Raw genomic sequence first — 872,091 nt, 5'->3', positions numbered from 1 at the left:
AGTTGATTTGTAGAACAGTTGCCAGGTCTGGAAGCGTTCCTCACTAGAACTCATTATTTTCAGTCAGTCTGGCCAAATGTCAAGCTGCTAAAAACCTGTGGACTATCTAAACATTTGGCAGCATACAAGAATATAAATCTTGCTTTATTTTCCCTTGCAGCCCTGAGTAGTTATGTATGTGGCAACAGAAGTACTGCATATCTCATTTGCTTTACCCAGTATGAGACTGGAAGCAAAGCAGATTTGATTCAGATCAGCTCTGGACTAGGGAGTTTCTCCACATTCACCATACTGCTGCTGCTGCTGCTCCTGCTGCTGCTGCTAAGTCACGTCAGTCATGTCTGACTCTGTGCGACCCCATAGACAGCAGCCCACCTGGCTCCTCCGTCCCTGGGATTCTCCAGGCAAGAATACTGGAGTGAGTTGCCATTTCCTCCTCAAGTGCGTGAAAGTGAGGTCACTCAGTCGTGTCCGACTCTTCCGACCCCATGGGCTGCAGCCTACCAGGCTCCTCTGTCCATGGGGTTTCCCAGGCAAGAGTACTGGAGTGGGGTGCCATTGCCTTCTCCGACATTCACCATGAGCCACTTCAAAAGCCAAATGGCTTTTCAGACTATCATAGCCTAGTCTCCAGAGGATCCAGGGATCCAGTTAAGTCTAGGCTCTTTCGGGCACTGATGTGGGTAGATGAGATTATAAGGCTTTCTATAGTATTTATTCTCAGAGGCTTCAGGCAAGAATTCCTCGAGAACAGGAAAGGCTAGATTGTGAGTTAGTCCCTGGCCTCATTCCATCACATACCTGATTTCTCACTTCCAGTTTCATTTCCTTAGGAAGAGGGACAGGCTGTCATTTGATGACCTTTGCAACTCAGTTGTATAATATTGTAATGTTTTTTCCTAAACATACAAGTAAAATATTTTTAGAGACATTTTGAAAAGTGCAGAAAAACAAAATAGCATCATGATTCTGTTTGCTAAAGACCCTCAGCTAATATTTTGGTGGGCTTCCTTCTGATGTTTTTCCTATGAACATTTTAAAATCTTGAGATCATAAAATGCATACATTGGGTTTTTTCCCTACTTACTGTTGTATCTAGGGCATTCCCCAACATCATTAAATATCCTTTGATAATCTAATTTTTAATCTTTGTAAAATGTTTATGATTGTATCACGGTTTGTCCAGCCTTCTATTATTAGATATATACCTTTGAGTGCTATGTATTTGCACTGATCTTTGAGTATTTCCTTAGGATAATCTCCTACAGGTGGGATTACTGGGTGAGGACATTTCGATGTGTTGTTGAATCGCAGCTGCTAGTGCCAGACCTCTGACATGGTTAAGTACTCAGTAAATAATCATTGAATGCATAAATGCCCCAATTTATATTCCCCCAGCAGTATGCAAGAAGAGCCTTGTCTCCAGTCGGCCCACATGATATCAATATGATTAAAGCCGAATTTTGGTTTCTGTGAATCTGGTAATGAAATAATGTATTTGCCTTAAAGAAACAAGTAAAAAGTGAACCCTCCCTAAGTGATACATAATTTTAATAGACTGCTGCTTTATTATCTGCTTTACTATCTCTGTGTTACAGATGGGGAGCTGGGGCTTAGAGGGGTTGGGTAACTAATTCAAGGTCACACAGCTGGTAATTCCAGCTCTCTTGTCCTGGGATGCTGCCCTGGGAGACAGCACTGTGGGTGGGTCAGGATTATGGCCTTGGGTTCAGGCAGATTGGGGCAGATTTGGGTCTGAGTTGATCAGAGTTCTCCGGCTCTGGGTTTTGAGGTTCTTGGAGCCAGTACAGTGGGATGGAGCACCCCAAGTCTGAGCTTGAAAGTTTGAACGCCTTGTGTGCTGGGCCAGAGGGTAGAGACTGGGAGTTCTGGACCAATGCCCGGGTTTTAGGGGCTCCAGTTCAAAGAGCTTTGGGTTTGAGTGTGCTGGAGTCTTAGGGCTTCAATTCTGAGGGCCCAGCTCTTAGGTTCTTGAGGCTGAAGAGCCAAGTTCAAGAGTTCCCCACAAAATCTGAATCCGGGGATTGTTCTAGAAAGTTTGTGGGTCTGCAAGGCACAGCATGAGAGTCCCATCCTGAAGGCCCTTTTTTCTGGGTCTTAGGCTTCTTTGGTCTGGGAGGCCTGATGGGAAAGGTTCAGTTGTAAGTCATGGTGTACAGTTTTGAGGGCCCAATGTGAGAAACCCATCAAGGCGATGTTTGGGATTGTTTGGGCCGGAGCGTTCCGGGAGCCTAGAGCCCAAGACGCCGTGTCTTCGGCTCTGAGGACCTCTGAGGGTGATGGCTTAGGGTAAACTGTCCCGAGGTCTGAGGCCGGTGCTGAGGGTACCGAGCTTGCGATGCGGCTACGTGGAGCTTGGAGGCGCAGATCCAGGACAGCGGTGACTGCGACGGTTTGGCCCTAGGACCCCGTGGGAGGTGGCAGCGCGGAAGGGTTGCCTGTGCCGACAGCCAAGCCCGAGAGGGCCGGCGCTAGGACCCCGCGGGCCCGGCGGGCGGCGGCGGCGGCGCGTGGGGCGGCGCGTGTTGACAGCGGCGGCGGCGGCAGAGCCCGGCGGGCGGCAGGAGTCGGCGCCCCCGGTTCCTGCCCCTGGTCCCTAGGCGGTGGCGGACCGGCGTCCCGGGATGGCCTTCATGGAGAAGCCGCCGGCCGGCAAGGTGCTGCTGGACGACACGGTGCCGCTGACAGCGGCCATCGAGGCGAGCCAGAGCCTGCAGTCTCACACGGTGCGCGGCCCGCCGGTCGGGGCGGGCGGCGCGGGGCGGCCCCGGGCCTTGAGAGGGCTGCGGGCGGCCGGGCAGGGTCGCCCGGGAGGGGCCCGGGGCAGGGGTCGGCGGTCCGGGCCGAGAGGGCTCGGGCGTGGCGTCGCTTCTGGGCCGGGGTCCCCGGGGCCCAGGCGGCAGCCGAAGTCCTGAGGGGACGAGGGTGGTAACCGCAGCCCCTTGGGCCAAGGGAGTGGGAGGGGCTCGGCGGTGCTCTGGGAAGGGACTCCGAGTCGGGGGAGGTGAGGGACCCCCGGGCCCACCTCGGGCCGGCCGAGGAAAGAGACCACTCGGGACCCTTTCCATTTCTCCTCTTTGGGGCGGCTGAGTTTACCTCCTGTTAGCTGGGGATCCGAGTGGTGGGGATGAGGGTGTGCCGGGCCAAATGGAAGGATGACTTTATAGAGCCTACTTGTTGGGATGGCAGAGTGGCCGGTGTCTGAAGCCCCCTTTCCAGGTCAGCTGCTTGCCCGAGGCACGGGGAGATGGTGAGGGAGGCAGTTTGGGCTCCTGCTAAGGCAGGTGTTTGAAATCGCTCCTTCCCTCCTCTAACTTGCTCTGTAGCAGGCAGTGGTAACATTCAATTGAGTTTAAAACCCACTGGAGTAGCATAAAGGAGTAATAGGTCCTCATGGTAAACACAGACAGAGTTCATTTCTGTTACATAGTGTCTTTTATGGGTCTTTAAAACCGTGGTTGTTTTCATGTGCCTGTACCTTTTTTTTTTTGAAAAGCACACTGTGCATGATAATTTACCAGCAGTAAACCAGCAACCACCCCCCCCCCCCCCCCCCCGCCCAAACCAGGAGCTGCTAGCTAGTGGGACTTTGTTTGGGAAATAATGAATGGGGAGAGAGAGATTCCTTAGATTGTAATGTTTTGTTGGGTCACCAAATCAGATTCCGGCTCAGAGGCTTGTTTGTTTACCATTGCAGGGTGTTTGGGGTTCATCATCTGGAGCCTGAAGCCCCACAATAGCGTTCTGTTTCACTTCTTGCTCAAGCTGTTCTGGCGACTTCAAAGACATCTTTTATTCTGTTGTATTAAAGTGGGACTTTTTTGAACCTCAGTTTCCTCTTCTGACAGTCATGCTTTGTAGGGCTTGGATCCTCAAAGTGTTCACTTCCAGTCTAGGAAAATGATCATGTATTTTTTAAAGTGCATTTTATTTCACCGTGCATGTCTTTAATTCTGTTCTACAGACTTGTGAGAAGGCACTGTATGGGACAGAATTTGTTAACCCCTCTGTAATTTGTGCCTAAGGGAATAGGGGTTAGGAGTTGAAATTTAGGACTGGGAATCAAGAATAAATTCTGCTATTTTAATTAGATTATTATTTTAACTTGAATGTTGACCAGTACATCTTATAACCTTTCAGGGAGTGGGGTTGGGTCTTAGGGTTATTTTGTACTGAAAGTCCAGAGAGAGTTGATTATAAATGCTCACAGACTACTTCTTCCAGAAAGCATTTCATGATGGACGGCCACTGCCCCATGCCCTGTGTTCACCTCCATCTTAACCTTGATCAGTTTATTCTGTATTTACTCCTTTAGTTTTCCACTCTACTAGGTTGTGAGAGGAGGGACAATTATTGTTCATTTTTGGGCCCCAGTTCTAGGCATCTGATAGGATTTCATGTGTCTGTTGAATGAATAAATGAATAAATTGTAACCGTCCTTCGTCATCTTTTCTGTTTGTGTTAAACTGGAGTGATAAAAAATTGGAACAGCATGACATCTGAGGCTCTACGTTAAGGGGTCGGTGCTTCAGCAAAGTGGTGAAAGATGTCGTAGGATTCTGTTTTTATTGCAGAGGTTTTCTTTAAGAAATAAAATAATTTAGAGAATGTGAGTTCCTATAATGATGTCTGAACACCAAAGACAGTGACTCACAGGAGACACATAGAGGCAGATGTGGCAGAGTAAAAAAAAAAAAATGCAGCATTGTCTTGCGTAATTTTTGACTGTTCTATGTTCTTGTCATTTTAGCTGTAAAATATGAGACTGAAAAATATTGCATCAGCTCTGAACTTTATTGAGAAAATCCTATGCTGATGCAAACTTTTTGGACTAGTAGAGTCTTAAGGGTAAGTTGCTTTAAAACAGGAACTGTTGGAAATTGTTTTGAAAAGTAGTAGTTGTTAAAAGTGGTATAGAGAAGAAAAAGGCCTTGTTTTCTGTTGGGAAGTTGGAAGATGGTTTTCTGGCTTGTTAGCTGAAGGGAGATGGTATCCCCAAAGTCAGAGGACCATCCTCCCTTTCACATGCCAAATCTCTGTGAAGTTACTCCTTGACTGTATGTAGGACAGAAAGCTATGGAGAGGGTACATGGTAGACATCCTTTGGGTTGGACAAGGCAGGACCATAATGTGGGTTTGGGGTGACATGTCATGTGACGACATTGGTTGGGCAAGTCACTTAAGCCTTTTTTCTTTTTTCACTTAAGCTTTTTGATGTTTAGTTTTGTCGCCTGTAAATGGGGTAATAAAATGCCTGCCCTGCCTGCTTTCCAAGGTTGTTAAGAAGATCAGATGAAAAAAGTCTTTACAAAGTATTTGTAAAGTACATTCCTCCCTCCTTCCATCTATTCATTGTATGGCCGCCACATAGATGCAAAGGGTTAAATACATTAACACGTTTTGATTGCAAATGAGCTAATTTGTGTCCATGGTTGCTTTTGTTTATCAAGATTGTTGAGCCTTGGGAAACAGGGTTTATAGCAGAAAATGTTTTGCTCCATATGATTTAGAATTTATGGACTTGGGAGGGGAAAATTCTGTGGATTGGAAAATAGAGATGCCAGAAGGATGAAGGGAACACAAGGTCACCACCAGAAAGGCGGATTGGGATGAAAAAACCGGCAGAAGGTGCAGGTTGGTAGGTGGTTCTGTGCCTGAATGTGGTTTGAATGATTTTATTTTCACATTTATGGAACACGATGAATTTAGCTTCAGGAAATAGAGCAGGCTTCTGCTGCAAGGCAATGAAACTTCCATAAAATCAGAAAGGACAGTATTTAGAGATGCTTTCAACAAGAGGAGTAGGGGAGTGGAAAGGGAAGAATTTTCCAGACAAAAGAGATTCTGGTAAAAGAAGCCCCCAGGTAAATTGTGGGAAACTTTGGGAGTGTTACGAATGAGATACGTAAGTTCTCAACTACATGAAAGGGAAAGCTTTGGAAGTCAATAGACTGAAGAAAAATGCTTACCTAGCTGAAATAGAAACCAGAGGAAAACCTCCAGTTTTGGAGAAGGTTGTTGTCAAATGTCTGTATCCAATTTTTGCTGGTCACTATGCTGTAGTTTGATAGGTCTTAATCTCCATTTCCTCCCTTTTTAACTGTTCTTACTTGACGTTCATCAGAATTAGGGCCCGTTGACTCTGCGTTTGGAGCATTTTGTTCTTGAGAAACAAAAGATGATTTAGTGGTATTTGAGGCATAACAGTATTTTACAAGTCGGTGGAAAAGGTATATTTCATGTTAAAATCTTTACTGAAAATGGATCTCACCTTAAACTTGGATTTTGGAAAGTGCATTCTGGCACAACTTGTTTATTCAACAATACACATTCCCTTAACAGAGATGTGCTGAGCGCCTAGCGTGTGCCAGGCACCTGCCGGGGTGAACTTCACAACTCCTGCTCGCATGGAGCTTTGTTCTGTCAGATTCTGAGGTCTTCTGTTTTCCAGGGTATATGCAAGTTGACCAGAATCTTTACCTGTCATAACAAAGAGTTTTGAAGTTCCTTTTGTGGCTTGGTTTATTGAGCTTCGACCTCTTCTAATCTTTTGTTTTTTAAATAGTCTTTTAAACTCTATTCCCATATCACCAGAATACCCATTCAGATGTGATGCCAAAACAGGAGACATGGTTGCTTGAAGGCTCTGACAGTTTAAATAGTCCAGTGCTCAATATCAGAATCCATCTGGGCTTCCTTTGGAGATGTTATTTGGAAACTTATTTTGATTACCAAGTTATACTGAATATTTAAAAAAATTTTTTTTCAGAGTGTTTGCATAGACAAGTGAAAGCAGAAGGATCGTTACCTTGCAGCACTTGAACACATTATAATAAGATAATAATAGTGATTTTGCGGGAATATAATCACTCATCTTCTACTTGGTTATACATTTTTCTGTGCTTATCCTTGAAACCTCTGATGGATGCAGTCAGAAAACTGAGCTGGATGCTTAGAAGACTTGTAATTAGTTAATTTATAGATTCAGTCTCTTTCTGCTAAAGAATCAGTTGTTTTGTACCTTGATGTAGGGGCTGAGGACTCTTAATTCTATACATCACCTCTTTTGAGGATTATCCCATTAGAAAGCTTTCTTGTCTTAAGAATACAGATAATAACCTGACTGGAGTTACTGGGAGGAAACAAGGATTCTGGGGCTAAGGTTTATTTTAGGTGAAAAGATACTTCCTGGTTCCCCCTCCTCCCGGAGGATGGGAGGAATAATGAAAATAGCCACCCACGTGTACATAGCTTCCATGTGTATCGTGATCTTGAGATTGTTCAAAATACAGGTTGTTGATTGAACGCCTCAGTGCGTTCATCTCGGGCAAGTTAAACAAACCCTCTGTTCTCCACGGCAAGCAGGTGGTGTGAGCAGTTTCCAGGCAGCGTCATATGAAATGAAGCTCCTTTCTGTTCCATCCTGAAAATGGGCAAGCTGGACACAGGCATTGTTTCAGAACTCGTAAGTGATTAAGTGTAGGGGAGGTGTTGTGGCAGGGAGAGCAGTAGGCTTTTCCTATTGTTTTTTCCCCTTAAACTGGCATTTGTCCTTGTCAGTGACTTCTTTCATGGATAACGTGCCCATGGTTTGGGGAAATTAAAATGTGGCTCCTCTTCAGAGGTGATGAGGGGAGCCCTGTGTTTTCAGCTTGAAACTTGTAATGAAGGGCTAAGAAACAAGTACTTCCTTGGATAAGTGCTCGGACCTCAGCGGAGGGAAGAGTGCCTGCAGGTTGGCCACTTCATCTCTGGTTGACTTTCTGACCAAATTTGAGGTAAATCTGGCCATTTCTAGCTCAGGATCACGATATCATGCATTTCCCCCAAATGAGGACAGTTGAAAGCAAAAGGGAATTCCATTGTCATTATTGTCTTCAAATAATCCGGTAGTTACTTTTTTAGTGGCTAACAGGGTATTTATTAACATAATGTTAGCTTGGGGAATTCACTGCAGAGTAACAGGAGTCTTCCCCGGAAGCTGTTTCCTTGCGTCACAGCTTTATGTAATTCACATACCAAACAATTTACCCATTTAAGGTGTACAGCTCGATGGCTTTTTGGTATATTCACAGAATCATGTATCTATTGCCATACTTAATTTTAGAACACTTTTCATTATCTTGAAAATAAGCCCCTGACCCCTTAGCCCTCACCCTGGAAAGTTTTATGACACTGCTGATGCTAAAACCCCAGGATATATTCTGAGTCTTTTATCTCTTTGGGTCCAGCTCCTTCAAGGTATCTGATTCATCAGAGGGACAGATTCTCCGTAAACAGTCTTACCTGTATTTATATGACCTCTCAGAACCTCACTGTCCTGAAACCTGCTCATGGGCTCTGGATCTTCAGGCTGGAATCATTGGAAAAATTTTTACTTATTTAAATTGATGAGAGATGTGCATTTTAAAAAATGCACTGCACTGTCACATATATTACCACTTAAAAACTCTCTAAAAATGACTTTTGAATAACACGGGGGTTCGGGCACTGGCCTTCCTTACACTGGGAAATCTGCATATGACCTTATAACCTGCCCTTTGTATTGGTGGACTCAACCAATCACAAGTGGTGTAGTAACTGCAGTGCATATTTATTGGAAGAAGAAAAAAAAATCCTCGTGTAAGTGGGCCCGCACAGTTCAAACCCATGCTGTTCAAGAGACAGCTGTATTGAGAACAGTAGATGAATTAAGTCCTGTGAGCGTGAAGAACTGCTCTGGGTCGCAGCCTGCCTGGTGCGTGTGGGTGTGCGTGCCAGGTGACTTAGTGATCAGAGTACACAGGGGAAGGGCAAAGGGCTCTGTGCCGAAAAGCCCCGGCCTCAGACCCGCCTCTTACCGCAGCACCTCTGTTTATGATATTCAAACAGGGCTGCCCACATTTCTTTGACATGGCTCATCAGAAACAGGCTATTTCTCCTCATTTATTCAGCTGAGGGTTTTTTGGGGGGGAGGGATGGAGAAGTGGGGCTGTGCTTAGCTCACCTCTTCCCCTTCCCACTCCTTAAATGGAGAGGGCCACACGGGCCACTGTTCAGCCACTGTGGGTGCTTTTCTTTCTTTTTTTTTTTAAACTTGAAATCCAGCCTTTCATGTCTATCTATGTATTGCTATTTTGATTCAAACTAGCACAGTCTCTGCCACAGACAGGAAGCATTCAGTAAGTATTACTGAACCCATGAGTTTGTTGAATGAATGCATTTATTCAGGGCTCAGCTCAAGAAGCCCTTCCTGTAGACTGCTACCTACTGTCTTACCTACCAAACTACATGTGGTTTCCTTCCTCTGTCGTTCCCATTCAGTTTTATTTGTGTGAAAGTCACAAGCATTTTACCCACAGATTATTTCTTATTCCCTGTTCTCTGTTTATGCCCTCTTTTTCCAACACAGGTAAAACTGTAAATAGCTGGAGGAGTGGGGCAGTGCCTTAGTGATCTTGCTTAATCTCTCCAGCCTCAGTTTCTTCTTTTAAAATAATTTGGCTGCATTGGGTCTTAGTTGCAGCATGCAAGGTCTTCCCTTGTGGTACAGGTATTCTCTAGTCGTGCTCGTGGGCTCAGTAGTTGGGCCGCAAGGGCTTAGTTACCCCTTGGCATGTGGGATCTTAGTTCCCCAACCAGGGATTGAATCCATGTCCCCAGCATATAGGGTGGATTCTTAATCACTGGATCACCAGGGAAGTCCCAGCCTCAGTTTCTTCATCTGTGAAGTGGGGTTAGTACGAAGATGCTTGGGCTCTGTGTGACGATTAACTGAACTCAGACACATGGGTCATTCTGAACAGAACTCAGCACGTAGATGTCACTGTTTTGGTTGTAGTTTACCTTCTGTATTTGTTAGAGCCTAGTAACTTTTTAGGCACGTGTACTTTTTTAGGCATTGAATGGAAAAAGGAAAATTATTTCTTTAAAAGTTCGTCTCACTGTCACCTGTGACTGCTAGAAAATAGCAAAAAAGACGAGTGACATTTCAAAGACCCCCCACCCCCACCCCCTTCCCCGGCTCCTTGTTTTTCCCTTTCACCCTGGAGGGACACACTCTGGCAGCCAGGCTCAGAGATAGAGCACAGGGTCTCCTTACCAGTCCTGCCTGGCAGCAGAGCTGGCTGTTGGTGTTCAAAGGCAGCAGGGAAGGTGGAAGAGGCAAGTGGGCAGGCCACAGGCTCAGCCACCAGACCAGCAGAGGAGTTCCTGAAGGCCAGGCTCGAAGGGAGGAGGTCCCTGGCCAATGCCCACTTTAGCTCCTCGCATCTCAGCTTTTGTTCATCGTCAAAGGAATCCCAACATCAGTTCACACACACTTGACCTCTGGTAGCAGGGTGAAAAAATAAAATAGAAAGCCCTCTGCTTTGTTCTTTTTCCTACCACTTCCTCTGACAAGTGACCATGCTCATCACCGTTCGTAGGGGTGGAGGGGGAACAGGCAGCGGACATCTTCTGAACACTGCCTCCTGAGAAACACATGCGTCGTCTCTGTGGCCTGACTGCCTTCCTTTCCCCTAAGACGAGCGCAGTCAGGCTACGGGTTTGTATCCCAGGCTTGGATGCAGTCTGTTCTGTGAAGCACACGGTTTCTGCCATGTCAGAAAGCCTCTAAGACGTTGGGAACATTAGCCAGCACTTAGTTTTCTATGTGCCAAGCACTATGTTGTGTATTCAGCTAAAAAGATGAATGAAATAGGGAGCTTACAACCCTGGTAGAGGTGGTAGACCCATAAACCAAAGGAGAAGTAGGTATTGAAAGTGCCAGTCTGCCTGGGAGCAGAGAGGGCCAGGTGGGTGTGGCCCTACCCAGTTCTCCTGGGGGAACTAGGAAAGGCTTAACAGAGCTTTCCAGAGAGCTTGTTGTAAATTAGCACTCCACAGGCCTTTTTTTCTCCTTGCACACTTTTCATAATAATACTGAATTGTAAAAACCACCTCTGGAAGTGATTTTTAAATTTAAAAAATATTCTATTCAGATTAGCACATTTTTAAAAATTATAATATTCTATCTTTGGGATCTGAATTACACTGGCTTCTGAAATCTTACAGTAAGAATTGTGATAAGGTAAATACACCTGCTGCTTCAGGCAGTTTTCAGAATAACCATTTTTACAATGATTCCCATTTCTTGTCTTTGTTGCTAACTCATATTTTGCCATTGGCTTTTCCTTAAATCTGCCTTTGGTCAGAGTCCCTTATGGTTGTAAATGAAACCCTATATGACTAAGAAGAAAATAATTTTAAAAGCTACATAATGGTCAAAACCATGATAAACCAACGGGAACTATTAGCACACTCATCTCATCTCTGTAATGCCTCCCATATGTCTTACGCGTACACTTGGAGACCCTTTGTTTTGAGTTAAAGGGAAAAAATACTTAAATATTTATTGACAGATTTTTTTAAAGTAGAAATAGAAGCCTTATAAGCTTTAACACATAAAATTTGAAACACTTTCTAGAACCCCTAGTTGTTTATCTTGTTCCAAACTATTACTAACCCACCAAAAGGATCTCAGTTTAAAAAAAAAAAGGAGAGAATGAGCAGCTCTGTTCTCTGAGGTCAGGATGCATTTTCAGGGTGCAGAAGGTCTTTAGTTCATTCATCAGATGCTGCTGAGTATACCCCTGTGTTCCCGGCACCATCGTGGGCACTTGGGATGCAGGTCTAAGCAAGGCAGGCTCAGTCCCTGCCTTCATTGGTTCATTCATCACACAAAGATTTATTGTAGAGGATTCTGGTGTAGATTAAAAGATGGAAAAGGAGACTAGAGCCAATTGTGGGGTCCTTTGGATGCCACACTAAAGGATCTGAGTAGCAGGGAGGGGGCTCTAAGCACACATGTGGCAGAAGGTGGTATTTTAGGAACTTCATTTGTTGGCCATGTGCAAGATTCAGTAAGGAAGGTGGAAGGAAGAGGAGAAGAGTCCAGTGTGATCATGAAGCGGTGAAGTTAGAAAGGCCACATCTCAAGTCGGTGGCAGGAGGGAAACAGGGACACTAGAAATGCTTACAAAAATAGTATAAGGTAAGCAGGGGGTAGCTGGTCTTCCCAGAAAGATCAGTGAATCTGAGTTTGGTTTTAGACAATACTTGTCATGAGAACAGTTAGCATTGTTAAAGCACTTTTTATAAAAGTGCTGCTATATGCCCTGTGCTAACTTTTCTCATTTGAAAAGTTTTAACCCATGTAAATGTAACCACTGTGTAACATTTTCATTACTTGAAACTTCTCTTGGTCCTCTTTGCAGTCAGTACCTGGCAACTACATTACTGCTTTACGTTACTGTTGTTTCACCTTTTCTAGAATGTCATATATGAATGGAATTTTGTAGGATACAGTCTTTGGTGTCTGGCTTCTTTCACTTAGTTTAGAGCTTTGAGCTTCCTCCATACTGTTGCATGTTTGTTGTTGTTTTTAAGTGAAAGCAAGTTTATTAAGAGAGATACTCCACAGATAGAATGTGGTTCTTCTGTTGCATGTTTTGTTGCATGTTTTTTATTACTGAGTAATGTTCCACTGTTTGAATGTTCCACAACTTGTTATCCAGTTAGTAGACTTTTGGGTTGTTTCCAGGTTGGGGCTAATCATGAATAGAGATGCTGTGAACATACAAGTCTTTGTGTAGATGTGTTTTCATTTCTCGTGGGTAAGTACCTGGGGATGGAATTGCTTAGTCACATGCTAAGTGAATATTTAACTTTATAAAAAATTGCCAGACTTTTCTAGATTCTCATCTGATCCTCATAAGCCCTCTGAATTGTGTCAGTTATCATCACCATTTTTTCAGTTGGAAAAAAGTCAAGTACAGGAAAGTAAAGTACGTAACTTGCTCCAGACCATAAGGCTGGGGGGCAGCAGAATGAAGGTTTGTCTGATGCCTTTGGGCGACGTCGGGAGTCATTCCCAGCCTGATCTGTTGTTAGGGCCACACCTGTTTGGTGGCTTCCCCACGCCTAGGCCTAGCCAAGAACAAACTAATGGGCCTTCCCTAATCTGCAGAACCAGACACTAACTTGAGTGACCATTTTCTCAGTTCTTCTATTCGAGCTGCTAGGAGTGGAAGTATAAAGAAACAGGTGAAATTAAATAATATATTCTGCTTAACCCACTATCTCTGAAATACTGTCATCGATTATATGCGATCAATGTAAAGACTGTTAATGTATTTTACATTGTTTGTCATATGAAGCTTTTGAAATCTGGTGTGTATTTCCCAGTTACAACATATCTCAGTTAGGACTAGCCTCATTTCAGGTGCTCAACAGCCACACATTTTTTGTTGCTACCGTATGGGACAGCACAGGTATAGGTATTAAAAATAATATCCAGAGGTACAGCTACTAAAATGGAAAAAAAATCATGTTATAGTAAGTGAAAAAAAGCAAGTCATAACACTATATTTAGTATGCTTATATTGTCATAAATACATATTTATATCTGCAAATATGTCATCTATAACCGTATTGGCCAGTACTGTAACCACTGGACTACTTAATTTTTTAAAAAATAATTTTTATTTATTTTCGGCTGTGCACGTCTTCACTGTTGCACGGGTTTTTCTCTAATTGTGGCGAGCGGAAGCTACCCTCTAGATGCGATGCGCGGGCTTCTCAGTGCGGTGGCTTCTCTTGCTGCGGAGCGCAGGCTCATGAGCTTCAGTAGCTGTAGCTCCCGGGCTCTAGAGCACAGGCTCAGTAGGTACTGTGCACGGGCTTAGTGGCTCCTCAGCCCGTGGGATCTTCTCGGATCAGGGCTCAAACACGTGCCTCGTGCATCAGCAGGTGGATTCTTCACCACTGAGCCACCAGGGGAGCCCTGGGCTACTTAAATTTAATAAAGTGAAACAAGAGTTAAAATGCCGTCCTTAAGTCAAACACGGGCCATGTATGCCCCGTGGCTGCCACATTCAACCACCCACCCTTGGGTCACTACTCTCTTCAGTCTGCCGACCCGACTGAGAAAGACTGAGCGAGACAGTAGGATCTGCCAGCCTGCAGGGCTTGGTGACCTTTGAGATCCAGAGCCTCTGCGGGTTTTAACAGTAAAACACGAGAAAGAGGTTCACTTATCCTGCAACCGTTGTTAGCATTTAATGGGAGCGTTGTGTGGAAACACGGCAGTCTAATCAAACACCTTGTTCTGTTTTGGTACAACTGCCATTCAGATTGCTGAGTATTCAGAGCATCCACTTCAGACACGTTCATGTAAAAATGCTCCTTTCTGCTTCAGAACATGCCTAGTATTCATGGTGGGGCTTGTTTAAAATCGTTTTCTTATTTATACACACTTTCTATGCAGTGCCCAGATAACATCCATCCTGGAAGCGCATAGACAAAAGTTTGTGTACATGTAGCAGGAAGTAGGTCGAAAAGTGCAGGGTATTAACGTCTGGGCTGTGTTGTGAGGGCTCCACAGCCGTGTTAACTCAGATCCCCCAGGCCGGAGTTACCCTCCTTGCTTTGCCCTCACTCTGTCCCAACCTCTTCCCAACTTGACAGACTGGTTCTGCCTGTTCAGCCAACCTCAGAATGAGGGGTAGATGGTATAAAAGCATTCTGCCCAAGGCCATAGAACCGGGGAACTCCTGTGCCCCGTGGGTCAGACAGGCCTGGGGTAGAAGCCGGTCTCAGCACTTACTAGCTGAACGCCCTTGTTGAGGGCGTCTACCCTCTCTGAGCCCCAGGACTGTTGTAGAAGAGTGACATCTACCCCCCACGCATTGCTGGGAGATGGACTAAGCTGAGGAACAGCAGGCGTAGAGTAAGTGCTCCATAAACAGCAGTTATTACCTTCAGCTCCGAAGAGAGAAATGGCAGCATGGTGTGCATAGTCACATATGTGGTTGGTTATGAATTGGAAGTACTGTCTCAGGAGAACACAGTGACATTTTTAGGCTAGGTAGAATGAGTTTCTGTGTAGTCAACTCTCTGTTATCCTTAGTGATGGTGACCAGTTCTACTATAAATTATTGAAAGCAGTAGGACTCCCCTAGCTTGACTTCTACTTTCAAGCTTTTTTTTTCCTCCCACCAAATGTTTTACCGCCCCTGATACAAGGAGAAGAGTTCATTTGTTTGACTTTCATCTTCTGTTTTTCCAGTCTTCCCAGCATAGTAAAAGTGCTGATGAATTGTAAATTGACCAAAAGTTCCCTTGCCAAAGGAAAAAATATGCTAGTTTGGTTTGCATTTATCATTGATAACATTATATACTCTTATCCAAGCTTGGATAATTTTGGTCTTTAATACTTGAGATTCTTTAAAGTGCCATGTTTTAAATGATATGTATGACAAACCAAGGAACTTTAAGAAAAAAAAAAAAAAGTTTTTTCCTGATTTGAAATGTAATATGTGCTCATTGAGGATAAAGTGAAAAATAGAAAACAAAAAACAGCTATGAGAATTTAAATCACAGATAATTTCACCTCCAGAGACAACAGATATTAACATTTGGTGTAGTTCCCTCTTGCTATCTATGTCATCCCAGAATTTTTTATCCTTTTTTAATAGTTAACATCATAGCACACACCTTTTCCCAGGTAATGAAAATCATGTCAGTACATCCTTTTAAAGGCTTGCATATTTTTCTACTATGTACATAAACCATAAATAACTTGCCCATCCTCTTGTTGCTGATATCCAGGTTATCTTGGGCTGCCCTTGTGGCTCAGCTGGTAAAGAATTCACCTGCAGTGCCAGAGACCTGGGTTCAATCCCTGGGTTGGGAAAATCCCCTGGAGAGGGGAAAGGCTCCCCACTCCAGTATTCTGGCCTTGAGAATTCCTTGGACTGTATAGTCCTTGAAGTTGCAATGAGTTGGAAACGACTGAGCGACTTTCACTTTCAGATTATCTTAGGGAGGAGGCTTTTTTATTAGCTTCCTTTAAAACTGGTTGTAGAAGCTGGGACGATTGAGGCTGGAGGAATGGTATTCCTTGTTAGCAGTCGGAGACTGGTAAAAATTGTTTTCCATGTTGCTAGGGAATGGCTGTTCCTTCTTCCCTTGGCGCTCTTGGTGCTGCTGCTGACTCCTGTACTTGCAGCTTAAAGCCATGACAGATTCCCCCTTGAACACCTTGCCTTTGCTATTTTTTCTTTTAATATTTATTTTGGGGAGCTTCCCAGGTGGCTCAGTGCTAAATAATCTGCCTACCAAGCAGGAGACTCAGGTTCGATCCCTGGGTCAGGAAGATCCCCTGGAGTAGGAAATGGCAACCCACTCCAGTATTCTTGCCTGGAGAATCCCGTGGGCAGAGGATCCCCGCCAGCTACAGTCCATGGGGTCGCCAAGAGTTGGACACGACTGAAGGACTGGGCCTGCACTCACACCGGGTCTTAGTTGTGAGATGCAAACTCGTAGTTGTGTCATGTGGAATCTAGTTGCCTCACTAGGGATTGAACCGGTGCCCCCTGCATCTGGAGCCTCAGCCAGTGAGCCACCCAGGGAAGTCCTTCGCTATTTTCTTAGCAGGAAAGAAAACTAAGTTACAAAGCCAGTCTTTGTGCTGGCTGCTCTAAGTCACTGATGTCACTGAATATTTGCCACAGCCCTGTTGGAAAGGTATGATCTTGCAGAGGAGGAACCCGAGGCTCAGAGGAGTCAGGTCACAAAACTGGTAAGTGGCAGAGAGCTGCTGTGCCTTTCCCTGAGGCCCTGTGGTCGTGGCTGATCACCACAGTGACCGGCTGGAAGGACTCGGGGTGGCCTGTCTTCCAGGCAGTGGCAAACGAGGATAAAGCGAGAAGCAGCCCGAGGAAAATGAGGGTTTCTGCCCTGGTACTTAGGTTGGTAGCAGCTGAGAGTGTGAGGGTTGAGAAGTTGGCCATCCGAGACACCAGAACCCACATAAAAGTCACGATCGCCAGCCAGATCAGAATTTGTGTGTTTGTGTTTTCTAGCCAGTTAAATATGTCGTGTGTGATTCTCTGAGTTCATGTTCTCTATGTTCATCTATTTCTACACTTTTAGGGCATCAGCTTAAGAGATGTAGGGGCTATTGAACAAGCAAAGGTCATATTTCATTTTTAATTACTATTTAATTGAGCCTCCAGATTTTCCAGAGTTTCTTTTCTTTACTCTGATGTAAGATGGAATTCATGAGTTTCCATCCTAGCAAATTATGTAATGGTTTTGGCATCATTTAGGGGTCTCTGTACTAGAGAGCAGCTACAGGAACTGCTGTTTAAAACACCACATCCATCCTGTAGTCGTGTCTGAGGTCAAAAGCATTTTTGAGCACTGCTTTGCAGTATCTCTTCTGGCTGCAACGTGGGCTGTCTTTGAAGTCCGCGTGGAGACCAGCTCCCCTGGCAGAGGAGAACATGGGCTTGAAAAGGCCTAAGAGAAGGACGCATGCGCAGTCCTTCTTTTAAGGACACTGACTCTCATTTCCGGGATCAAAGCATGTTTGTGACGTGGTCCTTGTCCCTTCTGTGAACGCAGAGTGGAAACTGGAGACTTTGTTTTGCATAAAATTAAAGCAGAAGGTTCTATGATTCAGTCAGTTAGGTTTTGTTTTTTTTTTCCAGTTAGGTTTTAAATGAAGTTTATTTCATGTGGTTGAAAAGGAGATACACTTGACTTCACTCAGTTGCCAAAACTTAGGTGAACATAGCAGTGATTCTTCAGATGCCTTTTTTTTTTTTTTGCCTTTATTTATTTTACTATATTTGTTTCTTTAATTGGAGGATAATCGCTTTACAATATTGGGTTGGTTTCTGCCATACATCAACATGAATCAGCCACAGGTATACATATGTCCCCTCCGTTTTGAACCTCCCTTCCATCTCCCACCCCACCTCACCCCTCTAGGTTGTCTTGAGCACTGGGTTGAGCTCCCTGCCTTATACAGCAAATTCCCACTGGCTCTCTGTTTTGCATATGGTGATGTGTATGTTTCCATGCTACTCTCTCAATTTGTCCCAGCCTCTCCTTCCCACACTGTGTCCACAAGTCTATTCGCTATGTCTACATCTTCATTGCTGTCCTGAAGATAGGTTCATCAGTACTGTCTTTCTAGATTCCATATATATGTGCTATTTACAACAGCTAGCACATGGAATTATCCTACATGTCCATTGACAGATGAATAGATAAAGAAGCTGCGATACACAAATACCATGGAATATTAGTCATAAAGAAGAACGCACAGTCAGTCCTAATGAAATGGATGAACCTAGAGCCTGTTATACAGAGTGAAGTAAGTCAGAAAGAGAAAAACAAATACCGTATGTTAATGCATGTATATGGAATGTAGGAAGATGGTACTGATGAACTGATCTGCAGGACAGCAATGGAGATGCAGACACAGAGAACAGATGCCTTATTAAAACCTTAATGTTTTCATTTGTTTGGGGGCAGGTTTTGTACATTATTGGCTTGCACAGCAGTTAAAGTAAAGCACAGGCACATTCTAGCTCTGAAAATCTTCAGGTGAAACAATGATAATGACTGTTCAGTAGAGCAAGGAGTAATCATTTGTTCTCAGTGAAATATTAAGGATTGTAAGCAGCCAGGCAGGTGGCCTGCACGCCGAGCAGAAGTCCTGCAACTGTGAGAATTTCTTCAGGAAGCTTGCTGTCCTGCAGGGTCGTGCCACCCACTGCCCTGCCATCACTGTGTGATAGCACAGATCTGTATATTGATTTTCATGAAGTCTGAGGGTCTGGGAGATCCGTGGGGATTTTCTGGAGAGCGCTTTTAGACTTTACCTGGATGCGGGTGCACATGAGGGTAGCAATATGCCACCTGTTCCCCGAAGGGGCACGTGATCAGTTAACAGATACCTGTCACCAAGCATTCGCTGGGCTTCTGCCCCTTGACCTGACCTTGTGCTGAGTGCTGTTTGGAATACAGAGAAATGTGTGATTTTAGCCTTTGAAGAACTCAGTCCAGTTGGAGAGACACTCCCTCCCCAAACGCAGACAGACGTGAAACAAAGATAACCCTGATATGGTTAAAAAGCTGGATGTCCCAAGTTTTGACTAGGCAGAACAGTAAAGGGAGAGAAGTAAATAAGGGGTGTTCAGGCTCTGTGGGCTCTGATTAGGTAGAGGAGGGATCAAATAGAAAGAAAGGGTTAGGACAGTTCGGGCAGGCGATAGAAGAGCATGGACGCCAGGCTGAGGAGTTTGGGTTTTATCCCGTGGCCAGTGGGAGCCCCTGCAGGCTCCTGCCCAGGGAAGTAGCACAGTGTTGGGTGTCCAGCAGGGTCACTTGTACTCAGCATTCCCTGGGGGGTCTGGCAGTGAACTGGGAATGCTGTGGTGCCTGGTCGCTGGAGACCCAGACCTGGCCTCCTACCCCAAATCTCCTGTTTTCTAGTCAAGGTGTTGATCATTCAGAGACTCTTCCCCTGGCTGTAAATGAAGCTTCCTGTTTCTTCCTTGCTCTCCTGAAGGGACATTGGCGAATCCCATGAGTGGGGCCACCACGTAGGGACTCTGCGGGGAGCGCTTAGAGGGCTCAGGTTAGGCACCTCCCATACCCAAGGAGAAAGGAGAATCCCTGCAAAGAGGCAAGGCAGGGAGAGCTGGTGGTAGGGGGCAGAGGGCATTGTGAATTGTGGCAGGTGCTTGGTTCACTGGTTCTCTTCCTTTTAGGAGAGGGTTTTTATTTTTGTAGCATGAAGCTACTTCCTATGTACGAGGTTTTAGAACAGTGATTCCTGCCTCTGGCAGCACACTGGAATCACTGGGGAACTTTTAAGACCTACTAATGCCTGTGCCTCAGCCCGAACAAGTTAAATCAGAATCTCTGGGAGGCAGGGTCAAAGCATGGGTATCTTTTTAAGTTCTCTGGGTGATTCTAGAATGTAGCAGGGTTGGGACCCTCTGCATAGAGGTAGAGAAGTAGGAACACTGACAAGTGAAATACCTCCAAACAGCTTCCTGGTCTCTCTGTGCTCTGAGTCTCAGTGGACCTGATGGTTGTGCCTAAAGGGAAGAGAAGAATGCCGTCGATTCAGTGGATTTGAAGTTTGGCTTTAAGTTTTGACTTTAGCTTATTTTACACACTTCTTTCAAAGTGGTCTGTGTTTGTAGCCTCACTAAAGTAATTTGAGGCCAAAGTAAGTTTTCCTCCCCAGTTTTTCCTGAAATCTCATCACACCAATACAACTTTGAATAGCAGCTGCTGCTGTGAAGTCGCTTCAGTCGTGTCTGACTCTGTGCGACCCCACAGACAGCAGCCCACCAGGCTCCTCTGTCCCTGGGATTCTCCAGGCAAGAACACTGGATAGCAGCTACAGTGCAGTAAAATCTTGAGTATCTTTTTGGAAACTCAGGAAATACAAAATGTCAGTGAGGATGCTTATTGGGGAAATGCCTACATTGGGGGCATTGATCAATTCTTGTAGAAATGACAGCTCCTACCCCTGCCCTCTCAGAATGAGTCCATCTGAGTTCCCCAGACTGGTGAGGACCCCCATCATTCAGGACTGCAGAAAGAGCCAGGCTCAGGGCATCCCCAGGGCCCTGGGGGTTGCCAGCCATGCCTGGCAGGTTGGAAAGTCCAAGGAATCAATGATGTGGGTTCCAGCTCCCAATCAGCCGCTTCCCAGCTGTGCAACCTTGGACAGCTCACTTAATTTTGCCGATCCTAAATCAGAAGTCATGTGGTCCCGTTGCCTTTCCAGATTGAAAAACTTCAGCCCCCACCACACTGATTTGCTGCGATGCCCACATGCGAGGGCTCTCTGCAGGACAGCCACCCGCCTGGCCAAGATAAAGGGATGTGGTGTCCTGAAGAGGAGCAGGAAGGAGGCCCTTTGGGGAAGTGGCAGCAGATGGCAGGCCTGGCAGCCAGCATAGATCTGTGTGATGCAGAGCCGCCCCACAGGGCTCTGAGCTCTCCCAACCGTGCCCAGTGCTCTGTCATCTCTTACAGAGCCTGCAGGTTCTGTTCCACGTCGGAGAGGGTGGCAGAGACGGAGGTGATGCATTGAGAGATTCTGGGCTGCTGACTGCAGCTCTGGAGGGGGAAGCCTGCCTTCAAATGTTGGGTTTCTACTGGTTTCCAGGGCTCTCTTCTCTCGGTTTTCATCAGAGCTTCAGCCTGGTAGCAGCAGTAGAACAGCTATGCTACGTTTGCTTTACAAATCAGGGATTTGAGGTGAAGGTATTTCCTTTTAGTAAGGCTGGGTGGTGACATTCAGGCACACTGAAAAAAAAAATTTTATTTTTATTTTTTGTATTTAGGGTTGAACTTGCTCCTTTCAAGTGGAATGAACACATTTCTGAGCAAAATCACCCTTATCTATTTCCCACTGTCTTTCTATATCTGTAACCACACGGCAGATGGGACGTGAGGGCAACACTGGAGCCTTAAGGTGTCTTAATGTGTCTTTACAGGGGAAGCAGAGCGAGGTTTGTGAGGCCGCCAGTGACTAAGCGAGCCCTCTGGGTGGGCGTGTACGTGTCACCCACGGTGTTGCGGGTGGAGCAGGCTGCAGCCGAGGACAGACAATGACAGAACTAACCCTTCCACCCGCATCCGCAGCCTCCATGGACTGGAGTGACCTGTTTTACTCAATGAATCTGGACCTGGGGTTCTCTGTCAGCACTGTTGACGTGTAGGGCCAGGTTGTCTCTTGTAAGACTGTCCCGTGTGCCTCGTACGTGTTTAGCAGCATCTCTGGCCTCTAGCTTTCAGATTCCCATAGCATTTCCTCATCCTGTGACAACCAGAGATGTCTCCAGGCATTGCCAGATCTCTGGAGCAGATCCACCTTCTCTGGGAAAAAACACTGATGTCAATATAAAGACTGTCTTGGCAGAAACATTAATTAGAATGTCATTTGGGGACGTCTCAGTCTGACTCTTTGTGACCCCATGGACTATACAGTCCATGGATTTCTCCAGGCCAGAATACTGGAGTGAGTAGCCATTCCCCTCTCCAGGGGGTCTTCCCAACCCAGGGATCGAACCCAGGTCTCCTGCATTGGAGGCAGATTATTTACCAGCTGAGCCACCAGGGAAGCCCAAGAATACTGGAGTGGGTAGCCTATCTCTTCTCCAGAGGATCTTCCTGATCCAGAAATCGAACTGGGGTCTCTTGCATTGCAGGTGGATTTTTTTACCAGCTGAGTTACCAGGGAGACCCCTCTGACCTCAGGACCCCAGCCCCATCTTGTAGTTACTGCTTTCCTTTTGCCAAATGCTTTAACTCAACATTACCGCATGCCGTTTTATAGCCAAGTTACAAAACAAAACCCCTAAACGGTGTATCTACAGAGGGAAGATTGGAGTCAGACTGTGGGAGTTATACCCCTAGCATGAACAAAAGCACAGGGATTGGGACATGCTGCTGCCAACTGCTTAACTGATATTTATCATCTGCAGCAACATCTTTGTAAAACACAGGTCTAAACTTTAAACTCAAATACAAAGCAGGACAGCAGTGTTTATTTCGCATCTACCAAGTGCTCAGCATTGAACTGCAGTTTATTTATTTCTGACTGTGCTGGGTCTTCGTTGCTGCACGGGCTTTTCTCTAGTTGTAGAGAGTGAGGGCTGCTCTGCGGTAGCGATGCATGGGCTTCTCATTGCAGTGGCTTCTCTTGTGGCAGAGCATGGGCTCTAGGCATGCAGGAACCAGTAGTCGTGGCATGTGGGCTCAGCAGTTGCGGCTCCTGGGCTCCAGCATGCAGGCTGAATACTTGTGGTGCGCGGGCTTAGTTGCTCTGTAGCATGTGGAATCTTCCCCAATCAGGGATAGAACCTGTGTCTCCTGCATTGGCAGGCGAATTCTTTACCACTGAGCCACCAGGGAAGCCCTTGAACCAGAATTCTGAAAGTTAGTATTATTCCTCTGACAGATCATAGTGAAGCAATGGATGCTTGAAGTGATTTTTGAGAAATAACAATTCCCCCCTGATTTGAACATCAAAACTTGTTTGTGTGTAGTTGTTTGTAAGTACTCAATTATATGTGCTGATTTTAGCTTTACTATAAGAATGTAAAAGCCCAATCTGCCAGTAAGAGAACCCTGAGAAAAGAAAATGTCAGAGCTAACAGACTGATCTCCAAATACAAGAAAGCCAGATATTTTTAGCATTTTATCTTTATGTATTCAGAAATAATTGCATTGGCATATTGCTTAAGAGATTTGCCATACTACACAAGCCAGTTTTGAAATATTTATATTATAACCTGACATGAAACCAGCTAAGCAGGGTGCCAGCCACGTAGTTGATTCACTTGTAATTGAGTGGATATTGTTGAATGTACCATTCTTAACATAGTCCAGAGTAGGCAGAAATTTCTGCTTCTGTGAACTTTATCAACCTTTGCAAACTAAACAGAGTGGAAATGAATGATAGTGTAATAAGATCTATTTTAAAATTCAGCTGCCAAGTTAACAATGCTTATTTGGCTTTATTTTCTACATAACCTATTTAATTCAGAATTAATTCAGTAGAAAGGATTTGTTGAGTCCTATGTTGATTAAGCATTTGTTGAGTAGTTACTGTGAGTAATACCTGAATCATACCATCCCAAAATGTTAAAACAATTCTGAGCATTTGAGGAAAAAAAGTTACTGCTTTTTTCTGTGCTTCATCATAACTCCCTGTGTGTGTAAGCAGGAGGCTGAGCGAGGTCTCTTGTTTCCTGCTTATTTGATTACCTGGGAAAGCTATGAAAACTTCTGATTCCTAATTTCTATCTTGTAGATTCTGATTTAGCAAGTCTTGGGAATGGTATTTTTAACTCTCTCGCTTTTCCTCGCTCCCCAGGATCGGGCAGCTTCCAATGATCAGGCAGCTTGGGCGGAGGAGGAGGTATCACTGGATTTGGTTTCTTTGGAAAATGCTATCACTGCATACCTATACTACCTTTTTACCTATTTTCTTAACCATAGCCTTTTCTAACCGAAAAGCTTATATGCAATCTTTGAGCAGGAAAAATCATTGATCTTAGCCCTCTGATTCTACTAAACTAAGTTTGAATGCCTAAGGTTAATTTTTTTAATTTGAGATAATTGCAGATTCACATACAGTTGTAAGAAACATTGCGGAGATCCCATGTACCTGTTGTCCAGTTTCTGTCATTGGTAGTGTCTTACTAAACTCGGTACGATATCACAACCAAAATATTAACATGACCAGTCAAGATACAGCACCTTTCCATCGGCCCAGACATGCTCATGTCTTAGTCCATTCAGAATGCTCTAACAAAATACCATAAACTGAGTGGCCAATCCCCAACAGATTTGTTTCTCACAGTTCAGGAGGCTGAAAGTCCAAGACTAAGGCGTGAGCATGGTTGCCTTCTGATAGTGATCCTCTTCCTGGTTCAGAGCTAGCACCTTCTCAAACAATCCCATGTGGTTGGAAGGGGTGAGGAACCCCTCTGGAGCCTCTCTTATAAGGGTGCTGATCCCATTCTTGAGGGCTTTGCTCTCATGACCTAAGTAACTCCCAAAGGTCCTCTCGCTTTCTAATGCCATCATTTTTGGGAGTTAGTATTTCAACATGTGAACCTTGTGGGGACCGAGACATTCAAACCATAGCACATCGCCTTGCCCTCCTGTAGTCACACCTGATTCCCTTCCACACACACCCTGCTACCCCAGCCATAACTGTTGACAACCAATAGGTTGTTCTCCATATCTGTGATTCTGTCATTTCATAAATATTGTATAAATGGAGACATGTAGTTTATAATCTTCGGGGATGGTCTTTTTCACTCTGTGTAATCCTCCAGAGGGGCTTTCCTGGTGGCTCAGATGGTAAAGAATCTGCCTGTAGTGGGGGAGACCCGAGTTTGATCCCTGGGTTGGGAAGATTCCCCTGGAGGGGATGGTAACCTACTCCAGTATGCTTGCCTGTATAATCCCCATGGACAGAGGAGTCTGGTGGGCTACAGTCCACGGGGTGGAAAAGAGTCTGACATGACTGAGCAACTAAGCACACACACACAGGATCCTCCAGAGATTCATCTAGTTTGTTGCACGTATCAATAGTTTATTCATTTTTGTTGCTGAGTAGACTTCCCTGGTGGCTCAGACAGTAAAGCGTCTGCCTACAATGCGAGAGAGCCGGGTTCGATCCCTGGGTTGGGAAGATCCCCTGGAGAAGGAAATGGCAACCCACTCCAGTACTCTTGCCTGGAAAATGCTACGGACAGAGGAGCCTGGTAGGCTACAGTCCATGGGGTCACAAAGAGTCGGACACGACTAAGCAGCTTCACTTGCAGATAAATGTGAGCAAATATTTTTTTCTTTTTTTTCCAGTATTCCCTGGTATGGATGTAGCAAAGTTTAAACATACACCTGTCTAAAGACATCTGGCTTTTCTACTTTGGGGCTATTACCAATAAAATAGCTGTAAACATTCATGTGTAAGTTACTTTATAGACATAAGTGTGTTTCTCTGGAATGAATGTCCAGGAGTGCAGTTGCTGGGTCATAATGATAGCTGCATGTTTTAATTAAAAAAAAAAATAGTTGCCAAACCATATTATAGAGTTTCAATGCCATTTAAAATTCCCACCGTTAATTAATGTGATCAAGTTTCCCTATTTGGCTATTTCCCTAGCCAGCATTTGGTGTTATCATTATTTTTTTGTTTGAGCTATTCTGATAGAAATACAGTGATACTTCATTGTACTCTTACTTTGCATTTGATTGATGACTGGTAACAATGAATATCTTTTTCTGTGCTTATTTGCCATCTGTATATCCTCTTGAAAGGAATGTGTATTCTGCTATTGTCGAATGGAGTGTTCTATAAATGCTGATTACATTTCTTGGTTGATGCTCAAACTACTGCACAATTGCACTCATCTCACATGCTAGTAAAGTAATGCTCAAAATTCTCCAAGCCAGGCTTCAGCAATACGTGAACCATGAACTTCCAGATGTTCAAGCTGGTTTTAGAAAAGGCAGAGGAACCAGAGATCCAATTGCCAATATCCGTTGGATCATCGAAAAAGCAAGAGAGTTCCAGAAAAACATCTATTTCTGCTTTATTGACTATGCCAAAGCCTTTGACTGTGCGGATCAAAATAAACTGTGGAAAATTCTGAAAGAGGTGGGAATAGCAGACCATCTGACCTGTCTCTTGAGAAACCTGTATGCAGGTCAGGAAGCAACAGTTAGAACTGGACATGGAACAACAGACTGGTTCCAAATAGGAAAAGGAGTACGTCAAGGCTGTATATTGTCACCCTGCTTATTTAACTTCTATGCAGAGTACATCATGAGAAACGCTGGGCTGGAAGAAACACAAGCTGGAATCAAGATTGCTGGGAGAAATATCAATAACCTCAGATATGCAGATGACACCACCCTTATGGCAGAAAGTGAAGAAGAACTAAAGAGTCTCTTGATGAAAGTGAAAGAGGAGAGTGAAAAAGTTGGCTTAAAGCTCAACGTTCAGAAAACTAAGATCATGGCATCTGGTCCCATCCCTTCATGGGAAATAGATGGGGAAACAGTGTCAGACTTTATTTTTTTGGGCTCCAGAATCACTGCTGATGGTGATTGCAGCCATGAAATTAAAAGACGCTTACTCCTTGGAAGGAAGGTTATGGCCAACCTAGATAGCATATTTAAAAGCAGAGACATTACTTTGCAACAAAAGTCCATCTAGTCAAGGCTGTGGTTTTTCCAGTGGTCATGTATGAATGTGAGAGTTGGACGGTGAAGAAAGCTGAGCGCCGCAGAATTGATGCTTTTGAACTGTGGTGTTGGAGAAGACTCTTGAGAGTTTCTTGGACTGCAAGGAGATCCAATCAATCCATCCTAAAGGAGATCAGTCCTGAGTGTTCATTGGAAGGACTGATGTTGAAGCTGAAACTCCAATACTTTGGCCACCTCATGCGAAGAGTTGACTCATTGGAAAAGACCCTAATGCTGGGTAGGATTGAGGGCGGGAGGAGAAGGGGACGACAGAGGATGAAATGGTTGAATGGCATCACTGACTCGATGGACATGGGTTTGGGTAGGCTCCGGGAGTTGGTGATGAACAGAGAGGCCTGGCGTGCTGCAATTCATGGGGTCGCAAAGAGTCAGACATGACTGAGTGACTGAACTGAACTGATGATTAAATGAAGTTCATATTTTATGGCAGGACAAGAAAAAAACGAGATGTAAAATTTTTTTCAGCCCGTTTGGGCCTCCCAGAGCCTTCCCCTATAGTATGTATGCTGCTTCTACTTTAACTAGACCTTTTTAGGAAACAACATTCCTTCTTATTCTATTAAGAAGTCACCATGACCACGACTTGCTTTGTATGACTTGTTTCTTACCTTCTAATCCGGGTTGTGTAAAGGGTTAATACGTCATTCGATGAATAACTGTCCACAAAACTTGTAGAACTGTGCCTTGACCTCTAACAGGCCCAACATCTGAAAGAATGTCTCCTGGGTTATAGTCCCCAGGTTGGCTTCAATAAAAATTTTCATTGTTTGCTTAGATCAACTGTTGATAAGTTTTTTATCAGTAGTGGTTTTGTTGAATCCTCCTCTGTCCTTGCTGGGTTTCTGTTGTTCTATCAGCTGCTGCGCGAGAGGTGTTGAAATCTCTGACTCTACTCGTGGATTCGTCTTTCTTCTTCCAGTCCTTGTCAGTTTTTGTTTCACATGTTTTGCAGCTCTGGTGTTTGAATGTGCATACACATTCAAGATTGCTGTGTCTTGGGGACTTCCCTGGTGGTCAGTGGTTAAGACTCCATGCTTTTAATGCAGGGGGCGCAGGTTCATCCCTGGCTGGGGATCTGGGATCCCACATGCCACTACACGGCTGTGTCTTGCTATGAGATTACCCTTTTATCTTTATGCCCCTCTCTGTCTCTAGTAATCTTTTCTGAAGCTTACTCTATCTGATGCTTTCACATCATATTTTTGACCCTCTGATTTGGGTTTTATAATAGAGTTTTATAATAGAGACTATTTTGTCCTTCTTTTTTAGGAATATATCATTCGGGTACAAAGAGGAATTTCTGTAGAAAATAGCTGGCAGGTAAGCTTTTTTTTTTGTCATAGGAAAAATATTTAAACAAAATTCTGGCCTAGAATCATCTAAAAATCTGCAAAAACTAAAACACACATAAATATACATTGTATTTCTTTTATAAAACTTTAGCTCTAAGACATCTCTTACAAAAGGCTTTTCTGTTCTCAGTTGTTTGGTTTAATTCATGTCTGATGTTACCACAGAGAGTAGGAATGTGTTCCCCATTTGGACACAGAGTAAGCAGAGTAGGCGAATGACTTGTTTTGTTCCTCGTGTTGAATAATTCAAGCCTCCTCCCCTGAAGCCATGGTGTGGGTAGGGCAGGTTAGTAGTCAGTCCACCAGTTTGAAAGATGAGACAGTGCCCTAGACATTGTGCAGTTTGGATGCTGCAGTTCATGGACTCTTGAAGCTAGTCATGGGCAGTTTCTAGTGCTGGGTCCCTCACTGACCACAGGTGATGGCTGTTTACAGCTCCAAGGCCTGCTCTCCTGATGGATGGACTCAGAGAAAGAAAACTTACTAAATAGATCTAGAGGTCCTTTCCATCCCAGTTGACTTGCAGAGAGTGGCTGAATTCTATACAGGAGCCATTTCTTTCCTGTGGTAGTATTATAATGACCTTCGTGTTCCGTCTTCCAAAACTCTTACCTTGTCCTTCACAGCCCTGCTTGAACCTTACCTCTCACCTTAAGCAGTCTTTGACCTCAAAGGCCCTACTTGGTCTTGTATTTGCCTGAAAATTCTAACTACTTTTAGTTGGAATAATTATAACATCACAGACTCGATGGACATGAGTTTGAGCAAGCTCCTGGAGTTGGTGATGGACAGGGAAACCTAGCATGCTGCAGTCCATGGGGTCGAAAAGAGTTGGACACGACTGAGCGACTGAACTGAACTGAGCATTTATTGTTAGACACTGGTTCAAGCACATTAATTCACTTAGCCCATTAAAGCCAGTTCTCACATTAGCCCCATTTTACGTTCAAAAGGCAAGTGACTAGTCCAAGATCGTGCTGAAGTCCATGATAGAACACGGTTAGAATTCAAGTATTCTCTGTGCCACCTTTTGCTCCCTTGCCCTTATTAGGTATGGCCCCATGTTTAAGTTTTTGATATATATGTATGCCAAGCAGGCCCAAGGACAGTGTCCTACCAGAAAAAGCAACCTTTTATGTAGTCTTGTAAATCCAGTGCTTTAGAGGCCTGGGGAATACTTAATAAAAATGTAGATACTTAACCTCCTGAATTTGTTTCCCTTTGGGTGGGTAGGGTCCTCGATGATCTCCAAGTAATTCTTCTGCACACTAATATTTGTGAATTATCAATAAACATTAGAAAAACTATTTGAAAGCCAAATAGCTTCCTTCCCCTCTGACTGAAGAGCTAGTGTAATTTGCTGTGGCCTAATCAGTGGCATCAACATACCTAAGAGAAAATGCGTGGACAGTGGGTGTGGACTGTTAGCCAGGAGGGGAAGTGGTGAAGGGTGGTGCCAGCAGGTACATCCAGTCTCTAAACTGGTGTGATCTCAAAGAGGGGCAGTTTTATTCAGGGCAAAGATGGAATAGCTTCAAAACTGTCTACATCCATTTACCTTGATTTCATGTTCAGTTAGACTTTTTTTTTGTGGTAAATTATTAACTCATCTTTCTAGTTAACTAGGTGCCTAGTTAATTGAAAAAAAATTGAAGGGCTATTCACCCTCAAAACATCATCCTTCTCTCTTACCTGTTGGCATCTTGTGAGTTTGGCTGGCATTAACCAGTTTCCCACGGCCCGGCCAACTCTGGGACACTGCTCGGTCTATTTTCTGGGGCTGCCAAGTGAAACAAATTAAGCTCCAGGTATAAGCCCTGCTACCCTTAATGCAAGTGCCTTAACTGTAGAATGCCAATAAGTATTAAATAAGGAAATGAAAATTGATAGTTTGTGCTGAATCAAAACACCACTGTTTTCTTTCTTACAGATTGTTAGGAGATACAGTGACTTTGATTTGCTGAACAACAGCTTGCAGGTAATTATTCTAAAACACCAATGACACACATTTATTGCTTGGGAGTATCTTAGAAATGGGTTGGAAACGGCAACATCAGGAACAAGAAGTTATCAGATTTCCCTAGCAAAGGAGATAAGCTCATATTTCAAACAGATGATGTGTGACTCTAAAAATAAACTTGGGGAATAAATGTCATTTATAATAGTCACCGTACAGCCGGCTAACTTTGTGCCAGACTGCGTCCGTAACCGCAGTCATGGGATGCTGTGTGTTATCTCCTTTTCACAGGTTAGAAATGCCTGGATGGATGACTAGAGTTGTTCACTGCGAGCGGGGACTCTCAGACTCTCTAAACTAGGCCACATAGTCAGCAGTACAGATCAGCATTCAGCAGGAACTAGAGACGGTTAAATGTTTGTAACTCGGTGGCCATGATGGAAAGAGGAGTGAGCTGGAAACACGTCTGGTACTGGTAGTGGTCGAAGGATCCTAGAGAAGTGTGAGCCCCGTGGGAAGTGCTGGCAGCACCACCACGTCCTCACCTGGCAGATGGGTCTTCAAGCGCCATGGATTATTGAAGACCATTGGGGCTTCCCTGGTGGCTAAGACCAGGGTTCAGTAAAGAATCTGCCTGTAATGCAGGAGACCCGGGTTCGATGCCTGGGTCGGGAAGTTCCCCTGGAGAAGGAAGTGGCAACTCACTCCAGTATTGTTGCCTAGAGAATCCCATCGACAGAGGAGCCTGGTGGACTACAGTCCATGGGGTCGCAAACAGTCAGACATGACTAAGGGACTAACAGTTCCACTGTTACTTTCATTGGCCCTTTATTGTATCTCGACTTTGAATGGTGGCATAAACGCTTGAACCGGAGTGCTTAGCTCACCACTAGCTCACCCGGGAGGCGAACTGGCCGTCATCACTGATTCTGAGTGACTCTGATCCTGTCTACAGAGGGCAGGAGGATGGAGGACTGGGAGGGAGCGTCATGCTGCCTTTCCATCAAAAGGCCAGTTTTTACTGATCAGCCTTTGGAAAAAGAGCATTTGTAGAGTCCAGACTTCCACGTTATTTACAACACTGCTGAATGCTGTATTCTCCACCCAGTAAAACTGGCCTGAGTATCTGCAGACCTTTATGTCATTGACATATGGTCTTGCTTCACACATGTTGTCTGTCCCCATTTTAATTGTAGTGTGACCAGTTTAAATATCCAGATAGAATATCGGCAGAGATCAGATTCTCAGAGATGGCTTTAATTGGTTTCACTTGTGGATTTTAAGAGCATAGACCTTCCACTCAGACAAAAACTGGGCCTCTGATGACTATTGTAGGTACGCCAGTGACTGACATGCTGTTTATTCCAGCAGTGGAATAAGGCTTCCCCACAAGGCTCTCCAGACATTTCCATGTGCTCAAAGTGGCATGAACGTCTGGGAGCTAATGTTGGGCCTACTGTGTGCTTTCACCTTTATGCACAAGTGAACCTTTGCCTGGTTTTAAAAGAAAGGATCGTGATTTTGTACAGTGCTATTCAGCCAGGGCTGAGTAAGAATCATGAGAGAGATACTTCTGAAATGGAAACTGTCTGGGCCTAGACCCCAAGAATATGGGGTGGGGAGGAAAGTCTTATCTCTTGTTTGTTCTTGCTTTGGGGATATGAAGTTGAATCTCCATGAGTATTCAATTACGGCCTTATTTAATATAATAGAATTTTATTTTTACATCAGTATAATTTTCCCTTTTAAAATGGGCACTTTCAATGTGCATCTTATTTCAAATGCAAATATCCACATGTATTGATGTTGGCTTGTGTTGGGCAGGATATGGCCAGACAGCACTTCAGTGGGAGGTTTTCCTGGATCCAAGTAAACAGACAGAAGAAAGTACATACAACTTTTTGGCAGCAAAATAATTTCAAAACAACCTCCATAAAACAGACCCAAAAGTCTCCAAAACCACAGAATAAAACTGTGACCATGAATTTCAGTTTCTGATTACCCTTCTGACAGATAAATGAGTTCCTGCTGAAGGAAGAGAAATATAATACACATATGCAGGGTTGTTTGAATCCAATAGAAAAAATATCTAAGTGAAATAAAAAAGCAGTGTGTAAAAGTATACATTGCAATATAATAATTACATGAAATGTTTAGGAAAAACATTTGGGAGGAAATATGCCAAAATATTAACAATGGGGACCTCCAGGTGGCAGGATTATGGGTTGTTTTTTTTTTTTTTCCTGGTTCTTTATACCATTCTGTACTTTCCAAGTTCAGTACAAATAAGCACGTGCAAGTTATATAAGTGGAAAAACAGAAAAAGAGCTGTATTTTCCCAATTTTTTATAGCGAATATATCTTGTGATAATTGTGAAGAGAAACCACTACCTTATTTTAAAGGCACCATCAAATCAATGACCATATAGGAAGATAGAATGAGACATGGGAAAAGACAGCAGCAGGAGCTACAGTGATGAGAACTGTAGGGGACCCTCAGATTTGAGATGGGGACCCAGCCTCTGCCTGGGCCCTGGTACTTCCTCTGTGTCCTCACTGTCTCCATATGAAGCCAAGAGGCTGAACCAGATGACTTTTCAGGTCCCTTGTAGCACAAATGTTTTGTGATTTAGTTTCATGGCCCATTTTTCACATGGGAGAGACTGTACTGAACACTGGGGGGAAATAGGGACAAATTAGGGTCTGTTGAGCACTTAGAACTCCCTGGAATACTTGCTGGAATGGAGTTCAAGGCAATTTGCAGATCATTAACAGAAGTGAGACATTAGCTGATTGAGAGTTGGAAGATTTTTCCTGCAGACAAAAAACTAGTTTTCTTGAAACTGATAGTTTGCCGTGGAGTTTAGAAGGTTTTGCTAGGCTAGCATGGGTGAGGTTACGGGCTTGAGACCCCACTTTGGCTGTCAATCCCACTTTGCTTTGTGGCTCTGCAGGTGTTATGAGTGGAGGAACTCTGGGGACTTCTCTGCTGGCTTTCCTGTTCTCTTTCCTTTATACAGGGAACTCAAGAATGGAATCCAAAGGGCACTTTAAAAAGGAAACAATTTAAAAACAAATGTCCTGATGAGGTGCCTTGGCTTGAAGCCATCCCTGTGGAGGTGTCTAGGAAGTCAGTGGCTTCATCATACATGTGCTAGGATTCTCTCTCCCTCCTTTCTAACAAGTCATGGGAGTTCTAAACTTTATATTCTGTGATGGGTAAGCATTTAAGAGATTCTGGGCAAAGCTGAAAGAGAAAGTTAACTTCTCTTGAATGCTAGCCTCCTGTCAAAGGCAAGATTTTAAAATCACACACACATTGCAAAGTTTCAACACTTGGAGAAAAATTTCTTGTGAGAACCCAAACCGTGGCAGGAAAACACCTGCCATGTGCCTAGCAGACTGACATGGCAAGACACTCGGCTCACAGCTGTTGGCGAAGAATTCTTTGTTTCACCTGATGATTTGGAAGAGCTGATGAGGTATCTGGGCAGAGCAGTACGTTTCAGTTCTGTTCAGTTCAGTCTCTCAGTCGTGTCCAATTCTTTGTGACCCCATGGACTGCAGCATGTCTCTGTCCATCACCAACTCCCAGAGCTTACTCAAATTCATGTCCATTGAGTCAGTGATGCCAATCCAACCATCTCATCCTCTGTCGTCCCCTTCTCCTCCTGCCTTCAATCTTTCTCAGCATCAGGGTCTTTTCCAATAAGTCAGTTCTTCTCATCAGGTGGCCAGAGTATTGGAGCTTCAGCTTCAGCATCAGTCCTTCCAATGAATATTCAGGACTGATTTCCTTTAGGATTGACTGGTTTGATCTCCTTGCAGTCCAAGGGACTCTCGAGAATCTTCTCCAACACCACAGTTCAAAAGCATCAATTCTTTGGCGCTCAGCTTTCTTTAGAGTCCAACTCTCACATCCATACATGACTACTGGAAAAACCATAACTTTGACTAGACGGACTTTTGTTGGCAGAGTAATGTCTTTGCTTTTTAATATGCTGTCTAGTTTACGTAAAGAGAAATACTTTTTTTTTTTAAGCTTGGAGGCCACAAAGTTTGAAACAGATAGCTTATCTAATTCATTCTGACATCCCCACTGTAAGTGAAAAATAGCCCTATTGGGGTTTAAATCTGATCTTGTCAGATGTGACTGTCTATTCTGAGTGACCCGGGCTTCAGCTGAGTCTGCTCTTGAGCGAGTAGTGCAGGCAGATGTGCTGATATTGGCTGATGGTTTGTTTTTTTTTAATCCTTGTATATATGATAACTCTGATGAGCAAAAGTGTTTTTCTTTTTTTAATTGAAAAAATAATAAATAAGATATGTTAACATTTCATAGTATAGAATTAAAAATTAATCGACCAACCCACTCCCAGAGTAGCTACTCTAAAGCAGGTAGAGTAAGTCCTTTTAGACATTTTTCATGTATATGTAACTGTATGCCTGGGCTTACACATAGGTGCACACAGACACGCAAATGAGATTATATCCTGCAACTTAATAAAAGAGTTTTTAAAAGAAATAAATCAATTATATTTTCAGTAACACATTACCATTGATTCCCTTATATTACTCCGTGCTCCTGAACAAAAATAATAATAAAACAATTGACTTGGATGTGTACCAGATGAGTGATGTGCTTTCTTCATAACTTTACTTTTTTATTTAGTTAATAAACTGCTCTTCCATAAAGCATAATTGTATGAGAGAGGAAAAGAGCCTGAAATTGAGTATCTTATCTGGCAGTGAATTTGGCCATGGTTGAAAATTCACTCTAAGTGTGTTCTGACGTATTTTCATAAGTATGTTGTAGAAACAGGCAGTTCAGAATTATCAGCCAACCTTTTCATCTTGCCTAATTCAAGTTCAAGGCCTAATCCAAGTTCAAGGTTCAAACTTGCCTAATTGCCAAGTTCAAGGTCTTCATTGTTGGAAAAAATGGAGTGAAGCAGGCTTAGTTAGGTTTGCTCACATGGGTGGTTTAGATGATATGCTTGTCTGGATTCAAGATGCCTTTCTGTTTTAGACCTTTCCCTTGATCAATGCACATGCCACTTGGACCACTCTAAGCACAAGGGTAGACTAGTACTGCCTTTGAAAGCAGTTTTTTGCTCACGAAATTATGATGCCAATCTGATACTGTGTTTTTGTTGTTGTTGTTGTTATTAACCATAATTTTAATGCTTATTATTACAGAAAGTGACAATATCATATGTACCATATAACCATTGCTCTATCACTAAACATGCAGAGTTTTTCAACTTTTCAACTACTTGGAGAAAATACTTCTTCCATATTGTTGTTTCCTTAGGTTACCTACAGGAAACCTTTTTTTTTTACCTTGTTTATTGTTAGGAAACCTATCTTGAGTAATCCATCTTCTTTTTAGTTTGAGCTTTCTTGCTGAAACTATGATAAGTCCTTGCAAAATTAAGATGATTAAAATCTTAACAAAGATTTTTGCTACAATTTCCACTAATTTAAATCTACTTCCATTCTTGAGTGACTAATCCCTCTCCACAACTCTTTTTTTTTTTTTGTAGTTAAGTTCTGTATTTTATTTTTTTTAATTTATTTATTTTAGTTGGGGGCTAATTACTTTACAGTATTGTAGTGGTTTTTGCCATACATTGACATGAATCAGCCATGGGTTTACATGTGTTCCCCCTCCTGAACTCCTCTCCCACCTCCCTCCCCATCCCATTCCTCTGGGTCATCCCATTGCCCCAGCCCTGAGCATTTGTCTCATGCATCGAACCTGGAATGGTGTTCTGTTTCACATATGATAATATACATGTTTCAATGCTATTCTCTCAGAATGTCCCACCCTCACCTTCTCCCTCAGAGTCCATAAGACTGTTCTATGCATCTGTGTCTCTCATTCTGTCTCGCATATAGGGTTATCGTTACCATCTTTCAAATTCCCTATATATGCATTAGTATACTGTATTGGTGTTTTTCTTTCTGGCTTACTTCACTCTGTATAATGGGCTCCAGTTTCATCCATCTCAATAGAACTGATTCAAATGTATTCTTTTTAATGGCTGAGTAATATTCCATTGTGTATATGTACCACAGCTTCCTTATCCATTCATCTGATGATGGACATCTAGATTGCTTCCATGTTCTGGCTATTATAAACAGGGCTGTGATGAACATTGGGGTACACGTGTCTCCTTCAAGTCTGGTTTCCTCGGTGTGTATGCCCAGCAGTGGGATTTCTGGGTCATATGGCAGTTCTATTCCCAGGTTTTTAAGGAATCTCCACACTGTTCTCCATAGTGGCTGTACTAGTTTGCATTCCCACCAACAGTGTAAGAGGGTTCCCTTTTCTCCACACCCTCTCCAGCATTTATTGCTTGTAGACTTTTGGATAGCAGCCATTCTGACTGGCGTGAAATGGTACCTCACTGTGGTTTTGATTTGCATTTCTCTAATAATGAGTGATGTTGAGCATCTTTTCATGTGTTTGTTAGCCATCTGTATGTCTTCTTTGGAGAAATGTCTGTTTAGTTCTTTGGCCCATTTTTTGATTGGGTCATTTATTTTTCTGGAATTGAGCTGCAGGAGTTGCTTGTATATTTTTGAGATTAATTGTTTGTCCATTGCTTCGTTTGCTATTATTTTCTCCCATTCTGAAGGCTGTCTTTTCACCTTGCTTATAGTTTCCTTTGTTGTGCAAAAGCTTTTAATTTTAATTAGGTCCCATTTGTTTATTTTTGCTTTTATTTCCAATATTCTGATACTTTGTTTTTTAAGTTTAAAAAATAGACTCAAAGTTTTAAATGATCTGGAAAATGATAGTTGATTGCACACCTGCATTTACTTTTCCTTTCTCCCCAAGCCACTCTAAAACAACAGTAAATTTGATCTTGTGTATGTACACACAGACACACACACCCACCTTCAAGGACAAATAGGAGAGGAGAAAATTACAACAAAAACATTAAAAACTAAAAATCCAGTGGATGAGAGCTAACTAATTAAGTAGATACGGGAAGGCAGAATTACAAGATGGCAGTGGGGTGAATAAACCCATTGAGTCCCAGTTTGCACCACAGAACCGACAGCACCTAGTGCTACCTTCAACGTGGGGTGAGGTCCAGCTAAAATCAGGAGTTGAAAGTATGTTTAAGCAGTTGGATCCCCAGAGCTCCCCATCCTAGCAACTTATGCCTGCTCTTCTCCCGTGGAGAAACTGTGTTTTTTTCCTCTGGAGAGGGTTGAACATTCTTTGGACTGGAGAACGCAGGCACAGCTAGAAATATTTACATAATAAAGAGGAGACCTGTCCATCTCCCACCCACAGCTGAGCCCTCTCCTTACCCCCATTGCCCAGATTACTGGCATTTAGGCTTAGACTCTCCAGGCAGAGGAGCAAGGAATATTCCTTTGGGGGATCTGCCCAGCCTAAGAGGAATGAGCTAAAGAGAGTGAGGTCACAGGTTCTCAGAAAAATTATATTTTATAATCTCAGAGACAAAAAAGTTGAATGACATTCAGGATGCTATTAAGGAAAGCAAGGAGAATTTAGAAATTATATATATATATATATATAAAGATAATAGTAGTAGAAATGAAAACTCTTTAGAAGACCTGAAAGATAAATGAAATATCCCAGGGAAAAAATGTTTAACATAGGTGGAGAATGGGAGGGAAAAGATAAGAACAGAGGACCAACCAGTCCAGAAGGTTCAGCTTTGGAAAACAGGAGTTCCAGAAAAAGAAAGCATAGGACATGGAGAGAAAGGAACAATGACCTAATGCAAGACAATACCAACAACTATAAGGATATTAATTTCTGGAGTGAAAGGGCTGAGTACTCAGTACAGAGAATGAACACAGAGCCACATTAAAGGCAGGCGGGATTCACAAACAGGTCAAAAAGAAGATCCTAAAAGCGTCCAGGCAGAAAAAAACAGAATCAGGAAACTACTGTTTGAACTGGAAACTAAAAGACAGTAGTGTAGTTTCTAAAAATTCTGAAGAACAAATATTTCCGACTTAGAGTTCTATATCAAGACTCATTATCAATCAGATGTGAGAGTAGAATAAAGACTTTTTTAAAAATAATTTCTTTTCTTTCTTTTTTTAACTAATTTCACGTGAGGCATGTGAGATCTCAAGCAAACCCCCCCACCACCACCAATCAGGGGTGGAACCCTTGTCCCCAGCAGTGGAAGCTCAGAGCCGTACTCACAGACCACCAGGAAATCCAAATAAAGACATTTTTTATTAACGTGCAAGGTTTCAAACAATTCTCCCTTTCTAGGAAGCTGATAGAGGGTATTTCCACCAAAAGTGAGGGTATCATCTAAGAAAAAGGCAGGCATGGATATAGAAATGGGGTTTAGTAGGAGAAAGGGCAGAGGCTTCTCTAGCATGATGGTGAAGGGAGGTCCCGGGATGCCAGTCTTGCCGCAAGTCTAGGGACCACCTATCCTGCGTGAAACAGGTTGCTGGATTCTGGAAAGTGCTCTTCAAGAAGATGAAATTGATTCATCTTTGTGTATCATTGCATTGAAGAAAAGCTTAGATGGAGAGTTTGGAGTTGAAGAGAAAACTAGAAAAAAAAAAGTTGACAGAAAGGAGTAGTAAGCATGCTTTTTGGCTCAGTTGTGAATATCATTTACCTAATGTAAGCATGCTTGCTGCACTTATTTAAATGATGGCATCATGATGTTAGAAGAATTAGGAATAGAATGTGTGTGGATGAGATCAGGTTATGAAAGAGAACTTAACCCTCATCTCCCATAATGAGAAACTTAGAGATAATGCCTAAAAGTGAAAAATTGAGGCATAACAATGTAAACCGTTGCTTCTTCCAAAAGATCAGCTGAAAGAGTTGAATGTGGCCACCTTTGGGGAGTGGGGAATGGATATGTCACCTTTCGGCTGGGGTGGGGGAGGCGAGCATCATGGGACTGCCAGCAGTAATAAACAAAAGAAGTATTTGACTCTCGGAAAATATGTTCATGTGTAAATTTCATTTAAAAAATTAAGTCTTAAAGTTGCTACACTTATTAAAGCATTTTATCAGTTCTAAGATGTACAGGTTTGCACATTTTTACAATACGACTGATTAGGATGTATCCTGAAATGTTTTAGACCTAACGAAACCTGTTGGCTCAGGATTCTGCTACTGTGTCTTATTTGGGGATGACGTGAGTATAATACTTTTCTTTTTTCTTTTTAATTAAAGATTGCAGGCCTAAGTCTACCTCTTCCTCCCAAAAAATTGATTGGTAACATGGATCGTGAATTCATAGCTGAGAGGCAGAAAGGTCTTCAGAACTATCTCAACGTTATCACCACAAATCATATCTTGTCTAACTGTGAGCTGGTTAAGAAATTTCTAGATCCAAACAACTATTCTGCAAACTACACTGGTAAGTAGAGGGATCTATCAGCTACATTCCTGGGACAAAAGAGGCACTTTTCTTTGCCGGAGATAATATATGTGGGAGAAACTCTCCTTCCAGATGGGGAGATGTGTTCTAGGGCATTATTCATCTGCTGATACTTACCTGATTGTAATTTACCGTAGAGATCTAAGAAGAACATATTTTTAAACTGGAAGATAATTGCTGTACAATGTTGTGTTAATTTCTGCTGTAGCATAAAGTGAATCAGCTGTATGTATACATATATCCCCTCCCTCCTCAGCTTCTCACCACCACCCCCAACCCATCCTCTAATTCACCATGGAGCATTGAACTGAGCCTGCTATATTTTATAGCAGTTTCCCACTACCTATCTGTTTTACGCATGGTAGTGCATATGTGTCAGTCCTAATCTCCCAATTCATCCCACCCTCTCCTTCCCCCACTGTGTCCACATATCCATTCTCTATGTCTGCATCTCTGTTCCTGTCTTGGAAATAGGTTCATTTGTACCATTTTTCTAGACACACTTATATGTGTTAACATACTATATTTATTTATTTTTCTCTTTCTGACTTTACTTCACTCGATATGACACACTCTAGGTCCATCCATGTCTCTATAAGAGAAAAATTATTCTAAAATGTTTTTAATGCCTGTTCAGAAAAATATGGAAGAGAACTTGTCTGTGTACAGAGTCTTGTCATTATTATCTTCCCTGACAAAACTGAGAGTAAATAGTCTATAATGATCTGTACAGTAATGTCAGTTTGATTTATATTTGCCTGTTTTTATGTTTACAATATATATTATGCCTGGCTTTTCGGGGAATTACTTTAAACACAATAGTGGTTCAGAAGGGGCCTTCCTGTGTCTTCTCAGTTGCTTGCTGAAACCTGCTGTGTGCAAAGCCTAGGGAGCAGGTGGTCCCTTTCCAAACCTTCCCTGGACAGAGCAGCAGCCAGGGGCCTGAGTGGGAAAGGGTGTCAGTCACACACACGGCCAGCAGCAGTTCTGTGAGCCCATTGTCAGCAGAATGAGTGATTAAATGTTTAATACACTCTGGCATGGCCTCAAACAGACCAGTAGAAGCTGTTGTAAAACCAAACCAGTGACTAGAATTCAGCCAATTTGTTAAAGCTAAACCATGCTGAGAGTCTAAGTGGAACACTGGGTATCATTAATAAGCTGATTTCCTTGCTAAGAGAATAGACTGTTTAGAGGCTATGTTTTGGGTCCTTAGAACACTGCTTTTGAAGTAATTAGGAGACACTTTTATTCTTATGTCAGATAGAGGGAAACAGAGGATTACTTATTAGGCATAAAACTTTTCTTTATTTTATTTTTAATTAATTAATTAAATAATTTTTGGCCATGCTGGGTCTTCGTTGTTCTAGTTGTGATGTGCGGGCTTCTCATTGTGGTAACATCTCTTGTTGCGGGGCACGGGTTCTAGATTGTGAGGGCTTCAGTAGTTGTAGCACATGGACTCAGTAATTGCAGCTCCCATGCTCTAGAGCACAGGTTCAATAGTTATGGCACGTGGACTTTGTTGCTCCGAGGCATGTGGAATCTTTCCGGATCAGATATTGAACCGGTGTCTACTGCAGTCTACCAGGGGGGCCTGAAACTTTTCTGCATAATGGAATCACCTGGGGAGCTCTAAAAATATTCCAGCGCCCAGACTGCATTCATGCCAGTCAAATCTGAATCTCTGCGGATGGGGTTCATAATTTGTAAGCCCCCCCTCCCCAGAGATTCTAATATGCAGCTGAGTTTGAAAACCACAGTTGGAAATTGCTACTCACATCATGGGTCCTCTGACCAGCAGCACTGGCATCATTGGGAGCTTGTCAGGGATGTAGTATTCAGGCCCCAACCCAAACCTAGAATCAGGATGTGGTTTTTAACAAGGTCCCCAGGTTATTTGCATGCATATTAAAGTTTGAGAAGCCTTGCCCAAGAACATGCCTGTCATCTTCTAGTGAAAGTGCCTGCAGGGGTAAGAAGAATGTCTTTGTAGAAAGCAACCCACTGAAGGGACGTTTATTTCAAACTTTGTTTGCTTTAAGTTATGAAATTGAACTTTGAATTGTTACAGGGCTTGCATTTTTACCCCACTTGTTTCTTGGAGCTCATCGGAGAAAAAGCATCACCGGCCTGGGGCTCCCAGGACAACTTGTGTTCTTTCAGAGCAGGTCTCCCTTGGCTTTCATTTCACCTTGCTTCACCTCGCTTGTTCCAGGATTGTCACACCATGGACTCTGGGTTGACTTTTATTGAATCCCTTGCAACTCAGCCCTGTTCATTGGTTTGTTTGTCCACATCGTTTCCTGACAGTGTCTGCTAGTGTTCTCTTGAGGTCAAACATCAAGGTGGAGTGTACATGTGATGATGCTATCCATTCTGTACGCTTGACTGTCTGCTCTGCCCATGCCATGTGCTGGGTGCAGGGCTGGGTGTTGGGGTACAGATGTGAGGAAATATGCTCCTGTCCTGAGGGAGCTTGTACCAGAAATACCTTGAGTTGCCAGGGGATCAGAGCTTGCAGGGATCTTGCAGCAGATGTATCTAGACTAATCCTCTTGTTTTATTTATTTTTTAATCTAAGTTTTTTGTTGTTTTCCTTCCAGTTTTATTGAGATATCATTGACATACAGCGCTGCATATGTTTAAGGTGTACAGCACAGTGATTTGACTTACATACATTGTGACATGAGAATCACAGTAAGTTTAGTGACCATTCAATCATCTCATAGAGATGCAGGATTAAAGTAGGAGAAAAAAATTGCTTCTAAGATAAGAACTCTTAGAATTTACTCTCTTAGTAACTTTCATGCATAATGTACAGCAGAGTTAGTTATATTTATTGTGCTGTGTATTGCACTCCTAGTACTTATTTATCTTATAGCTGGAAGTTTGTACCTTTTGGCCACCTTCATTCAATTCCCCATCCTCCTACCCCCAGCCCCCACCTCTGATAACCACAAATCTGATCTCTTTCTCTGTGAGTTTGTTTGTTTGTTTTTGAAGAATAATTGACCTGCACTACTATGTTCGTTCCTGTTACACAACATTAGGATTTGATGTTTTTGTACATGTCAAAATAATCGTCATGAAAAGTCTACTTACATATGTCACCATAAAAAGATATTATATAGTTATCAACTGTATCCATCCATGTTGTTGCAAACAGCAAGATTTCATTCTTTTTTGTGACTGATTAATATGCCACTGTGACACTTAGGTTGCTTCCACATCTTGCTGCTAAGTCGCTTCAGTTGTGTCCGACTCTGTGCGACCCCATAGACGGCAGCCCACCAGGCTCCCCCGTCCCTGGGATTCTCCAGGCAAGAATACTGGAGTGGGTTGCCATTTCCTTCTCCAGTGCATGAAAGGGAAAAGTGAAAGTGAAGTCGCTCAGTCGTGTCCGACTCTTAGTGACCCCATGGACTGTAGCCTACCAGGCTCCTCCATCCATGGGATTTTCCAGGCACGAGTACTGGAGTGGGGTGCCATTGCCTTCTCCTTCCACATCTTAGCTATTGTAAATAATGCCACAATGAACATGGTGGTGCATATATTTTTTTCTAGTTAGTGTTTTCATTTTCTTCTGGTAAATACTGAGGAGTGAAATTGGAGAACCATAAAGTAGTTCTACTTCTAAATTTTTTGAGGTCTCTCTGTATTGTTTCCTGTAGTGGCTGTTTCATGTTACATTCTCATCAGTAATGCACAAGGGTTCTTTTTCTCCACATCTTCACCAAAACTTGTTATTCATTTGTGTCTTTTTGATGATAGCCATCCTGATGGGTGTCAGATGATACTTCATTGTGGTTTTGATTTGCATTTCCCTGATGATTACTGATGTTGAGCATCTTTTCAAGTACCTGTTGGCTATCTGTCTATCTTCTTTGGAAAAATGTCTATTCAAGTAGTCTGCCCATTTTTTAATAGGGTTTTTTGTTTTTTGATATTTACTTGTATGAGTTCTTTTTATATTTTGGATATTAACCACTTGTCAATATATTGTTTGCAAATATATTCTCCCATTCAGTAGGTGGCTTTTTTGTTTTGTTGATGGTTTTCTTCACTGTGGAAAAGCTTTTAAGTTTGGTTAGGTCCCACTGGTTGGTTTTTGCTTCTCGTGTTTCCTAAGGGGACGTATCCAAAAAAACATTGCTAAGACCAATGTCAAAGAATTTATCACCTGTGTTTTCTTCTAGGAGTTTTATGGTTTTAGGTCTTCCATTTATGTCTTTAATCCATTTTTAGTTTATTTTTGTATATAATGTGCAGCACTTTCACAGCATCATCTTTTAGGATTTTAAACAGCTCAACTGGAATTCCATCACCTTCACTAGCTTTGTTCATAGTGATGCTTCCTAAGGCCCACTTGACTTCACATTCCAGGATGTCTGGCTCTAGGTGAGTGATCACACCATCGAGATTATCTGGGTCGTGAAGATCTTTTTTGTACAGTTCTTCTGTGTATTCTTGCCACCTCTTCTTAATATCTTCTGCTTCTGTTAGGTCCATACCATTTCTGTCCTTTATTGTGCCCATCTTTGCATGAAATGTTCCCTTGGTATCTCTGATTTTCTTGAAGAGATCTCTAGTCTTTCCCATTCTATTGTTTTCCTCTATTCTTTTGCATTGATCACTAAGGAAGGCTTTCTTATCTCTCCTTGCTATTCTTTGGAATTCTGCATTCAAATGGATATATCTTTCCTTTTCTCCTTTGCTTTTCGCTTCTCTTCTTTTCACAGCTATTTGTAAGGGCTTCTCAGACAGCCATTTTGCTTTTTTGCATTTCTTTCTCTTGGGGATGGTCTGGATTCCTGTCTCCTGTACAATGTCAAGAACCTCCATCCGTAGTTCATCAGGCACTCTGTCTATCAGATCTAGTCCCTTAAATCTATTTCTCACTTCCACTGTATAATCATAAGGGGTCATACCTGAATGGTCTAGTGTACTTTCTTCAATTGAAGTCTGAATTTGGCAATAAAGAGTTCATGATCTGAGCCACAGTCAGCTCCCAGTCTTGTTTTTGCTGACTATATAGAGCTTCTCCATCTTTGGCTGCAAAGAATATAATCAATCTGATTTCGGTGTTGGCCATCTGGTGATGTCCATGTGTAGAGTCTTCTCTTGTGTTGTTGGAATAGGGTGTTTGCTATGACCAGTGCACTCTCTTGACAAAACTCTATTAGCCTTTGCCCTGCTTCATTCTGTACTCCAAGGCCAAATTTGCCTATTACTCCAGGTGTTTCTTAACTTCCTACTTTTGCATTCCAGTCCCCTATAATGAAAAGGACATTTTTGGGGGGTGTTAGTTCTAAAAGATCTTGTAGGTCTTCATAGAACCGTTCAACTTCAGCTTCTTCAGCATTGCTGGTCAGGGCATAGACTTGGATTACTGTGATATTGAATGGTTTGCCTTGGAAACGAACAGAGATCATCCTATTGTTGTTTTTGAGACTGCATCCAAATACTGCATTTCAGACTCTTTTGTTGACTGTGATGGTTACTCCATTTCTTCTAAGGGATTCCTGCCCACAGTAGTAGATATGATGGTCATCTGAGTTAAATTCACCCATTCCAGTCCATCTTAGTTTGCCGATTCCTAGAATGTCTATGTTCACTCTTGCCATCTCCTGTTTGACCACTTCCAATTTGCCTTGATTCATGGACCTAACATTCCAGGTTCCTATGCAATATTGCTCTTTACAGCATCAGACCTTGCTTCTATCCCCAGTCACATCCGTAACTGGGTGTTGTTTTTGCTTTGGCTCCATCCCTTCTATCTTTCTGGAGTTATTTCTCCACTAATCACCTACCGACCTTGGAAGTTCATCTTTCAGTGTCCTATCTTTTTGCCTTTTCATACTGTTCATGGGGTTCTCAAAGCAAGAATACTGAAGTTGTTTGCTATTCCCTTCTTCAGTGGATCACATTCTGTCAGATGCTGTGAAAGTGCTGCACACAATATGTCAGCAAATTTGGGAAACTCAGCAATGGGTACAGAAATGGAAAAGGTCAGTTTTCATTCCAGTCCCAAAGAAAGGCAATGCCAAAGAATGCTCAAAGTACCACACAATTGTATTCATCTCACACGCTAGTAAAGTAATGCTCAAAATTCTCCAAGCCAGGCTTCAGCAATACGTGAACCGTGAACTTCCAGATGTTCAAGCTGGTTTTAGAAAAGGCAGAGAAACCAGAGATCAAATTGCCAACATCTGCTGGATCATCAAGAAAGCAAGAGAGTTCCAAAAAAACATCTTTTTCTGCTCTATTGACTATACCAAAGCCTTTGACTGTGTGGATCACAATAAACTGTGGAAAATTCTGAAAGAGATGGGAATACCAGACCACCTGACCTGCCTCTTGAGAAACCTGTATGCAGGTCAGGAAGCAACAGTTAGAACTGGACATGGAACAACAGACTGGTTCCCAATAGGAAAAGGAGTACGTCAAGGCTGTATATTGTCACCCTGCTTATTTAACTTCTATGCAGAGTACATCATGAGAAACACTGGGCTGGAAGAAGCATGAGCTGGAATCAAGATTGCTGGGAGAAATATCAATAACCTGATATGCAGATGACACCACCCTTATGGCAGAAAGTGAAGAAGAACTAAAGAGCCTCTTGATGAAAGTGAAAGAGGAGAATGAAAAAGTTGGCTTAAAACTGAACATTCAGAAAACTAAGATCATAGCATCTGGTCCCATCACTTCATGGCAAATAGATGGGGAAATAGTGGAAAGAGTGGCTGACTTTATTTTTTTGGCTCCCAAATTACTGCAGATGGTGATTGCAGCCATGAAATTAAAAGATGCTTACTCCTTGGAAGGAAAGTTACTACCAACCTAGACAGCATATTTAAAAGCAGAGACATTCCTTTGTCAACAAAGGTCCGTCTAGTCAAGGCTATGGTTTTTCCAGTAGTTATGTATGGATGTGAGAGTTGGACTATAAAGAAAGCTGAGCACCGAAGAATTGATGCTTTTGAACTGTGGTGTTGGAGAAGACTCTTGAGAGTTCCTTGGACTGCAAGGAAGTCCAACCAGTCCATCCTAAAGGAGATCAGTCCTGAGTGTTCATTGGAAGGACTGATGTTGAAACTGAAACTCCAATACTTTGGCCACCTGATGCGAAGAGCTGACTCTTTTGAAAAGACCCTGACACTGGGAAAGATTGAGGGCAGGAGGAGAAGGGGATGACAGAGGATGAGATGGTTAGGTAGAATCACCAACTCAATGGATATGAGTTTGGGTAAACTCTGGGAATTGGTGATGGACAGGGAGGCCTGGTGTGCTGCGATTCATGGGGTTGCAAAGAGTCGGACACGACTGAGCGACTGAACTGAACTGAACTGTATATTATGTGAGAGTAGTCCAGTTTGGTTCTATTGCATGTAGCTGTCTAGTTTTCCCAAATTTATTGAAGAAGTTGTCTTTTCTCCATTGTATATTCTTACCTCCTTTGTTGTATTAATAGATTAATTGCTGATAGAGGTACAGGTTCATTTCTGGGCACTCTATTCTGTTCCTTCATGGTCTGTGTGTGCTTGTGTATGTCCCAATACCATACTGTTTTGATTATTGTACCTTTGTAGAGTGCTTTGAAATCAGAAGCATGATACTTCCAGCTTTTCTTTTTCAAGATTGTTTTGACTATTCAAGATCTTTTCTGTTTCCAAAAAAATTTAGAATTATTTGTTCTAGCTCTGTGAAAAAAGCTAGTGATATTTTGTAGGGATTGCACTGAATCTGTAGATTGCCTTGGGTTGTACAGTCATTTTAGCCATATTAATTCTTCCAGTCCATGAACACAGTATAGCTTTCTATCTGTTTGTGTCCTCTTCAATTTCTTTCATTAGTGTCTGAGAGATTTTAGAGTACAGATCTTTTACCTGTTTAGTTGGATTTATTCTTCTTGATATGATTGTAAATGAAATTGTTTTCTTACTTTCATTTCTTTCTGATAGTTTCTTGTTAGTATATAGAAGTGCAACCAGTTTCTGTATATTAATTTTGTATCCTGCAACTGTGCCAAACTCACTGAGTTCCGGGAGAATCCTCTCATTTTATACATGAGCAGTCTCCCAAGAAGGGCCTTACCTAGGGTCGCACATTTGTATGATCGTACAAGTGTCTAGTGTCTGAATGTTTCCCAGTTAAAATGCTGCTCCCCCCGGAACAGTGTCTGATCCCTATATCTCCTCCTGTGCCTCTCTACGTGCTGCTCTTGTCCTGATTTTTCCCCTCTCTCCCAGGATGTCAGACAGTCAGGAGTCCTAAGGAGATGAGCACAGGAGTATGAGAAAACTGTCAGAGACTCCTGCCAGAACACAAGTGCTCAAGTAGCTGCCACTATTTAGATGGCACAGTCCTGATGACACAATAAGGGTTGGGTGCTGTTTTCAGAAAAGTGCTGATTAATTTCCCCCTTTCCATGAAATGTCAGAACTTTGTCTTTCCTCTGCGCTGACTCACCAAGTGCCTCAGGAAAGGGAAACCCAGGCCACCTCTTCCACATCAGCTTAACTGAACTGTTCCCCAAAGAGCTGGGTAGTCGTGTCCAGGTTTCCCAAAACTTACAGTGTGGCCCATGGCCCCCAAGGGCACCCTGTGCACCTCCAGCTTCCAGCATTTCCTCTCTCATATGGATACTGTCTGTCCCTCTCCTTAGTTTCTGTGGTCACTGTCCAGCTTCCCTTCAGCAGGATCTGAGGTCTGTGTTCAGGTGTGGCTGAAACCACCAAGGCCACATTTCCTGCCTGTTGCTCTGAGTGAGCCTGCAGGTGCTTTGTCAGAGGAGAACTGTTGATGCCACCCATTCCCCAGGGGATGGGTGACCAGCAGCTCTCAAGATATCAGCAGCTCCCTGCTCTCCTCTCTGGAGAGGACCTAAGCCTGGGATTGCTGGTCCTTTTATTCCTTTCCTTCTGTTTTTATTGTTGTTCAGTCACTCAATTGTGTCCAACTCTTTGTGATCCCATGAACTGCAGCACGCCAGGCTTCCCTGTCCTTCACTATCTCCTGGAGTTTGCTTACCCTCATGTCTATTGAATCCATGTTGCCATCCAACCATCTCATCCTCTGTCATCCCCTTCTCCTCTTGCCCTCAGTGTTTCCCAGCATCAGGGTCTTTTCCAGTGAGTCAACTCTTCACATCAGGTAGCCGAAGTATTGGAGCCCAAGCTTCAGCATCAGCCCTTCTAATGAATATTCAGGGTTGATTTCATTTAGGATTGACTGGATTGATCTCCTTGCTGTCCAAGGCACTCTCAAGAGTCTTCTCCAGCACCACATTTTGAAAGCATCAGTTCTTTGGCGCTCAGCCTGCTTTGTGGTCCAACTCTCACATCTGTATGTGACTACTGGAAAAACCATAGCTTTGATTATATGAACGTTTGTGGGCAGAGTGATGTCTGTGCCTTTTAATATGCTGTTTGGGCTTGTTGTAGCTTTCCTTCCCAGGAGCAATCGTCTTTTAACTTCATGGCTGCAGTCGCCATCTGCAGTGATTTTGGAGCCCAAGAAAATAAAATCTGTCACTGTTTCCATATTTTCCCCATGTGTTTGTCATGAAGTGATGGGTCTGGATGTCATGATCTTTGTTTTTTGAATGTTGAGTTTTCAGCCAGCTTTTTCACTCTCCTCTTTCACCTTCATCAAGAGGCTCTTCAGTTCCTCTTCACTTTCTGCTGTTAGGGTGGTATCATCTGCATATCTGAGGTTGCTATTTCTCCCGGCAATCTTGATTCCAACTTGTGATTCATCCAGCCTGGCATTTCACATGATGTACTCTGCATAGACGTTCAATAAACAGAGTGACAGTCTACAGCCTTGATATATTCCTTTCCCAATTTTGAACCAGTCTGTTGTTCCATGTCTGGTTCTGACTGTTGCTTCTTGGCAACAGTTTCTGAGGAGGCAGATAAGATGGTCTGGTATTCCAGTCTCTTTGTACTAGCAAATTCACTGAAAGGAAATATGGATCCTTGGTGCTTTGTTGAAGGTTGGTTTGGGGTTGTTCACTTGAATTAGAAAGTCTAATTGAGGGCCAGCTATTGTACAGGGGAATTAGTTGTCTCCTGGCCAGTCATACGGGGTTTATGTTGAGAAACACGTACACATACACACACATCACCTTATTCATTTTGTTAGCAAGGTATAGCCATCACTGCAGTATAACCATCTTCCCACCTTAAACCACTTCATGAGTAAGCTTTTTAATATCCATGCAGAAGTCACTTGGACCAGAAATCAAGAGGCCTGCATCTTGGCCCCAGCTTTCTTATTAGCAGCAGCCTCTCCACTCTGTAGGCCTCAAGGTCCTGACTGATAACGTATGAGATGGGGGTGGGGAGAGTGGACCAGATAGCATCCAAAGCTCTCTTCTAGCTCTAAAATCCCAAGAGTCCTGTGAACAGGTCAGATAGTAGTGGGATCCAGGATGGAGTGGAGGAGGGAGGGAGGGAGGGTTTGGGCAAGAGAGGAGGGTGAGAGGGACCGTAAGATTATATTCAGAACAAGAGCAGGGTGCTTCAGAAAGGCTGCAGGTTGCTGTAACATACCAGCTGCTGTAGTGCGGGAGATCTGGAGCCCAGTTGTAGGACTAGAGGAGCTGGTCTGTATTCCCTGCAGTCACTTCATGGGGCTGGGATCTAGGGGGTCAAAAGCTGCACACAGTGGGGGCAGCTGGTACTTTCTGATCTGAGAAGTCTGAGCTCTGTGGGGAGCATAAGGTGGACTTGAAGGCATCACTCTGCATTTCCTGTCTGGGGCGTGTTTGTCAGCAGCTAGAGAGCATGCAGTTTCCCCCATGGGCTAATGAAATGGAGGGCAGATGCTTTCCTTTTCATGGATTTCATGTGCTCATGAGCGAGTGTCCACACCCATTGTGCATGCATTCAACCCTTACTACTGTTATGTTTGCGACCCCATGAACTGTAGCCCGCCAGGCTCCTCTGTCTATGGGATTTCCCAGGCAGGAATACTGGAGTGCGTTGCCATTTCCTTTTCCAGGGGAATTGTTTCAACCCAGGATTGAACCCACGTCTCCTGGTTGGCAGGCAGATTGCTTACTAGTGAGCTATTTAGGAAGCCCATTGAACCCTTAGTTAGTTCTTACTTCATCAAATATTTATTGAGCACCTGCTATGTGACAAGTACTATGACTGCAGCATCAAGCAGGAAATAGTCTCCTAACCCAACTCCTACCCCAGGGCACTTCTGTAGGGAGATTGACGGGTAAAGACTGTGCCAGGTCAAAGACGTGATAGCACCTCGAGGGTGGGGGTCCAGGTGGAGATGACCCAGCTCTGAAGGTGGAGGAAGTCTTCCCAGAAGGGGTGACACCTGCGTGGAGACCTGTGGTAAGTAGAAGTTAGCTAGGCCAAGGGGCAAGGGCCAGCACTCCAAGAGAGAAAGAAGTAAATATTTCTGTATGGCTGTGGGCTCTGCCATGTTTAAGATATTTCTTTCTAAAGCCAGCGATCACAGTCTCGTGGAAGACTAGTGGGACAGAATGCCATAGTAGAGGGCCATGTGGAGCGCTGGAGTGTACAGAGGAGGGAAGAAGGGAGGAAGCCCTGGCTAGGGGAGCAGCAAGTTTGGGTTGAGCCTCAAAGGTTGGATGGGCAGGAATAGAAAATGCTGAGGGTTAGGGTTGGCCAGTCTTCAGGGGCCATGGCAGGTGCCCTCTCAGTGACAAGAGTGTGAGGCTCACACATTATTGGGCGGTGAGGGGAAGGGGAGAGCGGGGCTAAAGACAGAAGGGTGATGTAGAGCCAGAGCTAGGTTGAACACTGTGAGGTTTAGAAGCTTGGTCCAAATTGGTAAGGACATGGCGCGCCAACAAAGGCTTCTAAGCAGAAGATGTTTAGGACTGAAATGTGTTACCTGAATCTGGGGAGGGAAGGGATTAATATTGGGAGCATGGTGGTCGTGTGGCTTACTTGAGAATAAATCATAGTTCAGAGGAAAGAAAATGTCCTGTCTGTAATTTTCTGATCCCAAAGATAAAGAAGAAGAAGGAAAAAAAGCTATTTTCTAATCCTTAATTTGTCACTAACAAATCTTAACATGTTCCATTTGCTCACAGCTACTTCCCCTATTCCAAAAACAATGTACAATGCACAGTAGCATACAGTAAACATGGTGGAATAATGAGATTGTAGGGGATTATGAGTCACTGTTAGTTCTGAACTGCATTTAGAAAATTATTTTTCATAATCCTTCTCAATGTTGTGGTGATTTTCACGTAAAAGAATATCTTTTGAAGTAGCTTACGTTCAAGTTATTTTGGAAATGCTGAAAGCCTTTTATATCAGCGTTACTTACAGAAAAAGTTCAGAGCTTCCAGTGTTGGTTATGAAAATTCATCTGCTGCTGCCACACCCAACCTCTCCAAATGGTTGTCACATTGGAGTAGTTAAAACAAATGTAAATGGAGTCTGTTCTGTATCTGTCATCTCATGTTCTTTTAGGTGCAGACAGCACTGACACTTTACATATTGAGTCAATAAGATTGTTTTCTTCCCCAAATCTCTTAATTGATAATGTACTCTAAAATATATCAAAATAATATTGTCTGCCAAGCTCTAGGCATAGTAGTTCCAGACTAGGTCATTTCAACACATGCAAAGTGTTTCTGCTGAATCCCTGGTGCCTGGGATGTAACTGATGCTGGCAGAAGTGCAGTTCCACAGTGGATTTGCAGGATTGCTGTTTGCTTTCAGGGATCCAACGTGGCTTTCATTCACTCACTACATTGAGGGGGAAAACAACAAATTACAGATGTTGCTTTTTGCAGGAAATGTAAAAGCACAGTTATTCTGATGATTTTTTTATACAGTGAACTTTAAAGAACTTCCTCTTTTCATTGTCTTCGTAGAAGGGGGAAACGTTCTCATGATAAACACAAAGAGAAGGATGGATTTTTTTTTCCAGTAAGCAGATGCACAGTGGTTTCCCACAACAGAACCATGTTGTTGCTGCGCGTGGATGTTTTTCTAAAACACTGGCTTTTATTTCCAGCATATATATTTAAGGCTAATCGCTTCTTTGTTGGTGAAAGCTATAATTTCATGAGGAATGAAGATCGGATAAATACCACTTGAAGCAATGTTTAATGCTGTTCCAGGGTGACCTTAGGACACATTTTGAGTTTTGAGCTCCAGTTGTTGTGTGGTACATATATTGAATTCTTGGCTTAAGACAACTAGTTTGCATATTTTAGATCTTCCAGTTTAATTATTCTGTTAGTAATTACTTTCTTTAATAAACTGTTGATTTTAGAATAATTTTATATTTACAGAAAAAAAAAATGGCAGTGATAGTATAGAATTTCCATATACACCCTCACCTAGTTTCCCCTAGTGTTAACATCTTATATAAGCATGATTCATTTATATCAAAACTAAGAAATTAGCATTCACACATTACTATTAATTATAGTTTTATTCAGATTTCATTAGATGTTTCATTAATGTTATTATGTTCCAGGATCCAATCTAGAGTCTCATGTTTTATTTACTCTGTGTTCATATTTTTATAATTAAAATTTTAAAGAAAGTCATAGACCATAAGAATTTCACTTGCAAGAATAACATCTTAAGCGTATGGCACTTTCCTGATATGTTTGTCTAATACGTTTCCAAAATATCTTTGCAGAGATTGCCTTACAACATGTTTCCATGTTCTTCCGGTCAGAGCCAAAGTGGGAGGTGGTAGAACCATTGAAAGACATAGGTGAGAAACTGGTGTGCCCGTTGTGTTAAAAAAGGATCACAGAACGGGGTTCTTTGTCATGCTTTCTTATAAGTATCCCAAAAAAGCTTTTATGCAGGTGAAATGCATAAGAAATGCAGGTGATGCCTTTTTTTTGTCTGTTTACATACTATTTGAGGATTCAGTCCTTAACTTTTATTAGTGAATGAATCTTGGTTACAGACGCATCTGGGGATTTGGATGGTGGTAACTAAGTTTCAGAACCATCATTCATTCCTCTCTTATCTTTTCCATTAAATCTAAACTGAAGTGCTGTTTTCCTTTTTCCATGGGTAATTTCTTTTTTTATTTATTTTAGTGCAGCTTTTACCATTTCAGTATTACCAAATCGTTGCTTACAGGTTCCTATATAGCTATGAATTATATTTCTGAACTTAATTTTTATTAATTATTTGGTCAGTAAAACAGAATCAGTTGGTGTTAGATCATGTAGCTATAAACACATCTCCTTTTATGATAGGTTGGAGGATAAGGAAGAAATATTTCTTAATGAAGATTAAAAATCAACCAAAGGAACGGCTAGTGCTAAGCTGGGTAAGCTAGTTTTGTTTTGTTTTGGTTTAGACTAATTTCAGGGACTTCAGGTGGGTTTATGAAAGCAAGAGAACTGACAAGAGAACTACAAAATTGTACTGTGCTGCCTGTGCTGCCTGTGCTGCCGAGAGATGTAAAGGGCCCCTTAGTCATACATCAGAGAGTCATTTTAAGTCACTTTGTTTATGCATGTGGTAATATCAGTGTGACTACATTTCATCAGCTAGTAAACATTTGGAAAGAAATACGAACAGCTTAAAATAGTTTTCTTGGACCTCTTTAGGACTGACACTTTGGCAGTTTGTCTTAAAAAAATTCTTGGGCATTATTTTTGTTTTATCTATTAACTTTGAGAGCTCTAGTGATACATTTGGTTAATAGAATTAGGTAACATTACTGTTAGGTGCTAGTATTTGTATGTTTATATACTCCAGAAAGGCCATGAGGCAACACAAATTACTGTGGTTTTCATCTTTGGTTTATAGTCATGTATTTGGACAGATTTTTTTAAAAAAGGAAAGGCTTGTAAGGAATTTTTCTTTTGATGACCAAAACAGCACCCTGATATTTCCTCCCATGTTTGCAGGCTGACCTTGGTCCTGACAAGTATCTGTCAGATAAAGATTTTCAGTGTCTAATCAAACTTCTGCCTTCCTGTTTGGTGAGTACAAGTCCTTCTGTTATTCTTGATGCTGATGACAGATTCATAATGTTTTCTTGGGGGTGGGTGACCGTGGACAGAAGAGCTGGAAACACTCTCCAGGCTTGAGAATGGAGAGGTGGAGTGGATTTCTCTTCAGACTGGAAGTGCTCAGGGCTACTCCCACAGACCACTGGCCATTTAAATGACATTCATGACTTCCAGACTACCCACGAAATGTGGTAATTTATTTAATATTTTTTATTCATTTGGCCACGCCATGTGGTATGCAGGATCCCTACTAGGGATCTAACCCTGGCCCCTTGCAGTGGAAACACAGTCTTAACCACTGGATTGCCAGGGAAGCCCAAAATATTGTTTTTGTGTTTAAAGCAAATATCAGAGTAGGAAATCACCCACTTCTCTGAGCCTCTTGTTCTTGGTGAGGATGTTTGTTATCAATGAGTTGAGAGATCTGTTTCCAGCCTGAGAAAGCAGAACTGATGCATATTTAGATTAACTGGAAAAGGGATTCTAATCTAAGGCTTTCAGTGGTAAGAACCTCATGAATGTCTTTCAAAATATATGCAGATATTCTTAAGGAAAAGACTAACCTGGCTAGATAAAATTGAGTTAGTGTTAATATTAGTTTTTTGAAGAGAATGTCTTGTCAAGCTAGCAAGACCAAGTGTTTAATGAGGTGTGATACCTGGCGGAGAAAAATATTGTGGTCTTTGAGTCTGATAGGTTGTGTCACACAGGCTGTGAGCGCTCAATCCGAAATTTCTTTTCTTGGATATGCTTTTTCAAGAAAAGAAGATAGTAGTGCATATTAATTACAGGAAGTCAGAAAGCACAGATAGGCAAAAATAAAATAAAATTTGCCCATAATTCCAAGTAACCTGAAGTATGGGCCAAAGTGTCATGTGTCATGTCCAATTGTTACTTCTCTAGAATTTTATGTTTTTTTTTTTTTTTGGCTGCGCCTTGTGTCTTGCGGGCTCTTAGTTCCCCGAACAGGAATTGAATCAAGGCCACAATAATGAAAGCCCAGAATCCTAACCACTAGGCCCACCAAGGAACTCTCTTACATGATTATTTTTGAAAAAAATCATATAGATACTGTTCTAAAGCTTGATTTTTGTTGTTGTTAATGGTATACCCATGAACATCTTTTGTTGTTAATAAATACAGTATAATACATCATTATTACTGACTGCATAAAATTATCATTGGCCATACCTCAGTTCACTCAGCTAATCCACTAGACATGTGGATCACTTCTAATTTTTTGCTCTTATTTTTTTAAAAAATGCCATGGTGAACAATTTTAGCTGAACATTTGTACCCATCCTTAGTTATTTTTATAAGATAACTAGAACTAATTAATAAGCAATTGTAGGGAGGGTTGGGTTTTTTTTTTTTGAGACTTTATAAGTGGTGTAGTCTTTATCAAACCCACCAGTTGTAGCATTCATAGAGATTTTCTAACTCCATCATTTCTTTTTTTTTTTTTAATTTTTTTAATAAATTTATTTATTTTAGTTGGGGGCTAATTACTTATATTTAGTGATTGGCATTCTACTATAAGGAAGAGCTTCATGTTCTCTCTTCTTTATCTATTTATATCAGTATGGATTCCAAAGATTTTTATTTTATTGATTGGGTTTCTTTTTGAGGTGATGAAAACGTTCTAAAATTAGACTGTATGAGAGTCACACGGCTCTGAATATATTGAAAATCATTGAGTTGTATACTTTAAACAGGTGAATTATAATGGGATGTGAATTGTATTTCAGTAAAGCCATGAAAATATCCACAGCAATCGCTTTGTTGTGATGATCAGGAGGAACTTCATGATCAATTTTCTGTATTCCCCTGGGCACCCCCTTCCATCTCCCTGCCCATCAAATCCTCACACAATCCAGCTCCCAAGGGTTTGAATCTTCCTGGTACTCCTTTGAGCTCGTGGCCATTGTAATACTTGAAGTCAGTTGGTCCATGTATCCACAGTTCCAGGTCACATGAGGACTTTTCTTCCAGTCATTAAATAATTTGTCTCACTCCCCACCCCGCTCTGTTGACATCCATGTCTGCCTCTCAGGAGGGCAGTGTCATTCATCATACTGCATATTCCAGCAGAGGGACAGGGAGACGCATGCTCACTGCCCTGGAAAAGGGCCAAGATGCTGAAAGATGCTGCCGTTGCTTGTTTTCTGGCTGTCATGCTCCCTGGCTTATCACTAGACAGCAGTGTGGAGTGTTAGGCAGCGCTGTGAGGGGAGACACATTTGTCCTGGTTCCCACTTGGCTGCTCTAGAATTTGGCTGTTTTTTTTTTTTTTTTTTTTTTTTACCAATTTACAGAGGCAGAATATTAAAACTACCTTTCCCAAAACTCAGACTTTCCCTCTCTTGTACCACACTGTCGCCTGAGCTGTGAGACCACGTTAAAGCAGATACCTTCCCTTGGAGAGCTTAATTTCTACCACTTGGCTTAATCACTGTAGTTTACCTTCCTTCTCTCATTTAAAAAATGAGTTAGTAACTGATCATCTGACAACTTGAAAATACCATGTGTTCAGGGAATGTTCTGCATTTATGTGCAATTAAACTATCAAGCTGGCACTTGATTCTGTATAACCAGATCCTGGATCTAAAAGGAACCTAGATGCTGATGCAGATTAAATGTGAATTTCTTTTTTTTTTGTTTTGGCAGCACCCTTACATCTATCGTGTTACCTTTGCCACAGCTAACGAATCCTCAGCATTGCTAATTAGAATGTTTAATGAAAAAGGAACCTTGAAGGACCTGATCTACAAGGTACTGCTGGTGCAAGTTCCTGGTCATCAAGAAGTTCTCAAGTCCCTTAAGAACCTGTTATTGATACTTGATCCCTAAGCTTCTAGAAGCTAGGCCCCGAGGATTTAATTTTAATTTTATTTGAAATTTATATTTATTTTAGCAATAGAAACTACCCAATTTGGTTAAAGAGCATTTCTTTACCCACATGAGGAAAGGTTGAACATTTCGTGATTATATCCATTAGATTGTAGGCTGCTCTTAGGTCAGTTTTAAAGTTTAAAAAATTTTTTAAAGGAATACTGAGAAGCTTTACAAACAAACTCATAGAAAAAGAGATCAGATTTGTGGTTAACAGAGGTAGGGAGGATATTTAAGGGAAATTGGATGAAGACAGTTAAAAGGGTAAGATGGATAAATACTAGAGGTGTAAAACACAGCATAATAAATATTATTAACACTGCATGCTTGCTAAGTCACTTCAGTTGTGTCTGTTTCTGTGCTACCTTGTGGACTGTAGCCCACCAGGCTCTTTTATTCCTGGGATTCTCTAGGCAGGAATACTGGAGTGGGTTGCCATGCCTTCCTCCAGGGGATCTTCCCAACCCAGGGATCGAACCCATGTTTCTTATGTCTCCTGCAATGGCAGGCGGGTTCTTTACCACTAGTGCCACCTGGGAAACCCATAATTAACACTGCTATGTGTTTAAAAAAAAAAAAAGCAATACTGAAGAATTCTAACAGTATACAAGACTTTGGGGTCTGCTAAAGTGAGGACCAGGAACATCTTAACTGGACTAGAAAAAGGCTGGAACCCTGGTCAGCCTCTTTCTATTAACTGTGCAGGCTGCTGTATTTAACAGCCCACGTCCTGCCAGCTGGACTCATCTGATGCCCCCAGCCTCTTAGTGTGTCCTGTCTGTTCAACGAGGCCATGTGCGTGTAGAGTTCAACCCCTCTACTGCCTTCTTATGTGCTGTTTATTCCTTTCCAAAGGCAAAACCGAAAGACCCATTCCTGAAGAAATACTGCAACCCTAAGAAGGTTCAAGGCCTTGAACTCCAGCAAATAAAAACATATGGGCGGCAAATATTAGAGGTAAGAGGTATCTGACTTTTGTTTAAGTTGCATTGGAATTTCACCCATCATCACAGTATTCTTTTGGGAAAGTTTTCAGGCAATATCTAAAATAGTTGAAGTTATCTGGTCACATACAAATTGATGGCATTGTCATATTTTATCCCCAAAAGCAAATACTTGAGACTAAAGCAGTAATCTAGACCAACACAGTTCCAGAAGCTTAGCTATTGGAAATTCCTAAACTAGTGTGTGATTTTTAAGAACTTTATTGTGTGAATATCAAGTTTTGTGTTATTTCTGATTGATTTATCTTTGTGCCAAGATTCTTGCTTTTGTTATATCCTATACATAACCATAGGGCTCCCTTACAGAAGTAAAACTACCATGAAAAAGCCTTTCTCACATCACTCTCTAGAGCAGCATTCACCAAACTTCTTGGATTATGCAACCCTATCAGTGAAAACAATTTAAGAATAAACACTCCCATTTATATATGTTTAACTAATTTATATACATATATATTATATATATTCTGTTGCTAATGTATTTTGCCCAGTATAAGTTAAGAAAGAATGAGATTAAAAACAAAACAGACAGGGGAGTTCTGTGGTGGTTCAGTGGTTAAGACTCTTCTTCCAACTCAAGGGGCGGCAGATTCGATCCCTGGTCTGGGAACTAGGATCCCACATGCCACATGGCATGGCCAAAAAGTTAAAAAATAAATAAATGAAAAACAAAAAACAGACAGAAAAGCTGTAATACTTTTCTTCCAGTTCTCAACAGATCGTCCTGGGCACCTGCTTCAGCAGGGCACTGCTGTGGTTCACCAGGTCTTTTGCAGGGCTGTATCCAGGTGTCTCTGTCACTGGCTGAACCACTGTTTATGAAATGGCAACTGAAAAGTTTGCTTCTTTTTGTGGGAGGGTGTCATGTGTTTCTATTAATAAACAGCCAAATATATTCAGAGGTGAGACAGGACTAGAGATGTTTTCAGCTCAACCCCTCTTCCTGAATAATTGGCAGATGCCCTGGCAGGATAGTTTTATTCATCTGTGCGGGAGGATCTTTGCCCTGAAGAGAGCTGGGATGTGGTGCTTAGGTAGAGAAAGTGCTTACAGTAGAGGCTTTTGGCATCAGAGCTGTTAACCCGAGCAGATGCAGGCTGCTTCTCTGTTCTTTGGAAATGAGGGAGCTTGGCTTGGCGTGTCCACAGCTGGAAAGCACTCAGCGTCCGTCTCTTTTCCAAAGAAATGCACAGACATGTACTCTTTCTTTAGGAATCTCCCCGGTGACCAGTTTGGTCTTGTTTCAAAATATGTTGACTGAAAAAGCAAAGTTTAACCTTGTCTTGTATCGAATGAGTTGGAGGGGAGTGTAACCACTACATACTTTTGCATAGGTCCTAAAGTTTCTACATGACAAGGGATTCCCTTATGGGCATCTTCATGCTTCCAACGTGATGCTGGACGGGGATACCTGCCGGCTGCTGGACCTGGAGAATTCCTTGTTGGGCCTTCCTTCCTTCTACCGATCGTATTTCTCACAGTTCAGGAAGATCAATGTAAGTTGATGAAAGTGATGAAACAGCAGGCTTATTTTTAGGTGTAAGTTATCCCCGTGGCAGGATGCATGATCTGTCCCTGTAAGAAATGTGTGCTAAGCAAGGATGGGTATGGTTGGGGCAGGCAGGCCTGTTGGCCCTGTCTCTCCCACAGCACTGCTGTATCTGAGAGGCTGGTTGAGCAGGGCCGAGGAAGGGTAGAACCTCTAACTGCACCACCGTGAAGGGTAGGACCAAGACTTTTGGTCAAAACGATGCTTTGTGAGCTTTTACAAAAGGCCTCGAGTGGTCACTACCAGTTGCGGGTGGGGTTGGCCCTGGGCCATGTTTCTTAGTGGAAGCCCAGGGCTAGGGATTCACAAAGCCAAAGCCCTCTGCTGTCTTTTCTTCTGCAGACATTGGAGAGTGTGGACGTCCACTGCTTTGGCCACTTACTATATGAAATGACTTACGGACGACCACCCGACTCAGTGCCTGTAGACTCCTTCCCTCCTGCACCGTCCATGGCTGTGGGTCAGTATGGGGTTTGTAAGGGTCTTCTGGGCCCTGGTCATGCTCGAAGCTTCTCACCCCCTTTTCCAGAGTCCAGGGAAGGTCCAGAGGAAGTTACCATGCTCCATAGCCAGGAAGTCTTACCAGGAAGTAGAAGTTACGGGAGTAACTTCCTCAAGTGTATTCCACTGAAAATTCAGATCGCTCATCTGTTTGTCAGGCTTTCTGAAATCTCAGGAGCCCTTCTGTAACATGCATCAGAATTTTGGAAGCAAGAGGATGTGAAGCGAAGTATGGCCAGACCTAGTGAGAGGTAGAAGCAGAAGCCAGGAGCAGACAACTTGCATCCAGTCTTGTGGACTCAGGCAGAGTCGGGAGGTATCCCAAGGCTGGAGGGGGACCTGCAAGGACAGCCGCAGGCTGGACACACAGCAGAGGACAGCCCCCCAGGCCCAGATTAGGAAAGGCAGGCAGGAAACCCTGGATCCCAGATTCTCCCAGCATCACTGAGGGGCTCCTGTAGGAAGGAGGGATGTCGGGGCTGATGCAGAGTCACCCAGGGACCCTTTCCTCCCCTTGACAGCCAGCTCACAACCCCCTGGGGCGGGGTCAGTGGGGGGTGCAGAGCAGCTCTTGCAACATTGCGCCTTCCACGCATTCGGGTCAACCTCCACCAGCATTTGTTTTGTGTTGTGAGATGGTTCCAGAGAACAGGCCTCAAGACTATTTTGGGTTGAGTTTGACCAGCTGAAATGGAACAGTGACCTGCAAGTTAAAAAAAAAAGAAAATCTGGCTGCTTTTGTAAATAAAGTATATGGGAGGATGTACATAGTTTGTATGCAGATATTATATACAAATTTGTATAAGAGACTTGAGCATCTGAAGATATGGGTATCTTTAGGGAAGGAGAGGTTCTTGAATCAGTGCCCCAGGGAGACTGAGGGATGACTGTGTGTAATAAACGATAATTGTGAAAACTTGCTCCATATGAAATGTCATTTTAATCTGTGATAATTTTTTTTTTCTGGTATAACCAAGTACTGTATTAAGTTTAGAAGTTTGCCTCAGTTTCCTTGGATGTATCTCTTTACATAAAGCAAGAATTCATCTGGATATGTGAAGAATTAAATGTGTGTACTTGTGTGGGTAAAAAGCATAATGTTAATAATAGTTAATTCCGAGTGGTCAAATTATGAATGGAAAAAAAAAACTCTGGCTGCTTTTGTTTACATCGTCCAAGGTGTTGGATGGTGAGATACCAACAGTTGGCACTTCGTATGTTGGTTTTGACTAAAAGCAGGCAAGCAGAGACGTGTCTTTCAAGTTTAGAATTTTACTCATGTGTGGTGTTTACTTCTCTTTTAAGAGAGCAAACACATTTATGAATGATATCTTGAGTCCTTCCTCTAATTATCTGTGCAATGTACTTAGCTTTCTGTCAGCATGTGGTTCCTGAACCATTTTTTTTTGAGTCATCAGGAGTTGTCAGCATTGCCAGCAGCCCCCTTTCCCCCTCCACCCCCTGCCACCATGTATGCCATCTGTCTGTGCGTTAAGAGTTTTGACACTGTCCTGATGAGCCCGCAGACAGTTGTTGAGAAGTGGTGTCAAACTTTTCATCACCAAGTGGGTTTGCCAACATGTTCTGTGGAACTAAAACGTGTATCTGTTCATTTCAAGTGGCCGTGTTGGAGTCCACGCTGTCTTGTGAGGCCTGTAAAAATGGCATGCCCACCGTCTCCCGGCTCTTGCAGATGCCGTAAGTCAATCCCACGCCTTGGCTTTAACCTTCCTAACCGTGTCGAGCCCCGGACCACTGGCCCAAGTGTCCAGTCCCAGTAGAGACTTATCTGCGGTCCCTGCAGAGTCTATGTGGCCTGCTTGCCAGTGGTCACTTGCCACATGACATCCTGACCTTTCCTCGTGACCCCTGTGCACTGTGGTCTGACTGCTGTCTCTTCACATGCGTGTCGTCTTCACGTGTGTCTTCATGTATGTCTCTCCCTGTCCACGTTGGCATTGTGTATGTGGACACATGGCAGCCCCCTGCTTGGGAAGTACTGAAGGGGGGCAACCCCGTTTCCGTTCATTGCGTGACCCACAGCAGTGGCTGCTTCACTAGTCGCTGGTCAGGCAGGGTCTGGCCTCCAGGAGGAGGGCTGCCTGGCTTCGACCTCCCCTGCACGTGTTTATTCATTTCCTCACTGGGTAGCATATATCTGATGTCTGACATGTACCAGGCCCTGTGCTGGGGCTTAGAGATGAATGGTTAATTGAGGCGGGTCAGATAGTGCTTTGGGGTCTTTTTTTAAGGTGCATGTTCTGTTCCTTCACGGAAAGGCAGCAGGGTGGTTCAGAAGCATGTGTCTGAGTTTAGACAGACCTGGGTGTGGGCACAGCTTTAGCGCTTTCTCCAGGTGACCTTGGGCAGGTTTCCAAACCTCGGGAAGCTGAGTTTCCTCATCTATAAATGGGGATAATGATAGTCTCTACCTCAAAGGGCTGGTGGGAGGATTTATTGAGATGATTCCTATACAGGCCCAGTTACTTAAGAAGTACTTATTAAATGCTAGTTACGCAGCTTCTATTTTGTGCTCTGAGATGTACCCAGTGCTCTGTGAGCAGATGTATTCGGAAAACAATGACATGAGGGAATGAGGCAGGGCAACTTGAAGTACATACAACCTGAGTTCAGGGGAGGCGGTGATAACTTCAGATTCCTTGCGTCCCAGTGGGTCTGTTCCAGTCCGAGACCCTGGGGAGGATGCGCTGTACAGAGCAGCCCAAGCCCCTGTCCCGTGGATGTGACTTTTCAATGTTTCACTGACACTGGGGCATCCCTCTATGAACCAGGCACAATCAGCAACAGTGCAAACGTGGGAAAATTATTCTAGTCATTTTCGCCATTCACTTGTAGGACACATGCCTTTGTAGTTAGGAAACAGTCTCTATCCATGTCAGTTTACTTGGGTTTGTATTTGCACCCCCTGCTCCGAAGCGCTTACATTTTCCTCCCAGCCTTCCAGTTCTAAAGTGAATCCAATTTTTTTTTTTTCTTCACTTAAGTCTTTCTACCTTGTGGGCTTCAGCCTGGGATAGCATTTGGCGAGGTGTGAATTCTGCTCAGTTAAAAATGTGTTGTCTGGGAAGTAAGTGGACCCCTTGGCCTTGAAGGGGAGAGTTTTGTCTCTACCTCTAGGCTGTCCAGGGAGTGCTATAGGGAAAAGTTAACCCTGTCTCTTCTACTTGAGATGTAGTTACCCTTTTTTAAAAGGGGGGACAGTTCAAGGAAAGACTTATGCAGAACCATTTGGACAGTGCCCAAACAACCATTTAGTCAGAACAGTTTCAGAATTCCTCACACTGTTCTTTTTAATAGCATACTTTCAAGGAGAGAATTGATATTCTCCAAAAGCTGCTTAAGAGAGCATGAGAAGCACTTCTTTTCCTTAAAAGAAGATTATCTTCTCTTGTTGGATTCCAATCAAAGCAATTCCTTTTTACTTACTCACACATTTTTATTATATTGAGCTCTAGAATAAATTTTATCCTCCTCTGGGACAAAAAGGAAAATCAATCATTCTGTTTAGAAATATCTGCTGCATATATTAATTGCAGTATAATATAAATAATGGGCTTCTGTGGTGGCTCGGGTAAAGAATCTGCCTGCAGTCCTGGGGCCCTGGGTTTGGAAGGAAATGGCAACCCACTCCAGTATTTTTGCCTGGGAAATCCCGTGGACAGAGGAGCCTGGTGGACTACAGTCCATGAAGCCACAGAGCTGGGACAAGTCTGAGTGACTAACACTTTGACTTTTCATAACCATAATAAGTAACTTGCAAATTTCTTTTCAAAATGCGAATTAATTTACATGAGAAGACTTGCCCCTCAGTGGGGAAGTCACCTCCCCCTACAAAGCTGACCCAGCCCTCCTGCTGAGCTCAGAAATAATGGGGAGTTGGGGTTTCTGGAGGTCACTGTGGGTGGCCTGGAAACTCCTTTGAGTTTATTGATAAACCTGAGGTGGTAGGTTGGACTGGGGCTGGGGGACGACGTGGGGGTTGGGGGAAACTTGATGGGCTAAAAATGTCTCATTCTGCTCTGGTTCTGTTCTGAAAGTACACCTTGTTTAAGAAAGATATTTCTGTTTCTTTTTTTTTACAGATTATTCAGTGATGTTCTGCTTACGACTTCCGAAAAGCCACAGTTTAAGGTAAAACAAATTATATCATTTCTTGGTTTGTGTCATGAATGTTTTCTTGGAAAGTTAGTTTTTTATTCAATAAAGAGAAGATACAGTATTTATAATAGATATGGAGTGGGAAAACACATACTTAGGAGTGTTTTTATCGATTTTGGGGTACCTAAGTAAGGACAATAGCTGGGGGACAGCCTCTCTCACAGCTCTAAGGAACGACTGTGAAGAGGCAGGGGAGTGGCCAGGATATGAACTTTTTGCTGGAAAAACCACTTGTAGTCAAGCATAAAAAGATTGCTGCTAATCACAAAAGACAGACATCTCCAGTTAATGATTTTAATTGCTTTTTTTTGTATGAAAGATGCAGGAATCTGGGGTCATTGAAAATTTTCTTAGGTGTGCCTCTTAACTCTCTAGGGTCTGCTTTCCTGTTTTTCTCCACCCTGAGTTCTTACACCCCCAACCCCCAGGGGTGGGCAGTTGCAGTGGGTTGCAGCTTAATCCTTGAGGAACAGGAATGGCCAGCAACATTCTTCATTTTACATAAAGAAAAATTGAAAATAATCTAAATGTTCTACAATCTTGAAATAGTTTAATAATTTACAGTACATGGATTGAGTGTGTTTTATCTAATGAAAGTGAAATTTACAAAGACATTCTAGTAGCATGGAAAGTGATTATTATTTGGGCTAAGGGAGGAAAGCAGAATATAAAATACAGTGTGTAGGGACTTCCCTGGCGGTCCATTGGTTAAGGGTCTGTGCTTCCAATGCAGGGGCACAGGTTCAATCCCTGGCTGGGAAATTAAGATCCCACGTGCTGCGTGGTATAGTCAAAATAAAATAGTGTGAAAAAATACTTCTGTCTAGAATAAGGCCTGGAAGCAAGTATCCTGGGAAGTAGCCATGCTATGCAGTGTTGTGGAAACAGCAGGAGCTTTAGAGCTCCCCAAAACCAAGTTGATGCCTTATTTTGCTTTGGTGATAGCCTCTAATCACCTCCTAAAGGTTCCATGACATTTGACTCTTTGGACCAGGTCGTTTTTTACTGCTGGGTCTGCGCTGTGCATTGTGGGATGTTGAGCAGCACCCTGGCCTGTGACCCCCCTAGAGGGGAGTGGTACTCCCTTTCCACCTCCACATTGCGTGGCAATCCAAACTGTCTCCAGACGTTGCCAGCTGTCCCCTAGAGAGAGGAGAAGGGCAAGATCACCCCCATTTGAAAGCCGCTGATGTATGGGCAAAGACCTGTTCTGTGGGTCTGTGTTTACTCATGTAGAGTTGGTGAGTAAAACCTGACTGCTGTCAGTGGACAACTGAGATGATCCAGAACACCTAGTACAGGGCTGGGCCCCCCTCGGCGCTCACTTTTAGCATTGTTTTGAATAGCAGTGTGTTGCGAGTGTGCTCAGTCATGTCCGACTCTTTGCAACCATTTGGACTGGAGCTCTAGACCACTCTGTCCATGAGATTTCCAAGGCAAGAATACTGGAGTGGGTTGCCACTTCCTCCTCCAGGGGATCTTCCTGACCCAGGGATTGAGGCTGCGTCTCCTGCATTGCAGCAGATTCTTTACCACTGAGTCAAAGGAAGACCTTTGGGTGGTAGAATGAAGGGTAATTCTCTTTCTCCTTTCTATAGTCCCCCCCAACCCATAATCTTACAATGAGATTAAATTTACTGGGAAAAAAGAAAACACCAAACAAGTTAGTGTCTGAAGATTTTATAGGCAAGGGAGAGGCTTTCTGTCCTATTTTGCCAGTTAGAGGGGGCTTGCTTCCCTGGTGGCTCAGATGGTAAAGAATCTGCCTACGGTGCAGGAGACCTGGATTTGATCCCAGAGTTGGGAAGATCCCCTGGAGGAGGGCGTGGCTACCCACTCTAGTATTCTTACCTGAAGAATCCTCATGGACAGAGGAGCCTGGTGGGCTACAGTCTATGGGATCGCAAATAGTCGGACACGACTGAGTGACTAAGAACAGCACACAGCAGAAAGAATAGCTTCTTTGGATCTGAAGTTGGAGTGAAAGAAAAACTTTGGAATTCATGTCTTTTTACTGAAGCTCTTCAGGAAATGCATTCAGCCTTGTAAATATACTCTCCTCGAGTCTAGTAGTCCAGCCCAGGGGTTATCATTAGCCCTTGTTCTTCCCCCAGGTCAGAGAGTCTGTGGCAAAGATACTGTGATCTTGAAAACCACCTTAATCTCTTGTGTGTCTGTTTTCTTTCTGGAAATATACACAAGAGACTGGTGATGTTGGTTGTCTCCATGGAGGGGAACTAGGTGGGATGCTTTTTTCTGTGGATATACCCTTTTTATGCCTACTGAGTTTTGAACCATATCACTTCATATTACCTACTCAAAGCTTTTTTAAAGTTAAATTTTTAGAAGAATTTGTTGTTCTTGTTCAGTAGCTGCGTCATGTCTGACTCTTTCCAACCCCATGGACTGCAGCATGCCAGGCTCTCCTGTCCTTCACTATCTTCTGGAGTTTGCTCAAATTCATGTCCATTGAGTTGGTGGTGCCAACCAACCATCTTATCCTCTGTCACCCCCTTTTCCTCCTGGTCTCAATCTTTCCCAGCTTCAGGGTCTTTTCCAGTAAGTCACCTCTTTACATCGGGTAGCCAAAGTATTGGGAGCTTCAGCTTCACCATCAGTCCTTCCAATGAATATTCAGGTTTGATTTCTTTTAGGATTGACTGGTTTGATCTTGCAGTCCAAGCGACTCTCAGGGTCTTCAGCACTGCGATTTGAAAGCATCAGTTCTCTGGCACTCAGCCATCTTTATGGTTCAACTCTCACATCTGTACATGACTACTGGAAAAACCATGGCTTTGACAATATAGACCTTTTTTGACAAAGTGATGTCTCTGCTTTTTAATACACTGTCTAGGTTTGTCATAGCTTTCCTTCCGAGGAGCAGGTGTCTTTTAATTTCCTGGCTGCAGTCACCATCCACAGTGATTTTGGAGCCCAAGAAAAAAAATCTGTCACTGCTTCAACTTTTCCCTCTTCTATTTGCCATAGAGTGATGGGACAGGATGCCGTGATCTTAATTTTTTGAATGTTGAATTTTAAGCCAGCCTTTTCATTCTCCTTTTTCACTCTCATCAAGAGGCTCTTCAGTTCTTCTTCATTTTTGCCATTAGAGTGGTATCATCTACATATCTGAGATTATTGATATTTCTTCTGACAATCTTGATTCCTGCTTGTGATTCATCCAGCCTGGCATTTCACATGATGTACTTTGCATGTAAGTTAAAATAAGCAGGGTAACACTATACAGCTTTGTCATACTCCTTTCCCAATTTTGAACCAGTCCATTGTTTTGTGCCTGGTTCCAACTCTTGCTTCTTAACTCCCATATAGGTTTCTCAGGATTCAGGTAAGATGGACTGGTATTCTCATCTCTTTAAGAATTTTCCACATTTTGTTGTGATCCACAAAGTCAAAGGCTTTAGTGTAGTCAATGAAGCAGAAGCAGATGTTTTTCTGGCATTCCCTTGCTTTATCTATAATCCAACAAACGTTGGCAATTTGATCTCTGGTTCCTTTGCCTTTTCTAAACCCAGCTTGTACATCTGGAAGCTCTTGGTTCACGTACTGCTAGCACCTAGCTTGAAGGATTTTGAGAATAACCTTACTGGCATGTGAAATGAGCACAATTGTGCAGTACTTTGAATGTTCTTGGGCATTGCCCTTCTTTGGGATTGGAATGAAAACTGACCTTTTCCAATCCTGTTGCCAATGTTGAGTGTCCCAAATTTGCTTGCAAATTGAGTGCAGCACTTTAACAGCATCATCTTCTAGGCTGTCTCTTTGTTCCATAGGTCTATGTGTCTGTCTTTATGCCAGTATCACACTGTTTTCTGTAGCTTTGCAATAGATTTTTGAAATCAAGGACTGTGAGGCCTTAGGTTCCAACCTTCTTTTTCAAGATTGTTTTGGTAATTTGGGGTCCCTTGAGAATTGACATACTTGAAATATCCATCATGTTTATGTGTTCATTTAGTAATATACTTCTTGCTGAAAAATGCTAATGAGGTGAGTGGGTTGGGGATAGCAAAAGTGGGCAGGATAGGAGTGAAGTGGACAACTTGTAAGTGATTTCCTTCCAGGAATCCTCTTTAATGAGCAACCATGTCTTCATTCAAACCACGACTCGAGAGAACCTCCGGCCAGTTTCCTCTGTAGATTATGTACTTTCTCTTCTTTCAGATCCCCACAAAGTTAAAAGAGGCATTGAGAATTGCCAAAGAATGTATAGAAAAGAGACTGATTGAAGAACAGAAACAGGTAAACTGCTAATACTTCCTCATTGCCTTGTGGTGTTTTAGCGTCCCCATCCTCTGCTGTGGTGATCGCAGTGATTTATTTTTAACTGATCATTCATTCCATAAACATGTCTTGCATACTTGCTCTGGACCAGGCTCCATGTTTGGTGCTGTGAGACAACTGAATACTTCACTGTCCTACCCGCAGGGAGCTCAGCCTGTGGCAGAAACAAATGTGTTCACAAAGGATGGTCACTGTTAATGATCAGGGCAGACTGGTTGGTTGGGGGGCATACATGTTTCATACTCGGATGGTTCTGGGGGCCACACTCATTTTCTCTAAGAGAGGAAAAGGCAGGTAAGGACCTGGGGGTGGATAGGGAACAGTTTTCATCTGCTGGCATACTCTTCTCCCTGACATCCAGAGCCAGTGTGGAGGCAGACAGGCTGAGCATGGAAAGCGTTTTCATCCAGATAATTTGATTTGGCGAAACATGGTAGAAATTTTCATTAGTGTAGGATATGCTTACGTTTGTGGCGAACTGTTGTCTCTTAAAGATCCACCAGCATCGAAGACTGACGCGAGCTCAGTCTCACCATGGATCTGAAGAAGAAAGGAAAAAGAGGAAGATTTTAGCTCGAAAGGTAAGCCAGTGTCTCTGTGAATTCTTTCTTGTGAATGCTTGACTCCATGTGAAGAATGTTCTAGGTCAATGATGTGCGTTTAGTTCATGACAAATCTTTGTGTTATATCTCCCTGAAAGCTAAAACTTTACAGATGGCTGGTTAGCTGCTTCTCAACAAAAATCATGTAAGAGTGTCAGCAGAGAAATGGACCATAGAATTTCCTGGCTTGCCGGGCTGATGATGGCCTTACTGCAGTTGTGGGGAAGGGTTGGCCTGAGATTGTAAACTCAGCATTCTTGGTTTTTATTTCTTCCTTTAGTTTTGGCTTGTGGCTTCTTCACTGTGTTAGGTTATGAGGCCCAATATGACCTTGTGTGTAGCTAGTTTATAACTCTGGGCCTAGAAAATGTTTTTATTCCGGTATGTTCATTCTTTGCTTCCTCCCCCCTTTCTTTTTTTTTTAAAGAAGTCAAAACGATCTGCTGTTGAAAATAGTGAAGAGCATTCAGCAAAATACAGCAACTCCAATAATTCAGGTAACTGGTTATAGATTATAGTGGAGCCTGGGTCCCAAAGATCCGGGCCAGGAGTCTAGGTTCTTGGGTTCTTCTTACTGTGTGTAGCACAGGGAACTGTGCTCAGTGCTTTGTGGCAGCCTGGATGGGAGAGGAGATTGGGGGAGAACAGTGTATGTATGGCTGAGTCCCTTTGCTGTCCACCTGAAACTTTTATAACATTGTTAATTTGGCTATACCCCAATATAAAGTAAAAAATAAAAAAAAAGAGTCCCTGAGTTCTACTAGGCAGTGTGGTGACAAATGCAGAAAACAAAAGAACTCTGTTCCCAGGGAAGAGTTGCCATAGCATTGCAAGTCTCACAGGACTCATGTACTCGAAGGGACCTCAGAGCTTAATGGGCAACGAGCTTCTTCACCGATGGCAGGACTCGGTCTGTCAAAGATGAGCATCAGCCCTAGAACAAAACCCCACCCAATAAGCAGTGCAAGGCCTCCTGCTTATTCTACACTAACTGCTGCAAATGACCCTAAACCCTCCCCTCCTCTCGGTCCCCACGTGGCAGAAGGGCTCACCCTCCTCCATTAAGGAAAGGTCTCCCCAGTGTGCGGGGATCACAGAAGGCTACATTCCAGAAGGGCGAGGAAGGCACGGAGAGAACTGTCCCTGCCCTGCCTGGCTGGCTTTGGGCCTTCATGTCCCCATCTCTGGAAATAAGATCAAGTGACCCCCTGGGACCTTGCAGTTCTTCTGCCTTTTGAGTCTGGGAAGTGGAGTTCCACATGAGAAGGGAAGATTTCATCCTCACAGGGGCAGCTTTGGCTCAGCCCTGGAGGCCAAAGGAAGGGGATGGTTTTTTGTTTTTTTAGGTTGAGGGATAGTTGCACATACTTCCAGTCAGGATAAGGAGCCAGTAGAGACAGAGAAGCTGAATATGCAAAAGAGAGAGTGATTGTTGAGGGAAGCAGGGTGAGAGGGTGCTGGAAGGCCACAGGGTTAGGATCAAGAGCCCAGCTGTCAGTCTCAGCCTTGGAGAAAACCCATGCATCCTTTCTTGGTGTCAGGAGCAAGCGGAGTAGGTAAAGAGGCAGAGGCATTTAAAGTGGAAGGGAGGGAGGAAATTGAGAGTGTTCCCAGATCATGCCTTCTCAGATCTTTTCAGGGAAGTCAGTGAGGAAGACATCTGCCAGGGGCAAGAGAAGAAGCGAGGGGTATGCAAGACCTAAAAGCCTGGCTGGCTGCCGCCAAAGGATGCAGGCTGTGTAGGTAGAGCTGGAGCTGGAAGAGTTGGGGTGGGAGAAGATCCTAGACTCTGGGAGGGCGGGAACTATGCCAGCACCACTGCTTGGAGAGTCAAGCCAGAGAAGGGCTCAGGAGGAGCTAGGAGGGAAGTGAAGGAGGCCCTGGAGGTCCGTGTGAGGACCAGGGCCGGCTCCCTGGGGATGGAAGCTGGGAGAGGAGGAAGGGGCTAGAGGCTGTTGTGGCTGGTGCATAATTTCAGAGTTGGAGGTCTGTTGTCTCATGGTTGATGGAATTGGACATGGGCTAGTCATTTTCATCATTAGCCTGAGACTTGTGTCTTTAGTCAGTCTGTCACACTGGCAGACACTCTGTGCGATGTCTGCTTCTTTATAAAGTGGAGAAAGCCTGGCTCAGTGTCTCCACTTGCCTGCTTGCAGGGCTCTATGCCAGATGCATAGGGGCTTCCCTCATAGCTCAGTTGGTAAGGAATCGACCTGCAATGCAGGAGACCCTGGTTCAATTCCTGGGTTGGGAAGATCCACTGGAGAAGGGCTAGGCTACCCACTCCAGTATTCTTGGGCTTCCCTTGTGGCTCAGCTGGCTCCGCCTGCAATGTAGGAGACCTGGGTTCAATCCCTGGGTTGGGAAGATCCCCTGGAGAAGGGAAAGGCTACCCAGTCCAGTATTCTGACCTGGAGAATTCCATGGGCTGTATAGTCCATGGGGTCGCAAAGAGTCAGACACAACTGAGTGACTTTCACTTCACTTCACTTATGCCAGATGCAGCCAAGTGGGAGGCTAAGGACTCCAAAACACCACCTCAAGGAGTTTAGGAAAGCTAGGAAGCAGTTGATAGAAATGTATAGGTCATCTCCAGACCACACTGAGTCACAAATGCAAACCTTCTCCCCTTTAAAACCCATGTTAGCACTACAAGCAGTATAATATCACAGTGGGCTGGATTTTGCCAGCTTTTTCAGTAAAATGCCTCCCATGTTTTATAGGTCAGAGAATATTGCAAATAGTGGAAAGGGATTCAACCAGCGGGAGGTATGGCTTAATTAGGACATTTCTCCTTGTGCTCAGTGTCTGTGTGATGTGGATGATGGGAGAGGTGGTGGTAGGAGGCACCCCCAGAACAGGTGGTGGTCTCTCAGGGGCGTGGTGTCAGTTCTCCCTGCAGGGACCTCTGGTAATCCTTCGCTAGGATCTCCATGTAAGGGAAGGGGCTTGTGTGGGCTATTCTATCTGCTCACTGGGCTACTTCCAGGTTAAGTCAGGAGGGTGTATTCTGGGGATTTCTGAGCAGTGGAAGTGATGCTGGGGAATTTGGGAATATTTGAAATATAACAAGGTTACTAGGTCCAGGAAAAGCATACAACCTGTGGGAATATGCACCTGATTTTAATGTAAATAAGGGTATCTGCTGAACTTCAGGTAAGAGAAAGCCTGGGAAATCCACACACAGAAGAGGCTGATCCTATCCAATTCAGTGTACCTGCTGGTAAAAAGGCACTTCTACAGGGAGCATTACCGGGTGGATGCGCTGGAGAACTCTCGCTTCCTTTGGAGAGGCCTCCACCAGACTGCCCTGCGCCCCTCCGTCATCTGCTCTGCTGTGGCTCTGTCACTTGCCGTTCATTACCCAGGGATAGGGGTTGGGTCCACAAGAGAGGCTGTAGCCAGTTGCATAAGCTGTTGGATGGCACAGAGTTGATTTCAAACCAGGCAGGCTGTGGGGAGCAGAGGGAGGCAGCGAGGCCTGGGGAGGGAAATGTCCCCTGCACTGGGGTGGACGCCCGCTTTCATGGGTCCAGTCCCTGAACTCTGTCCCACCTGGCTTTTCCCGCCAGGTCCACACGTGCAGCCAAGTACAGAGGCTCAGACAGTGGTGGGTCCCAGCTCAGGCCACATTCCAGATGTCTTTCTTTGGTCCCCATGAGGGTTTTCTCTGTTTTCTCTCTTAGCAGGATCTGGGGCCAGCTCACCTCTCACATCCCCGTCCTCGCCGACTCCGCCCTCCACAGCAGGTCAGTGACAAGGCAGAGTGACCTGCCTGCCTCCCCTTCTACGCCAGTGGGGAGAAGTGAGGGGCTCTTGCTCTTGTCACCTTGGCTCAGACATTTGAGGTGCTAGAAGGGACCATCCTCCTCCAGAGAAATTAGTGGGGATGCAGATCAGCAGTGTCACTTGGGAGAAACGAGGGTCTCGATTTCCAAACTCAGATTTCAAGGGGAACAGAATAGTTGGTTTTAGGGCCACTCACCCACCCCCTACCTCCAGCTCGCTCTCTTTGCTGTAAAGCCTCATGCAGGCTCCTTAGATCAGACCCGGTCTTGGTATATGCTGAGGCTGAACGAAACAACTGTGCTGCTGCCCAGGGGCCCTGTCCTGCCAGGACTCTCTCCTCAGGGAGCTCAGCCACACTGCTGGCTTTGTCACAGAGCACAACTGGTGAAATGCCCGTGTATAGGAGCAAAATACCCACTGAGCTTCTGGTTTCCTGATAACCATTCTGCTCTGCATTTCATCATCTGACTACTTTTCTGTGGCTAGCCAACCTTTGTTTCGCTTTTCTGACTTAAATCAGGTTTCTTGGAGTTTCGTTTGAAAAATGTAAAGAGTTTTTTTTTTTTCAGGGAATACTTTAAAAATAACCTCTAAATGTGTGCAGTGGCCTCATAACGCCATCTTTTTTCTTTCTTTGTGGAACTAATATCTCTCTCCTAACGACTTTGCAAGCCCCATAAAAATGCATTGGGGTACCAGTATCTCCTTTCACTCTTTAACTGAATCAGATGTTCTAGATGTCAGAGGAAATGGTTCTACCACTCAGAGCTTGCCGGCTGTGTTTGAAGGAGTCTCTACAGCCGTTAGAAGGGAGAGTGGGCTGGGACTGATTTATGAGTTGACAATACCATACTCATTAAGGCTTAAAGTGGCACCCAGTAGCTACCAAGAGCATTACCCAACCCCTCTCAAATGCTTCTAACAGACCTTCCAAAAAGGAAAAAATAAAAAGATGACTATCATATGTAAGGGGACTGGTTTGAAGGGCTTGCATTTGGCTGTCGAGTGTCTTGATCATGGAGGCTGGTTACTGGTGGTTTGCTGTGTTCTGGGGCCAGGGTCTATTTTAATAACAAAGTGCCTGTCTCATGGAGACGTAATATCCTATTTCCTGTCCGACTTTGTCAGCAGATTTTACAAGAAAGCCCCCACATATTGATCCATACAGAAAGTAGACTTCTTCTCTGTCTTTTGTAGAGGTGACCTGTATAGGCTGATCAGAAATTTTTGGAGAGCCACTGCCCGATCATGTTGAGCTATTTTCTAGATGAGAGGATGGATATTGATTTCACACTGCTTAGACATATTAAGGAAATAGGAGAGAACTAATAGTGAGAATCCGTGAAGCCTCCTTTAAGAAGTGAGGTGTCTGCTTAGAAGTGCAGACCACCTTGCTGTGTGCATTCGAGGTGGGCAGTTATCTGCCCGTTCTCATTTTTAAATACCTTGGAGAATTCAGTCTGTTTGGATTATTTTTGATGAATCCTCTAATCTGAGTTCTCTGTTGAGTTCTCAGTTCTGATACAGTAGCTGGTTTGCATGAAATGAGGCAACTTTTAGAATGAGAAGAAAAAGACGAATCTTTTGTAACTAGAGTCAGTGTTGGAAAAAACTTCATCTGAGGTGAGAGGAAACAGTCGGGAATATAGTTCCGTGTCCTGAAGGGTAGTCACAAGTATTCAGAGGGAAGCACGTGTGAGGCTCTAAGCACAATGCCTGGCAGAGATGAGAGGTGCCCAGCAGGTGTTGGCTCTCTTTTCCTCTATGTCCTTTAATGTTTTATTGATGAAATGATTGACTCAGCCCCAAAGACTGTACTCTGACCTCTGCTGGGCATTTATCATTAATGCGTCTCATAAAAATAATAACTGGCATTTGCCTATCAACCTAGGATCTAAAGCCCCAACAAGCCACCTACAGGGAGTTTATTCATTCAGCTACTTTAGAAGCATTTATCCAGAGCCTGCAGTATGCCTGGCACTGTGCTGGTAAGTCCTGGGTCACAGAGATGAGCACGCAGACAAGGCCCAACTGAGCGGCCTGGCATTGCCAGCACCTCTCAGGAGCTCCAAAATGATATATACTGATCAAGCAAATGCTTTCCTCAGGTCCCTCCCATGGTAATTTCCTCCCCCAATAGTTCTTAAATAGAGAATCTCCTTCTGAAAAAAACTGCCAACAAAGCAGCATCTCGAACTTCTGTACTGTGCAAGGCCTCACAGGTGGTACCGTCATGCTACCATTCCCATGAGAAATGCTCCACAAATCCTGGGGAAAATGGAGAAGCTCTATACACTCAGCAAAAACAAGACTAGGAGCTGACTGTGGCTGAAATCATGAACTCATTGAAAAATTCAGACAAATTGAAGAAAGTAGGGAAAACACTAGACCATTTGCTGCTGCTAAGTCATTTCAGTCGTGTCCGACTCTGTGCGACCCCATAGATGGCAGCCCACCAGGCTCCTCTGTCCCTGGGATTCTCCAGGCAAGAATACTGGAGTGGGTTGCCATTTCCTTCTCCAGTGCATGAAAGGGAAAAGTGAAAGTGAAGTTGCTCAGTCGTGTCCGACTCTTAGCGACCCCATGGGCTGTAGCCTACCAGGCTCCTCCATCCATGGGATTTTCCAGGCAAGAGTACTGGAGTGGGGTGCCATCGCCTTCTCCGACTAGACCATTTAGGTATGACCTAAATCAAATCCTTTAATTTTACAGTGGAAGTGAGAAATAGATTCAAGGGATTAGATCTGATAGAGTGCCTAAAGAACAATGGATGGAGGTTTGTGACATTATACAGGCGGCAGTGATCAAGACCATCCCCAAGAAAAAGAAATGCAAAAAGGCAAAGTGGTTGTCTGAGGAGGCCTTACAAATAGCTGAGAAAAGAAGAGAAGGTTAAGGCATAGGAGAAAAAGGAAAGATGTATCCATCTGAATGCAGACTTCCAAAGAATAGCAAGAAGAGATAAGAAAGCCTTCCTAAGTGATCAGTGCAAAGAAATAGAGGAAAATAATAGAATGAGAAAGACTAGAGATCTCTTCAAGAAAATTAGAGATACCAAGGGAACATTTCATGCAAAGATAGGCTGTATATTGTCACCCTGCTTATTTAACTTATATGCAGAGTACATCATGTGAAATGCTGGGCTGGAGGAAGCACAAGCTGGGATCAAGATTGCTGGGGAGAAATACCAATAATCTCAGATATACAGATGATACCACTCTTATGGCAGAAAGTGAAGAGCAACTAAAGAGCCTCTTGATGAAAGTGAAAGAAGAGAGTGAAAAAGCTGGGTTAAAACTCAACATTTAAAAAACTAAAATCAGAGACGAGTCTTGGGAGTTTGGCTGTTACTCCGAACCTGATCGAGAATGGCTACTCTGATCTATGTTGATAAGGAAAATGGAGAACCAGGCACCCGTGTGGCTCCTAAGGATGGGCTGAAGCTGGGGTCTGTGCCTTCAGTCAAAGCTTTAGATGGGAGATCTCAGGTTTCAACACCACGTGTTGGCAAAATGTTTGATGCTCCACCAGCTTTACCAAAAACTGCCAGAAAGGCTTTGGGAATGGTCAACAGAGCTACAGAAAAGTCAGTTAAGACGAATGGACCACTCAAACAGAAACAGACAACTTTCTCTACCAAAAAGATAACTGAGAAGACTGTTAAAGCAAAAAGTTCTGTTCCTGCCTCAGATGACACCTATCTAGAAATAGAAAAATTCTTTCCCTTCAATCCATTAGATTTTGAGAGTTTTGACCTGCCTGAGGAGCACCAGATCGCACACCTCCCCTTGAATGGAGTGCCTCTCATGATCCTTGATGAGGAGCGGGAGCTTGAGCAGCTGTTACACATGGGCCCCCCTTCGCCTCTGAAGATGCCCCCTCCACTGTGGGAGTCTAATCTGTTGCAGTCTCCCTCAAGCATTCTATCGACTCTGGATGTTGAATTGCCACCTGTTTGCTATGACTTAGATATTTAAATTTCTTAGCACTTTATAGTTTGGGTATGTATTAATAGTTGGTATTAATAAAGCAATTCTTTATTTTTAAAAAAAAAACAAACTAAAATCATAGCATCTGGTCCCATCACTTCATGGCAAATAGATGGGGTAACAGTGGAAACAGTGTCAGACTTTATTTTCCTGGGCTCCAAAATCACTGCAGATGGTGACAGCAGCCATGAAATTAAAACACGCTTGCTCCTTGGAAGAAAAGCTATGACCAACCTAGACAGCATATTAAAAAGCAGGCACTGTGTTACTTTGCTGACAAAGGTCTAGTCAAAGCTATGGTTTTTCCAGTAGTCATGTATGGATATGAGAGTTGGACCATAAAAAAGCTGATTGTCGAAGAATTTATGCTTTTGAACTGTTGTGTTGGAGAAGACTCTTGAGGGTCCATTGGACTGCAAGGAGATCCAACCAGTCCATCCTAAAGGAAATCAGTCCTGAATATTCATTGGAAGGGCTGATGCTGAAGCTGAAACTCCAATACTTCGGCCACCTGATGTGAAGAACTGACTCATTGGAAAAGACCCTGATGCTGGGAAAGATTGAAGGCAGGAGGAGAAGGGGACAACAGACGATGAGATGGTTGGATGACATCACGGACTCAATGGACATGAGTTTGAGCAAGCTCCGGGAGTTGGTGATGGACAGGGAGGCCTGGCGTGCTGCAGTCCATGGGGTCACAGGGAGTCGGACATGACTGAGTGACTGAACTGAGCTGAACTGGGTGAGGGCAAGGCTTTCAGCCTACTCGCTGCCTGGGCAGCCCTTACTTAGACTGGTCCTTTCCGTTTCAGGACAGGCGGCCAGGCTTCTCACTGGGCTCATCTCTCTTGCCACCTCTCTGCACGCTACCTGTCTTATTGCTGGAATCACAATTTACTCCAATTTATGTCTTTACTTCTAGGCCACATTTATGCTTTATCTGGGAACTAAGTCAAGTATAGCATTAATATCTTCTGGCTTTATGATAATATGCAATTTTCTCAAGAAATGAAGGAAAAATCTTCATTTTCAAGGGCTAGCATTGAAAAGGAATTCCTGCTGAAGGTAGCATCTCACACACAGCTCCATCTGGGAGCCTTTGAGAACTACCATCTTGGCCTGCAGAACGTAAACTTGAGGGTGACCACTCTGTAGTTCTAGATAGAACCTTGGAGAAGACACTTGACCTCCCTGGGCTTCAGATTTCAAAATCAAGTGAGGCCCCATAGGGCTCCTGGACATGGAGGCCCTTTTGTCCCTTGTTTCTTGTAGACAGGACACCAGCCTCCATGACCTTCCCTGAGTTTCAAAGGGTAGAATTGCTAATCAAGGGAGGAACATCCAGAAACCTGCCGAGACAAGATTAAGCCCTGCCCACACCTTAATCTTGTCAGGGACCCCACCCTTAGACTCTTGTTACAAAACCCCTCACCAAATCCCCTGGGGGTAGAGATACATAGTTTTTCAAGGCAGGAGCCCTCTGTGTTACCTGTGCCTGGCAAACTAATAAAGCTGTCCTTTTCTGCTTTCATCCAGAGAGGTTTGATTTAGCTCTGGTGTACAGAGAGGCAGAACTTTCACATCAGCTTCCCATTTGTAAACAAGGATAGCAACAGTGCCTGTGTAGTGGATTTACTATGAGGATCCAGAGAGTCCCGTGCCTAAGAGGTTAGAAATGCGCCTGATACAGTCAGTCCTCAGGGCACTGTGAGTTACTGGGAGACCTTGAAAAAGTCGCTTTCTGGATTTGGGTTTGGGTTGTTGTTTATTTACTAAGGCATGTCTGACTCTTTTTTGACCCCATGGACTGCAGCCCGCCAGGCTTTTCTGTGCAGGGGATTTCTCAGGCAAAAATATTGGAATGGGTAGCCATTTCCTTCTCCAGGGGATCTTCCCGACCCAGGGATCGAACCCTAGTCTCCTGCTTGACAGGAGGATTCTTTTGGGTTAAAAAGGCAAAAGGGAGGGGTTTAGAGGAGACCATCTCAGTTCTTTCTAATCAAGCATCCTCTAAACCCACTGTTTGCTGGAAAATAACATCATCTGTACCAATGGCTCAGCAGGTAAACAATCCGCCTGTGATGCAGGAGATACAGGAGACGTGGGTTGAATCCCTGGGTCAGGAAGATCCCCTGAAGAAGGAAATGGCAACCCACTCCAGTATTCTTGCCTGGGGAATTCCAGGCGGGCTACAGTCCGTGGGGTCATAGAGAATTGGACACAGCTGAGCACACACGCGCCTACATACGTAAACACATACGTAAACCCACGGTGGACCCACCCCTGGCAGTTTGCTCAGCAATAGATCAATTGAGGCAAGATCAGTTTGACAGCATTGACTTTCTTCCTGAAATCATCAGTTTTAAAAGCATTTGTGGTAACTAAGGGTAGTTTTAAGCTCACTTACTTTCAGGACAGGGCAGAAGAGATAGGTGTTTCTAAGCAAAGGAGTCTTACTTTCCTGAGTCCTTTCCAGCATTTGTGCAAGGACTGGGGCCTCTCCTGTTTCTCTCTGAACCTCCCTGCCCAGGGCCTTTTCTTGAAATCCTTACCAGATTGATGGGAGAAAGAGTAGAAAGATTTCCATAAGTTTGTTGGCAGTTCTATTGGGTAGGGTGGAATTCTCTAAAGCTTTTTTTTTTCCCCAGTGAGAACATTGCTAGCATTTTCTTTTTTCTAAAGTGTATGTTTCCTGCCTCTAGAAGTCATTCTTTCAAGAACTTTGAGATACTTTCTCCTGACTGATTTCTGGGTCAGTGTCACCAGCTAGTGTTTACACTCTGTATTCATGGAGCTGAGTGGTTTAGAAGGTCCTGATTTACATGCAGATATTTGCTCCTACTCTCCCTTTGGGAGGAGACAGGCCTGCTGTTTTGCTATTGTGTGTGTATGTGTGTGTGTGTTTAAAAAGATTTGCAAAAAAAATAAAGATTTGCAAAAGAGTATAAAGAGTATTTGGGGAAATCTTAAGTAAGCAGAAAACCCAAATTATTATTGTTGTTAATAATCGTATTTCACATGTTTTAAGTGCTTATTTTGTCCTAGGCACTGTTCTGGGAGATTTATAGTTACTGTTTTATTAAATCCTCATGAATACCTTCCTATCCAATGAGCAGGGATTATACTTACAGCTCCATTTCACAGACAAAGACATTGAGGCTCTAGTGGACCTTGACTAAGGTCACACAGGTGGGAGATACTGGAGCCAGGATTCAGTCTTGGTTTCTGTCCCTGTTCATCTCTCTCTTTTCTCCTGAGCACCTGCTCTCCGTGCACTGCAGGGCCTGTGCTGCTAAAAGCCTGTGCTTGGCTGGTGTGATAAGAGCCCTGAAAGAAGCGCTAGTAACCCCAGGCTTGGGTTGTAGCTCCACCACTTGCCGGGTGACCTTGCACAAGTAATTTCCATTCTTTGAAGCTGTCTTTTAAGAGAATTCCTGGTCTTTATGAGGTAGATAATGTACACAGGGCTTGATAAGCAAGAAAGTAATGTGAAGTTAAGCTCTGAATGCCTTGCAAGAGAATTCTAGCCCTTCTTGCTTGCAGTTTATCATTTTTAAGCAATAATTTTGAAGAGAGAGAGCTGGCAGTTCATCGAAAGCCAATCTGTGAGAGTGACTGAAAGGAGGGAAGTTTCATGTGTGCAGGACTGGAGGAGGAGGCAAAGCGGGGCCTTGTGGGCACAGAATGACTGAGAACTTGAGTAACAGGAAGGAAGGTTTAGGATAAAGAAGACACAAACTATGATGTGTAAAATAAGCCACCAGGATATACTGTACAACACAGGGCATATAGCCAAAATTTTATAATAACTGTCAGTGGAGTATAACCTTCAAAAATTCTGAATCACTATATTGTACACCTGTGAAGTGAAGTCGCTCAATCGTGTCCGACTCTTTGCGACCCCATGGACTGTAGCCTACCAGGCTCCTCCATCCATGGGATTTTCCAGGCAAGAATACTGGAGTAGGTTGCCATTTCCTTCTCCAGGAGATCTTCCTCACCCAGAGATTGAACCTGGGTCTCCCGCGTTGTAGGCAGACGCTTTACCGTCTGAGCCACCACCTGTAACTTATATAATATTGTACATCAACTATACTTCAGTAAAACAAATAAATAATGTACAAAAAAAGGGAGAAATTCTTTTAGAATGTTGGAGCTCCCAGGATTTATCTAATCACATCAAAGTCTGAAACCCACTCTACGCTCAAAATAGACATCTGTGGCCCTAAAAATCACCTGTTTTTCTCAAAACCACATAAAGTAGTTTCCATCTTTGGGATGAGCAGGTCTGTCCTGTGGTGCTTCTCTAAACAATGTATTGGTTCTGCTCTGCTGCTGGCCTGCAGCCCTCCTCCCTGCCTCCAAGCCCAGTGTATGAGCTCCTTCCCTGGGTCCTCAGTTGCTGGAGTGGGGTGGGCAGGCAGTAGTCCCAGCATCCTCCCAGAGCTGCCCCAGGTCAGTGGTCAGCCTGCTTCACCCCACTTGGGCCTCTGACCAGCCCCTCCTCAGAGGAAGGGATTCTCCTTTAGGTGAGGGAGCAGGTTGGTTCATTCAGAACTCTGGGATTCACTGTCAGGGAAAAGGTCATCTTTCACAATTAACCTGGAATCTAGTCAGTTAAAAGGAGACAGGGAAAAAAATGTGTTCTGTTTTGTTTTGTTTTTTTAGCTGTGTCCTGAGGCTTGCATGATCTGTGGTCCCCTGGCAAAGTGTCAAGTCTTAATCCCTGGACTGCCAGGGAATTCTACCCCCCACCCCGCCCCTTTTATAAATAGTTTTCTAGTCTTAAGTAGATGCTGTTGCCGAAGCTGAAGCTCCAAAACTTTGGCCACCTGATGCAAAGAACTGACTTATTGGAAAAGACCCTGATGCTGGGAAAGATTGAGGGCAAGAGGAGAGGGGGCGGCAGAGGATAAGATGGTTAGATAACATCACCGACTCGGTGGACATGAATTTGAACAAACTCAAGAGGATGGTGAAGGACAGGAAAGCCTGACGTGTTGCAGTCCATGGGGTCCCAAAGAGTCGGACATGACTTAGTAACTGAACCACGAGCAAGTCTTAAGTAAGCTACTTCTGCTCACTGCCCTCTTTAGCCTCTGGATCTAAGTTCCTTTAGGGAAGGGGCCCCATGTTCCTGCCCAGCTTAGACTTCCCTGTGCTTTTGCTCTTCCCAGCTTTAAAAAGACACATCTCTATTTTAGACTGTAGAAGACTTGCGTGAAAAAGTGATCAGTTCTCATTGTTCTCCCCTCTTCATAAACTGGCCTTATTTAGTAATAGATCTAGGTATAGTCCCAGGACCCATTCTACTTTTCAGGGGAAATAAAACCATGATGGGTCTTCTGAATAGCACCTAACTGGTTCAGAAGAAAGAAATAAAAAGAATGAAGAGGCAAGTGACTCATTGGTTACTCTGTTAGTATTAATATGTTTGCCATGTTCTAAGAGGATCACCGTCGTATTTACAAACCAGTGCTTCTTGTGATTCACTTAAATATACCCTAGTTTGCAATGAGAATAATCAGCATGTGATTCAGACTAATATTTTATTGTCTGTATTTGATTAAATGACACTAAATAATGTCACTAAATAATGACACTGAATAATGACTTGTGTCCCCCTTCTCTCTCTCTTTGCTATTTTCAGTAGAGCATGCACCATTTTGAACGTGAATTTTCGGTAAAGTAAGCTATACTGATTTTTCTAACTTTAAAGATGCTCTGTTTCTGTCTGTGAAATGGGACAGTGTGTCTAGATCACTGAAGTGATGAACAAACAGGAAAGCTGATTCGAGACGATTTCCTTGTCTGGATATTTAAATGAAATACAGCATCTTTAAAAGGCACCCCAGTGACTTCATTTACATTCATTTCATTTTCATCACGATCTTCAAATTTTTCATTTTCCACTCTGATTTTAGTTTTAAAATACAGCTCTAAAACCTACACATCAACTGCATGGCATTTTGGTGTTTTCATTTTGGAAGCCAGCATCTCACAGTCCTGTTGTTGCAAACGTGCTGGTTCCTTGTTACTCTGATGAAAGGGAAAGGACGTTGGGCAGTTGCATTCCTGGTCACAGGGAAGCCACTTACTGGCTTTATAACTGATATTAGGGAAAACAGTTCTTTTTTAAGCATCCTTAATAATAATTGGGACATGAATACAGCCTCCCCATCTTTCTGAGGTAAAAGGCAAAGGCAGTTTCAAAGAGCTGGGGGCTGCCTGCTTCGGGAGTTGCTGGCCTTCAATTCCCTCTGAGGGTAGCTGATAGGTCTGGTGTTGGTCTGAAGGCCAGGTGGTCTCCCCTCCTGAGTGTGGGACCATGAAGGAACCCAGACCTGCAGGCAGTAGTTGACTCCCCAAAGTTGGCCCAGGGAAAGGGACTCTCAGAGGTCCTTTTGACACGGCTGGGGAAGATGTTTCTGGCAAGGTGTTTCTACCTGGATCTAACCTATGATCTTGCTGCAAAAGTCTGTGGCCTGTTTCAGGGCCTCTGCTGGGCTGCCAGGCTCCCATTTGGGATACTGGAGGTAGAATAGTTAACTCGAATGACCTGGTTATCACTGTAGATAAGCTGTTATGGAGCGTTCCTCCACCTGGGGTGTTGGAGGCCAGCATTTTTGAAAGCTAGATCCAGTTGGCAGTCAGTCTACCGTGGAATCTGGTAGTGTCAGCGACCTAGGGATGAGGGCTTTAGGAGGCCTCTGGAGGGGCACTCACTCACATTTGGGGAGTAGGGGAGTCCAAGCATCCGGCGGTTGTCCCAGATTCGTCACAGGCCCTAGAGTCAATTCACAGGCCCTCTGAATTTGGACCCTGGTAACATTCCCCCCCGCTCCCATATTATTAGCCGTGTGTTATAGCTTAAGTCCCAGTGAACCTTTAAAGGAATTTTGTGGACCATAGAAGAGGCAAAAAAAAAAGAAAAACTAAAAAAGAACAAAAATAATTGATGGGACCTGTAATTAGACTGTGAGTCCCTGGGCTGTGTTTTTGCCTCCTCTGAGGTCAAGTGTTGACCTTGACCTTGAGACCTGGACCTCCCCCCCACCCCCTCAACCTTCCTGAGGCTTCTGAGCGGCTCCTGGGCCTGATCCTATGTACAGTGATCTGCCCTGGTGGTTGCAGGCCCAGTGAGGAGAGGTGGACCTCATGGGAACAGGGCCCTTTACGATTGGTCTGGCCCTCTGTGAGGGCACCTCTGGTGACCTTACTTTTTCCTCTTGGATGAGCAGACTCTTCTTGCACAGCCCCCAGCAGCACAGGTTACCCTGTGGCACTTTGGACAGTGGATTTATTTATGCTACCTACACATTCAAAGCAACTCATTTAGACAGTCTTAGCCTTTACTTGGACAATGAGGGTCCGTTTCCTGAGCACCACCCCCAGTCCCCAAACTGTGGTAGTGAATGTGCACTTCTAATTTTGAGCGCCCGGTAGTAATGAGGCCACAGTCCAGGGTTGGTTCCGCATGAGGGCCAAGGAGTTTAGTTCTGTGCCAAGATGGCAGCCTGTACCAAGTCTAGTCCCCGAGGCCCATCTCTAGCCTCCCAGACTCCTGGGCTAGAAGGGTGGCTGGTCTCTGGATAGTCAGTTCCATGCCTTTAGTAGAACAAAGTGCTGTTGCAGCCCTGTCTTCTGGTCTGTAATCCGCCCTGACTCTTCTGCTGGGGTCAAAGCACAGAGCTGGGAGGCAGAAATGCTGGTGCTCATTCCGGTACATGTTGGGCCCTCCAGGTCAAGTCCAATTCTGCTGCCCTTCTCTGGCCATTGGCTGAGAGTGCTGGGGAGGGGCACCGGGAGGGTATTGGCATCCACTCAGTCCTCCGGGCTCTGCAGTTGAGTTCCAAGAGGCTTCAGAGCCATCTCCCCTCCTGGTATTTCAATGGTCACTTTCCAAGAACACCCTTCAGAGAAACGCTTATATGACATAGCGGTTTTCCCTGCTCTTCTCATCTCCACAGTCATGTCAGGTTGCAAGTCCTTTTTAATCTCTGTAACCCTGTAACACCAGGACAGGAGCATCTTCCCATAATCCACCCTGGCATACAACATAATAGAACTTCATTAGTTGTCATTGTATAGAACCAGTGAAAATGACGTTTTGTTCATCTGTCTGTGTTCACTGTTTGTTTGTATTGCCATATTATTATTTGAGAATTTCAAGAACTCCAGAGCATGAGTGCGTGTATCTGTGTGATTCTTTAATTTCAGCTGCCTTTAGGTTTGGGTAAAAGATGTAAAGGAAGGTAAGTGGTTTTCTATGAAATACTTTAACCATGGCCTATCAACAGTTGGTAAAAAAAGGTTGCTCTTGCTGAAGTGTGTTATTGATGGTCCTGAACACCCATCCATATAAAGTCAAGTTGTGGTGGGTATGTTCTCCTGTTGTCACCACAGCTCAGGGAGGTGGTAGGGGAGCCATCCAACAGAATGTCTTGCTGGGGTAGCCCTAGGAGAGGGTAGAGGGTGAGGCCAGGAACAGAGAGGTGGAGTCACAGGGAGCTGCCTGGTTCACAGGAAATGGGGCAACTCACTGTAGCACAGGCAAGTTCTTTGAAGCAAGGCCTTTTTTGAACCTAGTGTTTATTTTGTTCCAAGAGGGATGAAATTCACGTGTTGATTCAAAAGTATATAATTCAAGTGCACAGTGTCTGTGTACCTGGAAGGAAACTAAGAGAAATTTCAGATACCTGTTCAGTTTCCTTCTCCTTGCCCACCAGGGTAGAGCTTGCCATTCTAGTCTCCCTCAACACTTCAGCAAAGATGTAGGGTTAGTGCATTTCTGTCTTGTAGGGTTGGCTCCCAGTGGATACAAGGGTGTTTGAGGAAGATGCCTCCTTGAGGTGCCATTGTGGGAGAAAGTCCTCTGCCCCTTGCTGAGCATTGCTGACAATTATTAGCATTTTATATTTCTTTCAGGCAACCTAGTACATTCAAGACAGATGAAAAAAAAAAAGACCCTCCTGCCCATAACCCAGCAGACAATGGTTCCTTGCTGAGAATCCTAAATGGTTTGTCATATCATGTTAAAACACATCCTTCAAATACTGTGTGTGTTGGAGCAGCTAAAGAACTGTTCATCCCTTTCTAGTAATCGATATTTAGGTAGCCAAGCTCTGTGCATACAGATGCCTGTCTTTCATTGCTAGCTCAGGAGTAGGTGGAGCTGCCTGGAACCTGGAAAAAGTAGGGAAGGGAACCTTTCTTTTGGGATCATTTTTAAAATCTGGAAATTCATCTATGCAGAGAATGTCACTCTGTGTAGTTTCGTGTAAAATCTGTGATATTTGTGTAGTCTTTTTTCACATGACTGTTAACTTGGGAGAAATGGCAACTTTAAAAAAAATCACACAGTACAAAGTATCTTGGCCTCTCTGAGGGAAAACGTTTGCAGTCTTCCCCAAGTCCTTTCCGCCCAGGACTGAGCAGTAGCATGTGTGCAGGGTATGTGCAGAAATACTGACTGTCCTCGCTCCTCCACAGGGATGTCCACGTTACCTCCACCTCCTCCACCTCCGCCTCCACCAGCAGCAGCCCCCTCACCTCCTGCAAGCACAGAGGCGCCCTCACAGCTTGCACCCCAGGCCGTGAATGGCGTGAGCCGAGGGGCCTTACTCAGCTCCATCCAGAATTTCCAGAAAGGAACTTTGAGGAAAGCTGAAACTTGTGATCATAGCGCTCCTAAGATCGGCTGAAGCTTCGTGTTTACACTTGGAGGGAAAAGTCCTTTTTTTTTTTTTCCTTCCACCTCCACCCCCTGAAGTACCCTCCTTCTGGATGAATAATTGCTGAGCCAGTACAGCCACATACAACTTTGCAGATGCTCACGTAAGGGGCTTTTCAAGAGGGAAACAGTCTTCAAGTAGAATGAAGTCAGGCTGGCATTGCTGCCTTAAGAAATATTTTGCTGCTTGGTTACTATCGGAATCTGGTTCACCCTCTTTTGGTGGGCAGCAGCGTATCAGAATCAATTATTTCCACCAACTGAAGGAAATGGACAAAAAACAAAAATGATGACAATATTCAGTCACCGAGGTGAATGGCCTTGGTGTTACAATCCCTCCCATCCATCCCGCCAGACAGCTCCTAGAACTGTTCCTCTCATGATTTCTCTATTCTAAAGCATTTTTTGGTTATTTCTTAGAAAAAACTGTTTTTTGCTACTTTTAATTTCATCTTAGACATTAACACTGTAGCCGAAAGCATAGTGATGTCGGTGAGAGTCAGATAAGCAACTGAGTTCTTCATTTCCCCCTCAAGTAGAAGGTGAAAGTTCACAACATTCTCTCAAGTTCAATCAGGAACTCCATTGTGGTTACAGAACTCAGGGCTGCTAAAGGAACTACTCTAGGCTCTTCGTTCCTTTTAGTTAGTACATGTTGAACAGACAAAAAAATGTTAACATCAGGAAAAGCTCTCGCCAATTCAAGGATCTTCTTAGTCCTTAGCATTTAAGTCAAGTTTGGGGTTTGTGGGGGGTCATTATTACAAGTAAATTTGGCATCTATAGAAATCAGTTCTGATTTTTGAAAGATTTATCCAAATATATCATCTTTTTAACATTACTCATTTATTAGAAAGATCCTTTATCCTATGATTTGCTTAAACCCTTAAATAAATTGCACTTTAAAGGATTATAAATAATCCATCTAAAAAAATCAAGTTATACACATCAGTGTTGGTTACTATGCAGAGAGAATGTCATTGTGTATAGTTTCATGTAATCTGTGATAAATGTTCAGCTGTATTTTTTATTAAAATAAACTGTGTCAAGAAAATGTGTTGTTTTTAGCTTGGCTAGATAGTTTAATGGGAAGTTTTTGTACCACTTATGTGCTTCTGTAACCAACTTACATCTATCTTTTCCATCTCAACTTCTGAGGAGAGCAGCGTATGGCAGAATATTATGTTTTTTGGCAGTGGGAAAAATACCTGACGTGGATCTTGGTTTAACTTTGAAGAGAACCTACTGGAATTAGGCATCTGAAGAGTCGGTGGGCAAGTTCCTGTTGTAAGTAAGTGATGCAGTCTAGGAGATTAGTGTTTAGTTCCTGATGGCACTAATTTCTTAACAGAATTCTAGGACTTCTATGCCACAGTTATTATCTCAAGAATATAAAAATACCATTAGTCATAGTTAGGAATTCCTTTATTCCTTATCAAAACAATCTTAACAGTAAATGTAGATTAAATGCTTTTATTTTTACATATAAGTTATCCTTTTTTGGATATATCTTTCATCAGGACTGCCACATTTACACCATGTTCTTCCAGTGAGAGGGTAAAACTGCGCATGAATCTTATTCAAAGAACATGGTACTGTAACAGACCAAAAAAACATGGAACTTAGGAGAGTGGAGAGTTTTACCACAAACACATCTAAACTTCTTCCCAGTAAAAAAAATCTGTCGTTGCTTCAGAGATAACTTTATGAATTAAAAGGTCGCATAGGACAATCCAGATGAAGAGTCAGCAAGTATCTTAAGTAAATTCCAACGACCTGAACTTCAAGTCCAAACTAGATATTTAGTGTTTTCTTTATTGCAAATATGATGTCTTTAACCTGAGGTACAGAGTTGTCTTCTAGAATCTTTGCATAAGGCATAGGCACATCGGCACCAGTGACACGAACTGCAGGAGCATCCAGGAAATTGAACGCGGGGCCTAAGAGGGAAGGAGGTGCAAATAAGAGAGGCAAGGACAACCAGCTGAGCACCACCACCTCAGCACAGCAGGTATGGCTGCCCAGAGAAGGGAAGTCTGAAATCTATGCTAATTACAAAGAGTTGTTCATGGCTTTGCTTTTTTTAATTACCCAAAAGAAAAATACCAAGCTGATAAGTTGAAAATTTCAAGTCACTTGATCATCCCTAGCTTTTGCTTGTTTTGTCCTGTAATAAACAGTGTTTATTACAGCTTAACTCTTCTGGAATCAGTGTCTCTGAAATACCTTCCATGATCCTGGCACAGATTTCAGCTCCTACTCCGAACTGTGGCCAGCCTCCTTCCACGGTTACAAGGTGATTGGTTTTCATGACACTGGCTTCTATTGTTTCAATGTCCATTGGCCTGATGGTTCGCAAATTTATCACCTAGACAGATAATACAGTAAATAGCTTTATAGAGCCACTGCCTCACAAATACAGTTTTATCCCCATAAAGCCACTTCCCTTCTTATGTGTGTGTTCTCAGTCGCACAGCTGTGTCTGAGTCTTGACAACCCCATGGATTGTAGCCCGCCAGGCTCCTCTGTCCGTGGGATTTCCCAGGCAAGAATACTGGCGTGTGTTGCCATTTCCTACTCCAGGAGATCTTCCTGACCCGGGGATGAAACCTGCATTTCCCGTCAATCATTGAGTCTAGGGAAATCTGCCTATGTCAAAAGGAAAACTAATTAAAAATCTTTATTTCTACTACAGGCAGCTCTGTTCACTTACAGAGCTCACTTGTCCTCCCTTGGCTTTATCGAGTACCAGACAGTACAATAAGTATAATTCCACAACTACCCTGACGGGACAGTAAATGTATTATATTCATTTTATGGCTGATGACACTGAGGTTTATTAAAGTACATATATAACTTGCTCAAGCATAACCAGCAAGTGGTATCTCCTGGATATCAAAGGGTTAGACTCAATGACTTCTAAGTTTTCCATTCTCCCAACCTCCAGCTCTAAGGTTGGATCTCAACTTGATAAAACAGACACTAAAAAGATCCAGACACTAGGTGGTAAAAAGCTGGGTGTTTAAAAACCAAGTAGGTTCCCATCGTTAAGCTGAGACAGAACTAAGTGACAAAGCAAGATTTTATATCTAATTAACCTGTTACAGAACTCAAACTCCTCTTTCTGGGTCTTAAATTTAAAGGGATCTTTCTGATTCTTTAAGAACATGTGAATGTCCACCTACCTCACATTCAATTCCCTCTTTAGACAGCACTGTTGCAGCTTCTAAGCAGTGGCCCACAGGTCTTGAATGAGCAACTATAGTTACGTGTGTTCCTGAAACAAAGTTATCACAGATCAGAGGTCAGGTTGAAACCAAACACACTGTCCTTCTCTGTAGCCAGCTGTGGTTCTTGTTCATTTGTAAAATCTTAAACTCAACTTCATTCCAGTGAGATGAGGAACGTGAAAGCCTTCCTGGAAATGAAGTACAAATCTACTAGGCTCAGATTTAGAAAAGCACAAATACATGCAGTCAGGGCGTAACACATTCTACACTTGAACTCATCCTATAATTTCCTAGTCAAAGTACAGGCCTGTAACTTCTAGATCGAGTCTGATCAACATAAACTGAAGGAACAGAGTACTAATAATGTTGAAGTGTATACTGATTTCTCTTACCTTGCCTTTCTATTTTGGCTTTTCCAATAGGGATCAGAAAATCTTTTGACTGAGCTTCTGAAGGAAGTTCAAAAGGTACTCCATACATCAATTCATTCTCCAGCACCACCACTATAATATATAAATATTTAAACCAAAGTGACCACATGACTGAAAATATCTATAAATATAAGCATTCATTCTGTGAGACGTTTCACTGTGCTGATTAGGAAGCACCATAGTGTCCAGCAGCCTTATGGATGGTTTAGATACAGACATCTATAGTCTGATCAATCCTGATTTTACCTCTGGGGTTAAACCAGTGTTATAGGTGTGTAGTAAATTTCTCTCGTACCTAATTTGCCCCCATATAGTCACAGATAAGAAAAACACTATTTTTTTCCTGTCTACTACATCTGTAGATCTCTAACATATGTCTTCGCCTAACTTGAATGGTCTTTAATGGTTCCTTCCATGCAGATATTTCATTTTAGTACTTTAATGTTCAAAAGAGATGCACAACACGTCCCTCTACTGACCTGGGTTGTTATCCCGAATGGCTGATTTAATAAGCCCTTTTGCATCCTCTGAACTCCAGGGGCTGACCACCTTTAAGCCTGGGCAATGCCCATACCAGGCAGCAAAACACTGTGAGTGCTGGGCAGCTACACCTGCTGAGGCGCCATTGGGCCCCCTGAAGACTATGGGCACAGACTGAAGGCCCCCTGACATGTAGTACGTCTTGGCAGCTGAGTTTATAACCTGGTCGATGGCTTGCATAGAGAAATTGAAGGTCATGAATTCACAAATGGGCCGTAACCCAGCCTGTCAAATCAAAAATGTTGAAAAGATGTTGAAAAGACTGGAAAACATCAGTTTAGAGTGGCAAATAACCACTTTGCGCCCACCCCCCGCCCCCCCACCCCAACACTCAAGCAATGATTTTAAAAGGTCTGGTTAAAAGAAATCTCTTTGGGTGAGATTCACAAAGACTACATACCATAGCTGCACCTACAGCAATTCCAGCAAAACCCATCTAGAAAGTAAAATGCAAATATAAGTAAAAATCCACAAAAATTAGAGTAGTACCCTTTAACAGACATGCCCCTCCAAGGTCTGCTTCCTGATGGAAGGCTTACCTCAGATATAGGAGTATCTATGATCCTCTTATCTCCATATTTCTTCCACAGGCCTCGACTAACCTATAATTAAGCAATGACCCCATTACTTCTAATTTTACTGGGGGCAAATGGCCACCTCAATTCTGTATAGTGTTTTTTTTTTTTCTTAGTTACCTTATATGCCCCATCATACTGGGCAACTTCTTCCCCAAGGAGAAATACCTTCTCATCTCTTTCCAGCTCCTCGTCCATGCCTTGATTTATAGCCTCACGAACTGTCACCTGTCACAGGTATGGGAAAGCAGTCAAGAAACTACAGAATTACTTAGGATACTACTGAGATTCTCTCTTGACCTAGGCTGCCCACAGCACACGATACAAAAACCATCAATAGAACAGGCTTCTCTTTAAAAGTTCAAAGAATTTAAAAAGTAACATTTCTATTGCTCATTGCCAGTCTGTGATTAGAAGTATAAATGAAACGTATACTAAACACTTCCCTTTTTCATATTTATTGGCTGCATTGGGTTTTAGTTGCACATACGGGATCTTCCCATTGTGTCACGCGGGATCTTTTGTTGTGGCTCGCCGACTCAGCACTTGCCATACAAGAGCTCAGTAGTTGTGGCGCACAGGCTCAGTTTCCCATGTGGGATCTTAGTTGCCTGAACAGTTGCAGGGTGGATTCTTAACCACTGGACCAGCAGGGAAGTCCCCTTTTTCTTAATGACTACCTAATCTTGAGAAATCTGCTTGCTGGCCAGACCAGTTCACAGGTGCTTTCCTAAGTAGAGAGTATACTGGATAATTTTATTTCCACATTTGGTATACTGTGGGGCAGAGAACAGTCAAGGAAGCCTACGTAATACTACATATTGAGCACTAACTAAGTGCGAGACACTGCGAAACACTTTGCCTTCAGGATCTAGGGATTACTCAACTATAAAGGTTGGTAGAATCCTCCAGTAACAAAAATGAGAAAAGAGGGAAATTCCTCAAAAACTTGAACACAGAATTACCATATAATCCAACAATTCCAACTTCTAGATTTATACCCCAAAGAACTGAAAGCAGGGACTCAGATAACTGCACATCAATGTTCACAGCACCATTATTCAAAATCCAACAGGTGGAAATAACTCAGGTGTCAATCAGTGGTGAGTGGATAAGAAAAGGTGGTATATGCCTACAACGGAATACTATTCAGCCTTAAAAACGAATGAAATTCTGACACATGCTACGACACGGATGAACCTTGAAAACTCGGTAAGTGAAAGAAGTCAGACCTATAAGGAAAAATATTAAATGATTCCATTTATAGGCCATCCCTGCTGCTGCTGTTAAGTCGCTTCAGTCGTATCCAACCCTGTGCGACCCCATAGACAGCAGCCCATCAGGCTCCTCTGTCCCTGGGATTCTCCAGGCAAGAATACTGGAGTGGGTTGCCATTTCCTTCTCCAATAGGCCATCCCTAGAATACATGAATTCATCACCATAGAAAGTAACAAGGGGTTAGAGGTTACCAGGGGCTAAGGAAGAGTTACTGTTCAATAAGTACCGTTTCTGTTTGGGACGATGATAAAGTTCTGGTGGTGAATGGACGACATGCTAAATGTACTTCGTGCCACTGAATATACAGTTTAAAGTAGTAAATTTTGTTATGTATACTTTACAATAAAAAATTCTAAGGGGAAGTGAGGGAAGAAGTGTCACGTCTAGTTCCCTCAGATCGGCCATTTGATTCCATTAAGCCTCGCGTGGGTGACATGCGACCCCAGCCTCTGCCCTGGGACCAGGGGCCCCTCCCGGCCCGACTAGCGTCCGGGTCGGTTACCTGCACTGCAGCCGACGCGGTCCGGTGGAACCGCCTCCTCAGCAGCCCGGAGACCTGGCAGGGAGAGAGAGAGGACGCTCAGAGGGGAACAGAGTGGGCAGGGGTCGCGCAGGGTCATAGGCAAGGGAGCCGTTGCCTACCTGCTCAAGAGGTCTCCGCACCAACACAGCCACCACCGCCATCTTGACCGTGTCCTCTAGCCGCTGCCGAATGACAGCACAGCAGGGCCGCGGACGAGTCGGACCCCACTCCTCCACCGGCGCGGGCCAATGGCAGGGCACGAAGCCTGCGTGCCCCGCCTCCCGCAGTGCGTCATGGGCCGAGGGGCGTGTGGGTGGTCTCCGCCTAAGGCGGCTTGGAAACAACTAGGAAGCGGTGGCGGCTGCTGGCGCTCGGGGTGCGCCACGGGAGCGCGTCCTTCCGTGTTGATATTTGGAACACGGGGAGCGAAAGTCAGACTCTGAGGAGCGTAACTCGAGGCCGTGAAAACTGCAGGCACAGAAACGCTTTGGTACGAAGTACCACTTTATACACAATCTGGTGACTGGGTATTTACAGTCTGGCAAGTTACCTTGGAAACATTGTTTTTGGTTCCTTAAAATGTGAACTGGAGCTAGCTTTCATTTGTGCCAGCCATTATGTTAAGTGCTTTATGGTTCACGTAATTCTCCAAGAACCCTCTCAGGTAATTAGTGTTAATATTATTAGCTCCATTTCTCAGATGGGTAGACTGAAGTAGGGATTGGTTAAAGGAGCCAGAATTTGACTTTAGAACTCCTGACTGTAAAACGTAGTTTTTCCCCACTGCTTCGTAAAGCGGAAGTTGGGGTCCCAACCTCGGAAGGAGTTACAACAACCTGCCTTTAGAGAGGGCCTATCACCTGAGAAGAGGGTGTCAGAGAATGAGATGGCAGGACAGCATCACCCATGCAATGGACATGAACTGGGGCAAACTTTTGGGTGATGGTAAGTGACAGGGAGGCTTGACGTGCTGCAATCCATGGGGTCACAGAGTCGGACTCGCCTAGTGACTGAACAACAGCAACATCACCTGACTAGGGAAGCCTCTGGAAGCTTTATCTCATTGGTCTCATTTCGACTTGGGGGTGAGGGGGACGGGTCAGGTAGGACCTCTGGGGACTCCCCCAGTCCTCACTCTTATCCAGGACATTTCAGAAATTTCTTTGAGGGCTGCGAGCTGCTGGTCTACAACCTGAGAATCCGGGTTTATTAAGGGCCCTGAGAAGCCAGTGCAGCAGGGGAGAGACTAGGTCACAGGAATCTGGTTGCTGAGTGAGAATGAGAGGAGAGGGGTGAGGGCAGAAGCAGGGAGACCCGGGGAAGTCTGGTAGAGAGAACTGGAATAGAGAACAGCTTCAGCATGAAGAGGAGGTGACAGGTTTAAGATCTGTTTGGGACTGGAATCAATACGGTTGCCATGAGGGAAGGGGAAGAGTTGAGGAAGATTTGGGTTTTCTTTGTTTTTGCTGTTGGATGGGTGGGGGAAGGGAGGAGGAGACTAGGTGTAGGTGGGAGGTAAGACTCTATTCTGGATAAGCTGTATTTAGACAACTGGATCATACTCAGGTTGAATGTTTGGAGCCTGGAACTAGAGGCAAGGTAGTGCTGGAGAAATAAATTTGGACACAGCTGCTTAGGCATGGCTTTTAGTCTCTGGGCTTTTGCTTCATCATCTTTAAAACGGAGAGTTTGTCTCTAAGATGTGAAGTCAAGACGTTCTGTCTTCCTCACCTGACATCATTGCCTAGTCCCTTCAGTCTGTGGACTGAAATAAAAACACACAACATGAGAGCCGTGAGGTTCATTTTATCTGGGGACTTAATGAGGACTGTACCCCAGGAGGCAGCTCTCAGATAGTATGTTGTGATTTGGAGAAGGATATGCAGTCTGGCACACATCTGGGTAGAAGGTTACTGCTAGTCATGAGTAGATGTTTTAGTTAATGATTTTTATTGCTTTTCCAAGTATGGTGAGATGCAAGAAATTGGGTTCATAAGCTTTTCTCCTGAAATTATCTGAAGGCCTGTTTTACCAGTTTCCTCAGAGCTTGGAGTGCCTCATTTTCAGTCTTTGTCCTGAATTCCTTTCAGGGTATGTTGATGGTCAGCAATGGCAGTGGCTAATAACTCAACTGTGGTAGAGCACAATGGCAAGCAACGGTCTTAACTTGTCAAGTCCTTGACAGGAAACCAGTACTTCTCTGGCAGCCACACAGCATCCTCGGGAATATCCTCGGATTTGAGATATCACCACTCAATGGTTCCTGGATTCTGCTTAGAACAAAAATGAAAGTCAGTTCTCTTGCCTCTCTCACCTCTCCCATCATCCAGCACTAAAAGATTTCAGAATTATTAAATTACAAAGCAAAAGGAAGTATCAAGGTAAGGGAAGAAAGGCCTAAAGAGAAACCAGAAATATGGACTGTGATGTAGACAAAGGACAGTATTCTTGGGCTTTATTTACACAGAGATCCTAAAAAAGCAGGAATCCTGAGACTGGGTGGCTAGTCTGGCCACTTCAGTCAGAATGGCAGTAGCAACTCCAGAGGACTCAGCCGGCCTCAGGTGAGAATTTCCTTTAAAATAATGACTGCAAACATCTCAGACACATTGAATATCTTCATCTGTATATATGCATTCCTTTCAAACTCTATAAATGGCCAGTTTGGGAAAGCCAGGCATAATTTTATGTTTTGGAGTAAAAAGCACAAAAGTTGGAAGTGCTAAAGTATAAATCCATAATATTTTTAAAGCCAATCTACATTCATAGGCTCACTGAATTTTACAGAAAAGGATTGGAAAGTGTAAGTTGGCTAACTAGGCCACTTCACTCATGCAATTAAATCTTTCCAAAGTTCCGGGAACATTTGTCCTCCAGTATCTTTGGGTTGTCACTCATCAGAAAATCCTTCATCCAAAGTGTCAATCTCCACAAGGTTCCACAATTATTATTATTATTTTGGTCATTGCAAGCAGCGTTTATTAAAGAGAATTTTTCACTCCTTCTTTTTAGCTATAACTTAAACACATTAAAATGCACATTTCTACCACTTCAGAAAGTTCTCTCATGTCTCCTTTTAAGTAATTCTCCACTCAATTCAATAGACAACCACTGATCTGATTTCCATCATCATATTTCCATTGGCCTGTTTTAGAACTTGAAACAAATGGAGTTATATTTGTTTATATTTATATATATAATTATATTTGTTATATACCTTGTGCTCTTGTGTTTGGCTTCTTTAGCTCAGCAAATGTTACTGAAATTGATTCATCCATGTAAAATCTTAATACTTTACTCCTCTTTTTATTCTCATAACTTTTTCTTTTGGGAGATCTTAAGACCCACAAGAAGTATAAAAATATGAAGAGTGTACAAGAGCTTTTGTATACCTTCCCTCCAGCTTTGCTCAGTGGTAATATTTTATATTGTTTGTTGTTATTGTTCTGTCGCTAAATCATGTCTGACTTTTTTGTGACCCCATGGACTGTAGTCCCACCAGGCTCCTCGGTCCATGGGGTTTCCCAGGCAAGAATACTGGAGTGGGTTGCATTTCCTTCTTCAGGGGATCTTCCTGACCCAGGGATTGAACCTGAATCTCCTGCTTTGCAGGCAGTTTCTTCACTGCTGAGCCACCGGGCAACCCACTCCAGTCTTGCCTGGGAAATCCCATGGGCAAAGGAGCCTGACTGGCTACACTCCATGGGGTCACAAAAAAGTTGGACATGACTTAGCAACTGAACAACAACAAAAATATTTTATGTACTATAGCTTGTTGTTGAAACCCAGAATTAACATTGGTACAATACTAGTTAGCTAGACACTAACTAACATTGGTACAATACTAGTTAGGTAGACACTCTATTCTGCTTTCACCAGTTTTTATATGCATTTTTATGTGTGTGCGTATGTGTGAATAGTACTACAAAGTTTTATCATCTGTACAAATTTATGTAGCCACCAGCACAATCAGAGTACAGAATTGTTTCATCACTGTAGAGAAACTCCCTCTGTAGACACATGTAGACACCTTCTCCCACCCCTAACTCCACTGTTCTCTTCTTAACCACTTTAATTGATTATTTCAGGAATGTTTTTTACATGGAATCATGCAATATGTAATTCTTTGAGATTGACTATACTTACCCTAGTGCCCTGGGGGCCCATTCAAGTAATTCTGTGTATCAACATTTCATTCTTTTTTATTGCTGAATAGCCTGTATGGCTTTGTCAGTTTATCCATTCATCCACTGAAGGACTTCTGAGTTGTGTTCATTTTTAATTATTTCCAGTATAGCTGCTGTGAACATTGGTTTACAGGTTTTTATGTGAACCTAAAATTTCATTTCTTTAGGCATCCAGCAGTATGATTGCCTGTTAAGTGTATGTCTAACTTTTAAGAAATTGCCAAACTTTCTCCAGAGTGGCTATACCATTTTAGGTTCCCTCCAGCAATGTATGAGAAATACAGTTGCTCTGGGATCCTTCCCAGCACCTGATACTATCAATAATTGTTATTTAGGCATTCTAATCAATGTGTAGTAGTGTCCCTTGTGATTTTAATTTGCATTTCCCTAGTATTTAACGATACTGAACACCTTTTAAAATCCAGCATCTCACATGATGTATCCTGCATATAAATTAAATAAGCAGGGTGACAATGTACAGCCTTGACGTATTCCTTTCCTAATTTTGAACCAGTCCATTGTTTCATGTTCAGTTCAAACTGTTGCTTCTTGACCCACATACAAGGTTCTCAAGAGGCAGGAAAGGTGGTCTGGTACTCACATCTCTGTAAGAATTTTTCAGTTTCTTGTGATCCTCACAGTCGAAGACTTTAGTGTAGTCAGTGAAGCAGAAGTAGATGTTTTTTTGGAACTCCCTTGCTTTTTCCATGATCCAGTGAATGTTGGCAGTTTGATCTCTGTTTCCTTTGCCTCTTTGAAACCCAGCTTGAACATCTGGAAGTTCTTCGCTGATGTTCTGTTGAAGCCTAGCTTGGAGGATTTTGAGTATTACCTTGCTACCATGTGAAATGAGTGCAGTTGTGTGCTAGTTTGAACATTTTTTGGCGTTGCTTTTCTTTGGGATTGGAATGAAAACTGACCTTTTCTGGTCCTGTGGCCACTGATAAGTTTTCCAAATTTGCTGATATATTGAGTGCAGCACTTTAACCGCATCATCTTTTAGGATTTTAAATAGCTCAGTTGGAATTCCATCATCTCCACTAGCTTTGTTCACAGTAATGCTTTCTAAGGACCACTTGACTTCACATTCCAGGCTGTCTGGCTCTAGGTGAGTGACAACAGCATCGTGGTTCAGTCAGTTCAGTTCAGTCGCTCAGTCATGTCCGACTCTTTGCAACCCCATGGACTGCAGCATGCCAGGCTTCCCTGTCCATCAGCAATTCCCAGAGCTTACTCAAACTCATGTCCATCGAGTCAGTGATGCCATCCAGCCATCTCATCTTCTGTCATCCCCTTCTCCTCCCGCCTTCAATCTTTCCCAGTGTCAGGGTCTTTTCTGGTGAGTCAGTTCTTCGCATCAGGTGGCCAAAGTATTGGAGTTTCAGGTTCAGCATCAGTCCTTCCAATGAATATTCAGCACTGATTTCCTTTAGGATGGACTGATTGGATCTCCTTGCAGTCCAAGGGACTCTCAAGAGTCTTCTCCAACACCACAGTTCGAAAGCATCAGTTCTTGGGCCCTCAGCTTTCTTTATAGTCCAACTCTCACATCCATACATGACTACTGGAAAAACCACAGCTTTGACTAGACGGACCTTTGTTGGCAAAGTAATGTCTCTGCTTTTTAATATGCTGTCTAGGTTGATCATAGCTTTTTTTCCAAGGAGCAAGCATCTTTTAATTTCATGGCTGCAGTTACCATCTGCAGTGATTTTGGAAACCAAAAACATAAAGTCTCTCACTGTTTCCATTGTTTCCCCATTATGGTTATCTAGGTCATTAAGACTTTTTTGTATAGTTCTTCTGTGTATTCTTGCCACCTCTTCTTAATCTCTTTTTCTGCTTCTGTTAGATCCTTACTGTTTTTGTCATTTATCTTACACATCCTTTCGTGGAATGTTCCCTTGATATCTCCAATTTTCTTGAAGAGATATCTAGTCTTACCCATTCTATTGTCTTCTTGTACTTCTTTGCATTGTTCACTTAAGAAGGCTTTCTTATCTCTCCTTGCTAATCTCTGGGACTCTGCATTCAGTTGGATATATTTTTACCTTTCTCCCTTGCCTTTTGTTTCTCTTTTTTCTTCAGCTATTTGTAAAGTCTCCTCAGACTACCACTTTGTTTTCTTGCATTTCTTTTTCTTTGGGATGGTTTTGGCCGCTGCCTCCTATACAATATTACAAACTTCTTTCCATGGTTCTTCAGGCACTGTGTCTACCAGATCTAATCTCTTGAATCTATTTGTCACCTCCCCACTATATAATGTTAAAGGATTTGATTTAGGTCATACCTGAATAGCCTAGTGGTTTTCCCTACTTTCTTCAATTTAAGCCTAAATTTTGCAATAAGGAAGTCATGATCTGAGCTACAGTCAGCTCTAGGTCTTATTTTTACTGACTGTATAGAGCTTCTTCATCTTTGGCTGCAAAGAATATAATCAGTCTGATTTTAGTGTTGACCATCTGGTGATGTCCATGTGTAGAGTCGTCTCTTGTTTTGTTGGAAGAGGGTGTTTGCTATGACCAGCATGTTCTCTTGACAAAACTCTCTGTTAGCCTTTGCCATGCTTCATTTTGTACTCCAAGGCCAAACTTGCCTGTTACTCCAGGTATCTCTTGACTTTTTACTTTGCATTCCAATCCCCTATAATAAAAAGGACATCTTTCTTTTGGTGACATCTTTCTTTTAGAAGGCCTTGTAGATCTTCATAGAACCATTTGACTACAGCCTCTTTGGCATCAGTGTTTGGGGCATAGACTTTGTTTACTGTGACATTGAATGGTTTGCCTTGTAAATGAACTGAGATCATTCTGTCATTTTGGAAATTGCACCCAAATATTGCCTTTCAGACTCTCTTGTCGACTGTGAGGGCTACTCCATTTCTTCTAAGGGATTCTTGCCCACAGTAGTAGATATAATGGTCATCTGAATTGAATTCAAACATTCTTGTCCATATTAGTTCACTGATTCCTAAGATGTCACTGTTCACTCTTGCCATCTCCTGTTTGACCACATCCAATTTACCTTGATTCATGGACCTAATATTCCAGGTTCCTATGCAATATTGTTCTTTACAGCTTCAGACTTTACTTTCACCACCAGAAAGTAGAAGTGTTAGTTGTTCAGTTGTGTCCTTCTCTTTATGATCCTATGGACTGTAGCCTGCCAGACTCCTCTGTCCATGGTATTCTCCAGGCAAGAATACTGGAGTGGATTGCCTTTTCCAGAGGATCTTCCTGACCCAGGGATTGAACCCGGGTCTTCTGCATTGCAGGCAGATTCTTTACTGTCTGAGCCACCAGGGAAGCCAGACACATCTACAGCTGAGCATCATTTGCACTTTGGCCCAGCCGTTGTGTTCTGTCTAGAGCTATTAGTATTTGCCCCCACTCTTCCCCAATAGCATATTGGACACCTTCCGATCTGGGAGGGCCCATCTTCCAATGTCACATCTTTTCCCTTTCATGGATCACAGCCTTGTCATAGTGAAGGGGCCTGCGTAACTCAGTGAAGCTGTGAGGTATGCCGGGCAGGGCCACCTGAGATGGACAGGGCAAAGTGAGAAGTTGAGAAAACGTGCTCCACTGGAGGAGGAAATGGCAACCCACTCAAGTAGTCCTGCCTAGAGAACCCCATGGACAATATGAAAAGAAATTATAATCAACTAAAAATAACTGCATGCGTGTGCAACTGGGGCAAAATATGAACAGTAAGATACAAAAAGACCAAAACACAACCTGCTTCCATATTCTTGACTGGAAAATCCCATGGCCGGAGGAGCCTGGCGGCCTATCATGCATGGGGTTGCCAAAGAGTCAGATACAACTTGGCAACTAAAGACAACTGCCACTTCTGCGGTGCCGGGAACAAAAGCAAGATACCATGCATGATCCCTGCACACGGTACCTCCAAGGGTGTGGGCAGAATACCTAGACCACCCCTCTACCTTTACGACATTTAAGGAGCCACCTCACAGTTCTTCCTCGGGTTGGAGGGACGAGCAAGAGCACCAGTTACTTGTTCATAAAGCTTTACCCAAATTCCTTGTCTGGCCTCTTATCTATTTCTGTTGATTAAAGAGTCCAAGGACCCTGACTATAACAGTAGGACCTCTGACATAATGCTCTGTTGATTGAATCTGCAGGAATGAAATCTGGATACTGAAGGCCGACTGTATATTCTCCTAGTCTGTGGTATATCTCATCATTTTTCAACAGTCTTTCAGAAAAAAAGGGTTTAAATTTTGAGGAAATTCAGTTTACCAGAATTTTCTCATATGGATCATGTTTTGATGTCATCTCTGAGAACTTTGCCCAACACCAGGTTGCAAAACTTCTTTGATGCTTTCTTTTGAAGTTTCATAGTTTTCCATTTAGATCTGTGGTTCATTGTGAGGTAATTTTTGACAGTGAAGGACAGGGAAGCCTGGCATGCTGCAGTCCATGGGGTCCCAAAGAGTTGGACACGACTGAGAGGCTGAACAAGAACAACAGTGAAGTTTAAGTCCAGAGTTGTTAAAAAAATTTTTTTTAAATTATTTATTTAATATTTGGTTGCACTGGGTCTTCATTGCTGTGTGCAGGCTCTTTCTAGTTGTGAAGAGTGGAGGCTACTCTCTAGTTGCAGTGGGTGGGCTTCTCTTTGCGGTAAAATCTTCTTGTTGCTGAGCACAGGCTCTTGGCACACAGGCTTCAGTAGTTGTGGCTCTCGGGGTTAGTGGCTGCATGGCATGTGGAATCTTCCTAGACCAGGGATTGAACCCGTGTGCCCCTCACTGGCAGGCAGATTCTTATCCACTGTACCACCAGGAAAGTCTCCAGAGTTTTTTACGTATGGATATCCACTTGTTTAACATTATTTGCTAAGAAGACCATCTTTTCTCCACTGAACTGCTTTTGCACCTTTGTGCAAAAATCAGTTCGTTGTGTTGAGTGGTGAAGTTGGACTCTTCTGTCCCATTGGTCTCTGTGTTTATTCCTTTTTCAGTCTTATACTGTCTTAGTTACTCCTACTGTGAGGTAATTTTTAAAATCAAGTAATGTGAGTGTCCCAACATTTCTTCTTCAAAGTTTTTTTTTTTTTAACAATCAGCTTATCTGAAGCTACCAAAAAAAAATCTTGATAGAATTTTTATTGAAATTGTGTTGAATCTATAGAACATTTTGAAAAGAGCTAGTATCCTATTTATTTCAGTCTTTGATTTTTTTTTTAATCAGCCTTTTGTAGTTTTAAGCATGCACATCTTACACATATTTTATTTCTGTCCTTTTTAGGCTATTGTAAATGTTATTTTTAATAATGTTGGTTCCTGGGGACTTTCCTCATGGCTCAGTGGTTGAGAATCTGCCTGCCAGTGCAGGGGATGCAGGTTCAATCCCTTATCTGGAAAAATCCCACATGCTTCTGGGTAACTAAGCCCGTGTGCCACAGCTGTTGAGGCCATGCACTGCAACTACTGAAGGCTGTGCGCCCTGGAGCCCATGCACCGCAACCAGAGAAGCCACCGCACTGCAGTTTGAGAGTAGAGTAGCCCCTGCTTGCCACAACTGGAGAAATCCTACACGCAGCAACAAACACCCAGCACAGCCAAAAATGAATACATTTTTTAAAGCTTTATTTTTTTAGGTTTTTGGTAGTTTACTCCTAGTATGTAGAAATGCAGTTGATTTTCAGGTGTGGATGCAGGATGTTCTGCAACTTTGCTAAACTCATTTGTTGTTTCCAAAAGAAGCTTGTTTTGTATGTTCCATGGGATTGTCTGCTTAGACAATTATGTTGTCTGTGAAAGAGACAATTTTTTTCTATCTTTCTAATATTTTGCCTTTTGTTTCTTTTTCTTCCCTTTTTTGCTGCCGTTCTAGTACCCATGTTGAATAGGAGTTGTGAGAATGGACATCTTCACCTTGTTCCCCATATTAGAGGAAAAGTATTCACTCTTTGACCAGTAAGTGTGATGTCTGTTTAAAATTTTTGTATGGCTGCTTACTCAGGCTAAGTAAGTTCCTTCTGCTTCTCAGTTGTTGAGTCCTTTAATCATGAATGGCCACTGCATTTTTGTCAAATATTTTCTCTGCATCAATTACTAATATATAATCATTTGATTTTTCTTCTTTAGTTTGTTCACATTGTGGATTATGTTGATTGATTTTCAAATATTGAAGCAGTGTTGCATCACTGGTATACACCGTACTGGGTCATGGTGAGATATAGGTAACTTGCAAGTTTTTTGTGGAATTTTATGTGTATGTTTATGGAAGATTTCTTGTGTTCTCTGATTTTGGTATCAGTGTAATGGTGGCCTGCCTCAAATGGAGTTGGGAAGTGTTCCCTCCTCTTCTGTTTTCTGAAAGAGGTTGTATAGAATTGGTTTTATTACTTCCTTACATGTTTGGTAGAATTTATATTTGAAACCGTCCAGAGATTTCTTTCTCATTGAGCTTTTAACTACAAAATCTATTTCCCTAATGAATATAGAGTTATTCAGGCTATTTATTTATTCTTGGGTAAATGTCAGATGCTGTTATTTTTCAAGGGCTAAGTCCAATTCATGTAAGTTGCCAAATTTATATATGTTGATTTGTTCACAAAATTCACTTTTATATTCTGTAGGGTTTGTAGTGACATCCCCCTTTTCATTCCTGAAATTAGTAACCTGTGTCTTTCTTCCTTATTTGTCTGTCAGTCTGGCTAGAGAATATTCATATTTCACATTTTTGCAGGTAATCCAGACAATTTGGATTTCCACCTGTCTGCTGTGGGCTGTGGTTCCAAAATCAGCTCAGTTTTTAAATTTACAAATTAAAAAAAAAAATTTTATTATTTACTTATTTTTGGCTGCATTGGGCTTCTCATTGCGTTGGCTTGTCTTGTTGCAGAGCATGAGTACAGGCTCAGTAGCTGTGGCTCAACCGCTTAGTTACCCTGCAGCATATGGGATCTTCCCAGCCCAGGGATCGAACCCATGTCCTCTGTGTTGGCGGGTGGATTCTTTACCACTGCACCATCAGGAAAGTCCCCAGCTGAGTTTTTAAAGCATTTGCAGTGCTATTTGGATCAGTCCCACGTGTGTGCCACCCAGTGGTCACTTTCAGTTGGCGAGGTTTGTGGTATGCTGTGTAGCGTCAAACCTGTACACATAAGCTCCAGGGTGAGTCCAGGAGCTCATACACAACTTTCTAGGATGTCTCTCTCAATCTCCTTCATCTCTATAATGTCCTCAATACCTTCTGATGCCCTTGACCCTCCCTTCCTAGTCCCTCAGCCAGAAAGATAAGTATACTAGTTTCCCCAGGCTTCTGTAACAAAAGACCACAAGTTGGGTGACTTAAGCAACAGAAATTGATGTTTTCACAGTTCTGGAGGCTGAAATTCCACGATGACGTTTCCTGCGAGGATGGTTTCCTTTGAAGCCTGTCTCCGTGCCTTCTTGTTCTGTCCTCACACAGTCTTTGCTCTGTGCATGCCCATGTCTGTGTCCCAGTCTACTCTTATAATGACACCAGTCATGTTGGATTAGGCCCTAATGACTTCATTGTACCTTCATTACCTCTTTAAAGGCCATCTCCAACTGCTGTCACATTCTGTGATACTGAGGGTTTTGACTTCAGTATAGGAACTTGATGGGGATACAAGTCCTCCGATAACAGTGTGGCTTTAGTTCTTCTGCTCTGTTGTGCACTGCTTACTGCTGTTTCTGCATCAGGACCAAGGCGGACAGGGAGAGAAACAGCAAAGGTATTCTCTCCCTGCTCTTGGAATCCCAGCTCCTCTGCTTAGAGACAGGTTTCCCCTCCCTTAGAGTTTTAAGCAGCTGACCACCCACTGCTGCCACCAGCACTAAGATATTGCATGCAGGCTAGGGCAGGAAACAGAAAAAAGAAAACCAAAATCGAAATGGAATAGTCTCCCGATGCCCTCACCCCCCCAGATCAGAAAGGGAGGGCTTCTCTCGGAACTCTTTCTGTCTGCACCCGATGAAAACTTCTGAGTTTTGAGCAGGTGCCTTTGAATTTAGGCCAGGCAATGCTGAAGGGAGAAAACCCGAACTCCCCACCAGTTTTGTGGACTTTTGAATTCTGGTCTTTTTTCTGATTCACCTGCTACCATTTGCTTTTCACCATCCTTGGGTCATTGCTCTCTACGTTGAAAGGGTCTGTAGTTGCAGTTAGTATGATAGCTAGGGCAGAGTGTGTTTTCTCTGTCATTCCTGGAATCCTCACCATGTATTTTGGCATATATGTTAGCTTTCTTCTTTAAAAAAATACTTATTTATTTTATTTACTTACTTGGCTGCACCAGATCTTAGTTGTGGCACGTGGGATCCAGTTCCCTGACCAAGAGTTGAACCCAGGCAGCCTACATTGCGAGCAAGGAGTCTTCGCTACTGGAACTGTGCATTTTAAATTGTGTTCAGTATTGTCATGTTGATTTCCAGATGTAAATTCCAATAAAGAGTATCTGAAAGTGGCTTTTCCCCTACAGTTTTCCTGATACTCATAAGTACACGTTTCTACATTGACATCTGAATTAAAGGTCCACAGGTAGGAGCAAGCATCCCAGCACTGCTGCTCACCAGCTGTGTGAACTTGAGCTCATTGCTTGTGACATCTGTACATCATCTCTCATCTGTCAAATGGGTGTCTTGAGTCTGCTTGGGCCACTATAACAAAATATGGTAGACATGGTAACTTATAAACAACAGAAATTTAAATTTCTGAAGACTGGCAAGTCCTAGATCAAGGTGTCAGCAGATTTGGTGTCTGGTGAGAGCCTGCTTCCAAGTTCATAGGTCCATTAGTTCATAGTCCATTTTATCGGTGTCTTCAGATAGCAGAAGGCATGAGGCAGCTCTCCATGGTCTTCTTTCTTTTTAATAAGGGCACTGATCCCATTTATGAGGGCTTTGCCTTTGGAACCTAATCACCTCCCAGAGAGTCCATCTCTAAATATGTCACATTGGGGATTAGATTTCAATGTATGTATTTTGTTGGGGGGTGCAATACATTCAGTTTATTGCACTGGAGATAGTAGTGCCTACCTTTTAGGACTGAGGGGCAAGTGAGTTCCCCAGTTCTGTCTCTGCAGGGACTGAAGGAAGTCTCTGGGTTCGTGGGCAGCTGGCAGGCCCACGAATATGTGTAGGCCTGAGACCTCAGAGAGATATTGGTCATGGCCAGCAGAGCAAGTAGTGTTATCTACAGCTTGTTCCCCCTGGTGGGGAAAAGGGTTAGTCTGACCAAATATAGTTCAGTATGTGGTAAAAACCCACATAGTCAGAGATACTCAGTAGGTCTATAAATTGATCAATCAGTGTAATATACATATATAATGTAACTAAAGTAACATAATATGTCATATATTACATGTAAGTGTGTAGAGAAAAAGAGAGGCCTAGCTAGCATTGAATCTCTACTTTGTTTTTACCACATACTGAATTGTATTTTCCCTGGAGAGGGGAATGGCAACCCACTCCAGTATTCTTGCCTGGAGAATTTCATGCACAGAAGAGGCTGGCAGGTTACAGTTCATGGGGTCACAAAGAGTCAGACACAACTGAGTGACTTTCATTTTCATTTATATATATATTATCTGATAACATGTATATTATTATACATGTTAACATATATTAATATATGTATATTGTATTGTATATATGCATATTATGAATTACATATGTTATTTGACATATTCAGAAATCTAGGTAGCATGTTTATTTGGTTTTTACTACATACTGAGTTGTATTTTATATTTGTTGTACTTTTTTTGAGATCAGAAAACAGTGAAAACTCATTACAAGATAGTCCATGGGAAGAGGTGAATATCTGTAGTCATGGAGGGATTTTCTCAGAGCAGCCCAGAAGGATCCAGTATCATGGCCACCCTCTGCCTCCTCCCTGCTCTCCGGCCTGCCTCTAACAGGGTGGTCTGTAGGCTTTGTCACTTTCCTACAAGGTATGATGACCCTTCTGCTCTGGACCTGCCAGGAGCCTTTCAGAAGCTGAGAGTTTGGAAAAGTGGGAAAAAGGCTACATTGGGAAAAGGCCCAGATGCTGGGCCCTTCTGCGGGCCCGTGGCGCCTGGACAGGTTGGAGTCACTGAGCCTTTTAGAGCCCTGTCATTTGCTCCATGGCAGCTGTGTCCTGTCTGTGCTGCTCACCTTGGGGTGAGCAAAGGCGATAAGTTGACTATGGAATCTCCAAGTAAAAGAAGGGAAATATAGGAATGATTATGCTGTTGCTGCTGTTTACTCGCTAAGTCGTGTCTGACTCTTTGCAACCCCATGAGCAGTAGCCTGCCAGGCTCCTCTGTCCATGGGATTTCCCAGGCAAAAATACTGGAGTGGGTTGCCATTTCCTTCTCCAGGGGATCTTCCTGACCCAGGGATTGAACCCACGTCTCCTGCTTGGCAGGCAGATTCTTCACCACTGAGCCACCAGGGAAGCCCAAGAATGACAATAGTTAGCATTTATTTATTGAGAGAGTGCTGTGTGCTTGGCACCGTGCCAGGTATTCACATACTGTATATCTTATTTAATGTAGTGTTCCCTCACAACCTCTCTCAGAGGTGGTTGTTATTACTAATATATTTATTTCTATCGATGATACACTCTATACAGAATTGAAAGGGCATAAAGATTTTTGCTGTGAGTCTCTAATTGAATAATTCTGGCAAATTAATAGTAGCTGCTGCTGCTGCTGCTGCTGCTAAGTCGCTTCAGTCATGTCCGACTCTGTGCGACCCCATAGATGGCAGCCCACCAGGCTCCGCCGTCCCTGGGATTCTCCAGGCAAGAACACTGGAGTGGGTTGCCATTTCCTTCTCCAATGCATGAAAGTGAAAAGTGAAAGTGAAGATTGCTCAGTCGTGTCCGACTCTTAGCGACTCCATGGATTGCAGCCTATCAGGCTCCTCCATCCATGGGATTTTCCAGGCAAGAGTACTGGAGTGGGGTGCCATTGCCTTCTCCGAAAATTAATAGTAGAGAGAAAACAAATATGGTAAATGGTAATAGTTGTGGAATCTAAGTGGTCAGCATGGTCATTATACTATTATACTATTCTTTCAACTGTTTTGTATGTTTTAAACTTTTTCATCCCAAATTTGGGGGTAGGGAAAGTGAATTTCTCCCCATCCCCCTCTCTCTCAGGACATTTCCCTCGCAGGAGACAAGCACTGCTGCTGGTTTCCTGCTTCTCCTTGCAGAGATAATTCGAATTTTATGCGTGTGTTCACACACACTTAGATTATGTCTGGTATTGCAATGATAGACATTAGGTTTTGGAAGCTTTAGAAGGATGTGGCCTAGAGAAGGCCGTGCAGGTGAATTCCCACAGACCCTTTCCCCGGGGTCGGAGACTGTTTTGTTCCGCAGTTTCACCTGTAGAGGGCACCCTCTCCTCTTGACTGGCAGCAGCAAGCTGCAGCAGGTTCAGAAAGGACCTTCTCAGGACTGCTGCCACGTGACTCATGAAGAAGGGGTCCTCTAAAAGTATAAATACTTCTGTTCTCTGGCCTTAGCCACATTTTTTGTGGGAAGAAAAGCTCAGACTCTGAGCCCACATTTTGGTTTTGCAGCAGCAAAGGGAAAGGTTGCTCAGAAAGCTTCACCCACATGCTGTACCATGAACTTTCAGAGGATGAATAAAACTCTCCATTTCCAGGCACAAGAAACACTTCATGGCATCCCGGACATTTTGACGTCGATTACTTGACTAGAGTTAAAAAAGTCTTTTTTGACCAAAGGAAAGCCATTTTGTTTAATACATTGAAGTGAAGTGAAAGTCGCTCAGTTGTGTCCCACTCTTTGTGACCCCATGGACTATACAGTCCATGGAATTCTCCAGGCCAGAATACTGGAGTGGGTAGCCTTCCCCTTCTGCAGGGGATCTTCATTAGACCTGCTTTGTAAAACACTGGGGTTGGAAGGTGTCTGTGAGTTAATAATACGAGCCTTAGCCTATGTCTCGTTGTTATGTAACTTAGGGAGACGAGATTTCATCACATTATCTCTGAATCTGTATAAAAATGAACTGTATTATAATAGTACGTAACTTAAAATTGTTATTTATTTATAAAAATGTTCATTTATTTGGCTGTGGGATCTTGGTTGTGGCATGTGGGAACTTTTTACCTGTGGCATGTGGGATCGAGTTCCCTAACCAGGGATCGAACCTGGGCCCCCTGCGCTAGGAGTGCAGAGTCTTGCCTCTGGACCGCCAGGGAAGTCCCGAGAGTTTTGTCAGTTTGAGAATGTTATATAAATGGAATCATGCAGCATGAAATTTTGTTTTTTTCCCACTTAGCATAAAGCCCTTGAAATCCATCCAAGTTATTGCCTGTATCACCAGCTTGTTCATTTTTATTGTTGAATATGATTACATGGTCAGGATGTACCACAGTTTGTTTAATCATTCACCTATTGTAGGACATTTTTTGGTTGTTTCCAGTTTGGGGCTATGGCAGAGCAAGCGACTCTGAACAATCCTGCACAGGTTTTTGTGTGAACATAAGTTTTCATTTCGTTGGGATAAATGCCCAGGATTGCGATTGCTGGATTGTAGGATAAGTGTATGCCTAGCTTTTTAGAAGCTGCCAAATTATTTTCCAGAGTGCTGTACCATTTCACATTCCCATCCACAGTTTTCTTTTCATATAAAATGCTATTGACTAGCATTAGCACAACGGCACAAGGCCAAAGCCACATGAGAATATGAGATATTTTTAATTTCTAGAGAAAATTAATATACATTGGATGGAGAAGAAAAGAGAGCTCAGGACTAATCTCTTTGTTAGTCCACAAGGCCCCATGTTTATCATCCCAGGTTTTCAGAATGATTCTTCCCTCACCATCAAGCTAACCTTTGGTTGGAAAGCTGCAACACATTGCACAGGCCACTAGGGTGTACCCCTGACCTCTGACCCCTGCTTGTATTCTGTCCCAAGGTTCCCTAGGAAGCTTGGTCTCATTGTGGAATGTTCTACCTCTGGGAGTAGTCATTTAGACCCCTTTTAGAGTCATGTCAGAACCACCTCCTCCCAGGGGCTTCTGTACTTACCCTGCTTGCAAGGTCCCCAGCACTAAACAGCATGAATGTGTCTGTCCACCCTGACCCCTACCCTCTAGGCTTTAGTTGTTAGGGTCCAGTTGTCACGTCACACACTTCTTCGTGTCAAGAATGCAGGCTGCAGGTCATGCTGCCCTTCCTGATGTCCTTGGACAAGTAGTAACAACTGAACCTGCATTTGCTCCCCTGTACAGTTGAGGTGATAGATTACAGCAGTGCCTACTGACAGGGCCATTTGGTTGTCCTGTAGGTAGTAAGCAGGCATCTGCCATGGGCTGGCTGAGGACACAGTGGTGAACAAAGATGAGTACTTGTCCTCAGGGAGCAGAACTAAAAGAGAGAACAAAACTACAGTGTTCAGCCCAGCCTTTGACATGTAGTTGAGAAACTTCAGTTGTTTTATTATTGTAGTTAAACTCAGTACTTGTGTATGGATCTGAATGGAATATGAACCCAGTATTACACATCAGGTCTAGTATAGACTCGTTCATTGTAGTCAGCCATTAATTACCGTTAATTGTTAGGAGGTATGCTGGTTGCATCCCATTGCTAAAGTCAGATCAATCGCTGACCAAGGTCAATCCATTTTGTGCTTAACACTTAGAATTATTCTGGATTCAATATCTTACGTCAAGTTCAGTAAAAGCCTCTTACTGTAAACATACAGCTTAGAAAAAAATGTTGTTATTCACACTTGCAAAAACAGTGTGTTCAAAGGTTCATATATTATCAAAAGCCTCCCATAACAATAAAGAACAATATCATTGTTCATAAAAAGCAACACATTCATAAATAGTTAATCAGAAATAACAAAATCTAGCAGGGGAAGAAAACCTTAGAGGAAATTAATTTTTTTACTTTGTAAAGATGTCCACAAGTTGGCAGGAAAAAAAAAAAGCAGCAGCAGATGATAGCTGAATGGATACTGACGAGTATTTGACTTTTAGGCAAACTGTTCATTATGCAGTTGGTCACTGAGCAAGCTTGTCACTAGGACATGTAGTTCTGGTCAGAGTATTCTGTTCCTAGGCCAGAACCAATATGATGGCCATGGGGAATTTGGCTACTGTCGGTAGGGCTGGATGGAAGTGTCCTCTTGGATGAGTCTTAAGCTACACCCCTGCTTCCAGAAAGTGGGGAGAGGGATGTGGGGCCTCTCAGACTTCCACTGGTAAATTGGGGCCTTGTTCTCTTCTGTGACCCACACAACCACAGAGGTCCCTGAATAGTAACCAAAAGATGTTCATTATGGTAAGTGAATAGACAGAGTAAGGTAACATTGACTACAGTCATTGTTCGTCAGCCATCCAGCAATGTGACTTTGCAAAAGCACTCCAAGCGCTCCTCAGCCTGAGTTTACTCATGCATAAAATGTCAGCGTGGACTTAGATGGTCGCTGCCATCCCTGTAAGCCCAAGATTTCCTGAAATTTCACTGCTGTCAGGACTCCTCCTATGCTCTGACCTTTCCAGAAGGCTGGAGGCTAGAATGGAGATAAGGAGTACCTTTTTTTTTTTTTTGAGGCATTTGAAGACAGGCATGACTTTGCTATAGCAAAGGTTAATGTTCCGTGTCTCAAAGATCCATTTCCCTAGACTCTCAGAATGTAAATGTTAAAGTGATGAAAACAGCGAAATCTAGCTCTGGTTCATTTGAATCGGGGCTCCTCACCCCTCATGGTGCAGCCCTGGAACAGAGGGCCTCCTCTGTGGCCTGCAGCTTCATAAGCTTGGGTTTAGGTTGTCAGCACTGATTTAAACAGATTTGGTAGTTCAGTTTGCTTCTGGGAAAGAACTGACATTCACAGTGGGGTTTGGGGGCTAATAGTGAAACCTGAGCTGGCTTCTTCCCTCCCTGGAGGGGCAGAGTGAGTCAGATGTTTGCACAGAAGGCTGTGGTGTCAAATCCTCAAATTCACAGGCCTTATGCTTTCTCCACTTCAAACCAGAAAGGTGTTGCGACACAGTTTTGACTGCTAAACCCTAGCTGCAAACCCAAATCTCTGGCTTTATTAAGAGTTGGGTGTGAAGGGCTGTGAATGCTGGCTGTTTTCTGCCAGGTGTGCTTCTTGGTTCCTCCTTCATTCATTTGCTTCTGTGTTTGTGCCTGACATTCCAGACCAAAGTTGTGCTGTCCTCCAGGCGCTAGGCCTGTAGCCGTGGCTATGGTTTGCCTTCATTTCGCTTCCTTGCTGGAGTCTGTAGACCTTGTATTCCCCTCAGTCTGTTGAGAACAAGCAACTCTTGAATTCTTCTTGCCGTAGCTGGTATGAATCTCAGCCCGCAACTCAGGTGGGCAAGAAATAAGGCTTGCTTTCCTAGAACTCCACTCTGAGTGCAGGTCTCTGTCCTGCTAAGCTGGTGTAAAGCCTCTAACGGCGGTCTGTCCTGGGCACATCCACCCTCTCCTCGGCAGTACATACATACTGGGTGTCTCTCAGTCCTGGGGCTTTAACCAAGACCAAGGCTGGGGAGAGGGAGAACTCTGGCTCTGGGTCATTAGTCACATGGTTGGTCACAGGACCTGTTGGCCTCACCCATGTTGACTTAAAAATATGAGTAGTCACGATCTAAAAGTTGAGAGTTATGTTTTATTCTGTAGGAATTTTTAGGACGTCAAGTCTGGGAGAGAGCATGTCAAGTAACCCAGAGGGAACTGGCTGGGACGGGTGGGGGTGTCAGATTATATAGAAATTTGCAACAAAGGGCCGATAGTCGATAGTCCGAATATCAAAAATACTTTTGTGAATTAAAAAAAAACAGGTAGCTCAAATTAAGGAATTTAGTGCTTCTCTGTGTATGGGAAGAGGCAAGTGTCTGGGCTCACTGAAATCATCCCTTTCAGCTGCACCTCAGCTATCTGGGGCCAGTATCCTCCAGTTTTCCTCAGTGTTCACCATAGGGAGTGGCTGCAGCCTGGTGGCTGCTGGATCGCAGGTATCATTCTCCTTCCTGGTTGCCCTTAGGGTTCAGAAATTCACATTTGGAGGGCCTAAATCACAGATGACCGTGACATCCTTGTTTACGGATATGGCGGGAAATACTCCATTTCTCACCTGTGTGGCCCCTTTGGCTCCAGGGTCCTCTGCTGCTTTCCTAACATTGTGGGGCCCCAGGAATATTTCTGAGGTTGTCCCTCCGGTGGGTTGCACCACCTTCCATAGGCTTGCAGACTCCAGGCAGCATTCCCAACATCAGTTCCCCTTTCAGGTAAGAGGAAGGGAGAAAGGAAAACACAGGGAGAACCGACGGTGTGGATTAACAGTCTCTGGCATAATCCAAGCTGGTAGTCAGTTCACCCTTTACTCCAGCTCTGGGTTTCTACATGGGAGATGACAGGCATCTACTTTTTCAAAAGGGATAATTAAATGTTAAAAAGTCATCTCCTCTTAACATCCATTGAATACATTCTGAACCCTGGCATTATCCAATTTAATGAGCACACCTGCCTTTTGAACTAAGAACTATGGTTATGTCCATTTTTTACAGATCTGCACACTGAGGTTCAGGAAGATAAGAAACTTACTAAAGGTCACACAGCCAGTAGTGAGAGAGTTGGGATTTGAATCTCAGTCATCCTGACTCTAAAATCCAAATCCTTATTTGTAGGCAGTGCTCAGCTACATCCTAAATGCTCAGCAGTATTGCCAGACCTATAAGCCTAGGGTGGAGGTTTCATAGAAACTTCTGTTTATATGAAATTTGTAGTATAGTTTAGCCCTTCTCTCAGTGGGCTGTAAAACAGCACCCAGCAGTTACTCCAGCTGCCAGGCCCATGTTATGAGCTCCATAAATGCTTGTTACCTGATTGATTGTGCATCTCACAAGCAATTTTGCACTTGAAATACTTTTGTGACTGGTTCAGAAGTGGCCAAAAAAAGTGAGAAGTTGCTGGTGGCATGGTCTTCCCTAAAAAAGTAAGAAATACCCTTCTAGATCTGTTAATTTTTTTTTTTTTTTTTTGCCTGTCGAGGTTCCTTCAATTCTTCCTTCATTTGGGCTTCCTAGTCCCAGCCAGACTCACTCAGAATGGGATGCCCTGCAGGGTTTTGGCAAGACAGTAAGAACTGGTCTTTATGTCCTGGCTCGGACACTTGCTGTTTGTGTGATCCGGGCTCATCATACACCTGTCTGAGTCTCCACAAAATTTCTATAAAACAGGAGCAATAATAAAAACCTATGTCAAGGATATTATGAGTGTACATTATAGTTACTCAATTCCTAGTTCTTATCTTTATTAATTAAATCTGTCAATTTAGACATTAAACTTAAGGTCCTTCTGAAAACTCTTTACAAATGCCATGAGTGAAAAAAAGAAGCAGCATGTAATGGATGGATAGATTAAGGAATTCATGTTAACCAATACAGCTGAAAGACAATGTTCCAAAAGGATGTTTTCAACCACAAGGAGGAGAAAATGCTGACCCAAACTGGCATAAATAGTAAGAAAACACATCATCCAAAGGTGTGACGGTTGACTCAGTGGCTCACTGGTGCTGGTAAGGACCCAGGTTTCCCTGCTGTCTCTCCTCCTTCCCTAGAGTAGGCCGTATATCTGCTGGTGGTCACAGGTTAACTGGAGCAGCAGGTAAAGGCATCCTACCTGGACACAGTAATATCCAGAGGTAGAGCAGGGGGGCTTTTATTCCAATTTCTTCTTCTTAGGAGGGCTTTCCTGATAGCTCATTTGGTAAAGAATCCGCCTGCAGTGCAGGAGACCCTGGTTGGATTCCTGGGTCGGGAAGGTCTGCTGGAGAAGAGATAGGCTACCCACTCCAGTATTCTTGGGCTTCCCTTGTGGCTCAGCTGGTAAAGAATCCATCTGCAATGCAGGAGACCTGGGCTTGATCCCTAGGTTGGGAAGATCCCCTGGAGAAGGAAATGGCTGCTCACTCCTGTATTCTGGCTTGGAGAATTCCATGGACTGTATGGTCCATGGGGTCGCGAACAGTGGACATGACTTTCACTCACTCACTCTTTAGAAACCAGAAAACCTTTCCCACAGTCATCCCATCAGATATACCTTACATTGCAGTGGGCAGAACTGAGTTACATGCTAGAGTCTAATGAGACCCCTAAGGTGGAATTAAACCAGTTAGGATTCCTCTCTGAGCTAGGGGTAAGTCACGTTAGGGAGGATGGCTCCTTGAATGAAACACAGGTTCCATTAGCAAAGGAAAATGGGGGAGGATTGTTTTGATCACCTCCTCTTCTCGCTGTTAGTGAGGAGGGATCCCTACCGTGTGGTTGTGGGGATGACCAAACACACAACACTTGCCCCTGGGCAGATGAGACTGACAGCAGTTGTTAGTCACTGGTACGCTAAGCCTTGGGGAGGAGGACGCCACACACCCATGCAGGGCCACATGGGAGTACACTTGGGAGCCGAGAATGCGTCGTCACAAGAAGTGAGGTGCCACTTAGTTGCTGCAGGAGGATCTGATTGGCTTTTTGGAATAATTCCATGGGCTGGCAGGAACTGAAGCCCACTTCTCAGAGTTAAGCAGGAATTGTGCCTGATGCCCTCGACAAGAAGGGTTATATTATATAGCTAGGGAACCTTATGGGTGCAGAAAAATGGATAAGGAGACTTGTGGTTAGACCATTTAAGGTCCTCCCAATTTTACCAGATGTCAAGGCAGCACATTATACAGAGCTTTAATTTTAGGACTTAACAACACAGGTATGGATGTGGAATATATTACATGTGGCAGATAACCATCCATCTGAGCAACCATCCTTTCCTGCCTTTTGTCATCCATCCAGCCATCCATTATCCATCTGTCCATCCATCCATCCTGCCATCCTCTATATCGTCCACAAAGTATTGACATTATGACTGCTTCTCTGGTTAGTTTCCATGGAGTCCAGCGCATAGTTGTTTTGAGAGTAGTCAACATTTGGAAGAGCCCTTCTAGTCCTGTTGCCAACCCTTCACCTTTCTCAACTCTGCATTAGCCAGTAGAGTCAGCTCTTTTGACCCTGGAATATGTTTGTTTTCTGCTCTACTTCTGCTTTTGCTATAACCATCCTCCTTTCTTTTAAACTACTTGTCCAAATTTCCCCTCCCTTGAGCCAACTCCCTTATCCCTCAGACACACTTTCTCTCCCTTCCCTGAATTCTGGTTCTTTCTCAGGTCAGCCCAGAACTGGCTGGGCAACTGCTTTGTGAGAGCGCATAACCACACACTCCTGTTGTCACTGCATTTACCATCAAAGTGAAAGTGAAAGTGTTAGTCGCTCAGCTGTGTCCGATTACTTGTGACCCTGGGGACTGTAGCCTGCCAGGCTCCTCTGTCCATGGAATTCTCCAGGCATGAATTGTGGAGTGGGTTGCCCATTCCCTTCTCCAGGGGATTTTCCAAAGCCAGGAATTGAACCTACGTCTCCTGAATTGCAGACAGATTGTGTACTGCCTGAGCCACCAGGAAAGCCCATTTACCATCAAAGTCCTGTAAAAAATATTTATGATGTAGACACAAAAGCGGTGTGACTAGAATCTCTAAGTGAGCATTTATCTAGCATCTGGCATGTAGAAGGCACTCAATAAAAAAGTGTAGAAATGGTCAATGAAACACCTGAATAGCCCTAAAATTCTAAACATTATTTTTAACAGCCTGCATATTGATTGATCTGCAGAGAATTTCAGAGCTCAGAGAAATGATTTCTCTCAATCTAGGTCACTTTTGACTGGGTTCAACATTTGCTGCACACACCCTTAGAATTTTCATGTTATCTATGCACTGTCTATGTTATTACCAACATGTTTCTTGAAATTGATTCATTTTAAAACCTATTCTAGCTCAAAGCAACAGTATCTGTGACACTGAGGGCTTTATGTCTTAGTTATTTTCCGATATCTTAGACAAAAACACAATTCAGGTATCAACTAATTGTCTAGGTGACACCTGAACTTCTTTCATATGCCACAATTGGGAAACTGTAATCTTGCTATATTCATATCTTTTATGATAAAAAGCCAGTCAGACACAAACATACCATTGAATGTTGGCTTCTGTATGCTTCTATATGAACATTTTATTAGAGGCAAAACTAGAGACAGAGCATCAGTGGTTGCCTGGGGCTAGAGATGGAAGTGAGGTTGACCTTGAACAGGCACCAGAGGACGTTCTGGGCGTGACGGAAGTATTCGAACACTGGATGGTGGTGATGGTGTACACTATATACGCTCAGTCATGTCTAACTCTGTGCGACCCCAAGGACTGTAGCCCCCCAGGCTCCTCTGTCCATGGGATTCTCCAGACAAGAATACTGGAATGGGTTGCCATTTCCTCCTCCAGAAGATCTTCCCGAGCCAGGGATCAAATCCATGTCTCCTGTGTGTCCTGCATCGGCAGGTGGATTCTTTACCTAAACTAGCGCCACCTGGGAAGCCCCCACACACTGTATGAATTTAGAAGAATTCATCAAACTGTATATTTCAAGTGGATACATTGAATGGTTTGTAAATTGTATCTTGAAGGAGGAGGAGGAGGAGGAGAAGTAAGAAAAATGATCAACCAGCGAGGTGTATGAGGGAGTTTCTGGCGTCCTGATGGCAGTCCGTTTCTTGATCTGGGTGTTGGTTACAAGTTGTGTTCACTTTGTGAAAAATTCATCAAACCATTCATTTATGTTTTATGCACATTTGATATATGAATGTTATATCTCAGTAACAAAATTTACTGAAAACAACAAAATCAGCCAAGGTGGGGGAGGGGGGACACAATTCCTCTCCAAGTGATAAAAATTTATTACTTTCCTATTTGTTATTTTGTATAACCACATTACTCTGCCAATTTAGTCTCCTGACATTACAGGATCAGGTTTGGTCTATCTTAATACAGAAAGTGTTATAAAAAGATAATATATAGCTTGTTACACAAATGCTATAAGAATGTCAGCGGAAGCCATTGTTTCTTAATTATTCATTGCTGTTATCAACAAGGACAATATTCAACTTGCAACCAAAATAAATAGATGTCTTAAGAGACCTTGGTGGAACAGTCAAATCACCAAGTCTCAAAAAGTAACCCCCTCTCTTAGCCCAGTTCTCCTGCTGCCTGCCAGAGTTTCAATTCTATATTTATCTTTCCAGATTAGCAGTAGAGCAATTAGTTATTATAATAAGAGCTACCAATTTATTGTGTGCCGACTTTATGCCAGGCTCTGCATTAGCAGAGTTTTTCATACTTTAATTGCCTCACTTCACTGTCATAACAACTCTGCCACAGAGTTGCTTTCTTCTACTTTATGGTGGAAGAAACTGTGGCTGAGGGTCGGCCCAGACCCATGCTGCTGGTGACGGGGCCAAGTGAGTCAGCTGGAGTCCCACCCCGCGTGCTCGGCTCTGTCTCAGAACCTGACGTCAGGCACAGGAAATACGTGACACGTGTAGAATTCTGAATCCTGAAACATGGCTCTTCACATGGTTACTATAGTTACTTCTCTACACGATGCTCTCATTTTTTTTTTTTTTTTTGCCAGGATAACAATGGATCCACTATTAGCCAGTGAGGTTTTGAACCCCCACCATCATCATGAAACCCAAGGACATTTCAGTAGGTTTAAAATAGTGTTCCTGCCTTTTAAACAGAGCTTGTATTTCAGAAGCCCCTGGGACATGAACAGATCCTGTTCTGTGGCAGCTTTACAAATATTGTTGTTTGCTCCTTATATAAAACATAGGGGCTTTGTAAAGGTAATACAGCTATATTTCAGGCAGAGTCCCACAGGACTCCTTGATAAAAGCGATGCATTTGGGTGTTGGGGTCAGGGTACACGAGTGTTCCCATAGTATATAGCGGGAGGGGGAGAGCATCCAGGCAGGAGGGCATGTGGAAAGAGAGGCCTTGGATGTGTTAACAAGAAAAGACTCAGCCTGGGAGGGATTGGACAGAGGGGACAAGAGCTGTGTGCTCTGCAAGTGAATAAGGCTCTTGTTAAACTAGGAAACCTATGCCGAGGAAGTGGTTTGGATTAGGAACAGGCGGGAGGACAGCAGAGGCCTGAAATGTGTTACTGACAAGCATTTAGAGCACTGAGCTGCCAGAGAGGGTGAGAACTCAGAATCGGGAGTTGTCTTGCCTCCTGCGTGCCTGCTGGCCATGCCATGGTCAAGCAGTTTTCTTCCCTTTTGGCACAGAAGGACTCTCAGGGCCCGTGAACTTCTCACACGTGGCCCCCTAAAACACTCGGGGGACTAAAGACAGAAGCCGACCTCTTGATCCCTTTAATTACAGAGTCAGAATGGTGAAGAGGCTGATGACATCCAAGGACGACCACAGGGCCTCTCTCTCAACACGGGTGAGAACTGGATTCCTTCCCCTGGTTCTGTAGCTCCAAGCTGAGTTTTGGAAGCTGATTAAAGAGAAGATTAGATGTAATAGGTAATTAGAAACCTTATAAAAAGGAAAAACGTTCTCGTCAAATTTACCAAAGCATCTCCATGGCTGGAAGTGGGGGAGGCATTGGAAACCTTGCCGGCTGCAAGAGGGTGGCCCAGAGGCTGGGGCAAGCGTGCGGAGGGACTGGAGCCGGGCCCCAGGGTGGAGCCGGGAGACTGTTTAGAAATGGGTTTCCCAGTCAGGGCAGCCAGTGGGCAAAAGGCTAAGGAAGCCTTTACCAGCCCCAGGAGAAGCTGAGACAGTGAAACCAGTGGCACAAGGATCAAAGGTGACTGAGGGGGAGAAAGGGAGAGATGCACACACAGAAGAGACAAGACCAAGTATCGAGAAAGGCAGAGTGGAGTGGGTTTCTCCACAGGCCATCCCCTGGCTCTTCAGGAAACCTCAGGAGGGGTAGCTGGGAGGAGTTCAGCCAAGTCTTGAAAAGTGAAGCATAAAAGTGTTAGTCGCTCAGTCGTGTCTTGACTCCTTGTGACCCCATGGACTATAGCCCGCTAGGCTCCTCCCATCCACGGAATTCTCCAGGCAAGAATACTGGAGTGGGTTGCCATTCCCTTCTTCAGGGGATCTTCCCAACCCAGGGATCGAACCCGGGTCTCCTGCATTGCAGGCAGGTTCTTTACCATCTGAACCAGCAGGGAAGCCCTCAGCCAAGTCTTGGGTCCAGATAATTCAGTTAGCTGCTTTAGGGTCCCTTACCTCCTGGGGTCCGGAAAGACTGTCCCCATCCTGGGAGGGGTTGTGGGGGGTAATCGAATCACCCCAAGTGGCTGAATGTAGGTTTAGCCCCCAGATGACCTGCTTGGACTCTCCAAGCAGTTGGTCAGCATCCCCAAACCTTTGGGGGGCACCTTCCAACCCAGGGGATCTTCTTAGCCTCTCTGGGATCTTTGATTGAGGTGTACAGTCCCTCTCTGGTTCCCACGGGACCTCCCATTGAAACGCTCCGGAGTCTGTTTGGGGAAACCTCCCGAAGGTGCACAGACTTTCATTTTGCATATGCCTGGCCCACCCATCCTAAGGCCCCAGGAGGCTGGGGGGACCTCAGGGGCTCTGGTGACACAGTTGAGGTAAGGTGGCAGGGGGTGCGCCCCACTGTGGTAATCATCCAAGAGATTCCTGGCTTTGGGGGCCATGTTTCATTTGCTGGTTCCATTTCCCATCTTGTTTGCACTTTTCTCTTTGGTGCTCTTTCATTTCTCCGGTCAGGAGACCTCACCACCCAGGCTTGTGGCCGGGGCTGTCCCAGGTGAAGCCAGACTCCCTGAAAGAAGGCTGAGACACGGCTTGCTCTGTCAGCAAGGTCACATTCCACTGGGTAACCGACAGTCATAAACAGACCCAGTGTTTATGCTTAGTGGGGGCAAGCAGAGGGGATGGTCTCGGAGCCCAGGAGTGGGGAGGAGGGGGGGAGGGTGAGGCCAGGGAGGTCTCCCAAAGGAAGGGGGAGCCGGTGCTCATTCCTGCTAGAGTTCCCAGATAAAATACAGGCTGGCTTGTTATTTAGTGCAATATTTGTGACATACTTAAACAATTATTCGTTGTTTATCTGAAATTCAGATTTAACCGAGCATCCTGTGTTTTCCTTTGGTGAACCTGGCAGCCCTAGTTCCTGGTGAATATACAGGAATTAGCTGAGTAAACAGAGTGACCTGAGGGAAGGGCACCCCTGTGGCGGGGACAGCATGTGCAAAGACCTGGTGGTGACTATGCTTCACTTAAGGAACTAAACACCATCCAGGGGCAGAGGCATGGGCTTTGGGTCAGGGGGTAGGGAGGGGCTGGAGGGAATGCACTGAACTGTCACATGCGTGTCGAGGAGGTGCTCAGCTCCAGGCACGTGGCGAAGACCTTGGGTGCTGTTTTGAACCAAACGGACAAAACGGCTCTCAGGGAGCTCACAGTTCAGCCGAGAAGCAGTGAGGTGGACAGGGGGCGGGGAGGTGACGAGCATGAAGAGGTGCCGAGGGGGGAGGCTGGACCAGTGGGCAGGGGCCGGGTCACACGGGAGGCAGGGGATGGGGACTGGATCCCCAAGGCAGTGGGAGCCAGGGACAACGAAGTTGAAAGGAAACAGCGTGACACAGCCAGCTTTGTGTTCTTGAAGGTGACTCATGCTGGAGAGAAGAGAACGGATGGATAGCGTGGGGGCGGGGAGAGCAAGGGAGGCCTGGATGGGGCTATGGCAGATGCCCAGGGTGGACAGTTGGGTGGCTCGGCTCCGCGCGATGGTAGTGGAGACGGAAAGAAAGGGAAGGCGAGATGGATCCCAGCTGCACTGAGGAGGAAGACTTGGCAGGGCTGGGTGATCTGGTGCTGGGAAGTGAGGGTGTGGGAGAAGCAGGCGTGACTCAAAGCTGCTGGTTTGGACAGATGGGAGGATGGTGGCGCCACTTGCCCAGCTGAGCTGGGGACTTGGGAGGCTTGGGGGTGGTGAGGCGAGAGCATTCAGGTTTGTACATGTTGAAGGTGAGAAAGCTGGTGGTGGACTGCGGAAGGGGAGCCAGGCAAAGCGGCGTTCAAACCTCTTTTCTCGGACTTGGCCGTGTGGCCTCGATCACCGACTTCACCTCTCCTTCCCTTCGTTTTCTCATTTGCATTCATGGGATGATGTGGGTCGTCCTTCTAGTTGTGAGGATGCAGTGGCCTCCAGGATTACCCCTAATGATGCCGTCTCCTGGTATTAGGGTCTTTGTGTGGTACCCTCCCATGCTGCAATAGGCTTGGTCTATGAGACCAAGAGACTATGGGTGTGTCACTTTCAAGGATAGGCTATTAAAAAAAAAAAAAGGAAAAAAAGAAAGTTGTTTTAAGCCCCTAAATTAAATTTTGGGACATTTATGATGCAGCCACCCTGAATATTCATTGGAAGGACTAATGCTGAAGCTGAAGCTCCAATACTTTGGCCGCCTGATGCAAAGAGCCGACTCATTGGAAAGGACCTTTGCTGGGAAAGATTGAAGGCAAGAGGAGAAGGGGACGACAGAGGATGAGATAGTTGGATGGCATTGCTGAATCAACAGACATGAGTTTGAGCAGACTCCGGAACATAGTGAAGGACAGGGAAGCCTAGCATGCTACAGTTCATGGGGTTGCAAAGAGTCAAGAGATGACTGAGGAACTGAACAAGAAGAAGTAGATAACTGATACAGAGGATAAAAGCATTTAGCATAGTGCTTGGCACACAGCAGCGGCTTTAGCATATGCAGCATTTGTAGGTCTGGAGTTCAGGAGAGAGGCCTGGGCTGGAGGTATGGATTTGGGAGTCTTTTGGCTTAGGGACAATAATGGCATCCATGGAGGTGACTTGAGTCAGTCCACAGGGAGGGTAGATGGAGAAGGTACAGCCTCGGCCAGAAACCGGGGCATAGGAGTGGGTAAAGCAAGAGGAGGGGCATCTTCATGAGTCTGAGATGAAGGAGGAAACTAGAACAGGGCTGGGGAAGAGGTTGTCCCTTAGGAGAGTGTGGTCAGTGATGTCACTTCAGGGAGATCTGAGGGGTATCTTTCAGATTCAGCAACAGGGAGATTCCTGGTGGCTCCACAAGACTTCTGCAGGTGGAGAAATGGGCCCTGAGGTCAGGTTGAATGCTGTGAGTCAGGATATAAGGGTAAACTCTTTCTACTCCCAGGCCCCAAATCAAGATGGCCTATAGTAGAATCCTATGGAAAACCCAAACAACAGAAAAATCTCAGTCTTACAGAGGCTGCTCTAATGAGTGGACACCCACTCCTTAATTTATTTTATGAGGCTCATGTCATTTTTATAATGAAACCAGAGAGAATATGATAGGAAAAATTGTAGGCATATCTCCTTCATAGCAATGGATACAAAAACTCCAAATAAAATATTAGCAAATGAAATCCAGTACTATATGAAGAAGAAGAAAAGCACATCATCAAGGTGTGTTTATTCCAGGAATGCAGGGATGGTTTAATACAGTAAAAGCCATGATTGTAATTAACCACATTAGGGGCGAAAATCTCACATTTGATAAAATTCAACAGGGCTTCCCTGGTGGCTCAGATGGTAAGAATCTGCCTGCAATACGGGAGACCCAGGTTCGATCCCTAGGTCAGGAAGATACAACACCCATTCATAATAAAGCAGAACAGTACTCCCTTACTCTGATAAAGGGAATCCACCAGAAATCTGCAACAAACACCATATTTAATGGTGCCATATTAGAAACAGTCAAGAACAAGATAGAAATGGCCACTGTCATCATTATTCAAATTTGTGCTGGAGGTTTTAGTGCAGTAAAATAAGGAAAAGAAAATAAAGACTGGACAAGAAGATTCCAAAAGTTATTGCTTGCAGACTCTATAACTGTTTACATAAAAAATTCAAGAGAGCATATAAACTTATTAGAACTCAATTAGAACTAAAGAGTTGCTGAATATACAATTATTATAGAAAATGAACATTTCAGTAACTATCAAAATATAAATTTGATAATATAAGTTACAGTAGCAATAAAAACTTTTAGATGTGTAGGAATTGTACTGACATAACCACTGAAAAATTAATTCTCAGTTTTTAGATGAGGAAATAGAAGTCCTGAGAGGGGAAATGACTACTTCAGGGATACCAGTAAGCAAAGGGCAGTTTTGGATTTTCATTGGCACCAAATCCTGGAGGTCTGAGTGTTGGGTAATATCACAATTATCTTTCTTAAAAAATAAAACTTTTTTTTCTGATTATAAATTCAGCAACCATGCACTCTAGAAAAGATAGAAAATTCAGAAGAACATTTGAAAGTAATGTCACTAATATTCCCATCCTACTGCCTAGAACTATGAGCAATGATTTGATATATTTCCTTCAAAATGTTTGTCTATGGATATTTACATTTTTGAAAATAAAATCAGGATTATACCATGTATACCATTTTGTGCACTGCTTATTTTTATACACATTTCCTTGTATTCTCACCTAGTCTTTTTGAATATAATGGTGCACTCAGGTATATTAATGAAGCATATGCCATGTATGGAACCTATGTAGCCAGCCAGGCTCCTCTGTCCGTGGGATTCTCCAGGCAAGAATACTGGAGTGGGTTGGCATTTCTTTCTCCAGGGGATCTTCCTGACCCAGGGATGGAACCTGTGTCTCCTGCTTGGCAGTCAGATTCTTTACCACTGAGCCACCTGGGAAGCCCATTGAGTTTTTCAGAGAAAACCAAATATCAGATATAACTGTGATGATTGTGCAGATAAACACCAGAGGCAGTCACACACTCTAAAATGTGAAGCACAGGTGAGTTTCCAAGGCAAGCGGTTATACTGGTGAAGTTCAGTTCAGTTCAGTTGCTCAGTCGTGTCCGACTCTTTGTGACCCCATGGACTGCAGCACACCAGGCCTCCCTGTCCATCATCAGCTCCCAGAGTCTACCCAAACTCATGTCCATTGAGTCGGTGATGCCATCCAACCATCTCATCCCCTGATATCCCCTTCGCCTCCTGCCTTCAATCTTTCCCAGCATCAGGGTCTTTTCAAATGAGTCAGCTCTTCGCATCAGGTGGCCAAAGTATTGGAGTTTCAGCTTCAGCATCAGTCCTTCCAATGAATGCTCAGGACTGATCTCCTTTAGGATGGACTGGTTGGATGTCCTTGCAGTCCAAGGGACTCTCAAGAGTCTTCTCCAACACCACAGTTCAAAAGCATCAATTCTTTGGTGCTCAGCTTTCTTCATAGTCCAACTCTTACATCCACACGTGACTACCGGAAAAACCATAGCCTTGACTAGATGGACCTTTGTTGGCAAAGTAATGCTTCTGCTTTTTAATATGCTGTCTAGGTTGGTCATAACTTTTCTCCCAAGGAGTAAGCGTCTTTTAATTTCATAGCTGCAGTCACCATCTGCAGTGATTTTGGAGCCCCCCAAAAGTCTGTCACTGTTTCCCCATCTATTTGCCATGAAGTGATGGGACCGGATGCCATGATCTTAGTTTTCTGAACGTTGAGCTTTAAGCCAACTTTTTCTCTCTCCTCTTTCACTTTCATCAAGAGGCTCTTTAGTTCTTCTTCACTTTCTGCCATAAGGGTGGTGTCATCTGCATATCTGAGGTTATTGATATTTCTCCTGGCAATCTTGATTCCAGCTTGTGCTTCCTCCAGCCCAGCGTTTCTCATGATGTACTCTGCATATAAGTTAAGTTAACAGGGTTGACAATATACAGCCTTGACATACTCCCTTTCCTATTTGGAACCAGTCTGTTGTTCCATGTCCAGTTCTAACTGTTGCTTCCTGACCTGCATACAGGTTTCTCAAGAGGCAGGTCAGGTGGTCTGGTATTCCCATCTCTTTCAGAATTTTACACAGTTTATTGTGATCCACACAAAGACTTTGGCATAGTCAATAAAGCAGAAGTAGATGTTTTTCTGGAACTCTCTTGCTTTTTGTGAAAGAGAAATGGCAAAAACTATATACCTGATCTCACCTGGAAAGGGATGGGGATATGGTTAGCCAGAAGTGAGTTCCGTTTGGAAGGAATCTATGTTTGGAAACCAATTAGCTCTGAGACTTTAGGTAACTCCCCACTCTTGCAGCCTTGGCTTCCTTCGTGGTGAAATGAGGACAGTATTGGTGCCAGCTTCCTCTAGGGCTGGCTCCTTCAGTCCTCAGAGCCGTTGCGCTGGTCGTTTTCTCTGCTGCCCTTCTCTGCAGCTGGCTGTCTTTCCCTACTCCGCCCACAAGACTGGAGAGGTGACCTTACCAATCCCACAAGAGTCCTGGGACCACAGTCCCAGAGTCCAGATCTTTTATAGTCACCGTATCTGCAGCAGAGGGCCCCCTCCGCTTATTCTCCATCGAATTCATGTACCTCCCAACATTTTATAATCGTAACATTTTTTTGTTTTTGGTCATTGTTTTGTCTGCCGTTTACTTGGGTCTTTAATGTTTCTCCTTTCACTAGGAAGCCCCTCCTTCTTGGTGACCGCTTTACTCTCCAGGCCTGGCACCTGGTCGGGGTCCCTTAAGTATTCGTAAAATGACAGGAGAAACTAGGCTTGAGTCCTAGCGAAAAGTACCGGGGGCTGGGCAGATCCCCGAGTGCGAGCGGAGGCGGGACGTCGGGCGAATTCTGGGCGGAGCACGTGGGTCTTGGGCCCGAGCTTCGGGGGCGGGATCGGGCGTCGGGGCGGGGCTTAAGGGCCGCCGCGGAGCCAGCCTGAAGGAGCCGCCCAGGCTACGCCTGGTTTGAGTTTCTCCGGCCGCTCGGCCCTTCGGTCACTAGCCCGCGCCGCCGTTAGGGGGCGCCCGCGCCTGTGGCGCCGCGTCTCCGCTGGAAAGGCGCCGCCCGCGCCGGGCGGCAGGAGCCGCAACTCCGGGCGCCGGCTCAGTCGTCCCTTCTGCCGCCGCCGCCGCCGCCGGGCGCGGGCTAGCTCGTCCTCGCGCTCGCGCTCTCCGGCCGCCGGCGTCTCCCGGCCCGGCAGCCACCGCCGCCGCAGCGCAGTGGTAGGGGCGGGCCCACGGCGCGGAGGCCCGGGGCTCGGGAGGGCCGGGCTCTAGCAGAAGACCGCGCGGAGCGGCCCGGCGGTGGGGTTGAGTGGAACCCGGGCGGTGGCGGGGCCGCGCTCAGGGGACCTCGGGGAGTCCAGGCGGCGCGCTCCGGGGCTGGCACGAGCCCGCCGCGGGCTGCCCGCGACCGGAGGCCGGCCTTGGGCGGAGGATCCGGGGCCCGCCCGGCTGGGACGTGAGGGTTCGGCGGACCCGGGCTCAGGGCTCAGGTGCGCGCCCCGTGCCCGGGCCCCAAGTGTCTCCCGTCCCACGCCCGGGCCCGGGTCGGGGTGAGGAACTCTGCCTGTGGGCAGCAGTGAAGCCGGGACGGGAGCACCTCGAGATTTGCTGGAAAATGATTGATTGTGGGTGGTGCTTATTGGCTACAGTTTACCTTATTTTAAAGCCTCCGGCAGGACTTCTGAACCCTGCCTTAGGGGATTTTTCTGCCCCAAAGAGAGATTGACCGCAGCTGAGTTCTTAATGCCCAGATTTGTGTGTGCCGGGGCATTTTTAATGCTGGACGTCAGAGGTGATAAATGGCCGTGGTAATGAGGAGCCCCTGAAGCACCTGCCGGGCTGTCAGTGGTGAAGGCTGTGTCTGAGGGGTGGGACTCGAGAAACGAAGCAGAGATCCTTGTTGGATATTGTGCTGAAGTTATCATGTTTCTGCAACTATACCAGTTCTAGAACAAGTTGGATACTTCCAATTTTAGGGCTTTGTGATAGAAGAGATTTGAGTGCCAAGAGATCCGAGGTAACTTGGTTTGGCTAAGAGCGTTTGGGGTAGCCTAAGCGTGTCTTACCGTTTCCCCTTGGCATGTTCATTTTCTTTGCTGTCACAAACGCCCGAGTATATGAACGATTCCAAGATAGGAAAGAAGCGAGGGGACAGCGTTTAGCACAGGACTGAGCCCAGGACTGAGATGTTTTCGAATAAACAGATGTGTAGCTAGGAAAAGGAAAATCTTTTTTTTTTTTTTTTTTTTTTTACCTGCATGGTAGGTAGGTTGAGACAGCTTGCTCTTTGGTCAGACCATTACTAGTACTTTAGTTTGCCTAACATCATAAATGTTAAGAATTGAGTGGTGAGGACCACCGTAGATGCTGTTTCGAAGGTTCGTGTCATTTAAATTTTAATTTATCACAGTTTAAAGCATTACTATATAAAGAAATTATTGGGTGACTCTCTGAATCACTGAACTTGTCTTGGATTGCGATATTTGGAGTCTATTTAAAATGGAATACAAATATTTATTTGGATTTGGCTTTACCTTGGACATAATCCTGAGTCATGCTTTAGAGGAGTTCCTTCTGTGATGAAGAGTTCAGACGTCTGGTGGTCTCTCTGAAAGCCAGACGCTCCACTTTACCTGTGGTTCTCCCTTGTGGCGCTCCAGGAAAAGGAGGATGGGATGAGGGAGAGTGGAAGCAAATTAAGTGACCTCCTCTTCCATACTTGCTCTGTCTCCATGCCCATGTTCTGAATTACTTGTGTCCACACTCGCAAGTTTCTCAATTAACCACAGAAATTTTATGTATGCTACTGCCACTAGTATTTTCACACTTGCCAGTTTATCCATAAATTTTCGGTTCATGATCTCACTTATTTTTTCTCCAAGAAGCAGCTGGGCAATACAGAGTGATTTACTCTGGGTCTTATAATTAGTAATGAAGCCAAGTTGGCTAATAGATCCTCACCTGTGACCATTTCTCTCTCTCCTGCTCTGGCCTGCCTGTGACCTCAGACCCCAAGCCCCCATCTGTCACCCTGTAGGCCAGTGGTTGCCTCTGTGTTGTGCTTAAGTGGTACTATTACTTTTGGGAATGTGGTATTATTCTGTTTTATCTTACAGAAGTTAAGGTAAGAGGAATGGTATGGTTTTGTGACTATTTGTGGTAGCTCTTCAGTAGGAATAGTCACTTTTCAACCTAGAGCACCTTTTTTGTAGACCACATGGAGAGAGCAGAGAGAAAAAAGGATTAGTTTTTGGATGAAACGATCTGTTTGTGTAGTGGTTATGGTTAAGCATAACCTAACACCATAATCACATTCTCCTCTGTGCCTGGATACTTAAACCAGCCTGTATGTGAAAGTTAACTCAAAAGACTCCCTTAGATGTTGCTGAACTAGTTACTATAAAAAGTATTTCACTTTCAAAAACTCCCACATTTTAAGAACAGAGAAATTCAGCACAAAGGTAATTTTGAAGGTATGTATAGATGGAATTTGTTGAGTTGTCTTCTCTGAATGCCAGCCACAAAGATTTCAGTAGAAAGGTATTTTAAAAGGGCTACCTGGAAACTTAAGGAAGGAAATAGTGATGTTTTTATTATTTATTCAAATTTGGAGGTGTGTATTGGGATGTATAAGTTATTATGTAGGATAGGAGCAGGAGTTTTATCCCAGAGAATTCTTAGTCTGTAGCAGAAATGATAAGCCCAGAATATGTGTGTTAAATTAGTTCATCATAACCACGAAGCCTGTAATTGAGTTCTGCTGTGGTGAGGAAAATGAGTTTCGGGGTTCTTAAGTTATTCTTTAAGTCATTCACTTGTTGAATTGTGTGTTTTTCACATTTGCTAATGTGGAAAATTGTTAACAGTTTTTTTTTTTAAGGCTTTCATAAATTCTTGAGTTTGTGTTTTCCTTAACATAATTATCTGCTAACATTACACTGTCAGAATTTATATATTAGTCATAATTAACCTTTGAAGCTGCATCTGGGTGAATTTTCAGAACTGCTTTCTTTGGGAATGGTCTGCTGGTTGTTACCACGTGTATTTTATTTGCGCCAAAGGTCAGATCTTTTCAGGTGAACTTGATTTTACAGGGTCAGAAGTTTTAGTTTGAATTTTTGTGTTTGGTTGCATTCATTGTTGTTTAAAACAATTTTTTAGTAAGGCAAGTCACTATAAAGGAAAGATGTTTTTCATTGGTACCTTCATGATCTCCGTTCCTGACCATTTTTCTGAAATATTAGGTCTGTGTTCCTCAAATAAGGTAGGCACATTTGGTGCCCATTTCAAGAGCTTCCTTCTGCTGTCTGTCTTGTGGTCCTTCAATTTCTTATTAAGTCCTCCACTGCTGAGTGCCAGAAGGGAGAGAAGATGAAAAGCAAATGAATCATTCCTAATTGTTAGCAGCTCTGGAAAATGACTTAGTAGAAAAGATGGAAGCTATTCTGGAAATTCTTTTGCACTGTGTTTTATTTCATTCATCTGCATTGTCTCTGAGATGGTCCTAACAGGCAAGAGTTCAGAGGTTGATTATCTAGCTATTGGTTGACCAGGAATGTCCTTGCTTTTTTGGTTTGTTTTGTTTGTGCTGTATCTGAGCATCTCTACAGAGGATGTTTAAAAGTAAGGCATAGAGATAAAATGTAAATTAATCATTACTATTTTTCCCGCTCTAGAGCTCTTAAGTGAACATTTTCATTTTGAGGGTACAGTTGAGTAGTTGTTATTGAAAGTGACTGATAGTAACTTCATCTTATTTTGATGTATCTTATACAGAAATGAAGGGAGGCTTTTGGGTACTTTTTTAAGAAACATGGACTTATATAGATTTCCATAATTACTTTCCTGAATTATTAAGCTTTGAGGTTTTATTATATCTTTGTACAGGAATAGAACCTTGCCTTTTGCTGTAGGACAGATTCAGGAGCATCATCTAACTGTGTGTGTGTGATTGCCCAAGAAGCTATCTTGTTGCAGTAAAAGAAGAAGGATTAATAGTGGACAGTCCTTGCATAACAGCTGTGACTTTGATGATACCTGTTTCTTCGTTTGTTTTTTACTTGTCTTTGGTCTCCTTTTTTTCTTTTCTTTGCATCTCCCATGTCTTATTTAACTATTTGGATATTTGCAGAGTGGAGTTATTTAAGATCAAAGATAGCAGACTTGAATCACACTGGACAGTAGGTCCTTGATATTTTGCTTCAAGGGAATTTTACAAACCCATGATAACTGCTCACTTTGACTGAGTTACTGTTACATTTGTAAATAAACCCTTACTAGGTGGATAGGGTTAATAGATGGCTGTGAGGGGGTTTTAAGTTAATCCTTTGGATTTCTCGTTTCTTGGATATTATTCTTTCAACTTCTGTTGGAGGAGGAGGTTTATGGAAAGATTTGGACTAGCAGTCAGAAAACCCAAGCTCCTGTTCAGTTACTTTCTAGCCATGGGCCCTTGAGCAAGTTTCTTAATGTGCCTTTTCTCTGTTACATCTCCGAAAGTGGAAAGTGAAATTCGCTTAGTCGTGTCAGACTCTTTATGACCCCACGGACTATAAGGTCCGTGGAGTTCTCCAGACCAGAACACTGGAGTGGGTAGCCTTTCCCTTCTCCAGGGTATCTTCCCAACCCAGGGATTGAACCCAGGTCTCCCACATTGCAGACGGATTCTTCACCAGCTGAGCCACAAGGGAACCCCAAGAAAACTGGAGTGGGTAGCCTATCCCTTCTCCAAGGGATCTTCCCAGCCCAGAAATTGAACCGGGGTCCCTTGCATCGCAGGCGGATTCTTTACCAGCTGAGCCACCAGGAAAGCATCTCCAAAAGAAGGATAATTATTCACAGTCTGCTTACTGTATCAGGGATGTTGTGGGGGAGCCTTCAGCCCTTTACTTAAATTGTTTATTTATTCTAGAATCCCTTTTCAGGTTGTCTAGACATTTCTGCTGAGTTCCACTGAGACGAGCCCTTCCCCGAAGTCCTCCATTTTCATGTTTGGTGGTGGTCTCGCTCTTGCCCCCTCAGCTCTCTGCCAGTCCATCTTTTATATAGGACCTTTGAATTCTGTACTTGAGTTGTTGCACATGGCCCTTCATAGAGTGAAAGCCTCACCAGGGCAAGGACCATACTTTCCTGTTTCTGTGTATCTGGATTGCACATAGGCCCCCCTGCCCCCTCTACCCTCCAGTGGATGTTGGTCGACTGAATTATTTTTGAGGCTGCCAGTAATGAACCCTTTGGGTTATGGGAAAAGGCCAGAGGTGGGCATCTTAGCAGAACTTTTGGGTGACTGGCCTTTTAAATTGCTCAGTTGTTCCATCTGCTCATCTGTCTGTTGCATCAGTAAGTGAATCAGGTGCGCGTAATACAAATTTGATAAAGCCTGGTTCTTGGTTCTGTTACTTCAAATTCTGTTGTTGAAGTCAGTCAGAGGAATGAAAGGTTGTCATAACAGCCCTAAATTTGACATTTGTTCCATTTCTCACCCTGTGGCATGTGGAGCCCTACCTATACCCAGCTGCTGAGTGTGGAGAATAAAAACTGACCCCACAGTTGTCTGGTTTACATTTTAGCCTGTTTGCTTTGAAGAATTTGCAAGGGAGAGAAATGGATGCTTGAGGCTCTGATTTCAGCCCCTGCTGTGCTACGCAAATGCTCTCTACAGGCCTGAGTGACCTTTTGAGAAAGAGCCTTTGTGATCTTCCGCAGCCAGGGCCTGTTCTGGGAATTAGTGTGCCAGATTCCTCTAAAAGTGGGAAAAGTGAGTCTGTTAAAAAAACAAGACCAAACAAACAAACAAACAGTGCTTTTCCTGGTTAAATACCCTTAAGTCCATGTTTCTTACTGTCTCTTGCCAAAGCTTTTGAAATTTGCCCTGGAGTTTGCGTTGCTGGGTGGTTTGGGGATTTATGTGTATGAAGGAGAACTGACTGAAGCAGTTCAGTAGCTGGGAAACTGTTTAAGTGCTTTTGAATTGTAGATAAAAATAAAATAAACATGGCGTCATTAATATCTGGGTGTTTATCAATGTCTTCAGGCTGTCCCTTCCTAAGTACCAGCCTAGTGACTCTCATGATAGATTGGTAAGGTTCTTTTTTGCCCCAAATTGTGCTCTAATGGTTTGGCATTGAACTTGTTTTGTAGTTGTTTTGATTATTGTAGAAAATGAAATGTGTCGTTATTAAAAGTGTAATTAGGTTTTCTGTGTTACAGCAGAGTTACGTTTCTGGTGTATTTCTCTTGGAAGGAGATGCTAGTGTCTTGGGAGGTTTATGGTTTTTAATGCTTTTACTAAGATGTTTAGTCTATGTAGCTGAAATGCTTATGAAAAGGTTTACTGTTTCCCTCTGTTAACCTTTTTGATAAGGATCGTCATAGTTTTGTACCAGATAAGGTTGTAGGGTTAATCATAATGTTCTCCTGCAGGAATTCTAAAAATTGAATTTTCAGAGAAGATAGGTAGAATTTGAATAACTGGTTTACTCCCTAGACTCTCTACCTTCCTCTCAAAGTATAGGATAACTCTTTGCTCTGTAAACATTGGCCAGTCTCTTAGGTACCCATTGTGGTAAGGTTGTCAGGGGACCCCTAGAAGACCTTTGGGAAATCAATTCTCCCCTGAATCTTTGCCTTAGAGCAGAGATGGGTGTTTCTCTGGTGTTTGGCCTGCTGTTGGGTGGAAAGCCTTTCTTCCGTTTTCGTGGTGATACGCACTGTCACATGTCTTTTTCTCTTCCCCAAGTTTCCCTGGAACCTGGGCTCCCCGAGACGCAGCACTGGAGCAGATGGATAATGGAGACTGGGGCTATATGGTGAGAGGCTTTTGATGAGGTTTTGAAGGCTGGCAAATTATTTCTGTGTGTCTTTCCCGCTTCATATGTATTCTCCGGCGTAATGCAGCTCAGTCAGAATGGAACTTACACGAATGGCACAACCCTTCCCTCCCCCCAAATGGTTTCTGTGTATTTTGGGGTGTTTTAACTTTGGTGTTTTTAAGTAAGCGAGCTCAGCGTGGTCTCTCCATGTAACTTTTAATAATCACTGTTTTTTTGGTCTTAAGAGTATGTTTCTCTTAAGATGCTTCCTTCATAGAGTAATGACTGTGAAGCGAATGTGCCGTAGCTGACGGCAGAAGGACATTCCCTTGTGGTTGGGGAGGTTGGTGGGTGAGAAGGTGCCGCTTTGCCCACTAGCACTTTTTTTTTTGCACGTGCATGCGTCTTCCAATTTTTTTTTTTCCCCTTTGGTAAGAAATGTTTTATTTGCGTATTACCTGGCTTTACTTGTCTTGCTTTATTTCTTAAGTATGATTTTAAAAGCCAAAGGTATATATTATTTAGAGAAGCTTGCTCTTCGAAATTAAAGGTCAGATTGTGACATTAATGTTACAAAAGTGATGATAGTATCAGATTATGAAATTTGAAAGCTGCTATTCGCCTTTGGGGATGTGAGAACCCACTCCATTATTCTTGCTTTGAAAACCCAGTGGACAGGAGCCTGGCGGGCTATAGTCAATGGGGTTGCAAGGAGTTGGACATGACTTAGAGACTGAACAACAACAAAAAATATGAGATTGTTTTGACCAAACTGTGTATTTTAACTTAGTATTTGGCACTGTTTCTTCCATGAAAAGTTTAGATTAAGTCCACACAAATTTTTATTTTTAAAATTTCATCATTTCCCTCCTTATGTTGAAGGGGGAAAGACAGAAATACTGAAAGCAGGTATCTTTATGTTATTCAATCATTTGTTTTCTATTTTATGTTAAATTGAGTTAAGAAACATAGAAGTCTTTTTTTTTTTTTAATTGGGAAACAAATGAGTATATTTTAAGTTTCTCTTCCTCTTCCCATAATGTACTCGGACCTGAAAACCTCTAGACTCTGGGCCTGAAATTAAATGGCTTAGGAAGTCATGCCCTCCTGTCTCAGTGTAAGGCTCTGAAGCAGTGGACATATCTCTTTTTTCTGTTGAAAGTGAATGTTAGATCCTTCATCTGGGTGGGTTTCTCACTGAAACTAAAGCTGTTTTGCATCGCATCAGTGGCTTGCTGGATGTGCTGTAGCCTGAATCTTTCGCTTTGCTTGTTGCCACTAATTTTCTTAATTTGTCAAAGTTAGGATTTAAGAAAAAAAAATTTTTTTCAGATGACTGATCATGTTTTAAACAATTTCAGATGACTGACCCAGTCACGTTAAATGTAGGTGGACACTTGTATACGACGTCTCTCACCACATTGACGCGTTACCCAGATTCCATGCTTGGAGCCATGTTTGGGGGGGACTTCCCCACAGCTCGAGACCCTCAAGGCAATTACTTCATTGATCGAGATGGACCTCTTTTCCGATACGTCCTCAACTTCTTAAGAACTTCAGAGCTGACCTTACCCCTGGATTTTAAGGAATTTGATCTGCTTCGGAAAGAAGCAGACTTTTATCAGATTGAGCCCTTGATTCAGTGTCTCAATGACCCCAAGCCTTTGTATCCCGTGGATACTTTTGAAGAAGTCGTGGAGTTATCTAGTACCCGGAAGCTTTCTAAGTACTCCAATCCAGTAGCTGTCATCATAACCCAGTTAACCATTACCACCAAGGTCCATTCCTTACTGGAAGGCATATCAAACTATTTTACGAAGTGGAATAAGCACATGATGGACACCAGAGATTGCCAGGTGTCCTTCACTTTTGGACCCTGTGATTATCACCAGGAAGTCTCTCTCCGAGTCCACCTGATGGAGTACATTACAAAGCAGGGCTTCACGATCCGCAACACCCGAGTGCATCACATGAGTGAGCGGGCCAATGAGAACACGGTGGAGCACAACTGGACCTTCTGCAGGCTGGCCCGCAAGACGGACGACTGAGTGCGGCCCCGGGCCCTCTGCAGGCTGGCCCGCCAGACGGAGGACTGACTGCAGCCCCGGGCGAGGCTCCTGGGAGCGGACTTTCCAGGAGACCCAGGAGGCCGACCTTTTTTTTTTAATCACAGTGTGAGTTTTTTTTAGTATTTGTATTTATTTGAAGGCATTGGGGACCAGAAGGCAGTTTCGTGCTTTGGCAGAGACTCCTCCCTGTTTCGTTCCCTTCACCCCAAGTGTGCATGTGCCTGTTCCGAGCCTCCGGATACCTTTTTTTTTTAATACAAAGAAGTCTGAAAATCATTGTGGTCTATAATGTACCCTTAACAAAGCTTTTTTTTTTTGCAGTGCTAAAATGATTTCTGATTAAATAGTCCCTAAATCAACTAGAAGGCTAAAAATGCAGGAGTGAAAGAGTAAACAGTACTCATGATGCCTTGGGGAAAAATCAGAACATCATGTAGGGTGACCTAATTTTCAGACCAATAAGCAGTATTGTAATATTAAAGGAAAACTATTCCAATCATGTAGAAGTACTTGTTAAGTACTGCTTTTTACAGTTATGACAACTGTTTCTTTCTATGCATATAAATCAAGCAACCAAATATCTGTAGCCATGGAGATGTCTGACTAGAAATATTTATATTGGATTCTGAATACAAAACGTCCCTGTGGTAGAAATCTTAACTTCTTATGCCTGGTGCAGTATAATTGTCAAGTGGTACTGTCTACCAGAAAAAAGAAAAAAAAACAATAAAAATTGAAATATGAAAATTAGGTGTGTATTGGTTGATTATTGTTAAGGGGGGAAATCTTATTCCTTGTCTAAAACATGCATTGGTTTATGTCCTAATAAATACTGCCTATTTAGCACTTCTGTATTTGATTCAGGAGGACCCAGTGGGAACTTCACAGTGCCATTTATAGAATTCTGCTCTGCTGTTGAATCAGGGAATTGATGGAATTACTAGTTTTGTCTAAACCAGTGCATAGTTGGACAGTGAACGTACAGCTTGACAATCTTTTTTTAACAGGACTTATTTTGAAGATTATAGATTTTTCTTCAGTAAGCCACCAGTTGTCATTGCTCTATGACCCTTATTCTAGCTTTGTATTGAGCACGGGGACAAACCGACTCAAGCCATTTTATTCTCATGTATTAATGGTGATCCATGAATGCAATGTATTATTAAGATTAAATTTCTGAGGAGAAGGAAACTGGAGTGAATGAAGGATCTAGAACAGTTGGAGATGCGGTGTACTTTTATTTATTTCACTGTAGTCGTATTTTGCATAGTTCATTTGATTCTATTTCTTGGAAGTTGCTCACTGGAAGGAGTATGTTAACTATAGTGAAACTTCTTAGTTTACTAGAACACTTTTAAAAGAAAGTTCAGAAATTTTCCTGTTGCCTAAGGGAGGAGTAGGGTTCTGAGGCTGTGCACCCCAGGCTCCCTTTCCTCCTCTGAGAAGATTCTGAAATTCTATTCTTTCAAAGGAGGATGAGAACACTGACTTACATCCATGTTTGCCCTCGTCGCTCTGAAAATTTAAGGTTTGACAAATGACCAATATCTAGAAACCTGTAATTACCCCCATTTTCACCATTTTCAGACTAAAATCCCCTCAACATTAACTATTGGTAGGTGGCTGTGGTTTCAGTAAATGTACTAAGTATGAGGTTATCATTTTAGAAAATTGTCTCCTACTTCAAACTGATTAGTGGTTACCTGAAAAAGAAACAACAAGAAAAGGAACAGCCTTGCCAGTCAACGTGTAGTTGAGTTAACGGAGGTGAATGAAAGATAAAATTAATTTGGACTGAAAACTGGTATGGAAGTGTGACTATTAGTTGTTCCAAGGTTTTAAGAGTTAAACGTTTATGAGGTCTCTTCCTTGTCCAGATTACTGGAGATAAGTTTGCTTTTGGTAGATTTTCTAAGATTTATGTTAATAACGATTAAATGATAATTTATATGAGTATATTAGGAAAAGTAGCCTGCTGAGGTTTTTTGCAATTTGTTTGATAATATTTAATTTTGAGTGCTTTTTTTTTTTAACTTGGGCAGTTGAAAATGATGTGAAAAATGTAGCGTGGTTATATTTGGATAATTTGAGACAGTTACGTCTTTTATGAAATTTTAAGTGATTTTTACTGTAGAAGAGTTGATTTTTAAACATTTATGTTGTATTCCTAGGGCTCTATGGTTTTTCTTTTCAGTATTTAAATTGAAGTATAGTTGACATACAATACTGTGTTGATTTCAGGTGTACAACATACTGATTGGACATTTATATTCATTATGAATTGATCACCATGATAAATCTGGTGACCATGTGTCACCATACAGAGTTTCCACTGTGTTACTGACCATACTCCCTATGGTATACATTACATCCTGTGACTGATATTATAACTGAAAGTTTGCACCTTTTCATCTTTCACCTATTTCCTAGCTCCCCAGCAACCACTGCTGTATCTATGAGTCTGTTTCGGTTTTGTTTGCTCACTTGTGTTTTTGTAGATTCCACATAGAATTGAAATTATATGGCCTTTGTCTTCCGTCTGATTTATTTTACTTGGCCTAGTACCCTCGAGGTCCATTCATGCTCTTGTAGATGGTACAGTCTCATTCTTTTTTATGGCTGAGTAATATCCCTGTTTATACACACCACAATTTCTTTATCCATTCATGTGTTGTTGGACACTTAGATTGTTTCCATATCTTAACTGTTGTAAGTAATGCTGCAGTGAATGTAGGGGTACACATGTGTCTGTTCAAATTAGTATTTTTGTTTTCTTTGGACACATACCCAGAAGTGGAATTGCTGGATTGCATCATAGCTCTGTTTTTCACTCTTGGGGAACCTCCATGCTGTTTTCCATAGTGGCTGCACCAGTTTACACTCCCTGCCAGCAGTGCACAAGTGTCTTCCTTTCTCCATATCCTTGCCAGTACTTGTACTTGTTATTTATTACCTTTAAAAAAAATTTTTTTTTAATTTATTTTTAAAGTATTTATTTATTTGGCTGTGCCAGGTCTTACTTGTGGCGTGTGGGATCTAGTTCCCTGACCAGGGATCGAACCCTGCCCCCTTGCACTCGGAGCACAGAGTCTTAGCCACTGACCGTGAGGGAAGTCCCTGTTTCCTATCTTTTTAGTGACAGCCATTCTGATTGGTGTGAGGTGATCGACATTTTGTTTAGACTATACCAAGTATATACACTTTTAGAAGAGGATTGTTTATGCATGTGTGTGTGTGTGTGTGTGTGTTTTAAGCCCTGGGATGAATAAATGTGTACTGTAACAACACAAGTGATAACTGATAGATCTGTTGGCTTTAGCTAGATCTAAAGCAAAACCCTGGGATTTCACAAAATAGATGATACAAATGGATAGTGCTTTTTTTTTTTAATTGTGGGAAACTTCAAACATTCGGAAGTAGAGAGAATAGTGTAAACACCCACGTACCCATTGAACAGCTTCAACAATGATTCACTCCCCCTTTTTCTTCCCCTGGAGTATTTTGGAATAAATCAGATATTTCATGCCCTTCAGACTGTGTCTCTGAAGGATAATGATTCTTTTAAACAATACATACAGTGTAGTTGTAGATTTTAGTGACACCTCCACCGTAGCATGACTGGCACATGCCTCTCCAGTGCTGCTGACTATCTCAGAGCCTGGCTCTCCGGCCTTGTAATAGTGGTCTGATATATTTCTCATAGGCAGGGTTCCCCTGTGAGTAGAAAGAAGTGCGTTATTCAGACAGACTCTTTCTGCCAGGATTAATGATTTTCACTTTCAGATTAAGTTTGTAGTTTCAAAACAGTAACGTTACATAAGATTCTTAATTTTTAAATTTATTTTTAAAATCCATTTTGTGGTGAACATATGGGGAAACATTTTTTTCCAAAGGGCATCCTTCCTTTTCTCATGCAGATTTCAAATTGTGGATGCAGGTGGCCAATTAAAAAAACACAGCTTATCATTTGCTTTGGGGATTTAATACAAATAAAAGGCTTAACTCTTTGAAATTGAGCACGTTAACCACAAAGCAAGAAACCAGAATGTGGAATGAAATAAGCAGTGTTCTGTGTCAGAATTGGGTGTTCTTAATATACCTCATTCTCTCTTTTGAAAAATATTTATTATTTTTTGGCCACATCACACAGCACGTGGGATCATAGTTCCCTGACCAGGGATCGAACCTGTGATCCCTGCGTTGGGAGTGTGGAGTAGTCTTAACCACTGGACCACAGGGGAGTCCCTACCTTATTCTCTAATGTGATGTCTTGATTTCACTGCTCTATCCTCACCTTTTATAATATTGTTTCCCCTTTTTGCCTGTCTGAGCTGAAACTCTAAGCTCCCTGATGACAGGAGTTCTGCACTGTGTCCTCAGCACCAAGCATAGTTTCTGGTATACATTATATGCTCAATAACTATTTGTTAAATGATTAAATGAGCGAATGAATCAGTAGGTGTGTTGAATATCTGGCAGCCATTTTAACAAATTCCTACAGTAGAATAATTGGGGGGCGATAGGATTCTTGTTTAGAAGTTATCCGCGATGGTGCCTCTACTGCTTGTATCTATAGGGAATCACTTGGAGGAATTCTAGTGGGGAAGGGGAACAGCCTTTTGCAGTTCATTACAAAGAAACTGGCTTGAGATAGCATCCAAATCAGGGGGAAAGACAGAAAGGAGACACCGTGGAGAGAGTAAACCATGGGAGTGCATCCTGCTGTCTGGGTTAGAGCTCAACACTTAACCTCCCCCAGACAGAAGAGATACTTACAATTCTAAGACATTTAACTCAGCATAGCATTTTCCTTTTGGTAGAAATGTCGGTGAAATAAATTCCCGTTTGTACTTTTGTGTCTCACAAAGCATATTTCAGAGTAGCTTTTGTTTTAATTGATTTGAAATACCTGTACTGTTCCTTTTTCTGCTAGCACAAAAGAGGGGGAAAAATGTCTCTTTCTGCAGTTTCAAAATTATTTACAACAGATTAGAAAATAACTCTTTAAAAGTGCTATATTGGTAGTCCGTAGAGGAGCCGGGAATGGAAAATGAGGGGGCTGAATATCGGTAGTCAAACAAGTGTCATTTCAACTAGCTGGAAACAGTTCAAGGTCAGGTGTGAACTCACATTCCTAAAATCAGCGTGCATGCAAGAGCCACGTTGCTCTCCCTTTCACCTTTTTAGCAAGGTGCGGTACACTAGGATGGTGAGAGTTGGTGTTATTGTGTGTGCAGCCGAGTCCTCATCCCACTATGTAGGTCGCAGAACCATGTTCATTTACTCCGTGAATGCAAAGTATCTACTCTGTGGTAGACCCTGGAGTTAGGATGATGAAGATTCCATCCTTGTTCACAGTCCAGTGGCAGGAGATAGGGGAGGGTGCCTGGGATGTTGAGCATCCACATGTCACCTACCCAGCCTGCTGATGCCCTGGGTCAGTTACATCCCGCATTTAGACAAGCCTGCCCTCATACAGTGTCCAGATTAAATTCTTTCAAGAAAAGTAGACACAAGTAAAAGACAAGAGAGCCCCCTATGTTCTTTGGTGAAGATGAGGAACAGGAGAACTGGCATGCTTCCTTGCGTTGCTGCTAAAGCAGGTTTGAACTGGATATGGCAGCGTTCCCTGACAGGTGTTAAGGCAGGGGAGATTTTTCTCTCAAGCATCAAAGGGCATGTGTGTCTCTTTAGACCACAGGGGCTAATCTAGAGGGATGGGATTGCTATAGTTCTTTGCCAGGGTTTAAATGTTAGAGAGTAGAGATCTGATCATTAGAAAAAGTAACATAATGTAAGTAGCTTGACTGTGCTAACCAGTAAATGTACAGTCTTTAGGTAAGTTCTTGATATTTCCTTGCTGAGTTAAAAGGGCGCCTTCCTGGAGACCAGAAGGACTGAAACGGATTGGCCTTCTATCTGATAAGCGTCTTGGGGGTAACTGGTTGTGGTGCAACTTAAGATAACCATGTTAAATTAAGCTGTGAGGTATGACAGGATGCAGAATGTTAAGAGCAAGTCTAACACCATGCTAAGTGTGAATGGAAGCCTGAGAGGTGCCAATTTGATGAAGTGTTAAGACACTTTTTCTGAAATTTGACAGAAGAGGTAAAAAAGTAAGCTTCATCATCTGAATAACACATTTGCAGTATAGAATTCAAAATAGCCTGTTGTGTAGCTATAGAGAGCCTTTTGTTTTGATCATCTGTGTCAAGTCAGCTCTTAAATGTTGGTTCCCCAAATTCTAAATGCAGATCCATTTCTCTCCAGTTAATATACCCATTGATATTTGTAACGTTTCCCTTGAGGCTCACAGCAGAGAGTCTGGGACCCTGGCCCTAGGCTGTTAGGATTTTATGAGTCCTCCCCCTTCTTCCGTTAATGAGTTCTGGTGGTCTCTCCTAGGACAGATGGGGATCTTTTCACCATCACCCTTGTAATTGTCATTCACTTGGCTTTCCTGGGATACTGATGCAGTGCCGCAGCCCCCTCTGTCCCTGGGATGTTGTTCCTTAAAGAGGAAGGTGGCATCTCTAGCAGGCAGTGAGGTCTGAGAGACACCCCCCCCCCCCAGGCTTCCTCTTCCTCTCAACACCTGCTGTATCAACACTAAACTGAGAGTTAAAAGGCTGAAAATAAGGCAGTTAAATCAGTGCAGTCGTTTGTCTTCTTATTTCTGTTGCTTAAAAGCCAGCCTGCCTCTCTGTGCGTACCCTTGGGTATGTCAAGCCGTGATTTGGAGCTTGGTCCTTCCTCCTAATTCCCTTCACCAAATTCTGAGCAGTGAATTTTGCTGATTACAGTTCAGACTCAGAGACCCTGCCAGGCCACATCCCTGCTCCTGTTTTTTTTTTTTTTTTTTTTTGTAATCTTAAAATATTGTAAATAGACATACTATGCCAACCAGTTTCTAACCTAATGGACATCGATTGACATGGGAGGACATGGAGGTATCGTCACTGCTTGTTCCCTGGTCTCTTAGGTAATTCATGAAGGGTTCTAGTCAGCTACCTCAGTATTGGTGGGTGACTTCTGAGCCCACTGGAACAGACGTTCATAGGCATGTCCGTCATAACAGCCAAGCGCTGAATTTAAACTCTGATCCGTGAAGTCAAAAGCATCAGTTAACAAGATAGCATCCTTCCTGAGAGGAAAAAAGAAAGAGAGTTTGTGAGTATATTAGATTGCTCGATTCATCTGGAATGGTGAATGCTGCTGCTAAGTCGCTTCAGTCGTGTCCGACTCTGTGCGACCCCATAGACGGCAGCCCACCAGGCTCCCCGTCCCTGGGATTCCCCAGGCAAGAGTACTGGAGTGGGCTGCCGTAACAACATCTAATTAGAAGTTGCATCATTATCCACTTTCTGAACAGCTCAGTTTTAATTTTTTTGGAAGTTTTAATTTTTGATCAGTTATATAGGCACAGTAGAAAGAGTCAAATAGTTTTTCAAGACTTGTTATTTAAAAATCAGCATATCCCTGCCTCTCACCTGCTTTTCTTCCCCTCAACCCCTAGAGGCAGTCGGTTTTACTCTCCTAGCTGCTGTTTTGGGAGCTGACCTGAATGCCTCTCAGGGTCTTGTTTGTATTACTGCTTCCTATTCAGTGTTGCTAGATATCATCTATTGACTGTTACAGAAGAGAACGGGTTTATTTTAGCCCACTTTCACCACCATGCCTTCCCCGTCCCCAACCTCTGTCTCCTCTCCTTGGTCTTCCTGCCTCCTAGTATAGTTAGTTTTGGCCAGACTGATATTCAGTGCTTACCTTGTTATGACTGTGTATTCTATATATTATTATGACTTTAGATGTATTCTGTTCACAGCTTGGCCATGTTCCCACCACCTCTCTCCTGATACAGTGATCACTTTTCTGGCACTTCTGTCATAATTCTTAGTGATTTCAGTGTCTGTGTGGAAGTTCCTGTAGAGCTTGATGTCTCAGTTCCTTGACTCTCCTCCACTGATCTTCTACAGCCTCCCTCTGTCTGCCAGGGTCACACACTGGGACTTGTCATCCATGTCTTTATTTCACCATAAGCCCAGCCATTTTCTTTTTCACTGTTTCTTATCTTTCTAGCTTACTCCCTCTACTACTCCGACTTCTATAATTCTCATTTTACCTTCCAGGCAGCAAAATTATTTTCTTTTAACCTATGGAATGAAGTATTTAAAAACTTGTGTACATGCTTCTCTTCTTTTTTTAACAGAGGATATGAACTAAAATTCATGACTGTTTACACTCTTCCCTAACCCTCATTTCACAAGACATTTGAGGTGCATGGGATACTGTACTTACTTTAATCCTGGATGGCCTTTCCTCATTATTATGACATGGTTTTCCTACAAGGCTGTTCATAATTCTTTGACTCGACTGGCACCTACTGCCTCAAGTCCCTTATCTGTGTGGTCTCACTTTCCCCATCCATCTGAAATTCCATGGTCGATTCACTCGCTCCAAGATATATTCAGCAGGTTTTCTTGCTTGTCATACTTGTTCAGCAAAACCCTATCCCTTGTTATCTCATTTTTCACCAACTTTGTCCCACACCTTTGTAACAATATATGCCGGAAAAGACCAATACTGACTGTGCTAAAGACTCGAGTGTGCCCTAATTGCTACCTGGGAATCATTCTTGGTTGGTCTAATTCATTTACTTGTTCATTCTCTTAGGTGATTCTCTCCCACCTTCTCGTTGATCCTCAGATCTGTGTTACTCACTTTCCCATCTCTCTTAACCTAGGTGACTTTGAGTCCCATTTTGCTGATGTGAAAATAGAAGTGGTCAGAGGAGTCCACAAGTTCCCAACCATACATTTAAACATACCGGGTTTTCTCTCTTTGAACAGGTACATTGTCCTAGTTACAAGCTCAGGCCAGTCCCTCATCCACTGGATACCTTCCCCGCTTGCCCAATAGAGAGCAGTGTTCCAGAAGCTCCTGTATTTCCACTGCAACCTCAGAATTCCCCTCTGTACTGGATCGTTTGCATCCGTATACAAACAGGCTGCCGTTTCTCCCATCTATATAAAAACTCATTTGACTGTTTCCCTCCCCATCATCTCACTTGTGTACCTTGCCTCTCCTTTGTGACAAAACTCCTTGAAAGTGTGAAGCTTCTTATGCTTGCTCTTCCCAGTTCTTCTTGTCTCTCTTTTCTCCTCAACTGGATTCAGGTTTTCCTTCCCTCCACTCCACTTAAGCAGCTTTTGTTGAGCTCATCTCCTCCTCATCTTTGAAGGGTCCTGAGACTCAGTGCCTGGGCCTCTCCTCTTCATACGCTCACCAATCGTGATACTGTCCTCGTGGCTTTAAATACCAGCCACACGCCAGTGGCTTCTAAATTTCTCTCCAGCCTCCCCTGCTTACTAATGGTTTACATGATTTCTAGCAGGCTCTTCAAACTTGATGTGTTCAAAACCAGACTCCTGATCTTCAAGACATTCTGTCCACCCTCCCCAAACCTGGCTCTCCGGTAGCCTTCCCCATTTATAGTCAATGGTGACTCTGTCCTGGCCCCAAACCTGAACTCCTCTCAGTCTCTTACTTTCCATGTCGGATCTGTTCGCAAATCTTGTTCTGTCTCCAGAATAAACCCAAACTTGGACCGCTTCCCACCACCTCTAGTGCTATCACCCTGGTCTAGTCCACCAGCATCTCTCACCGGGCTTGCTGCAGCAGCCTCCTAACTGGTCTCTCTGCTTTTCACTCGTCCCCCCTCCCCAATCGGTTCTTAATGTGGCAGTTGGAGTGATCCTTTAAAAACACACCTCAGATCCCCTCAGATGGTGTCTGTTTTACGCTCAGAACCCTCCTTGTTCTCACTCACAGCGGAGGGCAGAGTCTTCGCGTCTTTGCCGTGCCCTCCAGCCCCTCCGCTGCCCTCCCCAGCACGCCCCCAGCTTGCTGACCTCCGCGCTCTCTCCGCCTCACTCATGCGACTCCAGCTGCTGCGGCCTTTTCTCTTTCTCTGGGTGGACGTGCCGGGCACACTCTGCCTGCCAACATTCGTACTTGTCCTTCACGTGGAGCGCACTTTCCCCACACGGCTCCTCTTACCTCCCCACCTTCAGATCTTTCTTCAGATCATCACCGTCCCTGGGAGACCCTCTCTGACCTTGTGAAAGTCCCGTCCTCCCTCCCCACCCGCAGCGTTGCTGGCCCCCCTGCCCTGCTGTCCTGCCTTTGTGGGGTTTATGGCCACTGCATGAATGTTTGACCCAGTTCATACGTGTGTGTGTGTTTCCTCTCCTCTGGTCTGTGGCCTTTGCCGCCTGAAACTCGTATCCTTCATTTGAGGAATGTTTTCTTGCATTATTTTATTAATGATTTGCTTCTTTCAGTATTTTCTGTCTTCTCTTTCTAGTCCTGTTCTTCAGATGGACAGTTAGGATCAGTCCTCTTACTGTTTTTTATCTTCTGTCCTTTTTTGGTCATCTTGCTTGTTTGCTTGCTTTCTACGAGATTTCTGCAGCTTTGGCCTCTAGTCCTTCAGTTGAGCTTTTCATTTTCATTGTCATTAATTTCACAGAGCTCTTTTTGTTGTTCTCTGAATATTACTTTTTTTTTTTTTCATCCAAAGGTGCCACCACTTTTATTTGTTTACCAGATCATAAGATGATACTGGCCCGTTACCCTTGACCTAGTCAGACCTCTACACAGGACTTAACGGTGCTATTTGGGATGCATTTCCTTGCTGCTTTGTGCAGGTGGCTTTCGCATTGTTGCATAGACAGTGATGGGAACATCGGTTATTGTCAGGCAATGACTTCCAGGGCACCTTCGGAGTTGCCTGGTTGGTGACATTTCTTTCCCATTACAGGCAGCACTGGAGCTCAGTCCAGGCTCCAGCCCAATTGAAGAATCTCCCCCTTCCACCGGAAACCTCCTTGGCTGAGTCCCAAACCGAAAAGGCATAATTCACTGAAAACCAAAATAGGCCCAGTCTGATTCCTGTAGAGGTGAATAAATCAATTGCTTCTACTGACCTTCCAGGGAAGGCTGGAACTGCCAAAGGAATGATGATCAAATGTTCCAGTGACACCCAGAAATTGTGACATCAGAAGATTCTTTCACATAGTTTCCTACCTGCACGGCCTCCGGAGCTGCCGACGCTCAAAGATGTTGACAAGGCAGCGAGGATCCGCGTTCCTGAATATTACTTCTTAAGAAATGACATTCTTTTGCGCTTGCCATATGTCCTCTGAACTCTTTGAGGACGTTACTGATCTTTCAAAAAAGTTTTCACCATGAAGATTCTCTTGTGTCTTTGGAGTTGCCTTGTTCTTGCTTGGTCTCTGTCTTTTATGATGGGTTTTCCTCGAGTGCTGGCAATCCCTAAGTGGTCGTAGCTAAGAGTGGGACATTCTAGCTGATTAGAATCTGGGTGTACTTGTCAGTGTGGAGTTCCCCATGGGCTGAACTGGGTGGGCTATTGGGGAGCCCCGGTGTCCGTATCTTCACTTCTCTCTCCTCTGGACTGGTCAGATTCTCCAGAGAAGGACCATGATATCATTTTCCTACAGGACACTGAGCTGGCCGCCAGTTTGCTGGGAACTTGTGGGAAAAGAGAGCTTGCCAGGTGGTGCTAGAGGTAAAGAACTGCCTGCCAATGCAGGAGACATAAGAGATGCGGGTTTGATCCCTGGATCGGGAGGATCCTCTGGAGGAGGGGCATGGCAGCCCACTCCAGTATTCTTGCCTGGAGAATCCCATGGACAGAGGAACCTGGTGGGCTGCAGTCCATGGGGTCACAGGGAGTCGGACACGACTGAAGCGAGTTAGCATGCATGTACATGTGGGAAAAGAGGGCTGGGGGAGACGGCTGTCAGCATTAGCTTATAAACATTTATTCAGGCCCCTGGTTTCTGTAGGGTAGCCCAGTGGTCCTCACCCTTAACTAAGCCTGAGGTCTTCTAGCCTGCAGACTCGCTGTTTAGCCTTCTGCCAGGGATCTGTCAGGGAAAGTCTTATACCTGCTCAGAGAAGAGGAGGGGAACGGGGGATTCAGCTCCTTCTGAAATAGGCTCCAGCCCACCCTGTCTGTCCTCCCTTCACCCCCGTTGCCAAAGGGACCTGGTGCTGCAGTTCTTGAGGTTCTTTGGTGGCACTTGATTGCTTCTTGGCTTTTCCTACTTTGGTTTGTGATTCAGTGTAATCAGGTCTGCCACGTCACTGTTTGTCCATCTCCTCTCCAAATTTCATGTTTCCCTCTCCTGCTCTCTTTGTGGGTTTATGCCTTTAAAAATTTTTAAATTAATTTACTGATGTTTTTAGTAGGGTTTCAGGAGGGAACAAAAGTAAACGCATATGTTCAGTTTGCCATCTATGCCTGAAAGTGTCACCCCTGGGATTTTATGACTGTTTAAACCGCTGAAAACTGTTTTAGTCACTAATTACCATGACACAGAGAGCTGGTTCTTAGCGTCACTTAGAATAGTGTGCCATCCTTCATTTGTCATCTCAGAAATCTCTGGGTGAAACTGAATAATCAAGGCATGGAGTTGTGACATAGAACTGTTAAAAGCCTGGAGTCTCTTACATTCCTGATTATTCTGCAGCAGTAGAAAGGTAACTTTAGGGACCATAACGTGAATAAATCAACTTATGGGTTTGATGCATGCGTACGTTGTCTATTTGTGTCAGTGCTGTCTTTCTTGTCTTGAATTGTAAGTCTCTGGGGCCAAGGGAAGCACTTAGCAGGCTGTTGCAAATTAAAAAAAAAAAAATCATGCTTATTGGTATTAAGGTGGTCTTTTGTGTTTCATTATCATCGACAGTCAGGGCTAGAATGTTATCATCTTCATGTGCTTTAAATGCCAAGCTTTCCAGAAAGTTAGATATACTTGGGCTTGACGTGTGCAGTAGTCAATTATGCTATTAATGGTTCTAACCACTGGATTCTCTCTATTAGGGAAAGTTTAATACCTGGGACATAATTTTACATCTGATGTAGTTTTGATAATTTTTGAGTTTTAATTCACTGAGCACCAACTTGGAGTCATATGTAACATGTTGGATATTGTTAGAAATGAAAAAAAGTTGGTCTCGTTTTTTTTTTTTTAATCTCCTTCATGAATATCTTATTTTTTTTAAAGTTCAAATCTTCATTTATTTATTGGCTGTGCTTTGCGGGATGCGGGATCTCATTTCCCTGACCAGAAGGGATTGAACCTGTGGCTGCTTCCTGCAGCGGAAGCCTGGGGTCCTAACCACAGGACCATCAGGGAAGTCCCCTTTTCTTTTGTTCTCTTAGTCTTGTTGATGGAGGGTTTAGGGGTTGTCCCCTAAAACAGGCTGTCAGGTTGTCTCCTTTTCCATCTTATGGACAGTGGTTACTAATTAGTAATTTCTATTTCTTCCAATATCCTGGTCATGTTGGGGCTTTGGTTTCTATATGTTCTTAAAGTGATCATTTTGCTTATATATATAAAGTGACAGGATGAACGTATTGCATTAGCATGTCATGGCCATAAACTGCCCTGCTTTATGCTCTCTGTAAAACTATATTATTGTGGAGCAAACTCCAGGAGATCGTGAAGAACAGCGAAGCCTGTCATGCTGCAGTCCATGCGGTTGCAAAGAGTCAGACACGACTGAGCGACTGACTGGACGACAACAAATTGTTTTACAAGTTAGGAAATGAATTACTAGATTTTAAAAATGTCGTCTTGGAGCTGAGGGAGTGTTAAAGTGCGTTTAGTCAACTAAGCACATTCAACAAAAATAAGGGTATATTTGAAATAAACAATAGCCCAGCCTTCGTTTTAACATGCAGTTTAAGAGCACGTGCTCTGGAGGCAGACAGGTCCTAGACTGTGCCCTGCCCCTCTTCTGGCTGATTGTGTGACCTTCGAGCCTAGGTCCCAGTTTTCTCCCCTATAAAGTAGGAAAATTAATAGTATCCACTTTGGAAGGCTATCAGGATTAAAGGAGATGATGCATATAGAAGCTTTTGGCATACTGTCTGGCAAACATAAGTGTTCCTTAAGTACTAGCTAAGACTAAGACTCATTAATACTATTCTTGATACACAATATTAATATGTAGTATGCTTTATTTTATTCATATTCTAGAGATCCTGTCATTGCCGGATAATGTTAAAGAGTTTGAGGTAGCTAGATAATTTATTCTGAAACATTTTAGTTGTGATTTTTTCCCTTTTTTTTTCCCCCTTCCTTAATCCATAGTGTGTCCAGGACTGTTGCTGCTTTTGCCAGACCCCCGTTTAGCAAGAATTTTGGAGCTGAAGGTTTTGGCATTTGAAAAGAACAGAGGGTTGAGGGTGAAGGGCAGCCACTCACCGGATGAGGGGGAGCAGGTCCAGGTAGGCTTTTCTCGCCATGTCTATTTGGGCACCAGACAGGAAGCCGTCATGGAGGAAGTCGCCTGCATTAGTCAGGATGCCATGTAGGGCATAGAGGTCACAGAGGCGTTTGAGCACCTGCTGAATCGCTGGCTGGCTTTCCAGTTTCTCCAGAGCTTCTGTGAAAATCTTCACAGTGACATAGTAGAGGTGTGCCTACAAAGACACAGAGATGCGTCAACCTCTGATTTCTGCCTCCACAAATCATCCCGGAAGCTTGGCAAGACTGCTGGAAGAAGCCTGCTGTGGCCGTGTGTTTCCCAGCAGGCTGAAAAGCAGCTGCCTCTCTCCTAGCTTGCTGCGTCTGACTAAGCGTTTTCGATGGTGCGCGTGCTGGGGGCTGGTGGGCTCTGGAACATGGCCCTTCATTTCTCATTGTGCTTGGGGCAGTTTCAAGTTGGTTTGAAAGAAAGAATACAGGAGTGTTGGAGGCTGACCTGGGCCAGTGGGGGGACAGCACCACTTCTGTCAAGAAAATAGCTATTTATTGTCTGCCGTTGTGTTCACTGCTTTGCCACCTGTACCTGGGCCGCTGACCCCGTGCCGGGTTTGCGGTATTTGGATGTGGTTAAGGAGTGGATGTGCTCCGCTGCCCTCCCAGGTCAGATGCCTTGGTGCTCAGACTGCACCCGCTGTGGCAAAGTTAGAGACCCTCACTTTCCCACTTATACCCTGTGTCCCTTTTCTCACCTGAGAGCCGCATCCTTGAATTCTCAGGGCTCTGGCTTGAAGAGTGGAGTGATGAAGAGCTGCTCGAGGGTGCCTGCCTCTGCCTTATGGAGCAGGAGGGGGACCAGGCAGAGGAGGGGCTCCTTGGGAAAAGGCTGAGCCGCACCCTGGCACCGTGCCCTGAACACAGCCTTAATTTGTGTGTGTATTGGTTTCAAGCTTCTCTCCTGTCCTGTTTGGGGTGGGAGTGGGATTTATACTTTGTAGCATTTATACTCTGTGATCAGTCATGTCTGACTCTTTGCCACCATTGGTCTATAGCCCGCCAGGCTCCCCTGTCCATGGGATTTCTCAGGCAAGAATACTGGAGTGGGTTGCCACTTTCTTCTTCAGGACATCTTCCCAACCCAGGGGTTGAACCCACGTCTCCTTTGTCTCCTGCATTGCAGGTGGATGGATTCTTTACCACTGAGCCACCTGGGGAGCCCTGTTTATATACTCAAGGTGGCTCCTTAAGTTTTACATCTATTAACTCATATAACCTTCACAATAATCCTACAAGGTAGATCCTTTTATTAGCTCCATTTTGTGGAGGAAGTGTGTGAGGCATCTAGAGAGTAAGTTCCTTGCCTAGGCACTGGCTAATGAGTGGTAGCAGTGAGTTCTGAACCAGGGCAGTCTGTCTCTCGATTAAGAATTGGTAGCATTACTTGCTACCCTGCGTCGCCAAAGCCACCAGAGACCGAGGCTGGGTTTTAATGGGCCAGGACCAGAACCTGGGCCGGGTTCGCTCCTGCCTGTCCACCCCTCTGCCGCTGTTCGCATCGGCCCCTCATGTTGCTCTGCTACACACGTCTGCTTTCCAGATGAGACCCAGTGGGGTCCTTGAGGTTTCTGTAGAGGACAAGGCCTCCCAGAGCCCAGGAAGCGCAGGTTTCCCTGCCCCTTACGACTTCAGAGGGTCGGCATCAGCACCGCCTTCCCAAGAAGCTGTTCATCCTTAAAACTGAGATCACACTCCTCTCCCTCTCAGGGTCATGGGTATTAAATGAGGTAACCCCGGCAGGCAGCATTTGGTGCCTTTGAAGGCAGGGCATGGGTTTGGAAAGCAGGTGAACAATAGGCAGATGCGGTACCTTTTTGGGTGTCTGGTGAGACTACAGCCTCTGCTTACCCTCTTCTGTGCCGATACTGCATTGAACACAGCAGGCAGCACCTCTGTGGTGGACAGAGCGGAATGGAGAGTGGCAGAAGCACACCTCGCCCCACCGCACCGGCCGGTGTGATGGAGGTGGCAGGCCACCAGGTGGCGCTCCTGTCCGCCTGCCGCCGGGAGCTGCTACAGAACCCTGGTGGGTGCTCCTGTTATAAGGCGGCTGTTTCCTGGGCCTGCTGCCCGAGGATTGAAGTGACCACCTTGGTTTTCCAGCCGTAGGTAGGGCCAGAGTCCAAGCTGCCTGAGCTAGAGCTCAGGAGCCATTCGTAGCTCCTTGCCACCGCACTGCTTTCTGAAGCCTGTCCCTTGCTTTCTTCCACACCCTGACTATCTCTGCATCCACCCATTTCTCTCCTTGCCCTCTGGCAGGTTCATGGTCTGGGGCACCCTCAGCCCTTCCCAGATGGCTGCTGCCTGCTCTGTACTGACCTCTAGCCTCCAGTCCTCTCCTCCCCCTGCAGCCTGTATGATCCTTCTAGCATGAAACTCATTGCTTCACTCTTCTGATGGAAACCCTGCAGAGGCTTCCCACTGTGGTGAACACAAAGCCCAGACTTCTCACAGTGTTGTCGGAGCTGCCAGGCCTTACCTATCTTTCCTTCTCCCCTCCCCTCCTTCCTCTCCTTGTTCGTCCTCTTCCTTTAGGTTCTCCTTGGAAGGACGTGCATTTCCTCCCAAACACAGTGCCTTTCCTTGCCTCCACCTCTTGCATCTCCTGACCCCTTTGTTGGAAACCCTTCCTCCCCAAAGCCACAGCCTCCACCCACTGTCTGGCTGATTTCAGCTTGTCTTTGCAGTCTTGGCCTGTATGGTTTTTCTGAGAATGCTTTCTGACTCCTTGAGGTGGGTGGATTTGGACCTGCTCTGGCACCTTGGGGCAGCCTGGGTTTCCTCATGGCAGTGCTTTCCTGATCGTAGCCATGCATGGCTTCTCTTGAGCCCCCCAGAACCTGGCCTGACGGCGGGTGTTGGAGCGCTCGAGTATTTGCTGGCAGACAGTGAATTATGCACAAACACAAAACACAGTGGAAACGGAATCAGACATCTGTGGATTGTCTGTGGGGCTAAGGAGAGACTTGACCTGCTTTTCTATCTGGGAGGAAATATTTGAACAACCTGAAGCAAATCCAATAACACCGCCTCATTACATTTTTTCTCTAAGAGCTGCCATCAAGACTGCTTTGGAGTTAAGTCCTTGAATTAAAATGCCCAGGGCTAAAGCCTTGAAAGTGAAATGAGGGCAGTCACTGAGCGGGGCTGAGGCGTAATGGCAGAGTCCAGGTTTTCTCTGCCTGGCAGCTTGCTGGGGAAACAGAACGGGGCCCTTTCAGCTCTGGCTGACTGGCAGCTCACCTTGGTGGCCTGGACATGGATGACAGTGGTCTGGTTCCACGCATCGTGCTCATCGGCCCCGGCTTGCCTCAGCGTCTGTAAGTGATGCACCGAGTCCTTTATGAGCCTAAAGGCCAGAGGAAAAAAAAGGTTCTGTTTCTTGACTGAGTGGAGAAGCGATTGATGGCGTTTGTCGCAGGATGCCTGGGGTCCCACAGAAGTAGAACGGTTCCATTTATTGACCGTTTGTTGGTTTTAAAAACCTAAACAGTGGGTTGCCAATGTACTTGTTATATATAATCTCCTTAACCCTTCTGAGGGTAAGGCATTCCCAGTTTGCAGTGGGAAACATGGAGTCTTAGAGAGGTTAAGTAACTGGTCCACGGTCACGCAGCTAGGAAGGAGTTCTTAACCTCCTAGCTGCACCAGGCGCCCGCCCCTCTTTCTGATGCAGTCTCCACCCTGATGCCAGGGTTTTCAGGCCACTCAATTGTCTGACTTCCTGTGCCCGAGCAAGGAGAGTGATTTTCCTCTAAAGGCTAGTTGAAGCCTATCAGTCACCCACTCTGCTCCAAGTTCCACCTAAGGGACTTTAAAAGAGGAGGAAAGAAAACCATCCTTGTTCTCTAGACTACAAAATTGGTCATTTGCCATTTAGTTAACCTTTATTCTTTTATCTTCTGTTCCCTGCCCATCCGCTCCTGACCCTTGGAATTTGTATGCAAAACAAGCTATTTATTAAGCAATACTTACTTTGCTTTGTCACGGGATAGATAAGCACATGTCACATTGAGTTCTGAGCGAAAAGCGATACACAACCATCTCTTGCTATCTCTGGGGGTGGGTGGGGGGCAGGGGGAATGGTCCCAGGATCCCCACAGATACCAAAACAGAGATGCTCAAGTCCCTGTATGAAACAGTGTGGTATGGTCACAGGCTCTGCATCCGTGCATGTGGAAGGCCAACTGGGGTGGCATTTTAATTACCCCGAGCAGCCTTCTTTTACCCGCCCCTCCACTCCAGCTGAAATGTTACTTCTGTGAAGCCTGGACTTTGGTTTCTATCAGACTGGTTTACTGATGGATCCCTAGAGCCTGGTGGATTATTAAGTACTTGCTAGATACTCGTGGAAAAAATAGATGAGTGTTCCAAGTTACTTTTGATCTTGAAATAACTATTAACCATCCCTGGGATCACCAGTTGGGCTATGCTGCTGCTGCTAAGTCGCTTCAGTCGTGTCCGACTCTGTGCGACCCCATAGACGGCAGCCCACCAGGCTCCGCCGTCCCTGGGATTTTCCAGGCAAGAGGACTGGAGTGGGGTGCCACTGCCTTCTCCGGTTGGGCTATAAGACCTCTTATTATGTACTGAAGCTGTTTTTCCCAGGTTGTTTTTGGTGTGCTAGTGGGGGAGGGCTCAGGAGGTCTCCCTTCTAGGTAGTTAAACCTCTGCATCTTCTCCGTGGGAGTGTCTCTGTTTGGCCATGCCCAGTCTTTGTTCCCAGCCCCTGGCACATGTGGATGTCCCTGGCACATAGTCCGTGTCTGACAGTTTTACTGAGGGACAGAGTGGAGAAGTCTTTGGTCTTGTCTATGTGCCCTGGAGCCTACTAGACCCTGGAAATAAACAAAATCTATCCTTTGTTATACTCATAGTTTTAAATGTTATTTTTAGATTGTGGGGTGTTTTGACCATGTAAGTACCATTATCCCTCTGTATCCAGTTTCCACATCTTCAGATTCAACCAAGGGTCAAAAATATTTGGGAGAAGCAAACTCCTGAAAGTTAGTTCCAAAAAGCAGAAGTAGACTTTGGTGCACACTGGCAACTATTAACATATCAGTAACGTTGTATTTATACCTGTTCACATAATATTTACATTTTATTGGGTATTATAAGTAATCTGGAGATGATTTAAAGTATATGGGAGGGTATGCATAGGTTTTATGCAGATATGTATGCATAACATTGCAAATCTGTAAATATTCTGTTTTATAGAAGGGTCTTGTGTGTGTATCCTGAGAGTTTGATATCTACAGAGGTCCTGGAACCAATCCCCTGCGGATACAGAGGGATGACTGCAATATTTTATTTATTAGTATTAATATTAGTACTGATAGCCGTACTAGTATTATCAATATTTACACTATATAATTATATAAAAGTATTGCATATATAATTATTTTATAATTATGTTACATTATCATATAATTATATTATTATGCTATAATATTATCAGTACTAGTACTGATACGTTTTTGGTATTTGCAGTGTGTGAGTACATTCTTTGTATTTCAGACCGCAATAAGAGCCTAAAGATTTAAAAAAATTCCTTGCATTGGCTTGAGAGGGGATATCTTCCTGTTATTGTGAGCAGGATGGGAAAGTGACAGGTGTGAATTTGCCTCCTCTCTGCCCCTGGTGACAGAAACCGAGAGGAGTGAGGAGGTTGGAAAAGGGGGCTGGTTTGTGGAAGAGTATCCAAGACTGTCCCCCCAGCCAATCCCAAAGGCCCTAAGTGGAAAGGAGCCTGCCTCCAGGTGGGGTAGTTGGTTTCTCAGCGTGGCTCACCTGACTGCTACGTGTGCCCAGGCCGTGGTGTAGAGCTCGGGGTGGAGGAAGTCGGCTGCTGTTTGGGCTGGACACCGGCCCAGGTCAGGTGCGGTCAGGTATGCAACAGACTGAGGGAGAGACCCCTTCGATGCGGAGCCTGGGGACTTCTGAGTGTTCAGGTAGCTCTTTATCAGAAACCTGGGGGGCAGAGGTACCAAAAGGTGAGAGGGTTGTGGGGGCCCCGTGGGACAGCCCAGCACGCCTCTCTCCCAGCATCGTGCACACTTAGGCTCCCCATGGGAGAACCAGGGCCACCCACACTCTTTCCTAGGTCCCTGCTGGTGGCTGCTCCTCACTCAAAGCCACAGTGCATCTGGGGCTATAATTTCTTTCACAGTGACATGGGGCTGGAGCCGCAGACCTGGGCAGACATCTTCAGATCCTGAACATAAAGCCTTTTGATAATGGAACAATCTTCTGTCTTGGTTAGGATCTTGTGATTTGGGGATTTATGACGATTATACTGTGACTGCGGAAATTAAATTTTCTTAGCTGATAAAAGGATAAAAAGATTGTGAACATGAATGGGAGAATTACAGGAGACTCTTAGCTGCTTCTTTATAATAATCCAGTGGTTAGAGGCTCTGGGTCAGAGAAGCCTGGATTCCCATGCCACTCCACTGAGACCTCTGTGACCCTGTAGAAGTCACTTCACTTCCCTCAGCCTCCATGCTTCCATCTCTAGATGATGATGATAGTCATCTGATGGGGGTCTGTGAACTGGATGAGACAGTATTTTCTGAGTACTCGGCAGTGTGGGGCATAAGAGTATCTAATACATGATTTTGTATTCCTTTTGTAATTTGAAAAAAAAAGTCATGTTGTATATGTACAAGTTTTTAAAGAAATGTTATATAGCAAATTTGCCAGTCCTTTCTCCCTGCCTGGAGTGGTATTTGCCCTGTCTAGTCCCCTGAGATGGAGGCGCCTGAAAGGCCTCATTAGCCACAGTCGCACGAGAGAAGAAACTGCCCGTTGAGGGGATGAGGAATGAGTCATCCCTCCCTGCCTTTCAGGGTGGGGCCTCCGGTGCAGACCCTGTGCTAAGCCTGGGCATGCCGCAGTGAACAGGGAGCTCCCCACCACACAGAGACGCGCAGATTGTGATAACTGCTCCAAGGAAATGGCAGTTGCTACCCTAGACGGAGTGGTCAGGGGGAGCGTCTGGAGGAGGTATCATTTTAGCTGAGCCCCGAAGGGTGAGGAGGAGCCAGCTGTGCACCAGAAAGCTGGGGGTGGAGGGGACAGAGGGTGCAGGCCCCTCAGAAGTGAGCAGAGGAGGAGGTGGGGAGAGGATGGAGGGAGGCAGGGCCAGATGAAAAGGTCCTTTTAGGCTGCGGTGTGGGGTGTGGCCTTTTCCTGGGAGCTGAGGGAAGTGATTGAAGAATTGGGAGCTGGGGAAAGAGGTGATCTTCTTTAGGCTTTGAGAAGGTGCCCTTGGCTGCCTGTGGAGAAAGGACTGAAGTGAGGCAGGTGGGAAGCTGCAGAGCAGGGAGGAGACTGATGCTGTGGTCCAGGGGGCGGGGCTGGCGGCCTGGCTGAGGCTGCAGGGTCTGGGGAGAAGGGGATGGGTTGGAGACATGGTGTGGGAAGTGGGCAGCCCCCACGTGGCGACCCCAAAGTCTGCTCCCTCCGTGGGCGTGAGATGATGCTTCAACCCAGGCAGCAGCTCGGTGGGGCCCCTGGGGGCCAGGCAGAGGCCTGGGCCTTACCTGGCCGTCTGCAGGTAGAGCACTGTGTTCTCGCCCTCATAAGTGCAGGAGGCTGTCACTCTGGTGAGCAGGGAGGGCAGGCCGCTCAGCTGCGAGTAGCCGTGTCCACCGCAGGCCCTGCGGCACTGCTCGACCCCCTGGGTGCAGAAATCCGACAGCATGGCCTTCAGACCTGCACTCAGCGCGTGAAGCTGTGAGAATAAGAAGGGGGTCAGGCAGCGTCAGGAGCAACGTACCTGCTGTTCACAGAGCGCCCACAGATGCTGAGCACCGCCCTGTGCGGTGAGAACTGTTTCCTCAGCCCATGACTTGATGAATGAGAAAACAAAGACTCAGGTCACAGAGAGAGGCAGTGTCACTGGAGGGCTGGTAAGAGCAAAGGATAAGTGTCCAGGCCAGTGTCTCCAGGGCCTCGGGAAGATAGTGCTTCCCGGGTCGGTCTCACCATTATCCAGGAGCTGCAGATTGTCCCCACAAGCAGCAATTTTGGAGAGCTTGTCTGTGAGGATGTGGGTCCACCGTCAACCCACTGTTTTGAGTTGTAGGAGTGGCCGTCAGGCAATAGACCTGGTCTGAGTTTTTGGTTCTAGCAAGCCCTTACCCGTCCCTCTGACTTTCAGGTCCTTGGGAGGAAGGGCCATGTCCCTTAACCTCTCTGTGCTTCACTTTCCTCATCTGTAAAATGGGTATGGTTCCTGCTGTACAGTGGACAGATTACTGAAGCAATGCTCATAAAACATAGGGCCTGGACAGACTAAATCTTAGTGGGTATGTGTGTGTATGTCCACAGTCCTTTATCTGAGAGGGCCTTGGGGCCAGATGTGTGTTTGGAGTCAGAATATTTTTTGGATTTTAGAAAGGTAAAACAGGGCATTTAAGGAGGATTAAATATAATACTACGAACAAAGCTAGTGGAGGTGATGGAATTCCAGTTGAGCTATTTCAGATCCTCAAAGGTGATGCTGTGAAAGTGCTGCACTCGATATGCCAGCAAATTTGGAAAACTCAGCAGTGGCCACAGGACTGGAAGAGGTCAGTTTTCGTTCCAGTCCCAAAGAAAGGCAATGCCAAAGAATGCTCAAACTACCGCACAATTGCACTCATCTCACATGCTAGTAAAGTAATGCTCAAAATTCTCCAAGCCAGGCTTCAGCAATACGTGAAACGTGAACTTCCAGATGTTCAAGCTGGTTTTAGAAAAGGCAGAGGAACCAGAGATCCAATTGCCAATATCCGCTGGATCATCGAAAAAGCAAGAGAGTTCCAGAAAAACATCTATTTCTGCTTTATTGACTATGCCAAAGCCTTTGACTGTGTGGATCACAATAAACTGTGGACAATTCTGAAAGAGATGGGAATACCAGACCATCTGACCTGTCTCTTGAGAAACCTGTATGCAGGTCAGGAAGCAACAGTTAGAACTGGACATGGAACAACAGACTGGTTCCAAATAGGAAAAGGAGTACGTCAAGGCTGTATATTGTCACCCTGCTTATTTAACTTATATGCAGAGTACATCATGAGAAACGCTGGGCTGGAAGAAACACAAGCTGGAATCAAGATTGCCAGGAGAAATATCAATAACCTCAGATATGTGGATGACACCACTCTTATGGCAGAAAGTGAAGAAGAACTAAAGAGCCTCTTGATGAAGGTGAAAGAGGAGAGTGGAAAAGTTGTCTTAAAGCTCAACGTTCAGAAAACTAAGATCATGGCATCTGGTCCCATCACTTCATGGGAAATAGATGGGGAAACAGTGGAAACAGTGTCAAACTTTATTTTTTTGGGCTCCAGAATCACTGCAGATGGTGATTGCAGCCATGAAATTAAAAGACGCTTACTCCTTGGAAGGAAGGTTATGGCCAACCTAGATAGCATATTTAAAAGCAGAGACATTACTTTGCCAACAAAAGTCCGTCTAGTCAAGGCTTTGGTTTTTCCAGTGGTCATGTATGGATATGAGAGTTGGACGGTGAAGAAAGCTGAGCGCCGCAGAATTGATGCTTTTGAACTGTGGTGTTGGAGAAGACTCTTGAGAGTCCCTTGGACTGCAAGGAGATCCAATCAATCCATCCTAAAAGAGATCAATCCTGGGTGTTCATTGGAAGGACTGATGTTGAAGCTGAAACTCCAATACTTTGGCCACCTCATGCGAAGGGTTGACTCATTGGAAAAGACCCTAATGCTGGGTGGGATTGGGGGTGGGAGGAGAAGGGGACGACAGAGGATGAGATGGTTGGATGGCATAACCGACTCAATGGACATGGGTTTGGGTAGACTCCGGGAGCTGGTGATGGACAGAGAGGCCTGGCGTGCTGCATTTCATGAGGTCGCAAAGAGTCAGGCACGACTGAGCTGAACTGAAATATAATACACCTATAGGAGCCCAGGGGCATCTTAGTGGTCTGATTGATGTACTGGTATTTCTGCTGCAAAATGTATTCACAGCGAGTGGGATAAATCAGGTCAATTCCGGTCAAACCGTGCCACCCGGTGAATTCTACGTGACTTTTGGTTTTCAGAGCTTTCTGGGTTTCATACACCGTCTGTGATTACTTCATCTAACATATTTGGAGCTTCCTGGGGGCCAGACCTGGGAGGATTTATATGTCGGAATATGGTTCACCTGTGGCGGGGGTTGGGCTGGGATGTTGCAAATCTTCTGCGGAGTCGGAGTTGGGGGAGGCAGAAAGAGCCCAGGGCGGGCAGGACTGGGGCTGTATCCCAGGGGGAGGACAGTTTCAGCCACGGTCCCAGCTTCTGCCCCCCCAGGAAGCAGGTACCTCAGGCAGGAGTCTGAAGTCTCCGTCCATAATGAAGCTGTAGGAGTGGCGGAAGAACTCCAGGAGGTTGTTGGCCACAAAGTGGAACGCATAGGCCATGGCCAGGGCGGGAAAGAGTTTCTGCTGCTGTGTCTGGTAGTCCAAGACCTTCGCCTCTGGGTCGCTGAGGGAAAGGAAAGCAGATTTAGAAGGTTGCTACCTGCCCCACCCACCTTCCCGTATCCTCGATGCCATAAAAGCCTTAAGAACGGACAGTTGTTGATAACTCACTGCCAGACTTGGCCTAGACGGACATAGGACTACTAATAACCTTAAAATTCCATCTCACATGAACATCCACACATTTCACTGTAGAAATGCCGACATGTTTGCTTATGGGTGCTGCCCCTTGTGGAGGTTTGCAAAATTATAGTATATGTACCTGTAAAAATCTGGCAAGTTCTGAATACCAGCATTCCTGGTCTCAAGGATTTGAGGTGAGGGGTTGTGGCCCCGAAGCCCGGGTTATTTGACCCTTGACCTTTCACTGCCCAGGTTCATGTGCTGGGAAATACTGTGAAACCTAGTCAGTAACTCTGAGGATGTGAACGTGGGTTTGATGGAATTCCGAGGTAGGGATTTCTCCTGCCTCGTCCATTACTGTGTCCTCAGCGCTTGAGACTCTGGTCAGCATTTGGGGCCTGCGGTAGGTAACCACTGTGGGTTGAAAAAAGTGTGACCGTGAGAGGCCTCCCGTGGGTGATGGGGAGAAACCTGGTGTCTCTTCCGGCCAGCAGCCCCTCACCTGGACATGCACTACTATAACCATCTTCAGGGCATTTCTGCAGTCCATAAACCTGGGCTTCAGCAGGACACCGTTGGCAATACCGTCTTCCCAGCTCGCCTGTCACCAGAGACGACTCCCTCAGCCCAGGATTCTGAAGCCAGCCTGGCTGAGGTGCCTTGGGCTTGCTGGTGAAGGACCCTGGACTGAGGGCCTGGGGTGCCTCAGCACTCTGGAAGAGCGTTCTTGTCAGGCCCGTTAGTAGATGGGGAAGCCGAGGGACGGAAGGGCTGGGCGGCTAGTCTGAGCTCCTGCAGCTAGCGAGCAGCCGAGTTGAGGGTGGCACAGGTCTGCCTGGTCTCGACCCTCAGTCCACTGTGCGTTCACCAACTGTGGATCCTTGAGCCCGTGGTATGAAACCACCAGATTCTTAGACCAGATGTTCTCAAGTTCCAGTCCTGGTGGTCCTGCTCTTCTCTTTACAAGTGAGGAAGTAGGCCCAGAGAGGGCAGAGGACTTGCCCAGGGTCACTTGGTGAGTTGGGGCAAGAATTGCCCTAACCCCCGCCTGTCTCTGCACCACGAGTTCAGTCAGCTGTGCCGTGTCCAGCCCAGCCTCTCTCCCTGAGCTCACACTGCAGCCCCGTAGGCCGGCACTCCAGTTTGCTGCAACCTGGGTGTGTGCCCGTGTGGGACATGTTTATTCTAGAAAATTCTTTGTCTACCAAAAAATGAAATGTAATGGGCAGTTCTATATTTTTTCCTGATGAATCTGATAACTATGTGTGTGCCTGCATGCATGAGGGAACATGCCTTTGTACACATACACACATTAAAGCAGAAAAACTCCTATGAATTACCTGCTACTTTTAAAATTAAAAAAATAAGTGCAAATCATTAAAAAAAAAAAAGCAGAAAGTATAGTCAGCCGTTCAGTGCCCTGGAGTAGACAGAGGATCAGCCACAGACAAGGATGTAGATATGGACATACCACAGCCAGGAGCTGACAGTCACAACCAGACAGAACCGTCTCCAGCCACAGTCTGATGTGACCGCGGTCTTTTCTGGACACAAGCCTTCACAGGTGACAGAACAACCTCCGGAGCCATGTTCACCCACAGCGTGGCACCCAGCCTATCTGATGACACTCAGCCTGGCACAGCCATACGGAACCCATGTGGCCAGACCGAGTCCACTCTGGTGGTGCGGGGCCAGACACTGACTGACAGATACAGGTCGGGCCGGCTGGTCAGCCAGGATTCCAGGGAGCCAGATAGAGACCCCACAGACCGGATGGGCCAGGCCCAGGTGACTGTGTGTGCACGAGGGGGCTCACGTGTGCTCCTGGCACCCCACACTGGCGGAGGGCTGGGGTCAGGGGGCAGACACTGTTGGATCGAGGGGTCCCGAGCTGCGGTGGCTCCTGTGGGTGCCCCTTGCCTGGGCCGGAGGCGGGATTGGCGGCGAATGACGGAGTAGCGGATGGCAATGATGCAGGCTTTCTGCAGCAGCGGGAGGACCTCGACCAGCAGAATGTCCACACGTACCACCACCATGCTGAGATAGTTGCTCTTCGGTACTCCGAGCTTGACGTAGGTGCCATCTGGCAGAACCTGGTAGACCGGGGGCAGGTAGTGGGTCTGAGCTGGGGCTCCCTAGCCTTCTGGCGCCCAGAACCACGGGCCTCCCTGCACTGCAGACATTGCCGTCCTCTGGCTGCTGACCCGGAGCAGACCCAGCCAGCACCAGCTGCAGCGTGCTGGTGCGGCCACGTGCATTGTTCAAACAGAAGGTTGCCTGTACTTGCTGCTACATACCCACTGCCCACATGCCTCAGCTCACAGCTCCTCCCCGGGACACCCCAGACCTCCCCACAAGCCACAGCTTCCCGCATGTCCATGATCATGCCTGGCAAAGTGGGGATCTGCCCCCCCCACTCCAAGAACTTCCTCCAGCATTTGGCTGGTGTCTGTTCAGAGATTGGTTGTATGCAGGCTGTACTGGAGGCACACGCACACACCATCCTCAACCTGTTCCTCTTTTCCTCACATGGCCTTGCCACCCTACCCCGACTGCTGTGCCACCCAATGCAGTGAGCATTTACTCTGAGGTTCAGAGAGGCCAAGTAACTTGCCCAAGATCACACAGCTCCCAAACTGGGACTTTACTCAGTTCTGCGGGACTCCAGAGCCCCTCTGGGAGGGATGCCCCAAACCCAACTCTGTGGATGAGGACCCAGGGGCAGCAGCAGCATTCTGTGGGGTGTCTCTGCCCCCTCGCAGGCAGTGCAGGCTTGCAGCCTCCCCAGGACCCACCTGTGCGAAGCGATTCAGCATGTTCTCCCTGGGGATGCGCACGTGGTCCAGTTTGAGGAAGCCATTATCCGTGTGTTCAAAGCCCATCTTGGGCCCAATGTCCCCAGTGGTGATCCCTAGGAGGAGATGGAGGTAGGGGTGGCCGTCAGTTGAGGGCTCATATGTCAGGTAGCACACAGCCACATGCTGGCTCAGCCGAGCCTCACAGCGGTCCATGGCGTTGGGGTTATCACAGCTGTTTGCAGGTGAGCAGGCTGAGGTCAGGTGCTGAATCTTGCTCGTATCCACCCAGCCGGTTAGCGCCAGGTCTGTGCAACTGGACCGGCCCCTGCCCAAGGGAGACAGGCCCCAGTTTCCCCCATGGACCTCTGGGGCCCAGGACAGGGAGGCCTGGTGGGGTCTCCTGGCAGGAGTCCTAGAGGAAGGAGCAGGACCTTACCTGGCAGCGGGCTGTGGTCGTCGAGGCTCCGGATGGGGACAATAAAGGCATGCATGCCCTGCCGGGCTCCAGAGCAGATCAGCTGGGCCAGGACCAGGGCATGGGTGGCTGACCGTCCCACTGCGGGTAGAGAGGGGAGAAACCCAGCGTGACCCCTCATGTTACAGAGGAGCAGGCCAAACCTCCCCATCGGGACCCTGGATGAGGGCCCAGTCTGTTAGGAGGACCAGTGTGGTGGCGTGGGGGTGGGGGACGCTCTGTGAGGCTGGAGTGGGGCTTTGTTTGATCTGCCTGGGAGGATGTGGGTCGGGGAAGCTGGAGGGCAAAGAGTATTTTCCAGGGAAGCCAAACAGGCCAGAGTGCAAGGCAGAGGGAACAGCATGTTCAGAAGCTTGGAGCCCAGGTCAGCCTGGTGGGTCCCGGGTCGTGGAGTTGTTGGAGCCAGGGAAGCCAAGGGGTGCTCAGTCAGGACACGCCTCGATTTATACGGCCTCCACTCATCCTTGGAAATGACTGGAACCACCCCCAAGAACTTTGGTGTGAGTGTCTTGCTCTAGAATGGACGGGGTTGGAGGGATTTATGGAGAGTTGGTGGCTGGGGGTACAGAGGGTTCCGTCTAAATGTTTGGTTTGTATAGCAACCACCCTGCAATACACAGGCAGAGTCCCCATGGGCTCGGGAAAGGGGGAAGGCTGATGGAGATCTTAAGGGGGACCATTGCCCTCCATCCCTCTGGCTGCTCTTTCTTCTAAAGGCAAAGCTTGACAAAGGCTACGGATTTTAATGAAAATGCCCTGAATGGAGCAATCTGGGAAAGCTTGGCATCTTTTAAAACTTGGTTCTGCTGCAGTCTTCTGACTGAAGTGCATGCTCTTGGTTATTTTCTTTGGAATCAGGGAAACAGGATTTTTACATCACGGCTGCGGGGGGATGTATGTAAGGATCTGTGGTCGGAACACGGGTCCCAAATTGCTGCTCCCACCCCAGCAGGTGGGCACCTTTGAGACCTCAGAGAGTCACTGAGTGCAAAGAGAGGGAACCTACCCCCAAAGCGCCAAACAAATCTGGCAGTGACTTGCAACAGGCATTGTGACAGAAGCAAGCTGCTTTTTTTTTTCCCCTGTCCTCAAAAACCTATTAATGATCCTCGGTGCCATCAACCTAATAATAGTGACTACAGATAACCAGCATTTCCAGTCTTTGCAGGCAGGTGTGCCCAAGTCCCATTTTCCAGAAAAGGAAACAGGCTCAGCGAATAGAGGGCTGTGCCCAAGGGTGTGACCTGAAGGGGGCAGAGCTCGGACTTGAACCCTGCCTGGTTTCCGGGTTCCTTCCTCCCTGCAGTTTTGTCAGTGGTCGCTGCTCTCTTATTTCTCTGGCCTCTCTCTCTCTGCTGTTCTCTCCTCTCAGTCTCTCTGCTCGTCTCACCTCTCTCTCTGCTTTAGTTGGACTGCTCACATGTGTTATATCTTTTTTTTTTTCCAAAGACAATGAAAGTTGCTCAGTCATGTCCGACTCTTTGTGACCCCATAGACTATACAGTCCATGGAATTCTCCAGGCCAGAATACTGGTGTGAGTAGCCTTTCCCTTCTCCAGGGGATCTTCCCAACCCAGGGATTGAACCCAGGTCTCCCGCATTGCAGGTGGATTATATCACCTGAGCTTTGAGGGAAGCCTTTTTCCAAAGAAGTATTCTCAAATCAGAGGAAGAGGGCCCTGGTGGAACCCGGCTCCTTGGGATTTGGCAAACCACCTAGACTCTAGGAGGCCTCAGGTGGAGGCGCAGCTTCCACCCGCTGCCCGCAGGGGTGATGTGGCACCAGTGGCCTGGTGGACACTGGGGTGTTCGAGGCAGGAGAAGGGAGGCACGTTTTTCTCGCTGACTGAGTGTGTACCCTGTGTGCTGGCTGGCGGCAAGCTTAATCATTAACTTGGAAGACAGAAATGGTGAGTGCCTGGGACTAGGCCAAGTGTGCGTAGGGTGGCAGTGTGCATGTGAGAGAGGCCTTGACCTTCATCCCCCAGGTTGGGGTCAGTTTCCTCAGCTATTTTAAAGTGCCTCCGCTGGCCTCTTAGCCACTCAGTGATGACATTTTTCATATCCCAACTGTTGTACCATGTAAGACCCTGGGGCTCTGGGAAGGGACTTGCCCAGCGTCATCAGCCCAGAACAGTGACTCCATCTGAGGTCTGCTGGACATCACTGTCAGTGCTATTCTGCTGTCCAGCTTTGCTGTCCTTGGGGGATGAAGGGGGCTACTCACGGTCCCCAGGCCACCATTTGATGGCCGTCATCGTGGGGCTGTGCACCACAAACTCCTGGGTGGCTGCATCATAGGTGGCTTCAGTCTCCAGGCCCTGAAGATATGTCCCTGGGAATCAAGGCGGGTAGTTAGACGTTGGGCCAGGGTGGGAGTCTGCCGGGCTAGCAGCGTCTGGGTGGGGGTACACTCCCACTCCAGTGTGTTCCCCGGCATGTCTCTCCCTTCACTGGCGGGCTCTGCGGGGGACACGTGGCCAGCCTACGATAGGGGGTGGCGGCTGACATTTCCAGTAGGAAGGACTTGTGCCACCACCAGCTCATACAATGTGTTCGTGTAAATTAGAAAAAAATCACCCCCTCCTTAGGACCTTTACACTGCCACCTGCTGTGACATCTTGGTAAGTGTATCAGCCTGTGACTACTGAGATGGAAATGGGCCCTCCGGAACTGAGCAGGGCACCGCCTGTACGCTGCACGCAGCAGCTCCTGCTCACCGTGCCCCATTTCCGTCTGGGCATATGTCCCCAGGACCTGGAACTTGCTGCAGAGTGGGTCCCACTTTGCAATCTGCTCTTGTGAGCCCAGGCTCCTGATGGCTTTCTGGAAGACGTAGTGTAACGTGAAGCCCAGCTCTCCAGAGACACTTCTGTAGGGGAGAGACACAGTGGTTGAACACCCCAGCGGAGACAAGGGCCCCAGTCCCCTCAGGCTGGCAGGGGGCAGAAGAGAAGGGGCACCTGACCCTGGTTTCCCAGGAAAGCAGTACCTTTGATACAAGAGCTGACTCACTGGAAAAGACCCTGATGCTAGGAAAGTTTGAGAGCAGGAGGAGAAGAGAGCGACAGAGGATGAGATGGTTGGATGGCATCACTGACTCAATGGACGTGAGTTGGAGCAAACTCCAGGAGATGGTGAAGGACAGGGAAGCCTGGCGTGCTGCAGTCCATGGGGTCGCAAAGAGTCAGACGTGACTTAGTGACTCAACAACATCAACAATCAGTATCTTTGCTGGGGAACATAGCTCATGGGCTGGGTTTTCTTGGGGATCCCAGGTGAATTCGTTTCTGGTGGGAGCGCCCTGGGAGTGAGCACCTGGAAGCGTATTGTAATTCACGACTGCCTTCGGACCAGCCCAGGCGCTGTGCTAGCATGAGGATGTGGAATTTCTTCTTAACAGCAGCTTCGTAACGTTCATTCTGGGTCATGAAATAATTATCCTTCAGGCTAAGCTCTGGTTCACTGTGGATGATGCTTTCTGTGAGAGGGACAGAGAACAGAGAGCTTAGTGTCCTGGGTGAGGTTCCTGGTACCTTCACATCTTCGCATCCACTTGCCTCATGAGTGTGGAAAGGAAGTCAGATGCCACTGTCAGTTTACAGATGCAGTCAGTGAGGTCCTGAGATGGGGAAGCGACTTGCCCAAGGCTGCAAACTATGCTGTGGACCTCAGGGAATACTGACATGTTAAAGCTTCCTTCATAGTCCAAAGGGACTAATCTCTAATAGTGGAATTTTGAGAGCAGAATTCTTTATTTGAAGGTTATACCGTGTGCTAAGTCGCTTCAGTCCGCTTCAGAGAGTGTCCGACTCTCTGCGACCCCATGGACTGCAGCCCACCAGGCTCCTCTGTCCATGGGATTCTCCAGGCAAGAATACTGAAGTGGGTTGCCATGCCCTCCTCCAGGGGATCTTCCCAACCCAGGGATCGAACCCGCGTCTCCCACATCTCCCGCACTGGCAGGCAGATTTTTTAGCACCCGGGCCACCTGGGAACCCCATTTGAAGGTGGCACTGCTATGAAGGGACTCTCCTTCCAAGAAATGCATGTGCGCACGAAGCCGGGGCTCCATTCCCCAGCCTGCTCTTACCCACTTTCCTCCGGAGAGCGGTGTTCTGGGCGCCTCCGTCAAGGATGTTGGTGAGTTCCTCCACGTTGAAGGCCTGCGAGTGCCTCTCGCTCTCTATGTCAGGGTGCATGCTCCTGCTCCAGGCGTCCCCCAGTGACCCTCAGTGCACTGGACTGCCCACCGTCGCCCGGGTCTGCCTGGCGTCCGAGAAGAGATACTTCCAGCCCAGCTGCTCTGAGCCTTGGACTGTGCTGAGAACCCGTGTGCAGCAGGAGCTGCTCAGGGCCAAGTGTCAGCTCAGCCTGCTTGGGAGGAAAGCAAGTTCCTTTAAACGCTCGCGGGCCTCTCCTCCCGCACACTCTCCCCTGGGGCCCTGGGTGCTGTGCGGGGTGCTGTCCAGGCCACCCTGCAGTAACTGCTCAGTACACAGTGCTGCAGTCAGCTGCCTTCTAGCCGAGGTTTCGACAGGGTCTGAGGACACAGCTGGTGTTCTGCCATTGCAGCTAGTGTTCTGAGTATTGCCTGCCGGGTGGGGGATTCTCAGAAAACATCAGTGGAGGTCATGCATGGAGAAAATTCACCTTAGGGAGGCGCGGTGTGTGGCCTCCAGCTGCAGTGCTGGGGCTGACCAGAAAGTGGGTGGTGTCCGGCCACAGAGCACGTGCTCTGTTGATGCTACAGCAGCACCCGGGGAGGGGGGAAGGTCTCACTGCGGGGACCTGTGACCCCATTCACCAACTCCCCTAGGCCCCAGGCTCAGCTGGCCCATTCCTGTGAGCCTGGAGGGGTACTGTGGAGCTGAGGGAGGAAGCTTGCCGCTCGTCTGTGACGTGCTGCCCCCACAGCCATGGTGGACCTTGCATCCTTCACAGCACCCCGTCGGCCTCCTGGAGCCCCTGTTCCCCCACAGCAGGACAGCCCCCAGGTTGAGTCTCTCAGCCCCACTTGTTCCGACCATCTGTTCCCTCTGTGCCGCCCTCGCCTCGCACCTGGCCTCAGTGCCTCTCGCCCGGTCTCCCCGCGGCCAGGGTAAGCTCTGACACTGCACTCACCTGCTTGCCTCTCCTGCTGGCAGTCTGGTTCCGGGCGCTCACTGTTTATGGACTGGAGTCTGTGCCCTCTGCCACCTCACCACCTCTCACCCACATGCCCCTTGCCCCGTATCCACGCCTCCCCCCCTCCCCTCCTGCCCTTTGCCCCCTGCACTTTCCCCCAATGTTCCTAGTGAGCCCCAGCCTCCAGGGCCACCCCCTTCACCTCCCTGATGGCTGGGCCCCCTGGGAGAACCGGGCACCCTTTCGGTGCCCCCCCGCACCCTAGCTGCTATTAGAGTCGACAATAAGGAAGGATTCCTTGTTCATTCAAATGTCCCTCTCCCAAATCAAATGTCCCTCTCCCAAAGTGTGAGTGCCTGGGCCACCAGCGCTGCTTTTCTGGGGTCCCCGGAGCCTAGCTCACAGGACACGTGTAAAGCTTTCCCGCAGGTGGCCTCTGTGTTGATTCCCACCCTTCTTCACAACCCTGCAGATACTCTAATGTTATTATCACTGTTGATTAGAGAGGGCAGGCGCCTCGGGAAGAGAGGAGACTTTGTAAGGTCACACGGCCACCTGTGGCAAATGGGGTTCATGCATGGACTGACAGACCGATACCCCTGAGTGGGGGTGGCGGGGAGTGCCGCGGGGTGCAGACAGAGGGCCCAAAACCTTCAAAGAACCCCGTCCTCTGCCGCCTGGATCCCCGCAAGGCCTCGTGGCCTGGCCCCTGTCCCCTCTGCCACTTCCTCCCAGCGCTCTAACTGCCGCTCGCTGTGCTCAGTGCTCAGATACGCCCGGCCTCACCCTCTCGTCCCCCCAGAGGCCAGGGCTGTGTCCTCCACCCAGAACATTCTTTCCCGATGTCCTCACCGCTCCCTGCCTCGCTATGCAAGTCCTTGGTTTGCGCCACCTTGTCAGAGAGGCCTACCTGACCGCCGCCTTTAAAACCCCGCACCCCTCACCCAGCCTCCCCAGCCCCTCACCCTGCTCTGGTTTTCCTCCTCTTCCCTTATCGTAACATACAAGATAATTTGCTCATTTACTGTTCTGTTGTTTTTGTTTATTGCTGTCTCTACCTACTTAAAGTTAGACTTTTAAGTAGAGGGCCGGGATCTCGGTCTCATTTGAGCCGTGGCGCTTATACTTGGCTCCCAGGGAGCATCTAGGGGCAGGCAGCTGGGGAAGGACGGACTCGGAGAGTCCGCAGGGCTGGCGGCAAGCGCACAGTCAGTCCCACTCCCTCCGGTGCCCCTGACTCACCTCTGTCCCATGCCTGCACGGTAGGCCTGGCCTGACCTCCCCAGCCGTGGCCCAGGCCTCTCAGCGCGGCTCAGCCAGTCCCTGTCTCCTCCCCGGGAGGGGCTGGACCACAGGAGACAAGACGCTGTCTGGCAGGCTCCCAGCTCCCAGCTGTCTGCTGCCTGCCTGCCTCCCTCTGCTGGCTGTGCCCGTGCTGTGCCTGGCCCGGGTCTGCCCTGGGAGGATGGCTCAGAGGGTGTGAAGTGGGACAGATAGCTTAGCACCAGGCTGGCACAGCACCTTAGTGAGTGCCAGCCTCCGAGCCTCTGTCTTCCCCTTCCTCTTGCTGCCCATCCGGCAGCCTCCCAGAACCTGGTCCTGGTCAAATGCACACAGTTTCACTCTGTGTAAAAAAAAAAAAAAAGACAAAACACCACAGGTCCCACCCAGAGTCAGAGACCAGGGTTCAAATCCTGGAGGCGTGCCTCTTCGGTGACCACTTCTCTAAGTCCTTTCCATTAACTGTAACTCACAGGATATGAAGGAAAGCTCTTTTTTTAAAAAAATAAATTTAAAAAGTTCTTTATTTTTGGCCGTGCTGGGACTTTGTTGCTTCATGGGCTTTCTCGAGTTGTGGGGAGTGGGGGCCACTCTCCAGCTGTGGTGTCTGGGCTTCTCACTGCGGAGGCATCACTTGTTCCAGAGCACAGGCTCTAGGGCGCTTAGGCTTCAGTAGTTGTGGCTCGGGGCCTCTAGAGCACAACAGTTGTGGCACACAGGCTTAGTTGCTCTGCAACACGTGCCATATTGGGCTTCCCAGGTGGCACTAAGGGTAAGGTACCTGCCTGCCAATGCAGAAGTTGTAAGGACATGGGTTTGATCCCTGGGTCGGGAAGATCCCCTGGAGAAGGGCATGGCAATCCACTCCAGTATTCTTGCCTGGAGAATCACAGAGAACGAGGAGCCTGGCGGGCTACAGTTCACGGGGTCACAAAGAGTCAAACACGACTGAAGCAACTTAGCATGCATGCACACACGCACATGTGAAGGTTCAACTTGTACAGGATGCGCTGATTCAGTTATTTGTCAGTGTTTATTTTTTAAAATCCACGGTGATCTGAGTGCTGGGCAGAGCAGGATGCCCAAACCACAGAAAACAAAACTATACTAGGGCCCTGCCCTTGGGAAGCTTCCAGGCTGGAGTCGGGGAGCTGCTACCGGGACAGAAGATCCCGTTAGGAACGGGCAGGCACGCCGAGCTGGGTACTCAGAGCCGCTCCTAATGAACTTATAACTTTTTTGAACTTAAGGTCTCCTTGCCCTCTCTTGCTGCTGCTGCTGCTCCCAGGGCGTTCCTGCTTTGCCCGTCTGCTTGCTGTCTTGTCGGCTCACCACAGTGTCATACTCTTTTGGAAAGTCACCGCAGTCTGGATTAGAAGCTCCCGGACTCACTTTCTTAGCTCCAAGCTTTGGCGCCTCACGGTATAAAAAAAGTTACAGAGTCGGTCTCTGCCCTCGGTTCCTGGCAAAGAGCTCCTAAAAACCCTTGTCATCTCCTGAGTGATAGGACTGTCTTTTGTATCCTGGCTGGGGGCCTACACACAGCTTTGGGTTAGGCAGGGGGGTTGCTGCCAGACAGACCAAGCCTTAATAATGCTAGGGCTGGAGCTAGCAGTCCTTCCTGCCTCCCTCACCTCTAACATCCTGGCTGGGAGAGATGCTGGAGACTGAGCAAGTCACCAGTGGTCCATGATATAATCATTTATACCTGCATTAAGAAGCCTTGGTAAAAATCCCTAAAACAGTGGGTTTTAGGGCGCTTCTGGTGAGCTGGTGAACACATGGAGGTGCTGGGAGGGTGGCCTCCCAGCCATATCTTGTCCTACCCTCTGCCTCACGCACACCCCGACCCCCACCACAGTGCCTTTTCCTGAACTGGGTCCCTTATAATAAACCCGCAAATGCAATTCAAATGGTTTCCTGAATTCTGTGAGTCATCCATTCTGGCAGGTTATTGAACCCCTGGGAGGGGGTCATGGGAACCCCTGAATTTATAGCTGGTAGGTCAGGAGTCCTGGTGCCCCCCTGGCATTTGCAGTTGTTGTCGGAAGCAGGGGCAGTCTCATGGGACTGAGCTCTATACCTGTAGGGTCTGCACTAACTCCCAGAGGTGATTGGAATTGAATTGTTTGGACATCCAGTGTTGAGGAATCAGAGAATTGGTTGTTGCTGGTGTGGGAAACCTCATGTTTGGTGTCACAAGTGGTGGTGGAAACAGACACCACACCCTTGGTATGAGTGGTGGCTGTTTTTTCTTTAATTACTGGTTTTTGTCTGAAGTATCATTGAAAGCAAGGATTGTGTCTGCTCTGCTCTTGGTCCTGAACGCAGTCCCAGCCCCAACCCAGGGTCTGCCCTGGGCTAGGTGCTCAGCAAGTAGTTCACTTCAGTAGCTCAGTCATGTCTGACTCTCTGTGACCCCGTGGACTGTAGCGCGCCAGGCTTCCCTGTCATCACCAACTCCTGGAGCTTGCTCAGACTCATGTCCATCGAGTCCGTGATGCCATCCAACCATCTCATCCTCTGTCGTCCCCTTCTCCTGCCTTCAATCTTTCCTGGCATCAAGGTCTTTTCCAGTGAGTCAGTTTTTCACATCAGGTGGCCAAAATATTGGAGCTTCAGCATTAGTCCTTCCAATGAATATTCAGGACTGATCTCCTTTAGAATTGATTGGTTGGATCTCGTTGCAGTACAAGGGACTCTCAAGAGTCTTCTCCAACACCACCGTTCAAAAGCATCAATTCTTTGGCGCTCAGCTTTCTTTATAGTCCAATTCTCACATCCATACATGACTACTGGAAAAACCATAGCTTTGATTAGACGGACCTTTGTTGGCAAAGTAATGTCTCTGCTTTTTAATAGGCTGTCTTGGTTGGTCATAGCTTTTTTCCCCAAGGAGCAAGTGTCTTTTAATTTCATGGCTGCAGTCACTATCTGCAGTGATTTTGGAGCCCCACAAAATTAAGTCTCTCACTGTTTCCATTGGTTCCCCATTTATTTACCATGAAGTGATGGGACCAAATGCCATGATCTTAGTTTTCTGAATGTTGAGATTTTAGCCTACTTTTTCACTCTTCTCTTTCACTTTCATCAAGAGGCTCTTTAGTTCCTCTTCACTTCTGCCATTAGGATGGTGTCCTCTGCATATCTGAGGTTATTGATATTTCTCCCGGCAATCTTGATTCCAGCTTGTGCTTCATCCAGCCCTCCATTTCGCATGATACACTCTGCATATAAGTTAAATAAGCAGAGCGACAATATACAGCTTTGACGTACTCCTTTCCCAACTTGAAACCACTCTGCTATTCCATGTCCGGTTCTAACTGTTGCTTCTTGACCTGCATACAGATTTCTCAGGAGGCAGGTCAGGTGGTCTGGTATTCCCATCTCTTAAAGAATTTTCCACAGTCTGTTGTGATCCACACAGTCAAAGGCTTTGGCCAAGTCAATAAAGCAGAAGTAGATGTTTTTCTAGAACTCTCTTGCTTTTTTGATGATCCAAAGAATTTGGCAATTTGATCTCTGGTTCCTTTGCCTTTTCTAAAACCAGCTTGAGCATCTGGAAGTTCATGGTTTATGTGCTGTTGAAGCCTGGCTTGGAGAATTTTGAGCATTACTTTACTAGCGTGTGAGATGAGTGCAATTGTGCGGTAGTTTGAACATTCCTTGACATTAGTAAGTACTTGGTGGATGAGTAAATAAACAAAAGTTGGCTGTATCCACCAGGATTCTGTACCCCAAGGGCACGGCCGTGCTTGAAAGGACTCTGGAGTTTGGACGTTCTTTTTTTTTATTTGGTAAAGTTTATTGACTCTTCTCTGCTTGATTTTTTTCTGCCTTGATGTAATGTTTTAATTGAACTATAGTTAATTTTCATTGTTGTGTTTCAGGTTATAACAAAGTGATTCTATTTTATATATATGTATATCTTTCTATGTATAGATAGATATAGATATTCTTTTTCAGGTTCTTTTCCATTGTTGGTTACTAAAAGATACTGAATACAGTCCCTTGTGCTATACAGCAAGCCCTTATTGGTTATATATTTCATTCATAATAATGTGTTGATGTTAATCCCATACTCCTAATTTATCTCTCTCCCTCTTTCCTTTTTGGTAACTCTAAGTTTGTTTTCTATGTCTGTGAGTCTGTTTTCCAAGTAAGTTCATTTGTAACATTTTTTTTGTCTCCCCACATAAGTGATGTCATACGATATTTGTCTGATTTACTTTACTTAGTATGATAATCTCTAGGTCCATCCATGTTGCTGCAAATGACATGATTTCATTCTTTTTCATGGTTGAGTAATATTCTATTGTATATATATATCCATCCTCTTTATCCATTCATTTGGTAAATGCCATTTAGGTTGCTTATGTGTCTTGGTTATTGTAAATAGTGCTGCTATAGATGTTGGGGTACAATATCTATAAAAACTATAAAAATTATAGTTTTCTCTAGATACATGCCCCAAAGTGGGATTGCTGAGTCATATGGTAATTCTGTTTTTAGTGTTTTAAGGAACCACCATACTATTCTGCATACTGGCTGCACCAGTTTACGTTCCCACCAACAGTGTAGAAAGATCCCTTTTTCTCTACACCCTCCCCATGGACTCTATACAGTCGACTCCATAAACTATACAGTCCATGGAATTCTCCAGGGCAGAATACTGGAGTGGGTTACCAGTTCTTTCTCCAGGGAGTCTTCCCAAACCTAGGTCTCCCACACTATAGGCGAATTCTTTACCAGTTGAGCCACCAGGGAAGCCCAGACCCTCTCCAGCATTTATTATTTTAGAATTTTTGATGATGGCCATTCTGACCAGTGTGAGATGGTACCTCATTGTAGTTTTGATTTGCATTTCTCTAAGCATGTTAGCCATCTGTATGTCGTCTTTCAAAAAAACATCTATTTAGGTCTTCTGCCCACTTTTTGATTGGGTTGTTTCTTTTTTGGATACTAAGCTGCGTGAGCTGTTTGTACATTTTGGAAATTAAGCCCTTGTCAGTCACATTGTTTGCAAATATGTTCACCCATTCCATAGATTGTTTTTTAATTTTGTTTATATCAATTTAATTGGATCCCATTTGTTTGTGGAACTTTAAGACAAACGACTTCCTTTTGGCTGCACTGGCTCTTCCTTGCTGCGCGTGGACTTCCTCTAGTTGAGGCTGCTTCCTCTAGCAGGGGCTAGAGGCTATCTCCCCAAACCAGGGATAGAAACTGTGTCCCCTGCATTGGCAGGCGGATTCTTATCCACTGCGCCATCGGGGCATGTTTTTAAAAGGCAAGGGTTGCTGTTGTTGGACATGCTCTCCAACGGTGTTGCAGGAATAAGACAGACAATTGAAAACGGCTCGGCAAGGCCGTCTTGACTTCTATAGAAGGGTGCGCTCCAGACAGAAGTTTGGGAAGCAAGCACACTGAGTGGGGGGCCCCCTAGATTTTTATCCCTGAGACGCAGGTTCCCTTCTCTGGCTCCTCATAGATTGAGGACCACAGAATTACAGTCTCTCCCGGACGTTGCCTAATTGTGTTTTTGTTTTTAACAATTGGTCTCCATGAGGGCTTGTGAATTCCTGATTGGATTTATGTTAACTATTTTCCTCACCCTTTTAGTTCTTTGTGTATGTTCAGGATAAAGCCTGAGAAATTAGCCTGCCAAAATGTTCTTATGAAGAAGGAGAATCAGGAAGTGAAAAGAACAAAGGATTGGAAACTAGCCACCATTTTAGGCATCTTATTCACAGCCGGCTATATACCTTTCTGTTCAACTCTTCTAAGAATGAATCGCTTCTTCATTTATGACCTCTGCTTTGATAGAAAAGACCATACCTTGCTTACAGTGTGTACGTGTGTGCGCGCGTGCACGTGTCCACCCTGTTTATCCTTAACCACATGCCCCGACCAGAGACCCGGTCCTCTAATCTCAAAGCCGATGCCTCTGGGACTAAAAAGGCTGTGTGCCGAGCTCTGTTTCCAAAGTGATCCTGGCCTTTCTGCTGCCTCTCCTGAAGGCTCCTGTCCCCTTCAGGAACTCAAGTCGTTAATATCCCAGGGCCTGAGAAGGTTCCCCTCCCTGTTTCTTCAGTTAAAGAATTGCTGTGTCATGTGAGCAACCATGGTTCTGCTCTGAAGTCTGGCTTGTATTGTTTATGCCTAGTGTTAGTGTTTGCACACTCCTGTCCTTTGTTCCCTGCACAGATGTTTGTGGAGCACCTGCAGTGCGTTGGGCACTGCTTTGAGTGGGACCCAGAGGGGAACCGGGCTGCAGGGAATGCTGTGGGATGTTTATAGGTTCCCTCACTTCCATTGCACAGCACCCCTGCAAAGTAGGATGCAGCTCCCCATTTTGCAGGGGAGGAAACAAGCTCGGAGAGGTATGGGCACTTGCCCAGGTTTGCACAGCAAGTAGATTACAGAGCTGGATTTTGAACCAGATCTTTTGATGGTAAAGACTTTGTCTTAACCCATGTGTGCACAGTTGGAAGAAAAGTCAGGAGACCCAGGGCTCCTGTCACGGCAGGGCTTCTAAGATATGGGGACTCTGAGAGGTGCCCTCCCCTTGTGGGTCTCTGCTTTCCCATCTGTGATGTGCAGTGTTTGCTCAGGAAGGGGCCTCACTGCTCTCCACATGCCCCCGAGGTAGTGCCTAGCTGGTGTCCTAAATGGGGCAGGATCCAAACTCTGAGGCATCACCTACCAGCTCCTGCTGGGACTGGGGGCCCTGGACCCCTGGGTCTCCTGTTGCCGTTGGCAATGGCTGTACACAAGGTGGCGACTTCAGGGAAGGTGGCCTTGACCCTACTGTTTGGAGGGCAATGTTCTGGGTTCCAACCTGGTCTCTACCAGGGATTTATACTATTACTGACTATGGGAAATTAATATCTAATTTCTCTCTGCCATTGTTCCCACATGTTGGTTGTTTTAAGATTAAGCTCTTGTTTTTTTTTTTTTTAATGTATATATTTTATTATGTAAGTTTCATGTATATGGCATTATAATTTTACATCTGTGTACACAGCAAAAATGACCACCCCCAAGTCTAGTTACCATTAGTCACCATACAATTTAACCGCTTTACCCCTTGGTTCACCCCCACAGCCCCCTGTTCTTTTGGTAACTACTTATCTGTTCTCTGAATCTGTAGGTTTGTTTTGTTTTTGTTTTAGATTCCACATGAGGGTAAAATCATATGGTATTTTGTCTTTTTTCCTTCTGACTTATTTCCCTTAATGTAATACCCTCAGTGTCTATCCATGTTGTCACAAATGGCAGGACTTCCCTTTTTGTGACTGAGTAGTATTTTACTGTGTATAGCTACATGACATATGCCTTATTCGTTCGTCCAGTGATGGACATCTAGCTATTGTAAATAATGCTGCAGCGAACATAGTGGTGCATATGTCTCTTCAAGTTAGTGGTTTTGTGTTCCTCAGGTAGATATCCAGAAGTGTAATAGCTAGATCATATGATAGTTCTATCCTTAATTTTTTGAGGAACCTCCATGCTGTTTCCCACAGTGGCTGCACCAATTTACAATCCGACCAACAGTGTGCGAAGGTTCCCTTTTTCCCACATCCTCTCTGTTGCTTGTTATTTTTTGGTCTTTTTGGTAATAGTCATTCTAACAGATGTGAGGTGAAATCTCATTGTGGTTTTTATTTGCATTTCCCTGTAATAATCCCACTCCTGATAAGCCAGTTTCGGGCTTCCCTGATGGCTTAGATGGTAAAGAATCTGCCTGTAATGCCAGAGACCTGGGTTTGATCCCTGGGTTGGGAAGATTCCCCTGGAGAAGGAAATGGCATCCCATCCCAGTAGTCTTGCCTTGGAAATCGCACGGAGAGAGGAGCCAGGGGGGTTGCAGTCCATGGCGTTGCAAAGAGTCGATCGTGCCTGAGTGACTATCACTTTCGCTTTCCCTAATAATTAGTGAATGGTGACCATCTTTTCATGTGCCTGTTGGCTATCTGTGCATCTTCTGTGAAAAGGTGTCTATTCAAGTCCTTTGCCCAGGTTATTTTGTTGTTGTTGAGCTTTATGTGTTTTTTAATTACTATTTTGAATACAAGTCTGATGAATATGATTTGCAGATATCCTCTCCCATTCAGTTAGGTGGCCTTTTCAATTTGTTGACAGTTTCCTTCGCTGTGCAGAAGCTTTTTAGTTTGATGTAGTCCTGTTTGTTTATTTTGCTCTTGTTTCCCTTGCCTTTGGAGTCAATTCTGCAAAAACCATCACTAAGACCATTGTTAAAAAGCTTACCACCTATGTGTTCTTGTAGAATTTTTATGGTCTCAGGTCTCACATTCAATTCTTTAATCCACTGTCTTTACCTCACTGTGTGTTCTAGGCTCCTTTGTTGTAAATGAATTATCCATACATGTGTGGATATTTTTCTGGGCTCTCAGTTCTGTTCCATTAATCTGTGTGTATGTTTTTGCACCAGAACTGTGCTGTTTTGATTACTATAGCTCCATTGGTATTTTGATAGAGATTGCATTGAATCTGTAGATTGCTTTGGGTAGTATGGACATTTAAACAGTGTTAATTATTCAAGTTCTGGAGCATGGAATATTTTTTTCATTTCTGTTGTCTTCAATGTCTCATCAGTATTTTAGTTTCCAATGTACAGGTCTTTTACCTCCTTGGTTAAATTTATTCCTAGATGTTTTATTCTTTTTGATGAAATTGTAAATGGGGTTATTCTCTTAATTTCTCTTTCTGATAGTTTGTTGCTTTATAAATGATTTATCCACTACCTTTAGTATATGTTTACCTTTTCCAATGAGAATTTTACTTTCATATGTTTTCTTATTAATCAGTATCTTTTCTTTTCAGCCTAAAGAAGTTATTTTAAGATTTCTTGTGAGGCTGGTTTAGTGGTCATGAACTCCTTTAGCTTTTGCTTATCTGGAGAATTTATACTCTCTCCTTCAATTCTGAATGATAACCTTACCAGGCAGAGAATTCTTGGTTGGAATTTTTTTTTTTTCCCTCTTTCAGCCCTTGAAATAAGCCATGCCAGTCCATTCTGGCTTGTAAGTTTTCTGCTGGAAAATCTGCTAAAGCCTTAAGGAGTTTCCCTTGTACATAATAAGTTGTTTATCTCTTGCTGCTTTTGTTCTTCCTTTCTCTCTAACTGTCACCGTCTTAATTGTATGGTGTGGGTTCTCGTGGGGTTTCTCTTCTTTGGAAATCTCTGAGCTTCCCGGACCTGGATGTCTGTTTCCTTCCTCAGGTTAGGGAAGTTGTCAACCATTATTTCTTCAAATATTTTTTCTGGCCCTTTCTCTTCTTCTTCTGGGACCTCTTTAATGGAAATATTACTCTACTTGGTGTTTTCCTAGGAGTCCTTTAAGGCCTCTCCACTTTTTAAAATTTACTTTTCATTTTGCTGCTCTTTCTAGATGATTTCCTTTGCGTTGTCTTCTAGCTCACTGATCCATTTTTCTACTTCATCCAGTTTGCTGCCGAACCCCTCCAGTGTATTTTTCAGTTCATTTGTAACTTCTCTTTGGTACTTTGTTATATTTTATCTTTGTTGAACTTCTTACTGTGTTCCTCCTATCTCCTCCTGAGATTGGTGAGCACCTTAATGTTTATCAGGTAGATTGTTTACCTCCATCTTATTAAGGTCTTTTTTGAGAGATTTATCTTGTTCTTTGGTTTGGAACACGTTCCTCTGTCTCCTCATTTTATCTATCTGTGTTTGTCTCTGCATTTTTCACAACAGCTCCTTCTCCAAGTCTTGAAGGAGCTCTCTTGTGTAGGAGATGATTCATGGGACTCGGATGCACAGTGGACACTCGGGGGGTGTCCCTTATGGGCTCCACATGCCTGCTGGCTGTGCCAGGACTGCAGCGGCGGGGTGGGGTGTGCAGGGCAGGTCAGTGTACATGTGCGTGCGCTGGGCTGGGGGGGCTCACCAGGCCCCACTGTCACGCAGCTGCTGCTGGGGCGGGGCGGGGTGGGGGCGGAAATGGGGGCGGGCAGAATGCAGGTTCCTCTGCTGTTGGGTGAATTCTGTGTTTAAGTGGTTTCTTTATCGACTTTGCTGCTGCCTCTGCTTTGTGTGTTTTGGATGGGATCCTTTCAATTTGTTGCACCAAACTATTGACTTCTCTGGTTTAAAAAAATTTTTTTTATTACAAAAAATTACAACCCTGTGTACAAGTGGAGAGAGCAGTATAATGATCCCACGTGTACCTAATGGCCAGCTTCGACGGTTATCACGTCTCCCTGTTCTTTGTTTTAACTGTTTGTTTCAAAATGACTTTAGACTTTCAAAAGGTTGCAAAAATCTAGTAGAGGTTCTATATGCCTTTCACCCAGCTTCCTCTAGTGTTAACATTTCACATAACTGTAGTGTAATTATGGAAAACAAGAAAACATCACAAGGAGCTACTGTTGACTAATCCTCAGAACTTAGTTGAGTGGAACTATGTGTAACTTTGTTCTGTATCTTCCACGTCTCCTGTAAATGTGTTATCATACTTTCATAATTAAAAAACAAGCAAACAAACTGCAAAAACAACAACAAAGGAACTTACTTGAGGGTGTTGGAAGGTCCCCAAGTTCACCTGCTGGTTCAGTGATTTGCTTGAAGGACTCAGAACTCAGGATAACTATTTTATTCATGATCATGGTTTTTTTTACTGCAAAAGGAGATAGATTAAAATCAGCCAAGGAAAGGGCACGTAGGGCAGAGTCCAGGAGAGACCAGGCATGGCCTCCCAGCAGTCCCCTCCCAGCCGAGTTGTGTGGACAGCATTTACTCTCCCTGTGTGGCAGCACGCGCGTAGAATCTATGCCCAGGCAAGCTCAGCGCAGTCTTGGTGTCAAGGCTTACAGTGCACGCGTCCCAGAGCCGTGGGGGATTGGTGGTGCTCATCTCAGTTCCCCAGTCTCCAGCCCTTCCAGAAACCGTGATCCAGCATAACCCACGGCCACACATAAATCACACTGTTAGTGGAGACTGCCTGGCGCGGCCCAGGGCCCCAGGTGAACGGAGGTTCTCTTTTCAGACAGGATGTCTGAGAGCTCAGTGGTGATCTCCCAGGAGTTGTCAGGGTCAGTGCTTTCTCTGGAATGTGCGGGATTTGAAATCCTGCCGACTTCATTCTTACTGCACACTATAAATTTTGCCAGGTTTCCCACTCATACTTTTTTCCTGGTTCCAGATCCATCCCAGGATCCCACCCTGCATTTGTTTGTCCTGTCTCCTCCAGTTGGTACAGTTCCTCAGTCTGTCTTTATGACCTTGAGACTTTGGAGAGTACTGGTGAGGTGTTTCTTTTAGAATGTCCCTTATTTACATTGAGGTGTGAGAAGGTGTGGATGATGCCTCCCCCAAAAGAGGGGACTGGGAGAAGGGTGGAGGGTCTTGGGGTGGTGGCCAACCATGAGGGAGGGGTGGATGCCAGACACGCTAAGGGACTAAGAGGAATGAACCAGTGGAAATAGAACTTGCAAGGGTCTGGTCAGTGACAGGGGTGACGGAGTGCAGCTGTTGAGGACAGGGAAGATGGTAATTAACTTTCCTTGAGCGCTGGCCACGTGCCTACACTAAATGAACATTTTGTTAGTTAATTCATTCCTGTTAACAACCTCTGAGACTGGCACTACTGGAACCCTCATTTAACTGATGAGAAACTCAGAGATGGTAAGTAAGGTGTCCAGGGTCACCACCCATGTGACGAATGGCGGAACCAGGTTCCCTGTGCCAGCCGCAAGTCCATGGTCTGTCTGACTCTGCGGCCTGGACTCTTCAACAGCCATGCTGTGCCCCCTGTCACGGTATCCTAAGAAGAGGTGACAGAAATGGGGGGGGGAGAAGGAACTTCCACCCCTTGAAATGTGCCAGGCCCTGGGCACAGTACCCTGTGTCTATTCTTTTGTGTTCTAAGAGCTGCCAGACATATGCAGTTCAGTTCAGTCGCTCAGTCGTGTCCGACTCTTTGCGACCCCATGAACTGCAGCACGCCGGGCCTCCCTGTCCATCACCAACTCCCGGAGTCTACCCAAACCCATGTCCATCGAGTCGGTGATGCCATCCAGCCATCTCATCCTCTGTCGTCCCCTTCTCCTCCTGACCCCAATCCTTCCCAGCATCAGGGTCTTTTCCAATGAGTCAACCCTTCGCATGAGGTGGCCAAAGTATTTGGAGTTTCAGCTTCAACATCAGTCCTTCCAGTGAACACCCAGGACTGATCTCCTTTAGGATAGACTGGTTGGATCTCCTTGCAGTCCAAGGGACTCTCAAGAGTCTTCTCCAACACCACAGTTCAAAAGCATCAATTCTTCAGCGCTCAGCTTTCTTCACCGTCCAACTCGCACATCCATACATGACCACTGGAAAAACCATAGCCTTGACTAGGTGGACCTTTGTTGCAAAGTAATGTCTCTGCTTTTCAATATGCTATCTAGGTTGGTCATAACCTTCCTTCCAAGGAGTCTTTTAATTTCATGGCTGCAGTCACCATCTGCAGTGATTTTGGAGCCTAAAAAAATAAAGTCTGACACTGTTTCCCCATCTATTTCCCGTGAAGTGATGGGACCAGATGCCACGATCTTAGTTTTCTGAATGTTGAGCTTTAAGCCAACTTTTTCACTCTCCTCTTTCACTTTCATCAAGAGGCTCTTTAGTTCTTCTTCACTTTCTGCCATAAGGGTGGTGTCATCTGCATATCTGAGGTTATTGATATTTCTCCCGGCAATCTTATAGTAGGTGCTTAATGCATGTTTTCCTCTTTCCTGCTCCTTTCCTGAGCTTCCTGGGCCAAGAGCAGGCATGTGGACTCCTGTGCCCCGTTTTGACGATCTGATCTCAAAGCTGTGAATGGGATGGGGGCTGGGATTCTTGTCCCCGGCCTGCTCTTCCTTCTCAGATTGGTTTGGGCTGGGCCACGTGCTGGGAGAGAAGGAAGGAAGAAGGCCATTTGGCCTCAGTAGGCTTGCAGAATGTTTCTGGCAACGGGTGGGAAGGCTGGAATGTGGGTGCTTTGCAGAACGTTGTCCTGTAGCCTCTGTTAATGCCAGAAAGATGTGCAGGCAGCGAGGGCTGGGGAGAGGGGGGTAGAGAATTCACATCTCGCTCCCGCCACCTGCTGGCGGTGTGCTTTTGTGCGGTAGCTTTGTCTCTAAACCTTGGATTCTCCATCTGTAAAATGGAGGTAAGGACAGTCCTGGGGGATTAAACTAGGAGATTGACACAGAGTATTTAGCGCAGTCCCTGGCACAGACACTCAGTGTTCAGTGCGTACAGGTATCATTGCCTGTGTCACAGCTGTGGAAAATACGGTTCAGTTGAGTTGCCCAGACTTGTGACAAGTAGTGATTGGAAGAGCTGGAGCTTGAATCCAGAGGTGGGCAGCACAGAACTAACCCTCTCTACAGGGCAAGCCTGGTACTGACCTTGCAGGGGGAAGTGAGCAGTGTAGTTCAGGCACACACAGGGGAGAGCTGGGTGCCTGGTCCTGTGCGAAGCCCTTCCTTGGAGGGGGAGGCCCGGCTAGCTTAACCGTTGCCCAGTAGCCAGGGGGTTGCCAGGGCCTCTCCCTGGGCTGCTGCTGCTAAGTCACTCCAGTCGTGTCCGACTCTGTGTGACCCCAAAGACGGCAGCCCACCAGGCTCTGCCGTTCCTGGGATTCTCCAGGCAAGAATACTGGAGTGGGTTGCCATTTCCTTCTCCAGTGCATGAAAGGGAAAAGTGAAAGTAAAGTCGCTCAGTCGTGTCCGACTCTTAGCGACCCCAAGGACTGTAGCCTGCCAGGCTCCTTCATCCATGGGATTTTCCAGGCAAGAGTACTGGAGTGGGGTGCCATTGCCTTCTCCGTCTCCCTGGGCAGTCCTGCTCATCTCTCCTCAAGTGCTTTCTGGGAAATGGAAGGGCCGATTTAGTGAGGGGGCCAGTACTGGATGACAACCCAGCCCCTCGTCCTCTCTGGGGGGGTGCCAGCCGATCATCAACACGGATAACTGTGATGGGCTGAGGTGAGGACAGTAACCCCAGGGATGTGAGGGCTCTGTTCTCAAGAGACCCAGCAAAAGGGGGCGCTGTAAAACAGTGAAACATCTAACAGTTTAGACCACTGCTCAGTCATCGGTCTGGTTCTGCAAGGGGATGGGAATCCCGCCGTGACGGTAGATGTTAACCTGTTGGTTGGTCCCAGAGACTGGTTGGCTTTGGAGCAAGGGTGTGGTATGGGGGGTGGGACCATGTCTACACTGTGCACACATTCCTCACTGCGGGACTCAGGTTGGTGTACGCTGGCCTGCGTCTGTATTTGTGGTTGGAAAGGAAACCTCAAGTTCAGATGGGCAAATGGAAGGTGAGCTGGGTTCCTGAATCCTGTGCCAAGAAGGATGGCATAGGGGCCCCCTGCGAGCCCTTTCTAGGAGCACGGCCTGGCTGTAGTGGGAAAACTGCAGACTTCTCAGAAAGATGGCTGTGTGTGAATCTCATCTCCCCCACCAGGGATTGTTTTGTGACTTCTATCAGGTCCGACTCAATGAACGTGAGTTTGAGCAAGCTCCGGGAGATGGTGAAGGACAGGGAAGCCTGGCGTGCTACAGTCCATGGGGTCTCAAAGAGTTAGACACGACTGAGCAATAACAACAGTCAGGTCTTTAACTTACCTGAACCTTGGATTCTTCATCTGCATGACAGGGAGGAGGATACCAAATTGTTATGGGTGGTGACCTTGCTGGCTGTCCATAAATGCAGTCACAATATGGATAATGTGTCACGTTTATGGATAATCATAAATGATAGCTAGTCACAGCTTTTGTGAACACATACTGTGTGCAGAGCCCTGCTTGGGAGTGGTAAGGGGGAGCAGTCAGATGGGTCCCTGTGCTCATGAGGCCTGGAATCTGTATAATGTCAAGTGTGGTGAGCTTGGCCTGTAAAAGCGCCCCTAGAGCACACACTGAGGAACCAGGCAGGAAGCGTCCCTTCACCTCCTGAGCTCACCCATCTCTCTCCCGAGGATTTTTTGTTTTTTTTTTTTTAATATTTCTTTGGTTGCTCCGGGTCTTAATTGTGGAGTTCCCTTACCAGGGATTGAGCCTGGGCACTCTGCATTGGGAGTGTGGAGTCTTAGCCGCCGGAGCACCAGGTAGGCCCCCCCAGGTTTTGTGTTTAGCGCTGTGTGTGTGTGCTCAGTTGTATCGACTCTTTGCAACTGTAGCCGCCAGGCTCCTCTATCCCTGGGATTTTCCAGGTAAGAATACCGGAGTTGCCATTTCCTCCTCCAGATCTTCCTGACCCAGGGATCGAGCCCTTGTCTCTTGTGTCTCTTGCATTGGCAGGTAGATTCTTTACCACCAGCGTCACAGCCCGTCTGCCATTGCAGAGACTGTCTCAGACCCAGACCGGGACTTGTGGTCTGGTGGGTGTGAGTGTGGCCTCAGTGCGAACAGGGCTCGCTGCTCTTGGCTCCCCATTTAGAGCACAGCCTGCCATCTCAGCTACAGCCTCAGGCCTCTCTCTCCTTCTCCAAGATCTCTAGGACAGGGTGATGCCTGACCTTTGCCTTCAGGGATGACCTAACTCTGTGGGGACCCAGAAAGTGGGGTGGTGGGAGCCACGCAGCTCCAGCGTGCATTCTGAAGGCACAAGTGCTGGTAGGACCCAGGCGCCGACAGAAGCCCAGGAAGCCGGAGGAGAGCTTCTGGACCAAACCGACAGCTCTGGGCGAGGGTCAGCATGGCGGAGGCGGGTGCAGGCGGGTGCTGGTGAGGAGAGGGGCTGCACCCTGCACCTGGGAGGAGGCTGGAGGTGTTGCGGCAAAAGACGGGGGGAGAAGGAAGGGAGTTCTCGCTCTTTCATTCAGCAAACATGTATTGAGCACCTGTTGTGTGCCCTGTGCCCTCAGTGGACAGTACCTATTCTCTGAGCCGTGAGTGGGAGGGACTGGGATCCTCTGAGCCGTGAGTGGGAAGGCTGGGGATCTCTGAGCCATGAGTGGGAGGGACTGGGGTCCTCTGAGCCGTGAGTAGGAGGGACTGGGGTCCTCTGAGCCGTGGGTGGGAGGGACTGGGGTCCTCTGAGCCGTGGGTGGGACTGGGGTCCTCTGAGCCGTGGGTGGGAGGGGCTGGGGTCCTCTGAGCCGTGGGTGGGAGGGGCTGGGGTCCTCTGAGCCGTGGGTGGGAGGGGCTGGGGTCCTCTGAGCCGTGGGTGGGAGGGGCTGGGGTTCTTTTCTCTGGGGCCCAGCTGCCAGAGTGGCACCAGGGAGGCCACCTGCTGGCAGGGAAGGAGGATGGCCATTTGAGATTCAGCCGTAAACAAAATAGACACAAATCTCTGCCCTCGTGGAGCCAACATTATCGTTAGGAGAGACACACAGGGTAAGTGAAATACATGGTAGATGGGGATAAGTGGCAAGGAGGGAAAGAAGGAACAAGAAGAGTGTCAGAGATGTTGAGATTCTAGAAGGGGTGACCAAGGGGAAGAGCATGAAAAAGCCACGCTCCTGGCCAGGAAGAGTGGCTGAAAAGGCAGGGTGAGCGGGGCAGGGGGCGGCGTGCCTGGCGGGTAGGAGGCCGGCTTGGCTGGAGCTGGGTGAGGAAGGGGAGGGCGGTGGGAAGTGGGGCAGAGGTGAGAGAGAGCGGGCCTCACAGGACCTTCTAGGTCACGGGAAGAACTCGACTGGAAGCCAGACGAGCGGCGAGATCTGTCTTAGATTTGAACAAGATTGTTAACATTTCAGCTGCTCTGTGGAGACAGGCTGTGGGGGGCAGGGGCACAGGCAGGGAGAACAGGAGGCGGCGGCCACTGCAGTGATCCAGGCGTGGCCCCCACTCCTGCCACAGAGCAGGCTCTCAACACATCCTTAGCGATGTGTGAGTTGGTGATGCCCGAACCCCTGTTCTCAGACCAGCGTCGTGGAGGCTGCCCGGCAGAGGTGCAGAAACAGGTCCCCGGCACTGTGGCTGGGGCTCCTGATCCAGTAGGTGTCTGATGCCAGAGGGGAATCTGACTTTCAGGACAGTCTGCAGGTAACTCCCGGCCGCAGAGCTGGGCTTCTGTTAGGAATGTTTTTCCACAGAATAGAGACCGACCAACAGTAGCTTAAACAAGGGGGGTTTTATTTGTATTTACAAGAATCCTGGAGGAGGATGGCTGCCAGCATTGGCTTGGTCACATGACAGTTGGGCCCCTGTCTGAGATTCTCTTGGCTGCTGTGGCTCCAGGCGTCCCAGCCTCGATGAAGGGAGGAAGAAGGGAAGGGCAAGGGGGTGTTACCCAATCTGTCTCTTTTGTCAGAAAAACAAGCTTTCCAGGAGCCCCTGTAGACTTCGTTGTAAATGTCACTGGCCATACCTGGTCACATGGTCGCCCCAAGCTGCAGAGGAGGCTGCCCCAGTGAGATGCTGTGTTTACACCCTCTGCCCAGGGAGATGGCTGGAGAGGAGGAGTGGGAACGGGGAGTCTGTCAGGCTCCCTGATGCCATAGTCCTCGAGGTCTGTTCTCATACTTGCAGGGCTTTGTCTTCATGCCCTGCTGCCCCCATGGAGCACCCCTGGGGCCCACAGTGAACCCCAAGCGTTCCCTTGGGGGCTGTTCCATGCTAGAGGCTCAGTCTTGTCTTCCTCACATGTCTGAACGACCCAGAGGCGACTTCTTTGGGGAAGTGGTAGTGTTAACCCGGGATCGTGCATTTAAACATGACTCTTGCTGGACAGACATGTAAAGCAGCGTTCCCTCCTTCTCACCAAAATGGTCACACTCAAGAGCCTTTCAGAGCCTCCCTCCCTCCCCACGCACAGCATGTCTCGAGTCACGCCGCTCAGCACACACAGGAGGAGGATGATGGCTCTGGTCACCCTCCAGCCACCCAGGTAGGAGTAACGCCAGGACGGTCCCTTCCCTCCCACCTTCGGTCCAGGTACCAGGCTGCATCCCAGTGGCAGCTCTGTCCAGCAGGGTGGGGGGTGGGTAAAAGTAAATGCTTTTCTGTGCCCTGTTCTCTTGAATGGTGGGTTTACAAAGCCAGAGAAAGAAAGAAAGATGATAACACTAAGTCCTGTCCGACTCTTGAAATCCCATGAACTGTAGCTTGCCAGGCTCCTCTGACCATAGGATTCTCCAGGCAAGAATACTGGAGTGGGTTGCCATTTCCTTCTCCAGGGAAACTTCGTGACCCAGGAATTGAACCCAGGTCTCCCACATTGCAGGCAGATTCTTTACCAACTGAGCTATGGGGCAAGAGTTTTATTCTTCAGGGAAAAACAAAAAGGCCTGGGGGGTCTCCAGATCTTTAAATATGGGACAGGAGCGAAAGTTCAAACATTTGGTCTCATGCTGGGAGGCGAGTTCTGAGGAGGAATGGGTGAGTGAGGTCACTGAGTTGGCCCAGGCGACAGAAACCGGGCCTCAGGCGCCGCTCAGCAGGCCAGTGTGTCAGGGTGGTGGTGGCGGCTTCAGACTGGTTTTTTATGTTTTCCGAAGCCTGTTGAAAATCACTATATATTTGCTTTTTGTAGGTTTTGGGGAAGGGTTCTTTTCAAAAAGTTTTGTGAGTTTTTTTGGCTAGAATTGCATCACTGTGGTAAGAAAGGCAGGTTGGCAATTACATACATCTCTGGTCACATAACCAAGAGTTTCCTAGCCGGGGGTGTTCCCGGGCCCCTGGGGTGGGAGGAAAATAAAGAGCGCCTTGGGGCTGTGGAGGCGGGTGGGAATCTCCAGGACGGGGGTCACAGGAGCTGGGGGGCAGGGAGGGCTTATAGTCGCCACCCCTGGATGCTCCAGCCTTGCCGGGGACAGTGTGGGCCTCAGGGCGGCGGTCCAGGAGCTTGTTAGAAACAAGATTCTCAGCTGTCACCCGAACCTGCGGGATCAGAAGCCGTCTTCCAGCAAAGGGCCCTGGTAATTCATAGGCACAGTAAAGTTGAAGCAGCACTGTTCTAACTTCCAGGAGCCGAGCGGCTGCAGCGGTTACAGGGTCTGACGGGGTAGTGTGGTGGGGGGAGCGCGGAGAGTGTAAAGGCGAAAGGGTGGGGAGAGGCTGGCAGACCAGAAGAAGCTGTCTTTGTTAGTGGCGTCTACCTTGGTGGGCGGCCTTGGGCCGCCGTGCCCTTCCTCACTGAGGACAGACCGGTCTCCCCTCAGGCGGCTTTCAAGGTAGGTGCCCCCAAGATGCTCTGCTTAGCTGCCCCACAGCTGGCTGGAGAGACCACAGCAGGGCAGCTCTCTGAAACCTGGGCTGTGCAGAGAAGCAGGGCCCCATGGGGCCTGGGCAGAATGGACGGCTCGTTCAGCCCGAGGGGCACCTGTCCCTTCTCAGTTCTGCCCGAAGCATCTTGGCGGGGCTCAGCAGCCCCTCAAGGAGGGAGACTGGGGAAAGTTCCCTCAGCAGCGGCTGCTTCTTAGAGCAGGAGTGATGAGCGCTAGAAGGAAAAGCCTGCATTCAGGATCCCCCATCTTCTGGGGGTGGGGTGGAGTGGGGGGCAGCCCTCTGGGGCGATGCGTTTTTACAGGAGCGAGCAGGAACACTGCAGAGCCTGGGGGCCAGGGCTGCCAGGTGCAGGAGGGCTGGAGGGCGCGGTGGTGGCCAGGGCGGGCTGCAGGGGGCGCTGGAGCTCTGGCAGCCGGCTCTACAGCGCCCTCTCCCCACTGGTCAGAGTGGTGATTCTCCGCAGGTTTTCCCTGACTTTAATAAATTCAGGGGCATGGTCCTCTTCCTTTTCTGGTGGTTTCTCCAGCTGAAGGAGAGAGAAGCAGAGATGTGAGGTGGGTGGGCTAGGGAGATTCCCACTCAAAAGCCACTGGGTTTGGACCCAGGGTCCTCTCTGGGGAAACAACCAGGATCAGTTCTACCACCACCAGCTTGCCAGCTGAGGGGACACAGAACAGGACGGTGTTCTCCCCAGGAAGCCTGCTTCAAATTGCGGACCTCATCTGAGCCCTAGGCTCCTCATTTCTAAAATGGTAACTCCACTGGGCTCCCAGGGCAGTTGTGAGAAGATAATCAGAATCAGCATGCAATAGATTGGGCCAATGAGAAAACCAGTTCAGACAGGGGAAGCCACTGGTCCAGAGTCACACAGTGAAGGGAGTGGCCGAGTGAGGATGCAGGCCAGGGGTGGACTCTGGGTCCAGTCCTCGTCTGGCTCAGCCTCCTTGTCAGCTGTGACTGCAGGCCGGGCGCCTCCCTGGACCAGCAGGTAGTCTTGGAGGAAGCAGGGGCTGGGTCTGGGGGCCCCCACCCACCTGGTTCAGCCTCTGTTGCCGTCTCAGCAGCTCCTGCTCAAAGGGGCACTGCAGCCGCTTGGCCTCCAGCTCCTCCTTCTTCTTCTTGATGAGCTGGTTCCATCGGCGGTGCTCCAGGACGCGCTGCAGTTCTGGCTTGCTGTCCACGCCCAGGCCCCTGGGGAGGCGGGGGGGGGGGAGGCGTTAGGAGACTCCTGCTGTCCCACACCCAGGGCTGCACCCTGCACTGGCATCAGCCAGTATCTCGTGCAGTCTGGTAGCCTGGGGACGGGAAAGCATTACTGTCCCAGGGTACAGGGAGGGGAGGCCCCTAGACTTGAGACTTCAGTCCAAGTCACAGTTGTGAACAGACTGAAGGGGGATCTGTACTTGGGCCTGTCTGAGCGCAGAGACCAGGCTATAGGGTATTACTGGTTATTTTCTCAGGGTAAGTTTCTAGAGGTAGACTTGCTGGGTCAGGCTCTCTTCAAAGATTTTGGTTACATGTTCCCATCTGCTCCTTAGAAAAGGTTATCCAATTTACAACTTCTGTCAACAGTATTTAAGAGCATCTATTTCTCCTTACTGTCTAATCTTCTTATATTGCAGAGTCTGGTAGGCAAAAAGGGTCTGGTTTTCATCTGTTTCTTTGATTACTCATCACATGGAGCAGCTTGGAGATGGGTGCCAGCTACTTTCATTTGTTTTGTGAATTAACTGTACCTATCTTCTGTTCGTTCATTTCTTCTTCATGGATTTGTAAGAGATAATGCACATATTTTTGTCATTTATATTGCAAACATTTGCCCTGATTTGTCTTTAGGCTTCTGTTTTTTAAACTGTGGTGATTTTTAAAAGGGATGACTCTAAAAGGGATCTTGACAACGTACTTCCAATACACAGTCAGCCCTCCATTTCCACAGATTGAATCTGTGGATACCGAGGGCGGGCTGTGCTATGCCACTTTATACAAGGGCCTTGAGCATCTGTGGATTTTGGGTTCTGTGGCGGTCCTGGAACCAGTCCCGGCGGATACAGAGAGACGAGTGTAACTAAGGGGCAGGAGGACAACACAGAGGCTGAGAAAGGAGGTCTGGTGGAAGGTGTTAGCTGAAAACGAGGTCGATCACAGCCGGCGTCAATACCAAAAACGACCGCTAGAGGGAGCGGCGGAGGCTTTGCGACCTTCGTCCTGGTGCTGCTGAGCAGAGACCTTAGGAAGGGAGGGACGCTCAGCCTCCCTCTCCCCTTCCCCACGCGTGCTCAGTTGCCTCATTCGTGTCTGACTCTCTTTGCAGCCCCATGGACTGTAGCCCGCCAGGCTTCTCCATCCATGGCATTTTTCCAGGTGAGAATACTGGATTCCCATTTCTTCCTTCTGGGGGTGTTCCTGACCCAGGGATCAAACCTGCATCTCTTGTGTCTCCTGCATTGGCAGGCAGATTCTTTAACCACTGTGCCACCTGAGAAGCCTGCCCTTCACCACAGCCCCTCAGTAACCCAGTAGTCCCAGGCCTGAAGCTCCAGCCAGCCTTGCCCACTGCTTGCTCCTGGCCTTCCTGCTCCACGCGTACCTCCACCTCCTCTACCACGGTGACACCCCTACTTGGGCCCCTTCACGGGCCCACATTCTCCTCTGGCCCCCCTCACAATCTGCAGTCACTCTGAGCTCCTCCACATTCTCCTCCATCTGCTTCTCGCGGCCAGTGCCCACCTCCGACCCTGGCTGACTCCCACCCCCCCTTCCAGCCCTAGCTGAGGCGTCACTTCCTCCTCGGAGCCCAGGCTGGTGGCTCCTCTGGGGTCGCAGGCCATTCGTGCCTCCCTCAAAGCACCCATCTCACCATCTGGTCAAACATCTGTCTCCTCTGTGAGGGCAGGAACTGGGTCCCATTCCTCTGTGTACCCCCAGGTCTGGGCACAGTGCATCCACATGACAGAGGCACGTGGAGGGCAGGCACCCGTGGCCAACTAGGCGGGATCCCGGGGCTTCTGGACCTCCACGGTGTCTGCTGCTGAGCACACGGGGCCCTCAGACCTCCCCGTCTCTCAGAGCCCCGGATGGCACGAAGCCCTGCCCCGCGTGGGGGCACCCCGCTCCCCTCCCACCTCCTGTGGTTCATGAGCAGCTCGCGGTGCATCTCCTGGTGGCTCCGGGAGGCCTTCACGGGGTTCAGCAGCTTCTTGGGCTTGATGAGCTCTGGGTTCCACTCTCTGTATTCTGGCCGGGCCATCAGGCCTCCGATGTCGGCCCGCTCCCTCTGGATCTCCGAGTACATGGAGGCTGGGGAAACAGCACAGCAGTGACAGGGGAGCTGGTCAGCGCTGAGCTCACAGTCTCCGCCATTCTCATGGCACAGGTGAAGGGCAAGGGTTTTGGGGTGTGATGGATCTCAGCCACTAGCTACTCTGCAGCCCTGGGGAAGCTACCTGACTTGCCTAGGTTTCCTCATTTGTGGGATGGAAATAATCGCCTGTGCTCAGGGTGTAAGGATTGGGGATCGTGGCTGTAAAGTAGGGTACTGAAAAGTGGTACTGGATCACAAAGTACATGGGTTGACACATGCCAGTGTTTTTGACCTTTGAGAAAAAAATGTTTCCCCCTCCTATAAAAGGAATTATGTTTGACTTTCTGTTTCTCAGGGAGCTTGTATCAGAGAAAGAAAAGAGATATAAAAAAAGCAGTATGTACTTGTTAAAGGTAATTTGGATAAATGCAGTGACATAAGGAAAACATCACCCCTTACTTTCCTATCTGTAGTTTCCTCTCAGACATGTCCAGCCTTTCAGTTTGTCCAGATCAAAGAGAAGGGTATGAAATCCCAGGACTGCCATGTCTAATTACAAAGGGATGGTTGTCATCTTTAATGCAGATATCTGCCTTTTTGAAGGCCTCAATTCCACCACAGTAGCTTGAAATGTGTCAGTGTGTTTGAAATTCGGCAGAAGGGCTCACTTCTCTCCAGATGGGCTCCATATCCTTGAAATGCCCTCAACTAAGCAACTATGAGGGTGAAGGTAAGAGAGAAGAGTGTGTGTGTGTGAGAGAGACTTAAAATTCCTCTAGAGAATGACCCAGGCTGGCTATGAGCTACATACAGTATTTTGAGTGAAACTTGAGCCACTGGCTCTGACTTCTTCATGAGTCCTGTTTTTCTGAGGTGGAGCCTCTACTACACACTAGGCAGGGGCAGTGTCTGGCTTGGTATATAGAAGGCACTCAATAAATATTTGTTGGTAATTGATCATTAGACCTTTGAGGTTGTACAGATGAGGAAACTGAGGCAGGTTGGTGTTGGGGAACCAGTGCCGTCAGGCATGTGGTTTCCATGATGGAACTGAGGGGGTGTGTCCCCACTGCACACACCAGGCTTTATTTTAGTTCCCCTCTTAAACACCACCAACCATAGTTGTTGTATCTATGTCTACCCCAATCTCCCAATTTATCCCCCCCACCCCAGACATATTTACTATATTACTGTGTATAGCACAGGGGGAAAGAGAAGTACAATCTGTTTATAGGACAAATATCAAATTAACCTTAAGAATACATTCCATTATACATTAGGTACAGACATATACTGTTTGATTCTACCTGTGAGATACCTAGAATAGTCAAATTCAGAGTGTCAGAAAGTACATCGGTTGATTCCAGGGGCTAGCTGGCTGGGTGGGTGGGGAATGGGGACCGAGCTTCAGATTACAAAGGTGAAAAATTCAGGCGATGGATGATGGTGCCAGTTGCACAACAAAGTGGATGTACTTAGCGCCTCTGAACTGTACAGGTAAGTATGGTTAAAATAGTACGTTTTATATTATGTGACTTTCACCGCACCACCCACCGTGTTGCCTGTGGACAGGCCTTTACTTCTTCCCTCCCTCTGGGAAGAGGATGAACGCCATTCTCTGGCTGATGAACAGCAGTTCTCCCAAGTAAACTAGACTGGGATGGAGGTCTGTGCAAGAACCTAGAGGTGGGTAATAGGTTCGGGAGGCGGAGTGGAAAACACAGGAGAAGGGGGTTTGATGGGTTGTAAATTGCAAGGTGATGTGGGAATGTGGGCATCAAAGCTCTGCAAATGGTAGCACTACAGACACATGTTTGGCATGTCTGTTACCTACTACAGGGTGCTGTTAGGATAACTAAGTGAGACCCCCTTTGTAAGATGCTGGGAAAACTGTTATATTTTGGATGTAGACAGACTGTGTCAGAGCCTAGAGCCATAGTTGCCAATTTTCAATTTCCATTCTCAAAACCATTTCTACAATGAGAATTCTAATTTTCTCACTTCTTTTTTCATAAGGCTATTGATTTTCAGATATATCCTTAATTTGGGGGGCCTTAAATGACCGCAGTAGTGTTTAGTAGTTAAAAATGGGCACTAGACAAACGGCTATATCAACTCTTCCCTCCTTTAAAAAATGTGGATATTCTCTTAGTCTGAGATTAAGTTGTCTGTGAGCCAATGCATTGATTCAGATTGGAGTTCAGAGAATTTTCCCCCTTCTGCCTTTTCCCATTATCAAGTCTCACCAATCCTTTTTATCTGAGTAATTCCCAGCCACTCTCTTTCCTTCCTATGTCTTCAGCACAGGCCATTATCACACCATGCTTAAAATAAGTGCTTCCACTCCTCAGCTAGTCGTCCTGCTCTTAGTTCCTGTATGCCCCCAGAGCTTCATAATTTTCATCAGTCACACTGTCTATGGCACCAACTACCTATGGCACCAAAGCAATGAGACAGGAAATATAAATTACATAACTTTGGGAGATGGCAGAATTAATATCTTTGTAAGATGCCATTATCTATACCCAGAATTCCCAAATGGATTAACAGAAAAGCATTTGGAACTAATGAGGAAATTCAATAGTGCGCCCAGATACAAAACAAACACATAAAACCAAGAGGTTCCTGCATAACAGGAACGACCGTTGAGAAAGTACACAATCACACAATTACTCATTTATCCTCCGGTATGTTGATGTTGGAGTTGCTGTAATTTGCCAGGTAGGGTGGTAGACAGAGATGAACTAAGCAAGCAAGGCTCCGCCTCCCCCAGAGCTGATTTTCTGCGAGGGAGGCAGACAGCAAACGTGTACACAGACCAACAAAAATAAACGATTGCACATGGAAAGGAGCAAACGCAGGGGACTGACCAGGGGACCTCCTTCAGCCAGGTGCGGCGGGAGGGCCTCTCGGCAGCTGACCTTTAAGAGCTGAGGAGGAAGGGGGAGGCTGGGGGGGCAGAGGAAACCGCCTGTGTGACTCATGTACCTTGAACAAGCTCGGTCTGTTCAGGAAACAAAAAGGCACAGTGTCCCCGGAGTGGCGTGAGGCAGTGACGGAGCGGGGCCGTGTTTGGGGTGAGGGTGGACGGGTGGTTGCAAGTGGCGGAAAGATCGCGACGGGTTTGATTTTAAGGTCGTCATTGCCACTGTGTGGGGAGAAACTGTCAGCAGGTTTGGGAAATCTTTTATATGACTTTGGTTTCTTTTCCTTGCAATGGGCAGCCTCTGTCTTTCCCGTTAAATTGCAGAGGAAAAACATCCGATTGGCCGGGCTGAGGACCTTTCACCCCATAGGTCAGCAGCGAGCCAATGGGCGGGCTGCCCGGGGCCAGTCCCCGCCCCAGCAGGGCCCACTCAGCATCGCGCTTACCCGCGGGTCCTGCGTTCCCAGTTTGCACTGCCAGCTAAGTCGCTTCAGTCGTGTCCGACTCTCTGCGACCCATGGACCGTAGCCCGCCAGGCTCCTCTGTCCATGGGATTCTCCAGACTGGAATACTGGAGGGATGCTATTCCCTCCTCTGGGGGATATTCCCAACGCGGGGATGGAACTGTCTCTGATGTCTCCTGCACTGGCAGGCAGGTTCTTTAGCACTAGGGCCACCTCCTGCAAATTATGTAGCCAGCCCTGCACCCCAGGCCCAATCAATGACCGGCTCTATCTAAGCTTTTAAAAAACAGCATCAGTGGTGAGGTGTGGCAGATGATGATTTGCTGAGACCAGGGTGGTGTGGTGATTGAGGCAGGAGTCTGAAGGACGTGACTGGTTCTTCAGCTCAGACCTGCAAGCTGGGAAAACTGCTGCCTTTGCCGGTTACTGTTCTGAACTCCAGTAAACACGTGTGAGATCCGTGGGTGGGGTGTGTGTGTCCCTGTCCCAGGGTTTAGAGCTGCAGAGCCAACCATCCTGCCTTTAGTTTAATGAAAAGAGGCCTCAGACACAGTTGGGGAAGGAGAGGGAGGGACAAATTGAAACAGTAACACTGGAACATATACATTACCATATGTAAAACAGATAGCCAGTGGGAATCTGCTGTATGACACAAGGAGGTCAAATCGGTGCCCTGTGACAACCTAGAGGGGTAGGGGAGAGAGTCAAGAAGGAGGGGACATATGTATACTGCTGGGTGATTCTTGTTGATGTGTGGCAGAAACTAACAATGTTAAACAATTATCCTCCACTTAAAAATTTTTTTAAAAAAGAGCCCTCCATGGAGAAGAGCCTCACATAAGTGCTGGAATAAAAGAGGCTACTCAACAAAGCACAGGAGCCTAGGCCAGGAAAATCCGGCTTTCCTGGGGGTCAGCTCCGCCTCCTGAGCAGAGCCAGGGGGTCATTTCCAGGGCTGCTCTGGCCTGGTCTCTCAGGCTGCTGAGGTGTCCTGAGCAGAGAGGTGGCTGTGATGGCGGCAGTAATGTGAGGTAAGGTGAGCATAAGTCATCTCTGAAAAGAGAAAGGTGAATGCTCTGAGAAATAGCTAGCGAGCAGAGAAGAAAATCTATTGAGAAAGTTGAGTGGCTAATGAATGTCTTTCACTGGTTGTCAGAGAGAGAGTGATGTTGGAGCCATTAGAACCTGGACTGAAGGTTGGATCAGCCCCTTCCTAGCCTTGGGCAAGTGTTTGCAGCAGGAGTCTAAAACTCCAGCCTTTGGCTGAAACCCAGCCCCTCTGGAACACAGCCATGCCCACTCATTACTTACTGTGTGTGACTGCTTCCGAGAGAACAGCAGTGATGAGTAGGTGTGACAGCTGCTGTTGATCAGCACCCTTGTTCATGAGGTTGCAAAATAAAAAAGGTGGTGCTTGGCTAGTAAGTGCCAGCTGCCAGGGCCTCACTCCTAGAGAGGAAACTGAGTGGGGCCACCTCATTAAGTGTTATTAATAATTATTAAAAGATGCCACTTCTTGAGTTGACAGAGTCAACTGACATATACACTACCATGTGTAAAACCGCTAGTGGGAAGCTACCGTATAGCACAGGGAGCTCAGCTCAGTGCTCTGTGATGACGCGATGGTGCCATGGTGGGGTGGGAGGGGATAGATGTATACATATGGCTGATTCATGTTGTTGTACAGCAGAAACTAATACAACACTGTAAAGCGATTATACTCCAACTAAAAATTATAAAACTAATAAATATCCCACTTCTAGTCTCAGATTGGGCTTTCTCATTCTTCTTAAAAACTGTACTGGTTATTTGTGTTAGAATTTTAACAATCCACATACCATAGCCATGAGGGAGAACTGGGTCTTAATAAAGTAGGTACACATTTTTCCCAGGTGCCACTGATTTCCAGTGAAGTATTAGCCACATATTAGCCCCACTCAGAATATTAGCCACTTATGGCTAATATTTCTGCACTACTCTGACCGTGAAAGGTAAAGAGCAGGCAACAGCCCTGTTAGGCTAAGATTTCATGATTTGACAGTGAAAACACAACAGACAAATCAGGAAAAGAGAAAGTGAGTTGCCAGAAACATACTTACACTATTTGGTAGCGTGGCCATATTTTGTTTTCTAAGCTGTAATGAAGTATTATCAGAAACTGTCAATATTCCCATGGACCTGATATTAAAAAACTATTTTGAATCTTGTAAAGCCTTCATATTATATGCTCCAATACAGAGGCAATTACCTTGTCCAGATAAGTACTGGCTTGTACATTTTAAACTATTTCCAGACTGGGGTGGGGTCGGGGGACTGTACTGGTTACATCGGTTGATATTAACCCTGGCTGTATCATCTGAAGGACTTTAATAAATATCAATGCCTGAGTCCTTACCCCTGGATTCTAACTGACCTGGGAGACAGCTAGCAGAGGACCTCAGACACCTAAGAGGACAAGAAAGATCCCCTGATAAGCCGGGAGGTTGGATGAGGAGAGGAAGCAGGACGGTACTTGGGCCCCGAGCAGGAAGCAGAAGATGGGGAGATAGGCTGGGACAGAAGGCGGGCTTGGAGAAGAGCCCAGCAACCAGGCTGTGGCCATCGGGACAGGGTGAGACCTATGCAGGTGGTCCCGGCATGACACGGGTTGTCCACTGGTGCCCACGGGGGCGGAGCTGGAATGTGGAGTTTTGAAGGGCTGTGGGGGGCTGCCCCCTGGGGGGCCCACTCGCCCTCATCCCCAGCTCCTTCCCGCCTGGGGGGCTCATGTGTGCTCTGGAGCAGAGTCCGGTGGGAAGAGCAGCTGCGGGGGGGGGACTGGAGCCACACCTCTGCTGATGGTTTCCTAAATTGAGCACCTGTGAAACACCCTAAAGGAATTGTACTCCTGCAGCTGGAACAGATCTGGCTTTTGCAGCTTTGGTCTCTGTGGACACACACTCGTGGGGGTCAGGCCAGGCCAGAGGCTGAGCCGCCTCCCTGGGTCCTGCAGCGGCCCAGGTGCACGACCACCGCGGTCCTGGGACGTGACCTCAGTCAGGGGAGCTGCGCCGGGGGCCTGGTGAAAGTGACACCTGAGGGTCACCAGGGCCGGTCGCTGGCGTCTCCACAGTTACGGTGGGGCCAAGAGCAGTGCCAGCAGCAGAGTGCCTGGTGAGTTCACACAGCAGAACTCACTCACAGGTGACCAGCTCCCGAGGAGGGACACTCATGGCTTCTCTCCCCGTGATGGTGCTCCAGTCCCACCTACCGCACCCCACTGATCAGAATCACAGCCAAGACGCAGACCCCACCCCGATAGGACGGTGACAGCCACACCACCCCCCAAATCCCCCTTATCAAGGGACAACGGCACAAGCCTCTGGACCGGCCTTCCCCCGTCAGGAGATACACACCAGAAGCAAGAAGAACTACAGTCCTGCAGCCTGCGAAGAGGAAATATGATAGCAAACCAGTCACTGTGAGAAAAGGAGGGGACACATGTAGGAAATGAGAACTGCTTTTGAAGTTAAGAGAGCAGGAGCTTAAAACAATGTCTCTGTGTGTCTTTGTGTGTGTGCCTGTATAGTGTGTTAGTCACTCAGTCATGTCCAGCTCTTTGCAACTGTAGCTCTCCAGGCTTCTCTGTCCATGGAATTCTCTAGGCAAGAACAGTGGAGTGGGTTGCCATTCTCTTCTCCAGGGGATCTTCCTGACCCAGGGATTGAACCCAGGTCTCTGCATCACAGGTGGATTCTTTACTGTCTGAGCCACCAGGAAAGCTGTGTGTGTGTGTATGCAGACTGCTTTATCAAAACCTCATGGGAAACTACAATAGGTATACACACACACAGAAAAAAAGCAACCCAGACAACACTAAACATGGTCATCAAACCACACGAGAACAAAAAAAGGAAGAAAAAAGACCTACAAAAACAAATCCAAAACAATTAAGAAAATGGCAGTAGGAACATATATATGTATTACGACCTTAAACATTAAATGCCTCAACCAAAAGACATAGACTGGCTGAATGGATACAAAAACAAGACCTGTACATATGCTATCTGTGAGAGGCCCACTTCAGACATAGGGGCACATACAGACTGAAAGTGAGGGGATGGAAAAAGGTTTTTCATGCAAATGGGAATCAACAAAAAGTTGGAGTAGCAATATTTATGTCAGACAAAATAGACTTTAAAATAAAGATTGTTACACAAGCCAAGGAAGGACACTCATAATGATCAGGAGATCAGTTCAAGAAAGTGATATAACAGTTGAAATATACTCAGTCAGTAAACAATCTGCCTGCAATGCAGGAGATCCAGATTCGATTCCTGGGTCGGGAAGATCCCTTGGAGAAGGAAATGGCAACCCACTCCAGTATTCTTGCCTGGGGAATCCCATGGACAGAGGAGCCTGGCAGGCTACAGTCTATGGGGTCGCAAGAGTCAGACACAACTTAGCGACTAAACTACTAACTCCTAACATAGGAACACCTCAATATATAAGGCAAATGCTTATAACCATAGGGGGGGAACTGACAGTAACACACCCCACTTACACAAACAGATCATACAGAGAGAAAATTATTAAGGACACACAGCTTTAAATGACACATTAGATCAGACAGACGTAATTGCTACTTATAGAACATTCCATCCAAAAACAGTAGAATACACTTTCTTCTCAAGTGCACATGGAACATTCTCCAGGAGGGATCACATCTTGGGACTGAAATCACATCAAGCATGTTTTCCAACCACAATGCTATAATATTAGAAATCATTCTAATATTACAAATCTAATTGCTGTATTATAAATCAATTACAGGAAAAAAAACTTAAATACAAATACATCAAGGTTAAAAAGTATGTTACTAAGCAATCAATGTATCTTGAAGAAATCCAAGAGGAAATACAAAAATATCCACAGACAAATGACAGTGAAAACGTGACCCAAAACCTGTGGGATGCAGCAAAATCAGTTCTAAGACATTTAGAGCAACGTCATCTTACCTCAAGAAACAAGAAGAATCTCAAATACCTAACTTTACACCTAGAGCAACTAGAGAAAGAACAATAAAGTAAACCCAGTTAGCTGAAGGTAAGAAACAAAGATCAGAGCAGAAATAAATGAAATAGAGTCAAAGAAAACAATCCTGATGATCAGTGAAACTAAAAGCTGGTTCTTTGACAGGAAGAAATAGAAAATATGAACAGACCAGTCACAAGTACTGAAAAAGCTTCCAACAAACAAAGGTCCAGGACCAGATGGCTTCACAGGAGAATTCTATCGAACATTTAGAGCAGAGGTAACACCTCTCATTCTCAAACTGACCCAAAAAGCTGTAGAGGGAGGAACACTCCCAAACTCATTCTATGAGTCTACCACCATCACCCTGATACCAAAACCAGACAAAGACATCACACACAAATTTACAGTATCACTGATAAACACATGTGCAAAAATCCTCAATACTAGCAATCATTTCCAACAACATATTAAAAGTATCATACATCATGATCAAGGGGGATTTATCCCAGAGGTGCAAGAAGTTTTCAATATGTGCAAATCAACCATTGTGATACACCGTATTACCAAATTGAAGAATAAAAACCATATGATCATCTTGTTGTTGTTCAGACGCTAAGTCATGTCTGACTCTCCGCAACCTCATGAACTGCAACACGCCAGGATTCCTTGTCCTTCCTTCACTGTCTCCCTGAGTTTGCTCAAACTCATGTCCATTGAGTCGGTGATGCCATCCAACCATCTCATCGTCTGTCTTCCCCTTCTCCTGCCTTCAGTCTTTCCCAGCATCAGGGGTCTTTTCCGATGAGTCACCTCTTCATGTCAAGTAGCTAAAGTACTGGAGCTTCAGCATCAGTCCTGAAGCAACAGTACTTCAGGACTGATAATCTCATTAGATACAGAAAAAGCTTTTGACAAAATTCAACACCCATTTATGATTAAAAACTCTCTAGAAAGTGGCATAGAGAGAGCCTACCTCAACATAATAAAGATCTATATGAAAAACCCACAGCTAACATCATTCTCAAAGGTGAAAAACTGAAAGCATTTCCTCTAAGATGAGGAATAAGACAAGCATGTCCACCATTATTCAATATAGCCTAGGAAGTCCTGGCCACAGCAATCAGAGAAGAAATAAAAGGAATCCACATTGGAAAAAAAGTAGTAAAACTGTCACTATTTACAGATGACATGATACTGTAAGTAGAAACTCCTAAAGATGCCACCAGAAAAATACTAGACCTAATCAATGAGTTTTATAAAGTCACAGGATACAAAGTTAATAAATATCTTGCATTCCTGTAACTAACAATGAAAGATCAGAGATATTAAGGAAACAATCCCAATGTACCACTGTAACAAAAAGAATACAATACCTAGAAATAAACCTACCTAAGGAGGCAAAGACGTGTACGCAGATAACTTTGTAAGATACATGAAAGAAATAAAGGATGACGCAAACAGATGGGGAGATATTCTGTGTTCTTGGACTAGAAGAGTCAGTATTGTGAAAATGACTATACTACCCAAAGCAATCTTTGGATTCCTTGCAATATGATCAAATTATCAATGGCATTTTTCACAGAACAGAACACATTAAAAAAAAAATAATTTGTATGGAAATTCAGAACACCCAAGCAATCTTGAGAAAGAAAAACAGAACTGGAGCAATCAGGCTCCCTGACTTCAGAGTTTACTACAAAGCGATTGGAGTCAAGACAGTACAGTACTGGCACAAAAACCAGAAATGCAGATCAGTGGAACAGGGTAGAAAGCCCAGAGATGAACCCATGGGCCTATGGTCACCTCATACATGACATAGGAGGCATGGAGTATACAATGGAGAAACGACAGTCTCTTCAGTAAGTGGTGCTGTGAAAACTGGGCAGCACCATGTAAAAGAATGAACTAGAACACTCCCTAACACCATTCACAAACTCAAAATGGATTACAGACCTGAATGTAAGGCCAGACACTATAAAACTCTTAAGAGGAAAACACAGGCAGAACACTGATACAAACTGCACCAAGATCTTTTTTGACCCACCTCCTAGAGTAATGAAAATAAAAACAAAAATAAACAAGTGGGGCATAATTAAGCTTAAAAGCTTTTTGCAGAGCAAAAGAAACCATAAATAAGATGAAAAGATACCTCTCAGAATGGGAGAAAATATTTGCAAACAAAGCAACTGACAAAGGATTAGTCTCTAAAATATACAAACAGCTCACGTAGCTCAATATCAGAAAAACCACCCAATCAAAAAATGGGTGGGAGACCTAAATAGACATTTTTGCAAAGAAGATATTCAGATGGTCAACAAACACATGAAAAGATGCTCAACATCACTAATTATTAGAGAAATGCAGATCGAAGCTACAATGAGGTAGTAGCTACACATGTGTCAGAATGGCCATCATTAAAAAATCTACAAACAAATGCTGGATAAGGTGTGGAGAGAAGGGAACCCTCTTGCACTGTTGCTGGGAATGTAAAACTGATACAGCCACTATGGAGAACAGTATAGAGGTTCATTAAAAAAATAAATAGGTTCTTTAAAAAACTATGTTTTTATGAACGTTCATTAAAAAAAAATAAGAATAGAACTTTGCCATGACCCAGCAATCCCACTACTGGCCATATAACCAGAGAAAACCATAATTCAAAACGATACATGTATCCCAGTGTGCACTGCAGCACTATTTACAATAGCCAGGACATGGAAACAGTCTAAACATCCATTGACAGATGATTGGATAAAGAAGATGTGGTACTATATACAATGAAATATTACCCATAAAAAGGAACAAAATTGAGTCATTAGTAGTGATGTGGGTGAACCTAGAGTCTGTCATACAGAGTGAAATAATTCAGAAAGAAAACAGTATTTATATTAATGCATACATATGGAATCTAGACAGTGGTACTGATGAACCTACTTGTAGGGCAGGAATAGAGATGCAGACAGAGAGAATGGACTTATGGACGCAGGGGAAGGAGAGGGTTGAACGACTTGAGAGAGTAGCGTTGACATATATCCACCACTAGGTATAAAACAGCTAGCTCGTGAAAGGCTGCCATACAGACCAGGGAGCTCAGCTCCAGAGGTGGGGGTGTGGGGGGAGGCTCGGGATGGAGGGGGTACATGTATACATAGAGATGCTTCACTTTTTGTATTATTATCTGTTGGATCTTCGCTGTGGTCCATTGTAGCTGGCACATGGGATCCTAGTTTCCTGCCCAGGGCTTGAACCCTTGCATTTGAAGGCAGAAACTAACACAACATTGTAAAGCAATTGTACTCCAGTGGGGGAGGTGTGGTACATATACAACAGAATATCAGTCATAAAAAAGAATGAAATGGGGTTATTTATAGAGGTTGGATGGACTTAGAGACTGTCATAGAGTGAAGTAAGAAAGAGGAAAAACAAATATTTATAAGCACATATATATGGAATATAGAAAAATGGTATAGACGATCTTATTTGAAAAACAGAAATAGAAGCGCAGAAGTAGAGAACAAAGAAATGGACACCAAAGAGGGAAGAGGTGTGGTGGGATGAACTGGGAGACTGGGTTTGACATCTATACACTCTTGATACTGTATATAAAACAGGTAAAGAATGAGAACCTGCTGTATAGCTCAGGGAACTCAGTGTTCTGTGTTGACCTAAATTGAGAAGGAAATCTAAAAATGAGGGGATATATGGATACATGTAGCTGGTTCACTTTGCTGTGCAGTGGAAACACAACATTGTAAAGCAACTATACAATAAAAAATAATTTAAAAAAAACTGGTTCTTTGAAAAGATGAACAAAATTTATAAATCTTCAGCCAGAATCATCTAGAAACAAAAAGGAGAGGGCTCAAATCAATAACATTAGAAATGAAAAATACGTTACAGTGAACTCCACAGAAATAAGAAAAAGATCACAGGAGACTGCTACAAGCAGCTATGTACCAACAGAATGGAAAACCTAGAAGAAATGGACAACTTCTTAGAACAGTACAATCTTCCAAAACTGAACCAGGAGGAAGTAGAAAATATGAACAGGCCAGTCACAAGTACTAAAACTGAAACTGATTAAACAACTCCGAACACACAAAAGTGCAGGACCAGATGGCTTTACAGACATTCTGTCAAACATTTAGAGAAGAGTTAATGCCTGTGCTTCTGAAATTCCCCCCAAACACTGCAGTGCGAGGAACATTCCCAGTCATTCTGTGAGGCCACCATCTCCCTGATATTAATAGCAAAAGCAGACAGAGATATAACAACAAGAGAAAAATCACAGGTCAATATCACTGATGAACATAGACACAAAAATCCTCAACAAAATACTAGCAAGCCGATTGCAACAATACATTAAAAAGGATCATACAGCATGATCAAGTGGGATTTATCCTAAGGTTGCAAGGATTTTTTAATATCCACAGAACAGTCAGTGTGATACATCACAGTAAGAAACTGAAGAATACTTTTGACGACAAAATTCAACACTCATTTATGATAAAAACTCTCCAGAAAGTGAATATAGAAGGAATCTACCACAACATAGTAAATAACATACAAAACAAACCTACAGCTAACATCATACTCAACAGTGAAAAGCTGATAGCAGTTCCTCATAAGGAATGAGACAAGGTTGTCCACTTTTGTCACTTTTACTAAACATGGTTTTGGAAGTTCTAGCCATGGCAATCAGAGAAGAAAAAGAACTAAAAGGAATCCAAATTGGAAAAGAAGTAAAACTGTCACTGTTTGCAGACGACACAATACTATAGGATACCAGAAAACTACCAGTGGTCATCAATGAATGTGGTAAAGTTGCAGGATACAAAATTAATACACAGAAACCCATTGCGTCTGTACATAAACAATGGAAGATGAGAAAGAGAAAGAAACATTCCCACCCAAAGCAATCTACAGACTGAAAATGCAATTCCTATTATCAATAGCATTTTTCACAGAACTAGAACAAAAAGTTCTAAATTTATATCGAAACACAAAATATCCCAAATAACCCAAGAAATCCTGAGAAAGAAAAATGGAGCACCATGGAAGATGAGAAAGAGAAAGAAACATTCCCACCCAAAGCTATCTACAGACTGAAAATGCAATTCCTATTATCAATAGCATTTTTCACAGAACTAGAACAAAAAGTTCTAAATTTATATTGAAACACAAAATATCCCAAATAACCCAAGAAATCCTGAGAAAGAAAAATGGAGCAGGAGGAAATCAGACTCACTGATCAGACTATACTACAAGGCTACAATCAGTGTAGTACAGTACTGGTACCAAAACAAATACACATCCACAGAAGAGGCTAGAAAGGCCAGAAATAAATCCACACAGATATGGTGAACTAACACGACAAAGGAGGCAAGGATAGGCAATGAGATAAAGTCTCTTCAATAAATAGTGCTGGGAAAACTGGACAGCTACGTGTACAAGATTGAAATTAGAACATTCTTTAACACCATAGACAAAAATAAACTCGAAATTGATTAAAGACCTAAAGGTAAGAACAACACACTATAAAACTCTTAAGAGGAAAACACAGGCAGGACACTGACATAAATCACAGCAGGATCTTCTTTGATCTGTCTTTAGAGCAGTGACAATAAAAACAAATGGGACCTAATTAAACTTAAAACCTTTTTCACAGCAAAGCAAACCATAAAGAAAAAAAACCCCACAGAATGGGAAAAAAATATTTGCAAAGGAACTGAAAAGGAATTGATCTCCAAAATATACAAACAGCGCATGCAGCTCAGTATCAAAAGAGCAAACAAGCCAATCAAAAAATGGGCAGAAGACCTAAATAGACATTTCTCCAAAGACATACAGATGGCTAAGAGGCACATGAAGAGATACTCAACATCACTGATTATTAGAGAAATACAAATCAAAACTATAATGAGACACCCACCTCACACTGGTCAGAATGGCCATCATGAAAAGTCTCAAACGATAAATGCTGGAGAGGGTGTGGAGAAAAAGGAACCCTCCTGCAGTGTTGGTGGGAATGTAAATTGGTACAGCCACTATGGAAAACAGTTTGGAAGTTCTGCAAAAAACTAAAAAGTTTTAAAATCTAAAAAGAGCAATCCCACTCCTGGGAAATGGGAGGAAACTGTAATTCAGAAAGATATATGCACCCAAATGTTCACAGCAGCACTATTTACAGTAGCCAAGACGTGGAAGGAACCTAAATGTCCATTTAACAGAGGAGTGGATAAAGAAGATGTAATATATAAATACAATGGAATATTACTTAACCATAAAAATGAAACAATGCCATTTCCAGCAACATGGATCGACCTGGAGATTATCCTACTAAGTGAAGTCAGTCAGATAAAGACAGATACCATATGGTATTGTTTACATGCAGAATCTTAAAAAAATGATACAAATGAACTTCTTGACAGAAACAGATTCAGGCTTAGAAAACTTATGGTTGCCAGCCGGTAAAGGTGGGGAATAAGGATACATTGGAATAAGCGTATACACCCTGCTATATTCAAAACATAATTAATAAGGACCTACCGTATAGCACAGTGAACTCTGTTCAATATTCTGTAATAACCTAACTGGGAAAAGGATTTTAAAAAATGCACGCACACACACACGTGTGTGTGTGTATATATGTATAACTGAATCACTGTTGCACACCTGAAACTAAATCAACGTAAGTGTAGTTCAGTATGACATAAAAAATAAGCTTCCTAAGTGATTCTTAATAGACAACTTTGTAACACAGAGTTAAAAAAAACAAACAAACAAGTTTTCTTTTGCTTTGGCCTGAGTGATTTCAGCTGACAGGATGGACTGGCTCTTGGCGGTGGGTCTGATTACAGTCAATGTGCTTGGCAGCTTTGTGACCTTGGATGGGTACTTAACTTCTGGATCCTTTTCCCTACAATCAAGATGCTGTGAAGACTGGACAGGCTGAAGTGGTGGGGGTGGGGTAGAGGCAGCCAATGACAGACTGCGACTGTAGCCCGCCAGGCTCCTCTGTCCATGGGATTCTCCAGGCAAGAATACTGGAGTGGGCTGCCATACCCTCCTCCAGGACTCTTCCTGACCCAGGGATCAAACCCGTGTCTCTCATGTCTAACCTGCATTGGCAGGCAGGTTCTTTACCACTACCCCCAAGGGGACCTGTGTGGAGCACCTGACATCTGATGAAGGCTCGTTCGTTCGCCTGCATCTGGATCTCACAGTCGCCCCCAGGAGGCAGCCAGTGGTACTGTTTTATTCCCATTTTCTAAATGTGAAAACTGAATCTCAGCGAGGCCAAGCTCCTTGTCTAAAGATATGCAAAATAAATGGCAAAGTCAGAAGCTCTGGGCCCCAAAGTCAGTGCTGTTTCTACCACTGCAGTATCTTCCTGTCTCTACAAGGCATCTCCTCAGTCAACCAAGCAGGTTCACATCCCTTTCCTCTCTGGACACTCGAGAAACCCCAGTAAAGAGGCAGTGGGAGCCCTTTCATAGTGAGAAACCGGTGCTGGTAACTGGAGAACTCTGCCCTCTCACTGGGGAGCCCAGGCCGGGCCCTCACTGCTCTGGGTTTAAGCCCGAATCCACCGGCCTGTCTGCCCACCGCGGGGCTGTTAGGAGAGTCCAGCTGGTGGCCGTGCCTCCCGGGGTGTTGTTCGAGTCTTCACTCCTCTGCCCTCCCTCCCTCTGCCCTTGTTCCTCATTACTGTTCAAGCTGCTGAGTTTACAACACAGCCAGTGATGACCTTGGTTCAACATTTTACGGGATGGAGACACAGAGGAGAAGGGAACCTTTGAAAATAACTACTGACCAAGGAGAAAGAGGCATTCAGTAAAAGTGACAAGCGTGGCCATCGCATTTCCGAACCTTCGTGCCTCTTTCCTCCCAGTGGGCAGAGTACCCATTTGTATTTCCCTGGCCTGCAGCCACACCGTGGCATATCTGGGAGTCTCCTCCACACTTCCAGCCCCCCGCCACCGATGCCTGGAAGCCCCTGCCAGAGCCGCTTGAACACTAGGATGCAGCCTCCCTCAACCACGAGAAACTGACTCAAGACAAACTCCTCAACATTCTGCCTTGGGTCTCCTGTGACCTCCTCGTTTGTGAGATGGTCTGGTGGGTACACAGGGTTTCAAATCAGTTCCATAGCAGAGTACAGGGCTGGACGTGGAAGGTCCTTAGCGAGGGGGGTGGAGAGCCCTGTGCAATTGATCAAGGCACAGTGTTGGCCCACCAGTGGCATGATGCCAGCCGCCCCACTTGAGCACTGCCTCTGGGGGGGCAGATCCCGGCAGGACTTAACCACCAGTGGAGCGAAGAGCCACTCAGGGTCCAAGCTGGCCAGAGATGCAGGTACGGGGGCTGCCCCACAGCTGGGAAACCACTGGCTTTAGTAGCAGTTCAAAAAAGTGACACACCCGATCCCAGAGCTCCGTGATTTTTGGCCCAGTACCAGCCTTGCCTCACACTGCAAAGTGCTAAAGCCAAATCCAGGCGGGCAACGCACAGCCGTGCCCTCACCCTGTGCCATGAGCTGTGCTCAGCATCGCGGCCGCATCTCATGAAATCCTTACAACAGACTGAGGAGGTGGTGCCCTTGAGAACCCTTTGTGCCAGTGAAGACACCGAGGCTGAGGGGTCTTTCCCAGATCACACAGCCCGCACGTTGAAGGCTCCGGAGCCTGAGCTGAGCTGTCTGCCTGGGACCGTCTCGGCTGGCCTCGGACCTGTCAGTTCTCAAGAGAACTACAGCTGCTACGCTATGTGAAGTGGACTTGGTGGGTGAGGTCACACCACACATGAACTCAGATGCATCTGAGCATTCAGAAGAAAGAGATCCGCCAGAGCGGGGCGCGGGGGAGGCTGCATCTGGGTGCTCCCTACACGGCCTCTCCGATCCCTTTCCCAAACCCAGGTGCCCGGAGGCACCCCAAGTCATTTCGCAGAAAGAGGTACCTGGGCTCTAAGAGCTCTGCCTCCCTGCCAGCCTCCCTAGCGCTTGGAGGCTGCCCTTCTTCCCCCACCACACCCCTTCTTGGCACCGCACCCCAGCTCAGCAGCAGGGGAGACAGAAAAGAGACGGTCTTACTTCTCAGCTGAGCCCGTGTCCTTGGGAAGAGAATTTCCGCGCGCAGGGCTGCTGGTCCTCGCTCCTCCAGAGTCCCGGGTGAGCCAGGAGGGGCCGCCTCCACAGGGTGGTTCATCAAGCCCTGGGGATGCAGAGAGCCAGCGAGCGGGGCGTCTCTGCGTTCCTGTTTATTCTGGTATCATTAGAAAGGAACTGTTACTATAGTAACGGGTATTACACTTGGTGCTCGGCCACTTCCTCCACGTGGAACACTGTGTCCGAGCCACACTGCCAGGGAGGGAGGCACAAATAAGTATCGATTTGGTCAGGTCGTTGAGGAGCAAGGGCATGCCAAGCTTTGTTCTGAGCGGCGTGGCGCAGGCACAGGCATTTCCCTTGTTTCTGATGGGAGAGTCAGCACGAATGCCTTCTGGTACCTCCCTGACCCGGTGGGGGAGGCAGCTTCCTGCTGCCGGGCGCAGCTCCCCAGGGGAAAGTGGCTCTTGGTGCAAAAGGAGGGGAAACTAGGCTGGGCCAGTTCCAGTCACCCACTTATGGGCCAACAACTCCATCCTCGGTGTTTGTTCATGCCCTGAACCTCAGCAAGGAGCCACAGGATGATGCACAGGGGAGGTGGGTGAGTGGACGCTAGCTGGCTGTGGGCCAGCCCAGCCCTTGTGTTCGTCCCTGCTCAGCCCCTTGGGCAGCCAGTCGACAACCCCTGAGCCTTGGTTTCTGTGTCAAGTGTGGAAAACAACAGTGGTTGAGAAGAAATACAGATGAGCTGACCTGAGGGGAAGCAGGCGGTCAGTGCTCAGCAGGGAGGACTTCTCCCGCGGAGAGAGCTGGACTCGGTATGAACAGAGTGCAGGGCCCGGCGTGCAGCGCCGTGCCTGCTGGAGTCTGTGGTCTGTGGATCTCGTCTCAAGGAGTCAGTGCATGAGTGTGAAAATAAAGAGTGTATGTAGATACTGAAGGCCAGTGTGGGCGTGTACAGATAACAGAGGCATTCTCCTAGTTTCACAATCAGGGCTCACTTGAAATGTCCGAAGTGTTTTCTAGCCTGTGTTGTCATTCCTTAATCCCCTAGTGAGGAAGCTGACCTCCACTTAAACTTGGCCCTCTTCCCACCTCTACTTTCTCATGAAGAGTCTGGGTGGGCTGGGAAGTGATTAGACCCAGGGCGTACATCTAGCATGAATGCCAGCATTAAAAATGCAATTTTGCCTTCGTAAAATAGCAAACTGAGTCCAACAACCCATAAAGAGATCATACACCATGATCAAGTTGGATCCATTCCAGATTCACAAAGAGGGGTCAACATATGCAAACTGGTCAGTGTGGTACCCAATATCAACAAAGGACAGAAACCATACGATCACTTCAGTAGACGCAGAAAAAGCATTTGATAAAATTCAACACCCGTTCATGATGAAAATTCTCACTGAAGTGGGTACAGAGGGAACATATCTCAATGATAAAAGCTGAGGGGTGACAAACCCACAGCCAGCATAATACTCAACAGTGAAAAGCTGAAAGCCCTCCCACTAAAATCTGGAACAAGACAAGGATGCCCACTCTCACCACTTCTATTCAACATGGTATTGGAAGTCCTAGCCATGACAGTCAGGCAAGAAAAAGAAATACAAAGGCATCCAAATCAGAAGGGAAGAGGTAAAATCATCATATGCAGGTGACATGATATAGACAACCCTACAGATTCCACACAAAAAGTATCAGAACTGATAAGCTGAATCCATCAAAGTAGCAGGACACAAGGTTGACATACAGAAATCTGTTGGATTTCTTGCCATCTGCAGCAACATGGATGGACTCAGACATTGTCATACTGAGTGAAGTAAATCAGCCAGAAAAGGAGAAATATTGTATGACATCCCTGAGGTGTAGAATCCAAAAAGAAATGATATGAATGAATTTACAAACAGAAACAGACTCACAGACTTAAGAGAACGAACTTTTGGTTGCCGGAGAGAAGGGCGGGGAGGGTGGAGGGAAGGGATAGTTGGGGAGTTTGGGATGGACATGTACACACTGCTATGTTTAAAATGGATAATCAGCTGGGACCTGCTCAGTGTCATATGGCTGCCGGGATGGGAGGGGAATTTGGAGGAGAGCCGTCCACAAAGACAGACTCACAGCATCCACAAAGACAGACTCACAGCATCCACACAGACAGACTCACACCATCCACACAGACAGACCCGCACCATCCACAAAGACAGACCTGCACCATCCACAAAGACAGACCCGCACCATCCACAAAGACAGACTCGCACCATCCACAAAGACAGACTCAAAATGGCTTAAAGACTGAAACACAAAACATGACACACCATAAATTACCAAAAAAAAACCTCACAGAAAAGAACACCAGCAAAACGTTCTCTGACATAAATTGTGGCAAGATCTTCTTAGTCTCCTGATGCAAAAGAAATAAAAGCAGAACCCAGATGGCTGAAGGTAAGCTGTGGAGCTCACTGATCTCCACAGATACGTCAGAGATACAAGTGGAGTGATTAGTACAGAACACCACTGAATGCTGGCAGAAGACCTCTGACCTCTGACCGGGAAAGAAAACATTAACCCACACAGAAGAAGCATAAAGCGTGATATCATCACAAATGGAACCCTACAAAGCAATAAAGAAAGAATAAACTACGTTACAGAAACATGGATGTTGAGTCCTTCCCCAAGCCAAGGTGCGAGGCCCTGTACTGAGACCACCCAAGTGGAGCCCAGAACCAAGGTCATCTCTGAAGCTATCTGAGCCCCTTTGTAACCATTGCCAAAAGCCCCTGATCATCCTTAACAAGCTTCCCGACTTCAAATTGGCAAATACCCCACTCCAGTAAACAAGCTATGGCTCCCTAACCAATCACCTAATGCCAGCCTTCCAGCAGGAATTTTCTTTGTCTTGACCCTATAAACACAAAATTGGCTATTAACTCACGAAAACCGTCGACTCACCCTCATCTGTCAGGAGGTCAGCCTGTCAGGAGGGCAAGTGCAATGCTTGCCATGTCCACATTATCTCTGCTCTTTGTTCTTAATAAATTCACTCCCTTCTGCAGTACTGTGCCAAAGCCTTCGACTGTGTGGATCACAACAAACTGGAAAATTCTGAAAGAGATGGGAATACCAGACTATCTGACCTGTCTCTTGAGAAACCTGTATGCAGGTCAGGAAGCAACAGTTAGAACTGGACATGGAACAACAGACTGGTTCCAAATAGGAAAAGGAGTACGTCAAGGCTGTATATTGTCATCCTGCTTATTTAACTTCTATGCAGAGTACATCATGAGAAACGCTGGGCTGGAAGAAACACAAGCTGGAATCAAGATTGCCGGGAGAAATATCAATAACCTCAGATATGCGGATGACACCACCCTTATGGCAGAAAGTGAAGAAGAACTAAAGAGCCTCTTGATGAAAGTAAAAGAGGAGAGTGAAAAAGTTGGCTTAAAGCTCAACGTTCAGAAAACTAAGATCATGGCATCTGGTCCCATCACTTCATGGGAAATAGATGGGGAAACAGTGGAAACAGTGTCAGACTTGATTTTTTTGGGCTCCAAAATCACTGCTGATGGTGATTGCAGCCATGAAATTAAAAGATACTTACTCCTTGGAAGGAAAGTTATGACCAACCTAGATAGCATATTAAAAAGCAGAGACATTACTTTGCCAACAAAGGTCTGTCTAGTCAAGGCTATGGTTTTTCCAGTGGTCATGTATGAATGTGAAAGTTGGACTGTGAAGAAAGCTGAGTGCCGAAGAATTGATGCTTTTGAACTGTGGTGTTGGAGAAGACTCTTGAGAGTCCCTTGGACTGCAAAGAGATCCAACCAGTCCATCCTAAAGGAGATCAGTCCTAGGTGTTCATTGAAAGGACTGATGTTGAAGCTGAAACTCCAATACTTCGGCCACTTGATGTGAAGAGCTGACTCATTGGAAAAGACCCTGATGCTGGGAAGGATTGGGTGTAGGAGAAGAAGGGGATGACAGAGGATGAGATGGCTGGATGGCATCACCGACTCGATGGACATGGGTTTGGGTAAACCCCGGGAGTTGGTGATGGAGAGGGAGGCCTGGCGTGCTGCAATTCATGGGGTCGCAAAGAGTCGGACACGACTGAGTGACTGAACTGAATTGAACTTCTGCAATACTCTGTGTCTGGAAATTCTTTTCCAACCTGCACTCAGACTGCCCCAATAATGGATGCCTCATGGAAAAAAGGATGTTGAGAGTCAGATGCCACAAAAGAATACATACTCAGTGATTCTTCTTATATACATTTCAACACAGAGAACGCATGGTGATGGAAGTCAGAATAGTGGATCCTGATTGGATAATGTTAATCAGACAGGTGACTGTGCAGGTGGATCCCAGTTTTAAATACATCAGGCTGACCATGTAAGATTTGTGCACTTAACTGTAGGGGTGTCACACTTAAGCAAAAATTTTAATATTTTGGTTTTCACTAATAGCTAGACAAACCAGAAGTTCTCTTCAGTCAGGAATAACATCAACGATGCAGTGAATTCAATTATAAATACACTATACCTTTTTATTTGATGAGAATCACATGAATATTTATGAAAACCCATTTATTTCTAAGACACAAATGATTTCCAGCTTCTGTCCTCCATAACTTCCATAGAATAAATTTTGATCATTTTTAAAGACATGCACTCCAGTGTTTGCAGCGCTATTTACAATACCCACGACGCGGAAGAAACCCTAAATGTCCATCAGCAGAGGCTAGCAGTGAAAGATCGGAAAGAGAAATTGAGATGATGAGATTGTTTACCATGGCGAAGAAAGGAAAATAAAAGTCCATTGGCAGAGGAATGGATAAAGAAGATGTGGTACATATATACAATGGAATATTACTCAGCCATAAAAAGAAAGTAATGCCATTTGCAGCAACATGGATGAACCTAGAAATGGTCATACTGAGTGAAGCTAGTCAGACACAGAAAGGCAAACATATGATATCACTTACATGTGGGTGGAACCAAAAAAAATTGGGTGCAAGTGAACTTATTTACAAAACAGAAGTAAAGTCACAAATGTATAAAGCAAATTTAGAGGATGAGAGAGGGATAAATGGAGAGAATAGGATGGAAATATATACACTAGTATATATAAAATAGGTAACTAATAAAGCCTACTATAGCACAGGGGACTCTGGTAAGTACTCTGTAATGGCCCATATGGGAAAAGAATCTGAAAAAAAAGATGGATATATGTTTGTGTGTAACTGATTCATTTTGCTATACACCTGAAACTAACACAACATTGTAAATCAACTATACTCCAATAATTAAAAAAAAAATACTGTCATTTGCAAGCAACATGGATGATCCTAGAGATTATCATACTAACTGAAGTAAGTCAGAGAAAGGCAAATATATTATATCACTTAAATATGAAATCTAAAAAAATAACACAAATGGACTTATTTACTGACTCACAGACACAGAAGAAAATTATGGTTACCAAAGGAGGTGGTGGGGAGGGACAAATTCAGAGTACGGGATCAACAGGTACACACTACTGTATATACAATGAATAAGCAATGAGCAAAGATTCACTATATAATATAGGCACTATATTTAATATCTTGTAATAATAATGGAAAACTATCTGAAAAAATGTGTTTATATATGTGTATGTATATGCAGTCATATATATATATTTAAAAACTGAATCACTACTGTACACCTGAAACTAACATATTATTTGTTTTTTAATTGGAGTATAGTTGCTTTACAATATTGTAGTTTCTGCTGTACAACAAAGCTAACATAATATTATAAATAAATTTTAAAAAAAAATGCACTTTGATCCTCTTTGGCCTGTGTTCCTCAGGTAACCAACACTTATTGAGTACCTAATGTGTTCCCGCCACTGCCCAGTGCTGGAGGTACAGTGTAAATGAGACCATATGCTTGTGCTCAGGTAACTTGCTTTCAAGGTGGGGTTCAGACCAAAAAATGAGACAAATAAGAAAATGTTGAGCTGCGGCGAGTGAACATTCTGACAAACACAAGACTGGGCAAGATAGAGGGGAAGGCTCGGGACCTCAGGAAGGGTGGGGAGTGGGGAGGTAACATGTTCGGGAGGCTGGAGTGGTGGGGAGGAGAGCATCCCAAAGTGAAGACAGTTAGTGCAGAGGCCCCAGGGTAGGATGCCAGGAGGCCACTGGGGTGGAGGCTGGGCATGAGCAAGACAGAAGGAAGTGGGGGCAGGCAGGCCTGCGTGTCCTGGGAGCTTTGGCCAAACCTGCCATTCTGGAGCCACTTCAACTTACAGGGTCCCACATTTGCCCGCGTTAAACAATTTTCTGGAAACAAGATGCATTCCTTTTATTTCTTCTTCCTAAATTGTTTCTTAACGCCCTCTTGAGTGGTGCCTCCCCCAGCTTCCCATCCTGCTGTGGCTTAACTTCATGAAATCTGATGGTGGAAGACTATAACTAAGTTCTTGTCCTCAACACATGTTGTCCTGCTGTGCAGACAACTAGTATTGGGGCATTTCCCGGGGCCCACAGTGTCCTCTGACAAGGGAAGAGTAACACGGATGCTGGGGCAGGAGGACTGCTGAGAGTGTCTGCTCGCCGCCCGGGGCAGAGACACCCCCAGCCCGTCTCACCCCAGAGGAGCTGACTCCAGCCGTCCATCCCCACTCTGTGTTCCCTTTATCAGAGGGTTCTGATGGCAGCACCAGAGCAATCGAGAGCCAAGGACAGTCGGGCAGGAAACCCCCCCAGGTTGGGTGCCCTTTTCCCCAGGCAGTTGGGACCCACTGTACTTCTTCCACTAAAGCTCTTCTCGTCCAGCCTGTGTACAGACCCCTCAGGCTCACTCACCAGCCTGTCAGGGGAGGGCAGGGCCTCACCTTATGCTTCTTAGTATTCCTGTCCCAGTACCAGGTGCTCTGCCCCTACTGCTGACTTGCAGACACCAAAGACATGGATATCCCTGAACTCGGGACAGCACCGTCTTGCTGTGTGTGTGCACACACGTGTGAGCATGTAACTATGTGTAAAGTCAACAGCCACCATTTCCCAAGCCATACCTCATCAGTAAGAAATTATGCTACACCTTATAATGAGATGCCATCAATACCATATCTATTGATTAACCTAAAGAAAGATGTCTACTGCATATTTGGTGAAAAATCAAAGAGCAACATCATACACAGTCTGATTCCTCTACCTTTTTTTCCCTCCAGGATAAAGTTAGTATATACACTGAACTGTTAACAGAGGTCAGTTCTAGACCAACGTATCTCAGATGTCATTACTAGCTTTCACTGGGCATGAGTGTTACAGTCAAACTACTGGGCCATGTTTCTGGATTTCTGTATTAGAACCTAAGAGGGAGGGGCCTAGGAATTTGGAATTTTAGCAAGTTCCCCTGGGGATCTGTTTATATTCAAGAGTCTGAGAACCACTATTCTGCAGCATAAAATTACAGGCCTTTCTCTTTTGTCCCAGTATTCTTGTAATCTTTATGCCTTAAAAAAAAAAAAAGCATATATTGCCTTTGTTATCAGGAAAAAAAAAAAAAGATGAAAAATATAGGAAAAGAGCAACCTTTTCCAACCATAGTTACAATTCACATGTACATTTTACATACTGAAAAATAGAGGCCTTTTGGTCAAATGAGCCTAAGAGTGTACTCCAGGCAGTGGCCAGATTCAAGCCCAGATGCTGCCTCCTGCCTTGGTCTGTGCAGCTTTCCCATCCTTCCATACAGCAGGACTCCGAAATACAGGGGCCTGAGGACTGGCGTTTTTTGCTCAGTCCCATGGAGGACCAGAGGGGGATTCCAGAGGCTGAGCACACCTCTCCCACACTCCCCTTCCTGTCCCTCTGAAATTTGTTTTCTTGGGAAATAGACGAGCTAAAAAGAAGGTGGGTAGTGAAGACCTATCTGAGCCACCAGGAGAGCGTGAGGAACCTGGTGGGCTACAGTCCATGGGGTCCCAAAGAGTTGGATACGACTGAGTAACTTAACACTTTCACTACTCAAGGCCAGGAGAGGCAGTCATGAGTGGGAGCTGAGGAGTTTTCCTACATCTGTGGTGGGCTGGGGCTGCAATTTGCCCTAAGAAGTCCAAAAAACCCCTTTCCTTTGATTTCTTGACCCCCCCCCAACCCCCCCAAGCAGACGGATGCCTGGAACAGCTTATCTGGGCCCAGGAACACCAGACAAGAAGTTTCCATGGCAACTGCAAACTTCCTCAGCTCTGTATTCAGTCTAAATCTCCAAGGCCTCTTTTCAAGGCTTCAGTGAGGTGTCTGAGAAGCCACCCACAAAACAGCCTTAGGATCCAACCTCCCCCCCACCCACCCCCACCACCCTGACCCCCAACCTGCTCTGCTGAAAGGGCATGGCAGGAGAAGCTGTACTGGCAGGAAAACTTGTCATGGGATCCCTGGAGAGATTATAAAAGGAGTGACAGTCGCCTTTACAACAAATTTGAACCGGGAAGAATTTACCCTGTGGAGGGATTGAAGCATGAAAACAGGAAAGCGGGAGGGAGTGGGGAAGAACCAAGGGTCTTGTTTCAGAAAGCTGGCTCCCAACCCAGCCGCAGTTAGGCGTGCTTAATCTGGTCTCTTAGCTACAGAAGGACCCAGGGGGACCCCAGACCTCCAGCATATTTTAATTCACTTGCAGCCAGACAAAATATGGACAGTAGATTGAGGTACCAGAAAGGGGATGTGAGTGTGTGTGTCTGTGTGTCAAGGGGAACCAGGATAGACCATGGCTTATCAAGCCAAACAAACTTCCATGATGCTTGGCGATGGGGTTGCCAAATGTATTATAGCCAACAAAAATGCAGCATTCCAACATGTGTAAATCAATGAAGGTAGAACACACGCTCACACCATGCACAAAAATGAACTCAAAATGGCTTAAAGACTTAAACCTAAGACATGATACCATAAAACTCCTTGGAGAGAGCATAGGCAAAAACATTCTCTGATATAAGCAGTACCAATGTTTTCTTAGGTCAGTTTCCCAAAGCAATAGAAATTAAGAAAAAAAAAAAAGATGGACCTAATGAAACTGAAAATCTTTTTGGAAGCAAAGGAAACCATTTAAAAAAAAAAAAGCAGAAAAAACAACCTACAGAATGGGAGGAAATATTTGCAAATGATGTAACCGACAAGGGCTTAATCTCCAAAATATGCAGACAGCTCATACAACTCAACAACAATAAACAGCCCAACTGAAAAATGAGCAGAAGATCAAAGACAGGGGTCCCCAACTCCCAGGCCTCGGACTGCTCCTGGCACCTGTAGGAACCAGGTTGCACAGCAGGAGGTGAGTGGCAGGCTGATCAAGGGAAGCTTCATCTGCCCCTCCCTATAGCTCACATTACTGCCTGAACAGTTCCTCCCCTACCCGTGGAAAAATTGTCTTCCACAAAACCGGTCCCTCATGCCAAAAAGGCTGGGGACTGCTAAGCTAACACATTTCTCCAAAGAAGACATACAGATGACCAGTAGGCACATGAAAGATGCTCAGCATCACTCATTATTAGAGACACGCAAATCAAAACTACCATGAGGTATCACCTCACACTGATCATAATGGCTGTCATTTAAAAGCCTACAAATAACAAATGCTGGAGAGGATGTAGAGAAAAGAGAATCCTACACCGAGTGGGAATATAAGTTGATGTAGCCACTATGGAAAAACAGTATGGGGATTCCTCAGAAAATTAAAAATAGAATCACCATGTGATCCAGCAATCCCACTCCTGGGCATATATCCAGACAAAGCTATAATTCAAAAAGCTATATGCACCCCTGTGTTCACAGCAGCACTGTTCACAACAGCCAAGACACGGAAACAACCGAAATGCCCATCAACAGATGAATGGACAAAGAAGATGTGGTACATACATGCAATGGAATACTACTCAGCCATAAAAAAGAATGAAATAATGCCGTTTGCAGCAACACAGCTGCAACTAGAGATTATCATACTAAGTGAAGTAAGTCAGAAGGAGAAAGACAACTACCACATGATATCACTTGTATGTGGAATCTAAAATATGACACAAATGAACCTATCTACAAAACAGAAATAGACTCACAGACATAGAGGTCAGACCTATAGTTGCCAAGGGGGAGGGCTGGAGGGCGAGTGATCAACTGAGAATTTGGGGTCATCAGATGCAAACTATTACACACAGAATGGATGAACAATGAGGTCCTACTGTATAGCACAGGGAACTGTATCCAATCTCCTGGGATAAGCCATAATGGAAAATAATTTTTTAAAAAAGAATGTATGTATGTGTAAAAAAAAAAACCCCACACAGCAGGTCCAGTTAAATTTGAATTTCAGATTAGCAAACCCATACAATATTTGGGACATATTTGCGCTAAATTATTATTCATTGTGGATCTGCGATGCAAATGTAACCATTTTAATGTAACTTTTATCTGGCAGCCTTGCTTGGCAGGCAGCAGTGAAAATGATGACCATCATCTGGGTGCAGAGAAGCACAGACGCTGACGTCCACAGGCATCTGGGAAGGTGTCCCTCCGTCCATGCTGCGAGGACGCTGCCCTTCCTTGCAGGAACCTGGGCTGAGCTCCAGGTGGGAGAAGAGCCTCAGGGACCCTGACTCCAGCATTGCTCAGCTTACCAGGCTGGCCAAGCATAAGTTGTTCCCCAGAGGTGACACTTGCCAGCTCAGTGGTTAAGAACATGGGCTCTGGTGTTGACCCAGATACCAATCCTGGCTCCACTGTTGGGCAGCTCGGTGACCTTCAACTTCCTGCTTTCTCATCTCTAAAATGGGGCAGACATTCTTCGGGGGAATAAGGGGGACATGGCACAGGAACCACTGCACATGGTGCCTGCCATAGCGTCAGGCTTCCAGAGTGGTAGCTGTTATCTCACTAGCCCATTTAGAAACAGGAAGATAGATATTTATGCAAGTGAAGAAAGATGGGATTGAAAACTAGAGTCTGTACAAGCTCAGCAATGTGAAGCACACAACCACACACAAATCTCGCACAGCAAAGACCAGGAGACCTCCCCTGGATTACCAGTGGCTGCTTTATGGTTAGTGGGATTGTGGGTGAGCCTTCCCCCTCTTCATTCTTGATTTTCCAGAGTACCCGTGAGGAGCCTCTATTACTCTAATACTGAGAAATTATTTTCAAATAATTTGGAATGAGACATCTGTAAGTGTCATATTACTTGAGGCTGCTGTAAATGAGAATGGTGGCCATTGTGGGTTTGATCCTATCATACCGGTCCTCGGGGGGACTTCTAACAGGAGGGGGCTCTTGCCTCTTTCACTCAGCAGCCCAGTTGGCTCCTCACCCCCAACCCTTACGTCTTCCTTGTGGGAGACAGCTAGAGCAGTGGCCCCGGAGGCACATGGCCCTGGGTTTGAATCTCAGCTCCCACCTTGACTGGCCATGTGACACCCTAGACAAGTCATGTTACCTCCTGAGCCTCAGTTTCCTCAAGTTTAAAATAGAGCTTAATACCACTTACCTCCCCGAGAGGAGGGACTTCTCTGTATCAGCACATGCCTGTGCCTTTCACAGGGCCTAGTGTATAACAGTGGTCAGTACACATTGGCTGAATGAATAAATGAAGTTGATGAGACGGCAGATCTACAGCATTTGGCAGAGTGGCAATAGCTAGTGACCAGCAATCATTCAGGGCCTCCCAGGTGGCGCTAGTGGTAAACAATCTGACTGCCAGTGTAAGAGATGCAAGAGATGGGGATTCAGTCCTTTGAGTCAGGAAGAGCCCCTGGAAGAGGAAATGGCAACCCACTCCAGCACTCTTGCCTGGGAAATCCCATGGACAGAGGAGCCTGGCGGGCTACGGTCTATGGGGTCACTCAGTCACGACTGAGCACAGACACACACAGCAGTCATTCACCATGATGACTGTTCTGAGATGTGCAGACTTGGCATAGATGCACCAAAGTTTGTGTTTTCTACACATTAGTGGGAGAGAAAAGTTCCCCTAGCTGGACCATGGGCATGCTGCGTAAGCTCCTAGCGACTCGGTCTGCTCATCTATTAAATGGGGATAACAGCTGTGACTTGGTAGGGCTGTGAAGGCTGAGTCAGTGGCACAGTGCCTACCCTCTGTGAGGCCCCTGGAACCAGCCTCTGCTCCCTTCCTGAGTTAGAGCTGGGAGTCACTGCGGAGTGTGTGGCCCCCAGAACGACTCTGGCATGGCTGCCACTCTGGATGTATCGCCAGGAGAAAAATGTTCCTGTTTGAGTGAGGCTCACAGCTGTGGTTCCAGGTTAGAGAACACAGGATCTTCAGATTAGAGCTAACCTCTCCCCAACTTAGTGAGCGGGCAGGAACTGGATAGAAGCCCTTAGGAATGAGTGTCTTGTAGGGAAATCCCTGGAGCTGAGGTTTGCAATCAGCTTCTTCCAATTTCAGAGATCGCTTTCTGCCTGCTCTGGTTCAGCTAGATTTAAGGTACCCACCCCTGCGGCCCCCTGCGGCCCCCACTCCCCTTCCGGAAGGCGCCGCAGACCTTGGCCAGACCGGGCTTCTGGACTCAGAGAACCGTTGTTTCCAAGTTCCCAGGCAGTAACTCCGCGGCGCGATCTCCCCGGGGCGGGGCCCATCTAAGAAAAACCGCTCAGTCCCGGAGCAGACTCCGCGAGGGCAGGGGGCAAGCGCCGCCGCTGCGGACGCGCACCCACCGTCCACCGTTCTGCTCGCCGCGCTTTCAGCTGCAGGGCTGGGCGCCCAGGACTACCGGGTGGGGTGGGCTCCTTGCCCAAGGCAGAGGGTAGTTGCCTTGGGAGCCCAAATCCCTTCACATTTTCTTCTTGCCTGGCTGGCAGGGAGCCGGCAGGGGACCGGTTTACACCTCCTCTGAACGCCTGTCTCCAAGCACAAAGTTAGGAATGAAACACCCTAGACTCTCACTGCGGGAGTTCTTTTTCTTCTTTCCACATCCTTGTATTTTCCGAATTATTTTCACACTGACCCTATATTACATTTGTTTTATTTTCCTAAAGTAAAGGAAAAAAAAATACAACTATCATCCTGAGTAGAAAAGCAGTATGTGTTTACTGCAAATGAGCAAAAAGACAAATAGAAAAAAACATTTACCCAAATTCGAATCCTCAAAAACAACCGTCCTGTGTTTCTTTCCAAGTCGTTTTCTCCTTTAAGTGTGTACATCGAGAATACCGGTTCCTCACCTTCCTGGAACTTGTCCTCGCCGTCCCCCCTCCCCCTCCACACACACTCCTCTCACAGGACAGTGGAAGCCCTGCAGCAGCTGGCGTGTGCTTCTTCAGGCTACCAGTCTCACCCATATCCGTTCTCCCATGCCTACCAATGCCCTCCTGCACTTGGGCGAGTGCAGGAACTTTTGTAGTTATCTAACAGTGAGTGTGTATATGTGTGTGTGTGCGCGCGCACCACACGATCATATAAAAGAATAAAGCAATGTATCTAAGTAGACCCCCAAAAGAACGGATGTAGGGAGGAAAGAAGGAATGAAAGAAAAACAAACCAAAAAAAGTAAGTAAAAAGAATGAAAGACGGGAAGCAAGAAGGAAAGCACAGCAATGAGGGACCAAGGCGCCCTGCTAGCCAGAGGCTGAGCGCACTGCGCCCGCGGTGCCCTCCTCACGCTCTCCCGGAGGCGGTGGGCCGGGGAGACTTGCCACCACTTACCGGACCGGAGCAGCACCGCCCTGTAGAGCCCGGTGGCCTCAGTGGGCCCCCGCACCCGCTCTCCCAGCCTCTGCGCCATGCACCCGTGCGCTGGATTGCGGAGCTGGGGCTGCAAGCTGGGAGCGCACCGCGGAGCGCAGTCCTCTGTCGGAGCACCTTCACAACCGTGACTCGCCCGCGATCCAAACCCCGCCGCAGATCAGGTTACACAGGGCAGGAGCGCCAGGCCCTGAGGCGCCCGCGGGGGAGGGACCGGAGGCCAGGGCCAGGCCGGTATCTCTGCCCGGGCTGGGCACGGGTAAGCCTCTGGCGTGAGGACTCCTGCCTTCACGGTTCCAGGGCCAAGGCAAGAACCCCTTGTCCTGATTTCCAGCCTGGTCTCCTACCTACTCTTCTGTTTCCCTGGCCGCTGGCCTTGTTGAATGCTGCAAGCAGGTGTGGGGTTCTAGAGTGCCATCTCTGGGATCAGTTCCAGCGCCACTAATTAAGAGCTGTGTGACCCCACGATTCAGTTATCTAACCTCACAGAGCCTCAGTTTTCTCATCTGTAAAATGGGGATAGCCATAGTTCTCATCTCTCAGGGTTGTGGGGGTAATCAACACATTTTCTCTCTTAGAACAGTGGCTAGCACAAAAGAAATGCAATATATTGTTTTTATTTTTTTGTTTTTTGTTTGTTTGTTTGTTTCAGTGTTCTAAGGCATTCTGGGGTGGGTAACATTGAGAAGCTGGGGCTCTACTGGGGGAAGTAAGTTGTGGCGGGAGGCCCCTGGGATACCACAAGATTTCCTTCTCTGGCTTCATGGAATCCCTTTAACATCCAGAAATGGGAGGACCAGTTCAGTTCAGTCGCTCAGTCGTGTCCGACTCTCTGCGACCCCATGGACTGCAGCACGCCAGGCTTCCCTGTCCATCACCAACTCCCGGAGCTTACTCAAACCCATGTCCATTGAGTCAGTGATGTCATCCAACCATCTCATCCTCTGTCATCTCCTCCTCTTCCTGCCTTCAATCTTTCCCAGTGTCAGGGTCTTTTCCAATAACTCAGTTCTTTGCATCAGGTGGCCAAAGGATTGGAGTTTCAGCTTCAGCATCAGTCCTTCCAATGAATATTCAGGACTGATTTCCTTTAGGATGGACTGGTTGGATCTCCTTGCAGTCCAAAGGACTCTCAAGAGTCTTCTCCAACACCACAGTTCAAAAGCATCAATTCTTTGGCACTCAGCTTTCTATATACATGACTACTGGAAAAACCAAAGCATTGACTAGACGGACCTTTGTTGGTAAAATAATGTCTCTGCTTTTTTATATGCTGTCTAGGTTTCTTCCAAGGAGCAAGCGTCTTTTGATTTCATGGCTGCAGTCACCATCTGCAGTGATTTTGGAGCCCCCTCCCCCCAAAAATAATCACTGCAGATGGTGACTGCAGCCATGAAATTAAAAGACGCTTACTCCTTGGAGGGAAAGTTATGACCAACCTAGACAGCATATTAAAAAGCAGAGACATTACTTTGCCAACAAAGGTCCATCTAGTCAAGGCTATGGTTTTTCCAGTAGTCATGTATGGATGTGAGAGTGGGACTATAAGGAAATCTGGGTGCCGAAGAATTGATGCTTTTGAACTGTGGTGTTGGAGAAGACTCTTGAGAGTCCCTTGGACTGCAAGGAGATCCAACCAGTCCATCCTAAAGGAGATCAGTCATGGGTGTTCATTGGAAGGACTGATGTTGAAGCTGAAACTCCAATACTTTGGCCACCTCATGCGAAGAGTTGACTCCTTGGAAAAGACCCTGATGCTGGGAAGGATTGAGGGCAAGAGGAGAAGGGGACGACAGAGGGTGAGATGGCTGGATGTCATCACTGACTCGATGGACATGGGTTTGGGTGGACTCAGGGAGTTGGTGATGGACAGGGAGGCCTGGAGTGCTGCGGTTCATGGGGTCACAAAGAGTCGGACACGACTGAGCGACTGAACTGGACTGAACAAAAATAAAGTCTGTTACTGTTTTCACTGTTTCCCCAAGAGTCTAGAGGTGGATGGGCAAGGTCAACCAGGCCGTTTGGCAGATGTAAGCAGACCACCATTCTGACGCCCTGTGACTGCTGCTGTGCTGTATTTCTTCTGAAACAAACACTCCTCTCCATGTGCTTTATGTCCTGTTCTGTGTCATCTTCACAACCCTATGAATTAGGGTCTGTTAGCCTTCCTTCCAATTTTACAGATGAGGAAACAGGCTCAGAGGAGTTAAGCAATTTATCTGAGGTCACACAGTGTGGAGCTGGCATACAAACTCAGTGGGCCTGACCTCAGAAATGGGCCACTCTCCTGCCTCTTTGTTATTTTATTTACTCTTCATGCAAACACTGGAAGGTAGATATGGTAACGTGAAGGTAGGAATCCGATTCAAGATACCACCTTAGAGATGATGCAGTTGAAACTCAGGGAGGTGAGGTGGCTTGCTCATGCCCAGAGCTAGTTGGAGGAGCCAGCACTCAATTCAGTTCTCCACCCACAAAATGAATGCCCCTGAAATCTGTAGAATCCCAGCACCCACCCTCCACCCAACCCCAGAGCTGTCCAGGCTCCTGAACAGCCTCTGTTTATGGCTGTGTCTGTGGACCAGAGAGTCTTGTGCTGGCTGCTGCGACTGTGGCCACACAGCACCATCCACCTCTGCCTCAGTGTCCTCTCTGGCCTTGGTGCCACATAGGCTGACAGCCAAGTTGCCTCTCGCTCTCCCTTGACCACTGCCTGGGCCCAGCTTCTACTGTGACTCAGAGGTCCCTGTCATCACACAGGATCCTAGGGACCCAAGTGACACACTTTGATTTTGGAGACCTCAGTCATTGGCCAGACTGCTCATGTTTGTCGTCAACAACCAGCCACCATGAAAGCCAGGCATGATGCCAGACACTGGGCATTCACTGTCTCGTATCCATTCTTCAGAGGAAACTATATCTCATGTAACCCACTTCTTAAGTATGGTTATACCCATTTTAGAGATGAGGAAAATAAGGTTCAAGTGACTTGCCCAAGATCGCTTTTTTCTAATTATACTGTAAAATATGTTGAAATGACACATAAAGGAGTAAAGAATGAAGTAAATGTGATTTATGAACTTTCCAACCAGACAGGATCAATATTATTATATTTGTGACGCTCCTTCCAGACTTATAAAAAATGCATAGACAAAACTTACCTCTTTCTAATATTTCAAGTAGAAGGCATTTGAACCCAGATGGTGCCAAGGCTTTTACTGCAGGAGGAAAACCAAGCCAGGTGTCGAACAAGGTGTGGGTTCAGGAAAATTATGACTCAGGAATGTGCTTTTATAGAGCATTACAAAGAGATTAACATTGATTGCATCCCCAAGGAATTCTAGGTGAATCTGACTTACCTGAGCCATTTAGTCTCTGCTTCTCATTTTCATTATGATATATGGCCTGGGGAGAGTATTCCTTCTGTGAACAGAGAGAAAGTAAATGGCAGTGAGGACCCTCTGTTTCTTGGCAGGGGGAGGAGTGAAGAGATACTCGTAGAGTCCCTGAGTCTTCTGACCATAGATGGGACAGGCTGGGGTCAAAGCCCTCTGCAGAGAAACAAAGCAGTCTAATCCTTGGAGTGTGTGTGTGTTTGGGCATCATTTATGAGACTCACTTCTTTTTTTGAGACTCACTTAAAAAAAAAATAACTATTTTTAGAACAGTTTTAGATTGAGAGAAAAATTAAGATAGAGATAATTCCTTGTACCCTGCATGCAGATCCTCTATTCTCTTGTTAACATCCTATGTGTATGTAGATATACATGTACATAGTATGGCACATCTGTTCTAATTAACAAACTAATTATTAGACTGTTAACTAATTTTTAAGAAATAACATTTAAAAAAAAATTCTCACCTTCCCCCAATTCATGATGGAAATCACTTTATTGAGTCTGACTGGGTTGTGAAGATGCATATTCTTATATTTTTAAAAATTTTATTGGAGTATAGTTGATATATATACACACACACACACACACTCCTTTTTAGATTCTTTTCCATATAGGCCATTACAGAGTGTTGAGTACAGTTCCCTGTGCTGTACAGTAGGTCCTTGTTAGTTGTCTACTTTGTATATCGTGGTGCACATAAGTCAACCCCAACCTTCCAATTTATCCCTCCCCCTTTACTCCTTGGCAACCATAAGTTTTCTACATCTGGAACTGTTTTTGTCATAAGTTCATTTGTATCCTTTTTTGTGTTTTAGATTCCACAGATAAGTGATATCATATGAGACAGCTTACAGCATTATTATTAACTAAAGTCCAGGATATAGGGGAGGACAGAGGAGCCTGGCGTACTGCAGTCCACGGGGTCACAGAGTCGGACACGACTGAGCAACTGAACACCACCAACAAGACCTTCTGCAGAGTTTCTTAGTTTTTACCTGATGTCCTTTTTTCTATCTGAGAATCTCATCCATGATACCATGTTACATTTAGTTGTCTTATCTCCTTAGGCTCCTGTTCGCAGCGATAGTTTCTCAGTCTCTCTTTTGGATGAACTTGACAGTTTTGAAGATTTCTGAGAGCCGTGTTCTTTTATGTGAGGTTTCTTCAACCTGGACTGCCTCCTCCCTGCCTTCCTGGCAAACTCCTTATCCCTCAAGGGCAGTTTCAGAAGGCGTCAGGGATCGGTCCTCAACGTCGGTTCTTAGACATCTTTTTTCCTCCCTCTACTCTGTCATGACTTTAAAAAACTCTAAGTCAGTGATTCCTAAATGTTTATTTCTAGTTCAGACTTTCACCCTGAGCTTAAACTGCATCCAGTCGGCTACTTGGCATCTCCACTCGCAAGTCTAAGAGGCCCAACTCACCACAGCCCACGTGGAATTCTTGACCACTCCAGCCCCCAGTCTGTTTCTCCCCTGTCACCCATCTTAACAAGGGCCTCCACCCCAGCCCTGTGGCTCAGGTGGGAGCCTGAGGCTGCCTTGCCCTGTCTTCCTCCAACCCTTCAGATCAGAAAAGCAAGATCAACTTTACCTCCTGCGATCTCCTCAATCCATCCACTTCTTGCCCTCACCATAGCCCAGGCAACTCCCACTGCATGCCCAATGCCTGCAGTAGCCTTCCCTCCTTCAAAGCATTCTCCACCGATTCTAGAGCAAGGCTTTAAAATGCAATGCAGGCTCTGACCCTGCCCCTACTTGAAACCCTTTGGTTCTTCCCACTGCACTTGAAACCAAACTCACATGCCTTCCCCTGACCTTCAAGCCCCTGCAATCTGACCCCCTCCTTGCCAACCTCTCAGACCTCATTTATTTGTTCCTTCATATGTTCAAGGACTTGGGAATGCGTCTGCAAAAAAAACAGACAGGGTTCCTTGACCTAGTGGCGCTGGCATTCTATTAATAGTGACGGAGACAGAAAATAGGCATAATGAATACGTAGATAGTCTGTTAAAAGGTGATAGGTCCATGGAGAGAGGGAAGGTCAGAGCTGGGGAGGAGTGGGGAGTGGGGGTACACGTGGTAATAAATGTCTGCTGGTGGCGGGGAGGGGGGCGGAGCTCATGGAGAAGGTGAGATGGGAGCAGGGCCTTGTAGCCACACAGGTATCTTAGGGAAGAGGGCTGAGACAGAGGAAGCAGCAAGAGCTAGAGCCCTGAGGCTGGACTGCGCCATACAGGGAACAGCAGGGGGGCCCCGGGGCCCGGCGGGGGTTGTGCAGGGACAGTCCCACGAGGGGAGGTCAGCGAGGAACAGGGCCACCTTCCTCCCACCCCACACTCCAGCCACCAGGAGCCTCCTGCGTCCCCTGAAAGCCATGCTGTCTTACTTTCCCACGTTATTATAAGCTGCCCTCCTCCCCAGGGAGCCACTCCTCACCTCTGCCTGCCTATTCCTTCTTATCTTACAAGCCTCAGCTGAAATGCTGCTTCCTCAAGGAGGTCCCATTGATCACATAGCCCCTCGGCACTCCTGAATGCCCCTGTATTAATATTCACCATGCAGTTATGATTGTCTGAGCCCTGCCTCCTCCACCAGACTGTAGTCACCCTGAAGGGGCACTGGGACCTGTTCACGGCTGTCTCCCCAGGGCCTGGTCCCAAGCTGGGCTTGGATTGGGTGCCCAGTAATGATTTATCAAAAGAATGAATGTCAGAAACACAAAAAGCCCAACAAACAAATGGGTGAAAGACCTAAATAGACTGTTCTCCAAATATTCAGATGGCCAACAAACACATGAAAAGATGCTCAACATTACTAATTATTAGAGACACGCAAGTCAAAGGTACAAGGTATCACCTCACATCCGTCAGAATGTCCACCATCAAAAGTCTATAAACAATAAATGCTGGAGAGGATGTGGAGAAAAGAGAACCTTTTTGCACTGTTGGTGGGGATGTAAAATGATATAGCCTCTATTAAGAACAGGATGGAAGTTCCTTTAAAAACTGAAAATAGAACTACCATATGACCCAGCAATCCCACAACTGGGCATATTCCCTGAGAAAACCATAATCCAAAAAAACACTTGTACCCCAGTGTTCCCTGCAGCACTGTTTACAACAGCCAGGGCATGGAAGCGGCCCAGATGCCCAGCAACAGAGAATAAAGAAGATGTGGTACATATATACAATGGAATACTACTCAGGCATAAAAAGGAACCAAGCTGGGTCATTTGTAGAGAAGTGGATGGACCTAGAGTCTGTCATACAGAGTGAAGTAAGTCAGAAGGAGAAAAACAATATTTATATCAATGCATATATATGGAATCGAGAAAAATGGTACAGATTTTCAGGGCAGAAATAGAGACACAGGCAGTGGACTTGTTGACATAGTGGGGAAGAGGAGGGTGGGGTGAACTGAGAGATGGGGACTGACATATATACACTACCATGTGTAAAATAGAAGGCTAGTGGGAAGCTGCTGTATAGCACAGGGAGCTCAGCTCGGTGGTGACCTAGAGGGGTGGGAGGGAGGCTCAAGAGGGAGGGGGTAGAGATATACCTGCAACTGATTCACGCTGTTGTACATCAGAAACTAACACAACATTGTAAAGCAATTATATTCCAGTAAAAAAAATATATATATATGAGTGACTGAATGGATGCACCCCCACGGTGAGCCCTGGGCTCCATGAGGGAAGTGTGTGATTCCACAGTGAGTGAATCAGGGCTGGAATGAGGGATGCCTGCTGCTGCCTGCCCAGAGATTAGAGCGGGGGCAGAAGGGCCCGGGGTCCTGACATTTCCCCGGGGCGCTCTGCCACCAGAGCTCTGTCACCAAGGAGGACACAGAAGAGAGAGGGTGTCTGAGATCTGGCCAAGCCTCTTTTGTGGTTTAAACAAAAAGACTAAGAGGACCAGTAACTTCATCTCTAGGAGAAAATCCCAGGACAGAAAAATGGCCTTCTCCAGAGGCTTGGGAGGGCGATAGGAGCTTCTCCTCGCATCTCCCCACACACGCCTGGAGAGGGAGGCTGAGTCCCGAGGGCGGTGTGAGCATTACAGAGCCAGGCTTTCCTAAGGAGCAGCTCCCCGGACTCAGAGTTCAAACAAGTGTCCCTTGCATGCCTGCCAACCTCCCTTGCACAACAGATTTGTTGGAAATCAGGCCAACTTGTGTCCAGTAAAAGCTCAGTGACCACGAAAGAGTCCTCTCCCTGCAGTCACTGAAGTTTGCTGATGAAGAAAACATTCCACGTGCCCGCAGCCACTTGCCAAGGCAAAGCCGATTTGAAAAGTCACCTGGACCTTTGCTGACGTATTACAGGTAACTGATAGTCTTTTCCAAGGACTGTGCTGATAAATACAGCCAGTTCTCATTTGCTCACACCACTGAGGGATTGGAAGATGCTGGCCTAGTTCTAACGTTAGTGAAAGTTAGCACATACGAGAGGAAACACTACTATATATTGTACAATATACCCAACTATGACTGAACGCAACTCAGTGCAAAGACATCTGCATTTCCCCTGTTCTTCCTGTGGCCACCACCTGCTTCTTTCCATGTCCTCAGTTGCTGAGAACAGTCTCTTGGGGTGGGTCCTTGGGGACCTTGGGCGAGCCTATGTCCAGTCTCATTTTCTCCGTTTTGCTCCAGCGCTTCCCCCGGAGGCTGATGCCTCTATCTTGTAAGTGTCAAGAAGACCTCAACCCCATCACCCATCCATTCCAGCCTTCCCCACAGGGTGACACATGTGCCAAGTAATACCTCTGGGGGACTTCCCTGGTGGTCCAGTGGTTAAGAATCCACGTGCCAATGCAGGAGACACAGGTTTGATCTCTGGTCTGAAAGATCCCACAGGACAACTAAATCTGTGCCCCCAACTCCTGAGTCCATGCTCTAGAGCCAGTCTCTGCAATAAGAGAAGCCATCGCAATGAGAAGCCTGCACACTGCAATTAGAGGGTGGCCCTTTCTAGTCACAACTAGAGAAAGCCTGTACACAGCAACGAAGAGCCAGTGCAGCCCAAAACTGAGTAAGTAAATACAAACAAACACCTCTGGGCCTTGCTTTGTCTGTAAACAGTTAGAAATCAAGGTATAGCACACAACCATGAAGCGCACTCACCCTAAGTAGCCCAGTGAAGGTTTACATGTGTGTTCACCCTCACAACCACCTCCAAGTTCAAGCTATAAAACATTCTCTGCACCCCGGAGGGCTCCTCTGTGCCCTTTCTCAGTCAACACCCACCTTCTCCCAGAGTAAACCTTATTCTGACCCCTATCACCATAGGCTCGTTTATCTTGTTCTAGAACTTCATACAAATGGAAGTGTCACAGTTACTGTTTGGAGTCTGGCTTCTGTCACTGGGAAGCCCGTGTGAGCTTCAGCAGTGTTGTCGCCTCTGTCAGCAGATGACTCTTCACTATGCTCCCTTGCTGCCTCACGCTGTGAGTGTCCACTCTCCTTCAGCTTCCAGGTTAGGGCGTGACTAATAAGGCTGCTATGAATACCTTCCTGTTAGCTGTTTGGTAGACGCAGTGCTCATTTCTGTTGGGTAAATAGCCAGTGGTGGAAGTGCTGGGTGCTTAGCTACAGTAGATACTGTCTACACTGATTTTTACAGTGCATGTGTTGTGCTTTTGGTATCTTCACAACAGGGTTTTTTGACACACTGATGTCCCTTCTTGTGCACCATCCTTTGGGCTGGTGCAGGAGAGGAAGGGAGAACTGGAAAAATGGCATCTTGGATAAATATGGGGCTTCCCTGGTAGCTCAGATGGTAAAGAGTCTGCCTGCTGTGCAAGAGACCCGGGTTTGATCCCAAGTCAGGAAGATCCCCTGGAGAAGGAAATGGCAACCCACTCCAGTATTCCTGTCCAGGAAAGCCTATGGACAGAGGAGCCTGGCAGGCTATAGTCCATAGGGTCGCAAAGAGTGGGACATGACTGAGCAACTTTCACTTTCACTTGGATAAATATAGAAGAGTCTGAATTCTGACCTTAGAAGAGATGAGGGTAGGACCGCAGACCATTAGTCCTTGTAGCCTGTGGTGAATCCAGAGGGAAGTATGTCTCTGTGTGTCTTTATTTCCGTCCCCCTTCCCGCCCCTCCATTAAACTGTAAACACCGTGAGAACAGAGACTGTGACATTCAGGGATGTGTCATCAAAGTCTAGCACAATGTGGAAGCAAGGCAAAATTAGAAGTGAAAAAGGAGAAGTTACAGCTGATACCGCAGAAATACAAAGGATCATAAGAGACTTCTATAAGCAACTATATGCCAATGAAATGGACAACCTGGAAGAAATGAACAAATTCTTAGAAAAGTACAACCTTCCAAAGACTGAACCAGGAAGAAACAGAAAACATGAACAAACCAATCACAAGTCATGAAATTGAAACTGTGATGTAAAAACTTCCAACAAACAAAAGTTCAGGACCAGATGGCTTCACAGGCGAATGCTAGGAAGCATTCACAGAAGAGCTAACATCTATACTTTTGAAACCATTCCCAAAAAATTGCAGAGGGAGGAACACTCCTGAACTCATTCTATGAGGCCACCATCGCCTTGATACCAAAACCAGACAAAGACATCACCAAAAATAGGACTTCCCTGGTGGTCCAGTAGTTAAGAATTCACCTTCCAACTCATGGGACAGATTTGATCTCTGGTCAGGGAACTAAGATCCCACATGCCACAGGGCAACTAAAGACTGCATGCTGCAACTAGACAGCTCGTATGCCCCAACTAGAGAAGCCTGTGTGCAGCAACTGCACAGCCTGTGCATTCTAGAGCCCATGTGTGGCAACTGCAGAAGCCTGCACACCACAGCTGGAGAAGCCCGCATGCTGCCAAGAGCCCAGGAACTGCAGTGGACACCCAGCACAGCCAAAAAGAAAAAGAAAATTACAATCCCACATCACTGATGAGCACGGAGGCAAAAATCCTCAACAAAATACTAGCAAGCTGAATCCAAAAACACAGTAAAAGCATCATACACCATGATCAAGTGGGATTTATCCCAGGCAGACAAGGATTCTTCAATATATGCAAATCAGTCAATGTGATACACTGTATTAACAACTTGAAGAATAAAAACCATAAGATTTTGACCAAATTCAACACCCATTTATGATAAAAACTCTCCACAGAGTGGGTACTGAGGAAGCCGACCTCAACATAATAAAGGCCATATATGACAAACCCATAGCAGACATTATTCTCAGTGCTGAAAAACTGAAAGCATTTTCTCTAAGATCAGGAATGAGATAAGAGGGGTCCACTCTTGCCACTATTATTCAGCATAGTTTTGAAAGTCCTAGTAGCCACAGCAATCAGAGAAGACAAAGAAATAAAAGGAATCCAACTTGGAAAAGAAATAAAACGGCCACTGTTTGCAGATAATGGGATACTATACATAGAAAATCCTAAAGATGCCGCCAGAGAAATCATTAGAGAAAATCAATGAATTATGTAAAGTTGCAGGATACAAAATTAATACACAATAATCTCTTGCATCCTTTACACTAACAATGGAAGATCAGAAAAAGAAATTAAGGAAATAATCCCAGTGATCATTGCAACAAAAAGAATAAAATACCTATGAATAAACCTACCTAAGGAGGCAAAGATTTGTAAGCCAAAAACTATAAAATATTGAAGAAAGAAATCAAAGAAAACACAAACATGGAGCGATACATATGTTCTTAGATTGGAAGAATCAGTATTGTGAAAATGACTATACTATCCAAAGCAATCTATGGATTCAGTGCAATTCCTAACAAATTACCAATGGCATTTTTCAAAGAACTAGAACAGAAATTTTTACAATTTGTATGTAAACTCAAAACACCCTGAATAGCCAAAGCCATCTTGAGAAAGAAAAATGAAGCTGGAGGAATCAGACTCCCTGACTTCAGATTATATTACAAAGCTACAGTCATCAAGATGGTATGGTACTGGCACAAAAATATAGACCAATGGAACAGGATAGGAAGCCCAGAGATAAACCCATGTACATAAGGTCACCTAATCTATGACAATCTGCCTGCAGAGCAGGAGATCACCTAATCTATGACAAGAATTTGCCTGCCAGTGCAGAAGACTCAGGTTCAACCCTGGGGTCAAGAAGATCCCCTGGAGAAAGGAATGGCTACCCACTCCACTGTTCTTGCCTGGAGAATTCCATGGACAGAGGAGCCTGGCAGGCTACAGTCCATGGGGTCACAGAGAGTCAGATAGGACTGAGCGACTTTCACTAATCTCTGACAAAGGAGGCAAGATTACACAATGGAGAAAAAACAGCCTCTTTAATAAGGGAAAACTAGACAGCTACATGTAAAAGAATGAAATTATAACACTTCTTGATATCATACACAAAAATAAACTCAAAATGGATTAAAGTCCTGAATGTAAGGCCAGATACTATAAAACTCCTAGAGGAAAACATAGGCAGAACAGTCTTTGACATAAATCACACCAGGATTTTTTGTGACCCATCTCTTAGAATAATGCAAATAAAAACAAAAATAAACAAATGGGACCTAATTAAATTTAAAAGCTTTTGCACAGCAAAGGAAACAAGACAAGACAAACCATAACAAAACAAAAAGACAACCCTCAGAATGGGAGAAAATATTTGCAAACAAAGGATTGATCTCCTAAATATATAAACAGCTCATGCAGCTCAATGTCAAAAAACCAAACAATCCAATCAAAAAATGAGAAGACCTAAATAGACATTTATGCAAAGAAGATGTAAAAATGGCCAACAAACACATAAAAAGATGCCCAACATCACTAATCATTAGAGAAATACAAATCAAAACGACAATGAGGTATCACCTTACACTGGTTAAAATGGCCATCATCAAAAACTCTAGACACAATAAATGCTGGAGAGGGTGTGGAGAAAAGGGAAGCTGCCTGCATCCTCAGAAAACTAAAAATAGAACTACCGTATGATTCAGCAATCCCACTAATGGGAATATACCTAGAGAAAATCATAATTTGAAAAAGACACATATATCCTAATGTTTGTTGCAGCAGTGATTACATTAGCCAGAACATGGAAGCATCATAAATGTTCATCAAAAGAGGAATGGATAAGGGTGTGGTACATATATACAATGACTATTACTCAGCCATGAAAAGGAATGAAATTGGGTCATTTGTAGTGATGTGGATGGACCTAGAGTCTGTCATACACAGTGAAGTAAATCAGAAGGAGAAAAACAAATGTTGTATATTAACACATACACATGGAATCTAGAAAAATGGTAGAGATGAACCTATTTCCTGGGCAGGAAGAGACACACCTGAAGAGAATGGACATTCAGACACAGTGGGGGAAAGGGAGAGTGGGACGAATTGGGAAGCAGCATTCACATACATGTACTACCACGTGTAAAACAGACAGCTAGTGGGACGCTGCTGTATCAGGGAGCTCAGCTCAGTGCTCCAGTGATGGCTGAGAAGGGGTGGGATGGGAGGTGGGAGGGAGGCTCAAGGGAGGAGATAGAGGCACACAAATAGTTACTCTGTTACACAGCAGAGATTAATGCAACATTGTAAAGCAATTATACTCCAATTAAAAAAAATAAATAGGACCTAATTAAACTTAAAAGCTTCTGCACAGCAAAAGAAATCATAAACAAGACGAAAAGACAACCCTCAGAACGGGAGAAAATATTTGCAAACAAAGCAACAGACAAAGGATTACTTTCCAAAATATATAAGCAGCTCATGCAACTCAATATCAAAAAAAAAACAACCAATCAAAAAATGCGTGGAAGACCTAAACAGACATTTCTCCAAAGAAGACGTATAGATGGCCAACAAACACATGAAAATATGCTCAACATCACTAATCATTAGAGAAATGCAGATCAAAACTACAATGAGATATCAACTCGCACTGGTCAGAATGGCCATTATCAAAAAATCTAGACACAATAAATGCTGGAGAGGGTGTGGAGAAAAGGGAACCCTCTTGCACTGTTGGCGGGAATGTAAATTGATGCATCCTCTATAGAGAACAACATGGAGGGTCCTTAAAAAACTAAAAATAGGACTACCACATTGCCCAGCAATCCCACTCCTAGGCATATAGAAGACCTAGAGAAAACCATAACTCCAAAAGAACATGCACCCCAGTGTTCACTGCAGTGCTGTTCACAACAGCCAAGACATGGAAGCAACTTAAATGTCCATCAACAGTGGACTGGAACAAACCTGGGTCATTTGTAGAGAGGTTGATGGACATCGAGGCTGTCATACAGAGTAAAATGAGTCCAAAAGAGAAAAACAAATATCATGTATTAATGCATATATGAAAACAGTATAGATGATCTTATTTGCAAACCAGAAATAGAGACACAGACGTAGAGAACAAATGTATGAATTGTGATGGGGTGGGATGAATTGGGAGATTGGGATTGACATATATACACTATTGACATTATATATAAAATAAGTAACGAATGAGAAACTACTGTATAGCTCAGAGAACTCTATTCAGTGCTCTGTGGTGACTTAAATGAGAAAGAAAAAACAAAATCCAAAAAGTCTAGTGCAGTTCCTGGTACATAGGTGTTTAGTAAAGAAAACTACTGAGCACATCTCAGAACTGAGTGCTGTGTTAAGACTGTGCTTGTATGAAAGTGAAAGTGAAGTCGCTCAGTCGTGTCTGACTCTTTGCCACCCCATGGACGGTAGCCCGCCAGGCTCCTCTGTCCATGGGATCTTCCCGGCAACAATATTAGAGTGGGTTGGCATTTCTTTCTCTAGGGGATCTTCCCGAGCCAGGGATAGAACCTGGGTCTCCCGCATTACAGGCAGACTCTTTACTGTCTGAACCACCAGGGAAGCCTGTATGGTCTCACTTAAATCTCATAATGCATAGTTTGTTTTTTTAATCATATAGTGAATATTTACAAAGTAGAGTATGTACAGTGGCATCAAGCCAACTCAGTAAGCACCAAATGTTGATATGATACAGACATTTTCAATCACTGTACAATTAATTAAAAACCTGAGATAAATAACTTAAAAGTCTCAGATTTTGAGATTAAGGAAGAGCTGGGTTCCTGTTTTGTGGATGAGGAAGGGAGCGGAGGCCTTGGACAGGTTAGGATGCTCAGCTGGAAAGTGGCAGCAATGCAGTCAGACTGGAGGCAGTCTGGCTCTGCAGCCTGGGGCACTAGTCACACTCACAAATCGGGGTGAGTGAGGGTATGCGTGGTGGCAAAGAGACTGTGCTCCATTTTACTGAAAAGGAGACTGGGGCTCAGAGAGATTAAGGAACACTTCTCTGTGAATTCAGCTGGACCAGCGTCCCTCTCAAGCTAATCCTTTTTGGTTTTTTTGGCTGCCCTGAGTTGCATTTGAGATCTTAGTTCTCCAACCAGGGACTGAACCAACTCCCTCGGCCATGAGCCTGCGGAGTCCTACACTGGACCACCAGGGAATTGCCCTGAGCTAACTTTTAAAGATGGAGCACTTCTAACATGATCCTTGGCTCCTACCCACCCTCTCCCATTCCCCATTCCTGAGCTCATGAACACAGGGCTTGCAGGGCCCTCTGGGAGCCTCTGCCTCACTGCCTCGCTGTCACAGAGCCACTGTGCTGTGTGAGGTGACACCTGCTGCTTCTCGCTTCCTCCCCAGGGACAGGGAGAATCACAGCCAGCCACCCTTTATTTACAGTGCTGGGCACTGCTTGGAGAAGTGCCAGACCCTGGGACCTGTTCCTTTCCAGGGGTCCATTTACATTGTACTGGTGTTGGATCCTCAAGGGCACTGCCTTTCATCAAAGGGAGCCCCCAGGGTCCCCGTCTCCAGGGTCTACTCACTGTCCATTCATTCCAGCCCCTAGGGCTTCAGAGGCCCAGAGCACTGCCCTCCTGGAACCAGGCTGAGGCCCTGGGCGAGAAGCTGCCCCCCCACCCAGGAGGCAGAGGGACAGCCTTCTGCTCCTCGCCTGCAGTGGGCAGGGGGGCTATCCAGTTCACCTTAAGACCTTGTAAAATAGTTCCCACAAGAATATATAGATCCACTGCTGCTTTAAACATTTGAAACAACCCAATTGCATATAAAACATTTCTCCTTTCTAGCCCCTCTCAACTTCAATGTCACCCCTTCCCTAGAGTTACCACTATTTTTGATGATGCGTATTTTGGTCATTTTGGTCACACAAAAATGTGTGTTTTCTAAGCTCTATGATATGTCTTGTAGTTATTTCTATGTTAATATATATAGATCTGCTTTTCTCTTTTGGTCCACTGCAGTTTATAATATAGCATGATGCCATAGTTCGTTTGTTTTTAAACAAATCCCCTTTAGTTCAACATTTAGGTTGTTTCCAGTTGGTCCCTATTACAATGAAATCTGCTCCAAACACCCTCGAGCTTGCCTCTCCTTATGGATGTGAGTGTCTCCCTTGGGCAGACTGTGAGAGGTATAAAGTGCTGGGCTAAAGAGTACATGTGTTGTAAGCTTCAGCAGCTGCTACCAAATTATGTCTGTGACCAAGCAGGACCCTGTGGGGCCTTGCTGGGACAGACTCCTCCCCCACCCCCTCTGCTGTAGCTCCTCCCTGAAGTACCGAGATAACACTATCTGGTGCACACTTCCTGAGTTGTTTCACAGATGCTAAAACCCCCACCAAAGGCCAGAAACCAAGTACCTGATCACCACGAGCACATAGCCCCCAGGCCTATGCAGCCTAAGGATTGATAATGTTGACTCCTGTGACACCTCCTGTTACATCAGCATCAGTGGTCACATACCCTGGAACTCCCCTCCCTCACTCTGCCTTTAAATGTCTTTCGGTGAAGCCATCGGAGAGTTGGGGCTTACACCTTACAGTAAACACTGCACTTCCCTTCACCCCAGCCTGTATCCTTAGATTGGCTTTACTGCGAGCTGGCAAGCAGATCCAAGCTTTGGTTCAGTAGCAGTTTTGGTGCCCAGCGTGGGGCTGTAGTCCTGAGTAGACATCTTGCCCGGGGCACATGGGCTCTTGGCCAGGGTGCCTCCCAGGTCCCATCTAGCACCCGCCTGTGACTCAGGGACAGCCCCGAGCTCTCACCGCCAACTGGTGTCCTTGGCCCGTGGCGCTTCTGATTTTTGTGGTGAAAGCAAGGAGCTCACATTGGCGGGTTGAGACATCTCCGGAAAGGGATGGGAGGCTCCCATGGGACAACGCCAGGGTGTTCTTCCCTATGGCGCTGGTTTTGCCTATGGCAGAGGGTTAGGGGAAACACACTGAAACTGCCCACCCTGGCCAAGCACCAGAGTAACCATGTGCGTGAGTTATTTTATGACAGGAGGTCCTGGTAAGGAACATAGAACTAACAAGCCACCCCTGACTGGAAGAATTCAGAAAAGGTCAAAGGGAGATACCACATGTCCCACCAACCTCCCAGAATCCTCCTCACTGGAATCCATCTTGGCTGAGCAATGAGTGCACCACTAGGAAGGACTCTGAGTCAGAATGATCGGCCAGAGACAACCTGGAAACTACCTGGAGACTAATCCATCACCATAAAACCCGAGACCGTGAGCCACGTGGCAGAGCAGTTCTTCTGGGTTCCCTCACCCTGCTGCTCTCTGCCCAGGCATCCCTTCCCAATAAAGTCTCTTGCTTTGTCAGCACGTGTATCTCCTCGGATAATTCATTTCCAAGTGTTAGACAAGAACCCCTTTAGGGCCCTGGAAGGGGTGCCCTTTCCTGCAACAAATGGCGACCATGAGCACTGGTTGTGACTTTCCCTTTTGGACTAAGGCTTGGCCCCGCTGGCTTCATCTCTGGGGGGACACTGGTTGGGGTATTCCCCTTTGGCCTTGAGCATAGTCTTTTGGCTTTGCTTCTGACTCTCTGGGCATGGGCTGGGAATTTTCCTTTCTGGGATTAAAAGAACTGTGACCCTCAAAGACCATTTTGCATTGGTCTGGTTTGTTTGCTTGCTGTTTGGTAACACCTGCCATGAATAATTAAGTATGGATAATCAGAGTTCTCGTCTACCTTGCATGCTGCTAGGGTATATTTTGCAGAACTGGGAGACCTTCAGCTATGCTCCTAGAAATGAAAGAAAATGATTTTTTTTTTACAATTGTAATACTGTTTGGCCTCAGGACACCCCAAGTCTAGAGAACAATGGCCCCCATGGCTCTGAGGTAGGAGATAGATGGGCTCCAAGTTAGACATTTACAGCCAGCCTCCTGTTTGCATTTCCTGAGACAAGAGATGGGTGGGTTCCAGTTGAGGCATTTACAGTCAGCCTCCTATTTGCCCTCCGAAATGGAAACAGGGTAAATAGCCAGTGTTTGTCTCTTGTAAACACCTTAAAGTAATAGTCATGGCAAGGACAAAGAAGGGCAAACTCCTGTTTGAGTCAAGGATTAAGAGATCTCCACTTCCAGTCTTTTGGGACAAGGGAGACACTACCCATGTGCAGAAGGGCTCCTTGTAGGTCAAAGATCAGGGGATAATGCCAGGCCATAATGAGTCTTGCTCCTCCCAGAAGCCTTCACTTGAAGATCCATCTTGCCTGAGGGGTTCGTGCACACCCCAGGGGAGGGTCCCACGGCAGGTCAGGTGTAGAAAAAGAAACCAGATAATTGGCCTGAAGGAAGACAAAGTCCCTGCAAAGTTGCCTAATATAAACGACTTAACAGCCTGTTTACTACACTCCTCCCTAGGGGGGTTGCCTACACCCTATCTCTCTGCGTGTGTACCTCTGCCGTTCTTCTGTCTCAACAGTTTCTGTGTGGTCTCCCACTTGTTGTTGTGTTGTGTCTCTAATAGTAAACGTTTTACCTGCATTTACAGTTTCTGCCTCTGTGATAAATGAAGTTTTCACTGGGGGCAAAGATCCAGGGGAAAAATAGCTTCTAGCCTCTAGCCTGGGGTGGTTTGGTGGCTAGGATTCCTGGTTTTCATCCAGGCTACCCAGGTTCAGTTCCTGGGCAGGGAATTGAGATTGGGATGTATGCCACTGCTTGCTGCTGCCTGGCTGAGACCAAAGTGAGCCTTTTGGAACTGGTTTGGATTTTACTTTGGGTATGTGTGTGCGTGAGTGTCTTGGTACCTGAGTCCAGGTCCTGTTCTCTCTTCCTGGTTTTGACCTTCATAAAAGGTCCTAGTAACTTGAATGTGGATTCATGTTCCTCTGAAAGTGAAGCATGTGAATGTGACTGAATAATATGTATTATTGTCTATGACTGTCCTTTGCTTGGGCTTCCCTGGTTGCCCAGATGGTAAAGAATCCGCCTGCAACGCAGGATACCTGGTTTGATTCCTGGAGAAGGGATAGGCTACCCACTCTAGTATTCTTGGGCTTCCCTGTTAGCTCAGATGGTAAAGAATCTGCCTGCAATGCGGGAGACCTGGGTTCAACCCAAGGGTTGGCAAGATCTCCTGGAGGAGGGCATGGCAACCCACTCCAGTATTCTGGCCTGGAGAATCCTATGGACAGAGGAGCCTGTTTCCAAGGAGGAACTTGCATTTCTCTCTCTGTGCTTTTAAAATGAAAATGTTCTGCCTGGACTCTGAGGAACTTATTGATCTTCTGTAGTCTCTGAGACTGAGGGGAAAAACAGAGAGATCTTTATAATCTGAAGCTGAAAACCTGTAAGATCTCTGGTTCTGTCTTTATGTAAAAATAAACTTGTAAATGAACTCTATTTAATTGACTTAAAAGCAAGATCTTACTAATTAAATACTTCTAAGTATAACAGAAACTGGCCAGAAGAAGTTTCAGGTCCACATGATCTAGGAAATATTCAATATGAAATTAACATCTGATATTAAAGCTAGCTTAAACTCACTTGTTTAATCAATACAGACATGTTTTACTTTTACTCTACTGAGGTTTATTACTGGCAAATAAGTTCATGTTATTTCTGTTACAGAGTTTGTCAGAAAAAAATTAACTTCATATGAATTTAATGATTTATAAAATTCATTACCGAATTCAAAGTTCAGCTAACTTTGGGATGCTACATTTAAGTCATTTCAGAGAGAAATATACGTAACTAGGATTCTGTGGTATGTTAAATTACACAAGAAGCATTGTTAAGTGAGTGATAAGCGTCCTCAGATTATACTTTATAGGTAAATGTTATTAATACTTGTCAACTACAAATCGGCACTTGCTATGGGCACTTGCCATCTATCTCTATGAGGATTAAATCATGTGCTGCTGAAGCTGCTGACCTTCAACACCCCCTGAAAGGAGTTCAGGGTGGAGAGCAGAAATGAGGCACTCTGTGCTCAGGGAAAAATTGGCAAGAAAAACAGGTCTTCAAAGAGTTAGACATTTTTAGGAATTGATTTTATGAGCTCAATTCTTGTGTCTCCTCTTATCTAGAAAACCACTAAAATGCTTCACGGTGATTACTGTTTCTCGTGACTAGCAGAAGCTTCATGAGACTAGTAGAAACTTTTTGGAAAAACATGTGCTTGATTACATGAACTCCCCCTTCACCAAAATAACATATATACTGACCTGCCCCCTGCCTCTTTGGAGCAGTTTCTCAGAGCTGTCTAAGGTGCTGTCTCCTGGCTGCAGTCCTTACATTGCCCCAAATAAAGCTTGACTCACAACTCTCAGGTGGTACATTTTTTTTAGTTGACACATTCTAGAAATTACAGGATGTTTATGAAATTTGGATATGTCCTGGTATAATGTTACCAGTCATAATCCTAGTTATCTTAAAATGCTGTGTGTCAGCAACTTGTTTAAGCTTCTTTTATCAATAACACTGAAATCATATCTTTAACCTTGCTTTTTTCTAAGTATTTTGTAATTCATAGCTAGTTACACTGATGCTTTGCAAACATGTTTCATCTTCAAGAGTCATAGAAAGGACTTTTTGATGAGTACGGGTTTCTGGTAACTTTCAGATCATGCTGCTGAACTTGGATAGAGAATTTTAAAAGTGTAATGGAGACTGATTTCATAAAGCTTATCAAAAAGGATTAGTTGCCTGGGATTGGCTAAACTAATGAAAAGTCTGTCCTTAAGTCGTGTCCTACTCTTTGTGGCCCCATGGACTGTAGCCTGCCAGGCTCCTCTATCCATGGGATTTTCCAGGCAACAGTACTGAAGTGGGTAGCCATTCCCTCCTCCAGGGGATCTTCCCAACCCATGGATCATTGAACCTGGGTATCCTGCATTGCAGGCAGATTCTTTACCATCTGAGCCACCAGGGAAGCCCAAACTAAAGAAATCTGGTTGTAATTTTTTAGTTTTATCTGAAATATTACTGGCTTTTAATCTGTGTTTTCCAAATGTAGGAAACCTTTTTTGCCTAAGTTAATTATGCTTTGTAGGAACTTGGTCAATTATACCTTTGTAAGTAGAACCGAAACATTGATCTTTTTTCTCTACCTAAACCCTACAGAAACTGGAAAACTCTCTAGGTTCCTAGCAGCTTTATCAGGTAAACAAGGAAGGCCACCTCCTAATAGATGCAAGAATCGTAAGATATTTTGGGGAACTTGGGAAAGGAGGAATTCACCCAAATTTATAAGGTGCGATCTTTGACAAGCCCTTGGTGTGGCATTCCTGGCCTTGAAAGGCCTTTTGCAAGTTTAATCTAAAATTCCTTATGGAAAGTTCCAACATAGTCAATTTAAAAGAGCCCATGTGATCTATTAGACCACTAGACCATTCAGGTCTGACCTAAATCAAATGCCCTCTGATTATACAGTGCAAGTGACAGATTCAAGGGATTAGATAGACAGAGTGCGTGAACAACTATGGACAGAAGTTCATAACATTGTACAGGAGGCAGTAATCAAAACCATCCCCAAGAAGAAGAAATGCAAAAAGGCAAAATGGTTGTCTGAAGAGGCCTTACAAATAGCTGAGAAAATAAGAGAAGCTAAAGGCAAAGGAGAAAAGGAAAGATAAATCCATCTGAATGCAGAGTTAAAAAGAATAGCAAGGAGAGATAAGAAAGCCTTCCTCAGTGATCAGTGCAAAAAAATAGAGGAAAACAATAGAATGGGAAAGACTAGACATCTCTTCAAGAAAATTAGAGATACCAAGGGAACATTTCATGCAAAGATGAGCTCAATAAAGGACAGAAACAGTATGGACCTAACAGAAGCAGAAGATATTAAGAAGAGCTGGCAAGAATACACAGAGGAATTGTGCAAAAAAGATATTCATGACCCAGATAATCACGATGGTATGATCACTCACCTAGAGCCAGACATCCCGGAATGTGAAGTCAACTGGACCTTAGGAAGCATCACTATGAACAAATCTACTGGAAGTGATGGAACTCCAGGTGAGCTATTTCAAATCCTAAAAGATGATGCTGTGAAAGTGCTACACTCAATATGCCAGCAAATTTGGAAAACTGAGCAATGGCCACAAGACTGGAAAAGGTCTGTTTTCATTCCAATCCCAAAGGAAGGCAATGCCAAAGAATGTTCAAACTACGACACAATTGCACTCATCTCACACGCTAGCAAAGTAATGCTCAAAGTTCTCCAAGGTAGGCTTCAAAAGTACATGAACTGAGAACTTTCAGATGTTCAAGCTGGATTTAGAAAAGGCAGAGGAACCAGAGATCAAATTGCCAACACCTGTTGGATCAGAGAAAAAGCAAGAGAATTCCAGAAAAACATCTGCTTCACTGAATATGCCAAAGCTTTTGACTGTGTGGATCACAACAAATTGTGGAAAATTCTTTAAGAGATGGAAATACTAGATCACCTTACCTGCCTCCGGAGAAAACTGTATGTAGGTCAAGAAGCAACAGTTAGAATGGCATATGGAACAGCAGACTGGTTGCAAATTAGGAAAGGAGTACATCAAGGCTATATACTGTCACCCTGCTTATTTAACTTATATGCAGAGTACATCATGAGAAATGCTGGGCTGGATGAAGCACAAGCTGGAATCAGGATTGTCAGGAGAAATATCAATAACCTCAGATATGTAGATGACACCACCCTAACGGCAAAAAGTGAAGAGGAACTAAAGAGCCTCTTGATAAGGGTGAAAGAGGAGAGTGGAAAGCTGGCTTAAAACTCAACATTCAGAAAACTAAGATCATGGCATCTGGTGCCATCAGTTCAGTTCAGTTGCTCAGTTGTGTCCGACTCTTTGCGACCCCATGGACTGCAGCACGCCAGGCTTCTCTGTCCATCACCAACTCCTGGAGTTTACTCAAACTCGTGTCCATTGAGTTGGTGATGCCATCCAACCATCTGATCCTCTGTCGTCCCCTTCTCTTGCCCCCTTCAATCTTTCCCAGCCTCAGGGTCTTTTCAAATGAGTCAGTTCTTCGCATCAGGTGACCAAAGTATTGGAGTTTCAGCTTCAGCATCAGTCCTTCTAGTGAATATTCAGGACTGATTTCCTTTAGGAAAGACTGGTCGGATCTCCTTGCAGTCTAAAGGACTCTCAAGAGTCTTCTCCAACACCACAGTTCAAAAGCATCAATTCTTCGGTGCTCAGCTTTCTTTATAGAAAGCAGTCCCATCACTTAATGGCGAATAGATGGGGAAACAATAGAAACAGTGACAGACTTTATTTTCTTGGGCTCCAAAATCACTGCAGATGGTGACTGCAGCCATGAAATTAAAAGACGCTTGCTCCTTGGAAGAAAAGCTATGACCAACCTAGACAGCCTATTAAAGCGCAGAGACATTACTTTGCCGACAAAGGTCGGTACAGTGAAAGCTATGGCTTTTCCAGTCGAGTAGTCACGTATGGATGTGAGTTGGACCATAAAGAAAGCTGAGCACCGAAGAATTGATGCTTTTGAACTGTGGTGTTGGAGAAGACTCTTGAGAGTCCTTTAGACTGCAAGGAGATCAGACCAGTCCTTCCTAAAGGAAATCAGTCCTGAATATTCACTGGAAGGACTGATGCTGAAACTGAAGCTCCAATACTTTGGCCACCTGCTGCAGTCCCTATAGACCCTGAGTGTTATTGTTTTATTTTTAACCACACTGTTTTCCTCAATGTTTACAATGGGGAAACAAGTAGAGTTGTTGCAGAGTATGATGTACTGGATTGGCCAAAAAAGATTATTCAAGTTTTTCCTTAAGATGTTATGGGAAAATCCTAACAAACTTTTTGGCCAGCCCAATATAACACTGCTTGCTCTAAGTCTGTTCCTGACAGTACATGCACAGTGTTTGTGTGACAGTTGGGAATGATTGATAAAATGTATAGCCTGTATAATCTTTCCCTGGTAACAAACCTCTGAGCTATTGACTATGTCTGATCAGTTTTCCCCAATGTGGACAACTGGGAAAATATATATAAACAAAAAATAGGCCTAGCACTGAGGGACATGATAGAACCAGGGCAGGCGGGGGCCAATGGGGCATCGGGGGCCAAATACTTTCGTCTATCGAAAGGGGAAAGATGGGAAAAAAGTCTTCACATACTGAGGTACGGGAATGTCATTCTGGCTTTATATATGGTTTAACTTAAACTTTACTGACCAGAGTGGCCTGTTTTGTGGCTTATTAAACATACACTGTTGGGCTTCCCTGGTGGTCCAGTGGTTAGGGGTCCTCAGGCCAATGCAGGGGATGCAGCTTCAATCCTTGCTCTGGGAAGATCCCACAAGCCTCGTGGCAACTACGCCCATGTACCATGCCTACCGAGCCTGCGCTCTAGAGCCCAGGAGCCTCAACTACTGAGCCCACACACCCCAAGTACGGGAGTCTGAGTGCCTTGAGCCTGTGCTCTGAAACAAGAGAAGCCACCACAATGAGAAACCTGCCCACGGCAGCTGGAGAATAGCCCCTACGTGCCACAGCTAGGGAAAAGCCTGTGCAGCAACAAAGACCCAGCGCAGCCAAAAACAAACAAGTATTTTTTAAAAACCCATAATTGTACATCTGGTTTGGCCATTGAGGAGAGGGATGCATTTACCAATCACAACAGTCTTTTGTTCAGACATCCGAGGTAAAAGAAGGTGGCTGTTGTGGACGTGATTTCAGACATGATTGTGTATGGCTGAGAACTTGAATCTTCTGAACTGTATGGGACTTAGACACCGGCAACCATTCTCAAAACAGCATCTGCTAGCAGCTGCCAATGGCAACCTTGTTGTCTGAAGGTCTCCTCTTATAATCATGAACCTTTCCCCTTAACTTTAGGAACAGTATTGACAAGAGAGCTCAAACTATAGACTCTTAGCAGAAGACACCAGATTCTTTAGGTATATATTAATATCCCTGGGAAAAGTGAAACCCAAATAAATAGAGTAATTCAAAACACTGCTTGGGTTACAAGACATTTGTACAGAGGACCCTCTCCATAACTTACTGTCCTGGGTGCCATATGGAATAGGAAGACGCCTTTGGGAAACACCTCAAGGGTACATGCTGATCATTATCCTAACCGTGATATGTCTATTAATTTTCAAATGCTGGTCTGGGTGCTATGACAAAGCCATGAAAAACAGAGGTAACGTTTTCATAATACAAAATACTGATGCTGAGGGTGGGATTCAAGAATTCTTTTAAAGTCAATGACTTCCTCTTCTCTAATCTTGGAAAACTGACTTCACCTCTGTTCACCAGGAAGTAGCTATAGCACTCATCACCCCTGTTCTCCTTCTCAGAATTGAGGAGTATCAAAGCAAAGGGGGGAATTGTAACCGAGCTGGATCCTATGGGCCTTCCCAGGACAGACCCCTCCCCCACATCCTCCCCTGCAGCTCCTCCCTGAAGTACCGAGATAACACTATCTGGTGCACACTTCCTGAGTTGTTTCACAGATGCTAAAACCCCCACCAAAGGGAAGAAGCCAAGTACTTGATGACCATGAGCACGTAGCCCCCAGGCTTATGCAGCCTAAGGGCTGATAATGTTGACTCCTGCGACACCTCCTGTTACATCACCAACAGCCAGAGGACTGTGCACAAGCTGGTCACATACCCTGGAACTCCGCTCCTTCACTCTGCCTTTAAATTAAACATCCTTTGCTGAAACCCATCTGAGAGTTGGGGCTTTCTGAGTATTAGCTATTCCAGACTCTCTGTATGGCGCCTTACAATAAACACTGCACTTTCCTTCACCACCCCAGCGTCAGTTGATTGGCTTTCCTGCGACTCAAGTTTTGGTTTGGTAACACCTCCAGCATGTGTGTACCATTTTAAATGCTCACCATCGCTGTCTGAGACCACTGGATGGTCTACACCCTAACTCTGGGTGTTAGGGATCTAAGTCTGTCTACTAAAAACTAATCTAATCTAGGGAACTTCCCCGGTGGTCCAGCAACTAAGACTTCACGCTCCCAATGAAGGGGGCCCTGGTTCAATCCCTGCTTGGGGAACTAGATCCCACATGCCACAACTAAAGGGTCTGCATGCCACAACTAAAAATCTCGTGTGTCACAACCAAGACCCGGTGCAGCCAAATAAAAATAAATATTTAAACGTAAATAAATAAAATATTTATTTTATCAAACCCAGGTCTCTTGCATTGCCGGCGGATTCTTTACCAGCTGAGCCACAATGGAAACCCAATATTTAAATACATAAATATTTAAATATATAAATAAACAAAATAAACACTCATCTGTGCTGCTGGAAGGTAGGGCAGCAGCTGGGTGACAGTGGTTGGGAGGGGCACCCTGGGGGCTTTGGGGCATTGTTCATGTTCTGTTTCTTGATCTGAGTAGTGGTTAAAAAGGTACTTTCAGTTTCTCAAAGTTCATTGAGGGGTATACTTATGATGGTTGCAGTTTCTATGTGTTATCTTTTAATGAAAAGTTCAAACTATTTCCTCCCCTCCCTAATCTGATGAGTGACAAAACAGCATCCCATGATTGTTTTATTTTGAAGGCAGAGCCTTCCTTTGTTGGCACATTGGTCTTCTGGATCCCTTCTGGAATCCTTTATTCCCAGGGCTCCTGAGAACACATTACCTGACAGAAGCTGCCTTTTCTCAGACAGAGGGGAGAAGGACCTTGGCTTTCCCTGGCACAGCCACCTGCAGCCTTTCAGGGTAGGTGACGTCCACCCTGTTTTACAGTTTAGGAGGCAGGGGCTGGGAGCAGCGAGGGGACCTGCCCAGGGTCAGGGAATTGTCTGAATGCAGAGCTCTGCCTTCCTCGCTACCCTTTAAGCTGCTCCTGTGACCGGCCTTGGCTAACCACGCAGCGGGCATGAGCTCAGTCCCTGCAACAGCCGGTGAAGTAACTATGAGCGTATATGTGCTCAGTCGTGTCTGACTGCAAACCCCATGGACTGCAGCCCATCAGGCTCCTCAGTCTATGGGATTCTCCAGGCAAGAAAACCAGAGTGGGTTGCCATTTACTTCTCCAGAGGATCTTCCTGACCCAGGGATTGAACCTGCATCGGCAGGTGGATTCTTTACCTCTGAGCCACCTGGGAAGCCCATAAGAACTAAGAAGTAGCTATAGTGCCATCCTCTCTAACAGATGAGGACACAGAGGCTCAGAAAGCTTACATAACTTTCTCAGCTGACTCTGTTAGTAAGTGGAAGAGCACAGCTGAGCCCAGGTCTGCCTGGCTCTAAACCTGTGATGAGGCAGTGCTATCCGGTACAATCTCATATGGCGACGGGAATGCTCCATATCTATGCTGATCATACAGCAGCCACAAGTCACATGTGGCTGTTTAGACCTTGAAATGTGACCAGTGCCATGGCAGGTATGAAGTTTTATTCTTATTTTTCATTAAATTGAGTAGCCTGTATTGGACAGCCCAACTATGAGGAGTGAGGTGGGGGAAGGAGAAAAGCCACAGAGCACAGGCACAGATGGCACAGCAGCTGCCCCTTGGGAAACCATCCAGCCTACCAGGAGGGACCCACGTGCAGAGGTCCTGACAGAGCCCACACACAACCAGGTCTTGCTGGGGCACCAGAACCACAGCCTGAGCAAAGAGCCAGGGCTTTGTAATGACATGGAGCCTTAATCAGCCTCTTAACCTAGGACTCAAGTGTCCTCATGTATAAAATGGGTATCAAAATAGGGCTGGTTTTAAGAGTGAATGACAGAAAACACAGTGCCTGGCACATAATTGGTGTTCGATCAGCTATTTAACAACCATACTATTATCACAACTATTACCAATGATCATGTCATTATTGATCACAACTATTATTGTTGATCTCAACTAGTATTCATTGAAACTTTTATGTTTTTTTCATTGTATAAAAGTAGAGCACATTCATGCTAGTAATTTAAGCAATGCAGATGAGTATAAAGCATGACTTAAAAAAATCTCCAAATACTTCAACCCCAAATCTCTCTGCAAGATGAAACCTTTGTAAGTAGTTTCCTACCCACCGACCCAAGAATCGTCTCCATTTCCATAAACATCTAGAACAACTCTCTCCTTTTGAAAAATGCAAACATAAAACACACTCTTCGGTAACTTGCTGTTCTCATTTTACAGCGTCTCGAAGGCATCTTTCCACACAAGCACATTCAGTTTCAGTGTATTATTTTACTGTTTGCACAACGTTTCCTGGTAAATGTCATTGGTAACTTTTTTTTTTGGTAGGTCCTTACTGATGCACATTTAGGATGAAACCTCTTATTTTGCTGTTGTGATCATTTTACATATGGCCTTCTGTACACCCACCTGGAGGGGAAATTATTATCAGGAGGATCCCTGGGTCAGTGGTTGGGGCATTTTCATTGGTGATAGATCTTGGCATATGTACAATCTCATTTTAACCTCTCAGGAGCACTGAACTTTAAAGGAATGTTTTGAAAAAAAGACTCCTCAAGTCATGCTAATAATCAGCCCTGGAATTTATTTGCTGGGTGGGTTTGGAATTTGAGAATAGATTTTTTTTTTTTTCTTTAAGCAGATCTGGTTTCTAAAATCTCTTTGGTGCGGGGATGTGGATGGGGCCAAGAGGGGACTTTGCGTTGGGGGAGGGTGCACCCTGAGGGCAAGGAGTGAACCCCACTAATCCCAGCTCTGGTTGCCTGGGGGGGTCTGAGAGTGAGGACTCAGCTTCCCTGGGAGGCCAGTCTTGTAGGAAGCACAGCTTTGCTCCAGGGGAGCCACTGAGCCTGTGTCTTGGGGTGGGGAAGGGCGGAGAGAGGAGACGCCCACAAGGCCCTTGCCAAAGACTGGACAATGGCATTCATCAGCCAGCAAAATCCAAATGGTCTGCAAATGTAAGAAACGATACTTGGCCTCTCCAGAAACTAAGGAAATGCACACTCAGTTAACAACGGAGTATTGTTTTTCACCTGTCAGATTGGCAGAAATTAAAACAAAATGGTACCTAGTGTTGGAGAGTGCTGGACACCTGGTGTGGGGCGAGGGCCACGCAGGTGCACAGCTGCAGGGAGCTGATAGTACAGCCCTCCTGCAGGGAGGACAATGCCAGTATCTATGTCATCCCTCCCTAGGAATTTGTGTTAGTAGCTGAACACATACGCAAAGAAACATTGTCAAGGATTCGCATTAACCAGCGTTATTCATAATAGTAAGAGCTTTTCTCATGGCTCAGTGGTAAAGAATCCACCTGCCAATACAGGGGACATGGATTTGATCCCAGATCTTGGAAGATCCCACATGTTGTGGGGCAGCTAAGCCTGGCTGCCACAACAACTGAGCCCACGTTCCTCAACAACCAAAGTCTGAGTGCTCTAGAACCCGTGTTCTGCAACAAGAAAAGCCACTGCAATGAGAAGCCCATCACACTGAAGCTAGACAGTAGCTCCCACTCACAACTAGAGAAAAGCTCTCGCAGCAATGAAGACCCAGCACAGCCAAAAATAATAAATAAAATTCATAACAGTAAAAAACATTGGCAAAAAGGTAAATGTCTAGATAGGGGTCTAGTTAAATAAGCTGTGTTATCTCCATAAAATGTAACAATCTGTGGCTACAATTGATGCTGTAGATCTGTGTTTACTAACACAGAAGATACCCAATACCTGTATGTGAAAATCAAGTGGGAAAAATCACTTGTTAAATATGCAGTGTTATGTTATGGATTTAGTGTTTTATATATACATATCAGTTCAGTTCAGTCACTTAGTCGTGTCCAACTCTGCAACCCCATGGACTGCAGCACACCAGGCCTCCCTGTCCATCACCAACTCCCAGAGTCCACCCAAACCCATGTCCATTGAGTCAGTGATGCCATTCAACCATCTCATCCTCTGCCGTCCCCTTCTTCTCCTGCCCTCAATCTTCCCCAGCATCAGGGTCTTTTCAAATGAGTCAGCTCTTCTCATCAGGTGGCCAAAGTATTGGAGTTTCAGCTTCAACATCAGTCCTTCCAATGAACACCCAGGACTGATCTCCTTTAGGATGGACTTGGTGGATCTCCTTGCAGTCCAAGGGACTCTCAAGAGTCTTCTCCAACACCACAGTTCAAAAGCATCAATTCTTTGGCACTCAGCTTTCTTTATAGTCCAACTCTCATATCCATACATGACTACTGGAAAAACCATAGCCTTGATCAATATGGATATGTTTACATATACAGATATTGGTATTATGTGTATATCTCTATATGTATTTTATGTGAACTTATGTGGAAAATGTTTGGAAGAATATGAATGAATGCCCTCAGTGATTATACTCAAGTGGTAGGGAATTTTATTTACTCATTAATTCATTTTTGTAATTCTCTGCACTTCCTTGGAGTTTTTTTTTGCAATGAACTTGTGTTGTTTTTATAATAGAATAATTTGTTAATGTTAGCTTAGCAAACAAAGAAAGTTAATAACTCTGTTTTAAATGTATTAGCCAATCTAAATGCAATTATCCCTTCATACTAAGATGGCCTCTAGCTCTTGTTCACCTTAGAAGCCCCCTCTGATCCCAGGACTATCTTTAATTATAATAATAAAGATAAGAGGAAGAGTTAAAATAATGATGTCCATTTACTGAGCACATCCTGTGTGCCAGGCTCTAGTGGGTACTTCATACACACTCTCTCACTGGATCCTCACGCGGCCCAAGACATAGCTACACTCATGGCTTTGGATCTCTCAGTCTCCCCTGAAGTGGAGACTCCAAGCAGGTGATTTGTTGAGGGAGAGCTCTCACAGGAAATCTGTGAAGCAGTAGGGAGGGAAGCAGGATGGGGCAGGAGAGGTTAAGCAAGGATGTAGGTTCAGCTGACGTCTTGGTTCAGCATGATTCCATGAAGTGATACCACAGCTCTGCCCCACTCTGAGGCAAGGACACTGGGCTCTTATTCCGCCCTATCAGTTGGTCACTGGCTATAGGACAACAGGAAAGGATAACCAGGGAGGTGGGGGTCAATCTCCCAAATGTCTCTGGGTGTTGTCCCTCCCATCAGCAAGGGCAACTGTTTTGAGGAGATTGCAGCTGTTAGCAGCGGACGCTTACAGCAGCTAGGAGGTGGGTGTGCTGGACCAGTAAAGGGGATGTGGGTGGAGCACCAACCCTCTACATAGTATATCCCCATTTTACAGATGGGAAACTGTGGCTCAGACAGGTGAAGTAACTTGCCCAAGGTTACACAGCTAACTTTCCAGTAGTCATGTATGGATGTGAGAGTTGGACTATAAAGAAAGCTTAGCGCCAAAGAATTGATGCTTTTGAACTGTGGTGTTGGAGAAGACTCTTGAGAGTCCCTTGGACTGCAATGAGATCCAACCAGTCCACCCTAAGGGAAATCAGTCCTGAATATTCATTGGAAGGACTGATGCTGAAGCTGAAACTCCAATACTTTGGCCACCTGATGCAAAGAACTGACTCATTTGAAAAGACCCTGATGCTGGGAAAGATTGAAGGCAGGAGGAGAAGGGGATGACAGAGAATGAGATGGTTGGATGGCATCACTGACTCAATGGGCATGAGTTTGAGCAGGCTCCGGGAGCTGGTGATGGACAGGGAAGCTTAGCATGCTGCAGTAAATGGGGTTGCAAAGAGTTGGACACGACTAAGCAACTAAACTGAACTGAACACAGCTAACAAGAGACAGAATCAGGTTTTGAACTCAGATCTGAAGTTCTAGCTCTGAGCCTTGAAACTAGACTGCTGGTAATTCCATAGAGGGAAAGGGGGTTGAGGCTGTGGGTGTGTACCATCCCACATTCCCTGCCCACTGAGTGCCCCACCATGCACTTTCTGTGCATCACATTAGCATCTTGGCCGATAGTCAGTTCCAACCCGGGCCTTTGAAGAAGGGAGCCACAGAAAGCCTTTGTGTTCCAGCTGAGGTCCCTGAAGCTTGTACATCAGTGGAGCTGGTTGCTAGGAGATGCTTCTCAAGAAAGTTTCCTTTGGAAAATGAGCCCAGGCTCTGCCTGCAGCCCCAAGTGATTGTACCTTGGAGAGAGACATTCTACCACGTGTTCCCCTAAGGCACGAGAAGCAGATCCAATTCCTCCTCCAACTGCTTCTTCTGGGCCCCAGCTCAGAGAGGATCCTGGCTGAGAACAGCTCCTGTGCCAGACAAATTAAGAACCCTGGAGAGAAAGGGCCCTTTGAGATGACCTACCTGTTCACCCTGTTATATAAATGGGGAAACTGAGGCACAGGGCACTGAGGGACTCCACAGTGAGTGAGTGATAGGGTCATGACTCATCTCTGTGGTTACTGCACGAGCAGCCCTCCCACCTCAAGCCCTGCCTGGTGACACAGAAAGAACGCAGTATATGCAGACAGAGTTCATTTCCCTTTACTTCTTTACCCTTGGGTCTCAAAGCCTTCTGGGGGACAAATGATTACTTTGCTCAAGTGGAGAAGAACAGCTGCATTCATTGGGCATCTGCTAAGTGTCGATTCCTGGAATAGGTGTTTTCGGGTCTGTATCTGCTAAACTGACCTCTGGACGGTCTTAGGATCACTGTCTACTGCCTGTAGGATCTATCTGACTAAGGACCACATTTTCCTGTTGTTGTTTTTTTTTTTTTGCATGTCTAGAAAATTTAGCTCACATACTGGATGTTTGTGTGTGTGTACGCGCGTGTGTGTGATGTGTTGTAGGGATTCTGGGTTCTGTTTTCTTCTGAACAGTGTTAAATTTTATGTGAGCAGGCAGTTCAATTAACAGTTGATCCCTTTGAAATCTCATGGGCTTGGTTTTACACTTTGCTAGGGAGGAGCTAAGCCCAAGTTCCTTCCCAAGCCTGCCCAACTTGAAAGGTCTCGCCTCCCAACTTCCTCCTCTGAGGACCTTGAAGGATTTGGCTTTAGGCTGTGTTTGGGCAGGTCTGGAACAGGTTTTACACTAGAGCCTAGTCCCCACTGGTAGGGCCTGGCCTTTCTCCTGTCTTGGCTTGATGCCTGGGGTGAAGGTTAGTCCCATGTCTCCCAGCACTGCCTGCCTGGAAGAATCTCAGTCTGCTCTCAACCCCCTGCCAGCTGCCCTCTGGATAGTCCTGCTCTGGACTGGCATAGCCAAAGCTTTAGACAAGGATTTGTGGGTCCTGGGAGACCCGCACAGACGTCTGGGGCCCCCTGGCTCTGCAGCTCCCTCCCCTCCAGGGTCTTGGCCTGCACATTCCTTCTTTGGTTGCCCCAAACTCTGGTCGCTGCCTCTTGCGCTCAGTGGGACGGTTGTGCTCTGTTTGGCCCCCTGTGCACTGAACCGTGCTGGGGGGATTGTCTCAGGATGGAAAACTACAGGGTGAGGGACTTGCCTGCTGAGTTTCCCCTTCCCTCAGAATCGAAGCCCCAATGGTGCTTGCTTTCCTGGTGGCTCAGATGGTAAAGACTCTGCCTGCAGTGCAGGAGACCTAGGTTTGATCCCTGGGTCGGGAAGATCCCCTGGAGAAGGGAATGGCTACCCACTCCGGTATTCTTGCCTGGGAAATCCTATGGACAGAGGAGCCTGGTGGGCTACAGTCCATGGGGTGGCAAAGAGTCAGACACGACCGAGGCGACTAACACACACACACACACACACACACACACGGTCCACTGTCTGAGGGCAGCTGCCTTTCACTGTGTCAGGTGTTGTGATATTTTAGGCTGGTCTGCTACCAGTTTCTCCATCATGGCTGAGCAGTCTCTCCCTGTATTTATCTTGGAATACTCCCAAGAACCCTGAGAAAAAGGACTCGATGCCCTCAATTAACAAGTGAGGGAACCACAGTTCATGTGGATGCAGTAACATGCCCAAATGGCAGAGCTGGAGAGCCGAAAACCAATTTTTTGGACTTCCAACCCCATGTGTTGTCCCAGTACTGCCCCGTTTTCAGTGGAAAAGCTGACATCAAAACCAAATTTCACTGTCACCATCACCAAAACAGCAGTTTTTTCTGAGCCTACTTATATATTTTCCTATGTCCCATCTCTCTCCATGTACCTGTATTCCTATTCCTGCCACTAACCCCCCGGTCTGGGTGATCATCACCCTTCATGTGGATGATTATGGTCATCCCCAAGTGGGCTTCCATTGCTTTCTCCCCAGAACACGTTTGCTGACTTGCTTCCTTGCTCTGCTGCCTTCAGTGGCTCCCTACGACCCACAGCAGCACTTCTCACAATGAAGTATTGAGAACTGCTCCTTAGGGGATGCTGTAGCCCACAGCTCTGCTCTCAGAGATTCTCAGCTGGAAGTGCCAACGTGCAGGGGCTCTGCAGGAAAGACACTTGTTTAGCTGGCCTTAACCCAGACTGCCGGAGAAGGCAATGGCACCCCACTCCAGTACTCTTGCCTGGAAAATCCCATGGACGGAGGAGCCTGGTGGGCTACAGTCCATGGGGTCGCTAAGAGTCGGACATGACTGAGCGACTTCACTTTCACTTTTCCCTTTCATGCACTGGAGAAGGAAATGGCAACCCACTCCAGTATTCTTGCCTGGAGAATCCCAGGGACGGCGGAGCCTGGTGGGCTGCCGTCTATGGGGTCGCACAGAGTCGGACACGACTGAAGCGACTTAGCAGCAGCAGCAGCAACCCAGACTGCTGGCCCGGAAACTGCTGGCTCATCTAACACCTGCTGAAGTCTTGTGGAAGGCACTGGAAAATGTTGGACCACAGAGTCGAGGTTAGTCTTGCTGTCTGCATTTCAGTCTTTCTACATTTCAACCTCCTCTCTCAAGTTCATTTCCAGTGACTTCTTGTCATGAGCCATGCTCTCGCCCATACCTTCGTCTCCCTTCTAGCTGTAAGAATGATGTAAGTCTGCAGCCCGTGGTAGTTTCTTTGAGGGGGGGCCTGGCCCAGAAACAGGACCAACCAGAGGAAAGTGCGGCCATGACGAAGAGAGGGACTAGGTTTTGAAGACTTTATAAAGACCTTGGATTCAGCCTTACCTGAAGCCATTACTCCTGGACTTTCTGCTGTAAGAGCTGCTAAATTATCTTTTATTCCCTCTTAACTCCGGGCTCCTACAAAAGAGCACTTGGCTGGTATATTTTTCCAACTGTCTGGCAAGTCTTCTGAGATTGAGCACGATGTCCTGCCCATCTCTGCTCTGCCTCTGGACCTGTGGGACTAAGGGTCGGGGGGTTCAGAAGTTTCTTAAATGTCATGAGGCATTGTCCCATGAGGGCCACTTTTCTTGGCCCAGCAAATGGCCCAGCATGTGACCAGGAGTTGGCAATGTGAGTTACTTCACAGTTGCCAGCTCTGAGCTTTCTCCTGGAGGGTGGGGGTGAGGAAACTGGTGGGGAAACGAGCATGAGGTATCTCAAAGTAACCCTGCCTTCTGTTTTCACACTTCGGTATAACCCCCTCCCTCCAAGTGTGGATGGGATCTGTGACTTGATTCTAACACTAGACTATGGCAAAGGTGACGGTGTGCCACACATAACTATGGTAATGGGGTGTCTGTGTGTGTCTTGCTAACATGCAATGCCAAAGAGATTCTCCTTGCTGACTTGATGGAGTGAGCAGACCTGCTGAGACATACACAAGGCCCGGAACGGCTTGCAGCCTCTAGAACTGGGGGTGACCTCAAAGACCTGAGGATAACCTCCGACCAGCAACTAGCAAGCATCTGGGCCCTCTGTCCTACAGCCACAGGGAACTGAACTCTGCAAACAACCTGAATGGGCTCAGAAGTAGATTCTGCCCCAGTCAGCCTCCAGATGAGAGCCCAGCCTGACCAATCCCTCGTGAGGTTCTAAGCAGAGCATGTGGCTAAGCGAGGCTAGGACTCCAGTCCATGGGAGCGGTGGCAGATACGGAAGCTGCAGGTTCTGTAGTGATGTGTTACTACAATAGCAAACCAGTGGGCTTTGGAGAGTGAGAGGTCTGGGTTTTATTTCTGCCTCACTTGCCAGCAGTGTGACCTCACGTGAGTCCCACCATCTCTCCAAGCCCCAGTGTTTTCCTTTCTGAAAAGGAGTAGATTTGGGAGAATTAAGCGAATGCATGTGAAGTACCCAGAAGGGTCTAGAACAGAGTAGATGCTCAATAAATAGCAGTTAACAGTTATGATTAATTTTCTTCATTCACTTAAAAAATTTTTTTAATACTTACCATAATTACTTTGATACACAAAAAAAATAATTTTGCTTCAAATAGTTAAGGGGACTTCTTTATCTGGGCTTCCCTTGTAGCTCAGACGGTAAAAAAAAAAAAAAAAAAAAAAGAAGGAAATACATCTGCCAATAAAGGAGACACAGGTTCGACCCCTGGGTGGGGAAGATCCCTGGAGAAGAAAATGGCAACCCACTCCAGTATTCTTGCCTGGGAAATGCCATGGACAGAGGAGCCTGGGGTCACAAAGAGTCAGACACGACTTTCACTTTCCTTATCTAAGAGCACAGAGCTCATCAGCAGAGCCAGATGACTGCCCGACAATCCCATGTGGGTCTCTTTCCAGAACAGCCTCTTCCTCACACCTAGAGTAACACCGGCTGCCCAACAACAACTACCCTAAGAGCCAGACACCTCACCTCCACCAAACCTGCAAGGTGGGGCCATTATTCCCATGTTGCAGATGAAGTAACTAGGGCTCAGAGAGGTTGAGTCACCTGCCCAGCATCCCACAGCTACACGGGGTGGAGTTGGGGTTTGGTTTCAGCACCTGCAAGAAACCACCCATTCCACAGCATCCCAACCCGGCCTGGAGTCTCTCTCCCTCGTCCCCCGTGGGGGTGGCCTGGGGGACACTGGGGCTTTCTGGAACGGGGCAGGGACAAGGAAATCAGCAGTGAGCCCTGACCCCAGATCCCGTTACACCAGGGGAGATTGCGTTTCCCCCGTTCCGGCGCCGTGAGTGGGGCAGAGAGGCGGGCAGGCAGCCACTTCCCTGGTTATTCAAGTAGAAAATTACAGGTGCCCAGAATAGCCTGGGCATTCTTTTATTTATGAATAAGCGGCGAGTCCATGGAGCTGGAATGGGGGCTTACATGTATTTTTTCCACTGGCCACGTTCCCAAGATCTGCAGGGATCCTTAGTTCTCTCAGGGGACTTCCTGGGGAGCCAGGGGAGCTGGCAGGATTGGGCTATTTTCAGGGCACAGTTGTGGGAAAAGGAGAAATGGCCATGTCCTTCTTGCTGTGTGACCTTGGGCAAATGGCTTAGCCCAAATGAAGCAAATGGCTTCATTTCTTTTATAAAATGGGGTGGGTGCTGAACTTACAGAAATGTTACTTTCTTCTCAGCATAAAATTAACACTTTCTCATTGTTGACAACGTGGAAAGTGTAAAAAAAAAAAAAATCATACATTGACCATTATATCCCCCATATCCCCTCCATAGTTAAGATAATCAAGGTTAACATTTGGTACATATACCCTTTCAGTCTTTCTTTCTATGCTTTCTATGCATATAGAAAAAAATTAACAGGCAAACCAGGCAATCCTAAAGGAATTCAACCCTGAATATTCACTGGAAAGACTGATGCTGAAGCTCCAGTATTTTGGCCACCTGATGCAAAGAGCCAACTCACTGGAAAAGACCCTAATGCTAGGGAAGATTGAAGGTGGGAGGAGAAGAGGATGACAGAGGATGAGATAGTTGGATGGCATCACCAACTCAATGGACATGAAATTGAGCAAACTCTGGGAGATAGTGAAGGACAGGGAAGCCTGGCGTGCTGCAGCCCACGGGGTTGCAAAGAGTCAGACACGACTGCACGACTGAACGACAACAACAAAGGCCCAATACCCGAGCACCTGTGCTCTAGAAACAGACCCCTCACTTAAAATCAACAGAGGTTTACAGAGCGCTGCCCCAGGCCCTGGGGAGGCTTGGAAGCTAGTTCTCCCCAAAACTTCCCATTTTCTGTCTCTCCAGCCCTGTGCAGACCACCCCAACCCCAAACCATCAGAACGGTTAGTGAGGTGGTAAAGACATTTTTCTAGCTCCCAGACGTGGATATGGGGCCTGGAATCTCCTGGGGGGACACCCCCCAGGCCCGAGGCACAGACGGGCTGGCCTGGGCATGGCTGCTGACCCTGGCTCTCCTCCTTGGAGGGTCAGTGTGGGGAGCTGCCACCTTCTCCCAGGGCTGGGTCTCGAATAGTTAATATGTGAAGTGCTGAGAACTGGCGCCTGACTCACAGTCCGCAGTCAACACATCTTAGCTGTCTCCATGACTGTTAGGTCATCATTATTCCTAGTTGGGAGCTAGGCAGCCTGAGGCTGTTCCCTTGTGGAGACTTTGTATTGAACCTGAGGAGGCAGCAGTTTAATCACGTGCAGGATGGAAGTCCTAAACAGCACTGATGACAGCCCCTTCCTGTGTCAGGCACTGCGTGGAGGGGCTCTGCTCTCTCATCTGGCTTGCTGCCTGCGGCCTCCACACGATCAATAAATGGCCACCACTAGTCCCCATTCACAGATGATGAAACTGAGGTGGAGAGGGGTTAAGTAACTCTCCCAAGGTCGCACAGCTGGCAGGTGGCAAACAGGGGCCGCACCCCAGGTTTGTCCAATGCAGGATCCCTCGTCCAGGAGGCTCGGTCTGTTGGGATGAGGAAGGCCTGGTCCCTGACCCCAGGTGTTCACTGCCTGGTGGCTGAATTCTGCCCATATCTGGAACTTTCCTAAGCTCCTTGGGTTTCCTGAGGGTTAGTGGGAGAAAGCTGTAGGCCTTGGGGTCAAGACTGCCTTGGTGACAGCTCCTAGCTCTGTCACCCACTTAGGTGTGGGGCATAGTAAGTGCTCAGTAAGTCCAGCTCTTGGTAAACTGTCAATGATATTGCTCCCAGAGGACTTACTGAATGTCCAAGGGCCACCGTGCTTTCCGTCTGAGTGGTGGGCAGAGCTGTGGCTGGTTTAGCTCAAGGAAACTCGGGCCTCCCCCAGCATGTGGGGTTGACTGCTATGTGCCAGATAAAGGGGTCCTAAGTCTGGGTGCTCAATATATGCTGCTGCTGCTGCTAAGTCACCTCAGTCGTGTCTGACTCTGCGACCCCATAGACGGCAGCCCACCAGGCTCCCTCGTCCCTGGGATTCTCCAGGCAAGAACACTGGAGTGGGTTGCCATTTCCTTCTCCAATGCATGAAAGTGAAAAGTGAAAGTGAAGTTGCTCAGTCATGTCTGACTCTTAGTGACCCCATGGACTGTAGCCTACCAGGCTCCCCCGTCCATGGGATTTTCCAGGCAAGAGTACTGAAGTGGGGTGCCATGGCCTTCTCCGGCTCAATATATGAGCCTTGGTGTAAAAAGAGGTGGCTGGACAGGGAGGGTGTGTGTGTGTTGGGGCGGGGAGTATGTGTGTGAGATAGTCATTCAGTCATGTCCGAATCCTTGCAACCCCAAGGACTACAGTCAACAGGAGCCCACCAGGCTCCTCTGTCCCTAAGATTTTCCAGGCAAGAATACTGTAGCAGGTTGCCATGCCCTCCTCCAGGGGATCTTCACAACTCAGGGATCGAACCCGGGTCTCCTGCATTGCAGGCAGATTCTTTACTGTCAGGGAAGGGGTAGTTTTGCCCAAAGAATCCCAAATCTGCTACATCCTTTGTTTGACCACCTTGGGTCAGGGAGGTACTCTTGACCTTCTGCAGCACGCGTTTACCGGCAGTTCCCTGGAGGAAACTCAGCCCAGAGAGCCGTGACAACCTGATCTAGAGAAGGAAGGGAACTGCTACTTCAGAGCCTGCTCCCTGGCTCTGGGAAACACCACTGCACCAGGTGGTGATGCTGGGGCAGGCCCACAGCTGGCGGGGTGGGCTGTGAGACTGCCGCCCGCCTGGGTCTGATTCCCGCGTTCACCATTGCCCTGCTGTGTGACCTGGGGTCAAGCACCTAACCTCTCTGAGCTCAGGTTCCCATCTGTACAGTGGGCACAACAGTAGTGCCGACCTCATGAGGTTGCTGTGGGATGGTACCTGGTGCATCATAATCACTCACTAAATGGGATATTATTATTTCCTTGAAATAAAGTTATTTGAAGCCCTGTGGGTCCAAGTTGCCAAAGTGCTCAGTATGAGAATGAAGAATGAGTCGAGTCACATCCTGGAGATTATGTTTTCTGCAGCTGAGATTCTTGCCTCTGGGAAACAAGCTCCCTCAAAAACCTGACATGGCCCTGCTCCCTCTTCCTGGGGAGTCTGAACATCCTCATACACACATAGCATTTTATATGTTACTTCATAGAAACCCACCCAAGAGCCTAACAGTGGAATTTATCCCAAGGAAAGGACAAAGGGTGTGCACCAAAATACATCTACTACGATGTGGAAGTACAAAAAATCAAAGTAAATACCTCCAAATCAAGGACTGGCTAAGCACACCATGGCAGGTCCATATTCGTGGGACACGATGCACCCACGAGAAAGGAGCTACAGCAGAGGATGTGTGTCATCTACGGCAGAGCACAGGGGGCAAGGTCTCATGGGTCCGTCTCACCACACAGTGACAGCGTGGACCGCCAAGTCTGAAAGGATTCACAATGCGTGTCAGCAGTGGCTGTGCTGGACGCAAGAATAATGGGTGATTTTATTTTTGTTTTCCTTTTCTGTACTTTATGATTTTTCTATCATATAGTATTTGAGTAATATATGAGAAAACTTTTAAATTAGAGGAGCAAAGTACACTTTTAAAAATGATGAAAATGGAGGGTTGTGGAAAGTTAGGAAAATAAAGAGGGAAAAAAGCCAATTCATCTGGCTTTGATCACATAAAACTGCTAGTACAATCTGTTCCTTGCAAGGAAGCAAATCTGCTTGACCTTCTCTCACTCCCCGGCCTCTGGTGGAGCACAAGGATCTGTTCTCCTGTTCCCCCATCCCTCTGTTACCGCCCCCACTCCTGGGCTTCAGTTATCATCTCTTTGAAGGACACATACTGCTGATGGTTGGCAGCTCCACGTGGCCAGCCGGAAGGAGCTGACCGACTCTGATCAGAATAACAAATAGTAAGCAGCCCTTTGCTAAGCCTTTACAATGTGTCAAGTGCTGTGTTTGGTAGGTTCTGTTATTAACCCAGTTTCATACATGGGAAAGCTGAAGTCAAGGAGGTAGCCAAGGTCATGAAGCTAGTGAGCAGGAAAGCCAGGACTCAAACTGAGGTTCTCCTGACTTCATGGCTGGGGCCCCAGATGTGAAGCTACTGCTCACTCCCAGCTGGCTAACCTCAGACACTTCTCATGCCAGCTGCTTGGCTCGGCTCCCCCAACCTCTGCCCCCCACCCCCACCCCCACCCCGTCCTCTGCTACAGCACTCTCCCCTGCCCGAGTCCTGCCCAGCTTCTGCCTCTCCCCGTTCACCTGGAACATTGTCACCCTCCCCTTGGCCTGGCACATGCCTCCAGGGGTCTGCTTAGATAGCGCCTTCTCCAGGAAGTCTTCCCTGATGGCTCCCCTGCCAGGGTAGGGTACCCCCAGGCCATGACCCCCGCTGTGCGGTGGTGAGCCTGGGAGCAGGCCGGGGTCTCTGCAGGAAACTGTCCCCACACAGCCCTGCCAAGGAGCCCAGCTTCCTACGCCGGCCAAGACCTTGCCCTGGGATGGTGGCAGGAGGTGGAGGCAGAAAACTTGAGCCCTTAGGGCCAGTCCATGGTCTGTGTATCACATCTGCGCCTGATAGTCTTCAGTCTCAGCTCCTGCAGGTGTCTGCAGCTCCTGGGGATGCAGGCCCAGGCTTTGCAGCTGGGAGGCTCCCTCCTGGCTGTGGGCAGAGCAGGGGCAGGGGAGTGGCCACAGACCACATGCCAGTGGACAGGACCGGGGCAGCGAAGTCACCCTGGGACATCTCTCTCACTCTCCCCCAGGTTCACCTGGCTGAGCCTGGATGGGGCATCCCTGGAAAAACTGCCATTGGAACTTTCCACTGACTCTGGCCTGGTTCTGGAATGGCAGGATTCTGAGACGGAGCCTGTGGTCATTTCTGGCCCAAGTCCCTGACCTGCTCAGGCACAGACTGGACCCACAGCAAGGAGATGGCTGTAGCACATGGGCTCAAAGCAATTCCAGGGCCACCAAGCCCTCCCTGGCTGTGGGATTTTGGAACCTTGCCTAGAATTTTTTTTTTCTTTTGGATCAATGTATGAGTGGATCACCCTGTAATTTACTTTTCTTTTACTATCCTTTTTGAACTTTGATTATCAACATTATTTTACCATAAAATGAAGTAGGAAGTGGAAGTGTCCCCTCATTTTTTTATTACACCAAAAGATATTTCAAAAATTCAAACACACTTAAAAACTTATGAGACAACTAAAAGTTGTAGATTTTGAAAATCATCACTATTAAAGATTTATTCGTAAAGAGGAAAAACTGAAAAAGGCAAGAGTATATTATGGACAAGAGACAACCATTTCGCTAAACGGTGCTGGGAAAATTGGACAGCCGCGTGCAGGACACCGGACCAGAGCACTCCTCCGCGCCGCGCACAGACAGCCAGGACGGACGCGAGACCCAAATGCAAGGCCTGAGACCACAAAACTCCCAGAAGATGACGCAGGCAGAGCACCGCACGGCGACAGTCTCCTGGCTCCCAAGGCGAGACAGACAACAGCAGAAACACACCAACTGCACCCAAGCCAACGCAAAAGCCCCTGCACAGCAAAGAAAATCATCTGCAAAACGACGGCAACCCTCTGAATGGGAGGAAATACCCGCCAACCACATGACCAACAAGGGGTCAACACGCAAAACATGCAACAGCGCCTACAACTCAACACCAAAAAAGCAAACAACCCAATAAAAAAAAAAAACAGAACACTCAACCATTTTTTTCCAACGACAATATACAGGTGGCCAGTGGGGACATGAAAGGACTCGCAACATCGTTCACCATCAGAGAAATGCTGATCAAAACCATGATGCGATATCACCCACACCTGCCAGAATCGCCAGCATCAACAGGTCAACAAATAACAAATGTGGGCAAGGAGAAAAGCGAACACTTGTATGCTGTTGGTAGGAATGTAAACTGGTTCAGCCATGATGGAAAACAGGATGGCGGTTCCCCCCCAAAAAAATAACTACTATATAATTCAGCAGCCCCACTCCTGGGTATATATCTGGAAAAAATGAAAACACTAATTGGAAAAGACATGCACCCCAAAGTTCATAGCAGATGCTGCTGCTGCTAAGTCACGTCAGTCGTGTCCAACTCTGTGCGACCCCATAGACAGCAGCCCCCCAGGCTCCTCTGTCCCTGGGATTCTCCAGGCAATGGAGTGGGCTGCCATTTCCTTCTCCAGGGCATCTTCCAGACCCAGGGATTGATCCTGGGTTCCCTGAACTGCAGTCAGATTCTTTACCGTCTGAGCCACTAGGGAAGCCACAATTTGAATTTTCAGTATTTTCTGGCAGCTGATGGTGAAGGCCTGTGTGAAGGGCTCCCTTTTCTAATCCTGTTGGTCAGTCATTCAGTGCAGCCTGTAGTCTGTCTCCTTAGGTCGACCGTGGTCCCAGGACTGGGTTGGGCTCTCTTCCATGCCCCAGGCCTGAGGCAGCGTCTGGCTCAAAGTGGATGGTTAGGACATATCTGTGAAATGAAGGAGTGAGCTTCCTGGATGGTAGCTATGGATTCATTGATTCTCCTTCCTAGGATATGTCCCCTAGCATCCAGACTGAGTGACGGGGAGGTTCTTGCCCTCAGAGCTGACATGGTGCTTGGGAAAGCCAGCTATGAAACAGTTAAAGAAACAGCCAAGGGACTTCCCTGGTGGTCCAGTGGTTAGGAATCCGTCTGCCAATGCAGGGGACACAGGTTCGATCCCTGATCCGGAAAGATCCCACATGCCTCTGGGCAACAAAGCATCTGTGCCACAACTACTGTAGCCCATGCGCCTACAGCCTGTGCTCCACAATGAGAAGCCACTGCAATGAGAAGCCCGTGCACCGCAACCAAGAGTGGTTCCCTCTTGCTGCGACTAGAGGAAGCCTGCATGTACCAAGAAAGATCCAGGGCAGCCAAAACATTTTTAAAAATATAGAAATACTCAAGTAAGTTCTGTGAAGCAGCTGCAGGACTGGGGACCAAGATGGAGGTACTTTAGCTGGAGGGGTCGGGGTGGCCTCTCTAAGCTGAAGCCTGAAGGAGCTGGTCGTGGAAAGAGCCAGGAAGAGCACACCAGGTGAAGGGCACAGCAGAACAGAGGCTCGGAGGCGGGGAAGCTCTTGGCATGTTGGAGGGAGCCGTGGAGTCCAGTATGGCTGGAGCAGAGTGAGTGTGAGCGTCTTAGGTGGCCAGGCACGAGTAAGGGCACAGAGGGCTCATACCCTCTTCTCTATGGTTGTGATTTCCTTGTAACTGCTCTTCAAGTGTTTTACTCAGGAGAGTAGAGGGTCAGATTCTGAATCAAAATGAAACTCTCTGGGTATCCCACGTGGGAAGCCATTGCCAAGAACAGAAGCTAAAATGAACTGCAGGCCCCAGGAGCACAGCCAGGAGAGGATCAACCGGGTCACGGTTAGGGGTTGAATTGAATTGTATTCCCTAAAAGCTATGTTGAAACCTTAGCCCCTGTACCTGTGCACATCACCTGAATTGTAAACAGGGTTTTTGATGATGTACTCAGTTAAAATGAGGTCATGAGGGTGGGCTCTAAGCTGATATGACTGGTGTCCTTTTAAGAAGAGAAGAGACGCAGACACACAAGGAGATGCCATGTGACAACAGTGGCAGACGTGGGTGAGATGCATCTATAAACCAAGGGGTGACAAAGACAGCTGACCAGTAGCTGACGCAGTGCTAAAGAATCTACCTGCTAATGCAGGAGATACAAAAGACGCGGGTTTGATCCCTGGGTTGGGAAGATCCCCTGTAGAAGGAAATGGCAATCCACTCCAGTAGTCTTGCCTGGAAAATTCCACGGACAGAGGAGTCTGGAGGACTACAGTCCATGGGGTTGCAAAAACTCGGACACAACTGAGCATGCACACATACTCCGGGAGCAGAGAGAAAGGCAGAGAACAGGCTCTCCCCAGAGCCTTCAGAGAGTCCTGGCTCTGCTGACACCCTGATTTCAGGCCTCCACCCTCCTGTGCTGTGAGGGGATACACCTCTGCTGCTTTCAGCCACCCAGCCCTAGGGAACCAAGACGTCACTTCCCAGTGCCTGCTTGTGATCAGAGTCTCTGTGGGACCTGCACTGATGCTGACCTGATGGTGGGACTCCCCATGAACGTTTGCCCCATCATACACCCCAAAACTCAATGGACATGAGTTTCAGCAAACTCTGGGAGATAGTGAAGGATGGGGAATCCTGGTGTGCTGCAGTCCACGGGGTCACAAGGAGTCGGACAATGACTGAAAGGCTGAACAACACCCCAAAATGACCCCAAAGTGTTCCCAAGAGTTCAAGTGCATAAGGACAACCCTGCAGGGAGGTCCCTCTAAACAGCAGTCACCTCCTGGTTTCTGGCTGGGCCCCGCGGGTTCCTTTCTGGGGGGTGACATCCCTGTGGGACGCCCCAGGCCCCATCGTGACATGCACCCTTGGGAGCAGGGAAGGCAACGCCAAGCCTGTCTCTCTGGCTTCCTTGGGGTGGCTTTGCTGGTTGCATTTAGCCCCTCTCAGATTTTAGATGAAGAAGCCAGGCTCCAGCCGCCTGCCCCTCCCCTCCACCCCAGGCCTGAGATCTGATCTCTCCCTCGAACAAAGCCCCTCGTTCATGTGGGCTTAGGAGACACAATGTTCCGAAAGCAGATCCTCAGGCCCCCTGGCAAGGGAGCTGCTGTTGGGTTTCTGCCTGCTCAAAAGCCGGCTTTTGATTTGGCCCCTCCTGCCCCACCTCCGAGTTCTTTCATGATGGAAATTAAATTCCTCTGAACTTTAAGGCCCTTCTTCTGCGCTGCTCCCAGTGGGGCCGGAATCACCACCAGCTAGTAACTCTACCCACAAGGTGAAGATTTATTTTGGCTGGAGATGCGGTTTCATCCTGATGCTCGAAAAAAGCAAGTCAATGAGAAGGTGGTCTGAGGAACCGGACAGATTTGGTTCAAGTCCCAGCCCTGGTACTTGCCGGGTGCCTCCCTGAGTCTGGGTTTTTGCCCTGGTGAAACAGGGGCGTCGGTACCTTTGTGGTGAGGATTCTTAGCACATTCACAAGAAGACCGTTACCCCCTTCTCGTCTCCCTGGCCCCTTCCCGGTTACCCCGCTAGTCCTTCAGGTTTAGTAAAACATGCAGACCTAGTTAGGCAAACGCAGCTCTGCGACAGGCTTGCCCCTCCCCCTGCTTGCTCAGCCCCGAGTCTTGTGTGGGCATTTGAGACCCAGACAGGGAAGACGTCCTAGAAGAAGAGCCAGCTAGGTGGGCATCTTTCTTTCTCCTTCAACGTCGTTCCCTCCCAAGCTGGACTTCCAGCCACAAAGACGGACAGGAAAAGTTTTAGTCTTGGGAAAGGTGGTTGAAGGGCTTTAAGCGACGGCATTGCATCATTATATAGAGCAATACTCTTGTCTCTGGGCAGACTTAACTAGCACCCGGGCATAAGGCTCCACTGGCAGATGTGGGATGGATTCCCACCCCTATGAACCCATGCACTCATCGCTTCTGTGCAGTGCCCGACCTGTACACCTGTTTAGGTAACTCCTGAACCCAGCCTGGGAAGCCAAGAGCAGCAGAGAATGACAGCTTCATTAGGTGGCCTTAAGGCCCTTAGGAAAATGGTGCCCTTTCTCTGCTTCCAAAGGTCATTCCACCTGCCTTCCAAAGCCCCTTTTAGCTGCTCAGAGCGGCACATCCATGGGTGTCACTCATCCATGATGTGGGCATGGCATCATCTGCCTTGTGGGGTTGGGAGGGTGGAGGGAAGCCTGTGAAAGCCCTGAGCTTGGTGGCTGGCAGGGTCAGTGCTCAGAAACGGCTATGCCCCCTCCTCCTCGTCTGCCCTCACACCTGGTGACGGAACATCTGCTGGGGGTACAGTCAGAACTCAACACATGCCTGGTCCAAGAACAGTTACAAGAATAGGTGGGCAGGCGCTGGGCTTTGAGCTCAGAGACGGGCTGGATGTGCGGGCAGCCGTCGGGAGGACCTTCCAGGCATCAGCTGCTGGTGTGAGTGAAGCCCGGGAGGCTGGAGGGATGCTGGGAGTCAGGGCTCAGCCAGGAGCAGGTCTCTGCTTTGTTGGGGGTGAGGAAGGGGCCTCCCCATAGGCTCCTGACAACCTTCTCCTCTTGGCCTTGAGCCCCCCCATTCCCAGAGTCCCCTGGGAACCTGGTGGTGAACTTCTTTCCCCTCAGAGAAGCAGTCTGAGGTGGTGGGCAGAGTAGCAGGGGTAGGTTGGCGTGGATGGCGAGGGCCTCCTAACGCAGCCCTCAGGCCCGGCTCAGCTGTGGGCTGGCAAGTGGAACCCTTCCTTGGGCCTGGACTGGGAGCATCCATCCATCATGATGGGGATAACTGTTCAGGGAGTCAGCAGGGCCATGCCAGATGGGTGCCTTTTGGGCTCTGTAAGAACAAACACTCCCTTCCAGGCCATTTATCAGAATTAGCCATCTCTCCCAATTTTTTTCCCTTTTGTTTCAGCCACGGAAACATTCTAATGAAGATGAATGCAAAGCCGTGAGCGTCTTGGCAAACATCAACAGAGTTGTTCATGGAAGTAAAAAACCCAGGTGGTGCTGAGTTCAGAGGAATGTTTTAGACAATGCTGTGTCCATGCCCTCAAGTGGTGTCTGAGGTCCGTGGGAGTTGCTTTTCCTAGACCCTTTCTACCCAAGGACCTGCAACCTCACTGTCACAAGAACTTAAAGCAAGGCTCCATGCAGGACATTGTTGTCTGCACTCATCTCTCTAAAGTTAACGTATGCCAGGACCCTGACGGTCCTGTGGCCTTAGGGCACAGGAAAACGGTGTCCACCAGGTCCATGCCAGGACCCTGGTGGTCCAGTGGTTAAGAATCCACCTGCCAATTCAGGGGACATGGGTTTGATCCTTGGTTGGGGAACTAAGATCCCACGTGCTGTGGGGCAGCCGTGCGCCACGGCTACTGAGCCTGCACTCTAGAGTCCACAAGCCGCAACTACTGAAGCCCACATGCCTTACAGCCATGCCTCCGCAACAAGAGAAGCCACGAGAAGCCAGCACATCACAGCTAGAGAAAGCCTGTGCATAGGAGCGAAGAGCCCATGCACAACTTCAAAGACCCAGTGTGGCCAAAAATAAAAAATAAAGAAAATCAGTGCACACCCAGCTGGCCAATATTTCCAGCTTCTGGAATGTTCCAAACAGAAACACTGCTTCCGTGTATTGAAAATGCCTTCATCTGATCCTTTGCAAAAATCCTGACTGTGGCCTGGGTACCCTCTTTGCAGATTACAACATGCTGAGTTCAAGGGAAGTTCAGAACTTGCCCAGGATAAGTAGGGGCAACAATGTCTGCTTTTGGACTCTTGGTCCAGCACGCTTTCTGCCTCCTCCTTGAACTTTTCAATGTCTTTCCATTCTCTCTGTTCACACCATGGTCAGAGATACCACCACCTCTCCCACGGGGGTGGCAGGCACATTATGACTGAATTCCCAGCATCCATCTTACTCTCTCCTGTTGAGTTTTGGGGGGTGACATTAGGGGACTGATCTCCAGCCCTAAAGGGTCTCTGGTTGGCCTCAACCAGTCCCATGGTCCTGCTTCCATCCTTTGCCAGTGCCACATTCAGGATTCCAGGCGAAGCCGATGCCCTTGATATTCCCCAGGGGATAAGGGCTGCTTTAGGGATGGCATGTGACTTAATTGCTCCCAATGAAATTCAAGGGAACCTCACTTGTGTGTTTCTAGGAAATGCCCTGGAGACATTACTGAGCCATTGGACCTCCACTTAGGGAACCCAATAAATTTCCTTATTGTTTAGACCAGCTGGCTTTGGGTTTTCCCTTTCTTGAAGCAGATGGCATTCTAAGTGAAATCCAATTTGTGGGAATTTCAGCAGCTGACTCCAACCTGGAGTCCTCACACCTGGTGTCCCCAACTGCAGCTGGAGACGGTCCTGACAAGTCAGACCAGTCAGCCCCATCTTTACCGCCACATTCACTGTTCCCACCTATCATTATTTGCCTGCCTGTCCGTCTCCCCAACTCACAGAGAAGGCTATGAGGCAGGAACCACCCCTTTCCGTCCCTGGCTCAGTTCCCGGCACAGGGACGCAAGTGTTCTCAGTCCTTCAGTCGTGTCCGACTACTTGTGACCCCATGGACTGTAGCCCACCAGGCTCCTCTGTGCATGGGATTCTGCAGGCAGGAGTACTGGAGTGGGTAGCCATTCCCGTCTCCAGGGGATCTTCCTGACCCAGGGATTGAACCCAGGTCTCCTGCACTGGAGGCGGATTCTTTACCACTGAGCTACGAGGGAAGCCACAGGAGAGCAGGTACCCAGTTACTATTTGGCTGGGGGAGGCTGGGGCGGGGGAGATGAAGATGTGGTAGATGGAGTTGGGTACCCTGAGAGTGCACTTTGTGGGCAGGAGTCATCTCCAAGGGACAGCTCCATCCTCCCTTCCTGGTGCTGGGGAAGGAGCTGCAGGCACTACAGGAATGCCCTGGCCCTGGCTGCATGGCCCTGGGAAGTCCTTCCCTTCTCTGACCTCAGTCTTCCCAGCTGTTCAGTGAGGAGGGGACTGGACCGCATCACCAAAGCTTTTCCAGAGTTGTCATTTTGTGATTAAACCATAACTGGGGACGGGGTATGGGATGCCTCTGAGGATAGCAGGGTGCATTTCATGGGACAAGCCCGTGGGAGAATAAATGCATAGGTGACAGGGATTACCTTCCACACAGCAGGCCTGTTACACATCACACAGAGGCCAGTGGGGTGTTGCCTCTGGAAAGAGGGAGGTGGGCATGGGGGAGGTCTGGTGGGGTGGTCTACCGATGGGGAAGCCTAGGCTTGAGGCTTGCTTACCGCCTTTGCTGTGGCCTGGCTCACCACTGACCAGTGGGGGAAGGCACAGTTGCTGGGTGTCAGCTTTTATGCCTGCCATTGGCCGTGTTATTGATGACCTTGCTGGCTCAAGGGAAGGTTGGTGAGGCTCAGAAGAGGACGCAGGCATGGGAGGATCCGATTCAGGGAGAGACTGAGCGCCCGTTTTGTTCCAGGCATGGTATCATTTGGGTTTTACGATAATCTGAAGAGGGTCTTTTATCTTTCGTTTACTAAGGTAGAATCCGAGAGGGGCAGTGACTTGCCGAAGGTCACAGAGGATGTGGAGGAACTGACTCAGGCCTGCCTGACTGTGTAGCCCACGTTCCCAATCACCCTGCCCTGTTGCCTTCTCCCTGGAGGGCTTTCCCCTGGGGTGGGGAAGGGGCTGGGTCCAAGGGTAGGCACGGCTTTCAATCTGGGGGCAAGTTCTAACTGACCCGTTAGGCTGCGTTGAGGATTCTGAAGCTGTCTGGACTTAGTGGGAAAGGGTGCGGGGATCGATTGCGATGTCTGCCACAGAGGAACAGGGGAGAGGCAGACCATGAGCTATATGTCCTTGTCCTTCCTGGGACAGACCTTATTAGGGTCATTTTTAGGCCTGGGAAGCTGGCTTCCACGATGACTCCCTGCCTCACCGTTCAGCACAGATAGGATCCAGAGGGGAGGAGCGGAAAGAGTGTTTCTGAAAGAGGGGATCGGCTGGGTCCAGGGCCAGGGCCCAGGCTTGGCTGGGAGGGCAGCTCTGGGACTCCCAGAGGCTGTGTCCGATCACCTTCCAGCCCTGACTGCAGGTGACCCACACTGGCCCCTGCAGGCAGGAGTCAGCCTTGCAATGGGAAGCGAGGCCAGCATTAGGAGGCCTGGCGGCTCGGATGGTAAAGAATCGGCCTGCAATGCAGGAGAGATCTGGGTTCGGTCCCTGGATCGGGAAGATTGCCTGGAGAAGAGAATGGCAACCCACTCCCGTATTCTTGCCTGGAGAATCCCCGTGGACAGAGGAGCCTGGCGGGCTACAGTCATGGGGTCGCAACAGTCGGACACAACTTAGCATGCATGCAGGGGTTCCCTAGCCCAACGCTCCTATTTTGCAAATGGAGAAAAACTGAGGACCTGAGTTCTTCCTCCACAGGTCCATGATGTACTCTTCTTTAAATCTGAAAAGTGTGGGGTGGGCTGGGTTGGCAGAAAGTTTGCAGTTAAGCAGAAGGGGGTCAAAATCCTGCCCTTTTTCACACTGCCTAAGAAGTCATGCTTGGCCTCTGAACCTCACTTCCCCGCCTTTAATACAACAGGTCATCGCAGCTGGGTGAGGATTAGCATCTCCGTGTATGGGGCCCTCTGGGGGTCAGGAAGCTGATAAGCACTTTACTGGCAGCATCTCAGGGAACCCCCCAGAGATGAGCACCCGCCCCACTTCCCAGGTGAGGAGCCGGGATGCAGAGGGCGGGGTTCCTCACCACAGTAAGTGGGTGGAGGAGCTGGGACTTGGCAGCCTGACCACGTTGCTGGTGGGCAGTCCTGGTATGGCTGTGAGCATGTGCCAGAATTCCCCGAGAGTATGAAAAGGCTCAGACTCCCAGACCCCCTCAGAGACTCTGACCCAGGAGCTCTGGGTGGGCCCTGAGAAAGCGACAGGTTAACAAGCCCCCTCCCACACCTCCCCCACCATGTTTAAAGCCAACACAAGCGCTGTACAGACCTCGTTTTCAGAAATGCCACACTGGCTGCACTATCTACAACACTCCCTCCCTCCACCCCATGGAGACCCCAGACTTAGAAGGATAATGGATGGATGGATAATATGGATAAATGGATAATAACGTGAAGACAAATCTACCAACAACGGACCATAGTTTGTATATAGCCCACTATGTGCCAGGCACTCTTTCAAACACTTTGTGTCTTATAATTCTTTTAATCCCCACCACAAGCCTGGGGGGTAGTGACTACCATTGTCCCCATTTCACAGATGAGGAAATGAGCTACAGATGGCTTCAGTAACTTGCCCTTGGCCCTACTTCTGGTGACAACTGGTTAGCCAAATTAATTACAATGGCCGTTATTGTTTTCTTGCCCCGCCTTCACCTGTGCCAGGCTCCCCTGCTGCTCGGGATGGGGGTGGGGGGAGTGGTCAGGGAACCTGGAGGCAGGGCAGGGAGGGGGTGTGTGTGTGTGTATAAGACCAGGGAGCCTGAGAGGCTGGGCGGCCCCAGGTCTGATTCAGAGACGGAGAGACTGGACGCGGGCCTTGCCCTGAGCCCCAGCCAGGTTTCTACATGAAATCTTAGCTCTGAGATCAGGGAGGGGGCCGCCGAGCAGTGTGTGAGGGACCCCACCTGGCAGGCACAGCCTCCCTCCCCGCGTCCAGGGCCTCTGCAGGACCCTTGGGGTCTCCTACCTTCTTCCCTTGGGCAGCTCCCATGGCACAAAGCGGGCACAGGGCTTGGCCGGGCCTGGGGCCGGGTGGGGCGGGGGCCAGGCCAGGGGTCCTCCCCTCGGTGTTATTTCAGGATCTGGGGCCCGAGGGGTGCCCTGGGCCAGAGGCCCCCGTCCTCCTGCGGCTCATTCTCCTCGGGCACAAAGGCGGCTTTCATGGCTGCTCCTAAGCCGGCTGCTCCTCAGACAGGCTTAGGGTGATTGATCCTGACAGACACAGCCGCGTGCCCTCCTGGGGTCCCGGCAGTTCCTCACCTCCTGCACCCCTGCCCCTGCCAGGGAGGAGCAGAGCGGTCCTCTCCCCCTGGCAGCGGGCAGCTGGGGCGTGGCAGGTGACCTCTGGCAGCCCAGAGGGCAGGCCTTGACCTTCAAGCCGGCAGACAGGCTGTGTGGGGTGGCTGTGGCGGGGGATCAGGAGGGTCTGCGAGGGGGCGTGACGCTCAGGCTGCTCAGCCCCATTAAGCACAGATCTGAGGAGGCACTCGCGGCCGGGGTTCTCCAGAGCAGAGATGCCCAGAGCGGAATGCTTCATTCACCAGAGTAGCAGTCCAGGCAGGGCGGCCGGTTTGGGCTCAGGCCAGGAAAATATCTGGAGGCTGGATTCCAGGCTGGGGGCCAAGGTCTCAGCGTCGCCCAGCAGTCACCCTCCTCCTCGTTTCCACCCCCTCCCTGTTGCTTGTCACCGGCCTGGGCAAGATTAAGGCTGGGGTCACCTTGGGCTGGAATCGCAGCTCTTTTCCTCACACGACTTGACCTCTGAGCCAGGGGTTCTTCACCTGTGTGCGTGTGGTGGTGGTGGTGGTGGGCTGGTCAGATAACCACAGCTCATGGGGGGTGCTGCTCTGAGGGCTGGAAGGGAAGGTGCGTGCAGCCGAAGCCACTGGCCTGTTAAAGCTTAAATTTCATTCCCTGCTTCATAATCTTCCTCTTGACCAAACTGGGATGACAGTGGTCCCACATCCCACAGGGCTGTGAGGATGAAATGAGGTAATTCACGTAAAGCTCTGACACAGGTTTCGACGACAGCAATCGTCCATGGAATTTAGATGCTGCTCTTATCCCGCTGTTGCTAATACTGATGATTGACCCACTGCCCGCTGGCAAGTCCCAGGTAACCAGTTTGATTCAGCCCAGCATCCTTTCCCAAGAGCTGCCTGGGTGGGGAAACCCCCATGGCCTTCCCTTTCCTCCAGCACGGAGCCTGGCACAGTGATGGTTTCTGACACGGATGACATAGGAGATGGCAGCTGGTGGTGAAGGGTACAGGGTTAGGTGTTCTAGACCCACCTTTGCCTACAGAATGGAAGCCCCCGTGGTCCACAGGCTCTGATTCATCAAGTCTTGCTTGCCTCTGGGGCCTCACCTGCCGCACCCCTTGTCTCCCTGACAGTTCCTGCTTGGATTACTTTTCTTCTCACCTCAGCACCTTTGCAGTTGCTGCTCTTGCTGCCTGAAATGTTTCCCATCTCTCTCCCTTGAATTCATTTCTTTTGTGTTTAAAATCTTGGCACGATTCTTTACTCTTTATCTTTTAGGCTCAGTTATCACTGCCTCAGAGAAGCTTTCCCAGACTTCCTATAGCCTTCAGGCCTCTCTGTTTAGTATTTATTATAGTGCTTGTCAGAAACTGTGTTTATTGTTTGTCATCCCTACCTGCGTGGCATCTTCACCAAGGCTGGGACTGGTCTGCCTTGTTCCTCAGTTTACTCCCCTGTGTCTAGAATAGTGCTCGGCATGTTGTAGTCACTCAGTACATATTGGTGGCTCCTCGGTCCATGGGATTTTCCAGGCAAGAATACTGGAATGGGTTGCCATTTCCTTCTCCAGAGGATCTTCCCGACCCAGGGATTGAACCGGGGTCTCCCACATTGCAGGCAGACTCTTTACCATCTGAGCTACCAGGGAAGTCCATATATTGGTGGAGGGGATAAATAAATGATGCAGCATTCAATGAAATAGTCTTCAGCATGTAGAGTGCTTAACACGGCCCTAACTCATCGCAAGTGCTCCCCGCGTGGCAATTATCAATACTGTTGTTATTGTTGTTGCTGTATTTCCCCCATCACCTTTGCCCCCTGCAGCCAAGCAAAAGTGTGGCTTCTTCCCTCTGCTGCTTCTCTTGGGTTCAGCCCCTGCCTTTCTCCCTGTCCCAGTCACAGTAGGGGTACAGCTTCTGATTTCCCACAGTGAGAACACCCACAAAACTGGAAAGAGCTGTGACTAGACTGGCAGTCAGCCACAGCAATACGAGCGCCATCAGTCAACCCTGAAGACCAAACTCTGTTGGCAGCCATCCCATAATTATCCACTGGCTTGGTTCTTGGTGGGATGGGAAGGGAGAAAAAGGAATTTTACACATTTATTAATTTTTCCCCATCTGCTTGGAGTCCTGCTGAAATAGGGCTTATGAGCCACACTGAGAGCTGGCTGGACTGGATGCCTCGATTGACTGAATGTCTGAAGCCTAACTCCTGGCAAGACAGGGGTCTGAAAACCAGCCTTCGGACCCTGTACCTTGGGCAGAGGAATGGGGCTGGTGGTCTCTGCAGGGGCGATGCTTGGAATACACAAGTGCTTTGTGAAACAATGGCTGGTGGTGGAGGGTCAGGACCAGCCAGATCCAGCTTGGCCTGGTCTCACCGTGTGGCCTGCGCACAGCACTTAGCTTCTGTCTTCATCCGCAAAAAGCAGATAAACATCTGCTCCTTTCTGGCCCACAACCTTATGGGAAAAAAGCAAGGCCTGCACTGAAGAGAGGAGTTCCAGATCTCTCAAGCCCAGCCCCCTCCATCTCTCCCAAAGAATGATGGTAGATGGTGAGAACTTTGGCAATTTTCAGAAGTCTTCAGAGGCCTGCTGGAGGAGGAGGAAGGGAGAGGGAGTCAAGGGGGAAGGGTAAAAGGGGATAGAAAACAGTAGTAGTTTCAGAGTAGTTTTAGGGCAAGTTTTTCTGAAAGAGTCTGTTTCTTGTAGTGATGGAGATAGACTGGGATGCCAATCTTTATTCTGAGGCTCTTGGCTGTGTGACTTTGGACAAGTTACTTGACCTCTCTGAGCCTCATTTTTCCGTATGCATAAAAGGAATAATGAGGATCCCCACCCCAGGGGGCTATGAGGGTGAAATGAGGTAATTCATGTAAAGCTCTGTGCAGAGCCTATTTGGATGACAGCCAAGTCTCCACAGAAGTTAGGGACTGCTGTTGTGACATGCCTCATAATAGTGGTGGTAAGTCCCAGGGGACCAGTCTATTAAGCACCACACCTTTCCCAAGAACTGCGTGAACGCAGGGAAACCGTATCATCCTTCCCTTTCTATCTTGGGCTGCCACCTGCTGGTGACGGCCAGAATTACAGCTACTGGAAAGACCTCCCTGTGCCTTGGTGAACACCCGCTGGGCTCAGGGCCCCATCCTCACTCCTGGGAGGGAGCAGAGGCACGCTGGTGGGAAGGATGAAGGGAAATACAAGACCCAGATTCTGAGGTCATGAGTACCTCGCAGGGGTTCCTGAAGGCTTGTCACCCCTATGATGAGAGAGTCAGTCCCTGAGTCTTGTCCATTTTACTTCCGAATACCCCTGAGACTGGTCCCTTTTCCCCGTCCTGTCTCTGGCTAGGCCCTCACTCACTCTCCCCGGATGACACAGCAGCTTCCTCACTGACCTTCTTGCCTCCACTCCCTTCTCCATACAACAGCCAGGAGGAATGTCTTAAAAACTACAAATCCGATCATGCCAGCCTCAGCTTAAATCTCTCACTGTACCCCCCGCAGCTCCTGGGCAGAATCTGAGACCCTTCGCCTAGCCCACAAGGCCCTCTGGGGCTCTCACCCCGTCTGCTCAGCGCTTGGCACCCACTCTGTGCCCCTTGCAGGCCTCCTTTAGACTCTTGTCTCACCTGGCACACTCGGCTTTCTCCTCGTTGCCTGGTGAACTCCGGCACATTCCCAGGGCTTGCCGTGGCTGCTGCCTCCTCCAGGATGCCTTCCCTGACCCTACAGTCTTTCCCCAACATAGTCCTTACCAAGCCGCATCGCGTCTTCATCTGTGACCCTCCTGGACTACGAGCAGGAACCGTGCCTCGTTTCCTTCATTGAGGTGTCCCCAGTAAACACCCAGTTTCTGACACATAGAACGTGAGTGAGGGAGCTGAGTCTTAGGGGGGTAGCAGACTCAGTGTTATAGACTCAACTCCCGATGGCTGGTTTTCCGGACTCTCTGTTGTGCCCCAATCTTGGCCTGACCTGGGGGTCCCTACAGTGACCACAGCGCCCTGAAGATGACGTGGGGAGTCTGATGGGTGGTTGCTGCTTTGTGACGCCAGCCTCAGTGAGGCCCAGGGTGGCCTTGAGAAGTGGCATTTAGGGAAAATTCGCGCAGACCGGGTGGTCTTGTCTCCTAGTCCAGGCCTGCGCTCAGCCCTACCCGGCTGGCCAAGCCCACCGCCTCTCCTAGAGGGAGGGACCAAAGTCCCTGAGAAGCCGCCTTTGGGATATGACTTGATGCCAGCGATTTATGAAGGACTGGAGGACACAGGTCAGGGAGCACGGGGGCAGGATGCGGACGTGGAAGAAACTGAGCAGAGGGGCGCTTTCAGGCAAAGTCGCAGCTTTAACTCGAGCCCACAGGGAGCTCTGGGGTGTGTGCGTTAGCCCTCATGGCAGTCCCACCCCAAGGCCAGGAAGTCATCAGCTATGGACCATCCCAGGCTCATGTGAACTCTGGTGCTTCCGGGCCTCCCTTCTTTGCACTCGGGAGCAAAGAAGGTTTGCATAGCCCAGGGGCCATTCTCTAAAGGGAAGTGCAGACTGACCAGCCAGTCTGGGCACAAGCTGGGGGAGGGGGCGGGTGGGTGGCGCACCAACCTTCTCGCTGTGCTGCCTTTCCAAGCTCCCCATCTCCAGGAGACCCTTCCTCAATTCTCTGATTCATCCTGTTGACGTTTTCTCAATCTTCTTTGAAGTGCTGTGCAAACGCAGCTTCTAGAAAAGTACCACAACCAGGTGGTCCTTTTTAACGAGTGGCCCCTGCTGAGAACACTGCCCTCTTCCTGGTTATAGACTCACTTCAGCAGTCTTATTTGTCCTTGTTTAAGTTTATGAGATATTTTTACTTGTCTTAAAAAAAAAAATCCCAAACACAGGAGTCGTGTATGGTAATAATGCAAACTGCCTGCCCCTTCATCCCCAGAGGGGCTGTCTGGCCAGATGTTTTCCCAAACATCGTACATACGTATGTTCTTCTTTGACTTCTGGTGATATGGCTACTTTATCGTATTTAGTGCCCACAAGCCCCTGAGAGAATGATGCCCTTTGCCCCCGTTTCTCAAAGGAGAACTCTGGCCCAGAGGTGACATGACCTGCTCGTCCGGCTACAGGGTGGCAGAGCCAGCACTCAGAGCTGGGCCCGGCCTTTCTCACCAGCCACGCCGCCTGCGGCGGCTAACCTCCCATTACCATGAGTCAGCTAAGAGAGGCTGAGGGGCTTGGTCAGGGTCCAGGGCCTTCAGAAGCACCCAACCCCCACCCAAAGATTGACCTGTTGGTCCTGGGGGGTCAGGATGGAAGGGCACTGGGGGTGCAGGGGCAGCCCTCTGGCAGCATGTCAGGTGTGGGGAGAGGGCCTTCCACTTGGAACAAAAAGGGAGGAATGGGGCAGATTTGTTTGCTCCCGGTGCTGCCAGAGTTATATGGATGTGCGGGTGGTCGGGTGGGGCTGCAACTTCCCCTGAGAGTGAGCTGCCATGCCTCGGGAAGAGGCGTGGGGCTGCGGCATCGGCAGGGTGGCTGGCCAGGCGCCTTCTGACTTCTTTAGCCAGGCCTGCTCACTGCCGTCTTACTAGGCTCTGATCACTGATCTTGAGCCCAGCCTGCCAAGGACCCTGGTGAAGGTTCCCACACTCCGTCCTCCTCTCCCCCAGGCCCTCTCGGCCCTTCTGAAGCCTTGTCTGTCCCCTGAGCTCGGTGTCTGTGAGCCCCACACCCGTGGAGTGCACAGGACTTTAGCCTCTGCTGTCCCACCGCTCGGGGTGTCTGTGCTTGGGGCCTGGGCGTCCTCTCCATGAATCTTGCGTTCTCCCTGGTACACACTCCAAGAGCCCAAGGGCCAGTGCTTTCTGCCCCCCGTGCCTCCTCCCAAGCTTTGGTCTGTCCCTCCCTGGCCCTTCTCGGAGACCCCAGGCAGGGTCTCACCATCATATCCCTCAGGCTTCACCACTTCAGTGCCCTCCCTTGGTTGGTATTGACATCTCTTGGCCAAGGATTCTTCGCAAAGTCAAGATGACTGCTCTCCCCCATGTAGGGCAGACTAGACGTGCCCAGGAATTTCATAACACCAGCAGCCCACGGGTAGTACCCCAGCTCCCTCACCTCTCCTGAGACCTCCGAGGTGCATGTTTGACACCAATTCCTAGGGGTTCCCCTGGGATTAAGTTCCACTCACCCACAGCGGTAGCTGAGTCGACAACACACCCCTGCTAGGCTGCCTTCTCTTCCCTGTCTCACTTCCCTACCCATTATGAGTGTTTTCCAGAATCACTTCCCAGATAAACACCCTGTACTCGAAATCCCCACACGGAGACAGCCAGGATGTCTTCCCCGAAGGCTTTCAGTCTGGCTGTTCCTTCCAGCCTTTCTCAGATCTCCCCGCGTCCTCCCCCTCACCAGCTCTAGATTTTCTTCAGCTCTCATTCCAACAGCAGTGCAAGACCGTGTTCTCTGTGTCTGGCCCCCCAGCCCTCTCTGCTCCTGTGGGTGTTATACCTCATGCTGGGAACCAAGTATGCTTTCATATCTAAATGAGATCCCTATAAAACCGACCTCCTTTCCAGCTGCCTAACCAGGAGCTTGACACCATCGCTGACCTGTGGGAACATGGGGCTGAGCAAGCCCTGTCTGGACCATTCCCACCCCCTGGGAAGTGCTGCACAGCAAGGGGGTGGGAAATTTGGTTTGAAATCATCAAAAATAAAGTTTAATTGTGCTCAGGTGCAGGCAGTCTGTCCTGTCCTTCCCCTGGGAGCGACAGTCAGCGGTCCCCTAGGGAAAGCACACCTGTTCTCTCCACAGACAGCCGGCTCCGGAAGGCCCCACGGACGCTGGCCAACTCCGGAGAGGATGCGTCTATGCAGGGAGGGTTTTGTTTCCTGCAGAGGAAGCCGGCAGAGCACTGGAGGGCCCTCAGCACTTTCCATCTCCCATGGCTGCTCCCACTTCTCCTCTGCTGTCTGTCAGCTCCTGCCCATCCGACTCGCAGTGATCCTGGGCTCCGATTCCTAGGTCGGGCAGGAGCAGCCTCGGGCCCCAGCCCAGGAAGGGCCGCAGCCACCCTATACCTTCCGGGGCACACAGCCCTCCAGCTCCAGCAGCTCTGGCCAGCCGTCGTATTTGTTCGTTTCTGGGTTGTTCTTTAAGAACTAGAGAGACAGCAGAGAGAGAGAGAGACTGACTGGGTTAGGACTCATGCCTGCATTTGCCTTGTGTTTTAAAACCTAAATGGCTTCATTTCATCCTCACTACTGCCCCATGGGGGGTGGGAGAGGGCAGGCTATTTCTAGCCCATTTCATAAACAGGTAAACTGAGGCTGGTGGAGGACAACTTGCCCAAGGTTTCGGAGTCTAGTCACTGCCTGTCATGCCCTGGAGGGTGGGGGGGTTAGCACCAAGCACTGGGGAAGTGGTGCTTGAAGAGCTTCAGCCCCGCTAGGACATCCCAAATGACAATAATAATTATAATAATAACAACTAACCCCTAACACAAACTTAGAGAAAATCTAAAAATCAAACACGGCAAATTCCTGAATTAAGTAAAATATAGTTATATGATAGAATATATATTCATGCATCGTGAATAGATTTTTAAAATTTTTCTGCCTTTAATATTCTCATTATCAATAAATCAATACTGAATAAAAAATAATACTAACCAAAATTAAAATAAAATAACAACCACAAGAATAAAAAGAAGCATCCTAGCTGCAAACTAGTATATATAGGATGGATAAACAACAAGGTTCTACTCTATAGCACAGGGAGCTATATTCAGTATTTTGTAATAAACCATAATGGAAAAGCATATGAAAAAGAATATATGTATAACTTTGATGAATCACTTTGATGCACAGTGGAAACTAATACAACATTGTAAATCAACTATTCTTCAATAAAAAAAAAAAAGAAGCATTCTAGCAATTCATGATTGCCTGCTCTATGTCAGGCAGAAAGCACTTTACGCAATTAATCCTCACAGTAGCCTAAGAAGTGCCCACTGTTATCCCAGCTCACAGATGGGAAAACTGAGGCACAGAGGACCAAAGTCACTGCCTGTGGCTACCCAGCTAGCAAGCGGTGGAACCACTGTGTAATATTAATTAACATTAAAAAGAAATGTGTAAAGAGAATACAATCAGTTAAGCTTATGCTTAAAATGAACCTACTTATAGCATAGGGAGTTTTACTCAGTGCTCTGTGGGGACCTAAATGGAAAGGAAATCCAAAAGAGAGAGGATATATGTACACATATAGCTGATTCACTTTGCTGTACAGTGGAAAGTAACACAACACTGTAAGGCAATTATACTCCAAGAAAAGTTTTTTTAAAAAAAGAGATTGTGTTTAAAATGCTCAGGCTTTTATCAAGTGTAGTAGAAAAGCTTTTGTATACATATATACAAATAGTATGTATAATATGTATATCTTAGAAAACTTAATGAATTTTTGCCTGACTAAAAAATTTATGATATTTTGACTCTGTTTGACTTAGTATGAATAGAATGCTAGATTTTTTATTAAAAAATAGATATGCAACAAACAACAAAGATTTACTATACAGCTCAGAGAACTATGGTCAGTATCATATAATAACCTATAATGGAAAATAATCTGAAAAACATATATGTGCATATGTATAACTGAATCAGCTTGCTATGTATCTGGAACACTATACTTCAACAAATAGATATACTATGAAATTAAAAAATAAAAAACATAAAATGCTCAGGCTAATTTGTGGAAGAAAGATGTAAATGATAAAAATCTCCCAGTGGGATATCTATGGCTAACTAACCTTTAGGAAGAAAAAATAACCCGTAGGTGTGGCTTCTCTAAAACACAGCTTTCCATGTGTGAGAACAAAGGACAGAACGCTTTTAATCAGTATGGAGTCTTGAGTTCATATTGGGTGTTGGGCTGCAGCCAGCTGATCATAGAAACCAGGGGAAAGGTGGTGCTGACTTTTCTCTACTTTCGTGCTTCCCCTTTGCTGTAACTGGCCCAGTTTTGCTGGGTCTGGAAGCTGCGCTTTAAAGAGGAACAGCGCCTCCTCAAGCCTCTTCCCAGGGAGTCCTGCCTCGGCACCGCCCACAGGGGCACTCTGGAGCCCCCGTCCCCAGAGGGTGAAGCTACTTTAAACTATTCCTTCTTTTTAAAAAAAAAACAATTTCTGACGACCTGAATACGTTCTCTTGGAAAGACATACAAACCAGGCCAACATTTTCCAAACAAGGCAAGACCCCCTGCCGCCTACTTTGGCTCAGCCCTTTCCGCGCCCACCTCCCGGGAGCTCTGCACTTGGCTGCTCGACTCCGCCCCTTCTCTGCCTCCCGCAGCCCCGCCCCCTCCAGGCCGCCTTCAGACGCGTGCCCCTTCCACAGGGCTGTCTCTACACTGCCAGGGAGGCAGTTCTAAAAGTATCGGGACAGGAGGGCCTCGGGGAGGCTGCAGACCTTGATGAGACATGCGTCCCTATCACAGAGCAAGCCGGTTGAAACGTCTCCAAGGCTCTGGATCCCCGTCTGTGAGATGTGATGCATGATCACTGTATGGCTAAATAACCACTTGCTCAGCCGTGTCTGCATAGAGCAAGCACTTGCTGAATACTAGTCTTTCTTATTATCACTCTGATCTGGTCACTCTCCCGCTTAAGCCTACCATGGCTCCCCATTACCTTCAGGCCAGCGTTTGCGTTTCTCAGTGGTCCCATATGCCTGACCCTCAGCTTCCTGTCTTGGGTCCTGGCAAAGCTGAATGTTCTCACCACCAGAGACTGGCCAGCTTTATGCTGGGGAGGCCTGGCCAGCTCTCCCAGGTTTTGGAATTGCTCTGAGCTGGAGATGCACAGATGACTGCGTGGTGGGGACAAGGTGCAGCATTTCCTTGGGGTCCCCAACCCTCCACTGACTTCCCCTTCCTCCTGTGAGTGCACCTCAAGCCCCATCACTGGGTGCCTCCCAGGTGCCCTCTGCTTGGGCTGCCCCCTGGGTACTGACTGTGGAGCTCAGATCACGGGTCCCTCCTGACACCTCCACATACTCATGTGGGGGTCTCCTTGTGTGTCCTTCTTGGTGCAAGCTCACCCTCTCCACAGGGAACTTAGAAGGGAACCTGGGGCTCCCCTGGCCAAACCTGTCCCTTTACAGGTAGGGAGGAGGGGCTTGCAGTGGGGACCAAAAGCTGGGCATCCACTCCCTGCTCTGGACTCCCCCTTCCCCCATCATGTCTCATATGAGCTTCATCTCCACAGTCCTTTCCCTTTCCTCCATGCCTGAATTTCCTTTCATCTTTTTTTCCCCCCTTTCTCGTCTCCTTTTTGGTTCTTATCTACGTATCTATGTAGATCTGTACATACATACCCATACACGACCCACCTCCTTGCACAATGGCCAAGGCTGCTTCCTACTGGAGAAGGAGCCAGTCGGGCCAAACTGACCTCAGGGTTGGACGACAGCTGGGTGGCCCTCCTCACACTGACCCGTGTGCTCTTCCCAAGCCACTCCAGCCCTTGTCTATCTGTCCCTGGCATCGTCCCCTGCAGCCCCTTCCCCCCTTCACCGAGACAGGGAGGATGCCAGGAACTCACCTGCTCGAAGGGGCTTTTACCCTTGAGGTTTTGGGCCCCTAAGAAGACCCAGCTGTCCCGGAAGCCCAGCTGCTTTGCGTGGGTGCTGCCCAGGTTGGAGAAGAGCTTCCTGATTTCATCGTTCATCCTGCAGGGGACCAGAGAGGACGGTGAGGAGGGATGGGAGAAGGGGGAGCATCTCCTGGGCTCCCCTCCACCTCACCTCCAGTGTGAGTGGCAGCGAGGAGCTCTGAGCGGGGAGCAGCCGAGACACCTTTCCGAAAGCCACCCCACAAGGCTGGAGAGGACTTAAAACGGTCCTGCTTTTGCTTACAAATATAATGCAGGTTCACTTGGAAATATGGAACTTCAAAAAGTAACTAAAAATGGCTTACAGTCTCATCTGCCCTTGACATAATCATTGTAAAATTTCATTATATCTCCTTCATGTTTTTTTCCCTCATGCACTATGGGATTATACTGACTCTTTTGTAACCTAATTTTTTAAAAAAAATAATGCTAAAGAGTGAAACATTCTTCCAGATCCTTAAATATTTTCTACATCATCATTTCTGATGCAGTATTTTCTCTTTTACGTCTATATAATAATACATTCTACGTTGCCATACATCATGATTTCTGTAACCAGTTGGCTATTACCAGACAGAGAGGGTGGCCAGTTTTGTTTTGTTTTTTAATTAGTGTATTTTAATTGGCCAGTTTTTCACTGTTGTGACCACGACTGTCATGAATCCCCCAGAACATCTCTTTGTGCGTCTGGTTGGTTCCTTAGGAGGAGCTGCCAGAAGCTGGAGGCACAGGATAGTAGGAGAGGGCTTGCATATAGTAAGTGTTCGATTCACTTCTCCCCTTGTCTGTCCGTCCCTGGCATCGTCAGGGGCGGTGCAGGCGGAGGTTCCCACTTACTTGGTCCCTGGGTCATCGTAGGAGGCCACCAGCACCAGCATGCCCTCTGAAATTTCTTTAAGGAATTTTGCCAGGAGGCTAGCATCTGGGGGAGAAATGAAAAACGAGGTGCTGGTCATTTAGGGAAAAGATGGCTGGCCATCCTTGTCTTCTCCTTCGGCCCTAAACGATCCTGGAGGGCCCGGGTGGCCGGATGCTGAGCTCCATCTGTAGAGAGTGAGGGTACCTTCGTTCAGCTGGCCTGGGGCGGGCTCTGGATGTTGAGTGTTTCCCGAGAGATTCGGAGCTGCAGCTGGGGTAAGAGCCTTTGGGGGTCTACTCCCCCAGAGTCTGAGCACAGTCCTCTCCCAGGGCTCTGGGCTCTTTTCACACTGCCGGCTGTCCCCTTCTACACTGTTTCAGATGCACCCAGCTTGTCTGTGCTGACTTAGAGGGTGTACCCACTGGGCAACTCAGGTCACAGAGAGAACAACTCTCCAGCTTAGGTCAAGCAGCAAGTCTCCCTTTGCATCTCCAATACATGCCTGCACTTGCGAGATCTCTGGGTTGAACAAAAAGCAGGTCTGGGCACAGCACCTGGGGAGGCATCAGCATGCAGCTTGCTTCAGTGACAGATAATTTTTTCTGGTTGTGCTTATGTTTATGGTCACTTTCCCTGCATAAAAAATGATAATAGCTTTCAACTTAGGGCAGTGATATAATTTCCTTTTAAGATCTATTTATTTAGGTTAAAAAAAAAAGAGTGAGCTGATTTAAATGAACATACTGAGAGTGCAAATAGTTCTCTGGATACAGCATCACTTATGCAGAGGGCTCTTGAATGGTAGAGGAAGTACAGGCAAGAGTGGTCTGGTGGGCAAAGCCGGGGCTACATCTGTCAAACGAGGATGATTAATAGCCCTGCTCAGAGCATTTTTGTAAAGATCAAAGGTGATGACTCTGGGCTTACAGTAAGTGCATTATAATAGAGTTACAATTATGAGCAGGATTGACACATGATCTTTTGGGTCCAGTGCAAAATGAAAATGTGGACCTTTTGTTGAAAAAATTATTCATCATTTCAAGACAGTGAAGGCAGAGCATCGAATCAAGTTTCTTCTAAGCAAGAGGCCCTGTGTGACTGCCCTGCTCACAGGCTGTGTGCCCAAGAAGCTGCCCTGATTCTTATTAATTCTGTGGGGATTCCTTGAATTCAGAGGAAAAGTCAAGTCCCCCAAGCAAGCCCAGCTGCCAACTTGCTCTGTAACATGGAGGCCTCCAGTCAATGACCACAGCGGCCCTTGGACTCTTGAGACAAAAGTGGGAGCTCTGAAAGCAACACTCATGTGTTTGAGCCATCATCAGATATAAAAATCTGGCTCTTGTCTGGGAGGAACAGCGGATGTTTGGAAGAATGAAGTGTGCCTTCTGATAACTATTTTCTCACTCTGAAATGTCACCATCTCTCTCTTTTTTCTTTTGGTCTCTTGTGGGAAGGGGCAACTTGCTCTCAAAAGGCTTTTGTTTCTGGTTCCCCATCAGTTATGGTTACATCCAAGTTTATAATAAGGCGCTATAAAACTTGGCTTATCCTTTTAATTTTTTCGTTTCCATTTTGACAGATGACCGTCTTGCTTCTGAATGACAGTGATGGAGTGAGGGGGGAGGGGAGGGAGGTGAAGCCCCTCTGGGCTCCTCCCCCTGATTATTGCAGAGTATCATTTAATTCTCACATCCAGCTCATGAAGCAGACTCTATGGTGACCTCTATTTTATAGATGACAAAACTGAGGTTCAAGAGATGTCACCCACCTCGGGTCTCACAGCCTGAAATCTCTGAATCCAGATGCTGGACCTTTTCCATAACCTGGCCCCAGCCACCCTGAATATCTGCAAGACCCTGGACAGAGAACAAAGGAAGGTCCCTGCCCTCAGCCTATGGGCTGCCCCACCCTCTTCTCACCCGTCTCCGCTCTGTCCTGCCCCAGGAGGGGCTTTGCATGCTTGCATATGGACAACCCACCCTGCCTACCCAAAGCTCTGTCTCTGCTACCCTCCCCTGCAGCAGCAGTCACCCCCGGGCCACCCTCAGTCTTACGGGCATGTCTGTAGTGTGGGGGTACACCTGGAACAGGAGTGAATGGGCCCTGATGCGGGTTCCAGGGGGGCACATCCTCTGGCCCTGCAGACCCTATCTGTGAGGTGAGACTTGGCTGAAAGATGGCCATGGTGGGGAGCCCTGAGCCTAGGGCATGGGTCCCCACTTCTGTCCCTAAGGATGCTGCCACTGGTCGCCTTCCAAACACCATCTGCCGTCACTTCTGGGCGTCAGATTTCCATTTCCCACATTTCAGCCCCTGTTCGGTATGCAAAGCCAAGAGGGCTTCCTGCTCTCTCTTCCCCACTTGGGCTCATGTATTTAGGTGGGTGCAGTGAGGCAGATTCTCCCTGGAGATGGAGGTAGAGATGGGAGACTGAGGATGGAAGAAATCGGCTGACTGAGAGCAGCAGGCCCCTCCGCTCTGTGAGGAGCTTCTGGGCTGGGCGGTCTTATGCTTAGCATGTTGATGCCCAAGCCGAGCTGGCCCTATGATTGCGGGGACAGGGAGGGACACTGAGTCAAGCTCGGTGCTGACAGGAGGCCGAGCTCCGTTCATCTGTCCTGGTAGAAGCCAGTCCTCGCAGGGCCCAGACCTCTGCTGTCTGTAAGGAGCGATCCTGCCTACACGTGCCCTGGCCTCCCACTGCCAGCACCAGCGTTTCTTGGCCTGAAGGTCTTCTCTGGCCTCCAGATCCTCCTTTGTGCCCTGAGGCAGGCCAGAAGCCTGAGAAGAACCAAGGAACAGGGGTAGGAGCACCCCAGCTCTCGCCCCTCGGAGCATCCCTGAGGCACCTGCTCCTACGGTGGTCCCTGGCCGGATGATGCCCTGTGCTGGCTGTACTCCTTTCCCCCGGCTCACTCCCCACTCCCTACTGCCAGTACCTCCTCACATCCAGGTCTTAGGATCTGCATTCAGGAGAGCCCAATGAGAAAGGAGTAAGGGGTTTCAAAGGCAGCGGGATGGCCCTCCACCCCCCTTTCTGCCGCTGTCTGGTTGTATCTCTGAAAATAGAAGCTGAGCTCCCTGGCACACGGGTGGCCTCCGTGCCACAGGCAGCAGCTCAGCCCACCCTCGACTTCGGGGCCAACAGAGGGGCCTACCTCCAGAGTACATGTCGAAACTTTTCTGCGTCCGCACCGCTCCTGTGGTTCCTAAGGGATAAGACAGCAGAATTATTATTTGCTGTAACGTGTCGTTCTGCCTGTCATTGTGTGGAAAATGGCTACTTTTTAGTCTAAGGTCTAAAAATAGGATAGAATCATAGTAGAACAAAATTAGGTCCTGCAGAGACGCATGCAGGGCTAAATTAGTGAAAGTGAAAGTCGCTCAGTCGTGTCTGACTCTTTCTGACCCCGTGGACTATATACAGTCCATGGAATCCTCAAAGCCAGAATACCGGAGTGGGTAGCCTATCCCTTCTCCAGCGGATCTTCCTGACCCAGGAATTGAACTAGGGTCTCCTGCATTGCAGGCGGATTCTTTAGCAACTGAGCTATCTGGGAAGCCCTAGGACTAAATTAGGTGCCCAGTAACCACTGGGCTGATCTGAGAGGTACGAGCACACAGCGGTGACGGTCTCTGCAATTGAACTGAACCCAACCAATCTGGATTGATGTTCTACCCTGCCACTTCCTAATGCAGGATTCAGCATTTGACCTGAATTTTTGCATCAGTACTATGGGATGTGCGAACTAAATGAGATGTATTTCAAATATGAGCATGCAAGATAAATCTCACCTGCAAAAGAGTAACTAAGAAAATACAGTCATCATTCTTACTCTCACCTAAACTAGGAAGCCTGCAATGTGAGTCCTCCGACTCTTGAAGGCAAAGGGATTTGCAGTGGGCTGATGTGTACTCAGTGTCCTGAGTGCAGTGACCCAGATTGCGTTTGTGGGCTTTGCAATCGGTCCAAATTCTACAGGAAATCAGGTGTTCCGGAGGAACCTGCAATTCTTACCTTTGGCCACTAGGTGGGGGTGTTGCAGAGGGGATGGCAGCTTTATCCTCCCCGTCACTGCCCTCTCCCTCTAATTCTGTTTGCGGATTTGATAAGAGGGTGGCGACAGGGGCCTGGGTGGTGGCCGCTCTCCTGCCGGGTAGGGCCAGGCTGTCACTGCAGCTCCTCCGGAATTCTTGAAGCCACTAGTGTCCCAGTCCCTCCTGGCACTTCACCAGGGGCTCTTGGAAGGGAGTCTGTGAAATTGCTTTTGTGATCCTGTGCGTTTATGAATTTTTTTGGAACTAGGGGAAGGGGTGTAGTTTGGGCAGTTTCTCAAAGGAATCCCTGCCGTCTAAAAGGTTGAGACCCACTATCTTTAGCAATCCTTTTGTTGTTCTGGCTCGAGACCCCAGAGGCCCTGAGAATGGTGTGTTAGATTTTCCACAGCTGGCCGGCAGGGGGCGCTGCACACGTGCTTGGAGACACTTCTAGTCTAGGGGCAGTTTTGCTGAGGGATTACGACCTGGAGTCAGCCAGATCTGGGTTCAAATCTAGGTGATTCTGTTGGCTGTATATCCTGTGCCTCTCTGAGCCCGTTTCTTACCTGAAGAATGGGGATGCTGACCATAGCACTCCCTGTTAGCATTGAGAAGAAGGTCAGTGACATAGCTGGAACACATTATACAGTAAGTGCTCCATAAACGTTAGCCCTTAGTGGAGAAGGAAATGGCAACCCACTCCAGTATTCTTGCCTAGAGAATCCCATGGACAGAGGGGCCTGGCAGGCTACAGTCTATGGTGTTTCAAGCGTCGGACACGACTGAGCAACTAAGCACACACAGTGTTATCAGTGGTTATTTGTATCTTTGGGTTTTGTGAGGGATGGGGAGGGAGGCCCATCCCTCCTGAAACGTGTCCCTGTTTCAGGCTTGGCCTGCAGCTGGCTGCCTGTTCACCACCTACTGGAGATGCAGGGTTAGTGAGACTGTCGGCCTCCCTGGGTCTCCCTGCTTCCAGCCTCCCTATTCCAAGCTGGAAGCAGGTTTCTGGAATGGAGGGCTGGGCCCTCAGGACCTGCTCAAAGCCTTTCTGAGACTCCCTAGTTTCCTCTGCTTCAGGTCCACACTTGTTAGTAGGACACTTAGCCCTTCATCCGCTGGCCCTGCCTCACCTGTCACCACCCTGCTTCCGTGTTACAGCCAGACAGAGCCTGTGTGGACCCCCAATCCCTTCTCCTCCCTTCCCTGTACCCTGCACAGTGATGTTACTGCCTGGAAGGTGCCTCTCTCTTTTCTCCTGGTCACCCCCTACTTCCCATCAGGCCTCAGCTGACCATCACCTCCCTCTGGAAGCCTTCCCTGACTACCTCCACAGCCAGCTCTGTGTCCCATTCCCAGAGCTGTGTTTCCTTTTCTTCCACACATGCTCACCACCTTCTGATTGTCTGTGAACCTCATGGACGCCCACATGTCAAGCCAGGGTCTGTCCTAGTTCACAGCTGACTCCCAGAACCCCATACATATAGGGCTTGGCCCACAGTAGCTGCCATCACTCTTTGCTGAATGAGTGAATGAAGGCGTGCACTCAGCTTGTGGCCTCACATTGTCCCCTGTGGTTTCACGTGTGTTGATTTAAGCTGGGATGGCCTTGAGGATGGGGTCATGTTTCATAGGAGCAGCGTAACCTCCTGAGAAGTGTATCCTTCCTAACAGAAGCAGAAGATATTAAGAAGAGGTGGCAAGAATACACGGAAGAACTACACACAAAAGATCTTCATGACCCAGATGGTGTGTTCACTCACCTAGAGCCAGACATCCTGGAATGTGAAGTCAAGTGGGCCTTAGGAAGCATCACTATGAACAAAGCTAGTAGAGGTGATGGAATTCCAGGTGAACTATTTCAAATCCTAAAAGATGATGCCATGACGGTGCTGCACTCAATACGGCAGCAAATTTGGAAAACTCAGCAGTGGCCACAGAACTGGAAAAGGTCAGTTTTCATTCCTTTTCATTCCAATCCCAAAGAAAGGCAATGCCAAAGAATGCTCAAACTACCACACAATTGCACTCATTTCACATGCTAGCAAAGTAATACTCAAAATTCTCCAAGCCAGGCTTCAACAGTACATGAACCGTGAACTTCCAGATGCTCAAGCTGGATTTAGAAAAGGCAGAGGAACCAGAGATCAAATTGTGAACATCCGTTGGATCATCGAAAAAGCAAGAGAGTTCCAGAAAAACATCCATTTCTGCTTTATTGACTATGCCAGAGCCTTTGACTGTGTGGATTACAACAAACTGTGGAAAACTCTGAATGAGATGGGAATACCAGACCACTTGACCTGCCTCCTGAGAAATCTGGTCAAGAAGCAACAGTTAGAACTGGACATGGAACAACAGACTGGTTCCAAATCGGGAAAGGAGTATGTCAAGGCTGTATATTGTCATCCTGCTTATTTAACTTCTATGCAGAGTATATCATGAGAAATGCTGGGCTGGAAGAAGCACAAGCTGGAATCAAGATTGCTGTGAGAAATATCAGATATGCAGATGACATCACCCTTATGGCAGAAAGGGAAGAAGAACTGAAGAGCCTCTTGATGAAGGTGAAAGAAGAGAGTGAAAAAGTTGGCTTAAAGCTCAACATTCAGAAAACTAAGATCAAGGCATCTGGTCCCATCACTTCATGGCAAATAGATGGGGAAACAGTGGAAACAGTGGCAGACTTTATTTTTTGTGTTCCAAAATCACTGCAGATGGTGACTGCAGCCATGAAATTAAAAGACGCTTGCTCCTTGGAAGAAAAGTTATGAACAACCTAGATAGCATATTAAAAAGCAGGGACATTACTTTGCCAACAAAGGTCCGTCTAGTCAAAGCTATTGTTTTTCCAGTAGTCATGTATGGATATGAGAGTTGGACTATAAAGAAAGCTGAGCACCGAAGAATTGATGCTTTTAAAGTGTGGTGTTGGAGAAGACTCTTGAGAGTCCCTTGGACTGCAAGGAGATCCAACCAGTCCATCCTAAAGGAAATCAGTCCTGAATATTCATTGGAAGGACAGATGTTGAAGCTAAAACTCCAATACCTTGGTCACCTGATGCGAAGAACTGACTCATTGAAAAAGACCCTGATGTTGGGAAAGATTAAAGGCGGGAGGAGAAGGGGACAACAGAGGATGAGATGGTTGGATGGCATCACCGACTCAATGGACATGAGTTTGAGTAAACTCCAGGAATTGGTGCTGGACAGGGAGGCCTGGTGCGCTGCAGTCTATGGGGTTGCCAAGAGTCGGACATGACTGAGTGACTGAACTGAACTGATTCTCCTGAGACTGGTGCACAGGCAGGGTAGACCTGGTGTTTTAGACCTGTTCCCACAGGCCAGCCAGGCTTAGGAGCATGCTAGAGGCTGTATGGGAGTGGGTTAGCAACTCACCGTCCACCAGGACGATGTTCAGGCCTCTGCCCACGTTGTTTTTCACAGGACTCATGATCCTAAAGGAAAAGAAGAGAAATAAAACACAGCCGTCGGTCCCGAGTGTGGAATGAGCACTATGTGTTCTAGACTCTGGAATTCTGAGAGGGCCCACAGAGTGCAATGCAGAAGTATCAGAGAATACACAGAATCATTTGGGCCATCTGCCTTCTCCTGGAAACGAGCAATGGGCTGGATTCTCTGAGAGTCTCTCATGGCACGTCCGGACCAGAACAGTCTGCTTGGGGAAGAGGGAGGGTCCCTGCCTGGGGCTGGGAGGTGTTGGAGGGGTGGCCAGCCTGTCTCCCCAGGCCAGGAGGAGGACAGAATCCGGCCATGTCTGGGGTCCCCAGGGCGAGCCCAGCTGTGCTCCTGCCGCCCAGTATCCTGTCCTCTGGTGTCCTTGGGAAAACTGTCCTTCTCTGTCTCTAGCCAGGAGGTTCTCAGCACAGACCTCTCTCCCAGGCCTGGACAAGCGAGTATGCTGTGCCACTGATCACAGTGATTAGGCCAGCGTGGTTATGTGACCTAGGCGAGCCAACGAGCCCCAGTCCCGGGCCTTTTACAGGGTTAATTCACATGGGGAAGCTCTTCCCAGTGGGGTGCTAGACAGGGCTGTTTTGTCAACCCAGCTGGTAGCCGCCCTCCTTCACCATATAAAGAAGTCCATTTTCAGCAGAGAAAACCAAATCCAGTGACAGAGGAAAGCAGAGCTGAAGGTGGTATGAGAGGGAGCCTTGATGACTTGGTTTGAACCCCTGGATTCAGCTGTTTCAGATGGCCACTGTCTCTGGGCTTTTGGGCACATGAACCAGCATGTTTTGTTCTGCCTAAGCAATTTGGAGCTAGGTTCAGATTCCAGATTCCTGTCTCTAGCTTCTTTTATAGGATGGACTTGCTGCCCCAGGCAGCAAGTTACTACCTAGAAAGCCTGGCACACAGTCTTTGTCCTACACCTGGGCAGAAGCCCTGGGACTGCTGCCTCTGGGCTTTGACGCCTGGCCTTGATCTTGAACACTTCCCGTAGGCATGCCCCTCGCAGGAAGCCCAGCAGCTTGGCTGTCAGACAGACCTGCGTTCACATCTGGCTCTACCAATGGTTAGCGGAGTAACTCTGTCTGAGTCTCAGTTTCCTCACCTTTGCAAAGGGGAGAATTATCGCTCACCTCTAGGAGTGCTGGGGTGCAAGGGAGATGATGCTGCAAGGCATCTAGGAAGGCGCTGGCAGATTTGCAAGCCATCAGGATTATCATTATGTCTGACTAACCCACCCAGAGTAAAAGGAAGTGTGTGGAAGGTGTGGGCTGGTCTCAGGGCCACCCTGAGGCCTCTGAACTTGCTGATGAATGAAGGCATGAAAGTAATGAAATGCCAGAAACTTACGTTTGGTCCTCAAAGCACATGGTGGGGCCCACGACGTTGGCAGCCCCACTGACGATTTTAAACGCGAAGAAGTTTTCTGGGCAGAATTTGCTGAGGCCACACTTGGTCTTCACCAACTGTGGAGCTGGGGAGGGAACACAGCAGCTTTGGTGGTGGCAGGAGGCCCGGGAGGAGGAGGGGAGCTGGGGGTGGGGGTGGGAGGTGGAGGGCAGCTAAGGGCCTCTTCCCAGAGACGTCTTCCCTGACTGCCTAAGTCTAGGGACTTGCCCCTTTCTGGGCTCCTACAGAGTCTCCAACAACCCCATAAAGACACAGGATACCATGTGTCTGACCACCCAGAGTTCATTTCCGGACTTCCCATCCCAGCCTCAGCCCGGACACAATGCCTGGGTGTCTCCACACCCCCGGCAGCTGTGTGCGGAACAGTGAGTGGTGGGTTAGTGACCAGAGTCTCCGTGATTCAGGGATTCTTCTGAGAACTTCCTCTTGAGCCACTGCAGCCTTTTGAGCTCTCAGACGCCCCTGTGGACAAGTCCCTTGGGGCCCAGCATGGCGGGTGGGAGCATGTCCCACTAACCAGGTTTCCTTGAGCAAGTCCTCAACCTCCTTGCCCATCCAGTCGCTCAGCTGTGAAACGGGCTAATGATGGTGCCTCCCCACTGGGTCATGTGTGGGATTAATGAGTGCAGGTTACTGTTCAGAGCTTATTGGCTGTTCTTATCATTCACTTACTGTGCACCTAGTATGTCTGGACCCTAGGACTCACAGGGACCAGGCAGGTGGTTCTGGGACCTCCTGCTGGGGCTTAGCATGGTCTCTGAGGCCCACTGAGGACTCAACAGGTGAGACCTCTGATTTTTGTGGCTGCTATGGAGCACTATGTCCTCTCCATGTGCCCCTCCCCAAGCAGACCCTGTGAAAGGCAGGAGAGGCAGAAGGGCCCTCAAACACAGCCGCTGAGGTGTCATGGGTGCTGTCAGCCTGGCAGTTTCCAACTTGTATTAATGCATTTTTTTTTTTTTAACACCATCTAACAGTTTGGAAGTTGCCCTTAAGAGGACTGAGTAAACGGGGAGTTAGAGCGCTTTCACCTGCAGAGGGAGAGCTGTGATGGGGCGGCCTCACTCTCTTCCAGCCCCCGTGCCAGGCGTCCAGCTGAGCCATGCCAGGTGTGCTTGGAGCAGACCCACAGGCTTCCTAATAGATGGGGCACATGCCAGGGCCTTGCTGTGTGCTAGGCATTGTGGCAAGCACTTTTTCTTTACTGTCTTGTTAAATCTTCCCCATAACTCCCGTGGCTGGCACACAGTAGGCACTCAATAAATCCTCACTGAATGAACACCTAGAGCATCTGGGTGGGTCTGAGTCCGAGCTGGGAGTGTGATTAGGGTCTCCATGCCCTTGCCAGAGGGGGGGCTTCATGGGAATCAGAAACAAACGCCCCTCTGCCAAGGGGGTCACAGCCCCTAGCGCCAAGCTCAGCAAGCCCCGGGTGCCTCTGAGTAGGTGAAAGCGCCCCTTCCTAGGAGTGAAAGCCACCTGTACCAGGGCTCCCCTGGCGGAGTGGGTGGCCCTGATGATCTGAGTGGAATGCCCATCCTATACTCTCACCCCTCCACCCTGAGTTCCCGCACACCCGCCTGATGGGTGTAACCAGAGCTCCAACCGGGACATCATCACCAGAGAGTGAGGGCCGGGAGTGGAGATGCCCCCGAGAAGGTGTCCAGAGAGAGGGGCCTGGGATGTCCTGAACCGGATGTCCCTGCCCAGCCCTCTGGACAGAATCCCCCACAAAAGCCCTGGTAGAGGGTGAGGCTGGGAGGGGTCCTCTTCTCCTATAAGCCTTGGGGCCCCACCTCCGGCCACCTGTCCCCTCACAGGGAGCCCAGTTTACTTTAGAGTCCAGAGGGTCTCATCTTGCTGGACGGGCTGTTCCAGGCCTTGGGGACCACCCTGGAGTTGGCCCTGGGCCTGATCACCTGCGCTGAGTCTGACAAACCTGATGTCAACAGGCCAGCTTAGCAGGCTTTTCTCAAATTGATTTTCTGACCATCCAGGCTTCACGGTCAAGCTACTGGATGTGGGGGAGGAGGCCTAGGGGTCTCAGCCACTGGGAGGCAGGTGATTTGCTGTGTGGGTTTGGGTTTGGGGGCTTCCTAAGCTGTCCCACCCCTCTGGGAAGCCCAGCACTATTGCTCAGGGCATGTAGCTGACCGCTGGAAGGGTGCAGTCAGGTGGAACCTGGGCCAGTTTCACGAATCTGCTGTGTGACTTGCCATATATCTCTCCCTTTCGCTTTGCCAACTGTAAAATGAGAGGTTGGTTTAGATCATGAATGGAGAGGGGGACCCGAAGGTGCTGTCTCTTGTTAAGGTGTGTTGAGAGGGTGGGCTCCAGACTACAAGGGGAGGTTGACTCCCACTCTGCCATTTAGAGCCATGTTCCCCTGGCCAGGAGATCTCACCTCTCTGAGCCTCAGTTTCCTCATCTATAAAATGGGGATATGTACAGCACCTACCTAGGGTTGTGGTGGGGATTGCAGAAGATGCCCATAAAGTTCAGAATACAGTGCTGGCACACAGTGGACACTCAGTCACTGTCACTATTATCATCACCATAATTGTCCCTTCCTCGTATCTTCTCTGCACCTCTGGAGCTGGGTCATTGTGAAACCCTGTGCTGACACTCAGCATTCCTGCCATCCCACTATTCTCTCCATTCCCATACTCACATACCTGACTCTGCAAGCAAGTTCTCTACTGGAGTCCTAGCACTCCTGCCCCTAGGCCTTTGTGCAAGGAACAGCTAAAAAGCCACATCCTCCTTGAGGCCTTCCCAGACTCCTCCTTGAGGCCTTCCCAGACTCCATCCCACTGGAAGTGGGCGGCCCTCCTGGAGCCCTGGGCACTTGCCCCACCTCTCTCAGCACACACGGTTCTTCTACCCAAACAGACAATCAGCACCCTCTTCTGATTGCCGCTGGGGCCCTTGGGGTGCCCAGCATGGCCCTGGTACTCTGAAGTGGGAGCCATAAGCCATTTCTGGGGTCACTGCAATGAGGATAATAAGCACAGCCTGCATCCTTGGAGCTCCCAGGCAGGTAGGGGATGAGAGAGGGGAGGCAAGGTGGCTTCAGTCCATACTGCGGGCTGGGGGCATCAGGGAAGGGAGAGAGTTGAAGCCTCCCTAGGAGTCTGAATGGCTGAGAAGGGGCCACAGGGCTTGGGGGCTTCACAAGGCACCATCAGGCCAAGGAGTGAGATTTGGGCGGGCTCTGGGAACTCAGGTTTTTCTCGAAGCTTCAGGGCTGGGAGTAGACACCCTGGAACACCTCACTCTACAGGCAACAGGGCTGAACTGACACTCACAGTTCTTCTTGTGGGCTGAACCTGTTGGAGAGAAGACAGAATCTGGTGAGAAAGTGTTTTGAGCTTGCTCGCATAATGCAGGTGGGTCCTGGGTGGGGGTGGGGGGAAGAAGGGAAATCAGAGCGGTGCTGGCCTGGCCAAGCACAGTCCCCCTCCATGGCAAGGGGGTGAGATGAGCTGAAAGTCCTGTTTTATCTGCGAGTCCTGCCCTTGCTGCTGCCACCTCTTCACACACACACACACACACACACACACACACACACACACACACACACACGACTCGATCACGGTCGAAAAGAAGCAAGCCTCTGTTGTGAGGCCCACTGGACTTGGAGCCTGATGGTGTGTGACCAACTGTATGGGAGTTTTCTCCTCTGGGGCTGAGCCTCTGCGCCTGCACAGTGGGGGCGTCACACCCACTCTCACTGGCTGTGGGGAAGGTCCAGTGAGAGGAGCCCTGAGGGCCTGCCTGGCTGGGTGCCCGGGCCCCCGGCCTCTGGGAGGGACAGGGCTTTGCCACTGTCGCCGTTGAGCTGCCTTGCGCGTCCCTTCCCGACTCCTGCGGCCCCGCCTGTCTGCGCTGGGCTGCACATCTCAGCTACATTGTGTGCAGATTATTCCTGTGCTTCTACGTCAGGTCTCCCGCCGGCCTGGCGCTAAGCCCTAGAGGACAGGGCTCCCAGAGGACAGAGAAATGTCAGTGCAGCAGGGGGAGCTCTCCTTCTCTAGGGGACACCCTCACTGACACACTTTCTATTCGGTCCTCAGGAGGCTGCCCCCCACCCCTGCCTCCAAGGCCCCGGAGTATCCCGTGCCCTGGCTGAGCCAGCCACAACATCATCTCCTCCTGGACGCCAAGCCTCTCTCAGGTTTACATGTGGTCCCGGGGCAGAGAGCTGAAGGGTGAGCAACTGGGGAGCTGGTGGCCAACATGCCTATTGGGAGAGAAAGCTGCCCACGGAATGAGGTTAAACTGCAATGAGTGGAGCCCAGGGCATAGAAATTGACTCTGGGGCCTTTGTGGGAGCCCCTAGATCCAGCCACACCTGAAATCTGACACCTTGGGCTTCCCAAGGACCCACGAAATGCCATCCCACTTCGTTTAAACCACTTAGAGTAGGGTTCATCACTCTCATCTGAAAGAACCCTGCCCAGTTTATCAGCCAAATCAGGAAATCTTTAATTGCCCAATTTCTGTGCCACAGACCCCTTTGGCGATCTGGAAAAGCCTATGAACTCCCCTACAAATAAATTTATTCCCACTTTTTTTTGAGACACTCAGTGCTTCTTACTCTACCAGGCGGCAAGTTATTAAAAGCATAAAATAAAATAGATTGGATTAAAAAGGAAACCAACTATATACCAAGATAATAACAAAAACAGTAGAAAATGTGGTGCTACAGTAAGACATGTGCTTCCATATTAACGCATTACATCACTGTACGTGTTTTGCAAGACTCAAGTCACGTTAATATACTTCCATTTTTCTATATTCTATAATGAACTGTGTTTGTATCCCCTGTTCAAACCCTGAGCTGGGGCCACATTCTGGGGTGTTCCTCCTTTCAGGGTCTTGGGGACCTAATACAGAGCAGTTGTGTGTTGAGCCTTGGGGGAGATGTGTTGATTTGTCACCCCCCTGGTGGCTGAGTTCTGAGAGTGAGACTACCTTGGGGGCTCCTTTCAAACACTCCCCTCCCACCCCAAGCTGGGGCTCTCTTCTCCACAACTCACTCCTGCTCTGAGCTGCCTGCAGTGGTCTGGGTGCATCTCCTCCAAGGCCAGGAGCGTGGCCAAGTCAGTCTCTGGTCTGTGAAAGTGGTGCCCAGGGCCCACGGACCTGGTGGCCACCACATATGTATATAAAATGTCCTGAGCTGGTGTGGGGCATGCTGGACAAGCAGCAGATGGGGTAAGGGCCCTCTGAGATTCCACTGTGGGGAGCTGGTGGTAAAGGCAGGGTGCCTGTCCTCCCACTGCCGTGAAGGCGTGACCTGGCCAGGGCCACTAGAGGTTATTACATTTGACTACGTCAATGGAGGTGGTTCTTGGTCTTTAAGGAGAACAAATCCGGAGATATAAAATTCTCTCCCTTTCTCTCCTTCCTTTGAAAGGATTTAGATCTGGGATACCTGGGTTCCCAGTCATGTTCTGATATCTACAAGGGACATTTTGGGAAGTCTCTTTTTTTGGGAAGTCTCTTAATCTCTCAGAGCTTCTCTTTTTCTCAGACCACACATAAAATGACAACATGAGGTTATGGCTGAGTCCACTGCACAAATATACTGTGGGTCATTCCATGGGACATTCATGCAGGTCAAATGAGACCACGCATGTAAAGCTGCTAGCAACCATCACCCATTCATCATTCATCCATCCACCCATCCAACCATCCATCCATCCATCCATATTTCTTTCACTTATCAAATGTTTACTGAACATCTGGTCTGAGGTGTTAGAGAGATAGATATACCCAAGACAAAATTCTGGCCTTCAGGAAGCTTACGTTGTATGAGCTGGAGATGGGTAATGATGAAGTAAACAAATAAATAAACAGCACAATGATGGATAATAATGATGATCTGAAGGGGACAGGCTGACATGAAAGACTCTACAGGAGGAGCAGCAGGCACGGGTAGAGCTGGGGTGGTCAGGAAGGCTTCTTTGAGGAGGAAACATTTGAGCAGAGGCCCAAGGCTGAGAAGGAGCTGCCACACGGAGGTCTGAGCAAAGAGGAACAGCAAGTGCGGGTGGAAGGCGCTCAGGGCCCAGGCAGTTTTCTCCCCCGCTCTGTCCCTCCCTTCTTCTCTTCTTCCCTCTGTCCTTCCTTCTTGGATCATGTTTCCAAAATGATCCTTGATCCAGGCGCATGTTCTGACCAGGGCCTTGGAACACTTCTCTGTTCCCCATGGGTTCTCAGCCTTCCTGACATCGGATTGGGGCGCGGTTTCTTCTTCCCTGACCCTGAATGCGTGGGGTCCCAAGGGCAGCCCTTTGCCACGTCTGGCCACCTCCTGGGTCACCCAGAGCTGGACTAGATCCTTGGCCCCCGGCTCTGATTCTTGCCCCAGTAGTGAGCCCCACTCACCCATCCAGCGGGGCAGGCGGAGGGTTTTTATGTTGAAGTCGATATACTCGCAGATGAAGAGCCATGTGGTGACCAAGACAAAAATTAGGGCCAGGAGGCGAAGCAGACCTGCAGAGCAAGGAGATGCTGCCCTGAGACCACAGTGCTAGACCACATGGCAGGGCCTCATGGCAAGACTGCACGTGGGTCCTTTCCAAACCCCCTCAGTGAGACCTCTTCCCGAGATCCCATGTTGGAGAGAGGGTCACAAGGATTAACGTGTTGATAGTCTATCTTTTTCTTGGATGCAAATTTGCTGGGGAATTTTGTGAGCACAGAACTCCACAGGGGTTAATGGGAAGAAAAAAAGAAAGCTAGGAGCCCTGGAAATGAACTTCACCAACTTCATATCTGAATGCGCGGATGAGCGGAAGAGTTCATCCTGTGTGTCAATCATGGTTGAACCTTATTTTATCTGAACTTCATGTGAAAATGGAGCAACTCCCCCATGCTGTAAGTCCAGAGCCTGCCCACACCATGGACCAGACCACGGCCTGCCTGGCAAGACCAGTGTGAATCCACGTGATGACCCAATGAGAGATCATGCTGCAAAGTTACACGGTGACCCTCCCCAAGGTGGGGCCACTGAGAGGGAGGCTTAGACACACACTTCCTGGGCTCCCCTTAGCCTTTCGGAGAGCGTCTCAGGGGGTGAGGTCTGGGAATCAGTACCCTGAGGGGAGGCCTGAGGACTCTAGCAGGAGAGCAGGAGGCAGGTGAGCCGCAGCGTGAGAGGCAGGAAGGCTTGGGGTGGCCACCCACTACTGTGTGGCCTCGGGCAGGGGCTCAGCACCTCTCAGCTGAAGCCCCTCAGTCACAGGGTGGACAGAGTAACGTGCTTGCTGCTGAGCCCATGGCTGGTGGGGAAGGATGTGGTAGTTGTCACCACTAGGCGGCCTCTAGGGTGGCTTTAGGGGTGGGAGTGGGGTTGGTCCCTTGTATTTTCCATCAACTCCCCCCAAAAGCCACCACAAACAACACAGGTGCTCTCTGCAGGAGGGCACACCCGCCTGCCCAACGTGGCCTCTCCGCCTCACAGCCAGATTGCTCCCTGTCTTCTCTCCTGCACACATGAGCCGGGCCCCCAGAGCTCTGTCTGCTTCCTCTCCTCGTAATTCTGTCAGGGCTGCAGCGGGCCGCACCACACCTCCCACCTCAAGGACTCTGGAGACCCCCATTCTGCCTTGAGAGCCAAATCCAACCTTCAGGGCAAGTTCCCTCGCTCCATGCCTGACCTCCCTCTCTGTCTACGGCCACAGCGCTCTGAAGGTGCCGGATCTCGTCTGACCTCTCTGTCTGCACCACCCTTGCTCCTCAGCCCTGAATTCAGCTGTGGCTTCGTGCTGGCCTCAAGCTACTTGGGGTGAGGGAGAAGGCCCTCTGGATCCCGTGGGGTGGGGCTCGGGTCTGTGGGGTCCCTCATCTTCTAGGGCCTCAGCTCGCATCGTTCGGCACTCCTTTTGTGTCGGGTACTGGGCGAGCGGCATTGACACACGTTATCTCGGTTCCCTCCGTGTTGTATGCTATTGGTTATTCCCGCTGTCGGATGAGGAAACTGCTCCTCGAAGATCTGGTCACTGGCTAGTAAGTGACAGGAGGTGGGACCTGAACCTGGGTAAGTAAGGTGCTTACAATACCTGTGCTCTTCAGGGACCTATATTCAATATCCTTTAATAAACCATAATGGAAATGAATATAGAAAATAATGTGTGTATATATGTGTATAACTGAATCACTATGCTGTACATCAGAAATTAACACAACATTGTAAATCAACTATACTTTAACAGGGCTTCCCTGGTGGCTCAGATGGCAAAGAATCTGCCAGCAATACAGGAGACTGGGTTGGGAAGATCCCCTGGAGAAGGGATTGGCAACCCATTCCAGCATTCTTGCCTGGAAAATCCCAAGGACGGGGGAGCCTGGTGGGCTACAGTCAATGGGGTTGCAAAGAGTTGGACACAACTGAGTGACTAACACACACTTCAATAAAAATAAAGAAAAGTTGTGCTCTTAACTTCCTCACTGGTGTTTGGAAATACAAATGAATTGTGGCAGTTTCCTGTTTGGTGCCTCAGTTCCCCTGTCTCTATCTACACGGAGGGTACAGTCTGAGGATGGAAACTTGGAGCAAAGGCCTCTCCTGGTATCCAGCCCCATGGTTTCAGGATTCTACAATAGCCCTCCTTGGGACAAATATTTTGTCTGTAATTTCCAACCAGGGTGAAGTGTTTCCCAGAGCGGGTGAGTCTCCATGTTCCCAGCCAGGTGAGCCAGTTTCTGCGACCCTTCGCCTCGAAGCAGGAAGTCCCCTCTTTACACTCTTCCAGGCCCACCCTGGATTGGTTTTTTCCTGGAATTCTGGCCTGACCAGCTGAGAACAGATGAAGCCAAGTGGGCTGTGAGTCCAGGATGGACAGACACTGCTGACAGAAAAGCGATTCCCAAACCTGATTCAGACCTCAACCTTGAACCCTGGAGTCATCAGAGCCTGGCCTTACCTGACGATCTCATCATGTCAAGGTGAAGGGCGGCTGGGGGTCAGGATCAGTCTGTGGAGAGAAGAAAATAAAATTGGAAACTGGTATCCAGGGTGTGAACAAGACTGAAGATGAGGGGTAGGTTCCTAAAACCCAGGGCGTCATAGTTCTTTTGGTTTGGTGCCATCTGTTCCCTCTCTGCCTTCACCACCTCTTTGCTTTTGCCCCTGGAGTTTTATATTCAATTCAACATGCCTTTTTGGAATGCAGAGATTAGGACGCAGAGGAAGATGCAGTCTGCTAGCCATCATCCCTTGGAGGCTTGATTCATCCATGCATCTACCCATACATTTGTCCATCCACCCATCCATCCATCCATTTGTCTATCTGTCCATTCATTTGTACATTCATCCATCCTTTCATCCATCCATCATTCAGTCCCTCCAGCCAGCTGAGAGATATTGAGCTAGCCAGCCCCAGTGAAACCACTAGGAAGCAGAAGCTCAAGTGATCTTTGCTGATGGGCCAACATTATGAGTAACAGGGACTCACCTAGCACACAGGTGAGTTTTCTCTGGGTACCGTATGTACATCATCTTCTTTAATTCTCATACCCACCCCGTCCCCCTTCCCCCACCCCACATGCCCCCACACTCCTGCTTTAGCGCTGAGTAAGCTAAGACTCTCCACTGTTAAGCCCAGGGCCATGCAGTGTGCCAGGGGCAGAAGCACAATCTGGACTCAGGTCTCAGCTGCCCCGTTCCCATGATATCACCCTGTCAGTGCTGTCTCAGAGGAGAGATGAAACTGAAGTTTCCTCCCTTCCTGAGTCCTGGGCAGGGTTGGGGTCATCCTCGTTCCCACCTCGCCCCTCTGCCGCCCCAGCTACCGGTAGTTACCAGGGATTTGACAGCGCTGAGACCCCTCAGGAGGTGTCTGGAGATGAAGAAGAGGGGAGAGCAAGGCAGATGGTAACTGTTCTGGGTCTCAGACCGCCCCCCGCCCCAGCCATCTGGAGGGTCTCTGACTGCAGTGACTTGCTCCCACCACTCTTCCTGCCTCCTCCCCACCCCAGAATCCTCTTTATCCTAAGAATCCATTTCAACAGACTCTGTATCCAAAGCCCAGCTGCCAAGGATCCAGACAGGAGACAGAAGACCTGGACAACACCTGGTACTGAGGCGGTCAGGTTAGGTCAGCCCTTGTTATTTCATCAATGGCAACAGCAAACGCAACCCATATTTCCTTTCGAGGATAATGAAAAATCCTCCCACCCACCCGGGCCCTCTACCCTTCTAAGACCTTCCAGGTGAGAAAGCGGATCTATCACCTGGCCTCACCTGGCAGGAATTTTGTAGGACTTGAAATTTCTGAAATTTGTATTACCAAGCTTTTTTTTTTTTAGATACAAAAATATATTGGTTTTTTTTTTCCAATTAATTAAATAAATAAATTTTTGGCCGTGCTGGGTCTTTGCTACGTGGGCTTTTCTTAGTTGTGGCGAGCGGGAGCTGCTCTCTAGTTGCAGTGCCCTGGCTTCTCATTGCAGTGGCTTCTGTTGTTGATGAGCACGGGCTCAAGGGTGCACGGGCTTCAGCAGCTGCAGCGTACAGGCTCTAGAGCACAAGTTCAATAGTTGTGGCACGAGGGCTTAGTTGCTTCGTGGCACGTGGGATCTTCCCAGATCAGGGACTGAACCCGTGTCTCCTGCCTTGGCAGGCAAATTCTTAACCACGGAGCCACCAGGGAAGCACTACTGTACTCCTGAATGTTCTCAGAATATTTCCTACAGAAAGCAGCCCCGGCTCCTGGATGAGGCTTAAAGGACATTCTTTGGGTCCCTCGTGTGTGGAGGAGCCAAGAGACCTGGGGGCCGGACAAGAAGGAAGGACAGAGACAGGGTCTGACAGACGAAGGGACAGACATGGATACTGATGGAGATAGAGACTAGAGAGACAAAATCAAGGACAAGAGGGAGGGGAACATGGCAGAGATACAGAGACAGAAGAAGAGAAAGAAGACAGAGAGACAGGAACAGGATGGGAGAGGTAGAGGATAAGTCCTCACGACAGGCTCATGCCCAGCTTCAGAGGGAGCGAGTGAGACAGGCAGAGGGCAGGGGGCATGTACCTGGGCAGGGGGCTAGCCTCTCCCTCTGGTGCCCATGCCAAGCAGGGCTCTGGCTTTAGGGGTGCGGGCGACGAGGGCTCTCCCAGCCTGATGTCCCTCCTGGCCGAGTCCCTGGTGACACACTCAGCCCTTCAGAGCTCGCTGGGCTCCTGAGTCACCGGGTGGCTCACCCTGGCAGCCAGCATTGGCGGGGGTGGGAGGGTCTGGAGCTCAGGTCAGGCCTGCTGAAGGTGGGGCAGAAGGGGGCAAAGCACCTGGGGCAGGTACACAGGGTGAGGCAAGAATTCTCTCTGTAGCCACCCAGATCCCGAACAGTTTCCTTCCTCGTCTCTAGGATTACCTCAACCTGTTATTCAGGTTATGAAATTGTGAGGCAAAGGCACAGGAAGAAACATCTTGTTCCCCTGCCTGCTGGCTTGAGTGGCCCAGGCACAGACTCAGTGGAGGGTGGAGGGTGGGAAGCAGGAGATGGGGGTGGGGAGGTCAGAAGTTAGAAGGCATGAATTGCTAACAGACTGCCCCACTGCAAACGGAGCAGAATGCCCATAGTCCACCCTCACCATCCGTGAGCCTCTCGGTTCATCCTGCCCTCTCCCCTGGACTACTTCTGATTTCTGGCTTCAGGTCCAACCCTGTGCACTGGAGCCCGGGCATGCTCTGCTTTTCCATGCCATGCCTTGTCTTCCGCAGGCCTGGTACGGTGCTGAGCACTCAGGAGGTGCTTGCTGAATATTTTAGGACTGATCGAACTGGACTGCTTGTATAGTCCTGAAAGGTTAGGATGATGAAACCACCAGGTTGAGAAGGAAGCTGAAGTTCAGAGAGGGCAAGTGACTTGTCTGAGACCACACAGCCAATTGTGGATTTTATTCCTGAAGCATTCTCTGAGGACTGGTTGCAAGGAGGCTGGGCGTGCATTAGGAATGGGGATGTGACTGTGAACAAGATGAACCCTGGAACATCCCTGGGCCTCTGGTATTGCCCATCCCTCTGTCTGAACACTGTTGTTCTGCCTCTTTGCCTGGAACACTCCAACTCATCCTTCCAGTCTCAGTGTAGTAGCCACTTCCTCTGGGAAATTATCCCTGACCCTCCAAGATAATGTCCTTCACGGTACCCCTGTTTGTCCAAAGGGGCTGACCAATCAGAGCACTGTGATTCCTTGTGATTGGTTCAGGAGGGAGCATGTGACCCAAACAAGACCAATCAGAGTTTTTTCCTGATGGGTCTCTGGGATCTGGGGAGAGGGAGGCCTTTTTCTCCTTGATAATGCTAAGCTTGATGTCTGTAATCCTGGGGTGGCTGGAGTCCCTTTGGCAGCCCCTGCCAGTAGCTGCTGTAGACAAACCTCACCAGAAGATGCAAATACAAGGGGCAGTGCCTGCAATCTTGAAAGAATCAGGCAGCAAAAAACTTGTGAGGTCAGGAAAGAGGATGGATTTGGGGATCAGACAGGCCTGGCTTTGTCACTTAGCAGTTGTGTGTTCTGAGGCACATGAGTCTTAGCTCCCTTCTTTATAAACTGCGGGCAGTGCTATCTACCTGTCCTGAAAAATGTAGCCGGCAGGGAGACCACCTGTCTAGAAGGCGTCTGCTGCTCTGACAGCATCCACACTGTCTCCTGCCTGTTGGCAGGCCCCATTGGCCCTGAGGCTTCCTGCAAGGGCACCCTCATGGCAGGATTCCTTTACGGATGTTTGCCATTTCTGTGAAACCAGAATGGCATCACAGTATCTTTCTGCCTGGTTATTTGTGACATTTCTTAATGGCCCTACAGAAGCTGGGGTATCTTCTTCCTGCTTCCTGTAGCCCTGTGTAAGCAAATGCCTTGAAACTCAATCTTGACCTGTCACAGAGTCCTGATGGATGAAGAAAGGGTTACTTTCTCTCCAGACTGAGAGGGTTGAGGTGAGCACCCTGATGCAGAAGTAAGTGGGTACTTCCTCTGATTAAATCTGGTCTATGGTTCCTGTTGATCTCAGGATAAAAGTTGAAGTATTTCATGTGGCTTATATGGCCTTGTATACAGCAAAAGGAGAAGAGGGCAGCAGAGAATGAGATGGCTGGATGGCATCACCGACTCAATGGACATGAACTTGGGCAAACTCTGGGAGATAGCAAGGGACAGGGAGGCCTGGCAGGTCATTGTCCATCGGGTTGCAGAGAGTCGGACATGACTTAGCGACTGAACAACAACAACAATATGATCTTGTGTGATCTAAGCCCTGACGTGAGGGTGACCTTGCCAACCTCATCACTGCTGTCTCTACTTCCACTCTGCTCTCATCCCCAGAACTTCCCTGAGTGATGCACTCTTCCCTTCCTGCTTTGCATGTGATTTCTCTCTACCTGCCTTCCCTGCACCGTCCGTGTCCTCAGGTCCTTACCTAGTAGCCCTTTGTTGTCGGAAAGACAAAACTCAGAAGCTATTTCCTAGCCCATCACAGGCATGCAGGCTCAGCCAACAGTCATTTCAGAATCAGCCCTGAGTTGCAGAGAAAAGGAATGCAGAGCTCTGTGAACATGCTCTGCATCTCGCCTGTCATGGCCATTGGCCACAGGTCAACTCTGTGCTCTGTTTACCAGGTCATTTCTAAGGGGGTGTGAACTTGAGGCCAGAAAAAGAACTTGGAGAAATTGGGTTGCAATCAGCATCAGCTAAAGCTTTATGTCTGCACCTTCAATAGCTTTAATCCTTCAGACTTTTCAGCACCTCTTGTCAATCAGGTTTCCTCCTGTCTGCCCAGAACCGCACCTCAGATTACAGACACACCGGGGAGATCTGGGTGGGTTTAGTTTCAGGCCACTGCAGTCAAGTGAATATCGCGATAAAGCGAGTCACATGAACTTTTTGGTTCCCAAGTACATACAAAAGTTGTATTTACACCATACTGTGGTCTATTATTAACAGAACCAGAAAATATTAAGAAGAGGTGGCAAGAATACACAGAAGAACTGTACAAAAAAGATCTTCACGACCCAGATAATCATGGTGTGATCACTCACCTAGAGCCAGACATCCTGGAATGTGAAGTCAAGTGGGCCTTAGGAAGCATCACTGTGAACAAAGCTAGTGGAAGTGATGGAATTTCAGTTGAGCTATTTCAAATCCTAAAAGGTAATGCTGTGAAAGTGCTGCACTCAATATGGCAGCAAATTTGGAAAACTCAGCAGTGGCCACAGGACTGGAAAATGTCAGTTTTCATTCCTTTTCATTCCAATCCCAAAGAAAGGCAATGCCAAAGAATGCTCAAACTACCATACAATTGCACTCATCTCACATGCAAGTAAAATAATGCTCAAAATTCTCCAAGCCAGGCTTCAACAGTAAGTGAACGATGAACTTCCAGATGTTCGAGCTGGATTTAGAAAAGGCAGAGGAACCAGAGATCAAATTGTGAACATCTGTTGGATCATCAAGAAAGCAAGAGAGTTCCAGAAAAACATCTATTTCTGCTTTATTGACTATGCCAAAGCCTTTGACTGTATGAATCACAATAAACTGTGGAAAATTCTGAGAGAGATGGGAATACCAGACCACCTGACCTGCCTCTTGAGAAATCTGTATGCAGGTCATGAAGCAACAGTTAGAATTGGACATGGAACAACAGACTGGTTCCAAATCGGGAAAGGAGTACATCAAGGCTGTATATTGTCACCCTGCTTATTTAACTTTTATGCAGAGTACATCATGAGAAATGCTGGGCTGGATGAAGCACAAGCTGGAATCAAGATTGCTGGGAGAAATATCAATAACCTCAGATATGCAGATGACACCACCCTTAAGACAGAAAGCGAAGAAGAACTAAAGAGCCTCTTGATGAAAGCGAAAGAGGAAGAGTGAAAAAGTTGTCTTAAAGCTCAACATTCAGAAAACTAAGATCATGGCATCTGGTCCCATCACTTCATGGCAAATAGATGGGTAAACAGTGGAAAGAGTGGCAGACTTTATTTTGGGGGTTCCAAAATCACTGCAGATGGTGATTGCAGCCATGAAATTAAAAGACGCTTGCTCCTTGGAAGAAAAGTTATGACCAACCTAGACAGCTTATTAAAGAGCAGAGACATTACTTTACCAACAAAGGTCCGTCTAGTCAAAGCTATTGTTTTTCCAGTGGTCATGTATGGATGTGAGAGTTGGCAGGGGAGTGGCCCATTTCTGAGGTCAGGCCCACTGAGTTTGTATGCCAGCTCCACACTGTGTGACCTCAGATAAATTGCTTAACTCCTCTGAGCCTGTTTCCTCATCTGTAAAATTGGAAGGAAGGCTAACAGACCCTAATTCATAGGGTTGTGAAGATGACACAGAACAGGACATAAAGCACATGGAGAGGAGTGTTTGTTTCAGAAGAAATACAGCACAGCAGCAGTCACAGGGCGTCAGAATGGTGGTCTGCTTACACCTGCCAAACGGCCTGGTTGACCTTGCCCATCCACCTTTAGACTCTTGGGGAAACAGTGAAAACAGTGATAGACTTTATTTTTTGGGGGGGCGGGCTCCAAAATAACTGCAGATGGTGATTGCAGCCATGAAATTAAAAGACGCTTGCTCCTTGGAAGGAAAGCTATGACCAACCTAGACAGCTTATTAAAAAGCAGAGACATTACTTTAACAACAAAGATCCGTCTAGTCAAACCTATGGTTTTTCCAGTAGTCATGTATGGATGTGAGAGTTGGACTATAAAGAAAGTTGAGCGCCAAAGTATTGATGCTTTTGAACGGTGGTGTTGGAGAAGACTCTTGAGAGTCCCTTGGACTGCAAGGAGATCCAACCAGTCCATCCTAAAGGAAATTGGTCCTGAATATTTATTGGAAGGACTGATGTTGAAGCTGAAACTCCAATATTTTGGCCACCTGACGTGAAGCACTGACTCACTTGAAAGGACCCTGATGCTGGGAAAGATTGAAGGCAGGAAGAGAAGGGGATGAGAGAGGATGAGATGGTTGGATGGCATCACCAACTCAATGGACATGAGTTTGGGTAAACTCCAGGAGTTGGTGATGGACAGGGAGGCCTGGCATGTTGCAGTTCATGGGGTCGCAAAGAGTCGGACACGACTGAGCGACTGAACTGAATTGTAGTCTATTATGTGTGCAGTAGCATCATGTGTAAAAAAAACAATATACATATCCTCATTAAAAATATTCTATTGGTAAAAAATGCTAACCATCATATGAAATCTGTTTGTAATAGCAACATCAAAGATCACTGATCTCCACAATAAATGTGATAATAGTGCAAAAGTTTGAAATATTGCAAGAATTAACGAAATGTGACACATGAAGTGAACAAATGCTGTTTGAAAACTGGCACTGAGAGTTGTGCTTGACACAGGATTGCCACAAACCTTCAATTTGTAAAAAATGCAGTATCTGCAAAGTGCAATAAAGCAAGGCATAATAAAATGAGGTATTCTTGTACTATTTAAATTCCAGACCCTCAGTTTTATAAAGCAGGACAATCCCATTCAGATACACCTGGCAGAAGAAATGGCCAACACACGGCATGCATGCTCCTCTTGGTCGTCCTGTGCCCATAGCAGACATCAACAATCAATCATGGTCTTTACCTCAGGACCTTTTCAACCTAGCACTCTAGGCCGAAGCAATCTATTCCTACTCCTATCTTACAGGTTTCCTGGAGTAGAAAATAGCAGACACTTGGCATTCTAGGACATACTCCTAGTGTTCTCTCACAAGATCCTGTGACACCCCACCTGAGGGTTTCTCTTGGGCCATCTTGGGGGAGGGTGAGAAAGTCAGGGAGTTCATGACCCCTGAACAGTCAAGTAGTAGGGTTGAGACGGTGAAGGTAATACCCTAGCTTTCTCATGCCTAGACAGGTGACTGAATTATGTCCCCTGAAAATTAATAGGAAGTACTAACCACCTGCAATACCTCAGAATATGGCCTTATTTGGAAATGGGTTGCTGGTCAGTAGGGTGGGCCCCAAGCTACCATGACTGGCATCCTTCTACAAAGGGGACATTTGGACACAGAGACACACACACACAGAGGGGTCACAGGAAGACAGGAGCCACCCTCCCATAGACCACGGAACTACCAGAAGTTAGTAGGGAGGCTCCCTCCTTCCCCCTAGCACCTTCTGAGGGAGCATGGCCTGCTGACACCTTGATCTCAGTCTTCCGGCCCAGGATGGGAGACAACGCATTCCTGTGGTGTAAGCCGCTCAGCCTGTGTTCTTGGTTATGCAGCCTGCCTGAGTGGACTGGTACAGCGGGACAGCCCTGAGGTGTGCCCACTCTGTCACCCAGACCCTGCTGGGGCATCGGGGCTCGGCCACACACAGCATCCTGTTGCATACAACACCCTCTGTGCACCCCACCCCAGCAGCACCTAGTGTCGCGTCCTGCATAAGCTACATGCCCTAGGGTCTACCTCGGAGGAGACTGACTCCAAACAGCATGAAGCTGACCTGCCTTCCCTCCCCTTGGATTTTCCAGAACTGGGCTCCCCATCTTCCTATAGCACCACCCTTCTCCCCATTTCTGATCAGCGGGTCTCCCCAAGAACTCACCTGGCCTGTGGATGGCATGGGGAGGGTCTCTGCTTCTCCTTCCGGCCTGCTAGGCCTCCCCACCTGCCTTGGGAATCCTCCCACCTTCATGTGACCACTGCCTGGGGGTGACACCCTGTGTGATCCCAGCCCTAGGACGGGGAACCCCCATCCAGCCACCACCTCCTCTTCCCAGGAGATAGGACATTTCTTCTTTGTAACTCCGGTCCCCAGGTATTCCCCTCCTGGCACCTCTATTAGGAGACTTTGACCAGACTGTTTTCTGGGTGATCTCTTGAGCAAGACTTGTTTGAGCTAATAATAAAAATAATACATTATAAATAAAATAATACAAATAGCTACCATTTATTGAGTGCTTAGCATGCATGTGGAATCAGGGGAAGAATTTTCCACACCTATCTTACCAAATCCCCATAGCAACCCTAGGAGTTGGATACACTATGGTCTCCACCTCTTACAGAAGGAAGTTGAGGCTTGAGGAGGCTGAGGGACATGCTCATGGTCTCCAGCTGTGGCAGCAGAGCTGAGATTCACACCCTTGACAGAAAACAGCAGAGGGTGGAAATGCTGGGCGTGGCAACCCAAGACTGACCTGCACTCACCGCGTCCCAAAAGAAGGGCAATAGGTGAAAGGGAGTTTGCATGTATAGAAATACGACCTAACACATGAAAAAGTAGGTATCCGAATTCAAACAATGAGCATTCTCTAGGACAGATCACATCTTGGGTCACAAATCAAGCCTTGAGAAAGTTAAGAAAACAAATCATATCAAGCATCTTTTCCCACCACAAAGGATGGTTCTACACACCAAGTACAGTAAGTCAAACAGAGAAAAACATCATATAATATTCAGATGTGGACTCTAATTGAAAAAAAGAAGAAACTACCAAACTTATGACTACCAAAGGGGAAACACTGCTGGGGATGGTGGTGGTGGTAGATAGATCAGGAATTTGGAGTGAACATACACACACTACTATATATAAGGTAGTAACCAACAAGGACCTACTGTGTAGCACAGGGAACTCTACTCAATATTCTGTGATAACCTGTGTGAGAAAAGAATCTAAAAAAGAATGAACACATGTATATGTATAACTGAATCACTCTGCTGTACACCTGAACCTAACACAACATGGTAAATACTCCAGTAAAATTAAAATTTAAAAGAAGTTTTCTTCTAAAAATAAAAAAGACTAAGGTAGAGAGACATGAAGAGAATGCAAAAGAAGCAGAGACACTGAGGCTGAAAGTGACAGACACATGTGAGCTCACTGGGGTTCACTTGCACAAGCACATGCAAACACGTATGCACGCGCGCGTGTGCGCACACACACACACACACACACACACACACACACACACCATCAGTCAGGGCATTGCTGAGTCCCTCCTGGAAGGAGGATGATGTGTGTGACCCCACGCAGATGCATGTGACCCCACTCAGACCCAGACCCCTCTCTCCTGAGTTTCCAGTCGCCCCTCAAGGCTGTCCTGAACGCTGGACTGTGGTGGGTCAGGCCTGCGTGAGGTCATCACAGTAACCAGAGGCAGCCTCTCATTCTCTAAATGGCCCTTCTTGTAAACTTCTGGTATTTATAGGCAATTATTGATCATGTCACCAATACAGAGGGAGATAAACAGCCAATAAATCCATAGGCAATAAGGCTGGTGGCTGGAACAATTTGTTCCAGTGACATTTATTTCAAAGGGAAATAAACCCATTACTTCCATTATGTCCTGTTTTCATGTTATTTATTGGGTTTAACAGTCTTCTCCAGCTCTGGCCAATGGTAGGCTTGCTGGGCCATGCAGGGCCATGCAGCCGGAGATGCAAGAAGACATGAGGAGATGCAGACGGGTACGTTTGCCACTGTGTGAGGAGATGCTGCGGAGAATAAAGCCGTGTGGAGGAAAGGATCCCGAGATAGAGACAGAGTCCTGGGGATGTCATCTGAGCCCTAGATCAAGCCTTGCTTGAAGTCAGAGTTATATCTGGACTTTTCCATTACGTGAGCCAGTATAGGTCCTTTGTTGGGGTGGTTTGAATTAGTTTTTGTCACTTGTACCTGTAACAGCATTACCTGATACAAAGATTTTTCCCATTTCAAACAGCCACATTTATGAACAAGACTCAAATTCTTATCTGACCCCATCTCTCCTGAGGTTTGGATGCCTCAGCCCCCGCAGAGGCCTAACAATTCAGGCCAACACCTGGCTTTTCCCCTGTGTTCTCCTGATGGCTTTCCTACCAGAAGCCAGGTTATTCCTGATATTTTCACAGAATGTTCCTCCAACACACAACCCACCATGTGTGCAGAATGACCCGAGCCCCTGGCGCTGCGCCTGCTCACAGCCTCTCTCTCGCCCTCTTGTTGACTCCCAGCTCCCACCTCCAGGCCTCTGGTCCTGCAGTTTTCACCACCAGGGCTGCCCTCACCTCTCCTGGGGGGCCTGTACTTTGTGGAGTGCTGCCTCCTTTGTGAGGAGTCCCTGCTGCGGCCTGCGAGGCTCTCTCCTCAGGGTGTGTGTGTGAGGATGGACGTGGGGACAGGGCAGCAGAGTGCATGGACCCTGGAGCTGGACGGCCCAGGCAGAAAGCCTCTCTCTACCGTTCAAGCCCTGCCACCTTGGCCGGGTCACCTCCCCTCCTTATTCCTCAGCGCTTCATCCGTAAAATGGAGATGAGACCTACCATGCAACACTATTATACTGAAATGAGTGTTCGTTCATTGGAAGGACTGATGTTGAAGCTGAAACTCCAATACTTTGGCCACCTGATGCAAAGAGCTGACTCATTTGAAAAGACCCTGATGCTGGGAAAGATTGAGGGCAGGAGGAGAAGGGGACGACAGAGGATGAGATGGTTGGATGGCATCACCAACTCAATGGACATGAGTTTGGGTAAACTCTGGGTGTTGGTGATGGACAGGGAGGCCTGGCGTGCTGTGCCTCATGGGGTCGCAAAGAGTCGGACATGACTGAGCAACTGAACTGATCTGAAGTGAACCGAATAATCCATCTAAAGCCCTTTGCACCATTCCAGGCACACAGTGAACTCTCAATATGAGTTGCCTAGGATGATGACTATTGTTAATATTGATCACATAGAACCTGTACACATCTCTCTCATACTGTTCCCCTTCTCCTTACCTTCAGTCATCCATCTACTATTTGATCTGATAGACTATGAGCTCCTGAGATAACATCTAATCATTTCTAAATGCCTAGCACCACACAGAGCATCTGGCACGAGGCAATGCTCGGCTCTGACACAGCTCCATCCTGTATTCTGCAGCTACTAGAGGCAGGCATCCCGCCAGGCTCCTCAGTCCATGGAATTCTCCAGGTAGGAATACTGCAGCAGGTAGCCATTCCCTTCTCCAGGGAATCTTCCTGACCCAGGAGTCGACTCTGGGTCTCCTGCATTGCAGACGGACTCTGAGCCACCAGGGAAGCCCCAATAGGCACTTTATATAGTCTTTTTCAAAAGTCATACCAAACTTCCAAGGAAGTTATGAGTGTCCTTGTATTTCTGAGATAAGGAGGCTCAGACAGGCGAGGCTCCTCTGAGAAGGAGCAGCTGCCAGCCCGAGGACGTGCCAGCGATTCATGGCTTCAAGTGCTCCCCACCCTGGGAAAGGCCCATTGGCTCTGCAGCCTTTCCAGTTCCTATTGGAACGGAGGAGCTGTGCCTGTGTGTACACATGGAGTGGAGCTCAGGAAGAGATATGCAAACAGTGACCAAAGACAGCAACCCCAGTGGCAGCTGCTTCTCCTGGATGAGCCTGGCACGTCTGATATCGGCTGGCCTGGCATGACTTCAGGCGGGCAGCAGCCAGCCTGTATGGGGGCTGGCAGATGCACTGAAGCAGAAAGACAGATGGACAGACTGGAGCAAACACTGGACAAACACTCCTCACAGCTGTGCTCGGCCTGGGTGTGACCATCTCACTGACCTCACCCCTCACCACCAGCTCCTGCCCTCTCCTTTACTCACTCCACCCTCCTTCTCTTAGATCCCACAGGGTGCCAAACACTCCCCTCCAACCCACTCCACTCTTACCCTGACAGCACTGGTTTGCACATTTCACCTCGGAGAAGTCTGCTCTGACTTCTGAGCTATCTCCTGCATGGCACATGTCAAAACTGTGTTGCAACGACTATCCATTCAAGTTCTCTCCAACTTTCTAGCTAGAACCATATGTCTTTTGCTGTCATGTCTGGTTAGTCATTACATCCTTGTACCTGACATGCAGAAGGTGCTCAATTAATGCCTGTTGAGGGATGCATCTGGATGGATACTCCTGCACCATCTCTCTTCCAGCCATGGACTCACGATGCACCATTGAGGCTGCAGAGTGGGGGTGGGAAGCACAAATTTTGTAGCCACACTGCCATAGAGAGCAGTTTAATCTCTCAGTGCCTTGGTTCTTCATCTGAAAAGTGGGAGTAGTACTGATGCCTTCCTCAGAGAGCTGATATGAAGAATAAATGTGTTGTTACCTAGACAGTACTTATCTCAGAGCCTGGCTAAGTACAGAGTAGGTGCTTATTTTATGCTTTAGTGATTATCATTATTATTATTATTTCTAGACAATGAGAACTACAGGGAAAAACAGGTGAGATCCAGAAACTATCACTCCCATTTTACAGATGAGAAAATTGAGGCTTAGTGAAAGGAAGGGACTAGGCTGACATTACACAGCTAGAAAATCTCTCAAGAACATACACCTTTGTTGTACCTTTTCAAGTAATTATCTTCAGAGAAAAATGAGAGATTGGGCAAAGAACAACACTCCTTCCTTCTTCACTCATTCTTCAAGTATCTGTGTGGCTCATAGTTGATGGTCAAATGTATCTTCTGAAGGAACAGATGAGTGCATGAATGAATAAACGTCAAGGGGTCCCTGTGGTTAAGGAACAAAAGCCCTGGCTTGCATGTCCCCCATCTTCTTGTGCCCAGAGGTAACTAACCAATCATGGCATACCTTTGCACTGAGCCTGAGTCTAACTTCAGAATCCTCATCACAGCCCACTATCCATGCATCAGACTTGGTCCCTCAGATGAAATCTGGTACCTTCCTGAGTCTGATCTCAGAAGTCTCTTTGATTGTGCAGTTTCCTTCTTCCTCTCCTTTCATACCTCTCACTCAGGCACTTTCATTCCTCATTTTCTACCTACCCTGTTTCCACGTTTCTTTCTCTCAGTAATGTGGACCCAGAGGTACAGCCCTTTCCATTCTGGTGGAAACATACCTGAGGGCTCACGGCTCCCTCTTCCCTGCTTCAGTGCAGAAGGTGAGATGCCTGGCTAGAGCCTTGGGTCCCTGACTCTGCCAACCACCGCCTTGGATCAGCCTGAAGGGGTTGGGGTCTCTGTGGGGGGTCCTCTAGATGCTGCCGGTCCAGAGGGAGGACAGAGCGACTCAGAGGCACCTCGGGTGGCCAGCTCCTCCTGGCCCTGCCCAGGCTCTGCCCTCTTTTGAAGAGGACTGCCATAAATGTTCCCTGCCCTGTTAAACAATCTCACCAGGAAAGAGGAAGTTAACCTTAGGGCTCAGTAGGAAGAAAAGAGTCTAGAATCTTGTCTGGTTAAGGAGCCAGCTAGAGTACTGGCTCAGCTGGGCTGTCGCTGTGAGTATCTATTCCACGGAGGAGATTTGGGTGGTGATTTGGGCAACTTAATCAGGAATGAAATATTGCAATCGCTGCCTGAAAAAGTGAAACAAAACACAAAAAGACAATCTCTAACAAACAAAAGTCCAGGACCAGATGGCTCCACAGAAGAATTCTATCAAACATTTAGAGATGAGGTAACATCTATCTTTCTCAAACTCTTTCAAAAAACTGCAGAAGAAGGAAGGAAAATTCCCAAACTCATTCCATGAGGCCACCATCACCCTGATACCAAAATCAGACAAAGATATCACAAAAAAAGAAAATTACAAGCCAATATCACTGATGAACATAGATGCAAAAATTGTCAACAAAATGCTAGCAAACTGAATCCAACAATACATGAATCATATACCATGATCAACTGGGATTTATCCCAGGCATGCAAGGATTCTTCAATATATGCTAATCAATCAATGTGATACACCATATTAACAAACTGAAGAATAAAAAACATATGATCATCTCAATAGATGCAGGAAAAGTTTTTGACAAAATTCAACATCAATTTATGATAAAAAAAAAACTCCACAGAAAGTGAGCATACAGGGAGCCTATCTCAACATAATAAAGGCCATCGATGAGAAACCCGTAGCAGACAGTATTCTCAATAGTGAAAACCGGAAGGCATTTCCTCTAAGATCAGGAATAAGATAAGAGTGTCCACTCTCGCCACTATTATTCAATATTGTTTTGGAAGTCTTAGCTACTGCAATGAGAGGGGAAAAAAAAGAAAAGAAAAGAATCCAAATAGGAAAAGAAGTGAAACTGTCAAGGTTTGCAGATGACATAATACTATACATAGAAAATCCTAAAGATGCCACCAGAAAGCTACTAGAGCTCATCAATGAATTTGGTAAAGTCACGGGATACAGAATTAATACACAGAAATCTCTCGCATTCCTATACACTAATAATGAAAGATCAGAAAGAGAAATGGAGGAAATAATCTAATTTACCATTGCAACAAAAAGAAAATAAAGGTCCATTGACAGAGAAATGGATAAAAAAGATGTGGTACATATATACAATGGAATATCACTCAGTCATAAAAAATTTTGAACGAAATAATGCCATTTACAGCAACATGGATGGACCCAGAGATAGTCATCCTGAGTGAAGTCAGTCAGACAAAGAGAAATATCATATTACTCACATGTGGAATCTAATTTAAAAATTATACAAATGAACATATTTACAAAACAGACATAGATTTACAGATACTGAGAATAAACTTATGATTACCAGAGGGGAAATGTGCAGTGGTGGGGGTTTGGAATGTACACACACACACACACACACACACACAACTATATTCAAGAGAGATAACCAACAAGACCTACTGTGTAGCACAGGGAATTCTACTGAATATTCTGTGATAACCTACATAGAAAAGCATATGAAAAAGAATGAATGTATGTATAACTGAGTCACTTTGCTGTACATCTGAACCTAAGACAACACTGTAAATCAACTATTCTCCAATAAAATTAAAAACAAACACAAACAAATCCACAAGAGGACAACATTCTTCCAAACAAAGCACCCCATGCTGACCACGTCCTCAGCGGGGATGCAGAGTGAGTCAGCGATGGTGCTTGCACCAGCTGTGGATGGGGGCTGAAGGGCGACCTGAGAGACGGTGAACCTGGGGGAGGGGACACAGCCAGCCGGTGGGGGGGGTGGGGGCAAAGCAGAAGGGGTCAAAGGCAACCTTAAGGCAGTAAGCGCAGATGATGGAAGAGGGACCCCCTCGATCACAAGCGAGGAAAGTGGGGAGAGGAAGCGGTCTGGGGAAAAGACCCTGGATTTGGTTCAGGGCATATCAGATTAGAAGTTAACGCTGGTAAAAGAAGGAAGGAGGAGGGCAGAGGAGGGCCAGCCCATGGCCGGACTTCAGCACTGCAGCGTTTGTTACCTCTCTCTCCCTTAGGCCTCAAGGTGCATTGAGAGGGACTTGGTGTCCCCCCACTCCCAATCCAGCACCCCCAGGCTTTTCCCCTGAGGCTGAGTTCTTTCCCAGGAGGCATCCTTGGGGGCTTCCTCACTAGTTTGCTGCCAGGGGATCCTGTTATGCTGCTGCTGCTCAGTCATGTCTGACTCTTTGCGACCCCATGGACATAGCCCACCAGGCTTCTGCGTCCATGGGATTCTGGACACAGAATCCCATACTGGAGTGGGTTGCCATGCCCTTCTAACCTGACTGCTCCAAAAACGATGTACAGCCTCTTTGACAGGAATATCTGGGGTCAAAGGTCAAATAGCTGCTCCAAAGGAAAAGGCGAGTGAGTGCCCAGGAGGTGGTGTGAGGGGAGAGCAGGGCCAGTCCCTCCACATGACATGACACTCCCTCTGCCGCCCCACCAGGCCGGTGTTCTGGCTGCCCAGCTGGTGCCCAAGAGGCAGGAGGTGAAGTGGGGCCCCTGGGGCACATCCCTGGGGCAGACTGGTTTGCCGGCTGGCTGTGGGTCTGCTCCTCCCTCCTCTCCCCTGCCTGGTCAGTTTTGCAGATGACGGGTGCCTTCTCATTTAGACCTGACCTCCAACATCATCTGCTCAGGGAAGCCCTCTGTCCCTGCTTCACAAAGTGAAAAAGCAGGTCATTGAATAACCTAAGACAGCAAGAGCAGGAAGACTTTCTTCTGAAGGTAGGCAGGTAGGCCTCCATGATGAGGGAACATCGAGTATCTGGACTAGCGCTGGTATACCATTTGTGCTGAATTAGACTCCACGAACCTGGCAGCCTTAAATAAGACACAGTTATTATCTCATAGATTCTGAAGTAGCTCAGAAGTCTGACATGGGCCTCACTGGGCTAAAATCCAAGTATTGGCAGGACTGTGTTCTCTTGTTATACATCTTGTAATTCTCTAATTCCCTCTTGCATACACTGAGCCCACCCTGATGCTCTGGGGTCATTTCCCCCTGTTATGATCAGCTGATGAGCAACATTCATTCCTTTTGCCATATAACAAATGTCATATCCACAGGCTTCAGGTTTTAAGACACAAGGGTCATTATTCTATTAATGACAGGTCCAAAACTATTTTATTTATGATACTTAAAACAGCCTGAAAAGATATTTCCTGAATAGGTGTTTACTTGTCACCTGTCTCACTCTCCTGGAAAGTGAACCCCACGAGGGCAGGGGCCTTGAGCTGCTGCTAGAACACGGCCTGGTGTTCGGTAGGTGCTCGGTTCAGGTTTGCACAGTGGATGGGGAAATTCATGAACGAGCAAGTGCATGATCATCTCTGCAATGATGTCAATACAGATAGCACTGGCCCGAGGCCAGGAGCTGTGACCTCCCCACTCTAACCGGAGCCCAGCAGCCTCACAAGAGCTCTGGGAGGAAAAGAAGGCTCTGCGCAGCTGCCCTGCAGGCTTCATGTCTTGGAGAAGTTAACAACCATTGTAAAGTCACCCTCCAAGGGGACGTTCTCCACAGTGTTTGCTCAGAGAGGAACCAACCAGGGCTCGGCACTGGTGATGCTCCCTGCACGTGCTGGGGGCTCCTCCACTGCCTGGCCTGTCACGCGGGCAGAGAACGCGAGACTGACAGCCCTGAGTGTTTCCCACTCCGCTCAGGACCCGCTGGACCCCTGGGTGAGTGTCCTCCCCCTTCCAAGCCTTGGTTTCCCCTTCTGTGAAGTGGGATAACATCCCACTTTAGAGAAAAACATCTATTTCTGCTTTATTGACTATGCCAAAGCCTTTGACTGTGTGGATCACAATAAACTGTGGAAAATTTTGAAAGAGATGGGAATACCAGACCATCTGACCTGTCTCTTGAGAAACCTGTGTGCATGTCAGGAAGCAACAGTTAGAACTGGACATGGAACAACAAACTGGTTCCAAATAGGAAAAGGAGTATGTCAAGGCTGTATATTGTCACCCTGCTTATTTAACTTCTATGCAGAGTACATCATGAGAAACGCTGGGCTGGAAGAAACACAAGCTGGAATCAAGATTGCCAGGAGAAATATCAATAACCTCAGATATGCAGATGACACCACCCTTATGGCAGAAAGTGAAGAAGAACTAAAGAGCCTCTTGATGAAGGTGAAAGAAGAGAGTGAAAAAGTTGGCTTAAAGCTCAACGTTCAGAAAACTAAGATCATGGCATCTGGTCCCATCACTTCATGGCAAATAGATGGGGAAACAGTGGAAACAGTGTCAGACTTGATTTTTTTGGGCTCCAAAATCACTGCTGATGGTGATTGTAGCCATGAAATTAAAAGATGCTTACTCCTTGGAAGGAAGGTTATGGCCAACCTAGATAGCATATTTAAAAGCAGAGACATTACTTTGCCAACAAAAGTCCATCTAGTCAAGGCTATGGTTTTTCCAGTGGTCATGTATGGATGTGAGAGTTGGACTATAAAGAAAGCTGACCACTGAAGAATTGATGCTTTTGAACTGTGGTGTTGGAGAAGACTCTTGAGAGTCCCTTGGACTGCAAGGAGATTCAATCAATCCATCCTAAAGGAGATCAATCCTGGGTGTTCTTTGGAAGGACTGATGTTGAAGCTGAAACTCCAATACTTTGGCCACCTAATGAGAAGAGTTGACTCATTGGAAAAGACCCTAATGCTGTGTAGGATTGGGGGCGGGAGGAGAAAGGGACAACAGAGGATGAGATGGTTGGATGGCATCACTGACTCGATGGACATGGGTTTGGGTAGACTCCGGGAGTTGGTGATGGACAGAGAGGCCTGGCATGCTGCGATTCATGGGTTCGCAAAGAGTTGGACACGACTGAGTGACTGAACTGAACTGAACTGAACTGAAGTGGGATAATCCCTGCGTCATGGGCCAGTTATGGGAATAAAGTCAGATGAGAGCATGTTTGAGGGGCTGGTCCTTAGTGGATGCTCAGTGAACTGTTACTCTGCCGGCTCCTTATTGGTGTAACGTCGTTGGTGAACCCGACTCTCCCAAGAGGGGCCAGGGATGCCTTCTGTTGTGTCTCAGGTGACAGCACTGCAGGAGTGGGGGTCAGTGTTCTGTCTGGATACGGGGCTGGCGGGAGGGCTTGAGAGGGCAGCGACTGGTGTCTGTCAGCTGATTCATTTCCGCACGGAATGCTGGTGCCCTGTGCTGTCCGTGGGTGACCATCCCCCTCCCTCCCCACCGTCGCTCCGCCCTGCCCGTGGTTGACAGGCTCAGGGTGCTGGCTCTGCTGCCAGCCAGAGGCATGCACTCAGCAGAGTAATTGCAGCTCCACGGCTTCTCTTACTTAATTATAAAAAGAATATAGCTCCAGCATGAAAATTCTGGAAAACATTGAACAGCAGAAAGGGAAAAACACCAGACAACTGTAACTTTCCCAGGGCCTCTCTGGTATTCCAGCGGTTGAGACTTTGCCTTCAGATGCAGGGGCTGTGGCTCTGATCCCTGGTCCAGGCACTAAGATCCCACATGCCTCTTGGCCAGAAAAAAACCAACACATGAAACAGAAGCAATATTGTAACCAATCCAGTTAAAGACTTAAAAAAAAAGTCCACATCAAAAAAATCTTTATAAAAAAGTATAACCTTCCTTTGGGGATGATGTTAATATTTTGGGTGAGGCTTTTCCCCTCACCCTTGGTTGTGTAATAAAGGTTCTCCTGGGCATCCAGTTTGTACCCTTCTCTTCTCACTTATCATTGTAGCTAAGACATTTCCCACATCACTGAAAACTTGTAGATGTTTCTTAATGACCATGTGTTACAAAGCGCTGTCTTCACTGACCCTTCACAACTGTTGGGTTTTTTGATTGTGTGTGTGTGTGCGTGTGTGTGTGTGTATGTGTGGTTATAAGTACACTGCAGTGAATTTTTTTTGCAGGCAGATTTTGTAACCTTTGTCCACCTTTATTTCCTTTTTTTAATGGGACCAATAATTCCAGCCCTCCTACCTCACAAGGTTTTATGAGGCAAAAAGGAGAAAACAGTTACCAAGCTGCTTTCCAAACCATGGAGCAAAGAGCGAACTAAATGAAAGGCCAGATTTTTGACCGCTGCCTCCTCAAGCATGACATCTACGTGTGTGTGTGTGTGTGTGTGTGTGTGTGCGCGCGCGTGCAATTAGATGTGTGTGGGACTAGGAGTAATAGAACAGCACCAGCATTTGTGGAGTATGTACTATCTGCCAGGTGCTCCATGTAACAAAGCACACGTGTTATCCGAATTCGCCGTAACAACAAATGAAGAAACAGGCACAGAGAAGTTGAGTAACTTGCCCACGGTGACACAGCTAGGAAGTAGGAAGCTGAGGAGGGTCACACACACCACACACACACACCCCTCTGAATGCTGCAGGCTGCAACGAGGGTCCCACAACACTGCAACAGCACCTTCCCTGGGCTTCAGAGCACCTGGAGGCTCCCAGCATTTCCTGAAATGAGGTGTTGCTTTTTTTTTTTAAATCAGGCGTGGATGGCCCAGTGCTCCTGGCAGGCAGGCAGACTAATCTGAAGATTATTTCCCCAGAGATGGGGAGTCTCTGAATTAGAATGCCTCATTCAGAGGAACAACCGGGAGGAGCAGACACCACCCCTGGCCTGTCTGAGCATCAGTGTCTGTGTGCATGTGTGTGCATCCAAATGTGGGTCCCTCTGTGTGTGTGACTGTGTTTCTTGGGTACTCACGAGCCTCTGTGTGTGGGCCCACAGGGTACCCAGATGTGCATGCTTGTATAGGCTGTGTTTGGCCTCCTGGCTGCCCACAGATAGAAGAGGAACCTTACTAATGAGATGATGTCCACCACCCCGATTTTCCTAGTTCTAATCTCAGAGAAGGGAACGGACCAGGACCCAGGCAGGGATTTCTCTGTACCCACTTCAGCATCAGATCAGCAGCATTTTTCACAGCAACCATGGGCCTTGATAACAAAAGGAAGCTAGGTGTGCGCCGCCATGAAAGGAGAAAGGCAGAGTGTTACTGTGTCAAGCGGCGCCATCAATACATTACTGACAATTTACAGTTTTCCTCACCCTCGTTAATCGAGCAAATCCAGTCTGGCCAGGTGCGCCCTGTGCCTTGATCTGCTGGTGGAATAAAATCAGTGTGTTGGCATGAGAGACACAGCTAACGATGGAATACTAATCGGGTCAGAAATTTCTTTCATGGGCAGTAATAATTCACCCCTCCATTCATTTCTTATAGTGCCCCTGCTGTTCCTCTGCTCGTCAGCAATGACAACAACAGTGGGGATGGAAGTCTTTCTGTCGATGCAAGGACTGGAGCCGGCAGCTGGGGCGGAAGCTCTGGGGCTCAGAGGCCTGGGGCACCCGCAGCCCAGCCAAGCTGTCCACGGTGTGAGGCTGCCGCTCCTCGGTGGGGAGGGGACAGAGTGGCTGAATCAGGTCAGAAGTCTGACAGGGGTCTCCCTGAGCAAAAATCAAGGTGTCACCTAGAGGGGTGGGATGGGGGAGGTGGAAGGGAGGCTCAAGAGGGAGGGGACTATTTGTACTTGTAGCTGATTCACTTTGTTACAGAGCAGAAGCCCACACAACATTGTAAAGCAACTGTCCTCCAATTAAAAATAAAAAAAGAAGAACAATAATAACACTAATAATATCAGACAATTAAAAAAAGGCAAGGTGTCACAGGGCTACATTCCTTTCTGCAGGCTCCAGGGGGAAATTGGTTCCCTTCCCTTTTCTAGTTTCTAGAGGTCACTCAGCTTTCTTGGCTTGCGACTCTTCTTCACATCTCTTTCTCCGCCTCTCCCTGCCTTCCTTTTCCATTTTTAAGGACCCTTGTGACTACACTGGGCCCATGTGGATAATTCAGGGTAATTTCCCTATTTTACGGTCAGCTGACTAGTAACCCAAATTCCATTCCAGCCTTAATCCCCTTTAGCATGCAACCTACAGTATGGTTTAGCGTTAGTCACTCAGTTGTGTCTCACACTGCGACCCTATGGACCGCATCCCATCAGACTTCTCTGTCCGTGGGATTCTCCAGGCAAGAATACTGGAGTGGGTTGCCATGCCCTCTTCCAGGAGATCTTCCCGACCCAGGAATTGGACCCTGGTCTCCCGCACTGTGGGCAGATTCTTTACCATCTGAGCCACCAGGGAAGTCCGGCATGCAACCAAACATATTCATAATGTTTGGAGTGAGAAAATCACTTCAAATGTTTTAAGAATTATAAAAGTAAGGTTTGCTCATGGTGAAATATTCAGAACAGAGCAGAGCTATAATAAATAATCCTTTAAATACCCACTTTTACCCACTGTCCACAATTTCTATGCACCTTTCTAGAATTTTCTATGCACATACAAGCATGGATATGTGTGTCTCTCTTGTTCTCTGCTCCTCCTGTCTTTCCTTTTCTGCTCCTGTTTCTCTTTCTGCCTGCTATCCAAGCAGCCGTCCGTCAATCTACCCATGCCTTCAACTGGTATGAATTTCATTTCACACCACGTGTATAAGAAATGTCATATTTCTGTATTTTTCTAAGTCAAGTTAAATCTCACTCCAAACCTCCACTTGTCAGGGTGGCGAGAACTTTAGTATCAATCATACTTCACCAAAGTACCAACAATAATTCTGGGACTCTGTTCAACCTTCCTGGCCGTCAAAAAATGGGAGTAGGGAGGAGCTCGGTGATATTATGGAAACGGGGTCTGGCATCTCCTTTTCTTTCCACAGATTTGATGGGTTGGAGCTGGAGGAGGAGGGAAAGGCAGTGATGCATGGCACTTGGATTTTCACATGAGCACTGGGTAGAGCCAGAGAGAGATGCCTTTTCAACCCTCATACTTCTGCAACATCTCTTTGCTTTTTTTTTTTTTTAACTTTTTCTTTTGTATTGAGGTATAACCTATTAACAGACAATGTTGTAACAGTTTCAGGGGGGCAGAGAAAGGACTCAGCCATACATATACATGTATCCATTCTTCCCCAAGGGGCTTCCCAGGTGACTCAGCAGTAAAGAATCCACTTACCAATGTAGGAGACACAAGAGATGCAGGTTTGATCCCTGGGTCGGGAAGATCACCTGGAGGAGGAAATGGCAACTCACTCCAGTATTCTTGCCTGGAGAACCCCATGGACAGGGGAGCCTGGCAAGCTATCGTCCGTGGGGTCGCAAAGAGTTAGACACAGCTGAGCACACACGCACACATTCTCCCCCCAAACGCCCTCCCATCGAGGCTGCCACATAACACTGAGCAGAGTTCCCTATGCTATATAGTAGGAGTAGGTCTTTGTTGCTGCAACCTCCCTTTGGTACAAACCAAAGGGTGCTGGTAAAGAGGCTCCCACCTCCTTCCACAAAAAAACCCTCAACTGTAGTGTTTGCTGATTCCCTTGCTGTCAATACTCTCACTGCATCCAAATCAAGCTATTACCAGCTTGGAAGAATCCTAAGAGTTAGAAACCAGATCCTGGAGTGGGTAAAAGCCATCTCCGGCATGTATATTTTACCACTGAGTCTCAGCACATTCCTCTCTTGGGGGTAATTCACTGGGTGGTGGCCTCTTCCCTGCCCCATTATCAAATACCTCTTTCTCTTTGTGTTTTCCTGTGGCCACCTGAGGTGGCAACCACAAAGGACAGCTTACTCTCTCATCTCTGACTGCTCACAGGGAATGGTTCCATAGGTTTAGTGACAACTGTCTAATTATGTGTTAGAAGCTCCTTTTGAAAAAAGCTGATAGATAAATTTGTGCAATTAATAAGTCTTTATAAAGCGTGTAGGAAAACCCTGGCTGTCATAAAAGAGCCTCCATCTAGAGAGTAGTTCTAACTGAACCTGCTGTGAAGGGAGAGAGGCAGGAACTGCAGCCCAGGGGTGAGCACAGGGTAGCTCCTGAACCTGCTCGCCCAGCCCTGCCCCGAGAATTCCCTTGGAAGATGCTCCTTTAGAACCTCATCCTCCATGTGTTCCAAGTCAGACCCATCGGTGTCCTCCACAGACCAGGTTCTCTCTGGATTTTCCCACTCCTGTTGAATGCACCACCATTATCCTGGTCTCAAGCTCAAGACTGTGGAGGTGACTTTGACCCAGCTCTCTTCCTCTTGTCCCCCACATAGACTGCACATATTGCTTCTCTCAGAACTTTGAGTCTCCGGCATCTGTCACCTGGTCTACTCTGCTTCCAATCCTTGGCAACCCCATGCTTCCTACATGGCCTGTGGGGCCTTGGAAGGCAGCCTCTCCTCTTTAGCTTCATCTCGTGTCACCAGCCCTTGGTGCTCTTGTTCCAGGAAAGAGAGTATTTGATTCCTCCAAGTTCCCAAGTTCTCTTGCTTTTCCACTTTCTGTTTTCCCTGCATGGAACACTCTTTCCTATTGGATTAGTTATGCTCAGTTAGGGTATGTGGTGATTAATAAATTAACCCACAAATTTCAGTCATTTAATGCACTGAAGTGTATGTCCCACTCCTGTGAGGTGCAGTGTGGGATGGGTGGTCCTTCTCCATCTAGAGAAGTGACCTCTAAGGTCACCGTGCAAAGGGACGGTTGGATGAGGCACCTGCACTTTGCTGACTCGGCCTGGAAGGGTCAAAGGTCACTTTCTCTCCCCATCTATCGGTCAGAACTGGTTACATGGCCCTAACCTCACTGCAAGGCAAGCTGGATAATGTAGGGGAGCGCATGGGATGCCTGGTGAGCACCACTGCTCGCTGCCGCACTCTCCTCCTTCCTCTGACCCATTCTTCCGGTCATGAAAGGTCATTTCCGCCAGGTTAGCCCTGAGGGGAATTCAGGAGCGGGGGTGGGGGGGGTGGGGGGGTGGGAAATAGGATACTGGCCCTAAATAGTAAAGCTGCATATCAAAGGAACAATTTCAGTGAGCCCAGAAACTTGAATCTTCCCACAGATAAGCACTAAAGTCATTGACTTGAGATGTCTGTTTTTTTGTGATTACTAGTAATCTGTTGACGTTCAACTATACTTTTAATTTTTTTTTCAGCAAAATTCCTATATATCCTGGCTCCTCCTTTACCACTTTGGGACAGTCCCTTACGGCTATCTGAGAGGTTGTTTTCCAAGCTATCATCCTCAGTAAGGTCCCTGAATAAAACCTAACCCACACTTTCAGGATGTGCGGTTTTTTTTTTCACTAGACGTGTGTGCTGTGCACACCCTCACTCTTAAACGTTCTGGCCAGATGGTGACCCTTTGCCAAGCCGTGAGCTCCATGAAGGCAGGAACCTGCTCTGTGTCTTACTCAGGGCTGCCCTCCCTCACAGCGCCTGCCATACAGGCAGGGCTCAGCAGGCGATTCTGCAGGGCAAGATTCTGGAGGGCGTGATTCTGTTAGGGGAAGCACACTGATTGAAACTGCCCACCCTGGCCAGGCACCATAGTAACCATTCGCATGAGTTGTTTTATGACAGGAGATCCTGTTAAGGAATATGGAACTAATAAGCCACCACCAACCAGAAGAGTTCGGGAAAGGTCAAAAGGAGACACTGCGTGTCCGTCCACTTCCCGGAATCCCTCTTGCTAGCATCCATCTTGGCTGAGCGATGCGTGTGCCACCAGGAAAAACTCTGAATTAGAATGATTGGCCAAAGACAACCCGGAAACTAATCCCATCACCATAACACCCAAGACTGTGAGCCATGCGGCAGAGCTGTTCTCCTGGGTTCCCTTACCCTACTGCTCTCTACCTGGGTGCCCTTTCCCAATAAAATCTCTTGCTTTGTCAGCACATGTGTCTCCTCAGACAATTCATTTCCGAGTGTTAGGCAAGAGCTCAGTTTTGGGCCCTGGAAGGGGTCCCCCTTCCTGCAACAATTCTGGTGGGGAGTGCCAGCCTGCACCCTGGCATTTAGGGCTCTCTAGGACCTGAGCTAGTCCATGGCCTTCTCCCTGTCCCTCTCACCCAGTTGCTCTGAGTTTTAGGTCTTTTCATGTATAGCACGATGTATACGCCCTTGAACTTTTTGCCAGGTGACTCTGAACCTGATTGTCAGCTCCAGTGTTTACTTGTTACAGAACATTAGGCCAATTCATTGTGCCTCAATAGATTCCATTATACCTATTTAATGATGGGCATTCAATGAAAAAAAATGCTTTCAAAATGTGTCACCATTATTACAGACTATGGCACATACCATACTTCACCGATTCTCAGATTTACATTTTACCCCATCTTTCAACATATCTGAAATTGGATGCATCTTACAACTACTGTTAAAAAAAACACTGTGTCATTGTTCAATTTGTGGCTTTTGTTCTTTCTTGATAGTGCGTGAAATATTTGTGTGTCTTAGATTACATGACACACGGGTGGTGGTGGTTTAGTCCGCTCAGTCCTGTCGGACTCTGCGACCCTATAGACTGTAGCCTGCCAGGCTCCTCTGTCCATGGAATTCTCCAGGCAAGAATACTAGAGTGGGTTGCTATTCCTTTCTCCAGGGGATCTTCCCCATCCAGGGATTGAACCTGTGTCTCCTGCATTGCAGGCAATCTCTTTACTGACTGAGCCACCAGAGAAGCCCTATGACACATGAGTGTTAACAATTAATCATTATTAACTGTTACTTTTGTCTCTTAAAATGACCTCTACCTCTGGTAAATTTTTATCTGCATATATTTCTCTTATCCTTTGAAATCTTTTTGACGAAAATGAATGTGAAGATTCAAGACGAGGATACCTTCCCCGTCAGCACCATAGAGTGGTACAGATGTTATAAATTTTGCCTGTGTCTCTTCATCCAAGAGGTCTCCCTGCTTCTCGCTCACACTATTTCTCTTTAATTTCTCCCAGTGTGGCACTCACCAGAGTCTACCTTGGATCTTATTAAAATATTTACTAAAATTAGTCACATCTAATTTTTAAGCATTGACAATGTGCTCTGCTATGCTCCTTACAATATTTACAATATACTGTCTCCTTGAATCCGCACAATCTAGGATACAAGCGTTTTTTCTAAGGTGAAAAAACGAAGGCACAGAGACATTTGACAAACACAAAGGACACACAGCCAGTGAATGAAGGAGCTGGGATCTAACTGCGCTGTCTGATTGCAGATTGCACTAAACAGTCTCTCACATGTGCCTGATATACACAGCAGAGGGATCACCACACGGCAAGCGCTCAGATCATCTTATGTACTAGTGAAAGGAAAAGGCCAACTTGGATTGGCACCTTAGTAGAACTGGCAGTGTAAATCTTCAGTTTTCAAAAGCCATATCAGATTCCTCTGATCTTTGCCACAAAGAGAAAGGTTCTATTTTTAAATTTAGAGCTTTTGCCTTTTCCAAAGACATCTTGACCAGATATTACTACTGTTTTCTTTTGAATACTCCCCCACACACATCTCGTACACAATCCCATTATCTCTTGGTAGTTCCCATTCCATGAGCCCACCCAGCTGTTTCAGAAGCATCTCCATGCCAGCAACCAGTACTATTGGATGGCTGCCCAAAAGCACAATACAGGAAGAATATGCTAGAGTTACTGAAAATGCTTCAACGGGCCATTCACTCCCCTGCTCCGGCATATGCCACTTGCTGCCTCTGAACAATGCAGCAGGCATTAGCCAGAACAATGCAGGCTCCAGGGCTGCTGAGAAGGCAGATCTTCTTATCTGTGACCACGTAATATGTACATGTATGCAAGGAAGTGAACCCCCACCTCTGAGCAGTGAGGGTGTGCTTACAGAGTGGGAGATCCTTCCCTTGGAGGGCAAGGGGACAATACGGTGGTGTTGATATGCTTATTAGAAGTGGCCTCCAGTGGCCAGTCTAATGGGGACTCCTGCATACATCAGATGAAGCCCACTCTCCTGCCAGCCAGCTTTGGTAAGTACAGACAAGTTTTCAGGAGAAGCAGGGAAACAGAATGAGCATTCAAACCAACTCTGTATTTAATGGTGGGAGCAAGGTGGCAATAAAGGCCACAGTCCCAGGGCTGCAGGACATGCTGGGTCTGGGCCCTGTATGATCTGTTCCCAAACACGCTGTGGAATCGAGCCTGTGTTTCCACTGGCCAAGGTTCTGGGCCCAGGCAGAGGCAGCATTCAACCTACCTACTCCTGTTATTCTTTCCTCTGGCTCATTTGCTTCCTGGTCTTCTCTATCCATTTCTTCAGGGATGTACCGTAGGGGAGTGGCAGTTGTGGTAGGATCTGTCCATGTGAAGCTCTTTCTGCTTTTAGCTTTGCCTGAGGGCTCCTGCTCTATACCCAGCCTCCTGAGATCTTCCCAATTTAGGGCTCAGGAAGAAATGAGCCTCCAATAGGATCTAATATCCTCTAGGTCAAGGCTATGGGTTTTCCAGTGGTCATGTATGGATGTGAGAGTTGGACTATGAAGAAAGCTGAGTGCAGAAGAACTGATGCTTTTGAACTGTGGTGTTGGAGAAGACTCTTGAGAGTCCCTTGGACTGCAAGGAGATCCAACCAGTCCATCCTAATGGAGATCAGTGGAAGGATGTTCACTGGAAGGACTGATGTTGAAGCCGAAACTCCAATACTTTGGCCACCTGATGTGAAGAGCTGACTCATTTGAAAAGACCCTGATGCTGGGAAAGATTGAGGGCAGGAGGAGAAGGGGATGACTGAGGATGAGATGGCTGGATGGCATCATCGACTCGATGGACATGGGTTTGTGTGGACTCATGGAGTTGGTGATGGACAGAGAAGCCTGGTGTGCTGCATTTTGTGGGGTCACAAAGAGTCAGACATGACTGAGACTGAACTGAGGTGTTCCCAATTCCCACAAGTGTTCCCATGGAAGCTGGATAAACTCTGGACAATCCAGAGAGAGTTTCTGATACTGGTGGGGGGCTGGGAGAGAATGGGGTGTGTTCTGGGTCTTTGCAGGCTCTGATGTTCCTTTTATTCACCTGTTTATCAATCCATCCAGGATGGTTCATTCAACTGTGGTGGAGATGAGTGCTTCCTGCCCAATCTTTCCTTTTGAATATTGCCCTTGACTACCCTGATTTGCCTCCTTGATATTTAACACCTTCCCCTTTCCCATCCTAAATGTGTTCTGAGGTTGCCACCCCAGTTTTCAGATATTTTGTCATTTATAATCTTAAGGAAAGGTAGAAAGATGGCCAGAGAAGAAAGGCAGAAAAACGTGATGATCCAAAAATCTATGATGCAGCAAAGGTAGTTCTAAGAGGAAAGTTTATAGCAACACCTCAAGAAACAAAGTGAAGTGAAGTGAAGTGAAAGTTGCTCAGTCGTGTCCGACTCTTTGAGACCCCATGGACTATACAGTCCATGGAATTCTCCAGGTCAGAATCCTGGAGTGGGTAGCTGTTCCCTTCTCCAATGTATGTTCCCAACCCAGTAATCCAACCCAGGTCTTCCACATTGCAAGTGGATTCTTTACCAGCTGAGCCACCTGGGAAGCCCCAAGAAACAAGAAAAAATCTCAAATAAACAACCTAACCTTACATCTAAAGCAAAAAGAGAAGGCAGAACAAAAAAAATGTAAAGTCAGTAGAAAGAAAGAAATAAAGATCAGAGCAGAAATAAATGAAATAGAGATGAAGAAAACAATGCGAAGGATCAATGAAACTAAAAGCTGGTTCTTTGAGAAGATAAACAAAATTGATAAAGCTTTAGGAAGGCCAGTCCATCCTATAGGAAATCAGTCCTGAATATTCATTGGAAGGACTGATGTTGAAGCTGAAACTCCAATACTTTGGCCACCTGATGCAAAGAGCTGACTCATTTGAAAAGACTCTGATGCTGGGAAAGATTGAAGGTGGGAGAAGGGGATGACAGGGGATGAGATGGTTGGATGGCATCACCGACTCAATGGACATGAATTTGAGTAAACTCCAGGAGTTGGTGATGGACAGGGAGGCCTGGCATGCTGCAGTCCATGGGGTTGCAAAGAGTAGGACATGACTGAGAGATTGAACTGAACTAAACTAGGCAGACTCATCAAGAAAAAAGAGTGAGAACTCAAATCAATAACATTATAAATGCAAAATGAGAAGTTACAACTGACACTACAGAAATACAGAGGATCATAAGAGACTACTACAAGTCAATAAAATGGACAACCTAGAGGAAATAGACAAATGCTTAGAAATGTACAATCTTCCAAGACTGAGCCAGTAAGAAACAGAAAAAAAAAATATGGACAGACAAATCACAAGTACTGAAATTGAAACTGCGGTTAAACCACTCTTAACAAACAGAAGTCTGGGACCAGATGGTTTCAGAGGTGAATTCTACCAAACATTTAGAGAAGAGTTAACACCTATCCTTCTGAAACCCTTCCAAAAAAGTTCAGAGGAAGGAATAATCCCAAGCTCATTCTATGAGGCCATCATCACCCTGATACCAAAATGAGACAGATATCACAAAAAAGAAAATTACAGGCAAATGTCACTGATGAATGTAGATTGAAAAATCCTCAACAAAGTACTAAAAAACCAAATCCAACAATGCATTAAAGCATCATACACCATGATCAAGTGGGATTTATCTCAGGGATGCAAGGATTTTTCAGCACATGTAAATCAATCACTGTGAAATAGCACGTTAACAAACTGAAGAATAAAAACTATATGATCATCTCAATAGATACAGAAAAAACTTTTGACAAATTTCAACACCCATTTATGATAAAAAAGCTCTCTAGAGAGTGGGCATAGAGGGAACCTACCTCAATATAATAAAAGTCATATATGACAAGCCCCACAGGAATCATTCTAAATAGTGAAAAACTGAAAGCATTTCCTCTAAGATCAGGAATGAGGCAAGGATGTCCACTGTTGTCAATTTAGTTCAACGTAGTGTTGGAAGTCCTAGTCATGGCAATCAGAGAAGAAAAAGAAATAAAAGGAATCCAAAAATTGGAAAAGAAGTAAAACTGTCACTTTATGAAGACGAGGTGATGCTATACATAGAAAATCCTAAAGATGCCTCTAGAAAACTGCCAGAGCTCATCAATGAATTTGGTAAAGTTGCAGAATACAAAAGTAATACACAGAAATCTCTTGAATTTGTATACATTAACAATGAAAGATCAGAAAGAGAAATTAGGGAAACAGTTCCATTTATCATCACATCAAAAGAAATAAAATACCTAGGAATAAACCTCCCTAAGGAGGCAGAAGACCTCTACTCAGAAAACTGTAAGATACTAATGAAAGAAATAAAAAATGACACAAACAGATGGAGAGATACACTATGTTCTTGGATGGGAAGAATCAATATTATGAAAATGTCCATACTACTCAAAGCAATATGCGTATTCAATGCAATCCCTATCAAATTACCAATTTCATCTTAACAGAATTAGAACAAAAAAGTTTACAATTTGTGTGAAAACATAAAGACCCTGAATAGCCAAAGCAACTTCCAGAAAGAAAAACAGAGCTGGAGGAATCAGTCTCTCCAACTTCAGACTAGACTACAAAGCTACAGTCATCAAAGCAGCATGGTACAGGCACAAAAAAGAAATAGAGACCAATGGAATAGGATAGAAAGCACAGAGATAAACCTACACACCTATGGTTACCTAATATATGACAAAGAAGGCAAGAACATACATGGAGAAAAGACAGTCTCTTCAACAAGTGGTGCTGGAAAAATTGGACAGCTACATGTAAAAGAAAGAAATTATAACACTCCTTAACACCATACACAAAAATAAACTCAAAATGGATTAAAGACCTAAATGTAAGGCTGGATACTGTAGAACTGAGAGGAAACCATAGGCAAAACACTCTCTGACATAAATCACAGCAGGAGTTTTTTTGACGCATTTCCTACAGTAACAGAAATAAAAACAACAACAAGAACAAATGGAAACTTATTAAAGTTAAAAGCTTCTGCACAGCAAAGGAAGCCATAAAACAAAATTAAAAGGCAACCAACAGAACTGGCAGAAAATATCTGCAAATGAAGTGACTAACAAAGGATTAATCTGCAAAATATACAGACAGCTCATGTAGCTCTATATGAAAAGCAAACAAACAACCTAATCAGAAATGAGTGAAAGATTTAAACAGATATTTCTCCAAAGAAGTATTACAGATGGCCAGAAAGCACATGCAAAGATGTTTAACAGCACTAATTATGAGAGAAATGCAAATCAAAACTACAATGAGGTATCACCTCACAATGGCCAGAATGGCCATCATCAAAACATCTGCAAACCAGGAATGCTGGAGAGGGTGTGGAAAAAATGCAACCCTTCTACATTGTTGGTGGGAATGTAAGTTGGTACAGTCACTATGGAAAACAGTTCCTGAAAAAAACTAAAAATTGAATTACCATATGATCCAGCAATCCCACTCCTGGACATATATTTGGAGAAAACCATAGTTCAAAAGGACACATGCACCCCGGGGTTCACTGGTGCACTATTAACAACAGCCAGTACACGGAAGCAGCCTGAAGGTCCATCAACAGAGGAATGCAGCAAGAAGATGTGATGCACACACAGAGTGGAATATCACTTAGCCACAAAAGAATGCCATTGGCAAGGACATGGATGGACCTCGAGACTGCCACATTGAGTGAACTCAGACAGAGAAAGACAAATAGCATATGGATATCGCCTATATGTGGAATCTAAAAAAATGATACAAATGAACTTATTTACAGAACAGAAGTAGAACCTTGGGATTAATACACACACACCACTATACATAAAATGGATAATTAATAAGGACCTACTATATAGCATACAGAACTCTACTTAATACTCTTAATGACCGATATGGGAAAAGACTCTAAAAATGATTGGATATATGTATACAAATCACTGATTCGCTTTGCTGTACAGCAGAACCTAACACAACATTGTAAATCAACAATATTCTGATAAAAATTAATTCAAAAGAAAAAAAATTTACTACGTGAGTTCCCTGAGGGCAGGTGATACGTCTGTCTGTCTTGCTCGCTGCCATATCCCCAGTGCATAGGACTGTCCCTAAACCATGGTAGACACTCAAGAATCATCTGTTAGTTGAACAGATAAACTAATAAATAGTTCCTTCTTGCATTCAAAAAAAAAAAGAAGAAGAAGAAGAAAGGGAGAAGGTCGTAGCTGGAGAGGCCAAGTTGAAATGTTATTTCGGGCTGGGGATGAGGACAAGGTAAGGAGAGGAGAAAATTACCTGTGAGGCCAGGAGTGAAGGGACCTGGGGAGACGCTGTGCAGAGAGGCTATACTGGGGGAGAGAAAAGTGGGAGAAAGAGGCAGCTATACTTGGCGGTTATTAATTGGTTCCCTTTTAGTTCCCTGAGGAACACAGATAAACAGAGAATTCTTAAATGTTTTCTTTTCTTCCCTTAGAGGTTGGATCTCTCTTACTTGAACATGACTCTGTAAGAGATTCAGCCAGGGACGCTCCTAATAGGGCTGCAAAAAAGTTTAATTACTTCTACTCTGCCAGACTGTGTGCTAGGCACTGAGGGAACAAATCTGAGTAAGAAATGATCCATGGCCTGGAGGAATTCATGGAATTCAGTGATTCTAAGAGGTGATGATTCAAAGATCCTAGTATTTTAGAATTTCATTGTGCTGAAACTCTCAACCCCACTGCAATGGCCGGGCAGCACATTTCCAGCACTTAAGCCAGGGGGCAGGAGTTCTGGGAGGAGACAGTTTGGGTCTCCTCTTCCATTTCTTAGGAAGAGTCTGCGGGATGCAGGGGTTCTGGGAGCAAAGGCCAGCTGCCTCTGGGAGGATCCGTATCACCAACTCAGGGGACTGTTTCTGTTCCCGAGACAAAAAACTCATCGTGATGTAACCATTAGTCTGGTTCCAGTTCAGGTTTTTGTCCCAGCTGTCTTCACTCTTTGGCTGTCTCTCAATTCGCACTTGGCCACTAGAACAGTGCTTGAAATCCACTATAGAAGCCAACCTTGACCTAAATCCATTAAGAGACCTAAGTAAATTCATTGAGTTGGGTGTCTTTTAATCTCTGTTGAAAGATAATAGCTTGTTAGTTTAACTAAGCCTCTGTACCTTGATGAAAAGTGTTGTTTAGAGAAAATATTGATTGAAGTTTCATCCGTCTCAGAAGGCTTATGTGTGTGTGATTTGCCAACATTTTCTTGTGAGTCTTGATGTTCCAGGGACTACTAAAAGTGGCTGAGACCCCAGAAGAAGTGTAAACAGGACCTAACTGAATGGGTATTTCAACTGTTTCTTTTTGCTTAACATTATTCCCTTTTATATCTCTTTAGTTTGCACTCATCTGTTAGCATCTCAATTTACTTCCCTCCCCTCTTGTGTGGCTTCCCTGGTGGCTTAGACAGTAAAGAATCTGCCTGCAATGCTGGAGACCTGGGTTCAATCCCTGGGTCAGGAAGATCTCCTGGAGGAGGGCGTGGCCACCCACCCCAGTATTCTTGCCTGGAGAATCCCATGGACAGAGGAGCCTAGCAGGCTACAGCATATAGGGTCAAAAAGAGTTGGACACGACTGAAGCGAATTCACACACATGCATAGAGAAGCTAAAGGACTTCCCCAAAGTCATACACTCTCAGTCCTGGGTTCTTTCCTCCCCAGGAGGCTGCCTGGCATCCCCTCAATGAGGACAGGCACCAGTGTATCCTGTGGCTTAAAATCCTTCTGAAAAGATGAAGTCAACACTCACCAATGCACTGGGGGATTGTCTTTTTATGTTTCCCAGTGTGATGAAATACAATGTCTGGTGATACACAGACTTTGCCTCTCCCAGCCCCAGGTCAGTGTATCCCCATCTCCTACCTAGCTGACCCAGGACAGTCAGGGCCTGGTGGGGATCCCACCCCTTATGCCACGACTGGCAGGGAGTTCTCTTACTTCCTGCTCTGCCCACACCCAGAAAGTGTAAACATTAAAAGCAAATGTTTGAGAGGATGCTTGTTCCTTGAGCTGGATGGTTTCAGGTTTATAGAGAGTAATCATTACCAAATACACTCCTATTCTAATTTCCTTATACCAAACATATGTTTTACAGCTGGGTGGATTTCCTTCACACCTGATCCACCTCTATCAGAATGTGGGGGTTATCCAAGACTTTCACAAGGGTTTAGCTTTCTGCCTTGGCTGCCAACTTGCACCTTTGTTCCTGGAACTGAAGTAAAACTAGGCAGGGAAGAACCAGTGATGTTTGGACAAGGGGAGGGCTTCCTGTGGCTTTTTGAAAAAAAAACAAAAACACAAAAAAACAGGTTAGACTCTTCCTGAGGGATGAAGGGCCTTAAAAGCCAGGTGTTTGGCTGAAAGCTGTAGGGGAAACTTCAGCCATTTTTGCTACTGGTAAGGAGAGCCAATGCACTTGGCTATTTGCGTCACCTCCCTTCCTCTTTCCCTCATCATTTCAGGGACCCCACCATTTCAGAGATCCAAGGTGCTTGATGCAAACTCATTTTACTGTACATCTTGGGATCTGACCCTTAGAGGAGCATAAAAAACAGGAACCCAAGTAGCTCTGTAATACACAAACTTTAGATTCAATATTGATGTTCTGGGCAATCAGTTCTGTTTCCTGTAATAAGGAGGTTGGCATGTGGTGAGGGCTGTGGGTATTTTGTGTGTGTTCTTGTGCTCACTGGTCCCCCACCTCTGACAGCTTTGTTAATGGGTAACTCAGTCTTGGTGCATTAGTTATCTATTGCCATGTAACAAAATACTCTGAAACTTAGTAAAAAGACAATGAATATCGATTATCTCACATAGTTTCTGTGGCTCAGGTATTCAGGAACAGCTTAGCTATGTGATTCTGGCTCAGAATCATAGGGGTACCAAAACAGGTTGCATGTCCCCCTAAAAGTCATTTTTTTAAAAAAATTTATTGGAGAATAAAGAAGGCTGAGCACCAAAGAATTGATGCTTTTGAACTGTGGTGTTGGAGAAGACTCTTGAGAGTCCCTTGGACTGCAACGAGATCAAACCGGTCAATTGTTAAGGAAATCAGTCCTGAATATTCATTGGAAGGACTGATGCTGAAGCTGAAGCTCCAATACTTTGGCCACCTGATGAGAACAACTGACTCACTGGAAAAGACTCTCACGCTGGGAAAGACTGAAGGCAAGAGGAGACGGGGGTGACACAGGATGAGACTGTTGGATGGCATCACCAACTCAATGGACATGAGTTAGAGCAAACTCCAGGAGATAGTGAAGGATGGGGAAGCCTGGTGTGCTGCAGTCCTTGGGGTCACAAAGAGTTGAACACAACTGAGTGACTGAACAGTAAACAACATAGTTGCTTTACAATGTTGTGCTAGTTTCTGCTGTACAGCAAAGTGAATCAGTTATACATAGAGTATATGCACTCTTCTTTAGGATCTTTTCCCATATAGATCATTACAGAGCACTGAGTAGAGTTCCCTGTGCTATGTGGTAGGTCTTCATTAGTCATCTATTTTACATAAAGCAGTAGATGTATGTCAATCCCAATAAAATTCATATGCCAAATTGTAATGGCCAATGTGATATTTGGAAGTAGGCCTTTAGGTCATGAAAGTGGAGGCTGCATGAATAGGACTTTTTAAGAGAGACCCCAGGGAGCTCCCTCACCCTTTGTACCATCTGAGGACATTGATAAGACAGACATCTGTGAGCCAGGAAGTGGACGCTCATCAGACACACAATCTGCTGGCACCTTGGTCTGGGACATCCAACCTCCAGAACTGTGAGAAATAAATTTGTTTATAAACCACCCAGTCTATGGCATTACTGTTACAGCAGCCCACATGGGCTAAGACAAGGTCAGGCCAATCTGGCCTGACTGGTGGGTGGTGGCCTTAGTTCTTTACCTTCTGGGTCTCTCTGTAGAGCCACTTGAGATTTCCCACAACATGCCAGCTGCTTCCTCCAGAGAGAGTGATCCAAGAGAGGGTAGCATCATACCACCTGTCTTTTATGACCCAGCCTCAGAGGTCACACGCCATCATTTCTGCAGTGTCCTACTGGTGACACAGGTCAGTCCTATTTCGTAAGTAAGGGAACTACACATGGGCGTGGATACCAAGAGGTTAGCTACCTTGGAGGCTGGTTACATTTGGTTTACATATTGTAACTCCATTTCTCTTATCTACATTTTTACTATTTTCCTGAGGAGCGTTAGTTTTGAGACTGAAGCTTGATTATACCTGCCCAGAAGACTATCTACGTGACCCTCCATGCAGCTAGGATCTGTGGGGGACAAGGGACTCTGTTGGCACTATGGAATATACAGAAGAGGCAGTAACAGGCCTGTCAGCTTCCATTTACCTATGTTTCTCAGAAAACTGTGTTGGAGTTAATGGAGATGAGAACCAAACATTTAAGAGGGCTTGCATGCAAATAGGAAAAATAGCCAAATTTTACTAAGCACTATTATGTGCCAGGCATTGTGTTAAACAGCTCATATGCTCATGTAAATGTGTATACCTGCCATCTCTCTGATGAGGCCCCCAGTCTGTTATCTCCCTGCTCATTTTCCATCGCAGTGAGAGTTAACTTGTTCAGCCTACATGTAATGATTACTGTAAGCCAGGCTTCCATCTTATCAAAAATACAGCTGAAGTTAGGGGGCTTTTTACATGCCCAGTATGTTCTATAAAAGACTTCTGGAAAATATTTCCTTTAAAGAACAAGAGCTGTAGCAAACTGCCACAAACTCAGTGGCTTAAAACGATACAGATTTATGATCTTACAGTTGTATAGGTCAGAGGCCCAACACCGCTCTGCACTCAAGATGCGGGCAGGGCTGCATTCCTTCTGGAGGCTCTGGGGAGAATCTGTTTCTTTGCCTTTTAGCTTTGAGAGGCTCCCTGCATTCCTTAGTTCACGGTCCCTCTCCTGTATCTTCAAAGACAGAAATGTGACATATCTCTGACCCCTCTTCTGGTCCTCACAGCTCTCATTTTGACTACAGCTGGGAAAGCTGCTTTTAAGGGCTCATGTGACTAGATAGTGCCCACTGAGATAATGGCTAATCTTCTATCTCAAAGTCCTTAACCTTCATCACATCTTCAAAATCCCATTCGCCATACAAAATTAATACATTCACAACTTATGGGGATTAGAATGTGGACATCTGGGGGGGGCATTATTCTTCCTACTATTACTGTAAGTGAAGGAGCTGGGACTCAGGGCTTACAGTACAAATACGGTCGTTAAGACATTGTGTTACTGGAGAAGGATAGACATATAGAGTAACTGAACATAAAAGTCTGAATAGACACACACAAGTATGGCCAGCTGGTTTTTGACAAAAGAGCAAAATGGAGGAAGGAAAGGTTTTTTTTTTAAATAAAAAGTATTGGAATAATTGAACATCTTTAGGCAAAAAAAAAATAGCCTAAAGATGGCCTAAAGCCTCTCATCTTGTATAACAATTAACTCAAAATGGATTATAGGTCTAAATATAAACTGTAAAACTATAAAACTTTTAGAAGAAAATCTTTGTGACCTAGGTTAGGGAAAAGAGATATTAGATACACCAAAAGCACAATTCATAAAAAGAGAAGAAAAAAAGAAAACACTGGATTCCATCAAGACTAAAAGCTTTGCTCTATAAAAGTCCCTGGGCATCACCGACTCAATGGACATGCGTTTGAGCAAAATCTGGGTGATGGTGAAGGACACGGAAGCCTGGTGTGCTGCAGACCAAGGGGTCACAAAGAGTTGGACACAACTTAGCGACTGAGCAACAACGAAAGGATGAAAAGACAAACTAAAAAATAGCGGGGGGTGGGGTGGGGTGGGGGATATTTGCAAGTCTCATATCTGATAAAAGACTTGTATCCAGAATATATATAGAGTACTTTTTAAACTCAAAAGTAAAGAAACAAACAATCCAATTAGAACATGGACCAAGGAGTTGAACAGACATTTCAACAAATGGAGCTATAGATAGCAAACAGATGCACAAGTGTATGTTCAATGTCATTCGCCATTAGTAAAATGCAAATTAAAACCATGATGAGACACCATGACACTTCTACTAGAATGGCTACAATAAAAAACCCTGATGTATCAAGAAAGCGGGTCACTAGTACATACCCGGTGGCAATGAAAATGGTAGAGCCACTCTGTAAAACAGTGTGGCAGTTTCTCATAAAGTCAAGTATACATTTACCTTGCACCCCAGCAACTGTACTACTGGATATTTATCCCGGGGAAATTAAAACATTATATTCTCACAAAACCCATATAAGAATGTTTATAGTGGCTGTATTTGCAATAGCCCCAAACTGGAAGTTGCCCAGACATCCTTCATCAGGTGAATGATTAAACAAATGGTGTTAGAAAATAGAGTATTATTCAGCAGTAAAGATAAATGAACTGTTGACACATGCAACAATTTGGATGGATCTCAAAGATATGCTGAGTGAAAAAAGAAAGCCAACCTCAACTGTTACATATATTTACATTTATATAACAGTCTGACAAAACGATAGTGATGGTCGTTAGTGGGCAGGAATGGTAGAGGGTATGGCTATAAGGGGACCGGCTGAGGGAGTTTCTTTGTAGTGATGGAACAATTCTGATTGTAGTGGTGGTGGCACGAATCTATACATGTCATAAAATTTCATAAATATATATACCAAAAAGATGCAAGTAAAAACTGGTGGAATCCAAATCATAGTTAATAGTGTTGTTTCAATTTTTTTTTGATAATGTGGTTATGTTGATGTTATCATTACACTGTGTGATGTGTGCATCTGGACTCTCTGTGCTGTTTTTATAATTTCCTGTATTAATTTTTCAAATAAAAAGCAAGCAAACAAACAAAACCCCAAAACACAACACCCTGGCTTTTCTCACTCCACGCTTGCACTCTGTCTGGGTAGCACCAGTACTCCCCATCTCATCCTTTCTCATTTGCCTTTGCCAATGGAATCTGAACCGAAAAAGAGAGTAAACCAACATTTGGGGTGAAACAGTGTCTCCCAAAGGACTCTGTTGAGTACTCATTCAGCAGGATTTCGTATTAGGCAAGAATAAACATTCTGTGTCCGGGAACATTGGGGAAGTCCTGGATTAGCTAGGTTTCCTTACTGAGTGACTGCTTTGGAGGACAGGAACATATTCTGTAGATCTCTGAGAGGGGGCTTCGGAATACAGAAATTCTCTTACTTTTTTGTTCACAGCATTTGTTTTCCTCCTCTGAGTATCTCAAGGGATTAAGGCTTCATGTCGTTAAGAAACACCGAGCTGAAGGATTCTTCAGAGAAGACAAAAGTAAGGAGTATGGAATCATTTTCACCTTGGAGCCAGGCCTTTGGCTTCAGGCACTGGATCATCCTCTCAGCCTTTTGTCATGTAGTGAGTGTAATAAAAACTCACAGGAAATGTGTTGGAAAGAAAGGGGGTTAATCTTCATTGTGTGAAGGGTCTGAGTTTTATTTCTGATTTCCTTTTTTTTTTCTGGCATGGCATGTGGGATCTTAGTTCCCTAACCAGGGATCAAACCTGTAATTCCTGCATTGGAAGCATGGAGTCTTAACCACTGGGCTGCCAGGGAAGTCCTTTGAGTTTCCACTTTGAACAGAGACTTAGGAGAGAACTCTTTCTCCCCTTCACCATTCCTCCATTCTTAGGGTTGGAGGCCCTGTTCCCCATCTGACGACGGACTTGCATGAAATACAGAATGACCAACAATCCACTGCGGAAGCTGAACGTGAGGGGCAAGGCCTTTGGGAAAGTGAGGTGGAGGGTTATGAGGAAGTAGATCCAGGACTATTATATTTCCTGGTGACTACAGGGTTGGCCACGAGGTGAATCCTAAGTTTCTAAAGACACCTACTTGTGTGGAGAAAAGGGAGCCCTCCTACATGGCAGGTGGGGATGCAATAAAAAGTAGTACTTTACACATGTCTTTGAAGAGGAATTCAGGAGTGACTTAAGCGATTCTGGGTCATGGTCCCTCAAGACCATGGTCCCATGGGTCTTCTAAAGAGGGGCTGGGAGATCTGATACCGAGATCGCTCACTGTCATGGCTGCCCCATTTGTGCTGGTGGTTGGCATGACACTTCAGTTCTTCACCATGTAGACCTCTCATAAGGCTGCTTGACTGTTCTCACAACATGGCAGCTGGCTTCTTCCAGAAAAAGTGATCCAAGAGAGAGAAAGGTAGAAGCTGCAAAATTATTTATGATGTAGTCCTGGATGTCATGCACCATCATTTCTGCAATATTCTCCTGGGTTACACAGGTCAGACCTATTCAGTGGTGTGAGAGGGACTGACTGACTACACATGGCATCAACTCCAGCATGAAAGAATCACTGGAGGCCATCATGAAGGTTGGGTACAAAAACCTCTAACAGAAAGAAATTACTGAAAGGAACAGCCTTAAGTGGATGACAGGAGTTCTCAAATGGCTGAGTGATCATTTTCCAGAGGCTGTACCACTCTTCCTTTCCACAAGAACTCGCGTGGAATTCGGGGGTCACAATCTGCCCATTCTTTCAACAGGTATTTACTGAGCACCTACTGGGTGCTGTCAGTCTGCTTAGGACCTACGCAGAAGGAGCCCTGCAAGAGAAGCATATCCCAGGAGCACAGTCAGAAAGCAGACACACAAGCCCGGGAAGAAGTACTGCCTTGAGTCACGAGCAGGTGTGCATATTTACCATGCATCCTAGTTATTCTTTTAAGTAGGGGCTCCCAGGAAATGTGCCATCCTGAACAGCACTTCTGTCCTTTGTTTGTTTGTTGGGTAATGAGTTCATTTCACATGCTCTGCTTAAATGGATGGACTCCCCTCTCCTGGCCCTCTCACTGGTCATAACTCTTTCGGTTCCCATTTCATTGGAGACAGGTGCCCTCCAAACCACACTCCTCACATTTATCACAGCTAAGTAGCTTCCTGATGTCTTCTCCCATATTTCTGGAAGCAAGTGCCTCTTACCTTACACACAGCCTAACCGAAACAGGAAATGTGATTAATGCACAACTTACTTCTTCCCTCAGGTTATTTATGTCTCAGTCAGAAGTCCAGGTTGCCAGTGAGAGATGGACTCTGGCCATTTTCAGCATAACGGAATTTATTAGAAGGCCATCTGAGTTCTTCGAATGAAAGGTGGTTTGGAAACCAAACTTGGGAGGTGGGTGAGAACCAAGGGCTTTCTGAAGAGCCAGGTGGCAGGGGCAATGTGGTCAGTGTGCACTGCGGTCGCTGTGATAACACACCTTTCAGGGCTCCTCCTGTCCCGACTTCATGGCCTTAAGATTCAAAATCCTGGGAGACGGCATCTGTTCAGCTTGGCCAAGGTCAACACTGGTCCCAGGCTTCAGAGGCAAGACCTGACCCATTTTGTCTTAAAAAGAAAGGCAAATATTTCTACACCTTTACTAATTCTCTAAATGGCTCTAGTTCAGATTCTCTAAATGGCTCTGTCACTATGCTATTCAAATGGAAGCTCTCCACTGCTCAATAAGGAGTCAATTACTGCACTGTCCTTAGGATCCACCCAAGGCTTGTATTAATATTGTCCGTCAATGAGCCATCCAAGATGGCAAACGCTCTTGAGAAGTATTTCAATGGAATGTTCTATTAGTTTACCAATACTCATCTTCTAATGTCATCTATTACAGAAAATTAGATGACCGTAGCATGAGCAGAAGAATATTGATTGACGGCCTCTGAATTTTTAATGTGAATATTTGATTTATAAATTAATCCTTCATTAATTAGAGTAGCAAGGCAGTCTCTCATTAAAGCTATGGTGCTGAGGATTACTGTGACTTTCCTATCAGCAATATTACATAATCATGATTTGTTAATATGAGTTTCATCTCTGGTCCAGGTTTTGTGTCCTGCTGTGGCAAGCAGCCTCATGCTTTCTGGGTTTGTAGTTATCTTTCTGTGGTCCACCCTTCATCTTTCGTTCTCAATCTACTTGCCCATTTTGGCCAACTTTTTTCTGAGCATCTTCCACAGGTTGATTTCTGCCTTGCCTCAGGATCTGATAATGTTATCAGGAAGGTATTCAGCTCTTTTTGGCTCACAGGGCCTCTGATTGTCCAAGTGAATGTCCCTTAAACCTAGCCCCAGCTTGCCTTGAGGCACAGGCACAATTGGTTCCCTGTTGAATGTTGGAAAGAATGAGTAAGTGAACAAATGCTTCCTATTCTCCAAGCATCTTTCACAGTGGGTATCTTGTTTCATCATTTACAACACCACACCCCTGGATTGTTGTTGATCAGAAGCTCAGGTTCTGGAGTCTAACAGAATCCTATCTTTGTCATATATGAGCTATGTGATCCTGTTTGTTCGTCAATAAAACAAGAAAAATCAGACTCCCCATCTCACAGGATTAACTGTGTGGTCACCCCGTGTGGAGGGCAGGACGAGCCTCCCTGCTACCCCAAATTGTTACTGGGCTTTCTTATTGGCTTTCCCAGATTGGGCAGACACAGGGAAATGGGAGTGCTGGGGGCTTAAAAGCTGTCAGTGGTCAAACATATAAAATGGAGTCTGACTCCATTTATAGGACTGTGGTGAGAAAATAACTGCTTAAAGCATTTAGAATAGTGTAGGGCTATAGTGTTTCACAAATGGATTATTAATGCAGTGATGGTTTAATCTTTTTTAAGAAGCTTTTGCATCTGTTACCCCATTTCCTCTTTATATCAGCCCAAGCAATTGGGAAACCTGGTCAGAAGCAGATCTGGTACAAAGGAAGCATTTGACAAGTGACAGCTGCTGACCTCAGGATCACTATATCCATCATCAATTCCAGTTTTATCATCATCACCATCACCACCACCACTACCATAGTTACTGTCACAATCCCCCACGACTAACAGCAGCAGCATCACCATATCACTATCTTTGTCACCATCATCACCATTATCATAAGATTTCTCTTAGATCATCAACTTTTTTAGGTTCGAGAACTATCTTTTCTCTGTCGTTGTAGGCCAAATGACATGAGGTATTAGGAACAAAAAAAAAATAGACTTACCTGGCTTAAAAGTAATTAGTGTCTCAATTAGCAAGAAATCCAAGAAAGTGATTCTCAGGGGCTCAGAGACATTATTAAAGACTCTGGCTCTTTTTTCCTTTCTGCTCTGTTGTCCTCACCGCATCACCAGTTCCTCAGCTGGTTCACAACATGAAGTGGCAGCAGCATATAAAAATGTGTGTTTTGGTAGGAAAAGGGACTAACTCTTTCCTGAGTTTTCTTTTGTTAGCACATCAGCTCTTTTACCCAAGTGTCTCCCCTCAGTCCCTCTCGCCCTAGTAGCATGGGCTGCATGAGCACCTCCTGTGAGAAGGGGTGGGAGGAGGCACCAGCCAAGGGAGGAAAAGACTGCTGCAGGAAAGTGGGGGCTCCTCTCCTGCTCTGAATCATTATGTAAATACCCTGGAGTCTGCTTACCACAGGGGTAGCCACAGCTCTCTTGAGGAAGCTTCTGGTACAGTGGTGGCTCCCTCACATGTGTAGTGTCTAGAAAGCCAAGGCTCATGTGGCTCAGTCCCCAAAAGGTACTGCAATGACAATCATATAGTCAATACCATCAAGGGCTTTTACAAATAAGTTCTTTTCTTTGTATTATTCTGAGCATTCTCATAATGACAGAATGCTCACTGATTTCCTTGAAATTTTGTTTTATAAATCTTCTCATGCCATGATGTTCTCTATATCCTTGACCCTCCACACACAAGAAACAAAAGCCTCCTTCAGACCTTGCTCTTGCCTGTTACCCTTCTTCTCTCCCTTTGCCTCTTAGTTTTCTCACCCTCAAACCCCACCCAGCTGGTCCAGTCTCTCCTTGAAGGGTGGAGCCAGGAAGTAAGCTGTAATGGTTAATTTTATGCATCAGTTTGGTTGGGCTATAGTGTCCGGATATGCTGAAACATTATTCCAGCTGTTTCTGTGAAAGTATATATATATGTATATATACATATATATATACACACATATATATGTGTGTGTGTATTTTGTTTTTGGATAAGGTTAACATTTAAGTCTGTGGACTTTGAGTAAAACATTGCCTTCTGTACTGTGGGTGGGCCTCATCTAATCAGTTGAAGGCCTTAAAAGAACAAACTGAACCTCCTCTGAGCAAGAAGGAATTCCGCCAGCTGATTGCCTTTGGACTTGAAGCGCAACTTTCCTCTGAGTCTCCAGTCTGCCAATCTACCCAGCAGATTTCAAACTTATGAAGCTTCCACAATTGCATTATTCAATTCCTTACAATAAATCTCTGTCTCTCTCTCTATATGCATTTTGCTGGCACTATTTTTCTAGAGAACTCTGTCTAATACTTTGGACCAAGCTTGAGTCCTCTTTTGTGGGTAGGGGGTGAGGAAAGTCTGAGAGTACATTAATGGTTAATTTTGATTACAGCACAGATAGGAAGATCCTGGATATTGCATTTTGTTTTCTGTAGGTGCAGGTCAGATTTACTGCCCTGAGCAGATTCCTTCCTGGGTAGACACTGAACACTTAGCCAGCTACATGGAACAGCAGAGACAGTATGTCCTGCCTACCCCAGTGATAACCCCTGAGGACCCAGTCTTGGCCTTAGACCAGTGGTCCTCAATACTGGTGGTTCTGTCCCCTGGGGACATCTGGCAAAGGCAGCAGACAGTTTTGATTATCACAACTGGGAAGTAGGGGATATGACTGCTATGTCTCTAGGAGGTAAAGGTAGGGACATGGCTAAACATCCTACAAGGCACAGGACAGCCCCACAGACATTCCCTGACAAAGGATGGTCTGACACAAATGTCAATAGTGTCAAGGCTGGGAAACTCTGATCTAGACAATTAAGTAACAAATATAGCAGGCCTTCAACTCTATCTTCCATGCGATGCCTGTTCTCTTTCTCTCTCCTGTTCCTACCTCGCTTACTCTTTCTCTCTCTCCTTTATTTCCCTGTCTCTGTGTATCTCTGTGTCTGTCTGTCTGTCTCTTTCTCTCTCTCTCTCTCTCACACACAGGCTCTTTTTCCTAGAGAGAAAATTCTATAAGCTGAGAGAATTATGACAGAGACCGAAAAGACAGCAGCATTTATTTCACTATATCTCTGTCCTCTAACACCTCAGTGCTTACAGCCCCAAGGCTCTGGTGCCCTAGCATAAAATCTGTGAGATTTAAACGTATACTAGGAGATGCCTTGTAAAACATACAGAATATGATCTGACAAGGTCCTTTCCCAGTGTCCTACTCCACACAAATCTCCAGGCAATAATTCAAGTTCAGGGCTTTTCTCCTCTTAAAACAGGTGTGTGACGCCACCCAGGCGCTGGACTGAAGTGCAGATTGTAGTTAACATCGAGCATTTCCTTCTCTGGGTAATGGATTTTATTTCACCAAAAACGAGCATTAAAGAGCTTCTAAGGAGACACCATTGTTTTTAATGATGGTTTTGTTTGCCTTAGAAAATGTGAGGTGTTGTTTCAGAGTGATAATAACCATTAACTTTGGGTTTATTCTGGGGTTAATGGATTATTATAATGCTGAGGAAAATTATTTCCCAATAAATGCTAAATTTCATTTTTTTCTGCACCTCCTCTCTCTTTGCCACATGTTCAGTGTCTTTTCTTCTGCTGTAAAAATGTGCAGATCCCAGATAAATGGGCTGACAAATTGGGCTGTGTTTTCTTTACCACTTCTGATACTTGAAAAAAGATCCCAAGTTAATTATTAATGTGCATTGGCAAAAAGGAAAGGTATTCAATATCTTTCCTTATTAGGATAAGTTTGGTGACCTTTCTTTAAGAGAAATCCCATTTCTGTGAGTTTCACATGCATCAAAAATTGGCCATTTCCAAAAAACACATGAAAAGATACTCAACTTCACCAATTACAAGAGAAATGCAAATCAAAACTACAACGAGAGGGGATATATGTATACCTATGGCTGATTCATGTTGAGGTTTGACAGAAAACAACAGAATTCTGTAAAGCAATTATCCTTCAATAAAAAAATAAATTAAAAAAACACAAAACAACGAGGTATCACCTCACACCAGTCAGAACGGCCATTACCAAAAAACCTACAAACAATAAATGCTGAAGAGCTTGTAGAGAAAAGGGAACTTTTCTATGCTATTGATGGGAATGTAAGTTGCTACAATTACTACAGAGAACTGGGCATATATCCAGGTAAAATCATATTTTGAAAAGATACATGCATCCCAATGTTCATAGAAGCATTATTTAAAATAGGCAAGACATGGAAGCAACCTAAAGGTCCATCAACAGAGGAATGGGTAAAGAAGATGTGGTACATATATGCAGTGGCATATTACCCAGCCATGAAAAAAAATGACATAATGCCATGTGCAGCAACATGGATGGACCTAGAGACTATTATATAAGTGAAGTAAATCAGACAAAAGAAAGATGAATATCATAGGATATCACTCATATGTGGAATTTAATTTTAAAAAAGGATATAAATGAATGTACTGACAAAACAGAAATAGACTCACAGATAGTCTATTTGTCATAAAACAAATTTATGGTTATCAAAGGGGAAATGCGGTGGGGGTAGGGGAAGGATAAATTAGGAACTTGGGATTAACATACACACACTCCTCTATATAAAATAGATAACCAACAAGGACCTACTATATTGCACACGGAATTCTACTCAATATCCTGTAATAAACTAAATGGGAAAACAATGTGAAAAAAATGAATATATGTATATGGATAAATGAATAACTTTGCTGCACAATTGAAACTAACACAACATTGCAAATCAACTATATTCCAATAAAACTAACAAAAAAATAGACAACCAACAAGGATCTACTGTATAGCACAGAGATCTATACTCAATATTTTGTAATACCTTATAAGGGAAAAGAGTCTGAAAAAGAATATGTATATAGATATATATATACACAGTGGAATTACTTTGTTGTGCACCTGAAACTAACACAACATTGTAAATCAACTATACTTCAACAGCAGCAAAACCTGTAGTTTATATGCCTACTTTTTTTCAGGGGAATTCTACCCTCTTCACATGCTTAGACTCAGATTTCTATGCTAAAGATGTTACCTGCAATTAAATGAGTTGTGTTTTAACTTGTCATTTATTTTACCTAAATACTAGATATAATTTTATAAATGCCAGATCTATCACTACCTAGTCCTTGGACTTTGAGCAAAACATTTGGAGCAAATGTTGGAGCAAAACCTCTCCAAAGCCTCAGTTTTCCCATATGTAAAAAGGGGCTAATAATAGAAACAACCTCATAGAATTGTTACTAAGATTCAACTAGATTCAATGAACAATTTAAGTGCATATTAGCATCCAGTAGTTGTCAGATATTATTATTGTTACTATGTTGGAAAATAAGTGGTAGTAACCTTGAGAGCATTTTAGCTACATAGACAAGCTGGGCAATACTTCAGCCTTCAAGAGGGCTGTATTATTCCTCTGATGTTGATTTATTTGCAAAGAGGTTAGGCCTGTGGTCCAGTGGATTCACTAGTGTGATTACTGCTTAGATCCTGCTCAAGAGGAAGATCTGGTGAAGATTCATGCAGGTTTTGGTTTGTTTTATAAAAATGTCTACATGTCTATTTTTTTAATAAAAACATGAATGATAAAAAAAAAAAACCTCGGTCATTTCCACAACATTCTCCAGCTCAAATTGGTGGATTGTTATGACTTTGGTCACTGATGTAAATGCTTTGTAATTCATGGATTACTCATTGCAGGGGCAGGCAAGCAGTCCACTGAGCTGCTGGGACTGCGTCAGAAGCACTTGAGCACCAGCCAGACCTCCCCATCGCTTTGCCTGTGGATTCTGCACGGTAGCTTACAGGTTTCAAAATGGGTTTAAGGAAATACACAGCATTCCTCATGACTTCTCCCCCTGACCCAGTGCCTCCCCTGCTCGCCCCATGGAATAGTCAGGGGCCTGAAAGTCAATTCCTAGGATGAAACAACCAACACTCATTTCAGGGAATGTTTGCTGAGCACTTACTATGGTCAGGTCCAATGTGGTAGAGACCCGAGGGCCCTGACCCCAAGGTCACCATCTTGACAGAGTCTTGACAGCTCAACCTCTCTTTAGGCCTAGGGTGCTGAGCTTACACTTAAGAAAGGAATGCCGAATCCGAGTCAGAGCACCGGTGGTCTTACCCAGAATCTAAATGCACAGACAAGTTTAAAAACATAAGTTCTCACCAGGCACAGGCGGAGCCAGGAGAAGCCAGGGACCACCGGCGTCATCCCCAGGCCTCCTCTCAATACAGTAGAATTCTCCCTCCTCCAGACTGAACAAAGGAACTCGCTCAGCAACGCCAGTGGGGCAACACTTACCGAAAAGAGAGCTGCTTTGGCCGTGAAGCATTTCTATGTTATACTTCAGTAAGTAAGAAGGGTATGTGACATCTTCTAGGAGGCCAGGCCCTGTAAATCTATGGATTCCAGACTGTTCGCACTGTAAGCAGCCCAGACACCTCGGGTACATCCCGTTGAGAGCCCTCCCTGGGCAGGGCGGGGGGTGGGGGGAGGCTGTCTCCCTGTCAATATCTTCTGTGTTTTCCAGAAGATCAGTCAGAAGCATGTTTGTGAGGGGACTTGATATGCTTTCCTCTCTGGGATGGAGAAGCTCAGGCTCTGTTCACGTGTCCGTCCAGGTGCCCCACTGATGAGCAGTGTCTGCCGCAGGTGGATGCGGAGGGGGCGGGCCGGGCCGCAGGTGTGCGGTTCTGAGCATCTGTGAACAAGCCAGTCCCGATCACGTGAGGCCTGAAGGAGGAGCGTGTGGTCAAAGTCATGACTGGGTGAGGGGGAGAAGAGACTCAAACCAGCGTCCCTGGGCTCCAGGGCTTTCCATCCATACTCTTATATATGTCACTGGTTACAAGTTCAGACTCTGGAGTGAAATAACACGAGTTCTCTACTCACCAGTGGTGATCACGCCCAGGGTCCCGAGCCTATAGAAATCCAGAAACGGGGAGGACACTGTCAGACTCTATTTTTCCACGTGCTGGGCTCAGTGCCTTGCACCTACTACCTGATCTAATTACTCCCTGCTGCCCTGTGGTAAGGAGGGGTCTTATTGCTATCCTCATTTTGCAGACAGGGAAACTGAGGCCCAGGGAGGTTAAGTAACTCACCCATGGCCACATATCTTAAGTGTGCGGAGTGGGTAGTGACAGTCAGGCACACTTTGACTGTGGTAATTCAGTCAGGCATCTGGTTTAATTAGACGGGCTTCTTTGCCCAAGTGGCTTCATCAAGGCCCCAAGCAGTCCTCTCCAGCCCCTCTTTCTCCCTAAAGTAAACAGTTATGAGTTTCCATGTGGCTACATTTCATTTCCTGTTCCATGGAGAGTGAACGGCTGTTAGAAGTATAAAGCAAGGTTTGTCAAACAAATTAAAGGAAAAACAATGTAAAGTCCAAGTGAAGAGTTGAGAATGGATTTTACATGTCAAGCCACTGTGTTGAAGCAACATTAACACCAGTTTGTTGGCAAAAATCCATGTTTTCTAGACGGCCATCTAAATGCATTGAACTACCGCTTAGTGGGGTCAAGTAGCAGTAACAGCAGCCTAGCGGAAACAGAACACGCTGTGGCCTCCAAGTCTGTCAGGCCCCCTGTGAGCCTAGCCCAGTGCCTTTACCTGCCCTCCACTGCCCCCACAGGCCTCTGCTTTTCTACCTGTTGGATGAGATGGCCCTTGAGGGGTTGGCCCAGTCCTGGTTACAACTGGTTAACCCAATTGTTAAATGTGGTTAACAATTTCCTCTACTGGCCCTCCAATAGCATCTGATAGCATTTTGGGAACACGGATGTCTCACAAAGATTGGGGAGGGGGTGGCTCTGTTGTTTTGGATTTTTGATCCCACTTGGGAATCTAATGCAAACTACAGATCTTCTTCCTAGCAAAAAATCTGTGTATAGACAACATTTGACTCGTATAATTTTAGGAAGTTCCTAGAGCCTTCCTCCAATGCTCATGGATTTCAGGTAAAGAACCACTGGAGTTAGGAAACTGTATGCATGCAATCTGAAGACAGAAGCACAAGAAATTGGGTTCAGAAAATACAGTGCGTGAATAAAACTGAACAGATTTTCCCCAGACTCCCCACTGTGGTGGGTAGTTTCTTGGATGGGTCCCAGTGACTCTTGCTCCCCGGCACTCATGCTTTTGTGAGTGCGAGTCCCTCCTCTTGGGTGTGAACTGGGCCCAGTGGCTTGCCTCTGAGGCACAGAATGCAAAAAGTGAAGGAATGGCGCCCTGGAGATCAAGTTATAAAGACTCTGGCTTTCATCTTGTTACCCTCTATCGTTCTGTCACTTGCTCTCTCTGAGCGAAGCTGGCAGCCAGGTTGTGAGCTGCCCTGAGGAGAAACCCTTGTGGCTGGAAACCAGCTGACAGCCAATGAAGAACTGAGGCCCAGGAGCAACTAAGTTCTTCCCACAGTTACGTGAGTGAGTGTGGAAGCAGATCTTCCCTCAGTCCAGCCTTAAGACGAGGCTTAATTTGAGACCGTAGTTACAGTTGACACCTTGACTGCAGCCTTGTGAGGCCGAGGCCCCCTAAGGTGTTCCGGGTTCTTGACCATAAGAATGTTTACTGTTTTAAGCCATCAAGTTTTGGGGTAATTTGTTACACAGCAGTAGACAGCTAATACATTCACAGTCTAACTCCAGGAGCATGATAGCACACAGGAAGCTTCTGAGAGGGACACTCACCAGACTCAGTGCCCTTAAGAAGCATGAAAGCAGCATATGCATCTCAGGATCCCAGCCTGGGGGCAGTATATGACCTTAACTCTACCGGGGTCCTGTGTCTACCAGCCACTGCCAATGCCAGGCCTCCCATGGGTGTCTGATATCTTCTGACTTTTCCTTTCCAGTCTCTGGCTCTGTTCTATGGCCAAATACAAAAGAAAAAGAAAGTTGACTGGCTTTCAGTATTATGAATGATGAAGCGGTCATCAATTCATCTCCCTGGGGCAGACTTTCTGTTGCCACAGAGAAGAGGTGACATTTGCTCACCCTGTCGATGTGACATACGATTTCTTTTGGCTCCCTGGTCAGCCTGTGGGAGTCATGTCACAAGAAGCCAAGAGGCTGCGGTCTGGACAAATGGCTCTGGGCAGACTGGCAGCTGTGATGAAGGACAGGTCGTCCAGAGGTTGGTCATGCCAAGTTGGATAACCATCAGAGCACAAATCACGCCAGCAGGAAGACATGACATCAGCCACCATAAAGCAATGGGAACAGCCGCAAGGCTTGCACGGTTGTTGCTGGGTAGGGATGGGAGGGTGGGGTGTGTGTGATGTCTTGAGAATGACAGCACATGTGGGGTAAAGCCTTCATTAATTCTTAAACTTTACTGGCCCCAGGGGAATCACATACTGACAAGAAGGTAGCCATTTTCCACCTCATCAGCTGGATGTTGTCCTGTGAATAGCAGGAAAACTTGTGAAGGCAGCAGACACTGTGTACCTTCCTGTCAGGTCTTTGAAGGCACCTGAACAGGGGCCTCTTAGGGTCAGGAAAAAGAAGTAAGATTGAAGGGGAATGAGCTGCAAAGATTGCTCTTGATTCATGAGTGTCCCTACTTTTGCTTCCAGAAATCATTACCCTTCAGGGTTGCCTGTGAATCCGTTGGGGAAAACAGGGGCTCAGTTAGGAATTCTGTAGTCCCCTCATAGAGAGACCTGATCACAGTGCTTAACTCAACAAAATCGAGGTTCTGCACCTTTTTTGAACAATAACCTCCTTTGGTAGGTAGGGAAATTCTGTGAAAGAATGTTTTTATATGCATAAAATTAAAAAATTCAATGATGGAAACAAATTATATTGAACTGGTTATCAAATGTTTTTCAAAATACAAATTTGGGACATAGTAATATATGTCCTTTTCAAAATAATGCATTAAATAACTAGATCAAGCACTGAGTTGAATAACCACCAGAATTTCAAAACAGTGATAACTACAAGTGATAAATCAAGATAAAGACAGTAACTGCAATGTTAAATGAGAACATCTGTGATTTCCAGAGACAAAGTCTGCAGGCATCGCTGATACTGCTCCGGTCTGTTGCCCATATTTATAATGGAAGGAAATGCTTCATCTCAAGTTTGAGATTCATAAAAATGATGTAACCTTTCCCCCTCTCAATTTCATAAAATCCTGAATTCTTTCCAAGGATGGTAGGGAATCAATAAACCTAGAAAAAGAGGTTTATTCTTCTCATATATAACATGTTCTGAAGGGTGCCGCCCGGGGCTGGAGCAGTAGCTCCAGGAAGATTCAAGCACTCTGATGCCCTGAGCATGTGACTTTCACCCTCATGGTTGCAAAATGGCTGTTGCATCTCCAGGCACTGCTTCTGCATTTCAGTTAGGAAGAAGAGGGAGTAAGGAGAGAGAGAGAGAGAGAAAAAAAAAAAGGTGTGTGCCAGTCTGTCTCTTGTTAACAGGCAGACAACAATTTCCTGGAAGCCCTACTTCCTTTACTTTAGTTGATACCTCATTAGTCACAATTGGTGACTTGGTCATCTCCAGCAACTTGGAAATCTGGGGAGGGAGTATTCTAACATTGCTGTTCAAACCAGAGTTGGAAGTAAGATGAAGGGGAGGAGGATATTGCATAGAACAACCAATGTTGGCTACGACTAAAGTCTGACTTGGTAAAATTTCTTCTCATAGCTTCTCATTTTTACCATTCCAATGTGCATTAGCTATGGAGGAATTCAAGGCTGGCTTCATTCATTTGTATGTTCTTTCACAACTTACTTGAAGGTCAGTTTTGTGTCTGGTCTGGTTAGGCGCTGGATCCAAGTTGAACAAAACAGCCATGGCCTGGTGACCCTGGGATCCTACAGTCTAGAGTGGGGAGAGATGACAAGAAATGTATCAAGACCACAAAATTCACTAATGCAACTCCCAGATATGGAAGAAAACATCACTTCTTATTTTCTATAACCCATCTGATCTTCCTCATAACCTCCTTCTGCCAGTGAGGGATGAAGCTTAAAGGAGCCAATTAATAATATCTCATGGTCTTAAGGTTTCAACGGTCTCTTTTCAGCATAACTATCCAGACTGTTCAAATTTCATCTGTCCCTGACAAGATTCCCAATTGGCTCCCACCAGTTGGAAAGTGGACACAGTAGGGCCCCACTATATGAATGAAATGGACCTCCTGACCCCCTTGACCTTCCAGTCTGTACCCTGTGTCCACACTGGTGCATCTAGTACCTTGGGATTGGGACAGATCAGCCCAAGAGCTGATCCCACCCAGAGTGGTGAGTCTGGAGTGGGCAAGTCCTCTGACCCAGGGCCACTGTCACCTGCCAAGACCCCTCCCCATTCTGAGGCCTGGGCCCAGAGGGGAAAGCCCCACCCTGACGTCACTATCTGCTCCCGTTGTCCCCCTCCATTGCCTGCATGGAAGGGGTGGGTACTCGACTTCTTTCTGGCCACATCCCCAGTCCTCCCTGTCCTGGCAGGGTGGGAACACTCTGGTCCCATCCACCAGCCTGCTCTTGGTATGTTAAGGAAGATCATGTTGATTAGAAATCAACATCGGTCTCTTCCACCTGCAAAGCCAAGCCAGTAAGCTCAGATCAGTTTTAGCATTCTCAGTGAGATGATAATACTGATGATAACACTTCCCTGGTGTTCCAACGGTTAAGACTCCACCCTTCCAATGTAGAGGGGTCCAGGTTCGATCCCTGGTCAGGGAACTAAGATCCCACATGCTGTGGGGTCCGGCCAAAAACAAAATGATAACACTGAAAGCCAAGATCTCAGGAGCAGAAGTTAGGGGTGTAGGTGTGTGTGTGTGTGTGTGTGTGTGTGTGTGTGTGTTGGTAACAGAAGGTGGGACTGGGGATTAAAAGACATTGCTTTGCTATTTAAGCCTGATTACTCGAGGAAATAATGTTTAGAAACTGTGACTCTTTTTATGGGTGTGCTGGCACACCTGTTACAACTGCTTCTAGTACAAATTCAATTAATCGATAAACACAGGGGCAGGGCAATGGTCTGATTAACTCTCTGGCTAACCAAGGATTAACTTGACTTCCTATCTCTTCCATAATTCTAGTGAAGAATGCTTATAAAACATTTGAGTGCCCTCCCTGTTCCCTCTCCCTTTGTTGACAGCTGCTAGTGAGGACTCTGAAATCAGTAGTCTGTGGATGGAGAGATGAGGTTGGAAATCCCTGCTGAGGGTGACTGTTCCCAGCTGCTGCTGCTGCTGCTGCTAAGTCGCTTCAGTCGTGTCCGACTCTGTGCGACCCCACAGACAGCAGCCCACCAGGCTCCCCCGTCCCTGGGATTCTCCAGGCAAGAACACTGGAGTGGGTTGCCATTTCCTTCTCCAATGCATGAAAGTGAAAAGCACTTCTTGGGAAAGCTGCTGTTTTGACTGTTTGCCTGATGCAATCCACTTCTGCCATGTGTTCCTGTATCCCGAGTTAGACAAAATTATGTCCCCAGTTAGTTGAGTTCTATTGACTCGAGGTCCCACTGCTCTGTCAACTCCTTGCAGGTGGGGGCAGCATGCATCCTGTGCACCAGATTCAGTGCCGATTTGGCACACAGTAGATGCTTTATCTTATTATTTAAATGAATGAATGAATGAAATGTATAATGACTCATGTTAGCAAACAGTTCACCCTGCAGGTATGGAAGACCTTGTACTCTGCTCAGATTGTTCAGCTGCAATCCCCTCAGGTGTCTTTTTGTCAACAGCTCAGTTTGATAAAACAGACTCTCACCTGGCTGGGGATGGACTGGAGAACTAGTTTCCACTCATCTCTCTTTCCCCCATTACCTTCGTGGTTTAGGAGCAGGTGTCCCCCAAGAAGGGCTGGAACCCAGGGCTTGGCTGCCTTCTCCCCAGGAACCCTCTCAGGTTTCCCTGTGTTATTTCGTTGGGCTGTGAGACTGTGAGCACAGTGGTTTGGACCATGGGCTCTGGAACCAGGCAGAATCCAGCTCCCAGGCATTTCCCCCCTCCAACACTACCTGCAAACCACTCTGGCCCCCTGCCTTGACCATGTCAAGTGCAGTCCTGTCTCCAGGGCTTTGCAACAACTTCCTCTACCTGGAAACCTTTCCCCAGGGCTGCCCCTCTTGAGTTTTCCAATCTCTGGTCCTGTGTCTCCTCAGGGGCTCTCCTGACCTCACCCTTTCCAGCGGGAGCCTCCTTCCCTGGGAGTTCCTCTCTAGCCAGCTCTTTTCCAGCACTCTCCCCCGGTGGTGTGGTCCATGCACATTCCCCCCAGGATGAATGCATTCTGAGGACAAAGCCTTTGACGTGTTCTCTGTTGACACTCCAGTGCTCAGAACAGGGTCTGGCACACAACAGACATGCGAAACCTGTTTGCTGAAATGAATGGAAGAATGAATAAAGTTGTTTAAGCTCTCCTGGCCTCGGTTTCCTCACCCATCAAGTGATTATAAAAATACCTTAGAGGATTGTCATGAAGATTAATTGAGTTCATGTTCAAAGGTGATGGTCTTGATACAAGTTCTTGATACAAGATGGTGATTTTGAAGATTTCCTTGGCCACCCAAAGCCTTCTGGTCTCCAATAGTCAGTAAGATAACTCCACACTTCATCAGCAGCTCTGACGTTCAGCTATGCTGTGTGCAGAGACTGAAGAAACATTCCTGCAAACAGTGAGATGGCTTAAAGGACAGCGCTATCGCTTGCTCATGGTTATTTCATGCTGGTGCTTTAAGAGGTTTGGAAACAATCTACTGGAAGGTATTCCTCCAGCTGGGCATTACAGCACGGACTATAATTTCACTACAAATGTGTCTATGCTCTTTAAGCAGTGGATCATTAAGTTTAACAATATCAAAGTGCTCTCTGTGTTACATACAACTTAATTAGTGTACATGGTAATATTAAACAGGCCTATTCACACTGAGACATATATTTATACTTCTTTTTTCTTGGCTTAGACTGATTCATCCCACAACCATGACCATAACTGTAAATTACAGAGGAGTAATTATTTGCTCCTAAAGGAAAGGAGGGACTTGAGACCTGCTTGGCTGGGGGTGGTGGTGGGGAATGCAGAGTGGAGGTGGTGTGGTGGGGAGAAGGGTTTCATGAGAATCTCATTTCCTCAAGAAAGCCTGAGATTCTAGGCTAGGCTGAGTACCTTACTTTTCTCTCAGCACAGCATCCCACCTGTCTGTTTATGGTCTGTCTCCCAGTCTAGCTGTGAGTTCTAATCTGGCAGATGTGAGATCATCTCAGTAACTTCTGTATTCCTACCCCTTCATGTGGTGCCTGGTGGGCCTGAGATGCTCAACAACCATATACATCTATTCCAGCAAATGTTTATTAAGCCCTTTATTTAGGCCAGGAAGTTTCTAATTGTGTGTGTGCGTGACGGGGGGTGGTCGTGGTGGTTACAATGGTCATCAGAAATAGAGTTATTGACCGCACTCACAGACAAGATGAGATAAGACACTAAATATTAAAACAAAATTGTAGTCGTGATAAGGTATTTAGGGCTATGAGTATCTATTCTGGGAGTTTGATCTGGTCGGGGAGCTCAGGAATGTTTTTCACAAAGAAGTGACGCTTAATTGAGATCCAGAGGATGTATGGGCATTAACAAGCTGAAGAGGGGAGGGAGCAGGCTGGGGCAAAGGCCGTGGGGCAGAGGAACCCAGAAATAAGTGAGAGAAACTAAGGCAGGTCAGTGTGGCTGGAGAGAGGAGGGTCACGTGACTTAGATGAGTCTTGGAGGGTGGGGTGGGACTATATAACATAAAACTTTAACGGCCATGACACACACAGTAGTTAATTTGTTGATTTTTCCTTCTTTGGGACTTTTATTTCTTTCTCAACACTTTCCTTTCAGGCAACTGGGGCAGGAAACCCAGGTGGAGATTGCCACGCTATGGTCATACCATAGCTGATGGTGTTGTTTCAAGGTCATTGCAACAACAGCTCCCTCTGCTCACGGTCTTCTGTGGTGTGACCTGGGCCACATGATGTGGAGCCAGTAGAGTATACTGGGAGAGAAGCCATGTGACTTGTGAGTTGAGCTCACAAAGGGTGGTGCTGCTCTCACCCGGGTCTCCTGGAGTGTTTGCTTCCTGGAGGTTCCCTCTTGGGAAGTCCAAAGCCGTGTGGGGAGGTCATGTGTACATGATCTGGTCAACAGTTCCAGTTCCAGCCCAGCCCAGCCCTCAAGTACCCCTGTCGGGGCCCCAGACATGTGCGTGAAAAAGCCTCCAGATGACTCCAGTCACAGACCCTGGCCCGCCTCCACCCATTTGAACCTCTCAAGCTGAGGCCCTAGATGTCGTGAGGCTGAATAAAGCTAGCCGGCTGACGACCCCTCTGAATTTCTGACCCACAGACTCTGTAAGCATATCAGCAGTCCCCTGGCTGTGGGTTTATACCACATAGTTTTGGGGTTGACTGTTACACAGCAGTAGGGAACCAGCACGCATGTCCAGGGAGATAAGACTGATCATTTTGCCAAGGGCAGCTGCAATTCCCTGGACGCCCAAGGTCACACTGGAACTCAGAGGTTCTGCTCCCAGGACTCCAGCTTTGCTTTATGATGGGGCAGACGACCCGAGAGAGAGCATCTCCAAGTCAAGAGCCCACCCCTCGCATTTTGGGCAGGGCTGAGGAGGCAGGGGACCCTGAGCAGACAGGCCACTCTCTCAGAGTTCCTGTCTACCTTCCTTCCTCCAGGTGTGAATGTCACATGCCGGCTGTGAGTGTCTGCCCGAGTCCTGATTTAATTGTGCGCTTGGGATCAGTTATTTTTGAAAGATTCCCCCAGCTGATACACACGGCTGGTGTTTTGCCAAGAAAGATAAACAGCCTCACCTTGTATGCAGTGCAGTTGGATTCAGTCTTCACTAAATACAGCAGCTGTCTCCCAGGACAGCCCTGAAAATACGGGAGCACTCTGATTCCAGCTCACCTTTCAACTCTGCCGTGTCACGTTTGGTGAGGTGCAGCCGCCAGATTTGACGCCATGTTTATCACCACATAATCCGGCTTCTAAATCCTCAAGCAGTCGTGCTCCATTAAAAAAAAAAAATGCCAGTGAGAGACTCATCTTGATCACCTCAAACACTAGTCACTCTTTTCAACTGAAACATAGAAACAAAACTAAGCAATGCTAAGCAAACGTTCACTTTGGTGGTCTTTAAAAATGTCATGAATTAAACTGAAAATCGAAATTACTCAGCACAATAAGAAACACTTACTGAGTGTTGCCATTTTGCACATCAGGTAGTAAGGCTGTAATTGTGAATAAATTGCTTATAGGAAGATTTCTCCCCCCTCTAATGCTGTAGCGGCAGATGGGTTAATAAATATGCAACACTTTGTACCCACATTTGCAATTTTAGAGGGGTAAAGTCTTTCTCCCACCTCACTTCCACATGCACAAAATGCACAGTCATCCAATATTATACTTTTAATGGAGAAAACTTAATTCATGGAATGGAAGTAGCATTCTGTTTGCAACAATTTTTACTAGTTTAGCAACAGTTATCCTGTGAGACAACACAGAAGCTGGTACTTAGGTTCTCTCTCCACAAGAAACTTTTCCTTCTTTCTTGGAAACTTTTCTGACTTTTAAGTGCAGGAGCATTCTTGCACCTTTACTGGTGACTATGGTAGGTGTTGATAAGCAGCAATTTATTCTGTGATCCTGTTTGCTTGATAGGAGGCCATGTGAGCCATGGTAATGAGTGGACAGTGCTGACGGGCAGGCCTTTGTCCCCTCTTACCCCATGTAGCTAGGTGACCTTGGGCAGATTGCATTCTGACTCTGGTCCTCAGGCTTTTGCATTTGCCAAGTGCAGTGTAAGTGGGACTTTCTCCTCAGGGCTAGTGTGACGGTTAAATAATGCAAGCAATGCCTGGTCTGTGGTATTCTCAATGACTGTTTTCTCTATGGTTAAGGTGGTGGAGTGGGGTAGACTTTAATGACACCTTTTTGTCTACGAGGAGGGACAACCTCAGCTTAAAAAAAAAAAGCTGGTGACATCTAATGGAAAACACAGGCTCTGAAGCACCATTTTTGCTGTTATTCTGGAGTATCTAACATGGATACGGGGCGGCGGGGACAGTCACTCGCTGGGCTGTTATTCTGTGGTATCTAATGTGGATACGGGGAGGTGGGGGAGGGAGACATTCACTTGCTGGATTGGTATTCTGCGGTCTCTAACATGGATATGAAGAACTGACTCATTTGAAAAAGTCCCTGATGCTGTGAAAGATTGAAGACAGGAGGAGAAGGGGATGACAGAGGATGAAATGGTTGGATGGCATCACCGACTCAATGGACATGAGTTTGGGTAAAGCCCAGGAGTTGGTGATGGACAGGGAAGCCTGGCGTGCTGCAGTCCATGGGGTCGCAAAGAGTTGGACATGACTGAGTGACTGAACTGAACTGAACCAAACGTGGATCCAGGGGGACATTCACTCGCTGGGCTGTTATTCTTTGGTATCTAATGTGAATACAGGGGAGACATTCACTCGCTGGGCTGTTATTCTTTGGTATCTAACGTGAATACAGGGAAGACATTCACTCGCTGGGCTGTTATTCTGTGGTATCTAATGTGGATACGGGGGGACATTCACTCGCCGGGCTGGGGGAAGCAGCACAGCTGCTAACTCTTTGGTGCAGGATGCTGTGGTTCAGACCGTTTGAAAGGATGGTCTCCCTGCTGGCGAGAGGACTGGGGAGTTGCAGGTTGGGCTGTGGGGCTTAGGCGGCTCTTCCTCTCCCCTAGGGGACTTTCTCAGGCCTGGGGACTCCCCCAGAGTCTCACTGTTTGTCTTGCAGATGGTGAGAAGGGTAACTAAAAGCTTGGGAGCAGCAGTGTTTGGGATTCGGAGATGGGTCTCAGCAAGCAGTTGACTGAGCTGGATGGTAGAGCCAGCAAGCTCCATTCGGGGGGTCCCAGGAAGAACTGGGCTATATTTTGGTCGGTCAAGGTGAGAGGAACAGAGGCTCTGCTACTGTTACTCTGGAGGGGACTAGAGAACTGTGAAATATTTGCATCATCTTAAGAAACACAAGCTGGAATCAAGATTGCCGGGAGAAGTATCAATAAACTCAGATATGCAGATGACACCACCCTTATGGCAGGAAGTGAAGAAGAACTAAAGAGCCTCTTGATGAAAGTGAAAGAGGAGCGTGAAAAAGTTGGCTTAAAGCTCAACGTTCAGAAAACTAAGATCATGGCATCTGGTCCCATCATTTCATGGCAAATAGATGGGGAAACAGTGGGAACAGTGTCAGACTTTATTTTTTGGGCTCCAAAATCACGGCTGATGGTGATTGCAGCCATGAAATTAAAAGACGCTTACTCCTTGGAAGGAAGGTTATGACCAACCTAGATAGCATATTTAAAAGCAGAGACATTACTTTGCCAACAAAGGTCTGTCTAGTCAAGGCTATGGTTTTTCCAGTAGTCATGTATGGATGTGAGAGTTGGATGGTGAAGAAAGCTGAGCGCTGAAGAATTGATGTTTTTGAACTGTGGTGTTGGAGAAGACTCTTGAGAGTCCCTTGGACTGCAAGAAGATCCAACCAGTCCATCCTAAAGGAGATCAGTCCTGGGTGTTCATTGGAAGGACTGATGTTGAAGCTGAAACTCCAATACTTTGGCCACCTCATGCGAAGAGTTGACTCATTGGAAAAGACCCTAATGCTGAGAAGGATTGGGGGCAGGAGGAGAAGGGGACGACAGAGGATGAGATGGCTGGATGGCATCACCGACTCGATGGACATGGGTTTGGGTGGACTCCGGGAGTTGGTGATGCACAAGGAGGCCTGGCGTGCTGTGATTCATGGGGTCGCAAAGAGTCGGACACGACTGAGCGACTGAGCTGAACTGAACTAATACCAATGACAGTGGTGCCAGGTATAGCTTGGAAGGTTTCAGCACTCTTAGAAGTCCAAGTAATTGCTTTATTTATTTATTTTTTTAAATTTATTTTAATTGGAGGCTAATTACTTTACAATATTGTGGTGGTTTTTGCCATACATTCACATGAATCAGCCATGTGTGTACATGTGTTCCCCATCCTGACCCTCCCTCCAAGTAATTGCTTTAAAGTCACCACTTTTAGACTAAAACAGAGTTATTTATATTTCTAATTCTAGACACACCAAGAGAGTTTTCTTTCTACCACGTCCTTACCTTCTTTGCTCAGTTGTGTCTGTCTCTTTACGACCCCATGGACTGTAGCCTGCCAGGCTCCTCTGTCCTTGGAATTCCCCGGGGAAGAATACTGGAGTAGGTAGCCATTCCCTTCTCCAGGGGAATCTTTCCAACCCAGGGATTGAACCCGGGTCTTCTGCATTGCAGGCAGATTCTTTACTGTCTGAGACACCAGGGAAGCCCTATTCATTAGGAGGGCAGTTCAATGAAAGTTCCTTAGCTGTTCTTGAGAGTTAGTGAGAGTGAGTCACTGATTAGGGGTTTGGGCTGGTATCTGAGGATTTCAACATCATTTTAGCTTCAGGACTCACTGAGGAAGGCGTACAACATCATCAGAAGAACTGTGTAGGGTAAATAACTGGAATTTCTCCAGAGATGAGATTCTTGGTTCCAAGAGAGTCTCAGTGAGAACCAGGTTATGCTGCAGAAACAACCCTCAACTCTAAGCTCAAGGCAATGAAGGCTTATTTCTTGCCCTCACTAGCACACTCATAGTCTGTCAAGGACCCGGGCTGACAGACCCATGCAGACCTCCATGCTAGGAAGGCAAGAAAAATACTCAGTGGGAAAGTGATCCATCACTTTTACTTGCAACTCACCAATCAGAAGATGGTTGGATGGCATCACTGACTCAATGGACATGAGTTTGAGCAAGTCTCTGAGAGATGGTGAAGGACAGGGAAGCCCGGCATGCTGCAGTCCATGGGGTTGCAAAGAGTCAGAGTCGGACATGACTCAATGACTAAGTAACGATCAGAAGAGACGAGCTGGTGCCACCTAACCCCAGAGGGACTGGAAGTGCAGCCCTACCATTCTGGGAGGCAAAGAGCTGGATGTATTGGTGAGTTGTATTAGTGACAACAACAGTCCACCCTTCTGCTAGACAAATCTTTGGTCTGTACTCCAACCTGCAGACAAAATACACTCACCTTTTCCCCAGGGAAAACATCCCAAGTCTCATCCTTCAACAGCGTCCAGCTTAAATAGCAGGGTCTTAGGATAATGGGTGTGGTCTCTCTGTCAGGTCCGAATATGCGTTTTGTTAATCTAGAGATCTAGGAATTAAAATGACAAGTTACATATAACACCCGAAATGCACTGGTGGAAGAGGGATAGCATAACTGCAATGATGGTGGAGCAGCTGCTAGTGCATGGCGATTCTGCATTTTGCTGGCAGCCCCTGTCCTGCGAGTGGGGGATCTTCCTTGATTAGGTCTGGATTCTGCTGCTTCCCTGTCCATGTGGATCCATCTTCTGGGAGGTTTTCCTTTACCTTTAATTTCTTTGGCCACCTCTGAAGTAAGCATTGGAGGATGTGTCTCCTTCGGGGCCAAACAGCTTTCTCAGCCTCTTTCCTATCTGAGGAAGACTGGAGGTCAAAGAGTGGTTTTAAACCTTCAACAGTCATAAATGTTTTTACTCCAGACTCCTGCTTTCTCTGGCTATTACAACTCTCTCAAAAACTTAATCAGATTCTTATCTATTTGATTCTGATCAGCTTCATGTCCCATAGTTACACTCACAGTTCTTTTGAAGATGTACCGCTCTTGACTGGGACCTATCGGGCTTGCCTTTCCCATGGCCATTTTATTCTCCTCCTTCCAGGATCCAGGCTGATGGAGAAATCAGCACCTTGAATGTTGGAGTTGCCAGAAAGGGAAGAAGCAAGTGGCAAACTGTGCCAGCTTTTATCTCCCACCTGGAACTGACACACGTCACTTCTGTTCACATTTTATTGGCTAAAGCAAGGCTTGCAGCCATACTTCACTTCCAGCGGGCAGCAGAGTGCAGAGAGAGCTAGCATATGTGTATCAAGTTATTGCAACCTGATGAACATGTAGCTACATAATCAGAAAGTAAGAAGTGACAGTAAAAGGTAAGAGCCAATGATCACTCTAAGTAGGCTAAGTTCAAAGCAGCCAGCATGTTTATGAAACATATAAAGAGTACCCAGGTACCTGTCTTGAAGGTTTTGCATGGGTTAGGTCAAGGTTAGATCAAGGTTATGCTAGTCTCATAACAGAAAGTGTTCCTCTTTATTTTCTGGAAGAGTATATACAAGATTAATATTCTTTCTTTCTTTTAAATATTTGGAAGAAGTCACTAGTGAAGCCAACTGCACTTGGAAGAAGGCCCTCACCAGACACTGAATCTACCAGTATCTTGATCTTGGAATCCCAGCTTCTAGAACTAAGAGAAATAAATGTTTGTTTAAGCTACCCAGTCTATAGTATTCTGTTATAGCAGTCCAAAATGACTAAGTTTTTGTTTGTTTGTTTGTGTTTCTTTTTCTTCTCTTGTTTCTTTTTTTGGAGGCTTTTCAGTTGTTAACAAAGAGAGGCTTGGTCTATAATGAATTAGTCTCAACCATTATTGCAAGTTGAAATCCCCTGGAAGGTTTGAGTAGATGAGTGACCTGATATGTTTTTAAGGGCTCACTCTGGCTGTCATCTTGAAAACAGAATGGTGGTGTTTGCCAGGGCGAGGGGCAAGGCAGGCAGAGCAGTGAGTAGGCTACTGCAGTGAGAACATGACAGAGGACAGTGGTACTGGTGCAGGGTGACAATGGTGACAGTCTCAAAGTGGAGTGTGAGAGAAAGGAGGGAAAGAAGATTCCTTCCAAGTTTTCTGTCTCAGCAACCAGAAGGATGGGTTTGCCATTGTTTGAGACAGGGGAGACTGTGGTTGGAAAAAAATTATGAATGGAGCTTCTCTGGTGAATTTGAATGTTTACATTGGATCAATCAACTCTTTCCATCTTCCCAAGTGACAGATGCAATGTACTTGAGGTATTCATAAAATAGCTTATTTTTTAAAAAGTAATTCATCATACACTACACTGGGTTGGTTCAGTAATGCAAGCTCATTTTGAAGGTGAAGGAAGTCCATTTTCTCTGCTGGAGGCTGTGGAGTGTCCCTCCTGGTGTGTCTAATCCTACTTGGAGATGACATGAAGGCCTTTGTGATCACAAGGCCCAGTTTGAATGGCTCTTATGCCTCTTCCATGACAAGGCCAGAATATAGAACTTGCTTGATTATGGATGTGTCAAAAAAGCTCTATCATATTCTGTTCTGGATACCCAGAGGCTTCTTACAAAGGTGGTGGTGGTGGGGACACCAACTTTAGAAAAGATGTTTCTGAAACTTGAATTTCTTGTATGTGACTGTATCCCTGGTCAGTTATAGTCTTCATGGTGAAAGCAGTGGGAGAAGGTAACGGGCGTGAAGGGGCTGAGGCTGACTCCCAAGATCCCAGAAACCAGCGTGGCTCTTTTCCATTAGCTGTGAAACTGAAAGCTAAATCTGACAGCACCATGTTTCTTGATATTTTCACTCCTCTGAACATGCGAGTTTAACTAAAGATAAGAAATGCTGCGGGTCCTGTTAAACTTACACACTATCTGTTGTGTTATGAATTGAAAGGCGCAATTTCAGAACAAGTGGAGGACTGATTATAAACCATCTTTTAGTGCCAACAAAAAGGTGGGAGCTGAGGATGCCAGGTTACTATAGAAACACCAGGGGGAAGGCAAGAGTAAGAAGGAGGCCTTGAGGAGGAGAAATGGATTTTTGAAAGGATACCTACACTCCATGCCTAACATTTCTCCTTTACAAAAAATGCTCCTAATGCAAAAAACACCTGTAAGCTTAAAATGTATTTAGAATATATAGTACATTTCTCATGCACTGAAAAAAAAATTTAATTGGACTTTTTAAAAAAGTATATGTGCAACAGATAAACAGGAAAAAATATTTTTCAAGCTGCAACCATGGAGATAACATCTACGCAGGAAGCAAGTGAGATGAACACTATCCTCCATTAACAACCAATATGGATTGTGGCCAGCACAACAACCATTGCTGACATGGCGTTGCCCACAGGTGAGGCGTGAGATCTGATGTCAGCCAGTCTTGATAGGTCCCTGTGTTATCACTCAGGAGAGTTCCTGAGCCTGTCTGTGCCTCAGTGTCTCAGTGTCCTAATGTCCTCTGGGTGTCCAGAACAGAATATGATAGAGCTTTTTTGACACATCCATAATCAGTGTCATAATCAGTGTCTCCGTGTCGTAATTTATTAAATGGGCTACTGCCTATTTCAAAGAATTGTTGTAAAGACTGTCATTATCATTCATTATAGCGATTTACTGACATTTGACAAGAGAGTCATTTTCATTCAGAGGTCGTGGTATAAATCCGGGGGCAGAAAAAACTATTGAGCGGTCGGAGTCCAAAGTCTGCCTCAAGGAATTATTAGGTTAGATGAAAGAAAATGGACAGTTTTCCCTTCAGTGTATAATCTGATGGTATTTGTCAAATTCAGATCAGTAGAAATGCTATAGGAATACCATAGGAATGCATTTTAAAAAACCACTGCATTTTGTATATAAACTGGAAACAGTAATTGTTATGATAAGGCTGTAGACATGTGACCATGTGGCAGAGCGATACCAGAACCTTAGGTTGGTCTAGGATTAATCGAGAGATCTTTTAAACGCCCTTTATCACTTCAGGTGGATGAAATTATCATGTCAGAAAGCATTATGAGGAGTTTATTGTACACAGTTTTAGAAGCTGATGTGCACAACTTTTTTTTTTTACAGCTTGGTGTTGGAGATGGAAATAAAACCTGATGGTGCTGGAATTAGCTGGAGAACAGAGAGTCAGGAGAAAAACGGCTTCTCACCCTTACGGGTTTATAACACCCAGTGTGGCATGAAAGTCTTAGTGAAAAGGGTGGCTTAGGGAATTGTGAATTACCTTCCTTCTGTCAGTTGTCAAAGGCAGCAAACACCACCAAAAGAGGTGGAAAGCCATGGGTTTTGGGCTATCAGTATTTCTTTGGTGAACTGTTCTGTAGTATCTGTAACTTGTCATGAAGTTCTATTATAGTTAGAAATTTGGGGAGAAACATATGTAGCAGATGGCTGGCCTTCCAAACAACAAATAAAAGCAAAGCTGAAAATAGTTATATCTATAACTTTTCCACATAATCTTATCCAATTATTAGAACACCTCAGTAATGTGGCCTAAGGGGAAGAAAGCCAGACAGAAATCATACAAAATCTGGACTACAGATTATTAGAGAAATGCAAATCAAAACCACAATGAGGTATCATTTCACACCAGTCAGAATGGCTGCTATCCAAAAGTCTACAAGCAATAAATGCTGGAGAGGGTGTGGAGAAAAGGGAACCCTCTTACACTGTTGGTGGGAATGCAAACTAGTACAGCCACTATGGAGAACAGTGTGGAGATTCCTTAAAAAACTGGGAATAGAACTGCCATATGACCCAGCAATCCCACTGCTGGGCATATACACCGAGGAAACCAGAATTGAAAGAGACGCGTGTACCCCAATGTTCATCGCAGCACTGTTTACAATAGCCAGGACATGGAAGCAACCTAGATGTCCATCAGCAGACGAATGGATAAGGAAGCTGTGGTACATATACACAATGAAATATTACTCAGCCATTTAAAAAAAATACATTTGAATCGGTTCTACTGAGATGGATGAAACTGGAGCCCATTATACAGAGTGAAGTAAGCCAGAAAGAAAAACAACAATACAGTATACTAATGCATATATATGGAATTTGAAAGATGGTAACGATAACCCTATATGCGAGACAGAATAAGAGACACAGATGCATAGAACAATTTTATGGACTCTGAGGGAGAAAGTGAGGGTGGGACGTTCTGGGAGAATAGCATTGAAACATGTATATTATCATATGTGAAACAGAACACCATTCCATGTTCGATGCATGAGACAAATGCTCAGGGCTGGGGCAATGGGATGACCCAGAGGGATGGGATGGGGAGGGAGGTGGGTGGGGGGTCCAGGAAGGGGAACACATGTAAACCCATGGCTGATTCATGTCAATGTATGGCAAAAACTATTACAATATTGTAAAGTAATTAGCCCCCAACTAAAATAAATAAATTTATAAAAAAAAAAAATCTGGACTACAGACTCTGTTTAAACAAATACAGTTTAATTATTTCAATACTCTTCAGATGCCCTTGATAAAATGTGAATTAACAGATAGAATGAGTTGAGCTAGAAAGACTGCTTTGAATAATTCTACACCAACACTCACCATGAAGAACAAAACTAAAAACCTTTAACATACAAGAGCTGTGTGGCTTGAATGGATCATTTCTGAAATCTCTGTTTCACAAAGGAGCTGTTGATTGGCCTTTACTCAGGACTTAAGACTGAAAATACATAATGGGAGTCAATTATTTGGTTCAGATCTGCATTGTTACAAATATTGAATAAATACAGCTTTGAAGAATTTCTGGCATATCCATTTTCCAACTGCATGGTTGCAGGTGTTAAATCTGTAATTGGCATTAGCTTTATTTTCCTCAATTCTCAGGCAATTGTTATTTTCTTTTAAATGGTCTATTTGAGGAGCTGATACTTTCATGCTTTCAGAGTACTGACAAAACACTTTTAAAAGCTTAGTCTCACAGCAAAATATGAAATTCTAACTTATATACATATATATATACATACACCATTCATACTTCTAGGAATGATGCCATAGGTATTGTAATGTATCACCAGATGTTCAAATCTGAAAGCTCCTGGTCCACTAGGATCAGGCATAAATAATAATCACAACAGTGAACACACACTACGTGCCGATTACATGCTAAGTGCCTTTTCATAGGTAGTTCATTTATCTGCATCCATATTGCTGGGGTGAAATAGTCCTTTAAAATTTTAGATAAAACTAACCTACAATCTCACCTCACAAATGGGTGTCACTCCATTTGTGCCCGGCAAAGATTCTTGGGTCAGGACCTATGGTCCTCCAAGTCCCTGTTGAGTTGGTGAGAACTGGTTTATCAACCTCCATTCTTACTTTCCCTTCCCAGTCTTTTCTGCACAGTGTCACCTCACTGTACAGAAATTGCCTTATTTTCTTTACAGTCCAAAGCACCTCCTATTCATTGCTGTGTAAAAAAGACTTTACAAAAGGGTTATGACTATTATAGGAGTGATTTAAGCAAGCTTAAATCCCAGTGCCTCTTCCATAATTCTCACATTGAGAAGTATGCCACATGTACAGAAACACTGAAAGCTACTGCTCTGTATCTTTGCTCAGATTGGGAAAAAGGACATTTTTATGTGGAAGAAAAATGCATCTGACTCACTAAAAGCCACAATTAATGGGAAGATTCTTAAGACTTCTTAACAGTATTTAACTTAATGATACCAAGTCAAGAATGGTTTTGTGGACTGATGGATTCTAGTAATAGAATACACATTCAGACATGTGCACACATAGTAATTTCAAAATCCTAAGACAGAGGTTTCAATGTGGATGGACCTAGAGATTGTCATGCAGAGTGAAGTACGTCAGACAGAGAAAAACAAACATTGTATATTAATGCATCCATGTGGAATCTAGAAAAATGGTACAGAGGATCTTATGTGCAAAACAGAAATAGAGACACAGACATAGAGAACATACATATGGACACCAAGGGGAGCGGAAAAAGGGGAGTGGGATGAAATCGGAGATTGGGATTGACAAATATATATATACACACTATTGACACTATGTATAAAATACATAGCTAATGAGCACCTACTGTATAGCACAGGGACAGTGCTCTGTGGGGTCCTAATGGGAAGGAAATCCATGAGAGGGGATACATATATATGTATGGCTGATTCACTTTGTTGTACAGTAGAAACTAACACAACACTATAAAGCAACTATACTTCAATCAACATTAAAAAAACAAGCAACAAAGATGACACAGGCTCCAATCACTTTCCCGCAGTCACTCAGTAAGCCTTCTGTCCTTTGTTGATTTGGAAGCTGGAACCCAGATAAGGCCATTAACAAAATATATAATCTGACACCAGCAAGCAGAATGAGTCGTTTAGTTTGAAATGTATATAAGACCAGAATGAAGAGAGTCAAGCAAAAAAATGTCGCATCTTCCATTCTGGTGGTTGTCAACCACATGGGCTGAAGCAAGTTTTTAGAACAGTATTAATTTGCCCACAGACGAAATCCACCAAGTGATGGTTAGTTTGTTGACTGAAACTGTCAAAAGCCATTGACACCACACGCCCTTGGGAACCTTTACACTATTCGTCTGGCACCACTGCAAGTAAAGCGGAGATGTAAAAAGGAGAAATGAGGATGGGTCAGGTCTCAGCCTTGGCTGCTTTTAAACAGGTCACAGCCCAGGTTAGAGGAGGTAGGAATCCCCAGGGGTGGGACCCAGGCAGCAGCACTTTTAAGTCTCCAGATAACTGCAACATGCAGGCAAGGATCTTTTCAGAGTAGACTGAAAGTAGCAAGTGGCAAAACATGGAACGATCTCAAAGATTATAGCAGAAATGAAAACAGTTACATCCCTTTTAAACTAAGGCTGTAGACATTGCCAGGGAAACATTATCTGCTAAGCAGAGCAAATTATAACAGGAATCTTCTGGAATTAATTATTATTCTGTTTATCTGGTCTTTGGAGCAACCATAGATTCTTATGTTTAGCTAACAAATGACGCCACCTTTATTTCCCCCTGAAGTCAAACTTCTTTTGATAATGGCAGATGTTCTTGAGAAGTACCTGACCTAAAAGGATTAAAAGCTTTTGAGGGATTTCTTTGGTGGGCCAGGGGCTAAGACTCTGTAATCCCAATGCAGGGGGCCCAAGGTTCGATCCCTGGTCAGGGAATTAGATCCCACACGTCACAACTAAGACTTTGCATGTTGCAACTAAAGATTCCCGCATGCCACAACTAGAAGAATCCATCTGCCTCAGGAAAGCTCGAAGATCTCGCATGCCACAACTAAGACCGGTGCAGCCAAATAAAAATATCAGTATTAAAAAAAAAAGCCTCTTGAACTAAGTGAATTAAAATGTACTATAAGTATGTTGTGCATATCTAGACACCTAGATTAATTTTTAGAAATATTTAGATATCAAAATTCAAAGACAAGAAATTAGGGGTAAAAAGATACTCTGCTTACTAGAATTAGCCCACAATAGGATACTATCAATTTCTTTGACCAGCCAAAGGTTTTAAAGAAAAAGGAAAGCTCTCTTGGATTGAGTTGGCTAAAAAGTTTCTAAGTCTTCAGGGGTTGAAATGTCCAAATCATTTTTTTCATGCAGTAGGAAAAACAAAAGGGGAAATTTTGACTGATTTTCTTTAATTAAGATAATTTTGAGTTTGGGAGCTGAAAAGCAAAACTGGGGATGGTTTTAATCCCACCTGATGATTTACCTACAGATTATTGAATCTCCATTATTAATATAAATTATGTTTCAGAGTGATATATTATCAAAAATAAATGAACAGTAATTTCCTCTCCTAGACTTAAGCCAAATACTCCTTACCGTGTTTATCTCAATTATTAAGGTCCCAAGGGTAACCCTCCCTCCCCCGCCCCATGTCTTTGAAAGTATTATTTACAACAAATGAGAGATAACATTGCTTGATCCATAGGTTAAAATATTGGCAATACTTATTATATTAGGAGTGAGTTTATGTGCTTAAATCTTGCCGGCTTCAGCCTAAACACTGACAGTGATAAGTTAGGCTGATGAAAACCAATCAATACCATCTCCACACTTCACTTCTGTACTGCTTCACAGGATTACAGGTGATTAACTACAGGAGAACATGTCAGGAGTAAAAATTAGTGTTATCTGTGGCCCATGTTTATTGGTTATTTAATCCTTATAAGTCAAATTATTTTGACTTAATGTGATTCTAAATTACTTTATAGCCACCCAAACCAGAACCCAAATATTCATTAAGATGTAAAGCTCCAATATCCATGATGAATGAATTGTAACTTAGATTTATCCTTTGTTGTACGTTAACTGTATCACCTACTGTTAAAAGTGTGTATAATTTAAAATATGAGAGAGAAATTTCTTCATCTTAGGTGACCAAAGTCTCTGGCTGAAGGAAAGCTCAGGCTTCAGCATACCTTCTTTTACATGCCAAGTGAGTCTGGAGAGTGATCTTACAGTGTGGTCAGGGATCTGTGAAATATCTGGGCAACAGAAAAAACAAAAAGCAAAACCCCTACTTTCACTACCAAATTACCCATGTACACTCACACGACCAGCCAACCCACTTGCAGAGGCACACTTCTGGGAGTTCTGGTGGAGTCAGGGCTTGCTGGCATGGGAGAACTGACCTATTGTAGCTTGTCTCAAAGGAGGTTCTGTGGGAGGATCAGCCGTGCTGAGATAGATGCTCTATTGGAAGAGTGTTCTGAGGACAGAAGAGTTTGAACATATTCCACTCCTCCTTGGACATTCCCTATGCTTGTTAGATTATTACAGCCACTGAGACTTTCTCCAGTAAAGACCAACGATCCATTTCTACTTCTCCAGTATTTTCCAACATTGTGTGACCATGGGCTTCTTCCTCTCTGCCAAGACATTTATTCACATCGAATGGAATTTGTTTCTTGGAACACACTTTAAGAAATGCTGATCCTGGAAGTGTAAAAAGGCCATACTATGGAAGGAAGAAAGAATCTGCATAAACAAAAGAGAAGAAAACCCTGAGAACAGAGAACCCAAACTCCCGACAGACTCTAGTGTCCCCTGGTGGCCACTGTACAGTAACTGTGAGGTCCACCTGTCATTTGAACCATCTGAATTCCCTCAGTGGGAAAAGAACTGCATTTTACGTGAGAAGTCGAGGATTCCATTCTCCCTCCACAAATTGCCTTTGGATAATTAACTTTCCAATATGAACCTCACTTTTCTCAATTATAAAATCAGAGTTCAAAGAAATGATCTTGATTATCCTTTCTAGGCCCAATTAGATGATTCTATCTCAACTAGTATAATGGGAAAAAAAGAGAAAATAGGATTTGCTTGACAAGAATTCTCCTTATGATCAACTTTTCTTCAATGCAAAATGAATGATGTATGAAATGGAAATCCTAAAGCACAACCATATGTGGATAGGTGATGCTTAAACCTCATTATTCTGGCCATTTTGATTGGTGATTGAGAGTCACAGGAGGCAACCTGGGATAAACCTAGTTTTAATACTGTACTTGCTGTCATTAAACAGCTTTTTAAAAAAGAACAACCCAGAATCTTTCAGCAGCTATATCTTTAATTAAAGCCAAAGGGCAACTTTAAAATTAGTTCTTTTAATTAACTGTCCTTCGGGGTGTACAATCTGTCACTACACTATTCTTGGGTATTAAACAGTTTGTACTTTGGAAAAAAAATCAAGATGTCGTTGAAATGACTGATTCAAATGAAGCTAATCTAAAAATATGGAGAAGAAATACAATGGGGCAAATTATGCAAGATTATCTATGTATTTTGCATATGCCAATATTTTTCCTTTAATAGAAAATAAAATTAAGAGAAAAACTATAATTGCCAGAGAAGCTAAATCATTGATTTGATGCCACAAATCAGCTGACAGTTAATTTTCTATAATTCTTGCGCTTTGTGATTAAATAATAATGTAGATATTGAAGACTTAAAGCTGCTTGCAAGTTGCACCCCAAATTAAATGAAACAAGAAACTAAATTAGTCCTCAAATTGATACCAAATTATCTTAAGATGTATTTCCATATTGAATCAAACTATTTCTTTCAGAATCCATTTGCAGGAGTTTCAGATATAATGTTCACAACACATTTGATGAGCAAAGTAGAAATCCAGGTCTTAAAAATGGAAACTAATCATGTAAAGTTTTCCTCACTGCTACATGTGATTAGGCAAACCTGTCCTCTCATCACCCTGGATCTAATATACAACAGTGGCGCTCAAGCACTGACTACACATTCAAATTGCCAGGGGAGGTTTTAAAAGTTTCCAATGCCCAGGTTGCACCCAAGACCAACTGAACAAAACATTCTGGGGGTCGAACCTAGGTATCAATATTTTTATAAAATTCTCAAGAAATTCTCATATGCAGCAAAATTTGATAGGTGAAGCCATATAGCCCAAACAATGAATTTCCAAGTAAACTGGATGTACCATTTTGGTTTAAAACTGGCAACATGGGGGCACATCTATTTCTATTTTTCAATTCTTCTATAGAAATCTTGTCAATAGAAATTGAAGCCACTCTTTTTAAACAAAGTGAAAAAAGTGGAATATATGACCTTGTAGTAGATAACTTTTGGAGCATCTGCTTGGTTCATCAGAAACTCCTTAACTGCCTTTCTCCACCATCCACAGAAGAGGGTTCTTGACAGCCACTGGACCAAAGTGACCCAGTTGGAATCCCAAATCTGGGATAGTTGAATTGAAACTGCAAGTTAATATTTCTGTGTGGTTGGATATATGGGCTCTGGTTCATGAAGTGTTCCTGGGAGTGGGCTGAATTGCTGAGAAAATTTCAGGTAGAGAACAGAGAGAAGAGATGGGCAAAATGGATGAGAAGTGAGCCACAGAGACATTTTAATTTTTAATTTATTTTGAATGTCGTTTTTTAAAAAAGATAGTCTTTTTAACAGCAAGTTTTTAACAAAATTGAGAGGAAGGTTAAGAGATTTACCATACATCCCCTCTCCCTATGCATATGTAGTTTCCCCCATTATCAACATCACTCACCAGAATGGTGCTAAAATGACACATCATAATAACCCAAAGTCCACAGCATTATAGTTCACTCTTGGTGTTGGCCATTTTCTGGATTTGACCACGTGTATAATGATATATACCTATCATTGTAATATCATACAGAATAGTTTCACCGCCCTAAAAATTTCTCTGCTCTCTATTCATAACCAAGAAACAAAATTTTTAGACACTCAGGGTAGACATCTGTCGTTTTTGCCTGCTTGGTGTCCCTCTCCAATTTTTAACAGGGCCCTCTTCTTTGGGGACTACCTAGTTTCCATTCCATGTGGTCCTGGGGAAAACTGACAAGTCAGTTGAGAGACTCAAGGCAGAGTCTCAAGGCAGAAAGAGGTGGCACTGTCATCCTGGTGACCATCATCGAGAGAAACTGTTAGTTTATACTATAGGATTCCCAGAGCTTCCTGATTCCCGTGCCTCCTGCAGTCTGATTGTTCAACAAGTCTTTGGATTCTGGGATCAAGGGTATCTGTTGCTTGCAGTTCCAGAACCCCAACATAGCTTTCTAGGTCCTAGCTTGAGTCCACTCAGAGGCTTTACAACATTCTGTTAGAGGCTCATGAGGCACTCTTGTATCCTTAATTACTTTCACCTCCTGATTTTTCGATATTTGCAACTTCACGTCTCAACTAGTATGGAATTTTGATTGACTCTTCTATTTATGTGGATGATCCTGATACTCATGAAAGCAGTAATAAGGCTTTCCAAGTTCTTCTCCGATCTTCAAGGTCACAACCAACTCTTTTTATCGTTCTGAATGTTTTCTGAAGCTGTAGTTAATTTTGGCATTTTGTAAGTATGAAGACTTTGAAGAAAGATTCAAAACAAAGGTATTCTTTATGAATTAATAAAAGCTTACCAAATACCAACATGGTTCTAAATAATGTATAATCCTTTGAACAGGAGCCCAAATCTACTTCTGAAAAAAAAGAGCTCTTATTTCCTTTATCAAGGAACATTAAATGAAATTATAGTATTGCCATTAAATCCAACTGTACACCAATAATTTTTCATTTCCAATGGTACCCTTCATTATAAAATTTTTATTAACTAACAAAATATGCCAGCTAATACAGTAAGTTATTTCCTTGAACTCAGTATTTATATATTTGGCACACAATTCAAGGCTAGTCTACTCAAATTCAGGAAGCATGTGATTTTTTTCCTTGTGATGGAATGAGCAGAGTTACAATGGCATAGTCTTAAAGACCAAAGGAAGTCTCCTCCATTTCTCCAGGTCCAAGTCACAGAAGTGGTAATGTATGTAGAGTGTTCACATGGGTGGCTTCTTACTAAATATGGATCCATAGAGCTAGATTTGCATCATGTTATAAGAATTCATAGATAATTTTTTAAAAAGCACAGAGCTGAGCAGCTGAAGTTATTAACAATGCTATGATCTTTGGCAAACTATAGATGAAGTATAATGAAATGGAAATTGTGGGGCCAGTGCCAATAAAATATGATCATAAAGTCTAATTCACAGTAATTACTTTTCTAGAAGTCTAAGGAAAAGTAAATACCATCTAGGAATATTCTGGCAAAGAAAGTGGGTTAAATAAAAAGAAGCAGTTTAAAAGGCATTCTTCTGACCATCATATTTTATTAATACAAATAGGTAATAAAAGAAAATGTATCTTTTAAACAAGAATACGTTTTCTGTGTATCAAGCCATCATTTACATATTAACACTGCAAAAATTTGAATAACTCTTAATTCATTTACATAAAAGTATATGAAGTAAATAGAATTATATATAGGATGAGAACCAACAAATAAGAAATAATTCAAAGTCCTACAATCTTGTCTCTGTATTAACTCCTTCACAGTTCTAAAAAGTCACACCCATCTACATAAAGAATGTATGCATCCTAACATTGAACATTATGTACAAACTGACTTCATCTCTCTTAGTTCTTTCGGATCCTGTAGGCCTGCCGGAGACACACTTGTGATGCCAACTTAACAGAATCAGAGCTGCTATCCTGCTCCACCTGGAGCGGCCATCCTTGGCCCTGGAAGCAGGCGTTATACCAACTCGTAGTACTTCCCAGTCTGGGGATCAAAGTAACAGTTCAAACATGGGTCATACAGCAGAGTCAGCACTTCCTCATCCTCTTCCGCACTCAGCTCCTCTTCACCTGTGGGGACGGGAAGCACAGTCATGTTAGCTGCTGGCCTGGCCAGGAATTCTTAAACTGCCACAGAGAAGGGCAAGGGAGCAGGAATCACCATTTGTCTTGGAGGACTGTCCTTGTGTGGCTGGGACATCAATGCTGGGAAGCAGGAACGCTGAAGATGTGATGGCTCTATACTTGCCGTGTAAGATAGAGAAGAAACGGTGATCAGAGGGACCAGATTCACTATAAAGCACAAGAAAAATGAGCGTGCAGAAGTGGCAGGGAGGAGAAAGGACTAAGGAAGAGGGTCAAAGGACTAAAGAGTTATGCTAATTAAGGTTGAACAGGATTCAAAATTTGATTATCTTTGATTATCTCAGCTCTAGCCTTCTTCATGGGCCAGAGCTGCAGAAATGCCAAACAGTGCAAATGAAGTGATACAGTAAAGAGCTTAATCCCCATTCATATATCCTAAAAAGGCTACCACAGAAACATGAATTAAAATAACGTTTAGAAATATAAGCTATGCAAAGCAAAGAACACATGAAGAAAACAATGTCAGATGATCTGTAATTTTATTAGTGGTAGCAAGATCTGTCAAATTTGCTGGGAAAACGAACATGTCAATTTTTTTTTCCCTGTGATAATTATTTAGATGATTTTGGTGTAGAGAATGCCTACTGCCTAAGTCATTAGCAAGGTTTGGTTGGTTTTCAACAAATGAAAAAAAAAACCAAAACCAAAAGGCTGTTTTACTAAAATGTTACCTGAGCACCTTATACGTGCCCAGTGCTGTGCTCAGCACTTGTGTACCTTATGCCATCACCAGCAAGCGAGTGCCCTCTGGACTTCTCAAAATGCACAGGATAGGAATTTGGAGGCTGGGAGAGCAAGACTTCCCTCAGCTGGAGACTCCCAGGGCAGGCTTAGGAAGGAGGAGGTGATGAAGACACTACCCCTCTCTTTTTTCTTAGCATGGGCTACTACGGACCAAAGAAAACCAAACCTTTGGCCTGCAAGCTCATCTGGTCAGCTTTGGGTAGGGCTTGGACGGTGGGCATGGGCAGGGCTGGCCTGTCATAGAGACTCCGTAAATACTGAGCCCTTTTTGAAAGGGTGAATCAGTAACTGAAACAAAATCTGTGGTCTTAAGTGTCACTGCCCATGAAACAAAAGCGGCTACTAAAGATCATTAACTGGGTGTGGCTAAGAGCACCCCTGGGCTCTGGAATCCAAGGAACCTGGGGATGGATGGGAGAGCGCTGTTCACCACCTGAATGCCCTTCAGCTGGTGACAGGTTATTTTACCTTACTGAACCTTCTTTTGCTCATTTATAAAATGGGAATAACTCTATTTCACAGTTTTGTGGGTGAAGTTGGATGCTGGATAATATGTATAACAAGAACAAAGTAGTTGTTCAATAAAAGATCACTACTATTAAGGATAGTAATAAATGCAATAAGTCATAAACTATAGGCTACAGAGTTTTAAATAACCGAGAACAGCATTGATAAAGCTTAAATAGAAAGGAAAGTCTTCACAGAGACAGGCAGCATGACATTTAGACAATGAAGTCAGGCATGTCTGGGTCCAAATCCCATTTCTACCACATCACAGCTGTGGGGCATTGGGAAAATTCACTACTCAGCCTCAGTTTCCTCATATGTAAAGTAAGGATAGTAATAGTGCCTGTTACACTACCTATGAGAACTAAATAACACTTGGCACACACACAGTTATAATCATTATGGAAAACGTAAGACATGAGAGGGATGTGTTCATTTATAGCTCAACTCCCTACTCCTAAGCTGTATCTATCTTACTTTTTACTACTAAAGAGAAAAAAAAGTTTGAATGAAACACAAAACCCCCTACTAGTTTTATGTGTTAGTTGCTTAGTCGTGTCTGACTCTTTGTGACCCCATGGACTGTAGCCTGCCAGGCTCCTTTGTTCATGTGATTCTCCAGGCAAAAATATTGGAGTGGGTTGCCATGTCTTCCTTCAGGGGATCTTTCTGATTCAGGCAACAAACCTGGGTCTCCAACATTGCAGGCAGATTCTTTACCATGTGAGCCACCAGGGAAGCCCTACTAGTTTTATACAAGGTATTACAACCAATTCAGCTTTAAATAAAAAGCTCTTATACCAAAAATCATGTATTTTTCAAAAAAGTAAAATAACACTCTTTTTTCCCATCAGGTGTGATAGTAAAACCACATATCACTAAGGTAAATAATTATAAGTCAAATTATCTCGAAGACCTGCCATCTGATGTCTCGTTTTTACTGTCTCAAATGTTGGGGGAAAGTCTGACCTCTGGCACATAAGAGTTATACACTATATAATTGTTTAGTGCATTCTGTGCTTGCAGTTTCCAAAAAGATAAAATTTTAAGCTGGTGTTATCAAATTAGAAAACTCAAAACATTTTACAATTAGTCAGGAATCTTTCAAGATGAAAATAACCATTGTAATGGGCCATGGGTCTTTATCTCCCAAGTGCAAATGGATCAAGGTGGACCCAATCCATTAGTAGAGATTTGGCTACATAATGCATGCAAACTGAAGCAGTAACTGTTATATAAATGCATTTGTTCCAATAAATATCACTATAGAACTGGCATTTCATGCATTATAACCATGGGTCTAAGAGAGGTTTTGTGGCTTTTAGTTCAAAAGCTTTCAGTTCAGTCACTTAGTCATGTCCGACTCTTTGGGACCCCATGGACTGCAGCATGCCAGGCTTCCCTGTCCATCACCAACTCTGGAGTTTACTCAAGCTCATGTCCATTGAGTTGGTGATGCCATCCAACTATCTCATCCTCTGTCGTCCCCTTCTCCTCTCGCCTTCAATCTTTCCCAGCATCAGGATCTTTTCAAATGAGTCAGTTCTTCAAATCAGGTGGCCAAAGTATTGGAGTTTCAGCTTCAGCATCAGTCCTTCCAGTGAATATTCAGGACTGATTTCCTTTAGTATGGGCTGATTGATATCTTTGCAGTCCAAAGGACTTTCAAGAGTCTTCTTCAACACCACAGTTCAAAAGCATCAACTCTTTGGTGCTCAGTTTTCTTTATAGTACAACTCTCACATCCATACATGACTACTGGAAAAATCACAGGTTTGACTAGATGGACCTTTGTTGGCAAAGAAATGTCTGTCTCTGCTTTTTAATATGCTGTCTATGTTGGTCATAGCTTTTCTTCCAAGGAGCAAGCATCTTTTAATTTCATGGCTGCAGTCAAACATCCGCAGTGATTTTGGAGCCCCCAAAAATAAAGTGTCTCACTGTTTCCATTGTTTCCCCATCATTTGCCATGAAGTGATGGGACCGGATGCCATAATCTTAGTTTTCTGAATGTTGAGTTTTAAGCCAACAAAAGCTTTAAATGGGTGAATTTTAAAACTCTACCAACAATGACATTCATACAAAAATTGGGTGATATTATGTATACTTTTATACTGAAATAAGTGTTTTAAACTTGCATAAAAGGTTTTTTTTTCATTATAACTTAATTTTCAAAGCCTCCAACTTATATCATTTTGCCATTATAATCTCTATGTAATGAAATTATCATATTGTTAAGCAATTACCAGTATGATGTCAAGCAATGGGAAATGTTTTGAAAGGTAATTATTGTGCATGGGTATAGGGTAATTTTCAATTATATTCTTGGATAGTGTATAGTTTGTTTTTCTCCCAAATGCTAAATTGCTCTATTTAAAGACTGGCTACAGAAACTCTAAAAGGACAAATTAAGAAATAAAACCATTCTGTGCTACCAGACTAAGAGCATCTGGACAGGGGTCCAAATTACGTTTTTACTCCTCTTCACATAATGAAGCCATTACTAGTGAACTAAAATTGCCTTTCAGATAATAATATATTTACAAACTTTCAGCTTCATCCACTTTGAAGTCGGTTAACAGCAATAACAGAAGGAAAACCAACGGAGCCAGACCAAACACAGCAATATCAGCTGCCCTCCCCTTGGTTAGATCAATGTGAGCAAATAATTCCTCTAGCTCACCTTCTGAAAGTCAATTAATATAAATGCTTAATTATCTATATTTGAGGTATTTTAACTGTAGATAATAGAAAAACCTATATGCACAAGCTCAGTCTTCAAGCCTGAAAATAAATGATGTGGCACCAGTTTATCAGATTTAAAATCTCAGAGTCAAGACATTATACTTGATTTTCGATTTTCTGACGCTGGCGTCTAGAATTTTTTTTTTTTTTTACAAGTTAATGCATTTTCTCTCTTATAGATCTCGAGAACTGATTGTATTTTTATGTGCATACCAATACACTATAGTTTAGACAATTCAATGGTGGGGGACCACCACTGGGAACAGGCAGCCTCAGGGTCAATAAAGATGACATTTTAGATACGATTCTGCTGAGGATCAGGTGCTGGCAAACTCTTCCATCAACTTCTGTCACAATAGGGCAGAATTAACTTTCACTAAAACCCGAGAAAGTGAACTGTTGCGATCTGCTTCTCAGCAAACTTGTGCCCTCAAATGAGAGAAAGGTAAATGGCCAAAAATGCGATAAAAAGATGAAAAGGTACTTGCTTCTATTAGCAAGCTGTATTATCTTTTTGGGAAGGCAAATGATATGCCAACATTATAGTTCTGGTTTCATTTGGGAAATAAGTACATCACTCCTTTTGTAAAATCTGGTGGCTATAGTTCACTTGGAACATGCCATTTAAAACAACCAGTTGAAGAATTTGGATGATTACTTAGGAATTCCTGCAATTTCATTCTTTCCAGGTAGTCTCTAATTATAAATGTGATTCAAATGTGAACTTGTGTATCAAAGCACCATGTTGTCATCTTAAACTTAACATAATGTGACATGTCAATTATATAGTAATAAAGCTGGAGAAAACCTCACAAAACATATATGCACTTGTAAATGTGTGACTTACCACTCTGAATGCTTTCTGTTGCAAGTGAAGGAAGGTCCCTAGTCAGACTATTGAGCTCTGAAGCCTACAAATCCCATAGGGTCTCCAGTGCCTGATTTTAGACAAGGTGGCAGCACTGCAGACGGGGAAATGCATCTCAATTCCAGCAATGGAATTGAGGACCACACACCCTGGGTCAAGACCCTTCTGTTGTACACTTGGGGAACAATTAGGTGTGGGTGGTTCTGGACGAGGGAGAGAGTCTCAGATACCCATTGGTGTGTCCACTTCTCTACTGGAGGGTTCACATCCAGTGTGCCACAAAAGAAGACATTTCTTTGTATAGTGACTGCCCCCCCTCTAATCACAGGAAAATTGGACAGAGCGCTGGGCACAAAGCAGGTGCTTAATTAATGCTGGCTTCTATTAGTACTCTGATTGCCAATATTGCTTTTTTTGGCAGAGGGTGGGGGGAAGTTCTCCTTTGCATTTTAAATAAATCTTCAAGATATAAGGAAGATCCAAAGAGTAGACCAAGTGATCCTCCTGTTTCCCATAAGCAGAAGATGCACTCATTCTACTCATCAAGCATTTATGGAGTGTTCACAATGTCCTATGGCTTCCCTGGTGGTTTAGATGGTAAAGAATTTGACTGCAATGCAGGAGACCCAGGTTCAATCCCTGGGCTGGGAAGATCCCCTGGAGAAGGAAATGGCAATACACTCCAATATTCTTGCCTGGAGAATCCCATGCACAGAAGAGCCTGGTGGGCTACAGTCCATGGTACCCCAAAGAGTTGGACATGACTGAGCGACTAACCCATGTGCCATGTCAAAAACTGTGGGTACCATGGTTGTTCAATGAGGCAAGATTTCTGGTGAGATAACTAATAAAACAGATTTTGGAAGATTGTTTTTAAACTCAAAGTATTAGGTAAATGTCAAATAAACTTCATGGTGGGAAATAGGACTATGAAAGGATTCCTCTGTTGGACCCAGGACAGGCAGCCATGCTCCCCTCTCTCTGGGTAGCTGTGAGGTGTCATGAGATTTCCATAAATTCTTTACCAGTAATTTGGATATTATATGCATAAAATAAGCATGCATGCGTGCTAATTCGCTTCAGTTGTGTCCGACTCTTTGCGACCCTATGAATTGTAGCCCACTAAACTCCTCTGTCCATGGGATTCTCCAAGCAAGAATACTAGAGTGGGTTGCCATTCCCTTCTCCAGAGGATCTTCCTGACCCAGGGATTGAACCTGCGTCTCTTGAGGCTCCTGCATTGCAGGCAGATTCTTAACTGCATCTGCTGCCTATTTGTGACTCATGAAAGAATAATTAATGTTCATAAAGGAACATCTTCTGTGGCTCTGCTGAACAAAAGGTACAAGGATGTTATTTTCATGAGAGCCTGGCAACTCTAAAAGGTCTTCACTCAAAATCCACGCAAACTGTAAAAAAGGTTTACAGGCCTGAAGAGAGAGGCATTATTATTCCATTTTGGAGCTGGTAAGCATGAATAATTTAAGGGTCATATCTGTAAAGGAACAAATGTCAAAAACAAATTGACAACTATTTTTTAGGCAGTCTGGTTCATTTTCAAAAGGTCAGTTTGGTAGTTTTCTTGAGTAAGTTCTGAAATCTTAACGCCCTATTTTTAACATTTTCCACGGTCTCCAGGAAAACACATTTTTAGGAAGTGTTAAGGGCACCCGTGCCCATGGTGATTGACATTTGGCAAGTGTGTCGTGGCCCAAGAGAACGGCTGACAGCTGCCTGCTTCTCCATCCAGTTGAATGGCACGGGCTCAGTGTTATTCCTGCCGGCTGGTTGCTCTGCTGGGAGCTGGGCTGTTCACTTCATGGCAGAATTCACACACTTGAGACATTCTGGCCAAACAGAAACTGTGGAATTTGTACTGAATAAAGAAGGGGTTCGGGGGCCTGTATAATGCATGTGTTTACTTCTGTATGGCCTGGGGCAAGTCTTCCAGAGTTATGTGTTGGTCAGGCCATCTTCCCGTTATGTCACTAGCTGCACAGGCACATCTCAGCCTCTCAGTCTCTGATGGACGTGGTGGTTCATCGCATCACTCTCCTGTTCTAAGCCCACGGTTCATGTGTAAAAGGGGGTAACAATAGTACCTACATAACTGTAGGCAAATTCTGAGAATTAAAGTGTACATGGAGGCCTGGGTCAAGGAGGGTGAAATAAATATTTTTGTTATTTTCATCCGGGAAGTCTGAAGATGGAAAAGCCTCTTTCCTTGTGAATCAGTCTTAAAAATTACCTTCATGTCCCAGTGTGATGGTTCTGCATCACAGTGTGAAAGGCACTGCTGTGGAAGAAATCTGGATCCAAATCCTAACTCTGATTGAGCATTTGACCTTGGGCAAGGTCACACTGAGGGCGAGGGACTACATCAGTGTTTTTAACTGGTTCATTAGGGCCCCACGGCAGGGTTCTGAGACCCTAACTCGCACTCAGTCAGAGAGGTTCTACTTGTAACTACTTTACATATTGGGATTTCATATGAGATTTCATTTGACAGAAAAGTCTTTTCATTGCTTATACATAAAGAGGCACTGCATATGGTGACCTACACCTGTTTTAACTGCTACAGTGTATGGGTCTAAGTTCAGTACTCTCATTGTTCAATTTTACAGATATACCAAAAAATTGGAATTGGGGGAAACACTGAAAGTTGGATTTCAATGAACTACCTTCATTTTCTTTCTTTCAAGGTTATTATTACAAGAAATGACCAATTGTATGACATTTCTCCCCCTCTTTCCCTCCCTTTCTCCTTTCCTGTGTCCTAACGAGAACCCAGAGTATCTATTATAATCTATTATAATGTATACCAGAAATTGCACAGGTACTAAGGATCTAGGGGTGTGTAAATTGACAGTCTCTGCTTTTAAAAACTCTTAGACTACCTGGGAAAAAAGACAAGAAACAAGTAAGTGAATCATGAGTTACAAACTGTGAAAAGGCTGTGATAAAAGCTTTGCACAGGGTAAAGTGATAGACTGACTGACTCACATAAGATCGTCTAGAGAGGTCTTTGAGAAGGTGGGCCCAGCAACCACCCAGGCCCGTCAGTCCCGCACCCCAGTCACTCTGCTCTTCATTCAGCCCCTCACTCCCTTGGCCTCGCCCTACATCTGGTCAACATGGTAAGGGCACCCCTCGGTGACCCACCCTGCTGGAGGGAGTGTGGCCACCGGTAATTTGCAACAAGACTGTGTGGGACGGGGAGGCAGGGCTGCAACAGGCGACCAGAGGTCTGCCTTTTTTTTTTTTCCCCTGAAAGAACTTAGCTACTCTACCCTTGAGATATTTTCATTTGTTTTCTTGTAGATTAGGAACTCTCAACAGAAAAGTTATTTTTCAATTCCTGGTTTTATATACAGTATTTTTTGATTAGGTAATTTATTTACTTGGTTCTAAACCAAAAAAAATTAAAGTGAAAACAGCGGTTGGGCTCTGGGGCCAGGCTGCTTGAATTTCAATCCCAGCTCTGCCAATGACTAACCTTGGGCAAATTATTCAAGGGCTCCAAGTCTCAGTTTCTCCAGCTGTAAAAATAACAACTGCATATACAAAAACAGTATCTTCCTCCTGCTGCTGTGAGGACTAATATTTTTTTACATTTTTTTTACAATTGAAGTATAGTGATTTACAATGCTGTGTTTGTTTCTGGTGTACAGTGATTCGGACATATATAGTATATAAACATATATATATTCTTTTTCAAATTTCTTTCTATCATAGTTTATTATAAGACAATGAATATAATTCCCTGTGCTATACAGTAGGACCTTGTTGTTAATCTATTTTATATACAGTAGTTTTCATATGTTAATCCCATACTCCTAATTTACCCTCCAACCAGCCTTCCCCTTTGGTTAACAGTAGGTTTGTTTTCTATGTCTGTGAGACCATTTCTGTTTTGTAAATAGTTCCTTTGTGTCAAATTTTAGATTCCACATATAAGTGACATCATATGATACTTGTCTTTCTCTGTGTGTGTGACTTACTTTTGAGGACTGGATCAACCATTGAGCACAGTGTCTGGCACATATTAAATGCCGAGTTGATGGTACCGAGCAGCAGGAACTCAGGAAGATGCCCAGACCGTCACACCTGTGTGGACTCCTCCTTCTGAGGATACACACCTGAGGCTTGAGCCTAGTATTTTTCTTTGACAAACATTTTATAAGAACAGACGGAAACAAGTTCAGTGTATGCTGTGTTGTTTAAAATGAAGTCAATGACATGTAAAGATTACGCAAGTAAGAAACACTACTTTTTGATGGTCTTAATTAGCTACAAACTATCTAAGCCTATCAGACAAGGGAAAGGTTCAGAAATGGAAATCTAGGGTGACAGGGAGAAGGGGTGCCAGATCTGGTTAACATTGGCCAGAACGTTTCTACAGTCCTCTGAATTTAATGTGTTACTTTGTCTTCGATGAAAGTTCTATTTACCTTCAACATAATTTGAGCCCCTGCTGTCAAAACATCACTTTGCAATGGCGACTTTGAGACATCCTTTCAGCCACTCGTCACCACCATAGATCTTGGGTGCCTCTGCTTAAGGACCACACTCTCAGTTCCTGTGGCTTATTCAGGACACTTAACATAACATATTATTTGCTCCCTCACAGCAAGGTCTCCTCCTGACAGCCAAGATTCTGTTTTTCTGTCATAAGTAATTATAAACGTGCACCTCTAAAAAGAGCCTCAATTTGAGGGGCATCATCTATTTCAGACAGTAAATCACAGTGACATTGCCATCCCTTGGGCGGCCAAAATGCACAACTCAGATGTATGAGCTCTCACTCTGGATTCTCCATACCTGAAGAAAAATGGGACACTCCACTTTTTCCCTGGGGCAATTAGGGAAAAAAATAAATCTGGCAACTTTGTTACAGTAATTTATCCTGGTTTCAATTCTTTTTTATTTTATTTTTAAAGAGACTATAGATAGAAGGCGCCCATCTTTACAATCCAACTTGGAAAATGATCTCAGGGAGTCCCACTCTGATGTGATCTGTCACTCTGATTATGCGTTTTAGGTCTCTCCCTACCCCTCCCATCTCAAGCCCTCTGATTCCGCTGAAGATTCTTTTCTGTTCCTCCTCTACAACACTCCTGACAGTCACGTTCCCTGCTCACAGCCAGAATCTAAATGGTTCATCTTAGAGGCTCTCATCAACAAAGAGAACCCCAGGCAAATTTTCATTCCTGCTTCCTTCCAATTTTTCCATTACTAATACAACCCATTATAGCTCAGTGTCAGCCTCTGCTTTAATGAAAAGGCTGTATCTCTGTATTAACAAAAACATGGACTATCTGGTCTACCTTGTAACAGTACTAACAGCTGGCATTTTGTAGGCACTATTCCAAGCATTTCATATACAGTACACCTCACTGAATCTTCATGAAAAACTTGCAGGTGGGCACCATCTATTATTAGTCTTATTTTATAAAACTGAAATTCATAAAAGTCACACAGCAGGAATTGCTAGAGCTGGAATTCAGATGAAGGTCAATTTGACACCAAAGCCACGCTCTTATGCTTTAAATTATATTTTGCCCAGGGATTAACCTTCAGGAGAACAAGAACAATTTCTCTTTTAAATTCCTTTTAGTTGCAAAGAACCTATCACCCTATAAAATGAGGCACAGATTACCTCATTTTCAATGCGTGAGTCTAAGTGATTATCATTTAATAAAAATAGTGGAATCTCAAAGTGATTGATTTTCTCTATTTATAGTTAATTATTTTTATTTTTTATGCTTGGCATTTTTCATATTCCCACCTTGAACACTCAAGCTTCCAGAAGAATCCTGATGCCGCTCTGAGGACTGTTGACTGGGAGGAACAATTGGTGGGCTCAGCATATTTAACCAGTCCCTAAAAAGGAAAGAAGAAAAAAATGAACCACATGGTTGTAATGCCATATATATAGATTTTTACCTTTCTCCTGGATTTTTAACTCCCTGGGGCTTCCACAAAGAAACATTCTTCCTCCTCCATACTTCAGAAAATAAGATGTCCAGAAATTAGTATTCAGTTTTATAAATCTGTAAATACAAAGTCAGTTACTTCACTAACTAGTTGTTGAATAAACATACCATCTTAATGATGATCACTATTCCTTCGAAAAACACAGTATTGATCTTCAACTATAGCACAGCTCCTCTCACTTGAGAAACTTATTTCAACGAGTCAGAAGAAACACAGAGACACAGCTCCTTAGGACTCTGCATAAGAAAGCCTGACGAAGCCGCCAGTCACATGCCATGACAATAATCCACTCAGTGATTCAAAAGAGAAGTTAGTCTTGGAGTTGTCTGGACCAGCCATGATGGTGGGAGCTGGTATGCATTTACTCTGGGCTTTGGGGCGGGGAAGGGAAAAAGAGGGGAGAGAGGGCTGTTGGGCCCTTGAGTGGCTCAATACTTCAGTTCTCCCAGTATGAATGGGGGCAAAACCACTCCATAAAGCACCTCCTACACTTCCCATCCCTCTGCCTACAACTTCCAACCTCATTTCCCAGTCTCTTTACTTTCCTTTTTTCCATCCTTCTGTCTCCCTGTTCCTCTGGCAGATACCTGGGTGGGGGTGATGCAAGTCGGCAACATTGGGGAAGTATGAGTCACCACGTGTTCTAATTCAAGCCTTTCTCATCTCTGAACTTGCTACTGAGCTTCCTCACGGGAACAGAGCATGAAAGGGAATATGAAGGATTTTCCAAAGTGAATTTTGTTTCTCGCATTGATGTTAGCACTCTGTATCACTGACCTTATTCTTCTCAAAGGGAATATGTCCTCATGACCCCAAATTTTCTTTCTAAATTTCTGCATTTCCTGCAGTCTTTATCTACAATGGGAGAGAGTCCCAACAGGAAACTAAGAGGACTGGCTCCCCAGGCCAATCCTAGCACCATGTTTTCTAAATGTAAGAACTTCACCAAGTCACTTATAACATCACTAGGCCTTATCTATAAAAAAAGAATTGTTACTCAAGTTTTTTTTTTTTTTTGGTTAAGATCAAATGAAAAAAAAAAGGATGAAAAACATTTGGTGTGGATCTGGGTACAGAGCTGCACTCAAAAAGTTTCAGCTATGACTAATACCATCTTCATTATCAACTGAGATCACAGAATGGCTTTACCTACAATGATAAAGCAAGGTAGGATGGATTCTGTTGGAAATTAAATAAGCAAAGGACTGTAGAATAATTTCAAGTCTGTACAATAGAGGTTTTCTTTGCAAGTCGTTTACTCTTCTTGTATAAAAAGTATCTTAATGTAAAAATTATCCAATTCATATCTGTATTATCTTATGATACTTTTGCTCACTGTTCACCTTGGCTATCACCAGATTATGGCTAGTGAAATAAGCAAAGTGAGTTTGCTGTGAAACTGAATTTCAAAATAATAATTAAGGACACCAGAAAGGATTTGTCACAGATTCCCAAGCTAATGTGGCATTTTCTGATAAGCGCCTTTTATTTCCCGTTTAATTATAGCAGACCAAAAAATTTCTACATTGTATAAAATTACAAGGTCACATACAAGTTACCAGCCCAGTGACCTCATTACTCGTTAAGAAAGATGGAGAGCAGGGATGAACAGCAGAAAAATAACACCCTAAGCGACAAATTAGAAACTCGACACCATGGCGGTAGTAGCTTCCAGCCATGTTCCATGGACATCCAGGAGAAAGCAGATGCTATAAAAGGTATTACTTCTTAGGCCAATGATTTGGTTAATGCTGTTGTTGTTGTTGTTGTTGTTGTTTTGTCAGCAGCAGCTATAAAAAGTACAGAGTTATTCTTTTTGTGGTTTTTTTTTTTTTTTGCTTGTTTTAAAGTAATTTCAGGGACTTTCCTGGCAGTCCAGTGGTTAAGCTTTTGCCTTCCAATACAAGGGGTGCAGGTTTAATTTCTGTCTGAGGAGCTGAGATTGCCCAAATGCCTTGTGGCCAAAAAATAAAAACAAAGAAGCAATATTGTAACAAATTCAATCAAGACTTTAAAAATGGTCACATCAAAAAAAAAATCTTATCATGCCGAGGTCTGACAGAAAACAACAAAATTCTGTAAAGCAATTATCCTTCAATAAAAAAATAAATTAAAAAAAACCTTAATTTCAGATTTATAGAAAAGGTTCAATAACAGTACAGAGAACCGTATCATCCTTCACACAGACTCTCCAATTTAAACATTTGGTCACATTTGCTATCTATCTATCTATCATCATCTCTCTATCAAGGGTTGGTAAAGTACGTCCACAGGCCACATCTGGCCCACCGCCTGCTTTTATAAGACCTGTAAACCAAAACTAGTTTTAATATATTTTACTGGTTGAAAACAATTAAAATAGTAATGTTTTGTGATACATGGAATTTATATAAAATTCACATTTCAGTGTCCATAAATAAAGCTTCATTGGAATACAGCCATGTTCATCAGTTTATGTACCATCTATGACAGCTTTCGCGCTATGATTCAGAGTTTAAATATTTGGTATCTGGCCTTTTACAGAAAATGTTTGATGGCCCTTGATCTATAACCATGAGCTCATATTGATTTCTCTAATACTAATATAATACCACAGAGTCATTTTCATCTTTCCCTTTTCTGTATTTGTAACTCCCTTCTGACACTTAGGAAACTGGCTTCCATTAGCCTCAGTATATTTACTTATTTTCTGGAGTACAGAACACACCAAAAGTAGTTTCAGAATTGTTAAGCAAACAAAACAGCCAATAAACACACCAAACCTACTCTCTAGGATTCTCTGTTTATGCTTCTTTTTATCTTCAGTCAAAATACCAGGTTCAAAATTTACTTAAACTAGTTTTTTTTTTTTTACTATTATTTTTATTAGCAGCATGTTAAACATTGACAATATGAGTAGTATTATTAGACCATTATTACCATATTATTAATATTATTTTAATTAATTTACCTTAATTGGAGAATAATTACTTTACAATATTGTGATGGTTTTTGGCACGCATCAACATGAATCTGCCACATGTATACATGTGTCCCCCTAACCTACCACTTCAGTGTGGTTATATTATTCATTTGAAATACAGCTAGTGTCATTTGCTTCTGTTTGTATTATATTTTAGGTCTTTCCCCTTGATTTTTATTAAATTTGCTGTGAGTACGTATTAAAATATTAACAGTTCAAAAGTCAAACATTCACAGAAAGACACAGTTCAGTTAATAGATTTCTCTCATCCCTTTCAGTTTGTTTCCACCCCCTCAACACTTCAACACCATCCCCACCCACTCCTCCAAAGGTAATCAATTTCATTAGTTTTGGTATTTCTACCTTTCTTTTTGCAAAAATTCAGCTGATACACATCTATTTTTCATTCTTCTTCCTTCTAATGCAAAAGGTACAATACTATATCACTCTTTTGCACTTTCATTTTTTCCAACTTAAAATATATCTGGGAAATTATTCATACCAATTCATAGAGAATGTCCTCATTTTTCTTTCTTTCTTTTTTTTTTTTTACAGCTGCACAGTACTTGTACTTGTGTGTGTGTTCAGTCATGTTTGAGTCTCTTCAACCCTATGGATTGTAGCCCACTATCACCATGTCCCTCTCTGTCCATGGACAGCAAGAATACTGGAGTGGGTTGCCCTTTCCTCCTCCAGGGGATCTTCCCAACCCAGAGATCGAACCTGTGCCTCCTGGGTCTCCTCCATTGGCAGGCAGATTCTTTACCACTGAGCCACCTGGGAAACCCACTCCACAATGTGGCATACATTTATTTCACCACTCTCCTTTGGGCAAGTTTTAAATATTTTGTGATTATTGCTATTAATGCTATAATGAATAACTTTGGGCACTTCTATTTTTGTATACTTGAAGATATATCTTCAAGGTAAATTGTTGGAAGTGGGATTCCTGCAACAAAAGGTAAATGCATACTTCGCTTGGTTAGATACTGACAAATTTTCTTCACAAGGATTGTACCCTTCAGTATTCCCACCAGCAACATCTGAGAGTGCTCATTTCCCAAAGACATGTCACAATACTATGTAGTCAAGTTTTTAATGCTTTCCAATCTGAGAGATAAGAACTAAGATCTTATTTAATAATTTCATTTTTTAAAGAGCAATCTCCTTTTATGGGATGACTTGTTAATCAGCAGAAATGTGTAGTCTAGCACCTGTACCTTACATGTTTACATTTTTATAGGAGATATTTAATGCTAAGTCATTGTTTTGACCCTTGATCAATTCATTTAAGCTTCTGTCTTCCCAGAAGCAGGCCACAAACATCTAGGGATGGGGGAGTGTCAGTTCAGGCTCACTCACACAGGTCGAGCCCTAGCTCAGTTCTGAACTGTGTCCTTGGCCTGCTTCTCACCTGCTCCTGCTCTTTGTCTCGCATTTCCACGTTGTTTGGACTTGATACTCTGTTTTGTTCGGCTTCCTCACCTCTGACTAGAAACCTTTTCTCTCAAAGACAGAATATTGGTTCATAAATATGTTTTAGTAATATGAGAAACTAAGAAACTATACTTTTTTTTTGAAACTTAAACATACCCCAAAAGTTCTTAATAGCTTTTCTTCATAGGATTCATCTCTCATTTGAAGCAGGAAGATCAAACAATAAGTTGAAAACACAAACTCTGTGTTGGAAACTCTTCTGTATGTCTCTTAAGAGGGGCTGGAATAAATATTAAGATGCTATTGTTTAATTTTGGTTGTTTTCTGCGGGAGGTCTCTAACCAGATTCTCAGTGTTCTTATTTTGAAGGCCTTTTACAACATTTCCACCAAGTGCTTATCTAGTCTATGTATTTAATTACCATCACTGACTGTGCACTTACTACTTTCAAAGATCATATTTCATCTTCAAATAGCTTTGACTATTAGAAAGTTTTTCTTAATGCTGAAGGAAAAAATTTAATTTCATTTCCATGTTTCTCCTACAGCTACCCCTTGGGGCTTCTAAAGAACAATTTTAATCTTTCTCTAAGACACAGTAGGAGAGAGTTAAGGAACTGTCCATCCAGAACTCCTTCCCTCCCTTCTCCTTGCAACAGCTCCCTCTGACCACATGACCTGGAATGATCATGTTCCTGCATGAGCCCAGAGGCTCAGGTGATTGGTCCAGAAGTAGACACCTGACTTAATCTGGGTCAATCATTGTGCTTCCCTAGAACTTCTGAAACTGCATATGAAAAAGAGGGACAGTCCCAGAATGAAGATGAATGCCCAAAGAAGTGAAACTCAGAAGCCACTGGTGACCACACTCCCTGTCATGTGGTAGAAGCCAGTCTGAAGAGAGAATGAAGCAGCCTAAAGTCTGGGTTCTGGGAATAAAACAGTAGTGGTACAAACTGAATGTACTGGGAAACTGGGGAGATGATATAGGGGTTTGGTTTGGTACCTCAAGAATCTGAGGTCTTGCTCTTTTCTCTATGTGCTGATGTGTTAGAAATATTTAGGATCCATTACCGGGTCCCAGTCTTAGCTCTTGTATATGCTGACACTGCTCCACATCCATCTGCTATCGTCCTCTTCTATGCTTTTAGAATCTCTCCCCGGCAAACTTCCACCAGCCAATCTGGACTCCCTTGAATCCAGAGTGAGCTTTTCAAAATTTGCTCTTAGGGCAAAAGCCCAAATTCTACAAAAAGCCAAAATTCTTCAAAAAGCCCCACTTTTTAAAGCTTTGTGTAGTCTGATTCTTACTATCCCTACAGCATATTTTTGTGCCTCCCCTCACTGTTACTGCCACTCTACCCCCAAGCGTCAGAGGGAGAGCCCATCCTTACTTAGTCTCTATCCCCAAAATAGCCTAATATGATAGACTGAATGTTTGTACCACCTCCAAATTCACAGGATGAAATCTTACTCCCAGTATGATGGTGTCTGGATGTATGGTCTTTGGGAGGTGCTTAGGTCAAGAGAATGGAGCCCTCACAAGTGGGATTTAGTGTCCTAGAGGGTCTTGACTCATCTGCCATATGAGGTCACAGTGAGAAGATAGCTGTCTATGAAACATGAGGAGGGCTCTCACAAAATACAAAATCTGCCAGGACTTTGATCTAGGACATCTCAGCCTCCAGAACTGTAAGAAATAAATCTCTGTTGTTCATAAGCCACTGATTCTATGGTGTACTGTTATAGCATGCTAAATGGACCAAGAAACCTAGTTTACTTTCTCCATCTTTTGGCTCAAATTTTACTTCAGAGAATCCCTGCCTGAGTTCTAAGTCTACTGCAGCTTTAAAATCAGTCAACGTTCCAGCAGAAAACACTTGGCACGCTCAAATTAGGATGATATGAGGAGGGCTTAAGAAAGGGCTTATTACAAAGGTAAGGGTGGGAATAGGGAAACCAAAGGGATAGCATAGAATTCCAGGGCTTTCGCCATCTCCCCTCACCCACCCTCAGCCCTGAGGGAGAAGAAAAGAACCATGGACAGAATCCACAAAGAGAGAGGGTGTCCTTAAGAGAAGCTGTGCCAGACTGGAAGATCCATATGGCAGACAATCGTGTCTGTCTTCTTCACCTTTGGCTTGATACAGCTACTCAATAAATGTTTGTTGAATGAATGAATGAACAAATACTTGTAGGAAGGCCGAGGCTGTAAGAGAAAGATACACAAGTGGGAGTGAAAAGATTGGAAAACGGATCATTCTCTGAGGAAGACCTAGAGAGGAGGTTAGGAGAACACACCCTGAGAGCAGTAGGAGGAATAACAGGAGTCATAAAAGGCAGCTAGCTGAAAACATCATGAGGATGATTCTTCCCAGATACTTCTTCCTCTCTCATCATAAAAGTGCTCCCAGAGGATGTTTACATTATGGCGACATCTGGAATAGGACTGTGTCTCTTCTGTAGCAAAAGTTGGGAAACATATTATGTAAACAAGTACTCTATTTTTATCTCATATAAACCCAGGTTTATTTAGACATGCAGCAAACAGTCATACAAAAGGAAAATCATATTCTTTCTTCTGGCCTCTACAAAACAATCTCTCCTGCCCATGTCTTTGCAAGAAAACCCATAAAACAAAGAGAATCCTGCTCCCCTAAGTGTTCAGTGCTACAAGAAATCACAAAAATCATTATCTTATTTTACTCTGCTAAATACTTTATACGTTCTCTGCAGAACTGAATATCTTTCCAGTTTGGCAGTATTTTCCCTTAGGTTAAGAAAATATTAATGACGTATCATCTCGAGATTATTTTACAGACATTGACTCATTAGATATAGCAGGTAATTCAACTCTGGAGGCACAAATCCAGGCATCAGCCATCAAATACAACTATAACATGTGACAGTAATATCCCATCTACTTGAAACAACATGGAAAAAAGGCTTCTCCACACTATTATCAGCTTAGCTGCCTTATAATTTTACACTGAATAGATGTTTATCAAGCCCCTGCAGTGCTGCAGACTTTGTGCTGTGTATTGAGGAGTAAGACATGATTCCTACCCTTGAGGAAATCAGTTTCCTGAAGACAGACTGTTAAGACCAACATTTATAAGAGAGTGAAATAAGTATTGTTAAACAGAGGTAAGCCCAGGGAACCTCTTAAGAGTTAGGAGGAGGGCTGTGATAAGGATTTTTCTGTTTAGCAAAACTGATAAAAGGATTCTTTCTGAAGTATGAAAATGAGGTCACAAGACAGAGAAGAGATGGAAGAGTATTCTAAACGGAATGGCATGCGCCACAGTAGAAAGGTGTAGAGCGTTTGAGGTCCCTCCAGCAGTGTGAAGTGATGGGCAATGGGTATTTATACATGTGTTGAATGAGGAGATACAACAATACTGAAGAAGGCAGTGGTCTTAAACGGAAGCTAAGAAGTTCCTACTTTATTTAGCAGGCCCTGGGAATCTACTGAAGGCTTTTAGGTCAGAAGAAGCTTGGACGTGCACTTTAGAAACATCATGGCAGTATCTGTGTGGAGAATGGATTGGTGGGAAAAAGAGGGGGCCAGAAAAATCATTTAATCTAGGAAAGAAAGAACGATTTTATTTAGGAAGTTTAGTTCACATGTGTTTGAAAACACATATGAGGAACACGGAACCTTCCCCTTGACAAAATTCACTTTCTACTGTATCCAATTACTGTTGTAAGACACAGCAATCTCCTGAGAATACATCTTGTTTTTGTAATCCTGTGAGAGTGAAGGTCTCTAGAGATGGCAGTATACTTCAAGGATCTTAACACTCTAACAACGAAAGTTTTAGCTTCTTTCTGTGTGTCCCATATATTATATAAGTTAAATTCAAATAGTTATTGAGTATCCTTGTACCCAACAGTGTACTGGATATATGAGGACACTGAACAAATACAAGACATAGTACCAGGAAAGTAGTCAAACGCATGAATAGGCAAGTCAGAAGAAAAGACAGAAATGCTCCTGCCTCCCCCAAATAGGGGAAGATACTTGGCCATGTATATGGCTATAAAAATGCAAGTTAAAATACTGAGATACTATTGACACATAATGGCTTGGCAAAAGTTCTAAAGTTTGATGATACTCAGTATGAGCTGAAGGAATGTAAATTAGTGAACAATTTGGTAATACCTATCAAAATTACTTTTGACCAAGTAATTTCACTGTTAGAAGCTTACTGTAGGACTTCCCTGGTGGTCCAGTGGTTAAGAATCCACCTGCCAATGCAAGACACATGAGTTTCATTCCTGTTCTGGAAGGATTCCACATGCCTCGGGGTAACTAAGCCCATGGACCACAACCACTGGACCTGGTGTGCTCTGGAGCCCATATTCCAAAACAAGAGAAGCCACTGCAATGAGAAGCCTACACGCTGCAATTGAAGACTACCCCCAACTCGCCACAACTAGATAAAGCCTGGGCAAAGCAATGAAGACGCAGAGCAGTCAAAAATAAATAACTATTTAAAAATAAATACAAAGAACAAATTAAAAAAAAAACCTTATTGTAAACACATACTTGCCCAAGCTCATAAAGATATGTGTGTGAGGATATTTACTACAGCATTGTTTACAGTAACAAAAAGCTGGAAACCACTGAAACGTCTAGCAGCAGAGAACTTACTAAAAATATTATGATATATTCAACAATTAAATAATATCCAGCAGCTAACTGATTGTCATGTGAAAATTCAGAAAGAGGTTCAAAAATCTATCCAGTAAAAATCTAAAAATCAAGTTGTACTGTAGAAGAGTATACAGATTTATCCTATTTATGTCAAAAATACATGGTTGTTATTGTTCAGTTGCTGAGTGGTGGTCGATGCTTTGCGACCTCATGGACTACAGCACGCCATAATTCTCTGTCCTTCACCACCTCCTGGAAATTGCTCAAACTCATGTCCATTGAGTCTGTGATGCCATCCAACCATCTCATCCTCTGTTGTTCCCTTCTCCAACTGCCTTCAATCTTTCCTAGCATCAGGGTCTTCTCTAGTGAGTCAGCTCTTCGCATCAGGTGGCCAAAGTATTGGAGCTTCAGCTTCAGCATCAGTCCTTCCAATGAACAGTCAGGACTGATTCCCTTTAGGATTTGACTGGCTGGATCTCCTTGCAGTCCAAGGGACTCGCAAGAGTCTTCTTCAGCACCACATTTCGAAAGCATCAATTCTTTGGTGCTCAGCCTTTTTTATCATTCAGCTCTCACATCCATACGTGACAACTGGAAAAACCACAGCTATGATTATACAGACCTTTGTAGGCAAAGTAATGTCTCTGCTTCTTAACATGCAGTCTCAGTTGCTCATAGCTTTTCTTCCAAGGAGCAAGCGTCTTTTAATTTGATGGCTGCAGTTACCATCCACAGTGATTTTGGAGCCCAAGAAAATAAATTCTGTCACTGTTTCCATTGTTTCCCCATTTATTTGCTGTGAAGTGATGAGACCGGATGTCATAATTTTGGTTTTTTGAATGTTGAGTTTTAAGCCAGTTTTTCACTGTCCTCTTTCACCTTCATCAAGAGGCGTTTTAATTCCTCTTCACTTTCTGCCATCAGGGTGGTGTAATCTGCATATCTGAGATTACTGATATTTCTCCCTGCAATCTTGATTCCAGTTCAGTTCAGTCGCTCAGTCGTGTCCGACTCTTTGCGACCCCATGAACTGCAGCACGCCAGGCCTCTCTGTCCATCACCAACTCCCGGAGTCTACCCAAACCCATGTTCATCGAGTCGGTGATGCCATCCAACCATCTCATCCTCTGTCGTCCCTTTCTCCTCCTGCCCCCAATCCTACCCAGCATTAGGGTCTTTTCCAATGAGTCAACTCTTCGCATGAGGTGGCCAAAGTATTGGAGTTTCAGCTTCAACATCAGACCTTCCAATGAACACCCAGGATTGATCTCTTTTAGGATCGATTGATTGGATCTCCTTGCAGTAAGGGACTCTCAAGAGTCTTCTCCAACACCACAGCTCAAAAGCATCAATTCTGCGGCGCTCAGCTTTCTTCACCGTCCAACTCTCACATCCATACATGACCACTGGAAAAACCATAGCCTTGACTAGACGGACTTTTGTTGGCAAAGTAATGTCTCTGCTTTTAAATATGCTATCTAGGTTGGCCATAACCTTCCTTCCAAGGAGTAAGCGTCTCTTAATTTCATGGCTGCAGTCACCATCAGCAGTGATTCTGGAGCCCAAAAAAATAAAGTCTGACACTGTTTCCACTGTTTCCCCATCTATTTCCCATGGAGTGATGGGACCAGATGCCATGATCTTAGTTTTCTGAACGTTGAGCTTTAAGCCAACTTTTTCACTCTCCTCCTTCACCTTCATCAAGAGGCTCTTTAGTTCTTCTTCACTCTCTGCCATAGGGTGGTGTCATCCGCATATCTGAGGTTATTGATATTTCTCCCGGCAATCTTGATTCCAGCTTGTGTTTCTTCCAGCCCAGCGTTTCTCATGATGTACTCCGCATATAAGTTAAATAAGCAGGGTGACAATATACAGCCTTGACGTACTCCTTTTCCTATTTGGAACCAGTCTGTTGTTCCATGTCCAGTTCTAACTGTTGCTTCCTGACCTGCATACAGGTTTCTCAAGAGACAGGTCAGATGGCCCGGTATTCCCATCTCTTTCAGAATTTTCCACAGTTTATTGTGATCCACACAGTCAAAGGCTTTGGCATAGTCAATAAAGCAGAAATAGATGATTTTCTGGAACTCTCTTGCTTTTTCGATGATCCAGCAGATATTGGCAATTTGATCTCTGGTTCCTCTGCCTTTTCTAAAACCAGCTTGAACATCTGGAAGTTCACGGTTCACATATTGCTGAAGCCTGGCTTGGAGAATTTTGAGCATTACTTTACTAGCATGTGAGATGAGTGCAATTGTGCGGTAGTTTGAGCATTCTTTGGCATTGCCTTTCTTTGGGATTGGAACGAAAACTGACCTTTTCCAGTCCTGTGGCCACTGCTGAATTTTCCAAATTTGCTGGCATATCGAGTGCAGCACTTCCACAGCATCACCTTTGAGGATTTGAAATAGCTCAAGACCTTCTGGAACTAACACCCAAAAAAGATGTCCTTTTCATTATAGGGGACTGGAATGCAAAAGTAGGAAGTCAAGAAACACCTGGCGTAACAGGCAAGTTTGGCCTTGGAGTACAGAATGAAGCAGGGCAAAGGCTAATAGAGTTTTGCCACGAGAACGCACTGGTCATAGCAGACACCCTATTCCAACAACACAAGAGAAGACTCTACACGTGGACATCACCAGATGGTCAACACCAAAATCAGATTGATTATATTCTTTGCAGCCAAAGATGGAGAAGCTCTATACAGTCAGCAAAAACAAGACCGGGAGCAGACTGTGGCTCAGATCATGAACTGCCTATTGCCAAATTCAGACTTAAATTGAAGAAAGTAGGGAAAACCACTAGACCATTCAGGTATGACCTAGAACAAATCCCTTATGAGTATACAGTGGAGGTGACAAATAGATTTAAGGGACTAGACCTGATAGACAGAGTGCCTGATGAACTATGGACAGAGGTTCGTGACATTGTACAGGAGACAGGGACCAAGAAAATCCCCATGGAAAAGAAATGCAAGAAAGCAAAATGACTGTCTGAGGAGGCCTTACAGATAGCTGGGAAGAGAAGTGAAGCGAAAAGCAAAGGAGAAAAGGAAAGATATTCCCATCTGAATGCAGAGTTCCAAAGAATAGCAAGGAGAGATAAGAAAGCCTTCCTAAGCGATCAGTGCAAAGAAATAGAGGAAAACAACAGATTGGGAAAGACTAGAGATCTCTTCAAGAAAATTAGAGACACCAAAGGAACATTTCATGCAAAGATAGGCTCGATAAAGGACAGAAATGGTATGGACCTAACAGAGGCAGAAGATATTAAGAAGAAGTGGCAAGAATACACAGAAGAACTGTACAAAAAAGATCTTCATGACCCAGATAATCACGATGTTGTGATCACTCACCTAGAGCCAGACATCCTGGAATGTGAAGTCAAGTGGGCCTTAGAAAGCATAACTACGAACAAAGCTAGTGGAGGTGATGGAATTCCAGTTGAGCTTGATTCCAGAACAGTATGAAAAAACACATAAACAAAACATATTTTCTTGTATATGCATAGAAAGTTTCTGAAAGGTGCACAAGAAACTGTTATTCTGGGAGCAGGGATGCAAAGTTGGGGGTGGGAGAGTAAGACTTATTTCTCATAACAATTTTTCTACTTTGGCTGAATTTTTAAAAAATTACTTTCCTTTTTAAAGGCAGATTCTTGTTCTTCCGTAGCTTCCAATTTGATGGCATCTATAAGAAAACTCCTCTGAAACACAGCTTAAAAATATCTACCAAAAAGTACTTTAGGTTGACAAGCGCTTACTGGAAACAAAAGTCTCAACTGGTCTCTCAACCAATGGAGGAGGAGGGAAGAAAATGGGGTGCCTTCCTCATGCCAACACACACCATCTGAGCTGATCCTAGCAGCCTTCCCCATTGGAAATATCAACTTCAGCGATGAAAGCAGAACGTTTTGGGTCCTTATAAATGTTGGTAAAGTTCCTGGAAATTGTCAAGATTTCATTTGCATAAACAACAGCTGCTTTAATGCTATAGATATGACTTAAAAAAAATAGGTGGTGGCTTATTATTTTTAACACATCATTCACCAGCCTGAGTATTAGAGCAAAATGGTTCCTGGATGAAATCAGCAATGTCAGGTCTGACAATTCACTGACACAACTTGACAAAGAATAGTTACAATGGAGAAGTGGAAGATGCTCTACCATAGAGGGGAGGCCTGGCTTAAAGCTCAGAGGGAACACATAGCCTCTTCTCATTCTAGGAGATGTATTCATGGGAGTGTGTGAAAAGAAATTTAAAATTATGTTTTAACTAGCTTTTCAAAGAGTTTCTTTTCTTTTCTTTTTTTAGTTACTGGAAAATAAAACGTCTTAGCCTCGTGGAACACTAAGCAGTGACTCACTTATCCTTTACCTTTTGTTGGAGGGGAATAATTTTGGGGTGAAAATTCTCAAGGAAGTCAGTTTATCTCCTCAAACCAGAAAAAACTAATCAAGCATTGTCTGATTAATTAGAGACACTTGAAAAAAATGCTAACAAGGCCTACAGCTGTAATCAATTTAATCAACATGCAGAGAGCCAATCTGGTTTTCTTGATTAACAAAGCTGAATGTTAAACAGAGAGTGTGACATTGTAGTGCCATTAGCTAAAAGTTACAAATTGAGCATTTTCCCAAAATACTCAAAGTCAGGTCAGGAAACAGTGAAAACTTTCTTTCTTATGATGAGGACCGTGGGAATGAATAGTTCAATTTTTTCCCTTGATACTTTCATGCCAGAAGTTTCATATAAATAGAGGAAATGTGTAGTAACTTCAGAATGTTTCAATTAAGACAAAAAAATCAACCTCCTGGAAAGACCATATAATAATAAAGTAAAGACAAAAAAAGTGATGTGAGATTTCTCTGTTTAATATCATCCAAGTTGGTTATGGAATTCAGCAGTTACAGACACACCAGACACACAGAGATGAAATTTCTCTTATTACATTTTTAAGATGTGAATGCAAAATGCATCTATATAGTGCCTAATGAGTAAATTGGAAAATTCAATTTGCTTATTTTATTTGCATGAAGTCAATTTAAATGTCTCATGCAAGATTGCCTTATTAATGGTTTGTTTCTTGCTCTTAAAAACCATAGTAGTATAGCTATAAAATGATGATTAGATTTTGTGTGGCAGATCTTTGCAATGAAGTCTGGAGTTTTATCTGTTAAAACAGTAATTCTCCATCTTTTTTTGGGGGGGTAAAATTGTCTTTTTCTGTGCTTGGAATTTAGTAATACTGCTAAATGCTGCTAACTAGTGTGTGGCAATCAGATATTATATTTGTCATGTATGATTTTACCAAAATAGGTTTGTTATGGAGATATGTCAGTGACTTCCCTAAAAATTACACTGAAAATAATTCAAAGTCATCTTACTGTCATTCCCATTCACATTTTCTTGAAGAGAAGTGGAAAGGAAAGAGTACACAGGGCATGGAAGGAAAATGCACAGAGTGAGCTGTTGGAAGAGCTAAAGTCTACCCATTAGTACGTATAATAGTAGTTTTGATTTTGGTTGGCAGAACACATTTTTCTGCTATCTCTTCTGAGAACCTAGCTTTTGTTTCTTATGGGCAACTCACATCATGTGCTTTGGGATATAAACCTTCCTTTACTCCCAGTCTGGGGACAGGCTTGAGATCCAGAGTGGGCTAGAGTTTACTTTTGGGCTTTTGTTGGGTTTATGAGGAGGGTCCTGACTCAAGTCCACTAAAACATGTATAGGTGAATGACATCTACTGAGTGTATTTTCCAAACAGAAAAAAAAAAGGCTGAGCAAAAATGTGAAAGGTTATGGTATTTCTCAAGAAGTCCTTCAGAACCTATTTCTATGGGAAATTTTAATATTATTTTACAGCAGAAGGATGCACATAGAATGAGGATTTTTTCATTACAAAGAAACATCTTTGAAGATGCAGAGCAAACAACTATCTCTTCAAATAACAGATTTATCTTATTTTGGGGGGACATTCAAAAATATCTGAATGCCACTTTATACCTCACTTGTAGGTGCTGACAACAGAGTGGTGACAAAGCCACAGTCCCTGCTTATATGGAGCTTACAGTTAGGGGTGGAGACTATATATATATATACACTGTAAAAAAAATACATATATATAGAAAAAGAATATATATTTTATATTCATAAGGAAGTGAAGGAGTTCAGTATATCCTAAAATATGCCAACTTGACATAATGATTATTTTGAGCTGAAGGCAATGAAAAGAAACAGAAGAAAAAGATCTCTACTCACCCCATCTCTTCCAGGAAGGGTAGGATGATTTTAATCACTGGAGACAACTCTAGACTCTTATCAGAGGTGGCACCAGAGGAATCTATTAAGATGTAACAAACTTTACTAACTAGCCCTCCCTTCCATTGGTTTCCCCATGTATTTACCCTCCCACAATTTGCCATCTCTAGAGGCTCAAAGTTTCTTTGTCTTATCACTTTGCTAAAAAATTTATTGTTCTTTGGTTAAGATGCTGTATAAGCCAAAGTTCTAACCACTCCTCTGAGTTCCATCACTGAGTTCTTCCATGTGTATGTACACTACATAAGCGTTAGTAAGCTTCTGTCTGCTTTCCTGTTTGTTTTGTTAGTTTGTCTTTTGTCAGTCTAATTTGCAGGAGAACCTAGGAGGGTAGAGAGAAAAAGTATTTTCTAGCCTACAAATAGCAAAAAATGCTAATAAAATTTTTTAAATGAAGATTTAATGAGTATTTCATACTAATAGCTCTAGCACAGAGTTAAGGTGCTAGGTTTTCATGAAAACTCCAACCTATTGCATATGGATTGATTCCAAATGCACAAGGAGAACGGGAACCAGAGCATGTCTGATTTGGAGCCATTTTTCAGAGATGGATGTTTCTAACATATTAGGCCTCTCAGATGAACAAATAAAGTTCACATTTAAACTCTGTTTACAAGGGAGATCCTATTGCTAAGAATCCACAGACATTTTCCTGTGCAGAGCACTGTGCAAGGAGTAATGGGGAAGCAATGGGAATCAAGTAGAAAAAAATGCATTACTTTAGAGCAACCACTTCAACTTCTAGGATTGATTCCCTAAAACCAGCATGGCTTGGTTGGTCACTGAATGGAACACTAACATATTCCTATGCTGCATATCTGGATGAACATTTGTTTAATCCACAGTGGAAAACACATTGACAACTGGGTATAGAGTTCAGCATTAGGGATGAGGCATATATTTGGGGTACCAACAGAGCACATAATTTAAACTGCACAGATTTTGATTTGACCTTAAATTTCCTTCTAGCTTTGCAAATTTGGGGTTAAACTCTGCCTCTGTCACCTCAGCTGGAATATTGGAATTATAGGACTGACAACAGCATATGGAAACTCTCACCACTTAGTGCCCGCTACAGAAATGGAGTGAATAGTGATAGGTGTAGTAATAGTAATAGCGTCAGTAGCTATTATTATTTGAAATTACAGAAAAAGAGTCACTTTCAACTTTATTAACACCTTTTAGAGAGTCATAATACAACTATGTGTTAAGTGCTTTATAACTAAGCCCTTTGCAAATCAACAGCATAAAACTTTGCAGCTTGTTCTAACTTTAACTAGAGAATAATTGCCTTAAAATTAGAATACAAAATAAAACCATCTAAACCTTTCTACAGAATAATTGGGACTTAATGGTGCAGAAAGAGTAGGTGGGGTTTAATTTAATGCTCTAATTTAGCTCTCTGGGCTTTTGTCAAGAATAACTACAGGGTATCATTTTCATCATTAAGCGTGTCAGATTATCAGATGCCATATTTATGTACTGATTTCCATTTTCTTTTCAAAGTTTGGTTATTCCTTTATGTTCACTAGTCAAATAAAACAATGATATGCTAAAAAGAAGGCTCTGTGAGGTGAATGACAATTTAATTTTCCCTCAGTGTTGGGTGGCTGCACAAGAAAATAAAGAACTGGAAAAAGTTGACAGAATGTTAAGTTGACTAGATTTATTTTCCAGTAGTTGCAGAGTGTATTAATTGTAACATTTCAGTTAATGAAAAATATTATGATAGGACGCTGATCTGGGTGATAAACAGACTTTTGATCAAATATGATGGTAAGATGCTATTTTTAAAACATAGGGAGGAAATAATCAGATTTCTTTTGTGGCCAGGACCATTCTAATGCATAAATTGGACTTGTCAAGGAGGACAATACTTCTTTATTGTCACCAAGCTACCACCATCACCATTATTATTACTCATGGTGTTACCCCAGTTTCTATTCAACCTAAAGATGGTCCTTGTTCCATAGAAAGCTTATATGCTAAAGTGTAAGCTTAGCAGGAAGATACAGAAACACTTGAACACCAGAAAGGATGGAAGGTACAGAAACATTCAAATACCAGAAAGAGCAAACTGACTATTATTAGATTGAGAATTATACTAATGGTTCTTAGCAATAAATTATCTTATTAAATACAACATACACAGAGAAAAGTGCACAAATAATAAACGTACAGCTCAATGAATGACCTGAAAGTTACTATAACCACCAGCTGGGCCAAGAATAGAAGCTTCCCTCCTTTTCCTAATCATTACACTTCCTGCTCCCCTAAAGTAGCTCAGACAGTGACTTCTAAAACTACCAATTAATGGGCCTGTTTTTGAACTTTGCAGGAATGAAATCATGCAATATGTATTCCTCAGCTGTCTAGCTTCTTTCCATGAAAACTGTATTTGTAAAACTCTTTGGTGGTTTTGAGCATAAATAGTATTCTATTGTAATGACAGTTTACTTATGTCTTCTACTGTTGAAGGAGACGGAGTCATTTCCAATTTGAGGCTATCATGAATGTGTCTATGCTGAAAAGTTCTTCCTGTTTCAACTTGGGTCAAGTGGTGGGAGTTCTACAAATTAACTGATGACAGATCAGCAGGAGAAAAGACAAAGTTTATTCACATGTGTACATGAGAGTTTCTCAATAATAAGTAAATCACTAAATAGCAAGAGATGAAAGTTTATAAATCAATTTGACAAAGTTTGCAGGAGGATGGGGTGTGGTGGGTGTTAGGGTTTCAGTGCGAAAGTATGGAAGGTTCTATTGAGTTTTTTGATGCTATTGGAAATGGGCAGTCTGTCTTCATGGCACCTTAATGGCAGCTGTATTTTCAGGAGGCTCTGCTTCAGTCAGATATGGAAAGTTCAGATAAGATTTCTTTTTGTATCTCTGTAGCTCAAATATTTTCACTTTAAAGCAACCTTTCTATCAATTCTGGGGGTCTGAGTATGTCCTCATTATTTATGCATGTCTCTAGGTACACATATATATGCCTTCTCCTGGCTGTATATCTAGGAGGTAACTGCTGGGTAGAAGGATATGGTATGTTCAGCTTAAAGAGATACTGTCAAAATAGTTTTCCAAAGTAGTTGTATCAATTCATACTCCTACCTGCAATATTGAGTTCCAGTTCCTGGGTATACTGACCAAGATCACCAATGCTGTCTATTCCAAGTCATTGAGATAGGATATAGTGGGAATCACAGTGTATTTTAATTTGCATTTCTCTGATTTTTAATGAGTTTGTGCACGTTTTCCTATGTTTACTGGCTATTTGGATATTTTCCTTTGTGAAATGCCTGTTCAAGTCTCTTGGCCATTTCTGCTTTCTTTTGAATTGCCTTTATTTTCTTACTGATTTGTGGCTCTTCATATACTCTAGGAATCAGCGAACTAAGACGGACTGGAATGGGTGAATTTAACTCAGATGACCATTATATCTACTACTGTGGGCAAGAATCCCTTAGAAGAAATGGAGTAGACATCATGGTCAACAAAAGAGTCCAAAATGCAGTACTTGGATGCAATCTCAAAAATGACAGAATGATCTCTGTTCATTTTCAAGGCAAACCATTCAATATCACGGTAATCCAAGTCTATGCCCCGACCAGTAACGCTGAAGAAGCTGAAGTTGAACGGTTCTATGAAGACCTACAAGACCTCCTAGAACTAATACCCAAAAAAGATGTCCTTTTCATTATAGGGGACTGGAATGCAAAAGTAGGAAGTCAAGAAACACCTGGCGTAACAGGCAAGTTTGGCCTTGGAGTACAGAATGAAGCAGGGCAAAGGCTAATAGAGTTTTGCCACGAGAACGCACTGGTCATAGCAAACACCCTATTCCAACAACACAAGAGAAGACTCTACACGTGGACATCACCAGATGGTCAACACCAAAATCAGATTGATTATATTCTTTGCAGCCAAAGATGGAGAAGCTCTATACAGTCAGCAAAAACAAGACCGGGAGCAGACTGTGGCTCAGATCATGAACTGCCTATTGCCAAATTCAGACTTAAATTGAAGAAAGTAGGGAAAACCACTAGACCATTCAGGTATGACCTAGATCAAATCCCTTATGAGTATACAGTGGAAGTGACAAATAGATTTAAGGGACTAGACCTGATAGACAGAGTGCCTGACGAACTATGGACAGAGGTTCGTGACATTGTACAGGAGACAGGGACCAAGAAAATCCCCATGGAAAAGAAATGCAAGAAAGCAAAATGGCTGTCTGAGGAGGCCTTACAGATAGCTGGGAAGAGAAGAGAAGCAAAAAGCAAAGGAGAAAAGGAAAGATATTCCCATCTGAATGCAGAGTTCCAAAGAATAGCAAGGAGAGATAAGAAAGCCTTCCTCAGCGATCAGTGCAAAGAAATAGAGGAAAACAACAGATTGGGAAAGACGAGAGATCTCTTCAAGAAAATTAGAGATACCAAAGGGACATTTCATGCAAAGGTAGGCTCAATAAAGGACAGAAATGGTATGGACCTAACAGAAGCAGAAGATATTAAGAAGAGATGGCAAGAATACACAGAAGAACTGTACAAGAAAGATCTTCACGACCCAGATAATCACGATGGTGTGATCACTCACCTAGAGCCAGACATCCTGGAATGTGAAGTCAAATGGGCCTTGAAAAGCATCACTACGAATAAAGCTAGTGGAGGTGATGGAATTCCAGTTGAGCTATTTCAAATCCTCAAAGGTGATGCTGTGACAGTGCTGCACTCGATATGCCAGCAAATTTGGAAAATTCAGCAGTGGCCACAGGACTGGAAAAGGTCAGTTTTCGTTCCAATCCCAAAGAAAGGCAATGCCAAAGCATGCTCAAACTACCGCACAATTGCACTCATCTCACATGCTAGTAAAGTAATGCTCAAAATTCTCCAAGCCAGGCTTCAGCAATACGTGAACCGTGAACTTCCAGGTGTTCAAGCTGGTTTTAGAAAAGGCAGAGGAACCAGAGATCAAATTGCCAATATCCGCTGGATCATCGAAAAAGCAAGAGAGTTCCAGAAAAACATCTATTTCTGCTTTATTGACTATGCCAAAGCCTTTGACTGTGTGGATCATAATAAACTGTGGAAAATTCTGAAAGAGATGGGAATACCAGGCCATCTGACCTGTCTCTTGAGAAACCTGTATGCAGGTCAGGAAGCAACAGTTAGAACTGGACATGGAACAACAGACTGGTTCCAAATAGGAAAAGGAGTACGTCAAGGCTGTATATTGTCACCCTGCTTATTTAACTTATATGCGGAGTACATCATGAGAAACGCTGGGCTGGAAGAAACACAAGCTGGAATCAAGATTTCCGGGAGAAATATCAATAACCTCAGATATGCGGATGACACCACCCTTATGGCAGAGAGTGAAGAAGAACTAAAGAGCCTCTTGATGAAGGTGAAGGAGGAGAGTGAAAAAGTTGGCTTAAAGCTCAACGTTCAGAAAACTAAGATCATGGCATCTGGTCCCATCACTTCATGGCAAATAGATGGGGAAACAGTGGAAACAGTGGAAACAGTGTCAGACTTTATTTTTTTGGGCTCCAGAATCACTGCTGATGGTGATTGCAGCCATGAAATTAAGAGACGCTTACTCCTTGGAAGGAAAGTTATGGCCAACCTAGAGAGCATATTTAAAAGCAGAGACATTACTTTGCCAACAAAAGTCCGTCTAGTCAAGGTTATGGTTTTTCCAGTGGTCATGTATGGATGTGAGAGTTGGACGGTGAAGAAAGCTGAGCGCTGCAGAATTGATGCTTTTGAGCTGTGGTGTTGGAGAAGACTCTTGAGAGTCCCTTGGACTGCAAGGAGATCCAATCAATCGATCCTAAAAGAGATCAATCCTGGGTGTTCATTGGAAGGTCTGATGTTGAAGCTGAAACTCCAATACTTTGGGCACCTCATGCGAAGGGTTGGCTCATTGGGAAAGACCCTAATGCTGGGTAGGATTGGGGGCAGGAGGAGAAGGGGACGACAGAGGATGAGATGGTTGGATGGCATCACTGACTCGATGAACATGGGTTTGGGTAGACTCCGGGAGCTGGTGATGGACAGAGAGGCCTGGCGTGCTGCAGTTCATGGGGTCGCAAAGAGTCGGACACGACTGAACTGAACTGAACATATACTCTAGACATATATTTTGGAGTGTGTGTGGCAATGTCTTCTTCCACTCTGTGCCTGACATTTTATCCTCTTAAGTAGTATCCTTTAATAAGTTCCTACTTTTAATACAGTCCAATTTATCAATTTTTCCTTTATGATTACTGAAATTTGAGACCTGTTTATTTTTTCCTACTCCCAGTCATGAAGCTATTCTTTGAAATTGCCCCTATAACTGAACACTTGAGATGGAGATAGTCTGAATTGAAATGTGCTATGAATATTAAACAAACACTGGATTTCAAGGACTTTATATGAAAAACAGAATGTATGATATCTCATTAATACAATATTTTATACTGATTTTGAAGAGAGCAACAAACAACCAGATAGGCATAAAGACTCCTTTAAACTGAAAACATATGGACAGATGCAGAAATAAATCTTATACGATTTTCCCTTATCTGACTAACACAGAGCTTTTCAAGAGTCAGTTGCTACAAACTCCCAACTCTGGGACTCCCCAGTTAAGGATGGCAACTGACTTTAAGCTACTAAAACTGTGTAAACAGAGCCTTATCAGAATCTTCTGTCCTTTCCCACTGAAGCCCTACCCACTCCCAAATCCCCCTTATTAAGCTTATATATAAATCTTTACTCTGGCTATTCAGAGAACTACTCCTTACTGAATGCTTTCACATGCATGTGTAATAAACTTTTTCTCTTGTTAATATGCTGCAATTAATTCATAGCCACCTGATCCCATCACTCAAACACAAGCTGGTAGAACAAAAAAATGATCTCCTCTACATGTTCAAAAGAAGTTAATAATATTTTGGATGCGTGCATGCATGTGTGCTAAGTCATTTCAGCTGTGTCTGGATCTTTGTGACCCAATGGACTCCTCTGTTCATGGGATTTTCCAGGCAACGATACTGGAGTGGGTTGCCATTTCCTCCTCCAGGGGATCTTCCTGACCCAGGGATCGAACCCACGTCTCTTATGTTTCCTGCACTACGGGTTTCTGTGTGTGAGTGCTCAGTTGTGTCTGAGTCTTTTGTGACCCGATGGGCTGTAGCTTGCCAGGCTCCTCTGTCCATGGGATTTTCCAGGCGAGGATACTGGAGTGGGTTGCCATTTCCTCCTCCAAAGTATCTTCCCAACCCAGGGATTGAACCCAGGTCTCCTGTATTAGCAAGCAGATTCCTTACCACTGAGCCACCTGGGAAGCCCCATATTTTGGATACACTGGGCCAAAAAAAATACATTACTAAAATTAATTTTACCTGTTTTTAAACTTTAAATGGGTTATGGGATAATTTTAAATTATATATGTGACTCACATTCTATTTCAATTGTTTTCTTCCTCTAGGTGTGACTGCTTTGCTTCTGGTAGGCAATCAGCGTGCGGGTCAGAGAGCTATCAGTGATTACAATGGTTCAAAATAAATGTGTCTTGAGTCCTCCAGAGAGCAGGTCTATTTTTGGTTAATTTTGCTATCTAGGGTGTGGCACTTTGGAGCCTCCAATTTTTGTCCCCCAAGCCCATGAGACTGTCGGAGGCTATGTGCAGCTCCTCAGCCTCTCAGCGACTACTTACTGAAGTGGAATTCTTCCTGAGAAAAGTGTCACAACATGCAGGTTGTCTTTCCTGGCTTCCCTTCTTTTTTGGAGCAGGGCTCCATAAATTCTCACTGCCTTGGAGGTTTGCCAGTGGCTTCAATCAGATGATTTTCATATTTTGTCTGGCTTTTCTGGTTGTTCTCAGAAGGAAGTTCAGTGTGAAATAACCAAACCTGCCATTGCCACAGGCAGAACTCATGTTAATTAATTTAAAAATATATCATGCCTGTCATTTAATGTTGCAGGATTTTCATCATGGTTGATGTGGAGAACAGAGTTAGGGTTGTGGAGAAAAAGCAGTCCTAATCTCACTTCAGTCAAGGAAGATTTTATAGAAGATGAAGGATGACTTTTAAAGTAGGGGATAGTTGTATGGTAATAATTTCAGAGTTAGGGAGTGTCACATAAAGCTAGGAATAAATTCCATTGATAATCGAGCTGACTAAACGAATAATGGAAATTCTAGCTCAAAGAAGACAAATGGATCATAAATCACATGCTAATTCTGAGTGATAGCATTGTCTGGAGTACCTTATTAAGAAGGATTTTAAGTTTATGGTGAGGCCCAGGGGCAAGAGGATTGTGATCCACTAGCAATGTCTGCTATGGACAAAGAAGGGGAGATAGTGGGTGAATCACAACATCCTAGAAATCATATGCTAGTGATTGAATTACCAGGCATCAAAAGCATGATGATATTGGCCTGTTTGTAAATTTAAATACTGTAGATTCATCATATAGTGGTTTCTAACATACCACCCAAAAGATGTTGTTTTGGCATATCGATTATTTTGAGCTGAAGACACTTGAGAAATAATAGATTCAGGAGGGGTCCTCTGACCTCCGTCATTACACTCAAAAGTAGGACAGAAATTTACTGTGAGGAAGGTGCCCTTACTGGTAAGGGTATGATTTAATCATGAGAAACTCTTATCAGGCTACACAGAGTACTGACAGGAATCTACATAACAAATTTTACTAAAACAACCCTTATCTTCCATTAGTTCCCTATCTATTTACCCTCACATAGTTTACTACTTCTAAAGCTTAAACCCCTTTTCCTTTGTCTTGTCACATGTCTACAGATTTATTGTTCTGTGTTAAGATGCTAGATAAGCTCCAAGTTCAAATTCCCCTTTTGAGTTACTCATTACTGAGTTTGTCCCATGTGTATGTGTAATGCACACATAAATAAAGTTTGTATGCTTTTCGTTTGTAAATCTGTCTTTCGTCAGTTTAATTTTTAGGGCCCACTGCAGAACCTAGGGGTGTAGAGGAAAAAAGGATTTTTTTCTTCCCCTATAATCACATCACTTTAATCAGCTGTTGATCAATATTAAGCTGGTAGAAGTTCTTTAATGGAGGATTAAAGGACTTTATATTCAGCTATGATCTATTTTTGTACATATTTTGTACATATATTACATACATCTAATAAATGTTCTGCTGGGTGAGCGAATGTAATTTTCAAATTTATGGAAAACATTGAGCTGAGACAGAACAGGTTGGGGCTTCCCTGGTGGCTCAGATGGTAAAGAATCTGTCTGCAATGCAGGAGATCCATGGGTTGGGAAGATCCCTTGGAGAATGGTGTGGCAACCCACTCCAATATTCTCGCCTAGAGAATTCCATGGACAGAGGAGCCTGGCAGGCTACAGTCCAGGGGGTTGCAAAGAGTCGAACATGACTGACCTACTAACACATACAGAATAGACTGGATTACAGAGTTGAGATTAAAAATGATCTTGATAGTTAAGAGTAGCTTAGACTGCAGTATCTCTTTTACAAGTATTTACCAAGATCCAGTTCTGTGTCAGATCCTGGTATGAAATGCAATGATAAGCAAAAAATAGAGTTACTACCCTTTTAGAGTCTCAGTGTGGATGGTGACACCAAAATCAGTCAGATAATCACAAAAATGTGTAAGTTCTGTGAAGTTAAATGGTGCTATGAGAACACAGGGCTCCCTAGGGGAAGTGTCACTTGAAACAAAATCTAACATATGAAAAGGTTATTAACCAGGCAAGGTAGACGGCAAGAGGAGAAAATATTCTAGGAAGATGGAACAATGGGCAAAGACCTTGACCCAGGTAAACGTGAGAAAAGGAAAGGAGGTCAGTGAGGCTGAAGCAAAATCTCCAGAAGGAAAATGGCACAAAGTAAGACTGGCACAGTAGGCATGGGCCAAGGATCTCAAGTATTATAGCAACTGACAGAGTCTGGTCTTTACCCTATGGACAATGAAATATAATTGAAGGGTTTAAATATGGGGATGTCACAGTTAGATGTGTTTAGAAAAGGTTACTCTGACCACTCTGTAGGGAATGGGTAAGGATTGTGGTGAAAAAGCACTTGTGGATACTGGCAGTCCACTTAGGAAACTGTATCAATGGTCTAGGAAAAGATGGCGATAGTTTAAGGTGACCAAAAGCCAAAGACAAGCCACCAGAGGGATATGGGTACTAGAAAAATGATTCAAGCTACACTAATACACACAGTGTTCTAATCAATGGTTTAACCATAATCCGAACTGTTAGGTGATTTTGTTCCATTCAGAGGATCTCAATTTTATAAACTCAAAGGTGTCAGAAGGAAGGCAATTAGGAATATACAAAGACCAGGAATGGCAAAGTGGGTCTGAGGCTGAAAAAGTGAGAGGCTAGAGGAGAAAATTAAACAACCAAAAAGCAATATTTAAAAATTTCAAGGAGTACCAAAGAGTGATGAATCAAATTGCTGTTCTAGAAAGACAACTAGGACCAGTGAGAAGTTATAGGGAAGCCTATGTCCACTCAGTATAAGGAATGCTTAGTAATGAAATGACTGCCTTCCATTGCACTGAGCCTGCTTCCCTGGCAAAGATGTGCAGAGATGATTTCTGAAGAGACGCTGGATTAAACCATCTTGATAATCTCTGTAAAATCTATGATTCATTCAAAGTGTGATCTTTTTTGGGCAACTGTATTCCTAACATTCCTAATAATATCCCTTCTATCACTACAATCACTTTCTACCATTTAATGAAAATATATGTGCCAGATGCTGCCTAAAACCCTTTATGCATATTATCTCATTTAATCCTGACAATGGCACTATAAAGTAGGTAGTAAAATATAACCTGTATCTTATTAGATAAACTAATTGAGGTTTAGAGAAATAATTTCATAAAGATACAGAGCTGGCATTTTAATTCCATTGACTGTGCTTTTGACCAGTACACTGTATCACTTCCTAAAAACACATATTCTACTCTATGCCAATGAATCATAACTGAGCTCCACAATTTTAAAATTCCTAAATCTTCAAATATGAAAATATAGGAAATCCCATATTTCCAATGACAAACTATATTCAATATCATATCTAGTAACTGTGTCAGTCACAATAAGGCTAGTTTATTCTTGATAACAAAGCACCCCCCAAATCTCAATGGCTTAAAACAACAAACGTTTATTTTTTGCTCATGTTAAATGTTCATAGCAGATGAGCAAGAAAACTCTTTTTTCATAGTCATTCAGCAACCAGGCTGACAAAACAACCACCATCTTGAATGTTTCTGGTAGGTGTCAGAGGAAAAGAAAACTCTGGAGAAAACAACAAAATGTTCTACCCAAATAACAACATAAGTCATCTTGCTCACAATTCATTGGCTAGAACTAGTCGGGCTAATTGGCTCCATACAAAACCAAGTGGACTTAGAAGTGCAATCCAACAATGTGTTTGGGACTAGGAGAGCTGGGACTATCTGGCAAACTGTGTTAGCAACCACTGCAGACCATGCATATGCAAGGAGGCCAAAATGACTTTTGCTGAACACACTTCAGAATTTATACCAAGAAGAATACTACTTCTAACATTAGCGTTGTTACTTAGCCTAAGTTGAGAGTATTAATATTTTAGAAGAGGAGAAATGTACAAAACATGCAGAATAAAGGTCTTCACTATATATGTAAAGGTGTCATCTGCATGTCTGAGGTTATTGATATTTCTCCCAGCAATCTTGATTCTAGCTTGTGCTTCTTCCAGCCCAGCATTTCTCATGATGTACTCTGCATATAAGTTAAATAAGCAGGGTGACAGTATACAGCCTTGACGTACTCCTTTTCCTATTTGGAACCAGGCTGTTGTTCCATGTCCAGTTCTAATTGTTGCTTTCTGACCTGCATACAGATTTCTCAAGAGGCAGGTCAGGTATTCCCGTCTCTTTCAGAATTTTCCACAGTTTATTGTGATTCATATAGTCGAAGGCTTTGGCATAGTCAATAAAGCAGAAATAGATGTTTTTCTGGAACTCTAAGATATGCAGATGACACCACCCTTATGGCAGAAAGTGAAGAACTAAAGAGCCTCTCGATGTAAGTGAAAGAGGAGAGTGAAAAAATTGGCTTAAAGTTCAACATTCAGAAAACAAAGATCATGGCATCCAGTCCCGTCACTTCATGGCAAATAGATGGGGAAACAGTGGAAACAGTGGCTGACTTTACTTTTTTGGGCTCCAAAATCACTGCAGATAGTGACTGAAGCCATGAAATTAAAAGATGCTTACTCCTTGGAAGGAAAGTTATGACCAACCTAGACAGCATATTGAAAAGCAGAGACATTACTTTGCCAACAAGGGCCCATCTCGTCAAGGCTATGGTTTTTCCAGTAGTCATGAATGGATGTGAGAGTTGGACTAAAAAGAAAGCTGTGTGCTGAAAATAGATGCTTTTGGACTGTGGTGTTGGAGAAGACTCTTGAGAGTCCCTTGGACTGCAAGGAGATCCAACCAGTCCATTCTAAAGGAGATCAGTCTTGAGTGTTCATTGGTAGGACTGATGTTGAAGCTGAAACTCCAATACTTTGGCTATCTGATGCGAAGAGCTGACTCATTTGAAAAGACTGTGATGCTGGGAAAGATTGAGGGCAGGAGGAGGAGGGGACGACAGAGATTGAGATAGTTGGATGGCATCACCGACTCAATGGACATGGGTTTGGGTAAACTCCGGGAGTTAGTGATGGACAGGGAGGCCTGGCATGCTGCGATGCATAGGGTCTCAAAGAGATGGACATGACTGAGCGACTGAACTGAACTGAATATATATATAAAGGGGCTTCCCTGATAGCTCAGTTGGTAAAGAATCGGCCTGCAATGCAGGAGACCCTGGTTTGATTCCTGGGTCGGGAAGATCTGCTGGAGAAGGGATAGGCTACCCACTCCAGTATTTTGGCTTGGAGAATTCCATGGACTGTATAGTCCATGGGGTCACAAAGAGTTGGACATGACTTAGCAACTTTCACTTCACATGTATGTAAAACATAATGTGAGTCATAATTATGTCTGGGATTGAAGCATTGGGCATGCAATATTAGTATATTTACTTGCACTTGGGTTAGATACGAATGCTTAGAAAATATAACATTTCCCTTACAAGTTACAGTATACCTAATTATGTTAAAAAGTTATCATTGCTGAGCTGAGAGAAGATAATAGGAAACAAATCAAGTCTTACATTAGGTTTTTAAGATGATGATGTTAGAGTAAAAACCATTTAGGTGCATTATAGAAATTTTACTCTGAAAATTCTTGACAATGGCAGTTCATCACTGTCAAATTAACTAAGGTATGTTATTCAAATCTCAATTTTATTTACATAAAAATGTAAGCCTCTTAAAAAGTTTTGCTTTCTGAGAAATATTTGTAATAATACAAAATAAAGCAGGTAATTCATCTTATTTTTTGCTATGATTCAAGAGTATTCAGTGCAAATTGAACTACTTTTATCTTCTGTGGGCAAATTAATAGGTTTATTCATAAGTACGCCATGATCTTAATCACAAAACTAAAACTCTGCAATGAAAATATGAATGCCACACTTCGCAGTGGTATCTACAAAGTGTTTCACTGGAAATGGCTGTTAGAAGAAAACAATTTGCTGTTAAGTGATTTAAATGCCCAAAGACAAAGTGCATGTGGTGTTAGTGTGCTTAAAACATAATTAAAATTTGCATTACAAATGCTAGTTTAGGAAAGAACTGATTTTAAAAGCCTATAATATTTCCTGTAAGGCGGTTGCTCTGATATTTTAGATGGTACCTTTTTTTTTTTCCCTAGTTTGAAAGCTACATATTTTAATAGAGAACAGTTCAAAATGTTTTTAAGGTCAAACTGGAAATATGTTGATGATTTAAAAATGCAAGGAAAGTGCTTTATTATATTATACTACCAGAGTGTTATTGTAGTTTAAAAATATCATTAAATCAGCACAAACTCACACTTATCATTTCCTGCACATTTTTCACGCTGAGCTGCCTTCTGACTATGAGTAATCTGTTAATCTGCTCTTTGCCTCACAATCCGTCAAAGTGACAGATTCATTCCTTCTCTAATACATAATATCTTCATTTACTGTATGCCTTGCTGCATCTTTCTTTTTTGCTAGCACTGATATTTAGAAGATCACAAGCAAATTGAGAGAATGTCACATGGGTGGTTGTTCTTGTTTGTTTTCCATTTCTTCTGTTATTTCAGCAGAAGAAACTAAAACTTTCTGGACTCTTAATGTGACTTACTAGTATTTCCAAAAGGCAGGCAATTTCAGGTTTCAATAAAAGTACTGTGAAAGAGGTCAGAAGAGGGCAAATGGTAAAATACAAAGTAACTGCACCCTTCACTAAGTTAAAATACTGACAAAAATGGAATTTTCTTGCAATGCTAGTGGCCAGTGAATAGATTCCCACTTTCCATCTCCAAATCTTTGATGTACAGAAAAAGATATCATGGGGGAAAAAAGGAAGGAAGGAAGAAAAGGCCATACATCCAGTAGTTTAGGGATGAATCGCCCCCTTCAAAGACAGGGTTTCATCAGCACAAACATCACTGTTTAATTGAAAGCTACACAGATTTTATTGAAAATGAGACCTTCATTTTTATCATGATTTTGATTGACATCAGTTCAGTTTAGTTCAGTCGTTCAGTTGTGTCCGACTCTTTGCGACCCAATGGACCGCAGCATGCCAGATTTTTCTGTCCATCACCAACTCCTGGAGCTTATACAAACTCATGTCCATTGAGTCGGTGATGCCATGCAGCCATCACGTCCTCTGTCGTCCCCTTCTCCTCCTGACTTCAATCTTTCCCAGCATCAGGGTCTTTTCAAGTGAGTAAGTTCTTTGCATCAAGTGGCCAAAGTATTGGAGCTTCAGCTTCAGCATCAGCCCTTCCAATGAATATTCAGGACTGATTTCCTTTAGGATGGGCTGGTTGGATCTCCTTGCAGTCCAAGGGACTCTCAAGAGTCTTCTCCAACACCACAGTTCAAAAGCATCTATTCTTCGATGCTTTTTCATCTATTTTTCACCAACTTTTTCACTCTCCTCTTTCACTTGTATCAAGAGGCTCTTTAGTCCTTCTTCACTTTCTGCCATAAGGATGGTGTCATCTGCATATCTGAGGTTATTGATATTTCTCCTGGCAATCTTGATTCCAGCTTGTGCTTCATCCAGCCTGGCATCGCTCATGATGTATTCTGCATGTAAGTTAAATAAGCAGGGTGACAATATACAGCCTTGACGTACTCCTTTCCCAATTTGGAACCAGGCTGTTGTTCCATGCCCAGTTCTAACTGTTGCTTCTTGACCTGCACACAGATTTCTCAGGGGGCAGCTCAGGTGGTCTGGTATTCCCATCTCTTGAAGAATTTTCCAGTTTGTTGTCATCCACACAGTCAAAGGCTTTGGCATAATCCATAAAGCAGAAATAGATGTTTTCCTGGAATGCTTGTGCTTTTTCGATGATCCAACAGATGTTGGCTATTTGATCTCTGGTTCCTCTGCCTTTTCTAAATCCAGCTTGAACATCTGGAAGTTCACAGGTCACGTACTGTTGAAGCCTGGCTTGAAGAATTTTGAGCATTACTTTACTAGCGTGTGAGATGAGTGCAATTGTGTGATAGTTTGAACATTCTTTGGTACTGCCTTTCTTTGGGATTGAAATGAAAACTGACCTTTTCCAGTCCTGTGGCCACTGCTGAGTTTTCCAAACTTGCTGGCATATTGAGTGAAGCACTTTCACAGGATCATCTTTTAGGATCTGAAATAGCTCACTTGGAATTCCATCACCTCCACTAGCTTTGTTCATAGTATTGCTTCCTAAGGCCCACTTGACTTTGCATTCCAGGATGTCTGGCTCTAGGTGAGTGATCACACCATCACGGTTATCTGGGTCATGAAGATCTTTTTTGTACAGTTCTTCTGTGTATTTTTGCCACCTCTTCTTAATATCTTCTGCTTCTGTTAGGTCCATACCTTCTCTGTCCTTAATTGTGCCCATCTTTGCATGAAATATTCCCTTGGTATCTCTACTTTTCTTGAAGAGATCTCTAGTCTTTTTCATTCTATTGTTTTCCCCTATTTCTTTGCATTGATCACTGAGGAAGGCTTTCTTATCTCTCCTTGCTATTCTTTGGAATTGACATCAGGCCAGGCTAGATCTCAGGTTTCCTGTTTTTGTTATTTTGGTAATACAAATGGCTCTGATGCTTAAAGATTGTTCACTATTAATTCAACAGAAGATATTTTACCCTCTCTTCATTTCTTGCTTTAATTTAGTTGCTTATTAGTCTATACATTCTACATATATAGAGAATTAGAAACTGAAAAGGGCTTCCCTGTTGGCTTAGCTGGTAAAGAACATGCCTGACAATGCAGGAGACACAAGAGACACAGGTTCAATCCCTGGGCTGGGAATATCCCCTGAAGAAGGAAATGGCAACCTGCTGCAGTATTCTTCCCTGGAAAATTCCATTGATAGAGGAGACTGGTGGGCTACAGTCCATGGAGTTGCAAAGATTTGGACATAACTGAGTGCACACACACACACACACACATGAATTGGAAAATATGAGAATATGTATAATTCTAGCTAGTTTCATCTCAAATAAGTGATAAAGTTCATTATCTACAAGTAACCATTTAGCTTCAGTTGTTACTAATCCAAATTTTCACATAATAAAACAAAGGTCACTATTGTTACCCTCAAAAGTTAAAAGCCAAGTTGTTTACCACAAAATATGAGAAGATGCCTTCTAACCAGTCTTGTTCCAGAACATATATAATGTTCTTGTTTCAGCACATATGTAATTTTCTTCCATGCATACACCCAGTACCCAACAGCATTTTCTTGTCCTAAGCACCAAATTACATCTGATTTGTCTTAACGAATAGCAAAGGATCTAAAGGCTTTTAAAAATCAATGGACAAGAAAGAGTCAATAGAACAATAATGTTGGTGTTAATTCAATCAAATCCAGCTAAAAGTCGTTTGCCTTTTCTCCTTCAAGTAATTTTAAATGGGGTGGACGTTTGACTTATATGGTATTTATTATACTGAGTGGGTTTTTATGAGGTAATGAACAGCAAAATATGAAGCTGTAAACTCTGATAAACATAATATATTGCTACAGTGAAAAATTATGTGCTCTATCGTTAATCAGTAATGTTTTTGGTTAACAAGAGAAATAAAAGAATTGCAGGGAAGAAGTAAAACCAACTGCCAACAAAACCTGAGTTTGTGAGTGGGTACTCCTAAAAGAAATCAACCCTGAATATTCATTGGAAGATTAATGCTGAAGTGCCAATACCATGGCCACCTGATGAGCAGAGCTGACTCATTGGAAAGGACTCTGATGCTGGGAAAGATTGAGGGCAGCAGTGGAAGGGGGTGACAGAGAATGAGATAGTTGGATGGCATCATTGGCTCAATGGACACGGGTCTGAGCAAACTCCGGGAGATGGCGAATGACTGGGAAGTGTGATGTGATGCAGTCCATGGAGTCGCAGAGCTGGACACGACTGAGCAACTGAACAACAACAACAGGTTTCGAAAAAGCTATGATTTCTGCGTGCCAGGTATGCACAAGGCTCCCAAACTCCAAGGCAACTTTCTTAAAGCAGTCACAGTCTGCTGTGATGACACGCAGGGCATGGACTGCCTGTCCTGGGAGGCTGTATACTCATTCAAGTCATCTCTCCATGGTGCTCTGCACACAGTAGGTGCTTCAAAAATACTCACAGAACGTTACTTCATACTGAGGTATGAACTACAGCACACTTTCAGTTGTTACCTGTTACAGTGATTCCTTGTTTAACAGCCAGGGGAGCTATTCTGGGTGAGGTAACAAAGTGAATGGTGAGGCAGAGTCTATGGACGCGACTGGTCATGGACATTTAACCAAAGTCATGGTCTTCCATGTCTTAGGCTCACGTCATTATCCTGAACCTTAGCCTGTATTCCTCTCTTCTTTTCCTCAGACAGAACAGAGGTGAATGTTATAAACTGGAATTAGTACTTCGATTTTTTAAAAGGTATTCATTACTCCAGAAGAGGAATCTGAATCTTTTAATTAAAAGCTGAAACTGTAAAATGTTGGAATGGTAAATAATTGCTCTAGTAATTACCTTCTTTACACTGGACCCTGGGCCGGAGGTACTCTGAGTTCATCATATGGATGGATAATGGTGACTGGGCACGCCTGGGTAATTACAGAACCTCACATTTTTTAGAGTTAAAAGTGCTAAGATTCTTCAGGGATCTTAAGATTCTTCAGGGACATAGAAGTTTTGGGGAGGTGGGAGGGGAAGATGTAATATGTTGTTCAGAAACTCTTGTGGAAAAGGGTTTTGTGAATTTGTAATTCTGGAAAACATAAAAATACCTAAAATATTCAATGCGTATTTCCCCCAGCCCTAATGACTTAAGACTCTCTTGGAGTACAGCCGGAAAATTAGGAGACTCAGGTTGAAGAGTTAAGCCCCAGTAGCCCGAGAGACTTGGTCAGAGAGCACACAAGCATCTCAACCGAGAAGCTGGAGGGGGACTGGTGGGTGCCCAGGAGGACAGGGCTACAAAGAACAAGTGGAGAGAGTGAAGAAAAGAAATATTGGTCCAGTGGTAGGGGTGGTACCCAGTCCTCTGGGGTAGCAGCCAGTTAGGGCCTGGACAGGGTGATCTGAGCAGGTATGCACTCAAGTTAACAGGCTCTGGTAGAATAAATGACCAAACCAGGACTGAAGGTAGGCTGGGCAGGCCAAATGCAAAGAGCAGAGGTGGAAGGAAAAGTGACAGGACAGGGAATGCCACCTGTCCAGCCCTGCTGGTGAAATGCTCAGTCCTCTGAAACACAAGGGGAATGGTGCCCCTACAATCGAGTAGGGCATGGTCCCAGCTTCAGAGTGGTCAGCCGGGAGACACAGGATGATTCCCCAGGGATTCTATTTGTTACCAAGGGTGCCTTTGACTCAGGTTTTCACTGGGGTAGGGCTAGAGACACCATTCTGAGCCTGACCTTTGCTGTAGACTGAGGAGGAAAGGGGCCCAGCTAAGTCTCTTTGTACAGGTATTTTTAAAGTCTGTTGTGAAGGTTAGACCAATGAACCAAGGACCCCTCCAGAAGCACGAGGGGCAGGGAGTCACCTAAGTTAATAGTGTATGAGAACCATAGGCTCCGATTTGTCCCCCTCCGCCCCCCCCACCCCCCATATACTATATACTTTTTTCCCTTCTCTTCCATTTGCCTCTCCAGATTCTGCTTACTGATGAAGGTTTAAGTACACATTCTACAGAAGCACCAACCCAAGCAGGTTTTTAGCCACTGGCACTCTCTATAAGATGGGCATGAATAGGCAAATACGGGTAAGCAATTTCCAATAAAAATACAGAGAAAAGTCTCAAATTCAGTAAAAAAGTATCTATTTAAAGGGTTAAAATGACACATTTTAATCAGACACTTTAGATAATACATATATTCTAAGGGATCATTTAAAACAACTCATGATCAAGAGGGAGGGGGCATATGTCTATCTATGGTTGATTCATGTTGATATACAGCAGAAACCAACACAATATTGTAAAGCGATTATCCTTCAATTAAAAATAAATAAATTTAAACAAAATTCATGAGAGAGATTTCATTTGTTACAAGTAGTTCCAGGCTCCTTCAGGAGAGAAAAGTATACAGGTGCTCCTGGGTTCCAGCTAGTAGTTAAGTATTCAGTGATGTAGCTAGTGTAGAGAGATGGGGAGAAGTCATTTCTGTGAGGTGAGATTTAGTGAATTCAGCAATTCCTAAGAGACTCCTCTGTGCTTGGCACTGTTTCAAGAGCTAGGGATACAGTGAGCAAGAAAGATATAGGCCCTATGCTCATGCAGTTTACATTCTAGCATATTCTGGAGGGGCATGAATGTGTGTGTGTGTGTGTACAAAGCAACAAGCGAGTAAGTGGTATCAGGTAGTGAAATATACTATAGTGAAAACAAAAATAGACTGTAATGAGGCTTCTTGGGGCTACTTTGGGTTAGGTGTTTAGAAAGGAGGCCTCTGAGGAGTTGACATTTAGATGGAGACCTGAATGACAGGAAGAGGCTATGGCCTTTCTTGGCTAGGGAACGCCAGGCGCAGAGGCCATCTCATGCAAAGCTCTTATGGTGAAACCAAGTCTGGAGTATTTGAGGGAAAGAGGCAGGACTATGGCATTTGAATCAAGGTACATGATGGCAGGAAACATGGTGTGAGTGGTGCACATTCAGGAGAAGGAGACGACCTGATCCAAAGAGCAAAGGGACACCTTCGGGAAGTTTTACACAGGGGAATGCTTCAGTCCATTTTAGGGGTAGCAGCACCACTCTGGCTGCTGAGTGTAACAAAGGGGCCAAAGGAGCAGAAAGCAGGTAGGAAGCAATGGTATCTGTCCAGGTGAGAGTTTGTCCAGGTGAGAGATGATGGCTATTTGGGCTACAACTGTAGCAGTAAAGAGAGGGCAGTGGCTACATCTGGCATATACTATGATTGGAGGGAGTACCAGTACTACTTGCTGAGGCTGGACATGGGGTTAGAGAGAGAAACCAGGGATGATTGCTCTTGGTTTCTGGCTTGAGTAAAAGGGGAATGATGGTGGCATTTTTGAGATGGAGAAAACTGAAGAAAGAACAGATGTGCAGAGGTAAAGAAAACAAAGTTATGTCTGGCAATGGATTTGAGGTATGCCTTAGAGATCTCAGTGGACTGGACATCTGTCAAACTGGCAGCTTGGACAGATGAGTCTGGAATTCAGAGGAGAGGCAGGATTGGACATATAATTTTGAAAGCCATTAGAATATAGAAGGTATTGGAAACTACTATTAAAGATATAGTATAAATAATACATATTATATATTAAAGATTACGGCCCTTCTAATGGTTACCACTGTCTATGGCTCTCTAGGTTGGCAGGGAGCAGAACATGCATGAAAATTAGATTTAAACTTTGTCCAAATAACAGCCTTTCACAAAAACCCAATTTTATCCTGAGAGTAAATAAAGCAATGCCACTGTCCTTCTATTTTCAGAAAGGGAAGTGGGCAACTCTTGTAAGGATGAGGGAAAATATCTGAAACTCAACTGGCTAACTTTCAGGATGAAGATTTTCATTTCTCCATGGCATCTGGGCATGCCTCTCTGTTCCCTCCCTCAGTGCACATTTTGATGGAGCCCTTACCCCTGTCAGGCTGTGCTGAGCACCACAGGGAGGAGATCCCCATGGGATCTGGGGAGCACCACGACAGCTCCTCAGTCAGGAGCTTAACTCAGACCCAGGCCGCAGAGTATGGAGAGTGAAAGTCAAAGTGTTAGTAGCTTAATCGTGCTTCTTTGCAACCCCATGGACTCTAGCCCTCCAGGCTCCTCTGTCCAAGGGATTTCCCAGGCAACTATACTGGAGTGGGTAGCCATTTCCTTCTCTAAGAGATCTTCCTGACCCAGAGATCGAACTCGGTCTCCTGCAATGCAGGCAGATTCTTTACCAGAATCTGAGCCACCAGGGGACCCCTAGTATGGAGAGTCACCCCTTTTAAAGAAGCAGGTGTGAATCTGTGGGAAGGGGATTATGAAATGAGGGGCACTGATATTGATAGCTTTCCCTAGGTTTCCTTAAACCTACTGAGAGAAATGATGAAAGTAAAAATGATACCTTTGGTTTTATAAACAAATCATTAAGATTTAACACTAAAGTATGTGCTGTGGAGGCTAAGTGTAGTGTAGTGGCTAAGAGTGTGGATACCAAAGTCAAGGAGTCTGAATTCAACTCTCAGCAATGCCATTTGCTGACAGGGTGACTTTCAGTGAGCTCATTAACTTCTTGAAACCGCATCTGTACAGTGGGGTTAGTAACAATTCACCTCATTGGATTGTTGCTGGGATTAAGTGAGGTAACATTTTTGAGTTGCACACAGAAAGCATTATCTGAGTATTTCATAAAGTAAACAAATGAAATCTTCCTACCAACACTCAGTGTCATTGATGCAGAGATAAGAAAATTTAAGTTGATAGAAGTCAAGTGCTTTCAAATTTGGGTCTGTCTGACTTCACTAAACTACAACAATGCTTGAAAGAATGTCCTGATAGCTATAATTTATTTTGAAACGGATCAAAACTTATGTGGATTGGTGGATGGATATAAGAATAGATAGATGATAAAATAAGTTCAATAAAATACTAATTGTAGGACCTAGGTGGGGACATATGGCTGCTATCTGCAAAATTTGCTGTACATGTCATTTTTTTTTCATAATAAAGTATTGGGGTGATAAAACAAAACTAAAATAAAGCAAAAAAGATTTAATGCAAAATATAGATAGTAGAAAAAAAGCAATGACACTACATTTAGAGAAACTGTGTGCACAGTTAATCAGGAAATCCTCTGTGGTGCTTTGGTCTAAGGAGGAATATTCCAATCTGACTTACTTGTTCTAAAATAATCCAAACTTAATCATTTGAAGAGAAACATGACATTCAAGTTCTGTATTTAATTTTATTTATTTATTATACATTTTCTCTCTCTTGTGTTGGTGGGGGGAAAAATCTTAAGCACAAGAGGAGAAGCTCACCAGGCGGAGTCCAGACCATTGGAGAGAAAAGAAAAATGAAGCCACTGTGATCAGCCCAGAGCAGCGCCTGTAGGTTACAGTGACAGGCCAGTTCGCCTCAGTCAGGCCGGCTGAGCCAGCGTGAACTGAGGTCAGCAGTTATTAATCATTTGTCAAAGTCTGCAGGGATTTATCAGATAATTATAGTTATAAGTACATTCATATCACACAAACATGTGGCAAGGCTGCAAGGGATTCAAGCCCTAACACCATCTGCAATGACATTTTGAAAACTATGGATAAATGCTAAATCATAAAGCAAACACTTTAGAAAGAAAACCATGCCATTCATGACTATTTGGGCAGTCTAGAATTATTTTCTATATTGTTTATTCTGTAAACATTTGAGACCTTACAGAGCCTTTGACTACCTTCCCTCTTCCCCCTTAATTTTCTTATAACTTGTAAAAACAGCAAATGTGATCATCATTTGAAACGAAACACTGGTTATTGATTCCATCCATATGAACAGACAACCAGAATGTAATCACAGCTTACTTTATAAAACCCATTCCTGAACAAAAATATCTCGAGCTGTTCTGAAGAATCTACATAAATACATAAATAGATGTGCCTGAGGGACAGCTCTAAACCCTACAAACCAATAGATGGCATTTTAAAATAAATGACTGAAGATTGTGAACAGCATCCATTTTGCTCAGTATGGCAGCATGTAAGTTTACATGATAGGAAACATTTCTCAACATGAATGAACTGTGAAATTGTTTCCTCCTACCCAATACTCCTGTAAGTTGTATTAGATTATGTTAGCCATTTCTGCATCTTGTCATATAGGCTGTCAGTGCACCAAGAGACGGTGTGGGTGAACAAAGGAGGCAAGGGCCTCAGCAACTGAGATGCTAAGTATCAACTGGTATGTTAGGCAAAAATAACGGAAAATATCACTTCCCCCATGCCTACCAAAGCAAGGGGAAGTGACTTCTGCAAATCTAAACACACAAAGAGATGAGGTGAACCATGTGTATTTCAATCCCTAGACTGTAAACGTTTCAGGAAAGGATTACCATTGTATCCCACAGCATCCAACGTCAAGCACTGCCCTATGAGTGCAGGTGAGCGCTTTATTCAGAGGAAACCAATATATGAATATATGCAGTGTTTTAGCCATTTTAACCCCAGAGATTACTTTTCAAAACACAAATTTGTCTGCTTTGTGGACTGCATACTATCTTTAATTTTACTCATCAACATATAAAACTAAGAAGGTAATTAAAGTACAGAAACAAAAATCTTTCCAGGATAAAAAGTAAATAAAAGACTTTGGGGGTATTGGTTATTCTGTTACATTAGTAAAGCTAACTGAAAGCTGACTCTGTATATGCATATGTGGGTATGAGTACATATAATTTAAAATTCTTAGGTTTTAGGTCTCTAGAGTAGTTGCAGATATTTCACTGAAGCTAATGTGGCCATTTCACCTCCCAAAGGGCACCATCACATGCTTCTCTTGGTGGACCTGCACAGACACACGTCCCCCATCCCCGCTATGTTTGTGTTATTTTGATCACAACAGCACTTAATTCAGGAAGTCAAGGGCCTACCTGCTTCTCACGTATTGTTCAGAGCCTCTGTACACCAAGCTTTCAAGATTCAAGCTACATGCTTGTGTATCCAAGGGGGTAGACTCAGAGACTTATCTTTTCATTTCTTATTTTTTCAGTAGTCATTATCAGTATCTTTTAACTTTAGAATTTAATTTTAAAGTTCTGTGTTTTAGGATCTAAAGCACGGGATACTTATAAGAAATACAATAAATACGAATCTTAAGAATCATTGCTTTCTATCTTAAGCTAAATTACATGTATCACATGATTGTTATCCCAGTTTTATATGATGATCTATGCTGACCTCATAATTTTATCATCTTCTTTATTTATGGCCCAATAAGTACTCTTGCTTGGAAAATCCCATGGACAAAGGAGCCTGGTAGGCTACAGTCCATGGGGTCGCTAAGAGTTGTACATGACTGAGCGACTTCACTTTCACTTTACCCGTTCATGCACTGGAGAAGGAAATGGCAACCCACTCCAGTATTCTTGCCTGGAGAATCCCAGGGATGGCAGAGCCTGGTGGGCTGCCGTCTATGGGGTCGCACAGAGTCGGACAAGACTGAAGCGACTTAGTAGTAGTAGTAGTAGTAGTAGTAGTAATGCCTTTTTGCCAATTCTCCAAGCTACTGGATTCATTTATAAGCGAAGAGTTAAGCCATGTAATCTGTAGGCTTTCTGAACAGCTATATAATCTTCTAGGAAACCGGTGGATAACCTGCTGGAAAATGGGATTGGTGGCATTTGATTTTTTGCTTTGAAATTTGACTTTTAGTTTTATTATGCAAAAATGTAATTAATTTTTCCTAAATGAACATTTAATTGGTTAAATGAAATATACTGTCTGTTTAGTTGGTGAATTTTTTTATATTCTATTTTTGGGAATCAAACTTTAAAAGAGATATTTAAAATCATACACTACCACATCTAGATGTTAATTAATATATTCAACATTATGAGGTATGTTTCCTATACAGGGCACTGTTTCCTTAAATAGTAAAACTGGTTTTCATATGGAAAGTCTATAATGAGTCCCATCAAAGTCACAGACCCATAAATTTACAAGTAACCCCGGACAGTTTGTAACTCAAATCCTTTCCTTTACACATGAGAGTGTTCTTGTTATTAGATGAGGTCTGAACAGGTTGAGGGGTTTGCCTGAGATCATATACTGGGTTAGTAGAAGAGGTAGGATGAAAACTAAGGCCCCTGTTTTCCTTTCACTGGAACAAAATGCTCCACTTTCTAACATAACTTTATATCACGTTCATTTACTCAGCTTACAAGTTCTGACTATTATAATTTGGACCAAAGTTAGACTTCCAGTTATCTTGAAAGTTTATTCATATACAAATAGTCTATTGGTCAAATCTAGATGAGCTGCAAATTAGAAAAGACATATTCATATATCAAGAGAGAACTATTCTGAAGAATGTTTAAACATCTTTCTATATACACTGAAATTAGAGTCTCAATTTTCAACTCCTTATATCTATTTATGATAGTGACAATTCTGCCTACTAGGTAACATGCAAGAAAGACTGAGTATATAGACAACCAGAAACACTTAGAAGAGATTACTAATAAAGAACACTTACTCATGAACATTCTGGGCCCCATTAAAAGTCCTGTAAACCATGTAGATGGTTTTCTGGCAGCCATGTTAGTTTGACATGTCTTGGTTGGTTGTTTCTTCATTGCTGACTGGACCAGAAGTGAATACTTGGCCCAAGCTAGGCCAACCACATTCTTTCTCCAGGAAAGTAGGAACTGTGATTCAGGCATAGACTGTCAGCCTCAGCATTACTCTGAACTGTAATATGTAAACTCAAGACAGCCATTATGTGACTGAGAAGTAAAGAAAGCTGGTGCTTGGAAGAATGGAGCAGATAGGAAGAAGCAAGCAGAGAGGGGTGTAGGATACTGCCTACCTGCCTCTCTGCTTTCTAGTTCCCAATACAGATCCCTCCTGAGGCCTGGCTGCCCTTGGCTTCCACGGTACAGCCCTGTACTCGTATTTAACAAATCCTTCCTGTCTGTTTCACTCAGGTGAGAGAGCTTGATAATGAGAAGCATTTAGATAATGAGTTGTACTGTAATAACTAAGATGCTGAGGGTGTAGCTCACGACAGACTGGTTTTCAGTAAATTCCTGGTATTTAATAAATAGCAATAAAGTGATATTGAATTATATGGATAAACTATCAACAGCTTAATTATTTTTAAAAACCCATATAATATTACATATATTTCAAAACTTGAATTCAGATATACTAATCTCTAATGAGCCTAATAAAATAAGGTTCTTCTATATTGACAAATGACTTGTATCAATGACATTTTTGAAATAATGAAATTATTTTGAGATTATGAACTTTGAAATTATGAAAAAGAGAATGGCCATTTGAACTCATATAAGCTATCTTGATGAATGTAAAACCACCAGGTGATACAAAGAGTTATGTCTAAAATGCACTGAACATGAAGTACCTATTAAGATGAAATATCTATGCAATTAGAATAATACTGAGTAAATGAACACTTAAACAGAGTTTGTTATGTTGCCAGGAACTGTGCTAAGGATTTTTCATATATTACCAAAATACTACTGAGGTAATTATTATGCCTGAATTACTTTGACTTAAATGACTTTCTCAAAGTCCCCCAGCTAGTAAAAGGCAGAAGTGCCATATAAACCTAGTTATACTATTAACCAAGACAACATAGTCTGATTAAGAAGAGTAGTCCAGGAAGGGGAACACATGTAAACCCACGGCTGATTCATGTCAATGTATGGCAAAAACTATTACAATATTGTAAAGTAATTAGCCCCCAACTAAAATAAATAAATTTATTAAAAAAAAAGAAAAAAAAAGAAGAGTAGACTAAACTAAAACGTCTAACAAAAAGAACTTTGCAAGCTCTTCAGAAGTTTGGAAAACAATTTTAAGACACCAAGAAAAATGGACAGTCAATCCCTAAATAATCTGTTTTAAATTTAGCTTATTAATGATTCTTACCGGGGGTTAGAAGGAGAAGGCGGGTTCATTTCTTTCTGATAGTGACGGCCCTGGTTGACAGGCTGTAAAAGACAAAACATTTCTGAGGTACTAATCAGCATAATGCTCTTTATATAAACTTTCACATGCACTCTCACTATTGTAATTTTTTTCCCGAGAAACAACCTGCAAGAAGGTTTATTTTATGAAGAGTTGAAGGTTGTTTGGGAGATCCGGGAAGTAACAAAGTGGTATATGAGGGAAAGCAGAGGTTATCTTAATGCCAGTCACTGGATTAGACAGCATCTATGGTGTAATTAAAGTTCATGTGTGGAATTCTCCTCTTTGTGGAGTTTTTACACTGTTAACAAAGGTTGCTATTTCCAGATACAACAAAACAAAATGTCTTCTGGAACTAACACTGCATAGCAAATATCAGCAATAGACTGGAGACTCAAGAGATACGGACTATACATATATTTATATCTCAATGTTACTAAATTTGCAAGGATAATATCTATTTTCATTATTAGATACAGCATATACATATATTTATATTCCAATGTTACTAAATTTGCAAGGACAATGGCTACTTTCATTATTGGAATTGCACATATAAATCTTAGATCAAGGCAGTCAGTTTCCCCTAGTGTAACAGAACCTCAAGCATTAATCACAGAACTGAAAGAACTGATACCAATACAGAACAAAAATGTGAAATCTGAATTTTCTCCTCCGCAAGAAGTCTTTAAGTTACTACCTTTTTCAAAACATAGCTAAACAACTACATTTCATGTAAGCCTTAAACACTTGCCTCCAATGCAACTTGATGTTTTTCCTTTGTTCTTCAAAGGGAGAAAATTCCATTATATCTGATAGAAATTCTTTTTGAACATCTCCTCAATGTATTTCTCTTTTGTGGTTAGCAACCATGTAATTCTAATATGAAAACCATTTTTAACATTTTCATTTTATTACAATTTGGAATTTGGTATACATTTTTGAATTGCCTTTAAAGGGTTTCTGTTACTTCCTTACTTAATGGGGTTGGTGTTAAGGTTTTCTCAGCCATAATGTGGCTCCACAGTGCTGATCCCAGCTGAAGAAAACAGTGTGGCAATGATGCCTGTACATAAAAGGCACATATTCCTTATTTTCCACATATTCCTTAATTTAATGGGTCTTAAAATATTAATGACATGGGTGATGGGAATTCTGTAAACCGTCTTTCTCTATAAATAATCTCTTGGAAGTGTTTCTTTAAATCAAACACCCTGTCTGATAATCACAGTCACTTAGCGTATCTGTGATGCACCATGAATTTAAATGTGCTCCAATACTTTGGTAATTGAACCAATATCAATACATCACCATTTCAGTAATAAGAAAAACAGTTGGGAGAACAGTAGAAGGAAAAACATATCATAAGACATATTTGATCTCACTGGAGAAATAAGACTTCCAGCACTTTGCAAGTAAAATTTAGTTCTATGATTTAGGCTTTATTATTTCACAGCAAAAAAGGAATTAGTAAGCAAAGGGCCTAACAGGTTCTCTAGACCAACTCACAGTGGTGTAGAAATACTCCCAGTAATATATTCATTAATATTCATCCAGAGTTTCAGCTGTACTCAGGCCTCTAGTGAATGGATCTCCACCTATTTACTTTTTGAAGCATTTAAATAAGTCTCTAAGCATCACAGTTCTGCTATTCAGGCAAATTTCCATTTTCCTAATTTTATGCTGTTAATTCCATTTACACCTGTCCCTACCTCCCTTCTTCCAAATGACTCACTCCACTCTCTGGAGAATAGAAATGGTTACAGAATGCTACTTGGTTTGTGACTGAGTTCTCACTTAGACTATACAGACTGCCCTTCCATGTTTGCTCATGTTTCTATAAAACAGATACAATGATACAAGGAGTAAAAAAAAAGTACACTAACATAGAAGACTCACATTCACAATGATTTTAAAGTGTAAGAAAACAGAGAAATAATCAGTGTAAACTTTTTGAAGTAATAAGGACTACTGAGATGAATAGACAGAAAGGTAAATAAAAAAATTCATTTAAAAATAACTGCAAGGTGGTGGAACCTGGTCTGAATACCCAATTCCTTAACTTAATTTTTACTACTGAAAACTAAGTTTTTACCCCCAAATGTTTTATTCAATAGCCAATTTAAATTTAATAATAGCATATCATGGTAAAGCATTTTGACTCATACATGTAACTGCTAAAACTAACTTATAAACTCCAACTGCTAATGACTCTGTTGGGAAAGGATCCAAGTCTTGCTTTGAGGAGGTTACAATACAAAATTGGGTGGCCTCAGTTACCTCTCTGCACATGTCTTCTAATTTCATAATCATGTTCAGGGACAGGAAGGGATTATGACAATGATGTAGCTAAAAAGCTCCTTCAAGATATTTCAGTTCCCATGACTTTGCTTTTAATGCTTTCAAAAGGGAGAGCTTTCACTTCAGTGATGTCTTTTTGTTTTCCCGGCCCACATCAGAATGGCCTAATTGTTTCTAACAGCTCTCTGAACATGATGGGGGTGGAGGCAGGGGTAACAGATGAACTGTCTGAAGCCAAACATCCCCATCCATAAATGGAATAGATACATTTCTGTACATGTGCAGTAGTAAACCAATTTCGACTACTTCTAAGTAGGGAACATTCCATGAAAGCACCAGTTAAAAAAACAAGATCAATTTTTTTTATTTTGGAATTCAGCAAGAAGAAGCACAGGAATAACAATGAACACCTACAAATGACCAGTCCACGGAATTCTCCAGGCCAGAATACTGGAGAGGGTAGCCTTTCCCTTCTCCAGGGGATCTTCCAAATCCAGGGATGGAACCCAGGTCTCTCGCATTGCAGGTGGATTTTTTACCAGCTGAGCCACAAGGGAAGCCCTACAAATAACCAAGACAACAACAATAATAGTAGTAACTGATATTTATTGAGCACTTCCTCTGTGTTAAATCCTTGTTGGACTTCCCTGGTGGCTCATAAGGTAAAGCATCTGTCTACAATGCGGGAGACCCAGGTTCAATCCCTGGGTTGGGAAGATCTCCTGGAGAAGGAAATGGCAACCCACTCCAGTATTCTTGCCTGGAAGATCCCATAAACAGAGGAGTCTGGTAGGCTACAGTCCGTGGGGTTGCAAAGAGTGGGACACAAGTGAGCTACTTCACTTTCACTTTTTTTCAAATCCTTGATAGGTATTATCTCATTTGATCCTCACAACAATTCTATGAAATAGGTAGGATTAACAACTGCATCTAAAGGAGGAGGAAATGGGATTCTGTAACCATTTCTGTTCTCCAGAGGGTGGAGTGATCATTTGGAAGAAGGGGGTGTTAACCTAAGGTCATGCCAGTCAGGAAATAGTGGGGCCAGAATTTGAACCCATCCAGTCTTATTCCTTAGTTTACCTTCTTAATCAGTAAATTGCAGGGCTTAATCTAGCTCAGAGGTTCACTTAAATCAGTAAATAAATAAGTTTTTGCATAACAAATATGACAAACTCAGTTCAGTTAATGGCAGGGGAAAAAAGTGGTCCTGAAATACATGTATTTGATATATATAGGACTATCTCCTTACCATAGATTAAACTCATTTGATTTCACTCTTATGACATGTAACTATATATTTAAAATCAAAGAAAATGTTTTGCCACATTGCTAAATTTGGGACAACATAAGATATAATAGACAATCCTCTAAGAACGAGAAAAGTTTATTTCATGAGGTGACTTTCATAGTCACTAAACACAGAATTTGCACATTTTAATATTTTCTCCTGACAGCACAGATATTACACTGACTCCAGTATTAGTTTTCGTATATCATTTCTATAGTGGTATAAAGAACAGCTTGCTCATCTGATTTATCTGCAGCTTAGCACAATCAGCCACTTAACGTTTTTAGTTCAGGAAGATTAAAAGAAAACTCATTATACCCAAAGAGAGCTGAGAAGTTAATGAATCTGTAGATCAGAACAAAGTAAGACCTATTAACTAGAAAGAGCCTGAAATGCTAGTACATTACATATTGTACACATAGCAGCCAGCAACCATCATGTAAAACACTGATACGTTTATGAGCCAAGGAATGGAACAGATCCTAGAAACTTGGGACCTTGTCCTCTGGGTGGTGCTGTTGCTATGCACTCGAGTTGGGAAAACATCACACACGAAATTAACTGCCACTGAGCACAAGAACCTCTGCTTTTCCAAGATCAAGCTGCTAGACATTTTGGGGTGACAGAGAGAAGTGAAGGCTAAATTAAAGAACAGGAGATAAGATAATCTTGTCATGTTAAAAGGTAAAGGAAATATTTTTCTGTTGTTATGTTAAAACCTATGAAAATGGCAAAAAAATATTGCAAGGTTAACCAAGACCATAAATAACTTGTTTGAGAACTTCACCATATGCTTGCAATTTTATTAAGTGCATTTTGCCTCGCTTTTCTCCAAATATTATGCTCTGCAGTATGCCACGTTGATGGATGAATGCGAAGATTTTTTTTTTTAAACAAGCTGAGGAGACTGATGTGCTTGATATTAGGTCATGGGAATTAACCTAGAGGAACGATGGCTTTGAGGCATCTGCTTACAAGGTATCACACGAGGCATGCTTTTCTTCAATTTAGATTAGAGGTGGGACAGAGAAATAATGCAATATTGGAACAATGAGTTAAGTCAAGCTCTGAGGGGTCAGTCTGAATTCTAAGCTCACATCTAAACAAGCACGCCAGAATCTCAGCCCACCCTTACAGCCTTCAGTGGTCACAAAAAGAGAAAATATCCTAGAAATCTTTTCTAATCACTCAAGTGGTCCTTTGAGGAGAGCATCTTTGGGGGAGCAGCAAATTACAGTTAGTGTCAGCTTATTATCTGAGGCACTAAGCACACACACTTCATGTACACATTCAATTCCCCCCATGCCAACACAATGAAGGGCCTTTACTATTCCCATTTTGCTAGCACAAGGCAGAGCTGGAATTTGAGACCAGGTTGGCTGACACAGAGTCTAAATTATTTTGGTCGTCACTTTTTCCATTAACAGCTATTCCTCTTCCTGAAAAGGAACCGCATACCACATATACATACACACACAGACACACACACACACCCCTCAAGACATAGCTTTATGCTCCTATCAATCAAAATCCTTCACCAAAATAAAATTCACTTAAGAATCCATTATAACTAACTCCTAGCTCTCTTCCAAAGGCTGCCTAGAGCCCAGTTTTTGAATAAATCTCATGAGGGCTACTCCTAACAGAACCCTCCAAAATTGATTACTTGCAGCCTGGTTTCCACAGAAGTTGAAAAGTATTGTTTTAATTGAATTTGGTTCTAAGTTAGAAACTTTGAAAAATTTGTCTGTCAAAGGCCAATGGATTTCTGAGTAGGTTTGATTTATTTAGCAAGAGATGCCTTCAAAAGCCAATTTGCTATGAGAAATATGGCTACATTTAATTACACTTTTAAACGATTAATTTATTATATCTAAACACCTTTTAAACAGTACATATTACTCTGAACTGTACAGATGCTGAGGAAAGCTGAGAAACCAAAGCTTGTGGTAAACACAACAGACTTTACTAAAGACTTGTTTTACTCTCTGTAGGCTTCCTGGTTTGACTGCAATGTGTGTGAAGTCATTAAGTAAAGATGCCAAACTGAATGTGACCTGCCTAAATCTTCTTTCTAAACTACTGTCACCAAACCTTGCCCAGAGGGAGATTTTTCCTTTTTGTGTGTATTTAATATCCATTTATTAAATCTTGAATGTAAAATACTACCAGCATCATTCAGGATTTATTTAAACAAAGTACAGCTGATGTTTATTTTGGAATTTTGATAAAACTACCTTGGAGTAAAAAAGGAATCTTTTAATATTATTGACTGATTTACTCAACCAAACAACTAACAACCAGCGGTGACTGAGTGTGACCTCATGCTAGGCTCTGTGCTCGGCACAGTCCTGCCTTCAAGGAGCTCACAACCAGGATCGAGGGATGTTGATGACAGTGGTTACCTGACGTGGTAAGTGCTATCACCAAAGATATTGGGAGCCAGAGAAGAAAGAAAATAATTCTATGCAGGAGGGAGGGTTTCATGAAGATGGGAAATTTGAGTTGGGCCTTGGAACACAGGAGTGTTCAAGGTAGAGAAGAGGGCAGGAGGGTCTCCAGGCAGAGAAGAGGGTATGGGTAATGGCATCACTGATAGAATGTGGACAAAAGACAGGGCCACGATGTGTGAGCTGCAGTGTAACTGGAGGAAGCAGCAGTGTTGTTGGGTTAGGGGTGGGCAGTAATTATGAGGGAAGCAAAAATTCATTTCAAGTCCTGTTCGAGGTGATGGAGAAACAAAGGCACTAAGAGGAGGTAATCTTGTTAAAGGAGACAATTGATTCTGCTCCTTTTCAGAACCTGGAATTCCTTTTCTCCTCTCTTTACCTGATGAGCTTACACTCATTCTCGAACTCTGACTTACCTGCAGCCTTCTCTGTGAAAACATCCCTGAAACCAACAAGTAGAATTAATTATTCCCTAGCACGTGTTCCTTCCTCTCATCTCTTCATCTTATTATCACTCTCTTGTAATCATAATAATGATATCTTGTTATCACTCTCTTACAGTGAGCTGTTTACCTCCAATATGGTGAGTATCTCAGGGTGTTCAGTTCAGTTCAGTTGCTCAGTCATGTCTGACTCTTTATGACCCCATGGACTGCAGAACACCAGGCCTCCCTGTCCATCACCAGCTCCCAGAGTTTACTCAAACTCATGTGCATTGAGTCAGTGATGCCATCCAACCATCTCATCCTCTGTTGTCCCCTTCTCCTCTCGCGTTCAATCTTTCCCAGCATCAGGGTCTTTTCAAATGAGTCAGCTCTTCACATCAGGTGGCCAAAGTACTGGAGTTTCAGCTTCAACATCAGTCCTTCCAATGAATGTTCAGGACTGATTTCCTTTAGGGTGGACTGGTTGGATCTCCTTTCAGTCCAAGAGACTCTCAAGAGTCTTCTCCAACACCACAGTTCAAAAGCATCTATTCTTTGGTGCTCAGCTTTCTTTATAGTCCAACTCTCACATCCATACATGACCACTGGAAAAAAAATAGCCTTGACTAGATGGATCTTTGTTGACAAAGTAATGTCTCTGCTTTTCAATATGCTGTCTAGGTTGGTCATAACTTTCCTTCCAAGGAGTAAGAGTCTTTTAATTTCATGGCTTCAGTCACCATCTGCAGTGATTTTGGAGCCCCCCAAAATAAATTCTGCCACTGTTTCCACTGTTTCTCCATTTATTTGCCATGAAGGGATGGGACTGGATGCCATGATCTTTGTTTTCTAAGTGTTGAGCTTGAAGCCAACTTTTTCACTCTCCTCTTTCACTTTCATCAAGAGGCTCTTTAGTTCCTCTTCGCTTTCTGCCATAAGGGTGGTGTCATCTGCATATTTGAGGTTATTGATATTTCTCCCAGCAATACTGATTCCAGCTTGTACTTCCTCCAGCCCAGCGTTTCTCATGATGTACTCTGCATATAAGTTAAATAATCAGGGTGACAATATACAGCCTTGACGTACTCCTTTTCCTATTTGGAACCAGTCTGTTGTTCCATGTCCAGTTCTAATTGTTGCTTCCTGACCTGCATACAGATTTCTCAAGAGGCAGGTCAAGTGGTCTGGTATTCCCATCTCTTTCAGAATTTTCCACAGTTTATTGTGATTCACCCAGTCAAAGGCTTTGGCATAGTCAATAAAGCAGAAATAGATGTTTTTCTGGAACTCTCTTGCTTTTTCAATGATCCAGCAGATGTTGGCAAAGGGCAGAGAGACTGAAAACCACCATCACAGAAAACTAACCAATCTAATCACATGGACCACAGCCTTGTCTAACTCAATGAACTATGAGCCATGCCGTGTAGGGCCACCCAAGACAGACGGGTCATGGTGGAGAGTTCTGACAAAATGTGGTCCAGTGGAGAAGGGAATGGCAAACCACTTCAGTATTTTTGCCTTGAGAACCCCAAGAATAGTATGAACAGTATCTCAAGTGTGGGGAAAGATTTATTTGTATCCCTAGCATAGTCCACAGAAGATTGTACCACTCAAAAAATATGTGGGATGAATTAATGTGGGACAGACAAGCTAGGTTGCGGTGAGAGTCAGCATGGAGATAATCCTGGCTCTTGTGACAGATAGGAAGCTACGTCTCTCAATGAGCCTGGAGAAGGATTACAGAAGGCTTTGGAGCTGAGTCTTAAGGGATAAACAGGTACAAGGATACGTGCAGAGTGCCTTTAGGGGATTACCACTGGGATTAAAGCATGGAGAGAAAGGTGGAGAGCAGTGAGAGATGATCCTGGAGAGAGGAGCAGGTCTCAGATCATGGTGAGGGGACCATGTACGCCAGGCTAAAGAGGCAATGCAGAGTTACGACAGGGCTTCATGTAGGGATGAGATCACAACAGATGTGGTCTTCAGAGATAACCAGTGTGAATAATAATGACAACTAATCTTAACTTATTAATTGCTTATGTCTCAGACACAGTGCCATGTGCCTGACAAGGTCACAGCCTGGATGAGAACCTTGGTGATTTGACTTCAGAGCCTATGCTCCTAACCACCACGCTATAGTGCTTGGACTGCAGGCACCTTAGTATTAGGAAACTGATGAGGGAATTTGGATAAGAAGTGAAATACCAAAGCTATGGTATTACATGAAGTAAAGTGAAGTCACTCAGTCGTGTCTGACTCTTTGAGACCCTATGGACTGTAACCTGCCAGGCTCCTCCGTCCATGGGATTTTCCAGGCAAGAATTCTGGATTGTGTTGCCATTTCCTTCTCCAGGGGATCTTCCCGACCCAGGGATCGAACCCGGGTCTCCCACACTGCAGGCAGACTCTTTACTGTCTGGGCTACTTTCGATTTGAGCATGGCATTAGATACGGAGGGTTAAGAGGTAAAAAGGAGAGGGGATTCTCAGGATTTGGAGACCAATTGGGTGTGGTAAATGAAGGGGTGGGAGAAGTGGAGATGTCTTTCAAATTTCTGGTTTGAGTGTCAGTGTGGAGGATCAGTGTGGAAGATGGTGCCATCACTGTGACATAAGAAAAGCAGGATATCATTGTGATGAAGTTATGTCTTCTTTCATTGCTTCTTTTTCATTGCCCTGGTACAACTTCTAAAAAGAAAATCATGAGCTCCCAGAAAAGACCATAGTAGTTCTTGTAAATTGCTCTATTTAGACTATACGAGAAACAAGATGCAGAATTCATTAAGGAATGCAATTTTCCATTTGTTGATAGTTCCAATATTGAAATAGACTGAGTTTGATGGAATAATAAATATATCTTATGAATACCAAAGGTAGGTTTTTCAATTATTTTCTCTGTCTAAAAAAATAGACTGTTTTCAATTTCTCATTTGGTCAAATAGAGGAGTTATTAAGTTCATTACCAATGGTTATTTTCAGCTGTAGACTTTTAGAGCTAAGTAGTTGTGATGCATGGGGACTTCAGTCCTTGCCACAACAGGACAGTGATGAGGACATGGTATCCAGGGCAACTAAGAGTTCAGCCTTTTCAGTCTTGAATAATCATTTTCCAGCTTGCCCTTTGTAATGCTGGGTCTCTGAGCTACTTCATGACAGAATGAGCTTGTTCAGGAGGCCACTATTCTCTTTCTTACTTTTGGTTTAAATGGCCGCTAAGAAATATTTTATAAGAAAGGCAGTATTTCAATTCCACTGTAAATTGCATTGACAAAAATCTGCAACTTACTCTTCTGTTCTTAGCTCTGGCTATCAGGGTACTCTGAGTAACTAGCACACAGGGGTATGTTTTTCTGGGTGGGTGGGTACTCTTTGGGACCATGGTTGCTTGAGTTATTATGTATGCTTGATCATTCAGTTTAATGAAAGCACAGCTAAAGAAGGCAAGACAAACCTGGAGGGTGTTCAAGGTGGTAAAAAGAACACTAAAGAAAAGCTAATATCATTGTCCCTACCACTCCTTATCCTTAGAACCAATTTGTATTCCTCATCTGTGATTTGGAAGTTCTCTCCAGAGTAGAAATCTCAACTTCTGCTAGATATTCATAGCACTCATTTGACAATTAAGTCACATATCAAGAAGTCCATATCATGGAGATTAGAAGCTTAGAATTGAGAGTCATGCCAAATTACTTCTGTGTCACTTTACTCACGAGTCTGTTTTCTCATCTGAAAATGGGAACTCAATAGCGCTTACCACATAGGATAGGAGAAAGGAGTAAGTGAGAAACACAAGGCCTAGTGTCAGGGCCTCTGAGATTTCTAAGAGCTACAAAGAAGATGGAGATCTGGAAAAAAAATTAGTTTCAAATAGAAAAAGAAAACTGAAAAATTGATATTTAACTCAATACTTAGAACATAACTTATCCACTTTAACTTAACCTTTATGTAATTTTATATAAGCATGAATCAAAGGTGCATGGTTTTATATTTCCTTTCAAAAATTGTCTGGTAAAAACTTACATTTACTACTGGATTTGAAAGTTCATTTTAATATGCTTGATCTGATGTTGAATGTAGCATTATAAGCAAATGTTTGTTCGGTCTATGGAGATCTTAAATGCTTTTAGGTTCCTAAAGAAATGGCAGCTCTAATTACCATTATTATAATAATGATTTTATTCTTCTGCCCCATGACATTTCTTACATTGCAACTGACTGTTCTGTGAATGTTTCTGCCTTGTCTTTTCAATTAAACCATAGGATCCACGAGGATCGTACTGAAGAATAGAATGAGTAAAATCACTGGGCTTTGTTCTGGGCTCTACCACTGAGCAGGTATGGAAGCTTGAGTCCAGAATTTAGTTTCTTCAACTGAAAAACAGGCAGACTGTGGCCTGCTCCAGGCCGCCTGCTAGTCTACAGAGAAAATGAAGGGCCGCATTTAAGAGTGCTTTAACCATATAAACATACAGGAAAGCACAAGCTGCTGAAACACTTGCAATGCCTCTCATGGCCTGAGACACAGGGAGGAGTCAGCAAAAGTCCGGTGACTTCCAAAAATGTCTTTTTCTGCCACCATATCCAAGCAATACTTGGTTTATCTATAGTCTCTTCCTTTTTGTTCAGTCATTTAACGGATATTTTTAAAACACATATTGAGCTTGTTCTACATGCCAGGGCTTGTGCTAGGGAGCTGAGAATGCAATGAAACACCTAGAGTCTACAGTAAAATTATTCTTTTTCTTTCATTTTCATGTAGGGTTTTATATCTCACCACACAATTAACATACAATATCTGAAGGTGCAAACTAAGTCACTTTAGTAGTGTGACACTTTGCAACCCCATGCACTGAAGCCTGCCAGGCTCCTCTGTCCACGGGATTCTCCAGGCAAGAAGAATATGGAGTGGGTTGCCAGGCCCTTCTCCAGGGGATCTTCCCGACCCAGGAATCGAACCTGGATCTCCCGCATTGCAGGCAGATTCTTTATCGTTTGAGTCACCAGGGAAGCCCATTATCTGAAAATAAATAAGATAATTTGAGACAAGACAATGCCTCCAGTATTACAACACTATTTCAGAACAGTTTTCACGGGAAGCGTTCTCGTTTGGACCTACTTTTCCCAGGCAAGGCTGGGATTAAGGCCTGATTAAGGCAGTACACACAGATGCAAAACCCTGGACTCACAGGTGGCAGGCAGGAGTTCCACGTGGTCGTGTCGTCACTGCTGGTGCTTATGCTGACATTACAGTTGTCAACCTGGGAGGCACTCAGGCCATGGGAAGCCCCAGTGTCCTCCAGTTCTTCATTCTGTTGCCGCTGTAGGCTGGCGAGCATTTGCAACTCAGATTCACTAATCTCACTGGGCTGATAGTTTCTCCAGTCATACTCCTGACCAAGAGAGAAGAAAGTGAAAGAGCAATGAGTCACTTGGCCTTTCTTAATTTTATGGGCTACCAATAAATGCTACTCTATAGCTTTAACCCCTACAATGGCTCCCCATTGACAGAGGCCCAGATCCTCAATATGCCTTTATATGATGCCCCCGCTGGCTGCCTCACCTTGTCTTCTTCTCCTGACATGTCAGCCACATTGTCCTCCATTCAGGTCCTCAAAAGCATCAAACCCACTCTCGCCTTAGTGCCTGTGCACATGCCAACTCTTGTGTGCTAATGCCCAGCTGTCCTTTAGGGCCCGGATTATGTGTTTTTCTTAAGAAAAGCTTTTCCTGACAGTCCAAAACTGGGTCAGTTCCTCCACATTATGTGCTCTCAGAGAATCTTACAGTGCTCATTTTTAGCACCATCACAACCGCCGGTACCTAACTAGTTTTGGAGTCCACAGGTAGTCTATGAGCGCTACAAAGGCAAGCTCCATGACTGTCTTACTTCCATTGTATTTCTCACACCTGGAGACCAACCAGTATTTGAGGACTGACTAAATAAACAAAAATTCAAAACAGTTTTTTGGAAAAGAAAAAAATCACCTTTCATAAAAAAGTCCGATTTATAAGAGAATTGATAAATTTCATCAGTGTGAACACTAGGACCAAGTAAATTCAACTAACAGTAAGAATGAAGATAAACTAATGTTGTTAAAAGCCATCAAATAAAATATGAACTGAAGATGGGAACATGTAAGGTCTGAAAGCCAGAAAGACCTCAGAGCTACCATAAACACTTAAAACTCATATGGACTTTACTCAAGACTACTACTATAAATCTTCAGAGGCTAGTATAAATATTATTTCAATGTACAGGGAAGAAACTGGCATATGGAATTTTCAAACCCCTTCCCTTCTCTCTGGCTTAAACCAAATTTGGTAGCTAACATTAGCTTCAACACTGCTGAAATGTTAGCATCACATATGAATGAGCAGCGTGATTTACATCTAGGACTGGCATATAACTTCAAAGCAAACTTGAAATATTTTTGTACATCTGGAATCAGTGATTATGCTCAAAATGTTTTCTTTTTCCCATGACACATAAGAATTTTTAAGATATTGAAATTTCTAAATTTGTTTTCTTGGATGACTCTTTGATATAGCTACTGTCATTTTTTTCTGCCTCATCAGGATGTAAAAGGTTAAGAAAATAACAACTGAAAAAAATTCTTAGTGTTTCTATGACACTAAAAGCTTTTTAATAAAGCATTATCATCATCATAACTTTGGGGTTATGAAAGCCTGTGATCTAATAATGTGATGTGGAGATTTTCTGTGATGTTGCCAGTGGAAACTCACTTAAATTCTTATAGTTCGTGGCTTCAGCAGCTTGGCACCCTTAATAGATGTCATGAGTAACAGAGTTCATGAGTATTTAATATGCTTAGAGAGTTCTTTGAATAAAACAGATATTACAAGAAGAAAAACAAAGTTTATATTCTAAAAAAAGGCACTTTAAAAAAGGAAAAATAAAAACAATTTAAATTCAAAAGAAATAGGGGAGCAATAAACAAAAAGATGCCCAACATCACTGTCATTAGAGAAAGCAAATCAACACAACAATGAGGTACCATTCACATCCACTGGGATTGTTATACTACAAAAGATAGACAGTAACAAGTGCTGGCAAGGATGTGGAGAAACTGGAAACCTCATACATCACTGGTTGTGATTATAAAATGGTGCAGCCACTTTGGAAAAGTTTGGTGGTTCCTCAAAACATTAAACATGGGCCATGGGGCCAGCAATTCACTTGCTGGGATATATCCAAGAGAACTAAAAATATATGTGTGTACAGAAACTTACATATGAATGTTCATTATCAGTATTATTCATAATAGCCCAAAAGCGGAAACCACCAAATGTCCATCAACTGAATGGATTTTTGTTATTCCATACAATGGAGTATTATTAGCCATAAAGATATATGCTACAAGATGGGTGAATGTTGAAATTATGCTAAGTGAAAGAAGCCTGAGACAAAAGATCACGGATTGTATGATTTCACGTGTATGAAATACACAAAAGGCAAGTATACAGAGATGGAAGGGAGACAGCTGATTGTCCAGGGACTGGGGCAAGACAGAATGGGCAGTGATCTCTAACAGGTAAGGGGTTTATTTCTGGAGTGATGCAAATGTTCTGAAAGCAGGCTGTGGTGATGGTTACAGAATGTCCTGAATATACTAAAAACTTCTGAACTTTATGGTATATGAATTAATTATACCTCAATTGAAAAAAAAGTAGTTCAGTAATCAGATGTGAAAAAAAGACTAGCCATTTGACTTTGGGCTCAACAGTAAACACATGACTTTCTGTCCTTCAGTTTTTCTGTCAAAAAGTGGAACTAAACATTCTAACATGTCACATGGTGGTGGTGGTGGAGTAGTTGTGTCCAACTCTTGTGATCCCATGGACATAGCCTGCCAGGCTCCTCTGTCCATGGGATTTCCCAGGCAAGAATACTAGAGTGGGTTGCCATTTCCTCCTCCAGGGGATCTTCCCAACCCAGGGATCGAACCTGGGTCTTCTGCATTGCAGGCAGATTCTTTACCACTGAGCCACCAGGGAAGCCCAACATGTCACATAGGTATGCATTGACAATACATGCTTTGAAAAAGGAAATTTTGTTTTCAAATTTTTTATTAAGAATAAAGTTTTTATATGTACTTAGTATGATTAATTCAGCCATTTTATTTATTTATTTAATCTATAAGCCTATTCTGTGCCTGAGGTACAACCTTGAGTGCTAGGACAGAAAAACAAGAGCGAATGGGCCAGTGGTTAAGCCACACAGATCTGAGTCTGGGCCCTAGTTTCATCATTTTACCAAATGATTGGGAAAATCACTTTATCTTTCCATGCCTTAGTTTCTTCATCTGTAAAATGGGAGCATAGTATATACCTCATGGGGTTTTCAGTGTACTAAAATACTGAGTATCAAATGCTTAGCACAGTACCTGACCAACAGCTCTACTAAGTGTCTCCAAATTTATGATTTGTGCCCTGTTGTTATTATTCTTTCCTCTCATTTTCTCTGGCCCCTTTCATCTATTCTGTACTATGCTAGGAGCTAGGAGAATAAAGAAAATGAGACACATGTCTGTCCTCATGGAGCTCACAGTCTAGAAAGGGAGAGATAACAGGTATTATAAACTGGGCTATCAACACATATATATATGGGATCTAGAAAAATGGTACAGATGAATCTATTTGCAGGGCAGGAAGAGAGATGCAGACATAGACAACAGACATGTAGACAGTGGGGAAGGACAGGGTGACACAAATTGAGATCTCGAGTAGGATTGACATGTATTTATGTCAATTATATATATTTTGTACAAATTTACAAAATTTTGTACATTACAAAGCAATTATGCTTCAATTAAAAAAATCAGGCTATTATAATGAATGTATCATGATCAATACTACAACAGAGATATGACTAAGATGCAACTGCCCAGCAGAATTAGAAAAAGCCTCACAAAGCCAAAAGTGAGCAGAGACACCAGGGTCATAAATAGAGCAACTGGTGGCGGAGAGGTAATTAACTTAGTCCCTTGATATATTCTCGATCTGCAATCTCTTAAACCATTCCAAAACCCCAGAAAAGGTTAAATCATTTATATATATATATATACATATATATATATATAAAGGCTTGCAATAAAGTTCTCACATTAAAGTAGATCCAGCATAAGATGTCATCTAACTAAATTATGCAACTCCTAAGAGGCAAAGTGCCTTATGTAATTCTATCTCTGAAAGGCTCAAACTGTTACATATAACCCAATTTTGTCTCAAAATATCCTTGTAGGACAGAGGGGAGACAATATCAATCAGATTTATTTTAGGAGCAGGTAATGGGCTCAGGGCTATATAATTCAGCTGTGCTTAGATTCCCAGGCAAGTCCTTCCCTTATAAAGCCATTCAAACCATTCATTTTCATTGATCTTTTTTCAGACAGTTTTGGGAACCTAAGTCTGTGAAGCTACAAAGGTAAGATGTGGCCCTTGCTTTCACAGGTCTTACAATCTAGCAGGGCAATAAAGAGTTTTAAAGAAATGAGTATACAATTAGGAAACATACATTGAGGTACAGTATTAATAATTACACAGAGTTTTGGTACTGATTAAAAGGAAAACTGGTAACTCTAGCAAAATGATAAAACACAACAAACAAAAATAATCTTTCAACTTGAAGCCCTTCGCTTAATCTGTCTTCTCAAGATTTTAATGTGGAATAGCTTAATTGAGCAAACTTCTGCCTATAGAATCTGTGGTAAGAACCAATTCTACTGAACTGAGGGGGACACAAGGCTGAGTTTACAATGGTGGTGTGGAGGCAGAATCAGACATGGCCACAGGTTAATAAAATGAGATGACCAACCTCCTTCTATTTACATGCATGGGAGAGTAGTAGAACTGAGAGAAAATTGGGTCATTACTCTCACTCTGGAGCCTGTAACATTTTTGAGACTCTGAATCAGGTTTGCATTGTGACAGTGCCTCATACCTAGGAGGTAAGGGACATCATGTTGTAAAAACTCTTAATAAAAGCTCTCACAAACAATCTAAGTTACACCAAGACTCGAAAGGCACTACTACTACAAAAGGGATGGTGGCTCTTAGAATAGGATATGAACGGTAACAGAGAAAAGGGAGATATACCAAATAGTCTGGTATTTCAGAAAAGAGAGAAGTCACTTCCTGTAGGATCAGGCGTCATGGAGGAGATGGTCTTTAAACTTGGCATTGAAGGACTGATTGGAAGCGTGATAGGGAAGCCTATTCTAAGCATCAGGCAAGAAAACATGGGGCAAGCTAGACATATGGAGCTCATATTCATAGAAAGCATTATTTACTTAAATATATACTGTTTTAGAAATAAAATTTATAATACTGTTCCAAAGTAACAAGGATGGAAATACCTAGAATTTAATTTAAATCTTGTAAGACCAGATGGCTTCTACTTCCCTGCCCAAGTCTTATTAAAATATCTAGGATTCTATCACAAGACATAGTTTTAATAGCTTCCAAATGGAAACTACTCAAATGCCCACCAACAGTAGCATGGGTAAATAAATGGTATGAGAGCCACACAGTAGGGCACTATATATATATTGTGCCAATGAGTGATATATTGACTCTTACAAAAGAAATGCTGAGCTAGAGAACCCAGACGTAAGGGAGCATACACTGGTAAAACTAGTCTTGGCGGGTAGTGGGTAGTTGTGAGGGCGCAGTGAAAGCAAAGGATAGTTAACAGGAAGGGAGGAGAGTGGGGCTGCTGGGGAGCTGACATTGTTTTCTTTCTTGCTTTAGATGATTTTCAGTTTGTGAAAATCTATCAAAGTATGTGTTTATGATATGCATATTTCTTTGTGAAAAGAGCACAAAAGTCTGAGAATCAAAAAGAGATTTCCTAGGAAGTGATTAGTTATTAATCATTGGCACCTTACTATGGACCATATCAGTAGGAGGAAAAAAGGCAATTTGTAAGTGTGGCTGGGAGTCAGTATCATGGTAGTTTCAAATTTGTATTTATTGTTAAGAGTTTAAAAAGATGTAATTAGAAAGTTTTAGAAGTGTTTTTAAACTTCAACACGACAGCAAGAAAAGCAGAAGTCCATTTTCTAAAACTAATTTTAAATTTTAATTGGCATTTTAATTTGAAGATTAATCTCCTCCTGACTTCTATTTGCAGACAGTGTTTAATCTCTACATTGATATTTTTAATACTAATAGCTGATGGTAAATTAGTGTTCTAGGACATTTCTCCAACAAGCACTCCTTGAAGACTTGTTTCAAATTCCTAAGCTACTTATCCCACGTAAGAGTTTGCTCTGATCCACTGGGGGCACCGGCCCACTAACACTAGGAATGAAGAGAAGACAGAAGCCACAAACGTGAGCTGTAAGTGGCACATACTTGAGCACACAACTCATTCGCAATATATGGTAGCTTTCACTATGTGTCTTCAGCATGCAAAGATATAAATCAAAACTTAAAGACCAAGCCACAGTACAACTTGAAAAACTTTGCTAAATTGAAGAGATGCTGTGTCAACTTGCACAGTGTAAATCCAGAGTCAGGCTATCCAAAAGAACCAAATGGTCTGAACCTAGATCATGTTTTATGTTGACAGCATTAGCATGGACATAGGCATAACCAAACCCAATGATGCCTCTGAAATGTCTATCACAAACATTTTGGCATGTGACCTAGAGACACTCAACCCATACTTCATTATTCAGGAATACTAATCTCCCAAAATGTCTCAGGTAAAGAATTCTTGGGTAATTAAATCCAATAGTGGTAAAATTTCTTGCAAAGAGATAACTTTCTATCTTGTATATGTGGCTCTCCTCTCTCTTTTGTTTGGCATGAAAGGATTTAAAGAAAAAAAAAATCTTTATATTCATGTGCTACAGTCGTATAGAACAGTCTTTTAATCCATGACCTAAAAAGAAATATGCTTCCATAAATTTTTGCTTTGGTAGTCAGCTCGCTAATTTTTAGAAAGAAATCTCTGACAAACACAGCTGAACTCTTATTAACCTTAAACAATTGATAAACAATTTTTAATTTTCCAGCATTTAACTTCTAAGTTTTAACAATAATAGACTAGAAGGAATCTACTAAGAGCAAATTGAAGAGGTTTTATATTATGCCCAAGGATATGCCATCTACAAGGTGACTGTAGTTTTGTACACTGAACAAGGATAAAGCCATTCAATAAATGGTAGTTTAAAAATTATTTAAAGAATCAAGAGGAAAACAATGAGATTGCTTATAGAGATGAAAATAGCAGAGGTAAGACAACGGATGCTTCTGGAATGGGAAGATGACACCTTTAAATAAGTTTGAACTGTTTAGAATATACAACTGGTTCTAAAACAGTAATGACAGATAAACCAACATCTGCAGTATCTGCACATTAAAATACTATAAAGCTTTAAGTGGCAATAGAAGTTAACTTACCACCTGATCACAGAATTTTTTCAGTGGTCTTTAACTAGGGGTGATGGTCCAGTGTGGTGGGAGTTACAGGCTTTTCTGGCCAGAATTCCTGGGTTTGATACTCTGCCTTGTCACTTATTATATGTGAACAAGCCAAATCTGTCTCCTTCCTTGTCTGTCAAATAAGTAAGTCGTCTCAAGAGGGAAGATGGAGACTGGAGATAGTGTGGGACACCTTGTAGAGAACCTGGCACATGGCAAGTACTCCTGATCTTTAAAGTCACCCTGCTGTTCTACATGTACTCATTTAGTACTTACAACAACCCTGAGGAATAAATATTGCTATTTTTTCCAAGTTTACACATGACATAACCAAGGTTCAAAGAGGCTAAGAAATGTGTCTGGGTCATATAACTAAAAAGAAGCAAAGCTAGGACTCAAATCAAGTCTGACTGATTGAGATCAAAGACCTCGATCTCAATGCGCTTAGAAAATAGCCTAGTATCTCTTGCATACAGCAGGAAAATGACAAATTTATTTAATTTTCTCCTCTTCAGAATTAGGAAAACCAAGACATCAAAGAAGATGGATTTCTTCCATAAACACTTAACTAATAGGATGCTATCTAACCCTTAGCATTAGAATATTGGAGAACTGACAATGCAATGCCAAAGTGTGTTGGTTAAACCACTAATGTCTTCTCATTGATTCATACTTCTGATAGTCTCAATTTTGGCAAGACTTTCTAGCTACAACTTCTGAAACTTTTGAGAATTTGAAACTGCTCCTCTTTATCACAGTAAATGGCATATTGTTTGCATAACTACTCAGAAATGGAGATATAAATATATCCCCAAAACTTTTGCAATTCCATATCATCACCTGGATCTTAACTGTAATTCTGTTTTAAATTATTTTAACATACATCTACTCTAGAGCATTTTGCCCCGGTGAACAACTAAATTAGACACTCGATACAAAGACAGTGAAATAAACAAACCACACTACATATCAGTCAGACTGAAAAATATTCAAAAAGAAGGCAGAGGGCTAGACATGCGTTCCACCTGGGAAATTTCTGTGTCTAATTCAAATACTTCAACTGGTGACACAAATGTTATTTAATCACCAAATTCTGTAGCTTCAGCAATATCCCCAGCAATACATTGACAGATAAGACTGAGATAATGGCCTTTTTTTTTTTTTTGGAGACAAGGAAAGAGTGCAGTTTCAACAAAACATCAAACATCACACCCTTTTCCCAAAGACTATAAATTGGCAGGAATGTCCAACTTAATAAATGAAACTTTCTTCCCATGGATAACACTACGGTTTATGAAATGCTACTAGTCCTGCCCAATTTCAATTTGCTCTATCAATCATGAAGCTACGCATCTCCAGTTCAGCTCTGGGAACATGGCAGGCACACCGAGGGTGGTCTCTGGGGAAGGACTGGAGAGATACCACATCCCACTTCTAAACAGTTTTCTCTCTTTAGCGTATCCTTGAAAAAATACCAACACGTTACCTAGCAGAATTAATTTACTCATATGTTAACACTCGATTCAACTAAAAGCAGAGGACAAGAAGCACATACAGTCATCACTTACTGAACAATCTCAATAATTAGTTTTGAGAATTTGATTGAATTTGAAAGGTTCTAACTACTCAGAAATAGATACAAGAAAACACCCTGTTGGATTATAGGCTAAGTGTTCTACATGTACTACCTCATTTAATACTTACAACAACCCTGTAGAATAAGTATTGTTATTTTTTCCAAATTTACACATGACATAACCAAGGTACAAAGAGGTTAAGAAATGTGTCCAGGGTCACATAACTGAAAAAAAGCAAAGCTAGGACTCCAATCAAGTCTGACTGATTTGACCTGGGGCTCTGAGCCATGGTGTCCCCTGCTCCCGATTTATCCATTTTGAAGAACGACAATGTGGGTAGATATCACATAGAGCCCTGTTTGGTGAAGGTCTTAAAGGCTGCAAGGGGGGAGGCTCAGGGCAGCATGAGGTCAGTGGGCACCTACGGTGGAAACTGCTGCAGGAGGGAGAGTTACCCCTAAGAGAGCCTGCACAATTGGGCCAGGATGATGTATGATATACAGAGTTACCTGCCCCCAAGACAGGTGTTTTGGAACACTGGAGAATATTTCTGTAGCTGAAGCAAGTCAGGGGTCAGAAAGACATTTATGAATTCTTTAAACAATGCAGTATTGTTGGAAAGACAACTGCAAATGGCATGCTTGAATGACAAATTCAAAGAGAGACAGATGGTTTCATTTTGAGCAAAGAGTACCTTAGAAAATGCAAATATTTATGTAATGGAATAATGCCTTAAGAACTCTGAAATAACTTACAAATTTATTTTCTTCTACGTTTTCTGAGCATAAATTGCACTGAATAGCAAACTGTTATAACTTTAAAAATAAATGATATTTTTAGATATAGATAGATATTCACTGCTCCAATACTGGGGCTCAAGTTATCAGGGAGGAAATTAATCCTTTTTTATTATCCAAAAAATAACTTGAAAATTAAAAGAAAAATTTGCTCACATTATATCACAGCCTAAAATATCTTTTAAAAAAAGTATCTTTCCATAATTCAGTTCTGATTTTCAAAAATGGAAATGTGAAAATTAAGTTCATTATATATGATTCATTTTACAATGTTTTCTCTATAAAAGTCAAGCATTTTTTTAAAAAAAGAAAATACCTGAATTTGTAACTGGTAGCATATCTTGTCTTTCTTATGAAGTAATTCTTCAGTAAGCTCTAACTTTTTCTGGAACCACAAGATTGCTATACATGTCTTGTTTATTTGTTTTAAGATGCACACAATGACTTTTACAGGTTTAAAATGATTCATTCAAAATTATTTGAATGCAGTTATACATGTGGAAAAGTTTAATTACCAGCTATATATATGATCGCAATATTACCCAGAGGGTTGTATTTCTTTCTTAATTAAAAATATTTGAACTTAATAATAGAGAACTCCATTAAGATACGAATAACACATTGCCAGAAAGAAGTTTACCAAGCAGTTAGCAAATCAATTTCAGTACGTGTTCCTTTAGAATTACTAGTACTCTTATATATCAGGAGAATAGGAAGACAATTTTCCTGCACCTCCTTCTGTAACAGCCTTTTACTGTTGTCATAAGGTGGTTTTGCGTCAACACTTTCAGAGAGCACAGATTTTCAAAGAGATGTCCACTTACAGTTCCTGATTGTGGTACCTTGATGCCTAAGTTGATGGCTCAGATACATCCAATCTGCTGCAGCCCATTAAAGGACACAACTATCTGACTGTTCAAGTCCCAAATTTAAGTTTCATCCTAGATTCTGTTTCCTTTTTCTTACATCCTATCAGTCCTCCACCCAATTATTCCAGTAATCTGCTACTTCTCTTCATCTCCACTCTGAACTATCAAGAGTACTGCCTCAACTGCCCTCGCTGCTTCTACGCCTGCCCTACTGCATCCACTCTGGAGGAAGCCAAAGGAAACTTCGAATATAAATGTCACTGCCTTGCTTAAAAACCTTCAAAGACTTACCACTGCATTTGGAATGAGGGCCATTTTCCTCACCATGTCCTTCCTGACTTTATCTGATCTGGGCCTGTTTACCTCTCTGCTCTCCTCTTATAATTTCCACCTGCCCATATGTCCCAGCTACAGGGGCCTCTTTTATTCCTCAATGATGCTCATTTCAGGAGCTTTGAACCTACTAATCCTGATGCCTAAAACATTAGCCCCGGCTCTTTGCATGGCTGCCTTCATATTAAACAATCTCAGTTCAAATGTCACCCATTCAGGCAGATACTACGTAAAGCACTCACAATTCTGCCCAAACTACCACTCTATCACCCTGTTTTTTCCTTCCCAAGTCTTTATCATAGTTTAGAATTATTTTACTTACTTGTTTACTTGTTGTCTGTATCTTTCAACAGATATAAGCTCCCTGAGGAGAGAGGCCTCACCTTTCCTGGTCAGTGTATCTCTAGCAGCTAGGAGAACATCTGATCTGATAGGCTCTCAGCAGAAGAGATGCTCTTACTTATTAAAAAGTAGAACCAGAAAAAGCATATCACATTCTCTGGAGGTCCTATATTTTAGAAACAGAGCTTAAGTGGTAGAAACCCCCACAGATGTCAGTACTGTACATATATGGACTACATTGCTAGCCAGTGAAGGTTAATTTCATACCTGCATTCACATTAATTTTAAATGGATGTCTAGTTCCACGATAATTCTCAAAATGTTCTTGTATCAAGCACATTTCTTATGAGTCATACCAACAGAATCTTTCTAGGCCTGTTTGAGTACATCATGTCTGTGTTAGAATTCAATATTCAGTTCAGTCGCTGAGTACGACTCAGCGACCCCATGAATTGCAGCACGCCAGGCCTCTCTGTCCATCACCAACTCCTGGAGTCTACTCAAACCCATGTTCATTGAGTCGGTGATGCCATCCAACCATCTCATCCTCTGTCGTCCCCTTCTCCTCCTGCCCCCAATCCTACCCAGAATGATCTCTTGAGAAACCTATATGCAGGTCAGGAAGCAACAGTTAGAACTGGACATGGAACAACAGACTGGTTCCAAATAGGAAAAGGAGTACGTCAAGGCTGTATATTGTCACCCTGCTTATTTAGCTTATATGCAGAGTACATCATGAGAAATGCTGGGCTGGAAGAAACACAAGCTGGAATCAAGATTGTCGGGAGAAATATCAATAACCTCAGATATGCGGGTGACACCACCCTTATGGCAGAAAGTGAAGAAGAACTAAAGAGCCTCTTGATGAAGGTGAAGGAGGAGAGTGAAAAAGTTGGCTTAAAGCTCAACGTTCAGAAAACTAAGATCATGGCATCTGGTCCCATCACTTCATGGCAAATCGATGGGGAAACAGTGGAAACAGTGTCAGACTTTATTTTTTTGGGCTCCAGAATCACTGCTGATGGTGACTGCAGCCATGAAATTAAAAGACGCTTACTCCTTGGAAGGAAGGTTATGGCCAACCTAGATAGCATATTTAAAAGCAGAGACATTACTTTGCCAACAAAAGTCCGTCTAGTCAAGGCTATGGTTTTTCCAGTGGTCATGTATGGATGTGAGAGTTGGACGGTGAAGAAAGCTGAGCGCCACAGAATTGATGCTTTTGAACTGTGGTGTTGGAGAAGACTCTTGAGAGTCCCTTGGACTGCAAGGAGATCCAATCAATCGATCCTAAAAGAGATCAATCCTGGGTGTTCATTGGAAGGTCTGATGTTGAAGCTGAAACTCCAATACTTTGGCCACCTCATGCGAAGGGTTGGAAACGATCATTCTGTCGTTTTTGAGATTGCATCCAAGTACTCCATTTTGGACTCTTTTGTTGACCATGATGGCTACTCCATTTCTTCTAAGGTATTCTTGGGACCACTCTATTAAGTACTAAATCTTATATATATTGAAAGAAAAAAATGTTTTCACTCAAATTAAATCCATTTGTGGATGCAATTAAGAAAAAGAAATAACAAATATCCATTAATGTATAGCACATGGAACTAAACCATAATGAAAACGAGAATGTATATATGTATATAACTGAGTCACCTTCCGGTACAGCAGAGATAGGCATCTTCTAAACAAACTATGTTTAAATAATAAAAAAAAAACCCTCCAGATTAGAGTGGAAGTAGAACTACATTTGCAGTGACATGATCTCATACATAGAAAATCTAAGGAATTCACAAAAACCTATTAGAATTAATAAATACTTAGCAAGGTTGCAAGGTCAATTGTATTTCTATACAATGAATAAATAAAAAAATGAAATTAAGAAAAAATTACATTCACAATTGCATCAAAAAGAGTAAGAAAGGGATAAAATTAACAAGAGAGTGTAAGACTTGTACACTGAAAACTATAAAACATTGTTGAAAGAAATTAAACACATAAAGAAATGGAAAAATATCCAATGGACTAAAAGACTGAAGATTGAAAGACTCTAAAATTGAAATATTCCTCAAATTGACCTAAAGATTAAAGGCAGTTTCTACCAAAACCCCAGCTGCCTTTTTTTGCAGAAACTGAGAAGCTCATCTGCAAATTCATATTAAAATGCCAGGAACCCAGCATGGCAAAAACAATCAAGATAAGAAAGAACGAAGTTCTTACTGATTTCAAAACGATACTACAAAACTACAGGAATTAAGACAGTGTGGTACTGCAATAATGACAGACATACAATAAATAAAATAGAATTGAGAGGTCAGAAATAAACCCTGTGTGGTCATGTATGGTCAACTGATTTTTAGAAAGTTCAGTTCAGTTCAGTTGTTCAGTTGTGTCCGACTCTTTGCAACTCCATGAACTGCAGCACGCCAGGTCTCCCTGTCCATCACCAACTTCGGGAGTCCACCCAAACCCATGCCCATTGAGTTGGTGATGTCATCCAACCATCTCAATCTCTGTTGTCCCATTCTCCTCCTGCCCTGAATCTTTCCCAGCATCAGGGTCTTCCAATGAGTCAGCTCTTCGCATGAGGTGGCCAAAGTATTGGAGTTTCAACTTCAACATCAGTCCTTCCAATGAACAACCAGGACTGATCTCCTTTAGGATGGACTGGTTGGATCTCCTTGTAGTCCAAGGGACTCTCAAGAGTCTTCTCCAACATGACAGCTAAAAAGCATCAATTCTTTGGTACTCAGCTTTCTTTATAGTCCAACTCTAACATCCATACATGACTACCGGAAAAACCATAGCCTTGACTAGACGGACCTTTGTTGACAAAGTAATGTCTCTGCTTTTTAACATGCTATCTAGGTTGGTCATAACTTTCCTTTCAAGGAGTAAGCGTCTTTTAATTTCACGGCTGCAGTCACCATCTGTGGTGATTTTGGAGCCCAGAAAAATAAAGTCAGCTACTGTTTCCCCATCTATTTGCAATGAAGTGATGGGACCAGATGCCATGATCTTAGTTTTCTGAATGTTGAGCTTTAAGCCAACTATTTCACTCTCCTCTTTCACTTTCATCAAGAGGCTCTTTAGTTCCTCTTCACTTTCTGACATAAGGGTGGTGTCATCCGCATATCTGAGGTTATTGATATTTCTCCCGGCAATCTTGATTCCAGCTTGTGCTTCCTCCAGCCCAGCATTTCTCATGATGTACTCTGCATATAAGCTAAATAAGCAGGGTGACAATATACAGCCTTGACGTACTCCTTTTCCTATTTGGAACCAGTCTGTTGTTCCATGTCCAGTTCTAACTGTTGCTTCCTGACCTGCATACAGCTTTCTCAAGAGGCAGGTCAGGTGGTCTGGTATTCCCATCTCTTTCAGAATTTTCCACAGTTTGTTGCGATCCACACAGCCAAAGGCTTTGGCATACTCAATAAAGCAGAAGTAGATGTTTTTCTGGTACTCTCTTGCTTTTTCGATGATCCAGCGGATATTGGCATTTTGATCTCTGGTTCCTCTGTCTTTTCTAAAACCAGCTTGAACATCTGGAAGTTCACGGTTCACGTATTGCTGAAGCCTGGCTTGGAGAATTTTGAGCATTACTTTACTAGCGCGTGAGATGAGTGCAATTGTGCGGTAGTTTGAGCATTGTTTGCCATTGCCTTACCTTTCTTTGGGATTGGAATGAAAACTGACCTTTTCTAGTCCTGAGGCCACTGCTGAGTTTTCCAAATTTGCTGACATATTGAGTGTAGAACTTTCACAGTATAATCTTTCAGGATTTGAAATAGCTCACCTGGAATTCCATCACCTCCACCTAGCTTTGTTTGTAGTGATTCTTCCCAAGTCCCACTTGACTTCACATTCCAGGATGTCTGGCTCTAGGTGAGTGTTCAAACCATCATGATTATCTGGGTCATGAAGATATTTTCTGTACAGTTCTTCTATGTATTGTTGCCACCTCTTCTTAATATCTTCTGCTTCTGTTAGGTCCATACCATTTCTGTCCTTTATCAAGCCCATCTTTGCATGAAATGTTCCCTTGGTATCTCTAATTTTCTTGAAGAGATCTCTAGTCTTTCCCATTCTGTTGTTTTCCTCTATTTCTTTGCATTGATTGCTGAGGAAGGCTTTCTTATCTCTCCTTGCTATTCTTTGCAACTCTGCATTCAAATGAGTATAGCTTTCCTTCTCTCCTTTGCTTTTTGCTTCTCTTCTTTTCACAGCTATTTGTAAGGCCTCCTCAGACAACCATTTTGCTTTTTTGCATTTCTTTTTCTTAGGGATGGTCTTGATCCCTGTCTCCTGTACAATGTCACGAACCTCTGTTCATAGTTCATCAGGTACTCTATCAGATCTAGTCCCTTAAATCTATTTCTCACTTCTACTGTATAGTCATAAGGGATGTGATTTAGGTCATATCTGAATGGTCTACTGGTTTTCTCCATTTTCTTCAATTGAAGTCTGAATTTGGCAATAAGGAGTTCATGATCTGAGCCACAGTCAGCTCCTGGTCTTGTTTTTGCTGACTGTATAGAGGTTCTCCATGTTTGGCTGCAAAGAATATAATCAATCTGATTTCTGTTTTGACCATCTGGTGATGTCCATGTGTAGAGTCTTCTCTTGTGTTGTTGGAAGAGGGTGTTTGCTATGACCAGTGCTTCTCTTGGCAGAACTCTATTAGCCTTTGCCCTGCTTCATTGTATACTCCAAGGCCAAATTTGCCTATGACTCCAGGTGTTTCTTGACTTCCTACTTTTGCGTTCCAGTCCCCTATAATGAAAAGGTCATCTTTTTTAGGTGTTAGTTCTAGAAGGTCTTGTAGGTCTTCATAGAACTGTTCAACTTCACCTTCTTCAGCATTACTGGTCAGGGCATGTGATACTGAATGGTTTGCCTTGGAAATGAACAGAAATCATTCTGTCGTTTTGAGATCGCATCCAAGTACCGCATTTCAGATCTTTTGTTGACTACTGATGGCTACTCCATTTCTTCTAAGGGATTCTTGCCGAAAGTAGTAGATATAATGGTCATCTGAGTTAAATTCATGCATTCCATTCCATTTTAGTTTGCTGACTCTTAGAATGTCGATGTTCACTCTTGCCATCTCCTGTTCTGACCACTTCCAATTTGCCTTGATTCATGGACCTAACATTCCAGGTTCCTACACAATATTGCTCTTTACAGCATCGAACCTTGCTTCTATCACCAGTCCCATCCACAACTGGGTGTCATTTTTGCTTTGACTCCGTCTCTTCATTCTTTCTGGAGTTATTTCTCCACTTATCTCCAGTAGCATATTGGGCACGTACAGACCTGGAGATGCTGCACGTACAGCATCCTATCTGTTTGCTTTTTCATACTGTTCATTGGGTTCTCAAAGTGCGGCAGCTGCGATGGCGCAGAAGCTAGGCTGAGAGGAGCTACCCCACGTCAAAGGTCAGGAGCGGCGGCCAAGAGAGCTACCCCATGTCCAAGGTCAGGCGCGGTGGTCGGGAGGAGCTACCCTATGTCCAAGGTAAGGAACAGCAGTGGTGCTTTGCTGGAGCAACCGTGAAGAGATATCCCATGTCCAAGGTAAGAGAAACCCAAGACAGTAGGCACTGAGAAAGGGCATCAGAGGGCAGACAGACTGAAACCACAATCACAGACAACTAGCCAATCTGATTACATGGACCACGGCCTTGTCCAACTCAATGAAACTAAGCCATGCCGTGTGGGGCCACCCAAGATGGATGGGTCATGGTGGAGAGGCCTGACAGAATGTGGTCCACTGGAAATGGGAATAGCAAACCACTTCAGTATTCTTGCCTTGAGAACCCCATGAACAGTATGAACAGTATTTTTAGAAAGGGTGTGAGACAATTCAATAGGGAAAGGATAGTCCTTCTACCAATGGTGCTGGCACAACTGAATACAAACATGCAAAAAAAGAAAAAAAAAACCTGTAGGTGAATATCTATTTCTCACTATATATATACAAAAATTAACTCAAAATGGATCATAGAATGAAATGGAAACAGGAGTACATTTTTGCAACTCTGGATAAGGCAGCAATTTCTTAGATATAATTCCAAAAGCACAAGCAACAGAAGGAAAAAACAGACTTTATAAAAATTAAAATATTTTGACCTTCATAACAGAAGCTATATATGACAAACCCACAGCAAACATTATCCTAAATGGTGAAAAACTGAAAGCATTTCCCCTAAAGTCAGGAACAAGACAAGGGGACCCACTCTCACCACTACTATTCAACATAGTTTTGGAAGTTTTGGCCACAGCAATCAGAGCAGAAAAAGAAATAAAAGGAATCCAGATTGGAAAAGAAGAGGTACAACTCACTGTTTGCAGATGACATGATCCTCTACGTAGAAAACCCTAAAGACTCTACCAGAAAATTACTAGAGCTAATCAATGAATATAGTAAAGCTGCAGGATATAAAATTAACACACAGAAATCCCTTGCATTCCTATACACTAACAACGAGAAAACAGAAAGAGAAATTAAGGAAACAATTCCATTCACCATTGCAACAAAAAGAATAAAATACTTAGGAATATATCTACCTAAAGAAAAAAAAGACCTATATATAGAAAACTATAAAACACTGGTGAAAGAAATCAAAGAGGACACAAATAGATGGAGAAATATACCGTGTTCATGGATGGGAAGAATCAATATAGTGAAAATGAGTACACTACCCAAAGCAATCTATAGATTCAATGCAATCCCTATCAAGCTACCAATGGTATTTTTCACAGAACTAGAACAAATCATTTCACAATTTGTATGGAAATACAAAAAACCTCGAATAGCCAAAGCAATCTTGAGAAAGAAGAATGGAACTGCAGGAATCAACCTGCCTGACTTCAGGCTCTACTACAAAGCCACAGTCATCAAGACAGTATGGTACTGGCACAAGGACAGAAATACAGATCAATGGAACAAAACAGAAAGCCCAGAGATAAATCCACGCACCTATGGACATCTTATCTTTGACAAAGGAGGCAAGAATATACAATGGAGAAAAGACAATCTCTTTAACAAGTGGTGCTGGGAAAACTGGTCAACCACTTGTAAAAGAATGAAACTAGAACACTTTCTAACACCATACACAAAAATAAACTCAAAATGGATTAAAGATCTAAATATAAGACCAGAAACTATAAAACTCCTAGAGGAAAACATAGGCAAAACACTCTCTGACATAAATCACAGCAGGATCCTCTATGACCCACCTCCCAGAATATTGGAAATAAAAGCAAAAATAAACAAATGGGACCTAATTAAAATTAAAAGCTTTTGCACAACAAAGGAAACTATAAGCAAGGTGAAAAGACGGCCTTCAGAATGGGAGAAAATAATAGCAAACGAAGCAACGGACAATTAATCTCAAAAATATACAAGCAACTCCTGCAGCTGAATTCCAGAAAAATAAACGACCCAATCAAAAAGTGGGCCAAAGAACTAAACAGACATTTCTCCAAAGAAGACATACAGATGGCTAACAAACACATGAAAAGATGCTCAACATCACTCATTATTAGAGAAATGCAAATCAAAACCACAATGAGGTACCATTTCACACCCGTCAGAATGGCTGCTATCCAAAAGACTACAAGCAATAAATACTGGAGAGGGTGTGGAGAAAAGGGAACCCTCTTATACTGTTGGTGGGAATGCAAACTAGTACAGCCACTATAGAGAACAGTGTGGAGATTCCTTAAAAAACTGGGAATAGAACTGCCATATGACCCAGCAATCCCATTGCTGGGCATACACACTGAGGAAACCAGAATTGAAAGAGACGTGTGTACCCCAATGTTCATCGCAGCACTGTTTATAATAGCCAGGACATGGAAGCAGCCTAGATGCCCATCAGCAGATGAATGGATAAGGCAGCTGTGGTACATATACACAATAGAATATTACTCAGCCATTAAAAAGAATACATTCGAATCAGTTCTAATGAGGTGGATGAAACTGGAGCCTATTATACAGAGTGAAGTAAGCCAGAAAGAAAAACAGCGATACAGTATACTAACACATATATATGGTATTTAGTTAACTGGTAAAGATAACCCTGTATGTGAGACATCAAAGGAGACACAGATAAATAGAACAGTATTATGGATTCTATGGGAGAGGGCGAGGGTGGGAAGATATGGGAGAATGGCATTGAAGCATGTAAATTATCATATGTGAAACAAATCGCCAGTCCAGGTTCGATGCATGATACAGGGTGCTTGGGGCTGGTGCACCGGGATGACCTGGAGGGATGGGATGGGGAGGGAGGTGGGAGGGGGGCTCTGGAAAAGGAAAACATGTACACCCATGGTGGATTCATGTCAATGTATGGCAAAACAAATACAATATTGTAAAGTTAAAAAATAGATAAATAAACTAATTTAAAAAAAGAAGAAAAAAAAGGAAAAAAAAAGAAATAAATAAAATATTTTGACCTTCAAAAGACACCATCAAGAAATGAAAAGACAACCTACAGATTGGGAGAAAATATTTACATAGCATTTATTTGACAAAGAACTTGTATCCAAACTCTTACAAGTGTACAATAGAAAGATAAAAAAATCCAATTAAAAAATAGGCAAAGGATTTGAATAGGTATTTCTCTAAAGGAGATACACAAATGGCTAATAAGCACGTGAAAAGATGCTCAATATGTTTAATCATTAGAGAAATGCAAACCAAAACTACAATTGAGATACCACTTCACACACACTAGTATGGCTTCAATAAAAAAGACAGACAATAAGAAGTGTTAATTATGATGTGAAGAAATTGCCCTATTGCTAATGGAATTGTAAAATGGTAGAGACACTTTGGAGAACAGTTTGGCAGTTAGTCACAATGTAAAGTTCCATATGACCTAGCAATTCTAATCCCAGGTATATACCCAAGAAGACTGAAAACATATGTCCACACAAAAACTTTGTCATGAATGTTCATATTGGCATAAATTCGTAACAGCCAAAAAGTGGAAACAACCAACTGTCCATCAGCAGATGGATAAACAGGATATATCCATATAGTGATTTATCATTCCTGCATAAAAAGGGGTGAAATATTACAACATAGATGGGACCTTGAAAACAGTATGCTAAATTAAGGAAGTCAGACATAAAAGGTCGCATATTATATGATTCTATTTAAGTGAAATGTCCAGAATAGGCAAATCCATAGTGGCAAAAAGTAGATTAGTGGTTGCCAGAAATTTGGGGGGAAGGAGGTATGAGGAGTGACTGTTAATGGGTATGGAGTTTCTTTTGGGGTGATGAAATGATCTAAAATTAGATAGTACTGATGGTTATAAATTCTGTAAACATTGTAAGAAAAAATGTTGACATCTATATTGTGTGAATTAAATCTCAGTAAAGCAGTTATTTACTTATTTTTCTAAATCACTCTGTGGTTTTCCGGGATCTGAAGAAAAATCCCTTTGTAGAGTTAGTAAGCACACGACATTCTTGAGGAAATTAGTTTTCATAGATTTTTAGCAGCAAACATCAAGCGGGGAGAACGTCAATTATTAGAATCCTCTCACTAGGACCATGAAGTTCTTTTTTAAAAAACAAGGGTTCTCTGGAATAACCCTTCATTCCCATTGTAAATTCACTTCGGAATGGGATAGAATGCCTATGCCTTCAATAATTTTATGTCCTGTTAAACTGAGATTATCACACTTACAAACATGAGTCACAGATTGTAATGATCATGTGGGCTGATAGAGAGTAAATTTTATTAGCTTGAATTTTGACACTGAGGTCAAACCTCTGTGCACAAAAGGGAAGTAGTTCCTTCGTGTCTTCATCCTCTCAAAAAAGATAAAGCTCCTTTTCTCTTGATTCCCAGTGAAGTGATTGCTCTGTCAAATGGAAGAGGAATGTCTCAGAGGGCTGTCATGTGGAACACAGACCTGTCAGGCTTGTGTCTGCAATCTGGACTGAGTAGCTCTAGGAAGGGTCTCCCAGGTGGTTTCTGAGAACTGTCTTATCCTAAAAGCTTCTTAAGATAACGAGTGAGGGAAAGTCTCCTGCTCTCTCTCCAAACTTTGGTCCGTTTCCTCCTTTCATTATTCCCTGGTATCATCAGAGAGCACTATCTTTCAGCCAGTATACTTTGCTGAGTGGACAGGTACTTAAAGTTCATTTGGGCTGGAGGCTCCCAAGCTCAACAATCACTTCTGATAAAAACTTTATTCAACAAAGTAGGTATATATAAAAAAACGTACTTTGACATAATTCAAGTCATATATGACAAACTCGGCTGACATCACACTTGATGGTGAAAAACTGAAAGCTACCCCTCTAAATTCAGGAAAAAGATAAGATGCTCAAGGATGACTGTTCTTACCACTCTTATTCAACATAGTACTGGAAGGCCTAGTCAGAGTAATTAAGCAATAAAATGAAATACAAGGCATTGCAATTGGAAATAAAGGAGCAAAACTGTTACTATCTGCAGATGACACGCTTTTATATATTTGTTGCTGTTACTCAGTCGCTATGTCTGACTCTTTTTGACCCCCATGGACTGCAGTAGATCAGGCTTTCCTGCCCTTCAGTATCTCCTGGAGTTTGCACAAATTCATGTCCATTGAGTCGGTGATGCTATCTAACCATCTCATCCTCTGCCTCCCCCGTCTTCTTTTGCCTTCAGTCTTTCCCAGCACCACAGTCATTTCCATTGAGTCGGCTCTTTGCATCAGGTGGCCAAAGTATTGGAGTTTTAGCTTCAGCATCAGTCCTTTCAATGAATATTCAGGGTTGATTTCTTGTAGGATTGACTGGTTCGATCTCCTTGACGTCCAAGAGACTCTCAAGAGTATTCTCTAGCACCACAGTTCAAAAGCATCAATTCTTTGGCACTCAGCCTTCTTTACGGTTTAACTCTCACATCTATATACAACTACTGGAAAAACCATAGCTTTGACTATATGGACCTTTGTTGGCAAAGTGATGTCTCTGCTTTTTAATACACTGTCTAGGTTTGTCATAGCTTTTCTTCCAAGGAGCAAGAGTGTTTTAATTTCATGGCTGCAGTCACTATCCACAGTGATTTTGGAGCCCTTTTATATATAGGAAGACCTTGAGACTTCACCAAAAATAAACATTAGAAATAATAAAACAAACACAGTATAGTTTTAGGGTAAAAAATCAATACACAAAAAAATCAATTGCATTTCTACATGCTAACAATGAGCTAGAAGAAAGAAATGTTAAGAAAACAATCCCATTCACAATCACAACAAAAAGAAATAAATTTAAACAAGAAGGTGAAAGACCTCTGAACCATAAGACATTGTTCAAAGAAGTTGAAGAAGACACAAATAAATAGGAGGATATTCCGGGCTCACAAATCGGAAGAATTAACATTATTAAAATGTCCACATTATCATAAGTCATCTATAGATTCAATGCAATCCCTATCAAAACCCAAAGAAATAAAAAATAAAAAAATAAATATTAGTTGACGGTAATGATATATATATATATACATATGTCTATTACCTGACTAAGTAACCCACTATAACATGCTTAGAACATAACTGAACCCAAGTTTTACACTGTAACACATACAGAATACTTAGGACATGGCAAATCAAAAGAAGCTTTACTGCTTAAAAAAGGAATATAAATGTCATTTTTTCTGTATAGCCTCATTTGTTCTCTAGTTTTCTAAGTGCAGCTATGGGGGAATTGAAGGAAGAAAAGTACTCATACCAAGGAAAAAAATCAATCTGATGGACATGAATACAGTCACCAGGCTAGCCTAGGGATTTATTCAATGACACTGCTTTACTGTTAACCTTCACTCATACCATTTATTATTTGGGGAATGGCTGTAAAGAGACCAGAAAGTGAACAGAGTAATGATGTTTTTATGGCTCCTAATGTAGATTGTTATTGAAAATCTGTCAATTTTACTGGCAAGCCTTTGGCTCAAAAATAAAATCTTCATTTATAATTTGCAGGCAGGGATAACTCAAATTATGAGAAGTAACTGGGAAATAAAAAGTAACTATTATGATAATTAGCTTTCTCATTAAAAACATGAGGCATTCTATTATCACTGGGATGTGCAAGGTACTCTTTAACAGCTGCTGTTACTGAGCTAAAACATATCTAAATAGGAAAGAAAATATATTAGCGATCACCCAAATGATGAAAAATAGATACTGCTGAATATGTGTGCAAAGTAGAACAGAACAGAACCCAGCAGGATGTACTGCCCACATATGTAAACCAGAACAAAACCACTTACAGATAACTCAGCAATCGGTTTCAACTTCTCCTCTGAAATTTCCTTTAGGAAGGTTCTGTTTATTGAAGCTGACACTTGATAGGCTGGTAGGTCCTTTGCTTTAATAATAGGATCTGAAAGTTTTGGAGAAGACTCACGTCTTCCAGGTGGAGAAAGGGATGGTGTAGGCACAAAACTCGTTTCAAAGTCTTTTATATCTACCTGCTTCGCCAAGGAATTCTGGTTTTTTGAAGTTCTTCCTTCTGCATATGCATTATTTAGATATCCTTTACTTGCATACTTTGCAGCCTTCCCCAGCACACTCTCTAACGTTAACTGAGTTAACCCTGGAGGACTAGTTGTTGGGCTTGAAGAACCCTGGACACTGTGGTTATCCTACACAGAAGAACAAAGGGAAATCACTTTGAGCTGAAACTTGTGGTGAATAAGTTACTGAATACAAGTTCTTAATAAGTTCTTGTATTCTCTGAATAAAGCAAAAGAATACATACATATACTTACACACACATACAATTTTATTCTATAATAATAAATAAAAGAACTAAAAACAGCAATGCAAACAGGTATAAATCATTTGCTATGATGCCCTGCTATGTTTGCCTCTGGTCTTGGTAAGGCATGTATTTTTATCACTGAGTAATAAAGAGTACATTTAGGAAACAGTAGCTCAAATATATTCATTTCAAAGAAAGTATAAAAAAGAAGAGAATCCATACAAGATGAGAGAGAGAAAGTCACTCAGTTGTGTCCAACTTGTTGCGATCCCATGTACTACACAGTCCATGGAATTCTCCAAGCCAGAATACTGGAGTGGCTAGCCTTTCCCTTCTCCGGGGGATCTTTCCAACCCAGGGATCGAACCCAGGTGTCCCGCATTGCAGGTGGATTCTTTACCAGCTGAGCCACAAGAGAAGCCCAAGAATACTGGAGTGGGTAGCCTATCCCTTCCTCCAGCGGATCTTCCTGACCCAGGAATTGAACCAGGATTTCCTGAATTGCAGGTGGATTCTTTACCAACTGAGCTATCAGGGAAGTCCATAAGAAGGATCCATAAGAAGTTACCTAAAATATCTAGGAATTGTATGCTTTAGCTTCCTGATAAGCTAATTCCATGAGAAGAAAAAGAATAAGAACTTACAGAATTTACCTTATTTAAGTAGGGAGATGCTACTTTTTTTTAACACATTGGCATGTCAAAGTATTTTAGCCTTATATTGTTGTATGGAAATTTTACTGTTAAAGAGCAATAGATAATAGAGCATGTTTTGTGAAATATTTTTCTTACATGAAAATTTCAATTATAGAAAGTACTTTTCCACAAGACATAAACCTCACTAAATATAATCATTTGGAAAGTTTAAAGTAGAAGCTGGAAACATTTTACTAATGTATAGTTCTGAAATTAGTCCTAACAATTTCAATTTTTAAAATCTGAGAAAGGAGATACTACAAACGAAAAACATCAATGGCCATGAAGGTAAATAACAAAAAAGAGAAATATGGTGCTATTTCACTTGGTATTTTTCTGCTATAAAACAATAAATATAAAGAAAAAGTAAATGTGATAACCACTTATACTTGTCATAAGATTTTTCTAATTTGTCTTATCTATTTAAATGTGTAATAAGCAAACTTGAAACAGAAAAAATAATAACAGCAGAGTACAATTTAAAGACGTTATCTGATGTATGAGATTGTACTATCTTTCATTTTGTTTCAGTAAGCTATTCCAGTATCCTTTCCTTTACAGCTGCATAGAACCAAATATTTGTTTTTTCCAAAGTTTGGCATTTTTAAACAAAATATTTGTATGACTGATAAAACTGGTTAGCTTCTTCTGAATGTTTGGCCATCATACACCTCAAGATATAGATCACTGTCTGAGGTGAAATTTCCGTTTCACTAGAAGTTAAGTATGTGTAAAGGTGAGATAGAATTGCTTTAGGTTGGGCACTGGACAAGAGAAGAATTTATCGAATCTTTTAATTAGAAAGGATTCATCTGTCTGTGTGTCTGTCATTGTTCTGCCTCTCTTCCTTTCTTCCTCATCATAGGCGAGGTGCTGCTCTAGGCGCTGCAGATGCTGCTGCTGCTGCTAAATCGCTTCAGTCGTGTCCGACTCTGTGCGACCCCATAGACGGCAGCCCACCAGGCTCCGCCATCCCTGGGATTATCCAGGCAAGAATACTGGAGTGGGTTGCCATTTCCTTCTCCAGGGCGCTGCAGATGGTGGGAATATAATGGCAGGCCAGAAGTTAAACCCTGCCATCCACGATGTTTGCCTGAAAAGCAACAAAGGGTCACTGAGTAATTTGATGGAGGGGAATGTCATGATGGCACAAAACAGAAGGCATGGGGATGAGTTTGAGTTTGTGTGGATATTGTTTGTGGATATCAGAAGTGTCTGTGGAGATAGTAGCAAGGGAGGCAATTATGAGAGTATTAAGTTGTAATGATTAGAAATGCTGAGGTAGCTGTGGTAATTCAATGGTGGTGACAATAGAGGCTGGACTGATTTGAGAGTTCTAAAGAAGGCAAAGTATGTTGTACTTGGTACGTTTGGGAAGCTTTTATATGGAATCTGCGATTTCTAATCCTGTCATGTTATGATTCACCTTTTTGGTGGAAAGCAGTTGGGATTATCAGACAAGTGTGCTCTCAAGAAAGGTATACTTGGGTCTAAGAACCTCTCCTAAGAAACAGCTTTTCCATCTGTAGTAAAGAAAGAACTGCTGAGTGTCTAAGGATTTTTTTTTTTTTTTAATAAATTTATTTATTTTAGTTGGGGGCTAATTACTTTACAATATTATAGTGGTTTTTGCCATACATTGACATGAATCAGCCATGGGTTTACATGTGTTCCCCATCCTGAACCCCCCTCCCAGCTCCCTCCCCATCCCATCCCTCTGGGTCATCCCATTGCCCCAGCCCTGAGCATTTGTCTCATGAATCGAACATGGAATGGTGTTCTGTTTCATATATGATAATATACATGTTTCAATGCTATTCTCCCAGAACATCCCACTCTCACCTTCTCCCTCAGAGTCCATAAGACTGTTCTATGCATCTGTGTCTCTTATTCAGTCTCGCATATAGGGTTATCGTTACCATCTTTCAAATTCCATATATATGCATTAGTATAATGTATTGGTGTTTTTCTTTCTGGCTTACTTCACTCTGTATAATGGGCTCCAGTTTCATCCATCTCAATAGAACCGATTCAAATGTATTTTTTTCAATGGCTGAGTAATATTCCATTGTGTATATGTACCACAGCTGCCTTATCCATTCGTCTGCTGATGGACATCTAGGTTGCTTCCATGTCCTGGCTATTGTAAACAGTGCTGCGATCAACATTGGGGTACACGCGTCTCTTTCAATTCTGGTTTCCTCAGTATGTATGCCCAGTAGGGGGATTGCTGGGTCATATGGCAGTTCTATTCCCAGTTTTTTAAGGAATCTCCACACTGTTCTCTATAGTGGTTGTACTAGTTTGCATTCCCACCAACAGTGTAAGAGGGTTCCCTTTTCTCCACACCCTCTCCAGCACTTATTGCTTGTAGTCTTTTGGATAGCAGCCATTCTGACGGGTGTGAAATGGTACCTCATTGTGGTTTTGATTTGCATTTCTCTAATAATGAGTGATGTTGAGCATCTTTTCATGTGTTTGTTAGCCATCTGTATGTCTTCTTTGGAGAAATGTCTGTTTAGTTCTTTGGCCCACTTTTTGATTGGGTCGTTTATTTTTCTGGAATTCAGCTGCAGGAGTTGCTTGTATATTTTTGAGATTAATTGTTTGTCCGTTGCTTCGTTTGCTATTATTTTCTCCCATTCTGAAGGCTGTCTTTTCACCTTGTTTATAGTTTCCTTTGTTGTGCAAAAGCTTTTAATTTTAATTAGGTCCCATTTGTTTATTTTTGCTTTTATTTCCAATATTCTGGGAGGTGGGTCATGGAAGATCCTGCTGTGATTTATGTCGGAGAGTGTTTTGCCTACGTTTTCCTCTAGGAGTTTTATAGTTTCTGGTCTTATATTTAGATCTTTAATCCATTTTGAGTTTATTTTTGTGTATGGTGTTAGAAAGTGTTCTAGTTTCATTCTTTTACAAGTGGTTGACCAGTTTTCCCAGCACCACTTGTTAAAGAGACTGTCTTTTCTCCACTGTATATTCTTGCCTCCTTTGTTGAAGATAAGGTGTCCATAGGTGCGTGGATTTATCTATGGGCTTTCTATTTTGTTCCATTGATCTGTATTTCTATCTTTGTGCCAGTACCATACTGTCTTGATGACTGTGGCTTTGTAGTAGAGCCTGAAGTCAATCTTTTATAAACATTTCTTCTTGGTATTCATCCTGGGTCTCGTTTTCTTTGTCTAGGTTGACTTGATCTTCTGATATATTTATTTCTTTATAAATGATAGAGGAGAAATTTATTGTTCAGAGTGCCAGATAGGGGAAAGAAAAGATGGTAACTGAGTGTCAATCCACTGGACTTACTTTAAGTCCCAAGTGGAAAAATAAGAAGTGTAAGAATATTTCTGCCCTTGTGAAGTACCGCATGGCTGAGCTGCAGGCACGGTTGACTCTCTTTGCTGTACATTTACTGAGTAAGCTTGTCCTTCACCATATCCTGGGAACCCTGAGGATGTTTATATGATTGAAGAACTCTGCGTTCAGGCAGAAAACTGGAAAGAGTGCAAGAGACCTGAAAAATACCTCATGCTCTGAATTACTACAGAATGGAGTGGTGACTCTTATAATTTTTGTTTCACAGAGACAAAAAGAGAATAAAAGTTTAGCCAGTTTTCTAGAGAAAGGTAAACAGAACACAGAACAAACATCTTTTGAGCCTTAGTTTTAAGAAAGAAGGCAATGGCACCCCACTCCAGTACTCTTGCCTGGAAAATCCCATGGACGGAGGAGCCTGGTAGGCTGCAGTCCATGGGGCCACGAAGACTCAGACACGACTGAGAGACTTCACTTTCACTTTTCCCTTTCATGCACTGGAGAAGGAAATGGCAACCCACTCCAGTGTTCTTGCCTAGAGAATCCCAGGGATGGGGGAGCCTGGTGGGCTGCCGTCTATGGGGTCGCACAGAGTCGGACACGACTGAAGTGACTTAGCAGCAGCAGCAGCAGCAGTGGAACTAGGATTGATTTTTAACAACTCAGTCTGGTTGTTAAGACAGTGTTATATCTTTTCCAACTCTTAAAAAAAAATCCAGTCTAATTTCGTATAATTGTTATGTACAATTGACAGTGGGATTTCTGTGACCAAAATACCCTTTACTTATTCATTTCCATCATGTTTTCACAATAAAAAATAAGGACATGTACTGTGGATTTAAAACATATTATTGGCCGACAGATTCCCCTTAACAAAAACAGGCTGGTTGCAGGGAAAAGGTATAATTACAACTCTTTGGATCAGAATCTCTGGATCACTCTAGGATTCCATTTTGTATATGACACAGCGGGAAACTGTGAGCTTCTGCAATAACACTAGTTCAATAAATATTAAGCTCCTATCATGGGTAAGGCATTTTCTAGGAACGATATAAGATACACAGGCAAGAAAAACAAGGACAGTGCCCTTGAGAGGCATAAAGTCTAGTAGCAGAGGGGTAGATCCCTACAAAAGTAATAACTTCATAAGATAGAAGGAAGTAAATTTCACTTTAAAGCTTCAGATGTACTATTATGAGGACTGGTCTTCCCTGGTGGCTCAGCGGTAAAGAATCTGCCTGCAATGTGGGAAACACGAGTTTGATCCCCCTGGGTCAGAAGATCCCTGGGAGGAGGAAATGGCAACCCACTCCAGTACTCTTGCCTGAAAAATTCCATGGACAGAGGAGCCTGGTTACTACAATCCATGGGGTCGCAAAGAGTTGGACACGACCGAAGTGACTTGGCACTCATGCAAGCAAATGCAAATAATTGTGCTCTTTAGTTGACAACCAAAGTATATACCTGTATCATCTCTATTGTCTGCTAGTGCTGTTGATCATCTAAAAGTTTTTGTCACTTCACAAATTTCATCACTAAAACATTCAACAGAAGTATTTTTGTCTACCTGCAAGTGTATTTTTTTCCATCTGTAAGTAGGTCAGAGTACAGCCTTTTCTTCTTTATGCAAGTTTACTCAGATGTATTTCCTTTTGTATGGCATGAGCAGGGATTATACACACAGAACAATTCATGAGCATGTAAAGGGACATTCATCTCACATTTTTCCTAAGCTATACCCTGATTTGGAAATGGGCCAAGAAATGGACAGATTTAGCTGTGTTCCTGATAAGCATTCATTCTCTTCATAGTTCGGAATTTTCATGGTAATGTGTTTCTACGCTATTTTAAATACATGGAAAAGACAAATAAGTGAAGAATCTGGACAGAGCACAAAAGGCTTGCCTATTTTGGCTGCCCTGGAACCAATAAATCTGAACTATCCCAATTTTGAAGGAGGAATTAGGATAAATGGGAAAGCCAAGACAATATACGAGACTAATATTTTGATTTAAGTTGGGTCAGCTTCTATTTTAGAGGGGAAATAGACGGAAAATAAAAAATTGTATTTCTTAGTAGTGGTGCACTGACAAAACCTTCCTCTTTTCTTCAGTAATGTTTTGACTTACTAAAATAGATGATCTAGGCATAAATGTGGAGAAAGAAATGGCAACCCACTCCAGTACTCTTGCCCGGAAAATTCCATGGATGGGGGAGCCTGGTAGGCTACAGTCTATGGGGTCGCAAAGAGTCGGACATGACTGAGCGACTTCACTTTCTTTCTTTCTATAGTTTCTTTTGGAGAAGGAAATGGCAACCCACTCCAGTGTTCTTGCCTGGAGAATCCTATGGACAGAGGAGCCTGGTGGGGCTACAGTCTGTGGGGTTGCAAAGAGTTGGACATGACTAAGCAACTAACAAACACACACACACACACAGACACACACACACAGGCATAAATGACTTTCACATATGTAACATGTGGGCTCGACGGGCTTTGGGATTAATCTGTACTAAATAACATATATATTTATTATATGCATAAGAAGTTCACTATAATCTGATTTACTATGATCTGATTGAAAAATAACCACTTTCACTGATTTGGTTTATCACTGAACTACTGAAAACCGGCATAGCAATTAAATAGAATTTGTCAGAGTAGTAAAGGATTTGGTATGCCATTTTCATATACCAATCACGTGTTCATCTGTTTCTCAGAAGGACAAAAACAAAATCTTTTTGATGTAACTTAACGTATTTTTTTAAAAGTCCAAATCTCTTGAACCATTTGTCTTCTGGGCTCAGAAACATTTGTTTGTTAGATATTCAATCAGGCCCCAGTGCCGGGAACATCAATAGAGTTTGTCTGATTAACTGTAGCACAGCATATGTATGCTGAAGATGAGAATGATTTCCCCAAGGACCCAGCACTTCCTCTGCTGAACTACGTTTCTTGAAAGGACATGCAGATGGGCATTTGGACAATAATTTCTGGATGCACAAAACGAATTGCTCTTGCTGAGTTGTAATTTTAAAAAGATAATTTTAATGACTCTTGAGGGCCACCTACTTGGAGCAGATGAGACCCAGGCTCTTTTGTATCACACCTTTAATGTTGAGTGATTCAGGATAGAACTCTGTTTTCATCTTTGTATAATAAAAGTGGATGATCATATTTATTTATATTCCAATTGTCTTTTTTAATTCAGTCCACCGTGAAAAAAGTCTTATATAACATTATTAAAAGTTCTCAACAAACACATCTGCAATATTTCAAACACACTTTTGATGGCAGTTCTGAATTTGTAACTGAGATAGAGTCAGCAGGAGTTTCTACTTTTGTCCAATGTTTTAGTGATTAAATGTGTGAACTGACAGAACCTTTTAGTTGAACAGTACTAGCAGACAATAGAGATGACACTGATATATAATCTGTCAACTAAAGAGCACAATTATTTGCACAAATACAGCTAAAGGTATCAGTCATAACATCTTTATAAAAAAATAATTTCTTCTTTGATGATAGCAAGATTGAGCATTCAAATGTATCTTAAAAGTCTTCACTAACAACTGTCCCTAAGGAGTATTTCTTCTTCTATCTCTTGAATTTAATAGGAAACTATTAAAATAATGCCAAATAAAATGAAAGGAAGATGTGACTGTTTCTAACAACCAACTAACTTGCAGCATGCTTGGTATTACAAGGACCTGAGCAAATTACTTATGTAAAGAGTCCCTTGGACTACAAAGAGATCAAACCAGTCATTCCTAAAGGAAATCAGTCCTGAGTATTCACTGGGAGGACTGATGCTGAAGCTGAAACTGCCAATACTTTGGTACCTGATGTGAAGAACTGACTCATGGGAAAAGACCCTGATGCTGGGAAAGATTGAAGGCAGGAGGAGAAGGGGACGACAGAGGATAAGATGATTGGATGGCATCACCAACTTGATGGATATGAATTTGAGAAAGCTCTGGGAGTTGGTGATGGACAGCAAAGCCTGGCGTGCTGCAGTCCATGGGGTCACAAAGAGTTGGACATGACTGAGTGACTGAACTGAACTGAACTGAAGCATCTTTACCTGTAGCCAATGATGCCTCACAGATAAATCACAGCAGAAGTTACAGGGATAGTATTCGATGGGCAAATATCATCATGTGAATATTTGGGGAAGATAATGAGATTCCTTTACTTGTTCAAAATAAAAAATATATTTTCCTTATAAGCTAGACTTCCTGCTCTTTAATTGAATGAAACAAAGATTTTTGTGCGTGAAAATTCTTACTTATAACCAAATAGTTGTCTGCAAATATTTATCTTTTAGCAAAAGCTGTATGATGTTATTTTAAGGAGACAAAAGAGTTTTATAACCTACTCTACGTGCCTATAACAAAGAAGGGCCAAGTTACAAGAACTAACTTTTTCAGGGAGGAAGAAAGCTTCAAAAGATAATAATAAAGGTGTGCAGATGTGAACAGCCTTAAAGAATTACTCACATGGAATAAATATTAAATTTGCCTGGTAGGTTTAGAGAGTACGTTATGTTGTAACTCATGATATACAGAAATAAAAATGCAAGCAATACATTCAAAATAGAATTCTTCCATTTTTTTCCAAGAAGTAAACTGACATTGAAAGTTTTTTAAAGGCTACACAGAAATATAAGTGGCCTCATGTGGAGTAAATATCATTTCTATTGTGTCTATGTAAATGTGTGTGAGAATGTAACTCAAAATTATTAGTCAAGTATGTAGGGGTGAGAGGGTAACAGTGTACATGCCATCAGCAAGAAAAAATGAAATAGTTTAACTACTGAGTGTTAAAAAAATAACCCTTGAAAGCAACAATACCAGGAAAGCTGAGAGAAAGGGCTAAAATGGTCCTTTTAATTTGTCCTTTGTAAATCTGTCCTTGATAGGCCTCAACAGAGTTAAATGAAGAGAAGATTTGGAAGATTCCTAGCTAATTTGAACATAATAAGTAGTCAGTCTACATAATTCATGTCCAAGTACGGATAATTCTTTGGCTAAAATGTTCTCGTTTGGACTGTTACATAAGACAAATTACCTAGCTTTGTAACTATCTACTTTAGTATGTCATACACAGACAGGGTTTAGGGAAAAATGACTATATTTCTAGACAAAAACTGAATTAGAGAAGTAATAAAACATTAATATAAAGCCACCTATTTCAAATGACAAACTGGATATGTATACTTGAAGCAACACTGGGAATAATGGCATAAAAAACAAAATAGTGATGATAATAGTAGCATGCTCTTTTTTTTTTTTTTAAGATGCTATAATCCTATGAAAGGTTTTAACAGCTTTCCTAGAAAATTCATTTTACATGGTAGTCCTGATTTTACAACTCACAAGATATATTTCCATAATGTGTTTTCAAATAAGAAGTATCTATTCCAAATTAATTGAGTATCAGGAAAAATAGTGTTATATACCTGCCTAGGGAATAAAATATATAGTAAAGCAAAGATTAAAACGATATGAAAAAATAAAAACTATGCTTTTGAGTCTTTCACATTAATGAAGATCTCAAATGTGAACTGATGATTAGGAACTTAAATTACAAAGACCAATGTCTTAGGAATGAAAGCTTATTTTAATTAGTCTTTAGTATCATAGGTGTATTTTTTTCTGTATCATGATAACATGATTTTGCCTATTTTTTTTTTGCTTCTGAATACATCTAATTTCCCTTTAAAAATATCCGAAGTCTAACATCAAATAGTCTTTTAACTATAAGTTGCAAACTTCATGCATAATAAGCAATGTAATTATTACTAATTTGTCCACCATTATTTATAGCATGACATTATAGTTTCCTTAGGTACCAATAGTATTACTCTAAGAACACTGCATTCTAAAATAATGCAACTAATAGTAAGAATGTCTAAATCAACTGATTTTTCTTCAAAGACTATATGTAAATAAACATTTATAATATGTAATCTAATTTTCCATTGACTTATATAATTAATAAATGGAAGACATAATCCTACAGAAAAATAACTTATAAAAATCCCCCAAACAAACCAATTTGATAAAAAAGGGATCAAGACAATGTATAGAACTTGTTTAAACATAGTCCAGCACTTTTGTTGGTCATCTGTATTTTAGTTTGTATCTTGTTATTGCTTGTAACAGCAAAGCTTGCATGATACAGAAGGCTTCTGCCCTTCTCTCTGGCTGCCCACTCTTGGTAGGTTCTGACTAAAGGTGGAGCAGGGCAGGTGTTAGCAATGAGATGGTCACACCTCAAGCCATCTTCTGATGGTCTTGGCACAGGGGTGACCAGAGAGCTATGTCAATCACAGCTTTGAAAATGCATAATAAATTAATTTTCAATTTCATGTAGTTGGTAACAAGCACATGTCTGCATAATAAATGGTGAAGGATGTCAGAAGTTGAGTAGCTAGTAGCAAAAGAAAGAAAGCATATAAAGGGAAGACAAATTGAAATATTCAGAACTAGTATTCTTCATTTTCTCCAAAAGCTCTACTGCTTCTTCTCAAGGCTCACCCTTCATTATAGGTGGAAAGGTATCTTCCTAATGTGGTGTTATTTAAAGGGTAGTTTCCACATAATACTACCCTCAAAGTTTCCAGAGAATTGTCACTTCCCATCTGCCATAAAACTGCTACCATCACAGTAATTCTTTTGACTCAGGTAAGTTGTGCACCTGGGAAGGGGATGGGCCTACCCAGTTAACAAAATGGTATGATTACCAGATTAACCAGTTAATATTGTAGAAGAACTGACAGTTGGGATGGAGGCAATACAGATGCTGAAAACAAATGTTCATTTTATAGTTTATAGGTTAATTTTATTCAGGGTGAAAGGGACAAATTTGTTCCCAACACATTTAAAATGTACTATTTATTCATTTACGCATAAAGTGGTTTGCAGTAGGTTTATGTTTGGTTTGACTAACAGTTTCATCATACTCAGAAGCAAGAATGTTATAAAAAAGGATTTCCCCATGCACTTTTGCTACAGAAACTCATTAAAAGTTGGAAAAAAATCATAATTACTGTCTGAACAATCTCACCATATTCTCAACTGGTTCTGAAGGTAGGAGTTATGGACTTACATATTTCCCCCTGTCCAAAGGGGTATTCTTAAACAGATATAGCTGTTAAAAATAAGTCTGTAAGCATACAAACATGTTTTCCTAATTATTTCTATAATTTCTACTTATAAATAATTTGTATAATTTCACTAAACCATAACTTCACTATAATCTGCTTTAAAAATAATTATTTTTTTTCTAGAAAATATAAATGCCTATCAAATAAAGAACAACACTAAAGAAATTTCACAAATTCATTTTCTATGGAGAAAAAGAGGTATAATATATTAAGTTTTAAACAAATGTGTCAAACTGCTTTCAGTTTGGTATTTCACAAGGTATTAAAAACTTTTTATGAATTTATTGATTTATGAGATACATTTGTATTCTAAATAATTGCAAACAGAAAACCTCCTGTAAGGCAAGTCCCAGCAGTAATCCATGATTCATTATCGCAACTTTAATTGGCACAACTCTTGAAATTCTGGGACCATATGGAAAATAATGAGTCCTAATAGGTCTAAGGTGAGAAGATGGCAGGGGACTAAGGAAGACGGGAAACTGTCAATTCAGAATGCTTAGCAACTGCAACACAATTTCCCCAGAGATCTAGAACAATGTGTTCTCAGTGTTTTACTGGTCATGCTACCATATAACTAACCTGCATATTATTTCTCATTCTGTGAGACAAAGATTAAAAAAAAAAAAAAAAAAAATCAAACCAAAAACTGGATACCATAATTAAAAATGAAATTGGCTGACTGTTAATAAAAAAGGCAACAATTTTGAGTTACCATAACAACCTGAGGCAACTGTTGACTGACACTGCAATCTGCTGCATTTTTATAAATAGCAGTTGATTTCCCCTCTTCAACTAGTTTTAGTGTTTAGTTGGAGCTAATAGAACAACTGTGCTTTAGAACTATTTCCCTCATCAGGCAATGTACCTCTTCGCTGCTGTCACCACCGTAAAAATCTTCCTCTGTTTGGGTGTCACTCCTTGTCACACTGGTATCTTCTTTTAGATCCAAAGAAAACGGGCACCCTTCTGGGGATATACTCTGAGTCTTTCCATGAGGTGCTGATCGTGGTCTGGATGAAAAAGTGAAAATATCCTTTGGAACAATGTGGGTTTCCTCTGTCTGTTGATCATGTTCACTTTCCTTGCTGGCTTCTAGCCACAGGCATGAAGTATGGCAAGAGTCTTCATCCAGAAGTAGAGACTGCGTGGTAGAGGCCAAATAGGGGATGTGATCGCCATGTTCGGGAAATACCCACTCATCTGACAATTGCAAAAGATGACAGGAGTTAGAGTAGCGTTCCATAAGTGTTATATTAGGCAGGTAGTTAGATGAACATTTCTTGTTGCTGAAACAGAGGTTTATCAAATAATGCGAAGGCCAAGGAAGGTAATTTATTCCCCATCTTGTAACCTGCTAAACTTTTAACCCACAGTTAGTGCTCAGAGCTATGGGCAACTCATTTGTACTTACTTCCTCTCCATCTGAGTTGAAACACTGGCCAGGAAATTTGAAAGTCTGAAATAATTATCACCTATCTTGCAGCAAGTTCTTTATAGCACAGTCTCATTAATTTGATAATCCAGAGGGGGGAAAATCTTCCAAATTTAAAAGGATTTGAGTTAGGAATTTCTTTTAACTTCAGGAGGACAGAGTACTTAAGCTCTTTAAAGAAAATGTCTGGGCCTTGTTCAGATTACAAAACTGCAGGAGGAGAAAAAAAAACAAACTACAAAAAGCTGACAGTCTTTCCCTCTCCATTCTACTGATTGGAATACGACAATTCATAAATTAAACTGAGAAGATCTATCAAGTAATACTAAGTCCACAGAAATATTTGTTAGTGTGACTGGTGAATTCTGCTGCTGAAAAGGACCTTTGGGTTTAATTTTAATTTTAGGAGACAGTGTTTTGATATGAAAATCTTTTCTGCACATTTTTGTTTTCTTTAAAAATACTATATACCACCACTAAGATATATTGTTATCAAAACTTTAAAAAAAGTAATCTTTTACTCAATATTGGGATAGATCTTATAATTTCATGACCACAAAAAACTTGAAAAAAATTTCTATAATAAGCATTATTAAAAGCAGGCTTACTTTCTTCTTTAGAATGACGTCAGGAAAAGTTGAGCATTTTCTCAACTGAATGTTTTGTTTTTTTTTTAATTTTATGCTACACTTATTTTTTGGCAATGGTCAAAATCTTACAAGAATTTGTGTTCTGCAGAACCACAATGCAAACATGGTAATTTTACTCCTGATTCTTGAATCATATTATGTTTATCACATCATAAGAAGAATATCCAAGAGCTAAGACTGGCTAACTTGAAACTTCAAGGCTGATACTAGCCTTGAAGCAACAAACAAACAAAAAGGCCTTTAATAAAATTAAATTGATGGCACACATAAAACTGTATTCTTCTCAAGTGAATTCATCTGTTTCTTAACTTATGACTATGATTATATAACATAACTTGCCTATAAAAGGGTTATAAATATGCATTTCTTTTTTTTTTTTATAAATTTATTTATTTTAGTTGGGGGCTAATTACTTTACAATATTGTAATAGTTTTTGCCATACATTGACATGAATCAGCCATGGGTTTACATGTGTTCCCCTTCCTGAACCCCCCTCCCACCTCCCTCCCCATCCCATCCCTCTGGGTCATCCCATTGCCCCAGCCCCGAGCCCTTGTCTCATGCATCGAACATGGAATGGTGTTCTGTTTCACATATGATAATACACATGTTTCAATGCTATTCTCCCAGAACGTCCCACCCTCACCTTCTCCCTCAGAGTCCATAAGACTGTTCTATGCATCTGTGTCTCTTATTCAGTCTCGCATATAGGGTTATCGTTACCATCTTTCAAATTCCATATATATGCATTAGTATAATGTATTGGTGTTTTTCTTTCTGGCTTACTTCACTCTGTATAATGGGCTCCAGTTTCATCCATCTCAATAGAACCGATTCAAATGTATTTTTTTCAATGGCTGAGTAATATTCCATTGTGTATATGTACCACAGCTGCCTTATCCATTCGTCTGCTGATGGACATCTAGGTTGCTTCCATGTCCTGGCTATTGTAAACAGTGCTGCGATCAACATTGGGGTACACGCGTCTCTTTCAATTCTGGTTTCCTCGGTGTATATGCCCAGCAGTGGGATTGCTGGGTCATATGGCAGTTCTATTCCCAGTTTTTTAAGGAATCTCCACACTGTTCTCCATAGTGGCTGTACTAGTTTGCATTCCCACCAACAGTGTAAGAGGGTTCCCTTTTCTCCACACCCTCTCCAGCATTTATTGCTTGTAGACTTTTGGATAGCAGCCATTCTGACGGGTGTGAAATGATACCTCATTGTGGTTTTGATTTGCATTTCTCTAATAATGAGTGATGTTGAGCATCTTTTCATGTGTTTGTTAGCCATCTGTATTTCTTCTTTGGAGAAATGTCTGTTTAGTTCTTTGGCCCATTTTTTGATTGGGTCGTTTATTTTTCTGGAATTCAGCTGCAGAAGTTGCTTGTATATTTTTGAGATTAATTGTTTGTCCGTTGCTTCGTTTGCTATTATTTTCTCCCATTCTGAAGGCTGTCTTTTCACCTTGCTTATAGTTTCCTTTGTTGTGCAAAAGCTTTTAATTTTAATTAGGTCCCATTTGTTTATTTTTGCTTTTATTTCCAATATTCTGGGAGGTGGGTCATGGAGGATCCTGCTGTGATTTATGTCGGAGAGTGTTTTGCCTATGTTTTCCTCTAGGAGTTTTATAGTTTCTGGTCTTACGTTTAGATCTTTAATCCATTTTGAGTTTATTTTTGTGTATGGTGTTAGGAAGTGTTCTAGTTTCATTCTTTTACAAGTGGTTGACCAGTTTTCCCAGCACCACTTGTTAAAGAGATTGTCTTTTCTCCATTGTATATTCTTGCCTCCTTTGTCGAAGATAAGGTGTCCATAGGTGCGTGGGTTTATCTCTGGGCTTTCTATTTTGTTCCATTGATCTATATTTCTATCTTTGTGCCAGTACCATACTGTCTTGATGACTGTGGCTTTGTAGAAGAGCCTGAAGTCAGGCAGGTTGATTCCTCCAGTTCCATTCTTCTTCCTCAAGATTGCTTTGGCTATTCGAGGTTTCTTATATTTCCATACAAATTGTGAGATGATTTGTTCTAGTTCTGTGAAAAATACCATTGGTAGCTTGATAGGGATTGCATTGAATCTATAGATTGCTTTGGGTAGTATACTCATTTTCAGTATATTAATTCTTCCAATCCACGAACACAGTATATTTCTCCATCTGTTTGTGTCCTCTTTGATTTCTTTCATCAGTGTTTTATAGTTTTCTATATATAAGTCTTTTGTTTCTTTAGGTAGATATATTCCTAAGTATTTTATTCTTTTTGTTGCAATGGTGAATGGTATTGTTTCCTTAATTTCTCTTTCTGTTTTCTCATTATTGGACTATAGGAATGCAAGGGATTTCTGTGTGTTAATTTTATATACTGCAACTTTACTATATTCATTGATTAACTCTAGTAATTTTCTAGTAGAGTCTTTAGGGTTTTCTATGTAGAGGATCATGTCATCTGCAAACAGTGAGAGTTTTACTTCTTCTTTTCCTATCTGTATTCCTTTTATTTCTTTTTCAGCTCTGATTGCTGTGGCCAAAACTTCCAAAACTATGTTGAATAGTAGTGGTGAAAGTGGGCATCCTTGCTTTGTTCCTGACTTTAGGGGAAATGCTTCAATTTTTCACCATTGAGGATAATGTTTGCTGTGGGTTTGTCATATGTAGCTTTTATTATGTTGAGATATGTTCCTTCTATTCCTGCTTTCTGGAGGGTTTTTATCATAAATGGATGCTGAATTTTGTCAAAGGCTTTTTCTGCATCTATTGAGATAACCATATGGTTTTTTTCTTTCAATTTGTTAATGTGGTGTATTACATTGATTGATTTGCGGATGTTAAAAAAACCTTGCATTCCTGGGATAAAGCCCACTTGGTCATGATGTATGATCTTTTTAATATGATGTTGGATTCTGTTTGCTAGAATTTTATTAAGGATTTTTGCGTCTATGTTCATCAGTGATATTGGCCTGTAGTTTTCCTTTTTTGTGACATCTTTGTCTAGTTTTGGAATTAGGGTGATGGTGGCCTCATAGAATGAGTTTGGAAGTTTACCATCTTCTGCAATTTTCTGGAAGAGTTTGAGTAGGATAGGTGTTAGCTCTTCTCTAAATTTTGGTAGAATTCCTCTGTGAAGCCGTCTGGTCCTGGGCTTTTGTTTGCTGGAAGATTTCTGATTACAGTTTCGATTTCCGTGCTTGTGATGGGTCTGTTAAGATCTTCTATTTCTTCCTGGTTCAGTTTTGGAAAGTTATACTTTTCTAAGAATTTGTCCATTTCTTCCAAGTTGTCCATTTTATTGGCATATAGCTGTTGGTAGTAGTCTCTTATGATCCTTTGTATTTCTGTGGAGTCTGTTGTGATCTCTCCATTTTCATTTCTAATTTTGTTGATCTGATTCTTCTCCCTTTGTTTCTTGATGAGTCTGGCTAATGGCTTGTCAATTTTGTTTATCTTCTCGAAAAACCAGCTTTTAGTTTTGTTTATTTTTGCTATGGTCTCTTTTGTTTCTTTTGCATTTATTTCTGCCCTAATTTTTAAGATTTCTTTCCTTCTACTGACCCTGGGGATCTTCATTTCTTCCTTCTCTAGTTGCTTTAGGTGTAGAGTTAGTTGATTTATTTGATTTTTTTCTTGTTTCTTGAGGTACGCCTGTATTGCTATGAACCTTCCCCTTAGTATTGCTTTTACAGTGTCCCATAGGTTTTGGGTTGTTGTGTTTTCATTTTCATTCGTTTCTATGCATAATTTGATTTCTTTTTTGATTTCTTCTGTGATTTGTTGGTTATTCAGAAGCGTGTTGTTTAGCCTCCATATATTGGAATTTTTAATAGTTTTTTTCCTGTAATTGAGGTCTAATCTTACTGCATTGTGGTCAGAGAAGATGGCTGGGATGATTTCAATTTTTTTGAATTTACCAAGGCTAGATTTATGGCCCAGGATGTGATCTATCCTGGAGAAAGTTCCATGTGCACTTGAGAAAAAGGTAAAATTGATTGTTTTGGGGTGGAAAGTCCTGTAAATATCAATTAAATCTAATTTGTCTATTGTATCATTTAAAGTTTGTGTTTCCTTGTTAATTTTCTGTTTAGTTGATCTATCCATATGCGTGAGTGGAGTATTAAAGTCTCCCATTATTATTGTGTTATTGTTAATTTCCCCTTTCATACTTGTTAGTATTTGCCTTATATATTGTGGTGTTCCTATGTTGGGTGCATATATATTTATGATTGTTACGTCTTCTTCTTGGATTGATCCTTTGATCTTTATGTAGTGTCCTTCTTTGTCCCTTTTCACAGCCTTTACTTTAAAGTCTATTTTATCTGAAATGAGTATTGCGACTCCTGCTTTCTTTTGGTCTCCGTTTGCATGAAATATGTTTTTCCATCCCTTCACTTTCAGCCTGTGTGTGTCCCTAGTTTTGAGGTGGGTCTCTTGTAGACAGCATATATAGGGGTCTTGTTTTTGTATCCATTCAGCAAGCCTTTGTCTTTTGGTTGGGGCATTCAACCCATTTACATTTAAGGTAATTATTGATAAGTATGATCCCGTTGCCATTTACTTCGTTGTTTTGAGTTCGTGTTGAAACATCCTTTCTGTGTTTCCTGTTTAGAGAAGATCCTTTAGCATTTGTTGGAGAGCTGGTTTGGTGGTGCTGAATTCCCTCAGCTCTTGCTTGTCTGTAAAGCTTTTGAATTCTCCTTCATAGCTGAATGAGATCCTTGCTGGGTACAGTAATCTGGGTTGTAGATTATTCTCTTTCATTACTTTAAGTATGTCCTGCCATTCCCTTCTAGCCTGAAGGGTTTCTATTGAAAGATCAGCTGTTATCCTTATGGGGATCCCCTTGTGTGTTATTTGTTGTTTTTCCCTTGCTGCTTTTAATATTTGTTCTTTGTGTTTGATCTTTGTTAATTTGATTAATATGTGTCTTGGGGTGTTTCGCCTTGGGTTTATCCTGTTTGGAACTCTCTGGGTTTCTTGGACTTCTGTGACTATTTCTTTCCTCATTTTAGGGAAATTTTCAACTATTATCTCCTCAAGTATTTTTTCATGGCCTTTCCTTTTATCTTCTTCTTCTGGGACTCCTATGATTCGAATGTTGGGGCGTTTCATATTGTCCCAGAGGTCCCTGAGGTTTTCCTCATTTCTTTCGATTCTTTTTTCTTTTTTCCTCTCTGCTTCGTTTATTTCCATCATTCTATCTTCTACCTCACTTATCCTATCTTCTGCCTCCGTTATTCTACTGTTGGTTCCCTCCAGAGTGTCTTTTATCTCCTTTATTTCATTATTCATTCTATATTGACTCCTTTTTATTTCTTCTAAGTCCTTGATAAACATTTCTTGCATCTTCTCAATCCTTGTCTCCAGGCTATTTATCTGTAACTCCATTTTGCTTTCACGATTTTGGATCGTTTTTATTATCATTATTCTAAATTCTTTTTCAGATAGATTCCCTATCTCCTCCTCTTGTTTGGTTTTGTGGGCATTTCTCATTTTCCTTTACTTGCTGAGTATTTCTCTGCCTTTTCATCTTGTTTAGATTGCTGTGTTAGTGCTCCCTGAAATTCTGATTCAGTTGGTCTAGGATGAGTCCCGGGCACTACTGTTTTTTAAAAGCTCTTCGATTGAGTCCAATATGCAGCCAAGGTTGATCATCAGCAAGAAGGGCAACTTCCTGGAACATATGCTTTAAACTCTCCAGTCCTGTCCCAGCCTAGAAGCTCATCACATCTTATTGTTCCAGACTTTTTATAAAGCTGCATCTCCAGGCTTCCTTCAAATATGCATTTCTTAGATAAAATCTATTAAGGACAAGGCTTTCCCATTTTCTATTGGTAAATGGACAACAGTAGGTTGAATCTACTTCATCTGACCACGTTCACAGCAAACGCGGGGAGTCCTGAGTCAGTGTAGCTGTGAGTGATAGTCGTTCAGTCATGTCCAACTCTTTGCAACCTCATGGACTATAGCCCACCAGGTTCCTCTGTCTGTGGAATTCTCCACGCAAGAATACTGCAGTAGGTTGCCATTTCCTTCTGTGGTGGATGAAATTAATAGATTCACTGGCTCATCCTCTTCTGGACAGCAAACTCTTTGCCTGGTGCTAAGTGCCTAGCAGCTGCTTTGTAAATATGGTAAATGCTTTGAATGTTGAGTAAGATTACAAAAACCAATGTGTTTTGTTATGTACAGGAGTATGTAAAGAAAATGGGAGGAAAAGATCTTGGGAATCTACATTAGGTAATTAAACAACTTGTATGACCTAGCACTAAACATATTATTAACTATTAAAAAAGTCAAAGTAAAATAAGTGTTTTTACACCAAAAGAACTCTAATTATCTCACTACCCCATGCTTTTTTGGAATTTGCAGTTTTACGTCAAGTATTTCCATATCAATTGTAATGAATAATTTGGTATGTTTTCTTAGGAAAATATGTAAATTACTGTGTAATCACAATATTGCAGCAAACAAGATAAATGCAAGAATGATCACCTAAACATCTAATTAGTTTTTCTACACAGTCAGATTTATGCTAGAGACACTAATTGCGCCTAACATTTTAATGAAGGTTTCAACACTGCATAAATAAAGACTGACAAACTACAAACAATTTTCATTTATTTTCTTTTTTCCCTAGCTCAAAAACAATTTGCTTTTGTAAAAGTACCACACACCTGCTAGGCAAGATATGTTGATGGGCTCAATGCTCTACACTCCAACGTCTCCATTATAAAGAGGACTGGAGAACTGCAACAATAGATAATCTTTGGGAAGGGTGATGATGTCATAGATTATCTTTCCAGAGGGTGACCACGTCATGTGAAAACTTCACAGAGTTTTAAACTTTCATTCTGAACAGGGTAACTTGTGCATTAAAATTTGAAAATAAAAATACTCTTTCATCCATTAAAGTCTGATATAAAACTGAGTTAAAAAGATTTTAAAAAATGACAGATTTTAGGAAATGTCTGTATCATGACTTTTCAAAATGCCCAGGTTTGAAATATCTAACACATCCATATATTATTAACTATTAGCAATTATGGTATAATAAAGATGCTAACCTGCTTGATCAGGAGACTGGGGTACTGGAGAGCTGGAGTTCAATGTCTCTGCTCTTTGCTGGGACACAGTGGTGAGGACAGTTGCTGCTTTATGTTCATCATTCCTGTTATTTTCTGAAGGACTGCCTTTAATGGAATAAATATTTTCTTCTATATTACTTCTTTTTACATATATAAATTAATTTTTGAAAAATGGCATTTGGTATACTTTTCTATATGATTATTAAAAAGAAAGTTTGATGTGATAATATAGATTATATGCATTTTTTTTTCCAGTAGAATATTTTAAGATGAACCCAGCTGCATTTTTTGTAGAGGTTCATCTTAAAATTCCTTGATATTTGCATGGGGACATTTTGAATTTAAGTTTTATGATATGTGATAAAAGGAATTCCAAAACCCATATAACTTTTAAAAGGTCCTGTATTTTTTCCTTAGGTTCCATGTAAAATGGAGTGTGTTTTCTCTAAATGACAATTCTTATTGAACTCAACTCTTTTAAACCAAGCTTGTTCCTTTAGCACCTTAAGAAAAATGGATACAGACATTACTGCAGAAGTAATTTTTCTACCTACTATTTTATAAAAATAATATGAAACCTAGCAAGCAGAATTTTGGCCTCCCCAAGAAAGCTACACTTTTGAGAATTATGCTAACAGATGTATATATCATAGATTCTAGGCTTGATAGAGGATAGACTAATGCATGTGTATACAAATCTGTACATATGTGACTCAAATCTAGTATTTTAAGGAGTAACAATTAATAGAATAGCCGACTGAGTCTCTCTAATGCTTTACTGGTTGCAAAGAGTTGAAATTTTAATCTACATTATAACAGATGTCCAGAAGTCCAAAAGGAGAGACCACAAATATAAAAACAATCTAAAATGGGCCCAATTTAAAAAGAAGAGAGATAAATGAAACATGAAAAATTATGAGTTAAGTTCAATTTTAGCAAAGTCTGCAGGTAGGAACCTCCATCAAATTTGGGCTTTTTTTAAAAATCAATAATTAAAGCTTATTCAGCCTTTGAGAGTAGAAGTAGGAAGTCCGTTACTTTTGTGGCACTATCTATTTAATCCAACAAATCTCTGTTAGGGCTCGAGAGCAATTCTTTTGTAGAAAATTTGATTTCCATAATCCTTGTAGAACAGACATTTATATTTTAAATGAATTGGTTCATAATCCTTTGAAATTTACAACCTGCAGAGAGAGATTCCATTGCTCTGAATAATATACAGATATAAGGTAGTATTGAATTAGTGCCATACCGCTGGGTGTCTCTGTCCTTTCTCTGCTGGTGCTTTTTAACCGTAATCTTCTCCTGTTATTATTCTTATCAGCTGACGGTTCTTGAGGGGGATGTGGATGCATAATATGCAGACTGGCTGGTACATTTTCATATCAAAGAACAAAAAGCCAGAACAGAAAGTACTATATAGTTTGAAATAAACTCTAAATGTAATTATAGCCATAATGAGAATGTTCATGTATCATTTTGACAAAATGTAAAGCTGTATAAAAAACACAACTTATTTCTTTATAGGAACTAGCTACTTGTTTCTATTCCTAATATTAGAACTGTATCAGGTTTTCAAAACTACTAATGCATTTTATTCATGTAATGTAACCATATAGAGGACTAGAAATACTTTAGATTAATGCTAATCATGCAACATGCTATATTAGAAAACATAAAAAAATGAAATTGATGGCCAATGCAGAGAAATTTTTTTCCTTTAAAAGAGTGTGGCCAGTTATCATTCAAGAAGCACTTAGAGGGTAATTTCCAAAAGAACCCTGGAGAAGTGAAATCAATCTTGAAGAATTCTTAATTTCTGTAATAATAATAATAATAATAATAATAATAGTAATATTCATAGCAGCAGCATTTGATACTTACTGAACACTTACATTCTTGGCACAATACAATGTGCTTGACTGACTGTTCTCATTGAATCCTCAAACTGACCCTTCAAGGCAGCTGTTATTTCTCACTACTACTAGTGATAGTAGTAACTGTATCCTTACTGATGAGGAAACTGAGGCTCATAGTTTTTAAGAAATTTGATCAAGGTCTCACAGACAGTGATAAAACTGGGATTGAATATCTGTTATTAATTTCCTTATCTCAGTTTTATATTCCAATGGAGATACAGTCTCTAACAGTGATCATTAATTTCTAAATCAAATGAACCCAAATGCCTCTCCCCTTTTCAATGCTGATAAAGTCAGACCAGTAAAAGTGGACAAACTGACAGGTAGTGGTAAGCCTTGGGTTCTGATTTCCGTTCTTTCCAATGACTACCAATTGCAAACAAATTGCAAATCACTTTATCTGTTAGCCCTGAACTCTCAATCTATATAAACTGGGATAAAAGTCTTTTCTTTATCAATGGGGCTATTTTTTGTAACAGGGAGGGAAAATAAAGAGCACCTTACATATGGAAAATTAATTAAAAGACAAAACTAAGAAAACTTAAAATGCACATGGGGTTTGCAAAACATAGCAATTGGATACTACATTTTATCACTAGTCATCAGAAAGTAAAAACATGGGGTACTATAGCAATGTAAAATAACAATAAATAGAATGATAGGTTCCAGAAGATAATGTATATATATAAGTATACTAGTCTCAACATATTTAAATATCTACCATTTTCATTTTTAAATGATAATTCTCTGAACTTAAGATCTAATCAAGGATGTAACTATGAATTTATCTTACTAACATTTCTCACTGTTTTCACTAGCTATCAATCTTTATGCAGAATTCTCACCAAGAACAGGTACAGTCTGCTGTATTTGGCCAATGTTTTCTTTATCTCCTTGTGCCTCAGACTCAGGTAACAGCAAAGCTGACATTTTTGCACTGTTAACACACTTCTCTGCTGTAGACTGCTGGCGTGATCGGTTACTTTTGGACCCGACAGATCTTACTGTCTATAAGGAAAAAGAATTAATTTATATTTTAAAATATAGAAACTGCATTTATTTCTTGTAGAATCTACACAGAAGAAATAATAGTTGGAGAAATAGAGTGAGGTTCAAAAAAAAAAAAAAAACAAAGGGAATGAGAAGATCAAAAAGTTGGAGAGGGAAATTATGGTAGAAAATTAGAAAGAAATGGAAGGATAAATATCATGTGACATTAAACAGAATACAAGCAAATCTTATAGAAATAAATTAAAATGTGCTTATTTGCCACACTCCATCTTTAGTAGGTAGGAGTTGAAATGAAAATCACTGTGTATGTCAGATATTCAGAGAAAATTAAAAATAAAAATGTAACATTTGAGAATCTTTTCATTGTAAGGTATCTGGTGATGATCCAACTCCTTTTTGAAGGAGACCACAAAATGTGCTCACATATATTTGTCTTTAAGTTTTGTGAACATATTTAATGAAAAGAATACTCAAAAATGTTAATTGCATTGACATGACAGAAAGAAAACAGTTGTGGGGTCTTCTAAAATCCAGAATTTCTGTTTCAAATTTATTCAAGACTTATGCTTTTGGCATGTAGTCTCTTTCCCTTCCTTTTCCCCTCTGAATGGGAAAAAATCCTTCCCCTCCCATACCACCCATGCTTAGATAAGCTCTTCAAACCTTGCTCCTACCTCACTGGATAGCCTCATGTTATTTCTTCTGCCAGAGAGTGGAGGTGGTCCAAGAACTTTGGATCCAAAGGCAATATGACAAACATCTTGATGTTTACTGTTCCTCATGCTAACTGTTCCTCTGTTAATGAACTGATCTGTTTTGCAAAAGGAAGGTAGTAATAGTCCATTAATGGGCGTAATGGCAAACACTATGTTGCAATATTTCTGAAAGTACAATTGAGGGGACACATGATCTGAATCCTCCCCTGCTTTAACCCACCCACCTTCCCAGGGCACTTATAAAAGCACAGATACTGAGGTCCAACATCAGATCTATCAGATATGCATTCAAGAAGTAGAATTTTGTTGGGGGGTCAAGAAATCTATAATCTTCACAGGTCCCCCCAAGTGGTCTCTGTGCTAAGTATCTTTTGAGAACCACTACCACAAATGTTTTTCCTCATAAAAAAAGAGGAAAAAAAAAGAAAAGGAAGCTACTGAAAAATACATCATTTTTTCTCTTTAAGGAAATAATTAAAATAAAACTAACTCAACTGAACAAGTATTTCAGCACTCAGGCATTTCCTAGAGGTGGTCAGTGACACAAAATGGATAAGACACATTGCTTGCCCTCAGGGAATCTGAAGGGAGGTGATAATATAGGTAAACAGGGAGCTACAACATAAGAAGACCAATGAGAATGAAGAGGAAGTGACTTCTTGAATAAACCCTGAACGATTGGTAAGATCTCAAGAATAAGATATATATAGGCTAGTGGTTCAGATGGTAGAACCTGCTTGTAATGCAGGACACGCAGGTTCGATCCCTGGGTCGAGAAGATCCCCTGGAGAATGGCATGGCAATCCATTCCAGTATTCTTTCCTGGAGAATCCCATGGACAGAGGAGTCTGGCAGGCTACAGGCCATAGGGTGGCAAAGAGTCGGACACGACTGAAGCAACTTACCACCACATGTCCAAGGCAGAAGAAAGTACCTGAATAAAGGCATGAAAGAATAAAAGAGTAAGGTATGTTTGGGGAATAATGAAATCACCAGCCTAGCTGGATGAATAGGGTTGGATCACAACGAAAAGGGCCTTAAAATGATAAGAGCCTACTCTAAAACTGGTAGGCAATCACAGAATAGGTAGGGAATCACTGGTAGGGAATCACTGAAGGTTTCTGATTCAGGGAATCATCTACACTGAAATGCTGGAGAGGGTGTGGAGAAAAGGGAACCCTTCTACACCGCTGGTGGGAATATAAATTGGTACAGCCACTATGGAGAACAGTATGTGCTGTGCTTAGTCGCTCAGTTGTGTCCAACTCTGCAACCCCATGGATTGTAGCCTGCCAGGCTCGTCTGTCCACGGGGATTCTCCAGGCAAGAATACTGGAGTTGGTTGCTGTGCCCTCCTCCAGGTGATCTTCCTGACCCAGGGATCGAACCCAGGTCTCCTGCATTGCAGGCAGATTCTTTACCATCTGAGGCATCAGGGAAGCCCATGGAGAACAGTATGAAGGGTCCTTGAAATACTAAAAACTCAACTACCATATAATCTAACAATCCCACTCTTGGACATATACACAGAGAAAATCATAATTCTAAAAGATACATGCATGCCAATGTTCACTGCAGCACTATTTACAATAGCTAGGACATGGAAGCAATCTAAATGTTCATCAGCCAAGGAAGTGATAAAGATGTTGTACATATATCCAATGGAATGTTACTCAGCCATAAAAAGTAACAAAATCTCACCACTCGCAGAGATGTGGATGGACCTAGAGAGTGTCATACGTAGTGAAGTAAGTCAGAAAGAGAAAAACAGATATCATATAATATTACTTATGTGTGAAATATAGAAAAATGTACAGATGAACTTATTTGCAAAGCAGAAATAGAGACACAGATGTAGAGAATAAAGGTAAGGATACCAAGGAGGGGGGAAGGGATGAATTGGGAGATTGGGATTGACATATACACACTGCTGCTGCTGCTGCTAAGTCACTTCTATGCATAAAATCGATAGCTGATGAGAACCTAGTGTATAGCACAGGGAACTCTACTCAGTATTCTGCAGTGACCTAAATGAGAAGGAAATCTGAAAAAAGAGGGGATATATGCATATAGCTAATTTACTTCTTCGTACAGCAGGAAGTAACACAACATTGTAAAGCAACTATACTCCAATAAAAATTAGTTTAACAAAAGCTTTTAGTCCAACATAAGGAATATCTTTCTTTAATTAAAGCATGTCTAGTTGTTGTGATGGTGAATTATCTGTCATTTTGAAGGTGTTTGAACAGAAGTCTGGAAAGCTATTTTGGATATTATAAGGCAGATTGTCTAATTTCTATTTTTAGTCTAGTCCTCTCTTCTCAGAGTCACTTGTTCTGTCCAGTGGCCTTCTTGATCAGCTTCTCCTCAATGTATCAAAGACACCTAAAACCAAAAATCTGGTCTAATGAATGGCATCATAAACAATTCAGGTTGAAATGTCAGAATCTTGACGTGAACCTTGATCCAAGAGACCGTCATCCCCCTCCTGGATGATCATAAACCCTCTCAACTGATCTACCAAGTTCACTCTGGCTCTCTGTCCCACGGTCTCTCCAAAACGTAGCCAAAATGGTCTTATATAAACATCTGATTGAATTATTCCTCTCTGTCACTTAAAACTTTTCAGTGGCTTCCCTGCCACTCTTAGGATTAAGAAGAAAGCCCTTAACATTGCCTGCAATAACCTGCATGTTACAGTTTCAGTTCAGCCTCAACACCTGCCATCTTCTGCGCTGGCCTCTCAGTTCTTCCTACCTATCAAAGCATTCATACATGCTGTTGCCCATGGCACAAAGGATCTTCCTTCCCCTCTTGGCCTGTATGTTTCAGTATGTACGGCCCTTATGTATCACTTTCTCAGACTAGTCTTCCCGGACCCTTCTGATTAGGGTACCCAAATTAGGTATTCCCATAAGCTTTTCCCTCACGGAACTTGTCAGACTTATGCTTTCACATGTGTTTAAGGGATTCTCCAATTATGTATATTTCAGTAGACATAAACTCAGCAGTTTGCTTTGTCATCCCTGATTTGCTAGCCTACTGCTTGACACAGAGCAACAGACCTCTGCTGAGCAAACCGAATGAATCATAAAGTATAATGGGTCAGAAGGGAAGCTGGATTAAATAACTAAATATTTCTAACTACTGTTGAAACTTATTTTTAAGAAAAAAATCTACCTGAGAGTTTTATGTGTGAATTGAGGAGGAAGACTAGACTGGACAACTGCCAAGGTGTGGGGGATGAAAAAGAAGGGTCAACAATGACTAAGACATTGATACTTACATGAACTGTGTGGCTTTCAACAGCTGCAGTGCTATGGCACCAGAATCAGGTGCCTAACTCAGCTTACATGTGAAATTTCCTAGTGTTAACAAATGGACTTGGCTATGTGTGCAACTGCATCTTTTTCAGTCATTTACAAACAACCATTTGAAGTCAACAAAAATATTGCTTGTTTCTTAGGATCAGCAAAAGAAAGAAATGACATTCAAATTCCAGGCCAATTGGAAAAATCTATTTCAGACTCATCATTTCAGATTCATCCTAGACTACTGAATTTGTTCTCAAATGTGGATTTTCCCAGAAAGAAGAGCCACTGAGAGTCCTCAAGGGGTATATTGGATATGGCACAGGCCTATATGGGAATTTTCAGTACCAGAACAGAAGCTTTTTTTCTTTTTTAAACTTTCCATCATAGAAACCATTTGGCTATCGGCATATCTTTCTGTTCAGACATCATACATGTGTAGTTTCTTTGATTTTTTTCATATTCTTCATCTATATACAGGTTCCCCCCAACCCCCACAACAATTTAAGTTTCTTTGAGTAGAAAGACCATTTATTTGGTACTCCATGTACACTCATCTGCTGAGCCCAGCAGAGAACATTGTAGACAATGAATAAATCTCACCAAAATTGTGGACAGATTCAAGATTAAAGGATAAACTTTTTTGGGGGGGAATATCTTAAAAAATTATACTGTCACAGTTCCAGCTATAAATTCCTAAATACCTTGAATTTCTCAGAGGAATCTCTTGCTTAGCAGTGGATAGCCAATGGCTATTAAAACTATAATTAAGCTTGATATAATTCCTTAAAGCACAGAGAATAGGATGTATTTTATAAGAGGGTCTACTATAGGATTTCTTTAAAGAGCAATCTACCACTATGTGGTTAAATGGATATCTATTTTTTAAGTTTTACAAATTTTTCCCTCCACAAAGTAAAGTATACAATACTCCATCATTTAGCTATTTCTTTAATTAGCAGGGCTTTAACAATTTATTAGTACAATTAACACATACACATTCTTAAAGCCTGTTTCACTTTAATGATTCTCTGTTTACAATCATATAAAAATTGTCATAATTATCCATGTAAACATGCATCATGCTCTGTATCCACTGTAATAGGGTCCTAATTAAAAGCTACAAGAAAAGTAATTTAGACCTTTGGTTTCTAAAATAAAAAGTAGAAGGGACAAAGTTTCGATAATGAGAAAAAATCTTAATGAAAGAAAACTACAAGCAGAAATGCATGCCTTTTGAATTCTAAAAGTTCTTTTAAGAGCTGATATCAATATGCATAACAGAAGGTTAAAAATCAAGATTAGATTAAAGTCATGCTCTAGGCATTTCATTTTCTTGAGTTTGCAGAAAATGAACTTGGTGTAGGTCAGAAATGTTACCATTAATTATTTTGCTATTTTACTGAGGGGTATAGCCTTTGTAGTTAGATTATAAAACCTGAGGGTCTACTCTCTAATTGTCTTTTAGAAAAATAAACATTCATTTTTGTCTCAAGATACAATGTTCTAATTATTATAGTCATTTAAGTTTGCAAGGTTTTCAAAGTTTAACTAGAAAAACCTGCTGAATCTTCAACTCTAATCATTGAGAGGTCATGCTCAAGACTTACATCTATTATCTAACAATCAAATCAGAATTAAACCTGCTACAAGAATCCAGATTTTGAATTGGATTTTTATTATAGGTGCATTGTTATAAGGAATATCAAAAACACAAAAAGGCTGATCTAGTAGAGCAATATTATTTTAGACAAAGTACTTAAACTTTCTAAGCCTCACCTTCTTCATTCATAAGATTGAGATAATAGTAGTACTTAAGTCAGGCATTTTTGTTAGATTATTTGAAACAATCCATGTAACATACTAAATACTGTGCTTAATAGGGAGTGAATACCTATAAATATGCTATTAATATTTTTCATCTTGAATAAAATTTAACAATTTATGAAGTCCATTCACCATCATTTATTCCTTCATCCACCAATTCTTTCAGTAGTGATTGAGCACATAGTCTGGGCAGCTATTGCTCTAAGCACTGAATAAGACAAGGAATAAGGCGGACACATAACCTCCTCCAAGGCACTCACAGTCTCACGAGGGAGACCGATACCACAGCAAATAAATCATAAATAACTACATGATTTCAACTGTGGTAACAGCTATGAAGGGGAGGTTCAGTGTGCTTGACAGGAGGCTGGTATCTAGTCTTTAGGGTCAGGGAAATGACATTCATTTTGAGATCTAAAGGATGATGGATATGATAATGTGTACATGATCTCTATGGAATTTTCAATCACTTGGTTTGATATTACTCCACCTCTACAGATGAAGAAACTGAGGCTCACCATGTTTAGAGATCTGTCCACTTGGAGCCTGGGCTCAGACCCTTGGTGCCCTCTTTTCACCACACGTGGTGGTGGGCCTTAGGTGGGCTGGGGGGCATCGCAGGGGATTCTTTCCTTGTCCACTCTTTATATTCTGGGAAGTTTTGTAAAGCCATCTAATTGAAAACTTTTGATTTGCTTATCTGAAAAGTGTGTCCAATAGTAATGATTTGGATAAGTATGAAAACTTTATGAATATGATAATTGATATATTTGATGAAGACTACTGAGGTTCATGAGAAATCAAGAATAGAATATAATACTGTAACAATCTTTTCTAGAGAGAATAAAGTGGTGGTATTGGGGAGGGCCAAATGAAGTGGCTTGAATGTCAGGCAGGCAAATATAGTGACAAGAAATCACATGGAGCATGTGGGGAGAACTGTGGCTAAATTGAGAATGCACATCCCATGCAAAGTACTTTAATTACAAGCTTTTAAAATTTAAGAAAAATGTCTATTCAGGTTTTCTGCTCTTTTTTTTAAATTGCAGCATTTCTTTAACCAACAACCCTAAACCAGGGAATACCGGAAGTCTGGCTTTAGAAAAGAAAAAATTAGAGTGTCTCGCTTGTTCCCGAAGACACAGTCTAACTTTTTTTCTTTAAGATTCTACTTTACGGTAGATTTTGTTGCTTGATTTGAAATTTGCTTTCATAATGTCCAAAGCAAAGAAGAAATTCTATTAAAGATCTCACCAATGCCAACTATAGTTAGATCATTATGTCATGGTTTTGCTAGATGCTTTCATTTATGTGTTTGTAATTGAGCTAGGAGACAGGGATGTCAGTCTCTTCTTATTTAAAAAGGACTAAAAGTCCAATAAGATTGTTGCTGTGGAAAGGAGAGCACTTGGGAAAACTATGTCCTAATTTTTAAGCAAATTACTAGTTTTGATTTGTGCTTAGTGGACCACTGCATCTTGTCATTAGTAGCGGAATGCTCAACTTCAATAACTAGATCTGATTCTCTGGTTCAATTAAAGTGGGGTTCCATTAATGAAAATAAGATCATCAGATCCTACAGTCCTCTGCAGACTAACAATCATTAGCTAATGTGCACTGAGAACTGACAAAGTAAACAGTGCAAATGTGTGGTAACAGACTTTTTTGAAACACAATTATTTTATTAATTTCATTAAATGCTCTTGATCAAGTTACATGACATTCAAAAAGTGTACTCTAAAACAGAAGGTTCAAGGTGTCCTTTTTAGCTCGGGTGAACATGCCAGAAAGCATCCCTAGGAAGCAGCTACTTCTTTCTGTAGTGGCATACTGGGATCTCTTTCATGCACGTTTATAATGAAATATCACAATTTATGTAAGTACTGTTAGTTACAAGAGCACCCAGCCACTTTTCATGCAATTCAAATCTCATCATGGGGAGCCCATATTTTAGAAAGACACAAAAACAAATACTTAAAATGAAGAAATACCTCCTGATTTTTCTATGATTAAAAAGTCTGTCCTTGGGCGTTAGTCATTAGCTACACCTTTCAAATAAAATCTCTCACACAGAGAACAATAATTTTTATTATAATCACTTATAGTAAGGTTCAAAGCCCACTAATGTCAAAATAAGCAACTGAAAAGCATTTGCAGAAAGCAAACTACAAAGTTCAATGCACATTTATGTAAATTTTAGCTGCTGTACATGTGCTATGAGATTTACTTCAGATGAATAATCATAAACCATATGGTTATAAATGAATATAAGTACAACTGAGTTTCATAGGACAGAAGAAATAAGCTTCTCAATGGTGATTATTAATTTTCTGTATAAACAAGTCATGTTGACTACCCTTATGCACTGAAAGTCCATTGTGGAATTAGAAAAATATATACCAACTTAACCCTCTTCTACAAGCTGGGATTGAACATGGCCTATGGAAAAGTTTGTTTAATTGTAATATTGAGTTAATGATGCATTTAATATTTATTCAAATTTCTCTTTATTCTCTGGCATTACAAGTGTCCTTGAAGTTTTCTGAGACACAGATGCGTAGAACAATTTTATGGACTCTGAGGGAGAAGGTGAGGGTGGGACGTTCTGGGAGAATAGCACTGAAACATGTATATTATCATATGTGAAACAGAACACCATTCCATGTTCGATGCATGAGACAAGGGCTCAGGGCCGGGGCAATGGGATGACCCAGAGGGATGGGATGGGGAGGGAGGTGGGTGGGGGGTCCAGGAAGGGGAACACATGTAAACCCATGGCTGATTCATGTCAATGTATGGCAAAAACTATTACAATATTGTAAAGTAATTAGCCCCCAACTAAAATAAACAAATTTATAAAAAAAATACATAAATAAAATAAAGACACAAAATATCTGGATATAGATTTGCATTTTCATTTAAAGACACAATTCTTAAAACATTAAGCTAGAGAGACAGAAGAAAAAACGAACATTTACAACTACAAAGGCTTTGCAATCATTTCTGCTATGGAAAGCTATCACAGCCTGTTAAGATACAGACAGAGTGTTTGGTTGTGGGAAACACTCTTACTCTTTGTATTCTGTGGAGAATTTTCCATTAAGACTGAATTATGACGTGAGGTGTTTACAGTGGCTATCTGGGTAGTGAGAACTTTTATATATTTTCCAAAGGTTCTGTAATGAACATAGAGTGCATATATTCTCTTTCTCTTCCTCTCTATCTAAAGATATTATATATAACAAATATACAAATTCTCACAATCCGCCTATCTAAAGATATTATATATAACAAATATACAAATTCTCACAATCCGTGTTCTCACTGCTATCATAAATTCTTGCCTAAAGATGGCAACTGTCAAAGCAGGCGATGGAAATATGGAGGATTCACTATGTAGTCTCTACTTTTTTGTGAGTTTGGAAATTTTATTACAAAGGACTGAAAAATATAGTGTCAAATTCTCTTACAGGGTTTATACTGAAAAAGAGAACAGAATGCTCCCAAATCTCTAGAAATATGCAATAAAAATACACCAAGAATAAATGAATATTGGATAAACATAGAGAGTAAAAGTGAGTTATGAGTTTGAGCAAGCTTTGGGAGTTGCTGATGGACAGGGAAGCCTGGTGTGCTGCAGTCCATGGGGTCTCAAAGAGTCAGACACGACTGAGCAACTGAACTGAACTGAATGAAAAGTGAGTCTGTTTCTGTCACTCATTCATCTCACTCTAGTATTCTTGCCTGGAAAATCCACTGGAGAGAGGAGCCTGGTGGGTTACTGTCCATGGAGTCGGAAAGAATCAGACACGACTTAGCATGCACGCAATGCATCTCATCATGGTCACTTCTTTTCTCCTCTTTCTGCTTTGACCACTCTTGAATTTTGACCACTCTCTCTTCCCCACCTGTTATCTGAGAACCAGCACACCCTACAAGTTCCCCCCCTCCCACCATTATTTCTCTCAAGGTTATCACCTTTGTGGGGATAAGTGATCCAGTTACTCATTCAGGGTTCTCAAACCTGGTTGTACGTCACAATGGCTGGAGAAGTTTAAAAAAAAAACAAAAAACAACAACCCAGCTGAGGACAATTAAATCAACATTTCTGGGGGTGAAGCATAGACATTAGGGGAAAAAATTTTTTTTATATCAGTTATTTTTAAAATGTCCCAAGTGATTCTAACATATAGGAAGCTGAGAACTGCTCGTCTGAATAACAGATTTCTCGATCTAAGTACTATTCACTGTTTGGTCAATAGCTATGGGTGTCCAATAAAGAGGTAGAAAACTGGCAGCCCTGGCGTGTTTTGTTTGACTCTAAGAGTGTTTTCAAAAATGTTTAGAGTTTAGACAATATTTTAAAATTGTCAAAGGGGACAACAGAGGACGAGATGGTTGGATGGCATCACCAACTCAATGGACATGAGTTTGAGCAAACTCCAGGAGATGGTGAAGGACAGGGAAGCCTGGCGTGCTGCAGTCCATGGGGTTGGGAAGAGTAGAACATGACTGAGTGACTGAACAACAAATACTGTTGTAAACACTGGGATACTGAGTTCCTCTTGAAAAAAAAAGGAAAGATCTGGTGAGACTGTGCCTGTGTTCTTGTAATGCAAAATTTGGCTAGAACTGAACTGCAGCTGTCCCTTCTAGGCTGAGGATGAGAATCCAGTTTGCTGTAGTTCTCACCACTCCCTACGGCTCACTCACAGAGGCTGAGTGTTAACTGCCATGTACTGTATCATTTGTATCAGTTGTTGATATTACTGTTTCAACAGTAGGGAACAGTTTCTTTAAAGCACTATCTTATTCTTCTTCCTGAATTGCTCCCCTCCACTCCCAACAGGGCTCACTGCAAAAGTAGAAAATGTTTCTGTGGGTCAGATGTCCAGGCATCCGGGTCACTTCAGTCATTTCTGTTATCCAACTGGCTACTGTCATATGAGTGTGCAGCACCAGGCCAAATATATGGCAAACACTGTGTTAGACAGTAGGGATATAGAAGAATGATGTACAGTGCTCTTTTTGGAAGAGTCACACTTAATTGGGAATGAAAGTGTATTAATTAAAAAGTATTGCAAGGAAAAAGAGCCATCACAAAAGGAGAACAATGCTTGTTAGGACAGAAGAGGTGGCATCTGAGTTGGATTTAGGAAGACAAATTGAGTGTTCTTCCAGGCAGAAAGGCAAAGAAGCCATTTTAGGCCAATGAAACAGAAACCTCAAAATAAGAACATATGAAAGCTTCAGAGAGTGGTCAGAAATTAACACATGGGGAATGAGAGAAAGGGTCTGGAGATGAAACTGTGGAGTAAGCTTGGAATAAGGGAGATTGACTTTGTGTGAGTCCCCAGGGGCTTTTTTCATTTTGTCTTCTAAGATAGTGGGAAAGGCATTAAAAGTCTTTAATCAAAGAGCACCATGGTTACATTTCTATTTCTATTATCAGAAAGATAAATCTGACAGCAATGTAAAGATTAACTGGGAGGGTAAGGTTAAGTGACAGTGGGGACCCAAACAACGAAAGGAGAATAGGATCAGATTTGAGAGATGATTTGGAGGTGTAACTGGCAAGGCTTGGACACATATAGGAAGAGAGGAATAACCAAGGATGTTTGACTTAACATATAAAAATCGAGAAGCTATTTAGTTGCTAAAAAAGAAATTTAAAATGATTTATCACTGACAAGAGCTGATGTCAAAGTGATTTAACATATAATCTCAAGCTATGAAGCATCATTGCCAGGATGTTCCACCATCCTCTACTTTTTGGCCTTAAAAATAAAGAGGCTTATACTTTAGGACTTGAGTACATACCTGATTCTGCTGAACTCAGAGGATGACCCCCAAATTTTATTTCAGTTTGGCGGAGTTTAGTCATGTTTAGCAGCTGTGTGACTTGTGGAACATCTGTCATTAGTTGGCAGCTTCGTGGAATAATGTCTGTAGGTTCATCTGTTGGAAAGGGAGCATCACATCCAGCTGCAAATAAAGGCAAACATTCATTCTCCAAATGTAAGCAATTTCTGCTGAATGGACATATCTTATAAATGAAACCAATTAAAGTAAAACATTTTAGAGTATGACTTTGGATGGATTACTCAACATTATACAGTCTTGGTTACCTCATCTGAGCATAATAATTTTAAGGTTTACTTTCTAGGATTGTAGAGAGGATTAAATGAGATAGAGTATCAACATATGAACAGATTCAGAGACTTCTGCAATGAATGAGAGCATTGATTGGAAATATTTTATATTTGTTTTTTTAATACTAGAGTAGGACTCTGAAGAACCAGCTCAGTATGCTCAATGAAAGTCTCTGGGCTTACAATGCCTCATTTATACAAGGTCACTAAGTACAATGGCATTATTGAGTAACTACCTAGAGCCATTATCCAACCAGTCCATCCTAAAGGAGATCAGTCCTGGGTGTTCATTGGAAGGACTGATGTTGAAGCTAAAACTCCAATACTTTGGCCACCTCATGCGAAGAGCTGACTCACTGGAAAAGACCCTAATGCTGGGAGGATTGGGGGCAGGAGGAGAAGGGGACGACAGAGGATGAGATGGTTGGATGGCATCACTGACTCGATGGACATGGGTTTGAGTCAACTCCGGGAGTTGGTGATGGACAGGGAGGCCTGGCGTGCTGCAATTCATGGGGTCGCAAAGAGTCAGACACGACTGAGCGACTGAACTAACTAGAGCCATTATATGAGTCATTTTTCTAACTTTTTATTTTGAAATAAATTTAGACTTACAGAAAAGTTACAAAAATAGTACAGAGTTCCAATATACCCTTTATCTAGCTTTCCCTAATGTCAATATCCTATCTTCAAATACTTTCAAAGAAAAAAGTAGTTTAATTAAAGTATTATTTTTATTATTATAGTATGTATTTCCAATGAGATTTCATATTATTCATATACATTTATATGGATATTTAAGTTTTCATTATAATAAATTTTCTGTTCATGTTCTTAACCCATTTTACTACTAGGGTATTTTAAAAAGTTATTTATATGACCTATTTTGTGGCAAAGATATTAAGCTTTGTCATATGTAGCAAGTAGGAATTAAGTTGCTGTTAACATTCCAAAAAGCAGTTTTACTATGCATATCAAAAACCTTAAAAATGTCCAATTTCACTCAGTAATTTCACTTATGAATCTATTCTACATTTAAAAAATCAGAAACTCAAATGAAGGTCATATAAATGTTTATAATTTCTGAAACAACCTGAATTTCCAGTTAAGAGTTTATAAGACACTATATTTACAAAGATGCAAAAGGTTCAAATTAAGATGTTATATCACGTGATATAACAAATCTCAACCATAGAAAATTGTTCAATGAAACGTATGAATAGGAAAAGGACTAGAAGGAAATATTCTGAAATGAAAAATAACTTTTCCTGATTCGCCTAAGCATAGTTTTTATTTCTTCATAATAATTTAATTATTAGTAGGAAAAAAATTTCTATTTTTAGAATCCAGTGGAAAAATTTGGTTTGTGCACATGTGAATATGAATAGTAAGAAAAATTCAACCAAATTCATCCTTCAAAAACATCCTTATGTAAGTATAAACTCTAACCATGTTTATAAAGGCAAATGATGTTAGGTTTTTGTGCATCCAAGCCGTGGCCATTCCCTAATTAGACCTTAATGTCCTAATCTTGAAAAGGAAAATGAATCATTTAACTAAAAACTTAAATGCTCATCAGCAATGTAATGGTTTCCAAGTGTCCCAATGTTCCAGTCATTACAAATGCCACCAGGCTTACAAATCTTAGTTTTCAGGTATTCTTTGTCCATTCATTTCTTACTTGTTATTGACATTTAGAAAGCCAATATAAAGTAATTGAGTAAATGAACTCTCAAAAAAAAAACTGGAAAGTAAGTAAACTAACTCTCTATATACTATATATAGAGAGAGAGTTTATATATATATATATATATATATATATATATATATATATACACTTGACATGCCATTTCAGACTTCTTGAGGTAGAAAAGGATAATTTCCACATCAATGCCAATATTGATAAACTGAGATTTTTATATTGAGAGAGAAAGAAAATTCTGTAGGCTAATAAGAACCTGAAATAAAATGCTGTATTCTGAACTTTATGAAGAGAAATCATAGAAACGTTAGCTCACAGGGCTTGTGTGGATGGTACAGGGAACAATAACACACAAAGTTTGAAATGTATCCAAAAGAAAAGGTGAATTTCTAATAAGAGACAAACAGCAAATTCTGGTAACCAAAAATCCATAAGTTTTTATGAAAGATAGAACAAGACAAAGACTATTACAAAACTCCAGTCCAAATCTTACAGGAACGTGGTTGACACGCAAATCAGATTTCACATTAAAAGGCTCAAATTCCCTCTATATCATTTTTCCTTTCTCTATATATACTCTCTCTTTGCTCTCAGAATTGTCTTACTACTTATTGGATTATTCACTGAGGGAATGAATATTGTGGGCAGTATAAAATAAAACCTGCAATAAAAGGAGAAATTAGAGAAAAAACTACTGATGTATTATTTTAAAATGAAGCCTAATCATTAAGTGACTGACTGTCAAACTTCCTGAGACTTTGTATGGAAAGCCTCATTTTTGAGAAAGAAGAAAGAAGCTTCAGTCTCATTTTTCTGCAATCCCAAACTATGAAGGGGCTTTAAACCAGGTAGCTGGATGTTCTGATACACCTAAATAGAACTTAACTCATCTCCCCGCCAACCACTCCCCCTTCTCTAGGCTCAGTTACTAGGTTATATTATTTTACTTTTTTTTTTTTTTTTTTAGCAATTATGGCTTAATTTAAAAGTAAAGACTAATTCCAAAAATAGTATAGATCCTACACAAAAACTAAATAGTGCTGAACTGTATTACAGGGCATGATCTACCTATAGTCATTCATTTACTCATTTTATCATTCAGTAAATTTTTACTGAGCCTCTACTATGTGCCAGGTACTCATCTAGTGGCTGGGGATTTAGTGGTGAGCCAGAGTTGACTCTATGATGGCCTTATTAAAGCTTATACCCAGCAGAGAATATGAAACAAGTTATATCACAGTTAATTATAATTGTGTTAAATGCTCTGAAAGAAAAGTTCAAGATGTTATGAGAGAAGTAATGGGGGAATCCAACTTCATAGGTTGTTAGGGAAAGTCTTCCTGATAAAAGAGACATTTAAGCTGAGTCATAAAGGGTAAGCAGAAAGTGGCCTGGTGAAATGCGGTAGGAGTGATTATTCAGGTAGATGAAACAGCTTTTGAAGACTCTGAAGGCAGAAAGACTTTGGTGCATTCTAGGAAGTGAAAGAAAGACAGTTCTGCCACTCTGAATAGTGAGAGAATCCCAGTGATATATTTAGTGAAACACTTGGCTCAAATGGGGTGCTTAATAAATGGTCATGAACAAAAGCCCCTTAATAACAGTCAACCTAGATTAAATGCAGCTGCCCAGTCTTCTGTTTTTCTTCTTTGGTTGTTCTTTGTTCATCTATATCCTGAATAGTACTCCATGCATATTTTATTTGGATATCACATTTTTCTCCTCAGATGGCAAATAACAAATCAGGGCAGTCAGATACTAAGGGACTAGAGCCTGTCTTGTTGTTCTTTCATACAAGTTCTATCTCCAGGGCAGGGGCTTTGTATGGAAACATGCAGACTGCTTAGTTAATGTTTGAAAAATGATACAATAGAATTTGAACTGCTTTTGCCAACACATCTGAAAGAACATTATGTTGGCTAGAATGGGCAGCTCAAAAAGGCAAAATGGTACGTGAATAAGGCTCTGAGAAAGCTGACAGATTTGCTCATACAGCATCCAGACACAGCCAGATGGTATTTTTTTTTTTTTTTTGACCTTTGCTCCCAGTATAAGATAGTATATTAATGCAATGTTTGAGTGACTTTGTAACCCTGTTCTCCTTTCTTTGGACATCAAGTCCTCATAAAATGAACCATTCTATAGGTGTTTAATATCCCTGATGAGGATCTTAACTAGATTTAAAAATTAAGTCGTCAATTTTAACACATATATAAAGCACTTTATGCATTAAAAATAACCATCCCCATTTTAATGGGGGGGAATGCCTTATAAAACAGTTAGATGCATATATATATTTCCACTACAGATACTCATAATTCATTGTAGTTTAAATAAGTACCAATTCTGTAATAATTCATGGATTCTGGATTCAAGTATATTCATCTTACTTACTTGTAGTGCCTAGTACAGTGCCTTACTTATATCAAATCTCACCTCTCTGAAACATCACTGAGAGCCAAGCAAAAACACAAATGTTTCTCACTGCCAAAATATTTGTTTTTGTTTGGGCTGCTATAACAGAATACTGTAGATTGAGTGGAAATGTGTTGAAATAACAAATTTATTTCTCATAGTTCTAGGGGCTGAGAAGCTCTAGACCAAGGCACCAGCAGATCTGATGTCTGATAAACATCCTACCCCTGGTTCACAAATGGCTGTCTTCCTTCTGAAACAGCACCTGGTGGCAAGGGAGAGGGAGCATTCTGGGATCTCTTATTGTGTGCGTGTGTTAGTCGCTCAGTTGTGTCCGACATTTTGCAAACCCATGGACTGTAGGCTCCTCTGTCCATGGAATTCTCCAGGCAAGAATACTGGAGTGGGTAACCATTTCCGTCTCCAGGGGAACCTTCTGACCCAGGGATCGAATCCAAGGCTCCTGCATTGCAGGCAGATTCTTTTACCATCTGAGCTACCAGGGAAATCCTGGATATCTTATTAGAGAACATATAAATTTTAGGGGGACACATTTAATCTAATTAATTTAACAATATTGGTACAAAGTTGATTCATTTTTTTATTCATTCATTCATCTACCATATAACTATCAGATTTGTCCCTGGGCCTGATATGGATTCAAATCCCTGCTTTATGGAGTTTACTGTATTAATGCAGAAAGATTTTAAGAAGCTGTATATCATAGCAGTTAATAGCACAGGTTCTGGAGCAAGGCATCCTAGGCTCATGTTCTGGCTATACCAAGCAGTTGTGTGATCCTAGCATTGTAATTACCTTGCTCTGCCCTGTTCTCCTTATCTGTAAAACATGGATATGAAAATAACACTTTCCTTACAGGGTTACCGTGATCATTAAATTAGTTAATGTATAAAAGGATAAGAATACTGCCTGGTACATAGCAAGTGCTATATAGATGTTTATTATTAGTAACAGCAGATACTTATGTAAATTATTTCATTACAGTGGTGACAACACCACTGCATCCTGGTATGTGTGTTTTTCTTTTGTTTTGAATAATAAAAGGTTTTGATGTTTAAAGGAACTATGCAAAATCTTCACTATCCTGAATGAATCATTCCATTATAGTTTTTTTTTTAATTGAGAGAAATTCATTTTAATAAAATTAATCATTTTATAGTAAAAGATTCAGTGGCATTTAGTACATTCACAGTGAACTTATCCATTAATGCGTATCTCCCCATTCTCTCTGGTGCCCAGTCCCTGGCAGTCACAAATCTACAATCTGTCTCTATCGATTTATCTATTATGGATATTTCATGTACATGGAATCGTACAGTATGTGGCCTTTTGTGTCTGCGTAAATAGTACTTAACAATTTTTGTCAATCCACTCATCCAGAGATGGACATGTGGGCTGTTTCCACATTTTGGCTATTGGGGATAATGCTGTTATAAACATGCATGCACATGTATCTGTTTTTTGTTTGGGGAAGTATATACTTCGGAGTGGAATTGCAGGGTCATATGGTAGTGATGTGTTTTAAGTTTTTAAGGAACTGCCAAAATGTTTTCCACATGAGAGAACAATTTTGCTTTCCTATCAGCAATGCATGAAGATTTCAATTTCCCTCCACATTTGCCAACACTTATTTTCTGTAAAAAAAAAATTATAGCCATCCTAGTAGGTATAAAGTGGTATCTCATTGTGGTTTAAAATTTTATTTCCCTAATGAACAATGATGTTTAGCATCTTAGGTTTGTTGGCTGACATGTACCTTCTTTGGAGATAAATATTTAAGACTTTTGACCATTTTAAAAAATTGCGTTGTCATTTTGTTTTTGTGTTATATATTTCAGATTCTAGAATATATCAGAATATATATGTATACTTTATTTAAGAAACAGAATATATATTCTATCAGATATGTGTTACAAATATCTTCTTCCATTCTGTAGGCCATCTTTTCATGTCTTCACTTGATCTTAGTCAAAAGGTCAAGAAGCGATTTTTCACTGTCTTGATAATGTCATCTAATAGACAGTTTTTAATTTTGATAAAGTATAGTTTATCTACGTTGAATATTTTGTTACTATGCTTTTGGTAACATATCTAACTGCCAAATTTAAGGTCATGAAGACTTATCTCTGTTTTTTTCTAAGACTTTAATGGTTTTACCTTTTATATTCAGGTAACTGATCCATTTTGAGTCAATTTTTATAAATTGGGTGAGGTAGGGTTCCTCATTTTTTGAAGACACTATTCTCTCCCCATTGAATGCTCTCGGTGTCCCTGCCAAAATCTGATGTATGCCTTTTATTTCTGGATTTAACTCTGTTTCACTGGTTTATATGTCAGTACTAACAGCAAATCCTTTGATTTTTGTAACTTTGAGACAAGTTCTGAAACTGAAAAGTGTGAATCTTCCAAATTTGTTCTTTTTTTTCAAGAATTTTTTGGATATTCAGTCCTCTTGCAATGCCATATGAATTTGAGGATTGTTTTTTCCATTTCTGTAAAAAAGAGCATTCACATTTCAAGAGAGACTGAATTTATTCTCTAGATCTTTTGGCATAATATTGAAAATCTTAACAACATCATGTCTTCCAATCCATGAATGTGAGATGTCTTTCCATTTAGGTAGGTCTTTCTTAATTTCTTTTAACAATGTTTTATAGTTTTCAGTGTACAAGTCTTTACATCCTTGATTAAATTTATTCCCAGGTACTTAATTATTTGGATGGTATTATAAATGAAATTGTTGTCCTTAGAGGTTTTGAGAAATAATATTTTATTATAAACAGTATTTATAATATTTAATTACAAACTCTAATAAATATCTTAGAATAATTCTGAATCTTGATATAGGGACATTTGTGACTGATTCTTGTGGGATCCTCTATTGGCTGTCTGGCACCTCACCCACTTTACTTCCCCTGGGGTGGTTTGCTAGGCAAGGGCAGTGTGAGTTCAGCTCCTCTCTGGAAAGGAGTGGAAATGTAACCTTAAACTGACAAGATTTGGGTATGATGTACATTCACCTCACATGCAGGTGAGGCGAGAAGTGGGAAAAAAACTCAACAATGTTAATTATTAAAAACACTAAATCATTTTACTTATTGTGGATGGTAAACTTGGGCAGCACTGACGAAATGGCAGTCAGAGGGTTGGTGTTGAGCTCCACCTTCTGCAGCCTCAGCACAAGATGCCTCATTTCCATGGACCTTCTTTTCCTTATCTGTATAATTAAGACACTGAATTAGATGATCTTTGGGGCCTTTTCCTGATCAATGAGTCTATGAAGACATCAGTACTTCTAATTTTTTTCTGTCACCTTTGAAGGGATAATTTTCTTCAGATTGCTAGACACCCAATAAAGGTTTACTGTATAGAGACAGTGAATGAATAATTGAACAGTTAGCTAGCCCTTACTTCATTAATTCATCAAACATTTATGACAGGTTACTGGTGCCAGGTCATGTGCTAGAAATACAAATGTGGAGATTCAATTTTAGCCCTCAAAGGGCTCCTAGTCTTAAATCATAGTTTAGTTCTTCTCTTCTTGCATCACTGAACACTGAACACATACACCCCGGTCCTGAGATTTCAGGAAGAACAATGAACTAGGGAGACTGGGGAAACAGGAGACCTGTAAAACTATGATTGGCAGCATAAATTCATGATTAATGGATCATCACTTGTTCTTTTCTCTCTTCTATCTTTCTCTATCTACACATACATCGTGTTTTTTTAAAAAATGCAAAATGATACAAGTTAATCAATAATTCAAGCACGCAAATGTTAGTCCATGTTCCCTTGGGACCATAAAAGTAATAAACTAAATTGAATCATCATGCTTTACTACTTGTCCAGCGTAACTCATTCCACTGGACAACCAAGAAACTCGTTAACTGCTGTTTTAGGGTCCTAATAACTCATTTTCTATTATATCCCACTATGTAACAGAGAACAGCAACAGAATTAGGCAACATACCCTAGCATGGGTGAGTCTGAGAAGTCCTAAAGTAAAATAGTAGTTTAAACAAGCCAAGGATAACACAGGACTGAGCTTAAGCATGCATTTAATATGATATTTTAAAACTGAACCTGAGAATGGAATGTAAGAAACATATACAAAAATTTCCTTGGATAAGTCTCAATGCTATGACCGACTAATCTGTTTTTGCAGAAGGCAATGACCCATCCTTCAGTAAGAAAGACAAAGAGACATTCATCACTTACTGTAATACAGACATGTTCAACACAGCAAGTCACCAAATTCTTGAATTCTTATTACATGACATCTCTTGTATATTTCCTTTTAAATCATCCCTCTTTTCCGTCCTTCCATGAAAGGCACTGCACTATAGAAATTGTGCTGTGTGCTTAGTTGTTCAGTCATGCCCACCTCTTTGCAACCCCATGGACTGTAGCCTGCCAGGCTCCTCTGTCCATGGGGATTCTCCAGGAAAGAATACTGGAGTAAGTTGCCATTCTCTTCTCCAGGGGATCCTCCCAACCCAGGGATCAAACCCAGGTCTCCCCACTGCAACAGTAACTAGGGCAATGAACTATTCTGTATGATACTGTAATGGTGGATACATGTCATTATTCATTTACCAAAACCCACAGGATATATTAGGTTGGCCATAAAGATTGTTTGGGGTTTTTCATAACATTTAATTTTACTATTTTTGGAACAATGTATTTTAGTCTTTTGTCTTTTAAGTTTCATGCTTACTTTATAAGTGACTGACCCTCTACCTTTATTATATATTTACCTTTTTGAGTGAGATTTTTTTTCTTTTTTTTGGCTTCCCTGGTAGCTCAGTGGTAAAAAATCCACCTGCTAATGCAGGAAATACAGTTCTATTCTTGGGTCAGGAAGATCCCCTGGAGAAGGAAATGACAAGCCACTCCAGTATTCTTGCCTAGGAAATTCCATGGACAGAGGAGCCTGGAAGGTTACAGTCCATGGAGTCTCAAAGAGTTGGACGTGACTTCACGACTGTACAACAACAGTGGTGAGGTTCTTACTTTCACGTGTTTCTTTTTTTTTTTTAATTTATTATTAATTAGTGCTATTTCTTTTTAGCTTAAAGAAGTCTCTTTAATATTTCTTGCAGGGTTGGTTTAGTGTTGATGAATTCCTTTAACTTCTGTTTATCTGGGAAACTTTTGATTTCTTCAATTCTGAACAATAAACTTGTTAATAATTCTTGGTTGAACTTTCTTCCTTTTAGCACTTTGAATATGTTAAGCCACTCTCTTCTGGCTTGCACAGTTTATGCTAAAAAATCTAATAGCCTTGTGGGTTTTAGTATGTAACAAGTATTTTTTTTTTTTCTCTTGCTGCTTTTAGGATTTTCCCTCATCCTTAATTTTTATCATTTTAATTATAATGTATCTTGGCGTGTGTGGCTCTTTGGTTTCAACTTATTTGGAACTCTATGCTTCCTGGATCTGGATGTCTATCTCCTTTCCCATATTAGGGAAATTTTCAGCCACTATTTCTTCAAATAATTTTTTTTTTTTGCCTCTCTTTCCTCTTGTGGGACTCTGTAATAGGAATGTTATTTCACTTGATGCTGTTCCAAAGGTCCCTTAAGGTATCTTCACCTCTTAAAATTCTTTGTCATTCTGCTAGTCTGTCTGGGTGATTTTCATTGCTTTGTCTTGGCTTCTTGATTCTTTCTGCTGCCTCATCCAATCTGTTGTTGAACTCTTCTAGTGTATTTTTTAGCTCAGTTATTACTTCTCTTTGGTACTTTCTTCTATTTTCTATCTCTCTGTTGCAGTTCTCACTCTGTTCAACCATTTTTCTTCCAAGTTTGATGAGCAACTTTATGATCATCACTGAACTCTGCCAGGAGACTGCTTATCTGTTTCTTTTATTTCTTTTTCTGAAGTTTTGTCTTATTCCTTCAATTGGAACATATTCCTCTGTCTCCTTATTTTGCTTAATTCTGTTTCTATGTATTAGGTAAATCAGCTGTCTCTCCCAGTCTTGAAGGAGTGGCCTTATTTAAGACATGTCCTGTGGGGCTCAGAAGCACAACCTTGCTTTCCACCAGAGCCAAGAATTCAAGGGTTTGCCCAACTATTTGGGCTGTGTGTGCCTTCCAGTTTTGGCAAGGCTGTGGCTGTGGGTGGGGCTGGTCCTCAGACTGGAAGCAGTGCCCAGTCAAAACATAGCCCTAACGCTGAGGCTCCCAGCAGGGCAGACCCACTGGCATAATAGGTGAGAGAGAGAATTCCAAAATGGTGCTTGACAGTTCTGATACTACAAAGTAGCCTGAGATCACAAAAAGGTCTATTGCTAGAGGTTCAGACCTGGGAGATTATTCCAACTGGTTTCTGACTCTCCAGCATATGTTTCAAGGTTAGTAAGTAGGACCCCTTCACCTCTAATACAGGCACTTTTCAACTGGTGTTTGTGTCCTGTGGGTCAACTGGTTTTGGGGTCTAGTAGGTCTGCAGGAAGCTCTTTAAGAGTGGGCTTCTCATCCCTGCAGTTTTATAGTTTTCCTGGACATACTCCCCACTGGTTTCAAAGACAGTTACTTCAGGGGCTCATCTCTCCTGTACAGGACCTAGGGGCAGGGTTCCTGGCACGGAGCTGAGATATCCTGCTCCTCAGGGGAAAGGTCCATAGCTCTGTGACCTTTCCCATTCGTACACTGCTATGGCTGGGGTGTGGTTCTTTTCCCCTGGGGGGAGACATTATCCCTGCCTCTCCTACCTTTGTGGCTTCCCTTGTGGCTCAGCTGGTAAAGAATCTGCCCACAATGCGGGAGACCTGGGTTCAATCCCTGGGTTGGGAAGATCCCCTGGAGAAGGGAAAGGCTACCCACTCTAGTATTCTGGCCTGCAGAATTCCATGAACTGTACAGTCTATGGGGTCAAAAAGAGTTGGGACTCGACTGAGTGGCTTTCACTTTTCACTCATTCATAGCTTTGATGCTGTTTAAACCCTTTGTTGTGGAGATGCTATTCAACCAATTTGAAGGCCCCTTTCTAAGAGATTCATTCCAAATGTAGCTGTAGATTTCTTGAGTCCAGGGGAGGAGATGAGTGCAGGATCTTCCTATATCTTTGTATTGAACCCTCTCCTAAGGACAGTCAGTTCTTCATCTCCCCTGAGGTTCTGTGCTATGAATCTTACTAGTAAATCTCCCTGTAAAACTAAAAGTTTCAGCCTTCTCTGCTCTGTTAAGTCAGTTGTCACGTCTCAATCTGACAAAATTTACGAACATCTTTTATGTTTTGTTGTCTCTTCATCTTGGTGGGTTTATACCATTTTTATTCCCATGTCATAATTTTATTGCAGCTTTAGAAAGAATCAGAGACAAAAACATGTATTTAATCTGTCAAGTTTTGATTCACTTTTTCCTTACATTTATTAAAAATTTCAATTAGGTTATCATTTACCTCTTACAATCTGATATGGAATTCACCTAAATTTATCTATATTTCTATAAATTTTGAAGTTTCTTATTAACTGGATGCTCTTTTTTTTTTTTTAATTAAATCTTTCACTTTCTTGTATAGCCTTTAAGTGGTATATAAGATGACTAGCCATACTTCATGGCTTTTGATTTCTCTGGGGAGCTGTAAATGCATTGCTGTGTTTTATTACCAAGTGAATTTATAGGCACAGTGTCCTGTTCCACAGACACTCATCCAGATGGAGCACAAATCTAAAGTCTACATATAAACTTCTAAGAAATCACCTTTGCCATCTAATGTGCAGTCCTATTTCCTGGGCTTCTAGGAGAACTGATTGTGTTAAAAGTAATCCCGCGTGAAAATAAAGAGCAATAGTAGTCTCTCAATATTTTAGTTGTTTAAGATATCTTAGCAGGAGAGTTTGTGCTGCCTTATGAATTCTAGATGGCTCTGTTTCCTGCAGAGTACAGTTATTAATAATTTAATGAGTAATTACTGTATATATTTCCAGTGTCTTTAAAAATCATATGAGTAACATCTCAGCCATCATTCTATCTTACCATGATCATTAGAAAATTAATTTATTATTATTATTTCAGTCAAGATGAATAAGCTCGAGACCTGCTGTATAACACTGTAGCTATAGTCAACAATAACATTTATTAACAATAAAATTTGTTAAGATAGACCTCATGTTAAATGTTCTTTCCACAATTAAATAAAGATAAATTAAAAAAAAGAAAAACATCTTGTACTCTTACTTTCCAAAGGCATGTCTACCTTTTTTAAAAACTACAATATTGTAAAGTAATTAGCCTCCAATTAAAATGAATTAAAAAAAACTGGAGAACTAAAAAATCTTGACAGTAGTTTGAACATACCATCTTTATCAGCAGTGTCTTGAGGCTTGTATTTTAAAGTGAAGATCTTTCGTAGCTTGCAGTTTGCTGAGACAGTAATTCCATCTAGTGACTGGAAAACTGCTCCTTTGAATATTTCATTGGTAAATGCCACCAAGTCAATGCATAGATTGCACCACTAAAATTAAAAAGGGAAAGAGGAGTAAGTACCTTTTACAGTCACATAAATGAAGAAGCCATCTTACAAGCAGAAAGTTCAGTGAGTTGAAGCAATCAACTGGGTCAACCAGCCCCAAACCAATTTTCCCCTTTAGGTAAATCTATCTGTTTTGGCTTCAATTTTCTTAAAAACTATCTTGATTTTTCCAAAGAAATCATCATAATATGAACTACACAGTGGTCACTTGGCTACAGAGTTCCTATCGTGAGACAAGGCTTTGACAACTTAGGGAAATAACCCTAGATCTGTAGGCAGTTAACTGTAGACGGGTTAGACTACTTAAATCTTGAAAATAAGAGATAAGTAGCCAATTGTTCTTCAAGAGGACTAATTTGATCACAATTAGCCACTTATATTTATTTAAAAAAAAAAAAAAAGCATAGATGAAATCGAAATTGGAAGCTGGGTCTAAAGTGTGGCCAGTGCTGTCTACTTACCAATTAACCTATTGTACAGAAATACATTCTTCTAAAGAATCTGTAATTATGCCTTGTATTTGCCAGTTTTTAAAGTACTCTTGCAGGGCCTAATTTCTGTCCATTAAACAATTAGAACCCTCAATACTTCAGCAGATGAATTCTCTAAATGGTCTTACTGAGTTAAAGAAAAAGAAAATAATCATTTAGTAAAAAATCAAGACATTTAAAACTACAGGACAAAAGCAGAAAAGAGAATTTTTGAAGTTAAAAGAAAAACAGTATTTAAAATTGTCTGTGCTTATAATCGGGTCTTCCATTATTTGCTTAGAAGCACATTTTACATAAGGTCTGTTTTATTAATCTATCAAAATCGAGAGATATATTAATTGACAAAGGAAATATAATGTCATTTTAAAAGTCAAATTCATTCCATTTAAGAGTCTTGGTTTTAATATGGATGAGAATCTGAGTTTGTTTCCACAGTACAAGAGTAAAAAATGCAGTAAAATATTGATTAAATATGGAAAATTATTTTCTTTGCAGATGTCTCAACAGTAACATTGTATTTCCAAGTGATGGGACTGCTCTGATCTTTTTTGGGGGAAAGCAGCCTGGTAGGAGGTAGGACTGAGTGTGATATAACAACGAGGCTGGCCTAACCAGCAGGAGGGTTAGGGAGTGTGATATAACAACAAGGCTGGCCTAACAAGCAGGAGGCACGCTCTTGGGAGGTGTGGGAAGTAATGTGGGATAGGGCAGTGAGGCCAGGTTGTGGAGTTGTTGGAAGATCAAGAAGAGAAATGTGGACCGCATAGGGTCAAGTGTCACCGTGGTTCTTGAAGGAGAATGTAAGAAATGTAGAGTAACTGGGAAGTCTGAATTAACCTCAGTGAAGGAATGTTTGGGGCAGTAGAGGGGTATTGGGGGAGAAGGCTGAGGTAGAATATAGACAGACAGAGGCAGACCAGTTAGTTTCCATCAGTCATTTAAGCATGAAGTGCTAGCACAGGAAGTGAAATGTATGGGACAAATTCAGTATGCATGCCATATGGTGAAACACTATGGCTTGGTAAAAGCCAGGCTGTATGGAAGTTCTGGGGTTTTCAGCTATCTAACAATAATTATTAATATTATTATACAAGTATTATTGTTGCAGAAACCAGTAATCGAGAAATCAAGCACCACACTCAAAGAACTGGAGAACTCGCGTTTATTACGCTGTTGGGCCCAGAGGAGTTAACACTCTAACCTCTGAGTCCTGAACAAAGGGGTTACAGAGTTTTTATAGACCTACTCTAGTGGGCAACACTAGCTGCTGATAGGCTGGTTTAAACTAAGAGGTTTTGGGTGTGCAGGAACAGTGATCAAGATGGAGAGGGGGATGCTTGACCTTTACACGGACAGGCATGATTAAGCAGGTTTGCAGGGGCTGAGCAACTGCAAAGAGCAGGACAAGGGTGAGTGAGATAAGCTCCAGATCCTAGGATTGTAAGTCCCCACTTTCTGAGACTACGTGACCTACGTGATCCAGACTTGGCAAGGAGCAAGCTGAGTTACAGTGGCAGAAGGAGCAGAAGGTTATGTAAAATTTTAACTTTTCCTCTTCATTTATGATTGTTGTTACAAATTCTGGTCCTACACCTTAAAAATTTAACATGATGCCCCAATTCCAATCTTTCAGCTGGTTTGTCCCATTAGTAATCACATTTATCCATTCTTCTCCATAGGTTGTTGTTGTTTAGTCACTAAATTGTGTCTGACTCTTTTGTGACCCCATGGACTGTAGCCTGCCAGGTTCCTCTGTCCATGGGATTCTCCAGGCAAGAATACTGGAATGGGTTGCCATTTACCTCTCCAGGGGATCTTCCCGACCCAGGGATTGAACCCACACCTCCTGCTTGGCAGGTGGATTCCTTACCACTGAGCTACCAGGGAAGCCTTCCTTATAGGTGCTACGTGCTTATCAGGTGTTGAGACACTGCCCATAGATTCAAGGATAGAGCATTGAATGTAACTCCTTCCAGTCTGGGAAGGAAATCAGACATGCGGCATCTGTTATGTACAGTGAGTACAGAGGGCAGGAGGGTGGGGATGTTCAAGAAAGGCTTTGTTTAAAAAAATTAATTTTTTTTTTTAACATGACAGTGTATGCAAATGCAGGTTAAATATAGTGCCAATAGTTTTACACAAAATGTAGCCCTCTGTCACTTTTTCACTCATCCAATCATACTGTCTACTCTTAACCATTCCTTCTCTCTGTATTTTTTAATAATATTTCTTGATTCATCAATTTTAGACATTTATCTGCTGACTTATTATGGTAGATAAGACTTTTAGCTCATTTACACACCTTAATTTCCAACTTCTTCCCAAGATAATTATCTCTCATTCTCTTTCTCCCTTTTCTTTAAAATCCATATTCTGTGTTCTCCTTACTGTGACTATGAAACTATTACGAACACCTAAACCAAGTGCTGATCTATGATGACCTTTCCTCCCCGTATACAAGTTCTTCACATTTCCACAGTTAATAATTGCTTTTCAAATTATCTCTTTTTTGAAATAAATATTTTAAGTCTTTCTACATTTAGAAAATGCTTGGAGGTGACATCTGAGTTTGGTTTTGAACAAGTAAGGGTTTCCAGGGACAGGGAGGCATGGGAATGTGCTGGGCAATTTTTTTTTCAGGACCCTGCTCCTTTATTCTGTGCTTAGAGGAACTCTTCGGTTGGCTGCACCTGAAGACCCCACTGGACTCTGCCAGCTCTGCTTGGAATTGGAGTCAACCTTCACACACTGTGAGTACAGGAAACCAGGCCCTTACCTACTAAATGCTTTTTTCCCCCCACACAGCTTTACTGAGAAATAACTGACATCACTGTACAAGTTGAAGCTGTGCAGCATGATGGTTTGATTTACTTGTATTGTGAACTGATTACTACAATAGGTTTAGTTAATATTCATCATCTCACACAGATGCAATAAGATGGAAAAAGATTTTTCTTGTGATGAGAACTCTTAGGATCTACTGTCTTAAGAGCCTTACTATAGTTCATCAGCAGTCACCATGTTGTATGATATCCCTCAGTTCAGTTCAGTCGCTCAGTCGTGTCCGACTCTTTGCAACACCATGGACTGCAGCACGCCAGGCCTCCCTGTCCATCGCCAACTCCTGGAGTTTACTCAAACTCATGTCCATTGAGTCACTGATGCCATGTAACCATCTCATCCTCTGTCAATCCCTTCTCTTCCTGCCTTCAATCTTTCCCAGCATCAGGGTCTTTTCAAATGAGTCAGTTCTTTGCATCAGGTAGCCAAAGTATTGGAGTTTCAGCTTCAACATCAGTCCTACCAATGAATATTCATGACTGATTTCCTTTAGGATGGACTGGGCGGATCAACTTGCAGTCCAAGGGACTCTTAAGAGTCTTCTCCAATTCCACAGTTCAAAAGCATCAATTCTTCGGCCCTCAGCTTTCTTTATAGTCCAACTCTCATATTCATACATGGCTATTGGAAAAACCATAGGTTTGACTAGATGGAACTTTGTTGGCAAAGTAATGCCTCTGCTTTTTAATAAGCTGTCTAGGTTGGTCATAACTTTTCTTCCAAGGAGCAAGTGTCTTTTTATTTCAAGGCTGCAGTCACCATCTGCAGTGATTTGGGAATGCCCCAAAATAAAGTCTGTCACTGTTTCCACTGTTTCCCCATATATATGCCATTAAGTGAAGGGACCAGATGCCATGATCTTAGTTTTCTGAATGTTGAGTTTTAAGCCAACTTTTTCACTCTCCTCTTTCACTTTCATCAAGAAGCTCTTTAGTTCTTCTTTGCTTTCTGCCATAAGGGTGGTGTCATAGGCATATCTGAGGTTATTGATATTTCTCCCTGCAATCTTGATTTCAGCTTGTGCTTCATCCAGTTCAGCATTTCTCATGATGTACTCTGTATATAAGTTAAACAAGCAGGGTGACAATATACAGCCTTGATGTATTCTTTTCCCAATTTGGAACCAGTCTGTTGTTCCATGTCCAGTTAAGTTGAACGGTTCTATGAAGACCTACAAGACCTTCTAGAACTAATAATCCAAAAAGATGTCTTTTTCATTATAGGGGACTGCAAGGCAAAAGTAGGAAGTGAAAATACCTGGAGTAATGGGAAAATTTGGCCTTTGAGTACCCAATGAAGTAGGGCAAAGGCTAAGAGTTTTGCCAATAGAACGCACTGGTCATAGCAAACACCCTTTTCCAGCAACGCGAGAGAAGACTCTCCACATGGACATCACCAGATGGTCAATACCAAAATCAGATTGATTATATTCTTTGCAGTCAAAGATGCAGAAGCTCTATACAGTCAGCAAAAACAAGACCGGGAGCTGACTGTGACTCAGATCATGAACTCCTTATTGCCAAATTCAGACTTAAGTTGAAGAAAGTACACTAGACCATTTAGGTATGACCTAAATCAAATCCCTTATGATTATACAGTGGAAGTGACAAACAGATTCAAAGGATTAGATCTGATAGACAGAGTGCCTGAAGAACTATGGACGGAGGTTCGTGACATTGTATAGGAGACAGGGATCAAGACCATCCCCCAGAAAAAGCAATGCAAAAAGGCAAAATGGCTGTCTGAGGAGGCCTTACAAACAGCTATGAAAAGAAGAGAAGTGAAAGGCAAAGGAGAAAAGGAAAGATATACCCATCTGAATGCAGAGTTCCAAAGATTACCAAGGAGAGATAACAAAGCCTTCCTCAGTGATCAATGAAGAGAAATAGAGGAAAACAATAGAATGGGAAAGACTAGAGATCTCTTCAAGAAAATCAGAGATACCAAGGGAACATTTCATGCAAAGATGGGCTCAATAAAGGACAGAAATGGTATGGACCTAACAGAAGCAGGGGATATTAAGAAGAGGTGGCAAGAACACACAGAAGAACTGTACAAAAAAGATCTTCAAACCCAGATAAATGAGGATCTGATCACTCATCTAGAGCCAGACATCCTGGAATGTGGAGTCAAGTGGGCCTTAGGAAGCATCACTACGAACAAAGCTAGTGGAAGTGATGGAATTCCAGGTGAGCTATTTCGAAATGGCTCATCCTAAAAGATGATGGTGTGAAAGTGCTGCACTCAATACGCCAGCAAATCTGGAAAACTCAGCAGTGGCCACAGGACTGGAAAAGGTCAGTTCATTCCAGTCCAAGAGAAAGGCAATGCCAAAGAATGTTCAAACTACCACACAATTGCACTCATTTCACATGCTAGCAAAGTAATGCTCAAAATTCTCCAAGCCAGGCTTCAACAGTACATGAACCGTGAACTTCCAGATGTTCAAACTGGATTTAGAAAGGCAGAAGAACCAGAGATCAAATTGCGAACATCCACTGGATCATCGAAAAAGCAAAAGTTCCAGAAAAACATCTACTTCTGCTTTATTGCCCATGCTAAAGCCTTTGGCTGTGTGGATCACAACAAAGTGTGAAAAAATGTCATCCCTACCGTTTGCTTATTTTATAGAAGATAGAAGTGCCCGCCCCTGCCTCCCACTGTGTCTAGTAACCACAAATCTGATCTCTTTTCTATGAGCTTGGTGTTGTTTTGCTTAGATTCCACATATAAGTGAGATCATTCAGTATTTGTCCTATTTTACTTATTTCACTTAGCGTACAATGTCTTCAAGGTCCATCCATGTTGTTGCATTGGGTAGGATTTTCTCACTTTCTTATGGCTGAAAAATATCCCATTGTACATATATACCACACCTTCTTTACTCATCCACAGATGGACACCTAGATTGTTTCCATGTCTTGGCTATTGCAAATAATGTTGCAGTGATTATGGGGGTGCAGATATCTTTTCAAGTTAGTGCTACTGTTTGCTTTGACTATGTCCCAGAGTGGAATGCTGGATCGTTTGGTAGTTCTATTCTTAAGTTTTTGAGGCACCTCCGTACTGTTTTCCACAGTGGCTACACCAATTTATAATCTTACCAACAGTGCAGAAGGGTTCCCTTTTCTCTACATTTATACATATTTATCTTTTGTCTTTTTGATGATATCCATTCTAACAGGTACAAGTTGATGTCTCATTGTGGTTTTAATTTGCAACTCCTTAGTGACTAGTGATGTTGAGCATTTTCCCATGTATCTGTTGGTCTACTGTATATCTTCTTTGAAAAATGTCTATTTAGGTCCTTTGCCCACTTTAACTGCTTTTTTTTTTTCATTTTTTGCTATTGAGTTATATGAGTTCTTCATATATTTTTGACATTAACTCCTTATCGGATATATGGTTTGCAGATTTTTTTCTCTATTTCATAGGTTGTCTTTTCATTTTGTCAATGTGTTCTTTTGTTGTGCTGAAGCTTTTTAGTTTGATGTAGTCCCATTTGTTTACTTTTGGTTTTGTTGCTTGGATTTCAGGTGTGATTTCCACACTTTTTATATATCCCAAATCAAACTGCTTTTATTTCCTCTGCCTAGATTAACGCTTCATGAAAAGTACTCAACAAATAATGGTATGCATGTGTGTGTAAGAGTATGTGAAGATAAGCATATAAATACATGCCTGCACACATATTTTCAGTCTTTCACTTTATCATCATTCAACAAACCTCAGAAATGTGTAAGTACTGATAAGTTATTTACTGAATCCATCTTTTAGAAGTACAGATGGGAGTAGTTCTTGGAAAAGATGGGGTTAACTTTCACAAATCTTCCTTGGTTAGAAGAAATAGAGGTTTGTTGCTTGCTTTTTTTTTCCTTTTTTGGTTAAGCTGATATTTGTAAAGGTTACAATTTTCATAAGCTTTCACAAATAAATCATTATTCTTATAATTTCTGTGATATATTTTCTGAAGTTATGGAAAAGTGTTCTGAGTTCCCTACTACCAACAGGTTGATTATTTGAATTACAGTTGATCTTTATAAAATATTTTCATTATCATTGGGGATCATTCACACTTAAAATCCCCTTTTTCTGACATTTTTCTTGATATCTAATCACTTTATCCCATGTGAAACTCTAGTTCAGCAGGGAAGAGCTCCTGATCTAAAATATTTACAATTACAGGTCCTTGAGAAATTAGCATGGGAAAAACACCAGTCTTTATAGAGAAGAGACAGATCTGCTAGTTTGTTGCTTGGATTAGTAAGAGAGTTTACTATTTCATTTCAACATGGAATTTTCCATGAAAGAATTGACTGCCAAAGGGTGAAATCATGATTCAAAGAATTTAACTTCTAGTTTTTACTGGAATGTTTTGGCAATATGGCTTCATTGTATTGGTGAAACACGCATACACATACACACACACACACACACACACACACACACACACACACACACTCAAAGGCATGCAATAAAAAGCTCTTGGTTGTCCCAGAACTTTTTTGATTTCTTATGCCCCTTTTCTCTACCAATACTATAGGAAAGATCTGAAGGTAATTAGATTCATTTTGCCCCTGTATGAAGAGCCTGAATTGTTAACAGTACACAGAGCTAGCCAGCAATGCCTTGCTAAAAAGAAATGACAAAAAACTACAATTTTGTAACCCAGCAATTCTAAAGTACATCTCTTTCCAGAATTTTAGAACTTCATTCTGTTTTCATGCTCCCAAAATAACAAAAAAAGAAGCTTTTTAGACTTTTATTCTTGTGCCTTTTAAAATAATTTTCCACTTCAGTTTTAACTTCTCAACAGAAAATCTGCTTACAATGACTTTGTCCACCTTTTTCATCAACATATTGTGTTTATTAAGTGATGCAAGCAGAGAGACTGAAATAGTAATTTCCACATGGGCAGGAGAAGTAATTACGTATTACTAATATAAAAGTAATTTCCCCATGAGAAGCAAGTCACTGCAACCCCTTAATATGGAAAGCATGTAGTTGAGGACTGGAATTTGGGGCTGCTAATGTTGTAGCTCATGACTGCATCAAGGAAAACCAAGTTCCTTGCAGAAGTACCATCACTATACCTGTTCAGCAATCAATCCCTACCTCCAATTCCTACCCTCCTCCAGCAAGCTCTCTCTTCCTCAAATAGCTGTCCCATCATTCTCTTGCTAATCCTCAAGTCGCCCTTTCATTGTGCCTTTAGAAATCCGTATTACTGAAAAGTACTTATATTCTCTATATTCTTTTAAGGGTCCTATGGGCTTCCCACATGGCACTAGTGAGTGGTAAAGAATCCACTTGCCAGTGCAGGAGATGCAAGAGATTTGGGTTTGATCCCTGGGTTTGGAAGATTCCATGAAGAAGGAAATGGCAACCCACTCCAGTATTCTTGCTTGGGAAATCCCATAGACAGAGGAGCCTGGTGGGCTACAGTCCATGAGGCTGCAAAGAGTTGGACATGACTGAGCACACATACTGTTTAACGGTCCTACACGCCTTACCTTAAATGAAACCTGGCTTTTCTCTGAGGTATTACTTCCTCTTCAAGTCTAGAGTTGAAGTTCACTTATGGAGTTTACCTGTGGTTCTACAGCCTTCAGTTCTGAAGCCATGGGACCGTGGCACTGGGAGAGAGTCTGTTCTTCTGACTGTGAACCCTACCTTCTTTGAAACCAGAGGCATTGCACAGACAGGCCCTTCCACCCTTTCAGCTTCACATCACTCTCCACTCACTCCTTATACCTCCTCAGACACACCACTTGAGAACACACACTTGAGTAAAACCACACCATCCTATACACATTCTTGGAAAACACTGGGACCAGGTTCATCTTACCTTCTGATATACCGTTCGACACACTAAAAGTCCCTTAACTGCCTTTCCTTCAAAAGTCTTCCTCTCCTCTTTACTCCTTAATCCAGTCATGTGGTCACATCTTGAGATTTAATTTCATTACCCTGAAATACTTAAAAAAGTTTGAACTATATTCTGTTTCTTAATCTGGCAACTCTCTCCAGTTAATCTCTAGTGACAACACCTTTTAAATATATTCCTCCCAGGGATGCAAGAATTTGGGCTCTAGAGCCAAACTGTCTGATTTGGATTCCAGTTCTACCACTTACTAGTTATATAACCTTTGCAGTTATGTGTTCTCTCTCTCTTTCCTTATTTGTAAAATGGTGATAATAATGACGCATCTCTCATAGAGTTGTTAGGACTAAATGTTTAAATACATGTAAGCACTTCTAATAGTGTCTAGCATATGGTAAATGCTCAATGTACATTAGCCATATAAGCTCTCTGACTTTCATATCATGAAATGCATAGTTTGAGGATACAGTCTGATGAGTTTTGACCATCTCATACATCTGCATACCATAACTCATAAAGGTATACAACATTTCAATCATCCCAAACATATCTTTTGTGCAGCTTTCCAATCAGTCTCCACATTCATACTTTTTAAGGGAAAGCACTAATTTCTTTCACCTTAGATTAATTTTGTCTATTCTATTTATATAAATGAAATCACAGTACATGGCTCCTTACACTCAGGCTAACATCTGAGGCTCATCAGTGTTGATGCATGCATTGGTAGTTCATTCTTGTTTTGCTGAGTAGTCCCTCACTCTGTGCATAGAGGACTGTTTGTTCAGTCTTCTGCTGTTGGACTTTTGAGTTATTTCAACATTTTGGCCATCATAAATAAAGCTGTTGTGAAATGCAAATTTGTATACACATATTTTCATTTCCTTAGATAGACAGCAAGAAGTAGAACTGTTGGATCAAAGGACAAATGTTTAACTTTATGAGAAAGTTACCTCCAAAGGTATTTTCAAAGTAGTTATACCATTTTCCATTTATACTAGAAATTCATGAGACTGCTTTACATCTCAACAACATTTAGTATTTCTTGTCTCTTTTAGCTATTCTTAGTAGGTGAAGTAGTAGAGGTAACTGTTTTTTTAACTTGTATTTCCCTGACTGATAGTATAGAGCTTTTCTTCATATACTTAATCAACTGTAAAAATCTCTGTTGAATTATTTTTGCCTTAAAAAAAGTTATGCATTTTCATTATAGAGTTGTAGGATCTAATCTCAATAAAAGTCTGTTGTCAGTTATATATATTAAGAATATCATCTCCCATTTTGTGGCTTGCTTATTCATTTTCTTAATATCTTTATTATGCACAGTTTTAAATTTCATTGAAGCCTATTTTGTCAATTAATTTCTTAATTATGGTTAATGCTTTCTGGGCCCTAAGACATATCTTAAAGTAGCTTTTTGTATTTACATTTAGATCTATAATCCATTTCAAATTAATTTTTGTAAATGGTATGAAGTATGGGTTGAGGTTCATTTTTCTTTCTCGTATATACTCAGAATTTCCAGTTCTCAAAAAAAAAAAAAATTCCTCTGCCTATTGAACTGCTCTGATGCTTTGGTTGATGTATACATGTGCGGGTGTCCTGAACTTTTTACTTTATCTATGCCAGGTACGTAATATTTTGATTACTGTAACCTTATATGAAGTTTTGAAATCATGAGATATAAATTTTACTTTTCGAAAAGGTTTTGGCTATTCTTGGACCTGTGAATTTCTATGTAAATTTTAGAAGTAGCTTATTAAATTCTGAAAAAAAAGAAAAAAAAGCAGCCTGCTGAGACTGTAATTGGGATCAGACTGAATCTACAGATTTACTAAAAAAGTATTGGCATCTTAACAAATACAGTATTCTCATTCATTAATAACGTGCTCCCATTTATTTAGGTCTTCAATTTCTCTAGGCAGTGTTTTATAGTTTTCAATGTAAGAGGCTAACATATATTTTGTTAAACTTACTCTTGAATATTTTTGACACTGTTGTAAATGCCTTTAAAATTTATAGAGTTTTCAATTGTTTCTTGCTATAAATACATTTATATAGAAATATAAAATTGATTTTGGTATACTGACATTGTGTTCTGTGACTCTGTTAAACTCACTTATTTTAACTAGGTTTTGTTTGGTTTTTGTAGGTTCCCTAGAATTTTCTACAAGATGGTTATGTTGTCTGCAAAGACAGAAATTTTTACTTCTTTTTCAATCTGTATGCTGTAAAATTTATCTTTGTTATCTTATTGCACTTGCTGGGGGGAGTTCGAATACAATGCTGATCAGAAGTTGTCAGAGTTGATATCTTTGACTTGTTCCCCATCTGAGGAGTAAGTACTAGTATTTCATCATTAAATATGATTGAATTGTAGGTTTTTATAGTGGTCTTTTATCAAGCTGAACAAGTTTCCTTCTGGTAATAGTTTGATGTGAGCCATCACAATGGTTGATGAATTTTCATCAGTTGATTTTTCTACATTCACTAAGATGATTTTACAATATTTTCCCTTTATACTATTAACATGATAAATTACACTAATTATCAAATTGTAACATTAACCTTGAATTCTTGGATAAACACTACTTGGTCATGATGTTAAGGATCCATATGTCTATGTTCACGAGTGATTCTGATTTATAGTTCTCTTTTGGGAATTACATTTCCTGGTTTTGGTATAAGAATTATGCTATCTTCATTTTATTAAGTCAACTCGAAATGTTCTTTCTCACTTATTCTCAAGAGCATTATTCTTCCTCAAATGTTTGGTGAGACATACCCATAAATCTATCTGAACCTGGATTTTCTTTGTGGCAATGTTTTAAATTATGGATTCATTTTCTAAATATAGATAAAAGGCTACTCAGATTTTCTATTTCTTTTAGTATCAGTTTTAGCAATTTGTTTCTTTGAAAAAATTTTCCTACTTCATCTAAATTGTCAAATGTATTAGTATAAAATTGCTCACACATGCATGTGTGCTCAGTCACCTCAGTCATGTCTGCTTCTTTGCGACCCTATGGATAGTAGCCTGCCAGGCTCCTGTGTTAATTGGATTCTCCAGGCAGGAATACTGGAGTGGGTTGCCATGCCCTACTTCAGGGGATCTTCCCGACCCAGGAATCGAACCCACCTCTCCTGTACTGCAGGGGGATTCTGTTACCCAATGAACCACCTGGGAAGTTCAAAATTGTTCATAATATTCCCTTATTTTCCTTTTCCTTTACATCTCGTCTTCATACTGACATTGTGTGTGTGTAGTCTGTGTTTTGCTTGATTAGTCTAGGTTTATCACTTACTAAATAATTTTTAAAAATCCACACCTGGTTTTATTGATTTTTTTCTCCATTGTCCATGTCCCATTTTATTGACTTACTCTCTTGATTACTTCTTTCTGAATACTTTAGATACCTCTAATGCATCTCACAAATTTTGGCCTGCTTTATTTTCACTACTAGTTAAAATTAGTAAAATATTAGTAAAATATCAGTTAAATTATTTTCTAATATTCCCTATAATTTTTGTTTACCTATAGGTTATTTAGAAGTGTGTTGCTTTATTTTCAAGTACTTGGGGATTTTTCAATTATCTTTTTTGTTATTAACTTTAATAGTCACAGAACATACTTTGTATAATTTCAGTCTTTTTAACTTTGCTGAGACTAAAATAGGCTAATATATCATATATATTGGTGGAAATGCAATGTGCATTTGAACACAGTGTTATTCTGCAGCTGTTTGAGTAAACATTCTAGAAATGTCATTGAAGTCAGGTTGATTGATAGCATTTTTCAAGTTTACTGATTTTCTGTCAGTTTCTGAGAGGGGAGTGTTGAAATCTTCATCTATAATTGAGCATATATCTTTCTTCAGTTCTGTTAGTTTTTGCTTCATGCAATTTCAAGCACTGTTATGAGGTGTGTACATATTCAGGACTGTTCTATCTTCTACATGATTTGATACCCTTATCCTTATGAAATATGCCTGTTTACATAATATTCCTTCTCCTGCAGTTTACTTTGACTGATATTAATCCAGCTACTCTAGCATTTTTATAATTCATGTTTGTAAGATACATCTTTTTTCATTAAATTGTTTTAAACCTGTGTCTTTAAATTTAATGTGCACTGCGTATAAACAGAATACAATTGTGTCTCACTTTTTCATTCAAACTAACAATTTCTTTTTTTGTAATGTTTAGTCCATTTTCATTTAATGCAATTATTTTTATGTGTTTGAGTTTAAGGCTATCAATTTATTTGTTTTCTATTTGTTCCATCTGCTCTTTCTTTAGTTCTCCTTTATTTTGTATTGAATATACCTTCAGTGCCCAATTACTTTTCTCAATTTGTTGATTAGCTAAACTTATTTTTTTCAATTGCTGCCCAAACTCTGCAACCAGGGAAGCTCCTATGAACCTTTAACTTCTAATAATTTAACCCTGAATAATATTACAATATCTTACGGATAAGAACTTCATACACTATCACTGTGCTATTACTGTCACATATTTTACTTCTACATTGTTATTGTTTGATTTCAACAATCAAATACTTTAAAGAATTCACGATATGAATAATATTTTAGATTTACCTACTTTTTTATTACTGTTACTGACCCTTTTCACTCTCTCATTTAGATAAGAATTTTGGTATGCTTTCTATCAAATTTCTATCTGGTACATATTTTTTTTCATCAGGAAGAATTTCGTTTAACATTTTTATAGTGCAGGTTTAGTGACAACAAAGTCTCTCATCTTTTTAGTCTGGAAATGTTTTTATTTTGCTCCAATTTTTAAAGAAATTTCACTAAATAAAAAATTCTAAGTTGACAGGTTTAAGCATTTTATCCCCTTAGCACTGTTTCATTATCTTCCTACTTTCATTGGTTCTGATGGAAAGCTGGTGATATATTTCTATCATTGTTCTCACGTATGATTTTTCTTCTACTGCATTGTAAGATTTTATCACTGATCTTTAGCAATTTAATTATGACATACCATGGTGATTTTTTTTTCCAGTTGTGATATATCATAGTGTGATTTTAATGTGGGTGGCTTTTGTGTGTTTCTCAGCTCATGGTCTGTTGAGCTTACTGGATCTATAGGTATATTTTTCAAATTCTGAAAAATTTCTACGATCATTTTCTAGAAATTTTCTTCACTCAATCTCTTTTTGCTCTTCTTATAGTACTCTGTGCTGTGTGCCAAGTAACTTCAGTAGTGTCCAATCTCTGCAGCCCCATGGACTGTAGCCCGCCAGGCTCCTCTGTCCATGGGATTCTCCAGGTAAGAATACAAGAGTGGGTTGCCATTTCCTCCTCTAGGGGATTTTCCCAACCCAGGGATCGAACCCATGTCTCTTCTTTCTCCTGCATTGGCAGGCAGTTCCTCACCACTAGCACCACCTCCAATTGCACATATACTGACTGATGGATATTGTTTCACAGGCCAATCAGACTATACTCATTTCCCCCCAGGCTTTTTTCCCCCTCTCTGTGCCTCAGTTTGAAGAATTTCTATATTCCTGACTTCAATTTTAATGAATCACCCCAGTGTTTAATTTAGTGTTAAATCTATCCAGTGAATCATTCGTTTCAATGCTGTATTTTTCCAAGTTTCTTTTCATAGTTTCCTTTTTTCCCATTGGGGTTTCTTAATTTGTTCTCTCATTATGTTGAAAATTTCCATTAAATTCACTAATATATTTATAATAGTTGTCTTATAGCCACTGAATTTTCATTCTGTGATTTTTCTCAGGTTATGGACCATGGTTATTCAGTTTGTCTATCTAGTATCCTTTTTAAAAACTGTAGACTGGACATTATGGTTACTATGCTGCTGGGCTTTGGATTTTGTTGTTTTTCTTAAAAGAGTTCTATGATGTTCCACACAGAAGTTTATTTGTAGATCATCTTGATCTGTTTGATGTGAGTCTTCATATTTCTTAGCTTGATTCTAAAGCGATGTTTTCTACAGGAAAAGATAAGCTCTATTTATAAGTAATACTGTCTTTATAAAGTTTCTCTTATATGAGTTCAATGATACTGTGGCCAGCACTTGAACATCTCCCAGCCCTGTGTGTCACTGTTGCTTAGTAGGCGTTCTTTCCCTAGGTGCTGGTCTTTGATTACCTCATGGGGTCCTACTGCAAGCATGAACAAGGATTCAAGAGGATCCTGACGCAGATTTTTGAAGTTCTTCTCAGATACACTACAATACAAATTCCAGCTACCTCAGTCTCTTGTCATCCTTAACTCTGATCTCTGTCTCTACTCAGCAAGATGCCATGCTCTGTCTGGGCTCCCACCTCTGTAGTCTGGAATGGACCTTTAAAAAGCTTGGGAATATAGAGCTTACATAATTTGTTTCTTTTTCAAGTATGTTGTCTGTTATCCCAATGGTTGAAAAGTCTTATTTCAAATATATTTTTCCAGTGTTTTGTTTACTGTAGGAGGGACAGTGTGACACCAGATATTCTGTCATGGTGAGAAACCACAATCTAAGTAGTGACTGAAGCTCCACAGTTCAGTCGCTCAGTCGTGTCCGACGCTTTGCAACCCCATGGGATGCAGCACGCCAGGCTTTCCTGTTCATCACCAACTCCTGGAGCTTGTGCAAACTCATGTATATCAAGCTGGTGATGCCATCCAACAAACTCATCCTCTGCTGTCCCCTTCTCCTCCCGTCTTCAATCTTTCCCAGCATCAGGGTCTTTTCACATGAGTCAGCTCGTCGCATCAGGTGGCCAAAGTATTGGAACTTCAGCTTCAGCATCAGTCCTTCCAATGAATATTCAGGACTGATTTCCTTTAGGATGGACTGGCTGGATCTCCTTGGGTCCAAAGGACTCTCAAGAGTCTTCTCCAACACCACAGTTCAAAAGCATCAATTCTTTGGTGCTCAGCTTTCTTTATAGTCCAACTCTCACATCCATACATGACTACTGGAAAAACCATAGCTTTGACTAGACAGATCTTTGTTGGCAAAGTAATGTCTCTGCTTTTCAATATGCTGTCTAGGTTGGTCATAGCTTTTCTTCCAAGGAGCAGGTGTCTTTTAATTTCATGGCTGCAGTCACCATCAGCAATGATTTTGGAGCTCAAAAAAAAATATCTCTCAAGGTTTCCATTGTTTCTCCATCTATCTGCCATGAAGTGATGGGACCAGATGCCATGATCTTAGTTTTCTGAATATTGAGCTTTGAATTTTAAGCCAACTTTTTCACTCTCCTCTTTCACTTTCATCAAGAGGCTCTTTAGTTCTTCTTCACTTTCTGCCATAGGTAGTGTCACCTATGTATCTGAGGTCATTGATATTTCTCCCTGCAATCTTGATTCCAGCTTGTGCTTCATCCAGCCCAGCATTTTGCATATAATACTCTGCATATAAGTTAAATAAACAGGGCAACAATATACAGCCTTGACATACTCCTTTCCCGATTTGGAACCAGTCTGTTGCTCCATGTCCAGTTCTAACTGTTGCTTCTTGACCTGCATACAGATTTCTCAGGAGGCAGGTCAGGTGGTCTGGTATTCCCATCTCTTAAAGAATTTTCCACAGTCTGTTGTGATCCACACAGTCAAAGACTTTGGCATAGTCAATAAAACAGAAATAGATGTTTTTCTGGAACTCTCGTGCTTTTCCAATGATCCAACAGATGTTGGCAATTTGATCTCTGATTCCTCTGCCTTTTCTAAATCCAGCTTGAACATCTGGAAGTTCACGGTTCACATACTGTTGAAGCCTGGCTTGGAGAATTTTGAGCATTACTTTGCTAGCATGTGAGATGAGTGCAATTGTGTGGTAGTTTGAGCATTCTTTGGCATTGCCTTTCATTGGGACTGGAATGAAAACTGACCTTGTCCAGTCCTGTGGCCACTGTTGAGTTTTCCAAATTTGCTGCCATATTGAGTCACAGCATCATCTTTTAGGATTTGAAATAGCTCAACTGGAATTCCATCACCTCCACTAGCTTTGTTTATAGTGACGCTTCATAAGGCCGACTTGACTTTGCATTCCAGGATGTCTGGCTCTAGGTGAGTGATCACACTATCGTGGTAATCAGGGTCATGAAGATCTTTTTTTGTATAGTTCTTCTGTGTATTGTTGCCACCTCTTCTTAATATCTTCTGCTTCTGTTAGGTCCATATCATTTCTGTAACTGCCCATCTTTGCATGACATATTCCATTGGTATCTGTAATTTTCTTAAAGAGATCTCTGGTCTATCCCATTCTATTGTTTTCCTCTATTTCTTTGCACTGATCACTGAGGAAGGCTTTCTTATCTCTCCTTGCTACTCTTTGGAAATCTGCATTCAAATGGTACATCTTTCCTTTTCTCCTTTGCCTTTCGCTTCCCTTCTTTTCAGAGCTGTTTGTAAGGCCTCCTCAGACAGCCATTTTGCCTTTTTGCATTGCTTTTTCTTGGGGATGGTCTTGATCACTGCCTTGTGTACAACGTCACAAACTTCCGTCCATAGTTCTTCAGGCACTCTGTCTATCAGATCCAATCTCTTGAATCTGTTTCTTACTTCCACTGTATAATCATAAGGGATTTGATTTAGGTCATACCTGAATGGTTTTCCCTACTTTGTTCAATTTAAGTCTGAATTTGGCAATAAGGAGTTCATGATCTGAGTCACAATCAGCTCCAGGTCTTGTTTTTGCTGACTGTATAGAGCTTCTCCATCTTTGGCTGCAAAGAATATAATCAATCTGATTTTGGTATTGACCATCTGGTGATGTCCATGTGGAGAGTCTTCTCTCGCATTGCTGGAAGAGGTGTTTGCTATGACCAGTGCGTTCTATTGGCAAAACTCTGTTAGCCTTTGCCCTGCTTCATTCTGTACTCCAAGGCCAAATTTGCCTTTTACTCCAGGTGTTTCTTGACTTCCTACTTTTCCATTCCTGTCCCCTATAATGAAAAGGACATCTTTTTGGGGTGTTAGTTCTAGAAGGTCTTGTAGGTCTTCATAGAACCTTTCAACTTCAGCTTCTTCAGCATTACTGGTTGTGGCATAGACTTGGATTACTGTGATACTAAATGGTTTGCTTTGGAAACGAACAGAGATCATTCTGTCATTTTTGAGATTGCACCCAAGAACTGCATTTCAGGCTCTTTTGTTGACTATGAAGACTACTCCATTTCTTCTAAGGGATTCCTGCCCACAGTAGTAGATATAATGGTCATCTGAGTCAAATTCACCCATTCCAGTCTATTGTAGTTCGCTGATTCCTAAAATGTCGATGTTCACTCTTGCCATCTCCTGTTTAACCACTTCCAATTTTCCTTGATTCATGGAGTTAACATCCCAGGTTCCTATACAATACTGTTCTTTACAGCATTGGACTTTACTTCCATTGCCAGTGACATCCACAACTGGGCACTGTTTTTGCTTTGATTCCATCTCTTCATTCTTTCTGGAGTTATTTCTCCACTTTTCTCCAGTAGCATATTTGGCACCTACCAACCTGGGGAATCCATCTTTCAGTGTCATATCTTTTTGCCTCTTCATAGTGTTCATGGGGTTCTCAAGTCAAGAATGCTGAAGTGGTTTGCCATTCCCTTCTCCAGTGGACTACGTTTTGTGAGAACTCTCCACCATGACTCATCCATCTTGGGTGGCCCTACACAGCATGGCTTATAGTTTCATTGAGTTAGACAAGGCTGTGGACCATGTGATCTGTTTGATTAGTTTTCTGTGACTGTGATTTTCATTCTGTCTGCTCTCTGAGGGATAAGGATAAGAGGCTTATGGAAGCTTCCTTATGGGAGAGACTGACTGTGGGGGAAACTGGGTCTTGTTCCACCAGACATTTACCCTGTTGGTAACATAACTACTTTGCCAATTCCAAGCACCAGAGTAATTCAGTGCCATTTTCTCCCTTTCTTTTTTTTTCTCACTGATTTAACTCCTGAAGTATCATTTATATGTCTCCCTCCTCTACTTCCTTGCTACTATACTCATTTTCAGGTTAATTATGTCTCACCTGGACTTTGCACAGACTTTTAACTGGTCTCTCTGCCTCCAGCTATTTTTATTTTGACAATGTACTCATTTTCTAGAATACAGATAACATCATGAAACTTCTCCATGTTAACATTTAAAAAGAAATCTCTAGTGGACTAAAAATCAAACTTTTTAACATGGCTTTTAAGGCCTTTCATGGTTTGTTTCATCCAGCCTTGTTTTCTAGCATTGTGAGTTTGTACATTCTCATTATACACCCCAGTTAAGGGATCAAACATGAAATGGAACTCCATGCTTTCATTTGTGTGTATTCACAATTTAGCTCCAGTATCTCCACTTAGAACAAGCTCCAACTTGGCTAGGGAAGTCTGATATTTCCTTTTACCAGCATTTCCCACCCTAAGACTAGTTTGGTGTTAACACAGTCCATCAACATTAACTGTTTATAGGTTTGCCTCCTCTGCCTACTATAATCTCCTTGATGAGAAGACTGTGCTTCATTCACCTTTGGATTCATTTGTCACAGACCTTGGCCTACAGAAGGGGCTCAACGGACATCTGTTCACTGAAACAAACTGCAAGTTTAGACTTTTATTATGATAACATATTCACAAATTATAAAACATTGATTCAGGTCAAGAGAAAATAGTAAAATGGTAATAAGTATGAACTAACATTAACTAAAGCACTTACTATGAGCTTGGCACAGTTCTAAGTAATAACTCATTTAATACTAGCAACTCTATAAAGCAGATTCTGTAGTTGCCATGACCTAACCTATGAGGAAATTGAAGCACAGAGAGATAACTGACTTGCCCAGGGGCCCAAAGACAGGAAGTGACAACTAGGAGTCAAACCCCTACAATCTAGCTCTACAGGCCCACACTTTAACAATATCTGCCTGTTCATGTGATTTGAAAAGAGAGTGATCCTTACACTAGGTAATCATTCATTTCTCAGAACAAACATTTTTGTGTGTAGTTGTTCCCACTACACATAACCATTCAGGGTCAGCAGAGAAAAGCATCAAAGTGCTCTTCTTTTCCCAAATCTCTTCAATAACCATACTAGACAGGTGAATAGAGTGAAAAACAGATAAGAAATGATTTGCACATGAAAACATTTACAAACTGTCAAATTCAAGTACCATAAATACTATTTTGGATTCTAGGTTAAAATGATCTTATTGAGCAGCCATTCTCTATCTAAAAAGTCTGTCTACCCCTTTCTCTATTCATTCATTGACACTCATAAAATTATATATTGTTGAGAATGAAAAAATTTCTAAATAAATGGTTCTATGGGAAAAATAATATTTAAGGGAAAATTTTAAAAACAATATGCCACACTTTCAGTTTGTAATAAAACCTATAATATATTCCATCAGAGTTGTGGTACAAGAAAATACAACTCCTAAAGAGTAATTCAATTTAAATGACAAACAGTGGGTGTTTGAGTGGAAAAATTACTGAAAGAACTTGGTGTTGTAATTTATCATACTACTTTGTTGTATCTCCAATGAAAGATTCATTTTCAGCAGTATCTCATCCCCAGACTTCCTATTCAAATAGAATTAAATTCACTGTACGTTAATACATACTTTGGTGGCAAGACATTGATGTTCATCTGATACCATCACCAACTAATTGAAATTATATTAAAGAAGAAGTAAGATTGATTTCAGTGAGTCCTGACTAAGTGGTTACCTCCACTGTTTAATAGGATGGTTATTAACTTTTAAAACTGCTCTTGTCATTGAAAACCTAAATTAAAAGTATAAAGTGTTATAAGCTAAATGTTCAGATGAATCCATCATAATTAAGAATAACATGAAAAATAAATTTTTTTATTAGATAGGGTGAACATTCTACAGTAACTAGAACATTAAGTAGCCTCTAAATAAATATTCATGTTGGTTTGGCTATAAAAATATCAACTCTATTTGCTGCCTCTGGTTATGTGAAGGCTTTAGCTAAGGAACCAAGGCAAAGTGGACCATTTAGCAGTTTCCTCAAAATCAGGGGTTGCAAACTATAGTTGAGAGGGGCCAGGTAGGTCACTTAAATGAGTGAAGCAGAAAAGCTCTGACTCTATCCACCTTCTTATCAATGGAGAAGATTCAACTTCATAGGAGAACTTAAAGCTCCATTAAAAGTGTGCAGTTGCCACTCAGCTCTGACTTCCTGATGTTCAAGAAAGCAGAGTCAGTTAATGTCTCAATTTTTTTTCAAAAGAGGTCAGAAATTTTATGTGAAATTGCCTGATTTAAAATGTTAGCTGGAATGCTTTTAAAATACTGTATTTTGAAGTTTATCAACAAAATATCTATGGCTCTTTAAAAGCAGAAAGAAGTGAAAAGTGCTTTGGCAAAAAAAGAACTGGGGACAATATCACACAATGCCAAGGAGAACCCTAGTCATGGCATTTTGAATGAATGGAATGCTCTATGTCACCTTACTGCTCTCTGTGGAAATTTCCCTTAAAACATAAATCAGTTTTGATTCAATAAGGACTCATTTGGAACAGACTATGTTAGTAGTGGAAAGGAAACATCCTCTACTGCTGTAGCATCTCCTGGATGGGGTGGAGGGGGGGAATGAGGAAAAATGAAATAAACTTTTAGAATAGAGTTTCTTAATAGTTGCTTGAATACTCCTGGACGTTTATAGAACAAGTAAGCACATTAGAAAGCTTATACAATTTGTCCATGATAAACTCATTACTTTATGTCCCAAGTTGGTAGGCATATTAGGACTTGTCCATTGTTCAACAGTTACTAAGCACATAATATGTTCTACACACGTAAGGACTAGGGATAAAAGCCAAATGAGACATGCTGACAGTCTAAAGGGGGAGACAGACTAGTAAAGATGGAATTAAAGTGCTGGGTGAATAAGTGTTATGAGAATTATGAATCTGTGGATGGTAATGATGATAACTGTACCCAAAAATGTCTAGTCAACAGAGGCTAAACCATGGAGGGCTTCCTGGAAGAAGTAGCACCTAAAGAGCAAATAGTTGATAAAATCCTTATCTAAAGTTTGGCCTATGTGTGTAGATTATAATTATGTACAGAACGACTGGTTCAGATTTCAAAACAATATTCAGAAACTTCAGTTAGTTAATTGACAAGGGTGACTGAAGTCACAAAAGCAAGGTAATGACAATCCTGGTTTATTAACCACACATAGAATAATGTATGGGTCTTACATGTGATTTAACTCTTAGAAACTACCTAACACTGAACTCTAAACAATCTTAGATGAATAAGGAAATCATACCCAAATATAAGACAATAATATAATTTCATTTGTAACGCACTAAGTTCAGTTCAGTTCAGTTGCTCAGTCGTGTCCGACTCTTTGCGACCCCATGAATTGCAGCACGCCAGGCCTCTCTGTCCATCACCATCTCCCGGAGTCTACCCAAACCCATGTCCATCGAGTCGGTTATGCCATCCAAGCATCTCATCCTCTGTCGTCCCTTCTCCTCCTGCACCCAATCCTTCCCAGCATTAGGGTCTTTTCCAGTGAGTCAGCTCTTCGCATGAGGTGGCCAAAGTATTGGAGTTTCAGCTTCAACATCAGACCTTCCAATGAACACCCAGGATTAATCTCTTTCAGGATGGATTGATTGGATCTCCTTGTAGTCCAAGGGACTCTCAAGAGTCTTCTCCAACACCACAGTTCAAAAGCATCAATTCTGCGGCGCTCAGCTTTCTTCACCGTCCAACTCTCATATCCATACATGACCACTGGAAAAACCATAGCCTTGACTAGACGGACTTTTTTTTGGCAAAGTAATGTCTCTGCTTTTAAATATGCTATCTAGGTTGGCCATAACCTTCCTTCCAAGGAGTAAGCGTGTTTTAATTTCATGGCTGCAGTCACCATCAGCAGTGATTCTGGAGCCAAAAAAAATAAAGTCTGACACTGTTTCCACTGTTTCCCCATCTATTTCCCATGAAGTGATGGGACCGGATGCCATGATCTTAGTTTTCTGAACGTTGAGCTTTAAGCCAACTTTTTCACTCTCCTTTTTCACCTTCATGAAGAGGCTCTTTAGTTCTTCTTCACTTTCTGCTATAAGGGTGGCGTCATCCGCATATCTGAGGTTATTGATATTCCTCCTGGCAATCTTGATTCCAGCTTGTGTTTCTTCCAGCCCAGCATTTCTCATGATGTACTCTGCATATAAGTTAAATAAGCAGGGTGACAATATACAGCCTTGATGTACTCCTTTTCCTATTTGGAACTAGTCTGTTGTTCCATGTCCAGTTCTAACTGTTGCTTCCTGACCTGCATACAGGTTTCTCAAGAGACAGGTCAGATGGTCTGGTATTCCCATCTCTTTCAGAATTTTCCACAGTTTATTGTGATCCACACAGTCAAAGGCTTTGGCATAGTCAATAAAGCAGAAATAGATGTTTTTCTGGAACTCTCTTGCTTTTTCGATGATCCAGCGGATATTGGCCATTTGATCTTTGGTTCCTCTGCCTTTTCTAAAACCAGCTTGAACATCTGGAAGTTCACGGTTCACGTGTTGCTGAAGCCTGGCTTGGAGAATTTTGAGCATTACTTTACTAGCATGTGAGATGAGTGCAATTGTGCGGTAGTTTGAGCATTCTTTGGCATTGCCTTTCTTTGGGATTGGAATGAAAACTGACCTCTTCCAGTCCTGTGGCCACTGCTGAGTTTTCCAAATTTGCTGGCATATCGAGTGCAGCACTTTCACAGCATCACCTTTGAGGATTTGAAATAGCTCAACTGGAATTCCATCACCTCCACTAGCTTTGTTCGTAGTGATGCTTTCTAAGGCCCACTTGACTTCACATTCCAGGATGTCTGGCTCTAGGTGAGCGATCACACCATTGTGATTATCTGCACTAAAGCATTTCCTTAATGTCTTAAATAATTTAACCTTAATAACTGAAGTATTTGCATTTAATCTTTTGTATTTATGAATCTTTAATATACAATGAATTAAAATAATTCTCCTATAAACAGAAACCATCAATGTATTCCACAGTCCAGCTCTATGTGTTACTGGGTTCAGTCTCCAAGATTTCCCAAACTCAAAACCTCAGTTGTTTTTGATTCCTCCCGCTTCCCTATTTATATCCACTTTAGCATCAAGCCCAGTGGATTTGCCTACTAAAAACAATGGTCAGGATGCTCCCATGTCTCCATCTTCCATTTGCTCAGCCCACTGCACTGATTCATACATCAAAACTTGTTAATGAAGTTACTTATGTCCTCTTGATAGCCACATTCCCAAATATTTTCACATCCTGACTTTCTCTTAGCAAAACTTTGTTGGTTTTTACACACTTTACTCTGCTTCATACTTCACATCACTTTCTCATTGTTGCCCTGCCTCCTTCATGCACTCTTCTTCCTTTGCCCGTCCCTTTTCCTGGACAAGTCCTTGCATTTCCTCCTCTAGCCTCTTTTATTGCTGCTGCCATTCTCTACTCTCTTTGCAGGCAATTTCATCCATTCTCATGATTCTAAGTTCCACTTGTATGCTGAGTTCAGTTCAGTTCAGTCACTCAGTAGTGTCTGACTCTCTGCGACCCCATGGACTGCAGCATGCCAGGCTTCCTTGTTCATCGTCAACTCCCGGAGCTTACTCAAACTCATGTCCATCAACTCAGTGATGCCATGCAACCATCTCATTCTTTGTTGTCCTCTTCTCCTCCTGCCTTCAATTTTTCCCAGCATCAGGGTCTTTTCCAATGAGTCAGTTTTTCATATCAGGTGGCCAAAGTACTGGAGTTTCAGCTTCAGCATCAGTCCTTCCAATGTATGAAAGTAAAGTCGCTAAGTCGTGTCCGACTCTCTGTGACCCCATGGACTGCAGCCTACCACGATCCTCCATCCATGGGATTTTCCAGGCAAGAATACTGGAGTGACTTGCCATTTCCTTCTCCAGAGGATCTTCCCAACTCAGGGATTGAACCCAGGTCTCCTGCATTGTAGGCAGACACTTTACTGTCTGAAACACCAGGGAAGCCCTTCCAATGAATATTCAGGACTGATTTCCTCTAGGATGGACTAGCTGGATCTCCTTGCAGTTCAAGGGACTCTCAAGAGTCTTCTCGAACACCACAGTTCAAAAGTGTCAATTCTTTGGCGCTCAGCTTTCTTTATAGTCCAACTCCCACATCCATACATGAACACTGGAATAACCATAGCCTTGAGTAGACGGACCTTTGTCGGCAAAGTAACGTCTCTGCTTTTCAATATGCTGTCTAGATTGGTCATAGCTTTTTTTCCAACAAGCAAACATTTTTTAATTTCATGGCTGCAGTCACCATCTATAGTGATTTTGGAGCCCCTAAAAATAAAGTCTCTCACTGTTTCCCCATCTGTTTGCCATAAAGTGATGTGATTTGATGCCATGATCTTAGTTTTCTGAATGTTGAGTTTTAGGCCAACTTTTTCACTCTCCTCTTTCACTTTTATCAAGTGGCCCCCAAATCACCCCAAATTCTCAATCTGAATGTTTCAGACTCTTTTACCAACATTTCCATGTTTCCTTTCTAACCTTCTTTCTCCTGGATTTCTATGTATTGATTCTGTCGCCAGTCATCCAAAATAGGAAGTCAACTAGGAATCATCCTTGACTTTTCCTTCTTCTTCATTTCTAATTAATTTTCAATTAAAACTATTACCTATAGTTATTTCTCAACTGTGCTTCCTCATCTACACTCTGATTTCTATTTTCCAACTTCAGGACCTCATTTCTTTTATCTAGATCATTCATCTACTCATTCATCCATTTTTATAATTATTGAGTGTCTCTGTGTGTGTCTTAGTTGCTCAGTCGTGTCCAACTCTTTGCGCCATCATGAACTGCAGCCTACTGGGAGAGTCAATTCCTAGGTAGGTTGATAAGAAGTCTGGGGTCCCTGAGGAGGAGAGAGGGGTTGGGGCTCTCAAGGGGGAGATAGGGGCCTGGAGTTCTCAAGGAAAAGAAAAGGAGAAATGTTTTTTTCTTTAAGCTCAGAGCTGATGATTGCACAACAAAACAACTCATTTTGCTCAAGGATGTGTTTTCCCTTAAACTCTGTACCAATGATTATATAACAACAATGTATCCTGCTTGAGGACATGTTTCTCCTTCTTAAGAACCTTCTGACTAATCCTGTTATCTTAAAATGTATATTCTGGTAAGACCTTTACAACCTTGAGACATTCTTTTGATTTACTGTAATAATCAACTGAAAAAGTATATAGCTCCCTTGCTAAGACTAGTGAGGCCCAGGGCACTCTCCGTCCTTCTCTGATGTCTATGTCAGAAGCTTCCTCTATCCCTTTGTATACTTTAATAAAACTCCTCTACACAAAAGCTCTTGAGTGATCAAACCTGGTCCTTGGTCCTAAAGATAAATCTTCTTCTTTGGAGATCACAAATCCAACATCATTCACGATTGACTATCACTACCAGGTTCCTCTGTCCATGTAATTCTCCAGATTGCTATTCCTGGAGTGGGTCGCTAGTCCCTTCTCCAGGGGATCTTCCCAACTCAGGGACTGAACCTGGGTCTCCTGCACTGCAGGCAGATTCTTTACCATCTGGATCTCCAAGTGTCTAGGAGGAGTCAGGTCCTGCTGCAGGCACTGGGGATACAAGACTGACCAAATGATACAAAACCCTGCTCTCATGGAGCTTACCTTCTTGCTACAATTGCATTGACTTTCTAACTGGTCCTGCTGACTTCCAGTCTCATCCTTCCCACCCATCCTCCAAAGTGACAGTCTATCTAAAATGCAAATCTGACCAGGCACTCCTCCTGCAAGCCCTTCAGTAGCTCCCTATCACCTATGAGATAAAAGTCCAGGATCTGTGGCTGTAAACACAAGGCCCACCAGGAGGTTGCCCAGTTTTCCTCTCCAGCCTTACTACTTTCCTACCGATCTCTCTTCAGCAACACTGGATTATTGGACTTACCTGCACATCTCATGCAGCTACTCTTACTGCTACTCTTTCTCTTCTAGGAATACCACCCCCACTCCAGCTGGTTAATGCCTTCTTATCCTTCAGGGCCCAGCTCAGGCATCCTCTTCTTTAGGAGCCCTTCTCTCACCATTCCCCTGGTGCTCCACAGTCACTGTGGGTTCTGCTCACACAGCATGTACTGCACTATACAGAACCGCTCTGTTTAAATATGTCTTAGTTCATTGGACCATAAGCTTCTGATGTTATCTCACATCCACTCCTCTACTGCTACTACCCTGCTAATCCTCCTGCTGCTGCTAACCTAGTCCTTATTAATCCCAATCTGGAGTACTGTATATGATTTCTTCGTCTGTACTTTTTAGTCCCCCCAAGCCATTCCAAATGTCACTACCAGATTAATCTTCCCAAGCACAGAACTGACTGTATGTTCCTCTTCAAACCAAGCTTAATAGCTTCCTTTTCTCTCTAAAGTGGCTCCCAAAGAGTGGAATATGCATTGTATGTGAAATGGTTTTAGATTATCCATGGGCATGGCATTAAATGGCTATGGATCACAGAATAAAAATTTCTATCAGTTTTGTTTCAGTCCTAATCATGCCCAAGAAAATGCTTCAACATGTATCTAACTCTTGATAAACTCCTGTTAATATAAGAGTAGGCCTCAGGACAGAACTCTTAATAGGAAATAGTACTTAGCTAGACTCTAAAATGCTGTTTGTTTTCAGTATGTTTATTGTTATGGTTAATTTCTATTTCTGGAAAGTTAAACTGGTTTTCCATTCATAAGTGTGATACAACTTTTTAAAAAAAATAAATTTAAGTAAAAAAAAAAGTTGAGTTGGTTTAAAATGGAAGTATTATTTACACTTGAACAGTTAGTATCCAAACCTGGTAAAGTCATGAGAGTAGTACTGAAATGACTGACATTTGAAAAAGACTAGTCAATCATATCAGGCTGAAACTTATTAGCCTGTAACCTGCTGCTTATCTACTTATACATTATGCTGCTTGAAGTCGCAGAGGTTACAGAAATCTCCCAACCTGTACCAGGCTGCTGGATTACAGAACTGAGGTTTCCTTAAGGCTACTTTAAGAAATCTGGCAACAATGATGCATCATTCTCTGTTCTCCAAATATGCACCACTTTCTAGCCTCCACATTTTCACTTATGCTACAAATGCTCAGTTTTTCATCTCTACCTGTTGAAATTCTACTAACACAGTCCTTCAAAGTCCATGCCAAGAACAATCTCCTTTATGTTCAGCTCAGTTCAGTTGAGTCCTCAGTTGTGTCCAACTCTTTGCGACCCCATAAACTGCAGCATGCCAGGCCTCCCTGTCCATCACCAACTCCTGGAGTTTACTCAAACTCACGTCCATTGAGTCGGTGATGCCATCCAACCATCTCTTCCTCTGTTGTCCCCTTCTCCTCCTGCCCTCAATCTTTCACAGCATCAAGGTCTTTTCAGATGAGACAGCTCTTCGCATGAGGTGGCCAAAGTATTGGAGTTTCAGCTTCAACATCAGTCCTTCCAATGAACACCCAGGACTGATCTCCTTTAGGATGGACTGGTTGGATTCCTTGCAGTCCAAGGGACTCTCAAGAGTCTTCTCCAACACCACAGTTCAAAATCATCAATTCTTTGGCGCTCAGTTTTCTTTACGGTCCAACTCTCACATCCATACATGACTAACTGGAAAAGCCATAGCCTTGACTAGACGGACCTTTGTTGGCAAAGTAATGTCTCTGCATTTTAATATACTGTCTAGGTTGGTCATAACCTTTCTTCCAAGGAGTGAGCGTCTTTTAATTTCATGGCTGCAGTCACCATCTGCAGTGATTTTGAAGCTCCCCAAAATAAATCAGCCACTGTTTTCACTGTTTCCCCATCTATTTGCCTTGAAGTGATGGGACCAGATGCCACGATCTTAGTTTTCTGAATGTTGAGCTTTAAGCCAACTTTTTCCCTCTCCTCTTTCACTTTCATCAAGAGGCTCTTTAGGTCTTCTTCACTTTCTGCCATAAGAGTGGTGTCATCTACATATCTGAGGTTATTGCTATTTCTCCTGGCAATCTTGATTCCAGCTTGTGCTTCTTTCAGCCCAGCGTTTCTCATGATGTACTCTGCACATAAGTTAAATAAGCAGAGTGACAATATACAGACTTGACGTACTCCTTTTCCTATTTGGAAGCAGTCTGTTGTTTCATGTCCAGTTCTAACTGTTGCTTCCTGACCTGCATACAGGTTTCTCAAGAGGCGGGTCAGGTGGTCTGGTATTCCCATCTCTTTCAGAATTTTCCACAGTTTATTGTGATCCACACAGTCAAAGGCTTTGGCATAGTCAATAAAGCAGAAATAGATGTTTTTCTGGAACGTTCTTGCTTTTTCGATGATCCAGCGGATGTTGGCCATTTGATCTCTGGTTCCTCTGCCTTTTCTAAAACCAGCTTGGACATCTGGAAGTTAATGGTTCACATACTGCTGAAGCCTGGCTTGGAGAATTTTGAGCATTTCTTTACTAGCATGTGAGATGTGTGCAATTGTTAAACCTTTTCTTATCCTGCAGTCAGATGGATTTCCATCCCTTTCACTGTACCAATAGCGCAATCTCTCTCTACTGTGCTTCCTATCACAGTTTTGGTGATATTCTAGATATTCAAACAATTGTATTTTTCTACCTCATAAATCTTAAGCTGTTTCGCTGGAGGGAAGAGAATACATCTATTTATTTTTAGTACAATCATGGAACCTAACAAATGCTTTATATACAGAGTAGGCCCAGAATTAATATTTACTGAAATAAATTTAATATTTTAAGCAATATTCATGTGACACTTACAATTTTGCGCTTGATCATGAAGAGTGGGATTTTTGCATGAAGAGGGGTTGAAGACAATTCCTTATGGACTGTTGATAAATACAATCTTCTTTTTATGTTCCTCAAATCAGTAATTCTGAAAAAAGAGAGAGAAAGAAAAAGATTCCCATCAATATAATAACCACTTCTTCAGATAATCATCAAAATGATGTAATCTATTATATAGGGCCTTTTCAACAGGGAGATCAAATGCAGAATTTAAAAACTGCCTTTTTCTTTGAAGAAGTAATAAAATGTCTTCCTTAAATTCAAAGTGCTCACATGCCTGAGTATATAAATTCACTTAATATGCTAATTTATTTCAGTACTCTACCCTATATTACTGGTCTTCCAGTCTATGAAAAAATTCAATTTGTATGAACTGAGAAACTGCTAGCCTTTAATAACCATGCTTGTTCCAGCCCTTTAAGCTTGTGTTATCTTGGGACATACTGTCACCTACTAAATAGGAAAACATTATAGGTTTCTTTTCCTAAAAATTCACCTGTCATTTTATATAGGCTCTTGGCCTGCTTAGAGACAGACACAAAACACTGACTGTCGGTTTCACTTTCCAAGCACATATCTTCGAGCCAGAATTATAATACACAAGTTTATTGCTCACTACTCAGGTCAACCCACAGTGATACCAAGGACACTGAATTTGAACATCTTTAATAGATTTAGACCACAGCTATGATCACAGAGATTAGGTTTGCTTCAAACTGATAGAGGCTCATTTTTATGTTCTGCTTCTTTTAGGTCTCAGAGGTAACAGAGCAGGCTTAAAATACCCAAACCTGTCTCAAGGTGCTATACTGAAGTATTGATGCTTCCTTAAAAACTGTCTTTTTATTCTCCAATAATAGTGGTATTTACCCCATTTTTGAGCAACTTTGTCTGGGTGCACTAACTGCTAATTTTCTACAATTAGCAATTCCGCAAGGAGACATTTCATTCAAATATACTGCTACCAATATTTATAGAGTAATTAACTACAGTGTAAATCAACACAGGCTTTTCCAGACCTATCCCTTGCCTCCCCTTCCCACTTTTCTAATCTCATTAAAACTATCACTAAACAATGTTAAAATAGATACAGTAAATATTAGGAGTCATGATTTCAGAATATTCCCCAGACCTAAAAATTCTATCCTACCTGTACTAAACAATAGCATAAATTCATTTAAAAAGCAATAAAGCCTTTCAAGCCATTGTCAGAGTTAAGGTTTAAAATGCAAAAGTGTTAACACTACTGAGGTTTTACCCTTACAGAGATAAGAAAATGTAGAATATTAGCCCTAAGGTACTATCTTCAAAGTGGGAGGAACACATGGAGGGGAGGCAAAAAATATTAGATTACCTTTCATACCAACCTTTTAAAACGTATTTATGTAACTTTCATTACATATTTAGCAGTACAGCAAAATGTTTATATATATTTGAAATAAATAAATGTATCCATATGTTTAGTGTGCTCAAACATTTTAATAACAGGATTCAGGATCAAATATGTTTGTAAGGCATTGTCAAAAGGGCTGCTATTAACTCTCTTCAGTAGCAAGTACTGATTAGGAAATGAAAGTCTATACATAGAGCAATTCTGCAAAGAAAATGAGAACAAAAAATTCCCTTGAATCAAACAAAATGTTTGACTGCCATCAACCAAAATATTATTTGGGACATTATTTTATTAAAGTTTGCTTTGCTTGTAAGGATAAGACTATGTCATTTTTTTTTTTTAATAAATTTATTTATTTTAGTTGGGGGCTAATTACTTTACAATATTGTAGTAGTTTTTGCCATACATTGACATGAATCAGCCATGGGTTTACATGTGTTCCCCTTCCTGGACCCCCCTCCCACCACCCACCCCATCCCATCCCTCTGGGTCATCCCATTGCCCCAGCCCTGAGCATTTGTCTCATGCATCGAACATGGAATGGTGTTCTGTTTCACATATGATAATACACGTTTCAATGCTATTCTCCCAGAACGTCCCACCCTCACCTTCTCCCTCAGAGTCCATAAGACTGTTCTATACATCTGTGTCTCTTATTCTGTCTCACATATAGGGTTATCATTACCATCTTTCAAATTCCATATATATGCATTAGTATACTGCATTGGTGTTTTTCTTTCTGGCTTACTTCACTCTGTATAATGGGCTACAGTTTCATCCATCTCAGTAGAACCGGTTCAAATGTATTTTTTTTAATGGCTGAGTAATATTCCATTGTGTATATGTACCACAGCTTCCTTATCCATTTGTCTGCTGATGGACATCTAGGTTGCTTCCATGTCCTGGCTATTGTAAACAGTGCTGCGATGAACATTGGGGTACACGCGTCACTTTCAATTCTGGTTTCCTCGGTGTGTATGCCCAGCAGTGGGATTGCTGGGTCATATATATAAATTATATATATATATAAATTAAAAGCTTTTGCACAACAAAGGAAACTATAAGCAAGGTGAAAAGACAGCCTTCAGAATGGGAGAAAATAATAGCAAACGAAGCAACAGACAAACAATTAATCTCAAAAATATACAAGCAACTCCTGCAGCTCAATTCCAGAAAAATAAACGACCCAATCAAAAAATGGGCCAAAGAACTAAACAGACATTTCTCCAAAGAAGACATACAGATGGCTAACAAACACATGAAAAGATGCTCAACATCACTCATTATTAGAGAAATGCAAATCAAAACCACAATGAGGTACCATTTCACACCAGTCAGAATGGCTGCTATCCAAAAGTCTACAAGCAATAAATGCTGGAGAGGGTGTGGAGAAAAGGGAACCCTCTTACACTGTTGGTGGGAATGCAAACTGGTACAGCCACTGTGGAGAACAGTGTGGAGATTCCTTAAAAAACTGGGAATAAGACTATGTCATTTTTATCTGAAGAGGTATGGACCAAACTCCAAACAGAGGACTATCTGAGTGTACTCCCAACTTCATCAACAGATGGAACAATAGGAACATTCATTGATTCCCTTTTTCAACCAATATTCCGGAGCCAAGCAACATTCTGGGTATATATTGGGGAATACAACAGTGAAAAAGTCAAGATCTCTATCTTCCTAGAGCTTCTAGTCTAGTGGAAAAGGCAGGTTTAAAAAAAGTATAATGAGACAAAACAAATGCAAGTTATCCCAAATGCAATGAAGGAGACAAAAAAAGAGACTGAACTAGAAAATATCAAGAAATAAACTACTTCAGACAGTAAAGTTAGCAGGGCTAGGACTTAATAGGTAAGAGAGAGACGTGAGATAGAAAGGAGAGATAATAGCCCAAATCATGCTGGGGCTTTATGCTAAGGTAAGGAGTTTACAATAATGTATTGTGCACAATAGGAGCCTACAAGAGGGTCAACATTCTACCATGCATGATGAATAGATATCATAAACAGATATGGTCTCTTTACTTATTGGGGTAAGATTTGTGTAACTGAAATGTACAGATTTTAGTGTTCAATCTCATTTATGTATATGTGTTTGTGTGTTTATATATATATAAACTCAGTATTTTCTTGCATGTTATTGTAAAGGTATCTTTTTATTTGGAAATAATCTCTAAGTCAGAGAAAAGTATCAAGAATAGAACACAGAAGACTTACATATACTTTAGATTAGCTTATTGCTTAATGGTGAGTTTTAATTAGCAGAAGTTTTTAATTTTCATGATGTCCGGTTGATCATTATTTACAGCAGTGCTTTCCGTCTTAAAAAATCCTCACCTATTCCAAAGTTGCGAAAGTACTTTTCTGTTTCCTTTCACATCTTTATAGCTTTAGTTTCTACATTTAGCCTACGATTCATCTCACATCAAGTTCTCTGTACTGTGTGAAGTACTGGGTATGGTTCTTTCCTTTCTGTATGTTTATCCAGCTGTCCTACCATCATTTATTAAAGGGGGGTTCTGGAAGGGGAACACATGTACACTCATGGTGGATTCATGTCAATGTATGGCAAAACAAATACAATATTGTAAAGTTAAAAAATAGATAAATACACTAATTAAAAAAAAAAGACTTCTTTACTCACTGAAATGTCTTGGTGCTTTGCTGAAACTTAATTGACTATAAATATGTATGTGTGTGTATTTCTGGACTCTTTACTCTATATTAATCCATCTGCTTCATTTACCCATTCTTACACCAATGTCACACTGCTTTCATTACTGTAGATTCACAGTAAGTCTTAAAACTAGGTAAAGAAACTCTTTAAGTTGGTTTTGTCTAAGATCTGTTTGGCCCTTGCTTTTCCATACAGATTTTAAGATCCTCTTATTTTCTGCTAAAAAAAGAAAAGTTATTGAGAGTTTAACTTGGATTGTGTTGAATCTATTGATCAATTTAAGGAGAACTATATTGAGTCTTTCAATCTACTTGCATGGTATCTTTCTCCATTTATTTGGACCTTGTTTAATTTGTATGCTTTCAGTTCAGTTCAGTTCAGTCGTTCAGTCGTCTCCAATTCTTTGCGACCCCATGGACTGATGCACCCCAGGTCTCCCTGTCCATCACCAACTCCCAGAGCCTACTCAAACTCATGTCCATTGAGTCAGTGATGCCATCCAACCATCTCATCCTCTGTCATCCCCTTATCCTCCCGCCATTAATCTTTCCCAGCATCAGGGTCTTTTCAAACAAGTCAGTTCTTCGCATCAGGTAGCCAAAGTATTGGAGTTTCAGCTTCAACATCAGTCCTTCCAATGAACACCCAGGACTGATCTCCTTTAGGATGGACTGGTTGGATTCCTTGCAGTCCAAGGGACTCTCAAGAGTCTTCTCTAACAACATAGTTCAAAAACATTAATTCTTTGGTGCTCAGCTTTCTTTATAGTCCAACTCTCACATCCATACATGACTACTGGAAAAATGATAGCCTTGACTAGATGGACCTTGTTGGCAAAGTAATGTCTCTGCTTTTTAATATGCTGTCTAGGTTGGTCATAACCTTCCTTCCAAGGAGTAAGCATCTTTTAGTTTCATGGCTGCAGTCAACATCTGCAGTGATTTTGGAGCCCCACCAAAATAAAGTCTGCCACTGTTTCCACTGTTCCCCCATCTATTTGCCATGAAGTGATGGGACCAGATGCCATGATCTTAGTTTTCTGAATGTTGAGCTTTGAGTTTTAAGCCAACTTTTTCACTCTCCTCTTTCACTTTCATCAAGAGGCTCTTTAGTTCTTCTTCGCTTTATGCCATAAGGGTGGTGTCATCTGCGTATCTGAGGTTATTGATATTTCTCCTGGCAATCTTGGTTCCATCTTGTAGTTCATCTAGCCCAGCGTTTCTCATGATGTAATCTGCATATAAGTTAAATAAGCAGGGTGACAATATACAGCCTTGACATACTCCTTTTCCTATTTGGAACCTGTCTGTTGTTCTATGTCCAGTTCTAACTGTTGCTTCCTGAACTGCATACAGGTTTCTCAAGAGGCAGGTCACAATGCTTTACAGTTTTCATTTTAGAAGTCTTGCACATGTTTTGTTAAATTTATTCCTAAGTATTTTGTTTTTTGACATGATGGAAAATGAATTTTAAAATTTCATTTACCAGTTGATTGCCACTAGTATATAGAAATACCATTGATTTTTGTATATAGACCTTGTTTCCTACGAGCTTACTTAATTCACTCATGAGTTTTAGTAGTTGTTTGCTAGGTCCCTGAGAATTTTCTACATACACAACCAAGTCTAGGGTAAATATGGATTTCAATTTTTGCTTTTTTCAATTTTCATACCTTTTATTTATTTTTTTCTGGCATTACTGTCTTGGTTAGGATCTCCACAATATATAGAACAGAAGTGATGAGAGTAGAAAATCTTGCCTTGTTCTTGATCATAAGAAGACAATGTTCACTAAGTTTCTACTAAATATGATTTTAGATGTAGGTTGCTTTTATCAGAGAAAGTTTTCTTCCTATTTCTAGTTTTTTGAGACTTTTTAAATCATGAAAAGGTGTAGAATTTTGTAAAATGTTTTTTTCTGCATTGACAAATGATCCTATTATCTTTCTCCTTTATTCTGCTTATATGCTGAATTATGCTGATTGCTTTTCAAATGTGGAACCAACCTTATATTCTGGGTGTAAGTTTCAATTGTGCTAGCATTTCTGTTGAGGATTTTTACACCTATGTTCATGAGGAACACTGGTACATAATTTTCTTGAAATATTGATGTCAGGTTTTGATAACAGAATTTAATTCCATAAAGTGATTTGGAAAGTGTTTCCTCCTCTATTATCTAAAAATTTGTTTAAAATGCTGCTAAGTATTCTTTAATGTTAAGTTGCTCAGTAGCTTCTGACTCTTTGCAACCCCATGGACTGTAGCTGGCCAGGCTCCTGTCCATGGAATTCTCCAGGCAAGAATACTGGAGTGAGTTGCCATTTCCTTCTACAGGAGAACTGTCCAACCCAGGAATCGAACCCAGGTCTCCTGTATTGCAGGCAGATTCTTTACCATCTGTGCCTGAAGTTTTCTTTCTAGGAAGATTAAGGTTATACTTCAATTTAATAGATTTACAGAGCTACTCAGATTTCCAATTTTTCTTGTTTCAGTTTTGGTAAGTTGCAATTTTCATTTAAGATTGTTGACTTTATTGAGATAAATTCCTTTTTTGTAGGATCAGTAGGATCTGTCGTGGTATCCCCTCTCATTCCTGACACTGGTAATTTGTGGCTTCTCTTGATTTTAAGTAAATCAATCCTGCTGTGGTTTACCAAGCTCATTTTTTAAAAATAAACAATTTTGGCCTTTGAAAAACTTTTCTTTCTTATCAATTTTACTGCTTCCTGATCTTATTTTTATGATTTCTTTCCTTCTACTTATTTTGGGTTTAATTTGTTCTTTTTTCCCATTAGCTTCCTAGGATGGAAAGTTAGATAATTAATTTCAGATCTTTCTCTTTTCTCATATAGGCATTTAAAATGACAAGCTTTCCTCTAAGCATTATCGTAGCTGCATGCCACAAATTCTGATTATGTTGTATTGAACTTTTATTCAGTTTGAAATATTTTCTAATTTCCATATGATTTTTTTTCTTTGAATCTTGGATTACTCAGAAATGTGCTATTCAATTTCCAAACAGTACAGTTTTTTTCCCTATGTTTTTCATTACTATTGATTTTTAATTTAATCCCACTGTAGTCAGAAAACATACTTGGTAAAATTTGCTTTTCATTAAAAAAAATAATAATAAGACACTGTATGACCCAGTATATGACTGGTGAATGGTCTATATGCATTTGAATTTGATGCTGACATTTTAAAACTTTAAGCCATTAAAAACTATTTTCCCTTAAGTCTAGTCTATACTGATTTGTCATCTACTGCTTTTTTAGAACATTTCTTCGTCCACCTGGGCAATTCTAGCACCTGAATCACAATTTTCCTTTTCTGTCATCATTCTGGGTGACTTAAAAGAGAATAAGTTTTAATCTAAACCTAAACCTCTTCCACAATGACAACCAATATCTTTATTTCATTTTAGTGACTTAGATGAACAGTCCTACTCTGTAGCCCAGCATCACTAATAACGACTCAACTTCAAGGTATTCTGTTCAAATTTTCCTCCTGATTCATTAATTAATTCAACTAACATTCAGTCAATGCCTTAGAGGTGCAGAACAAGATACTAGAGACATGGAAGTAGCTAAGAAATGGAAATGTACTCTGGAGGGAGTGTGGGGGAAATAATTATTCTTAAGTAGCTGTTCTTAGCACATTTCACAGACATTCTCTTATTAAGTCTCACATCAATTCTTCACTACAGGTAGCATATTCATCCTCCATTTTGTAGATGAGGAAGCTAGATTCTAGAAACTAAGACATCAAATTGCTCTCTGCAGCTGCAGCTGATACCAGAGGTGGATCCAGAGGACATACGATGGGACACTGGAGTGGGATGCCACAATGACAATACCAGCACTCGTACTCCTACTTAAACATACTTCATTCTTTGGTATTTTCCATGCCTTTGCTTATGCATTTCCCTTGGAAAGTCCCTTCTCTTATTATGTCAACTGAACTATATTCATCCGTCACAGTTTGGGTTAGATATGCCACCTACTCCTTGAAAATATCTTGGATCTTCAAATTAAAAACAATCACTTTTATTTTCTTACAACAGCATGTTTTCAACCTTATAACTGAATTTTTTCCACTCCTCCTTGGTGCTCTAGGTCAGTAACCATAGTCAACTTTATAAGTCTTCATGTGATGCAATCTTTTCCTTTGTTTTTTATAGGTGAATAAAATGTGGTCTCATATATCTCAGTTTTACCAATTGCTGGTAATATTTTAATTGACTTTAAAAGGGTTACTAGAGTTTGGTATTCCAAAGCCCGTTTTAGAGTTTCAAGCAATCTCTCCTTCTAAATTCCACAAGGAAGTCTGAATTTGTAAACTTCCTAATATACAAATGTCCAACTCTGTGCGACCCCATAGACAGCAGCCCACCAGGCTCCTCCGTCCCTGGGATTCTCCAGGCAAGAATACTGGAGTGGGTTGCCATTTCCTTCTCCAATGCATGAAAGTGAAAAGTGAAAGTGAAGTCGTTCAGTCGTGTCTGACTCTTCACGACCCCATGGACCACAGCGTACCAGGCTACTCTGTCCATGGGATTTTCCAGGCAAGAGTACTGGAGTGGGGTGCCATTGCCTTCTCCAATGCATAAGCACAAGAGAAGTAGAATTTCTGCAATTTGGAGGAAGAAAAATTTGTTACAAATTCATCAGTGTTGTCATCTTGAGTTGGAAACATAGTTTCCAAGTACTGATATTTTTGCTTTTTTAGCAATAGTTATTATTTTAGACTAATCATTAGCAACAAGTAGGGAAATAGGCCATGAACATTAAGAGCAATAATTCTGAAGCCAGATGTTTTGGGTTCAAACTTTGGCTTCACCATTTCTTAGCTGTGTGACACAGGGCAAGTTACTTAACCTTTTGTGCATTAGTTTCCTCACCAGTAAAATATGGAAAACTAATAGTACTCACAGGATTGTTGTGAGGACTGTATAAGTAAATATACATAAAATGTTCAGAACAGTGCCTGGCACACAGAAAGGTCTACCTAGGTACTAATCACTATCAATCTGGGTGGTGGTGGATTGCTTACTAAATGCTTTGTATGTTTCGCCTTTAATATTTTTATAACTAAAACCTGACAGGCCTATACATGACTACATTATCCTATACTGATGTAACAACCTCCAAACTGGAAAGTGGGAATGGGTAGGGTTGTGAGCCATGACATCCTTCATCCTGCTGCTGTGAGTCTTGGTGAAAAAATATGGGTATCACTGTAGGTTGCTATCTACAATCTGTCTCTTCTATTGGCCTGAGAGGTCCCTGAGGACTGAGACCATATCCTGGTTATCACAGCATCTCACAGAGCTTGGTTGACAGTTTTGTAGTTAATTGGGAAATAGATGCTGAATTGTCTTTGTTGAAGCCCTACTGGAATCATATATTTGCATATCTATTTATTATGCACCTGTGTGTGTGTGTGTGTGTGTGTGCGCTTAGTCACTCAGTTGCATCTGACTCTTTGCGACTCCATGAACTGCAGCCCACCACACTCCTCTGTCCATGAGGATTCTCCAGGCAAGAATACTGGAGTGGGTTGCCATGCCCTCCTCCAGGGGATATTCCCAACCCAGGGATCGAACCCAAGTCTCCCACATTGCAGGTGGATTCTTTACCACCTGAGCCACCAGGGGAGCCGTTTTTATGCATCTACTTAGTGCCAAGTCTGGAAGGAAATACTGGGGATGTCACAGTGAATCAAACAAAGTTCCTGCCCTCATGAGGCATATGTGTTAATCGAAGAAGATACTAGTAATAAACAAGAAACAAGTGAACAATGAGACATATAATATGTCAGCTCTCAATAAGGACTATAAAGAAAAGTAAAGCACAAGAAGGTGATGGAGATGGGGTGAAAAGTGTTATTTCAGAAGAGGTAGTCAGGGATGGCTTCCCAGAGAAGTACCATTTGGGCAAGAGGTGAGTGAAATGAAAGTTAGAACCTGACAGATTCCAGACAGAATATTCCTGAGGACTATGTGAAATATATTCCTTTCTATAGCAGGTCTTTTAACATAATTCAACTGATATATATTAAGAAAAGTGAGCCCCCTGGGCTAAAAAAGCTTGATAAGAACCACAAGATGGGTGCATGGCATGACTTTGCCCTTATGGAGCTCAGGTTTGGTTTGCAGAAAACAGGTCTCAGTTAAATCTATTATGACTCTGATTTCTAGAAGAAATTCTAAATGATCATTTGCCCTGCTTAGGACAGAGGTATTAGGATTAAGCCACTCAAATGATGATGAGGTTTTATTCTACTGTCTTTGCAAAAATAAATATGCAAACCTTCTCTATCTCATAATCAAGAATAGTTGGTTTTAAAGGGAAAACAAAATCATGTGCTAAGCTTAAATGGTTCTGAAAGTAAGCTGAATTCCTACTTAAAAAAAAATTAAAATTAGTCATTCATGAGACAGAGAGTATATAAATGCATATGTGTGACAACTTAAAAGCTTCATTACACTTATGTGCTTTTTTGGGGACAATTTAGTTGCTAAGGAAGGCTGCTTGTAAAACATCTCTTCACTTGCAATACAGGCTTGATTTTCACCATCTAAAACCTCCTGTGACTTAACAAAGCAGAAAAAGACAAGCAATACTTGCATCACTCCTCTTGCACTTAAACACACATTTGTTTTTTGTTGTTTTTTTTTAAGGTACGAGTTAATACATTTCTTACATCTGTAAGTGAGCATTGATAGCTAAGGGTCAGCAATGTGATAGAAAAAGTAATGAGACCACATGAAGAAAAAATAGGGTAGTCAACGGGAAAATCAACCTCATTTATTATAATATTTTAGTGATCAGCAGGTATATAACTCTATCAGCTATGGTCATTAACAACATTCATTTCAAACTTAACATTTATATTTGCAAACCATTTGAAAGTAAAATTACTTTTCAATTTAATTTTCAATTCACTTTTACATCTTCATCTTCATTGACAATTTTTTTTTCACAATGGCAATCTCAGCGAGTATCTGAGTAAATGGTAACAACCTTCCAAAAGCATAGATACTCTCATCTATTCAGGTTACCTAGTCACTTCTCTTCTGTATATATACAGTCATTTACATTATTTGTGAAAGTTCACTTCAGGTCAGAATGAACTTGCAAAACTGACGGCAGACTTCAAATGACTTAATTTATTAGAATCATTCATTTTTGAAGGCAAAATGCTATATTTCCTGTTGTAAACTAAAAAGGACAAAATTGGAATGTACATCTTTAGTGATGCTATCAAAAACTCTAGGTATAATTACAATTTATAATTAAACAGAATGGGAAAGACTAGAGATCTCTTCAAGAAAATTAGAGATACCAAGGGAACATTTCATGCATAGATGGGCTCAATAAAGGACAGAAATGGTATGGACCTAACAGAAGCAGAAGAGATTAAGAAGAGGTGGCAAGAATACACAGAAGAACTGCACAAAAAAAGATCTTCACAACCCAGATAATCATGATGGTGTGATCACTCACTTAGAGCCAGACATCCTGGAATGTGGAGTCAAGTGGGCCTTAGAAAGCATCACTACGAACAAAGCTAGTGGAGGTGATGGAATTCCAGTTGAGCCATTTTAAATCCTGAAAGATAATGCTGTGAAAGTGCTGCACTCAATATGCCAGCAAATCTGGAAAACTCAGCAGTGGCCACAGGATTGGAAAAGGTCAGTTTTCATCCCAATCCCAAAGAAAGGCAATGCCAAAGAATGCTCAAACTACCGCACAATTGCACTCATCTCACATGCTAGTAAAGTAATGCTCAAAATTCTCCAAGCCAGGCTTCAGCAATACGTGAACCGTGAACTTCCAGATGTTCAAGCTGGTTTTAGAAAAGGCAGAGGAACCAGAGATCAAATGGCCAACATCTGATGGATCATCGAAAAAGCACGAGAGTTCCAGAAAAACATCTATTTATGCTTTATTGACTATGCCAAAGCCTTTGACTGTGTGGATCACAACAAACTGCGGAAAATTCTGAAAGAGATGGGAATACCAGACCATCTGACCTGTCTCTTGAGAAACCTGTATGCAGGTCAGGAAGCAACAGTTAGAATTGGACATGGAACAACAGACTGGTTCCAAAATGGAAAAGGAGTACGTCAAGGCTGTATATTGTCACCCTGCTTATTTAACTTATATGCAGAGTACATCATGAGAAACGCTGGGCTGGAAGAAACACAAGCTGGAATCAAGATTGCTGGGAGAAATATCAATAACCTCAGATATGCAGATGACACCACCCTTATGGCAGAAAGTGAAGAAGAACTAAAGAGCCTCTTGATGAAAGTGAAAGAGGAGAGTGAAAAAGTTGGCTTAAAGCTCAATGTTCAGAAAACTAAGATCATGGCATCTGGTTCCATCACTTCATGGCAAACAGATGGGGAAACAGTGTCAGAGTTTATTTTTTGGGGCTCCAAAATCACTGCTGATGGTGATTGCAGCCATGAAATTAAAAGATGCTTACTCCTTGGAAGGAAGGTTATGACCAACCTAGATAGCCTATTTAAAAGCAGAGACATTACTTTGCCAACAAAGGTCCATCTAGTCAAGGCTATGGTTTTTCCAGTGGTCATGTATGGATGTGAGAGTTGGACGGTGAAGAAAGCTGAGCGCCGCAGAATTGATGCTTTTGAACTGTGGTGTTGGAGAAGACTCTTGAGAGTCCCTTGGACTGCAAGGAGATCCAACCAGTCCATCCTAAAGATCAGTCCTGGGTGTTCATTGGAAGGACTGATGTTGAAGCTGAAACTCCAATACTTTGGCCACCTCATGCAAAGAGTTGACTCACTGCAAAAGACCCTAATGCTGGGAAGGATTGGGGGCAGGAGGAGAAGGGGACGACAAAGGATGAGATGGTTGGATGGCATCACCGACTCGATGGACATGGGTTTGGGTAGACTCCGGGAGTTGGTGATGGACAGGGAGGCCTGGCGTGCTGCGATTCATGGGGTCGCAAAGAGTCGGACACGACTGAGCGACTGAACTGAACTGATATTTAAATACGTGCAATGATGGTTAGGTACATAGCTTATCAAGCTGTATACTGAAGTTTAAAGTTTTATAGAAGGTGTTTCATGTATAAGGTCTCCCTTACACATTCATTCCTAGGCTTCACAATCATCAAAAGGGAGTTTTATTTCATTAGCTTTCCTTGGATCACTTCTGCTAAAATTTAAATTCATTAAGGATTCTTTTGTCCTTAATGAAGAGGAGTAATTCGGCACCTAAATTGCTTTCATATTCTATTTAAAGCACCATATAGTTCTTTTTATTGTTAACATAATAAATATTTCACATGTGGTTTTAAATTAATAACATATTCTTAGACTCTTTCTTTGAATATCACTTGATTCCCGTTTTAAAAATACCTTTATTGAAGTATAATTTACATGTGCTAAAATTCACCATTTTTAGTGTACACATTTAGATAGAATATTTACAGAGCTCTGCAACCATCATCAGAATTCAGTTGTTGAACATTCTCATCACAAAGATCCCTCCAGACTGTCTGCAGTCAAACCCCATTTTCACCTACTATCAGTAATCTGATTTTGGTCTCCAAGCATTTGCCTTTTCTGGATATTTCATGGATGGAATGAAAATATTCAAAATCTTTTGCATCTGACTTATTTAGCATAATGTTTTCAGGATTCATCCAAATTGTAGCATGTATCATTACTTTTTATTGCAGAATAGTATTCCAATGTATGGATATGTCACATTTTGTTTATCCGTTTTTATAAAATGATTCTTAATCACATGAATGATTTGTAAATGTTTTCACCTGTCTGTGGCTTGTCTTCATTTATATAATAGTGTTTTTTTGAAAGGCAAACTAAAATTTTTATGAAGTCCAATTTATCTTTTTTTTTTTAACTTAATGACTGTTTGTCATACCTAAAAAAGGCTTTGCCTTTGTAGAAACACAAAGGTCATGAAAATATTTTACAACTTTAGCTCTTACATTTAGGTCTACAATCCATTTTGAGCTAATTTTTATATACTGTGTGAGTTAAGGCTCTAAATTAATTTTTTTGCATGTGGATATCCAAATGTCCTAGCACCATTTGTTGAAAAGACTATTCTTTTACCCACTGAATTACCTCAATTACAATACTTTGTAAAAAAACAAAACAAAAACAAAAACAAGTGATCACAAATTAAGGTTTATTTCTTGATTCTGTTAGTTACTTCATCATTTTCCTCATGCTATTATCATATTGCCTTAACTGCTATAGCTTTACAGTAAATTTTGAGTTCAGTTAAGTGTGAATGCTCCATGTCTGTTCTTCTTTTACAAAACTGTTTTCCTATACTTTTGAATTCCCATATAAACTTTAGGATAGGGTTATCAATTTCTACAAAACACAACCACCCATCTGCTGGTGAATCTTTGGAGTAATTTGGGAGAAACTGTCAAGGATATGGAATCTTTTAATAAAATGGCTCTCCATTTACTTATATCTTTAATTTCTCTCAGCAACACTTTTAAATTTCAGTACACAAATCTTGTACTAAATTTACTGAAGTATTCCTAAACTTCTTACTCTCTTTGATGTTACTGCAGGATTAACTGTTTTCTTAATTTCATCTTCAGATTGTTCTTCGTTAGTATACAGAAATACAACTGATTTTTGTATATTGATTTTCATATTCCTCAACCTCACTGAACTCATTACTTTTCTGCAGACACTCATATTGTTTGTGATTAAAGACAGTCTTGCCTTTTCCTTTCCAGTATGAACGCCTTACATTATTTACATATTTTTTTCTTGCTTTATTGCATTGCCTAGACTCTCCAATGTAATGATGAACAGAAATGGTAAAAGAAAACAGCCATGTTTTGTTTCTAATCATAGGGAGAAAGCATTCAATCTTTCCTCAGTAAGTATAATAAGCTATGTAATATATGTTTTTCACAGATAGCTTTTAACAAGTGGAGGAAATTCTCTTCTTATTCTAGTTTATAAAAATGGATCAACAGTGTAAATTTAAGGGCAAAAACAGTATGGCACCTAAAACACAAGCAACAAAGGGAAAAACAGATGTACTGAGTTTCATAAAAAATGTGTCCTACAAAGGACACTATAAGAAAGAATGAATGAAAAATTTTACAAACCATATATCTGATAGGGTCTAGTGTCTAAAATGTATAAAGAACTCATACAAATCAATAATAAGAAATAATCCAGTTAAAGAATGAGCAAAGGATCTGAGTAGACATTTCTCTGAAGAAAATAAAAAATGACCAAAAAGCAAATGAAAACATGCTCAACATTATTAACCAGTAGGGAAATAAAAATCAAAAACATGAAATACTAGGACTTCTCTGGTGGTCCACTGGCTAATCACTAAGTCACTAAATCCTGTCTGACTCATTGTGACTCTGTGGACTGTAGCCTGCCAGGCCCCTTTGTCCATGGGATTTCCCAGGTAAGAATACTGGAGTGGGCGGCCATTTCCTTCTCAGGGCATCTTCCCAACTCAGGAATCGAACCCGTGTCTCCAGCTTGGCAGGTGGGGCAGATTCTTTACCACTGAGTCACCTGGGAAGCCCCCATGAAGTATACTAAAACCCACTAAATGATATACTTTGAAAGGGAGAGTTTTACGGTATGTGAATTACATTCCATGAAAAAGAAAGCTGTTACTAGTTCAATGACGTATTGGTGATGGGACTTTTGATAAATGAAAATTTAGGAGAAAAGTACAGAAAAGAATAAGAACTATTATTTCTATTCCATTAGTATAAAGCATACAATTTAATTGGTGATGCTCTTGTGCTCCTACATTCATTCAGTGACTTACAGTCATTGTTGGGGGTTGAATTGTGTCCCCCAAAAAGGTATGTTCAAGTCCTAATTACGGATACCTATGACGTGTGACCTTATTTGAAAAGAGGATCTTTGTGCATATAATCAAATTAAGATAAAGTCATGATGAATTAGTACGGGTTGTAATCCAATGATTGATGTCCTTAAAAAGGTGGGAAATTTGGACAAAGACAGGAAAAGGATGGAGGCAGAAACTGGAGTGATGCATCTACAAGCCAAAAAATGCCAAAAAGTCTGTTGATAACTGCCAGGAACTAGGAGAGTGAGGCATGGCAGATTCTTCTCCGTGCTTTCAGAAGGAACCAATCCTGTTGACATCTTGATTTGGGACTTTCAGCTGTGAGATGATAAATTTCTATTGTTCTAAGCCATCGAGTTTGTGGAAATCTGTTACAGTAGATTTAGGAAACTACTACAGCAATAGTTACATATTTGTTATTAAAGACAAAGGGCTATAGGAATTGAGTCAAACTCTTGGAGTCCCAACTCCTTTACATATAAACTGGAGATAATTACATCTGTCCATTTATCTGCTGAGAGAAAAACAACATGAAATGACTTATAAATTTAGAATATTACTCCTCCAGATGTATGCTTTTAATTGATTTGTCAGCTCTAATGCATTGTCTCTTTCCCTTTCTTTAAGATCTTCTATTTTCAACCAACATTCACCTTCCTTAGAGAAACTGCAGTCTGGGTATGCATTATCTATTTAAATAATCATCTCTAACATAAAAGTCAGAATTAATATTATGGAACTCTCACATCACCTACTCTCCCAACCTCCCCGTTCCACTGCTAAAACACGCTGCCATAAATTGCCAATGAACTCATGTGTAGTTTAGGAAATACAACACCAAGCACTGTAACCTTTTGTTTGTACATAGGTTTACGAAGAGTCGATTCACTGGAAAAGACCCTGATGCTGGGAAAGATCGAAGGCAAAAGGAGAAAGGTGCAAGAGGATGAGACGGTTAGATGGCATCACTGACTAAATGGACAAGAATCTGAGCAAACTCTGGGAGATAAAGAAGGACAGAGAAGTGTGGCCCGTTGCAGTTACTGAGGCCACAAGAGTTGGACACGACTTAGCGACTGAACAACAACAACAAGGGCATTATTTGTTCCAGTTAATTGCTTGTTCTGTTGAACTGAATAGTACTATCATAAATGATCACTTCTTGAAGACTACAATAAAGAAGATATTTGACATTAAAATTAGTACATTTTTCACAAATTACAGATCAGTTAGGATGCTCAATTATCAATATAAAACACTACACAAACTTATTATTAGAGATTTCCAGTAACTGACAGTCTTGAAAATCTAAAAAAAATTGCTGTTAAGTTGCCCCTCAGTGAAAATCTGACTGTCTGACAAGATGGCAGGGGATATCCCCTAAGTATCTTTGAACACCTCCAACATTCATTCTTTTAGATTTTTCTCCCCCTCCTCACCTCTGCTCTCTTAAACGTGTCATTAAGGTATAGAAGACTTTGACTCTTTAGGTAATACATACTTTCTCCAGTTCTATTTACTACATGAAAATCTCACATATCTTTTAAATGGAGGCAATTTCCCAAGCACATAAAGATATACTTAAATGGGTGTTAATTATAACACTAATAGAAAAATGAAGAAATGGGGAAAATTTAGAGGCCCATCACAAGAGAATAGATAAATATACTATGCTATACCCATGCAATGATACATATGATAGCTAAAAAGGAATAAGATTAATTAATAAACAGTATTATAGAAAGATTTCCAAGACAGATAAAGTAGAAAGCCCCACTGTCAAAATACCACTCAGTCCTGTGTGACTCTTTGTGACCCCATGGACTATACAGTCCATGGAATTCTCCAGGCCAGAATACTGGAGTGGGTAGCCCTTTCCTTCTCCAGGGGATCTTCCCAACCCAGGGATCAAATCCAGGTCTCCTGCATCGCAAGTGGATTCTTTACCAGCTGAAACACAAGGAACGCCCAAGAATACTGGAGTGAGTAGCCTATCCCTTCTCCAGTGGATTTTCTCAATACAGGAATCGAACCAGGGTCTCCTGGAATCTTTACCAACTGAGCTATGAGGGAAACTCAAAATACCACACCAATTCCCAAAGAATATAAATGGTATGATTCTATTTGTGGAGAAAATAATTGTTACATCATACAGACAGACAGAGACAATCTCTGAAGGCACTCACAAAAAAACTATTAAAAACAGTTACCTTTGGAGAATGATTCTCCAAATTTTCTTATTATGGGCATATAATTTATGTCCATAAATAACATAATTATTCATATATTATATGCAATTTATAAATTAAAGAGTATTAGCCCATAAGGACAAAACACTGATTAGTGGTTAACTATCTGAAATAAAATAAATACCCTATGCAAGCAGTAATAAAAAAAAAAAAGGTTAAAAACTGCTTTACTTCTGGGTACCTCAAAAAAGACATTAAGCAACATTTTACAAGTATCACAAGGGAATTGTCGCTAGGGTTGTTCTGCTAGGCCCAGACTAGTGTGGGGAATCAATAGACTATCCTTTGAAGTAAGAGCACAACAATTTACTTACAGTGGTTTATTGAGTGCTTAGTTCAATACGAGTGGACATTTTGTCAATACCATTCTAATAGATGAGATAGATGACAGTTCAATGCTATAATATATAAGCTAGAAGGCCATATAATAAAATCTATATGCCCCTGAAGTCAAGGGATGATCATTTGTAGAAGACCTAAAGAAAAACACCAAGACATCTCTGTGCAGGGCCTGATGGTTGCTCTGAAGTAAAAAAGCAAATAGATTTGGTTATTACGGATTGCATTAGTGGTAACACATTGGTGCCATTTTAACACATTCTTTTATCTTAAAAAATTCTAGCAAATGAGAGGTGAAATTAGAAAGCTTTCCTTCATTTAAATTAGGCTAGAAGCTTATCATTGTAAACACATTTCCCAATTAAGTTAGACAGTATGCAGAATTCACCACTTGAGCATAATACTGTTGGTTAGAAATAAGAGCTTGAGATGAGGAGAGAAATTAACTCATTCAGTTCTCTGGTCAACTGACAAGTTTCTAGCACAAGACTAAAGTGCATACATGAGATGTTAATATATGTGTGCCAATGTTCACAGCAGGAGTAAAGCAGTGTTCCTAGAAGGTAAAAGACTATTACTGCTCTTTTAAAAAATACAACCAATTAGATATTAAGTTTATTTTATAAGGAGAAGTATAAACACAGAATTTTCATATTTTATTTCTGAAGCATTCATCATTTTCATTCTTTTTTTTTTCTAAAGCTGATTTTCATATTATTTTAGTAATATTTGAGAGGAACTAACATGTGCATTCAAGCAGCTCCTGACGACTTTAAATCAGGGAGCTCTTGGGTTTTCCAAGTTTTTTTTTTTTTTTTTTTAACATTTTTTACCTTGGTGACTATTTCCACTCCTATGTCTGATTTTAAATGTTATCCCTATGTTGACAATTCAATCTACATTTCTAGCCCTGACTCATTTCCTGAACTGGAAACTGCCTGCTTGAATCTTTTCCTACATATTTCACAGACATTTCAAATGGACCTTATTAAGAAAAGAGCCCAAATTCCTCATTCTCACCGCTCCCTAGAAGCTCAAACCAGAAAGTTAAGAGTCACTCTTGATTCACAGTTCCTCTCTGCAAGTCTATCAGTTCTGTACTGAATCTATTTGTTTCTCTATCTCCTATTCAATCACTCTAGCTCAAGCACCATTGTTCCTTGCCTACAAAACCTCCCAACTGGCTTCCTGATTCCATTCTCATCCTCCCTTCCAGCATCCTCAAGAGCAGCCAGAGTGACCATCTTAAAGAAGGATCAATTATCCCATCATATTTCAGTGGACTTACGCTTCTCTGAGAAAAAATAAATAAATTCCTAGCTCATAATGTCTATCAATTATCCACCCTTTCTCACTCATCAGGGCTCATTCTCTATAATCAGGGACCTCAAAGGGAACAGAGTTCATACCACATGGTTCAAATGGACAAGTGATTATTAAATGATTCCTTACAGAGGTATGGGCAGGGCTGAAGAAAGAATGTACAGTTAGACATGGAGAAATAATAACAGTGGGCAGCCATTACTGTTCCTAGGTCTGCAGGGGAAAGGCAAAGACTGGAGCCAGAGCAACTGCATCTTCATAGGTGGGGGCATCAGCAGGAAGAAAGGAAAGAAGTACGCTGCCTTTTCTCCTCCTGTCTGCTGATCTTCAGATGCTGCTTTCTGTTGCTTGGGATATCTTGAGGTCAAAGGAGCCTAGGAGATTATATAGTGTGATGTGGGAGAACAGGAGGGATCTAACTCCCAGGACACACAGCACATGCTAGAAGGCAGTGCACATATCTGGGGGGGTGGTGGAAGGAGATTAATCGGCATAGGTGCCTATCTCATTCATAACTATCCTTACTCCTTACTGCTTTCTAAACTTCACACTTGGTGTGTGCTTTTAACAGTAATTTGCACAGGTTTTTTCTTTCTACAGGTACCCTCCCTCTTCCTCTTGATATGGCTAGCTCTTCATCCTCCTTCAAGTCTTAAATATCTTTATCACCCTATCAAGAAGCAGGTACCTCCTTCTTCTCCTTGGAAACAAGGGTGGTGGTGATATGTCTAGCAGATACCTGGCACCTAGTAGGTACTCAGTAAATACTAACTGAGTGAATGGTGGCCAAATCATATGGCAAAATCTTAAGACTGTGTCTAGGGACAATAGGTTTATAGAAACATCTGCATGAATTCTAAACTGAGGCGGCATTTAGAAAAAGCTACTTAATCTTTATTTTTCTGTGGCATGGTTTTAGCTAAAAAAAGATTTGTGTAAAGTAAAAATCTACAATGATAGATGCTCGATTTCTTATTCACTTAAAAAGAGAACGTCTATTACGGCACCAATGGTCTAAAAGAAAATAACTGAATCATTTAAAAGCAAGGTTTATACTCATTTCTTTTACTGCTGTTTCTATAGCAATAGCATAAAATCACCTGTTTTGGTCCGTGATGTTCTTGGTACTAGAATATTAGTCATTTCAACATCTTTTTCTTTAATTGAAGGGAACAAAGGAACAGGGAATAGTTTTAAATGTAGGAACATTTGTAGATAACATTTTTTTAGATGTGCTAAGTTGGCAATTGCAAAGCACAATCTACAGTGGTGACAACACTTCAGTATTATTGTATATTTAAACATTTAAGTGCTTCTCTTACCTCCTCTGAAAGACCAACATCAGCTGATCCTAAATTTCAGAGCATTTTAACCTTCATTATGAATGACAAGGGCCTATTTGCTTTTGCAGAAACAATCTGTAAAGAGTAACCTTTGGCTTCACTTATACAGCATTTTATTTTTAAAGGCAACTGCATTTATAACGGGCAATCTCCACTTCAGATTCATTCAACCAAGTGCCCCTCAACATCTAAGCAGTTAATTGAGATTAGAAGTAACTTTGACTCTTGGCAGCAGAGGGAAAGTCAGGAAATACTCTAATTCCAGAAGGAGGTGAAAGTGGAAGTAAAACTAGGAGAGGAAAAAGAGGAGGGTCAAGGAAAAACGGAGGGCTAAAAACTGGATGAGAAAGAATGCTGCCAAGACACCGGGTCACTGCTAGCAGGCCCGATAACATCACCATCCTGGCTGAAGAAGCAAGAGCAGAGCACAGGCTGAGAAGAGTTCACCTGGCATCCTGGCAGAGCAAGTGGAGTGACCACAGGCCACAGACACATACCAACGTGGCTTTAAATCCTGGTTCTACCACTTACTATCTGTGAGACTTCAGCAAGTAAGTAGTTATAAGAATACTAGTTTTTTCATCGGCAAAATGGGGCTAATATCTAAATCACCAGGCTACTGTGAAAACAGCAGGCTTTCAGTTTTAAAACCATTTGCTCCTATGCTTGACCAAACCCTTGCTGCCCTTCCTTTGTCTGATACTTAAATTAGACAAAATTACCTAAACCAAACTCAACATTCAAAAAACTAAGATCATGGCATCCAGTTCCATCACTTCATGGCAAAGAGATGGAGAAAAAGTGGAAATAGTGACAGATTTTCTTTTCTCAGGCTCCAAAATCACTGTGGATGATGACTGCAGCCATGAAATTACACTTGCTCCTTGGAAGAAAAGCTATGACAAATCTTGACACGTATTAAAAAGCAGAGACATCACTTTGCCCACAAGGCTATGGTTTTCCAGTAGTCATGACAGATGTGAGAGCTGGATCATAAAGAAGGCTGAGCGCTTAAGAAACGATGCTTTTGAATTGTGGTGCCAGATAAGACTCTTGAGAGTCCTGTGGGCAGCAAGATCAAACCAGTCAATCCTAAAGAAAATCAACCCCGAATAATCACTGGAAGGACTGATGCTGAACCTGAAGCTCCAATACTCTGGCCACTTGATGGCAAGAGTTGACTCACTGGAAAAGACCCTGATGCTGGGAAAGATTGAAGGAAGGAGGAAAAGGGGATGACAGAGGATGAGATGGCTAGATGGCATAATTGACACAATGGACACGAGTTTGAGCAAATTCCAGGAGATAGTGAAGGAAAGGGAAGCCTGGTATGCTGTAGTTCATAGGGTCGCAAAGAGTCAGACATGACTCAGCGACTGTACAAGAGGACAGGGTCCAGAGATGTCTGCACAGCTCTGTGTTCTGAAGTGGAGTAGGGAGAGACCAAAAAAAGTGACACAAGGCAGCTTCTCCTTACATTCACCTTCCTGCCCTTCTTTCAGGTTCTCAATGTTAGTATGCCAACTCTCTGGCCTCCCTATTCCCTTGCACTCTCATACCTCCTGTCTCTGACCTTCATACCTCTAATCTTTCTAAGCTTCAGAAGCCGGAAGGTTTTCTCTTTTCCTAGTTTCGGAGGCTGCAAACCTCAACTAAAAGCTATCTAATTGCCTCATAGTTGATAACCCCTCAAACGCATGAGTGTTAAGAAAAGTCTTATTTTGTTAATTAAAACAAAGCAATACGGGGGAGATATTTCTGGATCAGGAACTTCATAGTACTTCTGATGCAGGTGGTCCAAAAACTACATTTTGAGAAACAAGGCTTACTTCACTGGGAAAGTACTTTTCTGGTTTTTAGTTCTCATCAATCCCTGCCTCTTCTTGGCTAGATAATAAATAATCACTCTAATCCCAGGGCTGGAAGCACTCTTGCTATAGTCTTCCAGCCTAACCTTAACTGGAGTTCTTTATTACCCTAGTGGTGGCGGTGAAGCTATGATTCATCAGTACCTTACCCTAGGGCTAAAGTTCTAGAAGTTACTACCCAAAAAGGTCCTGCAGGACCAAAGGGCTTGCTTCATCAAAACCAGAGTCAGTACTGGATGAAATTTTCTTCAAACAAAGAAAATGACAAAACCTGCAATGCAAACAATGGAGGGGCAGTGTGAAAGTTGAGCAGGCTTTAAGCATGGGGAACAATATTAATGTCTTACAACCTATAATGGTAAAGAATCTGAAATGGAAACACTTTGCTATGCACCTGAAACTAACACAACTTTATACACTTACTGTATTTCAATTAAAAATGATTAATAACAGATAAAAGAGGACAGGCTCTGCAGTCAGAGTGGACCAAAATCATGTTTCTTCCACTTAAAAACTTTAGGCAAGTTAGGGTTCCCTCTTTTCAATTTCCTCACCTTTAACCTAGGAATAAAAGTAGGGTCTACCTTATAGAATTGATATAAGGATTACATTTAATGAGGATAATGTATGTAAATTGCATAACATAGCCTAATGTATGTATGCTTTATGTATTAGCTGACTGAATTTTGTACATATTCAAGAACTCTGAGGTTGTAACCAAGTATTTATCCAAGTGTTTGCATATAATCAAAGCTCCTGAGAAATGAGCCTCTCCTCTTAATCCATCTTTGTACAAAAAATGAGGACTCTCAGTCTGACAAGAATGAAATTCAGTTCAACTCTGCTTCCAGTCTGGTACCTAACCTATATTGATCCCATCTTAAGCAACTGCACTGAGTTTCAGCACTTTTGACACTTGTCAGAAAATTCAACTATGAACTGACTAAAACTAGCACTTGCCAAAGGCTTTCTTGAGATGTCTGATATTCTGAACCATGTTATATTTCCTCTCTAAAGAAACGACTTCACGAAGTTGAGATTTAATGTTTTGGTCTCATTTTTTTCTTTATTTTTTTATGGAGAATCAATATAAGAAAAATCCATTTGAAGAAAACTTTATGCCCTGCAAAAATCATCTTCTGGAGAGCAAATAGGTTTCATCCTGAGTTCCAACACTGATAGGCTGGTAGTAACTATCTGGAGTGTCTGTTACAAAGAATTACAGGGTTGTCATGATTGATTAGCACTGTCTGCCGTGGCCATCAACATGGAAGTGTGGGGCCTTTGTGACATGTTTACTCAGACTGTCATTACCACAGGTGAAGGCATGCCACAGGTACAACATGCTGGACCTACTAAATGTATACATCCCTTCTTAAATTCAATGCCATAAACCCTCACCACTGAGCCTCTGTATATCCCTCTGTGAAGTTTCCCCCTTCCCACAATCAAGTAAGCCTAAGAAGACGAAGATAAGGCTAGCCTAAGAGTACTCAGAAAGGATGGAAGTAGAAGACAAGGTGTTTTTCAAATCAAGGCCAAATGAGTACGGCAAGGAAATCCAGTGGATGATAGATCACATGAATTAAACCTAAGCCTGATTAGTGGTATCAAGAATATGCAGATGAAAGAAGTTTAGAACAGAAACAGGAGAGCCAGAAAGGTCGGGGGGCGGGAGGAGTCATTTGAAGAAAAATGTTCTAACTGTGGGCCATTAGGATAATGATGGCATTTCAGACAGTTCAAAATGGTAAATCATTGCAGTTTGTTTTAAAGAATTCTTTACCAGAACCATTTTAGTGACATTAAATTGTTTAAGTGGCCATCTGTGGAACAGCACAGCAAATAGGTGGGTTTATGGACCAGTCTGGTATATCTATTAAAATAGCTACACCTGCTACATGTAAGCTGTTAACAACTTTCCTTTGCCAATCATAAACCTGGTTAATCCCACCTTTCTTGTCATTTTAATTTTCTATAGATTACTTAGAGCAGAAGGAAAGTGGGTGCACTAAACTGTTTCCAATTTAACAAAGGAAATACATTTTTAAAAGCACAAAAGTCATACTCAATTTATATAGCGGTTTTAGAACTTATAGTTCAGTTTTAAATATTTTCTACTTGAAAGACACAACAAAATTAGAATAAAACACCATAATGGGTAAGCATAAAAGAGAAATCCATTCTTATTATACTCAAAAACTTGCTTATTGGTAATAAGATATCAACTATTGTATTACCTAAGTTTAATAATAATCACCATAATTACTTGGAATAGAAATTATTGCTTATAAATATCAAGACTGATAGTATCAACAATAAATATTTAAATAGAACTCACTCTGTACCAAGCACTAAGTTCTTTACATATATTGTGTAATCTCCAAAGAAGCCTGTGAGATATGTCTTATTATTTCCAGTGTTATATGATGAAGAAACTAAGGCACAGGGACAGTAAGCAAACTGCCTAGGATTACAAGGCTAGTGAGTGCTGGACCAGGTTTAAAAGCATACAGTCTGGCTCTAGCATATGTCTTCTAAACCAAGGGTCCTCAACCTCTGGGATCTAATGCCTGATGAAATGAGGTGGAAATGATGTAATAATAATAGAAATAAAGTGGTGTTATACACTTGAATCATCCCAAAACCATTCCCTACAACCCCACAGCTGTGAAAAACTGTCTTCCACAAAACCAGTTGCTGGTGCCAAAAAGGTTGAGGCTTGTTGTTCTAAACCACTGTTGACTGTATTCATCTTTGAACTCAAAATTCTAATCTAACCTGTGTAAGGTATTATTTCAGGAGTGGGCTCAGGCTATTCCTTAACTTCATAATTTCCTTGTTCTTTTAGTTCCCATCATTAGCCTTCAAGGGAAAAGGGGGGGAAATGCTTGTGAGTTTGGTTGGGAGGAAAGGAAGAATCCACTTGGCTGGAAAAGCTGGAAATAGTATTCCAATTGCTTAGTATAATCAGATCTTCACTATTTGCTCATATAAAACTTTTCTTTTGAAAAGCCCAAAAGAACTTCTCCTGCAATAAACCATCAATAACTGTTACTGGCTTCCTATTTCTTCAATTTATGATTACACTGTATTTGTCAGACATCCCTGAGTGATCACTGTTTTCTGAACTGTGAACTAGCTTAGTGCTGAGAGTACAGCTTCTGAATTAGTTTCTGATAAATTTCACCAGCAGGTCTGGGAATAATTATTACCCTTAGTCCCACAAACCACAGGTTGACACTAACAGAAAATTGGGGGGCGGTGGGCAGAATCATCACAATGCAAAGATGGATGAAGCTTAATGACATGTAAAGAGATGCCAAATCATTTCCAACTTGAGAGGGGCTAACCCTGAAAGATTTAATTAGCTTACAGTTGAGAAATAATTTGAAGCTTCAAATTATAGTTATTTAGAAACTCTTGACTTGTTCATCATTCCACTTTATAAAACTATAATATGAGGCAGACTTCCATGGGAAAAAAACAATTAGAATTCGAAGAAAAAAAAAATTCCCCAAGAGAAGTAACAAAAGAAGTGGAAAAAAACCCAGCTTGGGAGCCTGACAGCCCCTGGTTATGGCTCTCCAGGAGAGCTGCTGGGCTATTCGTGAACTTCTCTCAGCCTGTTTTCTCACCTTTAAGTTACCACTTATCTTCCAGAGTTGTGAAAGTTAAGGGAAATTCTTGATAAAATGCCTGGCATGGTGTCACTGCTTGAGAAATTTTAGCTTTCCATTCTCTGCTTCTATTAACTCTGAAAATTTTCTCTGAGTACTCATTTCTGAAATCCACTGCTCCTTCCTATTCATCTTCACTTTTCCTCTTACTTTACAAAATCGCTGGCCTGACTTGACAGTAACAGCCTCCCAACTTGACTCACTGCTTCCAGTTTTTCTCTCAGCAACTTAACATGTCTTTAGAAAGATAACCTCTGATGTTATCTTCCTGTATACAAAAAAAAACATGAACCCTTTGTCTACAGAATAAAGTCCAAAAATCTGTGCCTATTTCTCCTCAGATCTGCCACCAAGTCTTCAATCATCCCTAATTCTCTAGCTATCCCAAGACACCTCACTAGTTTTGCTACACGTTTGCTCTTGTCCTAAAATCCCCTCCTTGCCTTTTGTGAGTTTTTATTTCTTCTACACAATCGTTTAAAAACATCTACTCCATCAACATATCTCTAACTCTAAAAGGCAAAAATAAGAACTGAATTTTACTTAAAGGCGCCATGGCAATTACATTTACTTCTATCTGCATTTCTTTCACTGCATTCTATTTGTTCTACATCACTGTCTTCAATAGACTATGAACACTCCCTAAGGAAAGAAAAATTTATCTTACTTCTCTTTGTATCTCCACAGTCTAGAATAGTTACTGGGATCTTCTTTAGTATTATTTTGAATAGATATTAAAAGAGAGAATGCCTAGGAAGCTTTTCCCAATTAGTTCACTCTCATTCTTGATTCAGTTTGTCAGCCATAAGCCATACCTACATTTCCATATCTTGGTTAAAAACTGTTCAGTTCAGTTACTCAGTCATGTCCAGCTCTTTGCAATCCCATGGACTGCAGCACACCAGGCCTCCCTGTCCATCACCAACTTCTGGAGCTTACTCAAACTCATGTCCATCAAGTCAGTGATGCCATCCAACCATCACATCCTCTGTCGTCCCCTTCTCCTCCTGCCTTCAATCTTTCACAGAATCAGGGTCTTTTCCAATGAGTCAGTTCTTCGCATCAGGTGGCCGAAGTATTGGAGCTTCAGCTTCGGCATCAGCCCTTCCAATGAATATTCAGGACTGATTTCCTTTATGACCGACTGGTTTGATCTCCATGCAGTCCAAGGAACTCTTAAGAATCTTCTCCAACACTACAGTTCAAAAGCATCAATTCTTCGGTGCTCAGCTTTCTTTACTGTCCAACTCTCACATCCATACATGATCACTGGGAAAACCAGAGCTTTGACTAGATGGACCTTTGTCGGCAAAGCAATGTCTCTGCTTTTTAAAATGCTATCTAGGTTGGTCATAGCTTTTCTTCCTAGGCGCAAGCGTCTTTTAATTTCATGGCTGCAGTCACCATCTGCAGTGATTTTGGAGCCCCCCAAAATAAAGTCTCTCACTGTTCCTATTGTTTCCCCATCTACTTGCCATGAAGTAATGGGACCGGATGCCACAATCTTAGTTTTCTGAATTTTGAGTTTTAAACCAACTTTTTCACTCTCCTCTTTCACTTTCATCAAGAGGCTCTTTAGTTCTTCTTCACTTTCTGCCATAAGGGTGGTGTCATCTGCATATCTGAGGTTATTGACATTTCTTCCAGCAATCTTGATTCCAGCTTGTGCTTCATCCAGCCCGGCATTTCACAAGATTACTCTGCATATAAGTTAAATAATGGAGTACCAAGAGATAACAGATGGAGAAGGGAATGGCAACCCACTCCAGAATTCTTGGCTGGAGAATTCCATGGACAGAGGAGCCTGGGAGGCTACAGTTCATGGGTTGCAAAGAGTATTAACCAACTGAGCAACTAACACACACACACACACATACACACACACAAGAAGGATATATCTGGTGTTTGTCTTCCAATTCCTGGCACAGAGCTCCTAAAGCCCTTGGAACTGCCTGAGTGATAGGCACATTTTGTTTGTTCGTTTGTAATTCATAACAAGCCCCTTCCAACCTTACGTAAGTTCATGTCAATGAGGTGACTCAGTGCGTCCCTAGATACTTCAAGACGGGGCTGACTGCCACAGGAGCTAGCCATGTGGTTAAAAGATTGGAACTTACAGACACAAATGGTCGATGATTTAATCAACTGTACCTATTTAGTAGAATGTTCGTAATAACCTCTAAACAATGTAGTTCATAGCATTTCTGGGTTACTGGGATAGTGGTGTGTCCTGAGGGCTTGGAAGCTCTTCACCTCATTTGCCAGTTCTGAGTTGTACCCTTTATGATAAACCACTAGTAAATGCTAGTCGAGTACTTTCTTTCCTGAGTTCTGTGAGTTATTTTAGCAATTACTGAACCTCAGAAGGGGTAATGGAAATTCACAAATTACAGATGGCTGGTCAGAATTATGAGTGGCTTGCAGCTTATTGCAGTGGGTGTCTGAAGTGGGGGCAGTATTGTGGGACTGAGCCCTTAACCTGTGGGATCTATCACTCACTCCATGAGTCAGTGTCAGAACTGAACTCAATTGGTGAACACCTAGTTGCGGCTCTAGGATTGTCACATTAACCCCCCGTCCAACCTCACTCCCACTAAAAGTCTGACAGATGATTATTACATACACTAGCACTGAGGACCATTGTGTTCGATTAGTTACTATTATATTTCTATACTTTCAGTTGGTCCTCTAAGGAAAATATAAATGTAGAATATTTAGACAGCTTTACTCTTAAATTTCCTCCCACATTTATTCTGTTTCTAAAGCACTGCCATTTAAAAACACTTCCCATTTTAGTAAGATATTTTTATTATGAGTTTACAAATTGAAGTTTTAAGAAAAAATAATAATCAACAAAGAGAACATCAATACCTATGATTCTAAATGTTACTATGATGTCTTTTGCCAGGAGTTTTAGTAAACTTTTCAGATAGCAATCATTCTTAAAATATTTACATTCTGTGTTTTTAAAACCATTTTCCCCAACTTAGATAATAACAAGAGATGAAGTTAGGGTATTACATTTTAAGAAGACTCATTAAAAAATAAACTGCGTTAAGTCAAGAAAAGTCATGATAAAAGGTCAGTGAATAATTTACACTTTCATCATACTCAAATCTATCAAATATTGAAATTTACATCATGTTTATCTTTTCCTTTAATAGATTTACTGTTACTAAAATTGAGACTAGTTTAAAAAAATCTAGTTGATATTTTATAAGACACATAGAATTCAGGCCATTCTACTGTAATTTGCATTAGATCTTCAAGTTAATAGTAGCATATCTTATGTAAAGAAAGCAAATATATAGAATTAAAATAGCAAGGAAGCCAAAGTACTGAGTAAGAACATGCCGGTTTTAGAATTGTTGCTAATGATGATTACATTTAAAATTCTTCTTACAGTTTCACTAGATACAGCATTACTCATATCCTGTCTTTAAGAGGTATTCAGTATCATTGAAGGATGCTAAGAGGACAATGTAAGTAGTTCATGACCAAAGTTTTCAAGATTCATTAATGAACTTTTCTAGGCATTTCTCACTCTACTCAAGGAAGATAAATTTTGCAATATAAATCTCTGTTCTATAACAAATCTATAAAAATTAATACAAATAATCCAAAAAATTAATACAAATTAGTACAAACAAAAAAGTTTGACTTGCATACTACTTTTAAGAAAATAAGCCAAAACTTGTTTACATTACACAAGAAAATGGTTATTTTTCAATAATGGAAGTAAATTGATTTCCACAGTTTACATGAAAATTTCAAACAGCAATAGGGTTTTTGGACCAAGAAAAAACATCTTTTTAAATGCTTACCATATATGGCTTAATTTGGGTGAGAATAGAAATGAGGAATTTTTTGATTCATTATTAACAAAGAACAGGGCAAGAAATGAGATATAGCAAAAATGGAAAGGATTATGACCTCTGAGAAAGGTGTTCATCAAGTTTTAAAACTATCTAACCCTGTGGATAATGTATAAAAATTAGGGTAAATGAAAGTAATTTGTATCAAGAAACACTCTCAATGGAATTAAAGGCCTAAAAGGTACCATGAGTGTACTGATGGATAGCATGTAATAAAGTCAGGAGCACATGGAATGCATTTTGCGCTCTGACAATGCCTTGAGAACGCTGAGCTGCAGCCTGGATCAGCTCTCAGAGAGCTCCTGGGAGAATGTGGTAGTTCATGAAGAAATTAACAATTCCAAAGAGGCAGAAGTACTGGCACAGTAAATTAAAGTAGAAATGACTTGTTATGGCAGTCATTTCTGTATTCTTCCACTACAGGTTATAAACAGCTGGAGAAAAGACCCAGCATCCACCACTACTGATGAGTTTTTTGAAATGCCTGGTACAGGTAGTGCACAGAGTAAACAACAGCTTTCCCACCTGCTGGAATGTCCTTCCCAGCTCTTCACAGGGTGTGCCTCCTCTCACCCTGTGGGTTCAGTTCAACTGTTATTAGAAGTGCCTATCCTGACCACTTTTCCTAAAGTAGATCTTTCAGTGTACCTCCTTATTCCACACTCCAAAATATCTTAATTTTGCTTTTTTAAAAATATGCTTTTCTTTCCTGTCTCCATACTAGAATATAAACTTGATCACTGAAAATATGTAATGGCATATCAACAATGCAGAACTATTACTGATATTTCATTACAAGTAACTCAAAAAGCTAGCATTTGATTTAGTCTGTACAGTACCAAGCATGCTAACAATGTTTTCAAGGCCAAGTAAAATAATTCAACTGAGGGAACTTGTAAATAACATCACTGTGACTAAGAAAACATATATACCCATCTCTAGCCAGATTTCTTCAACTGTGACCTGGAGAGAAGCTCAGTGACAAAATAGTCACCTTCTGGGAACCAATGGCGTATCAATTAAAAGGCTGTTCAAATAGTATCTAATGTCTAAACCATTCACTCATATTAAATGAAGGAATCATATCCTCCTAAAATGATATGACTTAGATTATTTGCTTTCATGATCTGTATGTGCTTAAAATACAAGTTTTAAAGAAAATTAGGTTACGAAACACCTATTCTAGATAAACTGACAAAATATGGAAAGGTTAATCACTCAAAATTCAGCTTGAGTGATTTAGTAACAATACCATTGCCAATAATATTACTATGGCTAAACACGTAGTGAGCACATATTGAGGGACTAAGTATTTTGGTCATACAACGCTTGTGGCAACCTTCTGAGATAGGTTAGCACTGCTATTCTCACTTTACCAATAAGGAACCTGAGTCACAAAGAGGTTAAATGATGTGCCTGGGGTCTCACTGCCAGTAAATGGCAAAGTCAGTATTTAAATCCAGGCAGTCTGGTTCAGGCTGTGTGGTCAACCGCTCACTAATCTGTCCAGTGCTACCTCAAAGTTCTTGCCTGTAAACAAATTGTTACCCGTTCACAACCATGTAAGTATCATATCAAAATTGAGAGAAAATAACTCAGAAACATACAGAAATTTGACACTGCTATTACATCCAAGTATGCAATCGTTGGACTCACCTAGTTGGACAGGATACAGACCAGTTTAGGGATTGTCAAAGGGACATAATTAACACGTGCTGTGTTGTTTAGCCTCTAAGTCATGTTCAACTCTTTTGTGACCCTACGGACTGTGTAGCTCGCCAGGTTCCTCTGTCCATCATATTGTCCAGGCAAGAATACTGGAGTGGGTTGCCATTTTCTTCTCCTGGGGATCTTCTCACCCTGCATTGGCAGGTGGACTCTTTACCACTGAGCCGCCACCGGGGAGCCCAGCCCTCACTATGCACTGGTACTATGTATAGTCAGTCGAACAACATCCGTCTTACATACACAGGAAATTAAAAAAAAACAAAAGCACCTGGTACTTTAATTAGTTTGAGAATTCCTGATCTACACTAACCTCATTTGAATTCTCAGATTTTCTCATCTCAGATGGGAAAGAACACCAAGGGTGTCACTTTTAGCCTGCCTCCATCAGACAATAAATACAAAGTATTTTGAGATTTGTTCAATTTTACATTTATAAATTTAGTACATATTTTAATGAAGATGTTATACAAAAACATTCAAGTATGAAACATATAAATAATTTGTTGCCATTCCTGCATGATAATACAACATTTAGGCATTTAAGGTACATTAAGAAAGACTTACATAAACATCCATCCAGACTAAGTTTTCAGTTCTACCCTCAAACAGAAAAACTTTGTTACAAGAGACTAAATACAATGAAAAATATTTAATTTATACTTTTATTTCGTAAGTCATACACACCTCTACTCCTCAAAACCAGTTTTCCAAAAACTCCTTGTTTTGACTTTACAGTATCTCCCTGGAAAAAAAAAAGCACAAACTAAAAACTAAGAATTATGTTTTACTTAGCAGATAAAACTGAAGACTAAAGCCCAGGACACAGACTCTCAGCTCTGACAAACTGCTCTGAAGAGGTAAGTGAGGAGCCAGGAAACATAAGAGTTTCTGCAAGACTGGGTAGTTAGAACATCAAAAGATGACTGGTAATTAAAGAAAACCAGATTTATCTCAAGTTAAGGAATCTAGCACTTTTCTATGTATGGGAAAATGCAAGAGTCTGGGCTCACTGAAATCATTCCTTTGATAGCACCTCAGCTACAGAGACCAGTATCTTGTGCTTCTCATCCTGAGTCTCCTCAAGGTACACTGCTGTGTGGAAAGGAGGCTGCAGTGACTGAGGGCTCGGCACTGGGCAGCTCTGTTTGTTATATCCTGAGTTCCCTCAGGGCTCACGGTCTGGGGTGGCTGTGGTGGCTTGATGATGACTGCAACATCCTTTGTTTACTGATATGCCAGGTAACATTCTCTCACCAATAACAGTGATTTGGAAAGTGATTAAAACTGGCAGAAACCACAAGGAAAGAAACCTGGGGAAATAATTTTCCATCTAATTGAGGAAATCAAAATATATCTTAAAATATGCAGTGGTATTGAATCTATCCACTAGGAAAAAATTAGTTCATACATGTTGATTTTCATCATAAATAATACATAATCTTTAAAGACTTTTTTTTAAAAAATGGAACTCTTCCTAAAATACAATGCAAACATCTTTGTAAAAGAGCATTCTGGATATGATTCAGAAAACTTCTGCTAAGGTCTACAAAGCAGAAACCCAATACAGTGTGATTACTTGAAATTCAGAGAGCTGTTTACTCTCAATTTTAGCCTTAGAATGCTGCTGGGGTTCTGTGATCTCTTCTCCAGGTACTTTCATGATGAATTTCTAAGGAGAAACCTATACTCACCTCATCATCCTTTCCCCCCTTTCCATCATTAAAAAAAAACAACAACAACCAACAACTGTTTTCCTAGGTTACTACAGAGAAGGAAGAACTACAGAAAGAACAACAGAGAAGAAGCACACACAAACACACATATATCAGCTTTAAACCACAGACCTTACTTTTATACACAATTCTAAGTCAAGGGATTTTGCTTTCTTAAAGCATGCACTCTTCTGGCTCACAGGCCTTTTGCTGCCTGCTTCTGAGATTCATTACAGATGGCTGAGACTGGAAGTATGATGGTTGGATAAGTGGGACATTACTTGATCTTCTATCATTCTGATAAGAATTCTATGAGGCAGGGAAAAGGCATATGCCATTATCCTCATTATTTTTTTAAATAGAGAAACTGCAGCACACAAGGAAAGTTTAGTAACTTGCCCAAGGCACCAAGCAAATTAGTTTTAGAGAATTCAGGTCTTTAAAATCCCTAGTCTTCTCCTCATCAGATAACAACACTGTCTCCCCCACACACACATAATTTATTCAAGTATGATATATATCTAAATCGTATTTTATGTGATGCATTTCCAGACACCTCAATCAAATCATCAAATTATAATTTCCTATTATGTTTTCTTTGAAATGTTAGCTTTTAAAATGATACCCATAAATCTTTCACACATGAAACTAGTAGGAAGAGGAGAGAAAGATTGGAAGCAAAAAATAAACACAGTTTCAATGACTTTGAGTAAAGAACCAAAAGATTAAAAAAACAAAAAAATCCTGGGGTTAGGAGGAGAAAGTTCTGACTGACAGTATTTTGCCTCTTTGCTTCTCTATACAGTAGGTGGAGCTATAGTACTATTCATTAGGGTTACAGGAGGCTGTGAGTGAAAACAATCCAATTCATTCCTAGGATATCCATTTTCTTTTGCACTTTCAAATGGTCCTTTTCTGTTTTTGAAACATTTTTCCTCCATTCCCCAAGAACCTTCAGCCTACACTGCCTACATTCCTTTTTCTTTTTCTGGAATGGCAGAGGGCTATGACCTTCACTGCACATCCTTACAATGCATTTTGAGGAGAATTTTGAGAGATACAGTTGCACAAAGCAGCCTGCTTTCCCCTGCCCCATTACTTAAAAGGTCTCCTTTATAATCTATCAAATCTTTTAGCTGGGTAACAGGATTCTCCTGCAACTGAAAATCTTTCAGAACAACCAGTCGCATGTATCTTTAGGTCCGTAATTATTTAAGTAATGCAGCAGAAATGATGATTAATAACCTGTTATAAAAATAGACTGCCTGTAAAAATTAAAAAGAAAACAAAAATTTTATTCAAAAATAAGGAATTAAAATCCAAAACTAGGCTAAGTCAATTGACTTTGAGCAGGAAAAGCATTTGTCCTTAAGAGTATATAGAAATCAAATGAGTATATAGAAATCAAATAAGTTGACCTTTGCAAAGGGGGCACTGTGTCTAATATTGTGATGATGGTTAATTCTATGTGTCAACTTGACTGGGACGTGGAGTCCCAGATATCCAGTTGAATACTCTTCTGAGTAAGTCTGTGAGGGTGCTTCTGGATGAGATTTAACATTGGAATCTGCAGAGCAAAGCAGATTGCCCTCCCTGATGTGAGAGAACCTCACCTAATCTGTTGGAAATCTGATTAGAATGAAAAGACACAGGAAGGGAGAATTCTTTTTCATCTTCAAGCTAGGACAGTGGTCTTCTGCCTTTCGACTTGAACGAGGGTTCAGACTACCTTCTGGTTCTTAGGCCTCTGGACTCACTCGCAATTTTAATCATGGGCTTTCCTGGGACTTGAGCTTGCCAACTACAGACCGTGGGATTTCTCAGCCTCCATAATCTTCTGAGCTAATTTCTTACAATAACTCTTATACATAGAATATTATATTTAATAATATATAACATTAAACATAACATTATATATAATATGAATTTTTTAACACAAATATTATATATTCTAATATTTTAAATTATAGGAAGATAGTCAAAAGGTACAAACCTCCAGTTATAACATAACTAAGGACGAGGGATACAGTGTACAATATTATAAACATAATTAACACTGATGTATATTATATATGGAAGTTAAGAGAGTAAATCCTAAGAGTTCTCATCAAAGAGCTCTCAGCACAATATTTTTTTCTCTTTCTTTACTGTTGAAACTATATGAGTAATGGATATGTCAGTTCAGTTCAGTTCAGTCCCTCAGCCATGTCCAACTCTTTGCGACCTCATGGACTGCAGCACACCAGGCTTTCCTGTCCATCACCAACGCCTGGAGCTTGCTCAAACTCATGTCCATTGAGTCAGTGATGCCATCCAACCATCTCATCCTCTGTCGTCCCCTTCTCCTCCTGCCTTCAATCTTGCCCAACATCAGGGTCTTTTCCCATGCGTCAGTTCTTCGCATCAGGTGGCCAAAGTATTGGAGTTTCAGCTTCAACACCAGTCCTTCCAATGAATATTCAGGACTGATTTCCTTTAGGATGGACTGGTTGGATCTCCTTGCAGTCCAAGGGACTCACAAGAGTCTTCTCCAACACCACAGTTCAACAGCATCAATTCTTCGGCGCTCAGCTTTCTTTCTAGTCCAACTCTCACATCCATACATGACTACTGGAAAAACCAAAGCTTTGACTAGACGGACCTTTGTCAAAAGAGTAATGCCTCTGCTTTTTAATATGCTATCTAGGTTGGGCATAGCTTTTCTTCCAAGGAGTAAGCGTCTTTTAATTTCATGGCTGCAGTCACCATCTGCAGTGATTTTGGAACCCAAAAAATAAACTCTCACTGCTTCCATTGTTTCCCCATCTATTTGCCATGAAGTGATGGGACCAGATGCCACAATCTTAGTTTTCTGAATGTTGAGTTTTAAGCCTACTTTTTCACTCTCCTCTTTCACTTTCACCAACAGGCTCAGTTCTTGATGAATATTTACAAAATATTTATGTTCTTGATGGATATTTAGTTCTTGATGGATATTTATAAAACTTATTATAATCATTTCATGATGTATGTAAGTCTAATCATCATGCTGTCTATCTTAAACTTACATAGTGCTATATGTCATTTATATCTCAATAAAACTGGAAGAAAAAAACATATTACTCATTTTCTTCTCCTAGAGAATCAAGAATAATACAATTACTAGTTTCACATTAAATTGCTTTGCTATAAATGAAGTAAAAATGTTAACTTATAGTATTAATTTCTTTCTACATAGCAACACATATACATTTTTTTGCCAAACAACTGCCATAGTACCAAACTAATTTATATAAATAAATCTTACCTACAAAAATTATGCTTAGTTTTTTTATATTTGACTCTGTATATAAACACTAACATGATGACAAAAAAAAAAAAATCAAATGGGATCTGGTAAAACCCATTCTAGACTTCCCATGATGGCCTATACGGCTGCCTTTATCTACTCACTGCTGGAAAAAAAATATTGAAAAAAAATATTCATAGCTTTTACAAAAAAAAAAAAGGCTTGGGTTTACCTTATTTTAAAACTGAAGATACAGAAAAATTATAAATAAGTATAATATAGACTTACAGTGTGTGACACACTGGGAACTTAAAATTTACAAAGTTCATTAAATAGAAAATTTATTCTTTTACCTTAATAAGATATCTTAAAAAGAAGGTTTTTATCAGGCTGCTGCTGCTGCTGCTGCTGCTGCTGCTGCTAAGTCGCTTCAGTCGTGTCTGACTCTGTACGACCCCACAGACAGCAGCCCACCAGGCTCCTTCGCCCATGGGATTTTCCAGGCAAGAGTACTGGAGTGGGGTGCCATTGCCTTCTCTGTTATCAGTCTAGAGCACATAATTAAATTTACTGACTGTCTACTACATCCTAGGTCAGGGAAACAAAAGGAATGGCTGTGAACTGTTACTGTTTATAAAGAAGACAAGCAGCTGCAGCCAGAGTGTAAACCAACTTTATCCCTAAGCACAATTTTTTTTTTCTCCTTTCTTCCTTTTTCGAAGGAAGGTGAGTGTTGATTTACCTCATGATCCAAGTTCCTTAGCTCAAAGCAGATGGCCACTCTGAGTAGCACTGTTCTAGGAAATTCTAGGTGCTTTCACCTGTGTTATTTTGTTATTTGTAATAGTTAACATATCTTGAAGCCTTACTATACGTGTCCAACACTAGTACTAACATTTAATCTTCACAATAAGTCTATAAAATTAATACTATTATTATTCCCACCTTATAGATTGAGAAAATTCAAGCTCAAAGTTTTCACAGACAGTATGTAGGGAGCAGGGATATAAACCAGGCAGTCTGGCTCCAGAATATACTCTTAGCACTTCCCTATGTTTCCTTCTCCTTAAATCTGAAACCTTGATTTGGTGATACAGATATAAGTCTCTATTTAAGAGTTGAGAGATAATGCAATGCCTAAAGACAGGAGCTGCACCTAAGGCACCTCTGCATATTCTCTCTGCAGACTCTAAGGATGTCCCCAAGCTTGTAGGCTTTGTGGGAAAATGCAGAAGATCATGGAACATGATCTCTCCCTTCATGAAGCTTACATCCTCATGGAAGAAGCACTACCAATAAGTGAACTGAGTGTAAGATGGAAGGGCTAGCCCTGCTCTGGGCTTGAAAGATGAGGGCCAACATGTTTTTATAAGAGCGTACTACAATCCTTAAATCTTGGAGGTGAACAGATCTAACCTCACAGGATTGCATATGCTTACATTCCTTATTCCCCCATTTGGCCACTAATGAGATACAGAGAGACTAATAGGTAACTTTCTCAATAACAATATCTAGATGGACACCCTGTGGAGTCTTGCTTCTGTCTTGAGTAGAGGATATTCCAGCAAATAATTAGACAAGTTGGATTCCACAGAAAGAAAAGTTGGGGTGGTATATAAATTCAGCTTTCCAAACATGGGATTAAGAGGTTCAGAATCCAAGCACCAATCACTTAGCTGGTCTTCCACAGAATCTACCTCTATGTTGCTTGAATAAAGTAACTAATGACAACTTTGAAGTTCATTATAGACAAAGTCTTGGGACTTTGGCTGCTGTGTTTCTTGGGAGGGCAGCTGCTTACAGGCAAGTCCTTCAAGGTCATGGCAAGGTCTCTGCAAGGGTGGCGGAGACTGCAGTGGCAGCAGTGAAACAGGCTCATAAAGTTTAGGAGAAATCTTCCCAGTACATGTTTACTAGAATAGTAAAAGGTCAGGAACAAGGATTTTGAAGGCAGGCCTGGCTTAAAGGCCCACTCTATCCCTTGCAAATAGCATGACTGTGGACAATTCAACCTCTGTAAGCCTCAGTTTATTCTTTTTTAAAGTGGGGATAATAATATCAACTTTGAGGAGTAAACTATAAGATACATGTAAAATGCTTAGCACAGAAACCTGGCAAAAAGCTTACAACAGAAGTAACAACAACTGACACCTCTTTGAGAACTTACTGTATGCCAGGCACCCTTCTAACCACTCACACCTATTAACTCACTTATACCTTGTGAGACAGCATGGTGGATTACATTATTGTTCACATATACTCCCTGGTCCTTTCCCCATGGAAGGAGAATACATTCCTACTCCAATGACTCTAAGGTCAGTCTTGTGATAGACTTGGCCAATAGAACTGAGCCAATGTGACCCATCCCAGCCAGAGTTCTAAGAGGCACTTGAGGTTGCATCACAATGCTGACCCTGATGATGGCATGTCAGCCTGCATCCTGAAATGAAAAAGGCAAGTAGTGTAGGGCTTCAATCCACATGTATCAGAAGCAAGAAATAAATGCCCGTTGTCGTAAGACATAGAGATTTGGGGATCATTTGGTACTCTTAGTATCTTTTTTAGTTGAGAAAACTGAGGCACAAAGTGGTTAAGTAATTCACCCAAGGTCACACAGCAGGCAGGAAGGGCAACCACTGCACACTGACTCTTTACTGCTTATCAACAACAACATCATCGATGAGGACTCAGATACCAGGGAAAGTTTATTAGCAGCCACACCCAAAAGGGAGATTCAATGATGGCTAGAGACAGAGAAGAAAGCAGAACAGGAATGACAGTGTGCGTCTGATGATGAGAAGCAAAATCTGTACGTGCGGCAAGAGTGGATGCTACTGTGAACACAGAGTATGGATTATTTGCATAAGGCCAGTGGAACTTATGCTTTATGCGGTGGAAAATTAGAAGCCACTAAAGTTTGGTGGACTAGGGAAGCTGCAATAAGAGTAAGAGGCGTCCTAATAGTTGTGGAAAACATGAACCAGAGATTGCGTAAGGGGGCTGCTCCAGGCTTGAGACAGGGACCTAGAACAGCAAGCACTGGCAGTGTCAAGAGGGGACAAGACAGAAGATGGTAAGTGACTATTTAGATGTATTGGAGAAGGCAATGGCACTCCACTCCAGTACTCTTGCCTGGAAAATCCCATGGACGGAGGAGCCTGGCAGGCTGCAGTCCATGGGGTCGCGAAGAGTCGGACACGACTGAGTGACTTCACTTTTACTTTTCCCTTTCATGCACTGGAGAAGGAAATGGCAACCCACTTCAGTATTCTTGCCTGGAGAACCCCAGGGACGGCGGAGCCTGATGGGCTGCCGTCTACGGGGTCACACAGAGTCAGACACGACTGAAGCGACTTAGCAGCAGCAGCAGCAGCATTTAGATGTATGAGAGTCACATACTCACCCGTGTTTGTTAAGTGGAAAGAGGGAGGGATAGACAGAGGGATTCCTACCGTATCAAGCCTGGGAGAACTATAATAACGATGGTACGCAAGCCTGGGAGAAATGTGTCTTGGACATTTAAATGCACCCTTGGCCCTCTCAGATTTTTCTCTTTGGGCTGTTCCCAGAAAAGGACCACACTGTGGTTAGTCACTAAAGCTAACTCAGGAAATGTTTTAACAGGTCTTACCAGGTATCTAGAGTTTGCACTTATTGATATTTGGTATCTGAAATGTCAGATACCAAATTTATAATTTAATGCACAAATAACACATCTGTAATTTCCACTTCTTTACCCTTTTGTACCATATCGCTGCATTATTCCCCATCTGTGTGAGTTCCCTGCAATGGCCAGGAATGGCGTGTGGATAAAATCTGAGGTGGAGGTACAGAAATGAAGACATGTTTCGACTTCAAATGCCAGTCAAAATTTTTAGCAATCCAATTTGGCTGGAGTCAAAGAAACTGAGCTGTGTTAACAGTAAGGACTCTAACACTACGCTAATTTATTCAGTAGAGGAAACAGTGACCTGATGATAAAATCTGGAAATGAAATCCTTATCAGGGAAGACAGGGAGGGATTGTGATGCCTGCTAGGAGATTTGGGAACACTGATGGAGGTCTTCCAACTAGGTGTCAGCAGAAACTGGAAACATTTCAGGACCTGTCAGTTCATGAGACAGTGGGGACTCAAGGAGAATCCAAGAAGACTGGAAAGGTTGGAAAATTTAGACTGACAGAAATGGAAGAAGAAGAGTGGGGTGGGGATGGGGGAGAGGCACACTGGAGGGCTCTTAGGAGGCGATGAACAGCATTAGAAGCTTTATTCCAGGGTACAGAGTAGAGCGCTGAGTCCCTCCAAAAAGGAAGGCCCATTTAGGGAATTTGTGAGACAGAGTTCAAGAGGGCCAACTTAAAAAAAAGAAATTATGGACAAGTAGCAACTATTAAGAAACACACACACACACACACATGGCATCAAGTTGGGCTTAGGTGAATAAAATAGGAAAATACCATTGTTTTGAACTAAACTGATTGGAAACTCAGCCATAAAAAGACATCACCCAGTGAAACAGTTCAATGGGGTGAAATGAACCTGATGGGGGAGAAATAAAGAAAACCGGATTTAAATTAGAGACTGAAAAGTTAAGAATTTGTCTTTTCTTAATTTCCAGAGGATTAAAATAATTAAATGTTACTAAAACTAGGATGCATATTGGAATCAAAGAAATGACAGTTAGAAAAAAATAAGTTCAAAGGGCTAAGGACTGCTGAATAGAAACAGAAAAAAAGGAAAGAGAGGAGACCCAGAAGACTTAAATCAATGGTAAAATAATTAACACGGTATTGTAAACTATAATTTATATAGTTAATATTGACATTTGATACTCAAAGATTCTTTCTAGCAATCCTGGGTCCAGTACACCATCTCTACAGGACAAGAGGGATAGACAAGAAAGTACACAACGAAAAAGGAGGTAGTACCCTGAGGCTTAAGGGTTTGGCCTTTGAAGGAGAAAGTCTCCTTCTAATTTCTCCAAAGTGGGGAACTAGCCAACCTCACTTTTAAAGAGGGGCATGAGGGAGGAAGGAGAAGCACCTGATGTTACTATCTGGTTTCAGAGGAGTCAAGGGCTTCCCGTGACCTCAGCCAGTTAGTGTGGCTTGAGGGGAAGGACATAAAGGTGATTTATGGTAAAGAAAGGACTCTAAAACTGAGAATATTCTAAGGAGAAAAAGTGAAGTACTAGACAAGACTAACGTTTGGTATTACATACGACTAACATTTGGCATTTAAAAATATCCTCAGTATTACTGCTTAGGAACTGGTGGCTCAGACAGTGAAGAATCTGCCTGTGATGGAGGAGACCAGGGTTCAATCCCTGGGTTGGGAAGATCCCCTGGAATAGGAAATGGCAACCCACTCCAGTATTCTTGTCTGGAGAATTCCATGGACAGAGGAGCCTGGCAGGCTACAGCCCATGAGGTCACAAAGAGTCAGACATGATGGAACGACTAACACCTCCACTGCTGCTGCTGCTGCTGCTAAGTCGCTTCAGTCATGTCCGACTCTGTGCGACCCCAAAGACGGCAGCCCACCAGGCTCCGCCGTTCCTGGGATTCTCCAGGCAAGAACACTGGAGTGGGTTGCCATTTCCTTCTCCAATGCATGAAAGTGAAAAGTGAAAGTGAAGCCGCACAGTCGTGTCTGACTCTTCGCGACCCCATGGACTGTAGCCTACCAGGCTCCTCCATCCATGGGATTTTCCAGGCAAGAGTACTGGAGTGGGCTGCCACTGCCTTCTCCGAACACCTCCACAGTGTTACTAAAACTAAGTGATTGTATACCATCTTAACTATTTGTGTAGAAGGCAGAATAATGAAGTTAAAAGTACATGGCTTGTCAGAGCTTGACAGAACTGAGTTGGAGGCCTTGTTGTGTTAATCTGCTGAGAATCCTTGGGGAACATACTCTAAGAACCTCAGTTTCCTCATCTACAAAAGGGAATTAATAAGTATTTCTTACTCCCGAGTGGCTGAGAGTATGCTAATATGAGTGCTTCCCATACACATGTGCTGAGTAAACATTAGAGTCCTTCCTATGGGATACACGATCTTATCCCAGGGGTCACCTCTGAAGTTTTTAAACAAAGGTCATTAAAAAAAATTAATGTTTTTTTTTCAAACAATGTACTTTACATCCAGCATAACTAAAATGGCTTTAAGCAAAAAAAGGTGGTGGAAGTATTTTTAATTGTGAAGTCATGTACTAAGTCTGTTCAATAAATTTTACAGGGCAACTGTTAGTCTCACTCAAAATTCTAAATTCTAAAAACACCTCAGTAATTTAAGTATTAAGAACTATTGATGATACTACAACTTTGACAATAGGAAATACTGATATATATGCATGCTGAACACCATATGGAAAAACTGATAAAGTTTCTCAAAAATTAATAATACCACAGAGAGAACTACTGAATTTTACATTCTATTATTACTACTGTCAACTGCAAATCTGATGTGCTTGGTGTGAACTCCAGGTGTAACGAGGGATGCCAAATTCATGTTCTTGGATTTACCAATTGGGATCGGTTCTATTTTTCTCTACCTTTGTTCCTTACCAAAGAGGCTGTCATTTAAAGTTCATATGAAAAGGAGAGGGCTTGTGACCTTCTTTTAATATGAACTAACATTTGCACAGCTTCAAAAGCACTTTCTTTTTACCACTGAACTTAATCCTCACATTAAGTAGGCGCTTTCTTCTTTTATGCGTAAAGAACCTGGGGCTCCAAGAAAATTAAATTGTTTGCCCAAAGTCTTGGTTAATGACAAAGCTGTGAGACATCCATGATTTCTGACTGAAAGTCTTAAGTTCTTTCCTAAGGTTATATGATGAATCAAAAGACCTATTTTACAAACATTTCAAGAGTTACTAGAGTTCAGAAGGGGTGGAGAATGCACTGATCACTCACACTAACAATGCAGCATAGTAGGGAGGGGAAAATACTGAAAGGCTTTAAGAATTATGAACCACTGTGGATAAGATTCTCAGTCATCTGAGGGCAGATATTTATTTTATGCAACCAGTTTCTTATAACAACCCAGTTTCTTATTATAACAACCCAGTTTCTTATTTCTCTTTTTCCTAAAGTCAATGGATATAATGAGTGGATCAGGGCAAGTAGGTGTCACAGTTCTCTGAAAGTTCTAAATAGGAAAGAAGGAAATGAAATTTGCTGCACAGATTTATTAGCCAGAAACTTGTTCATTCTTATAGGTGTTATGTAACCTAATCTATTTAACAGACTCAGACACCGAGTTAATACTTGGAAAGTTAGATGTGCTTCAGAATAGCAAGCTATAGGCTGCCTGCACAGTTGGATTATATTTATAGTACTATTCTTTATTTCACTTTCATTGCCCCACTTACTAACGGCTCTTTCCAAAACTGATTTTTGCTTAAACTAAATATAGAAGCAGCTCTCTTAACCCACCAACTGAATTAACTGACACTCTTCTCTTGGCAAAACATACATGCTGGGAAAGGCAAACTCATGTGTGTAGTCTTTTGACCTCCTCTAGGCTGCACAAGAATGGGCCTTGGGCCTGGAATACCTCCTTACCAAAAAATAAAGACCACCACTTCGTGTACTGAACCCGTCACCTTGTTTGGGAATATCGTTGCCTGTTTCAGGCTCAATGTGTGCCCCTCTTTGTTCTGCCTAAGCTTGTGTGTCACTATGGCACGTGGCCAACCCCACCACTACCTGCTCCCTGAGGAAGACGACAGAGCCCTTCTGCTGCAGCGTAAGAGAGCTGCACAGAGGCCACCTGCCCAGCATGGCTTCAAGCACAGTGGCCCAGGCAAGCCCAGCCAAGAGCAGCCGACTCCACTCCACCCCGCAGACACATGAGAAATAATACATACTACTTGTAAGTCACTGAATCTTGCAATGGTTGGTTAGATAAAAAGAGCTAACTGATACTAAGTCATTTATACAACACTGTGTTCTGTGGTAAACACCTCGCTACTGAGAGACTATAGCATACGTAAAATATTACCATGTATAAATTTTGCTCTCAACTAATTTTTAAATTTTGTTGTTATGTAAATTTGATATGAATTAAACTTCATGTTTGTAGTCAGTCATTTTTATATCACTTTAGTCACTTCAGATAAACCCAACTGATATGAAATAATACTGGTAGCATCATGTTTAACATCCCACCTCTCTATTACTAGGCAGGCAATAACTGTCATAAAACTATCATTAGCTCTTATTCCCATAAAAGTTTCAATATGTTAATTAAATATTTTCATCTGATTCTTAATCTTCCTTGTGGTCAATAGAGACCACATTATTTGTGAACCAATCAAATTTCAGTGTTGATTATTCTAATTTCTAAATCTTGATGACACCTAAAAGACATTATGGTTTTTCCAGTAGTCATGTATGGATGTGAGAGTTGGACTATAAAGAAAGCTGAGCGCCGAAGAATTGATGCTTTTGAACTGTGGTGTTGGAGAAGACTCTTGAGAGTCCCTTGGACTGCAAGGAGATCCAACCAGTCCATCCTAAAGGAGATCAGTCCTGGGTGTTCATTGGAAGGACTGATGTTGAAGCTGAAACTCCAATCCTTTGGCCACCTCATGCGAAGAGCTGACTCACTGGAAAAGACCCTGATACTGGGAAGGATTGGGGGCAGGAGGAGAAGGAGACGACAGAGGATGAGATGGTTGGATGGCATCACCAACTCAACGGACATGAGCTTGGGTGGGGTCCGGGAGTTGGTGTTGGACAGGGAGGCCTGGCGTGCTGCAGCTCATGGGGTTGCAAAGAGTCGGACACGACTGAGTGACTGAACTGAACTGACAAGACATTACGAACCAGTAAATCCTCATCTGCAAAATATCCAAGATACCAAAGGTGGTAAAACAAAGGTGATTTTCACTGAAAATAATTTATTTCCTTGGGACAGCTGAAACTATTTCTTCTACATGCAATAAATACAATAACAAGAAAATAATTTTGATAATTTGGGGAAACAGAGAAAGGAAGATGATACACAAGATATAGTGTTATTCATCAATAAAAAGTATATACAATATTCCTACATTAAATTATATATACTTGTGTACATACACACACATAAGCATGGATGGATGGACAAGTGGAAGGGGGGAAGGGAGGCTAGGATGTATGAAGTGGCAAAAGATCCTTACCCTCACTCCAGTAATCAAAACAAGTTTGGTAAACAAAAAATCATTTTTTAAAAAATATCCATCGGAGAGCTGAGCTCCATGACCCACCTCCCAGAATATTGGAAATAAAAGCAAAAATAAACAAATGGGACCTAATTAAAATTAAAAGCTTTTGCACAACAAAGGAAACTATAAGCAAGGTGAAAAGACAGCCTTTAGAAGGGGAGAAAATAATAGCAAATGAAGCAACGGACAAACAATTAATCTCAAAAATATACAAGCAACTTCTGCAGCTGAATTCCAGAAAAATAACCGACCCAATCAAAAAATGGGCCAAAGAACTAAACAGACATTTCTCCAAAGAAGACATACAGATGGCTAACAAACACATGAAAAGATGCTCAACATCACTCATTATTAGAGAAATGCAAATCAAAACCACAATGAGGTATCATTTCACACCAGTCAGAATGGCTGCTATCCAAAAGTCTACAAGCAATAAATGCTGGAGAGGGTGTGGAGAAAAGGGAACCCTCTTACACTGTTGGTGGGAATGCAAACTAGTACAGCCACTATGGAGAACAGTGTGGAGATTCCTTAAAAAACTGGGAATAGAACTGCCATATGACCCAGCAATCCCACTGCTGGGCATATACACCGAGGAAACCAGAATTGAAAGAGACGCGTGTACCCCAATGTTCATCGCAGCACTGTTTACAATAGCCAGGACATGGAAGCAACCTAGATGTCCATCAGCAGACGAATGGATAAGGAAGCTGTGGTACATATACACAATGGAATATTACTCAGCCATTTAAAAAAATACATTTGAATCGGTTCTACTGAGATGGATGAAACTGGAGCCCATTATACAGAGTGAAGTAAGCCAGAAAGAAAAACACCAATACAGTATACTAATGCATATATAGGGAATTTGAAAGATGGTAACGATAACCCTATATGCGAGACAGAATAAGAGACACAGATGCATAGAACAATTTTATGGACTCTGAGGGAGAAAGTGAGGGTGGGATGTTCTGGGAGAATAGCATTGAAACATGTATATTATCATATGTGAAACAGAACACCATTCCATGTTCGATGCATGAGACAAATGCTCAGGGCCGGGGCAATGGGATGACCCAGAGGGATGGGATGGGGAGGGAGGTGGGTGGAGGGTCCAGGAAGGGGAACACATGTAAACCCATGGCTGATTCATGTCAATGTATGGCAAAAACTATTACAATATTGTAAAGTAATTAGCCCCCAACTAAAATAAATAAATTTATAAAAATAAAAATTAAAAAAAATAAAAAAAATAAAAAAGAAAAAAAAAAAAACAATAAAGGCGGAAGACACTTGGGAGACACTTGGAAAAAAAAAAAATATCCATCAGAGAGCTGAGGATGCAAAAAGACCTATACGAACTAAATTCCAGAAGTAAATGAGCCCTTCACAGGAAAGGAGAGACCTATGGCTGTTCTTATTTGTAGCAGGTTAGAAGGGAGACAAAGAATTGGCCATGGTTGGGGGTAAGGAGAAACCAGCCTAATTTTTACCAGCTCCATGCAGGCTGAAAGGATGGGCCAGAATTCAGAGAAGCCCTGCCTCAAAGCAAGCCTCTTTCCACCTGCCAAGTTGTTCCCATGGTTTCCACCAAGTGCTTGGGGTAGTACTCTGAACATAGAGGGTGGAGCAGAGAAGTGGAGAGAAATTCATCTAAGGCACTCTGGGATTTCATGTAATGGAGGCTACTGGTGTCCAGGAGAACAGAGAGACCTTTTTAAGGAAGTCTAAGCCTTCACAGAGTGTAGAGCATCCTTCCTCAGTAGGCTTGGGTCAGGCATCAGGAGAAAAAAGTTCTTCAGAGATAAAGAAAGCCAGGGGCAGGACTGAGAATGGAAATTCCTAGTGGCCCAAAGACCTGACATCTAGGTTAGAAAGCAGAGAGATATCCGTTACAGTTTGCAAAGACATGCTTCTGCTGATCTGTTAAATCTGCTGGTGGTCAGAACTCAAGCCCTGCTGAAGGGAAAGATCTGACCTTACCCTCAAAAGATGAGTAACAAACTGAATCATACTGAAGCTGCAAAAAAGCCTGACCCCAGCCCAACCATAGACTGACTCAACCCCCATACCCTCACCAGCCTGAAAGAAGGGACATGCTCTTTTCTGAAGGCAAAGGCTATTTACTTCAGGCTTTACTGTTCTTAACACACAATGTGTGGTATGTAACCCAAAAATTACAGGCAAAGAAGCAAGAAAGTAAGTCAAAAGTCAGTAAAAGCAAATGCAGAGGTGACCCAGATGGATAACTATTTTTTATGTAATTGATGAATATTCTTTAATCACCAGCAGTATATCCTTCACAGGATATATTTAATAAACAGGTAAATAATACTAGTATTCAATGAGAAGTATAGAAAGTTTACACTTTTATTTTCTTTTTATAAAAGCATACCAAAATTCTGAGTATTTATTCCACTCCAGATACTAACTTAAGATACTGGAGCTGCAAAATAAAACATAGCTCATCTAACACTTCATGGAATTCACAGGCTACTGGGAAAGACAGATCTGTAAAGAACCATAATCCAATCTAAGAAATGATATCATAGAAGGGTAAAAAGAGTGTTATGGAAAGCACAGAACATGAAGTTGGAAGAGTCACAGATAGCTTCAGAGAGAAAGACACCTAAACTCAGTTTTTTAGAATGAGTGGGATTTCACAGAAGGATATGAAAGGGTACAGCAGTAAAAGGATAAGGAAGAACATGGAAGAATAAAAGTATGCGGTAGTTTTAAGATCAGAGAAATAATTCAGTGGTTTTAGACTGAGGTTTTAGACAGGGCTGAGAAATATGTTGGGAGAAAGGAAGGGAGGAAGGAAGGAGATGTGATTAACAAGATAATCAGAGCCAGAATGAAGCAACCTTTAATACCACATCAAAGATTAGGGAAAGCTTTTAAGCAGGGAAATAATGAAATCATATTCATATTTGTGACAAATATTTCTAGGACTTATAATACTACATTATAATTATTTATAAATTAGCCTCCAACTGACTATGAACAGGGTAAGTAAGAAAAGGTGATAGGGATTGATCAAAGACTAAGGGAAATATGATTTGATGGATGAGATTAGGAAAACTATCTGATCTTTTTCCTGTAATTGTGATTTTTATTACAAAAATTATTAATATCAGTTATATTTATCAATAACAAAGCTTATTAATATGGCAATTCTAGTTTGATTTATTTCCTCACAAAGATATGGGCTCCTTTGGTGGCTCAGACGGTAAAGAATCTGCCCACAATGCAGAAGACCAGGGTTCAGTCTCTGGGTGGGAAGATTAGGGAATGTCTATCCGCTCCAGTATTCTTGCCTGCAGAATTCCAAGGACAGAGGAGCCTGGCGGGCTATAGTCCATGGGATCACAAAGAATAGGACATGACTGAGTGACTAATAAGAAGATATACATAAAAGTTATTTTTATAATTCCCAAGTAGATTAAGTTTATTAAAACAACAATGTATAATTTCATTCTGACTTAGAAAACTTAGAAAGAGAAGTGCATCCGTTAGAAATGTGTTAGACTATAAGTAACCTTGAAAAATAGAGGCTTAAACAAGAATGATTATTTACCCTTTGAAGTCTAAGGATAGGCAATTCAGGAAGGTTAGTGGCAACCCACTCCAGTATTCTTGCCTGGAGAATCCCAGGGACAGCGAAGCCTGGTGGGCTGCCGTCTATGGGGTCGCACAGAGTCGGACACAACTGAAGCGACTTAGCAGCAGCAGTGGCTCAATAAAGCCACCAGAGAGCCAGGTATCTTCTCCATTTTTCCACTGTGCCATCTTCAGTATATAGTTTTTGCATTCATTCTCCCAAGAAAGCTATTGTACTTTCATGTGTTGAATTTATATTTTAGGCAGAAAACAAGGAAAAACCAAAGTGCCAAAGATGCAAGTTAGCTAAGCCTGTACCTTTTAAAAGCTGGTCTATGAATGCTACCAAGTGAATTCCAATGGTACTTCATTTGTGATTATTAGCCATAATGTGGCCAGCTTTAGCTAAAAGGGAGTCTAGGAAGATGAGTCTACTTAGCTAGGACCAGGGCTATTCTAATCAAAATTCTATTAAAGAAAAAGAAAGATGCATACGGGTAAGCAACAAGCACAGTTTGGCAGAGAATGTAACAGAAAATCTTGCCCAGCTTTTCTGTTAGGTTGCAGTCCAACAACTAAGAGACATAAGCTGCTGAACACCCTTGTGTGCCTTTAAAGGGAGATAAATACTCCTCTTTGGTAAGCAGTTCACGTGTGTTATTAATGTGGGTTTAGGTACATGTCATCTACTTGAAAGAATGTTGCCAGCATAATATAATTTGAAGAATAAACTTAAGACATAGAGAGCAATTTTGGAAGTTTACCTAAGTTCATTACATACAAAAAGGCTCCTAGATTTATTACAAATGGCTGGCATTTTATCTGTTGCATTTATCAACACCAGTGAAAATATGCACACTTTTTACAACTCCAAGTAGTAGAAGAACAAACACCTGCACAGATTCAATATTCTAAATGCTTACCAGGAAAGGCAGGACAAACCAGATGCTACTTCCCTTCCTGCCCAAATATTTTCCAAATATTAAGTTATTTTTGTATTGCAAAGAGGTAACAAAATTCACAGAACTAAGCATTTAACAATTGGCTACTATATTTATGACAGATGGCTACATTTACAATTACTAACAGTCTTGCTACTGTTTGAATATAAAAACCAAAAAAGCTACATAAATTACATGCTCAGTTGCCTTACTTCTAATTTAACTTAAGGGAACAAGAATTAATTTGATCTAACTATTTTAAATATTTGCCAACAGGATTAACTCAATGACGTATGGAAAGATAATACTATATTCACCATCTTCCACTTCTTACCACGAAACAATGTATCAGCTTGCTTTTCTACTAAAATTGCATAAAATAGATAGGACAGCTAATTTAAACAGTTGTTTGCACATTCAATATTTATAACCTGAATCTTGCATGACTGACTGAAAGCAGTGAGTTAGAAGGTTTAGCTCAGCTCCTGCCTGGAGTGATGGATGGCCTCGAAGAATTTCTTGTTCACTGACCAGATCAATCACATAACAGAAAAAAAAAAAAATCAGCCTTAAACTAGATTTCCAACATTTCCATCTGTATGCAAGTGTTACAGGAAGAAATATATCATAAAACACAATGTGAAACTACTTAAAAATAATAAAAATCCACCAAAAATGCTGTAGAATGCAAATACAGAAGACAAGGCAACTGAATGATATTCTACATTTTAACTGAATATTAATTCAAACTTTGTTACATAAACAAACATGTTATATATAACCCAAAAGGAACTATAATTTATAGTGGTATCTTGAAACAGCTCAGACTCGTAAGTAAAAGGGTTTGACAAATCATTGAAAGGGCTGTAATTTTGACAGTATTTACAGTTGATTTTATTTAATTAAACTAAAAGGCAGTGTTGTGGCAATTATTATATACTGTGCTGTTTTTAATTATTCCAATGGCTGTCTCAAAAAATGAATGTTAAAGAGTAAACAAACAACTGATGGTTCAACTTACAGTAATTCATTTATTAACGGTTAACTCCCAAACATCTACAGTGATGAGGGAATGAGCTGTACTGTATATGGACCATGGCTAGCAAGGCCCTCCTTAGTGTGTGCTACAACAGCTTTGACTGGTTTGTGAGAGGCTGCTGTAAGCTTCTTCTCCAGCTCCGCATTCAGTGATGTCAACTTGGTAGCCTGAAAGTGGTCATAGCAGGAGTATATTTGTACCACAGAGATTTTGTTGTTGTTCAGTCACTCAGTCGTGTCTGACTCTTTGTGACCCCATGGACTGCAGCAAAACAGGCTTCCCCTTCCTTCACTAACTCTCAGAGTTTGCTCAGACTCATGTCCATCGAGTCAATGATGCCATCCAATCATTTCATTCTCTGCTGTCCCCTTCTCCTCCTGCCCTCAATCTTTCCCAGCATCCAGAGATTAGCAAACTCTAAACACCAGAGCTTCTCAACACCCTACCTCCACCATAGAGGTAAACAGTAAATATCTGGCATAACAGGACAGTGAGAGCTCAATCCTAGGTTCGGGGTCAGGGAGTAGGCTAGGAAGCTGAGGGAGCCGCGAAATGAAGGGCATTAAGTTTAGGTCTTGAGGAACATGTGCAGAATGGGCAGGTTCAGGCCCCAGATAATCCTCAAGGTGCCCTGGGTGTTAGAACTATAGAAATGGCATTTATCACCTTCTATGGGACTAAGGGACTAGATCTGATAGACAGAGTGCCTGATGAACTATGATGGAGGTTTAAGACATTGTACAGGAGACAGGGATCAAGACCATACCCAAGAAAAAGAAATTCAAAAAAGCAAAATGGCTGTCTGAGGAGGCCTTACAAATAGCTGTGAAAAGAAGAGAAGCGAAAAGCAAAGGAGAAAATGAAAGATATTCCCATTTGAATGAATAGTTTCAAAGAATAGCAAGGAGAGATAAGAAAGCCTTCCTCAGCGATCAATGCAAAGAAATAGAGGAAAACAACAGAATGGGAAAGACTAGAGATCTCTTCAAGAAAATTAGAGATACCAAGGGAACATTTCATGCAAAGATGGGCTCAATAAAGGACAGAAATGGTATGGACCTAACAGAAGCAGAAGATATTAAGAAGAGGTGGCAACAATACATAGAAGAACTGTACAAAAAAGATCTTCATGACCCAGATAATCATGATGGTGTGATCACTCACCTAGAGCCAGACATCCTGGAATGTGAAGTCAAGTGGGCTTTAGAAAGCATCACTACGAACAGTTAGCGGAGGTGATGGAATTCCAAGTGACCTATTTCAAATCCTGAAAGATGATGCTGTGAAAGTGCTGCACTCAATATGCCAGCAAATCTGGAAAACTCAGCAGTGGCCACAGGATTGGAAAAGGTCAGTTTTCATTCCAATCCCTAAGAAAGGAAATGCCAAAGAATGCTCAAACTACCGCACAATTGCACTCATCTCAGACACTAGCAAAGTAATGCTCAAAATTCTCCAAGCCAAGCTTCAATAGTATGTGAGCCATGAACTTCCAGATGTTCAAGCTGGTTTTAGAAAAGGCAGAGGAACCAGAGATCAAATTGCCAACATCCGCTGGATCATCGAAAAAGCAAGAGAGTTCCAGAAAAACATCTATTTCTGCTTTATTGACTATGCCAAAGCCTTTGACTGTGTGGATCACAATAAATGTGGAAAATTCTGAAAAAGATGGGAGTACCAGACCACCTGACCTGTCTCTTGAGAAACCTGTATGCAGATCAAGAAGCAACAGTGACAACTGGACATGGAACAACAGACTGGTTCCAAATCGGGAAAGGAGTACGTCAAGGCTGTATATTGTCACCCTGCTTATTTAACTTATATGCAGAGTACATCTGAGAAACGCTGGGCTTGAAGAAGCATAAGCTGGAATCAAGATTGCCTGGAAAAATATCAATAGCCTCAGATATGCAGATGACACGACCCTTATGGCAGAAAGTGAAGAGGAACTAAAAAGCCTCTTGATGAAAGTGAAAGAGGAGAGGGAAAAAGTTGGCTTAAAGCTCAACGTTCAGAAAACTAAGATTATGGCATCTAGTCCTATCAGTTCATGGGAAATGGATGGGGAAACAGTGGAAACAGTGTCAGACTTTATTTTTTTGGGCTCCAAAATCACTGCAGATGGTGATTGCAGTCATGAAATTAAAAGATGCTTACTCCTTGGAAGGAAAGTTATGACCAACCTAGATAGCATATTGAAAAGCAGAGACATTACTTTGCCAACAAAAGTCTGTCTAGTCAAGGCTATGGTTTTTCCAGTAGTCATGTATGGATGTGAGAGTTGGACTATAAAGAAAGCTGAGTGCCGAAGAATTGAACTGTGGTGTTGGAGAAGACTCTTGAGAGTCCCTCGGACTGCAAGGAGATCCAACCAGTCCATCCTAAAGGAGATCAATCCTGGGTGTTCATTGGAAGGACTGATGTTGAAGCTGAAACTCCCAATACTTTGGCCACCTCATGCGAAGAGTTGACTCTTTGGAAAAGACCCTGATGCTGGGAAAGATTGGGGGCAGGAGGATGAGATGGCTGGATGGCATCACTGACTCAACAGACATGAGTTTGGGTAAACTCTGGGAGTAGGTGATGGACAGGGAGGCCTGGTGTGCTGTGATTCATGCGGTTGCAAAGAGTCAGACACGACTGAGCAACTGAACTTAACTGAATTGATGGCTTTCAGGCATTAACCTTCTCTTCTTGAGTAAGTTTAAACCCATTAGGAGTAGAAGTGAGAGGAGGAAGAGGAAGAACAGGAGGAGAATGAGGACCAGGAAGAAGGAAAAAAATGAGAAAGAAAAATGAAAAGAAAAAAAGTAGAAGGGAAGGACCAAGAGTAAAGAAAGATGGAGAGAAAAGAGGCAAAGAGAAGTAAAAGAAGGGAAAGAGGAAGGATGAAGGAGAGGAAGAGGAAACAGAGATGTAGGGAAAAGAAAGAAAAAGGAAGAGGAAGAGAGGAAAACAGCAGGAGTAGAAAGGAGGGAGAGTTGGGAGGTGGTGGAGGAAGAGGAGATACTCATGTTTCTGTGCACAGGCAGAAAAATGTCCAAAAAATGCCGCCACATGGAGGTCTCTTGGGGATAACCTGAAGAGATGGAGGCTGCAGAACTGGTGACAGTAACCTTTGTGCTATAGGAGTCTGTTTTACCCTTCAGAGGCCAGAAACTAGGTTTCTCTTTTGCAGCAACAAGCAAATCTTCACCTTGATTCTATATGCAAGCAGCACCACTGTGCCAAGCGAGGAGGAGATGCTGGGAAGAAGACAGACGCCAGGTTGTGGCCACACTTTGAGGGGCACTAGTTTTCAAACTTCAAGTGCATCAAGCATCACCTGGAGGGTTGCTGGGTAGTGCCCCCAGCTTCTATTTCAGTATTTCAGGGGTGGAACCCAGGAATCTGTAGGTCTAACAAATTCCCAGGTTGTTGATGCTGCTCATGTAAAACAGTTATTTAGTAAAGCTAAAAAAAAAGAAAAAAAAACCAAACAAAATCCTGGAAAGGATTACAATCCATATCCTAAAGTCTTATTAGTCAGCATCTTGGCAAGAATTCAAATCAGAGAAATACAGGCTAATAATAAGGGGCAGGAGTCCTGACAAGGAAGCAGAAAGGCATCACAGAGCCATTTTCAACTGTCTGTAGCATATATACATGTTTCTTCAGAAGCCAACTCTGCAGTCTCTTTCTGAATCAGCCCCTGAAATCTTCTCCACGCCCTCAGGGATAGGTCTTCCAAAACCATTTTTACACCAATGAGCACAACTGAACTGAATAGGAGAGAATGCTTGACTCAAACTAACACAATCATATTCTCCCTCTATGTATTTGAAATTGCCTGGTTAGACTGGAAATGAAGCAGAAACACAGGAAAAGCCAAGATGAAAAAGACAGTGAGTGCTTAAGGTTTTTAGTGTTAGGTGCCATGCCAAGATCCTTACTGCTCTTGGACTTTAGATCACAGCCCATATACCTGGGATTTGATGCTTTCACTACTGTATTTTCATTCACTTAAGTTGGTTTGGTTAACTGAAATGAGTCCAAATGAATCTAAAGCCCCTCTCCATAACTGTTAACAACTTAACTACTAAAATAAACCCATGTATTCTCTGGAAAATGGGATATGCATTGTGAAGTGTGATACATTAACCTCCCTTAGTAGCCCATGCCAGGGTTCTACCACCAAGCTGGTGAGAAAACACATAAATAACAACAATAAAAAAAAACCCCTAATACTCATTTCTTTTTGTCAGGCATTGAGAAAGTTTTATACATACATCTTTCTTACCATTTTTATTTAAAGCAACACAGTCATTACTTTTGTTACTAGGAATATCAATTAGTATTCTTTATGTCAAAAGTTAACAGAATACCAACCCAAGCTAGCTCACTTAATAAATGGAATTTAATAGCTCACATAATTGGAAACCACAAATGTACGGTAGGCTTCAAGGCTGACTGATTTAACAGCTCAAAACACTCATCAATGACCCAACTTCTATTTCTCCGTTCCTGCCACCTGGATTAACTTTATCCTCATGGTCACGTCATGGGTGCTAGATGGAAATGGTGCTCCTAGTCCAGAATTCTAAACAAGGCTCTGATTGGGCCAGAGAATGTTGGATTCCTCTCCTAAAAGAATAATGGTAGCAAAATTGATGGAACGTGCTAAATGACCTACCAACCAGAGCCCATACCATTGCTTTCTCCAGGGGATCTTCCCAACTCAGGGATTGCATCTGGGTCTCCTGCATTGCAAGTAGATTCTTTACTCTCAAATAATTTGGGGGGAATTTGTGTATGTACACATATATACTCCTATTTTTATGTATTTACACAAAGAAAAAAGTAAAAGCAAATGTGGCAGAATATTAATAATTGGTGATTCTGAGTAAAGGGTATAATATGCAGTTCTTTGTACAACTTTGCTTTACATATGAAATTATTTCAAAATAGTTTTAAATATTTAAAAATTAATTTTAGATTTCATGTTGCTACAACTTTTCTCAAAGCATGAGGCAATACTGCTTTGCACTACATACCACTTAAGTTTCATAGGGCAAAAAAGTTGACAATAAATAATCAAGTTTTTTAATTTGTTTAGTAGAACTTAGTTGCTTATTCTGGTAGAGGACAATATGTCTTGGTCAAACCCTGCTGCTTCCTTTTCTTCTAGACACAGAACGAGATACATTCTTCAGCTTCCAATACTGTTAGGGGTTGTACATGAATTCTGGCAAGAGGAACATGACCTCATATACGTGATTCTCTAGGCTCTTCCTTTGTCTGCTGACCAGCTAGAGAGGATCCACTAGAAGACTCTGACGCCCTAGGGGGCGCAGGTCCCTGAATGACTGTTGAGGGGCAGAGCCCCTACTACTGACCTACACTGGACTGTGATATGATTAAGAAATGAATGTGTTAAGTCACTGAGATTTGTGGATTCTTCTAGCAGTAAGCCTACCTAAACAAAGTTATGTAACTTATAAAATAGAATAACACAAGGGTGATGCTCCGGAAAATATACTAACTAAGGATGTCATGTACAAAAAGGATCTTCACGACCCAGATAATTACGATGGTGTGATCACTCACCTAGAGCCAGACATCCTGGAATGTGAAGTCAAGTGGGCCTTAGAAAGCATCACTACGAACAAAGCTAGTGGAGGTGATGGAATTCCAGTTGAGCTATTTCAAATCCTCAAAGGTGATGCTGTTCCAGTGCTGCACTCAATATGCCAGCAAATTTGGAAAACTCAGCAGTGGCCACAGGACTGGAAGAGGTCAGTTTTCGTTCCAATCCCAAAGAAAGGCAATGCCAAAGAATGCTCAAACTACCGCACAATTGCACTCGTCTCACATGCTAGTAAAGTAATGATCAAAATTCTCAAAGCCAGGCTTCAGCAATATGTGAACCGTGAACTTCCAGATGTTCAAGCTGGTTTTAGAAAAGGCAGAGGAACCAGAGATCAAATTGCCAATATCCGCTGGATCATCGAAAAAGCAAGAGAGTTCCAGAAAAACATCTATTTATGCTTTATTGACTATGCCAAAGCCTTTGACTGTGTGGATCACAATAAACTGTGGAAAATTCTGAAAGAGATGGGAATACCAGACCATCTGACCTGTCTCTTGAGAAACCTGTATGCAGGTCAGGAAGCAACAGTTAGAACTGGACATGGAACAACAGACTGGTTCCAAATAGGAAAAGGAGTACGTCAAGGCTGTATATTGTCACCCTGCTTACTTAACTTATATGCAGAGTACATCATGAGAAACGCTGGGCTGGAAGAAACACAAGCTGGAATCAAGATTGCTGGGAGAAATATCAATAACCTCAGATATGCAGATGACACCACCCTTATGGCAGAAAGTGAAGAACTAAAGAGCCTCTTGATGAAGGTGAAAGAGGAGAGTGAAAAAGTTGGCTTAAAGCTCAACGTTCTCAAAACTAAGATCATGGCATCTGGTCCCATCTCTTCATGGGAAATAGATGGGGAAACAGTGGAAACAGTGTCAGACTTTATTTTTTTGGGCTCCAGAATCACTGCTGATGGTGACTGCAGCCATGAAATTAAAAGACGCTTACTCCTTGGAAGGAAGGTTACAGCTAACCTAGATAGCATATTTAAAAGCAGAGACATTACTTTGCCAACAAAAGTCTGCCTAGTCAAGGCTATGGTTTTTCCAGTAGTCATGTATGTGACTGTTGTGTGTCATGTATGTGACATGTGAGAGTTGGATGGTGAAGAAAGCTGAGTGCCGAAGAATGGATGCTTTTGAACTGTGATGTTGGAGAAGACTCTTGAGAGTCCCTCGGACTGCAAGGAGATCCAACCAGTCCATCCTAAAACAGATCAATCCTGGGTGTTCATTGGAAGGTCTGATGTTGAAGCTGAAACTCCAATCCTTTGGCCACCTCATGCGAAGAGTTGACTCATTGGAAAAGACCCTAATGCTGGGTAGGAATGGGGGCAGGAGGAGAAGGGGACGACAGAGGATGAGATGGTTGGATGGCATCGCCGACTCGATGGACATGGGTTTGGGTAGACTCCGGGAGTTGGTGATGGACAGGGAGGCCTGGTGTGCTGCAGTTCATGGGGTCGCAAAGAGTCGGACACGACTGAGCGACTGAACTGAACTGAAGGATGTCATGTATTTGTTTTCATAAATACACTTTAGCACAGAAGTTCTCAAAGTGTGCTTAAGGGAACTTGGAGGGTCTCTAAGACTCTTTCAGGGGCTCTGTGAGGCCTAAACTATTTCAAGAGCAATACCAAGATGTTATTTTTCTATTTCACTCTTACTCTCTCACAAGTATACTGCTTTCCAGAGGTGACATGATGTATTAGTATTATATCATAAGAAAGTGAATGCAGAAGCCAATATAAGAACACTTCTGTCTTCTATCTAGCCAGACATTAAAGAGGTTAGCAAAAGTATAAAACAATGCCGCTGTTGACTAAACTTATTTTTCTACTTTGCAAAATATAGATATTTTATGTTATAGCTATTTAGAGTTTCTTATGCTAACATGCAATGGCTTATTATTTCTAAATAATACATAGGTTTTAAATTTGTTTTAATTTCTAATATGGTAAATATGGAGAGATATAATCCATATAAACAAAAATTCTTTTGAGGTTTTCCATAATTTTTAAGGGTTCCCTGGTGGCTCAGAAAGTAAAAGCGTCTGCCTGCAATGCGGGAGACAATCCATGGGTTGGGAAGATCCTCTGGAGAAGGAAAGAATGTAAAGGGGTCCTGAGACCAAAAAAAAGTTTGAGATCCACTGTTTTACAACAAAGTGCGAATATCTCTAAGAGTTAGAACATTTTATATAAAATAAACCAATACAGTCAAAATATAGTAGGATAGTGAGAGTTCCCAGAACTCAGTGTCCAGGACATGGCAGGTGCTCAACATATAATTTTTATATTAATAAACTATACAACAGTGATGATATTCACATTTATGAGTGTTGTAATAACTGAATGAGATGACGGATGCTTGTATTTGATTATATACTATCATTGTTCATAATTATTTACTGTCTCTTTTCCACGTAGGAGGTATATAACCCCTGCTCCGCTGACTCTAGACATGGCCATATGACTTGCATTGGCCAATGGACATAAGTAGAAGTGATATGAACCATACATATTTGAGCAGAAGCTTTAAATTAGATTGTGTGGTTCTGCTCAGGTTCTTGCACTTCTGTCTTTGCCTCACGAACAGCATCTTCCAGACAGGAGCTGTTTGTTCAATACAGTCTCTGGAATAAGAAGACACCCAGTTGACTTCTAGCTAAATCAGAGCTGCAGCTCACCTGTAGCTCTAAGGCAACGTGAGACAGAAATATATGAAATTGGTATTAACCACCTTAGCAAACCTGGCAAATACAATATGAAACAAGCCTAACATATTGTAGATGTTCAATAAATCAAACCATTCTAATCAGTGCTACTGTTTAGCAAGAGAAGCATTAAAGAAATGTGGCTTAGTCTTTAAGTGACTGCAATGAAGCTGAGTCTTCCCTGATTAACTAAGACAGTTTATACAGTACTATTTAGGTAACTTCAAAATTCCTGGTAAATGAAATAGATCAGCTAGGACAATCATGGCATCAAAGCAGATTTGACTCTAATAAAAATTCTAGCCACTATTCATTCCTAAATACCCCCAGAAGCACTCAGGAATATCTGTAGAGGTAACTGGCAGGTGACTGAGGAAAAAGGAGGTTCTAAAGTGACTACTAAGGGTCTATACTCAATAGCATAGTAGGTCTATCAGTCCATCTGCCTGCCCTACCCAGGCCCAAAGACAAAGCAGTTGGCTGAAACCCAAAGATTGGTTAAGGACCAATCCTGATTGTTCTTTCAAATTTCTGAACTGGGAGATATACAGACTGAACCTGGTCTGGCAGTGATGGCTACTGGGATTATAGGGTCACAGAAGGATGTACTTAGCAGCTCTATTTCCCCACGTGCATAATGACAAGCAATCAGAAAAGCTGGTTTATAGGCTGAAACAGAAGAATGACGTAAACTTACAAACAGAATGAGAGACAACAGAGTAGTTTCCAAAGAGAGAGAGAGAGAGAAGCTGCTGACAACTATCACCTCCCAAAAGGGCTATATCAGCTTTTGCTGTCGGGTTCCATATGATCTCTCCATGTTTTTTCAAAACCTATCTTTTTGCTTGACATAACTTAAATAGACTTCTGTCACTAACAATGAAATAATACTTCAAAGGAGTAGTTGTTTTGCTATTATTTGTTGTTACAACCTTGCTAATCCTGACCCAAACATGGAATCTGACTTATTCCTGGTGATTAATTTTAGAGGGCAAGGTAGGGGGGGAGGGGTAGAAATCTGAATTACATTAACAGAATTAATTTCCTGCAACTTAGAGTCCAAAGTCTTGCCTGGAAAATCCCATGGATGGAGGAGCCTGGTAGGCTGCAGTCCATGGCGTCGCGAAGAGTCGGATGCGACTGAGCGACTTCACTTTCACTTTTCACTTTCATGCATTGGAGAAGGAAATGGCAACCCACTCCAGTGTTCTTGCCTGGAGAATCCCAGGGACGGGGGAGCCTGGTGGGCTGCTGTCTATGGGGTCGCACAGAGTCAGACATGACTGAAGTGCCTTAGCAGCAGCAAAGTCCAAAGTAATTGTAGAAACAATGTCACTTTTTAAAACTATCAGAAACCATGCTTATAAAATCATACTATATCTTGACCTTTTTCCAACAGGAGCACTAAAAGGCAGCAATGATACTAAGAAAAGATGGCAGAGAGTCAGAAGTTGTGAATTTTACTGTTGGCTTTGCCTCTAACTTCTAACATGGCTCAGACAGTAAAGAATTTGCCTGCGATGCAGGAGACTCCAGTTCGATCCCTCGGTCAGGAAGATTCCCTGGAGAAGGGAATGGCTACCCACTCCAGTATTCTTGCCTGGAGAATTCCATGGACAGAGGAGTCCAGTGGGCTACAGTCCATGGGGTTGCAAAGAGTCGGACACAACAGAGTGACTAACACGTTCACTTTGTCTCTAAAAACCTTGGATCCTGAGGAACATTCCTTCTTTGGGGGTTTCAGGTTTTTCTATTAAAATAGTGAGTTAGAATTGCTAATTATTAGAGAAAATGCAAATCAACACCACAATGAGGTACCAGCTTCACACTGGTCAGAACAGCCATCATTATTAAGTCTACAGTAAATGCCGGAGAGTGTGGAGGAAAGGGAACCCTCCTACACTGCTGGTGGGAATGCAAACTGGTGCAGCCACTATGGAAAATAGTATGGAGAGTCCTCAAAAAACTAAAAATAGAACTGCCATATGATCCAGCAATTCCACTCCTGGGCATATACCAGACAAAAGCATCATGTAACTTGAAAAGATACATGCACCCCTACGTTCATGCCAAGACATGAAAACGACCTGAAAGCCCAACAACACATGAATGGATGAAGAAGGTATGGTGCACACACACACACAATAAAATACCACTCAACAATAAAAAAGAATGAAATAATGCCATCGGCAGCAACATGGATGGACCTAGACATTATCATACTAAAAGAAGTAAGTCAGAAAGAGAAAGACAAATACATACAATGTCACTTACATGAGGAATCTAAAACAAGACACAAATGAACTTATCTATGAAACAGAAACAGATTCACAGACATAGAGAACAGACTGGTGGTTTCCAGTGGGGATGGGGAGAGATGGATTGGGAGTTTGAAATGAGCAATGCAAACTATCATATATGTGTAACTGCATCACTTTGCTGTACACCAGAAACTAACACAACACTGTAAATCAATTATATTCCAATAAAATAAATTTAGAAAAAATAGGGAGCTAGATAAGATTTGTAGATTCTCTATAATAACAGAAACTTGAGCCACTAAAATGTTTTAAATGTCTTACACTTAAACATCAATTTCTAAAATACAGTGATTTTCCACATTAAAAATCCCTGTTTATGCTATATCAAGAGTCATATTTGGCTTTAAACAATGCTGAGATATTTTATTTCCCACCTTATAAATCAATATTTAACCTTAGAAAAAAATGGCATGGTAATATCTATGTGTATCAAACAGAACACCTGTTCTTATTTACTGCTAACAAATACAACCAACCCCCAACTATACATAGCACTGTCATTGTTTGAAACAGCTTATTGTAACAGCTTTTTAAGTATGAAATAGATACAAAATGCAAGATCATTAGTCTGTTCCAATAAAAAAGGGCAGACTATTGGTTTTAATTAAAGCTCTTTGGGAGTTCTATTATGGGCTTATAGCTTTCATCTATGTGTCAAATGTGGTGTTCTTTAGCTTTAGTCCAGTCTTGAAAATATTTATTTGCATAACTTCTACTCACATAAACATGTTGAGAAAATTCAAAAGAATTTACTTCTCCTTCCTTAATTTCTCTCGCCTTTTTTCCTTCTTGAAATACTTACCATCCTGCTAGGAGAGGTGTTTCTAGGAGAAACACACTTTACAGTTGGCAGGGTAAATAAAAGGCTCCAAAGAAAAAGCTGCTTCCCCACCTCTTTTCAGAGACAAGTACCATGGAAATTTCATATGGACTGGAGACATGCCCAACTTGTCGCAAAATGTTTCAGAAGAGCAATTTAAACATTAAATATCCCTGCATTTGTGTCTAAATTTAGAGATATAAAAGTATAAATTAATATTTATTGAACAATTACCACTTGGCACTATCCAGTTTAATTCTCATAATTACTCAATAAATATGTATAAATATAATCCTCATTATACAGGTGAGGCTGTAACACATACATGAGTCTAGTAAATTGCCCAGGTCATCAAACTAATACATGGCATAGCCACTGACTCTCAGGCCCATAATCTGATCCGTCACAGGACTTTTGACTTTTGCCCTTATAGTGGATATGGCAATCATTTAACTGTATAGGGCTTTAACAAATGTATGGCCTTTTATGACGATTTTACAGAGGACTTTACAGAGGAAGGACACTTCCAAATATTTCTATATGTGCAATTTTTTCTTGCTAACATCTTATTTAGCTTTCAGCATGCATCTAGATTATCTACAGAGTACTATAAAATAATTTAGGAAATGAAAACAAACCAAACTAAGAACCAAGAGGATAAGATTTCTCAAAGAACATTTATTTAACAGATAAAGACTCTGGCATCTGATTTATATACCTATCACATGTATTATCTAAAACTTCCATATAAAATCTATTTTAAGGCATGCAAATTTAATATATGATGAAAGTCAGTATGCTAAGTATCTTAAAGTGCTCTCTTTACTAATGCATGTAACAAAATATACTGATTATGCAAGCACATTTAATTGGATATAATTAAAATAATGAGATTTAAATACTGATGATTTTAAAAAGAAAAAGACAGAAGTTGGAATTAGCCATGAGATGCATTCAAAATGTTAATGAAACTTACAGTGTCATTACCATTTTAAGATATAATACTAGTAGTTTAAAAAAGAGCAACCACTGGCCATTTTTGACCAGTTCTAAACACAGTTTAGAGATATAAGTGACAAAAAAAGATTTCATTTGATAATATGAGACTTTCCGCTTGGATAACACCTTTTTTAAACAAATAACTTAAGAGCTATTTAGCAACCACTATTTTCTTCAAAGGAAGGCACCAAAACGACCAAAAAAGATAAGAAAGTAAATGTTCCACAGGAAGAGTTGTGTTTGGTAAATGGACACAATCTCAAAAGCTCTCACCAATGTCATTCTGACCTGAAATTATCAAATTTAGGTATTCTGGTGGCTTTAAAGTGGCTGAAGAAGACCAGTGACATGTGAAAAGAACAGGCCTGCAGCTGTGAGGCCATATTCACTTTTCTAAGTTTCAAGTTGCAAAAGAGTCTGCTGTCTCCAATATCACTGAAGAAGGGACAGTAGGAGTAAAATTCAATAGGGTAGAAGAACCTGAAATTTCTATTACATTTCTTTTCTGAACTCTTTGTCTAGCTCACTAATAACAATACAGAAAAAGTGATGTAAGAGTAACTTTCATTAAATTATCCTGAGGCTAAAGCATTTTTTTAAAAATCTTCCATTTTACTGATACAGAAATTGAAAAGGAAGTTTTGAGATTCATTTGAACCTAAATCTCCCAGTATTTCTTAGGGGAAGAAAAAAAAAAATCTAGTATCACTGATTAGTTCTGGTAATTTTAAGAAGAACATTCACATTACCATTTACTAAAGAGGAAACTGAGACAGAATTTAAGTGTCTAGCCCCAAAGCATAAAACTAGAGGATAGAGCAAAAGGACGAAACAAAAACTCTGGAATGGGCATCATAAATACAAGGTTGCATTGGATTCTAGGTTAAAAATCATTAAACTCTACTTAGACACAATTTTCAAATTCAGAGAACTGCAATGAAGACATTACAAAGGATCAGTTAAAATTTCTAAGGACCATGGACACTTTTAAGGGTCTTTCTCTTTTTTTTTTTAGGAATTTATTTTATTACATTCCAAATGAAAGCAGTACTCCAGATAGCTAAAGGCTCAACACATGAAAACTTCTGGCAATAATATTCCCTAGGATCCGCAAGCTAAGAAACTCAACTTCTTCAAGATTATGCCCCCACCAGCTTTCAAAGTGTTTTCATCCTGTATATTGAAAAAACACTGGTTGAGCTGAGTGAAAATTAAAAAAATGTCAATTCACTAGAGGCATTAACAGTACAAAATACCTCTCAGAATTCATCGCGATAATGACAAAATCAGGATAGACAAAGGAATTAATGCAGCTCAACAATATTCAGTAAAATGAATGCAATTCTTGTTCAAAATGTAATATTCCAAAATCATTTAGTGTGATTGGCAGCATCAAATACAGTGAACCAGATTTCTATTTCAAGATGCGGTTGGTTCTCTTCCAATAACTCAGGTTCTTGGTGCTCCTCCTGTGCACCAGATGTCTGCCCCCAGGCTCTGAAACATCTAACAACCCTCACAGGGGAGTGCTGGCTTCCCACTGCCATGATGAAATGTACGGAAAAGACCACAGAATGAAAAAAATCCTTAAAAATCTGTTGTTTATGAAATCATTTAACTTCAGGTCAAAGTGAGACAAAGGTACACTAAAACAGTTTGAAAATAAAAACTGCAACTGAGAAATAATCAAGTCGAAATGAGTGGTTTATTTGTAAAAAGCAAGAGAGGATATTTTCTTTTGTGGGTTTATAATGAAAAAGAGAAGTATGTGAGAATTCTGTTAGTTTAATGCTAAATATACTGTGTGCTAACACAGTAAACCCACCGTTTACATGCAAAATACAATGTGCTTCGATAATTTCTCATCAGGTTATGAAGCTCTGAAGCCACCTTACCCACAGATAACAGAATTTTTGAATAATATAATTTGTGTATGTCAAAGAAAAAAAAGAGGCCTAATCATGAACCAAAGTAAAGAAACAATAAAAAAGAAATGAAGTTGTTTCTTAGCTCTCATTTTCTGGGAAAAAAGTATAATAAAGTATTGTCTTATTTGAGATGTGAAACATTAAGTAAAAAATACCTGAGTAAAATTCTTCCTTTATTTTCAAGTATTTATCTCTTAAAAGGGTAATTACAGAAACACGAACAGCTGAGAATGAAAGACTCTAAACAAGTTAAACAAGTCTAAGCACTTTCATTTTGTTCTAAGATTCAAATTAAATATCCCTGCTACATACGTTTGTATGTATAGTGAGAAAGAAAATTTACAAATATGGAGGCATGGTATGGTGGTGCAGAGCACAGGTTCTAGATTTAGACTCTAAGTTTGATTTCTGGCTCTAAGGTTATTGGTTTAAGTCAGTAACCTCTGGCAAATTCCTTAACCTTTCCAGACTTCAGTTTCCTCAATGGTAAAATAGAGGCAATATTTATGGCTATTATACAGGCTTATTTTGGAGATCGAATGAAAACAATTAAAATGCTTAGAACATGCCTAGTATATAATAGTTCAGTCCAGTATACAACAGCTCAGTCGTGTCCAACTTTTTGAGACCCCATGGACTGCAGCATGCCAGGCTTTCCTGTCCATCACCAGTTCCCAGAGCTTGCTGAAATTCATGTCCATCATGTCGGTGATGCCATCCAATCATCAAATATAACATATGTGCTGGATATATTACATTTATAATATGTAATAAAACACCAGTATAAGTGTTTAATAAATATTAGCCATTATTAATTTGTTAATTTTCTTATTTAATTCTTTTGACAAACCTGTGAGGTAGGAATTATTACTCTCCTCCCATACCTGAGGCAAGTTCAGGAATTTGCCAAAAGTCCCACTGAGGTAAAAGCAGAATCTGACTCTGAATCTGTCTAGTTCCAAGCCAGTGCTCTTACTTCTACCTAACCCATCACATGTTCCCTATGCCTTGCTCTTGTACCACTGTAACATTACAAAGATGTACTTAAATTGCCTTTTAAATGGTTTTTCACCCTCACTGCAGACTATATGAGGACAGAGACTGGGTCTTTTATACTCATTCACTCCTGTCCACTCATACATATTTCAGAGCTTTTGGGTAAGACACTGTATTAGGTGCTAGAATATCACGGAACTCAAAGACCATCCAAAATGACAGATAACCAAATAAATATACAATTACAAACTGGTATAGTTGTAGTGAAGGAAAATAGCAAAGTGCTAGAATACAATGTAAGATTTATTTGTCATTTATTTATATCTCATAAGACTTATTTTCCATATAGCTGACAGATGGTGAGCTCAGGACAGAGGAGTATGGGATGAGCAAGGAGCGGTGAGAGACCAGAGCATATAGGAACTTTAAGGATCTGGGAGTTTGTCCTTAGTACAGTGAAGATTCTAGCTGGTTTTTAGAATGATCACTTTAGCCACAGTGTAGAGATTAGATAGAAAAGGATAAGAAAAGAATCTGGGAAATCCACTCACATGCTCTATAGAACAGTAGGTCAGGGAAAATGTGATGGTGGCTTGGGACTAGGAGGGTAGTGAAGGTGGGAAGAAGTAAACAGATTCAAGGTAGAGTGACATTCCCATGCCTATCACACCATATGACAGTTAACAGTAATTCAGTAATTTGTTGACTGACTAATCACAAGGGATTTCTCAAGCAGAGCTGTTGCTGGTTCTAAGGCATCCACTAACTCACAAATGTATGACCTTCTCCTGAGCAGTATAATCACCCAGTGAACCTGAGATACATAGGAAGATGCTGAAGAAATGAGTATTAAATATATACACCATCTGGCAAGACTCTGCTTGTGAGAAACTCTTGATGTGTAAGTGTATCTTTGTGAAACAAAATGCCTCTCCCATTTTGACAATGAAAAATTTTAGAAGTCAAATATCTTTCTGCTATGTGACTTTCCAAGCTTGTTAGAGAAATATATTATTTAAAATGGCCTGGAGCTATGCTGCCACAAACACAGTAACACTAAGGGTGCTGAAAGAAAGCCCTTTCATTTAAGGAAAATAAAAAGCTGTAGTTAGAATGACAATCAAAACTTATTACTCTACCTTCTTTCTTGTAAAACATTGGCTCTGTCATTACTTTCTAAAAGAGCAAAAATATTTTGACTGTCTATGAGCAACAAATTCAAATGCAGAGTTAATACATTTTCTTATAATCTGGTAATTTCACGAGGTCAGGATAGAGAAAGTTTTCTCCATTTTCTTTAATAATTCTGACCTTTTGTCCCAGACATTTATTTTCCTAAAACTATAAAAACTAAATCCATCTGGAAAATTCAAATGTTTGTCCACATGGCTATAAGAACAAGACACTCTATGATTATAGTCAACCAAATTCAACATCTATTAGTTCTATCACCCATGAAAATATTTTCCCATCCTTCAAGTGCATTAATCACATGGTAACAAAGCGGGTGGTCAGGCTTACTTATATCAACTGCTCTCTTGCTAGGACTAAGGTAAACCTAAGATATCTACTACTTTCTCAATAATTAAAGCCCTAATTATTATTAACTTAGTTAAAACAATATATTGCTCAGGCCATAGTTATAAGCTCAAGTGTTTGGGGGCACAAATAAAGCATAATTTTGCTTAGGAAAAGAGTGCTCATCAGCAGAAGATTCTGTCCCAAGGTTCAGCCAAGTTTCCTGCACAACTCTGATCAAAAGGCTAACTACCAGCATCCCTACCAGTGCTTCTGAAGAATCTCAATGTATAGGTGGTAGAGATCAGGAGAATATGAAGGCGGACTGGATTTCTATGCAAGGAACCTAACAACCTTAAAAATAAAATATGGTATGCTTATTTCCATTTGGTAGGAAACCACTTTCCTCTACACTGAATATAAAGCTTTATATGGTACACTGTACCTTTAGAATGTTTTTAGAGTCTTGAAAATGCTTTTTCTGCAGAACTAGAAAAAGATACATAAGAGCATCAAATGCTGCTTTGGTCTTGTTACTATTAGAAGTAGTTTAAAGAATCTTGCTGACCATGGCAGATGATAAGAGAAAATCTTAGAAGTCTACTGAGATTTAAAGTTGAATAAAATAAAAACATAAATTGTTCCCTCTATTCTTTATCATTGCAGAAAACAAAACTATGTGTCATTAGCTAAAATTCATATTTTATCAACACATGCATACATTATTAATATTTTAATTCACATAAACAAAGAAATTAATAACCTCAAATTTATATTAATCCCACTTAATTAAGAAAGCTCTTCCTTCCCCTTGGTCTGCACCAGTGTAACTAGTACAAAATTAACTTCATTAATAGGAAAAGTCACTTATTTCAGCAGGGGAAATAAAAGACTAAAAATAAAACTTTGACATTAGACAGCTATTAACTACAAGGAAAAATTAGAAAACATATACCCTAAATATAATGTATAATTGAGTCCCTAAATAATATTCCATTCTATCTGAGTACAGAAATTAAATTTTCATTCTCAGAATTATATCAGATAACAGGTAGCTCAACTGAGTAAAATCTGTATATTCTTACTTTTGCTAAACAACTTGTTCATAGCAAGGCCATTTAAAACAAATATATACCAAGCCATCTATAAGTAAACAGAAAAAATGAATATATCTCAACAAAAGTAAGTAACATTAAGATACTCTACATAGAAAATCCTAAAGATGCTACCAGAAAACTACTAGAGCTCATCCGTGAATTTGGTAAAGCTGCAGGATACAAAAGGATACAGAAATCTCTTGCATTCCTATACAATAACAATGAAAAATCAGAAAGAGAAACTAAGGAAATAAACCCATTTACCACCATATCAAAAAAAATAAAATACCTAGGGACAAACCTACCTAAGGAGACAAAAGACCTGTACTGTGAAAACTATAAAACACTGATGAAAGAAACTGAAGATGACACAGATGGAAAGGTCTACCATGTTTCTGGGCTGTGTGCTGTGCTCTGTCATGTCATTCTTGGATTGGAAGAACCAATACTGTCAAGATAACCAAACTACCACGGCAATCTACAGATTCAATGCAATTTCTATCAACTTACCAATGGCATTTTTTTCTAACAGAACTAGAACAAAAACATTTTAAATTTGTATGCAAACACAAAAGGCCCCTCATAGCTAGAACAACTCTGAGAAAGAAAAATGGAGCTAGAGGAACCAGAATCCTTGACTTCAGACAATACTTCAAAGGCTACAGTTATTAAAACAGTATGGCACTGGCACAAAAACAGAAATAGAGATCAATGGAACAGGACAGAAAGCTCAGAGATAAACCTATGCATCTATTCTTAATCAATCTATGAAAAAGGCAAGAATGTGGAGAAGACACTCTCTTCAATAAGTGGTGCTGGGAAAACTTTATAGCTACATGTGAAAGAATAAAATTAGAACATTCTCCAACACCAGACACAAAAATAAACTCAAAATGGATCAAACACGTAAATGTAAGGCCTGACACTATAACACTCTTCCTAAAAGTAAAAGTGAAGTCGCTCAGTCATGTCCGACTCTTTGCGACCCCATGGACTGTAGCCTACGAGGCTCCTCGTTCCATGGGATTTTCCAGGCAAGAGTACTGGAGTGGGTTGCCATTTCCTTCTCCAGGGGATTTTCCTGACCCAGGGATCGAACCCGGGTCTCCTACATTTTAGGCAGACACTTTACCGTCTGAGCCACTCTTAGGAGAAAACATACGTAGAACACTCTGACAAAAATCACATCAGTATCTTTTTGGATCCACCTCCTAGTAGTATGAAAACAAAAATAAACAAGAGACCTAATTAAACTAAAAGCTTCTACACAGCAAAGGAAACCATAAACAAAATGAAAAGACAACCCAGAGAATGAAAGAAAATGCTTGCAAAGTGACCAACTAGGGATTAATCTCCAAAATATGAAAACAGTTCATGCAGCTCTATGTCAAAAAAACAAACAACCGAATCAAAAAATGGACAGAAGATCTAAACAGACATTTTTTTCCAAAGAAGACATACAGATGGCCAAAAAGCACATGAAAGGATGCTCAATATCACTAGTTATCAGAGAAATACAAATCAAAACTACAATGAGATATCATCTCACATCAGTCAGAGTAGCCATTATCAAAAAGTCTACAAAAAATAAACATTGGAGAGGGCGTGGAGAAAAGGGAAACCTCCTACCTCTTCAAATCATAGGCTCTTCATTATTAAATTCAGGATCCTTTGGTATTTTCTTAAACGGATGAAATTTGTTTTCTTCCTTTAGGGAAATGCCAGACTACACTATATCCAGAAATACCATTAAATTAGTTTAATTACTTCATGTCGACTTGATAAGTCACTGCTCTTTAACCAAAAACTGCCAGTTGTAATTAATGACTCTTACCACTGCTTCAATTGATCAAATGTATAATACATATAAAACACTGAAAGAAGTTCTATATATCTTACAGCAATTCAGTGGAGAAGTCTTGTCCCAGGGGTATGTAAATCTGAAGTACAAGAAACCTCTGGATCAGTCCAACTAAAATGAAAGGAGGAAAATATACGTTTGTATGTTGGAATCATTTATATGTACATATAAACAAAACAATCACATGCCATCAATAAGCTGAAGCTTTTATCATTTCAATAATATACACAACTGCAAGAGCATTACCCCAAGTTACAATCTCACTACTGAAGAAAAAAAAATGATGAAATCAAATCAAACTCTAACAACAAATGTTGTCTTTTAAAGTCCCATCTGTGGGCTTGGTGAAATCTTTATGAAAATGTATAAAATAATACTTTTTTATTTATTGTTTTTATTAGGTTGCAAGAAAGTGTACACATTCAATAGACACATATAAAACTGAACTATAGATTTTCTCATTAAGGTGGTCATAAAAGCATGCAGCAATTATTCTTACACACTGACCATTTTAACTGTATTTAACAACTTGGGAACATTTCATGCAAAGATGGGCTCAATAAAGGACAGAAATGGTATGGACCTAACAGAAGCAGAAGATATTAAGAGGTAGCAAGAATACATAGAAGAACTGTACAAAAAAGATCTTCATGACCCAGATAATCACGATGGTGTGATCACTCACCTAGAGCCAGACATCCTGGAATGTGAAGTCAAGTGGGCCTTAGAATGCATCACTACGAACAAAGCTAGTGGAGGTGATGGAATTCCAGTTGAGCTATTCCAAATCCTAAAAGATGATGCTGTGAAAGTGCTGCACTCAATATGCCAGCAAATCTGGAAAACTCAGCAATGGCCACAGGACTGGAAGAGGTCAGTTTTCATTTCAATCCCCAAAAGAGGCAATGCCAAAGAATGCTCAAACTACCACACAATTGCACTCATCTCACATGCTAGTCAAGTAATGCTCAAAGTTCTCCAAGCCGGGCTTCAACAATACGTGAACAGCGAACTTCCAGATGTTCAAGCTGGCTTTAGAAAAGGCAGAGGAACCAGAGATCCAATTGCCAATATCCGCTGGATCATCGAAAAAGCAAGAGAGTTCCAGAAGAACATCTATTTCTGCTTTATTGACTATGCCAAAGCCTTTGACTGTGTGGATCACAATAAACTGTGGAAAATCCTGAAAGAGATGGGAATACCAGACCACCTGACCTGTCTCTTGAGAAACCTGTGTGCAGGTCAGGAAGCAACAGTTAGAACTGGACATGGAACAATAGACTGGTTTCAAATAGGAAAAGGAGTATGTCAAGGCTGTATATTGTCATCCTGCTTATTTAACTTATATGCAGAGTACATCATGAGAAACGCTGGGCTGGAGGAAGCACAAGCTGGAATGAAGATTGCCGGGAGAAATATCAATAACCTCAGATATGCAGATGACACCACCCTTATGGCAGAAAGTGAAGTAGAACTAAAGAGCCTCTTGATGAAGGTGAAAGAGGAGAGTGAAAAAGTTGGCTTAAAGCTCAACGTTCAGAAAACTAAGATCATGGCACCTGGTCCCATCACTTCATGGCAAATAGATGGGGAAACAGTCGAAACAGTGACAGACTTTATTTTTCTGGGCTCCAAAATCACTGCTGAAGGTGATTGCAGCCATGAAATTAAAAGACGCTTACTCGTTGGAAGGAAGGTTATGACCAACCTAGATAGCATATTTAAAAGCAGAGACATTACTCTGCCAACAAAGGTCCATCTAGTCAAGGCTACGGTTTTTCCAGTAGTCATGTATGGATATGAGAGTTGGACGGTGAAGAAAGCTGAGCACCGAAGAATTGATGCTTTTGAACTGTGGTGTTGGAGAAGACTCTTGAGAGTCCCTTGAACTGCAAGAAGATCCAACCAGTCCATCCTAAAGGAGATCAGTCCTGGGTGTTCATTGGAAGGACTGATGTTGAAGCTGAAACTCCAATCCTTTGGCCACCTCATGCGAAGAGTTGACTCAATGGAAAAGGCCCTAATGCTGGGAAGGATTGGGGGCAGGAGGAGAAGGGGACGACAGAGGATGAGATGGCTGGATGGCATCACCGACTTGATGGACATGGGTTTGGGTAGACTCTGGGAGTTGGTGATGGACAGGGAGGCCTGGTGTGCTGCGATTCATGGAGTCGCAAACAGTTGGACACAACTGAGCGACTGAACTGAACTGAACAACTTAACGAAAAATAATAGATAAGAAAAACAGTTCTAATTATGACAACTACAACTGAAGGTTTGATGAGCCATATCTAGTTCATTTGGTTTTAAATGTGTCTAAAATGAGATGGATGGAGGAACATATTTTCAGTTAAATACCCTTTGTTAATTTAAAATATATTTAATTAATTTAATGCTCTCAAATTAAAAACTTATAGCTTTTATTTCCCATCACCAGCTTCATCTGAATTAAAAATATCTGGAGAAAGACCTCTGGCACTTTTGATAACTGAAGTCTACAACTGCTTCAAAAAAAACCTGCTTACTTATCAAAATACAAATCAGGAATATCAAAGAGCTATCGCTTCTATTCATGAGACTGAGACTATTACTGATTATTTGAAGGCTTATCACCATTTAGGATCAGAAACTCAAAAAATGCAACATATTGGATTCCTTAAAGTTCAACGTCCCCTAACAGACTTCCAGGAATTTGTTTTTTCTCTAATGTGGAATGTTGCTTAGGAAGTGGAAATGTCTTGATACAGTTGTGAACCTCTCCTACAAATCTAATAGTACAAGCCAATACGTGGAGCAAACACTTCAAGGAAGGTAATTGGTCTAACATGAATGCTGTTTTCTATTCATTCCAACTTAGTAGACTTAACAAATTTAAGTATTTTAAAGTAACAATTTATATTTGGATAGTCTACATATAAAAACGTTCTGGTTCAGAATTCTTATGTTAAATTTTTTACAACCTTCCTGAAGAACTTAAATAGTTCCTATATTTTACTTCAAACCTAGTTTCTAAGCAATAAACATATTTGACCAAACGTGCTTAATATTTTAAAAATCAAACATACAAGGATACATTTCACTTAAAATACTAAGCTGCAAAGAGTCATCAGTAGAGATAATAGTCTCTGATCTTAGAAAATTCTCTAGGAATCAGGTTCTACCACATTTATGGGAAAAGCCAACAAGACAACTAGAGCTCTGGACCATAAATCCAAAATGAAATATCCAAATGAGGCCAACTTTAATGAGCCACCATTAATCAATCTCTCTCATGTATCTTCCATTGATTGGCCCTACAGTACTTTTTCCACTGCAGAAAGGCCCCATAAAGAGAGCTGAGAGAGCACTGGGATAAATGAAATCTCTCTTTACAAAAGGTCCTAATTTATGTCACAGATCTCACTGAATCAGCAACTGTTCTCTTCAAACACAAAGAGCTACACACATAGGCCATTTTTGTATGAACATTTTTAGATATGAAAGATGCTCGCCCTCAAAAAAAAGAAAGCGTTGTAATTCAACTCTTTCACATATAGAAGCCCTAGTTTCCAAAAGGCTTCACTTCTAAGATTAAAAGAAGTACGACAATACCATACGGTAATGATCTGACACAGAAAAAAGTACTCTAATAACATTTGACAGATACTGATCCTGTGTGTCAGAAATGTTAAATAAACTCTATAGCAACATTTTTTCTTCCAGTGGTAGAGTAAATTTAAACTGACTCTTTGGCCAAGTAAATTTAAACTGACTCTTCATGTCTACATTATATTTAAAATCACTCTAAGCAATGCTGGAACTATTGTTAGTCAGAAAATGCCCATCAAGTACAAAAAATTCATAAAAACTCACTCTTTTTTACTGAAATATGCAGGTTTCTGCAGTTTTATAATATGTTCTCTGCCCGAGACAAAAGCTACCTCTATTTTTAAGAGGACAGATCCTTTCTTCTTTTGAATATTTTAAGAGACATTTATTTAGTAAATAGATTTTTAAACAGTGGTTTTCCAGTTGTTCCATTACAGCAAATCACAGTTGTATACCTCAACATACACTTTGCAAGTGTTACACTGTCCAAAGTGTTGGGACCAAACCACAGTACAGTAATCTTTTATAAGTAACTTGGTAACAATAACCTGAAGGTATTTCCTGATTCTACTGGAGTCCTGACACAGACAGGACACTAAAATGCACCTTAGCTACTGTAGCACAGAAAACAGGAAACAATTATGGCTTCATAATGGGTTATTCCACACCCCTTGGGCACATCAGAAAACCTGTTTGGGCCCTTTTGTTTTTCATATGTAAACTGGGTTGATAACTTAGGGTTTACCCCTCACAGAATCATTTGTGTAGATCAAATGAGATCTATCATTCAATAAAGATTTATTGAGCATCTACTATGAAAGAGACTCAGTGTTAAAGCTTTTGTAGTGAATAGGACAGACATGCTCTCTGCTCTCTTGAACTTACATACTAGGTTTCATGAAGGAGAAGGTCACATTGCTATGAAAGCCTATATAATCCTGAGTCATTGGGAGGAAGAGGATGATGAGTGAAGGTTTTCTGGTAGAAGTTAACAGTGGAGTTCAGTTGGGAAGAACAGCAGAGATTGACTGAGCAAGGAAGATGGGGCAGAAGAGAGGAAATAATATTATATACAGAGGAAATATTCCATCATGTGACAGAAGAGGCTATAGAAGATTAGATGAACTTAAAGACCTAAAGGACTGACAGGAGAGACAGAAAGGGAAAAGCAGCAGGGGAATATGTCTGGCAAATAGTCAGGGACTCAATTACGTGGGGCTTGAGAGCCTTCTGAAAGATACAGGTCATCCTAAAATCAATAGGAAGCTGCTCATCCATTCATTCATTTATTCAACAAAGATCTGCTGAACGTTTACTATGTGCCAGGCACTGTTCTAGGTGAACCAAGTGGACTAAGTTTCTGTGTTGGCAGGTCTTAGTTCCTGGTGATGGTGGAAAAAACAATAAAAGAACATACTAAACAGCAAGTTCAAGGTGATAATTACTGTAGGAAAATGGACAGCAAGGTAAAGATTAAGAATGCAGAAGGGATACAAAGCACGGGTTGTAATTTAAGTGTGGGTAAGCACTGGTCCTCACTGAGAAGATGACATTTTATTTGGTAAAGGCTTGAAGAAGGGGAGAGAGTGAGCCATGTAGCCACTTGGAAAAAGAAAGCCCTAGGCAGAGGGTATGGCTTGTGCACAAGTGCTAAGGTACCAGACTGTGGCTGAAAACAGCAAGGAGACCTGTACGGATGGAGGAGCGTGAACAAGGCCAAGTAACAGGAGGTAAGATCCGAGTTAAGAGAACATCAGATACTACAGCACCCTAAAGATGTTTGGGTTTTACCCATTGAGAGATGGGGCATTTTCAGCAGAAGAGTGCTTGATTTAAAAGTATCAGTCTGGCTGCTAAATTGACAATGGACTGTAGGGAGGCAAGTCAGAAACAGAGACTAATTAGAAGGCTACTGCAATAATCCAAGATAATGGTGGCATGGATGAGGGTGGTAGCAGGGAAAGTAGCAAGAGGCAGTCAGACTCTAAAACTAATTAAAAGATAGAGCCAACAAGATTTTCTTGACGGTTAAATGAAAGAAGGAAAAAATGAAGACGTTTTAAGAGTTTTTGGTCTGAGCAACTGAAAGACAACTTGCTAACAATTGAGATGGGGCAGTCTGCAGGAGGAGGAAGAAAAATTTCTAAGGTAAAGCTATCCATGTAGAACTGTGAACTAAGCAACTGAATAAAGAAATCTGGAGTTTGGTACACAAGTCAGTGTTAAGAATGCAAGCTGGTACACAGCAGAGATGATATTTGAAGCCATCAGACTAGAGTCCAAAACTAAAGAAGTAAATGTAGTTTAGTGTCAACAAGGTCAAAGACTAAGTCCAGAGACATTGCCACATTAAGTTGGGTTGGGGAGAAGAGGAGGAACCATGAAAGGAGACAGAAGAAATACCAGTGAAGTAGGAAAAAGAAAAACAAACAAAAAATCTAGGAGTATGGGCATCCTGGAAGATGAGTGGAGAAAGTACTATATGTATGAAGTAGAGGATGTCATTTTTGTCAATGCTGCTGCTAAGTTGAGCAAGATGAGAGCTGAGAACTGGTCACTGGATTCAAGAATAGAAAGAGCACTAGAAACCTTGACAAGAGCACTGTCAATAGAGTGGTAAAGTCAAAGCCACTGAAGGGTTTTAGAAAGAGGAAATCATAAGAAGTTTATTTCAAAGACTTACAAAAAGTTAGGGCCAGGGATAGGCTGAGGGGAACCTCATAAAGATGACCTCATCCACCAGAGCAGCTGAAACTTAGATCAACACACAGCTTCAGGGATGCCGATCCCGAGAGACACACCATTTGATTAAGATGTCACAAGCAGAGAAAAGTATGGTTTCAAACATGAGCCTCAAATAGAAAGTCCCCAGGGAGACCATCCAAATGTTAGATATTTACATGTAATAGAGTTTCTTTTCATATGGGCATCTCGTATAACACATTCCAGCCTCAACAGCAACATGGGCTTATTTAACTAGCTAATGATATACAGGAGAAGGCAATGACACCCCATTCCAGTACTCTTGCCTGGAAGATCCCATGGATGGAGGAGCCTGGTAGACTGCAGTCCATGGGGTCTCGAAGAGTCGGACACGACTGAGCGACTTCACTTTCACTTTTCACTTCCATGCACTGGAGAAGGAAATGGCAACCCACTCCAGTATTCTTGCCTGGAGAATCCCAGGGATGGGGGAGCCTGGTGGGCTGCCGTCTATGGGGTCGCACAGAGTCAGACACGACTGAAGCGACTTAGCAGCAGCAGCAATGATAAACAAGTTTCAGTATCAAGGCCAAATGCTTACCATTAGAAATCATAACCTAAATTGTTACAGCTTCTTAGTATGAGAAGTTTAACAAAATTACTGAATACCAACTATATGTGATACACTAAGTTAGGGGCACAAAGTAGATGATGCAAGAGCTCTGTCATGGTGAAATACACAATCTGATAATCACACCTTCCTTTATTTGATAATATATAGAGTTAAAAAAAAAACTTTGACATATTCAGAGATGCTCAACTATAATTCAGAATATTACTATTTAAAATTAAAATTTAAAAATACTGAATTTCATTATTAAAATTCCTTCATAGGTACTTAACACAGTAGGAAATACATATGAAGTGTCTAATGTCAAGTTGGCAAAAATAAAGTGGGTTTTACTCTTAACACAGGAATACAAAATGGTAATTGAACTTTATTTAGCATCTTTAACTTAAAGTCAATTCTTTATTCAAAGCATGCCATTAAATTTAAATTTAACCATAACAACTTCACATAGGTCATTTTATAGAAGTGAATATAATTATAAGTTGCTATTATCAAAAATTTCAAATAATTAATCTCAAAGGCATTAGTACAGGGCAGACTATATAAACTGCTTCATTTGTTACAGGGCTGCACACGCTACAGAAAAGCCAGATTAATTTTTAATTGCAGGACATTGTATAAGAAATACATTAAAAGATTTTTCTTTCTTCCAATTAAAACTATCATCTTTCCATTTTTAAAAATCAGTTATAACACATTAAATTGGTTTTATTTCTTAAAAAAATAGATAAAAGTAGGAAAGGAGATCTTGTCTTTAATCACTTAGCCTTTGTTAGAGGAGAAATCTTTCTCAGGGCCAACTGAGAAAGGTTACTAGAAGTGATTTCATTTTGTCAATAACATCATCACGGGATGCTGAAGGCATCACATGGATGTAGAGGCCAACAATAATAAATAAAAAAGAACTAAAATTGGTTTAGTGCAAAGTCATGTTCCTGAATATCAGATGTGTTCATTTTACAGTCAATAGTCTTAAAACAGACGGTCCATGTTTCCTGTTAAAAAATAACCTACATTTTCAGACATGTTTCCATGGCTTATCTCAATTCACCCTATTTATCAGTACAAATTTATGGAGAAATTAAAAAAAACTCTATTAAAAATGCAAACTATGAGGAAATCATGGTTTTAAAATGGTAATAAACTAATAACAATTATTTTAACAATGACTATCCCTTCTCTTTGAAGTTGTTTTTTATTTTATTCAGAAAGACACCATTTTAAAATAGATCATCTTCCAACTATAATTTCTATGGCTTGATTTATGTCTTAGAAATCTAAAATATGCATGCAGTAGCTTGAAATAGTAGATAAAACACAGAGTCTGTAAAGGTTTAGAAAACAGGATTAAAATGAGAAAATCAGATACCAAGACTAGGTCTTTTCACAGTTCATGGTACACAATAGGTATTCAATAAATGTTCTTAATGAAAGAAGAAGTAAATACTGAATGTAAAAAATAACTGATTAGCTACATTGGTTAAAACACAATAGATAGGACAAAGTTAATGAAAATATGGTTAATCATTTTGATAATTCATATTGCTTAAATCACATCAGGGTATGCAGAGCCTAATTTTGTGGCAAAGCATTGAATTTTAACCCTAGTTTGGCCGACAATTGGGCTTCTGATCATAAATTTAGGTGATTGCTCAGGGTTCCTTCTGCTTTAAACCACTGTTCCCAATTCCCAGAACAGATAAGAATTGAAATCTATTTTGGGGTTTTTTGTTAAATCACATACTCATATCTTTACTTATTAGATATGAATATTTCTAAAGGTATATAAGTTGATATATTACTAAGTAAGCCTTATATAGTACTTCACATATATTTTTCCTCAAAAATTAATTCACTATAAGAACTTATGAGTTTATTTCAAAGTATAGCCTTAACTACCTGATCTCTTGATGAGGAATCAACCTTAGTGTGTTCATCCATAAAAGACTTATTGTCAGGATTAAAAGAATTAAAAAAATGAAATGCTTAGAAAGTCATTAGCACACAGTAAGTGCTTAATAAACATCATTACTATTCTAATGAAATAATCTTATACATATTTTGTAATTTAGAAGGTTAAATTATCTTCTAAATCTTCTTTAAAATGGAAGGAAATTTCTAATAAACAATGAAGCAGAATCTCTTTTCAAAAGCCCGGTATAAAGTTACTCTTTAAATTAAAAAAAAAAATCTTATCACTATACATCAACAGATGCCAGTAAAAGCCAAACTTACATGACTGTTTATGAGACTTAAAAGTTTCACTTTAAGCATCAGATGTTAAGCTTCAATGTTAAAAATCTTACTTACGGATTTGCTTATTCTCCTTTGGTAACTGAATTTTATTTGTTTGGCTGCTGCCTTCCAGTACAAACACAAAACTTTTAACTTCTTTATCAAATTCCTACAGAACAAAATTGAACAGAGTGGTAATTGTGTGTTTTATTTGACTTTTATTATAAAACTGAAGTAGCAAGCCCATACAAAAAGCCCCACACTCAAATGACTTAAAAATAGGCCCAGGTCTTAATGATGCTGCTAAGACTTGCCGGGAATTGCAATATAGAAGCCACACTTAGCTACTTGGCAAATTCTCTTCTATATCAAGACACTCTTCCTCCAAATAATAAGTTTTCCAACGTCAGGGATCCCCAAGTTACTAATTTAGAGTTTCCAGAGTCCAGGTATTCTTCCCCTCCTATAATCAATGTATTTCTGTCTAATAGCACAGGCTGAACATCGCTCTCTGTTAACAGTACAATAAACCATCTAAATTATGTTGTGTCTAGTCTGGAAGCTCCTTGGTTTCAAGCCATGGCTCATATAGAATTAATCAGTGCCTTATTTTACCGTTCCTCCAATGTGATGTTCCACACATCATTTACTTAAAATCAGTACAAATTAAAGTGTTACAACTAAGGAAGGTTATCTAAAAAACAAACAGAAACAAAACACACCTAGAAATGAAAAACTTATTATACACGAGAATCCAATTTCTATCAAAGTATTAATGCAAATGGTTATTATTATTTTTTAATTTTGGAGCAAATTTCCAGTCTTTAAATACAAAGACTCCTTTTTTACAAAGAAACCTTTCATAGATCCTCTTCCTTTTGGTACATGTTTTAAAAATACATTGTAACCAATGGTTGCTAAGGATTAAGTAACATTTAAATATTATATTTATCACAATAACATCTCTCATGTATTTGCAATGAACATAGAGTGCATTATTTATTTCATCTGCACACATGTTGGGCATACACTAAAACCTTTCAACAGCTTATCAAAATCTTGAACATGAACATAAACTCTTGTGTAATCCAGACCCTGCCCAGTTTTCCTAACTTCATCTCTTGCCTCAGACTCTCCTCCACTCTGCATCCTAGCCTCCAGCCTTCCAGCAGTTTCTTAAAAGTTCTCTCCAAAGCAAGGACTTTATACCTGCTTTTCTCATTGCCTGAAACGTTTATCTCTCTACCAGATCCATCTGGTGCCTAGTTAGCTAGAGATCAAATATCATTTCCTCAGGGGAGCCTTTCCTAACCTCTCTGCTCTATACCCCCACAGCACCAATTTACTTTCATTCATAGTAAAAGCTATAAAATTTTGAGCAAGTCACTTAATCTTATCATGCCTATAAGATAAGCATAAGTGTACTTTATGAGATACAAGGTTATTGTACAGACTATATAACATGTAATGTGCTCAATCCTATGGCTGGCAAACAGTAAGCACTCAATTAATAGTAGTTTAAAAAACTATCCATAGAATAAAGTCTGTAGAAAGATATTTTTCTCTCAACTGTACAAGAGAGAAGAGAAAGAGAAAAAGACAGGGAAGGATATGGGTTTTTAGTTCTGGTGGCCAAGAGGTTGAGGTAGTTCCTACCTGATGTTATTGGTTTTCCCTGTGAAATGGGGGGTGAAGTCTTCTGGTAAATGAATGAGGAGGGCCTGTCTTGGGTGTGGGTTGGGGATGGGGGTAAGGAGTTTATGGCTGGAAACCTGAAAGATACTACAGAAAGAATCATTTTAGAGACTAGGAGAACAAGATTAGGTTCTTGGGCTGTTCATACTTAATTCACAGCATTATCAACCTGAAAGACTATAGATATTTTCTCCAAAGGTATTGTGAAACCCACATGCAGACACAGGAAAGAGATGTGATCAGGAATTCAGAAACGGTTGGCATTTGCTAGGCAGGCATGATGAAAGGAGAAGGAGCAGGGCATTCAAGGTCTTGACTGGGAAGTGACTGAAATTTTGGACCATGGATTCTGGGCTGGAGAGAAAAAGAAAGTGAAGACAGACAAGTGAGTGAGTAAGTAGGTAAGTAAGCAAATCAATCTAAACACTGAGAAAAAAATAGAACGGTCAATGGCCTAATAGTCACAATTAGGTTGAAAAACAAATAGAGTGAGAGTAACGAGGGAAGCAACATTAAAAATCAAAGACTAGACTCAAGGTCTCAGTAATTTCAGAGGCCATGCAGTTTTCGGTGATAAGGTACAAAGTGTGACAGAGAGAAACAGTACTGAAGTAGAGTGGAGGAGGTCATTAGAGTTGAAGAAATCAAGAAAATGAGAAGCCCAGGGATTGAAGATTTTCCTCACAGTTACTGAAGTCACCTAAAATAACAGCAGGACTTGACACGTAGAGAAGGGTTATGAGCTGTGTGCCAAAGCCTTCGATGGGGAGGGGTATCTCAAAGGGCTGTAGTCAGTAGTCATGAAAGGGTTTTGAAGTGAATGAACAGGTAAACCAGTTCTGAAACCTTACCAAGCCCTTTTTGTTATAATCTTTAATCTCATTTCTTTCCCGGATTTAGCTGGCTTTAATTTCTAACACTTACTTTCCAAATCACAGATGGACTGCCAAGGATCTTCCATTTTGCTCCAGGATTTTTTCCCTGGGCACTAAAGATTTCAACAAATGCACCTCCCTAGGGCGAAAAAAAAAAAAAAATTAAAATTACAGTGAAAGACAATGCTAAGAAGGAGGAGATATTATCTACCACATAGTCTATAACCACTGTTCTGGGAATCTGTCAGTAAAGTAGATCTGAGAGGAAACATTATCCTTGTTATTATTCCTTTATATCTTGAGTGTATCTAAGCAACAACTGTTCTGATTCAAGTCACCTCAAGTTAATAGTTTAAGAAATTTTTTTTGAAAGCAAACATTAAATAAGTTTCAACCTAAACAAACTTTATAATCTCTCAGTGTAAGATTCATTTACTTCACGTATATAGTTCATGCACATAAAATATTTTATTCAACACACACTAAAGGGTCAAAACTAACTCTCAGGCAAGGCTAATCAAATTGGATAATCATCTCTGGCTATGAGCTTTTTAGTCACACTAACCTCAGTTCCAATGCCAGTTCTTCCATTTATTAACTGACCTTGGAGTTACTTGACCTCTTGATTCTCCTTCTGTAAAATGGGCTGTCAGATTACATAAGACAGTAAACATAAACCATCACATTCAGTACCTTGCACAGAGCTCATTAGTAATGACTATTACTAATGATTATTAATGATTATTCCAAAAAAGGGCAAATTGAATAGTACTGGGTCAATTAAAAAAAGCTTGAACTTGGAGAGGGAGTGATTCTTACTTTAAGAATGCCTATAAGATTTTTTAATATATTTAACACAATTTGGTGATCTACAAAATATATACAAAAAAAGAGAATTATTTCTATAGACATGCTAAATGTTCCCTACTGTAATCCTGAGAACATGGAGGGACATGCTCACATAAAATCATGAAATCCATTACTGAATGTCCATAAGCTTTAATTATAAAAGAGAGGCATTATAAATGATTGTCTCTAAGGAAGTTTACTGAAAAAAACTGAAAACCTGAGAGTAAATATGATTTCTTTTATAGCCTGTTAATTTATAAGCAGCACATAAGCAACTGTCTGATTTTCATAACGTGTTCAGCTTTTAATTTTTCTCAATAATACAAAGATATTTTTGCTTCTGCGTTTTAACATATAATCACTTGAAGCTGAGACATTTAATGTCTTCTTGAGGCACTGTTATGTGCAAACTGAGGAAAAGAATTACTATAGCTTCTGAAGTCTGGGCATATTTCACTATGAATTTTAAATTTGAGGAAGTTTTTTTTTTTTTTTAAGAGAAAAATCCATACACCTGAAGAGACAGAAAAATATATCTTCCCCCATGCCCATTCCTTTCTGCTATAGCCTGTTTCCCACAGTGGACACAAGTTTTTATATAACAATATATATTTTACCTATATTAAGTGAAAGAAACTCTCTAAAATTGTTCTAACACATTTAATGACATCAAATGTAATAGAAGAAAGAGAACTGCGGAACACTCTGAGGAGACTCATAAGAAGGCAGGTAGTATATATATGGTGAAAAGCAAACAAGGAAGCGTGGGGACTTCCTTGACGGTCCAAGGGTCTCTGCTTCCAACGCAGGGGGCACCAGTTCTACCTCAGGTTGGGAAACTAAGCTGTCCTGCGGCAACTACTGAGCCTGCGCACTAGACAGCCTAGACACTACGAAAATCAGACATTTGCTCATGCGCTGCTTATAAATTAACAGGCCATAAAAGAAAATCATATTTACTCTCAGGTTTTCAGTTTCTTTCAGTAAACTCTTCCTTAGAGACAATCATTTATAATGCCTCTCTTTTATAATTAAGGCTTATGGACATTCAGTAATGTGTTTTGTGATTTTATGTGAGTCTGTTCCTCCACATTCTCGGGATCACAGTAGGAAACATTTAGCATGTCTATAGAAATACTTCTTTTTTGTACATATAGATCTTCAAATTGTATTAAATATATAAAAAATCTTAAAGGAATTCTTAAAATAAGAATCACTCCCTCTCCAAGTTCAAGCTTTTTTAATTGACCCAGTACTATTCAATTTGCCCTTTTTTGGAATAATCATTACTGTTACTAAGGAGCTCTGTGCTCACCCACCGCAGCCAAAAAATAAAAGCAACAGAGAGGTGACCAGTAGAGGACTGTTCCAGCACAGGGACAAATTTGTTCGTAACAGCAGTACTAAAATGGCAGACACATGGAGAATGTAAACTCAGGTACAGGTAGGAGGGCAGAAGACTGGAGCCAAGGAAGAGCAGGGAGATGCCCAGTGAGGTGAGGAAAGCTGGAGAGCTTTGGAGACTATCTAGGGTAGGCAAGGTGACTGAAGAAGACCCAGAAGCAGTTCCTTCAGTGTGTTATCTGGACCACCTGCGTCTGAATCAACTGCAGAAAGGTTCTATGAAGGTAAATTAACTATTCCATCGACAGAGATTCTGATTCACTCTATTTGAAGGTGAGGATCAGGAAATTCGTATTTTCACACATACTCCAAATAATCTTAAAGTACCGCATGTTTGAGAATCACTGACCCCCAGTTTTGGGGGGGGGCGGGGGGAGAATATAGCACATGGCCAAGAGGCATATGTTCTTTCTGGGCTTAACCCATTCATGCATTCACATCTTTACTCTCTTCCAAATAGCGTCCGAGTTACCCGAGTGCCTCAAAATTGGTAAAACTCAAGGTTCACAGGTCCTGTCCTCAAGTTTCTGATCCAGAAGGTCTGGTTGAGGGTTTAAGACTGCATTTCAGTCACAAACACAGGCATCCCTACACCTTGAGAAGAACGGAACTGTTGAGTGAACAAACATCAAATCATATCCCCACACGTTAGTTGCCTTTTTTTTTTTTTGGTGGGGGAGGAGGGTCAAGAGCACTTACCCAGTAATTCCTTCTTACCCCTAAAAAGACAGTATTATTTGGGGATATGGGGTAGGGAGTGGGGTGGCTGAGCGTTGTCACCAGAACGTGAGCTACCTCACCCGAGAGGAGAAACTAGACAGGATGGACAGCCGTTTCGGGTTACCTGGTACTCATTTTTGAACATTCCCGCCGGGGGCCCAGGGCTTGAGGGGCACGGAGTTCAGGGCTTCCAGAAAAATAGCTTGACATAGACGGCTGGAAGTCGGCGGAAGGGCGGGAAGCCCGTGGCCCGACGGCAAAGGAAGGGCTTCGTGCTCCGTCGCGATTCCCAGGCTCTTCTCAGCCCTTAGTCAGCTCCACCTCAGACGCGCGACCCGAAGCATCGCGGCCCTGCCTCCAGGGTGCCCGGGTCTGTGAAGCCACTGCTGCCTGGGGGAGATCCCGGCGGAAGCCGGGGACGATGTGTGTGCGTAACCTACGTGACGGGACGCCTAGACGCCGAGCCTCAGACAAACGCCCGCCCGCTAGCCCGGGAAAGGCGGGCGCGTTCCCGCCGCCGTCCCGCCCCCGAATCCTCTCGGAAAAGGGCGGGGCCGAGAAGGACTGACCTTCCGACCGCGCCCATTGGTTCCCAGTAGGCGCCAGCGCGTGGCGCCGTTTGAGCGTCACGCCAAGGGACACGTGAGACTAAGAATGACGTAGGCGTTGCCCAGGCAACCGAGGGTCCCCCGCCGAAAGGGTGGAATGTCCAACCTGACACTCTCTCTCTCAGGTAGTGACTTGTGTCTGCAAAGATAAGTGAAGCTTAACCTGGCTTAACAACTACCACAAATGCTGGACTTTTCTAGAAAACATATCATGTCGACTTGGTCTCTCCTCCTTGTAAACACTGACTAGTCATAAGTTGCTGAAGTAAAGAGTCATGGAATCGTGAAACCAGGTTTCTAAACGTGGCTTCAGTCAGTGCTGGGGTCGCCAGACCCTTTCATTGCTTCAAAAGGTCGAAGGAGGTAAGAGTATTTACTCAAGGTCACTGCACGCTTCAAAAAGCCAAGGTTGGTTTTTTTTTTGCTCCAAATAATAAAGACATGAGGCAGGCGCTGGCGTAAGTTTGGTTCTGTGTTGGAAACACTCTTAAAGTGTAAGCTTTAAAAAAAGTACCTTCTCGCTCTCTCCTGTTTTAAATAGCTTGTTTATTTATTTGGCTGTGTCGGGTCTTACTAGCAGCACAGGGGATCTTCCTTGCCCCGCTTATGCTCCAGTAGTTGTGACCGGAAGGCTCCTAGTTGCAGTGCTTGGGTTTAGTTGCTCTAGGCCTGTGGAATATTAGCTTCCCAGGTGACCAAGTGGTAAAGAATATGTCTGCCGATGCAGTAAATGGAAGAGACACAGGTTCTATTCCTGGGTTGGGAAGATCCCCTGGAGTAGGAAACAGCAACCCACTCCAGTAGTCTTGCCTGGAAAATTCCATGGCCAGAGGAGCCCGGCAGGCTACATGGGGGTCACGAAAGATTTGGACACTACTGAGCACACAGCATACATGTGGGGTCTTAGTTTCCCCAGGAGGAATTGAGTCTGTGACCCCTGCATTGCAAGGTGGCTTCTTAACCACTGAATCGCCAACAAAGTCCCCAATGTCAGTATTAATGTCAGTTCAGTTCAGTTCACTCTGTCAGTTGTGTCCGACTCTTTGCGACCCCATGGACTACAGCACGCCAGACCTCCCTGTCCATCACCAATTGCTGGAGTTTACTCAAACTCATGTCCATCGAGTAAGTGATGCCATCCAACCATCTCATCCTCTGGCTTCCCCTTCTCCTCTTGCCCTCAATCTTTCCCAGCATCAGGGTCTTTTCCCATGAGTCAGTTCTTCGCATCAGGTGGCCAAAGTATTGGCATTTAAGCTTCAGCATCAGTCCTTCCAATGAATATTCAGGACTGACTTTCTTTAGGATGGACTTGTTGGATCTCTTTGCAGTCCAAGGGACTCTCAAGAGTCTTCTCCAACACCACAGTTCAAAAGCATCAATTCTTTGGCGCTCAGCTTTCTTTATAGTACAACTCTCATATCCATACATGACTACTGGAGATGGACATTTGCTGGCAAAGTAATGCCTCTGCTTTTTAATATGCTGTCTAGTTTGGCCATAGCTTTTCTTCCAAGGAGCACGCGTCTTTTAATTTCATGGCTGCAGTCACCATCTGCAGTGATTTTGGAGCCCCCCAAAATAAAGTCTCTCACTGTTTTCACTATTTCCCCATCTATTTGCCATGAAATGATGCCATGTTCTTAGTTCTCTGAATGTTGAGTTTTAAGCCAACTTTTTCACTCTCTTTCACTTTCATCAAGAGGCTCTTCAGTTCTTCTTCACTTTCTGCCATAAGGGTTGTATCATCTGCATATATGAAGTTATTGATATTTCTCCTGGCCATCTTGATTCCAGCTTGTGCTTCTTCCAGCCCAGCATTTCTCATGATGTACTCTGCATATAACTTACATAAGCAGGGTGACAATATGCAGCCTTGACCTGCTCCTTTCCCGATTTGGAACCAGGCTTGTTCCCTGTCCAGCACTAACTGTTGCTTCCTGACCTGCATACAGATTTCTCAAGGGCAGGTCAGGTGGTCTGGTAGTCCCATCTCTTTAAGAATTTGCCAGAGTTTGCTGTGGTCCACACAGTCAAAGGCTTTGGCATAGTCAATAAAGCAGAAATAGATGTTTTTCTGGAACTCTCTTGCTTTTTCGATGATCCAGCGGATATTGGCAATTTGATCTCTGGTTCCTCTGCCTTTTCTAAAACCAGCTTGCACATTTGGACATTCACAGATCACGTACTGTTGAAGCCTGACTTGGAGAATTTTGAGCATTACTTGACTAGCATGTGAGATGAGTGCAATTGTGTGGTAGTTTGAGCATTCTTTGGCATTACCTTTCTTAGGGATTGGAATGAAAACTGACATTTTCCAGTCCTGTGGCCACTGCTTAGTTTTCCAGATTTGCTGGCATATTGAGTGCAGCACTTTCACAGCATCATCTTTCAGGATTTGAAATAGCTCAAATGGAATTCCATCACCTCCACTAGCTTTGTTCATAGTGATTCTTCCTAAGGCCCACTTGACTTCACATTCTAGGATGTCTGGCTCTAGGTGAGTGATCACACCATCATGATTATCTGGGTCATGAAGATCTTTTTTGTATAGTTCTTGTGTGTATTCTTGCCACCTCTTCTTAATCTCTTCTGCTTCTGTTAGGTCCATACCATTTCTATCCTTTATTGAGCCCATCTTTGCATGAAATGTTCCCTTGAAGAGATCTCTAGTCTTTCCTATTCTATTGTTTTCCTCTATTTCTTTGCATTGATTGCTGAGGAAGGCTTTCTTATCTCTCGTTGCTGTTCTTTGGAACTCTGCATTCAAATGGGTATGTCTTTCCTTTTCTCCTTTGCCTTTCACTTCTTTTCTATTCACAGCTATTTGTAAGGCCTCCTCAGATTACCATTTTGCCTTTTTGCATTTCTTTTTCTTCGGGATAGTCTTGATCCCTGCCTGCTGTAAATGTCACAAACCTCTGTCCATAGTTCTTCAAGCACTCTATCAGATCTAATCCCTTGAATCTATTTCTCACTTCCACTGTATAATCATAAGGGATTTGATTTAGGTCATACCTGACTGGTCTAGTGGTTTTCCCTTCTTTCTTCAATTTAAGTATGAATTTGTTTTCTTTGGTTAAGTCCTACTAATCCTGCAGAGTTTACATCAAGCATCTCTTTTTAAGGTACTCCTCTGATATCCCTGAATTGTTCAGATCCCCCTATTTACAAGTTCTCATAGCATCTTGGAGAAGGCAATGGCACCCCACTCCAGTACTCTTGCCTGGAAAATCCCATGGACGGAGGAGCCTGGTAGGCTACAGTCCATGGGGTCGCTAAGAGTCGGACACGACTGAGCGACTTCAGTTTCACTTTTCCCTTTCATGCACTGGAGAAAGAAATGGCAACCCACTCCAGTATTCTTGCCTGGAGAATCCTAGGGACAGCGGAGCCCTGTGAGCTGCTGTCTATGGGGTCGCACAGAGTCGGACACAACTGAAGCGACTTAGCATAGCATAGCATAGCATCTTAGCTCTTAGCATTATTGAAATCATTGTTGAAATTTTATATGTGTTTGTAATATTGGCTATCTCTAATGGACTGTAGATTTCAAGAGGCCAGGTACCATGTCTGTTTTCATTTGCTTGTTTTTTGTTTTTTTACCCTTGAATCCCTCCCTAGTGCTTGGTATACTACTCCAACCATATACTTGGTATAACAAAATAGTAATTGAATGAATGACTGAATGAAAGTGGGAGGAAATGAAAGGCGAATATACTCTTAAAAGACAGCCATAGTTTTTGTGCTGAGAAAACATGAAGAAAGCAATTGAAAACATATTTAGTTAATAGCATAATTAATAATCTTAATTAGATTTGCTTTGTGCTCAGTTGTGTCCAACTCTTTTTCGTAGCCCACCAGGAACAGTAGTCCTCCAGGCTCCTCTGTCCATGGAATTTTCAAGGCAAGAGTACTGGAGTGGGCTTGAATTTGCTACTCCAGGGCATCTTCCCCATTCAGGGATTGAATCCGCTTCTCTTGCATCTCCTTGCTTCTTGTGCATTAGCAGGCAGATTCTTGACCACTAGGGCCACCTGGAAAGCCCAACTTCAGTGTATTGATAGAGAAACTAGTTACAGAATTGAAGAGATTAACCACAGTGTATCAATGTCTTATTACTCATGTATTTTTAAGATCACCTATTTATTCAATTTAATGCTGGAAAAAAAACAGTAAAATTTACTTAACAATCTCCTTATTTTCTTGAGACAAAGGATTGTCCAAGGCCCAGCTGTCCAGGATTTGGATCATCTCCTAACCCTCCTAAGTCATAACAAGTTCAGGAGACTTATAGTTGGATTTTTGTTATCAAGTGTGCTGTAGGGCCTGTCCAGGCATTGGAAAACTCAGAAGGCAACCCGACTTAGATCAAAATTGTTTTCTCTATGGTGAGAACTAACCTTAATACTGACATTGGTGGCTATAAAGCAAATATAAGCCTGTGCCCTACTTTAACAATATGAACTCAAAACCAGAGATAGGGAGAGATTTAATTTTATAATATCAAATGCTTTAGTTTGATTTGTATGAATGCAAGCTGTGACTAAAAACTTGGATTTGGCTATGACTTCAAGAATGGCTACTAGAATTAAGCGCCACCCACCCACCCACCCCCACCCTCAAACCCTGAAAAAAACCCCAGCCTGCTCAAAGCATTTTGCTTCAGCCAAGTTATTTATGTACATTATAAATGGCAGTGAAACTGTTTCTCTAATTGCTACAATTTTTAAAGAAGCTGGTACAATTAGTAATTGCATTAAATCACCTAACTTAATTTGACAACATTAAGAATTAGTCACTTTACAAGCTTTAAAGTGCTTGTCTTTGTTCTACAAAGAAAGTAATTTGGTAATGTGTTAATATTATTAAAGTATATTGGATGATATTCAAACTGGAATAGACTAGAAGCAGTTTTAAAGGGTGGCAGAGGCTTTATATGTCAATGTAGTCATTCAAGTTAGATGATATGGTTATTAATTTGACAAGAGATAGTATTCTTTTGAACTAAGAAAGTGTAGTATTTGCCACAGTATATTTGAAGTTTATATTTTGGTTGCAGTTCACAATCAAATTATTTGGTGTAATGGGAAGGAAAAATGATACTGATTTGATGATCAGAATTTTTTTTTGCTATGCACTATGCCAAAGCCTTTGACTGTGTGGATCACAATAAACTGTGGAAAATTCTGAAAGAGATGGGAATACCAGACCATCTGACCTGTCTCTTGAGAAACCTGTATGTAGGTCAGGAAGCAAGAGTTAGAATTGGACATGGAACAACAGACTGGTTCCAAATAGGAAAAGGAGTACGTCAAGGCTGTATATTGTCACCCTGCTTATTTAACTTATATGCAGAGTACATCATGAGAAATGCTGGGCTGGAAGAAACACAAGCTGGAATCAAGATTGCCGGGAGAAATATCAATAACCTCAGATACGCGGATGACACCACCCTTATGACAGAAAGTGAAGAAGAACTAAAGAGCCTCTTGATGAAGGTGAAGGAGGAGAGTGAAAAAGTTGGCTTAAAGCTCAACGTTCAGAAAACTAAGATCATGGCATCTGGTCCCATCACTTCATAGGAAACAGATGGGGAAACAGTGGAAACACTGTCAGACTTTATTTTTTTGGGCTCCAAAATCACTGCTGATGGTGACTGCAGCCATGAAATTAAAAGACGCTTACTCCTTGGAAGGAAGGTTATGGCCAACCTAGATAGCATATTTAAAAGCAGAGACATTACTTTGCCAACAAAAGTCCGTCTAGTCAAGGCTATGGTTTTTCCAGTGGTCATGTATGGATGTGAGAGTTGGACGGTGAAGAAAGCTGAGCGCCGCAGAATTGATGCTTTTGAACTGTGGTGTTGGAGAAGACTCTTGAGAGTCCCTTGGACTGCAAGGAGATCCAGTCAATCCATCCTAAAAGAGATCAATCCTGGGTGTTCATTGGAAGGTCTGATGTTGAAGCTGAAGCTCCAATACTTTGGCCACCTCATGCGAAGGGTTGACTCATTGGAAAAGACCCTAATGCTGGGTAGGATTGGGGGCGGAAGGAGAAGGGGACGACAAAGGATGAGATGGTTGGATGGCATAACCGACTCGATGGACATGGGTTTGGGTGGACTCCAGGAGTTGGTGATGGACAGAGAGGCCTGACGTGCTGCAATTCATGGGGTCGCAAAGAGACACGACTGAGCGACTGAACTGAACTGAACTGAACTGAATCTAGAAATGTTTAGTAGTTGGGGAGTTATTTTATTCCACATTATGAACTAACTTTATGAATGATGTTAATGCCAAGTTACTAAAATAATTTTAAAATTGTGCCTGTTTTGTAGTTTCAAGCAAGTTCAAAAAAATTAATGCTATATGAGTCATAGTCATGTGTTTCATTTTTGATTTGAGAATAGTGAATTTTTTTTTAGGAAGGTGCAGTGTGGGAAAGTTTTTGAGGAGTGTAAGTTTTCTCCAAAAAAAAGTTTTTTTTTTTTCTTTCTGATCTGTGCAACTTCACAGTGACTGTCTCTTGCCTGTACCTTTAGATAACCAAAATTCATGCATAAACTTGAAATTTCCAAAATGAGTTATTACCTGCAGGTTTTCTCAGGAAAAAAATAAAAAACTTTTCCAGTAGTTGAACATTTCCCTATGTATTTTCTATAAATACTTCCCTAAATAAATCAGTTTTATATAGCAAGCACAAGTTAGAGAAAATGGACATATTTGTAAAATGCATCTTTAAAAAGATTAAATGAAGAGAGGTAATGTTTAATGCCAGTTTGTTTTTAACTATTTAATGCCAGTTTGTTTTTAAATAACATAAATGCTCTTATTTTATCATAAAAGCTAAATTAGATCTAAGTAGTAAAAGCTTTTCTATCCCTAACCTAGATAGCCAACTAGTGTTGACTTGTGATAAGAGGGCTATAGAAACCTGGATAGCCACATACAAGAGTGAAGATGGATCCTTATTTTATTGTATATAAAAAATTAACTCAAAATGGACCTAAACATGAAACTATAAGAGAAAACATAGGGGAAAGATTCATGAAGTTTGATTTGACAGTGGTTTCTTGGATATGACACTAAAATCACAGGCAACAACAGAAACAACAGAATATAAATTAAACTACATCAAAAACATAAAAATTCTGTGCATCAAAGGACATGATCAACAGCATTAAAAGGCAGCCTATGGAATGGGATAAAATATTTGGAAATCATATATCTGTAATGTATATATTCAGAATATACAAAAAACTTATACAACAATAACAAAAAAACACCCGATTCAAAATTGGCAAAGATCTGAATAGACATTTATCTAAAAACGATACACAAATGGCCAATAAAGCACATGAAAATCAATATCACTAACCATCAGGGAAATGCAAATCAAAATCTCAGTCAACTATCACCTCTCATTCATTAGGACGGCTAGTATCAAAAACATGGAAAGTAAAGGTGTTGGTGAGAATGTGGAAAAATTGGAACACTTGTGCACTGTTGGTGGCAATTAAAATGATGCAGCAACTATGGAAAACAGTATGGCAGTTTCTCAAAAAATTTTTTTAAATAGAATTATCATATGGCCCAGCAATTCAACTTCTGGGTATATACCAAAGAATTGAAAGCAGGGTCTCAAAAAATATGTGTACACCATGCTCTTAGCAGCATTATTTACAATAGTCAAAAGGTGGAAGTAACTCAGTTGTCCATGGATAGATGAATGGATAAACAAAATGTAGCATATAGAAACAATGGAAAATTGTTCAGTCTTTAAAAGGAAGGAAATTCTGACACATGCCACAACCTGAATGAACCTTGGGGATGTTATGCTAAGTGAAATAAGTCAGTCATAAAATTCAACTATTGTATGATTTCACTTACATGCGGAATTGACAGCAGTCAGAAATCATAGAAATGAAAGGTGGGATGGTGATTGCCAGGGAATGCGTGAGGGAGGGAAAAGTTGGAAGTTATTTAGTGGGTATAGAGTTTCAGTTTTGTAAAATGAAAAATTTCTGGACATTGGTTGCACAACAATCAAACAAGTATATGTGAATATGCTTAATATTATTGAACTTTACTCTTTAAAATATTTAAGCTGCCAAATTTCATTATGTGCTTTTTTCTAAACCACAATTAAAAGAAAAACTTGTTTTGTGAGGAGAAAGTGAAAGTCTCTCCGTCGTGTCCAACTCTTTATACAGTCCATGGAATTCTCCAGGCCAGAATACTGGAGTGGGTAGCCTTTCCCTTCTCCAGGGGATGTTCCCAACCCAGGGATCGAACCCAGGTCTCCTGCATTGCAGGCACATTCTTTACCAGCTGAGCCAGAAGGAAATCCCAAGAGTACTGGAGTGGATAGCCTATCCCTCCTCCAGTGGATCTTCCCGACCTTGGAATCGAACCAGGGTCTCCTGCATTGCAGGTGGATTCTTTACCAACTGAGCTATGAAGGAAGCAAGGGAAGCTAATTAGGATAAAAAAAAAGTCTTAAAAACCTTGCTTAGAAACACTGAAAAACAGTGTGGGAAAAACTAGCTTGAAAAACACTGGTATATAATAAGTGTGTGTGTGTGTATAATTTTAACTGAACTAAATTTTCATGATATGCTAGCATGTATCTCCTAAGAACGAGGATAATCTTCTACATATCATTATATACCATAATACTACATGCATACTACATCTCAGTATCATCATCACAATAAAAAAGTTTAATATTGAGCAATAAGATATTTAGATATACAGTCTATATTCATATTTCTCCAAAAAAGTTTTTTCTTCTCCATGAAAGATCAATCAAGGATCATATTTCAAACTTAGTTGTAATGTCATTTTGCTCTCCTTTAATCTAGAATATCTGGGGTCTCTCAACACATTGACATTTTGGAGAGTTCAGGTCAATTGTATTACAAAATGTCTCCTAATATCTATTTTCCTTGTTGCTTCCTCATGGTAAAATTAACCACTTAGGGCAAAAAACACTGCGGAAGTGATGTAATATATTCCTTTTGCAGGTATATGATATCAGTTTGTCCCATTTTTGTGATGTTGAAATTGATTATGTGCTTAAAGTGGTAAGTAGACTTTTCTATTAATATTTTCTCTTTGTTTCTAATTTAAAAATGCATGCATACTTAGTTCAGAAAACTTGAAAAATACTAAAAGAAAATAAAGTCACTATAGTTTCACAATACAGAAAAAAGCATTGTTAATGTTCTTATGTATATCCTTAAGCAATACTCTATTGTTAACCAGCTAGTTATCCAACTTTTTGCTTTTTAAAATTTTTGCTATTGTAAATAACCCAAATTGGACATCATTACCCACCTCCAAATCATTGAGCTATTAAAAAAACTATTTCTGTAGGATTTCTAAAAGGTCAGTATTTGGTTAAAAGGTATTAGCCTTTTAAAGGCTGTTTCACATTTCTTAACATTATTCTCTCTCTGTGGTTTTGTTTGGGTATATACTACTGAAAAATTCCTCCTCTAAAGTAAACACTTTCAACAGAATAAGCAAATAAATGTAAGAAGTCAGTAGAGACTTACCACCATTTCAGGCACCTAGTAGGAAAAGTCTTATTTGGTCATTTCCATCTATGTATTTTTATTTTTTTTGAAGTCAGATGTCCACAGGTGATACAATCAGCTGTGGTTGTACAGTTGCTAAGTTGTGTCTGATTCTTTGTGACCGCATGGACTACAGCATGCCAGGTCCTCTGTCCTCCACTATCTCCTGGAGTTTGCTCAGATTCATGTCTATCTATTCATGTCTATTCATGTGCTGTTTCATCATCTCATGCTCTGCCACCCCCTTCTCCTTTTGCCTTCAACCTTTCCCAGCAGTGGGGTCTTTCACAGTGAGTCAGCTCTTTGCATCAGGTGGCCAAAGTATTGGAGTGTCAACTTCAGCAACATTCCTTCCAATGAATATTCAGGGTTGATTTCCTTTAGGATTGACTGGTTTGACACCCTTGAAAACTTCTTTAGAAACCGCTTGAAAAACACTGGTATACAATAAGAGTGTATGTGCAGAGTGTGTGTGTGTGTGTGTGTGTGTTTAGCTGAACTTTTAAAATTTTCATAATGTAATGGCATATATCTCCTAAAACAAGGATAATCTCCTACATATCATTATATACCATACTATGGCATGTGTACTTCATCTCAATATCATCATCACAGTCAAATAATTTAATTATGAGTCAGCTGAGGGTAGAGCAAAGAAGGGGTGGTATAGGGTTATAGGGTGTTAACAGGGCTATAAGAGAGCATATTTTATAAAGGGATGATATAGAGGGAAGAAATGTTTGTCATTTCTAGTATATTCATTTTAACTCTTAGGTTTAAAAAAGCATTCTTCCCCAATATTTTTGTTTTCATTGACATGTAGGGCTTCCTAAGTGGCACTAGTGGTAAAGAATCCATGTGCCAATGTAGGAGATGCAGGAGACTACAGTTTGATCCCTGGGTCAGGAAGATCCCCTGGAGTAGGAAATAGCAACCCACTGCAGTGGACTGAGGAGCCTGGCAGGTTACAGTCCATGGGGCTGCAAAGAGTCAGACAGGACTGAGTGACTGAGCACATGCACACGTTTGACATATAACATTCATTAAAGTATCATTTCCCCCATGGTTTCTACCTCAGTTCAGACAAAAATAATTTCCTACCTGTGATCCCTCCACTTCATCCTCCATTCTGTAATTAGAGTAATGCTTCTAATATATGAATATGGTCCTGTTACTCCACTGTTGAATGCCCTTCAGTGATTCCTAGTTGCTGCTAGGACAAAGGCTTGGGTTACAAGGTCCTGCTTGGTGGTTGACTGGATGTCAGAAAGAAAGGAAATGGAGGGTTCAAGGATCATGTCACAGTTTATTGCTCAGATAACTGGGTGAGTGGTGGGGGTTGTTCAAGTGGAAGAGCATGTTATGAGTTAAATTTGGATGGATTATATTTGGGTTTCCTATGAGACATACAATTGGAGCTATTGAATAGAGAGTTGAATGTGTGATTCTAGACCCCAGGATGGAAATTTGGGTTAGAAACACAGAATTAACAGTTACGAAAATATAAATGGTAACTAAAGACTCAGAGATAGTTGAGGAGAAAACCTGGAGAGACTGCAAAAAGTAAAAAGTAAAGGTTTGGGCAGAAATGACATGTAAGAGATGAGTAAAGGATCAAAAGGAAGTAGTCAAAAAAGTAAGAGAAAGACTCCCTGAATCTGCTGAGGCTCACACCAGTGGTGTAAAACTCTCTGTCAGTAAACAGGGATAGGCCATCAAATGTCTCTTCTTCTAAGATGTCAAATAAGGTAAGTCTTGCAAAGTAACACAAAGATCAGCAGTGACCTCTGCAAGATTTCTTTTGTAGAGCCATTCACCTAGAAGCCATATTCTAGTAGATTAAGAAGTGATTGGTAAGTGAGGAAGAGCTGATAGCAAATGAAGACAACAATTAAAGAAATTTGATAGTGAAAGGGTATAAAGAAACTACAAGAGCTACAGTGTTAGGCATTTTATGGAGAATTTTTACAATTTGTTCCAATGGGAGATGCATGGATTTTGAAGACAGAGACAAAAGGAAGAATAATCACAGTGAGGTGCCTGAAAAGGAGGAAGTGATGAGACTTAGAACACAGAGGGAAGGATTATGGCTAGATAGGAGGAGAAGTGTATGATCCATTGAATGAAAGACAATGTATAATTTATAGATAAGCTAGCATGTGGATTCTTACTACATTTCCTGTGAGATTATTTGAAATTTAATTTGATATTCTTGAATAATATCTAAGTATGTAGATTCTTCTGAAAGCTACAATTATAATATCTTTTTTTTCCACAAAAGGAACAATGGCAAAATAAAATCTTTTGTATTAGAGCCTTAATTTAATGTGGTTTGATTGAGTATTAAAGACTCATTCTCCCATACTTCTAATGGATGTTTTTGTTCAAGTATTATGAATAGAAATGTATATGTGCTGATCTTTAAAGAAATACCCCTCTATCATAGTTTTGTAGAACAATAGGAGAATTTACAATTGAAGATAAAAATAAAAATTTTAGTGACAGAACTTTTAAAGAGTCAAAATCATGCAGTAAATTAACCTAAAATTTGAAGGACAGAGGATAACACTTATTTGCAATCATAAATTCTCTCCAAAACTTATCTTTTATGTACTTTATCAAAACCTTTAACACAATTTTAAAATAGTCTATTTTATTGTTTTATAAAAACAGATTGTTGTATACTTGCTTAAATTTAATTTCTATTTTACATTATAGTTGATTAACAATTTTGTGTTAGTTTCAGGTATATAGCTAAGTTATTCAGTTATACATATATGTGTATCCTTTTTCAGATTCTTTTCCCACATAGGCTATTATAGAATATTGATTTGAGTTCCCTGTGCTATTCAGTAGCTCCCTGTTGATTATCTATTTTATATGCAGAAGTATGGATATGTTGATCCCAAACTCCTAATTTACCTCTCTTTCCCAGGTTTCCCATACCCAGCAACCACAAATCTGCTTTCAAAGACTGGGTGTCTGTTTCTGTTTTGCAAATAGTTTTATTTGCATAATTTTTTTTTAGATTCCACATAAAGAGTGCTGTCATACAATATTTGTTTTTCTCTGTGTTACTTATTTCACTTAGTATGATAATTGCTAGGTCCATCCATGTTGCTGCCAATGACATGATTTTATTATTTTTTATGACTAATATTCCTTTATATATGTATATACACCACATCTTTATCCATTCTTCTGGCAATGGACATTTAGGTGTTTCCATGACTTAGCTGTTGTAAATAGTGCTGCAATGAACACTGGGGTTCATGTATCTTTTTGAATTATGGTTTTCTCTGGATATGTGTCCAGGATTGGGATTGTTGGATCAGATGGTAGCTTTATTTTTAGTTTTTTAAGAAGCCTCCATACTGTTTTCTATAATGGCTGCACCAATTTGTATTCCCACCCTTTTCTCCACAACCTGTCCAGCACTTACTGTTTGTGGACTTTTTGATGATGGCCATTCTGACCTGTGTGAGGTGATATCTCATTGTAGTTTTAATTTGATTTCTTTCACAATTAGTGATGTTGAGCATCTTTCTATGTGCTGTCTTCCATCTGTATGTCTTATTTAAAGAAATATCTATTTAGATCTTCTGCCTATTTTTGATTTTTTTTTTTTAACACAGCACTGCTTGAGCTGTTGTATATTTTGGAGATTAATTCCTTGTCAGTCACTTCATTTACAAATATTTTTTCTCATTCTGTGCATTGTCTTTTCTTTTTGTTTATGGTTTCCTTTGCTGTGCAGAAGCTTTTAAGTATAACTAGGTCCAGCTTGTTTATATTTATTTTCATTTTCTTTACCCTGGGAGGTGAATCCAAAAGGATATCAATGTGATTTATGTCAAAGAGTGTTCTATTTTTTCTTTTGATACTTGGAGTAACAGGCAAGTTTGGCCTTGGAGTACAGAATGAAGCAAGGCAGGCTAACAGAATTTTGCCAAGAGAATGCATTGGTCATAGCAAACACCCTCTTCCAACAGCATAAGAGAAGACTCTACACATGGACGTCACCAGATGGTCAATCGTGAAATCAGATTAATTATATTCTTTGCAGCCAAAGATGGAGAAGCTCTATACAGTTAGCAAAAACAAGACCAGGAGCTGACTGTGGCTCAGATCGTGAACGCCTTATTGCAAAATTCAGACTTAAATTGAAGAAAGTAGCGAAAACCACTAGACCATTCAGGTATGACCTACATTAAATTCCTTATGATTATACAGTAGAAATGACAAATAGATTCAGGGGATTAGATCTGATAGATAGAGTGCCTGGAGAACTATGGATGGATGTTCGTAATATTCTACAGGAGGTGGTGATCAAAACCATCCCCAAGAAGAAGAAATGCAAAAAGGCAAAATGGTTGTCTGAGGGGGCCTTACAAATAGCTGAGAAAAGAAGAGAAGCTAAAGGCAAAGGAGGAAAGGAAAGATATACCCATTTGAATGAAGAGTTCCAAAGAATAACAGGAAGAAATAAGAAAGCCTTCCTCCATGATCAATGCAAAGAAATAGAGGAAAAGAATAGAATGGGAAAGACAGAAATATCTTCAAGAAAATTAAAGATACCATGGGAACATTTCATGCAAAGATGGGCACAATAAAAGACAGAAATGGTATGGACCTAACAGAAGCAGAAGATATTAAGAAGAGGTGGCAACAATACACAGAAGAACTATACAAAAAAGATCTTCATGACCTAGATAACCACGACGGTGTGATCACTCACCTAGAGCCAGACATCCTGGAGTCCAAAGTCAAGTGGGCTCTAGGAAGCATCACTAAGAACAAAGCTAGTGGAGGTGATGGAATTCCAGCTGAGTGATTTCAGATCCTAAAAGATGATGCTGTTCAAGTGCTGCACTCAATATGTCAGCAAATTTGGAAAACTCAGCAGTGGCCACAGGCCTGGAAAAGGTCAGTTTTCATTCCAATCGCTAAGAAAGGCAATGCCAAAGAATATTCAAACTACTGCACAACTGTAATCATCTCATCTCACATGCTAGCAAAGTAATACTCAAAATTCTCCAAGCCAGGCTTCAACAGTTTGTAAACCGTGAACTTCCAGATGTTCAAGCTGGATTGAGAAAAGTCAGGTGAACCAGGGATCAAATTGCCAGCATCCGCTGGATCATAGAAAAAGCAAGAGAATTCCAGAAGAACATATACTTTTGCTTCATTGACTACACCAAAGCCTTTGACTGTATGGATCACAACAAACTGTGGAACATTCTTAAAGAGATGGAAATCCCTGATCACCTTACCTGCTTCTGAGAATCTGTATGCAGGTCAAGAAACAATAGTTAGAGCCGCGGTGTTGTGCTGTCGGGTAGAGAGACGGATTTGTAAACCCCGGAGCGAGGTTCTACCTACCCGAGGCCACTGGTGTGCGGAGACCCCGGGGGAAACCACCGTCACCATGTCTGACCAGGAAGCAAAACCTTCAACTGAGGACTTGAGGGATAAGAAGGAAGGAGAATATATTAAATTCAAAGTCATTGGACAGGATAGCAGTGAGATTCACTTCAAAGTGAAAATAACGACACATCTCAAGAAACTCAAAGAATCATACTGTCAAAGACAGGGAGTTCCCATGAATTCACTCAGGTTTCTCTTTGAAGGTCAGAGAATTGCTGATAATCACACTCCAAAAGAACTGGGAATGGAGGAAGAAGATGTGATTGAAGTTTATCAGGAACAAACAGGGGGTCATTCAACGGTTTAGATATTCTTTTTATTTTTTTTCTTTTCCCCTAATCCTTTTTTATTTTTAAAAATAGTTCTTTTGTAATGTGGTGTTCAAAACAGAATTGAAAACTGGCACCCCATCTCTTTAAAACATCTGGTAATTTGAATTCTCGTGCCCATTATTCATTATTGTTTCTTTTCATTGTGCTGATTTTTGGTGATCGAACCTCAACCCCCTTCATATCACTCTCTCCTTTCTAAAAATTACATGTGTACATAGAGAGCCCGCCTTTTCCAGGACTGTGCATTTGCAGGCTTGTGATAAATAAGATCAACTAATGCAAGTGTTCCTAATGACTTTCCAATTGGCCCTGAAGTTCTAGCATGTGATTGCTTCACTCCTGGACTATGACTTTCAGTGGGAGATGGAAGTTTTTCAGAAAACAGAACTGTGGAAAAACGACCTTTCCTTAACTTGAAGCTACTTTTAAAATCTGAGGGTCTGGACCAAAAGAAGAGGAATATCCAGTTGGAGTCAAAATGACCGAGAATAATGATGAACTCCAAAGATGGCTTCACTGAAGAGAAAGCATTTTAAGATGAAAGAAAAATCTTGTCAGAAGATCCCAGAAAAGATCTAATTTTCATTAGCAGTTAAAGTTATTCATGCAGAAGTGTATACAACAGAACACTGCTCTTTTTAACTTTATTTGTACTTTTTGGCCTGGGATATGGGTTTTAAATGGACAGTGTCTGTACCAGCTTCATTAAAATAAACAAAATCTTTGTAAAAAAAAAAAAAGAAAGAAACAATAGTTAGAACCAGACATGGAACAATGGACTGGTTCCAAACTGAGAAAGGAGTATGTCAAGGCTGTATATTGTCACCTTGCTTATTTAGCTTATATAGTGCATCATGTGAAATGCCAGACTGGATGAAGAAGCACAAGCTGAAATCAAGATTGCAGGGAGAAATATCAGTAACCTCATATACACAGAAGACACCACCCTTATGGCAGAAAGTGAAGAGGAACTAAAGAGTCTCTTGATGAAAGTGAAAGAGGAGAGTGAAAAAGCTGGCTTAAAACTCAACATTCAAAAAGTGAAGATCATGGCATCTTGTGCCATCACTTCATGGCAGATAGATGGGGAGACAATGGAAACAGTGAGAGACTTTATTATTTTGGGCTCCAAAATCACTGCAGATGGTGATTGCAGCCATGAAATTAAAAGACGCTTACTCCTTGGAAGAAAAGCTATGACAAACCTAGACAGTATATTAAAACGCAGACACATTACTTTGCCAACAAAGGTCCATCTAGTCAAAGCTATGGTTTTCCCAGTAGTCATGTATGGATATTAGAGTTGGACTATAAGGAAAGCTGAGCGCCGAAGAATTGATGCTTTTGAACTGTGGTGTCGGAGAAGACTCTTGAGAGTCCCTTGGACTGCAAGGAGATCCAACCAGTCAACTGTAAAGCAAATCAGTCCTGAATATTCATTGGAAGGACTGATACTGAAGATGAAGCTTCAATACTTTGGCCACCTGATGCAAAGAACTGACTCATTAGCAAAGACCCTGATGCTAGGAAAGATTGAAGGCAGGAGGAGAAGGGGACAACAGAGGATGAGATGGTTGGATGGCATCACTGACTCTATGGACATGAGTTTGAACAAGCCTCAGAAGTGATAGACAGGGAAGCATGTCTATGCTGCAGTCAATGGGGTCACAAAGAATCAGACACGACTGAGCGACTGAACTGAACTTGAGTGTTTTATAGTGTCTGGCCTTACTTTTAGGTCTTTAATCTGTTTTGAGTTTATTTTTGCGTATGGTGTTAGGGAGTGCTCTAATTTTATTCTTTTACATGTAGTTGCCCTGTTTTCCCCGAAGCACTTATTGAAGAGACTGTCTTTTCTCCCTTGTGTATTCTTTGTCACAGATTAATTGCCATAGATTAATTGACCATAGGTGCATGGGTTTATCGGAGAAGGCAATGGCACCCCACTCCAGTACTCTTGCCTGGAAAATCCCATGGATGGAGGAGCCTGGTAGGCTATAGTCCATGGGGTCGCTAAGAGTCGGACACGACTGAGCGACTTCACTTTCACTTTTCCCTTTCATGCACTGGAGAAGGAAATGGCAACCCACTCCAGTATTCTTGCCTGGAGAATCCCAGGAACGGCGGAGCCTGGTGGGCTGCCATCTTTGGGGTCGCACAGAGTCGGACACGACTGGAGCGACTTAGCAGCAGCAGCAGCAGCATGGGTTTATTATTGGGCTTTATATCCTATTCCATTGATCTATATTTGTGTTTGTGCCAGTATCATACTGTTTTGATGACTGTAGCTTTGTATTAGTCTGAAGGCAGGACCTCTGATTCCTCCAGCTCTGTTTTCTTTCTCAGAATTGCTTTAGCTATTTGGGGTCTTTTGTGTTTCCATACAAATTAAAAAAAAAAATTGTTCTGTGAAAAATGCCTTTGGTAATTTGATAGGAATTACATTGACTCTACAGATTGCTTTGGGTAGTACAGTGATTTTGGCAACACTGATCTTTCCAATCTAAGGAAAGATCTTTCCATCTATTTGTGTCACCTTTACTTTCTTTCATGAATATCTTATGGTTTTCAGAGTACAAGTCTTTTGCCTCCTTCAATAGGTTTATTCTTAGTTTTTTTTTTTCTTTTTTTTTTTTTGATACAATGGTAAATGGGATTGTTTCCTTAATTTCTTTGTATTTCTATTATACATGTAAGACAACAGTATAATAGCAAACTAATAACATGGTCACCAAATCAATCCAAGCACCCTCAAGGTCCAATACTCTGTTTGCTATGATGTGTTTTTTGTTTTTTTTTTAACATTTTGATCTAGTTCGTAAATAATATTATCTTCATAAAAGAGTACAGATACAATTTCAATTTCTTCTCCAATGCTAACAGTAACTGAATGACTTTTAAAAGTACAAAATAAGTTAAATTGTAAGAAAACAAGCAAAAAAAAAACTATCACTGTTTGCAGATGACATGATATTATATATAGAAAATCCTAAAGATGCTGCCAGAAAACTACTAGAGTGCATCAATGAATTCGATAAAGTTGCAGAATACAAAATTAATACACAAAAGTCTCTTGTATTCCTATACACAAAAAAAGTGTAGCTGGCTCAATTATAAATGGTTGTTTATTTATTGATTCATATCAATAAATAACTTACAACTCAGAGCAGGTACAGAGCTCAAAGAACATTACCAAATTCCTCTTTTCTACGCTCCTTCTCTAGGTTGTCTCAAGCCCTATGCTAGTTCTCTTGGGTTTACAAAATGGCTATAGTGTTTTCAATCTCATATTCTTCAAGTAGAGCATTTTGAACCAGAGTCCTGGAGTTCATCTTCATTTGCATCATCTGAGACCATACCTCTGAACTAATCACTGTGGTCAGATAAATGTGCATCTTAATTGGCTTAAGGCTGGATTGTGTCTGTTTTTAAATCAGTCACTGCAACAAAGGAAATGAGATATGTTGACTGACTGGGAATGAAGCCCACCCAAATCCTGCCTGGGAATGGGGCAAAAACTCTGGGTCCTCTTAGAAGGAAGGAAGAGGGTAGGTATTAGGCAGCAAAGCAGATGTCCATTTTAATGTCATCATATATATGGCAATTTTTTTAGACATAACAGATAAATCAATATTTTAAAATTCTAAGTATAATGAAGAATTTAATGTAAAGAAGTTCTGTCATATTCTTTAGGTGATTCAGTGTACATATGTTTAGTTCAAATATTAGACTCATTGTCACATATTTGATTGTCCCAGGTTTCACATTCACTCTTAGACTCTTTGTGAGCCCAGCTGCATAGACACAGGAAATCCAATATTATTGGATGCCCATGTATTTTCCAATGTCTTTAGGAAAATACTAGGTATCCAGAAATCATTTTTGAAGTGATTACTTGACTGCATTTTTCCTCAAACCCAACATTTTTATCAAGGATTCTGCATGGTTGCCACCCTCGCTGATGAATATCTGTCATGTTTGAAGTTGTTGAAATTAGAAGGTAACTGCCATAGATAATGTTGTTACCAGTTTAAAAAAAAAAAAAGACTTCTGGGAGCTGGCCTGCCATTCACAGCTAGGCCTTTGTGGGTTGTTGTTGTGAATGCAACATTTCACAGAATATCAACATCAGAAAAGGCTACTCTGTGACCATGATGGATCAAGACCAAAGCAAGACCACTCCATAATCATGTCTAAATACAAACAAGAACATGAACATTATCTAGCCCACAAAAATGACCAAACATTTCTCTATCCTGGCTAATATGAATGACTGCTCTTTCTTTACCAGTTATCAGTTCAGTTCAGTTCAGTCACTTAGTCATGTCCAACTCTTTGTGATCCCATGAACTGCAGCATGCCAGGCCTCCCTGTCCATCACCAACTCCCGGAGTCCACCCAAACCCATGTCTATTGAGCCAGTGATGCCATCCAACCATCTCATCCTCTGTCGTCCCCTTCTCCTTCTGCCCTCAATCTTTCCCAGCATCAGGATCTTTTCAAATGAGTCAGGTCTTCGCATCAGGTGGCCAAAATATTGCAATTTCATCTTCAGCATCAGTCCTTCCAATGAATATTCAGGACTGATTTCCTTTAGGATGGACTGGTTGGATCTCCTTGCAGTCCAAGGGACTCTCAAGAGTCTTCTCCAACACCACTGTTCAAAAGCATCAATTCTTCTGTGCTCAGCTTTCTTTTACTTGGGCCCTAGTGTTCAATAGGTTAGAAACAAAGCTTTTTCACTCAAATACTGATGCCAGTCAAGCCTGAATTTGAAGCTAAGGCTCCAAGAGAAGCTATTTCAATAGAGTCACCTACACTATCATGTCCTGAGTACTGCTTACACTGCCTGCAACCATCACTGTTGATGCTAATTTTTTGGTATAGATCTTCATTTATAAATCCAGGCAAAGATGCCTTTTCAAGGTAGGAAAAGGTGTTGGGGATTGGTAGGGCCCCAAAGTGTAATTGATTGAGTCCCAAAGTATTGTGATTTTAGAAATTCATACACACACACAAACACATTCACACAGACTTATTTCACTAAGATGCTTAAGGTAGCACAAATTTGGCTGTTTCCCATACCCATAATCAATATTCCCCTGACATATCAGATCTAACTGGTCTAACTCACTCACAGTGTAGTCTTCCCTTATGGCAAATTCTCTTCTGAAAAATCTCCTAAAAGTTGACTTTCATTAAGGCCTGCAATTCTCTGCTGGGTATATCTCAACTTTAACAGTGGGTAGAATTTAAATATTCTTCTTCTGGAAGGCTTTTGGCCCCAGGAGAAGAATAATTTTGCAAACTACTGGATGCAAATGGATAAAAATATAAAGAAATTTACTTCACTCCACTACCCCAAGACATCTAATCCTCACACAAACTGACACATGTAGAGGGAAGTTGTCTAATTCCACTGACCAAATCCTCTGGGTTCCCACTTCATGCAGGTGTTCTTTTACTAGCTTTTGTTTTCCTAACAAAAACATATGTAGCAGAATGGAATTTCCTTCTCTCTTTTATCTTTTCTCATACAATAGGAGACAGATGTGTTGTTTAGAATAATCATTGAAATTTATCAACAGGTATAGAGTTGGTAATATGAAGAGAAAGGTTTATCTCATAGAAAGCCCAACATGAAGGACTTCTGTCCCCTCTATTGACCCAGGATCAGAATCTGCCATGACAACTATAATGAGCTACTCATTCTACCTGACCTAGAATAGAGCTGGGGCAATAGAGTGAGTTTAGAGTTATAGAAAGGGCCACAAAAAGGGAAAAAGACAAGAGAAGAGGGTAAAAGGTAGTAGAAGGCATTCCAGGATACTCATCTTGCATGATCTTCTGACATCTCATATCTTTGTGTGTTTGTGATGTTAAAAGAAAGGATGTTTCTTCTGTTCATAGACTTCCATGCATGCACTTACACTGCATGCATAATGCATACATATATACATAATCATAGTCTTTAAATATAACTTAATCAGCTGAAAAGCCCTTGAAAACTGGAGAAAAGGTCAAAGCAAACATACAAGATGAGATTTCTTCACTGATTTGGTTAAGACACCTTTCTTGAAAATACTAAAAGTTTACTAAACATTTTGTAAAAGCATTTTTAAAATGGTCTTCAGGTATATCTAAAGTGTATACAAGCTGTGTTTATCATACAACAGTTTGTGGTTGAGTAAATTTCCTAGTCTTCTCTGATATAAACTTTGTATTAATCAACCAAATTTAACCAGGGATTTGGGATGTTTATATTTATTTCTGTGATCTGTTTCCCTAATAAAATTCCTAATATAATCACCAGGAAAAGCAAGTTACTTTAGTGCAATAACCATAGAACCCAACACCTTGTCCCACCATCCCCACACTGAATGCCCTTCAGTTTTAAAGACTTACTGGTTGCCTCTACCTTGAACTCCTTTCCTGGCTCTTCCTCCTTTTACCCTCTTACTTCTTGAGAAACAGTTCTTTTGTTTATTCAAAAGTAGATGTTTGAGAGACAATAGGTGTCAGGCACTGTGTTAGGTACAGTCAATGATGCAGTTTATCCTCTTCTCTCTCTGTAATTAAAAGAGTTAAAATTAACTCAGAAATTAATGGGTGTCAGGCCCTATCCTAACTGCCTTATGTGTATTCTTTCTTGTAATCCTCACAGTCACCCTCTGAGGTAGGTTTTAATTTAACCCTTATTTTATAAATAGAAGAAATAGGGCAGAGGATAAACAACTTGCTGAAAGCCATACAGTGAAAGGTAAACCCATGCTGAACAGCCTATACCGCTTTTCTGAAAAAATGTCATAGGAGAGGTATAAATTAGGTTTTCTTGGGCAGGGGAGGTATCATCTCCTATATAGTGGATGAAATTTGTAAAGGTAGCTATGAGCATGGGGGATGAGAATCCAGAGTAAAAGATGTACCATTTACATATAATATGCTGAGTATTGAAGTGTATTTACTCAAAACAAAATCATCTCTGTTTGGCTAATGCTGTCATCCATTAGCTTTACTTTGTGTGTCTAAAATTACAAAGCAGAATTATTTTTAAAATATTTTATAATTCCGGTCCTGAGAAGCTCAAGTGAGTTATGCTGTGCTGTATTTGCTGGTATGCACGGTTGGAAATACACAAACACTAACTTGTACAGTCCTCCACTGCTATCTTTGGTTTCTTCCCAGTCCCATTCTTTTTCTGTTGGCCTGACAGGTTGCTAAAGATAGTCTTTTGAATAGATAATAATGGATAATGCACTCACCTCAATTAAAATTAACTATAGCTATAAACTAAGATAATGGCATCTGGTCCCATGACTTCATGGGAAATAGATGGGGAAACAGTGTCAGACTTTATTTTTTTGGGCTCCAAAATCACTGCTGATGGTGATTGCAGCCATAAAATTAAAAGACGCTTACTCCTTGGAAGGAAGGTTATGACCAACCTAGATAGCATGTTTAAAAGCAGAGACATTACTTTGCCAACAAAGGTCCGTCTAGTCAAAGCTATGGTGTTTCCAGTAGTCATGTATGGATTTGAGAGTTGGACTGTGAAGAAAGCTGAGTGCCGAAGAATTGATGCTTTTGAACTGTGGTGTTGGAGAAGACTCTTGAGAGTCCCTTGGACTGCAAGGAGATCCAACCAGTCCATCCTAAAGATCAGTCCTGGGTTTTCATTGGAAGGACTGATGTTAAAGCTGAAACTCCAATCCTTTGGCCACCTCATGCGAAGAGTTGACTCATTGGAAAAGACCCTAATGCTGGGAAGGATTGGGGGCAGGAGGAGAAGGGGACAACAGAGGATGAGATGGTTGGATGGCATCACTGACTCGATGGACATGCGTTTGGGTGGGCTCAGGGAGTTGGTGATGGACAGGGAGGCCTGGCGTGCTGCGATTCATGGGGTCGCAAAGAGGCGGACACGACTGAGCGACTGAACTGAACTGATATTTGGGCTTCCCTGGTAGCTCAGCTGGTAAAGAATCCACCTGCAATGCAAGAGACCCTAGTTGAACTCCTGGGTCAAGAAGTTCTCCTGAAGAAGGAATAGGCTACCTCCTCCAGTATTCTTGGGCTTCCCTGGTGGCTCAGACAGTAAAGAATCTGCCTGCAATGTGGGAGACCTGGGTTTGATCCCTGGGTTGGGAAAATCCCTTGGAGGAGGGCATGGCAACCCACTCCAGTATTCTTGCCTGGAGAATGCCCATGGACAGAGGAGCCTGGCACGCTGCAGTCCATGGTGTCACCAAGAGTCGGACATGGCTGAGCAGCTAAGCACACAACATATAGCTACACTTAGATAATAAAATGTTTCTATTGAAAATAGGACTCATTTCTATAGAAAAATTTAATCCTTATGTCATATTGTTTAGGGAATCTGCTTTGCTTGCTATTCTCCTGATTTGGGATTAGAATTAAGTTACTTAATGTTTATTAAATTGTTTTAGCTTTTTAGTTTTTTCTCTTCACTTCTTTGCCTCATTTGTTTATCTCTTTGGTTGACTTGCTTGAGCATTTTTCAATCTTGGTATTTTTCACTATAATGTTACTTCTACTTCCTTTGGGCTAAAATGTAAACACTAAAGAGAAAAATAAAAATATTCAAAGAGACTATAGGAGCTTTGCTTTTATTTATTTACTGGTTTAGAAAGTTGTTCCTTAGTTTGCCAGAAAGCAATCCTGTTTATAAACAGTAGAATTAGTGTCAGAATTATGATGTTCTTTAAAACAATAAAACATAATCCAAAGCAAATTTTCAATCTATAAGCATATCTAGTTATTGTCATAAATAGTGTTAATCTAATAATATGAAATTTAGACATTTTAATTTTCATTTCAGTTAAGAATATACCAATAAATATGCTGTCATGCTCTCACAAACTACTTCCTTTTGTTGACATAGTCAACAAAATATAGATTATTATATGTAACCCATCTTCTCTTTTTGCTTCAAATAGCTGAACTTACTTGCAACATACTGAGAATTAGATGGCTTTAATTTAGAAGATTCTTGGTGTATCAAAAATATTCAATGTATGATATTAAAAACCAATTCTATATAAGAAACCCCATGGATGCATTTTGGGTTTTTATCTATAACAGATTATTTTAATTTGAGAAAAGTTATGCAAATAATAAATAAGTATAGTATACAGTGCTTGTGTATAATAATATACATTTCATACATTTGAGTGTGTTGAAAACTGCAAATTATCTAGTTCAATATTGGGATAATAGCATAATTTATTCAGATGTTAGAACCTTACAGATATTTAAGTAGGAAAGATGACGTAGATTAAGATTGGCAGATAAGATTTGTGCCAAACCTTGTCTTAAAAGAAATCTTTTTCTATTTTTTTAGACTTAGGAATTCCGTTTAATAAAGGAAACAGTGTTTCTTTTTATATTATGACCTCCTTAGATTTATTTAAAGAATTTAAAGGTCAGAAATAATTATAGAATTGTCTTCATTTTAGTTAGCTGTGTTTTAGTGTTACTGTAACAAAACAGTTCAAAAATCTCAGCAGCTTACAACACAAGTTTATTTCCTGGCTGCTTTAGCTCAGTTTTATGATGTCTTCCTTCTGGGACTCATGCTGAGGGAGAAGCCCCTACCTTGAACACTGCCAATCCCATGAATAAAGGAAAGTGAAGAATGTAGTACAATTATGCAATATCCCTTGAAGCTTCTCATGTTTTACTGGCCAAAGGAAGTTATATGACAAAACCAAAAAAGGTAAGTTATCTACTCTCCATACATCCAATATACATAGATGGAACAGGGATAGGTAACTGTAATAAACTGCAATAAATACTCCCATTCCTGAAAAGGGAATAATGGAAGATATAACAGTCATTAGCTATGTCATTATTATCTGAAATCCTACAAACGTCACAAGGGCTTTTTACCCTAGGATTGAGGAATATCCCTGGATTACCTGGAGTTTCTGCTTTCTGGGAGTAGCTCTTTAGTACAACTTTTTCCCTTGCCTTTTTGCTTGCTTCTTTTGCATTATCCTTCCTGGACACATCTGAACAAGGCTGTGGAGAATGTGTCTTCCCTGGGGAGCCATTGACCTTCCTCAGCCTGTCACTGAATCAACTAATACAGGGACCTGCCCTGTCTCTGCATTTCTCTTATATAAGATAATACATTTAAACCAATGTGATTGAGGCTTCTCTTACATTCAGCAGAACACATTTTAATTTATAAAAATCTAATATCAAAGTCTTCTGTAATATGAGTAGAACTGTGACAGAAGTTTGTTCAGGCTGGACTACAACTGCATCAAACTGATTATTAAGGCAATCTAAAATGGAAACTGCTTCTGAAATTCTTTTCAAGTATTATTCTAAATATGAAAAGATTATGTAAAGATTTTTAATTATTGGAAACAAATGTGGTATAGTATTATCATTATAACATCATGACTTGATGCTTTATTAAGATTCATAATATTATGATGGTGTGAAGATCATTTAATAAGGGAAAATAATCTTTTGAACAAATGATGCTGGGACAAGTGGACGTGTGTGTGTGCTAAGTCGCTTCAGTCGTGTCCATCTCTGTAGCCTGTCAGGTTCCTCTGTCCATGGGAGTCTCCAGACAATACTGGAGTGGGTTGCCATGCCCTCCTCCAAGGTATCTTCCTGACCCAGGAATCAAACCCGCATCTTTCATGTCTCTTGCATTGACAGGCAGGTTCTTTACCACTAACACCACCTGGGAAGCCTGGAACTAGTGGATGTCCACATGCAAAAGAATAAAGTCACTCCTCCATTTCACACCATATTCAAACATTAACTCACAATGGATCAAAGACCTAAATATAATAACTGAAGCTAAAAATTTTTCAGAAGAAATTAAATGTGTATATCATTATGACCTTAGATTAAGCAGTGGTTTATTAGGTAGATCACCAGAAGCACAAGCCACAAAAGAAAAAATTTAAAAAATAGGTAATTATACCATCAAAATGGAAACATTTTTGTGCTTCAAAGGGCATAAACAAGAAAATGAAAATGCAATCAAAAGAATGGGAAAACATTTGCAAAGCATTTATCTGATAAAGGGTTTATAACTAGAATATATAAAATACTATAGCAAATTAATATTGAAAAAACAAATAACCCAATTTGAAAGTGATAAAGGATCTGAATAAACATTTTTCAAATAAGATATACAAATGGCTAATACACACATGAAAAGATGTTCATTCGTTGAACATCTTTTCATTATCCCCCAGAGAAAAATCAAACCCATAGTGATGTACCACTTCACATTCACTATGCATGCATGCTAAGTCACTTCAGTCGTGTCCGACTCTGTGTGACCCTGTAAATGGCAGCCCACCAGGCTCTCCTGTCCCTGGGATTCCCCAGGCATGAATACTGGAGTGGGTTGCCATTTCCTTCTCCAACGCATGCATGCGTGGTAAATCACTTCAGTCGTGTCTGACTCTGTGTGACCCCATGGACAGCAGCCCACCAGGCTCCTTTGTCCATGGGATTCTCCAGGCAAGAATACTGAAGTGGGTTGCCATTTCCTTCTCCATCACATTCAGTAAGATGGCTATAATAACCAATGTTGATAAGGATATGGAGAAACTGGAACTCTCATACACAACTGGTGGGAATGTAAAATAGTGCAACTGCTTTCAAAAACAGTTTGGCAGTCCCCCTAGAGATTAAATGTAGAGTTACCATATGATCCAACTTTTCTACTACTAGGTATGTACCCAAGAAAAGTGAAAACATATATCTGCACAAAAACTTACACATGAATGTTCATGGCAACATTATTCATAGTAACCAAAAGGTAGAAATAAACCAAAGGTCCAACAGTTGTTTAATGGATAAATACATTATATCCATATAATGGAATATTATTCAGTCATTAAAAAGAAAGGGAGGTACTGATACATGTTACAACATGGATGAAACTTGAAAACCTTAGGCTAAGTGAAAGAAGCCAGGCATAAAAAGTCACATATTGTATGATTCCATTTGTATGAATTGCCTAGGACAGGCAAATCTATGACAAAAATTAGACTAGTCATTGTCAGGGGCTGAGGGTAAGGAGAAATGAGGAATAACTACTAATGGTCACAGGGTTTCTTTTGGGAGTGATGAAAATATTCTGGAATTAGTGGTGATGGTTACATAACTCAGAATGTACTGAAAACTACCAAATTACACATTTTTTAAAGAATACCTTTATGAATTGCATAATTATAAAACAGAAAAATTCAGAGCTTTGTGTATAAGCTGAAAGAAATTCAATTATATTTTTATGCAATGACAAATCAGAAAATAGAAAATATTTTTCTACTTAAAATAGCATCAAAAAGAATAAAATACATTTAGAGTAAGTTTAACAAAAGAAGTGCATGACTTGTACACCAAAAAATATAAACCTTTGTTGAGAGCAATTAGAGTAGTTCTAAGTAAATGGATAGACATTCCATGTTCCATTGAATTGGGATAGTCAACACGATTTAAGTGGAAATTCTCCCCTAATTGACCTATAGATTCATTGTAATCCCAATCAAGATTCTGAGTGGCTTTTTTACATACATTGACAAACCGATTGTAAAATGTGTATGAAAATACAAAACACCTACAATAGCCAAAAGAATTTTGAAAAAGAAAAAGTTGGAGAACTTTTACTTTTCAATTTCAGAACTTACTATAAATACAGTCATTAAAATAGTGTGGTTCTGATAGACATGTGACATAGATGGATGGAGTACAATTGAGTCTTCAGATAAATTTTTAGGGTCAATTAAGTTTTGACAAATATATCAAGAAAATTAATTTGGGCAGGTATAATCTTTTTAAAAATATGGTATTGAGATAATTGGATTCCCACTTTCAAAAGATGAACTCATACCCTCACTTCATGCCATACATAAATATCATAGTCTGAAATGTAAATAAAACAATAAGACTTTTAGAATAAAACATAGGAGAAAATCTTCAAGACCTTGGATTAGGCAAAGATTTCTTGCCTGTTAGCTACACCAAAAGCACAACCCATAAAAGAAAAAAATGATAAATTGAACTTAATCAAGAATAAAAACTTTTGTACTTCAAAAGTCACCATTAAGAAAATAAAAGAAATGAAATGAGACCAAATTGATTAAAAATAGTTTCTCATTTGGTTCTTTTATTTCTGTCTTTGGTGGCCAAATACCATGGTGAACAGAGAGCCCTCTGTCATTTAAGAACCATACATGTGCACAGAGACTGATGCTGTTTAAAAAGTTTAGCCGTGAGAAAAATGCAAATTAAAACCCCAGTGAGACATCATTTACAGATTCAGTGCAATACTTACCAAATTCCAATGGCGTATTTAACAAAAGTAAAATAAATTGTAAATTTTGTGTGGGACCACAAAAGCCCCCAATAACCAAAATAATCTTTAAAAAGAAGGACAAAGCTAGAAACATCAAAGTATACTTTTGATGTTTCAAAGTATACTAAAAAGCTATACTACTCAAAACAGTGTGATACTGGCACAAAACTAGGCACACAGATCAATGCAATATAACTGAAAGACTGGAACTAAATCCACACACATATAGACAAGTATTTTATGACAGTAGTGCAAGGAACATACAATGCAAAAAAAAAAACAGTCTTTTTCAATAAATCTTGTTGAGAAAACTGGATAGCCACATGCAAAAGAATGAAACAAGACTACTATCCTAAACAATATGCAAAAAATAACTCAGAATGGATTAAAGACAAATGTAATACCTGAAACCATTAAATTCCTAGAAGAAAACATAGGTGGTAAACTCCCTGATATCAATGTGTTTTTGTGAGTCTGTCTCCAAAGACAAGGGAAACAAAGTAAAAATAATGGGACTACATCAAACTAAAAAGCTTTTGGACAGTGAAGAAAGCCATCATCAAAACAAAAAGACAATCTACCAAATGGGAGAAGATATTTAAAAATCATATTTCCAAGAAGGAGTTAATATCCAATATATATAAAGAGCTCATACAACTTAACCATAGCAGCAAAACCCAAAGAATTAAAAAATGGGCAGAGGATCAAAATAGATATTTTTCCAGAGAAGACATACAGATGGCCAGTAAGCACATAAAATGATGTTAAACATCACTAATTATTAGGAAAATGCTAATCAAAATCACAATATCACCTCACATAAGTTAGAAGGGCTGCTTCTGAAAAGACAAATAACAAATGTTGGCAAGGATGTGGAGATAAGGAAAATCTTGTATGCTATTGGTGGGACTATAAATTGGTGCAGCCAGTATGGGAAACAGAGTGGCAATTCACAAAAAATTAAGAACTACCATAAAACCCACCTATTCCACTTCTGGTTGTTTATCTGAAGAACACAAACATGGTAATTCAAAAAGATAGTTGCAGTCCCATATTGTTTGCAGCATTATTTACAATAGCCAAGACACAGAAACAGCCTAAGTGTCCATCTGTGGATGACTTATGTAAAGATGTGGTATATATACATGATGGAATATTACTCAGCCATAAAAAGAATGAAATCCTGCTATTTGCAGTGTTATAGATGGACCTTGACAGTGTTATGCTAAGCAACTAAGTCAGATGGAGAAAGACAAATATTCGGAATCTAAAATATCAAAGCAAATGAACAAACAAAATAGAATACAGTCAAACTTACAGAGATCATATGGATGGGAAAGAGTTGGGGAGTGGAAGAAGTGGATGAAGGGGCCAACTGTATGGTAGCTGTTGTTAACTAGACTTGCGGTGGTGATCACTTTGCGGTGTACACAAATATCAAATTATAATGCTGTATAGCTGAAATACTTAAAAAAAAAAAAAACACAAAGAGATACCATTTCATACTGAGTGGAATGGCCATAATAAATAAAACAATAACAAATGTAAGGATGTAGATCAATAGGAGTACTTATATGTTGCTGATGGGAATGTAAAATGCTATGCCCACTTTCTTAAACAATTTGAAAGTTTTTTGAATAGTTAAAAGTAAAACTACCATGCAAACTAGCAGATCCACTCCTAGGGTATCTACTCAAGAGAAATGAAAACATAAGACCATGTTAAAATTCATTTGAGAATAATCAAAGTAACCTTATTTATAATGGTCGAAGACTGGAAACAACCCAAATGTCCATCAACTAGTTAATAAATAGGCAAAATATGACATCTATATAATTGAATATTATTCAGCAATAAAAATAAACTACCTACACATTCTTCATCATGGATAAACCTCAGAAACATACTGCAAAGAAGCACATATGTATCTATTTATACGATATGTCTGGAAAAGGTACCTCTATAGAAATACCATTGTTCAGGAAACAAAATATCTTTGTTCAGAAAACAAAGATCATGCCATCTGGTCCCATCACTTCATGGCAAATAGATGGAGAAACAATGGAAACAGTGACAGACTTTATTTTTTTGGACTCCAAAATCACTGCAGATGGTGACTACAGCCATGAAATCAAAAGATGCTTGCTCCTTGGAAGAAAAGCTATGTCCAACCTAGACAGCATATTAAAACACAGATACATTTCTTTGCCCACAAAGGTCCATCTAGTCAAAGCTATGGTTTTTCCAGTAGTCATATATGGATGTGAGAGTTGGACCATAAAGAAAGCTGAATGCTGAAGAACTGATGCTTTTGAACTGTGGTGCTGGAGAAGACTCTTGAGAGTCCCTTGGACTGCAAGGAGATCCAACCAGTCAATCCTAAAGGAAATCAGTCCTGAATATTCATTAGAATATTCCAATTCTTTGGCCACCTGATGTGAAGAACTGACTCCTTGGAAAAGACCCTTATGCTGGGAAAGATTGAAGGCAGGAGGAGAAGGGGACAACAGAGGATGAGATGGTTGGATGGATGGATGGCATCACCAACTTGAAAGACATTGAGTTTGAGTAAGCTCCGGGAGTTGGTGATGGACAGGGAAGCCTGGCGTGCTGCAGTCCATGGGGTCACAAAGAGTCAGACACGACTAAGCGATTGAACTGAACTGAACTGATAGAGATAGAAAGTATATTAGTGTTTTGCCTGGGTCTGAAAGTGGGAATCTGGATTAACTGTAAATGAGTATGAAGGATTTTACTCTGAGGGAATCAAAATGTTGTAAAACTTATTTATGACTGAACTACTAAGTAAACTTGCTGAAAAATCATTTAAATTATACACTTAAAATGGGTGTAGTTCACATATGGCAGTAAAGCTGTCTTTTTTGTTTGTTTCTCTTTTAAAAAATCACAGACATAGGGTGATGCACTAAAACACAACAAGTAGATGAAGACAGAATAATTCAAAATTGCATCATGAGTTTTGCTGACAATTTAGAAGGATCCTAACAGTGATATGAGACCAAATTGATTAAAAATAATTTGATGCTTTTATTTCTGTCAGCAGATACCATGGTGACCACAGAGAGTCCTCTCTCATTTAAGAACCATACATGTGCACAGAAACTGATGCTGTCTAAAAATATTTAAGAATTAAGGTCACAGAAAAAAAATGCTGCAAGATATCTTTTTTATCCTCTGAAAGTTTCCCACCTGCAACCATTTTCTGAATTCCTTTAGGTCTTCATTTTGTCAGTTACTTTACAATTCAGATGGTTTCACGCGGTTATTGTTGACTCTAAATTTTGTCTAAGGTCATTTTCCAGGACCCAGATACTATTTAACAGCGAGCATTTGTATGTTCTCTGGTTCTGAAATGAACTTGTAGAGACAACCATTTTAAAAACAAAGCATTGTGTTTCTGGAGAGAAAATTAATTTGGATGGTTCATTAAATAGTTTATAATAACTAACACTCCTATTAAGATCATCTGCTTGAAATATGATGGGTCTTATTTACTCATTTATGGACAGAGGCATTCATTCAGCAAATATTTATTGAGCATCTGTTCTTCCTAGTCCTAAGCTAGATGCTGGGGATATATCAGTGAACTCTGTATGAGGAGAGAAAAAATTAGGAAGTAAGTAGGGTAATTTTACAACATAGAAAGTGATATGAGAACAAGTGGCCAAAGGACCTTTGGTAAACAGGCTTATCTGAAAAGCCCCCATGGGGATGTGATAGGTCAGCTAAGATCTCAATGATGAGAAGAAACTGACCATGTGAGGATCTGAGAAAGAGAAGTTCAGGCCAAGAGAATATAAAAGAAAAGATCTCTAGGAGAGATTGTAACTGGAGTGTTTCTGACACTATGTGTTTGGAACGTGATGATTCAAAAGTTGTATTTTCCAAGTAAGAACTATAGATTCTAATCTAATTGCAACAGAAAAGCACTGTAAGATTTTTAAGCAAGGTAGTCACATAATCTGATTTAATATTTCAGATAAATCAATTTGAATGGTAAATAGAAAAGTGGAAAGAGGAGGTGCAAAGTTAAAGCAGACCAATTAAAAGCATTTTGCAACAGTCAGAGAGATGGTGGTATCTCGGACCATGATAGTAGCAGTAGAGATGAAGAAAGATGACAGATTTTAGATTTTTATAGTTTGAGTTAATAGTACTTTTTAATGGGCTAAAGGTTAGGGATGGAGAGATTAGATAAATAGGTCTTTTAGATGTTTAATCTTAAGAACTGGGAGGATACTGATACCATTTACTGAGTTGGGGAAGACTGGGGGAGAAACAAGTTTAGGTCAAATTTACAATCCTATTTGTCATCCCTCGATAGTAGACTATCAAGCTGGCAGTGGTGTGTTTAAATCTGGAGCTCAGAGGGAAGGTCACAATTGGACACAGATCTAAGGAGGTTAGTGCCATATAGATGACATCTGAATCCACTGTTTCAGTCTCTGGGTGAGATTACCTAGAGGAGAGAAAAGGGCTCAGCTCTGAATTCTGAGACTTGCCAACATTCAAAAGATGGCAGAGGAAAAGCAAACGAGCCGCATGAATGAAGAGAGCAGAGTGGAGACTGCTGCCTAGAAAGTGCATCTCTGGTCTAAGGCTCTGCTGCTGCTCAGCTTCACCTGTTTGTGGCCAAGCACCACCATGTGCAGCCATGATGGAGCCCCAGGCAAAAGGAAAAAACATGCATTTCTGCATATACTTATCAAAATATATTCCCATATTTTGAATTAAGTGGGAAAAGTTATTAAAATCTCTACAGTTAAAACACACTAGTATATAAAAAGCCCTGTGTTGCTAAGTCTGTTTTGCATATAACTGTCAACCCTCATAAAACTGACCAAAATAAGACTTGTTGGGCAGGTGGTTCCACAACAGAGGGCTGATTAGAAATGACTATTCGATTGCACAACAGTAGGGGTGGGGGGGGCAGTTAAAACAAATGAGCAATAGCCTGTCTTCATTTAAAATTTTGATATTTTGTTCATGGATTTTTTGGCATTAATTATGATTTTTTAAAGATTGCATTAAAATATCACTTATCTTGAGTACTGCATTTTTTAGCACCTTTTGAAATTTGTAACTGTAGAGTGCCTTGTTTGCCTGACTCTAATCATGGCTCTGGACCCAAGACAGATTTCCCCCCTTTTAAAGAGAAGCTGACAATCCAGAGCTTGTTGTGAAGTCTCATATTTTAAATGTGTTGGCTAATTATTCAAAAATTTAAAAAACATCTTGTTGGCAAGCAGAGCAGTAGGAGTTCTAATGTAAAGCATCCTAGTATGATAAGTCCTTTGAACTAGCCATCGGAAGACTTGAATTCTAGTCTTAGTTTTATCCTAACCACATGGCACTTTAACTTTCCTGAGCCTTATTTTTTCATTATTAAAAGTACATTTCTATGACCCAGTGTCAGGCATGATAATTAGAATTTTATGAAATACTCGGTTCAGTTCAGTTCAGTTGCTCAGTCATGTCCGACTCTTTGTGACCCCACAGAGTGCAGCATGCCGGGCCTCCCTGTCCATCACCAACTCCCGGAGTTTACTCACACTCATGTCCATTGAGTCGATGATGCCATCCAACCATCTCATCCTCTAGCACTTATTAAATACAATGTTAGATGGAATCACATGAAATTACTAACATCTGGCCATTCTGGGCCTACAAAAACATTAATTTCAGGTGGTTCCACCTACAGTTTTGTTTCGCTGTTGAGTGTGAGAGTATGAAGGATGAATCAGGCAGTGCTGTGCCAAGCCATAGTAGAGCCTGAGGAAAAAGGAAGAATATGTTCCTCCCCTAGATTGTACAGCAAGATCAGGGATTTGGCCAGAAACCTCTAATCAGAGGACGAGGGCATGATGGGACAGCATAATGACTTGCTTTTTTTCCTACTATTAGTTCAGTTCAGTTCAGTTGCTCAGTTGTGTCCCACTCTTTGCGACGCCATGAACCGCAGCACGCCAGGCCTCCCTGTCCATCACCAACTCCCTGAGTCCACCCAAACCCATGTCCATCTCTTAGGTGATGCCATCCAGCCATCTCATCTTCTGTCGTCCCCTTCTCCTCCTGCCCTCAATCTTTCCCAGCATTAGGATCTTTTCAAATGAGTCAGTTCTTCACATGAGGTGGCCAAAGTATTGGAGTTTCAGCTTCAACATCAGTCCTTCCAATGAACACCCAGGACTGATCTCCTTTAGGATGGACTGGTTGGATCTCCTTGCAGTCCAAGGGACTCTCAAGAGTCTTCTCCAGCACCACAGTTCAAAAGCATCAATTCTCCAGCACTCAGCTTTCTTTATAGTCCAACTCTCACATCCATACATGACCACTGGAAAAACCATAGCCTTGACTAGACAGACCTTTGTTGGCAAAGTAATGTCTCTGCTTTTTAATATGCTGTCTAGGTTGGTCATAACTTTCTTTCCAAGGAGTAAGCATCTTTTAATTTCATGGGTGTAGTCACCATCTGCAGTGATTTTGGAGCCCAGAAAAATAAAGTCAGCCACTGTTTCCACTGTTTCCCCATCTATTTGCCATGAAGTGATGGGACCGGATGCCATGATCTTAGTTTTCTGAACGTTGAGCTTTAAGCCAACTTTTTCACTCTGCTCGTTCACGTTCATCAAGAGGCTCTTTAGTTCTTCTTCACTTTCTGCCATAAGGGTGGTGTCATCTGCATATCTGAGGTTATTGATATTTGTCCCAGCAATCTTGATTCCAGCTTGTGCTTCCTCCAGCCCAGTGTTTCTCATGATGTACTCTGCATATAAGTTAAATAAGCAGGGTGACAATATACAGCCTTGACGTACTCCTTTTCCTATTTGGAACCAGTCTGTTATTCCATGTCCAGTTATAACTGTTGCTTCCTGACCTGCATACAGGTTTCTCAAGAGCAACAGCTAATTTGATCTGAGCTCCTGTTCCTAGGGGTTCTCTCTCAGTCACTTATTCTCTGTACAGGCCTCCAAGTGGCTTATATCTGAGTCCATTTAAGGGTTTCTAACTTGGATCTGAGTGACTGACATGTATGAAGATCTTGAGCCTTCATTGTTTGCAGTATAACACAACTTTGAAATAAACAGCTCAAGTTCAAGTTGAAAAGAAATAAATGAGTCTCTACCAACACTTGTACATTCATTTTTGTCCAGAACAGTTAACTGAGTTTAGCATTAACCAAGCATAAAATGTGGCTATGCACCAACCTCTTCCAATCTGAGTGTAACTACTCATGCATACCAGGTATAGGGTACTTACAATGAATATCTCATTATTTAAAATGGGCCTTCTAATACTCCATGTTGTAGTTTTTTTTTTTCCCTCCCTATTCCCTTAGGCAATTACTTTTAAGCTACAGCTGATGTATGCAATCCAGATATACATTGATTTCAAGCTAGTTTCCCTATTGTCCAGTTCAGTTCTTCAGTGGATAAGGAGCATGAGAGTCTTACACTGTTTGCGTCAGTGTAGTACTTTGTGTTTAAACATGTAGTATATACGTTGATTGGAGAAGGAAATGGCAACCCACTCCAGTATTCTTGCCTGGAGAATCCCAGGGATGGCAGAGCCTGGTGGGCTGCCGTCTGTGGGGTCGCACAGAGTTGGACATGACTGAAGCGACTTAGCAGCATATACGTTGATAAAATATGTAGAGTCTCCTCATATCATATGGATATTAGCTTTCAGTTCAATTCAAGAAACATAATAAGTGTTCAGTACATATCTGTCGAATGAGTAAACATATATTGAATCCTTACTGTATGTTTGTAGCTGTGATATCAAAAAACTCTCCTCCAACAGGAAAGTATGGAAATATCAGAGTATGTGGATGGCATTGGTAGGACAGCAGTAATGGTGGTATGTTTTTCATTTTGTCAGTTTTGCAGAGTAGTTTTCCATCCTTTATCCTAGAATCTTAGTCTTAAGCCTCCTTATGGTCCTGTCACTGGTCATTCTAGCAATTCTGTCAGCTTCCCAGTGTCTCTTTAATGAATTGCTTCTTCTGATTAATTGGCTAAAATTAGTTTCTGTTAATTGCAACTAAAAGATCTAATTCAAAGGAGAACCTCCAGTGCAAGGGAGAGGCCTGTTTTTATAGATAGGATATTTTTTGCAATGAAACTGAAAGGAGTACACCTAATGAGTAAATCAGGATAAAGAGTTTTGGAATAATTGGGGCAAAATGTTTTTCCGTGAGGCTTTTGAAAAGGAAATGAGGACACCTCTGTAGGGCATCTAATCTGGTAATAAAGTTCACGAACCCTATAGTCAATGGAAACATTCAACTGATGGACAAGGTAACTTTTATTCACTTCAGTAGCATCATTATATGGAATTTTAAAATAATGATCCTGATTCATCAAAACTTTTAAATTATGTTCGTGTTTGCTATGATAATAAAGCAAACTTTGACATGTTTAGAAATGTTTCAGTGAGACATGGTTTAAGATTGAAAGTCTCCATGAATTGATTTTAATAGCAGATTATTTGAAAATTCATTTACTTGGTTTTATTCATTCATCAGCATTGCTGGATAAATCTGCTACTGTTGTATTTACAAGATATTTGGTTAATTTGTTTTGGCCTAAATTCACTAGTAAATTTTGCCAATAGCCATGTATATAAGCTTTTCGTAGTTGGTCAGTTTATCTAACAGAGAATAAATTGACACAACTTCACTGAGACAATTTACTCTCTCTATAACATGTAAAGAGAAAAATGAATTAAGAAGCACATTAACAAGATTATGTATAAAAGTAACTGCAACTTATTTAAATGTTGATTTCCTTGTAGTATTTTTCTATAGGTATAGTTTCAAAATGTTTGGTTTAAATAACTCACTAAAAATTTTAATGTCCTAAGCAAGTCTTTAGAGATGTCAAAATTCCAATATATTCTTATTCATAAATATTTAGCATAGAAAGGATATCAGATCTGGCTGGCTGCTTATCAAGAGAATTGTAGAAAAAATTTAATGATTAGATGGAAGCCGTTGAACTAAATAACTGACTTTTAGGATCCTTCAAATCTTGAAATTTTGTAAGCGTCTAAATGTTAGTGTTACCAAATTAGGACTCATAGTTCAATAAATACATTTCACATTTGTGTACTTTTAATTCCATCTCAAAATTTAAAAACTGGATACAATTTTTAGTAATATAGTCATTCTTTATAGAAATTACCCTTATTAAAAGAATAGTTAAGTGAATTGTGAGTCGCAGAAAATTATCTAGTCTATTACAGATTCCAACTTAAATATGAAACATTTTGAACAAAACAACTTTTCCAACAAATACTTGCTTTTAATTTTTTGGTTTCATTTAAAATTATATATGCATATATATATATACATATATAAAATTTAAATCTCTCAAATATCTCTCAAATCCAGCTGTCTCTCTCCATCTCTCTTGTAACATCTCCTAGTTTAAGTAACAGTTGTGTCTTATCTGGGCTATTCCTGTAGCCTTCTAGTGTTCTCCTTGCTCCCACATCAAGCCATTCTCTAGACAGGAGCCAAAATGAACTTTTAAAACTGTCAGTCATTTATCACTCCTTTCCTTAGAATTCTTCCGTGGCCTCCTTCTGCCCTCAGTATAAATTCCTAGACTCATAATATGACCTACAAAGCTGTCCAAGCTCCCACATGTGTCTACCCCTCAAACCTCATCTCTTCGCCTAGTGTCTTTTTTTCTTCCTGAAATTATTTTCTGATACAGAAATATTGAATTATAATTCATATACCATAAAATCAACCATCTAAAGTGTACATTTCAATGGAATGAAGTATATTCAGAAAATTGTGCAACCTTAACCACAATCAATTTTAGAAGATTTTCATTGCCTCGAAGGAAACCTTGTGTAGCATTTAGCAGTTATCCTCAATTTGCCCCAACACTCTCAGCCCTAGGTAATCACTAATCTACTTTCTCTCTCTATAGGTAGATTTCTCTCTTCTGGACTTTTATATAACTGGAGTCAAATTATACAATATGCAATTTTTATAACTGACTTTCACTTAGTTTCATCTATGTTGTACTGTGTATCAGGACTTCCCTGGTGGCTCGGATGGTAAAGCGTCTGCCTATGATGTGGGAGACCTGGGTTCGATCCCTGGGTCGGGAAGATCCTCTGGAGAAGGAAATGGCAACCCACTCCAGTACTCTTGCCTGGAAAATCCCACGGACAGAGGAGCGACGTGAGTCGGACATGACTGAGCGACTTCACTCACTCACTCACTGTGTATCAGGATGTCATTCCTATTTCTCTCCCCATCCCCTGGTTTTATTGAGATAGTTAATGTAAAGCACAGTGTAAGTTTAAGTTATACAACATACCGTTTTGACTAACATGTATTATGAAATGATTACTACAGTCTGTTTAGTTAACATCTACCATCTCATATAGATACAAAAAGAAAGAAAGAAAAGGAGAATCTTTAACTATCAAGTATGATGTTAGCTTCCCTGGTGGCTCAGTGGTAAAGAATCTACCTGCCAATGTAGGAGATGTAAATTCAATCCCTGGGTCAGGAAAATACCCTGGAAAAGGAAATGGCAACCCACTCCAGTATTCTTACCTGGGAAATCTCATGGAGAGAGGGGCCTGGCGGACTATAGTCCTTGGGGTTGCAAAGAGTCAGACACGACTTAGTGACTAAGTAACTACAAAAGATGTTAGTTATGGATTTTTGCCCTTAGTTTCTTATGCCAACCACAAATAGTTTCCAAAAACTTACTGAAAACTTTCCCATTTCAGAGCCTTTGCAAGCCTTATTTTTCTCATCTTCCAAATTTCAAAAAAGCCTTTACTAATTACCCCAGCTAAAATGGACTGCCTCCTCCATTTATTTTTCTGTAGAAGTACTTCCTACTGTTTGGGACTTCCCTGACAGTCCAGTGGTTAAGACAGCCTTCCAACGAAGAGGGTGCAGGTTAGATCCCTGGTCAGGGAGCTAAGTTCCCCCATGCTGCCAAAACACTGAAACATGAAACAGAAGCAATATTCTAACAAATTCAATAAAGACTTTCAAAATGGCCATTAAAAAATCTTAAAAAAAAGAACATGCTACTTTCTTCGCAGTACTTATTCCAATCTGTAGTTCTTTGTCTGTTTATTTGCTGGTTCATTTCCTATGTTCCATTTCCATCTTGTTTTGCTCTTGTAGCTCTAGTGCCCAGAACAATAAGCACTTCATACATTTATGCTGGATGAATGAGTGAATAAATAAGCACTTGTCATATATGTATGTGTCTTTTAAAGTCAGGCAATAGACTTGAAAAACAAAAATGCCTAACTTTATCTAGTTAAAAGAACTTCTCTCAGCTGGACTGGCCATTCATAAACTACCAGTTGTTTCATCACGTTACTATTTTCAGAATGTCTCTAGAATTCTTTTGGAGTTGGCTTTAGAGCCAGTGACATTTTCTTTGCACTATATCAATTCTTTTATGAGTTGCATAAAATAGAAATTCTGAATCTGTGCTATGACACATGTAAATATCTGATGAAATGACACAGCAGTGGATTTGGCAGTGACAGTTTTCATTCTTTAAGTTTACAGAGAGCCACCCTTAAGCATGTTCACGAAGAGAGAAGTTGTGTTTCTTTTTCATAACATATTTGAAAAACTCAAAGTATGCTCCTGGAGTTAATGTACTTGAGTATGTGAAAAACAGAAAACCTATAGATTGCTTTTGTTCGACTCACATCATAGATTGCTTTTCAGTTAGCATATAGATATGCAAGAAGAAATCCCAGGTAGAGTTTTAAGCGGATCTTTGATGCTATCCTGGCTCTGAAATCTACAGCTCTAAGACCCTGGTAGGTTATCTGATTCATTCAAGCTTCTGCTTCTCTCCTGTAAAATCATTCACTTTAGATGAGAGAATATAACTGCAAGAGCTCACCCCAGCACCAGGTACACATGCTGTCAATAAACAGCAGCTATGTTTTTAGTATAATCACTCTTTAGCTACCCTCCTACTATAATCATCCCCCTCACCCCCTGCTCTCCTGCCCCATCTTACCCTTAAGGAAACGGAGAGACTTGAAATTTGCCAAGAATATAGACAGTTGTTAAAAAGCTGAAACTTAAAACTGGGTCTCCTGGCTCACAGTGTGTTGTTGTTTAGTTGCTAAGCTGTGTCTGACTCTTTGCAACCCCATGGACTGTAGCCTGCCAGGCTCCTCTGTCCATGGAATTTCCCAGGCAAGAATACTGGAGTGGGTTACCATTTCCTTCTCCAGGGGATTTTCTCAACCCATGGACTGAACTCGCATCTCCTACCTTGGCAGGTGGATTCGATACCACTGAGCTATCATGGAAGCCTGGCTCACAATCTACTTCTTTCCATTTTAACCTGCAGAACAAGCCTCAGCTTCCAAAGCCTTACAAATGAGAAGAGCAATCTCATTTCTTGGCTGTGAGACAGTCAGAAAAGAATGTGACACGTGTGCTTTCCTAATGAAAAGTAAACAGGAGTGTTTTTAATTCTTTGGCTGCAAATCAGAATCCTTTTGTTCAAATTGATTTCATTTTGTTATTGCTTCAGGATAAAATAGATTCCATTGTCTTTCTCTATCGCTGTTTCCCAATTTTCCTTGCTCTGAGGGTATCCTACCTCTTAGAACTGGATTGGGGGACTTTAATTGCTAGAGTAGCAATAGCATTTTAATTTTAAAACTTTCCAAAGATTAGAATATAAAGTCTTTGTGACCAATTACATATTGTATATGTATGACCCTTTTCATGATTTTAATTCACCTGGTCTTCAGGAAAAATCATATTGATAAATAATAGGTTGAAAAACAATTTGATGGAAATTTGAATTTTTAGTGTTTAAATACATCTTATTATGTGTTTTATTTATTTAGTTATTTTTTAAATAAATTTATTTATTTTAGTTGGGGGCTAATTACTTTACAATATTGTAGTGGTTTTTGCCATACATTGACATGAATCAGCCATGGGTTTACATGTGTTCCCCATCCTGAAACTCCCTCCCACCTCCCTCCCCATCCCATCCCTCTGGGTCATCCCATTGCCCCGGCCCTGAGCCCTTGTCTCATGCATCGAACATGGAATGGTGTTCTGTTTCACATATGATAATATACATGTTTCAATGCTATTCTCCCAGAACGTCCCACCCTCACCTTCTCCCTCAGAGTCCATAAAATTGTTCTATGCATCTGTGTCTCTTATTCTGTCTCGCATATAGGGTTATCGTTACCATCTTTCAAATTCCATATATATGCATTAGTATACTGTATTGGTGTTTTTCTTTCTGGCTTACTTCACTCTGTATAATGGGCTGCAGTTTCATCCATCTCAATAGAACTGATTCAAATGTATTCTTTTTAATGGCTGAGTAACATTCCATTGTGTATATGTACCACAGCTTCCTTATCCATTCGTCTGCTGATGGACATCTAGGTTGCTTCCATGTCCTGGCTATTATAAACAGTGCTGTGATGAACATTGAGGTACACATATCTCTTTCAATTCTGGTTTCCTCAGTGTGTATGCCCAGCAGTGGGATTGCTGGGTCATATGGCAGTTCTATTCCCAGTTTTTTAAGGAATCTCCACACTGTTCTCCATAGTGGCTGTACTAGTTTGCATTCCCACCAACAGTGTAAGAGGGTTCCCTTTTCTGCACACCCTCTCCAGCATTTATTGCTTATAGACTTTCAGATAGCAGCCATTCTGACTGGCATGAAATGGTACCTCATTGTGGTTTTGATTTGCATTTCTCTAATAATGAGTGATGTTGAGCATCTTTTCATGTGTTTGTTAGCCATCTGTATGTCTTCTTTGGAGAAATGTCTGTTTAGTTCTTTGGCCCATTTTTTGATTGGGTTGTTTATTTTTCTGGAATTGAGCTGCAGGAGTTGTTTGTATATTTTTGAGATTAATTGTTTGTCTGTTGCTTCGTTTGCTATTATTTTCTCCCATTCTGAAGGCTGTCTTTTCACCTTGCTTATAGTTTCCTTTGTTGTGCAAAAGCTTTTAATTTTAATTAGGTCCCATTTGTTTATTTTTGCTTTTATTTCCAATATTCTGGGAGGTGGGTTTATTATGTGTTTTAAAAATTTATTTATTTATTTTTGGCTGTGCTGGATCTTCACTCTGCTTGGGCGTCCTCTAGTTGGGGTGAGCTGGGGCTACTCTGTGTTGTGGTGCATGGGCTTCTCATTACAGTGGCTTCTCTTGTTGCCGGGAGCACAGGCTCTATGGTGCACAAACTTCAGTAGTTCTTGCACACGGGCTTAGTTGCTCTGTAGTGGAATCTTCCTGGACGGGGAATCAAATCCGTGTCCCCTGCATTGGCAGGTGGATTCTTATCCACTGCACCACCAGGGAAGTACTATTGGGTGTTTTTTTTAACAGTTATTGATTATATCATTTTTTTTATTTTATGATTTTTATTGAGGCAACATAGATTTATAACATTTCATGTGTACATTATATTTCTACTTCTATATACCTAAAGAATGCTTTCCACCTAAAATTTAGTTTCCATCTGTCACCATACCATTGATATCATTTGTTAATAGAATCTGACCTAAGGGAAACAACTACACAAAACAAAACAGCAGGAAAGTTTTTAATTTTGCTCTTTCTTTATAATTAGTGTTTTTATACTCTGGGCTATGCTTTCAACATCGATTAATTAATGGAGGGTGGAAATCCATCTCAGTTCCTTGCCACCTCCCCAAGTCTTCCAGGGAATGGGGCACGTTTCAGCTTTATACCAATGCTCCATCTTCCATCAAGTCACATGCCCAAGTGGCTGCATCCATCCTTAAGGGACCCTTTGTCTAATTTGTAAAAAGACCCTTTATAGGCTAGAATGTCTCTGATATAGGCATTATAGCCATAATAAAAAAAAAATGGCACTTTAACACAATCCGAAATTACCTTACAATTAATGCACTTCATTTATGCATATATTCATTCAAAACACATAATAAAAGAATAATACCACTGCTCATTTAATAAATAAGAAATTTTCAGAGAGAGTTTCAAAAATGGTGAAGGAAATTTAACTTGTTGTTATATGCTGGCTTAAAACTCAACATTCATAAAACTAAGATTGTGGCATCCAGTCCCATCACTTCATGGCAAATAGATGGGGAAACAGTGGAAACAGTAACAAATTTTATTTTCTTAGGCTCCAAAATCACTGCAGATGGTTACTGCAGCCATGAAATTAAAAGACACTTGCTCCTTGGAAGAAAAGCTATGACCAACCTAGACAGCATATTGAAAAACAGAGACATTACTTTGCCAACAGAGGTGCATCTAGTCAAAGCTATGGTTTTGCCAATAGTCATATATGAATGTGAGAGTTGGACTGTAAAGAAAACTGAGCACTGAAGAACTGTTGCTTTTGAACTGTGTTGTTGGAGAAGACTCTTGAGAGTCCCTTGGACTGCAAGAAGATCCAACCAGTCAATCGTAAGAGAAATCAGTCTTGAATATTCATTGAAAGGACTGATGCTGAAGCTGAAACTCCAATACTTTGGCCATCTGATGCAAAGAGCTGACTCATTGGAAAAGACCCTGATGCTGGGAAAGACTGAAGGCAGGAGGAGAAGGGGATGACAGAGAATGAGATGGTTGGATGGCATCATCCACTTGATGGACATGAGTCTGAGCAAGCTCCAGGAGTTGGTGATGGACAGGGAAGCCTGGCGTTCTGCAGTCAAAGGAGTCACCAAGGAGTCGGACAGAGTGACTGAACTGGACTTAATTGATGGGATTGCATGCATATTAATGTGATTACCCATTAATTTATAACACTACACATTTAACGTAGATTGTTGAATCCTTGCCTAGTGTTTTCTAAGTAGGCTCTAAGAGAAAGCTAGTATTTTCCACAACCATATTATTAGCCCCTGGCCCCAGTTTTCTGTTTACCCTTTGAAGCAACCCCCTGCTGAGTGTTTTCCTTTCTAGCAGTTGTTAGGTTTTGGACATTTTGGGTGGCTGTCTGATCTCATTAGGCCTCCACACTCAGCTCAGGCAACATTGGCCGACAGGTTTATTTTAATACAAACAATGTTACTGAATGTGCTCTGTTGCATTACTTTTCTTGAGTCGTTTACTTCCATGTGAACTCTCTTTTAATTTATCTTTATGCTCACAAAGAAAGCATTTCAAAACTTTTCAGTGAGCAACCAAATCCTTTCAAGATCACAGCTCTGACTTTCACAGTTGCCCTTTTTGAAGTCATAGCAGTTAGTGCTTTATGTATTCATCATGTCAATCCATCTCTCACTTCATAGATTAATTAATCTATCCAGAGAAAACATTCCAGGCAATTCAAACTTCCTTTTTCTTCCTTCTACTTAAAGGTATTTTTTTTTTTTTTTTTGGGTACTGCTGAGAAAGACTCCCCATCCCAGTGAGACTAGGGTGATACTGACATGGGTCACGTGGCATGAAAATCTTTACAATCTTTAAACTTGAAGTGCATGACAGGATTACCGATGGAGGTTGTTGAAGTAATTTTGCTTCACAATACTTATTTTCCCATCCCCTGATAATTGTATCCCCATTTTTCTTGCAGCCCACAAGGTAGTCTTGTTTGAATGTCCATCTCAGATTAAGCATGTACATGGGCCGAGCCAGGAGTATATAACATTTCCTAGTTATAATAATTTGTTCAGAAAAAGTTGTGAGATCAGACTGGAGAAGACGAGACACAGTGAATTCTTGTTTAGGTGAGAGTACTGGGACAAGAATTCTCACTCTTTGCTACTGGGCATGAATGAGGAAAGATGTAGCCTGGGGATTCCATGGAGCTGTCCTGAGACCACTGTGGGAGAGCCTTTATGAGATTGGTGTCTATGCAGAGATACAGAGAAAGAGGAACTAGGTTTGGATGGCTTTTTTGAGCCATTGGATCAAGTTATACCTAAAGTCAAATTTGTCCTTGAATTTTTTAGTTGTATGAGGAATTCTCATTTTGCTTCACCCAGAGCAAGCAAGTGTACAGGACTGTGGATATGAGGAGGTATGTGAGTTAAGGAGTATTTTCTGAGATTAGGCATTACTAAGATAGTTTGGGATCCATTCTGGTTCCCCAATATCTCAGGACTCTGCCTCTTTAAGGATACTTTGAAAGTTTCAACAGGTACTCTTGAGCTAACCTGCATTTCACTTTATCCTATCTCAAGCTCTCTTGCATCTGCAAAAAATGTAGATAGAACCACAGGATAATCATTTCTTCATATTCCTCCTTACAAACAGAACTCATAATCTACATAGTTGTGATCATTATTAGTGTATGAAGTGACTTGTAGAAAGGATAGGAAACCTGGTAGAAAGTTATTTCACTTATTGTAAAATTAGCAAATTTCAGTCTGAAGTTCTGGGGAGGTTACCTAAAGAACTAGGATAAGGAACATGCTCAGTGTCACATTTGCAGATTACCAGATAGTTTTATTTTCTTACACTTGGGTTTAGCTTCTGAGAATTGAGATGTCAAAGAAGAAATTCAGAAGAGATAAAAATGGTTCCACATTTCTGAGGATTAAAATTGCCTGCAAATGGTTTTGATAATATCTGAACATGAATTTGGAAAACTGAAGTTTTTTTAGTTGGATATACTCATAATATTTTAAACATGGTTATCTGGGTATATTCAGTATGTGAAAATTTGCTGCCCTTTATATTTAAGATGTTGTCGTTGTTGTTCAGTCACTCAGTCATGTCCGACTTTTTGTGACCCTACGGACTGCAGCTTGCCAGACTTCCCTGTCTGTCACTATCTCCCAGAATTTGCTCAAACTCATTGGTGATGCCATTCAAACATCTCATCCTCTGTCATTTTCCCCTTCTCCTCCTGCCTTCAGTCTTTCCCAGCAACAAGGTCTTTTCCAATGAGTTGACTCTTTGCATCCGATGGCCAAAGTATTGGAGCTTAAGCTTCAGCATCAGTCCTTCCAATGGATATTCAGGGTTGATTTCCTTTGGGATTGATTGGTTTAGTCTCCTTGCTGTCTAAGGGACTCTTAAGAGTCTTCTCCAACACCACAGTTTGAAAACATCGATTCTTTGGTGCTCAGCTTTATTTATGGTCCAACTCTCACATCTGTACATGACTACTGAAAAAATCAGAGCTTTGACTATACAGACCTTTGCTGGCAAAGTGATGTCTCTGCTTTTTAATACACTATCTAGGTATTGTATTGTCTTGTCCTGTCTCCCAAAGAGCAAGTGTCTTTTAATTTCATGGCTGCAGTCACCATCTGCAGTGATTTTGGAGCCCAAGACAATGGCCTGTCACTGTTTGCAATGTTTCTCCATCTATTTGCCATGAAGTGATGAGACCAGATGCCATGATCTTAGTTTTCTGAATGTTGAGTTTTAAGCCAGCTTTTCCACTTTCCTCTTTCACCTTTATTGAGAAGCTCTTTAGTTCTTTGCTTTCTGCCATTAGGTTGATGTCATCTGCATATCTGAGGTCATTGATATTTCTCCTGGCAATCTTGATTCCAGCTTGAGCTTCATTCAGCCTGGAATTTTGCATTTAATGTATGTGACCACATAAATATAGGCAACTGATCTTGACAAAGGAGCAAAGGCTAAATACAGTGGAACAAAAGTAGTCTTTTCAACACATGATCTTGAACAACTGGACATCCACATGCAAAAAAGTGAATCTGGACGAGACCATATGTCCTTCACAAAAATTCACCCAAAATGAATCATAGACCTAAATGTAAGAAGCAAAGGTATCAAACTCCTAGAAAATAACATAGGAGAAACTCTAGGTGACCTTAGATTTGTTGATGGCTTTTTAGAATTGATAAGGTAAATTTTATTAAAATTAAAAACCTCTGCTCTGTGGAGGACACTGTCAAGAATGAGAAGACAGTTCACACACTTGGAGAAAATATTTGCAAACGACACATCTGATAAAGGACTATTATCTAAAATATACAAAGAACTCTTAAAGCTCAGCAATAGGAAAACAACTCAATTAACAAATGGTCCAAAGATTGTAACAGACTCCTCAGCAAAGATACACAGATGGCAAATAAGCATATGAAAATATTCTCCACATCATATGTCATCAGGAAAGTACAAACTGAAACACCAGTGAGATTCTACTGTACACCTATCAGAATGGCCAAAATCCAGAATGCTGCCAATACCAAATGCTGACATGGAAGGGGAGCAACATAAACTCTTATTCATTGCTGGTGGGAATACAAATGGTACAGTCACTTTGGAAGACAGTTTGCTAGTCTCTCACAAAACTAGATACACTTCAGGATATGCCCTCAGTATTTACACAAGGTAGTTGAATACTGCACAAAAACCCATACATGGCTATTTATAGCACCTTTATTCATAATTGTCAAAACTTAGATGCAAACAAGATATTCTTCAGTAGGTGAATGGATAAATAAACTGTGGTACATCCAGACAATGGAATATTATGCAATGCTAAAAAATACGAGCTATGAAGTCATGAAAAGACTTGGAGGAAACCTAAATGTGTATTACTAAGTGAAAAAAAGTGAATCTGAAAAGGCTACATACTGTATGGTTTGAACTCTGTGACACCCTGAAAAAAAGGCAAAACTTTGAGGACAGTAAGTACATCAGTAGTTGCCAGGGGTTATAGGGGAAGGAGGGATGAATATGCTGAGTAGAGAGGGTTTTCAGTGCAGTGAAAATACTCTGTATCTTACTGTAATGATGGATACATGTTGTTATACTTTGCTCCAAATCTATGGAATGTACAACACCAAGAGTGAGCCCTAAGATAAGATGTGGACTTGGGGTGATAATGATGCATAAATGTAGATTCACTAATTGTAACAAATGTACTGCTCTGGTGATGATGTTAACTGGTGAAGGTGCATGGCATTGACTATGCATATTTGGGTTGGAAAGAATATAGGAAACCTCTGTACTTTCTGCTCAATATTGCTGTGAACATAAAACTGCTCTAAGAAAAAATCTCTTATAAACAAAACAAAACAAAAAACGTGCATTTCTCTATATATGTATTTCACTAAAACATTTTTAACAGTGCTGGTTTTTGCAATGTCAGAACTGAATAAAATTATCTGAATATGTCTATTGATTTAACTAGAATAATTTAAAATGTAGATACTATATGATCCCTCTCCAAGTAAATTATATGGCCCAACTCAAAAATCTGTCTTAATTTTTGAGTTGTGTAAAAATACTGCATTCATTTAATTCAGAGACAATTACTAGGGAAATTCATTGTCATAGTTATCAAGATACCTGTTATTAGTCAGGGAAAATCTAAAATAAAGCTTACAATTTCCCCACTTCTTCTAAAAATTCATTTTCTTTTATTTCAACGTGTGATTTTTTTCATTACTACATTTTTTTTTTTTTCAGTTTGTTTGTTTGTTTAAACATCTTTTAGGAAAATCTCAGCATGCCTTTTCAGGTTTTTAGTTGTAACTCTTCTGTGCTGCACCAAACACTCTAGTAAGATTTGATTTGGCCCAGTCATTTTTGCTAAATGATTTTGAGCAGATTAGTTTATTTATTAAAGATGCTGATTCCAACTTAATTCTCTGGGTGTGGGCCAGACATTACATATAAAGCACTTTAAGAAGTCAAGCTCTGAACAAACTACAACCTTACTTTATTGCAATTGTTCTTCTGTTGTTTTATTTAAGCATTCAAATATTGCTAGCCTTAGAAAAGCTCTTTTTCATTTTTTTAACCTTCAGTTCAGTTTAGTTCAGTAGCTCAGTCGTGTCCAACTCTTTGCGACCCCATGAATTGCAGCACGCCAGGCCTCCCTGTCCATCACTAACTCCCGAAGCCTACCCAAACTCATGTCCATTGAGTTGGTGATGCCATCAACCATCTCACCCTCTGTCGTCCCCTTCTCCTCCTGCCCTCAATCTTTCCCAGCATCAGGGTCTTTTCAAATGAGTCAGCTCTTCGCATGAGGTGGCCAAAGTATTGGAGTTTCAGCTTCAGCATCAGTCTTTCCAATGAACACCCAGGACTGATCTCCTTTAGAATGGACTGGTTGGATCTCCTTGCAGTCCAAGGGACTCTTAAGAGTCTTCTCCAACACCACAGTTCAAAAGCATCAATTCTTCAGCGCTCAGGTTTCTTTATAGTCCAACTCTCACATCCATACATGACTACTGCAAAAACCATAGCCTTGACTAGATGGACCTTTGTTGGCAAAGTAATGTCTTTGCTTTTTAATATGCTGTCTAGGTTGGTCATAACTTTCCTTCCAAGGAGTAAGTGTCTTTTATTTCATGGCTGCAGTCACCATCTGTGGTGATTTTGGAGCCCCCCAAAATAAAGTCAGCTACTGTTTCCACTGTTTGCCCATCTATTTGCCATGAAGTGATGGGACTGGATGCCATGATCTTAGTTTTCTGAATGTTGAGCTTTAAGCCAACGTTTTCACTCTCCTCTTTCACCTTCATCAAGAGGCTCTTTAGTTCTTTTTCACTTTCTGCTATAAGGGTGGTGTCATCTGCATATCTGAGGTTATTGATATTTCTCCCGGCAATCTTGATTCCAGCTTGTGCTTCCTCCATCCAGTCCAGCGTTTCTCATGATGTACTCTGCATATAAGTTAAATAAGCCGGGTGACAGTATACAGCCTTGATGTACTCCTTTTCGTATTTGGAACCAGTCTGTTGTTCCATGTCCAGTTCTAACTATTGCTTCCTGACCTGCATACAGGTTTCTCAAGAGGCAGATCAGGTAGTCTGGTATTCCCATCTCTTGAAGAATTTTTCACAGTTTATTGTGATCCACACAGTCAAAGGCTTTGGATATTATTAACTGAAGTCTCAGATTTGGATTTTAGAACACATTTATTGCCATTTTATATGTGTCTGTTTGTCTCTCTAATCTATTATATCATCTATCTTTCATTCATCTATGGACGAGAAAATAGCAACCCTTTCCAGTATTCTTGCCTGGGAAATCCCATGGACAAAGAGCCTGGCAGGCTATAGTCCATGGGGTCACAAGAGTCGGACACGACTTAGTAACTAAACTACCACCGGTATCATCATTATACTTTAATTCTAGTTGTATTTGTCAGACTGATCTATCAACTGAGACTCTTCTGAAACATTGAGAGTTCTTAAATATTTTTCTTCTTGGAACTTTATGATGAATATTGATGCAGAGTTGAGTTGTTTGCTGGTTGTGGTGAAGGGTATTTATTCTGTGTGCCTTTGCCAGTTTCTTTTGTTGGTGGCTCTCTGTTTGCAGTTGTAACTCTGCTGTGTTTGTGATCTGGCACTTACCAATGATAAATAAACCGCAGGTTGGAATAAAAAATATCTAAAGCTATTATGTAAGAGTCCACCTATCAGTACCTTAAAACTTTTTCCTTCCCATTCTTTTGCTTCTGTTTTTTTCTAAATCTTAAATTTACAGTAGTATATGTTATTAATTTTCCCAATTAATACAATGAATTTTATTTACCAGTGTCTCTATTTTACCTGATTTATTCATATTTGAAAAATTATCTCTGATTGAAATAACTGGTATAAAGAATCAGTTACTTGTTTGAACACTTTGTAGACACTCACAAACTTTTTTTTTTTTTTTTAAATCTCTTTCCTTAAATTTTTTGCTAGTTTGACCTAATGTTTAGAGGACTTTGTAGAAAACTTATCCCTTGGTGGAAGGCAGTCAAAGGTGACAAAAGCTGGAAATATGAGTAGAGAACGTGAGCATTCACTGGGTTCCAAATGTGTCAGTCATCTCTGTTATGCAAAACAGCTTAGAACTTAGGCATTCCTCTGATCACTTACAGAACCTTGTCCACGGGAGCTGCAAACTTTGAAGTGGATAATAGCATAGGTCTGTCACTGATAATGGAAGGGAGCTTATTGATATTGACAGATTATGTGGATGACAGCCCTACAAATCAGGACCAATGATCCACATAATATTTGGATCAGGTAATTTCCAAATGCAGTGAATACTTTTCAGTCATTATTGGACCTCTGGATGCAACAGCAACATCAAGTCAAGTAAATGTTAGGCTCCAGTGCAGAGTTGATAATCTGGTCTCTACTCCTCCCTCCATAATGCTGCTTCAAGCCATCCCTTTTTCTGTAAAACTTCCTACTCCCTTGAGTCTCACGTCATCGAATTTCAACAGTCATTACATTCACTATCTTCTGCTAATAATATGCTGATCTCTTAACTACTCATTCGTATTCATTAAAGTTCTCTTAAATTCTTTATTTTGAAAGAATTCTTATTTACAAAAGAGTTGTATACAAAAGAGAAGTATACAGTATTCCTATAGACCCTTCAACCAGCTTCCCCTGATGTTAACCTCTTATCTGACCATGGCACGCTTGTCCAAACTAAGAAATATGCATTGGCACAAGACTGTTAATTAAACAACAGACTTTTTGGTTTTCACCAGTTTTTCCTCAAATGTCCTTTTCCCCAAGATCCAATCTACTACTTTGCATTTAGTTGTCACGTCCCCTTAGTCTCCTCCAACCCTTTTCTGTTTAACAACCTTTTAAAAATTTCTCATGTCTTTTACACTTTTGAAAATCACTGGTCAAGTGTTTTGTAGATTGTCCCTGAATTTGGGTTTGGTTGGTGTTTTTCATGATTAGATTGGGGTTGTGGATTTTGAGGAAGTCCACCACAATAGTAAGGTACCCTTCCCATCACATCATGTTCGGGATGCATCGTGTCATCACGACTTAGTGCTGGTGATGTAAACCTTGATCGTGTGGCTTAGGTGATGCATGCCATGGTTCTCCCCTTCAAAGTTACTATTTTTTTTTTTTTTCTTTTTCATACCCTGTTGAGAAGAAGTGAGCCACAATATGTAGTTCACACTTCAGGGGAAGAGAATTGAGCTGCACTTTCTGGAGAAAGGAATATTGAAAAATACTGAAAAAAACTTTTGTATGTACATTAAAACCACCATAATAATTAAGGAATATACTAGTGAGATAGTTTTAGCAATGTAAATATTGCATTTCTTCTTAATCTTTTGCAGCTTTGAGCATTCATCCATTCGTTCATGCCTAAAGCAAATTCAGCTGTGATGATTTTCTATTTCTTTTCTTCAAATTTATTATTTAGAATTATTCTGTATGGAAGATTTGTTCCTTCTCCTGTATTTACTTATTTCATCATTTATTTATAACAGTAGAAAGTAATAGATATTTATTTTATTTTATGCACTATAATCCAAAACTATCATTGGTTTGTTGCTCAAAAAGCTTTGGACATTGGAAATTTTTCAGGTTGTTTTTTATATCCTTATGACATTCCCCTCCTCTGTCATTTTGTTTTCACTTAAATTTTGGCATTTATCAAAACTTTTGCATTCATTAGCAAAAGATAATCTGTTAATTTTTTTCATTTCAATTTGTAGCATTATTCTGAGTGACTTCCATGTCTTTGTGAGCATTGTATCCAACAAGAGTAGTATCTCAGTTCTGTGACCCTATCAACTATCATATGCTTATCTCCACTGAACTTCAGCCATTTACTCCAGTGGCTAATCCCTGTATCTCTCCATCTCCCAGAATTACTCTGCCCTTGCTAATATTAAATTTAAACATCTAATTCTTCTAGGTCTCTTAATATCTTCCCCCAACAATTATTCTTTCATTTCATAAGGATCAACCAGTTTATTCACTTCCATTTTTTCTCCCAGTCCATAAATCTTAGAGCTTAGAGCCCATGAACCAGCCCTTCAGTCAGTTGTTGGTGAAACACACACAACCTTTTTAGGCTCTTGGCAGGGTTTGGCAAGCCTTCTGTGTGTGTAGAATCAACTCTTTCTCCCACTTTCAACTCTCCTCAGAATGGTTGCTCTGTACATTCTTATTCTCACCTCTCCTCAACTGATGAAATCATTTCCTGCTGCACAGAGACAATAAAAGTCATCAGAAAGGACACCCTCAACTCCAGCCAACAAAATTATAATTTTACCTATCCTCCTCTTACAGCTTTCTCCTTTTCTCTTATTCCTCCCATAGAGAATATATTTACTTAGTCCTCTTCCGATCTAAGGCTAATTCCCTCCACGTGGGCTCTGAATCCCATTCTTTCCCTCAGTTTTGTGACTGCCCCTCTCTTCTATCTTCAAATTCTTCCTTTCTCTTGTTGGATCCTTTACTTGATTTGTAAACAAGGAAAAATGAAACAAAATGTCTCCCTCAAGCCCATGTTACCTTCCCAATACTTCTTGATAGGCACAATTTTGAGAATCATCTACTCACCTGCCTCTATTCCTTAATCCATCATGATGCCCTCCTGTACTCTTCAACTGTATTGTTCTTGCCAAAGTTGCCAGTGGCCCTCATGTAACTAAAGAGAGTGGATACTTATCAATCCTTATCTTACTTGATCATTCTTGTTGATCACTCTGATTCTTGAAATCCTCCTTTTATGTTGCTTCAGTAGCATCTTTTGTTTTTCCTTCAACCCTTCTGGCTATCCATCTTTTGTTACCTATTCTTTCAAGCTCTGGTCTAGGTCTTCTTCTCACGGCAATACACCCCTGGGAGGGACTTGTTCTCTCCAGCATCTCCAGTTACTCTCTCTATGACTTAAAAATCTGTATCTGCAGTCCAGAAGGCTCTCTCATGAGTCTCAGTTTCATGTGTCCACCTGGCCCCTAGGTAGTACCACCACTTGTGTGTTCCTTAGATAACTCAGACTCACACATCCAAAGCTACAGTATACATCTTCCTCCTCAAGCTGCTTTTATTCCTTCTTTTGGTGAATGATACCACTACCTTCCTGGAGCTAAACCCAGAAACCTGGGAGTCTTCCTTATCTCTTTTATTTGTTTTGTTTCCAACACACAATATGTCATTTTATTTTTGCCTAGAATACCTTTATCTTCTTTCAGTTCTTTCAAATCATTCCCCCTACACCTTCCTTCGAAGCTACCTCTCTACCATCATCAAGATTAGTTAGATGCCCCTTCTTTGTGCTTCATGGCACCCCACATCATTTTGAGGTAGTTAGCACACAGATGCTTTGTATATTTGCCTGTATCCCCAGTAAGTAGGGGAAATGAATTCTTTTTTAAAAAAATTATCGGGGGACTTCACTGGTGGTCCAGTGGCTAAGACTGCATGCTCCCAGTGAAGGGGGCTTGAGTTCAATCCATGGTCAGGAAACTAGATTCCACAGGCTGCAACTAAAGATCCTGCATGCCACAATGAAGATCAAAGATCCTGTGTACCACAGCTAAGAACCAGTGCAGCCAAATAAGTATTCTTTAAAAAGGGTAATCATCTGTACTATTCTTTTTACTGCTCTTTATTTCTATCTTTTCTAAGAAAAAATGGAACAAAACTGATTTCATTTCAGAAAAAAATTTGACATGTTTCTCCACGGAAACATTATTGTAAGTGGTAGTTGTGTACTCAGATAGTCGAATATATTAATTAATTCATAATATAGCTTATAGTAACTTATAATTTCTCTTAGAGTTTACCTGTGTGTTATCATTGCTCTGTGGAAATCCATTTTTCCTTCATGCCTCTTTCCTATTTCTCTCTCATTATCTTCTTCCATTGTATTTCAGCCACAAATGGGTTAAATAGGCTTGTATGAGTTTACATGGAACCTGTTTGTAATACTGATTGTCTGGGAATGGCAAATGGTAGTTCTTACCAAGAAGAGAGTATGCTAAACAGATATTGTTTATGCCCCTAGTTGAATCTACATCTATAGATTATTCCTTTGTTTATGGAAAAGTGGAATGGCTAGAGATTGTGACTTGCCACAATGCCTATGACCCACTGTCTATCAGTTACTGAAATGGGATTTCAATTTCTCCATACACAATTTCTGAAAACTATTGTTGGGAAGTTCGATGACCAGCAAGGATAAAAATAGTTATGGCCTGGATGTAGTCCAGGTCACCCACTTATATGTATAAATATTGGTTATTTACAAAATGTTGAAAAGTCTACACACACACACACACACACCTTTTGTAATTAAAAACCATCTTTTATGGTATTGCTACTTAGGCTTTATTAGTCTGGAAGAAAAATCTGCTATGATGCAAAATCTCTTCTGACTTGAGGTTGTAACTCCTCAATGAGAATCATCCAGTTGAAATCCCACAAATTGAATTCCTTATTTATTTATTCCTGAGTGGTTAATGTTTATATTTCATTCAGATGTTGGACTCAGCCCAAGAATACACTTGGACTGTCCTCTGATTAGCAGAAATTTCTAAAACTATGGATATTTGCTGCACTGTCCTTCACCTAGTTAGGCTGCCTTATACTTTTGCTGAAATGAAGCAACTCTCTCAAGCTGTCAGGTACCAAAGTTGTTTGCCTCCTTGTGTTGATTTCTGGCAATCAATAGGCATGAGGCTGTGTTTCTCAGTGTCCTTGTGTTGAAGCAAGAGCTTGATTGCTCCTGGTCAAACATCAAGGTTGTATATATTTGTCCATCATGTACATGCAACTACTCTGTTGCTCTACTCTTCAAGACCTAATTGCCCAAGATAAATTTTTAGACATACTCTTGATGTAGTTTTTCAATCATCTTTATGCCTGGAGCATTTCTGTTCAGAAGGAATCATTCGGCCTTCATATTTCAGTGGTAGCAGCTTATCCCAAACTTAGCTTATGATTTTGCTGGTATAGTCACTAAGCTGTGTGAATAATAATTTTATACATAAGCTTAGCCTGTTGCCCAAGAGGTCAGTGATGCTAAGAACAATCCCTGGTCAGGTCCTTCACCTGTAAGTGGGATTCATGCTTGGTCTAAGAATTACAATTTGTTATTCAGTTAATGTGTATGGAACCTGTGAAATGCTTAAAGCAAAGTCCTTGGCATTATAGGGAAGTTCAAGACTCTACCTTTGATATAACCACTCTAAACACACACTCATGAAATGCTTCTAAAATAATCCCTGGTTGGTGGTTCATTAAGTACAAACTCATAAATTGAATCTGTAGTAAGTGTTGATATTAGAGTCAAGGAGTGATCAGAGTGTTTTCCCTCATTCACCACATTCTAGAAAAAATTTATTGAGTGCCTACTTTGTGCCAGGCACTGTGCTAGATTAGAGGCTAGGGATACAAAGATAAATATGTACATTCATTTGTCTCAAGATCTTCAGAGAAAGAAGACAGCATGTAAAAATGACATGGGCAAACTGTAGTAGGAATACAAAGAAAATTATGAGGAGAGGTGTTGCTTTCAGCGGTAGAAGAATAATCTGTAAAACCCTGTGTCTACAATTCTAAACAGTTCTTTCACTGTTTGGCTACTTTGTATAGAAATGACTCATCATGCCAAACTGTCCCAAGCCCTCTGTCAACAAACTAGAATTTAGAATTCAGTAAAGTATTATAAGAAAGCTAAATTTTGCAAACTTTATGTCAGCCTTTAGGATACTGATTAAATAAAAGCACGAGAAGAGGTTTTGAAATTCAGCCTGTTAAATCTTGTTTGACCAAGTGGGGAAATATGTTGAACAAATATTTGGACAAGTAGTGAAGTAGCACAGGCACAGTCAAGTGGGGCTGGGGAGTATCGGGAGATAGAAAAACAGGGCTAACAGAAGGAGATTCTTCATGACTTCTTACAGTATTCAAATCCACGCAAACAGTTTGTCTCACTGTGTCATGCTTATCTTCAGGCAGTATCATCCTGAAATATACAGGCCATCACAGCCCATAGAAATACACTATGAGCTACATATATTTTAAATTTCCTAGTAGTCACATTAAAAAAGGTAAGAGGTGAAACTAAGTTTAGCAATATATTTTTAACCCAATATTACCAAAATATTATTTCAACATGTAATCAATAAGAAAAGTATTGATCAGATATTTTACTTTTTTTTCCAGGTCTCTGAAACCTGTGGTGCATTTTATACTTATGCCACATCTCAATTAGGACTAGTCAAATTTTAAGAACTCAATAGCTCCATGTGGCTAGTGGCTACCACATTGAGCAGTGCAGCTCTAGACAGACGTAAATATATCCTGTTTTTAAGTCTCCACAGGTGATGATTTTTTCAGCCTGTTTTGGAACCCCATTGCAATGTTCATTGGTGCTTGGAAAATGCTCTTAAATGTAACCTAAATTGCATATGGCAGCATTTGACCATTTGTCTTCATCTCAGGCTGTTATTATGTGAAAAATATTTTAGAGTTTCTATGATATACTGGGTTTTATGCTAAGTGTTGGAATAAAATAGTGAGCAACACTACCATTGTTCTTCCTTTCAAGAAGCTTACAGTATGATGTAGAAGGGAAACATTAAATAAATAAGTAAATTAAGTGTAAAATTATGACACATGTTGGGGCAGAAATTGCACAGAGCTATGAAGGTTTTTAATAGGAGAACCTCTTGTAGTCTGGAGGTGCTGGCAGACTTCCTTTAAGGAAGCAACCTTTAATCTGAAATCAGAATGATGCTTGTGAGAAGGTACTGAGGCGGAAAAAAAAAAAAAGGTGTGCACTTCCAAGGAACTAACAGGACAATGATGTGTTTCAAGTGTAAAGAGTAAAGGGAAAAGTGGTGTAAGATGAGACTGGGGAACTAGACCGAGGCCAAAATACGTTTATCTGTTAGCTCATGTTAAGACCATCCTCAGGGCAAAAAGAAGCCACTGTGTATTTTCAAGAAATCACTTTATTGTAGACTGGAGAATGGATCTGAAGGAAAAAATGTGAATGTGGGGAGAACTTCAGGAAGCTGTTTTGTTATCCAAGTAAGAGGGTTAGGAAAGTGGCTACCTAAAGCAATCAACTGATGACTTTGAGACACATTTAGTATATAAAACTGATAGACTCGATTGGATGATGAGCAGTGGAAAAGGGTGGTGTGGAGCATGGGCAAGTGGAGTGTGCAGGCTGACTCCCAGCTTTTCTGACCTGCTTAATTAAGTGGATATGAGTCCTATGAAGAGTTCTGTTAGAAATGCAAACTGAAATTACAGTGAGGAACCACCTCACACCAGTCAGAATGGCCATCACCAAAATATTTACAAATAGCAAATGCTGGAGAGGGTATGGAGAAAAGGGAACCCTCCTATACTGTTGGCAGGAATATAAATTGGTGCAGCCACGATGGAAAACAGTAAGGAGGTTCCTCAAAAAACTAAAAATACAATTTCCATATGATTCAGCAATCCCACTCCTGGTGGACATATATATGGAGAAAGCTACAATTCAAAAAGTATGTGCATATATATGCATCACTATGCTCACAGTAGCATTATTCACAGTAGCCAAGACATGGACACAAGCTAAACATCTATTGACAGATGAATGGATAAAGATGTGGTACATATAAACAGTAGAATCCTACTCAATCACAAAAAACAATGAAACAATACCATTTACAACAACATGGATGGACTTAGAGATTTTCATACTAAGTGTAGTAATTCAGAGAAAGACATATACCATATGATATCACTTATATGTAGATTGTAACATATGATACAAATGAACCTATTGACCAAACAGAAACAAACTCACAGACATAGAGGACAGATTGGTTGTTGCCAAGGGAGTAGGTGGCTGGGGGAGGGATGGATTATGAGTTTGGGATTAGCATATGCCAGCTATTATGTATAGAACGGATAAGCAAGGTCCAACAGTATAGCACAGTGAACTGTATTTAATATCCTATAATAAACCATAATGGAAAAGAACATGAAAAAGAATGCATATATATATATTCAGTTATATGTATTATATTAATATATTATATATATTATATATCACATATATATTATACTATATTATATATATTATAATTATATATAATTATAATATAATACACAATATATATAGTATATTATACATATATATTATTATATATACTATATATTTATATGTAATATATAATATATATGTATAATATGTAATATATAATGTAATTATATAAATATATATTATAAATTATAATATATAAAATATGTAAAATATACATATAATATATATAATTACTTTGCTGTACAGCAAACATTAACACATCATTGTAAATCAACTATACTTGAATAAAACAGAGTTCTCTTAGTTCTCTTCTGGCATGCTGGAAATTTTAGGGTGAAATATCCATTATCTAAAATAGAAACTATGGTGTTAACTTGCCTGTCATCTTTTCTTTTTTGCTTGAATCAGAAATTTGTTATTTTTGGTGTTAATGTTAGGATAACATAAAAAAAAAAATCAATAGTGAGCTTTCCACATCTCTTAAGCTTTACTTGCTGGGTAGTCACAGGGTGAGTCATTTAATGACTTTACTGCCTTGAATGCCATTGTCTTTTCCTTATAAGTTATGTAGTCTTTTCATAGACACACAGTATTTTTGCCATGATACTGTCATGAGTAGGGGTTGATGACAGACTTTATAGAGGCAAGCTAAAGGGAAACAATAAAGGAAATAACTTTTCTGACTCTGAGGTTTTTAAACCAATTAAGAAATCACAACAATAAAACATTTTTTTTTACAACTACTTTGTACAGATTTGTAATCATTCTTAGCTATCCATTAAAAGATTGCATTCTGCATTTTTGTCCTTTTTAACACTAGTCATGAAATAGTTCATTTATTTAATATTCAAAATCTAGTCGACATGAAAAATTCAAACTGTTACATAATTCAAAATAGTTGGACATTGAAAATTATGTTCATTCATTCATAGGATAATTATTAATCTTCAGGATGCTTGACAGGATAGATAACCTTTGAGGGGTTTACAATATAGTATGGAGTCACAATGAATAAACATAGAAATAATTATATAATTTAATGTCAGTAATGATAAGTTCTGTTAAGAAAGAAAAAGAGATAAACAGCTATAGAGCAATAGTGGGGGTTATGTAGAGATGGTAATGAGGAAAGAATTCTCAATAAGGGAATATGTGAATAGTGCCTTAGAGAAAGTGAGCTGGGCAGATATCTGCGGTAAAAGTCTTTCAGGCCCAGAGAAACATGAACAGAGATTCTGAGATGGTCATGTGCATCTTTGAGGAACAGGAAGGAAGCCGATGATGCTAGCTCTTGTGAGAAAGAGAGCAACTGAGATCAGAAAAGTGATGAATGACCACATTACAAAGAGCCTTAAGGTGAAATAAAGATTTTGGATTTTATTCTAAGTATCATGGGGAGTTATTGGAGGGTTTTGAACAGGGAGTAGATTTGAATTTATATGTAGGGTATATGAGAAAGAGGAGAAACAGGCATGATTCCTAGGTATTTGGCCCAAGCATTTGGATGCATGGTGATGCCATTCATTGTGGTGGGGGAAAACTAGGGAGAGTTTGTAGGAGAAATTAAAGTAGCTCAAGTTGGGACATGTTAAATTTGAAATGCCTTTTAGAAAAAGTAGTACACACTCTCACTTACAAAATAAAGGAGTCATAGGCATGAAATGTACAGTGTGTGGAATATAGTCCATGATTATGTAATATCTTTGTATGGTGACAGATGGTAACTAGACTTATCATGGTGATCATTTTGAAATACACAAAAATGTTGAGTCACTATGTATCAGGAACTAACGTAGTATTATAGGTCAATTATATTTCAAAAAAACTGCAAACTCATAGAAAGAGAGATTAGAGGCAAAGCTGGGGAGGGGAGAATTAGATGAAGGTAGTCAAAAGGTACAAACTTCCAGTTATAAGATAAGTAAGCCTAGGATTGTAATGTACAACATGATAAATGTAATTAATGCTGCTGTATATTATATATGAAAGTTGCCAAGAGTTCTCATCAGAAGGAAATTTTTTTTTTCTATTTTAAGAATTTTGTGTCTATATGAGATCAGTGTTCGCTCAGCTTATTGTGGTAATAATTTCATTATATATATGTCACATCATTATGCTGCACACCTTAGTGCTGAATGTCAATTATATCTCAATAAAACTGGAAGAAAAAAAAGAAATTCAAGTGGAATAGACATTGAAATTTGTAGTACAGGTTGAAGGCTAAAGATATACATTTGAAACTAACACCTAGAATTTAAAGTAGCTGTTGGAATTCTTGTCCATGGATCCCAGGGGGTGTATTTTGCAGCCACTACTATCATTTTATTTCTCTCCCTACCTTGCCCTATTTTTTACCCCCATCTTTGACCTGATTGAGAAGCAGAGAAGATTCTTCCTATAGAGGAAGGATTGTAGTCCTAGAAGATGATGGTAGTAGGGAGTGGTAATAGTTGTTCATTTGTTGGCATTTGTTGAATGCTGAAACTGTGTGTGCAAAAGCAAACAGAGTTGTCCTTGCCCTCACTGGGCTTATCTGGTGTAAGATAGGGCTTAGGGACTTTAACAGACACTAATCGAGTAATCACAAAAACAAGCATATCGTTGTAGTGGCAGTATGTAAAAGGACTGAGATGCACGTTGCCAGAGTGCTTTTAATAGGAGGAGTAATGTCTTCATATGGAGGTCAAGGAAGGCTTCCTGATGCCATGATTATGAGTTGTTATGTGAAAGGTAAGTAGGAGTTAACTAGGCGAAGAGTGATCCTGGAAGAGGGAACAGCATATACAATGGCCCTGTGGTAGGAGAGAGTATGGTACATTTTCATGTGTGACAAAGACCTGTGTGGCAGGAGCCCCCAGGATGAAGGGTAGCATCATGCAAGGTGAAGGTTGGATAGTCATGTAGCAAACAGATCGTGGCTTATAGGCCACATGGTTTGAGATCATTGTGGTTACAGTGCAGAGAATGGATTGAGGCCAGGGGAGTGGATGGAGGAAAGGGACATAAAGAAAGAGTTAGGAAGACCTTGAGATTCATAGATAGGAATCTACTGCAGAAGTGTAGGTGAGAGATGAGGGTAGTTTAGACACAGTGGGACAGAACTAGAGCAAGTTCAACTAACCAGTGGGAGCTGAAAAGTAGGGAGGAACCAAATCTAATTCCGTGTTAAAGGCAGACACTGATGTTAAGGCGCAGTCAGCAGCATGGTTAAGACTTTGGACTTTGGAATAAGCGCTTCCTTATTTCATAGGTTTGAAACACGGCTTTTCTACCTACTGCCATGTGACTTTAGACAAATTCCTTTTAAACTGGGGATAATAGCATGTATATGACAGATTACTGTAAGGATTAGATCAGACTATGTATTAATATAACAAAATACTGAGCCAGCATTCAATACTTACAGTATTGTCACTTTATGAAATTTAGCAATCACCTCCAGAAAAAGATGTTAGAAGAAAAAACAGCTTTTTCAAGTGTGTTGGAAATCTTTAGAGAGAAAATCCACAAATACGTAAAATTACTGAGCATCCACTTTGTGTACTCACTTGCAAAAACAATATATGCTTGTTATTGATTATAGTTTTGATTTCAATATATGCTTTCACAGAAAATGGAACCCTATGTAAAGATATTGACACAGATATGAAATTTGCGATTCTAACTCTGTGATCAGTGTGATTAAAATTTTTCTCCATCTTTATTTTATGTAACATAAAAAGCAAACAAAATCAAACTGTGGAAAAGAGTCCCTTTAAACACAATTATGTGCTATCGCTTTCAAAACTTAATTATTTACTTACTATTAAAGGCTTATACGAGTTAATTAGTGTCCTGTGAATCACAAATCAATTATTTTACAATGAAGCATAAAATTAGTTTAAGAGATTTATACATCAGCAGGACATGGTGTATTGGCTTCTCTTCAGAAGTGGATCAAATAAAAATGTGTGACGAGAAAAAAAGTAGATGGGATGTTAGGTGATGGGTAACTAATTGTGCTTTTAGCGTAAGAGCAAAAAATGTGTGATTGGAATTCTAAAAAGCATGCTTTAGTATTTTTGCCTTAAACTTACAACGGCTTCAGAAACATAAAATTACTCTCCAAATGTGATTCAATTCAAGGACATTCTTATTTTACACACCTAAACAAAATAATGCATGCTAAGTGCCCAGCCCAGTGACTGGCATCCAGTATTTGTAGAATATTCCCAACCCAGTGACTGACATCAGTATTTGTAGAATATTCTTTCTCTTCCTTTAAGATGCCTTCTGCAGCACATGAATGTAAATTATTTAATTGTAAATTTTACCAAAATCACATTTTCTTTTATTATTATTATTATTATTTTGTTACCTTTTGAAATTCTGTGTGTACTACATGCTCATTGTGGGTACCTTGGAAAATACAGAAAGCAACAGAAAGTTCACCTGTGATTTCCCCCCAGAGAGAGGTACTTTTGATATTTAAGCATATGTCCATTTTACACATTTTTCTAGGATATTCAATTTGCAATTCATAATCTTGGCTTTTAGACAGTCTGTTCAATAAAGCACATGATGAGGAGACTTAGCCAATTAGTAGATAATTGTTATTGAAGAGCAGAATAGACCCTAATTGCTAAATTGCCAATCTGACTATATATATATTTTTTTCATTTGTTCAAAATTTTGAAAATAGCTTTATTTTAAAAAGTAATTTTAGATTTACAGAAAAATTCAGAGATAGTATGGAGTGTCCATGTACCCTATATCCAGTTTCCTCTATTATTAGCATCTTACATTAGTATGGCATGTATGTTATAATCAAAAAACTAATACTGATATACAATTTGTAATAAAGTTCATACTCTATTCAGATTTCATTAGTTTTTACCTAATGGCTCTCCTCTGTTCTGGAATCTCATTCAGGATATTATGCTATATTTAATTATATATCCTTAGGCTCCTCTTGGCTGTAACAGTTTCTCAGATTTTCCTTATTTTTGTTGACCTTGACAGTTTTGAGGAGTACTGGTTGTATATTTTGTAGAATGTCCTTCAACTGGGATATGTTGATGTTTTTCCTCATGATTAGGCTGGAGTTAAGAGTTTTTGGTTGGAAGATCAGAAAAGTAAAGTACCATTTTCATCCATCATGCCAAGTAAATATTATCAACATGACTTTATCATTATCGATGTTGACGTTGATTACTTAGCTGAGGTAGTGTTTGTCAGGTTTCTCCACTATAAAGTTATTCTTTTGCCCTCCTTTCCATAATGTACTTTTGGGAAGGAAGTCACTATACACATCTCACAGTAAAGTGTGGAGTAGCTATATAAATTATTTGGAATTCTTTTTCCTGGGAAATTTGTTCTTTCTTTCCTCTTGCTCTCCTTCTATCAATATGGACTCATATGTATTTAATGTATTCTTTGGGCTAATCTAATATTCCTTTATTTTGTTGCTAAAATTGTTACATCTTTGACCATTGTGAGCTCTTTCAGTTGGCTTCTATGTCTCTTTGTCATGCACCCGTTATTGGAATTCTTTTTGGAGCACTTTTTTACATTCTGTTACTACAAGATGCTTCAGATTCATTTTAGAAATTTCCTGCCCTGTTCTCTATCTATAATTAAAATTAAAATCAACAGGCTCTGGGGCAGGGGTTTTTTTTTTTTTTTTGGTCTCCTTTTCTCTAGTGTATCCCCATTACCTAGAATTGTGTCTGGTACCTAGTAGTGTTCAATAAATATTAATAGGTATTTGTTGAATGAATACATTAAAAGTGGGTAGGAATATTAATCTATAAATTCAGATAAACAATGGAATATGGCTTTTCATTCTTCTTTTGTCCTGAAATATCTGTCTAGTTTATTATTTTCAAATTAATTTCATTATCATCAAAGTTATATGTGCAAATAGCTTAAAGATTCAAATAGTTGTGCAAGATTTTAAACAAAAGGACAGTCTTCTAACTTATTCTATGAGGCAACCACTTTCAGTTTCCTTAGGTGATTTTTTTGATGCTTATCTCCCTATGTTTAAATAGCATGCTTTTATTGTTGCTTCTTGGTTTAGACATCTTATGCATCATCTATTCACTTCCAACTATGGAGGATAAGAATCTGTCACCACATACTCTATTCTTTCTGTCTTCCCATTCTTCTTTCTATAGCAGCAAGAGACCGTTAGGAACACACCTGAAATCAGCAGTTAGTTTTATTATTTGCTGCAACAAAGGAGACCCTACGTTATGCAGAACAAAGATGAGTCTCAATAGGAGGTAGGAAAGGGGTATTATAAAATTTATGGTGATTTTAGCACGGATTGGTCAGACCTCGCTGATGGAATATCAATGATTTTATTTTTTTAGAAACCTTGAGACCATGCAGAATTATCCTTGCATCAGTTTATCTGTGGTCTAATCTTGTATATAGGAGTCTGGTGTTCATTGTGACATTTTATTGAATATGATTGTTCAGTTTGGTACAACTCCATGAGTCAATGTACATTATATAAGATGTGATTTCTGACTTAACTCTCAATTTATAACATCCTAGCTTCCGGAAAATATAGAGTATTTCGATTCATCCCTCGATATAGTTCTATCACAATTGTGATTAAATTAATTTTCAGTGTTTAAATTTCTACAACTGTCTTAGCTATTGAGCCCTGTATTATATATTCCTTTTCCTTTTTTCACTTTGCTGTCTTACATACAGACTTGTAGTTGACAAGTGTTATTAACAAAACAGACTCAAAACAGTTCTTACAACCTGGGCTGTAAACTTGATGAAGTCCCTGCTCTCTGTGTTTTAATTTGTTCCACATTGTGCACGAAAGGTTGAACTGAAATGAATTAAGCAATATTCCTGAAACTGGATGCTCTTACCTCTACCAGTATCAAGCAGTCAGCAGTCCTGCTAAGCTTTGGTCATGGGATCAGATTTGGACTCGGAATACATGTGTGCGTGCTCAGTTGTGTCTGACTGTGACCCCATGAACTGTAGCCTACCAGGCTTCTCTGTCCATGGAATTTCCTAGGCAAGAATACTAGAGTGGGTTGCCATTTCCTACTCCAGGAGATCTTGCCAACCCAGGGATCAAACCTGTATTTCCTGCATTGTAGGCAGATTCTTTTACCCCTGTACCACCTGGACTCAGGATAACAGATATCAATTCATAAGGAGTATAGAGTAGTGGCCTCACTGAGTTGTTTAATGAAATCAACTTTATTTTTATTGACTGCTAGTCTTATTATTATTGAATGCTAAAGTATTCCTTATTAATTCTAGATACTAGATCTTTTTCAGATATATTTATTTAGATATTTTCTTTTTTTTGATTTGAATATTTTGTTAGTCTGTGGCTAGTAGTTTCACCTTCTTCATTGTATGTTTTGAAGGATGGAAGTTTTTCCTTTTGCGAAGTCGAGTTTATCATTTTTTATAATGAGATATTTTTGTGTTTAATTTATGACACATCTGATCCAAAAAACATAAAGATTTTTTCTTATTTAAGTTTTATAGTTTAAACTTTAAGATTACAGTGTATGATATTTTTGAGTTTATTTTGGCATATGGTGAGAAGTGGGGGTTGAAGCTCATCTTCTGTTTTTTTCTTTTCCTATACAGAAATCCAGTTCTAGCTCCATTTATGGAAAGAAGTATAATTACGCTATTGAATTGTCTTGGAATCTTTGTCAAAAATCTGTTGATCGGATTTATGTGGGTCAATTTGTGGACTCTTCCATTGATCTATATGTTTATCTTTATGTCATACTACACTATATTGATTACTATAGCTCTATAATAAATCTTGAAATCAGATAGTTTAAATCCTCCAACTTTGATTTTTGAAAAGTAGTTTTCATTATTTGAGGTCCTTGGATTTCCATACAAAATTTTTAAAGACTGTTTTTTTAAGAGCAGTGTTAGGTTCACAGTAATACTGAGCAGAATTCACTGGGATTTCCCATATTCTCCATGCCCCCACATATGCTAAGCCTGCCCTATTATCAATATCCCCCACCGGAGTGGGGCATTTGTTACAACTGATGAACTTACATTGATGCATCATAATCACCTTGAGTCCACAGTGTACCTCAGGGTTCACTCTTGGTGTTTATACATTCCATAGATTTGGACAAATGTCTGATGACATGCACCATCATTATAGTTTCATACACAGTATTTTTTCCATCTTAAAAATCCTCTGTGCTCCACCTATTCATATCTTCCTTCCTAAACCTCAGCTTCTGGCAAGGACTGATTTTTTAGTGTCCCCATAATTTTTTCTTTTTCTAAAATGCTATATAATTTTACAGTATATATCTTTTTCAGATTGGAATCATACAATATGTAGCATTTAGAAATGGAATTTTTTTCACTTAGTTATATGCATCTAATTTTCTTCTGTATTTCTTTCATGGCTTCACAGCTTATTTCTTTTTAGCATTGACTAATACACCCTCATGTAGATACAGGGGCTTCCCAAGTGGCTCAGTGGTAAAAGAATCCACCTGCCAACGCAGGAGACACAAAAGATGTGGGTTTAGTCCCTGGGTTGGAAAGATCTCCTGGAGTAGGAAATGGCAACCTGCTCCAGTATTCTTGCCTGGAAAATTCCATGGACAATGGAGCTGGTGGGCTACAGTCTATGGAGTTGCAAAAAGTCAGACACGACTAATCTATTGAGCACACAATCACATTAGATGTACCACAGTTTATTTATTCATTCACCTGCTGAAGGGCATCTTGGTTCCCCCCCCAGGCTTTGACAATCATGAGTAAAGCTACTGTTAACATCCATTGCAAGTTTTTTTTGTGGGCATAAGTTTTCAGCTCCTTTGGGTAAATACCAGAGTGTGAATACTCAATTGTATGGTAAGAGTATATTAAGAGTACCTGCCCTGGTGGCTCAGATGGAGAAGAATCTGCCTGCAATGCAGGAGACTCGGGTTCGATCCCTGGGTTGGGAAGATCCCTTGAAGAAGGAAATGGCAACCCACTGAAGTATTCTTGCTTGGGGAATTCTATGGACAGAGGAGCCTGGGAGGCTACAGTCCATGGGATCTCAAAGAGGCAGACCCAACTGAGCAACCAACACACATATGGTAAGAGTATATTTAGTTTGTGAGAGATCACCAAACTACCTTCCAAAGTGACTGTACCATTTGCATTCCCACCAGCAATGAGTAAGAGTTCCTGTTGTGCCACTTCCTCTCTGCTTCTATCCTCTGAAAAAGATTTTTGAAAAGTTGATATGATCTCTTCCATCAATGTTTGGTAGATGTCACCAGTGAGGCCATCTTGGCCTGGTGATTTCTGTCAAAAAATTATTAATTATTGATTCAATATCTTTAATAAATAAAGGCCTATTCAAATTGTCTGTTTATTCTTGTTTGAGTTTTGGTCTTCAAGGAATTGGTCCATTTCATCTAGGTTATCAGATCTTTGAGAATACAGTTAGCTGTTCAGAATATTCCTTTATTATCCATTAATGTCCATGGGTTTTGTAGTGACATTGGTAATTTGTATAGCTCATTTCTGACATTGGTAATTTGTGTCCTCTTTGTCTAGAAGCTTATCAATTTTACTGATCTTTTCAAAAACAGGTTTTTAAAAATTTGTTTATTTGCTTTTTGATTTATTTTTTTAGGCTGTCGTGGACCTTCATTGCTGCATGGACTTTCTTTAGTTGTGGTGAGTGGGGGCCACTCTCTAGTGGCAGTGTGCCGGCTTCTCCCTGCAGTGGCTTCTCTTGTAGTGAAGCACAAGCTTTAGGGCACTCAGGCTTCAGTAGTTGTGGCACGTGGGCTCAGGAGTTGCAGCCCCTGGGCTCTAGAGCACAGCTCAGTAGTTGTAGCACATGGACTTCATTGCTCCACAGCATGTGAGATCATCCTAGACCAAGGATCAAAGCCACATCTCCTGCATTGGCAGGTGGATTCTTTACCACTGAGACACCAGAGAAGCCCCGAGAAACAGGTTTTGATTTCATAGCTCTTTATCTATTGATTTCCTGTTTTCAATTAAATTTATTTCTACTCTATTAGCATTTCTTTTCTTCTGCTTGATTTAATGTAGTCTTCTTTTTTTTTATAGCTTTCTAATGTGGAAACTTAGATTATTAACTTACACTTTTCTTCTTTTCTATTATATGGATTCAGTGCTATAAATTTCCTTCTGAGTACTACTTTCACCGTATCCCACAAACTGTAATGTGTTTTCATTTTCATTTAGTTAAAAAATACTTTCAAGTTTTTCTTAAGATTTCTTCTTTGACCCATGTGTTTATTTATAAGTGTGTTAGTTTATCTCCACATATTTTTGAATTTTCAGTTTGGGAAGAATTGGTAGCTTATTAACATTGAGTCTCTTAATCCATGAATGTGCTATCTCTCTCCATTTACTCAAACTTTCTGTAATTTCCTACAGCAGTGTTTGTAGTTTTCTATGTGTAGGCCTTGCACATATTTTGTTAATTTTACCACTACATATTTTATGTTTTTTGTTGCTTTGATTATTAGTGTCACTTCTTCTAAATTTTACTTGCCAACTGTGTATTATTATTCTGACCCACCCTCATTACTAAGTATAGAAAAACTCATTTCACCTAAATATGAGTACCAAAAAAGGGATTACAGTTATTAGAAGAAAAAATCTCTAGTAAAGTGAGCAGAATAACATTCCTATAGATAAGAAGGCAGTATCTGGGAGATATTTATACTAAACATGGCAACTATAAACACACTATTAATTCACACTGTGTTGCAATATTAACCAATGCACTTAAGTAAGTTGTGTCCTGGGACACAGCTCTGAGGCCTCTGAAGGTGGCAGCACTTAGATATGAGAAAGCAGTTAGAAGCACAATAATTTGAAAAAAAGAAAAATGATCTCTATTTTCAGATGATATTCTTATTTATCCAAAAAGCCCTATGCATCAGTGGAAAGCTAATACAAGGAATAAAATGATTGAGTAAAGTAGTAGATTATAAATCAATATTCAAAACAATAGCCTTATTATATAGAGAAAGAAATTGTGTAGGACATGTAATGGAAAAGAAGACTCACTTTATTATACCTAAATTAAAATAAATAGGAACAAATTTAAACAGAAATATCCAAAACATATAATGAAGAAATGGAGACGGGAATGGCAATCCACTCCAGTGTCCTTGCCTGGAGAATTCCATGGACAGAAGAACCTGGTGGGCTACAGTCCATGGGGTCACAAAGAGTCAGACACAACTGAGCGACTAACACAGTTAATGAAGAAAGCTATAAAATGGTCTAGAAATACACAAAGATTAGTTTGAGCGTATGGAATGTCATATTGTAAACTTGAATAGATAGAAGAAACATCATATAGAGGTCAATTTTCCCTAAGTTAATTTATAAATTTAACACAGCCCCCCCCAACGACTATCAGATTATTTTTCTTAGAAATAGAAAAACTGATTATAAATTTCATTTAAAAGAATCATATAATATATGTAGGAAGTCACTGGAAAAGTAGAGCAATGGGAGTGGGATAGACCAACTATATATTAAAAAAAACTTATCTAAGACAGAGTGATCATGATGCCCGAACAGATGGCCAGACTAATGGAACAAGATGGAAAACCCATGGACTTCATTGTGAATGGCAACACTGTATGTTGTTATGTACACTATAAAGGCAGCATACCAAATCTATGAGAAATTATGAACTTTTAATAAGTGGTACTGGAATAAACTAAACAGCCATGGTGAAATATATAAAATTGGATATATTCCTCATAATGAACATTAGGATAGATTTAAAATACATGAGGTATTTAAATGGTAAAAAAAAAATCATATGAGTAGTAGGAGCAAACATGAGTGGAAAGTTCATGAACTCCAGAAGGGAAAAGAGTGGTTAGCGTGGTAAAAAGAAAGAACTTGGCATGGCAAAAACAAACAAAATAAATATTTTTACCAAACATAGAAACACAAAAGAAAAATTGAAAAAAATTGCAATTTTTATCACAGACCAAGTATAAAGAACCTCTAAAATGGAGAAGAAAAACAGTCAACCACTCTATAGAAAAAAAGGGCTAGCAAATTAAATAGCTCATGAAATTGTTCTTAACAGTAAAACAATGCTCCGCTTCATTTATAATAAGAGAAATGCACATTAACATACTGTGAAAAATAATTTTTACCTATCATATTGGCAAAAATCCAAAAGTTTGATAACCTACATTACTGGTGACACTATGGGAAAAATGGGTATTCTTATATATTGGTGATAGGAATCAAAATAATACAAACATTTGGAGGGGAATTTGTCAACATCTAGCAAAATTACGGTGGCTCAGATGGCAAAGAATTTGCCTGCAATGTGGGAGACCTAGGTTCAATCTCTGTGTCTGGATGATCCCCTGGAGAAGGGAATGGAAACCACTCCAGTATTCTTGCCTGGATAATCTCCGTGGATGGAGGAGCCTGGTGGGCTACAGTCCATGGGTTCGCAAAGTGTCAGACATGACTGAGCAACTAAGCACGCACAGCAAAATTATACATACATAACCTTTGAGCTAGTGTTCTAATTTCTAGAGCTCTAGAAGGTACAGTGGCAAAATGCAGTAAAGTAGCAAAAATGCAAAGGACCCAAGTGAAAAGCTCTTCATTCCAGCATTATTTGTGGTAGCACAAGTATGGAAATTTCTGAACTTTTCCCTGTTCATCAACAGGACACTGTGGACGCTACACAATAAATTATCATGCAGCTGTAGAAGAGAATGAGGAATATCTTCTATAAAAGATCTCTAGTATATATAGCATCAATGGAAAAGAAAATGAGGTGGAGAAAGTGTGCGTTTATGTTACTGTATTTTTAAGGGGAGAAAGAGAATACACACGTATTTGCATGTGTGTGTGTGTGTGTGTGTGTGTGTGTGTGTGTGTGTGTGTGTGTGTGGCTTAGTCACTCAGTTGTGTCCATCTCTTTGCAACCCCAAGGACTGTAGCCCACCAGGCTCCTCTGTCCTGGGATTCTCCAGGCAAGAATACTGGATTGGGTAGCCATTCTCTTCTCCAGGGGATCTTCTCAAACCAGGGATGGAACCTGGATCTCCTGCAGTACAAGTGGATTCTTTGCCATCTGAGCCACCAGGGAAGTGTTTATATTTAATGGAAAGTTAAATAAACAGACAAAAATACTTATTATTCTTTGGGAAAGAATATGGTATGAAGGAGACAGAAGCTACATTTCTGTGAACATAATTTGATTTATAGATTTGACTTTGTAACAATGTAAGTATTTTATATCATTATAAACAAAATGAAATTAAAAAATAATACTAAAAACAAAAACAACATAAAATAAATTAATCTAAATATATGAAATTGGTGAAAGTGTTAGTCCCTCAGTGGTGTCTGACTCTTTGCGACCCCATGGACTGTAGCCTGCCAGTCTCCTCTGTCCATGGAGTTTCCCAGGCAAGAATACTGGGGTGGGTTGCCATTTTGTCCTCCAGGGGATCTTCCTGACCGGGGATAGAACCCAGACCTCCTGCACTGCAGACAGATTCTTTACCATTTGAAACTGGTAGCACAATCACAAAGAAGGGTGTTATGTCTATTAAATTTGTATTATAGTTAACTAAACCAAAGTTGACTGTATATCTCCAGTGGATTATGTACAAAGGACTAAAGGAAAAAACAAAAAAGACAAAATAATATTAAGCTGGTTTTGGTAATCATATTGTTGGTGGTAATGCAGGTGTTATTTTGAGACTGGTGAATGTGTGTTGTGGGATAGAATATAATAACTGGATATTGAGAGCTGGAATATTTTACATAGGAGAAAGAAAATAAAGATACTAAGATGAAGTATCTTACGAAATTAATAAAAGTTACAGTTACTTATGAAGTATCTTGATGAAGTTAATAAAAATCCTGTAGTTATGGATTTGAATTGGAAATATCAGTGAAAACACATGCTTTATTATATCATTAAAAAAAAAAAGTTTCCTAGCCCTTTCCACTAAAGTGCTCTGCAAAACAATGATGATCCCAAATCATTGAATACCTTTAGGGTACTGATTGTGTTCTCTGTATCTCAATTTCCATTTAAAGAAACCAGACTTGATGAAGAAATGCAGATTTCACAATCTTGGGCAGAAAATGTACAAGGTAAGCCTGAAATATCTTGTTATATCAGAAAGTAAAGTAATTACCAAAGACAACTAGTGTTGTATCAAAAGGATTAAGGAACCATCTTGAATAGACTCTTTTTGGATGTAACATGTAACACTGTCAACATAATTATGAAAAGAATTGCAGTGATCTGAAACATGTCAAACTGGTTTAAATCCATGAATGCATGATAGCAAAGAAATTATTGGTCACTTTTGGATTATCTAGGTTATCAACTCATTGTTCTGGAAAAAAGATTGCTGCTAAATGGAAGGTATCTAACATATTCTTATTTTCTGATTCAAATTATATTCCTGGGTAACCAGATATTTGGTGATGGGAAATGTGTATTTATGAGTATTTCAGCTAATATATGAAGATGGAATAAGTAGTGTATCACTCTTTTGCAATTCTAATAAGTTAATGGATCTCAATAAAGATCTTTATTGGTTCTTGACATCCCATATCAAGAATCAACTAGGTGTTATACACCTCCTACTGGAAGTAAATTATGTCACTTATGAGATACCCTTGCCAAGAAATCAAAAAATCTCTAGATTTAGTGTCCAATTCACAGAAAATCCTAGAAGGAGAGGAACATGCTGGATTATACCTTGGGGATAATCAGCAAAATCATACTGTGGGATAATCCACAGCAGAATAGAAAACACTTCTTGAGCAAATAAATTGAAAAGAAAGATAAAGAGAAGGCACATAACCAATTACAACATATTGACCTTATTTGGATTCTCATAGTAGCATAAGAACATAAAGAAAAGTGGTGAGGAAAAGAGGGACAGAGAGAAAAACACACAGACATGCAGAAATTTGACACTTCTAGAGATTTGAACATTGTGTGTATTTTTAATAATATTAAGCAATTATTATAGACTTGAAGCAAGATATCCTAATAACAGTAAACACATCAAATGCCATGTTTTCTAAATATCATCCTGTACTCAACAAATGGCTGATTCCAGGTCTGGTTCAGGGAAAGGACAAAATGTCTAGTGCTAAAAAGCAAGAAAATATTGAAAGACTAATGGTGATATTTCAAAAAGAAACAGAAGCTTATAGAAAAGTTCTTACATTGTCCAAATTTGGAATACTTTGGGCATCAAAAATGTGAGATGCAAGTAATGGCTTACACATTAAATACAAGAGATGTCTGAGTCCATGATGTACTTGTTGCTGTTGTGTCAGTCACTTAGTCTGACTCTTTATGACCTAATGGGCTGTAGCCCACCAGGCTCCTCTGTCCATGGCATTCTGCAGGCAAGAATACTGGAGTCGGTTGCCATTTCCTTCTCCAGGGGATCTTCCCAACCCAGGGATCAAACCAGCATTTCCTGCATTGGCATGCAGGTTCTTTAGCACTGAGCCACCTGGGAAACATGATGTACTTAAAAAAAGATAAATATAGCGAAAGGGAAAATGGAGAGAAACTCCTTTTCTGGGGTGTTGTGTGTGGGGGGGCATACAAACTAATAAATGTAGAATAGGAGATTCTTCTTTTGAAACTATGTAATACTTGAGTTAGGCAAAGATCATTAATAAATGCTATAACTATTGGATCAAAGGTTGCTGGGAAGTAGACTATTCATGTGGTAGTGTGGTATCTTCTCACAGATTAACTTCTTATTACAAAAAGAAAAAGCATGCCTTTAGCAAGTGATCAAATTTATTATTACTAGTACAGGTACTGCTACCAGTGACAATAATATCGTGAGTTGATATCAAGCAATAAGAAGTACATATCATTTATGCATTTAGTGTTCTTGGGGAAAAAGGTTTGAATTTGAATCTAGTACTGAGAAAATAATCTGACATCTCCATATATGAGATAGGCATTAGGACAACTGTTGTGGACTCTTCATAAAAAAAAAAAAAAAGAATGTCATAGAAAAAAAAAGAAAATAAAGCTGCTCTAAATTAAGAGATTAAAGAGACATTACAAGCAAATGCAATATGTAAAACTTGACTTGACTTTTGGATGTGACAAAAAGAACTATAGGAGACATTTAAGAAGCTTCTGGAATATTTAAGTAAGGGCGGTATATTAGATGATACTTTTGATTATTACATCATGAAAAATGCTGGGCTGGAAGAAGCACAAGCTGGAATCAAGATTGCTGGGAGAAATATCAATAACCTCAAATATACGGATGACATCACCCTTATGGCAGAAAGTGAAGAAGAACTAGAAAGCCTCTTGATGAAACTGAGAGAGGAGAGTGAAAAGTTGGCTTAAAGCTCAACATTCAGAAAACTAAGATCATGGCATCTGGTCCCATCACTTCATGAGAAATAGATGGGGAAACAGTGAAAACAGTGTCAGATTTTATTTTGGGGGGCTCCAAAATCACTGCAGATGGCGACTGCAGCCATGAAATTAAAAGACGCTTACTCCTTGGAAGGAAAGTTATGACCAACCTAGATAGCATATTGAAAAGCAGAGACATTGCTTTGCCAACAAATGTCTGTCTAGGCAAGGCTATGGTTTTTCCACTAGTCATGTGTGGATGTGAGAGTTGGACTGTGAAGAAAGCTGAGCGCTGAAAAATTGATGCTTTTGAACTGTGGTGTTGGAGAAGACTCTTGAGAGTCCCTTGGATTGCAAGGAGATCCAACCAGTCCATCCTAAAGGAGATCAGTCCTGGGTGTTCATTGGAAGGTGTTCATGTTGAAGCTGAAACTCCAATACTTTGGCCACCTCATGCGAAGAGTTGACTCATTGGAAAAGACCCTGATGCTAGGAAGGATTGGGGACAGGAGAAGAAGGGGATGACAGAGGATGAGATGACTGGATGGCATCACTGACTCGATGGACATGAGTTTGGGTAGACTCCGGGAGTTGGTGATGGACAGGGAGGCCTGGCGTGCTGCGATTCATGGGGTCACAAAGAGTCGGACACAACTGAGCGACTGAATTGAACTGAACTGAATTGATTATTATCAATATGATATTAGTGCTTTGTTTATGTAGGAGAATGGCTGTACTCTTAGGAATGCTGGCTGGAGTATCTAAGGGTGAAGTGTTTCAGTGTCAGCAACTTACTTTTAAATGGTTCATAAAACATGCACATATGTATGTATATATGTATCAGCTCAGTTGGGTCACTCAGTTGCCAACTCTTTGCGATCTCATGGACTGAAGCACTCCATATATGTATGGAAATAGATAAAGAATGTGGCAAAATATTAAAGCTGGTGAAACTTGGTGAAAGTATAGAAGGGTTTATAGTTCTGTGGATGTATTTTTTCCTATAGATTTGAACATTTTTCTAATAAAAATTTGGAAAAAATGAAAACCAAAAATAATACTTTGTGTATATTAAGAATTTAATGTTTACTTAAATTTGTATGAATAATTTAAAAAATCTTGTAAAGTAGGACTAATTCCTTCTCCTTAGGCAAGATATAGTCAATTGGAATTCTGAATCTATCTTGCATAAATCCTACCATAATTATAAGGATGTCCATTTTCAATTATTGTAAAACTAAATAAAGGCACTTCTAAAATAATGAGGTAAAATTACACTAAATGTATTTTTTTCCTTTAATATTTTACATTTCTCTCCTACAATTCACTTTTATTTGAATCTTTCCAAGGCATTCAGACTAGTTTTTTATAAAAGAAACAACTCTTTCTTCTCACATTTACATTTCATTAGTCTACATGATATGTAATATAATTAAAACAACAGGTACAACAAATATTAGCAAGTCTGAGGACAAATACATTTAATGCTTCGTAAATATACAATTCAACTAGTGAGATCTGAAAAAGTACATGGATGTCTAAAAATACTATACCAGATGTAAGGATTTAATATAGTGTAGTATTAGCTGAGATACTTCACAATAACACTACGAATAGTTGGTTAATTCAACAGATTGCTTCAGTGGTAATTGGTTAGAGAGGGTGCAGTGTAGTTAGATATTCCCCAAACCTATTTTGCAAACAGGAGTCAGTATTGTTCATACACAGTTAAGTTCTGTTTATATTCATCCTCTGGTCAGATTAGTTTATGAGTAATCTCTTCTGTCTACATTACTGTCAAGGCCCTTCGGATAACTGAGCTAAATAAAATGGCTTTAGACTTTGTGACAGTCACAAATGGGCACTTTTAGGTCACTTTTGTTTCCTTTTATTCTGTAACACCCCACCCACAATAAATTGAAGCTGCTCACTTAGGAATTACTTTGCTTCAGTATCACGGGGAGCATTGCATAGACTCTTAGAGCTGTTAGTTTTAGTAGTTTTATTGGTTGTTTCTGAGGCAACTCCGATGAATTTCTGACTCTGTTAAAGCAGTATTCTAAGTTTTATAGCTCCCACATCAGAATCCTCTCAGAGCTGGGGCTCACTGTGAGGGGACTGTTGCTTTTCCTACTTGACTTTTCCTTCTAGGAGTTTTCCCTGCTCTGTGAGCCCTGAGAATGCTGTCCTGAGGAAGACCCTTTCCTGCCAGACGGCAGGGCTTAGGTTTCTGTCTGTTCACTGAACTCGCTCTTCTGCTCTCTGAGGAGACAAGGCCAAGAAACTGTTGAAGGGAGGCTTTCAGCAGATCTGTTAAGAGCCAGCATTTCTCTCCTCTAGAGCACATTGTGCTTAAATGCTACTCTTCCCCTGAGGGCAACTTTCAGGTTCTGGCTTTTTCGGGCAAAGCAAGAGACCTTAATTATTTCACTTTCAATCAATTCTGAAGCCTCAAAGACCAAAATTGTCTCTTCAGATCCACTCAGACGCTAAAGAGAGATGTAGGAAAGAAATTGCTGCACCTCTATCAGCAGCTGTAAAACTCAAATCCATCTCTGGCTTTCATTTTCTATGTGGTGGTCAGGAATCGAAGCTAACTCTCAAATTAGCAAAAATAAAATGTTGCAGGAAATACCTTGGAGAATACATGTGATTTTGCACAGGAAAAGCTCCTATAGTCACTATGGCAGGCTTTACTACTTACTATTCATTAACCTGCAAGCCAGGCAGAACAGCCGAAAAAAAAAGTTGAATGCATATACTCTTTCCCCGGTGGCTCAGTGGTAAAGAACCCGCCTGCCAGTGCAGGAAACGTGGGTTCAATCCCTGAGTCAGAAAGATTCCCTGGAGGAGGAAATGGCAACCCCCTCCGGTATTCTTGCCTGGAAAATCCCACAGACAGAGGAGCCTGGCAGGCTATAGTCCTACAGTCCGTGGGGTCACAGAGTTGGACATGACTTAGTGGCTAAACAAGAACAACACCACCACCGACAAATTCGTTGTCCAGTTCACTTCTTATACATGGGAGAATTATACTGTCTCTACCCTTAAAGTCAGATGTGGTCATGGGACTTCCCTTTGGCCAGTGAAATGTGGATGCATTTAATTTCCAAAGCTTGAATCTCCACCTCTCTGACTATTAACAAACATAATTTTCATGTAGTCTTTAAAGATGAACCATCTATATTCTGAATCTGATCACTTGTTCCTTTTGGTAACTAACTGAATTTATTATCTGTTTTATTCATGTACCTCTATTTACTTTTTAGGAAAAAAAACAGAAATAAATGGATTTTTAAAAAATGCTTATGCCTTAAGGAAGTCCTAGTGAATTCTTTTGTATAATCAAATATATCAATATGCATATTACAACATTTTCACACATTGACTTTGTGTAAAGGAGAGCATATCAGATAATCTTCCCTCCTTAGCTGTTGTGTAACTGTGCTTACTCATCAAACAAATGCTTCTTGAGCACCTGTCACATTCAAAGTCCTGTGGCAAGTCCTGGGTGTTTAGATGTCCCTATAGCTGTGCCTAAGTATTGCTGCTCTGGACTCAGTCAGTTCCCCCTTCCCCAGTTGATTTGTTGAAGCCCTAATCTCCAGTGTGGCTGTATTTGGAGCTAAGGCTTTTAGGAGGTAATTAGGGTAAATTGAGGTCATAAGGACAGGGTCCTAACGTGACAGGATTGGTGGCTAAAAAGAAGAGAACTTTCTCTACCTCAATGCACATGCACATCGCAAGAAAAGTTAATACAAGCACACAGCAAGAAGGCAGTAAGACGAAGAAGCTATAGCTTTTCCCCCAAAATGATAGTTTACACCTTGTCTTGGGATCCCAGACAAGATGATAGATGAAAGATGATAGATAAAGCTTATGGTGTTTGGTGAACACTGGATTTGTGGTCTCTGAAAGAGAAGATTTAACTCTGGGACCAAAGGCAATCTCAGTCACTTATAGCTTTGTGTACTAGAAATTTTATTAAAGTGATAGTGACAGAAAAAAAAAGCTTCTGACATAGACATCAGAAGCGGGTAGAAAGATTACCAGCCTTGCTAGTTTAAGCAGAGCATTATATACTTTTGTTGGCTGCTGAGAATGGAAAAAATGCCTCAAAGATGTGAAAATTTTTCCCAGGCCCTATCCCATAACATAATCCTGGGATGACATCAGCACAAGAGTAGCCAGAAGGAACGGGTTAACCCAGAGAGCTCAAGGCTGTGGAAGAACCCAGAGCTAAAGGCTGTGGAAGTTTTACCAGACCTTCTCCCATAACATACATTCTGAGCTCAAAAAAGCATGTTCTTGAGCAAGAGATACTGCTGCCCACGAGGTCTACGTGTCTAAGGTAAAAAAATGTGAAAACGAAAGAATGTTCATCTCATCCTTACAAGGCCTTGGTCTCCCTAGCGACATGCCTAAGTTAACTCTCTCAGAAGTCTGCGAGCTTGGAAGAGGGTGTTCATCAGAACCCAACCATGCTTATCTTGTCACCTTGATCTTCTAGCTTCCAGAACTGTGACAAAATAAATTTCTATTGTTTAAGTCAGCTAACTTATGGTTCTTTGTCATGGCAGCCTGAGCTGACTAATGCATTTGTCAAATCCAGGGATTTAATAACTAGAGCACCTGTGAATCTTATAAGAAATTAAGGGAAACACAATAATATAGAACTATGGGCAACCCACTCCAGTACTCTTGCCTGGAGAATCCCATGGATGGAGGAGCCTGGTAGGCTGCAGTCCACGGGGTCGTGAAGAGTTGGACACAACTGAGCGACTTTCCTTTCACTTTTCACTTTCATGCATTGGAGAAGGAAATGGCAACCCACTCCAGTGTTCTTGCCTGGAGAATCCCAGGGATAGCAGAGCCTGGTGGGCTGCCATCTATGGGGTCGCACAGAGTCGGACACGACTGAAGTGACTTAGCAGCAGCATAATTTATATGACTGGCTGTAAACTTATGAAATTTATAATCCTAAGAAGTATTAAAGGGAAATAAAATTATAATTAATCTAAAGAACAGACAGATAAATTCATGAACATCTGATTCACAATAGTATATTAAGGGAAATCAGAATTCTAACCTTTTAAAGATAAAATGGGGAAGGACAAAGAAAAATCTAGCAATGTAATCAATTCATTTTTTCTTGAAAAGGAGATTAGAAGTGTCCTTAGACAATAATATCTCTGCTATGGTTCAAAACTACCTGAGTCAGAATCACATTGGTGTACTGTTAGATGGATAGTTCTCAGGACGGTATCACAGCATGTTTGATTTCTCTGAGGGAATTTTCCTTTTAAACAAGTTCTCTCAGTGATCCTTAGACACTCTAAAGTCTGAGATCTCCCATTTTAGGCATTGTGGGGCTGCATAAAAGTGTTAGTCTTTGTCCCTGCAATGAGTCATCTACTGATGCATGAAGTAAAGGCAGACCAAGATGGAAAGTGATCAAGTGTTCTAACGTATGATATAAAGTATAGGAGTAGTATTTTTAGTTGAAGAGATCAACAGGGAATATAAAGTAGCTACTAGTGATCTGTTCCCAGAACTGTGGGACCTGAGAAAGAAAGGGACAGTGGACCGGAGCAGTCAGGGAGGCCTCAGAAAGGAAATGGCGTGTGCCACCACTTGAAGAGTAAAAATGTTCTCTCTCTTCAACATTTCTTTGAAAAAGGCAAAAAAGGAATAAAGCTAAGTTTTTCTTTCACAAGGACAGAGTGTGCAGAGAGGATATAGGAGTGGATGAAAAATTTTTGGAGGACAGAAAGAATGAGGAGATAGGACTGACTAGACTAGAAGTATGCCAACTACCCTAGATTATACCCGATTACTATAAGTATACCCTGAATGCCCTCTGGAGGCTCGGCCCTTGGAGTGCCACATGTTGTAGAAGATGAGGGAGAGGGATATATAAAGATAAAAGGGGACAAGTAAGTGGTTGGACCCTGGCCGCCTATGTTTCAGAAGCAGTAGATTTATTCTCTGGATTTAAACTGGAGGAGACCTGAAGTCAGTGACATTAAGCAGAGTAGAGTGAAGCACCAAGGCAAGGACTGAAACAGGAATTATTGAATCCATTTACTGAACAGTGAGACTCTCAGCACCATCTCTCATCTGTACTCTAATCTCAGATATCTGAGAAACAGATATATTCTCTCTAGTCCTTTACTGCCATCCTTAATACTAAATAGCATTGATTTTTCAAATCTAAGTATAGATTTGAAGTATCCATTCAGGTATGATCTAAATCAAATCCCTAACGATTATACAGTGGAAGTGACAAATAGATTCAAGGGATTAGATCTGATAGAATGCCCGAAGAACTATGGACGGAGGTTCATGACATTGTACAGGAGGCAGGGATCAAGACCATCCCCAAGGAAATGAAAAGCAAAAAGGCAAAATGGTTGTCTGGGGAGGCCTTACAAATAGCTGAGAAAAGAAAATATGTGAAAGGGAAAGGAGGAAAGGAAAGATATACCCGTTTGAATGCAGAGTTCCAAAGAATACCAAGGAGAGATAAGAAAGCCTTCCTCAGTGATCAGTGCAAAGAAATAGAGGAAAAGAATAGAATGGTAAAGACTAGAGATCTCTTCAAGAAAATTAGAGTTACCAAGGAAACATTTCATGCAAAGAAGGGCACAATACAGGACAGAAATGGTATAGACCTAACAGAAGCAGAAGATATTAAGAAGAGGTGGCAAGAATACACAGAAAAACTATACAAAAAAGATCTTCATGACCCAGATAACCACAATGGTGTGATCACTCGCCTATAGCTAGACAACCTGGAATGCAAAGTCAAGAGAGCCTTAGGAAGCATCACTACGAACAAAGCTAGTGGAAGTGATGGAATTCCAGTTGAGCTATTTCAAATCCTAAAAGTTGATGCTGTGAAAGTGCTGCACTCAATATGCCAGCAAATTTGGAAAACTCAGCAGTGGCCACAGGACTGGAAAAGGTCAATTTTCATTCCAATCCCAAAGAAAGGCAATGCCAAAGAATGCTCAAACTACCACACAATTGCATTCATCTCACACACTAGCAAAGTAATGCTCAAAATTCTCCAAGCCAGGCTTCAACAGTATGTGAACAGTGAACTTCCAGATGTTGAAGCTGGTTTTAGAAAAGGCAGAGGACCCAGAGATAAAATGGCCAACATCCGTTGGATCATTGAAAAAGCAAGAGATTTCCAGAAAAACATCTATTTCTGCTTTATTGACTATGCCAAAGCCTTTGACTGTGTGGATCATAACAACCTGTGGAAAGTTCTGAAAGAGATGGGAATACCAGACCACCTGACCTGCCTCCTGAGAAACCTGTATGCAGATCAAGAAGCAACAGTTACAACTGGACTTGGAACAACAAACTGATTCCAAATCATGAAACGAGTACATCAAGGCTGTATATTGTCACCCTCCTTATTTAACTTATATGCAGAGTACATCATGAGAAATTTTGGGCTGGATGAAGCACAAGCTGGAATCAAGATTTCCAGGAGAAATATCAATAACCTCAGATATGCAGATGACACCACTATTATGGCAGAAAGTGAAGAAGAACTGAAGAGTCTCTTGATGAAAGTGGAAGAGGAGAGTGAAAAAATTGGTTTAAAACTCAACATTCAGAAAACTAAGATCGTGGCATTCAGTCCCATCACTTCGTGGCAAATAGATGGGGAAACAGTGGTCGATTTTATTTTTTGGGGCTCCAAAATCACTGCAGATAGTGATTACAGCCATGAAATTAAAAGATGCTTACTCTTTGGAAGAAAAGCTGTGACCAATGTAGACAGCATGTTAAAAAGCAGAGACATTACTTTGCCAACAAAGATCTATCTAGTCAAAGCTATGGTTTTTCCAGTAGTCACGTATGGATGTGAGAGTTGGACTATAAAGAAAGCTGAGCGCCGAAGAATTGATGTTTTGAACTGTGGTGTTGGAGAAGACTCTTGAGAGTCCCTTGGACTGCAAGTAGATCCAGCTGGTCCATCCTAAAGGAAATCAGTCCTGAATAGTCATTGGAAGGATTGATGCAGAAGCTCAATACTTTGGCCACCTGATGCGAATAACTGACTCATTTGAAAAGACCCTGATGTTGGGAAAGTTTGAAGGTGGGAGGAGAAGGGGACAACAGAGGATGAGATGGTTGGATGGCATCACCAACTCAATGGACATGAGTTTGAGTTAGCTTTGGGAGTTGGTGAATGACAGGGAAGCCTGGCGTGCTGCAGTCCATGGGGTCACAAAAAGTCGGGCTGAACTGAACTGAAGAATTGATGCTAAAAAATATTAGAACAATACCTTCGAAATTTTAAGAGTCTGTGCCCATACTCTTAAGAGATTAATCAAATGGGATAAATCAAGTTGGTAGAATAAAAGCATTTTCAGATATATATGTATTCAAAACACTTATCTTTTTAGGAGGCAATTGGAGAATGTATTCTAACCAGAATAAGGGAATAAACCAAGAATAGGAAGACACTGAATCCAGGAAATGGGTTTGAATATAGGAGAATTTCAAAAGCAAATTCGACATACATCTACACAACCAGGACACAATTTGGTCTAGAGTGCAGCTGAACATAGATTGGAAGAGGGGCTAAGAGGGAGGGGACTAAAAATGAATTCAGAAGCTCATAGCTTTTGAATCATACATGTATTCAATAATTTTTCAAGAGGCTGCAAGCAGTGTTCCATCCTTCCATTTTCTTTTTACTTTGCTTGGCCTTGTATAAAATGAATATTTTTATACTTATCTTTTCATCTTTCTTTATGGCTTCCATTTTTAATGTAAGAAGTATTCCTTCTTAAAGGAATGATATAATCAAACATTATCAGTGATTGGAGTGATTAGCACATAGTTTTTTTTAATATTATGATTTGAATCATTTTTCATGGACGTAATTAAAAAATAAGAAAAAAGAGGCTACTAACATTTACATAAATCTGGGTGATTTTTTGTTACCTTTTATTTATAGATATTTTAGAAGTTTAGTATATTATTCTCCAGATTGGTCACTAACTTGGTAAATTGGAAAGACTGATTTTCCATTTTTATGGGAAAAAAAACCAGTAACCACCATTTACAGCAAGGAATTTGCATTAAGCAATGCCTTACAATAATTTTGAAATGTATTTATTTACATCTCAAATATGACTTCTTTCTAAAATGTTCAGTCTCATTTCACAGCTGCAATTAAATGACTTTTTAGGATAAGGCTTCGTTTGGCTGTATTATGTTAATAATCAGCTAGATGATGTATATCTTTTCCATCTTTATGTACCCATGAATTATTCAGAAGTGCTGTCTTGCAAATGAACAGCAGAGAAATTCAGTTCCTTTTTTCCCCAAAAGGGTCAGACATGCTTTAGTTTAGAGAAGAGAAAAAGAGAAAAAAGTAGATTCTTTCCTTTTTAAATCTTTTAAAATTCATTGAACAGTCAGAAATTACCTAAATACCCAATAATGAGAAAATGCCCAAGTAAACTATAATACTTCTACATGACAAAATGATGCAGCTCTCAAAAACTGGTTGGAAAGGCAACATAGCTATATGGGAAAATGTTTACATCAAAAAGTAACCAAAAAAAGAAAACCTAGGATATAAAAATGTATGCACATGATAGTTTCAACTGAAAAATAGTCATAGAAAAAATTTCAAAAAATACAATAAAATAGTAATAACAGTCATGTTACTATAATAGGACTATAGGTGATTTGTTTCTTCTCTGTGTTTTCCGAATTTTCTTTAACCTGATAGTATCTTTATAATGAGAGAAAGCAAAACAAGCACACCCTTATTGAATGACTAGTGTTTGCTAGAAACTGGACTGTATGCTGAAGATAAAAAGATGAAAAGATATGCATAGTGATATATAAGATAAATCAAACATTCCCTGGTGATACTAAAATATATACTGTCAAATTTCAACAAATTTTATTGATATTTTGTTAAGGAGAAGGTTAAATACCTAGTAGGTGCTTTCCATGTGTCCCTTGTCCAGTCCACTTGACAATCATATGAAGAAGGTGATTCTATTTTATAGACAGGAAAGTCAATCTTAGAGAGGCTGTGTAACATGTCCAAAGTGACATTAGTTAAAAAGAAACTGAGTTTGACCTGACTAAAAGTCCATCCTCAGTCATTTGACAAAAATGCATTAAACACTGACTCTGTGTTTTAGCTATGGAGATTGCTCTAGATTAGGGATACTGAAATGAGGAAAACAAATACCTTGCCTTCCTGGAGCTTATATTCTAGTGTGAGAAGACATAAACAACAACAACAAAATTTTAAAATAGTATATTAGAAGCTAAGAATGCTTTAGAGAAGAATAAAGCAGAGAAAGGGGATAAAGTTGTGGAGCAGGAAAGGAGGGGTTGCAGTTCTGTGTAGGATCATCAGGAAAGGCCTGGCTGAGAAAGCAGTGTGCGCTGAGGCCTGAAAGAGTTCAGGGATTGATCCAACTCTGTGAGAGAGCTTTTAAGACAGGGGAATGGTAAGCCTTAGGGTTTTGAGACCAAGGAGACCAGCATGCAACAGTGAGGAGAGGAGAACAAAATGAGATAAAGGAACAGGGAACCAGAGACCTAGAGTTTTGTAAGGCAGGAAACCACTGTGGGTTTAAGCAGAAAAGCCGCTTTATCTGACTTAGTTTTGAATGGATCATTCTGGCATCCATGTGCAGGAAAGCCTGTAGGGAAACCTGAGAGGAGGTAGGAAATTGATTAGGAGGCTACTGAAGTGAGAGATGATGGTCAGCTGTGCCTGGATAGGAGAGGAGCAGTGTCAAGAACTGGACTTCCTAGGTGGCTCAGTGGTAAAGAACCCCCCTGCCAATGCAGGAGACACTGATTTGATCCCTGGGTCGGGAAAATCCCCTGGAGGGGGAAATGGCAACCCACTCCAGTATTCTTGCATGGAGAATCCCATGGACAGAGGTGCCTGGTGGGCTACAGTCCATGGACTCTCAAAAAAGAGTTGGACACGACTGAGTGACTAAGCAAACAAATGCCAAGAACTATGAGGACCAGAGCTATCAAGTTAGCCTGTTTCTTGCATTTCTGGCAGAAAATGAATCTCATGTTTGTTTCATCCCTAATAGCAACCTGTAATAATATGAACACCTGTATGCCTTCACTAAGTTTCACCAATTTTAATATTTTGTCACATTTTTAAATCTCTGTCCATATTTGTATACATATGTACATACACAATATATGTATGTTTTATGAACAATTGGAAAACAGGTTGTAGATACTGCAATACCTCAGCCCTAGTCTCGTGGGGATGCAGAATAGCCCAAGTGGACACTGTGCATGCAGCGGGTTTGTGTCACAGCTGAGGGCCCCCAAACTTAGGAAAGCCCGATCTAATGGACCACGAGCAAACTTGCCTAACCTTTGCTCTCTTTGGCAATGTTATCTGTATTATTCCAGGAGGCAAACAAACCTGTCCTCTTTTTCAGAGTGGACATTATCACTATCTTCCAAGGCTGTGTGCTGCACAAACCTTCTTGAGAAGATAGTCCAGGGCAAAAGCTAACAGTGTCTTCCCTTGTAAAATTGGCAGAAGTGTAATGGAGAATTGTCTCTCAAAAAGAATATACTGTAAAGTGGCTGAATTCTGGCGGTATTTTTCAAATAGAGCCCAGACCAGATGTGGGATGTAAGAGAGTCCAGAACGATGCTATGGTTTTTGCCAAGCCCTATAGCCGGAGAAGGCAATGGCATCCCACTCCAGTACTCTTGCCTGGAAAATCCCATGGACGGAGGAGCCTGGTAGGCTACAGTCCATGGGGTCGCTGAGAGTCAGACACGACTGAGTGACTTCACTTTCATTTTTCCCTTTCATGCACTGGAGAAGGAAATGGCAACCCACTCCAGTATTCTTGCCTGGAGAATCCCAGGGATGGGGGAGCCTGGTGGGCTGCCGTCTATGGGGTCGCACAGAGTCGGACACGACTGAAGCGACTTAGCAGCAGCAGCAGCAGCATAGTTGGTGCTCCAGGTATGGTGGCAAATGAGATATTCCCTTGGAGTTTACCTCCACACGGAGAGGCAGACCCTAAGTAGCTAAACAGGCCATATAAGTGAAATAATTAATTCATATTACATATAGTTTCCAGGGATTTCATTTCTGTTTAAAAAAGTGTGGTTTTATTTAAACAAGCTAAAATTACAACCAGGATAGAAAGGGGAGAGGCAGATTAGGTCCCATCCATGTAGTCAAGTGTGCTTCCTTCTGGAGTTAATTTCATCCTTGTCATCTTTTTTTTTTTCTTTGAGAAATAGACTTTTCTTAAATTTTTGCCTTTTTTCAGTAGATACACTTAGCATTTATTTTTGTCAGTAACCTAGAGAGGCTTAATTTGGAGAAAAGACATTAAAATTTTAAAAGATTCTATTTTAGGAGCAAAATTATTTTACTCAACTTGCTTACAGACATATTTGGAGGTTGACTGTAATGAGACATTGTCATATGTGGAAAGCAATCATTAATTTTATTTCTTAGTGGTTTGTTGTCTATCTCTACCAAATAGAATAAAAGCTCTGAAAAGGAAGTTTATTTTGTTTGTGGACACATTCTCAGTTCATAGAATATTGTGTGGTATACAATAAGTGTTTAATAAGTAGCTTTTAAATGAATGTATGATACATATATGTATTATTTTGTATTTTTCTTAAAATAAACAGATTCCTTTCCCTAGTATTAATTTCATTTGCAGATGTTTTACTGTCTATTAACTTTTTATTGCTTTTCTGTACCATTACTGTTCTTTAAGTATTGGATATTTAGATGTTTCCCAAATATTTACAGTGATACAGAATAATGAATGTTTTTGTGTATATTAACTTTTAAAATTCCTTTTGAATTATCTCTTAAGTGTAAATTCAGAGGAATGAATCAGAGATATTAACATCATCATTATGCTCCCTCCACGAACAAAGCTAGTGGAGGTGATAGAATTCCAGTTGAGCTATTTCAAATCCTCAAAGGTGATGCTGTGAAAGTGCTGCACTCGATATGCCAGCAAATTTGGAAAACTCAGCAGTGGCCACAGGACTGGAAAAGGTCAGTTTTCGTTCCAATCCCAAAGAAAGGCAATGCCAAAGAATGTTCTAACTACTGCACAATTGTACTCATCTCACATGCTAGTAAAGTAATGCTCGAAATTCTCCAAGCCAGGATTCAGCAACATGTGAACCGTGAACTTCCAGATGTTCAAGCTGGTTTTAGAAAAGGCAGAGGAACCAGAGATCAAATTGCCAATATCCGCTGGATCATCGAAAAAGCACGAGAGTTCCAGAAAACCATCTATTTCTGCTTTATTGACTATGCCAAAGCCTTTGACTGTGTGGATCACAATAAACTGGAAAATTCTGAAAGAGATGGGAATACCAGACCATCTGACCTGTCTCTTGAGAAACCTGTATGCAGGTCACGAAGCAACAGTTAGAACTGGACATGGAACAACAGACTAGTTCCAAATAGGAAAAGGAGTACGTCAAGGCTGTATATTGTCACCCTGCTTATTTAACTTATATGCAGAGTACATCATGAGAAACGCTGGGCTGGAAGAAACACAAGCTGGAATCAAGATTGCCGGGAGAAATATCAATAACCTCAGATATGCAGATGACACCACCCTTATGGCAGAAAGTGAAGAAGAACTAAAGAGCCTCTTGATGAAGGTGAAAGAGGAGAGTGAAAAAGTTGGCTTAAAGCTCAATGTTCAGAAAACTAAGATCATGGCATCTGGGCCCATCACTTCATGGGAAATAGATGGGGAAACAGTGGAAACAGTGTCAGACTTTATTTTTTTTGGGCTCCAAAATCACTGCTGATGGTGATTGCGGCCATGAAATTAAAAGACGCTTACTCCTTGGAAGGAAGGTTATGGCCAACCTAGATAGCATATTGAAAAGCAGAGACATTACTTTGCCAACAAAAGTCCGTCTAGTCCAGGCTATGGTTTTTCCAGTGATCGTGTATTGATGTGAGAGTTGGACGGTGAAGAAAGCTGAGCGCCGAAGAATTAATGCTTTTGAACTGTGGTGTTGGAGAAGACTTTTGAGAGTCCCTTGGACTGCAAGGAGATCCAATTAATCCATCCTAAAAGAGATCAATCCTGGGTGTTCATTGGAAGGACTGATGTTGAAGCTGAAACTCCAATCCTTTGGCCACCTCATGCGAAGAGTTGACTCATTGGAAAAGACCCTAATGCTGGGTAGGATTGGGGGCAGGAGGAGAAGGGGACGACAGAGGATGAGATGGTTGGATGGCATCGCCGACTCAATGGACATGGGTTTGGGTAGACTGTGGGAGTTGGTGATGGACAGAGAGGCCTTGCGTGCTGCAATTCATGGGGTTGCGAAGAGTCAGACACGACTGAGCGGCTGCACTGAACTGATGTTGTCTTTTTCAAAAGGGCAGGGACAGTTTTCAATGGACAAGTGCACTTGTTTCACCTCAACCTCAACTCCACTCGCACTAGTTGTTATTTTTCTTTTAAATCTCTCCCTCTTTGTAGGTAGAAATAGAGGATCAAGTATGATTTTATCAGCTTTTATTTCATGTCTCCTGATACTGTATATATTTCCATGTTTGTTATTTTTTTCTTCTGTTCATATGCTTTTCGTCCGTTCATATGCTTTGCCCAGTGAGCTGCTTGTTAAATCATCTAGTGCCTAAATTGTAGGCATGATGACATTTAGGTTTTTATAAAGCCTTCTACTTGGTGGTGGGATTGTCTCAGATGGCAGCTCCAGTGAAGTTCTCCTGGTGAGGCTGAGAGGCAGGAAGCTGAGAGAGGGCCTCCTTGAAGCTAACCCCCCGGACATAGAAGATTTCCTTGCCTGGTGAAAACCTCAAGCAACCACCATTTGATTACATTTCTTCTTTCAACAGATATCTATTGGACTTGCTGCTTTGTAAATGGAAAAGTAAATACCCAATTATATTGTGTTGCAAGTATGATACAAATGGGCAAGAGAACATAATGAGGAAGGGATGTGTGCTCGGAAGCCTTACTCAATCAGCCGAGTCTTTCTGAGGAAATGGCACTTAGCCTGAAACACAAAGGAAGAGATAGCCATAAGGCTATCTACTATGGCATATCTCTGGTAGAAGCACAGGGTGAAATGCCATTACTCGAGCCTACAGGACCAGCCTGTTCAGCTGAGTTGTAATATCCTGTGGGTCAGAAAGTCACTTTCATCTTTGTGTCACTCCAGATGATTGTGCTAGGTCAGAGAGATGAAAGAATAATGTGCCTCTTTAAGTCCCTCACACGCCCGGCCACTCGGTGATATATAGGAAATAACCTATGCTTATTTGAGACTGGCCATTTCATTAGATAACTTCTGCTTGTCTGAGGACCAAATAATAAGATAATCACTGTGTATCTTTTCCTCCCATTCTTTCCATATGATTGAAATGGTTACAATCATCAGAATTCAGAAGGATTCACTTTCTCCTAATTTTATGAATCATGCTGCAAGAGCAGCTAACACAGCATAATACACAATGCAGTCATAATGTAGTCTGCATAAAAGCAATCTCAAGTCACATAAATGCTTCATAAAGAGTCCCTATCTGTACACAACATCTCCTACAGTACACAGGAAAAATGATAATCAGTATCTTATAGCTGAGTTCATTTGGTTTTCTGACTTTGATTACTTCTTCTGTATTTTGTCTTATCCGTTTACACTTATACTTAATATATGGATACCTGGGGGCCAGGTTGGTCCTTTAGAGGTAAGAAGGGTTTGAAGCCATCTTGCTATTTAAATATTCCTGTAAAAGTCCATGCTGTAATGAAGCAAGAATACTACCATGGGTAAAATAGGAGATTTTATTTTCAGAACATTTAGCAGTTTATTTCACATTCCACATGTAACTCTCTCTCTATTATAGTCTGTAATGTCTGAGGAGGCATGCATGTATAGTCCATTGACGGGAAAAAAGTATAGTCTTACTAGTAACTGCAAACATTCTCAGAATCCAGTGCATGTGTGCGTGCTCAGCTGTGTCCACGACTCTCTGCAACTCCACGGACTGTAGCCCGCCAGGCTCCTCTGTTCATGGGATATTCCAGACATGAATCCTGGTGCGGGCTGCCATTTCCTCCTTCAGGGGATCTTCCTGACCCAGGGATTGAACCCACATTTCCTGCATTGGCAGGTGGATTCTTTACCACTGAGCTACCTGGGAGGGTCCAGAGTATGATGCAAACATATATAGATATAGATGTTTTACTATTGTCATTGTGTTCTTTTAGTCTGTTTGTGTCAGTTTCTGCCCCCTTCTCCCCAGACATCCTCCCTCCTCTCTTCTTCTACTCGTCTACCCACTCCATGTGGCCAGAGCTGGAGAAACTACTGTTCCTGGGTGTATTCTGGAAGGCAATGAGGAATCAGAGTTGGTGGCAGCTCAGAGCCTTCCCTGGGGTTTGACTTAAACTTTTCAGATTCTATGAAGTGGAATCTGTTGTATAAAGCCAGTCTCTCTGGTGTTGCTAGCACAACCCTCATAGCAGAAGTCTGATGTAACTGTGTCAAAAAGGACCCTGTCTACTGAGAGGGAGGCAGAGAAAGAAAAAAAAAAAAAAAGGTATAGAGGACTGAGAACCTGGATCTGTCATAGATAATTTGCCAGAGTTCTTTGAAGTCGATGAATTCCTTGGTAAACCTCTCAAAGCCACTTCACCAGAAGCACGTCTTTACTAAAAAATGCTTTTTAAGTTCACACGAGGTAATCACAGTTCCAGCCTACCAAAGAAATTTAGTGAAGCAAGCACAATCAAGTTATTTGCACAATCAATAAAAATGACTTGGGTACTTATCTTTTCTTGATTTCTCTGTAATGTGTGTAAAAGAAATTATTAACCCAACAGCAAAACATAGTTTTACTCCATAGGTGGGAAGAAAACAATTATTATTAGAAGCTGCTATTTGTTAGTCTGAAAGACTCATTTAAAATCGTAATTGCACTGATACAGCATTGTTAACTTGTCAGCAAAAGTAACCACAAGTTAAGCTCTCACACACTCTGACCAGCTCTCCAGGATCCCTCTAACTGCAGACTTTTCAGTGGAATTCTCAATGATTCATCCTCATATAAAAGATAAACCAAACACTGAGCTATATTCAAGTCTTAATTCTTTCAAGTTTAATCCATCATTGAAAAATGTACCGGTGAAACTGTCTAAACCTTAACATCTTGCTGCATTAAAACTAACTTTCATTACGATAAAAGTTACTTGTCTAAATTGTTGAAATATGTATTCATGAGTGCCTAATTTTCTAGATTTTTCCTGAAAATGTATTAAAGTTATATCATGACCAAGAATTTGTATGCATTTATCTTGTAATTATCTTAATTATACTAAATATCATCATTGCTTTTCAAAGAGACTGCCATCTAGACTTTATATCAAGCTTTAACTCCAGGAACTGAAGAACTTTTTCCTTTGGAAACTATATAAAAAGATATTATATACCAAGAAAAATGGTTGTTTTTGTTCCACCTAAAGTGCCAAAAGAATCTCTTTCATCTCCTGGCATGCTCTCAAGCTCATTACTGCTTCAACATTTGAACTTGTCACCTCTCCAAACTCATCTAGTTGCATTTCATCATCTTCTGACAAACTGTAAGGTTTTCTAAAAAACTCCTTGGATTTTCTGTATAAGTCCTTTTACTGAGATTGAGAAAGCTAATTTTCTGAATTCTGAATTTTCTGAATTCAGATTCAGAGATTCTTTAAAGCTAATATTTAGTAGATTTTTATAAAACAAGTCTATAAAAGGATAACCACACTTTAAATATCTGTCCATATTTCAATTTTTGTTAGATTTTTTTTTTTTTTTTTGCTTGCAACTTTGACTCTGTTAGAACTTCTTTTTTTATTCTGCCCATAAGAATGTGAGAAGATATCTCACCAGAAATAAAGCCCTGGAGATCAGAAAGCCCTGGAGATCCAGCATTTCCAACACTGCGTACTAGTGAGAAATATATCAATAGTTTTAGAACTACTCAAATCATTGGATTTGCAGCTCCTCTACTACCTTAATTTATTTTTTCTCCTTTGCCAACCTTTGGAGAATTACTCCCCTTTGAACTTTTCCTTTCACGTAACTTTTAGGTTCTCTGACTATGTGGAGAAGGAAATGGCAACCCACTCCAGTATGCTTGCCTGGAGAATTCCATGGACAGAGGAGCCTGGAAGGCTGCAGTCTGTGGGTCATAGAGTGGGACACAACTGAGGGACTTTCACTTAGGTTCTCTGAGTATAGTCCTGAGAATTTTTGGTGCTGTTATTATACCCTGAAGGTGAAGGAAAGACTGTCTTTAAATGTGTTTGTTTGAGTGTCCCCAAGCTGGGCCTTCTTCATCCTGAGGACCTCAGGACTGCTAGGCGCAGTAAATATTGCTAGAATAGAGTTCAATATATTCTGTGTAGCCTGCAGACAACGTTTCATGTTCAAAGGACCCTTGCTGGGTTCATGTCTTTCACATGTTGACCCCATTCCATTGCATAGCTGGAGCAACCCTCTCTACAAGGAGCAATCCACATTCGTTTAGGTGCTGTGATCCATGGGGTCGCAAAGAGTTGGACACAACTGAGCGACTGAACTGAACTGAACACCCTCTTTATGTGTCATTTATTTTAATAGATTAGAAGAGTACTCCTCTTTGTACCAGCTCATCTCTCAATTTAGACAGAAGAATATCAGTTTCAAAGCCTTTGGCCTCTTTCAAAGCTTTTCCTCTATGGTTTGGAATGTTGTTTTGAAGACATGGCAGGGTCAGCTGGAAAAGCCAAGGGCCAATCTAGGTCTCATCCTCAAATTGCCGCTGAAGTTAAAGTACCTCAGGACTCCTTGGCAAAAGTAAAAAGGTTCCTAAATTCGAAGAAGTGTTTCCAGAGGAAATAAGAACATTTTTGATGAAGTGACAACATTTTGCTCTCTGCTTCCAGAAGTTGAGGAAATATTACTTTTGTGGGAGACTCTTTCTCTGGACAGGGCTACAGCTGAGTGGACCGCTTCAAACACTTGGGAAAACTTAGGAACAATTGGGAGAAGTCACTAAAAATCAAGAAATACTGCCTTGCTTATAGAGATTTCCATTTTCCCTCCTAAACATCCCCAACTCCTTTGATTTGTCACAGAAGCATCTGCTCTGGCAAACGTAATTTCTCTCTACACAACCTGACCTGCATGAAAATGAAAAGCATAGGATTACAAAAGAGAAACAGAGTTAGACAGGTTTATTTAAAGTTCATTTATTAATTCTTATTAGGATTTCTCTGACTTAGAGCCCTTAAGCATAAGTATAAGCTTATATCCTGTCAGCATCCCTTTATAGAGTTTTCATACTCTAAGAGCCTTTTCTAAGGGAATTATAAAGAAATAGAAGATATGGCCACTAATTTCCCCTACTAACAGGCTGTGGAAAACATAACTAAAATGGCTTGAAACTAAACATGTCAATACAACATAATAGTTCCACTATGCAGTTAAGGTAGAACAAGCTCTTGAGTGGCCTGGATGCTCCCAGATTTAAAGAGCTTCATGCTATGCACTGAGGTCTTAATAACCTCTCCCTCTGCCTCTGAACCATTCCATCAGAGTTTCAGATGCCCCACAGCCGCTGGACCCTCAGATTAGGTTCAGATCCCACAATGTACTCTTTTCTTTGACATTATGAGGGTGATTTTGTTGGTCAGGGAAGCTGCCTCATGTTGTTGGTTTGGATTGATAGTTCAAAGGTGACTTGAAGTATGTTGGATAGTCAACTAGAACACTTCTACAAGTCTGGATGCTGCTGCACACTTGGGTGACATTTTTGGGGTATTAATTAATATTGCTCTCAAGGGTTTTATTAGCAATGTTATTTTTAAAAATTCCCTTTGTTTCTCAAATTCCAAATATTATATGAACTTGTGGATAATGCAAATTATTCAAGTTATGTGTGTATGCAGATGTGTATATGCTTTATATGAAAATTGAAAAAATCTGTATCTCTCTCTCCTGATAGACTAAAATAACACATTCCATAAACTTCTCCTTCTGTTTATAAATATGTTGAAGCATACAAGCACAGATTGTTATTGAAATAAAATCATGCTGTATACTATTTGCTTTTTCACCTAAAATCACAGACTTGCAACTCACTAGTCATGGTACTAATATTATTTTTAAGGACTTACCAACACATGTATTTTAATTTTCCATAATTGAGATCATAATACTTCCTGTAGGACATTACCTTTGATTTTATTTTAACTTTTATCATTATTAACATTGTAAATTTTCATTTTTATAATGCTGTACAGATCACAAACTCTTCTCACATACACCATCTTATTTATTATTAAACACTCTGTGAGGTGGTTACTATTAATTCTATTTTACTTGATCAGAAACTTTAGAGAAGTTGATGCCTTCCCGGCATCTTAAAGCTAATAAAAGTAGAGTAAAGATTCAGATATGTCTTGTCTTAATCACTCATGCCTTCAGTTCAGTTCAGTTCAGTCGCTCAGTCATGGCCGACTCTTTGCGACCCATGGATTGCAGCACGCCAGGCCTCCCTGTCCATCACCAACTCCCGGAATTTACTCAAACTCATGTCCGTTGAGTCGATGATGCCATCAACCATCTAATCCTTTGTCGTCCCCTGCTCCTCTCGCCTTCCATCTTTCCCAGCATCAGTGTCTTTTCAAATGAGTCAGCTCTTTGCATCAGGAGACTAAAGTATTGGAGTTTCAGCTTCAGCATCAGTCCTTCCAATGAATATTCAGGACCAATTTCCTTTAGGATGGACTGGTTGGATCTCCTTGCAGTCCAAGGGACTCTCAAGAGTCTTCTCCAACACCACAGTTCAAAAGCATCAATTCTTTGGCACTCAGCTTTCTTTATATCCAACTCTCACTTCCATACATGACTACTTGAATAACCATAGCCTTAACTAGACAGACCTTTGTTGACAAAGTAATGTCTCTGCTTTTTAATATGCTGTCTAGGTTGGTCAGTTTTTCCTCCAAGGAGTAAGTGTGCTTTAATTTCATGGCCGAAGTCACCATCTGCAGTGATTTTGGAGCCCAAAACAATAAAGTCTGCCACTGTTTCCACTGTTTCCCCATCTATTTCCCATGAAGTGATGGGACCAGATGCCATGATCTTAGTTTTCTGAATGTTGAGCTTTAAGCCAACTTTTTCACTCTCCACTTTCACTTTCATCAAGAGGCTTTAGTTCTTCACTTTCTGCCATAAGGGTGGTGTCATCCGCATATCTGAGGTTATTGATATTTCTCCCGGCAACCTTGATTCTAGCTTGTGCTTCATCCAGCCCAGCATTTCTCATGATGTACTCTGCATATAAGTTAAATAAACAGGATGACAACAGACAGCCTTGATGTACTCCTTTTCCTATTTGGAACCTGTCTGTTGTTCCATGTTCAGTTCGGACTGTTGCTTCTTGACCTGCATACAGATTTCTCAGGAGGCAGGTCAGGTGGTCTGGTATTCCCATCTCTTTCAGAACTTTCCACAAGTTGTGGTGATCCACACAGTCAAAGGCTTTGGGCATAGTCAATAAAGCAGAAATAGATGTTTTTCTGGAACTCGCTTGCTTTTTCAATGATCCAGAGAATGTTGGCAATTTGATCTCTGGATCCTCTGCCTTTTCTAAGCCCAGCTTGAACATATGGAAGTTCAGGGTTCACATATTGTTGAAACCTGGCTTGGAGAATTTTGATCATTGCTTTGCTAGCATGTGAGATGAGTGCAATTGTGTGGTAGTTTGAGCATTCTTTGACATTGCCTTTCTTTGAGATTTGAAATGAAAACTGACCTTTTCCAGTCTTGTGGCCACTGCTGCGTTTTCCAGATTTGCTGGCATATTGAGTGAAGCACTTTCACAGCATCATCTTTCAGGATTTGAAATAGCTCAACTGGAATTCCATCACCTCCACTAGCTTTGTTCATAGTGATACTTCCTAAGGCCCACTTACTTTACATTCCAGGATGTCTGGCTCTAGGTGAGTGATCACACCGTGATCATCTGGGTTGTAAAAATCATCTTTGTACAGTTCTTCTGTGTATTCTTGGCACCTCTTCTTAATATCTTCTGCTTCTGTTAGGTCCATGCCATTTCTGTCCTTGATTGAGCCCATCTTTACATGACATGTTCCCTTGGTATCTTTAATTTTCTTGAAGAGATCCCTAGTCTTTCCCATTCTGTTGTTTTCCTCTATTTGTTTGCACTGATCACTGAGGAAGGCTTTCTTATCTCTCACTGGTAGTCTTTGGAACTCTGCATTCAGATGGGTATATCTTTTCTTTTCTGCTTTGCTTTTTCACTTCTCTTCCTCTCACAGCTCTTTGTAAGGCCTCCTCAGACAGCCATTTTGGTTTTTTGCATTTTGTTTTCTTGGGGATGATCTTGATCCCTGTCTCCTGTACAATGTCATGAACCTCCGTCCATAGTTCATCAGGCACTCTATCAGATCTAGTCCCTTAAATCTATCTGCCACTTCCACTGTATAATCATAAGGGATTTGATTTAGGTCATACCTGAATGGTCTAGTGGTTTTCCCTACTTTATTCGGTTTAAGTCTGAATTTGGCAATAAGGGGTTCATGATCTGAGCCACAGTCAGCTCTTGGTCTTGTTTTTGCTCACTGTATAGAGCTTCTCCATCTTTGGCTGCAAAGAATATAATCAGTCTGATTTCAGTGTTGACCATCTGGTGATGACCATGTGTAGAGTCTTCTCTTGTGTTGTTGGAAGAGGGTGTTTGCCATGACCAGTGCATTCTCTTGGGAAAACTCTATTAGCCTTTGCCCTGCTTCATTCTGTACCCCAAGGCCAAATTTGCCTGTTACACCCGGTGTTTCTTGACTTCCTACTTTTGCATTCCAGTCCCCTATAATGAAAAGGACATCTTTTTTGGATGTTAATTCTAGAAGGTCTTGTAGGTCTTCATAGAACCGGTCAACTTCAGCTTCTTCAGCATTACTGGTCGTAGCATAGACTTAGAGGGCACTTAATTTTCTGATAATATTTGAAAATGATTATGGGGAGGTAGCCAACTCCCTACTGAATGACATTTGTAATTCCCTTCACCATATCAAAAAATTGTCAATGTCATTACTATTTTATATTTGACCAGTAAGCCTCCAGCAACAGCCATCACCTTATCTACTATATCTGTTTGTTTTGCCATGTCTGTTGTACAGACTAGTGGATTCTATGAGAATTGTTCTGCCTTAATTCTTAAAGCAGCTTCCTAGCTATTAACCTGAAGTATTGTTCCATAAAATATGTATTTTTACATCTTATTATTTGCTGCTAAACTCATTTTATCTACATTTTCTCTGGACTGAGCTCAATTTACTGTACATTTGTCCCAGAGCCCAAATGATTCATGTGAATCCAACTACATTATTTCTAATTGTGTCTTTCTTTTCACAATTTCACTTAGCCTGTAAGCTTGCTTTCCATGTATCCTCCAAATTAATAGCAGAAAAATAAACTTTTAAAGATGAAAACAAAGCTTGCCCTTGCCTCATAGGAACGTAAATATTGGTCTGAGAAATGACGTGGCTACCATCCTGATGTATCTCAAGGGGCGATTCCTTTTTCTTATTTTATTTGTTAATGGCAGTGTAAAAAGGATTGATTATAAGGCTGAATTTTAAGTATCCAGCCTTGGATATCCAACCAGCAATGAATATAGGAACTTATAGGCAAACATATTGGTAATTAGTTAAAAAAACAGATGCTTACAGGTCCTTTGCCTATTTAAAAAATTGGATTCTTTGTTTTTGGATATTGAGTTGTATGAGTTTTAAAATGTTTTGGATAGTTACCCTTATTTGAGATATAATTTGCAAATATATTCTCCCATTCTGTAGGTTGCTATTTTGTTTTGCTGATGATTTCCTTCACTGTGCAAAAGGTTTAAGTTTGATTCACTTCCATTTGTTTATTTTTGTTTTTGTTCCCCTTGCCTGGGGAGACAGATCAAAAAAAAAAAAAAAACATTGCTAAGACCAATATCAAAGAACATATTGACTATGCTTTCTTTAGGAGTTTTATGGTTTCAGGTCTTACATTTAGGTATGTAATCTATTTTGAGTTTATTTTTGTATATGATGTGAGAAAATGTTCTGATTTTGTTTTTTATAAGTAACTGTCCAGTTTTACCAGCACCACTTATTAAAGAGACTGTCTTTTCCCATTATATATTCTTTCCTTCTTTGTTATAAAATTAAAAGATGCTTTTAATGAAATTGAAAGACAGTTGCTCCGTGGAAGAAAAACTATGACCAACCTAGACAGGATATTAAAAAGCAGAGATATTACTTTGCCAGCAAAGGTCCGACTAGTCAAAGCTATGGTGTTTCCAGTAGTCATGTATGGGTGTGAGAGTTGGACCATAAAGAAAGCTGAGCACTAAAGGATTGATGCTTTTGAACTGTGGTGTTGGAGAAGACTCTTGAGAGTCCCTTGGACTGCAAGGAGATCAAACCAGTCAATCCTAAAGGAAATCAGTCCTGAATATTCATTGGAAGGACTGATGCTGAAGCTGAAGCTCCAATATTTGGGCTGTTTGATGTGAAGAACTGACTCATTTGAAAAGACCCTGATGCTGGGAAAGATTGAAGGTGGGAGGAGAAGAGGACGACAAAGGATAAGATGGTTGGATGGCATCAGCGACTTGATGGACATGAATGAGTAAGCTCCAGGGGTTGGTGATGAACAGGGAAGCCTGGCGTGTTGCAGTCCATTGGGTTGCAAAGACTTGGCCATGACTGAGCGACTGAACTGAACTTGTCATAGGTTAATGGAGCATATGAGGGGTTTTTTTTTTTTCTAGGCTGTCTATTCTGTTCCATTGATCTATGTATCTCTTTCTGTGCCAGTACCATGATGTTTAGATTAATGTAGCTTTGTAGTATACACTGTAGTTAGGGATCATAAGACTTCCAGGTTTTTTTTTTGTCTCAAGAAAGACCTTTTCCCACAGAACATATACAGATGGCCAACAGAGCCATTAAAAAGTGCTCAGCATTACTAGCCATAGGGAAATGCACATCAAAACTACAATGAGATATCATCTCATAACAGTCAGAATGGCTATTCTCAAAAAGATTTCTTAACAAACATTGTAGAGGATGTGGATGAAAGGGTATCTGTATACAGGTTAAATTAGTACTGCTACTATGGAAAACAGTATGGAAATTCCTCAAAAAGTCAAAAATAAAACTAGCACACAACCCAGCAATGCCACTCCTGGGTATGTATATGGAGAAAACAAAAGCAAATTTGAAAAGATACATGCATGTTAATATTCATGGCAGCATTATTTACCAAAGCCAAGATATGGAAGCAACCTAAGCGTTGATGAACAAATTCATGGGTAAAGAAGATGAATGGATAATATTCCACTGTAAATAATGGCATATTACTCAACCATAAAAAAGGATGAGATTTTGCCATTTGTGACAACATGGATGGACTTAAAGGGTATTATGCTTAGTATAATAGTTCAGAAAAAGATAAATATTGTATGTTTTCACTTATATGTGGAATCTAAAAAGTAAAACAAGCATACAAATATAATAAGACAGAAACAGACTCATAGATACAGGGAACAATCTAGTGGTTACTGGAGAGGAGATGAAAGGTTACTGGAGGGGAGATGAATGGGTTACTGGAGGGGAGATGAGAAGGCACAAAATATGTAAAGGATAGAATATTACTATTTTGTACATCTGAAACTAATATAATATTATTTCAACTGTGCTTAGTAAAAACAAACACAAAACGCATGCTTACAGAATGTAAGGTAATATAGAAACAGAATGGGCTGTGGAGACTGAGAGATTCAGGTTTGAATCTTTCCTTGCTTTGGCACTGGCTAACTCTTTGACATTGGAGAGTTGGTTAGTTTCTCTAAGCCTCTTCAACTGTAAAATAGGGGTAATCCTCATAAGTTTGTTGGGAGCATTAAATGATATAGTTTGCCAATTGCCATCACAATGTCTTATATTTAGGAAATCTTGAGTATGTGGAAAGGTTAACCACAAGTAATTATTGATTTTTAACTACTTTTTACCTGCACAACAGCTGTTTTATACATATTGTACTTAATATACTTACATGCTTAATATAACTAAACAGGTAAAAGTGTGTTTTTAGTCAGATTCTTCTATAAATATTTCTTTTATTTTTTATTTGTCTCTTTCCTGACAACATAGTATTTTTCCTCCCATTTTGAAGACACATTTTGGTACAAAAGTCTTCTTAAATATACCTTAATTATTTCTGTTAAATTAGTAATGATGGGCTTCTCTGGTGGCTCAAATGGTAAAGAATATGCCTTCAATGCAGGAGATCCGGGTTCAGTTCCTGGGTTGGAAAGATCCTCTGAAGAAAGGAATGACTGCCTACTCCAGTATTCTTGCCTGGAGAATTTCAAGGACAGAGGAGCCTGGCGGGCTGCAGTCCATGGGGTCACAAAGAGTCAGACACAACTGAGCAACTAACACTTTCAGTGATAGTAGTCACATTATTAAACTGAATCATCATAGTACTGTGAAGGAGTTACAATATCCTCCTTCCCATATCCTTATCAAGTATGGATTCAAACTATGATGACTTATGGTTCAATTCCACAGTTTATTATGGACTTGAAATCAGATTTTATGACTTTCAGTTAGCAAAAGAAGGTCACAAATATTCAAAAAAAATTTTTAGTCTTACTTTTTCATTTACTTTGAATCTAGACCTGAGGATCTAGTGTTTTTCTAAATATTTCTTTTGATTTTAAACTTGATTTGAGTGAGCAGTTTCATTTGTTCACCTTTAAGGATAGTGGTATAATCCTGTGCAACTTAGTTAGCTACTGTGTTGTGCTTAGTCACTCAGTCATGTCCAACTCTTTGCAGCCCCATGGACTGTAGTCCGCCAGGTTCTCTGTAGGCTCCTCTGTCCATGGGGATTCTCCAGGCAAGAATACTTTGGATTCTTCCCAACCCAGGGATCAAACCCAGGTCTCCCCCATTGCAGGCAAATTCTTTACCAGCTGGGCTACTATATCCATATAATTTCTGAGGGCTGAAGAAAAACTGTATTGTTGTTGTTAAGGAGTTTACAATCATTTATGAGTCAGTATTGGACCAGGTGCTATTTTAAGCACAAGCAGTAGTGGTAAAGAAGACAGATACCCTGGTTTTGATGAACTAAGATTATAGTTGGAAAGAAACAGAAATAAACATATAAATAAGTTCATAAATAAGAATTTGAAAACAATATAGAGTAAAGTACCCGCATCGAAGGTAAGGAGCAGCGGCTGCGCTTTGCTGGAGCAGCCGTGAAGAGATACCCCACATCCAAGGTAAGAGAAAACCACGTAAGACGGTTGGCACTGAGAGAGGGCATCAGAGGGCAGACAGACTGAAACCACAATCACAGACAACTAGCCAATCTGATCACATGGACCACAGCCTTGTCTAACTCAATGAAACTAAGCCATGCTGTGTGGGGCCACCCAAGATGGATGGGTCACGGTGGAGAGGTCTGACAGAATGTGGTCCACTGGAGAAGAGAATGGCAAACCACTTCAGTATTCTTGCCTTGAGAACCCCATGAACAGTATGAAAAGGCAAAAAGATAGGACACTGAAAGATGAACTCCTCAGGTCAGTAGGTGCCCAATATGCTACTGGAGATCAGTGGAGAAATAAGTACAGAAAGAAGGAAGGGATGGACCCAAAACAAAAACAATACCCAGTTGTGGTGATAGAAGCAAAGTTCGATGCTGTAAAGAGCAATATTGCATATGAACCTGGGATGTTAGGTCCATGAATCAAGGCAAATTGGAAGTGGTCAAACAGGAGATGACAAGAGTGAACATTGACATTCTAGGAATCAGCGAACTAAGATGGACTGGAATAGGTGAATTTAGCTCAGATGACCATTATATCTACTACTGTGGGCAGGAATCCCTTAGAAGAAATGGAGTAGCCATCATGGTGAACAAGAGAATCCGAAATGCAGTACTTGGATGCAATCTCAAAAACGACAGAATGATCTCAAATGGTTCTATGAAGACCTACAAGACTTCTAGAACTAACACCCCAAAAAGGTGTCCTTTTCATTATAGGGGACTGGAATGCAAAAGTAGGAAGTCAAATCCTGAAATTTCAAATCCTGAAAGATGATGCTGTGAAAGTGCTGCACTCAATATGCCAGCAAATTTGGAAAACTCAGCAGTGGTCACAGGACTGGAAAAGGTCAGTTTTCATTCCAATCCCAAAGAAAGGCAATGCCAAAGAATGCTCAAATTACCGCACAGTTGCACTCATCTCACACGCTAGCAAAGTAATGATCAAAATTCTCCAAGCCAGGCTTCAGCAATACGTGAACTGTGAACTTCCAGATGTTGAAGCTGGTTTTAGAAAAGGCAGAGGACCAGAGATCAAATTGCCAACATCCGCTGGATCATCGAAAAAGTAAGAGAGTTCCAGAAAAACATCTATTTCTGTTTAATTTTACTATGCCAAAGCCCTTGACTGTGTGGATCACAATAAACTGTGGAAAATTCTGAAAGAGATGGGAATACCAGACCACCTGACCTACTTCTTGAGAAACCTGTATGCAGGTCAGGGTGCAACAGTTAGAATTGGACATGGAACAACAGACTGGTTCCAAATAGGAAAAGGAGTACGTCAAGGCTGTGTAGTGTCACCATGCTTATTTAGCTTATATGCAGAGTACATCATGAGAAACGCTGGGCTGGAAGAAACCCAAGCTGGAATCAAGATTGCTGGGACAAATATCAATAACCTCAGATATGCAGATGACACCACCCTTATGGCAGAAAGTGAAGAAGAACTAAAGAGCCTCTTGATGAAAGTGAAAGAGGAGAGTGAAAAAGTTGGCTTAAAGCTCAACATTCAGAAAACTAAGATCATGGCATCTAGTCCCATCACTTCATGGGAAATAGATGGGGAAACAGTGGAAACAGTGTCAGACTTTATTTTTCTGGGCTCCAAAAATCACTGCTGATGGTGATTGCAGCCATGAAATTAAAAGACACTTACTCCTTGGAAGGAAAGTTATGATCAACCTAAATAGCATATTAAAAAGCAGAGACATTATTTTGTCAAGAAAGGTCCGTCTAGTCAAGGCTATGGTTTTTCCAGTAGTCATGTATCGATGTGAGAGTTGGACGGTGAAGAAAGCTGAGCACTGAAGAATTAATGCTTTTGAACTGTGGTGTTGGAGAAGACTCTTGAGAGTCCCTTGGACTGCAAGGAGATCCAACCAGTCCATCCTAAAGGAGGTCAGTCCTGGGTGTTCATTGGAAGGACTGATGTTGAAGCTGAAACTCCAATACTTTGGCTACCTCATGCGAAGAGTTGACTCATTGGAAAAGACCCTAATGCTGGGAAGGATTGGGGGCAGGAGGAGAAGAGGACGACAGAGGATGAGATGGCTTGATGGCATCACCAACTTGATGGACATGAGTTTGGGTAAACTCCGGGAGTTGGTGATGGGCAGGGAGGCCTTGCGTGCTGCAATTCGTGGGGTCGCAAAGAGTCGGACACGACTGAGCAACTGAACTGAACTGATAGAGTCAAGTGGCGTGAACTGAAGGCCTCTCTTTGAATTGAAACCTGAGTGATATGGAAGCTGGGAGGTGCTGACCCAGGAAAGAATATTCTAGGCAGAAGGGAAACACTGTGCAATGCTCTGAAGTGGACACAAGATGGTACGGGGATAAGATGAGTGTACAAACAACTCTCACCTAGACAAAATGTGAATGAAAACTTTAAGTGAGGAACTCAAAAAATGTATTTGTACCTTTAAAGTCCCACATACTCAAGGTTGATGAATTCTTCTTCAAAATTCCAATTAAAACATCAAACATCAATTGGGATTCTATTTTTCCATCCTAAGGGAAATTTTACAAGTGCCAATAGAAGAAAGAGGTTGTCTTTTCATAAAGGAAAAGACTGATATGCTTACAGATGTGAAAACAGTTTCTAGGTCATATGTACCTTTAGCTTAATTAATTTCAACTGAAATTGAAAAGCCTGAATTTCAGGATTAACTCTTTATAGCTTAGACCTGTCACTTTAGTCAAGCTGCATTTTGTCCTGCTACTAGGCAGGAAACAGTATACTTGGAATTATAGATCCTACAGAAAAATCCCTTGGAGTGTTGAATCTCTGTTTCCTTCCCTAAATTGGCATATTCTAAGATCATCAAATTTTGGTACCAGCCTCTATGAAAATAAAGCCAGAAATATTGAAAACATAACTATTTTTTCACTCTTGCTCCTCCCCTAATAAAAGACATGTGTTTTAACTAGGTTAATGTTTTTCCTGGTTCTCCAATTATAGTACATCTTCATTTTAAGCATGAATAGCTTACATTTTCATTTCCTGAGTTATCAGAGCTGAAAAAAAAAGTAGAGTTATGTAGTTCAAATGAGCCTCAGTTCTTTTTAAAGAAAATTTTCCCCCAAGAGAGAAAAGAAAGCAGAAGGATTTGAGGTCTATATGAACAATGTCATTGGCAAACCTTGTAATGTGTCAAATTTTGAATATAAAGAACTTATCACAAGTAATAATTTTTCTTTAGATTCCTTGAGCAGAAAGTTTTAACACCAAGACAGAATATGAAGTAAAAGTGTCCTCACCTATATTCCTTCCTCTACTCATCCAGGAAAAACAAACCATATGTGAAAAAAAAAATTTCCTCCTACTTTAATACATTAAAGCATTATTATCTCATTTTCTACACTGTATTTTTTTTATTCTCAACATGAGCATGTCTCAGCAAGGTAGTAAAACAATTGACATTAGCAGAGATTGGAATTAATATTAGATACTGTAGTCAATAATTGTTTATTTTGGCTGAACATTTCTGAGATAGATCATTTGTTATTACCAAAGAAATCCAGTTTGCCAAAAGTATTTCCCTTAGAATTAAAAAAAAAAGGAAGGTAGAATCTGAAACAGTAGTGAATTATGTAGATACCGAAAATCAGCGCATCTGTGATTTGCTCATGGCTGTGGTTGTGACACAAGGACGCAGAGCTGGTTTTCACTAGGTAGTTGAAAGTCTGATGCAAACAGGTAGAACTACATTTTGCGTTTGTTGCTAACTGGCAGTTATAGAAGGTCACAGAAAATGAAGTCATGGTTGTGGAGCTGAATCTGTAAGAGTGATTATTTATGATCAAAAACATAAGACATGACTGAGTATCATGCAAAACATCTAGACCTGATGGATAGAGAGTAGATTTTAAATTTACTGTGAAACCAATCAAAACAAAATAAAGAGGTACAGTGAAAAATCTCACTTCTATATTCTCCCATTCATCCTTTTTTTCTCTCTTCCCCCTGGGCTAAGAAACTATACTATTTCCTACATATTTATTCTCCTAGGGTTTCTTTGTGCAAATTTAAGCAAATACAGCTATGTATTTATATTCTCCATTTCTTACTACTGTATTTTATGAATGGTACAATTATATTGTATATGCTTATGAAATGTGTAGACCTGGCATGCCATCGGTGTGTTCTTAATGCTCACAACAATCATAAAGTAAATAATCTTTTCTCCATTTTGAAGAATGGAGAGGCTCAGGGGAGTTAAAACATGCCCCAAGTTCACATATCATTGAGCTAGGATGCAAAGCCCCTCTCTTTACACTAACATACTTCTTGGTGTAACCTCAGCAGTTTAGCAGTTATGTATTGAAATGTCAGGATTCTTTATCTCTTGAACAATTAATTCTATTATTATTTTATTCGAACAACTTTATGGAAAGTTTAATCTTTTAATTTACCACTTTAAAAATATTACTTAAAACAATAGTTTATTCATGTAAATTTTCCCTCATTTTGGGCTACAGATTTTTTCTTTATTAACTTTTATTTTCCATTCCAAACTGTGTATTTAAATTTCTAAGTTACTCCCACATTCATAGTTTTATTTCCTTTCTTTCTGCCTCTTGGCTCCAGCATCCTGGGACTTAAGCGTGCAAAAGTCAGTTGTCCCCTGTGCCAAGCATCATTGGAGCACCAGTGAAAAGAGCACCAATAGAGAGAAGAAATTGGTGGTCTCTTATCCACCTCCTCTGGGTAATGAGACTCCATTTGTGGTTAGGCATAAGCCAAACAGGATGAGTAGACATTGGGCTATGAGTTTAGACTTGGGCGGGATCAGAAGCAATAATTTATTCTTCACTGCCTGTAGTAAGTCAGGGTGGGCCTTGCCCATGTACTTCCCAGAAACTTAGCTGGTTTGGGTAAATCATCTACCAATAACACTGACATGTCCATTTTACATGGCCGTTTAGCATGTGCATTCAGGCAGGGGGAAGACACCAATTCTTCCACCTTCCATGCAGTTCCACCGCAGTTCAATCTACTCTTATTCTAGGAGTGTCTTTGGTTTCCTGGGATTAAACCATGGATTAGAACAGATCAGAGGCTCAAACGGAGGCTTCTTCAGAAGAACGAAACTGATAGAAACTTGCTCTGTCTATCTTGAGAGGAGGATTAGAAAACCGACGAAGAGGGCTTGAATTAGTGATAAACATATATAATGTTAAATAAATGATGACAAGTAATATAATTATTAGCTCCAGAGAGAACAATATCATAGCAGAGAAACAGCATAGTTCACTTCATACCACATCTGTGGATGTTACTTATATAGTCATAATATCAAAACACGTGATTATTGATCTTCCCCTCTTATCTGCATTAGTAATGAGCAAGGGCTTCCCAAGTGGCGCTAGCGGTAAAGAACCCCCCTGCTAATGCAGGAGACATAAGAGATGTGGGTTCTATCCCTGGGTCAGAAAGATCCCCTAGAGGAGGGGATGTCAACCCACTCCAGTATTTTTGCTTGGAGAAGCCCCATGGACAGAGGAGCTTGTCAGGCTACAGTCCATAGGGTCACACAGAGTCAGACATGACTGAAGCAACTTAGCGTGCACCCACGCACATAGTGAGCAAAGGGACAAATGTGTGAGTGTGTGGCAGGAGTAGGAAAAGGTGCTAAATCTTCCATAGGAGGAAATTAAAAAAGGAAGATTAAAAATGATACAAGTGTTGTTTAGAGATATGGAGGCAAATTCTAAAATAATTGCCTAAAAGAGAAGCAAGTTATTATCTTCAAAAGAGTAAAAATCAGGGGAGAAGGGCCCAAGAAACTGCTATTTTTCCTAAGCAACTACCCTTCCTTCATAGTGTCATTTGATTCTTTCAACTATGTCTCAGATATCACTTTTATAAGCTCAACTATAAGGTAAAAATAATGTTTACATGAAAAAGTTAATAAAGTAATGTTCAAATTAAAATTCCCCAGGTACATTTTGTCATATTTTAAGTTATATGAATGATTATTTTGATAACATTTAAAAATATTTTTATAAGTAGCATGAACTTTAGCAACTCCAGCTTTCCTTAATAACAGCACAGTTTCAATATTGAGCATAGGTTCTTAGACCGCATGCATACGTCTTCCCCACCACACTAGGATGAGTATGTAAATACTTTTAGAAATGTAAATACAAGGTGGTGGTCCTGACATAGAAAATGATTCAGGTAAGTAGTTTTTCACTTTGGGTTCATTTTCAATTTGTGGAAACACATATAAAAAGCAAGCACACCTGCACTATTTTTGTTCTTGTTCCATTTCTGGCCTCAAGCAAAAGTACTAAAAATTGATGAGCTATTCTGAAATTTCCAAGTGCCAGTGTTCAGATTCAAGACGTTAATAAGTTCAAGTCAGTTTAGGGAAAGGCAGCTTGACCCTTATTCAGACTTCTGTCTTGGGAAGGTTGACTCTCTGCTTTTTATCTTCTCACATTTTTTAAAAAGATATGTTCTCTCTCTCTTAAACAAGCCTGCTATTAGTTTATATCAAAGCCTTTTCCTCATCTTTCAAAATGGATCTATTCCGTGAAGATTTTGGGGGCAAGTGACCAGCTACTATTTTATGCTGTCCCATTAAACATGTCTCTGTGTCTTTATGCACCCTTGTAGATTTTTAAATCCAAAGTCGCTCAACAATGGTGTCCTTGTTCCCTATTCTCTGAATGCCTCTTAACTATTGGGAAGCAGTGTTACAGAGAGGTGAAGAGATGGTACTAATTGATGTAATTCAGATTCAAGAAGTGTAATCCTGACATAAAAGTGGATAAAATGTGACTTAGGTAGATGTATATATCCTTTAATAACTGACAAATTGTAATGCAATTTGGTTTCACATTTTGCTGATATCCTACATATGCTTTTTTCTCCTATTAGTTATCAGTTATGTCATAAAGCTTTGGACATTTTAGGACATGGCTATTTATGGTCTTATGGTTTAGTTCTCCCCCACCAGTCACTGCCTATGTGTTTGGTCAACTATGTATAAATATATAATATGTTACATAACTAGAGAGAAAGAATCAGGATCCCTGCAATTCACATACTTCTCTTTAACAATAACCATTGCTTGTTGAAAATATTTGCATCCATGCTGATAAATATGTACAACTGAGTACACAAGTGAGTTCTAATATTGCTAAGTGAGTTCTTCTTCTTTCTTCTTCCTTGCTAAGGTAACTGGTGATAGCCCTAACAAGTATGGCTAAATGGATATTTTGTTTCAGTACAGATACTCTTCTCTGTTTTCCTTTTCCAATTGGTCTGGTTTACATTGTGATGCCTATTTCTTGCTTCCAGACCTTTACAGCTGAATATTGTTACCTGCTCTTGTACTCATTCAAAGTATGGCCACTAAGTCCTGAGATTTTATCAGTTCATGTCTGTGTGAGGCTTTGCGCCTCCTATGTGTGCTCCTCAGGTTGCTCTCAGGGTCACTAGAGTTCTGTGTCCTTTCCAGAACACCTCAAGTTTGTATTTTTTTTCCGTTTTCCTCTGATGCTGCACTCTCTCTGCAGGATTAGCATGCTAGTGTGCTTATGTCCTTTTTTCCCCCTGTGGCCATTGCAGAGGATATTGAATACTCCTTAGGTGGGAAGAGTCTTTTCCTACTTAGAGTCTTGTCTTAAAGCTCATCTGTTATTAATGTTTATTCAAGCCTGAGCACTTCCAGTGATCCAACATTAGCTCTGGTCTGTAGTGCTTAATTAATTAATATGGTATTAATTAGTTAATATGGTATTGTATCTGTTTGTGGGTCATGCACACACACATATGCATGTATTTTATAACTATGTGTACATATTTGCTTGTATGTTTGTTCAATCACCCAGTCGTGTCCAACTCTTTACAACCCCATGGACTACAGCACACCAGGCCTCCCTGTCCCTCTCCATCTCCTGGAATTTGCCCAGGTTCATGTTCATTGCATCAGTGACACCGTCCAGCCATCTCATCCTCTGACATCCTCTTCTCCTTCTACCCTCAATCTTTCCCAGCATCAGGGACTTTTTCAATGGGTCATCTGTTCACATCAGATGACCAAAATACTGGAGCTTCAGCTTCAGCATCAGTCCTTCCAGTGAATAGTTAGGGTTGATCTCCCTTAAGATTGACTGATTTGATCTCGTTGCTGTCCTGGGGACTTTCAGGAGTCTTTTCCAGCACCACAGTTCAAAGGCATCAATTCTATGGTGTTCTGTCTTCTTTACTGTCCAGCTCTCACAACTGTACGTGACTGTAGCCTTGGTTATGGACCTTTCCCGGCAGCGTAATGTCTCTGCTTTTCAACACATTGTCTGTGTTTATCATTGCTTTTCTTCCAAGAAGCAGTTGTCTTCTGATTTCATGCTGCAGTCACTGTCTGCAGTGATTTTGGAGCCCAAGAAGAGGAAATCTGTCACTGATTCCACCTTTTCCGCTGCTGTTTGCCATGCAGTAGTGGGGCCAGATATACATACATACATACATACATACATATATACATATATATATATATATATATATAAAATCATGAAAATTTGGAATGCTATACTGAGCATGCCAATGGTAATGGGTCTTCCAGCTCAGTATTCAATTTTCACAGCAAGAACTCTAAGGGGAATTTTTGGGAGAGAATATAGGCTTTATTCTCACAGTTCTGTGTCTCAAAATGGGCAGAACTTGTAGCTGTTCCTTAGTTACCTGTTATGAACCACCTCTTCCCACCATTATGCTCTATATTAGTTTCTGATGGCTGTAATAAAAAAAAAAAATTAGTATAAACTAGGTGGCTTAAAATAACAGAAAATATCCATTCCCAGTTGTGGATATCAGAAGTCCAAAGTCAAGGTGTGGTCAGGGCTGTACTCCTTCTGGAGGCTCTAGGGGAGAATTGACTCTACTTCTTCCAGCTTCTGGCTGCTGTGGGCCTTCCCTGACTTGTTTCTGCATCACTGTGAATGCTGCCTCCATACTCACATCGTCTCCTCTCTTCTGTAGGTGTTACCTCCTTTGGCGTTTCTCCTGGAGTATGCTTATGATGTCATTTAGGGCCCACTCAGATTCCTCTCAACCCCAGATCATTTATTTAATCACACCTATAAAGATCCTCTTTCCAAATAAGATAACAAGTTCTGGCCATTAGGGCTTCCTATCTTTGAGTGGCTATTATTCAACCCACTACATACTTCGTCATGGCCTTCTGATCAGATTCAGAATGCTTTTTTTTAAACACATAATTATATAGACATAGGTAGGTTGTTGTCAGTTTCCTTTAGACCAGCATTATCTAACACAATGAGAACCACAATATATAACTTAAATTTTTCTCATGTTCATACTAAAAAGTGAGAAGAAATACATGACATTAATTTTACTAGCATATTTTATTTTACTCAGTACATCCAAAATATTATCATTTCAACATGCAATCAACATAAAAATTATCACTGAGGTATTTTCCACTTTTAGTACAAAGTCTTTTAAATCTGATGCGTATTTTATACATCACAGCACATCTCAGTTTAGAGAAGGCACATTTCAGGTGCTCAATAGCTACAAGTGGCTAGTGGCTACTGTTGATTTGCACAGCCGACTTTAGACATGGAAAGTTGTCTTTTCGGGGCCAGCACAGTGCTTGGAACATTGGGAGTGCATGATATACATATTTACTGGATGAATAGTTATTAAATGAGTAAAAGGAGACCAGAAAAGTGTCATGTTAAGCTGTATCACAATCGCTGTAACTTAGAATGGATATGTATTCTAATGAAATTCAATCCATAATAGTTTATACATCATTTTGAACTGAGTAATGTTAGGCAAAGCATGCATATTCTATTAAAAATATTAAAAGTTATTGAGGGCAAATTTTAATTTAATATTAAAATATAAAATCTCTTTAATCACTGAGAAAAATCCTCAGAAGTGAAAGGAAAACTCTACATCAGTTTAAACATTTCAAGACAACCAATTTCACTAATTTAAAACAACTTCCAGAGCTAAGGATCTAAGCAACTGAACCATTTTCTTTAAAAATTCTGACTCATCTTGGGAGCATTAAAATTAATAGAACTTATGATCTTGAGTTCTACTCATTTATGAATGTGTTTTCAGTAAGTACACATAATTGGGGTTGGAATCTGTCAGTCCCTTATATATAACCATCATGAATACACATAGAGTTTTATACCATTAATATTTCAGGGGCTTGATTCACAACTTTATAACATGAACACACCCATGAAATGAACTAATGCAGAAAACAAATCTTTTCTCAGACCAGTGGGATGCACCATGCTCATAAAATGTTAGGGTTATAAGTACTAAACAATATATCAGCCCAGAGACTGATTCTTTTGTATAGAACTCTGGATGAATTGGGAGAGTAGCATTTACATATATACACTACTGTATGTAAAACAGATAGCTGGTGGGAAGCTGCTGTGTAGCCCAATAGTGGTCTGTGATGACCTAGAGGAGTGGGTTGGGGGAGTGGGAGGGAGGCTCAAAAGGGAGAGACATACGTATACACACAGCTGATTCATGTTATTGTACAGCAGAAACCAGCACAACCTTGCAAAGCAGTTATCCTCCAATTAAAAAAAAAACAACTCTGGAGCAGGAACAGTGACAGAGGGGGTCCAGTGAAGTGAAGGAAGGTCAGGGAAATCTTATCTTCACATTTTGTAAGGATCTCATGGATGAGGAGGTCAGTAATTTACTTCTGGGAGGCAAGCTTGTAGCAGTGATTATCACATCTTTCTCTAGGCTTGATTACGTTGCTTTCTATCCAAGTGTTCATTCCTTAGTCCTGTCTCCTGGAGTTTCTGATACCTTCCTTGTGGAGGCTCAGCCTGGCTCAGATTCTGAGCCAGTTTTGGGGAAAGCAGGAGAATATTAATATTCTGTACCTCAATCCTACTAGTCAGCAGTGTGTGAATTTAGTTCTGCTGCCACAGAATTATCATTGTGCCTAGGAGGATCTTGAAGGATCCTCTTGAAGGATCTTATGGATGAGGTCGCATAATGTGGTACTTTGCTTAGCTGCTCTTCTTAGTACTCTGGTTCCCCAGTGGGACTCGGGTAGTCTAGACCCCTGGTCCCAGAGGAAATTCCCAAGAAATCACATTGCCAACATTTGCTAGATCATAGAGAAAGTTAAGGAATTAAAAACAAAAACAAAAAAACCCATCCACCTCTGTTTCATCGACTATGACAAAGCCTTTGACTGTGTGAATCATAATAAACTGTGGAAAGCTCTTAAAGAGATGGGAACACCAGACCATCTTACATGTTTCCTGAGAAACCTGTATGCCAGTCAAGAAGCAACAGTTAGAACCCTGTATGGAACAACTGTTTGGTTCAAGATCGAGAAAGAAGTATGGCAGGGCTGTCTGCCGTCACCATGTTTGTTTAATCTATATGCTGAGCACATCATGAGGAATGCCGGGCTGGATGAGTTATAAGCTGGAATCAAGATAGGTGGGAGAAACATCAATAACCTCAGATGGGGATAATACCTCTCTAATAGCAGAAAGCAAAGAGAAGCTAAAGAGTCTTTTGATGAGAGTAAAGGAAAAGAGTGAAAGATCCAGCCTAAAATTAAACATTAAAAAAGCTAAGATCATGGCATCTGACCCCATTACATCATGGCAAATAGAAGGGGAAAAGGTGGAAGTAGTGACTTCCTGTTTTGGGGCTCTAAAATCACTGCGGATGGTGACTGCAGCCATGAAATCAGAAGACGTTTGCTTCTTGGAAGGAAAGCTGTGACAAACCTAGACTGTGTGCTGAAAAGGAGAGACATTATTCTACTGACAAAGGTTCGAATAGTCAAGGCTATGGTCTTCCCAGTGGTCACATACGGTTGTGTGAGAGCTGGACCACAAAGAAGGCAGAGTGCCAAAGAATTGATGCCTCTGAACTATGGTGCTGCAGAAGACTCCTAAGAGTCCCTTGGACAGCAAGGAGATCAAACCAGTCAATCTTAAGGGAAATCAAACCTGAATACTCACTGGAAGAACTGATGCTGAAGTATTCAAATACTCCAGTATTTTGGTCATCTGATGAGAACAGCTGACTCATTGGAAAAGTCCTTGATGCTGGGAAAGGTTGAGGGTGGAAGGAGAAGAGGGTGTCAGAGGATGAAAGATGTCTGGATGGCATCACCAATGCAATGAATGTGAACTTTGGCAAACTTCAGGAGATGGTGAGCGACAGGGAGGCCTGGCGTGCTGCAAATCCATGAGGTCGCAAAGAGTCGGACATGACTGGGCGACTGAACAACAAATTCCCAGAGGTGAATATTACCCTCTAATTAAAACAAAAGGCAAACAGCACAAAAATCTTAGACTTACTTCTTCAAGGTTTAACTCTTCTGTCTTTGTTTATTAACTCTGTGGTTTTTATGTTGCTAAAATGGACCTTCAGTAATTTATAAAAGCCAAGTCTAATAACATAAATGTTAATATCAAAAGTTGAGAAGTAGGGAGTGACTACTTTAAGAATTATATAAATTTCTGAGTAATATGTACAAATTTAACAGATATCATATATTATGAACTTAATATAATATCTAAACAATTTAGAAGAATTTAGTGTATTTATGAAGAACTTTTGCTAAAAGAATTTTAGAAACTTTCAGTATTTACTTATGTAGTCAAAGATTTAAAAGTTTTAAGAAATTTATAATGTCTGAGAACTTCTGAGACTATGTAAAAGAAATGCTAATGAAACATTAAAGGAGAGATCAAATATATCAAGTGTCAGAAATGAAAGTTCATCACACTGAAGAAAAATATTTATGAAGAAAGAAAAATGACTGCGAATGAGAAGAAAAACTTCATAGGTCCAAAGAAATAGAAAGTGAAAGTCACTCAGTCATGTCTGACTCTCTGTCACCCCATGGACTACACAGTCCATGGAATTCTCCAGGCCAGAATACTGGAGTGGGTAGCCTTTCCCTTTTCCAAGGTATCTTCCCAACCCAGGGATCAAACCCAGGTCTCCCTCATTACAGACAGAGTCTTTACCAGCTGAGCCACAGGGAAGCCCAAGAATACTGGAATGAGTAGTCTATCCCTTCTCTAGCAGATCTTCCTGACCGAGGAATTGAACTGGGGTCTCCAGCACTGCAGACGGATTCTTTACCAACTGAGCTGTCAGGGAAGGGTATCCATAAGTGATCATATTACAAGCTGTAATTGTGCAGAACAGCATAAAAATAGAAAATTTGTGTTATAAAGTGATTTTATTGTATATTATAGAGTATATACCGTATATTATATTACATTCAGTTCAGTTCAGTTGCTTACTCACGTCCGACTCTTTGTGACCCCATGGACTGCAGCATGCCAGGCTCCCTGTCCATCACCAACTCTCGGAGCTTGTTCAAACTCATGTCCATCGAGTTGGTGATGCTATCCAACCATCTTATCCTCTGTCATCCCCTTCTCCTCCCACCTTCAATCTTTTCCAGCACCAGGGTCTTTTCCAATGAGTCAGTTCTTCGCATCAGGTGGCCAAAGTATTGGAGCTTCAGCTTCAGCATCAGTCCTTCCAATGAATATTCAGGACTGAGTTCCTTTAGGATTGACTGGTTTGATCTCCTTGCAATCCAAGGGATTCTCAAGAATCTTTTCCAACACCACAGTTCAAAAGAATCAATTCTTCAGTGCTTTATATAATATTGTATTACATAGATACATATATGTCATAAAACTTAATGATATAATTTTTGATAATAAATATATGAACCCTGAAATTAACTTAAATCATTGTTGAATCATTATATACTGCATTTACATGATACAAATATATAGTCATATTAAGAAGAACATAGTTTTTCATATGATTAGTTGTTTCAGTGTCATTCAGAATAGTATAGTACTAGTCACAGTTCCCAGGGACAGACTTGACTTCATCTGTTTCTATTTAGTTAATTGGTAAAGATAACCCTGTATGCGAGACATAAAAAGAGACACAGATAAATAGAATAGTATTAAGGACTCTATGGGAGAGAGCAAGGGTGGGATGATATGGGAGAATGCCACTGAAGCATGTAAATTATCTTATGTGAAACGAATTGCCGGTCCAGGTTCGATGCATGATACAGGATGCTTAGGGCTAGTGCACCGGGATGACCCAGAGGGATGGGATGGGGAGGGAGGTGGGAGGGGGGGTTCTGGAAGGGGAAAACATGTACACCCATGGCGGATTCATGTCAATGTATGGCAAAACAAATACAATATTGTAAAGTTAAAAAATAGATAAAAAAACTAATTAAAAAAACCCCATTAATGTAGACAATTCAAATTTTGATTATTGGATTCAGATGCTGTATCTAAGAAGAATTAGGTATTTAATACCCTAATAATAAACTTTATAAATATATAATTAAAATACATTCCAGTTTTATTAATAGTTATTAGTATCTGCAAGAATGGTAAAAATGTCAAGATGGTTGAATTTTCATAAATTTTGTCTACTGTTTGAAATCAAGAAGTGTTTGCTTTATAATTATCACAGCTATGAAAGCTAGTTGAAATTTGTGCGTCATGTCCTTTTCCATCCTTTATTGAAGCTCTTTCACAAAGTTAGACCTCCTTGGAATGTGACATCTGCAGGAAGTGGGTTCAAACTGACCAGAGTTATTTGCACTATTCACTGCTCTAAACTAGGACTAACCCTACAATAGCCAAATCAGTTTTGTTAGCTGTCCCATTTCTTCATATTTTCTGCTCATTCTTTTCCTCTTTATTCTAAATTAATTAGGCAGTGGAAAAGACAAAGAATAATTTTTCTTTGTGTTCTTACAGACTCAGCTATTGTCCCTAATTGAATCCCCCAAGTTAGCAACTTGGTATCTCTCTGCACATCTCAAGACATGTTGCAAAATTCTCAAGACTCTTGTGCGTGTGTGCTAAGTCGCTTCAGTCATGTCTGACACTTTGCGACCTTATGAACCGTGGCCCGCCAGGCTCCTCTGTCCATGGGATTCTTCAGGCAAGAATAATGGAGTGGGTTGCCATGCCCTTCTCCAGGGGATCTTTCCTACTCAGGGATCAAACCTGTGTGTCCTGTGACTCCTACATTGCAGGTGGATTCTTTACCACTTAAGACACTCAGATCCCATTTAATTTTTATTTATTTTAATAATGAGGTGTCAGGGCTCCCAAAAGTCTGGAGCTCATTAGTATTGACACTGTGAGTGGCAAATCTACCCAATAGCACAGTGGTTAAGACCTATTCATTTCTGGGAAGGGGAATAGTTGAGCTGCTTTTCCTCTAGTTTATACCACTAAGTGCATCTGACAGTGGAATGTCATGTCATAGCCACCCTCTAGTGATGCACATTCTGGAAGGGACTACAGAGTTCACAGAGGCATCAGCAATAAGTTCTGCCTGTGAAAGCTTCCTTGCTTCCCTAAGTGGATGGGTTGGGGTGGATCTAGACCTAGGCTGAAAAAAGGACCTTTAAACTAATACTAAGATTTTACAAATTATAAAGTAATGTGTGCACTGGACATCTTCATTCCATTCTAACTTACTCCTTATTCCACCTCCTCTGCTTCCCTGGTGGATCAGACAGTAAAGAATCTGCCTGCAATGAGGGAGATCTGGGTTCTATCTCTGGGTTGGGAAGATCCCCTGGAGAAAGGCATGGTAACCCACTCCAGTATTTTGCCTGGAGAATCCCCATGGACAGAGGAGCCTGGAGGGCTATACTCCAGGGGGTCACAAAGAGTTGGACATGACTGAGCGACTAAGCACACCACAACCCATACTCTATCCCTGACTCTGCCCTTGAGATTCATTCACTCCTTGTTCTCCATTCAACCCTGAGCCTGACTCTGTGTTTTACTCCATCTCTGAGTGAGGTGCTAGACACTCAGGGTTAGATGACAGATTAAGTGAGGATGAAGTTAGGGTGAGGGCTGAAGGGAGCCTCTCTTAAGGTAATTGATAGGGATATTATTGCAAGTATTATTTGTATTTTTTCATAGTATTTTTACATTCTGACTCGTATCACTCAATATGGCACTGTTGGAACAGCTGCGTCAAAATATGCTGTCACTCAACCACACAAAAATGTCTTTCTTTAGCCATCATTGACCTCAACACTTCTTATTGAAAACTGATAGGAGAGAGAATATTGATGCTGTTAAATAGTGCTTTATAAATTTATTTCAAGAAATAAAGAAAATTTCTATCCTTGGAATCACTACCAGGATAATAGTCTACCTCTGTATGCTTTCAACTGCCTTTGGCCTTTTGTCTCGCAATCTCTGCCCACTGTGGACCTTTGTAAGTGCCACCAGCAGTGTCTGCTTCATCAAAGACATCACCCCCAGGGGTAATTATTTACACGTGGAAATTGGTACAAAATTAGGTGTCACTGAAAGGCTGCTTTTACACGGTGAAGTTGGATGAATGTGGTGGTGGTTTAGTCACTAAGTCATGTCCGACCGTTGCAACCCCATGGACTGTAGCCTGCCAGGCTCCTCTGGCCATGGGATTTTCCAGGGCAAGAATACTGGAGTGGGTTGCCATTTCCTTTTTCAAGGGATCTTCCCTACCCGGGAATTGAACTGGGATATCCTGCACTGCAGGCAGATTCTTTACCAACTGAACTACCAGGAATTCCCTGGATGAATGTAAATATATTAATTCATATTGAATGAATGTAAAATACCAGCTTGGATGAGTGGTGAGTTGAGCTGGCCATCATCCAGAACTTCATAAGGTAGAAGGGGTCCTGAGAGGCAGAAAGTGGTGCCTAAAATCTGAGCTCAAACTCAGTTATAACATCCTCAATAAACTGTAAGACACAGTGACCAGGAATGCCTACCTCATAAGACAGAATACTCCATTTCCAGATGGTTCTAATTCAAGCCATTGCTTAGTTTGGGCTGAAATCTACTCTCCTCATCCTTCTTTTAGTCCAAATGTAGCTCAGCAACCATGAGTTGAGACTAACTGATCTCCCCTGTGACAGCTATTCAAGTATTTGAACACAGATATAGCTGATTTTTTGTTTAAATTAAAACTTCCCTTTAATTTGCACACTAGATGGAAGGTCAACAATAATAGAATTTTCTGATGTTTCAATCAAATGCCACAATTTTGATTTTTCTCAAAATTCACCGCTCTATCCATTGCAGCATAAATATCCATGGAGGTGTTTGAAATCGAGTGATTGTTTCTAAAATTCCTGATGTATGCCAAATCTTAGAACATATAGTTTCATTTATTCATGAGTGCTCAGTTGTGTCTAACTCTGTGTGACCCCACGGATTGCAACCGGACAGGCTCCTCTGTCCATGGAATTCTTTAACTAGTCAAGTATTGCATGCTGGTAAACAAGGGGAATTTCAAACAGTAAGCAAAAACTTTAGAAGACAGCCATAGCTCCAGAGAAATGTGAGATTTTTGAAAGGTAGTTTTCAAATATGTTATTTTGGTACTTGAAAATAATATATAAATTAACAAATATTTAGGTGAATATTATCCAAGTGTTTCTAACTTCATTATAATTCTGCACCAAAGGAATTGGGAGTTTTGTCTCTTTTCATAGAAAATACTCAGTTAAAATAGATTTGCAGTCTGTGTCCTAGATATTTTTATTGATTTCCTCTTTCTGGAATTTCTCATTTTTTTTGTATTATCTGAGTTAAAATTCTTGAGACTTTGCCTCAATATTTTGTATTTTAATGTAAAGCTAAAAGTAATCCTCTTTGAAATTATGATGACAGTAAGCCATGATAAAATATTTATCAAACATATTCATAACCTCTTTATTACATGCCTTGTTTATTTAATAACTGAAACTTGTTTTAGATAGAAAAGGAGAAGATTAACTTTTCTATGAAGATAAATGAGAAGGATACATGTAGATGTACATAATTTGCTGCTACTCTTTGAGTTCTTAATTACCAAAGAAAAGCAGTGAAAATACTTGCAAGAAAATTGGAGAGAGAACCTCTACATTTTGAGATGATGAAATGTTTTCTTCTTAGTTATCTGTAATGATGAATAAATTACTTTCATAGAGTTAAACATATATTTCAAATTTTCACAAACTGAATTAGGGGAACATTTTTAGGAAGAATTCAATCTTTGTAAGGAAATTGTGATGCTTATAGAAAAGTTTATACTATCCACTTTTCATCATTTGTTCAATATTTATGAGCATCAACAAAATGCTATTTTAATGGTACTTATCATATTTTGTCTTAGGATACTCTTCTGTGTATATGTATTATAATTTCTTGATGCAGGGCCTGTTTCTTGTTGGCTTCCCTGGTAGCTCAGCTGGTAAAGAATCCACCTGCAATCCAGAAGACCCCAGTTTGATTCCTGGGTTGGGAAGTTCCCCTGGAGAAGGGATAGGTTACCCATTCCAGTATTCTTGGGCTTCCATGGTGGCTCTGACTGTAAAGAATCCACCTGCAATACGGGAGACCTGGGTTCAATCCCTGGGAAGATCCCCTAGAGGAAGGCATGGCAACCCACTCCAGTATTCTTGCCTGGAGAATCCCCATGGACAGAGAAGCTTGGCAGGCTACAGTCCATGGGTGGCAGAGTCAGTCACGACTGAGCAACTAAGCACAGCTATGTCTTGTGCATATTTTTGTTAGCTCTTTCATGTATTTTTTAAAATTGAAGTATATTTGATTTACACTATTGTGTTAATTTCATGTATAAAGAAAAGTGACTCAGTTATATATGTCTATCTATTTCTATATCTATCTATATCTATATATCAGTTCAATTGTTCAGTCGTGTCCAACTCTTTGCAACCCCATGGACTGATGCATACCAGGCTTCCCTATCCATCACCAACTCCCAGAGCTTGCTCAAACTCATGTCCATCAAGTCGGTGATGCCATCCAACTATCTCATCCTCTGTCGTCCCCTTTTCCTCCCGCCTTCAATCTTTCCCAGAATCAGGATCTTTTCCAATGGGTCAGTTCTTAGCATCATGTAACCAAAGTATTGAAGTTTCAGCGTCAGCATCAGTCCTTCCAATGAATATTCAGGAACAATTTCCTTTAGGATGGACTGGTTGGATCTCCTTGCAGTGCGAGGGACTCTCAAGAGTCTTCTCCAACACCACAGTTCAAAAGCATCAATTATTTGGTGCTCAGATTTCTTTATGGTCCAACTCTCACAACCATACATGACTACTGGAAAAACTATAGCTTTGCCTAGACAGACCTTTGTTGGCAAAGTAATGTCTCTGCTTTTTAATATGCTGTCTAGGTTTGTCATAGCTTTCCTTCCAAGGAGCAAGCGATTTTTAATTTCATGGCTTCAGTCTCCATCTGCAGTGATTTTGGAGCCCGAGAAAATAAAGTATCTCACTGTTTCCATTGTTTCTCCATCTATTTGCCATGAAGTGATGGGACTGGATGCCATGATCTTAGTTTTTTGAATGTTGAGTTTTAAGCCAGCTTTTTCACTTTCCTCTTTCACTTTCATCAGCAGGCTCTTTAGTTCCTCTTCACTTTCTGCCATAAGGGTGGTGTCATTTGCATATCTGAGGTTATTGGTATTTCTCCCAGCAATCTTGATTCCAGCTTGTGCTTCTTCCAGTCTGGCATTATGTATAAATTTACACAAAATGCCGTACTGGATTTCACCATATATATATAAGTATATATATATATATATATTTTCAGATACTTTTCCATTATAGGTTATTACAAAATATTGAATATAGTTTCCTGTGCTATACAGTACATCTTTGCTGTTTATCTGTTTTTTATATACTGGTGTTGATCTGTTAATCCCACACTCCTAATTAATCCCTCTTCTGTCCTTTTCCCTTTGGTAAACATAAGGTTGTTTGCTGTATCTGTGAGTCTATTTTAGTTTTGTGAATAAATTCATTGGTAACTTTTTTAGATTCCATATGTAAGTGACATCATATAATACTTTTCATTCTCTATCTGATTTATTTCACTTGGTATTGTAATCTTGAGGTCCATCCGTGTTGCTGCAATTGACAATATTTCATTCTTTTAATGGGTGAATGATATTCCATTGTGTATATGTATATATATACATAAAAACATATATACCTCACACCCCATCTTCTTTACCCATTCGTCTGTTGACAGACACTGAGGTTGCTTCCATGTCTTGGCTATTATAAATAGTATTGTGTGAGTACTGGGGTTCATGTCTTTTCAAATTAGACTTTTCATATTTTCCAGGTATGTGTTCAGGAATGGGATTGCTGGATCATATGGTGACTCTATTTTTTGTTTTTTTTTTAGTCTTCATACTGTTTTTCACTGTGGCTGCACCGTGTTTCATTCCCACTAACAGTATAGGAAGATTCCCTTTTCTCTGCACCTTTATTATTTATAGACTTTTTGATGATGCCTGTTCTGACCAGTGTAAGGTGATATCTCACTGCAGTTTCGATTTGTGTTTCTCTAGCAAAATTGAGCATCTTTTCACGTACCTATTGGCCACCTTTATGTCTTCTTTGGAGAAATGTCTGTTTAGGTCTTCTGCCCTAATTTAATTGTGTTTGTGTTGTTTTCTGTGTGTGTGTGTGTGTGTGTGTGTTTTATATAGAGCTCTATGTGCTCTTTGTATATTTTTGAAATTGTCTGTGTCTGTTACATCATTTTCAAATATTTTCTCCCAGTTTGTAGGTTGTCTTTTTGCTTTGTTTATGGTTTCCTTTACCGTGCAAAAGCTTATAAGTTTGATTAGGCCCCATTTGTTTATTTTTGCTTTTATCTAAATTCCCTATGGAGATTGACCTAAGAAAATATTGCTACAGTTCATGTCTGAGAATGTTTTGCCTATTTTATCTTGTAGGAGTTTTATGGTGTCATGTCTTACATGTAACTCTTCAAGGAATTTTGAATTTATTTTTATGTTTGCTGTGAGGGAGTGTTCTAACTTCATTGATCTACATGTGCTGTTCAGCTTTCACAACATCACTTGCTAAAGACACAGTTCGTTCTCCATTGTAGGTTCTTGTTTCCTTTGCTGAAGGTTAATTGACTATAGGTATGTGGGTTTATTTCTGGGCTCTCCCCGTTCTGTTCCATTTGTGTGTCTGTTTTTGTATCAACACCATGCTGTTTTGATTACTGCAGCTTTGTAGTATTGTCTGAAGTCTGGGAGGGTTATTACTTCTGCTTTATTCTTTTTCCTTAGAACTGCTTTGATAATTCTGGGTCTTTTGTGGTTCCATATAAATTTTAGGATTATTTTTCTAGTTCTGTGAAAAATGTCATGGGTAATTTGATAGCAATCATATTTAATCTGTAGATTGCTTTGGGTAATTTGGCCATGTTAATGATATTAATTCTACCAGTCCAAGAGCATGTCTTTTCATTTCTTTGAATCATCTTCAGTCTCCTTTATCAGTGTTTTATAGTTCTTGTGCATAAGTCTTTCACCTCCTTGGTTAGGTTTATTCCTAAGTTTTTTTTTTTTTCTTGATGAGATTTTAAATAGGATTTTTTTTTTACTTTTCCCTTCTGATATTTCATTGTTAGTGTAAAGAAATGCAACAAATCTCTGTGTATTAATCTTATATCCTGATATCTTGCTGAATTTGTTGATCAGTTCTAGTAGTTTTTGTGTGAATTTTATAGATTTTTTAATATAGAGTATCATGTCATCTCCATATAATGCCAATTTTATCCCTTCCCTTCCCGTTTGGATACCTTTTATTTCTTTTTCTTGTCTGATTGTTGTGGCCAGGACTTCCAATATTATGTTGTATAGAAGTGGTCTTTTTCCAGAATTTAGTGGGAGGGCGTTCAGTTTTTCACCATTGATTATTATGTTTTTTGTGAGTTTATCATAAGTGGTTTTTATTATGTTGAGATATGTCCCCTCTATACCCACTTTGGAAAGAGTTTTTATCATGAGTTGATGTTGAATTTTGTTAAATTTTTTCCTGCATCTATTGAGATGATCATGTGATTTTTCTCTTTTCTTTTGTTTAGTGTATCACGTTGATTTATTTGCCTATGTTGAACCATCCTTGTGACCCTGGGATGAATCCAACTTGATCAAGGTGTATGATCTTTTTTATGTGTTGTTGAATTTGATTTGCTAATATTTTATCAATGATTTACATCTATATTCAGCAAAAATATTCCTGTAATTTTCTTTTTTGGTAGTGTCTTTGTCTGATGTTGGTGTTAGAGTCATGGTGGCTTAATAGAGTGACTTTGGGAGTGTTCCCGCCTCTTCAGTCTTTTGGAAGAGTTCAAGGAGGATAGGTATAAATTCTTCTTTCTATATTTGATAGAATTCCTCAGTGAAGACCTCTGGTCTTGAGCTTTTGTTTGGAGGGAGTTCTTTTTTTATTATTTTAGATCCATATTTTTATTATATATGAGGCTGAGTACATGGCACACATTCAGTGTGATTTCTGTTTCCATGGATTTTTGATATTGCTACAAAAGTATGATTTCAATATATTTTTAATGTATCATCAGTGATTATTAAAGGTAGACTGTTATTTACAATATGTTTATTCAGCTTGAAAATATTAAGTGACATATGTATTCTAGATTTCAAAACTCATAAGAGCCCTATGAAGAAGAGCACTTCAGAATGTGTTTAACTCATCTTTGTTTTCTGAGTGGTGCATACTTGAAAAGGGTGTGGAGGACTGACATTAAATATACAAACCATAAAATGTGAATGATTTGTATGAAAATATAGGCAGAACACAATATATGTCCTTTAGCTCCCAAGCTAAGTTTATTTTGAATTTATATCCCACCTCAGATTTTATATGCCTTGCAAAACTATTTCTCAGTTTGGAACCATTAGCTGCCTGATTGGAGGCTATAGTGTTTACCCAACCAGATCCAATGAATTGAAAATTGGAGTGAATGAGTTTTAGATAGCAACATATGAGCAGAGCTGCGTTACAGAAATCACACCAACAAATGACAGCGTTGCTTTACTAAAAAAAATCCTTGGAAGCTACGGTGTAGATTTATTCATGACAGTGATTGGGGTTGGTTTTTATCCAGATTAATTGAAAAAAAGCAGATTTTAGGAAGTAGTAAAATTTTAATTCAATGAAATTGAATGGCAAGAAATCATTGAACTGAATCTTTTTACATATAATAGATGTGATTTTAGATTTTAAGTAATATAATACATGCTATTCATGAATAGATACTTTTTTGATGGCATATTTAATTCTCAGTTCAGTTCAGTCACTCAGTTGTGTCCGACTCTCTGCGACCCCATGAATTGCAGCACGCCAGGCCTCTCTGTCCATCACCAACTCCCGGAGTCTACCCAAACCCATGTTCATCGAGTCGGTGATGCCATCCAACCATCTCATCCTCTGTCGTCCCCTTCTCCTCCCGCCCCCAATCCTACCCAGCATTAGGGTCTTTTCCAATGAGTCAACCCTTCGCATGAGGTGGCCAAAGTATTGAAGCTTCAGCTTCAACATCAGACCTTCCAATGAACACCCAGGATTGATCTCTTTTAGGATGGATTGATTGGATCTCCTTGCAGTCCAAGAAACTCTCAAGAGTCTTCTCCAACACCACAGTTCAAAAGCATCAATTCTGCGGTGCTCAGCTTTCTTCACCGTCCAACTCTCACATCCATACATGACCACTGGAAAAACCATAGTCTTGACTAGACGGACTTTTGTTGGCAAAGTAATGTCTCTGCTTTTAAACATGCTATCTAGGTTGGCCATAACCTTCCTTCCAAGTAGTAAGCGTCTTTTAATTTCATGGCTGCAGTCACCATCAGCAGTGATTCTGGAGCCCAAAAAAGTAAAGTCTGACACTGTTTCCACTGTTTCCCCATCTATTTCCCATGGAGTGATGGGACCAGATGCCATGATCTTAGTTTTCTGAACGTTGAGCTTTAAGCCAACTTTTTCACTCTCCTCCTTCACCTTCATCAAGAGGCTCTTTAGTTCTTCTTCACTTTCTGCCATAAGGGTGGTGTCATCCGCATATCTGAGGTTATTGATATTTCTCCCACAGGATGCTAAACCATGACACAATTGTATAATTCAAATGAGTATTGATCAGAGAACAGCTTCAACCAAATTTATGCCACTGTATAGGGATATGGAAAACATGAATTTTTCAAGAATGATTTGAAGACCAAGAATTATTTGAAAGGCTGTTACAACAATGAATTTTCCATCTGCAATTCTGATAGCTCATTAGTTATTTCCAGATAAATCTTTTGCCAAAGAGAAGACAATCTGTTCCCTTTATGCAGAAGACTTAAAGGAGACAGTCAAATGAAAAACATGCCTGTGAAAGAAATGGGTGTATAAATCATGAAATAAGTTAGAAAAGTTGTTTATGCAGAGTTCTGAAACATGGAGGTGTTGGGTCCTGCAGAAAGGACTGGAAGATATAAAATCACTGTTATCATGGAGTTGACATGTTAGTGCTGGTGGTAGTGAGATGACAAAGAGAAAATAAGTGAATTGTATAATGTGTTTAAAGTGAAAAGTTACATGGGGAAAAATTAAGTGGGGAAGAATGAAGAGAGTAATGGTAGAGGCAGGAGGAGGGATAGGGCTTGCTCTGTTCCATGGGGTGATAAGTGAAAGCCCCAGATGAAAAACGACATTTGGGCAAAACCTTGAAGGATTGAGGGAGTCCTGTAAATATATAGGGGAGGAGAGATCCAATTAGAGGGAACAACAAGAGCGAAGGGCATGAATCAGCAATGTGCTTATCCTCCTGGGGAGAAAGGAAGGAGGTCAAGGTCAGTTGGTACACAGTAAGAGAAATGGAGAAGGATAAAGGGGACAAAGTCTTAGAGATAAGGGGATGAGGGCAGATCATGTGGAATGTTATAGGCCATTTTAATGACTTTGACTTCTACTGTGAAGTATCAGTTCAGTTCAGTTCAGTTCAGTCGCTCAGTCGTGTCCGACTCTTTGAGACCCTGTGCATCGCAGCACGCCAGACCTCCCTGTCCATCACCCACTCCCAGAGTCTACCCAAACCCATGTCCATCAAGTTGGTGATGCCATCCAACCATCTCATCCTCTGTCATCCCCTTCTCCTCCTGCCCTCAATCCTTCCCAGCATCAGGGTCTTTTCCAATGAGTCAACTCTTCGCATGAGGTGGCCAGAGTATTGGAGTTTCAGCTTCAACATCAGTCCTTCCAATGTATATTCAGGACCAATTTCCTTTAGGATGGACTGGTTGGATCTCCTTGCAGTCCAAGGGACTCTCAAGAGTCTTCTCTGACACCACAGTTCAAAAGCATCAATTCTTCGGCGCTCAGTTTTCTTCACCGTCCAACTCTCACATCCATACATGACCACTGGAAAAACCATAGGCTTGACTAGACGGACCTTTGTTGACAAAGTAATGTCTCTGCTTTTAAATATGCTATCTAGGTTGGTCATAACCTTCCTTCCAAGGAGTAAGTGTCTTTTAATTTCATGGCTGTAATCACCATCTGCGGTGATTTTGGAGCCCCCAGAAATAAAGTCTGCCACTGTTTCCACTGTTTCCCCATCTATTTCCCATGAAGTGATGGGACTAGATGCCATGATCTTAGTTTTCTGAATGTTGAGCTTTAAGCCAACGTTTTCACTCTCCTCTTTCACTTTCATCAAGAGGCTCTTTAGTTCTTCTTCACTTTCTGCCATAAGGGTGGTGTCATCCGCATATCTGAGGTTATTGATATTTCTCCCGGCAATCTTGATTCCAGCTTGTGTTTCTTCCAGCCCAGCGTTTCTCATGATGTACTCTGCATATAAGCTAAATAAGCAGGGTGACAATATACAGCCTTGACATACTCCTTTTCCTATTTGGAACCAGTCTGTTGTTCCATGTCCAGTTCTAACTGTTGCTTCCTGACCTGCATACAGGTTTCTCAAGAGACAGGTCAGGTGGTCTGGTATTCCCATCTCTTTCAGAATTTTCCACAGTTTATTGTGATCCACACAGTCAAAGGCTTTGGCATAGTCAATAAAGCAGAAATAGATGTTTTTCTGGAACTCTCTTGTATCATTAGAAGATTTTGAGCTGAGGACTTAAATTTAGGAGTATTTTTATTTTCCGTTTTAGTATAGAAATTCTGAACTATATTTTACATTTGAAAATATTCCTGTGATTTTTTAAATGCACAGGTGAGTATCCTTTATCTGTGTAGTAAGATGAAAACAACTTGTTATTTAAAACCAAATATGTCTATAGTTGATTCTACCTTCTAAAGCAAGTGACATAGTTCATATCTGTTGGTAAATAAATCTTTATTTTGCTCTTCCATTTTCAAAGGACATGTAGAAAGAGAATTCTAATGGATTACTGAATTGGAATTTGTCAGGTGTTTTATTCAGCAACATTTTATTCCTTTAAAAACTGCAGGGAAGTGCTCTTTTATTCTTTGTACTATATTTTAGCCATTGTGTGTTAAGTGGGCTTTATTAGCCCCTTGGAAGCATTTGTTGAATCATTTTTATGAAAAAAATGCAATATGATTTCTATATTGTTGACTTACATATGAACTTTAGGAACACAGTTCATTAACAGTCTGGAAGTTGCCTATACAAATAGATATAAGCAGGTAGATAATGCTACTGATTGACCTTCACTAGATCAAACTGTTGTAATAAATTTTTAAAGTCATACATTCTTAAACATTGTGAAATGACTCTTGGGGTTTAGTATGTAATCTTGGATACACAAAAAAGTTTTTCTTGATTTGGATTGAAATTTAAACTGCCTCAGACATTTCATCTTTAAACTGAAATCTAATGCGCAAGGTAAAGTTTGATTCATAGAAATTAGGAATAGTAAAAGCCTTCCACTTCCTCCATCTTATCTATGCCATCTGTGAAACAGTTTCTGGTATCTTTTATGGAATTTTATTGAGATGGTGGCCTAGACTTTTAGGCAGCCTGATTGGAGGTTACAGTGTTTACCCAACCAGATCCAACAAATTGAAAATTGGAGTGAATGAGTATTACGATAGCAACATATGAGCAGAGCTTCTTTGCAAAAATCACAACAACCAGTGATGTGAGATAGCCTTGAGAATAAGCTTGGGGCAGACTGCTGGAGGATGAGAGAGCCCATGGCACTGATCTGAGCTGTCACATTTGAGTCTATCCTAGATCAAGGAGGCCATTGCTAATTTATCAACCCAAAGGCTTGTCAGAAAACAAAAATGTTGGTTGTTGTTACTATTTGAAGTATAATTGACATGCAGTAATCCTCACATATTTAAAATATGCAGTTTGACAAATTTTATGTATGTAATGATATGAAAACTCTATGTGTGTGTGTGTGTGTGTGTGTGTGTGTGTGTGTGTACACAGCAATGAAACTATGACCCCAACCAAGATAATGAATATCATTCTCCTGAGTTTTCTTGTGCCTTTTTTTGGTCCCCATTCCCAGGCAGTCATTGGTTGATACCTATCACTTTAGAGTTATAATTCCATTATAAGTAGAATCATACAGCCTGTGCTCTTTTTCTTGTTTTGCCTATTTCACTCAGCATAATAATTTTGAGATTCATCCATATTGTTCTATATGTATTACTGAGTAGTACATCTTCTTATGGACACACTATAAATGTTTATCCACTTACCTGTTGATGGTATCTTGGTCATTTCTATTAATGGTTTTTGATAATTGTAACTTAAGCTGCTATAAAAATTTTTTTGCAAGTTTTTGTACGAACAGATGTTTAATTTCTTTCAGAAAATACTTAGAACTAAAATGGGTATATCATATGTAAAGTTCATACTTAACTTTTAAGAAATTGCCAAACTATTTTCTAGTGTGGTTGTATCATTTTACATTCCTACCAGCGCTGGTATTATTTCCTATCTTTGCCACCACTTGATATTATTAAGCTTTTTAAATTTAGCCATCCCAAAATGTATGTAGTGATATTTCATTTTTGTTTTAGTTTGTATTTCAGTAATAACTAATGATGTTAAACATCTTTGTATGTACTTATTTATCATTATCTTGATGAAGTGTTTATTGAAGTATTTTGCTGATTTAAAAGTTTGATTGCTTATTTTCTTAGTTTTGAGAGTTCTTTAAAACTCTGTGTATAAGTCTTTTATCAGATGTATGATTTGAAAAATCTTATTCCCAGTCTGGGTCTTATTTTTAATTCTTTTAACAGTGTCATTTGAAGAATGGAAGTTTTTAATTTTCATGAGATCCAGTTTATCAATTTTTTAGTAGATAATGCTTTTTGATGTCATATCTAATACTTATTTGCCTAATCTAAAGTCATGAAGATTTGCTCCTATGTTTTCTTGAGAAGTTATCTAGTGTTCAGTTTTACATTTATATCTATGATCCATTTGAGTTAATTTTTGTATATTGTGTCAAGTATGGAACAAAGTTTTTCTTTTACCTCTTCTTATGCATATCCAATCTTAGCATAATATATTGGAAAAAACTATCCTTTATTCACTAAATTGTCTATGCATTTTTATTGAAAATCAGTTGTTTATGTACTTGTAACTCTATTTCTGGACTTTCTGTTCTATTCCACTGATCCATTTGCCTGTCTTTACACCAATACCATACTCTCTTGATTACTGTAGCTTTACAGTAAGTCTTGAAATCAGATATTCTTCCACTTTGTTCTTCACTTTTCAAAGCTGGTTAAGTTATTCAAGAACCTTTGTATTTGTATACCAATTTTAGAAAATATTTTTCAATTTCTACAAAATAACATGCAAGAATAATCTTAAGAAATGTTTGGATGAGTGAAAAAGCATATAAAATAACCCTAAAAGTATAAAATAAGCCTCAATAATAGGAAAACTCAACAGTATCATAAAGATTTCAATTCTCCCTAAATTTGCAACTTATCAATTTAAAATGTTATAGAGTTAGACATTTAATAAGATTCCAATAACAGATACCAACTTTTAATTTTAGCTAGACAAGGTGACTATAAATGTATATGGAAAAATAAACCAACATGAATAATAAGGAAAACTTCGAATCAATGAAAGAAGGCTAGCTTATCTATTGTATTAATCATGGTTCTCCAAAGTACCAAAGTCAACATATATCATTTCAGTTCAGTTCAGTCGCTCAGTCATGTCCAACTCTTTGCGACCCCATGGACTGATGCACACCAGGCTTCCCTGTCCATCACCAACTCTTGGAGCTTGCTCAAACTCATGTCCATTGAGTTGGTGATGCCATCCAACCATCTCATTCTCTGTTGTCCCCTTTTCCTCCTGCCTTCAATCATTCCCAGCATCAGGGTCTTTTCCAATGAATCCGTTCTTTGCATCAGGTGGCCAAAGTATTGGAGTTTCAGCTTCAGCATCAGTCCTTCCAATGAATATTCAAGACTAATTTCCTTTAAGATGGGCTGGTTGGATCTCTTTGCAGTCCAAGGGACTCTCAAGAGTCTTTTCCAACACCACAGTTCAAAAGCATCAGTTCTTCAGCACTCAGCTTTCTTTATAGTCCAACTCTCACTTTGATACATGACTACTGGAAAAACCATGCCTTTGACTAGATGGACTTTTGTTGGCAAAGTAATGTCTCTGCTTTTTAATATGCTGTTTAGGTTTGTCATAGCTTTTCTTTCAAAGAACATATATATGTGTGTGTGTATACACACACACACACACACACACACACACACACACACACAGCCCTAGGAACTCTTGGTGGCAAACTTAAATAGGGAACCCCAGACTTGACCTACTTTGTCCTATAACCCCCTCTCCCCCTTTCAAAGGAAGATATTGGTTTTGAGCCAGAGACAAGTAATTCAGTCAAATATTTGTAGATAATTCTAGAGGCTATTAACCAGATCAAGCCCTCAGCTCTTATTGATTTAAGTAAAAGCTGCTTGTCAGTGGTGTCCTTTAATGTAAAGTCTAGATTACTTCTAGAAGGCTTTTTTTTTTTAAACATTTCTTCTGGTTTGAGTCCTATTCCAGAAACTGGGGGAATTTACACAAATGGAGAGCCCATGCTCTCCAATTCAAAGCATGCTTACTCATGTAACTGAAAAGAAAGAAGAGAGAGGAGGAGAGGGAGACAGAGGAAGGGGAGGGGGGAGAAGGGAAGAAGGAGGAGGAAGGAAAGGAGGGAGAGGAGAAGGAAAAATACCACCAATTGCTGCTCCAGCAAGCTTATCTGGCCTTCTAGTCCATGTACAAGGCTGACTCATCTGTCTCCTGAAATACCAAACCTCAGAGTTACTACTATTAACATACCCTATTTCTTGAATTTTTTTTTTTTTGCAGAAATATCCCATGTGTATACTTGTATATTAAAAAAAAACACTCTTCTGAAACTTTTGTTTTTACTTAACAATGTATCTCAGAGATTTTTCCTTTTAAATAGTTCCTTGCCTTTCATATTGTGAGTTAATTGTGTCCTCTGGCTGAAATCAGTTTGCGCATCACTGGCATGGGCTGTGAGACCTGAAGGGAAGTGACACCTTTATCTCTTTGTTTTACCCAAGGATGGAAGTGGAGACTTTACACAAGGATGAAGATGGAAATAGGCATGGAGGTGGGGTGGGGGATGGGGCAGTGGAGTGGAGGTGATGGTGGAATTGTCTCTTTTTTTTGAAAATTGTCAGCCACCGAGGACACACTTTTCATAACTCACACAAAGGCAGTCTGCTAGTTGTAGCTTGTTTTCAGCTCAACTCGCTAGCTTGTCATGTCCAACTCTTTGAAACTCCATGGACTGTAGCCCGCCAGCCTCCTCTGTCCAGGGAATTTTCCAGGCAAGAATACCAGAGTGGGTTGCCATTTCTTCCTCCAGGGGATTTTCCCTACCCGGGGATCCAACCTATGTCTTCTGTGCACCACAGGCAGATTCTTTACCACTGAACCATCTAGTCAAAGCTATGATGTTTCCAGTAGTCATGTACAGATGTAAGAGTTGGACCATAAAGAAGGCTGAGTGCCAAAGAATTGATGCTTTTGAACTGTGGTGTTGGAGAAGACTCTTGAGAGTCCCTTGGACTGCAAGGAGATCCAACCAGTCCATCTTAAAGAAAATCAGTCTTGAATATTCATTGGAAGGACTGATGCTGAAGCTGAAACTCCAATACTTTGGCCACCTGATGCAAAGAACGGATTCATTGGAAAAGACCCTGATGCTGGGAACGATTGAAGGCAGGAGGAAAAGGGGACAACAGAGGATCATATGGTTGCATGGCATCACTGACTTGATGGACATGAGTTTGAACAAGCTCCAGGAGTTGGTGATGGACAGGGAAGCCTGGTGTGCTGCAGTCCATGGGGTCGCAAAGAGTTGGACACGACCAAGCTACTGAATTGAACTGAACCATCTGGGAAGCCCCACAGCTTCTTTTGGATGTTCCATAACATATTTAATAGTTCTCTCATTGATTTATACTTTTTCGATCACACCTCCCTCCCCTCAATACAGCCAGTGCTGCAGTGAACAACCTTGTGATATTTTTAATGCTGGGTGATACAGATTAACATGTAGTACGTTTGCCAACCTGGCCTAAGTTGTTTCCTGGTTTTAACAGGCTACAGTTTGGTCACATACCATTTCTTATTGAGCATTTCAGACTTCCCCCTAGAGTTTCATCAAGTTAGTGTTCTAAGATCAATTCCCTAAGTTTCAGAGCTGCTCTTAACTCTGGCGGTGGTACACAGGAAACTGCCTGCACCGACGCGTCTCTCCATGTGTCTCAAACAGAAAAATTAATAAAAGGAGAGGGGACCGGAAAAAGTGTGAAATGTGCAACAGGGGCACTCTGGAAAGGAGGCAGCATTTATTGGTGAGGTGATGAAGACAAGGAAAAATGAAACGCTACCATCCGTATCTCCTTTCTGAAGGGATGCTGGAAAGAACTCACAGACTCTACTGGACAGAACAGTCAAGGCAATGAAATCTATCTGTTCTCCCTGAAGGAAGAAAGCATCACATGCTTGGGAAATTGCAGCTAAATTAAATGTCAAAATACTTTCAACTGAGTTTCCTGGCTGCTCTGCTTTAACTGGTGTCATGCACATCTTCATCCTTTCCTGGTGACTGCCACTCCCATCAGATCAGAGGGAAAGAGTGCAGATCTCCCACAGGCAGATCCTTCTTGTAGAGCTCAGGGTGCATCATCTGAGGCATGTGGACTTCTTCTTGTCCTGTTAAACACTGTGGGAAAATGTACAGAACATAAAATTTACCATTTAAAACCATCTTGACAGTGTAAAATCATTGATGAATAATAATCCTAAGTGTAATAATTACTCTTGTAATAATAAATTCTCATTTTGCATAAAAAAAAATAAAACCATCTTGAAATGTACAGTTCAGTGGTATCAAGTGCACTCACATTGCCAGGCTACCACTACCAATGTCCATCTCCCAAACTTGTTTATCTTATAACACTAAAACTCTACACCCATTAAACAACTCCTCATTCCTTCCTCCCACTAGCCCCTGGCAACCACCAAGATCTCTATGAATTTGATTATTCTAGGTGTCTCATCTGAGTGGCATCACACAATAGTTATCTTTTTTGTGACTGGCTTATTTATTTCACTTAGGATAATGTCTTCAATGCTATATGTTGTAGCGTGTACCATAATTTCCTTCCTTTCAAGGGCTGAGTAATATGCGTGTGCCACATTTTGCTTACCCATTCATCTGTCTGTGAGAATTTGGGTTGTTTCAACCTTTTGGTTATGATGAATAATGCTGTGATAAACATTGGTGTACAAAGATCTGTTTGTGTCCCCACTTTCAGTTCTTTTAGTATATACCCGAAAGTAGAATTGCTGGGTCATATGGTGATTTACTATTTGAATTTTGGGGATACCTTCCACACTGGTTTCCGCAGTAGTTGTCCCATTTTGCATTCCCAGCAGCAGTGCACAAGGGTTCCAGTTTCTCCACATCCTCATGTGGCACATGTACCTTGACCCTGCTGACAAATGGCTTTTTCCCATTTCTTTGCTTGAGTTGTATGATACTTAGAGACCTAACCAGCTGTTCTGAGGAACTGTCTAGAGTTGTTCCTCAGAGTCCTTTATTCAGAAGTAGATAATGTATGGGGCTTCCCTGGTAGCTCAGTGGTAAAGAATCTGCCTGCCAATGCAGGTTCAATCCCTGGGTCAGGAAGATCCCCTGGAGAAGGAAATGGCAACTCATTCCAATATTCTTGCTTGGAAAAATCCCATGGACAAAGGAGCCTGGTGGGCTACAGTCCTTGAGGTTGCACAAGAGTCAGACATGACTTAGCGACTGAACAACAACAATAAGATAATGTCTAGACAGTGCCTAACAAAGGGACTGATAAGTAGAAAAAATGTAATTTCTCTATCCCACTTTGAATTCCTTCCTCTTGCCTTCTCTCTTTTTTGACATCATCACCATCCCTCTTATAATGAGCATCCATACCCCATATGACGGTGTGTAAAAAAATACTTAAAACTCCTGGGCTCCTGCAAGAAATGTCATGCAATCTTCTTTTGTGCCTAATATATACTTTTCAATGTAGATTCTACTTGGCAGTTACTTTTTGTCAAAAAGTAAGGGAGGAAACATTTCATTTTCACAAGGCAAGGAATAAAGGTACAAAACTCAGAGGCAGATGGAGTGGCAAGAGAAATATAGCCAGGACAAAGGGGGGGGGCCTGCCCCAGCTCATAAATAGAGGGTGATGATTCCAACTGGCATTTGGCAGGCTACATTGCAGCAAAGCCACACTTACTTAAATATACCATTTGACAATATTCTGTACCTAAGAGGAGACATTTCTGCAATAGTAATAAATTCCTTGACAATGGAAATTAGAGTGGGATTAAGAGCACCCTGTGACATGGAAGGGAGGGCAGCAGGACTTAAGCAAAAACAACAATAATGAAGGAGCTATTTATTGAACTCTATGTTCAAAGTACTTACTTACTATTATTTTGCACCGTATTATTAGGTACCACCTGACAATGATAATGTAAGAGATTTTAATATATATAATCTTATTTAATCATCACTATATCCCTATTGTACCAACTAGGTTCATCTGAATTGTGCTACAGTAATAAATAACCCCCAAGTCCCAATGGTTTAGCAATTAAATGTTTATTTCTTGCTTATGTAAAGTCCACTGGAGGCCCAGGATGATTCTGGAGAGCAGCTGTCCTTTGTTTAAGCTCAGAACTCCAATCTGCTTCAATCATATCACATTTGGATATCACTGCATCCTACTATGCCCACCAAGGGCTTCCCTGGTGGCTCAGATGGTAAAGAATCTGCCTGCAATGCAGGAGACCTGGGTTCAATCTCTGGGTTGGGAAGATCCCCTGGAGGAGGGCAGGGCAACTGACTCCAGTATTCTTGCCTGGAGAATCCCCATGGACAGAGGAGCCCAGCAAGCTACAGACACTCCATGGGGTCCCAAAGAGCTGAACACGACTGAGTGGCTAAGATGATGATGGCCACCAAGGCTGGGGAAGAGAGAGAGGTGGAAGACCAAACATAAGCCATTAAATGCTTCTTTCTGAGTAATACATGTCAGAGCTGCTCACATTTTATTGGCCACAGCAAGCCACACAGTCAGGAGTATCTCCAAGAAGTTAGAGAAGTGAAATCCTCCCAATTGCTGAGAATAAAAAGGAAAGAGATATTGGAGAATATATATATTCCTCATCAGTGACATAAGTTCTATTACTGTCTTCATTTTACAGATCATGAAGCCAATACTCAGAGGAACTAAAATTACTCATCCAAGACCACTCTGCTATGGCCCACATCATGACTTTCAAGAGCCCTGTGCACTTCTGCTTTCATGGGTCTTTTTCCTATCAAAAATACTTAAAATTTTATGAATGCATTGGCATAAATATGAAAATAACCCAGGTTTGACTCATTATATTCCTTTTACCGTTTATTTTAAAAGAAATTAAAACATTTTTTGTGGACTCCTAAAAGCACTATGGGCTCTAGGCACTGAACCTATTGAGCTTAGTGGTTAAATCAGCCCCGCTCAGATAGTTGGGACTGCAATAAGGTCTGTCTTACTCTGACGCCTGCGCCTTTTGCCACAACACTAAAGTGAAAGTGAAGTTGCTCAGTCGTTTACAACTCTTTGCGACCCATGGACTGTAGCCTACCATGCTCCTCCGTCCATGGGATTTTCCAGGCAAGAGTACTGAAGTGGGGTGCCATTTCCTTCTCCAGAGGATCTTCCCAACCCAGGGATCAAACCCAGGTCTCCCACATTGTAGGCAGACGCTTTGCCATTTGAGCCACCAGGGAAGCCACAACACTAAAATGCCTATCAAATCAAAGAAAGCACATTGGAAGCAAAACTGAGTCAGCTCTCTTAATCACAGTTAGTTGAGTATATTTTCAACAGTTTCTAAGTAAGCATTGGCATTTAAGATCAGAATCCACTACCGTTTGAAAATTAAGAGTATTTGTTTACATGTTCTGTGGGAGAAAGATAATTCAAACCAAACACTGGCTGTAACCGTTCTTTTGGAGTTGCATAGCTCATCTCTGGGGTTGATTTAACCAGTTTAATGAGCTTATGCTGCTGTGGAAGAGTGAGATTGTAGGGTCTAGATCAACACTGTCCAATAGAACTAGGATGTCAGCCACATATGTAATTTAAAATTTTCTAGCACTCACATTAAAAAGCACTAAAAGAAATGGACATATTTTAATGTAACTTTATTTAACTCAGTATATATTCATAATATTATCATTTCAATGTAAAATCAATATAAGATTATTAATAAGATATTTTATTACTTAATAAGTCTTTAAAAATAAAATACTGTGTCTTCAAAATCTGGTGTGTGTTTTACCCTTACAGCACATCTTAATTTGGATTAGCCACAATTCAAATGGTCTTTGGACATTTTGGCAAGTGACAGCTGTACTGGACAATTCCAGGTCTGAATTAAGAAGGCAGGAAAACAAAGAGGTCAGTTATTCTGCATTAGACAACGTATAGGAATGTTGAGTTTCCTAGAAGGTAGTGGTGGTGGTGGTGGGTGGTACAGCCAGAGAGGATATGAGCGTTTTAGGAAAAGAGGAGCGATAAGGAGAGTGTGAAGAGAAGGAGGCATCTGAAGAGAACAGGTAGAAACAGCTCAGAGGTCGGAAATGATTGGAGGGTGTTGAGGCTTGAGTTTTAATTTGTTTGCCATGATGCGCTGTGGTCTCTCCCCATTGTTACTTTTGAATGGTAGAAGTGTTATACAAGAATGTCTATCATAGATAGAATCTGCTGCTGCTGCTAAGTCGCTTCAGTCATGTCCGACTCTGTGTGACCCCATAGACGGCAGCCCACCAGGCTCCCCCGTCCCTGGGATTCTCCAGGCAAGAACACTGGAGTGGGTTGCCATTTCCTTCTCCAATGCATGAAAGTGAAAAGTGAAAGTGAAGTCGCTCAGTCGTGTCCGACTCTTCGAGACCCCATGGACTGCTGCCTACCAGGCTCCTCCGTCCGTGGGATTTTCCAGGCAAGAGTACTGGAGTGGGGTGCCGTGGCCTTCTCCCAGGGGCATCCAAAAAAATGGCTGCTTTTCACCCTCGGTTAATAGAGAGTCAAAGCAGTCAGCACATGAGAGCATGACTCAGTCCAGAAGAACAAGAGTTCTGAAAATCAGCATAGAAAGGAGTACTGGGTGTTTCACCATGCCTGCAATGGAGCAATGAACCACTTAACTGTAGGGTTAAAGAACAGGGTCTCTCTCTACTCCATCCTGATTTCTATCCTCTAGGATATACTTAGCAGCCATATTAGGTTTCAAGAGAAGACACTTTAAGTAGAAGTGTCACAACTTCAGCACAATTAAATGTTTGATATTTTCCTGTTGTATTATGATACTCTGTCAGGTTCTAGGATTAAGAACAGGGATAAATACAACCCAATCCACAAGATACTATATCCTAAGAGACAGCTTTGTTGTTGTTCAGTCACTAAATTGTGTCTGACTCTTTGCAACCCCATGGACTGCAGCATACCAAGCCCGTCTGTCCTCCACTGTCTCCCAGAATTTACTCAGATTCATGTCCATTGAATCAGTGATTCTATTTAACTATGTCATCCTCTGTTGCCCTCTTCTCTTTTTGCCTTCAATCTTTCCAAGCATCAGGTTCTTTTCCAATGAGTCAGTTCTTTGCATCAGGTGGCCAAAGTATTGGAGCTTCAGCTTCAGCATCAGTCCTTTCAATGAATGTTCAGGGTTGATTTCCTTTGGGATTGACTGGTTTAATCTCCTTTCAATCTAAGAGACTCTCAGGAGTCCTCTTCAGCACCACAATTCGACAGATACATTATCCAAAATATAGTGAAAGTCGCTCAATCGTGTCTGACTCTTTGCGACCCCATGGACTATACAGTCCATGGAATTCTCCAGGCCAGAATACTGGAGTGGGTAGCCTATCCCTTCTCCAGGGGATCTTCCCAACTCAGGGATCGAACCCAGGTCTCCTGCATTGCAGGCAGATTATTTACCAACTGAACCACAGGGGAAACCCATCCAAAATATAACATGGTCCCCAAATTGTCCTGCAACTGCAACAATTTTGAAAATAAAGTGTCATTTTAATGATTTTTTCAGTAAAATGGGGGGAAAAAGCCTATGTTTATGTCATTTTAGGACTATTTAAATGCCTTGTAATATAATTTAAAGGCTAATTCTATACCTCTGAACAAAGCATGTTGCTTTATGTAAAATGAGTGTTGGGTAGACACTAATCTTCTGAGTTTTTTCTGAATTAATATTTTTGTGATATCTTTTCTCATCCCAGTCATCTATTTTTTCCTTCAAACTTTTAATAATTTTTTTAAATTTGAAAATGTTTCTTCTTCTTTTTCCTTGAAGACCATAACTTTGACATTTATATACTCTTTACTGAAATACAAAAATCTGGATTAGGAAGAATAAATAAGGTTTATTAGGAGATAAAAGATGTCAGGGCTCTCAAGTTCAATTAACTAGTGACCCTTTGCTTTTGTGTGGTGCCTGACCAGTGTAGGTTAGGTTGACTTACAAGGAAAACCAAAATGAAAGAAAGAGAAGAAGGAAACAAGGATGAAAAATAGAGGGAAAAACCATTTTTATGAGAGAAAAAATTGAAAAAAAAGAAACATATTTCCCAATGAAATCAAGCTAAAAATACTACGTAGCAATTCTGTTTGATAAGATAGTCCCAGAGAAAAGATATTAATAAATGGTGTTATCTATTTTTATGTCAGGTTTGTATTAAATTTTTGTTCACTTCTAAGTAAAATTTTGTGCTGTTTCATCTGCCAGCTTTTGACCATGAATCAAAGGGCTTAGAGATGTCTTTTTTTCATCTGGATATTTTAGAGCCTTGAAGATTACTTGTATTAAAGAGAGAAAGAAGAGAACATGAACCTTGGTGACTGGTAAATTGGCCAGTAAGTCAAGTATAAAGATAAGTCTTTGGTCTGTACATTCATAGCTGATTTTGGGGGATAAATTCTCTGAGGTAGGATGGGTGGCCCTATTGTTCTTTCTGCTGAAATTCTTTCTTCTCGTTGAGAGACCATGAGAAAAATGCAGCTTTATATTTTCTGATGCTCTTTTCAGATGGTCCTGTCAGTTAATTTTAGCTCAATTTTTAAAAAGCCTATTTTCATGTGAATTTTTTTTATGCCTTTCTTGTACTCTGGCTTTCATCTGCAATGACCCAGAGAAAACCAACAAGAAAGGGTCCAAGTGCTTGAGGCCCAACCACTTCCCTAAGGCCAAATATATTGCCCTTTTGGGTACGTCTTATGAACTTTTGTAAGAAGGAGAAATGAAGGAAAATCTGTTCACCTTTTATCTTAATAAAGTATCAAGTCAGAAAGACAGAAAGCTCCAGAGAGACACAGAATGATCATAGTGCTTTGTTTCAACTAACAAAACTCATGCTCAAAAAAAAGAATAAAAATATTTCTGGAGGCATATTGTGCCCACCAGGCATTTTGTTGTAATTAGGGAAAAGTCATACAAGGCCACTGGAGTGGATAAAACTTTAGCTATATTGGCTTCTCTCTTTGATGAATTTTCTATCTTTGAAATTGGTTTGGGATGTACGTGTGTGTGTGAGTGATCATAATAAACAGTGATCTGACAATGAAAGATCTATTTATGCAAATTATCAGAGTTGAAGAGAAAGCAAATTTGCCTCAAAAGATTAAAAAAAAAAAAAACTCATAGAAAAGAACAAATGAAAGCTTATTTCTTAAAGGGCTTTGATTTTGCTTTGATTTCACTTTTTTTTTCCTCATGAAGAATGATCTTTAAGTGAGAAGGACAGACAAAAACACAATAATAAAGAATTAAAGTCCAAGAGAAATCTTGAGAAAAGTGCAGGGGCTTTTATAAGAGCCCAGATCTAAAGTTATAGGCAGCTCCTATTTCATGACCCTGATTAAAGAACTGTGTGGTTGTTGGTGATAGTGTTTGAGAAATCATGGAGTGCGGGAGAATTTCCAGAATCCTAGAGAGGGGTTAGTGTCTCAATTTTCAAAAGGAGAGGATAAAAAAGAATGGTTAATAAGCTTGACCTGGATCGGAAGTAATTAAAAATGACTGTTTCTGAATGATTGGGAAAAAGTTGTGATGACTCATTCTTTAATTATATGATATATATAATTATATTATATAAATATATTAATATATATTATAAATTATATTATATTAGATATAATAATATACATTATATATTATATATAAATACATAATTTATATATATAAATTAAATTATATATATAATTTTATTTATTTTATTTTTTGGCTGTGGTAGGACTTTGTTGCTGAGTGGGTTTTTCTCTAGTTGTGAGCAGGGGCTACTCTCTAGTTGCAGTGCAATGCACAGACTTCTCATTTTGGTGGCTTCTCTTCTTGTGTAGCATAGGCTTTAAGGTGCTTGGGCTTCAGTAGTTGTAGCCTGTGGGTTCAGTAGTTGTGACTCTCGGACTCTTGAGTGCAGGCTCAATAGTTGCAGTACACAGACTTAATTGCTCCACAACATGTGGAATCTTCCTGGATCAGGGATCAAACCCATGTCTCCTGCATTGGCAGGTCAATTCTTGACCACTGAGCCCCCAGGGAAGCCCTGATGACTTATTTTTAACGTAGAGTGTTCAAGTCAGGCCAAATAAGTATTGTTTTCTCTTTGGATTTTTCATTAGACCAGTGGACTAAGGCAGTACCATAGACAGGGTTTAGTCTCACCATCTGAGGCAGCACGCAGACGGTCACCTCTTCAGAAAGGCTATTCCTAAGCACCTGGGCTAAAGCGCCTGCCAGGTAATTGCCATAAAAGATTACATCATTGTTTATATTTAAGACATTTATTGATATGGAGAAAATTATATTGTAATGACCTTATTTGTTTACTGTCTGGTCCCTTTCCCACTGGAGTACAGATTCCATGAAGTTGAGAATCATGCTTGTGTTGACCTTTGCTGTATTCCTACCACCTTAAATAGTGCCCTGGCTCAAAAAGTGCCCATTGAATTAATGAATGTTGCTTAAATACATTTTTTTTTTTTTGGTGCAAATGCTTTCTTAAATATGAGGCATGGTGATTTTTTTTTGGCTAAGCATTAGACCAGGTTGTCTATTATTTCCCTGATGATGATGTTACCAGCCTGGATTCTTGGACTCTTCAATTAGTAGAAATTGATAAGAGGACAAGTAAGGAATTCAGGCAAGGTTTTATTGGTACTCCAGCATGAGGGAGCAAGAACAAATAACAGATTCCCTTGGTCACTCCCCAGAAGTGGTGAATTGGTCCCTTAAGTGAGGTGAGGATAGGGGCAAAATGGTGGGTTGGGCCAGAGGGGTGGCTTGTGTCTTCTGCCCACCTCTTGGGAGGTGCCTTGTGCATGGACCATGCATACTACCCTCCTTTTGCTCCCAGTATCTCAGAAGAGGCAGTTGGACTTTTGCCTTTTTGTACCTCGTTGTTCATCATTTGCCCCAACTGCACATGTCATGTAGTTATTTTCAGTCCCTTATAGTTTCTTTGTATTTTGTTACTCGAAGAGACTTTTGTCCAGGTACACACACTGCTAAAAAGGGTCCCAGGTCCCAGATCCCAGTCTGTCTTAATGAGATGGATAAATTTATTGACTGGATTTATAGCTGCCGATTTTGTATAGCTGCCAATTTTGTATAGCTGCAAGCTAATGTAGGCATTTCAGACCAAGACAGTAAAGAATCTGCCAGGAGACTCGGGTTCCATCCCTAGGTGGGGAAAGATCCCCTGGAGAAGGAAATGGCAACCCGCTCCCATATTCTTGCCTGGAAAATCCTATGGTCAGAGGAGCCTGGCAGGCTACAGTCCATGGGGTCACAAGAGTCGGACACGACTTAGCGACTAAACCAACCAACCAGGGGTAATATATATAATACAGAAAAATGTATCAATATATAATATATGTATTTTAGTAGAATTTTAAATGTTTCTTACAATGATTTCTCCCATTTATTTACTAAATTTATTCTTTAATCTTTAGGTGTTTCCTATTTTCTGTAATTATTGTCAATGGGGTTATAATTAGGTTTAATGTATCCGAGTTACTTACTATACTGTATATACCAGAGGTTGGTAAACTACAGCTCTTAGGCCAAATCTGACCTGCCATGTCTTGGTAAATAAAGCTTTATTGGAACACAACGTTGCTTATTTGATTATACATTGCTTATGGCTACTTTTGTGCTCCTAAGGCAAAGTTAAGTATTTGCAAAAGAGACCCCATGGTCGGCAGAAGCTTAGCTACTTACTATCTGGATCATTACAGGAAAAAAAAAAAATTGCTAACCCCTGCTGTTAAGTTCCTTCTTTGAGGACTTATTCAATTCTTTAACTATTCAACTCTTAGTAAACAACACTTAGTCAGTACTCTGAATAGTACATAGTTTGTTTAGTTGAGTAAAGCAAACCTTAAGCATTTGCTGATCATTTGATATATACATGAACTTCTCCTAAGTGATGCTGGCATATATTTCACAAATATTTACTGGGCATCTCCTATATGCCTGGTGCTATGGTGCTGTGGATATAGCAATTAACAAAGTACATAAAAATTCCTATCTTCATAAAGTCACTGGACATGGACAATTCTAATTTCACTTGTAAGTGAGAATTACATTTCAACCTCGTACTATTGTCTAAATAAACATTATTAATATGTAATAATCCTATACATCATTTGTTGATTAGTTGTTGTTAAAATCAATTTGTTAAATGTGACATTTTAAACATCAATTTCATAGCATCATTAATCTTCTATATATGCAATATTCAGTAAGGTAGCCACTAGTTACATGTAAAACAAACACTGAATTTCAAAGGTTTATTACAAAAAATATATTTAATTATTTTATTCTGATTTTATGTTGAAGAAATATTTTGGATAGATTGACTTAAATGAAATAGGTTAATAAATTAATCTCAACTCTTTTTTTTATATTTACATGGCTATTAGCCCCCAACTAAAATAAATAAATTTATTTAAAAAAAAAAAAGAAAATTTAAAATTACCTATATGGCTTACATTATATCTATATTGTATCTTGTATTCTAGATACCACCTTTATGGTTAGCTGGTGTTTCTCAAATATGGCTTTTTAGTAAATGGGAATACCAGATTAAGCAAAGGTTTACATGGTTATTTCTGGGTTCAGAGTCTTTAATGTATTAATTTGCAACATGAATTTCCATGGGGATAGAAGTTGTTTATAGTGTTTCCCAAATCCCTTTTATGGGGAACTTTCTTGCAATGCTCTTTGCTAGTCTCTGATCAAAGTTGCAGCAATCAAAGTTGCTCACCTTGGAACCTGGAGTAAGGCATTGATAGCTGAACAGGCCTTAATTCACAAGGCCAGTCTTCAGTTCATTTTCTGGATTTTTCTACATAAAAATCAATACTGAGTATTTTTAAATGTAATTATATGGTTTGAGTATAATTCACCAAATTTTGGAAAGTTCAGTTGATTAAAAAAATTGAGATCAACTGAACTTGCAAAATTGATTCATTTTCACAAAATGTATTTCTAAATGTGCTTGTCCATTTGACTGGTTATACAGAGAGAAGTCCAGATTTATTACCCAATAAGTCATATTTTTGACAGAAGAATATACCAGTCAAAATACCTACACACTAGGAAATGATAAATTCCCAAATGCAGTTGAAGTGGGAATTACTTCAATGACAAAGGTCATCATGTATTATTATGTTCAGAACTTGTTCTTATAGAGGCACCCAGGAGATAGCTAGGTGTAAGCCACAGTGTCATAAGCCTTGAATGAGCTTTCTGTCATTCAACCCATTTCACAGTATGAGAGTCTCTTCTCTGAAGACATCATTATCACACTTTCAGATGAAGAGGCTTGCAGCCCTGCACTTTCAGTAACTCAGAATGGTTCTCAGGCCTTTCGTAAAACATGTCCACCAGCCTGAAATCCAGTAGTTACGTGCGTGGCCCAGGGCTTGGAAATAACAAGAGTTGGTGAGGCTCGAGAAACTGGACCCCTTATTCTTTGAATGTACAATAGTGCAACCACTGTGGAACACAAATCAAACGCCAACTTAGCAAAGGACTCAGCATTTCTACTTTTGAGTATATAGTAAAGGAACAGAAATCAAGTATTCAAATAGATTCCTGCACACCAATGCTGTAGCAGCATTATTCACAATAGGCACAAGGTGAAAACAACTCAAATGTTTATTGACAGATGACTGGATAAACAAAATATAGTACATGCATATTATTCAGTCCTAAAAAGGAAGGAAATTCTGATGCATGCTGAAAGATCGAAGAACCTTGAAAGCATTATGCTAAGTGAAATAAACCAGGCACAAAAGGACAAATATAGTGTGATCCATACGAAGTACTTACAATAGTCAAATTCACAGAAAGTAATTAGTAGTGACCAAGGGCTGTAGGGGAGGGGAGAATGGGGAGTTACTGTTTCAGGGGGATGGAAATTTAGTTTGGAGAAGGATAGTGGTGATGGTTGCACAATAATGAAAATGTACAAAACATCAGTTATCTGTTCACTTAAAAATTGTTTAAACGGTACATTTTATATTGTGTATATTTTTCCATACACACAAAAAAAGATGATAACTCTTCTAGCTTCCAACTCCTTTATGAGTTTGATGTGTTTTCACACTTTAAATGTATTGAATTATACAGTACATTTCCTTTTGAGTCTAGCTTTTTACCTTAATGGTCTTTGTAAAACCCATCTCTGTCATTGCGTGTGATAGTACCCTGTTTGTTTTAATAGCTTTAAAGTATTTGTCACCCTGCTTATTTAACTTGTATGCAGAGTGCATCATGAGATATGCTGGACTGGATGAAGCACAAGCTGGAATCAAGATTGCTGGGAGAAATATCAATAACCTCAGATATGCAGATGATACCACCCTTATGGCACAAAGTGAGGAAGAATTAAAGAGCCTCTTGATGAAAGTGAAAGAGGAGAGTGAAAAAGTTGGCTTAAAGCTCAACATTCAGAAAACTAAGATCATGGCATCCAGTCCCATCACTTCATGGCAAACAGTTGGGGAAACAAAGGAAACAGTGAGAGATTTTATTTTTTTGGGCTCCAAAATCACTGCAGATGGTGACTGCAGCTATGAAATTAAAAGATGCTTGCTCCTTGGAAGAAAAGCTATGACCAACCCAGACAGCATATTAAAAAGGAGAGACATTATCTCTTCTGTTGATAGCCGTTGATTCCCAGTTGGGAATTCCCTGATAGCTCAGTTGGTAAAGGATCTGCCTGCAGGGCAGGAAACCCAGGTTCAGTCCCTGGCTCAGGAAGATCTCCTGGAGAAGGAAATGGCAACCCACTCCAGTATTCTTACCTGGACAATCCCATGGCCAGAGGAGCCTGGCGGGTACAGTCCATGGGGTTGCAAGAGTAGGACACGACTTAGTGACTAAACCACCACCGCTTGTTACTGTAAATGAACCACGTTCTTCTGTTGATAGACATTGATTCCAGTTTACTTTTTTTGTTTTGTTCTTAAACTCTTACTTTATATTGGAATATAGTTGGTGTACAATGTTATGCTTGTTTTAGGTATACAGCAACATTATTTAGTTATACATGTACATATATCAATTCTTTTTTGGATTATTTATCCATGTAGGTTAGAGATCGCTGTGCTGTGCAGTAGGTCTTCATTAATGTATCAATAGGTTAGTGTGTATTGTTAATCCCAACCTCCTAAGTTATTTCTCCCCTGCCTACCTTTTTCCTTTTGTATCCATACGTTTGTTTTCTAGGTCCTTGAGTCTGTTTCTGTTTTTTTCAATTAGTTCATTTGTGTCAAGTTTTATTTCCACCTGCAAGCAATATCATATGATATCTTTCACTTTCTGACTTAGTTCCCTTAGTATGATGATCGCGAGGTCTATCCTTGTTGCTGTCAAGGACATTATTTCATTCTTTTCTTAAGACTGAGTAATATTCTATTGTATACATGTACCATATATGTCTTGTTGATAGACATTTTTATTGCCTCCATATCTTGAGTACTGGAAATAGTGCTGCGATGAATATTGGGGTTCAGGTGTCTTTTCAAATTATGATTTTCTTTGCATATATACCCAGTAGTGCAATTTATGTATCATAGGGCGGCTTGATTTTTACTTTATTAAGGAACCTTTATATTGTTCTCCATAGTGTCTGTTACCAATTTACGTTCCCACCAACAGTGTTGGAGGGTTCCCTTTTCTCCATGCTCTATCCTATTGTTTATAGACTTTGTGATGAAAGCCACGCTGACTCGTGCGAGGTGGTGCATAGTTTTAGTTTCGATTTGCATGTCTCTATTTGTTGCTGCTAAGTCACCTCAGTCGTGTCCAACTCTGTGCGGCCCCATAGACGGCAGCCCACCAGGCTCCGCCGTCCCTGGGATTCTCCAGGCAAGAGTACTGGAGTGGGTTGCCATTTCCTTCTCCAATGCATGAAAGTGAAAAGTGAAAGTGAAGTCGCTCAGTCATGTCCGAGTCTTAGTGACCCCATGGACTGCAGCCCACCAGGCTCCTCCATCCCTGGGATTCTCCAGGCAAGAACTCTGGAGTGGGTTGCCATTTCCTTCTCCAATGCATGAAAATCAAAAGTGAAAGTGAAGTCGCTCAGTCATGTCTGAGTCTTAGCGACCCCATGGACTGCAGCCCACCAGGCTCCTCCATCCATGGGATTTTCCAGGCAAGAGTACTGGAGTGGGGTGCCATTGCCTTCTCCACTCTGCTTGTTAGTGATGTGGAATACATTTTTGTGTGTGTTTTTCTCTTTTTTTTAATAGTTGTAGTAAACTTTACCTCTTGAAATTGGCTTCTTCAAAATCTGGCTGCTTTTGAATTCCTATTCAGTGACTAACTCTGGGATATTTCTTGGGGTAAGAGCTATTTATTTACCACCCTACAGCCCTTATGAATATTAAGTGCCTTTAAGAACCAACTTGAAAGTTGTAGTTGCGGGAAACAACTGCAAGACAGTAGGATTTCTTCATAGGGAACTCTGGTTACTGGAGCAACCAGAACCTTAGCAAAAGCTGTTTTCCTGGGTTGTAAATTAGATAGCAGAGAGCCAGAACAACACCCAAAGGCTTGTGTCTCACTACTTCTGCCCTCGCCCTTCACCTTTCCCCCATCCCAGAGCAATCCCAAGACCTGCAGAGGTACTACACTGAGGGTGAGGGTGCTGTGGTCAGTCGGTGTGGCGACTCTAAGGAAGCCAAATTAAGGAGGACCCCACGGACCAGGAGCCATGGAGACCAGGAGACTTTTCAGAGCTTTTCCTGCCTAACAGTTCCACCACCCTTTGGGTGCACTAGGCCAAACTCAGCTGATAGAGGACCACCTACATCATGAGTCTGTGGTCCCGTCCAGAGGGGTCCAGGCACAACCAAGGGTAGCTCGTTTGCTGACACCTCCCCCCAGTTCCCTCAGCCCCACCCCAGTCCAGCCATGCGACCCAAGGCTTCTCAGGCGCCAGGGATGTGACAGCAGCCCAGGTCACCCAGGCCTGGGGGAATACTGTGCCCTTTCTTTTCTTTTCTTTTCTTCTCTGTTCAAAGTTAATTTTTATTGTATATTGGAATACAGTGGATTTACAGTGTCTTGTTAGTTTTCAGTGTACAGTCACCTGTTTCAGTAAACCATACAAATATATCTATTCTTCTTCAGTTTTCTATATAGGTGATTACAGTGTTGAGTAGAGTTCCCTATGCTATACTGTAGATCTTTGTAGGTTATCTGTTGTGTGTGTATATATATAATACACACACACACACACACGCAATGTGTTAAAAAGCAAAGACATCACCTTGCCAACAAAGGCACCTATAGTCAAAGTTATGGTTTTTCCAGTAGTCATGTACGGATGTGAGAACTGGACTATAAATAAGTCTGAGCAGTGGAGAATTGATGCTTTTGAAGTGTGGTGCTGGAGAAGACTCTTGAGAGTCCCTTGGACAGCAAGGAGATCAAGTCATTCAATCCTAAAGGAAATCAACCCTGAATATTCATTGGAAGGACAGATGTTGAAGCTGAAGCTTCAGTACTTTGGCCACCTGATGTGAAAAACTGACACATTGGAAACAACCCTGAAGCTGGGAAAGACTGTGGGCAGGAGGAAAAGCGGGCAGCAGAGGATGAGATGGCTGGATGGCATCACTGACTCAATGGACATGAGTTTGAGCAAACTCAGGAAGATAGTCAAGGACAGGAAGACAGACATGCTGCAGTCCATAGGATGGCAAAGAGTTGGACAGGATTTGGTAACTGAAAAACAGTCACCAATATATATGTGTATATATTATTGTGGATATGTTAATCCAAGCCGACTAATTTATCCCTCATTCCGACCCACCTTTCCCCTTTGGTAACTGAAAGTTTGTTCTAGAAGTTCATGAGTCTGTTCCTGTTTTGTAGATGAATTCCTTTGTATCAGTTTTTAGATTCCACATGTAAGTGATGTCATAGACATTTTATCTTTCTCTATCTGACTTCCATCACTTCCTGTGATCACCTCCAGGTCAGTCCATGTTGCTGACAAAGGCATTAGTTCATTCTTTTTTATAGCTCAGTTATATCCCATTATGTATATATTATAACTCACCTTCTTTACCCATCCAACCTCCATGGACATTTTGCATACTTCCTGTTTGGATAATGTAAATAGTGCTGCAGAAGATGTTGGGGTGTATCTTTTCAAAGTATGGTTTTTCTCTCATTAGAGGGACAGGAGTGAGAAGGCCAGATCATGTGACCACTGATATTAAGATTTTAAGGAACCTCCATACTATTCTCCAGTGTGACGTAACCAATTTGAATTGTCCAAAACAGCTTACGAGGATCCTTTTTCTTTTTGCCCTCTCCCACGTGTACTGTGGGTAGTATTTTTTCTCTAACTTTTCACTTTATGTTGTATTACAGCTAGTTAAAAATGTTGAGATAGTTTCAGATGCACAATGGAGAGACTCAGCCATACATTTCCATGTGTTGATTCTCCCCCAAACTACTCTTTGTGTTATATTTGAGGATGTGCGCTCCAACTGGTATGAGGTGATACTTTGTTGAAATTTCCATTTTAATTTCTCCCATAGTAAGTGATATGGAACACCTTTTCAGTTCAGTTCAGTTCAGTTGCTCAGTCATGTCTGACTCTTTGCTACCCCATGAATCACAGCACGCCAGGCCTCCCTGTCCATCACCAACTCCCAGAGTTTACCCAAACCCATGTCCATCAAGTCAGTGATGCCATCCAACCATCTCATTCTCTGTCGTCCTCTTCTCCTCCTGCCCCCAATCCTTCCCAGCATTAGGGTCTTTTCCAATGAGTCAACTCTTTGCATGAGGTGGCCAAAGTATTGGAGTTTCAGCTTCAACATCAGTCCTTCCAATGAACACTCAGGACTGATCTCCTTTAGGATAGACTGGTTGGATCTCCTTGCAGTCCAAGGGACTCTCAACAGTCTTCTCCAACACCACAGCTCAAAAGCATCAATTCTGTGGCGCTCAGCTTTCTTCACCGTCCAACTCTCACATCCATACATGACTACTGGAAAAACCATAGGCTTGACTAGACGGACCTTTGTTGACAAAGTAATGTCTCTGCTTTTAAATATGCTATCTAGGTTGGTCATAACCTTCCTTCCAAGGAGTAAGCGTCTTTCAATTTCATGGCTGCAATCACCACCTACAGTGATTTTGGAACCCCAAAATATAAAGTCTGACACTGTTTCCACTGTTTACCTATCTATCTGCCATGAAGTGATGGGACCGGATTCCATGATCTTAGTTTACTGAATGTTGAGCTTTAAGCCAAGTTTTTCACTCTCCTCTTTCACTTTCATCAAGAGGCTCTTTAGTTCTTCTTCACTTTCTGCCATAAGGGTGATGTCATCTGCATATCTGAGGTTATTGATATTTCTCCAGGCAATCTTGATTCCAGCTTGTGTTTCTTCCAACCCAGCGTTTCTCATGATGTACTCTGCATAGAAGTTAAATAAGCAGGGTGACAATATACAGCCTTGACGTACTCCTTTTCCTATTTGGAACCAGTCCTTTGTTCCGTGTCCAGTTCTAACTGTTGCTTCCTGACCTGCATACAGGTTTCTCAAGAGGCAGGTAGGTTGGTCTGGTATTCCCATCTCTTTCAGAATTTTCCACAGTTTATTGTGATCCACACAGTCAAAGGCTTTGGCATAGTCAATAAAGCAGAAATAGATGTTTTTCTGGAACTCTTCTGCTTTTTTGATGATCCAGAGAAAGTTGGCGTTTGATCTCTGGTTCCTCTGCCTTTTCTAAAACCAGCTTGAACATCTGGAAGTTCACAGCTAATGTATTGTTGAAGCCTGGCTTGGAGAATTTTGAGCATTACTTTACAAGCGTGTGAGATGAGTGCAATTGTGCGGTAGTTTGAGCATTCTTTGGCATTGCCTTTCTTTGGGATTGGAATGTAAACTGACCTTTTCCAGTCCTGTGGCCACTGCTGAGATTTCCAGATTTGCTGGCATATTGAATGCAGCACTTTCACAGCATCATCTTTGAGGATTTGAAATAGCTCAACTGGAATTCCGTCACCTCCACTAGCTTTGTTCTTAGTGATGCTTCCTAAGGCCCACTTGTCTTCACATTCCAGGATGTCTGGCTCTAGGTGAGTGATCACACCATCGTGATTATCTGGGTCGTGAAGATCTTTTTTGTACAGTTCTTCTGTGTATTCTTGCCACCTCTTCTTAATATCCTTTGCTTCTGTTAGGTCCCTACCATTTCTGTCCTTTATTGAGCCCATCTTTGCATGAAATGTTCCCTTGGTATCTCTAATTTTCTTGAAGAGATCCCTAGTCTTTCCCATTCTATTGTTTTCCTCTATTTCTTTGCATTGATTGCTGAGGAAGGCTTTCTTATCTCTCCTTGCTATTCTTTGAAACTGCATTCAAATGCGTATATCTTTCCTTTTCTCCTTTGCTTTTCGAGTCGCGTCTTTTCACAGCTATTTGTAAGGCCTCCTCAGATAGCCATTTTGCTTTTTTGCATTTCTTTTTCTTGGGAATGGTCTTGATCCCTGTCTCCTGTACAATGTCACAATCCTCCATCCATAGTTCATCAGGCATTCTGTCTATCAGATCTAGTCCTTTAAATCGATTTCTCACTTCCACTGTATAACTGTAAGGGATTTGATTTAGGTCAAACCTGAATGGTCTAGTGGTTTTCTCCAGTTTCTTCAATTTCAGTCTGAATTTGGCAATAAGGGGTTCATGATCTGAGCCACAGTCTGGTCCCGGTCTTGTTGTTGCTGACTGTATAGAGCTTCTCCATCTTTGGCTGCAAAGAATATAGTCAGTCTGATTTCGGTGTCGACCATCTGGTGATGTCCATTTGTAGAGTCTTCTCTTGTGTTGTTGCAAGAGGATGTTTGCTATGGCCAGAACTCTATCAGCAGAACTCTATTAGCCTTTGCCCTGCTTCATTCTGTACTCCAAGGCCAAATTTGCCTGTCACTCCAGGTGTTTCTTGACTTCCTACTTTTGCATTCCAGTCCCCTATAATGAAAAGGACATCATTTTTGGGTGTTAGTTCTAAAAGGTCTCGTAGATCTTCGTAGAACTGTTCAACTTCACCTTCTTCAGTATTACTGGTTGGGGCATAGATTGTATTAATGTGATATTGAATGGTTTGCCTTGGAAACGAACAGAGATCATTCTGTCATTTTTGAGGTTGCCTCCAAGTACTGCATTTTGGACTCTTTCGTTGACTATGATGACTGCTCCATTTCTTCTAAGGGATTCTTGCCCACAGTAGTAGATCTAATGGTCATCTGAGTTAAATTCACCCATTCCAGTCCATCTTAGTTCGCTGATTCCTAGAATGTTGACGTTCACTCTTGCCATCTCCTGTTTGACCACTTCCAATTTGCCTTGATTCATGAACCTAACATTCCAGGTTCCTATGCAATATTTCTCTTTACAGCATCAGACCTTGTTTCTATCACCAGTCACATCCACAACTGGGTGTTGTTTTTGCTTTGGCTCCATCTCTTCATTCTTTAGAGTTGTTTTTCCACTGATCTCCAGTAGCATATTGGGCACCTACCAACCTGGGGAGTTCATCTTTCAGTGTCCTATCTTTTTGCCTTTTCATACTGTTCATGGGGTTCTTAAGGCAAGCACACTGAAGTGGTTTGCCATTCCCTTCTCCAGTGGACCACATTTTGTGAAAACTCTCTACCAAGACCTGTCCGTCTTGTGTGGCCCTACACAGCATGGCTTAGTTTCATTGAGTTAGACAAGGTTGTGGTCCATGTGATCAGATTGGTTAGTTTTCTGTGATTGTAGTTTCAGTCTGTCTACCCTCTGGTGCACTCTCTCAGTGCCTACCATCTTACTGGGGTTTCACAGAGTGTATTTACTAAGGGGTCATGAAAAATCTTGGAGAATTCATTTATCACATATATTATCTAGACATACATATTTATTATATATAGCTTACAAATTCTAAATAGAATGTAAGTTCTGTGAGGGCAGAATGTATCTCAAGTGTCCAGTACTGTTATCTTGTGTATAAAAGGCATTCCATGAGTATTTTTGCTTTTGGTTTTTTTTAAAGTTAATTTATTTATTTTAACTGGAGACTAATTACTTTACAATACTGTAGTGGTTTTTGCCATACATTGACATGAATCAGCCATAGGTGTACATGTGTCCCACCTCCTCAACCCCCCTTCCACCTCCCTCCCTATCCCATCCCTCAGGGTCATCCCAGTGCTCCATGAGTATTTTCGTATGAATGAGTAAATGAATAATTCGTGAATTTTCTAATGCTCAGTCATTATGAATACAGCATTTGGTTTTTAGTGATGATAGTATACATACACATGCACATATTTGAGAACCTTCCTTTTGTACTTATCGCTTCAATTTAGGCTCTGTTTCTCCAGATTATAATTTTTCAATGAAGTATTCATTGCTGATGACATTTTTTCATTAGCGCTCTATAGAAATATGGTCACACATCATAAAGAGTAGCAATATGGCATTTTCTACTCATGTGGAAAGAGGAATTATCTTGAACTAAGCCAAACATTTAATACCTCTGTATCTCTTGGATGGTTCTCATGAATCATTCAGTATATTTTCGGTTGCTTTATTTGTTCTTATATTGGGAAAAGAGAGGAAAGTAACATTTATGGAGAGCCTACTATGTGATAAGTGCTTGCCATGTATTTACCTATGTCTATTTCATTAACCTCTACAACAACCCAGTGAAGAAGATACTGTTTGTATCCCCATTTTAGTAGACCAGGTAATTGAGGCTCAAAGGGAAGACATAACATAATCACAGCTGCCAGTGGTGGGTCTAGCCCTGAAGCCCCAGCGTGCCTCTCAGCCACACTGGACTCAACTCCAGGTCATGCTCACCGCCCCCCATCCATTGCCTCTGCCTCACCCTCATCTTTTTCAGGTCTCCCTTATAGTACACTGCTTTTATTCCTTTATTCAGTTGATAAGGGACTGTTTTCAGTTATTTGACAAGAATGCCAGGCTAAGCCATTTGGTGTTCAGTGAGTGGTTTTGTCACTGAGGATTTTGAGCAGGGTACTGGTATCTGGGTGACAGAAGGGAGGATGTATTACAAGCCCCGGGAGCTGGAGATATATGGGCCAGGTGACAGATGCCAGGTTGGCAAAATAACAGCCCCCCGAATGTCCATATCCTAATCTCTGGAACCTGTGAATGTTACCCTACATGGCAGAGGGGCTTTGCAAATGTAATTCATGTTAAGGACCTTAACTACAGGAGAGAGTATCCAGGTGCATCCAGGTGGGCACAATCTAATCACATGAATCCTTGAAAGAAGGGGTGACTGCAGAAGAATGACTAGAGAGATGCAACATGGCTGGCTTTGAAGATGAAGAAAGGGACCCAGGGGCCAAAGGATGCAGACAGCCTCTAGAAACTGGAAAAGGCAAGGAAAGGAATTCCTCCCTAGAGTCTCCAGAAAGGATGTCTGCCCTACTGAAACTTTGACTTGACCAGTAAGACCTGTGTCCGCAGAATTGTGGCATAGTAAATTGATGTTTTATTGAACCCATCCAAACTTTGTTACAGCAGCCATCAGTTCAGTTCAGTCGCTCATTTGTGTCTGACTCTTTGCAACCCCGTGGACTGCAGCACACCAGGTTTCCCAGTCCATCACCAACTCCCAGGGCTTGCTCAGACTCATGTCCATCAACTCGGTGATGCTATCCAACCATCTCATCCTCTGTTATCCCCTTCTTCTCCTGCTTTCAATCTTTCTCAGCATCAGGGTCTTTTCTAAGGAGTCAGCTTTTTGCATCAAGTGGCCAAAGTATTGGAGTTTAGCTTTAGCATCAGTCCTTCCAGTGAATATTCAGGGTTGATTTCCTTTAGGATTGACTGGTTTGATCTTGCAGACCAAGGGACTCTCAAGAGTCTTCTCCAACACCACAGTTCAAAAGCATCAATTCTTTAGCACTCAGCTTTCTTTATGGTCCAACTCTCACATCCATCCATACTGGAAAAACCGTAGATTTCAAGATGGACCTTTGTCGGCAAAGTAATGGCTCTACCTTTTAATATGCTGTCTAGGTTGGTCATAGCTTTTCTTCCAAGGAGCAAGTGTCTTTTTATTTCATGGCTGCAGTCACCATCTGCAGTGATTTTGGAGCCCTAGAAAGGAAAGTCTGTTACTGTTTCCATTGTTTCCCATCTATTTGCCATGAAGTGATGGAACCAGATGCCATGATCTTCATCTTTTGAATGTTGAGTTTTAAGCCAGCTTTTTCATTGTCCTCTTTCACTTTCATCAAGAAGCTCTTTAGTTCCTCTTTGCTTTCTGCCATATGTCATCTGCATATCTGAGGTTATTGATATTTCTCTCAGCAATCTTGATTCCAGCTTGTGCTTCATCCAGCTCATCATTTCACATGATATACTCTGCATATAAGTTAAATAAGCAGGGTGACAATATACAGCCTTGACATACTCCTTTCCCGATTTGGAACCAGTCTGTTGTTCCGTGTCTGATTCTAACTGTTGCTTCTTGACCTGAATACTGATTTCTCAGGAGGCAGGTAAGATGGTCTGGTATTCCCATCACTTTAAAAAGTTTCCACAGGTTGTTGTGATCCACACAATCAAAGGCTTTGGCATAGTCAATAAAGCAGAAGTAGATGTTTTTCTGGAAATCGCTTGCTTTTTCAATGATCCAACGGATGTTGGCCATTTGATCTCTGGTTCTTCTGCCTTTTCTAAATCCAGCTTGAACATCTTGAGGTTCTTGGTTCTCATACTATTGAAACGTAGCTTGGAGAATTTTGAGCGTTACTTTGCTAACGTGTGAGATGAGTGCAACTGTGTAGTAGTTTGAGCATTCTTTGACATTGCCTTTCTTTGGGATTGGAATGAAAACTGACCTTTTCCAGTCCCGTGGTCACTGCTGAGTTTTCCAAATTTGCTGGCATATTGAGTTCAGCACTTGAACAGCATCATCTTTTAGGATTTGAAATAGGTCAGCTGGAATTCCATCACCTCCACTAGCTTTGTTTGTACTGATACTCCTTAAGGCCTACTTGACCTTGCATTCTGGGATGTCTGGTTCTAGGTGAGTGATCACACCATCATGGTTATCTGGGTCATTAGGAATTTTTTTGTATAGATCTTCTGTGTACTCTTGCCACCTCTTCTTAATATCTTCTGCTTCTGTTAGGTCTATATGGTGTCCTTTATCGTGGTGATCTTTGCATGAAATTTTCTTTTGGTATCTCTAATTTTTTGAAGAGATCTCTTTAAGAAGAGCCATAAAGAACTATTAATAGTATAAGGAGAGATTTAGACTATAGTTGGGAAGTAGGGCTTTCGTGCTTCTGCTCAGAAATCTTTAGCAGCCCCCTTCTCACCACTTTAAATCTCACCTGTCTTACCAAACTCTCCAGGTTCTGTATGACCCACCCATGTTGTGTATTTCTCAATAATGGCCCCTCATTGCTCAACTCTGGTCAGACTTCATCAACTGACCATGCTCAGTTTCCTATCTGCATATGATGGTTACATGTATACAACGGAATATTACTCAGCCATAAAAAGGAACACAGTTGGGTCATTTGTAGAGATGTGGATGGGTGTACCTAGAGACTGCCATATGGTGTGAAGGAAGTCAGAAAAACAACCATCTTGTATTAATGCATATATGTGGAATCTGAAAAAATTGGTATAGATGATCTTTACAAAGCAGAAATAGAGGCACGTAGAAAACAAATGTATGGATACCCGAAGGGGGAAGCGGAGTGGGATGAATTGGGAGGTTGGGATTGACATATATACACTACTATATATGGAATAGATAACTAATGAGAACCTATTGTATAACACAGGAAACTCTTCTCAGTGCTCTGTGGTGACCTAAATGGGAAGAAAATCCAAAAAAGAGGGTATGTATGTGTAGCTGGTTCAGTTTGCTATACAGTAGAAACTACTTAGTAACACAACCTTGTAAAGCAACTATACCCCAATGAAAATTTTTTAAAAAATGCAGCATTCTAAAACTGTTCGTTCCTATGCTCCTAGAGGGCACAGACAGCATCTTATTTCTCCTCGTGCTATAGACACCCACCACAGTGCTTAGGCTTACAGTCAGCCTGAAGAATAACCTCAGCATGTTGTCAAACTTTTGCCTCTCGTTATAGACTTTGCCATCATTTCTGTACTTGTATACTCACCACAAACCTTTCATACAGTCCTCTACAATGGCTGTCTTAAAAGTCTTAGCTTATTGTATCATCTGTTTAACTTCTGACAGTCCTCTAAATTAATTTTACAAAATATTTACCGAGCTCGACCTCCTCCAGATAAATCTTCTCCACCTGTCCATGACCGCTGCTCTTCAAGTGACTCATTTTATATCATTTCCTTATCACAGCAGTCTAACTTCACAAAGCCAGCCTGCTATTTCTTGATGCTCTCTTTAGCTTTCATTTGATACGGGTGCCATTTGGGGTTTACTGCCCATGGATCCTGGTGTTTCTGTGATAGGCAGGGTGTTTTATAATATACGAGTGGTTTCACTGCCTGCATTCTCAAGATTTGGGGAAGCAGGTTATCTGCTCCGGAAACCTTTTTTTTTCATGGTTCTCAATCTCATCTCTATTTCAAGAAGCATTAACCCTTGGCTCCTCTCTTCAGCTCCTTTTTTTAGTTTTAAATGTGCTTCTTCTAGTGCCCTGAGGAGCCGATGAGCAAAGGCTTTCCTTTTTTCAGGAAGTCTCTGTTCTTCCCTCTTCTCTGCTTACATCCTGCTGATGTTCCTGTCAAGTCTGGATCTTTTGTGGGTGAACTTTTCTTCATAACATTGTACTGCGATAAATTTTTGTGCTAGCATTATACTGGCTGATATTTGCCTAGCTTGAACTTGTTGGAAGAAATCTGTATAGACAAGATGACTTATTGCTAAAAATTGAATTCCAAATGTGTCTTAGGAAACCTTTTTTTTGCGGGGGAGGTGCAGATTTTAGTATAGACCTTCTTTTCATGTTTCATTGATTTCCTGTGGCTGGGGTGAGTTTTACAGAGTTTCAGACTAACACCTGTTTTTGGAAATCAGCATTCATATTTGTTTAGGATTATTTTTAGCTCTACAATGTCTAATAATTCTTCTCCTCTGTATATATGGTCAGTATAGTTATTCTTAAGTAATATGCCTGGGAAGTAGTATATAGCAGGACCCTTATAGGAATGCTCCTAAACTTTGATCAGTGTATAAAATTAATTTTTCTGGCACTGAATCATAAAGTTATGCTTTTAGGATATTGTCTGTCAGATTAATCATTTACTTGAGCAGACCATGTAATGCACTCCATTTTGGGATAGAGCTTGTGGCAAATATGCATTTATAAGTATAATATGATGTCAACCTAGTGCCAAGGAAAGAAAACCCATTTACTAAAACATTAATTGTTAGTCTCATTAATCCTGAGAGATTGTGATCAAGGCAGAAAACAGTTCTCAAAGACACAGAGTGCTGCAAGGTGACTAAGTATAGTAAGACAACCATGGATACTTTTATAGAGATGCAAAACATAGCTTTATTGTGATAATTAATACTTTGTGAATATTGCATACTTTTTTATGATGCTATTTTGAGTCTTTTGATAGTTTCATATATGTAACCATGGAATGATAAGATGTGAAGACATGCTCTGAACATAACAGGTTCTAATATGAGCATATCTAAAGGGAAGGAGGCTTTGCTAGGTTGTATATTTTGTGTTAAGGAGTGAGTGTCATTTTGCATTTTCAATTACTCTTCAAGAATTCTGTTCTGATTACCCTTTAACTTTTTGAAAACAGGTGGCAATATACTTATAATTATTTCCAAGAACGGTACTAAGACTTTCTTAGGCATTTTCACACTTATTTTTCCACTCCACAATACTTTAGGCTTCCCTTTATTGAAGCTTCCAGAGCTATTGCACTTGTGATATAATATAATTGGTTTTTGAATTTTATTGAGGGCCAGAGTTTCAGAAATGTACTTGATTAATTTATTCATTAAATATTTAGTAAGTGCTCATCATTCAAGGCCTGATAGGAAAGCTCCAAAAAGCCAAGATAATAAAATGCCAGATACCCATATAAATATTAAATAAACAAAGCATCAAAGATCTTTACAATGTTCTTTATAATCTAAATGCTCACCTTATTCAGAATGACAAACTCCCTCCTGGACACAAGTCTCATGCTGGAAAATCCCTTGCATTTGTCTTTTAAAAAAAAATCTCCAAGTGAGGTCGTTGCTATGAACTCTCACACTTAATGAGGCAACCAGCAACAAACCCGTTGGAAGATTATTCCCAAGGAACCAGAGAAAGAATGTTGACTAGACTTTCATGTGTACATTAGTTTTCTTTCTTTCTTTCTTTTTGACCAGAAGGGTGCACTATTGTATTTTATTTATTGGTTGGGGTGGGGGGAGAAAAAGAACACAATGATGTTCTTTATACAACTTAATTTATATATCCTTGTAATTTACTTTTTTTTTTGAATTTTATTAGCATTCTAGTTTCCATTCCTGACTTCCTGGATTTTTTTTTAGCCCTTTCTTGGTACCAGTTAGCCAACAGAAGGTTCGCAGGGGGAATGGTACTGGCTTCTAAAAACCTGACTAAGCAATATTGTTTTACCTTTTCTGGTTTCCTCTCCTCTGAGAGAGGAGTTTATCATCTTTGTTACAGATGGGACTGGTTTGGCAGTGGATGCCTCCAGATGCAGCAGTCTGGAATGCTCCCAACCTTAACATCTGGGGTTTAGTTGGCTCATTCTCAATTTTCTTTCCTGCTTTCCTGGTCTGAGGTTATTGTTGTGGGTGTTAATTACACTCCGGCTCTGATGAGGAAGAGATAGTCATCCTCTACTTGTCATTTAGGTCCTCCAAATTGTTACTATGATAGTAAATTTTCATAGGAAAGTGGGTATGTGTTATACTTCCTAACTAGCTCTTTTTTAAAAAACAAACAACATAATAAAAAAAATCCTTTATTCTGTGAGTTTATTGCTAATGAATCACTTTAGGTAGACCATGCAAGAAAATAGCAGGACACACAAATTTCCTTCTGGAACTTATTTGGAGATAAAATTTCTGGTCCTAGTTTCACAGATATAGAAATTCATGCATGATGTCAGATTTCCTAGCTTGGAATTTACACAGTAGGCTTCTGGCAGTGTATTTTCAGTCCTTGATGAGCAACATTATCTCATAGTTCTTCCAAGAATTTTCCCAAATGTGCAGTATCATGATTTTTAGCTAATAACATATGAAAATATGAAGGAATTGCTTTTTAAATAAGGACAAAGAAAATGGTAGTATCAAACCGCAGGGATAATGTAGCAGTAGGCTACTATAATCTTAACTATAAGATGTAAAGAAGAAAATTAGAAGAAAACATTATCTAGATGAACCATATTGTTGCCTTAGGGTGGTAGTATTAAAGGAGATTTCTTTCTGCTTTTTGACACTTCTGTTGTATTCAAGTTATCTATATGAACATATGTTAAATTTATCATTTGAAAAGAGAAAGGAAAATAACTTTTCCTGCACAAACCAATATAGTCAAAGCAATTTAATAGGAAGCCTCTGTTAAATTTATCATTTGAAAAGAGAAAGAAGAATAACTTTTCCTGCACAAACCAATATAGTCAAAGCAATTTAATAGGAAGCCTCGCAACCTCTCTTGTTACAAATACCACATTTTAACATTTAAAGGCAAAAATTTAAGAATGTAAATAGTCATATGTATTTATGGATTTAACATTTCAAAACCAGCTTAAATTCACCAGTGTCCAGTTTCTGTGGGAGGTTTTGCTATGTGCATGTGGATATTGATGTGACACCTGAAGTTACCATTTTCACAGTAGCCTCTGTCATTGTTCAGTATTCTGTAACCACAGCTAAAGGGCTGACACTTATCTGACTACAGTTCAATACCATAGCAGATGTCACTTTTTTTTTTTTCTCTGTTAGAAACTTTTGGTCAGCTCTTGGACTAAGTTAACCCAATCAACTGATGACCCTGCAACATGTAAGCACAACTCAAGGAACTGAAAATATTTGAATCTATTGCTAATCAACCAAGGGTCTTTTTACTTAAATTTTTAAAAGGTTAGTTTTTTATTTTTGGACTGTGATGTGTCTTCTTTGCCTTATGCAGGCTTTCTCTAGTAACGGTGAGCGGGGGGCACTCTTCACTGCAGTGTGTGGGCTTCTTATTGTGGTGGCTTCTCTTGTTGCAGAGCTTGGGCTCTAGGGGCGAGGGCTTAGTTGCAGCACGAGGGCTCAGGGGTTGCAGCTCACAGGCCCCAGAGCACAGGCTCAGTAGCTGTGTCACCCAGGGCTTAGTCGCTGGGTGGCATGTGAGATCTTCCTGGATCAAGGATTGAACTTGTGTCCCTTTCATTGCAAGGCGAATTCTTAACCACTGGACCACCAGGGAAACCCCAGAGTCTCTAACACTCTTGATTCTGTTTGTTTCTATTCGTTTTGTTTTTTTAGGGCAAGTGCGAGAGGTTTAAGTGTCTGCAGCTAGACAAGAGCAGCAATCCCTATTACTGGATGGTTTCCACCAGGTAGGTAGAGGGTAGAAGTTTGATTTTCACAGTATTTGGACTCACTAAGTAGGCATTTCTCATCTGGGACTAGGGTGAGGTGAGGAAGGCATTTGTCTCACTCTGGTCCCCAACCTGTGGATAACTCTGAGAAAAATTAACCTGTATTTTTTTTTTTTTTTGCCATGAAAATATGATTTTAGTTAATAGCTTGTGCTTATGTTTAAATACCAAAATAGACTGTAATAACAACTAACTCATCTAACCTGGAAGCTGACTTTTACAACATTTGGCAATTCAGGACACAGCCAAAGGTCTCCAGGGCCACTCAATTCACGATGACCTAGGTCATGCATTATTCTCTATAGGGATAACCCCTCATGCTATATTACGTTATTTGGCATGTGGATCTATGTACATAGTTTGAATATCCTTAAGACTTTTATATGAGTTAATGGGTTGGTGGTTGGTGTTCATGCTCTATTGGACTCTAAGTCACAGGAGTAAAAATTCAAAATGATGAAATGTATACATTTCACACCATATTTTTTTCTATATTGCTACATTGTACTTCATATGAAACTCCAATGTACCATTAATATATGTGCATTTAACTAGAAAATAATTTACATAACTGAAATTGTCACCAGTTTTTAGCTCTAACAAGTTTGAGGGATACGAAGCTCTTCCATTAAAGGCAGTGTGGCAGTCTTTTGCTTGGAGGTGGGAGTACAGTGGGCATATAAGACTCTAGGGAAATCTGTTTGGATTAAAAAAATAAATGGCACATACCCTTCTTCACTCTAAGTTGAAAATCCTGAGAACAAAGCACTATGATACCACATCTAAAATATATCATTTTTATTATTTCTGTGTACCTGGCTTATTATTACCTGATCGCAAGCAAAGAGCAGCCATACTTGTTCTTGTGTATTTCCTACTCCGTTTTACAAAGATTATGAGATGATTATCTTAGCCATTTTTTTAGCTTCATAACCTTACCTCCAAACTTTGCACACAACTGATACTTGATAAATATTTTAAAAATTATTCTTGAGATATATAAATTAGTTAGAAGTTTACCAGAATAAAGAAAATTCTTTTGAATTTTAAAGGCATGTGAGGTATGAATTCAAGTGTGAATCAATAGGAGTGGAGTTGAGAGATTACATGTGTTTGAGACCGGTGGTATAGGGCAGACTGTGCACACAAGCTGTCCTGGTTGACCTCACACACTAACTACTAGAGATGGGAACATCATCAGCAAAGTAGAACAGTGATGGGGATCCAGAAGCCAGCCATTCCAGTCTTCTCATGGTATTGTCTTTGTGATGTGTTTTGCCCCAAGCATTTATGTTCAGCTTATATGTGTCTTCATATTTAAAGTGCATTTTCTATAGGCCATATATATTTGGTTCTTTTTTTCTTTGTAAACCATTCTGACTCTCTTTCCTTTTAAATTGGAGTATTCAGTCAATTAATGTCATGAAGTAATTGGGATTAGATCTGCCATTTCATGATTTGCTTTTTTAACTTGTTCACTTTATTTTTTATGACTCTCTTCCTTTTTTCTGACCTTTTGGGGAATATTTCAAAGAATTTCATTTAAAATTTCCTATTGACTTTTAAAAAAAATGAAGTAGAGCTGATGCAATTATCATGTTAGTTTCAGGTGCACAATATAGTGATTCAACATTAAAATACATTGTAAAATGATCACTACAGTAAGTCTACTATTTGTCACCATGCAAAATTATTAAAGTGTTATTGACTATATCCTTTATGCTGTATACTACCTCTCTGTAACTTACTTTTTTTGTAACTGAAGTTTGTACCTCTTAATCCCTTTCCTCTATTTTGTCCACCCCTCTACCTTCCTCCCCACTAGCAACCATCAGTTTGTTCTCTTATCTGTGAGTCTCTTTCTAATTTTGTTTTGTTTATTTTGCTTTTTAGGTTTGACATATAAGTGCAATTGTATGATACTTATCTTTCTCTGTCTGACTTATTTCACATAGCATAATGTCCTGTAGATCCATTCATGTTTTTGCAAATGGAGAGATTTCATTCTTTTTTATAGTTGATATTCCATTTATCTTGTTTATCCATTCATCTATCTATGGACACTTAAATTATTTCATCATCTTGGCTATTATAAATAATGCTGCAGTGAACAAAAGTGGTTAAGAACCCACCTGCTAATGCAAGAGACATAAGAGATGCAAGTTCGGTCCCTGGGTCAGGAAGATACCCTGGAGGAGGACATGGCAACCTGTCCAATATTCTTGTCTGGAGAATCCCATGGGCAGAGGAGCCTTGCAGGCTACATTCCATAGGGTTGCACAGAGTTGGGCACGACTGAAATGACTTAACACGAATGCACACATGAACATAGGGTTGTATGTATCTTCTCAAATTAGTGTTTTTCTTTTCATAAATAACCAGAAGTGGAATTGCTGGATCAGATAGTATTTTATTTTTAATTTTTTAAGGACAGTTTGTACTGTCTCCATAGTGGCTGTACCAATTTATATTCTGCCAGCTGTGCACAAGAGTTCCCTTTTCTCCACATCCTTGCCAATAACAACTGTTATTTGTTGTCTTTTTGATGATAGTCATTCCGATGGGTGTGACGTTACATATCATCATGGTTTCTTTTTTTTTTCTTTGTCTATGATGCGTGTCTTGTAGAATTTTAATTCCCCTAGCAGGGATTGAACCTGGGCCCTCAGCAGTGAGAGTACAGAGCCCTAACCACTGGAATGCCAGGGAATGCCCCTAATCATGGTTTTGATTTACATTTCCCTGATGGTTAGTGATGTTGAGCCTCTTTTCATGTGTCTATCAGCCATGTGTCTCTCTTTGGAAAAATGTTTATTTGGGTCATCTGCCAATAATGTAGATGGGTAGAGTCAACACTGGCACCTGCCTATCCCAGACCAGCCAAGTAGAGGTGAGCAAAAAAATTTGGTGGCTGCTACTCCCTTAGTATCTAGAGAAAGTTCCAACAGATCCCTACCCCTTTGGCACATGACCCACAATTAGTCAATGAGTCTCCTTCAGGTATGACTCAGGTGCTTTTCAAACTGCTGCCTCTGTGCTGGGACTTGGAATCAGTGATGTATATAGAACAGTCTTTTGGAATTTTTGCACATACCTTTCAAGAGTGGAATCTCAGCTTCCTAAAGTCCTCTGGCTCTCCCAGGTATAAGCTCCATTGATTTTCAAAGCCAGATATTATGGAGACATTGTCTTCCTGGTATAAGTGCCCGAGGCTGGGAAGCCTGATGTGTTGGGTTGGTGAAAAAGTTCGTTTGAAATTAGGATGTTACAGAAAAACCTGAATGAACTTTTTGCCCAACACAATACCTTGTTCTTCAGGGAGAACCTCTGAGGCTGTGAAAAACCCTCTTGTCTGTGTGTTGCCTTTCCAGGGCCTATGGGTCCTGGCCAGACTGCCCCTCTGCCCCTCCTCCCCATCTCAGTGAGGCTTTTTCTTTTTGTCCTTAGTTGCAGAAAATCTTTTCCTCTAGTCTTCAGGTCTTCTCAGAGATAGTTACTCTGTGTGTGGTTGTAGTTCTGGTATGTGAGTGGGAGGAGATGATCCCAGGAACTTCCTACTCAACCAGCTTGTCCCCCTCCTCTCCAGAGAGTATCAACTTTTCTCCTGTTGGTTTTTAACTACACTTCCTTGTGTTATTATTTCAATGGCCAGACTTGGGAATTGCACTAAAAATCCTTAACTTGTCATAGTTAACATCATGCTGCTTCGTGTAAAATACAGAAAACTTGAAACTCTCCATCCCCCATCTTTTATGCTTCATTTTTTTAAATAAATATTTTTACGAGTTAGGACTACCTATGCGATGGGCCCCATAAAATAATGTTTTGTTTTTTTGCTTTGAACATTCTTATGCTGTATTTAAAAAAGAGTAGAAAAGCAAAAAGCAAAGAAAATCTTTTTCTTATGCTTATACATGTAACATTTCTGATGCTTTTTCTTTTTTGGAAAATATAACTTTTCATCTGACATTATTGTCCTTCACCGTCAAGAAATTTTGTGAGAATAGACAGTAATGGAAATCTGACAATAACAGTTTTTTTTTTCTTTTTCTTTTATCTGAAAGTATCTCTATTTTATCTTCATTTTTGGATATTTTTGCTGAATATAGAATTTTGACTTAACAGGTTTTGTTTTCCTTTTTCTTCCCAGCATTTTAAAATTATTGTCTACTTTTTTTTCTGGCCTATGTGGTTTCTGATGGGAAGTCAGCTATTAATAATGTAATTCATTTTTCCTCTCTATATAATATGACTTTTTTTCTTGCCTATAAGATGTGCAGTTTAATTTTAGTTTTTGAAAGCTTAACTACAACAAGCCTCGATATAGGCTTCTTTGTTTTCACTCTGCTTGGTATTCATTTAGCATATTGTATCTATAAATTCTGCTAGTCATGAAACTGAGAAATTTTAAGCCATTATTTTTTAAATTTCTTTCTGCTTTATTTTCTCTAACCTCTCCTATGATTTCATTCACACATAGCAAAGATTGTTTGATTTTATCTGGCATGTCTCTGAGGTTCTGTTCTTTGTTTTCAGATTTTTTTCCCTCTATTATTCTTTCCATTGGACAATTTCTACTGATTTGTTTTCAAGTTTACATACACTTTCCTCTGTCATCCCCATTTGACTGTCAATTGAGTCAATTGAATACTTTGTTTTAGATACTGTATTTTTCAGCTCTCAGTTTTCCACTTGGTTCTTTAATTTTTATATTTCTCTGATTTCCATTATTTTTGGTGAGCACATTTTATCTTGCTTCATTTAGACTAGTTATAATAACCATCTAAAAATTCTTGTCTGAAATTGTAATTAAAAAAGATACATTCACCCCTATGATCACAGCAGCACTATTCACAATAGCCAAGTCGTAGAAATAACCTAAATGTCCATGGACAGATGAATGAGTAAAGATAATGTAGTACATGTATATAACAGAATACTACTCAGCCATAAAAAGAATGAAATAATGCCAATGACCTGGATAACCACAATGGTGTGATCACTCACCTAGAGCCAGACACCCTGGATTGTGAAGTCAAGTGGGCCTTAGGAAGCATCACTACAAACAAAGCTAGTGGAGGTGATGGAATTCCAGCTGAGCTATTTCAGATCCTAAGAGATGATACTATTAAAGTGCTACACTTAATATGCCAGCAAATTTGGAAAACTGAGCAGTGGCTCAGTGGAAAAGGTCAGTTTTCATTCCACTCCCACAGAAAGGAAGTACTAGAGAATGTTCAAACTATAGTACAATTGCACTTACTTCCCATGCTAGCAAGGTTATGCCTTTTCTGAATTTTCATTATTATAAATACTTCTTTTAGATAAATATCCATGTTCATATGATTGTATGTTAAGTATTAATTGAAAGAATTATTTTATTAGAATAAATCTCTAGCAATGATTTTTTTCACTGAAGATACATACATTTCAAACTGTGGTGTTAGAGAAGACTATTGAGAGTCCCTTGGAGTAGAGATCAAACTAGGCAATATTAAAGCAAATCAATCCTGAATATTCACTGGAGGGACTGATGCTGAAACTGAAGCTCCAATACTTTGGCTACCTGATACAAAGAGCCAACTCACTAGAAAAGACCCTGATGCTGGGAAAGATTGAAGGAAGGAGAAGAAGGGGATGCCAGAGGATGAGATGGTTGGATGGCATCATCTACTCAGTGGATATAAGCTTGAGCAGGCTCTGGGAGATGGTGAAGGACAGGGAAGCCTGGCATGCTGCAGTCTGTGGGGTCACAAAGAGTCAGACATGACTGAGTGACTGAACAACAATATACATTTTAAAGGATTTAAATAGTTTAACAAATTATCCTCCATAAAAATTGTACTTATTTATTCTAGCACAATGTTTGTAGTAGACTGAATAATAGTCCCCAAAGGTATCAAGTCCTATTCCCTGGAACCCATAGTAATACTATATTTGGTAAAGCTGTCTTTGCAGATGTGATTAAATAAAGGTCCTGAGGTGGAGAGATTGTCCCAAATTATCCAGGTGGACCATAAATGCAATCACAGGTGTTGGAAACCTTCTTGCAAATGCATTTTTGTGTATTAATGTTCTTATTAGAGGAGATTCTGAGGTATAGGATTGCTAGTGGAGAAGGCAATGGCACCCCACTCCAGTACTCTTGCCTGGAAAATCCCATGGATGGAGGAGCCTGGTAGGCTACAGTCCATGGGATCGCTAAGAGTTGGACACGACTGAAGCAACTTAGCAGCAGCAGCAGCAGGACTGCTAGGGCAAAGGCTTTAGATATTTTTGTTCTTTTTAAATCAATAGTGGCTCAAATTTTATTGGTTCAATCATTCAACTTTTTCAAAAATTTATTGAAATATAGTTGATTTACAAGGTATTTTAGTTTATATAAATGCTGCTAGACTGTCTAAAAAAAAAGCTACCAATTAATATTTTCATCAGCAATTAGAAATAAATCCATTTTCCTCTCATCTTTGCCTTTTCACTAGATAGAAAATAACATTTTATTGATTTTGTTTTCTCTTTTTTGAATGAGGGTTAGCATCTTTTTATGTTTATGGCCTTTTGGGTTTGCTCTGCATAGACTATCTATATTTCTTGCCCATTTTTATATTGGGATATTTATCTTTTCCTATTAATTTAGAACAATCTCTATGTGTTATAGATATTAACCTTCTATTTCTTATTTCTGTTGCCAATATGTCCTCACATCTCTCTGTATATTTTTGTGGACTCTGTTTATGTTATCTTTTTTGCATAAAAATGTTTAACAGTTATCTATGGTGCAGCTTCACCTGTCCTTCTATTGTTAGTTGCTCAGTCATGCCCAACTCTTTGCAACCCCATGGACTGTAGCTCACTAGGCTGCTCTGTCCATGGGATTCTCCAGGCAAGAATACTGGAGTGAGTAGCCATTCCATTCTCCAGGGGATCTTCTGGACCCAGTCTGCTGCATTGCAGGAGGACTCTTTAGTGTCTCAGCCACCAGGGTAGCCTACATTGTTTTGGCCATCCTGTGTGGCTTGTGGGATGTTAGTTCCCCACCAGGGATTGAACCCATGCCCTAGGCAGTGAAAGCACAGAGCCTTAATCCCCGGACCAACAAGGAATTCCCCCATCCTTTTATTATCTCTGGGTTTTCTTTCTCTATCATTAACCCTCTAGATTAAATATGTAGTCTCCTAGATTTATTGCATTTTATTTTTTTGTATTTTAGTTTTTATATGAATCTTATTTTTATTTAAGTTGCAATAAATAAAGAGAGAAGTCCTCCTGTGTTTTCTTCCAGATGTACAGCCAGTTAGATCTGTACAATTTAAACCTTCCATTCTTTCCTTGCTAAACTGAAATAATTTCTGATATATATTTAATCCTCTCTAAATATAGAGAGATCAGGTCGTGGATGCTCTATCTGTTACACTAATCTTCCAGTGAATATTTCAGTGCTGCTGTGATACTATTTTGATTTTGATAGAACAGAAGTAAGCTCTAACATGTGGTCAGACATGTCATCTCTTCTTCATATTTTTCTTAGTTTCTTTTGGACTTTAAACAATTTTTTTCTTTCAAGATTTTTAAAAAATAATTGTTTTGTTCCCTTAGGTCTTAGTTGAGGCACTGGAGAAGTTCGTTAGGTCATTTGGAATCTTTCTTTGCAGCACAGGAGCTCCAGAGCACGCAGGCGTGATAGTTGTGGCTCGGGCTTAGTTGCTCCACAGCATTTGAGATCTTAGCTCCTCCACCAATGATTAAACACACGCCCTCTGCATTGCAATGTGGACTCTTAACCACTGGACCACTAGAGAAGTCCCTGAACTTTTTTTTTTTTTTCCTTCTTAGGTCTAAAGGAGAAGAGGGCGACAGAGGATAAGATGGTTGGATAGCATCACTGACTCAGTGAACATGTGTGTGAGAGAACTCTGGGAGTTGGTGAAGGACCGGGAAGCCTGGCGTGCCTCAGTCCATGGGGTCACAAAGTGTCAGACTCCACTGAGCGACTGAACAACAACAAACTTAAGGTAAGTGAATCTGATTAAAAAAGCCCTCTCATCTCAGTTTCAATTGCATTCAATTTATATATTAATTTTTGGAGTTTGTTGGTAATTCTGTCTTCTCATTCAAGCACATGACTCTCCATTTATTCAGAGATACTGACTTCAGTGTAATTTACATGATATCAAGCTCTTTGCTAAATGTTTCATTAATTTTAGTAGTTGTTTACTAGACTTTCTTAAGGCATACAATCCTATAATCAACCAAAACAGGTGTCGTTTCCTTTTTCCCCATATTTATGTCTATTATTTTATTTTCTTGCTGTGTTGTATTCTCTTAAATCTTCAAGTTAATATTAAATACTAAATATAATAACAGGCAGTTCAGTCTAGCTACCAACTTTAATTAAAGTGGGTTTAGTGTTACATAATTTAGGATGATATTTTTCAGTTACTGAAAAATAGCCTTTATTATGATTTAGCTTTTGTGTTACTAATGGCAGCTTAATTTTATCTTAGGCTCTTTTAGTAAATATTAGTATGATCATGGTGTTTTCCCCCTTTAATTTAATGGTGTGATGAATTATAATTACAGATTTTTTTATATTCAGTCACTGTTGCGTTCCTAGTATATATCTTAGTTGGTTACATATTATTGTTATCCTTAGGTTCCAGTGTTGAATTCAGTTGCTAATATGTTCTTTTACATTTTTGCCTTTACTTATGTGTTATATTGGTTTACAGTTTTCTATTTAGAATTGCACTCAGTTATTTAATAACATGAATTGAGGAAACATTCTTTTGAGAAATATTCTTTATCCTATGATCTGTAATAGTTTATAACACACTGGAATAAACTCTTCTATATCTAGTTATGCTTAGCTGTGAACCTATCTAGTCCTGGTAACTTTTCAATATCATTTTAGTTGTAAATTTGATTTCCTTTATGATTTTTTTTTGCTGTGATATTATTTCATACCTTCAAATAAAGGCATTTTATGTTGCTTGTATATGTTTTTCTGGGTCTAATGGATTTGGAGTATAAAGAGTTCTCCTTTTCATTGCTTTCTAGATAATTTTTAATCTTACTTTTGATTTCTTATTAGACTTAAGAGTTATATATAGGTGTGTGCGTCTTAATTTCTACATGATGAATATTACTTTAATCTCTTCTTCATAATTTGTTTCCAGTAGTATTTGGTTTTGGTCAGAGAGGGTAGCTTGCACAAATTCTAATTTTAAAACATCCATTAAAAATATTTTGTAAGGGACTTCCCTGGTGATCCAGTGGTTAAGAATTTGCGTTTCCACTGCGGAGGGCACAGGTTCGATCCCTGATCAGGGAACTAAGATCCCACATGCTCATGCAATGTGGCCAAATTTTTTGTTGTTGTTGTTCTTAAAGATTTTGTTAATCAAGTGGCATCAAATTTTGTGAATACAGTTATTTATTCATCAAATATTTATGAAACTCAGCTTCATTCCAGGCTCTTTTCTTGGTCTGGAAATATAGTAGTGGCCAGCACAGATAAGTATATATATATACACCTTGCTTTGTAAAGTTTACATTTTAGTGAAATGACAATGTTCCATTGAGGAATGCATACATAATCAAGTTTATTTATTGTTTCATTCAATTCCTCTGTGTTCATGATTTTTTTTTTTTTTTTTTTTTTGGTTTATCAGATATGTTTAACTGTTAAAGGTTTCCACTATTAGTCTTGCTTATCAAACTCTGCTTCATTTGTCATATTTTTGATCTTTATTCTAGATGTTTTTTTTGATGTTGATAGCTTTATAACTGTTGAATCCCTTCATTAGCTGTACGTTTGATAACTACAGTTTATCCTCTATATTAAATTACTGTCCTTTAATACTTACATTGCCGCCACTGCTGTTGTTTTGCTTACATTGCTCTAACATAAAGGGGTTTTCAACACTAACTGTTTTATTTTAGTTGAATGAGTGCAGTTGGATTTTGTTTTTTACCCTAAAAGGACAGTCTGTCTCTCTTTTAATGTTAAAATTCAGTTCTATCACACCTAGTATTATGACTATATAGTTGATCTTCTTTCTTTCATGTGTTTACTTTGCTGTCTGGATTCTCTGGCTCAGCATAAAGTTTTTTCAAGTCGTCCATGTCATTATCGGTATCAGTAGTTTTTTCCTTCTTTGTTTCTGAATAATATTCTATGGTTTGAGTATACCTCAGTTTAATTAGCCATTCATCTGGTGATGGACATTTGGGTTGTTTCCAGGTTTTGACTATTATGAGTAGAGCTGTCATAAACATTCATTCAAGTCTCTGTGTGGACATTTCTTTTTATTTTTCTTGAATAAATATCTAGGAGTAGAATGACTGGCTCATATAGATATGAAACTTAAGCTGTATAAGAAACAGCCAATCTATTTTCCAAAGAGATTGAACCATTTTGCATTCCCAATAGCACTGTTGAGAATTCCTATTGCTCTGTATCCTCATCAGCACTTGGTAATGTCAGGCTTTTAACTTTAAGTCAGTCTAATGGATGTGAAGTGGTATCTCAATATAGTTTTAGTTTTCAATGCCCTAATAACTTGTGAAGTTGAGCTTCTCATGTGTTCATTACCTATTTGTATATCTTCTTTGTGGAGGTTCTGTTAAATCTTTGCCTCTTATTTTTATTGGTTTGTTGGCTTCTTTTTACTGAAATGTAATAATCACCACTTTAATTGTAAAAAATGATTCCTTTATTTAATTGTAGAAAAAGAAAAGACTCTGAATACAAGTCCTGTGTCTGTACGTGTGTGTGTGTGTGTGTGTGTGTGTGTGTGTAAGTATATACCAGTGTACAGTAAACTATAGCCAATGTCAAAATAAATAAAATAATATGTAACTTTAATATGTTAAGTTTTTAAAATACCAACCCAACACCTGTTTGGAATTCTTTTTTTTTTTAAAGAATTTCTGGGTCAGGACAAAAGATTATACGAGGCACAGCACTGTAATGCTTTAACTACAGATAGCAAGTTACCATGAAATGCTCGTTTATGTCTACATATTTTGTAATTCACTGTGCAGAAGTATATCCATTCCTGGTGGCTCAGTGGTAAAGAATCTGTCTGCAATGCAGGAGACCTTAGTTCAGTCCCTGAGTTGGGAAGCTCCCCGGAGAAGGGGATGGCAACCCACTCCAGTATTCTTGCCTGGAGAATCCCTATGGACAGAGGAGCCTGGTGGGCTGCAGTCCATGGGGTTGCAAAGAGTAGGATGCGACTGAGTGACTAGGGAGAGAGAGAGTGCAGAAGTATTATTGCAAATTCGTTACTTTTCCAGTTATAACATTAACTCTCTACTGGATACAAACAAAACAGTTTAATTCTCCTTGACACATGTCCTTCCATTCCCTTTGGCTGGCTGAGCACATGTAGCATGGTGAACACAGTACACCTCTAGACATTACATATTCCATCACAATTCAGACTGTTATTAATAGTCCCTCTCTCAGCTGCTCAGTTCAACTGATCAAGAATTACCCTTATTATCCATTTAATGTGACCTTCTGAATTCTCACATAGATGGAGTTATATGTAAGAGGTTTAAAAAGACGCATTTATCATTTTAGCTTTTGGGGGGCAACAGGAAGAGCTGTTTTACCAACAGTTATTTAATTCCATCACATTATCTCCTTTATCTGTGATAAGAGCAACAGTGCATTCCCCTGTGCTCAGCTCAGCCTGCGAGCCGAGTCCTTCTCCTTCCGTTATTTCTCCTCCAGGCTCTGCTTCCTGTGCTTGCCTAGTGCATAAATACCAGAAGCCAACCTTTCCATCTTCTTTGAATGAGGAAATATTATCACAACCAGGGTATTGTTGAAAATTAAATTTAACAAATAAAAGTGTAGTGAAATTTTAAATACAAATCACACGCATCTGTAGGATTTGCTTTTAACTGCACACCTTCTAAGAAATTATATTTTTACTCCCAGCAAATTACCTAGGAGTGAAAAAAATGACAAGAGTAATCTATTTTTTCACAGCTGGTCGGTTGGCCAGAGTTTCTCATCAAGGAGTACATGCTGTTTGCTCCCCAGATGGACAGCCTGGATGAGCTACAAATCCACAGAGCCTGGGACACAAGGTGGAAATTATACTGCCAGTGCTTTTAATCTTGCACAGCTCTGCACACTCGAAATTGCAAGTGGCCCATTTCCAAACGAACATCTACTGGGACAATATCCTATATCTTGTCAGAATGAGTCCCATTAAATCCTCAGCTGGAATTAAACCAAAAACTTGTAATAATTACGAGAAACTTATTAAAAAGCTAAAGCCCTAGACTGTGACAGTGAAAACACTTAGGCAACATTAACAGTAATTGAAATCTCTGTGAGTTTTTCTTTTCAATCAGTCCTTGCTGATGGCCAAATAAAGAACACCCAAACGAGAAGGTGTGAAACCAAAACACCCAGCTTCTAAGGGGGTAAAATCTCTTTCGTCTCATTACAAAATGCAGCTTGAGGGCAGTGGTGAATTGTTCACCTGGGGGCCAAGGTAGCAGCCAAACTACTGCCCAAGGTTCCCATAATGAACTTGGGTCTCGCTTCTGCCCACCATTAGGACTGCCGACTTATTGGGCCTCTCCCGAATGTCGAGGGACCTCTTCTCTCTCTCTCCTCTGCCGTTCCACCATCAAAATGCACTGCTTCCCCTAGTAAGTCCTGAGCATTAAAAGAGTATTAAGGAAATAGTTTTGAAACCTGGCCTAGTAAAGATCTTGCTAGTAAATTTAGGGCTTTGTTTCAAAAGTAGGGACTATTAAAATAATCTTTTCTGTACTTCACAAGGATGATTCTATTTTCAATTTCTCCTCAGATAGGAGATCATAAAAGAAACTTCATTAGGCTAGGAAACTTTTCCAGCTCGTTTTTCCAATTCCGTTTTCAGTTTGCTTTTCAGTAGTTTTTAAATTGAGCAAATAGTACACCTGATCATAGGGCCTCCCTGATGGCTTTAGTGGTAAAGAATCTGCCTGCCAATGCAGGAGACTTGGGTTCCATCCCTGGGTTGAGAAGATCCCCTGGAGAAGGAATGGCAACCCACTCCAGTATTCTTGCCTGAGAAATCCCATGCACGGAACAGCCTGGTGGACTGCAGTCCAAACGGTCGCAAAAGAGTCGGACATGACTTAGCGACTCAAACAACACAGCAGCACCTGATGATATTTGGCTATTTAACCCTGTATTCTTGGGGGTGAGTCACAGGCAACTTTAGTTTTGTTTTCTTTTGCCTTTTACAGCTCAGGATGACTTGAATAGATAATTTGGACTCTTGAGAAAGAAACAGCAGAGGAAAAAAATCCCTTATTTTGGACTCATTGGAAGTCAGGGCATTCTCAATGGCAAAACTGATTTGCAGAATGTATCTAATGAATGCAATTGTATCCCTTTTTTATTGAAGTTCTGATGCTTAACCAAGTGCTCTAAGAAGGCCAAACCTCTGCTGGAATGCCACATTGGGCTGTGGACTCCAGATGACAGGATTGTTGTTGTTTAGTTGCTCAGTCGTGTCTGAGTCTTTGCGACCCCATGAACTGTAGCATTTCAGGCTTCCCTGTCCTTCACTGTCTCCCTGAGTTTTCCCAAACTCATGTCCAGTGAGTCAGTGATGCCATCCAACCATCTCATCCTCTGTTGCCCCCTTTTCCTCTTGCCCTCTATCTTTCCCAGATAAGGGTCTTTTCCAACGAGTTAGCTCTTCACATCCGATGACAGGATTAGCAGTAACCAATTGAAATGACCAGGGTACCAGGACAAAAATGGTGAGAGATTAAAAACCAGACTGTGTGTGCAAGCGTCAAAAGAGATCACTGTGGGGTGTCTTGATGTGTGAAAGACTTATGGGTATGGCTGCAGAGGGCTGAGGTGTGACCCAAGGGTGAAAAGAAGAGACACCAAGGTAGACTGTCATCTTAGAATGAGGAAAATCATGCTGTCAGAGATGAGTACTTTCCATTTCTGTGGTCCAGGAAGTCTGGACAGCCAATAGTTGGAATTATTGTGGAAGAGACTTACTAATGTTTGGACAATTGAAGTAACTCACTATAGGTCTTAGAAGAGAAGGAATGGAGTAGCCACCACAGTCAACAAAAGAGTCCGAAACGCTGTACTTGGATGCAATCTCAAAAACGACAGAATTTTCTCTGTTCATTTCCAAGGCAAACCATTCAATATCACAGTAATCCAAGTCTATGCCCGACCAGTAATGCTGAAGAAGCTGAAGTTGAACGGTTCTATGAAGACCTACAAGACCTTCTAGAACTAACACCCAAAAAAGATGTCCTTTTCATTATAGGGGACTGGAATGCAAAAGTAGGAAGTCAAGAAACACCTGGAGTAACAGGCAAATTTGCCTTGAAGTACAGAATGAAGCAGGGCAAAAGCTAATAGCATTTTGCCAAGAGAACGCACTGGTCATAGCAAACATCCTCTTCCAACAACACAAGAGAAGCCTCTAACATGAACATCACCAGATGGCCAACACCGAAATCAGATTGATTATATTCTTTGCAGCCAAAGATGGAGAAGTTCTATACAGTCAGCAAAAACAAGACCGGGAGCACACTGTGGCTCAAATCATGAACTCCTTATTGCCAAATTCAGACTTAAATTGAAGAAAGTAGGGAAAACCACTAGACTATTCAGATGTGACCTAAATCAATTCCCTTATGATTATACAGTGGGAGTGACAAATAGATTCACGGGATTAGATCTGATAGACAGAGTGCCTGAAGAACTATGGACAGAGGTTCATGGCATTGTACAGGAGGCAGGGATCAAGACCATCCCCAAGGAAAAGAACTGCCAAAAGGCAAAATGGTTGTCTGATGAGGCCTTACAAAAAAAAAATTAGCTGTGAATACAAGAGAAGCCATAGGCAAAGGAGAAAAGGAAAGATATACCCATTTGAATGCAGAGTTTCAAAGAATAGCAAGGAGAGATAAGAAAGCCTTCCTCAGTGATCAATGCAAAGAAATAGAGGAAAACAATAGAATGGGAAAGTCTAGAGATCTCTTCAAGAAAATTAGAGATATCAAGGGAATATTTCATGCAAAGATGGGCACAATAAAGGACATAAATGGTATGAACTTAACAGAAGCAGAAGATATTAAGAAGAGGTGGCAAGAATACACAGAAGAACTGTACAAAAAAGATCTTCATGACCCAGATAATCACAATTGTGTGATCACCATCCTAGAGCCATACATTCTGAAATGCGAAGTCAAGCATCACTAGGAGCAAAGCTAGTGGAGGTGATAGAATTCCAGTTGAGCTATTTCAAATCCTAAAAGATGATGCTGTGAAAGTGCTGCACTCAATATGCCAGCAAATTTGGAAAACTCAGCAGTGGCCACAGGACTGGAAAAGGTCAGTTTCTATTTCAGTCCCAAAGAAAGGCAACACCAAAGAATGCTCAGACTACCACACAATGGCACTCATCTCACACGCTAGCAAAGTAATGCTCAAAATTCTCCAAGCCAGGCTTCAACAATGTGAACCATGAACTTCCAGATGTTCAATCTCGATTTGGAAAAGGCAGAGGAACCAGAGATCAAATTTCCAACATCTGGATCATCAAAAAAGCAAGAGAGTTCCAGAAAAACATCTACTTCTCCTTTATTGACTCTGCCAAAGCCTTTGACTGTGTGGATCACCACAAACTGTGGAAAGTTCTGAAAGAGATGGGAATACCAGACCACCTGATCTGCCTCTTGAGAAATCTGTATGCAGATCAGGAAGAAAGAGTTAGAACTGGACATGGAACAACAGACTTGTTCCAAATAGGAAAAGGAGTACGTCAAGGCTGTATATTGTCATCCTGCTTATTTAACTTACTTATATGTAGATTACATCATGAGAAATGCTGGGCTGGATGAAGCACAAGCTGGAATCAAGATTGCCAGGAGAAATATCAATAACCTCAGATATGCAGATGACACCACCATTATGGCAGAAAGTGAAGAAGAACTAAAGAGCCTCTTGATGAAAGTGAAAGGGGAGAGTGAAAAAGTTGGCTTAAAGCTCAGCATTCAGAAAACTAAGATCATGGCGTCTAGTCCCATCACTTCATAGGAAATAGATGGGGAAACAGTGGAAACAGTGTCAGACTTTATTTTGGGGGGTTCCAAAATCACTGTAGATGGTGACTGAAGCCTTGAAATTAAAAGACGCTTACTCCTTGGAAGGAAAGTTATGACCAACCTAGACAGCAAATTAAAAAGCAGAGACATTACTTTGTCAACAATGGTCCATGTAGTCAAGGCTATGGTTTTACCAGTGGTTGTGTATGGATGTGAGAGTTGGACTATAAGGAAAGCTGAGCACCAAAGAATTGATGCTTTTGAACTGTGGTGCTGGAGAAGACTCTTGAGAGTCCCTTGGACAGCAAGGAGATCCAACCAGTCCATCCTAAAGGAGATCAGTCCTAGGTGTTCATTGGTAGGACTGATTTTGAAGCTGAAACTCCAATACTTTGCCCACCTGATACGAAGAGATGACTCATTTGAAAAGACCCTGATGCTGGGAAAGTTTGAAGGCAGGAGGAGAAGGGGACGACAGAGGATGAGATGGCATCACTGACTCAATGGACATGGGTTTGAGTGGACTCCGGGAGTTGGTGATGGAGAGGGAGGCCTGGCGTGCTGCAGTTCATGGGGTTGCAAAGAGTCAGACACGACTGAGTGACTGAACTGAACTGAAATAGATGCCAACAGTCTATAAGAAAATGATGTTTCCTGTTTTACTTATTCTGCTGTTTTAATCTTAACAATCTTCTTTTTCATTAAATATTATGATATAAACATTATTCTAATCAAATTTAAAATTATCATGGATTCTGATGTAGCTAAAATTTAAGGAACTTATTCTTGAAATGAGAAAAATTATGATAAAGATAAGAGGTAAATTTAAATAAATATTTAAGAATAAGATATTGTATTTTAAAGAGTGGAAAGAAGCTTAAGGATAGATTCAGAATCCCCCGTGCAACATTTGTATTCTAAATATTCTTTTTTTTTTTTAGAGCAATTAAACTTTTAATATGAAATTATACAGATGTTGCAGGCATGAAGTAATGCATATATGACTGTGACAAGGGTGAAGTGAAGCTTAGATTTCCAGCAATCTGCTAGTAGTCATCTCAGGAGAAGCCACAATAAGGAAACTGGCAGATAAAGCTTATTGGTAATAATTTATTGTCCATGTGCTCTGTTATAATTAAAAAGCAAAAGTACTATTAGTTACTAGTGTTGTGCAGCTGTAACCACCTCAAATATATCATCAGTTTGAATCATCCCAACCATAATTGGAAATAAAACACTCGTTTTCTCATTTCATAGATGAAGAAATGGAGACTTCAAGAAGGAATGGGTTATATGTAAATCAACTACCTTCAAAAGTAATAATAATAAAACAAAAAATACATCTATATGGAATCTAGAAAAATGGTACTGATGAACCTATCTACAGAGCAGGAATAGAGACGCAGACGTGGAGAATGGACTTGTGAGGGAAGGAGAGGGTGGGACGAACTGAGAGCAGCATCGAAACATATACACTACCATGTGTAAAAAGCTACTGGGATAAACAGATATGAAATGAGTTCTCTATTCCCATTACTTTACTGTGCAACGTGTGCACCAGGCAAGGAGGGAACAGGACCTGACTAGGTCCTCAACCTGGTGCTCAGTGACCTAGATGGGTGGGATGGGGAAGGTGGGAGGGAAGTTCCAGAGGGAGGGGACACATGTATCAGTTCAGTTCAGTTCAGTCGCTCAGCTGCGCCCGACTCCCCGTGACCCCACGAACCGCAGCACGCCAGGCCTCTCCGTCCATCACCAACTCCCGGAGTCCACCCAAACCCATGTCCATCGAGTCGGCGATGCCATCCAACCATCTCATCTTCTGTCGTCCCCTTCTCCTGCCCCCAATCCTACCCAGCACCAGGGTCCTTTCCAATGAGTCATCTCCTCGCATGAGGCAGCCAAAGCACTGGAGTCTCAGCCTCAACATCAGTCCTTCCAATGAATACCCAGGATCGATCTCCCCTAGGATGGATTGATTGGATCTCCCTGCAGTCCAAGGGACCCTCAAGAGTCTTCTCCAACACCACAGTTCAAAAGCATCAACTCTGCGGCGCTCAGCTCTCCCCGCCATCCAACTCTCACATCCACACATGACCACCAGAAAAACCATAGCCCTGACCAGGCGGACCCTTGCCAGCAAAACAATGTCTCTGCCTTTAAACATGCTGTCCAGGTTGGCCACAACCTCCCTTCCAAGGAGTAAGCGTCTTTTAATTTCACGGCTGCAATCACCATCAGCAGTGATCCTGGAGCCCCCAAAAATAAAGTCTGACACTGTTTCCACTGTTCCCCCATCCATTTCCCAGGAAGTGATAGGACCAGATGCCATGATCTCAGTCCCCTGAACTCGTTGAGCTCCAAGCCAACCTCTTCACTCTCCCCTTTCACCTTCATCAAGAGGCTCTCCAGTTCCTCCTCACCCTCTGCCACAAGGGTGGTGTCATGTATACTTATGGCTGATTCACACTGCTGGCCTCTCTGTAGCTGATGCTGTCTTCATAAAACTACAGACACAAAATCCGATGATAAGAACAACAGCAACAGGAACGCCCACAATCCACCGTGATCTCTGGTGCACCAGGGTCTTTCCCAAGGGTGCGAGGTGTGTACTGTGATTCCCGCTGTGTTCCACGAGGCAGTTGACCCGCTGTTCCTCTCCTTGGGGAATTCTTATGGTTTCCCAGGTGTAGTAGGTCCCATTCCCATCAGGCAGGACATCCCCAGATTCCAGGGCATCCCTGCTCACGGGTTCCTCGTCCCAAAACCAGGCCACTGAGATATTCCGAGGAAAGAAGCCAAAAGCCCTGCATGTGAGGTGGACCAGGCCCTCCGAGTCCTGGCTGCGGCTCACATTCATGGCTGGGGGCACTGTCCTCTTCATGAAGCCCGTCCAGGATTGCAGGTAGCCCTGCAGTCTTCCACAAAGTTCTCCCTGCACGTGGGCCCAGTAATGCTTGCTTAGAAAGCTGTCTGTGTTCCAGGACTTCTCCATTTTCATGGCCAAGGTCCAAGCCAAGGACTGGGACAGGGCACATCCGCCCGGATAACAGGAGAGGAGGATCTTCCCATTGAAGTAGAGACGCCCGAAGCCCCGGGGGCGGCTGTCTTCATTGATCTTACAGCCCACAGTCTCCTGGAGGGAATGTAAGCCTCCTTTCTCCTCCTGCAGGGACAGGATTTCTGCTAGTTTTCTGAGCTCCTTAAAGGTCTCATTCAAGTCCTTGGACTCTATCTCCCACGTCTCTGCTCCCAGCTTTTCAGCCCATTGTCCCTGGGGCTCTGCCCTCCATTTTGTGTGATCAAAGTGCAGGAAGGTCTGACCATCCAAGTATCCCTCAGCAAAAAACCTGGACTGCACAAAGCCATCCCGAGACAGCACTGTGATGTTATAACAAAGTCTGTGGGGTCCGGCGGCGGTACCCAGGAGCACAGAAAAGGCAGCATCGGCTGGAAACAGCCAGACAAGAGAGATCCCCATGGCCCAGATCTTGTCTCCCTGCCAGAGGCTCCGGGACCGCACGAAAGCTGGTGGACCCGAGGAACCGCTGCGGGGAACTATTCTAAATATTCTATGCGATGAAAAGATGGTTGTAGTATCGCTAGATTTTCTATTACTTCAAATAGGCTTCTGATGTGAGATTAATTTAAGCTCTAAAACAAAATTAGAATCCTTGTCTTTTTAGGTAGTAAATTGATCTTGGATTATTAACTGATAGTTCTAATAAAATGGTACTGAAAGGCCCTCTAATATGTTCCTGTTCAAATACCAATGTGAGGTGCGGTGAGAAAGTATTGAGTGACAACACAGAACATCATTAACTCTGTTATCATTCAAACCAATAGAGCTGTGATGGACTTCACTGCAATGAACTGGTGTGCCCTGGCCTGCCTGTGCTCAGAAAGAGATTAAATCTCAGAGAATCAGAGGACTGATAATTGAAAACAACTTAATCCTACCACAGAGGGGTGGTGGGGGTGGGGAAGGGGGAGAGGAAGTGAAGGAGGGCAGGGGCCCAGGAAGAAGTGAAATGACCCGAGTTTTTAAAAGAGAATCCAGGGGCAGAAAGAATACATACCATTACTTCTTACTAGACGCCATCTAGCTTACACTTAGTAAACCCTTCTTTCTCTGCTGCCATTGTCCTCCCTGTCAGCCACTGTGACATTTTGCTTGGTTTTCGCTTGCATCATTCAAGCCCCTTAGGGAATAATTGCTTCTCCTAGTTCCTTAGAGGATAAAATAACAAAACAGTGCTGTTTGATATTCCGTTTCTACTGCTTTCTGCATCATTATCTAAGCTGTGTTTGCCCTTCGACTTGATTTTCTCCCCTAATCTGTCAGTCAGGGGCGGGGAGACAAGTGCTTTCTCTGTTGGTCTCCGTGTCCTCAGCCCTGCCTGGTAGTGGCCCTACCTTACAGCCTGGGTCAGTTTCAGTAAGGGTGAACTCTGATTTGCCTTGACTCTTGAGTGCTGTCACCACCTGCCTTTTTCTCTAGAGCAGGTCTTCGGGGGAACTTCCCTTCCTCTGTGAACAGAAATGCTGGGAAAACAGTTTGCATGCAGTTGTAAAGATTCAGAGACAAGGATCAGATCTAAAGCAAAACTGCAAAGGTGGCCACGTAGTCAGTCTCCAGTACTGTCTCACATGTCCAACCACGTTCTCCTCTGGGTAGCTGTCCTGTGGCTCCCAGCTTCTTATCCTTTCCTGCCAGCCCCACTGGCTAATGAAAAACCTAGTATTACAGTTGTGTACTGTTCCATTTCCAACTCAGGGCCTTCCCACTAGCGGGGCACTCTGCCTGGCCTCATCTGCATGCGTGTGTGCTCAGTCACTTCCGCCGTGTCTGACTCTTAGTGACCCTCTGGACTGTAGCCCACCAGACTCCTCTGTCCTGGATTCTCCAGGCAAGAATACCGGAGTGGGCTGCCATGCGCTCTTCCAGGGAATTTTCCCAACCCTTGGATTGAACCCAAGTCTTCTGGGTCTCCTGCATTGCAGGTGGATTCTTTATTGATGAGGCACCAGGGAAGCCCATTTGCAGTTCTCTGTTTCCCTCTTCTCTCTTCCACTGATATCTGACTCCACTTTGCTGAGGGTCCTAGAACCTCCTTGCTGATGACAAAGGGTGGTGCATCGGCTTCCTGGTTAATGCAGTGACACGCATCGTATTGGTCTTAATATCATTCTCTGCAAATGGATTAATCAGTGAATTTGTTTCCTATTGCTGCTGTAGCAAATTGCCACAAATGCCATGTTTTAAAACAATACAGATTTACTTTCAGAGTTCCAGAGGTCAGAAGTCCCAAATCAAGGCATTGGCAGGGTTGTGCTCCTTCTAGATGCTTCTGTATCCTTCTCTTTTTAGCTTACAGTTGCCACCCAATTTCTTAGCTTGTGACCCCTTCCTTGTATTACTCTAACCTTTTGTTTCTGTCCTTAATCTCCTATTTCTCATTCGGATCTCTTGTCTTTTCTTATAAGAGCGTTAATAATTATATCAGGCCCACCTGGGTAATCCAGAATCTTGTCACAAGATTTTTAACTTAATCATACCTGCAAAGTCCTTTTTGTCATGGAAAGTAACATCTTCACAGTTTCCAGAGTTGGGCTGAGAACATATTTGGGTGGCTGTTATTCATACTGCTATAGTGATATTCGGGGTAGATGTTATTTTAGCTCAGTGTTTCTCAAAACTGAGCAACATATGGACTCCTTTAAAAAAATTATTGGAGGATAACTATTTTTGTGCTGGTTTCTGCCATTCATCAACATGAATCAGCCACAGGTATATATGTCCCCTCCCAATTGAACCTCTCTCCCATTTCCTACCCCATCCCACCCCTCTATGTTGTAACAGAGCACTGGGTTGAGCTCCCTGTGTCACACAGCAATTTCCCACTGGCTCTCTGTTTTACATATGGTAATGTGTATATTACCATGCTACTCTCTCAATTTGTCCCACCCTCTCCTTCCCACACTGTGTCCACAAGTCTGTTCTCTATGTCTGCATCTCCATTGCTGCCCTGAAAATAGGTTCATCAGTACCATCTTTCTGGATTATATATACATGCATTAATATACAATATTTGTCTTTCTGACTTATTTTAATCTATACAATAGGCTCTAGGTTCATCCACCTCATTAAGACTGACTCAAATGCATTCCTTTTTATAGCTGAGTAATACTCCATTGTATATATGTACCACAGTCTCTGTATCCATTCATCTGTCAGTGGACATCTAGGTTGCTTTCATGTCCTAGCTATTGTGAAAGGTGCTGCAACAAACACTGAGATACATGTATCTCTTTCAATTATAGTTTTCTCAGGGTATATGCCCAGTAGTGGAATCGTTAGGTTATATGGTAGTTCTGTTCCTAGTTTTTTTTTAAGTAATCTCCATACTGTTCTCCACAGTGGCTGTATCAACTTATATTCTCACCAATTGTGCAAGAGGGTTCCTTTTTCTCCACATCCTCTCCAGCATTTATTGTTTGTAGATTATTTAATGATGGCCATTCTGACTGGTGTGAGATGATACTTCACTGTAGTTTTGATTTGCATTTCTCTAATATTGAGCGAAATTTCATGCACTGGAGAAGGAAATGGCAACCCACTCCAGTATTCTTGCCTGGAGAATTCTAGGGGGCTGCCGTCCATGGGATCGCACAGAGTCGGACACGACTGAAGTGACTTAGCAGCAGCAGCAATATTGAGCGATGTTGAACATCTTTTCATATGTATGTTGGCCTTCTGTATGTCTTCTTTGGAGAAACTAGACTCCTTTACAAAGGAATAAAATTTTATAGACTCTTGCCTGTGTTGAATTATGTTGATTACATTGTTATATAAATTCATATAAACATTAAACTGCTTATAAACACTCATGTTTGTAGCTTCCATACAAAGATAAAGCTAAAGCGAATTTAAAAATTAAATATAAACAATCCATAAAGTGAATAAAATTCAAATTAAGTACACTAATGTAATGTGACAGATGATATGGTTTTACTGAAAATGAAATTACTGAGAAAATTTGAGTGTAGTGCAGACCATTGGAGTTTTTTTCCTGAGTAATACCTGTTGTGTGTTGTCTTAATTCTTCCTCCTTTTCCTTTCCAAAGTTTATTCATAGAGGATTCTCAGACATAATGTGACTTTTACTTATCTTGAATATGTGCTGACTTTACTTTTGATCTTTTTTCATTTGCCCAAGACAATGAGTATTACACTGGGTCCCAATAAAAATGCTGCCTCTGAATTTACACAGCAGTACTTGACTAGATTATGATTATCAGGAGATCCAGAATATGCGTTTTTAAAAAGAAAATTATTTTTGAGTTGAAAAACCAGTTGTAATTTCTTACAGAGAATTCACCTGAGGGACTCTGTCTTTACTCTGACTTCATTGGTGAAAATAGGCAGTGTAGGAAGCATTTTCTTGAGAATATTCTTTCTGGTTAATCTTATTTCACTTAGGCTTAAGCTTTTTCATCTTTGTGAAATATGCTAATCTCCTTAGGGGTGTGCTTCTTTACAAGACTGCTCTTTCAATAGTCTGTATTATATGCTTGATGGGGGGAAAAAAAAGATTGTTTAGAAGGGAGAGAGCAAGAGGGAGATTGAGAGTGATAGGAAGGGCGATGAATGAATGAGAGACTAGAAACTTATGAGAATCCAGTCTTAAATTATGCTTTAGTTTGGCTATTGGGTTACATAGTCACCCTGGGAAAGATAAAATGTAAATATATTTAAAGCCTGGTGGACGCATGGGCTCCCAGTCCTCCCTCTGGCTGCCTGTCATCTGACCCTTGCGAATATTATTTCCTTGGTATTTTTCCTCCTTTAGTGACAGCTGATGAGATGTGAATTCCAAAGCTTCTTCTGGACTAAAATTCTCTTGTTTGTTAAGCACCAAGTTCTGAAAATATCAGTCATAACCTTCCTGCTTCTGCTGGGAAAATTCTAGTGTGCAGAATTTTGTGGTGGGGTGGGAGTCAATTAAGGTGATTAGAAATTCCAGAGGTGATGGGATATGCATACTGCCCTTCTAATCCTGCTGAAATTCACTGGCTTCTAAATTTTAATTTGTTTTGAGAAAGGACATTTAATATTTCTCAGTTGCCACTAATGGTTTCTTCCTTTTCCTTTGATTGGCCGTAAAGGCTGATGCTGTCATTCACACGAGAAATTTATGTGGCTCAGACAGTAACGAATCTGCCTTCAATGCAGGAGACCTGGGTTTGATCCCTGGGTTGGGAAGATCCCCTGGAGAAGAGAATGACTTCTCACTCCAGTATTCTTGCTTGGAGAACTCCATAGACAGAGGGGCCTGGCAGGTTACAGTCCATGGGGTCACAAAGAGTTGGACACGACTGAGCGACTAACACTAACACTTTGGAAACAAAACAATTACTTCTTAAGTAGAAGAAAGAAATCTTGAAGGAAAAAAAACACAGCAAGGTATACTTGATTTTTTTGCCTTGCATTTGGATTTAGCAGCTGATATATACTCTAAACTATTACCTATGTAATATCAAAAGGTATAATCTCATTAAAATCCTATATGTGATGCCAAATTGCCTGAATTTGTTTTCTTCTGGTGAGTTGACTCGCTTCTCCTTTCTTTCTTTTTATATCCTCGACTCTAAGTCTCTTAATGAGATGTAACATTTGTTCTTTAGAAGTTGTTTATCCTGATCGTTATGATGTAATTACAATAGAAATATCTTATTTGTGTATAATGGGTACACAATGCATAGTGAATGAATAAACAAGTGTCTAATGCTGAAAAACTTATTTTTTAATCTTAATTTAACAGATTGTTTTGATGCCATCATGTGATTTTACTGTAAGTAGATGCTACTTGGAAAGAGATGGAATTGGGGGAGGATGTTGTGGTGAAGGAGTAGGTGTGAACCTTTGATGTATGTTTGCTGTGATTTTTTTAAAAAAAGCATTGAAAATAATAACATGAAAAACATTGAATTCACCACAAGAAATTGTTACCTTGAACATTTCTTTTTCATGTTTGCTATACTAAGTCCTGACTGCCCATCTCACCCTAGAAAAGTGTTAGCCGCTCAGTCGTGTCCAACTCTTTGCAACCCCATGAACTGTAGCCCACCAGGCTCCTCTGTCCATGGAATTCTCCAGGCAGGAATACTGGCGTGGGTTGCCATTCCCTTCTCCAGGGGATCTTCCAGACCCAGAAAGCGAACCTGGGTCTCTTGCATTCTTGGCAGATTCTTTACTGTCTGAGCCACCTTGCTCTGGGAGGACCCTAAATCATTGTATATGAAGGATATCTAAATACCACATGTCCTGGCATGATCTCTTCCAGCCTCACTGAGTCCTCATCTGTCACTTTCTTTTGCTTAATCTGTCCTGCTGCTCTTTGCTGTCCCTGGACTACACCAAGCACTCTACTGCCCGTCAAAGACTCCTCTCTACCAACCATGTCATCATCCCCTGATCAGCAAGTGTGTCTTTCTTTCTGACAGTTGACAGTGAGGTCTTCCTTTATGCAGGGGAGTTCCTTCCCTGGTAATCCCTATTCCCCTACTGTGCTTTATTTTTCTCCATAGCACTTATCATATGACAGACTATATATTTACACACTTATTTTTTTTTAATTTCCTATATCCTGTCCCTAGAATTTTAAGTTCCATGAATCAGAGACTCTTGTTTTCCACAATTATTCTATCAGTGTCTAGAGTTGTAGCAGGTATCCAGTAAATATATGTCGTATGAATATTATATATTTACTTCATTTTTTATAAAAAGGTCTCACATAAAACATGGCTTGCTTTTTAAAACCTAATATATTGTCAACATTTGCTATGTCAAGAACATTTTCTCTAACATTTTTCACATTGGTTCCTTGGTATTCTATTTTAGACATGCGTGACAGTTTACTTAATCAATTCTCTATTAAGGTACCTCGAGATGGTATGCAAAACTGTGTAATAAATGATAGTCTGGGAAACGAGGGTCACTTGAATATACCTCCCTTTGTTGCCTTCTCTCTATTCTATTCTGTGAAATAACACAGTACCTACAACAGGTGAGCTGGCAGGCCTGGAGCTCTCCTGCTGGCACTTGCAAGCTTGTAATACCATCTCTGGGCCTCCAAGTCCCGCACTTTATAAACTGCATACAGCCACCCAAATGTGGGTTGTTACTGTCTGTATTCCACACAGTGCCTTTGTATCGGGCAGGAAACAAGCCTCTTGTTTCTTTTCTTATTCCAAACTATCATCTGACCTGGTTGATTTCTACATTTCAATACTTCTCCTAAAAGGGCATGCCTTGTGGACTGAGTCTATCTGTGATTTTTTTTCCTCCTCTTAGGAGACTCCGGCTGATCATTCAGATAGATAACTTATTTTGTTTAGCTAATTTCATGCAAACCCCTGCCTGTCACTTAATCTTCAGCACCTGTCAAATCAATTGATCAGAGGTAATTTAGATAAAGCATCTGCTTTCTCTTCCTACCCAGTGATCAATAAGTGACTCTTTAGGAATAATCAAGTGTCCTCACTCCTGAGCTTGCCGCAAGTACAGGTGCCCCAGTTGCTGGCACACAGACCTGCTGCAGCGACCCAACCGGACGTGCTCTCTGCAGGTGGATAATCTCCTTAGCAGTGTGAGGCTGAGGATAAACCAGCTACTCACAAGCTTCAGGGAAATGGCCCTTTCTACCTTCCAGAGAAATATCCTCTGCAGTTTCTTGCCAGTAAAAGTTCAAGGAGACCCTGATCATTTTTATTCATGCATCCGTATAGGCAAACCCAAGAGGACCTTCTCAAGTCTTATAGGATTTAAAGGTGTCATAGAGTGTATTTATCTGTAAAACATACACTACTTATATGATAAACTTGATAATGATAATCCTTCCAAGTTTTAGTGTTTTCACAGCTTATGAAAGTCTTCTGGATATTCTGTGTCATTTGACCCTGGAAACCTGAATAGCTTTACTTTATTGGTGAGGAAGCTGACTCTTAGAAAAGTCAGATTCTGAGCACTGTCACACAGATAGTGGATGTTAAAGCCAGAATTCAAATTCCAAACCACTGACCCAGTTCTTATGACAAAGCCTGGGTGCTTGGCACTATCCAGTGTTCTCTACCCTCTTGCATGTTAGTAGGAGCTTATTAAAAAAATCCAGTTTCCTGGGTTCACCGTTCCCAGGGATTTGGAATCACTTGGTCTGTTGCAGGGCCAGGAACCATTATTGGGTAAAAGCTCCCCAGGGGCTTATAATGTGCAGTCAGAAGGCTCTTCACCTCAGTCTCCCCAGACAGAGATGAAACAATTGGTAGTTCATCACTAATCAAGGAAAGAAGCAATTTAGCTCAAAAAAGAGAGAAGAGTGATGACTTTATTTTGTCATCCCTCCATGTTGTGAAAGAAAATCATGGTGGTTTAAGGGTCCTGCAGTGAGATTAAGCTTTTTATTAAGAATTATGGGATGGCAGAATCTTCTAGCTATAGTATGATCCCTTCAGGGGAGAAAGCTGCCCCCCTTTCCAAGGGGAAAATGACCCATTTAACACAATGTATGGCCCATCGATTACTTTATTCATTACCTTATCTTGATCTATCTCCTTTTGATGATGCAAAAGAATGTTAATCAAGGATGACTCTTTTTGGTTCATCAGAGGAGCTGACCCCTGTCAGTGAATCTCTGCTCTTTGTTTAAAGTTCTGAAGTGAAAGAGTTTGCCTTTTCTATTTGTCTTTTCTTTCTCGTCTGGAAGGGGCTTGGCACACATCCAGGGCTCCACCTGCTTGGCTCCTTTTCACACTCTGATCTCAGAAAAGCGATGGGATTCTTCTATATGGACATCAGCATTGTTTATCTTGAGAGGGCTTCTCTCGACTTCAGTGGTGCTTATTCAAGGGGTCTGCTCCACGTACATTTTTTAACCAGTTCTGACGACTGATAGGTTGGGTCTTGCCTCTGCCTCACAAAGCGCTTCCTCAGAATTCTAGTCCTGTGTTGTTCATCTCTATGCATGTGCGCTGGTCTTGTGGAACTGCCTACATTTTACATGATTGGCTTTGTGGAGGCGAGAGGCACCCAGGCAAAACTAAACCCAATCTTCCAAGCCAGACCCACCTGCCTAGTTGGAATTGCAGGACTGCCACTCATGAGCGGGGTAGTCTGAGCCAAAATGCTTACTTTCTCAGAGCCTCAGTTTCCTCATTTGGTTTGAGGATTAAATAAAATAATTTATGTTAAGTTCCTGCCACACTGTTGGTGCCCAGTCTATGTTAGTCTGTTTTCCTAGATTTGATATTCTGTTTTTTCCAATATTATTAATTGCATGGGCTTCCCTGGTGGCTCAGTGGTAAAGAATCCAAATGCAAGAGACGTGGGTTTGATCCCTGGGTTGAGAAGGTCTCATGGAGAAAGAAATGGCAACCCACTCCAGTATTCTTGCCTGGGAAATCCCATGAACAGAGGAGCCTGGTGGGCTACAGTTCATGGAGTCACAAAAGAGCCAGACATGACTTAGTGACTAAACAACAACAACATTAATTGCATAGCTACAGCTGCCTGTGTTATCATCTCCCATCAATAAACAGGTCTGGCTACTCAGCAGTGCAGTTTAGTCAGCACTATATATTTAGCCCAGAAGCCATCCACAATGTGGACAGCCCTTAAACTTGCAAGTTTCCTGGGAAGAGAAGTAGTATTTATTAATACACCCTTTCCCCTCCTCCAGAACAAACAAAAATAAACATACACACACACACACACAGAGTGTTCAGTGCACTGTGCTATAGGGGCTTTCCTCCCAAAACCTTCATGAGGTTGCATTCATAGTCTAATCTTACAGATTGGGATTAGAAACTCAGTTGTGTTGCCCATGTCACAAATAATTGTTAAAACTGCAATTCCAGATTGCTGCCTCTTTGGGAAGCATTTTCTAGCTTTTAGATAGGACATCTGTTTGGAGAATGGTGAAAGAAATACTTGAGCTACAGTGTCCATGTCATCATGTGCTTTGCACAAGCCCCAGCCTTTATGTGGAGCATTTTTTTAGGGTGGAGTGTGAGACATTTGGGGGTGCCAGCAATTTTGGTGGTATAGCTGTGTATTTGTAAGTGTGTTGGCCCAGGTGTGTGTCTGCAGAATGAGTGTGATTGCATTTATCAGTTCATAGATCTCTTCACAGCCTCCACAGAACATTGCCTGTCCTGCTCTGGGTGACTTTGGGTGGTTATCTAAGTGGCATAACCCCATGTTGAGAAGCTCCAGAGAGCCTTTAAATAAGAAACTTCTCACAGGAGTCAAATTTCAACCAAACATCTGTGTGCCTAATCAAGGAGGTACAAGGCCACACTTAGTCAACAGGAAGATTCCCTATAGGAAGACATCACTAACAGAAGTGCCAAATGATTTATTTGCTATAACTCAATTTCCATCTGTCTCCTAACATGGATTGTGTACACACTGCACTCCAGGCATCCAGCCAGGGAGGAAGCATATCAAAGAGCAGAAAACCTTCTCCTCCCTTGGACTGCCAGTGGCATGCTCTGCTAAGAGCCTGCCATGGCCAGGATGGTCTGCAAGGAAATGCTCTGGACCACCTCATCGACATCTCAGACATTGGGGAGTTGGCTGGATCATGGGCCTTTGAATAAGGGGTCTAGAGCAATAACTCGGGCCAGGTGGGTTTTGAACATTCCTTTTTTTTTTTCCCCCAAGGATTCCTTTAACTCCTATTTGCAGACTCCAGATGGTAATTTTGCCAGTTTAGGCAAGATGCTATTCACAGTTGCTTATATTTCTTACAGAAATGGAGAATGGGCCAAACAAATACTTTCTTGCTGTAGTGTGTTAGAACAAATCAGGTGAAACTGAAACCCTTTGTCATTCTGTAAACAGAGTTTAGAATCTGCATGTTGTTGTTGTTTAGTTGCTAAGTTGTGTCCGACTCTTTGTGACCCCATGGACTGTAGGTAGCCTGCCAGGCTCCTCTGTCCATGGGGTTTTCCAGGCAAGAATACTGGAGTGGGCTGCCATTTTCTCTTCCAGGTGATCTTCCCAACTCAGGGATCGAACCTGTGTCTCTTGCATCTCCTGAATTGCAGGCAGATTCTTTGTCACTGAGCCTCTACCCATGTGCTAAATGCACCAACTGGATCACGTGCAACATAGGGAAATAACATAAATCAAATCTGGCCTATTGCCTGTTTTTGTAAATGAGTATTATTGGAACACACCTATAGTCACTCCTTTGCGTAGTGTTATGGCCACTTTTGTCCTAATATGACAGAATTGAGTACAGTCAGTTCTGATTTAACATGGCACACATTCCTAAAAATCACCGGACTATGCAAGATTGTACAGTAACATTCAAAGGACCTATGGGGAAGAGGCTTTGAGGACAACCGTTAAAGCTTGGCCAGGGACACGTAAAATGGTTAGGAACATAATAAAGAAGGCCACATGGTTTTGCACATGTTAAATGGTTAAGAAACATATAAACACCACAACAAATTTGGAAGTTTAGCTTTAAAAAGACCTGGTATTTACCAGAAAAGTGTCAGCTTGTGAGCTATTAAGTAGTGGGAGAAGGCTTATGGGAAACTGACGGACTCTCGTGGCATGGGAAGTGGACAGTGTTGTGCCCGGGGGTGGATGCTGGATGCTGGAGGTGAATGCATGTGTGTGTTTTGTGTATCTCTGTGTATCTTGTTTCAGCAGGCTGCAGTTTTCTTCCTTCACCTCGTGTTTCTCTCAGAGGAAACTGTACACAAATAAACATGAAATTCATGTTAGGCTCATGCTGTTAATCGCATTGGAATGAATTCACGTTTTTGAAGGAAGTGTTGTAGCAGAACTGATTGTTGTTGCGCCAGAGACCATATGGCCTACAAATCCTAAAATGCATACTATTTAGCCCTTTCCGGAAACGTGTTTGCTGACCCCTGGTGCAGAGGAAGGAGGAGTTAATTCTGAGGACTCAGGAAGGCACCCAGAGAGTACCATGTCTGAAGTGTGTTCAGAGCTGAAGAGGTGAAGTTTGACAGGACGACACAAGGGAACAGGAACATGCTGCCACTTTATTATTCGCTCTCATATCCAATATGGACTTTCCCTCATCCCCACCTCCTTTGCTGAGAGCAGCTCTTCTGAGCTTTATACAGAGTGAACCCAGATACTGTACCTGTGGATTGGAAAACGGTCCTCTGATTTAGGAGCACTTGGAGTCACACATGTCCCCAAAATGCTTCTGCCAGCAGCCTGCCTCTGGGAAAGATATGGGCTCTGAGCGAGCCTTTCCTTATGGAAAAGCAGATGGATAGCCAGGAAGGTCATCAGAGCATGCTGTCAGTGTCATTATCACTCTGTGACACCGTCTTCCCATTTACACCCACTGTGTGAAGTCCAGCTCCTTTCCTGGGGTGTCCTCCCATCAGCCCTTTGCAGCTGCATCTCCCAGAACCACATTGAACAGCTATTCCCCCGTGAGAGTTATGAATCTGAGTAGAGACATTCAAAAGCATTTCAAAGAGATAGGCTGGTTTCCAGATCAGCAAGGTGTTTATGATGTAATTAAAATAATTGACTTAGAAAAAAGCCCAAGATGGGTCAATTAGAAATAGGTGGTTTGGAACAAAAAGAGCAAGAGGGCATCTTGGTCCTCAGTACTTATCAGAGGAAACCTTAGCTCCATGTCAGAAAACAGGTGCATTACATAACTCTCCTTGATCTGCTGTCATGGTCAGTAAACTTTCTGATTATGATTTGAAAACATATGATGGACATACTGATGTGAGTACTCTAACCCAAGTTATTGCTCTTTGGAAGCAGTATAGTGACTATCTGGTGTTGTATGTCAGGTTCCAGAGGGCAGTTATCATGAGTCTACCCTGCATAAAGGCTCTCTCCCCTCAGGCTTCTGAATTAACCCATTTTCTGAGTCTGCAAAGTAGAAGACTGAATTGGGCCCCAGCAATTGTATCAATAGTGTTTACCCCCTATAAGTGTCTCCACCATCTACCATGCTCTTCCCCATCACATCTACATCTTTGGGTCAAGACCAATGAATGTGGATTTTATGGCTGGCATTCTCCCTCTCTCAGCCAGTGCTGTTCTCTGAAACTTTAAGTACATTATTTGTACAGATCTGTCTTAGCACCTTCCAACATTTTATCTTGCATTATAGCTGTTTTCCCATGGGTCTTCTCTTTGCCTGGATGTAGGACTCTGAGAAGGTAGACTCTTAATTTTCCTTTATGTGCTACATTGTGCCCAGCCAGCTGAGTGCTAAGTGAGCCAGCAGCACACTGAGAGCACTGATAGGCATAGAAGTTATGGTGTGTGTGTGTGTGTGTGTGTGTGTGTGTGGAGAGAGAGATTGCATGTGAAACAAAGGGATTTTACTGAGGGAGGATATTTCTAGTTGTAATGTCATATGGATTGGGAGGAGAGAAAGCTGGATAGTTGAGCACAGACTGAGAGCCCAGATCCTTGGACAAAGAGCTACTATTATAAATACTCTTCTGATTACTTTGCACATACCACCTCCCTTATCCTCTTAACGATCTTGCAAAGCAGATGATGTTTACTCTCCCACTCCTGCAGCTGAGGAAACTGAGGCTTAGAGAAATTAAGGAACTTGCTTGACGTTAGTAACTAGCCTGGCTCCATCCTCTGGCCTCCTGAGCATCACGTGAGAGCATTCTGCCAAACTTTGCCTTGGACCAGCTCCATGTAAAAGGAGGGTGGTTTAACCAACACTGTTCAACAAGCCCAGAAGAGAAAAATAAAAAAGAAAAGGACTTTGAGGTTCAGACTCCCTGGCCAGTGCCTTGCCAATGGACTTCTGTGGAAACATGTCCTGTAAAATGACTTTTGACCCTGAACAGCACCTGTATACCATCCTGTAGCAGTCCTTACTTCTGTATAAGAGACTAAGTTAGTGCAGGCCCCATGACATACATCAGCTGTATTTGGAAATAGACCCTGAAGAGTAATGCCTATCAGTGGTTTGGCTATCAGTGTGCCCCAAGCCCCTGGAAATATCCATGCACAGTGACCACGCACAAGTTCCAGGAATGCTTGGCAGGCAGAGCATGGGGGTGGGGGAGGGTGAAATACTTCATCCTTTTCCAAATGATTTGTAAGACTTAAGAGCCTTTGATTGCATCTTTCTTTTCTATCTTCTTCTTCTTCTTTTTTTTTTTTACAAAAGCTAAAAAGAAAGTATAGCTGATAAATGTCATGCACTGCAAAGAGAAGTGGACAATTGTTCTCTTCAGTTGCTGGTGGCTCCCTAGGTGATGGGGAAGTGGGACACAAGTCAGCCAGCCATTCTCCTTCAGTGTTCTTATTTGCAACTAGGAATAAACTGCCTTTCTTATCTGACAAGGTATCTTTGGAGGAGAAAATCAGATTATAGGTGTGAATGTGTTTTGAAAAAAATTGTCAAAAAGGCAGCATGGCACATTCTGCATCTTTTTTAGAAAAGACATTCTAAAAACCATTTTCACAACATGACTTGAAGGTCATTTGCTATCAGAGTGGTGTAGAGATTCTAGTTGGCATACTTTGCATGTTCAGTTGGCAAAGTTTTAAATGCCTGTGGCAGACTGAATAATGGCCCCTCAAGGATGTCCACCTCCTACTCTCTGGAACCTGTGACTATGTTACTTTATACAACAAAAGAGATTTTACAGATGTGAGCAAGTTCATTAATAATCTTGAGATGAGGAGATTATCCTGGGTGACCTGGAGGGGCTCAGTCTCATCACAAGGCTTCTCCTAAGAGGAAGGCAAGGAGGTCAGAGGCGGAAGAAGGAGCTGGGACAAAGGAAGCAGCAGTTGCGGAGAAACACTCTGAGAGTGGAGGAAAGGGCCGTGAGCCAGGGAATGCAGGTGGCTGCTAGGAGCTGGGAAGACAAGGAAACAGATTCTCCCCACGAAGCCTCCAGAAGGGGTACAGTCTTGCCAGCACTTTGATTTAGGCTTCTGACCTCCAGATCTGTAAGAGAATAAATCTGTGTTGGTCTAAGCGCCTAAGTTTGTGGCAATTTGTTAACAGCAGCCACTGAAAACGAATATAATTTCCTGCCTCCCTCGCTCCTTCTCTCTGGCTCCCTCTCTTCTTTCGTTTACCTTTCCCCATGTTCCCTTCTCCCCAACCTTTCTCCCTCAGCCTCCTCCTCCCATCATTTTATTCCTCCTCTTTTCATCTTCTTCTCCCGCCTCTCTTCCCCCATCCCTATGGGGAGTAAACAATCCAAGTAGTAGTTAGAGAAAGATCTGATAATTGAATACTGATGTTTTTTATGATTTTATGGGGTTTTTAAGCTTTCTGCTGATTATTATGAACTCCGGTGAAGAGATTAATTCAGTTCCTATGATTTGTTTCCTTGTCTTGACTTCATAAAAATCACAGGAATACAATAATATAGTTATGCATCCCCTGGGCTTGAAAATGCCCAGTAATTACAAGTGATTCACGGGAGCAGCTTAACGTGTAAGGGATTGCATTGTGCTCCATAGCAAGCCGTCATTTATCAAGTTTTAAAAATGCTTTTGGAAGGGATATAATGGGCTCATCAATTAAAAGTGTGTTTGGGAAACAAAAAAACAAAAAATCTCCAGGGCTGTCAGTAGTACTTCTTCTCCCCCCAAACTCTGGTTTTTGGAGCTGCCAGCTTGCGTGTGGGTGTGGAGTGCGTGCCCTCCTTTCCTAATGTATCCTGATGGTGGTGGTTCCACCTGAGGGGCACCATGCAGGCCTCACTCAGTGCCAAGTGCAGTTCAGATGGCCTGGCCTTCCAGGGCTGAGGGACTGTGCTTCTCCTTCACAGGCTGGCCATTCATCATCCGATTAGAGCAAGGTCACCAGGTTGACGTGTCCTAGCTAACACGCCTGATGTCGCGGTGGAGATGCGCTGGGTCTCCTCGGGCAGCTGGGTGGCTGTCCACATTACTAATGCTCAGCCTCGCCTCCGACAGATGGCTGAGTGCGGTCTTCCAGGGGAACTTGGCACTCCTGTGGCAACCGATGCTTCCAACACACAGCTTCTAAAAGTCCTTTTCTTCTGGCGTAACCCAGAAGAGATCTTCTCCTTCATAATGCGAGTGGGGCAGTTTGCTTTTCCCTCTTCTCTTTGCTGACAAAGCAGGAAATGCCTATGTTCCAGGCTTCCTGTCTTTCTGCAGACTGGGTTTACACCTGAAGCCCCTGTTTCTTACTTCCTGAAACAGACCAAGGCTACACCATGCCTGCTCGGCTGGATCCTCTGTGCCTCTCTCTGCTCTCTGCTTGCTTGGTGCTCTCCTGGGAAGCAGTCTGCCTCTTCCCACAGCTAATGATGGAAACATCAGCATCCTGCATCGCGTGGTTTCCTGAGGGACCTAAATCCTTGTCTGCTGCTTGGACACGTAGCCACTTCCCACTCTTCCGCTGCTAACTCAGCCTCCCCATGAATTCCTTCCTCCCTGTTTATCATAGATCCATCTCTTCCATCTTAAAACACTTCTTAACCCCACACTATGTAGCTGGTAAATGTTGGTTGATTTTTGTCTCTTGATTCATAGCCAAATGTTTTCTTTTCTTTACCTCTTTCCTCTTACATCCTTGTCCTTGCAGTCTGGCACCTATGCCCAATACTCCATTGAAAATTATCTGTCTCTCTACCCTTGTAGACAAATTCTCCACTCTTTCTTGAGCTATTCCTGGTTCATGTTATATTGGACACTTGATTACCACCGCCCCCACACCCCCCATTTAAAACACATTTTCACCTTGTTTCTAGGTTTTCTGCCTTGAAAATCCTCCTTACTCTCTCATCTCTCTTGACTTTACCCTTCTAAATTATTATAATTATCTTGTATTGTCAATGACAACTACAAGCGGTACTATACTCTCTTTCATCAAGCTCAAGTACACACACTCCACGTTAGTTATTCTTGTTCCTGCACACATTACTTATGTATTTAACTTGTTTTTATATTTTAAAATTTTATTGGAGTATAGTTGATTTATAATGTTGTGTTACTTCCAGGTGTACAACAAAATGAATCAGTTATATGTATACGTATATCCCCTGTTTTTTTTTTTTTTTACTGTACTAGAGGGAATAACAATGGCAAGTAAAGCAGATGGATTCCTGCCTTCACAGCACTTGGAATCTGGTGTGAGAAACCAGTGTTGAGCAAGTAATCACACAAATAAGAGTCCAAATTGCAATTGGAGTAAAAGGGCTTTGAAGGAGTAGAATGAGATATGCTGAGAGAATAACATGGGTGGGAAGGGAGATGGGGAGAGGGATCTAACTTAATTAGTTAGATCAGGAACTTGTCTATGGGAGGTCAGAGAAAGGGAAACTTGAGTTGAAATCTGAAGTTTGGTTAGATGCTAACTAGGTGCAAGGGTGAGTGAAGAGTTTTATGAGCATCAGAAACAATGTGTACGAAGGCCCTGTGGTGCAAGAAATCAAGAAAAGCCTGGAGATGAGCAGAGACCTGAACATTCCGGGTTTGCAGACCATAATGAAAGGTTTTAAAGGGGTAGAGGAGGGAGTCATGATCAGACTTGTCTTTTGAAAAGATCCTGCTCATTTAGCCTGCTTTCATAGAGTCAATCACCTTTCACTGAGCACACATTTTTGTGACATGCCAGGGAAGAGGATGGGCTGGACTAGTTATGGTGAATGCAAGGTCTGTAGAGAGTGTTCAGTGAGGAAGCATATGGCCCCAGGGAATCGGGGCTGAACAGATGTTGTCAGCAAGGCGGGGAGGGGGAGAAGTGCTGTGGTTTCTCCAGGTTTCTCTGGGGACCTCTCTAGACTCAGCTTCTCTGGTTGTGTTAACATCGCCCTGATGTGATATTCAAGAACAACAGCTGGGACCAAGAGAAGGAGGTGGTGGTAGCTGTGTGCAGGTTGCTCTGGGTAATTGGAGGTAAAAAAGGAAAAGTGGCTCACCTAATTGCATTTCTAAATTACAGCCATTGTTCAATTCCTTTCTTAAAAGTACTTGGTGCATTCAAGAAGAAAAGGCCTTCTGGAGTTGGGGGAACAATGTGGTGGGGGCAGAGCGAGATGGATGCATATAATACTCATGTCCCTTCACTCAGGGTGTTACGTTTATAAGTGCAGATTTGAGTGGCTTGCTCAATTATTTTCACTGCGTGCGTGCTAACAGTAATAAACTTGGAAAACTGAAACACATGAGTCTCCAGTAATTGTTTTTTAGATAGTGTAATAATTCACGATAATTGCTTGCAAAGCATTTCCCTCTGCTTTGTCTACAGGGGTAAATACATTAAAGCCACATTCTCGCATACTATTTTCCAATCTATTAGCATAATAACCCCTTGTAAAATAAGCCCTGCTGCCGTAGGAAAGTGTGTGATATTGGTCCATTAGACACGTTTATCTTATATATCAATATAAGCAGCTAATGGCGCTATTTATGGGCATCATCTTAGCCTGGTATATGCTTGTTACCAACTAATAGATCCAGATCATAAGGTGCTGTTTGATAAAAAGTTATCCAATGCTAACAATCCACCATGACTCTAGCCTCTTGCCTGAAAATTGCTTTCAGCCCCATGTGAATGGGAAAGTCATCTTGATAGATTTAGCTGCAAGCCAAGTTATAACCAATGTTCACAGAATATAATCAAATTAGATCTTAAAGCCTTTAATTTCATCATTAGCATGTATTATTACTTCCTAAAACCATGTAATTAAATAGCATATTAGGAATAGATTTTTTTCCCTTTTATACATTTGTTATGTAACCAGGGCTAAATTTAGAGCTCTGTTATGATACACATCTGCTTATTCTTAAATTAGAGTAGCTTTAATGATACCTGAAAAGTAATTGGTTAACTCAACTAAGGGAATTCGTGGCAAATAAGATATCATTATGTTTACCCAAGCACTGTTATAATCTGAAAATTGCATAATTAGCTGAATTATACAGAGGGAAATTAGACACTCATTATTTACTTTTCGTGGACATTTTGTGGATTTGCACACAAATTTTTGCCACACACGTGAGATTAATTCTTCTTAAGGTTTACATCTGGTTTACCACAAGTCCAGAGTTTCTGAATAAATGCTTTTTTCCAATTCCCACTTAGCAATAAGGAGCCCATGATTTTGCAATTATGAAGCAGCAATTGCTGTGGAGAACAGAGCGCATGTGGGCTACACACAGAGGTAGCGCATCAAATTCTGTTACTGCTGAGGGCGCAGATGGGCCCAGGTAGACTGGTCTGGGTCTCCGAGAAGGTTCTCCTCTTGAGGCTTCCTGCCCTTTCAGTTGTCCCTCTTCCCATTGCAAACAGGGCTTGCTGCTGGGCCTGACCAATGAATTCCCAAGAAGCTGGTTGCTCAGTGTTTCTTGATTCCCAGCTGTAAGTCAGAATCACCCAAAAAGTTTTAAGCAGTATGAAGGCCTTCCATGCCCCTCCACCCCCACCCTGCCCCAATCGAATTCAGTGGGTAACCTGAGTTGCACTCACATTAAGTTCCCTCAAGGGTGGAGGATGAGTGACAGAGGCCTGCTGTCTCCTTCCTGACTGCAGAGCCAAGTGGCACACTTCCACTGGGACTAGACCCACCTTCTGGGAGCCGCAGGTTACTGTCATACCTGACACATACACACGATAAAGCAAATAAGCTTAAGATGTTACTTTCTAGGTACCAGAGAGAATTTTCTCATTCTGTTGACAAATATTTAATGAATGCTTACTTGCTGGGTTCCAGGAACTCTTGTAGAGAAGGAGATATAATAGTGAAGATAACAGGCATTTTGGGGGGGAATCTGGTTGAGGAAAGGGAAAAAAAGAAATAAAGGAAAATGCATAGAAAATAGCAAGTCATTTCCTAGAAAGGAAGCAGACATGAAGTGAAGATAAGAATAGTGATTTCATGTCTTTCTTATAGAGACTTTCTCCTGGAGGTGGAGCTCTGGTCATTGGAAGATGCTCTAGTAGGAGCCAAGCCAGTCCAAGAAACTCACTCTAAACAGCCAGGGGCAGAATCCTACTCTCTTATTTTGCCTTTTCATTAAATATACTTACATTTTTATCATATCTGTTTTATGAGAACATTAGAATAATTCGCTTTTCCTGGAACAGACCCTTTTCCATGTCCATTTGACGTCTCCCTTAGATGTTAGTGGTTTGCATACTTCTGGGGTAGGGCGCTCCCACATCTCCATCTACTTAAGTGACAGGTTGGGTTTCAATTTTGTCTGCAGAGAGCAGCCACCTGAAAAAAAGAAATCTCAAATTATAAAATGTCCCCTCCTTCTCATTATTCCTTTGTCCCTGGCCCTCAACAGAGAAGAAGCTCCTAGAATCAGGTTCCTTTTTCTGAAGACCCCCTTTAGGGCACAGGACAGCAAGGAGATCAAACAAGTCAATTGTAAAGGAAATCAACCCTGAATACTTATTGGAAAGACTGATGATAAAGCTGAAGCTCCAATACTTTGGCCACGTGATGCGAAGAGCCAACTGATTGGAAAAGACCCTGATGCTGGGAAAGATTGAGGGCAGGAGGAGAAGGAGGTGACAGAGAATAAGATGGTTGGATGGCATCACTGACTTAATGGACATGAGTTTGAGCAAACTCCAGGAGATGGTGAAGGTCAGGGAAGCCTGGCGTGCGGCAGTCTATGGGATCACAAAGAGTAAGACAGAACTTAGCAACTGAAAACAACAATAACAATCCGTGGAAGTAGAGTAACAATGTTCTCAAGGGCTTCTGCCCACTCATGCAAGGGAGGTCCTTGGTGCCAAAATTATTGACACTGCCCCATTTTCTGCCACCTTGAATGAATATATGTTAAATGTGATTCGTTTGTGAGTCCTTGGCTTGATTTATAATACATTTTCTATTCAGATGTGCTAATACTGTTTATCTCCACAAAATAAATATTAAAATTGCATGTGAGCTTCACATTAAATTTATATTTTTGCTATTACAATTTTATTTCTGTTGAGTTATACTCACTTTGCAGACATAAGACAGAAATAAGAGCTCATAGGCAAATAAAAATAGCTATTACTCCAGTTTCTCTTGATTGTCTCCTTAAGATGTTACTCTGGGCTTATTCCTTATTCACACACAGTCTATGTAATGAATATTGGGGAGATTACTATGAGTTTCTTGATTCTCACATTATGTACAGATGAATTGTTTCTCTTAATGAGGTTGTTTCTGTTTCTTGAGACCTAGACAATTTTGAGAGCAATAAGTCCTTTGTCATCTGTGGTTGTTGTGTGTCCAGTGGGTGCTGGAGACCTACAGTTGGTAAGAACATGGCTTTGGGTTTGTAGTTCCAGTAATGAGAGTGGTAATTGCCAGCAGGACACATTTGTTTACTTGTTACTCTTCTACTAGCGACCAGTGACAACTTCATTGTAGGATGACTAAACTTAAGGGTACAGCTTTGATCATGGAGCACCTTTTGTCCAAATCTGTGATGTGATCTGGTCATCACACTCTTCTTTGCTACTGTACCACGTTATCTTACTTCTGCCTATAGCAGCAATAATAGTAATACTTGGGGGATTAGACTTTACTAGATTAGAAATCTCAATTGCAGAACTGGTGTGAGGAGAAAAAGAATAACTTACAAATCATAAGAAGCTTTCTGTCTCAAAAAGTGAACACTACTCTAACTTTGGGAGAGTTAATACCATAACTTTGGAAACTATGGCAGTATAGTCCAAATACCTGAATCTCCTTAAAGGCTTATTTTCAAGTTTTTTTTTTATGCTTTCAAATAAGAAAAATAAGAAACACTTCTTGTCTTTAGTCATGTCTTTGACAGTCTCTCATGGATAATATTATGAATGAGAATCCACATGGTAGATACACAAGCACTGTGATAAACACTCCACACATTACTTCCTTTCATCCTCTCAGCAAGCTGGTGAGCTAGGTAGTATTATTGTACCCATTTTAGAGATGAAAAAAACAAACCAAGTCTTAGAGAAATTAAGTAACATGTTTAAAGTCATCTCAGTGACTCAAAGTGGAACTGAGATTAAAAAGCAGATCAGTATCATTCCTAAACTGACATTCTCACTTATCCGTTATGCCCTCCCTATAGGGAAGATTAGTAAAGTGTGTAAGATAAAACTGATATAAATTTTTAGCTGTTTGATCAATTGTATCTCAAGAATACTGAAGTAACAGGGAGTCTTAGATTTCAGTTTTGGCTTAATCACTTATTAGTTTTGTGTCTTCAGACAAGCAACTTTAGTTTGGGATCTTAATATCCTCATCTGAAAAAAAACAGGTCTAACCGTATCTAACTCAAATAAGAAGGCAGGTAAGCATTTACAATTTAAAGACACTCTATGTATGCCTCAGATCCTCTCCTTGGTTCTCTCTTACTCGCAATTCCATTGTCTTGAAGACAAGTAGGTCATAATTATAAAATTTGAGGATAAGACAAGCCTAAAAAGGATGACTAATTTGTTGTGAAATAATCAGGACACAAAAATGGTTATCTGTAGAGTGAACTAAGAGATCAAGCCCTTCAACACGAAGTGTAACCTTTTGAGAAGGTCACATAAAAGACAGTTCTATTTAGTTCATCCCAAACCAGTGCCTACTAACTGAACACTTGCCATGTGCCAGGTGCTATTTTCAGCTCTTTATATGTATTGTTATACAGTTTTCACAGCAACTGTTAGGAGTAGGCACTGTGCATATTTTTTCCCTTTACGGGTAAAGAAACTGAATCACAAAGGGATTATTTGCCCAAATTTGTACAGCTAGGAAAAGATGGAGGAGACAATTTATGAGCCCAGGAAACCTGAGCTTTTTAATTCCCCACCTAAGTGTGTTAAAAAAAAAAAAAACTAACAGTTTTGTGTCATGTTAATACAAAACACTGCATCTAGGTGAGAATTAGTAACAGTGTCAGACAATATCCTCTTCGATGTTCCACAAATTTAAATGACTATATCTATGTATTGAGGGGCCTTGGCAAACCAGAAAACATGCAGAGAAGGGATGTCAGGATGGTGCCATTCAAAGGGAAGTTTGGGAGATGTGAAAATGTCAAACTTGGAGAAGAGGAGATATGATGGGACAGCTCTCTGCAAATGTTTGCTGTATGAAACCTATTGTATTGAACTCTTCTGTGAACTCCAAAGACCAGACCTGAGCATGGATAGATGTTTAGGGGAAGGCATCACTTCATGGCAAATAGATGGGGAAAAAATGGAAATAGTGACTTTATTTTCTTGGGCTCCAAAATCACTGCAGACAATGACTGAAGCCATGAAATTAAAAGACTCTTGCTCCTTGGAAGAAAAGCTATGACAAACTAGACAGGATATTAGAAAGCAGAGACATTATTTTGCCAACAAAGGTCCATCTAGTCAAAGCTATCATTTTTCCAGTAGTCATGTACCAATGTGAGAGATGAGTCATAATGATGGCTGAGTGCCAAAAAACTGACGCTTTCAAATTTTGGTGCTGGAGAAGACTCTTGAGAGTCCCTTGGGCATCAAGAAAATCAAACCAGTCAATCCTAAAGGAAATCAGTCCTGAATACTCATTGGAAGGACTGATGCTGAAGCTGAAGCTCCAATATTTTGGGTACGTGATGGGAAGAGACAACCCATTGGAAAAGACCCTAATGCTGGCAAGGATTGAAGGCAGGATGAGAACGGGGTGACAGAGGATGAGATGGTTGGATGGTATCCTTGACTCAATGGACATGAATCTGAGCAAACTCCATGAGATAGTGAAGGACAAGGAAACCTGGTGTGCTGCAATTCATGGGGTCACAAAGAGTTGGACACAACTTAGGGACTGAATACCAACAAGCAGACATATCTGAAGATGAAATCTTCCCACTAGTAGAATGAACCTCTGCTAAAAAGTGGGCACCCAGCCACAGGATGTATTGAAACTGAGACTCCAGGTGGCTTTCTATTAGGAAAACTGAGCTGTTAGGGGACTTCCGTGTCAGTGGGAGTATCTACAGGATCCTTTCTAACCTCAAAATCCATCACTCCATTCATGATGTATACCTGCCTCAAATTTCATCCTTAAACATAGACATTTCTCTTTGGGGTAACTCCAGAGGGTTAAGGATTCAGTTCAGTTCAGTCACTCAGTCGTGTCCGACTCTTTGCAACCCCATGAATTGCAGCACGCCAGGCCTCTCTGTCCATCACCAACTCCCGGAGTCTACCCAAACCCATGTCCATCGAGTCAGCGATGCCATCCAACCATCTCATCCTCTGTCGTCCCCTTCTCCTCCTGCCCCCGATCCTACCCAGCATTAGGGTCTTTTCCAATGAGTCAACTCTTCGCATGAGGTGGCCAAAGTATTGGAGTTTCAGCTTCAACATCAGTCCTTCCAATGAACATCCAAGATTGATCTCTTTTAGGATGGATTGATTGGATCTCCTTGCAGTCCAAGGGACTCTCAAGAGTCTTCCCCAACACCACAGTTCAAAAGCATCAATTCTTTGGTGCTCAGCTTTCTTCACCGTCCAACTCTCACATCCATACATGACCACTGGAAAAACCATAGCCTTGACTAGACGGACTTTTGTTGGCAAAGTAATGTCTCTGCTTTTAAATATGCTATCTAGGTTGGCCATAACCTTCCTTCTAAGGATTAACTGCGTTTAATATTAATATGTGCATGTTTCATTGATGAAGCAGCCACAGTCAGTTACAGCAGGGGTGCTCACCTGAACCAAGTTGGTACTCTTGTGTTCTCTCCCCAAGAATTTGCAATTGGTTGTCTTTCTGGAGCTGGGAAGTATGCAATCTGTGGAGCTGGGGCCCCTACCTATTTGTTCTTTTAGTGGGGAAATGGAAAATAGTCATAGACAAGAAAATGTGAATAAAGCAGATGCATAGCAGGATCTTGTGTGAAATGAGAAATCACATGGTTCAAGGAGGGAAAGAGAGATGTCGAGAGAGGGTAAGTTTGATTACTTGAACTCCCACTGGTTTGCAAATTTCGTATTCCAGTTCCCCATGCTTGGCTGCAATGCAAGAATGCATTGGATACTCCCAGTTGGCTTCCATTATTTTGCGCAAACCAATCTGAATAGGTTTCTGTAATTCGCCATCCAAAGTTTTAAAATTTTAGACCATTCTTTTTGCATAGGATAACTCTGCTACCTTTGTATCAAAAACTTACTTTCACTATCATCAGTTGGCCACTTAATAGTGGCAAGTCATTACAGGTACACATTTCCCCCCAAGACATAATGGTTATAATTAAGTGATTCAAAAGTACTTTAGTGCAGAAGGGCGAGGGCTATCCAAATGTCAGACTAAATTATAAAGTGAGCAGAACTAAAATGCCATAGGACATAACCATCCATAATTGATGAGTAGCAGGCTCAGATCAGTCCATAAAACGAGCTGAAAGAATTGTTTCACAGTTTCATATGTTTTTATTAAAAGATGTATCTGAGTAGCAGTGAAACACTGAAGACTGATAACAATGCAAGAGTGAAGCATCCTGACCGTATTTCTAAGGCCTCATATTCTTGCTTGTGTTACCTAGGGGAGATGTCATTAGCTGAGGCACCACTTCATCAGCCTTTGGGAATCTTAGTTGTGAATATTTTAGGTGGGATGTTGATTCTCGAGAGAATCTCATGCTGCTGCTTTGCTGTGGCAGAAATCTCATGGTGTTTTTTTTTTTTTTTTTGTAAAAGAGAAACCCTCTGAGATGTAGACAGTAAGAGGAATCCTCATATGCTTCTGGAGCAGAGCCCTGCCTACCAGGAATAAATCCAAACTGGAGGTTGTTTGCAATGGGTCTATGTGACAGAAACATTTGCAATCATGTCACTGAAAATGTTTGTTTTGCTAGGTCTACATGGCAAATAGGATACAGATCAGTGAGCAAAGAAATGGCTTGCTGAGTAGGCTGGACACAGTTGATGAAATGTTTGTGGGAAGCCTGTACCGTGAGTCTTGCTTCTGCACCCCATCTAGGGGTTGCCACGCTGGCTGACAGCATTTCCAGCCTCAGCGTTGATGAGAAATGAGCTGAAGTATTTATCATCATTAAGGTCCTAGATTGTTTTCTAGGAGCATTAAACCTTCTGACCAAATTATAACTCATGGAGTTTGACCCACATCCCTCTTGAAGTCTGGATCAGATGGAGGACGACTATGCTTTATTTTTACAGAATAGGTATGTTTTAAAGAGCTGCCAGTAAAGTACATTGTGTAAAGTAAATCCCATTTCCCTACTGATTTACTTTTATATATATATAAAATTTGGGATGTGTATCCTGGAAAGAAACTCACTAAATGTTTGGTGGGGAGGCAGTTTAGGTGGCTTCCACTGCAGCCTTATGGCGCATTCCTCCAAACACCAGCATTCATAAATGCTTGCAGATATGAGTGCTTCTATTTTCTCCTGTGCAATCTTCCTGCACCAGGGCATCTCCCTAACCACTGGATATCTGCTCTGTATGCCATATACTGTAAAATTTTCATCAATGCTGGCAATTTCCTTATAGTATACTCACGATTATAATCTTCTCTTTCTCTTCTAATCTGAGTACTTTGTATCATTTCGCCAAGTTAGGTCATGATATCATATGGCAGTTTACTGCTAAGTCACCTCAGTCATGTCCGACTCTGTGCGACCCCATAGATGGTAGCCCAGCAGGCTCCGCCATCCCTGGGATTCTCCAGGCAAGAACACTGGAGTGGGTTGCCATTTCCTTCTCCAATGCATGAAAGTGAAAAGTGAAAGTGAAGTCTCAGTCATGTCCGACTCTTAGTGACCCCATGGGCTGCAGCCTACCAGGCTCCTCCATCCATGGGGTTTTCCAGGCAAGAGTACTGGAGTGGGGTGCCATTGCCTTCTCCCATATGGCAGTTTAAATCTCCAAAAACATTATAGTTGTTATAACAGAATGCAAGTTGGAAACCACAGTGGATACTACAGTATTATTTTAAAATCAAGGAGCAACACAAGAGAATAATACCTGAGAGAGATAGCTTCAATTAACAGTAAATCTCCCAGATTACAACTGTACATATTTGTAAGATATTATGAATGAACTGAGGAAAAATAAATTAGAATTCACTAAAATAATAACCTTTCTACAAAATTATGTAAAACCACATGTTGTTTACTCTTCAACATGTTGTCTTGGGTCTAGGTGAACATGAGTTATTAATTGCCCTTTAATTAATGAACTTTATCTTTTCTTCACAGTTGACTTGTGAGGGAGTGGGCCCTTACCTGTAGAAGTTTGTAATGAAGGCTCTGCTTGGTTAGTGGCAGCAACCACACTATTCCTTTCCCTGTGAGGGAAAGAGAATGTTTTGCGAAGTGAGGAAAAGTAACTTCTGATGTTAACTAGACTCCTCAGAGTGATACCACCTAGATTTGATTTGTTTTCCTGAATTTTAATAAGTGGCACTGGGATTTGTTCAATTTCTCTATTTCCAGGTTTATTGTATGCATCCAGAGAGAATGATAAAAATTCTCTAGTTACAGAGGCTTAGCATTTCACAAAGTTAGTTAGCTTGTTATAGTACCCCTTGCTATTCCATGAATCTAGTTCATACATGGATCATGTCACGTGCTATAAGTGGAAAGCGTCTCCTGTAGTTGTTGTCTGTGCCACTGACATCCCTGTGACAGAGGCTCATGGCACCTCACTGGGCCTCCTTCTCTAAGAGCTTACATTTATTCAGCACTCACCATGTGCCAGATACGGTGCCAGACACTTTGCTTGCCTCAACCTGATCAGTTTCTCTACCTAACTTATCATCATGTCACAGATGGAGAAATCAAAGCTCAACAGTTGAATTTACTTAAGCCCACATAGCTAGTGGTAGGTGCTGCTGCTGCTGCTGCTAAGTCGCATCAGTCGTGTCCGACTCTGTGCGACCCCACAGACGGCAGCCCACCAGGCTCTTCCATCCCTGGGATTCTCCAGCCCACTGGAGTGGGTTGCCATTTCCTTCTCCAATGCATGAAAGTGAAAAGTGAAAGTGAAGTCGCTCAGTCGTGTCTGACTCTTAGCGACCCCATGGACTGCAGGCTACCAGGCTTCTCCGTTCATGGGATTTTCCAGGCAAGAGGACTGGAGTGGGGTGCCATTGCCTTCTCCAGTGGTAGGTGGCTGAGTAGCAACTTAAAACCAGATCAATCCTAGGACCTAAGCTTGTTATCACTTGTCTCTGGTTGCCATTTAGTACTAAGCTATTAGACCGTGTCACGTCAAAATGGACATAATATGAAACATCAAAATAAGGCATTCCATCAAGAAGTTTGCGAAGGAATCATGACAAATTATAGACCTCAGCCGGTTGAAATTTCTCTGCTTTAAGACACAAAGACCATCACAGATATTTTCTTTCTTAACTGACTTCATGATAAGTCTGTCATGTATCATTGACCTAAGAGAGGACAATAACAATCCAGAAAGGCACTTTCATTTCTAGGATATTCTAAAAATAGCCTATTTGATTAATAGCTGTGTCCAGAGAGAATAGAAGTCTACGCTGTGGCTGAGGACAAGGACCTACTTCTTACCATCACTTCCCACATGTTTCTTAAACTGATCTACCTACTAGGATCACCTACTTATTTTGACTTTTTTTCATTTAACCTTTATGTATCCCTTGGATTTAATTTATTCAGGGCATGTAACCTCAGTTCATGGGATGTTTTTGCCCAAAGCAGGATAAAGATAACCATTTCTCTCAGAAATAAATGTTGCTGGCCTTGGCACTGCAGTTTAGGATATTTACAAGTCTTTACGATGAACACTCAATCAACATATCATAACAAGGTCATCCTGAGGCCCAGGGACCTTGTCACCATCATTACATCACTCAATTGTCCAGTTCAGAGAAATGGGAAAGCCCTGAGGATGGTGACCAGGTGCCTCAATGAGATGATTAGGTAGTGTTTACTCAGGGCAGTTAAAGAACCCATTAGATTGGGGAAGGAAAAAATAGAAATTGAATTGATTGATCTATTTACTCAAAAAATTGGCTTTGGGAGCTGCAAGGAGTTTGTCCTTGGAGAAAAGAAACAGCGTTTCTTTTCTTTTCTTTTTTTTTTAGACAAAGATTCCTTTATCTGAGATATAACAGTCTTTCTTAAACTGTCCAGTTTACTTACCCAAATTTTCTTGATTACATTTTCCAAGCATAACAGTTTATAAATATTTGGTAGAAAATTTCAAGTATAGTATTTATTGTAGATAATAATAGTAATAATAGCCATGGGTTCGTCCTATCCTTGCACACATGCACCTTTACCATGTGAACTTGCTGCCACTCAGCTCAAGAATTGGAATCACTTTCTCTACCCAGTTGCATCTGGATGGACTTCTGGCTTTCTTTGACCAGTAGAATGGGGCAGAAGTGATGATGCCATAAGAGTTCCGAGTCTGGGCTTCAAGAGATCTCATAGTTAATCTTCTCATGGTTTTCCTTTTCTGAAATCTCCTTGTGGAAAGGGTTAGGCTAGCCTTTTGAGGATAAGAAAACATGAACAGCAGACATCCCAATTTGGGCTCTAGAAACTAACCTGCCTGTCTACAGTACATTCGGTTCCCTTTGATCCACCAGCTGTGTCCAGAATCACCCAGTTGACCCATAGACTTGTGAACATAATAAAATTTTTATTATTATGAGCCTTTAATTGGGTATGGTTTTATGCAGTTATAGATAATGGTCATATATAGTGTCATCCTAATCCACAGATACACACTGAAAATGTAAATGTATGTCTAGGTGGTGAGATTATAGGTGATTTTCATTTTCTTTTTGATACTTTTATATATTTTCTAATGAACCTGTGTTACTTTAAAAATAAGATTAATGACAAATGATACTGAACATAATATTGATTTTTAAAGAAGGAATCATTTCAAATAAGTGACTGAGCAACTCAATCACTTTCTTTAGGGAGTCCTTAGAACAATATGTTCCAGTAATCCATTTTTGTCCAATAAACCACTCCAAAACTTAGTGACAGAAAATAACAGCCATTTTATTATGCTCATGATTTTCTGGATCAGAAATTTGGCCCCGGGCATCATGAAAGAGACTTATCTCTGCAGCTTGATGACTGAAGTCTCATCTGGGGCACTGAAATGGCAGGAAATGGTTGAGAAAGCTCAGCTGGGGTCATGTGCCCAGGGCCTTGATTCGAGCTGTGGGCTGGGTTCCTTACTTCTTCTACGTGTTGTGTCAGGTGGAGCAGAAATGTTTAAGAGGGCTTATTCAGTCATATATCTGGTGCTTGAGCTGAGATAGGTGAAATATCTGGGGTTGGCCAGGACTTGCTCACTCTCTCTCTCCCCAAGACTTTTCCACATGTCAGGTTTGAGCAGCAGGGTAGTCTCAGTGTGGTCAGATTTCTTATCTGATGGCTGACTTCACCCAGGGTAAACATTCTAAGAGGTGAAAACTGTAATCTTTCTCATGACCTAGTCTTAGAAGACCCAGAACATCACTACTGTTGCACTGAATTGAGCAATTCATTGGTTGAGCAAAACCCTAAAGCCAGATCAGATTCCAGGGGAGGAGAATCACTACTCAATAGGGTAGTAGCAAAAAGGTTATGGCTGTCTTAAAGCTACCAAAGCCCACTCTCTGGTGACAAAGTATTTATATGCCTTCCACAAGCAAAATACACTCACTCTTTTCTAGGGACTCCTTGTCCCAAATTACATCATATTGCAGCATTGACCATCACGGATCTCTTGACTGAACTCAGATCTAGATGTAGATGAGTCTCTCTGGATGTGAATCATTGAATGTGGCTCCTTGGGTACAGATTCTTCTTGATCTGAAGACCGGTGAACTACAGAATCTGTACCTACACACTCTCAACATACTATGGTCAGAAAGTCGCAGTATAACTACAGTAGATATGTCTATCATAAAAGGAGAGGGACAGAGGGCCCATAGCAGTCATTGCTCATAGCAATTCTGAAATCCAGTCAGGTGCATGTCATCAGTGATCTTTCTTGGAACAGTGAATGTTATGAACATTTGTATCCTTCCAAATTCATGTATTGGAACCCTAATCCCCTCTGTGATAATATTGGGGGTTGAGGCCTTTGAGAGATGATTAGGTCATGCAGATGGAGTCTCATGAATTAATGCCCTTATACAAGTCATCTCAGGGAGCTGTCTCACACATTCTGCCGTGTGGGAACACAGTGCAAGGTTTGCATCTGGGGAAGAAGGCCCTTACCCAACCGTGATCTCAGACTTCCAGCCTCCAGAACTGTGAGCAGTAGATTTCTGTTTACAAGTCACTCAGTCTGTGGAACTTTGTCAGAACAGCAGCCTGAACTGCCTAAGACAAGGAATATTTGAGGCTCAATGCTGCTTCCTGGGAATAGCTCCACTTCAGATTATTTCCTTTGTATCAGCAAACTGGGAAGAATCAGGCCTCTCTGGGTTTGAATTCTAGCTTCATATTTATTTGCTATGTGAAAATATAAGTTATTTTATCTCTCTGAACTTTTTCATCACCTATAAAAAGCATTTAATAATACCACCTTGTGATATCATTAAAGAGATACTTACTATGGTACTTGACATCCAACAACTGTTAGTTTTCATCTCTTGGTGATACTGTGTTAAATGGTGGAAAAATTGTCATAGGCTTTGAGAAGACCAAAGGAACTCCCTCAAACAGAGGCTATCTTGTGGGAGTCTCCTGTAAAATTACTGAACCATGAATTGGGACATGTTCCTCACAGTTGTTGAATAATGGACTTTTACTGCAGAAAGGAAATTTTTAAAGAATCTGGTTAGCTCAGTAACCGAAAAAGAATACTGAAGCATTCAGAAATTACCATGCCTGATGTCACCGGGTGCTGTTCTTTAGCCTATAGTGGCATTGTTTGTTTCGTGGATGACAGTTTTCAGTATAGCTTTATCTTTTCATCTGCCATAAAAAAGCTGTTGTGAACAGGATTCCAAGTGCAGAGAATGGCACCAAAATTGGACTGACCTGGCTAAAATGTTTGACCCTGCCATCTGGCTCAGAGTTGAGCAGTTGTTCAGAAAAGCCTCTGTAGTTTCAAGTAGTTGGCTGAGATCTTGAGGTTCCCTTGCAGTGATAGGAGGATATAGTATTTAATATCAACAACTGAATGCAGAAAAAGAAGTTCATCTGGGTTGGTGTGGCTCCATGCTCTTGTAACACAGCTCTACAAGCTGATGAGACATGATCTCCAACACAATGTTTGGATCATTATACGAGGTGATTTAAAGAAATTCCATTGCAATTATAAATAAGTGCTCATGAGTAAGAAGGGAAATCAAAAAATTGAAAAATGTATTCCACGTTTTACTATCATCCTGCCTCTCTCACCTGCCTTCCTTTTTTTTATGGAACTGTATTCAGTAAGACAGATAGGTATTCAGCAAACACAGCCAGCCGTGTCAGTGCTCTGCCCATATGCCCTTAATCCCTTCACTGCATCATCTTCCATCCCTGGTCCCTTAACCATCTTCATGCATTCTGGCTCCCCCTGTGTTTTTCCTTCCAACATCCAGAAACAGGATTTATGTTTGGAGTACTGCACACAGACTGCTGCTGAAACGTTTTTTAAAAATGAAAAAAAAAAAAGTGCCTGGGAATTGACCTTTGCTCTTCCCCAGCAGCATATTGGACACCTTCCGACTTGGTGGGCTTATCTCCCGGAGTCATGGTGTCATATCTTTTTGCCTTTCCACACTGTCCATGGGGTCTCACAGCCATAATACTGGAGTGAGTGGCCATTTCCTCCTCCAGTGGGCCACGTTTTGTCAGAATTCTTCACTCTGACCTGTCTGTCTTGGTGGCCCTGCACCACATGGCTCAAAGCTTCAGTGAGTTACACAAGCCCCTTTGCCACGTCAAGGCTATGATCCATGAAAGGGCTGTGGGAGTAGCCCCTCACCAATGGCTGAGTGGTACAGGGGTACAATACTCTTAATAATGACTCTGAGGAGCAACTTCCACTATCTATAGACTCCCTGCCCCTCCTTGCAGGGTGAAGGCAAAGTTATTTTCCATGGATGTTTGATGTTTCGCCTTTGCTTGGTCTCCTTCTCTTCATAGTCTCACCCTCTCAGTGTTTTTAGGGAATACTTTCCATAAAGTCATTTAGGGAATGATTATTTTTATGTGAAAATAAATAGTTTTCACGTGAATCTTCATCTCAGCGTCTGCTTCTGGAGAACTGAACCCACAGCATGAAAGATGTCCAAATTACCTTTGAAAAGCCATTATATTTCCCATAAGTACAAGACATATGGCATATGTATACAGTACTAAAAAGATTTAGCAAACTAAACTTTGGAAATCACTAAAATATATAAATCAAGGAGTAAAATAAGATTCTGTACAGAGATATCTGGGTCCTTAAGATAGCTTGCAAATATCAGGCAGTAAATGAAGATGGATGGAGAAATCTGAAGCGTTCTGCTTGACTACATATTTTATTTCATTATTTCTTAATATTAAGCCTCTATAACTTGAATACATATTAATAGATTTGCTAGTGTTATCATTGAGAAGATTAAATAATGTTATTCGGGGAGATCAGGCTCTAAAATCAGCAGGGAATTTAAATGCACGTACATTGATGATGGGAGAAGGAAATGGCAACCCACTCCAGTATTCTTGACTGGGAAATCCCATGGACAGAGAAGCCTGGTGGCTTGTAGCCCAAAGGGTTGCAAAGAGGTTTGCACACAATGGAGTGACAAAGCACACATGAAAAATGATGATATTAACCTGTTTCTTTTAAATTTTATTTTTTCACAGTATATATTTAATATATTGAGCAAGTTCAATGTGTTATGTTATTCACAATATTTTAAACACTGGGAATATAGCAGCAAACATAATTGACAAATTCTTGCCTTCATGAAACTTGCACTTCAGTGGGAGAGAGATGAAAACAAGTTATTATATTATACATCATGATGGAGAGAAGCACTATAAGGAAGAATAAACCTGGGTAAAGTAGATAGGAAGTGTCAGGGAAAGGGTGATTTTTTGTTTGAGTAGTCAGGGTGGGCCTCACTGATAAGGTGACATTTGGATAGAGACCTAAAGGAAGTGGGGAGACTAGCCATTCTGATATCTGGTGAAAGATCATTCCAGGTAGAGGGAACAGGTGATCGACATAGGTCTCTTGCTGGGGAACGTAATTGACTACAACCTGGCTGCCACCTGCTGGATCCACAACCACATTCACGTGAAGGCCACCCTTGTCCTGAGCCTCTCCCAGCCAGAGACTGAGCAAATTGAGTACTAATTCAGGACTATACCATGAGATGGGAAATACCTCTGACAGGCAGCCGTGACTCAAAGACAACCTGCTGGCCTACCCGAAGCTTCCTTAGGACTACACTGCACTCTGAAACCTTCCTTGGCAATCCTCTTCACTTTCCTTCTCCTTCACAGGTGCCAGCCTGACATTATGGGCAAAGGTCCTTCTCATTTTCTCCCTCTCCGCCCTCTTTATCCCTCACCCACATTTCCTCTCAGTTCATTTATTGGTTGTCCAGTTCCATCTTGAAATCTGCTGTTGGAGGGCCCAAACAAACACAAACAGCAGATGTGAAGGACTGAGGCAGGAGTAAGCTGAAGTGATTGGGGATCATCATGGCTGGCGCGGCAGGAGATTTAGAAGTGAGGAAGGTGGTAGGGCATGAGAACAGGAACAGAGCAGGGGGCCAGGTCCTCAGGGCCTGGCAAGTATCTTAAGGACCTAGAGTTTTACTCTAAGACAGGGACACCTTTGGAAGGTTTTGAGCAGTGGGGAATGCTGTCTAACATTTGAGAAGGACCATTGTCACTGCTCAGAGAAGGAAATGGCAACCCACTCCAGTACTCTTGCCTGGAAAATCCCATGAACGGACGAGCCTGGTGGGCTGCAGTCCATGGGGTCGCACAGAGTCGGACATGACTGAGCGACTTCACTTTCACTTTTCACTTTCATGCATTGGAGAAGGAAATGGCCACCCACTCCAGTGTTCTTGCCTGGAGAATCCTGGGGAGGGGAGAGCCTGGTGGGCTGCCGTCTATGGGGTCGCACAGAGTCGGACATGGCTGAAACTACTTAGCAGCAACAGCAGCAGCATTGTCACTGCTGCATTGGGAACAGATCATAGGAGGAAAGGGCAGGGACAGGGAGACCAGTCTGGGGACCACCAAAGAGTTCAGATGAGAAATGGAGACCTTTGAAGGAGGTGGGGAGTGGGAGAGGTAATGAGCCGTGGATGGATTCTGAATATGTTTGAAGACAGAGCCAAAAGGATTTGTTGATAGTCTGGCCATGAGGTATGAAAGAAAGAGGAGCCAAAGATAACACAAAGATTTTTTTGTCTGTGCGAATAAAATTAGCATTTACTGAGACAGGGAAAACTATTATTATAGTGTGAAATATTATTATGAATTGCATTGTTTAAATTGGTCTCTCTTGCCTGCATGCTGCCGTAGTTGCTTTGTTGATATTTCTACATCTTTATGTATAGCACGTCATACAGCAGTTGCTGCTGATGTTATTGCTACCTGTCAATGAATACATACTTACTGCCTACTGCCAAAACTATTACAGATATACACAATCTTAAATATATATTTCCTGTATCTCTCATTTAATTCTTATAAAAACCTCATTAGAGCAACCCAAGGAGTATGTCAAAGCTGTATATTGTCACCTGCTTATTTAACTTGTATGCAGAGTACATCATGAGAAATGCTGGACTGGATGAAGCACAGGCTGGAATCAAGATTGCCTGGAGAAATATCAATAACCTCAGATATGCAGACAACACCACCCTTATGGCAGAAAGTGAAGGAGAACTAAAGAGACTCTTGATGAAAGTGAAAGAGGAGTGTGAAAATGTTGGCTTAAAACTCAACTTTCAGAAAACTAAGATCATGGCATCCAGTCCCATCACTTCATGGCAAATAGATGGGGAAGCAATGAAAACAGTGGCAGACTTTATTTTTCTGGGCTCCAAAATCACTGCAGATGGTGACTGAAGCCATGAAATTAAAAGATACTTGCTCCTTGGAAGAAAAGTTATGACCAACCTAGACAGCATATTAAAAAGCAGAGACACTACTTTACCAGCAAAGGTCCATCTAGTCAAAGCTATGGTTTTTCCAGTAGTCATGTATGGACGTGAGAGTTGGACTATAAAGAAAGCTGAGCGCCAAAGAATTGATGCTTTTGAACTATGGTTGGAGAAGACTCTTGAGAGTCTCTTGGACTGCAAGGAGATCCAACCAGTCCATCCTAAAGGAAATCAGTCCTAAATATTCATTGGAAGGACTGATGCTGAAGCTGAAACTCTAGTACTTTGGCCACCTGATATGAAGAACTGACTCATTTGAAAAGACCCTGATGCTGGGAAAGATTGAAGGCGAGAGGAGAAGGGGATGGCAGGGGATGAGAAGGTTGGGTGGCATCACTGACTCAATGGACATGAGTTTGAGTAAACTCCGGGAGTTGGTGATGGACAAGGAAGCCTGGTGTGCTGCAGTCCATGGGATCGCAAAGAGTCAGACACAACTGAGTGACTGAACTGAACTGAAATGATGCTGTTGTTGTTGTTTTTTCTTTTTTCTTCTTTTGGATTGAGATTGCGTAGAGACTCTGTGCTCTTCATTACGCTGTGTTCTTCCCTCTGTCACATGCGGCCCTTCTGTGACTATTTCTTTTTCCCCACCATACCCCTATGATCCTAGATCCCAGTGCCTGAGAACAGGATGGCAGTGCCGTCAGCTCTGTACATGCCGCTTCAACTATTGTTTCCTTGCCTAGAATAGATCTGATAATTTTTCATGGAATTTTGTGACTTGTGTGTTCCTGAACCTCTCTCACTCACCTTGTTAGTGACTAATAAAACTTTATTAGAATTCTTAGAAATAATCAGATCTGTTGGCCTAACTGTATCCAGTGGCTTCCTTACTTGCCCCTTACCTAGTTTCCTTGTATAGAATAGGTCTGGTAATTTTTCATGGCATTTTGTGACTTCTGTGTTGCTGACCCTCTCCTCTTGTAAGTGACTAATAAAACTTTGTCAGAATTCTTCAAAATGATCAGATCTGTTGGCCTAATCATATCCGGTGGCTTCCTTGCTTCCCCTTACTTGTGTGACATTGTGTGGCCCCACTCCAAACTTGGTCCTTGGACTTGAACTCCCTAAGGACTCTGGGTTCCACCTGTCCTGGAGACATCAGGGAGAAGACCTGTATGAAATCGAGAACCCTGACATCTCACTTCTCATGCCAGTCATGATGCTAATGTCCTGGTTAAAGAGAGATTTAAGCACATTCACCTCTCTACTTATACATTCTCCTTCCCCAAATAACTGAAGGGCTCCTTTTTAGCTAACTCAGTTACAACTTGAAAACACTTATGCTATTTGACATATATGAATTATATAAGCAAGTTTGGTTTCAACTCCTAAATAAATCCAGAACAGCAAAAAATGACTAATTGCTGAAACACTTTTTCCTATCCATTTGCAATCTTTTCTATAAATTTGAATGTTAATTCCTCATTGTTTGGCAACAACAAAGGGCATTCATTGAAGATTCACCTTTAAAGTGGCCAGCACATTCTGACACTCTGCAGCTAATAATGACTCTGGACTGTGGACATCTGATAAGAATTAATTGCAGCAGACTGGAACCCTGCAAATGTTAAAATGTCTATAGTCTTACAGACCAATAGATATTATGGTTCAGCAACTCTGCGTTATTATTAGTAAGCTCCTTGAATCTTGAGGGAGGTGGCCCAACAGACCATTGTAACCTTTATAAATTAAATTAGAATTAGTCACTGTGCTTCTTGATTGTATTAAGAATATGATATAGAATAAAAATAACACCCTCTTTTATATCTGCCAAACAATTTAACATATGAAAAGCTTGCTTTGCCTGAGAAGTAAAAATAAAGTGATCAGTCATATATAAAATGTCCATCATATACAGGGGAAATATCTGACATGTTTGGAGACGATATACAAACAAAGAAGAAAACCCTATTTAAAAGATCAGAACATCATTGAAGAGATTAGTGGATAGTATATGTGCCGAGAAGACATTAGTCTCCACATCAAGGTGAAGGTCTGTAGCATAAGTCATATCTAAGCTTCTACAGGACTGAAAGGCTAGGATTTCTACACATTACTGGTTCTTCATATATGTTATTTGTTCACATTACAAGTAGAAGAGCTTTATTATTGGAAATAAAATGAATATATAGAATGTCCCCTGGGTGGATTGTCAACATTTAAAATGTCGGGCTGCCTAAACCTGGGATGGAGCAGTGAGGGAGTGTGTGTGTGTGTGTGTGTGTGTGTGTGTGTGTGTGTGTGTGTGTGTGTGTGTGTGTGGCGGAGGGTGGGGGGCAGTTTCCAGGTGGGGGTGAGAAAGAAGCCTGACAGACTTGGCGCATGTCAAAAGACTGGTGAAAAACAAGAAGCAGCTTTTGAAAACCGTTGAATTAGACTGGATTGGTGGATATAAAGGGCTCTATTACCATCTTTAGCAACAAAGCATCCTGATACACAGCTGTTGATTAACATTCTGTGGTCTAGAACATTATGCTTAGTTTCTCAGAGAAAGTGAGACATCCATGTCAATTTTTCATTCATTTAGCATCCTTTATTAAGGGCACTCTGTGTGGTAAGTACTGTGTTAGAATGCTAGGGCAAGGCTGGCAAATTCTGGTCCCAGAGCTGCCACTGGCTCATTGTTCCCGTGGGAGACATCACCAGCAATGGAACCAATGCTGTGGTCATGGCCTCAGAGTCTTTCTAGCACAGATATGTTGACTTACTATTGTCAGAGACCACATGGAGGCTAATAAGGTAACAGAAGGGTTGGGATGGAGAAATGAATACATTTGAAAGGTACCAAAGAGATGGTAGAGACTGGACAGCAGCAATGACTGAATGCTGGCTGGGGATGAATGTTGCTGGGGAAAGTCAAGAATGGCATCAAGGTTTCTAACTTGCTCAACTGGGTGGATGGTAATATAATTTGTTGAAGCTTATGAGGAGGAAGGTAGGGAGAAAGGTAAGCTCAACTTAAAGTACTTTGAGTTTTAGGTTCCTGTGGGCCATCTGGAGATTAAGACATTGGATATTTGGGTCTGTAATTCACATGCATGAGGCTAATGAGACAGTGTAGGTGAGTTGTTACAACACTTGGATACTGGAGTCCATTATCTTCACTCCACAGGGCACCAGCTGGGTGATCTTGTCGAGTTCCTTAATATCTTTACTTTTTTCCCCCCTTATTTCTAATGTGGAGACAGTATCTATCTTATAGGATCATCTTGAAGATTAAATGAATGCCTGGCAAACATGTAGTGAGCACTATATGAATTCTAACTCCCATGAGCATTTACAGAAGCTAGTGCTGGTGACTGACAGCCCCATCAAGCCCAAAGTCCTCAAGCCATCCTTGATTCCTCTCTTTTCTCTTCACCTCTTGCATCAATTCATTGAGTCCTGTTGACTTCCAGTTCCAAGGACATCTCACATGCATTATCCTTTCTTCATCTCCACTCATCTCCCTGGTGCAAAGCAGCATTTTCTCTCACCTGGGTAGACTACAGCAGCCAGCAGTCTCCCTGCTTCTCCCTGTAATTCACTCTCAAAATCAAGCCATGCAACTCCCTAGTTTAGAGCAAAATCCAAACTCTTAACCGTAAGGCATGTTGTGACCTTGCCCCTGCCTACCTCTTCTTTTGTCCCTCTCCCCATCTGCTATGGTTCAACCTGACTGGGTGTCTTACTTTTCTGAAACGCACCAAACTTTTTCCAGCCTGAGGGATTGTGTATCACCTGTTCCTCCTGTGAGCCCTCTAGATTTTCAGAAGACTGATTCCGTCATCGAGGTTCTCCTTTCAAGTGTGATCCCTTCAGGGAGTCTTCCCTGGACACTCCCTCTGTGCAGCCCCCATTTCCCTGACCACTTTCTAAGATATCTTGTTCAATTGTCTTCACTGTACTTTCTGATATTTTCATTGTGATTCATTTGTAACTTTTTTTGTTATTGTCTCCCCCTCAAGAATGTAAGTTCCAGATAGTGGAGACCAGAGCTGACCAGCTTACCCACTGAGTAGAACCTGGGATACATGATACTCTAAGGGGCTCATGAAAATCCTTTAGTTTCTTTAAAAAAAAATAGAAGAAAAAGAACATCATAATAATGAATATAAAATAAAGAATTCACCCTAGATTAAATTTATTTTTAAACACAATCATAAAATAAAATTTTTGTATTTTTTATGAAAGAAGTAGCCCATGAATGTCATAGAGCAACCATCGTGGGAATCCTGTCAGTCTTGTTCACTACAGACTCTTCATCCCTTAGAACTTTACCTGGTACATAGGAAGCCCTCAAAATGAATTTGCTGTCTAGATAAATGAAATCACTTGAGAACTTTGGAGTCTAGCCTAATAGAACTCATGTTGTGTGTGTGTGTGTGTGATGTGTTTTGGACACCTTTGGTGTGCCCCTGTAGTTCTATTTTCTACCCTTCTCCAGTTGAATTAGGAGAATTATCATAATATCTGCATCAAAAGGAAGGTAATGGAGTTTCCAGTGCTAATAAAAGAGTAACTGACAGGAAGACAGGGAACATGGGCTCATCGAGGAAAGAAGTAAGGCCAAATGTATGGAGAAGGCATTGGTTGTATCAGGAAAGGAAGGAGTAGTGCCAGATAGCAGTTTAGAAGCAATGAAGCAGCAGGACAAGTAGAGAATTCAAAGTGGTTAGAGGGAAATTTCAGAACTGAAGTTTTGAGAAGAGGATGACCCTGGTAGTCATGTTGAATATCATTGAAACAGATGAGTGCACAGAACTGGGAAGCTAGGGCTTTGGTGGAGTCCTTAGTGGAGAGATTGACATTACATTATGGGCAGTGGTAGCACTCAGAGTGCAAAGAAAATCCTCAACGTGTGCAGGAGTGTGAAGTGGATGTCAGTTGATGCTAGGAATAGGGCAAAGCAAACGAGCTTACTGATTGAGAGCGCTGGCTGGGCTTGTATCTGGGCTCCGTCACCTCCTGATTGTGCAGCCATGGGGAAGCTAGGGCCACCTCTCTGTGCCTCTGTTCTCTCATCTGCAAAATGGAGATCATCATCATAATAACAGTTGCACAAGGTCACTATCAGTATTACATGAAAAGTACTACTCAGAACAGTGCCTCTCTCATAGTAGGTGCCCAGTCACTGTTAGCTATTATAACTAAGAGGAGGAGAAGTAAAGGTTGTTTCGGGGAAGGAGGCAGGGGAATATTTGCTCTCCTTCCTGATAAGGGGAAGAAAACAAGTGCTCCAGAAAAACATGTATCCATATTTAAAGGAAACTTGTAAGAAAATAAAAAGCATCTTCATGTATAATAAGCATCCTTGAGAATGTAAGGTAACTTCTTGGCAATAAACTGAGATTCCAGAGTGCTCAGGAGTATGGCAGTTCATTTGACTCATGGCCCATGCTGTGAAAGACGATGACAAGAGAGGCAGAGTGTTGGGATGCAGACACAAGGGACAGTCGGGCTACTCAGCCTTGGAACTCTGAAGAGGGGTGGTCTGAGAGGCATGGGTCCCATTCTATTACGACCATGTGGTTGGGCTGTAGGAGCCTCAGAATGGAGGTTCACTAGAGTGCCCTTTAGTGAGTGTTTTGAGCAGCCAGAGATGCTAGAATAAGACGTAGACAATTGTAATCCCTTTGCTCTTTGAACTTGTCTTTAAAAATTTGATTCTATCTGTGTTTTAAACCTCCTCATTTTACTTTGGGTTATTAAGTTCGGTCTGTAGCTTTTTGGATGTAACTGCTTGTCTTCCTGGTTGTTAACTCTCACCTCTTTGGGGAATGATTGGGCCACCCTTCCTTGTGACACAACAGTCTCAGACTACTCTGAATAATTCCTGTCTTAGATTGGGTTCCCTGGGAATACATTTAAAGATGAAAAGCTGGATGCAGAATGCTCATTGGGGGGTGTTCTCAGGAGATTACCTGTAAGGAGGCCAGGAAGGCAGGATTGGGCAGAGAGAGAAACTTATGTGCAGCTGAGGTTTCAGCCAGTCCTACAGGAGCTCTAGAGCTGGGGTGGCCTCTCAGAGTTGTCTCCGTTGAGGCCAAGGAGCCATATATTTATATCCCAGCATTAGCCAATCATTGATTGTGGGCTGCTTCCAGGGAGTGAGCATTACATGAGGTGAGGTAGTTCCCTGAGGCTAAGGTAATGTTCAGTGAGGGATACTGCTGGGAGCCTTCCTTAGCTGACATTCCCAGCAGGTGAGAGATGGGTCTATTGGCCCTGGAAAGCAGCCCTGAGTGGAGCATCACTTAGTAACTACCCAGCTGGGCCCAGGTCCTTTAGAGTACAATAGTGTGGGTGAGATGAAGGATGAAGACAGAGAAAGGGAGCCACCAACAGGGAAGGTCAGAGAAGGCTGAAGTTTCATTTTTACACCCTTCATAGTTTTTCCTAGGTGCGCCCACAAGAGACAAGGCCATAAACATCAGAGAATCAAGGCTGGTGTAACAGATGTGGAAATCTCCTCCATGGGCATTCAAGAAGGGAAAGAAGCTTGTACATTCTATGCCACTCACCTCACCCTGTTCCTAGTTGCATACGTATTATCGTTTAGTTGCAAATTCGTGTCCAACTCTTTTGCCACCCCATGGACTGTGGCCCTCCAGGCTCCTCTGTCTGCGGGCCTTCTTAGGCAAGAATACTGGAGTGGGTTGCCATTTCCTCCTCCAAAGAATCTTCCTGACCCAGGAGACAAACCACATCTCCTGCATTGGCAGGTGGATTCTTTACCGCTGAGCTACCTGGGAAGCCCTGCGCATGTACACATTATCTTTAAATATCTTTGGATCATCATTCCATTTGGCAGCACTACTCTAGGATTGCAAAGAAAAAATTTTATAGCCTTTCTTTAAAAAAAAATATTTATTTTTAGCTGTGCTGTCTTCCTTAGAACATTATGTTTCGGTTATTCACTTTTGTCTAAGAAACCACTCCAAAACTTAGTGGCAGAAGACAACAACCATTTTATTATGCTCATGATTTTGTGGGTCAGAAATTTGGCCCTTGTATAGTGAGAAAGGCTTATCTCTGTATCTTGATAATTGAAGTCTCATCTGGAATACTCAGCTGGGGTCATGTGCCCCGGGCCTCAATTCTAGCTGTAGTCTGGGTTCCTTCCTTCTATGTGCTGTCTCTGGTGGAGCTGGAATTGTTTTAGTTGATTAATTATATTTTTAGCTGTGCTGGATCTTCACTGCTGAACGTGGGCTTTCTCTAGTTGCAGCGAGGAGGGGGTACTCTTTGTTGCTGTGCACGGGCATCTCATTGCCGTGGCTTCTCTTATTGCAGAGCATGAGTTCTAGGTGCATGGGCTTCCGTAGTTGTAACACATGGGCTCAGTAGTTGCGGTGTGCGGGCTCTAGGGTGCAGCTCAGTAGTTGTGACACTCGGGCTTAGTTGCTCAGTGGCATGTGAAATCTTCCTAGACCAGGGACCAAACCCATGTCCCCTATGTTGGCAGGTGGACTCCTATCCATTGTGCCACCAGAGAAGTCTCACAAAGAAATTGATATAAATGTCATACAGATGTTAACAATGAGGAGAATGAACTTTTGTGAATTATCACAGAGTGATACTGTCTCTTCTAGAGAAGTCACCCTTACAGAAGAAAGAAGAGTGAATTCTCTTACTAGGAATATTTCTTAGAAGATAAGTGCTTGGTGACATATTAAATTTAAGATAATATAGGAAAACTTTAAAGTCTGAAAGGCTAAAACAATGGCAGACACATGATAGGAAAATACCTTCAGACTGTGCCAGAGTTGTAAAATTAATATCCACTGACTTGTTTGAAACGTGCTCTTGTGAGGAATCATGTCCTCAGCAAATTATTTGACTTTATCTTAGCACCAAAAATGTACATCTTGCACCATAGGGACCTAAAGATCTCCTTTTAGGGTCCATTATTTGAGTTATTTCCCCAAGATTCCAGAGAATTATTGATCCCTTGACCAGCAGGTGGCAACTTTTGATACTCCCGATGCCAAAAGCAAAAGTCACAGAAAATTCCCATTCATCCACCGGGAAATTTTCTCAATGATGACAAAATTCTTATTTCCAGAAGAGCATAAAGGAATATGGAAAATGTGTTAGAAACTTCAGATACATCTCTCTTCATTAAAGGGCGAATTTCAGTCTAAACATGTTCATTTCCTAAGTTGTAAATTATAGCTAGAAAAAAAAAAAAAAAAGAACCTGACCATTCCCAATTTTATGAGATCATGTAGTCTTTCCTGATGAAAAATTCCCTGTTCAACAACCAATTTGCCACTAATGATAATAAGGTCATCCAAGTGCACAGCTGTTGGGTTTCTGTGGTATACACAGTGACTGATTAAAATTACCCAGCGAAACCATGGAAGTGGGCTATTATACTGGTTGGAGAATTGTGCATAGAGTGAAGCCTTAGGCATTGATAGGAGCTGGTTAGTCAGCCTGCCATTAATTAGCAAGGGAAAACGCTCTTGTTTTAAATAATTTATGTCTGCATCTAAAGTAGGTAATAGGAGGAATATAATAATGAGGAAGCATTACTGATCACCAGGAGACCTTCTCCAAACACAATAATTATCAGCACAAGAAGTACCTGGGTTTGAACACAGCTCACCCTATGAAAAGCTCAGCCTAAACAACTGACTCTTCTGATAAGATTATTGAATATACAACTGAAATTAGTTAATCTACTACTCTAGGTATAAGGAGAATGTGGTGCTTTTGTATCTTTGGTGGGTGAACTGCAACAGGAATTTCATTATGTATTTTATTCTTTTAAGGAAAAGAAAGATACCTTTGACTTAGATCTAGACCATTCTTTTTTATGCATTTGGCTTAAGTAGCTGGAAAAGCCATTGAAATAAGTGCCATATTATTAAATGGGAAAAATGTAGATTGATTCCAGTCATATAAAAAATAATAAATTCTCCGAACATATAAAATATTTCTTGAGCGGCATTAATGCACATTTGCATTTCTCTTTAATATGAAACAGCTGTTGTATTTTCATTTTATGGCATTTTCAAGAGAAGGAAAGGATTGGGAACCAGCATGAATCACAAGTCCCCACTACGTTTCATTAAAGACAATATCACATTAATTCCCATTGCTCCTGAGCCTAATGGAGAATAGAAACTTCCTTCATTTTTAAAACCCTGAAAGTTAACATAGAAACTTTAATGTAAGCATTTAAATGATCAACTTAGAATGAGAAAGTGAGTTGGCTCTGATATGCATCAGCTTAACTGCACTGCTCTGAATTTAGGAGCCAGAAAGGTATAGAATTTACTGACATAAATCATCATAGTGAAAGGTAGCCATGTAAGTCCCCATTTCTCACCTGGCATTCTCATTTGGAGGGAAGAATTGATTCTCTTAGCAATGAAATAAGCTTCTCTCCTTCTTCTTTTGCTAACATGGTTTCTCTACAGTTATGTGAACTAAATTTGCAGTCATCTTCCTTATCATGGCCTTGGGGAATAAAAAAGTCTGGTTGGGTTTTTGGCCGATGTTTTTCACTGCAGTTTGATAACCTACATTCTACATGTATAACAATAACTGAAACTAGATTTTTTTCTGATATGCCTGAGCTGAAAATCAAATTAATTTTCAGTCACCATGGACTTGTGACTTCATATTTTCAATAGGATTCTGAGTGCACACTCTGAGACCCTTTTGTCCTCCTTTTCCCCTTCTTCTTTCTTGATTCTATACTTTAGCATTATGGCTTAGTGGGGAAAAAACACAATATTGTATTTTAGAGTCAAATATATGTAGGGCAGAATTGTGACTCCACTTCTGATCTGCTGTGTGAACTTTGGCAAGTGAAACGAACACTGAGCTTTAGGATCTCGGTTTATTAAATGAGAATAATAATTGTTGCCTTTCAAGATTGCTTTAGGAGTTAAGGGAGATATTCCCTAGTGGCTCAGCTGGTGAAGAATCTGCCTGTAATGTGGGATACCTGGGTTCGATCCCTGGGTTGGAAAGATCCCGTGGAGGAGAGAACGGCCACCCACTCCAGTATTCTGGCTTGGAGAATTCCATGAACTGTATAGTCCATGGGGTCGCAAAGAGTCTGACATGACTAAGTGGCTGTCAGTTCAGTTTATGAGTGAAAACATTCACCATGGGGCCTAGGACTCAGTAGGAGCTCACATATGGTGACCTTCTTTTTCCCTGTGTTTCCCCCCTCCCTGTCCTGTCACTCCTTAGCTCAAAGGGACAGTGACTGGACAGTTGTCAAGGGCCCTCTCACCTGCAGGCCAAGAATACCTCCCACAAGAGTTTGTAGAGTGTCATGAGAGAGCTTCCTTCAGAGGATGCAAGTCACTGCAACTGTCTACGTGATAGCATCCTCATTTATGTAGATTTCAACCCCAGGCTCAGCATGATACATCGTTTTCTTAAAGGTAAATCATGAAAGGCATCCTGGAAGCAGGAGAATCTCAAAATTCTTTAGTGATGTTTGAGAGGAGGGCACAGTCCCAGAGTTAGGGTACAGTTTCTCAGTCCCTCTCAGGGATTCTAGGGAGCAGAACTTGGAAAGCTCTTTGACTGGAAACCAAGTAAGACAGCAGAAATCTACTAGGCTAGGGTGTGGCCATGGTCAAAGCCAGAGTACGCAGAGTTAACAGAATCAAGAATATATGCCAGATTTTAGTGGCTGGAAATGTAATTTTTTTTTTATTGTTATGAACAACTCTACATTACAGGGAGAATTCCCCATTTAACCACATTGATTCTTAAAACTGTTACATGGTGATTATTTACCTAGTTTTATAAATGGGGAGAGAGAAATTCATTGAGACAAAAGCAGTACCAAATTCTGTACTGGGAGGTAGTGATGTGTAGAGTTGCACATTGTGGATTCTAGAATCAAACACTTTGGCTCAAATCCAAGCCCTGGCACTTCCTTGCTAAGTGTCCTTGGACATGTTATTTAACTTGCCTACATTTCAATTTCCTCATGTGAAATCCAGGAATAACTGTACAGGGTTGCTGTGAAGGTGCAGTAAGTTGTTCAAGCCAAAACCTAGAAACCTTTCTTTTCCTCTCAAACTCTTCATTCTTCCTTGTCATCAACCCCCCAAGCTTCTCCTCTTCCAGTCTTTCTCATTTCAACAAAGGGTACCCTGTCCACCCATTAGCTGTTCAGGTCAATATCTTGGATGTGATCCTTGATTCCTCTCTTTTCCCCATTGTTGTCCCAACTTTCCCAACCACAGTCAAATCCACAAGTCTCTCAGCTCTGCCTCCAGAATATGTCCTCAGGAATCTCTCCGCTAGTCTCCATTTTTGCTTTCAAACACCACAGTCTCTGACTGGGCAACTGCAGCAGCCTCTGCTTTTACACATACCCTTTACAATCTTTTCCCCACCTTACAGCCAAAGTGAGCTTTTATAAATGTAAATCTTACCATGCGACTCTAGTGCTTAGAATCTTCCAATGGCTTCTTGCTGCTCTAAGACTAGAATCCAAACAAACTCCATGCATGGATCGTGCTTATGAGTCCAAACATATCCCATAATCTTTCTTCTCTTGTTTCCCACACCCCTGCCACCCTGGTCATTTGAGAGCTTTTGAACAGGCCGACTTCTCTAGTTGGAATGTTCTCTCTCATCCTTTAGATTTTAGAATCTGAAAGCAAAAGTCAACAAAAAACCTCAGGGAGGTCTTGAGTTCCCTATCTAAAGTACATCCCTGTCCTAGACACTGTTTATCATATTATTGCCCTCTACCTTTTTTCCTCACTGTTTATAAACGTTAACATTATCCTACTTGTTCTTATTTTAACTTTATTTCTTTGGTGTTAATTTGATGGTTTGTTGCTGTTTGTCTCTGTCTACTAAGACCTGACTCCAAGGTGTTTCCTTGGGACTTGCGTTGATAATCACTGAATAGGGCTGGGGGAGAGAAGGCATTCAATAGATATTTGTTGAATGAATGAATGAGTGTGAATATCAGAGTACATGCAGTAAATACTCAATAAATGATATATTTTGCTTCCTCTACTACAAGCAAAGGCTGAAAGTAGTTTTGAAATCAAGCAGAAAATAATGTTGTGTCTGGGACACTAATGGAAAGAAGACATAATTTGGAGTCAGACCAGCCAGGGTTCCAACTCTTCCTCCCTAAGCCTCAATTTCTTTGTTTGTTAAATGGGAATAATTATAGTCCATGCCGCACAGAGTTGTGAGAATGAAATGAAAAGACTTAAAAAATGCTTAGCACAAAGACTCCTCTAAATTCTAAGTAAATGGCCTTTTACCATCGAGACCTTGACAATTTGGTTCAATAAAATTTTGTTGATTCACAAATATGTTCATGTTTCCTTTCTCCTTTCAGAATTGAACTTGCTCAGTTTGAGAGTCAGGCTTGTTTTGGTTAAGAATTTGCAGGGTAGGGACAATTGCAAGACAGAGGAATAATTATCCCTTGGTTTTCTTCCATAACTTTTCAGTTATCTGCATAATTTATGGTTCATTAATCTTGATTGGGGCTTCCCTGGTAGCTCAGATGGCAAAGAATCTGCCTGCAGTGCAGGAGATCCCGGTTCAATCCCCGAGTCAGGAAGGTTCCCTGAAGAAGGGAACGGCTACCCACTCTAGTATTCTCACCTGGAGAATTCCATGGACAGAGGAGATTGGCTGGCTACACTCCATGGGGTCACAAAGAGTTGGACACGACTGACTGACTGAACAACAACAACAATATTGATTGACTAGAGTCTCTGAAACCGAGAGTCACCTTGATTTTAATTAATTGATGCTATGCTGATATATTGGGCAAAAATAGTCAATTTTCACAAATAAATCTTTACCAAATCAGATTTGCTGCCTTTCAATTATATCGGATATTTATTATTGTGGGAAAGATGATTCGATTGAAGAATATGGTTGATGTGTTCCAGGGCATCCTGTATGAGACTGGAAGTAAAGGGGTGTAAACCCATGGGCTCGTGAGTGGCAGACCAGAAGGTAGGTGTCCCCAGTATTGCCTTTCTTAGACAGGAAGCCTCTCATTCCTGGGTGATGGCTCTTGGGTCCTGCTCTTTGTTTTTGCTGTATTTTAGGCAAATATTAAAACAATGACTGTTTAGTTACCTTGGAACTAATATCCTTGAGTGTTAATCAGCCAAATCCATGGCAATTCTACGTTGTTGCATAGAAAAAGGAACTAAAGATCCCCAAGATAACAATTCAAAATTATAGCACATGCATTCTTTTAAAGTAATATTTCTTTTAGGAAATGGTGTTCCTATTTTCCTTATTCAATTCCCTCTACTTGGAGTGCTGTTTCCTGGTTTCCCTCTGAATGTCTGAGTGCTGCCCATGTCCTAAGGCCCTGTTGCTTTCTCCGTATATACATGAAGACTTTCTCTAAGCCTATGTTGTTCGAAATGGTAACCACTAAGCAGAGGTGACTATTTACTTAAAATTAAAAAAAGAAATGTTAATCACACTGGCCACATTTCAAGTGCTTGATGATTGATAGCTACATCTGGATAGTAGCTACTCTTTTGGACAGTGCATACAGAGAACATTTCCAACAGTTCAGAAAGTTCTATTGTATAGTGCTATCTCAAGCACTTTAGGTGAGCATGCTCACAGCATTGTGCTCTTGTAGAAACCTTTTTGTTCCTTTATGGAACAAGTCGCTTTCTACCTTGATTGGCTGTAGCAGAGTGACTGTTTTCAGATGATGACATACAGAGCTAGAATCTACAACTCTGGCTTTCTACTTCAATGAAAAGAGCAACATTTTTGTCTGTTTCACCTGCTGGAGTTCTATGTGAGATCACTTTTGCTAAAAGTTTGAAAACTTCTGCCTTCTTTACATCTGTTGTATTTTCTGCTCAGACCATTTGAGGGCAAGATTTACTTCTAATTCATTTTTTAGCTCCTCACAACCTGGTCCGAGGGTTACTGGAGTAGGCACTCAAACATTTCTAGTTGGTTGCAAGGAATTAAGTTCTAGAGTTTATGGCCTGATGCAACTCTACTTCATAGACACCACAGTACAGTTATTGCAGTCAGATCCCTGACCAGTCAGGGATTCGGTGCCTTCCCTAGCATCCCCACCACTGTAAGTAGCAGGGCACACAAATGCATGGCATTTTCTGCTCCTGTATATCATTTTCTCTTCCCTCTCTCTCCTCTAACAATTACTTGGGTTTTAATTTACAAGTTGGTTTACCTTTTCTGATCTGTTTACACCTCTTAACAACCTTCCATTCATCTAGTTCTCTCTCCAGGGAGTTTAACCAGATTGGCCAATTAGCACTTCATTTTTAGCAAACAGATAAATATATCACTCTACTCAAGTATGGAGGACACCTTTTCGTGATGAGATAAATCAGTACTTTCCTATAGATTTTCTTTACCTGCAGTGACCATATCACTTGAGATAATTACATGAGTAATAATAATAATAATACACAGATGTATATATTTCATGTGTCTGTCTCCACTGGGAGCTTTGATTTCTCCTTGGAGTCAAGGACTGTGGGATAACATGAGATTTTCCAATGTGCTTAAGCTTAGATAAGATATGATGAATATTTAGTGCAAAATGGGTTTAATCAAACTGTATGATATATGATATCTATTTTTACACCTCCTCCGTAAGATCACTAGCATTATATAGTATTCTCATATATTGTAACAGAAAATTTATTATCTTTCCACATTCCAGATAGTTCTGACCTCCTTGCTAATTAGCTGTTTAAATAAATCAGGTGACAGTTTCAAGGAAGCATCGTTGACATATTAAAGTGTTAGTTTATTCTAAAGAATAAATATCACATTTTACCTCTTTGCCCTTTTATTT

The 872,091-nt window shown here is 41.7% G+C and overlaps 10 protein-coding genes, 2 long non-coding RNA genes, 1 other non-coding gene and 3 pseudogenes across 117 annotated transcripts; 8 read left to right on the top strand and 8 right to left on the bottom strand.

Moving 5' to 3' along the window:
* Positions 1 to 2,548: 2,548 nt before the first annotated feature.
* PXK (PX domain containing serine/threonine kinase like) lies at positions 2,549 to 87,966 on the top strand. Of its 37 annotated transcripts, none has more exons than XM_081524612.1 (20): positions 2,549 to 2,747; positions 27,922 to 27,972; positions 29,935 to 29,982; positions 39,167 to 39,353; positions 53,034 to 53,111; positions 53,611 to 53,684; positions 54,271 to 54,345; positions 57,043 to 57,147; positions 58,123 to 58,224; positions 59,606 to 59,767; positions 60,163 to 60,280; positions 61,941 to 62,019; positions 64,425 to 64,473; positions 68,680 to 68,757; positions 69,294 to 69,380; positions 69,829 to 69,898; positions 73,091 to 73,150; positions 77,913 to 77,921; positions 85,410 to 85,434; positions 86,672 to 87,966. In XM_081524612.1, exons 1-20 carry the CDS (start codon positions 2,646 to 2,648, stop codon positions 86,847 to 86,849), a joined length of 1,737 nt encoding a protein of 578 aa, XP_081380738.1. In that variant the 5' UTR covers positions 2,549 to 2,645; the 3' UTR covers positions 86,850 to 87,966. The 37 variants fall into 37 exon arrangements, with proteins under 37 accessions (XP_081380738.1, XP_081380737.1, XP_081380767.1 ...); XM_081524611.1 differs by having other exon boundaries at positions 73,088 to 73,150; XM_081524641.1 differs by lacking the exons at positions 77,913 to 77,921; positions 85,410 to 85,434 and adding exons at positions 7,387 to 7,486; positions 82,830 to 82,867 and having other exon boundaries at positions 73,088 to 73,150.
* LOC145519826 (securin pseudogene) lies at positions 76,530 to 77,249 on the top strand (annotated as a pseudogene). Its single transcript, XR_014063951.1, has one exon. The product of XR_014063951.1 is annotated as a securin pseudogene (transcript).
* A 353-nt stretch (positions 87,967 to 88,319) lies between the features above and the next one.
* PDHB (pyruvate dehydrogenase E1 subunit beta) lies at positions 88,320 to 93,663 on the bottom strand. Of its 3 annotated transcripts, none has more exons than XR_014063949.1 (10): positions 93,609 to 93,663; positions 93,469 to 93,522; positions 91,809 to 91,916; positions 91,653 to 91,715; positions 91,514 to 91,549; positions 91,053 to 91,338; positions 90,535 to 90,645; positions 90,098 to 90,189; positions 89,139 to 89,561; positions 88,320 to 88,852 (listed from the first exon to the last, which is right to left on the bottom strand). XR_014063949.1 is itself a non-coding variant. In XM_081524645.1 (10 exons), the coding sequence occupies exons 1-10, from the start codon at positions 93,648 to 93,650 to the stop codon at positions 88,707 to 88,709; spliced, it is 1,080 nt and encodes a 359-aa protein (XP_081380771.1). In that variant the 5' UTR covers positions 93,651 to 93,663; the 3' UTR covers positions 88,320 to 88,706. The 3 variants fall into 3 exon arrangements, 2 of the variants coding, with proteins under 2 accessions (XP_081380771.1, XP_081380772.1); XM_081524645.1 differs by having other exon boundaries at positions 89,139 to 89,280; XM_081524646.1 differs by lacking the exon at positions 93,469 to 93,522 and having other exon boundaries at positions 89,139 to 89,280.
* Positions 93,664 to 93,811: 148 nt separating this feature from the next.
* LOC145519832 (uncharacterized) lies at positions 93,812 to 172,422 on the top strand. Its single transcript, XM_081524725.1, has 4 exons — positions 93,812 to 93,979; positions 95,580 to 96,053; positions 119,983 to 120,046; positions 172,176 to 172,422. The coding sequence occupies exons 2-4, from the start codon at positions 96,016 to 96,018 to the stop codon at positions 172,299 to 172,301; spliced, it is 228 nt and encodes a 75-aa protein (XP_081380851.1). The 5' UTR covers positions 93,812 to 93,979; positions 95,580 to 96,015; the 3' UTR covers positions 172,302 to 172,422.
* On the top strand, positions 103,798 to 106,134 carry LOC145519848 (uncharacterized). Its single transcript, XR_014063964.1, has 2 exons — positions 103,798 to 103,886; positions 105,975 to 106,134. It is a non-coding gene; the product is annotated as an uncharacterized LOC145519848 (long non-coding RNA).
* Positions 127,516 to 137,019, top strand: KCTD6 (potassium channel tetramerization domain containing 6). Of its 9 annotated transcripts, none has more exons than XM_081524648.1 (4): positions 127,516 to 127,607; positions 134,131 to 134,200; positions 135,565 to 136,226; positions 136,275 to 137,019. In XM_081524648.1, exons 2-4 carry the CDS (start codon positions 134,174 to 134,176, stop codon positions 136,297 to 136,299), a joined length of 714 nt encoding a protein of 237 aa, XP_081380774.1. In that variant the 5' UTR covers positions 127,516 to 127,607; positions 134,131 to 134,173; the 3' UTR covers positions 136,300 to 137,019. The 9 variants fall into 9 exon arrangements, with proteins under 9 accessions (XP_081380774.1, XP_081380779.1, XP_081380777.1 ...); XM_081524653.1 differs by having other exon boundaries at positions 135,565 to 136,251; positions 136,306 to 137,019; XM_081524651.1 differs by having other exon boundaries at positions 135,565 to 136,251; positions 136,294 to 137,019.
* Positions 139,642 to 170,975, bottom strand: ACOX2 (acyl-CoA oxidase 2). 7 transcript variants are annotated; one of them, XM_081524601.1, is made up of 15 exons: positions 169,642 to 170,975; positions 168,611 to 168,894; positions 167,836 to 167,998; positions 167,238 to 167,389; positions 166,745 to 166,852; positions 164,479 to 164,598; positions 164,040 to 164,155; positions 163,165 to 163,337; positions 160,963 to 161,125; positions 158,180 to 158,370; positions 156,426 to 156,605; positions 153,876 to 153,981; positions 150,576 to 150,793; positions 143,284 to 143,416; positions 139,642 to 139,986 (listed from the first exon to the last, which is right to left on the bottom strand). In XM_081524601.1, exons 2-15 carry the CDS (start codon positions 168,717 to 168,719, stop codon positions 139,924 to 139,926), a joined length of 1,995 nt encoding a protein of 664 aa, XP_081380727.1. In that variant the 5' UTR covers positions 168,720 to 168,894; positions 169,642 to 170,975; the 3' UTR covers positions 139,642 to 139,923. The 7 variants fall into 7 exon arrangements, with proteins under 7 accessions (XP_081380727.1, XP_081380730.1, XP_081380726.1 ...); XM_081524604.1 differs by having other exon boundaries at positions 167,510 to 167,998; positions 170,887 to 170,975; XM_081524600.1 differs by having other exon boundaries at positions 170,887 to 170,975.
* Positions 146,786 to 147,257, bottom strand: LOC145519835 (protein FAM229B). The gene has a single exon (XM_081524728.1). It carries the CDS (start codon positions 147,187 to 147,189, stop codon positions 146,947 to 146,949), a length of 243 nt encoding a protein of 80 aa, XP_081380854.1. The 5' UTR covers positions 147,190 to 147,257; the 3' UTR covers positions 146,786 to 146,946.
* A 15,582-nt stretch (positions 172,423 to 188,004) lies between the features above and the next one.
* FAM107A (family with sequence similarity 107 member A) lies at positions 188,005 to 278,100 on the bottom strand. Of its 7 annotated transcripts, XM_081524664.1 has the most exons (5): positions 276,673 to 278,100; positions 228,034 to 228,097; positions 193,242 to 193,416; positions 191,154 to 191,310; positions 188,005 to 190,645 (listed from the first exon to the last, which is right to left on the bottom strand). In XM_081524664.1, exons 1-5 carry the CDS (start codon positions 276,694 to 276,696, stop codon positions 190,538 to 190,540), a joined length of 528 nt encoding a protein of 175 aa, XP_081380790.1. In that variant the 5' UTR covers positions 276,697 to 278,100; the 3' UTR covers positions 188,005 to 190,537. The 7 variants fall into 7 exon arrangements, with proteins under 7 accessions (XP_081380790.1, XP_081380788.1, XP_081380791.1 ...); XM_081524662.1 differs by lacking the exons at positions 228,034 to 228,097; positions 276,673 to 278,100 and adding an exon at positions 224,636 to 224,836 and having other exon boundaries at positions 188,005 to 190,682; positions 191,102 to 191,310; XM_081524665.1 differs by lacking the exons at positions 228,034 to 228,097; positions 276,673 to 278,100 and adding an exon at positions 224,636 to 224,836.
* Positions 273,491 to 313,860, top strand: LOC145519837 (uncharacterized). The gene is made up of 3 exons (XR_014063953.1): positions 273,491 to 273,720; positions 306,066 to 306,461; positions 311,365 to 313,860. It is a non-coding gene; the product is annotated as an uncharacterized LOC145519837 (long non-coding RNA).
* FAM3D (FAM3 metabolism regulating signaling molecule D) lies at positions 283,652 to 360,369 on the bottom strand. Of its 4 annotated transcripts, XM_081524657.1 has the most exons (15): positions 360,280 to 360,369; positions 358,225 to 358,402; positions 356,429 to 356,457; positions 355,838 to 356,269; positions 350,923 to 351,032; positions 329,613 to 329,665; positions 306,345 to 306,395; positions 303,805 to 303,912; positions 300,717 to 300,737; positions 297,349 to 297,472; positions 295,927 to 295,985; positions 291,648 to 291,698; positions 288,468 to 288,552; positions 287,562 to 287,688; positions 283,652 to 284,121 (listed from the first exon to the last, which is right to left on the bottom strand). In XM_081524657.1, exons 7-15 carry the CDS (start codon positions 306,358 to 306,360, stop codon positions 284,035 to 284,037), a joined length of 678 nt encoding a protein of 225 aa, XP_081380783.1. In that variant the 5' UTR covers positions 306,361 to 306,395; positions 329,613 to 329,665; positions 350,923 to 351,032; positions 355,838 to 356,269; positions 356,429 to 356,457; positions 358,225 to 358,402; positions 360,280 to 360,369; the 3' UTR covers positions 283,652 to 284,034. The 4 variants fall into 4 exon arrangements, with proteins under 4 accessions (XP_081380783.1, XP_081380785.1, XP_081380784.1 ...); XM_081524659.1 differs by lacking the exon at positions 356,429 to 356,457 and having other exon boundaries at positions 358,197 to 358,402; XM_081524658.1 differs by lacking the exon at positions 356,429 to 356,457 and having other exon boundaries at positions 355,838 to 356,300.
* Positions 355,853 to 637,903, bottom strand: CFAP20DC (CFAP20 domain containing). Of its 42 annotated transcripts, XR_014063942.1 has the most exons (24): positions 637,492 to 637,903; positions 634,444 to 634,533; positions 631,900 to 631,993; positions 622,706 to 622,778; positions 550,616 to 550,730; positions 520,446 to 520,602; positions 507,667 to 507,831; positions 496,667 to 496,803; positions 495,827 to 495,989; positions 494,315 to 494,431; positions 493,042 to 493,167; positions 484,765 to 485,099; positions 472,221 to 472,595; positions 448,747 to 448,950; positions 437,056 to 437,117; positions 394,209 to 394,303; positions 369,654 to 369,779; positions 365,463 to 365,563; positions 362,965 to 363,154; positions 362,683 to 362,881; positions 360,280 to 360,369; positions 358,225 to 358,402; positions 356,429 to 356,457; positions 355,853 to 356,269 (listed from the first exon to the last, which is right to left on the bottom strand). XR_014063942.1 is itself a non-coding variant. In XM_081524581.1 (18 exons), the coding sequence occupies exons 6-18, from the start codon at positions 550,631 to 550,633 to the stop codon at positions 383,369 to 383,371; spliced, it is 2,067 nt and encodes a 688-aa protein (XP_081380707.1). In that variant the 5' UTR covers positions 550,634 to 550,730; positions 583,688 to 583,745; positions 622,706 to 622,778; positions 631,900 to 631,993; positions 634,444 to 634,533; positions 637,492 to 637,903; the 3' UTR covers positions 382,927 to 383,368. The 42 variants fall into 42 exon arrangements, 33 of the variants coding, with proteins under 33 accessions (XP_081380707.1, XP_081380721.1, XP_081380690.1 ...); XR_014063945.1 differs by lacking the exon at positions 622,706 to 622,778 and having other exon boundaries at positions 362,965 to 363,168; XR_014063947.1 differs by lacking the exons at positions 356,429 to 356,457; positions 622,706 to 622,778 and having other exon boundaries at positions 358,197 to 358,402; positions 362,965 to 363,168.
* Positions 451,506 to 451,576, bottom strand: TRNAC-GCA (transfer RNA cysteine (anticodon GCA)). The gene has a single exon. It is a non-coding gene; the product is annotated as a tRNA-Cys (tRNA).
* Positions 637,904 to 638,035: 132 nt separating the features above from the next.
* Positions 638,036 to 814,370, top strand: LOC145519833 (uncharacterized). Its single transcript, XM_081524726.1, has 10 exons — positions 638,036 to 638,100; positions 647,004 to 647,063; positions 707,101 to 707,144; positions 711,552 to 711,608; positions 745,940 to 746,059; positions 797,243 to 797,299; positions 801,385 to 801,522; positions 801,913 to 801,986; positions 809,862 to 810,040; positions 814,033 to 814,370. Exons 2-6 carry the CDS (start codon positions 647,008 to 647,010, stop codon positions 797,272 to 797,274), a joined length of 309 nt encoding a protein of 102 aa, XP_081380852.1. The 5' UTR covers positions 638,036 to 638,100; positions 647,004 to 647,007; the 3' UTR covers positions 797,275 to 797,299; positions 801,385 to 801,522; positions 801,913 to 801,986; positions 809,862 to 810,040; positions 814,033 to 814,370.
* LOC145519834 (small ubiquitin-related modifier 1 pseudogene) lies at positions 652,889 to 653,376 on the top strand (annotated as a pseudogene).
* Positions 814,371 to 819,657: 5,287 nt separating the features above from the next.
* Positions 819,658 to 821,613, bottom strand: LOC145519820 (MHC class I polypeptide-related sequence B pseudogene; annotated as a pseudogene). Its single transcript, XR_014063950.1, has one exon. The product of XR_014063950.1 is annotated as an MHC class I polypeptide-related sequence B pseudogene (transcript).
* Positions 821,614 to 872,091: the final 50,478 nt, after the last annotated feature.

Source organism: Giraffa tippelskirchi, chromosome 9, assembly GCF_054371585.1.
Source record: "Giraffa tippelskirchi isolate mGirTip1 chromosome 9, T2T-mGirTip1v1.2.pri, whole genome shotgun sequence".
Taxonomy (NCBI): domain Eukaryota; kingdom Metazoa; phylum Chordata; class Mammalia; order Artiodactyla; family Giraffidae; genus Giraffa; species Giraffa tippelskirchi.
Note: the sequence above shows the minus strand (reverse complement) of the source record. Positions and strands in the feature narration are given on the sequence as shown.

Excerpts from the sequence above, each read along its gene's own strand:
- LOC145519833 (XM_081524726.1), top strand. The coding sequence starts at position 647,008 with ATGATATCAGTTTGTCCCATTTTTGTGATGTTGAAATTGATTATGTGC. Across the intron at positions 647,064-707,100 it reads TTGATTATGTGCTTAAAGTG|GCTGTCGTGGACCTTCATTG; the intron begins GTAAGTAGACTT and ends TTATTTTTTTAG. Across the intron at positions 711,609-745,939 it reads TTGGGCAGAAAATGTACAAG|CATCCTGGGACTTAAGCGTG; the intron begins GTAAGCCTGAAA and ends TCTTGGCTCCAG.
- ACOX2 (XM_081524601.1), bottom strand. The coding sequence starts at position 168,719 with ATGCACCCTGACATAGAGAGCGAGAGGCACTCGCAGGCCTTCAACGTG. Across the intron at positions 163,338-164,039 it reads TGCTGAATCGCTTCGCACAG|GTTCTGCCAGATGGCACCTA; the intron begins GTGGGTCCTGGG and ends CCGGTCTACCAG. Across the intron at positions 143,417-150,575 it reads GACCTGCTCCCCCTCATCCG|GAAGGATGCTATCTTGTTAA; the intron begins GTGAGTGGCTGC and ends TTTTCCTCTCAG.
- FAM107A (XM_081524661.1), bottom strand. The coding sequence starts at position 211,035 with ATGAACCACCCTGTGGAGGCGGCCCCTCCTGGCTCACCCGGGACTCTG. Across the intron at positions 191,311-193,241 it reads CTGCTCATGAACCACAGGAG|GGGCCTGGGCGTGGACAGCA; the intron begins GTGGGAGGGGAG and ends CCGCCTCCCCAG. Across the intron at positions 190,683-191,124 it reads GGCCCCCAGACCCAGCCCCT|CCCACCCACCTCACATCTCT; the intron begins GCTTCCTCCAAG and ends GAATCTCCCTAG.
- KCTD6 (XM_081524647.1), top strand. Across the intron at positions 134,201-135,564 it reads ATGGAGACTGGGGCTATATG|ATGACTGACCCAGTCACGTT; the intron begins GTGAGAGGCTTT and ends AAACAATTTCAG. Across the intron at positions 136,227-136,274 it reads CACAACTGGACCTTCTGCAG|GCTGGCCCGCCAGACGGAGG; the intron begins GCTGGCCCGCAA and ends GGCCCTCTGCAG.
- LOC145519832 (XM_081524725.1), top strand. The coding sequence starts at position 96,016 with ATGGCAGTAGCAACTCCAGAGGACTCAGCCGGCCTCAG. Across the intron at positions 96,054-119,982 it reads GAGGACTCAGCCGGCCTCAG|AGTCAGAATGGTGAAGAGGC; the intron begins GTGAGAATTTCC and ends CTTTAATTACAG. Across the intron at positions 120,047-172,175 it reads GGGCCTCTCTCTCAACACGG|GTCTCCTTGCCCTCTCTTGC; the intron begins GTGAGAACTGGA and ends TTTGAACTTAAG.
- FAM3D (XM_081524659.1), bottom strand. Across the intron at positions 288,553-291,647 it reads TTTCGACATGTACTCTGGAG|ATGCTAGCCTCCTGGCAAAA; the intron begins GTAGGCCCCTCT and ends TTTCTCCCCCAG. Across the intron at positions 287,689-288,467 it reads TACGATGACCCAGGGACCAA|GATGAACGATGAAATCAGGA; the intron begins GTAAGTGGGAAC and ends GGTCCCCTGCAG.
- LOC145519835 (XM_081524728.1), bottom strand. The coding sequence starts at position 147,189 with ATGCCTTTTCGGTTTGGGACTCAGCCAAGGAGGTTTCCGGTGGAAGGG.
- PXK (XM_081524606.1), top strand. The coding sequence starts at position 2,646 with ATGGCCTTCATGGAGAAGCCGCCGGCCGGCAAGGTGCTGCTGGACGAC. Across the intron at positions 59,768-60,162 it reads CACAGTTCAGGAAGATCAAT|ACATTGGAGAGTGTGGACGT; the intron begins GTAAGTTGATGA and ends TTTCTTCTGCAG. Across the intron at positions 62,020-64,424 it reads TCCCGGCTCTTGCAGATGCC|ATTATTCAGTGATGTTCTGC; the intron begins GTAAGTCAATCC and ends TTTTTTTTACAG.
- PDHB (XM_081524645.1), bottom strand. The coding sequence starts at position 93,650 with ATGGCGGTGGTGGCTGTGTTGGTGCGGAGACCTCTTGAGCAG. Across the intron at positions 93,523-93,608 it reads TGCGGAGACCTCTTGAGCAG|GTCTCCGGGCTGCTGAGGAG; the intron begins GTAGGCAACGGC and ends TCTCCCTGCCAG. Across the intron at positions 91,550-91,652 it reads TAGATACTCCTATATCTGAG|ATGGGTTTTGCTGGAATTGC; the intron begins GTAAGCCTTCCA and ends TTTACTTTCTAG.
- CFAP20DC (XM_081524563.1), bottom strand. The coding sequence starts at position 637,512 with ATGTTCAAAAATGAGTACCAG. Across the intron at positions 493,168-494,314 it reads AAGGACAGAGACACCCAGCG|GCAGTCCTTCAGAAAATAAC; the intron begins GTATGGCACTAA and ends ATTCCATTAAAG. Across the intron at positions 394,304-437,055 it reads CCTTCTCCTTCTAACCCCCG|GGACTGGTTAAATATGCTGA; the intron begins GTAAGAATCATT and ends TTTCCTTTTTAG.